The sequence below is a fragment of the Cricetulus griseus genome, assembly GCF_003668045.3.
Source record: "Cricetulus griseus strain 17A/GY chromosome 1 unlocalized genomic scaffold, alternate assembly CriGri-PICRH-1.0 chr1_0, whole genome shotgun sequence".
In the NCBI taxonomy this organism is placed as follows: domain Eukaryota; kingdom Metazoa; phylum Chordata; class Mammalia; order Rodentia; family Cricetidae; genus Cricetulus; species Cricetulus griseus.
Genome location: NW_023276806.1, coordinates 94,619,666 through 95,619,088, shown reverse-complemented (window position 1 = coordinate 95,619,088; position 999,423 = coordinate 94,619,666). Strand labels below are relative to the sequence as shown.

The 999,423-nt window shown below is 38.9% G+C and overlaps 2 protein-coding genes, 3 long non-coding RNA genes, 1 other non-coding gene and 1 pseudogene across 15 annotated transcripts; 5 read left to right on the top strand and 2 right to left on the bottom strand.

Annotated features, from left to right (window-relative positions):
* Positions 1-45,274: 45,274 nt before the first annotated feature.
* LOC118239588 lies at positions 45,275-47,908 on the top strand. Its single transcript, XR_004772151.1, has 3 exons — positions 45,275-45,400; positions 46,589-46,652; positions 46,855-47,908. It is a non-coding gene; the product is annotated as an uncharacterized LOC118239588 (long non-coding RNA).
* Positions 47,909-78,926: 31,018 nt separating this feature from the next.
* On the bottom strand, positions 78,927-604,152 carry Nbea (neurobeachin). Of its 10 annotated transcripts, none has more exons than XM_035451902.1 (59): positions 603,391-604,152; positions 544,995-545,226; positions 541,538-541,638; positions 541,199-541,294; positions 540,390-540,511; positions 539,688-539,814; positions 536,095-536,214; positions 533,571-533,717; positions 519,171-519,368; positions 517,957-518,090; positions 500,000-500,108; positions 496,985-497,137; positions 495,685-495,853; positions 487,774-487,853; positions 486,908-486,970; positions 486,722-486,819; positions 485,299-485,391; positions 480,020-480,128; positions 471,083-471,164; positions 470,742-470,865; positions 469,872-470,064; positions 465,772-466,788; positions 464,015-464,232; positions 461,715-461,868; positions 456,481-456,489; positions 454,658-454,838; positions 453,106-453,236; positions 449,983-450,090; positions 444,926-445,094; positions 441,977-442,072; positions 408,014-408,452; positions 386,675-386,829; positions 384,529-384,655; positions 370,299-370,426; positions 363,893-363,937; positions 341,055-341,116; positions 332,159-332,223; positions 322,397-322,505; positions 319,296-319,462; positions 283,160-283,284; positions 267,233-267,376; positions 242,858-242,994; positions 177,739-177,856; positions 177,353-177,455; positions 172,016-172,131; positions 155,542-155,654; positions 144,243-144,383; positions 138,472-138,591; positions 129,164-129,316; positions 119,400-119,567; positions 103,748-103,837; positions 101,227-101,419; positions 99,815-99,886; positions 97,553-97,708; positions 96,480-96,650; positions 86,289-86,390; positions 84,481-84,677; positions 82,492-82,643; positions 78,927-80,722 (listed from the first exon to the last, which is right to left on the bottom strand). In XM_035451902.1, the coding sequence occupies exons 1-59, from the start codon at positions 603,658-603,660 to the stop codon at positions 80,632-80,634; spliced, it is 8,862 nt and encodes a 2,953-aa protein (XP_035307793.1). In that variant the 5' UTR covers positions 603,661-604,152; the 3' UTR covers positions 78,927-80,631. The 10 variants fall into 10 exon arrangements, with proteins under 10 accessions (XP_035307793.1, XP_035307795.1, XP_035307796.1 ...); XM_035451904.1 differs by having other exon boundaries at positions 101,227-101,404; XM_035451905.1 differs by having other exon boundaries at positions 386,693-386,829.
* On the top strand, positions 239,324-240,403 carry Mab21l1 (mab-21 like 1). The gene has a single exon (XM_035451909.1). The coding sequence runs from the start codon at positions 239,324-239,326 to the stop codon at positions 240,401-240,403; it is 1,080 nt and encodes a 359-aa protein (XP_035307800.1).
* Positions 388,266-388,394, bottom strand: LOC113833419. Its single transcript, XR_003481088.1, has one exon. It is a non-coding gene; the product is annotated as a small nucleolar RNA SNORA69 (small nucleolar RNA).
* A 147-nt stretch (positions 604,153-604,299) lies between the features above and the next one.
* Positions 604,300-608,284, top strand: LOC118239579. Its single transcript, XR_004772126.1, has 2 exons — positions 604,300-605,403; positions 607,766-608,284. It is a non-coding gene; the product is annotated as an uncharacterized LOC118239579 (long non-coding RNA).
* Positions 608,285-609,743: 1,459 nt separating this feature from the next.
* LOC103160729 lies at positions 609,744-635,990 on the top strand. Its single transcript, XR_004772127.1, has 3 exons — positions 609,744-609,801; positions 634,377-634,490; positions 635,979-635,990. It is a non-coding gene; the product is annotated as an uncharacterized LOC103160729 (long non-coding RNA).
* Positions 635,991-790,814: 154,824 nt separating this feature from the next.
* On the top strand, positions 790,815-793,214 carry LOC103160730 (annotated as a pseudogene).
* The last annotated feature ends 206,209 nt before the right edge of the window (positions 793,215-999,423 follow it).

Genomic DNA, 999,423 nt, shown 5'->3' with positions numbered 1-999,423 from the left:
AAATCAAATACTATTCAGCCTTATTTTATCCTTCAACCTACATGCACAAGCTCACCGGAAGAGAATGTTATTTTAGCGGCTAACTTGTAATTAGCTGCCATTTTGTTGCCCTTTCCCATTAGGTATTCCACATATTTTTTTCTAAGGTTACAGAGCTGTATGATGGAAGAAAGTTCTTTCCTATTGTGGTTTCAGTGCCTGGAGATTGGAAAGTCAGCCAGCGAGAGTGACTACAAGTCACCTGGTGTCACTTTTATAAATATCTTTCTGTGGATATCACTTTTATGATATTTTATTAATATCTCCAAGCCCTTGTAAAATTAGCAGTCACCTTCCTTGCTACCCATGGGCTGTTGAAGCACCCTTTGCTTTCTGTAGAGAAATCACTGGGCCTTGCCTGGACTCTTCTGGCAAGTTCTATGAAACAATGACCAAAGTGATTGCTTCCTAAGGTCCTTTATCTTGTTTTGTGAGACTGGTGGCTTTGACAAAGATCTGCCACTCAAATATAGGAGGAAAGTCCTGGTCACAACTCTGGTGTTGAAGATGATAGAGCTGCCACACATGGATAACAGGGAAGGAATAGCCTTCCCTGACTACAGGCTGATGGGAAGCTGGGAGGGTGGGACATGTATACAGAGTGGGCAGTTACAGAAACAGAGCTAACTGGGCTCTGAGAAACAGGTATAGAAGCATCATGGAATTTTCCACATCACATCTCCTGAACAGAATAAGAAAGTCTTTCCTATATCTTAAGAGGTAGCCTCAGCCTGGTCCAGTCTCCTCAAAGAGGGGCACTAAGACAAGACACAGGGCCACACCCAGCCAGCTGGAACAGCCAGATACATGCTGGCCAACAGCACTGTGACAGATGTCCAAGCCAGCTTGCCTGCACTTCAAATCATTCATTCAAGTGTTTCTTGAGTGAGTGCCAGAACTATGGATGACACTTCATTTGGGCTTAGGAAAAATAACAAAACAAACAAACAAAATAAAAAACCCATTGCCCGTTTTATTTTTTGCTTTGGGTCAGAAGACTTGGAAAACAAGAAAACATACTTGGGCTGACAAAGATGCCATTTATTGCAATTCTTGGTTTAGCATCCAGATGACCTATCTACACCTAGCAAGGCCTTGTATGTTTACAACAACTTTGATTCTTGAAAAGGTGTGTCTGCCATCTGTCCTTGTGGTGGTACACACCCCATGGTGCTCTTGGCTTGGCTCCTGGACTCCTGGGCTCTGAGGTAGATGGCATCCCAGAGTTCTCCCTGCCATCTGGAATCAGCATAAGATTTTAACTTCTTATTCTACATTATATACTGCAATATTCCCATGGATTCAACAAACTTAACCAAGAGCTACTGTGAGTGATACATAGTTCAGGCTAAAAGAAACCATATTAGTACTGTTCTTAAGACCTTCATTTTAGCAAGAAATCTTCTACTCTTTGGTCATGTGGAGCTACTGATTTATCACTCACAGATGGCCAAATACCAGCCTGTCAGGGGCACAACATCCCTACCAGCTTGTCACTGGCTCTCAGCATGTGTAGGCTGCCGGCAATCCAGCCATCAGTCACATGTAACTAGATCTGTGGTCTACCCACTCTACTGTACTCTTAGAAAGGGGAAAAGAAGGTGAAGGAAGATAGAGCTGATGACACTAAAGGTGGAAGAAACCAAAGTGTCACATAGGTAGTTGAAAGGAAAGAAAGTATCTTTCACTCAATGCACTCTTCCAAATCATGCCAAGAGATGCTCTGGGTGGGTGTGTGGCTCTAAAGTTCTTGATGCCATCCACATTCTTCATCCAAGAGTACTGTGCCCTTGTGACAGAGTGAACAGTAAAAAGATGCCATAAATGGCTCTTTCAGTGCACCCCATCGTAAACCACATTTCTTTGTCCATTCTTCCTGGACTTTCCAGATCTCCAAGGACCCATTCTTCTTACACCTAGCAGAAGTTCAGCCTGGGACCCCACATTCCCATCCCATGTGAGTCATACTCTTACCTCCAGTTAAGTCCCCATCACGTGGTTGTCCCTGGGGCAACTAAATATACGATCCACTACCATCTTTCTAGGTTCATAGAAAGCAGTCATCCAGTGTGATCCCAGGTGCTATAGTAAAAGCACAAATGGGACACTTGGGAATTTCTAAGACCAATCTAATTGTTGTGAGGCATTCACAGATGGCTTCATGGAAGAGATCTTGCTTTGTTCTGTTTCTGCTACTCATAACCAAATACCATTGCGTTATAAAGGAAGATTATTATGATTCACAGTTCTGGAGGTGTCATGTCAAGGAGCCACATCTAATGATAAGTCTCTCCTGAGCATAGTGCAGAGGTGACTTGGAGGGAGGGTCAACATGGCCAGAACCTGGGAGTGCACATGTGGATGCTCTGTGCATGCTCTACTTACAAAGTCACCTGGATTCAATCATGGAGGCTTTACTCTATGACTGTATGCAAGTGAATTGCCTTTAAAAGACCCCAGATCTTTGGACCCCCCCAATGCCTCCTGTAAGAGTTAGATCTCACATGGTGAAGCCATGAGTGCTATACTCAAGCTCTAGCTGAGTCCCTGAATCAGGGTCTGAAGAATGAGAGGGAAGTGGGAAGAAGGCACTCATAGCCATGAGAACAATGCACAGACATTCAGAAAAGCAGGAATGACCCCAGCATGGGTGACATGGAGGCTCACCTTAGCCCCAGTGAGGCAGCAGACAGCCCAGGAACTGCGCCTCACCAACTACCACTGTGGTTTTAGGGAAGGGTGGGACTAGCCTATCTTACAGCTACATGACTGCATGAAAACCAAACAATTCCCATCCTAGCACTGGCCAAGGAGAAAGTGGAGCAAGAAGGCTTTTAAGGAAGCCAGCCTGGCTGTCTGGCATATGCTATGCCAGAAATGTAAGCAAACAAGCATGTATCTTCCCACTATGTCAGAATTTAATGCATAACAACAAATTCATAAGGTTTAGTGTGTTTAATGACAGCAGTATGTCATAAAACCCATCTGACCTGGGTTTTATGCCTGACCCAGCCTGATCCAGACAACTATGGGTTCTTTTATTCCCATCTGAATTGCTAATATTAACTCTTATAACACAAAGGTATGTATGCATGTATGTATGTATGTGTGCATATGAATACAAGTTAAACAGTTGCAACTGAGTCCAAAAAGCTTTGGAAATTGAGAAAAGATCTGCATAGAAAAACTAATAAACCAGACCCATTGGTGGAAGCTGCTGAGGGAGAAGCGGATGAATTCTGAAAGGGCTGGCCTGGGTCTGGAGCAGGGAGTGGTTCAGGAGCGGGAAACGTGTCTTATCTAGGTACAGACAGGTGGATACAGGCACTGTAGGCTGCTCCAACCTATAAGAGGATGGGATGGGGGGGTCAATTGAAGGTGGGATATTAATGAGCTCACTAGACCCAAGATAAATGATAAATGGGTGTTTTATTGGGGAACAACTTACGCAGATAATAGTAAAGAACCACCACAGCGTTCCTACTCCAGAAGATGCAGTCTCTGCCCTTCCAATTCAATCTAAGACCCAAGACAGAGAGCCTGCCCCAGCTTCTCTACCTTCTGGTCTTGTCTGCACCTGAAGCCAAGGCCAAAGGGGTGTGGCCACTAACACAAATTCACTGGCAAGGCAGATGCTACTACAGGGGGTGTTAATTAATCCGAGTAGGTGAGTCCTTGATAGGCTGGTGTGCAGCCATGCCATCACAGGGTGTATGTCCATCTCTTTCCAGAGTCCAGGTGGGAGAGGTACATCCTTTCCTCAATCCGACATGTCAGTTCAGTTTGGGGGCTTGCTTTCCCTATATGATCTTAATGTACCTGCCTGCCCCCGTAATCTCAGTTCACCCCCAATAAATTTACAGGGCAGCTCCCTTTCTGTTCCCAGTGTGTGCTGGATGGGTGGTGCCTGGCAGATGGTGGAGTTTCTGGGTCCACTCAGAGGCTGCTATCATTCTCTGCCTTCAAAATGGAGTTTTAAAAAAAAAAAAAACAAAGAAAACCCACTTATAAAATGCAGTTTCCCAAGGCAAAGCACAGCCTAAGAAAACATGGTTTTATACAACACAGAGTAACTTAGAGCCTGACACAGCCTGGCCTCAACACCAGTCTTGAGCTGAAATAGAAATTGCTCTCTCAGCTATAACAGAGGCAGCTTCCCAGGCAAACAAAAGAACCAAACACATGTAACCCCATCCCAATGAGAAAATGTCCTCCTTGCAAAGCTATGGCTCTCTTCCTGTGGGAAAGATATTCTCTCCTAGGCTGTTTCTCCTTGCTCTGGACAAAAGAGGAGGAGGAAGAGGAGGGAGAGACGTGGAGGAAGAGGCAGAGGACAGCAGGGAGGGAGAGGAAGGAGGAAGGGAGGCAAGGAGGAGAGCCACTGACCCTGAAAATCGCTCTCCTACCTTCCTCCTAGACAAGTACACATTGTCACCTTTCCTTGATAGCAGGGTGATAATTAATGTTCCACCCAAGAGAGGTTTCATTTTTCCAGCAGAATTACCTATTAATTTGCTGGATTCTTCTGATTAAGCAGTGAGCCTGTCAGCATAGGCTCATCATTCCGCACATCCTTTCATTTTCAACAACTAAATCAAGGCCGCAACCAACCCAGACATTTTCAATTTCCTCTCTCACCATGTGGACGTCCCCATGTCTTTTAATAACATTCTTAACTCAGCTCCCGTCTCCCCGAGCAAGCCGATTTTGCTTCATAAAAGCTGCTATTGTTTCCACCTACTAACTCTGCCGAGGAAGGTGACGGTTCGCACAGGTGCCTGGAAGTAGAAAGCTGGAGCTTCCCTGCTTGAGAGGAAGGCCTCATGCTAACACATGGATCTACCCACTCCTTCAAAGCCCTCCTCTCACCGGGTGTTTTGGGAGGGTTCACCTGGAATGCCCACACCTTGGCATGCTTTTGCACACAGATGTTGCTGACAGATAGGTGTGGCTTCGGCATGCTGTCACGTGGAGCCATCTGGTGACAGAAACTTCCCTTATCAATGTATTTGCACAGAAAACATCTGATGAAAAACCACAGATGGGGAAGCAACTATGGCTTATAGTCCCATTTTCCTGAATGCCCAGAAATGCATGGAGGTGAACAGGGAAGAGTCAGGCCTCCAGGTCTCAGCAAGCAAGTACCAGGACTGTATCTATGCACCAGCAGGTTTTAGGTAGTTTCAGTGTCAGCTGCCTATAGCTTTTTTGCTTCCCTGAACCAGTGTCTAATAGGCAGTGGGTGCCCTGGGGCTCAAGTGATGATGTCTGGCTTTGTCCTCAATCTCTCAGTAGGACTTTCTGTGCAAGAGAGAATTTTCCAGGTGACACAGGGTCCAGAGTATCATGGAATCAAGTCAGGATATTTACTGCCAGCTGTGGCCCCTTCCTGGACCCACTTTTTGTCATCTGGGTTCCCCCTGCACTGTCTCCAAAGGTGCATCCACTGCCTTAAAATTACTGGGCTTATAAATATTTGTATAGCTGTGTATAATTGTGTAGGCATATAAGTATGCACATATGCACATGTGTGTTGTAGGCTGTGACTCCCAACTACCTAGGCCAGCATCCCACAATGTATGTTGACGGCTGTGATGCCCAACTGCCTGGGTCAGCATCCCACAGTGTATGTTGAAGGCTGTGATGCCCAACTACATGGGCCAGCATCCCACAGTGTATGTTGTAGGCTGTGACGCCCAACTGCCTGGGCCAGCATCCATCCCACAGCACTGACAGCCTGCTGCTGTCAGACTGCATCACTGTGGATATTACTGTTCTAGCCTGCTGTGCCCTCCTAACAGACTGTGGTAACTTGGGATGGAGCTCCTCGTGCTCTATTTACCCCATCTTCATCATTCACACCAGTACACAGGCAGCTGCAGTAACTTTAGATTTGGGCCCTCAGCCTCACAAGTCCTGCTGTAAATCAGGAGGGCAGGGTCTGGTGCTAGGAAGGAAGACAGGGCTCGTTTCTTTTTGTTTCTTCTGAGCGAGCTGTGGAGGTTTGGGGGGGGGTCTCTGTCTCCCAGCCTTCTTCCATATGCCCATGCTCTTCACAGATATCTGATGTGAAAGGCTGCCTGCTGGCTATTGGCATCTTAAAAATGTTTACATGTGGAATCTCCAGACCATTATCTCCCTTCCACATGAGGCCCACTTGAGCAGTCAGACAGTTGCCCTCGTATTGACTTTCTTTCTTCCTGTTGATTTGGCTGACAGAAGAATCTCTGCTGGGAAGAGCACCCACCCCCCATCTCTGGAGATGGAGGGGCCTTGCCATGTCCTGTATCTGTGAAACAGAGAACATCCGCGGGGCCCAGGAAGGAGAGGACCATATGTGGATGTGTAAGCAGGGACTCTTTTTGTGCAACAGATGCAAACTCAAGGCAAGCTTTTGAAATTCCACTTCTCCTGGACTGACACGAATTTCCTTCCAGTTTTTTTCAAGCCACAAGTATAAACAAAGGCTTCCAACATATTTCTTGGGTTCATAAATCACAGTGATTTTGGTCCAACATGGTCCTCCTGTTGACTAGACACCTGAGCAGAGATCACTAATAAGGATACAAGTGAGAAGATACATAATCATGGCTCAAACATAACCTGAAGGCATGTGCAAAGCTTTACTCTGTCACTGCAAGTCTAAGCGAAGAGCATCAAGTTCATAGTCTGACGTGGCAGGGACTGCCGCTAGTGAGAAAATCATGGTAACCCTGACTGTCATAGCAAATAATGAAGACACATCAACAGTTCAAAGGCAGGAGGAGATATATCCAGAATTGTGTTTTTAAAGATGCCCCTGCCAGTAGAAGGAAAAACTGGTTTCAGAAGGGACAAGCATGACAAGCAGAAAACCAGGTAGGGGCCTTGTGATACTTTGGAGACAGTGAGGTCATGGTAGTTATTGCTGTGTTGGTCTGAAGGAGAAATGTCACCCACAGTCTCAAAGATTTGAACACTTGGTCCCTGCTTGGCATTGCTATTTGGGGAGGTTATGGAGCCTTTAAGAGATGCAGCCTCACTGGAGGAAGTATGTCACCCGGGGCAGGCATGGAGGATTTATAGCCTCACTCTACTTCTCTTTACAGTTAAAAATGTGATCTCAGCATCCTTCTCTGACCATTTTATGCCATGTCCACCCACCATTGCAGACTCTCACCCAGAGATAAACCCTTGCCCGGTCATGGTGTTTTATCACAGAAACAAAAAGTAACTTACACACCTTCATGGCTCCCACAAAAATATCTGACAGGAAAGTAATCCAGGGGAGGCAGGGTTTATCTGGGTTCATGATTCCAGAAGGATTCAGGTGAGGAAGGCATGGCAAAGTTCATGATAGCAGAAGCTTATGGTGGTGGCACCTCACACCACAGAGGATCAGAGAGATGCTGGAACTAGGGGCAGGCACAACCTTCAAAGGCCCTGCCCTAAAAGCCTACTTCCAGCAGCTAGACCCCGCCTCCTACAGGTTTCCACAGTCTCCCAAACAATGCCACCAGATGGAGACCAGATGTCTACCGTATGAGTTAATGGGGGACAAGTCAGATCCAAACTCTAACAGAGGCCTAAGAGAAGCAGCAGAGGCCTAAGAGAAGACAAGAGCAGAGAGAAGGCAATGCCCTCAGGAACTACACAGGAGTCAGTGATATTACCTGGGTAGTTTGGCAACTGTGCTATGTGTGACTAAAATGAAGTGTGTGTGTGTGTGTGTGTGTGTGTGTGTGTGTGTGTGTGTGTGTGTACATCTGTGCACACCTGTGGGGTTCCGGAGTGTCATAGTTTGCTTTCTTTTGCTGAGATAAACACCATGACCTAAGGCAACCAGAGGGAGGAAAGAACTGGAGCAGAAACCATGGAGGAAGGCTGCTAATTGGCTCACTCCCAGGCTCACAGTCAGCTACCTTTTCCTGTATAGCCTGGACCCATCTGCCTAAGAATGCTACTTTCCACAGTGGCTGGGTCCTCCAATACCCATTAGCAGTCAAGAAAATGCCTGTACAGACATGCCCACCAGACAATCTGATGGAGACATTTCCTTAACTGAGTGGCCCTGGGTTTGTGTCAGGTTGGCAGCTGAAGCTAACTATAATGGGGGAGTGGCTTTTGAATATATTGATTTAGGTGCTTTGGGAGGAGACAGTAAGAACAGGTTGGGCTGTACATAGTGATTTAGGAATGGAACCCAATAGTGGTCATGGAAACCTTAAAGACTGGGCACCATCGCCAAAGAAGATGTGTGTGCATGGTAGAGAAGAAGGCAAAGCAGGGACACACCCTGCCCCCAAGCCCTGGCAAGAGCAGACACTTGAATTCAGAAGAGATATCATGGACATCAGAAACAACAAATTTAAGCAAAATGTGGGGGCCCAAGAGAGGCCATTTCAGAGAGTGTAACCATCAGCATGAAAGTCAGCTGAGTTAATTCTGGAAGGTAGAAAATGAGGTTGCAGAAGTAAACACCAATCAAGAGGGAAACATCAAAGCTACTTACTGAGCTTGCTCCATCAGGGAGTGAACTACCAGCACTGTGTTGGGACAGAGACACAAAGGCAGGCAGGAATGGGGAGCTCTGTAGTGCTTTTTCTGGTCCATTATAAAGGTGTATCCTGATACAAGCTGTCAACAGCATGAGGGACTGGAGAAGAGCTAGATGGAAGTGGGGTATCCTGTAGGTCTCATTAAGGGGGCATATTTGGCTTTCTCTGGTGGGTGCTAAGTTAGAGATAGGGATGAAAGTTAGAGAAGCTTCCAGTATTACTCAAATTAGTTGCCAAGTCACCGACATTTGATTGAATGTTCTAGAATTTACTATTAGACTTCAGGATTAGGACTATAGATAGCAACCTGGCTTCCTCTAAATCTGGATTATATAAGTTGGTTTCCTGGGCAATTTATTATAGTTAGGTGTTAGGGTAGTTTCCTTGACATGAAACTACAGGTCATGTGTCAGAGTACTGTATTTTCAATACATGTTAGCCATTATCCATTTGATCTCTCAGAGTACAGTAGATTAGGTTCCTGGGGACTTAGTAAAAGTTGCAGACTTGCTGTAGGGGCAGAAAAGAAGACAGCAATCCTGTATCAAAAAGTATGTAAATAAGAGAGAGCATAACAATTTTATTTGACCATGGTTTCATGTGACATGAAAGCCTTCATACTGAAGAGCCAAAGTCGTAAGAGTTAGTATCAATGAAGCATGGACAGTCGTGAAGCATGGGGGTGGTGCAGTTGCTGAGAAGACAGTAACACACTGTGGCACTCAGGATGCCATCAAGGCCTGGACGTTCAGATTTCTTCTGGACTCTGTGTGCTCCCTCCTTCTAGATATTCAGTCTCTTCTCTGGAATAGGAGGTCTTATGACCTACAATCAGATAGAGTTGATCTAAGAAATCCCTTCTGGAAATTTCTCTAACACTGAAAGGTGGGATAAAGCTGTTGTCATCTCTGCCAGCTTTATGGCTGACTTTGTGAGGGGAAATAAGCAGCAATCAAGGAATTCTCCCTGCCTCCTGAATTTTACAACTGAGAGGCAGGTTAAAAGTTATGAGATAAGACAGGCAGTGGTAGCCACAGCCTTTAATGCCAGCACTTGGGAGGCAGAGGCAGGTGGATCTCTTTGAGTTCAAGGCCAGCCTGGTCTACAAAGTGAGTTCCAGAACAGCCAGGACTACGTAGTGAAACCATGTCTCAAAAAAACAAAACAACAACAACAAAAAGTTATGAGATAATCTCACAAATAAAGATGCAACTATAATGAGTATAGATAAGAAAATGAGATGTTATGAAATAATTCTATGAGGGTATTTAATGGCGGTCATTCTAAGAGGACTTGATGCCTAAATTGAAATTAGGATGAGTAGAAAGGCATTTAAGCAAAGAAGATGGAACAGAGCATTTGTGGAACAGCTATGTAGAGCTTCAGGGGTAGAAGCAAGCAAGACCACTTTGGCACTGACTTCTGGGAAGTTTAGAGAGAGAATGGGTCCACCAGGTGGGTCTGGTGTTTGCCACTTAGGTAAGTGGAAGTCACTATGGGTTGTAAGCAGGAGACAGAGCTGATGTGATAACATTCCCATTTCACAAAGAACATTCTGGCTGCATTCTAGAAAGCTAAGGAGATGTTGCTGTTGCTGGGGAAATGGCAGACAGTGATGCAAACAAGAAAGTATCATCAGTGGGTAAAGGCTGGGAAGCTTTCAGATGAGAGAGACAGCACCAAGAACTCTGGCTAGTGTTTCCATATTCTTATCTTTGTCAAAGAGTTCAGAAATTCTGTAAGAAAGAATGGAGGAAGTTAAGTACAATGCAGCGCTTTAGCAGAGAGAAGGTGGACATCTCCAGAAGGACTTGCATCTATCTGAACAATAGCTATGGATGTTTTTAAGTAGCTTTTAAACTCATAGGAGTTTAAAAGATTAAGCAAAAATGTTTTGGTATGCTTATTTTTTATTTTTTTATTTAAATTAGAAACAAGATTGTTTTACATATCAATCCCTGTTCCCTCTCTCTCTCCTCCTCCCCTGCCCCCCACTAACACCCTACCTATCCAATACCATTTCTGCTCCCAAGGGAGAGTGAGGCCTTCCATGGGGGTCTTAAGAGTCTGTCACATACTTTGGGATAGGGCCTAGGCCCTCCCCCATGTGTCTAGGCTGAGGGAGTATCCCTCTATGTGAAATGGGATCCCAAAGTCCATTCCTACGCTAGGGATATGTACTGATCTACTACAAGAGGCCCCACATATTTCTAAGGCCTCCTCACTGACACCCACGTTTATGGGGTCTGGATCAGTTCCATGTTGGTTTCCTAGTGATCAGTCTGGGGGTCAAGAGCTCCCTATTGTTCAGGTCAGCTGTTTCTGTAGGTTTCACCAGCGTAGTCTGGAACCCTTTGCTCATCACTCCTCCTTCTCTGCAACTGAATTCCAGTTCAGTTCAGTGATTAGCTGTGGGTGTCTGCTTCTACTTCCATCAGCTGCTGGATGAAGGCTCTAGGATGGTATACAAGTCAGTCATCAATCTCATTATCAGGGGAGGGCATTTAAGGTAGCCTCTCCACTGTTGCTTAGATGGTTAGTTGGTGTCATCCCTGTAGATCTCTGGACATTTCTCTAGTGCCTGATTTCTCTTTAAACCTATAATGGCTCCCTCTTTGATGGTATCTCTTATTTTGCTCTCCTCTATTCTTCCCCCTACACAACCTTCCTGCTCCCTTATGTCCTCCTCACCCCTCCTCTTCTCCCCTTCTCATTCTCCTAGATCCCTCTCCCCTCCCCCCATGCTCCCAATTTGCTCAGGAGATCTTGCCCCTTTCCCCTTCTCTTGGGTAATAGGTATGTCTATTTTAGAGTCCTCCTTGTTGCCTAGCTGGTGTGCTTATTTTTATCTAAGAAGTTTCTTTAGTCAATGGGATTACATAGTGGCTTATGAAATGAACTATACAGGTTTATAGGCTGATACGATTTTTAAAAACTGGTCCAAAAGGGTCAAAGGCTGATAAGATTTAAAAAAAAAAAACAACTGATCAAAAATGGTCAAAGGAATTCTCACTATACTAGGTCTCAAGGCATATGTTTTTACTGTAAATGTGTTTCATAATCCTGTTTGTGCAATTTTTTTCAGAAAATGGGTTATTTAGTCTTGAGCAGGAAGATTTTTTCCACTTCCTGGCAATTGAGAGGCTCCTTTCTCTTCCAATGTCCCATCTTTCCATTCTGTCTCAGGAAAGGTGCTACCTCCAGCTAGTGCAAGTGGAAAACAAAGAAAATGGATATTTAGAAGCTACTATTAAAAATGACTTTAACGTGAGTGTTGAACAACAGTAGTCAGATATATCCCCATGTTTCCTGCCTATAGAGGTGAGTGTGTTCCATCACCAAGACAGGTTGGTTGGGGCAATGGAGGTACATGCTGACCTTAACTTTAATTGTATTGTTTTTGAGGTGGCTTTGAAATATGCCCAAGAGACTCAAGCATACAGTAGGATGTTAATCTGCAGGCCAGAAGAGTTACAAATGTAGAAGTCCTTGTATTAATTGTCTTGTTGCTATGGCAAATGCCTGAGAAAGGTAACTTAATGACGGAAGGGTTCATTTTGTCTCAGAGTTCAAGAGTACGTATAGGCCTATCATGGTGGAGAACTCACAGCAACCACAGCAGCTGGTCATACAAGAGAAAAACAAGCAGAAATCTAGTAGCACTTATGTCTCTTGTGCACATAGGTGATGTTCCAGGGAAAATGAGTGATTTTCAAAGAAGTGGCTTGGAGTTCAGGCTCAAATCACATTTTCTCCTAAAAGGAAGGAAGGTGTTGGTGAAGAAGGGACAGTTCCAGAAGCATCTAACAAAAGTCAAAATTGTGGTGTAGCTCACTTCTCTCTCTATCAATGGGATTTATGCTCAGTCTTCTAATGGAGGAGATACACAAATCATGCTTTCTTCCCATCTCCACACAGGAGTGCTAGGATTCTAAGTAGTTTTTTTGCTGTTTTTAAAATTTGTTTGTTTTTAGTAGGACATTTTTGTGTGTTTGTTTTTATCCAATGAGGCATTAATCCTGATTATTTTTTAATGAAAGGACAGAATATTAAGAAAATGTTATTGTAGAAAATTGGATGCCAGCCTTAATAGGAGAGGAGGTGCCTAGTCTCACTGCAACTTGATATACCAAGGCTGGTTGATATCCATGTGAGGCCTGCCCGTTTCTGAAGAGAAACAGATGAGAAGTGGATGGGGAGACAGGGAGGGGAAGTAGGGAGGAGAGGAGGAGGGAAGGAAGGAAGGAAGGAAAACAGGAAGGAAAACGAGGAAGGAAAAAAGGAAGGAAGGAAAATTGGAGGCTGTGTGGTGAACAAAAGGAAGGAGTGAGTCACCCAAAATTCTCCTAATAGGAGTACAAAGTCACCAGCCAAATACACTATACTAAAAATGACAGAAAAGGTGAAATCCTGTCCCTCCTGGGGTTTCTAAGTTATGTTAGGGCTCAGGACATGATATCCCAAAATACAGAAGTTTGGCATACTGACTATTTTAAGCTTAAGGAAATGGAGGGAGTCACAGAAGCCAGAAGTTCACTCTCTGATCTGCCTTTCTCCCCAAAGCAGTTCATAAAACAAGCCATAAGATCACAGAGAGGGTGCCCTCCTTGCTTAGAAGTCAGTGAGAATCAAAACCAACAGGCCTAGTCAGCATCATTATATCAACCCTTTCGCCTTCCAGTCACATTCCTGCACAGCGCTCTATGAAAATCATTCTCCCTGAAGTCTTCTATGCAACAAAAAATTGTATTCAATACATATTTACAATTTTACTAGTTGATTTGCCTTTTGTTATGGGTTATCGGCCATAAAAGGGTGAAGAGTTAGTTGCTTTATCCCTTGTATTTGTTTTAAGGAATATATACTATAAACACAATAAGAATCACACACTTCTCACTGCATTTGCCATACCATCAATAGCTATTATATGTTTATATTTTAATAAACCACCTCAAAATAATAATTATTATTATATAGGTCCCTGTTCCATGGGTCATTTTCCAGAGTTCATCCGAATGGTGCATGTGGTCATCTGCCTGTCAGAGAGACAGCTGCACTTCTTGCAATGGAGCTAGTGGGGCTATTTGTCCCTCATCATCTACCAGGCTACCTCAGGGTTTCTCTCACGGCAGAGTTCCAAGGCAAGGAAAGGAAGTACACCAGTCTCTTGAGGTCCAGGCTCTGAACCGGATCGTCATTCCTGCCATCATCGATTGATCAAAGCAAGCTGTAATGCCAGGCAAGATTTAAGGGGTAGAGAAACAGAAGACCTACAGAACTACATTGAAAACAGATGTGGCTACAAGGAAGAGAATAATTGCAAACAATCTACCACGTCATCAGTTTTAAGACATACCATTGTTATATGATCTGTAATTCTATGATGACTGTAAAAGGGGAAAAGCTGTACGTGGACAAGAGACACCAGTGATTGTCAGACACATTTCAATACTAAAGATATTTAAGTGCAGAAAACATATACAACATAAATCAGTGAAATATACTAGTTAGAAAGTCATAGCTTCTATAATATATAATAACTTAGTTATATATCACATAAATAAAAAATATATAAGTTGGCAAGATGATCATAAGTGCTGAGAATAGGAAAGCCAAGGTCAATACAGCACCCAGGGTGACTTCACTGCAAAGAGTGGAACCAAGACTACGAACATTTGGTGGATATTTGCAGAGAGACTAGAATAGCTAATAGCAAAATCCAGAAGTAAGAATCTGCCTGTGGCCAGGCATGGTGATGCATGCCTTTGATCCCAGCACTCAGGAGGCAGAGGCAGGTAGTTCTCTGAGTTTGAGGCCAGCCTGGTCTACAGAGTGAGTTCCAGGACAGCCCAGGCTACACAGAGAAACCCTGTTCCAAAACACAAAACAAAGAAGAATCTGCCTGTCCATGAATTGGAAACTGTGGTGAGAGTGGAGAGAGCAGTAAGAGATGATACCCAACTTGCCTGTCAGATGAAACCCAGAGGCAGCTGTAAAAGTCACAAGTACTTTATTTGAGATCTCTGAAATCACAGTTCTGAAGACTTGATTACAAAGAGCTTTGGTTGGGTGTTCCCATGACTGCAGAGAAAGCAGGGTCTGAAAGAGAAAATCAAGAAAAAGGGACCTGATTGTAAATGAGGAAGGACAGGTGCTGTATGTCAGGATCTCTGTGAGTAAGAAAAGGCAAAAGAAAGAGTATCTAGACTCAGTAAGTACATCTGTTAACCAAGACTCCAGCAACTCTGTGGTGGGTACCCACAGTCAGAGGACAGCCTCCTTAGGAGGCAAATGTAGTGGTCATGGCGTGGAGTCCCTTGCCCTTACTGGCCTCCAAATGCCATTTTGAATGGTTTTTGATGTTGTTTTCATTAAAATGCTTTTTCATTCTCACAGAGGTCATGGGGAGGGAGATTGCAAAGACTTTGAATGAGATGGAAAGTGTTAGCAAAAGAAACTCCACCTGGATTCAATGCTGTGGTGGGCTCACTCTGCTGCTGGAAAAACCGTGGGAGGCCATTGCAGTGGTCCATAGAGGTAATGGTAGTTTACATAGGGTAACAGTCATAGCAAGCATGTGGTTATGGGTGTGCATTGGAGATAGGGGCAAAAGATCTCCTTTAGTCCTGTGTGAGCTGTGACCAAGCAGGATTATTCCCAAGAAGTCTTGTCCTGGGGTAATGGAGAGAATGGAGGGTATTCCCTGAGGTGATGACTACATGTAGAGAGCATGATATCAACTCTTACATTTTCTAAAGAGAAAGTTTAATTTTTGTCTATTAAATACATTCTTTCTCTTAGCATTCTTTTCTCAGTGAACATGTATCCACAGATGAGTGTTGCTCTCCCCTTTGTCAAAGAAGCTTCTTTTTACAGCATAAGGGGGTTACCACAGAGAACCACAACTGGTCAACACGCAAAGAATAAGGGACTGTGGGGTGTCCTTCTCCACACAGGAGGTCTATAGCCCAATCCCTAGCCTAAGGCTAAGAAAATGTTGCAGAAGAGTTAGGTAGAAGTTTTATAAGAGCCACTGCAGGAGTGTTGGAAAGAGTGTCTTCTGATTAAGACAGGCCTGCTACAACCATGAACTCTCAGAAATATGGCTGCCTGCACAAGACCACACCAGGATGGAAGGGGGAAGGACTGACAGGACCCCACTCTTCAATAAGGAGTGCTGAGGGAGGGAAGATCATATTTTCTTCAGGAGACACCCCAGTTTGAGTTGTCCATGCCCCAATGGTTAGCCCTACAGGCAATACCAACTAGACTCAGATGGTGGTAGGAAAATAGCAACAATAATAACAGAAGGAAAACACAGATCTGAGAGGGAGTTTTGGGGACACTTGAGAAATTGAGGAAGGTGTGGATATAATAAAAATACATTATACTCAAGTATGAAATTCTCAAAAAATTTAAATGAGAAATAAAATCAAAGAAAATGTCTTATCACCACTCATTATTTCCTTATAAATCCTTTAATAAAAATGGCTATTGATGGGGGACATACTTTTGTGTATATGTTTGTCTTATTGGTTGATAAATAAAGCACTGTTGGTCAATAGGAAAGCAAGATAGGTGGGACTAGGAGTCAAGGAGGATTCTGGGAAATGTAGTAGAGGGACTGTCTCCATGTGAGCCCAGGAAGACAGGACGATTGTCGTGGCGTCCTCAATAAGATAAGTTTATAAAATATATAGATTAATAATTATGGTTGATACTTAAGACAGAGCTAGCAAATAAGAAATCCTAGTCATTGGCCTGCAGCATTGTACCTAATATAAGTCTCTGTGTGTTACTTGGGACCTTAACATAGTGGCGGGGCTCGGGCAGATTGGCAGAAAGATTAATCATTACAGGTTATGATCCATTTCCTTTATGGATCTACCTTGATTTTTTTAGTGATCCCACACTGGCAAGTATTTCCTTTGTTTCTAATGTCGTGTGACTCTAAATGGCTTCAGTGGACAGCCCCTGTAACATTTTTGGCCTCTTTCTCCCATTTCTGTCCATGTTCCAATGCCATGGCAATAAGATTTTTTTTCCAATCAAGACAACCCTTGGTGAACTTCCAGAGAGAAGCAGATCAGAACCAAGGGCTTCAGTTGGCTTTCAGGTCGGCAAACACATGAGTAGTTATTTTTCTCATCTCTGTAACAAAATGCTTGAATCTAGAAACAAGGCAGCAGTGGTGGTGGTGGTGGTGGTGGTGGTGGTGGTGGTATGTGGTGGGGTGAGACATTTTGGCTCAGAGTTTCAGAGCATTCCCCACCACAGTGAGGAAGTCACTGAGAGAACTGTGGCAGCATTTCTGTGAATCCAAAACAGGGAGTACAGGCCAGATCAAAAGACAAGCTTCCAGTGACCTCTTCCTAGGCAGGTCCCATGTCCCAAAGCTCCTACAGCCTTCTAAAACAATACCACTGTGTGGAAAGCAAGTATTCATACATATAAGCCTTGGGGAGGAGCATTTCACATTCAAACTGTAACAATGCTCATAAGTCTGAACACACCAAGTCTACAGAGACAGAAAGCCCTGTGGAAACCTGGCCTGTTCATCTTTTCATCTGCTTCATCAGTAACCTTTATAATAAATGGGTAAATCTAAGTAAATTGTTCTCTGGTTGCTGTGAGACACCCAACAAATAACTAAACTTGAGGAAAGGATCATAGGAACTTGTTTTTATCAAGCCACTGCTTAGAACTTGTGACTAGCATCTGAAGTGGCTGGGGCAGTCCTACAGGACTGGGCCCCTAAGCTGAAGAATCTAATGCTGTCTTCAGGTAGACTGTGTCAGATTTCAGTTGAATTTGGGGTACCTACTTATGTTCCCTTAGGGTTACTTGGTAGGGCAGGAAGGGGGACCCACACACAATATGGTCACAGAAGTATCCTGTGCTAAATGTTTTGTTACTTTCAAGTAGTAAAAACCACTTGTTTTTTTATACCCTTTGTGTTCTCATAGCAAAAAATCCTCATGACTATCAACTATTTCCTTAGTATAAATGCCTAGATCAGACAATTCATGTGTGTATGCTTGTGTCTGTGCAGGTGCACACACATGTATGTGCACATGTAGAGGTCAGAGGTCAACCTCATTCTGTTCCTCATGATGGTCATTGTGATGGTTTAAAAGAAAATGGCCCCCAAAGGGAGTGGCACTAATGGTGGCCTTATTGGAATAGATGTGGTCTTGTTGGAGGATGTGTGTTACTATGGAGTCAGGCTTTGTGGTTTCATATATGCTCAAGCCACACCCAGTGAGACAGATCACTTCCTGTTGCCTTTGGATCAAGATGTAGGATTCTCCAGCACCATGTCTGCTTACATACTACTATATTCCCAGCCTCCATGCTACCTGCCATGATGATAATGGACTAAATCTCTGGAACTATAAGCCGCCACCTCAATTAGATGTTTTCCTTTATAAGAATTGCCGTGGTCATGGTGTCTCTTCACAGCAATAGAAATGCTAAGACAGCCATCTATCTTGATTTTTAAGAATGGGCCATTCACTGCGACCTGGGGCTTATTAGTTAGGTTGGGGAGACTGGCTAGAGATCCCTTATAGTCTTTTTGTCTCCCTCCCAAGAACTAGGATTAAATGTTCGTACCAGTGTGCCTGGATTTTGACATGGGTTCTGGGAGATGAACTTGGGTCCCAAAGCTTATGGGTAAGTCCTCTCAGACTGAGCTATCCCTCAATGCAGTCTGTATGTTTTTAATATGGTTGATACATGTGGCAAAATCGCTATTCAGAAGACATACTTCAAGTCATGTGTTCACCACAATGAACATCTGTTTTCTTGCACCCTTGGTTAAGGTCTTGCTCAGAGACTGAGATGAGGGCAAATATCTCATGGGCTGAAAACAATTTCTTAGGTGACCCTATTATTAAATTCTCAAAATTATGTCAAATAGTTGCTAAGAAATGAACCCAGAATCAAAAGGCTCGAGTCAACACCAGGATATAAATCCTGAATCCAACAGTTTGGACATCAAGGATAGTTACACCTAAGTATATTTGAGTTCAGTGAAAGTCACAGAATACTCTTAGGGGTCAGAGGTGGGCAAGAACAAAGATTTAAAACAAACAAACAGACAAAACCAATCTTACAAAAATTTAGCAACAGCCCCTCTCCCCTGGGGGATGAAAACAAGAACCTGGGAAGAATCTAAGGTCGAATAATTGGGAAAGGACAGGTGACAAGATCTTACTTCAGGAGCCACTGAGGGGTTTTGTTCAACCAGAAAGAAGAAAGCTCGAAAAGAAACAAGAGCATAAAGGTTTGCTGACTTTATTACCTTTCCTCTATTGTACAGAGGGAAGAAATGAGATCATGAGCTTCCCCAGGGGAAGAGAAATAATGAAGTATCCACATCTGTGGAAACCAGGCCAGTGACATTGGGAGAGTGATTACAGGGGCTTAATTCCCAAGCTGGGAGGACTGGAAGAGAAAGAGGTGTATACACCTGTGTGAAAATGAGGCCGTACACCTCAAAGCAAAGGCTTTCCTGGGGGCTTTCCAAGGGCAAAAGGTAACAGCAATCATGATTAAACCAATACTGAATTGCACATTGCCAGGCATTTAGAGCCCAGTAAACACTGTAGAATAGGCAAGAGCTGCAGTGGGGTCAGTTAAATATGGCAGTCTATGGCAAAAGTTAAATAAAGAGAAATTCTGTGCCTTAGTCAGTTTCCCATTACTGTAACAAAATACCTGAAGTCACCAATATAAAACAAGAAGGATTTATGTCGCTCATTTACAGTTTTGTGGATTCTTTTAGATTTTGTTTTGTTTTCTTTTTTAAATTGATGTTGTTATTTGACAGTTGGTTACCCCTCCATAACCCCTTCAATCTCTCCTACACCCTTATCTTTATCATCTCAATCCTTCCCCAAGGGGTTCAAGACTTTTGGGTTGATTTTATGACTAATGGCCATCTGTGCAACCATTGAATTGTCCTATTTATTGCAGCCTGGTGGATTCACCAGTAGATACAAAACAAAAGGCAATGACTTCCCCTCTCCCTGAATCTTTCAGCAGCAAACAGTTCCGCAGTGAAGGGCAGGGCATCCCAAGCCCTCCTCCAGCATGCCTGACTGTTGATGGGTCGTTTTGTAGAGGTATGACCTCTGCAGCTTCTGTGATTTCTTGATTGCAAAGGCTGTATCGTGCCCAGAAATAACATCTCAAAGCCCTTCTCCCTACCAGTTGTCTCTTAAATTCTTTCCACCTCCTCTTCTTCATGGTCCCCAAGTTTTAGAGGGGATGGTCTACATATCTTGTTCAGGGCTAAGCATTCCTCCATCACTTACTCTCAGCACCATGTACAACCATGATTCTCTGTATTTACCATCATTCTCTGAAAAGAGGCTTCTCAGATTAAGGGTGAGAGCACCATTTGTTTATGGACAACACAAATATTTAGAAAGTAGCTTGATGCCACATTAATTTAGCTGAACAATAGTATTCAGTGTCTCCCTTTCCCAGGGCCATGATCTCCAGGGCTGCGAGTCCCCCTTGCCATGGGTTGCACATGAAGCAGATCATGAGCCAGGTTCTTCACTGGGCACTCCAAAACACGGTGGATATTTTTGTTTCTATCATTTCTTGAGGATTAAACACTATAGACAAACCCTATAAGATACATAGGGAAAATTTAAAAACAAACTACTTGGGTATTTCACTTCTTAAAAGTTTACTATAAGGGTGACTGGAGAGATGGCTCAACAGTTAGGAGTTTGTCTTAACTGTTCAATTCCCAGAACCCACACCACAAACCAATTACAGTGAGCACACTTGTAATCTCAATACCTAGGGGGAGAGGGAGGCAGAGGCACATGGATTTCTAAGGCTTGCTCGCTGGCTATCCTGTCCTACTTGGTGAGCTCTAGGTATAAAGGAGACCCATCTCAAAGGAAAAGTCGATGTTGTCCATGACACCTGAGGCTTCCTCTGGCTTCTACACACACACACACACACACACACACACACACACACACACACACACACACACACACACACACTCCAACACATGAATGTAGGCACACACATTTCTCAGTTCTTGTGTTCTGGGTACTGAGACATGGAAGCAGATCCTCTCTGATGAGGCCTCCACTCTATGTCCTCACTTAAAGGTAAGCTTTCTTGCCTCCCTAGAGGCCCCATTTTCACATGCAGCCAAACTGAGAGTCACGGCTGCACCATGAACATGTAGAGCAGAGTGTGGTGAAATAGACCTGCAGTCCCAGCATTGGAGAAGCTGAGGCAGGAGAATCACAAATTCCAGGCCAACTGGCCTACATATCGAGACCCTGTCTCAAGGAAACCTGGAAAACAAACAAACAAAGCAACAAAAAACCTAAACCAAACCAAACAACAAAGACCCATGAGCTTGTAGATAGATGTGAATACAAACCTTTGGTTGGTACAGTGACCATTCAGAGCCAGTAGGCTACATAGAGGAGCTTGCCAAAAGCCAACAGGAATCCATAGCTTACACCAGAAAAAGAGCTTTTCTCAGTACAGCCTGTCCTGTAGTGCCAGTTTACACAGACAGGAGTCCAATAGGCTACACTGTGTTTTGCTTTGGGTTTTAGTGTCTGCTTTGTTATCTACCAGTAGCAAGTCAGTATATGTGTACTAGGTGCACCTTACTATGCACCAGGTACATAGTAATGCCTGGTCCTGATGTGGCTGCAAAGTCAATTAGAATCCATGTCTCAACAAAGCCTCCTCCACCAAATTTGAAGCCAAGTGCCCAACTGCTCAGCCAAAATATGAAAAGGTCACAATATGACAGTTCTTCTTATGACAAATGCTGCTATTGGTTTTAGCAAGATGTCTGCACAGCTAGGACCTGTGCCTTCAGGTCAGTGAAACTTGGGCCCCACAAGCCAGCACCAAGAAGGCTTGTTGCCTGCAGGAAAAACCATTTGGCAGAAGGTCTGGGAAAGGGGCACAGGTTGCCAAGTGACAATCCTGAGCTGACCTAGGACTGCTATCTCTCCTCATCATAGTGGTGGGGACTGTGCACCCCTGTGAGCTTCCCGGGTTGTTGTCACCCTGCTTCAGTTAAAACCTAGAACATAACGATGGCTTTATTCCCTCTCACCCTTGTGCAGAAAAAGAAACAGGAGTCCTACCTACAAGCCAACTGCCTCTAAGCACAATGATTCAGAGTCCCTTCAGGTTGCCATATTCGTTTCTGTCCTTTACATCTCAAAACGCACTCTTTGGTAGGAAGTGTAACTCCTTTATATCAACAAATGTTCCTCCCATTGAGAAATAATCCTGGAGTCCTTCCTCAGAATACTGAGTTGACTTTATAACATTGCTTACAAGACCCTGAATTCTGAGGAACCATCTCTGCTGGAACCAGTCTGGGTTTCACTCCCAGCTTTGGTGCTGGCTTTGAAAGAGTGTTTCTTGTGCCTTACTGAGCCTTGTTTCTTCTGCAATCTTTTTTTTTTTTTAAGTAGGCCTCCAAGTCACCTATACCAGGGACACTTGCACATAAATGTTTACTGTAGCCCTATTTACAAAAGCTAAGTCATAGAAACAACCTAGGAGTCTGTCAGCAGAGGAATGGATAAGGAAAGCAGTGTGTGTGTGTGTGTGTGTGTGTGTGTGTGTGTGTGTGTGTGTGTGTGGTTACACAGTTGTCTTAGCTACTTTTCAATTGCAATGATAAAATACCATAACCAAAGCAACTTATAGAAGAAAGAGTTTATTGGCTTACAGTTTCAGAGAGGAAGTCCATGACCATCATAACGGAGAACACGGCATCAGGTAGGCAGGCAGTAGCTGAGAGCCTACATCCTGATCCACAAACGGCATGGGCTGTTAAAACCTTAAAGCCTGCCTCCAGTGATACACCTTCTCCAACACTGCTATACTGTTACATGAAAAATAAAAGACCCAGAGACAAATATTGGGGTTCAAGCTTCAAGCTGAAGATCAGACTGCTCTTGACTTCACTGCTCCTCAGATTCTCTCAGACTGCTATGCTTGTCCACTATGCAGGCTGGAGATTCCTGATCCTGTCTACTGGAGACTCTGCTCCCTTTTATGCTTCTCTAGTGCTGGGATTAAAAGCATGAGTTCTGTTACTTTTTTAAACTGATTTAATCTTGTGTAGGCCTGGGTGGCCTTGAACTCAGAGAAATCCATCTGCCTTTGTCTCCTGAGTCCTAGGATTAAAGGTGTGTATGTATGTACCACCACTGTCAGATCTCTATGGCTTGAGACTGACTTTGTTTTCTGAATCCTCAGGCAAGCTTTAATAAATCATAAATGATATATCACCACACCATACCCCATAATTCTTCCTGAACAGTTCCACCAACTAGGACCCAAACATTCAAATATATGAGTTTACAAAAGTCATTCTCATTCAAATCACCACAATGGAGTTTTTTCAGCCACAAAGAATAAAGTTATGTCATTTGCAGGAAAATGAATGTAACTGAAAGTCATCATATTAAGCAAATTAAATGGGTCTCAGAAGGACAAATATATGTTTTATTCCATATATGTGAAACTTAGACTTTGTATACATATACAGAATTATGCATGTACATATGACATCAGAGTAGATGCAGAACAGCTAGGGGGCAAAGCAGGGGTGGTGGTGGCAGGGGAAGTGCAAGGTTTGAGGGTTGTGCACAAAGTACCTTACATATCCATGTAGACATAGAAAATGCCCCTACGTGACATAGTACAATAAAAGAAAAAGCTTAAGATGCGGGAAACAGCCCCTTTCTTACCACATGGCAAAGACACACAGTTGAATCACCCTGCTTATATCTTGAGAATACACTGTGACAGGAAGCCACAGACTCAACCACAGGAAACACTAAACAGGAAACATCTCCACAAACGACTTCTACATGTCTCAGCTAACAAGAATGCACAATCCATGAAAACAGGAGCCAGAATCGAATACAGGTTACTTGGGTATGGATTTTGGAATCACACAGAATTGGCTGAGTCCAAGTTCTGGTGCCAATTGCAACAACTTGAGTGACTTCTTGAAACTCACAGCAAGTCAGGGTGCTTTTCACCAAGTCTGATAACCCCAGTCCAATCCCTTAAATGCACTTGGTGGACGGAGAGAACTGACCCCTGCAAATTGTCTTCCAATCTTCACTTACCTGCTGTGGCAGGCTTCCCTCCCCACAGCAACTCAATAAATGTAAAGCAGGAACATAAGGTTTTAAAAGCCAAAAATTGGACAGTTAATGTCTAAGTATATCTCTGACATTTGTACTCCAGATTTTATTATCAAAGGTAAGGTTAGCACTTATAAATTCTAGTGATGTTCTAAGATAGTCTTGCCACCTACAAATACAAATGGTTTAACTCCTTGTTTTCTATTATGGTTGACTTCTTATTTAAATTTTGTTTGCTAATTTCCCTGTCTTCAAATCCCAGTGCTTTCTGTGTATTCATTCCTGCCAGGCATTGTACAGATGTCGCCTTTGCTTTGTTTCCTTAGACCTTCCCAACAGCCATGTTAGTAAGTGGTAATGTTGGCCACATTTTGTGGTTGTTAATTTGGCCTTAGAGATAGTAAATGTCACGTGGAAGTTTCCCAGCTACAATGTGTCTACACTTGGGCTTGAATCTTTGTCTGTCTTGTTTCACAGCCCGTGGCTGTGTTCGTCTGACTGTAGTAGAGAAGGATCTTAGCTTAGCAGGCTCCCTCTGCCTCTTCAAATGTGGATAGGGTGCACAGCCCCACCCACCTTTCTCGATAATCATTTGCATAGTAACAATTCATGCATGTATTATTATGTAGAATCCAAATAGTTGTTGGCTTGTCATGAAAATGGATGGAATGTCTAGTCTGATGACTGGATGCCTCTGGCATACAGTGCCTCCTCCTTCTATTGCCACAGATGGAATTTGTACCAAAACAGAGAAGGGATAAGATGGACACCAGCACCAAGTATAGGGTGTTGAGGATATGACTGGCTCCCCTGTGATGTCCAACATAGAGAGAGGGGGGAACTAAGACACAGATCACTTTCCTCTTTCCTGGTGGTACTCAACTCAGAAAACAGTGGTAGAGGACAATTTTCAGGTGTTTGCCTTGAGAACTGTGAATAAAATAAACATTCTGTTTTTAAAGATTTACTTATTAACTATGCATACAGTATTCTGCCTGCAGGCCAGAAGAGGGCAACAGATTTCATTACAGATAATTGTGAACCACCATGTGGTTGCTGGGAATTGAACTCAGGACCTTTGAAAGAACATCCAGTGCTCTTAACCTCTGAGTCATCTTTCCATCCCCATAATAAACATTCTTGTAGGTAAATCAAAATAATCAGAACATTCCCATAGTGGCAAAGAAAGCTAGTAAGCATGGGTGCATCCACTTTCCACACCTGTGCTGATGTCCATCAACCCCTCAGTGCCTTCAGCAGCCCTACTAGGACCTAGTAGATCCCTTTCAAGCTAAGCACCTGGCAGGGCTCATTGCTGTCAGAGTCATGCACAGTCATTGAGTAGCAAGGCTGACTAGTCCTGTGGGGTTGTGGATGGATTCTGGGGCTCTGAGGAGAAGGACAGAATTGCATCACAGCTCCAGACCAGCCAGCATCTCCCTTCAACTTCCACACCAAGTCTTTGCCACCCACTAGGACCTGCACGTGGACACCTGTAAAAGATGCAACTTCTAGAGGTCAGCAGGAAAGATTCCTGCAGGCAAGCTATACCATCAGCCCCCCTTGGAATTCTGTAACCTACAAATCCCACTCTGCCCCCAATACCACCCATGCTTGGAGACCTCAGAGGCTCCCTGGGACACAGACATCTACTGCACAGAGAGGGCTGAGAGGTGAGTGACCAGTTTCCCATCTGGACCACACAGCCACCAGGCTCTTGGTCCCAGGGCAAAACTCCAGGCCCTTACCCCACCCATCTCAGCCACACTAGCAGGTCAGTAAGAAAGACTCCTGCAGGCAGGCTACACTAACAGGCCCCCCACAGGACCCTCTAACCTACAAATCCCACTCTGCCCCCAATCACACCCATCCCTGGCACCCTCAGTGGCTCCCTGGGACACAGATATCTATTGCACAGAGAGGGCTGAGAGAGAGGACTAAGAGGGTTGGATCAAGAAGCAAAGACACTGCCTGCATCAAGGGGAAGAAGAGATCTGTAGACATCAATACAAGAATAGATTCAGCAACCTAAAGAGCAATATGGCAACATAAGAACCTAGTGGTACTACCTCAAGAAGACATGAACATCTCAACACAGAAGAATCAGAATAAAACAACCTTAAAAATAACTCGATCAAGATGATGGAGGCCTTTAAAGAAGAAATGAAGAAGTCCCTTAAAGAAATGGAGGAAAAGACAAACAAAAATGAAAGAAATCAATAAATCACTTAAAGAAAGCCAAGAAAATCAAGAAAAAAAAACGAACAAGTCCAAGACTTGAAAATTAAAATGGATGCAATAAAGAAAATGCAAACAGAACTAATTCTGGAAATGGAAAATCTGGGTAAGTGAACAGGAACTACAGGTGCAAGCATAACCAAGAAAATGCAAGAGATGGAAGACAATTTCAGGCATTGAAGATACTACAGAGGAAATAGATTCATTGGTCAAAGAAAACATTAAAGCCAACAAAGTTATAACACAAAATGTCCAGGAAATCTGGGACACCATGAAAAGACCAAACCTAAGGATAATAGGGATATAGGAAGGAGAAGAATACCAGCACAAAGGCACAGAAAATACATTCAAAAAACCATAGAAGAAAACTTTCCCAACCTAAAGAAGGAAATTCCTATGAAAATGCAAGAAGCTTATAAAACACCAAATAGACTAGACCAAAAATAAAGTCCTCTTGCCACATAATAATCAAAACACAAAATATAGAGAATAAAGAAAGAATATTAAGAGCTGCAAAGGAAAAAGGCCAAGTAACATATAAAGGCAAACCCATCAGAATAACACCCGACTTCTCAATGGAGACTCTCAAAGCCAGAAGGTCCTGGACAGACATTGTACAGCCTCTAATAGATCATGGATACTAACCCAGACTACTATATCCAGAAAAACTTTCAATTACCATAGATAAAGAAAACAAGGTATTTCATGACAAAAACAGATTTAAACAATACCTATCCACAAACCCAGCCCTACAGAAAGTACTAGAAGGAAAACTCCAACCCAAGGAAGTTAGCTATACCCATGAAAACACAGGCAACAGATAACCTCACACCAGCAAAACCCAAAGAAGGTAAACACACACACACACACACACACACACACACACACACACACACACCACCACCACCACCACCACCACCACCACCACCACCAACCCAAAATACACGAGTCATTTATATCTCCTAATATCAAGGAGCTCAACTCACAATAAAAAGACACAGGCTAACAGAATGTATACAAAACAGGATTCATCCTTTAGCTGCCTACAAGAAACCCACCTCAACTTCAAAGACACACATTTCCTCAGAGTAAAGGGATAGGAAAAGACTTTCTAATCAAATGGACTTAAGAAGCAAACTGGTATAGCTATCCTAATATCTAACAAAATAGACTTCAAACTAAAGGTAATCAAAAGAGCTGATGAAGGTCATTTCGTATTCATCACAGGAAAAACCCAATGAGAAGTCTCAATCCTGAATATATATGCCACAAATACAAGAGCATCAACATTCATAAAAGAAACATTACTAAAGCTTAAATCACACTTCAAACTCACACACTAATAGTGGGAGACTTTAACACCCCACTCTCACCAGTGGACAGGTCTGCCAGACAGAAAATTAACAGGAAAATAAGGGATCTAACAGATGTTATGACTCAAATGGGCTTAGCAGATATCTATAGAATACTCCACCCAAACACAAAAGAATACACCTTCTTCTCAGCACCCCATAGAACCTTCTCTAAAATTGACCACATAATTGGTTACAAAGCAAATCTCAACAGATGCAAAAAAATTGGAATAACCCTCTTTTTCTTATCAGCTCACCATGGCTTAAAGTTAGAATTCAACAACAACACAAATTCTAGAAAGCCTACAAACTCATGGAAACTGAATAATGCCCAACTGAATCACCCCTGCATCAAGGAATAAATAAAGAAATTTTAAAATGTCCTAGAATTCAATGAAAATGAATGTACAACATACCCAAACTTATGGGACACTATGAAAGTAGTGCTAAGAGGAAAGTTATAGCATTGAACACCCATATAAAGATGTTAGAGAAATCTCATGCTAGCAAATTAATAAAACATCTAAAAGCTCTAGAACAAAAGGAATCAAAACAATAAAAGAGAACAGTAGAAATAATCAATAAAACAAAGAGTTGGTTCTTTGAGAAAACCAACAAGATTGACAAACCCTTATCCAAACTAACCAAAAAGCAGAAAAAGAATATTCAAATTAACAAAATCAGAAATGAGAAGGGGGCATAACAATGGACACTGAGGAAATCCAGAGAACCATTAGGTCATACTTTGAAAACCTATACTCCACAAAATAGGAAGGTCTGAAAGAAATGAACAATTTTCTGGATATAGGTACCACATACCCAAATTAAATCAAGACCAGATAAACAAATTAAATAGACCTATAACTCCTAAGGAAATAGAAGCAATCATCAAAAGTCTCCCAACCAAAAAAAGCCCAGGTATGGGTAGTTTCAGAACAGAATTCTACCAGAAATTCAAAAAAGAGCTAATACCTATACTATTCAAACTGTTCCATGCAATAGAAACAGAAGGAACATTGCCAAGTTCCTTTTATAAGGTTACAATAACCCTGATACCAAAACCACACAAAGATGCAGCAAAGAAAGAGAATTACAGATCAATCTCCCTCATGAACATTGAAGCAAAAATACTGAATAAAATACTGTCAAACTGAATCCAAGAACACATAAAAAAAATCATCCACCATGACCAAGTAGGATTCATCCCAGAGATGCAGGGTTGGTTCAACATACGAAAATCCATCAATGTAATCCACCATATAAACAAAGCTGGAAAAAAAAAAAACCACGATTATTCCATTCGATGCTGAAAAAATCTTCAACAAAATCCAACACCTTTTCATGATAAATGTTCTGGAGAGATTAGGGATAAAAGAAACATACCTAAACATAAAAAAGGCAATATATAGCAAGCCAACAGCTAACATCAAACTAAATGGAGAGAAACTCAAAGTGCTTCCATTAAAATCAGAGACAAGGCTGTCTACTCTCTCCTTATCTATTCAATTTAGTACTAGAAGTTCTAGCTAGAGCAATAAAGACAACAAGAGGAGATCAAGGGGTTACAAATTAAAAAGGAAGAAGTCAAACTATCACTACTTACAGATGATATGACAGTATACATGAGTGACCCTAAAAATTCTACCCAGGAACTCCTACAGCCGATAAACACCTTTAGTAATGTGGCGGGATACAAGATTAACTAAAATAAATCAGTAGCCCTCCAATATACAAATGATAAAGTGGCTGAGAAAGAAACCAAAGAATGGCACAAATATAAAACATATTGAGGTAACACTAACCAAACAAGTGAAAGACCTGTACAACCAGAACTTAAGTATCTAAAGAAAGAAATTTAAGATGATACCAGAAAATGGAAAGATCTCCCATGCTCTTGGATAAGTAGGATCAACATAATAAAACTGGTAACCCTACCAAAAGCAATCTACAGAGTCAATGCAATCCCCACCAAAATCCCAACATAATTCTTCACAGACTTTAAAGAACATTACTTAAGTTCGTATGGAAAAGCAAACAAACAAACAAAAACAGAATAGCTAAAACAATCCTGTACAATAAAGGAATGTCCGAAGGCATCACCAACCCTAACTTCAAACTCTACTATAGGGCTATAGTAATAAAAACAGCTTGGTATTGGCATAAAAACAGACAGGTGAATCAATGGAATCAAATTGAAGACCCTGAAATCAATCCACACACATATGAACACCTGATTTTTGACAAAGAAGTCAAAATGGTACAATGGAAAAAGGAAAATGTCTTTAACAAATGCTGCTGGCATAACTGGATATTAACATGTAATAGATCTGTATCTATCACCATGAACAAAACTCAAATTCAAGTGGATTAAGGACCCCAACATAAATCCAGCTACATTGAACCTGATAGAAGAGAAAGTGGGAAGTAGCTGGAACACATTGGCACAGGAGACAACTTCCCGAATATAACACTAGTAGCACAGACACTGAAAGCAGCAATCAATAAATGAGATCTCCTGTAACTGAAAAGCTTCTGTAAGGCAAAGGACACTGTCAATAAGACAAAACATCAGTCTACAGAATGGGAAAAGATATTCATCAACTCCTCATCTAACAAAGGACTGATCTCCAAAATATACAAAGAACTCAAGAAATTTGACATCAAAATACAAAATAACCCAACTGAAAAAAATGGGGTATAGAACATTCTCACCAGAAGAATCTCAAATGGCCAAAAGACATTTAAGAAAGTGCTCAACATCCTTAAGCATCAAGAAAATGCAAATCAAAATGACTCTGAGATACCATCTTACACATGTCAGAATGTCTAAGATCAAAAATACCGAGGATCCCTTATCAAGGAGAGGATGTGGAATCAGGGGAACACTCCTCCACTGCTGGTGGGAGTGCAAACTTGTACAGTCATTTTAGAAATCAATATGATGGCTTCTAAGAAAATTGGGAATCAATCTACCTCAAGACCCAGCAATACCACTCTTGGGCATTTACCCAAAGGATGTTCACTCATACCACAAGGACACTTGCTCAAGAATGTTCATAGCAACATTATTTGTAGCAGTCAGATCTGGAAACAACCTAGATGCCTCTCAACCCTCGACCAAAGAATGGATAAGGAAAATGTGGTATGTTTACACAGTGGAGTACTACTCAGCAGTAAAAACTGATGACCTCATGAAATTTTCAGGCAAATGGACGGAACTAGAAAAAACCATCCTGGGTGAGGTAACCCAGACTCAGAAAGACAAACACAGTAGGTATTCACTCATAAGTGGATATTAGATGTAAAGCAAAGGATAACCAGCCTAAAATACACAGGTACAGAGAAGCTAGGTAATAATGATGACCCTAAGAGGGACACATGAATAACCCTGGGAAGAGAAAATAGATGATATCTACAGGACAAACTGTGGTTGGTGAGGGGAGAGAGGGATGATAACAGGAGGGAACAAGATTGCCTAGGCAGGGAGTGATGCAGTGGAAGAGCAATGAAAGAGATATCTTAATAGAGAGAGCCACTATGGGCTTAGGGAGAAACCTGGTACTAGTGCAACTCCCAAGAATCCACAACGAGGACCCCAACAAAGACTCCTAGCAATAATAGAGAGGATGCTTGAACTGGCCTACTCCTGTAATCAGATTGATGAATACCCCGACTATCATCATAGAGCCCTCATCCAATAATTGATGAAACCAGATGCAGAGATCCACAACAAAGAATCAGGCCAAGCTCTGGGAATCCAGTTGAAGGAGGAGGGAACATAGGAGCAAGGGAGGTCAAGACAATGATGGAAAAATCTACAACTGAACCAAGCTCATGGAAACTCATGAACTCTAGACCTACAACTGAAGACTCCAGGAGACCCAACTATGTCCCGCGCGCTCTCTGTATTTCTCGCCAGCAAGAAATCATACACGGGACACTCGGATCCTTCTGCAGGAAAGCTTTAATGCGTCTTGAGAGTGGAGAGCATAAGCTTCCCAGAGCGGAGACCCTGAGCTAAGAATCCCGTCCCCTAATAAAGGCTGGCAGCCGCCGCCTGGGACGTGTTACCCTATGATTGGCTGTAGCTCATCCGGCCATATGACGCCACGGAATAGGCAGAGATCAAGGAATGGAAAATTACCCAGCGCCTGCGCAATAATCTTGTTTACATTCGGTGCCTGCCGGATGCAGGCGCCATCTTGTAATGGAGAATGCAGGGACGGCTCCCTACAGATCCCCCTTTTTTATTAATTAATGATAAGGCTTTATATTTTTACAAGCAAATAGGTCACCCAAATGTTGAGGGATAGAGGTAGAGGTTGTACCTTCCCAAAATCAAACATTAAGACTGTGTACGGGAGTCGCAACTAGGCTGTTAGCTTGACCCGAAGCACTCTCGACCTGTCCTCTGCCGTTTTTCTGGGAAAGGGAGACTAGGGCAGGCAACCCTTATGTAGGACAACATGCCTCCCAGAGAAGCCTGCATATTGGGCAACTCTCTGTGCGATGCCTTGCTCGACATCCCTCATGGGCTGCTCAAGCCAGGCACTCTACCCTGTGCAATGAGCCTAGGCTCCGGGTGTGCAAGAGCTGTCTGGCCAGCGGCCTATTGCTTAAGCATAGTTATCCAAATATCAGTGGAAGCCCCTTGTTCCAAAGCTACAAGCGCTTGGGCGATAACCACCTTGTCTCTCTTAGTTTGAGCCCTGAGCCTACAGACCAGCCAGAGAAGCAACATCAATCCGCAGCAAACGGCTGCACCAAACAATCCCACCTCTACCCATTTCCTTAAAATAGGAGACAGCTGAAGCAATCCATGATGACAGTCCCTCCGTCAAGGACAGGAGTTAATCTGGATAATAGCGGCTCTCAACTCCCGGGGAGAGGGTGGAGTTCCGACTTTTGAGGGTCCAAAGGGGCTCTTCGGGTGAGTCTTTCCGGGATCCACAGGGGATTCTCTTCATCCTGTGGAAAAACACATATCGCTCCCCTGGATCTTATGAGAATAGGATCCGGGCCTCTCCAAAGACCAGTTAAGACATCTTTCCATTTTACCATCTCCTTAGACCTTTTAGGTTCTGAGGTATGACGCTTGGCCGCTGTATGGCCCTGAACGTCGGTGTTTAGAAAATTAAGGGTAAAGAGTGCCATGGATATTGCAACTCTTGGCACCGAGGGTAAGGATGCTCCCATTCCCTCCTTTTGTTTGATTAAATAAGACTTAAGTGTGCGATGGGCACGTTCCACAATGCCTTGTCCTTGAGGGTTATAAGGTAGGCCAGTTGGATGGGTAATTTCCATCTGTCTGCAGAAGTGCTGGAACTTTTGAGAGGTATAAGCCGGCCCATTATCTGTTTTTAAGAAGCACACAGGTGGCTAGGTAAAGTCTTATTTTTGTAATACAGCTGAACTTTCTTAAACAGTAGCTTAACTTCTTTCTGAGGCAGGGTTTTTTTTGTGACTTTGGAGCCTGTCCTGGAATTCGATCTGTCGGACCAGGCAGGCCTTGAACTCATAAAGATCCATCTGCCTCTTACTCCCTAGTGCTGGGATTAAAGGCGTATGCCGCCAACGCCCTAAACTTAAAGGCGTGTGTCACCAACACCCTGAGCTTAAAGGTGTGTGCTACCAACATAATAGATTAGCATCTTTTATAAAAACAAGAACTTTACATTGTCAGGCTTTGCTTAAAAATAATTCTAAATTGAAGCTCTTTAAGTAAAAACATTAATAAAATTAAACATTTGAAAACTGGTTTTAAAAAGAAATTTAAATTCCCTTAAGGTCTTTCTGTAATATATAGAAGCATTAACATTTTAAATCTTAACTGAAAAACTTGTTTTTAAGATGGTACTTCTAATTTCCATGCGGTAACCTTTAGTCAAGATGGAACTTTAGCAAAATGGCTACCGTCAGTCATGTGACCAGCTACAAAATGGCCATACCAGGAAATGGAACATTTTAAAACAAGCATACATAAATTACTTGAGCAACTTTAGGATATGAGGCTTTTCCCAGGCATCCCAGGCCTCCAAGCAGTGTTGAATAACATGCACGGCCTTTTCCCCTATCAAAGACTGGGAAAGCCATCTGTAATTTTCTCCGCTCCTCTGATGGTAAAAAGGAGTCGGTACCAAATAGTGGGGGTGCTGATGGAAGCACACCCGCTGGCATTTTTGGCAGCCGATATCTATCTCCTATTTTCTCTCCCTCCATTTTTGTTTCTTTTTCACCTAGCTGAGCTGTTTCCTCTAAAACTTTATCTCTTGAGCTTTTAGAGTCATCAGAGCTATCAAGATTTAAAGCTTTAAACTTATTTACAGAATCATCTAACAAATTATTCACTCCCTTGTCAGTAGACATCCCGGGAGGTCCTTTTTTCTTATATTTTATTGTTAGGCACGCCCCATCTCTCATCACATTCGGTTTCTGATATGTAATTCTGGACTTCTTTAAGATTGCTACAACAGTGAGAAAAGTCAAAATAGCTCCTAGTAAAAGCATAGAAGCCTCTATATTAACCTCCCAAAATAGCAACATTCCTAAGCCAAAGTCCAGAAAAATCATACCTCTCCGAATTTACCACCCTGCAGTTCTGAATCCGCCTCGTTAGAGGGGTCTCCGAGGTGCTGGAGATGTTCACATGTTCCCGGGTTTCGGCACCATATGTCCCGCGCGCTCTCTGTATTTCTCGCCAGCAAGAAATCATACACGGGACACTCGGATCCTTCTGCAGGCAAGCTTTAATGCGTCTTGAGAGTGGAGAGCATAAGCTTCCCAGAGCGGAGACCCTGAGCTAAGAATCCCGTCCCCTAATAAAGGCTGGCAGCCGCCGCCTGGGACGTGTTACCCTATGATTGGCTGTAGCTCATCCGGCCATATGACGCCACGGAATAGGCAGAGATCAAGGAATGGAAAATTACCCAGCGCCTGCGCAATAATCTTGTTTACATTCGGTGCCTGCCGGATGCAGGCGCCATCTTGTAATGGAGAATGCAGGGACGGCTCCCTACACAACTAGGCTCTCCTTTTGTGGGACATGGTTGTAAAGCTTGGACTATCAGAGAGGTGCCCCTGACAGTAGGACCATGATACAAACCTGGTACATGAGCTATCTTGTTGGAGCCCATTCCCTATGGGGGATGCCATGCTCACTCTTAAAACATGGGAGAAGGACCTGGCCATTCCCCAACCTATTATGCCAGACTATGTTGACTCATCATGGGAGCCCTTACCTATGAGGAGGAGTGGACTAGGGATGGTCTAAGATCTCCAGGAGAGGGGTGGCAGGAGGGAGAGGGGAGAACTGTGGTTGGATTGTAAAATGAAATTGAAAAATTAAAAAATGGAAAAAATACATAAATGGTAATCATTATATTAAAAAAGAATCAACTTCCAGATTTTCATGTCTGAGAGTCCTATCTTCTAAACATTATCAGCTTAAGAGACTCCTTTCCCCTCCTTGCCACCTTATCCACTTTTAAAGGCACAATTGACAAAAAAAAAAACAAAACAAAACAAAATAAAATAAAACCAAAAGCCACTTTGCAGTATATGTCCTAGCCACACCCCAAAAAAACAAAACAAACAAAACAGGCATGTGTGTACACCTGTAATCCCAGCACTCAGTGCATGAGGCAGAAGGACTGCTGTGAGTTCAAAAGCAAAAACCCCCTTTTGTTTTATTCACAAAAGCCTGTGTCTCTAAGAATTTAGTTTCTATACCAAGGTTAGAGCTCAGAGCTAGAATGCTTGTCTTGTATGTTCTGGCCCTGGGATGGAACCCCAGCATAGAAAAAAATTAAAGTCTTAGGTTTATGTATTTTGGAGATTGCTCTTTATTATAATGTTTCAATACAGTGTAAAATGTAGCTGGTATATTATGACACACCTGTAGTTCCAGTGTTGAGTAGTTAAAGGCAGGGGTCCCTTGTGTTCAAGTCTAGACTGAGCTGCATAGCAAGTTCTAGAATGGTTTAGGGTATATAGTGAAACCTTGTCTTAAAATAGAAAATAAATGAAGCATTTAAGCCTATCATTTTCTTCAGTGTTCATATCTTCAGTTCCCCACCCTACACATTTGAATATACACATGCACATACATGTGTCTATCACAGAAACAAGTGATAGAACAGTCACAAAAATAAGCACAAAACACCATACATGACCATGAAAAAAGTGTGGAGTGGGCAACACTGTCAAGAACAAAGGTAAATTACGTGTGGATCCCTTCTTTTAAAGTGGATTTGTTCTTATATTCTTAAAACAGATGATTATGGGTGGTAAATTATGTAATTGATTCATTTAGAAACTCTGATAACCCATATTTTTAATTGTAGAATTTTACAGTATGCCAAAATTAGGTGATTTGCTTTTGTTTGTTTGTTTTTTTTTAATGCAGTTACAAAAAAAGCTGTAGAGGTTGAATGAGTTACTTTTTGCTGCTGTGATAAAATAGCATGACCAAAGGCAACGTAATGAAGAGTTTCCTTTGGCTTACAGTTCTAGAAGGCTGTTGTACATAGTGGCAGAGAAGGCATGAGACTAGAGTATATCCCAACATACACAGGAAGCTGAGAGCAACTAGAAGTAGGGGGAGACTATAAACTCTCAAAGCCCATCCCCAGTCACATATTTCCTCCAGCAAGGCTCCACTTCCTAAGGTTCCATAACCTTCTCCAAACAGCACCACCTACTGGGGACCAAGTGTTCCTATACCTGAGCCTAAGGGGGACATGTATCATTTGAACCACTACAGAGGTCAACTGAAAACTACTTGCACAAAATTTTTCAAAATTACTTTAGAGAGCATCTAAGCAAAGTTGTCATTTTAATCTATTCTTAGTCTTTGAAAACTGGCCATCTGTAAAAAGATACCCACATTCCATTTGTCATACCAAGTGTCAGACTGTTGACCTCAGCCATCTGTTTGATTAGCAGTATGAATGTGCAAGGCAAGAATGGTAAACTTATATTTCAAGAGACCACCTCAAAAATTCCACACAAAATGGTAAAAAGAGCACCCAGGTGGAGGAACTCTGGTTGTGGCTGCACTGCTCTCTTCCCAGGTGCTAGCTTTTGACACTAATCCCTTTAAGGCCAAGAATGCAAGCATCGTGGTGTTGGTACTTCCCTAGCATTGTCAGGGGCCAGGTTCACTACACAGAGCAACCTGTAAGTAGTAATTCCCCACAGGTGTACAGCCATCGACTCCCCTGGACCATTTATAGAGATCATTGAAGGACCCAATACCTTCTAAATGCAGTGTTTCCTGCATTATTCAACTCTAGCAGGCGTGTTTTCTTTTGTTCTCTACAAGCACAGGGCCCTAACTTCTGGAATATTGAATTTCATTTCTTCTCCTCTCCTTCCACCAGCTACTGAAAATCAGTTGCCACCCTCATCTGCTGCCTCCACCCCCTGTTCTCCTGGTCATGGTGAATTTGCCTCAGAAAAGTCTCATATCAACTTCAATTATTTTTTAACGTAAGATAGTAATATTGATTCTGGCACTGGAGCTTGTCGGAAATGCTCCCCTTTGCTCTCCCCAAATGAACTTGCTGCTCCTAATTACACACCTCTCTTCTGCAGCTTCCTCAGTCCACGTTAATGTAGTATGAGGATTTCTCCTTTGCCCTCTTTGGATGGTATCTAGCCATTATTCAGACTGACCAAATGCCTTGTCAGGGATTCTCACTACCTTCTTCTGGTGGACCCTTGAAACGCCTGTTTTGTTCAACATAGAGAGTTTTGCCCTCCACAATTCTGGAATGGAGTACCCAGATGTCTAGTCATCTTAGGTTTCTCATGGGCCCCAGCTTTCCCCTGGCACTGGGCACCTGAGTTAGGTGTTGTTTCTATCAGTGTTCTCTCTCTTTCCTGCCTCCATCAGAAGAAGAAGGGCCTTGAACTATTAGAATGAGGTCTTCTAGGAGGCAGTTAAGCCCATTAATAGGTGCACAGATCTGGGCTTGAATCTTGGCTATGCCAGATACCAGATGAATGAGTTAGGAGCCAATGCATTCCTTCTTTTACCCTCACTTTCCCTATTTGGTTAATAAGAATATGCACTTTGTGTGCTTGCCCTGTGAATTAATGAAGATCATCCTTAGGAAGCACTTGCTATAGTGTCTCACAGGTAGCAAGTGCACAATAACGAGACAACCATGATCCTAAGAGAATGTGTGCAGTAGAACCGCCAAGACTTGAAGGGGTCTGTTCCATCCACTTAGTGCAGAGCATTCATGCGACTCTTATCTTGGCCAGCTCCTTTGAGCTCCTATCTTCCATGTATTATTTTTGTCATATTAAAATACCCTCTGGAAACCTGTCAGGCATAAGCAGGTCTGCAAACTCAAAACTTTAAGTAGTATTCGCTTTCTTCTGACTAGGCTAAACAAAATCATTTGTTTTATCCCTGAAATCCGAGCCTCTGTTTCAAAGGCTACGTTTTGTCAACTGCCCCTGAGATTTCTTTTCATCAGCACATTCCCAGAGTCCCCAGCCTTTAGAAACCATGGGAGGCTCTGGGCATCGTGTGCATACTCAATTTTCAAAAAGCATTTGAGAACGCTCAGCTTCAGGATGGATAGTTCTCAGCTTTCAGCTTCGGTTTCTTTCGGCCTGAGGACCTTTTGGATCTGGGCCTAAGAACATAGTTACACGATGTCAGAGTATTAGTATGAAATAGGCGATGCCCCTCTTCCTGCCTCTTGACCTCACTTACAAAAAACACAGGAAAATAAATCTAATCTCCTCACCATTCCCTTGTGCTTCCCTGCAGCAAGAATGTTTCATGACTTCAAATTACATATTAGATGTATTCCTACAGGGACCATATTGAAGATTTCGTTTCCAAAGCTAGTCTAATCATTAGGACAGTGGTGGAATTATACTTTCTATCTCGTTTAAAAGGTTGCTTCTATCTTTGCACAAAAACAGCTTCCGAGTCTAGAGTGAGGACATTTCTCCTTCACTTTGTCATGTTTGGGGTGATGAGCTCAGGTAAGGAGGCAGAATGAGTAGGGGATCCCTTTCTCAAACCTTTTGCTTCTTATCATAGACCAGAGACTCAGGTCTCTGGCTGTCAAGGGAGATGGTATAGTCACCCAAAGGGGCCCTGACTCTGAAAACCCTCACTTTAAGAACGAGAAGCTGATGACCAGGTGATGGTGGCACACACCTTTAATCCCAGCACTTGGGAGGCAGAGACAGATGCCTCTGTGAGTTTGAGGCCAGCCTGATCTACAGAGCGAGTTCCAGGACAGCTAGGGCTCTTACACAGAGAAAACCTGTCTCTCAAAACAAAACAAAACACAAGAATGAGACACTGGGTTGGGAGTATAGCTCAATGTTATAATATTCACTATGCTTAGCAGTTAGGAGTCAATGGATTTGATTCCCAGCATCTCCTACCCTCAGTCCCCCTTAAAAATTATTAAAGTTTCATGTTTCCACTGGTGAAGAGAAAACAAGAAAAACACTCTGCAGCTCATGCAAAACAAGCAGATAGCCTAGAGACTGAAATCCAAGCAGTAACCCTGAACATTCCCTTTGCTTCCCTATGTCAAAACGACTTCCTCCTGTTGGCCTGTGTGTATGTGGGCGTGTGTGTGCACTCGAGTGTATGTTGCCTGGACTTGGGGGAAATCTTTCCAATCTGTGGACAGTACTTGCCGTTTGCTGTGAGTTGACAGCTCCCTCCTTTGCAGCAAACACATTTTAAGCCCTGCCTTTATTAACATACAGTATTCTGCTGCATGTGTGTTTCTGTGCTTATGTGAGTGTACATGCATGTGTGATGCATGTGGAACCTGAAGGTCAAAGTCTGGCTGTCTCTCTAAACTGTCCTCTAGCTGACATTTTTGAGGCAGGTCCCCTCAGGGAATCTGAACTCCCAGATTTTGCTGGCCGGCCAGTGAGCTCGGGGGAAGTTTCTGCCTCTGTCCCACAAGAGCTGGGGTTGGAGAATCACACTTTTATTCCTTGGTTTTTGTGAGCATCCTTCGGATCAGAACTCAGCTGCCAGGCTTAAATGACAAGCACTTTAATGGCCAAAGCTTCTTCGAAGGCCCTTTGCTTGCTTTTTCTGTAACACCTGTTGTTGGCGGGTTGGGAAGCTGGGAAGTCCCTCACGATATGTTATAGTGGCAGGTTTTCTCCAGAGAAATTGAGAGTAGTTTTCTCCCTTAACTTTGAGAGCCCTGTCACCACTGCCCCAGTCTTACTGAAGAGTGAACAGGCACAGAGATAGGAAGCCTTGTAGTTCCTTTGATGTTTCCAGGCAAGGGTCCTTCCTGTACTGAAGATGGAGGAAGGACTCAAGCATACTGAACGAGATTAAAAACAGAAATCCACTTTCCAAATGAAAAAAAAAAAAAAAACAAGTGACTTTTTAGCAGCCTTCCCTTCCTCCAGAGAAGAAAATTGAGAAGTGACTTCATTTACATTCACACAATTTTTTGTCCTTTGAATTCAAAAAGACATAATAATTGCTTTCTGGCTATGCAAACGCAGCTCATTTTGACCTATCCAAAAATAATAAATCAGGCCTTGAAAAGCTTTTGGAAAACTTGAAGAGAGCTGCATTTGTTCGATTCTCATGACTAAGTCTCCTCAGCTAAAACAAAGTGAGAACATTATGCAATTATTTAGAGGAAACTCAGGGCCTTTGGGACAGTCAATCATATTGCTCAGGCAAAACCGGACTTGGGGACCTGACATTTGCAGATAATTGTGCAACCCTCAGCTGTGCGAGCCAGTTCTAAGAGAGCCCCCACCTCCCATTCCCTCTTCCTCTACTCTGCTTCATTTTTGTGCCTTCTGATTAATAAGAAGAATAAATCAACCTGACTTTGGCTTGGCGCTCATGTGATACACTCAGAAAAATGAGCACAAATGCTGACTCAAAAAACTGAAGGTAGCCTCTGCAGGCTCTTTTCCCATTCAAGAAACAAAGCAAAAACAGGCTATTGGGCAAACATGAGCTCAGACACTAGAGGCCAGGCCCAGATGTTATTGCATATAAATATTTATAAGGCCCATAAGGATCCTGGCAAAGCTCAATTTGCCTCAGTTCAGCAAATGTTTCAAATTCGGCCCCTTTGTCCTATGTAGCTTCTGAAGACAGGATCTAGCAGAAGAAACATTATTTGGGGGAGAGGACCGGAGCCCTTTTTTTTTGTTTGTTTTATGACCTGCCTTTCATGGAGGAGTATTGATGTTTTCAAGCATCATGTCTCAAGGACTTTTCCCAAGAAGCCAGGAGGAAGGGTGAAGGGTGGAACTGAATTCCAGAGTCACACATGTGCTCAGAGGATGGGCACCCCTGAGATGGGAGGAAAGAAGGGTATAAGACCACCTCCTTTTGTTCCTTCTCCATTTCAGTAGTGAAAAAGCTCCAACATCACAAAACCTCAGCTTGGTCATTCATTAAGTGGGTGGGAGATTAGTAAAATAAGCAGATCTGTTTGTTTGTTTGCTTATTTGTTTATTCATTATTGGTACTGGCAATTGAATGGTATCAGATCCACAACATAGCTCGGACTTTTAAAATCTGTTAAGCTAACCAGCATGCACTTCTGAAAAAAATGAAACCTGTATAAGCATTTTAAATATCTGGGCTATTATTTATTCATTGTGTGTAGCATAAGTGTGCAAACATGTACAGCAGCATGCATGTGGCCGTCAGAGGACAATTTGTGTGAGTTGATTCTCTCCTTCTACCATGTGGGTCCCAGGGATAGAATTCAGGTCATTGGACTTGACAGGAAGTACATTATCTACAGAGCTGTCTCCCTTTCCAGTCCCCCAAAATTTAAACAACTGCTTAGCAACTTATAAAGATACAACAACAAAATCCATTGTATGTACTAGAATTTAGTATTGAAAATTTTAAAACAATGTGATGATTTAGGTTCTTAATGGCTCATTTGGTTCTCCAGATCTGTAAAGATTGGTGAAACCATTATTTACCATCATCATCATCTTCTTCCTCTTCCTCTTCGTCATCCTCATCATCATCGTCATTGTCATCATCACTGCATTTTTATTGTGCTATAGAGATTGAACCTTGAACCTCAGGCATTCTGAGTACATGTTCCCCCATTGAGCTGCACCCCTCAGTGAAATCACATCTTTTTTTCTCTTTGATGTTCACCCTCTTGGCCTCTCTCCTTATCTGCCTATTAGGAAAGCTATCTAGTTCCTAGTGACATCTCTCCCTATTACCCTCTCAGAGGTCACCCTAACTGTAGGAGGTTAAGGACACAAGGGGCAGTCGTTAGAGCACCTTAGAAGAGGAGCAATGTAAGGGGGACCAAGGGAAGACTTAACAGACAGCAAAGATCCAGAACATAAGACCACCATTTTGCAATTATTTTAAGCCATGTGTTTTATGTTATAAGAAATGGCAAACCTACTAGCCTTGCCCACCTATGAGCCATGCACCCTTCAATTTAAGATGGCTTATGCCATATTTGATTTGATTGGGGGAGTCCAGATAACCTTCAGTACTGAGTAGCCGTGGACTGGGTGTGGGAGCTTTCTGCTCCACAGGATAATATCTTCCTGATGCGGACAGAGAACTTGGGGATAAAAGGTTCATAGTCTTCCACAGCTCCTGGCCTGCTGCTTTCCCAGTAAGCTCTCTAACAGGTCTGTGCCAGTCCCATTGTCACCTCTTCGCCCTCTGGCTGCTGAAGTTGACAGTTCCAGTCAACCCTGAAAGACAGGCCTTCTCTGTGGGGGCCTTCATCTACTGAAACATCTGGCAAACTCTCCCAGGTCCTTACCTGGTTTCCATGCCTAATGTATGTATAAAGATTTTATCAAGGCTCCTGGCGGCTGGACTTTACAATGTAATCACAAAATCAATCCACATATACTAACTGGGCATAGACTCACTAAGAAGCCATCCCACAAGGTCAGGCACTTAATTAAGGTGCCCTCCCCCCACCAATTGCTGGCACCCATTGATTCTTTGCCTTGCCTAACAGATGTTGCTACTCTTCTTGTGGACAAGCCATGCACCCCACCAGGGACCATCTACAGAGCTTTGCAGTTTAGTAGGAAAACCACCAGGGGGCACTGTGTACTATACCATTCCCTAGGGAATGGCCTAGGAAAAAGCCTCCATCCAACCACAAGGAGACAGCTAACTCACCTTATATAATCTACTGGGCTGTGTTCTGTTTGCCAGACTTCAAGATTTGACCGTTAGCTCTGAGAATCCCTTGAGATAATCAGACTCCCCTCTTTCCAACATCTGCACCTCAGTGAGCAGTAGAGCCATAGACTCCATCATGCCTAGACAAGGCCTAGAAGATCTTTCTTCAGGAAAGAGATGTTCTACTGGAAACTTCTAGTGCCAGAGCCTTTGAATTTCTAAACACAGAAGCACCTTATTAAAAATAAGCCCAGCCAGGAATTGCCCCTCGGTGATGTGGAGTATGCTTTGCTCAGCTGTTGTCTAACCTTGATGAGCCAAGCTTGTGTTTGATGATTGTGGGCCATCACCTCTCAAGTCTCAAATGCACCAGGTCTTGAACTGGAGACACACTTAGTATGAGCAGCACATTATGAACCAGGAAGTTTGTACAAAGCTAAGGAGGCTTCCAAATTAATACCAGATATCACACTCTGCCTTGAAAAGTAGGTCTTCTGGTTGGTGGTATCTAAGAGGACCCAGGCCAGAACCATGAACTACAGCCTGAATGTCTGAGATCCTCAATACCAAGGGACAATTCAACCCCTCCCCCAAGAACAAAGAGAGCTTTCTAAAAAGTTCAGACTTGGTTTTCTGACAAAGAAATGCATTTGGAATCATCCAGGTTGTGGAGGCAGTTACCTAGTACATTGGGCCTGAAAGCCCAGCAGTGGAATGAGATCTGTCTAGTCTTGGCCCATGAAAGACTAGACACCTTCGAGCACCCGTTTGAATTGGGTTTCCACAAACTTCCAAGGTTTGCTCACCTGACAGACAGCTTGGAATGCCAAGTACATGCATATCATTTCTTCCAGCAAATTATTTTTGCTCCCAAGAAAGGAGTGCCAACCAGAAGATCATGACTCAAAGTATGGTCTTCTGAAGAAAGTGACACTTGGTCCTCTCCAGACCTTTGCTGTCCTTGAAGATGTCTTAGCTAGGGCTGACATTTCTGGCAAGGCGCTTGCTGCTGTAAATAGAGTGAGGAACATCCACAAACTCATTAATGAAAAAAATAGGAATTTTTTTAAGATTAAAAAAAATTATACAAGCATGTGTCTTAGTATGGGTACATACTCCATGTGTCTCTCTGTGGCACATGCACAGAGAGTACAAAATAGAATGTCAGATCCCCTGGAGCTGAAGTTATGAGGCAGTTGTGAGATGCCCAACATGAGTCCTGGGAATTAAACTTCAGAGTGTGTACTCCAAACCACTGAAACTTATCTGATGGGGGATGTCCATATATGTGTGTGTGTGTGTGTGTGTGTTTCTCTTATTGGTTGATGAAAAAAAACACTGATTGTCCAATAGCCAGGTAGGAAGGATAGGCAGGGCTATGAGAGGAAGGAATGGGGAGAGAGACACCATGTAGCAGAGGAAGGAGTAACGGATCCGAATCTATCTCCAGTAAGATAAGACCACATGAAAATATTTAGATTAATGGAAATGGGTTAATAATTAAGAGAGAGCTAGTCAGTAAGAAGCCCTAGTCATCAACCAACAGTTTTATAATTAATATAGCATCTGTGTGTTTATTTTGATATGAATCAGCTGCAGGACCAGGCAGAACAGAAACCTCCATCCTCACTTATCTTCAAACCTGATTTTTTTTTTCTAAACTACACTGACCACCTGACTGCTAAAACATGTTTTACCTGATTATCAGAAATTTACTGTTTTTTTTTTTTCTTGCTCTCTGATTTTCCCAGGCTGGAGTTAAACTTGAGTGTTGTAACAGGTGTTGAAGGAGCTACCACCCTTGAGTCCTCTGTGCATGAAAGTCACCAGGCCCCTCATTGTGAGACTGCCCAGAGAGGGCAGCACTTGTTTGTAAACTCTCTCTAAGTCCTCTCTAAGGTCTTTCCTTTGTAGGGCCTCCTTTCAGACCATCACACTGGTGTCTTCTCACCCTCTGAGGAGTATTTTATCCACTCAGAGGCAGAAGAGTTGTCCTATTTAGCTTTAACTGTCAACCTGACAAAGCCTGAAGTCATCTGAGCGAGGGACTTGATTATTAATTGGCTTAGGAGGGTCCAGCCTACTATGGGTGGCACCATTCCCTGAGCAGATAGACCTGAACTGTATGAGAAAGCTAAGTATAAACTGGCCTGTGAGTCAGCAAGCAAAGTCCCCTGTGGTTTCTTCTGTTTGTACTTCCTTGGTGGGAGTGAGCTCCTTAGTCTGAGGTAATACTTGATGGAATGAATAGCAAGCAGGCCTCCCTTCATGTTCCTGCTCCAGCTCCTCTCCTGACTTCTGCCCATGATGAACTGTCATCTATAAGCTTAAATAAGCCCTTCCTTCCTGTCATGGTACTTGTTATGGCAACAGAGATGAAACTAGAATGGGATTGGGTGGGATTTGTTCCCTCTGTCCTCCGAAATTGTCAATAGACTGAACCTTGATTGAGAGGTTGGAGTCCACACTCAGCTGACCAGAATAAACCATAGAGTTTTCTGGCCAACTCAAATGGGGAGAGAGGGACACAGAGAGGAAGGAGGAGGGACTTAGGAAATTCACAGGCCTTTTTTGATCTTGGAAAAGCAGAGAGGAGGGTCAGTTGGTCTTTTCTCCATTGCATTTTGAATCTACCAGGTTTGTACCTACTGACTCTTGCGTTTTTATTAATAATAGAATAATTTAGACAATCATTACAAATGGGCAAATCATTGCTAATCTTCTAATTATTTTTTTCCTTCAGAGTAGGATGCAGGAAAACTGATGCAAAACTCCTGCCTTCCTGGATAAAGGGAGGAGGCTAGGGAGACTGATGAAATTCACAAGAAACCTAACAAGACACAAGAGGCCCTTCCCTCAGGTTATATGAGCAGCAAACAGTAGCAGGTGAGAGGGGACTCTTCTGTGAGATTAGAAGTCAAAAGGCTGCACAGGAAGCTGCAGTTATGCAGCTGTGTGAGCTATCAGCAATGCTGGCTATTGAGATTTTGGTGACACAACTATGAGAGAGTTGTTCATGCTCCTGCAACTAACCCTTCTCCTGGGGTTCTGTGACTAACCCCAGTAACCTTGTTGGTTCTCCAAACTGGATTTGATGAAGCCACTCTGTGATCCTTCTCCCGGGCCCCCCTCCCCCCCTAGGGTGACACATGCTTTCTTAGGGAAAAAGAAAAAGTGATGGAGAAACAACAGAGATGAGGCTCCAGCTGCAGCTCAGGAGTCAAGTGCCTCCAGAGGCATGAAGGTGATATACAAGATATAATAATACCAGTGCAGCCTGCAGCAGGCTCTACAAGGGGGGGGGGGGCATAGCCATTAAATGGATTAGGCAGAGTCTTGGACCTAGCAGACTAATAGGGGCACTGAAAATGGTTCTATACTTTATTAAAATAAAAGAAAATCATGAACATAACAATAAATTTAGCCTGGATATTTGTCTTATGTCAACATGTTTATTAAAAAAATGATCCGCTGATTTTTTTTTTTTTTTTTATGAAGGAGCCTGTGGAAACAAAGTGCCCAAGGTCTATGAAAGTCAAAAGCTCTACCACAATGGCTAAGGATTAGGCAGTTGTTCCATATAAGATTTTACCCAGATAAAATCAATTCCAGCTCTGAAGTCCATACATTGAAACCCAGTGGTAACAAGGAAACCTACCATCTCAGGATCTAGGCTTCAAAGGAAAATGATAAATATGGTGCCTTTAAAAGAAAAGGGGGTTAAAAAAAAAAGACCCACATGCCAGACCTCCTTCAAAGATCTGGTGCCCACCATGCCCCTTCCCCCCAGCTTTGAGCTCATGTGTTGAGGGTTGGTCCCCAGTGCAGGAGTATTCAACAGTGAGGATCCCCCTGGGTTCTCAGCCCACCAATGAGTTAATATGCTGAATTTACAGTCTCATAGGATGCTGGGAGGTGACAGAAACTTTTGGAAAGGCCTAGTTGGAAGAAGCATGTTGCTTAGGAGTCCTTGCAGAATGTATTTTGTTCCCAGCCCTACCCTCTCTATCACTGTCTGACTCAGTCACCATGCCCATTCGGTCATCAGATTTACTTCCTTTGTCCTCCTACCAGCAATGTTCTGCCTCTACTTAGGCTCAAACACGATGGAACCAGCCAACCACAGACTGAGACCAACGTGAGTTTTTCCTTCTTTTAAGTTCTTTTATTAGACATTTTGTCACAGCAATGGAAAAGTGACAAATACAACTCCAAATAGTATCCTTTGGGGTTCCATATCTTAGAATCAGTAGAATCTCAAATTGAGAAAGTAGCCTCTGTGTGTGTGGGGAGGGGGCGGGGGGAGCGAATGCATGCACATTCTCTCTCTCTCTCAGCAGGTACCAGAACATGTGACACAAATCCCAGGGCCACAAGAACAGAGGGGTCAGGCCAGTCTGCAGAGGCCAGGGATTTGGAGAGCCAGGCCCAGAATGTACTTCCTCTCAAAGCACTTCAAAAAAGTCTTGGATCTAAGTGCCTTTCAAAGCCACCACAAGGACTAGTTAGAATGGGATGGGGGCAGTTCAGTCAACATAGGAGAGGCCAAGGCTAGACAGTGATGTGAGCTTCCTAATCAGTTCCTACCTGGGACCTAAAGTTCGAAAGTGACATCTCTCGCCCTACCTAATCATGAATCTTCTTTGGACTGTGTTCTCTGAGGACCTCAAGGTCTGTCCAGGACTTGGCCCTGAGATCATCAAAGCCACATTTTTACAGATAGCCAAGTTTACAGATGTTTCCCTGATCACTACGAGCTTTGCTGCAATAACCTCAGGTTGCTTCCCACTGACAAGCATCCTTTTCCCAAGTTCATGCTGAAGAAGAGCTGTCTAGAAGATGAGCAGCTCCAGAGGACAAGGAGAGGGCAGGCACCCTCTGAAGGAGTAAGTGTTGTCATCAGTCAGTAAGGATGGCTTAACAAAGGGCAGTGCTCTCCACATAGAGTAAGGTTCAGGAAAGGGAAGCTGGGTGTCAGGTGCCAAGGGAAATGGAAGGACCTCGGAGCTTATTTATGGATGGACACAGTGTGTTTACGTTTTTTGGCAGAGCTGTGAGGCCTCCCCACCCCCACCCCAAGGACTCAGGAATGCGTCTGCTGACCTTCAAGCTGAGATGAAGGCATGGGTGGGTCAATTCATCTTAGAGAAATGCCTGCCCATTCCAAAGTTAAGTACAGTCTTTCCCCAAAGCAAGAAAAGTTTGACAACTGGGAGGGAAACACAATGATCCCAAGGCTGCAAAAGAGGAGTAACAACCCCTACAGCAACCTACTTCAATCTATAGAATTTCATTCATGTTCACAAAAATGACAAGGTGCAAGGTCAGTAGTTCCTTTTTTTGAGAGAGAGAGAGTTAACCGGTTAGCCTGGCAGTGGTGGTACACTCCTTTAATCCCAGCGCTCAGGAGGCAGAAGCAGGCAGGCAGGCAGAAGGATCTCTGCTGTGAGTTCCAGGCCAGCCTGGTCTACAGATCAAGTTCCAGGACAGCCAGCACTATGAAAAAAAAAGCAAACAAAAACAAACAAACAAACAAAAAACCTGTCTTAAAAAACTAAAAAAAAAGAAAATAGTTAAGGATTAAACAGTTTTCTGATGGTCAACAAATTTAGTGTCAGATCTGGGATTCATAGGCAAGGTTCCATTTCTTCCCAGGATACAAGATATTGTATGTTTTATATGCCTAATCCTCTCCTGGATCCTGCAAGAATGTTTTATTACCTTTGTTTAAACGTGGAAAAATGAAGAGACTGAGCAACAGACCTGAGGCTACAACTTGTTCCTTCGGGAAACGTTAGGCTTCCCTGGTGCCGAGCACTGGTGACTCAGATGCCAAGTGGAGCAAGCATGATTTGCAGAAACACCTAAAGGTCTTAGCCAAAAGAATTCATATTTCAAAGGGGAAAAAAGCGGAAACATAGTTCAGTGAATCGTTGGGTTTTCTGTGCTAACAGGCTGAATTCCATGTAAAATGTGGGGTGGGGTGGTTAGTAATAGCTTGGAAAGATTACAGATGTACATAGGCTTGTTTTATTAATTAAGCAAGCCTGGATGCTATGCTAGTTGCAGGAAATGCATGCCCTGGAGGAGACTTTCAAAAGGAATCTTTGGATTTATGTGTAATATGACAGAGAACTCCGGAAGATGGGAGGCAGGATGCACTGTCCATCTCTGTGACAGGGCCTAGAATCCAGTTCCTTATAAATGACTTTTACAACCAGTACTATCCCCAGCCACACACCAGCTGGGTGATGTGGAAAAGATATGGGAAGTCATTATAATGAAAAAAAAAAAAAAAAAAAAACCTCTGGACATACTCACTTGCAATAACCTGCCGCAGCATTGTATCCTCACACCCCGCTCTGAGGTCTGGGGGCCAGGCAGGCTTGCCAGCTCACTGTTTGCACCAAGTCCCTGCCTGCCCCAGCTGCTGCAGCCACCTCTTCCTGCTGAGCTGCTGATGCTGCTGGGGCCTGAAGTCCCCCTCCAGCTGGAAGCTGCCCTGGCTGACCCTCAGCTGCCCTGTCCATGTGTGTTCTAGAGACTAGCCTCAGGGGCAATCCTGTCTTTAACGCTCCCGCCTCTTCTCTTCCCGAGGTCACAGGAGACCGAGCCCTGAGTGCACCGCATCTTAGAAAGATTTTTAATGAAACAGCTTTTCTATTTATTTGTGTTGCTGCCTCTGTTGCCTAGGGCTAAGGCACCAGTCCCCAGGAGGGGAGGCTGAAGGTTGGGGGAGGGGACTTGCAGATCAAATGCACTCTTGCCAATCACCTAGCCCCAACACTGACCCTGGCCTGCACCAATCCAGTGTCCATTCCCAGCTGGTTTAGCCCTATCGGAATCCTGTGGGCCGGGGGGGGGGGGGGGGGGGGGGGGGATGGGGGGGTTTGGAGCTGAGGGTGTGGATAATAAACAGTTTGTCCCCTGTAAGACTCACTAAGAGTAGACAGGTTTTCCACGAACGCTGGGAATTCCACCAGAAGATAGACAAAGGGTAGGCAACCTTCTGGGATCTGATTAGTACAAAAGCCCTGTACAAAAGCCGGGCTTGAGGCTTTCCCACATGCTTGTCCTCAGACTTCAGCAGCTGTACCAAGGAGGCAGCTTCCACTTGGCTTGGCAGTCTACTCACCTTCTGACGAGTTCAAATTGTGCACATAAGAAAAATTTATTTTTGTGTATGGGTGTTTAGCCTGTATGCATGTGTGGGCATCGCGTGTGTGCCTGGAAGAGGATATCTCAAGTGCGGATCTCTTAACTTGAATTTAAAAAGGAAAGAAAGACAGCTATGATGGCACACACTGATGATCCCAGCATGGGGGAGATGTAGACAGGAAGATGGAGAATTCCAGACCTACCTAGTGAGTCTGAGGCAAGCCTCAGTCACATAGTGAAACTATATCTGAAAATGAACAGAAAATGAACTGACTAATAAGTAAATGAATGGAAAGATTCCATCCGGGTAAAAGAGAAGCGTTGCTTTAAAGTGTTTGCTGGGCTGGGGATATGCCTAATGATTGGGAAGCTATGGGTTCCTTCTCTAGAATGAGCAAAGGAGGTTTGGAGGAGGGGGACATTTGCTGACATATAACTTACATATGATGGTTCGTTCACCCTTTTAAGTGTGGGACATGGAAGCCAGTGCCCAGCTGTGTAACATCCACAGTCAGGCTTCCAGCTCCTTTCCCCTAAAAGTTCCCTATGTCTCCTTGTCATGAACTTCCTTCTTCACTCCTGGCCCCTGGAAACCTCTAAGCTGTCTGTGGTTGACCTTCTGTCATATGAGGGCGCCTTCGTGTCTGCTCGTTTCAGCCTTGAGACCCATCCCTGCTGGTGCTGTTGCCTATCCCTGCTTCACTGCTGCCTTCTGGGGGAGGAGAAGGGACTTGTACATCCTTTCACCAGGAGATAGGCTGTTACATTGTCAGCGTAAGAGTTGGTATCAGCTTTTGTGAGGACTCCTGTTTTATTTGGGTAAAAGCTCCGAAGTAGGATTGCTGGGTTTCTTGGCAGGTGTATGATGAGAAGGGTTTTGAGGAGGAGGAACATTCAGAAAGGTTGCTGAGTAGTTCAAACAGGAAGCTGAATATTAGGGTGCAGAATTTAATTAAGGAAGAGCTTTCTCTGCTCTGGGCTCCTCCTGGCTTGCAGTCTCTGGCCAGGTTTTGTAGCTAGCATGTGAGTACCTGTTAATGTCTCTGTTAGTCTAGACACAAGGGTCGGGCAAGTAACCCACTAGATTGCCCAGTAGTTCCATGGTTGCTCACCATGCCCGTGTCTCCTTGCTATAAAGTGAACACTATAATTGTGCCTACCTCATAGATACGCTTCGAGGGTTTTTTAGATTTATATATGTAAATTAGTGTTTTTACCTTAATGTGTGTATGTTCACCACACACATGTGTGGGTAAAACACTCAGAGGCCGGAAGAAGACATCTAACTTACTCCTTGGACCTGGAGTTAAAGCGAGTTGTGAGACACCACATGGGTCCTGAGAAGTGAGCCTGTGCTCTGAGACCGTTCCAGTCCCTTGGTTTTTTAAAGGTACTCAGGAATGTAGAACACAGCCCAGAGTGCAGGAATGCCCAGCAAGCACAGCCTGTGTGCATCCTGGTTCATAGTCAGAACTAGTCCTTCAGGAAAAGAGCATGTGGCATAGTTCATCTCTCTCCTAGGAAGCTAGTGTTGAATTAAATATGCTTACCAAATGACACAAAGAACCTCTCTTCCTATTTGTCACCTGATTGTGTGTGCCTGCTGAGTGCCAGGTGAGAAGGCCTGTCTCTATTCCCACAGAGCTCCTGGCAGGAGAGGCAATAGGTGAAACACAAGAAAGAATCCTTTTAGACAGTCCTGCAGGAGCTCTCCAACCCTACATAGGGTGCGTTGCCAGTCCATTAGGACTGCCCTTCGCTGTGTCTGACTTTAGCCCAGGTATTGATTCTGATTACAGGGAAGCGAAGGCCAGCCCCTCCTGACCTACAGTGGCAGAAAATCATTCTGTCCTCTATTCACCTTTCATCTGCAAACATTTGCCTGGTGCCATTTAAAACTCACACTGCTGCCCTAAGCACCAGAGATACCCAGCAGGGCCACCAGCAGCAAGATGTCGCTTCTGTCTTGAGCAGCACAGGAGCTAGATTGGGATGAACACAATGACAGCTCTGCTTCCTGTTGGAACATTGCAATGAGAAGATGATGCCTTTAGCAAGGCACCATTTCTGTTGACCTAGATTCACCACTTTGATGGTGCCATGGGGGATTCAGGGCACAAGCTGGATGCTTTGGCTCAGTGAGCCAGCCGCCCTGGGGTTGCTGTTGGCTGGGGGGATGAAATAGGTTAAAGTTCCCTGAAGAAGAGGCTGTGGACCAACCTGAGAGCCATCATCAGTCTCTCCATGAACCCAGATTGTTTTCACCAGAGGTTTGTGGAAGGAACCAGGTGTGAACAAGCAGAGCGTGATGCCAGATGTCTAACATGTCTTAGAAAACAGCAAATGCTCCTGAAAATTGAAAAGTCAGCACTGATGTGTGGATACAAGGTCCACACCAGGATCACAGGACTGACATCTTAGATTTCTCATGAGTCCTGGTCAGGTCAGCCACAAGCAGAGAGGGCGTGGGCAGAGGGCCCAGTGTAGTCAGTGGTCCCACCTCAGGTCTTCAATTTCAGCAGCTCTTACAGACAACTTCTGAGTGCTGGGCACGCTACTCTGTCCTGTGGGCTATCAGAAAAAAGATGCTTGCTTTGTTTCGCTTCTGTTCCTGAATTCCTTTGGGGATCCAGTTTTTCCCACTTCAGTAATGACACACTGTGGACTCTCACCATGGTTTCTGCCTTCTTAGTCAAGAGAAAGTCTTGTCTGGGAGCAACCATTCAACTACTTCCCTTCCATGGGCTTGAAATCGTTATATGACGTGGGTTGAATCAAGTACAAACTTACTTAGATTTTAAATTGAGGGCACTTAGGTGTGGTGGTGGCTTTGTAGGGTATTATGATGGTGGGTTGCATTTCTCACAGATTTCTGGCGTGTTTTCAGAAATGACCTTTCCTCTCAGAAAGCCTGGGGGCTGAAGGGAGAGGGGAGCTCTTTATAACATGCACTTCTTTGGTTGTCTTTGGGTTAGACTATCAAGGCAGAACCTAACATTGCTAGCTGGAAGGGCTTTAAATAGGCTTGATCTCATTTAAACAAAAGCTCTTAGAAACTGTTTGGAATTTGACTCCTTTGGAAGGCCCACAGATTTGACTTGCTCAGCCAGGCAGTTCCTCCTGATAAATTCTCAGAAGGGATGTGCATGTGCGTGTCCTGTTTTCTGGTTGAATCATGGCTCATTCAGAATAGACAAGTTTCTCCATTCAGGAATATCATGGCAGTCTATTCTTTCATCACATCATACCAGAACTTCTAAACTTCAACCAGTCTCATTACCACTCAGGGTTTACAAAAAAAGTGTATCCATCCACAAAAAGATTTTTGCATGGATCCTCATAGCTGATTTATTAATTATTTAAATCCTACAATTCAAGATAAAGATAGTAAACTAACAAAAATCCTGGGTTGCGGCGTCCACCCTTGACCAGCAAGAAAGACGCCACACCGAGGAATCTTCTTCAGCACAGTTTAATCGGGAACCTCTTTGCTTTGTACAGTGTATAATGGCAGCGGGCGGGCCCCGGGCCGAGGGAGACGGGGCCTGATATAGTCTACATCTACCAATCACCTAACCCTACGTGGCGCGCCAGGATAGGTTGTCTCCAAGCAGAATTAAGAGGATACATGACCTTTGCCTAATTTGGAGTTGTTTATCACAGAGAGCTCGCCGTCGGGCTGGCGGAAGGCAGAAACCGGCGCCATCTTTTGGGTGCGGTTTTCTGCAGCTCCCTACACTGGGTAATGAATCTGGATAGACAGTTCTTTAAAGAAGACATACAAATGGCCAGTGAGCACCTAAGAAGACTGTCAAAACAACACCATGCAATATAAAGTCAGAACCAAAGGGGGAGCATCCATTGCTGAAACAATCAGGCAACAGACAAAGCTAGCATGGGCAAGGATGTGAAGAAGCTGGGACCGTTATACACTGTTGGTGCGGATGCCAAACAGTACAACTACTTATGTTGGTATGTTTCAACAATGCCATTCCTTAGAGAAACAAGAGCACACATCCACACAAAAACTGGCATTTAATATTTAGAGCAGCATTTATTCATAGAAGCTTAAAAGTGGAAAGGACCCCAAATGCTCACCAAGTGCTGGATGTATAAACAGAATGAGCTGTGCACATGTCCGGACATCCATTGATAGGCCATTATTCTACAAAAGGCTTGTGAGTTAGGCTACAGAGTGAATGTAATTTGAAGGCATTATGCTAAGAACTCAGACTTGAGGCCCATGTGTTGTTGGAGGAAATTTCATAGAAATGCCCAGTACAGGCAAATCCATGGAGACTAACAGTAGATTTCCAGAGTCTGGAGTGGCAGGGTGGGTGGAAAGAATGACTACCAACACATACAGTGCTGTGGTTTGCTAGGGTGTCCCTGAGTGGAGGGCTTAAAACTCAGGTGACAGTGTGTTCAGAGAAGTCTTGGACTTTGGCTGATGGGACCCAGCTGGAAGAAGGGCATGTTCTCAGAGCTATACTTGCTCTGACCCTTCCAACCTTGTACTTTCTGCTTCTTGGATGCCACAAGGTAAGCATCATGGCCACTTCTTTGGGAACAAAAGGGACAGACAACAATGAACAAACCTTAAGCCAATATAAACATATAATTTTTTTCAGGAAAGGGTTTCTCTATGTAGTCCTAGCTGTCCTGGAACTCACTATGTAGAGCAGGCTGGCCTTGAACTCAGAGTTCCACCTGCCTCTGCCTCCTGAGTGCTGGGATTAAAAGTGTATGCCCCATGTCTGACTCCAAATTAGATCTTTTCTTTGGGCATTTGTCAAGGTGACAGACATTTCTGATGGATGCAGTTTCTTTTGAAGATAATGAAAACATCATGAAATTTGATAGTTATATTTAATATTATTTTTGAGATAGAGTTTCCTAATGCAACCCAGTCTGGCTACAATTTCAGGACACTTTTACCTTATCTTCTGAGGTAAACTCTGGCTACAGATGTATCAATCAGGTTGAAAGTTTATTTAAGTAAACATTGTATTTAATTCTTTAAAGTATCTCATTCCCTCCCTCTCTTTAGCACACACACACACACACACACACACACACACACACACACACACACACACACACCACACTTATGCACCCCCCACACACTCATATATACATGGACACCACACACACACACATACACACACACACTCTCAGCCACCACCACCACCCCCACACACACACACACACAGACCACATACAGATACAGATAAAGGAAAACAGAATAGAATCTTGGCAAAGAATTGCCTTCCATAAGACTGGAGGAGGAAGGGAGGCTCTTAATGGAAAAGAAATTGGGGAAAGGAAACAATCCTTTATTCTGCCAAGGACAAATGTCTCTAGGAGAAGTATATGACATGCACTTCAGATGCTAAAGGAAGACCCAGACCTGTACACAAGAGCACAGATCAATCAGGACATGTCTATTCTCAAAGAGAGCTATGCTTGGCACCTCACACTACCAGAGCTCAGGCAGTATCATGCAGGAGGGTTGAGACAAGGTCCTCAGATGGATCTGACTACATTTCTGAAGCAAAAGGGTTCCCACGATGAGAAGAAAAAGGCCAAGAGTGCACCACGGTGCTACAGCTTGAAAGGGGAGGAGGGACCAAGCCCTGTCCCAAGCTGTAAGATACTTGTTTGTGTGGTAAGTGGTTCACTGGGAGCAGAACTCAGTGGATAGAAATATGAAACAACCAGACATCTCCCAACAGCTGCCCTTCTTTCCCACAAAGCAGTGTCCCACTTTCTTTGTGGGAGCTTCACCATTTTTCTATCCATTCCCAAGAACCTTTCAGGCCTCTCAGTGACATCTTTCCTGAGCCCACTGTCCAGAAGAGAAATCCCATTGATCATAAAGTGCCCCTGGCTCTTATATCTTTTTTATGTTATTATTTTAACATGAAAATGATTCATTATTTTTTCTTTCTTTTTTTATTTGAATTACAAACAAGATTGAATTACATGACAATCCCAGTTCCCTTCTCCATCCCTAGTATCTGTGTTCCTACATAGTAGTAAACACCACTAGACCCCCGCCTTCTACCATGTCTGAGGAGGGAGAAGTTTCATTACATGGACTCCTGTGAAGTAGGGTCACCAGAATAAGACACAGGATGCCTAGTTAAGTTTGAATTTCAGAAAAATAAGAAAGAACTCCGTAATATGTTTAAAAGAGTTTTTATGCATGTGTTTTGCCCATATGTGTGTCTGTGTACCACATGTGTTGCCTGGTACCCACAGAGGTTAGAAGAAGGTATAGGAGTTATGGGCTGCACAGTTGTGAGCTGTCATATGGGCAGGTAATTAAACTCTGGTCCTGTTGTAGAATATTATTGTGAGATGTGTTATATTTGTTTATGCTGTGGAATATTTGCTTAATGATGCAAAGATGTGTTGCATTCCTTTATGTTGCATTTGTTTAACTCTGTGAAGCTGTGTTACTGTGCCTGTCTAAAACACCTGATTGGTCTAATAAAGAACTAAATGGCCAATGGCCAGGCAGGAGAAGGGATAGGCAGGGCTGGCAGGCAGAGAGAATAAAAAGATATCTGGGAGGAGAATCAAGGAGCGAGAGAAGGAGGAGGAGGAGGACTCCAGGGGCCAGCCGCCCAGCTACACAGTAAGCCATGGAGTTAGAAGGAAAGAAAAGATATACAGAAATAGAGAAAGACAAAAGCCTGGAGACAAAGGGTAGATGGGATAATTTAAGTTAGGAAAAGCTAGCTAGAAACAAGCCAAGCTAAGGCCAGGCATTCATAAGTAAGAATAAGGCTCCATGTGTGATTTATTTGGGAGCTGGGTGGTAGGCCTCCAAAGAGTGAAGAGTCAACAAAGTAAAAAAGCCAAACAATGACAAGGTCCTCTAGAGCTCTTAACTGCATCCAGAGAAGCCAAGCACGAAGCCAAGGGGAACAGGTAGCTTGTTGCTTTTCTCAGTGTTCTCTACTGAAGCAGCAAAGTGTTATGTGGGGTCTTGTGCCTTCCTCTTCTCCCCAGCTGGCCCTTGGCCTCTTTTCCCTTCTTCCTTCTGTGCCTGCATCCATGTGACCTACTACTCTCCTCCCCCAGGATAGTAAGTATCTGTGTTCTGACCCTGGACATCATGTAGCATTACTTTAGCCAGCATCGACCTAGGTCTCTGTGGTGAGGCCTCCCTGTTTTGTGTCCTAGGATGGTCCCCCACTTCCTCTGCCCCTGCTGGCTTCAGCAGAAATTCAGTCATTCACGCCCACACCTAGACTGTGTTGTGGCTCAGACGTTCTCTGCAGATTGCCACACTAACCTCCCACTTGCTGCTCACAAGCCTGCTTCTTTGTTTATTCCCTCCTGACTTCATGATGTCCAGGCCAGGGTGCCCCTCCCCAACCCTAGCCACAACTCAGTATCTCAGCTCCTCTCTTACCTTAGCTTCTCCTCAGGCCACCCACTGGGACATCCACTCCTCTGCCTCCTCTGCCTCCTCTCCTCTGCTCTTTCCCATGGACTGCTTGGGGCCACTGGAGAAAAATCCAGAAACCCATTACCTCACAGTCAGGCTTTCAAAACCACCCAGCAAGAAGCCATCCATGCCTCCTGTCCAGGACCCTCATGCCAGCAGAAGACACAGGACCTGCCCCACCCCGAAGACACCACTTCAACATCCTAGCATCCGCTGACCCCTGCTCTGTCTTAACCTCCTTCCTCTGGTCCCACAGGAGCCCTCTCTTAAGGTTCCACCTTCCATCTGGGCTCTCAGTCCTTTCTCCTCCTATATCTTTAACCTTGCTATTCATTTTACTCTCTCACCAGATCTTACCAATGCCCTCCTGCTAGCCAAGTCTCTTGCTCCCATCTGCTGCCAGTGGCAGGCACAGCAGAGGACAACAGTCAGCTGACCCTGGAAGCCAGTTGAGATACTTAATTGTGTGTGTGGGTTATTTAATCTCAGACTTTCCCTGGCTTTGACAGTTTCTGTCAGCTGACTGTTGGGAGCTCCCTTATGCTCAGGGGGTCTGATGAATGAACCTGGAGGCTCTGCCTTTTAAGACTTTTGAGGAAGGATTGTTATTGTGACCCTTCATGAAAGATGGACAGAAAATGTTATCTAAAAATATCTAAAATTGAGGCTCTTCCTAATTGGATTGGCCAAATACTATCAACCCTCACCCTCACCCCAAATTCTTTATTGATTGCATTTTACTTTCATATACTCACTTCCTCCTTTGCTTACCCTAACCACAGTGGTCCTGTAGGTAGATTTCCAATAGGGAATTCCCTTCAGCTCCAAACCTCCAAGAAATACAGAATATGGAAGGGGGCATTCTCCAGGGCGTGGCCCTGCCACTTGGTCATCTCCTCCTGCCAAAAGGATCACAGCAGAGCTCAGCTGTCATCCCTGGGTTCCCTCCGATTAGCCCAGGGCCTTAGGGACCCCAGGCACATCATTTAATGTCTCTAAAGCTCACCAGAACATCTAAAATTCAGGTGTAGCAGAATCATTTCCAAGGGTGAGGACCAAGTGGTGTAGTGGTTGTAGCACATATAACCTAGTGAATAGTATTTCCTGAATCCTTGAGAATGTCACCGTGTGGAGTCTGGTGTCTGCCTGGGCCCTGCACATCACAGAGAGACCCATTTCATCTTTGTGTCTTCTGAGGATTTTGTGACAATTGAGGAAATGTGGACCTGAGGTATTCCATAATCCCAAGGTGACATCAGTGGGGATAGAAGTGTGTCACCTGACACTAGAACTCAGCAACATTCCTGCTCCATCATGAGATATCCAGGTGTGGTGGCTCTGCCATACCCATTTTAGTTCTTCCTCACTGGACACCATGTGCTGACAGAATGATAACAGTGATGCTACTGACATTATCCCCCTCACTCCACAAGTGAGCCTGTCCAAGACCTTGAGCAAAAAGAGGTAGAGCCAGGGAGAGTTCGGCTCATATGAAACCATGGCATGTGATTTAACCTTTCTTTCTTTTTTTTTCTTCTGTTTCTTTCTTTCTTGTTTTTTTTTTTTTTTTTCAGGGGGGGCCGGGGCGCAGAGTTTCTCTGTGGCTTTGGAGGCTGTCCTGAAACTAGCTTTTGTAGACCAGGCTGGTCTTTAACTCACAGAGATCTGCTTGCTCTGCCTCCTGAGTGCTGGGATTAAAGGCGTGTGCCACTACCGCCCAGCATTATTTAACCTTTCCATGGCTGATAATATTTTAAAACAAAGTAACACCAACATCACATCAGTTAGATAGATAAGGAAATGTAGCATACATACACAATGGAGTATTGCATGGTCTCAAAGAGGAAGGAGGTTCTGCTGTGTTATACCATCCATGGATAGACTTTGAGGACATTATCTTAAGTGACACAAAACAGCCATAAAAGGAAAAAAAAAACACATAGTAATTGATAATACAATTGTGATAATACAATCACAACATGAAGAAAGCAAAACAATGCAGGGGGCATGTGACTCTCACAGAAAATAGGTTGGCAGTTCCCTCAAATGGTCAATTACCTTTAGTATTCACATTTAAAGAGGAAGAAAGTAAAATGGTGTTTACCAGAGGCTGAAGGGAGGAAAATGAGAAGTAAGTGCTTAGTGGGTGTGGGATTTTAGTTTTATGAGATGAAAAGAGCTTTGGTGTGACTGGCTGCAGCCCTTAGAAGGCAGAGACAGAGTGTCCCAGGGACAGTCTCACCCCAGAATTGCTGAGCTCTGGGTTTACCAAGAGACCTTGCCTCAGCAAAGCAGAGAACAAGCCAGGAAGACATCCAATGCCAACCCAGGCTTTCACATACACATGTAACTCTACACACATGCAAACTTGTATACACACAGGTACACACAACCACACACATACACATGCTGAAGGAAGGAGGGAAGAAAGAAAGGAAGGAGTGAATTCTGGAGTGGGTATGAGCATGCTTGCACAACAGTATTAATATCCGAGTGCTGTATGATACACAATTGGTTAAGATGCTTCCACAAGGTCAGTGTTTCTATGCCCTCATCCGCAAGGTGGTGCCCCTGGAAGACAGATGGTCAGGCCATGAGGTCAGAGACTATATGAACAGGATCCATACTCTGAGACCCTTGGGAAACCTTCTCCGGTGCCTTCTTATGAGAGACCACAAGAAGCAGCCAACAGCCTATGAGCCAGTTGAGAGGCCTCACCAGAACCCAGCCATGCCAGCACCACTTTTCAGACTACAGCCACCAAGACTTGTGGGAAATTCATTTCCACTGCTTACAAGACACCCAAACTATTGGTCATTCATTGTAGCAGCCTGAGCAAATGGGAAAATAGTAAGTTTGGCCTATTTTTTTTTTAACCACATTCAAAACTAATTCTACCTGAGACAATGACAAAGCCTCGAAACCACCAGAGATGCCACTTCACTTCTGTGATGGCTAAGCTCATAATACAATCACAACATGAAGAAAGCAAAACAATGCAGGGGGCATGTGACTCTCACAGAAAATAGGTTGGCAGTTCCCCCAAATGGTCAAGCTGAGTTCCCATGTGAGCTTGGCATCTGCTCGTAGGTGTGGACCAAAAGAATAGAAACACTCTCAGGAGCCTTGACAGAGTGGTTCATAGCATCATTGCTCCACTTATCCTGAAACATCCAGAATAGGCAAACATACATGCACAGAGTATAGTAAACTGAGCTGAGGTTTGCCTTGGAGGTGATGAAAATATTCCAGCATTGACTGTGGTTGTTGTACAACTGTCTTACTAAAGCCATTGAATTCTGAACTTTAAATGTGCCTAAACATCATAAGTTAAGGCATTTTTTTTCCTGTAAGTATCAGTGTGTTGACACCATAACTTATGCTGCTCCCACTAAACCTGTGCTGGCTCTGGGCTTGCCCTGTGTGACTAACTGGATAGATTTGGCAGGAGCTGAAAAGAGAGGGTTGATGGAAAGGAAGTTCTGGGGATAAGAAGAGGAGTCAATCAGGAAGGGGTGTGGTTAGGTTAATGCTTGGTGAAGATGCTGAGTAACCCAAGGTCTAAGAGACCAGAAACAAACAAAGGTAAGCTATGATGAGGGCCTGAACTCAGGGCCTGATTGGCAAAGTGGGACCTTGGGGTCATGAGAATTGAGTTAAGAATTATTTTCGGATTAGATTGGAAAAACAGAAGGGGAGTATGTTTTTAAGAATTGGGATCCAAGGGAAAAGAAGGCTTTGAAGATCCCAGGCAGCAGAGCCATACTCTCCTATCAGGAGGTGTGGAGATCTTGCAGAGTATATTAGTTTCCTGTTGCTGCTGTAACAAACCGCCACACACTTGGTGCCTCAAAACAAGACACATGAGTTCCCTTGTATATCTAGAAGCCAGAGGTCCAAATATAGTCTCACTAGGTAAAATGAAGGTATTAGCAGGCCTGCTTCCTCCTGGAGTCCTTGTGGGACAATCAGTCTCCCTTGCCTTTAAGGCTGCTGTCATTCCTTGGCTCATGGTTTTATTACTCCAAACTTAGGTCCCCCCTTGCTTTCCCTCTTCTGTGCTGTACTATCCTAAATTCTGTGTCACCTGTTTTCCATGTGAGTGTGTGTTGCCTCAGATTGAACCAATGATTCAATGATTTGCCAATGGGCTACAATCTCTAGCCCCTGGTCCAAATCTCATGTGTTCAATGTGCGGTCCTAGGGCTGCAGCAGCTACTCTGTGATGGTATGAATACTAGGGGTTCAGCAGTTAGGTCATTATTGTTGTGTCCTTGAGGGGACACTGGGACCCTCTCCTCTCTTTCTCTGATCTGCCCTTTTCCTGGCTCCATTGAGGTAAGTGGCTCTTCTCTGCCATGATGTGTGCCCCCTCCCCTAGAGGCCCCAGCACGATAGTCAACTAACCTTGACCTGACACCTGAAACAAAGAGACAATATTTTTTCTTCCTTTAAGCACCTGAAACAAAGAGACAATATTTTTTCTTCCTTTAAGTTGTTTGTCTCAAATATTCTGTCACAGCATTGGGAGGCTAACCCAGTTTGTGTCAAGTCTCCTGTCTTTCTTGTAAGGACACTATGATAGCCTTTAGTCCTCTGACCTCCACACATGTGCTATATGCAGAGTTTACATACGTACACACACACACACACACACACACACACACACACACACACGTACGTGTTTTTTTAAAAAAAGCAATTTTCTCTGATTGGGTGTATTATATGCTTTGCTTGTATGAGCTCCCTGGATTCTGTCCTAAGCACAAAAGAGCAATAAAGATCATCTTATGATGATGGAAGCCAAACAGTCTCAAAGTCTGTAGTCTAATGACCAGAGGAGCAAGACCACTGGTGTTCAGGCCAAATGTAAAAAATGGGAAAGACTGACACCTGGATTTGAAGACCATGGGGCAGACAGAACAGATTTCTCCCTACCTAGCCTTTAGTTCTATTAGACTTTTTTGAAGGATGGGGTGACACACACCTACTACCCTTGGTGTGCTGATTCCAGTATTCATTTTATACAGACCCTCACACACACATCAGAATAATTTGTGACCAAATATCTGGGGGCTTTGTAGCCCATTCTAGTTACCACATAAACAGCAATCATCATGGGGCCAGAGAACAGGAATTTGCAAGGGAGATGAAGAATTAACAGAGAAAATGTGGTGTTGGGAAGTTCAGAGACTAGGGGGATTCAAAGTGAAAAGGGTCAAGATTAGAGTCCTAAGTCTAATGGGAAATCACACACACACACACACACACACACACACACAGGGAGAGAGAGAGAGAGAGAGAGAGAGAGAGAGAGAGAGAGAGAGAGAGAAGAAGAGAGAGGGAGAGAGAGAGAGAGAGAGAGAGAGAGAGAGAGAGAGAGAGAGAGAGAGAGAGAGAGAGAGGGAGCCTAAGGGGGTGAGCTCAGGTTTTTTATCAGGAAATACCAAAACGAGGAAACTGGAGCAACTTTCAAGCTCAGCCTTCAATCAGAGTTGGGGATGCCCCTTTGTTCTGGAAAAGCAACTCAGGGAGTAATATCACTCCAACACCAAAATCTCACTGTGCCCCTAGTACCAGAGACTCTGAGGAGGACAGATGGATAGTGAAGAGTCAGCTGTGAAACCTCTCATAACAAGGTGAAGTCTTGTTAGTGTGAACTTCTGTCCCAGAGTTCCTCTCTTCCCTGTCCCTCCCACCCCACACCATTAAGTGCTCTTTCCTGGGCTGTGGTGGTTTGTATTGTCCCACACTCTTCCAGGCATTTTGCCTGTTGTCTGACAGTGTTTTGATGGAAGGGGATGAGATAGACAATCTCCTGAGCTAGAGACTGAGGCACCATCATGCCAAACAACATCCCTGTCTGTTTGGAAAGGAAACCAGGCAGCCACAGCCCAAAACCAGTTCCTGAAGAGAGACAATCTTCTTCAGCCTGGAGGCCAGCATCTCAGAAACATATTAGAGTCTGTCTTTATGAAAGAAAATGATCTTTGTGCAGGCAGGTGGTATGGTTTAGGAGAGCATTTTTATGTGCAATTTAGAGTGCACTGTCTACACATAGCTCAGACTAAAATAATCAGTTTAATGTGTGTCTGCACCGTCATGTGGTCAAGCTTTAGGTGAGAGCAGATTTACACACCGAAATCAAAACGAGCTAGCAGGAGCCCTCTTTCTGCTACATTCCATGACAATAAACGGCCACATGATGGAGGCCTGCCAGCCCCACTCTCTTCTTTTATTCCTTCCCAGAAAGCTCTTGAAATAGAAAGAGAATTAGTTTCCGAGGAGGTGCTTGAGTGCATCTGTTAAGTAGAGTTTTTTTATTAACGGGGACATATATAAACAAAGGCCACATAAACAGGCTGAATGTACCCCTCTCGTAAGGCAGTTTTAAATTGAAGTGTAAGGAAGTTTATAGGGTTCTTCAACATGCCTTTCAGCTCAAGAAGGCATCCTGCTTTGGATGCCAGCTACAGGAGATGCTCAAACCAAGTGCTTCCTCCTGCACTGTTTGTCACTGTGGGTTGCTTTTGAAAGAAAAGAGGTAAATTTGTTTGCCCAGAGACCAGGATACTAAAAACAATGATGGAGTCACACAAAAAACATTTGAAATGCAGTTTTCAGGAAATTTAGCCTTCACGTGAAGGAAATAGATTATACAGAGGACCAGTCTTTTAAAAACAAAGCAAAACAATGGAAGTACCCCCATGTGAATCCATCAGGAGGCAGAAGGCCTGGATGAAATCTACATATAGGGTAATGTCCCAGATATGCATGTGTCACCCTTTGGCTTCCAGAATAATGAATCAGCATTGACTTGGCAAAAGCAGCTGTGTTGAGTCTGCTGCTTGCCCTCCCTCCCCCCCCTCAGTCCCCAGGGACTTTGCAGCTCGAGAACGGAAACTTCTAGATTAAAGGGCAAAGCTGTATCTCTGTATTGGTGTAATTGGGAATACCCCCCCCCCCATTTTTAAAGAAAAGCAATCTTCTTCCTTTGTGATGAATTTAATTCCGAGTTTGGAAAGTTACCCCCCCCCCCACACACACACACACACACAGCGGAAGAGGAGGACTGAGTCCAGTGGGCGAAGGCCAGGATCTCAACACATGTGTTCTCATTTATCAAGGGGCGGGACTTGGTGTGAAGGGGGAGAATACCAAGAGTGAACAGAATCAAGGAGATCAAATTATTTTTCCATTTGTCTCAGAAGCACAGGGAAATAAAGAAGGAAGGAAAATCATTTCATGATGTGGTCCCGTGCAACCTGGGGGAACCAGTGAGGGGAACTTTGTGTTTTAGAGATGCCGGTGCTGGGGTGTCCCACAGCCTTCCTGGGTGCAGGATGTGGCTGTGAACTTTGAAAGCAACAGACACAAGATGAGCATCTGCACAGATATCTCTAGTTGCCATTTTTCTGATGCCCTCTCTGCCCAAGATCATCCAACTGTATGGATCCAGACAAAGAGGAAAAGGTCAAGTGTCCAACTGAATATCTGATCCCACTCCTGGCCTTTTATTTCCACAGGCTTCTATTCACAGCTAATCTGTACAGTGACTGTCCCACTTCATCCCGACTGTTAGCCAAAGGTTCTGAATATCTTATGGATCTTATTCAGAGAGGCACAACCCGTGGTGGAGCTCAGGTGGCATGGGGCCCAATCGCCATCATGCTGTGCCTTCCCCACAGGTTCCCCAGGCATGTGAGCAGTAAAAGCTAAAATGTCCTGGATATTAGACAAGGGGTCAGGGTGGGGTTAACATAGTGGGGGGATGTATTTAAAGGACAAGAGTGAAAAGAACACATTTGGGGTTCACTTGGGAACTGTGCCTTCCAGTTGGATAGGACCTCCACCATAACATTCCAGACTCTTTGGGTATATGGATGCCAGGGGCTGGGGCAAAGCTTTACCATAATAGTGACCATTCAATGTCTACTGGTGAGTGGTCCTATGGGTTTGGCTGTAGGGTGAAATGGATGTGAGCTGGTCAGCCATTTCCCAGCTTCAGAGAACATCTGTGCAAGAAAACCCTGCAATCTCTTGGCTTCACAGGTGTCCTCCGAATCCCACCCCTGTAGATGGACTCTTCCGCCCACCAGCTGCTTCCCAAATAACCACACAGACACTTCATAATAATTATAAATGCCCAGCCAATAGCTTACACTTGTTTTTAGCTAGCTCTTGTAACTTAAATTAATCTATTTCTATTCACCCATGTGCTGCCCCGAGGCTCCTTTACTCAATATGTACTTCCCATCCTCTCATGGCGTCTCCTCTGACTCTGCCCTTCTCCCCCACATTCTCTCTATCTGAAAAATCTTGCCTGGCCATTGGCCAGTCAGCCTTTATTAACAATGAGAGCAACATGTCTTCACAGGGTACAGAAGGGTTATTCCACAGCACCTCCTTTACTGTAGGGGCAGTACTTGTATGCTGGATCTCTGTCCCACAACCCTTTACAAACTTTGACTCTGGTTCTTCTACAGAGCAGGACACTCATGAAGCTCCCATCAGTCTGTTGTCATTCCAGATAAGGTCCATGCAGGACCTCACCCTGATCCCCTAGGATTCCCAGAACTGAGGGGAGCCAGAAACACAAAGCCATCCTAAGGCAGGGGCCTCTGCAGTTTTGAAACAGGAGCCTCTTGCTGCTCTTTGAAGTTACATGTGGCCCCATTGTTTTTTTTTTCTGATAATAAACAGGGTGAGTTCGATGGAAAGAAGGCAGATGGGAAAGCAGAGAGGAGGGTGGGAGGTAGTCCTAAGGAGAATGATCCCAGCCCTGCCTGCAAAGGAGCACAGCCAGGTTTTCATGGTCATCACAGGTCAGTCTGTTGGGAACATTTTCTCAAATGATTCTAGATTGTATCAAGTTGACACAAAACTAACCAACACAAAAGTGTCTATGGGGCAAAGGGTGGACATTCACAGGAATAACAATATCCTGAAATCTCCAGAGATTCCTGGCTGTAGGTACCAGGCCAGCAACAGGCAGAGAAGGCCCTGGGTGAAAAGCAACACTAGAAGCAGGGAAAGTAGATGCTATACACACACTTTTAACAAAGGTCCTAGAATGACAATCATACCAGGTGTTCACAGCAGTAGGCAGGCTGGCTTCAGAACTCCTGAGCTTCCCTGCCTTCTCTGAGCCAATAGCAGTGAGTTTCCTGCTATGCCCATCCGGCTGGGAGCTGCCCTGGAAGTGCTTCCTTTATTGACAACACTCCACAGAAACTGAACATCAGCCTATGGAGCTTCACCCAGTGAGAAATTGGCACATCTAATTTCTTAACCTATGCCAGGATCTGCTCTCAGCTGTGAAGACTTTCTGCACTGTTGGTATTTCCCACTAAAAGACGTTTTTATCTAGTTATATTCAGACCAGGCCAGTGTGGAAAACAGGGCACTCCTTTCTTAAGGCGGGCGCATATCCCAGTGGGAGAGGGCACAGTGTAAGGGAGGCTTTGCTGATGACTGCCCATCTGTAAGATAAAGCCATCCAGATCTTTGTCTTGCTCTCTGGAGAGCCTTGGGAGATTTTTACCAGCATAGGTGTTGGCACCTGTAGCCTCTCCTTCCTTAAAGCAGCAGTGAAAGGAAGGAGGGGTCCTATTGAGAATATTTGCTCTCTGTGACTCTTTGGTACCTGGTGACCTTAATTCCCAATAAACCGGCATGACAGTTCTAGAGTTCCCTGAGCCTATAAACATCATAGCAACTGGAAAGCAAAAACAAAAGTGGGGTTACCCAGTGCAATGGGGCGGGAACAAAAGCAGGCAACAAAGACAATACATGAAGAAAAGGACTTGGATGTGGCAGGCAGAAAGAGCCCGTGTTAAGACCCAATGGAGTCCTCCTTTGCGACTTCCCTCCCAGGCATCGAGGACCTTCTTTGCCTCTAGCTGTCACTGGCACCTGAAACACTGACTGTGAGGCAAAGGGCCTCTGTATTTACTCCACAGACTGGCCATGGCAGTGCTGGGGGTGGAACCCAGGGCCTTTTGCTGTCCCCACCCACAGCCTCACAGCCTGTACTCTAGCCATTTCTTCCTGCTGCCCATCAGCTCCGGGGCCTGCAGTGCTAGGGAAGGAGCATGTGAAGGAAGCCTTTGCCCTGCCCTGTGGGCTCTAGACAGCTAAAGCTCCTGGGTATGCCAGCTTCCCTACACAGAGCTTTGCCTGCATGCTACAATGGTTTAAGAAACAGATGAGAAGAAAGAGATGGAGTGTGGTGTGATGGGGGTTGGTTGTCTTCCCTTCCCCCTGGCAGCTCACCCCAGGTGACTTCTTTAGCTATTTACAGCTCAAGGGCCCAGAAGCCAGGCATAGGGTGAGGAAGCCATGGCGCAGAATGCTTGCCCGTCTCTGTGGTGTATTTAGTGGGGAACCTTGCTTCTCTGGGAAGATGAGCAGTTCCTTGGTGTCCACATTTGCCCAGAATCTTGGCTTTGGAGGGCTGGCCTAAGCCCCTAACCCCCCTGAAAGGTTCAGACTTTGACGCTGATCGGCTCTACCTCTTTAGGAGAAAGACCCTGCCCCTGACAACGGTCAGGGCACGCACAAGAAAACCCTCTACACTCACCCGCCACACATGAGGACTCTGGGCATGCATGGAACCTCAGTGCGCACACGCAGTCTTCCCTTTAAAAGCTCCAAATTTCCTGCTTCACTCTCTCTCTGCTTCCTCTCCTTACGCTGCTTCTCAACTTTCTCTCTCTGTTTCTTCTTGGCTCTCTCTCACCTGCGAGCTCTCTCTGCCTCTCTATGGCGACCGGCCAAGGCGGTCAGCCATTACCCCTGTTCCTCCTCTCTTAGTCTCCCTACTCTGCCGGGCCATATAATAAACTAGTTAACATGTCTCATCTTGCAGCTTTCTCTTTCCTCTTTTTAAATAAAAACATAACACCACCACCCCCGCCCCCACTGGTTCCCCAGGGAGAAATCACCTTTCAGTCATAAAAGATCAAGGTACCCTTCCTCTTGGGCCCTAGGAGGCTGAGCCCTGCTTAGACTAATGATTGGTTCCTGTCTCCCTTCTACTTTCAAAGCTCCAAGAAAGAGAAAGTAACATCTTAATCCCTTCAGGATGGGGCAGGCCCAAGGCTAGACATGAGCGCCCCCCCCCCCAGTCGCCCCTTACGCCCATTGGTCCTGTTGACATGACTGCCTCCATACTTTCCTGATTTCTCCTTGCAATGTCTACCGGAAACAAGAAGCGGCTATCATCAGGGAGCCCATTTCTCCTTTCTTCTCCACTGTGTCCCTCTAACTCTCTTTCAAATTCCACTTACCCCGTTTTAACCTGATGACTTTTTAAAGGACTAAATCCCCACATATACAGTTGTGCTGTGTGGAGCATCGGAGAGTGGGACTTCAGTAAAGATTCTGTGGTGGAGACACTTGATTGACACATGGCTCCAGAATTTCTTACCAGGTAGCAGTTTGTTGTTCTTTAAAGAGGGCTCTGGGAAGACTCCCAGTTGGCATTGTCTTAATTCTAGGCCATCCGAGGAAACCCCCGTAAACTTTAAGGTCCTGTCTGGCACCTGGGCTCTGGGTGTTCCGCTTCTTTTCCCCAGGGGTAGTTCTTCCATTCGTCTTCAGATCTCAGGCAGGTCTGAGGAGGCAGCCCTCTCCAGACTTGTAGTCTGAATGCCTGGCCCCCACAGGGCCCAGCAAAGAGGATTTCTGTTTTGACTCTTCGTTTTCTCACATTTTCCCTTTAAAGAGTCTGTCTTCTATCTCTCTTATTTTCATTTCTAGCCCCCTCTGTTCCCCATCAATGTAATTTTAAAGTGAAAACACATGGCTGCAAACCCAGGTCTCTCCATTTACTCAGCTGCACCTACTTATTCAATTTAAATTGGAAGGGGAGTTTACAAACTTTCAAAAACTATGTCCTGGCCAATGAGAAGAGCTGTGTAAACACAGGTCTAATTTCGTCTCTGGTCCTGTCCCCCCACCCCCTACCCCATGACCTTCTGAGAACAAAAGCCATGACATAAAGTGTGTGTGCATACACAATCTCTCTCTCTCTCTCTCTCTCTCTCTCTCTCTCTCTCTCTCTCTCTCTCTCTGGAGTTTCTTGATTTCTAAATGTGAGTTAGGATAATCAAGTTGAATAGGGTCAGAGTTTCAGCCTGGGGTGCTTTCCAGAAAAGTGTCAATTAACATTGGTGACACCACTTGGGAAAGGGAGGGATAGTGAGTAGAGACTGCTATGGAAGGAAATTCTGCTCTATCTCTGAAAGACACATATTAGTTTCTCAGTCTTACTCCTTTTTCTTTTAAAAACACTTTTAGGAGCAAAAGGATTGGAGGAAGGATGGGTTTCTGGCATTCCAGCTGTTAGGGGATAAGCAAAATGAGAAAAATGAACTAACCTGAAAAACTAAGACAATTAAAGTTCTGTTCTGTTTAATTTTGTTGCCCTAAAATGATCAGAATTGTAGTCACTCCGTCTTTTTCTTTGGCGCCACTCAATCATACCATTTTGATTTTCTTTCAGGGCTTGTGAAACATCAAGAAGAATCATTTCGAACCTACTGTGTCTGCCCAGAATTATCCACTTCACACAGTATTTTGCATGATGAGTTTAGAATGCCTTGGATATGAAGACTTCCCCCAAAGGCTGATTTGTTACAGCTTGGTCTCCAGCTCACAGATTCAACATTGACAGCTGATAGGATGATGGGGACTTGACCTAACCAATGGATTCATCAACTGATGGAGTCCTAAAGAGGGAGCATGACTGGTGGTGACAGAAGCTTTGGAGGCTGGGCTAGGATGGATAAAATAGATAATGGGGTAGGGGCATGTCTAGGGGTGCTGTGTCTCACCCTGAGTGCCCTCCCTCCCTGTCCCCCTCTTTTCCCTCTGCTTCCTGGCTACTACAAAGTAAGCAATGTTTCTCCAACACTCCCTTCTTCCATAACATGGCCCACAGACTGAAATCATGAACCAAAAAGGTCCTTTCATGTTTAATATGATCTTTTAGGTTTTTGCCACATTGATGGCAATTAACTAATCTATCCTTTAACGTCCCTTTTTTTGGGGCACACAATGGAAAGTTCAAAACCATATTTGTATAAAGGTAAAGGAAATGCCTGTCCTCTTAGGCAGGAGGCATACAGAAGTGTAGGCTTCTGCCATAGTGTTACATGTTACCATAAATGTGTGTTAAACAATATTCTTGTTAAGACATGAATTGTACCCATCCAGAACTTTCCATTTTGACTATATTAGAGATGGGGCCTTTAATGGGGAGGTCCTCGGGGTTGAGGAGCTGGAATAGTGGGCGAAGTACTTGTGTAAGTATGAACAACTGAGTTTGGATCCTCTACATAAAAGCCAACTGTGGTATTGTGTTCCTGTGATTCCAGCCCTGGAAGGAGGCAGGAGGATAGCAGAGGCTCACAGGTGGCCAGTCGAGACAACTGATGAGCTTCAGGTTCACTGAGAGACCCTGCCTCAAACATAAGGTGGAGGGCAATTGACAATGACACTAGACATTGACCTTTGGCCTCCAAATGCTCAGTCATGGGTGCATTCATCAGCACATACATGTTCACGTCTTTCTCTCACCTTCTCTCCTCCCTTCCTCTCCCTCTCACAGTGTGCTCACATTTAGAAAGCCATGCATGATGACAATAATGTGCCTTCCAAATGCCAAGGAGAGGCTCACTGGAGTCCAGCCTCTCAGCAGCTGTTAGAAAGTACATTTGGGATTTTTAAGCCATCAGTCTGTAATATCTGGCCAGGGACTGCTTTATGGAAGCACACTCTTGTGACACCTGCCTTCATTTTATTCTGTGCAGACACATCATTGTCTCCATGGGGGAAGGGGATTCTTTTCTCTTCCTTGCTTGCTCTTTTGTAGCACTGGAGAATCCAGAGCCTCGTGATGCTGGGCAAGTCCATATCACCGAGCTACATTCAGCCCCTTGGAGAAGTTCCCTAGCTGAGGATTTTATGGTAGAAAGAAAGAAAGAAATGATTAGATGTTTGGACACAGAACCATAATCAGATGCAAACTATGAATCCCAGCAAAAGTATAAATTTAACTTCTTTCTCTTACCTGACTTAAAAAGGTCAAAAACCTGCTTAGGTGACACTTGGGAGTTACCAGGTGAGATTATGTGTCACGGATACTCTTGCTTTAATAAGGTTTGTTGATCAGAGCTCTGTCACTGAGACAAAATGCCCAAGGGAATACATTTAAAGGAGGGAATACTTATTTCATCTCTGGTTGTAGAGGTCTTGGTCCATGGACACTCCGCTCTATTGTTTCTGGTTCTCTGTCCTGTGACATTCCTGATTCCCCAGATAGGGAGCCATTAGCAGATCCAAGTAACTGGTCTGCCAAAGTTCAACCAGATGAGCCAATGAGGTTATTGAGGTTGCTTATGGGAATATAGGGAAGGGTTACTTACAGGTGCAGGGCAGCTCAAAGGCAACAGCATCAGTGAAAGGGCCACTGGTGCCTGGGTGTGAATTTGAAATGCCTTCCAAAGGTACTTGTGGTGAAAGCTTGATTCACAGCCCGTGGTGCTACGGAGAGTGCATCTTTAGGAGGCTACTCCTTGGCTACAATGGGAGGTCTTAGGTCATTCACAGCATCCTTGCAGGGATTGTGGCATCCTGGTCTCTTTCACACTCTGCCATGAGGTACACAGGCTTCCTCTACCAAAGGCTTGCCTCAAAAATCTTCTGTGTGATGCCAGAAGCATCATGAAGTCTCCAGCCAGGAGCCCAAATAAATTTCTCTCCTTTGTAAGTTACCTCAGGTAGTTTGTTATGGTAACAATGTTAGAAAGGAGATGGGCAATCTTCCTTCTCTGTCCCCCAGAAGGCTGCACAAGGCTCCCAGGTTTCTCAAAAAGCCTTTTGCTCCAGAATGACTTCCTTGTCCTCATTCTCTTCCTATTTTTGACGGTAGTGTTGCTATTGTTCAGTTACCTGCTTAGATTCCCTTGTGTCTATACCCGGTTCCTGCTAGCTTCAGTTTCCTACCTCATGTCTGTCTGTTTTCTGCCTATGTAGATGAAGTCCCTTTGTGAAGTTTATTTAGATTTTTTGATTACCTAAAAAAAAAGTCTTTAGTGTATTTTCATTCTTGAAAAGCTTTTTACTGTGTTGTGACAGAACACAAATTATTGGTTATTTTCTTTCCAGGGATCCTGAAAAATAGTTCTCTTTCATCTTGTGGTTTTGTTATTTTTCTTATTGAAAGTCAGTTGGATGTCTGATGGTGGCATCAGATGCTGGAGGAGGTATTCTCTATCAGGATCTTTTGAGTATGAGATGGTTTTATTGACATGCTTTTTATTGAGGTTTTCATACATACATATAATGCGTTTTAATCAATGCCATCCCTTCCAGTTCATCCCTTATTCCCATCCCCACTTTTCTCTCCTAGCTTCATGTAGTCTCTTGTTTTTGTTTGTTATTTTATTTTTTCACAGAGTCTACTTAGTGCTATTAGAGCAAACATGAGTGTGGGGCCATCTACCAGAGCATGGGTATCCTTGAGTGATGGTTTCCCTGAAGTAAACATCTCCCGTTGGCCATTTATGTACAATAGCCTCTCAGCTAGGAACATCTTCTCTCAGGACTGGGACTTCCTCTTTGGTTTTGGTGGTGTTTGTTGTTAAAAATTAAGTATCCATTGATTCTGCTTATACATTTTACTTCTTGCTCTGAAGACCTAAATATTTCATCCACCATCTCTGAAACCTTGAATACTGCTTGCTTTCTGTCAATTTTTGAACTCAAACTAAACATACATAGAATATTGTTTCTTCTCTGACTTTCTTATTTTTGTGTCTTTGCTTTCTGTCTTACATTCTAGACAATTTCCTAAGACTTAAATTTCCTTTCACTAAGTCTTTCTGCAGCTGAGCCTAACCTGCTGTGTACCCTATTACACTTCAGATCTTATTGAAAACTCTGTTATTTCAAGAAATTGAGTTTGGTTATTTTTCAAATTTCCTTTGTCTTTTTAAAATAAAGCATTGTCCCTCCACATCTATGCTTCTTTTTCCCTTTAAATTGCTTAGAAATAATCAATAAAACTTCAAAATATGTACATATATTCAAATCTAAGACATATTAAATACATTTTGCTTTGGTAATACTGACATCTTAGGTGATTGTTGCTGCTGTTGCTTTCAGCCCTTCTCCTTGAAAGAAAGAGAGGGCAAGAGGGCAAGGGAGGGAGAATATTTATGCAAATTTAACCATGGCAAATGGTTGAAGACTTGGAGTCTATTTTTCTCAGACACAAATTTGCATTTATTTTTTTTCTGCAAGTGTCCAAGAAAGGACCAAACTGGGAACACTTTCGTTGAAGCCTGGCACAGGGCTTTTGATACCCCACCAGTGTGTGTGTGTGGGGGGGGGGAGGCTATGATAATACATTTTCAGTGAGGGATTCCTCCTTTTACATATGAAGGGAAGTTCTTTAGCTCTGCTGTTGTTTGCTCTTCCATGTTCAGAATACCCTTTAAGCAACTCTGGGTTTGCTGGGGGCCGTTGCTCTCTTGCGACTTTGCTTTGATAGGTGCATCCTTAACTCTTGTTCCCCTCCGTCCTGGAGAGTAGGATGGGTAAAGAGTGTTTGGGTAATTGCAGATTCTTAGAATTCCCTCAATAAAGCAGACCTGGGTTTGGTTTCTCCTGTGACCACCCATCCTCTCACCTTCAGGGTTTTAGGTGTTTTGCAGTGGGATAGCTTTTTAACTAGTTAAGCCTTCCTCCATATTGCCAAGTGGCATCTACTTTGGTTTTCTTCTTCTGATTCTTTACAGTGTTAGTTGTCTTTCTTTATAAACTTAAAACGTAGAGTCACTCTAATATCCCTAGGCACTATCCCACATGCCTGTTCACTTACATTAGTATTTTCCCCCCTCTAAATATGTGACAGTTTTCTTCTTACAACTGGTCCCTGGCCTTGCTTCCATGTCAGCATCACTCAAGGAGCTGGCACCTGCTCCTGTTGCCATGAATTCTCCATACCTGACTTTCCATGTCCCCAAACCCTCTGAAACTGGGATCTGTAATAAATATTTCCTTCTTTTGTCACAGCCACACAAAACCAACACATTCATTGAAAGTTGCCGACCCCCCAAGGGGCTGCTTTCCCAACACTAAGCAATGGGAAAGACTGAAACAGTACACGGAACAGCCACACTTAACACTCCTGAAAGAGCTGAAAGAGAACACTATCTCTGTTTTTCATAGAATTTAGTGACAACCTGGTTTGCCTCCAACACCAGCATAGCAGCCAGGTTCCTTTGAGTGCTTGTTGTGGGAGGTTACACAAGACAGTCCTCCTTCAGTTCTGCTGGGCCTGTTTGAGAATGATCATCACACCTGGACCTGATGACAGTTGACCTTTCCCATGGGACCCTTGCCTGAGTATGCAGTCATCCCTCTCAACCACTTGTCTATAAGTCTGCCTTAATGCATATGGCCTTGGGGGAGAGGGGAGAGTGGAGTGGGTGGGGAAGGATGAGGGTGGTGGACTTAGTCCTGGGGGAGTCACCATCCATGCTGGGTACAGACCTTCCATTATGGCTGCTTTAAGGTCCTCCACACTTCTAATAGCCCTCACTTATGCTCTGTAAAGAAGCCTGATAAACTCACGGGCTCCCCGGAGTGAATTCTGATGGAATCATGCCTTGGCTTGTCTTTGGGTCTTTAGGAAGAAGGGTAGATGTTGTTTACACGTCCCCTAAAGACACAATTTTGGGGGAGGTCATCTCTTTCCAAATACCCTGCAATGAACTGATCAAGAGACAATGCACAAAACTAGGCTTCCTGAAAGCTATACCTGGGCCCTTTGATATGTAAGTCCAAGGTTTAACCTCATTGAGCTGTATTCAGATGTATTTTGGGGATTTACCTAATACTTTTCTGGAAAAAGTCATGATTACAGGTTTATACCTATAATCTCAGCACTCAGGAGGCAGAAATGGAAGGATCATCTCAAGTTGAGTGCCCCATAGATAGTGATAATTTCTGTGTGTGTCATTGAAGGAGATACGACCTCTCTGGGTCTCATATCTCTCATAAGAATGATTGAAATGCTAATGCCAACTCTGTGGGCTACTGGAAGGGTGAGATGATAGTCACCCAAGCTGCAAGGCACCTAGGGGGCTGTCAAGGTCATCTCTGTATCACCAGGATTGTGCTCAATGCTCATCTGATGTTCACAGGCAGCACTGGTAGCATGCTGTCTCTGTTTGATGTAGCTGTTTTCCTCTGCTCTCTGAAAATCCCTGGGTGTAGGTTTGTGTGAAGTCTACACACTTGCCTGTAAGCCTAACATTCCCATTAGATCTCACCTCTACTGAGAGAGCTAATGCTGTCCCATTTCTCCAAACAAAACTCAGCAAATATCAGAAAGCCAACACATGAACCAGCTCACAATGCTGGCTAATACTTTCTTCCCTTCCTGTCAGGGACTTTGGTCTTCTATACTTGTCTTCAATTAGCTGTGTAGTTAATGGAAGGAACTGTCCAGATCTAGTATCAGACATCGAGGAAAGGCAGGCAAGCTTATCTGCTTGGCTCTTCTGTGCCTCTCAGTTTTAGCACTTCTTGTCTAAGTGATGACACAGAACCCCTTCTGGAATGGGAGTTTTTTTTTTTTTTTTTTTTTTTTTTTTTTTTCAGAGAAAGTAGCCAGAGTATTTCTTTATGGCCAGTGTACTGATTTGAATAAGAATAGCCCCATAGGTTCATATATTTGAATGTACAGTCATCAGGAAATGTCACTGTTTGAAAAGGATTAAGAGGTCTCCATAGTCGTCATGATAGGACCAACGCTCACTGTGCCCAGTGAAAATACATAGTGCTGAAGACTGGGAAAGGATGTAGGCAGTGAAAATATATTCTCACTAGATTGTGGCCAGCAGGGGTGGTGTGGAGCTCCTGAGAGCCAGGGGCTCTACCAGGGCACACAATCGTGTTTTCATGCTTAAAGTACTCCTCACCAGAGCTATCATTATGCCCCATCTTAACTGACAAGGGAAGTAATGAGCTATTTACAAAGAAAGGCCTCCAGGTTTTGGATTCTGCTGTTGCATCCCAATCAAAGAAGCTCTCACACAAATTCTCCATCAGTGTTGTCTTCTTTCAGAGACTGTGTGGGCTTTGGCTAAAAGCAGTAATCAAAACACCTCAGCAGTCCCTTTATGGAACTTCCTGGGGCTTACTGTAACTGGTATTTCTGAGATGCGCAGAAATTCCAGGATTTGCATGGTGACAGAAGCTTGAGGCTCTTGAATACCACAGTGCAGAGTGAGAGAAGGCAATGGGAGGCTGGGTGCTGGGCTACAGAAAGTTAGTGGACCCCTGACCATCCCACTGAGCTTTGTCACTTTTGCCTGGGGATCTGAAATCTGAAATCTGTTTCTTTTCAGCAACCACAGGTTTGTTAGTATATTGTTGAGAATCTTACCTAATCCCAAATACTGCCCTGAGGCTGTAAGATTATCCCAGTGCCTCAGAAGCCTATGGCCCCAGGAAGGAGAGAGTGTCAGTGTGTTGCAACAGCCCCCTGCACAGCTTTATGACAGGAACACACCAAGTGTTGGTAAAGCATCACAGGAGCCACCTCATCCACATGACCAACATGCCATTTCCAGTAGACATGGTGTCTGGTTTATATTGCCTCTTGGGGACAGTCAGCACTCACACTCCAGATCACTTGTGTATCAGAGAGCTGTCATCCCAAACTCAACTCCAGGAAGAGCAGAAACAGCATGGTAAATATATGATATCCTGAGGATGGCTTTTTGGGGGTGAGGTAATTAGTTTCTAAATTAGCATACAAGACAACAGAAATGGTCTTTCACTGACATTCAGGGTGTTGATTATAAATGAATCTACCTACTCAGAGTTATATCCTGCCTTTCTACATAACCAGGGCATAAGCTCTTGAAGCCTGTAGGCAGCCCTTAGAATGATGGTACCCAAACAAGTGGGTGAGGCAATTCTGGACGCTGTCTTATAAGCTTACAGAACCCAGTTTATACAAGTGAGCATCTATTTTTGCTGTCTCATCAGTGGAAATGGTTGTCATATTACCTAAAATGGCACTCTGACTTTACTGACCTCAAAGAACTGTATCCGTTTGTAATTTAAAAGTTCTTTTTATTATAATGTTGCATGGAAATGGGGCTGGGGGTACCTCTGACTGCCAAACAATTTTATGCATGAGCCAGTGAGTTGAAATCAATTTTAATGAGGTGTTAAATGGGCTGATGTGAGTAGCCTGGGCACTCCAGGAGGAAGAACTCTGGGGACAAGGGGGCAGGGGTTCTCAGAGATTGTAAATGTGTGGTTGTTTTGAGTCTGAGACAGTTCCTCAGACAGCACAGCCTGCCCTTGAACTTGCTATACAGCTGATGATGACCTGGGAATTCTGATCCTCCTGCCAAGACCTCCTGAGAATTGGAATTACAGAGGACCTGGAATTAATTATGCCTAGTTTTGCTGGGGATTGAACCCAGGGTTTTGTGCATGAATACAAGGCACTCTGACAACTGTGCTACATCCTCAGCTCTGCAAAGGGACAGAATGGCCAAGAGTATGACCACACCCCCCCACCTACCTACCTACCTACCTACCTACCTACATCTATCTATCTATCTATCAATCTATCTATCTATCTACCTACCTACCTACCTACCTACCTACCTACCTACCTACCTATCTCACACACATACAGAGAAACAGAGACACACTGGGGGGAGGGGGGTGGAGGAGCTCACATGCGACTGAGCCATCTGTGTCCCCCTGAAACAGGGTTGTTAAGAAGTAATCAAGGGCAATGGGTCTGATCATGTGGGGCCTGGGACCCTATGCTATGCTCTTTAAAGCCCTTAAGCTCATCAACACTCTTCCCAAGAGTTTAACTGAAGGATGCTGAGCAGGGTACACTGCCCCAGTTAGCAGGTTTCGGGGCAGTGCAGGGATGGTGCAGGAAAAGAAAATGCAGTTTTCAGATATTTTAGGCAGTGGTTGACCTGCTGGGATAATTGACAGTTACCACATGAACTGGGGTGAAGGAGGTCAGGAGCTTGAAGCACCTGACAAGTTTCTGGCTTTGGAGTAGGATGGAGAGAGAGCCAGTCTTTTCTTTTCTTTCTTCCTCTCTTTCTTTCTTTCTTTCTTTCTTTCTTTCTTTCTTTCTTTCTTTCTTTCTTTCTTTCTGGTTTTTTGAGACAGGGTTTCTCTGTGTAGCTTTGGAGTCCATCTTGGCACTCCCTCTGTAGACCAGGCTGGCCTCGAACTCACAGAGATCCACCTGCCTCTGCCTCCCAGAGTGCTGGGATTAAAGGCGTGCACCACCAACACCTGGCAAGGGCCAGTCTTTCTTGGGGTTCCATTGCCCATGTCCTTTCCATTACAGGAATGCAGATGGCAGCCTTGCCGGCCTGTCACCCACCTTTCTGCTCAGCTCCTCCAGACCTCAGTCCCTGATTGAATTATTCTGGCTTGATGAAGAACTCTACAAAGTGTGTTTTGTTTTTTCAGATAAAAATGTCATTATATGATAACACTTACATAGGAAGATATTTCCTTTATCACTTGGTTCCTGTCCCTGTGGACCCCATGGCCCACATTCCTGGCAATGGCCAAGAAGACTGCTGGCTATGTTCCGACTCTGTTCATGGTTTTGCATGTGAGGCCCTCACATGAGGCAATGTGATTTTTTTCAAACCCAAGGGCCACTGTAAGGAATGTGTGTCACTGAGGTATCCAGTGACATGTGACACAATCTGAATTCTTTGCATATTTTATTTTTCTTTTTTTGATTTCCAACTCACACACATCTGGCATATTTTACATCTTTGCAATAAAACATGGTTACAATAGCTTAAGGAATTTATATATCCAAAATATTTCACCATGATCTCAAGATGAAATGACCTTGTCTTCCAGATGTTCAGTGCCTTCCCAATTCTAAGCTACAAACTCAAGATATTGCTCACAGCCTGGTGATGAATAACGTAATCAGTACACTGATTCCCCATAATTTCAGAATTTCATAAATACAAACAACAATGAAGAAGGAATAATTCAGTGCTAAAACTTCCTAGTACAAGGTGGATGACAAATAAGTAATCACAGCAATAAATAATGGTATGTGTCTGGTGCAAAGTGCCAATACAAAGAACCCATTATCCTGTTTTATCTTTTGAAATAAATGACTGCAAGTGAGTGAAATTCTGAGAAAATTACATTCCTGTTACATGCCTCATAGCCCTACCGACACGATATGTACATCTATGACAATACAGTCACCAAATATACAAAGAAGAAACATGAAGAAATGTATAGACCCCTGGGTGATATCTGGATAGGGACGATGAATGGAAAAATCATTTGAAAGCCATCATTTTATATTGTAAAAGATTAAGTGCCTTAGGCTAGGAATGTGGCTTTAGGTGAGAATCTCACAAGAAATGAAAGGGATAAGTTCAGTTATTGTTGTAATCAAGTCTGACTCATTATTAAACTAAGCTATTCAAGAACCAAGGAGGGGAAATGTTAACATCCTCATCCTCCCCTGACATGGAGACTGAGCCAGTGGGCTGACACCAGGGGAGAGATGTCTAGGTGCTGGGAAGTTGATGCAATGGGATTAATGATCATGACTCCCATTTACACAGTAGAAACCAGGCCCTCATCCCCAGGCTCCCTTTCTGCTGCATCTTCAAGTCCTAAAGGGCAGGGTTGAATTTTCTTTGTATAAAGTACCAACAATGGCAAATAATGGCTTAGTATCCAAATGGTGTATGAGCAAACTTCTCTTAGAAGGGATAAATTTAGATTAAAAAGTGCAAATCATATTGTGGTGAAAATGTCGAAATTACTGATTGAGCCCAAATTCAACACTTTGAACAAGCTGCGTCCTTTTCCATTTCCTAGCTTGAATGCACCAGTTCCATCAAAACGTGGGGAGTAGGGAGCATGCAGGTTGTAACTCCACAGTAAATTAACAAAGGCTGCTCTTTCTTTATACAAGGTTTCACTTTTACAAAAGTATCCCTTTAAATAAGATGCATATGATGTACAAAGTATCAAACGTGGGTTTTGTTTTTCTCAGCTTGAAAAGAGGCTGGAAATGGGATGCAGGTTAGGTTCAAAGCTTAAACCTTGTAACAACTGGACACAAGGTTCTTCAGAATTGTCAAAAGTCTCTTGTGAGGCTTCCTACAACCTTTCTCAATAAACGACAATATATGAAATAATTACCAAAACGTCTCCTAATTCAGATAATTTACATGATATGAGCTTGCTTGACAGCAGCTGGTGTTCAGTCCCGGAAAAACAGGGTGAAATGGCTCCTGACTATGATGTTCGGCGACTGCTGGGTGGGATGGATGTACAGAGCCGATGCGGACAAGTGTCCCCACCAGAGATACTGCCTTTCCACAGAGCATATGTGCTCTCACTTGAGCGTGGCTTCTGCAGCTTCTCTTCAGTACCTGTTCTGATGCTCATAATGCCACCGATTAAAATCTATATTAAAAGCTACAATGCTGCCGGAAGCCATGCCAGTGATCAGAGTCCTGTAAAAGCAGAGACAGTGGTGAAGAGAGACAGGAAAATAGTATGCACTTGCCACTTTATGCTCAAAAGACCCCAAGTCTTAACTGTGTTCATTGAGAGAGGTCTAACATTTCTTCTTGATTCTGCCAGGAGCTACTCAGCTAGTAGAGAGCCCTGTTGGAGAACATTAGTCAGACCCATAAAACCACACATTCAAGTATGACCTAGGCTCCTATGCCTCTCAGGTGTTGTATTTATGGTCTATCCATATCTTCCTCTGTGGAATTCTGGTCTTTATTTTTTAGTGTCCTTTAACCACGCCATCCCTTACTTACTCTCTATATACCCTGAATGTGTGTGGGGGGTGGATATGTGAACAACAAGTCTTCCCGAAGCCTCAGGTACCAATTTCATTTTGTCTCCCATAAAAAGCCACTGTACAAGGCAGGTAGTATCATAAAACCTCCAGACTTAGTGCATCCCGAATCACTGTAGTCACTATGTAGGTGAGCTCATTTCTGTCCCCTCTTGTTTGTGCCTCCTAACCAGAGGCTCCTATCTGTGGAAGGCTCAATACCACTGACTGAGTTCAAATCTCATGACATTCTGTCTTGATGGAGCAGTGTGCTTAGCTGTTAATCCAGACCATCATCAGACAAATGTGTCTTATACATACTACCCCAATACGTGTTTCTCAGTTATACTTTCTGTGCATGAACTGCACAGATGCAGCACTATTTTGCACAGTACACATAATCAAAATCAAGACTGAGATTAAAATGTGAATAGGAAAGTAGTTGGCACCTTTCCTACACTACTATGGCTCTGCATATGTTTGTTGATGCCCACTCTGACCCAGCCCGACAAATGGCTCCTCCTCAGCATCTCACATGGCCAATCATCTCTTCCCAGGGTCTGGACTGGCTCTCTTACCATCAATTAGATTAGGAACATGCAATGGGTCACCTTATTATATGCCTTTAGCATTTGGCTGGATCCTTCAGCTAAAAGAAGGGTAACTGATATTTGCAAAAAGCATGTGAGTGAATTGAAGGACAAATATTTAATCTACTTGGGAAGACATTTAAAACACATTAAAAAAACATTCAGGCACACACAAAAAATTAGGAAGTAAGCCACATCTATTTACTGGTTTACTCCAATGGTAACCATAAGCTTTTCTTAAAAACTTTTATTCCTCAGACTGCATCAATTGAACACTGTATTTTTCTTGTGTGTGTGTGTGTGTGTGTGTGTGTGTGTGTGTGTGTGTGTGTGTAGGAAACTACTTTGGCTTCAAGCCTCAGACAGTCTACTCTTCTTGAAATGGGGTCTCTCTGTGTCCTGGACCTCATGGACTTGACTAGGCTGGCTCAAAAGCCCCAGGATCACCATGTTCCATCTCTCTAGGGCTGAGGTTACAAGTGTGCACACCATGCTGGGCTTCTTTATGTGGGTTCTGAGATTGAACTTGGGTCCTCATACTTACACAGCAAGCAGTTGACTGACTGAACCTGTACACTGTTTTTCTTGATGTACTCTGTACCATTCTACTATACTGTAAAAATGCTTTGTTACATTAATTATATGTGTTAATGCTTAAAATGTTTCAAAGCCAATATTCTTCCAAGAAAGCTTTTCTATAGTTGAAAAGCTGGGCCTTCCTTGGGTTCTTACTCATCTCTAGTTTGCCCTTTCTGTGTTGTTTTTTCCTCACTCTGGGTGGAATGAGGAGAATGCCAAGCTTCTGGTCTATTCCTGTGATCACACTGCCCTTGGCATGGCTCACCTTTGGTCATGGGATAAATCCATTGCCCTAATACCAGCATCACATCCAGGGTAAATGTACAGCTGCTTGAAGTCACAGGCCTGCCAGACCTCTACCACACCATTGTCCCCTCCAGTCACCAAGTTCTGTCCATCGCTGCTCAGGAGAATAGCCTTCAGAGAAAAAAGACAGACACCAATGATCTCTTCATTTGTTTCGTGTCGATGGTCGTGACTGGTCAGCAATTAGCTGAACAGTCAATCATTTGCCCTAGTGTATACAAGCTTAACCAACAAAACAATCAAGTACCAATACACAACCAACCACCAGCTAACCACCACCCACTCACCAACCAAACAAGCACCAGGTAACCAATTATGAAATAACCAACCAACCAACCAACCACCAACCACCAGGCATCAACTCACCAATCAACATCCAACTACTAATCAACCAACCACCACTAACCAACTACCAAACAATCATCCATCAACTACCAGCCAATCAACTAACCATCAGCTAACCAACTAACCACAAGCCAACCAACCACTAACCAACCACCAAACAATCACCCACCAGCCACTACCCAACCAACCATTAATCATCCACCAACCACAAACCAACCAACAGCCAACTACCCAATAATCAACTACCCACCTACCAAGAAACCAATAGACTATCAACCAACAACCTGGAAAGCACTGTCAATCTCCTTAACATTATCTCCTTATTTAGCCAATTGTCCAGGTTTCCTAGATCCAATCCACAGAACTTTCAATAATGGAATCTATCAAAGTTTTTTTTTAAACAAAGACATAGGATTTTATTAAAGCCAATCTAAAAGAAAAAAATTTTAAGGGGAATAGAGAGATGGCTTAGTGGTTAAGAGTGCTTCCTGCTCTTTGAGAGGACACAAGTTTGGTTCTCAGCCCCCATGACTCACAATCACCTGGAACTCATGATCCAGGGGTTCTGATGCCCTCTTCTGGTTTCTGAATTCAAGTGTTTACACATCCTGCTCACAAATACAGCATAATTAAAAATATTTAAAGCTAATTTAGTTATAAAATCAAGAAGTCACAATGAGAATATTCCCAATCTAATCTAGGGAGATTAGAGAGAACATTGTGAAATGCTCTTAATCTGTTCAAACACTGCATTTTGTGAAACTCTGACTGTTACTAATGGAGACCTAGCATAAAGAGCAGAAGCGTATGTCACAATAACTTTTAGTACTGAAGCACCAGCCATTGTGCTTCACGAGGCGAGGCCAATTATGAACTTGAAGCTGTAGTAAGGCTTCTCAAGACAGGCCTCTTTGTTTTGTAGTGCCATGTGTCCTGATCATTTTCTGTCAGCTTGGCAGAACCTTAGATATATCTGGGAAGGAGGAATCTTAATTGAAAACATGACTCCATAGATTGGGCTGTAGGGAAGCATGTAGGGCATTTTCTTAATTAGTGATTCAGTTGGGAGGGCCCAGCCCATTGTGGATGGTGAAACCCCTGGCCAGGCAGTCCTGACTTGTATAAGAAAGCAGGCTGAGCAAGCCATGAGGAAAAAGCCAGTAAGTAGTGTTCCTCCTTGGTCTCTGCTTCAAGGTTCCTGCCTTGAGTTCCTGACTTCCCTTCATGATGAACTGTGATCAAGCTGAAATAAACCCTTTCCTTTCCAAGTTGCCTTTAAGCATGGTGTTTTATCACAGCAACAGAGACCCTAACTAGGACACCTGGGGAGCATAGAGCTGAGATCACTATTTGGGAAGGGGTTTGGAATGCTCTCCTCTAGGCAAACAGCTGTGGTCTCTAGAGTCTGTCTCACTTACTGAGCTGCTTACTCAGTACTGAGGATTCTTGGGTTTGTTCATAACATCCATCAACATGAGTTTGCATGCTTTCAAACCAGCATGTCTTTAAGTGGATGCTGGGGAAGCTATACACCTAGCTATCTTTATGTCAAGCAAGTTTGACTCCCATGGCTTCTTGCTGCTCAACACTGATGTGTACTCACCCGAGTGGAATCATTGATCTCCATTTGAGCCAAAAGTTTCCCATTGATGCTGAAGTTGCTAAACCGTCCTCGCTCATAGTATATGATGCAGTGGCCTTCACTGGATACAGAAATTAGGCGTGGGAACAGGCAGTTTTCTGGCCCTTCTAGGGCCCTCAGCAGGTCTCCAGTGATGGTATGGACAAGGCAAGGGCCCTCTGCAGTGGGGAACACAGATACTATGTCAATTAGAAAGACTGCCAGGATCACCAACCCAAAATCACACCTGTGTGGGCACTGGGATTTGTTAAAGGCAATGAGGACAACAGAGGTATACTGTAGCTATAACACTTATACACAACCATGTCACTCATCTACACTCACACACACAGTGATGTAGATCTACAGTGCTCTAAGGTTTCAAACTCCTCATCCACCTCCAATAACAGTCGTCACAACAGGCTTTAGTTCCCAAGTCAAGTGAGCAGAGAGTGTGCCCAACAAGTTTGATCTGCTGTGACTTAGAAGGTTCTCATTAAGAGGATGATCAGAACTGGTGCTGAATTTATCCAGTTGCATCAGACTTCAGCATCACAGTATAAATATGTCACTGCCAAGCAAGCTTTTCTTTTGTGGTTTATATGTAAAATGTAAATGTATAATTAAAAAGTTAGTCAATCAATTCAGACTACAAAATTATTTTTTGCTTTCTAATATTAGCAATGGTGCAAAAGTGTAAAGGGTGCTGAGAAAGGCTTATCTTACTTCAGAGCAATTTTATGAACTTGGAAAATATATTAAGAGAACAGTCTAAGTTTTCACTGACCTAATAATAGAAACAAATGCTATAACTTCAAACTATATGCCTGCCTCTGTGCTCACTCAAAAATCAATGCCTGCAAAAACTGTGGTTACATTTTTATTGGTCAACTGATTCAAATAGCCACATTTTCACACACAAAAAAAGGTGTCAATATCAAACTATACTTAATCTTTCCCCTGACTAAAAAGGGGAGGGCTATGGAGACTTGTGGGAAAGAGCAAATCCCTCTGCTGTCACCACTTGTAGGAAAGCAGCATTTTGCTTGCATCTGCAGAGCTAAGCTCACTTGTTCTGAAATGCAAAGCAAATGATCTCTTGTTCTAAGACAGCTCATACTCCATAATGCCGAACAATCTTCCACAACAATATCTGATCATCTGGTGTCTTAGACCTTGATAAAAATAAAAATAAAACAGCAACCCCCCCCCAAACAACAAAAACCTTCAAGGAATTCCACCAATGATAATGCTAAGCCCTTCAACCTCTTGGGCTCTAGGCATCTGCACAGCTCTGGTTAACCTCCTACACGCTAGCCCTCATGGTCTTTCTGCCTTGAGAGTTCCCATAGAGGTATGCAATCTCTGTCAGAGGAGCCCAGAAGAGCCACTTTAGATGACAATTCTCCCACAAAAGCAAAGAAGCATGGTCAGTGCCCTTTCCTGATCTCCCAGAACAGTCAGCTTGGCATGGAGAGGACCTGTAGAGGAAGTGGAGGTCCTAAGGCCAGACTGCAGAGTAACTTGATCCAAGTTCCCAGTGCATTAGTGGTATGCCTCCGTTGCCCTTTGAATGCCCCTTTTCATGGCTGCATCCTGTGGATTCATTGCAAAATTAATTTATCAGTGTCTGGGTTAGACTATTACCAATCTTTGATAAAGCTAAACAACTGCAGAGAACCCAGATGCTATATCTGTCTGTGTTGAATCTCTTGAAGAAATCAAGAGTCACAGTTAGCTAGAAAATGTTCACTTCCTAGAGACAGAGCATGAAATAAATGGCTTCTGACCTTTAGCACCACTGATAACGAGTCCGAGTTCCGCACAAACGGAGACACAGACAACTTCATGGTCATGGCCTGTGAGGACAGCTCTGGGCGCAGGATAGTCACCTACAAAGAAACAGCAGCAGGGAATCATTGGAGATGAGTGCAGACATGATGAGCAGCTTATAAAATAGTCATCAACCACGAGGAAGCACATTTACTAGCTGTATGGGCAGAGCAATTCACTTTACCTTTCTGGCTGTTTCTTGTGTGTGACATGGCATAACTACTGTCCCTGCCACAGGGTGGTTGGGACAGCAGAAAAATTAATCCATGTGCATGCTCAGGGTGTCAGGGCTTGTTCTCCCAAACAGGCAGTTGTGTGTGGGATCATGTATTCATGGCAACAACCATGTGAGGTCAGATTACTCACTTTCTATAATTCCAGCTTGAATATGAACATGGGAGACACTGAGCACTGGGCAATAGTAAACAGTTTCTGAATGCAAGGTGACCAAAAATTAGCCCAAAATCCAATGATAATGTGCACGTGGTGTTTCTGGAAGCTGGCAGCTACTTCACTGTGGGTATGGATCCCTCACTGTGTACCACACAATGTTATCTGCAACACCTGACTCAGATTCCAGATGACCACAGGTTAGGGACTCTAGTTCTTTCAGCACACATACCTTTCCTGCTACTATAGACACATGATGGTTCAGCTACCTATTCCTCCTATCATCTTCAGCATGTATCAACTTTAATATACATTTAGACGGGATTGCATCAGACTATATGATTTTTAAAGTTGCTGACATGACTTTTGTTAGAATACATTAAGTAAACTCTGATTTGGGATTAAAACAATATTTCCAACCATTTTTAAAGGGACCACACATGCATTCTCAGCATTGAGAAGTATAAAATCAGAATGTCCATGGACTCTGAAAAATGTCCACAATGCTCTACATCCTCCAGTGTTCAGTGTTCAACCCTGAGTTAATTTTTTCATGCTATAACAGAAATATGACCTCGGTGAAACTTTGCTTCCTCCTGTAATAAATGGTAAAATTAAAAGTATACCAAAAAACTGTTTTAAAGCAAATGTCTATGACTTGTTATGGGTAAATTTTTGATTTGTACATCCCTTCCTATGCCTGTATAACTAAGATTATATAAAGATATCATAGGTGCAAAGTGGTCACGAGTGGAGAAGGTTTAAGAAACTGCCCAGTTCTACCTCAGTCTGTCCTACAAGGCTCTATAGGGCCACTCATCCCCTTCCAGAGTACCTAGTGTGATAAGAGCTGGATTTGAACGGAAGCTTCCATGTCTGAATCTCATGCTCTCATACTCACTTAAAAACAGCCCCTAAATCTCTCCAGCCAAACAGGTAGAGAGGGGAAGCAGGAGGGGGTATGGGTTACAAAGGAAAGACAAGTATCTCAATTTTCTGCGTCTTGGGCACAAAACTAGCTAGGAAGTCAGGCTGAGTAATCTTCCATTGGTGACCTCACCTCTGAATACACTCCCCAATTGCTTGGTTGCCTTCTAATGGCAAGGAGCTGAGGCCAGAGTTATCAAAAGTGAGAATATGTAACATTTGGTAGCAATGCAAATGATAGCTTGTAATACCCGGTTTCCAGGAACAACACAGTTATCAAATCTTATGTGGCTTATATACAGCCATTTCTCATTTTGCTTCTTGTTTTTAAAGCAGTTATGCCACTGGTTGATCTTGGATGTCTGCAGTATCATTTTAGCAAAGAGCACATATATAGAAAACCGCCTTTGTGTGTATATCTGAACACAATGACTTCATTTCTTTTTTTTTCTTTCTTTCTTTTTTTTTTTTTTTTTTTGTTTTTTCGAGACAGGGTTTCTCTGTGTAGCTTTGGAGCCTATCCTGGCACTTGCTCTGGAGACCAGGCTGGCCTGGAACTCACAGAGATTCGCCTGCCTCTGCCTCCAGAGTGCTGGGATTAAAGGCGTGTGCCACCAACGCCCGGCAATGACTTCATTTTAAACCACCGGCTTCACAAGCCATTGCTCTTGCACCTTGAAGAGTCATACTGTAACCTTGTTCTTATAACTGCAGCCAACTCTTTCAAAATTCTAGAACATTTATATTCTAAGAGATCAGTAGATATTTTCTTGAGGACAGAAAATTCTATGATATTTTGTGCTAAATTTGGCTCATTTTGAAGAGACCAAAACTTCTCTCAGGTAGTACACAGATGAAATTCCTTTGTGGTCATAATTATGCTGTGAATTTTTTTCCTGTGGATGCTTTAAGATTAATTGTGAGTAAGACTGTTTTTCTCTAGCTATGGTTCAGGGGCCCAAGAATACACTGCAAGATAGGAGAACCACCCTCCTTCTCGTCCTTTCTTTGTGATGTCGATGACAATTTTGTTCTCTTTAAAAAGAACCAAGTCGGTTCTTCCAACATAGCAGCTAGATTTGCCTTTGTTTCTGGAATTGGGGAATTTTTAAAATATTTATTACACATTAAGTATTTATATGTTTAAGATTAAAGAAATAAAATGAATTCCTTTGTTCTCAACCCTGAATAAGAAATGTAGAACTGCTTATATGCCCTTCCTACATCTTAAAGAGCATCACTCATTTTTAAAGTTCTGAGTTTTCTCTTCTGTATTGTTTGCTTTTGTGGAGTAGGCTGTTTAGCTTGGGAAGTTTTTTGAGTTCCTCGTCTGCTTTTCCTCTGTGACTTCCTTCTGGATGGGGACCTCCCCACACCCCTGTCCTGTCTTTCAGAGAACCGCCCTGTGTTTTGGTCTTGGCACTCCTCTTTGCAAGAAACATGTCCTGGCCTGAGAGCCTGGCACTCACTGTACAGGCACAGGTGTGGAGACATGAAGGCTCAAGGGCTGGCATGTGCACCTGCTGCCCAGTTGCCCCTTTGGCGCTGATATAACCCTGGGAGGGCTGACTATTTTCTGCCTCTCTAGAGATTACCATGTTTTGTGAGTTTTCTTGGATCTATCAATGTAAATCTTCCTTTTGATGTGTTTCTGAAATGCAGATTGGGAGAATGGGCACTGTAACCAACCCACAGCAGTTTGCCATCAGCTCTAAATCTATAATAATGGGCAAATCGTGGTAATGGGCTTTGAATAATGGTGAAGTATCTGTCAGCCTTGAGTTTATCTGAAACATATTTACAAAACTGAAAAACTGTGCTTCCAAGATACCTTGAGTTCCCTGTTGGAGTGAGAATTGGACATTAATAAGATGTGTGTGTGTGTGTGTGTGTGTGTGTGTGTGTGTGTGTGTGCATGCTTGTAGACCAGAGGCTGATATCCAGTGTCTTTTATTGCTTCTTAACCTCATTTTTGAGATGGGGTGTTTCAATGAACCTGGAGCTTGCTGTTTTGGCTAGACTGGTGGTCACCAGTGCTGGGGAATACAGATGTGCAAGGTCACTTCCTGACCACCCCAGTGTGTGCTGTGCTGGGGAATCCAAATGCAGACTCTCTCCTACTTGGTTAACTGCACTTACCTACTTGACCTTCTACACCAGACATACTTTTAGTCTCTCTGACTATTTTGGAGATGTTAGTATGCTGAAAAATCCTGAAATTATATCATTAATAAATTGTTAGAAATAAATAATTATTTCTCTAATATGCTATGTAAAAAGCAACCATTTAATGATAAAGAACTAAGGGAAAATGAACAAAACAATTTTAAATTACTTATATGCTATATTTTCCACAAGGAAGTAAGCTCCTTGAAGACCCATCTAATTGTTTTTCATTATGATCTCCTCAGATCATGGAGGTATGAAATATAAACATAAGTGGTAAGTGGCGCTGTTTGTGGCCCTGGAAGCATTGCTCTTTTCAAAAACTGCTCCAGCTTTAGCTGTGAAAGTAAAGTAAGTGTTCTTCAAAGCTTTTGAGTTGGAAAATCTGCAGCAAGGACAAGTGCTTTTCCTATATTTCATCACCAGGGACAGATGTCACACACCCCAACAGTCACTCGAGATCTTGGTAATATCCTGTCACTGTCACAGCACAGCTGATGGATGGAGCTCAGGGTTAAAGGGCCTGGCACAGAGGGAGGTGCAGGTGAGACTTACTCTCCAAGGACCATGGCACTTCACCCCTTCCCCACTCATTTCCTCAAGGATGAGGAAACCTCATCTTGCCTCATTCTGGTGCTGAGAATGATAAGGAACAAATGCATCTGGTTCTCACAGTCAAGCACTAGGAATTCTAAACAGAAAAGGCTTAAAATAATCAGAGTCCATCTCACCTTTATCAAAAGTCATTTCAGTATCCTTGAAACAGATGGAAAAGCTACAAAGGCTGTCAATGTTGCACACAGACGTGACAGGAGTGCTCTCATTAGGATGGTCTGTAGCTTTGAGGATGGTCAGCACAAAGCCTGCTTGGGTTCTTACTGAAATAAGGGGACTGACGCCCTTCTAAATCTGCTAAGGAATGATGGCTGGGGCTCAGGGATCCACAGTCCTCAGTGCTGGTCTGGAGCATCAGAGGATGAGCCTCTTAGTGACATGCAGTGGTAATGTCACTACTGAGTCAAGGCACAAACCATTTTCATTCATGCTTACACTTAGAAGAATATGATGAAATTTTAATTTAACATTCGAAAATACAGTATCAAATGTTACAGTAATTTCATTGACACTGTGATTTCAAATATTTACCAGAAATTTCCTGGAATAGCTAGCTAAGAACAGTGACTAATAGACTGGCCCATGATAGGGTGTCTTTAACCACACCCTCACAAGGGTCCAGGACTTGGTATCTTTCTGGTCCTTCCTCTTCTACAAAACAGCCAAAAGATGCTCAAATACCCCAGTCTGTGAGCCAAAGTTGTCTGGTCAGACAACAAACTAGTCACTCCTGATTTTGATTTTTCATGTTACATCCAACAAAGGCTAAACACCTTTCTTAGCATCTCAGGCCTATCAAGGGAAACAGAAAACAAGAGGAAAGCAGTCCCACTCCTGTCACAAACCCTAAAATGTCTCTAGGGATGATATGGGACACTATGTAGAATAGTTTTATCCCTCCCTGTTCTGAGCTAGGATGATCCATTGTGGACACAGCCATGTGGCCTCAGAATGTCCTGTGATTGAGAAGTATCACAAGCTGCTCATGCTTCCTCTACCACCTAATAAAACAAAAGTCTAACATTTATTACACCCTAGATAAGATTCCTTGGATTGAGAAATGAGCCAACTAGCTTGCTATATATATATATATATAATATATATATATATATATATATATATATACATTATATTTTATTATATATAATATACATTATAAGAAACTATAAGAAATATATATATATATATATAGCCTCTGGGTCATTCTGGTCTACTTCTTATCACACTGTTGGTCAGTAGTGGCTGAGGGACTAGCTCTAGGATTATCTTTGTATAATAGGCTTGTGGCAAACAAAGAGGTGAACTCAGTTTGGTAGATATTTGGCTGAAGGCTGAAGATGATAGGCAGGTCAGTGTCCAAGGCTGAGTCCAACACAATGGGTGGCCAGAGAAGGTGTGTGTGTACAGCTAGAAACACCTTGTCAGTCCTCTCCTTTCAGAGTCTGCATAGTGTTTACACATGGGCAGAGAGACCTGGGTTTAAAAAGAGGATCAGAACAGCATATAGCTTTCTCACACATATTACTCAGTAGATATTGCTGGATTTGATTTGAAAGAGGAGCACTAAATCCCATTCCAGGGTTTTATATTGCTATAGTTTTAAAATTTTCATATGTATGTATCACTCAAAATAAACATTTAAATTACATTCTTTAAAGCAGATTGGTCTTGAGCTGAGGTCCTAATTCCATTTTCGGGGTCCACTGAAGACAACGATGTTAACTCGCTCCTCTTGTGACTATCTTGTTGGAAGCTACAGCACGTAATGAGAGCTGTCAAGTCCCAAGATCAATGAAACTTGTGCCCTGGGGATTCCACAGGAATAGCATTGATCTGGTTAAAGCTCACCAGTCAGAGATGGGCTGTAATATATTGCAAAGAAGGGCTCTAGAGGATAAGCGGCCAAGTCCAAGACACCTACCTGACAAAAAATTCAATCAGCTCCTAGCACAAATTGCCTGCCCTGCTCTTCGTTCTTTCATGCAGGAGGCTGCTTCCAATTAAAGTGCGCAAATTAATTTTTATCACTTCCAAATTAGTTTCAGAATTTGTGTAAGGCTGTTTCAAATGAAAGCACCTGTCCCTAATGTCTTTGCAAGTATGTTATCTAGCCCGGGACCTATTGTAAATCTCCAGGATGATTTCCTACTTCCACCAACACATGAAAGAATAACAATAGCATCATCAGTATAAAATGCATTAATGAACAGGACCATCTGACTTGTAGCACGAGCAGGTAGCCTGTTCCTTTACAGTCTGGAATTCTGTGCCACAATCTGCAAATTTCTATTGTCTTTGTGACATAGTCATTGAAGTGGAAAAAAAAAAAACAGCATGAGACTTCTAAGATGTCTAAATCAGTCACAACAGTTTATTTGACATAACCTGACATAATAAAACTAACCTTTCTATAGCTGCCTAAAAATCTACAAACATACTTATTTTTCTTTGTAGAATAAAGGCATCCATTATTATGTAGTGCTGACAGTACAAAAGATACAAGTATATTAAGGCTCTTTGACCTCATGGCTAGATTTCATCGATACATAAAGTCAAACACAAATCCTCATCCCAGGATGCTAGTTTGAAGAATGAGTCTGGTTTGGTCTCTATACCATAGAAAATGATTCAATGTCTAAGGTAGGCTAATCCCCAGATTACAGCAAGCTACTGGGCAACAGTGTCCTAGGTTAGGGTTCTCCTTTAGGTCTAGATAAATATATACATCCTCCAAACCCAAGGGTATTATACCATACATTGTTACCAGTTTAGCATAACTCCCCTTTTGATATTGAACAGCAATGTATTTTGAGACAAAAAGCACATACAACCTGGTCCTCTGACTTGGTAGCTAGACTACATTAAACTGGACAGTTTCTTTCCCTCGTCAGTTTTTTATAACAATGACTGCATATCTAGGGTAGTACCACAGCTGTCACAGTCTATGTATTCAGTGCTGTGGTTGCCTTTAAAAACATAGATTGACTCAGCTGCTTGAGTCAGGCATAGATGTTTTGTGGAGACAGACTGTTGTAGAGAAGGGCATAAAACTATCAAATTGATCAAATATTAAATATTATTACCAATTTAAGGATTTTACTCTTGTGGTTATCCATTTGGCAACTCACAAACATAACTCACAAACCCTCACCCAGAATGTGAAGTTCTGGGTATGTGTCCATGTACTGATGATATTACTTGATAGAGCCAATGAGTCACGAAGTACTCAATGTGCTTAGTCATTCAGGAAGCAGGACTTACCTCCTGATGGCTGGGGTTGGGAGCTTCTTCTGTCTAGCACCAACAGCTGCTTAGAGTCCCAGCAGGGACACAGAAGACACAAGCACAGTTCACCTGCTCCACCAGTAGTACTGTATCTGCATCTGCTCCCCTAGCTTTTTCTAGAAGAGCACCCTTACCTCCACTGAGGAACAATGGGAGACACACACACATGCCCACATTTCATGCCAGACTGAGGACTGCAGTGTACTTTATAGATATTTGTAGGTTCAATGATGACAAGGGGTTTTGCTTTAAAAAATTCTTATATATGGAAGCAATATAGAAAAATACATTTTGATAATTGAATTTTTAAAGGATAATTACAGGATCCTGCTTTTAAACTCAGGGTGTGATGGTATATGCCTTTAATCTGAGCACTAGGGAGATAGAGGCAGGTGGATCTCTGTGAGTATGAGGCCAGCCTGTTCTACATACCTAGTTCCAGGACAACCCAGAGTATATAATAAACCCTGCTTCTAAAAATACTGCTTTCAAAAATAAATATTATACTGATAGCTTCATTTTTTGCAGATTTTTTAATTTGAATGAGAAACAAGATTGTTTTACATGACAATACCAGTTCCCTCTCCCTCCCCTCCTCCCCAACCCCCCCCCAACTAAAACCCTACCTATCACATATCCTTTCTGCTCCCCAGGGAGGGTGAGGCCTTCCATAGGGGGTCAACAGAGTCTATCGTAGCCTTTGGGATAGGGCCTAGGATCACCCCCATGTGTCTTGGCTCAGGGAGTATTCCTCTATGTGGAATGGGCTCCCAAAGTTCACACCTATTCTAGGGATAAGTACTGAACTACTACAGGAGGTCCCGTAGATTTCCGAGGTTTCCTCACTGAAACCCATGTTCCTGGGGTCTGGATCAGTCCCATGCTGGTATCACAGCTATCAGTCTGGGGACCAAGAGCTCTCCCTTGTTCAGATCAGGTGTTTCTGTGGGTTTCATCAGCCTGGTCTGGACCCCTTATTGATTCACATAAGCACTGGGTATTTACATAGCCTCTGTTATCAGGAACTTTAGCTATTCTAAATGTTGTTAGATTTAACTTTAAATCTATAGTGTTAAAGATACCTTATATCATAGCATAGCCAACACAGATAGTTACCATAATTTAGTGTTTTCTTTAAAATTCTTTACCTAATGACAGTATGTAACATAAAATCTCATCTTTGCTACCAGATGGTAGCTGTTAAGATGTGAGTTCCCCTTTAACAGAGTTACTTTTGTAAATGATGTATATATTTATCAGTGTAGGCCACACACATGTGAGTGTAGGTGCTCACAGGAGTTAGAGGCATTGGATTCCTCAGGAACTGGTGTTACAGTGATGGTGAACCTTCTGATAGGTGTGTGGGTGAGTGCTAGGAATCAAATTTGGGTCCTCAGATTCATCTCTATAGCCCTATAAATTTCCTTTTTCAATTATCCCTCTGGGCTTCATTTTGAAGATTTAGTTAATTTTGTTCTCCTGTTTTTTAAAATTCCTTTCTTTTTTCTTTTCTTTCCTTTTTTGTTTCGTTTTGTTTTGTTTTTGCTTTTCCAGACTAGGTTTTTCTGTGTATCTTTGGATGTCCTGGAACTCACTCTGTAGACCAGGTTGACCTCGAACTCACAGAGATAGGCCTGCCTCTGCCTCCTGAGTACTGGGATTAAAAGCATGAGCCACCACACCCAGCTAAAATTCCTTTTTCTTATAATGTCTAATTTTTGTCAATGTCTATGTAAGATGACACAAAGCCCTGATCCTTGGACATTTTAAGGAGTGCTATAGTACTACAGAGATAAAGAACATCTGGAAATGTGAGGCGGTATGCTTAGATAAAACACATATATCAACACTCCATGTGTGGAGTGACAGTCCCCAACACACACACACACACACACACACACACACACACACACACACACACACACCAGAACTCTGCTGCAGATGAGATGCCAGTTTTAGAAGTGAACAAAGGATATTACCTTGTTTAAATTTATCAGGAAATGATCATTGATAATGTAGAATTGACAACAGATTACCTTAACATGTTAGAAAACCCTTGAGTCATTGTCACACACTACTCCATAGTGTAGGCTAGAGGCTTTCAGTTTCCACACTCTTCTCACCCCACACCAAAACATAAGCATTACTTCACAGCACACTTGCAAATTCAGCTATGGACATTGAGATCAAATTCCAACTTCTTCAATGCATGTTTTTCTCTTGTTTCTATGCTATGATAAGGCCTTGGTTCCTATCCAGCAACAGCCATCTCCTGTTTTTGTAGCATTCCAGATAAAATGCACACAAGCTGGAAGAAGTGTGGAACTTAAAGGCCATTCTTGCCACTTCTCCTCACACAGGGCACCAATGAACGTATTTGAGATTGTCCTAGGCAAGGCCACTGACATGGAAGAAAGTAATGAGCACAAGTAAAAGCTCACGGAAAACTAAGGAAGGCAGAAATTATCTTAGCTGAGAGAAACCCTGAGATTGAACAGCCTAAGTAATATTTGTGAAGCCTGGGGACATCTGGGTGTTAGGGACAGAAGCTGAGAGGGCCATTAAGTGGTCATCATGAGAAGACCTGGGAATTTCCCCAGGCCAAAGTCATAGTAATTGCTCATTTTCAGACTTTTTTTTTTTTTTGCTACTTAAGCTTTTAAATTTTAAGTTCTTTATAGATTCCATAAAAATGAAGGACATAAAACAACAAGACACATTTAGGTTACTTGTTGCCTGAAAGGACCCTTGTTGGAAACACTTACTGCTATTGGGGTTGTCTCCTATGATGTGGTGCCTCCCACTCCAGTACCAGAGAAGCAGGGTGGCATCCCGAGATCCAGACACAATGTAGCAGTCCCCACCGATGTAGGACTCAGACCTGGCCAGGCATGTGACCACATCCCAGTGGCCAAATACAATCTGCGTCAGTTTCCCTGCAGCACAGAATGACATCACTTAGACTCATTGTCTTTATGAAGACCTAATCTTATTTTAATAATTTGTGGAAAGAAAACACCAAATGCACAAATATTCAAGATATTCAAATCCACTCACAGGTGACTTTTAAGGAAAGGTCTTATAAAAGGAGACAATTATGATTTTTCTCTTCAGACTTTGGGTCTGACAATGGAGGGTTTTACTTTTTATCCTGAATTTGAATGTGAGGAGGGGCTGATAGCATCACTGAGGTATAAACTCAGGTCAGTAGTGAGTTCAAACACTAATTCATTTCTGAGGCAGAACTAGCTAGTTAGCTTACAAGAGCTAGACCACTTGGAGCTGACACAAGATGGAATCTTTACACTATCATGACTTCACATTAGAGAGGATACATTCTCTGTGAGTGCAAATATGGTATATACATATGTGTTTGTGTGCACACATGAGTGGGAGGCCAGAGGTTGGTATCAGGTATTTTCTTTTGTAGTCATTTTCTGTCTTTTGTTTTGTTGTTTTGTTTGTTTGTTTTCGAGACAGGGTTTCTCTGTGGCTTTGGAGGCTGTCCTGGAACTAGCTCTTGTAGACCAGGCTGGTCTCGAACTCACAGAGATCCACCTGCCTCTGCCTCCCGAGTGCTGGGTTTAAAGGCGTGCGCCACCAACATCTGGCATCATTTTCTGTCTTATTTTGGAGTCAGGGCCTCTCACTGAACCTAGAGCTTGCCAATTCAGCTAGACAGTTGGTTAGAGAGCCCCAGAGATCCTCTGTGTCTGTCTCCTCAGTGTTGGGATTATCGGTGAGTACAGGCTTGAGTGTGGGTGCTGGGGTCAGAAGTCAGGTCCTCATGCTCCCAACATCTCCTGAGCACTGAGAATAAACTTGGTGTGATGATTACCTGTTTCTGTAGAGTAAACTCTGAAACTCTTATCCCAAAACCCGCAGATGAGAATGTAGCGGTTATCTGCTGTGACTACAAAGCAGTGGGCGTTGATCTGGATGCTCTGGTCCACAAGGTCTGTGATCTGACGTTTGTTCACACCAGAATTATTTGCTAAAAACAAACAGAAGATTTTGAAGATAGATTCCAAAGAGTTTCATCATGCCCTCATGGAAGGAAAACAGCTTTGTGCTTCACTGATGTAGCAATGGGCTTCCAATGATGCACAATTGTTAAGATTTATATTTTTTTTCTTCCAGAAATATACATTTCTTTAGTAGCAATGATTATTCACCAGTGATATTATATACTTAAAAACTACGTCAGCAAACTCGGTTCTTCTGCCAACAAATGAGAACAGATAAGGAATCTAAGATAATGAATTTAAAACATATGAAAAGTATTTGGTTTTGTACATGCACAGTATGCTCCAGTTCATTAGTGTCCAGTAAGAACCAGGTAGAGGTACATATTGTACAGAATCAAAAAATATCTTAATGTTTGTTCCATTTGTCACTTTCCCATGGCACATTTCAATCCACATGAAAAGCTGGCAGGGAGCTGCTGGTGTGATGTAGGAAGCCCACAGGGAGCTTCAGGTCAGTAGCTTTAAAGACCTGAGTTGTCAACAAACACAAGGCCTTTGCAGCATGGCTGGCAGGGGAGGAGACCAATAAAAGAGATGGGAAAGCGATTGGGGGAGAGAGACAGGCAAAGGATCAGTGTGCAGCCCTGGGAGTAAATCTGAATATACCAGGAACTCAGAGACATCTATAATTTCCCCAGTGCCTGTCTGGATGCCAGCCTGTCCCCTTAAGCTGCACCATCCTTTCAGGCAAAATCCCTTCCTGAATTCTTAAACAGGAAGTGCAGATGTGGAAGGTCACCACAACTAAGCCCTAATGCCAATTAAACCACAGTGCTACTATTTGTAGATATCTACTAAAGCTGCAAAATAACTGAAATAATTACTCAGGATAAGCAGTAAGAGAGAATTGACATTTAGAACATAGGTAAGGGGAGAGTAAGCAAAAACCCTGGGCTGCTGGAAAACCACAGAACTGGTGTCTGGTTACTGACAGTAGAGCCGTTGATTGTCCCATGGTGACTTACTAGCTACCTGTTTCATTGTCAGTGTCTGGTGGATAGAGGAACAAGGACAGACTCAGAAATATTCTTAGTCCTAAAGCTTGCATTTTTATAAGGCTGTCTTGTTGGGGGTGAGAATAAGAAAAAGTCAAGGCCTGTCTGTCAGATCAAAATGAAAGCTGACTCAATTGAAGAACAGAATACCACTGCTTATTCACACCTGAGCAGCTTTTTATAGCATTCCAAAATTTCTTTTAGTTTAACTTTCTAAATAATCCCACAAGCTAGGAGAATAAACATCACCACAAACCACATCACAGATAAAAAACAAAACTAAAAGACAAGTGGCACAGAATGTCTAAGGACCACATGACTCTAATTGGTTATAACTCAGGAGTTTGCAATTCAGGTGCCTTTACTTTAAAAAACTAATTTAGCCCCATTAAATAGAAATTTTCATAGAAGGTACTTTTTATTTTAACTTCCCTTAATATTTTCTTTACCTTGAATAATATAAAGATGTTAAGAATATCTGAGGCTCAAACACAGGGCAGTATGTAATTATTTGCCTTTTACTATTCAACATACCCGATCTCCTAAAACATTAAGAAAATGTCATAAATAGTTGGTTTAATAGCAAAGCATTCTTGGATTGCATGTGGTGGTTGGCAAAGCCCTTTGGAGCAATTTGATGTCATTTTCATGTTGATGTTGTAATATATCACTCAGCTGTATTTTGAGACAAACAACCAGGTAAGAATGTGTAGACAGATGAGATTTTAAAATGCATCTTTGTTAGCTGCCGAGGTTTCTATGAGCAATGACAGCCTTAGGCTTAGGCATCTGAACACTTGGTCTCCAACTGGTGGTGCTGCTTGTGAAGGTTGTGGAACCCCTAGAAGCCTTGGTGGAGGAAGCATATCACTGGAAACTGGCTTTGAGGATTTAAGGGCCCAGCTCACCTCCTGTTCACTCTCTCAGCTTCCTGCTCTGGCTGCCTGCCACAATACTTCCCAGTCATGATGGACTCTCCCCTGGAACCACAAGCCAAAACAAACTCTTCCTCCCCTAGGGTGCTTTTGGTCACATGTTTTATCACTGCCACAGAAAGTAACAAATATATTAGCTTACCAATTAATGGGTCCATCTCAATGGGAAGATGATGTGCTTGATCCAAGGAGTATCCTGGGGCTCCTCTGAGGCCTAAAGAGGTGAGCATAGAAAGTTGTCATGAGATTATCTGAAAATAAACCTTTCCAAACAAGGGTATTTTATGATGCCCACATTAGATATACATCTGCTTAAAATTTGTGCTGACTGGGTTCCATTATGTAAATTCATTGAGGAGTCCTAAAAAGTCACCACAGCAGTGACTTTAGGTTTTCCTTGAGACAAATAAAGCCAAGAAGAGTGGTAAATTGGACAAAAAGAGCATCACAGCATTTCTTATAAAGCAGCATGGAATACAAGACAAGGCTCTTCTACAAGAGGCCTTTCCCAATAATGTGACTAGTCAATCCATGTTATAAGTTGAGCCACACCTAAAACTTTCATCCCACTAAAGCTACTTTTGGGACTGACATCTGGGGTCTGACCGAGTTCATTTGTCATATTTTCACGTGTGGTTATAAAATAACTATTCATAATATTCTTGAACAATTTAATGATTTAGCCCTTTATAGTTTTTTCTCTTAATGAGAAACATTCCTAGAGGTCAAGACCCCATGAACAATGAAGTCTTACTTTCCCATAAGATGTCTGCTGCTCACTCCTGGGCTAGCAGAAGCTGCGCCACCCCCTGTTGGTAACATCACCAATAACTATAAACCAGAGCCAGGCACATATAAACTCATAGAAGTAAAGTGTGGTATAAATCACTGCCCTTTTCAGAGTGAGGTAGACATCAGTGGAATAGAAAGATCAGGCTAAGTCAGCAGGGCTCATCTTTTCAGTCCTGGAGACAGTGGAAGTCCTGAGGCTTTGCAGAAAGCCATAAGTGGTGAGCAGGGCCAACTAAATCATTTGGTCACATCCATGTCTGCCCTGGTTAAATATGGATCAGTATGTCTAAATGTTTGCGATGACATTATATCACTTCAAGATGTGCCAGCTGGAGCTCTCCCCGATGAATGTGGAGCAAACACATGTGAAATCACTGGACAATTCCAGTGTTTTCGTTTTCTCACAGACCAAGCCCCACAAAGTGAGAGATGGTATTTGTCTTGTTTTCTACTGAAATTCAAAGCTTAGGACTATTTGACACATAATGGGCACAGAAATATTTGGTAAATAAACTAATGACATTGAAGGAGGAAGTTATTGCCTACAAAATCCAGACAAACTTACTATGCTTGGAAGCTTGCTGAGGTGCAGAGAATGAATGGAGTCAGGCCTAAGGCACTTGGTTGGGCTATGGGATCGACAGACTGTGCTGCTACCTGGGCCTGGCAGCAGTTGTCCTGCTGCTGTCTGTGTGTAATGACATGTGAGCTCCTGGAACCTTCCTCCCCTCAGCTCTGTGGTGAGTGCTGAGGCCCACGTACCTACTGTGTTGTGCCACCTGTTCACAGCAAACAGTCGGCTGCAGGTCACTGTCACCACTGCAGGGATAGTCAGGTGGGGCAGGGTGTTGGCAGCCACATGGGTCACAGGAGAATTAGATGGAAACTTCAGCACCATTATCACATCCTGCTGCATCTGATCTTTAAACATGAGCGGGCTCTGTGGAAGGAAACACTGTTGAGTAGAAAGGGGAGAGACAGAAGGAAACAGAAAGGATAACTCAGTTAGTTGAAGGTCTGGGGATAGGAAGTGCAGACAGACAAGGCTAACATGAGCACAGGCAGGGCCTCCAAGCCATTTGAACTGTCTCCATGGCCAGGGCACCACAGATAGAGCAGCTTCACCTGAAGAAGGCACAGAGAAAAGGGAGCAGGGCCTCTTAAGTCACTGAGGCAGTATACTCTGTTGCTAAGAGTCAGCTTCGATTTGTATATGGCCAGGCTGTCATGAGGACAGTCAGCTCACAGACATAGCCACAAGATGCAAGGACCTTTAAAAATCAATTTGATGAAAAATTAGTCAATCAATGGCTGATGTTGTTAGCATGAAATATAAAGTGATTTGGCTGGTTACTATCATTTTTTTTGCTCTAACCTAGGGCCATAGTTAGTATAAATGATTAAAATACAACCACCTGAAGAGTACCCTGGTGCTCTAGCCAGTGTCTTCAGGTATCTGGGCTCTGTGCTGACTGACCTACTATTCAGGGCTTATCCCTCCTCTCTCTTACAGGTTCAGTTTACTGTGGGCCAATTCTTTTGATTTTTTGAGCTTGTCTTCTTAAAGATCTAGTGTATGAGGTGACAGCAGATACAACAAGCACTACAGAGCACTATAAACTCTATTACACAGAAACATAAAATAAGAATGCTGGCAATAATTACTACTTGGCTTTCATGTGTGTTTGAGGATTTTCTCTATGGAGCATGAGCTTAGAAAGCTCATTTTCTTTTAACAGCTCTATGCCAATTTGGCATCCGATAATTCCTTGTAGGAAGGTAATGAGTTCTAAGTGGGCATTTCCCCAGGGTAGTTATCATCATCATCATCATCATCATCATCATCATCATCATCATCATCATCAAAAACAGAGAAAAGTAATGTGGAATAGAACTCTCCCACCAAGCCACTTCATACAACAGGCGTTAAGAGACTCTTTAGGCAGTGTGGAGCTTGGACCTCTAAGACCACATCCCTGGTCTGTATCATAGCTGGGAGTCATCTGGGAATAACTTGTGTTCCATGCAGATCTTTCTGTTTTGTTACACAGAATGACCAAATGCAATCAAAGACACCCACTCTGTTTACTGGACTGAGACTATGTGGATGGCTGCTGTGGTGAGAAGGTTTAAAGCAAGCATGTAGCTCTGTTCCCCAGGTGTAGTCGGCCTGCTTCTTGGTGGTATGGAAGACACACCTGACAGTGTGCCTCACTGCTTGGTCATGTGACACATGGAGGGCTCAAAATGCTTTATGTAAATGAAGTGGATAAACATTCCTTCCACTAGAGAAATACTGGCTCACAGGCTTGCTGACATATCCCCACTGCCATCCTAGCTCAGAGCTTTCCACCCCACTAAAGAGCTTGTCTCCAAGACGGTGGATACACATAGGTCATCTGAGAATTCATTTGCAACTGATTCTGTCTCGAAACGTGTACTTTTTATTAAAAAATAGTGAAAGATCACAGTTTAAAACAATACATAAAAAGTATCTTAGCAAGTGTTTTGCCTTCATTGAACTAAATAAAAGGGGGGTTTGTTTGCTATTTGTTGATAAACTGAAAAAGGACTGCTTTGTTATGAAGGTAGACCTCTAAATATTAGAATAAAACATAAAGATAATTCTTCCTTGAAAAGTAGGACTAAAGGTCTAACATGAGCAGCTCTTGGTGAGGCCAGCTAGCATCTACTGGGGCTTACATTACAGGGGCTAGCCTAAGAGAGGTTCGGAAGCAGTCCTTAGATTACCAGTACAGGGATGTCACCTCTCTGCTTCAAATGCTGAAATGTCAGCACACAGCTGCTAAATACTCAGCTACAGTCACCAGTTAGTGGCAGAAATGGTGTTTGGTTCATATCTGACTTTGGAGCCTTTACTTGTAACCAGCCTGTTTTGTCCCATAGCCCCTTGGCAGGAGCCACAAATTGCCTTTAGAATCATTCACTTTTCTTAAAATGAACCACTCTTCTGCTGGCTTGTGTTTATAGTGTGTGGTAATTTACAGATCTAATTTAATTTGGGGCCAGTGTGTGTGTGCCTGTGTGAACACTAATAGGCTTATGGAGAAGTAGATGCTGCTTTGTGAGCCCAACACCGGGCTCACTTAATAAGCAGGACTGAAGAGGAGAAATCACACTTCCTTCTAGCGTGCCCTTGAGCTTCAGAGGCAACAGATAAATGGAGAAGCCTCTGAAAATATCACTGAAATACCATTTTATTTGCTTTCTGCCTGGGTACAAAGGAGATAGAGAAAAACCGTTCCACAGGCTGATGCCTTACCAGGTGCATGGCCGAGCTCCGAGGCGGATGTGGCTCAATGAGCAACTGAGATGGCGTCTGTCCAAAATTCTGTATCTGTGCTTCCATGGCCTGCAGGGCAAGGAGGGTGACTGTCACAATCAATATGTGTCAAAAGAGAGGTCAACAAACTCCTGAGAATGCAAGTGTAGCTCAAGTCAGCTATAAAAGGAGTCTAGAAAGTTCCACGAGTGCTCTTTTCTCAAGGTGCAGAATCTTCCGAGTGTTAGTGTTTTGGGGACAAGCTTCACTTCTTCTAATCATGCTTCAGTTAAGCACAGCACTGTTCTCGTCACCAGAAAGTGAGGTTAAATGTGGAAATGCTAATCTGCACATACATGCATGCAGTTAAAGACCAAAAACACCTTTATCACTAGATATAACACAAGTACCTTAATAATGTCCTTTGTAAGTAGGAATGTATGAGGGTCTCTAATAAAATAAGCTTCTGGAATCTTCACGGGAAAAGAGAATGAGACATAACATCTACTACTAACATGACACAAAATTCAGAAAAGCATTCATTCCAGTCAACACAGAGGGCAACCAGAGTTCAGAACTCTAAGGCTTTCATGTTGCAATCAAATAAAGCAAAGCTTTCAATACAAAAATACATCTCAGCTAGCTACAGTGCTTTAAGGCAGATCCTGGAGAAATTATTTATAAGGTATGAATTAATTTCTCTCAGCTTCCCCCATGTAAAATTTAGAGAAACGTCACTAAAAAGGAAAGAATTATTTGGATATCTTGAGCTTTATACAGTATTGTATTAAAAGCCTGTGCAGATATGAATATTGAAACTGTATGGGTCCCATTGAATAAAACTAATTTCCACCTCAAACTGTCTGGATCACACAATATAACACTGCATACATGTGCATGCCCATGTGTCTGTATATGTGCAACTGTGTGTTTAGAGACTTAAGCATTTCTCCTAAACATAAATTTTATAGGTAAAATATTTCAATATATTAAATTAGACTAATAAGATTTTTCCTGAGATATTGTAAATGTGTAATTTAAGTCAACAAGGAAAAGCACAATATTTACTACCATCATTACTCTGTTACCATGCTAGTTTCTCCCTACAATCATGTGCAATTTGGTGCACATAAAAGTGAAATACGAAACCCACTGCTAAGCAATGGAAGGAGCGCAGGTAAGCTGGTAGATGGCTCTTGACACAACACTGCTACTAATAACATCACTATCTACAATTCTCATTTATAAAGTACTTAAATTTAACCATCTGTCCTCCTACACTGCATTTCAAGAAAATGTTTATCAGTAAAAATGTGAACTTTCAAATTTATTAGCAATATTAAACATGAATGGATCATTATCTACCATATTTTAACAACTACATAAAAAGGGCTTAGGTTCATTTATTTGCAGTGACAATGGGATGAATTATTAAATCTCCTTAAGTGCTGTCCAGTTTTAATGTAACATTTATTTTCATGACGTCTATTCAAATGCTAAGTGCGACTATTCCACTAAATTGTATTCATGTAGGTAACACCACACTGTGTCTCCCCATTGCAAGATTTATGGTTATAAAAGGGAAGAAGAGACCATTTCTAGTTGGCTTTACATTATTACAATAACTCTTGAGAATTATTTGTGGAGTAAAGCAGTAATTTTACTGTTAAAGCTGTCCTGGCCAGCAAATGTCCAATATTAACTGAAGTCTTTCTATCAATAAACTATGTGGTCTGCACTTTTACTTCTCCAGGAAAAAGGACCTCACGGGGGTGAGAAGATGGGGCTAAAGTCAAACACTGCTGTCCTTCAGCCACTGCCCTGTACTCAGAGAGCCCCAAAACACTCACTGAATGAAGAGTCAACAAGTATCTCCTACTTACTTTAACTTTGTTTTGCAATACCAGAAAATTGTTCATTATACCAGAAAATGTTAGGATACTGGTGTAATTTCCAGAAATTTCTTGTTTAGTGCTCTTTGGTGGTCTCTTTGGACTGAGGCAAAGCATTCAAATTCCACATTTCTCTTTTGGGATTGTTCTTTCTTCCTTGTGAATTGTATCAGAAGGATTTTGTGCACCAATGACTGTATTCTAGAATTCATCTACTAGGCATCCAGTGTTCTGCCTTCCAAGTAGTCTTTCCCTTCTGAATTAGAAATTTTCAGCTCTTACTCATATCAAAAAAGCATGGTTCCACCTCTGGTCATTACCAGACACTGGCCAGGGGAGCCTACTGCCTCTCTTTTCTACCTCTCTGTACCTGCAAACGCCAGCCCCTTTAGGGGAGTAATTGGTGTCTCCTTGTAGAGCAGATAGATACTGGGATAGGATGTGATGTAGGGCCCCTTATACAGCTAAGGAATCTGATTAAGTCGATGTCCTAAGAGATCCTCCTCATGCAGGAGCAAGTCCTCTACTGATGGTGTCCTTGGGCTGGGACTCTATATATCATCATCAGCTTCCCCCATACTCCCAAAGTACAGTTCCTCCCTGTTACAGAACCAAACACATGAATATGTGTCTGTTTGCCCAGTTTGACTCTCTGCAGGTGAGGACTGTGGCTCAGTCTTCCAATATTTGCTGATTACAAAAGCGGGGCATTAGTGGGGTATCTGGGCCAAGCTGGAAGTTGGCCCAGAAAATGAAAAGCACATGGACACTGGGGTAGAGAAAACAAGAACCCATTACTTACAACAGTTCAGTGCCACTGCAGCAATTAGGTTGACAAATATCTGAATGCTTAGTCAACATCCACACTGCCCTCAGGAAGTCTGCAACCCCGGAAGGAAATCAGAAATGCACATGAATGCACACAATGGGGAGGACTGTGGTGGAGACAAGCCCAGACTTCATGTTTCATTTGCTCCATCCCTGACTGGTTATTGTAGATGCTGGCATTTGTGAATGCTTTCATAGTCTAGTCATTCTGAATGCTCTGGAGTATAAATAAGCAAGGTATATGGCATATGACTGAACTGGAAATAAGTCTGTCAGCCTAACTTCCTTTCTAAGAAGTTATCCAGTTTGGAAATGAGTCTGCCAACTCAATTTCTTTCACTGAGAAGCTATCCACTATTAAAAGATGTACATCTGAGAGTCAAGGAATTCTAGTAACAATCCCTGTATGAAACACAGTCCACACAGGTAACAGGTGGCACTTGAGATTTCTCAAAAACAAATGTGGTTGCCAAGCTTTTGGTGTTCTACAAATTTCAAAGAAAGCAGGGTATAAGCTCCTTGAGGTGAGGCACAGGCCCTGCTTCAGGGCCTCCAACAGACAGGCTCCACCCATACAACAGACTCAATCCCTCCAGAGACAGGTGGCTAAGCTCCATTCTACGGAATAAAAAGCCCAAGCTTAGGACTTGAAAATCCACCAATCCCTAAGTTTGAAAACCCACCTGTCTTGGGCTTTCCTCAGCTCAGGACTTGTATCCTATCAATCCCTACCATGGAAATCTCTACTCTGGAAAACTCTGCCCCCAAGAAAACCTATATAAGTCTGCCTTTCTCTCAGTTCTTTGCAGCTTCTCCCCGAGCAGCAGGGGTAGCCACCCTCTTGTGTCTTTCCCAATAAATCTCTTGTTTGAGGTTTGTTGTATGGTGTGACTTTGTTGTATTCCTTGGCTCCTGATAGGATTCCTTTCCCTTAAAAGCTGTAACGCCTTCATTAAGGAAAAATTTTCCCTCTGAGCTGCAATACTTGCATTAGGGATATCTTTCCCCTCAGAGCCCTTGGTAGACAATGAGTTGGTTGGTGACATAAAAACATGGATTGGCTTATTCTTAGAAAGCTGCACTACTTATTAGGTTCATGATCTCCAAAATTGGAATCATGGACTTATAAATAATATTGATTATTGTGTATGTGTAGATATGTATGGACCACATTTGCAGTGACATACATACTGGATTCAGAGGATAACTTGAGATGGTTAGTTCTCTCTTTACACCATATGAAACTTAGGTATCAGATTCAGTGGCTAGCACCTTTGCCTGGTGAGCCATCTCCTGGCCCAAATCTTGGAGTTTTCAGCACACCTATACAAATTTGTATTTTAGGTTCAAGCAAGACAAAGACAAAATAGACACACAGTTCTTCTATCAAGACAGAAGACTTCTTAGGGATGGAATTGGAAGTTTCCTTATCTTGATCTTTGTGATGGTTACAGGAATGTGAACATGTACTGTATGGGCAACTTTCTATCTCTCCTTAGTCAACTGTCTGAATCCATACCCCATTAAGTTAACTACATTTCCATAATTATCAATATTTTCTGGAATTTCTAGAAAATGAACCATAAGGTAAGCATTTTACTTGTATGTCCTATGTCAATCAACGTAATGTCTGTGACATCCATTCTTGAATCCATCACTATTCATTTTTATGTTGGGCAGTGTGTCATTATCAGTTTAGCACAACTTAGAAATTTCCCTGTTAGTGGATATCAGCACTGTAAGTAGCTTGGGGTTTTAGAAATAGTTCTAGCTCTTCAGAAATAGCTCAGAAAAATGTCCACATTTTTGATGGAGGTAGGCAGGTACCATTGGAGGAACATTTGATATGGTGGTAAGCAGCATTATCATTGGATTTGCATCCTGAACTGGGGAGGCTGCCATGGGTAGAATGCCCAACTGTGCTCCAAATTGTGGTGTTGACTTGTGTACCTACATTGTGAACTTTGAATGTAACAGTTAATGCTATAAATGAAGAAACCATGTGGATTTGTGTGGTCTGTAGGATATTCATGGACATGCTAGAGCTTGCTATCTCACCAACTGATTACACTAGGAAGACCACTTTAGCTTTCTCCTGTGAACTGTTCATATAGAAACAAAAGTTAAAGTTGTTTTTTTTAAAACATCATAACTGTTTTATAGTGATTCTGAACTTTGTTTCTTTACTTGGAAGAATATCCATTGGTCAGTTATTAAACATTAGCATCTGTCTCTCAAGGGTCTGTCATGAAATGGGTGTGTTTAACACCTCAAGGAGATTTGAGCATTCAGGATTCTGCAAGGATAGGTAGGCAAGGACACAGAAACGTGTTATATGCTATGCAAGGTTGAAGAAATAAATGAGATGGTGACAAGTAACTTTTACATTTCAAGCACAGACGACCTCTGCTCTTATCTGCTTAGCTATAATATAAAGCCCCCACAAGGGAAAGGACCCAGAAGGACCACTTTTTCTGTTGTCCTGATCGCCCCCTGTCTTGATAGGCTCTTATAAGTAAAACACTCTGGCACCCACCAATCAAATTACAATTAGTTACATCTTAAATCAGGCCTCCTTACTGATTTTCAAAGGCTCTCTCTCTGTAAGGATTCAGGCATTATGCTGGCCTGCCCCCTGTCACCTGGCAGAATGCACTCAGACAGTACCCTGGCCAGCCCAGGGTCCTGCGGCTGCTATGTCACTATACAGTCTGCACACAGGTGCAAAGGTTTCTTTAAGAGGCAAATTCTGCCCACCCACCCCTCTCTTTCTGCCATCTCTTTTAAGAGGCAGACAGATCCCTGTCTTTTCTGTCTCTTTGCCCCCTCCTTTCTCTCTGTCTCTCTCTCTTCTCTCTCCCCTCTCTCTGCCTTACCCAACTCCCTTCCCAATAAAGCTTCCTTTCCATGTAAGTTCTGCCTGATGTTGTATTTGTTTCTGGTCATGTGATAAACCAAGGTCACACCATGGAGCCTGATTGTAATATTCTCTAGATTTGTCTTCCTCATTAGTGAAGGCTGATACACAATGGTGCCTACTTGGAGGCAGATGGAGCCAGAAACTGCCTCAGTTCCTAAGAAGGACCTTTTGCAGTTCATGAGTTAAGGAGATGCCATGCACACCTGCACAGGGGATCCTTAGTATGGCAGCTACAGTACAGCACACTGTCTGACCCTGATTTGCTGGTCACCTTACTTAACTGTTTTCTTTCCTCTCTGCCTCCTCTTCTGAGGTAGTTTGAATTGTACTTGGTCCCCATAATCTCATAGGATGTGGCACTATTAGGAAGTGTGGCCTTGTAAAGTAGGCATGGCATTGTTGGAGGAAGTATGTCACTGTGGGGGTGGGCTTTGAGGTCTCCTTTGCTCAATATACTGCCCACTGTCACAGACCATCTGTTGCCTTTGGATGAAGATGTAGCTAGAACCATGTCTGCCAGCAAGCAGCCAAACTTCAAGCCTCCATGCCCCCTGCCATGATGATAATGTATTAAACCTCTAAAACTGTTGTTACCTAGATTAAATGTTTTCCTTTATAAGAGATGCTATGTTGCCCTGGTCATGGTGTTTCTTCAGAGCAACAGAAACCCTAACTAAGACATCTTCTAACAAAGTTCTTCCTCTGGGAACAAGTGGCACTAACTCCTCAGAAGAGGAGATACACAAGTAGATTATATGTGCCTGTCCAGAGGAAATAAAAGACTTCATAAACAAGGTGAAAGTCAAGATCTAGGACACTTGTAGCGGACCCTTGCTGTGCAATAGATAAAAACAAATTAACTCTGGTCTTCCTATAATGGAGTTAAATTCAACCTAGATTTTTTTGTTTCAAACTAGTTTTTCCTTCCTCCCTCATTCTCTGCCTTTCTCCCTCTCCTTGTAATCTTCTGTTGTCAACCCGGTTGACATCAAAAAAGCTCTTATCCAAAAGCTGCTGTCTTCATCACATCAGCTGTTCCTGCTAGCAGATATCAACCAGGATCTCTGATGTGAACTACTGACATTCTTTTTGGAAGGATAGGGCTGGGGAAGGTCATTGGACCAACATCTGAGTGTCCAGCCCCTCCCCCATCCATTTATATGCAATTCTACCCTAATTGCAAGTGACCTGCTGGAGGTGTGTGTCAAGCTGAGGTGTGAGAGTATATAGCCTGGGGGAAGGTTAATTGAGAGGGGCTCCATCTACTTGGCCAAGGCAGAGCTATCATCTATGTTAGACACAAACTTTCCATGTGGCTGCTTTACTGTCACCAACTCTATTCAGTTTTCAAAACAATTAAGATGGAGAGAAGGAAAGAAAGAAAGAAGGAAGGAAGAAGGAAGGTTGTTTGAGAACACAGAAAATTTTTTTTGACCATTTTACCTAGTGTTGTGCTAATCTCATTGTTACATTGATTTTAACACTAAAGAGCTGCTGCTGTTTCCATAACAAAACATATACATATGTAAATTTCACATGCCAAATATAATACATGTATCATCTTTCTGTTCTACCTGTAATTCTGCCTATATCACATAAAAAATTAGAAAACAATGCAACTTTGAGAATGTTCAAAAGAAAGGGGACTTAGTGTTGGAATATATTTTAACTGATAAGCTTTGCTTTTGGACTACTGTTGTGATAAAACAAGGTCATATAAAGCATTATTTTTTTAATGCTGGAAAACCAAGAACGAAGTAAATCAAGAAAATATTATATGCACTCTATCATTTCTTGCTTTTAAACATTAAAGTATATAAAAAATTAAAGTGCTGTTTTATAGTCAACTGTTTCTCGTTCCTCAGAGAAGCCACAAACAGAAATACAATTTTTTTACTACTGATTTCATAACCACCTACATTAAGACTAAAAAAAAAATCTATTCCGGCAAAACAACTATTTGCTAACTCCAGTTAAAAGAGAAGAACTGATTTGTGTTGGCTTGGAAGGCTGTGTTAGCTCAGGCTTGCAGGAGCAGCTCAGGTTTATCGTTAACTGCCTTGGATTTTGGTTCGAGTTTTGGAGTGTGAGGAGAGGACTTACTCTCTGCAGTTCCAGCTCCTTGGAATGTAATAATGTTACATAAGCCACTTAACAGATATCTATCCTGACAGAAAATCTCCCATCTCCTTTTTATAATTAGTCCAGTTCTGCTGATGGTAAGTTCTCCCACATCTTGTACTTCAAGTGTACATGTACTCAAGTCCGAGGAAGAATGCATTGGGTCTTTAATGCAGCTGGTAGTGGCTGACCTGCCTTGGATGTCTACAATACATTTACTTAGCTGGAAGCAACATTTCAAAGGGGATAGATGCTATGCTGGATAGGCTCCTTCTTTGGCTCTGATCCATGAGCCTCCACAAACCTCATCACTACACTCCTTGCTCTTGGCCTTTCACCCCAGGTTCAGTGGAGAGCCTAGCTCAGTACAGAAGACAGGAGGCTGAGGCATTTCCTGTGTGGCTCTCCTTGCCAGGTCTTGGTTTAGCAGTGGCTAGGCTGGACTCTTCTGGCTCAGATCACAGTTTATGAAGGACAAAATTATCTCTTACTATCTCTCTTCTAGGACTTTCCCCTCTTACCTGTGGCCTGGGTGTGTTAGCCTTCAAGTGTTTTGCTTTTTCCTCCTGAACCTCTGTATCCTGCCCACACCTCTGTAACAAGGACCATTATTAAACTCTTACGGCAATTTTAGATGCACATAAAACATGGTTTATTATTTTAGCCATTTTACATGTAGTTGTGCAGTGTTCAATATATATAATACATTGCTGTGCAACTTACCGACACAGATGCTTAGATCTTGTTAAAAAAAAAAAAAAAGAAAGTCTGTATACACTAAATAAAAGCCCATCCCTCCCCTCTCTTTTAATCCCTGATAACCACCATTCTGCTTCCTCCTCTGTGACAGTGCCTGCTATGGACCTCTCTTCCACGTAGAGTAGTTGCTTTCCTATGTGGGATGAGGGGTGGAGGTGGGCTGTCTGTTGCCTTTTGTTTTGTTTTGTTTTGCTTTGCTTTGTGACCAAATTATTTTACTTAATACAATGTCCCTAAGGTTCACCCATGTGGCAGCAGTTTTCTTTTAAAGGAAGCCTTTATGACTTTTGATAGGTTATGTGATGAGATCCCCAGAGACTAGTATGAAGGTGTGACCAGTGACACATACTGCTTACCTTTGCCACAAGTCAGGATGGAACAGACTAGGTAAAACTGTTACCCACCAAGAGCCCTTTTACTGAGGTGAGGCCTTACAGAGGGCCCTAGATGAGCTCCCTGGGAGTGCAGGGCGTCTCTTTGCAGTCGGCACTTACTAATGTCCAGGAAGAGATGATGTCTTAAGGAGACTTTTATGTTTGGGGTTCTTTGCTCACCTCAGCACTCTTCTTTCATAAACAGAGCACTGAATCCCAAGGGCACAACCCAGAGCACCCAGGGCAAAATCCCTGCCAAACCTGCCCTGGCTGAACAGCTTTCTGAGAAATGCCTTCTCTGCTGGTCAACTCGGGAGCCAGGGAGAAGAAGCAGAAGTTGCAGCAGGTAGGTGGGTATTGAAAGTAGTGAGAGGGGAAAGGTATGCAGGTGGTAGCCTTGTAAGTTGGAGTGTCTAATTACAGAAGACAGTTACTAAAAAAGATAAAAAGCTCAAGGTTTGGCTTGGTGTACAGAGCACAGTGACACAAATTTACCAGGTGGTGACATCGATATTCCAAAATGAAGCATGTCTTGTTATCAAGCCAAACTCATATTCAAACTATCACAGTATTAATTCAACAGAACAAAAAGTCCTCTCGTTTATCATACATGGGAAACAATAATTTAGAAAGACCACACTGAGGCTTCAAACAACTTTAAGTTGGGCCGTTATCAATGGATGTGGAAATATGAAAGCTTTTGCTGATTTCTGAAATTAGCAATTTCTCAATAGCACATAATGAAAATTACACAAAGAGGAGGAAAAAGGGTCTATCTGTTATACATCTGAGGCTGACTAGCTGCACTGCATGTTTTCATGGGCAAGATCAAGAACCTAACTAGCTAAGGACACCTTAAAGATTCAATGAGAAAAGAGAAACCCGAATTACAGATTAGCTACATACAATTCAATGCATACCATCAATTTCTTTGATACTAATTTCTACATTCAGAGTTCATTAACCAAATCTGCATGTAAATCTCAGTGCTGTAGATATGAAACACAGGGTTTGGGGTCATGGTATTTTCTTCCTCCCACCCAAACTCTGAAGAATACCTCATGTTTACTTGTGTGTCACTAATCAAAATGTAGGGGTGTTCTTTGCATTTGTTTGGATTTTGAACTTGTTAAAAATTTCACTGTAGTAAAGAATAATATTAAATCAGTTTAGGCCATCATCCCCAGCTATCTTTTTGCTCATGTATTGCAATCATTTCTCTGAAAAGCTGTTTAGGAGTGGAATTTTAATCAACCAGTATGAAAACAATGAGGCCCATGGCTCTGTGAGTGAATGCCACGTGCTGCAGCCCACTGAAGTAGCTCATTCGTGGCTCACAAACAGAAGATTGAACCCACAAACATTAAACCTAGGGGATCAAGGCAACATCCCTTGTTGATATCTCTGGTTACACCAAAGGAAGACATTATGAGTGCAGGGAGGGAAGGCTGATAGATGCAGAGGAGGGTGAGCACAAAAGGTAGGGCCATCGGAGCTTCCACAGTCTTTTACAACATCAGTAAATGAAAAGTGTGTTGATTTTTTTCCCTTATGAACTTTGTGAGCTCATCTCTCTGGGAAAGTCAGAAGCAGCTGTTTTGGATACAGACACATCTGTCTTGCTGGTTCTTGACAGCCCTATCATGTTAGTGCTATGTAGTAGCAAGGAACATTTCAGCAAGAAAATGAGGTGAAATTGAAGTGATGTAGCTATCTCCTGTGGGCACGCTCTCCTCACGGCACACACAGAGAGCAGCTCTGTTACCCGTGGCAGATCAAAAGAGAGATCAAAGCACAGCCTGCCTAAGTAAAGACAGCAGGATGGAAAAATAGCACTTTTTGTGATTGCTGGTAATATTAAAATGTATTGAATATTTTAAAACTCAAAATTGATGAGTTATCTGTAAATATATAAACAATGCATGGCCCATATATTCTAGGAACCAGCTACACACACACTACTTGGCAGGCTTATGTGTCTACCTCTCCCTGTCACAGGGTAGTTATTTAAATCATTTTTCTTTTTGGCAAGGTTGGCAATAGGTATGATGACAAATTTTATATCAGCTCAGAATTTAGCACTCCTAGTCATTTTGTTTAGCACGAGCTTACAACTCCTGTAAGGGTACCAACTAATGAAATTGAGTCAATGGAGAGATTGAGTCAATTGAGTCAATTGAGTCAATGGAGAGATGATCAGCAGTTAAGAGCACTGGCTGCTCTTATAGAGAACCTGGGTTTGTTTTCCAGCACCCACACAGTCTCACAACCGCCTGTAACTCCAGTTCCAGGGGAGTTTTATGTCCTCTGCTGGCATGTAGTGCATATATAAACTTATGCAGAAACAAAAATTCAAATAATTTTAAAACAAAACTAAACTATTGACATTGAAAGAAAAATTATGGCTATAAATAATTAAGGACAGAAATATTAACTTAGAACAAGACATAGAATGTTATTCTTTGTATTCTTAGTGTCCATAGGACAGGGAAGAAAGACCTGGTGGCTGTATGGGCATAGAATGTATGTTTCAAACAGTGGAAGATCCAGGGCTGGAGGAGCAGATGTGATGAGATGAAACTGGATGACCTCCATTATGCTATTGCCTATTCTGTCTACATGTATAGGAAAATCAGAAGCATTTCAAGTAGTTCTAACACATCTAATGTAGAATAAACCTCCATCTTCTTGAGCTGGTGAGATGGCTCAGTTGGTAAAGGCACCTGCCCCTAAGATTGAAAGCCTGAGTTCAATGCCTGGCACTCATATGGTGGAAGGAGAACTGACTTCCCTAAGTTGTCCTGTGAACTCCACATGCACAGTGTGGTATCCAAGCACAAACATATAAATACCACACACACACACACACACACACACACACACACACACACACACACACTCCCCAAATAGGCTTAGAAAAGTAAGTTTCTAACATCAAGTCCCCCATAGGATGCCGAATGATCTCCTGAGTCATGTTAGGGAAGCTCAAGCTTCTAGCCAGAAGTCCTAACAAGCTCCCACGTGCTGGGACTCTGTTGGGCTCTGGATCACACTTGAGGAGCAGGGAGGAAGAAAACCACAGCACCCAGATGCTACTAACCAGTACCCTGTTCCTATGCAGGTCACTTGGTAGGTACGAATATGAAGAAAATGGTGGTTCTTATGAATATGGGAAAAGGAAAAAAAAGAATAGTCATTCATATCACACATCAAAACCACTGCCCAAATAGTTGAGCCATCACGAGAAAAGAGCCCAGAAGATAATGATGTAAGTCAAGACTTAAGACTGTTTAAATAAATCTCTACTCTCCAGCAGACCTAGTGTTTACATATTAAGGAGCTTTGTACCAGAACTGTGCTGTCATGTTTCTGCCCAGAAGCTGTCAAGATAAAGTTTACTATCAATTACTGCTTTACAAGTATAAAATAAGTTAAGCTGTCATCATTTTCTCTGCCAGAGATCCTAAACTGTCAAAGAATGCCAGTTTTTAATCTGACACAGAGAAGAAAATTATCTGTTATTCTGACCTCTAATTTCTTGACATTTTAATGCCATAATTGCTGTGGTTAGTGCTGGTTCATGACTTCACCTGTCAGGGAGGAATGAGTCAATAACCTGAAGCTATTTCTCAAATTTTAGTACTAACTTCAAAGCTCAAAATTCTAAGATCATAGAATTTTTAAACAAAGGGGACATGTTTATCTTTTGTGGTGATGCTTAGCATTTTTAAAAAAACTTAATCAGACAAATTGCTATTGTGAAACAACAAGAAACTAGACTTCTTGTGGTTTTCTATATTATGGTTTTCTATATTAAAAATACCATTTTTAATTAAAAATACCAAGATAGCCATTATAATAAAATGAGTGGAGACATCATGAACGGGCTAACTTTTGAGGTCTATTTTTTCATGAGTGTGTGTTCAAACTTTCAGACTGAAAGCATCTCTCTCAAGCCAGGGTCTAGCTGGGTAGGTCTACAGGGTTCCAAATGGAACCTGCTTTGAAACCAGGTACTGCACCTCCCCAGGGACCTTTCCCAGTGATAAAGTGCAGGGAGGGGCATAAGTGGCCATCAAACTTTAGTTGCACTATCTGCAGAGCTGTGTCTCATGACCGTGGAGGCTGAGTCTTCCCAAATGGGGTAAAGTGTTGTTTCTCCCTTTATAGATGAACTGAGACAGTGAGTGAGATCCCAAACTCTGCTGTCTTCAGCTAGCTTGTAGCTCTTAAGTGGCTCTTAGACTTTGGAGAGCACTGTTCTTTGAGCTCTTAAATGCTAGCAGTACAGGATTTTTTGTAGGAATATGTTTCATTCTAACTTATTTATTAACATTAATGGGAATGTATGAGAGGGAATGATGGTGAGGAATAGCAGAGGAAAAAGTTAATTCATACTCCTTAAAAGCTCTCAGTCTCTTCTTTGAACCACACTAATGGTCTCCTGTTGCCCTCAAGGAGATGAATGAAGCAGCTTCCTCAGCAATCTTGAGTTGACAGAGATCTTCAAATCCAGTGCAAACACCTCTGCAGACTTGTGTCAGGGCCTGTGCTAGCTGGAGAAAGGAGGTGTGTTGCCGGACTGTGCCTCCTCACAGCTCTAAGAGATGACAACTTAGATGCCTGGGCAAGGGTTTGGGGATGAGAAGATGCACATCCTAGTTTGATTCTAAGGATGGCAGATCTTCAGCATCCAGCAAGTGTTTACTCAGAATGAACTGCTTAAAGGAGGCAAGTCCTAAACAAAGACATCCTGCCTAGCACTAGACAGTCTGCATTACTTGGGGTAATAAAAGTCCATAATGTAACAGATTTTGTTCAGAGCATCTACATAATAAGCGAACATGAGGCTGGACCTGTTTTCATCCAGCAAATCAGTGAAGAGCACACATTCTGTGCTACAGCTCCCACAGTGTGATGAGTAAGTCTTGTGAACAACTAATTGGCTTTGGCACTGTCCAGAATAATGGTGTGATGGCTGAAGAAGCAGACACCTTCAGTGAAGTTCAAATATACACTCTAATCACAGAAGGAATGTCTCAATTCTAATTCTGGTGTCTGTTTCCTGGCCTCTTTGTCTCTTTTTTCAAATGACATTTAAATTAAAAAAAAACTTGCTATTTTACTATCACAATCTGAATGATACCCTGTGGTTTTACTCATATTCAATATGCTCAAATTTGTATTTTGAACAGCATAATTGGCCTGTAATTTCCTTTTTATATACAGAGCTTTGTTGTAAAAGGAAAAAAAAAGCACAATAAAATACCAAGGACCAAAGATGTCCATGGAGTTTACGAATCAAGTCCAATTTGGACTTGGGCTTGAACTGTAAGATTAAGCTACTCCAATTCCCCCCTCTCTGATTGTAAAAGTATTCATTGTGGTTGGGTGAGAGAGTGAACACCCTTGACTCCAGCAGTCAGGAGGCAGAGGCAGGTGGATCTCTCTGAGTTCCAGCCTAGAATGGTCTACATAGTGAGGCCATGATTGAGGGAAAAGAAAGAAAGAAAGAAAGAGAGAGGGGGAGGGAGGGGGGGGAGGGAGGGAGGGAAGGAAGGAAGGAAGAAAGGAAGGAAGGAAGGAAGGAAGGGAGAAAAATGTAGTTTGAAAACAATGACTTTTGTTGTTAAAAAATTATAAAATGGGCCTGTGTTATGTAAAGGGGTATAATTATATGAATTTCTTCCCACCAAATTAACTGACTAAAATTTATATACAACTGAAAGCACTATGGGCAAGTGTAGTAGTCTCTGAAGGATATTTCTCACCTCACCAAACAATTTCACAATACCTGGATTCTCCCTGGATCACTCCCCTCTATCGGCTCCCATTCCCTTGTGCTTACACTACACTGCCTTTAATAAAGACTTGAAATGTGTTTTTCAAGTGTTCTGCCCCAAGGGATCAATGATCCTGTGCTCTCTCTTCCTTTACTTGTCTGCTTGGTGTTATGCAAATGGAGTCTTTATTTTATAGGGGATGTAAGAAATGGATGCACCATTTTTAAAAGAGAGCATCATTCCCAAAATTTGCACATTTCCTACCTCTGAAATGAAAACTGAAAAAGCATTTCAGTGCCTGGAGATATAGCCACAATCTCTTGTTTTGCATACAACAGATGGCAGATTGCGGTTAGGATGGAGGGAAGAATATAGTCTCCTTGCAGCAACACTTACCTAGCAGCTGCTCCATCTTTACTCTGCCCACCTAGCCAAAGTCATTTTATGCATGGGAAGTTATTTAAATGCTATTTAATATGATTATTTTCACTTACAAATACTTGCAATCCCCAACTGTTAGCTACAGACAGTTCAGGCTAAGAACACATGGAAACAAAGTATTACAACAGCATCCATTACATTGGTATATCTCTTTGAATGTTCCTTCCAGAAAGTTGCAAGGTTACTTTTGTTTTTTTTCTTACTTTTTCTACTGCTGATTATTTTAGTGAGTGAATTTAGTTAACTATTCATCTAAGCCTCACCCATTAATGACACAATTATGCATTTTAATGAAGATTTGAAAGTAGAATTACAGTTCTGCATTAAAATGTTTGAATTTCAAAAATTCCAGCATATCAGTCTTCATTGCTTTCTTTTGATATATTTCCACTTTTGGTTTTACAGTTGTCAAACACCTGAAACCTATGTATAGTAAAGAGTTAGGCTGAAAGGAGATTTACACAGAAAGAGATGTGAAGTCAGATTTGTGTTTGAGAGATGCCAGACACTTTGGGAGCAGCTCAGGACACCTACCTCCCGGAGCACAAGATCTGTGATGCTGTCCAGGTTCACAGAGCCTTCATAGGTCAAGTAGTGGAAAACGTTCAGAGCACGGACTGCCTCCGGCCCTCGCTGCTTGTAGCCAAATATAAGGTCGATCCACTGATGGAGTTGGCAAGAAACAAATTCACTTTCCAGTGCCTGAAATGAATCAAGGAATAATGAGACTGCAAATTTAGCAAGGTTCCATGTCACCTTCTCACTGTGAAATATTCAGTATAAATAAGGACATTATGCCTTTACATTCTATTTGATTTGTATGTAGTAGATCTTCAGTCCCCAGAAGTGGCAAAAGACCACCTTTAATAAGATACAGAGCTAAATAAATGTCCCTTCACAAAATGTTTGCCCTTCTCTTGGCTCCATTATGTACACAACAAAAATGTTCATATTAAATACATTTCTTACAAAACCACACTCACACTCAAAAGAAAACTTGCAATAGCTCTTTTAATGCCATTTTATAATTACTTTCATTTCTAATTTTAAATATTAGTTTAAAATTAAACCATGTTATATGAAACTTTGATATAGGTTTATCATCCTGAATGACCTTCTCCAGCTTGCCTCTAAGAGAAAGGAAGACCATCTTTGTGCCAGGAATCAACTCAGCTGATACAGACTCTGGGAAGCATTGGGGAGATTTGCTAGTCATTGGGGGGAAATAAGTTAGTCAATGAACATAGGTTTCTGGGAGGGTTGGGGAGAAGAGGCCCTTTGTGTTTAATTCACTGAGATGTTCTGTTTGGAAATGGGCTTGTTAGGCAAGTGTTTGAGTGGCTTCCTTCAACAGGCTTTGTGTTGTTTTTAGTTGTGTTATAAACTATAATAACGTGATTTTATTTAGGAATGGCTAGAAGCTCCCTGGAAACACAAGGCAGGTGGGCTGGAACCAGGTTCAGCCCTTATAAAAACTGTAGTGGGAGCTCTGCTGCTTAGGAGTAATCCATTCACTCCTTCACTTCTGAATCAGTCAAAGCAGGCCGGATGCCAACCACGCACACAGAAAGTTCTGTATTCAGCTTGGCGAATTCTCTCTGTGTATGTCATAAAACACAGCTGTCAGTAATGTGTGAATGAAGTCACTCTCTGGTTGCATGCCCTAGTTTCTAAGGTGGGAAGCCAAATTTTGGAATTCATATAATTATCAAATAACTTTCAAAGGAATCCTCTCAAAACTGTACTCTCAATAGTGCTCTTTAACTTTTCCCACACTTAGAACTTCACCCCCTGCAGGTCTTTCCCTGATTACTCTTTTTAGAGTGTCATTATAACAATCATTCTGTCTAATTCTCATCCAGAAATGTAAATACTAAGATTCCGGGAAAACAGTATTTACTTACTAAAACTAAATAGAATTTTCATGCTCCATTTTACTGCTACTAAAATAACCATTCAGACCAGAAAATGAGCAATGAGACAAAAGTAAAATGATAGGTAAATTTTTGTAGATTATATGTTATAGTTTGTGTGATTCTGTCAATTCAGTACCATAGTCAATTTAAAATATCAGTATAATTGTTAGTGATCATTTTAATGCCTTGTCTAATGGATGGAAGGATGCAGGGTCACTATTGAGTGGTCACATTCAAATCTCTTCCAAGGAACTGAGAATAGCTGTGGAATTAATACTTAAAAGTTTTTGGTTATTAATTTTTTACCATGTGACTTGCTAGGCAGCAACCAAGTGAAATAAATCTTAGAGCTATCACTGAAAGACTGACAAACTTACTATTATTACTAGGATAATGCCATTATTGAAGAAAATGGCTAATGCAATAAAGAGGGATGGAGAGAATAATGGCTAGTACTTTGATATTTTAAAATGTGTTATTCATCTTAGTACCTTCTTTCACTTCCTCTTCCTGCACAGACAACAATGGGTGACATATTTACTGTTTCCTTCTGTTCTGATGAAGCCTCCTCTTCTCTCTCTCTCTCTCTCTCTCTCTCTCTCTCTCTCTCTCTCTCTCTCTCTGTGTGTGTGTGTGTGTGTGTGTGTGTGTGTGTGTGTGTGTGTGTGTGCGTGTGTGTGCTCGCGAGTGCTCTATAGCCATGGCCTAGGATCTATCTCATTTGTCCTTTGTACTTCTGAGATCTGCCTATGGCAGCCTGTGTGCAGCTAGTCCACTGTTCTCACACTGCACAGACATCCCCTGAGACACAGGCTCTACCCATTTCCCCCCATGGCTCACCTCCCACTCATGGTGTCAGTTTCCTCATCCCAAGTCACTGCTTACTGCTCTTCAGAATGGCTGTCCTGTCCCCAGTTCTAGTCGTTCATGGTGCCTCTATAGGTGCCCCTCCCCCCATTTTTGTGTTATCCAGGTTTCTAATTCTGGCTACCATGATAGAATCAAAATGATAACTAATTGTTTTAGTTTGCAGTCCTCTGACTACTAACAAATTAGATATTTTAAAGACCTGTTTATTGGTCTTTTGAGTCTCCCAAAAATTCCCCATTCATACCCTCTGCTAACTTTATTTTTATTCATTTATTAGTTTGTTTGTTTGTGCAGGTTTCTCTGTGTAGCCCTGGATGTCATGGAACTCATTCTGTAGGCCTGGCTGGTTTTGAACCCATAGGTCTTGCCTATCTCTGTCTCCTGAGTGCTGTATTTTTAAGTGTTCAAGGAAGTGCCCTTTGATGCCAGAAGACCATGTCCCTTTTCTTGGAACTGGAGTTGCAGGTGGTTGTATACAGGCTCATGTGGGTGCTAGGACCTGAATGTGGGTCCTCTCGCAAGAGTAACAAGTACTCTTAGCATCTTAGCCACCTTTCCATGTATATGAAATTGGCACTTGTTCTTTTTTAATTTCCCCTTTAATTACCATTGGAATCACAATCCTATTATCCTCCTAAAATGGCTTTCCATGGTTTCTAGGGGGCACTTTCTATAAGAACTGAGTTCATTATCTCTTGAAAATTTGGTAGAATTCACCTAAAAAATAGAAGCCTTGGATTTTTCTGAGAGTGCAGGGAAATTTCATTAAATTTCTCTAAGGCTTCTAGGCATCCATTTCTGCATTTTAATAACTTGCTTGGTATTAATCCATTTCCTCTCAGCTCTGAATCTTATTAGTTCATAATAATATTTAATTAAACTTAAAATCTTTCTGATAGCTACTGTTATTTGCTCCAGTATAGTCTACACAATAAAGGCAGTGAGATGAATCAACTGACAATGGAAGTTAAATGTTCTGGATGGCTTTGCCTTTTCGTTCATAAAATTAAATGATGTAGGAGTGAAGATGACAAATCTTATGATAAATAACTTGCTCATCACTATGAAAGAGGAAAAGAAAACCCAAGTTTAGAACACTTGAAAGCTACATCTAGTTCAAAGTCAAATGCATTATCTTAATGCATTTGATATTAACTGTCACCTCATCCAGAGCAGAAGTCTACCCCAGGGCTATTTACTGTACTCCAAACAGTGCTACTGAACACATGGCTGTGCTTATTTTGTTGTTTTTTCAGGGCTGTGTTTGCATGGACAGACCCACTCTGTACTTTGAAATAAGATTTTAGTACAGTGCTTACAATGGAAAATATGAAAAATACTCGATTACTAAGCTATTAGTGTTGTAATGGCCCTAATAGCTTCTTGAACATCTCCTTGCACATCTCAAGGCAGAGGCAATTGCTTTAAGCCTAGATAACCCAATTTCCAATCCATATCTCTACCCTGGGGATGTGGGAGGAAGGAAGTGAAGAGAGCTAGAGCAGTATCTTTCAGATGGATAGCACCCACCTAAATCTCATACCCATCTTTGCCCATGGGTATTAGACACCACAGAAGTCTTTCGTTAATGCACTTGGGATAAAGCCTCTTTAAAACTCAGGAAAAAGAAAAAAGGAAATTAACTGTGTAAATTCTTTTATGTACTGGAATGCAATTTCTACCTCTTGTACACTGAGTAAAAATACTTCCATCCTTTTATTCTGGCAAAGATCTGCTTTTGGCAATAAAACACTCTCTGAGTAGTGATGTATATATTCAAGCAGATAATCAGAAAAACATTCAAGTTTCTGTAATGTCTAGGCTAGCTTTTTTTCTCAAATGATTGTATTAAAATTTTAGTCAGTGTGACTTTAATTTCTCAATTATTGTTTTAAGCAAACATAATTAGAGATATATGTCACATATATGTTTTGTATTCTATATAATGTTTTAAATAAACATGATTAGATATATATGTATACATATATAGTCATGCTTTGTGGCCCAGGCCAGCTTTGAACTCACCATAGGTCCCAGGCTGGCCTTGAACTCGAAGTGATCCTTTTGTTTCAGTAACCTGAGTGCTGGAATTATATACCCAGTTCAACAAATCTGTTTTAAATTATTTGTGGTGGGGAATGTGTGTTTAATTATTCTATAAATAGCCCTAAATTACTTGATTGATAGCTGGATGTACCATGCTCCAAGATGATTTCCTGGGTCTCACTGCTCTCCAAATGGCCCACTGCAATACACTTGGCCTCTTTCTCTATCCCCAGTGCATGGTAGTCTGTTAATGGAGCAGACTTCAAAAGCTACCATACCCTGTGTCTTCTCTTACAGCGTAACTTCACCAGGTTCCTCCTTGCATAACTTAGCCAGCATAGCCCTGGACACCCCAGCCTTTCAAACTCTGCCCCATTTCTGCCTCTGGAGTTTTTCAGGGTATTCTGATGTAGATCAAGGCTCTGGGACATAGGTGGTCCAGGGGGCAAAAGGCACAGAGCTTAGGTCTGACCCCATGTATTACTGTCCCTTTCTCACTGGTCCAAGAGGCACAGAGCTTAGGTCTGACCCCATGTATTACTGTCCCTTTCTCACTAGTCCAAGAGCCACTTTGTATATTTCTGAGGTGAACCCATTCTTTGTCAGGTGATTATTCTCTCACTTGTCTTTTCTTCTGTGAGAAAAAGGGACATACATACTCTTCACAAACAACCTCTTGTCATTAACAGTGGCAGCAGCACACAGTTACTTGTGAAATCAATTTACATATAAATTGGGAAGTGCAATAAAAAATAAGGGACTATTATGAACTAGTATTTTATTGTTTCAAAAGTATAATGTGCATCCCCAGTTAGAGAGCATGCTTTGGAGACAGTGTTCTAGACCCTAGGAACCTACCTTCACTCTCCCCTCCATGTCACCATCACCTCTAGAAACCCTTCCTGATAGATTCCCAGTTCTACTCTGGTAGCCCCAGCATTCTCACTGCTGCAGTCAGTTTCTTGGAATGCAGACCATGTCACCCTCTTGCTCAAAACAGTGCTGACTTCACTGCACTGTACTCAGTGCTTATGGAGCCTTCAAGCCCAATGTGATCAGTTCTATTGCTGCTCAGTTCTCTTTTGCTATGCACCACTGTTCACTGCACCTTGGGCCATTGGCCTCTTGGCCAAGCATGCCTGTCACTGGACATTGTTCAGATGTCTCTGCCTGCAAAAGTCTTTCTCTAGGGAGTCTGTTGGTTCGCTTCTTTACCTCAGGCCTCAGCTCAATCTCACCTTCAAATAGACCCACCAACCTCTTCCTTCCCTAAGTCATCTCCTTCCCTCTAGCTTCTCTTTAACTTAGAACTGGCCACCTTACGCACCAAGCTGTTTCCCTCCCTCCCTCTCTTCCTTCATAAGGAAGCTGGTCTGTCTTGATTGAAAAGAAGCTCCATGAGGACAGGGATTCTTGCTATGTCAGCGATGTACTATAAATTAGAAGAACTGTCTGGAGTGCTCACTAGCTAACTGGAGTGTTTTGTTAAGCAAAGTGGACATCACCAGTGTTCTTTTGTAAGCAAAGTGTTGATTACAAATTCATAGTTACCTGCTATAAATTTTCTTCAAAATAGGAGAAGTTTGCAAAGGACATGAAACAATATGAGCAAAAACACAGGGCCTCAGTGTGCCTTGCCCGGGTGCATGTGGCCTGTGTTCTGCATTTGGCCCAACAGCACTAGGACACAGCAAGGCTGAGGGCTGGGCAACATTATCACTTCACATCCAAGGAAGGACTTTTCCCTCTAAAACAAATTATAAATGGGTAGATTATGATTGATGAAGCCAGCATTAGGGTAATACTATCAGAAAGACTTTCTATTTCTGTCCTTTGTCAGGAGGTCAGATGCTAACCATGTTAGAACTGAACACAAGGCTTTATCAATGCTTCATAAGGAAGTTGTCTGTGGTCCTCTTAGCTGTGTACAGATAAATTAAGCCAGTGCTTGCTTGCTGTGCAAACAAAGCATTTAGAGTTTACTGAGATGTCTACAAAAATTAATGACATTACATTCCAGGCTTTTTTCTAATGAGGACAAATTTCAAATTCTACAACTACTCCGTGAAACCAATTTTTGTCACTGCATTCACATTTTGGTCACTTTGTTCACAACACACAAGGAGCTATATGAGTTGTTAGCGTCACAACAAAAGCAACAACACTAAATTCAACAACAGATTAAGATTACATCAGGACAAGCCAAAACACTAGAAGAACATTATAGATAGGTATGAGCTATATGACTTTGTGCAATCAAAACACACTAATAATAAAGATTTCATTTTCAAAGCTAGAAATGATCTGCAGTCAAGCAAAGGTTGCTGCCCACATATCAGACACCTCTTCAACTGACACAAGCTATGGTAAACCCCACATTTAAAAACCAGTGATGCTTTCCCTTTCATATAATTATATTTCTCTTCTTTGCCTTGAATTTCTTAATGACAGACTGAAAGGAGGAGGGATGTTCACTGTTACAGAATACTAATCCACACAAAGAGATGAAAGACTTTTACTATAGTGAATGTCATTTCTCTGGGATATATGACATTCTCATGTTGTACATTAGGCTCAGTACAAAGAACTCCTGTGAATAACTGGAGATAATCCTAGTCTACATTAAAATACAGGAGAGCACATTACACTCCCCTCCAAACCTATTTCAGAATAACTAAATCCTATAGGAACTACACAGTAACTATACAGAAACTTTAACCAAACACTGAATGAATGGTAATTGTCATCACAGAATTTGGGAAAGATGTAAATGCTTCTATGTCTATATACTTTATTGGTATATAGGCTTTCTATATTATAGAAACACACACCAAATAAATGTACCTTTGGCAAAACTTAGAGATATTCAGCAAGCTGGTGATATTTAGTACTAATTCATTGTTTGCCATGTTTCTACAGATCAGGGTGATCACTCCCTATCAGCAGGTGGGGAACCTGGCCAGAGCATATATTTGTGCTATGGAAGTAGACTTCAAGATGGTGACATGCAGGAGAGTAGCCCTGAGAGTGGTAGTTGTGGATGCAGCTACACTTGGTGACATGTCCCTTTATAGCTCTGCTGCCCAGGAAGTCCCAGCACAAACACAGAAGCAAAACTGGCTACTAACATGCCACAGACGTATCACCTAGGTGACGTGCAGGGAGCTCTTTCTTTAAGCCACCAAGGGTTACTCCAAAGAAGACCCAGAGGGAAGACTTCCGAAGCCACCCACTGTATGCTGGATCTTCATGCAAACTGTCTATTCATCCTGGCATGGCTCCTGGGTGACAGAGAGCAGAGACTGGGACAATGGAAGGCCCCAAAATATCTAGCATACAGTAATGGATTGCTTTACAAGTCTTCATAGGCTCATTAGTAAGATAACAGAAAAACTGGTTTAGAATTGAGGGGGAAATCTAGGCAGGAGATGCCTCAGTTGGTAAAGTGTTTGCCTGAGTTAGATCTTCGGCTTTCCAAGTGAAAAAAGCCAATGCCAGAGTCAGGGTGTTGAGGGCACCATGCCCAAAAATAGCTGCAGACTGAAAGGGAAGAAGGGTTATGTCACTGACACTAGGTGAGTGAAGCATGCACCATGGCAGACACAGCAATATTCTAATTTGGGTTAGTTTTTATCAATCTACAAAGCTCACTGACTTCTAAATGTGGGAAAAGGTTTAAAGACTATTCTCATGTAGAGGAAAAAGGAATCCAAGTGGCAATGCATCTTAGAAAACAAACCATAGCAATCTCTCAAATAATTCCCTTTAACTAAGAATGCAAGCCCCCTTTCTGAAGTACCTTCCCACCTCATGAAATTTGTGGTACTGAGAATGACATGTTCCCAGTAGGAAATTTGGCCTTGTTTGGAACTCTGAAGCAGCAGCTGCCTCCAGTGACAGTTGTGCAGCTTGGTCTTTTTGTGGGACTCATAACAGCAGGAGCAGGGGCTCTCTTTAACTCTTTTGCTGGCCTGTGGGAACCTACTCCTCATACTGTATTGCCTTGTCCAGCCTTAATACAAGGGGAGGTTCTTAGTCTTCCTGCAACTTGATATGCCATGTTTTGTTGATATCAACGGGAGACCTGCCCTTTTCTGAAGAGAAATGGAGGAGGAGTGGATGGGGGAATGTGTGTGGGGTGGCAGGCGGGGAGGAGGGAGGAAAAACTGCAGTTGGGATGTAAAATAAATACTTTTTTAAAAACGCATGTACCATCTTGCCCAGTCTTAATATAGTGCTTTTAAGTATAAGACTATTATATCAGCAACAATTCCTTAAAATGAATTACATCAAAAGCTATTTCTTAAAGACAGGAAATGCAGCAGTAAAATAAAAGTTGTTACTGAGAGTACCATACAAAGCACAGTATGGGAAGGACATACAGAACAGTGTCTTAGGACTCTACATGTGAAATATCTACAACAGGCAGAGAGGCCAGCTGGAAGGCAGAAGATCAGAAACACAGTGGAGGCTGTAAGTAGGTTAGCATGGCTTTGGCATGGCTGGGTGGATGGGGAAATTGTGAAAATAGGATGAAATACCAACAACTCTTTATAGAGTGACAAGATATCTCCAAATTGATTGTGATGAGGGCTACACAGCTCTGAGCAGGGCAAACCCACTGATGTTAGAACTCTCTGTATGTTTATTACTCAATATGCCAATTTTATACCAAAAAGGTTACATGTCTTCTATTATGCTGTGTGGAAATTATGTGGACTCTGACTTAAAATCACCTGCTCAAAAGAGGAAAACAGATTTATGGGGCAGCGAAGAGACTGAGAGTATGTGGAAACAGGACTAAAGGTGTGCTTTTTGGGGTCCACTGTGCATTATCTTAACAATTATTAACATTATAAGTACACTACAGCATGGCTCATCTCCCATGTACCATAACCATACCAAGATGAAAATCTCCTTAATTGTGGTAAAATATATTAAAATCTATAAAATCTCTACAGGCAGACATTATTTGCACATGTATTTGAACAGTCAGACCTCTGCTATGTATATTTTAAAAACACTGTAAGATTAGTGAGTTTTTTCAGGACAGGTGCATTACAACATGAGATGTGTGTCACAGCACAAATTCCCCATGTATAAAACCTGCAAGAGTAGCTTTCTCCTGTCTAGAATATTTTATGAGTGAGAAAAAGTATGCAGATGCATTGGTTACAATAGACAAAAATAAGGAAAAAATATTTATTTTAAACCTTTCAGAATGTGTGACATTAGTCAGCAGATGTCTGTCTGATTGCCTCCTCCTGAGGGAAACATACAGCACTGAAATAGCTCCCCACTGGCCCTCCTCAGAGGAGTCTGCTTTACAACAAAGGATGCAATTAGAAGACTATAACAGAAGTCTGTCACTACTTCTTAGGTTTGAACCTTGTAATTAGAGATGGTTAGGATGCTGGCAACAGGTACAAACTTCATTCCTGTTCTAGCAGAAACCAGTTTTCTTACCATCCTGTTGATCCGCACAAAGTCTTCTGGCTTCTTGGCCCAGGGCGGAAGGTCCACATCATTCACCACCACTGCATCCTCCCTGACACCCAATTGGTATCCATTACTGTTGACAAACATCTCTGGTAGGTAGTAGAACTCTGGAATTAGTTCCTGTGCAGAAAAGAGATGCAGCTTAGTAGCCAGTTGATAAAATCAGGTTACAAAAGAATTGACTTTTACCAACTATAAAAGAAGACAAATCCTTGACCTAATTTTAGTCCTTCTATTCTTCATTTGAAAACAATTAGGAATCCAAAGAGATGAATCATTTATTTTACAGAATTCACTTTATCATCCTATCCTTGCTGAAAATTCTGAGAAACAGATACAGAGAGTTGAGGGAGTGTGTGGTTCAGTAGTAGAGAACCCTTGCATAGAATGCTGGAGAGGCCCTAGGTTCAATCTTAAGTAAAACAAACGAAAAACAGTGATAAGTGGGAATACAAAGTAGCAGCAGTTTACAACAGTGCCAACAGATAAACATATGAAGCTGTATCAGCAAGTCTATGTTGCTTAGGGACCTTTTATGTATATTAACAAACATCCCAACTAAAATGTCACTGCCAGTATTTGTCTTTAAAAATCACAATATTTGCTACTTTTGATTTTATTATAATAGCAATTATAACTCATGATATTTATAGGCATTCATCATTTTACTTTTTAATTACAAAATAATTTTGTAGCCAGTGCTGAGGTTAGAACCCTGGCACCTGCCAGGCCAATACTCACCAGAAAAACACTGCAACTCCAACCAAGTTATTTTGCACCCACTACTGAATACAACAGGACTAATATTATAATCAAGTTTAAATATAGGCAGTGGATAAACTGGACATAATAGTTACTTATTTTAGTATCTGTGTGTGGCATAAATATATGGATTCAAGATGAACCTGAGTGTCAGTGTGAGGTTTATGCCTCACTGGGATAAATCTGAATAGAAAAACATTATTTTGAAAGGACACAGTTAACAAGACAAAATGGCAGCCCACAGATTGGGCAATGATATTCACCAACCCCATACTCGACAGAGGGCTGATCTCCAAAATTTACAAAGAACTCAAGAAGCTAGTTGCCAAAACACCTAATAATTCAATTAAAAAGTGGAGTACAGAACTAAATAGAGAATTCTCAACAGAGGAATCTAAAATGGCTGAAAGACAAATAAGAAAGTGCTCAACATCTTTAGCCATCAGGGAAACGCAATCAAAACAACTCTGAGATATCATCTTACTCCAGTCAGAAGAATGGCTAAAATCAAAAACACAAATGATAACTTATGCTGGAGAGGATGTGAAGAAAGGGGAACACTCCTCCACTGCTGGTGGGAATGCAAACTTGTACAGCTACTTTGGAAATCAGTATGGTGATTCCTCAGGAAAATGGGAATCAGCCTACCACAAGATCCAGCAATGCTACTCTTAGGCATATAACCAAAAGATGCACATTCATACAACAAGGACACCTGTTCAACTATGTTCATAGCAGACTTATTTGTAATAGCCAGAACCTGGAAGCAACCTAGATGCCCCTCAACTGAAGAATGAGTACAGAAAATGTGGTATATTTACACAATGGGGTACTACTCATCAGAAAAAAATAAAACAATGGAATATTGAAATTTTCAGGCAAATGGATGAACTAGAAGAAACCATTCTGAGCGAGGTAACCCAGTCACAAAAAGACAAACATGGTATGCACTCACTCATAAATGGATTTTACACATAGAGCAAAGGATTACCAGCCTATAATCCACTCTGCCATAGAAGCTAGGCAACAAGGAAGACTCTAAAAGAGACATTCATGGTCCCCAGAGAAGGGGAAAGGGACAAGATCTCCTGAGCACATTGGGAGCATGGGGGGAGGGGATAGGGAACTAGGAGAAAGAGAAGAGGAGAAGGGGAAAATTAAAGGAGAGGTAGTGTACTCGTAAAAGCTTAAAATGTCAGGCACTGACTAGGAAGCAGGCCGAGTTGTGGGTGGTAGTGTGTGTGGGGGTGAGGTGTTACAGTGGGGTGTTACAGAGAGGTGATGACAGGAGGGAGCAGGAAGGTTGTGTAGGGGAAGAATAGAGGAGAGCAAAATAAGAGATACCATCAAAGAGGGAGCCAGTATAGGTTTAAAGTGAAATCAGGCACTAGGGAAACGTCCAGAGATCTACAAGGATGATACCAACTAACCATCTAAGCAATAGTGAAGAGGCTACCTTAAATACCCTCCCCTGATAACAAGATTGACAATTAACTTATATACCATCCCAAAGCCTTCATCCAGCAGCTAGCTGATGGAAGTAGAAGCAGATATCCACAGCTAAAAACTGAACTGAACTGGAATCTACCTGCAATGAAGGAGGAGTGATGAGCAAAGGGGTCAAGACCACACTAGTGAAACCCACAGAAACAGCTGACCTGAACAAGAGGGAGCTCTTGTTTATTTTAATAATAATACAAAGACTAAGAGAGCATCACCTCTGAGATCTAACTAGTTTAGGCAATGATGTCTTTATCTCTTGTCCCAGTCCAGGACAGGGAAATCATGCTTTTGGCCACTCAGTCTTAAAGCTGAAAGTGGCATTACCAGGTCTTACTGGGTCCTGCCATGATTCTAAGTACTCCACATGTGTTTTCTTAGTGTTGACAACACATTACAGGTTGGATGTCTCACCATCGAGATTTATAGATAGGAACACAGGTGCAAAGAGAGGTGAGGAATTTGCCCAGCTAAGTAGCCCAGGTATCCCATGACATAGAGTCTAGCTATCCTGATTGAGTCTGAACTCTGATTGCATACAGTCAAGTTACAGCTTTAAGTTTGTAAGTTTTGGGGTGGTCTGTTACACAGAAATGACAGAAACAGAAACTTAGAATTAAAGGAGAGGTAGTGTACTGGTAAAAGCTTAAAATGTCAGGCACTGACTAGGAAGCAGGCCGAGTTGTGGGTGGTAGTGTGTGGGGGGGGGTGAGGTGTTACAGTGGGGTGGTCCTAGAGATTACTGAGGGAGTAGGAGATTAGGTCCCTGAGTGATGCAGAGGAGGGAAGCTTAACAAGGCTGCATCCTTCAAAGTACCTAATAAACTTGTATCCAAGGAACTTGCTAGGTAGAATGCTTAAAGTGACCAGGGGTGTATGGACAAGATACTATGAGTGATAAGGAAGAAACTGTTCAGGTTTGAGGCACGGTTTTGAAATACACAAAGGTCTACCTTAAGATAGCCAAAGACTGTCAGAATGAGAGGCAGGCTCCAGTTGAGGGTCAGTTTCAGAGTAACAAACAGAATGTAGCCACAGGGCAAAGCTCAAGGCAGGGGTACAGAAAGCCCCTTCTAGGGGCTATGTGAAGCATGCTAAAGGTGGTTGCTCGAATGTCTGATACCTACACAGTGATATGTAGGGATCTTCTGGGCACTGAAGACCGTGTTCTAAGTCACAGCTTTCTGTTTCAAAATATGTGTTTTTTTGTAATATGAACTATGATTAAACACACAGAGTGGCTGCATATTTTTATAGCTGCTAGTGCAACAGGCAAAAGGACCTTGGCTCAGCCCAACTTCCTACAAGGAGGCAGGCCAAAAAGCATTCGATTTCAAGGACAGGTAACACATGAAAAAGAAAAGACATAGAGAGCAGAGCCAAGGCCCCAGAGTACGAGGGGCACAAGAAGTGAGGAGTCCCAGACAGACAGTACCTAGCGGACCTGCTGGCTTTGGTCTCCTGTCTACCTGCCTGGTTGGGAGCTCCTGAAAGCCTCTTTATGTCTAGGAATCTCCTTTTCAAAATGAGTTGCTTCAAGCACTTAGCAAACCAACAAAAAGCATGTTTGCAAACTGGAAAGTGATCTCAAAAGGAACACAGTCTGCTCTGCCTTCATGCAAGCATGTTAGATAAAGCTGGCCAAGGTAACTGCTGTTCAGGTTCCTGCACACTGTTAAACAGCTTCTCTTTAAGGAAAAATCCAAGTTTAAATTTCACTAAATGAAAAACAGTACAGAAAGGCACAGAATATTATTAAAGAAATGGCAAAGTGGATATTGTAATAGGCATTTTGTGTCTGCAAATGTGATTTCTAGTTTATTTTAACAGCTATACTAAAACCCTACGGTATAGTTAATAGTAGTATATGCGTTCTGTCAAAAATAGGAAAATATCCTCAAACACAATTTCTAATTTATAAGCTTATGACAAGTTCAAGCTGCTGAGAAATTGAACTGGAAAGTATGTCTTAGGATGATAGAAGACCACTATTAACACTATCATAATTGTGTACCTATTGCATCAAATCTGACATTTCAGTTTAATATATTTTGCTGAGAGCCGCACCATTTTATGGCTCCTGGTGAAATCAAATCTAACCCAGACGTTTTCACTTTCCTAATATAATTCATTGTGAGGTTTTAAAGCTGCCAGCGCTTTTCTATCCTTTTCCCAAAAGATTGATGCCTGGGCATCTGTTAATTCCATGAGAGCTCATAATGGGTCACTGAGGCAGTGTGAGCACCTCCATTAACTGCATTAATTTACACTATGTCACCTTAACGACACTGTGTCACAGCCACCTTTCCTAACATCTACATAGCTATTCAGAAAGTAACGTAACAACTTTGGAAGGTATTAAGGAAAATTAGTGTAAGAACATCTCTAAGTGGAATAGCTCTGCTCGAAGGGCATGGCTGAAGGAAAGAAATTTAAAATCAAAATACAAAACCCCAGAGCCAAAACTAACTGATTTGACTCCACTCCTGGGGCCTGTCCTCAGAGGTCACTTGGGCAGCTCCCCTTCCTACTCATCTTGTGTTCATTAGCACAGGAAGAAACTGACATTAATGGAGAGAGACAGAATGAAACCATCCACTGCATTCTCAGCCTCCCTTGCAAGGTTGTCTAAGTCAGTAGATAGTGCAGGGATAGTTTTCTTCTCTGGAAACAAAAACACATTTCCTTGAAAACACGTCAAGTGCTATATTACACAGTAGAGACCAGAAATAAAAATCCATGTTCTAGAAGTTAGTGGGATTATTATTCCCAGTAACTCCATCTTCCTAGGTAAATTAGTCATTATTTTAGAGTGAAAAAATACCTTAAAGATTTCAACTCACCACTAATTACTTTCAAAGATCTCATATATTCTAACATTTTGTTATAAGACCCACCATCTGATGCTGTAACAGACGGTATCAGAACATAGGTGGACATATGTGACTGTTCCCCCGACACTTACAGGTGTGCACACACATGGAATAGAAACCTGATTGAAGCCATATTGTCTGTGATTTCTTTCTTTCTCCCCTTCTCATCTCTCCCTCCCTCCTTTTCTCTTTTTCTTCTAGACAGGGTTTCTCTGTCTGTCCTGGAATTCACTCTGCAGACTCAGAAACTGGTTTGCATGTGTCATATTATGGTCAAGAAGTACAGAAAAATGCTGTGCATGGCTAAGGAAAGGCAGAGGCAATTCAGAGACAGTGTTGTCCACTCCCTATTGCACTTTCCAGAGCAAACAGCCACATTTACTTCTTACAACAGGATGACTTGGGAATGGGAAAGGAGCAGCTTAACATATGGCTTTAGGGAGGGAACTGTCATCACTGGGGATGATGGCTTGATAGTATGTTTAAAAATTAAACATGCAAATGGCATTGAGCCACTGTCCCCATTATTAGGAATCACCCTTTGTAAATGCATACAAGGTACACAGAGCCCCATTCCAGGATACAGAAGTACATTTCTGTGTGTGTGTGAACATGCAGACATGCTAAAGAAAGAGACCACAGGATAGAATCACACAGTATGCAAGGGCCAAGGATGCTGATCAGGAAGAACTGACAATGCAGTCTGCCCAATATCAAGGTATGGAAATGCACTTCTTATAAACAAATTAAGTATGTGGTGGAAGTATTGGGGGGACAGGGGCTTCAGTATGGCTGCTTGGGGATGAAAACCAAAAAGACTTCCAAGTTAGGGATAGTCACATTGATGGTTTCTTTGATGCCTGACTCCAGGTAGTCAAGTACCACAATTAGCAACAAAATGTGAATATTCCTTAAAAGGTAATAAGAGGAAGGCCCTAGGGATTTAATGACTAAAATGCAGCTTGCTGAGGTCTCTGGTAGTTGAAACATTGACCCAGTTCCCAGGATGGAAAGGAAAGTTGGGAAGTGTGATTACATAAATAAATTAGAAATAACTGACCCCATGAGTGTGTGGGTGGACCTCTGAGTTAAGTGAAATGCTAATTCTTTGTTGTTATGATGCTAGGTAGTAGTGAGGATGTATTTCTACTTGAAATAGTTTGATAAAATAAGGCTGCAGCTCTGACTTAGGATGGAAATATTTAATTATATAAAAGAATATTTAATGTCCATGCAAATTGTTCATCAGGTGATTTTGTAACATGAGGTTGAGATACTGCTGCCCATGGAGTGCTTTCCAGCTTCCAGTTTTCTTTTTTGTTCTCCAGGTAAACAAGAGTGGGCCCCTCCCTGATTCCCATGGTGCCAGTCAGTTGGAATGATGACTTGTAGATATTTTAGTTTAATTCCTTAGAGAAGTTAAGACTGTTAGATAAGTGTGGTCACCACATTTAACTCAGCAGGGCCGAAGTTTCAACCCTCACTTTTTCTAAATGTGAATGTTATATGCATAAATTAAAACTGACTCTCATAAACTTTAATAGCAACAAATAAAACATGGATGTGCTACATTCTGCTTCAACCTCTTGTGTGATTTGCTTTAAAAAAATAAGTTAATAGACAGCTTCCATTTACTCAAAAAATTCTTCTCACTGTATTGCTTTGTATAAATATTTTGGATAACCACAAACATGCAAATTAAACAGCTAAGTTTAACTGGCTTCCTTCTGTAGGCCTAACCCCTAAATTCAGTGACACCTAACAGTTTTGCACTGTGTAGTGGCAGTGGTAGGAAAAAGTGCTATAAAGAAAAAGGGCTTAAAATAAGAAACTACCTTTGCATCAATCATGACCACGAAGCCCTTTTACGTAAAAAAAAAAAAAAAAAAAAAAAAAAAAGAGCACATATAAACAATTATTTGTATTTAACAATAGTTAAGTTGTACCAACTGTATAATTGCTCTGCTCTCTTTCTGGGGATTGTGTATGTTCTGGTTTAATCTAATATGTATCGTTGCATAGTATCCCCAGGCAGTCAAGTAAAGCTAAGGCTGGACAGAAAAGCCTGCATTTTAAATGGGTCTTGTCATTAATGCTTTATTAATTGCCCCAGGCTACACAAACCCAAAGCTGGGCCAGCTATAACACTATGACACATTAAGGTCAGATCCAATTCCCAGTGTATTTTATGCAATGGGCCAAATATTGAGTGAACAGCAGGAAAGGTAAGTTATGGGATTTTTCTTTCCATCTCCTGATTATGCCATTTGGGTTAGATAGGGGTATTTTGAAAAAATAAAAATGCCTTAATTGATTGAAACAAAAAATCCTGAGTTACTTTTTAGTGGTTCTTAATTTAAGCTACTTGATACTAACCAAAAAACAAAAACAAAAACAAAACAAAACAACAACAAAAGACCTCCAGTGCTAGTTATGGAGCACCTCCTTACTAGTCATTGGCTAGGGAGACCCTAGAAGTCCCTAAAACAATGCTTTTGCCATTGCTCTTAGTTGTACCAGAACTAGATGATAAGACCCTATTACTTAAGGCACCACACACCTTGTCATATGCTATAGAGAAATCAAGCTGGAACGGAGGTGGGAGCCTCCTCCAGCTAGCTTTCAAAGTGCTGGAAGGTACTATATAGGCTGTGACCCCTACAAGTTACAGTGCAACTGATGGGGGATGTCTTCTGTATGCTGTGAATATATGTTTCTCTTATTGGTTGATGAATAAAGCTGTTTTGGCCAATGGACAGGTGAGGATGTATCCAGACAGCAAGTATAGGCAGGGCTACCAGACTAGTAGATGCTGGGAAGTGGAATGCAGAGAGAAGTCGCCAGAGAGAGGTCATATAGCTGCTGAGGAAGAAAGAGACCCAGGCTTCATCAGTAAGCCAAGACCATGTGGCAAAACATAGATTAATAGTTATGGGTTAATGATTAAGAGAGAGCTAGCTAATAAGAAGTATGAGCCATCAACCAAACAGTTTATAATTAATATAAGCCTCTGTGTGTTTGTTTGGGACTAAATGGCTGTGAGACCAGGCAGGACAGAAACTTCTGTCTACAGGCAACCTCATCCATCATAAGGTCCTGCTCATTTGGGCAATGGCAGCATAACTGTTAAGTGACTAAGCTACTACTCTGTTTGTGTTTAAGGCCCTCTCCACAAGAAGGAATCCATATCTGGTATTGTAAACCTTCCCAAAAGCCCACAGTGAGAGTGTCATAGGAGCTAGTGAGGAGCTTAACTTTGTTGTTTAATTAGTGTGCATCAGTCCTGGAGAGATGGCTAAGATGGTTAAGAGTAGGGACTTCTCTTCTGTAGGACCAGGGTTCAATTCTCAGCACCCATATGGCAGCTCACACTTGTCTTTAACTCCAGTTTCAGGGGACCTGACATCCATATCAAAACACCAATGCACATAAAAAATAAAAAAACTGTGTCGACCCATCTTCTAAATGCATGTTTATTTAGATAATTGCCACTCCCAACCTTAATCAGAGAAACCTCTATTCCCAGTAAGCTGATAAAAGGCAGAGACTTGTGGTTGTAAAAGGTGCTGAGAATAAGTGAGGGTTGGGGGCTCAGCCCTAAATAAGACATTTATATCATCCTCACTAAGACTGGGGAACACTGTGGAAAAGGGCATAGGGAGATGGTAAGAGCCAGAAGGAAGGGAGAAAGACTGCAAAATACACCTTCTAGGCAATGCACAGTAATTGTGGTCATGAACTCTCAGAAACAACCAATGACTACCCATGTTTGCACATGAATGGGCCCATCAACAGCCAGGATGGAGAAGGTCCTCAAGGAGACCTACCCTTCACTGCTGAAATATTTCTTATGGGTTCAAGGAAAGGGGGATCATTTTTAAGTTATTTACCCACTAGTGACCACCCCACTAGGTTCCAATGGATAGTCCCAATATACCAGTCACATAGATGGTCCTGGTTAAACTAAATGGGTCATACACCAACAACAGATTTTCTTTAAGATTAGATATAATATACAATTTTAATATAATGGTGTGGAGCCATAATACAAAATGCCATATATATCCATTTATACCTAAAGATAAAATTTTCAACAAGTTTTAGATTTCTATGATTATAAATAATAAATAAACTATATACCTTGACATCAGAAGTATCTCTCTGACTGGTTCTCCATGACCTTGCAATGGATGAGAAGGTTCTGTCTGGATGGTCAAATTTCCCATCATTTGCATTGAGGAAGAAGGTTGTGAATGGCTCCTGAGCAAAGAAAAGATCCAATCCAATCAGTCACCAGATCATACGAAACACAACTATAGTTATTTCTTTGTCAAACAAAACAAACAAACAAACAAAAAACCTTAGTATCTCCGAGGCCCTCCACAGGCAGAAGAAATATAGAGCCCTGGGTAAAAGCCCACACCAAGGTGTCAGGAGATGTGGGTCTGGGCTGTCTGTGTCATTGTAGCCCATTGCTCCCACAGCCTGGCATGACTTTTCATATGCAAAGTGATTATGTAACCTATGATCTCTCTGTAAATGATTCTCATGGCATTTACAAAGGAGATTTTCTTTCCAGTAGTTCAGCCTATACACATTAACTGCAAAAAGACAAGCCACTCACTCCGAGCTTGTCCACTGCAGTAGGGAATTAGTTTGGTGATGTCACCCTTGGAGTAGCTAAGAAGGGCCACCCAAGCACAGGGTCTATATGACAGTCTGATGTTCTTTTAGGAATGTGATTCCTATTCAGTTATCTTGATAACTCCAGGGAGTTCCGGAGGAAGCCTCAACTATGTGATGTGTCTGAGTTCTCACATTTCCTTCTGCTGTGCTGGGGTCTTAGCATGTTGCTTTAGCTTCTGGCCCTTTATGTGTATCATTCCTTCTGCCAAATGCAAACATTCTTTTCCTCACTAGACATGGAGCCCTGAAGACTGTTTTGGATTCACTGGCTTATTCCTGTATGTTCTGAGCAGCTGACATCTCCTCAGACTCTGGACATTGTTTATACAGCTATCTATCTGACTGCATTCCCCACTCTGAAAGCATCCCTGTCTAGTTCATTCTCTACTTCATCTCCCATACTCAGCTTACCTCCCGATGCATAGATTCTTTCATACCTAATTGTTGAATAAGGAATGAACTAAAGTGAATGCAAATGAGACTTGACAACTTCAGTACTCTGTGACTGTTGCCTTTGATTAGCATCCTGAGCACTGTCTATCAATGAGGACATCTCCCATAACAGGAGCCCTGTGAGAATGCAATCACAACACCTGGGTATTTAGCCCACTTCAACGCCTGCTCTGCAGTTTTTAAGTTGAATGGGAGGCATTGCTTTTGACACCACTAAATTTGCCCCCAGAATGGGTAAATAATATTCATTCTCACTAAGGATTCCTTAGTTACCTACAAGTAGAGCAAAAACAAATGTGTATTTCTTTTGACACACTTAACCCTTTTCTCTGAAGCTCACAATGGGGAAGATCAGTAACAAAAATCATTCCCAAGTTTGATGATGTTAAAAATTCTGCAGGGCATTTTCCCAATTATTTGTTTCTTACTATGCACCTATATTCATTTTTTAATGTGTTACACATTTCCCATGTCCCTTTATCCTCCTTTCCTTGCCACTAATCTTAGAGGGTGGCCACTGGGCAACAACCAGAAATATTTACCCTTTTTGATAATCGCCTTGAAATTTAATGTAAATAGATGCTATCAATTTTCTAAGTTTGTAATATATCATCTTCAATTTTAATGACAGAAAAGTGAGATGGAAGCCATAAGATCACAAATGCTATAGCAAAAAATGATATAACGGGAGAAGGAGAAATTAATTATTTTACCTGAAAATCAAATATACAGCCTGGAAGTCCACTCTGTTAATATTTTAAATTATGTGAAAGATGAATGGATGTTATCACAATTAGGAATTAAAAACTGTCTGAGGTGTCTCTCACTGATTAACTTGCCTTGCAGACTTTTAATTTACTAAGAAAAGTCAGTTGGTAAATGTGGTATATATGCTCATTAAATTAATCAAAATTGAAATATTAAAAATTGAAAATAGTAGTGATAAATTGAGCAAAATATGACTGATTAATTTTAAAAGTTGACTGAACTATTTACCTGTCTTGAGCAAGTTCCTTTATGTAACTCTGTCATGGAACTGCCTCTGTTACTTCATCTGTGTAAGCTGACACTCACTATAGTCTTTGCGGTAATCACAGGAATTAGATAAGATTAAGTGAAATAACAAAGAGAAAGCTTGCTGTATCATACCTGACATAAAAGTACAAAACAACAACCAGCTTTGTGTACACAGATGGCCAGTTCACTGGTTTCCCCCAAGGGCACTGGCCACCTTCCCTGCCTTGTAACCTCTATAGACCGGTTAATTCCACATTAGAAATGATTGTTTTTGTTCTTGCTTTCTTCACTCAATTTAAAAACCAAAACCAAACCCCAATCACATGTAATCCCAGCAAAGGAAAGATGCAGATCTGGAGAGATGTGGGACCTTACAGAGGGAAGGGAAGAGGCTGATGCTGAGACCTTCCCGTGCTAGGTCCTGTTGTCTGTCTGGGAGGGCACTCCCACTCTGTCTCCCAAGTAGCAGCTGAGCAAGTTCAAGGCTACACTTCTGTGTGTGGAAGGGAAGACTAGTTCTACTGTACGTTGAGGCTTGAGGTATAATTTTCTATTTCTTTTGAAAGAATACAACTCTAGAATCAGTCAACATTTTGTATTAATTAACCTATGTGACTTCTGTGTATCACACTTCTGAATAAATATTACTTGTTTTCCTCTAAGTGAATATGCACTGCCCTTAAGTGTAGCATCCAAAATAACCACATAGAAAACTTTTATTTGGGTTGGCAAATGATGCTTGTGAAAGTACTGTTGCTATTTTTACTAGAAACAGGTATTTTTAATGACTCATTACCATTGAGTTTCTAGGGTAAGCTTTCTAAATAATCTGTAATTATAAAGAAAGTTCTAAATTATAAACACACATATTTATATAGATATTATGTAGATATTAACATTTTCAATGTTACCTACTTAACTTGCTAAGGATTATTGTTATTAAATGTCTAAAGAATTAGCTAATCACTGAAGGGCTGAGTCAGCATACTGAGCTGGCCAGGGAAGCTGGTCACTGAGGGCTGTACTAGTCAGTGAGTAGCATGTGATTGCTTGAGGCGATATATCAGGTCCAGGAAGGACAATAGTCCAAGCATAATGTGTTCCGTACATTAGTTATCTTAAGAAATCCCATTTGGAATGAGGGTTTATTCTGCATCTGTCTGGCAGCCACCAATGGAATAGTCTTTCTAGAGCCTGGCAAGTCAGATGACAAGTGATTTCACTGGTAGTTTGCCTAAAAGAATATTCTTAATTTAAAGTAATGAGGTATATAGCTAATTAGCATTTTATGCAATTATCATCATTGTCATACTAAGTATATTGAATGATAATGAATTTAATGATTTTAGGTTTGAAAGGTAGAGGGGAGACACTTATTTTAATTTGTATTATATTTTATGAACAGATTCTTAGTGACACAAATTATAAATGTATTTTCTAATTCACAAAGTCCTTAGGATAAGATCGAAGAAAGCCAAGTTCCCTGGGCCATTAGTTGATGCTCCCTAAGCTGCTAGACCACAGTATTCCAGTACTTCATCTCTGATAGGTTTCCATGAAGCATTTGGGCTAAATGAGTCCTCATGAAAAGAGTTCTAGGTATCTGTGTTGTCAGATACAGCTGCCAACAGATGCAACATTGTGCTAGAAATATAACATATTCTTTGGATTCTGAAACAAGTTCAAATTACTAAACATCAATTAGTAATTTTTATTGGTTACATGATCAAAAAGTAACATATTGGTTATGCCAGTTCTAAAATTTACGACATTATTCCATTCCACCTGTTTCTTTTCCTTCTCAACTCGGGTACTGAAAGCTGTGAAAGAGTCAGGGGTTTGCTGTAAGACAACAGTGTTTTCTGCGCAGTAGACATGGAAGATGTCAGGCCCTTGCATAGTACCAGCCCTGTGCTCCACCCACTGAAACAGCAGGTCAGCCAGGGGAACCACTTGTGCTTTGTGACTGGAGAAAAGGTTTAGCTTACTTGGAAGAGAAAAATATTAAAAAAATCAGGTGGTTGAGAACAAGTGTTTTTCTTGTAATGAATTTTGCCGGTCAGTCTCCAGATTTGACTAATTGGCATTCACAGAAAACACATAACACCATTGTGTCTATTCCAAGGTACAGTCAAACATTATTCTCATTTAAATCTCATGACAACCCAACTGATACATCCACTGTTGTTGTTGTTGTGTTCACACCCAGCTCTAGACTTTCTTACATCTTCAAGAGACCTGAGTGAGATATCTTCTCCTTCACTGTGGTGGCTCACCAAGGCTGTGGCTTCATAGACTCTGAAGAGGCATAAAAAGACCTCTCAGAGTGAAAACTTTAGGTTTCAATGTTTTCTAAAAATGTGTTTATGCAATAATTCTGGGGGCCTGGGGACCTCTTGTGAACTGTAGGTGGACTAACCTGATGGAACCCAATAGGCTGTGTGAGTTGGGGAGGGCAGTTCTTGGCCTGCTTAGGTGCAGCCAATTTTTTCTTCTTGGCTCACACAGAAATCAGCAAACAGAACTTTGCAGACACCATTTCCCCCTAGATTTTAAATCTATGCTTCCCAAACTGTTTTTTGTTTGCTTGCAGTTCATTCATGCCTAGGAGGTCATTCCCCACTAGTAGTGATACTGACTAAAAATTTAGTTTTATGGCCTAATTACTGGTGATCAGAGAATTGAATTTATCAGTCTTTTTGTTTTCTCATCTGTTTTCCTAATTCTGAGTACCACATTTTGTGTCTGTGGCTATAGAAATCAGCTCCCCTAAATCTTGACTGGTCAGTCTGTAGTCTGCTCAGTCCCAAGGCTGGAGCCACAGGATGGATTCCATGAACTCTGTGTGGGAAATCAGAGGGTGTCTTCTCTTGCCTGAGTGTGAAGTAATGCCTATGGAGAACACTGTGACTATCAACTGAAGGGGGGTAATTCTCACTGGTTCCCATAACCAGGCTTGGCCACAAGTGTGATGCTCTCAAAATTGCAATTAGATCTAATTATTCTAGGGTCATTTAATTAATATCTCCAAGATTCAGATTAATTGTGTGAAGTTTAGAAAAATTTAGATCCTAGAATAATTAGATCTAATTGCAATATTTTTCTTAACTTTAAACTTCACACAATTAAGCTGAATCTTGGAGAGCTTAATTAAATGAGACTAATTAAAAAACCTTGGTCTAAAAAGACATCACAACTTCACCTCTAGTTTATAAATACAGAGTTGGTTTCTTAAAGTCAGTTTTGGGTTTGTCTCATTAATATGCCAGTTGATCTAACATTAAAAATGTACACCAGAGGGTCCTTTATGACTTACTCATTTGGGGATATGAGAGTGTGTGTGTGTGTGTGTGTGTGTGTGTGTGTGTGTGTGTGTGTGTGTGTGTGTGTGTGTAGCACACACACACACACACACACACACAGGGTTAGGGTTAGTAACAGAGTGCCTGCTCAGCTTGTTCTAACCCCAGCTCAAAAGGGTAGGAATTTAAGTAATTGGCTTTCTAACCCAATTCTATAAAGAAAACCATACATTAAAAAAAAGCAAAGTGTGGTTGTGCCCATCTTTAATCCCAGCCTTTGGAAAGCTAAGAAGGAAGATCACAGCTGGAATCTTCACTGGGGTACATGGCATCCATTTTCTACTAACTGGTCTCTAGTCATGAAAATGAATATTCAACGCACTTGATTTCATCTAATTTACTTACACTGAAAACTCTGGAGTTAGAGACCACTAAGTCCAGGATGATACTTACAATTCGAACAAGCCACGATAGAGCAGAAGTTGCCGTTGAGTAATGGGTATTATAGTGATAGGGTGGGCTTTGATCATCTTCCCATGTCTCATAACGCTCTGCGTAAAACACTGCTCTTTTTGGGTTCAAAGCACCAATTGGCTGTAAAAAGATAAAAGGAAATGTTCTGTTCCACACAGTAACAGTAAACATCCTAGAGGCCCAGGCTTCATCCTGAAAGTACTTCAGCACTAATGAATGGCACTTTCCATGAGAGGAAAAGCACATGTTAACTATTAGACTATGGCTCTAGACTTCTTAGCACACCCAATCTATAATGATTCCTAGCACATCTTCACTGTATGAAGTGAGGATACGACTGCTCCAAGGTATAGCTGAGGGGAAGATTTCTACTGTAGATATGAGGGAGAGAGCAGCCAGGGGCATCTGGAAGAGTCCAGAGCAGGAAGAGAAAGTGGTAAACTGAACATGACTAGCAGAATGGAGCAGGCCTTGAAAGGAGAGGAGACAGGAGGAGTGATGGAGGGAGGAAGGGAGGGAAGAGAACCATGAGAGAGGTCCAAGAGAGTCCCTGGCTGAAATGGCAGGGTTATACAGAAACTAGAAGCTAGAGTAAAGAAAGCCCATGAGCCAAAGAAGTTTAGAGGACAGGGTGAGAAGAGTCACAGGTATTGAGAAAGCTTGGAGGCCAGCCTGAGCTTTGGAATGCTATAGTAACCACAGAGAGCCATTTGTCCCAGTTTCTTTTGTATTCAAGAGTACAAATAACAAACTGCCTTAGTTCAATTTTCTATCTGGTTTTGGTTTCTTCATATATGAAGTCCATACTTATGAACTAGGTACAAGTTACTGTTTTCAGTTGTATACTAAACAAATAAGTTTTTACATGGAAAATGAAATTATTAAGTATATCAGTCTTTGCCCACAAATTTAATATTGCTAGTTAAGCATGAAGTTCCCCAAAAGCTTTATCTTAACAGGAGAAGTCATAGAAAATGAGTGTTTCAATGGGACATATAATGTTACACAAGAGAGAAAAATTCATTTATAAATTGCTGTGAGCCTTTTCTTTTGGTCCCAGAAGACTAATTTAAACAATATAATGATGCCAGCAGTTAGAGCTGCTAGAATCTCCATAATAAGCTCTTATTTGTAAGGGTGCTTAGCCTGAATATTGAAGTTATTTGTAAAGTATGTTGCTTTTATGTTAGCTTTTATTATGACTTAACCAATATTAAACATCTTAATTATTTATTGTTTTAAAAGTTGTGCTTCTTTGATACAAGGGTATTAATATTTTAAAGCTCCAAAACCACTGGCCTTCATTTTTGTGATTCCTGGGATAAAGTATAAACCTTCCACTTAAGTACTGCAAGGCTTAAGCCCCATTCTGTGCTAAATCGCCAGTTACCTATAAAATCTTTTTACACAGATGTAAAAAGGGAAGGCATTTTGTCAAACATTATGTAAAATTCTCAATATTTAAAACAAATGTAACTTTTATGGTTGGTGAAAGGACAAGTGCTACCAAGTAGAAAAAACAGAATTACATATTGAACCAGATCTAGACTCTTCTAGATGTCCACATAATTAACCTTCCTAACTCATTGTCTTCCTAACTAGGTGTCTTCCTAACCGCTGGTGGATCTTTCATTTGCAGAACGGTTGCCCACCTCCCTCCTACTCCTCACAGAAGGTGAGGCATCCCATGGGGAGTAAATAAAGTCTGTCACATCACATTGAAGCAGGACCAAGTCCCTACCGGCTTGTATCTAGTCTGAGCAAGGTAACCCTCCATAGCGAATGGGCTTCAAAAAGCCAGTTCATGACTAGGGATAAATCCTGATCCCACTGCCAGTTGCTCCATAAACTGCACAAGCCACACAACTGTCAGCCACATTCAGAAGACCTAGTTTGGTTCCATGAAGGTTCCTCAGATGTCAGTCCCTTTGAAAGGAAAAAAAGCTTCCAGTTGTTTTGGAGGAGATTGGAATCCTGTTAATAGATGGCACTCTTTCTTATTCAATCCAAAGGGCATCAGATTCTCTGAGCCTCATGCCAACATCTGTCTATCTCTCTATTGATAAGGTTGTAAGTCTGTCATCTTTTTAAAGCAAAGGTAAGTACTGCAGTGTGAATCCCATATGAATCTAGCAGACGGATATAGTTTAAAATGCTGGTGGAAACATATGCTATATTTACTGAGGTTGACACATGTAGTTGGCAATAGGAACTAGACTTTTCCATCAGAGGTGGCATTTAGATACAGCCACTGCTGTGGTTTCCACTTAAAAGAGTTTAAAACTTGGTATTAGATATACTATTGTTTTATGCTGCAAATGAAAAGTGACACATGACATAAAATCAGGCACAAAAGACAGGCAGAGACTAAAAATATGATTTCTAGACCTATAAAACTCTGTTGTTTTTAGAAGGGCTAGTAAGCTTACATAACTTGCTAAAATACTATTGACATCTCAAGAGAATGAGCAGACATGTATACAGAGATTCATATACCTGGTAAAATTGGGAAGGGATTGCTTAGGTATCAACAAGACACTGTTTTACCTATTGAACAAATGTTGTTTGGTCCTCCACTTGTACCCACTATACATTCACTCCTCAAAGATCCAGTCGAGAAATCTGACTCAGATGAGAGAACTACAAAAAAAGCTTTTTTTTTTCTTGAACAAGTTGGTGATTTTATTGTATGGAAAAAATATCCTGAGAGATGCCAGCATAAATTTAATTATTCAGTACATCATAAACTATCCATCTTTCATTTATCTACCTATTTATCCATCATCTACCTATCTGCCTGCCTGCCTGCCTGCCTGCCTATCTATCTATCTATCTATCTATCTATCTATCTATCTATCTATCTATCTATCTATCTATCTACCTACCTACCTACCTAAACCCATAACTGCTACAAAAACACAACACAACAGGCTCTACTTAGATTGTACTTTGATGTATTTGGGTGAGAATTCTTTTGATATATATGTGAGTGCTTTTTCCATTTTATTTATTTTCATATTTTCTCTTTCTGTTTCTTTAGCCTTTAGCTATCAGTATCTTAAAACCTCCGAAGCTATATAAAGTCATTTTTCAGACTAAGCATCTATATAAGAAATGACTAAAATATTGTAAGTTAAAAAGACTACTGGATAGATATTATATGAAAAACTAGGGCATTGAGAGAAAACTCTGGATACAAAGCTGAATTGTCTTGAATGAAAATAAATGTCACTCACTTAAAGAATGACCAGTTTCATTCCAGTAGATTATAATTTTTAAGAATTAAAAGGGTTTTCAAAGAGAAACATGACATCCATTACAATAACCTTAGTACTGTACATCACTGAAACCTGGAAATATGCATGTCAGTGACTACAGTACTGAGATTCTATCTGTATCACTTAAAATGTTGCTATGGCCACTCCCTTCCACTATGGCTGTATATTTGCATAAGAACTGTTGTGTCATCCATTTTCTAGAGTGATTTACACAAGTGTCTGGAGATTGCAAGGCATTCCTTTACCTAACTTCACAAGAAAGAAATGGATACCTGATGACCACCGTCCACACCACTGTGTTGCACTTTCATTCTGACTCTCAAATTAGACTCTCCGTGGGACTATTTTTCGTCATAACTGCCTCTTTGCTTCCTTATCCACCAAAGACTCTCAGAGACAGATGGAACCAGCTAGGCATGGTGATACACATCTATAATCCTAGCATGTGGGAGGCAGAGGCAGGAGGTCAGACCCAAACAAGAAAGAAAGGGAGGGAGGGAGGAAGAGAGGGAAGGTGAAAGAAGAGGAGGGGAGGGAAAGGGAGGAAAGGGTCAGAACCTTACTCTAGTCCTATGCACATGTGTTATAGATGAGGAAACTGAGATCTCAAATTTAGTGAGGAGCTCTCCAGTTTACAGATTCAATTGCTGTGCTGTGCTAGAAACAGCTTGAAGCTGAGTCAGTGTGTTTGGTTCTAAGGAGAGATTTTGGGCATTTCAACATCCTTATCATTTCAGAACTGATACATCTTTCATTGTAATAATCAAGGGCTTGAAAATCCACAAAAGAGGCCTCATAAATTCTTTTCCATTTTTTTCAATCAAGAGCTATATATACAACATCATCTTGAAAAACATCTTCATGACAATGCAGGACTCACTCTACAGATCCCTCTGTCCTTTGCATCTCTCTTATCTGACTCATGCTTTTGGAAGGGGTTCAGATTTCATTTTGGAAGCTTCACAGACAGTGCCTAGTAACAGTGAAGTGAGTTTGTAACTCATTTTGCCCTTAAATGAAACAGCTAAACTAATCATGTCTGAATTCTCAGCATCCAGTACAGTACCTGGCTTTTTTTTTTTTTCTTTTTTTTTTTTTTAAGCTGAGTAACAAACACTGAATGAATAAAGACCGGCTGGAACGACTGTAGAATATCATGTAAAACTTCCATGTGGGGATTTTAGACAAAATGTTTAGTCACGAAACAAGGCAAACAACAAAGTGGGAACATTTAGAGGACATATCAAGGGCAGGTTCCTATAACTAAGAGCTCTGAGGAATCAGTGAGAAAGGGATGCAGAGGCCAGTGCAATGAAGGAAGCATCTGGGAAAGGGCACTAATTCCCAATGCATGTAGGTACATTTAGGACCAACTCCTGAAAATGATCAACAGTTCCTCTGTCCATTCCTCCTTCCTTTATGAACTACTCCTTCATACGCAGTATGCCCGGTGCAGGTGTGCTGACCCCTGACAACCCCAACTGCCAATCAAGTTTGTCAAAATCCTATGTGGCCACTTTGGTGAAAAAAACAAACAAAACAAAAACCTATGATGAGAGCTGATCCTAAGAAACTTGGCTGCCAGTAAATGGGAAGAAAGCTATCTCTAGTGGGGCTATAAAAAAATCCTTGCTATACTACTGAGAGCTGGTCAGATCAACACCAGAGATATATCGGAGATGTTCTCAGAGCAGGTTTTCCCAGCACTGACCTAGTCTGGATTCCTTAGGAACACCAGGTCTTCAAAAACTTTATCTTAAAGAAATTGAAGCCAGTTTAACTTCATCTTGTATTACATGAAGCCAAAGTTATGACTATATTAATGTTAACACAGTTATTTTTATTTATTAGGCTGTCAAATTATCAATTTTCATGACTTTCATTTAAGAAGTTTGGTACATTTAATACTTTTACAAGTATTTATTTAGTTATTGAAATTTCATCATCAGGCAGGTTATATACTAACCTAATAAAATTTTCATTTTGGGTAATTTTATTTACGGTGGAAAAGAAAGATAAGAACAACTAGGAAGTTGACATAGGATTTCTGGGCTGGTCACTCTTCAGCTTAATCATCTCCACTCTATGTGCACAGGCATCCAACAACATGCATTTGCACTGCCACATTTCAAAGCCCCAGGAATTATCACTTCCTCTTTTTGAGTAGCATAATAATGTGGGGAACATTAAGTTCATCCTCTTCTGCCAAACAACTCCTGTATTAACAAAAAAGATTTTGCCACTTTGTGAATGAGTGTGTTTGTGCCTGAATGTGTGTGTGCACATGTGTGATGTCTTATGTTTATGTTTATGTCAATATTACCTGGATTTGCTTTTGTGATGAAATGATTTCATTTATCAGAAGATGTGACTGGAAAATGGAAAATTCCATGTGTTCTTTAATGAGCAGAGACTATGATTCATGTCAAAATCATGTAACCACTAGAACCTGGGAGTCAAATTCATTCAAGTATATATAAATAACTGAGGCACTGACATGTATCCTACTTTAAGACAAATTTTATAACAAGCTCACATTTTCATAGGGAATAGCTATATAAACTGAAGTAAAAAATATCTCCACCCGCTGGTGGCTGGTACTGAAAAGGCTGGTCAATGACAGACCATTTTATTTGTTAAATAAGAAATACAATCTATAATGAGTGAGACTTGAGCCTGTGTAGTCTAATAAAAAAAAGAAGTCAAAATAAAAACCCTTTCCCATGCTCTTCATTGGTTTAATAAAAGTGGCCAGGAAAAGAATAAGATTATAAATGAAAAAAATCATTCTAGACAAATGTGCAACTCATGTTTTAATAAACACTTAGGGTCAGTGTTTTGGCATTTACGGAGATAATTTCTGGCATGAAAAATGTATTACTGAATGATATTCATTTTTCTCTTACTTGAATTAAAAATGATTTAGTTGAATCAAATACTCTTTCACTAGATTTTTTATCAATCATGCCTAAGACAGAAAAACTCAGAGGGCGACTGGAAATTTCCCCATAGTGGAATGAGAAAACCAACTCTGAAAGGTGTCCATGTAGTGATAGGTATACACACAAATACACAAACATACTCCCCCATCCCCCCATGAATGTGAAGTACAATTGGAAAAAAAGGAAGCCATTATTTCATCAATACTGTTAGAATGTTTGAAAAAATGTGGAAAAAGTATACATGCCTGGGCCGGTAAGATATCTCAGTGGTAAACATACCTGCTGCCAAGAATGACAGCTTAAGACCCACATGGTAGAATGAGAAAACCAACATCACCAAATCATCCTCTGACCTTTATACATGTACATGATATGTGCACAAAGCTACAGCCACACAAAATAAATAAAACTAAATGTAACTAAAAGTATGCAGTTATTGAATTTGGGTCTGGATCTCCTATGGGGAAATATACCTGACCAGGTGGATCTCAGTGTCTAAAGCCTCCACGGATCTGCTCTCCTGCTTTCTTGAGTGAAGCTGCTCATGGTTACTGTAACGATAATTCTCTCCTGAGTGCTAACAGTGGCTCCAGTTTCATGAAACTTGAGATTTAAACAATTTGTCTCTGTCATACTTTGATTTCAAAGTGCTTCCCACAAATGCTCCAGTGTGGCAGCTGTGACTCTGGTAGACCCCAGAGGAAGGAAGCAAGGCCCTTTCTCTCTCTTTTCAGGCCTCCATGAGGTACACAGGTTCTTCTGACTTTAGTCCTGTCTGCTAAATCCCCTGCACTACCACAGGGTACACAAAAGGGCCCAGTGACCAGAGACTGAAGGCATGAGCAAAAATAAGCCCATTCTTTCATTAAGTTTACCTTTCTAGTGGTTTTATCACAGCTACAGAAAAGTGACTAACATAGGCTCCTACGGAAATTGAACTTAACAACTATGTTCCTAAAATTGAGGGCAAACTACAGGAAGAAGCCCCTGAAAACTGAGGTGTCTTGAAGCTTAAGCTTCATTTATTTCCTGGTAGATTCAGCTGCAACACCACTGAGCATCGTATCTTATACTGATGTAAAGTGCGTGGCTGCCTAAACAATGGCTATGTCGTGAGGGTCAAGGTTATACCTTATGATCTTTCTGACATCAAAAATGCAAAATTTCTATGCAACTACCAGGTGTGTACAAGTTCTACCTGTGCTTCCTTCACTTAATCATACATTGTCTCAGGTGTATTCCAGTTCAGGCATTGTAACAGGAAGTGACTTCCTTTCCTTCAGGAACAAGAATCCAAAGTCACTGATCACTTCTTTCCCTATCACCCAGGGGAGGCCAGGGTCCCTAGTCCATTCTGACCTGACCTCCAGCTCCATTTGCAGTGGCTGCCCTGTCCCTCCCAAGCAGGATCAGTGACGTCTGCTGAGAAAGAAGTTTCCATTTCTTCCAATGGGGCTGTGCAGGGATTCTTTGCTTTTGAGTCAAAGTAAGAGGTAGAAGCTACTGCAGCCATCCTACTACTAAAGATAGGAGGGAGGATGTCTGAACTACCACAGGCTGTGAAGCAGAAGGTAAATCTGAAGTCTGGAGTGGCAAAAAACACATTCTGGCATTATCTGAACCACTGAGCAAATTTTGCTGAAAAGCCAAACCCTTCTCTGAATCTTTCAGTTATAAGAACCAATGGTATTGATTTGATGTTAGGGTTATTTGAGTTGACTTTTCTGGACTTTTTAACACAAAAGGTTTCTGCTATAATTAGAGGCCACAGAGACAATGTAAGTTGGTGGTATAAATAAACACTTAAATTTTTATTCTTGTGTTTTATAGTTTCTCTAATATTATAAGCAGTAAGGAATATGGTATTATTTAGGACCTCAAATGTTAGTGAAAACAAATTCTAGAATCATTGACTCCTAATTCTATAATTGCTAATTAGATCAAGACTCCTAATCTTTGTTTTTAAAATAACTACTCTTATTAAAATAATCCTAGTTATTGCCATTTATAATCTCAATTCTTTCTTGAGCTTTTGGGAAACAGATTTTCCACTGAAGCCTTCCTTTGCTGAATCTAGTATGGCTTCTTGGTGGTGCCTCCTCATGCAGTAGTGTTGTTACCCACTATAGTCTCTCCTCCCATGTATAGAATAAGTCTAATCTCACTTTCCCATTGCTGCACAGTAAGATATATTTTCATACATTAAAATCTTGTGTATTAGTGGGTTTTATAAAGGGTAGTACTGGGTTCCTAGACCATCTGTATGGAAGTTCCTATTAAGAAATTCAGTGAACCATGGGAATAATGCAAGGGTAATTTATTAACATATTAAAAGACTTTAATTTGCTAACATTTTCCCATCCTGTCAGTGTGACAGAGTGTAAATAACAGACTGCTGGGTCTGGATGATGGGAGAACTGAAAGCAAAAGCTACCTCTCTTTTCTCACTCATGCACTCAACTAGCCCAGTACCAAAGGCCAACTCCATGCTTGCAAAAGGAGATAGTTCATGTTGTGTCCCCTGATTAACTCAGGCTCCGCCAGCTTGCCTCTGCTATTTATTTCACACTTCCTAAATTTGGGGAAGTATGAGTCACAAAGGCAAAGCCCTGCCAAAGGAGGCGCACATTGAACAGACTGAATGAAGTTACTTGAGAAGCATAGGTTGTCATGCCAGCTAGACGGGAGGTTGAGGCAGAAGGACCCCAAGTTCAAGTCCTGTCTGGCTGCAGAATGAGTGCAAGGTGGCATGGATAACTTAGTGAAACCCTGTTAAAAATAACATAGAAAAGGAGGGTTTTGGTGGTGACTTGGTATAGGACATTGCCTACCAGGCATAAGACCCTCAGTCCAATAATCATCACTACATACCCCCAAACCAGGGACCTCACCTTTCTACATAGGGAAATTAAAGTTCAGTTATCACTAGCAAACTCTAGCTGATATCTCCTATAATGCACAGAACCAGCACTATATTTTCTATGGCTGTATTAGTATTTGAGGAAGGTGTGAAACATAGTGCCTCGGAGTATCTGAGCACACATCCCAGTAGGTCCCAATCTCCTTCACTGTCACCACTGCTAGTTCCCTATTCTTAGGAACTGAGTTCTCATCTTTGTTCAGGACTGATCTCCCTCCAAGAGGCCACCCTGACTCATTTCCATTGGGCTGATCTATCTGGCACAAAGATCTGTTTTCTGCACAGAAAATGAGTACAAGTTAAGTATTGTTGATGGAATGACTGGAGGAAAGGAAGAAATCCTGGTGTTAAGTTTCCTTTGACTAGGACATTATAGTTGAAATTTAGTCAAGTAACTGTTCCTTCTTTTTTTTTTTTCCAAAAAAGGGAATCTTAAATAACTATAGTAGTTAGCATATGAGACATCCTAATTTGCTTTTTTTGTTGCTGTGATAGAACATTATGATCAGAAACAATTTGGAGAGGTTTTATTCTAGATCACAGGTCATAATCTATCATCCAAGGAAGCCAGGGAAGGAACTCAAGGCAAGAGCCAGGAATCAGGAACTGAAGCAGAGACCATGGAGCAATGCTGTTTACCAGCTTTCTCAGTCTACTTTCTTATGTAGCCCAGACAAGCCCACCTGCCTACGGGTGGCACCACACACAGTGGACTGGGCCTTCCTACATCAATTAGCAATTAAGAAAATGTGCCATAGATATTCCCACAGACCAATCCAATGGAGGTAATTCCTCAGTTGAGGTTCTCTCTTCCCAGGAGACTCAAGTTTGGATCAAGTTGACAAAAACTAACCAGAAGTTAGTATACAATGTGCCACAGTCCTTGAAAATCTACACTATAAAATTTCATTCACACTCACACTCTAAGAAATAGTACCTATCAATGTTAAAAAGACAAGATTTACATCTTTTTAAAATCTCATTTACCTTTTTGTATATGTGTGTTTGTGTGTATATGTGTTCATATGTATGTATGTATGATTGTATGTATGTATGTATGTATGTGTAGGTCCATGTGGAGCCAGAGTCTGTTCTGTCCTGGAGAATGAGGGCAGGTCCACACAGACAAGACTTTAAAGGGCAACTTTAACAGTTACCTTTTCACCAAATAGGTTTTTCTTTATTGCTCAATGAGTAACCCTCTCTCTTGGCAAACATGTAAAGTGTCTGACCAGCATGCCCTCTACAATACGGGTATATTATTGGCATTATCACTGCCTGAAAGATGTTTCAGAGAGTATTATGTGTGGCTTATGGCAACAACTGAGAATTCTAACCATTATACACAGCATTAGCTGTTTCAGGCACACATACATACCAACTCATCAGAACTCATCACTGTGACCTGATTATCACTGTTTCAGTACTCAGATGAAGACACCGAGGGAAAGAGAAAGTGAATAACTTCGCCTAATGCCTCACACTGTAAATGTGGACCTGGTTTTGAGTAATATGCTAGGTAGGTAGTACCAACCATGCACAGTGTAAAAACTGATTCACAGAGGATGGGACTCATAGTGGGAGCTCAGGCTGCAGAGCTGCTTTGGGCCATTTCTAATTCTTAGCTGCTCTTTAGCTTGACATCCCATTTAAAGTTTCTCTGGAAAAAAAAAGGTTAACTTACCAGAAATCTGTGCTGTATTCCTTATCCCCATCATGAGTCCCTTTTGGGGGTCCCATCTTCTCCACCTAGACAGACCCTTGTTGATTTACTTTCTTTACTCCTTACTGCTAAGTCCTTCACACAGATACCTGCTACTGTGGACAGGACTACATTCCTTTTCACATCAGAATGAGTGAGTACTTCATGCTTTCTACTGACTTTAGATTTCTTCCCATGACTGACCCTAAGCAACTTCCTCTTGAACCTGCTTTCTCACTCACTGTTTCCTTGATAGAGCTGATAATGCCATTGGTAGCTGCATAATTTCTGTGGTGTGAGCTGGTTAGAACTAGAGACTGATTGATCTACAGAGAGGCAGTAACTCTCATAGACTCATGGGGTATGTATACTCTAGCAGAAATCCTTTCTGTTGAAGCTCCTGTAGAGAAGAGATTTGTGTGCATTTAACTGTTACCTTTGATAGATCCCTGAAGTTTCCTGGAAGTGTCAGGTCCAATTCCTCTGATTCATAGTTTGTTAACACCCATGGGAACACAGGATATTGGTTCAGATCATTATATGTCCGTCCTAGTAGAGAAAAGAACACAAGTGAAATGTGTATGCCCTAACCTCTTAAAAATCACTTTCTGTGCTTATTGTAAGTAAGGCAACCATTGTCAAGAGACAATGGTTGTCTTACTTATTGGTCTAAGTTTCTGTTTAATCAGAAGTGCTCTCATAACCATGTGTTTAAATTGTCCCCCCTCAACAATTTCAATAAGAGCTTCACACAGGTGACACAACTAGTTGGCACCACACGTGATCCCTTCCCTTGGGATTAGCCTCCCTTATAAGTAGTCCTGGTAACGGGACTTAGTCCCATCAGCTTGTGAACAGAGGTGATTTGTGTCACTTTGAAGCCTGGTCCACTGAGACATCCCAACTTCTGTTGATGGTGACACAGATAACACTCAACCTTAGAAGTAGAATCCTGTCAGCCAAGGACCTTGACATTGAAAGTGTCATGGAGGGCACCAGGCTGCTGAACTGCATGTTTGAAGATTATTATCAGATGATATTCTGCTGTAAGGAAGTAGATGTCAAAACTGCATTGTGAGTAAACATGCTATATTAAGCATGCATCAAGACTCAGTGAAGAGGCTGGGAATGAAGCTCAGTGGTATAGTGCTTGCATGCAATGAGTAAGGCCTAGAGCCTCAGCAGGCACTGAAAATCCATGGCAAGAATCTGCAAATGCAGGGGAGTGCTGTGATAGCAGGATGAAGTAAGAAGACAAGTGCCAAATATACTCTTTTTCCCCTTTAAGTGGCTGTTTTTCTTTCTGTGCTATATTGTTGCATCTGGGTGGACAACTGTGGAACTGTTGGGCTTGTCTGATTAGTTTTAAAACTGACTAGGGAACTGTTCTGCTTAAACCTCTGTAGAGCTAAGAAAAGGCAAGTCTTCCTCTGTGTGTGGTTCAGTATCTTCAGTAGAATTCAAAGCATGGTGGGAATGTGGAAGCTTCATGGGTATATACTGAGTCCCCTAATTAGCTAGGCAAAAGATGCTACCATATTTAAGTAACAGTGTCCTAGCTGAGTATGGTGACACAGGCTTGAAATTCCAGTCATCTAAGAGAATGGGGAAGAAGGGTCTTGACTTGCAGGCAAGCCTAAGCCACATAGTGAGATTCTGCCTCAAACTGAGATGGGTTGGGAAGGAGACAGAAACTGACAGAAATGGCTAACTGCTTCAGGTAGGCCGGGCGACAAGGGCCTGTCCTTGGTTGTGTTGCATTTTTTTTTTTTTCGAGACAGGGTTTCTCTGTGTAGCTTTGGAGCCTATCCTGGCACTCCCTCTGGAGACCAGTTTGAGGGTGGCCTTGAATCAAGGAGATCCGCCTGCCTCTGCCTCCCGAGTGTTGGGATTAAAGGCGTGTGTCACCAACGCCCGGTGGTTGTGTTGCATTTTAAAAACCTTTTTGTCTTGGCAGATACTCTCTGGCCAGTAAGTGCTCTTGATGGAAAGAACACATATGCAATAGAAACAGAAACAGAACAAAATGAGCCAAACTCTAAAATATGGAGAGCACAAGTCAAGTGATGAAAGTGCACTGTAGAAGATTCTTGGTATGGACAGAGCAAAGGCACAGAAGAATAGATGAGGGAGAACAGTCCTGTGAAGACATGGTAAAGCAGAGGAACAGTCTGCAGTCAGAAAGATTAGCTAATGAGTAAGACTAGTAAATTAGATTTTGAGACTACTTAAGCCTTTTGCACATGAAAATGTTCTGTTAAGGGAACACCACTGTTGTATTAAAAAAATGCAAACTTCTAAAGTTCAGAATGTACCAGTGAGCTCTCCTACCTGTGCTGACATCGGTCACTGACTGTTCTTAGCATTCACTCACAGGCATGCAACCAGAGGGCACTGACTGGTCAGGCAGGGAAATTTCTCATTTTCTTAATGGATCCATGGAAATTTCACACTCTGACATTTTCTGGGGAACTGTTCTGCTTAAACCTCTGTAGAGCTAAGAAAAGGCAAGTCTTCCTCTGTGTGTGTGTGTGTGTGTGTGTGTGTGTGTGTGTGTGTATTTGTGTGTATGTGTGATTTTCTAGAATAATATTAATGCCATATATTATATCTATAATACAAGTTACATATAAAAAACAAATGAGTGGAAATAAATTTTAAAATTGTTTTTATATTTTAAAAATTATTTTTTATGTGTATAGGTATTTTGGCTGCATGTATTTCTGTGTATCATATGTGTGTCTGGTGCTAGATTTATAGATTGTTGTGAACTGCCATGTAGGTATTGGGAATCCAACCTAGGTCCCTCTGTAACATGAAAAATAAAAGACCCAGAGACTGATGCTGGGGTTCAAGCTTCAAGCTGAAGATCAGAAAAGCAAAGCAGACAGCCACTAGCTTTTACACTACCTCAGAGTGAAAGGTGATCCTGTCTACTCAGACTGTACTCCCAGACTGCTATGCTCTCCTCAACATGGCTGGAGAATTCTGAGACTGAATGTCTTCTATCCTCATTGTGTCTGGAGAATGAATGCCAGCTCTGAGACTCCTCTGTTCCTGTCTTAAATACCAATCATGAGTCTGAGATTAAAGGTGTGAGCTCTAATTCTCTTTTAGACTGATTCACTCTGATGTATCCCTGGATGGCCTTGAACTAACAAAGATCCATATGCCTTTATTTCATGAGTCCTGGGATTAAAAGTGTGTGCCACCACCTCCTGACCTCCATAGTTTGTGGCTGACTTTGCTTTCTGAATCCTCGGGCAAGCTTTTATAAAGCATAAACAACATATCACCACATCCCTCAGGAAGAACTACCAGGGTTTTTAATCACTGAGTTATCTCTTCAATCCCTAATATTAAATTTTTGGTGCTATTTCTTACTTGTAGCAAAGGAATACTTGTTAAATAAATAAAACCAATATGCATTAACTCAGGATTTAAATGCTCCTGTACATGAATAGTATAAAAAGGGCACAGACTGAGGAAATTATCATTTTAATATAAATGTGTTTATAATAAAGAAGAAGATATTGAGGCTAGAGAGACAGTTCAGCAGTTAAGAGCACTGGCTGCTCTTCCAGAGGACCCAGGTTCAATTCCTGTCACCCATATGGCAGCTCACAACTGTCTATAACTCCTGTTCCAGAGGATCCAATAGCCTCACACAGACATACATTTGGGCAAAAATGCCAAAGTACATAAAATACAAATAAATAAATTAAAAAGAAGGTATTATGCTACTTTCAGAAACATTCTAAAGTAAAGAAAGCCTTATTTTAAAAACACATACACATACAAAATGAATGACATCTCTAACCCAGAAATTTTTGTAAGCCATTTTTAATAATCCCTGGAAAGTTCTATAACAATAAATAATAAGAAAACCGGTAATTTTTGTATTACTATGACTTCACAACATCATTTCAATTGAACAAATACAATAAACTTTTAAAAACGTAATGGTATTAACTCATTTTTGATAAAAATCTCTACTTCCTTCTTACAACATGAACAGTCAATATATATTTTTTACTAAATTAACAATTCACGGTGTACCAGATGTCACAGAGAAGAACAAGAATAATGAAGTGATACTTTAGAGGTTTGTACCCCTAAGTTTCAATGAATTAGTTTTCTTTATTTTACTGAACATCTCCATGACATGAGAAAAAACAAAAAAACAAAAAACAAGTGTATAAATCCCCTGAAGAGAAATATTTCCAAAGCAGTATCTGTTCATCTCCAGTCATCTAGCATTTACTTGTTGGCTGTTTTTGATTTTCTCTTGAGCATAGTCCACACAGACCACACATAACAAGCACACCTGTATCATATGTACTATATCCTGGTATGCTCCTGCCTTGTCCAGTAGTGCTAAGAGCCCACCACATTACATTCTGCTAACCATGCTTATGAGGATGTATCTCAGAAGATGCATATTAATACTGGAAGCCCATGACACTAATCTACTCAAACAATAAAAGTGAAGCACAGTAAATGAGATCTCAGAAACACTGGATATGTTTCTTCATTAAAAAAAAAACTTTTTAATTAAACCATCCAATTTAATGTTTTTATATGGCACTTTAGTTTTGAAGGTAAAGTGATCTAGAGACAGCTGACAAGGAAATTATAACTGCAATTCCTTGGTGAAAATGTTAATGACAGCAAAATATCGTTTAATGAGATGGCGGCGGCACCTGGATTAGCACGCTGTAAGAACAGTGTTCCTGTGTTGTTGGCGTCTTCACACTTTACAGACATTTTGTCATCTCTAGGTCATTAGGAAAGAATTTTTAATGATTTTTCTAGAAGCAAGCAGTTCAAGTTACATCTAATTAGATGACAATAATAAGCCCAACACATGCAGTAGCTAAATATATACATAATTAACCAGGGAGAGCTTGTTCATCACGGAGTAAGAACCTGGAAAGTGCTAACCAGGAGAACAGGGCTGGGGTTTGCAAAGTTGTGCTGAATTCATTAGCTGATCATATGAAAAACAACTCAAAAGACTTAAAGAAAAAAAAAGCCTCTCAAATCTAACGGGATCATTTACACAAAAGCTATGTTAGCAATCGTTATGCAGTTTTTTGTTTGTTTTAATGCAAGAAAACCAGCTCTTAATGTCTTTTTCCTAGTGTTATTGCAGAATGAGGCCTAGGCTGTAGCTCTCAGAATACAATAAATGGAAATCAGGTCAACTCTGGGAGCCAGAGGCCAAAACTCTATTTCTACTTGAACTCCAAGAATCATTAAAATTATTTCACATAATCTACTATAATTTAATATTTTTTAAAAATATCTCAAGTATTTAAGGAAGAATTATAATGATTATGCCATAGTTCTAAGCTGGACTCTCATTCATTTTGAAAGCTAAGCCTTCAAGGTATATGTAATAAAATAAAGTTGAGCATGGAGATACATGTTTGTAATCCTGGTACTTGGAGGATGTGGCAAGAGGGTCAGGCCAGTCTAGGATACAGAGAGACACTGTCCTAATAACACCTAGGGAGGCAGGAAAGGTACAACCAGAACCTGCATGTGCTGCAGGTTTCCAGTGACATAGCACATGGGATGAGAGCAAATGAAATCACCAAGATGCCAGCTATGACCCAGCTAGGCTTAGGTGCTACTTAATTCTTAATTAACATTTCCATATTCTTAGTGAATATTTGTTAAATTTATAAATAGGGCAAAGACTGAACACATTATTGGGTTTTAGGAAACTTCTCTAAAAATCATGTTTTCTGAATATTTGTAACCCCTTTAGTATATATGCAACGTGTATATCTGTGTGTGCATATAGGACATTTATTATATGAGGGTCAAAAAGTCCACTATGTCCACTATGTCTATAAAGTAGCTACCTCATGTTTCTAGTCTCATTGTTTTCAAACATCTAGAAATGAGAAAGAAAACCAGTCAAGTCAAACAGATAATAAGAAGTGGTCACCACAGAATGGGTGGTGTGATGGAATTGTATGATTCAGGGAAGCTATTTCAGCACAGACGATAAACCAGAGTGTGTAAGACTGCAACTAAAATGTTGAAAAATAAGAAATTTATGAAGCCACACTGACCTACTTTTATCAAAAGTATCAAACTTGAAAGGATCATCCCATGTTGGGTTCTGATTCTGCTCCTTGGCTTAGTTCTGGTTGCAGGAACGCCATGCCTACAATCCCAGTGAATTCATACAGTGAATCACACACACAAAGATTCACAAACATAATGACCAAATCTATTTGATGCCACTGCTCAGAGTACCAGTTCTGGCGCTCAGTAGGAACTGGTACTCACTTACAATTTCATGGTTGATGGCAAGAAAGAAATGACTAAGAGTAGGCCCAGAAGAGCTTTTGGGGACAGTTACATTTATAAACCTTTCCCACTGTCATTCTACTTCTAAGCATTCATTTTGCCTGAATCATCACAGACATCTGTCAAAATCCTTGAAGAGTTCATTTAAACCTTGCTTGAGTAGTCTGTATCACCAATTGATCTTTCATCACACTCAGCATCTATAAATGGCTTGCTTCTTTGTGAGCTCTATCCTTTAAAAAGATGGGTTTTGCTCTGTAGCCCAAGCTGGCCTAGAACTTTAAATCCTCTTGCCTCAGCATCTCAAATCTTCCAGGGCTGAAAAGATACATCATTTGGTAAAACACTCATTACTTAAGCATGGCATCCTCAATTCTATCCCCAGCATCCACTTGTAAGAAAAAGCTGGGTGTAGGCTGGGCACTTGTAATCACATTGCTAGGGAGGTGAAGAAGGCAGAAATATGGAGTTCCCTGGCCAAGAATGACACCCAAGGTCAATCCCTAGCCTCCACATGAATGTGTACTTGTCACATGAATACATGGGCATACCTGCACTTGTGTGAGTGTGCACACACAGAGAGATGTACACAACTATGCCTGACATTCTAAATGTCTTTGTATGCAGAGCTTATTACAGCAACTGGTTTTCAGGTGGCTAGAGCAATGGTGTTCAAACATACATGCTGCATGAGACCCACCTCAAGGCTGCCGAAAGGCAGGCCACTGTGTCCAGTGCAGTTCCTAAGCCTATAGGTCTGCAGAAGAACAGGAGCATCTGCATCTGTCACAAACCCCCAGGTGGTGCAGGTGCTGTTGGCTGCAGCTTCACTCTGAGGATGGCTGTTATTTTCACAAAATACACTCAGTGTCTTACTTTCCTCTCTATTCTCCATCCCATGGCTACTGCTTGTATTCAAATTCCACTCCATCTTCCCCTTTCTGTCTGCAAACTCTGCAAACCTATGGTTTACTGAAATAGAATCCCATGCTGGCCTTGAATTTGCTATGTAAGTCATGCAGCACTAAGCCACTGATGTACTGGGATTACAGGCACGCGCCACACTTGGCTTCAATTGTAACTTATAGAAGGGACTGCAAAGTTGTCTCTTACCCAGATTTAGAAGAAGCATCCTGACCTAGTCAAACAAAGTGACTCTCAGAAAGCAACAGACATGATGTGGTTGCAGGGGGCACTGTAGCACACACAGCTTTGGAATTTACTGACACTCAATCACTAAGGGCATCAGCAAGGACAGCAACTAGCTCTGTAAAACAGTAAACCATGAACTCTTCTATGCACAGGGTGTAGCACATTCCAACTTAGAATAAGGAGAACCACCATAAGAACACCTGCTGGTCCAGAAACCCAAATAGCGGTGAGGTGCCTCACCCTGCTCTTCAGCTTTCTATCTAACAGCTAGCCCATTCAAAAAAAAAAAAAAAAAAAAGGTCCAGTTCATCTAATGGCAGACAGTGAATCTGCTATTCTTTCCCCAAGAAGAACTGCATTCCAGGTCTTTTATGTGCTGGACACTAGCTACATCTACAGCAGACACTGCTCTTACTTAATATATACCTCAATAAAGAAACAAGTCTTAACACAGAATATAGAAAAATATTGCAGACAAACATGGTATGTACTCACTCATATATGGATTCTAGACATAGAGCAAAGGATTACCAGCCTACAACCCACACCATCAGAGAAGCTAAGAAACAAGGGGGAGTCTAAGAGAGACATACATGGTCCCCTGGAGAAGGGGAAAGGGACAGGATCTCCTGAGCAAATTGGGAGCATGATGGAGGGAAGAGGGAACTAGGAGAATGAGAAGGGGAGAAGAGGAGGAGTGAGGAGGCCAGGACGGAGCAGGAAGGTTGAGTTGTGGGAAGAATAGAAGAGAGCAAGACAAGAGATACCATAACAGAGGGAGATGGCTATAGGTTTCAAGAGAATTCAGGCACTAGGGAAATGTCTGGAGATCTACAAAGATGACACCCACAACAATCTAAGCAACAAAGGAGAGATTACTTTAAATGTCCTCCCCTGATAATGAGATTGATGACTAACTTATATCCCATCCTATAGCTTTCATCCAGCAGCTGATGGAAGTAGAAGCAGACACCCACAGCTAAACACTGAACTGAACTGTAATCCAGTTGCAGAGGAGGAGGAGTAATGAGCAAAGGAGTCCAGATCAGATTGGTAAAACCCACAGAAACAGCTGACCTGAACAAGGGAGAGCTCCTGGTCCCCAGACTAGAAAACCAGCATGGGACTGATCCAGACCCCATGAACATGGGTATCAGTGAGGAGACCTCAGAAATCTATGGGGCCTCTTGTAGTAGATCAGTACTTATCCCTAGCATAGGAATGGACTTTGGGAGCCCATTCCACATAGAGGGATACTCTATCAGCCTAGACACACAGGATGGGCCTAGGCCCTATCCCAAAGGATATGACAGACTCTGAATATCCCCTATGGAAGGCCTCACCCTCCCTGGGGAGCACAAAGGGTATGGGATAGGTAGGGTGTTAGTTGGGGGATCAGGGGAGGAAAGGAGGGAGAGGGAATTGGACATGTGATGGGGGAAGTACTTCTGTGTATTTTATCTTATTGATTGTTAAATAAAATACTGTTTGGCCAATGAGACAGTTTGGCTAATGGGACTAGGAGTCAAAGAGGATTCTGGGAAATGTAGTAGAGAAGTGGTGATTCAGGCAGGAAGTGACATAGCAAGGAGACTTGTATATAACCAAAGGAAACAAGAAACGTCCCCCTTTTTCCCTTCGCCTCCTCCAGCAGCAGGATATGATCCACCGGCAAGGGAGGACGCCACCAAGGAGTCCAATAAGATAAGTCTTATAAAATATATAGATTTATGATAATTAAGACTGAGCTAACAGATGAGAATCCTAGTCACTGGCCAAGCAGCTTTGAACCTAATACAAGTCTCTCTGTGTATTCATTTGGGCCCTAACTCAGGCGGGCGGCTAGAGTAAAGCACACATGTGGCAGTGGGGCTTGGCAGCTTTTGGTGGAAAGATTTATTGTAACAGACATGTAAAATAATCTTGTTTCTAATTCAAATAAAAAAAATTTAAAAACCCATAAAACAGTATTACCCTCTAAATATTAGGCAAATACTTATGTAACTGAAAATAATATACTGTGTAAACAAAATTTTTAATAATTTGAAATACTTCTTAATACACAGAAAGACATGAATTTCAAAAGTAAAGAGTTAATAATCTTAAATATAGATGGTAAATTATACTTATAAAAATAAAAATGAATGTAAATTCAAGTAAACACTTCTATATTATATAAGAGTGGTTAAAATTGATTCATATTTTAGTTTAAAAATAAGGGAAACAGTGTTGGGGAGGTGGCTTAGTGGGTAAGATCTGAGCTCAAGTCCCCAGAATCCACATGAGAAACTTGGGTGGTCACATGTGCCTGTGGGGCATGAAGGAGAAACTGACTGTCTGCCAGCCCAGTTTCAGTTTAAGCAAGAGACCCTTTCTGAAATCAGTAAGGTAGAGAGTGATACAGCTGGACACCTTGTGTACATGACTGCACAGACATTTTACATACATACATAAAATACAATAAGATAGAGGAATACAGCTTAGAGGCCGCTAAAAATTGAACTAATTCTCTAGGAGAACTAGTAGAATGATCCCTATATTCTAGATCACTAAATGCATGGGAAACTATCTCTGTGGTCAAAGACATACATAGAATAGTAGAAGCAACAGCATAAAAATATGACATAGAAGCACATGTGCATTATTTTTCCATTTTTCCTCTGTGGGGGGCAGCTATCTTCTGTGAGGCTCTGAATCTTGGCAGACTGTTCCCAGGGAAGCTCTGATCTGAATAAAAGCAAGGATGTGTGGATTCACTCTAAAAGGGCAGAATGCCATGCTCTGCACAGAAGAATGAAGCGGATTGATAGCACTGCTCAGTAGCTCAGTACCCAGATGTGGTATCTGGTCTGTGAAACATTAAGCACTAATACTGTGAAGGATTTTTTGTGTGGTAATAGCAGGTCCACAGTGCAACTAAATGGAAATTGGCCTGGGCTAAGAGTTCTCAAGACTCTTGGATTGCAGTAGGTTCCTATTACCACTAGAAAAGAAAAATAAGGTGGCACCCATTCTTCATGAGTGAGAAAACTGCTAGTCCAGGAGTTCCAACAGGAGAGTGAAACAGCTGATAAACTTAAGACCATGTCTTTTGACTTTCAGTTTGCTAAAACAGATTCCTACTATTATCAACATCAAGAAATGATCAAAGAAGCATGGAATTGTATACCAAATGGGACATTGCCCCAGAGGAAGAGAAGAAATCAAAAAGCAAAATACTAGATAATGCTAAAAGATGGGACTATCTAGTATCTGAGAGGGAAATGAATCACATAGAAAAACACACCCACAGACCTGAACAGGCTAGAAGCCTCAGAGATCACAAATATAGACTACTCCCTCAGAGAATGCCAAGTGAAATGCTTTTCCCAAAACCATTAGTACCAGAAGATGAAAAGAATAAAAATATCTAGAAAACTAGTAAATGTACACAAGACTGTACCCAAAAAGCCCAAAGTAGCATGGGCAAAGGAATAGGTGAAGCGACATAAAGACTGAATGATTGTAGGGAGAGAACTCACAGAGCAGAAAAATGATCAAAGGAAAACTCAAACCTTCACTAGCCATGTTTGTCCTCTCTTAACAGCACAAATGAAGGAGGAAGAGAAATAGTTTAAAAAGGTCACAGCTTATCCTATCTTCCAGCCTTCCCAGGAAAAACTTATAGAGGTAACTACTGTGTTGAAAAAGTCAAAAGTGGATAAAGTGCAAAAACCAATCCAAAGAGAGCTCTTGAGTATACCACCTTTTTTGAAAAATCAACTAGAAAAAAGCTTAAGTTAAAAAAAAAATAGAACCAAATGTGCCACAGAGTGTTACCCCATTACAAGTTTCTTCTGAAGGACTAAAACATATGAAAGAGGGAAAGGCTCAAAGTCCAGCTTCTGTCTGGAGACATTCAGATGGCCTGTCTGGGGTTCAGGTCCTCTTCTCTTTGGTGGGAGTTTATGCTTTGCTGTCAAGTCATGTGTTTTCCTAAGAAGCATTGGCTCTCTGCAACTGTGAATTGGGTGTCCATAGTTCAAACAGAACCAAAAGTACCTTTAAAAATGTGTCTATCTAACCCCCTGTATCTTATCAGACCACCATGCATTAAAGCTAGAATTCAACAGCAATACGAATTGCAGAAAACCTACATTCTCATGGAAAATGAATAACACCCAATTGCACCATTCCTGGGCTGAGGAAGAAATAAAAAAAGAAATTAAAGACTTCCTAGAATTTAATGAGAATGTAGACACAACATACCCAAACTTATGGGACACTCTGAAAGCAGTGCTAAGAGGGAAGTTCATAGCACTAAGTGCCCACATGAAGAAACTGGAGGAAAGTCACATTAGAGAATTGACAGAACAACTGAAAGCTTTAGAGCAAAAAGAAGCAAACACACCAAGGAGGAGTAGACGCCAGGAAATAATCAACCTGAGAGCCGAAATCAACAAAGTAGAAACTAGGAAAACAGTACAAAGAATCAATGAAACAAAGAGTTGGTTCTTTGAGAAGATCAATAAGATAGACAAACCTCTAGCCAAACTAACCAAAAGGCAGAGAGAGAGAGCATGCTAATTAACAAGATCAGAAATGAAAAGGGGGATATAACAACGGACACTGAGGAAATCAAGAGAATCTTCAGGTCATACTTTGAAAACCTGTACTCCACAAAATTGGAAAATCTAAAGGAAATGGACAGCTTTCTGGATAAATATCACTTACCAAAATTAAATCAAGACCAGAAAAACAGTTTAAATCAACCTATAACCCCTAATGAAATAGAAGCAGTCATCAAAAGCCTCCCAACCAAAAAAAGCCCAGGGCCAGATGGCTTCACTGCAGAATTCTACCAGAAATTCAAACAAGAGCTAATTCCGGTACTCCTCAAACTGTTCCTCACAATAGAAGCAGATGGGATATTGCCAAACTCTTTCTACGAGGCTACAGTCACTTTGATACCCAAGCCACACAAAGATATGACTAAGAAAGAACTACAGACCGATATCCCTCATGAACATCGATGCTAAAATACTCGATAAAATATTGGCGAACCGAATCCAAGAACATATCAGAAAAATCATCCACCATGATCAAGTAGGCTTCATACCAGGGATGCAAGGATGGTTCAACATACGAAAATCCATCAATGTAATCCACCATATAAACAAACTGAAAAAGAAAAACCACATGATCATCTCACTAGACGATGAAAAAACCTTTGACAAAATCCAAAATCCACTCATGATAAAGATCTTGGAGAGAACAGGAATAACAGGAACATATCTAAACATGATAAACGCAATATACACCAAACCAATAGCCAACATCAAACTAAATGGAGAGAAACTCAAAGCGTTTCCTCTAAAATCAGGAACAAGACAAGGCTGTCCACTCTCTCCATATCTCTTCAATATTGTACTTGAAGTTCTGGCTAGAGCAATAAGACAAGAAAAGGGGATCAAAGGGATACAAATTGGAAAGGATGAAGTCAAACTTTCACTATTTGCAGATGACATGATAGTCTACATTAGTGACCCAAAAAACTCTACCAGGGAACTCCTACAGCTGATAAACACCTTCAGCAAGGTATCAGGATACAAAATTAACTCAAAAAAATCAGTAGCCCTACTATATACAGATGATAAATCCAATGAGAAAGAAATCAGGGAAACATCACCTTTCACAATATCCACAAGCAACATAAAATATCTTGGGGTAACACTAACCAAAAAAGTGAAAGACCTGTACAGTAAGAACTTTGAGACTTTAAAGAAAGAAATTAAAGAAGATACTAGAAAATGGAAAGATCTCCCATGCTCTTGGATAGGTAGAATTAACAGTAAAAATGGCAATACTGCCAAAAGCAATCTACAGATTCAATGCAATCCCCATCAAAATCCCAACACAGTTTTTCACAGACATTGAAAGAACAATACTCAACTTTATATGGAAAAATAAAAAACCCAGGATAGCCAAAACAACTCTTTACAGTAAAGGATCTTCTGGAGGCATCACCATCGCCAACTTCAAGCTCTACTATAGAGCCATAGTTCTGAAAACAGCCTGGTATTGGCACAAAAATAGACAGATAGACCAATGGAATCCAATTGAAAACCCTGATATTGACCCACGCACCTACGAATACCTTAATTTTGACAAAGGTGCTAAATCTATACAATGGAAAAAAGATATCATCTTCAACAAATGGTGCTGGTACAATTGGATTCGGACATGCAGAAAATTGCAGATAGATCCATACCTGTCACCATGCATAAAATTAAGTGCAAATGGATCAAAGATCTCAGCATAAATCCAGCCACACTGAATCTTTTAGAAGAGAAAGTGGGAATTACCCTTGAACAAATTGGCACAGGAGACCGCTTCCTGAACATTACGCCAGTAGCACAGACATTGAGGTCTGCAATTAATAAATGGGACCTCCTGAAACTGAGAAGCTTCTGCAAGGCAAAGGAAACAGTCAGTAGGACAAAACGACCACCCACAGAATGGGAAAAGATCTTCACTGATCCCACATCTGACAGAGGACTGATTTCCAAAATATATAAGGAGCTCAAGAAGCTAGCCACCAAAACACCAAACAATGAAATTAAAAAGTGGGGTGCAGAACTAAATAGAGAATTCTCAACAGAGGAATCTGAAATGGCTGAAAGACACTTAAGAAAGTGCTCAAAATCATTGGCCATCAGAGAAATGCAACTCAAAACAACTCTGAGATACCACCTCACACCTGTCAGAATGGCTAAAATCAAAAATACCAATGACAATCTATGCTGGAGAGGATGTGGAGAAAAGGAACACTCCTCCATTGCTGGTGGGAGTGTGAACTTGTAAGACCACTCTGGAAATCAGTATGGCAGTTGCTCAGAAAAATGGGAATCAGTCTACCTCAAGATCCAGCCATTCCTCTCTTGGGTATATACCCAAATAGTGCATGTTCATACAACAAGGACATATGTTCAACCATGTTCATAGCAGCATTGTTTGTAATAGCCAGAACCTGGAAGCAACCTAGATGCCCCTCAACTGAAGAATGGATTGAGAAAATGTGGTACATTTATACAATGGAGTACTACTCAGCAGAAAAAAAGCAATGGAATCTTGAAATTTGCAGGAAAAATGGATGGAACCAGAAGAAACCATCCTGAGTGAGGTAACCCAGTCACAAAAAGACAAACATGGTATGTACTCACTTATATATGAATTTTAGACACAGAGCAAAGGATTGCCAGCCTATAATTCTCTTCACCAAAGAAACTAGGAACCATGACGGACTCTAAGGGATAAATGGTTCCCAGGAATGGAAGTGGTATGAACTCCTGAACTAATTGGGAGCATGAGGGTAGAGGGGAGGGAGCTGCTACAATAAGAGCAAGAAAAGAGGAGTAGAAGAGAGGAAATGGAGGGGCAGAAATATTGAGTTGGGGGAAGAATAGAGGAGAGAGAGAGCAGAATGAGAGATACCATATCAGAGGGAGCCACTATAGGTCCGAGAAGAGATCTGGAACCAGGGAGATCTCCAGAGACCTACAAGGATGACACGATCTGACAATCCAGGCAATGGTGGAGAGGATAACCTAAAAGCCCTTCCCCTAAAATGAGATTGATGACTTCTCTTTATGCCATCCTAGAGCCCTCATCCAGTGGCTGATGGAAGCAGAGACAGACATCCACAGATATACACTGAGCTGAAATCCGGAATTTAGTTGAAGAGAGGGAGGAATGAAGAGCGAAGGGGTCTGTACCAGGTTGGAGAAACCCACAGGAACAGGTGGCCTGAACAAGGGAGAGCACATCGACCCCAGATGCTGTTGGGGAGGCCAGTATAAGACTGATCCAGATCCCTGAACATGGATGTCAATAAGGACATCTGCACTCCAGGGAGCCTCTGGTGGTGGATTAATATTTTTCCCTGGTGCAAGAAGGGACTTTGAGAGCCCATCCCACGTGAAGGGTTACACTCTGGCCCTGGACACATGGGGAAGGGCCCAGAACAGCACAGGAAGATTTGGTGGACTTTGCAGAGCCCCGGTTGAGGGCCCTACTCTGCCTGGGGAGTGGTGGGTGGATGGAGTGGGGGGTGGACTGGGGGTGGGGGAAGAGGGATGAGGGTGAGGGGAGGGAGAGGGAGAAGGGACTTACATGTGAAACAAGCTTGTTCCCTAACTGGAACTAATAAATAAATTAAAAAAAAATGTGCCTATCCAGAACCTACATTGCCTTGTCCTGTTCTTGTTTGATGATAAGGTTGTCATGTGCTCATATGGCACTCACACTATGTGAGGCACTACAGCTAATGCAGCTGGTTTATGGATGTGGGAGGGGCTAACGGGACCTGTGCCACCTTGGGTTTTGCTATGTGTAAGGTTCTGGGAACTAACTGTCATAGTGCTGAAGGATTTCAGTCAAGGAAACAAAGTTATTTCCCTATCAGTCATTTATGCTCATTTCATTTTTGTGTGCAAATGATACAATAACTTAATAGTTCATTTACTTTTTAGGGAGCAAACACGTTTCTTTAAGATATGTTTGCTATATGTGAATACACATATTAATATGCATATATGACTAAAATGAAAATAATATTTCAAATAAGTTTACTCCTTTTTTTGTTAAGCAACCATGTTCCAGTGCCTATCGTATCTACATGAATATTTATGTCTAGATATAAAAGGAAGACACAAATGCAGTTACCTTTAAAAACAGTGATTCAGGGACTAGAACTACCACATCCACTGTGAGGAGTCACCCCAACAGTAATCACAGGTATGAGACAGGTATCATTGCCAAGATTCATCTGCCAATGTAGGGCTCCACACAGCCTGGCTCATAGAAGAAAATTCTTGGCAAATCAGAATGACTCAGGGCTCTTCATTAAAAATGAGGGACCAGGTCTCACCAGCATCCACTGAGCCATTCACAACCTCTGACCAGGAGGAAGAAAACAAGCCACTGTGTTCTCAAACAATTTAGAGAACAGTGACCATGCTTATCAGTTAGGAAATAAAATCTGGGCTTATTCTTTCTTGAGGACGTTTATGAGAAGAGATACTGTAAGACAATCATGTTCTAACCCAGGTGACATCCATGCTAGGCAGGAGTCTCTTATGTTCTTGTCTGGCTGTCTCTGCTGACAATGACCAAGGAGTGAAATCATATTTTCCCATTATTCTTGTTGGATAATCTAGCAATAGTTTTTTGACTCTATTAAGCCTTCAGACAATGCTGTCAGCAAAGAACATGACAGAAGGAGAGCAACGGAAAGCATCTAAAATCTTGATATCAGCTGCACAGCTCCTGATAAACTCCAGTGTAAGTATACCCATGTTTAGCCTACTGCATTTGAATAAGAATGAAAACAAGACATTTCATCAGGTTGTAGCACCTAATACTCTGATGGTCTGAAAAATGAGGCACCTTACCTGCTATAGTGTTGAGAAACATCAAATACTCAAAGTTGGAGATTTCCCTTCTTTGCCATCGCTGAGTCATGTTGGAAGACTTATAAAGCTGGCGAGGAGTGGCCAGTGATATCCTCCTATTAGTAAACAGACCAGAAAGACACTGAGTCACAGCTGTCAAAAGTCCACTTGCAGCTAACTTTCCTATTTGAGATCATTCAGTAATTTGTAGCTTGGCATTCAGAGGTGGATTGTAAAATATTCAGCCATAGAAACCAGCTCTACTTGAGACTTTCATTGCAGAAAAGGACAATTAAAGGACAATTCTGGAAGCAGCTCTATCTGTGAAAATACAGTTGCAAATGGCAAATTTCAGTACACAGGAACAAAAATGATACAACTGTGCTCACAGTACAGTTTAAACTACACACAGAGCAAATCTACTGTATGACAACAAATAGTTACACAAGTGCCTGCCTGCAAGCATCACCCTTGCATCTCAGTGGCAAGGTGCCTGCTACCTGACAAAGGAAGCACAAAGTGCAGTTTCCACCTGCATGATTTATACTTACCACTAACTTCAAAACAACAAAATGAAACCTTTGAAAAAATACACAGGTCCATAGCTTTGGGGAATAGATCACCATCATTGTGTTCTTCCAGGCTCAAAGTGTTTATCTGAAAATTAGGGGGAAGCCTAGTATATTCATAAAAGTATGATAAAGCCACTTGGTTCCTGAAACTGTTAAAATTCATGTTACCTTAATGTTGCCATAATTTTTTCACAATGCTCCTTAGCCAAGAGAAACACCTAGCAGTTTTGTCCACTAAGCAGATAGGTCAAACACTCACTCAGAATTCAATGCCTGCTATGGTCTGGGTGTCGTTTGAGCATGTCTAACAAAGGCGCAAGAGCTGGGAGCTTGGTCTCCAGGACAGTGGTGTTGAAGAGGTGGCATCTTCAAGAAAAGGGACCTTATGAAAGGTACTAGTCCATAAGGGCACTGTCCTCAGGAGGAAGTAATGCTGGTCTTATGGAGCAAGTATGTTCTCAAGACAACAGGCTGCTCTAATAAGGCAACTCTGCATGTTGGGCCCATCCTACATGGCCATTTTCCTTTCTTGACCCAAGGAGTCCTCACCACCAGCTGAGCAGATGAGGCTGGATGGTGTATGATCAGCCTCTGGAACTGTGACTAAACAAATCTGCTTTCTCTGTATTACTCAGCATAAGATCCTCTGTGTACTGGAGTAAGGTGGCTAAGTCAGTATCTCTCTTTTGTTTAAAAATGTGTTTATTTATTTATTTTTCCTCCATTTTTTTATTTAATTAGAAACAAGATTGTTTTACATATCAATCCCAGTTCCCTTTCCCTCCCCTCCTCTCCTGCCCCCACTAACACCCTACTTATCCCATACCATTTCTGGTCTCCAGGAAGGGTGAGGCCTTTCATAGGGGGGCCTTCAGAGTCTGTCATATCCTTTGTGATAGGGCCTAGCCCCCTCCCCCCCCCCCGTGTCTAGGCTGAGGGAGTATCCCTCTATGTGGGATGGGCTCCCAAAGTCCATTCCTATGCTAGGGATAAGTACTGATACACTACAAGAGGCCCCATAGATTTCTGAGGCCTCAGCTACTTGGAGTCTAACGCTGATGAGGAGACATAGGGAGCTACTGTGGGTGGTTTGCTCTAAGTAGCTGCAGTTTCTGAAAAGGCATACACCTATTGAGCACTTACCAGTTTCTCAAACACTAGAACCAAACTTGAGGCTCCCACCTTCACTTCTCTGGACCCAAACTAATTCCTCACAGAGATCTTATTTTTTGAGCCTGGTAAACACCAAAACAAACCTCAGGCTCCTCAAAGATATATGGAAAATGAGGTTACCTAATGTTGAAATTGAGAAATGAAAAACAACAAGTAACAGCAACCGTGATAGCTTAACGCTATCAACTCTAAGTAAAACCAGGGTATTTCCTTTGGATACTGATGTCTGGACAGAAAACACAGGAGAACATTAGTTAATATCACTTGAGAAGTGAGTGTTTGCCAATAAATTTTTTGTTCAGTGTGAAAAGACTATTTTATAGGACCAACATGAGTCACCTTGATAGAAGGTGAAAAATAAGAATTAGGAAAGTGGGAGCAATGTCAAGCTACCTAATTTTAAGTTTTCTTAATTGTAAATTGGGTAAGAATCCCATTACTGTTATAAAATGTGAGTGCTTTATGATTTAAGGGAAATGGTCCTGTCATAATTAAGACACAGATTGTTCCTCACACCTGGGAGGTACTCAGTGAATCACACTATAAATATTAATTAATCAGAGAGACATCCATGGGGCTATGCAATTGTCCTTTTGTCCTGAACTTTTGCTTATTAAGCAACAATCTGATTTGCAATGTGACCTCCTTGGTGACCTTGCCTTGCTCTAGGCTAGGTGATGCTGAAGTCAGTTGTTTTGGGGAAGGTAGCTACGTTTGAATTTGATAATGCTTTGTTGTTTAAAATTAAGCGTCTGAAGGCTTTAGCTAAAAGTTCCTAAAAACTGACTTAATTTTGCTTATACTGACAGAACCAGATGTCAAGAAAGCACAGCACAGATATCTAGAGTCTTTGTTATTCTGAGGAGACATACCAGAGAGCTCCTCATTAGAAGAGCATGGTATCATCCCTTCCTTCTGAGGATTCTAACCCTCATAAGATCTTCCACAGCAGACATATGCAGCCTAAGGGAGTAGGAAAGGGTCTGTGTATACATCTATTTACACACTTTTGCACCCTCATCTGTGGGTACATGCACATATGTATACAAGTATATACTGCATTACACATTTACAGTTTATGAAGTACATTTACTTTGTCTTTCAAAAAATATTTCAATTTTGAATGCCCCTTCAAAGACATTTCCTCATTTTATGAGGAATGAGAATGTCATTCCTCTTGCCTAGTGTCATTCATTCTTTTAACCACTACATACTAAGTTCTTTCTAGATGGTAAGGACCCTTATTATGGCCCAGCTTGTAGGTAGCAAGCAGGAATAGGCCTACAAGTAGTTCTTCTAGCCTCTTTTGCTACTTCTAAGACTATAAAAGAATTCATGGAGACTTTAAGGAGAAAACAAGCCAAGAGAACAAAGTGGTGTTCCAAGATGATGGCATTCTGAAGTGACAGAAAAGGCAAATCTACTTGAGTATTTTTCTACCTGAGAAAGTAATCTCTCAGGCTGGAGAGATGGCTCAAAGGTTAAGAGCACCGACTGCTCTTCTAGAGGTCCTGAGTTCAATTCCCAGCAACCAGATGGTGGCTCACAACCATCTGTTAAGAGATCTGGTGCCCTCTTTTGGTGTGCAGATATACATGGAAGCAGAATGTTGTATACATAATAAATAAAATCTTTTTTTTAAGAGTAATCGCTCAGAAGGCAAAGATAATTGTTATTCGTAATAGGTAAGGCAGATAGTTTTAAATGAATCACATTCAGACTGGTTTAAAGCCTCACAGGAAACCAGACATGCCCTTCCAGAATCATGGTCATTGATTAAGATGCTAGAGGCAGAAGTTCACACTTTACCAAGAGAAAGATATACCTATTTGTGTATTCTTAATGTTCATTCCTGGAAAAAATTCTTGAACTGATGATTAAATGTATAGTCTGTGAGCACTTGGGAAGGGAGTAGTGATTACTATGAGTCAGCCTGAACACAATCAATAAGAACAAGTCTTACAAATTTCTCTCATTGTTTTTGATAGATTAAATGCATTTTTCTTTGACTTGAATTGTTTATACATGCTTCATTATCTACTAATGTCTTGGTTTAATCTCGTCATTCTTCTCATGAACACACTGAGCATGTACACACATGCCCATGGATTGCTCTTGTACTGGGAGCTTAAAAAGAGCAGTCAGACAGAATGCAAGGAACCGTAGTGAAGAGCACTTAGTAAGCATTTTCCCAATTATGCACTGAGCTGTGAGCTACAAGTTGAAAGATAAATAAAACATAATCCCTATCTTTAGAATCTCTGCTATCTATTTAGGGAAGATGGACAAAGATTGGCTTTTCCACACAGAAATGCCATGCACTAGTCCTCTGGGACTTAACAGTTTGTGGTGCACAGTGCTGTCTCTCTATGCAGAGCGCATCTCCACCATCCCTTGGATACAATCCTTCTCTAATGCAGGGAGGAGATGGCAAGGAATCAAAGGCATGTTTTCTAAAATCCCTAGGATTCAGGGTACCCCTGGACCAAATCAGCAAACACTCCCAGCTGTTTTAGAGGTGTAAGATGATCTCTTCTAGCCAAATGGACTTGTGATACAGATTCTCAAAAGCTTCTAAGAAACATGTTCCTTCTTAAAATACAAACATTTAAGGAGAAATCAGCTGTGTCTTCTCTCTACTGGCTGTGTAAAGATGGAGTGTCAGAGGTAGTCATGGTGATTTTTGTGATAATGAAACCAATCCAGATTGCTGATGTCACTGAATATCTGAACCAGAACCAACAGTGTTTTAACTCTGGAGGCTTTTTGTTACTCTTCCCCCCAGAGAGAGAGAGAGAGAGAGAGAGAGAGAGAGAGAGAGAGAGAGAGAGAGAGAGAGAGAGAGAGAGAGAGAGTGAGTTACTTGTATTCAGGTACTCACTTTCATGGACCCAAGCATGGGTAATACACATAATTAGTAATTGTGTTTTCTGCTTAGATTAGTACCGTTTAATAAAATAAGGTTTTGAATGGTTCTTCAAAATTACCAAGATGAAGGATTTAGGTAAAAGTTAAAACTATACCATAATGAATAACTATTGTTCTCAATAAATTCTAAGATTGTTTTATTACCTTACTAAATAGTCATTTATAAAGCTGTAATTTATATACTATTCCCTAGTACTTAATCACAAAAGGCTTTTGGTATGCTAGTATAATATGATTTTAGCTAGAAAGATTTCTCCTCCTGTTCTTCATTTTTCTTTTTTTTTCTTTTCTTTTCTTTTTTTTTTTTTTTTTTTTTTGAGACAGGGTTTATCTGTGTATCTCTCCTGGAACTAGCTCTGTAGACCAGGCTTATCTCAGACTCATAAAGATCTGCCTGCCTCTGCCTCCCAGATGCTGTGATTAAAGGCATGCACCACCACCACCCAGCAAAAGGAGTCTTTTTTATGGTTAACTGTGACTGTAATCATTGCAGGCACTGGAGAAGATTTTTAATAAGTCTGCCCTAGCCATTCTCTAGTCCTCAGTGCCGTGGTTTCCTTAATCTCCTTCCCCATAAATAACCCACAGAGAAAGAAAAGTCCTTGGTCTTAGAAATTACTATATGTAAACAAGCCGCATATAATGTGTAACATGATATAATTACCTGGCTTGTGGCAAACCATAGCTGGTCCCCACTCCAACCCGAGGCAAGCTGTAGACAACTTTTTTAACTGTTGCTTGATCAGGAAAATTAAACATCACAGAGGCTGTGGTAGAAAAAAAGAATGAGCTTTAGTAAACCACAGGAGAGCTGCTCACTTAGGATACAATATTCAAGGGCCTACTGTGGATTATCTGAAATGGCAGTGAGTTTTCACAGAAGATGAGCCTTCTCTACAGCTTTGTCCATATGAAACCAAAATGAATATCTTCAAACACACTTTGTTTGGTGATATCACACAACAGGAAATACAGAAATAATCAGTGTTTTACATGCAAATGAATAGTATCAAGGGTGAGCACATCATTCAGGCTCCTTCACAGACTTACTTCTGTTGGCCATGAACACTTCTAAGGCTGTGTTCTGCAGAAGGTAGCGTCTGGAAAACACAGCTCGTATCTCACTGAACATCCATTTCCCATGAAGTCCCTCAGTGTATGCAAGAACCTAAGAGAAATGGATTAAGAGGACAGTAACCAATAAAGTAGAAACTTAAGACTTGGGGAAACACTATATAGAATGCTAAGTTAAATCCTAAATGAGTTATTGTCTGCTTTCATGATATATCATGGCACTGTCAATCACCCGATACTGTATATTTGCACAATTCCAACCTTTCTAAACACTATTGACTCAAGAAGAAACAAAGGAGTAAGAATAGTTATATATTCAAAATGACTCTGTGACTTAAACAGAAATTATCTTGTCTGTGGCACACACTGTTGGTACTGGCAAATATTCTCCCTTCTTTCTCTTTCTCCCTTACTTCATAGAAGCCAGTTACCACTCTGTTCAGTTTGTCTTGACTGCTCTCAGCAAGATTTTTCCAGTAAAAGGTAAGATAGCAGATGTTCTTAGGTTTGTAGGTCACATGTTATATGCTGTAACTGTTCAATTTCTTGTGGGTAATCTGTGAGCAGTCACAGACAATGCAGAAGGTAAGGGCTGTATACCCATAAAAGTTTAATTACACTGAAGTGGCTGAATTTGGAATAAGAATGGAATTTAGTTTGACCCATGGTCTAGGGCAACCATAACATTATTCAGTTTTCCCAAACTGCCTTGCAACTCTGGTAGGACATTTGACCTAGGGTCAGCTAATGATAACAGAGTTAAAGGCAGCCATGGGTGCTTTACAAATGCTGATAAAATCAGTCACAGAAGGCAGAGGCTCTCCTGCCTTCGCCCTCCTGACTTCCTTACAAGAATGGAGATGTAACAGCTGGCATCATAGCAGCACAGGAGAACCATGGGGAACTCCATGGAAGTGCAGCCAGGTTATCCCCATACTGGGCTGCTAGAAAATGCAGTGCACCCCACAGAACACCCAGCACCTTGATTGCCTGCTCCTTAGCACAGATCAGATCACAGCTTATGAAGCTACATTTGTGGAGTATGCAAAGTATATTCTGTTTGATGCACCAATGCTGCTAACACAGGGACACCTTTTCCTTGCATCTGTACCTGCACTTACTTTGTTGAAAACAGAAAGTAATTCTTAGGTTTCATATATGTTAGGTTTCTGTTGCTTTGAAAGTAAGATATGAAGTTCTTTCATGGTTCTTTAAGAAACAAATGCAAAATAGTGTTTCTAATTCCAGTGTGTGTGTGTGTGTGTGTGTGTGTGTGTGTGTGTGTGTGTGTGTGTGTGTGTACTCCTTTCTGTGGGTATATATGGGTATACACATATGTTTGGAGGTCAGAGAGGTCAATGTTAGTTATCTTCCTCAACTGCTTTCACCTTACTTTTCCTTCCTTTTAAAAAGTATTTTATGTGTATGAGTATTTTTCTTGAATATATTTTTGTGCACCACCACAAGCATGCCTGGTGTATGTGGGGGTCAAAAGAGGCATTCAGATCATTTGAAGCTGGAGTTAGGGACTTTTGTGACTGACCATGTGGGTGCTGGGAATTGAACTAAGGTCCCCTCCAGGAGATGTCAGTGCTAAGCTATCTCTCAGCCTGGCACCTTACATTTTCAGGCAGGGTTTCTCACAGAATTGGAATTTATCAGTTCAGCTAATCTGACTGACCAACAGGGATATTCTTCTCTCTACTGATCTAACACTGTGACTGTGGTAAGATGCCACCATATTTAGCTTTTTTATTCTTCTGCATGTGGTTGCTATGAGGAGCCAAAGTTAGGTTCTCATGCTTGTGTGGCAGGAACATTAGAACTGAATGCTCTCAGGTCCCCAATGACAGTTCTTAACTTGGTTTGAGTCTTTTTAAGGCCAGAAAGTCTTTAAAGGTTGTTGTATGCATTTAACTCCTGAGACATTCAGAATCAGTCAGACTCTTGCTAAGTCTTAGCTCTGCCATTTGCTAGCTTTAGATCTTGGAAAAATTACCTGACTCCATCTCCTTTTTGTCTTCTGAAAAGTGGTGACAATAATACCCACTGCTAGTTAGTTTAAGGGCCAGTGAATATAGAGTAGAGGGCCAGCTCTATGAAGGTGTTCTTACCACGTAACAACTCCTCTCAGATTCTAAATGCAAAACTTCTTCTCATGCATTTTACAAAGTGGTAACTATGGTGACTCACTGCAATCATATTTACACATTCTCTGGTAAATATAATCAGTTGCCATTCTGAATTTCATACACTAGTATAGTTTTATTTTTTCAGAATGGAAGAATGGAAAGAATACAAGATTACCAACATCTTCTGCATGTGTGAAATAACAAATATCTCAAGACAAATAGTTGAAAACTATCTACATATAATTATTTCACCAAGAAAACATAATGAAGACCATTGAAATTCAGTCAAATGAGAAAAACATGGAAATTCTTTGTGAAGCCTGTGTTGGGCCCCTCATATTAATACCAGCATACTATATTACTGTGCATGAATGTACATTATGCACATGTAGACACAGGTATGTTTACACTCATGTCTGTCTGTAGGAACTGTGATATATCAAGTAGGTAACAGGGAAAACAATGTGGCCCGATTCTGTGGGTGTCCCATATGAAATTAGAAGTTCTGTCAGTAGGGATTTACCAGTCTCTTGAGTCTACTTAAATCCTTCAGTACTTGCTGTGTTAAAATGAATCTGTGCCTTTTAAATCTGTTCCCTCTGCTGGCTTACATGAGGACAAAGCTTATCAAAAGCACCAAGCAGCCACATGGAGGAAGGGATTGCTACCTGTGCTTCACTCCTTCAGTAGTGCCTGTTCTCAGTGCCAGATACTGAGGTACCCAAAGGACAACTGTCCCCACTGGACAGCAGTTTACATGACCTTCCAGACCCAGCAGTTCTAGAGCAGCATCTCTGGTTAGGACACACCAAGGACAGCTTTACCAACTCCTTGGACAGAGCTTTCTTTAAAAAATGCTAGAGGACAGTTTCTCTCTCCTGCCTGTATTCAAACAGCTCCTGAAAGGCAGTGAGAAGGTCACAACACTGGGGAATTGTGTGAGGGGGAATAGAAGGCTGTGCACGTGGTGGCAGAGTGACCAGATGGGATATTACTGTGGCATGTGATGAGGGGTTTAATCTATTGGTGTGTGTTTTAGAAATGTAAAGGAATATCATTTATAGTCAATTGAATGCTGAGTTTACGGCATGTTTCTATAAAAATCTGGGCACCAAGCCCAGGTCTGAAATATGAACTGATACAATAAAGCTGTCTGTGTTTTATTTATACCTTTACTTGTTACATAATGTTATCTCACTTTTAGTATTTTCTATAGCAGTGCTTTAACTTGCTTTCCTTGTAGTAGGAGATATTCTCTTACATCATGCAAATACTTTTATCAACAGTTGAGGCTCGTAGATTTGTTTTGTTTTTTTAAGTCAACTTTCCAATATTCTCTGGCTGTGTCTTCCTGCTTCTGCAAATTACATTACAGAATCTAATCAACAACTACTAATTACCTCATTTGGTTTCATTTTCTGAAAGCTGAATAAACATGAATTTTATCACATTCTATAGGTCATAAACTTGAACAGTAAAGCATCCTGATCCCAAATCTTAGGGAATCTTGTCATTTTCCAAAATGGCCACTAACTATTTTGAGCTAAGTGCCTGGTATACAAAAGTAAAGGCTATGCTAGCCTGTTCCCTGAGGCCATCCTTATTCACCTGTGAGCTGAAGTACACAGGAAGCAGGATGAAACACCAGCTCATAAACCACCTTCCCAAAATGTATGCCTAACACACATTATCTGGTGATCATGTTGAAGAAAAACAGGGCTGATGTGCACTCATCTGTGTCCGACATGGACAATATTGTCAGAAACATGAATGGAGCTGTCAAATCAGTTTTGTCTTTTCTTTTCCTTCAGAGGCAGCTAATACTGCGCAAACCAGTTTGGTGATGGCCTTGCTGACCTCAGGTCACCTAACATGTACAGTAGGATGAGAAGCACATATACTTCCTCTCGGGATATGGAAAATACAAGTTATGCATCAAAAAGCAGATGCTGTTAAGAACAACTAAAATGCTGTAGAGGTTGGATATATCCTTGTCTGTGCTCATGTTTTATTGTCATTTCCAGTTCCAACAGTTTAATTAGAATGTTTGTAATTCAGTATTAAGTTACACGTCCCTATTACTTTTGTAATTCCATGTAAATTGCAAATGGCTCAGAACTGTAGCAAATATATTCAAGACAGAATAGTTCTAAAGAAATCTCAGGTTTCTATTCACACACGAATATACACACTCTTCCCACATCTGCCAGCTGAACCAGGAAGACTCCCCACCCAGAAGAAAAGCAGAAGTGGAGGTGGAAGGAGCTGCCAATAATTGCCGGTATGACGTATTCTCCAGCTTCTCAGGTCTGCTCCTGGTGATGCTGTTTCCCCAACAAATTCAAGAAGAAAAAAGAGATGAGGGTTCTTTTCTATTTTATTTTTTCACCACTAGTCTCTTGCTAAAAACACAAAGAGGTATTTGCCCTGACTGGGGTATAAGATCTGCTGAATGTGGTGATATTTTGTCTATGATTTATTTTTTTATGTGATGTATTGAGTGTAAAGCTCTTCTGCAATAAAGCTTTTGAAAGTTGAAAGAGTCATAAGGGATCTCTACATAGTTACATAAGTGGTAACATTGCTGGGGAGAGGAGGCTAGCTGGACTAGCTGCCATCAAATGAGGCAAGGAGTTCCAAGGTTGCCAGCTTCATGTACCATCATGAATTGTATACAGATGTTTCTGTAAGGGACTCCTGTGAGTTGCAGCTCAGTTATATTACTGTAAGTAATGTCAATGCAGTCATGAACTAAATACCCGATGCTTAGATGGACTTGACTCCCTGCTTCTTCATCAGTGCCCTAGATTTGGTAAACAGATATAGTTGTTTATGTCTTCCAGTGAACAAATGACAAATAGCCATTATGCTATTTTCACTAGCATGAAATGCAGTAAATAATAGAATCATTTGTTCCTAAATGATTATTGTTAGGAATCTGTATCTATATACATGAATACTATATAGTATATATTTATATATTTATATATTAAAGCCACTGGAGATCAGAATAGCAAAGCAGCCACACTTAGTTAGCTATAGGAGCCAGGCGGTAGTGCTACACACCTTTAATCCTAGGACTCAGGATTAAGAGGTAGATGGATCTCTGTTAGTTCAAGGCAACACTGACTACACGAAATTGATCCAGTTCTAAAAGAAACCACTCACACAAAGGTGATCTCAGCACCTGGGATCACATGCCTTTAATCCCAGCATTAGAGAGGTGGAGAAAGGAATGATATGGCTGCGCAGAGAAAGGAATAAAAGGCAGGGGGAGACAGGAACTGAGAGCTTTTGCCTCTAAGGATTTGTGGAGACAGGATTGTGGTTTCAGCTGGGTAGAGGTAAGATCTACTAGCTTGGTTGCTTTGTTTCTCTGATCTTCAGCTTGAAGCTTGAACCCCAATATCTGTCTCTGGGTCTCTTATTTTTCATGCTACAGCTGAGGGTGAAGGACTCTCAAATACAGGGCAGGTAAGACAGTGATGGAGAGATGAGTAGTAGACACTCTGAGGGTGAATTAAAAAAATCCTTTTACAAGTCAAATGTTTTCCCAATTGTTTATTTTCAAAACAAATTGGATCTATTTGGACTGCCACCTTAAAGATACAAGTAATTTATGACGATAGATCACTAGATGAGTTTTAGCATACAACATGTTAAAACACTGAGTAACATTTGAGAATGAAATTTGACAATTCCTCTATGTATGTGAACATGATTTTCAACACATCATTTTTGTTTTGCTTTCGTTTTTATTCAAAGCTATTTTAATGCCTTCCTAAATACCTTAGTCAGGTATTGTGTTACTTGTAGATAATGAAATTCAACTTGGAATATAAATTACTGAAGTACCTTTTCTACCAACAACCCAACAAAAATTATGTATGTGCCAGTACGTATTTTTCTTTTTGAAATTGAAAATAGATTCTTCTTTCAAACAATACATCCTGATCACAGTTCCCGCTTCCCTCCACTCCACCCAGCTCCTCTCCACCTCTCCTTTCTCCAGAATCAATTTTCAACACATCTTTAAGAGAGGAAGTCAGTTAAAATTTTCGTAGTTTTTTTTCCCCCTCTGAGTAGTACTCCATTATGTAAATGTTCCACATTTTCTTTAGCCATTCTTCAGTTGAGGGGCATCTAGGTTGCTTCCAGGTTCTGGCTATTACAAATAATGCTGCTATGAGCATAGTTGAACATATGTCCTTATTGTATTAATGTGCATTCTTTGGGTATATGCTCAAGAGAGGAATTGCTGGATCTTGAGGTTGACTGATTCCCATTTTCATGAGAAATCGCCTTTCTGATTTTCAAAGTGGCTGTACAAGTTCACACTCCCACTGGCAATGGAGGAGTGTTCCCTTTCTCCACATCCTCTCCAACATGAACTGTCATTGGTCTGACAGGAGCAAGATGGTAGCTCAGAGTTGATCCCCCATGGGAGGCCTCACCTTCCCTGAGGAGTGGATGGGGTGTGTGTGATTGGAGGATGGTGAGGGGAATGGGAGTAAGGGGGGGGGAGAGGGAACTGAGATAGGTATGTAAAATAAGATTGCTTTTAATACAAATAAAATTAAAACAACATTAAAAAAGAAAGCACAGCCAAAAAATTCATAGTTATTTATATTTCATAGTTATCTGTATTTTTTGTAAGAAATAATATTCACTGGCAGATACTTTATTTCATGTTTTATGTAGTAATTAAAAATACAGTCTAACAAAATTAAACAATGTTGCTCTAATTCTGATTAGTACATGTCTGCTATCATGCCCATTACTGTTTATGTTTTAGGGTAGTCAGAGGTCAAAACACTCTTCAGTGGCGGTATTTAGTCCTCATATATACAGCTTTTTATATATTAATCTTTATTTTCTGCAGTTTACCAGTTCTGTACCTGTAGGGTCTGTACCCTCTCTAGTAGGGAGACCTCAGGCAGTTATGATTCTTCAGTTTGCTTAAGATAAGGAATATACTAGTTAATCTCACATGATGCTTGTGAGAGGAGGTTAAGAACACTCTTTTTAGAAAAGCACATGGGAAGTGCTCAATAAAGGATTTCACACTACTATAATTACCCCACCTTCTCGTGTACAGAAACACATGTGAATATGTGTGCATGCATGTGTGCACACTTGTACGTGTGAACACACACACAATATCTGGTCCTACTTATCAGTAATGACATCATCAGCAAGTGTATAAAGAACTTCACACAATTCTTCACTGAACTCAAAGCCACAACCAGTTTTCCTAGCTGTGACTTATATTTTAGTAATTACCTGAATTAACACCTCTGATCTTAAAGTCCAGACCTACAGCAGCAGCTACCACTGTCATCTGTCGTAAAAGCTGTAAGGAAACTTCCACTATCTTTGTTCTAGCAATCTTCTCTTTATGGCTTAGCTATTTTATTATCTTTCTGTTACTTTCATTTAATAGATACTATGAACTGACCACCAAGAGTGGCTGGTGAACAGCAGAGGCCCTGCCCCTGATCTCTGGGAGATCAGAGTCCCCTGGGAAAAGAAGGACATGTATATTAATGAGGCTCAGTGGGCTATGGGTCCAGGGTGTCTTGGCATGTATTGTGAGGAGGAAAGGTGAAAGACAGGAATCCTAAAGTGTGGGTGGGAGCAAGATCACAAGGCTAGATCGGGCAAATCATGTGAAGTCTGGGTCCTGGTCAAAGAACACTGACGTGCCACTTGAGGATTTTACACAAAGATGCCAGATGATTAAATTAGCACCTTAGAAATAATTTATGGAGGGCTGGTGAGATGGCTCAGTGGTTAAGAGCAATGGCTGCACTTCCAGTGGACCTGGGTTCAAGTCCCAGCACCACATGGCAGCTCACAACTGTCTGTAACATGGAATTTGACACCTTTACACCAATGCACATAAAATAAATTTTTATAAACTATAAAAAAAGAATTCATTTCTGTGACTACAATGAGAGGGTATTTTAACAGGAAAACAGAGGTTGGTCCAATAATATACACGAACAGTAAGTAATAATTAGTTTTAATAAATAATGAACTCATTCAAAAGAGTGTCATTAGTGTCCTTTGCAGTATCTTACATTGTGGCAAGTACTTTTAAACTGGTCTATTTATTACCTGCATCTGGAGAACTAGTAGAGATGGTGAGGTGAGAGTCTGTTTACATATTCCTTCCAAAGCCTCCATATAGGACACTTTGATCACTTTGTTGAGTAAAACACTTAGCAGTTTAAATTACAAATGAGCAGAGCTATAACTAGAGTCCTTTATGTCCACTTAATCTTCAAAACGTGGCCTGAGAGAGGGATCTGGGTGGCTGATTTGTTATTGTCCTAATCATGAATGTCCCCACTGGTATACATTGTATCTGTTGGCTATGTTTCCTAATTTCCTCAAACTTGGCACACTCTAAAATTTTACAATTGTCTCTCTGCTGTTTTTTTGTTTGTTTGTTTGTTTTTAAGGACTGGAACTGGGGAGAAAAGAACTTAACACAATTGTAAAGACACTAGTTTGTTGGAACCAGGTGTAGTGGCACAGGCCTTTGATCAAAGCTTTGGGAAGGCAGAGGCAGGAGGATCTCTGAGTTCAAGGCCAGCCTGGTCTATAATGTGTATTCTAGGACAGCCAGGGCCACACAGAGAAACCCTGTCTTGAAAACAGTAGAAAACAACAACAGCAGCAACAGCAACAAAAGATACTAGTTCGTAGAAACTAGAATGTTAAATTCTCTTGCAATATTCTGCACAGTGACAACTTTTTAACAATTTCACTTATAAGTCCTTTATTTTTAGACATGCTTTCTTCAAATTTCAGTTCTGAGTTAGCATGCTTTCTTTGAACCAATGTGGTCAAACTGCTATTTGGATACTATAAATTGTCAGCAAAGTTGTTTAGCCTTTTGAAAATGTATCAGATGAGATGCTAGTGTAATTACTGTTACAGCTGCACTGGCCAATGCTTACCAAACTGACAGAAAAGAGAATTGCTTTTTTGCTGGGGATCTAATTATGTTATGAGACAACTCTCCCACAATATTAAAACTTTTTCTGTGAAGTATTTAAATACACAAAAAAGTAAAAAAGTATCTAAGAAGTGAGAAATCTTAATATTTTTAAATGAAAAACTCAAGCATCTACTCCCTGGTTAGCATATGCTTATATGAACCTGCAGGAAACTACAAAAGGAAGCAGTAATGTCGTCACAATGCTGACCCACAAAGCTTAAACATCAAAAACACTTCATCAATATATACCAGAGTTTCTGTGGAGCACACAGCACACACCAAGTGGCAGCTACAGTTACTAATAATGCTGTGAAATCCCACATTTACCCACCCTGTGCCTGCTGCCCAGCTCCTAAGTCAACCACTTTGAATACTTTTCAGGTCCCCATGTGCCATGTTCTGTCACACTTCAGTGCCCACCCCTGCACATAATATTTCTTCTGCCTGCCAATCCCTCACTGTTGTGTTCTGCTCATCAACTGCCATTATTGATTAAGCTCAGAGACCCCACTGCTCCTTCAGAGAGCCATGCACCCGCCCCTTCATAACAAAGCAAAGCACTATAACTGTTGGCTTACTTGATGTGTCTTGCAACCTGTTACTCTATGACTGGCTGAGGACAGGAATTCTCAATGCATCTCATTATTTACTAGTCATACTGAACACAGAGGCCACCCAACACATGCAAGTTACTTAACATCGCTAACACCTTAGTTGATCTGTATTCAATAGTACATATGATCAGAAAAGTCACTTTAACAATTTTATTAGATTTATTTATTTTATGTGTTTTGTTTATAGGCATGTTGGTGCATCATGCATCGTGTGTGATGGGTACCTGTGGAAGTCAAAAGAGGGCAATGGATCCCCTGGAACTAGAGATATAGATGGCAGGGAATTAAACCTTGGTGCTGGGAATTAAACCTTGATCATCTGCAAGAACCACAAATGCTCTTAACTACTAAGCTATTTCTCCAGCCCCCAAAAGTTCTTGATAAATATGATCTGTTTCACTTTAAACCAGTCATTAATGGTCCCAAGTCAAGCTAGGTATGGTGGCTATAATTTTAGTGCTTGGGAGAGAAGACTAGAAACTCACAGGATTGTAACTCCTAAACTAGACTGAGCTGTAGAGAGAGATTCTTAAACAAACAAACAAACAAACAAGACCTGGGTTGGTGGATTTGGGGTAGTGATAGAGGACTTATAACTATCATCCTCAAGGCCCTTAGTATAATCCTTAGCATTATGAAAAGAAACAAATATACATGCAAGAATCCAAAGGCCCTAGACTGATTCCAAGTTTATTAGGACTGGATTGGGCAGGACACGGATGTTACTCTTTTCTAAGATGCTGAGATGGCTCTTCTTGGTTGTCACCTTGACTACATCTGGAATTAAATAAAGCCCAAGTGGCTGGGTACACCTATGAGAGATTTTTCTTAATTAAATCATTTGAAGAGGGAAGACCCACTTTTAATTTGGACCTTCTGAGGTGGGAAGATTACCTTTAATCTGAACCAAACCTTCTGGTGGTGTCCTATATAAAGCACACTGAAAAAGAAAGCATTTGCTCTTTGCCTGCTTGCTCTCACTGGCAAGTCCATTTCACTCACTGGCATGAGAGCATATTTCTTCGGGATTCTAATATATACTGAAGACCATTTGAGACATCCAGCATCGTGAACTAAACAACCATTGGGTTCATGAACCTTCTATTGGTAGACAGCCATTGTTGGACTAGCTGGATCACCATCTGTAAGCCATTCTAAGTTTTTCTCCTTTAGAGAACCCTGACTTATATAGATGTTCCTTTGTGCTGGGTTTACAAAGCAGCAAATCCATGATTCTAGCCATGGCAGAAATAACTGGAATGGATAGTTCATATAAAGGCAGTTATCTTGACAAGAAGCTTAGGATTGATGGTTGTGAAAACAATGCCCACCAGAGTCACACTATCATGAGTGTTGGCTGTGTGACCCAATCAGATAATCTCTCTTGACAATCTGAATGTGAGATATTCAAAGACCCATGCAGGAGAATGGGAAGGAGCCAAAAGTGGCAAGAAGACAGTCAGCAGGAACCACAGAGCAGCTGGTGTTCTGAGGAAGCCAAGACAGATGAGATGGGTCTCGGTGCATGCATCCTGTCTCCGGCTCTGGGTGCATCTGGTGCCACTTAGCCCTCCCCAGCTCTGGCCACACAGGCTTGTTTTCAGCCTCTTCAACATGCCAGGCTGCTTCCTATGATAGCAAAAAAAAAAAAAAAATTCCTCCCCCACTGGAAGCATATTCCCTCCTTTCTTTGCCTCGTTCACTTCTTATTTGCCTGTTCTTTTTTTTTTTTTTTTTTTTTTTAGCTGACCTCTTTGGCTACTTGTAATTTCTACTGCATGATCTCATAGCACCATACATGAATTCCATACAGCATGAGCCCCAAAGTAATCTTGTAAACCAATTACACGTTTTATCAATGCACTTCTTCCAAACTCTGACCATTTATTTTTCATTAGTGTATTGCTATTACTTAATAGAATGCCCATTTCAGTGCTGAAACTCAGAAAAAAATGGTTTTGTTGAATTCTTAAGTATATATGGAATCAGTGTGTGGCAGGAAAAGAACAGACTGTACATATCATTTTAATGACACTTAGCATCTATGGTTGTAAGACATACTATTTTATAACTTAGTAGTATTTAATTATTGCTTAATAATGTTTTGTATTGTTTTACAAAAATAAAGTGGTTTATTGGAGTTTTAGTGAAATTCCAGTTTTTCAGGTGCAATAAGAATTTTCCATTTCTGGGCCAGTGAAATGAATCAGTGACTAAAGGTGCACGCAGCTAAGCTCTCTGACCTAAGTCTGATCCCCAGGAGTCACATGGTAGAAACAAAAAAACCCATTTACCGAAAGTTGTTCTCAGACTTCAACATGCATGAATGTTCATACACACACCAAATACACAAATGCAATTTACAAAAAGGAATTTTCTACTTGAATTTTATTGTGCTTTATCAGAGGAAACTGCAGTCTCACCAGAACTCACTTCTGCTCCCTGCTCTACCCACTTCCATCTTTCAAATTTACCTAGTATCATAACCTTGATGATGTCAGATGTGCTCCTCTCTTCCTTCCACACCCGAGTCTAGACACTCATCTCAGAGACAGATGAGATTTAGAAAATGCCATTCTGAAGAGGGAACGAACGGAAAGTCCACTCCCTCCCCCTTCTGCATATCCCTGAGCTGATGCTAATTTCAAAAGTGCTGATGCCATCAATGTGAGAAGCAGGAAAGCCAAGCACGGTAGAGTGGGAAAGGCTGTGAAGCTGAGTTGAGAAGAGCAGGCAACTCAGCCAGTCTGAGAGACAGACCTGTGGGTTCTAGGAGTTGTTCACTCAGCTAGCTATCATCTGTGTATGTTGCCATGTTCATATATATGCCCCACATACAACTCTTTTTATCTAATACAGACTTTTGAATTAGGAAATCTGTACAGAGCTGACACAAAATCTGTTTCTTGATCCAGTGTACATGTCTGCTTTTTTACAGAAGGAAAAAACCTAACACACACACACATACACAGAGAGAGAGAAAGAGAGAGAGACTCTGTGAATATAATGAGTTTAGTTCTCCATAAACATATGACTGTCCTAGACAATGAAATCTACTATAATTTTAAACTATGCAGGTATTAACTGTTTTTGTACATTGTGTTTCACTATAGTTCTTTTTGTCTGGCTTGGTAAATTCCTACTAGCAAAATCTGCTGCTTTAAGCAGCATTTATTCAAAGGATAGTCAACCATCTACCAAGTGCCCACCAGGTAGGACCTCGGTCACCAGGAACCAGGACCACAGGATGAATATGAATGATTTTCTAGTGAAAAGACTTTCTTTTGTAGTAGTAATTAGCAGATGAAAACTGCTTTAATAAAATTCGAGTTCAGAGTTTGTGAAATGTATTTGCCCATGAAAACCTGACTCCTAAGCCTTGACAGTACATAAGAGAAGGGGTTCCCAGGAGAATTCTTCCTCTTAACACCAGTGCTATTCTGGCTCCACTCTCTTGGCAAGAGTAGCTACAGTGAGACAAACCTGGAGGCAGGGAACACACATCACTACATGGAGTTATTTAGTTTCACTTTCTTATATTAGTGGGCTAAAATAATTCTTTTCCTGAGACAGGGGACTATATGAGACCCCAGTCAGACTTGAATTCATGTCCCTCATACCTCAGGCTTCCAAGGAATGGGATTACAAGCATACATCACCACAGTCAACCACTTTATTTTTTTATGCATTTGTATGTGATGCTGTAGGTAAGAACTTGGGCTTTGTAAGATAATAGACCAAGTACTTATAACTTATTTTCTATCAACAGTTTCTCTTCATACAGCATGAGAGCACTGTGAGTATTAAACCAGTAACACAGCTGTCCCCAGCAGTCAGGGTGGCACAATGAGGTGCCTTTAGTCCCAGCACTCCAGAGGCCGAGGCCAGCTTAGTCTACAGACTGAATTTCAAAAAGCTTCTTATGGTCCAACTAACTCTGGTTATGAACTGGACTTTTTTCTGACATACTACTTAATAGATGACATTCAGTAGTATGTCTTTCATGTGTGAGGATTAGTCTTAAAAAAAGTACTTCAACTAGAGACAGTTTGGCTCCTGAATTTCCCATGGGTTTTATACTTCTGCTCCCAATTCTCTACATGGGAGGGTGATTGGCTGTTTAAGAAACATCCTTTGCTCTTTGCTGTGAATCAGTGTCACTCGTGATACTGCAGGAAGAGAAAACAGAACTTTGGGGATCTTGGGCACTAGGGGCATGATAGAAAAGTCCAGGCCTATATGTGTTTCCTCAGCTTACTGTGCAGACCTTATAATAGCTGTCTAATTATAGCATAGCTCTATTTCATGGAGGACTGGCCTGTGAGTCCCAGGAACAAGTCCTCTGTCTCTAGGCAATACCTTCCAGCATTACACTTGAGTTGTACATCAAACGAAATCTTCAAGGGTCAAAATTTACTAAGTTCCAGGAATGAAGCTGGATGCTGGGAATGGCATTAAACAGGACAGAGAGGTCCTGCCTTTTGTTCAGCCTGTGCCTGTGTCTTCGAGGCAAACAAGACAGTGCATCAGACTGGCTTGCGGAAAGGATGAAATGAGCCTTTATGTAGTGTTCTTATCACAGGCTTGTCTGCTCTAAGGTGGTATTCTAGAGGCAAGAGGCCTTCCAGAGCACACACTGAAGAAAAGACACACGGAAATTGACTTCATATTCATCTTTGAGTCAGTGTGAGCTCTGAGAAGTTCTGGGAGCCTGTCGAGGCAGAAAAGCAACAAAGCCCAGGATCCATCTATATTCTGAAAAGAATGCTGTAGAGGCTGGCTACAAAATGAGTTTAGGAGGATAAACCTAAGATCTCAAGTAAGGAAGAAGGAGTGGAGAAAACTTCATTTCAGACAGGTTCAGAAAGAGAGGAGAGAAAAGTAGACTGACTATGTGCTAGACCAAGTGAGTGAGTACGTCTTGGTAAAGTCACTGAGAAACTAGATGTGCCGCTCTGTCATCTCTAGGTTTAGATTATGGCAAACGTGAATACTGTGAGGAAGAGAAGTGGTTCAGTCATCCAGACACTAAATGTGGCCATCGCTCAGCTACTACCCTTAAAGGCAGGAGTTTCTCCAAAAATATGTTAACAACAAAAACAATGACCCTATCCACATTTGGAACAATTGCCAGTAAAAAAAAATTAAAATTATTATTAAAGTTGCATTCTTAATTGACATGAACAAGCTTTCTCTATAGCACTGTTTTCTTCCCACACAAAACTATTTCTATGTCTTACTCAGAAACCATGCTTGAGTAGACTATATTCCTTCTGTATGGATTGGCATGTACTACATAGCAAGGGCTCTGCATGTGCAACTCCATGGCACACCCATCCCATGTATGCTTCTCCAGAATGGCTACCTGCTTTAGAAGATAAATCAAAATGCATACTTGAGACATCTACATCATGAATTCATTTATGAAGACTGAGGCCCATCTGGCATAGAATCCTGCCTAGTAAGTACATATGTGTTAGTACATTTAACTAATGATATTTTCATTAAGGTTGTGCCAGAATTTTGGGGTTAAAAAATCATTGACCTTTATGTTAGAGCAGAATGATTCTTATTGGGTAGGCAGATACATTCTAATGTTGCTATACAATTTAGGTGGGCATTCCATAGAGAAATGACAAAGTTGGTATGAAAAAGGAAGATACAGGCATATGTATAAAAGTATCATACATTACAATATAGTGGCCTCCAATGCACAGAAATGTGTATGTGGGTGATCATTACACTGTTTATAAACTACTTATGGACATTCAGCCAGTAAAGGATGGCTTGAAACAACAAGGACACACTACAGGACACACTGCTCTTACCCCACTAAGGCACACTCCACCTCCTCTGAACAGGAAGACCACCACAGATTTACAACTCCTTCCCTGAGCCACACACCCAACAGGCTTGGTAACACTGAGCTTGTTGTGCAGAAAACAACTGTGTCCTGTGTTCCTATTGAGTGCAAACAGCACTACACACAAGAAACCTTAGTGTGACCTATCAAAATCTAAAATGCACAGACCAGTGATGTGACTCAAGGGTTTCTGATCTTGGCTTTGGTGTGACATGTGGAGATCTTCCCATGACAATAACTTAACAAAGTACCTGGTGGAGTAGTCAGTGTGTCGGTGTTCACCACAGCACTATGCAGGCCCTCAGTCACTCCTGACAGAATTAGAAAATATATAATAACCTTGTGAAGTGAATTTGGGGGCATTTCTTTTTTAAAGAGAAGAGGAGTAAAAAGTTATAAAACCCACAAACTAAGTAAATGCATGTTTATTTATAAGGAGAAAAGTCACAGATGAAGCAGAAAATAGGGTCTCTTGTTCGGTGCCCACCGAGGGCAAGTTTGCAAGCTCACATCAGCCCACAATTCTTGACAGCTCTCATGAGGTCCTTGTAAGTGGGGTCTGAAGTGGGCCACCGAGCTTACCATGCGTGTACCGTGTACCTCTTACACTGCAGTGATCTGTGAGGATACACATCTCAAACTGATCCCCAAACATCATTATAATTTTACCTAATTCTTCACTGTTTTACAGTTATTTCTCTAACTTGGTAATAAAGATGACAGGTTGCAGGATGTTATAACTAGATAACAATGCCTTTCAATTCTTTGCAGAGTGTTCGGTTTAATGCTTGTTTAATTTAGTTCATGGTGTGAGCTTATGCCATTTTTAGGATTACTGAGTATTATGCTTTAAAATATTTTAGAATGTACATGAAAAGTACCTATTTTCCTATTTTTTAAAAAGGGATTCATAGTCTTTCCACTAAGAACTGATAAGCCTTGTGAGAATCTATAGCTGTCTCTCTCTAACGAGAAAAAGATACTTTAATGCACTGTGAAATAAGAACCTTACCTCTGATAAATGCCCAAGGATCTAGACACTGAAGAGTAGCACAGCAGAAAATCAATTGCTAAAGAAAAATTACACCTCCTTCAACATTTTAGCTCCTAGATTGGCTCTCACACAGCAATATTAAAAAAGCAAGTTTAATATATGATAGCTGACAATTTCACACTAATCCCTGCTTTCCTTTCCTTTTTTTTTAACCCCCCTGAACTGCAAACGCAGAGTCCAATAGACATCAGGAGATGAGTCTCAGAACTGCTACAAGCCTTTCAACCTAATCGAATGGGTGTAAAAACATATATAAAAAGATGAAAGCGTTCTGCTTTACATATGGCAAAACACATCAGGGAGACTCTGAAAAGAGAAGTGAGACGTTCCATAGGGGCAGGTTAGGTCTGATGCTAATGCCGGCTTAAGATGGTGACAGTCTGGAGCGGGGAGCCTGGCCAGGCTGCTTTAATTTCTCCCTGGAATAGCTCTCGCCCAACCTTCTGCAACACATCAAAGTCTCTGGAGCTCAATTAAAATTGGATTATATTGAAATGCTCCATCTACGGGAGCTGTGTGTTCACTAACACTTTTCTCTCAGTAATACTCCAGATGACAGTTGCCCATCCCAATTTACACAGTTGTCATAGAGACGGGGAGGAGAGCAGTGGAGAAGCAACACAAAGGAAAGGTAAAGGCTGGGGTTTCCGTGGATGAAGAGCTTCTTGTGTTCTTGGACCCTGTTTATTACACCAGTGACAGCATCAGAGACACAACATTATTACACTCAGTATCTGCGCATGACATGAAAACAAAGACAGTTGTGGTCTAGTGTTTTCAGCTTACTAGGAATTGCCCTAGGATGTCCCTGTAGGCCAGGGGAGGGAGTGTGACTGACAAAGGTAGGAAGCATCAATATCTACTTTTTAATTTCAGGTATGACCCACAAAAATAATCTTTGGGATAAAGGTCTCTTTCTTTTCCAAATCAGCCATTTAAAAAAGTTAAATGTCAGGCAAAGACAGTAAATCATGACAGCCATGCTCCTATGTTTTAAACACAAACTGGATTTGATCAAATCAGTGAACAGTAATGTGGGCCATCACTAACAAAGAAATCCAAATCCCAAATTTGGGTTTGGGATTTATTTCTGGTTTTAATGAGTCGGTAGTCTATAATCTTTGCTAATTTCTCTTCTGGCATAAAAGCCTATCAACCCTGTGTGGACATCCCAGCTTCCTCAAAGCATAGATGAAGACAGCTCAAGAGCCTGGCAGTTCTAAAGAGTGATGTACTCGGCAGTGTAGAAGGCTAGTAACCATCCTGTGTTCTCATGTAGGTAGAATGTTTCTGGCTCTGTGAAAACTCTAACCTTTCTTATAATTGGTTTATTGCACTATTAGAGCTGTTCTCCTCCCACTGTGTAGGTCACCATGGAAACAGACTAGCTACTGCTATTTTATGGAGTAGTGCACTATTTTTGTGTGTTAGACCCTCCATAACTGTAGTTCTTTTTCTCTTGGGAAGATGTGTTAGGACCTTGAAGCAGCAACAAGGCAGAGACTACTAGCGCAGGCCAAAGGGGAAGGAAGCAAAGATGTGTCAAAAAATCTAAAAACCACACAGATCAAAATTTGTCAAAACAAGCCCTGGTTTAAACCAACAAGAAGAGCCCTATAGCTTGGGCCCTGACAAAGCACTGGGTTTTTATTTATTTATTTATTAGCTCAGCTGTAGAAAACACCATCTAATGAACCTATCTGGGGCGGCTGTCCCCATCCTGTCAGGCATGTCAGGAAATGACAAGCACTGGGGACAGGCCGCCGCCAGTCATAGACAGGCCTGCCAGCTGGAGAGTTCAGCCCCAATCTAATCACACCACCAGAAAATAACTTTCACGCTTCCAGCTTGACAGGGTGGACTTGCAGAAACAAACTAGGATTGGAAACAATGCTTTTTGTTTCAATTACACTTAGTTTTGCACAGTAATTAAAAATGCCTAATGACAGGCCCAATGCATGTTGCTTTATAATAATGCAAAAAAAAAGAGTCATGTCATAGGGGAAAAAAAAGGTAAAAAGGTCTCATTGAGAATATGGGCTCAGAGAAAAGGAAGGTCAAGCCATCTCTGTCTCTGCCAATGTACAAGCCACAAGTTGGAAATTCAACTCTATTTTCAATTCAGTTTATTGAAACTCAAATTCCTTGTCTTCAAAACCAAGCTTGCAAGGATGACCAGCAGCAGGGCTAGTTTCATCCCTGTGTTCTGAGCATCAAAACTCGTTAAGAGAGTAAGGAGGTAAAACTAGTATTTACACGTAACTGTGATAAAGGCTCTGCCTTTGGAACTGCTGGAAAAGCGTCATTATGAACAAATGCATCCACAGAGGGCACAACAAGCTGGACTGTGTTTTCAAGTGCTTGGAGAGACCTCATTTACACTAGGCAACTTGCCATTTCATTATCCCATAGACATGGTATGGATCTAGTACATTCACATGCACCTATTCAAAGTTGTTCATAACTTTGTGTGTGCGCACACACAAGTAACTATAATAAAGCCTGTCTCAGACAATTAGTGTTTTCATTGACAAAACCATTTTCATAGGGTAATTGCTGGCATTATCAATAGTCCAAAGAGCCAAATACAATGCTCGGTGTGTATCTATGCTGTGTTATAAGGCATTATTAACACTCAGAAATGAAGTGCTCTTTATTCTGTTTATGAAAAATACACTCCTATTCATACTTTCACTGTATCTCAAAAGTCAACACTAAATCAAGCATTATTATTTGCATTACACTCCTGAAATGTCACCAATACAAATATGGAGTTATCATGTCATAACTTATTCACAAGCACCATCACTTCAGTCAAGGGTTTGACCATTCTATATCTAAAGTGGTGGGAAACATGTCAACTTCAAAGACCTGCTGAGGTTTAGGTGGTAGGTCCAGAGGTGAATCCACAACTTACAGTTGGGTTTACAGAACATTATTCACCGAAGATGGTAAGTAGGGTGTATTATTTTTAACTGAACCAATAATATTACTTATCCTGTGGAATTAGTATGTAGAGAGACAAAATGAAAATGTTCCAAACATGCAGGCTTGAACCTGCTTCCTGGACATGAACCACGGGCTGGCTAGTCCATGAACACAGGAGGGCTGGGACTCAGGACTACTGTACTGAGGTGATGAAGGTGAACATTTCATACTCATACCAAGTGTTTCCAATGTATGATGATTTTATTCAAGCGTCAGTGTATAATTTTGTCATTAGCTTGCTCAGTGTGGCTTTTCTGCAGCATTATTTAATTCATTTCAGTCATGTAGGAGCATGGAGAGCTCTGACCTACTGACCCCAATTTTCACTTAAAGAAACAAATATCCTTTTTGCAAACTAAGACAATTTTTCTCTTGTCAACCTTGTTTTAAAGTATTAACCTTATTCCCAATATGGTAAATATCCATGTTTGTCATTGAAATCTGCTAGGCACAGCAGCTTTAATCAAGTTATGAAATTGCTTCTGGTCTTACTTTATCCATTTGGAGAAATGATTAAAATAAACATGCTGAGTGAATGAGCTCACACAGGGGACACATGATGTGTTTTGGTTTTGTTTGCTATCAAGTAACTCTTAGAAGGAAACAAAAGACAAACAGGCTGTTTACATCTTCTCCTGGTGACAAGACTAGAGATTTCTGGAAGACCATGTAACTGGCCTGCCCTCATGCTGGGGGGTCATCACAGGGGCTGAACATGGCTCAGTGGGTAGAGTGTTTGCTGCACAGACATGCAGACCTGAGTTTGGATTCCCAGTACCCCCCCAAAAGCCAAGCACAGCAGCACATTCCTGAAGCCCTGGTGCTAAGGGGCTACAGAGGGAGATTGCTGAGGCTTGCTGGGTACCCAGTGTCCCCAACCAAAAAACTTCGGGTTGTCTCAAAACATAAGATGGAAAAGCTGGGAAGTAGTAGTGTACATCTTTAATCCCAGCACTTGGCAGGCAGAGGCAGTCGGATCTCTGTGAGTTCAAGGCCAGCAGAGAAACCCTGTCTTGAACAACAAACAAACCAAAATAAAAGAAAACAAAAACATAAGGTGGAGAGAAATAGAGGAAGACACAAAAGTTGACTTCAGCCTCCTCACCTGTGCACCCTTACATGCATGCACACAAGACATGAACTATATGACACAGATATATGCACACAGATAAACAGTCATTGTAGTAGATTACTTACTCCCGAATTTATGAGAAGTAGAAAATTGAATATTAATATTAAATTGAGCATGGCCAAATTGTATAATGTACTCCTAAAATAATGTGTACTTTGTAGAAAAAGCGAAAACAGACTAGATACCATTGTATCCATAATATCTTATTCCTCAAAAATAGCCAAAAGCAGATGTGGAAAACTTTTGTGGTATGCTCAAGTTTAATGTTGGTGATATGACAATGGTCATTTTAGCCCAGCATTTTTCTATCCACATACAGTCACTGTATGGCAAATTAGGTGGTGATTTCTATTCCTATTTCACAGGAAGGAAGAAAAGAGGTGATGTTCATTTGCCTCATTAAGGACACAGGAATTCTGAGGCTAACAAAACTGAGACTGAAAGAGGCCCAGTCTAAATGCTCTTGTTCTTCCAAAGTACACACAAGGAAATCCACAGCCCATGATGATGGCATTAAGATGTGGAGCCTTTGGGTAGTGATTGATCAAGTCATGGAAGCTCCATGTTCAAGAATAGAATTCTATTCCATCAGAAGAGTTTTGAGGATCCCATTTCCCTTCCCTCCAAATACGGGGCTGGGGATGGGGGCACAGAAGAAGGCATCATGTAGGAATTAGAGAGCAGCCTTCACCAGGCACCAATCTGTCAGCACTTTGACTTGGGCTTCCTATACTGGACAACTAAGCAATGAATTCTGTCTAAAAGTTTGTTAGACAAACCCAGACTGCTGTGACAACTATCCTACCTATGTTTCACACAGAGATCATTTTCCCATAAATATGGGCAAGGTTTCTCAGTTATTTATTTATTCTTCAAAAATTCCATGCAATTTATTAGCTTTTCTAAGTTTTCTTAAGTTCTTAGAACTAGTTACAATGAAATTTTCAATAAAGAACTTATGAAAATTCTCCCCAACATTTCAACATCACAGCCTTTTTCCAGGACCTTAACAACTTTAGTGATCCTTAACATGGCATCACTACTTCCAGCTTTTCCTCAGGTTTTATGGAAACACATTCAGATAAGCAGATTAATTGGCTGGATTTCAGATTCATTTCATAATATAGTGTTTGCTCCCAATCTCTGCAGTCATTTAATGCACATCTCAATAAACAGTCAACCTTCTGATATACAAGGCAATATGGCAAATTACGTATTTTAAGCAACTGTACTTAATAGGCTTAGGTGCTAGGTGAAAATGCTGGCACTTATGGGAGCAGAGGCAAGAGAGCAAGAGGGAGGAGTGCTGAGGTCTCCTTAACCCCTTTTCCTTGACCAGACCATGCTATTTAGAGATTAGTTGAGCCACTGAACTCATACAAAGGATCTTGTCTCTTTTGAGCATACAGCATAGCTCTTCCTTGTGGGTTCCTTGTTGGCTGGGCAATGAGGTGTAGACTTAGGCTCCATGCTTTACCCTTTCTAGGGTCCCACAGAAAGATCTTGACACCAAAGTCACTTTAGCAATTCTATTCAATTAGAGTCATGTTACTCTCTGAGGCATGAACATAGATAGCAAGACAGCTTTAAAGAAACAGTTGCCATGTCTGAGTAAAGAGTGATAACAGTAGAACACTAATACAAACTCTTAGTTTTAAATATTTCAACTATAATAAAAAGAAAAATATACAAATGTAACACAGGGTAAGTACTAAAATCCAAAGGAACATATCAAAGAGTAGAATAAAGAAGGAAATGCAGCTAAATAAAAGCTCAGACATTAGGGAATGAAAATGAAGAGTGTAAATATTAGTTCTGTGGAAAGACAAAACAAATAAATCTAAAAGTAGAGGCTGAGCACTGATGGAAAGGGACTCTTACAGTTACCAGGTCAATGTGCTACCCCAAAGGCAAGCACCTGTTCTACATGGCATTTCTCTGTGCATTCTCTTGTCCCTGATGGAGTCTCTCCTAAGTCCATGCCAACCCATGGTGTCTCAATCCAGTGAAGTCCAACTCACACAGCTTTTGAGTTGCACACCCACAGTGCAGGGCGGGGCACTAGATTTCTTCAGTTAAATTTCGCGTGAAACTCAATGAAATAAGCCCCAAATGAAGCCTTATTTATTTATTTATTTATTTTTAGAAAAGGCAACGCAATTGCAGGGTGGGTCTGGCAGAAATAGCTATAAACTCTGTGCTCTGAGGGACCTAAAAGGTTGAAGGCTTGTTCTAGAAAAATAAGAGTAGTAATACCTTCCCACAAAGAGAACAATGAAAGCTCCCTCAGTCTTTTCTTCTCTAGTGATGAGGAAGAGATGGTGATAAATGAATAAAAGGCCTTCCCCTCAACACAAGTTTCCTTACCAGGAAAACATTTGTCAGGAAAGTTGGTTTGTGACATGCAACAATTAAAGTATGAGCTTTACTGGAGCATCTCTCTAATTGGAGCAAAGCAAATACTTGAAAATTCCTATGGAGTTACCAGAAAGATGAGCTGGAGAAACTAGAAGGCTGTGGTCTTTCCCTCTACCAGGTCAAGAAAGAAAGTTGTTCGGGGCAGTGGTGGGGTGGTGGTACATGCCTTTAATCCCAGCACTTGGGGGGCAGAGGCAGGCAAATCTCTGTGAGTTCGAGACCAGCATAGTCTACAAGAGCTAGTTCCAGGTCAGCCTCCAAAGCCACAGAGAAACCCTGTCTCAAAAAAAAAAAAAAAAAAAAAAAAAAAAAAGAAAAGAAAGAAAAGAAAGAAAAAAGTTGAGGTAAAGATATATATATATATAATATATATATATATATAATATATATATATATATAGGAATCGATTCCTAGAGCTGCTGAGAGGGGGAGAGGGAATAGGGGAGGAGAAGAGGAAGAAGGGGACAGAGCGAAAGAAGGACATTTCTGAGGTGTCTCAGGTCTCATAATTGAAACTGCCCCCAACTAGGCAACACCACTGGTGCACCCTTCTCATCTCCACAGTCAGTTATGTATAAGGATCCTCAACCTTATTGGCACAGCACAAACAGGGTGGCCTTACCCACAGTCCAGCCTGATGAGGCTTCCTTACTGAGCTAGTATGATGCCTGTTGACTGTATTGCTGGAATAGCTGGCACTGTAGGTACAACTGTCACCTAGGCAATTTCACACTGATTACTCCTTGCAGTTTGTTTTTCTTGTTGTAGTTCACACGCACTCAGTGTGCTGTGACCTGAAGCAGCTTGTCTCCAGCAAAGCTCACGCTGAGGCTTAGGGTTCAGTACTAGGGTGGTGGGGTTTTTAAGATGTGTGGCCTAGCGAAAGGTGATGAGGTGAAAGGTCATGAACAGTATCCTGAAAGGTCTGGTACTGGTCTCTCTCAGTGTTGTCTTGCAGAAGTAGGCAGTATATCAGTTCACAAACCTGGTCATGAAGAACAAGCCTGGACCTTCCCCAGTTTGTCTTGCTTCCTTGCTGCAAGCAGTCACTTCCACTTCCACCTTTCTGCCTTAATAAATAAATGTAAAAAATTAAAAATGTGCCCCCTCCTCATGCTCCTGCTTGGTATGGAAAATTGGGATCATGTGACTGGTGCTCAGGAAAGAACAGCTGCTTGTGCTCACCCTGCTGCCCATTTGCATACAAAAGCCTCTTCATTCCTTTCTTGGCTCAGCAGGGGTGTGCCTTCTACAAGCTCATTCATGACCACTAATACTTCCTCCAGCTCTAACCTTTGGCAAATGGGAAAGCACACTAGTCAAAGTTAAGAATGACTACAGGAGACCCTCCTTTTTGCTAGAAAAATGAATGGAACTATGTGGTGCTTTGAAAAGGCAGGGGCTCCAGTACTGCTGAGCTTCTGGTTCTACCTCTGTTTTTCTCATTTCATTGTATCTGTTATTTGGAGAAAATTCGTTTGATTCTGTTTCTGACATTTTTCTACATTTTCTGAAATGGAGGCTTTTTTGTTGTTGTTTCTCAAGACAGGATTTCTCTGTGTACCTCTGTCCTGGAACTCACTCTGTAGACGAGGCTGGTCTCAAGTCAGATTCACTTGCCTCTGATTCCTGAGTGCAGGGGATTAAAGGTGTGCATCACTCTCCACCCCCAGCCTGAAATGGGGATTTTAAAATGCATATATTTTATGGTTACTATAAGGATTTTAAAAAGAGCCTCGTGAGATGGCTTGGGGGGGTTGGGTACTTATGGCCAAGCTTGACAATCTGGATTTGACCCAGTGAACCCACAGGGTAGAAGGAGAGAACTGAGTCCAATAAGTTGTTCTCTGACCTCCATATAAACAAGTGGAAAAAAACAATACAAGCTTTAAGATACTGACATTTTTAAGTATATGGTAATATAGCCTATATTCTTTTCCTTTAACCCCACATCTCATAAACATAAAGGGATTGTTGGTATATTTAATAAATTTGAGTCAAATGTTGTACAAAAAGATAGGTGTTTCCAATGAAGCAGTAGACTTCACTGAACCATAGGACAGATAGAAATCGGACAATGTAAAAAGAGAGTATATTTTGACTGCATATGTAAGATAGAATATAGACAGAAGTGTAGGACTAGCCAGTGTTAGAGCATGAAGTGGTCAAGCTGGAGGCATGGAGACAGAAAGAAGGAGAGTTAAAGGCCAAGACAAAGTAACAACATTATGAAAAAAACAAATAAACAAACAAAAAAACCAACCAAACCAAAAACCAAATACAAACAAACAAACAAACAAATACCTCAAAGATACAAAATCCTATGAGCTGTGGAGGCAAGAAAACTTAGGTTTAAATTTACTACACTTCCAGTTGTGAGCTCAGACAAATGAGATCTGCCTCTAAATTTTAGATTCCTTCTTTATGAATTGGTAATGCTGATATTACAAGGGTTGAGTACAGAGTTTCAACCACCTACAAATGCTAGTCTCTCTCCTCAAACCACACCAAAACCCAGGATGCTTCTTAGTGAAAGGAGTTTCAAGTCAATTAACAACACAAATGCAATCATGACAAAAAAAAAAGATGGCATGAATGGAAATTAAAAGTATGTTAGACAAGGTGCCTGGAGATTGTTTTATTCTTAGAAGCATTACTCACTGTGAAATTTCTTGGAAAATCCATTTTTCTTCAGTTCCATAGCTTTTTTTTTTTTTTTTTTTTTTTTTTTTTATTTCTAGAACTTAAATAGGAATCCTCTCTGCTCACTAAAGATGACTGCTCAGGATTAAGTATGGTAAGTTACATAGGAAGATAACTTGCACATTAGTACATAATAAGATAGTCTAGGGGCTGGTTGCTGCTCAGAGTGCTTGGCATGCATGAGAGGCCCTAGGTTCAATCCACAACACCAAAACCAAACCACAACAACAAGTAAACAAACAAAAAACCTAAACAAAAGACTCATCCTGGTCGACTTGCCAGTATTGAAAAGCCACATAAATGGGAAACATACTTAGAAAGCAGTCTAAAAACTGATAACCAATTTTGCTTTATCTTTTATGATCTTAGGACAGTCAAATACTATTACAGATTTTGAAATATTTTATAAGCAAAATTGAATTTCCAAGTTTAAAAGAGTATTTTTGACAAAGCATGGCAAATACATTTTGAAATTGTTTACTTTCTGAGTTTAGAAGCATGACTAACAGTGAAAGGTGGCACCGACACAGAGAAACAAGGTTAGCCAAATTGTGGTGTTGCCTTCAGAACATTTAAATGTTTTGTTGTTGTTGTTGCTGTTCTGAGACAGAAAGAGAGGTGACTAAAAAGCGCCTTGTCAGCCTGCACTCCTTATAGCCAGCCACATCAAGTGCAGCTCTGGGCACCTTTTCTCTGGTCTGGAATTTCAGGAGCAGGGAGCACAAAGGAGCTGATGAGCAATGAACGCTTCGGCCTTCCTCAATTAATCTTGTCTCTCTACCTTTGCTTTTGCTTTCCCACTACATGAAGGTAATAATGACACCCTCATCCATAATCCTTTTATCCCTGTTATTCTCGTGAAATTGCTTAATAATATGTTACAGATTCGTCTCCACTCACATAATTCTTCCTGTCATTTGCAGTATATCATCCTACAAACACACAGCCCACTCTCACTGGCCGCTCTTTGAAGATTATTGTCAGTGACATCTTCAGGATGCGTTTGGAATCTGGAGCATCATTTGTGTTGCAATGGGGAATTACGCTGACTTATCTGTCATTGCCAAAAGCACAACAAGCGAGTCAGTGTTAATGCAAAGGTAACACTGGTTTTTATCATGCCTCCAGAACAAGAGCTCTTGTAAATTTATGCTAATGTGGCCCTTTTAGAGTTTAATAACCTCTCACCCTACAAGAAAATAACCCATACATACACAAACATACACAAACACACTCTCCTACACACTAGTCAACTGGTAATAATTTATTTAAGATCTCTTTGGGTACTAATGTGAATTACTGTTGACTTACATAGATGTGCTTCAGAAAACATGCTTGAAGAAATGACAAGCTTCTATTTCAATCACCAAAACATAAATTATTTTGCTGAAAAAGTAATTGAACTTTAAGGATTTGTTAATCTCCCGTCTGACCACTGTGTAGGGGCCTTTCTCTCCAGAGTTCAAGACCACTACAAATGAGCAGTTTTCCCTGATTGAGGGTGGCATTCCAGAGGGACCCAGGCAATCTAGTGTGCATGCCAAGTCTGACAACACATGACAAGCTGGTCGGCGTGCAGTAATTTGACTAATTATACTGGATTAGAGCATATTAATGCAAGCTGTTTTCTCCAGAGTTAATGACCTGCTGACTAGGTTCTGTTAGGCCCCAGTAGGTCCACAGGCAGCTAAAAAACAAAACCTTGTTTTGTAAGCCCTAGTCATTTCACATCAGCAAACAAGCATATCAAACTACTGACCAGCAAAATGCAAGCGACGTTTTGTCTGCTATAAAATCATGCGGCCTTCCCTCACTTCTACCCCTAAGGGTGCTTTTATATAAAGCTCATGTCAGTTTCTTTCTCTTTTAAAGGAGAAAGTAATAAGCTGAGCCTAGGGAAAGCAAAATACTTCCTGAGTGCTATGGTTAGGGGTGCAGATTGCTATTTCAGGAAGAGTTGGTAAGGCCATATAGTTAAAAACAAATATTACCTTCATTATACAAACCTTCCTCAGAACAAGAATCTGTTACAAAGTTATGTCAAAATGATTTTGGTATAATGAAATTAATCCAACTGTCAAAACATATTTGAAAGGTATTTCTAAGCCTCATAGGAATTTTATATATTTTAAAAAATAACTAGATGACTTAAATTACGTAAACACAGAACAATGGAAGGGTTGGTACTTTAAAATTACTGTTCACTTTTTAAAAAACGCTCCTATTTAACTAAAAATGAGCTGAACTCTTTAACGTATCCCTGAATGTGTTAGATTTTATAAAGTTTATATCTACATTTGATTATATAGGAATATATAAAATGTAAGTTAGATCACAAATGCTAACAGAAAGCTCAACATGGATTAAGGTATAAGGTTGATTAAAAACAAAACAAACAAACAAAAAAACAAAAGGACACTGCAAAATTACTGAAACCTCTTGTGTCTGGGGCACAAATGTGTAAACTCCCCATGGGCAGTTAGGGAAACTAACAACTTCAGCACAAAGTTAAAAGATAAAAACAAGGCAGTTCAAGAGTAATTATTCCCAAGACTAAAGCTAGAAATAAATGTAGGCTAGAGATTTTCAAAAGGGAGTGCTATTACAGAATAAGGAATAATGTCTTCCATCCTAACACCAAGTTTCAGTTTGGGGGGTTATTTACTGAAAGCACAACTTAGAAAAATCAGTCCTACAAAGGTAGAAGCAGGAAGTCCAGGCCTGCCTTCTCACAGACTCTGGTCTTCAGAGCCTACTGCAGACAAGACCTGTCCAGGCTGAGTCAATGGAAGTTATCAGGAGGTCTGCTCTGGATCGACTACATGAACTCTGAGGGGAACTGGCAATAGAAAAATGCAAAAGAATCTATGTGACTGGCAGCAGGGATAAAGCTGAAATGACACCACATAAGTGAGAGCCCAGAAGAACCAAGACAGGGTCCTGTAAGCTAAAAACTGAGTGAGACCAAAGCTATGAATAAACCGAAGACAGTTACTTGTTGGTAGAGATGAAGAAGCACCCTCAAACAAACAAGTAGTTTATTACCCAACTGTGGAAAGACACTGATCTCTGGTAGAGCTATAAATCTGACAACATACATAAATTCATGCACACACACACATATGTATATACATGTACACACACATAAACATATATACCCTTATATAAAATTCTCCCCTCCCCTTTGTCTAGCCTCCTCTTTCTTCCTTTTTCCTTTCACTTCCTTCAGAAATCCAAATGTTGGGATTATAGGGTTGTGCTACCATGTCTATATGGTCTACTCCATGTAACCAAAAAAATGAGCCATTTTTAGAGGTCACAGTGACTACTGATCAAGAATACAGAATATTTAGCAATGAATGTTCTTCTTAGACTTTAGGCATTCTTCTGTAAATATCATTCATTAGGCAACTGAGTGTTCCAATTTTCACTTGTTGTGGTCCCTTGGAGCAAAACTAGTGTGTGCTGGAAAGTAAAAGCAAAATCATATGTTTTCATTGGCAATTCAATACTAGTTGGAGGCTTACAAGCTTTGTGTGGGAAATTGAGAGAGATTTTTTTTAAGAGTTTCATACAATGAAACAAAAAAAATATCAGGTGTCAACCTGGGTAATAAAAACAAAACAAAGGAAAAAAATATTAGGGTTGGGGGTACAACTTGTGGGTAGCATGTGTACTTAGCATAGAAGAGGTCCTGAGTTTAATCTCCACCATTAATTCCAACCAACACAACAAAACCTTTAGTAGGGATATTGATGTAGGACACACTTCAAGTTGGACTCTTATAGTTGTTTGCAATTAGTGTTTCAGTTAGCTACATAGTCTGTTGTACTTAATAACATGGGGTATATAATCTTTCTCTTGAAAAAGTAAGATGTGGAGTAAGATAAAGAGGATAAAAAATTAAAAGAATTATTTAACTTCAGGTAACAGCATGCTGAAATAAGCAGTGTGATACACCAGAAAGTTGTCTTGACTTTACCAGCAAGTGTGCTTAGCACTGGTGAGTGACTACAGTGAGATCTAATTGTTTTAGAATACTATAGAGCAGATATCTACACTGCCATCATGCCTGGTGAAGATTTAAAGTACTAGATGTATGGATAAACAAGTCCAATATTAATTATACTGTTTTGTTTTTTTGCTTTGTATTCAATATTTCACACTCAAGTTTTCACAATTTTTCATACTTCTCCACTACACCATATGTTTCAGTCAAGACATCATAAAAGAAAGGAATTGCATATTTGCTAATATTTAATAAATATAATAAAATTGGTATGTAAAGGTCTTTATGTGGTCAAAATTTCTCCCAGTTCCACACTTTATGTCTAGAACAACACAGCTTTCTACAGAATAAGAGATATGCAGTATATGGGCAGTTCTGTATCAAATGATGAAGATATCTTTTAAAAATGTGTGTATGTGATGTTGGTTCGAATTAGGAGACCACAGGACAACTTTCAGTAGTTGATTCTAGATGTTAAACCCAGGTCCTCAGGATTGAAGAAAAAAAAAAAATGTCTTTACTTACAGAGCTGGCCCCAGTTTGCTAATGTCCAAAGTACACAAGGGAAAGAAGTATTGACAGAGAATATTTAAAGATAAGATGAATGTTGTGAAGTATTACTTTAACTATGTAAAAGTGCTACATTTGTTTATGATGCATTTGTTTAATTATGTAAAGATGTGTTGCTGTTTTACCTCGACTGCCCAAGGCACCTGATTGGTCTAATAAAAAGCTGAACAGCCAATAAATAGGCAGTAGAGGGATAGGTGGGGCTAGTGGGCAAAGAGAATAAGTAGAAGGAGTAAATCTAGGATCAGAAGAGAGAGGAGAGAATGAGAGAGAAAGAGAGGAAGCTGCCTAGGGCCATCCAACCAGGCAGTTCAGTCACCAGACAGACACAGAAGAAGCAGGAAAAGTAGGATATACAGAATGAAAAAAATATAAACTATTCCAAGGCAAAATGTAGATGAAGACAAACAGGATAAATTAAGTTACAAGAGCTATTGGGACAAGCATAAGATAAGGCTGAGCATTCTTAAGTCTTCATGTCATGATTTGGGAGCTGGTTGGTGGCCCAAAATAAAACCTGCTATAGATTAACAATGGGGATAAACTCAGAAGAGTAGTATATGAAGGCTAAGAAGAGCTTCAGAAGGACAATCTGACTAACAGGTGCCAAATCTTAGGGACACCTGAGTAAGAACTGAAGGGGCGTTCTGAACTGGACAAGTAGGTACTTGTAACAGAAAGTACTGCTCCAACAGATTATTGAGCACCCAACTGCACAAGGTAGAAATCACTTAAATTCATTAAATTCTGTATCAAAGATTTCAAACTACCTTTGACCTTTATCTCCAGGCTTTTTAAATTTTAATTTAATTTAACTTTTTCCTCCATTTTTTATTTAAATTAGAAACATGATTGTTTTACATGTCAATCCCAGTTCTCTCTCTCTCCCCTCCTCCCCTACCCCCACTAACACTCGACCTATCCCATACCATTTTTGCTCCCCAGGGTGAGTGAGGTCTTCCATGGGGGGGTGTCTTCAGAGTCTGTCATATCCTTTGGGATAGGGCCTAGGCCCTCCCCAGTGTGTCTAGGATGAGGGAGTATTCCTCTATGTGAAAGGGGCTCCCAAAGTCCATTCTTATGCTAGGGATAAGTACTAATCCATTACAAGGGGCCCCATAGATATCCAAGGTCTCCTCATTGACACCCACATTCATGGGGTCTGGATCAGTTCCATGCTGGTTTCCCAGTGATCAGTCTAGGGACCAAGAGCTCCCCCTTGTTCAGGTCAGCTGTTTCTGTGGGTTTCACCAGCCTGGTCTTGTCCACTTTGCTCATCACTCCTCCTTTTCTGCAAATAGATTATAGATCAGTTCAGAGTTTAGCTGTGGGTATCTGCTTCTACTTCCATCAGCTGTTGGATGAAGGCTCTAGGATGGTATATAAGTCAGTCATCAATCTCAGTATCAGTGGAGGGCACTTAAGGTAGCCTCTCCTCTGTTGCTTAGATGGTTAGTTGGTGTCATCCTTGTAGATCTCTGGACATTTCCCTAGTTCCTGATTTCTGTGAATGCTTACTTAGATCCAAATGCTTGTTAATTATTCCTGTCACAGTTGTGGAAGCATTTAGATGGTTTTTATTGGAGGTGATGCTAGGATTTCTGTATGGGGCAGAATAAGACCATGAGGGGTGAAGGGGAATTGAAGGAGCCATTGTGGGGCTTGTCTGGAGCATATTGGAGAGCAGTAAAAGGACCGAAGAGCTAGAAAGAGGTTTTCACTTGCATAGTAATAAAGTGAGAGGAGGTTTACATACACTCAGGCCACACCCTCCTCACCCTCTGTTGCATTTAATGTTATTATGCATTTGGAGCACATCCCAGCCCAGGAATAATATTCATTCATTGCTGTGCATACTGCCACCTGTTTTTCATCTCTGCTGCACCTATGTACACACATATACACATTTTGGAATGTGGAATGCACAAGAAGAACACAGTAAAGGGTACTGCTTGGGCCTTAGAAGTAGAATCAGTATACACAAACAGCAAAGCCAAGATCAAGCAAGGACTTTTTTTTTTTTTTTTTTTTTTTTTTTTTTTTTTTTTTTTTTTTGCTTTTGTTTTCAAGACAGGGTTTATCTGTGTAACTCTGGCTGTCCTATAACTCACTCTGTAGACCAGGCTGGCCTTGAACTTAGAGGTCTGCCTGACTCTGCCTCCCGAGTGCTGGGATTAAAGGAGTGTGCCACCACTGCCTAGCCAAGCAAGGTCTTTGACTAATTCTCCACAGATAGAACAACTGCTATATATACTCATACACACATACATATACATAAGCCTAGTCATTCTAAATAAAAAGAAAATGTGAATTTTGGTCACCTGCATGGTTTTAAACACCCAGCAGGAAAGTCTAATCAATAAAGCACAATATCAGAATATATTTTCATATTTATCTGTCGCCCTGAATGTACTCCCAATAACAATACAACTAAGATGCTAATCTCTATGCACACTTTGCAAAAAGATTGAGTGGACAGGTTATTGAATAATCAGTGTTCTGGCATCTACAGAAACACATCTACTTTCTAAGATCTCACAGAGGAATGAAGAGAACCTATGTGAATTCAGGCTTTCTCCAACTCTATCTTTAAGAACAAGACTTTTTACATAGTCTCTATGAAACGCCCTGGGCTGGGGCAAATGGAGCTTCTGTGAAGCTTTTAGAGGTTTCTAATCCTAGGTTTTCCAGCAGAGTAGACAGCAGTGGATGTGTGGCTCTCACCAGTTTAGGGAACTGGTTCCAGCATTGATTCAAGACTAGAAGATTCTTACCTACTTCTAACTTGGCACACAGATGAATTATGGAACAAACTGTTTGGAAGACAGAATAAAACCCAGGGAAATTGTAAGCAAAGGGCGAAAACGTTTTGGAATTCATGAATTTTTTGGATTGTCTTGAAGACCACCTTCAACTTCCATGAATTTCCCTTGGGATCTCTCTCTGTATGATCACTGGTGACTCTTTGTAGATGCTTCTGCGACCCTCCTCAGTTAATGTGCTATCAGGGCTGTAAGTGTCAAATGCCTATGCAGTTATTTAGAAAGAAATAAGACATTTTTAATAATGAGGCACCTTTAGCAAGTAAGCTCAAAGTGGGCTCTTTGGGAAGGCATCCCTAAGCTAGTTGCTATGTCATCCTCTGAGCTAATGTGTTCTCTCTCACAGTTGCACGTGGACACCAAGTTGTGTGCTTACTTGATTTTTCCTGTCTCTGACCTCCACTAAAGCTCCAGATGGCAGTACCTAACTCTCAGAGTTCTTTTCATTACTTGCTTAGTCCTTGGCTTCATAACAGAAATATTCAACATATTTTTTAAAAACAGACTATCTTTTCTGCTCATAGAAAGATGTTTATAATGTGTACACTCAAGCACACACACACACAGAGCTATCTATCTTCATGGAGAACATAAATACTAAGAGTCAGTGATGAAATGTAGAATTCAAAGAATAAGGTTTTATTCCCATTCTGGAAGCAATGCTGATGGATGACACAGCAAGGAAATAGAATTTGGCATGAAATGTACAGGACCAGAATTAAATTATTTGTAGACAATAAGGTCTATGTTTTCCAGACTAATGCATCAGAAGGTAGATGTGTATATAAAGCAACAAAACCCAGGAGTAAGGTTGTAGGCAGCACAGCTTAGGGTAAGTCTCTCAGTGACTAGAACCCATCCTTATGAAAGAGGTCCCATGGTACTTTGCACACCCTCTAGCAATAGACTCTATCCTTATGTTTATTACAAATCCTTCTTCTCTAGGCCCTATCCCTGAGCTCTGTTTATCAGCCAACAGAATTCATTCTTATTGTGAAAGTCAGCTTTGCTACTTTGCTAGGGAGTGTCCATGTAGTTAATCCTAAAGCTTTGTTGTGATAATTGTTACATGAAAGCCTTTCCCCCAAACTTTTACTATGCTTAAATGTATAAGAAGAATAAGCCATGAGGTTAGACTCTGGAAATTTTGACCCAAGGCTTGCAAAGATGATACGACTGGAGTATCATTCTTCACTTTTCCAGGATTATCTTCCCAAGGTTTGTGGGGTTCCTGACACAGGTGAGATGCCAGCACCGGAGGCTCTTGGGTATGAAGCTGCTTAAGTACAAACAAAGATGTAATGGCATCACACCATTACACCTAATTGCTATGTGCCAGGCAGACTTCATCATACCTCTTAATTCTTGGTAAATCCAAGACTCAAGTAAAAGCTTTGAAAAACATTAAGAATACATTTAAAAATGTACTACCAAAATAATATTTTTGAGGATTAACAGTTACACACAGAGACAATTCTTCTTTTTAAACTGGAAAACAATGTAAGGAAACAAGAAAACGGTTCACATTTGAGACTATTCTACATAGTAGCTTGCATTTTCCACACTCTGCTCTAATGAAAAAGGGTAAGCAGTGAAAACATGCTTCTGAGAGCTTTAAATCACATTGTACAGAAGTCACATCAAATTAATACTGAGGACCATTTAGGGCTTTTATTCTGAAAAGCTTCTGAAAGGGGATTAGACTATGAAAACTCTCATGATACTAAAGCACCTGTTAATGGGTTGAGGAGGTAAGAAAGGAACAATGGAAGTGTTATTTTTAGATAAGTCTTTACTTTGTATTCTGGCACAAAGCATTGCTCATGGGCATGCCAGCAGTCCCCAGTAATATCCCACGCATACAGCCACTGGTGAGCAGAATCCCATTTTCTTTTCTTTTTTTGGAAACAGGTCATTTTCTCTGCATAGTGACATAATGTGTCTGATGCACATTAACAACTATAAACCTAATTTGATGGAACAGTCGGAGAAATGCTGTCCTCAGTAACACAAATTTTGAAAATACACCTATGAATTCTGCTTTCAAATGGCAGGGAAGTGATTTTTCACAAGACCTCTACGACACTAACTCTAAATTCTTACATTTTCATGTCCTATGATAATGTTTTACAGAACCAAAAATTATGTTTAAAAAAAAAAGGCAGCAAGGAGCAGGAAGAGAGAAAGGAGCCTAGATAGTTGTCAGCTCATCAAAAATAATGAGTGCTCAAGAGGTTTCAACTTCCTGCCTTCCCAGCAGCCTGCCCAACACAACAGACTGCCAGAAGAGGAAGAGAGCAGGCAGAAAACACACTCTTTATCAGCCAGCCAGGATGATATCTCCCAACAACTGCACACCAGCATCTGACAAGGCAACAGTGTTGCTTGCCTGCTGAGCTCCATCAGCCAACCGGCAAAGCACACGGTGGATGACAGCCTTGGTCTGTCCCATACTACAGCCTTTCCCCTGGTCCCTGACACACAGTCACATGCTCACCTAACAGTCTTATGACTAATGATGCAAACATGGAGTGTAAAGTCTCCTTAATTTGACCCTTGTTAAACTCCTAATTGGATTGGAGCAGGCTCAAGTGGAAAGCAACCCTGGGTTATTCAAGAGTGCTCTTAAGAATGAAGCCCAAATTACAAAAGGCAGCCAGGCTGCAGGACTGCACCAAGAACGGGAAATGAATTGCAGCTGTCACTTAAGTTAAACATCTAATCAATTGCCTTTTTAAACAGGTAACTTTTACAACAGTTTCTTCATTGTAATGCTCTTCAGAGTGCGCTTGACCCAAATTTAATCAGCCGTTATTAAAGCAGAGGGGCGGCCACAGAGCACACACTGCAGGGCGAGCCCCTGCATTCAGATCCTTAATGATTCTAAAATGACTACAACCATCGCTTCATTCACCAGGACAAAGCTCAGCCTCTCTGCTCTACAACATCTTAACACAAGCTGTCTGAGCAGACAGTGTCCATTTGTCCTTCATGAACTGTGGAGGTCAGCCATGCAGCAGAAGATGGCATTGCAACAGTTTCATTGTGTTTCTTCCCTACCATGTCTGAGGGGAGAAACGCAGTTCTTGCATATAAAATCCAGCTTTCCTGCAAAGAAATATACAGCTTAAGTGCAGAGGAAGAGGGTGCATGATATGCAGACAGGTGTAAAACATGAAGTAATTATAGAAGCTCAAATTAGTTCTTAGGCCCGAGGCAAGAAAGAGAACAGCGTCTTGACAAAAGGGAATAGCAAATAAGGGTAGCAAACAAAAAATGGCTTGAATGTGTAAATTAGCAAGAAAAATGAGACTGAAAAGCAGCTTTACTCTACTATTATTCCCCACATGAGAACAGAGCAGCTGAACATGATCAAGAGAGCTTTGGAGAAGAGAGGCAGGTGTCAACAAGGCCCTCCAGAGTGTCAGCTCTGCCCTCCCTGCCAGCTACTCATTATGCGCAAGCTCTTGAGAAGTGCCTCCTAGACCTGACCTATCATATTACTTCTTCTGTAAACACATAATCCCTGCTTGTTAGGTGGTGTCAACACCAGCATTCATCCACTAAGGGAGTGAATAGACATTTCAGAAGTGCTGCCAAAACCAAAGAACCGACACCGCAATACAACAATCTGAATTTCAACCAGGTAAACAGATCTGATGCTTTTCTGTAAAATGCAATGTCAAGAGCTTCTTCTCTCATTAGCAAAAAGAAGCCCAAATTGCTTGGTATGGCAAGACTACTTTCTTCTACGAGTAATTATTAACTTAGGTTACACACCAAGGCCTGGAATAACACCTATTTGTCAACTGCCTGCTGTGGTTATACATTTCACTTAATAACTCTTTCTTTAAATCATACAAAAACACACAAATCCCAACCAACAGGCAGAGGCAGGCAGATCTCTGAGTTCCAGGCCCACCTGGTCTACAAAATAAGTTCCAGGACAGTCAGTGCTACACAGAGAAACCCTGTCTAGAAAAACAAAAACAATACAAACCCATAAAACCCGGTGCAATGTTACTTGGACCAGGCATGACCAACTGTAATATTAAGGGGTTAAAAATTAATGGAGAATTTAATACCCTACATCTCTATTGGAAAGGGCAGATACCATTTCATTAAACTATAATGAGAAATGAACATTTGATATGACCTCCTATTTTAAATATAAGTTTTATTCAGTTTCAGAATTAAGCAAAAATAGTTCTAGGTACATTTTGTTAAACAGGCCAGGGGCAAGAACCCTGAGAGGAAGCTTGGGCACCTGATCTGTATGTTTCTTCGGATTTCCCTGGAGAGAATTTTATCAAATGCCAAGAGTCATCCATGCTTCCTGGACACTGACTTGATGTCACCTGTTGGGACCCAGCCCCCACAGGGTCTCTGTGAGTTGTTTTCCAGCATAACCACAGGTATCTCCTGTTTTCCTGGCCTACCCCACTAGCATCAACATCCTGTTATGAACCTTTCTTGTTTTGAAACATGCCTTGCACCCATTCCCTTCTTGCTTTGTGGGTGATGGGCCGGGGTTGTGTTTCCTTGTTTATGATAGGCGTGGGAATGTGTTCTGTGAGCAGGTGGTGTTTTCCATCTCCTCTTGTTATATAAACTGCTGGCTGCAATAAACCGATGACATTCACTTTTTTTTTTTTTTCCGAGACAGGGTTTCTCTGTGTAGCTTTGGAGCCTATCCTGGCACTCGCTCTGGAGACCAGGCTGGCCTCTGCCTCCCAAGTGCTGGGATTAAAGGAGTGCACCACCAACGCCCAGCCAGGCATTCACTTCTACTGAATGCCTTAAATTGTGTCCTTTTTAATCCGCAGACTCTCGCCTGGTCTGGTTCTTTGGTCACCTACATTTTGGAGTGATGCATCACCTTGGCCTCCCCAACTAGGTGTCAGTGGCCCAGGACTCCTGTCTGACTCCCTTGCTCTGAGTGCTAGGGGTCAGCTACTTGTGGAGGAAGAAGCTGACCATAAGGGTCTGTGCGCAACTCTGACTGTGTAAATCAACAAGGACAGCAATAGGAGTTTCCATAGGGAAGAAGGGCTTCTTCAAGAGGCAGAGGGGTAAAAGCTAAGCGCTCGACTCAGAGCCTAACACTGAAGAAATGCCTCCACTGTGTGCAAACACAGAAAACTGCATTGAGAGACAGGAACCTATGCTAGATGTGCCATGCTGGCTACTTTTCATGTCAGTTTGACATAAGTGAGGGTCATGTGGGTAGAAGGAATCTTAACTGGGAATATGATTCCATAGGACTGACCTTTACACAAATCTGTAGTGAATTTTCTTGATTGGCGATTGATATGGGAGGTCTCAGCTCTCTATGCGGGTGCCAATCTGGATGGCATAAGAAATAAGGCTAAGCAACCCATGAGCTAGTAGGCCAGTAAGCAGCAATCCTCCATGGCCATGGCTTCAGTTTCTGCCTCCAGATTCCTGGCTTGAGTTTCTGCTCTGACTTCCTTCAGTGATGGACTGTGATGTGGAACTGTAAGCTGAAATAAACCCTTTCCTGCCACAAGTTGCTTTTGGTATTTTATCACAGCAAAAAGAACAAATGTTCTAAACTTCTATTTCTTAGCATTAAGACAAATTTTTTATTACAAAAAAATGGAATTTCCAAAAAATATTTAAATACTATTTTGCTTGCATATTCCCCTAGCTGTACTACTGGTTTAATTTTAACTCTTGTACCCTGAAAGTTCACTTCAAATACTGTTCTTCCAATGAACTACTTAGTGTCTTCACATACTAAGGAAGGTAGCATTAAGAGTCTCTGATCTATGGGAGATTAATTTGATTATCAGAAAGATATGTATAATTCTAGGTACAGCATCATTCAGTCATTTTTCTGTTTCTGTGACTATTCACCCACAGCTATTTAAAATGCCACTCTAAACTACAAAAATGAGGAAGCCTGGAAGAAGGCTCATTGGATAAAATACTTGCCATGAAAGCTTGAGCACTTGAGTTTGAATCTCTGTCACCCACATAAATCCAGAGAGCATGGGTCTATAATCTCAGAGCTTCTATAGCAAGAAAGGAGGTAGAGACAGTGAAACCTGGAAGCTTGCAAGTCAGCCAGCCTGGTGAGCAAAGCAGTGAACAACAAAGAGACCCTGTCTCAAACAAGGCAGAAAGAAGTGAGGGCAGACACCTAAGGTTATCTCTGAATTTTCACACACAGACACATACACACATACACCCAAATGAGGAAGGGATGCCACATTATCTCTTTTATTTACTTAAAGGAATAGATTACTTATTTTATTTTATATGTATGGGTATTTTAACTTCATGAGTATGTGCACCTTGAATATGCCTAGTGACTTCAAAGGTCAGAAGAAGGTATCCAATTCCCTGGAACTCCAGTTTAAACTACCATGTGGGTGCTGGGAACAGAATCCAGTTTCTCTGTGAGTGCAGCTAATACTCATAACTGTCAAGCTTTCTCTCTAGCACACATTATCTCTTTTGATGATGGGCAAAAACAAGAACTCTAAGATCTTAATTGTACTGAGAGAGACTTCAAATTATTTATAGTTTTACCTAATATATATCTGGGTATTTCTTTGATTTTCTACCAAATATCTGAAGAAGGCCATATTCGGAATAACATGCAGTTGATTTACAAGCTTGTTCAGTTGGGATAGTTTGTCATGAAGTCAAAGTCCTGCAGGCCATTGGTTTTCCTGGTACAAAGGCATCTCCATTTTCAGGGAAGAAGTTGTTTTGCAGGAATCATATATTTCACATATTTGTAGTTTTCTGATAATGAAACACCTTTAAAACTACTCTTGTACATTGCCATTTGATTTTTCTGCATAACCTTTGATTAACAATTTTAAGAGACATAATACATGAAGGAACAATGCTAACTCTGTCTCACAGGAAATAACTGTTAGGATAACCTCTGTTCACACTGTTGCTCAATGTGTCTCCTAAGGGAAACTAATACACACACCCAACCTAATCCCACTACAGTCATCCACAATAGCCTCAGTTGACCAAACTAACTTTAGCTCTTCCATCACCACTTAAAGGATTTCTACAGTGTTTAGGATTCGTGCCTGTTTTCCAAACTTTACTAACTCGCTAATTTGGTTTTCGTACAAAACAAAACAAAACAAAACTTAATTCTAGCTGGGCAATGGTGGTGCATGCCTTTAATTCTAGCACTCGGGAGGCAGAGGCAAGTGATTCTCTGAGTTTGAGGCCAGCTTGGGCTACAGAGCAAGTTCCAGGACAGCTATGCCTACACAGAGACCTTGTCTCGAAAACCAAAAACAAACAGACAAAAGATTTAATTCTATTACACCACAGAAAATTCTTTATAACGTTTTACTCCTCCTTAAATTTAATGAAAGTGGTTTATGACCTGATGGAAGATCATACTGGACAACATTCCACAGACACTAGAGAAGAACTCTACTATTGATCAATGTTCTCTACATGTGTATTAGTTCCGGTTAGTTTCAGGCATATACTACCTTTTGGCATTGCATATGGCAATGAGGTTCTCAAAAGTTCATGCTCCGAAACAATGTGATCAAGTCACACACACACACAGTATCACAGTTCAATCATGTCATACACTGTGGTGGTTTGAATAAGAATGGCCCCCACAGGGCCATTGGAATGCTTAATCCAAGGCACTGGCACTATTTGAAAGGATTAGAAGAATAAGTAGGTGTGGCCTTGTTGAAGGAAGTGTGTCACTGGGGATGGGCTTTGAGGTCTCAAAAGATCATGTTAGGCTTATAGTTTCTCTCTTCCTGAAGCCTACAGATCAGAATGTAGCTCTCAGCTACTGTTCCAGTGACATGTGTGCCACTAAGATCCCTGGTATGATGATAATGGATTAAGCCTCTGCAACTGTAAGCAAGGCCCCAATTAAATGCTTTCCTTTTTAAGAGTTGGTGTGGTCATGGTATCTATTCACAGCAAGAGAACAGTCACTAAAACACACACACACACACACACACACACACACACACACACACACACACACACAGAGACCATCTCACAGTGGGATTCTGTACTAGGCTGTGCCCAAAGCTCTCTTCTGCTGCAGCATATAAACACAGCTGGTTGAGTCTTCTTTGTATTTGACAATCTTCATCTCATTATTTTATATAATGAGAGGGATATTGAAGTTTCCAACTGTTATTGAAGTACTGTATATTTCATCTGTATATTGAAGTACTGTATATTTCAATTCTGTGTCTTTGCTTTATATTCACTGGGATTTACTGTCAGTTATATACCAGATGGATGCGTTTATTATTTAAAAATGTCCAGTTTAGCTACTTTTTAGTGGAAGTTTGTCTGTTATGAATGTTGTCATTCTAATGCTTTGTGTTATTATTTGTATAACATATCTTCTTATCCTTTTATTTCTAACCTCACCCGTATCTTTGTGAGGTTTTTGTTTTGATTATTTTTGTCTAGGGTGCTGAGGGTTGAACTCAGGACATTGTGCATGCTAGGCAAGTGTTGTATACCACCATACCATGCCACTAGAATTCACAGAGATACTCCTGCCTCTATTTCCTGTATTCTAGTACTAAAGGTATATACTGCCTAGCCCCTTCAGTTTCTTATTACTCTGCTGTTGACTTTCTGTATCTGCACCCAGAGGACTCACATTTATAAATTCAACCAATCATAAATCAAAGATTAAAGAAAAAAATCATCTGTACCAACATGTGCACATCTCCTTAATCTTAAATACTATAGAGCCACTATTTATACAATGCTTCTATCCTATTGGAGATTATGAGTAATTTAGAGATGACTAAGGATACAGATGTATAGTTATACACAAGTCCTGTGCTGTTATGTATCTGGGCTTTGAACATATATCTGTGTGCTGGCAGCTGCAGGAGGTCATGGAACACCTTTTCCGTGGGAAAGAAGGGACCTGCTCCCCTTTCAGCAGCCTTAACAGCCGAACACGTGCTTGCCATAAACCTGCCTTGGTCACTTAGAGGTCAGATGCCTGTCTCGTGACAAGGCACCTTAGTCACTAGAAAGTCAGATGCCTGCCTCGTGACAAGGAACCAATCAGAAGTTAGCTGGTGGCGCTATGCTTTACGACCCTGGGTGTGCTTTACGGACAAGCGCACAGCAATGACGTAGAGAGCATAGCAACTACCCTGGGAGGGCCTATGGGCCATAACAACCAGTTGACCAATCAACATAGGGCAAGCCCTCCAAGTCTGGAGGCACACCAATCATGAGCCTGTGCGGTACCCTAGACACTCCCCTTACACTGTCCTATAAGATCTCTTGGGAGACCCTAGGAGCCGTCTTTTGCTAGCCATCCACCATGGCGGGTGGGTGAAAGACCCTAGCTAACATGGGGTTAGCTCGTTAACTTACAATAAAGCCTCGTGCAGTTTGCAGCAAGCTCTCGAATCCGCCTGGTGATTGGGGTGACCGAGAACGTGGCCTGGGACCCCGGATACTTGAGTTTTCGGGGGTCTAACAGGAACAGGAATACCCACGTGTTTTACTTTCTTAGAGACTGAGCTAGACTTTATAGGATACTTAACTTATCAGAATATAGCTTTTTATTTTTAAAGTTTAGTCTCTGTTTTCTTCTCCAGGGAAGTGAGGCTGCACTGTTTCTCTTTCCTCATGTCCTTTCCACATACCTTGGTGAACAATGTTGGAAAGAGGTATCAAATACACAATGTTCTAATATTTTCCCAATCATGTCTTCAAACACATCTCATGTTCTCTATTATTCCTCAATGACTGGTTCTTTGATTAAACTCAGAAGTTCTTTTAGTAACCTGAAGCCATGAATTCATTTTGCATGATTAATTACTCTTTCCTATTTTCTTGTCATTGTAACTATGACTTCCAGTTCATAATAACCACCATGTATTTTCTTTTTTCTTTCTTTTTTTCTTTCTTTCTTTCTTTCTTTCTTTCTTTCTTTCTTCCTTTCTTCCTTCCTTTCTTTCTTTTTTTTTTTTTTTTGTTTGAGAGGTTTCTCTGTATGGCTTTGGAGCCTGTCCTGGAACTCGCTCTGTAGACCAGGCTGGCCTCGAACTCACAGAGATCTACCTAAAATGTCTTTAGACATTTTAAAAATCATTTAAAATTATATGTATTGTGTGTGTGTGTGTGTGTGTGTGTGTGTGTGTGTGTGTGTGTGTGTGTGTGTGTAAACAATCATGCAGGCCAGAAGATTTCATCTCAACCTCTGTAGCTGGAGTTGCAGTTAGTTTACATTGCCTAACATAGATACTAGAAACTGAATTCAGATCCTGGCAAGCAATAGGAGCTCTTAACTGCTAGACTATCTCTCACACTCCTAAAATTGTGTCTTTGAAGGGACCAGCTCCCCTTTCAGCAATCATAGTGGCCAAACACGTGCTTGTATGACCTTGTCCTGGACACTAGTTAAGTCAGATGCCTGCCTCGTGACAAGGAACCAATCAGAAGTTAGCTGGTGGCGCTATGCTTTATGACCCTGGGTGTACTTTACGGACAAGCACACAGCAATGAAGCAGAGCATAGCAACCACCCTGGGAGGGCCTATAGGCCATAACAACCAGTTGGCCAATCAACACAGGGCAAGCCCTCCAAGCCTGGAGGGTACACCAATAGTGAGCCTGTGCGTCCCCTTACGCTGCCCTATAAGATCTCGGTCCTGTGGCTTCTCAGAGTCTTTTGCTAGCCAGCCGCCATGGCGGGTGGGTGAAAAAGACCCAAGCTAACATGGGGTTAGCTAGTTAAATTACAATAAAGCTTCATGCAGTTTGCAGTAAGCTCTCGAATCCGCCTGGTGATTGGGGTGACCGAGGTCGTGGCCTGGGACCCCGGATACCTGAGTTTTCTGGGGGTCTAACATTACTGTCTCCTGCAGACATGAAGATGTTCTCATTTTTCTGGGCATGTTTCTGATGGGTGTCTCCTCCATCTTTCTCCTAAGCCTCAGAGTCAGCTCAACTCCACCAGACTGCCTATTGTCATCTTTTCATCTTGATAGCCTCTTTAACAATGGTTAAAAATGAATTTACCTTCTTTCTAGAAAACTCACTCATGTGCATATTTTTCTATGCCATCTGGTAGAGTTTCTGTACCCAAGTATCAGAGTAAACTCAGGTGCAGCCAAATACTTATCCTGTTGTGTGACTTTTTTGCAGGATTGCCCATAAAGGAGCTATGAGCTGTATGTGGCCTGTGGCTGAATTAGTTGCCCTGATGCTTGAGAATAAGAGGCTAGAAACAGAAAATTATGCTCTACAAATGTTTGTTGATAGGACAGACATGCCCATTCTTCATGTTTTTGTTCAGATGCCCAAGAAGGGCTGTGTTTGGATGTCCTTCCTTCACAGCTCTGCAGTACCTCCTTCTGGATTTACTGAGTTCTGTGCTTGCTGAACTGCAACTGTGTGGTCTGTGGTTTGCAGTCCTAATGACCTATGTGAATTGTGAGGTGGGGATGGTTTCACAGTGAATAGTGGGGAGCTTTAAGAGGACTTGATAAATGTCTGATAACTGAATGACTTAAGCTCCCTGATGTTTGCACATAGATTCTCACACATATACAATCCTGTGCTAGAGTTTGGGGATAAGGGACACATGAAAAGTACTCTGCTTGTCACCTTGAAAAGGAAGCCATCTGTAGTTTAAAAACTTAGGTTTTGGAGAAATGGCTCATCAGTTAAGAGCACTAACTGCTCTTCCAGAGCACTGGGGTTCAATTCCCAGAACCCACATGATAACTCACAACTGTCTGTAACTCTAGTTCCAGAGGATCTGACATACTCACCTAGACATAAATACAAGCAAAACACCAGTGCACATAAAATGAAAAAACAAACAAACAAAAAAACCAAACCAAACAAACAACCCCCCCCTCAACCTAGGTTTCAATAGTGTCCAACTCCACTAAACTAACCTCAGGGAAGTCAAGTGAGGTTAAAGCCTGACAAGGAAAGACCATTCAGATGAGGAAGAAATGCAGTTCTTCTCAGTGAAAATTAAAGGTAAAAAGGCTGAGAGGTGTGGTGGTTTGAATGAGAATAGCCCCCCATAAGCTCATAAATTTGAATACTTGATCCCCAGTCCCAGGAACTGTTGGGGAAGGATTAGAAGGTGTGGCTTTGTTGGAGTAGGTATGTCACTGGGGCTAGGCTTTGAAGTTTCAAAAGACTCACCCATTCCCATTTAGCTTTCACTGCCTTGTGGATGAAGAGTAAACTCTTAGCTGTTCTGCTGCCATGTTTTCACTCCTCCATTCTAGCTGTTATGTTGAGAAATGGGAATTAAGCTATTTCAGGAAGGGGATAAGACAGGATGGCAGCTGGCACTGAGGTGAGCGGTGGGGACAGAAAATCTTGAACATTTGCAAGCCAGCCAACATAGCTGAAAAGTTGCACTTCTGGTTTAGAGAGAGACTCTGTCTCAAGGAAACAAGGCAGAGAACAAGGGAAGACACCAACACCCTGTTCTGGTGTTTGCATGTGTGTTGTATGAACACTCGTTCATGTGGCTATAATGTTGGTTTATTGGTGCTGTGTATATGTGGTATGTAAACAAAGGAATTGTCACTTGTGAAGAAATGGGCAGTCAGCTTGGATATTAGTCTGAAGTGTGTCTTAGATATAGGAGAGAATGTGGAGACCACAGGACAAATGATCTTGCACTATGGAAAAACATTTTTGGCTGGCGATGCAAATTTGAGAGTTTTCAATGTAGTTACTTGGATTTCTGGAGAAGGGAATGAAAACTTTACTCATTTTACAAACACTGCAGTATGTGGTAAAAAGAACTAGTAGAATTAACAAACTCTTCAACTAAGAACAAGACAGATACTACTATTTCAATTAGACATTTAACAAACATTCACCCAAGAGCCATTCTTGAGAAGCTCAGGGATCTAGAGTCAGAAATGCTGAATACTACCTGTTAGGTACTGTTTGGCTTGGGGAAAAACAAATTTTAAAATAGTCTAAGCTAATTTGAAGTGTATTAATTTAATTTGTACAATAACCCCCACCGTGTAGACATACTAATCTTTATTTTGCATATAAGTAAACAAACTTAGAGATGTTTAGTATATGGACCAAGAAAGTGGGGTCTGGGCTGTGGAGATAGCACACACAGATAAATATCACAACTTTGCAGATACCTATCTTTGACAATGTGTAGGAGTTCTGGGTTGCCCCGTGTCTCAGGGTCTTACCAATATGAAGGAGGCAGCAGTGTCTACTCCACGGTGCTTTTGAGAGGTACAAGCAGCTTGTAGGACATCTACAAGAGGGGGAAGTCTTCCATGGCAATTTTTCTAGCACAACTTTTGTCTTTTTAAATGAGATAAAAATTTACAGATAACTTTTCCCATCAAGGTCCTAAGATGAGTTATTTGAGTGTTTGGCTGCCTTCCATGCAGAGAAGTGAAATATGAGGAGAAGAAGCTAGGGTGTACAGTAAAGACTGGCATTTATCAGAAGGAATATGCCAATATCTTAGGACTGTCAATACTCTTTAAGCAGCCTGCTTGGCGAACTTTACTGATGTAGGTATTTCAGTGCATGCAATAAACTGGTCTTGGCCCTTAAGCTGTTTATTATTTCAAGTTCAGAGTAATGGAGAATATCAAGTACTGGATCAATACCTAAAAGTTCCAATTCTTAATAAACTCTGCTCTGGTTCTTTGGCAAGAGAAGTACAATCAGGAAGGATGCAAGCTACAAAAGCTACCTGCAAAGACTTAGGCATCTTTCTTACTATAGCACCGCTTTAATACATTTATAGCTTCTTCTGTTGGCAATTGTGTCTGTCCTCAATCTAGAATGCCCTCAGTAAGCCCCCAAGATCTTAACCTTCAGAACACAAGTGCCACTCACTGAAGCAGTTATAACAGGAAAGGAAAGCTAGCTGATGAGATTTAAAGTGTTACAGGCCACTGAATCACTGGCTACTTGGTGAGGGCATGTGGAGAAATGTCACTCTCAGTCCTGCCAGCACAGTGAAGCCCTGCTAATGGAACAGACCTCTGAAACATGAGGGCCATCCCAATAGCTTCTAAAACACTCCAGACTTCCCCAGGAAACCTCTATCAGCAACAGAAATACTTCATTATTGATTTGCACGTATTTCCCTTGCAGGTTTCACTTCTCAGCACCTGTTCTGATAAAGATTGGCCACCCCAGGCTTCCTATACTTTTAATCTACTCAAGGGTGCCAGGAGCATCTAGAGTCTAAACATAAACAAAAGGCAGCAAAGGGCTGGCAGTTCCCTACCCTGGGGATGAAGAAGTGATATAAAACCTACACAGAAACCTATTTCTCAGCTTTTTAGGAACCTGATGTGTTTTTTATGTCTGCTAAAGGAACCAAACACACAAACTTAAAAACAGAGTAGCTGTGACAACACAAAGCTAGGAAAAACAATATTACATGGGCTAGATCATGATCTGGAGAATTCTTGGGCATCAGACAAGAGCATGGGAATAAATCACATAGAGAATTAGATCTGTTCCAGGCTTCATTAGTTCTAATTATCCCCCAAATATGCTCAGCAGAATGTGCGTAGGTCTGCTGGGACTGACGCACAATAGAGTAGGCAACATATAAACTCCTCTGAGCGCGCGCGCGCGCGCGCGCGCGCGCACACACACACACACACACACACCACACCACACACACACACACACACACAGAGAGAGAGAGAGAGAGAGAGAGAGAGAGAGAGAGAGAGAGAGATCATTAAACAACTGAGATGCCTCTTGTTGCATAAGCCACTAGATGAGACAGAAGGGGCAGCTCTGCAGCCTGAAAGCTGCTTTTGTAAAAGTTGGGACTTCTTTATTCTCTGTCCAAGACACAGCAACAAGGCCAAAGCTCAGGCAGACTGTTTATGTTGTTATCTAAATACGATAATAATGGCAGAAAAAAAAAGCACTAATTTTTATTTGACCCAATAATGACTGTGAGGTGTTCCAAAGTTTAAAGGACTTCATGTTGTTTTTAAGTCATTAACTATATTTTTTACTAGCATTTCCTCCACTCACTTTAAATGATTTCAAAACTGTTGTAACTATTACAAAATGAAAATAGTACCAGGCCAACACACACACACACACACACACACACACACACACACACACACACGATTCCTATAACAGTTTGTGTTCCCTGGGTGCTCTTCATTTGCACTTAAAGTTAATTTGCTTTTCTATGCATTAAACATATCTAAATCCTGGTGATCTGTTTACAGACACAAAAGCTATTGGCAGAGAAGGTGATTCAGGTCAAAATGTATGTTTCACTCCAAATGAGGTATGCATTCTGATAAAAAACATGGGAAACTAGGTTAGAATTTTAAGCATCTCTGTGTGTGTTCATATGTGTGGGTGCATGTACAATGTACACTGTGTATGAGGAGAACAGAGAGGCGAACCTCAGGTATCATTCCCCAAATGTTGTCCATTGTGTTTTTGAGACAGATCTTTTACTAGCCTGACTTACCTGGTAGTCTCTGTCCAGGAACCTGCCTGTCTCAGCATTCTAAGTGCCAGGATTACAAGTATATTCCACCATGCCTTTTTGTTTTGGTTTGTTTTTTTGTTTTTATTGGTTTTTTTGAGACCGGGTTTCTCTGTTTAACAGCCCAGCTGTACTGGAACTTTGTAGACCAGGCTGGCATAGAATTCATAGAGATACACCTGCCTCTGCTTCCCAAGTGCTGGGATTAAAGGCATGTGGCACCATGCCTGGCTTTTTTATGTATGTTATTAAGCTTGAACTCGGGTCTTCATGCTTGCCTAAATGATACGTTATGGACTGGGGTAGTTCCCCAGCCTAGAATTTAAAGTATTTGACAAGGAATATTTAGTGAATTTAATCTGTCTATATACAGAGCTCTTTCTATACCTAGGATAAGCTTAGATATATTAGAATTATTTAAACTAAATTCTTTTTTGCTATGGACACTGTATTTGTAGACTTCCACAAATTTTTAGAAAGAACTGTTATGCTTGTTCTTACTCAAAATATATAACTTATTCTCAGTCAAACTTTAGAAAAATACCTAAAAGTAGCAAGAGTTGGAAACACACAAACACATCATATACTTAAGAGTTCTAGTTACAACTGGCGTGGTGGTGCATGCCTTTAACACCAGCACTCAGGAATTTAAGGCCAGACTGGTCTACATAGCAAATTCCAAGACCCTGTCTCAAAAAACCATTCTAGTTACATATGTTTAAATTAATAAGATATTAGTGCTTATGCATCAGAGAACAACAAAAAAGTTCCTGTCTCCTCTTACAAGGTGGCAGTTCAAGGATTAACACCCGAGATGGTCCTCTGACTTTCATATGAATGCCCATGGAATATATGACCCTTGTCTCTGTATCCAGATGAATACCCAGACACACATCACACACACACACACACACACACACACACACACACACACACACACACACGACCAGATATTTATGCCCGACATTTAGAAAATGGGCTTTTGTAGTACCCAAAAGTTGATTTAACGGTCTCACTTATTGAAAGCTCTTCTACAGTCCCCAGTTCATCTGGGAATAATATATTCTAGCCATCATATTTGCCAAAAGCCATATGGTGAAGTTTGAGTCTTGAACAGGGGAGTGGGTATCATGAAACATGGTATCAATACAAGGACTGAACGGCACTGATATATTCAATCTATACCTGATATATAGTTATTGACAGACAATGGAATTGCATCCCAATAAACCCATCATAAAGTGAAAATATCACTACAACTAACCTGCCAGACCTCACAGCTTAGTGACACGGTGTACTTCAAGGATGGGTCTGTCCCCATGACTGTTGTGCTCAATGGGATCTGTGGCTCTCCAGCCACTGTCCAGCATCTTGAGAGAGTACTGAACCACACATCACTGGCCCAAGAAGAGACCATTATCAAGAGCAGTTCCCACTAATGTCTATTATAGAGTAAAAATCTGTAATGTGGGCTGGAGAGATGGCTCAGAGGATAAGAGCACCGACTGCTCTTCCAGAGGTCCCGAGTTCAATTCCCAGCAACCACATGGTGGCTCACAACCATCTACAATGAGATCTGGTGCCCTCTTCTGGTGTGCAGATATATATGGAAGCAGAATGTTGTATACATAATAAATAAATAAAATCTTAAAAAAAAATCTGTAATGTGGTGACAGACCATGCTTACTTTAAAGGGCCTCTTTCTGTTAAAAGAATAAGACTAAGGGGAAAAATCCTTACTGAAAGGTGAGAGTTTCAAGGAGGGACTTTGGCCCCTATCAGAAAGAGCTTTCTAACAATTCCTTCTTATTACTGAATATCTACTGGGTAGGTGATAGGCTCTTTCTCAGCAGAGGGACTGGAGAGCCATGCAGGTAACAGAGGAGACACAGAGTCAAGGGAGGTGCCATGGAACTCCCTAGATTTCTCTTATGCCTTGACAAAAAATGTCAGAGTCATGAGACAAAGTTTATTCTTCCTCATACCAATTGCATGGTATGGTACAAGAAAATGTTCACACGAAGTTTTATATACACTTACATATGTTAAGCATTAGTTTTACTGGAAATTCTAAGTATCATAATTAAAATGTATATGAAAATTTTACAACATAATAGACAAATGTCTGAAAACAATATACACATTTGGTGGGGAGAGAAGCACCCACAGCTCCCAAAGCTTTCTTTGTTCTAATAATTTTAATTTTGAGATAAGGGCCTGGGATTTACTATGTAGGCCAGGCTGAATCCAAGCTCAATTCTTCCTTCTTCAGCCTCCTAGGTGAATGGATGATAGGCACCTCTGTGCCAGTATACCTGGATATATAGCATTCTTGGAGAAGGCTGTACTTTAATGATGAAAGGGAGTTTTCAGAGAGTCTTGAAAAAAATCTATATATTATTTTTGCTTATATATATAGCTCATTGATATCACAGAGTGACACAATATGAATAAAACAACCCTACAGAAGTATATAGATACTTTCCCAAATAATTGTTGAAGCAATTATTTCTAATCTTTTTATAAAGATATAGCCCATTAACTTTGTTTTTTACTTTTATATTTATATTTATCTATTTTATGTGTATGGGGTGGGACATGTGCCTTATAGAGCACAGGTGAAATGCAAAAAACACTCACAGGAGTTAAGTTTTCTTCCTCTACTGTTGGGATTTTGGGGATCACACTCTTGTCATCAGGCCTGGCAGCAAATGCCTTTAGCTGCCTAGCCAACTCACTAGGCCTACCGAGCAACTGGTTTTTAGAAGGAAATAGATCATTTGGTGAACCAAAACAATTTTATATTCATTAAATAGTAAATATCTTTCCTAAATTTTTTTCGGTATGGAAGACCAACAAGTTATAAAATGAAAATTTATAACATATTAAATAAGATCTCGATAATATGGAATTTAAAAGTCATCGATCATATCCTTAAGCTAATGTATCTTTAAAGAAGGCATCTAGTTTCCTTTTCAGAATACTTACAACAGCAGCTGTGGCTACAAAGAATACCAGGAAGCACATGAATCCACACATACTTGTTTTTGTAATGTAGTCCACATGCTGTAGAGCTGACAACAGCCAACGTCAGACCATCCTGGCTCTGAAGCTATTTGTGTGACCCTTGGTAAGTCCCTAACCCTTCCCAATCTAGGTTTCTTCATTTGTAAGGACTAAGATTTCTTTTGCAGACTGAATGAGATCATACACTCATTGAGTATTGTTCTCCACCTCACCTCTCGTGTTGACTTAAGTATAAAGAATAATCATCCCCTCTTGGAGAATGCAGGGTCTATACACAGAGAGAGAAAGGCTCCAGCATGCAGATGAAGAGAAAAAGAACACATTTTTCACCGAATTTCACTGGCTTTTCTTACTTACTCCTATTACCTAATTTAAGGCTTGTTCAAATACATATTCTTGATTGGCTGTGCCATATATCCCACAGAGGTCTCATTAAGAACATTATAGCAGCCAAGGTGAAGGCTGCCAATCATACAGTGAAACAGATTTCATAGCATCATAAGGTGTTATTTTGATTTCGGTTTTTTTTTTTTTAAGATACAGATATTGAAACTATCACAGCCAATCATTTGATTTTGACATGAGCTTAAAAGGTTAAGTTACTATCTGAAGAAAGGTAATCTGGTTGCCTTTCACAGCAGCCTGCAAGCTAGGCAATCTGCATAGAGAGGGGCATTTGTCATCATTAGCTGAGCTGTGACAGCTGGCACCCAGGGTGGCCTGGAATCAAGAAGTAGCAGAGACACTCTGGGTTTTGGTTGCCATTCAGTATAGTCTGTTTCTTGAGGATCAAGAAAAGATATGAAAAGCTTTGTGATGTAACTAATAGCACTGAACATACTTCATTTTCCACAACATGGATAAAACAACGATGGCATGTAATTAGCAGGCTGCCTCTAGACAACAAGATGCCATATCATCCGCTTCCTGCCTGCCTCTTAGATGGGGACTCTTTTCAGAACCCAGACAGCTCCAGCACAGTGGTTTTGTTGTTTGTTTTTTTTCTTTGTTGATGTTGTTGATGATGTTTTTAATTCCATGTTAAGACTGGGTTAGGACATTCAATTAAATACACTTTTAGGAAGCAGAATAAAGATGGAGAGGATGAATCTCAGATACATTAGAAACAACTTCCCAGGAATGAGTTCAACGACATACATCCAATATGGTACTTCCTCTTGGATGACATGAATATCAAAATTAGGCCATTCCCATGACACGCTCCTCCAATTGTTAGAACTGTAGGCAGTTCATAATGAATATTTTCAAAAAAAATCATTGGCAAAGTTTAAAGTAATCTTTTACCAAATAAAAGTTAATAGGTGTCTGAAATAGCTGCTGTTAATACCTTAAAGATATTTATTAAAACTGAAAATTTTATAAATACACTTTTATATCTATGTAATATGAAGCAATATAAATAAAGAGAAATTAAGGAACAGATTGACCAGACCTTTGAAAAGTTACAATGTAACATACAGTCTCTCTACAGTCATCAGTGCTTAAAAATGTAATCAATAACACTGACTTTATATTATTATGTAAACTAGTTTTTCACAAATAAAACTAATTTTTGTGTTAATGTAAAATCTATGCAAATACATGCAGTCATTTATCAGGAGAGCTGACAAGCATTCCATATTGGAGGGGGAAATGAAACTGCCTTAAGAATAGAGGCAATTAATTATTTCTGTATTTTTTCTTCTTCTGTCTTGAGGCACAAAAGTTATCCATCCAGTTAAAACAGCAAATGAAATAAAGAGATTATTTTTTTATTTAAACACATATGGCTTTTGCCTGCAATACTGATCACCACAAGGTCTACAGATGCCCGTGGCTAAATTGTGTGCTGGCAGATGCACACAGGGGAAAACGTGCTAATGCAGCGTGGAGAGAAAAACAAATGAAGAACTGCACTGCCTACTAGGAAACCCCAACCCAGAAACAAACCCACACCCACCCTTCCCCAATGAATTATGCATTCTGCTTACCAAATACAGGTGAAGGTTACAAAAAATTAACCTTGGTCTGTTGCAAAAGTAGAAAGTGCTTTTAAATTGGTAAAGACATTTTTATGTACATGGGTAGTTATCAATGTAAGTGAATGCCTGAGAAGTATATGTTTTTAATGAATACATATAGCTAGGGACATTTAAACTTCTTGATCTTAAAACACAAGTGTATGTATAGCACAGAAATGCATGTGATTAGATAGAAATGGTGGAATTCCTAGTTGGCAGTTTTTAAAATCCATTTGCCAGCAACCTCTGAAGTTATTACTGAAAACTGGGAAGAACTGGTTCATATAGGCTACAGAAGAGATGGCTCTATGGATGAAAGCTTGCTGCTGCTCCCTGTAGAAATTCTGAGTTAGTTTCTCAGCACCCACATTAGGCATCTCACAATTGCCTATAATCCAGCTCCAGGGCATTTGATATCCTCTTCTGGACTTCACAGCTACCTACACACATGGCATACACACACACACACACACACACACACACACACACACACACACACACACACACACACACTCACACAGAGTTAAAAAGAAATCTAAAAAAAAATCAAAAACAAAATCCAAGCTGGGAAGTGGTGGCATATGCCTTTAGTCCCAGCACTCAGGAGGCAGAGGTAGACAGACCTTTATAAGTCAAGGCCAGCCTCATCTACAGAGCAAGTTCCAGGACAGGGTCCAAAGCTACACAGAGAAACCCTGTCTGGGAAAACCAAACAAACAAAAAACCCAAAACAACAAACATTATGAAATGTTCCTGCAAATGAAGTTTATATTTAGTCAGTTTCCTTTTAATGTAAAAACACAAAAAAGCCAATTCAACCTTTTACTATCTGAAACACTATGGTTTTTTGTGTGTGGGTGTGTGCACTCATGGATGCCTGTATGCATGTGCAGACTATTTTATAAACACTGAAAAGAACGTTTCCTAAAAATGGCTTAAGATTATTAAGAAAGCAATAACTTCTTTCTTAATAGGCCTGTAAACTTGCATAACATTAAAAGTTCTATTTTAATTGCAAATAAAAATATAAAACAGAAAGAATTTAAATAATCTGTATATCTGGGGGGGAATAAAGAATATCTGTGTTCTTACAAGTCCCACTTGAGCTATCTTGGAAAGCAGCAGCATGAACAAAAATGTTCCTACTTGGACACTTTTCTAATTCTTTGTTTGGTGTTCTTGCCCATCTAAATTTAAGTGACATTGTGCATGTATATGAAACTTGGATCTGAAACATATGATACAAGAATGTGCACGTATTATTAAGTATTAGCTATAATTACTCCCTGGGCTCATCTTATATCATGCAAAAGAAAGATTAAAGCAACTTCAAAGTAATATACAAATACTGACATTTATGAGATTTCTTCTTTTGCCATAAAGATATTAAATAACAAATATGCCTCAAATATTGCTAATTAATTTGAGAGTTCACAGGATGGTACATTCATATGGACACTTCACAGACTGGAATAATACTGTTTGCAAATTTTAGTTTAATACATCCAACTATTATTTTTAAATATTATTTTTATTTTATCTTATGTGCATGGGTGGTTTGCCTGCATGTATATATATGTGCACCAAGTACATGCCTGGTGTCTGAGGAGGCCAGTAAAAGGTGCCAGTCCTCTGAAGATGGGGTTACAGATGGTTTAAAATCACCATGTGGGTGCTGGGAGTTGAACCCAGGTCTTTTAGAAGAACAGCCATTGCCCTTAACTGCTGAGTCATCTCTTCAGCCCTGCACCCAAATTTATGAAGCAGATTTCACATAAAAGTAAAGCTAGTGATTTTACTTAATAGGATCCTCAATTTTTATTTTTAAAACATTGTCTTTTAAATTATGCTCTTAATTTTGATTTTAATTTTTATTCAGATAAAATAAAAAGGTTATATAGATTTAAAAGTATTATATCAATTCTACTTTTCCACTTGATATTTTTAATATGCCAGTATATAAAAAAAATTGTGCTTTTAAGAAATATAAACACTGGTAAACTAAAATTTACAAACTTAGTATAGTAAGTATATCCAAAAGGGAAAACAAAATATCACATAGGGTGTCTGTTTACAAAAATTTACCATCTATACCTACACATAGAAGACAATTCCCATTTGCATGCTAATGTCCCCTCTTCTATAAAATATTTGACACTAAAATGTGGTAAGAGGTGATCATTTTCTGTGATTCAATTATTTTAAATTAGCACTTCTGTTAATAATTACTGAAAATTACAATAAATCCCAATTTATAGGAATGTTTTGTTTATTTTTAAAAAAGCCTCAAACACTACATAACAAAAGGGAGAGATTATTTTAGATAAGTACTTACTGGAAGTTGATTAGTTAGAAAGCATATTCTAGTCTCAAGGTCATGCTGAATATTTTCAGTGGCTTAATCATGCACAGTATGAAGTGATAATAACAGCAGTGCAGTCCTAGATTAACAAGCTCATCACACCTGGCTCCAATGTTTTCTCTAAGTGCAATAAAAATGCAGCCTACTCTACTCACAGCACTGGGGCTGCAATAACATACATAAAATCCTGTAAATTCATGTTTGTTATTTGTTAGGGGGGGCTCCTTGTTTTTATTTGTTCATACAGAAAAAAAAATGAAGTGATGAGCCCATTTATCCTGTCTGCTTATTTCTGTAATGTTTGAATGAAGAATACAGGCTGAGATTTAACAAAAACAATTTTAATTTTGTCATAATGATACTGGGGATGTTACCAAGGGTTCTGAGGAAGGACAGAGATATCATCATTCCATGCTACTCAAGTGAATGCAAATCCCATTGTCCAAAGACTCTTGGAAGAAATCAGAGACAAAATTCATTATGGACAGTAAAAAATTCTTTTCATTAATGAGTTTTCCCTAACTTTTTTCTTTCCCACCCCTGTCCCAATTTATAGAATCAACGTGAAATATCCTGCATCTCTATGTACATATTCAAATTAAGAGAGAAAACTGAGAGGATTACATACACAAGCTGGGCTTTTAACTCCCTTATCTATAAAAAGTCTCAATCAAGTGGGGTAGACCTCTACTTACAACTGGCATCTTTAGTCTCTAAGTTACTTTTCTTTTCAACACTTATTAATGGCAACACTCAGCAATAGTGCAGAAAAAAGTATCTGGCACCACAGATATGACCATATGACTGTGCACTAGGGTAACAAAGAACACTGAGGCAATGGACTCCATCATTCAAGCAATTTTTAAAAATTAACCTCCATTCTTAGGGTGCTCAGATTGAAGAAACAGAACAGGTCTATGTCATATAAACACTGACCTTAATCTCCTGTCTGACTTTGTAATGAACCTGACTTTCAAATGTGAAATAATGACTTTAAGAAATCCCCGAAACTTTCAAGCTATTTTGTTTAAGTGCTTTTATAATGTAAGTCACAATAGGAAGAAAGATTAGATAGGTGCCATCAAATTACCAGAAAAACTTCCTCTGTTTTACTTTATTTAATGTGACACATAAAGAAAACCATTCACAAATATCTGTCTTTAATTTCTCTAGTGTAAAGGGGGGAATATATTGTGTCTGGCAGAAAGAAACAGTTAAAGTAGCCTGAGTACATTTTTAGAAAAGAGAGAAGGGAAGAAATCAGATGCACACAATGAGCCTTCAAAGCCACTCCAGCAGTAGAGATAAATAATTTAATAAAATCAACTTCATATTCTTTTAAAGTCTCCGGAGTAATAAGCACATATTAAAAAATAAAACTTTAAGTTCATGAACAGTTGTGACTAAACTAGCTGCTGGAAGATAATGAAAACACGAGGACAGTGTGCATGTGAGCAGTGTAACTGCTCAGATCCCTTATGAGCTTCCAGAAGGTTGCCACTGATGAAGTCAGTGAACTTACAAATCAAGTTTAAATAGTCATTAAAAACAAAACAAACTAGAAACCTTATTCCTACACTTCTGAACACAATGAAGTTTTTCTTTACCTCCTTGTAGGAGATTGTGTATGCATGGCTTTCCAAGGCCATGGAAGTGCACCCCCACTGGGACAGTCACTCAGGAAGCCACATTTCAGAAACAGTTGTCATTATTATTTGGGATGTTCCATTGTGTTAAAGTTCACAACATTTGTTTTATGTTCACAAATATGGCTAGATGTTATGATAACAGGCTTTTGTCTTTGCTGGATTTGTTTTCCCTAACTGGAATACTTTAAATCCAAGCTGCCTTAGTTAAACCTAAACACCATTCCAATGCAAGCATCTCAGCGGTTACATCATGAGATTCTTGGGTATTTCTTTTCCCTCCAATTAGGTCACTTTTCTTCAATTATCATTCTATTATTAGCTCACGGCAAGGATGCCTACATGCATACCATTGAAAACAATTCACCATTTATGTCTTAAAACGCAAGGCACACACAAGCTTTTCTTCTGAAACTCGGCAAGACTGTATCTAAAAAGTCGACTGGCATCAATCCAATTCTTATACAGACTATTCATATAATAAAACATATTTTATATCACTTGTGTATTAACATCATCAGTTCAAATAATCCAAAAGGTCGAATGATTTTTTAAATTAAAATTACTATCAAGTAGTTGAATAATTTACAAAACATATCTAATGCCAAAACCTCGATTAAAGTCAGGTGAATTACACAAAAATACATCGTTAATTTTAATTCCTCTCCATGGGCAATTCAATTAAAGTAAGCACGAAGGGAAGGAAGCAGCCATCAGTGCAGTTTAGTTTTCCTTCAACAACGAGAGTCGTTGAGCTTGCGGAAAGGTTTCAGCTACAGGCGCAGTTCATTTCCCGGGTTCAGGGTAGCAGACGATCTGGGTAGCAGCAGCTAGAAAGACAATCCAGTGTTACTCTAAGCCGCCGGGTCAACCAACAACGACAATAGCCGCCTGGAGTCCAGTTTTATGTAAATCACTGTCAGCACCGGGCGTGGTGGGTGCTTTAGGACACCCGGCCGGCCTGGCCTTCCAGAAACACGTAGCCTCACTACCCCGCAACACTCCAGGACTAACGACTTTCGTGGTTCTCTTGCTCCTAGTGAAAAATCGTTAGGGAAGGGCCTCGGTTGCATCAATTAGTTTGCACAAAGTGCTTCGGTGTTTAGCTTCGCTTTAACCCAATTAAGCCGCACAGCGAGCCCAGAAAGATGCGCCACCTGCGCCAGGCTGCAGTCGTCGGCCACGGTATCCCGAGTCCCCTCTGTCTGACACAGGGAACTACCAGGGCCTCGGCGTTGGAGTTACTTCGAGCTCCATAGGCCAGGGAAAGGAACCGGGCACACGATATCCCGGGAAGGCCAGGGACAAGTATCCCTGGGTTGCATTGAGGCCTGAGTACAGGTCACACTAGGCAGGGGACACTCGAGGGCGGGAGGCGGCGAGAGCCGAGTGGTACGAGGGCACCGAGCGTGTTTTGCGACAGTGGAGGAAAAGGGGGACAGCCAGACATCCAGAAAGCTTTACAATTAGCCCGAGAACAGATGGACCAAAAAAGAGAGCTGGAGAAGACGCAAGGGCCCGCGGGGAGAGGTTGCCTGCTGCACCCCACCCTGATGACCTGCGCGTCCCCAGCAGCCTCTCCTGGCCGCACAGTCCTTTATCGTTTGGTCTGGCGCTCTGGGTTGCCTCCTCCAGCGCCTCTTCAGCTGCCAAAAGGTAGCAGTGCATTCACCCGCGACGCCTGCAAACTGGGGAGGGGCTTTGAATGTCCCTAGTCCACATTCCCAAGAGAACAGGAGGTCTCGGGGAAATGAAATAGACGGCATGGTAAGCCCCAAATGTTACGTACTATTTTAATCTAAATCGGAAGCTATCATTCTTGGATAACAAGAACCTAAATTAGAGGTGATGCTTAAAAGTTGTGAGTCCTCAACAGAAGTCCATTAACAGTGCTTACACAGGTGCTACTCTAGCCTTAGACTGGAAATTCTCTTAATGTGAGATAAACAGATCTCTGCACTAAAGGCAGGCAACTGAAAACTACTACGCAAGCAAGCCCTAACTACTCTTTCTTTAATTCATGTACACTGAGGACTCTTCTGGTGATGGTAGTGGGGAGGGGGAGCTCCCTAGAATATCTCCTTAGGGTTCTAAAATGTAGAGAGATTCATTTCTTTGAAATTTTCCAGGATGAAATTTAAATTAAAACAAATAAACCAACAAACCCAAACTTGAATGTTTACAAATTAATTTTTGAAGCCGTTGGCCATCTTCCTGTAATCAAATTATGAAATCCCAAAAGATTAGGACCAACCTACTGTTGATCACCACTAAGGATACCTGAGATGGGAGATCTCTCTTCAAGCCTGAATGAACAAACAAGGCTGAATGGTCACACCCTCAAGTGCTCAGTATTAAGCCCACCTCTTCGAATCTTCTCATCTAAATCTTCCCTCTAGCTCATCTAAATCCCGGAGATCTTGTGGAAAGCATCCCCTAAAGAGTGGACAGCCTTCACTGCTGTTTGTTATTTTCGCACTGGTCAGTCTAGCTACAGATGGGGGAACCGAAGACAGGTGAGCTTGTTTTAATCACCCCTATTTTAACTGGGTAGACATTATCTACCCGACTCAGCAGTCATTTTCAGATTCCTCTCAGCGAATGAAAGTGGGGGGAAACCTAGGTAAAAAGAGAACATGTTCCGCCTAAGGTTTTGAAAAGTGTTCTGATTGGGAACACCCAACATGGAGAAAAACCGGGAGCACTCCTCCATCTGAAGCTAGCAGTCTGTTAGAAGCAAACTTCTAACTTGCTTTAAAAAGACCCCAAGGATTAACGGGCATTAATTACCTTCCTCTAAATGCAAGTTAGTGACACTGTTCTAGAAAGCCCCTTTGACTTCACTAATTGGTGGGTGACCATTAGTACACCTGGATAGCTCATCAGAGGTGAACAGACAAGCAGGCTTTACAGCACAGCGAGCCACTTCTCTTGGCCAAATCTTTTCCAAGTGTCAATATGCTTCAAGTTATACCAAAGCCAGATTTTCTTTTGCTTTCCAACCTGTCTAGGTGGCCTGGGTGGTTTTCTGCCAGCAGCAGCTTCCTACCTTTGGTTTCTCTGCTTCTATCCACGAGGGGGGATTAATTAGCCAGGCTGAAGCTGGGGGAGGCTGTCGTGACGAGCCCAGTGGCGATTGGCCGCCCGCCTGCCTGGCCCTGCCTTTATAATTTCCACACGAGTGCATCTGGGCTTTTACACAAACCAACAGCAGCTTCTTCTGACAGGCACACACTCACCCCGACATACACTCAGCACACTTTTCCTCCGTCTGATTAACAGTCCTGCACATACCATGATTACGGGAAAACTTAAATAAATACGGAAAGGGTGACTATTTTGACTACTGGAAGAGCTTTGTTGGGATTCAGCGCAACTTTTGTTTTTATTACGGAGAAGGTGCTCTCTGCACGCGTCTCTCTCAGACAAGGATTCTTTAGCGGAGGAGAAAGTAGAAGAGTGCAGCCTTTCACTTTAAGACCGGCTAGGCTCGCGGATAAAAGGCCGGCAGGGCAGGGCGGCCTCCACTGCAGCCTGTCCGAGAGAGGCTTGGTGCCTTTTGCGCTTGGCCCCCTTTCACCTCCGAAGTTGGCTCCAGCGCTAGCAGCCGCATTGGATCCCACAGCTTATTGTGAGACTCCGGTGTACAATCCGGATCTCTGCCCCAACATGATCGCGGCCCAGGCCAAGCTGGTCTACCACCTGAATAAGTACTACAACGAGAAATGCCAGGCCAGGAAAGCTGCCATCGCCAAAACCATCAGGGAAGTCTGCAAAGTGGTATCTGACGTCCTGAAGGAGGTGGAGGTGCAGGAACCGCGCTTCATCAGCTCCCTCAACGAGATGGACAACCGCTATGAGGGCCTGGAGGTCATCTCTCCCACTGAGTTCGAGGTGGTACTCTATCTGAACCAGATGGGGGTGTTTAACTTCGTGGACGACGGCTCGCTGCCTGGCTGCGCGGTGCTGAAGCTGAGCGATGGTCGCAAGAGGAGCATGTCCCTCTGGGTAGAATTCATCACTGCCTCTGGCTACCTCTCCGCACGCAAAATCCGCTCCAGGTTTCAGACGCTGGTGGCTCAGGCGGTGGACAAGTGTAGCTACAGGGATGTAGTAAAGATGGTGGCTGACACGAGCGAAGTGAAACTGAGAATCCGCGATAGGTATGTGGTGCAGATCACCCCGGCCTTTAAATGCACCGGGATCTGGCCGCGGAGTGCTGCCCACTGGCCGCTTCCCCACATCCCCTGGCCTGGACCCAACCGGGTGGCAGAGGTCAAGGCCGAAGGGTTCAATCTGTTGTCCAAGGAGTGCCACTCCCTGGCCGGCAAGCAGAGCTCGGCGGAGAGCGATGCTTGGGTGTTGCAGTTTGCAGAGGCCGAGAACAGGCTGCAAATGGGGGGTTGCAGGAAAAAATGTCTTTCTATCCTGAAAACCCTACGCGACCGCCACCTGGAGTTGCCAGGACAGCCCCTCAACAACTACCACATGAAGACTCTGGTGTCCTACGAGTGTGAGAAACATCCTCGGGAGTCGGACTGGGATGAATCCTGCTTGGGCGACCGGCTGAATGGAATTCTGCTGCAGCTCATCTCATGCCTGCAGTGCCGGAGGTGTCCCCACTACTTCTTACCAAACTTAGATCTGTTTCAAGGCAAACCGCACTCAGCTCTGGAAAACGCTGCTAAACAAACGTGGCGACTGGCAAGAGAGATCCTGACCAACCCCAAAAGTTTGGAAAAACTCTAGAAGATGGTCTAATCCAGGGCCGATAAGATCACTCTTCTCAAAGTCCCGACAAAATGAAAACTTCCTGGTTGATTCCTATTAGTATTTCCTGAGACAGTGCAAAAGATCTCTTCCTTTAAAAGGAGTAACAGCACAACATTTATGCATCATCTCACACACCCTAAAAGAGGAGGGAATGGAGTAGGGAAACACAGTGGAAAACCTACACCACACACATCTTTTCGCATCTCCCCTGATAAGTACAAAACCCCGAGAACAGCGGGCAAGAATACAAGACCATGGCCAACTCGGTCAAAGGATTACAGCAATCCTGAGACTTAGGCGCATCTGCCTTCCAGTAAACCCGACCTGGATGTGCCATCGGAAGGATCGGAAGGAGCGTGTAATGTATATTTTGATTTGTAACAAAAATTGTGCTCTCATGTTGTCTTTCAAAGTGTGAATGTTGGTGTTTTGTGATTTGGTGAACAGAACTGAAATTGTCATTTGGAAACTTCCAGACACTTTCCACGAGCAGAGATGCATTTAAAGGTAGATTTCCTCTTGGTACTTTACCTGTCTGTGAAGTGTCTGAACTTACAAAAAAAAAGTTTACATTTTGTTTCAAATATATTGCTTGTTCTAACATTCCGTAAGTATACTTGAAATGTTATTTAAATATATTCAAAGAAATTTGAATTCAGCTTATATAATAACGCTTGAATATCTGAATTATATATATTTGAAAATGCACTTGAAATACACTGGATAATTACTTTTGTGATTTAGATTTTAATTTCTGTTGCTGATTTTATTTAATTAGAAGAAAATAAATGAAGTAAAATACCCAATTCCATTGTGTCTCATTTAAATTTTTTTGTTGTTGTTGTTAAGAGGCAATGCTTCCTTTTGAAAATCAACTGGAGTATTTTAAACATTTTGACAAACCGGCTAAAAAAATCACTAAAAAGACACATTAGAGGGGTTCTTTTTTAATAGCTATAGAAAATATCCATTTCCTCAGTTTCTAATTTACTACATGGTTCTTTTCTACAACTGACACATTTATAATCTACTTTTCAGACTTTGCTTCTGGTTAGTATTTCTGTAGCTTCTTGACAATATAAGGGGGCAAAAATCTATCATGACAATAGAGACTACTGAGCTTAAAAGCAGCAAATTCTGAGAAAATTAACTTAAAGTCATAATACAAACTTTGAATTTTGGATATGAAATCTAAGTAATAAGATGAATATATCTTTTAACCAATACACTTTATCAACCTATTTTGACACAGTGGTATTGAATAAATTAATCAGAAAACCACAATTCATTCATACCACACAGGGGAAACTAATTGCAAAACATAAAGACAAGTTCTTACTTGTTTAAACACAGCACACTCACTCATTACACACCCCACACACGGCTTTAGAAGCTGGAAGTGAGATGGTCCTTTGCTGGTTTCTCACTGATCAACAAGTGCTGAGAGGCCTGAGACTAAGGCTCTGCATTAGTTAATTCAGGTGGTGATAAACTTTAGAATTTCCTTTGCTCATTTACAAATAATGTTCTATAATGTGACATTTCTGCATATAACTTTAATATAATTAATAAGGCACAAGACTGACTACCTATTTTTAGAACAGCTTTTGAAGTCACTTAAAGAAAGATCTTTTCAAAACTACAGTAAATTATCCAGTAGAATACCCCATTATCTCAACCTCTTACCCTCAGAAAAAATTTACAAAACTTACAGTGGCATAAACAAGAAACTAGAAAAATGCATCTCAGAAGGGTGCTGGGCTGCAGGGTTTCTCTGATGGTTAAGGAGGCTAAATCCACAAGACAAGATTCAGCAAACCTGTATGCCATTCCAATGCTCCAAATGTGCACCTTCTGGAATGGCATGTAAGTACCAGTGTGTGTACATTTAAATCAAAGCTTATAAAGAATCCCCTTCCCTTCCTTTTAAATCCATATGTAAAATCCATTTAATTCAGGAGATGAAAAATGGATGTAATAATGGAAATGAAATTATATGTAAATGGCTCCTATCCCAGTTCCCTTATAACCTTTCAATAAATAATAATTCATATTGCAGTATATACTTTTGGAAATTAAATGTGATATTAACACAAAATTTCACAAGACCTGTCCTAGTCTTCCCAGAAACTGAGACACTGTGCTCCATGGATCCCAGAGCAACTGGCTTAAACACCAAATCTGCGCAAGTGCACACAAAGGCACATAGGAAGACTGCTCAAATGCACATACTTTGCTATTTAAGCTTAGGATTTAAGCTCATTAATACAATTTTCAATTCTGAAAGAAATCATGTGTTATTTCATTCATTTTATTTTCTATAAGAAAGCTGAGAATATGTGTATCTCTCCAGTCATTAAAAACCAAGCAAAACCGAAAACCACATCCTGCCATCAAAGCCACCAATGCTGTGCAGTCACTATAACTCACTTTTGTGTCGATCTTCTTGAAGGCAGCATCATCTTCATCTACCTCGAAGTAAATTTCTGTTGTGGTGATGGACAGAGTTCCCTTGGCCACCACCACAGGAGCGATGAGCTGGGCAGGGGTGCTGAGAACCACAGGGCCTGCAAGACAGGGGCAGTGAGTCAGGCTGGGTCTCTCTGGTGCTCTCAAACTCCCTTCCAGAGGGTATGGCAGGGTTTTATTTTTAAAGATGGACTAGGAAAAATGTTGCCTATGTTATGCGAGGTCTTTTCATGTTAGGTAAGGTCTGTTCAGCATTATATGAGACTAGAGTAATTCTATAAAAACTGAAGAGTTTAGGGTGCTGAATAAGAGACTCGTAACATGCAAGTTTGTATCCTCTGCTTAGAAATTCGCATGGTTGGTGAGGCACTGCCTTTATCCGACTTACAAATGGAGAGCAGGAAGGATGCTTCGGGGCCCTGCTTCTCCAAAGAACATTACTGGCTCTCCAAGAGACCCTAGGCAGTGGGTAATGCCCCCAAAGACCAACCATCTCATAAGTCAATCCTTTTGGCAGTGGCTCTACCCCAAGGAGAGGTGATATAGAAGCAAAAGAGGAAAGCGGCTAAATATACAAATCCCAAGAGCTAGGAAGGATTGTTTTAATTTTTGCGTCCTAAGGTGGGATACATTCACTGGTGGGAGTACAAAGCTACTGGGATTCTTATGAAGGAAATAAGAAAAACCTTAGCCGTCATTTTCTCAACAGAGCACACCAAAAATGAAAATGCTGTAACAAAACCATTCTTGGAAGAGGGGACAGAAAGTGAAATTTCTCAGTCTTTGGACCCAGTAGATTTTTGGAAAGTGTGCATACCCGAGTTAAGTGCTCACTTGAATTTCCTCAATTAGAATACTGACCCGAGGGGGAATTAAATCCCTCTTCTGGATATTGATCTAAACATACGACAAAGAATTCAGAAGTAACATGGGCTTTGTTGATGTTTTTTAGGTTCTAGGAAGAAGCAACAGAGCCTAGTCATTAATGCTCGCCCTTTGCTACTGCACACAGCAGGAGACAGGAGACCAGGGGGAGTCTTCAGTGCAGATAGGCCCCGGCCAGAGCCGGGAAAGCTCGTGGAGCCAGCGGTCTCGCGGAATCCCGCTATTTCGGAGGGGAGACCTGGAGGCCTAGATCGGCTTTGGTAGGGTTTAAGGAGTCCGGTCCGCATAGACTAAGCGGGGACACTTGTTTTCAGCGGTCCGACTCACTTACAGACTAGCAAGACCGCCCCCGGACTCCGTGTGCAGCTAGCGGAGTTGTGTCCTCAGCGGCTTGTGGGAGGTTTTTTTTTTTTTTTTTTTTTTTTTTTTTTCCAAGGGGCGAGGCGACTGGTCTGGAGCGCTACTTTAAAGGCTCATCAATCTTAATCTAGGTTGCTCAAGTAATTACGCCCGAATCTCTTGTACGATTACAAGTGGATTTGGGTTTCTATTCCCCAGGCCCTCCTTTGTGTTTATTGGAGGGTCCGCGCAAGCCGGCGCCTCCAGCCCCCGGGGCCCTCCTCGTATCCCTCGTGCCCGCCCGCGGGTTCGAACCGCTCCCTTAACCCTTGCGCCACCACAGCACTACAACAAGCGCGGGTTTCCTTGTTCCCTTTCAGAAACATTCGTTGTATTCACATCTGAAACAAAGTGTCTGGGCTTGTCAAAAGACAAACAAACCACCACCACCATCAAAACAACCTAGGGAAGCTCATTCTAAACACCGACCGTGCTGCCTTAGGTTTTAAGGAGTCTGACATTTGGAGAAAAACAGTCATCAAAAATATTAAAAATGGAGAGCTTCCTTCTCCTAAAAAGTAATTTAACATATCCAAACAAGAAATTGGGAAAATTGAAAAAATAAAGAAAATCATGAGAGGAGTTAACCAAACTATACTCCCTGGTTTACTGAAATACAACACGAATTGTACGTACACAGCTCGGGAGCTTTTAGCTGGGAACACATTTCTAAAACGGGGCTGCGCTGCCTTTTGATTCCACTCCAATTTCTTTCTATTGGGTTGCGATTTTCTGGGAGTTTATAAGAAGGTTTTAAGAAAGACACATAACGAAACATTCAACCTTAGAAGGATGCTTCCCCAACCCCCTGCCAATCTCCAATTACAACTCCCAATTCCGTAGATTGTTGGAGGAGCACAGGACCTTTTTGTTGTAGCCTCCGGGGAGCAAAGCAGCCAAAGAGCGCACAGTTAATCTACTGCAGCAATAGAGAAAGGGGATTAGCTTTAATCCCCTTCGGGGAGCTTCTGGATTTTAGGGATCCTATATTAAAATGTTTACATAAAGTACAATCACAAGCCAGCATGTTTTCCATAGGGTACCAAGTGATTTAGAAACCTGGGATTTTTTTCCAGTTTTTTTTGAAGGGCAGTAAGATGGTGTCAGGAGACACTCATTTTACGGGGGAGGGGGGGTGTGGGTGGAGGGGAGGCGGGGATAGGATTTATTTCTAGCCCCTCCCCCGCCCCACTCAGCATTATGGGTTTAACCTCCAGAACTTTGCTTGGTAGAGTGAATTGGGAACTGACTGTAAATTCATTCATTCCAACACCTACCCTAATAATGAAAGAATAAATTACAATAATGTCCTCAGCACACACAGAACAGTAATATTATAGAATGAAAAAAGCCTATTCCTAATGTATTGGCAATATGATAATTTAAAACTCTACTATTAATTTAAAACTCTACCAAATATAATAATAATTAAAAAATTTAAAAAAGAGCAAATGTTACTTACTTCTTACATTGGCTATGGGCCCATGACCGCTTTTAAGGAAGGCTATGGGTGCTACTTGCCATTATTCTAGAACCAGTGCCACTAGGCATTAGAAAGGGGCCAAGAAGAAGCTTCTCTGTAAGGCCATGCTTCTTCCAAGAGCATGGTAAAGCTCACTATGTACATAGACAGGGTTTCTCTGTGTAACAGCCCTGGATGTCCTGGTACTTGTTTTGTAGATCCACCTGCTTCTGCCTCCCATGTGCTGGGACTAAAGGCATGCACCACTACACGCAGCCATTGAATATATTTTTTAAAAATGCCACTGAATGTATTTTAAAAGAATGCTAAATACTTGAGGGCTTGGATTGTGTTGCTGAAAAATCAAAACTCCAAGCTAGAAATCAATAAAAAACACATTAGCATCTTAATAGAACATTACAATTTACAAAAGTCTTTCCCATCTCCACTGAGGTACAGGTCACTATTCACAGAAACTGAGCTCTAGATTTCATAACGGTGCACACCTGCAACAGAACCACTGGTTGACTGCTCACTGTAAGGGAAGAGGAGTGGCAATTCTAGTGGCCTGGGTTGCAAAGGACTAATTGTAGGATCAGGATTTGGTAACAGGATTTGCATAATTTCATGACTCAAGAAGGAAAACTGCTGTGCAACAGAATCTGCTGGAAATATGCTATTGGGCACTGGTAAATTTAACAACTGCTTCAACAGCAAGCTAAGGCTGTAAGGAAGCATCATTTACCCACTTTAGCCAGGAGAGGGGGTGTTTAGTGTTTCATGACCTTGCTTTTGTCTGCGCTTAGATCAAATTATTAAGTTGTCTACTGTGTCATCATAGATGATGGTGTTCTGTGATGTTTATGTTCATCAAGTGCACCCTGGCTTAGCTGTGACCTCCAGACCAGCCCCCAGAAACACCAAGGCCAGTTCCCACAGATCAGAAGTGCTTTTCTTTGCTCTGATGCAGGATTTAATCATGTTTTAGGAAGGTTACAGAGTCCTAGCTATCTAAAGCCAAGTATGGCAACTACATTTGCAGACAGTGCTAAACTTCATTTACCAGTTCTAACAGCACAAAGAATATGGTGTCAAATCAAGTTGAAGTTCAGTAACTGGCATTGTTAGACTTAGTAGACATATGGCTGGCAATTACCTTATTTAGGGCATGTACAATTGCAGTGTAAGTTGGAATCAGCTGATCTCTCTTCTTCTTCTTCTTCTTCTTTTTTTTTTTTTTTTTTTTTTTTTTTTTTTTTTTTGAGACAGGGTTTCTCTGTGTAGCCCTGGCTATCCTGGAACTCATTCTTGTAGATCAGTTGTAGATCAGGCTGGTCTATAACTCAGATATGCCTGTCTCTGCCTCCTGAGTACTGGGATTAAAGGCATGGAACACCAATGCTGAGCTAATAGCTCTTACACTTAGCTAATTTGAAAGCTGTTGTATTTAGGGGAGTTCAAAAAATTAATACTAAAATATGAACACGAAGTAAATATTTAGTTGAGTCTGTAATAATGTGACAAAATTTCTGAGGAAATAAATGTGTGGATAACAGAATGTAGCCAAAACACTGACCATAATCACTACTTTATGGAATCTTTATTTTTAAGTATGTTGCTAGGAAAACTAGGGGGAAATTTAAGAAAAAAGATTAAAGGGCTTTAATTTCAAAGTGCATTTCAGAAACACATGGGGAATTTGGAACTTGGTTTTGAAATCCTAGGAAATCTTTAAGCATTAAGTAATAGAGGTGAGCCAGGTGGTGGTGGCCCACCAGAACTGGGGAGGCAAAGGTAGGTGGATCTCTGAGTTGGAGTTCATCCTGCTCTACAGAGTGAGTTCCAGACAACCAGGACTACAAAGAGAAACCCTGTCTTGAAAAACAACAACAGAAAGAAGCAGAGGTGAGCTGGAGAGATGACTCATGGTTAGAGTACACACTGCTTTTCTAGAGGTCCTGAATTTGGTTCCCAGCACTCCTGTCAGGTGACTCACAACACCTATAACCCAGCATCAGGAGATCCAACACACTGTCTTCTGGCCCCCATGGCACTTTTACTCAGATGTACACACCTACACAGAGACACACATAATTTAAAATATGAAACTAAGAGAAAACAGAAGTGTTTGAATATGTGTTTTTGAATGAGGAGAGGTCTCAGAAAAATACTGAGAGAATCTTAAATTTCTATCATCCAGGGCAGTTCCAGGTATTTTCAATGAATGTTTTATAAAGAATATTGATAGCTATCCAAAAGAAATTATCACAACAAGAAGCCTACAACATTTTCAAAACTCCAAAGGGCATTTCTGCTTGAACTGGAAAATGATGACCTCCAGCATCTCACAGAATATTCCTTAAGGGTTGTGCACTTCAATTTTAGCAATATTTCCCCCCCAGAACCCTCATTACACAGTGCCCACAAACAGTCTCACCAGGGGGTATACAAGCTTGTCCCCAGAAAGTGGCCTTTGATGCTCCTTGGTCACTTCTTGAGTTCCCTCTGTCTTAAATAACGAGGTTAACAATAACAAATCATCTCCACATTTTCCTAGTTTAAGACCCAATATTTTCCTAGCTTCCTAAGACTATTTGATGCTTAGGATCACATATTAATATCTGGAGTCCTAGTAAATCTATCTCTGGAAAGAGTCAACTTACCATATTCTGAAACAGATGTGTGAGAAAAATGAGAGACCTCTTTCATAACAAGAAACTCAACACTGCACTTTAACACAATGTTTGTTCAGCATGGCACAGAACCTACTTACAGCTAGTATTGTCTAAAGCTACATCTTATTTAATGTGCAACAAATAATCTTAGGCACCAAGAGACATCTGGTAGACTCTAACCTTATCTATTTTTATATTCCCCAATTCATTTGTAGAACAAAGTAGTTCTTTGTTCTAATATATATATATATATAATTATGTATATTATTAACATACAATAAATAAGTATATATTATTTTCTGCAAGGACTACCATGAATTTTGGAAAGAAAAACTTTAAAAAGTACATAGTCCAGATAAAATAGAACTGGATGTCCTGAACAAAAACCTTACTGAAAAGCAGTGATCATTTTGGGGCTCTTGTGATAATTTGCCCTCCCAGGTGAGCTGAATGAAATTTGTGTTTCCAGTTATATTACATCTAGTTCGACATATGGGAGACATCTTTCGTCTTCTGGAATTAGGACTCTTTTATAGCATCAGGATGTCATTTTGTATCTGGGAAGAGTAACTTCCTATTATACTAGATGGGTGAATAACCCAGAGGGTGTGATTTAGATCTACATGTGCAGGAGGGTTAGGACTCTAAACTCTAGGTTGGGCTCATGCTAGCCAGCCTTCCTATTCCCAGGGCCCCTGGCACATTTTTGTTGCAGCTCTCATGAACATGCTGATCTGTTCTTCTAGTTTATATAAGGAACCTGAAGATAGGCATCTTTTCCTCACTGAACACAAAGCTGTCTCACAGAGTGCACTTTGCACTTATGGAATAGAATACAGAAAGTGATACATGCCATTGTTTCATTTGTATGTAACAGTAAAAGTCACTTAAAATACAAGATAATATTTTTTATGTTTTATTTCAAATTGTTCTTTAAAAGGATAAGAGAGTGAATTCTGGAGAAAATAAAAATAAAAAAATACACTAAAATCTAATGGGAATTGTACTCAATTATTCTAGTTATACCCCATATATATTATTCATCAAAATGCCATATCTTTATAACTGCCACATTTTTCTTAGCATACAATTTGTTCGGAAATTAGATGCAGAGGCATTTGACTCAGCATTCGTTTATTTATGCAATCAACAAAAAGTAATGACTGTGTGTTGTATTCATTTGGGATCTAAGGGGAATATAGTAATGTATAAGCCATGGATTTCATAAAAAAGGACCTTTATGGGGCAAAAATATGGGGTAAAATAAAAAAGAAATGTGTATGAATAATTATGTCATAGAGAGAAGGACTCCACTGATGATTGTATAAAGCACAGCAGATGAATTTTATTTATTCCTTTCAATAATCCTGCGTATCAATAATCCTGTGTGTCAGCTACTGATATTGTTCTCATTCTACAGACGAGAAAATGAGAATGAAGGTAGCTTAGAAGGGTCCTTCAACTACTCCACATCAGATGTATGATTTATACATGATGCTAAAGTTATTTTCCTTACGGGTACTGCCTCCTACTAGAGATGATGTAGAGAAGAACCCTATGGACATTCCTTGAAGTGAAACAATTTTCACTAGGGTGATGGTAGTTGACATGGAATTTGCAGAAATGGCAACTCCATGAGTTGTGATGTATGGGTATGAAAGGTAGTTAGTTTAAGGGAGAATATTAGGGATGAACACAAAGCTGCAAATGGCATGAGCCTGAATCATGCTTGGCTGGAGAGCAGGATGAGGAAAAGGGAGCAGTGGGAGATGACACAGAAAGCTCACACTGCTTTGGGTATCAGATGTGCTCAGATTATGGCAGTAGAGATCAGACACCACAGTGTACAGCAGTGGTTTGGATCCTTTTTATGGGAAGGGTGCACATATCCCTTTGAGAAGGCCTCTTGTCGGGAAAGGTCATCCTCTGCAACATTGGTTCTCAACTTTCCTAATGCGGAGGCCCTTTAATACAGTTCCTCATGTTGTGGTGACCCCAACCATAAAATTATTTCATCACTACTTCATTACTGTAATTTTGCTACTGTTAAGAATTGTGATGTATCTGATATGCAGCATATCAGCATGTGTCCCCCCCCAAAAAAAAAGTAGTGACTTACACATTGAGAACTGCGGCTGTACAAGCACCCCTCCTGGTTTATAATAGTCATATTTTGGAGAAAAAATAAATGTTGTACTTGTCTTGATGTCTTCCTTTGTCTGAAGACTTCTGTACCCAATTTATCCTCATCTCCTTTTGTCCATTTTCTTGGAACTGCATCTTCCTTTCTTAGCCAGTCAGCTGCTCTCTCTGCTTGTGTGCTTGATGTCACCCTCCCCTGCCACCTCAGATGCTGTCTTTCTTATCTGTGCCCTCTACAGGTCTGCTGAGGTTAACCATCAGTTTTTCTCTCCTGTTCAGTTCTCTAGCTATAGTCATGCCTGGCTTGTTGCCAGGGTGTTTAGGAAATGTTCTATGGTTAATAAGCACAAGTTCTAAGAGTTAGGAAACAAAATTGTAACCTTTTGATTTTACTAGAATCTTTCAGACATACTTTCCTATGGGATTGCTTGTGCTTGTGGCTTTAAAAATATCTATGTTCCAAGGAACATCAGGTTGAAATTGCTGAAGCAGGGCCTTGATACCCATGGCACAGGACTGTCCTGCTGTCTTGGTCTCTGCAGTGTTGCTGACAGCTCTCTTCACTGGCCGGAAGCCTGCTGTTCCTTGGAGCTCTGCAGCTGGTCTGAGGCTCTCTGCTCTCTGTATTATCCATTTCCTTAGTGACCTCAGTGTTCTAAATTGTGAACTCCAAGCTGAACTCTGCTTTCTAACTTTAGATCATTAATATCCTTTTGAAAATCTTGTAAATCCAACAGACCTGGCCCAATATGTCCTCAAGAGCAGGGATCCTATCATGTATCTTTATTCCTTGTAGCATCATGGCTTACATCTAGGAAATGTTCAATAGTTATATTTGATTTGGCTGGAGAAACACATCCATCTAGAATAAAATTGTAGTCAGGATCTGAAAATGGTGGCTAAGGGCCACATGTCCTCCCAGCTCTTGCCTTTACAACAATGCAGTCTGGACATCTCCTATTGTAAACTATTCTCTTTTTAAAGCACTTACAGAATTTGTTCATGCGCATGTATATCTCATGGTACACATGTGGAGGACAGAGGACAGCTTGTGGAGAATTGGTTCTTATTTTTCACGATGTGGGTTTTGGAGACTGAACTCAAGTTGTGAGGACTGGTGGCAAGCGTCTTTTTAAATCCACTGAGGTATCGTGCTGGCCCCATTCTCGTTTGTTTTTAAAATCTACTTTACAATAAAGATAGCAATAACCCACTTATTTATTAACCAACCGAAAGGTTCAAAAACAAAACAAAACAAAACAAACAACAAAAAACCCAGAGCGCTATGAGGAAATGAATAAAGATCCCTGGAAACAAAGTCTCTTAGTCTGAGCTGGTGGGTCAGTGTTCCCACTGCTGCAACATAACTTCTAAAACTCAATGTGCATTCTAAGCCACAGACTGTTACTTCTCAGTCTACAATATGTCTTCTCTTAGTAAATGTTAATTCTGTCCCCATCCACATGTACACTTATTTACAACACTCTCCTCAGAAAATATTGATTGGTAAGACAGGACCTTCTCAAATCCAATTTTATTTTTATTTTAGTGTTTCTATTTTTATTTATTTTACATTTTGACTCCAGTTTCCTCCTCCCTCCTCTCATCCAGTCCCCTTCTCACCTCCCCTCTGCCCCCATCCACTCCTCTATTTCTATTCAGAGAAAGGCAAATCCAAATTTAGATACAGAATTTATCTGTTTGCTTTTCAGTTTCTCTTTGAATTCCTGATATAAGCTGAACTGGAGGAGTACTTTGGCTGTTTTTAGCTGGTTGATAAGCTAGTAATGTAAAATGAAAAAAATGTAACTTCTGAATAAAAAATTGCCTGAATATTTTGTCTGAAAAAATTCTAAACAATAACAATTTAGACAGCAAATTCATTCAAATTCTCCCCTCTTTATAGGTTAAAAATGTCTAGATCTGTTTCCTTATTTATAAATCAATTAATCTTATTAATTTACAAAAATTATGCATACCCATGTGTCTATATGAGTGTATGCAATGTTCCAGTAGGTGCCTGGGGAGGCCAGATGAAAGTGTTAGGTCCCCTAATGTGGCTGCTGTGTACCAAACTCAGGTTCTCTGGAGGGGCAGCAAGACTGTTAACCTCTGATCATGTCCCCAGCCCCGACTCTTGTCACAAGACTATCTGAACCAACAAAGTATATTCTGCTGGAGTGTTTGTACTCTGCTTTACATCAAAATTCTTGTTCTCCAAGCTGAGTGATTATGGCCATGGACTTTCTATAGGCTCCAGCTTCTGTATGCAGCACTAAGTTATAGGAAGAAAAATGGCTCAAAGCACCATCAGGCTGCAGAAAGACTGCTCATCCTTTGTACAGCACTGCTCCAAGTGAATAGGGGAAAGTGCTCTTTCTCATAAGCTTTGCAACATGGCTAATATCTCTCAAAGAGAAGATTGAGGCATGTCTGCAATGTAGATCAATCCTCTGCTCCAAGATGCTAGTGTGAACGATCTGTTCAATGGAAAGCAGTTTTTAATAATATCTTCATTCATGGTCTCTCTAAAACTTGCAATGTGTGAAAGCTTTCTGCCTCATGTACAGAGAGCCATGGTCTAACAATAAGTGAGGTGATTACTGTCATATTTTTTCAGATTAGTGGTATGATGATAAACTCTTAGAAATTTGACATACAGAGAAAGAAGTGGAAAAAAAAAAAACTATGTTTCAATCAAAACAATGTATTAGGAAGAAAAGTTCTTACTATTGGTGTTTATAAGACACTTTACCAAAGAATGGCTTATTCTTAAAATAAAATGTACTTGAGAATTTTACATACTAATTGAAGCATGTATAATGTATAATGGACACTGTTAAATTGTGTTTTGTTATTATAGTTTCAAATTTATGGTCAGGTTAGCAGGACTGTTATTGCTATTAAGAGTAGTTTAAATCTGTTTTATAGACTACAGAATTCATGGTTGAGGAAAACATATATTTTTGGGAACATAGGACTGCAGCTACAATATAATGCCTGAAGATCAATATTGGCTTGTTGACTTTCTGAGAATAATGATAAGAATCAAAGAACAAACACCAAGTATTCAAGATGGAACTTTTATTTTGTAACTCTGTATCAAATACAAAAATATCAGTTATAAAGTTAAATATTTTAGCTTTTGTAAGAACTGGGCACATGAATATTATCTCTAAGTGACTGGTGAATTGTTTGAAACTGAATGTGAACGCTTTGGGTATACTATTTATGACTGGCAAGGCAACTTCCTAATTCAAAGAGAAAGAAAAAAAAAAGGACTTAGGAAGTCTCGTAAGGCTTTCCCAACATCAAATGCTTTTACTAAACAACGTTTTGATGAGTTAAGTGTGAGTTAAGTGTGAGTCAGGAACATATGGATTAAATTTCCCTTGAAATACACATGCCTTTCAAAATGGGTGGGGGGAGTCCTGAATTAAATTCAGAATCCAGAATGTCTAAGAGACATCTTTCTCTGAATACAAATATTGGTAAATTAACTCTAGTGAGACTCTATAACTAAAATTACATAACAATACATAGGGAAGAATCTTAACTATTTGTGTGCTGATGAGAGGCAAATGCATTCTGTTCTCATGCTGAAACTGCACAGCATGGGAGGGCGACCGGGGCAGAGGGATATGCAAGTGTGGAATAACAGTGTCTTCCTTTCTTTACATTTTACCTGGCTCCTCTCAAAAGTTAAATAAATCTGTGCTTCTGATACTTTGATTTGTTTGAAATAATAAAAAAAAAACTCGTAAAACTCTTGGGTTGTAGCATTATGTTGTTTCCTTTATCTTATTTTCCACGTCTTAGTTTCTTAGTCTTCCCATGTATTTCCTATTTCCCAGCCTCCATTTCTCTAGTTCAGTGGTAGTTACGAACACTAAATAAACACAGAACTTGTTTCTGGAGAGAAGGAGGGAGGTTATGGGATCCAGCATATACCCTACTAGGTGCATTCTTATTTTTACTCACAGAATTCATGTTTTCTGAATTTCAGTTGTTGTAAGAGAAAGGGGTGTGTGAACAAGTACTTGTATAAAGGATTATAAGCCTCTTACTTTGAAAAAAAATCCATGTAAAAAGTCTGACTTACATTGTAAAATTCTTGTCCCAGCACTGCTATTTAAAAATTCTAACTGTTCTTTTGAAAATGTATTTAAAGTACCATTCTAATAAGTTGGTTATAGAACACACTTTCCATGCAATAAAGGGACCTTTCTTAACTGAGAGCAACATTGCTATCTTGACCTTATAAATGAGAAACCTAAGAGACATTCAGTTAATGAAAACATAATTAGCAGAAGTTAGAATGGAGAGAAGATGAGATGGCTTGAAGTTTCCCTACCAGAAAGCAGGTAGGCTGATTGAAGATCTTCATCTCTCCTGCTCCTCCAGATCCAATTCCTCAGTCTCCTCCCCACAAAAGGCAGAACACCTTTTGTGGTCTCTCCTTCCTCTCTGACACCATTCCCAGATGAACACAAATATTTTCTTCTCCAACCTTTGTTACCCCAACTCATTTCATTATCCCAGCCTCCAACTCCAGTAGACATTCCCTGTGAACACACCAGCTAAGCAGGCCAGGGAAACAGGCAATCTTAAAGGAAGACCTTCTCCTCTCTCTCCTCTCCTCCAAATCCAATCCCCCAGTCTCATCCTTAGCTCTGCAACAGAACACCTGTTGCAGCCTTCCTCTCCCCACTGTCCACATATCCTATGGATCCCACAGGCCTTCCCCTCCTAACCTCTCTCTCCCCACTCATCACTTTAGCCTTGCCTAGCCCCTAACACCAGCAGGCACCCTCTGCTATCCCACAGACCACTCCTACCAGGGAAGCAGCTAGGCTGACTGTGGATATTCCACTCTCTTCGGCTACACCAGATCCAGTCTTTCAGTCTCATCCCTAGATATATAGCAGACCTTCTGGGTGACCACTCTTCACTCTATACCCCTATTCCAAGGAGACTATATAAGGAGATCCTGGTAGAACACTCTGCTTTCTGGTTTGAACCTCTTCAGACCCCTAGCCTATCCCCATTTCTAAGTGTCAGGTCCCAATACTCAGAAACACATTTTATCTGAAATCCCCAGTGGACACACCTAACAGGTCCACAGAAAAGATCCTACCAGGTAACACACAGCCATCACATTCTCCTAAGATCCAGACAGAAAACATAAACCAAGGAACAAAACACCCACCCAACAAAGACAAAGCCAGATATAAGCACCTAGACCTATAATCATCTCAAATCCAGATGCCTGGACACCAGCATAAAAACACAACAGCCAGGACAATACATCTACACTAGAGCTCAGCAACCCTACCCCAGCAGGCCCTGAAAAGTCCAGTGTAGCTGAAGCCCCCCCCCAAAAAAAAACACCTTAAAACAGCCTGTGTGAAGATGATAGAGGTCCTTAAAGAGGAGGTGGATAAATCATCTTCAAGAAATCCAGGAAAACACAAACACACACTGGGAAGAAATGAATAAAATCCCTTACAGAAATCCAGGAAAACACAGTGTAAGGAAAATGAATAATCTGCAAGACCTGAAAATAAAAGTAGAATCAATAAAAAAAAACCCAAACTGAGGGAATTCTGGAAATGAGAAATGTAAGAATTCCAACAGGAACTACAGAGGCAAACTTCACCAACAGAATACAAGAGGTGGAAGAGAAAAGGCATTGAAGACATGTTAGAAGAAATAGATACATTGGTTAAAGAAAATGTTAAATATAAAATATTCCTGATACAAAATACTCAATAAATCTGGGACACTATGGAAAAAAACAAACCTAAGAATATTAGGAATAGAAGAAGGAGAAGATTCTCAGCTCAAAGGCCCAGAAAGTAATTTTAACAAATTGACAGAAGAAAATTTTCCTAACCTAAAGAAGGAGATGCCTATAAAGGTACAAGAAATATACAGATCAACAAACATATTAGACCAGAAGAGAAAGTTCCCTCGGCACATAATAAAATACTAAGCACATAGAACAAAGAAAGCTGCAAGGGAAAAAAGCTCAAGTAACAAGTGAAGGCAGATCTAGTAAAATTACACCTGACTACATCTCTCAGTAGAGACTGAAAAGCCAGAAGAATGGTCTAGGCTTGAAAAGCCAGAAGGGTCTGTGCAGCAGACTCTAAGAAACCTACAGACTTCAGTCCAGACTGCTAAACCAAGCAAAACTTTCAATTGTTGTTGCTAGGGGACCACCATCACCAACAAAACAATGATTGGTCTTTCATATTTCTTAATATCAGTCCGTGGTCTCAATTCCCCAAATAAAAAGACACAAGCTAAAAGAATGGATGTTAAAAACAGGCTCCACTCTTCTGTTCTATCCAAGAAACACACCTCAATATCAAGGGTAGACATTACCCCAGCTTAAGGGTTGGGAAAGGGTATTCCAAGTAAATGGACCCAAGAAGCAAGCTCATGGAGGCATTTTAATACCATACAAATAGACTTCAAACCAAAACTAATCAGAAGAGATAGGGAAAAACACTACATATTCATCAATGAAAACTTCACAAAGATGACATTTCAATTCATAACATCTAGGCCCTAAACACAAGGCACCCAAGTTTATAAAATAAACACTACTACAACTTTAATCACATGTTGACCCTCACACACTGATAGTGGGAGACTTCAATACCCCACTATAACCAATACACAGGTCATCCAGACAAAAATTAAATAATGAAATACTAGAACTAAGAGACTTTATAAACCAAATGAATCTAACAGATATTTATAGAACATTTAACCCACGCACAGAATAATATACCTTCTTTTCTGCACCTCACAGAGACTTTCTTGAAGACTGACCACATACAAGGCAAGTCTCTTATATTTTTGGTTGTAATCCTAACCTTTAATAGCTGAACCATCTCTCAAGCCCAAGCAAGTCTCAACAGATATAGGAAAATTGAAATTACTCCTTGCATCCTATCAAACCACCATGGATTAAGCCTAGATATCAACAAAATAAACAACAGAAAGCTTACAAACTCATAGAAATCAAACATTTTCAACTGGATGAAAAATAAGCCAAGAAAAAAATGTAAAACAATTTCTAGAATTTAATGAAAATGAATACATAACATGTCTAAACTTATGGGGCACAATGAAGGCAGTTCTAAGAGGCAAGTTCATAGCACTAAATTCCTGCAGAAAAACACTGGGGAGATCTCATACTACCAACTTAACAGAATATCTGAAAACTCTAGAACAAAAAGAAGAAACTATACCCAAAAGGAATAGATGGAAAGAAATAATCAAACTCAGGGCCAAAAGTCAAGGAAATAGAAGCAAAGCGAATATAAAGAATCAATGAAACAAAGAGTTGGTTCTTTGAGAAAATCAGTAAGATTGATAAACCCTTATCAGATTAACTAAAAGGAAATAGAAAAGACCCAAATGAACAAAAAGATGAGAACAGATTTATCTCAAGATCCAGCCACACCACTCTTGGTCATTTACCCAAAGGAAGCTTTATCTTACTTTATAAGGACACTGGCTCAGCCATGTTTATTGCTGCTCTATTAAAAAAGCCAGAAGTTGGAAACAACCTAGATGTTCCTCAATAGAAGAATGGATCAATGCTTGATATTTACACAATGGAGTATTACTAAGCTGTTAAAAAATGATAGCATGCAGGCCACACCAGTCAGAAGAATAGATTGGTGTATAGAGCAATCAATATCAGAGAGACTTCATCCAGCAATTGATAAGAGTAGATGCAGAGACCCACAGCCAAACATTAGGTGGAGCTCAGGAAACCTTGCAGAAGTTAAGGATAAAGGATTGTAGGAACAAGAGTGGTCGAGGACACCATGAGAACATCACGGGGCCCACAGAGTCTGAATGGGGCTGTGCTAGGTTCTCTGCATATATGTTATGGTTGTATAGTGTGGTGTTCTTATGGGACTCCTAACAGTGGGAATGGGGCATGGTAGCTCTGACTCTTTTTTTCTGGTCTTGAGACCCTTTCCCTCCTATTGGGTTGCCTTGTCCATAGTTTGTGCCTAGTCTTATTGTAACTTGTTATGCTGTGAGGCATGCCCTTTTCTGAAGGGAAACAAGAGGAGTAGATCTGGGGGAGAGGGGAGGGAGGAACTGGGAGGAGTAGAGGGAGGGGAAAATGCAGTAAGGATGTAATGTACCAGTGAAGAATAAATTTTAAAAATTAAAGAATAAAATGGTCATAAATTACTGAAGAAAAAATGACATCATGAAAATTTCAGGCAAATGGGCAGAACTAGAAAAAAAATCATCCTGAGTGAGGTAATCCACGCCCATAAAGATAAATGCAGTATGTGTTCATGTATATATAGATATGAGCTGCTAAATAAGTGATAATCAAGTTACAATCTACAGACCCAAAGAGGTTACATAAAAGGAGGAAAGAATGGGGTGAGGCACATGGATCTCCCTGGGACAGAAAAATAGAATAGACTTTTATGGGTTGACTGGGGGTGGTGATGGGGGAGAAGAAACAGGATGGGGAGAGAAGATGGGATTAAGGCAGGGAATTCAGGGAAAGACAGCTAAAATGAGAGGCGGTATGGAAACCTAGTGCAGTGGAAACCTAACATACATGAAGGAGATCCTAGAGAAGTCTGCAAATAATGATGAAGACAAAATCCCAACTGGTCATCTCTTGTCACCAAAGGTAGTTTCCAGTATAGGGACTGTGTTACATCCAATTGAGTTGGTGGTCAAAGTCTTCCTGGGAATACCTAAATAACCCAGGCTGTTGCCAAGACTGTGGTTTGCTTTCTACAAACTGACAGCAAGGCTCCATTGCTGAAGACAACACCTAGACAAATCATTATACATGGAGACGTTGAGCTGGTGCCTACAAAGAAGCTTCAGCACTACATTCCACAAGTTTTTGGTATGGAAAGGTACTTTACAGGCTACACAAAGAGAAATATTACCACCAATTCAGCCACAGACCTTTGATCTACAATCTGTCCTTGCTTGAAAAATATGCTAGGGCAATGGTAGCACAAAGTGTGTAGAAGTAACCAACAAGTACCTGGTTTGATTTAGGGCCTACTCTATGTGATGGAATCCATACCAGACACTGCTTGGGTAACCACAAACCAGAGATTTGATAGCTCAAGGACCTAGGGTAAACCCAAAAACTACTGGTCTCTCTCTCTCTCTCTCTTTCTCTCTCTCTCTCTCTCTCTCTCTCTCTCTCTCTCTCTCTCTCTCTCTCTATCTCTCTGTACAATAAAATAACTGCTAATGACATTCTGCTATATTCATAGATCAATGGATCATAAGGGTTCAACTATCATCAGAGGAGCTTCCTTCTGCAGCAAATGAGAACCAGTACAGGGACCCAAGGCAGATATTACACAGAGAGACAGGGAGAGAGGGAGGAGGAAGAGAAATAGGAAGGGAGGGATAGAAAGTGATCTTGGAACACCCAGCTCTAAATGGATGTCTTCATCAAATTCTTCCCCTCAGGGCTCAGGGAACTCAGGAGGCAGAAAGAGTGTAAGAGCCAGAGAGGATGGAGGATACCAGGAGAACAAGGTCCTCTAAACCAACTGAGCAAAGCTCATATGAACTCAGAGACTGAAAGCAAGCACAGGTTCTGCACAACCCTCCACCAGGTCCTCCACATATATAATGTAGCTTTCAGTTTAGTATTTTTGTGGGACTCCTGAGTATGTGAATGAGTGACTCTCATTCTTGTGCCTTCTCTTGGGCTTTTTTTCCTTCTATTGGGTTGCCTTGTCCAACTTTGATGAGATTGTTTGTTTTATTTTATTACATTTTATTTTTTTATGCTTTGTTGTTATCTCTAAGAAGCCTGTTCTTGTCTTATGAGAGAAATAAAGGGAGTGGATTCAGATGGGAGGAAAGGCAGGGATGGGAGGAGTAGAGGAAGGGGAAATTGTAAGTAGGATATATTGATTTTTAACACAAAAGGGGGGGTTCCCTATGGAAGAGCTGAGAGATGAACTGAATACTTTGTTTTCATGAACATGTATCTTAAATTCAAGCCCCAATATCATTTCAATAACTTAAAATTAGCTTTACCTTTTAGAAGAATAAATTCATTTGTCAAAAGTCTTGGTTCTCCTAGCTACTAAACTTTACCAAAGGTTCAGTAAGAGTCTTGTAAGTAAAGAGAGATTTCCTCATGGTTACAAGGCAATGAAAAGCCTTTCAGGACTATGGTGTGAGAGGAAAGACATCTTCAGTTAGGGGTTTTATGTGAACTCCAGGTAACAAATTGTGAAGACAGGGATTTGAAAACTGCCAATGCATTGTATAATGGCACAGCCTTTTTGGTGAGTGTCTGGCACCAGACTGTTATTAAACAGCAAGCAGAGTTACTATTTAAGCCAGAAACCCTCAGAAATAAGATGTCATGTTTACATAAAACTTTACATAAAAGTATTCAGAGAAGCATCATTAAAGACAGCCCAAAGGTGAAAGAACCCAAATATCTACCAACCAGCAAACATACAAGATAATGCAATCTGTGTTCAAGGGGACAGTCCTTACAGAAAGGACATATATGCTCCACCATGGGCCATCCCCAACAACCCAGAACTAAGAGAAAGATAGACACAAAAGACTGCGTAAGTCCACAGATAGAGAATGCACAGGACAGAAAATGTGGAGGCAGAATGGAGATCGGTGGTTGCTTAAGAATGCAGGGGAAAATAGATAAACACAGGGAGGACAGCCAAGGAACACAAAGCTTCATTTAAAGGCAATAGAATATTCTGATTGTGGAGATGGTTGTGCAAATGTGAATATGTTAAAATCATTTTTATATTGCATATATATCAATTTACTACTGGTTTGTGATGTAGTTAACCAACATTTCCCAAAAAATGTCAAAAAATTTAAAGGACTTAAAAGAGTAGCCAGTAAATAGTATTTTAAATGGCCCTAAAATTGAGAAGGGTTCTATCTAACAGGAGATAGGAATATAAGAAGAACTCTGATGGTTCATTTTAAAAGGTGCATCAAGCCAGCTTATAAAAATCCAGCTGCAAATGAGCAGAAAACACCTGACCTTGTGAACGCCTGCTAGTCTAGTTATTCCTGACTCTCCCGACACTGCTAAGTTATCCCCTTACCCAGACTCAGAATTTAGATGAAAGTATTCCTAAAAGCCTAGCTTGCTTGCAAGTTCATATATCTGATAAACTTAAACATACTGTAAAATGTAGATATGAACCCATACATGTTTTTTGTTGAATAAAATAAAACTGTTTTAGTGACACGGGAAAGGACTTAGATGACAAGTTAAGATTATCCCTCCTAATTATTCAAATGAGGGAGGAAGGGGCATGCATTAGATCCTATTTATAAACTGTTCTCTGTGTTCAGTCAGTATGCCTGCCACAATAGACTGATGCCCAACTTTGCAAGTTAAGAAGATGGTCAGCCTCACTTTTGCTACAGTGAATTTCTAGTTCTCTTATTGTGAAGTGAGGAGCTTGGTTTCTCACAGAGAGGTTGTAGAATGGAGAGAAACAAATAATATTTCTAGCGAAAAAAGGAAAAAAGTTTGAGCATTAGGTGTATGGAAAATCTCATATACTAGACATTAAATGTGTGTTTACCTATTGTGTAGACAACAATAGGTAAAATTATTACTACTCAAAGAACTGATAATAAAACATCATTACAGTCATTAAATTCAGTAGAATTCCCCAAATTTGTAATACCAAATTCTGGAAATAACAATAAAGGAATTTCAATTTGGTTATGTAAAATATTTCTACTGTCACTCAGCATATTCGAGTCTCTTCTTAAAGATTTATTTCTATTTTATGTGTATGTGCCTGCATGTAGTATGTGCATGACATCACAGTGCCTCTGGGTGCCAGAAGAGGGTGTGAGATCCACTGGAATTGGAGTTACAGATGGCTGTGAGCTGCCCATATGGGTGCTGGGAACCAGACCCAGGTCCACTCTAAAAGTAGAAAGTTCTTTTAAGTATCTCCCCAGCCCAATGTAATAGTCTTTTTAAAAGAAATGAAACACATTGTACAAGTCGGTTGGCATTTTATCAGTTGAATGCAATCATCTCCCTGTCTACTCACATAAATTTGAGTTAATCTTTAATTTCTGTTTATTACTTGAAATTTTGGAAGAAACAACTCGTTAAATTTCAAAATTTCAAATTGCTATCTTATATTAAATTCAGTTAGCTTATACTAATTTATTTCAGTATTTCAAGTAAAATGTAATTAGTAAGATGAAATATTTAGGCACATATGGAATCTTAGGGCTAATTCACTTTGGTGGATCACTATGAACTAAAACAGCAATTAAAATAAATTAGATTAGATGTTAATAATATAATAATTACTTAGTTGATTGGCAGACTTCTATATTAAAATCCTATTAGGGGCTTGCTACAAATATAGTAAGCGGAGTGATTAGTAGTCACACACATTAACTTGCCTCTTGAGATGAACAGCTTGGGAGGAAAGGAAACTAAAAATGAAAAAGAAAATCATGTGACATTGAAGCTACAGAACTTTATGAACATTTTATTTCTATTACAAGCAAAAAGTACCAAATAATAAAGAAAACATGACAAACAGCCAACATTCAAGTAAAACTGCTTTTTAAAAGCATTCTTAAAGAAATAGATGAAAAAACCCCACTAAAATGGAGCTAGGCAACATATAGACTACCATTAAAGCTCGTTACTATGCATATTCACAGACTTCTAAGTATTAATGTGCTGGAATGTGGTAAGATGGGGTGACAAGGAAAGGGCCCTGATTTTATAGCTATGTGTGAAGACTGTGGTGCTGTCTCCTTAGCCGTGCCTCTGTCAGCAAAGCAGCATTTTGTAAGAAGAGGACAATGGACTCTGCCCACAAGCAGGTTAAGGTTATCTAGTTACTTGTGTATGGTGATGCTATACTTCTTTTAAATTAAAAGATATTTTTATTTCATGTGCATTGGTGTTTTGCTGGTACAGTCTGTTTGAGGGTGTTGGATCACCTGAACTGGAGTTACACACAGACAGTTGTGAGCTGCCATGTGGGTGCTGGAAATTGAACCTGGGTCCTCTGGAAGAGCAGCAAGTGCTCTTAACTACTAAGCCATCTCTCCAGCCCCAATGTTATACTTCTTATATAAATAATGTGTGGACATACCTCTGAGTTAAATTAAGAAATGAAACACTGTCATTTCATTTTTGAGCTGTAAACAGACAATGGGGACTTTATAGAATGCTTTCTGAGACACCAAATGAATATGAGATGATATCAATACCACACACACACACACACACAGGTAGATTCTCAGGTCCCTTTGCTTTTTAACTTGGACTTGTCTCCTGTAATGGTGAAGTTCTCTTTAGGCAGTACAGCACTATCAGGAAATGTCTGATAAAGATTTAGGAATAAGAAACACATTATTCTAATCCCTTGTCCCTCACTGCCTGCAACAGAGAAGGGAGCAGACCCTCACCATCTGTAGCACTAAGAAAAGTGAGCCTTGTTCCTAACCTGGGCAGTACAGTAGACCTGACCTTGTTGACAGAAGTGCAGGTGAGATTAGCCCTGGTGTGTGAGAGTGAGACAACTGGCCACACACCCCTCATCTGTCATGTGGTGGTAAGGGCAAGGGAAAGATGCCCTCTCCTCCTTTGTCCCTGCCACCTGTGGTAGGCAAGAGAGCTGACCCTCCCCACCTTACCATCTGCAATACTTGGGAAGGTGGACCCTGCACCTTACCTGGGCAGCACAACAGAGCGAAGCCTGTTGGCAGAGATGTGGGTGAGTCGGCCCAAAAGTTGTGAGCATGGGAGAGCTGAACCCATTATTCATCTGTTATGTGGCATCATGGGTTAAACAGAGTTCCCTTCCCACCCCATCAACAACTGAGACAGGTAGAAGAGTTGGTCCTGAGGTTATAAGGGTGGGAGAGCTGTCCCTGCCCCTTATCAGTTGCAGCACTCTGGAGAGTGGTCCCTGTACCTCCCCTGGGCAACACAGTAGATTTGGCCCTGAAGGTATAGGTGTAGGAGAGCAGAACCTGAGCACTTGAAAGTCTGAGACTGACCCCACCCAGTGCTCATTGCTACAAGGGGTGAACTGGCCAGAGAAATGCTGGAGAGCTCACTTTTTGGTGGCTAAGACAGGGGAGAGCTGATGTGCTGACCAACCCTGCAACTACCAAGGCCCAGAATCAGGGTTATGTGTTGGCCCACCCCAATATTCACCCGATCTGATCTTTGATCGGCTGGAACACTGTGTGGGGGTGTAGTCAGTCCTGAGGACCCAGGCTTGCAGGATCTCCACAAAATAGGGAAGCAATGGGATGTCCAGGAAGAGTCCCAGTTAAGGGCCTAGTATAGATGGTGGAGCAGAGACCAGTGGCCTAGAGCCAGACCAGTGATTATTTGGGATAAACACCTGTATGTAAAAATGTATGGATAGAAGGGTTTACTGCATGACTCACCGTGTCCACTGCAGCTTCCATAACTAGATTGTCCTTTATTTTCCTTTTAAATTTTATTTTGTTTTATTTTTATTTTGGGGGGATGGGTGGGATTGGGATGCATGGTGTAAAAGACAACAAAGATTAAGTAAAAAGAAAGCTAAAAGAACAAAATGTATTATTAGCTGGATGGTGGTGATACACACCTTTAATCCTAGCACTAGGGCGGCAGAGGCAGAAGGCTGTCTGTGAGTTCAGCCTAGTCTACAGAACGAGTTCTAGGACAGCTAGGGCTACATAGAGAAACTCTGTCTTGAAAGACAGAAACCAAAAAAACAAAACAAAACAAAAACATTGTTTTTAAAAAATTTACTGTCTGAGACAGACAATTATTTCTTAGCGCAAAAGTGTTACCCATTTGTATGTTATTAATAGTTGTTTTCATTACATTTAGGGATCCTGAGCTACAGTTAACTTCTGGAAATGGATTTTGTGTGGCAATGCCATCATGACAGTGAAGATAAATAATGAACTCAGCATTTACAAAACAAACACACTCCTGTAAATCCTGTACACTATTTCTGCCTTTTTCTTTGACTTCTATGGAACACTCACCTCTCACTCCCTTTCTCCTTTATTCAAGGCTGCAGGCGACACTTTCGGCTACTGTTTTAAAGAGGAACACCAAGGACTAGGCAAGGGATCATCAGAGTCCAACCTTAATGCTTTCACTGCTATGTTTATGATCAGAAATTAAAAGTTAGCTACCATTAAAGGACAGAGACACAAGAGAGCTACTACAGTTTGGTAGATTGTGTGATTGGCAGATTAATATTAATAGTTAGCAGATTTAATATAAGCTTCAAGAGATTAATCAAACTTGAATCAGCTATTTTGATAAAAAAAAAAGTACCAGGTAATAGAAACTAAAGTATATAATGGCAAAATATGGATGTTAGTACAGGTGAATGAGGAAAAGGCAGGTCAGACATAACATGTGAGTTTTGTATGACCTCAAAAGTAGGAATGAGTCCAGGAAAAGAGTCACACCTGCTGTCAAACTTAGTAAAAACTTTTGTCTGTCTTCATTTCCAAAACTAACATTTGAACATTGACTTAGGAATTGGAGACAGCATTTCACATTCAGGAAACAGTTAATAGATTTTTTGAAGTAGGGAAAATAGTTTTCATGATACAGAAATGTAGTAATAGGCATTTTCAGGATCTAGCACCAGAATAACCTTACTTCGTGTAGCCTCCAGAAGTGGGAGCATGGAGTCTGTCTCCCCTATGCAATGACTAATAACACCTCCCTGCCTGTAGGAATACATCACTATAGGCCTTTATAGAGCTATACCATATTACTTTCAGTAAGCAAGCTCCTGGAAACAAGTGCAGTACTGTAATTAGAAAGATGCACAGAAGCCCACTGTTCCACTGCTACCTTGAACTCCGGTGTTGTACAGGCTGACAACAAATTGAGGTTTAAGCTCAATTGGAGGTTGAGACTATGAACCAGGGTGGTTTTGTTGTCATTTGTTTGAGATTGAATTTCATTGCATATCCCAAGTTGTGTTTGAACTTGAGGTCCTCCTGAGATGGCAATGTATTACCATATTCAGCCTGGCTCTAGATAGGGTATAACCTCACAGTCTGGTTCTTGGACTCAAAGCATGCTCTAAGCCTGGGCCCAAGTTGTATTCATCCCTTTCTGACCTGCTTCTATCAGACATTAAAGGTTATTAGATGATCCACACCCAATCAGGCCATGGCAGATTCTGTTCTCAATGACTTCAGACAGGCAGCAGGACAAAGAGAATTTGAGGGTGGGACAAAGGAAGTTAACTGTTAGTAACAGGGATTTAGCAGTTTGAGGGCAGAGTAAAATAGGAGCAAAACATTCCAAATCATTCATCCTGCAGGGGCTGGAAAATCATGTGCTCACCTTGCTGAAGCACCCACTTTTCAAGGCTGTTGGCAGGTTAGAGGCACAGAAGTCAAGGGATTCATTATCCTATCCTATCTCCAAGCGGCAGCCGCAGTTTTTGGTAAAGATTTGTATTCAGAATTATTTTCCCATCTAAAGCACTGTTCCTCATTGCACATGTGTGCTGCTGCTTATTTGCCAGTAAAGCACACTTGCTCGAAGTCCTGGTTCAATACCAGAGAATGAGGCACATTAAATTATCAACATTCATATGAATAAGCACCATGAAAATGACTGGCACTCATTTCTTCACCAGAAGATAGAGTTGGAGGTCAGTGGGTTTATGTATTCCATACAACAAGCAGAAGCTTATTAACACATACCTGCAAGGTTGTCGATTTCCTTCTCCTGGAGCAGGCTGACTGCATCATCATCTCCTTCCAACATAAGCTCAGTCTCTGAGTTCTGGTTTACAATTGCTTGGCTTCTGAATGCTTTCTTGGACTTCACTACATCTTCTTCAGTGCCTACACACACAAGCAAAATAGCAGTTAATTTACTGTGAATGCATTTGCACTTAGTGAACATTAAATACAACATTTTCTTTACTATATGCTATGTTTGCTATTTCTTTACAACTATAGAACATTTTAAAATACTTGTTTATCTTGTCTGGCTGGATTTCTTTAAGAAAAGTTGGAGATTTATCCCTTGCTTTATAGATGAAGAAGTAGTGGGAGCAAGCTACTGGCCTACCATGGTCCTACAATCCACCCTTCTATTTTCTTTACAATGCTCTGTCCCTGATTTTACCCACAGCCATTTCTACTATTTGAGACAGGTCTCTCTGACTTTTGAAGACTGACCTTGAACTTGTGATTTTCTTGAGCAAGCCCAGAGTAGCAGGGATTGCAGGCCTACTCTATCAGGCCCAGTCCTTGTAACTCTAGAATAATGTATGCTCTATAAAATATCTACATTTCCCTTCAAATTCAGCTTTCTGATTTGTTCAATTTAAAAATTTATTCATATAACCATATTGTGTGAATTAAGTAATTAGCTAATCAGTTAGTTTTTGAAAGTTGATGAAATAGGTATAAAGAAAGTGGCAAACTGTTCACTTCTGAGTAAAGAAATGGTGTCAACTGAGCTACAGTACAAGGAGGTGAAGGTAAAATGATGGTCAAGTGGACTACTGCATAAAGTGGTTCCTTTACCAATGAAATAGAAATGGATTATATCCTGATTTGGTATACAAAACAATTGGAAACCATTATTAACTAACATTAACATAACTCACATAGTGAGTTCCAGGATATGTAGGGCTATCTAGAGACCTGTCTCAGAAAACAAAAGACATACTAATAAGGGCTGAATTACAAAGAACATACAAAAAGTTAAGTTGGTTTTATTCTAGAGGAGCAATGTTAGTTCACATATCCAAATTGAATGCTTGACAAGCATTTCCACATTCTCAAACACCTGCTTTGGGTAGTGCCAATATAAAATTGTTAAAACTGCAAATAAATTGGACTCATACATGGAAATATTAACTAATCCACGTAAGAAAATCTCTATTTCATACCATTTCAGTTTAAGGCATGCCATGCCGAACATGGACAATCTTGTCTGTATCCCTTGAAGTTCAATCCGAAGGAAAATATTGTGCTCTATTTGCAGCATCTGGTGCAGGCTTGAAAGACAGCACTGACTAGCAGGATGTTGCATGTAGAGTATTTTCCTGGAAATCAGTCCTATGTAGTGGTGCTGTGCTGCTGTTCTTGGTGCCAGGTTCTGTGATAATGTTGCTCCCATGACAAGTCACAGCTCTGGCCCAATGTTCTCCTGATGCAATTTACAGTACATTTATTTGGTCAGTTGACCTTCCAATAATGGATCAATGCTTCTGTTACTCAATTGCCTTCCTTGTAGCACATCTAGGTGCTGTAAAATTTGCACTGGGAAACAGCATGCGAGCCTATTCTCAACCCTTTGTTCCTGCTTCCTGTCCTATGTAGCTTTTCTTTTTTCTTTTCTTTTCTTTCTTTCCTTATTTATTGATTTATTTTTTTTGAGACAGAGTGGTTTTTCTTTTTGGTATATTGGGACACCAATTTTGCCTGCTAAATACAAACTGATTCAAAGGCCACAAAAAATAAAAACACATGTTGAAGAGGACAGCTATATTAGAACCACTGAAAAGTGCCCCTAGCTGTAGGGACATGCTGCCACTCAAGTCCTCTGGGGCAACAGCCCTTACAGAGCACGGTGAACACGAAGTGCAGCTATCTACACAGTGACCTAGGGTGCTCAGAAAAAGTTGAGACAAATACTGCTATTGCAAAACCAACACCTCACTAGAGACTATACATGGGTTACATGGGGGTAATTTTTCACTGGTTCATGGTTGATTTTTATTTCTAGAATACAAGATGAAGGACAGAGGCTGGGCATAATTCAGACTCATATCCCATTACAAACCCCAAACAACAGGAATGTCTGAGGGTGAGTAATAGTTTCAATCGCTTTGCTAGTTGAGCAGTAACTTAATCAGAGAAACTTTGAGTTTGCTTCCTTGAACAAAAGATGCAAATGCAATGATAAACAACTTGGGACTCTCTCACCTGCTTAACAGTATTCATGCATTCCCTGGCTGAGCTAACCAGCTTGTTTCTCCTTCCCCTTGCTTCGGTGAAAGACTGAGGATTCATCTCGTGTAGTTCTGGCCACTGCACTACTTTCAGTGATTATCTGGTAAGGAGGTTTTCACCCATGCCTCCTTACAAGTATGTTTCATTTGTTTTGTAATCAACACTCTGAGCAAGACTTACACTGTAGGGTAAAACCTAGACTCCTTAGCACAACTGACCAAATCGTCTTAGCCTCTCATTGCCAGCCTCACATTGTGACCTCTTCCCACAGATCCACAGCAGTACTGGATCAAGGATAGCTTCTGGAATATGCCATGTTCTCACATCCCTCTTGATTCGTGTTGATGTTATGCCCAATGCCACGGGTATTCCTTTTTTCCTTTTCTAGTTGCCCTTCACAATTCTTTTCCTTCAGACATCTGTCCTAGATAACCTGTATGCTGTCACAGCTGATATTTGGATACATATTGAAGGCAGGATCTCTTATGACCACGCCCTCTGCATTATGCTATTTTGTCTCCTCTGCAGCATAAGGGTCTGGCAGTCAGTAGGTGCACATGAAACCAGCTGAAGTTCAGGTTTAAATCCATTCCCTTCTCATGACTTGTCAACTCTTTTCCTTTTACTCTCCCCACACCTCGTAAATCTTCTAGCTGAAGTACTTGGCATTTGCTTGCATATTGACCTCCACAGACCCTTTGATGGCTGGAATCACATATCTGTCTCTGTATCACCCCACACTTAGCACACTGCCTCATAACAAGCACTAAGAAATCCCCAATGGTTGAACTGAGGCACAGGAGTCATCTCTGGATATCTCTAAATCAAAACTTCCCCAAACGCCCCAGAACCTCACTAATTTGTGCTAATTTATGTAAAATGGAGCCCAGGTATTTGCATTAAGGTAACATGCCCATTAAGTTTTGGTCAGGCTAATAAGCAAGTTCTTCCTTCTATCACTACCATGTAAAAGGCAATAGAGCAGCTTTATGTGACTCTACATTAAAACGATAAAATCTGCCTATAAAGAACATGAAGTAGAAGGAGGATATTGGAAATGTATAAAGATTTGTCTGATCTTTTCCAACTCTGAAGCAGAAAATATTTAAGTATTTTCATGAAATTTGCTAAAGGAATTGGTATCTACACACAGAGCTGACCAATCTCACTGAAGTGTTACCAGCTTGTCGCCCAGTGAACTTACCAGTTTTGTGGAACTGAAACAAACATTTGTCTAGATTAGAGTATACAAGATTTAAAGGTGCTTTTCAATCACAATATCCTTTATGAATTAGAGTTTCATCCATCAACATTACAGCAAAAGGAGGTAAGGTCTCAGAGGGCTGTCTCATTACAAGGCTTGTAAACACTGTCCTTAGAAAGAATTGGTTTATCACCTAACAAATCAAAATCTGATTGAGAGAAGAATTTATTTGAGATCATCTGTCTTAGAAGACATGTTGAACTGAATGCACTTCTTGGCCTCTTTAGCCATTCATCAAGAAATTAACTAGCAAATGCCACAAACCACTGGAGCACCACAGACGTGAAATGGCAACCACAAAAAAATGAGTAAAACTAGACAGGAGAGACAGGGATGATTATCTCCCAAGAAACTATGAAAATGGCATGGAAATGTAAAGATTCAGAAGAAAAAAGTACTACAGACTTGTGGATGAATGAAGTCAAATGCAAAATTAGATTTGTTTTCATTTCCTATCATGTTTTATAAACACAAGAAAGCATTCTCCATTGACTTATTCATAGTTATAGAGACACAGTGAAGCCCTGAAGACTTTCTTCCTTCATAAGTCTCTCTTAGTAACGGGAAACCATGAGAATCCAAACATATTCTAATTAAGCTAATTAGTTAAATAATTCCTACCCACCCCTCTTTTTTGCCTTGCTGGGGATTGAATGCAGAGAGTCATGTATGCTAGCAAGCCCTAGATCACTGAGCTAAATCATCTTTTCTGACAAAGTATCTTCTAAAAGTGAAGTGAAAGGAGAACTAAAATGTCTCCAGCATTGCTACTATATGCCAGTTTTATTGTCTTAAATAATCCTAAATTAAAATACATTGACAGAGTGGGCATACTTGCTTCAGTTAATACTATCACTGTCTTTTAAAAAATCAAGATCTAGCAATTAGTTTGTTGTCATTACATTATATTTTATTGCTAAACAAATACAATAAATGAAAATACAATTATTTATTTTCATTTAAGGGATTATGCTACAGTTAACCGCAGACACTAAAAAAGAGCAGCTGCCATAGGACTGAAGAGATGGCTTAGCAATTAAGTCCTTTAAGACTCACAGTTGAGTTCTTTGTCCATCTGGCTTATCTCCTAATGTCAAACTTATTTTTTAGACATAGGTTTAATATATTATCATTTATTTTGAAATGTTTTAGTTGGAGACTTTCTTAATGCCATTTCTCTCCCCTTCGATAAGTTCTGGTGTGCTACTTGGGACATAACCCAGGGTCATGAACTTTCAAGGCAAGTGTTCTATCATTCATCTCCATCCTCACTTTCTTAGTGGAACTTAACTTCTATCTCAGGCATTGAGTAAACAAATGTTTGTTGAGAAAGCATATGAAAATAATATTGTTGTAACTCATCCACTAATTCTCTTATACACTGTGGCTTAATTTACTATTCTTTGTATGTATTGGTTTATCCATAATGGAAATTGGACTTTATGATTTATTGTTCTTTATTTTTTCATTTTATACCCATCATAAACATTTTAAAAAGTCCACACCAATTTCTTTTCTTTAAATTCCAATCAGTGTAAAAGAAACAATGAGCATTTTTCCAACCTAAGTCTCAAGGTATTACTGCAAAATTAAGATTAGATATTGGTTGCTTATGCATTTTGAACGTATATTACTGGATTTATACAAGGGGAGAAAATAAAGTAGGCAAATGTGAGGGCCATAAACCTAAAATAATATCAGCCTGATTCTGAAGTCCTAAGTGCACTGCTGGGCCAACATCAGTGCCCTTTGCTTTATGGGAGACTTCCTTTCACTATGTTATGCAAGGAGTCTGCTCATAATTATTACAAAGCACAATGAACCCTCATCTAGTCTAAATAGATGCTTCCTGAACAAAAAAGAATATGCAGCTCATGTGCTGTTAAGTTCTTGTGAAACAGAACACAGTTCAGAAGGCTGGCATTTAAATACTCTTCCCCCAGTACCAATTTATTCATTGCATTCATTAAGTTATTATTAAACAAGCTATACATCATCTTTGTTTTTTATTTTTATCATAATAATAATCATCATCATTATCATATTTTGGGGTCAAAGGCTTTGATTTAGGGCCTCATTCATGCTAGGGAAGTGCTCTAAAACTGTATTACCAGTCCCCTTTTCTTTGTTCTTTTGAAACATTTTGATAGAGGATCTCACAAAGTTGCCAAAGCTATCCTTGAGATAACGGGGAAGGCCTGGTCAACCTTGAAATAGTGATATTCCAAGTACAGTATCTGGCCTTCCTTGGATCATGCATGTGCTACCGGGCCCAGCACCACATCAACATATCTGATAAGTTTAGAAATTTTGTAACAAAATGAATGTGTCAAATCTTGGTTATCTGAAGGAAAAGACCTTATGATTTCTCAATAAAAACAAGTTTAACATAGTACTTTCCCATCTTTTGAAGGAGGTCTTTGGAGGGATGCTGGACCAGTGAAAATTTAGTTAAAATAATTTTAACTTTGCCTAAATGTATGCTTGGAAAATTCTAATGTTTGTAGACGTCTAGAAATTAGCTTCACAGGGGGGCATTCTTTTCAAAAGAGAAATTATTTGTAATATGAATCATTTCACAATATTTTTTATGTTGTTCAATGTGTTTGACAAACCACCCTAATATAGGTCAGATAAAATACTGTGATTAATCTTCAAACTTAAATACTTCTTTAAGTAAAAGCACCAATAATATGGACATTTTGGGAAATGTTAAAAGAGAGATTATTTCTTGTCATCAAAATTCAAGTCAGAGCAACAAATACCTTTACAGGATGGTGCTTTTTGTAGGTCTACACAGTATTATTTAACTGCCACCCAAAGAAAAAGAGGTCAAAATTAATGCACCTTTCATCTAATTAGGTGCAGTTACAAGATCTCATGTGATGCCATGTATGTGTTAGTCCACTTCTGAGCACCATATAGTTCTGAATATTAGATAGCAAAGGATGAAGGATTGTTTTTTATCTCAGAGAATCGTGCTGCTCCCAACTCTCACTCTTGAGTTAGAGAATGTGTGAGATGAAAGCTAAAGGCACTATGTGGAAATTCTCCATAACAGTCACCTACTAGCAAGTAAATATTCCCCTTCTAAGTTATTTAGATTTTAGATATTATTTTAGAGTTTCATTTTAAACATAGAACATATATTTCCTCCTTAAGATGGAGATATAAAAGGAAAGTTTATTTTTAACTGAACCATTGTCTGAATAGAATACTAAGAGAATGGGAGAAAGAAGAAAGGATAAGAAAGGAAGAAAAAAAAACAGAAAAAATCCAGGAAAATACCAATGGTGAAAACTCCACACTAAAGAGACTGGAATCCTGAAGTACATTACTCTCTTTTTATATGTGATCAATCCCCCAGAAGCTTCATCCCATCTGCATAAACTTCTCTGGAAAAATATCCCCACAAGTGAAACAGGCTGTTTACACTCAAACAGACAATTTCTCTGGGTTATTTCAACACCTTCATATATAAAGGCAGAGTGATTACTGGGTAAGTTTAATAAGTCAGATGTAAAAGCTGCAAGATCAAACTTCATGCTCCTTCCTTTAGGTGCAGTGTTTCTGTCCAGAGTGATTACTGGGTAAGTTTAATAAGTCAGATGTAAAAGCTGCAAGATCAAACTTCATGCTCCTTCCTTTAGGTGCAGTGTTTCTGTCCAGATAAAGAAGCTCTAAACACCATTCCCACTACAATTCATTACTACTGCACAGAGTTTAGTGAGTGACCACAAATAGATATTATATATGCTTTCATAAAATAAAAGATTCAAAAATGGCACCTGGACTTGAACCACTACTGATGATACACCATTCCCTTGCATACAATGGGAGCAGTGCATCCTTTGTGTTTCTACCAAGGAGGAATGTGCAGACATCCCTTATTCCTTTAGGTAGGCTGTCCTATAAACAGCTGAAGGAAAATGTTGTTGGTGTGTAGTTAACATTTAGTATTAGCAATCTGTGTATTAATTAAGATTGAGTGTACCAAGAAATTATTCAAAGTGCTAAACCCTTACTCAGATTAGTTATGCTTGTAACCACTGACTAGAATTTAAGAAAGAAAGAAGAAAATGGCTACCCAACACCAACAGTTATTGCTCAGTGGAAAAGGACATCAAGGACACTTGCAAGTAAAAGAATTGGATCAATATTAACGCGATTTTCATTTCATGCTTCCCCAACCCCAGTAAGCTGACAATATACTCTGATTATGTGGACTGCCTGAGAGTAACACAGGTTATTAGAGCAGGAGGTGGAAATGGGAGGCACTTTTTATATTGACAGGCCTGCTAATAGAGTATACTGATTTTCAAAGACATGTAATACATTTTCACAATTTGGTTCTGACAGCAAAAACAGAATTTCATTTATTCCTAATTCAAAATATTCATATGTAAGCAATATTTTTTAGAGCAGACCAGCAAAGGGGATAATCATAAACAGCATTTTTAAGCAGAAAAATGGAGTTAAAAAGGTACAAGAAAATGTTACTGCAGTTAAGTGGATTTAAATATAACTAGGAAATGTTAATATACTAATCTAACAGTCAATTCAGAAAACTGTATTCTATGCTTTTCAGAAGAATATTTATCACACCAACTCTTTATGTATTTTAGTATTGATGTCCCTCAATAGAACTTTGACTAGCCATGAAGTTAAGGTGATGTATAATTATTTAGATTAGGATTTTGTTGTATTACAAACCATGTGACACATTTTACCTGAGGAAAAACATTGCTCAGGGCTTTGTGTCCTCACCTCCATCTGATTTCATTGCAGAGTCTGATCCTCCTGGCAAAATGCTTAGAAGAATAGTAATGGGAGATGGGTGTATCAAAATAGAATACTTGTGGGCCATTTCCCCCTCCTTTAAGCATTTTTTCCCTTAGAAGAAAAGAGAGGAATGGGTTGGGGAGGGAACTTGGAAAGGAAAGAAGCCTGCTAAATCTTGTACCCAGAGGAGCAGAATGTAAGTCTGAAATCCTAGCAAATCTTGAAAAGGAATAGACATGAAGTAGATGACATGAAAGAAAACTGAAGGGTGGGGCACTTTCTAGAGCAACATGGGAAATTTACTTTAAGCATCTCAGACTACAGGGAAAGGAGTAGAAGGTGCTTTGAATGCGCAGGGAACTGGCTCAGTGAGAGGGCAGAAATGGTAACTAGCTCCTTCCTCCTTATTACTAAAACAAGGCACAGCTAGGGTGCTGATGATGTGCAGGCTATTTTATCAGCACTCTATAAAACAAAGTGCAGGACATGTAACTCAGTGGTAGATGCTACTTTACTTGGTTGGTGCCCTAGGATCAAGCCAAGTAGACAAAAAATAAGTAGATAATAAATAATGAATAAATAGAAATAAAGCCAGTATAGCTAATAAATAAGAAAACTTTGAAAAACAAAACTACATTATGTTTTCAGAAGTGACACAATATATAAAGCTCACAAATTACTCTAAGGTGGCCTGTACTACAACATCCTCATAGGTAACATGCTGTGAGAGTCACCAAGTATTATCAGGTAAACTCCACAAGAGGGAACTTTCTACAGGGCCAAGTGCACACAAGGGGTGGTGCTTTGGGTGAGCTAACCCACCATATCATTAGGTCACCTCATTTCTGTTGGCTGTCCTTTCCCAAACATAAATCCTTCAATAGCTCCCTTTCTATTGAAAGCTTCGTTTTCATGCTTTCACCCCATAACATGAGCCTCTGGTTCCTCCATGTGGTACTGGTCTCCATTTTGGGGTAAATTAATCTGTGTGGTATTGACATTTTTACACATGCCCTCTCTATTCAATGATTTGGAAGAATTCAGTTCATGTTTTCAACTGCCACACAGAGACATTACTGTCACAGTGCTCACAGGACTGTTAGTACACTACAAATACAATTATCTATTATACTGTGTACATGTATTACCCATGCAGTTGTGTGTAGATGCTATCAGAAATTGGTCTAAAATTAGCAAACCAATGAAAAAAATGTTTCTCCTTGCCACTTGGCATAAGTCCACTAGCCTAACTTTACCCCAGCTTTCTCTCTAGCATCTTAGGATGTTTGAAGTAGAAGAAAGCATAAACAACTCAGTTCAGATCATAAAAATGCTGTACTTGTAGATATGTCTTTAGAAAATTCACCCTTTGATTCAGTTCCCCAAACTGATCAAATATGTGGTTAAATGTGGTACATGGACCTCATCAAATAAGTAAAATATAGCTGTTTTTGTAGAGCACCCAGTTCTTTTTTTGGGGGGGGGTGTTTCGAGACAGGGTTTCTATGTGTAGTGTTGGAGCCAATCCTGGCACTTGCTCTGTAAACCAGGATGACCTTGAACTCACAGAGATCCACCTACCTCTGCCTCCTGAGTGCTCAGATTAAAGGTGTGCACCACCAATGCCTGGCTGAGCACCCAGTTCTAAAAAACAAAACATGGGTGCTCTAATGGGATACATAGAGAAATCTGATTTTGGTTAGTAAGTGGTTTTTACAGTCAGAAAATATGAAATATCTAAAATAAATTGCTTTATTTTATGAATTTTTAACATATATTAAATTATTATTTATTTATAATCTAAAATAAAAGTAATTTTGTATCCAGAGATACAGACTGACCCCAAAAGGCCATCAGTTTCTTTCCTAATGAGTTATATCCCTTATCTTAAATACAAATACTTTATGTATTTCTGTCATTAAAATAAACATGGAGTCCATCAAGTGAAGGCCTTAAACTTCCCAATCTCAGTAAATTCTAGCCTAGTGAATTCTAGGCTAGGCTATCCTGTTGTGTTCTACTCACTTCCTTCCCCATGTTGGGGACTTCCTGTTACCTGGTAAATGCAGAATATTCTCTTCAGGTAATTTATACATTAGCTACTGTGATACCTTTTCTGGTCAGCCAGTCTCCTGTGCTCCTCCAGTTTAGAAATGCTCAGTTCCCAAATCCAGTGTCTAGAACATGTGTGGTACACAGAAACTCAATAAGTGCCTTCCAATCGGCACAGTTAAACTTCTGAATCTGCTTAAATCCTATGTGTTTGAATCTTCAGAAGAACATGTAGCTTGTTGGACTAGTTTTTGATATGAGAAATGCCATGTATGTGTAAATGAGTGCGATAAGCATATTTGTAGCCTTTATGACCCCATTTTAGGAGATCTATTTAAGTCATTTTACTAGCTCATAAAACCATAGGGTGAAGACAAGGGTAGGAGACTAAGCTTATGAGGTGATATCAAGAAGAGCTGGCAGACAACTGCCTGCAGGTCTTTCCTTCTCTTAAAACAACTGCATCATTAATTTTTCAGGAGTTACTGGAACCTAATTCAAACCATTAATTTTTATTCCAAATGCAGAGACCTAATTTATAGTGCACCAACTAAGGCAGAAGTTTACTCATTTTTTTGCATAGTAAGGACATGTGTTCTCAAATGCTGTAATAATTGCAAACTCTTGGAAGAATGAAGACAGACAATTTCACATTTTTTTTTCTTTTCTGAATGGCTGCATTGCTGCCCAACATTGTTCCCACTCTCAGTCCCTTCCTATTTTCGATGACTGCATGTAACATATTACAGTAGCCATGAATGCAGCAGCAGACTAATTTAATTCCAGCTCATTACAGGGCTGCTTTTTGTGCATCAAGGTCATAACTTTATGGCTTCACAAGCTTAGATAAATCAGGTATTAAGCAGACAGATCTCTGAGGAACCTAAAAATGTTCTCATTTGCAGTTCTCAGCATATCTTATTATTTATTGCCAAAGAAATGACTGATTAACTTTGTCATCTTTGCTCTGTGTTTTTTTTTCTCCCTCAGGCTGAGGCAGCCTGCCCTCATCAGCAGTGCCAGATCAGACCTATTTAAGATGATGTCTTTGATCACAGACACGAAGCACTTGCGATCTTAGGCTTTGATGAAATGTAGCTCCACTGTAATTTTATGGAAGGGAAACAGAAGCCCAAATGATGACTGACACTCAACAAAGAGAACCACATTTACTAAGAGTTTTCCCTATTTTTTTGTCAGCCAGTTATCTTTACATACTAGAATATACCAGAATTTGAAGAGTCTAAGTTTTATTTTAATATGTAACACTCGAAGCCCACTATTTCAATTAATTACCTATTAGCTAATTTGCCCAAAGAATAAACCATGCAGATGAGAAGAGGAGTTTGAAAACATCTTTTTAAAGTAATTCCACTGCTATGGTTTGTAAAATTCCTGATAATCAAATTTCCACTTGAAAGAGATTTTACCACTAAAAACCACCTAAATAACACATTCAATCCATGCAAAATTAGCACATTAAACATCAGGAAAAAATTATATGCCTCTAGGTTTTTATTAATCACATTCCAACACCAGAGACTGGGACTATGTCAAATCATACTGAATCTTTTGCACACGACAACCTCATAAATTATTCAACTCATTAGTGTTACTAAAAAGCAGGAAAAATTCCATCTCTGAAAAGGCTATTTTCCAACTGAAAAAGGTCAACTAGAAGTTTTAATAATAAAATCATGGAGCAAACTTTCAAAATCATGATGACATAAAACTATCATCCTGTTTTTCTTAAAATTATATCCAACTCTGACTGTTTACTCATTTAAAGAAAGAATTAACATTTTTTATTTGAGACTCTAAGAAAACTTAAAATAATGCCATGAATCTAACTCTATTGTAATCTAAACTGTGCAGCTGGATTTATGGTATCAAGAAAAATTAAGCAATCCAAGGCATTTCTACTAAACCTGAAGTCCATTGCCCCTCCTTCACTTCTGTTTTCCTGATGGAGGCTCCTAGTCTCCAAACTCACAATCTACACTAAACAGATGACTCATCTTGGGCTTTTGCAGACCAGACATGTTTTATCCACTAAGGAAAGGCTACCTGTTTAAGAAATTGAAAGAGGTTCTCTCAGTTTACAAGTGATTCCAGTTTATCAGTGATTCCAGTTCTTTTACCCACACTAGAAGTTACCAGTAGAAAGTATTATTTGGTTCCTCATTTATGTTTCTATAACATGGATAAATGAAAAATTGTTTTCACCAAAATCCACAGTAGAGATTGTGCATATTCAAAACGTAATGGCAAGTCAGGATTTAAAATATTTAATCATGGGGGAGGTAGAAATGATGCAATTATTTGACAAGAAAGAAGGAAAACATTGAATTTCAATTTGTCCTAGATGGTCTTTAGGAATTTGCAGCTTTGTCCTGTGAAGGTACCCTAACCTGTCTATCCAATATCACAGGTCTACAAGGTTGGTCTGCACCTGCCAGACTTTGTATACATAAACACACTATATTCAGACAATGGGTTGGATTTTTATAAGGTTTGGTTTTTCCGTTTTGGCTTTATATAGATGTTCTGAATATAAAACTTATCTTTAAAAACAGAATCTGCTTTCAATTAAGTCTCCAAGCATCTATTTTTTTATTGAAGGAAGTGCTTTATAATCATTACTGGCAGTTACTTCCTCTTTCTTCTGAAGTACTTCATGTGCAGTTTAGGGGGACAAGCAGGGCTAGAAGAAGTAGGGGACCCTGGTTATTTGCAATCTTCCCGTTATTTGTTTGCAGATATCCTTCCCTGGAATATTTCCCATTTTCCTGTTCCCTGCTCCTTTTCTGACTACCAACCCTCTCTACAGTTCCTGAGGTCCACAGATAATGAGTACTGATGTACCCTGTAAGTGTTCAGGGAGGGAGAGCTGTGGCATGTTATCTTTGGTTTTCCACACCATGACCTGAATCCGGGAGAGTAACCATCATGTGACTCTACCAGAGGAACTGTAAGGGTGTTTTAAATATATGTGGCTTAGATATGATGTTTGTTCCTAATACTTGTCAAATAAAAACACTCTTCTTTCTCTTCATTAAGGAACCTAAAACAAGAGGTACAAATGATCCTGAATGCTGTTCATCATCATCTAGCATGTAAAATTAATGAAAATAACATATTGAAAATTCCCATGTAATACACATTAGATTTGCTAGCATGGCTCATTTATTTCAAGATGTAAATACTATTTATTTTAGTCCAGGTTTATTAACAACAGTTTCTATGGGACTAAAATATGAACCTCCGTCAAAGGGATTTTTAAGGCAAAAAAAAAAAAACAAACAGAAAGAGAACCATTTTATTTTTTAGCAGAAATAAAATGAGTATTTTCATAAGAAAGCCCCATTTGAAGTAACTTGTAGAGAATGGATGGCAGCCCCTACAGAACTGAAGCTTTTATAATTATCACCGATGACCCCTAGCCTAACCTCTCTAACAAATTATTTGCAGATAATTCTACTTTCTGATGAGATAAATTCATGCTGAATTGATGAAGAGATTTGAGTTAGTAAATAAAGCGCACACATTTAATCCCAGAATTCCAGAGGCAGAGGCAGGTGGAATTCTGTAAATTCCAGACCAGGATCATCTTCATAGTGAGTTCCAGGCCAGTTCCAAGTACTGTGAAGTGTATAATTCCTAAGTAGATAGTATTTCTGTGAATCATGAATGTAACAACTCACTTTAAGTTGGCTGTAAATCCTTAGAGTGTTAAAATCCTTAGATGGGCTTTAGAGTTGATTTGAGAATTCCTTGTAGTAAGGACTCCTATTACTTATTGAAACTTTTTAAATAATTACTTTTACTGTATAATTACTTTGCAATTTTTCTTAAGGTAGTAGCTGCATTGAAATCCTTAGGTACATTGTTTATTTGGTAATGATTTGTATATTTTTACACTAACAATTTAAGAATAAAAATAAGAATTAAGAATAAGAATTTCATGGCATGATACAAACTATACCATGATGCAAAACTATTTACCATATGTAGTAAACTTTAAAATAGATAGATCACTTAATACTTTCAAATAAGGGAAAATAAATATAGCAAGCAACTCTAGGATTAAAAGTAGACAACACAAACTACATGGACAGTGCTCATTATTATTACCACATAACCAATCAGACTTAAACTTATTAGAGAATTCAAAAATGAGTAAATTGGGGCAATGAGATGGCTCAGTGAGTAAAGGTGCTTGCCATTAATTCTGATGAACCTGAATTTAATCCCTAGGACACACACACTGAAAAGAGAGAAATGACTCTCTTTGACTTCCTCATGAACTATGACATGTAAACATATGTGCCTGTACTTGTGCATACATGAACATGAGCACATGCATGCACACAATAAATGTAACAGATTTTAAAATAGGCAGATAAAATATAGTTAAGGAAACCTCTCATTAGAGAATAGTCTAAAGTAGCATTTTTATTAAACTATAGTAATATTCTTACCAAACATTTTTTAAAAAGACAATTGGGTGCAGCTTTCTTGCTATGTGATGGTTGATAGCACTGTGAATGTATGACTATCATACTCAAATTTCACTGGCAGTCCATTGGAAGCCTGGGAGCTGAACTGGCTGAACAGAACAAGACCATCTGTCTATTTATGTATCATGTGTGTGGTATAGGTAAATGCATGTGTTTTCATGTATGCATGTGGTTATGTTGTCACATGTGTGTATGTACATGTGGATGCCACTCATGTCTTTTTTAATCACTTTCAATTGTTTGTGTATTTATGAATGTATCTGTGGATACCATAGATGCTTTCTTTGATTACTTTCCACCTTGTTTTGTAAAACTGAGTCCCTCAAAAACTGGAGTTTATTGAGTGCTTGGACTGGCTGGCCAGTGAGCTTCAGGGATCTGCCTGTCTCTGGCTCTGCAATGCTGGGGTTACAGATGTACACTTTTTTGTGTCCTACTTTTAAGTGGATGCTGGGATTCTGAACTCAGAAAGACTTTTACTATCTCCCTAGACTGATAATTTTCTGAGTTAAAAAAAATAGGGTGGGACTATTATGTAAATAGGTTACTAACAGAACATTTCATATATATATATATATATATATATATATATATATATGTAAATAGAGATCATCATGTGTACCTATGTATGTATGGGTACACACACACACACACACACACACACACACACACACAGATGCATAAAAACACATATCTTGCAGCAGGGCCCATGCAGTACTCATAGTGGAAAAATATATAAAATACATACTCACACCTGAGTACAGGATTCCAACACATGTTTACATGACTTGTGACCATTAAAGTTTGAAAGACACAGAAAAATCCATTTTACTACAGTTTTAGGCTATCTGAGGGGGTGTTAGGTTATGACCAGATGTGGAGATTTTAATCTTTTACAGTAAGATGAAGTCTCTTAAATAAATCTAAGATAAATTGACCGGATTCAGTTCAGTTTAGCCCATAACACTGAAAAAAAAAATGCTTACTACCAGGAACCCCTCACCTCAGGAGTGATTCTACATTTGAGGTTGTGTCACTCACCATACTCTATTGCAGATTTGAGCAATGCTTCAGCATGCGTTGAGCCAAAGGCATTTCGAACAAATCTTCTCCTTCGACGAAGATCATCCTCCCAGTAATCCAGACGCCAGAAATCATGCAATTGACTAGATGTGGAAATAAATGACATTAATACTATTAACAAAAAATCAAAACTAGAAATTCACTTGTTTGCTAAAATTTTATTTCATTGGTATCTCTGGGAAATTAAGACAACTGTGTTTGCATGAGTATTACTATCACAATCAGAGAGAAGTTAAATAGTTGCATTCTCACACTTTATTCTCTTACATTGTAAACACTTGGTTGTTTTTCTTTTTTTAGTATTCTTTTCTCTACCAAAACACTGATCATGGGGAATTTAGTAGCAAATGCAACATCAAACCGCAAGCATTAATGGCAGTTTTCTTTCTTTTACAGTTTATAACAAGCTTGTAAATCACATACTAGACTATACTACAAATAGTCTGCAATTTAATGTCTGTGGCTCAGTAGACTAAATTAAGAAGAATAAAATATTGCCCATGTGGATCTGGTAGAGAAATGATTAAAATGATGTGTTGAAATATTCATTGAAGTAAATCCCTGCTGCCCATAGCAACCTGAGAAAAGTGCAATTTTATCCATTATTAATAATACAAAATTAGAGTTGCAAAAATTTCCAGTATGTGGTAATTGTCTTGGTAAATTATTATTCTAATGCTGAGAGTCCTGAGATGATTTTACAGCTTTCAGCTAATATAAACCATTAACAACTATGGTTATCACTGGATAACATTGTCTTCTACATGCTGAACCATTATTAAAACTCACAGTGCATTTGAGGAACTACTTGAAACATGCACATAACATGTTCAATGCAGCATTTTGTTATGGAACTTAGTTTTCAATTTAACTTCAACAAACATTGGTGGTAAATACCTCGGCTTAAAAAGTTAGATTTTCTGTTTACACATGTACTAATATAACAAAAAAGATGATACTGTTATGAGCATCACTATTCAAATAAATAAGCAGAAAGCTTTCATAGATTTTATTCACTTTCTATTTTAATGTCTCACTGCAGGAGAACATGGCAGGGCATGTTTTTGTTTTGCTCATTACTGCATCTCTAGCACCAAGTTTGGAATGAGTATACTTTTAACAAAAAGTCAACAGACTAATTTCTTTACTTCCAAACACCTATAGCCTGGGGCTAGAGAGATGGCTCAGGGGTTTAGAGCGCTTGCTGTCTGTAACTCTAGTTTCAGACTGTTTAATCTTAGTCACTGTTCTATTGCTGTGAAGAGACACCATGAACAAGACAACTCTTATAAAATAAAACAATGAAAGCTTGCCTACAGTTTCAGAGGTTTAGTTCATTATCATCATAGTGGGGAACATGGCAGCATGCAAGTAGGGCTGGAGCAGCAGCTGAGAGCTACATCATGATCCATAGGCAGAGAGAAAAGACAGCAAGCAGCTCTGTACCCAGAATGGGATTTTGAAACCTCAAATCCCACTCCAACATTTCTTCCTTCTCAAATAGTGCCACTTCCCAATGACTAAGCATTCAAATACATGAGCCTATAAGGGTCATTCTTACTCAAACCACCATATTCCACTTCCTGGACCCTGTAACCAGATGTTGGACATTTAGCGATAAAAGTTATTCAAGAGATCAGACAAAAGGTCAGAGTCAGAACAAGCAGAAACTTTACTGAAAACACAGGAGGCCCACGAGCACCTGACCTTCTACTTCCACACATTACCACCTAGTAATCATTGATATCAAGAATTCTGTGTATGACTCTGGGGGCAGAGGCAGAGGCAGAGGCAGAGACAGAGGCAAAGGCCAGCCTGGTCAAAAGAGTGAGTTCTAGGACAGTCATGGCTCCATAGTGAAAAATCTGTCTAGAAACACACAATTCCAAGAAAAATTCCATGTATGCAATCTAATCCTGCCCAGATCAAACAAAAACAGATTGACAATTAAAACTTATCTTCCCATGAAGAGGCACAAAGTATATAATGTAGTTTTATGAAACCCACGACTTCATACAGTGAATATATGCCAAGTTAAAATTAAAAACTGGAGCTGTGTCTGTCTGTTTGCCTGCCTTCTTTCCTTTCTTCCTTCCTTCCTTCCTTCCTTCCTTCCTTCCTTCCTTCCTTCCTTCCTTCCTTTCTTCCTTCCTTCCTTAGTACTAAGAATTACAATGATGGCTTTGCATTTGCTGGGCAAGTGCTCTACCACTGAGTTATATACCAAGCCCTGAACCATATACTTCAGTATGGTGTGATACTAATTTGAGTATCTGAATTATATAATTTAAATGGGTAGTTTATATAGTATATACATTATATTATATAAAGCTATGATTAAGATAAAGGTATCATTGTCTCCTTTTGGATTGTATTTCTCCCACCTTCTTTTCTTCTTTTTACTTTAAAAAAATGAGACATCATCTTGTTATTTAGCTCAAGCTTGCCTTGACCTTGGAGCAATGCCCCTGCCTCAGTGTGTCAAATGCTGGAAGACAGAAGTTGGTCATGATGCCTAACTCTATATACATGTTGAAGAAAAGCATGCAGATGTGACTTTTTGGCCAGTTACTTGTGAGGAGCAGCAAGTCACTTTAAGAGGAGAGTTCCAGAGACAGTGGATAAGGCATAGGACACCATGTCTCTTTCCATTCAAAAACCATCTAGTATGTAAAACGCTAGAGTTCTGGGAGCACTGCCATTCTGAGGGCCTGTGCTAGACATGGGTGTGAGTGAGAAATAAGATGTTCTTGAGCTGAATCCCTGAGATGTTGGGTGGTTTGTCATAACCCAAGAGATACATTGATAGGATGGTATTTATGACAGGACGATGGGCATGGATCTAATCATTCCACATATACTAGTTTATTTAGTCCTCTTAAAGTCCAAATGAGAAAAGTGACACTATTTTCTTTTTGTTTTGTTTTCTTGTTTTTCGAGACAGTGTTTCTCTGTGTAACAGCTCTGGCTGTCCTGGAATTCACTTTGTAGACCAGGTTGGCCTTGAACTCCCAGAGATCTGTCTGCCTCTGCCTCCTGAGTGCTGGGATTAAAGGCATGCACGAACACAAACCCTTAAAAGACAAATAAATAGAGGTCAGGAGGGGTTGTTCTCAAGAGCAAGCAACCACTTAGTGGCAGAGCAAGTGTGTATTCTCTGGTACTCGGTTTTCTTAGCTACACTTGATGTAAAGGCAATTAAGAAAATGAATTCTCTTGAGGATAGGACACAGAAGACAGTTATTTCCTGCCTCCTTTCTAGTGGAGCCAACTACCCTGGATGAACACTGGTAATTATGGGAGAGACGGTGAACTTTAAAAACCCAAGTCAATGCCATATAGCAATTTAAGGAGGGATACAGTTATTTTTCCTTAAAACTTGTATTAGCATAAGTTAGTGTCTTTCATATGTCTGTCTTATACTTTGGTCATACTCGCCCAACAAGATAGATCTTATTTCTACTATCAATGTGAAGGGGAGACATGTCTATTTGATAAGGAGAGGGAAAATCTTTATTTTTCCCTTAAAATGATTAGTTATATCAAAGGTTTCAAGGACTTAAATTTGGAACTATGCAAAAGAAAGGCCCTTTGCTAGACTCTGGGTGTTGATATGTTTGATTTTTAATTTGCTTTTGATTTCCTTTTTGTTTTCCTCAGAGAAGGCTGACTTTTTGAGGGAAAAACATTTATCTACCTCTTTTTGCCTCTTTGGTTTACCACCACATCATTTAATTTTGTTTTTCTAGTAGCATAAAGAATAAAGTGATTTCATAGTCTTCAAGGCTTTTTCAATGTGAAAATGCAAGATGAGAAAATCTGTCCTCAAGAAACTGGAGTTAGGTTCTGGTTAGTGTTTATATAGGACAGAAGCAACCCTTTTAAATGAGATGTCCAGGAAATTGAGTTTCACTCTAAAAAAGAAACATTTAAACCTATAATTCCTCTTTAAACTTATAAGAAATCAGGCACTAGGGAAATGTCCAGAGATCTACAAGGTTGACATTTACTAACAACCTAAGCAACAGTGGAAAGGCTATCATAAATGCCCCCCCCAATAATGTGATCAATGACTAACTTATATGCCATCCTAGAGCCTTCATCCAGCAGCTGATGGAAATAGAGGCAGATACCCACAGCTAAACACTGAACTGAACTGGAATCCAGTTGCAGAGGAGGAGGAGTGATGAGCAAAAGGGTCAAGACCAGTCTGGTGAAACCCACAGAAACAGCTGACCTGAACCAGGGGAAGCTCTTGGTCCCCAGACTGATAGCTTGGAAACCAGCATGGGACTGATCCAAACCCCATGAACATGGGTGTCAGTGAGGAGGCCTTGGAAATCTATGGGGCCTCTTGTAGCAGATCAGTACTTAAACCTAGCATAGGAATGGACTTTGGGAGTCCTTTCCACATAGAGGGATACTCCCTCATCCTAGACACATGGGGGAGGGGCTAGGCCCTACCTCAAAGGGTATGACAGACTCTGAAGATCCCCTATGGAAGGCCTCACCCTCCCTGGGGAGCAGAAATGGTATGGGATAGGTAGGGTGTTATTGGAGGGCAGGGGAGGTGGGGAGGGACAGGGAACTGGGATTGACATGTAAAACAATCTTGTTCCTAATTTAAATAAAAAAATTAGCAGGGCATTGATGGCACACGCCTTTAATCCCAGCACTCAGAAGGCAAAGGCAGGCGGATCTCTGTGACTTCGTGGCCAGCCTGGTCTCCAGAGCAAGTGCCAGGATAGGCTCCAAAGCTATGCAGAGAAACCCTGTCTTGAAAAAAAAAATTGAGAAAAAAAGAGAAACATTTGTCTTTTAAAGAACAGAAGGCTACTGGGACAATTTTCAAAATATCCATTTATTTATAATATCTTTTAAATAAAACATTGACGTGTTTTAAAAGGAAGCTCCCCATACTGCTCGGGTGAACTGTCTTAATACACCCAACATGGCTCAAGAAACTGAAATTGCAGCCTGCCTTTCTGCTGCAGGACAGCTGGACAAATCAGGATAACTACCCACCAGCTGAAACTGGCCTATCCTAGGGGCCTCTAAGGAAAGAGCTCCTCAAGATGGCTAAGTCCTACTCAACATGGAGGCAGAGTCTCCCAATGAAACGATCCAAGGTGACCTGGAAGGTCATCAACAGTCACACTGCATCCATCTGGACCATTCTGAATATTGCTCACTCTGCAGAGTTGGTAGCATTATCAAGCTTTCAAATATCTCTAGTACTACACCATCACCACTTTAAATTAGAAATTATCTAGGTGACAGAAAGTCCCATTCATCCCCATGACACTTCCACATTTCCTTCCTGACCTCTCTCTGCCCTTCCATTTGTACTGTTGAGTTTTTGAGACACTTAGGATTCATGTTTTGCAAACCATACTATTTTAGGTGTTAGCTGTGGCAATCTGGTATGGTGAAGCTGCTTTAAACCATGCCTGTCAGGACCATAATCACACAAAATGGCATTTCTACAAATCAATGTACAAATGAAGATGGCATGCATCACACAGGCAACAAATAAGCAAAAGACACTAGCTTACTTCTAATTTTGTCTACAAGACATACATTCCCTATAAGAAGACAATATTGTTTTTAGATATTAGAAAAGAATTGGATACATAAGACAATTCCTAGAGCTAAAACTCATTTTTTAGGGGGTGGGGGTAAAGTCCAGTTGCTCTTTTTCCCAGTGATTTTAGTGCATTGCTACATGCTTACCAAGGAAACATAAGCCTGGCCTACACCTTCAAATCCCTAAATGAAATCACAATCCATTCATTACTCAGTTATTACTCAGTGATATCTCACACAGAATATGGATAATAGTGAGTTTAGAAAAGTTTACAACTGATTTGCAAATAGAAAACTAAAGCAAAAGGTTGCTAGTGATTGTTCCCACCAAACCACCACTACTGTCCTCATGTCTTTCTTGCATATAGGCTGTGCCACTATCACTCAATTTCCATTAACAAAAGCACTATTAGATACAATATATGTAAAAGTGAATTTAAGTCATATGGACAGGCAGTTTGACAAACATATATAATTATATCAAAGGGGACATCTAGTAAGAAAGGAACAGATTCCTAATGACCTAGTTTGGCAGGTAGTGACACCGATGAAGTCTTTAACTAATAGATACAAACTAATTTCATTTCTCTATGTTTTCTGAGTACTCTTAAAATATTTCAGTATTCCATGTCCCCACCTCATCTGAGACAGGTTCACTTCGTAGTGCAGGATAGTCTACAATTCAGTACGTAGCACAGGCTAGTCCTGATCTCCTGGAGATCTTCCTACCTTAGCCACCCAAGTGTTGGGATTTCAGCTATGAACTACCTGTTGGGATTGAGATGTTTTGTAACTTTTTATTTATCTAAATACGTTTCATAAAATGTCTAACTACATATACTCTATTGTAAAGTAGTATATAAATACACTTTACATAGTATGTACACATTATCCAATACAGTAGAAAAACTACACACACTATTTTAAGCATAAGACAGCACTGTGTCAGAAGGCAGCTGACACTACAGAGCTGGCTACAGATCACTCTCTCCATCTTTCTGAGTCATAAGCATTCTAAATCACTCCTTCCGTGCTTTGTGTGTCAGTGCTACACAAACTGTGACTACATCTCCAGTTCTTCTCAGTGGACAAGTAGAAAGTGAGCAATGAAGACAAGAAGCCTTACACAGAACCTCTAGAAACCTTGAACAACAGCTAAAACCTCTAGTACATTATTACGATTAAAGTCTCTTTATTCAAGAAGACACCAGGGCAAAACATAGGCCAGAGCTAGGTTATAGAACCCAGCAAGTGCGGCCATAACAAAAGGGGCCCGGGTCCCCACGTGCAGCCCCTTAAGAAGCTCCCTTATGTCACCCCGGCTTTCCTTCACCACGCCCTTATGGGCGAGTCCCGGGTCCACCTGGCACCTGTCCCAGGACTATTGGGGGGGGGCTAGGGTGTCTCTCTACAGTACATACCAAATGGTTTAAGAATTTTCAGCTAAGTTTAAGGGATGGGACCATGGCTCCAAAACTTTACACACATGTTTAGTAACAACAGCAACAAAACAACACTACGTATATTGATAATATGAAATACCTAAAGTAGAGAAATACAAATTTGAAATGCTTCAAAGAAATACTACATAGGGTAGAGCAAAATAGTGTGGCAGGCCTGTGATCCCAGCTATTTGGGAGGTTGAAGCAGGAGGATTTCAAGTTCAAAGACTGCTGCACTACAGAGTAACATACTGTCAAAAAACAAAACAAAACAAAACAAACAAACAAAACCCCCAAAACCCCAAAGAAAAGGCCACCACTCAAAAATATCCAACAGAAACTCTAAACATTAAAAAAATAGTACTTCCAACCAAAACGTATTTCCTTTATCACTTTGACAAAAACAAAGTAATTAAAAAAAAATACTTCTTAAGGCTTACTATGCCCAGGATGCTAGTTAGGCAAGGAAGCTGGCTGGAGAGCTTTTATTTTCAGGATGTCCAGAATCATAAGCATAGCTTTCCCAGTGTCTCACACCACAAGAAAGGGTTTTGATGAACTTGAGCCTCTTCCTAGTACAGTTACTTCTGACAGACAGCATCAGCACCTCAGTCCATCTCTGCACAGACATCAATTCTCTAATTGTTCTCTTGTATTTCTGCACACACTGCAGTTCTGCTAGTTACAAGTTCAGGGAACTCCACTGAATTTAGTTTCTTTCCTTTCTCTCCAAAATAACCTTGTATCTTCCGTGTGTGTGTGTGTGTGTGTGTGTGTGTGTGTCCAAATGAATTAAAATATTCAAAGAAAACGGTTAAGTCCACAGTTTTCATTTATGAGGAATTAACTGGGCTTCAACTGCACTGACTTTCATGGCAAAGATATTCACACTGAAAAGTCAACACACACATATGCCTGCCTTACAAAAGATGGAAAGCATAGAAAGGCCAAAGGTCAGGTCACATATTAGAGAACATTACACCTTTAGCCACCCAAAACTACCACGGCATGAGTATCCTCCTCCAAGAGTGGAGCTCTGAGCAAAACAGACCACTCTAGCCATATTCTTTTGCAGAATCCAATAAACTGCCATTATATTCCTTTTAAATGGTTCAATTACTAGGATCCTATAAGAGCCTAATCTCTTGATAATTATAATAAATGCTTGTAATCAAAGTAGGAACCATTAAGAATAGGAAGGAGAAAAGCTGTTTTCCATCAAACTCACTATACTTTTATGACTTCTGAAGCATTCAGCTACAATCCAGCTTTCCATCTAATTTGCTAAAATAAATATTTAAGAGAATATGAGATCAATGAGAATTTGACGTGAGGCATTATAGTACAATTTTTTTGTTTCAGATTTTAAAAACATGTTAACAATTAAAATAAAGGGACATCTTTGCTTTAGCATACAGATTTCTGGAATTTAAGTGATAAATGAGTTGATTAGAGACAGTATTTCCTCGGGGAGCAAACACAATAGTTACTTTAGAAAATGATAATGTGGTGATGAGCTACCCAGAGTGTAGTGGCTTTAAGGAAGTATCATTTTCCTGGAGCACAGCACATCTCAATGCAGAAGTTGGGTCTGGGTTTCTTGATAAGCAGTGCTAGCTAGGTCATGGAAGTAATTTAAGGCTAGTATAGTGACAGGAAATGACTACATAAGATCAGGATGGCTTTCATGTGCATAGATTTCACTTGCTAGCTATGAACAGCAAGAAGCCAGCTGTGGCCAGGGTAGAAAGAAACTGTCAACCTGCACTACATTCAAGAGAAAACTGTTTCATTGTTTTTATAGTAGTGATTTTTAATCATTCTTAGCAAAGAACAATCCTTTTTAACATTCATTCATATCTATATACAGGGTTACCACCAACTGTCAAAAGTGATGGATCTAATTTACAACCAATAATACTTTTGTGCTCAGTTGTGGGAATAAACAGAAGTTGAGGAGAAAATTAACAGAGAGAAGGAAAATATAAAATACATGCCTTAAAGGCAGAAACAACTACATTTTACTTGGTATTTCCAGAGGCAATAGGAGGGAATTTATGACTGAAAAGCAAGACTCCTTTGTGAAAACTTGTACATTTATTTAAGTAGGCACAACCATTGAAAATGACCTTTATGTAACCCTTTACCACAGTCTAAAATGACTGCCAGACACTCTTTAAATAACATTACTCAAATAACAGTCATTACAGGAGGAAGTATTAGAGCAGGGGCATGAAGAAGAGGAGGTCTTTGCTCATCAAAATGTAGCACAGGCTTAAGAAGAGTTGGGAATATATTGAGAATCTTTGTCAAAAGGCTGACAAGCAACCCAAATCATTTTAGTCTTTTAGAATGGCTAGGGACAGTGTTGTTGTCACACTTAAGGAGGCATATTTGCTGCCTGATGAAGACAATGGTCAAAGAAAAAGAATTTACAAAGCAGAAATGCTACTTAAGACCTAAAATCATATGGGGAAGTGCTGTACTTAGGGGTTTTCTGAAAGTAAGTGTTACCTAAATATTTTTTTTTGTATTTACAAAATGTAGTCAGTTTCATAAACTTAATAGATTAACTCAGATATCATTCCCTGCATTGCAAACCAAGCATTTGACTATCTCTATCTTTCCTCTGTTAATTTATATCCAGTATAAAATTTAAGGTTGAATAGGCAGCTGAAAGCATGGATAAAAACAAATGAGAATTGATAAAAATGGTACATACTGTGGAGTCTTTTTTTTTTTTATTTTAAAGGTGTTTCTGTCTTAGCCAACACAGGACATACTCTAGGGGACTTGGATTTCCCCCTATTAAGAGGATGATTAGCCCAGTAAATTACAGCTTTCAGATGAAGACGATTGTTATATCAGTGCACAGGGAAGGGAACGGGATAGGAGGTTCATTTCACACAAAGTAATTATGTGGGGCCAGTGTGTTACCATTTATCATGGCAGAAAGATGACACTCACTGTTAGCCAAGGGAAGCTGCTACTCAGAGGCTCCCATTTAGATCAATACACCATGCATTTTTTTTCTTGGCAAAAAAGTAATTATACAACAGAAACTTCACAATCAATACCTTACCAGGCAAACATAGAGTCCACTATAGAGGCATGAGAGTATGGTCTTGTCAACCATCACTTAAGTCTAACCCATAAAATCCAAATTAAGCTTGTTTTTCTGTGACATTAATCATCTTTCCAGTACTATTTTAAGTGCCCACTACTGGTTCTTGAGAAGTAAGAGAGTGCAATTGGTCTCTGTTTCTTATTTTTATGGTAACATAGAATGCCAGGTTTCTCTTGACCACACTATAAGGTATGAGAATGGCCACTGATTAACCCAGGAATATTTTTCAAGAAAAAACATTCAATTCATGTGAAAAACTGTCCACACTGAACAGAACTGAGAGCAATATAGGAGCAGGTAGCAACTACCCAGTCAGAACTCTGACCTTTTCTAACTCCTAAGATCCACAAATAGCATACTGACTGCTCTGAATGATACATTTCAATTTTTCAAAATAAAAAATTATCCAAAGACAGGGCATTAGAATATGTTAAATTATATGCAGACATAACACACACACACACACACACACACACACACACACATGAAAACAGATGTTAAAATCATCAAAAAATCCATCAAATTGTCAATTTGACAACTGCTTTCTCTGAGATAGAGTTTAGTCTTATAAACCAATCTAATATATCAGAAAAGGTTAAAGGGCAAGAAAAAAATCACTACTTCAGTGAAAAAAATTTTGACATCCAATTTTCAAGCTGATTTATCAGTGGAACGCTAAAATGGATAGGTTGCCATTACTGGGGAGCAGCCTGTCTAAGAAAGCTGTTACAAAGCCTCCCGTTTTGATTTAGCTACATTAATCAATACAAACCTATACTGTTTCAATTTTTAAAACATTGATCTTCTGCTGTAAGCTTAGTTCGGCCACATTTATCAACAATCACAAAGTACCAATATATTTTTAAACACTGGCAACAAAAGTAAAATGATAAAATAAAATTCAGGTTTATCTGCCTTAATGATTCATAATTGCTACAAAATAATGGTTTAATCTAGTTAGCTAAGAAACTGAGCTAATATTTTCATATGTTGGGAAATAATGCATGTTTTCATTCTGTTGCTCCTTTCTTCTTATAACTGGACCAACACTAACTTAAAGCCTTTAAGGTACTTGGACACACTAACAGGTTAACTTAAGTTTTAATATTAGAGTGTTATACTAGATATTGGGAATAAAACAGATAACATTTTTACAGTTTTGATTTAATATAAAAAATACTTCCACTTATGAAAAGCAAAACTAAAGTATTTTGAAAGAATTTCAGACTGTGTAGTAAAGATATTTCAGAATCAAGAAAGAATTTTTTGTTGCTGTTGTTTTGTTTTTTAAGACAAGATTTTAAGCTGTGTAGTCCCAGCTGCCCTGAAACTCAATCTGTATACCAGGCTGGCCTCAAACTCACAAGATCTGCCTCCCAAGTACTGGGATTAAAGGAGTGAGCCACTCTTTCCAGCATACCTTGGTGAGTTGTAGACCTCAACTGAGACTTCTCACTAGATTTACCTTCCATAATGGATTCTCATGGCCAGCCAACATACAGCATCACTGTCTGCCTGGCTTTTTCAGTAACCTTCCAAGGAAGATAAAAGATACATGTATTTCAAATATTTAAGAATATGTTAAAAGATGTATAGAAACAAAACTTCTACTGCAAGTTGTTTAACTCCATCTGCCTTAAAATATGGACAAATTTTAGCATTAGTTTTGTCATTCAAACAAATTTTTATGGAGGATAACTTTCATTTGTCAATTTTTACATATTTATTTTATTCTTCTATGCCATAGACTTGGAAACTATAACCGTTTGCTGACACTTGTCTATGAGTTCAGCCCCTCCTGTCACACATGGAGCTTCATTGTAAATATTTGTGGAGAAATTCTTTGGCAGCCTACCTTGACAGTGATCACTTGGGCACATGGAGCCCCACTTCTCCCCACTAAACACAAGTACTTGATAAGGACATTAAGGAAGGATGGCTAGTCCATCACATCCTTCTATTCAATCCTATGTTCAGTTCATACACTGACCAGAATAACTTCTTCTTGGGTGATGGGGGAGGTCCTTCTGTGTATATGTTTGTCTTATTGGTTGATAAATAAAGCACTGTTGGCCAACAGGGAAGCAAGTTAGGTGGGACTAGGAGAGGAGGAGGATTCTGGGAAATGTAGGAAAGGGAGAGAGTTGCTATGTGATCCCAGAAGAGAGAGCACATAAGGCCGGCGTCCTTGGTAAGATAAATCCTTATAAAAATATATAGATTAGTAGTTATGGTTGATAATTAGGACTGAGCTAGCAAATAAGAAATACTAGTCATTGGCCAGCAGTATTGTAATTAATATAAGACTCTGTATGTTATTAGGGGGTCCTAAATTGGCAGCAAAACTCAGGCAGCTGGCAGAAAGAATTATCGTTACACTTGGGCAAAATTATTTCATTTCCTGATCTCAGAGACCATACTTCCTTTCATATCAACTCTGTTCTAAAACATCTGCCAAGCCATGTAATGCCTCATATTAAGGCCACCTGATTAATCAACTGATTATGTGACTCTTCCTAGTTTGGAGATTTTTGATTAATTCTTTACAAAGGCTGTGTCTAAGTTTCTCTTCTATGAATTTTCTTTTAATTTTAATTTCTCCAGGATTAAGGTACCAGTATTCATATCAGTATATACTAAGACATGTCCTGTCAATATTAATCAATTTAACGGGCAAGCAAAAAGCACTGCAATATGGGTCAGTATCCTCTGGCCCAAAGGTAATGAAAAGTGGTATGACACGAGGAAGTTCTATGTTAGGAGTGTTGTTAAGAGCAGAGTAAATGTGCATTTTTGCTGGCAAAACTTAAAATTTGAAGTATTGGTTACAAAAGGAACTAAACTTCCTTTGTTACTAAATTAATCATTTTTAGAGGCTTATGGACTTTTAGTGTTACAAACATAGATATTATTATTAAGGTAGGTAACCTAAATAATTACAATACTAAAATTAACTTATTACAACCCATCAGTGAATCAGAAAGGATTCTGATTTTTCCTATTCTTCCATGATTTTGTAGAAATGACAAGAAAAATAAATTTTAGTAATTTATTCATTTCACAACCATATATTCACAATCGTTATGTGTAATTAATGCCACCTGAAAGACATGATTTCCTACCTCAGGGGCATTATGCCACATAAGGATAAGAACAATTAGTTTTTTATTCACTAGCATGTGTTCATCCTTTTAGCCTCCTCATACTTGTAAATATAAAGAATCACCCTGGTGCTTAAATACACCATAGATATAGAAGACTAGGCATTGTGGCAGTCACCTGGAGTCCAGCACTGTGAGGCTGAGGCAGAAGGGTGGTGAGTTTAAGGGCTGTCTGAGTTATGTTCTGAGAACTTGCCCCCAATATATATGCATACATGCCATATAAAAATGTGTTCTAAATACTAAGGTAATGAGTAAAATACAGAGATAAGGAAAATGCAAATATTCACCATTTCAATTGAAGCATGTAGCTCTTAGCCTCTAGCTTAAGAAAGCACAAAGAAAATAAGAAATCATGTGGAAGGGAGTTCACTGGATACAGGGCAATGTGTTGTCAGGATTTCAAAACCAATGTAAGCACTGGCTAGAACCCCAAATGAGACATGTCCCCTCACATTTATCACCACGAGATACTATATGGCTTGTTTCTCTTTCTCTAGCACCCCATGACCTTGCTTGAACATCCAGTATCACAGCAGATGAATACCTAATACTTCTGCCATGACTGCAGAATAAATGTTCTGTTCAGGTCCCCATCAATTTAATTTTACAACTGAAGAATGTACTAAGACAAGGAACATAATTAAAAATGTATTTTATAAATATAAGGTAATACAAGTAAAATAATTAGCATACAAACCAGTTAGTAGATTGCAGCCTATTTTATAAAGGACTAGTGTGATTAAATTCTTTTTACTATGAATTTGCAGTTCTGATTTGGAAGTACCAAAGGCAGGTCATGACCTCTCAAGATGCATTTTCTTATCTGTAAAATTGAGTTGCTACAGAACCAGGCTTAATCTTTGCCTGAGAAATCAAGATCTTCCTTGATTGGATTTTAACCCTACTGTCAGTCTTATCTTTAATTATGACCATTCTCATACTTTAATCTGGTTAATTTAACATATCTCAAATATCCCTGCTGTTTTAACCCTATGCCATTCCTTGGAACTAGAAATCTGAACTATTTCTTTACTAACCCTGTAGTCTAGTTAATACTTCATTCCATAATAAGTTACCATTACTAAAGATTGGCATGCTCTCATAGATTAGACAGCAGAGAGTTTCCTGGGGCTAGGAATTACCTTACATGGAACAGCAGTCTGCTGAATCCTATTTGGGACAGTGATATGTTAACTAAACTACAGCTAGCTAACAGCAAACACTGATAGAAGGTCAGCAAGCAAATCTCTGAAAAAGGTGTACAGTCTGAAAAGCCAGTCAACCTCAGCCATCACTGTTTGAGAACTTAGTATTATAACTCCTCCCCATTCAATTACTGTATCAGCAGAAAAGGGGTAAAGAAAAACCATATGCTGATTTTGGTAAGACATTACAAAATTCTATATCTACTAATTATAAAAACTTTTTTACAAACTACATAGACAAATGCACAAAGCAGGAATCATCTTTAGTCTGATAAAGAAAATATATAAAATCCAAAATGTAACAAAAGCCTTATAAAATGCTTAATTTACTGTAAAACATCGAAACTGTCCTTGTCTTCAGGAAGAACCCTGTGTTATAGTTCATGAGACAATACACTGAGACCTTTGCATAAGGGAGTACAAAAACAAAGTGAATGCAAACTGTAAAAGGAGCAATACTGTCAATATTTCAGGTTATAATAGAACAGTTAAGAAAATTACAGTATTATGTATGACCAATGAATATTTAGAAGGATTACTAGATAGATCTATATATGAAACAACTGTATTCTAGCACCCTTAAATTAAAAAAAAGACCCACCCAAAAACCACACACGAAATTACTACAGCTTCAAAATATATCAAATCCCTGAAAATAATCTTATAAAAAGATGTACAGTATCTTTACACTGAAAACTACCTATCATCCTCAAGACAAATGAGAGACGAATTGCATAAGCACAGGTTTATTGCACAAATACAATTGCATGCCATCTTTATGAAGCTGCTAGTGTTCTACAGAGTCGATGAAATTTCAATAAAAATTTCAACACTTTTCCCAGAAGTGCAAAGATCAAGAACAGCCAAGTGAGCAAATGAGAACCATGGACCTGAAAAGGAGCCATCAACCAGTCTTATTTATAAAGTCATAGTAATCAAGACAGTTGGGTTCAAAAATAGACACTGGAGCTGGGCAGATGGCTAGGCAGTGGGAATACTTGCTGAATGGAGTATGGTTCCCCACACCCACATGAGGTGGCTCAAAACAACATATAACAGGCTGCAGGACATCTGATGCCCTCTTCTGGTCTCTGTGGGTACCCGCACTTACATGCATGTATCCTCACAAACATATACATGGTTAAAAATAAAATAGATAACTGGCTCAGAGTACTGAAAAGTAAGTCTAGGAAGTCTAAAGACTGACCCAGACATAGGGCATTAGTACGGTATGAACATGGGTAGGTGGCCCTTTAAATACATACTGCTGGGTCTACTGGATATCTGGCAAAGAAATATCAATACTGACTTCTGTCTTCTGAACAAGTGTCATATAGGTCTGAAGCACAAAGTTAAAGTCAAAGCACTAAACTTTGAAAACACTTAGGAGAACATCTTCACAGTGTTACAACAACAACAAAAAAGACATTTCCAGAAGCAAAATCACTACCCTAAAAGAAAAGGACTTTAACAGAAGTGAAGGTGAGTGGTGGGGAGGAGACACATGAATGCTCACCTTCACTGAAGATCATATCCAGAACACATAATGGATTGCTACAAATCAATCAGAGTAACAACAGCTCAACAGAAGATTCAATCAGGGCTGGAAAGACAGCTCAGTGATTAGGAACGAATATTGCTTGCAGAGGACACAAGCTCCCAGGACCCACATCAGGTGGCTCACAAACACCTTTAACTTCTGATCCTGGGGCATCCAATTCTTCTAGCCTCCACATGGACACTTACACTCATACACACACACAGCACCAAAGCCATACATAAAATTAAAAATAACAAAAATCTTTACACAAAGGTTGAGCAAAAGACTTAAACAGACATGAGACAAATGGCACCGGCCATAAGTGGTATTGGAGGTTTTAAGATACCAGAAAATTGCACATGATATTATAATGCAATGTATTATACTGACACCCAAATGGTAAAGTAGAAAAAGACAGAAGATAGAGTTACAGCTATGAAACTTAAGTAAAAGAGCTACACATGTCAGTACCATGGCTAAATAATTCTGATCCTAGCTGTTTTCAAACACACACACACACACATATATATAATTACATACACATATTTTTTTGGAAAATAAAACACTAAGAAACATATAGGAACCATCAGAGAAACTTTACTTATGATGGTAAGAATGTGTATAATAGATAAATTCAGATATATTCACATAATGCATTTCTAAATATAGATGAATACTAAACAATCTGAAAAGTTTATGCCATATGGGCTAATGTCACAAATATTGGACAAGCAATACCAGAGAAACAAGTTCATGTTATGAGATTCTATGCATGAATATAAAAGTAGGTAACAAGTATGTACTCTTTGAATTTGGAAAATGGTTTTAAGGCTCAGGTTTCCCCAAGTACAAATCAATGCTTGTATTTGGCTACTTCTGATGCGACAGGAGAATGGTGGGGGTTTGGTTCTAGAATTTTGGTATCACTGTCTCTTCACCTAGGTGATCACACAGGGAGTGTCCATTTTGTAACTCATTGAGGTGCTCTATTTATAATGTGTATTTTTCTGCTTTGTGCCACACTTCCATATGAAGGGTGGAAGTCCATGTGATGCCTTCTCCTATATGTAATCCATTTCACTGCGTACTGTAAATTTAAACCCACCCATTTTATATGTTAAATTTTACTCAAGGCCACCAGAACTCCATTCATATTCTCTATTGCACATATGTCTAAACACAATGCTTATGAGCGTGCAAGTTGCATTCCTTGATGCATGGAATTTGGAGGCCAGAGATGGATATCAGGATGTCTTTCTCAATTGCTTGTCCACTTTTAATTTTGGGAAAAGGTTTCTCATTGAACCTGGCATCCCCCATACTGGCTAGACTAGCTGGCCAGCAAGACCCCAGGATCTGCCTGTCTCTACTTACCAGTGCTGGGGTTACAGGAACTTGACACCACAACTGATATTACCTTTGTGCTAGGAATCTGAATTCAGGTCCTGAGAAGGCACTTTATTCATGGAGCTGTATCACCAGCCCTCTGTATTCTTTATCAATGCATGAACCTTAAAAATGTTTTAAGCTGAGGCTATAAAGTAGCAAACCAAAGTCTATATACAAGCTTATGTAAAGAAATACCTAAAATTCATTTAGAATAACTGAGTATTTCCAAAAACTTGACCACAGTCATTTATTTTTGGTTGTGAGCCTAGCTTTTAATGGATGAGCCACATCTCCAATCCAGACCATATCTTATACACAATAATGTTTATCTACAGATTTCCTTAGCAAAACAGTCTTATGTTTCTCTCTCTCTCTCTCTGTCTCTCTGTCTCTCTCTCTCTCCACCCCATGTGTGTGTGTGTGTGTGTGTGTGTGTGTGAAAGAGAGAGAGAGAGAGAGAGAGAGAGAGAGAGAGAGAGAGAGAGAGAGAGAGAGAGAAAGAGAAGGGGGAGGGAGAAGAATATATAATGGCTTTGTTCTTCCACAGCCATGCCAGCTTGGCAAGAGAATGCTGGCAATGAACTGTGAGGTCACATGAAGTAAAACTATACTGACTTCACACAGGCCTTTCCCCAAATACAATGACACACACATGTGCATGCTCATTCCAATACTGTGTATATAAATTTACTTGTCTCCCCAAAGAAAAACATCTGATGGCCATGTTTTTTTCCCCATTCTAAAGATACCCTGTAATGGAAATAATCTTCTCTTTGAAAGATGCTGTAACAGGACTGTCTTTTGGGGGTTGCTTCTCTACACAAGATTAGTGATGGGTTTATAAAGGCAGAGAGGACACAAGAGCTGATGGAGTTCCAACACAGTGGTCATGTTTTAAAAGAGGGTGAATTTATACACCTCTGAATGTGTGTGTGTCTGTCCCCCCCCTCTCTCTCTGTGTGTGTGTCTGTCTGTCTGTCTCTCTCTCTCCCCCCCCTCTGTCTCTGTGTGTGTAAAGGTCAAAGATGGGCCTAAGAAAGGTTCCAGTGAGAACTTGACAGTGGAAAGCATTAGAATTTATGGTAAAGTTACTGTGAAAGCTGGAGTCAAAATTACTGTGAAACTTACTGCCAAAATTTATTCCAGGATAGCAGTGCACAGCAAAGCACTGTGTCAAGAAATAAAGTCAAGAAAGAAATGTAAAATTACCCTGATACAACTGGAGGACTGACTGGCTAGATAGGACAAGAATGGACCACAAGACCTAAGCTAAGGTACACTAGAGTCTAAGGACTAAAACATCATGTTTTATTATTTCCTGGTCATTCAGGTATAAAGGATTGAAGAGTTTGGGATGTTTTAGACGTAAAAGTGGTAAACTGTAATATATTCAAGTTAATTAGCAGTAATAAAAGTTTAGAGCTATAGTGTTTAGAAATTATTACTATGTAAGAAGGGTATTTCTGTCAGGGCCCACATTCCAAAGGGTAGGTTCAACAGTTCAACTTTAGTTGACCCTGCCATCCTTCCTGGCTTTTTTTTATGCTAGTCTTCATTCACCATGTCTGGTCCTTGCTGCTCACTAGCTTCATGTTGTGGATCACCAGTAACATTTCTTCAACTGTAGCTCACTTCCAGAGTTTCTTCAATTCACTTTAGCCAGAATGAAAAAGAAGTTACATTCAATTTGTTACCTGGTAGAGGCTTGACTGTTTTGTTTTTAGTTTTTTCCTCTTTGAGGAAACATGAAAACAAAGAGCATCTCTTTGTCACCATAGAATTGATCCCTTCTTAAGGTCAGAAGGAGTCCAGCAAATATGCCAGGAATGCTGGACCTCAGAGGTCCAGTTAAGTTGAGGTGCCTGGGACAATTTTTTTTTTTTTTGGCAGCTTCATTCTTTTTGTTTTGTTTTCTTTCTTTCAGTTTTATTTAAGTTAGAAACAAGAATATTTTACATGTCAATTCCAGTTGCCTCTGCCTCCCCTCCCCCTCCCCAACTAACACCCTACCTATCCCATACCCTTTCTGCTCCCCAGGGAGGGTGAGGCCTTCCATAGGGGGTCTTCAGAGTCTGTTATACTCTTTGGGATAGGGCCTAGGCCCACCCCCTTGTGTCTAGGCTGAGGAAGTATCCCTCTATGTGGAATGGGCTCCCAAAGTATATTCCTATTGCAGCTTCATTCTACTGGAGTATCTTCTCACAATCACACAGTCCCCTTTCTTGCTACTATATGTAACTCAGAATCTCACTCTCAACAGTCTACCAATCCAGAAGGGAGAAAACTTTGCTCTGTTTATCATGAGCATGGGATACCAGTCTCCTGGAGACTATTCCTTAGCTCTTAAGCAATTTCAAACAACTAGTGCAATTCATATAAAGGATTGAAAGAAAAAACAATTAAAACACACAGTACCAAAGAATTTGCATTTTTTCTTGCCCAAATCATGTTATTTGCAAAGCTGGGTTTTACACATCATAGTTGCACTATAATTACTTTTTACTTCAAGTGTCCTACGTTCTAAATAAGCAAAAATTAGGCTAACAAAAATGTTTACAGACTTTCAAATCGTAACAGTGCTGTTAAATTCCAAAAAGTTTACACTGAAAGAAGAACCTTCTAATGAAGGCTTTCATTTGAGAAACACTGAGAAAATCAAGGGCAGTCACATCAATAAGCAAACATCAGACAGCAACTTGATGATGCTTAAGGTATTTTACAACAGTGCCGGCAATAGAAGGGTAAGGTAGCATTGAGTAAAAGTGATCTTCTCAGCTGCTGCTACAAAACCATTAGATAATGGAAAAAATGGAGAATTCTTCATTCCCATGGCATATTTAAACAAAGGCAAAGATAAAAAAGGAACAGATAAAACTAAAAGCCTTGAATTTTAATATCCAATGATTCCTAGACAAACCAAATCCTGTTTCTTATAGATGTACCCTAGAAGAAAAAAATCTAAATTTTAAATGCTCAAAAAACAACTCTTCTATTGAACAACTATAAACAACAGAGAATAATATTAATTTGGGTAACTATGAATCAAGAAAAATAACTGAGGAAGTGAGCTGGATGTGAAGATTTGTTAAATTTCCTAATTTTTCTAACAATACATTCAAGACAACTTGCTTTTAAAAATCCCAAGTTCTGCCCATTCCACATAGAGGAATACTCCCTGAGCCTAGACACAAGGGGGTGGCCCTAGGCCCTGTCCAAATGGATATGACAGACTCTGAAGACCCCCTATGGAGGTTTAACCTTTCCTGGGGAGCAGAAATGGTATGGGATAGGTAGGGTGTTAGTTGGGAGGGTTACAGGGGAGGAGGGGAGGGAGAGGGGACTGGGAGTGACGTAAAATAATCTTGTTTCTATAATTTATATAAAAAATGGAGAAAAAATAAAAGTCCCAAGTTCTGTCCCTTCTTGTAAATTCTAAGCCTGAGTACTGATTTCATGTATGCAGCACCTGAACACAGATGTTTCCTTGCCACTTCATTCATATTTGCAGGTACTGAAATGATGAAGCAGTGCCTTATTGCTGTGGAAATAGCTACACATGTATTTGGAGAAAGTAAGATGAAAATACTTAAATGTATGTTTAAGAAGAAAAACAAAAGGTCAAAGTTAAGAGAATGACACTTGATAGCTTATTCTTAAAGATTTTCTTTCTTCTTTCCTTCCTTTTCTTCTAAGATTTATTATGTATACATCTAGAAGAGGGCACCAGATCTCATTACAGATGGTGGTGAGCCACCATGTGGTTGCTGGGGATTAACTCAGGACATCTGGAAGAGCAGACAGTGCTCTTAACCTCTGATTCATCTCTCCAGCCTTTATATAGATTTTTCAGCGTTTCTGAAACAACTTCATGGAAACATAAGCTTTTAAAACTTCATTTGAGCTGGGTGTTGGTGGCGCACACTTTTAATGCCAGCACTCAGGAGACAGAGGCAGGCAGATCTCTGTGAGTTCGAGGCCAGCCTGGTCTCCAGAGTGGTGCCAGGATAGGTTCAAAAGCTATACAGAGAAACCCTGTCTCGAAAAACCAAAAAAAAAAAAAAAAAAAAAAAAGACAACTTTCTCAAAAACAAGCTGAGCAAGTTAACAAGATATGCACACTGTACATGTGATGCCTACAGTTGAGATAGCTACAGCTGAGATGCCTCTAGTGAAGAAGACCTAGTGTTGAGATGCTGAGGTCTAGAACTGAGAGAGCCTGAAGTGAGATGGCCTAGAGCTAAGACTCCCAAATGAGATGGAATCTGAAAGATTTCTTTAATGTAAGATGCTACTGCAGGCTTTAACTCAATACTGGATAGAACAGAACATACACTATGAATTTTAAGGCAGATATTAACTAAGCCAAATTGCATGCTATTCAGTGGAGGGAGTCAAAAGTTTTGTACCAACTTCTTTTAAAAGACAGGAAGCTGCTCAAATGATGATTAGCACTGACAGATGAACACCTAAATACTGAAAAATGTAAAACAAACAAACTTAAAGTCATTTTATTTTTAACAATAGCAACAGTAATGACAACGAAAGCATTGTCAGAAAAAATTTTAAAAGCTGAGGCTGAATTTATTCTATTTTGGCCCTGAAGCTTATATTGTTTTACTTGGAAAACTTTTACAAACTAAAAGAAATTCAGGAAAGTTATTGCTACTAGATATTCTAGCCATATAGCCACAAATACTTATAAAAACAAAACAAGTTAATAGATGACAGAACAAGTATAGAAACCATGGAAGAAATAATTAAAACTCAGAACAGTACATATATCATTAAAGCATGTGTAAAATTTTTGGGCTAGATACATGGTGAGGGATTTTGTGTGTATGTGTGTTTTAATTTTTGTGGTGATGGTGTTTTGTTTTTGAGATAGGGCCTCACTCACTGTGTAGCCTAGGCTGTCCTAGAACTTGTTTTGTAGATCATTGTAGCCTTGAACATATAGAGATCCACCTGCCTCTGCATCCAGAGTGCAGGGATTAAAAGTCTGCCACCACTCCTGTTGGCGGGGAATATTTTTGATGACCAAACAAAATACTGTAAATATTTATTTACACTAAAATAATAAAAAGTAACATGCTGATATTATGCAAATTTCCTTTTAAATTCATCACTTTGTAAAGGTCATTTATTTAGTGAAGAATTGAAAAATTTTAAGTTCACGGTAAACATTTTTAATTTTGATATAGATTAAAAGGATCTATATAAGATATAGAGTAATGTTAAGGACTGATTTGTGACACAAATATCAAGAGGTGTGATGCTCCTCAAGGAAACATTGGTGAGGTCCTGTCACTTACTGCCCCTTGGTCTGATCATTTAACTTTGACATGGCACCACCAAATCGACTAAAAGATGAAAATTTAAAAGGATGATTTATTTACTTTATTTATGCGTGCAAGTTTTTTGCTGGTACATGTATATTTTTACCATGTGTGCTCCTGCCTACAGAGGTTAAAAAATGAGGTCAGGTGCCCTGGAATTAGAGTTATGGATAGTTGTGAGCTTCCATGTGGGTGCAAGGTCCTCTACAATAGCATAACGCACTTTTACCTAATGAGCAAACACTCCAACCCTGAAGAGTGAAAATGATCCATCAATTACTTACCTAATGACTGACGCTAGAAAAGTTAAGATTATGTTGCGAGTTGCCCACTTCCTATATGTATTTATGGATTAAATACTGTTTAAAATATTTAAAGTGCCTATGAGGTAGTTTATAGATGTATTTAAAAATGTATGCTAAGAGACAAAAGACATAGAATGCTATTTCTGTAAAGCCTCGCTCTAATTCTCAACAGTAACTTTGTCTATTGTGTTTGACTACAGATTAGTAACTATTCACTGAAGATGGCAATATAAGAAATAATTAGCTGGAGAAAACCAGTTCCTCACTTGTTTTCACACTGTCCCCAAGTAAACACTACAATTTACAGTTTCCATATAAATCATATAAATTAGATGTCTAGGGCATATGTCAGCTTAAAAGTTTAAAAAAGGGAAAATGATATTCTTGGGACACACCTGTCTAACCCTGTAACCCTGTAACAACAGCTGACAGTTTACTTAGTGGTGACACACTACTAGGGCTTTCTTCATGGAGAATTTGTAAAGACCTTGGTGTCAGTGGTCTACACTTAGTAGAGATAACTCATTTACCTGAGTTTTCTGAAGGCTTACATAATGGCAGCCTTGAGTTCTCTTAGATTTTCATTCCAATTAGGCAATTAATAACAATAATCACAATGGTCTTTATAGTTAATGTCATTCATATTTCATGATGATCTTTATATAAGACATTCTGTAGTTTTCTCAAATGTCACCTTATATAACATACTTAGAATTATAACTATAATGTCAAACACAAAATTCCACTGAAGAAAGAGAGGTTTCGTCATAGCAGAATAAACTGTGGAAAGTATACATTATTTTTAATGTAGAACTGGTGGGAGGCAATCAGATTGTACACAAATCATTAATCTTACAGCTATAAAATCCATACTTTAGTGGTTTGTAAGCAGGGTTCTAGAGCACAAGACATTGAGGATGGAATGTGAAGTCCTTCTGGTCTTTCATTACTTTTCCCTGTACTGTTACAGGCTAATTTATTTATGTGATGGATTTTCTATCTCCAATCTTTTTCTGGATGGAGCAATAGGAGGGGACTTACTGAATTTAAAAATTAACATCTAAGAAATTATGTAATCACATGTATTAAAGAGTGTCTATAAATAAGTTAACAGGTAATGCAATAGAATGTCATATCAAAATAAACACTGAAATAACTGCAAAAACTCTATGTCACGGCTTTAAGAACAAAATTTAAAGCTGACTTAAAAACAGTCATACACATTGCATCCTTTACATAAAATTTTGTCTCTTAATAACAGACTGTCAAATGCAGCAGATGCTGTCCAGAAGCAGGTTACAAATCAAAAGAGTTGTTTTCCAGTGAGTAGTACGTATTAGCAAAGGGGTCTGGAGGACTGCTTTGGCAATAACACCCATCTAGCCATATTTACTCTATCACATTGGTAATTCCTAAGGTGGAAACAATTATTAGGTGTTGGTGTTCTTCTGTTTTACTGAATTACTCCCACAGGGAGGTTTATGGGAACACTATGTTGTCAAGGTTGCAGAATTAAATGAACAGAGACGACAGTAAATCAGCCCTTTTTCCTGTATTCTAAAGGTTCCTGCCCAGTTACTTAAAATGTCATAAACCTAGTCGTCTTTCTTCAACCTATTCATGAAAGATGACTTCAAATATAGCCGCTCTAAGGCAAAGACACTTTCCAAGTAGCAAGCACACCTTTACCACTGACAAATAACAATGAACTGCTTATAAGCAGAGTATTAAGACACACATCACAATCTAACACATGCGGTTTTAGTGTACCTACAGCACAACACTACTACAAGCTAACCTATCTATCTACTTATTTATTTCATTTATAAAAAAACAAAATATATGTAGTTACAAAACAGTATATTCATACAGAAACTACTGAGATTCAGTCTTAAATCTATAATACACCTTTCATGTTAGAATGTAAGGGAGCTGAGCACTTTGTTTCAAGGAATTTAGATATTTAATTGAAACTATCCATACTAAAAAGCTAGAGAAAAAAGTCGCAATAGTCCACAGACTTATTTCACCATCCAAATAATCAAAGTATCATCTTCAACTATTCCAGCAAACAAGTTCTAGGCTCTGACTAACTGTACTACTCAACAGCATTGTTTTACAGCTCTGTGTTTGTATACTTTTCAACAGCTGCATTGAGGAATAGAGGTTGTAATGGATTCACTTTAAGGAGGGGAAATAAATTTTCAATTCTATGCCCCTTTTTATGTTAAGGAGAAATTCCAATTCTGGAATCTGAGAAAAAAAAAGTAGACACTGAAAGCTTCTATGGCTAAGAAAGTAGTCTAATGTTTGTGAGACTTATTTTTATCTGCAAATTGCTTTCCTCTGTTATATGCACCTGTTTCTTACACATTTTAAAAAGACTTCTGAAAGACTGATAAAAAATAATTATCCTAATTTTAAAAGATCTATATATTTTAGGCCAATCAATTGGGTCAGAGAATCTCCAGCACAGTCCCTCACACCCCAGCAGGAGATTTGTGTTATAATCTGCACTTTTAAGTCCTCCTAGATGGATACTCTGCAGTGTGCCCTGTATTAGAGTTCTGTTCTGCTGTAGTCTACTTTCTGTTTCTTTTTACTTGCATCTGTATTATATTATCTCTATTATATTTTGTTTTTAGAATGATGACCTTGGTGACTTCCTATTTATTGATTATTTATTTGTTTGTTTGTTTTTCAAGACAATGTTTCTCTGTGTAGCCCAGGTTGTCCTGAAACACGATCTGTGGACCAGGCTGTCCTAAGACTCACAGAGATCCACCTGCCTCTGCCTCTGGAGTGCTGGGATTAAAGGTATGTGCCCATTACCACCTTGATGAACTCTGAGACTTAAATTCTGGCTAAACATAGCAATAGCCTTTTAATCATTGTCCTTGGAGATCATAAAGATCATAAAGATTTTTTTCTTCTAGAAGTTTTACAATTTCACATTTTATGTTTGAGTTTGAGACGTATCTTGAGTTTTATATGGCAGTACAGGTTGCTCCAATTTTTATGTGGTTCCAGTAATATTTGTTGAAAAAGTCCATTGTTTCTCTAGTATACTGTTTTTGCAATGTCATGGTTGACAGACAAACAACAAAAAAACCCCTCTTTACTCTTGAAGTTCCAGCTGCTCTGCTTTCTCTGTATGCTGGAACAATGTCCTCAGCGTTTATTTGAGAATGTGACTTTTGGTAACAACTTAGGTGAGCACACTTTGATTTTGCCATAACTAAAGTAAGGATTTTGCTGTATATAACACTTTGGATTAACAATGTTTTTTTCTGGGCTCTGTGATTTTTACAAGAAGCTAAAATCTTGTGAGCTTTTGTTCCACCAGCTATAACATATATTTTGTTTGTTCTTACATGGCTTCTTTCAAAATTTTCCTATATTTAGTTTTCAGATTTATTATGATATGCTTAAATATAGCTTTTAATACTATTTTTCTGTTTCTAACTTGGTATCTTCTATGAAATTTTATGTTTTAATTATTTTCTTAAAGTAACTTTTCTGTACCCATCTCTCTCTTCAGTGACTGGAATGAGAGACTTGCGGACACTATGGCATAGGTTTATGGAGTTTGTTCATCCCCTGTTCTTCAACTGTGAAATTCAAGATCTATCTTTATATTCCTGCTCTTTCCCCTGTCAACTTCATTCTGCTGCTGAGTGCACACAGCTAAGTTTTCATGTCAGTGACTTCATTTCCCCTTTTAGCTCCTTTTCATGCACCCCATCTCTTTGTCAAGATTTTATTCTCGGCCATCCTCTAAAAGTCAATTTGCCTTTATTTCTTAAATATTTGTTAGAATGGTTGCATTGAAATTACTGACACTTCCACATCTGCAGCATTACTGGATCCAGCAACTATCAGTTATGTTGGCTTCAGAAATGATTCTACTGGCTCTGTTCACTGAGCAATTCTGGAAGACACCAGAGGATGCTATGGGACACTGGGTAACATTAACTTCTTATGGAGAATTTCTCTTCACTTTAGCTTTTTTAGTAGATTAAACCTGTCTGCCTTGCCTTCATTAATTAGGTAGCACTCCTAGAACCACTTTCCAATCAGGTTTTGGGCACAAAGGATGGTAAAAATAATTTCTAAAGCCCCATATTTCCAAGCCTCCTTTACATCTAGTTAGAGCTATTTCATTACTTCAATAAATAATTTTAATACTTAATATAAATAATTAGTAATTAATTTCAACAATGAAATGACCTCAGCCTCCAGGGTAAGACATACCTAGAATAAAATCTGCCTCTACTACTATTTAACTATGTGACACTGATCAGGACATTAACATTCTATCATTAACATTCTAACTTTTTTATGTGTAAAATGGAAAAGTATTATGTTTCCCATACTTATTGCTCATAAACAGCTGCACCCAGTATTTTAAGACAGTTATAGCATGTAAGAATAGGAAATATAATCCTCAAAACTAACATTGATTAAGAAAAAAATATCCCAAGCTTATATTAGTAGTACTGAATCTTAAGATACATATTTTAAAAGGAATTTTCAAATTGTAGACATTGTTCAAGGCAGAAAGAAAGAGTAACAAAATTAATTTAAATGCTAAAGTAGGTAATATTCCATAGCATGACTGAGTAAAAAAAAACAGAATTGACATATCTATGTTAAAAGTAAGCATTTTTACATGAAGGTAGATTATTATAGGGACGACATTCCTTCATATTTAATTAGAGTTGATAAGCATAATTTAGACATGGTTAGTATTCAGTTCTCACACTAAGAATGCTGTGAAATACTGGGAGAGACTGGCACAGTGCAAGCCTTGCAAAAAGAGCCACAGAATGATTAGAGGAGAGTAAGCCTGGAGGAACAGGGCTAGAAAAGTCATAGAAAGCCAGGGAATGCTCTGAGCACAGGAGACTGGACTGGCAGATTGCAGGTCTGAACACCGTGAGCCTGCGTTCTTATCTGTCTGTACATAGCTTCACTGAACATATGGACTTATCTTTATCAACACAAATCAGATCTGTGGCTCTACAGTTCAAAGTTCTTATTGTTTGTAATGCCTCTCAGGACAAAGTCACACATTTTCAAATATCTATAAGGCCACAGATCGTGTTGCTGGTATGTTACTCTCCTGTTGACTCTTAAAACTACTTTAAACCTCTAGCTTCAAGCAACTACATCCACTGTTCATTAAGCACTAGATAAGCTCTTCTTTTTGCTGTTCATCCTATTAGTTTTCAAGGCAAAGTTTTTAATATTTGTCTCCTGAATGAGTTAAATTTCACTATTTGCAGACACTCATCTAGCTATCACTTCAGATTTTAACTTAAACAAAGCTCCCTCAAAAACTCTTCCATAATAGGACAAAAGTGCTGGGGGCCCTGTATTTTTCCTTGATGGTATTTCCTATAACTTGTGTGTTTGTGTTTCTGTTACCATTTATTTAATTTCATTTTTTTCTAATAGCCAATAAACCCAGGCTAGAAGACAAGTTTGCTTACAACTATCCTAGCACAGATAAGAGTCAAGTTTTAATTTGTTGATAAAAGTGAATAAAATAAATAACATATTAGCGGTTGTTATTGCATTTAATAGGCTCTTTGCAAGTAGCCCCCCTCAAAAAAACCCAAAACAAGGAACAAAGATGCATTTGACATCTTACATCTGGCATTTTACACACATCAGTTCATAAAGTAGAAATTGTTTGCTCCATTTTATTTATTAAACAACTTGAGGAGCAGGGAAGTTATTTGTTGAAGGTTAATACAACACACAGCAAACGAACAGTAGAACTTGCATGTTATGAACCTCAAATCATGTATGATAAAGACTATCTCTAAAACAAACCAAAACTCCACTGGCACATGGTACTATGACACACAGAGACCTTAAAGAATGAATTTGTTTCAAAAATACATACTGAATTTAACTTTAGGTAAACATAAAATAATATGTTTCCTTGAGGATCTGTCAAACAACCTAGCTCTTCTCTGTCCTGACCTTCCTCCCTCCTCCCCAGCTGGATCCCCCTCCCTATCCCCTCTTGCATCATAGCACTTGTATGCTGTCATTTCCATCTCAAGCCCCGAAATACCACCACCATCACCACAAGGTTCTTTTTTACTTTCTTGGTTTCTGCTCTTATTCTGGGTTATATACTCACATCTGAAGACTGGTAGCTGAGAACCACAGACAAGAGATTATAAATGTACTTGTCTTTCTAGGTCTGGATTACCCCACTCATATATTCATTCTAGCTCCATCAATTTGCCTGCAAATTTTATGACTTCATTTTTAACAGATTAGTTTTCTGTTGTTTATGTACCACATTTACATTATTCATTCATTTGTTGAAGGACATTTATGTTGTTTTTACTTCCTAGCTATTGTGACTAGAATGGTATGAATATTGCTGAGTCTTTGAGAGGTAGGATGACAAGTCCTTTGGGCATATGCCAAGGATTGGTACAGCTGGATCATAGGGAAGATTTATTTTCATTTTTTTAAATATTCTCCATACTGATTTTCAGAGCAGCTGCACCAATTTGCATTCCCACCAACAGTGATGAGGTTTCCTCTTTCCCCACAACCTCTGCAGCATTTTTAAAAATCAGCTCCTTTTTTTTTAGTTTATTTATTTAAAAAGGACTATCTCATAACGTAAAACTTCTCTAAAGTTCTTAGATTGGGAGGGATGATTTCTGAAGTTGCTGGGTTGGAAGAAGTTTTATAAATGGCATTAAAAAATCTAGCATACATTTGGATACTCGCTGAAGTCAGACTGCAAATTGATATCTAGGTCTTAGGATCCATAAAGAAGCTAAAAGCCTTGTGCTGGGCTATACTCCAAGGAAGCTGCAAGGATGACTTGATAGTGAAAGCTGCCAATAATTCAAAATGAAGTATTCAATTGACCTTTGAATTTCCTTATTACAGATGGACCAGACCTTCAAGGAAGTTCTAATGATGTTAATCATGCCCTATAGACAAGGAAACTGGGAATTTCAGAGTGAACACACATCAATAGGGGAAGCTCAAATCAGCTCTTTTGTTGATCTTAGCCATTCTGACTAGTGAGAGACGAAATCTCAAAGTTGTTTTAGTTTTCATTTCCCAAAATGCTAAGAATGATGAACACTTTTTGAGGTATTTCTTACCTATTTTGATTTATTTCTATTGAGAACTCTGTTTAGATTCCTAGCCCAGTTTTTAAAATTAGGTCATTTTCCCCAATTCTTTGTATTTTGAGTTCTTCATATATTTTGGATATTTTTCTGTCAGATATATAGCTACAAAGATACTCTTCCATTCTGTGAGCCTCTTCTTCACTTGACTGGCTGTTTCTTTAGATGAACAGAAGCTTTTTTGTTTTATGAGGTCCCAGTTGTCAACTGTTTGTCTTAATTTCCAGAGACATGGAGTCCTACTAAGAAAGTCTTTTCCTAAATTTATATAATGCAGACCTAAATTTTTGTCTAGCAGTTTTAGCACTTCAGGTTTCAAGTGGATGTCTTTGATCCATGTGGAGATAACTTTTGTGCAGGGTGATATATATAGATATAATTTCATTCTACTGCATGCAGACATGGAGTTTTATCAGGAACCTTTGTCAAAAATTGGTTTGGAATATAAAAAATAAATCAATAAACTCCCCAAAAAACAAAGTAAAAAATGCTTTTCAACTTTTTTTTAATGTAAGAAATGTATTTTTTTGTTGTTTTGTTTTTTGTCTCAAATATCAGATGGCTAGAGTTGTAAGTACTCATGTTTGGCTCTTTTATTTTATTCAATTGGTCTACATCTCTGTTTTTGTGCCAGTATCATATTGTTTTATATTATAGTACAAGACTATATCTTGAAGTCTGGAATGTAAATATGTACAAACACACACACACACACACACACACACACACACACACACACACACACACCACACGTTATAGCTCTTGGGCTGATAATACTCCTGACAAGAACCACAGATTAATAAAAGCCCCAATATCAGGCACTAACAACTTGATTTTAAATGGTTATTCACAGGGTAGTCCCAGCACTCCCTAGACCAGTGTTTCTCAATGCTGCCACTCTTTAATACAGTTCCCCATGCTACAGTGACTCCCCCTCAGCCATAAAATTATTTTGTTGCTACTTCATAACACTTATTTGCTACTATTAAGAATCATAATGTAAATATCTAATATGAAGGATATCTGATATGTGATCCCCAAAGGGGTCATTACCCACAGGTTGAGAACACTATCCTAAACAATACTGCTGCTATTCTTGGTTGCTTCTCAGAGGTAGTTGGTAAGCACCTATTGCTGAAGACACTGTACACTTAGGGCACAGGACTCAATTTATTTTGGCTATATCTCATGTAAAAGACTCCTGCCTCTGGTCTAGCTTCTATAGTACCAGAAAATACTATATAACCTTCCAAGGGAAGTGTTGCTGGAGTTATCTTGTAGCCATTTGGCCCCAAATAAGCACACAGAGACTTATATTGATTATAAAACTGTTAGCTGATGGTAGGGCTTCTTATTGCCTAGCTCTGTCTTAATTATTAACACATTTCTATTAATCTATGTATTTCCACATGGTCTTGGGTTACTGGAGAATGCCCAGACCTGTTACTCCTTTTGTAGCTACATGGCATCTCTCTCTGCCTACGTTTCCCAGAATTCTCCTCATCTCCTAGTACCGCCTATCTTCCTGTCTCTATTGGCCAAACAATGTTTTATTCATCATCCAATAAGAGAAACATATGTACAGAAGGACATCCCATATCAGGGAGGGAAGCAATTAATATTCCCTAGCCAGATGACACCTGTGAACCACAACAATGACCAGCATTGTGGCACTCACATGTCTGGGGTAACCAACAGCTGTCTAATTAGATTTAAGGCCCAATCAACAGGAGAGAACTCCTACTTGGTACTAGAAATCTGGTCAGCTTCCCACAGTTAACGAGTTCAAGAATCTTAGAAAAGAATCTACTATTGCCACTTAGCTAGGTCAGCATAATTCTTAACTATATTCTAAAAGTTATTCTTACACCCACAGATAAGTGTAGCTACCACTCATCTTCAAATGGAGACCATCACAGAATACCATTATTGGACACAATGCAGATATCAATGGACTGTGAGGGTTCCAGTCAAAATGGACACATCTATAACACAGCTCCTGCATCTATGGCTCAGAGAACACCATGTAAGAGGGAACAGAAAAATTCTAAGAGTCAAAACACCAGGAAGTCAGCTAGAAATGGCTGTTTAAACAAGACTGGAATAATATCAGTAAACATGCTAATGGGGTAAGGAGAAGATCTCACTGGGTTCCTACAGAAAGAATTACAGGTAACTAATGACTGCCAAGAGATGGAAAATTAGCTTTTCACAGGCATGAGCCCTCCAATTGGTTATCCAATACAAAGTGGCCATCCCTGAAACCATATACACACTAACAACAAAAATGGGATTCAGCAGATTGCTTTTACATATTCATGCATATTTATACATACTTATGTAATAATAATAATCAAAGATTAAGAAGCTGTTAATTTGAGAGTGGGGGAACATGGAAGAAGTTGAAGGGAGGGGCTGGAGGGAGGAAAGTGCTATAGTTCTATTTTGATTATAAAAATAGCCTTTCCACGGACTGACCCAGGAACTAGGTGAGTGAGTCTCTGCTCTTACCCAACTCCCGCCCAAAACATCACTCACCCCCCCCCACCTCCCACCTGCGCCTGCTGGCTTGGGGTAGACACGTCCAGGCAGGGAGGAGCTCCCTGTTCCCTGAATCTGGTAGCACTCCACTCTTCCCTTTCCGCCAACCGACCCAGGAACGAGGTGAGTGAGCCTCTGCCCTTACCCAACCCCCACCCAAACCATCACTCACCCCAACCACCCTGGGCCTGCGCCTGCCTGCTTGGGGTAGACACACACAGACAAGGAGGAGCTCCCTGAATCTGGAAACACCCCACTCTTCCATCTCTTTCTGCCAACCATCCACATGGAGTGAGGAGACTACCAGGAGAGGCAAGACCATCTAGAGTTGTGGACATTGAATTCCTGGCCCCCACACACCACTGGGTCACAAGAGGAGATAGAGAGACACTAAAAGAAGATATGGGAAGAAGACAGAATAAGATTTCACTCAACAACAGAAAGACCAATATGACACCACCAGAATCTAGGGACTCCACTCCAGCAAGATCTGAAAAGCCCAACACAGAGCATGAAGATGAGATGGACCTCAAAAATTATCTCAGCAAGATGATAGAGACCTTTAAAGAGGAAACAAGAAAATCCCTTAAAGAAATAGAAGAAAAAACAAACAAAAAATTACATGAAATGGAGGAAAAGACAAACCAAAAAATTCAAGAAATAAACAAATCTCTTAAAGAATCTAAAGAAAGGCAAGAAAAAACATCCAAACAAGTGAAGGAAGTTCTTGAAACAGTTCAAAGCATGAAAGCTGAAATAGACACAATAGAGAAAACACAGAATGAGGCCATGCTGGAAATGGAAAGGCTGGATAAACGATCAGGAACTAAAGATGTGAGTATAACCAATAGAATTCAAGAGATGGAAGAGAGAATCTCAGCTATTGAAGACTCGCTAGAGGATATACATTCATCAACCAAAGAAAACCTCAAGTCCAACAAATCCCTAACACAAAATATCCAGGAAATATGGGACACCGTAAAAAGACCAAACCTAAGAATAATAGGTGTAGAAGAAGGTGAAGAAACACTGCTCAAAGGTACAGAAAACATATTTAACAAAATCATAGAAGAAAACTTCCCCAACCTACGGAAGGATATGCCTATGAAAGTACAAGAAGCTTACAGGACACCAAACAGACTGGACCACAAAAAGAAGTCCCCTCAACACATAATAATCAAAACACCAAATCTACAGAATAAAGAGAATACTAAGCGCAGCCAAGGAAAAAGGCCAAGGGGTCAAATTTAAGTATTCAGAGTTGGGAGCTTTCCGTCTCATTGGTCCCAGAAGCTACATTTGTAACATCACAGGAAAGCATTCAAAAGCAACTGTTAGTTTATAATATTTATAATATATATATATATAAATATTTATATTTATAATATTTATAATATTTCCCTGACATACTGAGAAATTCACAATTCCCATTGGAATATAGGTAAAGTGCTACTAGGCTTGCACACAACTATTTAAGAAAAACATTGCTGACTGTAGTTTCATGCAGGCACAAAGACTTTTGGTATTTGTTGGATGGACTTTCTTCTGAACTGGTATGCCCCTTCTGGAAGGGAACTCAGGGAGTAAAGAAAACATAACAGACTCAGGAAGCTCCTGAAATATAAAGGACTCACAAGTGCCTTTCATAGCTCTATGGACAGTGACAGTTACTGGGAAGAGGAGGCCTCGGATCTGCATTCTGTTTCAAGTTGTATAGGGAGCTGCAAAAATGTAGCTTGCATGAGTCATTGTCATTGTATGGAAGTAATTCTTCACTTATGTATGCTCCTGTTAAACATCCCCAACTAACTTAGAGTCAGTCACGAAGCTAGACTTGGGTATAACTGCATCTTTCGTCTGTTCTTGATGCCTTCTCTAGGGTGAACAGACACATGTTCATGTCTCAGAAAAAGGCACACAAATGGCACCTGTATAGGAATAGACAGAATCAAAGATGAGTTGGCCCCTGAGATGGGTAATAAGACATGTAACTGAGATTGATTTGTCTAAGGGTGGAACAAAGGGCAATCCTGTGTGGCATGAGGTTGTGCACCACCTCCCTGACATAGTGGCATCGTGTATTTTCCACTTGAAAGGTGTTAAGATATGCAGCCAAGGCTGAGCCACCAGAAAGTGGAGCATGCCTAGGGCTAACACCAATGTGGTAGGTCTCTTGATTGATGGAGTCTGCCTTGTAAATGAAGAGCCTTAGGAGATAATGCAGTTCCTGAAAGTAACATCTATGGGTACTATGTGGTTATAATAAATGTCAAGTCTTTTTCTTAGATGTTAGGCTATAGGATGACCTTAAATACAAAAACACTACGATTTTCTTAAATCTTTATTGCAAGCCCAGGACAGACTGTCAAGTATCCTCTAACAGAATCACTTCTTCCAGAATGCTTCACAGTTGCATCCAGTCTATATTCTACAAATCACCAAACTGCTGGAAATTCAGTAAAAACATGTGACAGGTTCAATAAAAGAGAGATATAAGAAAGATGACATTGGCAATTTAAACACAGTGACCTTTTCATTAGAGTTTTGGAGAACACTGTGTACAGACAAAACAAAACACCTTATATGCCCATGAACTTCAGAAAACAGAAAATTTATATTTCAAAAATGATCAATTTTGGTTTAATTATGCTATGACAACATAAATATAATTTGAGATGAAAAATACCTAAATTTGCATGGAGAGTGAAAGATCACTTCTCTACAGTAAGTGACTATATTTCATTAGCATATACAATAAAAGATAAAATGACATAAACTTAATTTTAAATGTCCTTTAAAAGGAGAGGTACATCTTACACCTAACACTCCTGACTAAGTAAATGTTATATTACTATATATTAATCTGAAATAGAAATTAGTGGCATTAGAGAGAATTTCAAAACATTTAGGTTTTTAGCTGGGCTGTGGTGGTGCACAAATTTAATCCCAGCACTTGGGAGAAGAAGCAGAGGCAGAGGCAGATGAATCTCTGTAGTTTCAAGGACAATCTGGTCTAGAGAGTGAGTTCCATGACAGTCAGGGCTACACAGAGAAACCCTGTCTCAAAAAATCAAAAACCAACCAACAAAACAAACCAAAACATCTTTTAGGTTCTCATCTAAACTATTATGATGAAGAAGATTTGAACTAATAAATTAAAGTCCATTTCATATTTTGAATTATATTTAAATAATAAATATGGTCATGGTGAAATGGGTTTTACTTTTTCTTGTATGGTTTGCCATGCCTTACTCTCTTCCTCCACACCCATCCACACTCACCTGTGTGAAACAGCCCCCCAGGCACCATGCTTGTTGGTAAGGATGTTGAGAATCTTCTGCTTTAGCTGGTTTGCTGTCACATGGTCACGGTGCTTGGCAGCACTGATGAGGTGGTCACACATCTTCTCCTCCTCTCTTCGGTCAGCAGCATACTGTGCACACTGTGACTGTGAAGGCATGCAACAAGTAAGAACACACTTACTATAAAGAATGAAAAAATGATGCCTACCCTTAAGGGAAGATGTTCTACCCTTAAGCGAAGAACAACTGAATTTAAATCCCCCATTTGACATTGTCTAAGACTTTGTAGCAGAACTGCCTTTCATATTGGAAAACAATGTGCTCTTTTGAAAAGTATATGTAAAATATTTTTTAAAATGCTAACTTAATTAATGACTTTTATACTTTGGTTCACTTTTTAAAATTTGGATTCATGTCAAAATTAATCATTAAGAAGAAATGCTTCAAAAAATAAGAAATGCTTCACTAAAACTTAAGTCTACTTTTTCAAACCAATTTACCATGCCTCACTTAAAATAAAAATATATTCCAATAATTACTTTGAAAGCAAATATCTTGTCATTTGCCATATAATTCTTTTGCTTCCTGAAATACAGTACAATATAGAAGGAAAATTACTTAGACATTTAGCAGACTGGGATTTTATTTCACATTTTAAGCACTCTGTTTGCTTTTTTGCACTTAATTTTTGATCTGTAAAATGAAAGGCTGAGACAAGATTTTCCCAGTGTTTGCTCCTAACTCTAATATTTAATGCGTCAAAAGATCTCACAAGAATCATTCTTATCTCATCTTCCCAATTCCACAGTCATCAGTTGTTGTATCTGCATCTTATTCCTGCTTCCTGATGCTAGCATCACAGATGATCAACAGACCCTGTTATGAAAATCTCTGACACAGAGCTGAAAGGAGACTGGAGTTTTAGAGTAGCTACTGTGCAGACTGGCTCAGGCTGGGATTTGAGCGTTACATCTCAAACATGTAAGAAAATACATGTTTCCAGCTCCAGTTGTCATCACTGTGCATAGGAGGCATGGGGACATAGTCCCGTCTCTTGACACACACTCTGGACAAGCTCTCTCTTCAGGAGAAAGAACTGAATAGTAATCTAAGAAGGATTAATTCATTTTCCAATTTATCTTTTTGTACAGGGAATCACCAATTAGTACAAAGATCTGCTGCAATAATGAGGTTAATATTTCATTAGGTCATTGGAGGGTAAAATTAAATTTTCATTTTTCTTCCTTAACTATTACAGTATTAACTGAGAAAAAACCTTAACTGTGAAGTACCCAGCTCAAATGAAGTATGTTTCCCTTTAACTTCAGGGTTCTATGATGATTACAGAGAATTGTCAAGCCTAGTCAAATATCATACCTTCTGCAATTTTTTATAGTTTATAACTGATTTAGTACACACACACACACACACACACACACACACACACACACACACTCCCTTCACACACATATATACAGACAGACATAGAAGAACAACACAGACACATACACACATAAGCACATAGAAACACACATACATATACACATAGATACACACATACCATTGAATTTACTAACATTCTAATATGAAGTAAATAAAAAACCAGAGGGTATCCATTAAGTAACAGTGACTATTCTCTCAAAGCTAGACTTATACTGGCAGTATACACTGTGGATACTGAGTCTTAAAAACATCCAGCCTTCATGTTCACTACTTCAGTCCCACAGGAGGACTAAACTCAGCACTATTTCAGAAAAAAAAGTGACACTTGGGGTGAGTCTGAGAAAATCTTACTTCTCTATTAGGGAAGCCACAGATGCACAGAAATGTCCATAGGCAGAATGTTGGGATTGTTGAATAACCATTGTGGTTAGGAGAGCAATTACAAAAAAAATTCCCTATGTGAGACAGTAATAAACAAGTGGAAAAGAAACACTGCCCTTGTTTCATTGTTTAAACATGCCTGTTTATTTAATTACGTGCTAAAGGTCACAGCTAATATCTGCATGCCTGAAAATTTATTTGAAATTTTTCATAAGACAAATATTGGTCTTCTATATCCACACAAAACAACTTAATTTTTTTTAGTAGAAACATGATTGCCTCAAAATTGATCCTCCAGGCAATTCAGTTAAAATTCTAAATCGTATTTACTACCATAGTTGAAATGCCATTAAAGATTCTTTTGAGTTCTGACATTTTATATATGAATATATTCTTCAAAAAATAGATAATTCACTTTTTCTAGCCATACAAAATACTGCACAATACCCTGGTAGACATCCAACATTTTTATCGCTGAAGTGATATGAAACTTAACTTTGGTAAACTACCTGTCACTACACTTTTTTATTGATATTTCAAGCAGTTTTTTAAATACAGTATTTACAATGCCATAATAAAGTATCTGCTATTCATCTGATCAATCAAGGAATAGCTGTGTGTATGAAAGTGAAAACAGCTATTTTTTTGTCTCATGCTTTTTAGCTGTTGAGATCAGAGATCACCAGACCTAGTCCATCAATGTGCATGACTCAGTAAGCTGCTCTACTGAGATAAAAACCCCATGGAAGCTAGAATGGCAGGCTTCTTCTATAGCTTCACTTATTGGTATGATGCACTAGGAAAATGAATTGTTGCAGTTATTAACTCTAGGACCATTAGGAACCTATGTAAGCCAACTATTAAACCATCTACATATTTCTGAAATATTCCTTTAAAAATTGAGTGACCTGAAATACAGAACTGCTGTATTTAATATAGTAAAACATTAGATCTGTTGAAACCCATATGCATTCATTCACCAAATCACATCAAGAATCCATGTACTAGCTGTTATGTAAAGCTCTAATAGATTGGAAACAAGGATTTTAGAATCTCAAGGTTCTGTCTTTACAGCCCCTTCTCCCCACACAGTGAAGAAACATGACAGAGTGACAAGGTTTAAATGTATCAGTATTTTGATTGACACTGAGGAAAAACTTTAAAAGCAGGGCCTAAAATGCCTTCAGTGGTATTTTCTCTTTAGGTCTGTCATATGTCAGGTAGCAAATAGGTGATGTTTGACTTTACAACCTTACCTCAAACTCTGCATGCTTATGTACATCCTCTGCTCTCTGTCTGTTCAAGATGAACTCAGCTTCATTAGCAACACGAACTATGTGGTCCTTCATAGCATGGCACAACAATCTGAAAGGACAAATATCATTGCAATTACTATTTCCTGATAGCTTTTTTCTTGGGAGGGCTGTCCAATTATTTTACTATAATACAATTTTACTATTTCAAAAATTATGAATAAACTTATGTAAAGCAATTATAAAGGAGAGGATATATTTTAATTATAACTGTAGCACATTTAGCAAGGCAAATGATAGGCCTGAAGGACTTCTAAATTCTTAGAGCTACAATAAAACAAAGTTTTAAACAAATGCAACAGTAGGGCACATTATTAAGCTACTTCTTAAAAACTTAAAGCTTTTCTAATGTAATGGACAGTCAAATGCTACTTCTGCAACCTTATTTCCGCAGCTTTGGATCTTAACAGGCAGATACTGTTGGGTTTCCAGTATGTGGCATGAACCATTGAGTACCCCCAGCATTATCAGCCTCCCCAGTGTTCTCTCGTGCTGGTGTGCTCAGCAATATGCTTTCCTCAAAGTGACCGGTCTTAGAGATCTTGTGACTCTGACCCTTGGGGGCCTCCCTCAATCTTCTTTCTTTGAGGCAGTTCTCTCTAGAATGGCAACTCTTCTGCATTATTACTTTGACACTCCCACTTCTACTTTCTTAGTAGCCTGCTCTGTAGCTTCCTGTGCACAGCAGAATAAGGAAGGGATGCCATGTGAATCAGGTGAATGGCATAGGATGTCTGGCAGCTTTTGACTTTCTTGGGACTCTCTCTGGAGTCAGATGTCATGCTGCAGCCCATATCACATGAAAAACCTTGAAGATCACAGAGAAAGGTGGGGGAGAGATGCTCTCCTTGACCCCTTGCCGTTAATGCTTACAACAGGCAGAGAGCTGCATCACCCAGGAAAGTTGGCCCCTCACCTAGACAGCACTGCAGACCTGGCTGGCCTGGTGGTCGGAGGTAAGGGTGACCCAGCCCTGATGGTGTGTGTGTGTGTGTGTGTGTGTGTGTGTGTGTGGACTTTCCCCATTACTCATCTGACATGTGGTAGCATGGGCAGAGGAGAAAGGCCCTCACCTCCTCCCATCAATGCCTGAGACAGGTGGAGGAGGTGGCCCCCTAGGGTCATGAGAGCAGGAGAGCTGTTCCCTGCCCCTTCAGCTGCAGCACTGAGAGTATCCTCTGTACTCCACCTCTGCTAGTAAGAATGCTGCAATCTACATAAACAAATGCCTCAACAGACTGGAGGTGAGCATATCCTTCAATGTCAGAGAAGCACAAACCACGCAGATTTAAAGGTTGGGATTTTTTCATCTGGCTTGGGTAGTCTAGGAATTTGGTACCAGGAAGACCAACTGAAGGAACACTGTAGTTCTTGTAGGTTTTATTTGTGTAACTGGCATAGTGAACTGAGGCCATATATTTCCACCAACACTGGAAACAAATTTCACATCCCAAGGACTACTCAGGTTGGATTCTTCATGTCTCAAGCAGCACAGAATAACCCCCCAGCAGCCTGCCAAATCCAAGAGACAAGACAGACAAAGGCCAGAACAGGATAGTGGTACAGCCTGAAGATCCAGAGTTTGACTTCCTCACTAACTTGTAAGATACAAATTTTCTCTCTCTCTCTCTCTCTCACTGGTATTTCTACCTCCACACTAATACTGCACCAATTTGGCATACAGCCTTTACCATTACAATTCAACACTGCCATCTACAAACTTCACACTCTAGAACCTCTCAATTGAGATGTTAGAATATTTAAAGCATATACACACATATATATGCATACATACATACATACATACAAACATACATATATACGTGTGTGTGTGTGTGTGTGTGTGTGTGTGTGTGTGTGTGTGTGTGTGTGTGTGTGTATCTTTAGGCTGCATTTGTAGCAGTGTTTTCAGGCCTCCCAGAAGTCTTAAAATCAAGTAGAGTAAATCATCCAACCTAGTTATATTGTCTTGTAGTCCCTTTGCCCTTTCATGGAAAAATTTACATCAGCTTGTCAATCTCTACAAAAACAAAATAAAACAAAACAAAAAACCAATATAAAGCAATATCACCAGCAGCAACAAAAAAAATTCTCCAAGGACTTTAGGCCTGAGCTATCAGTTCAGAAAGATCCATGGGTAGAGCAGAATTGTGCATTTAATTGAATTTTTAGTTTTTATAAAATACATTGTAGTTTTGATTATACAACTCTTTTGCACACATTACGAGGAGATTCTTAAGTATTTTGATTTACTTTTGATTTAATTCTTTTATAAGCATGCTATCATACTAGTATTTTAATGCTGATTTTTTTATCCTATCTATTTTCTTGATTAATTTAGTAGTTCTAGTATCTCGTTCGGCCATCTTGAGATTGCCTCTCTAAATGAACTAGATGAGACCTCTGGTCAAATGCCCAATACAAGTGCTGAATGATATAAAAATCCCTGTCTTGCTTTGGCTCTGAAGGAGAAGTATTTAGTCTGTCTCCACTAGACAAGGTGTTGGCTGTGCTTCTATAACCATCACTACATTCAGGAAGTTCACTTTCAGTCCTAATTCAAGAATGAGAGGCATGACTCCACACTTTAGTATATCTCTGAGAATGCTCACACACAGGTGTTGTTTTTCGGTCTGTACATGTGGAGCAGCATGTAACAGTTTTGAATGCTACACTAACTCTACATTTTTGATTAACAGCTTTCTTGTAGAATTATTTTCACAGGTTGATGAATATGATATATAAGTCCATGTACAGATGATGCACACGTTTATGATGGGTACTGATAGGAAGTTTCATTTCTTGAAATTCCTTTGATGCAGGTTGGAGTTTCATAAGATGAGCTGGGAAGCACTTCGTATTTTCTGAAGGTTTGAAGCATAAAGTTGGTATTTTTATTCATTAAATATTTAAATCCTTTATTAATATCAACTCTGCTCTTTAGTTAAGTGAAGTTTACTACTTTTCTTTCATTATGCTACAAATACAGAAGTCTAGATAATAGCAAAATTTATTATATTGTTGCCCCTTTATAAATAACTATTTTAAGAAAGGAAAAATTGTAAAAGCTGCACATGCTTAAATATACATTGATAAATTTTATAGACCCCTATCAGCACTAAGCAGTAAGTAAGTTACTGCTCAGAGCTCACATCATGAAAATGTGCCTGGGTAATTAATATAAACCACAAGGATCACGATATGGTCTTGATCGTGCTTATATCTGCTACTTATGATGGGAAAAGTGGGGCTCTTTCTGTCCTTATAGTATTCACCAGGGCCACTTATGTATGGCTCTCAGTCCCTCTCTTAAAAGAAGTGCTCTTTAGTCACAACTCATGACACCATGGGAGCTTTGACATGTTTATTTTGTACTTAGCAATATCCTGACTAGGAAATCTTTGAACAGGTTTATTTTTCTTTAGTTTAAATCCAAACTTTTCAATTCTAAGTTAGTTGGACAGAAGAAATATGTGCAAAAGCATTTCTCTCTCTGCTGAAACTAAACAAGATGTTCTTTGTAAGTCTTCAATGAGGCTGTGTCTTCAATGTTGTGTAGGTAACAGGTGCTGAAACCTTCAGGGTTATATGTTGTGTTATATTTATAGTTGATAAACAATAAAACCTCTTTCTCAGTATTTTCCCAGATGGGGAAGGGGAATGTTATAAAGTAGTAATGCTAGCTTTTAAGTATTGTGTACAATTGAGGAAAATCACCTTTGTGCTCTCTGCATATCAACACATGAACTACTCAACTTAGCACTTGCTTATTCTATTTCCCTGATGTATGGAGGAGAGCTCAGAACCTTGGCCTAGACTAAGGATGGTTAAAGACAGAATAACATTTTAAAATTTTTGTCTCAAAAGCTAAACATATCTAAATACAATTGTATCTAGAGAAATATTTTAAGTATGGTTAAAATATAATTCAAATAAGATTGAATATCACTATGGTTTACATGTTTCCTGAAGTTTATGTGCTTGAATCTTAACTTTGTTGCAACAGTGTTAAAAGAGGGGGCTTTAAGAGGTTAATAGGTCTTCAGGGCTGTGGCCTCAGGAATGGATTAATGCTCTTGCAAGAGTAGGTTTGTTACAAAACCAAGTGCACCCTTCCCTTGCTTTCTTTCATCCTGTCTTTAAATTTTACCCTTGGGAGCATGTGGCAAAAAGACCCTTGCCAGATGAGCCTTGATCTTGGACTTCTCAGCACTGAGGACTATGGGACAATAAATTTTTGCTTATAAACAAGCCGCTTCCAGTGTTCTTTTATAATAACATAAAGCAAATTAACACAAGTAAATGTGAAATGCATTTCTCTAGTATGTGAAATTTAACCTTTAGTAAATGGTACTTACTTCAGCTTGGAATAAATATACTTTGTCAACATTATCTAAAATGATCAAGGCAAAAAAAAAAACCCTACACAGTAATTTTATAAAGCACAAGATAAGTTTTACTCACTTATTCACAAAACTCAGCATTTAATAATTTATTTCTCTCTCTCTCTCTCTCTCTCTCTCTCTCTCTCTCTCTCTCTCTCACACACACACAGACACACAGACACACAGACACAGACAGACAGACAGACACACACACACACACACACCACACACACACACACACACACACACACACACAGAGAGAGAGAGAGAGAGAGAGAGAGAGAGAGAGAGAGAGAGTGAAAGAGAATAGTTAAGAAAAACATCATCTGTTTTCAAGTGTCCAGAGATTAATGATTAAAAACTAAACCAAAACATTAGCTCCAAGAATCACAGCTTTGGAAATTGCTGGTGTGTGTGTGTGTGTGTGTGTGTGTGTGTGTGTGTGTGTGTGTGTGACTGAGAGTGAGTCACTAAATATGTCTGTTGGAGAAACAAGCTCAAACCAAACCTTAACAGTTTAAATGTTAAATGGCATACGTGAGCCCATAATTATTAATGAACACTTCGATAAAGTTCTTCCTCTTAGGATCCTAAAGAGTTAAAGTTTATCTATTATCCTTCATAAAATGAAAGCTGCAATATTGTAAGCCCAGGTTATATCAGCACTGAACATAAACATCCTGCATTTTTACAGTGAATTCATTAATTATATCTGATACTCCTTTCAAAAGGGTTATAGGACTTTATTTAGGGAAAAGATTAATGCTTTTCAAAGGATTACTTACATCCCATATTTTTAAGATGTCTTGCCTATATATATCCTCTTCAATTCATATTTTAATAATTTAAATTCTAATTATTATTGCTAAGATATTATAGGCAATTTTACATTCCACTAACCTTGCTTTGTTTTAATAATAAGGATTCTTTGTTAGGTTCTTTTAAATGATCCAGGGTATAATTCCAGGCTGTCCTGGGTGTGCTTTAGTTAAGATGCACATTTATCAGCTAGTTTTTCCTGTTAATTGTAGTTGACTCACACATGCTTTCTCAGGCTCTGATTGATGGGCTGTATTCATGGGTGTAGCTGTTAAGGACAAATATTTTTAACAATTTCCACTTGGAGGTTTTTAATTTCCATTCCTATCAGGACAAATAAATGCACAGCCCAACAGCCAAGCTAAGTGAGAGGACAAATGAGGTAACACATATTTGAAGTACTGAATTTGTATGCAGCACACAGTGAGTACTCACAGTAGCACATAAACAAAGGAATGTGCTTTTACTCTAAGAATGAAATGGTCATTACATACTGGCCTTTGGAAACCAGCATTAACATTTTGAATTTGCACAAGAAAAATCTCTAAATTGAAAAATAACCCAAGCTCCAGATGGGAACTAGGGAATTCTGAGTATGTATAATATGTAACAACATAAATGGAGCATTTCATCCTGACTGTGTATCAGTAGCTCTTATAAAACTCATATACTGGCTGGGCGGTGGTGGCACACACCTTTAATCCCAGCACTCGGGAGGCAGAGGCAGGCAGATCTATGTGAATTCGAGGCCAGCCTGGTCTACAGAGCAAGCTCCAAAGCTACACAGAGACACTCTATCTCGAAAAACCAAAACAAAAAAACCAAAACAAAGAAAACTTTATTTTAGATCTTTAGAAAAATAGGATGTGCCATATCTGACTAGGCACTGTGAAAACAGCCATAAGAAAAACACAGCCAGTGAGCTCAGGGGGATCAGGGGGAAAGGGAGGGGCTGGGGAGCAGGGGAAAAGAGTCTACTTTACAAGCATAGTGAAAAGAGAAGGGAGTGTGCTCATGCCTTCTTCCCACTAACTTTGGACTGCAGGCAAACATAAATACAGACCCCATCAAAGGCCTATCCAAACCATCCCAAAAACTCTGAGGTTCCTTTAGTCACTTCTCTCCTGTCTTTTCAACACTGGCATTTCATCAATCTACCCACTACTCTTCATCTCTTCATAAACACTTCTAATTTCTAATACACACTATGGCACTATTCCAGGTTGCAGAGATGTGGTGGTTTACACACATTTAATACAGCAAATAAAATCTAAGTTTAAGGAAAGAATTTTAGGGTGGAGACCTGTAATCTAGTGACAAAGAAGATAACTGGAGATGATGTCATGTAGGTGGCCTATTTAAGTTAACTCCAGAAGATATAGAGAGGCAAATACATGGAGATATAGGTGAAGAGATGGACCCCATGCATTGGAAGTTTGCCTTTGAGTTTCCACTCACCTAAAACCCTTCAGGCTTGCTCTGTGAAAAGTTCAGGATCCAACTACTCTGATACTTTTGAACCTCTATAACTAGGTATTTCACAGGTTTAGTGTAACCCAAAACAAAAGCACTCTCATCAAACCACATGCCTCCTGCACTGCACTCCTTGGGCAAGCTCACCTCTATTACATGACATCCATTTAGTAAAGCCAGAAACCTGACTGTCCTTTGTTTTGTTTTCCCTTCTCTCATCACAATCTTTTGGATCTAATTTCTAAATGATACTTTCTAATGTGTTCCTGTCTTCCATTCTCACAGCTACATCATTCTTAAAAGATGCCTGAAGCCTTACAAGGTAGTCTGGTTCCATGCTGACTCCTTGAATCTGTGCTCACACTGCACACAATGCCTAATCTTCAGCACCCAGAGCACCAAGAGTTCTCTCATGACAGGACCCCGTGTTGCTGGAGTCTGTGGCAAAGATCCAGTATCTGTGGGATGACTGAAAAGACCTCCTAAGCAGGCGGTCTTTGTTACCTTGTTACCACATGCCTGCCGGCCTTTGCACTATATCATTTTTCTTTATTATTATTATTATTATTATTATTATTATTATTATTATTATTATTTCAAGTTAGGGAACAGGCTTGTTTCACATGTAATTTCCCTCTCCCTCCCTTCACCCCCATTCCTTCTCCCCCACCTCCAACCTACCCCCCACCCCATCCACCCACCACTCCCCAGGCAGGGTAGGGCCCCCAACCGGGGCTCCACCAAGTCCACCAAATCTTCCTGTGCTGGGCCTAGGTCCCTCCCCATGTGTCCAGAGACAGAGTGCATCCCTTCAAGTGGGATGGGCTCTCGAAGTCCCCCACACACACCAGGGCAAAACGCCACTCCACCTCCGGAGACTCCCAGGAGTGCATGGGCCTCCCCATTGGCATCCATGATCAGGGGGCCTCCCAAAGAGCGTCTGGGGTCGATATGCTTTCCCTTTTTCAGGCCAACTGTTTCTGTGGGTTTCTCCAACCTGGTACAGACCCCTTCGTTCTTCATTCCTCCCTCTCTTCAACTAGGTTCCAGATTTCAGCTCAGTGTATTTCTGCTTTGCACTATATCATAACCATCTACAAGTTCTTGTTTGATTTTTAAGACAAATTTTCCAGACTAGCCTCACTGTATGGCTGAGTATCACCTTGAACTTCTAATTGTCCTCTGTGTGCCTCTCAAGTATTACAAGCATGTTTTACCACACCCAGTTTATATGCTGCTAGGGTTCAGACACTAGCTCCATCTTCCGTCCTAAAACCTAGAGTTATTCTCCCCCAGTCTAGTTGTCTTTTAACTGTGCCTCAGGTCAAATTTAAGATGGCATTCTCTTCCAACTAGCATGGTTCTTTCAGACTTAAAAATGTTGTCAAGATAAAAGCCATTTTAGAATAAAGGCTATCTTGAAGCACTGTAGCTTAACTTACAATAGCAGATATTGTCTCCTCATTCATGCTTATGCTTTTAAATGATTGTCATTTTCATTCTGAAAACTATCTTTATAGTTGTTAATACTAAAATCACCTTCAACTAAGATCATAATATTTCTTAATCTATGTATTGAAGCTTGTAAGGAGCAAGAAGGTCTTCGTGAGAGTTTCTGATTTAATTGTTTTAAAAGGTAATCAGTATTTTCTTTATTTTTAATTCCTCTCAATATAAAGCAAACCCTAAACTACTCCTGGAAAAGGAAACTTCTAAAAGTTTTGCATCTCTATGATATTAGCAAATTTCCTAGCATCATTCTTTTCTGACAATAATTACAATCTAATTAAAATGCTAAAAGTTATACTCCCTTAGTGTTATTGACAGTAAAATTTTATCTTGTTTTCTGATGCCCACAGAGTCCAGAAGAGGGCATCATTCCCTGTAATTGGAGTTACATATGGTTGTGACCCATCATATGGGTGCTGGTAATTGAATATGAGTCCTCTGGAAGAGCAGTCAGTCCTCAGAATCTCTCAACCATCTCTCTTTCCCTATTACCAATTCTTATAATTTCCCTCATCTTTTTACACTGCAGTAAGCATAAAATTTAAGTTTCAGAACTGTATTATAATGAAAACTTTGTCCATTGTTATCAAAAGATGAAATGTACAATAAGATAATATAAAAACAGAGGTACTCTCTCAGGATACAGTGCAGTGATTAAATAAAGGAGATCAATACTAAAAATTGAGTTTTGATGCCACAAATAAACTACTTTTGAAGAATCATTATTTCTTGAAGAAAAAGTCAAGTTCTTATACTATAAGCACTACTGCCTCATTAATCTATGTAAAGTTTGTTTCAAAAAGCAAACGTCATACCAAATATTTAGTAATTATTTTCCATAGAATGTACTATATCATACCAGAAATTCAACTTGTAATGGTTTCATGCCTTGGGTTGATAGAAACTACACATATCAAAGGATGACAACTCTAGCAACCTTAATGTGTATAACCACCCATAAAGCACTGCAAAAATCATAGTAAACAACCACACATGACAGTGATAAATACAACAATAGTTTCAAACACAATATCACTTATGGCATCATTAACAGTGGTAACAGACACTCCTAACTAAGGCTGTTACACCTTCTGTATTGAACAACCCTTATACTTCTAGTCAGGTATCAATTGCATGATAGGATCAGAGGAAGCCACTTCCCATGAACTGATGAGGGGCTCAAGCATAAACACTGACATTAGCCTGAAAACAGATGGGGTGGCAGATGGGACTGCAGACTGGATTCACTTGATCTGTCTAACACAACTTCACTAATCAGAAAGATGTGGCTCAAATCTCACAAAACATCATAAATCTAATATTATTTCATATACACTTTCAAAAAGTAAATACTTAACATCTAAATTTTTTCATTTAAAATTTAAGGACCTATTTATGTTGAATTATTTAATCAAAGCTATTTTCTTACAAGTTTTAGAACAGATGGTATGAAAAAGCAATTGCCCAGTGGAATTAAATGCACACTGTCTAGTTGCCCAAAAAGTGTAAAATTAATTACCTTCCTTCATTGATGAGTTCAATAAATGCAAGGCCTGCATTCTTTTGGATAGAATTCTGCCATTCCTAAAGGGACAAACCAAAGCAAATGTAAGAAAAATGAACATGCAAATGAAATAGTGACTATCTAAGGACACTGTTAGTAACCTCCATGATACTTTGCTTTCAAATGTCTTTACAAGATTTTATAACAAGTATCATTTCAGAAGAAAGAAAAGAATTTAATGATCCTGATTCACCCAGTTTAGAAGGTGGCATGAATGTTTATTTATTATAATAAAATATCATTATTAGCTTCTTACATCCAAGTTTTGACTCAAATTGCTAGTACATAAGTAAACTAATGCAAGTCTTTCCTGAATGATTATGATAGTTATAATTGAAAAGTTTCTATACTCCAAGAAGCCTCTCCACCGATGTAGTAATCCAAATCAGACCAAATTACACTGAATTAGAAAAAGCCCACGTTTAATGGATACAGCACTCCCAGAAGGCCTTCCAGCACCCCAGAGAGGATACAGGGAAAGAGAGACGTGAAAAACCATGAGTCTGTTCTCTGGGAGACAATTTAAATACCCTGTGGGAGTGGTCTTGAGCATCTCTTGGGGAGGGGCCATCATTTGGTGAGCTTTCTGAGATACAGCAGGATTTGGAGGGAGGTGGGGGGCTTGGGTGCAACTTCCACCATAACAATATTTAATGATATTATTAATTAGTAATTAGTAATCATGCAGCATTATTTAGCTCATTATAAACAAACTTTTCTTTTCATAGGAAATGCTGGCTACTCAGAGGTAATAAATTGATTTCTAACCATGAATTGAGGTTCACAAAAAAGTTTTCTTGTCAACTACAACCTTTTTCTTCCCTATAGATCATGTTTCCATTTAGGGCTTTGCATTTGTGCTGAGACTAAAGGACTGAAGCAAATCATTAGATGATTATTCCAAGGAAAACGATGAGTCTACACTTTATGCAGCAAGAGAATCAGTAACTGGGAAAACACTTGGGAATAGCACAAAGCCACTGGGTTGCAGCCGTCAAGCACTTTGACAAGGCTCTTCTATTTCTCAGAACTCCTCTTAATTTCATCTGTATTAAAAATCACAGGGACCTTCTTTTCTTAAATTTTAAGAAAGTGTCACACTACTATTCTTTTAAATGTTGATCTTAAATACATTTATTCCACAAAAGATGTTAGCTCTTCAGGACTATTTGGCATTTACTGTGGTAACAATTCACTATGAAGAAGAGCCTTAGAGACAACTTCTTAAACCTATGGTTCTGTTGATATGCTACAACTCTTCAAGCACTATAAACTCCTGAACTCACAGACATTTTATAGGACACATCCAAATACTTCAATGCACAAAATGAGCAGAGTAAATTTTTGAAAACCATTTAGATCAAATTAAAAGTATCTGTAATCTGCCTTTAGGCCAGAAGATAGTTTTATGACCTTTGATACAGAAATAGTGGTAAAAAGTCAGAGCTAAGGTAAGGATGTTGGTATTTAAATACAACTAAGCCAATGGAAAACAGAGGCATGAGACTTCATTTAAAAATTTGCATCTTAGGCCAGTGTTCTATATTTTTTAACAGAATGTTGCAATCAGGATGTGGCCTGCTCTACATTATTTTGTATTTTGTGAAATAGATACTTTCTCAGGCTATATCTTGCCCCAAGAGACACCAGTGCAACATAAACTCATTATGAGTCGAGGAGCAGCATGACTGCATCCTGCTGGGTACATGAACATCCCTCATCACACCTTTATCTTTGTGGGAAACATTTAATTTCAAGTTGAAATGCTTGCAGAGGACTGCCACATTTTTAAACCAGCTATGTCACCATTTTAAATTGTTCTTTATGGATGCATAAAATTTCCTTAAGATGAGGGACTTTCTCAGGGAACTGGATCTTGTGTGAAGACCCTTTGAAATGGGATACTTTGAAGACAAATAAGTTCCAGAAGGATGACGATGAAATCCCTATGTTCTCTTATGTCAGTTGGATGACCAGTAGACAGCTCATGCCCAGAACATCATTCTTTCCATCAGTTTCTCCTCATCTATGTCAGCTCAATGCACATTGCTCATTCCTCCTTCTTTGTATAAAATGAAAAATCTCAACTTAATATCCTTAGATATTTAATCCATCTTAAAAATTTTGAAAATATGGTAAATATTAGAAGGAAACCAAGATGGTAATAATAGATTTAAAGTCTTCTGGAAATTGAAAATTGTTTTTTTTATTTCCTGTATTTTTAAGGTCTACTTAACATTAGCTATCACCAAAAGTCATGGTAGTCCTTAAAATCTTCAAAGTAAATGTTCATTGTAACTGTTAGGATAATGACATGCTGAAAATCCAAGCAATACGCTAGTGAAGCTAATAAGAACAAGAACTGGAATGAAGAGTACTGTGTAAAATAAAAAAAGTAGCGACCTACACATTTTCTATGAATGTGAAAGTGTGCTGATTATTTTTTATTGCCAACTTGACACAAATGAAAGTGACCTGGGAAGAGGGAACCTAAACTGAAATTGTTTAGGTCACACTGGCCTATGGGTATGTCTGTGTGTACTGTTTTGAATGCTGGTAGATGTAGACAAGACCAGCCTGCTGTGGGCAATGCTACATTAGGCAAGTGGCCCTGAGATGAGCCAGAGAAAGCAAGCCAATAAACAGTGCCCTTCCATGGTTCTTGCCTGCAACCTCCTGCATTGAGTTCCTGTCCTGACTTCCTTCAAGATGCACTGTGACCTGGAAGCATAGGCTGAAATAAATCCCTTTCATCCACATCCTGCTTTTGATCATAGTGTTTATCATAGAAAATGAAAGAGAGATGTGGGGTGGAAGAAGGAAGGAAAAGGAAAGAGAGAGAGAGAGAGAAAGAAAGAAAGAAAGAAAGAAAGAGAAAATGAAAAAGGAAAGAAAAGAAAGCCATAAAGACATCTAGAACAGAAAGATAAGCCTATGCATATCTGAGTATATTTATAAAACATTTTAAGTAGTTTTCTTTTTTGCCTTTTCATGGCTTACTTTCATAAATGCTGTACTAAAACCTTATGAGAAAAATAATGAAAGAAACAATAAAAAACCAATTATTAATTTAAGGAGATTACTAATATAAAGGATAATCATGTAAAAATAAGCAGGCAATATAAGGAACCCATATTTAGGGGTGTTCAAGTGCCTCACATAAAATGGTGTAGTATTTATATAAAAGTACATCCCCTGGGACAATATAATAACTACATTTGTAGTACATTGATGATGACATAAATGCTATATAGATATACTGCATTTCTTAAAGAATGACAACAAAAATTCTTAAAGAATAATAACCCAATGTTTAAACATGTTCAACATAGATGCACATACTTATTAAAGGAAAAATCTATCAAGAGTATATATATTACAGTTCAGACATTTACCCACAAAACAAAAGGACATACAATTTCATAAAAGAAACACTATCTAAAAGTCACACATCGAGAATGGCTGCATTTTCCTTTCTTTGACAGGCCCATTGGAGCCTTCTTTTTTATTAGAGTGAGCATCCACATCTTTTTAGATAAACCAATTCTTGTGAGCACAATAAGAGGAAGCTTAGCAAAAGGATGGATTGTTAAACAATTAAGAAAAAAATAACTAAAATTGTGCAAACTTAATTTGGAAAAAAGGAAGATGTGAAATAACCCATTAAATATACTGATTTATTTTATAGAAATTATGATTATTAATCATAATCATCAATATGCTTGTGTCATAGAATGCATGTGGTCTCAAACCCAATCAAATGACTCATCGAGGTGCCTATTAATATGTCAAAGCAGATGTTGGCTGCCAGGTTCTCCCAGCATCCCTCAGTCCCTACCTGTTACAGGGTCCTCTTGGCTGGCATACCTGACCCTAACTGAACTCTCCAGCCCAGGGGCTGGGGCTGCCCTTCCCCCAGCTGCTCTTCCCTATATAATCCAGCCATTTTTGATTATGCCAGCTCCTTTTTTTAGCCTTTTGGGACACTTTTCCTCTTGGCTATTGCTCCTGGTTTCCCTCTCTTTTTCTCCTCACGTGGCCTGATTCATGTCTCAGGCATATTCAATCTGGACCCTTCCAAACTCCTCTGGCTATGTTCTCCCTCATTTTTACTGTGCTTTCCCTTTTTATCTACAATGAACCTTCTCCTCCACCATACCTAGGAGCAGTAATATCCTCTCTTTTTATTTATTTTTTCATTTAGAAGTGAGGTGACAGTTTTAGGGATTTGGTTCTTTCATTTCATCATTCGTTTTGGGGATCAAACTCTGGTTGGCCAGCTTGCAGGTAAAGTACTTTTACCTGTGGAACCATCATCACAGATCCAAGTTATTTATTTTTTGATGTATAATAAATAAGGTTGTCCCCAGTCCTGAGGACAGGCATAAGAGGACAAACAAACAGACCTGTTTGGATTGTCTCCAAGAGCTGTGTCTCCTTCCTTGCTATTATAGCACAGAAAGCCTACTAGCTTCAGGGTCCATTTCCATAGAGCCTTCTATGACCATTCATTCTTCAAAGTCACACATGCATGTTGCTTGATTATATCAATTAAAAATCTCAGGGCATGTGTATGCATTTTTTAAAAATTGTGCCTCATTGCTTTAAAATTCAGATGTGTAATTTGCAATGCCTCAGATAAGCCCAGCTTTCTAGTGGAGTGGAAGTATGTCACTAAGATTGTACTGACACACAGAGTGCCTAAGCCCTGACTCACATGTGACAGAATTTCACCATGACAATCTGGATTTAAAGATATTTCCAAAGGCCTGGAGAAAAATGCAGGATCCATTTCTTGTTTTCTCATATTTATAATCTTATTAAACAACCTCAAGCCCTTACAGTACTGAGTACATATAAATGAAGACATTTATCAGGCCTCTGCATCAGCCCCCGCCTTGCCTTAGAACCTCATCTTGGCTTTATTACATCTAGAAGAAAAAAATTTTCTTTTGTTGCATCTGACTAAACTGTACCAAATTGGAGAAAAAGTTTTTAAAAAATTAAATGTTCAAAGGCCAAATCACTTGAAAGGAAAAGGATTTTCCTTAGTTGTGGCTTCTTTATGAGTACTGTTTTTAAAGTCCTGGGTCAGACCCTGACCACACCAGTGAAGTCACCAAATCCTTTTAGTTAAGTATATGAAGTATTTAGAAAAGAACAAAGTCATACAAACCACAAAATAATTCATGCTGAGCATGTCATACATAGATTCTAAGAGTCCTTATTTTAACTTATGTATTTTAAAGTTTTTAATGAGAACAGGAATGATTTATTAAGCAGGCATTTGCTTAATCAGTGCTTTAAGTCAGAAAGGACTTAAATACTGAGAATATGATTTTTTTTACATGAAGTCCCTCAATTCATCTCTTGATATATAAGGCAAAGAGAAATGCAAGTAGCATCTGCTAAGCTTTACTGATGGAAACTTAAAGAAATCCTGTGAGTAACAACACTCAATTTTTCTTAGAGTTCTTCTCATTGAGACCTCTTTAAAAAAAAGAAAATCTGGAAATAATTAGAAACTATTATAGTACCTAAAAAAGTTTACTTGAGAAACCCAGTCTGCTATTCATAAGAATATAGCACACCAAGGATAACCTAAAAGGAAAGGAAGTGTTATGAGATGGGTGGGGAGCACCTCAGCCACAGCTCTGCAGGAATCAACAGTCTAACACCATACTACCTACAACAATTAAGGAGCCTGTGCAGGACACTGACCATGGGTTCCTTTGCTAAGTAGAACACAGACTAAGACACCTTATACAGTTCCTTACACATGGAAATGATAAAGAAAATATTTTATGAATAAGATGATAACTACTGTTTTTGTACAAACCATAACTGAAGAATAATTAATTCTTAAAATTTAAGATGTACATGGGGAAAAGTTATAGTAATTTTTTCTGGCTTTGGAACAATAAACAAATTACTTTAGTTTTTGGAGAATGGTAACATGTTCTTGAAACTTAAAATACGTTTTTGAAGAAAGGCAAAATTCCACTGGGGGTAAACTGGATGCCATGCCCCTTGCAGTTTAGAGGGTGCCATATGAACTGAATTATCCTTGACAAGTACCTTCAAACATTTGTAATGTGATCTCATGTGAATTTAGACCACATTTTGAACACAAACTATTGGCAAGAGCAATTTTTTTCACACACTCAGAAAAGAAGGAAAGAAATTAAAATATCCTTAATAATATGTAGTATTTAACAAAGAATTTCCAACATGGAAATGAAAAGTGTAGAAGTAAAAGCATGTAATGAGCTGCAGCAAAGAGAAATATGGGCAGCCAAAGAAAAGTTCATTTCTTTTTCTTTTCAATACAATTTGAGTTTCCAATGACTTGTCTAAATTTGAGAATAAATTTTATGCAAACAAACTACAAAATGATATTTACATTGGAAACTTATTTGGGCAGAAATTAAATCACAGTGTGGATAACATTTTAAGGTTATTTCTCATGAGGGGCATATAATGTATCCAGGCAGTACAGACTCCTACTTTGAACTTCTGTTAGTCTTACACACTGGTGCTACTCATCCTGTGGTGGCTGACAGTAAAACAAAGCAAAAACCAGCTCTGAGTTCTGACATTTTAAAGGTTCATCATGAATGCCTGCCTTGGCAGGAAAACAGCCCACAGATTGGTGCTAATTCTACTGGGACCAGCTCTAGTGGAAGAAAAGCATTAAGGTCTGCAGAAAAGATTATGCTTTGTGGAGAGCTAGGCCAAGCCACCCCTATAGCATTGTTAACTTCCTTTATCAGAGGACTGCAACTGCTAATTCGAAACAAACAAATAAACAAAAAACCATGAATTTTAGTAGTAGAGCAAAATGGCATAGCATTTTAAGAAACTTTTGAATTGTGTCTATCTTCCTTAGCACCCTCAAAACCAAAGTTTGAAAACATCTTTGGACCAACTAATGATCTGTAATGACGGATGGATAAACTTAATTTCACAATGAAATAGTTAAATTACACAACTGCATTTGATGGAATGAAAATCACTCATTTGTTTTCTTAAAAATGCTTTGTAGAAAGTAACATTATAGATTAACAGAAAATAACAAAACAGTCTGGGTTATTTTTAATGTGTAGACCTTTCAAGTTACTTATGTGAGGGACATTTAACCAATAGACTACTTGAAACATTTAAATTTTTCAGTGTCCCAACATAGAATTATTTTAAAAATTCAATTTGAAAATCAATCTAAGAGGCCTGTTTATGATACTGTCCTGCTGACACACTGAGGAAAGTGCACCACAGAGAGAGCTTACATTTCCCACTCTTCCTTCCAATCAATATCTGAGGCAAAGTTTCATCTCTAGGGCCCCTAATGGCAGGAATTCCTGGAGCCAGCAAATGGGTGATGTGAAACCTACGATTAGATGATGAGGCCATTAAAGACACCAGATCCTAATGCAACATTCCTCTTTATTTCTCTGAACTGCAGTGATAGCCAGGGCTAAGAAAGAAGGCATTCTAAACTATGCCTTGCCACAAAAGCTGCTAAACATTTGGATTCTTATCACCCCCAAATGTCCATGCAGCTTCCATTTCCCCTGAACTCAGGACCTCTGCACTGGGTATGATTTTCACAGGCTCTGCAGATGAGCTCCTTCCAGGGCTGGTGCTCTCTATGGTTTCTTCTCAACAGTATTCCTGGCTTCCCACCATCACACTCCTGAAGAAAGTCAATGTGAACCTGAAATCTGTAGGTAAGCTTTTACTGTTTGCTCTGGGATATATAAAGACCACTGAAGACACATTCAGCTTATCTGGCTTGGTGGTGGTGTTAGGTGGACCTCAGGCCGGTTATGGTCAGGTGTGTTTACCCTTCTACTGAGGAAACCAGGGATAAGTCTGTGGGTAAGCTTTTGCTGTTTACTCTGAGCTGTTTAAAGACCACTGAAGTCACACTCAGCTTATCTGGCTTGGCGGTGGTGTTAGGCGGACCACAGGTCAGTTATAGACAGGTGTGTTCAGCCTTCTACTGAAGAGACCAGGAATAAATATAACAACTATTTATTACAAACATGTATCTATTTCCTTTTCATTCTAATATTAATATTAGATTAATATCCATATTAATATTAATATCCATATTAATATGGATAGAGGGAGACTTTGAAGTGCCAGTGAAAGGAAAGACCAATAAATTTCTATTTTAGTTATCCAAAAGGTATGTATGTATGTGTATGTATATATATATATATATATATATATATATATATATATATATATATGGTTCTTCTCAAGCTTTTGTTAGATCAAGTTTTGTTTGTGTTTTTTTGTATAGTTTTAAAAAAGAAACAATATTCAAAGATTTACTTTCAGTACTTGTTAATAAAGATAATCACCACTCAGTAGACTTTTAGATTTATTAATACATACTAATTCTACATAAAATTGGAAAAGCATCCTGTCAAAGATGGCTGGACTGTATGTGTTTAGTACTGACAAAAAAGGAACTTAAGTTTCTACCACTTCTAATCTGCCAGAGGAGAAAAAAAACAGTAACTGCTAATTATATTTTAAAATTGTAATGTACGCTGCAGTATTTTTAAAAGTGGGTACATACAACAGCAAAAGACCTTAAGAACTTAGAACAAAGCCAGGCACAGACAGAACAGAACAACAGGAGTTCAGGGAGGAGAGACCAGCGAGAGCAAAGAAGAGAGTAAGGCAGTGCTTACATGGGATGATCACTAGGCTTTAATGCACCTCAAGGCAAACTATCTTCTGCATTCTCCACATTGAGAGATAAAATTTAAATTATAATTAATATACACGCATAAGAAATTCTCATGCAGGTTAATTTGAACAAGTGAACAAAACTTACCTGAGAGCAAAGCAACATGACAAGCTCCACCACGGATGTGCTGGACTTCATACACACAAGACCTGCATAGGGAAAGTTCAAAGCAAATGGTCAAAGCAAAGATCAAATCACATGACAGGCACAGAATTACTTGATTTTAAATTATGAACATTTCTTTGAAACAAGACTTCAAAAATTAAGTGAATGGAAATATTCATCCATATACTCTTCTACATTAATTTAATTGTTCAAATGTTCCAAATGATATGAAAGTTGCTAAAATATTGATTTCATTTTCCAGTTCTTATTAGGTCATGGTATTTAAAAATGTGTATGTAAGATAAGGGATGACTACTGAAATTGAACTATTTAGAGTTGCTTTAATCCAATGGCACTGTTTTAAATTTCCTCGAGCAGAGAACAAATATGGAAGAACTGTTGGTATTTTCTACTTGGAGGACCAAAATTAAACAAGGTGCACACAGTTCATTCAACACAACTTATTAAATGATCCAAATTCACAGACCAAGGATCACAAAGAATGAATAAATGAGCGCAATAAGGGATCAGTGACTCTGTGTCTGATGGGGCCTGTGCTAAGTATCTTAGGTCACCATATCATGCAAGTCACATTATGCTCTAATGACATTCCTAGTCTACAGTTAAAAAAAATTCTGTAAACAGCTTGGACATTAATTATTCAACTCTCCTAAATAAAGGACAATTTGTAAAATGTATGTAGATCATAATTGAAAATTATGATAATTTCTAAAAGTACAATAATAAGGATATATAAATTAGACTTAATAATAATCTCTGATGAGCATATTAGTTATAATGACTGCTACTTTAAAAAAATTTGTCCAAGTCATGGGCCTATCTTTTTTTTTTTTTTTTACAGAAAAAGAGCTTACTGAATAGATTTTGAAAATTTTTATTAAGTACAAATGCAATCAAAAACCATCTTTTAAATCAGTTTTACTATGAATATATAAGTGATGAGTGTGTGTGAGCACGACGGATGTAACACCTGCAAGAGTCAAAAGAGAGCTGTGTGGGTTCTGGGGCTGGAACTCAGGTCTCCAGGCCTGTCATGCAAAGGTACTTACCTCCTGAGCCCACATGCTGACCCAGTAAATAATCTTATAGAAAGAGATGCTTTGCTCTTACATTAAAACTTTAGCAAATGCAAAGTTGAAGCAACAGTTTTATTTTCTTGTTTTCAACTAGCAGTCTCAAGTTCCTTGTAGACACTAGCATGTACATTTATTTCAGGGGGTTGATAAAATCCCTTTTGTGCCCATTTTGCTAAGGACTTTATCCATGTCATACAGATGGACAGAATAAGCTGTAAAAAGTCACTGGTACTCCATGTTATCAGATCCTGGGCAGACAGTCAGCTAACGAAATAAGAGACTAGGGTGAAAAGCTTGTTTAAGAGACACGGTGTGACTGGTTAAAAATCCTCATGCTCAGAAGCTATAGAGTCAGAAAGATCAATGGAACATTTACTGATTGTTGGCTGATCAAGCACTTGGATTCTGACAAAGAAAACATTAAGGAAATGGCCATAGGTTCATAATTAAAATGGGGGCATATTAGCACAGATAATACTAGTCTGCTATAAGAATTTTCCGTCTTCATTCTGTGTTAATTTCAAATACATAATACTTAGTAAAAACTTATAAAAATGGAATTACTAATTTTTAAACAAACTCTTATGTAATAGTCACCTTCAGGACTCCTAGAAATATTATCAATACATCATGAGAAAAACATAAAAGCTTACATCATTAATGTATTTTATCCAAAGGAATGTGAACAAACTGACAGGACAGCAAGATGGTATTTGCAAACACATCCCTTCTCATGTCTGTAAAAGAAGAGGAACTCAGGTCCACAGTACCTCATTTTTTACCAGTGTGTTTTGTCTAGTAAGTTCTAGTCAGAGAAAACCGTTCTGAAAGGACAAGCCTTCAGGAAGTAAAAACAGACCTGACACTGATGATGAGACCATAAGCTAAGGAAATTATGGAAACTGACTAGAATTAATGCTTGCTGTGAATTATTCCTAAGGGTTAGAATGAGTACGAGCAAAACAAATAGGTAACATGCAGTGTGATGCCTGTGATAATGAGATGCACACACAGAATAAAATAACATTTTATTCTTAACAATATCACTATATTTGCAAATTTAAGGAGCAATATACTCCAGCTTGGAAATTTAATCACAATAAAATTTATCCGGTGATGCTGTGAACTACTCTTAATTGTTTAGACAATGGCAAATGGTGTACTCATGCAGGTCTTAGTACACTGAATTCATCCAATTTGTATCTGACAAGAAATCTGTGATTGAGTCAATGCAACTGATAACATCTCTAAGAGTAAAGTGTGAGCACTTTACATTGATAAATAAAGAGTTTACTAATGACAGCTCAGCAAGCACTCCAGGCTATAATTCAAATACCTTGTAATATTAGCCTTTTGAACCAGTTATCATTTAGCATTTGATAGAATAATAAAATGAAAATATTTGGTGATGAGACCAATGTGTTTCACCTAGGAAATGGTAGAACTGGGGCCAACGATTACATCATATAATTAGAATGACTATTTTATATTTTCTACATAATAATCCAGCATCTACGATGGCAATATAGGATAATGAAGGTCTTGAAGGTTAAGTGTGACCAGAGTGACTTGTTCAGCTTCCTTGGTGAAGGCATCATGTTTTAGCCAGATGGGAATTGGAAGCAATACATTATGCAACAAGGATAGCATGATCAAGGAACAAAGAGAAATATCTTAATAGAGATTTATATCTTGGGGATGGATGTGGGTGCTGTAAAGCAGAACTGGGAATCTAGGCTAAAATTCAGAGAAAGACCACAAGAATGAAAATTACAAATGGTTTGGGAAGTCAAGATAAAGAGCTCTGAGCAGGTTATTAAGTAGGAGAAATGGTTCCAAGGCATTCCCATTGTATGATGACAATCTGTGCTTTGTCAACTTAAAAGTAGTCTTCAATGGAGTCATACATGTGAGGCAGAAGCAGTTAGTTCTCTATGAGTTCTAGAAAGTTCCAGGCCAGCCAAGGCTACATGATGAGTCCCTGCTTGGAATGTGGGGGGCAGAAGTACAGGCCATTCAACAGAATGTTCTTACTGAAAGGTATGTATTCACTAGAATAAATAATCTGCCCACAAATACAAACCCAACACTATAAGCCATAGTGGTTTTGCAGCATAAAGCAAAGAACTGGATGGAGACAGCAGGTATTATTTGTGGCACAATAAGAAGGAGGCTGGCAAGTTAAAAGATGCTGTACTGGAAGAAGACTAACTAATGAGAGCCTGAGTATAATATGAACTACACTGCTGAAGGATGACATCAGCTAATGGGTAGCCAAAACAAATGCATATGTGCACATTGAATAGATGCTCTAGATCCAGACAGCTAGAAAAACAGAGTAAGAAGAAAACAATTATCCCAAATTGGCAGATATTTGGGTACATGTTTAATAGAAACTTTGAAAATACACTTGCTCTTAACTAAAACCAAACCAAGCAAAACAATAAAATGAAAACCCTATAGCAAAGGATATACCAGATGATAAACTATCCAAGTGAGTATGAAGTTAGAAGCTTGTCCTTGGGACCAAGCTACCTTTGTTTAATACAGGAATCATCCAAAGCCATAGTAACATTTCTTCTGAAGAGCAGTCAGATTCCAGGGTGAATCTGAGGGTCTGACTAACATATCTCTTGAACTTGAAGATCAAGTGAAAGAGCCAATTAGCTTTCAAGTACTGCACAACAGTCCATTGTCCTATGCTGCTCCTCCCAGTGGGAAGTGAAGGGCAACAGTCAATATACAACAAGCAAAGGGAGTTCTCTTGGAAGCAACATCACATCCTCTACAGGCATCATTCTAAAATAGGAGACCTTGACAGACATCTATGAAAAAGAATCTCATCAAGTACTTAGAAACCATCATTAATTGACAGAAAAAAAAAACTTAGTAAGATGGTAGAGGGGACAAGGTAAGAAAATTGAAAGAACAAGAGCCCAATTCATATAGAAAGCATATACTGAGCATTGTGTCCAATGTTCTAGAGAGCATCTTTTTAATAAAAGTGAGGAGTGAAGTGCAGGAGGGTACAGTAGGACAGCAAGGTCAGCATCCTTGTGTAGGAACATCTGAAGGAGTGTCATATGTCTGACTAGTGCTGACCCTATATTGGGAGAAAACAAATGTCTGAGATATCAAAAACAACAACTACCACCAAATCAGAACAATGGAACTGGGGTGTAATATCGTAGAGCTGTTTTTCTCAACCTTCCTGATGCTGTGACCCTTTAATTCAGTTCCTCATGTTGTGGTAACCCCAACCATAAAAATATTTTTGTTGCTATGCCGTAACTGTAATTTTGCTACTGTTATGAATTGTAATATAAACATCTGAGATGCAGGATATCTGATATGCATCCCTAAGGACAAGTTGAGAACCACCAGTGTAGAGTGGGAAGAATAGTAGAAAGTGCCCACTGTGTTTCTTGTGCCTTAGTTTCAAGGATGTACCTTTGTAGTTCTCAAGCTGGAACATTAGTACCACCAGAGAGTGATTTCCAGATCCCGCAAAGGCTCCATATCTCTCTAGCACAACAACCATTTCCTGCATTTTTTCACTATTTTTTACTTTTGTATTTGAAAGATACCATTTATTTCTTCTTCTAACACTGGCAGAGTTCTCTCTGTAAAAATTACTTTCAGTTAAAAAAATAATCACCAGAGTAAGTAATTGATGTGGATTCCCCAATTTAAAAACATGAAAATAAGACTCTAAGAACAATATTATACCATTACTAGAAAAACCAATGATGAATTAGAATTCCATTATTACTATGAATAATGCTAACATGTGCCAATACCATTACTAGAAAAACCAATGATGAATTAGAATTCCATTATTACTATGAATAATGCTAACATGTGCCAACACAGTACGAGCTAACACTTCACTAGACATCTTTTTTTCTGACAATTTGATGGCATCAAATGTAATATGAGTTAAAGACCCTATAACAATATTAAATACATTTAAAATGAAAACTGATTCTTTCAGTTTTACATTAAAATAATAAATTTTATCTGAAAACAAAGCCCATCCAAATATTGTAGAGCTGGTAAGAGCTGATTTGTACAGTGAACTAACAATTCAGTTACAACGAAATGGCAGCCTGGCTGTATTTTGAAGACTACTGATCAGTATCCTTCTCTGTAGAGGCCAGGGTAGTAAATGGCTGCCAAATGCATACACACCAATATATCTATATACTTTTTAAACTGGAGGGGATATTATTTGATATACACTTAAGATACTTTAAAATTCCAAAATCTACAGAAAAATGAAAAAAAAAAGCTTTTAAGATTACCAAAAACTAGACAATTGCCAAATTTTCTCCTGAATAGTAACATGCTATTTACAATATCACTCCCCTTAGTAAGACTATTCATGTCCCAGCAGGCATGCCAATTAGAATAACTAAAGTGCTTCACCAGCTATCCTCAACCTTCCTGAAGAGGCTATAAATTAAAGTTAAATGTAACCATTAGCTTTCTCATACGTCTGAACTGTAAAAAGTTTCAAGCTTTAAAATCCTGAATAAGGGATTTCAAATATTTATTTAAAATGTTTTTCATGTGACTTAGCCTCTTAATGTCCATAGATAATGGTACTCATTTACATGAAATACATTAAAAAATTAATAAAGAAATAAATATTAATAAAGTAAATATGGTACATTTCCCCATGGAAATTCTATTAGGTCAAAGGAAGTTAAAGCCCATTTACTTAATAAGTGAGAACCAATCTGAACATCTAGAATGCCTGGGTTGGCCAGAAAACAAAAGTTCCTGAAAGGGTAATAACATAGCACCCACATAATCATTTTGACTGATTTACTGACATATACTTTATAATTTCTTGTCATTCTGTTGATATGCCCTAGAAATCTAATTCATACTTGTATGTGTGTGCATGCCTGCATGCATGCGTGTGTGTATGTGGGTGTGTTGCTTGTTTTAAAGTTCACAACACTCAAAGATTATTGTTCTATAAAATGATAGATAACATATATATGACAACAGGTCTTACATAAGTTCATCCTTCCACACGTTGACTACAGATTTGTGCTCTCTCACCAAAAATACAATATTTTGAAAAATATTTTTATAACTTTTGATGGTCAGTGACATTTTTCTTGTGTTTTTTACTTCTGTTGACTGACACGATTTATTTATACATTTTAAAAATAGGTTGTGATGTCTAAATTACTCCCTATTAACATATAGAGAAACGTTATGCTTGGAAACATTCTCAGTTAAATCATTTACTTCTGAATCCACAACAAAGCAAATGTTAGTGACCTTGCATTGAGGAAGGGCCTGTGACACAGGGAAGCTAACACAGTCTTTGAGTTGAAGAAGCTATCAGATCAATTACAAAGAAAACTCATATACATATATATTGAAATAATACGTAGTACACTAAAAACAGAGTTACAGCTAAACACTATCTCAAAAATCACAAAACATGTATTTCTGAGGTTTCTGAAACAAACTATTATCCCTAATTTCCCTAGTTTCAAACTTTTTTTTTAAAGCAATGGTGAATGACTGGAATGTCCTGCCCTTTTCTTGACCCTTGATTTAGTTAAACTGCAATGAGGGAGGTTAAAATAAGGGAACTAACAGACATGTTCATTGTCACAAATCATCTGGCCTTTATAGTGCTCTCTGGGTTAAACTTGATTATAACACCAATTGTTAGCTCTATGCTAGTCCCTGTGAAATGTGTTTCTCTTCTCCCTGAGTAACTTCAGATTCTAAAATCCTCAGTTTAATGCAAACACTGCTAACTATATGTTTTTCAACTTCAGTATTGTAAAAAAAGACTGGACCAAATAATCATCAAAATTTATCCATGTATTTTACCTATATGTGTCATTAAGTGAAGCATCAATATCAAAGAGGAGAAATACATCAATCGTATGATATCACATAAATAGCTTAATAAATACATAAACAGTTTAAATAAAAAGTTATATAAATGTTTATATTAAAATAATATTACATATTTTAAATGGTGGAATTCTTTTAGCTATAGCATATAAAAATGAACAATATAAGTTTTATTTCCAAACTTATATTCTAGCTCTCATTAATTTTAAAATTCAAATAAATATATGAAGTTCTGAAATATAAGTAAGTTTAAAGTTGCTCTAATAGTCATGATGAACCCTTCGGGTCTTTATATTTGTATAACAAATGTATTTTTCAAATACATTAGTAAACTATGATGAATGTAAATGCTGGGTATCACTTTCTTTTTCAACATAAAGTTTTCATAAAGTTAAAGATAAAAGGTTAAGATAATTACTAAAAGGAAACTACTTGATAATTATTGTGATGAAAGCATAAAAGGAAAATGCTTTCAAGTTAAGGCAGCTCAACTAGAAGAGGCTAGTCAGGTGAACTCGTTTATTTTCAAGAGTCTCTCAGCCTTGTCCAACAATTCCAGACTTGAGTTGTGGATGCAGTCTGAGAAAATAAACTAGACCTTCAAGAATTGAGTGCTCAGAGCAGTAAGTTCTCAGACTTGACCCAGACTGAGTTTCTTTCATAAATCTAACATTAAAAAAACCACTAAAGGTGAGCAATGAGTCTGCTTTTATTCAATATAATCAATGAAATATGCCCTTGAAGATTAAGTTATATAACACTATAAATATTCTTAAATGTCACAGAAATTATAAATTCATATTCTATTCAAAGGAACAACTTATTGGGATGATATGCCACAAAGTGTGTAAACAAAGTATAAATCATATTGTTATTGATTTAATTATGAATTAAAATTGTTTTGTATAATTGTGGGCCGGTGAGATGGATCAGCAGGAAAAGGCACAAACCTGATGACCTGAGCTTCATTCTTGAAACCCAAATAAAAGTATAAGGAAAGAACCCACTTCATAAAAGGTATAATCCTGCTTCCCACATGCACTCCACGACATGCACATACCCATACATCATCACATATATACAACAGTAATGAGGCAAACTGTAAAAACTAACTTTTCTAACCAAAATATCCTACATCCAATTCAAATCTAGTATGAATCAAGTAAGATTTTTAGAGTCAAATCATATTATCTACCAGTGGTCCAAAAATCATTCATAAAAGTTTGTACACAATTATCTATGTAGACAAGGCATAAAATATTAGAACATATCATCTAAAAGTAAACAGTATTTCTATTCTTTCTAATTCATCTTAGAACAAGAGATATTTCTCTTTTGAAACTATGTACATGAAATGAAGCACACCGATCAGAAAGGTAGGATCTGTGACTTTCAAGAACTAAAGAGACTTGGTGATTTTAATAATATCTAAAATAATATTATTAAATAGTTACCATGTGCCAGGGCACAAATAAAACAAGAAGCTCAATTCTAGTGGAAGACCCAGACAAACACACTAACTAGTTTTCAGTGAGGACAGTAAGGCTTATCTCAGCAGAATTTTAGGACAGCAATCTAGATAAATAATGTTTTAATTAATTCATTGACAGGAAAAAAAAACCAGTGGCACTAACAGGTATCAACAGGAAATATGAAACTTGAGCTAATGGGTGGTCATTAATTTGTAGGGAGAGTGATAAGGGGATTAGTCTAAGACCACCAATCAAAAATGTTTTAATTTGTTAAACAGGATGTTTAAATAATAAAAGTATTTTTCTTAGAGTGTACCTAGCCTAAAGCATTCTCTCCATTACAAAACAAGTATGTAAAAAGACAAAAAACGTCATTATTAGAAATAACTTTCCAGCCGGGTGTTGGTGGCACATGCCTTTAATCACAGCACTCAGAAGGTAGAGGCAGGCAGACAGATCTCTGTGAGTTCAAGGCCAGCCTGATCTACAAAGTGAGTTCCAGGACAGGCTCCAAAGCAAGGCAGAGAAACCCTGTGTTGAAAAACCAAACCAAACAAAACTTTCCAATTAGATGCTTTGCTGTTTTGTTGTTTAAATTCCTCTGTAGAGCTTTTTAAATAAAAAGTTTTAAAGTTAAATTAATTACATATTTAATAAGAAAAATATCTTTGGTTGGACTTTATAGGATTCGAACAGCCCACATGAAGTAGAGAGTAGAAGATGATGGCATGTACACATGCACGATTAAGCACCAGTTCTGTTTCCACATGGAGAAGGGCAGGAACAATCTAACAGCTATGCCAGCATCAAATATAAACTGGAGCTTTTAAGAACCATTCTCCTACCTCCTGAGTGATTCATTTTATATATAATTGTGAATTACATTAGCCTCATAGCAAGCAAAACTAGATTGAGAGAACCAACTCTACAGGAGTTGATGATGTGCACAGCAAACAATGAAGACAGGAGAAGAACTTAGACCAGTCTCAAGGAGCTTCCCATAGCTTTAACATAGCAACTAACCTGAAAAATCAGTGAGATACAACAAAAAGATCCTTGCTGATCAAGTTTTTACTACACATGGAAAAAATAGCACAATCATGGTTTGCATTATCTTGTTAGTTTAAAAAAATCAAAGATGCAATCATGACCTTATAATCTTCAGTCCAAATAGGAAGCTTATACGGCACAACAATGTCTGAGGGCACAAGTGAAACAGTTCATCTACAGGAAAGTATCAGAACAGCATCTGGTATAGCAAATGGTTACAGGGTACCAGAGACACTCTGCAAACGTGAAGGTTTCTGGAGCGTGGATTTCTGCAGAGGAAGAAACAAAAAGCTAGAGTGGGGATGGCTGAAATAATGGAGGATTCTTCTTTCCAATTTAGAAATAACAAAAGTTCCAAATTCCTAAAACTCTGCCATTAGGAACTCAGAGACAGAAGAAAGGAACAAAGTATTCATATAGAGGGTAATTTGTAAACTAAATTGTAATTCAACACACTGAGTTCTGAAAACGAGATATATCAACATGTATGCAAAATATTTTAAGAATCCTGGGAACGTTCAATAAAAATCATAACACATTTTATTTGTATGGCATTTCAAATATTTTTACATCTACCTATATTTCTCAACTTAGCACATAATCTACAAACTTTGAAAGCTATTACAAAAATTACTAGAATATATCTAGCTAGCAGCTATAGCCTACAGTCTATTGAATTTAATTGCACCTGATCCTGCCATGGTCAATTAGTCAATCTTTTTTGATAAACAGCACTTAACTATATACACAAATTTCCAAAAAGAAGTTCTAAGTAACTTAAAAATTAGAAAATATGTTTATATATTATAATTGCCAACTTTCCATGAACATTGTGGACAATATAAATATAAAGGGGCATGGGTAGAAGTCCTGGCAAATGTTCATTTCTTGTCTGTTTCTCAGGCATCTTTAGTGAGAATTAGTCCATAATGTCTTGTTTTTCTTGTTACCCAGTCTCCCTAAGTTGTGGCAAACCTACCTAATTAAGAAGTATCTGTATGTGGAAACCTGTATTTTGACATTGAAAGACTGACGGGAGGCTAATGGACAAGGCTGAATTGCCCTCAGCCTGACCCCAAAGCCTAAAACAAGAGAGAAAGGGAGGCATGTCTGACAGCCCAGGAAGTCTACATGTGCATGTCTGTACAGAGTTGTACTGTTATTTAAAATGCAATTTGTGTAGATGTCACTCACATTCAGAAAGTTACTGGTAAATAGTAGACAGTTTTTACATTTCCTTTGAGATCTTTTACTATTAGAGCTTGCCCAAGCTCTAAGAACTGGACAATTTTAATTGGCATTATTAAAATTTTAAACTTGGATCTTGTTTACTAACACGAGAAAGTTCATGTTTATTGGCACTCTGTGTCACTACCATGCTGTTTGTGTTAATAAAAAATTGTATTTCTTCTGCCTTGAAATTTAAAAGAATTCAGGAGTGAACTCATCTGGACTTATATTGTATTTTACTGAGAAATTTTCTACTGCAGCTTCATTCTCCTTGCTTGATATAGATGGAACTGTTTTAATGATCTCATTAATTTAATTTTGTTAAGTGATATGCATCTAAAAATTCACTCACTTATCTTACCCTCTGCAATTTAATGTAATATAACATTTCAAGGTAGGTCTGAGTTTCATTAGAATTTGTCATAATGGTTCCCTTTTCACCGCAGATTTAATTAGTGTGAGTCTTTTCTCTCTTTATTGTAGTTATTTTACATAAGAATTTGCTGATATTATTTTTTTCTTGAAAGAATTCTATTTTGGAAAAAGACTTAGAGTCTTGTACTTTTCTTAATTTAATTCTTAATTTTTGAGAATTTTATAGATAAGTATTATATCATTTCCACTATATATTTCCTCTCCCCACTTACAAACCTCCCTGTGTTCCCTCAAATCTCTTTCAAATTATTGGCCTCTTCTTCAATTATTATTGTTTTACAACACACACACACACACACACACACACACACACACACACACACACACACACACACCTACACTATGTTTAGTGCCTTCAGTATTGCTCAAATGTATATGTGTTTAGAGTTGATCACTTGAGATTAAATAACCTATTCCTGGAGAAGACTGGAATTCCTTTTTCAGCAGCAATTAACTGCTGGATACCTTCATCTAGTAGTGGAGTCCTGTGAGGTTTCCTCCTTCTGCATTGACATGTCAACACACTGATCTTCTTATTATGCACGTCTTGTTTAAATAACGGTAATTTTTTGAGTTTTCATGTGTTAAGCTTTCTGACATATATAGAGGACACTCTCTCCTAGCAGATGTCTTGATTTTCTGGCTCTTTCCATCATTTCTTTTCTGATATTCTCAGTCTCAGCTATAGAGGGTGCATTATAGAGGAATCTATTGAGTTTGAACATCCACAGTGTGTAGCATTTTGAACACTCTGGATTTATATAATATCTTCATCTGCTGTAAAAAAGAAAACTTCTTTGATGAAGGGTGAGAGTTACACTTATTTGTGGATATAAGGATAAGTACTTAGAATGTAGTTGGGAATGATACTGGTTTAGGTAGCAGAAATAGGTTCTCCACTAGCATCCATTACCTCGTAGTTAGCTAGGTTTATAGTTACAGGCGAGAGTTCTCTCTGACTGATCAGGGCCTTGAGTCCAATTAGACAGTTGCTGATTATCTCCAAGATATGGTACTAATACAAAAATAGACATTTAAATCAACAGAACAAAATAGAAAACCCAAGCATAAATTCACATAGATACAGTCATCTGATTTTTACTTAGACGCTAAAATCATAGGTTGGAATAAATGCTTCTGGGAAAACAATATCCAAATGCAGAAAAATAACATTAGATCATATTTATCATGCTGCACAAAAATCAACTCCAAATGAAACACAGACTTCAATATGAAACCTGAAGTGCTAAAACTGCTAGAAGAAATATATTGGCAATATCCTAAAAGATATATGTGTAGGAAATGACTTTCTGATTAGGACGTTATATTTCTCAGGAATTAAGACCAAAAACTGACAAATGAGACTCCGTTAAACTAAAAAGCTTCTGAACAGTAAAGGAAACAATCAACTGGATAAAGAGGAAGCCAACAGAGTAAGAGATAATCTTTGCCAAGGATGTATCTGTTAGGGGATTAATATCCAGAATATACAAAGAATTCAAAAAATAAAAAAGAATAAAAACAAAAACATCAACAAACAAATGACTCAATTAAAAATTTGGGTATGCATCTGAAGAAAGTGTCTTCAAAAGAAGAAATAAAATGGCTAAGAAATAAACATTTTTTAAAGTATTAAAAAAACTTTTAGCAAATACAGAAGACAAAGTAAAATTAGTTTGTGATTTTATACCCAGGTCAGAATGGTTAACAACAAGAAATCAACTATAACTTTTGGTGAGACTGTAAATGGTAAAGCCATTATGAAAATCTGTGAGAAGTCTCAAAAGCAAGCTACAAGTAGATCTACCATAGGGCTCGCCTATACTATTCCTTGGATTATGTCCAAAGACATTCCATCCCACCAATACTTGCTCACTCATGTTCACTGCTGCTCTATTCACAGGAGCTAGGAAGTGGAAACAACTTAAATGTTCTTCAAGTGAAGAATGGATAATGAAAATGTGGTACATACACACAATGGAATTCTATTCAGATGTAAAGAACTTGTTTCCTTGATTTTTTTTACTCTTACTTTCCCTCAACTTCATCAGCTTCTGCCTTTATCTTAAGTATTGTTTCTGTCTACTAATTTGGGGTTTGGATTGGTCTTGTTTTCCCAAGACCCTAAAGTATATTATTAAGTTGTTTACTTGAGATACCATGTAGACACTCACAGTAATATGCTTCTATTTTATATGTGCTTTCATTGTATCCTATTGGAGTTGGCATGCTACGTTTTTCTTTTCATTTAATTGCAGGATTTTTATTATTTGACTTGTTCAGTGACCCACTCATCATAAAATAGTGCATTGTTTAATCTCCATGAGTTTATGTTATTTTCTATAATTTCTCTTATTATTGGTTTTTAGTTGTATTATAATGTGATCAGACAGAAGAAATGACTTCAATTTTTCTATTTGCTAAGCTTTAATTTGTATTGTGTACAATCTACTTTGGAAAAAGCTCTGTAGGCTGCTGTGATAAATATGTATTTTTCAGTGTTTGCATGGCTACTTTACTGGTATCTGTTAAATTTATTTGATTTATGATGTCAGATAATTCATATGTTTCTCTGACATTTATAAGATGGACATTATAAGTTGTAAATTTGAGGGTGAAGTGCAGAAATCATCCAATATGATTGTGTCAGGGTTCTCTTTACAACTAGTTTTATTTGTTGTATAAAATGGGGTTTACAGGTTTGGTATGTGTATGTTTAGAATCATAATCCTTTTCATGGTCTTTACACATTGTTCCTTAATCATTATGGAATGAGATAAAAAAAAACAAAAAAACAAAATCAAAAATCCTCTGACCATTTGCAGTCTGAAGCTATTCTGTCAGATCAGATATAGAACAGTGAGAACCACTTGTTCCATAGGTACATTTTATTTGTTACCTTTTCCCAATCTTTCACCTCTGTTTTCACAGGAACGTCTGTCTTTTTTATGGTAAGGTGCAATTCTTGGCAGCAACAAAGAGAAATGCCCTAATTTTCAATCTCCTAATTTATATCTTTTGAATTTGGGAATTGAGTCCATTCATATTCACAGTGATCACTGATGGGTATTTATTCCTGCTATTTTCTTGATTTTATAGAGTTTATGTTTATCCTACTAAGTTCTTGCTTACTATTATTATAGCAGCTTATTCTCCCAGTAACCTCATGGATATATTTGTCTTTATTATCAGTCTGATAGATTTCTACCAGTATATTTTATAGAGATGGCTTAGTAGCAATGGATTCCTTTAGCTTGTTTTTACTGTGGAAAGGTTTCCTTTTTCTTTTAGTCATGATGGGTAACCCTGCTAATACAATAATCTGGGCTGCTAGTTATTCTTTCAGAACATGAAATGCATAATTTCAAGCCTTTCTGGTTTTTAAATTCATTGGAAAATCTGTTTATTCTGATGCACCTGCCTTTATATATGGCGTGGTATTTCTCTTCTACTGTTTACAATATATTTTCTTTGTTCTGTGTGTTTAGTAGTTTTATTGTAATATGATGGGGGTGCTCATTTTGTTCTAAATGCCTCCTATATATGGATTTGCATGTCTTTCTCCAATTGTGGGAAATTTTCTGCTCTGATTTTGGAGAAATTTTATTCTATGCCTTGAGACATTCTCCACATGATTCTTAGATTTGTCTTTTTTTAACATTCTGTCTTGTATTTCTTTAGAGTATTGTTAAAATTGCATTATTAATTAGTCTTTTGTGTTTGTTTAAATGTTACAATTCCTCTACTTTGTCTTCATGCTAGGTAGTCTGTCCTTTCCTTTCTCCAGTATATTGGTGGAACTTTCCAAAAACAGTTATTTTGATACACTGTGCTTTTCATTTCAAGTATTTCCCTTTTTTACTGAAGAAGTCATTGAAGACTTATTTCATATATATATATATATAATATATATATATATATATATATGTACATATATATTGCATTGACTTTCTTATTTTATTCAGTATTTTGTTTGCATTTTTAGATTTCTTCATGAATTTTCTTCTTTTAAGTTGTTTGAATAAAGTTTTCATTCTTCTTCTTTTTTGAGTGCTTTTTCTGGGATGTTGTGTAGTTCAATGTCCTTAGTGGCCCTTTACCATTAAATTAGAATTGTTTTTAAGGAATTGTGTTGCCTTCATTTTTCTATTATTTGTGTTTTGTGTTGTAGCTTGCAGTTCAGGAGCTAGGACACATTGTACTGATTTTAGGTATTTTAAATGATTCTTCTTTGAGAAGAAGTGTTTGTTCTCTTCAGGAGAGTGAGGTTTTTATAGAGTTCTGGTGTTGCTTTTCTCTGATACACTGATGGCTGTGGGATGAGGCTTGATTCCAAGGTTTCCCCAGTGATTATAATTTATTTGCAAAAGCTATCATTATCAAAAGGTAGTGGCCAAATGAAAGTAGTCAATCAATTACAATTTGATCACCCCATAAATGCCAACAATTTTATTAAGTGAACGGTAACTGACAGTAGTTTGTATACTAAAATATTAATTATTTTTGGCGTGAATGGAAAGGAAAAGAACACTCATGGTTAGTGATTATTATCATAAAAAGAAGGCAAAGGAAAGAAAGGAGATTGAAAGACAGAAAAGTGGGAATAGTAGAAGCAAAGGAGGCTGAGGTGAGGCAGTCTTCAGAAAAGGTTAACTGCAAAGGAGAGGAAGGATTTATACAAGAATCAAATGAAGTATGCCATTCCCGCTTATGAGAGCTTGGTGGTACAGGAATCTGTAATCACAAATCTTATGACTTTTGGGGAGAGGAAAATGAAAACAGAAAAAGTGGGAAAGAGAGACAAAGAGACACGGAGATAAAAAGTATAGGGTACATAGTCTGAAAACATTATAACCTGTTTGTCACCATGCTTTCAGAAATATGTCCTGTCCCCCGGGCCTTCCTTTTGGAGCTCTGGTTACAGATGTGGTCTGTTTAGGATGCTCATTCGCAGGTAGAATCTCAGATGCTAGTCATACCTCTAGAAAGTCCTTCAGGTTTCTGGCTGCTAGTGCTGGCCCAACTACTGTGCATCCTTCTCTGTCTGATTATCTGCATGCAAGGATTGTTCAAATTCCCATGCAGATTTTGAGTTGGATCCATGTCTCCCTTCCTGAATACAGATTGAGAAGACCTTTCCCAGAGTCTGGCAGAATGGTGCTGAAGCTGAATGAGTGTTCAGCCTCCATGTCATGTCTGAGTTTGCTACAGTGCAAACTCACCAGCAAACTCAACAGAGGTCTTTCTGAAATGGAGAGTCATAGTTGTTCCAGCCTAAGTCTGCTACTTTTCCAGCTATGTCTGCTGAACGTGGTAAAATCCCGCTTTCTGTAGCTAGTCAGTTTCAAGAGTCGACCTTAATCTTAGATCCATATCCAATCATGTGCCTGCACTACTGGCATCTGGGCCATTAGGTCTCTATGCCTCTGGGTCTCAAGCAGAGTCTTACTTTGCTAGGAGATTTTTCCAGCCACATATGCCAAAATGCCCATGACTTAGCTGGGTGGTGGTGGCACACACCTTTAATCCCAGCACGTGGGAGGCAGAGGCAGATGGATCTCTGTGAGTTCAAGCCCAGTCTGATCTACAGAGTTCCTGGAAGTCAGGGCTATATAGAGAGACTCTGTCTCAAAAAACCCAAAGGCATTTTACATGCTCACACATTTCATTCTTGTGAATACTCTGACATTTTCAAGATTATTACTTTTTCCATTTTTGCTACTTGTTTTTAACCTATATTTAATACATTGCTGTTTTCATTTCATGAGATTTAAGTTTTAAAATTTGTTTCATTGTACTTTAACACTTGCCCAAAGCTCCCCCACGTTTTGAATGCACTTAGTTCTATAAACTTCCCTTTTACACCTGCTCTTTGCAGTACCTAGTGAGATTACATTGAAATCTCCACTTTCTGTCCTATCAAGCAATGTTAAAATTTCCTCAGAAATGTTGTTCATTGATGTACTGCTTGTCAGGAGCATCTTGATGAGTTTTAGTGTTTGTGAAATTCCTTTTAGTATGTTTTATACACTACAGTCATAAGTTATCATCTTACGAAACTTATTTTTTATTAAGACTTGTTTTATGTCCTAAATGTCATCTAGCCTAGACTATGTTCCCTGGGCTGTGGAGATCAACATACATTCTGCACCTACTACATGAATGCGTTGTTGCTCTCCCCGTAGCCACTGTGTGTGTGTGTGTGTGTAAGAGAGAGACAGAGACAGAGAGACAGAGAGATACAGAGCTCTGTGTGCTATTCATTTGGTCCAAAGTGCAGCATATGCACAAATGTCTTCTTATGCATTTTCTATCTGAATATACAACGTGTCAGTTAAAGCAGTGTGTCACAGTCCTCTACTATTATTGACTAGTGAACTCAACTGATTTTTCTATTTCTACACAAAAACCTGAGATTTTCATGAATGATGGTATGAGTGTGTGTCCTTTGGGTATACGCCCAAGAATGCTACTGCTGGGTCATGAGGTAGATTGATTCCAAATTTTCTGAGAAACCGCCATACTGATTTCCAAAGTGACTATACAAATTTATACTCCTACCAGAAATGTTCCTCTTACACCACATCCTCCCAACATAGGCTTTCTTTAGTATTTTTGATTTTAGCCATTCTGACAGATGTAAGATGGCATTTCAGAGTTGTTTTGATGTGCATCCCAGATAGTTAAGGATGTTGAGCAATTCCTTAAGTGCATTTTGGCTATTTAGTTTTCCTCTGTTGAAAATTCTCTATTTAGCTTTGTACCCCATTTTTAAAATTGGATTATTTGGTGTTTTGGTGTCTAGTTTCTTTCTGGAGATGAGCATTTTGTCAGATGTGGGTGGGTGAAGATCTTTTACCATTCTGTAGACTGCTGTCTTGCCTTGTTGATTGTGTCCTTTGTCTTACAGAAGCTTCTCAGCTTCAGGAGGTCTCATTTATTGTTGATCTCATTGTCTGTGCTACTGGTGTTATGTTCAGGAAGTGGTCTCCTGTGCCAATGTGTTCAATAGTACTTCCCACTTTCTCTTCTAAGAGGTTCAAAGCAGCTGGATTTATGTTGAGATATTTGATCCACTTAGACTTAACTTTTGTGCATGGCAACAGATATGGGTCTATCTGCAATCTTCTACATGTCACGATCCAGTTATTCCAGTACCAATTGTTGAAGATGTTTTCTTTTTTCCATTGTACACTTTTAGCTTCTTTGTAAAAAATCAGGTGTTCATAGTTTTGTGGATTAGTATCAGGGTATTCAATTCAATTCCATTGGTAAACCTGCCTGTTTTCATGCCAATACCAAGCTGTTTTCAGTACTACAGCTCTATAGTAGCGCTTGAAGTCAGGATGGTGATGCCCCCAGATTATCCTTTATTGTACAGGATTGTTTTGGCTATTCTGAATTTTTTGTTTTTCCATATAAAGTTGAGTATTGTTCTTTCAAGATCTGTGAAGAATTGTGCTGGGATTTTGATGGGGATTGCATTCAATCTGTAGATTGCCCTTGGTAAGATTGCTATTTTTACTATGTTGATCTTACCTATCCAAGAGCTTTATCTTTAAATCTATAATGTCTCCCTCTATTATGGTTTCCATTATTTTGCTCTCCTCTATTCTTCCCCCGACTCAACCTTCCTGTTCCCTCATGTCCTCCTCGCCCCTTCTCTTCTCCCTTTCTCATTCTCCTAGCTCCCTCTACCCTCTCCCCATGCTCCCAATTTGCTCAGGAGATCTTGCCCCTTTTCCCTTCTCCAGAGGACTTAGCCAGAACCTGGAAGCAACATAGATGCTCCTCAACTGGAGAATGAACAGAGAAAATGCGGTACATTTACACAATGGAGTACTACTGGGGGGGGGGCACAATGGAATTTTGAAATTTGCAGACAAATGAAAGGAACTAGAAGAAACCATTCTGAGTGAGGTAACCCAGTCACAAAAAGACAAACATGGTATGTATTTACTCAGATATGGATTTTAGACACAGAGCAAAGGGTTACCAGCCTACAATCCACACGGCCAGAGAAGCTAGGAAATAAGGAGGACTCTAAGGGAGACATAAATAGCTTAGTTTTACTAATTAATTTTGATATGTCTTTTAATCTCAAACTACAGACTCCATGTTCCTCCTCCCCTCCCCCCCGCCATGTGTGGTTTACTTTGAAAAAAAGAACTGAGTCATTTAGACCACAGAAATTCCAGCAGCATAAATTTGATGATTGAACTCCCATGGTATAATTCAACATTATGCAGGCATTCACATTATTCACTCACTCAGTTGTGTATAGTTAAAGATAGTATTTTGCCCTTCTGATTGTAAACTTGGTTCTCTGTCTTTGTGAAGCTGAAATTCTTGCTTAAACGTACTAATTCTTTGAGAATGTCAAATACTATTCTAAGGCCCCATCACTCCATCATTGACAAGATGATGTATTTCCTCAAGAAAAAGCTAACCCCAATGGACGTAAACTTCTGCTATAAAAGTTTGACAGAGTAAGTATTTGATGTTTGTCTTTGTCCATTTTCAGATTAAGGACTTAGTTATACTCTCTCTTACAACCTTCTCTAAACACATCTATATTTGAGTTTAAGATACTTTTGGATTAAGATTTCTCAAATCAGTGTTTTCTGAATATTACTGTAAATTCTTCAGGGAGAGGGAATAGGAAGACTATCCCTAATTTCTTGCATATTTACTATTTGTAGTGGCTAAAGACAAAGCCTGTTTTATACTTTTCTCATGAAGGAAAAAAATGGTGTTAAAAAGTATCACTATCTGATTCTCCCTCACTTGCCAGTAACTCTACATTTTATGTATATACAAAATGTTTTCTTTAAATTTTGTAAGTATCCTAGAAATATGTATCAATATTTGTTATTGGAATTAATTTACACAGGCATTCAATATGTCCTTTGAAGATGTTTCCAATCTGGTCTTTTAAACATTCTACAACAATTTGAGTTGTTGATCCTAGTTGACTTTGTTTTCCTTGCTAGAAAGTATCTATTTCTAGTAATTTAGATATTCTAAATGTGTCTTGCTCCATTCTCATCTTTTCTTGTCTTTTTAGTCATTACATTTTGGTCTTTATATTGTTTATTCATCTTCTTTTACTTTTATAGCCTTATTTAATGATTTTCATCATTTATTTTTTCTAACTCCATCTCAAAAAATTTTCTCCCTTATTTGTAATTACTTTCTAATTTCTTTTTCCAGAATTATAATTGCTAAATTCTGATTCAAATAGTTTTTAGCTTCCTCAATCATTGTAAAATTCTTTAGTTTACTTAAACATGTTTATGATGTGATTTTTCTTCTCATTGTCAGCATTTTTACTATAATACATAAAATTAATATCCTTTATGTGATAAGAGTTTTCTTAAATTTCAGGGTTTATGTAATCTTTGACCTCTCTCTTCAGCTTCTCAGATTTTGCCTTGCTGTTTTATTGTTACTTCTGTGTCATCCAACTACCCATAGGTTTAATGCTCTGTCACCAGCCTTTGGCACTATAGGGAAGTGGTGAAATTTTTAGGATTTTGCATCTAGTCAAAGGAAGTTAGGACAACTGGGGGACATGTCTTTGGATAGGCTATGGTACCATGGTTCTACCTATTTGTCTTTATCTTAGCTTTCCCTTCTTCCCACGAGGTAATCTTCTCTGCATATAAGTCCTACTGTGGTGTGCTGCCCTGTACAAAGGCAATGGAATTAAATGACTGTAGAATAAAATACCTAAAAACCATGAGCAATAAAACAAAACAGCAACAATAAAATAAAAAATGTTTTTCTTTATAATTGGTTTAAACATGGGCTATTTGTCACAGTAGCACAAAACTACTGTGCATTAGTTTAAAAAAAAACATGATAAACTAATTTCTTAATTGTCTGTCTTTTGTAGTTTTATTTGGATTTTTCTCTTCATTACTTTTGTATTTCCACTGCTCAGTGTAGATTCTATTCATACAAGTTTCTCCTTACTGTGAACTCTGCAAGGGAACTGTGGTTAATTTCTCATGGGGTCTGGAGAGCTCTGTCTGTGTCTAAGCTTACCACGGCACCCCTGGATTCATCTACTGTAATGCACACAGGACTCTCTTCTTTAACTGATATTTTCAAGTTGACCTTCGGGAGTTTTCCACTAAGGATGTGCAGACTCAGGTTCCTCAAAGGCTCACTTACTTCCTATGGCCTGCTCCAGGTATTGATCCACATCCTGTTCTGTAGCAGATGGATGACTCCCAGAGCCTAATATGGGCCAATGGGAACCTTTGTCAGCTAGTCATGTTTTAAATAAGTCCATTTGTTTTATTTTTATAGCTATTACTTTCTCTTCTACAGGTCTTTTGATATTAAAAATATAATGTGTGCCCAACTGCAATCTCCTTGTATTTGTTGTTTCCATTATAGAAGTTTTAAAATGCTAATTAAAAAAACGTATTAGTGCTAGAGAGATGGCTCAGCAGTTAAAGTACTTAACTTTAAAGTATAAGGTTTACAGTTCTCAACCCCAGGACTCACCAAATTGTGGGTGGGCCTGCCAGCCTGACCTCAGTGCTGACGTGACAGAGACAAGAGGTTTCTCAGAGCAAACTGGCTAGGGCGATGAGCTAGAAGGTGTCTCTGAGTCTGACTGAGAAAACTGCCTCAGTGAGTAAGGTGGTAGAGCAACAGAGAATGCGCTCAAATGCGCCCTCCATGCACATGCCCATTCACATGTGCATACCCACATATATGCCAAAGCTGAATATGCACACACATGCACTTCACACAAGGGGAATAAGAAAAAAATCATGCTTTAATGATGTGGAGTATTAGGTGAAGATGTGGTTATTTATTTATGCCATAGGATATTTAATGATGAAAAGACGTGTTGCAGTCTTTTGTGTTGCATTTGTTTAACTCTGTGAAGCTGTGTTACTTTGCCTATCTAAAACACCCAATTGACCTAATAAAGAGCTGAATGGTCAATAGCTAGGCAGGATAAAGGAAAGGCAGCGTTGGAAGCCAGAGAGAATAAATAGGGGGATAAATCTAGGAAGAGAAGATTGAGGAGCGAGAAAAGGAGGGGAGGAGGACATCAGGGACCAGTCACCCAGCTACAGAGCAAGTCACAAAGTAGGAATAAAGAATGGTATATAGGATAAAGATAAAAGCCCAGAGACAAAAGATAGACCAGATAATTTAAGAAAAGCTAGCTAGAAATAAGCCAAGCTAAGTCCAGGCATTCATAAGAAAGAATAAACCCTGGTGCATTTATTTGGGAGCTGGGTGGTGGACCCCCAAAAGAGCAAAAGAGTAAGAGTAAAAAATAACCAACAACATTTTCCATCATTTTCTATCAGATAAAAATACAAACAGGTATGATATTTTTTCACTCTGACCATTGGATTGTGGATGTCATGTACTTTCCTGACAAAGCTCATTCCTCTAACAATAGTCCAGTGACACCCTCTTTTGGAGGAGGTTGAAACTTCATGATATATTATCACACGTTTAAGAACCCTACTCCTGGGAACTATAAAAGGCTAAAGCACTGAATTTTAATAAACATGCATTGATGTCATTCAAATTAGACCTTCTACATTACTATATTTGTTTCAAAATATTTCAGTTTATGTACAGCTCTTTAAAAAGGACTGCATACCTTCTCCAGACTTAAGTTGTTTTGAGTAGAAACAAAATACTAAACCTAAAAGAAAAAAAATTCCTTTTAGTTAAGCCATTCAGATTCTCTCTTTTGTCAAATAATGAAAGACATTCCCATTAAAAAGAACTTAGAAAACAAAAAAGAACTTAGATTTAGGGTGGTCATGGGCCCCATTTTGATGACTATACCACAGAAACTAGTTTGGTAAAGAGACAGAGAGATGCAGAAAATGACTATGAAGTTGTTTTAAGTAAATAGGAGAGGTCTTTATTATTGACTCTCCTGTCTTATTTCCAAGATATTTAAGTCAGACTATACTCTTTCCTGTCCTTGAAAACTAAAGAGAGTTTCATCTAAAATCCTCATATCAAGTGCTTACCTTGAATACTTCTTTGTAAGTTATCAAGTGAACTTAAAAAATGCTAAAAATGCTTAAAAAGTATAAACAGTGTTTTCTCAGGGTGACTTTGTACCATGGCAGGATGAACACTGCAAAGATACACCTACCTTTTAAATTCCCCCCTCTTTTTCCCTCTCCTCTACCTTCTATTTCTCCCTTCTCCTTTATCGATGTCCCCCCATTCTCTCCCTCCCCAAACCTTGGTTGATATACTGGTTCTTACACTCCTCAAAAAAAAGTGGTCAAAATGCATTCCACATTCTGACAATCTTCATGTGATTCATGATGGAGCCTACATCTTTAAATTTAAATACTAAACTAGTTCTCTCTCTCTCTCTCTGTCTCTCTCTGTCTCTCTCTGTCTCTCTCTCTCTCTTTCTCCTTTAAAATTTTATTGATTTACTCATCATTCATTTATTTACTACATATACATGTATTTGTGGGTGGATGTGTTTATGTATGCATGCTGGTATATGTATAAGCACACCTGTGTGTATATGTAAGTCTGAAGATAACGTAGAAGTCTTCCTTGGTTATTCTCTACCTTATTCACTGGAAACATTTTACTGTTTTAGTAACAGCCACTTCTAAGCTGGCAATTAACAATGATGTGGATATTATTACAATTAAAAGCATATGCCAACTTAAGTTTTCATTTTAAAAATGGATCCTCCAAGGTAGCTGACTTGTAGCTGTTTAGGAGCAAGTAAATTTGATGAGGGTTAGATTTGGTAAGGGGCCCTCACTAAAGGGTAGACCATGGGGAGGGGCGAAAATTAGAGTGTTTTCACAGAATGAAGTCATATAAAGGATTAAAATTGTTCTCCAGGACTACAGCCTGAGCTGTCACAAGGGCTGGAACAATTTTACAGATTTGAGGAAGTTTGAAGTGAGATAACAGAGGATGAGCAGTAAGTGAAGGACTTTATTCACTGAGGCAGTCTCTCAATGGAGCCTAGAGCTCACTCATATGGCTAGTCTAGTCAGCCAGCTGGCTCCTGGAATTCCCTGCATCTGTGTCCCTAGCACTGTATTCACAAGCAGAAGGCCACTCCTGCTTCTATACAGGGTCTGGGAATGCAAATCCTGCACCCAGTGGTTGTGTGGCCACACTGAGCCATCTCCCTAAACCCTCAGATCTTTGAGAAAAGCTTTCTGGTTTCATTTTCATGCAGGAATTTCCACTGCTGCAGCAAGCCAAACATACCTAACAATTTTGTTCATTCATTATTTTTCTGTCATCTTTGCTATGGGTTCTGACACTTAGATCTATATTTATTCTAAGTGACTTTTACACAGTAGTTCATAAAGAATTTGAACATTTTTAAAGGAACCTAAGTAAGATTTGAATAACTACTGTCTTGTCCTACAAAGGCAAAATAATAATACCATTAATACACTGGAATCACAAAATATGTTTAACAACACCTGTTGAATAACAGTGATAGATATGAAAATAAATGATATTGTTTTAGCTGACATGTAAAGAACAGAGACAATTGAAAGTAGCAGTGATTGATTGCTGAGGAGAAAAATTGAGTAACTACATGTATAGAAAGAAAACTAAACATAAAACACCCAACCAAGATACAATTCAAATATATTTTATTATATAGACATTGAAAGTAATTTTCTTTTCTTAAAACAGGAAATTGGCTTCAGTTACATAAATTCAAGGTTTGCTTCTGTTAGACATACATATACGATAAAGTAAAAAGTCACAAGATTTATTGATGGCAAGCAACATTTCAAACAGTAATAATCAATGGCTAAGGGGATGAAGTATTCATTGTGTGATTTCCCTTCTTCAAAATAGTCTGACAGTCTTCCTCATCAAGAGAGAGGAAATGTCACATTAGACCGAGGGAAATGGAAGGATGGAAGTGTGAGGAAGAGTGTGGAGGCTGGAGATGAGCTCAGCACTACAGCACTCACCTGGAAAACCTAGGATCCTGGGTTTGATCCCCCAAATGAAAAGTAAGCGAGAACAGGAAACAACATGCACTTCTATAGGGTAGAGTAGAGAACAATCTAGAATGAAGTAGAAAACTCATGGGTATGGACAGCAGATCAAACTGGGAATTCTTATCAAAGAACACAAAATTTTACCTCTACCACAAATCATCAGTAGTAAAAACAGAGTCCTTTCAAGTAGAAGGGGGAAAATACTAGATATTAGTTATGTAATAAAATTTAAGTAAGAAATGGCAAACAAAGTATTAAGATACTTTTCATTTATAAATGAAAATAATCCTATTACTAGAATAAAAGTCCCACAGAAGCACTGAAGAGAGTGCATTAATGTTTCTTACAGACCTTGTCATAGGAGTCAAAGGATGAGGAAAGGACAGGGAGAGGACTCTATGTAAAATGAAGAGAACTTATGTAAAAGGAAAGGAGGCCTATATAAAAAGAAGAGAACCCTATATAATAGGAAAGCAACTCTACATAAAACAAAGAAGTTGATAAAAGATATATGATGTATGACTTGCTTACCAAGCAAGATGAAGGAGAACAGATGAATCTGGAAAGTAACAACCAAATTCTGGCAGATATGACTTCATTCTGTTACTGTGCAGTAATTCCTGGATACATGGATTGGATGGGCCATGTGTAGGGTAATGGATTAAGGTTAACAACATTTCATTTTCCCAAGTAATGACATTTGAACAACAAAATTTACAGCTTGAAGAGCTACCATTTGCTATTATTCTGTTATGAAGAAATGCCATTTTTACATTAGCAAGGCAGGATGTGATTATGATATATAATTTTAATTTGACTACAGAAAAACTACAGGATAAAACTATATTCAACCAGAGGGGGGAATGAATGTCTAATTTCTAACTGCTGGCAGTATTTCAGCTCTATAGTACTCACTTGTAAGCCCATATTACTTCACTGTTACTGCTCACAGTCTTTCAATTAAATTTAAAATATTTGAGGTATATTTAAAGAGTTCACCCAGTCATTTCTCTTGCCTTTCACCTAGTGGTGAAAAAGGTGTAAGAAAAAGTCCAAATGTCTGGCCATAGAAAATTCTAGTAATGCTGCTACCCAAGTTATAGTAGATAAAATATTATCTGGGAATAATTCTTTAGAACCTCAAATAGTCAAATATGTTCACTTAAGACCCAGTAATGTGAGCCTTATTTAAAAAAACCACAGATTCATTTAATAATGACAAACAGTTTCAAAAAGATTGGGGAAGGGAAAAGAGCCTAGAAATAATACCAGGACTCAATGCTTAATTTCGCAGAAGGTACACTGGGTGATATGCTAAGCAGCTGTCCCAATACATACATGAGGAAGACGTTTGAGTCCTCACATATCTGCTCATGTGTATTTGTTAGTCTGATGCCGCTCTTTCAGCTGATCAAACTTATCCCCAATTTTAGTGATTGACAATAGTCCATTTACAGACATACTACACAGCAGTTATTTCTGAAGATGCACTGTCTGACATGTTCAGGGCGTATCTATAGGGAGTTCAGTACACCAATATACCCACAATTCTTGTGATATACAATGGAGTCTTGCCTGGAAGATATGCAAGGGCAATGGTGGCACAAAGCTTATAGGAGTAACCGACCAATATATGATTTGTCTTACGGCCCACTGTATCAGATGGAGCCCATACCTGAGCCTTACAACTTTTAATTTTCTAGTTTTACTGATGCTCTGGTTTCTTGATAATGTACGTAAAATGTGTGGCTACAATTTAATAACAACCTAAGGCCTATCACATAGCATTATTGTATTACTATCTTTATTCCTTTACTGTATCTTCAGTTAGCATTTCTAATTTCTTTAAAATTTGAAAAAAGGTATGCATAAACAAAGAAAATACTCATTATTTTACAAGTTTTGAGAAAACCTTACATTAGTTTTCAATTAATATTTATTGACATTTTAAAATAAAATTACCATGTTACAAAACCCAGGAAAGCATAAATTACCAGCTTTCTTGCTCCTCAGGAACATACTCCAACAAGCCAAAAGGACTAAGAAGTGAAAAGACTTCAACAGGAAATTAGCCCCCTTGGAATCTACATGTACATCACCTCTACTTTTAGCCATCATAACATCATTTCCACCATCTTATCAGGTTTTCAAACAGCTTGATAAAGTGTTTGCAGTACTGTTTGGAGAACTAGGCTTCAAATTAGTAATTTCAGAAATTATCATTTCTTACCAAATTACTTTAAATATGAAGAAAGAAAACAATTAAAGCACAATCATGTATTTTTTCAAATGTTTACATTAATGGTGATATTAATAACAAAACAATTGAACAATGTTATAAGAAAATCTATCTGAAAGGAAAGATAACTAAAGTTTTGAAAGCATGTTTGGGGAACCAATGGGGTATCTAGTTACAGACTAACTAATATCTAACATCTAATGGGGTATCTGGCTCAAACTCTGTAATTTATAAGACAGGGTTGGGCTATCATAGGAAGTAAACAGAATCGAGAGACATTTCAAAATTCTGTGAAGATGAGAAAGAGGCTCTAAGAGCAGGCAGGAGTAAGCCCAGGAACACACCTGTTTCTGAACTCACAAGAAGGGTATGTGATCATCCAGCCATTTGGACTCACTATATTCTATGTTGCATATGCTCTAAATTACAGATCTTGCCTGGTAGACTGTAAGGTCTTTGAAGGAAGCATCTGGTCCTTCCATCACAATACGCAGGACAGGTGCATCAGTGCATCCGTGAGACACATATTGTTCAATGGATCACAAACATCTGAACAATGTACTTAGACAAGCGCAATCTGTGGCCAAGGTGAAGTTTTCAAGTTTCTAAGAACATGAATTTCATTAAGGGGTAGCTTATAATTAGTGATATGTTCAAAGTCTTGACCCCTGCAAAATTTTCTACTTCTACTTTGTGGGTGAAAGCAATGACAGAGACAGTGACTTTTCCACTCTTTTCAAAACTTAGCTTCCAGTCACTCAAGGTGAAGACAAAGATGTTTTAGGTCTCTCTGTGTACTTTCTATTCCATGCTGCTTCAGCCAAAAGACACTGTTATTTTCCTGTTCTCCTAAACTACCACCTTGTTTGGAAACTTATATGCATTATGCAATTTCATTCTCATCCAAATAGTCCATCTTACAGTAATGTAGCAATTCCCAAAAGCCATAGAGTAAACAGTAGAAATCAGAGCCCAAAGTAGTGGGTTGCATGGGCTGACATTGACTATCACCATTTTGCCTCATGGAAACACTGTGCAGAAGCAGCAAACAATGCCAGAATAAACAGGAAAATGCCCTTGCTTCTCCAGTAAGGTGGAAGTGAAAGTTACAAGCACTAATTTCAAAAGCCACTAAAAGTGTGTAAAACCCCCTTTTACTTGCAGGGCCATTTTGATGTTGATCATCCCTTTCTGAAACTAAGAAACAGTCAAAAACTGAAACATTAAATGAAACAAAGCTTTGTTTAGCTGCAGTTTTCCAAGCTCCTCTCCTACTACAGGTGTATAAATTAAATCATCATTATTCACTACTTGACATAAGCTGCTGTTGAAGAGACAACAGCTTCATAAAGTGCCCATCAGTACTTCTAATGTTTTTACTAACTTCCTGGTAACAGCTTCTTACATTAAAACCATCATATGGATAAGAAAAGTCATTTGAAGAATCATGGCTCTCAGAACAGCAGGGAACGTTAAGAGACCAATGCTTAATAAATGCTGTCTCAGTGGAATGATGCACAGTGTCGCTAATAAGACTGGGATTGAAGAGCCACTGCTGCCCATTCTAAGACCTTTCAAAGTTCCTCATTTGGAATACTGTCATTGGCATTGACTTAGCAAAGTGGCATTTAAAAATAAGTAAAGAGAAAGCATACACACAAAGTCTCATGAGAATCTCCAGCTATGGTATCTTTAAATTCTTTCGGCCATATATATCTTTTTAGATACATAAGATATGCCATGATTAATAGGTACATTTCATGAAAGTAAAATATGTAGAATATATAGAGAAATCATACCTTCTATCAATAGCTCTTGTCCATGACTGCCCAGAAGTGTACGAGATAGGAATGGGGCAAAGTCTACAAAAATTTCACGAAGAAGAGGAGCAACTTTTTCTAAAGCTCTTTCAAGTTTTGCAGTGATGCTGTTGAAATTAAGACATAAAGACTAGTAAATATAATTCAATATAAATGCCAAATAAACTTTAGTTCTAAATTAAAATATTTATAAGTCACAGTAAAAGTCCAGTCCTAGCCCATGGAAAACAGGAAGCTTCATGTGAAAATATGGAAGGGACATAGTTTTGCACAGTCAAGTGTCTACTCAGTAGACCAAAGCTGAATAAGAACAACTACACTGTAAAAAAGAGCCTGAGTTCTGCACCCAAGAGGCTGAAGACACTGCCACAGATCTAGGAATGTCAGAACAAATGAGTTCCTATTTCTCCACACATCATCAATGAAGGTGGATCTGGGACCTACTGTGTGGTCACTCTATCAGTTACAAAGAATTTTAATTCCTGTTCTCAAAAAATAACCAAGTAACTGGAAATCAGGTGACTTGCTTTGTCAGAGTAACATTTTTTTTTTAAATTTCCTAAACCCATTACTTTCTCAATCCCTAAAATAGTACTTATATTGCTCAGTATTGCATATTAAATAGCTGCCTTGCAGGTATATGTTATTAAGTAAAAGAAAAAATGGGAGAAGAAAATATTTTTACATAGGCAGGTTAATAATTTGGCTATGGATCTTATAAGTAAGTGGTGAGAAAGACTGCTTAAATGGGAATTCTGGCTCTGCCACAGACTATGCCATGTGATGTTATGAACATCAGCTTTACCTGCCTGAAGAATGATGATCCTAACATCTGCCCAGTGGGGATTAACCAGCTAAGCCACAATCTGAGCAGAAAAGCACCCAAAACACAGTGAGATGTCAGTAATGTTAGTTAGTTTTGTAAGTGATATTTTGAATAAAATCCACCCATATGTATTCTTGTGAAATACAATTCTGATATATTAAACAACAACAACAACAAAATCAATATAATGTTAGATGAGTCCACCATCCACACAGGAGATATGCAGTAAGGAGTTAACAGTGATATGCCTATTTCAGACAGGCCCTCCAGCTGTGGAGTGAGGCAGAATCATGGCAGACCCTGCTGACACAGACTGCCCAGCCATCCATTTCTGATTTAGCATATAGAGCTGTAATATGAGAGCTTACATGCAAGTCTTAGGTGATGCTGATGCTGATCAGGGACCACTCTGACACTGACTGCTCTAAAGAAAACTGATGCTAAAGAAGAGTAAAACAAAAGCTAGAGAGTTAAGACTACCTAAAGGCTCAGAATTCTCACCATCACTATAGATTTTCTTTGACTTTTTATAACCACAAATATAGTTTTTATTCATCTTCTATTTCACCAAATCCTTTTCATATGCAGGATCATGTCCATAGCTTCCCAGATAAAGTAATTCCATCTACTATGAAAGCATAAGTGGGATTACAATTGTAAAAATGAAATAGATCTAGATTTTATTATTTTCTAAAGCTGATTTCTAAAAGAAGTACTGATAATTAGTTGTATTTAACTAACGCAAGTGAACACATAGAAATTCAAAAATTCAAGATTCTAGAGGTTTATATCCATCATCAAATCATATTGCTAGATCTCCTCATCACATAACACAAAAGCATTTGTATTCCTTTCTCCATTGAAGAAACTGCCAGGATACTGCTGATGTTAATATTGATATATTACCCCAAATGTATTTTCAAAAGAGGGTAACTGGGCCCTGCACTTCTAATGTCTCCTTTTCTTCTTGAGGAAAAGCACAGTATAAACTGTTGAAATTTCATGTTGTGCATGAGAAAACTATTAACATGTAACAAAGAAATGATAACCCAGGGGAACTCCATGGCTTTTAGTACTATTAATAGATGTTTCTCTCAAAGACATAGTAAAGGGAACTTCTGGGCGTGGTGGGCACATCTAAATACTAGGGGAATGGGGGCAGAAAATGTCAAGTCCTAGGTGAGACTAAGCTACAGCATAAGACCACAAAGAAACAAACACCGTATAACACACAGAAAAAAAAAAATCAAACAATACTTTGAAGAAAATTACTGTTCAAGAAATAGCAGCATGCTTTATTTACTTCATGGGGAATAGTAGTACTTTTTCAGTTTTTCTGAGAGTTTATTTCATTTACAAAACAAAACAAAACAAAACAAGACAAAACATTCATTTGGAGCACAGAACACAAGAGTGCAATGACTACAGAACTGGCACCCCAGTCTTCCAATTACACTTTAGCAACTTCTTAATGCTTGGTGAAGTTCATGCCCTGAATACAGAAATTACCCCTGGGCTGGAACCAAAACTATTTAAGCTTCTGACATCTCTCTACTTCCTCCACTCTTTACTTGAACTAAACATTAGAGATGCTCATAGGATAGATCAGTGGCTCCTTTGAACTTGGATTTTTTTCTGGATAGTGAACAAAAACTCTCAAGAAAGAGCACCACTGATTTCCATATAAAAAATAATGCAAGTGACTGAAGCAATTTATTAACCATTTTAATAAAATTACTAGAGGGGGAAAATAAAACCTTCAAATGAGGTAATGATGCTTCAGATCAGAGTCTACAGATATGCAATCTAATAATAGAACAAAATAGTCTGCAATATAAGTACTTAATGTTGTTTATTAAAAAAAAACACAATTAGGTACTTTTCTTTCTTTCTTTTTTTTTTTTTTTTTTTGATGTAGTGTCTCACTATACACCTCTACCTATCCTGGAAATCAATATGTAGACCAGGCTGCCCAGAACTCACAGAGATCTGTTTGTCTATATTTCCAAAGTGCTGGGATCAAAGGGGTGTGCCCCTACAACAAGCTGGTACTTCCTTTAATATACATTTAAAAGTCTCAGTAAATTAAGCCATGGGAGAAAACAGTGTCTAAAAACCCATGGCCACAATATTTATTATATTTTTCTGAACAAAGATTTGACCTCAAGCTACCATCCAAGTTCTTGGTGGTTTTAAGAATGCCAGCAGAATGGGGAAGATTTATGAACAATTAAAGTGCAGACTTCCTCCATGCTATGCATTCCAATCCTAGAAAACTTGTGATTACCCACACTATTGAGACATTATACATATTTTCTTTTAGTAAACTCACTATTATAATTGTGCTACTTCATAAAATTGTAATTTTGATTTACTCTCAATGTCAATTCTTTTGTAGTATCATAGTTACTTAGCATAATTTCATGAATATAGAAAAAATAGTATTTTTGTAAAGCTTTTAAATGTATTCATTCCTTAAAAACAAAAAGTAATGGGCCGTGATAACAAAAGAATGAAAAGCTAAGGTAAGTAACTCTTGTGTAAAGTAATGTACCTAGAAGATACAGCAGATAGAAAATAATTCAATTAGGTAATTCTGTGGTAGAAACACTTTACCAATTAAATGTTCCTATATGAATTAGGAAATGTGGGTATAGGTAATGAAATGGCTTGTTTAAGAAAATGCATAGAAAGGGAGTATTATGGTAGAGAAGCCATACAAGGTTGTTTAATCAGCTACATGTTATGACTAGTAACTGACAAGCTCTGGTTTTAAACATTTTATCAGGATTTCATTCAATTACTGCTATGAAACATGAGTAAGCATACTAGAGAGTTGATGGGTAAACAGATCAGAAATTTCAGAGTCAGTTACATGCAGTCAGACAGTTCCTAAGCTATAAGTTTCTAGGGTTGCTACCACTAAGCAAAACATAACGTTGTAAAAAAAGAAATGTGTGCTTATTTCATTTTCCATGCTCTTATAAAATCAATAGCTGACATTTTCTCCTGATTTTTTCCAAACAGAATAATATATACTTTAAAAGCAAAATGTACACATTAAGAAAGTAGATAGAATTACACAAGATTAAGAAATTGAGGCTGAACAGAATTCTTCTATATAAGAAGTTTATTACTTTATAATGTAAACTAATTTCCAAGTAAACATTTTTCATGTGTTAAGAAACATGATGCCTCTTAGGGATGTGTTTAAATAATTATAAAAGCTTTTGGAGTGCACTTTTGGAAATTGTTAATTGGATGTTTGGTAGATGGAAAGGAAACAACTGAACATGGAAATGCAGCAATTCCTCTTTTCAAATCAACTGGTTGAACAAAATGTCACCAAACATCCCTACAGTGATACAAAAATATAAAGTCAAGAAAATAAACAATTAACTGAGGCTCAAGCCCAGGATATCTTTAAATCACTGCTAAAGAAATTGTAGTAAACTTCCTAAAAAATTAAGTAATTCATAAACAACAATGTCAGAGGAGCTGTTTTGGTGACTCTTCTGTGCACCAGAGCTCTGAGCTAGGCTGTGTTACCTCTCCAGAATGGAGGCTGCTTCACCCAAGGCCACACCCCAAACTGGTCAATGAAAAGGTGAAGGGACCCAGCCTTGATTTGCCTGAGCTTCTCTTGAGGCTACTGCAGTCTTGGATCTTTCTGATACAGTGTCCGGAGTCTTCTCCTGAAATTGTGTCACCTTTCTTTCAGACCAATTTTTATTCCCCAAGCCTTTATAAGTGGTTTTATCCAGAACATCCCCCAGTATACCAAACATATGCCCTGGTTTGCTTATAAAGCTGATGCCTGGGGTCATAATTTAGTATGCTTTTAGAATAGAATTCAGTTATAGGTATTTTTGGAAAATACTATGCTGAAAAATCAACAAATAACTTGAATACTTAAGTAGAAATAAATTGTGAAGGAGAAACCCAGAGTTGCACAAAAACAACCACACAGGCAGCCACACAATGAACAGAATCCTATTCTGACACAAGAGCATATAAATGCTGCCAGACAGCTATAAGCTTTGGACCTGGTATCAAAACAAGAACTTAATGGGAAGAGGATGCAGGAACCTGCTTTACTAGAGAAAACTGAGAATGAAGAAACGAGGCACATGTGAGGTGGACATAACATTTCAGCTAACATTTGCAATTTCTGGAAGTTGAAGTGACAGCATTCTAACATGGGAGAGTAAAATTCTCTGAGTGGTAAACACAGCAGGATACCAAAGTTACTTTCAAACTTTTTTCTATAAGTCTCACCAATGGATGAAGAAAGACTGGACAGAATGTGCAAAACAAAACAAAACAAAATAACAACAAAAACCCTTCCTTTATTTCCTCTGCAAGCTGAGATGTTGCAATAGCTGCATTGAGAAGGCACAAGGCATTGCCTGGAATCATTTTCCCTCTTCTCCAGAGAACAGTGTAACAGCCTCATGGAGACTTCGGGAAAGCTGGCAATCTTGCCAGTTCAGGACTAAACTAAAGAAAGACTAAAAATTGCTAGTGCCATAACAGGAAAATTCTATGTATCCAGGATGGGGTAAGAAAACATTCTGAGACCTCAATATTTCAAGATCCCATCACTGGGAAGTAGTGATCAGAACCCATATGAGATTCTCTATCTGCCTGGCAGGGGTATCCCATTACTAAGAATGAGTCAACACACAAGCAGCCTACAGAGAGAGTACAAGAAGCCCGTGAATAGGTGACAAAACAGCATCCAATCAAATAAAAGGTAAAGACTGAGATGGTCATAAGCAAAACAGTAGAAAAATAAAATTTGGCTAAATTCTAAGCTAGGATGACTTGGCTTCTGACACTAAAAACCTTGCTCATTTCAGGAATCAATGCTACTAAGATGCTACCATCATATTCACAATTTCATTTTTAACCAAAATTACAATGTGTTCAAAGCAGCAGAAGAAAACAAAACAGAGATAAGTTAATAGAACCAGGATCATAAGCAAATCTGATTCTACAACTATCTAGGAATCTAAAGCAAGCACTATTAACATCTGTAAGAATTAAGACATGGCAAGACAGCCAGCATGAAGGAGAAAAAGGGTATTACAAAAGAAGCAAAAGTAAGTAGAGATGAGGAATATAGTTTAAGGACACAATATGCTTTCAATGGATGAATCAGAGTTAAGTAAGCTGGGTGAAGAATCAGTGAATTTAAAGACTTTCATGCTTCCTGTAGTATTGTTGACAAAACTAAACTAAGTGTCTACCAACAGGTGAATGTATACAGAAGAGGTGGTATCTAGACCACATCCAGAATACTTACTATTCTGTCACTATCTTATCTGCAACACACATGGATAGGGTTGGAGGAAAATATGCAACATGAGATAAATCATGTATAGAATAAGTACTGTATGCTTGCACATATAACAAAGAATCTAAAGACCTCAGTCTCATGGAAATTGTGGGTTGAATATGGTTACATAGGGTGGAGATGGGAGAAGAATAGGCAGGATGGTAGAGTCTGTTATTACAATTATAAAGTGGTAAGTTCTAATGACACAGTATAGTGATTTTAGTTAATAATAATACAACACACACCCCACCCACATTTTTAGTAGCTAAAAGATATGATTTTAAGTATTTTATCACACAGAAATTTAAGAGCTTTGGGACAGTTAAGCAGTAATCTCTTATCGTATTGCTAAATATCAGAAGTGTACTACACTAAATAATAAGTGTCCAAACATACCTGAACCACAGCCTCTGGAACCTACAGATAGGCCTTGTATCTTGTCAAAATTGTCTTTGCAAATCAAATGAACAGTATGTACAATAAGGCAGGGAGAGTACCCTGTAGGTGTGCTCAGTATAAACACATGGAGTAAACAAAGTGGATACCTCTGTGGTTCCAGAAGAACTAAGAAGGATAAAGACAGGAAAGAGGAGTCAGAAGAGGACCAACAGCATCCCAGAATGAAAAGCATCTGGGACACTAGTCTACTGATTCTGAGTATAGCAAGCCTCATGCAAGGAAAGGAGAAAATGCTGACTGCCAAGTATAGCCTAGACAGACAACAAGGAAAGTAAGAGGTCCAATGAGTCCTATATAATTAGAGTTGAATTTGTTTATATCCTCAGATCTGGAAGTAGATCCCAGTCTCCATAAGAATGTGGTCCAGATATGAGGCCAGACATTTTATGTCAGACTTGAAGCCTGCAGATCTGAGGGAATTAATAAATATGTTTTTACTGAGTATTAGATTGCTGCAAATTTCATGTCACAACACAAAACTAAGGAAATGAAAGACACAGCAAAAATAAATACGTGATCGTCAGTTAAGAACTTCCCACAAACAGTGAAAGTTATTAAAAGCACACACCCAACAGACATAAATTATCATGTGGAATTTTAATAGTAAATAACCAAAATTTGTCACAATAAACTATTAATATGAGAACAATAAAAAATTTGAGAACAACAGAGATGAAAGGATCACTTCACAGAACAAATTATAGCATTCTATTCAGAAAAATTATGCAACCCTAAAGACATGAAATAAAGTATATTTCAAACCCATTTCCAAACCATACAGGTCAACAACTCTGTATCATTAGGAAATGAAAGCAAAACTATGGGCTTTTCAAAACAACAAATGCTGGGAAATTATCTGAAGCTAGCTTGAAATGATTGAAGAAGTTCTTCCAGCATAGAGAATGATTCCTAACAAAACCCTTGATTTATTTAAATTTAGAGTGCCAGAAATAATAAATACATTTGAGCAAAACAATAGCAACATTTTGTTCATTTTGATTTATCTATTTTAATTTTAATTTATTTCCATGCTGGAGAGTAAACCCTACAGCAGAATGCATGCTTGGTAAGAAGTGCTATACCTCTTTGCCACAATTTAGCTCTGTCAAATTATTACAAGTAAGATGCACGATAAATTAGTATTAAGGGTTGCAAAAGCAGTCTGCTGTGAACCATTACAAGCAAATAATACTACATAACTGTACTAGAATAAAACTCCAACATAAAAACATTAAATAATTAAAACTGAAGGAAACAATAAATTAACAATGGAGAGAAACTGGGAGAAAGGAAAAGAAAACGCCATTAACCCAACACAAGTACTAGAAGGAAGAAAATCAAAGAGAAATCCTATCTCAGAACACCATCAAAGACATGGAAGCTATTTTTAAAGGCACATTAAAGAGCTCAAGATTGAAATTAAATCAAGAACAGATAAGCAACTTAAATAGACCTATAGCCCCTAATGAAATAGAAGCAGTCATCAGAAGTCTCCCAACAAAAAAAGCCCAGGACCAGATGGCTTCAGTGCAGAATTCTACCAGAAATTCAAGGAACAGCTAATACCAATTCTCCTCAAAGTATTCAACACAATAAAAGCAGAAGGATCATTGCCAAACTCTTTTTATAACCTTGATACCCAATCCACACAACGACACAACTAACAAAGAGAATTACAGACCAATATCCCTCGTGAACATTAATGCAAAAATACTCAATAAACTACTGGCAAATCAATTCCATGAACACATCAGTGAAATCATCCACCATGATCAAGTAGGCTTCATCCCAGGGATGCAAGGATGGTTCAACATAGGAAAATCCATCAATGTAATCCACCATATAAACAGACTGAGGAAAAAAACACATGATCATCTCACTAGATGCTGAAAAAGCCTTTGACAAAATCCAACATCCCTTCATGATAAAGGTCTTGGAGAAATCAGGGATTACAGGAGCATACCTTACCATAATAAAAGCAATATACTGCAAACTGACAGCCAACATCAAATTAAATGGAGAGAAACGCGATGCAATTCCTCTAAAATCAGGGACAAGACAAGGCTGTCCACTCTCTCCATACCTCTTAAATATTGTCCTTGAAGTTCTAGCTAGAGCAATAAGACAACAAAAGGAGATGAAGGGAATATAAATTGGAAAGGAAGAAGTCAAACTTTCACTATTTGCAGATGATATGATAGTCTACATAAGTGACCCGAAAAACTCTACCAGGGAACTCCTACAGATGAAAAACACCTTCAGCAAAGTGGAAGGATACAAGATTAACTAAAAAAAACAAAAACAAAAACAAAAACAAAAACAAAACTACTATATACCGATAAAACATTAGTGGAGATAGAAATCAGGAAACATCACCCTTTACAATTGCTACAAACATAAAATATTTGGAGTAACACTAACCAAAAAAGTGAAAGACCTGTACCGTAAGAAATTTGACTCTCTAAAGAAAGAAATTAAAGAAGATACCAGAAAATGGAAAGATCTCCCATGCTCTTGGATAGGTAGGATCAACATAGTAAAAATGGCAATCTTGCCAAAAGCAATCTACAGATTCAATGCAAACACCATCAAAATCCCAACACAATTCTTCACTGATCTTGAAAGAACAATTCTCAACTTTATATGGAGAAACAAAAGACCCAGGATAGCCAAAACAATCCTGTACAATAAAGGAACTTCTGGAGGCATCACCATCCCTGACTTCAAGCTCTATTACAGAGCTATAGTCCTGAAAACAGCTTGGTATTGGCACAAAAATAGACAGATAGACCAATGGAATAGAGCTGAAAACCCTGATATTAACCCACATACCTAGGAGCACCTGATTTTTGATAAATAATCTAAATTTATACCATGGAATAAAGAGAACATCTTCAACAAATGGTTCTGTCATAACAGGATGCTGGCATGTAGAAGACTACAGATAGATCCAAGTCTATCACCATGCACAAAACTTAAGTCAAAATGGATCACAGACCTCAACATAAATCAAGCCACACTGAACCTATTAGAAGATAAAGTGGGAAATACACTTGAATTAATTGGTACAGAAGACTGCTTCCTGAACATTATACCAGTAACACAGACACTGAGATCAACAATTGATAAATGGGACCTCCTGAAACTGAGAAGCTTCTGTAAGGCAAAGGACACAGTCAGCAAGACAAAATGGCAGCCCACAGACTGGGAAAAGATATTCACCAACCCCACATCTGACACAGGGCTAATATCCAAAATATACGAACTCAAGAAGCTAGTCTCCAAAACACCAAACAATCCTATTAAAAAGTGGGGCATAAAAATAAATAGACAATAGAGGAATATAAAATGGCTGAAATACACAAAAGAAAGTGTTCAACATCCTTAGCCATCAGGGAAATGCAAATCAAAACAACTTTGAGATACCATCTTACTCCTGTCAGAATGGCCAAAATCAAAAACACCAAAGACAGTTTATGCTGGAGAAGATGTGGAGAAAAGGGAACACTCCTCCACTCTGGTGGGAGTGCCACCTCCTACATCCATTTTGCAAATCAGTATGGCAGTTTCTCAAGAAAATGGGAATCAGTCTAGCACAAGATCCAGCAATTCCACTCTTAGGCATATACCCAAAAGAAGCACATTCTTACAATAAGGACTTCTGTTCAGTGATGTTCATAGCAGAACTATTTGTAATAGCCAGAACTTGGAAGCCCCTCAACTGAAGAATGGTTGGAGAAAATGTGGTACATTTACACAATGGAGTACTACTCAGCAGAAAAAAAAAAAAACAATAGAATCTTGAAATTTGCAGAAAAATGGATGGAACTAAAAGAAACCATCTGAGCAAGGTAACCCAATCACAAAGAGACAAACATGGTATGTACTCACTCATGTGGATTTTAGACACAGAGTAAAGGATTACCAACCTACAATTCACACTGCTAGAGAAACTAGTAAACAAGGAGGATCCTAAAAGAGACATGCATGGTCCCCTGGAGAAGGGGAGAGGGTCAAGATCCCTTGAGCAAATTGAGAGCATGGGAAGAGGGGGGAGAGAGCTAGGAGAATGATAAGGGGAGAAGAGGAGGGATGCGGAGGACATGAGGGACAAGGTTGAGTCAGGAGAAGAATAAAAGATAAAAAGAATGGAGATACCATAATAGAAGGAGAAATTTTAGGTTTACAGAGAAATCAGGCACTAGGGAAATGTCTGGAGATCTACAAAGATGATACCAGCTAACAATCTAAGCAACAGAGGAGAGGTTACCTTAAATGCACTCCCCTGACAATGAGATTGATGACCGACTTATATGCCAACCAATAGCTCTCATCCAGCAGCTGGTGAACGTAAAAGCAGATACCCACAACTAATCACTGAACTTAACTGGAATTAGTTGCAGAGAAGGATGAATGAAGAGCAAAGGGGTCCAGACCAGGCTGGTGAAACCCATAAAAACTGCTGACCTGAACATCGGGGAGCTCTTGGTCCACAGACTGATAGCTGAGAAACCAGCATAGGACTAATCCAGACCCCAGGAACATGGGTTTCAGTGAGGAAACCTTGGAAATCTACAGGACCTCCTGTAGTAGTTCAGTACTTATCCCTAGCATAGGTGTGGACTTTGGGAGCCCATTCCACATAGAGGAATACTCCCTGAGCCAAGACACACGGGGCGAGGGGTGGTGGTGGTGGGTCTAGGTCCTATCCCAAAGGATAGGACACACTCTGATGACACCCTATGGAAGGCCTCACCATCCAGGGGGAGCAAAAAGGATATGTGATAGGTAGGGTTTTAGTTGGGGGGGGAAGTGAAAGGGGAGGAGGGGAGGGAGAGAGAACTGGGATTGTCATGTAAAACAAACTTGTTTCTAATTCAAATGAAAAAATAAAGGAAAATAAAGCTCAAGATTGTTACAATAAAAACAAAATTGCAGCAGTGCATGACAGAAGGCAATGGTGAATAGGAATAGTCAGTAGTATATACTAATGCTCCATAAGCCTATAGGATCAATATAGCCATAATGAAAACATCACCAATTTTGTTTGTTTTCAGAAACAGATAAAACAAATTTTCAACTACCATAACTAAGAGTAAATCCCAAAGTTTACCCAGCTGTTTACCTATAAGTACGTCAAATCAGGGACCTAGCCATCAATGGCGAAAATACAGCAATTTTAGGGGGAAAAGTAAGAATACAAGATACTGTATTCTTGTAAGATAAAGATAATTTAGTTATTATAAAAGTCACAAATTATAAAGTTCTTGCTCTTAACAGTCTATAGAATGGAACAGTGAAATACATGTAGTTGACAATGGACATCTGTGTAGAGTACACTAGTAATTCCCACATAATATAAAAAAAACTCCATTTTAAGATAGAGGAAGAGATCAATGACCCATAAACACAGGTAAAAACACTCAGAAGCAATAAAAACAAATGAGATATAATTATCCCATCATTATAAAATATGACAACAGCAAGTACTGACAAGTGTAAAGTGTGGAATGTTTCGTACATTGCCCCAAAATGTGCAGTAACAGCCACTTTGCAAAGTGGCTCAGCATTTTCTCAAAATTTTAATCATTTACTTACTATCCTACCAGCAATTTTATTCTTAGTTGTTTACTCAACAGAAATAAAAAATATGTATTAGGAGTCCCAAGACTCAGGAATTTTTAAACCATTATTTGTAACATGCCAAAATTGGAAAAACTCAGTGTCTATCACTGAGTAAATAGATAAACTCATTGTGAGTCACAAAATGGAATAATACTTAGTACTAAATAGGAATAGAAAAGTCATAAGCAAAGAGATAAATGAATCAACAAATCCATAAGAAAAGTGAAAGAAGACTGACAAGAACCAGTACATGTTGTATGACCCCATCTTTTCAAAACCTGAATATAAAATCTAAAATAAAAAGCTGAAGAGCACCTAAGTGCTCAGGGATAGGATATATTATGGATACAAATGTGGAAATTTCTGAGGTGACAGACATATTTTCTTTAATCCTAATTTGCAGTGTTGTTTTACCAGACTATAAACTAGAAAAACCCATTAAAATGTGCATTCTAATAATTTTTATTGAGTTCCAGCAATATAAACAAATGATCTCAATGGAACTGAAATGAAAACTAACTTGAGAAAAATATATACACATAATATTAAACTCCTTAAAAGAGAAGAAAATCAGAAACATATTAAGATTCATACAAAGCAAAATACAAATCATTGGTAAGAACCATAAGTTTAAGGAAAACTAAAATTATGAAAAGACTATTTGATGTTCATAGTCTGGAAATGAAAAGATGGAGAGAACTAAAGGTCTAGCACATTGCAGAAATGCTCTCTGAAACTCCATTCTATGTGAAAATGCATACTTGCTTCTAACAATTGGTGTCCTAACCCTGATTTTGAAGTTTTAAGAGAATATGAAGCATGAAGAATTCCCGCTTTCTCAGGAGAAAGGAGAAAGGCCCAAAGACCTCCCTCAAGGCCCTAACTGTCATTATTAAACTTGAAAGTATTTTTGTCAGCTTAGAAGAAGGTGTACAGATAGAGAAGAACTGAGTATGAAACTCAAATAAAAAATATAAGGACATAATTTATGATAAGAAGAGGATCATGGTATACAGAAGTCTTCTAATGAGGGAGACCATCTTCCTATCTCCGTTTCTTGTTATGCATTTGTCAAAAAGCCATTCCAGCTGGTTATGGAACTCAACAGAAAGAGTTGAGTTCCATATGGAAACAAATACTTGACACAAAAAGCAACCATAAGCAAAAAAAGATACCATGAATTTCACCAATATCTATCTTTTATTGATCCAAAAAGGCATATTGATAATGATTTAAATAAAAACACTGCAAAAATGGCCAAGATGAGAGTGAATTGGCATTCTATTTTCAGCTACTGAGTCAGTAAACTCCTACAAATGCACAAGAAAATAACTTGGCATAGTCTAGGCATAGCTGACAGAAAAGCTGGGCAGCAATTCCAATCTAAAGCTTTTATTTGCCAAACAGATATGCACAGCAGCACAGCATGAACCCAGACAATAATAGATAGCCACAGTCATTTACATAAAAGCATTATTTGAAATATATAAAAACTGGAAAATTACTAATGTTTATAAACTTCATAATGAAGGGGCAGTACAATAAACAAAGTAAGTTGGCTATTTGAGGTCCAATGACACATATTACATAAAATTACACAGACTCATTTTCAAAGCTAATGGTTTAAACTGTTATCACTCAGAGATGATCAATTCCTATCACACTATCTATGCACATTTGAACCACTATTAGAAAAGGTAGTATGTGCCATACTACAAAGAATTAAAAGCTCTGTAATCAGTTTTAATCAAGACCCCTCAGTTGGCATTTGAAAATATACCACTGACTTTTTAGTAATTTCCCCAAGCACCATGTTTAGGCATTTATAAATATATTAAGAGTATTAGCTAATTGACATTCCCAAGAATGTTTACTTTATGTGTACCCATCACTGAATATTTAATTCATTTTGTCTAGGAAAAGTAAAAACAGTATAAGAAAGAAATCACCATGCATACCTCATGTTCTCTGCTGAATCTTCTGGCATTGGGGCAACGGTTTGTACAGCTGGAAGATTTTTGCTGGTAGCACCATTCACAAAACTAGAAGAGGAGGAAGAGGAGGAGGAACCTGAATCCACAGCACCTGTTCCCAAAATAATAATTTTAGTTTTAAATATAAATTTATTTAGCAAAATAACTTTATTACTTCATTTCTATTTGATTTTCAAAGAATAACTCATCAGAATTTCTAATGAGATTTGGTCATTAGTATACTAATAAATTCCATGATTTTAAGTAATGGATATTACATTAAAGTCCAGTTGACTTATGTTAATCTAACAAAATTACATGTTACAAATGGGTATAAATAAAAGACATCAACAGATGAAAAAATCTAGATTACATGAAGCTGATAAAAACAATGCAAATTTAAATGTAAAAATTTTGTTCCCTTTTTTACTGCTATAATGTAATATTCTTAGACCTCATGATCTAAGGCATATTTTCAGAAAACTGGGAGAACAGTTTTGTCATTTTAAAGCATTAAATTCTGACTTTTATTACAATGATTGCTTCAGAAGCCCTGACTACAGCAGTACCTGATTTTAAAATAATTAGTTCTCTTCAATTATATGAAGATGCCTCTTTAGAGATTTTTCTATAATATGTCATGTGAGTACATCAAAGAACTCTGGAGTTGTGGGACATCTAGTGTTATATCTTATGCTAATTCTAACAAAGTGAGTTGCTCACTGACTGGATTTCCACTGTAACAGCTGTACAGTGCCAAGTGCAATATCTAAACTGTACACTGTGCTCAGCATAAATGTTATCTCATATTTATATCTCTCTTTATATGATCAAATGTTACAGAAAAAGGTTATTGCTTAGTTTTAATTTTTACTGTAAAATATATTTTATACTATCCAAAAACTTATGTTATATATCAACAACTAATTTTTAAAACAAAAATTACAAGAAAGCATAACTTATCTTATACAAAGACAAAAAGTGATTTAATCTTTTTTGTTTAATGCAGTAAAATAAGGAATTTATTCACCCGAAATCACTAAGTACAGATTCCACTAAACTGTTATACTTTTAAAACTGAAAAAAAATGAACTTACAAATTTTAAAATGTCATTAATTCTGCTCAGTGATTGAGACAAGTATAGATGCTTAAGCAAGTGTTCTACTTACTACACCCCATAAATGTGTGGTTCATGATATGTCAGACTCAGGTGGCATGATAAACAAGATAGATACAGAAAGCACAAAAAGAAGCTACAAAATCAATAGAAATGGGAAGAATCTAAGTAATGATAATAAATGGAAAAGTTCAAGGCTATACAGTTTGGAGAACAGAAGACTACTATAGTCAGGGAAGGAAAGTCAGGGATCATCTTGCGTTGTATAAATACCTAAAATGGAATCACAAAGATTTGGGTAAGGATTTATTTAGCTAATAATCAACAGGAACATTTCTGGAAATTTGAGAGATAGCAAGATAGAGAGAGAGACAGAGAGAGGAAAGAGATTGATTTTAGTCAGACTTTTAAATTGGAATTTTTGACTTCTAGAATCATAGGAAATAGCAGGACAATGAATTGGAACAGTTATAACCTGAGAATATAAATTAATTCAGTGTGAGGCAATGGTCCTTATTCATATGCTCTTTTTACAAAGTTGAGGCTCTTGCATATCAACAAGGATTTTATAAAATTCTGCCTTTCTTTTAAGGATTTAGCAAAGGATACATCTTAGGGTTCAATCCTAAAAATCCATTTTCTAGCACTAAATGTCTGATGCACTTTCACATGCTTTATAAGTTCATTTCTACCTGTCATTCTCTAGTATCTAAATCAACTTTTGCTCTCCAAATGTATTCCAACAACCTGATTATAGCCTGAAAGTAGACTACGATGCTTTGAGACAACTCAAAACAAAAACCAGTTCTTTCTCTTGAAATGATGAGCACTGTATCTCTGTCCTAGAGACAGCAACAAGTTCTGACAAGTTGTTGAACAGGGTGCAGCACACTAAAGACTAAGCTAATCCTAAATGTTTGGAATTTTTAGTTGTTAAGATCAAATGGGAAAATGAAGATACAGTAAACGGAGAAAAAAGGATGAAGCTTCACAAAAGTCTATAAGGACGATACCTGTCGTGTTAATCATACTTTTTGGTGTAGCTCCAGGGGCAGCAAATATACTTGAGGTACTGCCTGTTGGCAGCCCACTTCCTGCAGCGGTGGCTCCCACAGTAGTGACAGATAGACTACCTGGAGGTGGTTTCTTTACAGGCACCACCACACTCCTGCAGAGAAAGACAGAAAATAACACCAAAGCTTGAGATAAAGCCTGTTCCCATGATGCACAGCAGATCCACAAAGCCAACAATGTAGTCCAGCTGAGCTTCCTCCCCTCAGTCCTTCCCTCTTCTTAGCTGACTCCATACTGTTAACTTGCAAACCCTAGATCACTGGTGAAAGGGTTACAAAACTTAAGCAAACACTGGGAAGTTTATTACATTAAACATTTATTTGGTAAACACTAGTGTAGAATCTGGAGTTTGAAAATCTTTCTTAAAATGACAAATAAAAAAATAATCACAAATCAGAGAAACAAGTGCTCAGATTAACACATTTTGCACATGCTTATTGAATAATCTTGCGATAAAATGTTCACAAAATATCCACTTCCTAGTATATCATCATACATGTAAAATGATCATGAAATTGGAGTGCCAATAGTTTATTGGGCTACTTGACTCATGCACCCAAGAACCTGATCACTGGAACCCAAATAAAGAAACCAGATGTGGTAGCAAGCACTGTAATTCCAACACTTCTGAGGTAAGACGGGAGGTAAAGACAGGAGAATCACCCAGAAGTTCATTGCCCAGTCAGCCTGCACATGCTATGCAGTCCAACAGAATCAAGACCCCCTCTTTCCGGCAAGGTGAAAGGAGAGAATTTGCTCCACAAAGTCCTTAGATTTCCAGGTGGCATGTGTACGCGCGCGCGCGCGCGCGCGTGCGCGCACACACACACACGCACACACACACACACACACACACACACACACACACACACACACACACACACACGCTTTCTAAAACTGTCATAAAATTATATTTACAAATAAACACCCAAAGAAATATTTGATAGTCAAACTGGAAAACATGATGCTGAAAAATATAGTGAGGGATAAAAATACAGTGAGGGATAACAAAACACATCAAGGTAATAAGGAAATTTATTTTAGTTCTCTCACCAAAAGCGTTTTCTATAACACAATAAAATTCAGATTATAGCAAAAATGCCACTTAACTTTCATGCTTTAACTTTGTAACATAGAAATCATTATTTTCTCATATTTACTCAATACTTTTAAATGAATTTTATTTAAAAAATCTGAATATCATGCTGTGTTAAACTTAAATGATAAACATGTGGATATTGCTCAATTTTAAAATATGCATTTTAAAATATAATCAGTATTTGTATTTCCTTGTCAGAAAGGCGTATTTCTCAAAACTTACAGCACTTCAAACTTGATTTCATAAATATCTCCCAAGCATTGCTCAACTATGATTGATTTTTCAGAAAAAGACTCACAAGATTTAGGTTCAAATGGAAAGCATGAAAAATAGTGACTGACAGCATGAAAATCTCCAATGTACACTGTCATTTAATACCTGTATATTTTATTATTAACATGCCCATTTATTATTATATACTTATTTTTCTGTGCTGTCTTTGTCAAGCTGTCATTTTTACATTCATAAAGGTAAAACAGAAGCCATCAGCATAGCTTCTCTTTCAGCAATGAAGTGGCAATACTTCCACAAAATGAAGAACTGTACTTGTAACCTGCTTTGTACTTTGAATAAAGTCCACTCAGTGACATGATATGAATGTCATTTTCAGACCCCAACTTTTTACCTTTCCTTAACACAATCCCTTCTTTTTCTTTTTAAATTTAAATTTAAATTAAATTTTAAATTTAAATTTTATTTATTTTATTTAAATTTTAAATTAAATTTAAATTAAATTTAACAAGCTTGTTTTACATATGAACCCCAGTTCCTCTTCCCCCAATCCTTCCTTGCCCCCGACTGAACCCCTATCCCATCCCCTTTCTGCTCCTCAGGGAGGGTGAGGCCTTCCATGGAGGAATCTTCAAAGTCTGTCAGGAGCAGGGCCTAGGCCCTCCCCCAGTGTCTAGGCTGACAGAGTATCCCTATGAGGAATGGGCTCGAAAAGTCCATTCTTATATAGGGATGAATACTGATCCACTGCCAAAGGCCCCAGACATTGCCCAGGCCTCCTAACTGACACCCACAATAAGGGGATCTGGAACAGTCCAATGCTGGTTTCCCAGCTATGAGTCTAGAGTTCATGAGCTCCCACTTGTTCAAGTCAGCTGTTTCTTTGGGTTTCCCCAGCATGGTCTTGACCCCTTTGCTCATTACTCCTCCCTCTCTGCAACTGGATTCCAGAGATCAGCTCAGTGTTTAGCTGTGGTGTCTGCTTCTGCTTCCATCAGCTACTGGATGAAGGCTCTAGGATGGCATATAAAGTAGTCATCAATCTCATTATTGGAGAAGGGCATTTAAGGTAGCCTCTCCACTAATGCTTAGATTGTTAGTTGGGGTCAACGTTGTGGATCTCTGGACATTTCCTTAGTGCAGATATCTCTTTAAACCTATAATGGCTCCCTCTATTATGGTATCTCTTTTCTTGTTGTCCTCTATTCTCCCATGACTCAATCTTCCTGCTCTCTCATGTCCTCCTCTCTCCCATCCTCTTTTCCCCTTCTCTTTCTCCTAACTCTCTCTCCCCTCCCCCATGCTCCCAAATAGCTCAAGAGATCTTGTCCCTTTTCCCTTCTCTGGGGGACCTTGTATGTCTCTTTTAGGGTCCTCCTTGTTTCCTAGCTTCTCTGGCGGTGTGAATCGTAGGCTGGTAATCCTTTACTGTATATCTAAAATCTATACTCGAGTGAGTACATACCATGCTTGTCTTTTTGTGACTGGGTTACCTGACTCAAGATGGTTTCTTCTAGTTCCATCCATTTGCCTGTGAATTTCAAGATTCCATTGTCTTTTTTTTCTGCGGAGTAGTACTCCGTTGTGTAATTGTAACACATTTTCTCCATCCATTCTTCAGTTGAGGGGCATCAAGGTTGCTTCCAGCTTCTGGCTATTACAAATAATGCTGCTATGGAACATGGATGAACAGGTGTTCTTGTTGTATGAATGTGCAACTTTTGGGTGTATGCCTAAGAGTGGAATTGCTGGATCTTGTGCTAGACTGATTCCCATTTTCCTGAGGAACTACCATACTGATTTCCAAAGTGGCTGTAGGAGTTTGCACTCGAACCAGCACTGGAGTAGTGTTCCCCTTTCTCCACATCCTCTCCAGAACAAACTGTCATCTGTGTTTTTTATTTTAGCCATTCTGACGTGTGTGAAATGGTATCTCAAAGTTGTTTTGATTTGCATTTCCCTGATGGCTAAGGATGTTGAACACTTTATGTGTCTTTCAGGCATTTTAGATTCCTCTATTGACAATTCTCTATTTCTGTACCCCACTTTTTATTTGGATTATCTGTTGTTTTGGTGACTAGCTTCTTGAGTTCTTTGTTTATTTTAGAAATCAGCCCTCTGTCAGATGTGGGGTTGTTGAAGATCTTTTCCCAATCTGTTGGCTGCCATTTTCTCTTGTTGACTGTGTCCTTTGCCTTACAGAAGCTTCTCAGTTTCAGGAGGTCCCATTTATAATTGTTGATCTCAGTCTGTGCTACTGGTGTTATGTGCAGAAAGCAGTCTCCTGTACTAATTCTTTCAAGGGTACCACCTAGTTTCTCTTCTAAAGAGTTTCAGTGTGGCTGGATTTATGGTGAGGTCTTTTTTCCATCTGGACTTAAGTTTTGTGCATGGCAATAGATATGGATCTATCTAGTCTTCTACATGCCAGCATCTAGTTATGCCAGCACCATTTGTTAAAGATGCTTTCTTTTTCCATTGTATAATTTTAGCTTCTTTGAAAAAATTAGGTGTCCGTAGGTATATGGGCCCATATCAGGGTTTTCAATTCAATTCAATTCGTCTACTTGTTTTATTTTTGTGCGAATACCAAGCTGTTTTCAGGACCATAGCTCTGTAATAGAGCTTGAAGTCAGAGATGGTGATGCCTCCAGATGTTCCTTTATTGTACAGAATTGTTTTGGCTATCCTGGGTCTTTTGTCTTTCCATGTAAATTTGAGAATTATTTTTTCAAGGTCTGTGAAGAATTCTGCCGGTATTTTGATGGGGATTATATTGAATCTGCATATTGCGTTTTGCAAGATTGCCATTTTTACTATGTTGAGCCTACCTATCCAAGAGCATGAGAGATCTTTCCATTTTATGGTGTCTTATTTTATTTCTTTCTTTAAAGACTCAAAGCCCTTGCTATACAGGTCTTTCACTCATTTGGTTAGCGTTACTCCAAGATACTTTATGTTGTTTGTGGCTATTGTAATTGTGATTTCTTTCTCAGCCCATTTATGGTCTGTATATATTAGGGCTACTGATTTTTTTTTTTAAGTTAATCTTGTATCCTTCCACTTTGCTGAAGGTGTTTTTCAGCTGTAGGAGTTCCCTGGTAGAGTTTTTTGGGTCACTTAAGTAAACTATCATATCATCTTCAAATAGTGAAAGTTTGACATCTTCTTTTCCAATTTGTATGCTCTTGATCTCCTTTTGTTGTCTTATTGCTCTAGCTATCACTTCAAGTACAATATTGATGAGCTATGGAGAGAGTGGACAGCCTTGTCTTGCCCCTGTTTCTAGAGGGATCATGTTGAGTTTCTCTCCATTTAGTTTGATGTTGGCTGTTGGTTTGCTGTATATTGCTTTTTATTATAGGTATATTACTGTGATCCCTGATCTCTCCAAGACCTTTTTCATGAAGGGATGCTGGATTTTGTCAAGGGCTTTTTCAGCATCTAGTAAGATGATCATGGGGTTTTTCTTTCTCAGATTGTTTATATGGTGGATTACAATGATGGATTTTTGTATGTTGAACCATCCCTGCATCCCTGGGATGAAACCTACTTGATCAAGGTCTAATGTTTTTTGATGTGTTCTTGGATTTAATTTGCCAGTATTTTATTGCATCAATGTTCATGAGAGATATTGGTCTGTAGTTGTTTCTTTCTTTCTTAGTTGTTTCTTTGTGTGGCTTGTGTACCAAGGTAATTGTAGGCTAGTAGAAAGAGTTTGGCAATGACCCTTATGCTTCTATTTTGTGGAATACTTTGAGGAGAATTGGTATTAGCTTTTATTTGAATTTCTGGTAGAATTCTGCATTGAAGCCATCTGGTCATGTGTAGGGAAAATGTTAGCCAAGCCCTTTTGGGGGCTGGCACAGGTGACGCAGACCATTCACATCAGAGCGTGACCAGTGACATAGCAAGACCTTAAATATGAAGGTCGCACCCCAGGAGCTCTCTCTGTTCCATGATTCACGTGGTTGTAGGGGCCTGACTCCATCTCATGAGTACTTTCCTATTTAAACATCTGTTCGTCAAACTTGCTCTGACTCCTTTGTGGTACGAATCAATTGTGTTCAGATTACAGGATTTTTATTCAGAACCTCCAGGTTAGTGCATGACTTTAAGTGGGATTTATTTCCCTGCTGCATCAGCGCACAGGTAAGTTTTCATCTTCACCTGTGGCACTAACCGCCACAGAGTGTTCCTGGCGCCTTTTGGCTGAGAGAAGCCCATTCCAGCTGGGCCTAAGAACCAGCTTAGGTACTAAACACTGTTTGTGGACTGATTGTGATTTCTGCCCCATGGCTACTGTGACTTTGGACTTAGACATGCTGGACCACGTTGGTTTTCAGCAGGCTTCCTCCATTTTTGGAAAACTGAGGCTCCTCCCCTTCCGTATTAGCCTTGACAGCTGCTTGGCTTCTGCCGGCTTGCCAAGTGCTGCCGCCGCTGAGTAAAGTGACGCAGTTTCTGCATGGCTGAGAAGCATGGTGGTGAGTCAACGGCAGGTACCAAGAACCCCACTACAGCCCTGCAGGTTATCCAAAACCTTTCTGCAATCAACAGTCAATTCCTTCTGTCTGTTCTAGTTTGTTTCAGAAAGCATTTAGGTATTTTGCAGGTGGTCTTGAGATGGACTTCGCTTCCAGTTCCTGCAGCTTTAAGTGGTTATTTGCTCCTGCCCGCCCCTCGCACCCACGACACCCAGCCGCTGCTCCACCACAGCCTACAGCCACCCACAGCTGCCGTGCACCCTCAAAGGGACCACTCACTGCCACCCACTGCGGGATTCTGCCTATGTCCATCCGGTGCTGCCTGAGATGCCCACGCCCAGCCACTGTGCCATCACAACCGACCACCTGCGCCGTCTACTGGTCAAACATGGTTACTGCAACTGTACAGTACAGGTAAACTTGCAGGATGACAGAATATCTGAGCATGCAGAAAGTTGGGAATATTCACACTAGTTATATGAATTCAATGTTAGAGGAGGCTTATGAATTGCCAGTGATTTACCTACATGCTGTGCTAGCAATCAGTTTTACAGTTCATTTGATATCTCTAACCAGAGGATTGAGACACAGTAAAACAGTCTAGTAAATTGGATGCAGGATACAAAAGCCAGCCAGGAAAATTTAATTTCTATTCTATTCTAGAATAGAGGACATGGAACATTTATGAAAGGAAGTTGAGAATAGCTGTAATACATTACTATCATGAGTAGAAGAGAAAAATACCCAAATAGAAACTAAAATCTGTTCAATGTCTGATGATTTGAATGCAAAAATAGTGAGGAATCGAGACAGGATTAGTAACTTAGAACAGGCGGTGAGCTCCATGTCTGAGGAATCTACTGCTGCAGACGACAAGCTGGAGTCCAGGATTGGATATTTGCAAGGCAGTTTACATGCCACTCAGATAGTGTCTAAGGATGAGAACATTAAAGAATTAGAAGCACAGGTAGATGTAAAACTACAGAAACTTACTGATTCTGTGAAACATTTAGAATCTAACATGTCTCATGAAATTCAACCCTTACAATGAGACTATGGTTGCCAGTTTACAAGCTTTGGATGACACAGAATCAAGTTGCTCCCAATCTAATGCATCTAGTAGCAGCTGTGCTTGAAAAGTCAGATACAGTGGAGAGCTCTTTTCAGGGAGGTAGGTAATGCCTTAAAGCTTCAAAGCATAAAGAATGGTTATGAAGCTCCCAAGGCTAGGATCCTGGGTCAGGGCATTTATGCTAATCCACAGGTTCAGGCTGATATGATGATCATATTTTATCCTTATGCAGGACAGCAGCCTTGAATGCCTGGGACAAGGTTCGTGAGCCAGGAGAAAGAGTAGAAAGTTGTATCAGGATAGAACAGGGACTGTCATAACAGTTTCATGACTTTTTACAAAGGTTAACTAGGGCAGTAGAATTACAGGTAACAGATCCAGAAACAAGAAAATCAATCATAAATACAATAGCTTATGAAAATGCAACTACAATACGCAAAAGAATACTTTTGCCTTTAAAGATCAGATCAGCTCTGCTGGGTTTTGGTATACAGCTAACCTCCACTATAATGTACAAGATACAGGAGCTTGGGTAGGAGAGACAATCTCAAAAGGGTTAAAGAGATCCCAAGAGGTTAAATGTTCTCAAGGTAATGATGCAGGAGCTTGGGAAGAAGTACCTTAAAGAGGCTCTTCCTACCCAAGGGGCCAGAGGTTATCACTACTATGAACCAAGACCTTGGGTAGGAAGAGCCTTCCCCAGGAGGCCAAGAAGACACCATGAACCTAGATTTTTTCAGATGTGGCAAAATGGGACATATTGAGAGAAATTGTAGGCAAAGGAATTCTAGCAATGCCTCATACAGAAGGCCACCGCCTTCCGAGTTGTGTAGAAGATGTGATAAGGGCAGACACTGGACCAATGGATGTAGATCGACCAGAGACAAGCAAGGAAACCTGTTACAATCGGGAAACACTTTGAGGGGCCTCTAGAAGTCCCCCACATTGAGAAAGGTCTGGTCATTCCCAGTCACTGGAGGACAATCTTTCACAGGACAAATAGATAGTACACTGCCTATTGAAAAGAGTGATATTACTCTAGATGGTAGTTTGGCTAGTAATGAGGAATCAAACGTGACTGCAGGAGATGATAAACGCATATTTTGGCAAACTTCTAAAATGATAAGAGGCTGCAGTTGAAAGTAAGAATTAATACTAAAGTTATTACTGGCTTAGTGGACACTGAAGTGGAGTAACTATTATTACCCAAAAGTCCTGGCCTCAGACACGACCTCTTAGAGAGGTTAATGTACAATTTTTAGGAATTGAAACTCTATTTAGAATTTGACACAGAATGTTAATTGGGTGGTCTGCATTTGACCGAAAGGACAGAAAGGATGGCTAAAAACATATGTCGAAGACATAGCACTAAATCTTTGGGGTCGTGATCTGTTACGGCAATGGAATACTCAGATAAATATTCCTCCAGTATCAGATATGAATTATGTACAATCTTTAGATGGTAGAAAAAATTTGTTAAGACTCTATAGGAAACAGGTTAATTTTACAGCTGTCTCTCAGAACTCTTTTTTTTCTAGTCCCTATTCAATTAAAACAAGGCTGGCTTTAGAGTTGGATTTGGCTTTCCTCCTCTAAATCCAAGCACTTTGTTAAAATAAACTTCAGATAATCTGTTCTATATCAAGAAGCCAATTGATGTAATACAGAATAGGGGAAAGATTAGGGACTGTTATTTGTTGTTTCTTGGCTTTCTTCTCTCAAGATGTACACCCTTTCATAATTCTTATTTTCCCATGGTTGACCTTCCCGGTATGCATACATATACAAGCAAACATTTCTCTGCTAACATTTATGTTTCAGTCGCACAAAGCCAATGAAGTCCTGCCTGACAGCAATCCCTGAATGCCCCAGAAAGAAAATGGACCACACCTCCTTGAGTACACTGGATCCAACTTGCTTTGTTTCAGCTGACACTCTGGCCAGAACTTCAGGTAGTGACTTCAATCAACACAAGAACTTCAATCAAGATAAGGACTTCAACTGGACCTTCAATCAAGCATCTCCCACCAGACACAGACTGGATATAACCCATTCAGGACTTTCATTACACTAACATTTTCCCCACAGGACCCCACTAGGTTGTCATTGTCCCAGTTCAGCAGGAAGTAGCATGGAGAATACTATGCCCCATTTCCCCACTGTTGACACCTAGTTAGGGCTAGTTTCCTATTGTTTAAGGTTGGGTTTGGAAGGAGGTGTTCAAGCTTGGATATCTTTTTCAGATGATTTTAAGGTTTAGTTGCAATAGTTATAGTTAAGATGTGACATGAGTAGATTATTATAACTTTATGTAATTCACCCTTATGATTGTTAATGATAGATAATTTACACTTTTAAGTTATAATCCTCTTTTAGACTAAAAGGGGAATTGTAGGGGAAATGTTTGCCACCCCCTCTTTGGGGCTGGCACAGGTGACACAGACCACTCATACTAGGGCATGGTCAGTGACAAAGCAAGACCTTAAATATGAGGGTACAACCAAGGTGGCTCTCTCTGTTCCATGGTTCTCGTGGTTGTAGGGGACTGACTCTGTCACGTGAGTACTTTCCTATTAAAACATCTGTTCATCAAACTTGCTTTGACTCTTTTGCAGTACAAATTAAATTGTGCCCCACTTTAGTCCTGGGCTTTTTTTAGTTGGGAGACTTTTTTTCCTTTTTTTTTTTTTTAATTAGTTCAAATTAGGAACAAGCTTGCTTCACATGTCAATCCCTTCTCCCTCCCCCTCCCCCAAACCTTCTCCCTCAAGCCCCCACCTGCTCCCATTCCATCCACCCTCTATTCCCCATCAGGGTAGGGCCATTGGTGGTGGCTCCCCAAAGTCCACCACATCATCCTGGGCCCGGCCTAGGCCCCCCCCCCATGTATCCAAGCCAAGAGTATATCCCTTCACGTGGGATGGGCTCTCAAAGTCCCTTCTTACACCAGGGAAAAATACTAATCCACTACCAGGGCCCCCTAGAGTTTGGAGGCCTCCTAACTGACATCCATGTTCAGGGGTCTGGATCAGTCCTGTGCTGGCCTCCCAGACAGCAGCCTGTGGTCCATGTGCTCCCCCTTGTTCAGGTCAGTTATTTCTGTGGGTTTCCCCAGCCTGGTCCCAACCCATTGGATCTTCATTCCTTAGTTGGGAGACTTTTGATGACTGCTTCTATTTCATTGGGGGAACACAAACCCTCCTTTTTCAAAGAGGCAATTTTGTTAATTTCTTCAGTAACTTTCAGTGTTGAAATTTAACTTTGTGATTATTATTGTTCTTAATGAGCTCTTATAGCTTTTTTGAGATTAAAGGTATTAAATCTTTTCTTTTTTAAAAAAAGATTCATTTATGTATTTTATGTGTAAGAATGCTCTGCTTGAATGTGTGCCTGCATGACAGAAGAGGGCATCAGATCTCATTATAGATGGTTATAAGTCACCATGTGGTTGTTGGGAGTTGAACTCAGGACCTCTGGGGAAAAAAGCCAGTGCTCTTAAGCTATGATCCATCTCTCCAGGCAAAGGTATTTTAAATAATATTAATTGCGCCATAAAATTTCTCTACTTTTTCTTTCTAGTAATATCAAAGTCAAATGCTTTAGGTTCCATCTTGTAACAACTTTACCATCATCCAAAACACACACTGTCTTTTTAATCCATCCATAATATGTCCTCATCTAGTGTCTCCATTTACGTTCCCAAAATGAAGTATGACATTGTAGAAAGAATACACAATGGGATACCAGAGATTGAGAGTTGACTTGAACATCTTCAAGCTATATGATTCTAATTCCAGTTTCCCATTATCAAAGATGGGACTTGCTCTCTCATATAACTTGTGAACTTAAATGAGGATGAATTCAGAATGACTTCAATTATGAGATACCTTAGAATTATTAACAACTGTTATCAGTCTCTAAATTCAAGGGACATCCTACCTATAGGATCTAAGGTATCAAGTTCCAAACATAAAAAGGTAACAAAAAAATAAAAAGGAAAATACTGATACATTTGGTTTATCATTAACTTCTGTGATTTAGAATAATATGATGCATACTATTCCATTGGAATCTTAATAACAAAACAAAACTATTCTTAATCTAAAAGTAATTTCTTGATAAAATTATTCCATGTTTTTCCTGCATCTCTCAAAAATTCTTGTTGATTAATAAACATAGAGGAGATGGCTAAATTGAAAAAGTGCTTGATGTGCTATCATGAAGACTTGAGCTGTGACCCCATTCAGCTGTGTACAAAGACTGGCATAAGGCAAGGCCACATGCTTCTGTAAGTTCAAAACCAAGGAGGTAGAGATAGGTGGGTTCCAGGGGTTTTCTGGCCAGCCAGTTTCACTAAATTGAAATTGGTGAGCTCAAGACCAGTGAGAAAACCCTGTCTCAAAAACTCTGGTCAAGAACAATTGAGGAAGATAACTGACATCATCTTGTAACACACACACACACACACACACACACACACACACACACACACACACGGACACGGACACGGACACGGACACATAGACATATGGATAAATGGTTGGCAGTGCTGTAAGATTAAAAATAACATCACAGATTTCTGAGTAGCACATTATTGTCATGATTATGAAATAAGGGCAAACCTTCCAATAACAGACTCTATAGCATGTAGGAACACTTATCAATAGTATTGTATCCTGTGCAGAACCTAGAAGAAATATTATGATAAGTATGCAAATTCTGTATAGAATGTTTATCAAAAAATGCAAATATCACAAACAACTGACTGCATAAGAAAAAAAAACAAACCAAAAATCCTGAATCATTGTGAAACCCTCCTGTGACTCCACTGGGTTTGGTGAACTGAAAGCACAGAAACTGAAAGCACACTTTTAAGTGGTTAGAGGTCTAGATCTGACAACTGCTAGCTGTGCAGTGTAGGACACAGCATGTGATTCTCTGTCAACTCATTTATCTTCACCATTACAATGAGATTCACAATGGTTTGTGCTGCATAAGGCTGCTGTCAAAGTGCTTGCCACAGCATCTACATATTACAGATCTTCACTGCACTTTAAGCTATTGATATTACCATGGAACCCTCAAAAGTATTAATGTTGGTCAGGTCTACATCAGCAATAGTACCCAGACTGAAAGAAGCTATAATCCTGTGACATACTTCCCTTTTTGTCCTCCTAATTGAGAATCTATGAGCAATTTGAGGCTTTCATATTTCAATAGTAACAACAAATACTATCATATCTAAAAGGAATGCCTAAGATAGGATATAAAGATAACAAAGTCTTGTGAACCCTAAAAAGACTTAAAAAATATAGAAAACATGTAGTAACTTTTAAAAATCTAAAGACATATAACAAAATGATACTTCTATGCATCTGAAAATATCAAGTTAGGACCAGCAGCACCAAAAAATCTCTGTAATATTTCTTATCAACTAATTTCCAGTGACAGGTATGTTCAAATGGCTGAGATGACAATTTGACTAGGAGTCAACTGATTTTAACAGTAAGGTTTGACTAATTTCACAGATATTTTTCTTCATCAATAACTTTATGAATTTATAAAAACAATGTTTTAGTTAATACAATCATATTGTTTGTCTAGGATCACAATACTGAATATTATTGTGCCTAAGATCCCTACTGTCATTCTCCAACTCCAAAGGTGAATAGAAACCTTCTTAAAACCCTTCCCATCTTTCCTAGGATGCTATGCCAACCTTCTGCCCGGGAACTGCTCTCTAACTTCCCAGAGACTGCCTAACACCCACCCACGTTCCCCAGGATCCTATGCTGACTACACCTATCATTTTTTATCTTTAGGCCACTTAGGACCCAGCATGCTTTTTTATTCTGGACTCCATGATGAGTTCACTTCTGGTTAGGGTCCTTTTCTTTTTCTCCCCCGTAGGAAACTCAAGACCCTGCTTGCTTTCGCCAGGCCTCCTTGACAACCTCCCTCTTCTTGTTGGCTCTGCAGGAAGTGACCAGATTATATAGAGACCTGACCCAACTTCAATATAGTGATCCAAGTCTTGGCTAGAGCAGTAAAACAGGAACAAGAAATAAAAGAGATACAAATAGGAAAAGAATTCCTGTTTGTTATTGATACAATTCTATAATAAGACCATAAAGACTCACCTAGACTACTCACAGAACTAAATAACATTTTCAACAAAGTGTCAGGAAACAAAACTAACATTCAGAAATCAATGTTCACTGTGTATACCAAAAACAAACATGCAGAGAAGGAAATCAGGGAATTTCATAACAGCCTTTTAAAAAAGCCCCAGAGTAAGCCTAACTAAGAGATGAAGACCTACAATGAAAAGATGAAATTGAGGAAGTAACTAGAAGACAGAAAGATCTTTGCTCATGGATTGGTAGAACTAACAGTGTGAAAAAGATATAATAAAACAGACTTTATGAAACTAAAATCCTTCTATACAGAAAAGGAAACAGTCAATCAAATGAAAAGGCAGCTGAATAATGGTCCTGGCTACTTTTGTGTCAACTTCATACAAGTTGGAGTTGTCATGGAGGAAGGAGCCTCAACTAAGAAAATGCCCCCCTAAGATCTGGCTCAGGTAAGCCTGTAGGGCAGTTCTTAATTAGTGAATGATGTAGGGGGGCTTGGCCCATTATGAGTGGGGCCTGTACTTGGGCAGGTGGTCCTGGGTTCTGTAAGAAAGCAAGCTAAACAAGCCAGTATGCAGCACCCCTCCATGGCCTCTGCTTTAACTCCTGCCTCCAGATTCCTGCCCTATTTGGGAGTTTCTGGCCTGATTTCCTTTGATGATTAACTATGATATGGAAACATAAGCTTAATAAACCCTTTATTCCCTAACATGCTTTTTGGTCATGAGAAATCCTAAGACACGTTGGTACCAGGAGTGGGGTATTGTGACGGGCTTGACCATGCTGTTGGCAGATAAGAGTGGCTATGATCATGATATATCTTCACAACAATAGAACATGGACAAGGACAGAAGCTGGTATCAGGATTGCAAGGTACTAATGTAACAGACCTAACAATGATGTTTTGGGGAGGATTGTGGAAGGACATGAAACTTGGACTAGAAAATCCACTGTGTGTTGAGAGCTCAATGGGACATTCTGTAAGAGCATGGGAGAGAAGAATATTGAGAGCAATTCAGATGATGGAGGCCTGGCTTGGGAAGATTCAGAGGGAAGTTTAAAGACTCTACTGTGGTCACTTGTTATTTTGAATGAAAGAGAGAAATTTTTTTCCTATCATACATCAATCAGAGGATTAATAACAGAATACACAAAGAAAAAATTAAGAAACCCAACCAATCAATAAATGGTCCACAGGCTGTGCATTGGTGGCGCATGCCTTTAATCCCAGCACTCGGGAGGCAGAGGCAGGTGGATCTCTGTGAGTTCGAGACCAGCCTGGTCTACAAGAGCTAGTTCCAGGACAGCCTCGAAAGCCACAGAGAAACCCTGTCTGGAAAAACAAAACAACAACAAAAAAAAATGGTCTACAGATAAAACAAGGAATTCACAAATGAATTACTAATGATGAAAGATCAGCTTTAAAAAGTGTTCAATATCATTAGCTATCATTGGAATACATAATAAAATTACTTTAATATTTTATCTCACCCTAGTCAAAATGACTATTATCAAGAAATCAGATGACAACAAATGCTACTGAGTATATGAGGGTAAAGTAACCCTTATTCATTGTCATAGGGGCACAGACATGTACTCCTATGGACATCAATATGAAGATTCCTCAAAAAGATACAAATAGTACTGCCATATGTTCCAGCTATTCCATTCCTGGTCCCTGGTCATGTTCTCCTATAGAGATATTTAGTCATCAGTGCCCATTGTCACTTTTCACAAAAGGTAGGAAATGGAATTAATCTATATGTCCATAAAGGGACTGATAATTAAAATAGATGTAGAGCAAAGGATTACCAGCCTACAATCCTCTTCACCAAAGAAACTAGGAAACAAGAAGGACTCTAAGAGAAAAATGCATGGACCCCAGAGAATGGGAAGGGGGGGATCTTATGGGCTAATTAGGAACATGAGGGTAGGGGACAGGAAGATGCCAGAATAAGAGGAGAAGAGGGGTGGGAGAGGAGGAAATGGAGGACCAGAAATGTTAAGTTGGGAGAAGAATAGAGGAGAGCAGGATGAGAGATACCATATCAGAGGGAGCCATTATATGTCCAAGGAGAGATCTGGCCCTAGGGAGATTTCCAGAGAGCTACAAGGATGACACGAACTGACAATCTAGGCAATGATGGAGAGGATAACCTAAATTTCCTTCCCCTATAACAAGACTGATGCTACTTTTTATGCCATCCTAGAGCCCTCATCCAGTGGCTGATGGAAGCAGAGGCAAACATGCCCAGATATACACTGAACTGAACTCTGGAACGTAGTTATAGAGAGGGAGGAATGAAGATCAAAGGGGTTGGTACCAGGCTAGTGAAACCCACAGAATCAGCTGGCCTGAACAAGGGGGAGCACATGGACCCCAGACTACTGTCTGGGAGGCCAGCACAGGACCAAATCAGACCCCTGTCAATAAGGAGGCCTCCAAACTCTAGGGGGCCCCTGGCAGTGGATTAGTATTTCTCCCTGGTGTAAGGAGGGACTTCGAGAGCCCATCCCACGTGAAGGGATTCACTCTTGGCTTGGACACATGGGGGAGGGCCTAGGCCCTGCCCAGGATGATGTGGTGGACTTTGGGGAGCCCCATCAAGAGCCCTACCCTGCCTTGGGAGTGGAGGTTGGATGGAGTGGGGGGCAGGTGGGGGGATTGAGGGGAGGGAAGGGAGAAACGATTGACATGTGAAGCAAGCTTGTTCCTAATTTGAACTAAAAAAATTTAATTACAAAAATAAAAAAAATTAAAAAAGAAATTTAGAAGGAAAAATATAGTTCATATACAAAATGGAACTTTACCTGAAAGGAATGAAATTCACAGGTAAATGGATGGAACTAGAAAATAAGTAAAGTAACTAAAGCTCAAAAAAGAAAAAAAAAACCCACACATGGTAATATTCTCATTTGTGTACTCAAGCTTCAAAAAATTTCTAAAATAATAAGGCTCTTGTCATTCTTCTTGTTTGCTCATAAGAACTAGGTAAGACCCTATCTCAGAATACATCACATATATTGACTGAATGATGGATAAAAAACTGGAAATGAGTTGGAATCTTCCTCTTTACTGGCTACTTTTTACAGCACTGGTAGGTGCTATCCAAACTTCTGGGTGACGAAAGGTATCTCCATGGTCTTATCAGCCTGTGAACACTCCAGGAGATGAAGCAGCCAGGTTAAGATGTGCTCACTAGTGCAAGAGTAGTGCAATCACAAACTCTCATTATGATGACTGCACTGGGTCTGTATAAAAATGGGCCCATGAACAGTAGGCACAGGTGGAGGATGGAGTCAGGGACCTATTGTTTACTACTGAATTATTTTCCATGAGCAGATTCAAGAAGCAGGGACAACACAGCCTTCACTTGTGTACACAATGGTAACCCCACCAGGATCCAGCTCATAGATAATCTAGGTAAAGTAAAAAGCTCACAAAAAAAAAAAAAAAATCAAAAGTCATGATTCTGGGAAAAGGACTGGTAAGGAGTGAGTGGTTAATAGGGATGTGAGGGAGATTAAGGAGGATGGGTAGTAAGAGTAATCAGAAAGCATTATATAAAACTATGAAACTGTCAAAGAAAAAATATTAATAAAATAGAAAAATGTCTCTGGCATAAATATACAAAGATCGAATTGTAGTGGAGGTCACAAAAACATAGAGGATATTGGGAGTAAAAACCAAAAATAGATTACATAGAGAGCAACTATTAATAGCCAGATTTATTCATTCCCAGATTATCATACTTTGTCCAAAGAGACTTATGTAAAAACAGAAACTGAGTGGAAAAATAATATGCTAAATACTTTAGGAATTGCAGCTGTTTAATGAATCTCACAAAACATCACAGGATTATTAATCTAACACTTCATCTATTATGCTTCTCTACTTGATAAAATATTTGAGAATACCAATAAATGTTTAAAATAACTATTTCATTAATTACCTACTAAAAAGAGATTCATTATTTAATTCCCTTAAATTGTCTCTGAAGATGCCACAAAAACCAAAGGGAACACAGGTTATAGCTACACATTCAAAACTCCATCACAGCCAGTCCACTCTAGGCAGGATAAATTCAGAGATTACAATGGAATATTTGACTTGTGTAAACTGGCAGGTTTATAATTAATTTTCAATATATTTACTTTTTTCTTTTAAGTAATATAATCAAAGTAGATTCCTCCACAATCAGAAAGTGAGAACACAACACTAGCATAAATAATTATACTTTTTAAAAACAATCTTAGTTCTGTGGCTAAAGAAATAAAATCTGCTTATGAACATTTTTTATTATATCCTCTATTTTTATTTTTTTGTAGCAAAGTCAGTGATATAATCTAATGAAGGCAGACTGTACTAAACTAAGCTTATACTTTGTTTAAAACAGGAAATCTAAGTAAATTGTTTGTTTAGCATTATTTATTTTAACCACATATTTTATTTCAGGGATGCTCTTTTTTTTTTTAGAAAAGAAAATGCTCTGGAGGCAAAAATTTTAAAAAGTGAGGAAAAACACATTACTCATTTCCCAGACTACATCAAACATAGTTAGTAATCTGAACACAAAACAGGTTCTAAAAAAAAGACATGTAATTATACAATATTAACCATATTGGCCTCTCCTAGTTAAGGAAGCAATACTATTGCAAGCTTTCTATAATATACTAAATTTGCAACAATTTCTAAAAGAAGAATAACAAGAAAAATATACAAAGAGCCACTTTTTTAAGTTATTGTCTTCCCAAGATAAGCATGTGAAATACAGAGTTTAATTAGCTAAAAATGGGGATGGAAGGGGCAAAGCTTTACTGGCAGATGTGCAGAAAAAGCTAACAGTGGTGCAGTTAATGACAGCTTGACTAGAATTATTAACAAACCATGGTCTACTGATAACTCTACCAAGAGAGGCAGTGTTGGTGGAGAATTTTGCAACTTGCTATGTTGCTTTACAGATGGCAACACTAAACTTTGCTGTCAGAAACAAAACCATAAATGTTTTCACTCAATAATAAAAATCCAGTGCAATCTCTACACACATTGTGCTTACTGCACAGTGGTTTGGGGGATTCCTAACATTTTTATATGCATACATATACCTTTCGATAATTCACTGCAATCAAAGACACGACTTATTTTTTAAAATAATTTATTTAACTTTATTTTATGTGCATTGGTATAAAGGTGTCAGATCCCCTGGAACTGGAGTTACAGACAGTTATAAGCTGCCATGTGGGTGCTGGGAATTGAACCCAGGGCCTCTGGAAGAGCAGCCAGTGCTCTTAATAGCTGAGCCATCTCTCCAGCCCCCAAAAGACATGTTTTATAATCTGCACAGATGTCATGGGGAGATAAAAGAAACCAGTAATTTTTGTACATGTAGAGAAGAACATCTTTTATAAAGAATGCCACATACAATTTGAAGAAATATCAAATTCTAAAATAAGTTTGTTTAATTAGACCTAAGCATTTCTAGAATTTGATGTTGCTATTTATGTATTAAAATTTCATAAACTTTAAAACACCAAAACTCTTCAGTGTTCCATCATAAGTGGAAAGATGAGTGAAGAGTGTGAGTGTCCAGAATTCTGTTCTCTTCAGTTTTGTTTAAGCAAGTCATTTTGTAGTCTAGAGTAAGCATAAGAAATGCATTGCTGCAATGACTATAGCAGACCAATAAGCACCTGGTTAACAAAAGAAATATCACAGATGATTCCCAGTACAATTACATAGTGCTCTTTTAGGTTCACCAACTGAGATTACAGATATTTAAACTGAAAGTAAAGGTAAAATACTTTATGCAAAGACTAAGCCTTGTGGTAATTCTGTTCTACACTGGGAGCTTTCTGGTCTTTCATTCTAAAGGCTGTCACCTTGGATCCCATTTTTCAAGGAATTCAATCTGTTGTTAAAAGACGTGTCATAACTTGAATTTCAGACTTCAGTGTTTCAGTAATATGTTTATATACCTCATAATGCAATTATAGCTACCTTAAGACAGATAAGGTAAATGTCAGCAATATACTGGAAATATAATTGAAAACGCAGCAGTCCAGGAGTTCTTGTGGGGATGATGTCTCTGAAACGCTGCTCAAAGCTCCAGAGTTTGAAGTTAAATTTTTGATGTTGTCATTCTCTATCTATTGAATGGCTGACAGACAATCAAACCCGTCTGGCTGGCTGGCAGCTCATTTTGCTGGCAGGTGGCAAACAATTAGACACACCAATTTGTGCCTCCTGATGACATTAAAGCATGAAACTAAGTTGTATGCGGGGCCTAGTGATTTGTGTGAAAGCATTTCAAAAATAATACTCCTCGCCGTGGCAACTCATTTCAGACTGCCACCTTACATTATGGCTTTGAGCAGTGAAGACGACAGACTTGAGTTACGTGCGGTGCAAGGCCGCTTCTGTTCAATCCGTCATCAGTGCCCCCAGAGACCTCAATCCCCTCCTTTCATCAATATCACCTCATCATTTACATTTGCTAGTACTTGAGCTACTGCATATATTAACTACACTGGAGACTCTTCCTAAAAAGAATAAAAAAACATAAAAAAACATGCTTTGTGCTTTTCTATTTCATTCTACTTACACAATTTAGAATAATGATTCCAGTCCAACTATACTTTGCACAAATGTTACCAGGAACAAAATGAAAGTCCTATTGTTTCAAAAAAATATTCTGAAAAGTTTAAATACTGTGCAGCTAAGAATAGTGACCATTTAGATGACAGCTGTAATTTTTAATGAAAAAAAAAGAATAAAACCCCAAACCAACAAAAGAAAATTTACTTAATTATATTGAATTCTCTTCTGCAAATCTCAGTAATTAACTAGATTTATTCATTTGTATTCTGATGAATTTAAAGATATAATTTAAAATTAAACTAGACAATTTCAATTACCTTATTAATTTGTGGTATTTAGTATATAGACACTGATAGTCTTCTGTGCATACAGAAGACATAGGTGGACACAAACTCATAGGCACAAATATACTCATATCATGTAAACATGAATTGGGCATGTGAAATAGAGATGAAATGTGAAAGACAAGAAGGGACAATCACTATATGAATAAACATGAGAACACAGAGTTAACAACTATTTCATAAACACTTTCAGAAAAACATTTGCAGTCCTACAATTTGCCACCTCTTAGAAAGTGTTAACATGTATCTTTATATGATAATTATTGGTGAAAATTACATTATCTAACTACTCAGTAATAAATTAGTATTACTTATTATTGTGTTTTTCGTATATATAGATCTTGACTTTTTTAGCTTAAGATACACTGATTTCTAATATTAATCTTATCACTAAATCTGAAAGCACTTGCTTATCAATCATCTCTCTTGTACACAAATTTTTGGTATGAGATATTTTTTAAACATCAATAACAGATATTTAATACATACAGTAAACCTACACCTTCTTTAGTTTACATATCAACACATTAATATAAAGTATACAGTATAAAGTAAAAAACCCAACACTCAAACATTCTTGTTGGTAATTAGTGAACACCTGCAATATTTTTCTGATGCTATACTTGATTTAAATTGTAAGATATATTAAATGCAATGATTCTTTATATCTATTACATTTTATTTTGATTCTTTGAACTATTTAATTGCATACATAAGAGGATAGAAAAAGGAATCAGTTGCTTCTGAATTCTTTGAATGGTTTTGTATTTAAATATAGATATATGGGCCAGGTTCTAAGTAGCTTAAATTCAGAAAATGTTTCAAGAACATTTATTTTCAAATACATGGCAAAATAAACCTTTTATACTGATGGCAGAATTATTACAGAAATAATCACAAACCTTTTGTAGTTTTCAATGAAGATCAACTTAAAAATTAAAATTAAAGTTATTTAATCTTCTATAACTATTACAATACTTTAGTAATATAATAGAATTTGAGAGTCAGAATAGACTTTTGAGAGTTAGCTTATCCATTTCATATAAAGAATGGTAAAAGCAAAAGAAAAGAGCAGATTCTCTAATGTGTGATAATTCTTCAGTGGCAGATTCTAAGCAAAGTGCTACTTACCACATGGTACCTCATCACAGTCCCAATCCTGTGGACTAACAGTTGACAGTCTTTGTGGTAAAAAAAAATGGCATTCATAAATGAGAAGTTATTGAGACCCTCCTACTGTTTTATAAACTAACAGAACTTAATATTCCTTCTACAGATAGAACACTGTGGATAAGAAGTTTGGAACATACCTGTCAAAGGAATGAAACTGCATAGGAAGAATAGCTTGAGCTTCTCTCTTCAGTGCTGGATCTGGGTATGGAATAGGCTCAGGGCCACATTCAGCAATCTCAACTGGAGCAGCCACAAGACTTTTCAGTATCTCTTTTACATTAATACCTTTGGTTTGACTAATGCTAGATATGGATGGTGCAGGTTTCAGCATTTCACTGGGATGTTCAGTTAAGCTCTCATGTGATTTCTTTACTTCAGATGACAAAGTAGATAAAAGTTCACTCATTGCATCAGGACCTGCAGCAGTCTCTAGTTCTGCCCCATCCAGGATGCTAGCCACTTGCTCCTCTCCCATTCCAGAATCCGTGGGAGGAACTGAACTTTCTAGCTGAATATCTTCACCAGGGGTTGGTGTTTCCTTCTCCTTTACAGTGTCTGGAAATGTAGCAGGTGTTTCTGTAATGAAAGAAATTGGCCAAATTGAAAGGTTTCATGTGCAGGTAAGAAATAAATGAAAGTTCTATGGGTATATCTGAACATGCACAGTACAACTCAGCCTATATACAACATCTCTATGCACCTGTTGTTTTGCTCAGCACTTATCAAAAAATCCCATTTCTTAAGAAAAAAAAAAACTGGCTGACACTCTAAAACACGACCTTAAGAGCATAACTCAACCAATTTCTTAAAGCAATCAAAAATGTTACATCAGCTTCCCATTATCCATTCATTGCTAGCTCTCAAACAACATACAAGAAAAGAATCCTGTTATTTCCTTAAAAATTATTATTGTTCTTAAAAATAAGTCATTTTAATAAAGAAATGCCCAAAATATTAAAATTAGCTAAAGACATTTATATAAATTTACACACATATAATTTTGAATTTTTTAAAATGTTAAATGTTAAGTGATTACTTCAAAAAGATATGACTATACCAAAGTGTGCTATAAGAAATTAGACTAAGTGTGCCTTTATTATCAATTATTTTAGAAACTCTTGCCTAATTTTTGTGGATAAATATTGACTTCCACTTGTAAAAACAGAATCACAAATATATATTTATCTTCATAAATGGGAATTACTCACATGTTATTAATTAAATGGTTGAAAAGAAAAATATCTTTAAAATGTCAAACCTGGTTCAGTACATAAAGGTACTTGATACCAAGTCTGATAACCTAATTTGATTCCTGGAACTCATATAACAAGAGATAAGCAACTACTGCAAGCTGTGTTCTGAACTCTACGACTACAATGTAGGAGTGTGCATGCAGATGCAGACACAGAAAAAGGCATACACACACACACACACACACACACACACACACACACAATGTGGGCATATAAATAAATAGTTATTTAAAAGGTCCAATTCCAATGACAAAAAGTTTATATGATGAAGTCTTCCAAATAGCACTGGAAAATGTACTTGATCTTAGTGTGTGTGTGTGTAACAGTCTTTAATATAAAATCTTTTTTTTTTTTTGAGAGAGAGGGTTGAGACAGGGTTTCTCTGTTTAGCCCTGGCTCACCTGGAATTCTGTAGACCAGGCTGGCCTTGAACTCAGAGACCCACATGCCTCTCCCTCCAGAATGTTGGGATTAAAGGCATATGCCACAGCCACCTATAATAACTTATCATTTTGAAGTTGAAAACCAAGTCATTAAGAGGTTCTATGTGAATTATTTACAGTATTTAAATCGTTGATGTTTGTTTCTGTACTTTAAAAGGTTTTATCAGTAAGAAATCAAACAGAAGATGGCTGCCCTGATATCAACATGCAGCTCAAGAAGCTATTGAAAAATCTGAGGGATGCTGTTTCAAAGATGCTGTCATATACACAGATCAAATCTGCTGCAAGTTTGTCCACACATTAGGGTGAACAGTCATGTAAAAGTTCCCAGTAACAGGCTCAGCTCTTTGGTTTGTGGTTAAACAGTTGCTAATCTTGTGAATGCAGAAGAATACTATGACATAAACATGACTTTATTAACTTTTCCAGATTAATTTCAGAATAAATTCACCATACTTCAAGAGGCAAAAAAACTACAGTCCCCTTTATTTTGAGTAGACATATACTGAAGGGTATACATTAAAATAGAAAATGTTAACTTTCTACTTAAACTTTGCACTGTCCAATATTCACTTAAATAGGCAAAATAAACAAATCCAATAATGTAATGTTATATTATAATTATCCCTATATTAAATAGGTTTAGTTTTGCCTATTTGTCATGTTTTCTCAAGAATTAAAAAAAAAGATTAATCTATGAATTCGGGAAAGAATATTCACTCCAACACTGAATAATCAAGATTAAACACACACTAGATGTCTTTTATACTGTTTAAAGGTTACAAATTAAAACTTATTAGTTTTAAGAATGTGATCTCAATAATACCAGGAAAAGCACTAATGAACAGGGATTAAAATTACGGCTAAAATTTAACAAAAATAAAACCTTATAAGAGAAAATTTAGACTAAAATTAAAATTATGTCTTCCTCAATCCTCCTCTTCTCACTTTTTTATTCTCATGATGGGACAGGGAGGTTGAGTTGGGGGAAGAACAGAAGAGAGCAAGATACAAGATAATATAATAGAGGAAGACATTATAAGTTTCAAAAGAAATCAGGCGCTAGGGAAATGTCTGGAGAGCTACAAAGATGACACCAACTAACAATCTAAGCAACAGAGGAGAGGCTACCTTAAATGCCCTCTCCTGATAATGAGATTGATGACTAATTCATATCCCATGGCATAGCACTCATCCAGCAGCTGGTGGAAGTAGAAGCAGACACCCACAGCTAAACCTTGAATTGAACTGAAATCCAGATGCAGAGAAGGAGGACTGATGAACAAAGGGGTCCAGACCCCCTGAATGTGGGTGTCACTGAGGAGACCTTGGAAATCTATGGGGCCTCTTGTAGTGGATCAGTTCCTATCGTTACCATAGGAATGGACTTTAGGAGCTCATCCCACATGGAGGGACACTCCCTGAACCTAGACACAAAGGGGTTGGCCTAGGCCCTATCCCAAAGAATGACAGATTTTGAAGACCCCCATGAAGGCCTCACCCTTCCTGGGGAGCAGAAAGGGTATGGGATGGGTAGGGTGTTAGTTGGGGGGGGCAGGGGAGGAGGGGAGGGAGAGGGTCCTGGGATTGACACGTAAATTAATTTTCTTGCTAATAAAAAAATAAATTAAAATTATAGCATCAGGAATAAGGAAGATATAAATCATGGTATTATTTTGGGAATATAGATTATAAGAAGAATAAAGAATGGAAATGAACCACTAACAATGCAAATAGGAAAGTGGTTCAGAAGATACAAATTCGGTTTACATCATTGGAGTCTGGAGAATTTCTGGAATACTTATGCCTGAAAACCAAGAGAATAGCCATAAATTTGGATGACATTCACATCACGGTGACAAGTTGATTTTGGAAGTTAATATGTAACTTAGGGATGCAGAGTGAGACATGAAGGTAGTTCAGACTGTTCAACTTCAGCAAAATACCAAGAGAGTACTGAACAGCACTTATGACGTTTCTGTAACATATGACAGAGAATTTAAGTGAAATGAAGGAACTTCCAAAAACAGCAAAACAACAAAGTCATCAACAGTTACTAGAATGGGTCAGTTTTATCTCACAGTTTAATCACCAAAAAATACCTGGAATATACTCCAGTCCTTGATCTAAATTTACAGATTTACAGATCTGGTCCAGAGTTTTGGCTTTACACTAATAGGATATCCAACAATATTATAGTATGCCTTGCATTAAAAGCTACACATAAATTTTAAATTTTTAAAATTTATATTAGTGCAAAAGGTTAGTATTTTTCCAGTAAACATACCAAGAAAAAATATCTTTAATTTGTGGTTCATAAACTACCTTATCCAAAGAATTTTCCACATTTATTTATTAATTTGAGTGTGTGCTCACGTGTGTATATGAGAGAGTATGGGAGAGAGGCGGGGGGGGGGGAGGAGGGAGGGAGGGAGGGAGGGAGGGAGGGAGGGACAGAGTATATGTGAATACATATTATTGACATTTCTGGAAGGTCCTTGTGACAGTTTGAATGTAATTAGTCCTCATAAGCTAATTGTGAGGGGCACTATTAAGAGGCGTGGCTTTGTTGGAGTAGGTTTGGCCTTTGTTGAAGAAACCAGGGAGGTGGGCTTGATTGAAGATCTAGGTTGAAATCCTCAACTTGATTGAAGTCAGTACCCGAAGCTCTGGTCGGAGTGTCAGTTGAAACGGAGTAAGTTGGATCCAGTGCTGTCGAAGAGGCATATATATATATATATATATATATATATATATATATATATATATATATATATATATAAACTCAAGCCATTCCCAGTGTCTCAGTCTATTTCCTGTTGCCTGTAGAATCAAGTTGTAGCTCTTTCTCCACTCCAGCTCTTTCTCCAGCACCATGTCTGGCTGTGTGCCACCAGGTCCCACCATGATAATAATGGCCATCCAATTAACTGTTTCCTCTCATAAAATTTGCTGTGACCATGGTGTAGGGAGACACTGTAGCCCCGCCTCCTAGGAGCTAGATACATGTGTGCTTGACTATGCCTGCCAGGGCATGGTCAGGGGAGGTTCAGCATGACTCGTGGGGAATTCTTAAAGGGGTGGCAGAGACGTGGAAGGCCCTCTCTCTCTGGCCTCCCTAGCCTGCTGCCTCTGGGGATTCTCTGGCTTGCCTTTGGCTGATGTTTATCTGAATAAAGGTATCTTAACCATACGGACTACAGCTCGACTTCAATCATGCTATACCTGGTGCCCTACTGACCTCGGTATGGAAGCCTGGACATGTGTTATGTTGGGGTAGGGGTTTTGCATTTGTTTCCACAGGAGAAGAAAAACTTTGGATACCATCAAAATTGATCAAGATTCGAGTTGAAAAAGATAACCCTCTCAATAAGGATGACTGACAGGTATTTACTGAGGTATATCTCATAAACTAAATCAAAGCCGCCCAAAGGAGAGGGAAGTTCTTTGTTTTTATCTTCACAGAAAAACTCACCTCCAAAAGTCAAAGGACATTGCATGGGTAGATACTTAAAGAAAAGAAGGCAGCTATAACCATCAAACAAAAGGAACGTGCCATACAGTAAACTTTACAGCTGTCTCTTAAATAACTCTATTTCTCTTCATTTCCTACTCCCTATTCAATTAAATCAATGCTAAATTTAGAGTTGGATTTGGCTTTCCTCCCCTAAAATCCAAGCATGTTGTTTAACTAAATTTTAGAGTTTCCATATTGTATCAAGAAGCCAATTGATGTAATACAGAATAAATGAAGAATTTGAGGACTATCTTTTGTCTTTTCTTGGCTCTTTCTTTCAAGGCCTACACCCTCTCATAATTGTCGTTTCCCATGGTTGCCTTTCCCAGCATATGCAAGCAAACATTTCTCTGCTAACACTTATATTTGGGTCCCACACAGCCAATGAGGACCTGCCTGTCAACAATCCCTGGATGCTCCGGAAAAGGAATTGGGCCATACCTCTTCAACAGCACTGGATCCAACTTACTCCGTTTCAACTGACACTCCGACCAGAGCTTCGGGTACTGACTTCAATCAAGTTGAGGATTTCAACCTAGATCTTCAATCAAGCAAATCCCATCTAACATAGACTGGAGATAACCCATTAGAGACTTTCACTATGCTAACATTTACTTCCCACAGGACCCCTCAAGACTACCATCGTCCCGTTTCAGCAGGAAGTAACTTGGAAGATGCTATGCCCCCTTATTGTCTATTAGGGTAGTGTAAGCCTAGTTAGGAATAGCTTTCTTATCGGTTAGAGTTGGGATTGGAAGGAAGTGTTCAAGTTGGACACCCTTTTCACATGACTTTAGGGCTTAGCTGGAATAGACATAGTTAGGATGTACAATAGCAGATTACTGTATCTTCTTGTATTTCACCTTTATGATTGTTAATTTTGGATGTTTTACACTATTAAGTTTTAATCTTCTTTGAGACTAAAGGGGGAATTGTAGGGAGACACTGTAGCCCTGCCTCCTAGGAGCTTGGTACAGGTATGCTTGACTATGCCTGCCAGTGAGTGGTCAGGGTAGATTCAGGATGACGCATGGGGAGTTCTTAAAGGGGCGGCAGAGATGTGAAAGGCCTCTCTCTCTGGCCTCCCTAGCCTGCTGCCTCTGGGCACTCTCTGGCTTGAGTTTGGCTGATGTTTATCTAAATAAAGGTATCTTAACCATACAGACTACAGCTCAACTTCAATCACACTATAGCCGTGGTGTCTCTTCACAGCAATAAAGACCCTAAGATAGTCCTGCTTGTGGGTTCTGAGATTTAAAATCTGTTCTTCACAAATTGTACCAAGTACTCAATTGTTGAGCCATCTCATCTGTCACTCTAGTTCCAAAGCTAAATGTTGTTTACACTATTTCTGTCCTATCTGGTCAGATAAACAATAAACATTAAAAATCTCTAACTTAGAAGATACTTAGAACTCAGTATGTGTTGATTTCCAAGTTATGATGAAAATTTATGAATTTTAATTAAATAGCTCACCAAAATAAATAGCACACCAATAAAACATCTTAACTTACCGTTTGAATGATTTTAAAATGGGGTAACAATTTTGAAATTTTAATAAAAATTATACATATGTATTTTAAAGCACACCCTGTGATCATGTTACATAGATGTGAAAATGAATGCACAAAGAAAACACTGTAAGAGTAATTGATAAATCATCAACAACAATGAAAAAAGAAAAACCTGATTACTAGCCAAAACCCCCACCTTAATTTCTTATTGTACTCTAACACCCATCACAGAACTTATTCTCAGTTGACACTACAGTGCAGCTTCCACAAAAATTCTATTTTTAGAATGCTTTCTTATGTAGTATGAGGATTTAATACAAAGACTTTATAATAGAAAGTTAGGGTGTCTGTATAGTTATAGTAACAACAGTAGCATCTGAGTTTTCAATAGCTCTGATAAGCTTTTGTAGCAACAGGCCAACCACCACACAAAGCTGAAACGTTACTAGACTGAGTGAGCCGAGCCTTCTCAGAAACAGGCAGTTGGATGCCAGATGCCTTTTAGTGTTTTTCACTGAATGTAATGAATTCATCTAATATGTATTGAAAAAATGAGGTTAATTCCAACAAGTATCATGAGATTTACAAGTTTACCTCATTCACATTCCTTTCCTCAAAATTCCTATTACATGGTGATCTCAGTATGTTTGACTTGTTAAAGAGCTGAATTTGCTGTCTTCCTGATTTTCTATAGGAGTAGTAACTAAAACATCAGCATAGCACTGAAAACTAGCTTAGGCATCTACTTCTTTAAATATCAAACAAATTAAACACCTGGGCCTAAAATGGAATATAAAAGTCTTAAACTTGTACATTAGCTACATTACATAAGATTAACTTATATAAAAATCATTTTTAACTCCCAGACTGATTTTTAAATCAATGTAAACATTTGTTTTATATACACTAAATAAAGTGAGACTGCAAAGCAGAATAATTATTCATAATTGTTTCCTCTAATAGTTATGAAAAGAATACAGCCTTGGGAATCTAATTTATTAATAAACAATACAATAGACAAATGATGATACAATCACAAATTTAGAAAACCTGTCACTGTTGTGACTACATTGCCTAGGCATGGGTCACACTGATTTTATCCTACTTATAGTGTACTAAACATTTTATACAGGTAATTATTTCTTCCAAACTCTTTCATAGTCTTTGGGGTGGTGTTGTTTGTTTTTACTTTGTTGTTGTTTCTGTTTTTCAAGACAGGGTTTCTCTGTGTAGTCCTTGTTGTGCTGGAACTCACTATGTAGACTAGGCTGGCCTCCAAATCAGAGATCCGCCTGCCTCTGCCTCCTGAGTGCCGGGATTAGAGGTGAAGGTATGCACCACCATGCCCAGCTCATAGATTTGTTTGTTTTGTTTTAAGCTGCTCCTTTCTTTACTCTTTTGCAAGACTTTCAGTATATGCACATTGGTTTACTTAATGATATTTGAAGTCAGTGAGACATCACTTGATCTGGACAGTCACAAGTGGCCTAACTTCAAATACACTAATCCTTTTTAGCTGTCAGCTCAAACTTCCTCTACTGAAGTTCTCATTCCAGTTGCCTTTAATAAAGTTTTATTTCTGAATCTCTCAACCCTTCAATACAACATGTTACCATATTATCCTCATATTTTCAATTCTTCAGAAGACATTCTTTTTAATTATTTGCACACAACCATATTGCTTATTTAAAACATATGTCTAATATCTGGGCTTTGTGAGCAGCATTTTCTGTCAACTATTTTTCTCACTGTATTGACAACTCATTTTGGTTCTTTGTCTTGGAGTTTTTAATTAAAAACTACACATTTCAAATAGCACAGAGACCTGGAAAATCCAACCCCTTCCATCTAGTCTGTTATTCTATTTATTGGCTTTTAAAATTAATTTTGTAAAATGTGTTTTTTATCATTTATAGTCAAAAATATTTCTGCTCAGTCATGCTAGTGGTCACCTAATGCTTTCAGTCATTGCTTTAAATGTTCTGAACCCCTAAATCACCCACTGTTCTGTAAGGCTCTGGCTGTGTGCCTGACCAGTCTGCCTGCACTAAGTGTGTAATGCATGAAGGTCAGCAAGGGAAAAGCTGGGAGCTTCCTAGGTCTTTCTGAGACAGGTTTATGGATCTCATTCCTAGATGTTCTTTTTAAGATGTTAGGTGATTGTGCTGTTATTGTTGCTATTACAATTGTAGCTTTAGATAGTAACAATGCAAATGGAATTGCTGATGACGTTTCCAATGAAAGTCTGGTAAACACCTAGCCTATGAAGAAAGTAAAATAATGACAGGTTCTATGAATGGAGATTTTTCAGGTTCTTCTGAGCAGCCCATAATCTTAAGTGCTCTAAGAACTACAAAACTTTCCTAGCCCCTCTACAGTGGCTACCTGTAGCTGGTTTGCTCAATCTCAACCAACCACCGCAGTTGCTTGACCTCTGCTTCCCAGACAGCAAAAGTGTAAAATAAAATGTTATTCAGTTTCCTTTCTCATAAGAACCACACAGATTTTTCTCTTTGGGTTGTTTTTATGTCTTTTATTAAAGTTTTTAGGATACTAAGGAAGTTGATTTTACACTTTTCTGCCAGTGCTCCCACAGCCTCTTCTGGAGAAGCAGTGTGTAGGAGAAGCTGTAGCCAGGCCTACTTAGGGGCTGGCTACAGGTGTGCCTGACCATGCTTGGGAGGGCGTGGTCAGGGTGACATAGAGCAAGACTGCATTTTCCCCTTCTCGGTTTCACTTTGGTAATCGCTGGACAGACTGGGGCCACACTGGCTGGCTAGGTCGCTCTGTAAGTAAAGCTTTTCCCTATTAAATACCCTTGTATTTCTATCTGACTCCGTATTGGTAATTTCCCACTATATCTGGTGTCAGAAGTGGGATATTGGAAATCTACACCCCATTTGGGACAGGCTATGGGTTCCACGGGGCCACGGCCTAGGCCCGGAAAGCGCCCTCTCTCCACAGGTGCTCCCAGCTAGCACCCGACCCGCTGCAGCTGAGCTGCTCAGAACCATCTACCCAGCTTGGAGACAGTTTCTAGCTGCCTAGAGGTGTGTAGGCCTCGGCTTTCAATGGAGGCTTTCCCGGCTGCTGCTGCAGTAAAGCCTCATCTGTTTCAATAGTTGCAGCCTCAGACAGTATACTCTCTAAGATAAGCACAGCTGCTTTTGTGACCACTCTCCATCGCTGACCGACTGCTGCCAAGCGCCTCGGACTAACTGAACGCCTGTGCTACTTGATGGTCAAATATAGTTACTGCATATGGAGTAGAAATAAGGTAAAATTATGGCAGAATATTTATCATTTACTAAAATTGGTAATATTTTTGCCTATTACGTGAATTCACTGTTTGAGGAGGATGCTAATCTGCCAATTACCAGCCTATATACCATAATGGCAGTTAGCCTACTGGTACAAATAATATTACTAGCCAGAGGACTTAGGAACAGGGACAGAGATAACCTCACCACCTGCTTGCAGGAAATAACAGCTTTACAAAATGAGGTTTTGGAGAACAGATTAGGTCAGACCATAATTGTGCAGCAAGTGGAACAGAAACTGGATGATAAGCTTGGCCCTGTGTCCAATACGATAAAGACAGAGCTGTCTGATGAGATGCAGCATATTTATGATAAGATAAACACAGAGAGATCCTCCAGGTCTGAGGCCTTAGAGGCTAGGCTGTCGGAAGACCATGAGGAACTAATAGTCCATAAATATTTAGAATCTTAGTATTACTATAAAATACTAAGGTTTTTGTCATTTGCATGTTATTTTCTGATCAAAATTTGGGTAAATTGTGGGCACAGATTGGTGCTTTATGACTTTAGCATAGTGTAAAATGGCAATAAATAGGGTAATGAGAATTATGAACAAAATAGTACAATAGTACAATTAATCATATAAAATGAATACTGTTGGAAAAGTTTTACATGTCAAAATTTTCAAAGAAATTGGAATAGGTTTAATATCCTCAGCTACTTCCAGATCATTTGACCTGAATAGAGCTTGTGTTGTGGGGTGTACATTCAAGATCTGGGTGTTGAATAGCAGGCAGAATATTATAATAAACCATAGTGATGTCAGTCAGGATGACTGGATCAGCATAATTGAAAAAGTTCATTGTCCATACTTACTGGGAAAAAAGAAACCTTGATAATGTGACTACCTGATGTTGTATTAAGCTATGGTGTCTGGAATGGGAAATTCTCTAAAGCTACAACAGTGCAAAATGATAGAACCATCTAGTGGGAAAGACATCATAGTCTCCTGACATCCAGCCGCATCTATCTTTTAGTGAATTATTCTATGCAACAAATGACTCCTTAAAATCCATTGTTACTTGTTCCCATTTCTCCTAAGGTGGTGTTTGCAGATGGCTCTGCTCTAGGGTGTACTTTTTTACATCAGTTTCAGATTAAATACCTGCCATGTAGAATAAACTATAGTGGGAAGTAGAAGTGTCAATTCTTGAAATGACATATGAGTTTTCATTACATTTCATCTAAGCTCATGCTCAAATGAAAATACTTCCATACATAAATATCAAAGACTATTTCCTCCCAGTGGGTGTGTGGAAGTACAGAACAACTTATTACAAGAATGAAGAGTACAATTCCTTACAGACTTGACCGTGAACTTTACGAGTTCTGAGATGAAGTGTGAAGAAAATTCACATGTCAACTTAGGGTTCTAAGTCCACAGATTTAAGATGAGAAAGGTGGTTCCTGGGTTGTGTTGGTACTCTATCACAGTCATGTAAACTATAATGATAGTAGCAATGTAATAATAGTGTTGACTAGAGTATATAGCTTTCTTCTTTCATGCTCTCCTCTGTCTTTCTTTGCATGATATTCAAGTCTTCACTCCTTAACAATGCTCCAATCAAACAGTAATATGTACATATCTAAAGAAACAGTTATAGAGCAGTCATTTGGTGAAAGATCTTTCATAGAATAGATTATACTATAGAATGCTTATCATAAACACTCCTAACAAATGTAATAATTGAGTTATTACAATTTTATAATAACTTACTGTAATAATTGTATAGATACTTAACAACTATGATTTCCTATCACTTAGTCACTAATGACATGAGAAATCTATATTTCAAGTGGAAGCTCATGTTTTATTATCATAGATGTCAATTATTATGATAATTTTTATGATGTCAAAATTCATTTACTTAACTTCACATATAACTGAATAATATATACATCTTAAAAATTCATTCTAATTTCTGTATAATTAAGAGAAAACTGACGTGTCCTTCTATGATTTCAACATTTTTAGTACAAATTTATTTAAAATGTGCCCCTGAGATCAAACTTTCTTTAAGTGAAGTGAAAAGTATTCATGGGAACTATTTTGTAATAATTGTGTTTCTACAGTCTAATATAAAGAATAGACCTCAAAGTGGGATGGAGACAATTGTCTTCCACTTGTTCTTTGGCTTCTTTTTAAAGTCTGACTTGGAGCTGAACTCTGTGATTCCAAATTTTCCAATTCCTTAGAAAATTACTCAGCCCTGTTTTAGGAACTTGAAGTCAAGATGCATCAGCTAACTGTACTGTTTTTGCTTCTGTTAAACTGCTGACTCGCTCTACTTGTCCATGCAGATACCAATGAGGATTTGTTTTATTTAGTATTAGATACTCTTTGCAGAAAGAGCTGGGGATACGTTGTGATAACTATTTTTCTCCAGGCAATTGCCAGCTGGCTTAATAAAGACTCTGAAATTTGGAGTCTGATCTTGTTAAGCGGTCTTTGAGTCTTTGCCCCACAACTAAAGGAATAGAAAAGTTGCAAGAATAAAAGCAAAAAATTGAAGATATAAATGCATTATGATGGGGAAAATAAAGTTTAAATTATAGGGAAAATCTTTTTAACACTAAAAACCTCATTTTTCATAATTTTGAATGTTAAACATAAATTATTTCTATAAGATCATATTTTCAAAATGTAAAAAAAAATGATATTGAGAAAGTATGTTTTCTGTGAGGTATGCTTTGTGTATAAACCCATTGTTCATGTGACTTTTCCTTGTATTTCCTACCTCAATATTATTTTGAAAAACTGTTTTAGAGCTGTCCCAAGATATTTCAAAAGGATAAATGTTAAGAAAGTGAGAGTAGTTGAATGGCTTTGTATTTCAAATGGCAAAGACAGAGGTTATGGACTAGATCAATCAGTAGAAACTAATACTTGAGTCATTTGTTCATAATTGAATCATTATTTTAACCAATCATATCACTGGATAGTTCTAGTAAAGACTGTGCCAGTTTCCACTCCTGTCTACATGTCAGCATTGCATGTATTATTTATTATCTGACTATATTTTTGCTATATTAAGAAAATAGGTCAAATATATGATGTCTACAGAAATATTTTCAGCTATTCCAAATGTCAACTAGCTCTTCAAAAATTCTCTTTGTGCTCATATTGAATACTTTTTTCTGTGAAAAATGAGTCATAAAATTTCTAAAAAAAAATGGCTGAAGTAAAGACATTAAGAGAAAAATTGTCTAAAGAGAATTTCTATGAATCTTTTGAAGCTTAACAGTGACTGATATTGGCCTCTCAATATATTCCAGAGACCTTCAAGTGACTGTTTACATAACTTTATTTCTATAATTCAGAAAATGTTTCTTATAGTCCCTTCAAGAAAACCTAAGTAGTATCTCCTTTCCAGATCTGGTTTCAGAGTTAATTTCCTTATATAGTACCACAGAGCAGCAATGGTCAAATGAATTACCTTCCTAGGTGTTCACAGCAGGAAAATTTGTGTTCTTTTGTTCAGTATGTGTATACTACTGGATATTTGAATGCTCTATTAGATACTTCAGAGAAACAGCCAGTAGGAGGTTTGAATGTAAGTGGTCATGTACATCCCACTCACCCACACACAGGATTGTCAACGGACTGACACAGTTGTTCTCAACCTTCCTAGTGCTGAAGGTCTTTTATATAGATCTTCATGTTTGAGTGACCACGAACCATACAATTATTTTTGTTACTTATTCATAAATGTAATCTTGTTACTTTTATGAATTGTAATGTAAATATTTTTGTTTTCTGAGGGTATTTGGCACTCCCTGTAAATAGGTCTTTCAACCTCCAAAGGGGTCATGACCCACAGGTTGAGAATTGCTAGACTTAAAGATTTTTGGCCTAACATTCTATTCTTCTCAGAAACAACATACACGCATGATTTTATTTAAATGAAGTTTCCATTCATTAGTAATGTATTCTGTAAGCAGAGCAAATTATTCAATGATACTCTTATATGTAAAAGCTAGGTAAAAAAAATACTCAGTTAGCATCTGTTGTTCTTTTCTAACATTAACTGTATGGTGAAAAATTCTAAAAGTAGTACAGAAAATGCATACAACTTGACTAAGTGGATAACACTTGCTTCCAACACAGGAAGCAGCAATGCCAGGAAATGAGTAAGAGTCTAATGGAGAGTGATCTATAATGTAGACTGGAACTAAGCAAGAAGGTAGTAGAGATGCAATAAATAAAGAAAAACTTGGTTAAATAGAATAGATTAGTACAACATTTCTAACTTAGACACTGATACTTAGAAGAAGAAAACTTTTAGTTATATCACCCTCACTGGCCCCCAATACCAGGATAAAGTCTCAGTTGTAACTTTGATGTAGTTCTACATTTTTTCAGTGTATTTTCACACAATTGGAGAGATTCCTTGAATTCATGTGTGTACATTGCTTTAGCAATGAAATAAACAGCTTAACCTTCCTTAATGCACATAACTTAATTTGCTATATCTTGTTGCCCTCTTGAGACTGGCATCATTGTTATATCTTGCTCTGCTTTAGGGTCCATTAAGCCATGTATCTCCCCAAGCATGGGACCCTAAAATAGCCCAACATAGTCATACAAAAAGCTGTAAACTTGAATATGTGGCTACATCTAGCCTTTCAAGTATGCTAATATATTCATACACCACAAGAAACAGGAGTTTCAGCATAGCCAGGAGGACTGCATTCATAGCAAGAAGAGCTTATCTTATCACCTCCATGTACTTAAGAATTTATCTAGTGAACCTACCTGACACTTAGAAAACTATGCCTAAAAATATCTGCTGTTTCCCATACAAAGCCCAAAGATGTATACTTATGTGGCCCATGCACTTAATGCTTCAGTTTCCCTTACCATAGTACCCATTGTCATTGACACTTGCCTCTCTGAAGAAAGGACACAGGTTTTCCAAGTCCTATACCCATAAACTGTTGTTTTTACAGTGCTATACTACCATTGTGGCAACTTGAGAAAGTCATCTCATTGGCTTGTTCATTATACTATTCTGAATATCACAGCCACCACTTAACTTTACTAAACCTGAGGACAAATTTCTCTGAGTTTTGTCTTACTGCATTCACTCCAACTACAGTCACACTTCAAGACAAACCTCTGAATAGTTGGCAGTTCCAGCAGCACACTTGATATCTACAATGTCACAAACATCATTGGTAGTTATTTCTTCAGTTCCTAAGAAAAAATTCCTCTGTAAACTATGCCTTTAATATGATGCCTATACCTACAAGCATCTGCATTCACTACAGTTTGCTCTATGTCCTGTCTCCCTTGTGGATCATATTCATTAATAAGGGAGATAACTACTTCACAAATGGTTGCAGTCAGACTACCGTTTCATTCAGAGTCTATTAATATTGGTTAGAGCTGAAGAAATCACATTGGATAAGAAGAAACTTTTGGAGGGGAATCTGTAGCCACGCCTGCTTAGGGGCCAGCTATAGGTCTGCCTGACCACACTTGCGAGGGCATGGTCAGGGTGACATAGAATAAGAGTTTCAGGTGGCTGGTTTTTACTTTCAGTTTTCCTTTTTGGCTTGCTGTACAGACTGCTGCCACGCTGGCTGGCTAGGTCACTCTGTAAGTAAGGCTTTTCCCTATTAAATACCCTTGTATTTCTACCTGACTCCGTATTGGTAATTTTCCACTTTATCTGGTGTCAAGAGAGGTACCTTGGCCCCATTTGGGACAACTTGCTGGTTGCCCCCCTGCTCCCTGATGGCAGACTAGGCATGAAAAGCGCCCTCTCTCCACAGGTGCTTCTGGCTAGCAGCCAACCCGCTGCACCACACAAGAGCATTCCTGCTGCCACTGAGCTACTCAGAACCATCTACCCAGCTTGGGGACAGTTTCTAGCTGCCTAGAGTTGAGTAGGCCTTGGCTTTCAGCAGCAGCTTTCCCTGTCCACATGTTTTTCATTGGTTGCAGCCACAATGCCATATAATCTCTATGATAAGCGCAGCCACTTTGTGACCTTTCTCCACGGCTACCACCATCTTGCCTGACCCACTGGCTGCCAAACGCAGCACCGAATGGCTGAATGCCTGTTCCACCTACTGGTCAAAGATAGTTACTGCATCTGGAGTAGAAATCAGGTAAAATTATGGCGGAATATTTATCATTTGCTAAAATTGGTAATATTTTTGCTTATTATGTGAATTCAATGTATGAAGAGGATGCTAATTTGCCAATTACTGGTCTATATGCCATAATGGCAGTTAGCTTGCTGGTACAAATAATATTGCAAGCCACAGGACTCAGGAATAGGGATAAGGATAACCTCACCACTTACGGGAAATAACAGCTTTACGCAATGAGGTTTAGGAGAACAGATTAGGTCAGACCACAATTGTGCAGCAAGTGGAACGGAAATTGGATGATAAGCTTGGCTCTGTGTCCAATACACTAAAGACACAGCTGTCTGTTACCCAAGATGAGATGCAGCATATTTATGATAAGATAAACACAGAGAGATCCTCCATATCTGAGGCCTTAGAGGCTAGGCTGTCAGAAGACCGTGACAAGCTAAAGAATATCTGTAGCCAGCTAGATATTCAGATAGGCAATGTTACCCAGAAACTAGATGCAAAGGTGCAAAATACTCAGGATAGGGTTGAAGAACTGGACAATGCCATTCAATCAATTACTGAAGCATCCAAGGTAGCAGATCACAAATTTGAGTCTAGATTTGAATGTTTGGAAGAAAATTTACAGTACAGGGCTGACAGATTACATAGGTCCATTGCTGAGGACTCAAAATCGGCAAATCATGACCTCAAATCTAGACTCCAATATCTAGAAGGCAGTTTCCATACCATCCAGATGCTGCCTAAAGCCGACCTTATTAAAGACCTAGAAAAACATGTAGAGGAGAAGTTAGAGCAATTTACAGATTCACTAACATTCTTGGAATCTTTTATGATTAAGAAGATTGAAACTTTTCATAAGGATGTCATTACTAGGCTTAAAGATCATTGGGATGCCTCAGAAGCAGAATCACTCCAATCTGAGGCACCTACTCCACCCAGGTATCATGACTATTCCTCTAAGGTTGGTACTCATACACCATTAGTAAACCCAGTTACCATGATAGAAAAGCCATTTTCTAAGAAACACCATCATGGACAAATGTCTTATTAATGGCAAGCTATAGAGCTGAAGGATCTTAAGAATATAAAATAATCACTTGTCTCATATGGTCTCCATAGCCCATACGTAAAACAGCTATTACATTCATGGGCAACCTTTAACAGGGTGACACCCACAGATTGGGAATGAGTGGTAGCAGCTGCACTTGAGAAATCATGCCAAATCCAGTGGAAGGCATTGGTGAGGGAAGAGGCAAAGCTCCTTGAGTGTCAGGGCATGAAGGAAGGTTTTGAAGCCCCTCTAGATAAGATTCTTGGTGAGTGTATTTATGCTAACCCACAGGCTCAGGCTGAATATGATGGCAATATACTGTCCCTATGCATGAAAGCAGCATTAAATGCCTGGGATAAGGTTCGTGAGCCAGGAGAATGCCTAGAAGCTTATACCAGAATAGAACAGGAACCTACAGAAAAGTTCCAGGACTTCTTACAAAGGTTAACTAGGTCAGTAGAATTACAGGTAACAGATCCAGAAACAAGACAATTATCAATAAAATAGCTTATGAAAATGCAAACCCAATATGCCAGAGAATACTTTTGCCTTTATAGATCAGATCAGCTCCTCTAGAAGAATGTGTTTTGCATGCAGCCAACATTGACTATCATGTGCAAGACACTGGAGGTTGGTAGGAGAAGCCATCTTGAAAGGTTTAAAAAGGCAACAGGAAATTAAAAATTCTAGAGTTGAGGAAGTAATGGCTTGGCAAGGAGAAGCACATTACAGAGGTCAACATAGGTACCAAAAGGCTAGAGGATACTACTACTATGAACCAGACCTTGGATAGGAAGAGCCTTCCCCTGAAGAACACGAAGGGGCCAGGAACCTAGATGTTTCAAGTGTGGCAAAATGGGACATACTAAGAGAAATTGTAGAGAAACGAATTCTAACAATGCCTCCTGTGAAGGCCACTGCCTTCTGGATTGTATAGAAGATGTGGTAAGGGAAGACACTGAACCAATGAATGTAGATCGACCAGGGATTTGCAAGGAAACCCGTTAAGGCCAGGAAGCCCCAAGGGGGGGGCTCAAGAAGGCCACACCTCGAGAAAGGTCTTGTCATTCCCAGTAGCAGTGGGAGACAATCTCTCACAGGACCAATAGATAGTTCTTTGCCTATTTTGAAAAATGATACTGCTCTCGATGGTAGTTTGAATAGTGATGAAGATTAAGTGTGAATGGACAAAATGAGAAAATCATGTTTTGGCACACTTCTATTAATGATAAAAGGCCTCAGTTGAAAGTGAAAATTAATAATAAAGTTATTTCTGGCTTAGTAGACACTGGGGCGGATGTAACTATTATTACTCAAAAGTCTTGGCCTCAGAAATGGCCTCTTAGAGAGGCAAATGTACAATTTTTAGGAATTGGAACTCTATCTAGAGTTCGACAGAGTGTTAACTCGGTGGTCTGCATTGGACCAAAAGGACAGAAAGGGATACTGAAACCATACGTGGCAGATATAGCTATAAATCTCTGGGGTCGTTATCTCTTACAGCAATGGAATACTCAGATTAATATTCCTCCAATGTCAGATATAAATTATCTACAATCTTTAGATAATAGGAAAGATCTGGTAAGGTGCTATGGAAAATGTTTACCAACCATCCATGCTGTACAGAAACTAGGTACAAATGATGGACCTTCAGAGTTGCCAAAGGCCCTGCCATTGAAGTGGCTTACAGATGAACCAGTTTGGGTAGGACAATGGCCTATGACCTCCGAGAAGCTAGAGGCTTTAGAAAAGTTAGTACAGGAACAGCTAGATGCTGGACATATAGAGGAATCTACCAGTTCTTGGAATTCTCCTGTATTTGTTGTCAAAAAGAAGTCGGGTAAGTGGAGAATGCTGACAGACCTGAGAGCCATAAATAAGGTATTTCAACCAATGGGATCTCTGCAACCTGGAATGCCATTACCTTCCTTAATACCTAAAGAATGGCCTATCATAGTCATTGATCTAAAAGACTGTTTCTTCACAATACCGTTACAGGAAAATGATAGAGAAAAATTTGCATTTACTGTACCAACTCTTAATAATTCACAGCCAGTTAGGAGATATCAGTGGAGGGTTTTGCCACAAGGAATGCTAAATACTACTACTTTGTGTCAGCACTTTGTACAGCAACCTTTGGAAATAATTTGTAAGAAATTTTCACAATCTCTTGTTTATCATTACATAGATGACATTCTTATATCAGATTCCAATAAAGAAACTTTGGAACGTATGTTTGAAATGGTGAAGGAAGTTCTGCCTCATTGGAGGTTACAGATTGCCCAAGAAAAGATACAAAGAGGAGATTCTATTAACTATTTAGGTTACAAGATAGACTTACAAAGAATCAGACCTCAAAATGTACAAATTAGGAGAGATCGATATCAAACTCTTAATTCTCTTCAGAAATTATTAGGGGAAATTTCTCAATTACAGACAATTATTGGTGTAGAAGGACATGACTTAAAGCATTTAAAAATGGCCCTTAAAGGTGGTAAGGACCTAAACAGTCCTAGAATATTATCTGCTGAGGCAGAAAAAGAGTTACAACGTAGATTGGATGAACCTTGATTTAGACTGTATTCTGGTTATCTTGCCATCCAGAGAATACCCTTCTGGAATTCTGATGCAAAGGGAAGACACTATATTGGAATGGATATTTCTGCCACATAAACAGAATAAAAAGTTAAAGACATATATAGAAAAGATTTCTGATTTGATTTTAAAGGGTAAATTAAGACTTCGTCAGCTGACTGGAAAAGATCCAGCAGAAATTATAGTACCTTTAACTAATGAAGAAATTTCCTCCTTACGGAAGGATAATGAATATTGGCAAATAGCTCTTACTGACTTTTGGGAACAATTAGCAACTACTATCCCAAAACTGACAGAATTAAATTCATAAAAAAGACAGTCTGGATTCTTCCACGTATTGTAAGACAAACTCCCATTTCTGGAGTTCTTACCTTCTACACTGATGCCAACAAATCAGGTAAGGCAGGTTATAAAGCAGGTGAGATAAGTAAAGTAGTTCAAAGTCCATATACATCTGTACAGAAGGCAAAATTATATACAATTCTCATGGTACTTCTGGATTTTACAAAACCTCTTAATATAGTTACTGATTCTCAATATGCAGAGAGAGTCCTGTTAGACATTGAGACTACAGAATTTGTTCCTGATAATACAGAATTAACTTCGCTGTTTTTACAATTACAGAAAACTATCAAAAACAGAAGTAATCCTATATACATTACACATATCAGATCCCAAACGGGTCTGCCAGGCCCACTAGCACAAGGCAATGATGAGATTGATTGTTTATTAATTGGAAGTGTGCTAGAAGCCTCAGAATTTCATAAGAAGCATCATGTAAATAGCAAAGGTTTGAAAAAGGACTTCTCCATCACTTGGCAACAAGCCAAGGAGATAGTGAAAAACTGTCCTACTTGTTCCTTTTATAATCAACCTCTATTGCCAGCAGGTTGTAATCCTAAGGGCATTCAGAGAAATGAGGTTGGCAGATGGATGTCTTTCACTTTACAGAGTTTAGAAATTTGAAATATGTGCATCATATTATAGACACACTCTCAGGGTTCCAATGGGCTACTGCTCTTAACTCTGAAAAAGCTGATTCTGTTATTACACACCTGCTAGAGGTGATGGCAGTTATGGGTATACCTACACAAATAAAAACTGACAATGCTCCAGCATATGTCTCTACAAAATTGGAACAATTTTTCAAATATTATAACATAAAGCATGTTACTGGTATACCACACAATCCTACAGGACAAGCATTGGTTGAGAGATCTAATAGAACACTTAAGGAGATGCTCAACAAACAAGCTTGGAAGACTAAACCCCCCAAACATACATTGAATAATGCTTTATTAACACTAAACTTTCTTAATGCCAATGAAAAAGCACAAACAGCTACAGAAAGACACTGGACTATGAAAAAAACTGATGAACTCAATCAGCCGGTATACTTCAAAGATGTAATAACTTCTGAATGGAAATCAGGACATGTGTTACATTGGGGTCTGGGTTTTGCTTTGGTTCCCACAGGAGAAGAAAAACTTTGGATACCACCAAAGTTGATCAAGATTCGAGTTGAAAAGGAAAAACCTCTCAAGGAGGACAAATGACAGGTATTCTACTAAGGTATATCTCATAAACTAAATAGAAACCTCCCAAAGGAAAGGGAAGTGTTTTGCTTTTATTTTCACAGGAAAACCCATCTCCAGAAGGCAGAGGACACTGCATGGTTAGACACTTAAGAAGAGAAGGTAGCTATAACCATCAAATAAAAGGAATGTGTCATACGGTAAACTTTACAGCTGTCTCTCTGAGAACTCTATTTCTCTTCATTTCCTAGTCCCTATTAAATTAAACCAATGCTAAATTTAGTGGTGGATTTGGCTTTCCTCCTCTAAAATCCAAGCATGTTATTTAACTAAACTTTATTGTTTCTGTGTTGTATCAAGAAGCCAATTGATGTAATACAAAATAAAAGAAGAATTTGGGGACTGTCTTTGTCTTTTCTTGGATCTTTCCCTCAAGGTGTGCACCCTCTCATAATTGTTATGTTCCCATGGTTGCATTCCCCAGCATGTGTACATACACAAGCAAACATTTCTCTGCTAACTGTTTATGTTTGAGTCCCACACAGCCAATTAAGACCTGCCTGACAGCAATCCCTGGACACCCTGGAAAGAAAATGGGCCACACCTCCTTGACTGCACTGGATACAACTTGCTCCATTTCAACTGACACTCAGGCCAGAGCTTCGGGTACTGACTTCAATCAAGTTGAGGATTTCAAGCGATATCTTCAATCAAGTGAATCCCATCTAGCATTGACTGGATACAATCCATTCAAGACTTTCACTATACTAACATTTTCTTCCTACAGGACCCCCAAGGCTGTCGTCATCCCATTTCAGCAGGAAGTAACTTGGAGGATGCTACACCCTCTTCCCCCTTTGTTGTCACTTAGGATAGTGTATATACCTAGTTAGGGATAGCTTCCTATTGTTTATGGTTGAGACTGGAAGGAGGTGTTCAGGTTTGGACACCTCTTTCAGATGACTCTAGGGTTTAGTTAAAATAGATAGTTAGGATGTGACATAAGCAGATTGTTGTATCTTCGTATATTTTACCTTTATGATTGTTAATTTTGGATACGTTACACTGTTAAGTTTTAATCCTCTTTTAGACTAAAAGGGGAATTGTAGGGGAAGCTGTAGCCATGCCTACTTAGGGGCCATGCTTGCGAGGGCGTGGTCAGGGTGATGCAGAGCCATATAGTGTTTTCTCTTTCGGTTTCACTTTGGTACTTGCTGGACAGACTGCTGCCACACTGGCTGGCTAGGTCGCTCTTTAAGTAAGGATTTCCCTATTAAATACCCTTGTATTTCTACCTGACTCCATATTAGTAATTTCCCACTATAGCAGTGTTTTGCAGAGTCAAGGTTCATCTCTTAGTTACTTTTAAAACTTAACTTTTAATGTAGTTTCAGTTCCTGAAGGGACCAGCTCCCCATTTCGGCAGCCATGAAAGTAACACATGCTTGCCATGACCTTGCCTTGGTCACTAGAGGTCAGATGCCTGCCTCTTGGCAAGGAACCAATCAGAAGTTAGCTGGTGGTGCTATGCTTTATGACTCTGAGTGTGCTTTATGGACAAGCGCACAGCAATGATGCACAGAGCATAGCAACCACGCTGGGAGGGCCTATGGGCCATAACAACCAATTGGCCAATCAACACAGGGCAAGTCCTCCAAGCCTGGAGGCACACAAATCCTGAGCCTGTGCGTTCCCCTAGACACTCCCCTTAGGCTGCCCTACAAGATCTCTCTGCAGCCGGTTCGAGCTGTCTTTGCGAGCCATCCGCCATGGCGGGTGGGTGAAAGACCCAAGCTAACATGGGGTTAGCTCGTTAAACAACAATAAAGCCTCACCCAGTATTCAGCAAGCTTTCGAATCCCCCTGGTAATTGGGGTGACCGTGGTCCTGGGCTAAGACCCTGGAAGCCTGAGTTTTCCGGGGGTCTAACATTTCCACATCTTAAATCAATTATCAAAAACCTTATTACAATGATCATTTTTCCTTTTATTTTGTCTTGTTTTGTATCTTTACTCTCAAAGGAAAAAATAGTTCTTGAAACATTTTTATTATAGGAAGCAACCATTAGCATTAATAATAAAATGTTGCACAAAATGACACAGAGCTAAATACATTATAACACATATGCTATAAACTAGATAAATAGCAATTTGGCTATTATATAATGGTTAAGAGTGCAGTCTTTGAAATTAGGAGTGACTTCTACTTTCATTCAGGATTTATTTATCACTACCACTGTGAATTAGGATGAGTCACTTCCATTTCTTTAGCCTGGTTCCATTATCTGCAACACAGGTACAAAATCATACATACACTATAGTGGCTTTTAACATAAGAATACATAAGAGTAAATAACAAAATATAAGATTACTACAGACTTTTTTTGTATGAATTTATTGTCAGTGTACCTGCCTTACAAGAAATGTTAAAAGAAATAGTTCAGGGAGAAGGAAAATAATACATCAGAAGCTGAGGTCTATATAAAGGAAAATCGGAAGAAGTACCCAGACATTGCATGTTTTGATTTGATTTTAATAGAGAATAGTTTGTTCAAAATAAAAACTGCAATACTGTATTTGACAATTCATACTTAAGTTTATATATATATATATATATATATATGTGTGTGTGTGTGTGTGCGCATATATAATTCTTGCATATAATGAAATTATTCAGAATTCAAATTAAGTAGATATAATCATCACATCAATTTTTGAAAAAAAAGAGAAATTACATCATCCTGTCAGTAAATATAGAAAAAGCCCTTAACAAATATCTAACTGAACTCATGAAAAAAAAAATACAACATAGTAAGCCAAAATGGAGCGTTAACTTCCTGAATTTGGTAAAGAAACTATTTAAAAGGCGAGGAAATGACATCTTACTTAAAAGAAAGAAAATTCAACTTTTCCTACTGATGCCTTTTCTTTTTTTCCTTCATTTTTTTCCATTCATTTATTTAGCTCATAAATAAAGTATGCACAATTATGATACATAATACAGTATGTTCACACTGGCATGGCTAAATTAAACCAATTAACATGTTATATCACACATATTCATCATTTTTGTTTTGAGAACACTTAAAGTATACTATCTACAACTTTTAAAATATAGCATATTGTTTTCAACCATATTTATCATGCTTTCAGTAGATCTCGAGACATCAAGAGTCCATGCCTCTTGTCCAACTGCAGTTTTATATCCTTAAACCAATCATTTCCCCATTGTTAAAAGACCCACATTGAAGCCTAATAGCCACAATTCTGCTCTCTGCTTCCATAGGTTCATCATTTCTAGGTTACACATAAAATTGAAATTGTGTGACATTTGTCTTGCAGTGTGTCACTTATTTATTTATTTTTTTGGCAAGCATATAACTTTACTACTTACTAAAGATGAAATCAAATTTGCATGCACAGGTGAGCACTCGCTGAAACACCTTGGATTCATCACATATTTGAGTTTCAATTAATACATATATATTATATATATATATATATATATATATATATATATTCCTTCTTTTTAAAATTTGAATTAGAAACAAGATTGATTTACATGTCAATCCCAGTTCCCACTCCCTCCCCTCCTCCCCTACCATTCCCCCCCAATACAAACTTTGGTGTTGCTGCTACCATCCTCATCACTGTCATATATCATCATAAAATACAGAATCCCTGCACTGTATCACTATTAGTTATTTCTTCTACTCATCTATAATCTCATCCTCTCTTCCCATATTTCCATATCTCAAGCAAGTACTTTGAGGTATTTCTTTCTGTTGAAGGTGAATTGGAAGTCAAAATAGGAAGGTAATCGGAATTTAATCAAACTGATCAAATTGCAATTTTGATCAAATTCTGACTCCACAACTATTTTTCCACAAAATAGCTACCCTCTAAAATCTGAAGAGACTGTATCTGAAAGATAGTAGTCTCACATCTGTTGCAAGGATTAAGAAACCTGTCAATTTGTCACTTGGATTGCCCTCACTCCTGCATCTACCTCTATCAACTGTTTCTTTAATCACATCAGTGCTTCTCACCAGATAGCCAGAGGTTATCTCTGAAAGATCACATTTCTTCAAACCTTATATCAAACCCATTATCAAATCCCATCCATTTGACCTTCAAAGTGTTCCCCCTAGGTTACTTTCCTCTTTATCTCTACAATCCCATCATCATTCTCTTAAGCAGTAACATCTCAAGTCAAAAGCAATAAACTCCCAAATAATCCAGTCTTCTGCGTGCCCCTCCAACATATTCTCCACTGTATCCACAATATTCTTTTAAAATTATTCTGTATACAGCTCACAGTATAATAACCCCACTTCTACAGTATCTACCCTAATTCTTGTAACTTGAAAATATTTGGTCTTATATGGAAACATAAAATTTAAGGGCCTTGAAAAGGAAGATTACCTAGGGATATTCAAGTGTGGTAACGCTAATGAGTCCTTTGAACAGAAAATCTTTCCTAATTTTGTTCCTAAGAAAGTGAGCCAACAAAAGAATGTTTTGATAATTCACCAATTAAAGACCATGAAGGAAGACTTTGAGTTAAGGAATACAACTGCCTCTAAAAGATGGAAAGGGGAGGAAACCTGGATACAAGGAAACAAAAAGGGGTTTTGCTGATGTACCAACTTTTGCCCAATATAACTCATGTTATACTTTTAACCAAAAGGTCTGTAGGATAATAAATCTGATTTGATTTAAGTTCCTAAATATTTGTTAACATTTTATGACAAAAGAAGGTTTAAAAAGAGTTCCTTAATGTAGCTTTTTATAGGTCCTACTTGCTCTGATTCCTGCCTATATATCAAAGCAAATCTGACAGTTTCTTTTTCTTTTGACTACTATATTAAACCAACAGATAATACAAAATTTTGCTGGGCATTTGGCCCATTTTCCAGCCTGCCTCCAATCACCGTCTCCATTCTTTTCCCAAACTAACCAAACATGCCTAGTTCTTGGCATAAATATCACTTCCTGTGAGACATATGCCCAAACCAAATTACATTTCTTCTCTTGAGCTTTTCAAAACTTAAAACTTTATTCCTTAATATATGCCATAATTTGCAATAGTGCATTTTATTATATGATTTCTAGAAGTATTTACCTCATATCCTAGACCATTTTTCTTCAGATAAAGACAGATATTTTCTGTTCCCTTTACATATGCTTACAATATAGTAGGTAGGAAATCACTAACTTACTCAAAATAGATATAAAGAAGGAAATTATAATTGATTGAATTATGAAGTTAACAGAAAGTATAAGAAAGGAGAGAGATGCTTTCACTAATTGAAAACAGGAAATTACATTAAACAAGTTAAGAAATCATTATGAAAAACATGATTTCAACTTTATGTAACTGAAATATATAACATTTTCAGTATTCTGAGTAGAATACCTACAAATAATGACACATTTATAAGATGAGCTATTAATCTTTAAAGCTTACTGTGATAGTAAGACAAAATGAGTGACTTTAAATCTGAAACACTGAATTTTTTATGTAAATGTACAATTTCATATAGTCTATCATATTTATAACCATACAATAAATAAAGAGCAACAAAATCTTTGTATTTCAGCTATTGTTATATGATGGGGGAAGTCCTTCTGTGTATATGTCTCTCTTATTGGTTAATGAATAAAACACTGTTGGCCAATAGGGAAGCAGGATAGGTGGGACTAGGAGAGAAGTAGAATTCTGGAAAATGAAATAGGGAGTTGCCATGTGATCCCAGAGGAGAGGACACATGAGTTTGGCGTTCTTGGTAAGATAAGACCTTGTATAAATATATATATATTAGTAGTTACGGGTTAATACTTAAGACAGAGCTAACCAATAAAAAGCCCTAGACATTGGCCAGCAGCATTGTAACTAATAGAGTCTCTGTGTGCTGTTTGGGGGCTCTGAAGCAGCACCAGGACCCAGGTGGGAATCCTGTAATAGGTATACCCTAGTTTCCTAAAACAGTACTAAAGAGGAAGTATTACAGCAACATAAGGAAGTTTTTTATGCTACAGAAAGCAAATATATTTAGATAATTACTCTTCAAATTCTGAAGTTTGAGAAGTCACAATTTTATTCCTACATAAATTTATTAGTAAATGTAATAATTATTTGCTTTATTTGTTATGTCTTTTCATTTTTAGTTATGTTTGCTTTTGTCCATCTTTTTCACATTAAGTTATGTGTTCTTTTAATTTATATGTAAGAGGTTTTTATTCATTGAAGATAATAACATTTTGCATGGGGGGGCAAGTTGGTGCATGTTTGTGTAGGTACAAGTATAAAGGGGTGCCTATGTATGCATACGAGAGCATGTGTGGAAACCAGAGGTCAACCTCAGATGTCATTCATCAGGAGCCTTCCACCTGTTTTTTTGAGACATGGTCTTTTTGGCCTGGAGCATACTGATTTGGCTAAGTCAATTGGATAGTATGCTCTATGACCTGCTTGCCTCTACCTTTCCAAGTCTAGGATTACAAGCCTGCCACCACACTGCAACCACACCCAATTCATTTTTAACCTAGATTCTGGAGACTGAACTGAGGTTGCCTGTGTGTCAACCATTTTACAGACTAAGCTATTTCCTAGCTGAAGTTATTAACAATCATAGAAATTTTAAATACTTTTTATTTGTATTTACATAAAATTTTGCTAATGTCTTTCAGACATGATATTTAAGACATTTTTAACTTTTCAAATATAAAACAAAATAAAACTTGCAGCCTGTTTATAAAGACATGGAAAACATTTTCTATATTTACATATTTAGTGTGTGTGTGTACATACATGACACTGTCTCCATGTGGGTGTAGAAATCAAAGAACAAATTGCAGGAATCAATTCTCTCCTTCTACCATGTAGACACCAGAGATAAGACCCAGGTCCTCAGGCTTGATGGCAAGGCAAGTATCTTCACCAGCCTTTTGATATTAAATATTACATCATCATCTACAAAGTTCATGGTATGTACTCATTCATATGTGGATTTTAGACATAGAGTAAAGGATTACCAGCCTACAATCCACACTGTTAGAGAAGCTAGTAATCAAGGAGGACCCTAAGAGAGACATACATGGTCCCCTGGAGAAGGGGAAAGGGTCAAGATCTCCTCAGCAAATTGGGAGCACAAGAAGAGAGGGGAAAGAGCTAGGAGAATGATAAGGGGAGAAGAGGAGGGATGTGGAGGACATGAGGGACAAGGTTGAGTCAGGAGAATAGAAGATAACAAGAATGGAGATACCATAATAGAGGGAGACATTTTAGGTTTACAGAGAAATCAGGCACTAGGGAAATGTCTGGAGATCTACAAAGATGATACCAGCTAACAATCTAAGCAACAGAGGAGAGGCTACCTTAAATGTCCTCCCCTGACAATGAGATTGATGACTGACTTATATACCACCTAATAGCCCTCATCCAGCAGCTGGTGGAAGTAGATGCAGACACCCACAACTAATCACTGAACTGAACTGGAATCCAAAGAGCAAAGGGGTCCAGACCAGGCTGGTGAAACCCACAGAAACAGCTGACCTGAACATTGGGGAACTCTTGCTCCCAGACTGATAGCTGGGATATCAGCATGGGACTGATCCAGACCCCAGGAACACGGGTTTCAATGAGGAAACCTTGGAAGTCTACAGGACCTCCTGTAGTAGTTCAGTACTTATCCCTATCATAGGTGTGGACTTTGGGAGCCCATCCCACATAGAGGGATACTCCCTGAGCCAAGACAAATGGCAGTGGGCCTAGGCCCTATCCCAAGGGATAGTCTCTGACACCCTATGGAAGGCCTCACCATCCAGGGGGAGCAGAAAGGATATATGATAGGTAGGGTTTTAGTAGGGGAGAGAGGGTGGAAGGGGAGGACAGGAGGGAGAGGGAACTGGGATTGCCATATAAAACAATCTTGTTTGTAATTCAAATAAAAAAAGAACAAAAAAGAAACTAGATTCTGAATAGCAAAATAAATAAATAAAAACAACCAATAGAATGAGAAAAATTAAAATAAATATAAGCAACTAAACAGAACTCTATAACAATAACATCATAAGACAAATAATTTCTAATAGTCATAGGATCTAAAAAGACATTTAAAAATTAAAAAGATGAAAAGTTATGCATGACAAAATGTACATCACTAATCAACTGCAAATAACAACTAAAACCACAATGAGCTATCACTTTCTTCCTGATGGAATAGTATGATCAAAATATTGAAGCATGGCATCACAAATACCAAGTAAAAAACCTGTACACAGTTACTGGACATGTGAATTAGTCTAGGCATTGTAGAAATAGTATAGAGGCACTTCTAAACAAAAATAGATAAAAAAAAATAGGGCCAGCATAGTAATCAGTAATTACAGTCCTGGTCCTATGTACAAAGCAAAGGAAATCAGTAGTTCAAAGAGATACACAATGCTCTTCACAATGTTCAAGGTGTGAAATAAACAGAGGACTAAATAGAAAAAAAGACTTACATATAAATGATGGAATATTATTCAGCCACAAAACATCAATAAAATCTATTAATTGTGAGAAAGAAGACAAACTCAAAGGCATTGTATAAAATGATTTTAAGAAAGCAGATGTGAGCCAAACTCCTGGAGTTCAGCTGTAGAGAGGTGGGAATAATGAGCAAAGGTCTCAAGACTGTGATGAAAAAACCCACAGAAACTGCTGACCTGACTATGTGGGAACAAGTCTGACAGCGGGGGAACCTGCATAAGACCAAAGTAGGCCCCCTGAACATGGGTGTCAGTTGGGGGGTGGGCTTGGGCAGCCTATGGGGCTGTTGGCAGTGGAACCAGTATGTATCTCTAGTGCATGAACTGGCTTTTTGGAGCCCATTCCCTTTGGAGGGATATCTTACTCAGTCTAGGGACAGGGGCGGGAGGGGGGCAGGTAGGTTCTGTCCCAGATGATGTGACAGACTTTGATGTTCCCTCAGGGGAAGCCTCACCCTGTCTGAGGAATGGATGGGGATGGATGCGATGGGGACATGGTGGGGGGAGTGGGAAGACAGGAGGGAGAAGAAAATGCAATTGGTATGTAAAATAAGATTGTTTTCAATTTAAATAAAAATGTGGAAAAACTGGGAAAAAAAGAAAGCAGATGCAAAAAGATGAATACCACATGTTCTCAGTCCTATGTGCAATTTAGAAATGGACAATTCACTGATATAGAGAATGGAATTATTACCAGAAACTGGGAAGAAGTTATTCAAAGGATACACAGTTATAGAACTGCATAGATATATTTTACTACAAGGTAACTACAGTTAATAGTAAGATACTGCTGTCATAAAATTTATGAAAATGGGTTTTAAATATCCAATCAGTTCTAATGTTTATCACAAAAATATGACCCACATATCACTGAGTGGCATGTGAAGAAGTTTGGTGCAATCTTCCCACATTGTATATAACTCTTAAAACATCACAGTTTTCATCAGTTAAGAAATCAAATAAATGAAGAGTCATTGCTACCCTCTGGAAGTACTCATTCTACTAAACCATAAGCAGAAGAAAGGAAGTAAGCTGAAATTATGTTCCAGAAGATGGCAGTGGGGAATAGGCAGCTACAATTATATCTGTAACTTCACTTTATTACATCACAGACAAAGAAAATGGCTGAAACAAAGAACAATTCAATAAAAGAAATGCAAATATGTTTTTAAAAAATATTTACGTATCCATTGTTTTATGAGTGTGTGTTCCTGAGTAAAATATATGATGCAACACATGCATGTTGGTACTTGAAGAGCAGAAAATAGTATCAGATACTCTAGAACTAGAGCTACAGGCAGTTGAGAGATGCCTGATGTGGGTCCTGAGAATCAAACCTTGGTCCTGAGAACAGAACTCATATCTTCTGAAAGGACAGAAAGTGCTCTTAATTGCTGACCTTCCTATCCAGCTCCACTAACAATGAGAATATAAATATTTGAAACTTTTGACATGATAAGTTTTTTAACCAGTTAACATATTTAACCCAAGTTAAACTAAAAATGATACAGCTCTTAGAATATCATGTATTAACATGTTTTGTTTTAGTTCAAAAAGAAGTGTCAAAGAAGTTTGTTGCTGGATGACAATTCAAGAGTTGGGATGCTTATTTTAAATTTATTTCCAAAAATAAAACAAGAAATACATCCTAGGTGCAAGAGGCATAGCTCAGTGGTAGAGCATGAAAGGAGGTATCTATTACATCCCAAGTTTAGCCCCCAGCACCACAAATCAATCAAAATATGCTAGCATTAGCCAATTTTTGTGTGGAATATTTAACTATGCAAAGATGTGTTGCATTTGTTTAATTAGGTAAAGATGTGTTGCTGTTTTACCTAGACTACCTAAGGCACCTTCAACAGTGAGGGAGGAGGTATAGGCAGAACTACTAGGCAGGGGAGTAAGGAGGAGGAGGAACTGAGGCTTGGGAGAAGAAAGAAAAAGAAACTCTAGGGAGACACCAGGGGCCAGACAGCCAAACAAGGAGGAAGCAGGAAATTAGGACATACAGAATGAAAGAAAGGTTAAAAAGCACCAAGGCAAAACATAAATGAATAAAAAAAGGTTAAATTAAGTTAAAAGAGCTAGTGGGACAAGCCTAAGCTTAGGCTGAACATTTATAATTAATAAGGCTCCTTGTCTTTATTTGGGAGCTTTTTGGTGGCCCAAAGAAAATTCCAACTACAAATCTCAGTATTCAATCTTCAACAGTAACATTAACAACACAAATAGTCTTATTCTAAATAGTGGAAAGGACTGTAGATCCATGACTTCTCTGACTGTATCTTCCATTACAGAAAGATACAAATTAAAACATTCTATAAAAGCCATGGAATAGACACACACATACACACACACACACACACACACACACACACACACACACACACACACACACCACCCACCCAGGTTTGGCTGTCTTGGAACTCAAAATGTAGGAAGATCAAGCTGGCTTTGAATTCACAGAGATCCATCTGTTTCTATCTCCCAAGTGCAGGAATTAAAGGTGTATACCCACATGCCCAACTATATTCTAACTTTCATGTTGCTTTTTGATCCTGGTTACATGTAAAAACATTGTCATTCTCTACTTGGAAATACAGAATTCATGAACATGTTTTAGAACTTCACCAAAAAGCCAGTCCTATTCATCTTCAAAAAATAAAATCACACTGGCTTCTTGTCCTGTAGAAAAATTGTTTACTTGTAGTTCTGTTGTCACCAATAGTTTTTCCCTAAATAACCACAACACTACAGTATACAACAGCAGTTAAGATCATTTACCATCCTGCCAGTAATGCCAGTAAGACGGGTAAGTTAACATCATTAACCTGGAAGTAACTTTTTTTATTATCATTCCAAAAATTTTTAGATAAGCTTAATGTTGCAACAGTGAGAATTTCCTGATGAGCATGGATATTCCAAAGCAAACTCCTTAAGTCTTGGAAATTACTCTAGAAGATTTTCAGTCACTCAGGAATACATTTATTCACAAACAAACCCCACACAATGTTTATGTTACTAATTTGCTCAAAGAAAATTTCATTTCACCACAATGTTAAAAAGCCCATTACTCCCTGCCCACTCAAAAATATGAGAACTCATGCAGGTATAATAAAAAATACTTTGCTAGTATTACTCTAAAGTTGTCAAGACATCATTAGTTAGGTATGGAATACATCAAACATATGGTATATGGTATCTGGGGCTCAGTGTCCTCCTCAAAACTCATTCCAACTGTCAGCAGAAATCACTGTCTACTCAGTTCAGGCCTCAATTTCACATTTTCTTTCTTAGTTCCTATAAGTTGCTATCAGGGGCTTGCTCACAATTTACAATGTGTCTCTGAATTCCTCTTTTGCAACCTGGATCATCACTATTGCATATGAATGTGACTAACAATGTAACCAATTACAGGAGAAAAACCCATTACATTCAACACCCCATGAGTTGTGCAAGGTGGGCACACAGGAAAATCTTGGGACCACTGAAGGGAGAGCTCTGCCTCCTAAAAATCTGGTTTTTCTGTTAATAGGAACAAAGACATCATCATTTTGGCTGCTGTATTTTTCATCTCTGACATTTTGGTGATATTTTTCATTATCTGGGCTCATTCTCTCTTCACTGTTTTCATTGAAACACATCTTAAATACACTTCCAATGGTTGTTGTTTTAATGCCTTTATTTGTAATATTTATTTTTCCTTACAAATTTATTTATTTATTTTCTTTTCTGCTTATGCTTGAATTTTCTAGCCTCTTAACATGCTTAGTAATGTATTATTGGATATTTAGCATTTAATTTCATGCATTTTTTCATGCAAGACTTTTCTGCATCCCTTTAAAGAGTATTAAGACTATGTTCTGACTAGACATCAAATAATCCATAGAACCCATAGGACAGTTTGTCCAGAGTACATTCAGTCTTTCTTTTTCTAAGTTAATCTACAGTATGCTACATTTTAGACTAACTTATCTACAGTACTGTGGTATGACTGCTAACATCTATTGTAGGCTAGCATAGTGAAACAATACATTAGGTACCCTCATTTGAAAATGTTAACCCAAGAAATATAATGGAATGCAACAAAAGCTATAACTAGTTCTCAGTAGCCACATTATAAGAAATATAACACACCTTCTTTATAAATAATTACACCATGAATATTTATTTTAAAACTCATGAAACAAGAATACCAAGTGAGTCATGAGAGGATGTCAGTATTACCTTTGTAAAATGAGTGGGTAAAACTCTGCTCAGGCATTAGCTTGGCAAGAAGTCCGTGATTCAAACTTGGATGAGGGATAGACGGTATGACCACAACTGTGGAGAAAACCATGAAACCATATTTGATAAGGAAAACAACAGTAATGCAGTCCACATCAAAGACTCATGACATTTCTATATTACTGCAACAAGCACAAAATACTAAAGAACATATCTCTGGGGGAGGGAAAAAGGGGTTTTAACAGAAAGCAACTAGGCAATATACTCACTGACAAGAGTACTTTTAGCAACATAAAAACAGATACACAGTGTTTAGCTGTGGGTGTCTGTTTCTACTTCCACCAACTGCTGGATGAAGGCTCTAGGATGGCATATAAGTTAGTCATCAATCTCATTATCAGGGGAGGGCATTTAAGGTAGCCTCTCCTCTGTTGCTTAGATTGTTAGTTGGTGTCATCTCTGTAGATCTCCAGACATTTCCCTAGTGCCTGATTTCTCTATAAACCTATAATGTCTCCCTCTATTACGGTATCTCTTATCTTGGTCTCCTCTATTCTTCCCCCAACTCAACCTTCCTACTCCCTCAACCTTCCTCTTCTCCCCTTCTCATTCTCCTAGCTCCCTTTCCCTTCTCCCCATGCTCCCAATTTGCTGAGGAGATCTTGACCCTTTCCCCTTCTCCAGGGAATCATGTATTTCTCTCTTAGACTCCTCCTTGTTTACTGAATGGGAATTCAATTATAGAAAAGGAGGAGTGATAAGCAAAGTGGTCCAGACCAGGCTGGTGAAACCCACAGAAACAGCTGACCCCAACAAGGGGGAGCTCTTGGTCCCCAGACTGAAGCTGGAAAACCAGCATGGGACTGATCCAGACTCCATGAACCTGGGTGGCAATGAGGAGACCTTGGAAATCTATGGGGCCCCTTGTAGTAGATCAGTACTTATCTGTAGCATAGGAATGGACTTTAGGAGCCCATTCCACACAGAGGGATACTCTCTGAGCCTAGACACTGGGATGGGCCTAGGCCCTATCCCAAAGGATATGACAGACTATGAAGAGCCCCTATGGAAGACCTCACCCTCCCTGGGGAGCACAAATGGTATGGGATAGGTAGGGTGTTAGTTGGAGTGGGGGGGGGAGGAGAGGAGGGAGAGGGAACTAGGATTGACATATAAAACAATCTTGTTTCTAATTCAAAAAAAGAAAAAAAGACACACAGACCAGAAACCTAGACCTAGAAGGTTCACTATAATAGTGTTCATTTTATACATATATGAAAACATACAGGAAAGATGTATGCTTTAAAAGAACATCAACCTGAATGGCAAGGTGATGTTTAGTTGGCAGAATAAAATTAAAACAATAGTGTTGTAATGAAATAGTGTGACCTGCAACGACAAAATCCTGTGACTAAAATGTGATCCTTTGTCTCTTTAACAGCAGTAAAAAGCAAATGAGGTTGCACTGGTTTAATCACAAATCTACTCACTTTTAAAACATCCATTTATAAAGCGTATGTGTTGACTTAGTAAAGAATATCACCCATAAATTAATCCAGTAACATACCTACAGTATGCTACATTTTAGACTTATTTAGCTGCACTACTGTGGCATGACTGTTAACATCTAGTGTATGCCAGCACACTGAATATTAATACAGTGGATTAAGTAGCCTTAATTTGAAGACGTTAATTCAAGAAATATAATCGAATACAAGAACAAAAGCTACATCTACTTCACAAGAAATACCTATTGAGTTAGCAAGATTATAGTGCAAACAACAGGGAATCTTGATGTACTTGGTCAGAAATGCACATGATTAGTTGCCACAAAGCATATAGTTTTCAAGCATAGTAGTAAAGGCCAACTGTTGGATCATGATCCAAGAATGGATTTGTGTGGAGAATTCTGAGTGTTTATGAGAACACTTCAAGAAAACAAGAGTCTTGTGACCTCAGTTTCTTTAAAACACAGAATTGTTCTTGGAATGTGTTTTGGTGCTCCTCACAAGTATAGCAGATAGGAGTGAGTTTACTTCAGATTGCACATTATTGATTGCTGCTATTATTCAATCAAATGTTTAAACTATCCTTTATATGCCTTGATGGAAAAACATGATTTTGCCATGTGCAGCTTGTACTTGTGATTGTATACCCTTTAACTAATGAGAAGTTTACTCATGTGACCTTTTCTTAACCCATATAGAATAAATTTCCTGAAGCTATGGATAAAGTTGGCTACTGAATGAGACTTTAGTCTGCCTCATTCACCAGTGGCTCCATTCTCCCAGATACCACTGCCTCTAGAGTGGACATAGACAATAACGCAATATCTCCTGTCATGTAAGTATTTTGCAAATGAGGTCAATACAACCCAATGTTGCTTTTCCTTAATTCTTTTAGCTAAAACTACTTGGTATGAACTTTTTCTAACTTGTACAAAATTCAAAGTGTTTTTTGAATATTATATAGTTGATATAATACTTAGATGCTGAATTAAGTGTTCACTTAGTAGCAAGAAGAGAATGAGGGAGGGAATATTTGAGTTAGTCTGTAAAGACTGGCATTTTATCTTATTTTTTTTTTAATTTGAACAACTATACGAGTACCTCCTATTTTCATTCTTATAAAAGTTTCACAAGATGTGTGTTGAAAAGCATGAGCCCCTTGCATATTAAATAACATAATCTAATGATTTATATTCATAAACAGAAAATAGTAACCCCAAAGCTGCACTCACATATGAGAATGATAGGAAATATTTACAGACATATCCAGTATATTTGTGTCAATCTACAAATATTGAATCAGCAAGTCTACCAATTCTGTAAATATCTAAAATTTCTCTAAGTAAGTACAGTTCAAGCATGTATACATGTATTAGAGAGAGAGTAGGAAAGAAACAAATACTAGTGCAATGCCAAATAATGAAAACCAAGTACTAATTACCTGTACTTGTTGGCGAATTTATTTCTTGTCTGATGTTTCTACCTGGTTGGCTTCCAGTTCTCACGGTCTCTCTCTGGGGTTCTAGTATGTCCCGATACTTAGATACCATCAGAACAGAGATGAAGTAAACAACAGCCAGAGCTAAGAACTGTGCTTGCTTGCTATCATCCTGTGTAAAATAAAAAGGCAGTTTGACACTAAAAACATTTAAGATATAAATTCACAAAATATAAGAAACTATTCTTTTGTTATTAGACCTTAAACTTTGATTTAAAAGTTGCTGGGAGGAGGGCTAGGGAAATAACCAGTAGTTAAAACTCTCGCTCCTCTTACAGAGGACTGGAGTTCAGTGCCTACCACCCACATCAGGTGGTTCACAACAATCCAAAACTCCATTTTCTGATGATCTGACATACTCTTCTGGCTTCTTTGGACACCAAACATACATGGCCAACACAGGCACATTTACACCATAAACAAACAAACAAACAACGTTTGGAGCTAACCCAGATGGTTTACTGGGTAAAGACACCTGCATTTGATCCTAGGCACACACATGGTAGCAGAAAACACTATAAAATTGGCCTCTGACCTTTGCCCATGCACTGTGGCAAGTGAGCATGTGTGAGGATGCTATGCATAACACACACACACACACACACACACACACACACACACACACACACACACTATAAATTCAAAGAACATTAACAGTTTTTAACTAAATTGTTATTTACTAATACCCTGTTAAAGATACACACAAATGATCTAAATGTTTCATCTGAGTTATAGGTTGAAATAATTTTAAAAGGTAAGATTTTGTTAAATGTGCTACAAATTATCACCCTGTTCTTTTACCATCTTTATCTGTATGACTTTCTTATAAAACATGCAGATGAAAAATTAATGTCCTGAGATTTTAAAAAATATCAGGATTTGAGCATTATAAACATGGTTAATAGAGAAAAATTACCACTAGAAAACACTCTACTACCTGAGCAAGGGACTATGTGGATTGAAGATGGCAGAGAAACGTAAACAATGGCAATCATAAAATAAGAATTTCATGCAATCCCATTGTAAAAACAGAATGTTATTTGGTAACCTTTGTGATGAATAAAGTTCTGATTGCATTAATAGGTAAAAAGACATAACAACACAGTTTTTCTGGAAGGGAAAATGAATTCTCAAATGCTAAAGATATTTGAGGTGCTCTCATTTCCATATCTAATGATGAAATAGTATTCTTCCAGAGTACAATAAAGTAAGAAAAGGTCTTTAAAAAAATAGGACAATAGTTTGTAGAGGCATTAAGGTCTGGCAGGAAAGAAAACATTGTAGCAGGTTTGTTACCTCAAAATACAATGAGCTGCCTACAGCCAAAAGCTGAGATAAGCATCTCTAGGGGAAAAATATGAAGGCTAAGACAGAAGACATCTCAATACATCCTTGTTAGACTGTATCTGGTAAACTTTTGATTAGCTAGTAAGACTATTTCCAAACCAAAAATATAGTAAGCAGCAACTGGACAGCAGGACTAAAATAAGAAAAAGAAAAATAACTTTCAATTCTAGTTACTTCATTAATGAACAGTCTATATTTACTATGCCATTTAAGCAAAATCCAAACATGACTCAGAATTTATGTAATTTGTAGGAAAGAAAACAAATTTTGTTATGCTGAAACAGACTTAAGATTTATAAAAACAGAAAAATGATAAAATAACAGCATTTAATTGTGAGTGACAAAAAGCTTTACAGGGATAAATTTTTATGAGGTGTTTGAAGTACATACTGCTATTATTTCCATGCCGATGGACTAATACAAACAGAAGTGACAAAAATCAAACACTTAAGCAGTTATTGCAAAGGAAAATGAAGCACAATACAACTAGCAAAAGACTCCATCCATGAATGAATTCACATACAGCCGGAGCTGTAGCAGACCCTACTTGCCACAATGCTGTTTCTACCACAGGAAATTCTGTTCCATGCAATTGGAGAACATTCAGTAAATACATGCAGAATAAATGAATACAAGCTACCATATAAGCACCACTGTGACCTGCAGTTAGTAGCCAATTTACATCTCCTTCCTAACTGGCATGAAAAGAGTTGCATTTTGTGTTTAAACCAAAGATTTCAAGCCAACCGCACTGTTTATTTCCAGTGTCTTTGGAAATAAAGTACCATATAGACAGGAGCCAAACACCTCAAGAATGACTAAATTTTATACAAATAAGTGATGTTTAGAGGTATTTATTATTATAAAGACATGAATTCTGTTTTTCCTGTCTGTGTATTCTTGGTTTCTTTTCCCCAATTTGAATAAATAACTGGTTAGCACTGAAATGCCTTAAGATTTTAATGCACATACTGGGGTGATGCAAAGTAATCAAAGTACTTTTTTAAGTATTAAATTCACTAAATTTTATGTCATTTGAGATACAGGTGATCTAATAAAATTCAGTCTCTGGTGGGGACAGTAAACGAAATGAATTTGCTCATAATTTCATTTTATTTGAGAGCATTTTAAACAAAGACTTTCTTTTTTAAAAAATTCAGAAATCTTAAAATCTTAGTGTGTAATGTGCATACAAGAGTCAGATGACAACTCTCCTGCAAGTTAAGTCTGTTCCCTCCTACCACCTTGTGGGATCTGGGGATTGAATTTAGGCCATCAGTCCTGCAAGCAAGCACCTTTACCAATTGTTGAGTCATCTAACTGATCAGATTGTTTTTAAGCAATGTTTTCCTCTTCCCACACAGAAAATTCTTCTCCTTCTATACAGGTAATAGATACTTTGTTTCACTACCGTCCATACCCTCAGAAGTCCTTAAAAAGCACAATAATCCCAATCTCTAAATTTAAATATGCATATACACATATGTACAGTCTATAATTCTAAAAATTTTATGTGCTTGGAAAGCAAAACAGCTGGAAATTTTTTTGAGGAAGCACCAAAGCCCCTGCCCTAAAATTTCTGTCAAATACTCAATTATTTGTCCTCTGAAGACACACACATTAACACACACACACACACACACACACACACACACACACACACACACACACACACACAGAGGTAATGTGTATATGTATATTTCCTAAAACCTAATCTGAGGTCTGATACGTTTCAGAAATTAAATAGACTAAATGTGACTTATTTTATAAAAACTTTGAAACTAGAGTAGAATTCTTATCATTAATAAATACAACCAACTAACACACTAACAATTGTAAAAGCACTTCCAAGGTCCCAGACTATTTTATGTGAGAGCTGCATTTGGAATCTAGAAGCATGTTGAAAAAAAGGTTAACACTGATTCCACACACGTGTGTTGTCAATCTCACACAGACCTGCCGGATGCTATGCAAGAATACTATTACATAATGTCAAGTACAGGGTTGTGAGACATTGATATTGGAAAGAGTTTTTTCTTTTTTCTAATATAGTAGTGAAGAACAACAAGGGTTGTCCAATTTATCCTTATACAGCAATAATTACATAGAAGAGCCTGATTCCCCCAATATCATTTAAGTTTTAGTAGACTTAATACTGAAAATCTTTTTCATTTTCATTCTGTTATCCACTGATGATACATTTTAATCATGTTCTTGATTTATGTTACATATTTTGTATTTATTGCTTAAGTCTGCTGTGTTTTCTTATTTATCTTTTCAGCTATTAATTTTCCAAGTGATTTATAAGAATTAATATTTTTCTATCATATATCCACAGCATGAAACATCACACCACATGGCTTAGACTTATTGCAATCACACTGTAAACAACAAAGCACTCCATTTAATTGATTGCTATGTTTGACATATACATTTCAAACATACAGTTCTTTAAATATTCCTTGAATCATTAACTATAATTAAACCACAGGATCTAATCTGACTGGTTTATAAAGCCTATATCAAAAACTGCTATTATTGCTTAATCTGCTATGAAACACTGTACTTCTACACAATTCATAAAATGGTCAATCTTATTTTTAATTGCCTTGAATAAGAAGTCATGGATTAGACATTTCCAATAAACCCTGCTTAAGCTATTTCTTTCTTTGAATGTTATTAAGCTTTCTAATTAAGATTCCTGCAGCTACCATCATTTGTGAAAGTAGGGGCCAGTGAGATAGTTCAATGGGTAAAAGCTTTTACTGCTCAGCCTGGATATCTGAGTTCAATCCCTGGAAACCTCATAAAGGTAGAAGGTAAGAATGGGCTCCACAAAGTTGTTCTCTGACCTCCACGTGTACTCTGTGCTATTAACAACTCCTTTCACATGCATCATGAGCACATACATAGACAATAATAATATTTTTTAAATGAAATAAAGCACCTTCCCATACCCAAAGGCAACTTCCATTAATACCTGATGAGGTAACTTTTTATGTCTAATAGGAAACATTGAGAATAACAAAATATTTATTATGTGGAAATGGAGTAAAGAATATAAAAAGCAGGACCGATGACCTAAGATATAGTCAAAGTTAGTGCTTCAAGGCTATCTCTAATTTGGAATATGAAATAAATCTCAAATTTTCTTATCATTTGTATAAGCCCTAGAGTATGCACACGTGTGTGCTTTCCTGTGAGTGTGCATGCATGTGGAGATCAGAGGTTGACACTGAGTGTCTTCTATTACTCTGTATTTTTTCAGACAGAGGTTCTCACTGAATCTGAGAAACTTCCTCTGCTCCTCCAGCGCTGGAGTTACAGATATGCAGCATGATGCATAGATTCTGTGTAGGTGCTAGGGATCTGAATCCAGGTCCTCATGCTTTCTGCAGAAGGCACTTTTACACAGTGAGCCAATTCCCAGGCCTGTACACATCATTTTTAAAAGTAAATTATCAATAAGCTTTTGGAAAAAACTAAGGCTCAACCATTTTATCACCAGAAATATGTAATATATATCCAGACAAGAGGATAATTGGTAGTGATAACAATTCTTTACAAATTTTACAGTTTAACCTTCAAAGCTGGTTTTCTTGTGATTGTTACTGTTTGATTTTTCAAGGAAGACAAGCAGATATGTAACTTACCACATCTCGAAAGACAACAGCACGAAGGCGATTGATATCAACGTCCTGAAGAAGTCTATCGGGATCCTTGATAGGAGAAAGGTTACCTGGAACATTTTCTAAGGGAGTCTTTAAAACAAAAGAGAATTATTAAGAAATACCATATTCTAGAAAATACCATATTCTAGAAAAACATCATTTGTTTTCTGCTGTAGACTGATCTTCCCACATCATTTCCTGCCTCCTCACTAAACTAGAAATTAGTGACAACACAACTAGCACAGAGCTTATTTTCTGTTCTCTGCTAATTTGCTATCAACACAGGTGCCTCTATGGTCTCATAAACATAGTAAGGCTGGGTAGGGAAAAAAATGATCTTGCCTTTCAGATGAACTGAGTGTAAGTCTCTGCTATCTGGCTTAATGTTTATTACTAAAATTTACACTTAATAAATGCCTTTAATTCTCTTAATTTATTCATCATGAATATATATATATATTTATGAGATTAACATATTGCTATCTAACATTATGCAATTGCATATGTAGTCACTTCATGATCATTTTTAAAAGGTAAACTCTAAAACGAACTTAGTCGTAACTCACTATAGATGACAGACATTAGAGAATATATCATTGAAACAATTTTCTGTAGTTGAAGAAACAAAAATCTAAGGATTTTAGATAATACATTCATAACATAAATTAGAAAGTGCATCAAGTTACTCTGGCTCAATCTAGTGTATTTTCAATTACTCAATGTGCTAAGAATGTTTTCGACTAAATCTGACAATGTATGCATATAAATTGTAAATGACGCCAGTTTTGCACATAACAGGTATGTGCTTGCAGTCCAACTCCTAACTCTCTGCAGATGCCACTGTGGTTTTTCATCCCTAAAGGATGCTGTGAAACTCCTGTGGAACATGGTATAGGAAAAAGATCAGTATTTGAAGGTTGATAGTTACATGGTTTCCATTAAAATCATCAAGCTTATCCACTCTATGTGAAATTGTAACTGCACCATATTCAACTGGATCACCTAAGTGATACTTTTCCCATGGGATAATTATGAAAAGTTACATATAATTTATGGAATAGATTAATCTACTGCACGTGTCGGAAACTAGGACTTCTTCCCTCTATTCAGCAACATTCCCTGAGCTTGGCCTAATGTTTGGCTGTGGGTCTCTGCTTCTGTTTCCTTCAGGTACTGGATGAAGGCTCTCTGATGACAATTGGGGTAGTCACAAATTTGGGACTGACCTAAGCATTCTATCTATATACATGTAACAATTGTGTAGCTTGGTCTATTTATGGGACTCCTAGCAGTGGGAACAGGGGCTGTCCCTAATGATTTGGCTGGATCTTGGGAACTTATTCCTCATACTGGAATGTTTGCCCAATCTAAATACAAGAAGAAATGCTTAGTCTTACTGCAACTTGATATGACATGTTTTGTTGATACCCATGGGAAGCCTGCCCCTTTCTGAGCAGAAACAGAGGAGCAGATTGGGGCAGGGAAAGTGAATGGGAGAACAGGGAAGGGAAACTGTGGTAGGGATGTAAAATGACTAATTAAATAAAAAAAGAAAGAAAAGTACAGATACAGTCAAGACCTAAGCCTCTCCCAAGCAAAGGATTACTTATACTCATTCTAAGTGTTAAGAGGAGCAAGAGGCATCAGTAGCATATAAATGTTCACCAACTCACTCCAGGAACCTCTATGTATTTCAATACATTATTTTTCAATTTTAATTAAACATCATATAAGTTAAGATTATTATTAACTTAAAATACTAACATTAAAATACTAGATAACTGAGACATGGAAGACAAGGAAATTTGCCTCAATCCTCTCCACTAAGTGGCAGAATCCAGAATATATCTCAGAAACATTTCTTTACAACTTATAGTACCACAATTGCTCTAAAGGCACAGAGATGTACAAGATATGGCCACCACCCTCTAGTACCTAGCCCTTTAATATGTCTATGCAGTGACTATGAGCCAGACTGCTGACACATTAATACTTAACTTCTCAAGCAATGCAGATCACTATGGAGTCTTCTCACCAGTAAAATAATATGTGGGTCAGATTTCCCTGACAACAGTGAACAAGAAAAGAGGCTGGAACACTGCAAATAACTAACAGACTTTATGTATGTGCAGTTGGCTTAGCAGAAATTATAGCAATACAGAGTAATGGAACTTAGGAAACCAATTAAGTTTCTATGTTATGTCTTCAATTGTTGAGCAAAAAATTACTGTGTCAATGCTGAACATTTAATTATAAGTTCAGTGAGTAATAACAAGATATGCTAGTTTTACTGAAACCATCAGAGGAGTTGTCCCTAGACTAGAGCACAGTAATGGTGTCAGGAGAGCAATGAAAGAGGTATCTTGATAGAGAGGACCATTATGGGGTTAGGCAGAAACTTGGTGCCAGGGAAACTCCCAGGAATCTACAAGGATAACTCCAGCTAAGACTCCTACCAATAGTGGAGAGGGTGCCTGAATTGGCCTTCCCTTGTAATCAGACTGGTGTAGCTTGTCTTTTGTGTAATCAGACAATTGTGTAGCTTGGTCTTTTGTGGGGTCCCTAGCAGTGGAACCAGGACCTGCCCCTTATGCATGAGCTGGCTCTTTGAAATCTGTTCCCTATGGTGGGATGTCTTGTTCATCATTGATGCATGGGAAGGAGCCTGGCCCTGCCTCAACATGATATGCCATGCTTTGTTGATGCCCATGGGAGGCCTTAACTCATCTGAACAGAGATGGAGGAAGAGTGGATGGGGCAGTGGAGGGGGGCATTAGAAGGGAGGTAGGGAAAGGGAACGAAGAGGAGGAGGGTGGGAAAACTGTGTTTAGTATGTAAAATAAATTTTAAAATGATGAATTAAAAAAGAAATCTCCATTGCTTTGTGTCAATGTAATAATTAAGAACTCTATCAGTAGAAATTACTAGAACCTTCTTCAATAACATACAAGTGAAAATCTTAAGAGATTAGGTAACCTTGCAGATACAACCAAAAAACAGAGAAGTCAGTACCAGAGCATCAAGCCTATGCCATTTTATGGACCATGATACATTGTTCTCACAAATGAAAAAGGACTGCACATTACAGAGGAAATGGCTGATTACCTTGGATGCTGCTGTGGCAGTCACACTTTGGGGAGCTTCCTGAGGCTTACTGCTTCCATGAGAAGATTTGTTTCCCCTGTCTCTCTGTCTCTGTCGACACTCTAAACAGTTTCTTACAGCTACACAACAAACTAAGAAACCAGAAATATATTAACATAAATTGTTGACATGGCTATATAGAAAAATGTTTTAAATTTACTTTTTTCATATTTTTTTGCTATAGATTATTACTTTTAAAATTAGGTTAAGTTAGCCAGGCGTTGGTGGCACACGCCTTTAATCCCAGCACTCAGGAGGCAGAGGCAGGCAGATCTCTGTGAGTTCGAGACCAACCTGGTCTACAAGAGCTAATTCCAGGGCAGCCTCCAAAGCCACAGAGAAATCCTGTCTCGAAAAAAAAGTAGGTTAAGTTTAAATTATGAAATATAATAATGAAGGTACAATACATATGGAATGCATTAAATAAAATATTCATGTACTCTCAGTCAAAAGAAACAGATCACCATGGCCTTTCAAACTCCCCAAATAAGTCTTCCTAATTCTATAATTTCCATCAGTCACTATTACAAATGCTCTGTATCACAACTTAAAATGCATATGGGAGCTGTTGAGGAGATGGTACAGTGGCATTTGCTGTAGAGGCATGGGCACCTGAGGTCATATCCCTTGCATCCATATAAAAAGGCAGGTATGATCACTAATACTTGAAACCCCAGTAATATAAGAGTACACCCTATATAGCTCCAGGTGCAGTGAGAGACTTTGTCTCAAAGGAATAAAGTGGAGAATGACAGAGAAGGATACTGGACATCATCTTCTGACTTCCACACATGCTTACACTGGTAAGTATACACACACACACACACACACACACACACACACACACACATATATATATATATATATATATATATATGCATACATATATGCTCATATGCTATACATACATGCAGTCATACATAATACAAATTCATAGCAGTCTTTAAAATATTTAATAAGGCTCTGTCCTTGTTTCACCTATCTTGGAGACTCCACAGAGCACACCCTCTCACTTCAGGCATCATCCACTCTAACGGTTATAATAGCTATCTGCACAGCAGGAAGAGTTTACACTCTTATCACTGGCATACAATCATTATCTTAGGAAATATACAGATTTTGGGTCACCATTTCTCTCAATTCCTTTCTGACTTCCTTTGATAATTAATACTGGCCATTAGACTCATGCATCTCCTATTCTAGGTAAGGGCTCTGCTATATACTATATCCTTAGTTGTTTGCAGCCCAAGGACACAAACAAGGTTCACAAAGAGTCTACATCAAAACCATTTCAATGGTACCAGTTTTACTGGTTTTTTAATATTCTAACTATGTTTACCTATATTTGATGCCATAAATGATTCCATGAAATCTCCACTGAGATGATACAAGTTTTTTAAACTGAGAAATCCTGGAGATTACAAGACGGTTACTAAGCTGCAGATTTACCAACCTCAGAGCAACACAAGTCATCTTAATTATACAGTGTGTACTACTGTCTTAGTATACTTACCTAGCCTTAGGCACTGCCTCATTAACCCTCCAGAAGACATGTTTTTTTCAGCTTCAATCTCACTAAAATTTAGAGAGCTGGCAAACACAAGGACATCAACCATAGCCATGAGGCGGCTGAGAAACGTCACTGCTGTCTCTGCTGACATGCCTTGTGTCACTTCAATGTTTTCCAATTCAGTCTTTAAAAAAGGAGAGTTAATCTTATTTAAAATTGGGAAATATGGTACAGGTTACAAATACTACAGGTGAAAAGAAGTTTAGAAAGCTTAGGTAAGAATATAAAGAATAAATTAATACTACCTATCACAAGACCTTGCCAAATTTCATTTTTTTAAATAAAAAGCCCATTTTAAAATTAGTATTAAAAACATTGTATTAATTACATAAATGACTTCACATAATTTCAAAAAGTTACTTAGAGACAACCACACATATCTTTTCATTCTTGTTTTAGTATAAAAGAGGTATAAAATTGGCCTTTCTCTCCTAAGACCTTCATTTCCAATTACAAAGAGATGTGTTTTCCTTTCTTACAACTATAATGAACAATGCAAATGATACACAGCAACTTTTTTTTACCACCAAATATCAAACTAGATACATACTAATGACTTACCTATTTTAGAATAATAAACTTAAACACTAATGATTTCATGTATACAATAAAAGTAAGGTCAAAATGATAACTACTTTAGATATTTATCTGATAAGCTATGAAACCCTAGCTGTAGGAGGAAGAAGTAGTAGCATTGTTAAGCTCAAAGTTGGACTTTCAGTAAAATATTCTCTGTGATACAATGTTATTTCCTGCTTTCAGAAGGAATATTAAAATCTATTGTTTCTTAGAATGTGTAACTCCTTAAGTTATGAGCAATGGCAACATTTCTTCATTTTTCATTCTGTAATGATAACTCTATAATGATCTTGATTTTCTTATAACTAGAATTTTCTTAGTGCCAGAAGGAGCAAAGACAAGAGATGCTTTGTAAATAAAAATGTTGTCCAAAGTTTCTGGAAATAAGCACACTATCATTACTGACTGATCTTATCTTTAACCAAATGGTGAAGTCAAGCACATGGTGGACGCACGGAATAGATTCCTGATCCTACTGATTTTCACACCGTCTTTGGAAATGCAGCCTGCTTACTTATTTGTGCTTTGTTTCTGACACAGCATCAAATTAAACAGCTGTACCACAGCAGACATGTTCTTAAATCCTTCATCATTTTAAATATTCGAAATCTTGAGAGGCCTACTTCACTATATTACTATTTAATTTCCAACTGGAATCTATAAATCTAAACAGTGAAATATGCTCTAAGTTTGGAATAGTGAATCAGATACAAATATTAATTACCTAATTAAATTGTCCATATAATTTGACAAACTTATTCTACCAAATATAAAAATTGAAAGCAAAAGCTATTCTTAATGTAAATAATAACCTAGAAAATATTCTTCTGTTAATATAGTTTAGAAACACGATGTTATATAAGCACCCTATGATAAAATTTAATATAATTCTCACTAAATCTTAATATATAACTCATTCAATTTCCTGTAATTGAAATTGAAATCTGATTGACATAGTACTCTATTTACATTGTTTTCATGTATTATAATAGTTATTGTTGCAAATAATAAAACAAATACATCAATGTACTGGGAAAATAATCTTTTTAATAGTTTTTTAAATTACACAAAGATATGTCTGATTAAAGGATGATATGAAAACTCAAAATATAACCAAGCAAAATTTTCATAATTAAAAAAAATTTAAAACTAAAAAACCTAAGAATTACTGCAAAAGTAATACTAACCTTAGAACCCTGGACATGCATTAGACAAAACAGACAACAGACCAAAAAAAGTACAAGAAAAAGGAAATTATTAAAATTAAATAAAAAAATACATGTAAAATTGAAACACAAAATAACATTTTAAAATTATATTTGATTATTTTACTAAAAACAAAATTCTCAGAATAGATATTCATTTTATAAAGTACATGACTGTGATTAAGATTAAATATGAAACATTTAAATTTAAATTTATTTTTGTTTGAATAACTGCACCAAATATACACATGTAAGTATAGCAAATGTAGGGAAAAATGCAAATTCTATTTTACATAACAAGTATCTTTTCCTAGTGCATGATTAATAAAACAGTTTAAAGAGTGAACATAAAATGCCCCTGTTCAAACCCTAACTCAGTAGGAGCTTGAACAGAAATGACTCAGGAAAGTCAATGTATTTCTTACACCTACTATCTAGACTTTTACTATGAGGAAATCATACTTAATTTTCTCAAATATTCAGAACCCTTCCTATACAAAACTAAAATATTTATGCCATAACAACTTAAAATACACTTTCTGTTCAGAAAACAACTCATTGTTACAAGTATATAAGGCCTATAATACGAGCTTAGGTAACTGTACATTATCTAAAAGTCTCAGATCCTTGTTAAGAATCAGGTCTATATAACAAAAAACATTATAGATTTTTTCCACAGAACTACAAAATTCCAATTCTTCCAGTTTTTACAACAAATAAATGCAAGTATTAATTTGAAAATAAGCTATTTTCATGGTATCTTCACTAGGAAAATAGATAAAAGAATCCCAATACTACTAATAATATAATTATTAAGAGATAAACTATGTAAAACCCAAAAGCCTCATATTTTCCAGCCCTACACCCTGTTATTAAATGACTATATCATCATGCTTGACACAAATGAAAAGGTTGCTTTCCTTCTTTATGATGGTGCAATTATTTGAAGAACCAGAAATGTCAGTTTCTATTATTTTCCTGGTACAGAATAAAATTAAATCACATCTGACACTGTATTCTGGCGGTTGACTAAATTGGTCAACTTAAAATTGTGAGTGATTGTTGGGTGGTGATGTTGGTCACCAGCAGGTGTAGAACATGCCTTTAATTCCAGCACTTGGAAAGCAGAGGCAGGAGGGTCTCTCTGTGTTTGAGGCCAGGGGTGGTCTACAGTGCTAGTTCCAGGACAGGCAGGGCTACACAAAGAAACACTATCTCTAAAAACCAAAAAGGGAAATAAAATCTTGAGTGATCATAAAAAAATATGAAGGAATGTATGATTGACAATGTTTTTGCTTCTTTTCAGTGTTTCCCTCCAGTTCTCCGCCTTCATTTAAAACTAACTTGAATAGTGTGGTAGGAAATAAATGAAAATTTAATGCAAAAACTATACAAAATAATATCCCTTCCTTAAAGTAAACACTGATCAAACTGCATAGTAAGTGGCCCAATTGTATTGTTTGCTTATTTATAGATAGAGTTTCACTATGTAGCTCTGGTAGTCTGAAACTGACATGTAGACCAGGGTGGCCTCAAACTCACAAAGAACTCCAATGGCATCTGCTTTTACTTCCCTGATGCTACAAATGAAGGCAGGTACCACCATGCTGGGCCAACTGTTTTAATTTTATCCTGAATATTAAGGTTAAAATTACTGGATTATTTTTAGTTAAAACATTTTTGTGATTTATTTACCATAACATACAGTTTAATAACAAAGGTATCCAAAACCCCAATACAATACTGCTTTTTTAAATTGCTTACAATAATATAAGCCACGTGTATCCCTAGTCTTCTTGAAGTCTACATTAAGTCATCTCTTTACAAGTAGCATTAAAGAGTTCAAAAACTTTCTTTCAGAACAATGACATCATAAGAGCAATTCAGAAATGTTTTTCCTACTACACACAGACTGCTGTGTTCATTTATGGTTTTAGGAAGGAAACAGACAACTTCAAATGGCCCATTCCCTAGAAACAGCAAGCAAAAAGATGTTTTTGATTGAATATCTTGTTATCAAAATGGATTATCTATAATAACTATATTATCTCAAACATTCTAATCTTTAGAGTTTTATAAATGAAAGGCTTTTAAAATAAACTTCGATGATTATTCCATCAGACAAATACGTAAAGAATGGAGTTCTTGAAGGAATTCAAGAAAGCTCTAAGAGGCTTCTCCACCTACTACATGTCCCAATGTCCCATCTGTTACCAAACATGATTTTTCACACTTTCTGTGAGATCAGTATAATTATTATCCTTTTAGGTAATAAAACCAAGCCCAGGCCCAGAAAATGATACAGCCTAGACTGAAACAAAGATAGATCTCCTACTAAAGTTCACACCATTTCCATTTAATCCAAGCTTCACAAAAATTCCTATCTGAGTCTCACTGAAAAATAAGTCTGTTTTTGACCAGCACCCCATCAACAGAGTACAGCACTTACCTTGAGAACTGACAAAGGCTTACTCCTGAGTTTACATTGTTATTTTTTAAATAGCGAACTACAAAAAATATTTTTGCATTCTACTTCTACTTATCTTTTTAAAGTTTAATATAGTTGTACTCTGAAAATGTCTAATGATAAAAATAGTAAAAGAGATGTATCTTCTACAAGATAACTACATTTGCTAATAGAGTTTATTACACTTAATAGTCATTGAGTCAAATTCAAGTTATTTTATAAAGAATAAATTTGTCTAACTTTTGACTGTTTATAATAATAAGGTTTTTATACACTTCCCTCTGTTATTCTTATTTTACGTACAGCAATGTCTGGGTCTCATGTCATACAGCTCTTATGACAAACCTATTCCACTCCCATTTTCCCAACAGCTTAGTTCAGCAGATGGCTGTAAGACCTAAAGTATTTACTATCTAGCTCCACACAGAAAAAGTTTGCCATCATTACTCCCAGGTATAAAAAAATGGAAAGCTTCACAGACATGCAAATCTGAAAAAGATATGTGCATCATTAAAATCCCCAGGACGCTAAAACAGCAGTGTCAAGAGTTTCTGCTTCATGCATCTGGAGTTGATACTCTGACATTCTTATATGACAGCTCCCTTTTGGTAAATCAGAGCAACCCTAGTGTCTCCTCCCTCTCACCTGTTCCAGAACTCCTGAGGGTTTGTACTTGGTAGTTTTGAGCTGAAAAGCTCATGTTCTCAGTGCAGATTTCATTCTTTATTCAGGCTCCTCCCTCCTTTTCCCACTACATAGCAAGAACACTAAACAATCCAGTAACACTAAAAGAAAATAATATCCTTCACATTTCCACATAATCTAGAAAGTATGAGAACAAACATAGATGTTTCTTTTTAAAGATATATATGCAAATATATATAACTATATAAAACTATTTAAAAGAAATATATTTATTTATATTATATATTAAATATATTATGTTTTAGCAAATAATAAATTATTATTATATTATACAAAAAGTATTGACAAGTCATAGAAATATATAAATCAAGTGTGTTGCATAATCAAGCATAGGTACAATCAGTTAATGGACAAATTAACAGGAATATAAAGACAGAATAATTCTGCAATAAAATTAACTTCTAAATCTGCTAAGAACAGTCTAAATAATAGGAAAACTATTATTTTAAAACCCCAAACTATAGTGGTCAAAACTGTATATGCAAATATTCTTGGGAGCCAAACTTGAAAAATGCCAGTATCTTAACTGTGTATTTGTTAATTTAAAAATAAGATATATTGAGTGTTAAAGTAGTATGTATAACAGGTTTATGAGTTACTGCATTTATTTAATACTTTATTAATAGAAATACTTGACAATGAAAATTTGAAGATATTTAGTAATTTGGACATTTCAAACCTCTGCAAATTTTAATAACTTATTACTAAATTATTTTATAGAATGATCATTTTTGCTCATAAATGTTGTAAAAACATTCAATATTTATATTAAAGCAAATATAGTCTCTTAGAATTTCCTGAAAACAAATGACAACATATGTGATTCCACACAGAAAGCACTGTATGTAGTCTCTGATGTATAGACAAAGAAGCAGTTTACCAGAATTTAGTAAACATCACTAGAGGAAAGTTGAAACAGGCAGAGGGGTGACAGACAAATGCTAGGCACCAGCCTTCATCACATATAAGCAACTCTTTGTAATGTTATTCCCAGGCCACTTCCTTGGTTTGGTTACTAATTAATTCCACAAGACCCCATTGCTGATCTGTCCTTTTGCACTGCTCCCAAACTAGCCTGCTTGCCTGTAACTTGCTGGATGAATTCATTAGGAACACAAGTATGTGTGCCTAGGGGAATTTTGTGAGATTACAGTCTGCTGCAGCAAATATTTTAACTTTAGTGCTATTCCAGTGAACAGAGTGAGAACCATTTAGGAAAATCATGTTACTGGTGAAATAAAAGGATGGACCAATTTGGAAGCATTCCTCACTAAGCAATAGCCGGGTTAATAAATCATTGTCTTTGGAAAGGTGTGTTCTAGGGCTTATGAAAGCATTCCTTATTCGAAATAGCAAGATGAGCCACAAGACAAGTGGAATTCTATATTATTTCCCATCTAAACAAGTTATACCTAAATGGAGTCATTTTGACATAAGTCAAAGATATTTTTAATTTTTTTTTTTTTATTTTAGGAGTCAAACCAAATACCAACTAATGCTAGACAGAAGTACTAACACTTGGATACAGACACTCCAGGCCAGAACTAAAGATATCTATAAGGTGAAAATTACATATAACTTAAAACATTGCTCTGTTGCATTTTAAAGGGCACATGTGATCAGTATTAAATGCTTTCCAAATTGATTATATTAGTATTTTCAATGTTTTATAAAAAAGATAAGTAGATATTCTCAAGGGAAAATTGATAAATAACATCATACTACATTACAAAAGAATTTTAACAGTTTACTATATACAATTTAAAGAAATACATATCATATAAAAGTTAAAAAAATATAGCTGTAGTTCTTCTTAAAAGATTTCACCAGAAATAACTGAAAAATGAATGCTCTAATAAATATGCACAGGAAAACCCAAATACTGGCAAATAAAAGAGACTAAAATATAAATCTAATAAATGGCTTAAAATTTCCTGTAGGAGATACTGTTAACAATCTGCCTATTCCCTGAATCTGAAATAATCGGTATCCTAAATTTATGTCATTACAAAATATAACCACTAGGTGGAGGTAAAGAACTTACAGTTGGTGATGTAGCCGCAGAGAGCAAAGGTAAAATCCCTCCACAGGCAATGATGATGTTGTCTACCATTTGGGAAATGAGGTGAATTGTGTTATGTACAAAAATAATGTTTTCATTGCTGTTGACAAAATCCATTACAGACTTTGTAGAATGGCTGAAACAGAAAAAAAGATGATTATTTCCTTCATGTAAATGTAAGAGGTTTAGAAACTTTATTCAGAATAAAAATTTTAAAGTGAAAACAATTACAAAATAGAGAAGTGCTAGAAAAATTAAAATGGACTTGTTCGAACAAAAACAAATCAAAATTCAAACATTTTATCAAAAATTGTTTCTGCAAGTTTGTATGTATGTCCACATATATTAAACAAATACCTTATTCCTGTTGTTCTTTTTTGGTTTGTTTAAGAATAGACAGCACTACTCCAAGACCTAACCTCATCAGGAAGGTAGCCCAGGATAATAATCCTATATTTCACATTTCTGATTATTAACTAGCTTCTTAGACATCTGAAAGGCTCTATGAATTTAACTAAAACTAGTTTGGTTGCAACTGGCTGTTCTGTGTTAGGAAGCAAACTAGCTGAGAGCCTGCAGAGAGAAAGTTCCAACTGTGGCTGAGAGCACCTCTCACCACCATGAGGAAAAGTGTAATGTGAAGCATCACTGAAGGGGACTGGCAGAAGTTCAAGAATTATTACATATGAAAAGGAAGGTCACAGAGTACAGTCAGCAGCAGAAGGTGCTAAAGAAATACAATGTTTTATCGTGGTTCAATGTTCTCTTCTATCCTAAAAATAATATTTTCAAAAATTTGTATACACTTATGTTTAGAAAGTTTCATGAGCATTACTAACGAAAGCAAACACACACAGTTTATTGCTAGAAGGAAAATTAGACAAATCACATTTTTCACCTCACACATCAACCTTCACATCTGCAGTCATGCTTTCCATGCTATTTATCTTCCTTAGTCATTTCGAGGTACACAGCATGCAACAACATTAGCATGAGTCTATGCCTAGCTTATGAACTAAGTGATCAGATCAAACATAAAAACTCCCTTGGCAGATACATTCACAACTTCCACAACAGTTCCCCACAAGAACATTCCAGGTTTTGTTCCATAGATTAGTTGGCCTCTCCAGTAACTAGACTGCCAATCAGAATTGTTCCACACAGCCTAGTCACTACAATCCCATCTCTTTTAATGGTGTGTGTGTGGGGGGGGGGTATTTTCCAAATGAATGTACAACCATAAGACAGTACAGAAGAGATTTCTTACAAGATTTCATTCAATACAAAAAGATGTTGATGAAAAGAAGAAAAGGAAAAATAGGGTAGGTGAAGGAAAAATGAGAAGATGGAGAGAAAAGGAAAGAAAGTCTGCCTTTAAATGCTGACAGTCTCAAGTGGCCATTCTTAATCCTAAAGGAAAACCAAGAGAAGTACAGAAGTGACATACTGGACCAAATCTCTGAAGATGAGGTATTTTACTGCTTACTGCCATCAATTTCCAAAATTTACACATTTGCACATGTAAATGATACATCCCCTGATTGAGACATGTGAATCTGCTATTAGAAAACTGTACTGAATAGTTAAAAAAAGAAAATATTTAACTCAGATAGATTTAAACCAACATCCACTAACTGCCTATACATACGTATAGGTTCCAATGGCATGTTATAGGCTACTTTGATATTTATTTTAGTACAAAGTGTTATCACATCATTGTTACTAAACAATAATATAGTTCATAGTATTAAGTTTAACAAGAAAAGATGCAATTACAGAAGTATAAACCAAAGCTGGCTTTTAATTCTTTTTTGTGTAGAGTAAGTAATGCCAGATTTTAAAATTCTGCTTAACTCTCTTAAGCTAAATTTTTATATACCTCAAAACATTGTAAAAATATACTTTATATAAATATTTATCTATCAAAAACTTAAATATTTAATTTTTTGAACAAACTTAATTTGTAAATTTTATTGGATGACATAAATCACTCAATAAAAATATTCATTTTCGTGGGTGGGAAGTTGGCTCAGTGGTTAGGAGTACTTGTTCTTGCAGAGAGCCCAGTTTCAATTCCCAGAACCCACATGCTGGCTTACAGCCATCTATAACTCCAGTTCCAGGAGATCCAACATCCTCCTTTGACCTCACCAGTTACCAGGCCATGCATATTGTACACAGACATGCACACAAAGCAAAACAGACACACATACAAAATAAAAATTTGAAATTTCATTTTCTCAATTGAAAGTGCTCAAAATACAGAAAAGAAACAGTTGTACCTTCTCCACACATGCACATCTGTCTCTAATGCAAACAACAGGTCAGTGAGAAGCCGCTGATGCATTGGAGACCACTTAAACTCAGGAATCCGGAACATGGTAGTCCGGGGGCCAGGGCTGAACTGGCGCCGCTGTTCCTCAGTCATTGGCATTCCTCGAAATCCTAAATCAACTCTGAGATCTCGGTCTTGTTGGGTGACAGAACGTCCCTGAAGAGCCTAAAAAAAGAGAAGGTAAACTTTTGTGGAACATAAAAGAAATGTGAAATTCAAAAACCAGTGTGCGTAATAGACGGACTGGGTGCTGTACACGTGACTTCAGTGGGTGAATGCATCTCAAACCTGAATAGAAATCCTGTAGATTAATCTAAGTTTACTATTGGGACTTCTGCTTTGATACTGCAGAATCAAGCAAAGTTCATCAAGAGACAGCGTTAAAGTTTTCACTAAAAACCAGATCCTCTTTCCCTAGGAACAGGATCTTCAGGCTAGAAAAAGATGCCCTTTGTGGAAGTATGCATGAATTAGGGCAATGAATACACACTGTAAATTAATTATAACTAAAACCACATGGTGAAAAAAATATTACTGGAGGGGATTCAAATTAACTTCAAAGTGCATTTCATTCACAATACTTCAATAAAAAATAAACACACTGTATGATGTAGGAAAAGAAGCCATAAAAATGCCTGTGCATTCTCAATAAAAAACAGGCAACCCTAGTGATTATAATGGCCAGTAATCAATGATCTGTTTTCCTTTATTTGTATCTTACCTTATTCAATATTTCTCTCTCTGCCAATTACCACTGTAGTATAACTGCCACCAAAATGGAAACTGGCATTTAACAAACAAAAAATAAACACACCTTCCCATATACAGAATTCATAATCCATTATTCTTACTGGAATACAAAGACATGATGTTTTCCATCCAATATAGGTGGAATGGAAACATAAACTTACCTTCAATGAAATATAAAGACAAGAAGTCCACTGGGTTAACAAAATTCAAATCCTTCAGTGTCATTATAATCTCAATAACTCTTAACCATAAAGTATCAGTTTAGTCCAAAAATTAAGTAGTCACAACTCAGGTTTGTCTCAGAAGACATAGTGTTTTTTAACTTTACTACAGACTGGCCAAAATCACAGCACTAACACTAACACTAGGCCTAAGCAGCTTCCTTTTCTAAAAATAACAAATGCTATCCCTATGTTTGTACAGAAAGTTCTCATTGTTAGTAATTACAATTTTTCTCACCTGTATTACCTACCTCACAGGAATGTAGTGAGGACTAAATCTGAAAACATCTACCACAGTGTCTGGAGCACAGCAGGCACTGATAGACAACAGCCCCTTTCCCTATTGCTCATGCATCTGTTCAAGCTGGCTACAAGTCCTCTTTTCTACAATCCCCAGAACAGAGCTGTCCTAAAGCACAATGTTAGAATGAAGATCTCAAATACAAAGGTATAAATGGTCTTATTTTAACCTACTATAATGTATTATATGGCAGAAGAATCTGAGGCACAAAGAGAATGAGCAGAATTAGAGAAATATGGCAGAATTGGGAATCATTTGACTCATATGAATCATTTGATCATTTGAATTTCATATGTACATGCCATAGCACTCCGTTCTGTAAGTTACACATTACATGGATTTAAGTGTAGTGTCATTCTAGGAAACCACTTTGTAGCTCAATGCCTATCTGATACTTTTGTTTACTTCTAGAATTAATATGGGACAGCTTACTTGTGTTGTAGTAGTAGTCTGGATTTTTCGGATTTCCTTTCCTGATTCTTTGCCATCATCAGATCGCTCAGTGTCTGAAATTATACTTCCTGCATCAATATTTGGTACAATTTTGCTATTGGATGACTCTGTTTCCAGAGTTGTAGCAGTCATTTCAGAATAGTCTAACCCCTTAACTGATGATGCTAAGTCTCTTTCAGGGACACTGTTCACTCCATCTGAAGTCGTGTGAATCCTGAAGTCTTTCTCTTCTATTATGCTGGATGTGCAAGTTAAGTCTACACTTGCAGTCATGTGAGCAAGCAATCCAAGATCATCACCAACACCAAGATGTACTTGGGTGTCTTGAATATTTGGGATGATGTGATTGCTAGAAAGTTCTGGAAGCAGTTTTTCTTCCTGTTTGGGTATTTTATCAAAAAGAAAGGATGTGCTACTGTTAGGAAGCTCTTCCTTCTCATCTGCTAGTGTGATCAATGGACCATTGTCCTTCTCTTCATTTTTTTTAATGATACCCACACCTCCATGCACATTGTTCTGGAGTTTCTCAACAGCAGCACTGTACACATTATCCAACAAGGACTCCACTTCCACGAGGGCACCATTTTCTCCACCCACCAACGTCTCTGGTGATAAATCCATATCATCAAGCTTTACTTCTGTTGCTTCCACTTTTTCTGCTTTTATATCAACTAGAAGATCATGCACTTCCACGTGCACTCCACTGCCAGGTCTATCTGAACTTCCAAGAATATCATCTGATACTTTGGTTGACATGAGCAAGTCTCGTGTATCTGTGCTAACTGGGTAGTCTGTCTCACTCTCTGGGCTCTGGCTTTGGGAAAGGTCTTCTATCTCTCGGATTTCCATTCCTCCTTTTGCTCCTGTTGTCTGTGATGAAAGACCAGAGATGGTGCTCACATTTCCTTTCTTTCCTTTCTTAATGTTCTCCTCCTCTTGTCGTTGATACTCCTCATACATTTTGGCCAGATATTCTTTATGTGCTTCATAAGTAACCTAGGAAATAAGTAAAGAGAAAACTGAGGTATTGTATATATTCTAAGAGAAAGGTAGAAATAAGAGTAATAAAATTGTAGTGGTAATAGTAAAAATGGTACAAGTATTTTAAGATTTAGTTTTATTAAATAATTGATTTCATTATGTAATTGGGAACAATGATGAAATACAACAATAAATTATTTCCTGACTTGTCTCTAAACACATAGTAACTGCAATATTAAGATTCCTTTGTGCAGGTTAAGTATTCCAATGTTAACCAAATCATATAATATCAAACTTGTGAACAATGCTTAGGCTTGATGTGGTTATATTTTGTTTATGCTATAACAAATAAAGCTTGCCTGAAGATCAGAGTGAAGAGCTAGCCATACTAGTTAGCAATAGAGGCAAGGCAATGGTGGCACACACCTTTAATCCCAGCAATTTGGAAACAGAGGCAGATCTCTGTTCAAAATTGATCCAGTCTAAAAGAGAAATAGAACCCACACAAAGGTTATCCTAGCACTTGGAATCACAGGCCTTCAATCCCAACACCAGGGAGGTGGAGACAGGAATGATACAGCTGGGTGGAGAGAGGAATATAAGGCAGGAGGAGACAGGAGCACAGTTCAGTCTGAGCAACAGTCAGTATGAAGCAGTTTGAGAATTTAAAGAGTCAGATGCAGTCTGAGGATTCAATCTGAGATGTAGTCTCAGGATGCGAAGGGACAGGATTGCCCATTTGGTCTGAGATAGAGGTTAAAGGTAGTGGCTGGCTGCTTTGCTTCTCTGATCTTTCAGTTTTACCCACCTAATATCTAACTCTGGGTTTTTATTATTAAGACCTATTGGACCTTGTACAACAGTTTAACAACTTAGCAGATGATAATATCACAATATAACAACTACTATTACTATGAGTTTTTACATGAGTGCTGTAATGTTTTCACCTATCACAACCACTACTGAAAGTACCTCATATGGACCTATAAACAGACATTTCTAAGGCACTACATCAGTTTTATATATAGACAGGTGACTAAATTAGAAATATCAGGATATGTTCCGTGCAAGGTCTTGCAATGCCTTTTTCTTTGTTACACTAAAACTTAAGAAACAATGACAAATGCAAAGTGCTCATGTTGCAAAATGTAAGACTAGAATAGATATCATAACTTCTAAATTTTTCTAACGTTAAAAATATTTCCTTTTAGGCACACAAAATTAATTTATATTAACCTGTGGACTAACCGAGATTTTGGTTGACCTTTCTTTAAAGATATGAAACCCTTTTCCTACAGAAAAAACTCCCCAATCATGGGGCTTGGCAAAGTGTTACTCAAAAGACACATCAGTTTGTAATCTATTTTGATAGGTAAAATTTTATTATACTACAACCATGTTAACTGATGTGCCTGTTCTCTTTGTCTGCTTTCACACTAAACTGATGAGTTGAGCAGCTTCATCAGAGGCAGACCAGAAATTCTAAAACACGTATTTCTTGTCTCCTAAATCATTTTTCTAATTCCTGTTAAAAATAACTACAACATAACTGGATTAGCAGCCTAATTTAGGATATCCATGTTTCTTCTGTGATGATATAGGTTGAGGAAATATAACTTTGAATTACTAGAATATAATGTGTGCATAAATGTACAACTCTCCTTACCAAAGACAAAAGATATTTAAATTTTAATAAGGAGAGATAGAATCTTAGAATTAAAAAATATTAAAAGGTACTATATGTAATAGTTTGAACAAGAATGTTCCCCAGGACGTCACAGGCCCATATATTTGAAGACTTAGTCACCAGGGAGTGGCATTATTTAAGAAGGATGGGAAGGATCAGGAGATGTAGCCTTGATGGAGTAGATGGGGCCTTGTTGGAGGAAGTGTATTACTGAGAGTGGGGTTTGAGGTTTCAAAGCCCATATTAGGCCCAGTACCTACTGTCTGTGGATCAGGATGTAGCTCTCAGCTACTTCTCCAGCACCAGGCCTGCCTGCCTGCCACCATGCTTCCTGCAATGATGGTAATGGACTTACCTTTGAAACTGTAAGCAAGCCCCAAATTAGATGTTTTATTTTATAAGCATTATCTTGGTCATGGTGTCTCTTCACACCAATAGTACACTGACTTCAGCACTACAATTAGAAATATTTAAAAGTGTACTGCTTTAATCCCAACACTAGGGATGCAGAAGCAGAGAGATCTTAATAAAGTTTTGGGCCAGTTTGGTACCAGGTAGGTACATTCACAAGGCACTGACACCGAGATGTCTTCCACAACCACTTTTGGACCTCATTTTTTGAGACAGTATTTCTTACTGAACTGGGATGCATGTTTTTGGTTAGAGTGACTGGCTGGCCAGAGAGTCCTTGGGATTGACCCATCCATTGTGCTCTCCAGCACTGGAGGTGAAGTGTGTGCAGCCATGCTTAGCCTGTTATGTGGATGAAGGGGATCTGCATTCAGGTCCTTATGCTTGTACAGAAAGTACTTTCTCCACTCAGCCAAGCCCCATTTATTATTTACAAGTATTTATTATTCACTTGAGAATGAAAAGAAATATGATTACTTTAAAAGCATCTTTAGAAGTACATTTCAGCTACTATTTCATGAAATATGCTTGTAAGAATTGAGTATGGTTTAGTTTTAAAAAACTGGTTCATACTTAGGTTCTCACATCTGCTATAAACATTCATAGTAAAATTCCCAATTGAGGGAACAGTGAGATGGATCACCAGGGAAAGGTGCTTGCGGCCAAGAATGAAGACCTGAGTTCAATCACTGAACCCAGAAAGTGGAAGGAGACAACAAGCTCCCACAAATCATCCTGACAGACACAAACACATACTTTAACTTTTAAATGTTATTATAACAAAATTCCTAATTTAAAAACTTTGTGTTTGATTTAATAATCTTGAAACCACCTTCTAGCTCTAGAATCTCAACAAGGGGCAAAAGCACAAAGTCAAAACTAGGATAAAGGAAGGGGCCATAACTGAGAATGTCCACCAGGTGGCACCAGATGAGAGTTTTTAGCCATTTACTCCATTGCTGAAACGTTAATGAAAAAGAACATGCCAGGTCCCTGTTACCTTGGAATGGGCTATTGAGAGTGTGTCCACCCAGACTCTCCAGCCTCCCCATTCATATTTTATTGCATGATACAAAAGAATCCGGAAGATGTTGTAAACCATCTCAGTAATCTTCTGTTCCTCAGAACTTTTTGGATTGATATAGCCAAGAGAAAACATCCAATCCTGCCACACTGAACATTGCAGTAAGCATCTAAATAGAAAAACGAACTCATTAAAAATATCAAAATTACAATTTACCACTTTGACATGTAGATAAAATAATGAAAATATCATCAGAGTACAAAATTATTTTATATATTCTGTAACTTACATCAATTTTTTCTTTCCTAGAAAATTTGAATTATTAATCCTAACTTTCCTGGTCGGGGTCAGTCATTGTTTCTGAATGTTCTTGTCACCAGTAGCACTCACAATGTACTCAGTCTGCTTGCTCTATAGGCACCCTAATCCAACTTTACTAGCCTGGGCACCAGGAATGCTTCACACACAATACATAAAACTTGTTAGAAGCTTAGGAAATGACCACAAATAAGACTTCATGGACTCAGACTGCACACCATGTCAGAGCTTTAAATGCATAACAAGAATCAGTGATACGACAGGAGAACACAGGTGAATATAGACAAACCCAACACAATGAATATTAAAGGCACTGTTGTAACAGATAGGTATCAGGAATAGTTGACTGCATTCTAAGTACATTTAGTTAAATATGTAGGAGAACTAAATGAAAACATACAAACTTGGTAAGAGCATGCCTTTCCAAATGATTAAGAGTATTTAACAAAATATTTGATTTTTTTATTTGAAAATGATTGAAAAGCAAGGACAGAAAAAATATTAAGCTGTAATAAAATCACTGTTTACCTTCTGTTTTCACGGCTGTTACTGAAAAGCTTAATCATATCAGATAAAAACAATCTACGAACTTCCATCAATTCTGCACTTGGTGTTGAGTTTTTTAACAAAGTTGCCACCACCTTAAGAATCACTATAAACAAACAAAATCTGAATTAAAATGTGAAAAGGTAACTAAGATATAACACATTCACTAATTTTCAACTAAATGCTTAGCTCTGACAGTGGGGTTGTAACTGTCATAAAACTTGGGACACTGGAAGGACCTACAAAGTTAGGACAAGCTCTGATTTATTCCCACACATCCCCACATAACCACCATGTAATAGTAAAGAGTGGCATCTGCTCACTTGGGTTCTGAATTTTCACTGTAGAATCTGGCTCTGGGTGTGGTTTATGTACAACTTGAGTACACACTTGCTCTGTCAATATCTGAAAGATGAAAAATTTGAATTTCATTTAGAGAAAAAATTTTAAAACTGCAAAATATAGCTATATAAGTAAAGAATCTCTACAAGATTTTGAATAATGTCAAATCAAAAGTGTCTCTCCCAATAGAGCTTTCTAATAAATTACATATATCCCTAAACTCTAAAATCTATGTACCTCAAATTTTACTTACTTTGGATAAAGACAAAGGCCAGACACTATCTATAGAAGGAGAAAATAATTATCTAATACAAAATTTGTTTTGTTTGAAATACGCTTTCAGTATATACTTTTAATACATCCCTGTTTTGAATTATAAACATTTGAAGTTTTGTGTCATGTTAATAAAAAAGTCAGCAAATGTTAACAAAATTATGCCCCATACAGAAAAGAAATCTAAGATTTACATTTCTATTTTTGGTTAAAATGTAGGCTCAATACCCTCAAGAATAATTCTGCATACCTTTGTTATGTTCCAATGATTAGCACCAGAAGCTGACACACATAAATTAAGTGACAGAATGAATAACTGAGTCACATAAAAATAATGAATGTGTGTAAGTCATTCATGTATTCCAGACTTTAACCATACTTGACTTTATCTTTACATATATCTACCTACCTGTCTGTCTATGTACATGTACTTCAGTAGACATGCATTTCACTAAAGACAGCATTTTCTATCAACGGTTTAATTTTCTACTTAGAGCTAACATGTTAAACTCCGAATAAACTTTTAAAAAGAGTTAAACATAATATCAATACAAAAACTGTCAAAAAATATCAGTGTTAATGTTGAGGCTAGTTCTGCAGAGCTCTAGGTAAAAACTAGACTGCAAAGAGCAAGTTAGGATACAGGCATGATGGCTTCTGAGAAGAGAACCATGACATCCAGAAGGGAAACACTTCTTTTGTTTTTCTCAGACCAAAAAGAGGACAGGATATTTACATAGATAAATAAGGGGTACATATGAAAAATTATTGAAATAAGACACTGGTCTATTATTACTTAAGTGATAAATACTGGATCAAATTATCCATACAATTTTGTTTAAAAATAAATAGTGTTAAACTAAATAGTGTCAGAATACTTTCTGAACAGTGTACTCTAAACATGAATGTCTACGTGGAGTTGTCACATGAAATAAAAAATCTCTTTGAATAACATATATCAAAAAACAGTGGCTGGTATATAACTAAAAGGGTTTCCATACCAATTTTCCCCAAAATCCCAAAGGACATGACTCCAAATAATTCTTGCTATAAAGATGATGCTCAAAATAACTGCATACTTGCAGGGAAAACACCAGACCATGTTCCCTTATAATAGAACCTTCTCAACCAAGATGGAATAAGTCACATTGTATAGGAAACGAAATCTGGCTCAGAGCAACACTACTCTTCCTGTTGTCTTTGTAAAGCTTTGCTCTGTCATGTGACAGAGGACAGTATTGTCAGTGCTTATTCATAAACCTGCTACAAAGATTACAGAATCCCTGTGTGAAGGCACTTTCATGACTATACCATATTCAAATATGAAAGGGAGGGTGAGAGAAGAAAATATGGGAGGAGAGAGTAACTATAATGAATTACATACATTTGTGTATGAAAATTCAAAGACTCAAGACTAATGAAAAATACTTGCTGAAAAAGCTTGATTTTTTAAATTTAAATTGGAAACAAGCTTTTTTTACATGTCAATCCCAGTTCCCTCTCCCTCCCCTCCTCTCTGGTCCCCCACTGACCCCCTATCCTAACCCCTTCTGCTCCTCAGGGAGGGTGAGGCCTTCCATGGGGAATCTTCAAAGTCTGTCATATCATTTGGAGCAGGGCCTAGACCCTCCCCTGTGTGTCTAGGCTGAGAGAGTATTTCTCTATGTGGAGTGGACTCCCAAAGTCCATTTGTGTACTAGGGGTAAATAATGTAAGAGTTTTAAATTAAATAATTTTTATCCTAATTGGATTTTCAGATCACTGACTTAAACAACATATAGTTGATTACTGTCAGTTAATTCTATCATGAGCTTAGTTTTTTGTTTGTCTGGTTTTTTTGTTGTTTGTTTGTTTTTGGTTTTTGGTTTTTTGTTTTTTCAAAGCAAGTTTTATACGCAACAGCTCTGGCAGTCCTAAACTCATTTGGCAGACCAGGCTGGCCTGAAACTCACAGAAATCCACCTGCCTCTACCTCCTGAGTGCTGGGATTAAAGGTGTGCACCATCACAATCTGGCTGAGTTGTTTCACATAGATGACAGAAATGATACAATCTTCTAACTGTGATGACCCAGAAACAGCAATTCATTCAAATACAATTTCAAAATTCAACATGCTATGTTGGTAGTACTGAGTAAAAAGCCTAAGTGAAGAAATTCATAGTGATGAGTAGGATCAGCATAGCTGAACCGACACTGTCTTCCTAATTTTTGGTATATTTACATTAATTCTTTCTTTTGAAATGAGTTTGTTAATAATGATTCCTGTGGTGATATCATTCTTGTACAAAAAAGCCTGTCTGAAGGGCAGAAAATAGAGCTTGCCACTAGCTAAAAATACAGGCCTGGTTAGCTCAGTCAGTACAGTATGAGACTTAATTTCAGGGTTGTGGTTCATACACCACGATAGGTGCCATTTGTGGATCCAAGTTTCTGTCCCATCTGGTCCTGCAGCCATTTGGTCCCAAATAAACACACAGAATTATAAACTGTTTGGCTTATGGTTAGGCAGGATTTAGCCAGGCAGGAAATCAAAACTGGGATAGAGAAAGGTAGGAGGTAGTCAGAGAGCTGCCATATAACTGCTTAGGAAGCAAGAGGCTCCAGCATCATTGGTAAGCCAAGACCATGTGGTGATACACAGATTAATAGAAATAAGTTAATAATTAAGAGAGAGTTAGCCAATAAGAAGCCTGAGCCATAGTCCAAACAGTTTATAATTAATATAAAATTATTTCTTTCAATCATGATTATCATTTAAAAGGCATACATAGTGACTAACTGATATGATAGGCCACTATTTTCATTCCCATTTCAGAATCTCTTGATCATACACTGTCAGAGTATTCACACCTATTGAATCTTCTTAACTCTGATAGAGTTAGTAACAGCTTGGGTTTGCTTAGTAAAGACTTAAACAGAGACCCAAACCTGGATCCCAGGAGCAAAACATGTGCATTGGTAAGATGTTGCTGTATTCGCCATTAAGACAGTCTCAGGAAGTCTGACAGAAATGTGAGTGTGGACATACATACGGCATGTTCTAGTTTTAAGATTAAGAGCATAAAACTAACTTCCAAGTTTAAAAATTATGCTATATTGCACTGTTACTTCCATGTAAGAATTCACTGACTATATTGACTTCCTATTCTATTATCAATAATAACTTAGAACAAGTAGAGGGACATAAATTCACCTAAGTAAATGCTGAAAAACCTAGAGCATCGTAAGTCAAAAGCAAACTAACCAGTTAGAAAATGAAGACACAGACAAAGTAAATCAATACTAGACATCAGTATTCAGAGCCCATAATTGACATGGTAGCAAGGCTTTGGTTCAAAAGAAAATTTTCATGTAACTTACTGAAGGCAATTTTGTTGTTTTTTTTTCCTCTTAGGTACATGTAACCAACCTATTTCACGAGCATATGTTGCTGGAACAAATTATTTAATCTCTGTGTCTCAGTATGTCTGTTTTAAGAGGCAATAAAAATATCGATAACCATATGCTGAATTTAAGACATGACATAATAGACACAGCATTCACAATGGGTAATGTCCTCAGAAGTACCCAACAAAAAGGAGTTACTATTATGAAGAAATACAGTATCAGACACTGTCTCACACCACAAGTGAAAATAGAAGGAAACCACCTCACCACACTGTACAGTGCAATACACTCTACAGGTATTTATTCAATTCTGTATGTATTACTTAAAAAGGGAAAGCTGAATAATTCATAATGGTATAGGTAGCTGATAGAGTCTACCAATCAAGCAATTTGAGGAATGACTAACAAAAGTGAGCATGTTGAATTCAGAAGCAGTAAAACAGAAAGACCAAGATGTTTGACTGTTACCCACTCCTACATTTGTACATGGGAACAAATGAGAAAAGATGGCATAAAATAGGAAAAGGGAATGCTGCAGATGAAGGGACCTAAGGCCTGGGACCATATGCAGCCAAACTTTCCTGTAATGCAGTCTTACTGGAATATAGCCCATTTGAGTCATACTACCCATGGCTCCTTCTGAGAGTCATATAACTCACAAAGCCTAAATATATTTTGTCTCACTATTATCTCACTATCAGATATGACTACTTTTACCTCCTACAATATACTGTAATAAAAATATATTATTAAATACTGAAGAGAGGTAAAGGCTATGTATAGGATGATACTCTATGGAGTTGTATGTGTGAATGAGAATATACTTTTGAGTAGTAATGGAGGCACAGGGGTACGTTTTATTTTTTATGTTTATAAAAAATGCATGTTAGCTCTCTTAGTATATCATGATTAGTAAAACATTATGTTTAGTAAAAACATCAGAAAGGAGATACATTATTCTGTTGAAGTAGTGCAAAGGTCAGCAAACATTAGGATGATATGGGTGATACTCCTATGATACATAGTTGTTAGTGTCACAGTGTTGCAAAGTCATTCATAACTATACTTACACACATTTAGATTCCCAGACAACTGTATTTATGGAAAATGTATACAATTAAACTATCTCACTTGAGAACTGTGCAAAACCTAGAATGGAACTAAATATGGACAACAGTTTACATGAAAAAGGGAGTTGGAATTTTCCCTATATTATTTGGAATCTACAAAAAATATATATAATGACGATACATTGACTTTTATATTTTCCAAAAACTGCTTTTCTGAGTTTAATAATGTTGACTATTTTGGTATAATTATAGCTCCCATGTAAGGGACACGAGGCCTTGCTGTCTATACCTACAACAAAGAATACACAATCCACTGTCTCTTAAAATTGTGAGTTTAGAAATAATGTTTTCTACTCAGAAATGATAAGTACACACTGTCATTTAAAAAATAAAATTAAAGTAAAATTTGGTACATCAAGTGTCAAGTGAATTTACTGTTGAATTACTGCACCACCAGGATTCTTAACGCACCAGGCAGTAGTGCAAAATCAGGAGAGGCTGGCAAACACTGCTACAGGGAGTGTCAAAACCAATCGGCATCAAGCCAATAAAACTATACATGGACCATGAAATTTGCATCTCATATAAATTTAAATGTTACATATTAGTTTGCTTTTATTTCCAAGAGTTAAGAAGATAAAAATTACCCTTCACTTGCATATGCTTGCCAACACATTACATAAGCAAGAAAGAATCATTGAAGACAAAGTGAAGAAAGTAGAATTAAGATGAATATATAGGAACAGTCCAGACATTTTACTGGTGTTTGTAAGGCAGTGTATGTGCAGGTTACTTGGTGTGGTGGTTTGAATGAGAATGGCTTCTATAGCTAATATATTTGCATGTTTAATCCATCAGCTGGTGAACTGTTTGAAAAGATTAAGAGGTGTGGCCTTGATGGAGTAGGTGTGTCCTTGTTAGAGAAGATGTGTCACTTGGGGTGGGCACTGAGGCTTCAAAAGCCACCAGTGACAGTGTCACCCTCTCTCTACCTGCAAAGCTCTCAGATACCAGCCTGCATTGCAGCCGTACTTCCTGCTATGATAATGGAGAAAACCTTCTGAAGTTTCCTTGGCCATGGTGTCTGTGGTGGTTTGAAAGAAAATGGCCCTCAAAGGGAGTGGCACTATTAGGAAGTGTGGCTTTGTTGGAGCAGGTCTTGCTTTGGTCCAGGATTTCCTCACTATGCTTCCTTCCCTATGTTTTGGAATGGTAATGTATATCTTGTGCCATTATATGTTGGAAGTATGTTGTGAAATATTACTTTAACTAGGCAAAAATGTGTTATATTTGTTTATGCTTGAGAATATTACTTTAACTGTGTAAAGGTGTGTTACGTTTGTTTATGCTGTATTTGTTTAATTACGAAAAGAGGTGTTGCTGTTTCACCTTGCCTACCTCAGACACCTGATTGGTCTGAATAAAGGCTCAATACCAAGAGCTAGGTAGAGTAAGGCTAGGCAGAGAGAATAAATAGGAGAAGGAATCTAGAGAGAGAAGAATGATAGGAGAGAATGAGGGAAAAAGAATGGGAGATGCCCGGGGCCAGCCAGCTAGCTACATAGGAGCAAAATATACTAAAAGAAAGAAAGGTTTTAAAAAGCCTTGAGGCATCATGAAATTTGCAGGCAAATGGATGGAACTAGAAGAAACCATTCTGAGCAAGGTAACCCAGTCACAAAAAGACAAACATGGTATGTACTCACTCATATATGGATTCTAGACATAGAGCAAAGGATTACCAGCCTACAACCCACACCACAAAAGACGCTAAGAAACAAGGAGGAGTCTAAGAGAGACTTCCCCTGGAGAAAAGGAAAGGGACAAGATCTCCTGAGCAAATTGAGAGTGTGGGGGAGGGGAGAGGGAGCTAGGAGAATGAGAAGGGGAGAAGAGGGTTGAGGAGGACATGAGGGAGTAGGAAGGTTGAGTTGGGGGAAGAATAGAGGAAAGCAAGATAAGAGATGCCATAATAGAGGAAGACATTATAGGTTTAAAGAGAAATCAGGCACTAGGGAAATGTTTGGAGATCTACAAAGATGACACCAGCTAACAATCTAAGCAACAGAGGAGAGGCTACCTTAAATGCCCTCCCCTGACAATGAGATTGATGACTGACTTATATACCACCCAATAGCTCTCATCCAGCAGCTGGTGGAAGTAGAAGCAGACACCCACAGCTAATCACTGAACTGAACTGGAATTCAGATGCAGAGAAGGACAAGTGAAGTGCAAAGGGGTCCATACCAGGCTGGTAGAACCAACAGAAACAGCTGACCTGGACAAGGGGGAGCTCTTGGTCCCCAGACTGACAGCTAGGAAACCAGCATGGAACTGATCCAGACCCCATGAATATGGGTGTTAGTGAGGAGACCTCGGAAATCTATAGGGTCCCTTGTAGGATATGAGTACTTATCCCCAGCATAGGAATGGACTTTGGGAGCCCATCATACATAGAGGGATACTCCCTGAGCCTAGACACATGGGATGGACCTAGGCCCTATCGCAAAGGATATGACATACTCAGAAGACCCCTTATGGAAGGCCTCACCCTCCCTGGGGGAGCAGAAAGGGTATGGGATAGGCAGGGTGTTAGTTGGGGGGGGGCAGGAGAGGAGGGAAGGCAGAGGGAACTGGAATTGACATGTAAAGCAATCTTGTTTCTAATTCAAATTAAAAAAAAAAGCCTTGAAGCAAAATGTAGATAAAGACAAACAGATTAAAATAGGAGTTCAGCTAAGGCTAATCATTCAAATCTAATAATAAGTCTCCGTGTCATGATTTGGGAACTGGTTGGTGGTCCAAAAGAAAAAGCCTGCTACAAGTATGTGATCGATCTGTTTTTCGATTTTAATTTTATGGAGGATTAGATTTAAGAGATTACCATAAATCTCAGAAAAGACTTTGGGCTTTGAAACAAGTTTGAGACTGTTATAGACTAGTGGGACTGTTGAAGTTGGACTGAGTGCATTTTTGCATTATGATATGGCTATAAGTCTTGGGAGGCAGGGAATGGAATATGGTGGCTTGAAAGAAAATGCCCCCCCCCCCAAGAAGTGACACTATTAGAAAGTGTGGCTTTGTTGGAATAGGTTTGGCCTTGCTGAAGGAATTGTATGACTGTGAGGGCAGGCTTTGAGTTCTCCTAAGCCTAAGATACCTCCTAGTGTGACAGTCTATTCCCTGTTTCCTTCTGATCAAGATGTAGCTAGCACCATGTCTGTCTGCATGCAGCCTTGCATTCTGCCATGATAATGAAGTGAATCTCTGAAACTGTAAGTGAGCCACCCCAATTAAATACTTTCTTTTATAAGAGTTGCCTTGATCATGAAGTCTCTTCACAGCACCAGAACAGTGATTAAGACACTTTGTAAGAAGGATTGAGAGAGGATTTCTATAGGGAAATGATGAGATTTTAACACAATTCAGGACATGACTTTTACAAATGGTTCTTACCTACACTTCTTCTCAATGTCAACTCTATCTTAAGGTGGGTAATTACCACATATTAGAAATGGAGAAGAGTACTGGATGTGAAGTAGAGCTAATATTCACAATACAAGTGAATACTGTCTGTGTGGGAAGACTATGAAGTAAATCGGCAAACCTATACTCCAAGAAAAGTCCTTAGAACAACATAAGACATCTGCAAGTGTTTCCAAAATAAGGAAAATATAAACTATGCATTTATCTTAGTCAGGGTTTCTATTGTGACAATAAAATCATGGCCAAAAGCAACTTGGAAAAGAAAGGGTTTGTTTCAGCTTACAACTTTCGGTTAGGGCAGGGACTCAAGACAGGAACCGAAGCAGAGGCTATGGAAAAACCCTGTTTTCTGGCTTGCTACTCTTGGCATGCTCAGCCTGCTTCTTTTTATATACATCAGGACTACTTGCTGAGGGATAGCATTGCCCACAGTGGGTTAGACTCTTCCAGATCAATCACTAATCAAGAGCCTTCCCACAGGCCAAACTTATGCATTTTCTCAATTAAGATTCCCTTTTCCCAGATATGTTAGGTTTGTATCAAGTTGACAAAAACTAACTAGCACAGTATTTATCCTCATCTGTAGTGATTGGGATGTTAACTAGTTTAAGCAGTGATCTCCCTCACACACAGAGGTTTCTAGAATAAACACTAAGAATTCTTATCACAGGTTTTTTTGTTTTGTTTTGTTTTTTACTTTACCTCATAAAGTGTGTTGTATGTGGTGACAGTTACAGTGTTTGTATGCAGCATCAGTCTTTCTCCCAGAAGAGTAAAGAGACTATGGGTATGCATAATTTCAACTTTTCGCCTGGAGAGAATGGAGGTAAACACAAACAAATGCAGAATCATAAAATTAATTATTTTATCAACCTTTACCTATAAAAAGCAGCAACAGTTCATTACACAGCTATCTGCTAATATCCTACAAGTTTATTTAAACAGTCCTCAAGGAAATACTCCATATAATTAAAATATAAGATATATTCAAGTTATATAACCATACATGATGATTCACTGTTATTATTTCCATTCTCTAGTAATTATTTAGAAGGTTTTTAATAATTTAACCCCAACCCACAGAACACATAATTCCAAGTCTCTAATATAGTCTGTAGCAAATCTTAACATCAATACAATCTAAATGATGGTAAAAGTGATCATTTACACTTGATACTGGAGTATCAAAACAGCCCTTCATCTTATCAGTGTTTAGGTCTGCAGTTACCCACAGACTGAAATAACACTGCTCTGCTTACTTCTACTGATCACTCCTGTTTTTGATATGAATGTGCAATGTCCCCCGTAGGCTCTTGAAAGCAAATACTTGGTCACTGTTTGAGAGGATCATACAACCTTTAGGAGACTGTGTCTGTCTCTGTGTCCCTCTCCTCCAGCACAGGGGTTACATACATGTACCACTATGCCTTGTGTTTAATAGGTGCTAGGGATCCAATCTCAAGTCCTCATGCTTGTGGGACAGGCACCTTACTGACTGAGCCACCTTCCCAACTCAAGACTTTTTTTCAGAAAAAGAAGAAATCGTATAATAGTAGAGCAGTGACAGAACAGTGTGACTGCCCCGATTCATTTTCTTCACGTTCAACAGTAACTGATAACATAACTTGTGTCTCTGATTTCCATGTACATATTTATACTTTTATTAGAGGGGCATAAATTCCTAAATTTATAGTTTTGCTTCTGAGATTTTCAGTTTTTAAATAAATAATTCTATATACTGTTGATTTTTATAACTTTATTGATCATACTAATTTCACTCATAAATAATGTTAATTTAATGTCAGTGTATGAATTATATTTTAATTCAATTTCTCCTGTTTATGTTCTATCATGTTGCCTCTAATATCTCATTATTATTAGCAATGCTGCATGGATATCTGTACAGCTAAGAGATAGTCCCCTACATTAAAAAGATAATTACTTAGCCATACAGCAAAAGTATCTGTCTTTTAAAAAAAATGTTAAATTGTCAGGCAGTGGTGGCACATGCCTTTAACCCAGCACTCAGGAGGCAGAAGCAAGCCAATCTCTGAGTTTGAGGCCAGCCTGGTCCACAGAACAAGTTCAAGGACAGCCAGGCCTACACAAAGAAATCCTGTGTCAAAAAAACAAAAGAAAAAGATGTTAAATTGTTTTCCAACGTAAGTATATATTTCCCCAGTAATTGCAAAATTCCCAATGATGCACAATTTTGCCAACACTTACTAAAGTCAAAAGTTTTTAAGTCTGTCACCTTAATGAGTATTAGATGAACATTTTGCCTTGGTGTCCTCTGCAATAACTTTTCCTTTTATATTCATCTTCTCAATTGTTTTTCTTTTCCTTATTACATGTACAATACATTGTTCTTCATTTCGAATCTTCTCTTTTTTATATGGTATCAACCATCAGATTTATTAACTTGGCTCTGTGATGTTTTTTCTTTTTAGATATTTGTGTATTTTGAAAGTTCCCTCCCAATAAAAAGCAGTATTAACTATAATTCCTAAGCGTTTTAAAACTTGCTTTTCAAATCTTGCTAATAACCATACTGTCATAATACACACACTATAAAATTCAAACATTTTTCAAGTATATAGTGGACTGAGTGTTTGAAACAACTTACAGTGTCTTATGACTACATGCACAATGCAGTTATACAGCATTTTCATCATCCTGAAAGTTTCCTTGAACCCATTTATACTCAATCCCCATTCCAACTTCGAGAACAAAGCAGCAACAAATTTGCACTGTAGACATTCCACAAAAGAGGATCCTAAAATGTGTAGCTTTTTTCATGTTTTTTCCAGGTATCATATTTAGGGGCCCCAACAGATCAAAGCATATCACAGTTTATGAAGTTTGTTGAGAAATTTTTATTGTGAGAACTCACATAGCTGACAGACTTTGGATTATTCCCATTATTTAACCATAAATAATGGTTGGGAATACTCAAAAGCAATGACAAATGCAAACATGTTTTCCCTTCTCTGAAGCAGATGTCTATGTATAGAATACCACTCTAAAGGCTAAGTTATTTTCTTGCTTCTTAAGAAATAAGAAAATTTAGAACATGGCTGGAGACTTTCACTTATAGAAATCCATAAAAATTCAGTAATTGTCTTATGCTCTGGGTTTATTGTCACATGATTCAATTATATTTAAATTTTGTGATATCCTTTTTGACCAGAGGATATTTATAAAGTTGACTCTCCAAGTAAGCGAGTTCCCCAATGTCCATTTCAGTTACTGATTATTTAATCTTATTTAATTCTGGTTTTGTCTGAGATGTGGTTTATTTGATCCAAGACTTCCTTGATGGCTCTGCAGTTTGTTTTATAGTCCACTATATGGCACACCCTGGATCATGATGCATGGCACTGTAAATCATTCTGCTGGATTTAGTAGTGTTATGCAGGAATACCAAACATAAATGGTAAAATGGTACTTTCAGGGATTATTAGTTATTCAAAGGAAACTATTTTCATATCTCTACTATATATGACTTATATATTCATATTTTCACTTTTTCTTAGGATTTAAATTATAATTCATGATTTTTACTTAAAATCGGCCTTTATAATCTTTCCTATTTTCTGAATCATTGATTACTACTTCTCTCTCACTGTATTCATTCATTTGTGAATTTGTTTTATTTTGTTCTAAATTTTCTTGTATCACCATTCTTTTCCTGTATTTCCTTTTTTGTGAAATGACAGCTATGCATATTCCTCTAAGCATTTATTTTATGTGTGTAGGTGTTTTGCCTTCATGTATGTTTGAGCATCATGTGCATGTAGTGCTCATGGAGGCCAGAAGAGAGCACTAGACCCTCAGGAACTGCAGGTCAATAAGGTTGTGAGCCCCAGTGGATACCAGAAAAGAACCTGGGTCCTCAGGATAGCAGACAGTGTCCTTAACTGCTGAGTCATCACTCCAGCCCCAACTTTTAAATATTTAGATAGAAAACTATCTGATTTGTGGTTTTGTTCTCATTTCAACTTATTTCACATTTGTAAGAAAATGTCAGTTTGTTTCAACAATTTCGAACTTTTCACTGATGTCCACTACAACACTAGAAATTTTTACAGTTTTCATGGGGATGTGAAAGTATATCATGCTCATCTTATTTATATACTTTTCATTATGACTTTTGCAGACAGAGATGGATGTAGTCAGTCTATCTTAAGGCCATAAATTAAAAGTGGTTCTAAATTCTATATTAGTAATGTTCTAACCATCAACATTATAAAATATTCCTTATCTTTCCACAGTTATTGCTTCTTGGCTAGAATACTAATAAGCAGGTTAAATATAACGATCATGATTTTTACCATTTTTTGTTTTGCATTTATGTGGCCTTCCATGCTCATTCTTTTGATCTCTGTCTCAGTCATTTGAGTATTACACATACAAATGCAATGAAGTTTTACTTCTGCAATTAACTATAACTTTTTTCCTACATTGGTGATTTTAAAGTATTTTCCATTTCCTTTTATAAGTGATGTCTACTGTTATATATGCCACATATTAAGTTGCATTTTTGTTTAATATTTATTTATTTGCCTTTAAATTATGTTCTGCTTATGTGTCTCTGGGTGTGTGTGTGGGGGGGGGGTATGCACATGGGTGCAGGTGTTTAAGGAGGACGGTGGTGTCAGATCCCTGAAGATGGAGTTACAGGTGGTTGTGATCCACCTCACAGGCATGCTGAGAATCTAATTCAACTTCTCTGGAAAAGCAGTACATGCTCTTAACCACTGAGACATTTCTTCAGCCTCTTATATTTCACTTTTAAGAGTTCTACTGCATGGATTCTTCTTGGTTTCATCCACATACACACTAAATATTTTGAAAGCTTTATAATTTTGTAAAAGTACTTACCTTTCTAATTTAACATGGTAAATAATGCTCCAGTTTTAGACAGCATTTTCACAACTACCAGTCACAACAGTCAACTGTTCGCTGTCACTTGAATTCTCTTACCATTAAATGCTTAGGCCTTTGACTTCCTGACTTACTCCATGCTCCCGTTTCCTCAATTTTCCCCAAGTCTCTCTAGTTTTGTTATTTCTGTATTTTTAGCTGATAAAAAGGGATAATTCTGGTCTTTCCAGTAACTTAAATACTTGTTTTACTCTTATTTCTTCCTATTAAATTTACCCAGTGCTTGCCAGCATTAATTAGTATTTTCCACTCATTCTAAATTGCCTGAACACTGCATCAATTTTCCCAAGAATTATTCACAGAAACAATTCCCTGTGTGCTTACAAATTTTGTGGCAGCATCATTTTTGTTTCTAGCCTTCAGTTGTGTTTTAGAGCAACATATACTCAAGGTCACTTTTTAATTAAAATTAGCCACCAGACAAAATTGGCATTCAAGAGATTCAAGACAGTACCAACCATTTTCATTTGCACAGAATTCTGTCTTAAAAAGAATACTTAGGTTCTGGAGAAGATGGTCAACAGCTGCAGAATACAGAAAAAGATTTTTGGGAAATGTCTTATTGTAGGATGTACAATCATAAAATATCAATGGGGCTCATTGTTAGAAAAGAATCAAAACAATTTAAATAAACTACCATGTCAGTGTGCAGGCCTGAGAGTACATCTCCCAGAGAACTCAATGTACACAACATTCCTAGTCACAGAAGTTTTCATTGAAGTCATATAGATACTTCATTTTAACAAGTCTATATCACTATATTCTTTTTTTGATTTTTTTATTTTTTCATTATATTCTTAAAATTCATCATTTATTTACATTAGAATGATGAAAATAACTATCTTACATAAATTGTGATCTTGTTCTATAATCTACTATTAATAAAACATTACTTTATAAAGATACATTTATTATTTTTACATTTCCATAGTATACTATCTATTAAATTAAAATCTCATATGCTAAATGAAATACAAAACTCATAAAAATTTCAATACTTATTTCTGTAATTCATTATGAAAACATCAACTTACTTGTGACCTAAATGCTTCAAAAAATATCCTAGAACTTTCAGTGCTTGTACCCAGATACTCTCACTTTTAGAAGCCAATAATTTGTAGATCACCCTGAAAAAAAATGATCGTTTAAGCACCTAATTAATATTATAAAGGAAACAGCACTTTACAAATACATTATAAATACTACTTCCCAGCACAGTGAACAAAATATCTCAATTTCCTCCACTTTTCTTTGGACTTTAACACCTGAACATGCTGACTTTATCCTTTTCTGCATCTGCTAAGTGAACCACAGGCAGACACCTACCTTGTCATTTCTCCATTATGAAAATTTAGAGATTACTAACATTAAAAAAGGACAGGGTCTCAGCATAGGGATAATATATCAGGAGAAAAATCACATACAAATCCATTGGTAAATGCTGACATGTGATATAAATACTAATAATCCCAATATACCGCTGCAGGCTTACTGTATTCACCAGAAACACTTGTTGCAGGCCTTTCGGCTATATATGTCACATTACTAGCTGAATTATAGTTAAGTGGTGCATTATCCCCAGGGCTTTTTATGTCCAACTAAACTAAGAGCAAAATTGGGTCTGGAGATAAAGCTCAGTGGTAAGATTTGTCTTCCATGTGTAATACTGTGGGTTTGAGCCCCAGCACCATAAGTAAAATAAAATAACAAGAATTAGGTGAAATGTATTCTTTAAGTTTTTGTTCATTCTACTGAGACTGAAAAAGAAATTTAAAGAAAATCTCTAGGAGGTAAACTATAGGTTTAAGTTCATGACAATTTTAATTAAGAAAACTGTGCTTCCCTTATTGATAATTAATTCATAATTATCATAACTAGAGTCACTTTTCAAATTATTTTAGTTTTGGTCTTTGGTTCTTCAAACCCTTCAAATCTGTAACTCACACTACTAAACTACCACTCCTGCCTTAGGACATCACCTCTAAGTAATGAGTCAAATAATTTCTGATGTTCTTAAAACATTAGTCTTTCTCTTCTCATTCATGTTGCTGACTATAAATCCTTAAACACACACACATATGACCAAGATATAGACCACTGAATCTGATATCTCTCTTTTTCTCTCTCTCTTTCTCTCTCCCTTTCTCTCTTCTCTTTCCCCCTCCCTTCCTCCTTCCCCCTCTTTCCATAATTCCCTTGCATCTGCTTTTTCTGAAATGCACCATGCTCTTTATTGTGCTCTTATAAAAATCAAACAATTAATTAATTAATTAATTAATGTTTATCCACTACAAAAGGTCTGCAATGTAGCAATTACCATCACTCAGCTTCATACTTGAGAATATTTCTGTACAGTTCATTAGCTCCCTGAGAATATGAAAACTGGCAGTTTTTCTCCTTTACATTCACAGGATGATCTAGAGTACACAACTACTACAACTGCTATTATGATCATACCTTATTCCATTTCTTTGATCAAATGCTGGTATCATTGAAGCTGGGTGTTCTGACATTAAAGCCACTAATAACTGTAATACATCATGAATATTTTCATCCTACATAATAAGAAATAACAGTAGTTAAAATTTTGCTGAAAATCTTTGAATAAAATAATTAAAATGAAAGATACAAAATATGCTCTACCTCATGCATTGTAAGTAAATAATTTAATATACTCTGAAGTTCATCTTCTTTCACGCCTCGATCCTAATTAAAAATATTTTGTCAGTTAATTAAAATCTGAAATAAGACTTTAAAGAAAGGCATCAAAATCAATGACATAAAAATAAACAGAAACTTAAGAGCAATATGTTCATTAAAATTCCCCCAGGTTTCATAATTAAAATACTATTTTATTTCATGTTTAAAAAGTAGCTATTTAGAAAACTATAATTGTGTTTAATTTTTGATTTGATTGAAACTATTAAAACATAAGGTCAGGAGTGCTAGCACAAGTGTTTAGAATCAGATCTCAGGAAGCAGAGTCAGGTGGATCTCTGCATGTTCAAGGTTGGCTAGAACTATATAAACAAGACACCATCTCAACAAAAGAAGTTAGTAGTCTGATTACTTCATGTTACTGTGATATTGTTATCTATTGCATCCATAGAGCAACAGAAACTCAAGACTTGTGGGATCAACTTTATGTACTGTCATACAACTTTTCCTGTGAATTGCCTTAAAACCATTTACTCCTGAAAACCCTCAATGACTCTGCAATCTTAGCTAAAAAGGAACATAAGCCATTTTCTAAAATAATATTTTCTGCTCAATTTTTTTCACATGTTCCTTTCATCAAATGGCACATCTCTTTAACACATCAATTATCTCTTAACATGGGACATCTTAATATGTATTTAACCAAATTTAGGTGCAAAAATGGTACTATTACAGAGTTTGTAGAGAAACATGAAAAGGCATCCTTAATAATTTAATGACAATGATATTTAAACTTTGACAACAGTTCCTTTCCACCAAATCATTGCAATTGTAAAATAAAGTTATTTTACCTTTAATATGAGCTGTTTCAGAAAAAGCAGCATAAAAGCCCGAAGTGATATGATCTCTTTCTGTGATGGCCGGGGACCATCTGGAAAGAAAATAAGCCTTGTCATTAAATGAACTTAATGCAGTTATATTTAAATTCTATAGAATTATTTATTAAATGTTTCTAAAATCATAATTGCTGCTGCTGTTTTATAATTTCAAAAATGTAAAAATAAAATTAATTTTCAGGTCTTTGGCAATTCCATATTTCCTGAATGTTAGATTTAGGAGAAAGAGCTGCTTTAAGCTTCTAATATATCACTGCCACTGAAAACTGCAAATCCAAATATTAACATGGATGCTACTTTTTATTAACAAATTTCCTAATATTTCTCTGGCCTGTAAACTTCTCCCCATTTATAGACTCTTCCTTTAATCCCATGCATCATACAGAAAAGTGCCCTACTCTACTTCCTCATAATTATAATTTTTACACTTCTCTCCCATATGCAATGCACAGTATAGTGAGCACCAACAAATACTAAGTCACTGAATCAAGTCAAGCACAGGGAGTTAAAATACACTTACCTTTTCCATCATTTCTATGTTTAAAGGGTTCAATTGTGAATGTCTAATTGCCAGTAAAAATAAGAATTTGAAAAGATCTGTGTACTGTATGACATATAATAAAATATACTTCTAAGAATAGCTAGACTCACAAAAATTGTTTAAACATCAAGTATTTCTTAAAGCAACAAGAATTAATATCACTGCTTTATACATTTTCAAAGCATAATTCCCTTGGGTATCCTTTATAACATATGATTATCCACTCACAAACATTTCATATAGATTACTGAAATTGCAAGCAAACTGTCACCCAGTGCATTCATCTATTATTAGAAACAAATCTGTCCCACAGTTTTCAGGTGTTAGTCATATTTTTGCCCACTCTTATCAATCAATGCCAAAGTTTCTAACCCTTCTTAACAACATTTGACATTACTTTCAAAAACAAAAACCTGCCTCAATGTGATTTATAATACATACAAAGAATTCACAAATGTCTCTAGTTAGTTTTTACTTCATTCTAAGGATGAAAATGATAGTATATCCATAATATAGGGCATGTTAGGACAAAATGTTTGTGAAGCATATATGAAGCAATGAGGCAGTGTTTCAATAATTTAAATTGTAAACATGCAGTAATTGTTAGCTATAAATACAACTGTCACACTCTTTATAATGAGAACAGCATGTTGCAGAAAACACACTTATGTTCATATTGTGTGGATGACATGAATCCATTTTTTGTAGAATAAAAAAAATATAAAATAAAAATAAGATTTACTGAATAAATTTAAAATTAACTTCAGAACAAATCCTAACTTTACACCAGTGGTTCTCAACCTTCCTAACATTGCGACCTCATGTTGTGGTGACCCAAACCATAAAATTATCTTATTGCTACTTCATAACTAATTTTGTTAATGTTTTGAATCATAATATAAATATCTCATATGCATGATATCTGATATATGAACCCCCAAAGGGGTTGTAACCCACAGGTTAAGAACCACTGGCTTTACACCACTGTTAAAAGTAAGGTAACAGTACAAATATTAAAACACTGGTTTAACAAGTAAAACAAGAAAATATTCAAATATATTAATAAATCTAATGGGAGCCAGTTCCCACTATGGAGAAAAGGTTACAAATACCAAAAGCCTTAAAGCTGGGCTGGGCCACGTGACTTTAACAGGGTGTATTGTATATCCACAGCTGTTTGCACACATATAGTTGTATATCCTAGACATACCCACTAGGAGTATCAAAAGAGGCTACACACACACACACAAAAAAAAAACAGCTGACAAAACTAACATTCATATCTTAGTTTCTAAAACTTCATATCCATTAAGCAAGCAAGAGTTCTTTGGAAAACCAAGGTTAGGACAAGAAAGATACAATAAGAATCAAGACTATTTTGTGTTGTATAGTAAAGAAATACTACAAAACTATGGATCTCTGCATAAGGGCACATTTTCTGTGAAGTTTCTTGCTGGATAAATTGGGAAGAATATAAGCATCAAAATATATAAGGATACCACCTGGAGACTGGCACATCAACATGTTTCCATGTTGCACTGTACTATGCCATCATCATTCTTGTATAGCATGCCCATGTGTGTTTATGAAATAAAACAACAGAACTCACTGTATAGAACAGATTTTATAGAAACAGGATTAAAAAGTAGAGGGCCCTTTCAGAGAAAGCTACCAGCTGATAATATCATACACTGAATAAAAGAGGAATTCAAGACTCCATACTGATATTAAAAAAAAAAAAAAACCTGAGCATGGGAGACCTTTCCATTTTCTGGTATCTTCTTTTATTTCTTTCTTTAATGACTCAAAGTTCTTGTCATACAGGTCTTTCACCTGTTTGGTTAGAATTACCCCCAAATATTTTATGTTGTTTATAAAGGGTGATGTTTCTCTGATTTCTTTCTCAGCCACTTTATTGTCTACATATAGTAAAACTACTGATTTTTTAGGTGTTTATCAGCTGTAGGAGTTTCCTGGTAGAATTCTTCAGGTCACTTATGTAAACTATCATATCATCTGCAAATAGTGAAAGTTTGACTTCTTCCTTTCCAATTTGTATCCCCTTGATCTCCTTTTGTTGTCTTATTGTTCAATATTGAAGAGATATTGAGAGAGTGGACAACATTGTCTTGTTCCTGATTTTAGAGAAATCGAATTGAGTCTCATCTTGGATAGGGAGGATCAACATAGTAAAAATGACAATCTTGCCAAAACAACCTACAGATTCAATGCAATCACCATCAAAATCCCAACACAATTCTTCAAAGACCTTGAAAGGACAATACTCAACTTCATATGGAAAACCAAAAAACCCAGGATACCCAAAAGAACCCTGTACAATAAAGGAACTTCTGGAGGCATCAACATCCCTGACTTCAAGCTCTACTATAGAACTATCATCCTGAAAACAGCTTGGTATTGGCACAAAAACAGACAGGTAGACTGATCGAATCAAATTGAAACCCCTGACATGGACCCACACACCTATGAACATCTGATCTTTGACAAAGAAGCTAAAACAATACAATGGAAAAAAGAAAACGTCTTGAACAAATGGTGCTGGCATAATTGGATTCGGACATGCAGAAGATTGCAGATAGATCCATATCTATCGACATGCACAAAACATAAGTCCAAATGGACCAAAGAACTCAACATAAATCCAGCTATACTGAACCTCTTAGAAGAGAAAGTGGGAAGTACCCTTGATTGAATTGGCACAGGAGACAGCTTCCTGAACATTACACCTGTAGCACAGACACTGAGATTGACAGTAACAAGTGGGATGTCCTGAAACTGAGAAGCTTCTGTAAGGCAAAGGACACAGTCAACCAGACAAAATGGCAGCCCACAGAATGGGAAAAGATCTTCACCAACCCCAAATCTGACAGAGGGCTGATTTCCAAAATATACAAACAACTCAAGAAGCTAGTCACCAAAACACCAAATAATCTAATTTAAAAGTGGGGTACAGAAATAAACAGAGAATTCTCAGTAGAGAAATCTAAAATGGCTGAAAGGCACTTAAGAAATTACTCCACAACCTTAGCCATCAGGGAAATGCAAATCAAAACAACTCTGAGATGCCTTTACACACATCAGAATGGCTAAAATCACAAACAACAAGGACAGGTTATACTGGAAAGGATGTGGAGAAAGGGGAACACTTCTCCATTGCTGGTGGGAATGCAAACTTGTACAGTAGGGTGGTTTCTCTGGAAAATGGGAACCAGTCTACCTCAACATTCAGCAATTCCACTGTTAGGCTAATACCCAAAGGATGCACATTCATACAACAAGGACATCTGTTCATCTGTGATAACATCAGTATTATTTGTAATAGCCAGAACCTGGAAGCAACCTAGATGCCCCTCAACCAAAGAACTGCTAAAAAAAAAAAAAATGTGGTGCATTTACACAATGGAGTACTACTCATCGGAAAACAAACAAACAAACAAAACCAATAGAGTCTTGAAATCTGCAGGCAAACTAGAAGAAATCATCCTAAGTGAGGTAACCCAGGCACAGAAAGACAAACATGGTATGTACTCACTCATATAAGGATATTAGACATAGAGAAAAGGATTACCAGCCTACAATCCACACCTCCAGAGAAGCTAGGAAATAAGGACCGTAAGAAGGGCATACAAGGTCCCCTAGTGAAGCAGAAAGAGACAAGAGCCCCTGAACAAATGGGGAACATGGGGGGGGGAGTAGGAGAAAGATGAAGGGAGAAGTGGGGAGGAGAACATGAGGAACTAGGAAGATTGAGTGGTGATAGGAATAGAGGAGAGCAAGAAAAGAGACATATCAATAGAGGGAGCCACTACAGGTTTAAAGAGAAATCTGGCACTAGAGAATTGTACAGAGATCCACAAAGATGAACTCAGATTCCCAACTAGGAATCTAAGCAATAGTGGAGAGGCTACCTTAAATGTCCTTCCTCTATAATGAGAACGATGACTACCTTAAATGCCATCCTAGAGCCTTCATCCAGTAGCTGATGGAAGCAGAAGAGATGTACAGCTAAGCACTGAGCCAAACTCCTGGAATCCAATTGTAGAGAGGGAGGAGTGACAAACAAAGAGGTCAAGACCACACTGGGAAAACTCACAGAAATAGCTGATCTGAGAAATCTTGGACCCCGGTCTGACAGCTGGGAAACCAACATAGGCTCAAACCAGACCCCCTGTATGTGGGTGTCAGCTAGGAGCACTGGGCAGTCTATGGGGCCTCTGGCAGTGGGACCAGGATGTATCCCTAGTACATGAACAGACTTCGGGACAATTTCTCATGGAGGGATACTCTCTTAGCCTAGATATACAGGGTAAGGTCTAGGCCCTGCCCCAAATAACTTGACAGATTTTTATGATCACTCATGGAAAGCCTCACCCTACATGGGAGGTGGAGGGTGAGTAAGGGGCATGGGAGTGTGGGAGGGAGAGGGAAGTAAGATTGATAGGTAAAATAAGACTTTCTAATTTAAATAAAATTCATTTAAAAAAAACTCTGAAAAGCAAATACAGAAGAAAACCACATTCTATCTGATAGCAGTATGCAAACAATTATGTTAGAAAGTATCGCTCTTGCCAGGCGTTGGTGGCGCACGCCTTTAATCCCAGCATTCAGGAGGCAGAGGCAGGAGGATCTCTGTGAGTTCGAGGCCGGCCTGGTCTCCAGAGCGAGTGCCAGGATAGGCTCCAAAGCTACAGAGAGAAACCCTGTCTCGAAAACCAAAAAAAAAAAAAAAAAAAAAGAAAGAAAGTATCACTCTTGACAGCTGACAGAGTAAGAGAAGTTAGTTCCATCATGATTTGTCTTGAAATAAGTAGATGTAGCTTTGCTATGTATGAGGTTATGTACAATCTGAACAAGTAAACAATACCCTAGACAAGAGGTTATGTACAATCTGAACAAGGAAACAATACCCTAGACAAGCATTCACAGTTAACACCACTAGACACAAGGCAGCTGACCATCGTGTATCTCCTTGACCGAAGAGGCTGAGACAGAAACAGGATTTCTGTGTTATTCCTGTCAAAAATGAAAAACCCGAGTCACCAAGTAAAAATATATGCAAAACCAAACTGAGGGGTCTCCAAAATCTGTCTGTCCTTTTCAGAAATGTAAAGGAAGTGAAAGATCAGAGAATGCTCAAAGACCCATCATACACATAGAACAAGAAAGTGACTATGATAAGGAAATGCAACTGTCCTGCAACTGTGTTAAGTATTATTCAGATAAGTATTATGTTTTTTGGAAGTGATATCAATGAAGTAATTGATAAAATTTGAATGGGGCCTTTGGACTAAATGCAGCACTGTATTAACGTTAATACTCTGATTTTCAGGGGTACCCCACTATGACTTGTTAGAGTAACTTTATCCTTGAGGAAATATACCTGGAAGCATTTGGGGTAGGGTGAGAAAACATGTTTTCTATCATTAATTTTTTTTTTTGTTTTTAAAGTTTTTTCGAGACAAGGTTTCTCTGTATAGCTTTGAAGCCTGTCTTGAAACCAGCTCTCATAGACCCGGCTGGTTTCGAACTCAGAACTCACAGAGCTCTGCCTCTGCCCCCCGTCCCCACTCCCACCCCCCACCCAGTGCTGGGATTAAAGGTATGAGCCACCACTGCCCAGCTTATAACATTTATTTTCAACTGATACAAACAATAATGTATATTCTTGAGTGTTTCACAAAGAGATAATGAAAATGACAATTTTTTTTTGAGTCAGCATTCCAACTAGCAGGCTATCTGATGAGGGGCAGACTGGTTTAATACAGTAGGATAAAAAAGATACATAAATATGCTAAATATACGAGTATGCTTCAGGCTTTTTTTATATAACTCCTAGTTAGTTTTTACGTTTTGTAAAGTAATGTTGTAAAGCAGAAGTTAAGTTGAATGACGAAATGGTTTGCTCATGGTGAAGAATACTACAATTAAAGTCTTCCAGAATTGGGCTCCAAGCTATTTCAGGCTGTAAATCATACAGCTGTGATTCAAACTTCAGAACAGTTAACGATAAGCAGTCTTCAGCTTTTTACTGGACAAAATATGGATGGTATGAACAACACCTACCATGTTATTTATGTATCTGAACATGTTTATGTATCTCTAATTATATTACACGTTGTTAAAGATATTAACAAGGAGTACTCAATGGAGACTGACTCTGGGCATAATCAACTCAAAAGTCACAAGATAAACTCCAACAAGACAGGCCAGACATGACTATCAATGAAAATTATTGACTCTCATCATAAAATAAAAAGTATTTCTACCTAAATACTAATGCTATTTTACATTCTTAAGGAGATTGGGGTAACTATACTAACCTTACTGTGAACATGCTGAGAAAATCCCTATCACATACAGGCAAAACTATATACTGGTAGGACATTTCTGGAAAAAAACTTAAAAATATTTCCAATTAGCCCTTTCTTGTTAATCCCTAACAAATCAGAGACAAACAAATGGGAATAGGTCACCACATATTTTATGGAATAAAATTTAGAACATATAACAGGAAGCATGATTAATAATGGAAAAAGGTTGATTCTGTAGAAAAGCTTAATCATTTTTATGTATCAACTTACTGACGGAGCAAGAGCTGCACTTTCAAAAGTGCTTCTTTCTGTGCAGTGGACTGTGAATGTTTCTCTTTGGGATTATTTTGTACTCTAAAACTTTACTTTTCTATAATAGAAAACATGACTACATTCTTAAGAAACAAAAGCAAGCATGTAAAATAAAAGCAGTTTCTACTACACTCAGGTCAAACAGCATATTTAAAATGAAAGTTAAAAGCAGTCTAACTACCCTAAGTTGAAAGCACTAGAAGATACCAATCAGGACCAGTGATATTTACCCATTTTTAACATTATGGCTTTATCTTCCAGACCTCCCCATAAAAAGCTTCATGGTTAAAATCACATGCATTTAAAAATATGTTTATTCCAAAGTATTTTAATGTTATAACATTCTTAATATAATTAATTTGTGTATGGAGAATGTACTCATGCCAGTCCTGGAGGTCAGTGGACAGCTTGAAGCAATTAGTTCTTACCTGCCATTATGTGGAGCTTGAAGGTCTAACTCGGGTTATCAGAGTTTGAGGCAATTGCCTGTAAGCACTGAGCTTTCTCACTGACTCTAGACCTCTTTTTTTTAAACCATATACAATTTTAAGATAATATTCTACCTCATAAGAAATAAAAGAGGTAAAGGATAACTGTGGTCATGCACATGTGTCCACTGTACTAGTACCCAGGATCTAGATAAACACATGAAAATGGAAATGCAGTGGCAGGGGTGCTTACCTAGTCCTTTAGGTGTAATGCCACTGCTATCAGCAGGATTAATGACCCAGTAGTAATATTTTAATGTGTGCATTAACTGTAATACGGTCCCAACTCTTCTTATGGTGGTATAGATGGTAGCAGTTCCAATAAACTCAGCAGACAAGTAGGTATATAGGGAAAGTTGAACCTAATACATAATTAAAGTAAGTTTAAAGTGCTTATTAAACATAAATTCTATTTTATTTCAAATGCAAATGAAAAAGAGACAAAATATTACAATTTATTATGTATTTTAAAATGACTTGTTAATAACAATTTATATTTTAAAAAGGAATAATCAAAACAAACACCCAACAAAACAGATTTCAATAAAGATAATCCACATGACCCAATTAGGATAAAGGGTTCTCGACCGAAGGAGAAAAGCCACTATCAGTTATAAATGAGCCTTTAACTTAACTGGGGCTAATCATATGAGAAATAAAATTATGTAGCTGTCGATGGTGTCTAGGACAGCTCCTAAGGAATGGATCTGTCAGTAGTTCATTGGGCATACCCTTCCCCAGAAGAACAGCTGCAGTGTATCAGAGAGAATATATGCTGTCATAACACATGCCAAAGGTGGTGCGACTCCACTTTCCTCATATATTGCCACCATACAGAGCTATTATTTAGATTTTGGCCATGTGAACATGACAATCAAGCACATTGATTAGAAGGGGGGAACTATCATTAGTTGTGGACTTAGTGCCGTAAATAGTGAGATAAACTCTATGAAAATCAGGAGTTAAACATTACTCAGTCAGTTAAAAGATTTAAAAGAAAACCCCAAATCGGTATATCTCTCGCACAGATTTAAGGCAGGATAAGTTAGGAATAAACTCAATAATATGATATAAGGCTCTTATGTAAATGTCTAGAAAAATAGTGTGGCTTATGTATATGCTTATTTAAAAATATGTCATGATAAAACATCTGAGTTCAAAATGAAAGGAACTTCACAGTCTAAATGATCAAATGTTCTGTTTTTTTTCCCCTGATCTTTCAATAGTGCACACAGTTCTCTATGTTGGCAAGGTATGACTCGCATCTAATGACAAAAACTTAGTTCTACACTAAGTTTAATGTTTAACTATAGTTTTATTTATTATAGTTATATTTTCAAGTTTTTATCTCTGCTTTACATTGAGTAGCAAATTAGCAAGAATTATTGAATGTTTTCAACAGGATACATTAGATTTAATAACTATAAACTGTATCACTAGCTTTACTTTGTAACATTAAGCTAAAATTAAATGAATGAACATGAAATACAGACCTTTGCAGGAGTGTGTATCCAGATGGCTGGGTTGAATAAAATGTGGTCACAAAGCTGCTTCAGTAATGGTGCTCCATGAGATAAGCCATCCAGATATTTTGCAAATGATAAAAACTGCTCCAAGACAGCTCTGGTTATGTGAACTCTTGATGACTAAAGGCAGAAACAGAAGTTCTATCTAGAAATGTTCGTGGTTTTAAATTATATACTGTTTATAGGACTAATCCAAATAGTCCAAAAGTTTAAATTAAAAGCACAAAAGTGTAAATTGTCTCTGTTAGTAAAAATGTAATAAAATGAATTTTATGATATTCCTTTGAGTGACAGCTTATTATCTAAAGCTCTATCCAGGATAATTACAGATAAGTAACTTACATATAAAGAAGTAAATTATGAATAAGAATCTCAAAAATGACAAAAGATCTACAGAAATTAGCATAAAATATAATAAATACAGAGAAAAAAAGTGCTTTTATTCAAAATTATTTCACAACAAGCACAGTAGAACCTGATATTCTATTCCTCCAGTCACTGTCAAAACTGACAAAAGCAATTTGCTTGCCTCTGCACAAACCTGCCTGGCCTGGACTGGCCATCATAAAATCAGACCTGACTTTTCCAGAAAAAAATGTTCTCATTTGACTTAATGATCCTCAGATTAATCGAGACCTCTGCCTTCTTTTCACTACAAATAAAACATCTCTTTTGATGACACTCTGACCTTCTTCGCATAACATATTTATGTGGAGCATTCCCATCACAAACACTCAACTGCCAACACCAATATATGACTTATCATTAAACACAGCTAAACAACAGACCTTCGGAAACTCATGTCAACTTTTCAAGATGGTTTCATAAAATAGACACTATCTTATGTAACTGATGAACATTTAAAATAAAGCCTGTCCAAAGTGAGATGTCTATGAGGGTGTAACATAGATTTTGATAGCATACAGAGAAAATAATGCCTTCAAGTATTTTTACTTTTAAACTAACTAAAAACTATAATAATGTTTTGGATATACCAGGCTAAAAAATATATTAATTCACCTTTAATGATTTTACTTAACATTTCAATTTGCATTTGATTCTTGAGTTATAGTGTTTTTGGCCAATGCTACCCTATAATATAATTTCACACAAAAATGTGGTAACGTTAAAAAAAAAAACACATTGCTCGCCGGGCGTTGGTGGTGCATGCCTTTAATCCCAGCACTTGGAAGGCAGAGGCAAGTGGATCTCTGTGAGTTCGAGGCCAGAGTGGTCTCCAGAGCGAGTGCCAGGATAGGCTCCAAAGCTACACAGAGAAACCCTGTCTTGAAAAACAAACAAACAAACAAAAAAGCACATTGTTCTTCAGAAAAAAACTGATAATCTAACTCAAACATCAAAAGCCTGACAATATGAACAAGCACTATGACCATATTCAACTAAGAGTAATTCACAGTTTACAGATGGGTTTTGAACTTGCTGAATACCTTGAAAGGCATCCTCAAACACATCACATGGGGCCTCTACACAAAGATGCTTGTCTTATTGTGCTTATTAATGCTACTGGAGAGTAATTTTAGAACCACACTTGGCCTTTACCAAAAAACGTTTCAAATTTGAGTTTAGTTGGCTACTCAAAGTTTTATCATGTGTACTTTCTCTGCAATAGCATTCACTTTTGCCTGTGAATGCCTTACTCATTATGTCTCAGATCCTCTAAGTAATCTGTGTACCTTTCTTTCCTTGTGAAAGAGAGCACACTATGTTATTGAACTTTTATCTTCCAGACCCTTCTGTAATTCTCAGTAAATGTTTAACTATATTCATATTAAATTCAAAAAGTAGGCAAGAACAGAAAAGATAAGCTGGGAGATTAGAAAAGATAGAAACTCAATTTGTTCTTAAAGTGTTTACTTCGATTGATTGCTTTATAGTTTTCTCTCTTTTGCAATTTGTTTCATTTTTACAAGTAAAATAATCTTTAAAAAAGATTGTTGGGCCTTGGTGGTACATGCCTTTAATCCCAGCACTCGGGAGGCAGACGCAGGTGGATCTTTGTGAGTTCAAGGCCAGCCTGGTCAACAGAGTGAGTGCCAGGATAGGCTCCAAAGCAATACAGCAAAACCCTGTCTTCAAAAAACAAAAAACAAAAAACAAAAAAAGGAAAAGAAAAAGATAAATAAATAAATAAAAGATGCAGCAATAAGGATATGTAGCTTAATGATAGAGTGCTCCCCTTCCATGTGTAAGGCATTTGGGAAAACAAACACACACAAATATTTAATTGGACAAATAATAGGAATAAATCTTAGGCAGAAGCATCACAATGTGAACATCAAAATCATAAAAATTTTAAATTCTGGGATTTGAGCCACATGGCATTAGAGTATTTTAATTTTCATTTTATTCGACAATTTCATAATTTTTCTATGTATTAAAATTCTTGCCACCCCCTATCACCATGTCATATTCCAATCCTTCTTACACAAGATCAAGGAAGACAACTGTAAAACAGTGTCTTCTAGACTTGACATAGCCAATACACCCATGAACACATACTTATGAAGTATATAATGCCAAGTGCTATGCATACATATAATCTCAGCTGAAACCTAAGGGATGATGATGATGGCTTCTGGGACAGCCTGGATAGAGAGTTATCTCAAAAGGAAAGAAAGAAAGGGGCCTTGGGAGAAGGCTCACTGATTGTTCATTCAGAAATTCAGGTTCAAATCCTAGCACCTAGCATGTAGATAATTTTGATTATCTACATTGTAATCAAAATTGTTTTAACTCCAGTTCCAGGGGATCTCTTCTTGCCTCTGTGGGCACCAGGCACACAACTGGTACACTAATAATACATGCAGGCAAAATATCCATATAGTAAATAAGTAAATTTTTAAAAAAGAAAGGGAGGAAATGGAAAGGAAGGAGAAGGCTATGCAACACATTAACTGTATAGGAAAATGTATTTGGAAAAAGAATACAAAATATTAGAAAAAAACAGTATGTATCACTTACCTTTTCAAGTAAGTAGCCAATGACTAAAAAGCCTTTTCCACCCAGCATCTGTTCTTGCATGGCTACTGAACTTTTGAGTAGTTCAACGAGGAATGCCAAAAGAGTAGCACTGTGTGTAAAGTACAGATAATTTCATTTTGTAGTCACTAAATATTTATTATAAACATAGTACTACATTTCAGTAATTTGTTATGGAAAACAATAACAAACATTCAAATTAATTTTTATTTTGTGAAATAAAATGCCATATGGCTTTTAATATACAAACATGTATCTTGACACAAGCAGAAAAGATGTGATTAGTTTTATTCTTGAAATTAAAAACAATAAACTAAAAAAAATATAATTGTATAATTTACATCCCTGTTAGGCATAAAATGTATCTATACATATGTAAAAACAAATTCCCTACTTTAAGTGAACCTGGCAAAAGAAACATCACTATCTTATAATATATGCACTATCATAATATTATATTTAGAAATATATACAGAAATTGTTTTTAAAAACATACCGGTTCTTTAACTTACTTTAGAACTATTGTTTATAAGCACTTATTTTATTTATAAAAATCAACCAGAGAAGTTACACGTACCACTTATGTCCACACATGCCCTCAGAAAAGTTCATGAGAGCAAAGTAAATAAATGACTCATGTATTATATAATGAAAAGCTGCTAAAATTAATTACACAGTACACACAAACATGTAAGATAATGGTAGGTACCAGACAAAGATAAGCACTCCATATGTATATTGAATGAGTAATGAGAAACAAAAGGAAAGTGATTGTAATGAATTAAGCTTTGATGATACATTTCTTCATTAGTTAGAGATATATTTTCAACCAGCAGCACTGACACATGAATGAAAATATACACCCTTCATTATGTGTGCTTAATGCAGTTATAATAAATTGCCATATATTAGACTTTATTTGGAACTGAAATAATATGTGAAATGTTTTGTAATATGCCTTATATTGCCTATTTATAATAAGCACAGCAGTACTCATTCTTAAAAATATTTAAGAAAATTGGATGAGAAAAGCTCAACCATTATTAAAGAAATCTAATTAACTAGATTTTGACTTACTTTAGCTCTCCTTTTAAAAAAAGTATTGAAAACACACTTCTCCAGAATTTGGATTATTTGTTTATTTATTTATTTATTGGTTAGGATGAAAAAATTATCATAACAAGAACCAATAGCAAGATGAGCATTAGCATTTTTATAAAAATTGATGACTAAACAAACTACTTGACAGTCTGAAAAACATACTACCCCAAAATATAAAGTACTTCATCACAGGAAATTAAAACTCAATCACATTAGCTAGTTCTACATCCTTAAAACATACACACAAAAACACGAAAATTAGTATTATGAACCAATGATACTCTTTTTATTTTGTCTTTGAGCCAAAGGAAAATACTTCTAAGAAAAACACAACTAGCAAGGACTCCCTCGGGATTCTGTAAAGAAACTATTAAGCAATCTAGTTTATTTTAAATGGGGTCAATAGTCAAGTCCACTTCACAAATAAATGCGTAAATCCTCTATTACACATAACACTTCTGTTTAAATGAAAATAAAGCTACTGTATAGACGTTCCACAATTTTCAAACCAATTCATGGATTTTTCACCTACACATGAGTTAGGGGAGCGGATTCCTAAGCATCAGAACTATCAAAAGGGAAGACTCAAGTCTGCCTTGAATGGTCTCTATGATACATTAAAGAAAAGCTGGAAGTATTCTTTGAGAAAGTCACACACATATGCACATAAAATTACAAAGATGCCGTGGACTTTATTAAATCTTTTATATCACAAAACTATCCATTTGCAGTCATGTAATGTGTGAACTCAGACCTCTAAATACAGTGCCACTCCACTACAAAAGCAGAAAGATACATTTGTTATGTATAATTCCAAAATCTGAATACAAGATCATGTTGTCCATAAAACATTGAATCCACTTTGTTATTACCCATGACAACGGAAAACTCAAATGCATTTACTAACTAAAATATTTTTTTGATTTATACCTAAGACCAAATGCAATAATAGTACCACATCTTTTCAAAAAAAATAAAAATAAGGTATTTTTGACATGATGGACTTAATAGTAAATAGATGGCCATCTTCGAAGATGTACAATTTCAAACATAATTTAACAAACTTACCAGTAACTAAAATGCATCGGATTGCTGCAGGGCTCACAATAAACTTGCAAAATTCTGTGTACTGCCATACAAAATTTCTCTCCATTCTTGCCTATTTCCAACTCCCCTAGATACAAAGGCAAATATAAAGGATACTTCAGCCCATTCCTATATCTCCTGCATTCCACTTCCTGTCTAGAACACATCAGTTCATGTGTAGAGGGTCTAAACATATACACTAAGCCAAAAGGCAAGCAGCTCTGTCAGCCAAAACTAACACAACATAAAACACAGCTGTGCAAAGTACAGCTGCAGCCAGCCAGAGAGAGACTGTTAGCAGGTTCCTTGGCAGATTATTATGCAGTGATATAAAACTGCTAACCCTTTCAATTAGAAGTAATGTGTTTTTTTTAAGTAACTGTCCTATATTAGGAATGATGGGGGATTTTAAATCCTATCTCCTTTGAAGGAAAATGACACTAATAATCTACTATGGGGCATTTTCTCCTGAAAACTTAATTAACATCTTCCAATTATTAATAATCTTTATTAAGTTAGCAAATAATATTCACATATCATTATTTATGAGAGCTAATGTCAGGGGTGGAAGAGGTAGCATGATAACAATAACAACTCAGTATACTTGTTGTCAGGATCTGCTCACCATCTTAGTGGTCATGAACAACACACAAGAATGTTTAGTTACTACATATAACGATAAATATTTTTAAATGAAAATACATATATTTTCATCACATTAAAATGTGTGTGAATACAGACTGACTTATTTTCAGTGCTTTTTCCAAGTAGTATTTCGAAATAACTAACGTAGACTATTCACTGATGGAATCAAGAGAATTTTAGTATCTTTGGGTACTTTTAGTATTCATATACACGAGATATTGCAAAGATATGCCTCCTTTGTAAATGAAGTTAGAAGGACTGAAGAGATAATCTATGAACGTTTATAAAGTCATATCTTATAAAATAGAATCTGAATATTTGATTTTTATATTAAACAAAAAGACATATTTAAGCTGGTTTTCAAATAAACATCTTTTTATTAAAAAGAATGTAACAAACCTATGCAAAACTTAAAGATTTTTGCTAAAACCCAACACACCTCTTCTCTACTTATAAAATGGTGTATTTAATATCTTAAAAATCCCTATAGGCAAAATGAGTGTAAAATTAAATTCAAGAGCAGATTAAGTCTCAAGTAAGATTTAAGAGATCCTTAAAATCTTTTGAAATTTTCAGTTTTCATCTCTTTAAACAGTCTGATGTTAAAACACACTAAGCTTTTCAAAGATTATTAAAATCATATAAAATACCTACTATACTATAGATTCTGTGCTAATTTGTCACTCCCAAACCAATAGGACCATTCTGTGGGGGTTGCAAAGTAAGTTCAAGGCTGACCCAAGAAACTTTGTGAGACCCTGTCCCAAACATAAAATGGGGAGGGGGGCAAAAGCCTGGAGGGTGGGGTAGGTGATACAGGGATATAGGTAAATGGAAAAATGCTTGTCTAGGATGCAATAGATATAATCCCCAGTACTTAAAACAGTTTGTTTACTTTTTCCTGACACTAGGGAAATGTCCAGAGATCTACAAGGATGACCCCAGCTACCAATCTAAGCAATAGTGGAGAGGCTACCTTAAATATCTTTCCCAGATAATGAGACAGATGCCATCCTTATATGCCATCCTAAAGCCTTCATCCAGTAGCTGATGGAAGCAGAAGCAGACACCCACAGCTAAACAATGAGCCGAACTTCTGGAATCCAGTTACAGAGAAACCCCCAGAAACAGCTGACCTGAACAAGGGGCTGCTCATGGACCCCAGACTGATAGCTGGGAAACAAGCATAGGACTGTTCCAGACTGCCCTGAACATAGGTGTCAGTTAGGAGGTCTGCATAATCTATGGGGCCTCTGGTAATGGGTCAGTATTTATCCCTACTATAGGAATGGATTTGGGAGCCCATTCAGGGATACTCTCTCAGCCTAGAAACACAGGGGAGGGCCTAGACCCAGCTCCAAAAGATGTGTCTGACACAGAAGACCCTGGGGGGCAGAAAGGGAATGGGATAGAGGACTGGTGGGGGCAGGGGAGGAGGGGAGGGAGAGGGAACTGTGATTGACATGTAAAACAAGCTTGTTTCTAATTTAAAATTTTTAAAAAATAAAAAAATTAATAAAAGAATCAACACATCAGAAGAGTTAACCTCCTTCACAGTTCAAAAAGATAAAGGCCTAAACCAAGTTTCTAACTGCAAGTACAGTTAGCAGTTTTTGACCAGTTTTAGGAGCAGTTTTGGTGCTCCTAAAGACATCACTTGAAAGTTATGCAAGGAAACACTGATGGGAGGTGTCAATGCCAGCTTACTTGGTGTGCACGGAAGCTTCACACCAAAGAAAACTGCTTAGAGGATATAGCAAATGCAACACTGGTAAAAGAAAGACAGACAGAAAGAATAGCTGGTAGTACAGAGTACCTTTTGGGTATTTTTCACCATGAATTCTCTACTCATTAATTTCAATGTTTTCATTTAAACATGAAAATACTTAAGAGATTTGACAAGGGTATTCTAAAACTCAAGTCACTGAGCATTTATATCTTCCTCTGTCATAGGTTGTGACTTTACATTTCAACATCCTATATCTGATACAAAAAAAAATCTGCAAAGCCTAAATTTTACTGCTTAGATGTACCAACAAAAGAAACAAAAATGTTAAACGTATACATTGCCTGGAGAGATGGCTCATCAGTGAAAAGTACTGGCTGCTCTTGCAGAGGACCAGGGTTTGGTTCCCAGCACCCACATGGTGGCTTATTTGTATCTCCAGTTCCAGGGGATCTGGTGCTTTCTTCTGGCCTCCACGGGGCACCCACAATTTAAAATGTCCTTGTGCTCACCCTTCTGCTTTGGACTCACACCACCTCAACACCTGTAATGTAGCAAGAATGCCTCTCTGTCACTACAGCTCTGTCTTTTTAAGAAAGTCATGTAAGTGGAGTACATGATCTTCCAAGGTTCACTTTTAGACTTCCATGTATTACCCACATTTGAGATTAAGCCTGGCAAATACACATTTCAGATTGTTTTTAATTGTTAAATATTTCATGGTAGAAACTGATGTTCACTTTGGGTATCCATCACAAGAGAGCACTGCGGTTTCAGCATGGCAGTGTGAATAAGGCTATTATAAAAATAAATAGGAATGTTTACATGTGAGAAGTTTCTATTTTTTTCTCACAAATAATACCAAGGAGTAGGAAGATAAAATATACATGCATATGGCTGACTTTATACAAAACTGCCAAACTATATTCCAAAGATGCTCTACCATTTGATAATCCCACTAATACTGGGTTTCTGCTGTGTAGCACATCACTGCTAGTATCTGCAGCCCAAGTTTTTTGTTTTTGCTTTTGCTTTTTCACTCTGGACATTCTACTAGGTGTACAGTAATAAAAGTGATAGTCCCCATCAGCAAATCTGTTGAAGACCTTCTTGAGCTACCCTGACACATCCATTTTACTAATATTTCTACTTAGGTGGGGTTTCTTTGACTACTTTTTAATTGAATTTTTTTTTTATATTCGAGGGCTAACAGTGCTTTGTATACAATTGAAAGAAACCCTTCTTCAAATAAGCAATGAGCTATTATCTTATTTCTATCTGTGGCATGTCTTTCCATTGCATTTTTTATTGAGAATTCCATACAGGTATATAGTAAGTTTTGATCAAGCTTGTCCCTTCCCACACTTTCCCCCAGATTTCATATGTTCTTTTTCTTAAGTCCATCAAGTCCACTAAGTGTTGCCAGTATGTGCATGAGTGTGGAACCATCTACTGGAGCATGGGTAGCCTCTCAAGGGCAGTCCCTTAAAGAAAACTGACTGGCTCTCTCCCAGCAGTCATAACTGCCAATAGCTTCTCAGCTACAGTTGTATCTTCATGACCACTTCCCCACTTCCATGCTGGGATTTAGGTTTTATGCATGCTCACAATCACTGTGAGTCCAAATATGCAGCTTTCTTGTTAGGTTCAGTATCAATTTCATTGTCATCATCCACTATCTCTGGCTCTTAGAATCTTTCTGCCTGTCTTCCCATATGATTATGGAACCGTATAGGAGGGAGGAATAGGTATGATACAGAGGGGTTTCATTTGGAGACAAGCACTCAAAAGTCTCTTATTCTCTGCATTTTGACCAGCTGTGGATCCCTGTATTAATTGCCATCTACAATAATAGGTTTCTCTGATGAAAACTGAGAGGTACACTAGTCTATGAGTATAATAAATTTCTAGTCTATGAGTATAGTAAGTTTCTAGGAGTCACTTGAATGGTGTGTCCATTTCTCTATGTCTATGTTCTTTCCTAGGACCTATGACCTACAAGTCCTTGGGCCCATTAATAGTGCCAAGAATGAGCTCCATCTTTTGGAGTGGGTCTTAAATAAAAGTAGGAAGTGGTTAGTTATTCACTTGTATGTCACTATTGAAGGAGTGGGCATATATTGCTCAGTCAGTTGAATCATGTAAGCTGCAGGGTTCACATCTAGGTAAGACTGATCATTACTTTCCTCCTCAAGTAGTGCATGTAACTCCTTCCAGCTTACAAGAGACACCAAGTAGAGATAAAGATTATGAATGGGTACTGACTTGATTTGTTTATGTCTTTGTCTCAAGTATATGGTGTCTTCAGCAAAAGGGTCTTAAAATCAAGTTTTGGAGGGTAACAAAGAACAATGGCGATGACCTGTATTCTTTGGAGAAGGGTCTATGAGAACCCACTGAACAACACCTCAAAAAAGGAAAGCCATTCCTTGTACCACGTGTTTTATTTGATAATTATAGTGTCCGGAAGAGGCACTGTTCTCTCATTACGGGGTAATTCCCCTTAAACTTTAAAAATCATATGCATTCGTTTTAGGAAGCTTTATAGAAGTAAAAAGTAAAGCTTTTTCAAACTGGTACTGCCACTATGAAAATAGGCTAAAGAGCTTCCATAAAAAGCTAGTAATATCAGACCATATTGTTCACCACTGTGGTGGTATGTGCGTCCCCACCCCCATCATATATTTGAATGCTTAGTCATCAGGGAGTGACACTATTTAAAAGGGATTAGGAGGTGTAGCCTTGTTGGATGAAGCTCACACTTTTAATCCCAGCAGTAGGGAGTTGGAGAGAGGAATGTAAGGCAGGAGGAGACAGGAGGCAGATGGCAGTCTGAGGTGTGGTGGAGACAGATGCAGTCTAGGTAGAAGGCAGTCTGAGGACAGGATATAGTCCCTTTAGTCTGAGCATTGGTAGAGGTAAGAACTCCAGTGGCTTGCAGCTTTGCTTCTCTATCTTCAGTTTGAACCCCAATATCTGTCTATGATATGTCATGCTATACCACATTTTATCCTGAGCAGAAGTATTGATTTTGATGCTACAGTGTGAATATTTCTTTTCATGAATTAGTTTTGGTGTTGTATCTAAAATGTCTTTGTCCAGCCTGTTAGAAAGATTTCCTCTTATATTTCCTCTTATTTGGGCATTTTAAAAGTAAATTATAATGGGATACATTATTTAGTTTTGACAGGTGATTTGGGGCACAAAGGTATTTTCCTGCCATTCTTTTTTTAAATATTTCTTTCATTACATATACATACATCAGATCCCATTATAGATGGTTGTGGACCACCATGTAATTGCTGGGAATTGAACTCGGGACCTCTCGAAGAGCAGCCAGTGCTCTTAACCTCGGAGCCATCTCTCCAGCCCCCTCCTACCATTATTTCAAAATGTATTTGCACCTTTACAAAAAAAAAAAAAATCCAAGTGTTTGTGTGTTTTCATTGTAGCTTTATGGCAAGTCCTAAAGTCATCTAATTAAAATTTCCCCAATCTCAATGTCTGCCTTTCTCAGTATGTGTATGCAGGTACATTCAGAGGCCAGAGGCACTAGTTCCCTTCAGCTGGAGTCACACATGGATGTTAACACATGGATGCAGGTGCTAGGAACCAATCTTAGGTTCTCAACAAGAGTAGTATGTTCTCTTAAACACTAAGTTATCTTTCTAGCCTCTGAAATCACTCTTGGAAGGTTTTTTTTTTTTTTTTTTAATTAGGTGTCATATAGCACATTGACAGATACAGAGAAAAATAATTTTGTTTGTGAATATTTTATCTTACACTTGATAAAGAGTGTAAAACTATTAAAATGAAACTGGAATTTCATGTGTGTCAATTCCTTGAGAATTGGTATATAAAAATTCATGTAATGTTTGAAAACCGGTAATTATAATTTTCTGCTTACAATCTCTGTAACTCATATTGATTTTCGTGTTTATGGCATTGGGTAGAGCCCCTGATATAGATATACAACACACCAGAGGCTTTAAAATCGCCACAGGCTCACAGTAAAGAAAACTCTCCCCTTTCTAGGATCTCTGTGACACTTCTACTTCTTTTATCAAAAAACTAAGACTTTTGTTTCTTCCTCTTTTATATTTTTTTCTCTAACTCTTCCCATACCTAGAGATACCAGTAAAAAAAACTGAGACAATAAAAAACAAAAAAAATCAAAAAAGAAAATTCAGAGATGATTTGTCTCACTGGTCAAAGGGAAGGATGCCCTCCTCAGTTTGGGCTGGTATAGTTTGGGTTTCATAAGTGCTTCTGCTTTCACTGAGATGAGACTGACTGTTAGACACTAGGACACAAAAAAAGACAGAATGCAGAAAGGAAAACTAACAAGTGACTTTTATACTAGAAATAGAGGGCTTCTCTTAGATACATAGTCATTCTCATTCATATTCTCAGTTTCTCTCAAAATACTACTCCCACACCTCCTTCCTCAATTCCAGGGTTCTAGTGCACACAATTCACCCTTGAGTATAAAGAAAAGTCACAAACTATAGTGAGCAGAACACTACCTCAAAGGTACTATGAAGTCTGAACGATTTACTCACTCTACCTACTACAATGTACTTTTAAGAACTCTCAAAGAGATAGTCAATGAATTTGCCAAATACAAAATTTTCTTCTCATACCAACACAGAAAAAGATAGAATATGCTCACTACAGGAATATTTAATTCTTACTAATTTAACTGAATCTTCAAACTAAGCTGGTCCAATGCAATTTACTATTTTGTGATTTTCACATGCTAATGGGAAAAACCAGTGATTAATAGCACATCACCAGTTAGTCAAGTTTATGTAGTGTCAAGGTATCAATTGTCTTCAGATCCTTTCATAACACTGATCTGAAATTCTGACCAGGAACTATGGCAATTCATAAAATTTATCAGATAATAAACCAGTGTTCCAGAGATGATACTAGTTATTATAATTCCCATGTTAGCTTTCTTTGATACATTCCCTAGCTCCATTATAGTTATTCATGTGTCTAAATCAACAAAATGAGAGCAGGAGTCTCTAGTGGGGATACAAAGGTAAAGAGTTCATGTGCAATTCTCTAATCTCTTTCTTCTAATAAAATGGGTACTAGCTCCTCTGAAATATGAGAATGAGACTTAAAATAAACACCTGAGTGAACAGTATCTGTCCATGTTAACAATATATCTTTCTCAAAGAAAGCCACCAAATTTCATGCATAATTTGATACTGAGTTTCCTATCCTAACACAAGCAGACCTGAGGAAAAACGAAACACTATACACTACTATGTAATTCAAAATTTTGTTCCACTAGTCTCTCCTTACTTAATTCTAATTCTTGATCTTCACATTATATATTCCAGTATACTTGGCTCAGAAAATTACAGCAACACCCAAGTTGTCTCAGTTCTTACAATACTTTGCAAAATCTATTCACAATATTCAGAGACCAAACACTTTACCGAACATACACACTGACTTGCGGAGGACTGAAAACTAGATTATTTTATTAATATTTAAAATATGTGAATGCTGCCTAATAAGAATAATGTTCAATTATTATGTTTTCCCACACAACTCCAAAACCACTTTTTTTTTTGCTACTGTAATTTCATTAAGTAGGGATAGATACAAATTTTGAAGTGCAACCTAAGTACAAATGCTAAAAATTCCTTTTATTGCTCAGCCAATATAAATTGATTTTCTTCTCTGGATAATATCACCCTTGCTCAATGTTCCTATCAACCAGTTACTCCAGCTGTGGGCAAACAAACAAACAAACAAACAAAAACCCGACCACTTGATTAAAATAGAAAAGGCAGTACAAACATCCCATCTCAAAAATATTCATGTTATCTTTCTGTACCTAGATTAAAGCTTGTAAGAGACACTGGCTACAAGTGGTTTTTATATGGGTCATCTGTTCTTACATGAAGCAATAAAAAGTTTCATTTTGAGAAATCTGTTCAAGTCATGGAGTTGAGGCTGTCAGTACATACATATATCCTTGTATCTCATGAATGTCTAGATTTTGGCTGTAATACTGATGGATGTCATCACTCTAGGGCTCCAAAGTCATTCACAATTTTAGAAAAATCAAGAAAACAAAAGTTTGCTAATTTTATTGAAATAAAAATCTCACTGCATGTTACTCTGATGATATGTTACTCAAATTTGAAAACTAGCTTCTCCCTCCTCTAATTGTTAAGGATATTCACTGTAGACCACTAGCCATGAAGGCAGTAACTACAGGTCACTCTTTGGCCTAGGTTTAAAGAGTTCCTCTTTCAAATACTTCTCACATGAATGGAATACCTACATATTATCAGGGTAACATGCTATCTTTCTGCATGTGTATAACTGTGTAATGTTTAAATGAGTTTAAGATATTAAGCCGTGGTGGTGCAAGCCTTTGATCCCAGCACTCTGGAGGCGGAGGCAGAGGGATCTCTTGTGAGTTCAAGGCCAGACTGGTATACAGAGCAAGTTCCAGGACAGCCTCCAAAACTACACAGAGAAACCCTGTCTGGAGAAACTAAAACAAAACAACAAAAAAAAGATATCTATATCTTCATGCATCACTTATAGTAAAGATATTCACTTACAGTAAAAACATTTATGGTCCCTTCTCTTAGCTGTCTTATCGAGAGTCACAATACCACGCACATCAGAGCTCCTCATTCCCATCAAACTGTAACTCAGTACCTACTGATTCTGTTCCCACTGGTCTTTCCTAGATTTAAGTTCTAAATTTAACTAATGTGAAATCAGGCACAAACTTTAGTAGAAATATTTCAATTAATGTGTTATGTTTTAGATGTTCTTACAAACAAGATTTACTTCAAACATTTCACAAACTGCTAAGAGTTAATATTTTTAAAATGCCTTTTATTTTATACAAGATTTGGCACAAGAAAAGAAAATGTAATAGAGATTATTGATATGCTCTAGAATTTTTCTTAAATCCCTCAGGCACATTATATTTTCTGTTGTATTTACACCAGATATGCAACTGAGGTAGGCATGTTAAAAACAAACAAACAAACAAAAGAATAGCACATTCATTTTCTTGGAAGCCTATGAATATTAATAATTAATTTATTTCCATGAAGAATTAATTGCTCAGAAACATAAATATGTTTTCAATATGCTTTGAGTCTCTCCATCCACAAAAGCTGTCAATAAAAATCTTCAAAACTCAGATTCAAAGTAATCTTGCCCATCAATAAAGGTGAATTGTAGAGGGAGTGTCTAAAGTGAAACAAACTTAATGTTTTATCAAACTATCATAGAAAATATCAAAACAGAATTCAAAAACCAATAAAGGTTAAGGATTTATACAGAAATTAGAGTCTAAAAGACAGATGTTCTAAACATTTGTAAGATAGAAAAGTCCAGAAAAATAAACTTCTGCTATTATTCAAATAATTATTGAGGACGAAGCACAAACTTTCTTCTGTGTCCATGGCAGCAATCTATCTGCAAGTCTGCTTTTTTTTGGGGGGGGGGGATTGTTTTGTTTTGTTTTCTTGCTTTTAAATCATAAATTAATGGCGTCAAGATAGTCCTTTTACAAGGACTGCTTTATAAATTCAGGTGACCTACAATCTGATAATGAATCCTCACCAAAGTTCCTATTCATATGTGTCCTATTCATAACCATACAAGAAGGTATGGTAGAATAACCAGACAGTTCATGGCACCATAGATGTTAGCACATGATCCTTATGTGAGATGTTCATTTCATAGGAACTGATCAGTACTGGAAATCCTTGAATTCTCATTATTTAATTCAATTGTGCCTGAAATGTATTAAAATAGTAATTATTAAATCTGGCTTTCAGAGTTACAGAAGATCCATGTAAAATCCACAACAGCTCTGTGCCCACTGTAACTTCAAAGAAGACAGCATCTCCAAAACTTTCCAGCAAGATTCCCTTCCATCTTTGCCTTATTGTGTTCTTGCCTTTCAGTTTCACACTGAGTTACTATGTAATAAGAGATGAGACTCATAAGCAGAGATTTTAATAGTAACTTGTCCATAAAGAAATTAATGTCTGCCAAAAGGAAAATATGACCACCATGAAAGCCTCTAAATCATATCCCAACAAAGTAATCTCAAACAATTCTACAAAGGCTTTCCGTGTATCTAAATGTTAGCTTACCAATGATGTGGCCTGAAATAACATATATGACAGATGAAACACAAAGAAAAAAATATTAACACATTTGAATTTGGAAATAACTAGTATATTTTAACCTTTATATGGTATCTGACCCTAAAGTCTCAAAAGAATAATTTGAAATTGTCTTCTATGCATCAGGTAATCAACAGAAAAAGGGGCATTTTATTGTTCTGAAAATCTCACTGTACAGAGAGATGTTCATAATAGCAGATTATAAGTTTGTTCAAACACAATGAAAGACTTACAGTCCTAGTGAAGGGCAAGTACAACTGATGTTCTACAAAATCTAGGCTCTAGTCACATTCAGATTCTGAATCTTCCTGAAGAAAAACTGAAAAGCAACCAATATTAAATGAAAAATGAATAATTTATGGAGCCCCCAAATCTATGAAAGATTTTAGAGAATATTTTAGAACAGGCTAATAATGATCCAGTCCTCTGTCTAGATAAATAAAACAAAAATGATCACCTGCCATCTATTATGTTCCTGTGTTGTATCTAAGTAGTTTCAGTTCAAAGATGGCTTCCTTACAACTCAGTAATTTTTTTACAATGACAAACAAGCAAATGAGACTATTAAGTGCAGCAATATGTTCTTCCTTAAAAGAATAAAAAATCAAGAAATTAAAATTAAATGAGCTATTTTAGTAAATATCTAATAAAGCATTTAAATAAAATTCAAAATAAAAAAGCACTAATTATATTTTATATTGACAAGGCAACCTTCACTAGAAGAAACCATCTTATATGAACATGTTTTTACTTCTTTGGCTTAACACAATCACATGTTATGTTTTGGCTAGTTGGATGAAAAGTACATAATACAAAGCTAACAATCTATGAACAGCAGTACATTTTCCTGAATTAAAAATCAAAAAAACATTTTATGTCACTATTATGCATACAATAAAATAGGATTAAGAATGAAACATCTTAGTTTAAAGATAATTTTGTTGCTTTATATATAACAAAAGAGCCAATTAGGACTGATTATTGTTAAGGGAATATAAAAGTCAACTTAATCACAGGAATAACTTTGGTAAGTCCAGACAGAGCAACTTAAGACTGAAAGAAAAGAATTATTTAACTTGACTAAACTAACAAGTACCAATTTTCACCTTGTAAGAGGATCTTTGAAATACATGATCATTGATGCAAATGTTCTATGTCTTACATTCCATCATTATAAGAAAACCTACAGTATAATTAAAAGTAAAAGACTTTTTGTCTAGGAAATATGAACACACCTACATGACTTCATTTAAATTACTACTTGAAATTAATGTTGAACTTATGAAATATCATAGTTTAAGATATCACTAAAATGGGATTCTAGAAGCATTCATAACATTCTACATACGGCTCTGAAATCAGGCCTTCCCAATCAGAACCTTACACTAAATTTGTATGATCCTGTGATTGTTTATTTTCACTCTTTGTCAGTAGAATATAGTTAGGTCATATAACACAAGTATAATATTTAAAATATTTTATTTGGCTATAGTACAAATGATAGTGGTTTATGTTTTACAGAAATAATGTATTGCTGGCACTTAACAATCACATTTGGTAATTCATCTTGTAAAATTCTTTAGTAAACTGACAGTGGAACTGTTTTTCAAATGGAATAGACACAATGCAAGAGTAAGTACTCAAAAGAATATCATATACAACTTCTATCAACTCCTGATCAACCCTATGATCTGAAATCAAAGAATACAGAAGAGAGTTGAAACCAAAAGAACCTTTATCTTTGCTCCACATAATTTCTGCTGAGTCCTTCCAATGTACTTTTGTTTCACAGAAAAAAATCAACTTAAATCATTGGTTCAAAACCTGTTTACACTGTCACATAATAAAGAAAGAATACTTGTTTTGTTTGCATCACCTAATGTTTTTAACTGCTTGCTATTGCAAAACATCTCATTTTATCTGAACCAAAGATGTGGCCAAAGAAATTTGGATGTTTTGATGTTCCTGGGGATGAATAATTACTCAAGGTAGTTAGTAATTACAAGGAACATGCAATTTCACCAATGTAATACACTGGTGTAATTCCTGAACAATTACTACATGTATTACCACAAGCTATTTGACTCTGCTCAGTATTATTCATCCACAAGTCTATTACAGTTGTGCACATTGATGTATTTTCTTTAAAGGAAATCAAGATATGACTTCTAGAGATCAAGTACTAGAGTAGAAGGCAAGTCCAATGGCCAACTTAAGAAAAATCATCTTAGAATGTTCAGGTTTCTGAATCTGGTGCTGATTTCTACACTGTCATCATAACAAACAAAATCCAAAGGTTAAGTCCTAGTCCTATTTCAATACTTAAATAGTTATCTAACACAAGTAACATCATAAATAGAAAGAAGGTCACATGTAAATTAATATGAACCTTTGCTATATTATCTTAAAAATAATGGCAATATACAGTGTTGAAAATACAAAATCAAAGCATATGATAAAACCTTGTAGCGTCCCTTAGCTCACTTACCCTAATAACAAACCCAGAAGGCACAAGGGATCTACATACATATTTTATTGTACCTATTCTGCATAACTTTAAATCCCTATTATTCCAAGGCTGTAGTGGTACAAACTGAGGTGCGAGATAATAATGTACTGTAAATTGCACTAATAATCAATACTAAGCTTAAAATCTGAATCCTAGATTAGGTGACTAGAAAGTTCAGGAATTGAGTAATAACATAGTAATGTAACAATCAGGATAAAATAATACAAAACAGTCATCCTGCACAGGTAAGTCACCCATTCAGACTCCAGAAAATAAGCTTATTCTCAGTGAGGGAATTTAATGTTGCATCCCCCCACACTGAACCAAAACTGAGGCTATGAAAACAGTAAAAAGTGTTATAAAAAGGCACTGCTTAGTGCATGGAAAATAAAGTTCTTCAGAATGAAGCATAGAAACCAGAGGAAAACCTTATTACAGCTTGGCTCAAATTCTCTTAAAAGCCACTGAAAATGAGAAATTATTGTAATTTTGTTGTATATTTAATATACAAAGTATTTAAGAGAATACTGAATTTTTGTTGGAAAATTAAAACATTTTAAAGTGATTCTTGTTTATTTAAAACAAGTTAATACTGGCTAACCTAAATTGATAATCCTACTTTATGGTCCCATTCATATTTAATTAATTGATAAGCATTAAACAAAAAATTCTATAAACCTGTATGTATATCGCTAAAAATCTGTATTTGTCAAGTAAAGAAGAAATCCTCTGTAACAAGTTGCTTTTAGCATTTTATGAATAAAGAGTGCTTCTGCTGACACACACTGTATTTTATGCTGCTCCATTTGAAGAATGAATATTTTAAAAAACTATACAACTGACAATAAATGTTTATAAACATCATGCCTCAGATACCAAGGACTTGGAAAAGCTTATGAATTAAAATAGGAAAGAATTTAAGGGAGCACACAATGGAATCCTCCAGCATCTTGGATGTGGATATGCACTGTCATTAAAGAGGACTACAATATCTTTCCTGTGACATGTTTTCTATCAGCTGTAAGCTAAGAGCATATTGCACATCATTAAATAAGTTGGAACTAGTAATTATGAGGGGGAACTGAGATGTATGTTAACAAAGTAAAAACAAATCAGAATTCTGAATTCTTCATTTCACTTCCTTGGTTAAATAAACAACACTTAAATATTAAGATAAATCTAAGTGCTGAAATGACTTTTGAACTCAAGCACAAAAAAATTTCCATATCTTGGTGAAAAGACCCAAATAATCATGACATGTATTATTAGCACTAAGATTTTATAGTAGCTGTCCATAAATAAATACATTATTGTAATAATTTTAGTTTTACCACTCTAAGCTATCTTCTTTCTAAACTTTCAGTGGAAAATATGTCTTTCAGATTAAAAATTTATGAATCCAAAGTAACTCCTAAAAACTGTTTAAACTGCAAGGTATTTTCTCTGGTTTTTCCTCACAGCATTTAGTTTAAAATGTAGGTCACAATGTATCACACTCTACTTAAGTATAAATAGCAAAAACATTTTTTTATTTAAATTCAGGATCATAATGCATGGTTTGTTTTTATTTGTCTGTTTTCACTAAATTGATCTACCACAGAATCAAAATAAGCAAATATTCACTGTAAAGTAATAGCCCAAAAGGACACAACCTCAGGGTTCATTTTATCTTCAAAGCTTTTGACTTCAAAACTCCAGCCTTTATATTACATTGAAATAAAAGGATAACCTACAGATAGGCACTGAATGTCATGTATGATATCAGATTTATATTTAAATATGTTTCTTACAAAACAACATTCTTAATACAGGAATAGTACCACCATTAATACTAATACAGAAGTCTTCAAAGTCAACTCAGCTAACTTGAGAAAACCATGCCTTATATTTTACTAGATATTAAACTTTTCCCACAACTTCATTTACTAGTTTGCCATTAATTTAAAATGCAACAACCCATTAAAAAGTTACTATATATGTACATGCTAATAGAGCACATTTTGAACTACAAAATGTTTGTTTCTATAACTTGCTCTTAAAAATCCAAAGCAAGGAAGCTATATAGTATTGAAATTTATCATCAGCCTTAGAAAATACATAAATCAGAGCTTGATACATGAGGAATTTTTAATAAAATAAAGGAAATTACGAAAAGTAAACATTAATTCAACCTTCTTAAAAAGACATTTCCTTTACCTGAACATGAACAAACCACCATCTCTGTGTTTCCCTAAAAAATGAATTATATTTACAGGAAAGCTTATGTTAATACTGTTCCAATTTTAGATCATGACATGGGATTATAAAATGAGTAAGCCTTTAGGCTATAAATTATATAATTTATTGAATATACCTTACCTTAGTACTTTAATATAATATGACAGCATTATGAACATTTGTTATGGGTAAGTTTGAAGGTAACTAAACCTTTTCCTTAACTGTATATCATAGTCACTTTATTACATCTAGAATTATTTCTTTGCTTTTCTAGGGAGGGATTTTTTATGATAATCAGAATCTAAGCATTGGTGGTTTCTTTTGTATTATGCACATATATGTCTGCCTCAGCTCTAAAAACATTCTTATTAGCACTTAAGACCCAAATACTGTAATATATAACATGGAATATACATGAACAAACTAAGCATAACAGTAGTATACTGTACATTCAAAGAAAACTTACCAAACAGTTGTTTCCACTTGACTATCATTGAGCTGTCGATTGTCCAGTTGAGCAAAAAGTGGGAAAAGTACTTGGATCCCTCCAATTGAATGGATTGCACTATGAATTGAATGTGTTACTATAGCTTTCACATCCTACATCAAAGACAAAAATATTTAGTAAACCTCCATGACATGATGTTCATCACTATTTCTTTCCCCCAGGCATCCTTATATGGTTAGTGTCTTTTTATATTGTAAGAGCTCTCAAGCATTTAATTATTAATAGACATACATGTATACAGTAAAAATTAAGTGTCTTTGACTAGTCATCTTTAAAGTTTAAATAAGCTGAGAAGATTTTATCCCAAAACTATGAAGCTAGATTAAGTTATTCTAGAAGAGAGAAATATTACTAGGTTTAAGGACATTCAAGCAATTTTCAAGTTGGCAGGTAAGACATTTTCAAATAAGAGTGTTTTTTATACCTAGCAACTTCATATTCAGGAAAACAACAGATTTTATTTCAAATGATACAGAAACACATGAAAATGGATGGAACAAGTTTCCAAGTAAGTCAAAAAGGTGAAGACAAAGGTGGAAGTAGAAGCAGACACCCACGACTAATTACAGAACTGAACTGGAACCCAGATGCAGAGGACCAGTGAAGAGCAAAGGGGTCCAGATCAGGCTGGTGAAACAGCTGACCTGAACATTGGGGAACTCTTGCTCCCCAGACTGATAGCTGGAATACCAGCATGGGACTGATCAAGATCCCAGGAACATGGGTTTCTGTGAGGAAACCTCGGAAATCTATGGGACCTCCTGTAGAAGTTCAGTACTTATCCGTAGCATAGGTGTGGACTTTGGGAGCCCATTCCATATAGAGGAATACTCCCTGAGCCAAGACACACAGGGGTGGGCCTAGGCCCTATCCCAAAGGATACGATGGACTCTGATGACACCCTATGGAAAGCCTGACCATCCAGGGGGAGCAGAAAGGATATGTGATAAACAGGGTTTTAGGTGGGGAGGGGTGATGGTAGAGGAGGATGGGAGGGAGAAAGGAACTAGGATTGTCATGTAAAACAATCCTGTTTCTAATTCAAATAAAAAAGTTGAATAAATAAATAAATAAAATTCAAAATCAAAAAGAGTTTTGTAGGTGAGTAATGCTAACTGTGGGAAATGTGCTCTCAGTGCTGACAACATGAGCACAAAGCTCCATGCACTTACCTGGAGCATCAATGCATGAGGGGAATGAACAAATATGGATGCATTTTCCTTTGGTGAGGACTCCAGGCAAAGCTGAGCATCAGTGGCCTTGGCATTGTATGAAAAGGCAATACTACTTGCAAGTTTTCCATCATATAGAACCTGTTTGTGATGTTCTGCCAAATGAATATCACTCTCAGACTTAAACTTGAAGGTACTCTGCAAAAATAAAGCTTCATTAATACTCTTTTTAAAATAAGAGTAAACTTTGAATATGTAAATCAGAGAAACAACTACAGTAATTATTTATTGCGTTCCTTCCAAGTATCTGGCACTAGACAGGAATTGTACATATTTTGCTACCTTCACTTCAGTTCTGAGAGATGTTTGATTTATTAATAATAATTTTTTAAAGAATAACTCAAATTTTAAATTAATCCAAATACTTACAAACAATGCAGACCAAGCATGTCTGGCCAAATTCAAGCAGTTTTCTACCTGTGGCCTGGCTACTCTCTATAGTCTTTTTAACTCCAATCTGTTTGCAAACCACTAATTACTAGGTGTAAGTCAAGACAAAGGCAAAAAGAATAATTAATCACATGTATCCAAAGCTATGGATGGTACTTTTATATTAAAATATATTTAGTTATTCCAATATTAGAAATGAGTGAAATTGCCCTATTTCAATCAGATGTTTCATTCTACTTAAGTAAAATATAGAACATTATTTCTCACCTCAAAGCTTCCAAATTTTTAAACTCATTTCACACTTCTCAAGATAAAATTAAGTTTCAAAATATGCTATTTTAAAACTAAAATTTTAGTTTTGACCCTAATATCTACTAAAAAAGAAACGTGCAAACAGAATTTCTAAAAATATTTAGTGAAATTATGATTTAGGCAGTTTGTGATGCTGCCAAAATAAAGTTATCTGACTTTCTTTTCTCTGGCTGAATTTGTGTTTTAAAATAACATTTACCATACATTATTCTAAAATTGTAAGTACTTAGAAGAGTTAGTATTTTATGAAACCTACTAATTTCAAACTACCATTTAATAAATATATTAGCATGTTGACTTCTGTTACAGACCAGAGAAATAAGTCATGAGTTAATTTGTAGAAACAAAATTATCTTATGGAAAATAAAGGAAATCAAGAACCACTAAAGTCACCCAGATAAAGAAGGAATATTGCAAGGGCTGAGTGGGCAAGGGCAGAGCTGTAGTGCAAGCAGGTAGAGCAGAGCTTGCAGTTCTGGTTGAAAAGACACATGGAGATACTGGGAGCACCAGCTGATCCTGGAGTAGCAGACATCCTAGCTTCTTCAATGAAGGAAAGTTTTCATGACATCTGAACCACAGACTAAGATGAAACTGTGAGGAGAAGTCCAAAACTATACAAAGGGGTTTAACCAGTGTGGCATGTTCCTTGATCCATTCTCTCACTTTTTGTTGTTTTGTTTTATTTACTGCTGCTAGCTACATTGCAAAGGTATCAGGACAACACTTGTCCAACATACAGTATAAATCAAATAGGACATGTTTGCTAGGCTCGTTTCCAAGCACCCTAGAAAGCAATACTCCCGCTGAAGCATGTGTCCCAAGCATCAGACAACCTGACTGACCACCCAGTGCTTTAAAAATAGTTTCTTTTACTTCCTAATTATTGAATTTTCTTTTAATTCCTCTTATAAGACATGGGTAGTCTCTAAAATTAAATGGACTATGTTGATTTTTCAATTAGCAAATCAAATATACATAAATCCCCAGCACTGAGGGTTTCTGCTACTCTCATAAGGATCTTGAAAACATACTATTTTTTTCTATTTTTTCTTTCTTTTTTTTTTTTTTTTTTTTTTTTTTTTGGTTTTTCAAGACAGGGTTTCTCTGTATTGCTTTGGTGCCTATCCAGGCACTCACTCTGTAGACCATGCTGGCCTTGAACTCACAGGGATCGCCTGCCTCCGTCTCCCAAGTACTGGAATTAAAGGCGTGCGCTACCAATGCCTGGGAAAAACATACTTTTTCAACTGCAACAGATACTCATTGTTTCTCCATAAGTCCATGAATAAACATATACTCATAAACATTTACTAGGATAGTAAAAATCCATGAACAAGTAATAAAGTTAAATAACATATTCACTAATGTATACACTAACATATAACAATAATGAGTGAAGATGCATCTTAAATAGAAGCCACAGCTGCAAAAACATAACAAATAAAACTCTCTGCTTGTTTAAAATATACTAAGATACTCAAATCATCCACATCAAATCTGAATGTGGATGGAAAAGTTCTCTCTTAAGAACTTTCAAAATTGATTTATATTTTAAGAATTTTCTAAATATATGATATGAATTTTATAAAATAAGAATTTAATTTTTGGTCATCCTACCAAAAGCAATCTCCTGATTCAATGAAATCATCATCAAAATTCCAACACAATCCTTCACAGATCTTGAAAGGACAATTCTCAGCTTTATAGGAAAAAAAAACCAAAAAACAAAAACAGGATAGCTAAAACAATCCTGAACAATAAAAGAACTTGCTCAACCATGTTTACTGCTGCTCTATTCATAATAGCTAGAAACTGAAAACAACCAAGATGTTGCTCAACAGAAGAATGAATAAAGAAAATGTGGTACATTTACACAATGGAGTATTATTCAACTGTTTAAAAAGTGACATTAGTAAATTTTCAAGCAAATGGATGGAACTAAAAAAAAAAAAAGTATCATCCTGAGTGATTTAAACCAGACCCAGAAACATAAATATTGTATTTGTTTTATTCTCTTATATGAGGATATTATCCGTTAAATAAATGACAACCAAGCTACAATCCGTAGACCCAGGAAAGTTAGTTATACAGTAAGGGTGAAGTGGTGATGCATAGATCTCTCTGGGGAAGGGGAAATAGAATAGATTTTATGGATGGCTTCGGGGTCAAGGGAAGGGGAACAGGAGGAGCAGGCATGGGTGGAGATAGGGTGGAGGAAGGGAATGGGGAAGACAGATAAAACTGAGAGACATTTGCAGATGGTATGGAAACCTAATGCAGTGGAAGAAGACAATCTTAATGAAGTCTCCAAATAATGAAGGCTGGGTCCCAACTGGCCATCTCTTATCACCAAACTCAGGGTTCAGAATACCTGATTGGACTTAGATTATATACAATTGAGCTGTTGGCCAAAGAGGTCGCATGGAAATTCCCCCAAAACTCAGGCTGTTGCCAAGATAAATAGCTTGTTCTCTATAAACTGACAGAAGTGCCCCATTGCTAAAGACAACACCCATACAACTCAATGAACATGAAGAGGAGGAGCTGGTACACACATAGAACCTTCACCCCTCCATTCTATCTACTCTGTGGGCTACAAAAAGAGAAACATAAACAGCAACCTAAGCACAAAACCTTTGATGTACAACCTGTCTTGCCTCCAAAATATGATAAGGCAATAGAGGCACAAAGTTGTTGGAGCAACCAACCCATGTCTGATTTGAGTTAAGGCCCATCAAAGGAAATAAAACCAATACCTGACACTGCTTGGTTGACCAATAACCAGAAGCTAGATAGCCCAGGGTCCTAAGGTAAATTCTAAAAACAACAATAAGTAGCAATATAATGACATTCTGCTATACTCATATTATCAGTGCCTTGCTTAGCTATCATCAGAGAAGCTTCCTTCTGAAGCAGATGGGAAAAAATACAGAGACCCACAGCCAGACATTATGCAGAGTGAGAAATCTTGGAACACACACCTCTAAATGGGATGTCTCCATCAAATCCCCTTAGATTCCCCCTTAGAGCTCAGGGAATCTCATAAAAGAGGAGGCTGAAAAAGTGTAAGAACCAGAAGGGATGGAGGATTCCAGGATAACAAGGGCCTCTAAATCAACTGAACAAAGCTCACATGAACTCACAGAGATTGAAGCAGCAAGCTCAGGGCCTACACAGGTAGGAAACAACTCCTATAAGTATATATTACAGCTTTCAGTTTAGCATTTTTTGGGATTCCTGAGTATGTAAACAACTGTGTCTCGGACTCTCGCTGCTCTTTTCTTTCTGTTGGTTGGCCTTGTCCAAGTCTGATGTGATGGTTTTTGTTTTATCTTATTATATTTTTTTGTTGTTGTTGTTTTGTTTTTGTCTCTTATAAGCCTGTTATTTTCTAATGAAAGACCGAAAGTGGATTCAGATGAGAAGGGAGGTGGGGAAGAACTGGAAGGAATAGAGGAAAGGGAAACTGTAATCAGGATATAATGCATGACAAAAGAACCTTTTATAATAAAAATAAAAGTGGAAAAAAGGACTTTCAAAATAGATTTGTATTGTAAGATTTTTTCTAAATAAATGATAATATATTTATAAAATTAGAATTTAATTTTAGTCTCCAATTTTCTGGAAAAAGTACAAATGTATATCAAAATATAAGTAAATATAGAAATTATCTATACAGATAACATATAATATGTATTGCTGTTACAAATTATCATTCTGATTAGACCTCACATCGTCTATTAGCATGCCACAATGAGAAGACCTGAAATAGAACCGTGGTTTCTTATTCCAAGGATGTCATATTTATTGGTTTTATGCAAAAAAAACATGTCCAGAGAATATAAGCAGTTAATAGAGAATACAAAACAGACTGAAAGAAATATGTAAATAGTGTAAAACTGCATATATTCCTAACATTCTGAATTTAAATTTAATTTCTTTTCAACAACTTAGATGTATCAAAGACTCCTCTGAGAATCTAAGTTTAAGTCAGGGGCAATCAAATTTACTGGTGCCTTCAGCCATATACAACTTTCACAGTTTATCATGAATTGCATAGAATTCCATGTAGAACTGTGGGATCAGTTTAAACTTTTTTTCATATTTACCTAGTGCTTTATACACTAAACTAGTGATAGTGTTGCTATGTCTTGGTAAATAATTCTTCAAAAGTAAGAACTGGTATATCCATCTTTGTAGGCTCTGCATACACTAAAAGCGCAGTTAAGAGAAGATGAAGAATTCCCTGTCACAGCACATCGTGTAAAACTTACAGCATAAATATCCAAGAAAATAGATCACATCTCACAGAAAGAAAGAGTGAACACAATGACTTGTTCCAGAAAACAAATTCATTAGTATTCATTTATTAGTAAGTCATGCACAAAGGCAATAAATGTATTATATATACACATTAATATTCATTATGTGGCAAAACCATCCTTTTAATGTTATTTTTTAATCAATTTAAAATTATGTAATAAGTTTCCTTTAAATAATATTGGCAGCTAGCCTTCACTAAAGATTAAAGTGCTGAAAGATACTTCAAGTCAGTAAATGATGTTAAAGGACAGCATGGAAGACATCCAGTGAGTTACACCCTCTGAATGTCCTCTATAAGGCTGGCTCACAGGATCTTCAGCTTGATTTTCCATGCTCAAATAACACACAACATGACTTTAAAATTATTTCAATGTTCACTCCCATAGCAAAGCCAGAAAGCATTATTTTAATAGGAAATATCAAAAGCATCCAGTCTGACTTTCATGGACTCTGAAACATAAACAACCAGAGTGAGCACAATCCTTTCTGTTGACCATAACACTCCATGGGCAATTCCAATAGAGTTTTGAGAGAAGCTTAGAAATAACCAGTTTACTCTAACCCATTATTATAGATCATCAAGCATATTATAACAATTTTGCCTGTGGTCTCTCCTTATACAGTGGTATAAATTCTTGTTACAAAAATAAATCTTTTATTTATTATAAAATATATTTTATTTTTTATAAAACTAGCCTTTGTGTTTAACAATTACTGGTGATTCATTTGTTCATCACATCCACACATTTTTATCCATAGAAACTTAAGATCACAGAAAACTTTTAATATCAATTTATATACACAATACAACTTTTTACTAAAGAGAAGTTTGAAAAATTACTAACTAAAAACTTGAAAATATAAAAACTTACTACATTAAGTTTTCAAGTGATAGATACCTAAAATCCCAGTACTCAAAAGACTGAGACAAGAGGATCATAATTTTGAGGCCAGATGACATACTAATACAATGTACATACAAGAGGACATAACACTTACACAGGTAGCCTGTATATCCACATTATCTGTAAGATAGCTGCTAATGAGGCAGGGCCTCATTTAGTAGACCCATAAACAACTAAATCAGGCCATTTACCTAATATAAACATGAGAAAAATGTACTAAAATGCTGCTTAATAAAAAGCTAAGCCTAACTGCCACAAAAGTTGCAGGGTGGTATTTGCAATACTGACCTCCAGAAAGCATTACTAACATCAAGAAAATAGGCATTCTGTTTGCTTGCTTGCTTGCTTGCTTGCTTGCTTGCTTGCTTTTTGAGACAAGCTGGCCTCAGCCTCCTTAGTGCTGGGTTTAGAGGTGTGAACCACACCTGACTACCATGCTTATATAAGGGACGATACGTATTACTCTCCCCATAACACATACTGAAGATTGCTTAAAGAATATTATAATAACTCTGCAATGCTCAATAACTATGTCCTGGTGCTAGCTGTGTACTTTACAATTTCTCTTAAAGCCAAATACATAGTCCATCTAGGGTCATTAAAAAAAATCACAGATTCTAAAAGTTGCATCTCGAACCCTATATTTGAAAAGTATATAATATGATCAGTTCACTACCTTGCTATGAATTTTTTGAACAGTACTATGTAGGGAGACACTGTAAGCCCTGCCTCCTAGTAGCCCAGACAGGTGTGCCCGGACACGCCTGTGAGGGGAGTCTAAGGTGACTCGGGAATGGTTCTTAAAGGACCGCGCACACGTGGAGACCCTCATCTCCCTTCTCCTTTCTCTCTGGCCTGGCTGCCTTGCTGCCCCTGGCCCACTTTGGCTTGCGCTTGGCTGGTGTTATCTGAATAAAGAAACCTTAGCCTACAGACTGCGAATTGATCTCTCTTCAGTACTACTTTAGCAAAATGTACGATCCAGATTTAGTATTTGGCTATTCAAAGCCTTCAACAACTTAAGCTTATCAAAAGCATCCTTGAGCTTCATTATAAAACTAATTTTCCTACTAAGTGTTCTACCATCAAGTCATGCCTAATTATGGGTCTACTCATGAATATCCTGTACACCTTTGTTTTCCAACCTGTCAATCATGTCCTTGGCATCAAATACCTCTAACACCGACTTATATTCTAAGAACTCTTAAAATCTTCCTTCTTTGTAAGATTTCCTAAATCTTTTAGGCTGGAATTAATCATCCTAAAATAAAATTTGATCGTACTTGTATTATATTTCCTTTCTAATACACATAACAACCTTTAATTATAAGTGTTTACAGATGCAATTATATTTTCCTAAGAGTATAAGCTCAATCATATTAATCCCCAAAGCTTAGATTACTTCTTTAAATTTAATAAATATTGAATATATTAAATTTTTTCAATTGAATGCCCTACAATCAATATTATCAGCGTCAAACATGAAAGATTATTGGAGAGAATAAGGATTATAGTCACAAGCTAGACAATAAATGGCAGATAGTAAAGAAAATGTCAATGCATGCAATGAAGTCAGTACTTTTACATAACACAAAATGACTAAACCAATAAAATGTAAAGATAATGACGTATATATCAGTTTACCTGTTGTGCTAAGTACTGGCCCTAAAATCACTGTACTATTTCATAAATCTTTTAAAAAGGACATCACTGGTATACTGTCCAATAGATAACGTCATTTAATACAATGACACTGACTATTAAAAGGCACTCCAAAGTCTTATTTGCAGTTATTAAGCAATTACTGAAACTGATTATTCTATCATAAGCAAAGATTTTTAACATTTCTGCAGTGTCCTGGAAGGATGGATATTTTAGTAGACTGGAACTTAAAAAGTTAGACTGAATAAACTTTTGATATTGTAAGAAGGTAAGAGATATAACTTACAGACATGCCTCAAACAGAAAGAAGCATGAATTTATACAAGTATGTATTATACATATTTATATATATATTCAATGTACACACATACAGTTGAAAGCTCTACACTGTCTCCCAAGTGTTGTCATTCATTTGTGTAGTAATTATAGAATATCTGCAGATGTGGACATAAATGAATTCTCGATGGATCAGAACTCCAAAATCCCCAGACAACAACAGAACTCCTGACATTACTACTATACCAGTGACAATAGCTACTTTTTCTTAGGACTTGCAGAGTCACACTATGCTCATCTCCAAAAAGAATCCTCAAAAAAGCCTCCTAGCTCAGCAGACAGCTCTTCCATAGCACCCTGTTTTCCCAAGTCCCAACTAGGTTGGTCCTCTTAAATGCTGACCACTAGGTGTTCCCGGTGTCAGGTGTTCCATTACCTGCACTTCACTAGAAATAACAACCATGATGGTGCATGCCTTTAATACCAGTATATGAGTTCCCATGACAGTCAGGGCTACACAGTCAGGTCCTGTTTAAATAAAAATCTTGTTTTATATTATGACAGAGGATGAGTTATTCTGCAAATTTCTCTTGCTCACTTATGCAATATTTACTGAAACAACAAATGAATGGAATAGTAAAAGTTTTAGATTGTATTTAGTTTGCCCTATCCATTATCTGACACCTCTTAATTTGCTCATCTTTCAATTGAGTAACTGCTACCTTTGATTTGAAAGAGAGGTCAAAACATGTGCTATGAGGAAATGTCTGATATTTACAAAGCTCAAGAAAAGAAAAGCATGTAACTTTGACCTTACTCAGTTCAAGTGAGCTACTGAACCATAGTCAATCTCAAATCATTTATTTCTAGACACTAAAATGTCAAAACTATTCACCAAATAAGACAATTTCTAGCCCTTCTACAGTTTTCTGTTAGCAATTTTCTGTGTGACATAAATTACTTTTACATGAAATTTGCTTTAATCAACTGTGCACATTTAAGAGAAACCAAGAGAAGGAGGACTTTATCTACACCTGTCATTTATTGTGTCTGTGGCTCAGTCCTAAAGCTCCATGCTTCCCACTTTGGTCACTTAAGTGTGCTAGTGCCAACAATCCTAATTCTTCTCAGTTCTCACACCTAAAGAAACTTTCATGAATGAATTCTGGCTTATAAAGGTGTTTTTCTTTTATAACTTTTAAAAAAAAACAACACCTTTGTTTCATCTCCATGATTTTCCTTGTCTCCTAATGGAGAAATGTATAGTTTTTCCAAACCATTGCCTCCTCCATCAATTTCTAATTTTCTCTCTTGATTTTCAAGGGTTTTCTTTATCTTTGGTTCTCCACTTTTCTGTCTTGTCTTTTTTTCTTTGTTTTGTTTGTTTTTGCTTAACTTTTTGTGGGGGTTCTTGTTTTACTTGAGCATCTGAAACTTTTTCTTGGCCATCACTGCCTGGTTTCCAACAGGAAGGTTGGACAAAAATAAAACCTTGAACACAGACCATGAAGGACCTATTCTCCTTTGTATGGGACACATGCCCCTAACCTGGGTGCTTACTTTGTGAAAATTCTCACAACACAGAAGGGAACCGGAAATGCAGGCAGTTGAGCCATCTAATGCAAAGCAGAGAGATAGATGACAGCTTAGGACAGGGCCAACTGGTACACTGCAGGCATTCTGGCTAAGGTGTGAGGAGCAGAAGTGGAGGAAGTTTGAAGCTGTAGACAAGGTATCAGTGTTTCTTTTTTGGGAGATTGGCCTCACTGAGGCCTGTAGTCCAGTGATGGCAGTGGCTGGTGTCACAAACTGACTTCTTTATTGTCATCTGCTTTTTGGGTGACAAACAAGAATAGGTCCCCAGAACATGCCTCCCCTACCCTCCTTACAGCTTGAACTTGGAGTTGGGGAGCAAGAGGCCAGAGTAGATGAAGCACTGCACATGGTTTTTGGCACTAATGGTATAAATCCTAATGATGGATCCTGGAGCATTTATAGGTCCTCCCTTGAAGTACTTCTGGAGTTCTGCAGGAAAGGACTGGTAGACTTCCACAGTGTCCAGTCTGCAGGTCCTAGCTATTTCTTGTGCTCCTCCTCCCTGGCCTTATTGATGAGTAGTCCATCATGATGCCATGCTCTTGGCCAGTTGCCAAGTGAACCACATCAATATGGGATGGTAGGAGCACACTTGGCCTGTTCCATTTTCAGGATGTAGTACAAGTCAGCTGTCTCCTCACACACCTGGTGGACACTGTCTGAAAGGTATCTCAGGCTGTTTTCCCAGTGATGGAGTAGGAGGACATGCCCAACCTATTTTTCACATTTTTACACAAAGGTCTTGTGTTTCTGTCCCCTCACCTCCTCTTCCTTTTATGACTTGGCACTAACCATACAATTGCTGGAGCCATCACACAAAAAAAACAAACAAACCATTCTTACAGTTTCCTTAAGCACAAAAACACTTAACAATAGCATGTGCATACAACAAAGTCAACTCCCTCCCTGTTCATCTCTTCCAACTGCTGATCCAGCTACACTCCTCACAAGATGTGATGTTTCTTCAAAAAGAACTGTGTCTCAGCCACCTCCAGCTTCTTCAATTGGAGCTGGCACTCAAATATTCTGTCCTTGCAGTAACCCCATGCAAGCTGTTCTTTTTTGTCAAACTGGTTCAAATGCTTTACCCTATTTAAATTTATTTTAAGTGGAGTTACTAGGGTCTTTAACCTATCACACATGAAATATTTTTACATTTCTACTTCAGATATACTTTTTTGTCACTTTCACTTATGTTTAACATATTACAGACATTCCAACACGCAGATCAAACTTAACCAAAAGTCAACCAAAAGAAACTTAAGGAAAAAAGAATAATGTTCCTATCTATATTAAGTTCTAACACAGAGCCATAGTAAGAAAAATAGCATGATTCTGGTACGAAAGCAGACAGCTCAACTGCTATAGAAATCCATATAGAAGTGACTTAGCCAACGAAAAGTAGATGTACCCTATAACCCAGCTATATCATTCCTGGATATTTTCCCAGAGGACTCCAAGTCAGCATATCACAGAGATACTTGCACATGAGTGCTCACTACAGCTCTAGTCACAGTAGCTAAGTTATGGAACCAAACCCAGGTGTCCTACCACAGGATAATGGGTAGGGAAAATGTGACACATATACACAATGGAATTCCTTTATTTAGCCATAAAAAAAATGAAACTCTGTCATTTTCCGCAGAGTGGATGCAACTAAAGCTAATCATATTAATAAATTTGAGCCAGTTTAATAAAAAATGGTGTTTTTATCTCATTTGTGGATTATGGGTTTTTTAAAGATTAAGGAAGCCATGCTTGTGTGTTTGACATAAAAGTAGAAGCAAAGCTGCTGCAGGTTTGTACAGCCCACATGAACAGCTATGCATGCGGCTAAACATAAAGACATACCTAGTTACATTGTTGTGAGAATTTTGTCTTTGTAAATTTTGCTATGATGGTTATGTGGTTCTTAAATGTGAATTCTGTAGATGACAATGGTGTGTCATAATTGAAAAAGCTAGGAAACTCCCTTTTTAGGGGTGCAAAGAGATATAAGGGTAAGGGTTCAATAGCAATGGGAATGAGAGGAAAGGCCCTCACCATACAATGTGCTCTTGTGTCAAAGTGTACATGTGTAACATAGGACCATGAGAGTCAACGAACTGTTATATCCTACATATTCTGAACAATTTAACTACAGCTTACCTGCAAGCAGGCGCGCGCGCGTGCGCGTGTGTGTGTGTAATCTTTAAAAAAGAAAAATTAACTCAAATATTTTATGATCAAAACAAAGAAAGACAGAAGACTAGATAAATACTAAACCAAAAATATTAAGACTCCCATGGAAAGTTAACACAAGGCAGAACAAATGGTGAAGGCTCTATATAGCCACCAGTTCAACTTCTCCATGTTCAGTGAGTTGTGTGGATGTTGTCTTCAACAATGGGACCTTGGTGTCAGTTTGTAGAAAGCAACCTATAATTTTGGCAATAGCATAGGTTATTTGGGGACTTGCATAAGAACCCATTGGCTAACAACTCAATTCAATATAACCAATCCTGGAACTAGAAACTTGGTGTTTTCATTTTTCTTTTGTTAGCCCACAGCTACAAGCCAGAGGGTTAACTGCAAGATGTGCTCTTGCAATGGCGCCACAAAACTTGTGAGAGGAACCAACCAATATATCTGATTTGACTTAATGCCCACTCCAGGAGATGAAATCCATACTCAACACTTATTGGGAGACCACCAACCTGACACTAGATAGGCTAGGGACCTAGAGGAAAAGAAATACTAATGTTCTTTTTTAAAAAAATGTAGCAATTAAATTACTCCTAATGACATTCTGCTATACTCATAGATCAGCACTTTCTCAGCCATCAACAGAGAAACTTCCTTCTACAGAAGATGAAAACAAATACAGAGACCCACAGTCAGACAATATGCAGAGTGTGAGAGACGTTGGAACACTCAGCCCTAGATGGGATGTCTCCATCAAATCCCTCCCCTCAGAGTTTAGAGAACCCTGCAGAAGAGGAGGAGGAGGAAGGAGTGTAATGTAAGAGTCAGAGGTAATGGAGAACACCAAGAAAACAAGGCCCTCCAAATCAACATGAACAAAGCTCCTATGAACTCACAGATACTTAAGGAACAAATACAAAGCCTGTATTGGTCTACACCATGTCCTCTGTGCTTATATTATGGTCTCCAGTTTAGTGTTTTTATGGGATTCTCGAGTGTGGAATGGAGTGGATCTCTGAGACTTGTGCCCTCTCTTGGGCTCTTTTCCTTCCATTTGTTTGTCTGGTCCACGTCTGTTGTGCTAGTTTTTGTTTTATCTTTTATTTTATTATTATCCCTTAGAAGCCTATTTGTTTTCTAATGTGAGACACAAAGGGGGTGGATCTGGTTGGGAGGGGAGGTAGGGAGAAACTGAAAGGAGTAGCAGGAAGGGAAACTGTAATCAGGCTATATTATGTGAGAAAGGAATCCACTTTCTGTAAGGATAACTCTTTATGCCAGCCACCTGAGTTCTGCCCAACACCACGTTAGGACCCCAAGTAACACACAGAGTCTTATATTAGGTACAATGCTGCTGGCCAATAACTAGGATTTCTTACTTGCTAGCTCAGTCTTAATTATAAACCATAATTATTAAATAAAAGAGGAGAAAGGAAGGGGATTGGTGTAGGAGATAACATGGCAATACTTACAATAATTCATAGCTATCCCTAATGAAACAAATAAAATAAAATGGATACAAGATAGCAGCATGTAATGTCACTGTGACACAAAACAGCAAGAATCTTGTAAGTATTTCTGTTATTAAAGTCACTGGGAACAAACAGACCTTTTTAAAAGAGTAAAATTGTTACTTAACAAAACAAAATAATAAAACATAAATATGAATGTAAAAAGGTTTAAAAAGAATATTTTAATATTTAGCATTACTCTTCAAAAACAATCTTCATATTAATTTAAATATTAAACATTTAAAAACCAGCAACACTTTAACTCAAGACATGTGCTCCTCAAACATTATAAACTTTGATTTATGATGTATAATTTTGTTTCACCCCCAAATAATCTGAAATTGTACAAATACAAATGTGATTTAAGTAATCTACCTATACATTCCAATGTATTAAAAGAATTAAAAATTAATTCATAGGTGCCAAAGTTGTATCTTGCTGAAAATGCATATAATTCAAAAGCTAAATAGAAATCAGAATAATATGATATATCAGCATCTGTGGTTTTGTGACAAGAATATACCTATTCTTTATTAACTATAAGGGAACAAGTAAATGCAAACGCAAAAAATGAGTGATCTCAATGGGACACAGCATTTGACACTGCTTCTTCATCTAAATTTCTCTTTTCTCTATAGTATCCCTTTTCAACATGTCATTTTATTAAATATTTGTGTATTTTATTTATATGAGTGTTCTACTTGCATGTATACCTACATGCCAGAAGTTGTGAGCCACCATGTGGTTGCTCAGAATTGGACTCAGGACCCCTGAAGATCAGCCAGTGCTTTTAACCCCTGTGACCTCTACAAGTCATTTTGTACTTTTATAATATAACAAGTCATTTTGTATGTTTGTAATATAGTGTACATATTTCAAAATCTGAGATTTCAAATACCACTTTAAAAAGCAATATGCTGTTAGAAATTTTTTTTTAAAAAAATTGGCAACTAAAGACATGTCTTTAACATCAGAATACCTTATGAAAAAGAAAGTTCATGAAAGGACAATATTTAAAAACAGAAAGGACAGCCAAAAAGGAGTATCACAGTAAGATTCAAAGAGTTGGGATGACACTTATCCATAAAGAACAAAATTTTTCACTAAATCTGCAATGTTACAGCAGACTACACAACAAGATTTCTGCAGGGCATCTATAATGATGTGTCCATTCCTACCTTATAACCAGGTCCTAATTGATGAACTGCAAATATCTGTGCAGGGTTAAGAGCTTCACTGAACACATACACAGCCCCAAGCTGGCCACAGAATACCCTATTGGCATCAGCAGTTTCTGAAGATCCAAGAAAGCACTTGTCATAGCTCTATTTTTAAAAGTCACAAAAAAATGAATTGTTATTTTGTAATGACAGAACATTTAAGAATGCATTTCTTCATTTAAAAAAGTATTTTAAGATACCAATAATAGTGAAAAGTACTGTGTAAGCTATTTTTCAGGTATTTCAATAATAAAAGTCAATGAACAAGTTTTAGAGAAAATGAAGTCAGTTAAGTAGGAGTTAAGCACACAACATCCATCACATCTTCAGACTTGACCTCTTTTTCAAATTATAACACTAAAGACAAAGAGTTTATAATTGTTTATAATTGAATTTTATATTTCAGAAAACTAATTATAATTCGTTTACTGAAGCAAAGCTAATTTTAACTTGCTAATATTTACAGTTGCTCAAATTTCAAGAGGTTACAGTGGATCAAAAGAATGACTTTATCAGATCTTAACTATAAATCAATAGTATTAAATTTATTAAAATTCTACTTCATTTTTCCACATGCATATACCACCCTCTTTTTCTGCACTAAATCAGCACTGATTTTTATAAAATTAGTTTCTTCTTTTATGAGTAGGGCTTGTACAGAAGCAAATACACAATAATGATTCAGTCAGTTCAGAATATCGTCCACCTAAACAATCTAAAAGGCATGGCATACCTACATTCTTTCAATGCCAACCACTGAAGCCCAGAAACAGTAGTTACTGCCCAGTGGCCTCCCTCGGGGCTATCCCACACACTAATTCTAATAAGCACACCAATATTCAGCTATCAATCTAGACAGAGCCATAGAGAAATCAATTAGTAGACAGAGAAATCTATCAAATATGAAATCCCATTTGTGCCTCATACAATAACAAAAAGTAATGTGAGTGGAATACAAAACAAGAACTCATCACTAAATATGCAAGTTTAATTTAAATTGTGGCAACTAAAAGTTACTACTACATAAAGAATGCACACATGCCCAGGCTTCTCCATTTCTTGAAGTACTATCACAGAGAATTTAAAATCTTTTGTCGTTTTTTTGTTTGTTTTAAATACTGTCTTTCTAGCTAATGTCAGTCAACAAAGCCACAGGAGCTTCCTTATGTGTTAGTAATAAAGACACTACATCCCCCTACAACATCAGTGGACAGGAAGCAGAATTCTATTTGTGTTCTTATTTGCCTATGGTTCCACTGTGGGACTGACTGTTGGGCAGTAAAGCAAGCCTCTCCTATAAAGGCATAGGCAGGAACTTTCTAAATTCTGTGAATTCCATGTAGCCTCTGTGCATATTTATATTGATTTACTCTGTTCAGTTGTGTCTTTTAAAAAATATTCTTAGTGAAAATCCAAGAATATTAGTTTCAGATCATAAAAAAACCAAGGTAAACTCAACTTGGCTGGGTCAGGACAACTTGTCACCCACTGATCTACAGACACACTGGAGACAATGTAAATAGTCTTATCCATTTAAGAGAAAACAGAACAAGAGAATATAACATAATCCTTGCCCTCACAGAGAGTAAAATTAAAGGAAATGTGAACAATATTTATAAGTAGATTTTAGTTGTTTTTCTTAAAAGCAAGTCATCACTATTACAACCAGGTATACTGGAAGGGTTGTATACCACTGGCCTCAAAGATACTTTCGGGCCAGCAAACCATGTTTTAATTGGCCCTAAAATGCCAGGAGGAAGGAAAGGGGAAACCCAAACTACAGAAACAGCAAGCACTCTTGAACTTTAAACTCTATGTCTCCTCTATCTAGAATCCAGTGTCACCTGCTCCAAGACAGACACAAAAAGTAAAGCCAGTATCTCGGTGTTATGATGACAGTGAATCCTGTATGTCATCTGCCTTCTCTTCTCACAGTCCTTTTCTGTCATAGGGTTCAAAGCACTGCAGCCAGGTTGAGTTTTTTGTTTGTTTTGTTTTTTTTATTTTTGAGGCAGTTTTTCTGTGTAGCTCTGACTATCCTGGAACTCACTTTGTAGACTAGGCTGGCCTCAAACTCAGATCCAGCTGTCTCTCCCTCCTGAGTGCTGGGATTAAGGTGTACACCATGCCCAGTCAGATTGAAATTTTTATAATTTAAACTTGGGAGGCTTTTTTTTTTGTCCTGAGTCAGATGGCAAGCTCAGGCCTATGTTTGTACATGAGGTACCTATATGGCCTGATCCCAGGGTACCACATAACCTCATCTTATTTTTAATTTTGTAAACATCATTAAACCATGTGTCTGAAGCAACTGCATACTATATTTAAGAAATAAATATAAATTAAATGAATATAAATTGAGAACTAAATATAAATTAATATAACCTTTCAAACAGAAATTTGCATGTTTCTACCAAATAGCATTGCTCACATTACAATGAGAGAATATATTGCAAAATACATTTAAGAAATTTAAACTTACATCATTTGTGTTAACATGCCAAGCCATGTCACCATAAGATACTAGCTGGCCATTAACGTAACAACGGATCTCACTGTTTCTCCATCGATTGTAGATATGGACGATGCTGATCATGTACCACTGCAATACAACAACTAAGTTGTCAAATGTCATGTTCAGTTATTACTGTCTAAAATACAGTCACAGCCTTTGTACTTTCCTATAAGAAATCTCAAGGAGTTTACATCTCATATCCCTTTCTCCCATTTTTTATGTCCCTGGCAAAAGAAGAGGTCTGGGTACTCCCAGTCCTTAACACTGATAAATATGAAAAGAAGTGATTGCTTATGAACTCGTAGAAAGGCACACAATATGTGAAGGCAATCATAGAAGAACCACCATGAATGGATAAACTTCATATCAAACACTGAGGATGAAAAAAATGTTGAATGAACAAGAGGGAAGGAATGTTGCAAGCAAAAGGATGCTTATATATTTCAGCACTGAGGCTTTATGAAACCTATCTCAGTATTTAGATGTTGCAACATCTGTAGCAAACCGGCCTTTTGCTTTCTGCATAATGGTTTATCCCTAAAGATCATGAGAAACATGAGATGATTATCATCATAGTTTAGAAAAATAACTAGGCAACAGTGCTGAAGTATAGCTGCCAGGGAAGTGTGGATGCAGATAACTCCATAAAGCTTCAAGAAGGGAACCATAAGAGCCTGAACTAAGAAGACAAATGCACTGATAAGGTAAAGGAGGGTAGGAGTAGTTAATTAATGGCACTAATAGAAGCACTGAGTCAGAATACTAGGAGTTTTCAATGGTGTCTAATCTTTCACTTAAATGGACTGGTACCATTAACTTACTTAGTAAAACATGAACAGGTCTATAGTTTTGAAAAATAATTTATTTTGGAGCATAAGCATAATTAAATAACATGAATGTATAAATTACTGGAAAAGTTATATTTATTTTTCTGTTTTTTGAGACCATCAAAATGTAGTGGATGCAGTGAGTGTTCACCATTTTAAAGGTCCCCAATGTTTAAAATCCTTTTAAGTTAAAGGCAGTAACAGAACTAGACATACTAGACATACACATACTGACACTAATCATATATACTGTGACCAATCAATCTGAGATCCAAAAATTTATATACAAAAGTGTACAACAAGAAATAAGAAAAACACATATGCTGATACTAAGAATTCCTGAGGTACATATTACAACTAAAGAAAATAGATGATAAGTAAGAAAAACACAACATAATATTTCAACAAATAACACTATAAGCCATGCACTGAACACTTTCTATAAATGAGGTAACATCCTAATAGTTACAATCATTTTTACAAGGTAAAAACACCTCTTAAGTGGTACAGATGGGCAAACAAAACTTTTAGTGTGCATGTCTTTTTAGGGAAGTCCAGTAACCCACTTTCTGAGTTATAGTTTTCCCTAATCGAAGCATAATAAGAATTTAGCTACCACATCTCCTGGAAAATTAAAGACAGAAAGAAATTTAGATGATATTTTTCTATAATAATAAGGAACAAGGACAAATAATTATAATTATGATTTTCATTTTCAAGGTTTATTAGAATCTTTTCTGAAAAAAATTATTGAAGTGGTATCAATTCCTGAACGCTACTCTTCCCAAGACCCTTTGCAATCCCTCTGTTTAAAATGCTAAGAGAAAAAGGAGTGGGTTTTCATAAGCAAACGGGAAAATAACAATTCCACCTGTTTGTTTTTTAATGTCTAGCTAATTTTTGTTATTGTTATACTTTAGAACTCTTCCTTAAAACTTTCCATTAAGGATTTGGGTAAATGGGGAGGTAGGAGGATCTGGGGAGAGCTGGAGAAGGGGAAACCAATGATCAGAATATATTATATTAAAAAATACTATATCCAATAAAAAGGAAGCTATGGTATTTTTCAAAAATGCATATTCCTAACATTTATAATTCTAATAATCTCATTTTTATCTAGATCAGGGGTTCTCAACTTTCTTAAAGCTGTTACCCTTTAAGACAGTTTCTCATGTTGTGGTGACCCCAACCGTGCAATTATTTCATTGTTACTTCATAACTATAATTTTGCTACTGTTATGAATTATAATGTAAATATCTGATACACAGCCCTTTTACAGGTCTGAATCCACAAGTTGAGAACCACTTGATGAAACTTATGTCTTTAGACAGCAAAAACTGTTTTTATTTAAGTTACGTGTTTTTCTTTTTGTTTTGCCTGCATGTGAGTCTGTGTGAGGGTGTTGGATCCCCTGGAACTGGAGTTAAAGGCAGTTGGGAACTGCCATGTGTGTACTGGGAGTTGAACCCAGGTCCTCTAAAAGAAAAGCCAGCACTCAATCTCTGAGCTATCTCTCTAGCTTGTTTAAGTCATATTTTTACACAGCTACTCAATTTATTGGCATTCTACTGAATTCAATATTCTGTCAGTCATTTGAGAAAAAGTAAAAACTGAATCCATCACAGTCTCAACACTCACTAAATGGGCATATAAATGAATAATGAAAATTTTTTTAAAAAATTATTAAAGAATGGACTAATTATATCTGAAAATAATATATATCAAGGAAGACAGGTGGGGGTACAGCTCTTTGATATAGTGCTTGCCTAGCATACATTTATCTCCTTGGTTGGATCCCCAGTGAGGGAGGGAGGGAACCCAGAAAAAGACTGCACAGAAATGTTATGTGAAGTAGAATATTTTGATAGGATGTGATCTAAAGACTTAGAACTATCTAAACAAGTAAACTTAATTCATTCAGATCATAAAGCACATGGATAAAACTTAATTTATTTTGAACTTACTGAAAAGTTAATTATTAGCTTAAGCAAATGAATATCATCAGGAAGATAAGTCTAGTATTAGTATATAAAATAGTTTAGGAAAGAAAAAAACTCATTCAAGATGAAGGGAAGGCAATGTGAAAAAGTTAAGCAGCAAATAAGGAAATTTTAGATGTACTTCAGAGACATAATACATAGAACTAGAAAAATAATCCAAAGAAGATGAAGAACATGCCCCAATTATTATGAAAATGTTAGACATCTAACCCAGAGGATTTCAGCACATATATGGATGTATACCTGGAGAGAGGAAACCTAGTGTTTTACGTTCTGAGATATGGGAGTGGAAAGACACCCAAGTGGCAACATCTCAAAGGTGGTGAGAAGACAACGAATGAGATTAGAAGCATTTATAAAATTTGTAAAAATCTCCAGTAAGATGCAAGTGACAAAAAAAAAAAAAGTGAGATGTTTCCAGTTCTGTCCACTGTCACATCCCTAGTGACTACAGGTATGGTACTTGGTAATATTCAGCACATACTTCCTGGAAGAATTAGATCAGACTCAGAAAATAAACACGTGTGAGAGAAACAACACAAGTGGTCAAAAGAACTCTCACAAGAGACAAAATATCATACATAAAGGTAAGAAGAAATTACAGGAAAGAGAAAAGCATTGAAAGTCAGGAGAAAAGTTAAAGAATATTATAGAAGTTAAAGGAGCAAAGTCCTGGGACAAGGTGAATGGCAACTGACATGATCTCCAAGGGAAGCATCTACTCTGCCCTACCTTGCGTGGCTGGAAATCATACTTCACACAGTGCTGGAAACCTTTTCCTTTGGACTTCAGAGATGTGACTATCAAACAGTTGCCAACAAAATGAGCAGAGTAACCAACTCCTTTGCTAGTACGAAAACTGTATTAATACAAGAATATAAAAACTCTGGTTAAAAGAATTATACTAATGTCTACTAAAACTTTACACAATAAAACTTAATTCTCTGTATAGTCATAGTTAACACATTGGCCAAATAGAAACTAAAACATAAGGTTTACAGTAACTAAAAAAATAAGGGATTTATCTCAAGAAATAATAGACCATAAAAACTTTTTATATTTAAATGTAAAATCCCATAGACATAAACAAATTAGTGATCAAAATGTCTCCTGGGCAGACTTTATCTACCATGAAGAACCATCTTCACATCTTCACTTAGTTCATTCAAAATTCATTTCAACATAGTTCATATTGTCAATGACAAATTGGTCTCTAGTTTCCTATGCTTGTCAAAAGATCTTACCAAAAGAAGAGCTCAGTGTATGTTTGTGTGTGTGTGTGTGTGTGTGTGTGTGTGTGTGTGTGTGTATAGACACTAACCTAGAATCATTAGTAAAGAAATAAATATTAGCTATATGAGCTTTATGGTAGTTTCTAATTTCAAAATTCAAGTACATAAAGACAGAAGTCCTAAAATTAAGCATATTACTTACCAATAAAGATAAGGTTTATCCTTATCAACATTAATGTTATTTAATGGATCCATACGAAACCAAGTATTGAGAGTGAAGCCATTCTGGTAAGGCCACTTTGCAATAGGAGGCAATGCAATTGCCTACGAGACAATGAAACAAGATAAGTTATCAGTTAAATGAAATACAAAATCACTACAGTCAAACTTCCCTTCCCCCCCCCCAAAAAAAATCAAACAACTACAGAAATAAACTATTACTGCATTTAAATAATCTCTACATGTTGTTTGCTGAAACACATAGTGGACTAAGTATCATTTCTAGCATGCTAACCAGGCTCTAGACTGTTCTCCAAACCCTTTCTCTAATTTCCACAATATAGACAGTTGACTGACAAATATTCCGCAGAATTTTCTGATTCTGATGCTTTATGCTAGATTTTAGTATGACTTCATTTTCTTTATAGAGCTGGAATAGTTATACCTGAGAAAACCTGCCCTGGATAGTATTAATGAGTCAAGAACAAGCTCTAAAGCACTGCCAAGTCAAACATAATGGGTAAACAGGGCCCATGGTGAGGCATATCTACAATCCCAGCCTCAAGAAAGCTGAGGCAGGAGGACTGTGCTGGAGAGGCCAGCCAGGGCTGCTTAGCAAGATTGTCTCCAACCCCTCCCCAACAACAAAAATAAAAGAACCACAGATGCATACAATATGATTTCATCATTTTTATTCAGAGGATATTCTACAAAGGACAAACTAATAGAGCACCAAATAAACTCAGGTAACAGAGAAATAAGTAAAAATAAATACAATGTATTTAAGCTTACCGCAGCACTACACCCAGGGAAATTGAAAAATGTATCAGGACCATGTCTTTGTGGCATCTGATTAAGAACTGATAATAATTTTACTGCATGCCTTGGCTGAGAAAACAATGAAAGAAATAGTCATTGACAAAGTTAGCAATAATACATACTAGAACACTTTTAATCAATGGACTGTATGGTAACTATTGAGAAAATAGCATTTAAATGATTTACTAAATGATTTAAGAAGGAAACAGTTATCATTACCAATTCAAATATATGGCTCCCCAGGAACAATCTGATGAACATTAAGTATTAATGTACTAGTATTGAAGACTGCTCCCTCTGACCACAGCTTACCCATATTCCACTTTCTCCTCGAAGCATGCTGAATAAAAGCTTCAGTTCCTTGACAGTGATGCTGTAGCTGGCAAGAACCCCCAGCATATCAACTAGAAGATCTGCAGAGGAGAATAAAGTTACTCTACCACACTCTAGGCATGAGCTGTATTCTGAAAAGGCAGAAAGTTACCAAATGTTACTTCTATTTAAAAATAGTGTCCCCATGAATGTCTATTCTGATTCATAATGAAGACACAGAGATTTGCTACAAGTAGGAAAAGAGAGGTAAAAATATTCAAAACTACCAAAACTTAGCACTGTACACTGGCTATTTTCAAAGTGGCAGATGACTAACAAAACATGGTAGTGAACCATCTAGTTCTTGGATAATTAACAGTTTTGAGCATTTACCCCACATGGGGCACTATTCCAAGTGCTTTATATGTGCTAATATCAGAAACCCTCAAAATCAGACTATGAGATTTTAAATAACATTATGTCTTTTTAAAATTAGTTAATTATAGCCCAGATAACTTAGTCACGTAGAACAAAAATGCCAACAGCAGAGTCAGTATTCAAACCAAGGCAGTATGATTTCTCTCACTGCCACTCACTAATCTACAACTGGACTAATTTAAAAACAATGCTACTGATTTTCATTACGTTAATGTGAATGTTTATGAATGTGTAACAGACACAACTCACCAAATAATGAGAATTAATCTTCTGTCTGACAACATTCTCTACACATTATGATTATTTCTTTTAATATTCTTTGTAAGAAATTAAACAACTAAATATTGAGACATCTCACATTCTAAAGTGCTTATATCATATGCAAGTTAATCCAAACACACACACACATGCATAAAATTTATCGTCTATTATTACAATAAGGTAGATTGTAAAATCTAAATTGTCAAATATACAGATTAATGACTAGAATTTGAAAAATTAAAGTACATATTTCAAAATTCTATATGGTTATCATCAGCAATAAGTAATTCATTATTTTTACTTACTAGAACAATGAGTAAGCAATGTCTATGGTAAAATTTTGACAGTATATACCATTTTTTAGAGATCTTTATTTAGAACAAAATATCTCATTATTTAAATAATAAAATTGTACAAAAATGGTAGTGCATGAAATCAGGCTTCCTCCAAAGAGGAAATTCTATATAAAAATCAAAAATCTTAAAAGCTGGAAACTTTTAGCTGAAATAGCTACAACTAAAGACTTCTTAAATGTTTACATAAAAATATTTTGGCAAAAATCAACTTTGTATTTACAGTATCAGGATGAAGGAAACAAAATTTGTAGAAAACTACTTTTTAAAGTTTTCTTACATATTGTACATTATAATTTGTAGATGGCCAATAACCAAGCAGTTCAGTTTAATTTTATTATGGCAGATAATTTTGCAACCACAAAAATTTTAAAGAGGAAAAAAATCACTACTGCTATAAAAGTTTTTATCAATTTATTGGAAATATTTAACCACATTTTAGTGATACAGTAAATTATTAACTTTACAGTACCTCTATGAACTTAACACACTACAGAACTAAAAGGTGGGAATTTAATAGTATGCTGGTATTCATTCAAACTTTCAATAAAGCATCCAATTTTAATTTCTCTAATATAAATAGTTAAGCAGCATGGGTTTGTCTTATTTTGTTTTGTTTTTTGGTTCTTTTGGGGGGAGGGGGGTTCCCAGACATTCATTCCCATTTCTCATATCCTTCAGCTATAAAGTCCTGTGGGAAGGAAATGCTACCACAAAGAAAAGATAAGAGAATTAAAGAACCTCAGAGAATGTTTTAACATGCCCTCACTGCTCTCTTATCTCAGTGCTCATGAATTGAGTTCCAGTAACTACTAGAAACCACTCTGTATATAATTCTGGACACTCTGAAACTATTCTGTGAAGTACTAGCCACTTTATTCAAGAAGAAAAGGGGGAAAAAAGGCCTTACGCCCTGCTATCAGCATTGAAAAACCATATGATATTCTAAACAATATATACTATACTATCATATTTACACAAATACACTCACATTTATACAATTCCTATAAAATAACTCTAAATATTGAAAGTAATGCAAGTTTAACCTCATTTTTGTCATGTTATTGTTCAAATCGTGCTCAACAGAAACACATGCCACTCTGGACGTGATTTCAAAATAGTAAAATCATCAAATTTTGAATTATTTAAATTTAAAATCCATTCTTGTTAACTTTGCTGCTCATTTCTTTCTTTCTTGATGTTTTTCTCTGGAAAATTTAAAAATTAGAAGTTCATATATAAAAACATTAAAAAATTCTCTGGGTCTGAATTATTTGTAAGGGCTAAATACACTATTGTACAGTCAAATTGGCACTTTGAGAATTGTGGAAATATTTTTATGTCATAATATATATATTCAAAACATTTCTAAAAACAAACACTATAAAAACCAGATTTTTTATAAGTGCATTTATTTTCTAGAAATAATTGCTGTTGTGGGATCATCAGCCAAAACATTTCTATTGAAACGCACTTAACCACAGAGGAGACTCACCTTGCAGAGAGCTAATTGGTAGTAATAAATCCAAGATTTCAAGGTTATTATTTCAAATAATAAGCAACATACACCCACTTTATATAAATTTTATATTCTATTCCACAATATGGGTTATAATAGTTTGATGAGACTGGCTCAAATATTTGAATACTTGGCCTCCAGTTGGAGGAATTGTTTGGAAAGCACTAGGAGGCATGCATGGCCTTGTTAGAGGGGGTGTGTCCGCTGGGGCCATTAGTGTGCTTCTCTCTGCCTCTAACATGCAAATCAAGATGAGAGCTCTCAGTTGTTCCTGCTGCCATGTCTTTGATCTCCTACCAAGGACCCTAACCTTCTGAAACTGTAAATCCAATTAAACACTATTTTTCATAAGTTGCCTTGGTTGTGGTGTCACATCACAACAATAAGAGCTCTAGGTCTAAGCTTAACAGACAAGTGTTCCCCAAAAATATGAAGGCAAAAATAGGTACTTTAAAAAGATTTATCCTGCTGATTCTTCAGGTTCCAGGTGCAGCAGATTGGGAAGCACAGAGCTTGAATAACTTGGTAAACGGGTTTGACCTACATATTGTGATATTTTAAATATGTTATAGTTAGTTATATGTAACATAAAAAATACTGCTTATTTTCTGATAATTTTCTATTGTACTTAGTACTTCATATTATTATGGCTTTAAAAAAACTTAAGGGGAAAAAAATCTAGTAATTATGTTTGCACAGTACAACCTGTTTTCTCTTGTAGTCTGCACATTTCCATTAACATAAAGGGCAATTTGTCCATATATTCCTATTTGTTTATTGTAAATCAAAGCAATTTCTACAAATTCATTTTCACTGTAGAATATAAAGAAGTACATGAAATCTTCTAACTACTTAAATCTTAATTCTCTGTCAGGCCATGGCATACCTGCTATCATGTCATCTACGGCACTCATTTTCAGCAATACTTGCTCAATTAGCCCCACTTCCGTGCTGGTCTGTAAATTCCGAACACTTTTTCGTAGGATGGCTGTAAACATGCTCCATATTTCTGCTTGACATGTTACATCACAGTGCTCCAAAAGCTCTGTCATGCATGTTATACTCTCAGCATCCTGGATAATAAAATTCATCTCCAAATCAAATTCCCCACCAACCAGCTGAAAGTAAACAGGAAAAAATAAAAGTAAGTAGAAATGACATACGAGGTTATTTACAACATAAACATAGAACAACACCAAACAATCAAGTAAAAGGATATAGACACTAAAACTTTTCTAAGTCATCTTGAATAAAGCAAATTTTGATCAAAGTTTAAGAGTTACAGATATAAGAAATAACACAGGCAAAAAGAAGTCTAATTTTTACAGAGATGGAAGGAAAATAATATATTCAAATCTAGAGAAATGTAAAAACTACAGAAAATAATTACAGGGTGGGATTCAAGTCAAATTCCCTTTTTAAAAGATTTGAAGGAATACAGTATCTAATGATAGATATTAAGAACAAATTCACTTTAATTTTTAATTACTGAGGTTATGGGGGAAAGATGTAATAAAAAAGTAGCTTGGCTCAATTTCAACATAGAAAATGAGAATATATAAAACTGATGAAAGAACAACTTATAGTAAGTATTGAAACATTAAAAGAATAATTTGTATAGAGAAATATGTTAAGAACTTATATAATCTTCTAAACCATAAAAATTAAAAAAGGAGAAAGTTGATTTACTGTCAACATTATGACTTGTGGCAAAATTACTATGAGAGACCAAAAATTCAAATTAATAAAAATTTAAAAACATCTAATGACAAAGGAAAATTTAACTCCTTAAATCAGGAGTGCCATGACTGGCACCTGATCCCCTGCTCTCAGAGAAGGAGAGGTAACTGTCCACCACTCCTGTTAACATTCCTTTGCTAATTGCTGGTCATAAAGATCCCCCAGCTCAGGGGATAACTGACAGACCCTGTGACTCTGTAACCCTGCAAGCCCATGCCCTGTCTTATCTCAGTCAAATGTATCTCCCTTAAAATGTATAGTTACTGACTAACTCTGTATTTTGTATGACCTTAAGTAACTATGGAAACTCTGTAATTTGTGGCCTTCAACTGAAGGACCCCAGCCGAAGATGTTTTCTTTGCAGATACATAAGAATCTGAACTTACGACCTTAACAGGAAAGGGCCTTTAGGGTTGGAAAATTCCACCCTAACAAATGGTTCCCAGAGACAGAGATGTAACCACCCATGAGCCCAAAGATTGCTTTTGGCGACCTGGAACAAGCCAATCAGAACTGTTACCCTCACTCACCCCAGACCCCATCTGTTTGCAGTTTTTGCCTTTAAGAAACCCCTAGACCCCAGCTCTGGGTCCAGCTCCTCTGCTCCTGAGTGAGTAACCAGTTGGGCCCTAGTGCGCCCGCCGGTTGCTGAATAAAGCCTCTTGCAGTTTGCATCAAGTCCTCGCCTCCGCCTGGTGACTGGGGTCGCTGCATTCCCTAGTGGTCACCCCGGGGTCTCACCCAGGGGGTCTTTCAACTACTGTTCCCATCAACGTGCTACATTGAAGACTGTTACCAGCCCCACTAAATGCACAGTAATAGATGAACTCACAGAGAACAAAATCTATAACATGCATACTCTCTGTTGATCAAAACACATGAATTATTACTGTATTATTTAGAATAAGAATGGCCCCCATCGGTGACACTATCTGAAAGGATTAGGAGATGTGCCCTTGTTCAAGTAAGTATGTCACTAGGAGTGGTGGGCTCTAAGGTTTCAAAAGCCCATGTCAGGCCCCATGGTTCTCTTTTCCTGATGCCTACAGATCCAAATGTAGAGCTCTCAAGCTATTTCTCCAACACTATGTCTGCCTGCATGCCACTGTGCTCCCTGCCATGATGACAATGGACTAAGCCTCTGATAGTTTTAAGCAAGCCCCCAATTAAATGCTTTCCTTTATAAGATTTACAGTGGTCATGGTGTCTCTTCACAGCAACAGACACTGATATTCAGCTAGAATCATTATTTAGTGTACAATGATAAACTGGCTATCCTTTCAGTCTACAGAATAAAATATTTAGGAGAAATAGCCACTTATTTTTTAAAACTTGATATATTTGGGGGCTGGAGATATGGCTCAGCAGTTAAGAGTTCGGATTGCTCTCTCAGAGGACCTGAATTCAATTCTCAGTGCCCACATGGTGGCTCACAACCATTTGTAACTCCAGTCCCAGGAAATCAACAGTTTCTTCTGACTTCTATGGGTATGTGATACAAATAAAAATTTTTAAAAAACTTGATACATTTGAAATTTGAAAATATTCATTTGTTCATTCAATAGCCATTTTATGTGTTAACTGTTTTAAGATCTATTATATATGAGTAGATAAGAAAAGGTTCACACACTAACAGTGGTAAATTCCAGGAAGAGGTGTGTACATGTAGTCTATCTTATTCAAAACCAGCAAGTCTATAAAATACATAAAACACCAAGGCTGGATTAAAAATAAGAGTTACTATAAAGTGAAAGCAAAAGAAATCAAAATTAGGAACAGACAGGAAATAAAACTCAAAAACTCATTTCTTACAACTGAAAAGCATTCCAGAATCTAGACAAACAGTGATAACGGGCCAATGATAATAGCACCACTATCTCACCTAGCATGGCATCAGGACTACACAACTACTTATATCATATTTACTTTAGGCACAAAGAATCTCAGTCACAGAATTAAATAACTTGAGGACAGTCATAACATAGGTGGGAGCTCTAGGTCCAACTACAAGAAGACTGTTATGAAAGTTTGTATAATACAAACAACAAAATCTCATTTAGAATTATTCTAAGTCATAAAATTACATGTTTCTCAAATTTTAAAATTTATGTACAATGACATTTCTTAACTTATGATACAAAATTCAATTTCAAGTAACTAGCACATCTGAGAAATTTTGATCTTTGAACGATTCTCCAGTTGCACTTCTGCATTTGAAATAACCTTAACTATTATTTCTAATTAATTTATGAAAATTGATGCAGAAGTGATTAAGCAATTGACTCTCAATTCAAACTTTCTGCAGTCAGATCTAGTCTAAACCACTCATTAGCTATATGACCTTGGTAAAGTCACTTTCTAAATGACAGTAGTCCAAAAGCCATTGGAGCCTTTTCTGCTCTGAGAGCTAAATGAGCTTGACTTTGCTAAAAGTACTTAGCATGGGACCTAGGGAGATGACTCTGTCAGTGAAATGCTTGGTGGACAAACATAAGGACTTGAGGTCAAGATTCCCTAAGTTTAAAAAAAAAAATTTGAGCATGGCAACCCATGTCTGTAAATACTGGGAAGGTATACACAGAGCATCCCTGGTCAGCCAGTCTAGCTCAATCAGTAAACTTCAGGTTCAGTGAAAGATTTGGTCTAAAAAAACAAAACAAGATAGAGGGCCCAGTGTGGTAGAACATTTAAATTCAGCACTCAGGTGGCAGGGGCAGGTGGATTTTTCTGAGTTTGAGGCCAGCCTTGTAGACACATTAATACACAGTGAGGTTAGGCCAATCCGGGGTACATAATGAGCCCATTAAAAAGAAAAGAAAAGAGTATATATACAATCACCCAGTGTCAACATCAGGTAACAGCATCCACATACAAGTGCACACACAAGTATGTTCACATTCACACACTCACACACATACAGAGTACACATCACAATGGCAGGAACAGTAAGCTTTAGGTTAAAATTTGTTATTAGGAGAGCTGGAAAAAGCCCAATTTTCCATCTAAAACATGGATTCATCTGACCAAATATAGATGAAGACCCACAAAACTGAGTCAGCTAGTCTTAAAGTTTCCAGCCAACACAGTGTTTGTTTTATATATCTCAAGCACAGTAATTTAAACTTAAAACATAACTGTAGCTTTCCACATCTACCTCTGATTTTATATGAAGTAAAAGGCACTTTCTATCTAAATAAGAAACTAGAATCTGCCACTTCTGTCTGACCCAAGATATGTTTAATTCACTTGTCTTCAATTTCCCTCTAAAAACATTTACATTTTTTCTTTACAGGATTGGTAGATTGTTGTTTGAATAATAAGGTGACTGCTTTTACTTATATGATCTAGCTGCTGATTAACTATTGGACCACTTGTTAAGTAGATGGATGAGTATTTAAATAATTTGGGAAGATAGTTTCCTACAACAGTCTCTTTAACACAGCTATGTTAACAATCACCATATAAATTAGAAAGACTAGCTTTTTTCTAGATGAAATAGAATTCCCCACAATACCTCTGAGACATGTTTTCATCCAGACCCATGATGCTAACAACTGGACTATAATAACTCCCAGCTTCTTCTAGAACTATATGGATTGATTGACTACACATCATATAGAACCCATGGGTTAATATCTATGGAATTTGTTTTCTACACTGACAAGAACATGATCATGTTTTATGGAACTGCTTTACATCCCAAATATTACGATAAGCATTTTAAGAACAAAAACCATTTCTACCTTATTGTCAACCATATATTATACCCTAAGCACACTGCCAAGCACATAGAAGTTGTTCAATAATTCAGAGAAAAAGAAAGGTCACAGAATGGAAGGATAGAAAGGCAGGAGATTACAAGCAACAGGCTTTACTTTGCAGGTCAGTTCTCAAGCTGTATGCCAAGCTTTGTACTCAATGTTTCTATTTTCTGTCAACAATGAATTACTCAAGTTCTCATGTAACTTTCTTTTTAAGGCTGTAGAGGTCATTACATAAGCAAAGATATTTGTTCAACTCTTTATGAACCTCCGATGCCTTATTCTTTCTTCTGTTACTAAGGTTTCATATGAAACAAAATTGAAGGGACATACTATTGACTTAGGAAGGTATCTTAGCTAGGATTACTATTGTAATGATACACCATGACCGAAAGCAACTTGGAGAGAAAGGGGTTTATTCCTCTCACAGCCCCATATAATTGCTCATCATCAAAAGTAGTGAAGGCAGGAACTCAAGGAGGGCAGGAACCTGGAGGCAAGAGCTGATGAGGGGCTATGGAGGAGTGCGGCTGCTTACAGGCTTGCTCTCTATGGCTAGCTCAACCTGCTTTCTTATAGAACCTAGGACCACTACCCCAGGGGTGGCCCCTTCCACAACTCCCCCTCCCCTGCCCCATCAATTAAGAATATGCCCTATAGGGTTGCCTACAGCCTGATCTTATAGAGACATTTTCTCAATGTCTCAAGAGGTAGAAGGCTACCTCTTCTCTGATGACTCTAGCTTGTGTCAAGTTGACACAAAACTGGCCAGCATAGGAGAAACTTTTGCCAAGTGTATTCAGTATTTTATACACAACTGTCAGTTGTTAAAATAAGACTTAAATGCTTCCACTTTCAGTTTCTATTTTCAAGTGCAATTAGTTTGTAACACATTTCTTTGACAAAGCAACTTGGGGAGTGACCACAAACACCACACACACACACACACACACACACACACACACACACACACACACACACACACACACACACACAGAGTGAGAGAGCATACTCAGTACTGTACTACTCCCCCAAAATGCTGGCAAAAGTACAAAAATCAACTTTCAAAGATTTCTAGATCCCAGTAACAGCCAAATAAAGAAAGCACTGCTTTTGTTTAAAACAGTGTGGAATAGTAAATAACCTTGCCTGCCATCCCACCACTTCCTACTCCCTAGACTGGAAACAGTCTTAAGGACTCAGGGTATGGACTGCCATTTCCAGAAGCAGCAATGTTACCCCGGTTCACAAAGGCCTTTATGGATTTCCATCTGTTTTGCAACTCCAAGAAAGGCACAAAGCTTCCCCTTTTGTTTCCACTACCACAGCTTTCCAAGACTAGCTGACAACATCTGGAGGTACAAGGATTGGCTGTAGCAGCCTAGAGCAAGAGGTAACATTTGTGACAAGAAAGAAAATATTCAAGAGGAAAAAGGAGACTTATGAAATTATACCGTCTTTTTAATGCTCCCAGGAACATAAGGGAACTAAGAAAGCCATAAATATGCCCAGGGCAGTAGCACACTCAGAAAAGAAAGTAGTAAGGCTCAAAGCTTTGACCTCCAGTTAGCCCTTAGGATGCAGAACCAATCCCCAGGACTAAGGGTTTTAATTTTCTTTTTTCCTTTCTTTCTTCTTCATTTTTTAATTGTAGGCTTTTACAGTAACTGTCAAAACACAAGCCAAAGAAACAGAAACTTAATTCAATGGTCACAAGAAACAGAGAATGCAAACCTTTTTTAAACCTTTGGGGTAGTCACTGTAAAAACAAAACCAAAAAATAAAAAAGATTCCCACATCAAAAGAGAGGGAGGTCTCTTACCAAATATTTCTACATTATATTTTTTAAATGATCAATTCCCAAGGCTAAAATAACTAAAAAGAAGAATGACTGTTACTAGTATGATATGAGGCCCTGGGTTTAATTCCCAGCAGTATAAACAGATTTAAAAGTCAAGTTTGAAAAAAAGTCTAAAGCCTAGAAATAAGTAAGATGGTCTACCTAAAACACAAAAGTTAACAGAGCAACCAGGAGAAAGTGCAGACATGGCTTAGACTCACCAGATGAAGATTGGAAATCAACTATCTTAAGTGGCTTTAATAAAGGAAGTCATAGGCAAGGGAGTAGGGGCTAAAAGAATAAAATCTCAGTGCCTGGCAGTGGTGGCACACACCTTTAGTCCCAGCACTTGAAAAGCAGAGACAGGCAGATCTCTAAGTTCTAGACCAGCCTGGTGTAGAAAGTGAGTTCCAGGACAGGGAGGACTGTTAACACAGAGAAACTTTGTTTTAAGTCAAACAAACAAGAAAGAATACAATCTGAACAAATAGGAATCAACAAAGACAAACAGTTTAAAGTGGCAAATCAAAAGTTTGGGAACTGAATAGAACAACACTAAAATGCAGATTAACCAGCAGGTCTGATTTTTGCAAAGTAAAACTACAATATGTGCTTTCAAAACACTCACACTTATGTGTCTCCTGAGTACCCTCCCCTCACATGAACAAGCAGCAACAAGTATATTTTAAAGGTCAGTATTATGCTACCTGAGTTGTTAAAAATTCACATTATTTTTTATTCTTTTTAAAAATTAGCATAGAGTAATGGGTTTCATTGCAGTAATTTAATATATACCTTGTTCTTTTGTTGGGATTTTTAAAAATTAGATACTTTTTAGTAATTTCATACATAATTACAACTTATTCATTCCCATTTCCCCCCTTCAGCTCCTCCCAGACCTCACCCAACTACCTCCTACTTCCAATTTGATGTCTTAATTTTTAAAAGCTCACAGAGAATAGAATAATCAGTGGCAAGTGTATGCACAAAGTGTAGAACCATCAACTGGAGCTTAACATGGGCCAGGCCACTGATTCTCCCTCCCTCAGCAGCTACCAACTTCCAAATGCTCTTCTATTAGGGGTGGAGCTTAGTAAGCCAATCCTTTGTCTGTGTGGAAGTGTTGACTGCTTTGATTTTGTGCATAAAAACAATACTGCTTTGAGTTCATGAGTGCAACAGCCCTGTCATATCCAAGACCCTATTTCAAACTGTCCAATCTGACCTCTGACTCTTAGAATCTCCCCACCCCTCTCTCCATATTACCTGAAATATATTCTCCTTGTCCACTTGCCTGCTGCAACAGCCAGCCCAGTCAACAGTCACTCCCTTCCTAACACCTTTACTTCCATGCCACATGAGCTCTATTACAATCTTCAGTACTACTTCAAAATCTCCCCTTCCCCTCTGATTAAGCCCTTTCTAGTTCCATAACAGCACATAAACACATGCATAATGCATACATACACACATCTAAAATTAAAATCTAAAATCTACATGAGAGAAAATATGGTATCTGTTTTAATGAGTCAGGCTTATTTCACATAACATCAGAATCTCCAGTTCAACATTATGATCTCTGGTTCCATCCATTTTTTTTCACAAATGTCATAAATACATTTTTGTTTATGGCTCAATAAATTTGTGTGAGCATGCATGTTTTCTTTTTCTCTCATCTGTTTATGAATATCTACATTGGTTCCATTTACTAGATATTCTGCATAATGCAGCTATAAGTGTGAATGTGCAAATATCTCTATGCTAAGATGTAGAAGCCTTTAAGGAATATAGCTAGGTTCTATAGTAAGTAGTTCTATTTGAAGTGTTTTTTAGAAATAGCCATAGTGCCCCGGAAATCTATGGGACCCCTTGTTGTAGATCAGTACTTATCCCTAGCATAGGAACGAACTTTGGGAGCCCATTACACATAGAGGGATACTCCCTGAGCCTAGACGCACAGGATAGGCCTATGATATGACAGACTCGGAAGACACCTTATGCTTCCTGGGGAGCAGAAAGAGTATGGGATAGGTAGGGTGCTAGTTGGGGGGGGGGACAGGAGAGGAGGGGAGTGAAAAGGAATTGGAATTGACAAGTAAAACAATCTTGTTTCTAATTCAAATAAAAAATTAAAAAAATAAATATCCATAGTGACCATATCAGTTTAAATTCCCACCAGTATTAATAAGAAGTTTTTCTCCACATGTGTTGTCCTTTGTTTTCTTGATACTAACCAATGTTACTGGAGGGGAGATGGAATCTCTGTGTGCTTTTAATTTGATTTTATTTCCCTAATGTTGTTAAGGATGAAGAATACATTTTAAAATGTGTAGTGGCCATTCAGTTTTCTTCTTTTGAAAACTGCTTTTCAATCCATTTTGCACATTTACTGATTGGAAGATCTGGGTGGTTGTAGATGGAAGTCTCTGTTCTGCAGCCATTTAGTCCCAAATAAGCACAATGAGGCTTATATTAATTATAAACTGTTTGGCCTGTTGCTCAGACTTCTTATTGGCTAGCTCTCTCTTAATTATTAACCCATGTCTCCTGTATATCTCCACGTGGTCTTGGCTTACTAGTAATGCCTGGACATCTTACTTCCTGGGCAGCTACATCATGTCTCCCTGCTTCTGCCTACCTTTCTCTATCCCTGTTTGGATTTCCTGCCTGACTAAATCCTACCTATCAATTGGCTGATTCATCAACCAATAAGAACATATATTCATAGCATACAGAAGGACATCCCCCACGAGGTGGTTTTGTTTTTTGTTTTGTTTTTGGTGTGTGTGTGTGTGTGTGTGTGTGTGTGTGTGTGTGTTTGTGCGTGTACTCAATTTTGAAGATCTTTGCTACTGAAGTCCTTTTCAAAAAGGCTCTACCTAGATCTTCATATTTACCTATCAGTTTTAAGAAACCTTATATCAGGATATAAAACTGCAGTTGGACAAGAGGCATGGACTCCGTGATGTCTTGAGGTCTACTGAGAGCATGATAAATATGGTTGATAAAAATATGCTATATTTTAAAAGTTGTGAGATAGTATACTTTAAGTGTTCTCAAAACAAAAATGATGAATATGTGTGATATAACATGTTAATTGGTTTAATTTAGCCATGCCATTGTGAACATACTGTATTATGTATCATAATTGTGCATGACTTTATTTATGAGCTAAATAAATGAATGGAAAAAAAGAAACCTTATATCAAATTCTGTGATCTACTTTGAATTGATTACTATGTAGGGTGAGAAACAGGGTAATAGTTTCAGATTTCTTTGTGGATATCCATCCAGTTTATGCACCATTTGTTGAAGAGGCTGGTTTTGTTCGTTTGTTTGATTTTTGATTTTTGTATCTTTGTAAAATAATTAAATGACTTTAGTTGTATAATTTCATTTCTGAGTCCTCTATTCCATTGGTCTACATGTCACCTTTTTATGTCAGTATCATGCTGTTTTATCACTTAGAGCTCTGTAGTATAATTTGATGCCAGCTACTGTGATAACCCAGCATTGTTCTTTCTGCCTTAGCATCACTGCTGTTTGTTTGTTTGGAGTGAGGTCTTTTGTATTTCCATGTGAATGTTACTACTGTTTTTCTAATTCTGTGAAGAACTTCAAAGGAATCTTGAAGGAGATTGTATAGAACCTTTAGACTGCTTTTGATAACTTGACCATTTTCACAATAATAATTTTGCCAATCCATGAGAACAAAAAGTCATTCTATCTTTAGTGACTTATTAAATTTCTTTCTTTGATGTCTTAGACATTTTAATGTAGAGGAATTTCACCTCTCTGGTTAGGAAGATTCTCAGTCTTTGTTGTTTGTTTATAAGCTATCGTGAATAGGACATATTTGCTAGTTCTTAGCAAGTTCATAATTGGTACAAAAAAGTTGATTTTTTAAAAAATGACTTTGTAGCCTGTTACTATGCTGAAGTAGCTCTAATCATTTCCTGGTTGGAATCTTAAGGCTCTTTTAAGTATAGAATCATAGTAGCTACAAACATAGATAACTTTATTTTTTTTCCTATTTGTCTCATTTTTCTTTTCTTATTGCTCAAATTATGATTTTGTGCTGGTTTATCTGATATTAAGGTAATACTAATTACTGGCTTCATGATTAGTTTGTATGACATACCTTAAACAGAGAATGGGCAGTCTCCTGATACTATGTACAAGAAACTAAATGACATTTTATGCCTTTTGGTGTTTTGGGAAAGTGGGAACTTTAATGTCCCATGCATACATCTTTACAGCTGTTTTATCTTCTTCATGAGAGCAATCTCCTCTCTCTTCTGATTAGTTATTGTTTGAAGTCTATCAGATAACAAAACAGCTTTGCCAGTTTGTTTTAGCTTTTGGTAGGTTGTGTCATAGTGGCTTCTTCACTCCCTTTTTTCGTTTTCTTTTTTGGTGTTTTATACATCTGTTCCATTAATGTTTCCTTCCCTTTTTATCTTGTGTTTTTCGAACTCCTTTTGTTTGTTTGTCTCACTGTATGTGACTCTTCCTGGGGAGTTGCCTTCGCTTGGATGTATGATCCTCTCTATCATGAAGGGAAAGCCAACTCCAGTAACAGAATGACTTTACATAAGTCCCAATGTTAACCCCTGCAAGAAAAGACGCTTATGTACTTTATTTGTGTCTCCCAAGTAAGATTCAGAGACAGTGGCACTAGGATACTTATTGAGATAAATATAATTGATACTTTTTAGAGCCTACAAGTACTGTCTAAATTTATTTTCCAGCTCCTATAATAAACTATACTGACAAAAGCAACTTAAGGGTTAAAATGTTTATTTTGGCTCACAGCTCAAGGGCACAGTCCATTATGGCAAGAAAGAAAAGCAGCAGGAGCATAGAGCAGGTGCTCACATTGCAGCCATAGTCAAGAAGTAATAAGCATTAATGTTTGTGTTAAACCATTCTCCTTTATTACAGCCTACAATGTCTGGATCTTCTCATCTCAACTGAAACAAGATGATCTCCCACAGGCATGTGCTGAAACATCTCTCAGGTGATTCTAGATCATGTCAAGAATACAACTCAGATAAACCATCTAAACTTTATCCCTTGTCAACCTGGCACACAAGCCCATCAATTCAAATTATAATCTTTCCCCTCTTGTTCTTAAAGTCTCATTTTCTTATGTTCATCTCACAATGAAAACCACAATCCAACTTTAAAAGTCTTCATATTCTAACGAATTGACTTTAAAACTTAAAATTTCATACCTCCTCTGAGACTCAAAGAAATCTCTTAATTATAAGCTCCTAGAATACAAAAGACAAGTTATAGACTTCCAACATGCAATGGCACAAAACAAAGATTCCTATTCCAAAATGGAAGAATCAGAGCACAACAAAGATCAAAGCAAGACCAAAGTCCACCAGGGCAAACATAAAGTCCTGTAGCTCCATGTCCAGCAATTGGAGCTCATAATATAATAACCTGGGTTTGAAAAGGTTTATGTAGCCTCACTGCTCTATTTCTGTTACATACAGCATATACATAACCTCTTTCCTAGGGCAGCTGCATTCCATGCCTGATACTTTCATTGGGGATCTTCCAATAGCCCCAGCATCCCAGTTTCTCAATTGCAACTTAGGCTTTACCTTCACAGCTTCATGCAATGCCCTATCAGGACAACTTTATACAAACACTCAGGCAGGGGTAAAGGGAAAACTTGCAGAAGCCGGTTCCTCTTTCCATCATGAGGGTTTTGGAATTCAAACTCAGATCATCAGGCTTAATGGCTTTTGTCCACTAAGCTTTCTTACCAGTCTCAATATATACACTTAATTTAGATTATGTACATGAATAAAATGTGGTATTTGTCTCTCTGAGTCTAGCTTGTTTCACTTAAATGATTATGATTCTAAATATTTTTCTCAAAATGGCATAACTTCATTCATCTTTAAGGCTGAAGAAAACTCCCATGGTGCACACATATCAGATTCCCTTGGGGCATCTAGGCTGGCTCCAAATATTGATTACTATAAATGGTCCAGCAACAAAAAATAATATGCAATTACCTCTACAGTATTCTCACTTAAATTTTCTCTGTGTTTATGAACAGGAGTAGTATAGTTGGGATGTAATAGCTGAGATGCATGGTAGTTCTTTGATTTTTCAGATTTTTTTAAAGAACTTCCCCACTGATTTGCATTGTGTCTACACTGGTTTACATTGTCACCATCTGTGTATAAGTTTTATTTTTTCCCCTATCAGTATTTGTCAAATAGTCATTTTTCAAGTAAAGGCATACAAATTGTTATTAATTACAGGAAATAATTGTCAAGATCTTTTGATATTATAGAAGTAAAAATCAAAACTACATTTGACTATAATCAACAAAACTAAAAGTTCAACCATTAGCCAGGACACCAAGGAAAAAGAATATTTAAACACTACTGGTGGAAATGTAAATTAGGTCATCCACCTAGAAAATCAGAATATGGTTGCTACAAAAAAATAAAACTAAAACAACAATATGATCAAATTATACCACTCTGGGATATATACCAAAAATCAGATTACTATAAAGCTATTATGGCCTGGTGGTGGTGGTAGTGCTCACCTTTAATCCCAGCACTTGGGAGGCAAAGGCAGGCAGATCTCTGTGAGTTCAAGGCCAGCCTGGTCTGCAAAGAAAGTTCCTGTGCAGTCTCCAAAGACAGTCTCCAAAGTTAAAAAGAAACCCTATTTAGAAACAAACAACAACAACAACAACAAAAAACAGCAAGCAATTATGTAGCTACCATATCACAGCATCATTATCTACAGTAGCTAAAATACTGAACCAACCAAGGTGACCCCCCCCCAGGTTAGGAGGCATGTACATGATGAAAATGAATTCAGCCATAGAATAAGGATAAGATGGGGCTGTAATGATGGCTCAGTAGACAAAGCCACAGTACAAATCCCCAAATCCCATATAAATACCCGGCAAGCAAGAGGCCACCTGTAATCCTAAAACTCATGAAGCAGACATAAAATCAGTAAGGCAAGATGTTTAGCTAAACTAGCAGGAATCAATGAGCTCTGGGTTCAGCAAGAAACTCTGCCTTGGTAAATAAAGTGGATAACAAATGTAGTCTTCAATGACAACTTGGATCCTCCACAAACACAAGATACCTTATACTGTAAGCCAATGCAAGTCACTCTTAGAAGCAAGCACAATATAAATTATAAAGCTTTTCCATTACTAACTTCTGATAAAGGATCTTCTTCAATCTGAAAGTATACATGCATTTCACAGATATAAAAATGCAAGCAGAAGCAGGATAATTAAAAAGTATCATTTTGTGAAATGACTGTAAGTTGAGTATTGTGAATGCAATATCCTCTAATTATAAAAATTCTGGGTCATGTGCAACTCAGTGAGATTAGCATAAGTGAATAACCTGCTAACAATCTAAAGTTAGTGTCAAATTAGAATTTAAAGTCATGCATTCTCTGCATCATGAAGGAGTAATACCAGGAAACCACACCAAGGGACACATACATGCACCTCCACTAGTCCCCTAACTCTCAAGATTTGCCACTAATCATTGGCATGCATGATAATTAACTTTTTAGATGATTATTTAGTGAAAATATAATGTAATTCTGGCATAAACATAATAAAAAATCTATGATTCTTAAAACAAAAACAAAGTAAAAGAAAAAACTGCTTTTTTTTTTCCAACTTGCTTTCCACTAGTGTTCTTTAGAAGTAACTCCTATTGTCAGACTTCCTGTGGCATAGAAAAAGCTATACCCAAGTGTATAACAAGTGCTGCTATAAATGCTCCACAGAAACTCTAGGGAAGAAGAAAAATGAAGGAACAACTACAAAACAGTTGATGCCTACTTCAGATGTATCTTTAATATATGTTAAACCACATGTGGCTAACCAAAGACATTATGACCACTTTTATGTATTTTAAAACAATGGACTATAACAGATACAAGTATAGCCTATAACACAGACCAACAAGTGAACATAGCAGCAGATATAAAATACACTATAGTGCTCACAGACAATCTTGTTGCTGAAAACAAACTTACCCTCACAGTCTACCAAACTGGGGTAATTTATACCTAATTGTGTTATATCCACCTTACCAACTTACAGACTCATATATCTCTTCTCTTTGCTCAATAGGTTCCATTCATATATATTTGGGTTACTTCCAAAATAGGTCACTTCCAAAACAGTCCATCTACCTGTCACCCCCTCCCCATCTTCTGTGCACTTATCTGTGTCTGCCATGTTTTTCACTGACTTTTTGTATGACTGAGCTTCTCATACTCCTGTTCTCTTTTTGGTAATGAATTTGTTGATGTTGCATAATTATTTAACACAAAATGAAACATTCCTTCATGATAGAAGGAAGGAAGGAGACCGGGGGCCTCAAGAAGCTGATGAAACTCAAAAGGCTAAAGAAGCTCAGAAATTTGGAAGACTGTGGACGGTCATAAAGTTATGACTCAGCAGGATTCTACTGGAGCTGATAAAGCAATAACCACTTTTTGGTGGAGCTGCCTGCAAATACTGGGCAGCAAATAACAAGGATTCAGATGCATGAGCTGTCACCCATATTTGAGCAAGCATCTGCTCCGGAGTAACTCATGTTCCAGTAATAACCTCGATATACTAATGTTTCAGTGAGTTACACTTCAATAAAACTGTTTGGTTTGTAGTCAGTATACTATCTGGGTTGAATAAATATCTGTTCATATCTTTCCAGTACAGCCTACACACAGCTGAAAATTCAATCTACATCTACTAAGTTTTCTTTATATCAAAACATTATTTCAGGGTTGGCAACACAGTTCAAAGGGAAGCTTTTAGTTAGTACTGAAGCAAGTAAGTATTATTTCATCCACAGTACTATGTATAACCTATACTTGATTTAGATATGTATTATCTGCTTCCTTATGAAGATCATTAGTTCTGAAAGGTCAGAGTGTTAATTTTGCTTTCCATTACATACTCCAGTTTCCACTTCTGTACCTGATTGATAACATTTCAAATTCCATGGAAAAAAAAAGTTGGGCATAGTGCTTGCCTAGCCTCCATGAAGCCCTAGGTTCAATCCCCAGAATGAGGTGTTAGAGGTGATGATGATAATTCCCATTTAAAGATCAAACAAATAACTTGACATCGGTACCAAAAGAAAAATATCAAGTAGCTAATGAATGAATTATGAAAAGCATATTTTCCAATCTTATGAAAATCTAAGAGTCTAACACAAATTTTAAAAACGCATTTCCTTTTCCATAACACTTAAAACATTTCCAGTGAGGAAATGAGGAAGTGGAATAGTGGCTATAAAAGATAATGTTTAAAAATCTCTAGCCTAACACAAAGTAAATTAGGAAACTTTTAAAAGCACAACAGGAAACACAGTCCATCTCAGAGAGACTGTGTACCAGTCTAGGAAGTCCCCAGCTTCCAGAGAGTCAAGGTCCAGAGCCATATATAAAACAGAGAGCAGAGACTCAAAAAACTGGCATTGTACCTTCAGTAACAAATGCTTTAAGGAAGAGCAGGGAGAAAGGGAAGTCAAGTTCCATGCAGCAGCAGCAAAGAAATAAAGACACTATTTGAGAAAGCCTTCACCTATAGGTGCTTAACCAAGCTAAAACAAGATGGGTTTTTTAAAAGATTTATTTTCATATATTAATGTTTTGCCTACATGTATGTATATACACTGTGTATGTGCCTGGTGCCTATAAAAGCCAGAAGAGGGCACTGGATCTCCTGCAACTGGAGTGACATATGGTTGTGAGATATCATGTGGGCATTGAACCCATGATCTTCTGATACGGCAGCAAATGTTTTTAACTGCTGAGCAATCTCTCCAGACCCACAAGCTGCTATGTTTAAAATACTCAAATACTTTAAAATAGTCAAAGGCTTGACAATCCCAGACCCATTCTAGGGAAATTCACAAGTATTTGGAGACTATATACAGAAACCTGAACAGCAGACTGCTAGATGACTGTGAAGAAATGTTTGCAAGAAAGACATCTGTTCAACTATGTTCATAGCAGCATTATTTGTTAATAACCAGAACCTGGAAGCAACCTAGATGCCCCTAAACTGAAGAATGGATACAGAAAATGTGGTATATTTACACAATGGAGTACTACTTGGCGGGGGGAAAAATGGAATCTTGAAATTCGAAGGCAAATGGATGGAACTAGAAGAAACCATTCTGAGCGAGGTAACCCAGTCACAAAAAGACAAGCATGGTATGTACTCACTCATATATGGATTTTACACATAGAGCAAAAGACTACCAGCCTACAATCCACACCACTAGAAAAGTTAGGCAACAAGGACTCTAAGAGAGACATACATGGTCCCCCAGAGAAGGGGAAAGGAACAAGATCTCCTGGGAATATAGGGGGAGAGGAGAGGGAGCTAGGAGAATGAGAAGGGGAGAAGAAGAGGAGTGAGGAGGACATGAGGGAGCAGCAAGGTTGTGTAGTGGGAAGAACAGAGGAGAGCAAAATAAGAGATACCATCAGAGAGGGAGCCAGTAAAGATTTAAAGAGAAATCAGGCACTAGGGAAATGTGTGGAGAGCTACAAAGATGACACCAACTAACCATCTAAGCAACAGTGGAAAGGCTAACTTAAATGCCCTCCCTGATAATGAGATTGATGACTAATTCATATGCCATCCTAGAACCTTCATCCAGCAGGTGGTGGAAGTAGAAGCAGATACCCACAGCCAAACACTGAACTGAATTGGAATCCAGTTGCAGAGAAGGAGGAGTGATGAGCAAAAGGGTCAAGACCAGGCTGGAGAAACCCACAGAAACAGCTGACCTGAACAAGTGGGAGCTCTTGGCCCCCAGACTGATCAGTGGGAAACCAGCATGGGGCTGACCAGACTCCATGAATGTGGGTGTCAGTATGGAGGCCTAAGAAATCTATAGGGCCTCTTGTAGTAGATCAGTACTTATTCCTAGCATAGGAATGGGCTTTGGGAGCCTATTTCACATAGAGGGATACTCCCTCAGCCTAGAAACAGTGGGGGGAGGTAGGTCCTATCCCAAAGGATATGACAGACTCTGAAGAACCCCCATGGAAGACCTCATTCTCCCTGGGGAGCAGAAATAGTATGGGAAAAGTAGGGTGTTAGTGGGGGAGCAGGGGAGGAGGGGAGAGGGAGGGAACTGGGATTGACATGTAAAGCAATCTTGTTTCTAATTTAAATAAAAAATGGAGAAGAAAAGAAATGTTTGCAAGATAAAAACATGGTCAGAAACAAAGGTTCAAAGGGAGATATATACCACTGGAAGGACAACCCAGGGGAAGGACCAGCATTAGCAATTAAACTCCAACTTCCCAGAATGTGACCAGGATTTGTGACCTGACCTATGAAAGACCACCCACTAATAGAACAAGCATCTGTGACCCAACCTCTACCTCTTACAAGACCTCCCAGAAAGAAGGACAGCATTCATAACCTGCTCACTGAAGGACTGCAGAGGTAAGGCCATCACTTTAGCCCATTCAATCACGAAGGGCCAACCAGATCGGGGACAGGCATCCAGGAAGAAACTCTGAGTCCAAGCTGCAGTCAGTAATTAAGACAGCATCAGACTCTATACCACCAGCACACTCCCCTTTCATTTATTCTTTTTATTTAATAGTTAATAATAATTTAGTATTTTAGCAGGGCAGTTCTATCTGGTTCTAGAGTCACAAAACCTGTGTGTGTGTGTGTGTGTGTGTGTGTGTGTGTGTGTGTGTGTGTGTGTGTGTAATGTATTGGAATGACTTATAGGCTGCAGTCCAACTAATCCAACAATGGCTAGCTGTGAATAGAAAGTTCAAGAATCTAGTAGTTGCTCAGTCCTACAAGGCTGGATGTCTCAGCTGATGTTCTATATATACTGCAATCTCAATGCCGTGAAGGAATGGACATGCTAGCAAGGTGGGGGTAAACAGGCAAAGACCAACAGCTTTCTTGCTCCCTGTCCTTATATGGGCTTCCAGCAGAAGGTGTGGCCCAGATTAAAGTTGGGTCTTCCTGCCTCTAGTTCTGGATCAAAGGCCTGTGTCTTCTGCCTCAAAGGTCCAAACTAAAAGGGGATACACCCACTTCACACCAAGCTGAAAATCTCTCACAGGTGTGCCCTCCATTTCTGGACTATAGTTCATTACAGATACAGTCAAGTTGACAACCAATCATCACCTGGTGTCTACTACCCTCGCCCTGCACACTTACATTTCCCTCTTTAACTTTTTCTCTATCAACCCAATACTATCACAGGCTTACTCTGAATTTTTTCCTTTATACTCATAGCTACTGTTGTGCCCAGATTCTGAACCCGAAAAACCACCAAGAGACCTGATCCAATGCAAAAGCAGTCTTTTTTCTTTTTTCTTTTTTTTTTGTTTTTTGTTTTTTGTTTTTTGTTTTTTGTTTTTCGAGACAGGGTTTCTCTGTGTAGCTTGGAGCCTATCCTGGCACTCGCTCTGGCCTCATACTCACAGAGATCCGCTTGCCTCTGCTTCCGGAGTGCTAGGATTAAAGGCATGCGCCACCAACACCCAGCTAAAAGCAGTCTTTTGAATTTATGAGTTAACTCGAGTTAACTCAGGTTCTCTGTCCAACACAGCAGGTAGAGTAGGAGGGACCCCTAGCAGCAGTGGAACAGGATATGTATTGGGGTAGAGCAAGGGAAGTGTCTGGGGAGGTCTGCTAGTTGAATAGCAACAGTCTCAGGATTGGTGCACTTCCGGGCTTGGGCAACCTGTTAACTGAGTTGCAGAAAATTGATTGATCAGCTGCAGCTGATGAAAGTTTGTTATGTCTGGAGGTCATCCCAGGGTAGTTGCTATGCCCTGCATTCTACTATTATCTGTAAAGCACTTTCAGAGCCCACCAGCTAACTTCTGATTGGTTCCTTGCCACATGGAGGTTGCTTCCTACTGATTAGGACAAGATTGGGCAAGATGGGGGTGGGGGGGCTCAGCTGGATCTTTTCTGCAGCCTGTCATTGCTGACAGAGCAGGGGGCTTGGTGATAGCTGATATCTTAGTGTACATGGTACTACCAATGTACCTTTGCTTCCTAAAGTGATTGAATTTGAGAGATAACTGGATTTGAGCGTTATGGTATCTTCATGGTGGTCCTATACTTTAATATTGTTGAATACAGTATTCTACTTTCTGCAGAGTAGTAACCCTAGTGTCCTGAAGACCATTAAGACCAGCATCACAGAAAAAACCATAACTCAATCCTTCCACAGCCTACTACCTTTTTAACATTGTAAAAACTTCAACTGAAAGAATATGTAATTTTCTTTTTAATCCCTGCCAACAAGTTAACCCAAGGTATGCAGGTCCTGGAGAAAAAAAACACAAGAAACATGAAAATTCAAGTCTGTGATTTCTTTGAAAAGCAGAGGGGAGAGGAAGGGAGTGGAGTGGAAGGGAAACAGGAAGGAAGAGGAAGGGGAGGGGAGGGGAAGGGGAGAGGGAGTGGGAGGGGAGGAATGGGGGAGAGGAAGGGAGAGATAGGAACTTTGGCAAAGGAAAATATAGCCACCAGGGGAGGAAAAGTTACTTCCAAAAGTTTTCCAATGAGAATGAATTTTAAATTAAATTCCAAGCAATCAAACAAGCAAACAAACAAAAAAAAGAATGACTAAAGTATGTTCAAGGAAATTTCGAGACACAAATAATCTGTTGAACAATTAAAGACACACACACACACACACACACACACACACACACACACACACAAAGAAACATACAAATAAAGACAGATACAGGATGTGAAAATGGAATTTGAGCCCTGGAAGACAGCTCAGTTTTGACATACAAGCATAAGAATCTAAGTTCAGATTCCCAACATCCATGTAAAAAAGATGGGCACAGCAGCATGTTCCTTTAATACCACAATGGAAGGCAGAGAAAATAGGATCCCAGAGGCACACTAGACTAGCAAATTGGCAAGTTCTAACTTCAATGAGAGATACTGTCTCAAAAAACAAAGTAGAGATTAGCAGGAGAATATACCCAATGTTCACACACAGACACACAGACACACAGACACACACACACACACACACACACACACAGAGAGAGAGAGAGAGAGAGAGAGAGAGAGAGAGAGAGAGAGAGAGAGAGAGAGAGCACCAAGCCTGCACTGTACTGCATAGCACTCCACTCCATGCCACACCACACCATACCACACCCAAAGTAGAATGTAATAAACAGAAATACTGGAGAGGAAAATCAAACCATACTGGAAATGAAAAGTTCATTCAATCAGACCATTCAAGTGGCTAAGCATGTGGAGATACTTGCAGGCAGGCCTGAATTCAATCAATATATTCCACAAGGTGACAGAAGAGAACCAACTACTGAGTATCATCCTTTGATCTCCATATGTACACTATGACACCTGCATACTTGCACTCACACATACAATGGTAAAGAGGAAAACAAAAGGTCAGGACTTGATCACAGGTTAAAAAAAATTAAAACACTTAGAAAAATGACAAAATAAGAAGGTACAAACACAACATTCAAGATCAACAGGACACTATGAAAAGACCAAACATATTAATCAATGACAAAGAAGGAAGAGACCTTCATACTAAAGACACAGAAAACATTTCAATAAAATTATAACAGAAGATCTTCAAAACTGAAATAAGAAATGGCTATCCAGATATAGGAGGCATTAAAACACCAAACAGAGAAGATCAGTCAAGTCTCCCATGTCATTATTATAGTCAAAAGCATGTGAAGAACCTAGAAAGTACATGGAAAGCTGAAAAAGAAAAATGCCAAGTCACACATAAAGATAGGTTCATTTGAATAATAAATTTCTCAGCAGAAACTTTAAAAGGCAGGAGAGCTTGGAATGATTTAGTTCAAATTCAAATACAACTGCCCATCAAACTACCATACTCAACAAAGTTAAGTGTTACCATTGAAGAGGAAAGAAACTCTTCGTAATAATAAGCACACTAAAGGATTTTATGACCACCAAGCCAGTTCTCCAGAAGATACTTGAACAATTCTTCAAACCAAAGAGAAAGATAAACACATTCCTGAGATTAAAACAAAGTATAAACCATACCAGGAAATGAAGAACGGAGAAAAAAACAAAAATCAAAACAAGATAGGAGGAATAAAAACGCATATTTTAATAATAACTCCAAATATTAATGTTCTAAGTTCTCCAATCAAAACAAACAAACTAGCAGACTGGACAAGGGAAAAAATGGAAAAGAAGCGAGAGAGGGAGGGAGGGAGGGAGGAGAGGAGGGAGGAGAGGGAGGAGGGAGGAGGGAGGCAGGGAGGGAGGGAGGGGAGGGAGAGGGAGGGAGGCAGGGAGGGAGAGGGAGGGAGGCAGGGAGGGAGAGGGAGGGAGGGAGAAGAGGCCAACAAGGATCTGTCTATTTGTTGTCTGAAATAAATGCACTTTGCAGTCAAAGACAGAAACAATCTTAGGGCGATTGGATAGGAAAATGGGGCTAGAGAGATGGCTCAGCAGTTAACAGCATCTCCTATTCTTGTAGAAGACTCTGGTTTGGTTCCCAATACCCACATGTTAGCTCAAAATCATCAAAAACTCCAGCCAAGGGATCCAATATCGTCTTCTAGTCTCTGAAGACACCAGGCACACGTGTGATACATAAAATCTAGTAGGCAAATACTCATACACATAAAATAGAACTTTTTGAAAAAACTTTGTAAAAGGAATTTTAAAAAGGGATTTATTCTAAGCAAAAAGAAACTAGCAAATTACAGAACTATCTTCCTGACAGAGACAAACCAGCAAAATGCATCTTCAGTCCAATTTCCACTTTTCTCATTTGGAATCCCCAAAATGAGAGAATCACCCTCAATTCCTTTCTCACATCCTCATATCCAAATGTCTAACAAAGCAGATGCTCTGTGCTAGCAAAATATACTTAAAATCCTACATTGTCAATATCCTAACCTAAAGCACCCTTCCCTCCCTCATTCCCTGAGTACTTAGTTTCTGTGTGTCCAGCCTCACCTCCAATGTTTACATTAGGTCTGAAAACAAGGCCAATGGTAGAAGTGATATCACCTGAGTCTTTCCTCTGCCCAAAACATTACAATGGCTTTCCCAACTTTGCTATTAAATCTAAACCTGCCCAGCAGTACTCATGACCTGTAGACACACAAGGCTCAGTTTATCTGAGTCATATTGTATGATGCTTAGATGTGCTCAGTTCATTCTTGCCTCAAGGTTTTTAGACTTGAGGTTAACTCTGCCTAATTTCTATGTTTCTCTCCCAGTTTCTCTCCTAATGCCATCTTACCAAATGAGTGTTTCCTAAATGACCTCATTTAAAACAGTACTCAGCATCTAGCAATATTGCCAATCCTTCTTTTCCTATTTTATCCTGTTCATATGATTTTTTCACATTTCACATAAAATAATTGAAGTATGTGTATACACCTGTCCCTAAAATGTTGACAGCAAAAGCCCTTTTCTGTTTTGAGAAGGCAAATCTCTAGCTAGAGCCCAGCACATATTCTCAATTTGCAGCTTTTCTCTGTTGATAATCTTTTGCAGCTCAGCTTCCTTCCATCTGATGGACATACAGCTTTTAATCCTTACTCTAGCAGGGAAGGGAGCCTAGTGAATACAGTTAGTTTCAGGGATTTCCTATTTTGAGTTGTTTGTCTTCCTGCTTAAGGCGCTTTCCTGCAAGGTGGAATGTTTCAATCTGGAAGAAAACTATTACACAACATTTTCCTATGTAAAGATCATATTTCCAAAAGAGCAGAGAAAAAAATGAAGGAAAAACATTGTTTCAAGATAACTGGATAAGCATTCTGAAACACTAAGCTGTAGATTCTAGAATCACTTCTGTTCTGTTCTATCATCCATTTCACCAATATAAAGAAAATCACAACTACACATATAATTCTAAAAAGAAGAAAAGAAAAGAAAAGAATAAAAGCCAAGCATGGTTACACATCAATTCAATCCCAGCATTCACAAAGCATACCCAGGCTACAAAGGCTATCTGGGGGATTGGGGTGGGGAGTGGGGGTGTGTGGAGGGTAGGCACATGAATAAAGAATCACTTTCAAAAGAAGCAATGAGAAGTATTATCACCTCCAAAAAAATAAAAATAAAAGCACCATATTGTTTCAGAACTGAAAAAACAGCAATCACTTTCTTTTCACAGTGAGTAAAGTAACACCCCACTCTGTAGTCACTATCCAGAAATAAAAATGAATTGGAAAAAAATATTTTAAACAGAATAATAATTACAATATGGCATATTTAGGGCTGGTGAAGCAGCTCAATGCCTGGCAGGAAAGATACACTGGGTGTAATTCCTAGTCCTGTACACACAATAAAAATTAAATATATATAAACGTGTGTATACACAATAACTATATGTGAATTTTAAAACTCTATATAGAATATGTAGTAACATACTACCAAATAATAAACCAAAGGCTCAACTATATGCATGTAAGAAAAGAAGACATACCTTGAACATGAGGGAACAGCACCTAATACATATTATTTATCACTTAGAATCATTGCTTACCAAATGAGACAGAGGCCTCTAAGGGCTCTAACAAATCAAATTCATCAAGAAACAGTAACACTCGTCAAGGGTAAATGGCACACCCAGAGCTGTTTTCCCTTTAATTTCCTTTCTAATCACAGAAACCCATGTCAAACATTTTGCAATGTGAAAAGACTTGACTGCAACCTACATGATCTATATTAAAATATTAAGCATCTTAAAAGTATAAACTAGACCCATTCAACTTAAGAAAGTGAGTGGCTAAAAATGTCAATGTGTAACACACCCTAACCATAGGTGAAGTTACAGAAAACTACGAAGCTAATAAAATTCAACCCACTTAAATTACCTCCACATGGATGAATGAAATACAAATTCAATTTAGTGATCTGTGCATCCTTTTAGCATTAAGAAAAATTTCTGTAAATTTTAGAAGTTCACAGGTGCTTGTAGGGAAAAGACTTGATTGCTATTTGCCTAGCTCTTATTTCATTTTAATTTATTAGAACCTTATATATCTCTTGCAGAATGCATACAATACACATTAGCTGTTTTCTTCCTATAATACAATCATTGTCATTTAATGTTAAATAGTTAAATACATGCCACCCCCATTTATTTTTATTACTAAAATATCAAAACCTTTTAACCATTTTGTTGTTGTTGTTTTTATCTGCTTTTGTATCTAGTTTTTCTCTTCACTATTTTTGGATTGAGTTTGTTCATTCCTAGTTAACTGCATTAGAGAAAGCTATTTTCCGTGCATCTGTTCCCTAACTTTTCATTTATGATTTTTCAACTTATGGTGATATGGAAATAACAGGTCTTTGGTAGAAAACATACTCATAACTTGGAATTCTGATCTTATACTCAGCTGATATATGTAGTAAGGTATTCGCCCAATGATGGGCAGACATAGCTCCCAGACAGCCATGTGATCACAAGAATAAAAAATAGGTATCAATCTACAGCATGCTATTATATTTGGATGTGTGATAGGTGGATTGAATATGCTTTTTACTTAAGACATTTTCAGTATATGAGAGTTCATGTTTGTACTTCTAGTCTTCAGAATGTATGGGAATTTTGTTAATTTGCTTGTCTTTCTGTGACTAGGTTACCTCACTCAGGATGGTTTCTTCTAGTTCCATCCATTTGCCTGCAAATTTCAAGATTTCATTTTTTTTTTCCCACTGAGTAGTACTCCATTGTGAAATGCTCGACAATTTCTTTATCCATTCTTCAGTTGAGGGGCATCTAGGTTGCTTCCAGGCATTGGCTATTACAAATACTGTTGCTATGAACATAGGTGAACAGATGTCCTTGTTGTATGAATGTGTATCCTTTGGGTATATGCCCAAGAGTAGAATTGCTGGGTCTTGAGGAGCTGAATTGATATACATGGTACAACAATAATTCTCATATTTTGAGTGTGGATTATATATCATATTACCTTTCTTTTTTCTTTTAATGTTTTATAATCTAAAGTCCATCTTGTTCAATACCAAAATCCATTCCTCCTGTCATTTCCTATGACTGTTTCTATTATGAGCCTGACTGTGTTTCTATTATGAGCCCAAGACACTACATACCCAGGATACACATCTGCCACAGCATGCAGATTTGCAATCTGTCCTATTAACCAATGTGAAACTTTTAACAGATGAGATAATCCATTTTTATTAGTATGAGTAATGTACCCACCCTCTCAGTTAAGCCCAGTTGTTTCACAATAGCACCTCCAAAAGAATGAGGCTGTAGTTCACTTATTACCTGTTTTTTTATTCCTAGTTCTTGTGGAACTCAAAAATATTTTTATTTCTGTTAAAACCCCTTTATTATAATACTTTCAAATCTCTCCCTCGGTATTCTTAAGCATGCAACTGTAAGCACTGTTGTAGTTACGTAGTAGCTCCACTTCCTATCCTCTGCCCTCCCAAGACACCACTTTAAGACATCATTCATTCTCAGATATTACTTTAATAATTGAGCCTATACCCCTTCCCCTGTACTTCTTTCATACTCTTATCCCTGTGCCATGTTTGTGTTTTATTTGATCATTATTTATCATTCAATGTTTCATCATTATTGTTTCTGGTATAGTTTGCATATGAAGTAGCCTCAAAAAGGTTCAAGTATTGAAGTCTTGGTTCCCAATTCAATGTTCAAGTCAATTTTCAAATGTGAGCCTTTTGGGAACTGATTGTTATCATAAGTGCTCAATTCAATGCACTGTGGGGAGGTGAAGCAAACTGTGAAAGGTATGCCTAGCTCAAGGTAGGTTTCTGGGCCAGTTTCTTGATAGGGCCTTTCCCCTCTTCCTTACTGTCCCCCTCTCTGTCTCTTCCTTAACCCCCACTTCCCCTTTATGGCTGCCATGGATGAAATCATAACTTTCCTCAGTCATGACTTTCTGCCATGTCACCATTTTAAAAGCATTGACCTGCCAAACATGAATTGCAGCTTCTTATATCATGGGCCAAAATAAATCTTTCTTGACTTAATTTGTTCATTCTATGTATTTTGTCATAACAAAATACTAACACATATATTTGCTAGGAAATTTTTATAGCCAAAATAGCAACTAAGTAATATGCAAAAGCATTTTTATTTAAAGGCATCTATAAAGCTCAAATTCCCTCTTGATTTTTACACTTCCTCATCTCAATGCTTTCTCTTACATTTCCTAAAAAATGTATGAATTGCACATTTAATTTTTACCTTTGTCTTATAATGTTTCTGGCAAGCAATAAATGCTAAGTTGTGGGCAGTAGTATTAGCAGTTTCTATCTGTTTATTTTTCCTAGAAGCTCTAATGTCAGTAAGCACATTTACCTTCCCTCAACCAAGAATACATCCCAAGCTTACTTTTGCTCTCCTTTACTTCCTTTAAAATTAAATCTATTAATTTTATTTAAATTTAACAGTATGTTTTATTACTTTCTTTGTGCATCATTACATCTTGTAGCCCATTACTTTTTCTTGATTCACTGAACTTCTTGCTATAGGACATCTGTTAGTAATTTATTCATCAATGATCTCTGGACAGGATACTTTCTGAGTCCCTGTGTGCCCAAAATTTATATTGTGTTCTAAAACATTAATTTGTTTGAAAGAATATTACTATATTCAGACACATTCCTCAGTAACACTTTAAAAATATAAGTGCAATGTTCTGAAACCAATATTGCTGCAGAGAATTTGCTGGTGTTTTTAAATATAATAAATATGTGTAGATACAAAGGTAAGTACAGGCAGAGTCACATGTGGCAGGCCCATTTTCACATTACTTTTATGAAAGTGGGTTCTTTAAGAGTTAAAAATCTGGGCTTTGACTTTGAGACAGATTGCCTAGGTTAAGAAATTATCTAATAAAGGGAAAGCTATCTAACAATACTTCTAACAATACCCAGATGTTAAAAAAAAAAAAAAAACTGTGCCAGTACTACATGTGTTGGGGGTTTTTTGGTGTTTTTGTTTTTTGGTGTGTGTGTGTGTGTGTGTGTGTGTGTGTGTATTCCTGACCACTGTGGCAGTATGCCCCTAGACCTGGAAGGTTTACATATATTCAAATGAAATCTGTTTGACTCTGCCTTCAGTTTTGATTATCTACTAATATGGTTAACTCATGATAAAAATGTTAACTCCTGCTATTTTTGGTACTAATCTTAGCCATAATATTATACTGTATGCTTTATTACTTCTACATGGTTTGATATCTTGAGTAACATCCTCTCTTCCAGATTCACTTCATATAACAACAATCCAACTTTCTCATGCTCACTTCAGATCATGGAAAGCTGAAACCTTTGATCCCAGGGTAGGTAGGGCCCACATCCCTGTCCAGAATGGAAAATGAAACTTAGGCCTTCAGTCACCCTTACCATCAAGGAATCAAAGTCTCAGAGGAGGAAACTAAGGCAGGGTAGAAAGAGAGGGGGAAATGTGGGGACTTCAAAAGAGAAAGGAGCTTCTCACCAGTTTAAAAGCAAAAAATCCAGCACAGTTAGCATTGTCTATGAATGCTGACAATATATACATAATATTCCTTCTGTAGAGGGAGATTTTGTTTTAACATAGAAATAAACCAGGCTTAAGACCTTAATGTATTATGTAATACCTTAGGTAAGACATCATACTTTTCCTTAAACATTTTCTGGTGATCTCAAACAAGATCATTAACAGTGTTTACAGTAAAACTATCTTACCTTTCTGAATCTGTGACCTTATCAATTTTAAGCCTGTCAAGTACCCCACAGGAGACCTGCAATCTCATTTAGGTTTCCTAGCAACAGTTAGAAAATAATAGATTCCAATTCTCCAAAAACATGTTGGCAAGATGGCTCAGTGGGTTTTTAAAAGCACTTGTTGCAAACCTGACAACCTGAGTTTGATCCCCAGGCCAAACACAGTAGAAGGAGAGAACCCCAATTTCTCAAAGCTATCTTCTGTTCTACACCTATGTACATGAACACACAGATGCATATAAATGCAAATGTGTAAACACACATACAATTGCAATGTTTAATAAAAAAAAAACTTACATATGACTACTATAAAAACAATGAAGTAAGATTCTCACAAAGAAGCCCACATTGTTGTTCTTGGTGTGTTTCTTTTTTGCATCAGTAACTCTTTCCTTCCCATAACTCTCTTGCTTAAAATCTATATTAAAACATTTTATTAAAACCAAACAAAAATACATGAGTGGCAACTTTGAGAGAATTATAAATACTACTTATAATTACATCTTTTTATTTTCCCATTTGTCCACAATAAATTAATATTTATAAAAATTTTTAAAATATTACAAAGTTATTGATGTTAATCAAGATAAATCATGATTATATAAGATCTGAGTTATTATAATAACACAGATTGTAAAAATAATCTGGTGAGTCTATAAAAATGTATATTCTGACTGCTAAAATGGCATGAAAATACAAATTGTTGAATAAATAAAACCTGATTAAGTTTTATTATATAGGAGTGGATATTTATTTCCTAGATAAGTTTATCCATGATATCCATGGGAAAGATAAGCAACAAAAGAAAACAGTAAGACAACTATCAAAACCCATGAAAGGGATCCTCTATGCCAATGGACAAAGGCAATAAAATAGTAACAGACAAGAACTGCAGATTACATATACAACAAATCTGGAAATGAAAAAAACAAAAAACACTGTTGAAAGACAATATTAAAACAAAGTAATCAGAATGCAAAATATCTGTTCAGGTAATTCAAGTATAGTGAGGTACAGAACACTTGGAAGGAGCCAACTTTGTCAACATTCATGGTATCTGAAATGTTTTTATTTCACTCAACAACCAATATACTCAGGAAAATCATCCAAAATAAGCACCTCCTGCTTAACAGTATATTCTCTCATTCCTTTGTTCAAGTGAAAAACTGATGAGTGTAAACCTCTTTGACATGACTGGAATTTAATGCATATATTATTTGATTTATTTCAATTATTTCAGTGAAATAATTCAATGAAATAATTAAATGAAATAAATAAACATTTTATTTATCAAATATTATTTGAATTATTTCATATATACAATGAAATAATTTCATCACTTCATCACTTTTTCCACATAGAACCTTTATTTTATTCATTCATTCCTTTATTAGCATACATTAAATTATACAAAGCTAAGAGGTTTTATTATGACATTCCCTGGTACACCCACCCCTAATGCCACATTTATTAGCCTCAACTTTCATGTTCTCTCCCCCAACTAAAGTTTACATGTGAGTTAAATATGCAATTCTGTTTTTATGATACTGGCTTATTTCATTTAACAGGATGGTGTCCAGGATTATTCTTTTTTTTCATTCTTCTTTATGGCTGAATAAAACTCTACTGTGCATATATTATGCATTGCCTCTACTCATCCATTAATGAGCACTTAGGCTGATTCCATAACTAGCTACTACATATAGTACAATGATAAACACAGATGTTCAGGAGAATCTACAGTGGATGACTTTAATGTCAGGATATGTACCCAAAAGTGGTATATAGGTACTTCTATTATTAACTTACTGAGGGATCTTCATACTCTATAGTTGATAAAAATAATTTACATTTTCCACTAACAACAAATAAAGGTTCCCTTTTCACCCACATTCCTGCCAACACTTATTATCTTTTATTTTCTTAATGAAAGCTATAGTGCCTGTGATGAGATTAAAATTTCAGTGATTGTTATTTGCAATTCCCTCAAGATTAAAGATGGTGCACAATTGGTTTTTTTTTTTACACGATTATTGGACACTTATACTTATTCATTTGGCTAAACACAGTCATATTGTCTTCTTGTATTTATAGGTAATTTATGCTTCTTCAATAGAAAATACGTGGGTGTGTTTTGTTTTGATTTGCCCAATCTTGATTGAATTACTTGTTCTTTTGATATTTGATTTTTTTCTTTTATTCTTTTATATATTTTATGTGTTAATCACCTGTTAGATGAATAGCTGGCAAACGGTTTCACCATTCTGTTTCCTCACTTTGTTAACTGGTTGCTTTTCTGTACGTAAGGATTTTTATTTAATGTGATCCCACTTGTCAGTTTTTGCTACTATTTCCTGGGTTACTGGAGTACTATTCAGAAAGTCATTGTATATGTACAGAAAACTTTCAGATGTTACATTAAGACCTTTCATTTATTTTGAGCTTAATTCTAATTCTATACAAGATGAACAGCAGGGATCAGGTTTCAGTCATCTAAATGTGGATATCCAGTTGTTCTGATACCACTTGTTGAAGTTTTTTTTTTTTTTCAATGTATGCTTATGGCATCTCTATCAAGAATCTGATAACTGTAGCTGAATGGGGCTTATGTTCAGGTTCTTCTACAATGATTTTGGATTGGAACCACACTGCTTTTATCAATATGTTCCAAAGTATAGACTGAAAAGTTTTGTAATATTTCCAGCATTGATTGAAATATCTGGAGTTCAATCAAATGTGCTTGGGTATTCAGGCACTTTTATCTTGCCATGTGATTATCAAGATTGCTTTTTACATTTCTGTGAAGAGTATCACTGGAATTTTGTTAAGACATTGTATACAAATGATCACTTCTGCACTGCCATTTCAACAGCATTAATTCAGCTGATCCATGAGCACACTGTAGTGCCTTCCATAATTTCTTTCTTTCCTGCATTACAGTATTCCTTGTTTGTTTGTTTGTTTTTGTTTTTTTGATTTGGTTTGGTTTGGGACATACTGTGAAATGAGTCATTTTGCTCTTTTTTGAAAAAAAAAACAAGTTTGTTATTGGTATATTTAAAAACTTGCTTGTATAAGTATATTTTATATTTTGCAACTGTGCCATGAAACATGACTATACATCCATCAAATTGGTTAAGCATATGAAATCCTGAACAAACTGGAATTATTCACACACAGAAGTACAAAATGTTTTAATCTCTAACGAAGAAATTGTGATAATTTCTCTGACCCAATAATTACCTTTGTTGATATGACAAGAAACATTTTTTAAATCCTATAATAACTTATAGATGAATATTTAAGGAATTTTCATTCCTCATATCCCAAACATGGAAACAGTCCAGAGTTCTAGCAACATAACAATAAATAAGCTAACTCTGGTTATTCATTCTACAGTTTGAACTTTGCCCTCCCCCCTAAAAAGAAGGTATTGGGGCTGGAGAAGTGGTGCAGAGGTTAAGGGTGCTTTATGCTTTTTCAGAGGACCATTGTTTAGTCCTTACACCCACATTGAGCAACTCACAATTATCTATAACTCCAGTTCCAATGGATGTGTGCTCTCTTCTGGCCTTCTCACCTTTAAGGTCATCTGCATACATGTACACACACACACACACACACACACACACACACACACACACACACACACACTCATATACATGTAACACATAAGTAAAAATAAAAACCTTAAGAGAAAGAAGGACACTGTTTAGAGGTTAGGGAGATGGCTCAGAAAATAAAGATAAGCACAAGGAGCACAGCCATAACCCCTAGAACCTATTTAAAAGCCAAGTGAGCACCGCAGGCCCTCCTGTAATCCTGTTGGTCGTGAGGCAGAGACAGGGAATCCACTAAAGCATTTTGGCTAACCAGACTACCCCTAAAAACATAGCTCCATGTTCAGCTAGAGGAAATACCTCAGTATGTAAGGTGAAATGAATCAAGAGAGAACATTCAACATCAACTTCAGGACTCTGCACAATCACCCCCTCCCAGTGTTCACATATATGCAAATGCTCCTACACATAATCACAGCACACACTCATACATATGCAGAAAAATAGTTAACAAATATGAAGAAATTGAACAATTATTCATTAAGTGGAAAGAAACCTTACTTAAGAGCTCACTTATGACTCAGGGTATACTTCATATGGAAGAGTGCCTACCTAGCATGCTCTAGGATGAATCCCAGCACCACATAGGCTGAGTGTGGTGGAGCATGTCTGTAATATCAGCACTTGAGAGATGGAAGCAAGATGATCACAGGTTCAAGGCCATCTTCCTCTAATAAGAAGATCAGAGATGTACAAGGTCATCCTCCTCTACTACACAGCAAGTAGTGATAAAAATGAGTTCAAATTCTAAATGCCATCTATAAAAAAATTCTACATCAGCCAATATTATTCAACAGTAAAAGGACAATGAAAAACCAGAAAAGTGGTTATATCCAAAAGTGTGTGATAGGAATGAACTGGCAAAAGAGGAATATGAAAAACTCTCTGGGACAAGAACTGTTTACCACTCTAGTTGGCAGTGTGAACCTGGAAGAGTGGAGCCTAAAAATGAGGCAACTTAAGATCTCATGCAATAGCCAACTTTATTCAGAACATCAGCCAATATATATACTCTGAGTGTTAAGAGTCACATGAGTAAAGTGTCCAATCACAAGAATAAGCCATATGTAGCTGGCAAGCCACATGTTGTAGATAAGATGCACATGGCAAAAACATGTTTTTCCATAGAGAAATATCAACAAATAACAATATCTAGTTGTAATGCATAGTCTTAAGTAAACTCACTCCTATCTGCTATACCTGGGAGGAGCATGACAGCACATTCCAACAACAATTTCATGTTTTTGAAGAAACTAAGGTCGTAAGACTCTTGTCTTGTTTTCTTGGAGTTTTCTCACAAGCACTCACTCAGAATGACCTTCACACAACTCCATTCTTAAACCAACATACTATATCTAAATAGAGCATATGCACTTGTCAAAACTCAATGTATTTGACATTCAAGACTTATCCTTTCACAATATATTATCAGAAGGTTGATGGTACATCTCAGTGGTAAAATGTTTGTCTAGCATACACAAGGCTCTGGGTTCAATCACCATCATCTCAAGAAAAAAAAATGTTTTAACAGGGTCACTATAATTTTATGCAGAGCAGGCATAATCAACCAAACACTGAATTAAAGTTATCTATGACTGCCACAGACTTGGAAATACATTTTTAAGTGGATTGGCAGATGCATAAAAATACAGATATGTAATTAAGCCAAGTTAGTAAATTATAAAGTATGTGTATGGATGCTCAATTGAAATGCTCTACATTCTCTCAGTAAATATTATTAGAGGCCTACAAGTCAATACCAAATTGTCCTGTTAACAAATAAGGCCAACATAAGTCTTTTAAAATACTCCTCAAAGTTACTTTTGATCAGCATTGCTTAGAATATATCCACTGTATTAGTTACTTGTTTTGTTTCTACAACAAAATACCTAAAAAAGATGCAATTTAAGAAAAGAAAGGTTAATTCTTGGTTACAGTTTAAGGGACACATTGCCATCATGGCAGAGAAAGTACTGTAATAGGAGTCATCCCTATTTTATCCACAGTCAGGAAGTAGGAGTAAAGTGAAGCCAGCCTACAAAACCTCAAGACCTGCCCCCAGTCACTTCTCCAACTTCCTTAAGATTCCACAACCTTCACAAAGAGTGCCATCATCAAGGAACTAAATGTTCAAACATGAGCCTAGGAGAGACATATTACATTCAAAGCGCACACCCATTTAAAAGTTAAAAGATTTTTTTTTTTAAACATCTTTAGGGGTTGGAGAGATGGCTCAGCAGTTAAGAGCACTGTCTGCTTTTTCAGAACACCCAGGGTTTAGATCTCAGCACCCACATGGCAGCTCACAATGACCTGTAGCTCTAGTTCCAGGGAACCAGATGCCCTCTTCTAACTTTTCTGGGCACTGAACATATGTGGTACACATATATACATGCAGGAAAAACACTCTTGCATAAAACAAAATAAATCTAATTTTTCATCCATTTCTTCCCACTTTCCATCAGTGAATGTGTAGTGTATAAGCCAGGCATAAGAAACATGAAACAAAATCCTTAACACTGAACACGATGAGCCTTCGTCCAGATGTCTAGAGAATTAGGTTCCTTTTACATACTGCTCTAGGTTGAGCATCTGCTCTGTTTAAGACACCCAAAGTCCATACCTATTTGTTCTGCCAACAAAGAACACAGGCAGGCAAACAGCAGCCTGAAATGGTTTGCTTTAGACTACAAGTAAAATCGACACATTTGTTCTTTTAATAATGCCATAATATAATTCATTCACTCTTTCATTCATCTTTCACATCTCTTCTACATTTTCCCTAAAAGTCTACTCCTCAAACAAGATGAAATCCATCTCTCCTCAAAAAAGTCCCTAGTTGTTTCTGTTTCTCTTACAGCACTTAGAAAATCACTAGCAGGCTTGAGTCAGAAACCACTCTTTGTAAAGGGCTAACCTAGGCAAGTAAGTCAGCAAGTACTTTTCCTCACATGTAAACAATGTGTGAAATGGAACTACAGGACTTAACTTCAAGGGTTTATGGTAAGGGTAACAGGCTTGGCTAAGGCTAAAAACTGACAGGACTGTTTCTTCTTTTCTCCTAATGGACCTATCAGTACCAAGAGCATTTAACATGTATCCAACTTTTAGAAATATATTCTTCAACTGAAAAAAGTAAAGGCTATTTAAATACTTTATGTTGAAATAATTTTCTTTTATGATTAAAGATAATATTACTACCTTGCTGTGATCACTAGCAGAAAGAATAAATAAAACTTTGTTTTCCTTTGCTCTAACACCAAAAGAATTAAGTTTTTCAATGCCTTAATTTCTGCATATCCTCATTAAGTATTCCTCTTTACTCCCTATTCTCTGGTTAGGGCAAAGTGAAGAACAGTTAAATCTAAGCCCACCTTATCCCAGTTTAAATATTTGGTTCTGGCCCACTGCAATATTTCACTAGGTTAGAGGCCTTCTAAATGTTAGTCTCTGTAACTACTGGTATCTCTTATATACTAAGATGCAAACATTAAGAAGAGAAATTGATAAAGCAGGATTATTTACTCCACTGTAAAAACTCTAGGCAAGTACAGAAAATCAATACTACTCCACCTACTAAGAACACAAAAGAGGAAGAGATGCAAGGGGGCCAAAACACTGCAAATGCTTTGACCTCCATTAACAGGAAGTATAATTGTACTAATCAAATTTCTAATCTCTACCAGTTACCAGCATGTGGAACTTAACTAATCACAAACCCATTTAAGTCATAGAAGTAAAACTCCATCCCAAAGCTCTAATTCTCTCTCTGAAAGCAGGAGTAGAACTCAACAATGACAGATGGTAAACAGCATTCTAGCAGCAACATTTTTGGAGAAAAATCACAAATAAAAGAAAGTGATGAAAATCTTGATCGCTCAGCATAACAGAACCAACCAGTTGTGCTTCAAGGTTTGTGAATCAGAGGCACAAAGATGTTTTGTGGAATATTTAACTACATAAAGGCGTGTTATATTTGTTTATGCTGAGGAATATTACTTCAACTGTGTAAAGGTGTATTACATCACTCCCTCCAAGGCTTAGGAAACACTACACAAGGGGCTGAAAGAAATTAAGAGCAAGAGGAAGTGTATTGTTTTGCCGGGGGGAGGGGGTTGGATATTGACTTCTGGAAGTGACACAGCTGTTACACTCCTGAATTCACAGCTTTTGTGATTTTCATAAACAATAAGCCTGTCAATACCCTATTCTGGAAGGGGGGCAGGGCTCATAGTAAATGACTGAATGAGTGCTCAATGGGTGGCAGGGATTCTGTTTCTAGTGGTAATTTCAGAATTACAATTAAAATTATAACTCTAAGTATGTCACTTAGGAATTCTATCAATTATTAAGCCCAAGGCAACCCCTGAACATGTAGTCATCAGGGCAGAAGTATAGGTAGTTAGTCTTGAAGTATAAATCATTTAACATATGGGATTCATACTAATTCCAATAATTAAGTTGGAATTAGAGGATTTTACAGGGAACAAATTCTCGCCCATATTACTGTTAATAACCCCAATAAATCTCATTGAGTCACACACACAAACACACACACACACAACTGATACAAGTAGAAGGAGGTGTTCTCTGGGGAGGAAAGGAAACAAAGATTGTAGGAAGGAAATATGTACAAATATGACTGAATTACATTATGTACATGGGTAAAAATGCCAGGATGAGAACTATTATTCATAATAATAACACATAAAATGTATAAAATACTATATAATATCAACAAAAATCTTAAGAGAAATAGAAGGCATGCTCAAATGTAACCTTTGAAAGGCATTTCCTATTTTCCTAGGACAGAAGCTTGCAAACCTGCAAACCTGCCTACAGATAAAGTCTAGTTTGATTCCTCACTATAAATGGGGTCATAATAAAATACAGTCACACACATTCATTGACATGTTAGTAATATCCCCTATATATGATTTAAAATGTGTATTTATCCTTTGTATCCTGTTCCTGACACAGAGCTTCGAAAATGCTTGAAAGTTCCAGAATGACAGTAGTTTGTACTATTCACTAACAAACTAGTTCATGCTGACACCATGACTCAAGGTGAGTCCTCAGATAGTTTCACTGAAGGGACTGTCACATCAAAAAGATCAAGCAAAAAAGACCAATCAGAAGACTAGGGCTTGAGTTCAATCAGCTCTTTGTTGACTCCTCAACAAAGATTCATGAACACACTAATGTGCATGACCAGAAAGGGTACACACTCTGCAGCCCACTCCCTTTCAATAATATCCCCTATACATGTGCCTGTCCCCAGAGTGCACCCTTTACAATTAAATTGTAATTTTAAGTATGGCACTTAGGAATTCTATCAATTATTAAGGCTGAGGGAACCCCTGAACATGCAGTCATCAGGGCAGAAGCACAGGTAATCAGTTTTGAAGTGTAAGTCCGTCAACATATGGGATTCATATTAATTCCAACTAATTAAGTTGGAATTGGAAAATTTGCTTCTAACTTTCAATGTTCTACACTAAGTTCAGTATCAGTTCTACATTGAATTCGAGAATATCAACTTTATGTCAGAAAATTGGTATTTGAAAATAATGTATTCTCATTTGTAAGACTGCCTGTATACCACCATTGCCATGTTGGCTAGTTGTAATAAATGACTTGTGGCACAGAAGGTCCTCAAAGTCTGGATCTTTACAGAAAATTTGTTGCTTGCAGCGTCTAAAGTCTTTCACCTATTCCATGTACTTTTGGCTTACATGTCTAGCCTGATGCCTATTATACTTACATATTTGCATATGTATAGATATAGAATCATTTGTCTATTTCTCCTAGCATGTTATTGTTTACTGGATTTTAGTACATGATCCACCATCATCACCACCCCCAGCTCAAACCTTAATTCCTCCATGCATCAGTGCTAGAGAGGTGAGGTCCATTGGGAATGTTTTGGCTCACAGAAATGGAGCCCATAGGAATGTGCCTTTCTCTGCTCATGTGAATTTAGCTCTCATGGAATGCATTAATCATCAAAAGAGCACTGTTGTACAGGATTTTCTCTCTTTCCCTTACACACTCCTGCTTCTCTACTTTGCACAAGACAAAGCATGAGACCTTCACCACAAGCCACCCAATCTTGAACTCAACTATGAGCCAGTATAGACTTCTATTCTGTAAAAACAACCAACCTTAACTATTTTGTTCTAACAACAAAAAATGAACTCAAGTCACTACTTAAGGTCACAAGCTGTATAATAAATCATATGTTTAGCACCAATTTATTAACATTCAGCTGACAGAAGCTAAATAATCCAAATGACATGGTGTTTCTTAAACCATGTTTCTATTCCATGGCTTCTTACCTTTTCACTGACTACTTTAACTAGACCTATGTTATGTTTTTTAAATACTATTTAAAAATCAGATAATTCACATATTAAAGTCTGCAGTGACCACAACTATTACCTAACCCAACTTGATTTACAGTCAAGAAAAATAAAATAAGGTCTAGAATCCAGCAATGACTTAACCAAATGAATTAGCAGCAGGTTAGAATACATATCCAAATTTATCATCTTATTACTAAGGATAACAAACCTTTCAAACATTGTAAATCAAAAGGAATGTATTATAAATAAAACTAAAGATTCTCTTAAACGTCATCCAAAAATATTCTAAATGCATGCTATTTGGAGATACAAGCAATAAGAAGACTGCAATAAAACAAGTTATCATACTATCACCTTCATCAAGAAGGTCTTACGAGGTGGGATGGAGTACCCCATACAAATGCAGTATGCTTAGGCACACAGATGACTTGAATTCTGACACAATCTTCCTGTCCCCCTTAGGACAGCGAGCACTTCATAAATATTCAATCCTGTGAGAACCATATTTTGAACAGCACTGCACTAAATGTGCATTCTGTATAGAAACTATTAAAGATAATCAACATCTCTCATATACAGTTTCCACCGGAGAAAGGAAAAAAGGAAAGTAACATCCTTTCTTTATTGTTTGCAAATGAATAAAAGATATATATGTATGTATACAGGTATATATGTATGTACACACACATTCATAGATACATAATAGATCTACAAAGAGAGTGAGAAATAAAGGCTTCAAAAGGTGTAATATTTGGCTCAAGGGCACAAAGCAAAGTAAACACAGAGCGAGGATTTGAACTCAGATTAGACAAATCACGAAGGCAAGCTATTTATAGAAAACCAAGACACAAAAATAATTTGGTTCAAAACAGCATTTACACAGGGATTTATAAATCTAAATACAGAGAGTCTGGTTTTAAAGGAGCTAAAAGCAGCAAATGCAAAATCAAGACAGAAAAGGCATCTGGTTTATTACAGAGAATTCAAGATAGAACTGTCTCCTCTAGAAAAGAATCTATAGCAAAGAGAGAAAACTCACACCTAAAGGTTACTGGGATTTACTGAGCGACTTGCAATAAAGACAGTGTAAGTTGAGTAGTCTTTATCTGAAAAACCTTGGAAAAGTTCTCTTTGAGTAGTTTTCTGTTTGTTTTGTTGTTTGTTGTTGTTATTTTGTTATCTTTACAAAGATTTCAGAGTTGAACATCTCTAATCCAAAAACTATGTATGTTCTCAAAAACATGTCAAATTTCCAGATTAAGAATGTCCAACCTGCTGGGCGGTGGTGGCACACGCCTTTAATCCCAGCACTAGGGAGGCAGAGGCAGGCGGATCTCTGTGAATTCGAGACCAGCCTGGTCTACAAGAGCTAGTTCCAGGACAGCCCCCAAAGCCACAGAGAAACCCTGTCTCAAAAAAAAAAAAAAAAAAAAAAAAAAAAAAAAAAAAAAGAATGTTCAACCTCTATTTGAACGCACTGTGTAAATGCAAATTTCCTTCTCTAGAATGCCTTTACTCCACTGAATCTACTCAGCAAAGCCCAATTAATCCTCCTAAGCCAACTGCAAGGGACTCCTCCATATTGATACATGCAATCAAGGTAACAAGCAAAATGAAATGGCAGAACCAATAGCTGAATTTTAAATGCAGATTAGTTATACCAAAAAGTCCTAACATGTTTTAGTATTTTTTAAATTTACATTTCAATTTCAGTGGAATTTATTACTCTTAAGATAGATGTCATCCTCCTATACACGAAAGTTTGGCTATCCCTAGGCTCCCATCAAACACCAAGAAATAGCAATGAATTTAAGTTAATAGGGGGAATTAAACATTTGGAGAGAAATGAACTCAATCTAAGATAAATATATATGGTTTGCATTTTTTTTTTAGAAGAACATGGTAGAAGGAGAGAACTAACTCCAGTAAGCTGCCCTCTGACCTCCACAGATGCAGTGTGACTCGTGCCCAGCAGTCTAGATGCTCTCAATGATCTTCCTTCACAACCTTGCTTCATTCTGTTTCTCTTCATTCAAACTACAGTGGCTCAATACAAGTGTTGGCAGAGTCTTTTCAAAGCAAACTGCACCTACCTGGAAACAGTTCCTACTGTTTCCTTGGGGATAAAAAGCACTCTCAAGTGTGCATAAACAAAGCAAATACACACACACACACACACACACACACACACACACACACACACACACACACCCTTGCACTGACCCAAAGTGATCAAGATAGAAAAAATACTGTATGAATAGAACTGAAGTATATGTGCAACTCAAAGAGATGCAGAACAGAGAAGGAGGAGTGATAAGCAAAGGGGTCAAGACCAGGCTGGTGAAACCCACAGAAACAGCTGATCTGAACAAGGGGGGAGCTCTTAGCCCCGAGACTGATCACTGGGAACCAGCATGGAACTGATCCAGACCCCATGAATATGGGTGTCAGTGTGGAGGCCTCAAAAAATCTATGGGGCCTCTTGTAGTAGATCAGTATTTATCGCTAGCATAGAAATGGACTTTGGGAGCCTATTTTACATAGAGGGATACTCCCTCAGCCTAGACACACAGGGGAAGGCCTAGGCCCTATCTGGAGATCTACAAAGATGACACCAGCTAACTATCTCAGCAACGGAGGAGAGGCTACCTTAAATGCCCTCCCCAATTATGAGATTGATGACTGACTTATATGCCTTCATCCAGCAGCTGGTGGAAGTAGAAGCAGACACCCATAACAAATCACCGATCTGAACCGGCACCCAGATGCAGAGAAGGACCAGTGAAGAGCACAGAGGTCCAGACCAGGCTAGTGAAACACACAGAAACAACTGACCTGAACATTGGGGAACTCTTGCTCCCCAGACTGATAGCTGGAATACCAGCATGGTACCGATCAAGACCCCAGGAACACGGGTTTCTGTGAGAAAACTTCAGAAATCTATGGGACCCCCTGTAGAAGCCCAGTATTTATCCCTAGCATAGGTGTGGACTTTGGGAGCCCATTCCATATAGAGGAGTACTCCCTGAGCCAAGACACAGGGGGTGGGCCTAGGTCCTATCCCAAAGGATGCGAAAGACTCTGATGACACCGTATGGAAGGCCTTACCATCCAGGGGGAGCAGAAAGGATATGTGATAGATAAGGTTTTAGTTGGGGGTGGGGAGGGGAGGACGGGTGGGAAAAGGGAACTGGGATTGTCATGTAAAACTATCCTGTTTCTAATTCAAATAAAAAAGTTGGGGGAAAAAGGATATGACAAATTCTGAAGACCCCCATGGAAGGCCCCACTCTCCCTGGGGAGCAGAAATTGGTATGAGATAGGTAAGGTGTTAGTGGGGGGCAGGGGAGGAGGGGAGGGAGAGGGAACTGGGATTGATGTGTAACACAATCTTGTTTCTAATTTAAATTTAAAAATGGAGAAAAAAGAAGTTTAATACAACTAAAATATGTAGAGCCTATGAGAAACAATTGTCACTAGAGAGAGATGGGGCATATCATGACATGTCATATACATCATGCTACTGGCATTGGTGCTTATGAGAAGACACTGAATGATTTTGCACCCAGGTATACAAACACATTATTGGGGGCTTAAAGAATCAAAACGTTTTATTTAAACTTCCACAGCCAAGTGTACAAATCTGTTTCCATATCTTAATTTCAATAAACTATATACCTAGAACTTCAGACAGTAGCAAATCAAATTCTTAATTTTTATACTTTCATTCAAAAGCAGTATGGGGCTGGAGAGTTGGCTCAGCAGTTAAGAGTGCTTGCTACTCTTTCAGAGGAACCAGATTCAATTCCCAGCACCCACAGAGGATCACAATGTTCTATAACTCTAGTCCCAGGGGAATCAACACCCTCTTTTGACTTCAATGGGCACCAGGCACACATACATCGTAAATAAAAGCAGGCAAAACACACATACACATAAAATAACAAAATACATACAGTTTTCGATTTTAAAGCAGCAAACATAACAAATGCTGTCCTCTGTATAAACTCTAAAGGGGAGACGGGCTACTTTGTTCTCCTTTTATCCTTAGTTTCTTTATCTATAAAATACTAGCCAACTTCAGGGCTATCCTGGCATTTAAATGCCAATACAGAATTCAATGGCTATTAATAAGAGCTTAAGAGAAACTAGTTATTAGTGTTAGCATTAGTGTTAGTATTACTATCACAAAAGAAAAGATGTCTCCATTTTCTGGGATATTAAAGCAGATATTTAAAAAGATAGAATAATACTGAAATAAGAAAAAATCAAAACTGTACTCAAGGTAATACCAGTGAATAATGCCTTTGGGTGCACAGAAAAATGCATACAAGAACAAATATATGAGGAAGAAGAAACAATAGAAAAATGAAAACAAAATGGAGGATTCAGACTAAAACATTTTTAAATGGCATAACAGTAATGCTTCAATAACAAAGATCTTGCATTCCTATCATCCATCATCTGGTTTTCAGGGTAAGGGCAACTGTATAGGCAGGACTGCATCATCTCAAATATCCTATCAAGTACTGACTCTCAGAACCTAAGACCACCACTGAATTTGAAGACACAAACTTTAAAGAGATCATTAAGATCCAGTGATGAAGCAGATGAGTAGATTCTAATCATATGTCAGAGATTAAGTCAGAGACACACAAAAGAAAAATCAGGCAAACACCTGAAGTCCAAGAAGCATTCAGAAAAGCCCAGTCCTGAAAATAACTTGGCCTTGGGCCCTGAGTCAGCAGAACTAGCAGAAAATTAATGTCTATCATTTAAGCCATCACATCTGTGGTATGTTTTAGCAGCCCTAACAAAATAATATATCAGTTAAATACAAGATACTCAGGTTAATACAACCAAAAAAGTGTAACTGTGGCACTAGAAATTCAAAGGCCCAAAATTTAAAAATAGAGCTGCCTAATTTAGACCTATAGTCATTCTGTTCCTTAGATATCCACATTTGAAAATCCATAGTTTTGAAATCTTATGAAACAATAGCATTCCAACACTCTACAGTTTCAGAGGCCTTCTTCAAATACAGTGCCCCAATAACAAATACTAAAGTAGCAATATAGACATAAGATAATCTAATACAAAGTAGGTTAATTTTTGAGGGTCAAAAAATATCTTCACAAACTATTCTGTTTTCTAGGTAAAATTAGGATCTTTTTCTTGACTTCTTAGTTTTGATAGCTTAAATATATGGACACCTATAAAAGTATGCATTATATGAAAAAAGCAGGGTTTTTCATTATTTCATTAAGAAACACATTCTAGCAAACAGTATAAATAACATATGTTGGAAATAACAGTACTTTCATCTCACTATAAAAGAAACTGCTTCACTTAATCCTACCAATTGCTTCCATTCAACTCTGCAGCAACATTTACAATTTGCCCACCATAGTATCTGCTGACAATAAAATGCATTTTAATTTGTTGCCATATTGATTTCCATGAATTATTTAGGCTATTTTTACCACAGCAAGGAGAACAAGCTTTTCCCCTGTGAGATGTGGTTTTTAAATTGTGCTATTAAGTCAATGCCATTAGTTAGTTAGGATGAAGTTTACAGAAACAAAACAGGAAAGCCCAAACTATGAATGGCTTGAACAATATAAAAATGTTTTGTATGTGTGTACACTCGTGTATGTAGGCAGATAGAGAAATACAGCATTCTAGAGTTTCTGTATATTTGGAATAGACCATTTATTTCCAAAATCTTAAAAAAAAAACTCAATAACTTTTTCTCCACACAAATAGTATCTATTAACAATATAACATGTTGCTGGGCGTTGGTGGCACGCGCCTTTAATCTCAGCACTGGGGAGGCAGAGGCAGGTGGATCTCTGTGAGTTCAAGGCCAGCCTGGTCTACAGAGCAAGTGCCAGGATAGGCTCCAAAACTATACAGAAAAGCCCTGTCTCAAAAAACATATATATGAAACATGTCACAGATATAACCCACATATATCTATTTAAATTTTCTAGCAGCCTTGTAAAAAGAAATAAAAGGAAACAAGTTAAATATTTATTTAGTAATTACAAGTTCCCAAAATATCATTCCAACATGAAATTAGTATTGAATATTGTACTTTTTCTAATCTAGTCTTCAAAGTCCTCATCCTCAGAAAGGCTTGGTTTTTGTTTGTTTGTTTGTTTTAACTCTTTTTGAAGACTTCTTTCTTCATTGGCCAGCTAACAGGCATCTACAATCTGCAGCCCAAGGGACCCAGGATAGTTATGAATGTGATCTAACACAAAATAGTAAGTCTTGCTTAAAACATTATGAGATTGGGGGGAGGAAATTTTTTAAGCTCGATTGTAGGATTCTTGAGCATGAACTTTGTAGATGACAAATACCTCGTATCACAATGTAAAAAGGTTGGACATGCCTATTTGGGTTAATTTCCATTAAAAGATTTACATATTTAATAGCCTATATCTATCAATCCTACAGCATTATATACTCTAGGGCAGAGATTTTGGTGTGATCATATATAGTAAGTATTCAATAAGTACTTGTGTAATAAAACTTAAGTCTTACTGGAAATGAATACACATACTCAGAACCAACAGACTGCTATTAAAGTGAGGGAAGGATGAGGATGACAGAAAAGAAAATGAGGACATAAGAACTGGACAATCTGTTGTGGTGATATCTTGCTTGAACTAATAAAGCTTGTCTGGGGTCAGAGAATGGAGCTTGCCACTAGCTAACCACAGAGGTCTCGAGGTCTGTACAGATAGACAGGAAGTGAGGTAACTGGGCAGAAACAGGATATAAGCAGGGAGTAACAGGAAATCACTCTCTGCTACTGAGACAATAAAGAGGTAAGATGTGGTGTGGCTTGTTCCTTCTCTCTGATCTCTCAGCATTTCTCTCTATATCTGACTCCAACTTTTTATAATCTAGACCAATTAAGAACATCATTTACATTCTGTAAAATAGTAACTCATCCTAAATATCTAAACCCAAACTGGAAAATTATGTAACTCAATAATAAAACTTACTTGTGTATAGTATTTGCCTGTGTACTGATAATAAAAGAAAAGCTTTTGTAAGAATTCTGGCATTTTTTCAAAACAGGCTACATTTTTGGAGTCCCTCTTTAAAAACTAATACCATGCCACAAGTGCAATAAGCTGATTATTATATTTTATTCTCATAAACTCTTTTATCCTTCTACATACACAGATATTAACATTGTAAAGTATATAATTCGTTATCATATGGATTCAAGTGCATTACTTTTTACTCTGAAGTCAAAATTTCTACTGTAGATGTCTATATCCTATATTTTCTAAGCAGGTCATTCTCAATGTATTTCAGAGTTTGGCAGCATAATTTTCAATGTATTGGGTTCCATTGTAATTCTCATGCTGTAACTAAAATACATTAATTTATCTTTCAGAGTGAACATCAGTAATCTTTATTGCCAGTATATATACAATTTATCTTTTAATGAAAAAACTCAACAAACCTGAATAAAGGCTATTTCCTCAACATATCATCTATACATGCATTTATGAGTAATCTCAACAACAACAAAAAACCTTAAAGCTACGCAATCCTGAAAAATACCAACACTTAAAAACAAGTGGTAGCACATGCCTTTATCCAGGCACTCAGAGACAGAAACAGGCAGATCTCTAAGAGTTCGAGGCTAACCAGGTCTACAGAGCTAGTTCCAGGATAGCAGGGCTACACAGAGAAACTCTGTTTTGAAAAACAAATAAAAAGTACAAATAAGGGCAGGCAAGGTAAGGCACACCTTTAATTCCAGCACTCTGGAGACAGAGGCAGGCAGATCTCTATGAATGCAAAACCATCCTTGTAACATAGCAAGTTTCATGACTGCCAGGGCTACATAATGTGCCAAAATAACAATAATAATGAGAACAATAACATGACAAATATATTACCTTATAATTCATTGATGCATTATTACATATATTTTTCTGACCTGATTTTCAAATTATTTTTCTATAATATATACTCAATTTTATAAAGTAACTGAAAAACTATAATTTGAAGAAATAAAGAAAAACAAATCTGTCCCTGAAGAAAGTATGAGACAAGATTTTCTTATGGAAAAAAGAGTAGTTGACAAAATAATAATCTCACCAAACCAGCAAAGGAAAAATTAAACTTACATTGTTGCAATGTGGAAATTATAAATCATTTCTAAGTTCTCAGTTCATTTACTCCTTTCTCTGCTTTTCCTTTTTCTCATTTTTCACAATGTTCAAGGTTCTAGCTCCTACTTTCACAATCAATGAAGGGCAGGCACTAACTACAACAACCAAAAGCTTAACTCCAATCCTATATATTTCAATCAAAACTGTATTCATGGGATAATACACATTCAACATGGTTATCTCTTTAAAATCTGAACTACTGTTTATAAGCTGGCATTGAGCAGGTGTTTACTAGGTACCATGCCTATCACCAGTACATGGCTCAGCAGGGATCTCTTCCCATTATAACTTCATCAAATTAAAACTTGAAATGTTGGCTGGAGAGATGGCTCACTGGTTATGATCACTGTCTGCTCTTCTAGAGGAGCTAAGTTCAACTCCCAGCACCCACATTGCAGCTCACAACTGTCTGTAACTCCAATTTCAGGGGTTCCAATAAACTCATGCAGACACATATGTAGGCAAAATACCAAAGCACATAAAATAAAAATAAATCATCTAAAAAAATGTGAAATGTTCAATCTGCCACCCACCTCTTACTGATGAGCTTCCTCTAATTCATTTTAAGAGCAAATCTTTTCTGCTCCAAAGGTAAAGGGTGACTCTGATAGTTGTCTATGACTTACAAAACTACATAAAAGATAGATTTATCTTTCCAAGTCTCCAAATATAAAGCTTACCAATGGAATTAGGTGCAGATCAATGGTGGAAGGAGAGAACAGGCAGGGTCCCGAAAGTTGTCCTCTGATCTCCACACTCAGGCCCTTCCACCCCACACAAATTTTAAAATGTACTTTTAAAAAGAATGATCCATCTTCAGAAACATACATGAAAATGAATTCAAACAGGTATAGAGCATGCCCTCAAGAAATAATTCACAAATCACCCACCCAGTAAAGACTTCTCCAAATGAAGTAAGTCACTACAAAGTTTCATTTATAGTTCTGCAATTTTGCTTTTTATTCTTGTAATTTATCTTCTTGTCCTTCTATTACCTGTACTGAACTTTGAGTTATTAGAAAGCAGAGATTACAAATTGTTTTTATATAGCCAATGAATGTCTTCACTTTTTCACTAGCTTGGGTTATTCAGTAAATTATTTAACTATCATTTTTAGTATTCTGGTCAGATTCTATTTAAAAAGGTTGCTTCTTAATCCAATATTAAAATGGGGTACAGATCTAAACAGAATTTTCAACAGAAGAATCTCAAATGGCCAAGAAACACTTAATGAAATGTTCAATACCCTTAGCCACCAGGGAAATGGAAATCAAAACAACTCAGATTCCATCTTAGACCTGTCAGAATGGCTAAAATCATAAACACAAGTGACAGCTCATGCTGAAAAGGATATGGAGCAAGGGTTACACTCCATTGCTAGTGGAAGTGCAGACTTTGTACAGCTACTTTGGAAGTCAGTGTGGCAGTTTCTCAGAAAACTGGGAATCAATCTACCTCAAGACTCATCACACCTTTCTTGAGTATATACCCAAAGAATGCTCAATCATACCACAAGGACACTTGCTCAACTATATTCATAACAGCTTTACTTGTAATAGCCAGAACCTGGAGACAACCTAAATGTCCCCCAACCAAGGAATAAATAAATAACATGTTGTACATTTACACAATGGAGTATTACTCAGCTGTTAAAAACAAAGGCACAAGGAAATGTGAAGACAAATGGATGGAACTAATAAAAAAAGAAATCCTGAGTGAGGTAACCCACACCAAGAAAGACAAACAAACATGTTATGTACTCACATAAGTGGATATTAGCTGTAAAATAAAGGATAAATATGCTACATAATTCACAGACCCAGAAAGGCTAGGTAACAAGGAGAGTTTATGTGGGGCACCCAGATCTCCCTGGAAAGGGGAAATAGAAAAGATTTTGTGAGTGGACTGAGGGAGGGTGGGTGAAGGTGGGGTTGCAAGACACCACTACAGGTGGGAATGGGTGAACATGAGGGATCAGACTAGGGGGGCACGGAGGAGGAGACTGGTGAGGGATATTGCTGGGAGCACATTTCGGGTTGGTTGGAAGCTTGGGGAAGGGGAATTTCCCTGGAGTCTACAGGTAAGACCCCAGCTTAGCAACAGTGGAATAGTAGCCTGACCTGGCAATGTCTTGTGACCAGATTGGTGCCTGGTCCAGTTGTCAAAGAGGCACCAACCAGCAAATGAATGAGACGGATGCTGAGACCAACAGCCTAACATTAGGCTGAGTTCAGGAATCCTGTGAAGGAGGAGGAGAAAGGAGTGTATGTAGGAGCCAGAGGGGGTTAAGGACACCACAGAAAGGCTCACACAATCAACTAACCTGGGCTCACAGGGGCTCACAAAGTTGAACCTACAACTAGGGAGCCTATTATAACTGACCTAGGCACTTTGCATGTATGTTACAGCTGTGTAGCACGGCCCTCTTATGGGACTCCTAACAGTGGGAACAGGGGCTGTCTCCTGACTCTTTTATTGGCTTTTGGGACCTACTCCTCATACTGGGTTGCCTTGTCTGGCCTTAATACATAGGGAAGTGTTTAGCATTACTGCAACTTGATATGCTGTGTTTTATTGATACTCATGGGGGAACCTGCCCTTTCCTAGATGGAGAGAATTGGGAATGGGTGGGAGGGGGAGGAGTGTAAGAGATGGAGTGGAGGGGATGGGATGGGAGGAGCTGTGGCTGCTATGTAAAATAAATAGATGAATTGTTAAAAATGTAATTTGGCCTGTAAAAGTAAATAATAAATAAAACTGGCAAGAAAATCCATCTGTCAAAAAATAAAAATAAAATAAAAGCTTGCTTCTACTTGAAAGTTATAAACCAGAGAACCACAAATAAACTAAAGTAAAATGAACTCTAAACACCAAGACAAACAGAAAAGAATGCTGGATGGGGCAAGGTCAAGAAATTGGTTAATTCCTAGTCTGTGAAAGACTTATTATATCAACCATCATTCTCATCTAATCAAGTGACAGAATGGTCAGACTATTCACCTTATCTGGAGGCACCAAGGCTCCTTACCCATATTAAGTGATCAGATAACTTTCTTTTAAACATGAACCATGTATATGTAAACCTAGACATCACTAGTATCCCTCTACTTGTAAAAGTAAACACAGAAATTTGCTAAATTTGCTAAAGCAAATGGCCAGTAAAAGAATCAGCAACTACAACAAACACAATATCCATTCCCAAATAGAACATGACCAAAACAAGCTAATTTATGGGATTATATCAAAGGTGAAAAAATACTCAGAAAAAAACGGGTAACTGTGCACTATAAAATAACAGATTCTTGCTAAGTACTCAAAATAGCAAGGTGAGAAAGGTAATACAATGATCTCAAGGGATTATAATTCTCTAGGTAGTTCAACTAATAAACAAATAATTAGAATGTGCAAGTGTTGAATATGGGGTGTAAACAAAACTTAGAAGAGGACAGAATAGGAGAAGCAGGCTTTAGGGGGATACCAGAGAAGACTTTGCTTAAATAGCTAATATTTTATAGCTGAGCCTTAAAACATGAGCAGGAATTTTTTAGGCAAAAGAAAAAATATGAGAGCTGAACAATAGTGATAATTTCAGAGGAATATGCAACATGATGTAACTCTTAAAATAGGAGATATTCTTACATTAATTCATATTGCTTAAAAAATAAATTCTAGAACTCATTCTCTGTAAACACAAGAGAATTTGTTTAATTTGAAAAGCAAAGATGCTTTTTGATGCCTTTACATCTTAGGTAATGATGATTCAATTGAGATATAAAGATTTAATAACTGCTGTTAGCACACTGCCAATATCATCACTCCCAAAGAAATTATAAAATTTAAGCAAAAGCAAACTCAGAAACTGAAGATCTAGTTTTGAAGGTCATCCCTGAAACAAGCAACTCTACAACCTTAGACAAGCCCCCGCCCCTTAACCTCTGCCAGACTGTGTGTAACAATAATAAGTCCCCACTTACTCCAAGAGCTGGCCAAGGACATTAAGAATAAAACTGTGAAAGCAAGCCCAACCTAAAAATGCTAGTTCCTCCCCCAAAAGTAAAAAGCTTGGCATTACGGTAGAAATGCTTATACATCAACTTTAAGTACAAATAATTTTTCTCAGGAAAGGAAAGAACTTTTGAAAAGGAGACACATCTAAACATTTATAGTCCCATAAAATTTTGTATCAATGTTTGGTCTACATTAGCAAATTAAGAGAGAAATCATAATACTTAGAAGTTACATTACTAATTCAAGTAAGTAGGGTAGTTCAATGCATATTCTGGCATATGTATATGATGGTTCTTATACTGTCTCTAACATTAAACAAGAATGGCACCAAGCCTACTCTTTCTCTGTAAGGTATTAATCCATACCACTAATTTTGTTTCCAAATACTACCTAAATGATCCAGTTTGTCTAGTAAAAAAGTAAAAACTTAAAAAGCCACTACAATACCGTATAATTAATCATTTTCAAACTCAAAAACAGCTCCCAATATACTTTTTGCTAAGTAACTTTTGTATGTAAATCCACCCATTTATCCTGCATGCATTTTTATTTCTCTCTTCAGCTGGTCTTGGTTATCCTGCTACATAGTAAACTCGAGGCCAGCCCATCTCAAAAACTATTAAACAAAAAATGAAGAATTAAGTCCAGGAAGTTCTTTCAAATGCTTAATAAATATTGCTAAAATGATATTCAGAACAATTATAACATTTTTTATGCTCAACCACAGTATTTAAGTTTTTTGGCATTCCCTAACAAACAATCATTTTGATCATGTTACTACCTCATGTTCTTGTTTAGTGAAAGTAAATTCTGACAGTAATTAAACATGTTTATTTCTCCCTTTTGAAATATACCAAGCCCTTTGAAAAATCCATACTTCTACTGTTTATCCTATAATATTTAACACCCTAAGGGATTTTCTTTCAATTTATAATTTAAAATAGTAAGAGTCTTTGACATGCAATTATTAGAAAATGGACTCAAACAAGCACAAGCAAAATAGAAAATGAGTTAGCTTAATGCGCTGAAATATCTGAACATATAACCAACAGACTTGAGCTGTTCCAAAGATGCTCTCTGCAATCCACCTCTTGGTTCAAGTATTTTTGTGCTACCTCCACTATCAATTAGATTCTTGTTTTCATTGTGGTAGACTGCCAATCAACTCTACATTGACATTTTAACACTTTAACAACCCCACTGAAAATTTGTGAAACAGAATAAAATACATTATCAAACTTTCTAAAAAGTATAGCTACATTTTAAAAACAGTATCTGTTTCTAATGACCAACTGTCAGTTTTTGTGTATGGTCCACTAACACTCCAAACTATAAAAATGAGAAAATATGATTCCTCAAATGAATATCAGAAAAATCTTAAACTGTTAACTCAAAGGAAAAAAAAATGGTGCTGAGCAGCCAAAGCCCCAAGAAATTGCTCACAAACACATAGGAAGGAAGGAAGAAAGGGAAGAGAAAGGGAGGGAGGGGGAAGGAGAGAGAGAGAGAGAGAGAGAGAGAGAGAGAGAGAGAGAGAGAGAGAGAGAGAGAGAGAGAGAGAGACTTTTTTGAGACATGGTTTCTCTGTGTATCCCTGGCTGTCCTGGTGCTCTGTAGAACAGGCTGACCTGGAACTCACTGCCTCTGCCTCCTTGTGCTGGGGGATTAAAGTTGTGTGCCACTATTGCCCTTGGATGAAAGAACATTTTAATGCCAATATTTTTACTGTCTTTATCTGAAACAGAAAATATACTCACCACGTTACCATCATCAGATGAAAATCAATTAAAAAAAAAAACATAATGCCAAGTTACTGCACCTACTCTAATTTTTAGTATTACAAGCATTATTCTTAGTCACCTCAAATCATACATCCTTCTCAGTAGTAACTTCATTAGATGACAATATATAGCTACATAAAAAATTCAAAATTCCAATATCATCCATATAACTAACATACAACAGTTAAACCCAAAAAATAAAAATGAAAACTAAAACAAAAAACATGATTACTGTCACTTAACCAAACAGATTGTAAAGTAAATCATGGTCCCAAATTCTATGTATCCATGGTCAGTACAGCCATAATTCCACATCCTGGAAAATGGAATTCTTCAGGCAGCTAATTTTGTAAGCACCTATTCATCCATTATCTTCCCTACAAGATTTTCCATCTAGCAGGTCTACTCCTCAGGCATCCCACTTGAGATGCCTCAGAGGCTTAGAATAAGAATAAAAAAAAAAAAAAAAACAAACCTGACTTCTGACTTCAAGTTGTACTACAGAGCTTTAATAATAAAAACAGCATGGCTTGGCACAAAAACAAACACACTGATTGATGGAACCTAACTGAAGACCCCAACATAAATCCACACACCTGTGCACAACTGATTTTTATAAAGAGAGTAACCAACCAATATCTGATTTGACATAAGACCCACTCCACCTCCAGGAGATGGAACCCACACTGGACACATCTTAGATGACCAAGTGCCTGACACTAGATATCCCAGAGAGTTAGGGGAAAACCAAATACTAATGTTCTTTTTAAAATTAAAAAAAATAGCAATAAAGTACCTCCTAATCACATTCTGCTATACTTATAGATCAGGATCTTGCACAGCCAGCATCAGAGAAGCTTCCCCCTGAAGTAGATGGGTGCAAATAAAGAGACCCAAGACCAAACATTATACAGAGAGTGAGACCTTGGAACACTCAGCCCTAAAAAGAATGTCTCCATCAAATCCCTCCCCTCAGGGTTCTGGGAACCCTGAAGAAGAGGAGGCAGAGTGTGAGAGCCAGAAGGGATAGAGGACACCTAGATAAGAAGGTCCTCCAAGTCAACATGAGCAAAGTTCATATGAACTCACAGAGACTGAAAAAGTGTGCACAAGGCCTGTATGGGTCTACACTAGGTCCTCTGCGTATATATTATGGCCTCCAGTTTAGTGCTTTTTGTGGAATTCCTGAATGTGGGAATGAGTAGGTCGCTGTTTCTTGTGCTTCTCTTGGGATCCTTCTTTCTGTTTGTTTTACCCAATGCCAGTGTGTTAATTTTTGTTTTATCTTATTATATTTTATTTTGTCATTATCCCTTAGAAAACTGTTTTCTAATAAGAGACAGAAAGGAAGTAGGTCAAAATGGGAGGGGAGGGGAGTAGGGACTGTGAGAAGTACAGGGAGGGGAAACCATAATCATAATATATTATGTAAGGAAAAAGTCTATTTTCAATGAAAGGAAAGCTAGTATAATCATTAGAATATGATCTATTCAGCTTCTAGATACTGTATCTAAATTAAAAGAATTGAAGATAGAATAGTTTCTTCAATTGCTCTTTCCTGTATGAATGGCCAATTATTTCTGCTCCATCAGTCATCCTGAGCTGATTTCAACTGTTTCATCAGATACAATTTCAGCTACTACTATGACATTAAAGTTTGCTTTTATGTACATCTGTGTTCTAACAGAAATATGAATAACAAAGACTACTGGCAAAAAGAATGAAGAAGAAGAATATGGACTTGATCAGGCTGAGTATTTTCTGGAAGTAGTTTCCCTAAAACCTTACTGAATTTTCAGTCATGTACTTCAGTCAAAAACTTGAATTAGTAGTCAAAACAATAGGTCTTGGCAAGATTCAGGATACCAATTTAGGTTCAGCTTTTAAGTTTTAGTCTTACAGAAATAGTATTGCCTTAACCCTCATCTTAGGATCTTCCCTGCATCAGTACAAACACTCAGCTGTGAAATTTACTATACTATGCATGGAAAATGCATACCAAGAGTCAAGAAAGAGCCTTAGGACACTTTCAAACAATGGCCTAACTAGTCCCCAAAACAGCTATATACAAAGTATTTATTTAAAATTATAAAACTTGATCACAGAAAACTATATAATATTTGCTGCTTTAGTATCATTAGATGACGATTTTTGATGTCATTATATGCGATATATATATACATATATATACACATATATCCTTAAGCTCCTTAAGACACCAAACTTATACTATTTACATATTTAATTTCCCATACAGAACACCAAGAATAAATATGTAAGGTCTATACATAGGTTCACTTGTCAATATGTATTAATATGCAAGAAACAGTTTTAACATAAATAAATGTAACTTCATTGCAATTAAACACTTCCATTAGTCTAAAATACAACTGTGAATTTTTGTTATTTATTTTTTAGATTATAATTTAATTTCAATGTTTCTCCAATCCATTTCCTCCCCCCAAGTCCTTCTATAATCCCTCCCCACTCTCTATCAAAGTCATAGCCTCTTTTTTATCACTAATTGTATATTTTTAATAAACTTAATTTATGTGTATAAATTTAATAAATTCAATTCATATGTACTTGGTTTATGAAGCACTATCAGTAAAATATAAATTATTCTGATTAACTTGCAAATAAATAGACTCTAAAGGAAAAAGAGCTATAGTCATAATTTAGTTAAAAAAATAACAAAATAACCCTTCTCACAAAATTACCATGATCCATACATCAAGAGGAATTTACTAGTCTAATTGCTTTTATGCATTTAGTTGCATCTTTCAATACACTAAACAATTATTCCACTTATATTTTTTAAGAAATTAGAGTAATTTCATTCCTACTACTAAAGACCAATGATACATTTCATAGTAATTAATATAAAATAATCTATAAACTCATGAAAAAAATCAAATTCAAGAACTCATGAAACAAATCTACAAGACTATAGTTGAATTCTAAAATAATAATTAATTTATAATTTAATACACTATTGTAATTATTTCATTAGATATTCTCTTATTTTTCCTAAAAAATTATGTTTTTTTAAAAAAAGAAACTTCCACATTATAAACAAAGATAAGACATGGTATGTACATAGCATTCATTTGAAGGAAGTAGAAACTTTCTATAAATACATGTCAAGATGTTTACAAAGGAAACAATAGGCTTTAGTATGCCTGCTTTACAGGAAAAAAGCTAAGCAATAAAACCTCTTCAACATAAACTCTCTTATGATACCACATAAAAAATTCCTCCTGAAGCCAGCTTCCTGACTAGGTTTAGTCACTGGTAGAAAGCCACAAGGCAAATCCTTGACCACACACTGTCCATGTAACCTTATTTTCAAACTAATCCAATCATCTTCCTGATAGCTCTGTCCCATATTCGAATGTTTAAAGTCACCTACAACACCATGATAAACAATGCTAGCACCTACAGTGACATCATTCACTTTATATATTACACTGTGATTCTTCACTGAAACCCCTGAGTAGGAAAAATGTCTTCTGCCTTGGATAAAAAGCAGAAAAATTCCAAGCAGAGCTATGGTGAAGTCCTGTATTTTACTACATATTTAAACTTTACTTGGCATTTTTTTTTTTCAGGTAAGGCAAATGTGGAACAGCATCTAAAGACCAAACATTAGTATTCTCATATTTTCTCATTGTACAGAAAGAATGAATGAACAGGAAAAAAAAACAAATATTTTGTCAAAGGTGAGTATGCCAAGCATACTATAAAAATTTGAAGTTTCATTACTTCCCTTCCTTTTCTGTTATGGGCCAATGTACAAGATGTTTCACTGTTCCCACCTTATATTGTTCTTTCACATTTAACTTAAGATACAAGGTAAAAGAAATTCAGTTTAGAAATATTAAAAGCTTCCAACTTTTAACACATCCCTCAGTACTCTAAATGAATTTTACTGGTTGGGCTAACTTCTTAAATAAAAATGTAGCTTTGGTAAGTTTTGTGATGCAAATATATTTTTAAGAATCAACTTAAAATTCCACAATTTCAAGTATGGCAATTTTTGAAGAATAAAGTTTAAACCCACAATTCAAAAACCTATACCTCATATGGATAATTCAGGAACTACAATACAGCCAGCAACATAATAATAAATAGCTCTTTTTGTCATCTACTCTTTACCCCAAAAGTTCCCATCTAAAAATAGATTGCATTCTTTAAATCCCAGCAAAGAAAATTTACACCTAGTATTTCTATCCCAAAAATCAAATTGGGGAATTGAGGTGTATACAATTTTGGTTTCACAATATTTCTAAGGTCTAAGCTAAGAGTAAATATCTACAAAGAAAAACAAATGTTTTAGATCTTTTGTGGCAGAATTCATTTCATTGAAGAGTTAAATTTCTTTTTACCACAAGACAAATACTTCACTTCCTTTTTTAGTCTACTGTGTATCTAAAGAACCCATCTGTTAAGAACTGATCCAATAGGCATGATGGCTGCAGAGTCCACACTGGTTCCAAATTCAAATCAGTTTCCAGCTTGTGAGCGCCCTACGGCCTCTCATCAGGTTATAACGTACTAGGTAAGCACACAAATACCATTATCACATCATCTAAAGTAAAAATGGGAAAACTCATAAAAATGTGTTCCTTTAAAAACACATAAACTGAGTATCAGCTAATACATGAATGTATTTCTTGGGACTGCCTATCTTCTAAGAAGAAAAAAAAATGAGCGATTTCGGTATAGGCCTATTTGAAGCAAGGTATAATAAAAAGAAAACCATATTCACATTAGTGTTTTGATGGGATGACAACCTCACAAACTTACACTGACTTTTGTGGTGATTTGTTTGAAGAGTACACAAAAGTAAAAAAAGGTGCTTTGTATAAAAGCAGCCATAAATATAGCAAAGCCAGATAGATAACCTATCTTTGACCTGACACACTAGCAAAAAGAAAAACAAGTGCTTCAACTTTGCTGTGAATTTCAAAGGTTCATATACCACAGACATTATCTAATCCGTGTCTCAGTGTACCACTACCATAGCTGCAAGTTTTCTTTCAATTTTCCAATACATCTAATAAAAATAATTGCTTCACTGAAAATGCAGACTGCGTGAGTGTTGTAAAAATCCCCTAGCAAGCATTTTTTTATTCTTCGACTTCACACCAAGTACAATGGTCAACTGATTGCTCCTGATTTATACCTTGCTTTCCAAAATCCAACCTCACTGAATGTCAAAGGCTAGATATTGCAGAGGAAACTGTTTTAAAAGCTTTGCTGCAGGAAAAATAAATTAAGACAAACAACAAAAACCAAACCACTGCATTTACAAATCGGAGATCTATGAACTACCCTTAATTATGCTCTATTCAGAATTTTCCTGCCCTTATTTCTTTCCCTGTCATCAGGAACACCGCTTAGACTCCCTGTAGATAGCGCAAACCATTAAGTCATACACAGTTCTGCAGTAACTCTCTCACCATGAAAGGAGCCAAAACCTAGGCTGCCTTTGAAATGCTTTCCTCTGCTCTTTATCCACAAGCCATGCTCCTGAAGGCAACCACAGAAACCAACCTGTATGATCGGGTGCCCCTTCCATTTTAACACCTTCTGGGACTCCCACCTCCCAAAAGATAAGAGAACAGTGTTAACTAGGGCGATATTACAAAGAGGAGAAGGTTGCCTAGAGATGGGGGTCGGGGTGAACACAGGCACCACACTCTCCAACACAGCCTGGGGTGCATTTAAAGACAGATGCAAAATCTGCATCATTCGTCGCCCTCCCTGGAAAACACAGCACCTCAGCTGCTCAAGTTGGAACGAGTGCGCTTCTCACATTTCGGGAGCGGGAGGAGCGCGGGGGTGGGGGTGGGGGTGTCGTGCCCCAGGGGCCGGGCTGTCACCCTCGCGGAGCCACAGCATCCACAATTAAGAGGCTGGGAGGAAAAAACCCTAGAGGACCCAGGGGCCCGCTTCATCCCTCCACTCATGGTCCAGGCCCGAACAAACGGTCGTCGGAAGTGTTAGGAAGCCGGGCTGAGTTGGGCATCGCGCAGATGGCAGGAGGGAGGTGGCGCGGTGGCCGTGGCCGTGGCTGTGGCTGCGCGCGGGCGGGCGGGCGGGCGGCTGAGGGACGCGGGGAGGCAGGGCGCGGACGCCCGCGGGGCCCTTACCAGGTTGAGCACGGTCTCCACGATGTCCCTGTTGCTGACCTCGCCGACCTGTATGAGTCCGATGAGAACAGCGAATTTCATGCGGATGTTGCGGATCGGCACCGAAGGGTTGATCATCCCCGCGGGCAGCACCACCGGGCCGGAGCCCGAGCCGGCCACCCCCCGCGGCTCCCCCATAGCGCCTCCGCCGCCTCCACTGCCGCCGGCCCCGACGGCCAGAAGAGCAGCGGGCTGCGCCTCGAGCCCCGGGCCCGGCTTGTCGCTCGCCATCCGCCCCGCTGCTGAGGAGCCGCGCAGCGCCGCCGCGCCGCCTCCGCCGGTTCCGTTATCCCCGCCGCGGCCCCCGCCCCCGGCCGGCGCCTCGCAGCCCCAGCATCCACCAGCGCCGCGGCGCCGGGCCCGCTCCCGTCCGCGCCTCAGTCGGGCCCGGCGGCCGTGCAGTGCGCCTCACGGATCGCCTCAGGGATCGCCTCGGCGGTCTCCTCACGAGTCTCCTCACAGACTGCCGCAGCTGTCTCCCACAGCTCTCCGCACGGTCCGCCTCAGCGCTCGCCTCTCAGATCACCTCAGCGCTCTCCTCACGGATCTCCTCGGCTTGCTGCAACCGGCCCGGCCCCCGCGGGGATGCTGCCTTTTCTCGCACAGTCCTCCGCCCTCCGCCGGGGGCCGAAGCTCGGGCCGCTGTCACCGGCGCCGCTGTTGTTGTGAAGCCCCGACGCCGCCGCTCACTCCGCCATGTTGCCGCCCCCTGCCTGCGGTAGCGGCCACTGCGCCTGCGCACAGCGTCCGGGAGGGGGGGCGGAGCCCTCGCTGCACCCCCTCTTTCTCCCGGCGCTCCTCCTCCGCATCCCTCACCCCTCGTCCCTCCCCCACGCGCCGGGATCGGACAGACAGGTGAGCAGGTGCGCGGGGAGGAGCCCTGAGGGGAAGGACACAGCTTGCGCGTCCGCCTGGCGTCCTCCTCTGCCTCGCTGCGCCGCGAGCCACGTGCGGGGAGTGGCGGGCCACCTGCTCCCCCGGGCCACCTTGACCCTCCTCGCCTCCCATGGGCCCGCGACCCCGCCTCGCTGCTGGGGTCCGCAGACAGGTGCAATGTCGCGGGGCTTTTTCCTCCGCCACTGAGGAGGCTGACACCTGCGCTTATAGGCTCCACTAAAAATAGAACTTGTCAAACCGGGAGCCTCCGGGCGGAGCTAGCACTCGAACTCACTGCCCAGCCTAGCCAGTGGGGTAGTTGGATGGGAGCTGAATATCCCAGGCTAGAAATCCCCAAGGATTCTCAAGTATGATGCCAGGTGATGATGTCTCCCTTTTCCACAGGCTTATGAGGTTCACTAGATTTGTTTGGGTTGTCAAAATATATGGGGGAGGGGGGTCGTCACGAACATCCTTAGTCCGTGGGAAGTTTTTAATTAAAAACATTAACACGCACATGGTAACATCTCCGATGGCGACGAATTAAAACCAAGCAAGCATGACTGCTGGTTTCTTCCTCGACACCAAGGATGTAGTTTGTTTAATATTTCAAGAGGTCTGCCCTTTTCAATAAAGACATATTGCCAGGCACCAGAAAGATTAGAAACCCTAAGGTGCATTCATTTTGACATCTCAAACGAAAAACAGTCAATATACAAATTCATCTTTATATCTTTATTTTTACTAATCTTGTTTTGTTGGACCTTCAGTCAACTCTCAGGATATAGGATCTTGTAAACACCTCTGAAGTACCACAGGACAAACTTTGTTAATACCTGTGCTTACAATTAGTTGTTGGTTGTATGTTAGTAGTCAAAATTCCCACTGTATTGATGCGCTTACTAAAGTAGCTACGAAAAAATACCTGAAAGAAGTGATAAATTGTTGTGTCCGTTTAAATGAAATTGCAATGGAATTATAAAGTGCTTACATCATTGAAACTGCTTGGGAAATTTGCAAACCCTAAGTAAGACTTCATAGTGTGACAAGAACTCCTGTGACATTTAGAACTACCTGCAGTATTGATGCCTGGCCCAGGTAAGCATCATCTAGTTCTATGAGAACTATTTTATTTGCAAATTTAAAATGTCATATCTCTTTTAAATTATGTAAAACCAGGCTGGTTTCACCTCAGTGTGTACACATACACACAATCATACATATATATCATATATATATATATATATATATATATATATATATATATATATATGGAGAGAGAGAGAGAGAGTTGTACCTCTTGCTTTATTCTAGACATCTTGAGTGAGAGCTTTGATAGACATTGACAGCCTGAACTTTCCAGACAGGTTTTCTCTGTGTAGCTTTGGAGCCTATCCTGGCACTCGCTCTGTAGACCAGTCTGGCCTCAAACTCACAGAGATCCGCCTGCTTCTGCCTCCCAAGTACTGGGATTAAAGGTGTGCGCCACCAACGCCCAGCTCCTTTTCCTTTCTTAATGAATAGCTTAACAGCTCTGAGTTTTCTGTGTTGTGTCTGGAGCAATAGGTGTGTTCATTTTGTATTTCTGTTTGGTTGGTTTTGTTCATTTTCATTTACTAGAGATGAGGAAAAGGTAAAGAAAATGATCACTACCCAAAGTAGGAAAAGCTCACTTTTGCATACTTTATTAAATTTCAGAAATGTTGTTTAAGCTTGCTAATTAAAGTGTTCTGTAGATTGTCAGCTCCTTGCCCTGTAGAAAATGGACAGGGCTCTGAATCATTCTTGAACTATCTGTGCAATCTGCTTAGGCTATGTGAACTTCAGTATACTCATTCCTTAAACAGACATGATAATACCTATCCCACAGGGAAGAATCCATCAAATGATGTCAGTTTAGCATTAGCTAGCATATAGTAAAATGCATCTTTGTATCCTTCATATACAGGAACCATGTGCGTTGAGTCACCTATATACAGACACATGTAAGACTAATTATAACCTGTTTACAACTTCATCAAATTTAAACTTTAGTTTTCAACATTGAACCCTTCCATCCATTTTGAATCTACTATTTTTTCTCCTATACAGAGAACACAAACACAACATAGAAATTCAGCATTTTTACCTCATTTGACCCAAGCTAATCATTACCTACCAGCAGATATTTGCATGTGTTTCCTTAAAATTGCAAAGCATTACTAATTTTAGTGTTTTATATTTAAAGAAATATTATCTTAAACATAAAAGGCTAACCAAGCCAGGCGTTGGTGGCACACGCCTTTAATCCCAGCACTCAGGAGACAGAGGCAGGCGGATCTCTGTGAGTTCTAGACCAGCCTGGTCTACAGAGCGAGTTCCAGGACAACCTTCAAAGCAATACAGAGAAACCCTGTCTCAAAAAAAAAAAAAAAGAAAGAAAGAAAAGAAAAAAAGCTAACCAGGAAGTCAATGCTATAAAAATAAGTATTCTGGGATGTAAAAATCAAAGAATATTACAGGTCCCCTCATACACACATGTGCCCTCAAGTATGGCATAATTCTGCAATTGCACCACATGCACACCTTTCCACCATTAAGCCAGCAGTAGCTTGGCCCATCCTTCCCAGCAGTACAGTCTACCTTATATGCCACGCTTTTCATTTTCATTGCTGTTATCTTGCTAGAAAGTTTAGACCTGGGTTTTTGGATTCCACATCCACTGTCTAGCCCAGCATCCCATGAATAAATTTTAAATCTGCTTTTAATGAGTAGCTAGTGGGCTAGAATGCTTACTTTATTAATCACTATAAATTCTACTTTCATCCACATCATCTGTTTAAAACATCACCAGTAAGTCTTTGTCTAACATAGTATGATTAGAATGCTCATCAGAGTGCCAAAAGCCCTCCATGCTTTGGCTTGTTTTCAAGCTTTACCTCATTCTATTTCTGTCAGGAATCTTTTATCTACGACTCTCAACGTTTTGGAGTGTGCACCATTTGTCTCATTGCTTAAAAATGTTTATCTGTCGCCTAGATTCTTACTTAGAGATTTCTGCATTTAATATCCAGTTGGAAAAAATAGTGAACTGCTTTCAGCTTTTAATTTAATATAAAAATTTTAATTAAATAACTTTTACTTTTTAAATTTTATTATTTCTGTGTGCACTCCTGTTTGTGTGTATGTGTGCATGCGCCACTCACAGGTGCACAAGTGTGTGAAAGTCACAAAACTTTCTATCCTCCCACTGTGACATCTAGGAGATAAACATAGGTGGGTCAGTGATTCATGGCAAACACTTTTACCCACTGAGCCATGTCTCTAGCCCAAAATGTTCTGTTTTATAAAGCACACACCTCATATGTTTAAAACGCATGCACGTGGGCACACTTGCATATTGTGAGTTGGATTATTATATACTTGGGAGGAAAATGTTCAAGTTCTAATCTCCAGTACTTTTCATTTGTATCTTATTTAGAAAAGAAGATGGCTGTAAATGTAAGTTCAGATACAAGTGTACTGAATGGAGTGGGTCTTAACTGAATAGGATTAGTGTCCCTCTAAAATGAAAAGTGACAAAGAAGCACAGAGAAGAGGAAGTGAGGCAGAAACAGAGGACACCATGTGAATACCCAGATAGACCTTGGAATTATGCCACAGGAAGGACAAGGAAGACAACCACCAAAAATAAGGAAATGTTCTCCTGTAGTATCTTCAAAGAAAGGTGGCCTGAGTTGGCCTTTATTTGACTTCTGGTCCCCAGATCTGTGAAAGAATCTTTGAAGTTTAAAACCTCTCCTACTCCCATTCCAACCCTAGCTTGGACTTTGTCACAGCAGCCCTGAGAAACTAATACACAAAAAAAAACCATAAATGTGATTTTGTTACCTCTGTAAACAATAACTAATGTAGATAAGGCTTTATGGATCACTTTGAATAACTCTGAGATCCCAAGAGTAAAACAATAAAACTTGAGCCAGCCCAAGTTCCTTTTTGCCCAATGACTGTACTGTGGTCTTTTCCCTGTCCACTGTCCTCATCAACCCCTCTGAAATTCTTGCCAGTGCAAATGCTGTCTTCATGAATACATTCATGATCCCATCTAGGTAGACAGGAAATATTATACCCATTTTCAGCTTTCAAAGAGAAATGTTTCTGGCTTTTTCAGTAACCTAGGTTGACAAATTTTCACTTAAATAAAACAAACTGCTTCTGTTTTGCTAAGAGTAAGAAAATCACAGGCCAATACATGTAGTCACATATATAATTCCTTTTTGAAATGCAAAAAATACATATCTATGTATTAAGTGTGCAATATTTTTACACTAACAAACACCGAATGGTTTTGTTTTACATGTGCTAGAGAAAGAAAAGTATGTTAAGAATATACACAGATTTTACTGGCTGAATACTGTTAACAGTTACATTTGTCAGGCACTATTTCTCTCAAATGTGTCATGTACTCTTACATGTGTTGTTTCTAATCTTCATTACAGTGCTTTGATTAAAATACTATCCCCTTTTTCAAAGGAAAAACTAATGCAAATTAAGGTTCTCTCAGTTATGCAAGTCATACTTGAGGAAGTTTAAATTTAGGATTTGATCTAGCTATGGCTAGCTGAGCTCAGTCTCCCATACATTTCACAGTGAAATCAAGACCAAAACCTCTAGTTAATTTCTACTAATCTTACCAGATGAAATACACTGATGAGAGTAGGAAAAGGTCCAATACAAAAAAAAAATAATAAAATGTTTTTGTATGTTTTGATAAAGCTTCCCACAAGAGATGATCAAAGGGGTCTTGTATGTATTTCTGTCTCTGTTAAAAGTTCACAACTAACTAAAGGCTGGCTATGTAAATCAGTGGCAGTGCTTGCTTAGTATGCCAAAGATCCTGGCTTCCATCCCCAGCACCTGAAATCAGAATAGACCATTAGCCATTTTCCTTCCTAGGAATCATTTTAGTTTGACAAAAATCATGTGGGATAAATAAATCTCTTTTAATTATGTTAATCATTAACATTAATCAGAATTTTGTTTTAAAACCACATTGGTATATCAATCCTTGTACTTGTAAAGATTTTGTTATGTACCTGACTGATTATTAATCTTCTAGCCCTTGTTGAAAAGTATTACTATTACACATCTTCATAATTATGATTTAAACACCCTATGCCTGGAGCATAGGGACTCACACTTTTAATTCTAGCCCTCAGGAGGTAGAGGCAGGCAAATCTCTATGAGTTTGAGGTGAGCCTAACTGGCATAACAAGATTCAGGCCAGCCAAGACTACACAGCCAGACTTACTCTCAAGAACAAAACAAAACAATAACAACAACAACAAAAAAAAGCAAAATGTGTACTCTGGGTAGAGGGAAGACAAGAAATGCTATGAGGAAATATCCAGTGATCCTTTGAAATGGTGATTATACTATCTGAAAATTCTAGATAAGAGGAAGCACCTTCACCAAACTCCAGCACAACTGGTTAGCAGTGCATAGAGTCTATCACAGGTGAGTCTTGGATCAATGACTTGAAATACTGACTGACATATAAGCAGTTACTGCATTTTGACATTCTGGATCAATTTGAAAGCATTTAGAATCACCTAGGAGACACACCTCTGGAGTTGTCTGTGAAGGCATTTCCAGAGAGGTTTAACTGAGAATGGAATAGCACCTTATTGTGAATAGCACGGTCCCCATGACCTGAGGGCCTGGACTGAATAAAAAAGGAAGAAAGCTAGTGGAATGCCTGCATTTGTCCCTGTTTACTTCCTGACTAAAAAGGCAATGTGACCAGGGCCTCACACTGCTGTCCTTGTACCTCCCCCATTATGAGTTGTACTCATAATTGTCAGCCAAAATAAGCCCTTCCTCCCTTGAACTGCTTTCACCAGGTATTTTATCACAGGAATTATCCGTAATGTACAAGTAATTAGTACATAGGTGGAGACAGCGTAGGGCTTATCTTTACTTCTTTTCACTTAACTGGAAGTCTGGACTAGAAAAAAAAAATGACATCTTGCCCGTTCTTTTCACCTGACAGTTTAAGAGTTATGAGGTGTCTATTTTGCAGAGCTGCTATGGAGTTGATGTCTATGTGAGATCAGATCACAACCACAATTGCACAACTAAAGGAGTTCACCAGGAACAAAGTGCTTAATTATATGTACAGATTAGTGTGTGTTATGTATACACACTGGTGTATATAAAGCGTCATTTTTTTGTTTGATCTAATCTCATGAGAGGTAAATGAAATATCATATGTTGGCCACAGTTATGTCATCAGCTTCCTTGTTTATATTAAAACAAGCTCCACCAGATTTTTGTTTGCAGTAACAACAGTTAACTAGCATGTTTCCAGATACATTAGCAAAGCCTACTAAAGTAGTAGTTTATCCTCAGAACACATACCTTTTCATTCATAAACATCACAGACAGCTCACAAGGCTATGTCATAAAGTCCAACATTTTCTTTCCCCAAGCATGCCATTGTTTTCTTTTTCCACACTTATCATAACTCTAAATAACCTGTAAATTATGACATAACTGAAAGGGTGGGAGGTTCAAAATGAGATCATATAAGATTGAACCCAAATTGTGGCAAATTATCCTTGACCTTATATCACTGCTCCAATACTATGTAACTATCTCATATATATCACTTAAAGAACTTAAAGAGATAAAACATAGTCTTTATGTTTTAAATGGATGGTAAAAGTTGTGATCATAAATTGACAGAAATAGTTAAGAGAATGTATTGAACTTCCAAATCATATGATTTCCTGTAAGGGAGACACTGTAGCCCTGTCTCCTAGGAGCTAGCTACAGGTAGCTACAGGTATGCTTGATTACGCCCCGCTTGTGAGGGCGTGATCAGGGGAGGGTCAGGATGATGCCTGGGGAGTTCTTAAGGGGGCGGCAGACACGTGGGAGCCCCCTCCCTAGCCTGCTACCTCTGGGCACTCTCTCTGGCTTGTGTTTGCTGTTGTTATCTGAATAAAGATATCCTAACCCTACGGACTACAGCTCGTCTCAATCTCGTTATAATTTCCACTTACCTTCTCTTTATTCATTGACTTCCTTTTTTCAAAACCCAAATAGAACATGCATCTTTCTCAGTTTTTTTAACTTTTATTGAATAGCCCAACATGCATGCATATATTTATGTTTAAATATATATGAAACATTTGCTTATTTTATACTTATCCTAATGATTTCCATTTCATTTTTGAACATAATGTTTCATAACTATTAGGCGAATTAAACCAAGTTAACAAGATAACTTTGGTTTCTGTTAATCATAGGTAGGAGAAAGGGCATTATGAACTAAGTATTTTTCTCTGAGGTTTTATTAAAACAAAAAGCCAATAATAATAACAAAATATTCCTTTGTAATTTAATAACCCCCAGGAGTGAACCATCTGCCAAACTTGTCTGCAGTGGCTTAAGCCAAGCTTTTATTTTGTAAATTATTTATCTACTATTCACTTTCAATAAAATCTCTAGTTACTGCCTTCTCTGTAAATAGACTTAGCACTTAAAGTTCATGCCTGGATAGAGGATTGTCTCTGGTTTTCTTTCTAAAGGAATCTATGGATTTCATGGGATTATTAATGATTATACCTTTTCTTTATTATCCATATAATTTCGTTTTTAAAATGTGAATTCTCAGTATTTCTGTATCTTATTCTATTAATACCCTCTGTAGCTTTACTATCTGTGTCTGTGAAATCCATGCTGTCTTTTGTTGTCTCAATAACCTTTACTAATTCCTAAATTTAAAGTATATTATATTGGATCACTATAAGGTATGTATAAATTTTTACATGTAAGTGATAGTGTTAACTACTCTTAAAGATAACTGTGCAGATGTAATCCCATCTCTTGTATTGTACAATATAATCTACCGTCTTTAAGTAAGAAAAATGCCAGAGAAAATATAATAACAAAAACACAGAAACTAGATCTAAATGACAAGTTACATGGAAACTTAGAATGCAACAACTGTAAATATAATTGAATAGTAAATATAATTAAAATAACAAGCCATGGAGCTTTGTGACCCCTACCACTCAATAAGCATTAACCTAAAATTAAATGTGCTGATATTAATATTTTACACAGGAGAAACTGTACACCATCAAATACAAGTTCATTGGAGCACATCCTAAAAACTATCAACCATGAATAGAACAACTTTAAAGAAGCATTGTCTAGTTTGCCATGGTGACACACACTTTTAATCCTAGTACTTAGGATACACAGGCAAGCAGATCTCTGTGAGTTCAAAGCCATGTCAGCCTGGTGTACACAGCAAGTTCTAGGACAGACAAGGCTACAGAGAGAGACCCTGCCTCCAAAACAAAACAGAAGAAATTTCATATGTATCTAACTATGTATACACTATTTAAAATATTGTATACTATTTGAATAATATAAAACCTGGCCTGCTTGATAAGGCTAGAAAAAACTTTTTTAAAAGAACTAAAAACATCAGGCAGTGGTGGTTCATGCCTTTAATCTCAGCACTTGGGAGGCAGAGGCAGGAAGATCTCTGTGAGTCTGAGGACAGCCTAGTCTACAGAGTGAGTTCCAGGACAGGCTCCAAAGCTATGCAGAGAAACCCTGTCACAAAAAAAGGAACCAAAAATTTTAGTGAAATTTATTCATTGCGAAAAACATAATATGACTAAAGTATAAAAGAAAACAAAGTCAGTAGTATGCAGATCTATTGAGTATTGTATTAGTTACTTTTCTGTTCTTGTGATAAAACACCATGACCAAAAGCAGTTTATAGATGAATTTATTTTGCCTTATGGCTCCAAAACAAAAGCCCATGCTGTCAGGGAAGGCACAGTGGCAAGGAGGAAGATAAGAGATCGACATTTTTATTCATACACAGGAAGCAGAGTCAGAGCTGGAAGTGTGGCAAAGCTATACACCCTGAAGGCCCAACCGCAGCAGCATACTTCCTCCTAAAGGCTCTACCTCCTTGAATTCCCATAACATCCCCAGTCAGCACCAGCAACTAGGCATCAAGTACTCAGATGCCATGTGAGGGATGTTGCCCATTTAAACCAGCACAAGTGTTTTCTGCTAACCAGCAAATGCATTAAATCTGGGAGTACACAAAGTCCCCATCCTTACTGAAGAAGTCACAAATGTGTAGAGTGCAGCATCTTGAAAACAGTGAACTGATAAAATCCATATGAATAATACTGTTTCAGAGGATGATAACTTGAACTGTGGTGTTGTAGTCTCTTGTTAAGCCTTTTATACTTGGTTGGCAGCTACTTGAACATAGCTACTACACCTTTCCAACAAGAAAATTTTTCAGCAGTATCTTGTGCTCAGTGTCTCTAATGTGGCACTGATAAAGTCTGTATTGAAAAAAAAAGGAGAAAGAAGTTAAAAAATGGAAATGTAAACAGCTCAAAAATCTTATCAATATGGTTATAAATTACTTGCACTACATATATAGGTGATCTCAACTCTTAAAAGAAACAGCTCTTAAATCAAAATAAAAACATTCTGTTCCTTTACACATACATATTAATGAGGACTGAAATCCTCAAAATTGCAGATAACCATCATTGTGTGGTATCTTTGGATCTGTTTTCTTACTCATGAAATAGGAATGGAATTATAATAAGCTTAGATGTGATCACACTTTGAAAAGTACAAAATGTCACAGAGAGAGTGATGTTAATTCTGGCACTACTAAAGTGAGACAGAGATATCAATCACCTGGAACTGCAGACCAGGTAAAAATTCAGGGCTGTAGACTCCAAACAGGAAACGGATTTTGTCAAAATGTGGGTACATGGGGTCAGGGCCATAAAAAGGGAAACTGGCAAGTTGTTGGAAAGCAAAGGTTAATAATCTAAAATGCTGAGACAATAAATAAATAAATAAATAAATAAATATTTTTTTTAAAAAAATAACCTGCCTTAAGACAAACCTAGGTAAGATAGTTGAGGCAGCCAGGAATTCCCAGAGCAAAGTGGAAAGGCAATCTCAGACTGGGCAAACACCTGTACACATAATAAAATGAAAGATAAACAAGAGGCCAAGTTTGACAGCTTCTAAAGGCTGTCTGGTAATTTTGCACCTCATTTCCAGTGTATTCATAGACAAGCCTGAGTCCCTGAAGGACAGATGCCCTGGAGCATGTGTTTGAGGTAAGGAAATCTACACAGAGTCAATAAGTTTCTCCTAGAAAAATCCTGGCAATACTGGACAGCAAGACAAAGCATTGTCGGATCTATAGACAGATTCCCCTTAGGTTTTATGCTATGCTTTCATGATTAAACAAAATGTTTTGAAAGTAAAGAGACTAAATCAGGTGTTTATGCACTCATTAGGCACTCCATATGTATGATTTCAGATGAAAATGAAAACATTTTTCTGCTCTTGTGTCTTATGACCTAAATTTACTAACTTACTCCCTCAACTTAGTTGACAGATAAACTGAAGCAATGCACATGTAAATGTTTCATGTAAATGCTTGGTATAACACTCCTGTATGGGGACAAATGATTCTCATTAGGTAGCTGTTTGATTTCTATTTCTAAATTCAAGACTGAATACCAGATGTGCAAGCCAGATGTTAGTAGGATCACCCATGAACTTCAGGCCAGGCTCTCTTAATAATGGAAAAGTGGCATGCTGGTAAGGTGTCAGAGCTCAGCATCAAATTGGGTTTTGGTTTTGGTTTTGGTTTCCTGCAAGCACTTTGTACTTCTTCTCTGAAGAACTTTGTTCCCTTCAGTTCATGGAAACAGTTACAGGCTATTATGCTAATGGACCATTGGGAATATGTGCCTGATTATTTCCTAAATTTTGGCCATTTGACAGAGCATTTCTGGTAATTGGGTTTACAAATGCTGGCTTTTCAAGTTTATCATTACATTCAGACATCTGTTAAATTTAAATTGGCATAATAACCAAGATGTGTCAATATAAAGATACTGCCATTAAAAATGTCTCAGGTATTGCTTGCTTCCAAATATTTTAGATTTGTTATTAGCATACTAACTAGTAAACAATCAAATGCAACATTAATTGTTCAGTACCCAAATTTGTTACTAATGGAGAATAGTTATTAATTAATACAGGTTTATTTAAATGTTAGGTTTTTTTTTCACATGGCCAACTCCATCAAAATAATTGCACTGAAGAGGTTAAGATGAGGAAATTCTAGTGAATAGACTTTTTTTTTCAGTCATTCTTAGGTTAGACACTAACTAACCCTATTTGGTAATTTATTTGTGCAAATAATCCCACAAGTTTGACTCCCTAAAGGTTTTAGTCCCTGCCCCACCCATGACATTTAGAAATACATATACCATGCAATATAGTTTGTTAATATATCACTGCTTTATTCTTCAAAGCATTTAAAAAGTCTAACCAAAATCTCCATGAAATGTTGTAATTCATACATAGGAATCCTATAACTATGTTCAGGAAGATAATTGATTATTCTTTAAAACTTAACTTTTGTGTTTATAAACATTACTGAACTTTGAAGGTATCCAATTCATACTTTTCTTCAGTTCCAAGGCATGAACACAAGGCCTCACATATGCTACATGCCCAGCCGCCTTGAGATTTGTAAATGTTTTGTACTTTTCTAATATTGAAAAATGAGGGTCCAGCTTATTCTATATTTAAGTTTAGAATGTACAGCCTAGAAATATTTAATTCATCATTAATTTTCCACATGTATTATGTATCTGTGACAAAGAAATTTAGGTATCATGTTTATTACATCAGCTTTCCATATAACAAGAATAGCGGCAATAAGAATGGGGGGCATTTACTGAATATTTCCCCTGTGACTGTGTCCTTCATTATCATGTTATACTCATTCATATGAACCTAGAAATTAATTGGAAGTTAAGACACCTAGCAACTATTCACCTACATTGTGATACTCACTGCCAGCCAGCAAGATTACTCTCCCTGGTGCTGAAACTGGCAATGAAAAACTGAAAGTTTCTCTAAGATGTAACCTGCCTTTGAAACTATTCATTGGATAAATATTCATACCTCAAGCAAAGTATTAAGGGCTAGCAATATAGCTCAGCAGGTAAAAGTGCCTATTGCTAAGCATGATGACCTGAGTTCAATCCCCAAGACCAAAATGATAAGAGGGAAATGTCTCTTATCACCTCCATTTAATGAGGGCTATCTTCCTGTATATGTGTTTCCCTTATTGGTTGATGAATAAAACACTGTTGGCCAATATAGGCAGGGAGATAGGTGGGACTAGGAGACAAGGAAAATTCTGGGAAAGGTAGGCAGAGAAAGAGGAGAGATGCCATGTAGAGACCTGGAGCATAGGATGCACCAGCCATTCTCTGGTAAGATAAGGCCATGTAGAAATACATAGGTTTATAGAAATGGGTTAATAATTAAGACAGAGATAACCAATAAGAAGCCCTAGACATTGGCCAATAGTTTTATAACTAATATAAATGCGGGTCCAGCTTATTCTATATCCGTGTGTTTATTTGGGGATGAAAGGCAGCTGCAGGACCAGGCAGGACAGGAAATTCCAGCAACATCCACTGGCATGTGGTTCATGCACACCGCATCCTACACACACACACACACACACACACACACACACACACACACACACACACAAATGTAAATTAATTCTAAATGTAATAAAATTTAGGAAAAGTAGACAAAACATTTAAAAATAAAATACTAAATTTCACACATGTTAGATTCTTAATGTGAAGTCATTATTAAATATTCTGCTTGTTTTATTAATATACTTTATTGTTGGAAAGTTGTTTCTAAGACATAGAAGTTCAAAAAAATAGTATACAAAACATCAAGATAAATGTTTAAGATGTCTGAAAACATATTACCACCAGCCAAATAGTTTAGTCTGTTCATGTTCAGCAGTATTTCTGTAGGTGTGAGAATTAAGGGATTTGTTTTTAAAGTAAATGCCTAAAATCTTATCCCTTAGTCACATTGAAGCACACTTGATTACCAGTAGTTAGCTTTTATTCAATGATTATAATGACTTAAAATATGATGAAATTGTTTTCCCCAGGAAGATTGTTTTATTGATCCTGAGTTGGGTCCACATCCAAGGGACAGGTATGCTCTTCTATATCCCTGTGCAGTGCCTGGTACAGGTTCTTCCTAGGTAGATTAATCCAATAAATAATGGGCATTGGTACCCTAAGATGCCATCCACATACATATTCATAGCAAAATCAGAACATTCTATATCTGGTAAGACCCTATCATGTTCTGACAGTGTTGTCTATATTCCTCTTCATATTCGTGGACTTTGGAAGCCAAAGAATCCATGCTTGGATGTACAATATTTATTCTTGCTTAAACTATATTCTTGACTAATAAATTCAGAAAGCTAATCTAACCTTTGTGTGTGGGCTCTCTCTTTTCATTAGTTTGTACCTTACCTGAAATTGCATATTATATAAAGTTACCTGTAGGGCTGGAGTGTACTTAATGTTACAGTACTTTCTAGTATGTGTGAGACCCTGGGTTTTGTCTACAGCAACAAAATTAACAACATTGTTAAAAATCAATCTTTATTTAAATTAAAAACAATCTTATTTTACATACCAATCCTAGTTCCCTCTCTCTCCAGTCCTCCCATTACCCCCACCAACTCCCCATCTCACCCTCTATATACTCTTCAGGGAGGGTGAGGCCTCCATGGGGAATCATGTAAGTCTGTCATATCATTTGGGGCAGGACCAAGGCCTGCCCCCATGTATCTAGGTCTAGAGAGTATCCCTCCATTGGGAATGGGCTCCCAAAGCCTATTTTTGCACTAGGGATAAATACTGGTTCTACTACCAGAGGCCCCGTAGACTGACATCCCAGGAGCCCCAACTGACACCCATGTTCATGGGGCCTGGTTCTGTCCTTTGCTGGTTTCTGAGCTATCAAACTGGGGTCACTGAGCTTCCCCTTGTTCAGGTCAGCTGTTTCTGTGGGTTTCCCCAGCATGGTCTTGACCCCTTTGCTCATCACTCCTCCCTCTCTACAACTGAATTTCTGGAGTTCAGCTCAGTGCTTAGGTGTGAATCTCTGCTTCTGCTTCCATTAGCTACTGGATGAAGGCTCTATGGTGGCATTTAAAGTAGTCATCAATCTCATTATAGGGGAAGGGCATTTAAGGTAGCCTCTCCACTATTGCTTAGATTCTGAGTTGGGGTCATCCTTGTGGATCCTTGGAGATTTCCCTAGTGTCAGGTTTCTTGTTAAGCCCATGATGGCTCCCTCTATTAAGGTATCTCTTTCCTTGTTCTCCTCTGCTTTTCCCCCAACTCAGCCTTCCTAATCCCTCATATTCTCCTCCTCCTCACCTACTCCCCTCCTCTTTCTTCTACCCCCCCTTCCCACTCTCTCCTGTGCTCCCAATTTAACCAGGAGATCTTGTCTCTTTCCCCTTCTTGGGGGAGGGAGGTTTATGTATGTCTCTTTTAGGGTCCTCGTTTCCTAGCTTCTCTGAGGTTGTGGATTGTAGGCTGGTTATCCTTTAGCAACAACGTTTTTAAAGCTACCTCTAAATTATATCAAATATTATTAGTTTTATCCAATTAAACATTAACTGTTTTCTTCTGTAATGAAGATACTTGTTCAAAAATTTATTTTTAACTTTAAACTTAGAGTTACCAGATTCTAACAGCAGCTCTTTCAAACAGAATTGAACCTGTATTTTTTGACTGAATGTGATCATGTACTGTTTTAACAGGACATGATTTTACTATCTTAACAATGCTTCCAGAGTCTGCTTCTCTTTCTGTATTCTCTTGCTGTAGAATTGGCACCACCAATTCCTTAACCTGTATCTGCTCTCTGCCTTTACTTCTAACCCTATAGACACTGTCAGACCCCCACAACACAACTGTGTCAGCACAGTTCAGACCTCTGTGGAACTGTCTCTGGATTATTGCCGTAATCAGAGAACCTGTCTGTTCTTCATGCTAACATCAGAAAACTATTTTTAAATGAATAAAATTAATTATATAAAAGGCACATACATGGTATTTCTCATAATGCCCCATGTCTTTTACCTGCTCTTTCAATAATCTGGAAAGCCTCTCACAACCACCTCTGTTTCTGGGATTCTTACTCATTTCTGAAGATTCCATTTGTACCTCCTTCATGAAGCCTTTTCTAGATCCATGGTCAGGTTAGCAGGGTGCCAGAGGCACACAAAGCTCGGAGAGCTTGATGAAGTAGGGAGAGAGTGATTGTAATGCAGGACAAGCTGGATTTGTCTTCCTGGCTCTATTGCATTTCAGTTTGTGATTTGAAGAAAATCAATCTCTCTAAATGTTGGCTCCTCCTGAGATTAACAGCACCTCTTTCAGTGAGTTGTTATCATGATGAAATGAGTTAATTTCATCTGTCACAGTAGCTAGGACATAACAAGAAATTGTGACTCTTCTCCCCACTTGGCCTCCATTGCAACCCTGGATACCTGAGAGATAACTACTCTCAGTGTTCATCTTGGCCCTGGCAGTGCTTGGTAGGCATTACGGAAACCTGTGGAATGAACATGTGAATAACTGGAAACACCTAAGGACACAATTGAAATAATCTTTTTGCCCATTTTATATCCAGAAAGAGTAACTAAGAAATAGCAGTTGGAGGCAAGAGAGATAACTCAGTGTTTAAAATCACTTGCTGCTGCCCTAAAGGACAAAAGTCAATTCTTGTCATTATACTGGGTGGCTCACAATCACCTGGACCTCTAGAACTCTGGCTCCAGAGGATATGACTCCCCTCTCCCCATAAATAAGTATCTTTGGCCAAAAATATTCTGGCTAGCTTTTTAATTTCCTTACATAACATTTAAAATTTTGCCTCTTATTTAATATTATATCTAAATTATCTCTTTGAGCATCCCAAAGTTTAGGTAAAAAGCAGGTGATGACAGAATAGCATAACATTAAAAGTGATGTGTTTTTGTTTTGCATCATTTGAAGTATCAATCTACCTGCCTATCTATGTTAAAGCCAATTTTTTGAGGCTATTTTGTTGTTCAATTTCTTCAAGATGTGATGTGACCTATGACCTTCCGTGCTGGTTCTAGATAAATACAGTAAGAAGAAATGCACCAGGATGTGGAGTTCTTATGAAATATAAGACTAGAAAGAGAAGGCTCCTCTGGTGGAATATTTGAAAGCTTTGTATGTTACTATGTCTTGTGTAAACTCAGAGCTTACTTTTTTCACCTCTGCTTTAGACTTCAAACATGGTATGGATAGACTTGTAAAACTCACCTACCACTAGAAATAAACATAATTGGAAAGATGTCAGAGGTCATTCTAAATGTATCAAGTTGGAGGTCTACAAAATTAGAGGTAATAGCCATGGCTAAAACAGCAACAACTTAATCATTTTTCACAGGAAGTAAACTACATATCTACACATTGTCATAAGACAGGTTGAGCTGCCACTACCATAATTATGTGGCACAAATTCTCTAAGCTCATTAATATATGAATTATTTTAAAATGAGTAGCAGTTCCATAGAATGAATATTAATATATAAAAACATAGATTCTAAAACAGAAAAATGCTTACTTAACATGATTTCTATAAGTCTTCTATTCTTTTAAAAATATGTACTTCCCATTATGAAGTTTAAAAGTAAACCTCATTTTTCATATCTCTCTCTATCTCTGTTGTTTTATTTTTAATTTTAGAAAAGAATTTATGTAAGCCAGGCTGGCCTGAGACTCACTATGTGTCTGAAGCTGACCTTACACACCTGATCCTTTTACTTCTATTTCCCAAATGCTGGGATTATAGCCATTTGCCACTATGCTTAGTTTTTATTGCTGTTGTTGTTTCCTCTCTTTATTCTGTATTCCCTGTTTCTGGTCATGGAATATTCAATGTTAAGAAAGTCCCATCTTCACTTCTCTGATATCTGGTGCCAAGATGGAATATGAAGTGTGGTAGTGTGTACTCCTCTCTTTTGATAGTAGAGTCCTGGTCTCCTTTCTCAGATATTAGAAGAGACAAAAACTTAAGTGGGGAAATATTTACTTAAGTGGGGAAATAGAAACTCTTGAGGAACTCAAGAAGTCTTTAAACTGAAAGAACTGCATATTGTCTACTCACACAAAGATGCAAACCTTACTTTGCAAAGCATTTATGTACTAGCAGTATGTCACTTTCATATATAATTTGTTTTGCATGAGTATGGATCATTATGTAAGGAGAATTTACAGCTTAAGGGATTCATTCTGCTAGAAAATGGAGAGACATTAAATTCAATAGAAAGAATTTGTGAAGCATCTTTCTGTGGAGGTCTTTCCATGAAAATTACCTATGCTATCTTAAGTGCTTAGCTTCCCAGAGATGGAAGGAAGAATTAAATAACACTTAAGTTCTTATCCAACATTTGGTTCTTTATTAGGAAAGTATTTTTGAAAGCAAAGTTAAATCAAAATCTTTCTAACCTGCTATTTCTTGCCTCTCATTTCTGCTAAGCTGAAAGTCCATCAGTCAATAGGGTACAAATATAGAATTTAAAATGATCTTTGATTGTATTTGCTTATATAGTTTTTGTTTGTTCTTCCAACTCACCCAAGTTTAAAATGAATATTAATTAAGACCTGTCACACCTGTCTCCATATTAGAGTAGATGAGTGCGACACTCTGAGACTTACTCCCTGAACCTCTTACTGAAAATATCATAACCACCAAACATATACCATGATATAAAATTCAGTATCTGTAAGAGGAGCAGAACTCTGGATCAGAAGCACATGGCATTATCTTACTCTTCTCTGGACTTGTGAGAGTGATACAGCTGGTAATCCTGCTAAGCTATAGAGAAACAGTCCATAAAACTATAACCTGTGAGCCAGGAGGTGGTCTGGCATGCCTTTCATCTCAGTGAGTTCAAAGGCAGCCTGGTCTACAGAGTAAGATCTAGGAGATCCAGGGCTACATGATACAGTGAAACATTGTCTCAAAAAATAAAAAATAAAAACCTATACCCTGTGATGTCATGGCATATAAAGCATGTGCCACCTGAGTACACTACTCCAAAGATATCTGGAATGTATCCTGATACTTGTAGCAAAAGAGAAATTTGAGGCTGGAGCTGGAGTTAGTCTACTAAAGCCTGACTGAGGAAAGTGTCACAGCTGTGATGACAAAGTTCTCTACCTGTGACCTGAGCACTGAGTTGGCTGATATCTGGGAGGAGCTGCACAGGAACCCAATCAACAACTTGCCTACATTGAAACAGTTGGAAGATGTGGCTCTTAAGAGGCAGCTTTAGAAAGAGAGAGGGATGTGACCCAAAATTATAAAGGCCCAGCCTCTCCTACTCAGTGGCAAATAACAGAATAAAAGTATTACCTTTACACCAGATGTCTGCCTGGAACTGCTGCTATTACTGAGAGATGTTTGGGAAAGAGACTGAGCCCCAAAACTACTAAAAGTCAGGACGTTCTCAGATGTAATCTTACTGAAATAAGATCTTTGTCAGGGTTAGCTTGTCCACTAAAGTGATCAAAAGCAAATATATTGGCAATCTACTACAATTCTGTAAGAATTATATCTCTGTCCTTTAAAACTTACACAGATAACTAGGCCGGTAAGATGATTCAGAGGGTAAAGGCACTTGCTGTGCAATCCTGGTGGCCTGAATTGTTCCTAGGAATCTGAGTAAAAGTGAAAGGAGATAATCAACTCCACAAAGGTGTGCACCACACACACATCATACACACACACACACACACACACACACACACACACACACACACACACACACAATCATAATAAAAACTTACAATTTTTTAACTCATACAGATATACTCCTAAAACAAATCTTGGTCCCCAACATCCCTGTCAGGAGGCAGCTGCAGAGCTGTGTGTTCTTCCCCCACACCCTTGGCAACCCAGAGGAATTTGTTTTCTATGCCAATTTCTATATAGACAAGGTGAATGATGGGCAGGGAAGACCCTCTAAATATTGGCCATGGAGGAACACAGAGTAAATTCAGAGGCCAATCAAATAATTTTATTTCCAGGACAGGAAATCTGAGAATTTGATAATTGCCAGGATTTTATAACTTATAAAAGCTAAAGGAATCTGTATGGTTCTTAGTTTTTCTGTCCCAAAGAAAGTCTTTACTATAGATATCTTGTTCTTAGTGTATGCTCCAATACACAGGAAGTTAATAACTTGGCCTTTAATTTATAAAGTGCCATTTCTGTACAATGTAGACTTAATATATCCCACGTGTAGAAAGAAGGACAGGTATGAATGTTGGTGCTACTGAAGAGATGATGAGATGATTGGAAAGAAAACCAACAGTCTCTTTCTCCTCTTTTTGTTTTGCTTTTTTTTTTTTTTTTTTTTTGAGACAGGGTTTCTCTGTGTAACAGCCATAGCTGTCCTGGCACTCACTCTGTAGGCCAGCCTGACCTCGAACTCACAGAGATCTGCCTGCCTCTGTCCCTGCCTCCCAAGTGTTGGGATTAAAGGCATGCACCACCAATGCCCGGCCTCTTTCTATTCTTTTTAGAGTAACAGAATATAGTAATACAATGAGTGGACTTCTGACTATTCCTAATAAAAGTTACCCTAGCTAACCTCTTCAAAATGACTATGTTCAGAGTGCAACCAGTAAGCAAAGGCAAGGCCTTCATCATCTAAGGAATCCTTTACAACAGCCTATTCCCCTTTCCACTGGTTAGTGAGGGTGCAAGCAAGCCACACAATGCCATCCAAATTAGGACACCACTCTAGTCAAAGCATACACAAGAGGTGTGGCCATTGGGTGAATGTAAAACAAAACCTGAAAGGCACTTAGGATGGTAAAATGAGAAACAGAACTCTATCTTGGGAACTTTCTGTTAATTTAGACATTTGACATATCAGCCAAAGCTACATTTTAACTAATATAACTGGCTTAATTAAACATTCTATTAAAAGTGGCAGAAGTCACTGCAAAGACTACTGTGAAAAGGCACATTCTCATAGCGTTGCCTTTGTCATTGGGGAAGTTACTGGAAAGACTGCTGTGAAAAGGCACATTTTCATAGTGTTGACCTTTTCTTTGGGGTAAGGATAAAAATTAGGAAACCATCATTCACTTTCATTTAAAGGCTTATTTATAACATGACTTTGTTCAAGGAAATAGCTATGTGGCTATAATATTGTACATGCTTACACACAAGTAGATATACTGAACTTGTGGAACAATGAAGAGCTCAGTATATAAAAATGGTGTGTGTGTGTGTGTGTGTGTGTGTGTGTGTGTGTGTGTGTGTGTGTGTCCTCTACTTTTCTAAGAATGACCCCAGGGTTTGTAGAAAGTAGGGCTATTTTCTTTGAGGTAAGAATAAGAAAGATCATAATGCTTCAAATGATTTTCTGGATTTTCTTAATTTCTTACCATAGTTCTATTCTTGTACTTCTTGTGTACTAATACTACTTTCACAGAAATGGGCAGATAGTTCAGTTGGTAAAGTACTTGGCACATAAACACGAGGAACTGAGAAAGATGTGAACCCAGAATCCATGTGAAAAACTAAGAGTCCCTGAGCAGCAGGGCATGGTGCTGTGCACTTGCAATCCTAACCATGGTGTGGAAGTAGACGGATCCCTGGGGCCCACTGACCACGCAGACCTAATCTGTGAGTCCCAGTGTCTTAGTTACTTTTCTGTGGCCATGTCAAAGCATCACAATCAAGGAAACTTACAAAAGAAAGCATTTAATTTGGTGCTCAGGGTTCTAGAAGGTTAGAATCCATGATCATCATGACTGGGAGCATGGCAGCAGGGAGGTGCCCAGGGTCCTGGAGCAGTAGCTGAGAGCTTATATCTGATCAAGCATGAGGTAGAGAAAGAGTGGGGGAGGGTGTGTGTATATGTGTGTGGGGGATAGAGAAGGAAAGAGAGAGAGGACTGGGAATGGCATGGGCTTTTAAAACAACACCCCAGTGACACACCTCCTCTAACAAGCCAACACCCCCCAGTTCTTCCCAAACAGTTCCACTGACTAAGGACCAAACATTCAAATATATGAGCCTATGGGGGCCATTCTCACTCAAATTAACACACCTAATGAGAGATCTTGTCTCAAAAACAGAGTAAATGACTCCTAAATAACAATGCCCATGATTTACTTCTAGCTTCCCTACTCATATGCATGCATACCTACCCAATATGCAAGCATACACACACACACACACACACACACACACACACACACACACACACACACAAATATTTTTCAGCAAAAATTACTAGCTTCTAAGCAATGGCCATAAATACCATTCCTAGTTCATTGATTGGTAATGTGAATCGAAAAATGATTTACTTAAACTGTACCATTTCCCCCTCTTTGAGGTTTTCTACATTAATCTCATGATAGAGGATGTGGTCTGATAAGAATAAAGAAACCTGTGGTAAAATGAGAGGGAAGTTAGTGGTGTTAAAAGTGAAGCAGTGATAGAAACAAGGAGAAGGAATGTTATATATTCAATCACAGGAATGGACTATTGTGGAGTCACGGGAGTAGAGACTGTAAAGATGCAGAACCACATCTTCTTGCACCCTGGGTGTCCTCCAGCAATGTCTATGAAAGCAGACAACCTGACAACAGTTTGTTTTTTTTTAGATAACTCACACTGCACCATAAAGGTATTAAAGGCATCACTTAGGTGTTGTTAGATTTTATGCTATATAATATAAAATAGCATGTGATTTAGTCTAAAGAAATCAGAAATTTAAGGCAGAAATAGTTGGTGAATTTAGAAATTGATAAGAAGTATAGCTTATTCTGAGATCCGAGAACAGAGTGGCAATAAGGAATGGTATATTCTAAGGATCAATATAAGCATCAGAGGTATGGGTACAAAAGTTTATGGGTTATGATGTGAAGCATGGAGGCCATAAAATGTACAGGTTGTAGACAAATAGGGATCAAATGCAAGACAAAGTTCAGGACTCAGAGCTGAATACATTAAGAACCCTATAAAATTGAGGCTTTGGTGGAGCCAAATGAAAATGATGGGCCTTGGCTGGCCAGTGTATTCTTCCATAACCATGGCCATGGATATATCCTTAAAAATGAAGTTTTTTTTTTATAGTAGAGGGGCATTGAATTGAAATGGGCAACACTGAGCTAAAAATATGCCAACATGCTTCTACATCATATGACATTCCAGTCTTTGGGGAAAGGACCAATTGAATGTTTTTCAAGGGAAGCCACATGCAATAGAGAAGGATTGATTATTAAATTAAAGCAAATGAATGGAGTGAATGTCCTGAAATGAAGTTTCTAGAAGTTTCAATGGGAACATTTCAGAGGGAAAGAAATCTGGTTAGCAAGGGAGTACAGAGAAGAGTATATAGGATAAATAACCTGGGTTTCATGCAAACAGAAAAAAAAAAAAACTACTTTGAAGTTAGTTGCCTACTATTTTTTTCAGATTTCTTTTATTTGAAATAGAAACAAGATTGTTTTACATGACAATCCCAGTTCCCTTCTCCCTCCCGTTGTACCCTACCACCACCCCCCAACTAAAACCCTACCTATCCCATATCATTTCTGCTCCCCCTGGATGGTGAGGCCTTCCATAGGGTATCAGCAAAGTCTATCATATCCTTTGGGATAGAGTTGCCTACTATTTTATCTCATCAATGTGGTGATATTTTGTTTATGATATAACAAATAAAGCTTGCCTGAAGATCAGAGAATCAAAGCAGCCAGCCACTAGAGAGTTCTCATCTCTACCAATGCTCAGACCAAAGGGGTAATCCCATCTTCAAATTGCATCTCCAGACTCCACTGCTCCTCTAACTGCACTGCTTTCCACCAAACCTCAGAATTCATTTAGCTACACCTGTCTCTTCTTGCCTTATATTCCTCTTTCTGACCTGCCATATCACTCCTGTCTCCACCTCCCTAGTGCTTTGCCCCTCTGATCTTCAGACAAGCTTTATTTGTTTATCATAAACAAAATATCACCACTAATCATTCTTAAGAAGATGTAACTATGGGTCCTCCAAAGAAGTATTTATAGGACTGACCCCACAAAAATACTAGAGTTTTTCCTCTCCCAAAGTATACAGTAAGTTCATTGCCAGTATCCCCATTTCCTGAAATTAATTATTTGGTGGAAGGTAGGAGCTTGAATTTAAATAATAGCAAAATAGTCTGATGTTATCATAAGAAGTAAAATAAGTTTCCTTTGTTCATAAAATAAAATCTTATCCACAAAGAGAACCTACTGTCGTTTTTTGTTTTTGTTTTTGTTTTTGTTTAGTTAGCCTCACCATGCAGAAACACCTTTCCCATATCACTTAGCTGTGCCTTTTCCCATTAGAATCAAGTGCTGCCTTCAAGAGGCATGCCTGCCAAGGGATCTCTAAAAAAATCAACAAGAAATCCAATGTCAATTTCTCAAGAAAGACATGTGAAGTGTGATGGGACTCTAGGGGTTAGACCACTTCTAAAAGACTACGGCAAAATTAAGTGGCACATAGATGGCCTGAATCCCAAGAGATCTTTGTAAAATATAATGTAAAAGATGGAGACCACTTTAGAGAATTTTTGGCATAGCTCTCAACTTTCAGAGGAATGTAGAAATTGGATATTATAGAAAGAAAAACATTACACTAAAGGAAATTAGCATTGTCATTAAGACTAAAAAATAATATTTAAGGACAACATAGAAATGAGTAAATGAATGCAATTTGAAGAGATCTATCCTTTCACTATTAATTTTTTTTAAAACATCAGTCTTTAATAGTTACTGCTACAATACATTCTGTTTTTGAATATGTATCAATAACCCCATGATGATTTTTCCAGGATAGCACCAATTTAATTTAAACAATTTCCAAAGCATACCATTTGCCAAAACATATAGCTGCAATAGGTCCTCTATATCCATAAGGTCTGTATCTATGGATTTAACCAACTTTGCATCAAACATTTTGTAGTTGCATCTGAATGGAATAGGCCCCCCATCTTTCTCTTTGTGCCTTAATTGATGCAGTATAGGAGCTATTTACATACATTTACATTGTGTTAGGTATTATGAACAATGGAGGGATGATTTAAGGAATACAGGAAGTTGCATATAATTTATATGCAAATCTGTGCTGTCTCATCGAAGGACTTGTGCATCCATGTATTTTATTTTTAGAGAACCTACAGTCAACCCCTGACAGATACTGAAAGTTGATTTTATTTGCATTGGTGGAATTCCATATAGTTCAGAGACTTCTTTAATCTCATCCACAGGTAATAAACTGTAACCCTCTTTTCTTAAACTCACTAAAGGAAAATAATTACTTATAGTAAAGCATCAACTTAAAGATAATCCTTTTGTCACAGTAATGGGCTCAGCCTATCAACTCTATAAAGTACTAAGGAATCCCACACAGTTTAAAAGTGGGTAACACAGTTTGAGTTCAGACTTAACTAGGCAATTTAAAAACTGTGCACTCAGGGTGTTTCAGAGTCCTGGACACATCTTTCTTGAGGCAGCAACAATTGTGCCACATATGGGTTCTTCAGATGTTGTAAGCATTTCCGGAAGTTGTAGAGGAGATTCTTAAACCTAAAATGATGGCATACTTTTATTTTGTCCTTGCTCATGGGCAGCACCAAATAAAATCTCCCACAAAAAGATCCCAGGAAAAGGAAGTGGGGTGAGACATATAACTATAGGGATAGAGATATTCTAAAAAGAATCCAGACTATCATCTCTGGAGTTAGAACCACAGCAACTCAGCTGTGAAAATAAAAGGCAAGAGGATCTTGAGTATCTGCCCAGGATTCACTAGAGAGTAGTAAGGTCAGGAGCATGAGGCAAGTCCTCATATTAGTCTATGTTTCTCCATGTAAGAATCTAATTTAGAATAAATGCTGATTTCCTCACAAATGTCCAGAGAAATGCCTTCTCTTCCCCTTGGGGATGACCTGCTTAGGGTATTCAGTCAACAGAAGTTTATAGTGGGCTACTTGTTCTAAGTTCTAGATACCCCACTGTGTAGGAGACACTTGCTTTCATGGGTCCACCCTATAGGGGCCAGACAGATACAAAAAAGTAATCAAATCCAGTGATGATTCCATCAATGATTTTTTGAGAAATAGGCAAGTAGAAAGGAGTACTGGCTCTAAAAGCAAGACTAAAACCCTGCCAGACATATGTTAAATCCTGAAGCTCCAAGATGATAGCTTGTACACGTTGCAGCAAAGGCTGGGCCTCAGAGCTTGGGGTACCCTATTCCTAGGATGGTTCTGTTCCCAGTACCTATGGCTGTTCTACAGAGCTGGACAATACTATTGCTGAGTTTCCGGAACTGTTATTTCACTTTGTTGATATGGCTACCATCCTAGGGTCTGTACTTACAGGCAAGAACCTATCAAATTCTCCCTGCAGAGGTTCCAACTGTAGCAGGCTTCTGTCCAGACTCCTATGACTTCTGAAATCACAGTGGAATTTGCCAAGATCTCAGAATTAACAGTTTGCTCATGTAGTGCCATCAAGATTTAAGCCAGTAGAAGCCACATCTAGGCCCATGTGAACCAAGGCCAAAGAGCTCTTGTGTTCCTTGACCAGAATCTTTAGGCATCACTGGGCTCCAGTGGAGAACCATTTCTTGGGGCTGAAAAGAAGACTTGGTAGTTAAAAGCTTTGCTGTTCTTGCTCAGTTTGGTTCTCAGAACCCACAATCCCTTGCAAATCCAGGTCTAGGGCATCTGATACCCTCGTCTGGCTTCTAGGGGTACCCATATACAGAGACACATAAATAAAAAGAAAACAAACATTTTAAATCCCTCCTGAGTGCCTTGGAATTCCAAAGAAAAACTCTTCCCCAGATGCCCTGTGGCTGTGAAGAGCGGTAAACAGCCTTTGAGTTCATGGAGATGTCCTCAGGGCCTTTTACCTTACTGTGATGCAAAGTACTGGCTCTCTTTTATGCTGCTAATCTCTTTAGCAAGCACTTTCTCTAGGCAACCCTCACTTTTTCTGCCTTCCTTCCTGGGTCAGGCTGTGGCTTTTCCAAATCTTTCCTGTAATTATACATTCTGCCCTTGAGTCCTGACATTGTTCCCTAATCCTACTATACCCAAGCAGCAGCCTGGATGCTTTTGTTTAGATATTTGCTCCACCAGATATCTTTAAAGTTCCAGGACATGGGTACTGTTCAGGCAGAGTATTTTGTGACAAGAGTAGCTTTTACCCGGGTTCCTAATAGCTGCATCTGAGGATGTGTTAGCATGACCTTTCGAAGAGCCTGTTCCAGCTCTTGCCTAGATTCCCCATCCTCTGAGCCCTCATTAAAATCATCGACAATGTTCTCTTTTCAACATTTTAGACTATTTCTAGACTGTTCCTCTAAAATCATCTAACCTCCACCAGTGTACCCAGTTCTCAATACACCTCCACATTTTTAGGTAAAGTTATGGTAATAATCTCCAATTATTTCCAATTAATTTTCATCACTCTAATGAAATACCTGAGGCTGGTTAACATAAAGATGGCTTTCTTGTTGACAGAGTCACGAGGTGACTCATGGAATTACATGGCAACAGAGAGGTAGTACACCTGTCTGTTTGCTCTCCCTTGTTCTTAAAGAGCTTGATTTTTTGAGAAATAGGCAAGTAGAAAGGAGTACTGGCTCTAAAAGCAAGACTAAAACCCTGCCATAAAGACTTAATCTAACCCTAATCATCCCCAAACCACACATCTGAACTAAACAATATGACTACTTCCATGATAGTAATGTGTCTTTCAACAGGGCTTGAATTTCAGCACATAAAGCCTTTGAGACACTCAAATTGGCTGACTATTTAGGATCTTCATCTTGTGTGATCTCAGATAGGTTTTTCTCTTTCTCTACTCTGTTTCCTTCTAGAATTGTCTATTGGCTGATAAATGATAATCTTGATAACTACCACATTGACTACTTAGTGTATTCTCTCTCTCTCCCTCTCTCTCTCTCTCTCTCTCTCTCTCTCTCTCTCTCTCTCTGTCTCTGTCTCTGTCTCTCTCTCTCTGTGTCTGTCTCTCTCTCTATGTGTGTGTATGTGTGTATTCAGGTGCACAATTTGTGTGTAGGTGTGTGTTGTATATGTATGTATGTCTACTTGTTTCTCTCCTGGTCTTCTCTGTGTGTGTGTGTGTGTGTGTGTGTGTGTGTGTGTGTGTGTGTACCATGCTGACTACTTAGCATTTGCTCTGTGTGTTCGTGTGTCTATCTTTTGTGTGTGTGTGTGTTTGTGTGTGTGTTTCTCTCTCTCTGTTGCTGTCTCTGTCTCTTTCTCTGTCTCTGTCCTCTATGTGTGTCACTATATCACACTATTTAACATTCTCTCTCTCTGCCTCTCTCTCTGTCTTCTCTTTGTGTGTATGTGTGTGTCTATGCCACACTGATTATTTTGCATTTGCTCTCCCTATGTGTTTCTCTGTCTTCTGTGTGCGTATCTCCGCCTCTGTCTCTCTCTGTGTCTCTGTCTCTGTCTCTGTCTCTCTTTTGCCCCAGACACTTAGAAAGTTATGTTCAGGAGGGTATGAAGGCATATATAGGAGGTAAGGGTATAGGCTGAGTTGGATGGAAAGCTCAGAATAGGCTGCCTAATATAAACCTGTCTCCAATCCAGACTTCTTAAAAAGGCTGTCCTTGCTGTATCAGGCATTTTTCCAGACATTCATGGAGTGATATTTTTGCTCTCATTTTGCTATAATTTGTTCTGTGTAGAACTGATTTTGCAACCTTATGAGAGGGGAAACAGGGTCAGAGGCTGATGATGGAGAGTGATGATTTGCAGAACGTGTGTGAAGCCCTTGTGAGTGAACATACAGGGTGGGCAGCTGATTAACCTGGGGATCTAGGCCTGAAATTCTGAGTGTCATGATTTGATGTGTTCCACAGAAGCTCATATTTTGTAAACTTAATCCCCAAATTCATATGTTGGTGGTATATGAAGGGGCTAGTTAGTGTTGGATGAGGTCATGAGGTGGTATCTTCATGAAGGCACATTGATAGCTTTGTAAGAAAAAAGGAAAGAATCCTAAGCTAGCATCCTTGCTCTGTCTTGCACTGTGATGGCCTCTTCCCCTGTCATCCCAGACTTCCCAGCTTTTGGAACTCTGAGAAATAAATCTGTGTTCTTCACAGATTACCTGGACACTACTGTATTGTACAACAGCAGAAAGCAGCCTAAGACACTATACCACAGATACATTTTTATATCAACAAGGTCCTCATATTTCCTCATCCAAAATTATACATGTAAAACATCATGAAAGACTGTGAAGATATATATTTTGTTTCACTCTACTGAAGTGTTTGGATTTGTTTATTCAGCCCATAAAGATATTAAGCAGGTATATTGCTTATAATAGGATTTTTTTGTGTGTGCCACCAACTCGTTAACAAATCATGGCAAGGAAACTTAATTTTAGTTATGAATGCTTGGCCTTATTTTATGCTTGTTTCTTACTAGCTCTTATAACTTAATTTAACCAGTTTCTCTTTGTCTATGTTTTTCCTCAGGGCTTTCTACCTTTCTTTCCTTCTGTACACTGTACTCCATCTAGCTGGCTGGCAGCTAACTGGCTGGCTAGCCCCTGGCATCTTTCTCCCTTGTTCTTTCCTCCTTCTTCTCTCCTCTAGATTCGTCCTATTTATTCTCTCTGCCCGAAAGCCCTACCTATCCCTCTTCTACCTAGCTATTGGTTGTTCAGCTTTTTATTAGACCAATCAAGTGCCTTAGGCAGGCAAGGTGAAACAGCAATATATCTTTATATCATTATACAAATGCAGCATAAACAAATGTAACACATCTTTGCCTAGTTAAAGTAATATTCCACAACAATTGCTATTACTTTGATTGTAACATTTTTTTTTTGCTAGACTATTCCAAGAATTGTTCGATTTCCAGTGTTTAGATCTTCCCATTCACACTAAACACTGGTTGCATCATTTAATCTCTATGGTAACCAAAGCAAGCACCTCTTCCTATGTGCCAATGCCTTCTATGGTTGGTACTACACTGTGGCTGAGATCTGCTGAAAGAGGTGGAGTCATGAATCTACTGGAGGAGTCTTAGCTACTTTGGTAACATGGATATTAGGATAGGAAAGGAACCAAATTATCAAATACAAAAAGGGAAGCAGAGTCTGGTTAACCAATTTTAGGAGAATCAGAAGTCAGTGACAGGACCTGGAAAAGACTTATAGTTTCAGAGTAATATGAGCACAAGTTGTAACAAAACATCTGAGCTGGGCATAGTGACCCATGCCTTTAATCCCAGCACTCAGAAGGCACAGGTAGGTTGATCTCTATGAGTTTGAGGCCAGTCTGGTCCAAATATCATGACAGCCAGTTTCATGACAGCCAAAGTTATATAGTGAGACTGTCACAAACAAACAAACAAACAAACAGGCAAACAAACAATCCAAAAGACATAGTGAAGCATCTGAAACATTTCTAGTCTATTCCTTGTTGCCCTGTCTGCTTCAGCACCCCATTTCTCCCATAGGGACTCCACAGGCATTTTGCAAGTATAATCACTGTCCCTTCTAAGCATGTGAATTTGTTATCTACCCCATAGATCTGAAGCTTGTGGGCAAGAACAAGGCCATGCATCTAGATTTCTGATTTATTTTTACACTAAAGTCAGGATTGTGAATTTCATTAAAAATTATATCAAAGCAGGATGATAAAGCCATTCAGGTTTTTTAGCATGTCAACCCTTTCTGATGTTAGCTACTCAACTTACAGCCACAATCTTCTCTGTCCCCACCTCCTCTTATGCCCCTCTCCCACCTCTCCTTTTCAACCTCTCATTGTCTGCCCCAAATCACCCTTCAAAGTTCAACTCCACAAACACTTTCTACGAAAACCCTTTCCAAATATTTGTGGTATCCACTTTTGAGGATCTTGAAGAACTTTGTTTTATTTTATAATTTTTACATGTAACTCTTATTCTCCCCACATGAATCTGAAACTCATAATAATGTTGGTACCTTATTCACTCTATTTATTGCCATCCTTACAATAGTCTGCTTTTCAGGGTTCTCAAGGATGTGGTGAAAACCTGCATGTGTTTCCTGTCCGTACTCCAACGATATATACATGTATCCTGTCACATAATGAAGGATGCACCTTGCCACCATAATGTCTACAGGTGAAACAAAATTGCATGCATGGTCTTATGCTGTATAGGACAAGGTATAATTTTTCTACTTGACAGTCTCAAAAGTTGCATTAAAGAAGGATCTTAAAAACACCCAAGAAAGATAAATTGATAATTTATGACAAAATGGACTACAGCTGTGTTTACCATCTAGCACAATAGCAAAATTCATATGCAGCATGGTGGTATTTGATTTTTAAAATAATGTTGATCTGGGAGACAGCACTGTCAGTAAAGTGAGTCTGGCACCCAGAAGCCTTAGCACCATTGGAAACACAAACTTAAATAAAACCATTCCTCTTTTGTATATCTGTCCCATTTTTCTTGTATCAGGCCTGTCAGCATTTTGTGACCCACCCATTACAGTATGTTTCCTCTATGTGTGAAACTATGATGGTAAATTTTACATTACAAGAAGACTACTAGGCCACATGATGCCTAGTGTGAACTCATACACTGAGTACAGAAGTTGGCCTTCTTTAATGTGAATAGCCCTCATCTAATCAGCAAGGCCTGAGTACAAGAGGACCTGCCCCTAAAGCACAGGGAGACTCTTCCTGCCTATCATAAAGTTCCAACTTTCCCCCGACTTCTTACATGAGCTGGAATATCAGTTCTTCTTGGGTCTTAAACCCACTAAGTTTCAGATGAGAAATTTTATCAGGAGTTTTTCTACAAATGTAACCATGTCATCAGACCCCTTGGGTCTCCAGAGCCACTGACTTCAGAGCTGAGATTTCTTGTAACTGTGTGAAACAATTTCTCATTATAAATCTCTTCATGTAACTATACAAATACATGTAAACATAAAACTAACAATATATATTGTATATATGTATACATATATATGTATATACAGATGTGTAAATAAAAAATAAAGTGGGTTCCATTTCTTTGGAAAGACTTTATTGCTACAGAAAACGTTTATTACCTTTATCACTGCAAACTTGGTACTAAAAAATGGGTACCATTGTCAACTGAAGGGCTTCAACATTGGGCAAAACTTAAAGAACCTGCATCCCCTGAGCAGGGTGCTAGTGAAATGTAGATATTAAAGGTGAGGTGAGAACAAGAAGCTTTCTTGTAGAATAATGGCAGTCTTTATTATAATGGGACAAAGTAGTGGCTGTATTATGTTTCAATACATTGTAGGATGTAGAAGTGATAAGTAATGAAATTAGATGTGTATCTGCCTGAGTCATTTTTGTCATCAAAATGCTGAGGATGTGGCCTGACTCCTTTCACTATAATGAAATGTAGGACAAAAATGAAGTTGCGAGGAACCAGAACTTAAAGCCATGGGAAATCTTCTTCCTGTCCATATTGCACAGAGTGAAAAAGACTACTCAAAAAGAGAATGGCAAGGGTGTACCAGGACTATCAGTTGAGCACTGAGGCAATATTAAGGAGAACTGTCAGACTTGGTTCTTATTGGTCAGATGAAATCTATTTGATTGTGAATCTACTTTATCCTTCCAGTTAAAGAAGCCTGAAGTGAAAGTCAGTTAAAGGTCATTCCCACCACAACTCTGCAAGGCAAGACTGAATCCTCCTTGGTTTTCTACTTGGCTGCAGTGGGTAAGTGTGCCTTCACCTACTGCCTCATGGGTGAGTCACTTTCATAGTGCCAGAGATAGTGTCCACAGGGTCACACTGTCATTCCAACAGGCCTGATAGAAAATTTAACCAAAATCCATAATGTCCCCAACCCCCCTCAAGCTCTTATGTTTGAACACCTGGTCTTCAGTTGGTGTAACTGTTTTTGGAGATTGTGGAACCTCAAGGAAGTGGGGCCTGGCTAGCAGAAGTGAGTTCTTGGGGCAGTTCTTTAAATGTAATATATAGCCAACCCTGCTTCAGACTGTTATAGTTGTAGCCTCTAACAGCCTTGCCTTCCCTGCCTTGAAGATAGACTATACCCTTGGAAATCATGAGCCCAAATACACCTCTCCTTTAAATTGCTTCTGTCTTTTGTCACAGTGATGAGAAAGATCACTAACACACTTGTGACCTGGAATCTTTTTCTTTTGCATAGCTTCTCCCCTTCAGAATGTGAGTGCCTATCTTACTCTGTTCACAGTTATATTTTTGAAGATAATGCCTCGTTTGGTTTCATGGGCTAAGAGGTAGAAAGGAACTTAGCTTCAGGATAAATTGTATCTCTAGTCTCACTCATATCTGACGTAGATGCTTTAGGCTACAGATTTAACCGTTGATATTGGTATGAGTTAAGATCTTTGGAGCATTGGGGCTGAAATGGATCTATTTTGTATGTGAGTAGAACATGTATTTTGGAGGGCCAGGAATGAAATACTATTGATTAAACTATGCTTTTTCCTCAAATTTCAACATGTTGAAGCACTACTCCCAGTGTGCCTGCATGAAGGGGTAACAAAGATTAATTAATGTCACACTAAAGATAGGTTTACTAGGGTTTGTGGCCTTATGAAGAAAGGAGGGGACACCAGAGCTCAGTTTTGGAGATAGCTGGATTGTGGGTGTTTACTCTCACAGAACATATCCCTTGCTTTAAATATGCAAAAGAATATAGCCAAGAAAACCCCACTTTCTATCTCAAAGCTTCAACACAAGAGTGCAGCCAACTGGACAGTAAAGACTTGTCCAGACACAGGGGGACATTAGATTATTGCTGACGTAAGTGATACATTAAAGCTTTCTGGGCCTGTGGCTCAGAATAACTGTATTTTAAGACACACTCCGAACTACAGCAAGTTGCGTTGCCTCCACTTGACCTCCCAGCTTCATGCTATCTTTGAGAAAGAGATTAAAATCAAGACACCACTACTTTTTCTCATTTCTACAGAATGTCTCAGTTTATACCTCTTTCCAACTGATGTTTATAGTGATCAGTAATGGGAAGTTATGTGAGTAGGGTAAATATAGATAACCATAAAATGTTATTAATTATATCATCTCTGTAGCATTGGCATAAATAGTTGTAAATGTCTATTTTAAAGGTAAAGTTAATGGTCAAAGGAGCATTTCAATTTATCTAAAAATAGCAGAGATTTTTAATATAATATTTAGTGAACTAAATGGGGAACAATAAAACCAAAAGAAATTACTTAAAGAAATTTGAAAGTTTAAAACAAAAACAATATACCAGCTAACTGACAGTTGCAGTCATTGGAGCCCATGAATGAGAAGAACAGTGCAGCAGATGACTTCTGGGAAACTCGAGGAAAAGAAATATAAAAATGCTTAATAGATGCCATTAAGTGGCTGGCTATATAATCCTTCATACTTTGAAAATGTGGTTTTATTTGTGGGTCTTTTAATAGCAATGATAAATGTCGTGTGTTGTTTCCCCCCTATTCTTAGTAATTATTTTGGTGTATCACTTTGTTTTTTTTAAATATTTTTATTGTGACATAATTCAACATACCATAAGTATGACCCATATAAGATATACAGTGCAGGGACTTTTAATATATTCACAAGGTTGTGCACCCACAACCACTGTCTAATTCTAGAACATTTTTATCAGCCTCTAAAGAAACTCATTGGAAATCACTCTCCATTTCCCCAGCTCAAGCATACTTTCTGTCTGGATATATTTGTCTATAGTAGACATTCCATAAAAGTGAATTAATGTAATATATGACTTTTTGTCTGTCATCTCTCATTTCATATGTAGCATGCATCAAGATTTTATTCCTTTTTATGAGTGTGCTGCCTTTTTATTATTGATTTTGCTCCAGTGCCCCAGCTTGATTATGAAAAGCTTCTAGATGCTTTCTCAGTTGAAACCCCTCATGTAATAGGCCCACAGTTATGAAATTTGACATCTGTTGTGATGGTGGGTTTTAATGTCAAATTGGCACCAATTAGAGGCATCTGAGTAGAGATCCTCACCTGGAGGATTATAAATTGATGTTGGAAGATCTACCTCAAGTGTGCGGGGGATCTTCTACTAGTAGCCCAGATAAAGAGGGTTGTGCCAGGAGGAAGATGACTCACTCTTTGCTTGGTTGGTCTTCCCTCTTGATTCTGAGATGATTTATCCTGTTCCTGATGATAATGATGATGATTCCTTCACTGATATCAGAAACAGGGTTCCAGGTGCCCATAGCAGATGAAGGACCCATGGCTCTCCAGGAAACTTCCCAGTCTTTAATGACAGATTGGAACTGCTGTGGAACCGAGGCTCAAGGACCAAACAACTACCAGGTTCTCAGCCCCTCGAGCATGAGACAGCTGCTGTTAATATTTCCATGTTAGTCGTTTTAATAAACACATGTGTATATATGTATGTATATGCACACATCCTATTATTTCTCTTCTTCTATAGTAGTAGTTCCTGACCTACCTAATGCTGTGATCCTTTAATACAGTTCCTCATAATATGGTGACCCCAAACCATAAAATTATTTCCATTGCTACTTCATAATTGTAATTTTGCTACTATTATGAATTGTAATGTAAACATCTGTGTTTTCCAATGGGCTTAGGTGACCCTGTGAAAGGGTTGTGTGACCCCCCAAAGGAGTTACAATACACAAGTTGAGAACACTGCTCTACATTATCTTGAATAATACATTCACTTAGAGTTATTTGAAGAACTTTAAGAAACTCCCACTTAGAATGAATACCCTGCCTCATTGTACCATACCCTCATTACTGCTATCCCTTTAAAAACATTGAGCCTGCAAGAAATGGCTCAGTGGGCAAATACTTTCTGTGGAAGCCTCACCACCTAAGTTTGATCCTTGAAACCCAAGTAAAAGTAGAAGTTAACCAACTTCACAATTTGTTCTCTGACTTCCACACATGCACCATGGCAGGAACACTCCTAACGCCCAACATTACACACACACACACACACACACACACACACACACACACACACTAAATTTTAAAAAAATGAAATAGAATACTGTGGTGGTTTGAATGAACTTCCTAGTCTCAGACATCTGAATGTTTGGGCTCCTGTTAGTGGCACTGTTTAAGGAGGCTTAGGAGGTACAGCTTGTTGGAAGAAGTTGTAACTGGAGGCAGGCTATGAGAGTATAAATATTTGTGCTACTTCAAATTCACTCTCAGATTACTACTTCTGGTTCAAGTTGTGAGCTCTCAGCTTCCTGCTCCAGTTACCATGCCCTTCCTCTGTCATCACAAACTCTTATTCCTCTGGAACTGTAAGTCCAAATAAACAATACCGCCATATAAAAGTGTACAATGAGGCAGGGTATTCATTCTAATACAAACACCATCAGTAGACTTCATACTGTTGTAAGAAGTTCTCCGTTTGAAAAAACTGTGAGCAGTTTTTAAAAAATATATTCATCTGTGATTGATTTTCTATTGGCCAGCTTAGTTTCATCACTAACAATAAACTAATAATGCAAAATCTTGGAGTTACAGGTAGTTATATATAGGGCTGGGAACTTAACCTGGTTCTCTTGAAGTTCAGGAAGAGCTAGACCTCTGAGCCATGCTGAGCTATCTCTTCAGCCCCCAACAACCATCATTAACCCCTTACTTCAGTAACATCAGTGCTTTTTCTCTGGGAAATGGGGGTCTGTGACTGTCTCCTGTCCCTAAGGGACCCAGTCTTGTATAGGAAACAGACTTATGATGAAGCCTTCATTTCAGCATAGTGAATGAGTTATCAATAGAAGCTATAGAAGCACAGGGCAAGCAAAAGGGGTTGGTGCAGAAAGGTACAGGCAGGTTTCCTGGAAGATGCTCTATGTTCAGGGTCTTTGAGACAAAGTATTAGGTAGAGGAAGGAAAGAGACAAGGCATTGAAAACAAAGAAAGCAACACCACAAGTACTCCCCCCAAATCACGTCACAGGCTGTATTCTGAAATGTCAAGAAGACAATATAGCCAAAGGCAGGAGACAGAAAGGAAGGTGAGATGAAAAGAATGCTAATAATAATAGGTTGGTGTTACCTATGTGCCAGATACTCAGTATAAACAGAAACAGCTTGCTTTCTGTGTGGGAGGCACTGTCTGTATGCCTGGATCGCAAGACTTTTTTTACTACATTTCCCAGAATCCTCCCTGACTCTTAGTCCTGCCTAACTTGATGCCTCATTGATCAAACAGTGCTTTATTCAACAATCAATAAGATAAACATACACAGAAGTACATTACCATCAACTGACTAAGTATTTTATATTCCCAATGTCATCTAACACTCATAATAATCATATTTTTACCTGCTACTTATGTATCTATTTTACAAGGGATGGAAACAAAGGCACAGAATAGTTAAGTAACTTGTCTCTATTTCTGTGTCTAGATAGTTACAGATATAACTATCTAGTTATCTATACCTATTTGTTAGAGATAATCATTCAGTGGATTTTGATGGGTCTTGTGAGCTAAGCCAAAAAATCGGAACCTAATCCTGAAAGTGATAGCACCTTGAAGATTATAAACAAGAAAGTAGCCTGATCCTTTAGAACTTAGCTGTCACTCCAGTAGAGGTTGAACAAGAGAAGGGGCTTGTGTGGCAGTGACTGAGAGAACAATCATATAGGCATATAAACCACAATGGTGGCTAGCTATGTAAGAGAAGAAGAAAACCAAATTTCTCATTTAAGAGAAAAGGCAGTATGTACATGAACATATATAGACACACATACCTTGGAGGAAGCAAAGAAAGCCAGTACAGAGCAATCCCTGGCTTTGCTGCCAACAGAAGAGTTCAGGAGAGGGCGCACAGATAGAAAAGAGGTCATCTGAATGAGTGGAAGATTTGTTCTGACCACATGCCCACAAGGGGGAAACATTGTAAACCACCATTTTTAGTTTTGCAGCTGTAGGCAATTGAGTAAGGATCTGACACACCATTTCTAATTTGCTGAGCAACAGAATCTGCAAAGTCCTCGGCTGCCTTTGGAGCATGAAGGACCTTGATGAGATGGTAAAGTGAGCAGAGGGCTAAGATCACCCTCAGCTTGAAGTCAAGTTGAGCCTGGGAAATCCAGAGACTCCCTATGGATGTAGAATCCATTAGAATAGTGGTTCTCAAACTTCCTAATGCCATGATCCTTTAATACAGTTCCTCATGTTGTGATGACCCCCAACCATAACATTATTTTCATTGCTATTTCATAACGTAGTTTGACTACTGTTATGAATTGTAATGTAAGTATCTGTTTTCCAATGGTCTTAGGTGACCCCTGTGAAAGGGTTGTTCAACCTCCAAAGGGGTCTCTACCCACAGGTTAAGAAACACTGTGTTAGGGAGACTGAAGTCCTGGTTGGCTTATTAGAGGCCTCCCAGGAGGAACACTGAGGCTGAGGCATGGGTAGATCTTACAGTGCTGGCTACACCGGGTTTCTGTTATAAGATTACTCAATCCAAGAGGCTTCCCAACCCCTTTCCAGACAACCATTGAATGCAATACTCAAAAGTGCTGGCAGGGATTAAATCCAGAGCCAGGGTCAAACTAGGTCAGGAATCCAGACAGCAGCCAGACAGAGCAAAGAAACCAGCCTCCTCCAGGCCTCCATGTACCAGTTGGGTCACTGAGATGGCAATATGAGTGTCACAACTTACTTTGCTGTTGTGAACAGTGCTTAAATGAACACAGACACTGATTTTATTTCTTTTGGAAATGTATCCTAAGTGTAATCACTGGATCACTGGCAGCTCTACTTTTTTTTTTTTTTTTTTTGAGGAATCTTCATTTATATTGCTTTCCATATGGTTTTACTAATTTATATTCCCATCCGGATTGTACAAACATCCCTTCTCTTTACATCTCACCAGCGCTTGCTATCTTTGGTCTTTTAGATAAAAGCCATTCTTACTGAACTATTTTTTTCTCCTCCTGAAATCAAAGTTGAAAACAGTGATTCCCCGCCGCCACACACACACACACACACACACACACACACACACACACACACACACACACACATTTGCTGCAGTAATGGTGAGATCTGAGAATGGACTTTCCTAAAGATGCAGGAGTTACTATGGCTCTCACTCATTTCCCACTTTTACTTGATAGACAAAGCCTCAGCAGGCATTGATACACCACTACCATCACCCTCTCTACCTTCCCTATGAGGCCCTGGTTTGGGGGCAGTATCTTGTCCCTACTTTGTGGTCCTAAGGCACCATCAAAGCCGAGAAATATCCAATAGGAATTCCTGTAATTCAACATCTTCCCATAGGAGTTATGTTCTGAAAGTAGGGCACAGATGAGCATAGAGTGAGAGCATAGAGTCCAGAAGGCCAGGCAAGATCCCCTCAGATGCCAGCCAGTTTTATTTTAGTGAGACTGGTATGATCTCAGCAGCTTTGCATCTGTCGATGAGATGCCATTGTTAAGCAATTAAGAATACAGCCAGGAGTAAGAAAAACCAAACTAGATGCCCACCGTGTTTCATTAGGGACAGTGCACTTAGAAGAAACAGATACATAGTGGTTGTTCTTGGAATAAACTGCCTGGAGCTTCAGGGATCGTGGAGAAAGTGTCTAATGTCAGGTGTGTGCTAAAGTGCCCCCAGACAGCTCAGAGACCTCAAATACAGGAAGGGTCAAGAAAGCCTGAAGACAATGAGCGATTTTTAAATTTAATCTTCTCTCTCTCTCTCTCTCTCTCTCTCTCTCTCTCTCTCTCTCTCTCTCTCTCTCTCTCTCTCTCTCTCTCTCTCTCTCTCTCTCTCTCTCCTTTGTCTGGATTTCAAGGAACTGCCAGTCACAGGAGACCTAAGTGCTATAGTTTCAGGTTCTGACCTTGGCCTCTTTGCTGTTCTTCTAAGACTTGGGCATGCTCCAGCCCCAGCCTGTGCCTGCTGTTCACATTTGCCTGTTGTTCTAGTTAGCTAGAAAGGGTTTATTTTAGCCTTCTGGACTCTATGCTCACACACATGCCCATAAGTCAGCCTGATGAAGCCGATGCTTCTATTGAGGGTCCCTCTTTCCAAGTGTGTCAAGTTGACAGCCAAGATATTATTCTATCATACCTGAGGAACACTTCCTCTGGAGTGTGAACATAGCTCAGTGATTTCAGAATAATTTTGATTCACATTCCCTTCATGCTGCTGATAGCTCATGCACACTTAACCTCATCATTAGTTCATCTTGAGTGTTCTTTCTCATAGCTGGAGGAGGGGTTTTCCTTTGCCCTGATGAGTCCCAGATGGCACCAGTTACACCAGTGGCACTCAACAAATCTATGCAGAATGAAAGAAAAAACAACTTGGATACAGTCAGAGCCTAAAACCCTAAAACTGGGTGTCACAGACTTTAAGAAGAAGTTTCAGCTTTCACAGAGCCCACCTCCCCAAGGGGAAAACCCTGGAAGCAGGAATGGCACAAAAGGCTCCCTCCCTCAATTTTCATTATTTAAAAACTACAAGAAATTGCTGTCAAGGGAAGGCAGAAGCTCCTATCTATCTTCTGGGAAATGCTTTCTTTATCATGTAGATAAACACATTCAAGATACACAAAGCAATGAGAGGTCACCAGAGAACAGAGCTACAGGTCAATTTAACATAAAAGGGCACAGTGGTCCCAGGCTCAGGGGCCACTCATTTTGATACTTGAAGGAAAAGGAAACAGGAAGTCATTTTTACTTTTCCAAAATTTATGTTTTAGAAAGGACAAAATGAAATGTTACAAATAAGTGAGAAGGTGGGGGTAGCCTACTGTAACCTTGTAAATGGGTTTTAGTTACCCCTGCTGTTCTCTGTAGTCTTGGAACAGAAGCCAGTAATAAAAGGAGATTTTTGGCTTTCTTGTTTATAAGTTGGATAGCTGAGTTAACGTGGCCCCACTGGTAAGGCCCCACTGGTAAGGTTAAAGGCTGAACCTTAACTCGTCTGGGAATGTGTTCTCTTTTCTGTAACCTCCAACATTCAGACGAGGAATGTTCACTATCCTGAGCTCTACAAAGGACAAGATTGTCTCTAATGTACTAAGAAATCCCACTCAGAGAGAACCATGAGCATGAATTATTTTATTGTATAGGTCATTACCACTTAGTTTCTAAGCCTTAAGCAGCAGGCAAAGCCTGTTAGAGGGCTGAAAAATAAGTTTAAAATTATATGTTCATCTATTTTAACTCACTATGCAGTGATCATCATAGGAGGTTATCAAGAATAAAACCAAGCATGACTTGAGAGAAATGACTTTACTGGGTGATATAAGACATGACAGAAGAAGTGACATAATAGCACCAGGCTGTCCATATTTCTGCACTGAGCAAAACATGTCAAAACTACAGCAACTAAACACAGTGTTGGCTGAAAACAGAAAGCAATGTAATAAGTTAAGCACCCTCACCATGTCAGGCGGAAGGGTATTGCAACAAGAAAGAAAAAAAAAAAAAAAAAGCATTCCTGTGTGGTACAATACCATTTTCAGATGTGTGACTTCTGTTTATGCTCCATTTGTTTGCTCCATTTGTTTAGCTCTGTGATGCTGTGTTATTGGGCCTATCTAAAACACCTGACGCTCCTAATAAAGAACTGAAAGGCCAATAGAGAGGCAGAAGTAATAATAAACGGGGCTGGCAAGTAGAGAGTATACGTAGAAGAAGAAAAGAGAAGAACAACCAGAGAACAAGGGCCAGCCCGCCATGAAGGAAGAAGGAAAGTGAGATATACAGAAATAAAAAGATAAAATCCCAGAGGGAAAAGATAAATGGGATAATTTAAGATAAGAAAAGCTAACAAGAAACAAGCCAAGCTAAGACCAGGCATCCGTAATTAATAATAAGCCTATTTGTGTGATTGATTTGGGAGCTGAGTGGTGGATCCTTCCAAAAGCCAAAAGGCTAAAGAGCCAAAAGACTAAGAGCAAAAACATCATTCAATATTCATGTTGACAGGAAAAAATGTTCTAAGTTGTTAATACTGCAGATGAGTGGAGAAAACGTGACGGACAGCAACTAAGCAATTGAAACAAAGCTGAGCAGACCATGCCTCGTCATGCGTAAAACCATTAATATAATTACAGCACCAGAGATCAAAGGCAAGGTTTGGAGAAATTTATTCAACTGCTTTTATAGAAAGGTAAGATTTTAATATTTCAGTTTTGTAGAAAGTCTCACTTGAACAATCTAAGGACTTCTTATCAAGTGAATCTGAATCTATTAAAATGGCATCAAAGACAGTAGAGATATATTTGGTGGTATTTGCTGAAATATAATCGTGGAAGAGTACTAGCACCCAAGACTGTTGCTCATGACAAACTATGTTTTATAATAATTGACAAACCTTATTAATTTAGAAATAGCTAGCTATTTGTTAATTGTTCATGATGTTATGAATACCCAGAGTCCAAATGAGAAATGGTCAAGAACATACACAAGAGGGAAAAATTATCTTAGTGCTGTACAAAGAAACACAAACAAAAGTAATTAATTCCTCAAGGCGATTTCTTTTAGCAAAAAGGTTGCCAAGAGACAACTGAACACACTCCCCCAAATGGCCTCTGTCGTTTGATACCCAACATATGTAATGATGATGTCTCAGTCCATTGGTGGGTGCTCAACTTGATGTCATGGGCTAATCTGTGCAAAGAAGGGAGAAGGATCGAGAAATGTGGGCCCAGAGATGTGACAATCTTAGACAGAAAAACAAACAACAACAACAATAAAAAACTTATTTACTGTTTTTTTCTTTCTCATATAACTTTACCAGAAAACTAAAGTGGAAGGAGGAAAAGAAAGTTAGAAAACATCATTTCGCCCAGTTTTGAGAATCTGAATGCAATGAGAGAAAACTCTGAAAGAATTAGGTTCTTTTATTTTTTTTTTTAAATATTTATCTGTTGTGTGTGGCAGGGGCTTGGGTGGAGGTGGGCATGCTTATGCTCTGGCACACATCCTCTCCAATCATGTGGGATTGAACTCAGGCTGTCAAGCTTGGTAACACGTGCCTTTATCTACTAAACCATCTCATTGCCTCCAGATTGGGTGGTTAATGATGTACAATTAGGAAGGAAGGAAGAAAGGAAGGAAAGAAGGAAGAGAAAAGAGAAAGAAGAGAAAGAGGGAGGAGATGGTATTTAGTGTAAATCAGAAGCAAAGGAAAAAGGAAGGAATGGGAGGGGCAGAAAGAGAAAAGGTGATTATCAAAAGGATATACTTATTATTATGCAATTCACATTTTTACTATGCAAATTGTTTTAAGGCATAATAAAGTTGCTAAGAATTAATAGGACTTATGATCTTAAAGGTGTATAAAACTATATTAAAGTATTATGCAACATAAAACCACACTAACACAGTCATTTAATTCATGTGTACATGGAATAAATAAATGAGCATAATTTCAATATGATAGATGCTGTAGACCAGGAGGCCAAAGAACAATGATGAGAATATCAAAAGCTCTAACATAGCCTGGGATTGTTAGGGCTGTGCACTGTAGGCTGGACTTCAGAATTGCCACTTTGAGAAACATGCCCCTGAGGTATTCTGAGAAGAATATCTGATAGGATTGAAAATTCACACCCTGAAACCAACCCTAAGGATGAAGGGATACTAGAGATAATAACAGATTTAAAAACTTTTTAAGGAGAAAGCAATAATCTAAATTGTAGCTTCTGTTGAATACTAAATGGCAACAAATTTGCAAAGAGAATTGAAAACAACATAAAATTGAACAGTTTTTCATATTAAATCTCATAATAAGGACCTAATCAAGGGAAGGAATGAAAGCTATTCTGTGTTATTAGTGCTTGCATCTCTGACTAAATCGGTTAGAAATTTCTAGATCTTAGCTTACAAACACCTTGAGGATTTAATCCTTGCAAAATGTCTTCTATAATTTTAGACTTTGAGAAAATGAACTACCTATTTTAATGAACCCTTAATGATAAAAATATTTATTACCTTTTCTTATATTCCTTTTGTTATATTTTTTTTAAAAAAGAGCAAAAATTCTGTTCTTAAAAATCAAGGACAAATAATGAAAAATAATACAATGAAACAATAGAAACTTTGTCTTGTGTATGTTGATAGAGATTATGTTATTAAAAAACAAACTAGGGGTGGGTGGAAGGCCCAGGTATTCCTCGAAGTGCAACAACAGACACCATTGTGGCCCCAGGGCATGGTGGGACATGAGTAAGTAGGTGGTGGAGTGATGGGAGAGAAAGCAAGCAAACAGGCAGTAGAGAAATGGAAGGGGACCAATTGGTGCACTATGAAGGGAGACGGAACTGGAGACTCGATGGTGGAGAAGAACAGCTATTGTGAGCAGCCTGTTGAGTCACTTGAGACCATGGTGAAGTCCTGGCCTGTGCAGTCACTGAGGGCTATGTCTGGGTCTGTGGTCATGCAATAGTAGGGGTCTGTGTTGATGTCCATGGCCCATGTCACCACCAAAGGCCATATGGATGTCCTGGGTCTAGACTGCCATCTGGGAATCATGTTGATAGCCTGGGGCTGCACAGAGTTTGTCCTGCCACTCAATGGCTGTCTCAGTCTAGAGAGCAGTCCCGGTTCCAGGACAGCACAGTAGGGCTGGCCCTGTAGGCAGGGTGAGGGTGAGCAGGCCTCAAAGGCAAGAGAGTGGGAAAGTTAGTCCCACCCCCTCCATTTGCCATGTGGTGGTGTGGCCAAGAGAAAGATGCCCCCACTGCCCCTTGCCCCTAGCCATCTGTGGCAGGCAGAAGAGCTGGCCTTGGGGGCATGAGAACAGGAGATCTCGCCCTGCCAGTCACCAGCTCTAGTACTCCAGAAAGCAGGCCTAGCACTTCAGCTGAACAGCACAATAGAGCTGGCCCTGGTGGTGTGGCTGAGCTAGCCCTGAGGGCATGAGAGCAGGGTACAGGTCCTACCTCTTGCTGCCAGCTGCATTGGATGAGCTAGCTGGAGCAGTGCTAGAGTTCACTCTGGTGTTGAGAATGAGGGAGAACTGGCAGGCTAACCAACCCAGCCAGCTACCACCCAGGCCTAGAACCAAGCTATGAGTTGGCCCACCCCCAAATCCACCCCATCTGTGAACTGCAGGAGCACCTGAAGGGTCTGTCTTGCAGACCCAAAGCTGCAGGATCTCCATGACACAAGGCAACAACAGGATATCCAAAGAGAAGTCCCAATGAGGACCAATATCGATAGTGTGGCAGAAGCCAGAGGCTTTGAACCAGACCAATGACTCACTACAAGTAAAGATGTGTGGACTAACGAGCATAACTGTGTGACTAATTGTGACACATCACAGCTTCCAATATGAGAATTTTTTCTTTTAAATTTCATTTTGGGGTCATGTTGCAAGGGTAGAGCACAGATGAATGGAATCTGGGTTCATGATGTGAAATCCACTAAGAATTAATAAAAAAAAATTTAAAAAAAAGAAAAGAAAGGGGAAAATAAAATAGGAGTTGGGAGTGTACTTCGGTTGATAGAATATTTGCCTAGTATGCATGAAGCTCCGGGTTCAGTTCTCAACCCTAGGTAAAATGGTGTGATAGCAAATAGCCATAATGGCAGCACTGGGAAGGTGGAGGCAGGAGGATCAGTCTGGGGTACTTGAGACACGGTTTCAAAACAAACAGACCCAAGTAAACAAAACAGAAATTAATAATGATTCTTATTTATTTATTTATTTATTTATTTATTTATTTATTTATTTATTTATTATTTTGACCTCAGGCTGGACTCAAATTATGTATTTGAAGCTGCCCTTCAACTCCTGATCCTCCAGCTTCTACTTTCCAAGCATTGGAATTACAGGTATGTGCCACCTGTCCCACTAATCATGATTTTTGTTTGTTTGTTTGTTATATTTTTTGAGATAGGGTTTCTCTGAGTAACAGCCCTAGCTGTCCTGGAACTTGCTCTGTAGACCAGGCTGGCCTCAAACTCACAAAGGTCCACTTGCCTCTGCCGCCTGAGTGATAGGCTTAAAGGCGTGCACCACCACTGCCAGGGTAGTCATGATTCTTAAACTATAGCTGTAATATTCTTATATACATTTGATCCTGCTCTCCATCTTTCCTTGAGCTTGGCTGAGGTGACTGGGTAAATGGCTCAGGTATGTGGAGTGGAGTGAAAACAAGGACACAGAAGACTTACTAAAGACAGCCTGGGGTAGGAGAGACTGACAAGGAAAAGCAGGGCGCCAACCAAAGAGTTTGCTTTCTATGCTGAGGAAGAGATAATGTATAGTTGTAGATTCCATTTCTGAATTTAAAAGAACCAACTGAATTTTGGCTGGAAAAGTAAAAATACTGGTGCAAGATTTCAAAGAAAGAAAAGAAAAGAACCACAGAGGAGATGTATAAAGACATGTAGTAACAAGTTCTAAAATGACATTTTGTCTTTACTGTTAACACATATGCTCTATAAAATGGCTTGGGAACTTTATAGGATATTCATTTTGTGAAGGCATTTCAAAACTAAAAAGTGTTCAAGTTGAATAAATTTAGGGGGCGGGGTGCAAATGTGAATTGTGAGGTTCTTTTAAACTTGTTTCCCCGTGCTGTGATAAAATGCCCTGGAAAAAGCACCCTAAAGCCTTAGCTCAAGGGTACTGAAGTGGATGGACATGTAGGGTTTTGTTAATGAAGCCAATTTTACCCCACTCTACCCCTCCCCCTAAAATAGACCCCCCCACAAGACACCTTGTTGTATTAGGTTCTGTAACATTAAGTTCAAGTGGTTGCTTTTCTTTAAATCAAAGCCTTTGGTTGATACTATAATCTCAGACAAGTTCTAGGTACTTTTCATGGCATATAGTATTTCACATAACTATCTAGATCAGTGGTTCTCAACCTGTGGCTTGCAACTCCCTTGACAAACCTGTCTCCAAAAATACTTACATTATGATTCATAAGAGTAGCAAAATCATAGTTATGAAGAAGCTACAAAAATAATTTAATGGTCAGGGGGTCACCACAACACAAGGAACTGTATTAAAGGATGGCAGCATTGGGAAGGTAGAGAACCACTGCTCTGGGCTGTTCAGGTGCACACTGTTTCACATCCCACTGGTTAAACCTCTAAGCCATAATCCTTAAATACATTTATATTTTTCTTGGGGGGACAGAACCCAAAGTTCAATTACTTGGTGTTTTAAAATTGAAAGACCATACTTGGCAACAACCTGATCATGAATTGAGTTCTTGAACAGAGAAATTCTAAATTCTAAAAACCAAAATACTCTATTTGCATCACTAGGTCTTTCATGTTGAGGGTTTTTTGTTTTGTTTTTTTTGTTTTTTCATTTGTAACCCCCTTCCACTGCTCTGTTATTGCTGGCTTGCTGGGTTGTTTTGTTTTCACTTGTCCTAAGTCTATGTCCACTAATCCCATGTCTTACTGCCACACAAAGGAATGCTGTCATGTCCATGCCCTCTTAAGGAACTTCAAAATCCTTGTTTTATCTACTTCCTGATTGTCTGACCATGGAAGCAAATGCATGGAAGTTCAAATGCAGATAGAAAGAACTTAGAGCTTAAATCATTACACTTGGACCACAATTTGGCTCTGATCTGAGCCATCAAGAATCATACGGAGGGGGCACTATATTTTTAATGAAATAATTTTTTTCTGTCATTAAACTATGAGTGAAGTTCCTCATATTTCATTGCACTGAAAAAAGTTTCTAAATTAAAAAAAAAGGTAATCTTTCCTAAAAAAAAGTTTATCTCTCCAATAGACACCAAAATCAGAGCTCCAGCTGGAGAGCTGGTGAACAGTTATACACACTTTCTGCTTTTGCAGAGGACTGGGGCTGGGTTCCTAGCATCCACAGAGTGGCTCATACCTGAGATATATCTCTAGTTCTAAGGGATCTAATGCCCTCCTCTGGCCTCTGCAAGCACTGCATGCATGTTGCACATATATACACGCATGCAAGCAAAATACTCACCTATAGAATAACAAAAAAAATACATCTAAAAATTCAAAAGGGACATAGAACTTAAGGAGAACTCAATGAGAATCTGGGAACAAATAAAACTGAAGCACAGGTATTTGGGGATTATCTGGCTCAACCCACAGAGGAAACAGAAAGATTATTCCTCCAGAGTAACAATTCTCTTTGTTACTCTGTCAAATAAGGTTGGGTATAAGTTGTTAGTCTAGTGGTCCATACTTGTGGCTCTCAAATGTTTTATAGAAGAAACACTCTTCCAAGCCCCTCCCTTTTGTGACACGTCTTCTTTCTCTCCCTTGCTCCACAACACAGCCACTTCTCCTTCTAGCCTTTTCTTTCTAGCTTTCTAGTGATTGTATATCTCCACAATGATGGACATGGGAATCAGAATCCTCCTGAGAAGGAGAGGGGAGGAAGATGCACCAGGAAGACAATGTCTTTTTTGGTAAGGAGGTTAGTGGTTATATGAACTGTCACTCATTTGTACTCCTTTACAGATACATTATCTCTGTTGAATTTAACAATCATTTTTGTAGTGGTTGCTGTATTTTTCTGTGTGGGAGAAGGGAACTGAGTCTAGAGAGAGTGTGTGTGGCTTTTGTTCAATGACTCACAAAAGGTAAATGGTTCATCTGCAAGTGTGAACCCTAGTCTAGGAAGAACCTAGAAGGCAAGCTTCCTGTGTGATAGGTCAGGGAGAAGTCTTTGTCCTCTGAAGGTCAGGTGATGTTGGGACCCAGGCCCCATGGGGTCTCCATGAGTTGTTTTCCAGCATAACCACAGGTACCTCCTGTTTTTCTAAGCCTCACCCATCAACATCCTGTTATGAACCTTTCTTGTTTTGAAACATTATTCCTTGCCCCCATCCCCTTCTTGCTTAGTAGGCCTTGGGCAGTGGTTGTGGTTTCCTTGTTTATGATAGGGCATGGGAATGCATTCTGCTAGCAGGTGGTGTTTTTCCATTTCCTCTTGTATATAAACTGCTGGCTGCAATAAACTGATGGCATTTGCTTCTACTGAATGACTCGAGTTGTGTCCTTCTTAATCTGCAGACTCTCGACTGGTCTGGTTCTTCACTCTATGGTGCTGGCGCTGGTGCTGGTACAAGGTGAACCAGTGATAATATTGATATTCCCTTTCAAAAAAGTGGTGAAGGGACCAGCTCCCCTTTCGGCAGTAATAGCGGCCGAACACGTGCTTCTATGACCTTGTCCTAGACACTAGAAAGTCAAATGCCTGCCTCGTGACAAGGAACCAATCAGAAGTTAGCTGGTGGTGCTATGCTTTACGACCCAGGGTGTGCTTTACGAACAAGTGCACAGCAATGACGCACAAAGCATAGCAACCACCCTGGACGGGCCTATGGGCCATAACAACCAGTTGGCCAATCAACACAGGACAAGCCCTCCAAGCCTGGAGGCACACCAATCCTGAGCCTGTGTGTACCCCTAGACACTCCCCTTACGCTGTCCTATAAGATCTCTCGGGAGGCCCTAGGAGCTGTCTTTGCTAGCCATCTGCCATGGCGGGTGGGTGAAAGACCCGAGCTAACATGGGGTCATGCAGTTTACAGCAAGCTCTTGAATCCACCTGGTGATTGAGGTGACTGCGGTCGTGGCCTGGGACACCGGATACCTGAGTTTTCCGGGGGGGGGGGGTCTAACAGTGGGAACTAAAGCTACAGGAATCTTGGGCTGTTGCGTACTGCTTACCTCAACTTGGTAAAAACAAACATACAAACAACTTGGGAGACAGGAATTGGTAATGGAAATGGGTATATTTATATTTTGGCCCAGAACAGAGAAGAGAAAAGTTCTCAGTTTCTCTCTGCCTTCCCTGTAACCATGTTATAGTTTGTAGAAAGGCTGAAATAAAAGCCAGGACCTAGGTATCCCTGACTTCAATTGTATAAGGTATCAGAGCTGTGAAATAGTAGGTCTTTTCCTGGGAGGCAGCTCCTTCTCTAGAGAGCTACTCCAGGTGCTAGGGCAACTGGGTGTCAGCCTATTTTTGATGCCATAGTAGGACTTCCTGGAGATTATTTTTCAAGACAGCATTTTTCTATGTAGCTCTGTAGACCAGGCTGGCCTTGAACTCACAGAGATCCAACTGCCTCTGCCTCCTGAGTACTGGGATTAAAGATGTGTGCTACTTAAATATCCCCCAGAGGTTCAGGCCCCCAGGATCTCGGCCTAGGACCTCAGTAATCCCAATCACCAGGTGGAGGCAAAAGCTTGATGCAAACAGCACGAGGCTTTATTGTAGTTGTTTAAGGAACTAACCCCATGTTAGCTCGGGCCTTTCATCCATCCATCATGGTGGATGGCTGGGAAAGATGCCTTGAAGCCACGGCATAGAGATCTTATAGGGCAGTGTAAGGGGAGTGTCTAGGAGTATGCACAGGCTCAGGATTGGTGTGCCTCCAGGCTTGGAGGGTTTGCCCTGTGTTGATTGGTCAACTGGCTGTTATGGCCCATAGGCCCTCCCAGGGCGGTTGCTGTGCTCTGCATGTCATTGCTGTGCACTTGTCCGTAAAGCACACCCAGAGCCGTAAAGCATAGCACTACCAGCTAATTTCTGATTGGTTCCTTGCCACGAGGCAGGCGTCTGACCTCCTAGTGACTAAGGCAAAGTCAAGCAAGCACATGCTAGCCTGTTATGGCTACTGAAATGGGGAGCTGGTCCCTTCACTACAACCACCCGGCTCCTGGAGATTTTTTTAAAAAGACACAATTACTGTATTACAGTCTCTCTGGTTCGCATGTGTTGCAGTGGTCTGCACACTGTACACGAGCCTGGGAGGTATTCACATGCATGTTGTTCCTGTTCCTAGACTGACAGCAGAACAGGGAAAAATCCATTACAAGTGTATTCAAGGGCGGCATCATTAATTCTACTCTTAACTTTTCCAATCATGTATGCTTGATAAAATTCTGTTTTGTGGTCCCCACAACTTCAGTTTCAATGATTAGTCATAAGAGGTGGAGTCTGTTTCCTCTATTTCTCAAGTCTTACTTTGATCCATACAATGTATCTGGCATAACTTGCATAAGGGTAAATTCTAGGCTTGGTTGCTTTGATTTTCATTATCTCAGAATGTACCCCACACCTTCTTATGAAGGAAGATTGTCTAGCACATGAGACATCAAGTGATGGAGACAGAGATTGCTTGAGAGACAGCCAGGATCAGCTATCAGAGAGGAGAGTTTGGCCAAGGAGAAAGCTCTAGAATTAGTTACTTTTCTGTTGCTGTGATAAAACACCATGAGCAAGGCAAACAGAAGGAAGAGTTTATTTGGGCATATAGTTTCACCGGGATAAGAGTCCATCATGATAGGGAGGCATGGCAGCAAGTGGCAGGTATGGTGTCAGCAGAAAGCTTACAATTCACCTCTCGAACCACAAGCATGAAGCAGAGAGAGTGAACTGGAGATAGCATAGTCTTTAAACTCACAAAGCCTACCTCCAGTAACATATTTCCTTCATCAAGGCCACACCTCTCAAACCTCTCCATAAAGCAACATCAGCTTTGGATCAAGTGTCCAAATGCCCAAGGCTATGGTGGGGGGATCTCATTTAAATCACCACAGCTCTGGTTCAATTTAGAACATCCTTTATATGCCTCATATTTTAGTCCCTGACTAGAAACCTTAAAAGCTGTGCTTCACGGTTTATTTTAGATGTTGTTGAAAATTTTTGAGTATTTCCATTTGAATAAGCTCGAAGAACAGTTTTTAGCTACAAAGTTTTTATCTGTCTATTGGAGAATCTGCTTTCTTCCATATGTGCTGTACAAAATCCTTCCTTGGTCATGTGGCTGGCCACCATCCTCTGTACCTCTAACATGACATACTCTTCAGTGTTGTGATGGAATCACATTCAGCATACTCTTCAGTGTTGTGATGGAATCACATTCAGACCCATGGAAAATAGAGCAGTTCCCTGCTTGCTCTTGAGCTGGAAATCTGTTCTCTATTATAGTAAGTTCACCTAAGTTTCACCCTTTTAACGTGTGTGTGTGTGTGTGTGTGTGTGTGTGTGTGTGTGTGTCTGCCTGCCTGTTGGTCTGCCTGGAGCCATATTAAGAAATATTGTAAGATCAAATTTGAGCACAGTTATAATTGGTTGGTTCTGCATTTCCTACAGAGGAGAGGGGTCCTGTATATGCCCAGTGCGATGGATATATTGGATGTCGACTTGACTTCATCTGGAATTGACTAAAACCCCAAAATGGCTGTGCACACCTGTGAGGAATGTTTTCTGAATTAAATAATTTGAAATGGGAAGATCTACACTTCTAATCTGAATCTTTGAGGTGGGAAGCTCCTGTAAAGGATACACAAGAAGGAAATGTCACTCTTTATCTGCTTGATTTTGTCCTAGACAGCAAGTCTATTCCTTTGCTGGCATTAGAGTTTACTTCTTCAATATTCTGGCATATACTGAGGCCCAGCTGAGACATGTAGCCTCATGGACAGATCAACTATTGGATTCTTGAACCTTCTGTTCATAGGCAGCCATTGTTGGATTAGCTGGACTACAGCCTGTAAGTCATTCTAATAAACCCCCTTTCTGCATATATATTCATTCTATAAATCTGTTACTCTAGAGAACCCTGACTAATAAACCCAATGTAGTAGTTTGAATAAGAACAGCTCCCATGTGCTCACATATTTGACTGCTTGATCATTAGGGATTGGCACTGCTTGAGAGGGATTTAAGATCTGGCTTTTTTTGGACTAGGTGTGGTCTTGTTGGAGGAAGTGTGTCACTGGGGTTAGGCTTTGGGGGTTTCAAATGCCAGGCCCAGTGTCTCTGTTTCTTCCTGCTGCCTGTGAATCTGGGTATAGAACTGTCAGCTATTTCTTCAGCATGATGTCTGCCTACATGCCACCATGCTTCCTGCAATGATAACAATGGACTAAACCTGTGAAATTGTAAGCAAACCTCAATAAAATGTTTTCCTTTATAAGAGTTGCCATGGTCATGGTGTCTCTTCACAACAATAAAACACTAAGACACCCAGTATGTCCAGCATGTCCCACTGATGACTGTGGTATAGCCTAAGAAAAAATTAAACAGTTCCTGTATTCTAGCATTGAGCACTAGGGAATTTTTATGTAATCATTTTGTACTTGCTAGGCATAATTTATAAAATTATATTAGCTAACTTAGATAATGATATTCACTAATGAATGAAATTCACTAATAACCAGCCTTTAGAAATGATAATCTCATCAACAACACAGAGGTTATTATTTTGGTCATTCTTGTTTATGCAGTTTCTTTAATAACCATGTACTATAGCTACTTGGTTGGTTAATCCACTGCAGCATTTTTGAAATAAGTAATATTTTAAGCTATAAAACAAAGATATCATGAAAATTGCAAAAGTGCATGTGTGTGTGTGTGTGTGTGTGTGTGTGTGTGTGTGTGTGTGTGCGTCAGGTGGTGTGCTACAGGGACTGTAACCTCTAATGATATTGAAGCAGTCATCAGAAGTCTCCCAACCAAAAAAAGCCCAGGGCCAGATGGCTTCGGTGCAGAATTGTACCAGAAATTCAAAGTACAGCTAATACTAATTCTCCTCAAAGTATTCCACATAATAGAAGCAGAAGGGTCATTACCAAACTCTTTTTATGAGGCTTCAATAACCTTGATACCTAAGCCACACAAAGACACAACTAAGAAAGAGAATGACAGATCAATATACCTTATGAACATTGATGCAAAAGTTCTCAATAAAATATTGGCAAATCAAATCCAAGAACACATCAGAGAAATCATCCATTCCAATCAAGTAGGCTTCATCCCAGGGATGCAAGGATGGTTCAACATACAAAAATCCATCAATGTAATACACCATATAAATAGACTGAGGGAAAAAAATCACATGATCATCTCACTAGATGCTGAAAAAGCCTTTGACAAAATCCAACACCCCTTCATGATAAAGGTTCTGGAGAAATCAGGGATAACAGGAACATACCTCAATATAAAAGCAATATAGAGCAAGCCAACAGCCAACATTAAGTGGAGAGAAACTCAATGCAATTCCTCTAAAATCAGGAACAAGACAAGGCTGTCCACTCTCTCCAGACCTCTTCAATACTGTCCTTGAAGTTCTAGCTAGAGCAATAAGACAACAAAAAGAGATCAAGGGAATACAAATCGGAAAGGAAGAAGTCAAACTCTCACTATTTGCAGATGATATGATAGTCTACAAAAGTGACCCGAAAAACTCTACCAGGGAACTCCTACAGCTGATAAACACCTTCAGCAAAGTGGCAAGATACAAGATTAACTCAAAAAATCTGTAGCCCTACTATATACGGATGACACATTGGTGGAGAAAGAAATCAGAGAAGCATCACCCTTTACAATTGCCACAAACAACATAAAATACCTTGGAGTAACACTAACCAAAAAAATGAAAGACCTGTACCGTAAGAATTTTGAGTCTCTAAAGAAAGAAATTAAAGAAGATACCAGAAAATGGAAAGATCTCCCATGCTCTTGGATAGGCAGGATCAACATAGTAAAAATGGAAATCTTGCCAAAAGAAACCTACAGATTCAATGCAATCCCCATCAAAATCCCAACACATTTCTTCACTGACCTTGAAAGAACAATTCTCAACTTTATATGTAGAAACAAAAGACCCAGGATAGCCAAAAACAACCCTGTACAATAGAGGAACTTCTGGAGGCATCACCATTCCTAACTTTAAGCTCTATTACAGAGCTATAGTCTTGAAAACAGCTTGGTATTGGCACAAAAATAGACAGGTAGACCAATGGAATAGAGTTGAAAACCCTGATATTAACCCACACACCTACGAATACCTGATTTTTGACAAACAATCCAAATATATATGCTGGAACAAAGAGAATATCTTCAACAAATGTTGCTGGCATAAGTGGATGCAAACATGTAGAAGACTACAGATAGACCCAAGCCTTTTGCCCTGCACAAAACTCAAGTCAAAATGGATCAAAGACCTCAACATAAACCCAGCCACACTGAACCTACTAGAAGATAAAGTGGGAAATACCCTTGAATTAATGGGTACAGGAGACTGCTTCCTGAACATAACACCAGTAGCATAGACACTGAGATCAACAATTAATAAATGGGACCTCCTGAAACTGAGAAGCTTCTGTAAGGCAAAGGACACAGTCAGCAAGACAAAACGACAGCCCACAGACTGGGAAAAGATATTCACCAACCCCACATCTGACAGAGGGCTGATCTCCAAAATATACAAAGAACTCAAGAAGCTATTCTGCAAAACACCAAACAATCCAATTAAAAAATGGGGTATGGAACTAAATAGACAATTCTCAATAGAGGAATCTAAAATGGCTGAAAGACACATAAGAAAGTGTTCAACATCCTTAGTCATCAGGGAAATGCAAATCAAAACAACTCTGAGATACCATCTTACTCCTGTCAGAATGGCTAAAATCAAAAACACCAATGACAGTTTATGCTGGAGAGGATGTAGAGAAAGAGGAACACTCCTCCACTGCTGGTGGGAGTACCAACTTGTACAGCCACTTTGGAAATCAGTATGGCGACTCCTCAAAAAAATGGGAATCAGTCTAGCACAAGATCCAGCAATTCCACTCCTAGGCATATACCCAAAAGAAGCACATTCATATAAGAAGGACATCTGTTCAACCATGTTCAAAGCAGCATTATTTGTAATAGCCAGAAACTGGAAGCAGCCTAGATACCGGTCAATCAAAGAATGGATAGAGAAAATGTGGTACATTTACACAATGGAGTACTACTTAGCAGAAAAAAAAACAATAGAATCTTGAAATTTGCAGGAAAATGGATGGAACTTGAAGAAACCATTCTGAGCGAGGTAACCCAATCACAAAAAGACAAACATGATATGTACTCACTCATTTGTGGATTTTAGACATAGAGTATGGGATTACCATCCTACAATCCACACTGCCAGAGATACTAGTAAACAAGGAAGGCACTAAAATAGACAAACTTTATCCCCTGGAGAAGGGGAAAGGATCACCATCCCCTGAACAAATTGAGAACATGGGAAGAGGGGGGAAGAAGCTATGAGAGTGAGAAGGGAAGAAAAGGAAGGATTTAGAGGTCATGAGGAAGCAGAAATTTTGAGTCAGGTGTAGATTAGAAGAAAGGACATATGACAGGTAGTTGGGGGGTGGTAGAGGAGGAAGGGAGGGAGAAGGGAACTGGGATCGTCATGTAATTCAATCTTGTTTGTAATTCAAATATATAAAAAATAAAAAATAAAAAAATGTATTAATCAAAAAAAAGAAGGTGAGAGCTTGAAGCCTGCACATGAAGAGGGAAGCAGTAAACTTGCAACTAAGTAGATACAAAGTATTCAAATTCATGGGTCTATAGTGAGTTCAAACCACTACAATGCCCTTAACACTGGAGTCATCTATTTCAGAAAACATATAATCATATAAAACCCCCTTATTTTGCTCTTAAAAAAAACCCTTCACACAGCTGGGCATGGTGGCACATTTCTTGTGAGGCAGAGGCAAGAGTTTGAGGTCAGGCCTGGTCTACAGATTGAGTTTTAGGACAGCCTGGACTACACAGAGAATCTCTGTCTCAGAAAACAAAACAAAACAGAAAAACAGCAACAGCAAAAAACTTGCTCATATCATGATGTTGAAAAAATATTTTGGAAATGAAAGAATAGTAAATTTGGATAAGCTAAAACTAATCATTTTAACTTACTAGTTCCTTGTGTAATAAATTATAATAAATATCTCGGAAATATGGACCGACATGGAAGCCACTTTGCCCATTTTGGCCCATGAACATCTATCTGTTTTCATCACAGGCCATGTCTTTTTCTAAGGGTTTGGGTCCATTTCCCATCATCATACTGCTAAGGAACAGTCTTGTCTCTTTTTATTCTAGTTCTATACAGCTAACTAATCATGAGTGGATTCTTAATTAATCAACTTGGGCTGAATAGAGAAATCTCTTTCAATTTTCATACATCTATCTTCAAGCACATCACAGGTCTTTGTGAGGGATATTTTGCCACCTCCTTATCAGGAATTCAGGTAATTTTCCAAAAATGTCTGTGTATACTGAGCAACTTCCTACTACTTCTGAGAGTAGCTCAGGTGTCTTTATGCTGTCAGCCATCTGAAGCTAAACCTTTTTCTTCAGTGGAAGGGTGCAACTATGGAAATTACTGCAGTTTGATTTCTAACAATTTACTGCAGTTCTCTGCAAGTTCAGACATTTTCTGCACCACACAGAGAACAAATGTAGCTAAGTGTTAATTAAAAAAGAACATCTTGAGTGTAAACATTAAAAATTGATCACCTTCTGTGAGCAATTTAATTTATGAGCATTAACATATTCTAAGATGATGTCTTGAATTTCAGTAGAACATCTTCGCTGCATATGAAGGGGCAGAAGAAAGAAACCCTGGCATGAACAAGTTCAAACCTCTGGTTTATCATTCTCAAGTGTGCAGATTCTGGGGCTGGAGCAGCCCCTGTTAGCAGGGCTCTGGGAGCAACAGCTGCAGAAACAGCAGCCTCCCCAGTATCCTGGCCTCCTGCAGTTGGGTTCACATCAATAGCCCTGACACCACTGTAATCATTTTTGGCAAAGTGGGAGACCCATGGTGTGGATCTGGCAGCTTTTCTGTCTTTTTGGGTTCCACTAAATCATTAACAAATGCATTTATTTATTGAATTTTCAGTTTGTTCAGAAAGGTGTAGCAGAGTGTGCATAGGAGAGAATGGAAAAAAGAATAAATGTCATTGTCAGAGTCAGCCAGCTATCTTTGATAATTAATTAAGGAGAAAATTAATTAATTAATTAATTAGCAAGAGAAAAATGTCCCTTAACTCAAAGTCTTCTGTCAGTGCCATGATCCCATAGCACATTTAGATAGTGTTATAAAATACAATAGAACTAGTTATATCTAAAATGTAAAACTAATGATTTGTTGGTTTCTCTCACTGGGTGCCTTCCCTGCTCCCTCGGAAGCTGGTGGTTCATGGCCTCTCTGATTCTCCCTGGTGGCTCCAGATAATTCTGGAGCTTTCTTTTCTGCTTCCTGTCTACTCTACTAATCTACATCTCATCTATATTTGCTCTGGTCCTTTAGCATATCACACTTAGAGGAATGATGATTTGTTTGTTTGTGGTCAGATGTTAGTTGTTCTTAGTCAGCAATAAGTATTATTATTGAGAGATGAGGCCTCTCCAGAATCATAGTGCTTAGACAGTTACCCCACAGAACTATGTCTGTTTGGTTTGTACATTGTCTCATGGGCAATCTTCATGTAGACAAAGTAGAGATAAGTACAGATAAATTCTCAAATGTATTTATCTTAAAAAAAAAACAAGAGAGGGTTTCTAATTGTTTTAGTTGTAAGCCTATCTTTTAACAGCTGAGCCATATCTCCAGACAAAGATAGGGTTTCTTAATGGCTTGGGGAAAATCATTCATCATTTCTTTTTATTTCATATATCAAAAATATTTTAACAAAGAAAATATAACTTATGAACACAAATATGAATGTTCTTCTCTATGTTTGTACATAAATATAGCAATGCTTGTATTTTAAAATAAAGTTCAAAGAGGCCAGCAAGATGATTTAGTGAGTAAAGTTACTTGCCTTACCTGAATTTGATCCTTGCAAACACCATAATGGAAGGAGAGAATAGACACTTGAAAGTTGTCCTCTGATCTCCACACAAGTGCTGTGACCTGTGCATGTGCATACACCCCCTACACACAAAGTGGGGATGGCCTCCGATATATTGGTATGATTGCTAGAGTATATCTGTCTATGTCATTCTTCAGTGACTGGCAAAAAATTAACAATGTCCTGGTATGCTTCTCAGTAACTGTGACAGAACTCTTTGACCAAGACAACTTGGAAAGTAAAGGGTTTGTTTGGCTAACAGGTCACAATCTTTCACTGATGGAAGCCAATGCAAGAACCTGGAGCCAGGAACAGAAGCAGAGACCATGGAGGAATATTGCTTACTGGCCTGCTCTTTATGGCTTGCTCAGCTACTTTTCTTATGAAACTCAGGGCTGACTGCCCAGAGATGCCTGCAGTAAACTGGGCCCTTCCACATCAATTAGCAATTAATAAAATTCTCACAGACATGCCCACAGGCCAGTCTGATGGAGGCAATTCCTCAATTGGGATTCCCTTTTCCCAGGTATGTGTAGGTTTGTGTCAAGCTGACAAAAACTAACTATGACAAACATACTATCCAAATGGGATTCTAGACTTCTAAAATCACAACAGAGTTTAGTTTTGTGTAGTTGTCTGGAAACTGAAGTGTAATAATTTATTTTAATATCAGTTTAATCACCATAAAAATTAGAAATAAATGGTGTTTTAAATGTTCCAACATAGACTTAATATTTCTTTGGAATATTTTAATGTTATAGAGCAAAACCTTTTTCTCTCTCCCAAATCTTATAGTTTTAAGGATTGATCTCATACCACTACCAGGAAATTTTCTTTTAAAAAACAGAAAGCTGCAGTTTTCTCTATTTTTAGCTCAGGACTGCTGTGTATTAGAGAGAGGAAGGAATCTGGACAAAAGTGATTTTTCTTTCATGTGATGGATACCTGCGTCTAGATTGTTGCTGTAACTATTTCCAGATTATTTTTATCAAGCTTCAAAAAATGCATTTGTCCTCTGCATTAAAATGTAAACTGGCACAATTTAAATGCCTTGAAAATCTGATTATACTATTAATGTATTAAAATTTGCATATGAAAATTAGACTCTAGCAGAGTAATAAAATTTATGTTATGATTTTAATTTTTCAAAGGGATAATTAAATAGATTCATAATGTTCCAGTTGGCATGTTTTAGTTTGCACACCAAGGGAGCAGAGCTGAAGCAGAGGACTGAATATACTAGGCTTGGCATACAGGGATAAGATTTAGGCAGAGCAGTAATGAGGGATATGGCAGACATTGGTGCCAGAACACACTGCAGATACCAAACCAGCCACTTTGTAGCCAATTAACCTTAGAAAAACACCACAGGATAGGAATGGCCATGACACCATTGCACCAATGTTGATATTGGAAATTGTTTGAAGAGCTATTGCGTTAAATGTTATACAATGAACTTTTACAATCTGAGAAGGAGTAAAAGAAAGATAGAGTAAGTCAATTTTGTTCTCGCTATATCCAGCTCACTACATTCATGGTTATATATTATTTGGGCATAGAACAGAAATATATATAAGACAGGTATATTGTTGTGAATACTTCTAGTTATGAGTAAAAAATCAAATCTGTTACAGGAAAGAGAACTGATTATCTCAGGGAACTAGGAAGCTTAAGAGGTGCTTAAAGAGATGTCACCATCTTTTGCCTCTGTTGTCCTCATACATAGCTCTTTAATGGTAGCAATAAGCTCTGAACTCCAAAAGACCCTGTGCTTGCAGTTTCCGAAGGATGGACACTTTTCTCATTTCCCCCATCAGTCTTCACAAATAAGCGCTGAGTCATCCACACTAACCTCTGTGCCAACACTTGAGCCAATCACCTCATTCAGAGCATGGAGAGTTTTATCAGCGGGTTGAAAGGGCAAGAGAAGACCAGTTCCTGATGGGACAGCACCTAGGAGATGCTGACTAGCTGAAATCAGGTATCCATTAACCAATTAAAAGGGAGAAGCAGCACATGTTGGAAGCAATAGAGGAATCTCACAGGGACTGAAAGACAAAGTGAAAGGCAATGGGGCTCCATGGGGCAGAGACTGAGAAGCCTGCCCAGAAGCTAGACAAAGTTGAGTGCTTATGTTTTGTTTCCATAGAATCCTGAACTTCCCTGTTATAATATTTGTGACTCTTTATCACAGAAGCTTTCATAGGACTTCAAGCCCTGTAACAGCATGGACTCTGATTATTCCAATCAGTCCTGTGTCCTCAGAAGTGATAGTAGTATAGGGTTGCTAGCAAATGCACCAGATAGCTGAATGGATGAGTGTATGGGCAGATAAGAAGGGCTGCTATCTTCACATCTCTTTGTACTGGATAATCAGTCATCCCTGCTGGCATTTCCCATTCATCTGCTTCTCTTTGCTATGCGCAGGTGCCTTTCCTCTCTCTCCTCAGGGATGCTTCCTTGGCTTTGTGCAGATCTGGCCCCAATTTTGTATATTATTTAGCCCTAGAGTCTCTCAGTTTTCCATTTTGGTAGAAATCAAAGTAGATATTTTGGGCCTTGTGCCTATGCTTTACATAAGTAGCTGTAGATGTAGTAGGCACATGGCCACAAGGTGTATAGAGGCTGCAGAAAACTGTCCCTTCAGCAAGATTTCTATGTGTAGACATATTCCACAAGAGTCAAATCATCTGCAAAGGAAAAGTTACAGTCAATCTGCCTCAAGTCAGACATACACCAGTATCATGTCTTAGTCCTTAAAGGTCTTTTTCATTGCTCCCACCCTCTTAAATACCTCCCACTGTCTTACATCTTGAATATTATTTATGTCAGCTATTGGACACAGTCATATCTTCCATGTAGCAAGATTGTAGCACTTACTCTATCTATGTGTACATTCATTCAATAAGTAAGATCTTGTTGAGGTGGTAGACTCCAGAACATTCTCTAAGAGTGGAACAAGACATCTATGAAGTGATGTCACCAGTGTCCTTGAGATGCTTAAAGGGAACCATGCAATCATCCAGTCAATATTAATTGATCTCTGAGCCCCCAGTTAATATTAGGAGTTACACAAGAAGCTGGAGGTGAACAAGACAGTCTCTCTTTGCACAAAGCATACTTTAGTGGGAAATATGAACAATTCCAACAATTACTACAATGTGCCACAAGAGCTCTAATAGAGGAAAAGCTGTATAAGGAAGTTAAAAAGGCGGGCCCTAAGTTCAGCCAAGGTTTGGGGAAATCCATTCCTGAGTATATGGCCCTTAGATGGGCCCGGGAAAGAGGGCTATGGATTTCCTAGGTAAAAGAAGAGAATGAAAAGGTAGATTATTCAAAGGGGGGAATATCAAAGACTGAGAAGAGTTGAAAGTAAACACACACACATACATAGGGAGAGAGAGAGATAAAAAACAAAGAGAGAGAGAGAGAGAGAGAGAGAGAGAGAGAGAGAGAGAGAGAAAGAGAGAGACAGACACAGGCACAGACACAGACACAGACAGAGAGGCACACAGAGAGAGACACACACAGAGAGACACCAAGAATATATACTATGCATATTACACTGTTGTTTATAGTTTCATGTTGCCTTTCTCATTACCTATATTTCAGGAATAGATCCAATTAATTATTTTAATGACTACATTTCACTTAAAGTTGCAGATGAACATATTTATTGAACTATTCAGGAATAGGTCTTCATTTACATATTTGTCACTAAAATAATGTTTCATAAATAGCTGTTGTTCCAAGGATGAGTGGCAGCAAGAATAGTATTTTGGTTTGGTGTCTGTCTTCTTTGCAGCTCCCTCTAGCTAGAGACTTTCTCTCTCCTGGACATTGTATTCATTTTAGATGAACTCATGGTTTCCTTGTCCACTCATTGGAGTTTAGGACTCAATCTTTTTCCCCAGGTCTTTACAGTGGGGAGGCTAGTACTCAGCCAGGCTCAGGGCAAGGAGGATGCAATGCCAGAGGAGTAGTCACTCTGGGGACACTTGAGCAAACTATGGTTGAAGAAAACTTAAATTGATGTGCTATATTCCCCTCTGAAAAATCCAAGTGCAAGAAGTAATGAATTTCACCACTGTTCTGTGTGCTGCTGATCCCAAAAGGGGTCCCAACCTGTGACCTGTGTATTACAGAATGAAAGGAGAGCCCAGGGCTCCAGGAACTGATGGTGTCCAGCCATCACTGAGCAGCTGAGGCTGGGCTCTTGAGGCCTGGCTCTTTCACCTCAGCCTGCCCCAGTTTCTTTATCTGTAACAAGGCACAATAACACCTGCCCTACTTGCTTCACAGTTGTGGAGAGATAAAAGTGGAGTAAGGACTGGGTTTTAAAGTGGTGTAAAATAATCAATATACCATGACAGTATTCTACCACACAACACATTTTAAATAGAACAAGGTGTCCGGCATGGTAGCACACACCTTTAACCCCAACACTCTGGAGGCAGAGGCAGGCAGATATCTTTGAGTTTGAGGCCAGTCTGGTCTACAAAACAAGTTCCAGGATAGCTAGAACTGTTACACAGAGAAACCATGTCTTACAAATAAAAACAACAAACTAAAAATATACAAACCAGTCAACTATGACAATATTAGAATACATATATGAAGATGTGTTTTACATATCTATATTATTATATTAAGTTCTTCTTGACCATTTGTTTTAACATACAGAAAGAAAAAGTGACACTCATATATCATATAGTTTTTGGGTGTGTGTGCCATTCATTTTTAATTGGATGGCAAAATGAATTTTTAAAAAAGATGATTTGGAAAAAATAAGAGATTATCCCTATTTCAAAGATGAAAGAAACTAATAAAAATGCCAGAACAAGAATTTGAACTTTGAGCTTTAAAGATGTCTCTGCAGATAAGAGCACTGACTGTTCTTCTGGAGACTCAAGTTCAATTCCCAACACCTACAACTCATGACCATCTGCAACTCCAATTCTAGGGGATCTGATGCCCTCTATGACCTCCCTGAGCATGGTACACAGACATACCTGCAGGCAAAACACCCATGCACATAAAAGAACAATGATAAGGAGTTAGAACTCAACTGTGCTGACTTCCAGGGTGCCCTTTATCTAGGTTATAGACAGGCAACCACTCATTAGTTGCTCACTTGCTTCAATTTCTTCCTTGCCCATTGTGATCTGTCTGGTTCACATCTGTGTGCTTTTTAGCTCAACACTGTTATTTTGTTGCTGATGTTCTGTCTCCATAGTCACACGCCATGTCCATTACATGTATTGTTCTATCTACTCTTTCTTTCCCCTCTCCATCAAAGGCATACTTAGCAAATCAATTGTGCATACCTGGTGTCTGCATTTCAAGTTCTTTCTCCACAAGGCACTCTAATTTGTTTTCTGCTCTTATTGCCTCATTAAAACTGCTCTTTGCAAAGCCACCAGTGGCCTCTGTGTCCCTAAAACTAATGAACATTCTCCATAATTATCTTATTTGATTCCTCAGCAGCATTTTATAGTGTTAACAATGTTCTTCTTGTACATTTCTGTGAATTCCCCTTTTTTTGTTTTGACTCTTAATCCCCAGCAGAGTTTTCTGGATTTTTCCAAGGGCTTATTTTCCTTTTAGTTTTTGTGTTATTAGCATTTGTGGTGGTTTGAATAGGAATGGCAACCATGGGCTCATATATTTGAATGATTGCTCATTAGGGAGTGGTGCTACTTGAGAGGGATTAGGACATGGGCCTTGTTGGAGTAGGTGCAGCCTTGTTGGGGGAAGTGTGTCACTGGGGTGTCATGGGTGGGCTTTGGGGTTCAAAAGCTCAAGCGAGGCCCAGTGTCTCTCTCCTCATGCTGACTGTGGATCCAGATATAGAATTCTCAACTTCTACAGCTCCATGTCTACCTACATGCTGTCGTGCTCCCGGCCATGATGACAATGGACTAAAACTATGAAACTGTAAGCAAGCTTCAATTAATGCTTTTCTTTATATAGTTATTGTGGTCATGGTGCCACTCATGTCTTCCAGCAATGTTCTGATCTTCCCACTTGACTCCAGTCTTACATGTCCAGAATGGAAAAAAAGGCAAGCAATGGTGGAAACTTTCTGCCTGGACCCAGAAGAACAGCCCTACTCTCTCCCCTGTTTGCTGGCCCTCTCTCCAATCTGTATGTCAGAAGGTTCATTATGCATGCTGAACAGGAAATGAACTGGGAGGAAATGGAAGCAGTAAGGGAACAGTTGGTCACTCTCAGCTGCAAAGGAGCCTCTTACTCAACCAAGTGATTCAAGTCAATGAAAGTCACAAGAAACCTCCTCATTCCTCTGGGCTAGTTCTGACTATTGCTCTCCTGGTGTGCTTACTAATATCTTGCTATCATTACCAATGATTTACTTACCATGACTTTTGGGATTGCAGTTTTGCTGTCATGTTTCTTTTTCTACTAAGTCAAATGACTTTTGTGTCTTGCATAGAATTCATTCTACCATAGATGATGAATAAATGCTTGATTTGAAGGGAATATATATGTGTATGATATATTTTTCCTTTTGGCATATGTATGTGTTTAATATTTGTGCATGTGTGTCAGAGAGCACATTTATATGTGCATATGTCTTCCTTGATTGTTCTCTACCTTATTCATTGAGCCAGGGGCTCTCAATTAAACCCAGAGCTCACTGTCTTGCTGAACAGACTGCTCTGGAGATACTTCTGTCTCTGTGGATCCCTCTGTCTTAACCACCCTAGTGCTGAAATTACAAGTGGGCCACTATACCCACCTATTATTTACCTTGGTTCTGAGGATCCACATAAAGTGTAGCAAGTGCTTTATCAACTGATCTGTCTTCTCAGTCCCATGAAATACTTTTCACTACTCCCTTGTTCTTTGTTTTTACATAGTGTGATAAATGAGGGAACATATTCCTGTAATGTTCTAAAAGATTCACATGAAATCAATCCTGATGGTTTGGATAAAAAATGTCCTCTATAGGCCCAGGTATTTGAATACTTGGTCCCCAGTTGATGGTGCTGTTTTGGGAGTAGGTGCAGTCTTGCTGGAGAAAGTACATCAGTGGGGACAACTTTGAGAGTTTATAGCCTTAACCTGCTTCTAGTTCTTTCTCTACTTTGTCTTTGTGGTTGAAGATATGATCTCTTAGCTTCCTGTGCCAGCTATCTGCTGCTGTACCTCCCCTACCTTTATGGATTTGTCCTCTGGAACCACAAGCCTAAAATAAACCCTTTATTTCTTAAAATTTGCTTCTCGTGTGTTAACACAGCAAAAGAAAAGTCATGAATACATCCCCCAAATTTATTAGTATACCAAATTTAGAATGGTATTTTTAACTCGGATCAGAGTAAAAGCACAATAGAAAGGACCGGGAACATACCAACAAGTAAAGGGTGTTTGCCTTTGAGTTGTCAGGAAATCACCTTAACCTGTCTTTCTGGTATGTCAAGTCTACTACAAAGGAAGCCTTTCATAAAGAATGGACATTGTCCATGGACAAGAAAAAAGTCTATCTTTATAGCTTTATGCCCAGGGCATTACATTATGCCTGAGAAACTGTCTTCTCAAGGTGAGGTGAACTTTCCCACCACACTATCCTGTTCATAAACACACATGCATACTAAAACCCATAGGCAGTCTTCCCTGTTTATGTCCCTGCTGCTAGTTTGTACTCTAGAAACTTCCATGCTGCCAATTATGCTCTTCCACATGGCTTCAAGAAGTCCCTGCTGTTCCAGGAGTCTAATTGGTTCCTTCTTGGCAGCAATTTCATGGCAGTCTAGGGTGGGATTTACCTTATGGTTTGTTTGGCATGATACAGGATCACCTAACTTGTTGCAAGTGCACAGTCACTTACTAGTAATAAATGCAGTGTGGTAGAACACAAAATATAATTCCAGAGTTATTTGGTCTCTTGAAGATTTGGAATGTTTTTTTTTTTTATTAGCTATTTTTCCAGGGAAAGAATACAGCAATAGCAAGGAAGAGAGACACCGGAGAACAGAAGAAATTTGGGGTTTACTATTTTGTAGAAAATGGTTATAAGACTGCATGGTAGGGAAAGTAGCACTTCTATTAACCCAAGCATAGGATGAATGGTTTGTCTCTAGTCACCTTTATGGGGAATAACCACTTTTAAAAAGACATACTCACAGCCAGGTGGGGTGGTGTGTGACTTGATTCCCAGAGAAACAGAGGCAGCAGGAGCTCTGTGAATCTGAGGATGGCTTGGTCTACATAGTGAGTTCCAGGCCAGCAAATGCTACATGGTGAGACTCTGTCTCAATAAATAAAAATTGTTTAAAAAAGGTATTCACACAGATGACACTTAAATCTCTAAGAGGCTCTTTGCTTTGGATGAGCTTTTGTTCTTTTCAACATTTCATTGTAATAGTAAACTTGAGTTTACTATTGTAAATAAATAGGCATCCTTGGAACAGAATGAAGTTTGAATCATGTCTTTAATTTGCATGTGTGAGAGTGGTACACACACGCTGTGACCTTGCAGGTGCCTGTGTGTGTCGCCATCTGCTTTACTGCCTTGAGACAGTGTCTCTCACTGAGTAGGAGCTCACCTTTTTGGGTAGGCTGTCTGGCTTGTGAACTCCCAGGATCTGCCTGTTTATGCCTCTCAGTGCTGGGCTTTAGGCATGTACAGCAAAGCCTAGATATTTCATGTAGGTGCTTGGGTTTTGAATCCAGAGATTTATGTTTTTGCAGCAATGTTCTTACCCAATAATCCATCTTGGAAGCCCCCTAATTAGTTTTTATAAACATTATCATAAGCTCTATTTCCATGTATTCATTCTGATTTTTAATTTAAAATTTTAAAAATTAATTTATTTTATTTTATGTGTTTTAGTGGCTAGCCTGAATCTACATGTATACACCACATGCATGCCTGGTGTGGTTAGAAGTGGTTGTTAGAGTCCCTGGAACTCTACAAATGGCTGTGAGCCACAATGTGCGTTCTGGCAACTGAACCTGGGTCCTCTAAAAGAACAGCCAGTGCTCTTAACCATGGTACCATCTCTCCAGCCCTTTTGGTTCTGTTTTATATTACAAAATATGTACTACCTTTCCCCTAAGAAGTATAAGTATAACATACTTTTATTTATGTTTTGTGTGTGTGTGTTTTAATCTTGAGCTTGAATTCTGTATCTTCTTGCCTCAGCTTCCCAAATGCTGGGATTATAGGCCTGCACCACCTTACCTGACTTGGAGGACAGTTTTAATACAATTAAAGTATTTTTTAAGATTTTTTTATTTATTACGTATACAACATTATGCCTCCATATATGCCTACAGGCCAGAAGAGGGCACCAGATCTCATTACAGATGGTTGTGAGCCACCATGTGGTTACTGGGAATTGAACTCAGGACCTCTGAAAGAACAGCCAGTGCTCTTAACCTCTGAGCCATCTCTCCAGCCCCTAAAGTATTTTTTATGTAAAAGCTAAAATCACCTAGCATATATATCTCATCTCATTAAAATTTATATAAGTCAAAAGCAAACCCATTCATGCTTTGGGTGGTTTGGATTTAGATAATTTTTAAAAAGTGTACAATATAGAAATAGAAGGTGTGCCAAGAAAGAAGTAAAGAAGTCCACGAGAAAGATGGTAGTCTTGTCCTTTATCTGCATGTGCCTGTTATATGTCTTGTAACAGCTATGAAGACAAAGTAGTTGTAGAATCTGCTAGGTGCATGGGTACCTATGAGGTGAGCAGGACAGAGGTGCTATGCCGCAGGGCTTCTCAGGAAACACATGCAGCATATTAAATGATTAGTTTAGGATATTCTGAAAAAGTTACAGATATCAATTTGTTACATGTTAATTACTTTCAATTGTGTTCTGTTTCTGCCTTCATTTATAGTGATGTTAACCAGGTTTTTTTTGTGTGTGTGGGGGGGTTGTCTTTAGATTCAATAATCTGTGTCTGTCAGACTTTTTTCTACATGAATTTTGTCCATCATGTCATATTCATTTTAACATATTCCACCCACCCCCCAAAAAACCCATATGGATCCTATTTAGTACCTAGATTTTAAACTATGGTTAGTCTTAACACTTACTCAGGCATTTCTAGGACCAGGCTAAATGAGCTGGTGAAGGCAGGGACCCATTGAGATCAAAGTAAGAAAGTCATTTAACTCTGGTAAATGTGAATTCATAGAACACAGCACATAACCATCTTTGTGGAGTTTTTCATTTCACTAGACGGAGGGGAAGCTTATGAGAAACTGTAGCTGACTTCCCCCTCTGAGCTCCCAGGGGTCCATACTGGACATCTTGGCCCTACTGCTCAATCCTAATGTTTTGTACTGTTCCATTTAATTCCACTTTAGAAGCACAAATCTCCCCCAGCTGCTTGGGTGCTAGTTAACATCCTAATCATCAGCTAGCACCTTAGGAGGGATTTGTATGCAGTCATCTGGGAGTCAGGCCCACAGGAAAGGCTGCTGCCTGCTGGCTTCTGCCTCTTACATCTTTTAGTCAACTCATGTTCATACAGAATGCTCTGGAGGGCAAGTAGCAGTATATGTGGAAAATCTGAACAAAAACATAGAGATTGACTTGTCTAGGGCCACAGAGGTAATTAAAGCGAAGCTACACGTGAGTCTTAATGACCCCCACTCCCTGAAGCCTGTGGTTTCCCCGTCTGATGCTGCCTCACAAACAGAAGGCATCATACAAAATCATGCTTGCTTGCTGCTTCTCCTGGTAGGTGCTCTCTGCACGGAAATCTGAACTGAGAAAATATCAAAATTAGCTTCCAATGGGGATGACACAGCAGTTTACAAATCAGTAGAAGGACCTCAAAATGTCACTCATTGCTTTGAAATTTTTACTTCTCATCATAAGACCAGTGCTTTCAAATGTAGAACTCATTAGCTCCAGGCCCTTTGGCTATTTATACTGACAAAAAAAATTGCATTCTTTTTTTAGCTCATTCACAGAAATCTTCTTTTAAGTGCTTGGATATCTATAGGAGATAAAAGGTCACATTCATATTCATAACCAAATTTGAAGAGATTTAGAGCTAACCTGTACAGGGAAAGACATTTCTACCTCTAATAATTTATTCTGGAAGAAGAAAGAAAAGCATGTACAGAATCTCTCTGAAATTAATTTGAAACTGTTTTTTATTTCTTGAGCTTTACAGATTTTCATAGACTGAATGTGATACTCTGGTTAAAACATCACTTGGACAATTTGAAGATTAAAATCAAAACTGAAAAGGCAATATTCATTCAGTATGAAAGCAGCAGAGAAAGAGTGTTTTTTTCTATCTGTCTTGACCAGGTTTATCCATTGGAACATTTGTAAAAAAAAGAAAGGCAAATTGATAAGAGAAAAGTTTACATAGTATTAAACATAAATTGATGGGCACAGGAACTAGAAACTGGCTGGGTAGTATGAGGAGAAGGACTCTTGAGAACTAGCAGTCTTGACACTTGTCATTGGCTGGAGGCTGGACCCATTATTCATCCTTGTCCTAGTTTGCTTTCTATTCCTGTGATAAACACCATCACCAAAAACAACTTATGGAGAAAAGGGCTTATTTGGCTTACATGTCTCCATCATAGACACTGACAGAAGCCAGGGCAATAACTCAGACAGAAACAGGCAGGGATCACAGAGGGATGCTGTTTACAGGCTTGCTCCCCTCGGATTGCTCAGCTTGCTTTCTTATGGCATCTAGGACGACCTGCCCTGGGGTGGTACCACCCACAGTGGGCTGCGCCCTCCTCCATCAGTCACTAATTATGAAAACTCTTAACAGACTGCCTACAGACAATCTGATGGAGGCCATCCCACAATCAAGGTTCCCTCTTCTCAGATGACTCTAGATTGTGTCAAGTTGACAAAAAGGAACAAACAAACAAACAAAAATTGAACCAGCACAGTCCTGTCAGCAAGTCTGTTCTTACCAAAGGCCAGGAATGCCAGAAAGGAGGTCTGGTTTCACCCTAAATGAATATCCGTGCCTGGAGAGCCACTGAGAAGTGGCTCTCAACCTTCCTAATGCTGCCACACTTTAATACAGTTCCTCATGTGGTGGTGACCCCAACCATGGTATTTTCATTGCTTCATCATAACTGCAATTTTGCTGCTGCTATGAATCATAACGTGAGTATCTGTTTCCCAGTGGTCTTAGGTGACCCTTGCAAAAGGGTCACTTGATCCCCAAGGTGTCTTGAAACCTGTAGGTTGAAAAACAGGTCTCCTCATGAAGATGAGATCAAAACTAAGAGACAGATGGACTAAACGGCTTATTCCTCCTCCCCATGCCTCGTTGCAGTCTCTGCTATGGTAAAGCTTGTAAAAATCCTCTGGACTAACAGCTCAATGGTATCCTGTTTTGGGGGACCTGTTCCTGATCTAAGCTCCCACTCACAATCCTATAGTAAAATTACCTTCTGAAATGACTCTTCTGTATGATGAATTTTGTCCTTTGAATTCTCCAGACAAGAACCCAGAGGTCGCTAGCTTATGGTGGCTTTGGTTGCTGTTGATTTTCCAGGACCTTTGGCCTCCAAGCCTTAGCCTAACTAGAACACTGTACTTTCCTGAATTCTAAGTTTCCTGTGACATGGGAAACACTATGAGAGCCGAGGTCAAACCTGAGTGTTTTTATGGAGTTTGGTGAAGAGTCGAGCATTCCACAGGAGTGGGATGGGTCGCATTGGGGTATGAGCCAAGTGCAGTAAATGGGAGTGGGCCTGTCTCTTGGCTTCAGAGGCTAGGAAACTCATTTACTTACTGCAGGGAGAGAGCACCTTTTACCAACCTGCATCAGAGGGCCAAGAGTCCTTCTTGGATACATGCTTTCTCAAATTCCTTTATCTTAAAAAAAAAAAAGTCAATATGCCTGCAAATTTCAAGATTCCATTGTTTTTTTCCACTGAGTAGTAAGTACTCCATTGTATAAATGCACCACATTTTCTCTATCCATTCTTCAGTAGAGGGACATCTAGGCTGCTTCCAGTTTCTGGCTATTACAAATAATGCTGCTATGAACATTGTTGAACAGATGTCTTTGTTGTATGAATGTGCTTCTTTTGGGTATATGCCTAGGAGTGGAATTGCTGGATCTTGTGCTAGACTGATTACCATTTTCTCGAGGAGTCATCATATTGATTTCCAAAGTGGCTGTACAAGTTGGCACTCCCACCAGCAGTGGAGGAGTGTTCCCCTTTCTCCACATCCTCTCCAGCATAAACTGTCATTGCTGTTTTGATTTTAGCCATTCTGAAGGAAGTAAGATGGTATCTCAGTGCTGTTTTGATTTGCATTTCCCTGATGGCTAAGGATGTTGAACACTTTCTTATGTGTCTTTCAGCCATTTTAGATTCCTCTATTTTGCAGGAAAATGGATGGAACTAGAAGAAACCATTTTGAGCGAGGTAACCCAATCACAAAAAGACAAACATGATATGTACTCACTCATATGTGGATTTTAGACATAGAATAAAGAATTACCAGCCTACAATCCACACTGCCAGAGAAACTAGTAAACAAGAAGGACCCTAAAAGAGACAAACATTGTTCCCTGGAGAAGGGGAAAGGGTCAGGATCCCCTGAGCAAATTCAGAGCATGGGAAGACACGGGAGGGAGCTCCAGAGAATGAGAAGGGAAGAAGAGGAAGGATGCAGAGGTCATGAGGGAGCAGAAAGTTTGAGTCAGGTGAAGAATAGAAGAAAGGGTATGTGATAGGTAGGGTTTTAGTTGGGAGGGTGGTAGGAGAGGAAGGGAGGGAGAAGGAAACTGGGATTGTCATGTAAATCAATCTTGTTTCTAATTCAAATAAAAAAATGATAAAAAAAAGTCAATATGCTAAGGAAATGTGTTTCAGGGCCGGCTGTGGGCCTAATCATAGAAGCATTGAAAAATTTAAAAGCTTAAAGGAAAAGGAAACTAAATTAGCTTAATCTCACAATCTGGAATTATAGTGATTTTGCATATACATTTATTCAAATTAGTATTTGAAACTCCTGGGGTGCCACAGAAAGTTTGTGACTAGAATGCCCTCTTTGTGCCTTCAGCAGGTAGAGACCACAGTCTCCTTTCTCGACCCCAACAGTGTTTCAGAATAAAATGTTCCTCAAAGCATTCACACCTTGACTACTGACTCAGAAGGTACTCTTGGAATATCCTGTTGTCTTGGCCCCCTTTCCCCTATTTTTTCATTCATTTTTCTCAGTTTATTAGGAAATGTTTGAAATGATAAAAACATATACTCACACAATGTACACAAATATCAATTTACCTTGATTGTTGGGAATGTGGTTATTTATTTATAATTAAGTTTTCTTAGATTCTGGATTAGAAATACTTTTTTGTGTTGTTTTTGGTTTTTCGAGACAGGGTTTCTCTGTGTAGCTTTGGAGCCTATCCTGGCACTCGCTCTGGAGACCAGGCTGGCCTCGAACTCAGAGAACTGCCTGCCTCTGCCTCCCGAGTGCTGGGATTAAAGGCATGCGCCACCAACACCTGGCTAGAAATACTTTTATAACTTCCAATTTATGTAACCATCTTAATCTCTGGGAAATTAGACCAATTTCATGAAATGAATATGAGTCTGGGTCTTAATCAAACTTGACCAGTCTAAAATAGCTGTTTGCTAGCTTGCCAGGACAGAAAGGGTTTATAGTTTAAATTTGCAATGATTTCTTTGACTAGTATTGTAAGTTATCTGTTTATATCTTAGTTCAGATTTCCACCAGAAAGCTAGACTTTCATTAATGATTTGTATGAATTATTTGCATAATTTGCATAATGGCCAGAAAGGGTTTTTGATTATGTTATTGCTCAGTTTTAATTTAACTGATTTGGTTCTTCTAACACATGGAAGGCTTCTATTTTTATGAAGTCAAGTGTTTATTTTTTTACTTTGTCCTTTCATTTAGAGAGATTTTTTTCCCTCATCCAGGCAAACTAAAAATGTTTTGTTACAACGTTCTTTAATTATAAGAAGAATAAAATACCTTAAGAAAAAATGTTAAAGTTTGTATATGCCTGGCATAATGTAGCTGGCCAGAGAAATATGAGAGCAGATATGTTCTAATGCTCAGAGAAAAAGCAGGGGTAAGGCCATACACAGCCATATACCCATCATGGCAAGATGCCGTCTTAAGAGCATTGTCTCCTAGACTGACCACAACCATTTCTCAAAGGCTCTTTTGGGAATGGAGAAAAGGGGGCTAAAGAAGGTTAAGTATTATGCTTTAGGTTAGACATAGCTACATAATGGCAGAACTGAAAAATACTTTGCTTCTGAATTGCTGGCCTCTTCACCCATTATTACATCACGATAGATTCATTTTACTGGGGCCTTGCAGATTCTCTCTTTTTCGATTAATTTTTATTTTATATGCATGAGTGTTTTACCTGCAACATTTATGTGTAACAAATGGGTACCTAGTGGCCTGTGAGGCCAAAAGCATCAGATCCCCTGGAACTGGAGTTACAGATGGTTGGAAGCCACCGTGTGGATACTGGGAACTTAATCTGGGTCCTCTAAAAGAGCAGCCAGTGCTCTTACCCACTGAGATGTCTCTTTAGGTTCTTGGTTTTGTAAAGACTCTGTTCATTATGGTTACTCATCATTTATTAGCTTTTACATTTATTATAGCTATTACATTTGTTGCAGTTCGTCTTGGGCTGAGATCTAGGACTAAATAAAAGGGAGTACGATAGTAGAGAACCAGAATTCATTTTTCTCTCTGCTTCATGATTGTGAATTCAGCAGCTGTAATGTGACAGCTATTTCATGTTCCTGCCTCCATACCTTTTGTGTTACATTCCACTGTAATCCCCAAACTATCAGTCCAAATAAACTTTTCCTTTCTTACATTGCTTTTGTCTGGCATTCTGTCATAGCAATTAGAAAGGCAAATAATATAACATTCATTAATAATAGTGCAAAAGGTTTGCTACACATCTGTCAGTCAATCAGCATGTTGTCTTGTAGGCATGGCACTTGGAAACTGTATGTTAAGTGCAAAGGGAAGATAGAGCAGCAGATGCTAGGGTCTGGGAAACAGCAAAGGGATATGCTTTCACATAACACTGCCAGGACTGTTACTCGATCTGAAAATTGAGCTCAGGGATTACTTCAGTTACAAGAGGCCTATAAACAGACCTGCAATCATTGTTTAGATCCTTCCAGGCAACAGGTTTTATTTTATTTTATTTTTTATTATCTATGCCTTCACTGTTTGGTTGATGCCTAGCTAAGGCACTCAGCACTGGGTCATCTTGCTCCCCATCCCCATTACTGCTCTATTTTATTGGAATAAAGGCTGTTGACTTGACCTTCCTCTATCAGGAAATGTGTCCATTTCATAGTAACAATGATAATGACAACCACCATTCATGAAATATCTTTTATTTAATCATTACCATCACAGCACCACCATGGACTTCATTTATTTGTCTTGTTTTTGCAGGTACGTTTTTATGCTCAAACAGCTTTAAAAGAAAAGGAAAAACAAGGGCACACATACTGGCATGACATTTACTGTCCTCTCACTGCCAGCTGATGTCTTAAGGTTTCCCAGACTGACCACAACAATTTCTCCCAGGCCATTTTAGGAATGGGGAAAGGAGGCTTAGAATGATGTAGCTAGAAGGTGGTGGTACTGGTGTGTTAACCCCCATCACATAAACTCCAAAAGTCCATCTGTTACCTTATTGATTGGCTAACTTTTAATGTTACAGGTAAAATTGAAACCCAGCTGTGATCTCAAAGCCCCTATTCTGAAACATCAAAAGGAATGCCGTCCTGGATGTGATGGATCAGCATCTGGTGTTCCCTGAGATGTGTACTATGTCACATCACAAAAGAGGAAGAGTTTGTGACTATTATACTTTTAGAATCAAATATAATGACTTAGACAATTCCTATGATGCCTTTCTCTCATTTTCATAGTAATAAACCTTCCTGAAGAGAAGAAAACACAGAAAAATAATCTCCTGGGGAATCATGGACTAGGACTGCAGACAGAGTAAACTGGCTCAGCTCTATACCAAGGTGCTGGAATCTCAGTGCTCAGTTCTTCTAGAACACTGTTTCTCCAGGAGTGGCCTCCAGACAACTTGGAAAATTACAAACACTATCATCTGGGCCTATCTCAGTCCTACTGAGTCAGAAACTCTAGCAATGAGGCTCAAGGTACAAGTTTTCCATTGAACTCTGGTGTGTGCTAAAATTTGAGAGCTGCTGATCCAAACACCTGTATCATGTCTCTGTGTTCCAGGTGCAGTGACAAGAAGGAGGGAGACACTGTCAACACAGGCCATCTTTGTATGATTCCTTCTTGTGTGCCTTAGGGTTGCTATTGCTGTGATAAAGCACTTTGACCAAAAAGCAACTTGGGGAGGTTTGCCTCATCATATACTTCCAGGTAACAGCCCATCACTAAGGGAAGTCAAGGCAGGAATTTGAGCAGACACCTGAAGATAGGCACTCAAGAAGAAGCCATGGAAGAGTGTTGCTTATTGGCTTGCTTGGCATGGCTTTCTCAGCCTGTGTTCTTATAACACATGGGACCACCTGCTCAGGGATGACACCATCCATAGAAGGGTGGGCCCTCTAATATCAGATTTAACCAGGAAAATGCCCCACAGGCTTGTCCCTAGGCCAATCCCAATCTCAGTTGGGTTTCCCTCTTCTCAGATAGCTCTAGTTTGTGTTAAGATGACAAATAAAACAAAACCAACCAGGACAGTGTGGCTTTGGTTTCTTACACAGCCTGGAGTCCTAGAGAGAGTTTCTTCAAAGGAGGTATCCAGAGAACCAGACTCTGAGGGAAGCAGCACATGGCTGTGTTTGGCATGGATTCATATCCCCTAGCATTGCTGTGATGTCACCTGATAGACTTCAGCAGTCACAAGTCACCCACATTCATGGAGTAGGCCCCCCACTGCACAGGAGTAGTGTCAAGTAACATAAAGCTGTATTTTGAAGGCTTTAGGATCTGTACTGGGGCCAGACTCTCATTTGCAGATTCCACTTCCAGGCTTTCCAAAAGTCTCACAGCATTTGGCTACAGGCTCAGACCCACAGTCCACAGGAATGTGATGTGAATAGCTTATATCGAACATTTTGTGGTGCAAAGTAAGTTGAGAAGTATTTCTTTTATGCTTCCCTTAAGAGGATTTTATAAGATCATTGCATGCATGCCTGACAAATGGAGCTTTTGAGAAATCAATATGTGGTATATAATATGTAACAACACAGAGTCATCCAGTGAGTCCTTACTAAGTGAAGTGTTAACATTTAGTATTTGAGCTTTCCATTATAGCCCGTTACAAAGTTGAGTGTAGTGTTTTTGTGATGTTAATTCTTCCCTCTTCTGCATTTAGCACACTTTCACAAGCCACAAGACTTGTAGGAGTCATGGAAAATGCAACATAGAGAATCTATTGTTTCAGACACCTCCAAACACTACATATCTTATAAATAATTTCCACTCAGTGGCTACTGCAGTGTGGAAGATTAGAGGCTGGTGACCTCGTGGCTGGATCATTTTAATTTGGAAAGAAAGTTATTTACAATCACCTGTACCAGGCCTTCTCCCCCCCCCAACCAGCTCCCAAATCATGATGGAGATTTATTATTAGTTATAAATGCTCAGCCTAGCTTAAACTCACTTCTGGCTAGCTCTTTTTAATTTAAACTAGTCTATTTCTCTTTATCTACCTTTACTTACATTTTGCCTCAGGGCTTTTACTTTTTTTTTTTTTTTTTCATTCTGTATGTCCTACTTTTTCTATTGTCTTTATTTCTGGCTGGCTGGCGGATGCCTGGCTTCTGGTCACAGGAGTGTCCCCTTCTTTCTCATCATTCTCTTTTCTTTTTCTCTTCTCTTATTCTTCTTGAACCTAGATTTCTCCTGCTATTTATTCTGTCTGCCAGCCCCACCTATCCTTTCTCTGCCTAGCTATTGGTCATTCAGCTCTTTATTAAACTAATCAGATGCCTTAGGCAGGCAAGGTGAAACAGATGCAACACATCTTTACATAATTAAACACACATCGTTACCTGTTAAACAAATGCAGCATAAACAAATGTAACACATCTTTCCACACTCAAAATAATAATCTGCAGTATAAAATAAATGTAGCACATCTTTACCTAATTAAAGTAATATTCTACAACAGACACCTTTTCTGATTCTAAGTAAATTTTTATTTTCTTGGGTATATGTATGAATGATGAATATTCAGCTATTTAAACTCACACTAGTTCTTGGCTTAATTTTTAACAATCTGTAAATAAGACAGTTTTAAATAAGATTATGACCAAAGGCCCATCCCAAGTAGAAAAGTTAGCCTATAACATCATGCTGATAATGAAAAAAATTCTTATGTTAGGGATTTTGTTATTTAGCAAACAGATTAAGTAGTCTGCTTTGATTTCTAATGAATGAGTCTTTGATTTAAAACAAAGCATTCATTTCTGTGACTCTTTCCATTCTCTGAAAACAATGCTTCTGTATTTTCCTCTGAAATTAACTGGTTAGATTTCTTTCATTCTTAACATGTACAGCATTAGTGCAATGGTTAAGTTTTCCAGGAGCATATAATTGAATTTGATTATACAGGGTTAACACATAGCCTACATCTCACATTTTAGGTTTTCATATGATCCTGTGAGGGAGCAGTACAAGATGTTGGAAAGTAAAATATTATAAATAGCCTCCTGAAATAATAGGAGTATATACAGGGGATACATTTTATTGCCAGATACTCCACAATGCTACCATAAGGCACAGGTCTTTGCAGAGATGTTGAAGGCTCAATTTACTCAGTCCAGGTTACCAGGTGACTTCACAAGGGTGGGAATACATAGTAATTGGTATTTAAAGCATAACACAAGTTACTCAATGTGCTGTCAAGAGCTGTTTTGAAGGTTGTAAAACACATGGACCATTTATAATATTCTGTTGTCCATGCATGTACATGCACATATATGAATGAATCACAGAAGCAAGAAAGCAAGGTTGAATCAGAAGAGCAGCAGCTGAGATATTCTTTACTCCTCTATTTTATTGAATATGAACTTAAATTTTTGGTCTTTATTTTTCTATTTCTTTTTGAAAATTTTATTTTAAATACTACTTCTATTAATTCTTTGAGAATTTTATATAATAGTATATTTTGATCATATTCATCCTATTCCAGTTCATTCCCACCTCCTACACCATCCCCAATTTCATGCCCTCCTTTTTTTGAAACCTATGGGTGGAGTCCAATTTGTGATACCTGAATACCCTTGGGCATGGGATCCTCCTCTAGAGCATGACAGACCTCACAGGAGTCAGAGCCTTAAAACAGCAGCAGCAGCAGCAGCAGCAACAACAACAACCACAACCACCTTTGACTTTCCCTTCTCCAGCAGCTATCAATAGCTCCTCAACCAGAGATGGACTTTATACCCACACCTCTCCTCTCTATGCTGGTCTTGTTGCCATTGAACTTGTGTAGGCCTGGTACAGGGTGTCTCAACTGCCATGAGCTCATACATGCAACTGCCCTATTATATCTAGAAATCAATTTTGCCTCTATCTCCTACAATCTTTATGTCCCACTTTCTGAAGTGATCTCTGAGAATTGGGAAGGAAGGGTGTGGTACAGATATCCCATTCAGGAGTGAGCTCCCAACAGTCTCTTATTCTCTGCATACTGACCAGTTGTGGGTCTCTGTATTAATCACTGTGTTAGTCAGGGTTCTCAAGAGGAACAGAATTGATATATTTATCAATTTTATATTTATATTTATATATAATATAAATATATTTATATATAAAATATATTTATATATAAAATATATAGGTATATATTGTGACTGTATATAGTCTCATGTATATATATATGTATATATATGTATATATGTATATATATGTATATATATGTATATATATATATATATATTATATATATATATGGTTTATTTTAATGGCTTACAGGCTGTGGTCTACCTAGTACAACAATGGCTGTCTACCAATGAAAATTCTAAGAATCCAGAAGTATTCAGTCCATGAAGCTGGATGTCTCAGATAGTCTTCAGGATATGCAGAATCCTGAAGAAGGCTCTAATGAAAGAGTAAACTTACCAGTGAGAATGAGGACAAGCATGCAAGGAACAAAAGCTTCCTTCTTCCATGTTCTTTATATAGGCTGCCCCACCAAATGGGTGGATCTTCCCATCTCAGAAGACCTGGATTAAAGGTGTGTCTTCCCACTTCAAATGATTTAATCAAGAAAAATCCCTCACAGATGTATCTGGCTACTTTTTGGTTAATTCCAGATGTAGCCAAGTTGACAACCACGACTAGCCATTAAAGTTATCATCTACTACAAGAAGAAGCTTCTCCAATGGGGGCTAAGAGATGTAATAATCTATTGGAATGCCAATATATCTTTAAGAGTTGGTTTAGTATTATGTCCATTTTGCAGAGTGGTAGTAACCGGTTCTTCCCTCAGGTCTCTGACTTGTCTAGCTACAGGTTCTTTGCTCTGCTAATGGTGTTCAACTCCATTTTATTTTTTTTCTGAGACAGACTTTCTCTGTGGCTTTGGAGGCTATCCTGGAACTAGCTCTTGTAGACCAGGCTGGTCTCGAACTCACAGAGATCCACCTGCCTCTGCCTCCTCAGTGCTGGGTCTAAAGGTGTGCACTATCACCGCCCGGCTCAACTCCATTTCTTATAATTCTTATGTTTTAGCTTCACACCAATAGATTCAGTATTTTAAATCAATATACTCACTTATTCATTTATCCACTTATTTTTTTCAACTTGAAGCATCAAATTAGGAGTAGAAGTACAAAAGAAACTTGTGGTGATATATGAGTTATGATTTATTAAAGCTTGCTTGAGGATTCAGAAAGCAAAGTCAGCCTCAAGTTATAGAGATCAGGCAGTGGTGGTACACACCTTTAATCCCAGGACTCAGGATTAAGAGGTAGACGGATCTCTGTTAGTTCAAGATCACCATGGCCTACATAAGAATGAAGAGTAACAGAGCTCATGTCTTTGATCCCAGCACCTGGGACCACATGCCTTTAATCCCAGCATTAGGGATGTATATAAGACAGAAGCAAAGTCACAGAGCTGGCATACAGTCTCAGGATTCTCCAGCCACGTTGAGTAAGCATTCAATCTGGGAGTACAGTCTGAGGTTTGGTGTGTGCACGCGCATGCACGCTCAAGCACTTGTCTGTATGGGAACCATGTGAGTGCAGTGTCTCCAGAGACCAGAAAAGGACATCAGATTCCCTATAACAGGTGTTATAGCTGGTTGTAAACCTCCATGTGGGTGCTGGAAAAACCAGGCCTTCTGGAAGAGTAGCCAGTGCTCTTAATCACAGAGCCATTTCTCCAAACCCTCATTTACATGTTTTATATTGTCTATGTGTTCATTAGTTTATTGATGACATTATGTGATAGGAAAAGCTAAGGACAAAACTACTTCAGAGACAGACTGGTAAAGACTTCTCCCAATTATATGGCCAACCCAAGTAAAATTATCTTTCAATCAAAATATGAAGAGGATGTGAGATACTTCACAAATACATTGCTATTATCAACAATTTCTGTATAAAGTCCTGCTTCAAGTTGTATAGAAATCCCAATTTAAATGGGCCATGCAGTAATATGTACTGTCTTACATAACAAGAGGTCCATGGGTAGGGCTGCATTAGGATAAAGTTAGGTCACAAACATCAGGGATCGGAGTTCTTTCCATTTTATCCTTTGCTGTCATTGATATACTGGTTCATCCCTAGGGCAGTTTTGTTCATGGCCACAAATAGCTGTAGATATTCTAGGAATCAGAAAATACTCTCTACTAAAAGAGTGGTTTTGGTGTTGTGTCTCTTTTCTTTGTCTTAAGTCAGTGAGTAAGGTTTTCCCAGAGCATGCCATCTTATGTCTAACTGATCAGAATTGTACCTCATACTCATTTCTAAGTTGGTTACTGGCAAGGCATACACGAGTATGCCTGTAGGGGGGCATGTCTCCAGGTGATTCCAGGTCCTGTCAAATTGACATTAAAACCATCACAACACTGGACAAACAACCGCAAAACCCTTTGCAAGTGTAGAACTTCAGAAGTCAATGGACTGAAGTGAGGATGGACTTATTCCTTCACAGTTTTGCCATGAGGGAACTTTCCTCTTCATTATTCAGGTAAGAATGACCTTGTTGAGCATTATTTCATGCTGCTAAGAAGGGTTCTTCCGGGGGTTGGAGAGATAACTTTTCAGTTAAGAGAAAAAAACACTGGCTGTTTGTTCAGAGGACCTAGGTTCAGTTCCCAGCACCAACATGGTGGTTCACAAATATCTGTAACTCCAGATTCAGAGGATCCAATATGCTCTTCTGGTGCTAGACACAAATAGTACACAGATACACATGTAGTCCAAACACCATGTGCATAAAATAATAAAAGAGAAGGGCCCTTACACTCCAGGGGACACTGAGGCCATACATCAGTGTCTTCTCTGAATTTTGAAAGAATTTGATACTTAGAAAGTAAACTTAAATTTATTTTGCATTTTGTTATAATAGACATGAAGAAGAACAACCCACAGAAGACAAACAAAACCAGAAAACCCCAAGCATTCAAGTAATGTTAGCTTCAGGAATCTGAATGGATGCTGAATCCTGCAGGCTGGATTCTACTTTGTTTACCTAGCATTACCACTGTTACTAGGGAACCATTCTTCATAGTTTAGCTTTTTATTGTGAAAAATGAAATATCCAATTATCGCTTAGATATCTTGATGTGTGGTTTAGCTCTTATGTTTTTTAAAATGTTTTGTGATGGATTTGGTGACATATTTCATTTCTTTTCAGAACGATTTAGATTAGCCTTCTTCCCAAAGCTGTTTTACATTTAAGACAGATTGTCTGTTACTTTAAAGATGTCTATGAATTCGTTTTAGAGCCAAGGAATTTCTCCAGTGAGTCCCCTCACTGGTCCTAAGGTCACAGTCTTGCCTCATCCCTCTTGCTACTCTGACATTATTTGTTTATGAGTCCCAGCTGAATGTCTCTGAAGAAAACCCACATGATCACTAAATCACTCTTGATGTTAAGTGCAAAATTATCTGTTATAACTGACTTGTAGTGACTTCATTTTCTTATAAAATAGTGCACCATAGGGAAACAATATGAATGTGTTAATTTTCATATGACTTGCAATTTTCTATAACATACTTTGTATATTACTGTCCCCCAAGCCAAGTACTATCATCCTGGAGAGTTCATCTGTGCACTCTTACAAAAGAATCACACTAGCTGGACTTGATTATTTTCATCCCTGATGGAAGGATGGCTGTGTGAAGAGTCCTTTACCTGGGTATCTCATTCCTCACTGCCACTTGTTGTATGCAGCTCTGCCTTATTTGTAAATGGAACACTAGGGGAGAGGGGTTCCATTTATGCAGTACTGGGGAAGCCCCTGTCTGCCTCCATTGGTAAAGGCTTTCTAGGAACAGCCTATTTGTGGGGGAGAAGGACTCACCACCCTGTATGTAACCCTTCACATGTACTCTGTAAGGAAGCTCAGTTAACCCATTGCTTCCCCAGGGTGAATTCTGGATGAATGGTGCCTGGGTCTACCATTGGGACCTTTTGGTAAAGGGTAGATATTGATCATGCCTCCCCTTGTAAAGGACTTCTAAGAACATTATAGATGATTTTTTTTAAGTCTGTTCAGTGTGTTGAGGGTAAAGTTATTTTAATATGGTGATGATAATGTTTGGGGTGTTTTAGATTTGGATGGCTCTATTTGACAAATTATCTCATTTGGTTTTATGTTATAAGTTGCTATTATTTCTATTCTTAGAAGAAAATAGGTGCTTGAAAATTTTCAGTGAAATTTCCAACCTCAGACTACAGGTAAGTAGAAGAATTTGGATTTGGATGGTGTTCTGATTCAATTTGTGCAAGTCTGGTGTCCTTACTCAATGTTCTACTGTCTCCTACACACACTAGCTCATCTCTACTCTTTGACACCAAAGAATGTTTCTTTCTGCAGACATTATTTTATCTTTGTATTACTTTCCAATAGATGACAACTAAAACAGACTCAATCAAAATATTGACTCCCTACCTACAGCAATCTTCATCTGAAGTATTTCAGTTGGTACTTTTAAAGGCTTTACTATGCCAATTCTGGGAGTCTTAATCTAGTATCTTATATAGAAGATACATACATTTTGTGGAGGCTTTACCTCTTTCAGATGATACTGTGTTTTGATTTCTGTTTGTTTGGCTTCAAAGTCCAATCATTGTAATTTTGTCGTTTAATAACCTTTTTGAAGAATCCTTAAATTTATAACTTTGCTCTGTTTTTGTAAGCTTATATTCATAATCCCTCAATTTCTGACTTTTAGTTTCTACATTTGAAATTGTATTAAGCCTGTAAAACTATTCTGTGTTGCAACAGAAGCAGGAGCAATGTGGACTCTATCATTCTATGGATCAAGGTTTGCAATTAGCCTTGAATTTGGTAATCTGGCTTTTATTCAGCATATTTATATTGAAAAAATGATTGACTAAACAAAACTGGACTTTTTTTTCAGATGCTTGTGATTATGAGCACTTTGGAAGCTCATGGGGTAATTTGGTCATAGAGAAACTCTCATAGCGGGAAGACATATTTCAACTTTGAATTCTGTTCCTTGATACCATACTACACAAGCAAAAAGAACTGAGGCAAGAACCCATAAATAAATAAATAGATAATAAATAATTATTTTTATATAAAAATAATTTATATATAATAGAATAATGTATATAATATGAATATTTGTATTTTATTGTGGCTTTCATGCCACAACCAAGTCTAATGGAATCTCCACTTGGCATCCATGCCATGACTAAGTCCGAGTATCAGGAGAAAGCCTGGAGATTAAAATGAAAGCAGAGCAGTCTGACCGCTTATGCTATGTGCATCTGTGGTCTTTGCAGGGAGGGAGCAGCCTTATATGCAGACTTACAGCACAGTGGAAAAACCCCAGGTATAAGAGCTCTTTGTTTTTGATGCCATTGGGGCAGGGCCCGGGCTGTAATTCAGGACTAGAAAACAGGATGTATCTGTGGTTATCAACTCACAGAGACCCTGTGGGGGCTGGGGCCCAACATCTCTCCATTTTATAAGTAATTGTAATTAATTTTCTATCTATCTATCTGTCTATCTGTCTATCTATCTATCTATCTATCTATCTATCTATCTATCTATCTATCTATCTATCATCTATTTATTTATCCAAGGCTGTCCTGTAACTTACTTTATGTAAGCCAGGCTGGCCTAGAGCTCAAGGAGATCTGATTGACTGCCTCCAGAATGCTACCATGTTCACCTTGAGGCAAGGATTGTGAACTCTATAGATTCAGGAAAGGTGACCAAAAGGAATGAAAAAAAATAGATTATGTGACACTGGCCACTGATACAATATTTTCATTAGTTATAAAGAAAGGGGTTGTCTTATTAGAGTTTCTGGTGCTATGATGAAACATCATGACCCAAAGCAATGTGGGGAAGACAGGGTTTATTTCAGTTTACAGCTGTGGTCCATCATCCAGTAAAGTCAGGGTGGGAACTCAAGGCAGGAACTGAAGCAGAAGCCATGGAGGAATGCTGCTTACTGTTTATTCCTCATGATTTGCTCAGCCTTCATTCTTATAGAACCTAGGACCAACAGGTTCATCAATCAAGAAAACTCATCAAAGGCTTGCCCACAGGCCAATCTGGTGAGGATGTTTTCTCAACTGAGGTTTCTTTTTCCCAAATGACTCTAGTTTATGTCAAGTAGACATAAAACTAGCCAGCACTGGGGTGCTATTACAAGTCTTTATGAAATCAGGTGTACAGGTATGTGAGGTTAAGTGCATGTATATTTCCTATATATAGATTATCCTGAGCAGTGGCTGTCTGCCCACTTGTAGCTTCTTAATCCTGGCATGCAAATGAGAAAGAGGGCTGTTAGACCAAGACTGTGCAAACCACAGACACCATGTTTATCCAGGAAATGGGTCAGAGAAGATATCAATGCATGGTTATTAAGCCCTTGATGTTTATTTAACCACTTCTACAAATATTTTGAAAAAACTAGTAAGCACCAATCACTGAAATATTCATTTATGAACAACTTAATGCTTGATTTTTTTTAAAGCCACTGAATTTTGGAGTGGTTCACTAATGCAGATATAGGTAACCACACAATACTTGGATCCTAGAAGTGAGCATTTTCTTAATAAAATCCTACACGTGGCTTTTACTATGGAACTGGGCTACAGTCAGAACTTGAAAGAACCTTGAGAAAAACACCAGTAAAATCCTGGTGTGCATTAAGAATAGTGGAAGCAGAAAGCAGAAAGCTGGTAGGGTGATGGAGAGGAAATTGCACCACATGTAGAGTATACCTTCCCATGCTGCTGGTAGCTGAAAAATGAAAATTACTTAGCTTGGAGACTAAGAGAAAACAAAGTAACAAATGAAAAGAAAATCATAACCAACGCTACAAACCCCAAACAAATAAAAACCAAACTTACAAATGAAACCAAACCAAATCAAATTTGTTGGCTTTCTGGGGAAAAATAAATTCATTTTTTTACTTTTAGCTTTTACAGAGAAAGTCTTGGCTTTTCAGCATAGTTTCTTTAGTTTGATGCTACTCACTGTCTTCAACAAGCTATTGATCAGATATTACCAGATGGTCCCTTAAGTGATTAAATTACATGATGGACAAGGTAGTCCTTGACTGTAATCTAGTACCCTGGAAACTGAAATAGGGAAATTGTAAGTTTGAGGATGCTTGGGCTTCATTAGGGCACCCTGTCTAAAGCCAATAAGAGGAAGTTGTTTTTTTCCCAGCCCTTCCAAAAGTAACTAAAATATAAGAGGTTATGAAAACCTGTTCTTATATATGGCTAAATGTCTTCTGACCTTGGTCCCTCAATTCTGTTTATTATGTTTGTTTCAGACGCAGACATATTCTACCTCATGGTGGAAGTGTTCAAACAGTAATTGGGGAAGTATGACTGGCTTGGCAGGAATGAAGATATTCTAAAGAGACACTTGTAATTATCATATGATAATTACTCCATGTAATTACCAGACTATTGAAACAATGAACCCAAAGAAATGAGAATTTCCCCAGGAATCTTACATGGGGAGAGGCAAAAGCCTCCCACCTAATGGGACTTGTCTGCTGGAAAGAGATTTCACACAGTTCTAACAACTTGTCTGACCACCTTAGAGGATGAGAATAAAGTCCTATCAAGGATGGGTCAATTATGGGCAGGCCCACACCTTGACTGTGTCTGCTTAGATGTGCATGTCTTGGCTTTCTAGTTAAATTTTGATCTCACATCAGGACCCTGAAAGTGAGAGTTGCTGGGTTTGGGTAATCTCTTTGTTTCTCTTCCCGAGGTGGACACATTGAATAAATTCTCCCCCCCATCTCTTGCTCACTCGTTCCCCACTATTAGAGAGACAGGAAAAAAGAGGAAAGAAGGTAGAGAAAGAGAGAGAGACAGAGAAAGAGAGAGAGAGAGGGAGGGAGGATGGAAAGCCAGCACTAGTCACACAAAGAGCCAAGATAGTACATGTTTCCATCATTTCTGACAAAGGACAGAATATTCTGAGGGGCTGGAGAACAAAAGACACAGTTAGGAAGATTGTCTGATTACCTTTCTGCATTTTCCCTCAGAACACCACAGGGGTACTGGCTTGCTTTTCTTTCCTGCCCGATCTCTGTGTTCTTACTGTAGTTTCAAATAAATGTTTCAGACCCTGGAGACCTAGCTTCTGCTTCAAAAATCTTTTAATAATTGATAAGTTTGGAAACCAGCTGGTAAGAAACACTTCCAATCCAAATTGCTATTGGATTGTGTTATACTATATACTTAGAATTCATGTGTTATGGAGTCTATGATAGAGTTAATGGGTCCTATTATAAGTGAAGGCCATTTTCTAAATAGGAGGATCCCATAGACCAAGAGAGACAGAGACAAGCAGAGACAGGTAGAGAGAGACAAAGAGAGGAGAGAGTGTGGGTAGGCTTTTAAAGTGCTGCCTTGCAGGTGCCTGATTCTTTTTGTTTGCTTGTTTTTAATGAAAATAGATTTTTTATACAATATATCCTGATTATGGTTTACCTCTAACTCTTCCCAGTTCCTTCCTCCCACACCTCCCATCCAGATTCACACCTTTTCTGTCTCTTGTTAGGAAACAGGCATCTAAGAAATAATAATAAAACAGAATGAAACAATATAAAACAAAACCAAAAACAAATAAATAGAAGAAAAAGAGCCAAAGACATGAGAAAAACATATAGATACAGAGACACACACATTTGCACATACAGGATTCCCACAAAAACACAAGAGCAGAAGCCATAATATATACACAAAGGACTTGGAAGATTAAAAAGAAAAAAAGTCCTGACACCACAATATGAGACAAAGAACCTCCAAAGATGCCATTCATTATGTGTTGGCCATCTACTGCTGAGCATGGGGCCTACCTTTAAGTGTGGTTTGTTTCTCCAGTGCATGAAGAAATGTTTCATTCGAAAGTAGTTATCAATTGGAGATAGTTTCTGGGTTAGGGAAAAGGGTATGTTCCCACTTCTCTCGGCTATAGACTCCATCTGGTGTGGACCCATGCAGGTTCTATGCATGCTGCCACAGTTTCTGTGAGTTCATATGTGTCCTACTGTGTTCAGAAGGCCTTGTTTCCTTGGTGTTCTCCATCCCCTCTGGCTCTAAAACTTTCTGACTCCCTTTCCTCAGAGTTCTCTGAACTCTGAGGGGAGGATTTGATGGAGGATGGAGGATGTTTGTTCAAGGTCTCTCACTCTACACAAAGTCCAGTTGTGGGTCTCTGTATTTGTTCTTTTGCAAGAGAAAGCTTCTCTGATGATGACTGAACAAGGCACTGATCTATGAGTATAGAAGAATGTCATTAGGAGTACTTTTATTGCTACATTCCTGTTCCTTTAGCAGAACAGTAGTATTTGGTTTTGGTTCTCACTATGTAGCCTTGGCTGGCCTGCTGTATAGACCAGGCAGGCCTTGAACTGAGAGATTTCCTGCTGAAATTAAAGGTGTGTGTTACCATACCTGACCAACAGGCACTTTGTTCTTAAAGATAGCAGTAAACAAACAAACACACAAAAACAAAAAAAACTCCAGCCTGGTTATTAAACCTCTGAAGTGATATAAATAAAAAAATTATTAACCTTTTTTAAAAAATAAAAAACCAGAAATATCAAGGGGTTTGGAGTAAAAGGGAGTTATCCCACCTTCATTGAAAAACAAAAGAAACAAAAACAAAAGCCAAAACATTTTCTGAGCTACACCAATGCTTTCAGTTTCTTCTTGAAAACATGGTTTATGTATTTTTAGTTATGTATACGTGTATGTATATATGTGCACATGAGTGCAATGCTTGTGGTGGTCAGAAGAGGGCATCAGGTACTCTGAAACTGGAGTTTCCAGGCAGTTGTGAGCTGCCCAACTTAGATTGGTGCATGGAACAGATTCTGGTCCTCTGCCAGAGCAGTATGTGCCCTTAGCTTCCGATTTCTACAAGCCCTCATTCAGTTCCTTCATTTACTTTAGCACTGGGCACTGCTTCTATGTACCCTGACTTACAGAGCATCTCTGTCCTTCATTTTTTTCCTCCAGTGATGGCAGATTCTTTGCTTGACTAGAACCCCTCCCTAGTCCCACCTGTGAACTTGTTTTTAAAATCCAGTGTTGACATGAGACCTTCGGGAACAGTCTAACAAGAATGACCAATCACTGACAGTCACTCTCAATATATGATCCATCTTCCACTATCTCCCAACAACTCACGATAAACCTGCTTTCCTCCTCAAATATTCTCTTATGCTGATTTGCCCAGAATCTCTTTTACCCTATGTGTACTAATCCCTGCCCCTGCTCCTTGGTTGTAAACCCCACTTGCTCATTCTGGGCTCAGCCTTGATCTACTCTCTATGTTCTAGAATCCTACCCCTAGGTCTTCTTGCCATGATGATCTTCAGTGAAGTCTGCCTTACTGTGCTGTGCCATGGGATAATTGTTTCTTACCGAACAGTCAATACTTGCAATTGTCTTTGGTGTTATTTTTTTATCACTTTAAAAATGAAATCATGATTCACACATCCAGCAGCTTTCTATCTTGAAAATACCCCAACACCACACCCAGGCCCCAAGGCAACTGCGATTTGGCAGAAATAGAAACACAAGGCCTTGGGAAGCAAATGTGTGCTATGTCTTCCACAGCCACCAAAACTTTCACAGGGAAGGAATAATGATGTCAATGTGAGAGTGTTTTGTAGGTTATAAATGATTCATACAAGGAGTCGTTAAAGCAAGCTGATCTCAACAAAGCTCAGAAAGTCAGGCAAGATCTCTGTACTTTGGTCCCAACCCTATACATGCTAATATTGAAAATGTCTATTAAATGTGAGGACAATCACCATCATGTATTAAACGAATTAAGTCAGTGGCATTTTCTGAAAAAGCACTGAAGGATAATATTCCATTCTAATGTAGAAAGTCAACAAAACAGCTTGATCCTAAGGAAAATGTGTGAGAGAGATTATTTGTCTACATTTTAGACATGGGAAAGTGAGACTAAGAAAATATATTAAACATGGTCTCCTGGAGAAGGAGAAAGGGACAAGATCTCCTGAGCTAATTGGGAGCATGGCGGGGAGGGGAGAGGGAATAAGGAGAAAGAGAAAGGGGAGAAGAGGGGAGAGGAGGACATGAGGGGGCAGGAAGATTGAATCAGGGTGAAGAATAGAGGAGAGCAAGAAAAGAGATACCATAATAGAGGGAGCCATTATAGGTCTAATGGCACTAGGGAAATGTCTAGAGAGCTACAAGGATGACCCCAATTAACATTCTAAGCAATAGTGGAGAGACTACCTTAAATGCCCTTCCCTGATAATGAGATTGATGACTACCTTATATGCCATCCTAGAGCCTTCATCCAATAGCTGATAGAAACAGAAGCAGACACCCACAGCTAAACACTGAGCCAAACTCCTGGAATCCAGTTGTAGAGAGGGAGTAGTGATGAGCAAAGGAGTCAAGGCCAGGCTTGAGAAACCCACAGAAACAGCTGAGCTGAACATGGGGGAGCTCATGGACTCCAGACTGATAGCTGGGAAATCAGCATAGGACTGATCCAGACCTCCTGAACGTGGGTGTCAGTTAGGAGCCCTCCACAATCTATGGGGCCTCTGGTAGTGGATCAATATTTATCCCTAGTACACGAATGGACTTTGGGAGTCCATTCCACATAGAGGGATAGTCTCTCAGCCTAGACACATGGGGGGAGGGCCTAGGCTCTGTTCCAAATGATGACTGTCTTTGAAGATCCCCCATGAAAGGCCTCACCCTCATGGGGGAGCAGAAAGGAGATGGGATAGGAGGTTAGTAGGGGGCAGAGGAGGAGGGAGGGAGAGGGAACTGGGATTAACATGTAAAACAAGCTTGTTTCTAATTTAAATTAAAAAGTCACAAAAAACAAGAAAAATAAAACGAAACAAAAAAAGGAAAAAATAAAGAATGTATATTAGATCTTTCTGCTTCACTGATATTTGAGCCTTTCATCAGGATGAGCCATATCTGTGTATCCATATTCCTTCCTAGGGGCTGTAGGGGTTGAGCCATAGCCAATGTAAACACTGGGCTCAGGACTGGTACATGTGATCCAAGACTTCAGTAGAATGGTCTAGTCTGGAAAGACAAGCAAATACAAACTGATTTTTACCTTCTGGACTCAAACTAGAGAAATCTACTAATGTGTACCACCACCTTTGTTGCAACATCACTCACAATAGATAAGACAGTAAAGAGCCCCCTGTGTTGGCTGATGGATGACTGGGTATGTGCCTACATGTACATCCCTATCTCTGTCTATGTGGTATAGATATTATTCGGCCACAAGAAAAACTTGTAATTTGTGACAATATGGATGTACCCAGGGGGCATTATGCCACATGAAAGAAGCCAGGCACAGAAAAATCTTGCATGATCTCACTTCATTTGGAATCTTCAAAAGTCAAACTCATAGGAGCAGAATAGGATGATGATTGCACAGGCCTTGGGAAGAAGGATATGGGGAGATGTGAGTCAAAGAGCTCAAGTTCTGAGGCCCCAATTCAGCCTGGAGTAGCTATCTGTGTACTAGGTAATTTGATTGGTGCTTTCATTTACAAAATACTTCTGTAGGTCAAATCATCATATGCTACGCTTAGGCAATCTTTATTTGTGAACTAAGTACCGTGTGTGTGTGTGTGTGTGTGTGTGTGTGTGTGTGTGTGTGTGTGTGTAATAGCAGGAAGTAGCTTTAATTAAAATTTGAGGGCCCCAAGAGGAGGCTGCCATGTAAGTAGAGAAGGTGAATGACAAATGTGCCCAAGAACAGGGAAGTGGAGAGAGGGGAGAGGGCAACTCTCCCTCACGCTTGCCTTGACTCTTCCCATCCTTTGGCCCAGATTATTGCTTCCAATAATAATATACTGAATTTAAAACAAATTCTCTCTCTAAAGGAGTCAAGGTTTAAAATTAATTTACATTAGCCTTAAATGAAATAGAAAAGTTATAGATGTGTTGATGGTATTGTTGCCAACAGCTGGGGGTAAACTCAGGCATGCACAATTATTAAGCTCTCTCCTGTACTGAGTTCTACTTTTCATTCTTTGCTAGGAACCTCCTGAATGCCTCAGAGAATTTCTCCCAACTTGTGAATTTGAAGGAATGACACTGCATTCACAGGAAGGACTTGGAGCCACCTTCAAATCAAGCCATGCATACAGTCATCTGCTTTGTTAATGGATGTTGCTCTTTCCTTGGTTTTTCAGGTAAGACTTTAAATCAATTCCTGAAGCAACATTTTGTATGTTACCATGCAGAGAGCTTTATAGTTACATCAAGAGCAGACTCCACCTCTGTTGGAGAAACCTACATATATTAGGGAGATAGTATCTGCCATAAAGTATTTGTGTGAACATGGTGATAGATTGTTTATGATCTAATAAACCTTGCCTGAAGATCAGAATGTAGAGCTAAGCCTAGTACTAGTTAGCCACACACCTAGTTAAGAGCTAATCCACTAGTTAGCCACACACCTAAGCCACTAGTTAGCCATAGAGAACAGGCAGTGGTGGCCATACCTTTAATTCTAGCACTCGGAAGACAGAGGCAGATGGATCTCTGTGGGTTCAAGACCACCCTGGGCTACATGAGAGTGAATCAGTCTAAAAGAGAAACAAAGTTCACACCTTAGATCCCAGCACTTGGGATGACAGCCTTCAATCCCAGCAGTAGAGGAATATAAGGCAGGAGCTCAGTGCAGTCTCAGTGAGTCTAAGCAGTAGTGCAGTCGAGGGCAATCTGAAGATTCCCGAAGACAGGATCACCCTTTCCCTCTGAAGTAGAGGTAAAAGCTAGTGACAGGCTGTTTTGCTTTTCTGATCTTTTTATTTGTTAGATCATAAACAAAATATCATCACATGTGGAAAATCACATACACTCCATGTCACTTTTATTGTAATGCAATCCAGTTCATAATTACCCTACTCTACAATTAACTTGGGGAAAATAAGGAGCAGTCATACCACTAGAATGAGCTAAATCTATAAGGAAATTTCCATCTTCAAGAAATTTATTCTGAAGTATGTTTCTTTAGAATTCTGACATATTTGAATCAAAGGTTTTAGGATACCAAAGGCACTGTCAGTTATCACTGGGGAGCACATTTAAAATATTTTCCAATTCTGTGATCACAAAAGGAATCTGACATACATTAAAAAACTGCCAGCTTAATGTTTTGTGGTTATTGCTGAGGATAAAATACATCATATTTTAAAAGGATGGTGTTTGTTATAAAATCAATTTTGCCATTTGCCTTTTGGGCATTGTGAATTCAAAGATGGCATTAAACTAAAGGATTGATGTAATCTTTATAAAGAATTCTTCAGTAAGCCAGATGGGTGATTTTTGTATGACATGTATGTCAAGTGCATGACTTCAGAGCTTTCTAAGTGGAAGGCAGAATCATTCTACTGCTGAATCTTATCTTTCCCATTCTTATAAACTGTTCTCAAATTGATGTGGATCGTGACTCTGATCTATGCGGCAAGAGTGGCTTAGGAATCACTATGACTACATCTTCCATCTTGGATGTTTAATACTATTCAATCAGTACTGGCACTCACTTGTAATACCAGAATTTGGGAGGTGAAAGCAGGAAAATCAAGAGTTCAAAGGTCATCCTTAGCTACATCATGAGTTTGAGGCCTGCCCAGGCTATGTGAAAAATCTGTCTCAAACCAAACCACACCAAACCTATTAAGTTAAAGTTCATTTTATTATATAGAATGTCACTTCAATTTTGAAACTTCACAGTTTTATCTACTACAAATAAAATCTTTTCTTTGTAAGTAGTACCACCATTTCCTCAGAGAATTTTCTGGTGCAAGATAAGAGCAAGCATTCTTTATTCAGCCTGGTTGCTGCATCCATCCCATGGTGTACTTGTTAAGCCACAGAACTGGGGGACACAGGGGCAGGGGCAGCTCATAAGCAGAAGGTGACAGTGTGGACAGCAGCATCAATAACCAGGCATTTAACAGAAAAAGTTCTGGAAGAATGAAAATAGATAAGACCGTACTGAGGAATACACTAGAGTGGAAGGCACTTTATCTCAAACATGTACAGAAGTCTGCAGTGTGAAACTGTTCCTTCTCAAGAATGCTCCTTAGTCAGAGGACAAGACTTCCCATAGACATGAGCAAAGCTACAAGGAGGTACTTGCTGGGATCTATCATGTAAAGGAAGATGCTAGAAAGAGATGTCCTGGTCTTTTCTTTTCTGTCTTACTGTTGTTTATCCTTCCATCAACCACACAAAGAGTCCCTGGTCTTGTTTGTTCAAGCTTGATACAAAACTCATATCTGCACCTCAAAGAAATGATTTACTCTCTGGAGATATAGTATTGACACTGCCACACCAGGATCTGGCTCTCACCATGCTGGCCTAAAGAGCTGGACTGTACAGGCTGTGGTGGTGTTTGGACATGGTCCATTGTCCATTATGCCACATCTCTGAGTACACAGATGAAACACTGTCTACCCCAAAAGGGTAAACCTTTGTAGATATAGAGAAAACCCACCCCATCTGCCTTCATCCATAAATGTGAATGATTATCATAGGATTGGCAGGTACATAGCTCAAAAATAATCTAAAAATCTTTGTTTGAAACAGTTTCTGGGTGTACATATATCTATGATGGCCTTAACCTAGCTGTGTAGAGAAGGCTTGTTTATAACCCATGACTGGTCCTCTTTCTTCAGCCTCTGAGGGCTAGGATTAAGGTGTGAGCCATTGTGCCTGGCTACAAGTCACTTAATCAGCATTTATTTAAAAATGTATAGCAAACATCAGAGTATTCTATGTTCTGTTATAGCCACTTGTAACATAGGAAGAAAACAAAGTTCTCCATCTCATTAATTTACATTTCAGGGAGAGAATCAGACAACACACACAAAATAAACATAAAACATGCACATTAGGTAGGGTGGTAGATGAAAGAGGTCATAGTGACCTGACAGGGGAAGCCAAAGCCTAGTGACCAGAATAGGTGGCTCTAGTGAGAGAGGGAGGTGATGGGGGAGAGAAAGATGGAGGCTGACAGAAAAGTAAGAATAAAATAAGAAATTTCCAGCCAGGCTTTGGTGTTGAATGCCTTTAATCTCAACACTCGGGAAGCAGAGGCAGGTGAATCTCTGTGAGTTTGAGGCCAGCCTGGACTACAGAGTGAGTTCCAGGACAGGCTTCAAAACTACACAGAGAAATCCTGTCTCAAAAAAATTTTTTCTCAAGATTAAAGGAAAACTAAAAAGAAAGACTTGAAATAATGTGTTGGAAAATATATAAATCCCAGATGCAGCTTAATATTGCTAATAACTGTAAAAGTTAATATTAATAATAACTCAATGTTAATAATAATTGTAAAAGGGACATGCATGGGTAAATGATGGTGATATTTCTAAATTCCAAAAAAGATTAAAAATCTTTTGGATTTCAAGATTCAAAGAAGAAGTTGGAATAAACTTATTATAAAGAAAAATCAAGAAGAGACAAAGGCAAATCGCTAAGGAGGGTAGAGTCTGCATAAGACTTGCATTGGCTAGACAGGTGAGATTAAATATGATGTGGACTATGATTTAAGGGAAATTAAGATAGTATTCAGAGGCAGCTGACATGGCTCAGTGCCTAAAGATGATTGCTACCAAGCCTGAGGACCTGAGTTTGATCCCTGGGACCCACTAGCTGGAAGGAAGAAACTTACTCCAGCAAGTTGTCCTCTGATTACTACACTTTTGCCATGGTGCATGTACCATTCCCCCAGAAAAATTAAAATAGATCTTTATCTATTATTATAGGCTGTTTATCCACAGATGTACACCTATAAGACACCACTCTCACACACTTTTTTATGTATATGAATTTTTGTGTTTTTTCAATTTATGTATTTTTTTAAATTTTATTTTACATTCCAACCACAGTTCTCTCTCCCACCCTCCTTTGCCGCACACTCCCCCCCCCCGCTCCCTGCAGCTCATCCACTCCTCCCAATGGGTAAGGGCTCCCATGAAGAGTCAACAAAGTCTGGCATATTAAGTTGGGGCGGGACTAAGCCCCTCCCCACTGCATTAAGGCTGAGCATGGCATCCCACCATAAGGAAAGGGTTCCCGTAAGAGTGCTCATGTACCTGGGATAGATCCTGGTCATACTGCCAGGGGCCCCTCAGGTAGTCCAAGCATCACAACTGTCTCCCACATATGGAGGGCCTAGTTCAGTCCCGTGGAAAATCCTCATGAGTTTCCGTGAGCTTAGTTCAGCTGCCTGTAGATTTCTCCTCATGATCTTGACTGCCCTTGCTCATATATTCCCTCCTCCCTCTCTTTGACTAGATTCCAGGAGCTTGGCCTGGTGCTTAGTTGTGGATCTCTGCATCTGGTTCCATCACATACACACTTTCTAAAGGAGAATAGTTTTTAGGTGGGATTTTGCTATGATATTCCAGACTGGCTTTGGACTCCTGGACCTCAAGTGATTCTTTCCCTCAGGTTGTTAAGCAGCTGGAGTTGCAGATGTGTTCCACTATGCCTAGCTGAATAAAACTTTTGTTATTTGTTTTTGAGGAAGAAAATCACTTAAAATAAAAAATAAAATGAATAACCTGAAAACATTAGTGATTTGGTGAAGGTAGATTTTCACACAGGAAGAAAAAAGGCTGCCTATCTCTCTCCCTCTCTACCTCTCTTTCCCCTTATCTTTCTTTCTATCATCTATCTGTCTATCTACCTATAACCTACCTATCTATCATTACCTATCTATCTATCTATCTATCTATCTATCTATCTATCTATCTTTATCTATCATCTATCTATTATTACCTATGCTCCTTTACCATCTTTATTATCTATCATTAGTCTATCAATCATCTGTCTCTCTTGTTTATCATCTATCTTTCTATCTATCATCTGCCATCTACCTATCTAATCTATTTTCTGTATGCTATATAACTGAATGGGTCCTTACAATATCAATGAAAATGCTAATGCAAGTAGCATGGTAGCATGGGCATTTTGAGACATGTAAGAGAAAACCCAATGACATACTAAGCTGAAGTTCTAGAAGATCTTGGTCAAACACAGAAAGAAGTTAGAGGTAGTAGAGATGTGAGGGGATTGAGTTAGGGGTAAGAATAGGCTCACATTTAGTTTCCAGACTTGAGGGAAGGTTGGCAGTGAAAACACCTTGATGGAAGAAGTCTTTACTAAGGTTATAGGCCACCAATGTATTTGAAAGCAGAGAGAAAATTCTAAATTAGTGTTGGTAGGAAGAAGGGAAGAAATAAACAAAAACTGACCTCAACAATGACAACAAAGTAAGTAGATGAAAGAAACAAAAGCAGTCACAAGCAATAAACATGAGAAGGACACTTATCAAGACAATTGTAGACATTTACCCAGTAAATTATATAGAGCAGTAATTGGGATGAAAAGGTAAATTTGCTATTTATTTTTTAAAAGAACTAGTTATATCCGTTGGCCAGTTGGTGGCACACACCTTTAACCCCAGTACTCGAGAGGCAGAGGCAGGTGGATCTCTGTGAGTTTGAGGCAATCCTGGTCTACAGAGTGAGTTCTAGGAAAGCCAGGACTGTTACACAGAGAAACATCAAAAAACAAAACAAAACAAAACAAAACAAAACAAAATGAATTAGTCAGAGCCAAAGTGACAAAATGAGCATCAAATATAAAATCAGTGCCCTGCCCCTTTAGTTCCCTGTGGATTGCTCATTTGCATATTACAGAATTCCAACTTATGATTGATCAGATAAATTTCTATTTGGAGAGAAGGTGTCTCAGTATGGAAAATTCTTTAGGAATTGGAACACTTAGTGTGATCAGAGGAGGTTGCCATGGTTGCTTCTATGGGCAAACAAGAAACGTTAGGACAACCTGTTCTGGGGAGGGTGCTGCTTTGTTAGGGGGCTCTACTTGGGAAATCTGGGCCTCTTCACAGATTTGTCAGTAAAATCACAGGAAGATAAGGGCTGAGACTTTGTAATTTTCATCTGCTCCCTGGTGGCTTAGACTTGAGGCTGGCCTGAGAAGCAGTTGCTATCACCTCAGCTGCAGTGTGTGAATATCCAGAGATATAGGGAGGGCAGAACAAAGCAGTCTGTGTCACACCAGAATCCTGACTATCTTAGAACTTGTCCCTCAGCTGAGGATGCACAGGGGACAGCTCTGAGAACTGTCCCAGGTGGTATTCCCAAATGTCTCTCCTTGTTATCAGTTGAGGATGGTGCCAAGGCTATCAGGGTCATTGCTAGCCTAGCACACCTGAGGTTAGAAAGGCTTCATTCTGCTTCCTAAAATAGGCAGCCGGTGTATGGCAGGAGTCTGCCATTAGCAGGTTGACAGCATCTATGCTTTGTTGATTAAGTTCACATTCAAGCTCTCAGTCATAAGGTAATCTATGGATTGAAAATGTATGTTCCATCTACAGCCATACCACCCAGAACGCACCCAAGTCCCATCTGATCTCAGAAAATGTATGTTCCAAGTTAAATTTTTCAGTCTGTCCTAGTCAAGAGAGGGCTGAAATAGTTTTCTGTATTCATGGAACCATTAACAAACCACATAAAATGTGTTTTAGTTGTTTCTCTCTTTGGCCTTTGCCCTCCCAGGCTTTTTACAAACAAACAAACAAACAAACAAACAAAAACCAAAACAAACAAACAAACCCAGAAGGAATCTTTACAAATTCTTGATCTTGTTTTTCAGACACAACTCAAGAATTAGTTATTTAGGTAGTGTATATATTAGTGTTTTAAATCATACTTAGCCTGATTCATGGATTTAAAACTTTCTTTTTTTCTCATGAAGGATCTATATTTTAGCTGTCACTTAGCAACAGGCTTGGAGTAATAATGGAAGGGGGTAGATTCATACATAATATTCTCTTGGTCTTCATAATTTTCCTGCATGGAGATCTCACTCTTCTAATGACCACGACTATACAATTGCCCCCAGCAACTGGATTCTTCAGTGTCCAAAGCTCCTGTAACTTTTTCTTGAATCTTTGATATTTGTTTCATATTCTTGCTTTCTAGACCTTATTTACTTGTGTTTTGAAGAAAATTAGAGGCTCACATTTTCAGAGCAAGGCTTTGCAGTGGGTTACCCTGCTTACTTATTGTTTTCATGAGGATAAATCTTAGAATCAAACAGTGAGACAGACCTTCTGTGGTCCTTGTGTGGGGCAATAAAAGATTCACAGCATCACCTACAATCTATTCTGGCCAGAATTGCTTAGCTGAAACAAATTCAACTTTTAGCTCTGGCTTCCAGTTTGCAGCAAATACCATGGAAAGAAAAAAATGATTTAAATGCTACTACGGAGAACAATAAGATACATAAGGCAGACCATTTGGCAGGAAGCCTGGCCTGGATTTATGTGTAACAATTCAGTGTTATAAAAAAGTCTTAAGATATTGGGAGGAGAAATTATTATTGTTTATAAAGATACTTAAAAGACACAGCAGATGAATACTATGTGTGATTCTTGATTGAAACCCATTTATAGCAAATAAGCTGTTCAAGATTTTTTTGGAATAATTAGAGAAATTTGAATATGAAATTGGAATACCTAAGGAAATATGATCAAATCTCTATTCACCCCCAGATAGGGTACCCATCACAGACTGAGTAAATGATCCCCCTACTTCAGCTTAGTGAACCAGTGAATTTAATGGGGTTGTATATAGTTACTTACAGGAGCACAGGAGATTGAAAGGCAGCTGTACCACTTAAAAGTCCATCCAGCATGGGTAACAACTCATAAAAATCGAATCCCTGGAGCTTCCTGCATAACTAAGTGCAGCTCTGTCAGTCACAGAGTCTCCTTCCTCAGAAGTTGTTGTGGCTCCTGTAAACTTGGGGAGGGGCCTTGTAAATGTTCTGAGGTTCAAGAACTTCCTGATACTTATTTGCTTTCTGTGTCTTAAAAAATTATCTTTTTGTGACTGGGTTACCTCGCTCAGAATGGTTTCTTCTAGTTCCATCCATTTGCCTGTGAATTTCAAGATTCCGTTTTTTTTTTTTTTTGTTTTTTTTTTTTTCTGCTGAGTAGTACTCCATTGTATAAATGTATCACATTTTCTGTATCTATTCTTCAGTTGAGGGGCCTCTAGGTTGCTTCCAGGTTCTGGCTATTACAAATAATGCTGCTATGAAGCTATGAACATAGTTGAACAGATGTCTTTCTTGCATGAACGTGCTTCTTTTGGGTATATGCCTAAGAGTGGGACTGTTGGATCCTAACGTAAACTGATTCCCATTTTCCTGAGAAACCACCATACTGATTTCCATATCAGTGGTTGTACAAGTTTTCACTCCTACCAGCAGTGGAGATGCGTTCCCCTTTCTCCACATCCTCTCCAGCATAGGTTACCATTGGTGTTTTTGATTTTAGCCATTCTGACTGGAGTAAGATGGTATCTCAGAGTTGTTTTGATTTGCATTTCCCTGATGGTTAAGGATGTTGAACACTTTCTTATGTGTCTTTCAGCCATTTTAGATTCCTCTGTTGAGAATTCTCTATTTAGTTCTGTACTCCACTTTTTAATTGGATTGTTTGGTGTTTTGGAGACTAGCTTCTTGAGTTCTTTGTAAATTTTGGAGATCAGCACTCTGTCAGATGTGGGGTTGGTGAATATCTTTTCCCATTCTGTGGGCTGGTGTTTTGTCTTGATGACTGTGTCCTTTGCCTTACAGAAGCTTCTCAGTTTCAGGAGGTCCAATTTATTAATTGTCGATTTCAGTGTCTGTGCTACTGGTGTAATGTTCAGGAGGCAATCTCCTGTACCAATTCTTTCAAGGGTTCTTCCCATTTTCTCTTCTAAGAGGTTCAGTGTGTCTGGATTTATGTTGAGGTTTTTGATCCATCTGGACTTAAGTTTTGTGCATCGCAATAGACATGGATCTATCTCCAGTCTTTTACAAGACAGCATCCAGTTATGCCAGCACCATTTGTTGAAGATGCTCTCCATATTCCATTGTATATCTTTAGCTTCTTTGTCAAAAATCAGGTGTTCGTAGGTATGTGGGTTAATATCAGGATTTTCAGTTTGATTCCATTGGCCTACCTGCCTATTTTTGTGCCAATACCAAGCTGTTTTCAGGACTATAAGTCTATAATAGAGCTTGAAGTCAGGGATGGTGATGCCTCCAGGAGTTTCCCTATTGTACAGGGTTGTTTTGGCTATCCTGGGCCTTTTGTTTCTCCATATAAAGTTGAGTATTGTTCTTTCAAGGTCTGTGAAGAATTGTATTGGGATTTTGATGGGGATTGCATTGAATCTGCAGGTTGCTTTTGGCAAGATTGCCACTTTTACTATGTTGATCCTTTCTATCCAAGAGCATGGGAGATCTTTCCATTTTCTGGTATCTTCTTTAATTTCTTTCTTTAGAGACTCAAAATTCTTATGGTACAGGTCTTTCACTTGTTTGGTTAGTGTTACCCCAAGATATTTTATGTTGTTTGTGGCAACTGTAAAGGGTGATGCTTCTCTGATTATGCACTCACTCATATATCGATTTTACACATAGAGCAAAGGATTACCAGCCTACAATCCACACCACTAGAGAAGTTAGGCAACAAGGAGGTCTCTAAGAGAGACACATATGGTCCTACAGAGAAAGGGAAAGGGACAAGATCTCCTGAGCAAATTGGAAGCATGGGGGGAGAGGAGAGGGAGCTAGGAGAATGAGAAGGTGAGAAGAGGAAGAGTGAGGAGGACATAAAGGAGCAGAAAGGTTGTGTAGAGGGAAGAATAGAGGAGAGCAAAATAAGAGATACTATCAGAGAGGGAGCCAATATAGGTTTAAAGAGAAATCAGGCACTAGGGAAATGTGTGGAGAGCTACAAAGATGACACCAACTAACTATCAAAGCCACAGTGGAGAGGCTACCTTCAATGCCCTCTACTGATAATGAGATTGATGACTAACTTATGTGCCATCCTATAGCCTTCATCCTGCAACTTGTGGAAGTAGAAGCAGACACCCATAGTTAAACCTTGAACTGCACTGAAATCCAGTTGCAGAGGAGGAGGACTGATGAGCAAAGGGGTCCATACCAGGATGGTGAAACCCACAGAAACAGCTGACCTGAGCAAGGGAGAGCTCTTGGTTCCCAGACTGATAGCTGGGAAACCAGCATGGGATCCAGACCCCCTGAATGTGGGTGTCAGTGAGGAGACCTTGGAAATCTATGAGGCCCTTTGTCATGGATCTGTACTTATCCTAGCATAGGAATGGACTTTGGGAGCCCATCCTACCTGGAGGGATACTCCCTGAGCCTAGACACAAGGGGGTGGGCCTAGACCCTATCCTGAAGGATACAGCAGACTCTAAAGACCTCCTACAGAAGGCCTCACTCTCCCTGGGGAACAAAAAGGGTGTGGGATATGTAGGGTGTTAGTTGGGGGGGCAGGGGAAGATGGGGGGAGAGGGACATGGGATTGACATGTAAAGTAATCTTTCTAATTAAAATAAAAAATACAAGAAAATTATTCTCCCAGAAAAACATTTTTTCCTTGCCAACAAATCCTACTTTTGCACATTTTGGTTAAAGTTTTTTGGTTCTAGTTTCTAGTTATTTTAATCACTTTCACTTATTCACTGAACATTTTAGAACTTGGCTCAGCATTTTCTTCACCCTTGCAACTATCGTTAGATGAAATGACTTTGACATCCATACAAACAAATGCCATTACAAGGGCCTCTGGGCTTCTTCATTGACTTGTCAAAGGCCTTTTCCCTTTCCACACACACTCCAACTTCCTTTGAACGCTACTCCTCCAGTTTCACAGTTTTCAGCAGCGCATACTTGGCCATCATATCTTAGCTGTGCCACTTCTCCTGTTCATTGACCCAGTGCTGGGGATTCGTAGTCCCTTCTCTTCCTGTTGGCTTTCCTCTTCCCACCACTGCTGTAATTGTATCCTCCATTCTCTGGATACCGTCTTTTCTGCCCCTCAAATCCCTCACCTATTTCATCTCCTCTTCCTATTACTTGTTTGGAAAAACCTCACCTGGATTAAACTAAACTGTCATCCCCGGCTCATCATGGCTGGAGGGAGCAGCCAGCCTGCCAAGTGGTATTTTAAATGGCTCACCGCAAACCTCAAGTGAGCCCTAGGGAGTGCCTAGTAATTCTACTCTTCTCCAACCTCCAAAACCACTTCCCTCTTTTCTCTTAGCCAAGCAGTTTGCTTCTCATCTTACTGAGAAAATACCCATCATTAGAAAACTTGTTCTCTCTCCCTTCCCTCTTGAGTTCAGCTCTCTGGGATAATCTTCTTTGCTCTGATTTCAGGCCAACTCCTCCCATTTGAGCATTAGGATGCATCCTCTAACCATACCAAAAGCTTTAGTTTGTGAGTTCTACCCCGGCCAACACTCCATGTTTCAACATTTTCCAATAAACTAGATCAGCAACTGAAGGATGTAGTTGCTAGGTAGCTCTTGATCCTGTTTCTGGGTTCTATAAAATTCTTGTTTTAACATCTTAAACCCGTATTCACAGCAAATCAACTAGGCAGTTGGAGAACATGGTAATAGTTTGTCTCTCCTACCCAGCTTCAGAAGAAAAAAAAATACCACAAATAAATTTAGAGTTCCCCTTTCTCTCTCCTGTATTACTCCCACATTCTGACTCCCTTTGACTTTACTGTTGCTCTTACAGGATGCTTGGCTAATGTATTAAGATAAGAAGCTTATTTTGTGTCTCTATAAGCTGGGATACGGGAGAGCATGAATCTGGTATCTGCTTAGCTTCAGGTGGAGGGCCTTGTGGTGCTTCAGCTTGAGGTAGGAAGAGCAAGTGGGATCCCACAGAAGTTAGAAGTCTGTCTGGATTCGAGCCAGCTCACACACTCTTAGGGAGACACTAATCCTTTCATGAAGGCTGCCCCTGTGATCCTAAAACACCTGACTGGGACTCAGTCCCTATCAGTGATACTCAACATCAGTTCAGGCTTCTTGTAGGGAGCCGTCCCTGCATTCTCCATTACAATGATGGCGCCTGCAGGCACTGAATGTAAATTATTGCGCAGGCGCTGGGTAATTTTCCATTCCTTGATCTCTGCCTATTCCGTGGCGTCATATGGCCTGATGAGCTGAAGCCAATCATAGGGTGACACGTCCCAGGCGGCGGCTGCCAGCCTTTATTAGGGGACGGGATTCTTGGCTTGGGGTCTCCGCTCTGGTAAGCTTATGCTCTCCTCTCAAGATGCATTAAAACTTTACTGCAGAAGGATCCAAATGTCCTGTGTGGTTCTTGCTGGCGAGACGATTGCACAGGACATCTAGGGAGCCATCCCTGCATTCTCCATTACAATGATGGCGCCTGCAGTTTCTGTACAGGAGTTTGGGAGATACAGTCAAACCACAGCTGTGACTGAGTCAAGGACTCCTCACCGGAGACTTCCCCAGAGGATGCTGCAGTTTGTTCCCCGGCCACTTCATTCCTATTTCTTCCCCTTCTTGGGCGGCAGAGGCAGTAGATTTCTGAGTTCCAGGCCAGCCTAATTACCATAGTGACTTTGACACCCTGAAAACTTCTAACTTTATGATAACTTGCCCTGCCTGTTCCCTCCTATTTCTCCCCTCTGTCCTTCACAGTCATTGTTGCTAACAATTTTCATTTTAAAAGTGTTTTTATTTATTCCTTGAGAATTACATTTAATATATTCTGATCACAATTTTTCTCTTCCTCCAACTCCTCACAGATCCTTCTCTGTTTCCCTACCCACCGAACTTCATGCTCTTTCTTTCTCTTAAAAGAAACTAAAAAACAATAACTCAAAACTGAAACAAAACACAAAAAAACCCATGGATTCCAATTTATGTTGGCTATTCTTGAGCCTGGGGCCTGATCTGGAGTGTGGTTGATAATGCCCAGTGTACTCCACTGAAGAAAGTGGATTTTCCCTCTCTAGCAGCTGAACTGCGTACAGCTTCTTTGCTGAAGGTGGGTCTTTGTGACCACTTTTCCTCCTCTGTGCTGGGACTTGAGCTGACAGATTTCTTACATTCTAATTCCATTTTGCTTCTGCAAGACTAACAGGGACTATCACTCCTTTGGAGGCTCCTTTCGTCACAATATTATTCAAACCATTCACCCATTCATCAGTAGGTTGCTTTTCTTATTGACATACTAGAATTCCTTACATATTCGGCATACTATTCTGTGTGTTATGTTTATTATAAACATATTATTGGGTATGCTATTTGAGGGTGTGGTATATCTTTTTATTTTGCTTACCATAAAGTTAAAGGTTTTCATGCAGTCAACGTCACTACATAAATCAGGCTGACCCATGATGTCACATCTGGCCAACTCCAACCTCTTTCCCCAGTAGTTGACATCTTTACTTAGGTGTTACTGGTTACCTCAAACAGGGCAAAACACAAGCTCTTCCTTGTATTCTCATGAGGAGACCTCTCCTGGGTGTTTTCTCTTTTGGTGATGAATACTGTAGATCTGTGGCTTCTGGCAAATCCTGGTGTCACTTAGGCTTTTTCTCCAACATCCAACATCACTTCCTTTAAAGCTCTGTTGGCTCAGTCTCAACAAACATTTTTCTGAATGTCAATTGTTCAATATCCTTCTTGTTGCTACTTTCCTTGTGTTCACTAGAATTGCTACAACCTATTTTCTATATAACAGTTAAATACTTTTAGATATTTATTTTTAATTATGTGTATCTGTGTATGGGTATGTGCTTATGGGTGAAGGTGCTTGTGGAGACCAGAAGAGGGCACTAGATACCCTAGAAGCTGGAATTAAAGGTGATTGTGAGCTGCCTGACATAGGTGCTGAGAACTGAACTCAGGTCCTTTGGCTGAATATACTCTTAACTATGAGCTGTGTCTCTAGTCCTTGGTTGATAAAGAAATTAACTAGGTCATCTGTTTGCTCAAAATTTTCTAAAATTTTGGCCTCATGTTTGGAATATAGCCCAGTGTCTGCCTGTATGAACAAGGTTTCACCTAATGTGATGCTTAAGGACATTTTCCCCTTGACTTTTACTACTGTGTTTCTTCAGATAACGCTGGCCTGTTAGCATCCTTCAAACATATGAAAGTCATGTCCTTCTACTCATCATGTTCTTCCTTTACCTGAGATCTTCCTTTTTCTATTTGTATGGTCTTCCTTTTGCCACAGTGCATGTGTATACATGCACATATACACACACTTTCAATAATGATAAAATTTAAAGATACATTTGTTGATATTTTAATACAATATGGGACTAGATGTCTTCAATATTCAATAATATTCAATAATCCTTTTAAAAGAGGAGTTAATAACACTCAGAGTGTTGTATGAGAATCACGATGAACATAGTTGAGAGGGCCCAGTAGAAGATCTGGCTCCTATGGCATGGCTCAGGACAACCCTATGACCTCCAAGTTTCCCTTGGAGAGGAACAGAATGTTTCATTTTATACATAGAACATGAATTGCTTAATATAATTGACAGTTAAATTGTTTACTATTAATTCTTCTCTGCAAATTATTTAAGAGACTTCCTCTATTCCTAGTGCTCACAGTTGAAAGCTTTGCCTCCTTAGTGGACACACTATCAAAGAAAACGTTTGAAGAAGTATGAAAAATGCCAAGTAGCCTTCTTGGTCAAGTAAACTGACAATGATGTTAGGATTTACCTGTGCCTTGTGACCAGCACTTCCCAAGGCATCTTAGTTTTTGTTCAAAGAAATTACACCCTGATTTAGGAAAGGAGCTGGGATAAGTTACACTGTTACACCCCCCTCCCTCACACCATCCATGAGGACCCAGGTATATGGAGAATCAAAATTTTATTCACTAATTCATAATACAGCATTCTTCTGCTTTGCTTCTCCAGGAAGAATATTATATTTGACCCATATTTGGACTAAATAGGGAAATGGATCATTTTTATTATTTCATAGTTTAAGACTGAGCAACACTTAATGTAAATTCTAACATTTAATAAAGAGGAGGTGATCTGTAAGGGTTATTGGAATGTGGTGCTAGACAGAGTTTCTAGAGCTTGTTCTTCTCCACCCATTTTCCAGGCACTTAGTTAAAAGCTTTTTAGATTTAATGTAAGTGCTGCACACACACACACACACACACACACACACACACACACACACACACACACACACACACACACGATGAAAAGAAGAATTAAATGCAAAAGAAGATGCCATAAAGATTTTAGTGAGAAATTATCTGTAGGAAGATTGAGGCTTTTGAGAAGCAGTGGATGTATTTTAATCTTCTTTCTGATGGAAAGAATCAGTCAGTACTAGACACTAAGATTCCTTATGTGTTTTAGCATTTTCTTTGTCTCTGCTTACTGGGGAATACCCTGGAACAGAGCAGTTGTGGTGTCTTGCTTGTTCTTTAAGAACAGAACACTTAATACCACATTTCAAAAGCAGGACAGACATCAAGATTTCCCCTCTCCAATAACACGGAACAGAGATTGGAATCCTACAAATAGCGTGTGTCACTCTGTTAGGAGAATTGACATATATGTGTTAGTGGATCCTCTGTTCATCTCTTTCTTTGAAAAAAAAAAACTGAATTTGTATTATTTTATGTGTGTTTGTTCATGCATCAGACCTCCTGAGATAGCAGTTTTAGATGGTTGTGAGCACCATTGTTGGTGCTGGGAGCCCCATTTGTTCATTTCTTTAACAGATACTATGCAGCAAAGTGTTGAATTATCAAACAAAGGGAACTCTGTATTCCACGGTCTCTTCATTTGCATATGCTTAGATTTGATCCGGTGGTTGTCCCTTCTTTTATCTCTGTTTCCCTTATGAACCTTTGTTCCTAGTTCACCTCCACTGCCATGGAAGTATAACGCACACAAAATGCTTTAGTTAACACCTGTATAGTAGGTGTTTATGCATGTTGACTATTGACAGCATTGGCAACATTATCATCTTTCTTAGGATTCTCTATTCTGAACTTTAACACAGCGACAAGTATCAGTCCTTGTATGTTCAGGTAATGAACAACAACAACAAAAACCCACTGTAACTTGTCACTAAGACCAACCAACATTCAGGAATTATTGATGATTAAAATAAAAAACAGATTCTAGTATTCTCTACCTTTTCACAAAATTGTTTCAGGAAACAGGAAGAGAGAATGAATGGATACCTCATGGAATATATGTGTAAGTGTGGGGGTAATGGGGAGAGTTCAGTGGAAAAGATTATGCTCCAGTGACAGTTTATTTAGAAAGCTCCTAAAAATGCAAATAGGAAATGGTTCAAAAAATCTCTTAGATCTGTAGAAAGAGAGCTTATCAGTGAACACTGACACACTGTTGAGGAATGGGCTGAGCACTTTGCACAAACTTCCTCCCCAAGGATTTGTTCTAGATAATAAGAACATAGATTAAAAAAAAGTTTATAATAAGGAGATTCCTGGTGCTCAGATGCTGACAGCCTTGAAATTCTGGTGGACCTGTTTAGAAAGGCATGTCTAAACTCTATGATTTAAGGAAATACACAGAAGGGCTTGGAAACTTCTGAACTGCAACTCAGAGGAGCACACGCTGCCCCGGTCCCCAAGAAACAAAACTGGTTCTAATGGGCCATTTAAGTTCTTTAGCAATGGATATACTCTCCTTTCTATTGACTGCTTTCAATAGCCACTCTCCTTGGAATGAGTGGGACTCCATCTGATATGCTCTTTCCTTCCTATAAATGATGTGTGAACCTGGGAGGTGTGCTCACAGTGGTTCATCTTGTTTATGGCCTCCTCAAGAGACTGCCCCATCCTTCCTTTACCTTCACACTTGGAACAGATTTTGTATTTGGCTTAAAAACAAACAGTTTGGAGTTGTTTTAGATTTTCTTTTAGTTCTCTATGTACTCAATTTATTTCCCATGTGTATGTGAGTTTTCCTTTTCTCAAACAAGCTCAAATAACTTGTTTGTCTTGCAACTTTGTGACTAAGTAATGCATATGACCCTACATGATTAAGGGCGATTTTTCAGGAACAGATCAGTGGTTCTCAACTTGGGGGGCTGCATATTGGATATCTTTCATGTCAGATATTTATATTCTTATTCATAACAGTAGCAAGATTATAGTTATGAAATATCAATGAAACAATTTTATCGTTGGAGTCACCACACATGAGGAACTGTATTAAAGGGCCATAGCATTAGGAAGGTTGAGAATCACTGCCTTAGATGGTTGTGAAGAGTGGAGAGATAATTCAAGAATTTGGCTGGAGCTAGGCAGTGGACCAGGGAATGGGATAAATGGCTTGGTATTAGATGAATGTCCCATTTCCAGTAAAAATTGAAATCCACTGCTAAATTCAAGGCAAGAAAATATTGAGAGTGAGAAAACAACATTGCAGCCTTATTGGTATCTGCTCTGGGCCTGCCACAAATTCCTCAAGCAGTAGATTTGAAGCTACAAGACCAAGAGTGAACAGGTTGAAAGTAACAGTTGTATGGCACCCAGGAGTCAAACAGAACTATGTACAAACCCTAGGTCCAAAACCCAGGCTCTTCCCTTCCTCATGATGAGTCTGAAATTCCTGAAGGATGAGTTGAATTCGTCTTCCCCAACTTTTTCTCTTGTCCATCTCTATGTACTATGCTGGATGTAATGGTTTTGATGCTCATGGATAATCTCCACCTTCACCCCCGGGTGTCTGGGAACTTTGTGCCTTTGCTTTGTTTTAAAGCAGGCACCCCAAATAAATATCATGGATCAACAACCTCATCCTTTTCATTCCTGTTTGTATCTTCAGTGTCAAGGACAGTATTTGGCAATCAGTAAGAATGTATTGACTGTTGACTAACAAAGAAGAAGGCAGGGGAGTTACAAAAGAAACAAGAGTTACTTCCACAATCTTTTATTAAGAAAATATATGTGAGCTTCTCTATTTGAGTGCTAGATGATAAATGTAAGAGGTGCATGCCCTGGTAGTAGTGAAGAGATCCTTAATAGGTTAATATTTTTCTGATGCATGTTAAATATTTTCACATGCAGTGTTTTAAAACTTATTCTAAAGCAATCAGCTAATGTATGTAGGCCAATGTTTAGCTTTATGGTGCTACATTACAATTTTAATAGCCTCTGCTGTGCTTTTCATGTAGATGTTCAGCCACTGTTGATGGAGCAAATACATTAAGCAAAACTGGCCCCTTTTTAATAAGTGCTTTAAAGACTAAGAATATTGATTCACTATTTATTTCATCAGCCACTTGCATTATAGTAAAAGATAAAAGGAGAGTTTAACAAAACAGAAAATAATTTTATATTCCCCCAATATAAACATTATAACATCACTTATTCTTGCTCATGCAAACAATACAGTTTGTACTTCCAGCTGGATTATGACAGATCTTGTCACTTTCACAATCTTTCATGGAAAACTTTTTGATAGATCTTTACACATGAATGGTGTCAAGGTCTTAGTCCTATAGGAGTGGATGTGTCCATTCACCTAGTGGGAAATGTCATCTTGTTAAAAATATCAGACCTTGTGCTATTTGAGCAAGAAGTCTTTGGCAATGGAAGTGTGTATCTTTGTAGTTCATTGTAGACAGTTATTCACTGCAAAGTAGGTTTTAAACAACATTTACATAAGCTGTGCATAGTCTTAGGAGTGAGGAAACTTTTGTTTAACAGAGCATGCTCTATCAGATACTATGTACTCAGGTCATATGAGAGTCTTGTTTGGCTTTGTCTCCCTTCCTTCCTTCCTTCCTTCCTTCCTTCCTTCCTTCCTTCCTTCCTTCCTTCCTTCCTTCCCTCCTTCCTTCCTTCCTTCCTTCCTTCCTCCCTTCCGAGATAGGGTTGTCTGACTGTCCTGGTTGTCCTGGCACTCACTCTGTAAACCAAGCTGGCCTCAAACTCACAGAGATCCTCCTGCTTCTGTCTCCCGAGTGTTGGGATTAAAGGCATGTATCACCAATGCCCAGTGAGTCTTATTTGTTTTGAGCAGAGTAGAACTTGTTTATTTTCAAGTGAGACTGTAACTCGAACAATAAAAGATCCAGAGACAGATATTGGGGTTCAAGCTTCAAGCAGAAAATCAGAGAAACAAAGCAGCCAAGCCAGTAGATCTTACCTTTATCAAGCTGAAATGTTGATCTTTCTCCAGGAATCCTCAGAGGCAAAAGCTTTGAATTCCTGTCTCCTCCTCCTCATATTCCTTTCTATACCCAACCATATCCTCCTGTCTCCACCTCCCTAGTGCTGGGATTAAACACATGTGTTCCCAAGTGCTGGGTTCAAATTCGTGAGCGCTGTTACTCTTCTCTCTTGAGTAGGCCTTGAACTCAGAGAGATCCATCTGCCTGTCTCCTGAGTCCTGGGATTAAAGGTGTATGCCAATACTGCCTAACTTCTACAACTAGCTAGTATGGCTGGCTTTGCTTTCTGATACTTCAGGCAATCTTTATTAAATCATAAATAATATATCACCACATAAGGCTATTGTGAAGTAAGCCATTCTTCTTCTCAGAGAAGTCTGGTTCAAAGAGACAGAAACCTGGGTGGTATGTGCCAGGTTTGGGGGGCAGGGATAGACTTGTAAATTAGTGTTTAGTGGATCTAGAATTTACTGTGAAGATGGAAGGCTTGGAGACAGATGATTGTGACAGTTTTGAATATATTTAACATCACAGAACTGAACACTTCATGGATAAATTGGCAAATTGCACATTGTGTGTATTTTAACATAAAAACATTAGTGAGTGAATGAATTGTCAATGATCTCCTTCACAAGGCCCTCTCTAGAGCGCTGCTCTCTACCCCCTCCATCCTGCCTGCCCTGTTCTTCACCTAGTCACCTTCCTCAATTCCTTTCCTCAAGTCAGGTCTCAGCTTAGACCAAGGTTTCTTATTGAACTGTGGTGGGGACATTTGGAAAGAATCTTTTTTTCTGTGCTGTTGTAGAGGGCTTGTCCAATGGGGGAACGCCTGGAAAGAGGCTTCACATTATAGACCAGTGAAATTTCTTTTGATTGTTGTGACAGTGACCAGGCATGTGGCTTAGAGGTAGAGCATTTGCCTAGCATGTAGAAGGCCCTGGGTTCAAGTCATAGCATCACTAGAAAGGAGGAAAGGAGATGGGAGGGAGGATGGATGAGAATGTATAAGTCAATCAAATATGTTCAAATGCTGTCAGGTATTGGGAAGTAGATAAGATGGGTCAAGTGGACTCCCAGATCCCCATGGTTTGGCTAACATTGTTTAGATGTTACTTTTGCTTTTTCAGGAAGCTTAGGCTGAGGGTATCCATCCCACTCTACCTTGATGCTTAACACGTTTTAATTTCATCTACTTTCCCACTTTGTCCCAGAGCACCTACTGCAGGGCTTGGTGTATTCTGGCTGCTCAATATACATTTTTTCTTTTGTTGATTTGAATTATATTTGAAACTGAACTTAAATATCTTCAAAATGGACATAAGCCTTGATTGCTTATTAGAAATGTGACAATCAGAGGGAGAAGTCCTTTTAAAAATTAAGGGATTATATAAAAATGAGGTTGCATAGTTATTCTTACAATAAAATGTTCACTCAGTCCTACTAAACCAATTTTATTGTTATTTTTTCATAAGCTTTTCTATAGTTAAAATACTACCTATCACATAGTTCCAAAGTATTTCCTAGTAAAGATTAGTGGTGGTTATGGTTTCAGTACAAAGCATCTGTCCCCAACACTTGGGTATTGGAGGTCTGGTTCCTATTTGCTGGCACTGTTTTGGAATAAGGCCCAGAGGAACTAAGTGCCAGGGTCAGGTTCTTGGGGCTATCTTGACCATGGCCATTGTGACTTTGCCATACTATGCCTCACTTCAGGCCCAGAACCAAAAATGTCCAAGGACTGTAGATTGAAACTTTTGTAACTTTGAATGTGGCAGCAGGGACTTGGACTTGACTTGGGACAGCAGGAGAATGAAGAAAAGACAAACAGACACCTAGACAGACAAATCTATGATTAGGTGGCCTGGGCTCTTGGCTAGAGAAGACTAAGCATCCTGGGAACACAGAGCATTTATTACATGGAGTTGAACAAAGTGGTGGGGTTATTGCATACAACTGACCAAGGAGGCAGGTTTCATTAATCTTGGGAGCATCTTGGGTTAAAAGCAATGGTGAACATATACACACACCATCAAAATCCACACATGCACTAATGGAATGCCTTGTCATTTCCCCATGAGCCTTACACAAGGTGGGGAAGGCTTTGCCATTCCTCCATGGGTCTATGGGTCTGGGGTCTTTGAAATGGTCATGTCCGTATCAACAGCACATATTCTCTTGGGGCTTCACTCACTCAGGGCTTTATTCACACCCCACAGAATCAAAATACCCTCCTATTTAAGTTGTTTATGTCAGAAATTTTGTCACACTGAAAAAAAAAAACAAAATAAACCACACAGAATACTGGCCTCAGAGAAGTGGGTTGTTGCTGTGACTAAACCTAACCATGTTCTTAAGCCTTTGATTTTCGGGAGGATTTGAAAGACTTTGGAGATATGCAGTAGAGAAGCCACAGAACACTGTGAGTAAAGCCGAATAGGTGTGTCTGTTAGGAGTGCAGCAGACTAGGATGCCAGTATGAGCATAAACAGTAAAGACTCTCGAGATCTCAGTTGGAAACAAAGACTCCATGGGAAATGGGATGAGAGGCCATTGTGTTACATTCCAATAAAGATCTTGTCCCTGACCCAAGACTTTGGGAGAGACTGAGTTTGAAGATGACACACTAATTAACTGGGTGCAGAAAATTTCAAGACAGAACAGAATTTAGACTGTGTTGGGTGCTTTTAGCCAAATTCACATTAGAATAGAGAACAAGAGGCTAAAGAGGTGGTCCAACGGTTATGAACACCTACTGCTCTTCCAGAGGACCTGGGTTCAATTCCTAGAACCCACATGGTATCTCCTAACCATCTGTACCTCCATTTCCATGGGGATCTGATGACCCTTTCTATCCTCTACAACACCACACACACACACACACACACACACACACACACACACACACACACACACACTCACACACACACACACACACACACACACACACACACAAATCATTCATACATGTGAAAAAATAAATTACAAAGGAAAAGACTTGGGAGTGAAAATCAGAGGAGAAAGATCTGAAAATTTTGTGGTTCAGCCAAAAAAATCTAATGTAGAGTTGGATCCAAGGAAGGCATGGTTTCTGAAGAGATTGGTGCCATTCAAAATAAGCCGCGAAAAAGAAGCTGTGTAACAGCAACGGGGTATCTAAAAACTGGACAGAGATGACCCACCTTAGTCTTGGGATATGAAGTAATAAACCCATCTAAGAGACTCCCTTGAGAAGTGAGCACTTACAGTGCTCCCTGCTTATGTAGGCTTCCAGAGAATCTGTTCATTAGGATCCACTGCACTGTTCTCAGTGGGCCAGGCAGGCAGAGGCCACAGTGGCATCAAAGAGGCCTACAATTGATCCAGCTGGCAGCAGACGGTGGTATCATCCACATGATGTGACTAGCACAATGTCTTTGTTGGGATTGAGTCCTATACATAGTTCCATTTTTGGAAACTTGATCTGGGTCTTCAAAATGACATGTGTTGCAACTGTATTAGAAGATTGTGAACTGGGGGCTTGATTCATGGGAAAAAATGAAACTGAAAATATGAGTTAAAAGGAATATATTTGGGCTTATGGGGATTTTACAAACATGTTCTGTAGTTCTTATATCCAAAATGCATTAATATTATACTTAGTATGTCTAAAATAGACAAGTTAATTGTTGTTATTAATGTGCTGCATAGGTACCAAGTACAAAGGAGAAATAAAAAAAAATCTATTCTCACAGAAATATGTGTTATAGCTTTATATTAGAAACAGTCTCTAACTGTCAGAATCAATATATGTTATAATTAAAGGGCTCATGTCTCCATACAAATAAATAATGCAGTGCATTTTAACACGTGAGTTGAAATAAAAGGAACACATAAGAAGAGAATTAGAAAACTTTAGGAGTATCTGATTCATTAAAGGCAAAGCAAAAATAATTGTCTGATATATTTCGAAGCAATACTTTAAAAAGGCAATGGCTTGTCTTTAATATACTGAATTAAAATGGTAACTATGGCCTCTATAGTTCATCTGTTTTTTAAATTATATCTAATGTGCAAGTGTTCACTCCCATCTATGTTTGTGCTCCATGTGTGCCTACAGAGGCCAGAAGAGGCATCAGATACCTTGGAACTGCAAGTACAGGGGCTTATGAGTCACTGTGGGTTCTGGAAACCAAGCCTACATCCTCTGCAAGAGTAGTCAGTATTGCTAACTGTAAAGCATCTCTCCAGCCCCTAGTTCATCTTTGTAGCTCATCATTTAGTAAACATTTATTTATTTATAAGATTATTTATTTATTTATTATGTATACAGTGTTCTGCCTGCATGTATGCCTGTATGCTAGAAAAGGGCACCAAATCTCATTACAGATGGTTGTGAGCAAACGAGTGGTTGCTGGGCATTGAACTCAGGACCTCTAGAAGAGCAAAAAGTGCTCTTAACCTCTGAGCCATCTCTCCAGTCCCTAGTAAACATTTACATGAGAGGAATTTCAAAGTGGCTTTCTAATTTATCATCCAGTTTAGTTCACTTCTAGCATGCTCCCCAGACAACTTAAGGAAGCTATACAAAATGCATTTCCCAAGAATCCTTTGCAATGAGGACTTTACATAGGATCCATATAATTTTATGCCTTATAGGTGCCCTATGATGAGATGACTTCTTTTGGGGTTATACAGAGCAGTGTGATAGTCTTTTTGTGGGCAAGATTTAGAAGGAGGAAATATGGATGGTACAGAATCTTCTGGCATTTGATGGTAAAATGTTTGACTCTTCATGGGTAACTGAAGCAATGGAAGTGAGATTTCAGCTAGAGCTGTCCACTTCAGCAACCGAATGTTCTGTTCACTGGGACTGGTTTGTTGAAGGGCATCCAAGCTATACAACATGGTGCCTCCCGAATTTTGTAGCCATCAGAACCTTGAAATAATTTTCTTCTTGCTTAAATAGCTGCATTGCATATTTCTAGAAATGGTGGATACTGAGGCCACTATCTATGGTAGGTACCCTAGATATAAAACTGGATTCATGCTCAATTCTTGCTTGCCATGTTTTAATCCCAAACAACTCTGCAGTCATACAGAGAAGGGCAACAACAGTCATGTAAACTAACAACAGTGCATTTTAATAGGCAAATGCCTATTAAAGCTTCATGAAACAGAACCCCAATAATGAATAGTGGGTTAGAAGAAAAATTAGATCAGGGATGATTGACTGTGAATTCCTTTGGATTTTTTTGTTTGCCTTGGCTGGCCTCAAACTCATAGAGATCCACCTGTCTTTGCCTCCTAAGTCCTACCATTAAAATCGTGTGCCACCACACCCAACCATGGATCTTTAAAACAGGATAGAAATATCTCATTGCAGAAAGTGGGAGGAATAATCAATTAAAAGTATAGTGTTCAGATTATAGCATGATACATCAGCATAGGTCCTTCTGCAAAGTGCAAAGGTTTTGCTATTTAAGTGAGGTATAGAATTGATAAAGGGGATGAACCAGGACAACAGAGGAGCCTTGTACTCTACACCTAGGAGTTTAGATTTGAGAGTTTTTATCAGAATAATAATAATATATATTTTTATGAAAGATTACTTGGGCAGCCAAAAAGACTGGGGCTTGGGTACCACTGAAAGCAGAATGCAGGGAAGATTTCAAAGGCTACTGAAATCACCCAAGAGAAGTGATAAGGCTGTAGAACAAGAGATGGAGAGGAAAAGATGTATCAGAAAGATACTTTGGTTAGTGGTCAGTTGAATGGAAAGCAGAGACAAAGGTGTGTGTTTGGGAGGTGATTGACCAAAACCAGAGTGTGCTTCACTGGCTAAATAGGAGGAAATTCAGTGGATGAACTATGTGCCAAGGTGCTTGGTCTCTCTATGTCTATATGCGAGCACAAAGCATATGGTAATCTAAGTTGTCAGCATATTCATTCACTTTAATCCATCTATTCACTCAATCATCTACCAAATATTTATTTATAATTTTAAAACATTAGTCATTATTTGTGTGTATATCCATGTGTCTGTGTGTCCTTGTGTGTGTGTATGTGTGTGTGTACAAGTGTGCCACAGTCTGTTAGAAGCAAGAGAACTATTTTTTAAAACATTATTTTATTTTATGAATATGGGTATTTTTTTGCATATATGTCTGTATACCATGTTCATGCCTGGTGCCTGAAGAGTCCAGAAGAGAGCAGATGGTTGTGAGCCACTATGTGGGTGTTAGGAACTGAACACAGGTCTTCCAGAAAAGCAGCTATTGCTTGTAACTGCAGTTTCCAGTCCCCTTCCCCACAACAACCTTTGGAAGTTGTTTCTGTCTTACCTTTAGATCTGGAAATAAAAATTTGCTGGTCAGGTTTATGAAGTGTTTTGTGCTTGTCAGCATCTCTCCACCCTAACATATATATACTGAGTATCAGTGTTGTTCTGGGCACTGGGCAGGGTAGACTCCAGAATTAATTAGATGAGCTTCCTTAAGTTGGATAGAAGACCCCAAAGAAGCCATGAAAGAATAATTAATTGCAGTGTCAAAAAGCACTCTAATGGACAAGCTCGGGGCACTGTAGAATAGAAAAGGTTTAGTAAGTGTGTGGTCAGGAAGACCGGTGCTGTGTGTTAGTGAGCATTGCTGGGGTAGTGGGAACAACACTTGCTTATATTTTTAAAATCTGCCACATCGCCCAGATTTCCTAAGTGCTATTGTTCCTACATCTTTAAGACACCATGCTATGGCGCCATTGCCGGAAAGCTGTCTCTATGTAGAGAAAATCCTACCCACTCATTCTCCTTTCTGGGCCACTGGCAGTGATCCTTCTGATTAATGATTAACTAGCAAATGTATCTCTGAATCGCCACCCTATGTGAAAACAGTGAGGAAGATAGATTTGAGGTCCTATTTACACTTCTTAAGGGAAGAAAGCTGGACTCTGCTGACAACCAGTCCCATTAATCACATTCTGTTGGATTTACTATGTGGCTTGGCTTGTTTTTCAGTGGGGATTCTCTTCACCATTTGAAAGCAGATATTTTCTTCAGATAAAGGAAATGCTTTCAAAATTTATGGTGACACCAGCCATACTAATTTGCAGAGAAAGGCTTCATGGGTTGCTAGGAAGAACATTTATGGCCATAATTTGGCCTAGGCTATCATTTCCAAATGGCAGCATCTGCCTCCAGGTGTGCTCAATTAATCGAAGACTTTCAGAGTAAAGTACAATATTTAATTGGTTTGGAGCAGTGTTTCTAAAACTATAGATTGCAACTCATTAGTGGCTTGTGGAATCAATTTACAGGCTTGTGATGAGTGTTTTTTAGAAGAGGGACTAGGATGGGAAAAGAAGTGAAAACATCAGATGATATTGTATAGGGATAGCTTTTTGTAAACTTGTTATTGTATTAATAAATATTTTTATATATACACATACATGTATGCAGTGTTGCAGATGTTGATGAGTGTAATATGCAGACTTCCTCATACTGATGATACTCATGAGCCTGCTTTAGCCCTCGTTGCTCACATGTATTCTTGAAGGAACAACTGTATTACAGTAGGAAGCTTCCTCTGGCCAAAGTTTAAATGTTTAAGATTAAAGAAGCTTTACATGAATGGGCGTGGAAAATGTTCTAGCAAAAGACCCTTTCAGTAATATCTTCCATTAATATACCAACCTTAACTTAATTTCTTATTATTACTTAACACATTAAAAACTATCAAAACTGTTTGGACACAATCATTTAATGCGTTTTACCTACAAATGAGTTCTGGTAAAAACAAGAGAGTAAAATTAGCTTTATTTGAGAAAATCTGTATTTGACAAATTAAAGGTATCATAAACCATTAATGCTTTCCAACTTTACTATGTAGAGAAAATTCCATTTCTTTTTGGTGTTTAAGGAATTTTGCATCAAATACATATCAAAGGTTGATTAACTCTTGTAAACTCACTAAACATAGTAACCCAGAGAAGAGTACAGATTTGTCTTTGAGGTTCTGATTTTAATACATGACTACTTTGCCTTGTGATCTTAACCTTCCTTTGGTCTCATACATAATAGTTAACAGCTTTTATTTACAGTATTTTATAAATACAAATCTCTTTAGTACAATACACAGAAACTATATTTTCAATCAGAACTTTCCATTCTTCTCTAAAAAGGTAGTGTAAAAAGGTAATGGGTAATATTCTCTTCTAAGCAAAAATGACGCACAAGTTCTGTTGTGTGTGCCACTCTGGCCATCCTCTAAGAGCTCCTGTTTTGTATTTTTTTATAGTTAGTTTAAATTACACTCTTTTTAAGGACTGGCCTGATCCTGTTCCCTCTTCATTGTCAGTCTTAAAACAAACTTTCAATATACTGATTGAATTTGGTAAACAAATAGAGGTTTCTATATAAATCCCCAGGGTTTATTCAATGAAGTAAGTGGATGCTGGTTATTTAGTGTGCCATATACTTCCTGGATGTCATGTAGTTCAGAAGGGGAGACAACATTAATATATGATTTGTATCTTTAGTGGAGCTAATTGGAAAGTTGTGTGTATTAGCTAACAAGGGATGGATTAGCCAGCTTTCAACCACTGTAACAACTTATAAGGAGAGGGAGATTCATTTTGGAGGTTCCAGGCTGTGATTGGTTCCTTTTGCTCTGAGCCTGGGTGAGGCAGTACATCATGGTGGGAGGATATGGTAGAGGAAAACTTATCACCTCATGTCAGAGAAGCAAAAAGAGAGAAAGGGGAATAAGGCATGGTCTGTAATCTCTTTTGAATTCACATTCTCAGTGACTTAAGAATTTTTCTGTAGGTCCTAAAATATCCTCCTCAAGGTCCCCAGCACCTGGGGACTAATAATTTAACACAGGATCTTTGATGGACAGGTATCCAAACCATTACAAGCTGGATGAGCAACCCAGTCTGGGTCAGTCAGGATGAGCTAACATGTAGCATTGAGAAACCTTCTTCATGCAGGTCTGGAGTGAGAGGTTACCTGTCAAGGATCCAGGAAAGAAATAGCAGGTTCTTGTCTTGTTTTTGTTTGCTTTGTTTTGAGACAAGGTTTGCTATGTAGCCTAAGTGACCTCAAACTCTTGCTTCTCTTGCTTCAGCCTCCTACCATGTGTCATTCAAGAACAACTCAGTTTTGAAGAGAAAACTGGTAATCTACAGTCATAGCAGAGAAGCTGAAAGAGTGAAGCTATGTACCTTGAAAGATAAGGGCAGCCTTCCATCCTAGCACTGAGCCCTGTGGGTCGTTCCTTCTGTTTCTACTCTTTGGAGCCTGAGAGATCCTTTATGAGGGACAACACTGCTATAGGCTCTGTAAATGTGCCTGGCTGGAGACATTCTTATGTATTTATTTATTTGTTCATTTATTTATTTATTTCTTCCCAAATTGATCTCTTCATATTCAAGCCTTGATTCATTTCTCTGGGATTCATAGATATTTTATTTCTTCTCCTCTCATGTAATATACTCACTCTTAAAGTTTTGTTTCTTGTCAGATGGGGAAATGTTGGCCATGATGGGGAAACCAAGATGAAAATGGGGAAATGATCTTGTTGCTTTAATCAAAGCAGAACTTAAATGTGTCCACAGCTTTTCATTAGGGAAAATAAAAGACATCATGTATACATGATTTTCAAGTACATCTTTTTGTCTCTTTTTGCTTCTAGTTAACTGTGTCAGAACTTCTGTAAATTAATTATTTTCTGACCAATAAATAAAACTAAAGATGTGCCTTTGAAAATATGATTGCATCAAACAGTTCCACATTCTATAGGAATTAATCTGTCTCTAGATTCTGAAATCACGATCCCTTTGAACAGAATTTGCTTTTAGAAAAGGAATTGATTTCATAACTAAATTAAATGGTCAGTAGAATAGGACTTTCTTCTTAGAAAATGCTAAGTGCCTAAGAAGTATGATTTCAAAAACTCAGAGTGTTAATAATTATTAATGTTATTATAAATGTTAGCTTTGTGAAAAGTTTTTCTCTTTTGATCAAATTTTTACTCCTGCTAAGTACTGTCAATGTCAAAAAGCATTTAAGTATCTTAGTAGTTTTGTTGTTCTGGTAAGCACTCGAGTTATCTTAAAACTCTGATCTTTTCCCTTAGTTATAAGAAGCTGCTGCTTAGATGCCACTGTGGTCTGAGGATGTCCCCTGAAGCCCACATAGTTGGAACCTGAAGCTTAGACATTGGATGCATCTCTCCACGGATTCATCAGGGTTGTTGTGTTAGGAGTGAACGTGTGCTTGTAGGGTGGTTCTCCAGTGCCCTTCTGCCACTTCCATGAGATGACCTATCAAGAAGGCCATGGGATGCTCACCAAGAAGACTGCTACCAGGTAGATGATGGCACTTTGGCTTGAGATTCCCTACCTCCAGATGGTGAGAAACACATTTCTATTCTTTTTAAATGACTCACTTATAAAAATTCTGTTAAAGAGGCACAAAACAGACTAAGACCTTACAAATATCCATCTATAACAATGTCACTCAAAATTAGGACAGAATTTAAAATCCAGTCATCATAATCATATTCTCTCCAACAATTTCAAAGACTGAAGATAATTATGACATTATATTTTGTTCCATTTGGTGAGACTATAGGAACAACTGATTTTGGAGAAAACATACTTTTTCAATTTCCAACCAATAAAACATTGTGGGGTACACATTCCCCATGGAATAGTACTCCCTCTGTGGTTTTTGCTGATCAAGAACTGTATTGCTATACCCACATTGGTGAGAATAGTGTACTTTATTCATTTCTAATTCAGATTTTATCTTTGCCATAGACCTTATCAGTATTCAATACTATTTTTATTTTGGAATCTCTTTATTCTTTAGTCTACTGAATAAAACTAAAATCTATTTTTCTAACATAGAAGTCCTTTGAAAGTAAGAAACAGAGATCAATGTTAAATATTTGCACAGGGCAATAAAGTTAGAAGATATGATATGCTATTGTTTGCTTGTCATAAAAAATGTTTGCACTGTACCCACGTAGAGTGGAACTCCTAGACCAAAAGGATGCGATGATCAAAAAGGCAACAGGAACACAGGTAAGCATCCTTTAATAGGTGGTTGCTTGCAGTGTATCTGGAGTAAATAATTATGTGATCTCTTGGGCTACTTTTGTGTGTTTTATCTGCCTTGCCCTTGATTTTGAGCCTGGGAGACCAGATCTTGTCACCTCTTGAGTTGCTAGTTAAAGCAACTAGGATTTAACTCCAGGGAACACTCAAAGTATACTTGGTGATAGAGCCATATGAAATGAGCTTTTACACAAGCATGCTTGAAATAATTATGCTCCTCTACATACACATTTCTGGAAATGTAGCTTTGTACATACAAAATAGAAGCAGGACGTTCTCAACTCATTTTTATCCACAACCAAAACTGGTCATTGTAATAAAACACTCCCCCTTCCAACAAAATGAGTTGTTATGATTGGTCCATCTTACCTATAAGCATACTAGCCTACATGCCATATCCATTCACCATCTTGGTTGCCTGTTTGCCACATTCGAGAAGAAAAAAACCTCAGTTGAGGAACTTGCTCTATTAAATTGGCCTGTAGGGCATTACCTTAATTGCTAATTGATCTAAAGGGCTGAACCCACTGTGGACAGTCCCATCCCTAATCAAGTGGTACTGGCTTGTGTAACAAATATAGCTGAACAAGCCAGAAGCAGCAAGTCAGTACGCAACATTTCTCCATGGCTTCTGCTTCAGTGACTGCTTCCATGTTCTTGAGTTCCTGACTGGCTTCCCTTGATGATGGATTGTAAACTATAAGCCATTAAACCCTTTTCTCCATAAGTTGCTTTTGGTTATGGTGTTTATCAGAGAAACAGAAAGCAACCTTCTGACACTCTTACAGAGAAGGCTGTGTCCACTATGGCATTGAGAAAGTATTCTAATGTACATTACTGAATGGGCCAACTTTATATAATTTTCCAGAAAGTGTTGGGAGCTAGAGAGAAGAAAGTCAGGTGCTCTGAACAGCAGCTGGCACAGTTCAAGCATCATAGCCACTGAAAGGACAAGAGTGAGCTGTGTATTGTGGCTCATACCTGTAACCCTAATACTTGGGATACTGAAGCAGGAGGATTGTGAGTTTGAGGCAAGCTTATTGTAAGAAGCCCTGACTCAAAAATGAAACCTAACCAAACCTAAGCAAAACAACAAACAGAGCAAAACCAAGAATAACCTCAAAAGCTGAAATACTATATACAAAGATTCTTTAGAAAAGAACCTTCTGGAAATGACCTGACTTTAAGATGATCATTTAATTTCATGATTTTTATTTTCATTTTTTAAAAAATTGCCAATGAAGTAGCCAAACTCTGCAGAGACTAAGTTCCCATTTAAGGAAGGAAAGAAATGCATTGCTTTGCCTGTTTAAATTGAGAGCTGAGAGCTTGCCAAAGGACAAGCCTAGGATTCCCTTGCAGCAATAAATACTGTTGTGAATTAAAGAAAGCATTTCCTAAAGTGCACTTTCATAAATTGGAAGCAGATGCAGTAACGTTAGGTTGAGCTATGATTCCGAGAGGAACTCAACTGGAAGCACCATGACATGGATGACCAGAGATTACGCCTGAAAGGGAGCTAAAGGGTCTAAGAGTTTTGTTTTACAGAGAGGTAGTCACACTAGTCTGTGGCCTCTGTGTGATGCATATGTAAAGAGAACATTTATGTTCCCAACAGAAGGAGTATTGTCTTTCTCTGACTTAAGATGGAGAGCTCACTGCTCAGTCACCTTTGTTCAGACATTTTCATTTGTTCTCAGGAGCTGACAAAGAGTGTTTTACAGTGGCTGGGAACCCAATGTACTTTTTGGAAACTAACCAATGCAATGTAAATGAGCACCCCAAATATTCCTGCCTGAGCAGAATTTAAGCCGTGTAGGTTGCCTGGAGAGCATATTTGCATGTCAATACCTTTGGTCTTCCTACTCAGTGTTACATCACTTCATAGCTAGATCTTAGTTCAGGGAATATATTGGGAATGTGTTCATAAGCGTGATACTAGAATGGGGGCCTGCTCCCCATCTTTGGTACAGTGCTCTTGCCACTTCTTTCTCCTGTAGGTGGGATTCCCCAGAATAACAAAGTCTTTTGATTTTCTTGGGAAACTATTATAATTTCCCCTTTGTTTTATTTCCATCATAGTTCCACAGCACATGCAAAACCCTAAGGTATTCAAATTTTCATGAAGTATGGTCCCTGCCATATATCCAATGACCAGACCCAAGCAGACCATTAAAAATGAGAAACAATGAAAATCACTTCTGTCCCACTGTTGTTATTTTTACTCAAGGTGGTAGAAAAATTTAGAGAAGGTTTCAGTGGTTTGTTTCATTCATCTGTGAGCAAATGGGCATCTCCACCGTGTTTACTTGCAGTGGGCCCTGCTTCGTATTTGCATTGTGCCTTTCAACATAGTTTCCTCTACACGCTTCCTCCCAGCTCATTATGTGTCGAGAAGTTAGAAGCTACCATCAACAAATTAAAGTTTAGTCATACACTTGACATGCCTTTCCAAACATTGGGAAAAAGAATTGGGCTTCTCACTGATAATGTCTTACAGAGGGTTATAGAGCTGGGAGCTGAGTTCGCTCAACTGAGAGGGCTTTCAGAGTCACAGATATGTTTTTCTTGATGTGTATCTAAAGTTGACAACTTTTGATGTTACAAATAAAAGCCTATTAATCATAAGGAAACTAGAACATCATGGTAAGTTTTATGCATAACAGTGTTTGACATTTTCTTTGGAATATGAAAGCTGGGGTAGAAAGAAGGTGGCAAAAAAAAAGAAGACTAAGGCTTTAAAATTATAAAGCACACAAATTAATCAACAAGAATTATACCAGCATGGCAAATTGAATATAGATTTTATGTTTTCTTAAAGCTCTACTAAGTGACAGCAGAATAATATAAGAAGAATGAACCTAGAAAGACAAAGGGGGCCGCTGCAGACTGGAGATTTAGTCAAAATTTAGCTGTCAGGAAGTACAGGGAGCCAGTGTGGTGGCTGATGCTTGTCATCTCCTGTGGCTTAGGAAGTTGAGGCCAAACTGGTGAGCAAGTTCTGGGATGATACTTTTTATGAAGATCAGGTACCTTGTTCGATAGTGGCTTATGCTTTCTACAGAACATCAAAGTAAAATTAAAACTGTCTGAGACAGGGTTTAAGTTGCTACACTCAGCAACTGAGTGATGCATTTCAAAAGTCTATCTTCTCATGGGACTTCATTTCAAGAATAATAGGGCCAATGAGGGGTTTGGTTGCTTTTATAGCTGGCAAAACACAACAATATGTTCCACTTAAAATAGTCAGATAAAATACCTATGAATATAACAAACTTATTTCAGGGGCTGGGGAGATGGCTCAGCCCATGCAGAAGACCTGGCTTCAATTCCTAGCACCCACATGATGGCTCACAACCATCTGTAACTCCAATTTCAGGGGATCCAGGGCCTTTTAAAGGCCTCCATAGGCACTGCACACATGTTGTGGTCATATATATATGAAATACACTCATACATATAAAATTGAGATAAATTAATAAAAATATATATCAAGAATATTAAAGGACTCATAAAGAATCAAGTAAGATATTTGGTGAGCCTGATGCATATCTTTAGCTTCTGTGTGTTAATAAAATGTAGGTAAGCAATGTAAAACTTCAAAGGAAAGCACTGGACTCAAAGATGCTACATCAAATCAAAGACACTGGCACCCACTTAACATTTTAAAATTGCTGAAATTATTATTTATAAGCGGTTAATAGGGAAACCAGCACAAAGATACTAATCAATAGATACTTGTCAACAGTGGTAAGGATATAGGAGGTTCTTAAGGAAGCTCCCATCAGTATATAATGATTGAACTATTTCTACACATAAGCTTTGAGTCACATGTTTACAATTGGGAAGGCTAATTCTCTTAGCCTTCTGCTTTGACATGTTTTCCCATGAAACTTAATGTAATAGTCAAATAAGCATTATCTATGGTACTTCTGTTTTCACTCATGAAAGAACAAATTCCTCGTGATTTTCCAGGGACAACCGCTGGACTATTTCAGATATGCTTTCAAGGTACAAGGGGTATGATCTAGGTTTTGAAGTTTGGAAAGACAAGTATAAAAATCTATTGGGGGGTTTTGAATTCTGATTAGGATGAAGTCAAAGGATACTACAGAAAGTATCTGTACTTTATTTGACCATTTAGTATCGTGATAGACCTACCTATCTAAGGAGCTATAATGTTTAATTTTAAGCAACATGTCTAGATGCTCAGAAAAGCATTATTTTTGAGTATATTTGTGAGCATGTTTGCAAAAGGTATTAGCGTTTTGTCACGGAGATGGTCTGTCAAAGCTGGTGGTATGCTTGTGGTCCTAGCTCAAAGATACAGAGCCAGGAGAGCCTGTGAAGTAATGAGGAGCCACAGTGTCTCTGGATAGGGGAAGATGGATGGATGTTCCAGCTCAAACAGGACCCAGCTTATTCCCCCTCCTGTTTCTGAGACATTGTTCATAATCCCTAGAGCTGATCCATATGATAAATTTCCTTCTGTAGCTTCTTTTTTCTGGAAAACTCTGATAAATATAAGAGCTACCACTATTGCAAAGAGTCTTAGCTTGCTCCTAAGAAATATAATTAAATAATAAAAACATAAGCTATAGAAGTGTGTAACCTTGGCAGATTATATAGAAGACATACATAAGTACTTAGAACTGCCTATGTGATCCAAATTGTAATCCAAGAAAGCTTTGCCATTTTAAAAGATAAATCTAAACTTTAATTCTTCCCCAATATAGTGTTTGATATTAGGGATTTCTTTGGAAAATCTTATAGATAAACCTGTCAAACTATAGCCAAGTATAATCTATGCAATTTTCTGTCTGCATGTGTCCTTTCAGTACAACTTTTTAAAGTGGCAAATGAATGCATGCTTTTCTGTAGTAAAAAAAAAAAGTAACTTCTCTATACTATCCAAAAATAAGCAATAAAAAGCACAACACTAAATTATGGCTTAGTGATTACTGCTTCCCCATTCCATCTAACTTGGAAATGATCCAAAGAGCCAGTGAATATCCATCAGTTCATTCAGGTTATTATCTATGAGCCCAGTCTCTGGGTAACCGAAAGACCTTGAAAGATCCCTCGTATCACAAAATGTAAATGCAATTGGAATAAATTTTGTTGGAATGATGATTTAATTTAGTTAAACACATATTTGCATTTTTCATAATCTAAAATATTTAGTAGAAGTTACGTTAGTTTATTCTATCAATAAACCTGCAGAAGCTTATGAACTGTGCACTGACATAGAATAAAAATGTAGTCTTGTATGTTAATTAATGCTGATAACTCAGAGAAGACATAATTTGTTTTTATTAAACCAACAACAATAAATTAGTCTCATTTGCAAAAGACTTGCTGAATTATGTAAGCTGGAATTCCTAAAATATAAATTAGTTGCATTAAGAATTCTTTTTTTTAAACACTGAAATTATAGGAAGTTATATTTCCTTCATATCTGGGAGTTTTAGGAATATTTAATTTTATAAACACTTATCTCTGGAAGTCAATCATGATAGAGGTCTTTTAATTTAAGAGATTTTATAATCTAATTTACAAGATAAAAAAGAATTTGCACAATAATTTTAGGACCTTTCTGGAATATATATATATATATATATATATATATATATATATATATATTACAGAAAAGACATAGAAATACATTTGGATATTTGGAAAAAGAACCTTTTGTAACCTGAATTTTACAATTTGGTTAAAGATTAGACGTACGTACTAAAACACAGAATTTACCAGTCTAAGAACAACTCCCATTGACTCTGAAATTCCCAATTGGTTTGAGCACAGTATAGACAAATAGACAAAGAAATGCCCTAAACTTGTCTCTTTAACACAGGTCATCAAAGTGAATCCTGTGGGCCATAGAACATGTTGGAACGAAGAATAATTCTTGTGATTTCAAAAAACTCAAATGAAACAAGTCACTATTTGATGAGACTCTTCATGATCCACAATCTTAAAATACAATTTGGCCTTTTACCCAAAATACTCCTTGCCTGTATTATTCAGAGTCCTCCAAATGGTCTTGGGGGAATTTGGATTCTTATTTTACAAAATCACCACCAGGAAGGGTGTTTGGTTTTTGAAAGCTAGAATAAGCCCTGAATCCCACGTGATGAACACACCAGTTTAGGAAGTTAATACTTTTCATTTGTAAGAGCTTAGAGGGGAAAGGGGAAAGCTTCTTAACATTCAAGAGAGAATCTGCCCCACAAAGGAAATCAGTATGCAGGATTGTGTTGTTTTGTTTTGTTTTATTTTTTTGAGACAGGGTTTCTCTGTGTTGCTTTGGAGCCTGTCCCATCACTCACTCTGTAGACCAGGCTGGCCTGGAACTCACAGACATCCACCTGCCTCTGCCTCCTGAGTGCTGGGATTAAAGATATTTGCCACCAACATCCAGCTAAAATTTATGTTTTCACAAACTGAAAGGACTCTTTTAAGTTCCAGTGAGCCAAGTTGGACCCATCCAAACTGGTCACATTCACTCCAGATATTCAATCTTTCCCTGGTCCTGGACTTCCTTCCCGAATCTTGGGACCCCTTGGGAATCCCTCCCTCATTTTACAATCTTCCCCTCAAGTACCAGGACCTAAGAAAAAAATTTATAAACTTAACCTTGTCCTCTGCCAACATCTTGCCATGTCTAAAGAGGCACCAGAGTTCCAAACAGCCAGGGCTGTGATGGAGCAACAAGCTACCCCAGGCTGTGGCAATACACAGTTTTTTCAGGTCCCCCAAAGATGGTCAATGCCCCCCAGTTCAGTAGGAAGTAGCTTTGAGAACGTGATATCCTTATTCCCTAACCTGCCATGTCTAACACCCTACCTTCTTTTAATAATAAGTAAAGGTGGGAATGAAAGGTTCAGGCATTAGGCTGGCCTGGCCATGTTACCTGGCAGAATCCCCCCAGGCAGTATCCTGATCAGCCCATGGTTCCATGGGAACTAAGTCTGTATGCAAGTGTAAAGGACCCCTTTAAAAGACAGACCCCTGCCCACTTACACTATCTTCTCTCTCCTCTCTTCTCTTTACTCTCTCTTGCCTTCCTCTTTCTCTTTGCTCTCTCTCACTTTCTCTCTCTGTCTCTCTCTTTTGTCCCTCCTGCTCTTGTTCTCCCACCCTGTAATAAACTGGTTAATGTGCTCTCTATGGTCCGTGTTCCATCTCTCAGTTTCCTTTATTTTCTAATTTTTAAACTTTTACAAAAGAACAGCAATACTTGTAGATTCTTATTTAAAATTTCCTATGTGGATGCTCCTTTTTTCAAGATAGTAGGGGTATAAACAGCAGTGGATGCTTAATCCCAGAAAGAAGGTGATGGCACAGACACAAAAATGCACATATAGTCCCTAGGTAGGGTTGAACCAAAGTGAAACTTTCTCCCATCCCATTTCTGATAAAATGAGGATAGTCTCAAGGGACTGTTGCAGATATTATAAGAGAAAATAAATGAAATGCCCAGCAAGGGTCCCCTCAATAAACATCAGTTGATATTGTTATCTAAAAACGATTTTTAAATTAAATTTCTCAGTAAAGAGAGAGCTATGTAGAAACTGACACTTCACTTACACTATAGGATACTACTGTCTTAGTTCACTGTGTACTACAGAAATACCTGAGACTGAAAAGCACAAAATAAATTTTATTATATAATATGAATTTTATTTGATTTTGAGATGGGATATTTCTATACATCTCAGGCTGGTCTTGAACTTGCAATCTTCTTCCTCAGCCTACTAAGTACTGGGATTGCAGGCAGACACTGTTACAGCTCAAGTGAGTAGTTTATAATGAACAGAAATTTGCTGTCTTGGTACTCAAGAGGCCATTATCAAGATGTTTGCATCAGCTGGAAGGAACTCCCTGTTCTGTCATAACACTACAACAGCATAATATGGCAGACAGGCAGAAAGAATGAGAAACCAGGAGCCATCCCTCAGAGCCCTGGTGACCTAACCACCATGGAAAACTCCCAGTTCCTAACACTGCTACAGTGGCAAGTACGTTCCAGTATGAGTTTGAGGGGGAGAAAACCTGAAGTCTGAATAGAACCCTTCCTTGTTGCACCAGTCTTCAACCACTCAGTCCACGTGGATTATATGAGAGGTAAGAGGTTCAATGGAGCTGGTGACCTTCAAAGTGATGCTGTTCTGAACTGAGAGAAAAAGTATACTTAAAGAGTATATAAGAACTTATTCAGAACCAGTGTAATAAGAGACACAACTATTGGAGTGAAGAATTGCTTAGGGTAATTTCCCCTTTCTTATTTAACTTGGTCCATGAAAAACTGTCTTTTCTTTCCCCAAAACAGACTTCAGTTCATAACTTTGTTGTTCTTAATGAGTGATCTTCATAGTTTTTACTAAATTAGTCTAAGTAAAGATGTTCTGTGTACTAGACAATTCTTGTCAAGTTGTATAGACATGCTTCATTGAGGACCCATGAGACTCAAATGTCAATGTTTAGTTTCCTACTAGATCACAGATAATCAGGTCATAAGAAATCATGCTGAGAGTTCTTAAGAGAGGATGGCCACAACACTGATGTTTAAGGAGTGTTAAGTTCTGTGGTGGTTTGAATGAAAAGTGTCCCCCACAGGCTCAGGTATTTCAACCCTAGGTCTCTGTTGGTGGTATTGTTTGGGGAAGTTATGCAACTTTTAAGATGGAAGCCTTGCTGGAGGAAGTATGTCACTGGGGCCTGGCTTTGAAAGGTTATAGCTTTGCCCACTTCCAGTTTTCACTGCTTCTTGTGTGCAGTGGAGATGTGATCTCTCACCTTCTTGCTTCTGCTTTCATGTTTTTCCTGCCATAATGGAAAAAGTCCTCTGAAACCACTACCTGAAATAAATTCTTCTTAAATTGCCTTTGGCCATGGGATTAAATTACAGCAGCGGCAGTGGCAGCAGCAGCAAGAACACAACTATACAGTGACCATGCTGTGATCTAGGATGGAAACAACATTTTTATGGAAAATAATATCATATATATTGTACCCTTGTAGGCTATGGTTGAAACCTACAAGCTGCTAGTTGCATGAGTTTGTGAAGTCTAGGAAAGTGACAGAGGACTGCAACTTCTATCTTCTCCAAAAATTTTCCTGCCACCTGCAGACCTGCAGAAAAAGTTTTCCTTTTATTTATAATTTGATTTCTTTACTATTTAAAAATACTTGGATTGTAAATATTTCCTTTGACCTGGTGATAAGTCTGCCTGGGGTTAAGTATATGCTATTAAGAGCAAGGAAGGCTCTTTTCATCACAATATGTATGATGGCTTTTTTGTTTGTTTTGTTTTGTTTTTTAGTACAGGGTTTCTCTGTGTAGCTTTGGCTTTCCTAGAACAACTCACTCTTTATATCAGACTGGCCTTGAACTCATAAATGTCTCTGCTTCTGGAGTGTTAGGATTAAAGGCATGCACTGCTGTGCCCAGCTGTCCCATGGCTTTCTCAATAGAGGAGAGAAACTCAACTCCAAGTGCAGCAAAGGCAGCCTATAGGTGAGTGAGGGGCTCAGAGGCTCAGCAAACAGAGAATACTCAGGGAGACATCAGGAGCAGGGGAGAGTCTTGCGGAGCCCACATGACAGGAATCTTGGCTAAGGCCAGCTGTGGTGATCAGACATCAAAGGTAAATCTGTCTAAATTACCTTAGCAGTTTCTTAGTAATCCTAGGCCATGCAAGCTTGACAAGGATACAAATTAAGCTTGAGGCATAGTCTAGAAAAGAGCTCAGAGAAGACTGAATTTGACCAAGGAGAAAGTCTTTGTTACTAATAATGAGTAACATTTTAAAAATTCACCATCATTTTCATATCTGTAATGAGAGAAAATTACTTTACTTTTTCCTGAAAATTATCTTTTAAAAAACTGTAATTACATCATATTGATAAATAGTCATGGGTTATTAGAGATCTCTGAAAGCTGTCTCCAGAAACAAGGCTGCCTGCCCTTCTATACCTCTGCTGCCCTCATTTCAGACCCTTGTTTGTCTCAAAGTATCCTCCGAGGCCCCTTGTCTTGGGGCATGTGTTATGCCCAACTATGTAACAGGGTGGAAAGAAGACAGAACAACAGCCTGAGTGAAAACATCATGTCCTTCAAAAACAGATAGGAAGTTGATGATAAAGAAGGATCCATAGTGGGAAAGAAGAACCAGAAGTTCAGTCATGGAGACCCCAGCCATGGAGAAAAGCTCCGTCCGGAACTCCAGCTGACGCCTCAGCTCTGCTAGTTGGTTTCTGCAGAATGTTGTAAATACCTGATTTAATAATGTGATCTCCATCTGTTACTATTGTTCTTCACTTGGAAGCCTAGAGCAAAGAGAGTTTATTATTATACCAACAAATGTGGGGTTGTTTACCTGTACAAAATGGCGACGGTCCTGAGAAGAGTGTGCAGCCTTCTTTTAAGCATAGCTAAGGGAATTTCTGGAGCGGTTTGATCATCTTAAACATAATTGGGTAAGCAAGCAGAAGTCCTTATACTTTTAATTGGCTGAGGTTTATCTTTGGACATACTTGGGTAAGTCTCAAGGGGTTTGCAGGAACTGTCCTTGAGACTTTGTGGGGCTCACTCAGGCCTTTGTTTCTGATCTCTCCCTCCTCTCTGGATGTAATTTGATAAATGGCCCTTTGTTGGAGAGTCATCTGTTTGCCCCTCTCAGAGAACTGAAACCTAAATTCAGTTGTAAAGGTGGGAAAGCTTAAATCCTTTAACCTGAGGGGACTTTCTGTTCTGCCTGGGGCTCTTAGATGGGAACTCCTGCTGATTGCTTCAATAGGGCTTCCTGAGATGGTTTCTACTGGTCTTTGGAGCACCCAATTTGATGGCATTTTGTTATCTGTTTGTCTATCATCTATCTATCTCTAGCTATGTCTTCTTTTACTCTGGCTTGCTATATACTTAATTCATCCACTTAAAAACAAAAGTATGGTCATTGTAGATGATTCTCTGAACCAAACAATAATACAGAGAAAACATTTACTTGCAGAGTTTGCCAAACATAACTAGGACATGTATTGACTAAATCATCTTTTGCAAAGGCCTGGATTCTCAACACTATGAAAAACAATGGTTGCTCAATAATGTTAAAGTATTGATATTCAAGGAATATAGTTTATAAGCAACAGAGCAGCAAAATAGCACATTTTAAATCATACATTCAAGTTAATTTTATAATTTAAAGGAGAAAAAATGGAGAAGACACTACTATGGGTGTAACTCATGAACAAAATGGACACTTATACAAGATGAAAATAGACATGCTAAAATGTTGATTATGCTCCTTCTGTTTAGTAAGAAAGTAGTTGCCATGGGAATGGTGTACTTACATACTATTTCCACCTCTAAAAGGGATACATTTGGTTGACTTTGTTCTTGACATAATTCAAATGAGGAGCTACATCACAACGAACAGGGTATTTTACGTTTGACTCATTTATGGTGATGTTTTAAGATATTTCTAATTTTATGATGAAGAATTTGATTGAGGCTGTCTTATTTTTAGGAATTTTTACAACTTATATATGTGTTTTACCCTAAACTAGGACTATATTATGTGGACAATCTCGTGTGTGTGTGTGTGTGTGTGTGTGTGTGTGTGTGTGTGTGTGTGTGTGTGTGTGTGTGTGTGTGTTCTAGACAGGGTTAGCTATATAATCAAGGTTGCACTTAATCTTGAGGTCCTCTGCCCTAGCTTTCTAAATATTGAGATTAAAGATGTGTGCTACAATCCCCAGCTTTCTTTATTTTTAATAGGTTTTAGAATATCAGATCCTTGAATAATATTCCATTCCATGCTTGGGGACATTCACAAAGACTGATCAATTAAAAATTGTTGATGAAGATGTCGACTCCCAAATCAGAAGATCCTGACAATATGGGGCCCAGACCTAAGACTAGGTTTCCTAAAAGTTTTCTGACCTTGATTTCCTAGTCTCAAGGGCTCACTTCCTCATTGCCCATCTCTGTCCATCGTAGGGACATGTGAGGCCACAGGTTTGGAGACCTGGCATGGCTAGAGCTGGTGTCTGCCCCTCTTGCTTTTATAGGCACCACCAAATTTACTTTGCTTTTCTATCTGTCAGCATTGCCAAGTTTTCTCCATCTCTTTTATGCTATGTCCAAAAACAACTGTCGTCTCAGCCAAGGAATGTATTGATCCTGAGTAAGTAAGTAACTATTAATTTTATGGTTTGAGCTCTAATGGACCTTTGGGGATAAGACTAGATTGTTTAAAGCATTGTTTCTCTGTTGTTCTGTGGCTCTATAGAGAGCAGTTTAAATATTTACAAGCAAATGCAAGACTGAGAGACCCATAACAGAGTGGTGTGGTGGAAAAGATGCAGCAATAGAAACTTGCATTAGAAATCATGTTCTAGTTCTGCCACCAATTAGCCATGGGACTTGGGTAAAATCAAAGAAACACCAGGATATCACAGAGGTTAAATTAGAGAGGAAAATAATTTTCGAGATTATTGCAAGAATATGGAAGCGATCTCAGCATAGAAATGAATTTAATTGCCAATAGAGCATGGGCAAGTGGGATTAATAGCCAAGGAGTAGGGTCAGGGGCATGGGTAGACAATTACTAAGAGGGAGTAACATGATAAAGAAAATTCTAGCTCTAATGACTTAATAGGATGGCCATGAAGGAGGGCAGGGTGAACAGGCATCACCCTGATCACACATGGAAGGTAATATTAGAGATGGGGAGGGGGTACTACTTGCCAAAATGATAAATTGTACTTTGCAAGGATTTTAGAGATAGTTCAGGAACATAATTACAGTTTCATGAAACAACGGATTTTGTCAGTCAGTCACTCCATTATTTCCACAAAATGAGTGGGCTAGACTATTCCTTTGATATAGCTCTTGAAAGAATTTTTGAGAAATCTCTAGCTACCACAGTAGAAAAACAACACAAGCCAACATTATCATCATCCAAAAATTTCTACCTTGGGAGTTTGCAATCCCAAAAGGCATTTAACTCAGTCTCAGACTTGTGAATCTGGTTTGCACAATAGAGAATGCAAAGGAATAAAACAGCTCACTTCCAAAGCACATCTTGAATAGGTCAATTTGCCAAGGTGGCAGTATAGAGGCACAATTCCAGTTTGCTACCCTTAACAATGTGAGGAATTCTCTTAATTTTTTAGTGACTTCAACCTAGAGTTTGTGACTTAACAGAAAAATAATTTCAGGACTAGCCAGTTTGGAGCAGATTACAGTTTTAGCAAAGATACTTTAGATTGGAGACATAGTTTGGTGGATAAAGTATTTGCTGTGCAAGCATGAAAACCTAAGTTTGAATCCCTAACTGTCAAATAAATGCTGGGTATGATAGTATGCTGGATAGTTTAATGTCAACTTGACACAGGCTATAAACATTTGAGAGGAAGGAATGCTCCCATAAGATGGGGTTATAGGAAAGCATGTAAAGCATTTTCTTTATTAGTGATTGATGGAGGAAAAGCCAGCCCATTGTGGGTGGTGCCATCCCTAAGCTGGCGGTCCAGAGTTTTGTAAGAAAGCTGTTTGAATAAGCCATGGGAAGCAAGCCTAGCAGCACCCCTTTAAAACTTCTGCATTGGCTCCCGCCTCCAGGTTCCCGCCCTACTTCATTCAGTTCCTGTCCTGACTACCTTTGATGATGAATACTGATGTGAAAATGTAAGTCAAATAAACCCTTCCCTCCTTTTGGTCTTAGTGTTTCATCATGGCAATAGCAACCCTATCGAAGACATGAGTATGGAGATGTGAATGAGAATGTCCCCCATAGGCACTGGCATTTGAACACTTGGTTCCCAGTTTGTGTGTGACACTGTTTGTGGAGGTCTAAGAGTTATGACCTTGGTAGACATACATTACCAAGGGTGAACTTTGAGTTTTCAAGGCCTCAAGCCATTCCCAGGTCATTCTTTCTGCTTTGTGCTTACAGTTTAAGATATGAGGTCTCAGCTTGTTCCTCCAGCTGCCATGCCTGCCCATTGTCATGCTTACTTGCCATGATGGTGACTGACTCCTATTTCTCAGAAACTGTAAGTCAAATAAACCCTTCCTTCTATAAGTTGCCTTGGCCATGGTATTTTATCACAGCAATAGGAAAATAACTAATACAAGTGGTGTGAATCTGTAAGTTCTAGCACTCTAGAACTTGTGGTAGGATGAGGAGAGAGAATTGGATTCCAGGCCTTGCTGGATAGCAGTATAGCGGAAATGGCGAGTTCCAGGATCCCTGAGAGATCCCATCTCAAAAGATACTGTTAACAGTGATGTTGACACCTGATGTTGACCTCTGGCCTCCCCACGTGCACATATGAATAAGCATACATGTACACACATGGACACACAATGCATATGACACACGCACACATGTACATGAATACAATGTATGTTAATATTAATATAGATTTTAATCATGAGAACTAAGAGGAGAGGATCCCAGAAAGAGCATGAGTGTGGGCTTCTTTAAGAGAGTCACACTTTGATATCTGCTGGTTTTTGAAGCTATTTCTTTAAAGGTTAAAGTAACCTTAATGAGGTGACAGGGTGGATCCTGAGAGGCACCTGATGGGATTTCAATTGGTAGGTTAAGCTCTAGATCACAAGGAGGAAGGAAATTAGGATAGCTTCACTGTAAACAAAGTTAATAGTCTTGTTTGATATCCCAGAGAATGTGGAGGGTTGGTGGAAGAAGTGGGGATCAGGTTAGGAATGAGGTCTACCTAAGGTCATATACATTCAAACACTATATACAAAAGGAATATTAACCTTATGCCAGTAGCCTTCACAGCAAGTATTGTGTGCTAGAATTCTGGCTTCTCAGCTGGGGAAAGGCCCATTCATAACTTACCCATCTTCTACCCTGCTTCAACTTTTTAATCCCTGCCCCATTTCAGGAACCAGCATGTTATTGTCTTAATATGTCCTTTTGTCCTCACCATAATGATAACCTTGCACAGGGCAGTAGGCTAAGATGAGAGGATTGTGTGATCTGAAGAAAGGCAGTATAGAAGTTGCTAAGGATTGTGGAAGAGACTAGGGAGGAAGGGAGACTAGAATAGTGAACACTAGCTAGATCATGAAAAGCCATATGACTATTGCGTCATTTCTGCATTACTTTTTCTCTAGTTAATAAAATTGTTTGGCTATGTTGTTGTAGATAACAGTGAGGTGAACAGCAAATCCATTTTTTTGTCTTTCTGTCAGAGAAGCTAAAAAAGAAGATAAGAAAAAGACTAGTTTCTTTATTTGAGAAAAAGTCAGCTAACAAAGGAAGTGGTTGTAAACAATAGACTTAATTACCTCTTCTAAGACTATTATTTGGTGGTCTATTTAATGCTATTGGATTTCTTTTAAAAATACTCTGTGGTGTGCCTTATTTGCATGTATTTGCATATGTCTCTATGAAATACTTAATGGATGACTTCAGCCAATTGCAGATCTTGCCTTCAAGGCTCATCAACATGCAAGTTGAATGTAGTATTTAGATAACATATAGAGAACAAAAGAAGTGTGTGCAAGATCAAGGTTTCTCCTACTGGCCAGATCCTTCAGAGGAGGCCAGGGTCCTGAAAGCCTGGAACACCATCTGTTCATAGCCTACAGCAAGGCACACTGACCAGCCTAACCCTCGGGTCTTGTCTAATTGAATAGAGCCTTGCATAGAGCTAAAAAAGTACTGACTTTTGCTCTTTTTACTATCAGAGGCAAGAGAGGCTTTCATATCTGATTAACGAATGACTAGTTACTTCACATCAATGTCTTCTTTTCCAATTTGGAGACTTTGGGAGTCTCCAAGCTGGACTATGTGGGTAAAGTGGAAGAAGCTGCAACACAATCTGTAAAGGAATTGTACATAGCTGTAAAAAAACTAGCAAAAAAGAAGCACCCCATTCCAATTTCTCAGTGCTAATGTAGACCAAGAAGGGTTTTAATGGCAAAGGGTCAGTCAGTCCAAATTTCATGCAGCAGAAAAAGGAGAGGGGCTGGACTAGGTGGCTGAGTAGGAGGGAAAACTGAGAAAGACTTAGAAATGGGGTAAATAAAGATCAAATATTCTAGTCTCTGCAACCTCCAGACTGTGTCTGCCTTTCATCGGCTTTGAGATAACCCATTAGTTGTCCGTGACCCACTGCAGAAATGGCTTTATTCATGAACATATACAGAAACCCTGCCTTTCTAGTGGAGAATCAATCTTGCCCCCATAGATGCCAGTTTGCATCTGTTTGTATCTCCTCTTGAGCATTCTTCTAACCTGTGTATGCACTGCTCTTCAAGTTTTATCTGGACACTCGTAGAATATAATGCTGGTTCTTTGTTCTTTCATTGGTTAATGCATAAACAAGTTTTGCTGTGTCTCTCTACTTTATGCTTATACAAAACTCAAGAATTTAACTCCCCCCTCTCTGTCTCTACCCCCCCCACACAAATAAATTAAAAACTAAGATCTACATATGTGATAGCTATTCACGGTTGTCAACTTGACACACGTGGAAAAGGGAACATCAATTGAAGAAATGTATCCATAGATTGGTCTGTTGGTATGTCTATGGGGCATTTTCTTGATGGCTAATAGTTGTAGAAGAGACTAGCCGACTATAGGTAGTGCCACCTTTGGGCAAGTGGTCATGAGCTGTATAAGGAAGTTAGCTGAGCATAAGAAGGAAGCAAGCCCATAAACAGTATTTCTGCATAGTGTCTGCTTCAGTTCTTCTCTTGGCTTCTATGATGATTTGAATGAGAATGGCCCCCATAGGTTCATGTATTTGAATGGTTAGTCACCAGTTAGTTGAACTGTATAGGAAGGGCTGGGAGGTATGGCCTTGTGGGAGGAGGTGTGTCACTGGGAATGGGCTTAGAGGTTTCAAAAGCCCACTTCAGGCCCAGTTCCCTCACCGCTGCTTGTTACCTTTGGATCAGGATATAAAACTCTCAGCTACTGTTCAAGTGCCATGCTTGTTTGCTTCTTTCCGTGATGATCACAGTCCCTCAAACTGTAAGCTAGCCATCAGTTAAATGTTTTCTTTTATAAGAGATGCCTTGCTCACGATGTCTGTTCACAGCAAGAGGATATTAACTAAGATGACTTTCCTTGATAATGGATTGTAACCTGTAAGCCAAGTAAACCCTTGCCTCCCCAATATATTTTGGTCAGTATTTTATCACAGCAACATAAAAGCATGCTAGAATAGAAACTAGTCCTAGTAAGTAGGAAAATGCTGTGATGGATCTGACTATTTTGGAGGGTTGTGGGAATTTGGAACTCTGGCCTGGAAAAGCTATTGAGCGATCAGAGCATAATGAACTTGAAAGATAATTCTGAGAGATGTGAAGAAGATGGAAGCTCAGCTTGTGAACTCTCAGAGGAAAGCAAAGACTCTACCAGGCTGTACACATGACATCTGTGGAAGTGTTACCGATACAACTGATACCGATAAACTGCTATTAAGAAGATATCAGCATCATTGAGGAAACATTTTCTCAGGGTCAGCACCCTATGGTCCAGAAAGTGCCACCTCTGCATTACAACTGAACATGATAATGTTTGTAAGTGTCCCCTGTGGCATTGGTTTTGGTGGAAAGAAAACTGTAGGATTGAATATGTCTTAGAGAGCTCCTGAAACTTGGCATTGTGTAAGGTTAGGGGAGGCCTAACCTTGGTAAAGTTGGTAAAGTTGTAGTGAAGACTTCTAGAGCTCAGGGTTTGGGAACAGACTTTGTATATTTTAAATGGATACTGAACTTTTAAACCACTAGGATTTTTAAACTCTGTGACTTTTAAAGTTGTATTTTATATTCTGATATCAATATGAGATTACGGGGATAAAAAAAAAAGGAAAAGGGTAAGGCTTAAAGAATGTGTTTGCGTGTTAAGTTGGCAAGGGGTGAACTTAGGATAGCTATAATTGGTTGTTGGCTTGGCATGTCTGATAAAAGTGGATCTCAATTGAGAAATTACCACCATCAAATTGGACTGTGGATATGTCTGTATGACATGTTTTGGATTGCCAATTGATGGAGGAGTGCCTAGCACCCTAGCACACAGTGGGCAGGGCTACTCCTGGGCATGTGGTCCTGGACTCTGTACAAAAGCTCTTGGGCAAGCTATGGACAACAAGCCCATAAGCAGCATTCCTCAATGGTCTTTGCTTCAGTTCCTGCCTCCATGTTCCTGTTTTGAGTTCCTGTCCTGCCTTTCCTCGATGATGGACTGTAAACCAGATAAACCCTTTCTTCCCAAGCTGGTTTTGGTCAGTTTATCATAGCAACGGAAGCTTAACTAAGATAACAAATAAGAGACCATCCAGTATTTGTCTTTTTCAGTCTGGGTTACTTTACTTCATAATTTCTAGGTCCATCTATTTTCCTGAAAATGTCATAGTTTTGATTTTTTCACGGCTGAATAAAATTCCATTGTGCATATTATCACATTTCCATCATCCATTTATCTGTTGATGGACATCTATGTGGACTCTTTCTTTGTTATTGTGAACAGAGCAGGGGCAGACATGGATATGCAAATATCTCTGTGGTAGCATATAAAGTCCTTTGTATGTATTTATCTAGGAGCAATATAGATGTGTCATATAGCAGTTCTATTTTTATCTTTTTGAGAAACATCCACACTGATTTTCTTAGTGGCTGCACCTGTTTATATTCCCAACAATAGTGAACAACATTTTTTTCTTTCCCCACATTCTTGGCAGTATTTGTTGTCATTTGTTGTCTTGATGGTAGCCATTCTGATGTGGGTGAGATAGAATCTCAAAATAGTTTTGATTTGCATTTCCCTGATGGCTGTGGACGTTGATCAATGGAACAGAATGGAGGATACAGATATAAATCCACACAGCAACAGCCACTTGAACTTTGACCAAAATGCCAAAATATGCTCATTAAACAAAATAAAAACAAAACAAAAAACTGGTTATTTGCATTTTGAAGAAAGAAATTCTCATCATGTAGAAGAAGCATTCTTACCTACCAGCCCATCCTACCAAGCCTTTGTCTTGGTTTTGGACCACAGTCTGGGTCTGGGTCTGGCTTTGACTTTAGTTCTAGCTCTGTATGTAAGTGCTGTATTTTACTTTAGCTCTGGCCTCTACTCTGGATCTGACTTGATGTCTCGATGTGCCTCTGAAAATGGGTTCCAACCTCCAATTTCTGACACACCTGCTCTGAGTAAAAATTCACACAGTGCTTTGTGTTCCCTCTGCTTAGCTGGTCTTAGCTCCAATAGGTGTTGCATGAAGTTTGGTTAAGGACAATTGGTACTATTCCTTGGGTGGCATAGCTGGTGTGATTTCATCCCCACCAGGTAATATTCAGTCTCCGGCTTCATCACAGAAACAGGTGTGTGGGCAGGTAGGCAGACTTATTTCCAAGTTTTTGTTAATTTTATCAGTGTAAGCAGCCCTAGGAAACTTGTAGGGACCTAAAAACTCCAAAGTGCAGATGGTCTAGGTCTCTTTTCATGCATTCAACAAACATTATTTACTCTTATGGATCAGGGAGCCCTGGTGATGTAACAATGACCCACACAAGCAAAAATCTCCAATGGGCTGCAGAGTTTGTTGAGAGAGGGAGACAATAAGCAACAATGTTTTGATTTTTAGAAGTAAGGGTGAGAAATTGTCAAGTGTGTTAAAGATGGGAAGTAGTGAAAAGAACCAAGTAGGGGAGGGAACTGTGGGGTGTCAGCATTTTTAGACAGGTGGCGTAGGGACTGCTTATGGAAGTGGCATTTCAATAAAGATCTGAAGGAGGTGAGGAAGGAGTCATAATTGTCCTCCAGACCCCTCCAAGGGAAGGGTGTGGAGGAAATAACAATCTCACAGACAAACATGGGTCTGAATGCTACCAGAGGCAGAGCTTTGGGCTTCTACCACACCTTCTTTAGTGATGCTAAAGAAGTCTAATAAAGTTTGGGTGTGACTGTAATTTGTAAGGAGTGGGGTGGGGAGGTTTATGTTCGTGTCATGTGCTTTATAATTCAAGCATTCAAATGAGAAACCACCCATCAGGTTCTTTTGGGGATTTTAAAGTGATGTAGTGGCAGGGGTACAATTTCATGTCTTGTTTAAGTTGTTTTCAAAAAACAAATGATAAGAAATGCTCCTCAGTCTGATAGGCTGAGGTCAGGTTGTGTGTTGCCCTAGATGACACTATCTTATGTAAAACAGTGAACTTCCAGGCTGTGCCTTGCCTGAGAGTCTCCATGTTATAAGCAGCATTTGACTCTGTCTAGGATGTTTTTATCACTCTAAACAGGTGGTGCTGTTTACATGCACAATAATTGCAGAATCGAGCTGTGATTTCACATTCTAAGTTTCTATCAGTGTGTCTCTATGCTGGGCTGTCCTGCATTTTACTTCTGAGGCTCAATTCCAACCTATAACCAAATGGCGTGACTTTTAGGATCTCTCCAACAAGGTTTCTTGTCTAACCTTCCTAGAGACCATTTTTGAATCACTATTAGCTTTCATCCTGTTCTTTCTATAAGGCCTCTTTGGACTCCTTGTCTTTTGCCAGGGCCTCTGTTTGTGGCCATCCTGTAACCTTCATATATGTATGCATAAATGTAGCTGTAGCTACTGTGTGGTGTATAATGCATAACCTGAGAGTTAATATTAGTAGTTAAGACTGGACTAGAAGGACCTGTGTTTTCCCAGCTGCTAGGAAGGGGAATGGGGACTAGTTAGCAAGTTGAAGCTAAAGATGTTTAGTAACAATAAATTCTGACATTGGAGAAAGATATAACTATGTCTGTCTACATTTCTGATGTAGCACACTTATGACACTGTCTTTATTCTCTATAAGCACAAGTGGAAGTAAAATGTACCTGTCATTGATTTTGATCTTTTTAAAAAGTTCATCTTTGTCTGTAATTTCCTTTCATTTCTACACAATTACCACTTACAACATTGCATGTGTCATGCCAAGAAGAGTGGAGATACTAATTGTCAGTATTTCAGTCCAATTTATATGTCTCTGAGAAGTGCCAGGGATGGTAGCATGTGCTCCTTTTGATGGCGATGAGTCAGCAAAACAGAGCAGGCTTAAACAGACAGCATCCAAGTATGTGATAGAGGACTCTTGGGAGTAATTGGTGAAGTTCATAGGCTATACACCAATTAGCTTGACCACATAAGAGGGTAGCTCAGAAGGATATGCTATTGCAGAAATACTAATGGACCAAAGTAGGCTCGAAACAAGTCTTTTTTATCTCTCAACTGTGGATTTTTAGAAGCTCTAGGTTGTAGCCTCTGCGGCATCACTATAGTAGGCAGTAATGGATTTGACTCAGCAGTCTGGAGGAATTTCAATTTTAATTAAATTTCCTGCTTGATCTTAACCTCTTCTCTCTTTTCAGATCAGATGGACTCAAGTTATTTGTGTAATTGTGAGATTATGAATTTCTTGCAGGTAACTGGACAGCACTTGATACAGCAAAGGTAGCCAATCAAGTTTGCTGAGTTCAAATAACTCAGGGTGGCTAAAGGACAGCCCACAAGTTTGCCATGGGACTGTTTAGAGGTCAAAGTAAATGAGAAGCAGATAGGAATAAAGCTCTAATATGAATGAAGCAGACATGAATAAAATGGTTTCCCTCCCTTTGCCTTGAAGTGGGACATAAATGCACACAGATTTTGCCTCTGTCTCAGGAAGGATAGAAATTAGTCACCAGAGGCACAGCCCATGGACAATGCCATCTGTGTCTCACATGGAAGCCTTTGTATAAGAGGAGACATTCTAGCAACACTGGGGTCCTGCCCTTCAGCAATCAGGAACCTGCTGAAACAGGAACCCAAAACCATGGTCCCCAAAGAATAGAAGCTTCCCTATGAACCTCATGCTGGAGATAGAGAAAGACTCAAAAGCTTGAAGTCAGAGCACCAGCCCAAGGAGGATGGTGCCCCAGAAGAGCTTTTACACAGTTCTGACAACTTGTCTCAGTTCAATTAACAATTCCTAGATGTTTGTTTCTTCTTTTCTATAAAATTATAACATGACTACAGGACAAGTGGAGGGAATGTAGCCTACCTTTCTCTCTACATAAGCCCATTGTCTTTCATCAATTTCTGTTTATGTTTTTTAAGTAGGAATACAAAGGCATGAGGTTATGGACCTGTTGCCCAGGAACATGGCCAGAGGGATCTGCAAATCAAATCTGCACTTATCTTTCATTTGTTTCAATGCTCTATTGGCCATTGTATTTCCCTGTTTATTTGGTTTATTAAATTTGTTCTTTGACAATCTCATGCATGTGTGTAGTACATAGTTTACTCAGCCCCACCCCTTTGTCTTGCTTCCACCTTGTCATTCCCTATCCCCCTATAGGTTCCTTTTCCCCATTTATGACTTTTTGTTTTGTTTTGTTACCCACCAAGTTTAAGCAGGACCTTCTATGTGTGGCAATGGGTTTGGAACTATCCACTGGAGCTCACATTGAATACACAACTGAAGACAATGGCTATGCCTTGCACAGAATCCATCAGTAGCCAATAATTCAGCAGGGAGAAGTGATCCTCACTTGCCTCTTTCTGATCCATGATCGGTTGTTAATAGGTCCATATTTCTGCAGACCCAGTGCAGTCAATCACAGCTATAGTGAGATCTTGTTTGCAATGGCTGAGTTATATATACCCTGACTATGGCATTTCACAGCCCTTCTCTCTATCATATAGCTTTTATATTCTACTATATCTTATTGGATGTCCCCTGAACCTTGCAGGAGATGGTATAAATATACTATTTAGAGGTGATCCCTCAACTGCCACTGATTCTAAGTACCTTTAGGAGCTCCAAGTCTCTACTTTCTCCCCCATTCACCACAAAGAGAGTCTGTAGAAGCCCCAGTTCTAGCCACACCTTTGAGGTCATCATCACTGATTGCTCCCATGTGTATATGGGATGCTTATGTCAATAAAATTGTTTGTTCTTCTCTGGTTAATTTACCTTTCTGTCCATCTGTCATGAAAATTTTTCTCTGGAGGGATATCTCTAATTACAAACCAAATTCATCTTGTTTTCATTGATCTTATTTACAAAGCCTGGAGGAGAGTTTGTAGACAAGATCCTGGGTGGCACCAAGGCAGCTGCACAGGAAGGGTCTGCTGCCAGCATGGATAGTGTCTTTCCCAAGGCTGGGCAGATGGAGCCTCCTTCCTTCAGTCCTTCCCATCCTGTGTACACCAGCCCTTTCCTGAGACCCAGAGGCCACATGCAGTCAGGGGTGAATGCATGCAACTGGTTTAGAAGAGTGGGTTGACACTTGGGTATGGGTCCAGTAACCCTCCCTGTCCCATCCCTTTGCAGGGGAAGGTCAACAGCTGACAAATCAATCTGTGATGATCTTTTGTGAGCAAACACAGCTGAACTCATGATGATGGGGCTTGTTTGGCTGGGAGGATAGTCCCACACAACACCAGATAATCTGATGGACAGATGAAAAATGTGAGGGGACAGAGGAAAAAGAGAGATTTTCTTCCCCAGACAGCAACAGAAATGCCACTAGCCCTAATGTCATTGACATATACTGGTAATGACAGTGGCACCCCCAATGCTACCTGGGCAGTGCCAGGTCCTGGGAAAGGTGCTCTGTATGTGTGCACCAACCTTCTCTTAGCACCTTCATGAATGGACACTGAAGAATCTCCCACTAGAGCACTGGGCAGTTGTCCATAGTTATTTAGTTCTCTGTCTAGGACCATCTCTATCCTGCTTCCACAGACTCATATTTTTTTTCATGACAATACAAGAATAAAGAAAAAGGGGGAGGGGCCTTAAAAGTTCTTGCAGCCTTACACTGAGACACCAAATAAGGTCACACATGGAAAGAACCTTTAGCAAAGACTGAAAAATGAGGGCTTTTTACTTTTATAGCTATGTCCCACTTACAATCACTTTTCATTTTTTTAAAAAAAGCAATTTCATGAAGTGCTAATTTTAATCAGCTTGCATCTGCATGAGGACCTCAGCCCTCCTCTTGTGAGTTCTATTATATAACTAACTCTCCCCTTTCCAGACTCGACAGCCCTTGAAAGATTTATGCCTACCTATGCTTGCAGCTCCATATAACAATAACAGTGTTAGCCCCTTTTTTCACTCTTTCCCATTCTAAACACCTCCTCTTTTGTGATTATGAGTTATACAGAAAGGCCCCACAGTAGAGCCCTGTCTGTGAGATCAGATGAAAACATCAGAGGAAATAGCAGGCTTTTTTCTGCCTGTGAGAAAACTTGGATTATTCTATTGATTTTGTGATAACCCATGGCTTTCAGTGTCTCTGAGTTGAGGTCAAGAGGTTAAATGTGTTCTCATTTTCTTTTCATAATTCAGTGATAATGGCTATTGGAATGGTTTTCACCATAAATGATATGGTTGAAGTGGTGTTATTGTTAATGTGTGATGGCCTTTGCTGTCCTAAAACCACTTACAGAGGGTTAAAAGTGAGATGTTACTCTGTCTGTAAGAAGTAGCTTTAAAATGCACCCTCTGGGGTTTCAGATGGTTAGGGTCTGGGTGAGTTCTCATCTTATAGAAGGCACAATAGCTGGTTTTCTGAGGCACAACTCTCCCCCTTCCCATGCCCTTAGTGTCATAGTTACCTGCTCCTCATGTGATGATTGCAGAATTATCACTTCTGAAATTTGTCATCTAATATTTTTGGATGATGGCTCATGGCTGACTACAGGAGAACTTCACTCTAGCTAAGGAAGGGCTGCTGAATACTACTAGCATCACTGATAGGTAATGAGTCATCCTTAGAAGCAACTGCTGGGTTTTTCCTTCCTGAGTGGTGAACCTGTTCAAGGGCAGCATCACTGGAGGTCTGGATGAGGTAAGAGCTTACAGGGTCCTCATTCTTTGGTGATGAACATTCCCATGCCTGTGCTAGAAGTTGCTCATTCTCTTCTTATCTAATTGTGTGTCTTCAATTCTACCTCAGGTCTACCTATTTCTCTCTCCCTTGTAAGACAATGGATCACAATGTTCATAAAACAGCCATGGCTGATTATTTTCAAAGGAATTAGTTTGTGTTTCAGGCATAATCAAAAGATTGATCTGATAATTGCTGGTTGACAGCGTGTATACCCAGAGGTGACTGAGTCTGATTTGTCTCTGTTTTCAGGGACTAATCGTTTACACATAAGCCTCTTTAGATGGTTTTAGACACCAACATGATTCTTCACTGAAGTTCCAAATAAATGATTCTGTGTCAGTGTTTACAAAGGCAATGAAAATAGATTGTGGGACCCTTACCTGGCCAATTTAACCAAATCAGAATGAACTGTTTTCAAACTCATCTTTATATCAGTCTTTAGAAAGATACATTCAATTCTCACTTCTTAAACTTGAATTCTTGTTATTTTTATTACTTAAGTCTAGTTTTTCCTCACTCCCATGCCAATATGTGAGTTTTTCTTTTACCTTCTACATTGTTAGAAGCTATTTGAGATATTTTCACAACAAGAAATTTGAACAGTATCTGGCTTATTTGGCTTTGCAACACCATCAAAAGCTGCTAATTGCTAATACACTGGGAGATGAGCTTTTCTGACTCAAACTAGTAATCATAGATATTTGGAAGAGATATTTAGCAAGCTATTATGGGCAGGCAATAGCCATTGCTAAGCACTATTAAGCACGTCAAGTTTTATTTAAATAAGACAATAAGCTTATGTTTTCTGAGTTTAAATATTTATTCAGAACAAGCTTATCTTCCCTTGACTGCTAAGCTGTATTATTTACAACTACAATTTATTTGGGATTTTATGTGTTTTATCAAGTTAGGTACTCTTATTATTCTCATTTTATAGATGAGAAAACAGAGTTTTGTTTCTTTCATTTTCTTCTCCAATGTTTGTGAAGAATCAAGTCCAGCCTGGGACTTCATGAGGACCCTATGAAGCACTCAGTCTTATTTTTCAGAAAGATTTTCTATGAATTTTTAAAAGTAGTCAAATCAACTGTACTGAGAACTCCAAGCTGAGTAGATATGGTAACCAATGTCCTCAGTGACAGAGCATTAAAGTGTAAGTAAAATGTTCCAAACACTTAAATATTCAACATTAGGTTTAACTAAACATAATTGAAAGAGACATTTCCTTTTATTTCTTGAAATGGGGTCTTGTTCTATAGCCCAGGCTGCCCTCAGATGTCTTTCTGCCCCTGCTTGCCCACTGCAAGGATTATAGACATGAGCCACCACACTTGGCTTGACTTTGGGTGTTTTATCAGACAATGAGTAAAGACTTGCCCACTGTCTTTTCCAGGATGCTGTAAACATAAATACACCGAGGAACGTATTTGCTTCCTAGATTGAGCTTCACAGTTTTGATTAGGGAGCATTTTAGGAAAAAAAATCAATTTGAATTTTAGCAATTATTTTATTCTTTTACTTTTTGAGCCAAAACACAATGAATAAAAAGTATAAAAAATGTAAAACTGTACAAAACTGAAACATTAGCTATCTTTGCAGTACATCTCATGTACCTGGATCTTCTTCCTAGTGTAAACAATATAACCAGAGAACTTCGTGTTCTCTCCGGTGTTGTGCAATGAGCCAGTAGTATTTACATTCTGAAACATAAGACTTGCCATACACGCTCATTCTCTCCTTGAACTTCTATTTGTAATGGACCTAGTAGACTGTTTGTATCATTTCATAAGCCATTTTCCATTTCCTTAAACTTCTGTAGATATCCTGTTGTATAAACAAACTGTAATCCATCTGACATGTCCTTTATTGAACAGACATCTGAGAAAATTCACAGCCCAGGAGACTTTCATTTTGCTTTCTCTCCATGCCCCACTTTGTTTCATGTACCACAGCTGGACCTTGCCCTAATGCTCACATTGACTCTACTCCCCTGTGCCTGAGCAAACAGGGCCTGATGGCATGGGTTTGCTATTTCATATCTGTCATTGTCAAATTTATTTGTTCATACACTTTGACAATGAATAACAGATTTAGGATATTTTTCATAATCTACTGAAAACTGACTTGAGGTTTACTGGTCCTCTGAAGTCATTTTCATCTGTCCAGCTAGTTCAAACATACATCAGCTGTTCCTCATGACAATCACCACCTGGATTATTGGTTTAATACCTATTAATTTTCAATGAAGCCATTTTCTGCGTAAGCTAACGAGCTTTGTGGAAGTCAACAAATATGAGTATGAAAATGACTACATTATGAAAATGTACCGATGCTGTTTAATTTAATAGGAATACAATGAGTATCCGTACTGTTACTAATGACAGTATGCAGATACATAGATGTCTTAGTCATTGTTTTATTGGTGTGAAGACACAACATAACCATGGCAACTCTTATAAGAGAAAGCATTTAATTGGGACCTTGTTTATAACTTCAGAGGCTTAATTTGTTATCATGATGGCAGGGAAATGGTGCCATGCAGGCAGGTGCTGGAGTAGTAGTTGAGAGCTATATCTTGATCTCCAGGCAGAGAGAAAGACACTGAGCATGGGTTTTTGAAACCTCAAAGCCCACCTCTAGTGATACAGTTCCTCCATAAAAGACTACCCTTTTTAATTCTTCTAATTCTTTCAAAGAGTTACACTCTCTGGTGACTAAGCATTCAAATATATGAGCCCAAGGTATCATTCTTAATCAAATCACCACAATAGACAAATATGACTTTTGCCTTTGATGGCTCTTAGAAAGATTCCAGAAACAGATATGAGACATTTCTTCAAAGCTGAAGGCTTGAGTTCATCTTATTGGCCTTCATATTTGTTGAAACTTTACATGAGTTGAACTTACTGTGTGAAACCAAGGTGACTGGGGGCAAGGCTGGTTGGACTACATGATTCTCACATAAATGGTTAGAACAACTTGGATCAGACTTATCATACAGGGATTTACATTAGATCAGGGAGAGCATCTCAGAACTCTATAAGATCACAAACTTAGAGGTCACAGGGCAGAAAGGCTCCAAATTAAACTGAAGCAGTAGTCTCATGGTTTATTGGGTCAGCATACAAGGAGAAGCCAGGGTAAAAACATGGGGTAAGTTTAGGCTACAAGTAACTGGAGATGAGACAGTATCTGAATCTTGGCCATTCTAATGTTCATATACCTTGTCTGTTAGTGAGGAAATGAGAGAAGATAAATGATGCCACTACTCCCTGGAGATGCTGTACTTATGAGTACCAGAAGATTCAAAAGCCCTGTACTAATTGTATATAACCCCTCTACTTGGGCTGACATGAGTCTGTTTGAGATAATACTTGGTATCATCAATGGGTGCTGAATTTAGATTCACCTAAGCTATTATCCTAGAAAGGGCAAGATTTTATTTTCACATCACTTTCTATTTAAGAAGACTAATTTGCTCCAACATATTTTGAATTTATCCCATGGACTGATGGTTGGTATACATTACTGCCTATATTTAACATAGCACATGAATTCTTCCTTGTTTACTCATTATCTATACTTGACATATTTTCTGAGTATTGCTTATGTCTTTTGTCTTTTGTGAAACAACATTTTATGAGCTCAGACCCTCTTGTTTCTTCTCTGGTCTTCTATAGGAGACCTGAGTATTCTCAAGTAATATGGGAAGTACACATTATGGCATGCTGTTCTTGTTGAGCCCCTGGGACAAATCTCAAGGCACATCACTATTAAATATTAGTAGGGATGTAGTGATTTTAAAACAAATTTTAGTCCATATGAGGAAATCCAGAATTATAATAGATGTATTTATTTGGCAATGTTTTAATCAAGATTTTTTTAATGGATTGGTTTCAGTATGACCTTTCCTGGAGAAATTTAAAATGATTCACCCCCAAATTACTATTATATTCATGAACACCACATCAAGCAAGTAATAATGTAATAAATATTTAAATATTTACTGAATTGAAACATTCTAATCTGAAATGTAAGGATAGTTTTTATTTTCTGTGCTTATTGTTCCAAATATTCTGACCTCTATTTTCTGATAGAAAATTTCCCATGATCTGAAGTCACTTGGCCCCTCCAGGCTCTGAGAATGAACTAGGAGACTCACAATGCATCTGTTGGGCTCTCTCTCCTCAGAATCTCCCAGGTTTCTGAAGCACTCACCCTTGCCTCAGACCTCTTCCTATTTGACCATCTCTGCCGTCCACTCACCTGAGGGTATGCAGCTGATATTTACCTGGCTGCAGAGGCCACAGCTGATACCCACAGAACATTTTGTAAGTGGGACAGAAGCCATACCATAATTCATTTTTTCTGGTGTCTACTATAATCCCATAATGCACTGCTACACAGAGATTAAGACATTAGCACACAACAGTCACCTTCTCAAAAATGTTTCTTTTTCTTTATTGAAAAAAATTTTATGTTGAAGGCAACATTTTGACTTTGCAGCTGCTAAGATGTGACCACAGAACAATAATACTACAATGGGAAAACATAAGACCCATACAGGAAAGGAGTGACCATGGTATGTGTGACACACACTCTTATTTCTTCAACATCCTTTGGTGGTAGGCCATCATCCTCTCACTACACCAGCCCACCCCTGTCTGGCTTTACCACATCTGCATATACATCTGAGTCAGTTCCTTAGACACTTATATATCACAACTTTTCTCATCAAATTACCCATATCAATTCTACTTATTATCTATTTATCTGTCTATTTTTGTTAAATTTCAGAAAACAGAACACAAAGTAGTGGGGTTCATAGTGAAGTGGCCTGTGTGTTTGCAAAAAGTCACATGCTTTTGTAAAAAGATTTATTTGTTTTAATTTCGTGTGTGTGTGTGTGTGTGTGTGTGTGTTTTGCCTGCATATATGTCTGTGAACCATATGCATGCCTGACACTCATAGAAGTCAGAAGAGAGATTAAGATCTCTAGGAATGGAGTTATGCATGGTTTTAAGCCACCATGTATGTGCTGGGAGTTGAACTTGGGTCTTCTGAAAGAGCAGCTAGGGCTCTTAATCACTGAGCCATCTCTTCCAGCCCTTCTTCATACCTGTTTGACAGACACCCTGAATAAATAAGAAAGAGAAGGACCATATCCTAACATAATGAGGACGTTGTCATCTGTTTCTGGGGAACACTAGACTAGATGAAGTCTTAGAAATTAGTTGGCAATAGCTGTCACCTCTCACCTTTTCTTCTTTCTCTCCTTTCTTCTCTCACACTGCCCTTGCACAAGCTGTCCTCATTTCTACCACTCTAATCCTAGACACCTGTGAGCTGGTCCCATGGGCAGTTCTAGGTTGAGTTTGTAAGACCTGTGTAATCCTGTAACAGGTTGGTTAAGCTAGAAGTAACTTTTGCCTTTTGTCTCTCTTTGGGTTTGTTTTGTTTTGTTTTTAATAAGGAGGGGAAACTTAAATTCTGGTGTCATTCTCTTTGCATATGAAGAGTCAAATTAAATAATCCTTCACTTGTGAGTTAGAAATAGAGTTGAGATCTTGTTCTCCTGTTTTCCTCAGTAGCAACTAGAAATTACAAATGAATGACTGGACTGGGACATGAGGATCAAGTGAGGAGGGAGGGAAGGGCAAAGGAGGGATAGCAGGGAGAAACAGCAACCTTAAAATAGAGGGTCATTTGAGGGATAATATGGGAACTTAATACAATAGAAGCTTCCTAAAATATATACATATATGAAAACAATATAAATGAAATGGCCAAATAATAGGGGAGAAGGAATCCTAACTGACAGTATCTTGTCACCAAATGAAGCTTCCAGTCCCAAGATTGGGTTACATTTAATTGAGTTGTTAGCCAAAAAAGTCTCATGGGAATCTTCAAACAACCCAACTGTTGCCAAGGTTACTCTCTACAAAATGGTATCAAGGCTTTAATGCTGACGACAGCACCTAGACAAACCCCAGAACATGGAGAAGTCCAGCTGGTGCCTACATAGAGCCTTCACTCCTATGTTCTAGTGTCTTTAGTATAGAAAGGTGCTCTGCATGCTACCAAAGACAAACAAGCACCAATACAGTCACAAACTCTTTGAACTACAATAGTGTTCTTCCTGCAAGATATGCTAGTGCAATGGTGGCACAAAGCTTGTGGGAGTAATCACCCAATATCTGATTTGACTTACAGCCCACTCCATGAGATAGAACCCATGTCCAACACAGCTTGGGTGACTGAGAACCTGAGACCTGACTGAGAACCAGGGACCTAAGGGGATACCAAATACAACTGTTCTTAAAAACTAAAACAAACAAAACAAAACAATAAACCACAGCAATAAAATGACTAATGGTATTCTGTTATATTCTTAGATCAGTGCCTTGCTCAGCCATCATCAAGAAGATTCCTCCTGCAGCAGATGGAAGGCACACAGCCAGACATTATGCAGAGAGTGGGAGACCTTATAACACTCTGCCAAAAATGGGATGTCTCTATCAAATCCCTCTTCTCAGGGCTCAAAGAACCTCAAGAAGAGGAGGCAGAAAAAAATATAAGAGCCAGAGGGAATGGAGGACACCAAGAAAAGAAGGTGCTCTAAATCAACATGATCAAAGCTCATATGAACTAAGAGACTGAGGCAGCGTGCACAGGTCTGCACCAGGTCCTCTGCACATATGTTGTGGCTTCCAGTTTAGTGTTTTTATTTTGTTCAATAATAGTTTCAGTTTTTGTTTTATCTTATCATAATTTATTATTTAAAAAATACAAAAACAACCCTGCCTAATACTGAGACCCACATGTAGAAGGTAAATTCATATATAGGTACCTTTATAACATCAGAAAAATAATGGAATAGAGTCGTTCTTGTTCTCATTACTAGTACTCTGTGCACCCACTAGTTGTGATATCAGTCAACATTAGATGTAGAAAATGCCATGTCTTTTAAGTTTTTGAGTTTGGAAGAATATTGCTTCTTTTTTTGTCCTCAAGACTCCAACAACTGAGAAGCAGTGTTCCTACATTTATGATATTTTTCCCAACTATATTAAAGTGAATATAGCTTTAAATGTATAATCAACTATATCATGTATAAAAGTGTCTATAAAATATGTAACCAATTAAAATAGTTACAAATGGTCTGTTAGGCAGTCTTACTCCTGGGAGCTGAACTAGGGGCTGTCTGTTAGAAATGAGAACAAGGACTTTACCTAGGTTTCGAGTGAGTGACATAGAACTTTCATTCTTGACAGTGCCTGACACTTAAAAAGCAGTGGTAGGTAACTTTCAAGTGAGTCTTAGGAGGAAGTCCAAAGAATGGCCTTTCTGTGGGTCAAGTGTCTGTGTCCTGCATAAGCCACTGAAAACAAGGGCAACAGCCCAATACAATTATTCAGGGCATGCTGAGAGCTGTTACTTGCCACTCTGTTATGTGACACTCTATAAAAAAGGCAAACCAGTAGCCTAGAAAGCATGTTAGAATTTTTGAACTCCTTCTGCAAGCAAAGGTACTCTTAAATTGCTGCTTTAAGATCCATAGCTGAGTGAGATTGTGTCAATCATCTATGGAGAGCCAAGCATGGGAGGGTCTTGAGAGGTAGCCATGGTTTTCTGTGGGAGATTTGTTCTTCTCTGACCTGTGAAGTTAGCACTCTGCTCTGGTTGTAGATGAGCAACAATGAAAACAGTTTTCATCTATAGAGATGTGTAAGGTACTGAAGCCTTTTTCTTCAAACTAACTTTTTTGGTCTAGTTGGGGCAAGCTATCTTGACTTGCTTGGACACCGTCTTCCTTCTATATAGCTGTATTTGGCCATCTAGTGCTTCTCTATAACCAGTGGTTCTTGGTCTGTGGATTGAGACCCATTTGGCAAACCTCTTTCTCCAAAAGTATTTACATTATGATTCACAACAGTAGCAAAATTACAGGTATGAAGTAGCAATAAAAATAATTTTATGGTTGGGAGTCACCACAGCATGAAGAACTGTAAAAGGGTAGCAGCATTAGGAAAGTGGAGAACACTTATAACAAATACCAGATTGTGTGGATTGAAAGAAAATGGCCCCCAAAGGGAGTGACATTTTTAGGAGATATGGCCTAGTTGGAGTAGGTCTTATGGAGGAAGTGTGTCACTGTAGAGGCAGGCTTTGAGGTCTCATACATGCTCAAGATACTGTTCAGTGACTCAGTTCATGTCCTGTTGCCTGCAAGATATAGGATACTTTGTTACTTTTCCAGCACCATTTATGTCTGCACACCACCATGTTACACCATGATAATGGACTAAAGCTCTGAAAATGTAAGCCATTCCAATGAAATGTTTCTCTTTTAGAAGAGTTGCCTTGGTCATGGTGTCTCCTTGCAGCAATAGAAACCCTAACAAGACACACATCTTGTGTCATATATATATATATATATATATAATATATATATATATATATATATATATATATATATATATATATGTCTCCTCTTTGGGATCAATAATATATTAAAATGAGGGCTCTCTCTCTCTAATATATTAGAATGATGGAATTTGGATATTATATTCTTGCATTCCTAGTTAGGTTCTTTGCGGTTACACAAAATGACTTCTCATTTCAGTAGAGTAACTGATAAAAAGTTCAGTTTTTCTGATTGTCAGTATTGTTGTCATGGTTGCTTCTCACACCCTAAAAGCGGCAGTTGCCTCTGAGGAAGAATCTTTATGATCCTCCAGAGCTGTGCTGCCCAGTAGAAATACAAGACTTACACATAATTTAAACTATTCCAGTAGTCACAGCTAAAAAGCTAAACTGCTGACTTCAATGGTACATTACCTAGTCCAATATATTTCAACATGTAATCAAAACTGTAAAACATTTGTAATGTTATATGTTGTTTTTGTATCTAAATCTTCAATATCCAAAATGTTTGTCATATGAGCATGGGCATCATTTCTGGTGTTGATAGGACTTCAAACATGTGGACTGGCAGCTACCTTACTAGGAACACAATGAGAGAACACAAACAGTATGATTATGATATCTTTAATGCATATAGCATACTTCTGACAATGTTTTCTGGACATACACACATATATACATATGTAATTATATAATTGGATTTTGGAATCTTATAAGTAATAAATAAATCATGTTATAAGTTATGGGCATTTAAAATGAATCTAAATTTTAAAATCCTTTAAAATATAAGAACAATGTATTCCTCTTGTATTGAATGGTGTTCATGTAGCAACAGAGTTACTTTTTTTCTTATTATTTTTAATAGAATATTTTGTTTTTATGAGGTTTCCATTACTTCTTAAGGACCCAAGTGTTTTCTTAAACATTCTTCTTATATTGAAAGAAGGAATCTCAGAGCTTGGCACATTTAAAGCCAGTTCTTTTCTGTATTATAAGGATGTGCACCTTTCTGATAGATGTGATTTAACTTATTTTCTTTAACAATGGCAAGAAGCCACCATCGGTTTGGGGAGTGAAATTTGATATTCACACTTGAGAGACAAGAACATGAGATTCAGTCATTAACTGGTGAAGGAGAAAGGTCAGTAATCAGAATGGAGCCCCACACCACTGGTTCTTACAAGTCGATTTCCCTTGCAATTCACTAATTCTTGTGGAAATGTAACAACTTTTCATGAAAAAAGATGTCTCTGGGAACAGGGAGAAATGAGGAGGAAAGTAAAAAGAAACTATAAAATACTGAAAGGGTAGTGGGTATATTAATAATGGATATGAAGAAGCTGCCAGGCAGTCAGGGAAAAGTTGCTATCTGGAATCACTTTAGTGACCAGTGTTCACACAGTTCTTTTAAGAGAAAGGCCAATGTGTTAGTTAGGGTTTCTATTGTTGTGAAGTGACACCACAACCATGGCAACTCTTACAAAGAAAACATTTAATTGAGGTGGCAGCTTACAGTTCAGAGATTCAGTCCATTATCATCATGGTGAGCAACATGGTGGCATGCAGGCAGACATGGTGCTGCCTATATTGGACTCAGTGTCACACAGAGCAAAGCTTGAGTGAAAGAGACCTCAAATCCCACCACCAAAGTGATACACTTCCTCCAACAAGGCCACACCCCCTAATTGTGCCCCTCCCTTTGGGGACTATTTTCTTTCAAACCACCAAAGCCAACATTTTTTCCCCCCTGAAAACTTCTAGCTAGTACATCTTTTAGATTTTGTATTTGTTAGTTACTTTTCTGTCCTTGTGACAAAATACATGATAAAGACACCTTAAAGGAGGAATGGTTTTGGTTCATGGTCTCAGAGAAGCCCATCCACAGTCCTTGGCTGTACTGATATTAGGCTATGGTAACACAGAACATGTGGTAGAGGTTACCAGTTCCATAGTGTACAGGAAGCAAAGAGCAATGATAGGAAGGGACTAGCCTGAAGTGGAGCCCAACTCCATACTCCTACCCTGCCCCATGACCTCCTTCCTTTAACTTCCATGGTTCTACTCCTTCCCAATAGTCTATTCAAAGTTTGAATCCACCAATGTATTAAGCCATTCATAAGGTCAGAGTCGTTAGGATTCAATTGTTTGTAGAGGACCTCTCTCTTTCATACACAAGTATGCTTTACTTAGGCATTTCTCAACCCAGCCCAGTCGACAGTCAAGAGTAACCATCAAAGTGGGCCATATTCTCTGTCACAGCAACTTAGCTTTGTGACTGAAACTAGATAAGCAACTGCAGACAATAAGTACGTGAGCAAGCGTGGTAAGTTTCCTGTAACTGCTTGCAAATATAGGCTTAACTTGGCCCAGAGCCCCAGTTTCTCAGCACTAATACAAAGCTTGGTTCAATGGCTTCTCTACTTCCTTTGCCTGCTGTTACTTCTGGAAAAATGTATACTCATTAGAAACCGATTCATCAGTGATGTCACATTTCCCACAAGAAGTCATAAGATTTTATGCATATTCCCATTACTCCAAGGTAAATTTTATTAGAAAGAGAAGTCTTGTTGGTCTACCAGAAACCCAAATTAATAATAACTCAGGATGCCAGAAGGTAACACCTGTTAGAGGTGAATTCCTGTGTAAGCAGGGTGACTCCAGGGTGTTGCCTCCTCTTCATACCCTTCATGACTCAACACTAGCCAATATGCCTTGGACAGTAGAAGAAAGAGAAGGGTGGAAGGCAGACGTAGCCCTTCCATTTCTGGCTACAATGTAGGAACATCTCATCATTATCACTTCTGCACACACTTCATTGGTCAACACTTAGTCACCTAGCCCCATCTAATGGCAAGAGAAACTCAAAAATAGCACAGTCATGTATAGCCTAACATATAGCTCTGTGGGTGATTTCATTGTTGTGCAAATACCACAGTGCAAAACTGCATGGGAGAGCCTATTCCCCTAAGCTGTACTGAAATCTTATGGGAGCACTTTCATATGTTCATTGTTGACCAAAACATTATATGGTATATATATTTATTCTAGATAGGCATGCTCAAATGAAATTGGGGCTCCTATTACTTCTGAAAATATGAATGTCAAGTAGGAGATGTGTAGACAATCTCTCCTTTAACTAGTATTCACTGTTTATCTTGTATTTATAGAGCAGTAAGGTCTGAAAGGAGTTACTTGGATTATAGAGTTCTATTTCATTATGTTTTATATGATGGGTTATATGCTGTGTTATTTGGGGATAGAGCTAAGGACTTAAGACATATTCAGAAAAGAATGGCAAGTGTGTACTAAACATAGATAAGACACTTTTGAGAATTTAAGTGACAATTATCTCTCGTGTTTCTCCCCCATCTCCCTAGTTTATTGCAGACATTACTAACAGAACACAGAATTCTTTCCCATTAAGCTGAGTCTGGGCTTTAGACTCCTCTATTTTCTGACCAGAGCTTCTTCAATTTTAACCACTTGGGAACCATTTTTGCCTGAAAACTTTGTACATGATCCGGGTATATGAGTACATAAAATGAGTATTCAAGGCTAATATTTACTGACAATGAATCATAAATAAATTTATTTTAGAATATTCTTTCATATACATATCTATCATTTATTAAAGATGAAAGCTGATTTGTATATGAATGAAATTGGTATTCTTGTGGATTTTTATATAAAGAATTAGAGCTTGGGCTCTCCAAGATAGCTCAGCAGATAAAGGATTTGCTGTACAAGCCTAAGGAATAGAGGTCTAGCCCTGGAATTTACATAAAGGAAAAGGTAAGAACAGACCCCTCAAAGTCTCCCTCTGACCTTATACAAATAAGTATACAAATTTGTAGGCTTATACAAATATACCATACACTCATATACACACACTTAGGTACAGAAAAAAGGATTAAATCTTGCCTGAATATTTAATGCTATGGAATATAGATAAATCAATGCTTTTCAGAGTTGATCAATATTTTTGTTTGATAATTATCAGTGTTGAGAATGCTGCTTTACATAGATATGTAGGACAAAATAGCAGAAAAAAAGTGTGTTTAGGACCACTTCAGAAATTATTAGAAGTTGTGTTCTAATACTAAGCCAAAATTCATTTAATGATTTTTTAAAAAAAAATGAAACCCATAAGATCAGAGGTTTATATAAATAGTGAAAACTCTGTAATTCATAGTACAGTCATGAATTTGATCCACGGTGTTTCAGGCAGTGCATATTTGTCTTTTTTAAAAGATTTATTTATTATGCATACAGTGTTCTGGCATGTAGATGGTTGTGAGCCATAATGTAGTTGCTGGGAATTGAACTCAGTCAGTGCTTGTAGGGTTTTTAGCCCAATCATGGAAGGCTGATTTGAGTCTGAGGAAGGGTAAGTGCACTGCCTGCCTGTTCCCCAGCCTCCCAGAATCCTGGAGACAATCAGATGCAAGCAGGAACTTGTTTATTCTCCCACAGAAAGCATCTTTTAAAGCAAAAAACCACAGAGCAGGAAAACAGCCAGCTAATGGTTTTAAAGGTCAGCCTATCAGGCACCTAGGCACCCTTTGCTTTACCTAGTGAACACGAGCTGTCCATGCAGTGACCTCATCTGGTTCCATCTAGGCAACCAATCATCTTTTTTTGTAAACAGCTAAGACTTGCCCATCTGACTTCCTCTCAGGGCCATCTTTGACTGGCTCGTGTGCCGTACAAGTTCTCTTAACCTCTGAGCCATCTCTCCAGTCTAGCAGTGTGTATTTATTTGTGTTCTGTGCCCTAGAGCGTTCTCAGTGCAAAGCATCTGGGTTGTGTGTTCAGAACCAAGGCTGCTGTCTAGTATGAAGCCATGTTGGCCAGCCATTACAGAAACATCCTGAATTCATGGTGATTAAGGTGACTGAGGTCCTGGGCTGAGATCCTGGAGGCCTGAGCTTCCGGGGGTCTTACATTAAAAGCTCTGTTCTAGACATGGCCTCTACCAACCTAAGTGGAGTAGACATGCAGTTAGAAATGAAATGCTTTTGAGAGAAATTCTTCTCTTTTGCACTTTTATCTTATTTAAAGATTGCCACATGACAATACATATATACATGTTGCTCTCCTTTTAATAACAATATTTTTATTTTGTTTTTTGATTAAGTATATGTGTCTGTCTGTGTAGGGGTATGTGCATGTGAGTGTAGGTGAACGTTGAGGCCAGAAGAGGGCATCAGATCTTTTGATGCTGAAGTTATAGGTAGTTGTGAACAACCTGGTGTGGGTGCTGAGAATGGAACTCAGGTCCTCTACAAGGGCAATGCATGCTCTCAATAGCAGAGCTCTATCTCCAGCCCTACTTTTTGTCTTTTAAGTCAATTCTTCTTTCTTCATTTTTGCCAGAACTTTGTCTTGTTTGAGTTTCCAAGTCTAAAGCAAATCTGAATTTTAAAAGTAACTAAAGTTAACCTTTAGTCACAAAACATGTCTGGGATGATTTTATTCAAACTCTTCATTTTATGAGCAGATAATTTGGAACCCATACTTATGCACAGGAACACCGGGCTCAAACATCAGGTGTAAGCTCCTGCCTCAGACCCCTTACTCTTGTTCTCCAATTCTATATTCTGAGTATTAAAAATTACAATAATTATGCAAAAATCATTACAATTAAGATAATCACAGGACTTATGTTTCTTTAGTTTGTAGGTGGGGAACTAACACAAGTCACCTTAAGAAATGATGTCCTGTACAATTCCTTCCATGCTCTAATGTTCAGCTGCGTTGTAGAACTTTTCAATTTTACCAAATGGATTTGACATTGTCAAAAATAGAATTTGAAGTCTGCTTTCTAGGGCACCCTCATTTTGGTTAGGTTATAAAGAGTCATTCAGCCTAGCTTACGCCTTGGCTTTTCCTGTCTCCATCAGATTCCTGTTTGAAAGCTCTAAACTATTCACCATTTTATAACACCTCCAAGATTAATTTGTGGTATTAATTTTGAATTACTTTTAGTATACTGGGTCATATTAATTGTCATACCTTTGTTTGCCTCAAATTATGCATACTCTCTTAGGCAAATGTTGTGTGTTCCAGTCCTCTTCATGTGTGAACAGTTGCTCAGTGGATGTAGATGAGAATCCTTTTCACTAGTTACATAAGATTAGATTATCTCGGACTTTCAAGATTAGGAAAGCAGGAAAAAATTAAACAAAAATAAACTCAAGAAAGAGAAACCCATTACAAGACAAACACAGCTAGCAGTGTCAATGTCTAAAAAAGCATCAGCCTTTCTCTTGAACAGATATTTTAAAAGATTGACTAAATTTCCTCGTGAAAACTGTAATTGGGTCCTCTATCAAAATTTATGGCACTTCCACACGACAGAGAAAATGAGTCTAGCACAATAGACCAGAGGAAAATTTTGATAAGAAATACTTTCTTGATGTGACTAGTAATTAGATGAAGTTTAAAAGATGCCGGAAAAATTTCCTCCTCTCATCTCCTAATTTTGAAGAAAGAGTTTAAAAGCAGCTGATTGTCATGGCTACAGCAAAAAGACAGAGAATAATTTCAGTATGATGTAGTTAAATCTTGAGCTGTGCTTCTTAGACCAATCTGAGTGCAGTGGAACTTTGAGACACAGACCAAACAAAATGGTTCCCCACTCTGAGACCAACTTCAGCTCAGTGTAAATGCCTGGCCATCATCAGAAGTTCCTCTGTTGGTATATGACATTTAATTTCTGTTTGCTACTTCCAATTTGGCCAATAGTTGACCTATGTGTTCTTAATAGTTAAACAACTACTTATGTGTTCATATAGCTTTTTCAGGAAGTCCACTGATTTATTTTTTAGAGGCTTCACTCATTTAACAACTATTTAATGAGCATCCATTCTGGGTGAGATAACATGTCACTAAAAATCAAGAAAGTCAAAAGCACAGCCTTCAAAGAACCTATTTAATGTATGAAACAGATGAATAAGCCAATAATTTGGTTGCAAGCAGGCTGGTTGCTATGGCAGCAGCAAATCTTGCCTTAAATACCTATAGAAGAGACAGTACTGGATCCTAGAAGGCTGGGGTTATTCGAGCAGAGATGCTGGGGAATGAATCATGGGCTCAAGTTGCATATACAGAGGCATGACAATGCAAAATAAGGTGTGCCATACTCTGGTAGGGGCTTGAGGAGAGGCATAGGATTCATTCCAATAAGCAAGCATCTAGTATCTGTGCCATCCTGTTTGGAGACTTGAATGATGTGGAAAAGGATGTGAAATATTCCTTGCCCTCTCAGAATTTACAAAGTGTTTCATGTCACAAAGTGTAGTCAGGGACCAAGCAGCAGTCTCATATGTTTACTGCCATTAACATATAAGGAACTGAGCCTTGCTTTGATGCCAGGCACCATGCTGTGGGCAGAGGCATCTACAAGGTGAGCAGGGCACACTCTGCTCATATGTAAGGACCATGGATGATTATGGGAGAAACAGACACTGACCAATCAGTGGTAGTAACTAAGACAAATATCACTTAGAAGATTCTCTTAATTATTTATACCTGAAATACAGGATTTGCTGCCATTAGAAAGGACACCCATAATTTCCTTATGTTTGTAACTTTAGTTCCCTCTATACCAGTAGTTCTCAACCTGCAGGCTGTGGCCCCTTTGCCTTCTACAAGGATCACCTAAGACCAGTGGAAAACACAGATATTCGAGTTACAATTCATAACAGTAGCAAAATTCAGTTATGAAGTAGCAATAAAATAATTTTATGGCTGGAGGTCACCGAAACATGAGGAACTGTATTGGAGTGTCACAGCATTAGGAGGGCTGAGAACTACAGCACTGTAGTGTAGGCACACAGAGTTCATTTAAAGTCATTTTCACAAGAAAGTGACTTAGGGAACAAGTGTCTAAGCCCATAACTCCTAAGAACATGTGTCATTTGTCTATGACCAACATCTCTCCTGCAGGGAAGTCCTATGTTACAATTCTGAAGTTTAAAATTTTCTAGTGTTTGATTTCTTTGTTTTTGGCAATGTGGTTTAAAGTTGGAATTTTGAGGGTTCCTAATATTTCCTTTTCTAGGGGCCCTTGTCCTATCAGTTTTTTGTTGCTATGAGCAAAATATCCGACAGAAACAAGTTAAAAGAGAAAGAATGTATTTTGTCTCACAGTTAAAATGATCTATGATTTCTCAGTCCAGGGAGCTAGGATAGAGCATGCAGTGCAGTCATTGACTCTTCTGTATTTCTAGATGGGCATAACATAGAAGGTGTGGGAAGAAGGAGCTAGAGTAACACACTCCCAGGTCCCCCAACCCCTGCTCTGTGACCTACTCCCTCCATGTAGGTTCTACCTTCCAAACCAAGCTTCCACAGCTTCTCAAAACAGCACCCTCAGCTGGGGAGATGCTTCATGTTAAACCATACCAGTTTTGTTTCTGTCTGAATCTTGAATGAAAATGCAACATGACCGTTCCTGGGTATGATCGAGGAAAAGTGTTTTCTTGTAGATATGAGGGAGAGCTCAGCCAGAGGCATCTGGAAGGGTTCAGAATAAACTGGGTTAGGAGAGGAGTGGAGGGGCAGAGGAGAAGAGGAGAGAGGGCAAAGAGGTCAAGAGCAAGCCAGCAGGGAGCTAAGAGGGCACACAGGAGCCAAGAGAGGGTGGGGCCAAAATGGCTGGGTTCTATAGGAAAAACAGAAGCCTGGAGGAAGAGAAGCCCAGCCCCTGGACTGGAGAGGTTTAGGGTAGGAGGAGGAATGAGAAGTGCTGGGAAGAGCCACAGGTGCTAAGGGAGACATGTGTCCTAGGTTCCTATGGGACCTGACAAATCTTAGTTTTTACCTTGAAATTAAACAATCCTGGAAGTTTATCGCAAAACTAAAATACTCTTAAATAGGATCCAGCAATCATACTTCTTGGTAGTTACTCAAATGGATTGGATACTCATGTCCTTCTCAGAACCTGCACAGAAATGTTCTCAGCAGCTTTGTTGAAATGCCAAAATTTTGGTAACCAAGATATCCCAGTTAGATCTTTACCAGTTCAAATAACATGACTTCATGTAGAACAGAGTATCTTTTGGCCTTAAGGATATTTTCCTTTGGCTCAAACATTCAGGACCAACTTTGACCACATGAATTAAACTTAACCATGATACTGAACAGGGGAAATTAGAATGCCCTCAAGTTTTGGTTGTGAGGAACTTAATAAGATGAAATATCAGGCCTTTTAAAATACCAGGCTGGTCTCGAACTCAGAGAGATCCACCTGCTTTTGCCTCCCGAGTGCTGGGATTAAAGGCATGCACCACCAATGCCCGGCCTTTTAAAATATTTTCAGGCATCCTAGGTCTGAATTATATCTAACAGCTTTTAAATGTGACAGATTCATGTTGCAATATCATACAAAAAGGTGTTTGCCCAGAATAAACTTAAACTTAAAGGCCATTTTTTTTTTTTTTTAAAGAAAGGCATCACGCAGTATTCCAAGACCAAGACCATCAGTGCCTTTCTCCTTTGGCTACTGTGACAGTGACTGCCAGCTCTGCTCTGCCACTCCCAGGCTGAAAGCCATTCTTGGCCTCTAATGATAGAGAGTTCTGGATAAGCACATGCCCTTGACAGGCTTATTTTCCCTCCATTGATCATTATTTACTATTTTATTTTGAAAACAATGCTTATGATGATTTAATCCTCATAGTGGTAAAATGTAACAAAACATATCTATTGCTGCTTTTTAGGGCATTAGCTTTGTGACATGTGACGAACTTGTAGAATTGTTGGGGGGGTGGGGATAAGACTATGCTTTGATGGTGTTCATTTGTCCTCTATTCCCCAGTTCTTAGAAATGCTAACAAATGATATTAATTATTTTAAATTGTGCATATTTGCAAATGCAATACTGCACTTGTTTGAATCAGTGACAGCTCACAGTTTATGCAGGGTACAGCCTCTTGTGTTGCAGACATTATTACCATATGGTATTATACATGCAGAACTGTGTTTCAATGGTTTTGATGTTATGGGGAGTAGCAGGCTGTTTTCTTAATTCTCCTAAGTTGCACTTCCCCCTAAAGACTCATTATGAAAATACACGTTGAAGTGAGTGGTGTCATTACAAGATTGTTCTTGCTTGACAACAAGCAACAAAAGGAGAAAGGAAAAAAAAATCCTGACGATTTCTGAGATGTGATCATTAGAAATCATTTCTGAAATTAATGTGATGCTAGAAAAAGAAGGAGCCAAACAGATTGCATCATTCATGTTCAGGGCTTCATGGGGGCTTTATACTGGGACTGACAGTTTGCTGAGTGTAGGCAGTTGTTCTTACAATCAACTACTTTCTTGAAGCTACTTCTCCAGGATGAATTCAAGCAGATCCACAATTATAAGCCCTCACATGATTACAGAATACTCTGACCCAGAGGAGACTATAATTAAATTAACAGCAAAAGCTGAGGTTTCCTCTCCCCCCCCCCCCCGCCTCCCTTCCTTTTCCCTTTCTTCTTTCTATTTTTTTCTCCTTTAAAAAAACAACTAAAAAGGAAATTCTCCTACCTCCAGCTACAACCCAGATTTTCCTTTATTGTTTCCCACCAACTCCCTGTTGCACAGGCTCTACCTGCTGGGTGTCTTCTGTTGTGCATACCTTTGTCTCCATGGAGACAGACAGCTCTGAGGGTAGAGCCATCTGGACTCAACCTCAGCTCCCAGCCTCCAACTTTCTGGGATCAGTCCGTTTTTGATCATAGAGCAGAGAGGTGGAGAAGCAAAAATATGTTGGCCACTTGAAATCCTTTCTCTGGGTGGTCCTTTATGCAAGCCAGGCAGAAAACTGAAAAGAACACCTTTTGTTTCCTGTGAGATTAGGAAAGCAGCCCCTTTGCTAAGAGGATACGAATACCAAAGGGGGACACACAACAGCAATAGAAAATTGTCTTTCTTGAAAACTTCCACCAGTTATCCAACTGTTAAAGTGACTGGTCAACCTAGTAACCTAAGAAATGTGTGATCTGGAGCCTCTTTCTCCTTATAATGCACAATTATTCTAAACAGAACAGGATCAACACACATATAAATGTTGTTTGTTAATGAGTAGAGGAGCCAGGTGATGCATACAAATGCTTATTTTACTCAGAAGGCCCACAGATGTGCAGGAAAAGCCTGTAGCACACACAGGCTTTCAGGCTTTCGACATCTCAACCTTTTTCATTTAATCTGAATCACTCATCTTGCATATGTGATAGTAATTTTAATGTGCAAAGAAAAAATTAACCTGTGATAGCTAATGTTATGTTTTTAAGTTTAAAATCTGTGCTTAAGAGATCTATAAAACAAAAATGCCTCTAACCTGTAAGCCCCACTAGCCCAAGGACAGATAATGCTGGGGGCTGCTGTTCATGTAAGATGACAAATCTTTCACTTCTGTAAACAAGCTTGCTTGCCCCAATTGCACAGGATGTGTGTTTGATCACAGGTAGGCAGGAAGCATGTAGGCAGGAAATACATAAGGATGTATGCTTGTTTCTTATTGGATGATGGCAGGGAGTATGTCACCTTGTTAGTTTTGCCTTTATAAGCCCCTGACTAATGTAACTGGTGCCATAATCTGAGCATGCATCTGGAGTATGGACCTGGCCATGGTCCTGGCCAGTATTTAACAAAGCCTCTTATTTGTTAAAAAATTTATTGTCAAACTGGTGAATCTCTGAGTGACCTGAGAACTGTAACAAACCAAATGTGACATGCCTAGAGATGCCAATCCCCATAACTTCTGGGTGTCACAAGTCATTCTGATATTGGAGACACTAGAATTGTCCTCAACAGTTGTACTGAAAGGCATGGTTGCCTCCTGATGTGCACTGATACCTCCAGGAATCTGGCTAAATCCAGGATCACTCTGACTAGTAGAAATTTGTTGCCAGGGTGCCAGAATGGGTCTCTGAAACATTGAACATTCCCCTGAATGTGTAGCAAAAAGCATCTATCACACAGTAACAGGCTGACTTGCATAAAACTAATAGATGCTTTGTAGAACCTAGCTTTGTCTGGATTTTACAGAAAGTATGGCGTATGGAAATAGTTATTCTCACTGAGGCTCAGAGAGGTTAAGTAATGTACCTAAGTAGCATAGGCAGTGAGAATAAAAAACTTATTTTTTATTCCAGATCTTATTTCTTTCAACATGTTTATCAAGAATTTCCTAATATTAAGCATGGATATTCTTTCTTTTAAAAATTATTTGTTTTTCTTTAATGTATATGGGTGTTTTGCCTGCCTGTGTGTGTGTGTGTGTACACCATATGCATTCAGTGCCTTTGCAGAACAGATCTACTAGAACTAAAGCTAAAGATGATTGTGAGCTGCAATCTGTTTCTCGAGGTGGAGGTTGATGGGGGTGGAAGGGTGAGGAGGTGGGAAGTGGGGGTGGAGATGGAGGTGTATCTCTCCCTTGCCCATGCCCACAGAGACTTTTATTAGTGTATAATTAACTTAGTAGTGTATATAGGTGACAGTTTTATGTAATCTTTGACTCATTCAGAAATATGTACAGACCTTGATATTGTTTCTAACTAGTTATGTGATACCATTTTAATATTTTGATAGCTATTGCCAACATTTGGTATTGACCTGTTGGTAGCCAAAGTCAAAAGTTATATTGATTACATTTCAAGAAGTTTTATTTATTTACTTAAAAAAAAGCTGATTCCTACATTAGAGGCTAACCTAGAGAGTGGTTTGTGGGAAGGGAAATGAGGTGAGGGTGGCCCATCTTGTCAGCATGCTGAGATTCAGAGTTGTTCTATACTGCTGTCATTCCAGAAAATGTGTAAATTATCTTTTCCTAAGTCTTGTTACCAGTCCAATATTGAATTTCCCTGCAATAGGTCATTAGTGTTCTGGGATTACAATTTTGAGGACTCTGCTGCTGCAGTGTTTGTCAATACCACAGAGCCTTCAGGTTCACACCAATCCCAGCCTCAAACCCTCACAAGAGTGTGGCATGTGGTCATGACAGAACCCAAGGCTGTGTGCTCTGCCTGGTTACTGTGTCACCTGCTGTGCCTCTTCAGAGCAGAGTACAGATTAAGCCTGCTACATGGCTATGTCCATGTTCTATTTTAGTGTCATCACCAAAGTCTGTGCCAGCAAAGCAGACCATAGCCCATTGGTCTCAGCTCATATTGAAATATGTACTTTAATCTCTATTCTTAAGGAAGACTGTATTCTGTTGTTGGCAGGCTATTTATACTTTCTTCATCACCCTTAATGTTACTAAAGCTTCAGATACTATAATGAGATAATCATTCAAAAAACTAGGAAAGGTTTACTTGGGCTCATGGCTTTGTAAATGTTCACTGTTGGATGGGGGCATCATTGTGGGGAGTCTGTGGCAGAGAAATGCTGCTCACCCCATGACAGCCAGAAAGAAAAGAGGAGCAATGAGGAAAGGGGGATTGAGAAGGGGAGAGAGACAGGGTCAGAGAGACAGAGAGATAGAGAGACTTCATGAGCCGAATTACAGGGCTCTAACTTCCTTTTACTAGGCTGAACCCTGTAAAAGTTGCACCACCTCCCAGTATCACCACAGGTTAGCAATCAAACTTTTACCACGTGGTCTTTGGGTGACACTTCAGTTCTAGAACACAGTACAACGGCAAAATGAGCCTCCTTTTCCAAAATCTTGGGGCTCCACATAGATAGATGCTAAGTTTCCATTCTTTATCTGAACCTTGGGCACACAAGGTTCATGGGATGGTAGGGAGCATGATAAGTGTGGTGTAGGGATAGGAACTAGATGGTGTTCCCATGGTCAGCATCCTGTAAGACAACTAGTAGTTAACAGTACAGGGTAGAAGCTACTTGTAGGTCCCTAATTAGAGACTTTGACTGCTTTAGCTTTGTTCCAAGGAGGAGAGGGGGATTGAGAAGGGGAGGGAGACAAAGTCAGAGAGACAGAGAGATAGACTTCATGAGCCCAATTACAGGGCTCTAACTTCCTTTTACTAAGCTGAACCCTGTAAAAGTTGCAGATACTATACTGTAAAAGCTTCAGATACTATAATGAGATAATCATTCAAAAAACTAGGAAAGGTTTACTTGGGCTCATGGCTTTGTAAATGTTCACTGTTGGATGGGGCCATCATTGTGGGGAGTGTGCGCTCACCCCATGACAGCCAGAAAGAAGAGAGGAGCAAGGAGGAGAGGGGGATATAACAACTGATTTATCTAACAGCCTGAAGTTTGTTTGTTTATTTCTTATAAAAGAGAACATTTAATAGTAATCTTGCTTACAGTTCCAGAGGTTTGTGCATTATTATGATGGAGGAGAGCCTAGTGGCACACAGGCAGACATGGTTCTGGAGAACTAGGTGAAAGTTCTACATCCTGATCCTCAAGCAGCAGCAAGAGAGTGACACTGTGCCTGGTAAGAGCTTTTGAAACCTTAGAGCCCATCTCCAGTAACATACTTTCTCCAACAAGGTCATACCTCCTAATATTTTAGACCTTTCAAAAACTTCCATTCCCTGGTGACTAAGCATCCAAATACATGAGCCTGTGGGGGCCATTCTTACTCAAACCACCACATTCTACCTCCTGGTCCCCATAGGATTGTAGCCATTGAAAAATTTCTGCACCTTAACAAGCCTCTCTACAGATGCAGCAATCCAAATCAGATCAAATCAAACCAAATTAGAAAAAAAAACACATGTTTAATGAGTAAAACACTCTCAGATGATTTTCTAGCCCCCCCCTCACCCCAGGAGATGGAAAGCAGATACTGGAAAACCATGTGTGTCTGTTTTCTGGAGGGCAATTTAAATACCTTGTAAGAGTGGTCTTGAGCATCTCTGGGGAAGGGGTCATCATTTTGCAGGCTTTCTGAGATGTGGCAGGGTTTAGAGAAAGATGGGGGAGAGGGCTTGGGGTGGAACTTCCACCAGAACATTCCAGACTTATTGGGTATATGGATGCCAGGGGCTGGGATGAAGCTTCCATTAGAACAGTCATATCATAATGCAAAAATGCATTTAGTCTAGTGATGGGGGAAGCCCTTCTGTATATATGTTTCTCTTATTGGTTGATGAATAAAACACTGATTGGCTAATAGCTGACTACAGTCTAACTTCAAAAGTCCCTGTAGACTATTATAGTCTCAATACTGTTTAAAAGTTCAAAGTCTCTTCTAAGACTCTTGGCACTCTCTTAACTATAACCCTCTGTAAAATCAAATAAAAAAGCAGATCACATAGAACAGAATATATATATATATATTACTATTCCAAAAGGGAGGAAAGGCAGCATAATGAGGACATATTGGACCCCAAAAAAAAAAAAGATCAAAAACTGTTATGCCCAGATCATGGAGACCCCCTCCCCAAAGACTACCAAGGAGTCTGAATCTGTATGTAAAAGCAAAGAGCCTTTATTCAAGCTTGAGTTTGGACCATCTGTGTGTTTGATGTAGTGGTATGAGATTGAAGAGCCTCAAGCACAGTTGGGGTGAGGTTTTTTTTTTTTTTTCTTTTTCATAGCAGAGGTTGGGGTTAGGGAATTTCTAAGGTTCAAGACCCCTGATTGGCTAGTATTTGTCTAGGAGTGTCTTGTCAAGAAGTAATAGTTGTGTGCTGGGCTAAGGCATCTGGTGATCCTATCTACAATAGGAAGTTGGAAGTTGGAAGATTGGGTATTTCCTTTAGAATGTTAGGTATTTTCCCCTTGGATGTTGATTGGCCCATTCCTGGTGGTGCCTGGGTGGTGCCTGGGTGGTGCCTGGGTGGTGCCTGGGTGGTCTCAGTTTATGGTCTTTCCTGGAACTAGGTATTACCTAGGGTAAACTGAAATTTAGGCCTACTCTTTGGCTTCTATTGAGCCTGTCTTGGCAGCAATATAGCCAAGCTGCCCTGGGCCCCACAAAACCAGCAGGAAGAATTCCAAATTCTGCATTTCCATGTCTGATGTCAAAACATTTTTCAGAACTCTAATTCCTTCCAGCTTTGTTGACTTTGTTGAAAAAACACTTTTCTTTCTTTGGCTGATTCCATACCTAGTCTGCAACTTTCCTTAGGATGTATTCCATGACTCTGGCATCTCCAGCATCTTAGGGTCATCAACACCATGCAGGCTAACCTCCACAGCTTAATGCAATGGCTTCTCTGGGCCTCTTTGCAGGGACACTCCTGCTACATGCTGGGCTTCAGCAGCTTGCTTTAGTGACAGAGGAAGATTAAACCCCTTTCTTGTATTCTTGACGCTAAAGCCAGAACCATGTGACTGAAGCTGCCAAGTTCTGCTGCTTGCTGGGGCTGGAACTTGAACCCCTCATTCAATTACGTTTGCATCAGGTTTCTGTTGTTGATGGTTTCCTTCACTGCTTCAGCTTTTCTTTATCCTTTTCAGAAATTGGAGGCATAGCTGGGTGGGGTCTTGCCCTGAGGTTACCACTCCCTTTATTCCATTTAGCACCACAGTCTTTACTTTTTAAGTTCTTAAAACCATTTAGTATCATGCAATAAAAATGAGTGTAGAGATGTAAGCTCATTTGTTTTTTGTGTAATAGATTCTATTCAAGGCTCCCTCACCCTAGTACAGCTTGAAAACCACCTGACAGTAATTAAATTATTCTAGCATCTCACTCCCATCTCCCACACACATTTCCCCCTTTTTGTTTTGTTATTTGGTGGTATGTGCAATTTAATCTCCTTTAAAGCAACAAGCACAGCCACCCACAACTACACATGCTCACTATAAATCTGAACTGTGGGGATGGGAAGGACGGATCCCTTCCTTTTCCCTCACAGGTTGTAAATTGGTTATTCACATTTCCTTTGATGAGAATTTTAAGCACTGCACACCATCTTCATAAGCACACGAAGCAGATGGCTGGGAATACTGTGTGATAAGAAAAGGGAGCCAATTTCTTCAGTTATTTTCACCTCCTGAACACATTCCAAAGAAATGCAGTGGCATATTTTAGGGTGTCTTTACAAGACCCCTCTCCTTAAATATGAATATGATTTGCTGTTGTGTTCACTTAAAATGGGTTTCTTTGGGGGCTGTCTATATTGTAAGGGATCTTGTAGTATTTTTGTATAAAATTAGACTTTTGTTCAGAGCTCTCCTGAGTGTTTCTGCATAGGAATTAACCCAGATGTTCTCTCTTCATATTCAGGGAGGCTATGAGGTAGGAGGCAATGAAGTGTGATGTTCAGATGACTCCCCGTGACCTTGATGCTCTCACCTGCATAATGACATGATCTCAGAGAAAGGAAAACAGTTTCCAGGTCACCTAGCTTGTCCTGTGAACCGGCCCCAACATTTACCAACTTGGGGACTTTAAGATATGCATCTTAGAGTCCAAATAATTTTGAGAAATGGGATAGCTATTTTTATTTACTGGACTGTTGTGGAGATAATGATAGATTATTAGATGAATCTCTTTCTTTATGTGCTCCATAAATGGTAGTGAAGCTAGTAGGTCAATAGTAGGGTCCTATCAAGATGTGCCTGGATGATATCCTCAACAGCTTTCTTACTGCAGACTACATTTTTGGGAACAGCCCCTGTTGTCAGCAAAACCTTAGGGGGGCCCCAGCTCAACCATAAAAGATCCTTGACTTCATGTTCCTTCCTAATATGACATTTTTGGCTATGGTTGAAATTTTGGCTAAGATTTGTCTTTAGATTCAGTTTAATAGCAAAAGAACCTTTTAGATAGCCTCTGTTAATTTATTTACACTTGTTTTGTTTATATGGACAATTCTTGCTGTCCAGGTGTGTTTGAAACAGGCCAAATTCATTGAGTTTGTTCTAAGTTCATGAACCAGTGACAGTGTGCAATAGCTCACACCCTTCTGTGGTCTGAAGAATCTGGAGAATTAGGCTGATCTATAATTCTAATGTTATACTGTCTTATACAGTGGCATATATATATATATATATAATATATATATATATATATATATGTATTTGTGTATGTGTATATGTGGCTATTCAAATTTAAATGACTGCAACAACAACAAAAAATCAACTCAATTGTGGTAGCCAGTATTTAGTACAAGTACTTAGTAGATACATTTGTCCAGTAGCTGTCATAGAGGACAGTACAGAGACAGACCACCTCTGTGATTAGAGATCCTTATAGAATGTTCTTATGGATAGCAGTGCTGTGCCTAGAAGTGACCTAAAGAGAGCAGAAAGTTAGAGGACTGTAAACTAGGAGACATTCTAAAAGAAGAGGATGGGTGAGAGCTAAGGCTTGTTGGCCAATCTAAACTGATATATGGCCTGTAGTGTCAGGCAGAGGTAGCTTAGCTGAGCAACCATGTGGGCATGCAGCTTGACCAAAACTCACAGAAAGTCATTGTTGATAAGCACTTGGAATATGTACTGGTCTTCAGATCACATGTTTGGGATGGCACAGGCCTGTAATGTTGACTATCTTGTTTATCTAGATCTGATTCAAGATAAGACTGAAAAAGATTAAGTTCTTCCTCAAGACTCTGTTTGTTTGTTTGTTTGTTTTTCCTTTATTTGTTGTTGTTCTTCAAGACTTTTTTTTTTTTTTTTTGGCTTTTTGAGACAGGGTTTCTCTGTATAGCTTTGTAGACCAGGATGGCCTTGAACTCACAGAGAACTGCCTGCTTCTGCCTCTTGAGCATTGGGACTAAAGGTGTGCATCATCACTGGCTTCCTCAAGACTCTTAGTGGTCACACCATTTTGAAAAGCTCCCCTGTTTTTGCTAAATAGTGGCAATCCTCCAAATGAAAGTAACTTGGCTCCAACCTGTTTTTCTAGATTCTTAGCTCCCTGCCCTGTTAACTTGAGTAATGGCTGACCAAAAGACTTGTTCATTGTCAGTCTTGTAGCCTTCAACCCACCACATACCCCACCTTCTTAGCTACACCAAAGACTGACTGCAGATGTGAAATGAGACAACTTAACTTCCCTTTGCCTTCCTCTTTTTTTTTTTTTCCTGGTGTGTAAATGGACAGTAGGCTCTGGTTCATATACTAGATAGCTCCTCACAGGTCCTTTCCCATAAAGCCTGTGCTAGTGTTGGGTTGCTCTTCCACTTTCCTGCCTTTTCTCCTTGCTGTTCTTACAAAGACCAGTAAGGAATCTCTTAAATGGGTCTAGATTTCTTCAGAACTTATGAGGATATTTTTATTTCATTCAGATTCTCATTTACTCATTCATTCAACAAACATATCTTAAGACCTTGTAAGATATATAGTGGAAAACAGAATTCCTGCCTTGCATGAGCCTGGGCTCAAGAGCAGAAAGACAGACAGCACAATTTTTAAAAAGGTAAAATATTTACTATATGAGAAGGTAATAAGTGTAGAAAAGAAAAAAAACCAAAACAAAATGGAAGAAGGGCCTGAGGTACTTGTTTTAAGCAGACATAGAAACTTCAGTGGTCACAGAAGACCTCAGGAGTTAAAACACAAAGATGAGCAACAATTTCTATATCTGCTGTAGAGACTCGTGTGCAGACTCACATACATACCTGGAAGAAATGCAGTCTAATGGAAAGGAAGAACACTGGGACAAAGCATAAGACTTGGACCTATAACAGAGGAGGGAAAGATGGCATGTTAGTAGGCCACTAAATATTCACATTTTCTCTAAAGGATTCTGAAAGAAAACCTTAGGAAGCTTTTCATCAGGGTTTGACACAACTGGTTTATGTGAAAAGAGTCATCATGAAATCAGGTTTGGAAAGATTATACAGAAACAAAGCTGAGAACATGGAGAACTACTAAGTTATTGCAATGATTCAGAGAGACAGTGCCTTGGGAGGCAGGGAAACAGTGAATCTAAAATGTTCTGTCTTAGTATCTCCAAGGATTGTTGAGGACCTCAAAAAAAATGGTGAATTACATCTGTCATATTAGAAATAAAAAAGTAATGTTTGTTCAATACATTTAAAATGGAAACAATAAGTCTATGGGAGTAGTGTGTTATTATGAAAGCTAAACATATAATCTAAATGAAAGAGGAAGGATGTGTTGTTTTATAGTTTTCAAACCTCACGTTTGTTGTCATTGATGTTGGGTTCTAGTATGCACTTTGCATGCAGTCTGTTGGAATAAGCTATTTATACTGAAGTGTGTGAGGAGGATCTGGCCTAGAAGATGCCCTCTTGGGAAAGGTAGGAATTTCTGATAATTATGGACATTACTCTGATATTGTGCCAAAACTTCAAGGTTACCTTATGACAGAATCTGTAACTATATTAATAAACTTTTTGTTCTATGTTACACAAAAATACATTTGTCTGTATTTTACTGTGAATGCATTTTACTGATGACTAATTTGGTAAGATTATGAAGTCATTTAGAAAATATTGTTATGCTGAAGTACGAAGATTTTTCTAAATGTTGACACATTTTATTGTACTCGATAAAGACTGTGTTCACCGATATCACCAACCTCGTCAAAAAAGTTTTTAAGTATTAAAAAGCTGTCAAATCCCACAATGGTGGATGTGAGTCTTTCAAAATTCTCATTTTCCCTTGAAATCTTCAATTTTAATATTAGTGCCAATTTCTGTGGCATCCTTTCTTTGAAGTGACAAGATCATTTGTTCATTTTTTTCAGGAAGGGATCTCCCAGAGACACAACATGAACAATGATAGCTTGTTTATCAACTGTTCTTTTAAGTAGAAAAAAAAAATGGTGTTTCATGAGGAAAGTGGTCTGTTAAAATTGCAGCACAAACAAGTGCTCAAGGATGCTCCAGTACCCTGCAAGACGCTTTATATACACATCCCTCTTTATCTTCCAGAGTAGAAGAAAAGGGTATAGTCAAAGCTGACAGCAATAAAATGAAAACCAGCACTGTTGCTAAAATCACTCTTTATTTTATTTTATTGTTGCATTTGTTTAGTGAGATGGTTCTTGTCTTTCACTGTGGATTCAGAGGATCCAAGACTCCAGATTGGGTCATCAGGCTTTCATAGTAAGTGCTTTGACCTTCTGAGCCAGCTTGCCAAGTGAACATCCTCAAGTAAAGCCATCTCTCCCACTTCAGAGTGCAGTGATGCTGTATATGAGAACAGAGTTATATTGGTGTCTGCTATTGTCTGAACTTGTCCCTCTAACATTCAGGTGGTAAGAGGAAGGAAATCTAAGATGTGACTAGATATAGATATGAGGACACTTGCTTTTGATTGGGTACAAAAGGTTTTCTGTAGCATTCCTCAGCTAGCTTTTTCATCTTCTGTGTGTGGACACAGTATGTTTCTCTACTGAAGAACATGGGTGTCATCTTTGAGCATCAGTCTGCAGACAACCAATCCTGTCAGCACTTTCATTTTGGACACCCTGGCTTTTAGAACTGTGAGGAAATATATTACCTAGCCCAAGTTATTGTGTTATAGAAACCCAAAACTCTGAATGGAATGAGATAGTGCCATTACACAACATACTATTGCCTTGTTTTGTACAAACATAACAGTTTCATCTCCCATCACTTTAGAAACAGACACTGACAAAAATCAATGCCTTTGAAAAATTCTAATCATATATTAACTTATGTTTTATTTATTTGTGTGTGTGTGTGTGTGTGTGTGTGTGTGTGTGTGTGTGTGTGTGTGTGTGTGTGTGATAAGCATATATGTTGCCCTCTATCTATGGAGGTAAGAGTGCAATATATAGAAGTCAGTTTTCACTTTCTACTATGTGGGTCCCTGTGGTCATCTCTGTAAATACCATGGCCAGCAAGGAAGTCTGGTTCAACAAGACTCAGTAGTCAATGTTGGTTTGAATTTTGAGAGCCTGACACTGATGAGTTTTTTTTCAGGCATATTTAAGCACAGAACAATTTGGAAAATGTTTCCTTGTGATAATTAACTCAATTCTGTGTGAATGATGAAGTGCAAGACACAGTTATATGAAAACTCTTTGTGAAGTATGTGTGACTTCTTCCATAAAGTTGGGTTCTGTAGGTTAACTGGGAAAGCAGGGTCAGGATAGATTGATTAGTACAGACATAAGAGTCTGGGAGAAACCAAATGTGGCCTGGACAAACCCACGATGCAGGGGTCACCGGGATGTTAACCACATCCATTCCTAGCCTTTGGGGCAGAAAACAGGTTATATGTCTCTTTCTTTGTAGAGACAGCTCAACATGTTTAACATTCCTGGTTTCCCTAGCATTTACCTGTAAACACAAGGACCTCATGTCTCCTACCTATCCCAGGGATGGAACACAGGTCATCAGGCTTGATGGCAAGCACCTGTACCTGCTGAGAACTCTCACTGGCTCTTAAATGTGTGTGTGTGTGTGTGTGTGTGAGTGTGTGTGTGTGTGTGTGAGTGTGTGCACATGTGCATGTGCACATACTGTCTCTGTGTATGCCACCTGCATGCCTTGTGCCCTCAAAGGCCAAGACAGACTCTGGAACTGGATTTTTGGGTGTTTGTGAACTGCTTCAAATGGGTTCTGGAATCAAACCCAGGTCTTTCACAGGAGCAGAGCACATCCTTAACTCCAGCCCCTTTATAGGATGCTTTAGCATTATGAGTTTTGAGGTGCTGGGGCTGAAACACAAGGCCTTGAATATGTGAGACAGGTGTTCAATTACTGAACCACATCACCAGTGTTTTGTGTTTCTTTCCTTTCAAAGTGACAACTCTACTTTGTTTGACTTTCCCTTCTGTGACTATCTTGTGAACTGCCACGAAAGTTCTCAGGTCTCTTAGAAATTCATGGGTTACAATTTTAGAATCTTGCAGTAGGAAGTGAGATCACCTGATTTTGAAAGATTTGTTGCTGTTTTACACAGGGAAGATAATCCAAGGTTTATGACCTGAACAAGAACCCAAGAGAACAAGCAGCTGGTGTGGTGGGAAGAACAGGGTAGGAAGAGTATTAGGAGAGGGACAACAGTACCCAGATCCAGTTAGGAAAAAGTCTTTCATGATTCAATTATTAAAGGCTTTAATGCCATCTGCCATGACTTTAAATTAAAAACAAAAAACCATGGAAACAATCATTTAAATCTTGGCTTTAAGAATTTGGAATTTGATTGCTGATATATGCAAGGGTAGTCAGCCTTTAAAATGAGCCTTACTTAATCTGGATGGCTCCTTCTCTTAGAATGTGGGATGACATTTTGCACTTACTTCTAATGAATACAGTGCATGGTGGGATTTTACTGTTGAGACTCATTTAGAAAGACTGTGGTTCAGGTCTGGGGGGCTTTCTTTGGTTTCTACTTATGACCCTCATGGTGAAGGATACCCATGGTTACCCTAGAGTAAAGGTTGGAGGGAGACTCCCCATCTTAGTGGTAGGACTTAAAAGCCATTAGACAAAAAGTGGACTCATGAAAGCAGTGATTAAGGTTTTCAAGAAATTGAACCCAATCACAACATAGCAAAGAAGATTATCAAGCTTTTGTAAGAGCAAGGCCACCTGCTGGATTAGAGTCCAGCTAATGAATTCCAGTTCAAAAAGCCTCTTGATTGAGGCAACATTGGAGTTCTTGAGCCAAAGTGTATGTGGAGGTATCAGGGCTGTATTCAAAGCAGGCTACAGGGCCTGGGGAAAATATTACCATGGCCCTTCAAACCCAAGACCTCTGCATGCTGTGAAGGCTTTCTCCTCAGGCACTACAGCAGAGGTCTTAGGTTTGAAGGGCCATGGTAATATTCTAAGGACAGTTGGTGGGATCTATGAAGGTGATGAGAGACAAGATTGTGGGCATGTTCTAATGGTAGAATGCACAACACAGTCACTTTCATACTAGGTTTAGAAAGAGAATATAATGTGTGTAGGATCAGATTATTGATGACTTTCTGAAAGAGAACATAACATGTGTAAAATCAGCTTGTTGATGGCACTGTGGACAGTTTTCCAGTGCCAGGTCCTGAAAACTTTTTGTGTAGCATTTGATGTTTTAACTATGTACACTTTGCAACTAAACATTTCATTTATCTCTCAAAATGAGGGTGGCACATTATATTTGTCAACGGGTCACTTTTATTTTGTAGACTAAGTTAAAATAAATCAACAATGGATATCAGGTTTAAAACAAAGCAGACACTTGTTTTTATGTGTATTATAAACAATGAAGCCTTTAAAGCAACAATTTACATATACTTCCCAGCTGAGGAGAATAATCTAGTCAGTAAAGTGCTTGCCTTGCAAGCATAAGGGTCCAAATTCCATCCCCAGAACTCACAGGAAAAGCTGGGCTTGATGATACACATGTAATCTCAGTGCAGGGGAAGTGAACATAGCAAGATCCCTGGGGCTAACTGGCCAGCCAGCTTAGTTTTATTGAGAGACCAAACAGACAACAGCATCACCAGCAGCATAAACAAACAAACAAACAAACAAACAAACAAGAACCCATTTGGGCCAGCACTTACAGAAGAGTAGGTAGCATCCAGGCCAAGAACTGCCTTCCAGGATGTGCTGGGAAGGTTTGACTTGACCCTGTGATTCCAGAGGAATTACTTCTCAAGAGATTTTACTCAAGATTAATAGATTATGAGTTGGCTATTGGGAGTTCTGCTCTTGGTACCAATATATTAGAGATAATAGTGAGGTGGGGGACTGGTAAGTATCCCTCAAATACCTTAATGGGAAGACAGGAATAAGTTCATCATTTAAAACTTGAATATGTGCAGGGGGGATGGCTATAGGTTGAGCATGTAGTAGACAAGATGTACAGAAACCTAACATAACAGCAGAAAGAATTTCATTGCTATCTTCTGTTTAATAGGATTCCTACTTGTCTCAAATTTTCATTGGAGTTAGATAGGCCTGCTAATTCTACCATATTTCTGCTTAATACAATACTACTCAGATAAAACAGATAGATAAATAAAACTTTTTTAAAAAGAAAAAAAAAAGCAGCAAGCAAGCTATCAAGCAAGCCATGGTCTATGCTTTATTGGATGTTTGGATACTTGTAAGTGTAAAGCTATACTTAATCAGAATGCTGCATTCACACTGAAGTAATTGCCTAGCTAATTACCCTGGGAAAATGGCATCAGATTAATCATTATAAATAATAGGAGACTAGATAAACTTAACTGTTGTTCCACAGCTCACATCTCAAAGAAAGAAAAGGAAGCTACTCTTTTTATGGTTTTTAGATTTCCTCAATTTCTAGATACTATCACTGTGTCCTCATTGTATTTTACAGCCATTGTATTTTAAAGCAGCAAGCAGGCTAACAGGCAAGAAAGGAAGAAAGGAAGAACAAAAGAAAGAAAGGAAAAAAAAAGGACAGAAGAAAGAAAGGAAACCTCCTCTCATCAATTCCTGTAATCTCAAATGTATACGCATGTCCAGAGTAATTCACCCGTAAACTAGAAACAACAGTAGAAGAGATAGACCCATCTGTTAGAGTGATTTCTTAACTGCAGAAAACGTTTTCTTTTCTTTAAAAGCAAAGCTGTAAAAATCTATATAAATTTCAGTTCGCAGAGCATGAAACTCTAATTTTTCCACCTCTCAAGCACTTTGAGTAAATGATTTTTTTTTGCATATGTGGGATGTCAAAAAAATCAACAAAATCGTGTGAAGGGAGTGTGAGAGATTGATTTTCGACCACATGAATGTCTGTAGAGTAACAGCACAAAAGGTTCTTCAAGGAAATTAGCACCCACAAGAATTCTATTTGGCTTGGTACTGTAATCTGTACCTTCCATTGATGTTTTTCTGCTTGATAAAGCAATGTGTTGAGCAGGAAGGCTGAGAAGCCTCATGGTAGTGACACTGTAGGCAGCCTGCAGGTAGCTTCAGGGTGACATGGTAAATGCCTTGCAGTTAGGCTGGGGGTGACACTGTGGGCACCAAGCAGGTAGGCTGGGGGTGACACACTGTGGGCATCATCCAGGGGTGACACTGTGGGCATCATGAAGGCAGACTGAGGGTGACAGTATTCACTGAAGCTGTTACTATCTGGCTTAGTATTCTGACTTTATGGTATGACAAAGAAAGGGGTGCACTGGTCAGGCTTTTGTGTTGCTGTAACTAAATATCTGATGGGAACATCCTAATCAAGGGTTTATTTTGGCTCATAGTTTGGGAGAAATCAGTCCATTATGTTGTGTGAGGGGTAAGGGAAAAGCAAACCAGTTCATGCCTGGATATTTAGAAAGCAGAGAAGGTTAGAAAGAAGGAGACGGGGGGGGGGGGGGCATGGGAGAGAGGGAAAGCAGATATAGGATGAGAGAAAGAGAAAGGGACCAGGGGGAAGACTTCCTTCAGTTAGCCCCCACCCCTCCTAAAGTTGCATGAACTCCCTGCCCCCAGCACCCCTAGATCATCCAATATGTAACTCTGTGTGTCACCATTCATGCTTAAACCATAGCAAGGGCTTCCTCAAAGGCAGAACTAAGGGCTATGCAAGTCTGTAGTGGTGGAAGTGGTCTATGGAGAACGATGTAATTAGTTAGCATCAGGTTCTTACCAAGCAACTTCTGGTCTTGCTTCTGCTTTCTTTCATCTACTCATTCATCCAGTATTTTAGTTACTTAACATCTTGGCAGACCAGCCTGTGTGGGTGGAATTAATGACCATGTGAGGAGGCCTGTTTTTTTTCCCCGTGTGGCAAAAGGATAATTACATTTGTGTCATGAATTGGACTTTAGAAACATCACTGTATACTTGTTTTAAACACTCGCCTTAAAGAAAACCATGGGTTCCATGAAGATTTGAACATATACCTTTCCCCATGTGTGTGAATGTGTGTGTGTGTGTGTGTGTGTGTGTGTGTGTGTGTGTGTGTGTAATAGAAATTAAAATCCTCTCTTAGCAAAATTTAGGTACATTGACATACATGGGAAACCAAGAAAAATTTTGCCAGACCCCAAACCAGTATCAGTTCTTGCCTAAACTTCAGTTATGAAGAACATTGTTTTTCTTTTTCCCTTCCCTCTTTTCTAATGAGTTCCTCAGACTCATGTATAACATAACTTATCTCAGGAAGCAGCTGATATTATTCTCACTCTGATACAAACATAGACTTATGTATGGGCATGCCCAGAACTACTTGTATTTCAATAGTAATTAGGAGGTAGGACTATATTTTACTTTATTATTTGTTTTTGAGACAAGAATGTAGCTCAGGTTGGCTTCAAACTTCCAATTCTCCTGCCTCAGCCTCTCAAGTGTCAGTACTAGGATTAGAGGCACCAACTACCACATCTTCCAAACCATATCTTTTGTCTAAGGAAATTCAAGAATAAACAACTGTATTGGGGAGTCATATTGGGGGTATGGGTCTGTTTCAAATGTTGTATGTGACTTCTTGACTTAGTCATAAGATTGGCATTACCTGTGTCTCTCACCATGGGGTTAACTTTCCAAATGGACTCAATTTCCTTTCTGTTGGAAGTGGGGCCAACCCCTGGGATTCCAGGAGGATTTGTATCTTTCTTGAAGCAGCATTTGATAAGAGATATTTAATGAAAAACATTTTTGAATTAGTACAGAACATATGATTTGTCATAGCCCTAAAAATAGTGGCAGAGGCACATTACCAGAATGCCTTGAAGGAGAAAATGATTGACTATAATTAGAAAACAAACTGTATACCATACCCTCAATCATAAGGAACCTTATAGGAAAGGAATCTTCTATTAGTACATAATTACACATGGTGCCCACATACCTGCTATTCCATTTATAGACTCCTTTGTCTTCAAAAGAACTTCTAGATGAAAAACAGTATTCGTTTTAACAGAAGGCAGTGGGAGACATAGACCTTTAGCTGGTCCTGGCTTCTCTTCAGATGATACTGCACAAAGCTGGTTTCTGTAACACTGTCAGCCTTCATTCACCAGGGGCTCTCAGGCAGTTTCACGTCCTTAGCCGTTCTGTACTTTATGAGTTGGTATCTTTAGTTTTAAGCATAGTAACTAGGAATCATGTTCAAAAAGTGTATCTTGAAGCCTGAATAAGTTTATGTGTGTCAAGAGAGTCAACTAAAATTGTGTCCAAGAAAGAATGTGGAGGGAGAAGAACAGGCAAGAGATTCATGAAAAATAAATTTTACCTACATTTTTTTTTAAAGGCATGTGAAGGGATCAGCAGTTAAGAGCACTGGCTGTAATGATTTTAAGAAAGAAAAGCAAGTGGGCAACTTCCAGAGGGCCCGCCAAGGTATGTCACTAAGCAAACAGGCCAGACACAAAAGAGTTAGTGCAAGAGGTTTATTGGGGGAGGTGGGAAGCAGAGAGTGAAAGCATGAAAGGCCATGTTGGAGTGGTGGCATGAGAGAGGCGGGCAGACAGACAGACAGAGAACAGGGAAGAAGAGCAAGAGACAAGAAAGGCAAGAGAGGCAAGAAAAGTAAGAGAGGAGCAAGAGAGGAAAGAAGAGGCAAGAGAGATAAGAGACTAAGAGAAGAAACCGTGCCTTGCAGACACTTTTTTTTTCTTTATTAGAAAAAAACATATTTTACATGTCATTCCCAGGTCCCTCTTCCTCCCCTCCCCCCTCCCCCGCCCCAACTTACACCCTACCTATCACATACCCTTTCTGCTCCCCAGGGAGGGTGAGGCCTTCCACAGGAGGTCTTCAACGTCTGTCAAATTCTTTGGGATAGGCCTGGCAGACACTTTTAAGGGGTGCACATGTCACATAGCTGTTGGTGGAGAGGCACTTGGTGACAGGTCATGACGTAACTTCTTTAGTGGCTGAGGCAGGCTGCTGCCTCAGTGGGATCTAACATTGGCAGCTCTTGTAGAGGACCGGGTTCTGTTTCCAGCATCTGCATGTGTCCCGCGCGCTGTATGTTCTCGCCGGCAAGAAATACACGCAGGACACTCGGATCCTTCTGCAGACAAGCTTTAATGCATCTTGAGAGTTGGGAGAGCATAAGCTTACCAGAGCGGAGACCCTGAACCAAGAATCCCATTCCTTAATAAAGGCTGGCAAGCAGCCGCCTGGGACGTGTTACCCTATGAATGGCTTCAGCTCCTCAGGCCAAATGAGCCACGGGATAGGCAGAGATCAAAGGAATGGAGATTACCCAGCGCCTGTGAAGTAATTTACATTTTGGTGTCTTCAGGCACCATTATTGTAATGGAGAATGCAGGAACGGCTCCCTACATGCATGGTGGCTCATAACTGCCTGTAGCTTTAGTTCTGGGGGAGCCAATGACCTCTTCTGGCCCCTGTGGACACTGCATGGACATTATCTTAGTTAGGGTTTCTATTGCTGTGACGAAATACTATGACCAAAAGGCAAGTGGGGGGGGGAGGTTAATTTGGCTTATACTTCAGCATTGCTGTTCATCACTGAAGAAAGTCAGAACAGGAAATGAAACAGGGCAGGATCCAGGAGGCAGGAGCTGATGCAGAGGCCATCGAGGGGAGCTGCTTACTGGCTTCCTACCCACAGCTCGCTCAGCCTAGTTTCATATAGAACCAGGGACCAGCAGTTCAGGAATGGCACCACCCACCATGGGCTGGGCCCTTCCCCATTGATCACATATGAGAAAATGCCTTGCAAGTGGATCTCAAGGAGGCATTTCCTCAACTGAGGTTCCTTCCTCTGATGACTCTATAGCTTGTGTCAAGTTGACAGACAAAACCACCCAGTACAGACATGCCACCCATAAAGACATGCAGGAAAACACTCTTACCCATAAACTAAAGAAATCTCTCTTTTTAAAAGGCATGGGTGTCCATCATTGCCTGAAGTCTTTGAATTGAAAAATCTCAAATTTCTCAAATACGTTGGTATTGCTGAGGAAATTATCAATAGGGAATGCAACAATTAGTAATTGGATGTGTGGAAATAGATTATTCTCTCTTCATTTACTTATATACTACTTCCTTATGCACAAGGTTTATAGATTTTATTATAACACAACGAACTGCAAAGTATGCATCTTACTGCATCCAGTTTGTTGCACACTATACCAATCTTATATGCATATATAGTAATAGAAACTTGGCTTGTATTCTGAGGCACAGACAGACAGATTTTACAGATTCTATGCTACTTAGAATAAAAGATGCCACGTAGCTAGAATAGAAACTTAGAGAAGGGACTGAGAGTGCATGCTGAGAGAGACATGTCTGTGAGCAGCCTCCCCACTCAACACAGCTCTTTTGGCAAGGCGGGTTCCTTGGTGGCTACTGGGCTAATTAAAATCTGAACAATCACAGGGACAGCAGAACTGCAGGAGGAGGAGGAGGCCAGCTGACTTTCCTCACCTCAGCTGTCAATATAAACTGCCTGTAGGTGTGTCATTGCTGTCACCTGGGTGTTTCCCATAGAGTCTTATCCCAGGTTCTAAGGGAGAGCTTGTCCCAGAAAGAATGCTTGAAATAATTACATTAGGAAAACACACACATGTGAAGCATGTGGAGAGGACTGTGGGGCTCCAGGTCAAGATGCAATGTGAAGAACGATGTTACAGCATGATCTAGGCAATCCTTCTGAATCAGTGTGCATTTATCACTCTCTCTTTCTCATATATATACATATGTGTAATAGATACATATATGTATACACACATACACATATATATTCTCTCTCCTTATACAGAAACATCTCTCTTATGTCTCTTTTCATTTATAATAGGTTATGACAAACTTTTGTTTTCAAACCTTAAGTGTTTGAAGTGTCAATTATTTTATAACTGATAAGATCTCCTGACAATTTAAACTTTCTCAACAGTAGATACTCTGTAGTATTGGGTAAAGTAGGTGGAATCACCAAAAGTCTGTGCCAAATTCATGGCCCAACACACATGACCCTAGGTAGTTACTGATGGACACTGGTTCCTAGAGAGATGCTTCTCTTTGTTTGCACAGGGTCACTGGGAGTGCAGAGCCCCAGTTATATTGACCACTGTAGCCTTAGAACACCAGGTCCTTGCAGCTTACATCTTGAAGAGGTCCTTGACAGACTGTAGACCAGTGTATTTCAGGATTATTGTATGAGCAGTAGAAGCCTTCTATTAGCAGCTGGATTCCATGTGTGTTTTTTTGTTGTGTTTTTGTTTGTTTGTTTGTTTGTTTTTTGAGACAGGGATTCTCTGTGGCTTTGGAGGCTGTCCTGGAACTAGTTCTTGTAGACCAGGCTCTGCCTCCTGAGTGCTGGGATTAAAGGCATGCGCCACCACAGCCTGGCCCATGTGTTTTACTTTAAGAAAATAAACCAGGAAGTTCTGGGTATTTTCTGAAACTCTGTATATGTTAATTAGACACCTGACAGATATTTATTGACCTCTTGCTCTTCCTCCTCTGATATTTCCATTTGTTGGGTCATAGAAAAGCATGGCAGGGATACTCTTCCTTAGTCATGGATCAGTAAATGTGAAACTAGGTGGCTCATTCTGTGTATACGCTTGGAACTCAGGAAAATGTGGTAATTGGTAAATTGGCACTACTTCTTGGAGATTCTGGTATATAAGCTGTATTTTGGTAGAAGAAAGGAGAAGAGACTATATATGCATTTGGTGAGTTCCTCACAGGATCCAGCCTGGCAATGAGCAGAGGACATGGGAACCAGGCAGAGGAGTGAAATAGCTGAAGATTCATTGCTTGTTGAGCACAGAGGGAAATGATTTCAAGTGATGAGTTTGTGTCTGACCATGGAGGCTTGACCCCAGGTGGAAGGACCCAGGTTTGATAGGATAAGTAGAAAAGGAAACACTGAAGAGAATTGTGTTGGAGACAATGCAAAAGATGGAGTGGCAGATGGAATAGTGCTGAGAAACCAAGTAGAAAGCACACTTAACAGCCAAGGTGCTGGGCGGTGTAAACAGCCATCCATCACGCTCCTCACCAACTGTGCCCTTTGATTTCACAATGATTTATTTATTATACCACCCCCCCTTGTTACCTAAAACATAGCACTTCAATTTCACATACCATCTGCGAGCTAGAAATGGTCATAATTAACTACCACAAATGTTCTAAAAAGGTGTTGTGCTAAAAACAGCTGATCACACTTGTCAGCTTGCTTTCTGTGTGAGAACCATGACATTCATTGTGAGAGGGGCTGCATTTTGTCACGTCTTCACTGGACCATGCTTCTTACATGGACCATAGGACTAGAAAGTTGTGACTCTCTAATTAAATATCTTTAGGTTTAATGTTTTGACTAATCCTCAATTAGGGACAAAAACAGTAGTCCCATCAAAAGTAAGTTTCCTGAAGAGATCTACCTATAGTTGTATTAGAACGTAAGTCTGTACTCCAAAATATCTGCTGAATATAAGAAAAATATCAAGGGACGGGGGAGATGGCTCTGCAGTTATGAGTACTGGCTGATCTTGCAGAGAACTCAGGTTTGATTCCTATCACGTAGATCTGTAACTGCAGTTCCAGGAGCGCTGATGTGCCTTCCTCTGGCCTCTGTGTAGGCAAAACACCCATATGGATGAAATGAAATAAAAACATAAATGGAATGGATTGGTTAAGGCATTTCTTTCATTCATGGTCTGCCTAGGACTAGAAATGCAACTTTTTGGTCATGCCACTGCTTATGTGTAACCTATCCTCCTATAACCTAATGAATTTACTCATTTTACTAAGCTAGATTCAATAGAATCTTCCCATATTAGTCAGTGTTCTATTGCTGTGAAGAGACACCATGACCATGGCAACTCTTATAAAGGAAAGCATTTAATTGTGTCTGGCTTACAGCCAGAGGTCTAGACCATTGTCATCATGGCAGGGAGCATAGTGACCTGCAGGCAGACAGACATGGTGCTGGAGAGTAGTTGAGAGTTCTATACCCTGATTCACAGGCAGCAGACACACACACACACACACACACACACACACACACACACACACACACACAGAGGAGAGAGAGAGAGAGAGAGAGGAGAGAGAGAGAGAGAGAGAGAGAGAGAGAGAGAGACTGGGTAGGCCTTGCTTGAGTGTTTGAAAGCCCAAAGCCCACTCCCAGTGACACACCTCCTCCAAGGTCACACCTATTCCAACAAGGCCATACCTCCTAATTCCTGTCAACTGTCACTACTCTTTGACGACCGAGCATTCAAATATTTGAGCCACCTTTCCATGATACCCTGGAATGGGTCCATACAGTGTTCTTGATTCCATCATAACTTAAAGAGAAACTTAATATCTGGAGCCCTTTATGTCCTGCAGATGAAGGAGGAGGATTCCCTCAAATTCCTTGCAACAGAAACGCATTTAGGTGGCACCAACCTTGACTTTCAGATAGAGCAGGACACCTACAAAAGGAAAAGTGATGGTATCTACATCATAATCTGAAGAGGACCTGGGAGAAATTGTTGTTTGCAGCTCGGTCTATTGTTGGCAATGAGAATCCTGCTGATGCCATCTCCTCCAGGAACACTGGCTAGCAAGTTGTGCTGAAAGTTTGCTCCAGCTACTGGAGTCATTCTAATTGCTGGTTGCTTCATACCTGGGATCTTCACTAACCAGATCCAAGCAGCTGTCAGGAAGCCACGGCTTCTAATGGTGACTGATCCCAGAGCTGATCACCAGCCCCTCACAGAACCATCTTATGCCAACCTGCCCACCATTGCTCTGTGTAACAAAGACTCTCCCCTGCAGCTACATGGACATTGCCATCCATGGAACAATGAGGGGACTTATTGATGTGGTGAATACTGACCTGGGAAGTACTCATTCATGGTACTATCTCCCATAAGACCCAGGGGAAGTTATACATGATCTTGACTTCTACAGAGACCCAGAGGAGACTGAGAAGGTGGAGCAGGCTGCTGCTGAGAAGGCTGGGGCCAAGGAGGAAATTCAGGGTGAATGGTTGATGCCAGCTCCTGAGTTTACTGCTGCTCAGCCAGAGAGGGTATACTGATTTAAGGGTATGCCAGCACCCTCTGTTGCCATCCAGCAGTTTCCCACTGAAGACTTGAGTGCCCAGCCAGCCACTGAGGACTGGTCAGCATCTCCCATAGCTCAGAGCATCAAGTGGGTTGGAGCCAGCACTGAGTGCTCGTGAGCTCCTCTGTAGGCACCAAACAAAGGGGAAAAGGTGGAAGGAAAATAAAGTCCTTACAATCTGTCTCTTGAGGTCTATACTTATATAGATATATATATATATATATATATATATATATATTCATAGGCATATATATGTTTGTAGGCTCCTTGTCTTTTGGAAGGTGAATAGATGTTTCTTCCACATCTCTTGAGGAGAGTAAGGTAACAGTTCCCATCCTCATTCCCCATGCCCTAGCCTTGGGGCTACTCATTTGTCCAGTGTGAATACATCTCAAGTTCTCCCAGGATGCTTTTAGCTCCCAAGGTCATTCACACACTGATTGGGAGTTGGCTTCCCATAATGGAGCTGGATACTTCTGTGGGAGCTGTTCCTGTTGACATTGTTTCAATCACATGGGTCATATCATTATATAAATGTGACTTGCATTGCTGTTTAAGATATCTTCAGGGAGTCTGAACACAGTGATTCACCATTAAAATGAAAAGCCACAGACGGGGATGCTGACACAAAGTTGATATTCATAGAATAAAACATTTCAATTATTAGATGCAGGCAGACATTTCCAGGTGGGGGGGGGGGGACTTCCTGTTCTTTCCTTAAGTGGTCATCAAATAATTGGTAAATTAAACCATTACAGGGTTGCAGTTCTCCTCGAAGGCTACTGGGAATAAAAGCAACTTTCTAGATTGTCAGGAGACTCATTCCTGAGGTGACCAGATGCATCTCGAAAGTGTCCAGAACTGACATGATACATGAATTCCTTAATCGTTCTGGCATTCCCTTATAACGTTTCAGCCTGTTACCACGAGCTCTGCTATTTGGCATCACTTTCCTTGAAAGGAAAGGGTGAACATCTATTAACATTTTGAAAGAAATATCTTATTCATCTTTTTAAAATTAAGCTTTAAATTAAGCAGGGAGCTAACCTTCTGGCGATATCTTTAAAATCAAGTGACCCTGACAGTGCTTATCTTACTACGTGCTAGCCATTGGAATTAGTTTACTAACACACAGTAAATTGCTTTCACTAGAGGCTGCTCTCTGGGGAGAGGAGGTAGCGTCTGAATGCACAAGATGCCTTAAGGAATGGGAGTTAAGGGGCACATGATGAGAGGGTTCTATAGCCAAGAGACCCCAGAATTTGGTGGCTTGAGAAAGAGATTTGTTTTTCTTCACATGTGCAAACAAGGTGACTGTCTAGACTTTTGAGGTTATATTAGTCATGGATCTCTAGGGGAAACCAGAACATTGTACAAGGGATCCTAAGGATTGTCTCATGTGACCAGTAAAGAAGAAACGGCTGAGCCCAAGAAGCTGAAGCTGCCCCAGAACAAGAGGTATCAATGACCAATAGATTTTAAGATGGTTCCAAACTTTTGTATAATCAAAGTTTCAGTAAACATTTTAAAACTAAATATTGTGCATGTACTGCATAATTGTTAGATAAGGACTAAGGAAGAAGAATTTGGGATCCCCAAATATAGTGGGTTTAATTAGAATTTTCTCTGGGCCACCAATCATCTCCCGAGTAAAGACACGGAGACTTATTAATTATGTATGCTTGGCCTTAGCTTAGGCTTGCTCCACAAGCTCTTTTAACTTAATTTAACTGTTTTTAGTCATCTATGTTTTGCCTTGGGGCTTTTCACCTTTCTTCTTTCCTCCCTCCCTCCCTCCCTTCCTCCCTCCCCCCCCCTCTTTCTTTCTTTCTTTCTTTCTTTCTTTCTTTCTTTCTTTTTCTTTTTCTTTTTTCTTTCTTTCTTTCTTTCTTTCTTTCTTTCTTTCTTTCTTTCTTTCTTTCTTTCTTTCTTTCTTTCTTTCTTTCTTTCTTTCTTTCTTTCTTTCTTTCTTTCTGTCCTATTTTCCTGTTCCTTCCATGTCTGTCTTTCTGACCCCTGGTGTCTCCCTGGCATCTCTTTTTCTTTCTTTCTCTTGAGCCTAAATTTCTCCTCCTACTTACTCTTCCTCCCCTGAAGTCCTGCCTATAACTCCTTCCTCACTATTGGCTATTCAGCTTTCTATTAGACCAATCAGGTGACTTAGGAAGGCAAGGTAAAACAGCAACACATTTTTACATGATTAAATAAATGCAACATATCTTTTCATAATTAAACAAATGTTCCACAACTGTAAGGGTCCATTTAGACCTAAAAAGTAAATACCATGAAGTGTGAGAAATAAATTTATGTTGAAAGGAATCCTGCCCCCTTTTAAATTCTAGCACAACCTGAGTTTCAGAGATTTTCTTGTGTTAGTTATGAAGTTGATAGCTATCTTCCTAATGTTTCACTATGAGCTTGTTGAAGGGTTCTGCTCACTGTATTTATCAAATTAGCTGTTTTAATTAAGGAAAGTCAAACTCATTTAAAAGTATTACCCAATTCATTTATGATGTCTTATTCTACATTTTCTTAATCAGATAGTATTATGTGCCATATATGAACACGATAGATTGTTGTCTTTCTTTGATCTATTTATATGGCTTTTCCCCTAATATTGAAACACCCCAGACTAAGACCTACATGGTCATTACATGTTATTTATTGTAATAGGGATGGCTTCAATGCCTCCATGCACAAAACAGTGCCTGTTAGCACCTCACTCATAAGCCATATTTGTCTATGACTCTATTTTCTTTTCTTATCCATTTCCAATTTTAGTATCTAAGTTATGCTGGTCTTAAAGTTTTTGTTAGAAAATGGTTATCATTTCATATTCTTTGAAGCACTTTAAACATGCCAGGCATAATCTATCCTTTGGAAGGACAGCCCTTTTGAAATATGACTACTTAAAAGCATTTTCAGTACTGTTTGTGTTTTAAGAACCATTTGGGTTTTTCCATTTCCTTTAAAATTGATTTTTGAAAATTTGCATTTCCTGGAAGAGGCTAAAAATTGTTCTATAAGTCTCATCTTGGCCTAGAGGTCTTAATAGGTAACTTTTTTTTGTTCCTTTTTTAAAAGCTTGAGAGTTTCTACTTTATTGTCTCTGTCATCCATGTGTCACTTACAAGAGTGTTTTTACTCTGTGGTGTGGCTGGCCTGCTCTGATGCTTTGTGCAGCAGCTTCCCTTAGCCTCTTGGTGATATTTGGTAGGAGGATGGACCCTTCTGTATTTAGTAATATGCACCTTCCAGACTTTACATGTATCAAAATCTCATTTAATAATCAAAATTGTTTACATCTCTATTGGAGAAATGGTATTTTAATATTGATTAATAGAGAAAATACAATTTAGACTAATTTATTAGTATTTTAAGACAGATATAGATTTTCTTAATTACAGTAGAAATTGATGCATATTACCTGTGACTACACTGCTCTTTTGTTCATCTGTTGGTACAGATATATACCTTGACTTACAGATCTCCTTAACAGTGGAATATATTCTAAGAAATGCACATCAGGTAATTTGATTGCATGAACATTATAGAGTGTACCTACAGAAACATATTCATTGTAGCTTGCTGCATCTGGAGGTACTGTGGTATAGTTACTGCTCCTAGGCTACAGCCTGCACAGCTGCTACTTTGCTGAATACTGTACACACTTGTGACAAAATGATAAACACTGTGTGTGTTGTAAAGTGTTAATTGTCAACTTGATGGAATCCAGAATCACCTCGGAGATGGACTTCTGGGCATGTTTATGGGGAGTTATCCTGACTATATTGATTGAAAAAGGAAGACTTGCCCACTGTGGGTAGCACCATTCCTTAGGCAGAACCTGGACTGTGTGAGTGGAGAGAGCAAGCTGAGAGGCACAAATGCAAACATCCATTACTTTCTTTCCTTGACTGCAGATTATGACTTTTCTACTATGATAGACTGTAACCTGGAAACATCAGCTAGCTGAACTCTTCCTTGAGTTGCTTTTGTAAGAGTATTTTATCACAGCAATAGAAAAATAAACTAAATCAGGATGATGTGACTTTTTTCAGCTTCATGGTAAACTTAAGGACCACTGTCATATTTGTGGTCTGTTGTTGACCAAAACATGGCTGCAGCATGAGACTATATTTACCCCACATCCATGGGCCATAGATTAAGAACTCTCTGACTTTTCTACTTCTGCCATTTAGGCTGGGCAGCATACCCACTGCTTGGGTCACTCTTTCAGCTCTCAGTGCTCTTCCTACTCAAGCTGCTTCTACTATGACCTGGAATCTTTTCTGTTCCACCCTGACTCTGCCTGCATCCCCCATCCAGTCCCCTTGGTTAACAAAGGCCCCTGCTCTCAGAAGTGCTCGATCATGCTGAGGCAGTGCTTCTCAACCTTCCTAATGCTGTGACCCTTAATACAGTCCCTCATGTTGTGGTGACCCCCAACCATAAAATTATTTCATTGCTACTTCACAGCTGTAATTTTGATACTGTTAGGAATTGTAACATAAATATCTGATATATAGGATATCTGATATGTGACCCCTAAGCCGGGTTGTGACCTACAGGTTGAGAACCATTGCACTAAGGGCAGCAAATCAGACTGTCTTTCTTATGTTATTGATTCTTTAGAAATTTTATTTTATAGTCTTTTTAATATTGTAGATTAAAAAGCCTCAAGTCTGTGCTAATTATAATAAGTAATGAGTGAAATAAGTTAAAATAGTATGTAATCATGTGAAGATAAATAGAAGTTTTATATTCACCCTTAGACACATCTCTTCTTAGCTTTCTAGTTTCTATCATCAAGACAGGTACAGCCTATGAGCTATGTATTTACATTAATAGCTTAAATATATTTATTTAATATAGATATAAACACACATATGCACTCACATATGGTTTTTGAGATCGTCTCATTCTGTAGTCCAGGATAGATTTGAAATTACACGGTAGTCCAGTGTATCCTCAAAATCACAGTACTCCTCTTGCCTTAGCTTCCAGAGCCTGGGATAATAGGTATCAATATTGGCTAATATTTATATTCTATATTATTGGAGAGGCTACCCTAAATGCCCTTCCTCTATAATGAAACTGATGACTACTTTATATGCCATCCTAGAACGCTCATCCAGTGGCTGATGGAAGCAGAGGCAGACACCCACAGCTATACATTGAACTGAACTCTGGAACCCAGTTGCAGAGAGGGAGGAATGAAGATCAAAGGGGTCGGGACCAGGCTGATGAAACCCACAGAAACAGCTGGCCTGAATAAGGGAGAGCACATAGATCCCAGACTGCTGTCTGGGAGGCCATCACGGGACTGATCCAGACAGCTGAATGTGGATGTCAATGAGGGGGCCTCGACACTCTATGGGGCCCCTTGTAGTAGATCAGTATTTTTTCCTGGTGTAAGAAGTGACTTTGAGAGCCCATCCCACACGAAGGGATGCTCTCTCCGCCTGGACACATGGGGGAAGGCCTAGGCCCAGCCCAGGATGATGTGGTGGACTTTGGGGAGCCCCGATGGAGGGCCCTACCCTCCCTTGGGAGCAGAGGGGGGATGGTTAGGGAACTGGTGGGTGGTTGGGGGGAGGGGAGGGAGAGAGAGAAGGAAGTGACATGTGAAGCAAGCTTGTTCCTAATTTGAACTAATAAAAAAAAGTGAAGGATAAATAGTATTTCATGACATATAGAAAGTATATAAAAATAAGATTTAATTTCCATGAATAAAGTTTTCCTGTAATTCGCCCACTGATGGAGTCACAGTAAAGTGGCATTTGGGGGAGGTGGTGGGAATCAGGAAGTGGGATTATGTAGCTGGAGGAAGTAAGTTACTGGTGACTGCTGACATCCCTTGTTCCTAGCCCCTTCCTGGTTCTCTGCTTCTCAGATGCCCCGATGCAGTTTCCTTTGATACATCACATACTCTCAGCACCAAGTCTTCTGCCTCACTTCATGCACAGATCCATGGATGCATCTTACCATGGTCTCAATTCTCTGAAATCATGGTGCTAAATAATATTTCCTTCCTTAAGTTGCTTTCCCTTTCTTTTGGTCACAGCAACATAAAACTGACCAACACTCCCCATAAGCGGCCTTCCTTACTGGGCTCTGCAATATATGTGATACACATTGACATGTGGGTCTTTGGGCTGATGCATAGGTTTCAATCTCATCCTAGTGAACTATTTCGATTAGGTTCATACAGTATGAAACTAATGTGTTGCCTAAATTTAAGTTTTCTTGTTGAACACATATGCAAGTATAATTTTTTGTCTGACAAAGTAAAATGTTTTCACTAGCTGTAAAATTTAAAAGTATTCTCTGATTTAATGAGACACATTTCCAATTAAAAAAGGTTTATTTTTTCCTAAAATGTTAATGGTTTTGTTCCTTAATCCGATAGTTAATAGAGTGTACTTGTACCACTTGTATCAGCACCTGATGTTTCTGGTAACAATTATGTAACCAGTTAGATTATTATTCATTTGAGAAACATTGTTGTTTCATCTCTATGGAGGCTTTTCAGTTCTTATTTTTATTTTATCCTTGTTATTCTAAAATCTGTTGGGAGTAGTCTACATCTGTATTTGTTTCTTTCTGAATCCCATCCTACCTTCCCACCTAAAATAACTAAATCTTCCCCTTACTGTCAGCCTTCTTTTTGTCTGCAGATCTCACTAGACTGGCTACTAGCTTAAAGAATTTTTTTTGAAGTGTGATGGAATATCATGTGACTTTTCTCCTTGCTGTGACAAGATACCTGACCAGAAACCACTTAAGAAGGAAACTATGTTGCCTCATAGTTTTAGAGCATACAATCCCTCAGGGCGGGAAAGGCATGGCAGTGAGAACATGGGTGGCCGGTCACATTGTGTCTGCACTCAGGAAATAGATGGAAACTGGGGCTTAGGCCACATTCTCCTTTATGTTCAGTCCAGGGCTCCAGCTTGGAAATGTGGGATGTATTTTGGATTCTGAAATAATCCAGAGTCACTTTGGGCATTTGTATACAAGGTCAGAGGTAACAAACATTTTGAAGTCAGAGGTAACAAAGGTTTGTAGTTTTTGTAGTAAATTTGTAGTAAATGAGAAAGCCTTGGGAAAGAAAGAATTGGGCAGAAATAAGTCTGAAGTGTCCCACTGTCACCAGGTCCTTTCCTCTGCCTTTGGGATTCTCTGTCTTTCACCTTCTTGATGGGGTAGACACATGCTGGCATTGCCCCAGACTACTGAGTGTCTAATCTTGGCTGAAGACAAATCTTGCTGTGTCTTTGCTTCCCAAGTAGCTGGAATTGCCTCTTTCCATCTTTCTGACTCATGAGGTCGGCCTTCTGGTCCCTCTTTGATGATCAGTAGCTGTGCCACAGTCTGAGCCAGCGCATGGTTTTTGTCATTTTCCCTATTCCCTTCGGCAAGTTCACCCTCTAGATCCATTTCCTTCCAACCAAAGCTGAGGACCATGGGCATCATTCCCTGTCACTGAGATTGGATATGGCATGTATAAAGTGGCTGAGCTCTTGAGCTTTGGAGCACAGGGGCCTTGACAGCAGGTAGACTGAAGAAGCCTCTTAGCAGGACAAGGTCATCGTGTGTAAAGATTTAACATCTGCTCAGCATACCTGAGGGAAAGGATCTTCAGTCACGGTGAGGCAAAGAGCTGAAGATCAACACTAACTAATTTGAGCTCATCTCTGTTGTACTTTCATTAGCTTTAGAAGTTGTATTGACTTAAATGCAATTTGAAAATTCTCCATTTCATCTCAAAATATGTGCTTTGTGTGTTAAATTCTGCTCCTGGCTTGTTTCAAACGCTCTTCAGAGACAGATTTTAACTGAAAGAGGCCATTCCAGGGGAAATTTAATTATTTAAGAATAAATGCATATAATTCTCCATGTAGATAATCTGGGAATCAGAAGGCAGCAAAGAGAGCAGCCTGTCTTTGTGCTGTTCCACTCCTAGATGGCAACAACCTCTGCTGCCCTGGCTTCCTGTTTGTTTCCAGATCTCCAACCCTAGGCATTGAGGCTTTCTATACCTCTAATCATTAATGTCCTTAAATCTTCCCCACCCACTACATTTTCTCAAAAGTTTAGCTGACTTTCTTTTTCTGTCTAAATGGCTCACTCTCATAATGCAAGTCGTCTTGCATGATAGACTGGCAGTACAAACACTTGCTGACCACCTTACCCCTGAAGACCTGAGTGTGACCCCCAGCGTACATGGTGGAAGAAGAGAACTGAGTGAGAACCAACCCCTTCTGAGCTCCATTTAGTATTGTTCTTAAGTATATGTGGTTAGGGAATGGCTACTTTATATTGAATGAATAACCCGCCAAGGGGCTTATCCCTGGATAAAACTGATTCTCCTTAAACAGCTATTGATCATTTGTTTTCCATCTGGGGATGGGTCCTTGTGACTTGTCCCTCATTCACATTGGCACATGAATTGATGTTGTCATTACATGTAGGAATGTTTAAAAACATCTTAGTGTTAAAATAATGCTCAAACTACATTGGTGGTAAATCCTATGGTTTGGATTTGAGGCCTAGTCTACCCTTTAGCAGGTATATATTTGAACAATTACTGAATCACCCTACCTCTTGATTTATTAATCTATCAAACAGAAGAAGACCTACTAGTGTTTTGAATTGAAAATGAGAAACAGACCATTACTATAAATACAACAGAACTTTAGATGGAAATTTAAAAGTCAATACCTCCTTAGAAAAACTATTTCCTTCTACCCTCCTAGGCTCTTTGGCTGCTCTATGAATTAAGTTGACAAAAGATTATTTTCAAACACATCCAATCATTTAATTATCAATAACTTATTAAAAATGTTTAATTACTCCTTGAGAATGTCATAGCATCTTTTATTTTATTCCTATGTGTATGGATGTTTTGACTGGATCTATGTGCTAAGTAAATTTCTGATGCCCTTAAAGGCCATAAAAGGACATTGGATACCCTTGGAACTGGAGCGTCAAGTAGTTATGAGTGGCCATGTGGGTATTAGGAATCAAGCCTGTGTCTTTTGAAAAAACAGCCGGTGTGTTTAACTGAAGAGTTATCAATGAAGACCCTAAATATTGCATCTTAATCATAATCGACACCTCAACTCCTTCCTCTGGCTTCCCCCTCTGAAATAGATTTATGTCCTATTTTTTGTTTGATTTTAATAACCCACTGGTACAATTAGTGTATGGGTAGGGGGCCATCTACTGGGGCATGCAAAACCCCCAAGCGAACCCCCAAGCAGCTATCAGCTGCTAACAGCTCCTCAGCTAGGGGGTGGGGCATCGGAAGCTTCTCCCCTCTCCATGCTGGATTTTTCCCTTAATTCTGGCATGATCTTGTGCAGGTCTTCTACAGGTGCCCACAGCTATTGTCAACTCATGTATGTAACAGCTATGACAAAGGATTAAGGAGAGGGAAATAATTAATTACACACACACACACACATACACACACACACACACACACACACACACACACACACACAGAGAGAGAGAGAGAGAGAGAGAGAGAGAGAGAGAGAGAGAAGTCTTATAAAAATGTGCAACTCAAAGAACAGACCAACTGATTGAGGTTTATATAATCCTAGTGAGCATTTGACTGTTGGCTTGATACAGCCTAGAATCACCTACGAAGTGATTCTTAATTTAGTAGCTGTCTTTATCAGGTTAGCCTCTGGGCATGTCTGTGAGGGATTTCTTGATTGCCTTAATTGATGTAGAAGGGCCCTGAAGATCTGGAGGTAATATTCCTGGGCATGTAGTTCTGGGTTGTGTAAGCCTACATGGTTTCTGCTTCAAGTTTCTGCTTGAGTGCCTTCTTTGACTTCTCTCAATGATGAACTGTGACCTGGAAGTGTAAGCAAAATAAACCTCTACTTGCACAAGCTGCTTTGGTAAAAGGGTTTATCACAGTAACAGAAAGGAAACTAGGACATGTATTGTATCGTGCTGAGCTGGAGGAATAGCTAAGGGGATATAGGCTTAGCATATTAAGTGGGAATGGGGGTGACAAATTATGGAAAGTGAAAGGATATGGGAAATGTGCACTAAACAAAAACTTGTAGATAAATTGTTGTTCTGTAGATAATAATCTGTCAGGTAATAAAAGATGTCCCAGAAAATCTCTTCCTGGTATCAGCATTAGGTAAACAATGAAAATTACCTTGATAAATGTGATTTCTTTTACAAAAGGGAAGTTTATCCCTTATTTTTATGTAGTTAAGAGAGATATAAGGGACATTTCATGCATTGTAAGTGTTGCAAGTGTCTTTCTCTTAGTTCACAAAAATCAATGTCCATAGTGGAGCGTGTTTTAAAACTCTTCAGAGTCTGGGAGGGAATGCCTAAAATGGAGTGAATTTATTGATCAATTAAAAGACCAGCCAGGGAAGCAGGAAGGCTAACTGCATGTCTTCACCTCTCCCTCAGCTCCTCCAAATAGAATCTTCCATTCTTATCTCTAGCTCTACAGCACCTACCCTCCCATCTCCAATGGCTCACACAGATCTTCCCTTCCTAAGCCCCCACCCCCTCCATTGCTTTAGCTTATACCCTAACTCCATCAGGCACTGCCTGGGAACCCACAGGCCACTCTGACCAGGAAAACAGGACTTGGAGTGTTAGGTAGAGCAATAAAACAACTGAAGGAGATAAAGGGTTCACAAACTGGAAAGGAAGAAGTCAAAGTATCTTTATTTGCAGATGATATGATAGTATACATACGTGACCCTAAAAATTACACTTGGAACTCCTACAGCTGATAATGGAAACAAGTGGGCATAAGGAAGCCTTGGCTGGTCATCTCTTCAGGGGGAGATTAGGAGTGGTATGGAGAAGGCACCAGGAAACACTACTAGATGATTAGTAATTAGAAACCACAGCTGGAAGTCAGTGCTTGATAAATGAAAGGAAAGTTAGTGAAAATATTTTATAAAGATACTTTGACTTCTTTTCCAGTTTGTATCCCCTTGATTTCCTTCATTTATCTTACTGACCCAGCGAAGACTTCAGGTACTATATTGAATAGATATGGAGAGAGTGAACAGCCTTGCCTTGCTCCTGATTTTAGTAGAATTGCTTTCAGTTTCTCTTCATTTAAGTTGATATTGGAAATGGGTGTTCTGTAAACTGTCTTTATTATGTTGAGGTATGTCCCTTGTGTCTCTGATATCTCCTGAACTTTTATTATCAAGGGGTGTTGGATTTTGTCAAAGATCTTCCTTTTCTGCATCTAACGAGATGATCATATAAATTTTGTTTTTCAGATTATTTATGGAATGGATTACATTTACCAATTTATGTAAGTTGAATAGTATACATAAGTAACCCTAAAATTTCTGCTTAACTCCTACAGCTGATAAACACTTTCAGAAAAGTAGGTGAATACAAAAGTAAGTCAGAAAAATCCTCCTATACACAAATGACAAATAGACAGAGAAACCAAGTAAGTGAATGACTCGTATGATAACAACTTCAAGTCATTGAAGAAAGAAATTGAAGAAGATACCAGAAGATGGAAAGCTCATCCATGCCCATGGATCAGTAGGATTAGTACAGTGAAAACGGCCAACCTACCAAAAGCAATCTACTGATTCAATAAATCCCATCAAAATTCCAATACAATTCTTCACAGATCTTGAAAGGACAATTTTAAACTCATTTGGGACTACAAAAAGTCCAGGATAGCTAAAACGATCCTAAAGAATGAAAGAACTGTGGATAGCATCACCATCCCTGATTCTAAGTTGCAGCCTAATTTCTGGGAGATAATGTTCTTTGCTAAGGAGAGACAGTCAGGGAGTGGATCTGGGTCAGAGGGCAGGTCATGGGGGACTGGAAGGAGTACAGGGAGAGTAAACCATAACCAGGATATATTATGTGAGAAAATAATCTATTTTCAATAAAGGGGGGAACCAGAATGATATTGGCACAAAAACAAACACATTGATCAATGGAATCAATCGAAGACCCTGACTTAAATCCACACATCTATGAATTTTTATAAAGCAGCCAAAAATACACATCAGAAGAATAGCATCTTCAATACATGTTGCTAGTGAAACTAGATATCTGCATGAAGAAGAATGCAAACAGATCCATATTTATCATCCTGCACAAAACACAAGTCCAAATGGATCAAAGACCTCTTTATAATACCAGGTACAAAGAACCTGATAGAAGAGAAAGTGGGGAACAGATTTGAACTCCTTGGCACAGAAAGACTTTATGAACAGAACACCATTAGCACAGCCACTAAGATCAACTATTAAGAATGGGACCTCATGAAACTGAAAAGCTTCTGCACAGCAAAGGACGCATCATTCAGACAAAGCAGCAGCCTACAGAGTATTTTTTTTTTTTTTACCAACTCCACATACAATAGAGGGCTACTAGCTAAAATATATAAAAAACTAAAAACTAGATATTAAGTAAACAAATATCCCAATTAAAAAATGGGGTACAGCACTAAACAGAGAGTTCTCAAAAGAGGAAACTCAAATGGCTGAGAAACACTTTTAAAAAATGTTTAATGTCCTTAGTCATCAGAGAAATGCAAATCAAAACTGCTTTGAGATTTCATTTTAAATTCATCAGAATGCTTATAAACAAATAAAACAAGTGACAGCTCATGCTGGCAAGGGTGTGAAATAAAGGGAGCATTCATCCATTGTTGGTGGGAGTGCAAACACGTGCAGCCACTATGGAGATAAGTATGGCAGTTCCTGAAGAAGATGGGAATCTATCTACTCTCAGATCCAGCTATACCACCCTTGTGCATATACCCAAAAGATGCATCATGCTACCACAGAGACATTTGCTCAACCATGTTTATTGCTGCTCTATTCTTAAAAGCCAGGAATTGGAAACATGTTTGATGTCCCTCAACAGAAGAATGGATAAAGGTAACATGATACATTTACACAATGCAGTATTTTTCAGCTGTTAAAAAATGAAATCATGAAATTTGCAAGTAAATGGACCGAACTAGACAAAAATCATCCTGAGTGAGTTAACTCAGACCGAGAAAGAGAAATATCGTATGTTGATGGGGAATGTACTGTGTATTTTTATCATATTGATTGTTGAATAAAATACTGTTTGGCCAATGAGACAGCAAGTTAGACGGGACTGGAAGTCAGGGAGGATTCTGGGAAATGTAGTAGAGAAGTGATGATCCAGGCAGGAAGTGACATAGCAAGGAGACTCTTATTTAAGTGAAGGAGAAACAGGAAGGGCCCTCTTTCCCGTTCGCCTCCTCCAGCAGTACAATGTGATCCACCGACAAGGAGGGACGCCAATAAGGCATCCAATAAGATAAGTCTTATAAAATATATAGGTTTATGATAGTTAAGACTGAGCTAACAGATGAGAATCCTAGTCATTGGCCAAGCAGCTTTGAACCTAATACAAGTTTATGTGTATTCATTTGGGCCTAACTCAGGCTGGCGGCTGGCATAAAGCTCACACGTGGCAGTGGGGCTCAGGCAGCTTTTGGTGGAAAGATTTATCGTAACAGTATGTATTTGATATTATATGCATTCAATAATATATGTGGATATTAGCTGTTAAGACAGTGATAACCAAAGCTTTCAATCATTTTAGATGGAGAAAACAAGATATTCCATTATAAAACCAGATTCAAACAATACATATCCACTAATCCAGCCGTACAGAAAGTACTGGAAGGTAAACTGCAACCCAGGGAAGTTAACTACAACCAGAAATACATAGGCAATAGATAATCCCAATTTTCCAACAGTCAAAAGAAAAAAGGGATAGAATCCCACACATAATATTGCCACCATTACCAAATCAAAAACAAACAAGAATGGACAATAATCAATGGTCATTAATATCCATCAACATTAATGGTCTTAACTCCCCTATAAAAAGACACAGATTAGCAGAATGGATAAGAAGACAGAATCCTTCCTTCTGCTGCTTACAAGAAACTCACCTCAACCTCAAAGACAGACGGCACCTAAGAATTAAACGTTGGGGAAAGATCTTCCAATCAAATGGACCCAAGAAACAAGCGGGGGTAGCAATCCTAATATCCAACAAATTGGACTTTAAACTAAAATCAGTCAAAAGAGATGAAGAAGGTCATTTCCTACTCATCACAGGAGAAGTCCATCAGGACGAAGTCTCAATTCTGAACATTTATGCCCCAAATACAAAGGCATCCACGTTTGTAAAAGAAACATTACTAAAACTCAAATCACACATAAAACTGCACACATTTATAGTGGGAGATTTCAACACCCCACTCTCACCACTGGACAGGAACACGAGACAGAAACTTAACAAAGAAACAAAAGAACTAATAGAAGTTATGGCGCAATTGGAATTAAAAGATATCTATAGAACATTCCACCCAAATACAAAACAATTTACCTTCTTCTCAACGCCACATGGAACCTTCTCTAAAGTCAACCACATACTTGGTAACATAGCAAACCTCAACAAGTACAAAAAAAATTGAAATAACCCCCTGTGTCTTATCAGACCACCATGCTTTAAAATTATAATTCAACAACAACAAGAACTACAGATAACCTACAATCTCATGGAAATTAAGTAACACCCAATTGCACAATTCATGGGTCCAGGAAGAAATAAAAAAAGAAATTAAAGATTTCCTAGAATTCAATGAGAATGAGGACACAACATATCCAAACCTATGGGATACTCTGAAAGCAGTGCTAAGAGGAAAGTTCATAGCGCTAAATGCCCATATGAAAAAACAGGAGAATAATCACACTAGAGAATTAACAGCACAACTGAAAGCTTTAGAAAACAAAGACGCCAATACACCCCAGAGGAACAGATGCCAGGAAATAATCAAATTGAGGGCTAAAATCAATAAAATGGAAACTAGGAGAACAAAACAAAGAATCAATATAACAAAAAGTTTGTTCTTTGAGAAAATCAACAAGATAGACAAACCTTTATCCAAACTTACCAAACAACAAAGAGTGAACATGCAAATTAATAAAATCAGGAGTGAAAAGGAGGTCATAACAACAGACACAATGGAAATCCAGAGAATCATCAAGTCATACTTTGAAAACCTATATTCCTCAAAATTTGAAAATCTAAAGGAAATGGACAATTTTCTGGACAGATTTCACTTTCCAAAATTAAATCAAGAACAGATAAGCAACTTAAATAGACCTATAACCTCTAATGAAATTGAAGCAGTCATCAGAAGTCTCCTAACCAAAAAAAAGCCCAGGGCCAGATGGCTTCGGTGCAGAATTCTACCAGAAATTCAAAGTACAGATAATACCAATTCTCCTCAAAGTATTCCACACAATAGAAGCAGAAGGGTCATTACCAAACTCTTTCTATGAGGCCACAATAACCTTGATACCCAAGCCACACAAAGACACAACTAAGAAAGAGAACTATAGACCAATATCCCTCATGAACATTGACGCAAAAATTCTCAATAAAATATTGGCAAATCGAATCCAAGAACACATCAGAGAAATCATCCATCCCGATCAAGTAGGCTTCATCCCAGGGATGCAAGGATGGTTCAACATACGAAAATCCATCAATGTAATTCACCATATAAACAGACTGAGGAAAAAAAAATCACATTATCATCTCACTAGATGCCGAAAACCCTTTGACAAAATCCAACATCCCTTCATGATAAAGGTCGTGGAGAAATCAGGGATAACAGGAACATACCTCAACATAATAAAAGCAATATACAGCAAGCCAACAGCCAACATCAAATTAAATGGAGAGAAACTCAATGCAATTCCTCTAAAATCAGGGACAAGACAAGGCTGTCCACTCTCTCCATACCTCTTCAATATTGTCCTTGAAGTTCTAGCTAGAGCGATAAGACAACAAAAGGAGATCAAGGGAATACAAACCAGAAAGGAAGAAGTCAAACTCTCACTATTTGCAGATGATATGATATTCTACATAAGTGACCCGAAAAACTCAACCAGGGAACTCCTACAGCTGATAAACACCTTCAGCAAAGTGGCAGGATACAAGATTAACTCAAAAAAAATCTGTAGCCCTACTATATACAGATGACACATTGGTGGAGAAAGAAATCAGAGAAGCATCACCCTTTACAATTGCCACAAACAACATAAAATACCTTGGAGTAACACTAACCAAAAAAGTGAAAGACCTGTACCGTAAGAATTTTGAGTCTCTAAAGAAAGAAATTAAAGAAGATACCAGAAAATGGAAAGATCTCCCATGCTCTTGGATAGGTAGGATCAACATAGTAAAAATGGCAATCTTGCCAAAAGCAATCTACAGATTCAATGCAATCCCCATCAAAATCCCAACACAATTCTTCACAGATCTTGAAAGAACAATTCTCAACTTTATGTGGAGAAACAAAAGACCCAGGATAGCCAAATCATCCCTATACAATAAAGGAACTTATGGAGGCATCGCCATCCCTGACTTCAAGCTCTATTACAGAGCTATAGTCCTGAAAACAGCTTGGTATTGGCACAAAATTGACTGGTAGACCAATGGAATAGAATTGAAAACCCTGATATTACCCCACACACCTATGAAAACCTGATTTTTGACAAACAATCCAAATTTATATGATGGAACAAAGAGAACATCTTCAACAAATGGTGCTGGCATAACTGGGTGCAGACATGTAGAAGACTGCAGTTAGATCCAAGCCTATTGCCTTGCACAAAACTTAAGTCAAAATGGATCAAAGATCTCAACATAAATCTAGCTACACTGAACCTATTAGAAGACAAAGTGTGAAATACCCTTGAATCAATCGGTACAGGAGACTCCTTCCTGAACATTACACCAGTAGCACAGACACTGAGGTCAACAATTGATAAATGGGACCTCCTGAAACTGAGAAGCTTCTGTAAGGCAAAGGAGACAGTCAGCAAGACAAAACGGCAACCTACAGACTGGGAAAAGATATTCACCAACCCCACATCTGACAGAGGGCTGATATCCAAAATATACAAAGAACTCAAGAAGCTAGTCCCCCAAACACCAAACAACCCAATTAAAAAGTGGGGTACAGAACTAAATAGACAATTCTCAATAGAGGAATCTAAAATGGCTGAAAGACATATGAGAAAGTGTTCAACATCCTTAGTCATCAGGGAAATGCAAATCAAAACAACTTTGAAGCACTATCTTACTCCTGTCAGAATGGCTAAAATCGAAAGTACCAATGACAGTTTATGCTGGAGAGGATGCGGAGAAAGAGGAACACTCCTCCACTGCTGGTGGGAGTGCCAACTTGTACAGCCACTGTGGAAATCAGTATGGCGACTCCTCAAGAAAATGGGAATGAGTCTACCACAAGATCCAGCAATTCCACTCCTAGGCATATACCCAAAAGAAGCACATTCATATAACAAGGACATCTGTTCAACCATGTTCATAGCAGCATTATTTATAATAGCCAGAAACTGGAAGCAGCCTAGATGTTCCTCAACCGAAGAATTGAAGGAGAAATTGTGGTACATTTACACAATGGAGTACTACTCAGCAGAAAAAAACAATGGAAACTTGAAATTTGCAGGTAAATGGATGGAACTTAAAGAAACCATTCTGAGCGAGGTAACCCAATCACAAAAAGACAAACATGATATGTACTCACTCATATGTGGACCTGTTTTATGATACACAGTAGTGACCATGCTTTATTAGAGCTGTTTTTAATGATGTTGCTCAGAATGGTTTCCTCCCTGATGATGACTGAGGAACTAATTTAAAAAAAAATAAAAAATGATAAATTATAATATAAAAAAAGACAGTGATAACCAAGCTATAATCCATAGAACCATAGAGATTAGATATACAGTAAGTGACCATGGAAAAGAGACAGATCTCATTAGAAAACAGAAAAGAATAGATAGTTATGGATGGATTGGGGTTTCTGGAACAGGAGAAGAAGTGGGGAGTGGGAAAAGAGAGGAGGACAAGGGAGGGAATATGGGGACACACAGCTAAAATTAAGGGCCCTTTGAGTGGTAGAACAGGAGCTTAATGCAGTGGAAGCTTACTAAAATATATACATTTATGAAGACAATATAACTGAAATTGTCAAATAATGGGAGAAGACAGAGCTCCAAATGTCTATGTCTAGTCACCAAATGAAGCATCCAGTCCCAAGACTGGGTTACATCTAATTGTGTTGTTGACCAAAAGGGACCCATGGGAATCCTCAAATAACACAGGCTGTTGCCAAGACTACAGGTTGCTGGCAAACTGAAGATAAGGCATCATTGCTGAAGACAACACCTACACAACTCATTGAACGTGGAGAAGTTAAGCTGGTGCCTAAATAGTATCCTTATCCTTATATTCTAACATCTTTGGTACAAGAAGGTACTCTGTACCCTACCAAAAGAGAAATGTAAACACCAACCCAGCAACAAACCCTTTCATCTATAATAGTGTCTGTCTGCAAGATATGGAAGTGCAATGGTGGCACAAAGCTTGTGGGAATAACCACCCAACATCTGATTTGACTTAAGGCCCACTCCATGAGATGGAACCTATACCCAATATCACTTTGGTGACCAAGAACCAGAGACTAACTAGCCCAGTAATATAGGGGAAACCCAAATATTATAGCCTCCCAACTCCTCCAAAAAAGTAGCAATAAAATGACTCCTAGTGACACTCTCCTATACTCAGATAGGATCCTATAGATCAGTGCCTTTCTCAGCCATCATTAGAGAAGCTTTCTCTAATAACAAATGAGAACAAATACATAGATACACAGCCAGAGGTTATGCAGAGAGTGAGAGTCATTGGAATACTCAGCCCTAAAAAAGGATGTCTCCATTAAATCCCTCTTCTCAATGCTAGGAAGCCTCATAGAAGAGAAGGCAGAAAGAATCTAAGAGGCAGGGGGGATGGAGGACAACAAGAAAACAAGGCCCTCTAAATCAACCTGAGTAAAGCTCTTATGAACTCACAGAGACTGAAGCAGCATGCACATCGGTTTGAACCAGGTCCTCTACATATATTTCCACATGGCCTCCAGTTTAGTGTTTTTATGGGATTCTTGAGCGTGAGAACCTGTGTTCCTTCTCTGTTTCTTTTACTTTCTCCTGAGCTTGTTTCCTACTGTTTGTTTGTTGTTTTTTTTTTGTTCAGTTTTTATGTGTTGGTTTTTGTTTTATCTTATTATAATTTCTTTTATTTCACTATATCATTATCCCTTAGAAGCCTGTTTGTAGATATTGATTGAAGGGGAGGTGGGGAGAAACTGGGAGGAGTAGAAGGAGGGAAAACCACAATCAGGATAGAAAGTCTATTTTGAATAAAAGGAAAAAATAAGATCCATATGTACTAAAAATGTGAGGAAACAGAACTTAGAACTGGCAGAAGTGAGAAATCTGGCCACCCCACTGCTCTTGAATAAGTCTGTGATGTAGGGGACACCCTAACCATGCCTGCTTGGGGGCTGGTTACACTTTACACTGTGGTGCTGATCTTTTCTGGGAATTGTTTGATTCAAATTTCTGCTATTCACAGTCTGTCCAGACAGAGGAATGATGGCAAGCAGATTGAGAGAGAGAAAGAGTTATGTTTATATCATGAGCTGTTTGCCTGCAGGCACCAATTGTTTTATTTCATCCAACCAACCCTCCATCTATCTATCCAGTCAATAATTACTGAGTATCTACATGTGCTAAGTAGCATTAGCAGTAATAAATACCTATTTTGTTGATTTTAAGACATTGAATATGTGCCAGCTGTGGGACCAGGAACTCTGATGTGCCTTCTGTCAACTCTTATAACAAACCTAGCAAACTATTGGTGATTTTTTTATCCCTATTCAACAAAAGATTATGTACATACACTTGCTTAAGACCTCACTAAAAGGCATGGTAGAACCAGAACCAATGTCTTTCTCCAGAGCCTGTTGCATTAAGTATATCACTCTGCTTCCATTGACTTCACAGATCTTCAATCCTGTGTATCCAAGGGCACTGTATGAAGAAATACAATAGTAAACAAAAGGGATAGCAAAACTAATTCTTCATTGATTAAAATTATCCTCATCTTGCTATTTTTCAAAGAGATTAGTAAAATTACTTGGTAGTTGAATTTGTGCTACTGACTTTCCAATGGGTTGAAAGATGCAATTGGTCAGAAGGGATTTGCACTGCACACCAGAGACATTGGCACTTCAGTACTCAGAGTGGAACTTGGCACTGAGAAGGTTGGATGATCAGGAAACTCTATGGAAGCCCTAAGCTGCTCTAATATCAACATGTTTCAGAAAGAGCATGTTGTGATGATTTCAAACAAATCATATCTATGCTTAAAATGGAAATCGTTTATATTTTGATTTTAAAAGTGTGTTTGATGTTGGTTATGCATAACACTAGAGTATGGCAGACATCATCATGTTGATTCTTAAATTTTGAAATTCTATGACATTTCAATGTTATTACTGTTGGAGTGAGCACAGTTAACTGGGATGACTCTTAAATACCATTTTATTTCCAACTGCTCAAGAAATGTGGTAATTTTCCCTCTGTTGTGGCTAAGACACTTTCCTAGTGCCTCATAGAAATGTTCTGTTTGATCTCGGTCAAGTTGGCCCTATCTGTTATAATTGACTTAAGTAACTGTCCTGTTAAGGCCTGGCTCTGTTTTCTAAGTAGAAACAAGTGTAACTGATTGGAGATCTCTAAAATGTTTGGAGATGACTGATCTTGCTTTCAGAATTGTGCAGTGTCAAAATTAGCTCTCTATGTTGGAATCTACTTACACAGATAAAGCTGTATTTCTTTGATAGTTCATTCAAAACTCTTATCAGTCATGATAAAATGAAGGAGGATGAGGTTATTGTATGAATCTTTAGTGTAAATGTAGGCCATAAATCAAAACACTACACTGGGCAGACTCTAGACTGGTTTAAACATATAATTATCTGATTGTAGGCTTGAGTGTGAATGTTTTAAATCAACATGTAGGCTCCAGAAACTCAAAGACTTGTAAGTTCTAAACCCTTGTTTTTGTTTTCTGAACCAGGAGGCTTGCCACTAAATTTTTTTTTATGACTCAAAGGTACAAGGAACAGACTAACCCACAGATAATCATTATTTTAAATAAATGTCAAGGGTTGAATAAAAATGGATTAGTATGTAGTAGGTAAAAGCTCTGTTATCAATTAGTATTTATGGAATACAGTAGCACAGTCGGTAAAAAGACACCAATCATTGATTTCACCTCAAAGCCAATTATATTAAAGATAAAATTGTAGATTAGAGTAGAAATGCCAGTCCCTAAAGTTTCCATACAATAACTATTCACAGTTAAAGATGTCCATAAGGTGACATTTTGTTTTCTATTTAAATGTTAGGTAGAGAAGATATTGTTGAAATATTTAAGCTAGGGATGTAGCTCAGTTGTCGATCTTTTAGCTAGCTAATAAAAAATCCTGGGTTCAATCCCCAGCATAGAAAAAAATAGACATATAGGATATTCATGAAGATACAATCATTATGGTTGGAGGATCTATTAGTATCTGATACAGTAAAATTGATGAGACTTTGGAATATGCTAATTCTTGTGAAAATTTGTTGCCTAATAACAATGACTATATTCACTTCCTCCTTTTAAATTTAAGTTTGTTTGCATGCAGCCAAATTCTTTGTTAAAATAAGTAATACCATAATTATCTTCATTATGAGAACAAATCCAGCATCAGCAGCATGAGTCCCAACATGGGTTCATTTAAAGGTTCCACCAGCAAATTGAAGTGGTATGAATAGAACAGAATGCTATCAAGCAGGATGGATACTTATAGAGATGTTACCACAGAGATCTTTTTTGTGTTGTGATTGTTGTTAACTTTTCCAAAGAAATAAATTCCATCAAGTAAAAAAGAGTGCTCTGGTGTGCAGGAAGTAGGATAAAGCAAACAGACTAATTTATTAAAGAATTGGTTCTGGTGAATGTGCAGTTTCTAGAGTTAGACTGACTTTTTGCATTTGTAAGTGTGTTTTTAATCAAGTCTAGATAGTTTTTCTTGTGGGACGTTGCATTTCTACAACATGCCCCCTTTTAAGCATTTGAGTGTTTGTGATATTCATATTTGAAGAAAGATTAATGACTAAGGGTTTAACATGAGTTTATTTTATGTAATTGGTTCTGTTGACAGGCAGCCTCAATAGCAGTTTTGATGTGTAATGCACTTGCACCTATTAAAAAAGACTTTGGTAGTTGTTTGAAACAATCTGAATTAGCCTCAGAGAGTGGTATGTGTTGCTATTTTAGTGAAGCTTCAATTTGGGGATCAGGTTTGGTGATACCCAAGTGCTTTGTCACTTTGGGAAATAAAATCTTTTGAATAAAGTTGAGAAGATTTTAATATCCACTTCTGGCTCCCTGATCTTGCTCAGGGCTGCCTACCCTGTATCTTCATTCCAGAAACTATCTTTTTTTTTTTTTTTTTTCCCTAAAGCACAGCCATGATGACTCCTATGAAGGGGAAACCCCTCTTTTTAAATCTTCTCTGTGTTTCCTTCACCAAGTGAAGCTGACAAATATATATATATATATATATATATATATATATTTGCAGGTGTATTTTTCTTTTTAAAAGTTGCTTAATTGTGGTCCTGAATTTTCCTGAGAAAATAAAAACAGAAAACAAAAATATGGCCCTGGCTATTAAAAAGACAGTCATTTCCCAGGAGAATGAGTCAACTATGTATTATCTGGAAAGTTCGTGCTTGAGTGTTTTAAAGCTTTGTATTGGGGCTTTCAAATTTTGGGGGGCTATTTATATAGACTTGATTGTTCATATATCCTTAATTTGAAAAACCCAAAATAATCTTCATAAAAGCATTGACATTTCTGATTTTGGGAAACGGATGGTGTAACTGAACCATTCTTTCTATGGATAGTCATTTCTTTTTTCCTTTTTTTTTTAAAATTTTTCTTTTATTTTATTAGTTCAAATTAGGAACAAGCTTGCTTCAGATGTCAATCCCTTCTCCCTTTCCCTCCCCTCCCCCCCAACATCCCACCTGCCCCTGGCCATCCCCCCTCCACTCCCCAGGCAGGGTAAGGCCCTCAAAAGGGGCTCCCTAAAGTCTACCACATCAATGGATAGTCATTTCACATAAAGTGATAACTTGTTTATTAAATTGTTTGTCATGAAAGTTTATATTAAAACTAGTCCACTAAAGGCTTTGTTTTTAAATACTTGTGGATTGGGCCAGTGGTCTTTGTACCTGGAGTTGGTGAATTCTTTAGTATGTTGATGTCAAGAAATCAGAGCAGAACATTAGGATGTAGAGATAAAAGTCCTGACATCTCATCTCTTTCCTGAAAGTGAGTTAAGGCTTTTATTTCGAAGTGTCCTTTTGACATGTAAATCCCCTAGTTTGGTGCTGTTCTACTTTGCAAAGCATTAAGACCTTAGAAGGGATTCTCTTATCAGATTGTTTCCCAACTTAAGAGCTGTTTGAAATAGAAGGGGACCCACAACTGGTAAAATTTGAATTAAAGCAAGAGGGAAAATGTCAACCAGTAATTCCATCCTTTACCTTTAGTCTTCTGGTTTGTTGATGCAGTAAAAATGGACTTTGAATTATTTAGAGTGTACTTAAAAGACTGAAAATACTTTAGTGTCAGCAGCCATAAGTCACTACATGATTCTGATATTATGTAGAAAGATTCTGAAATTCTCAGTTTGGCTAGGGTCAATTTTATTTTTAGTAATTAGCAAGTTGTTATAATTATTTAATCATGTATCTTTCTCTTTACTAGAATGTAGACCTCTATAAGGCCCTGGTTGCAAGAAATCATGATGCCTCCAGCTAAGTATTTAGCCATAGTCACTATCTAATCATCTTTTTTCCTATATGAATTTATAAATGTCATTGCTACCTTGGGTCAAAATGGTTATGAGTTTCTTTTCCATAGGAAAGGTCTGCAGGTCCTCCATGCAAATAAATACACTGGCTTCTAAAACATTCTCATTCAAAATGTCTTTCCAGAGAAAGTCATCCTCATCTCTCAGTTGGTTGCTTGGTCATTCTTCAAGCAAACAGCTTTATGATACCATATAAATATAGTCAGAGTTTGATTGTTCAGCCTTTCAAAATGTGATGTATTGTCTCATTCCTTGAGAGGCGAATATATCACTGCCTCATAAATCTTAGTAATCAGTTTTCCTCTTTGGTTTAAGATTTCAATGAATAGCTTACAGGGAGGTGCATCCAGTCAGGGTGGCAGAAGAGAAGTGGAGAAAAATAAATAAATCACACCAACAAAATATTTTCCTTTACATGAGTGTCTGTTAACATTTGATGAGCTAAGCCTGAGTTGGTCTATGTTAAACTTTGCATCATATGTGTATGTATACCTGTGGTAAGAATTTTCCGTAGAATTTCTATGAGTTTTATGAATTATTTGGAATCTCAACCAGGATTTTTCTGTTTCATAAAGCTTTTGGGAAGGAATTCATCAGAGCAGTAGACTAGTCTATAACTAAAATGAATTCTTTAAATACTTCGAAAAGTTCCTTTTCATTTATATCAAGAAGTTATATGGAAAACCTCTGTTGACAAGGTATTATGTAATAATTACATAAACTGAGATATAACTAGCATAACACTATTCCCCTTAAGAGCTTTAGTAAGACATAATTAACAAAAGTATTTATATTTAGTATCTACAATGTAATCTTTTGATATGCAGATACATTTTGGAGTTAATAAATCAAGACAATTGACATATCTAATACCTTACATACTTATTTTCTTTTTGCAACTAAGCATACTATAAAATACTTTCTGACATCAAAAATGTCTCTTTTACTATAAGGTGAAGATGTATCTTTAACAGAAATTCTACTATTCTAGTTTTCTGGGAATACTGAATCAGTAAATGTATCAATATGCTAGAGTAATCACATTGGCTATAACCTTTAAGCATTACCTTTAATGAAGGGTTGCCGTTTTAATCAAGAAATATCTGTTTCAGAGAAAGAGACCTCATTCATAATCTTAAAAGCTCCCTCAAAGTATAATTTACACATTTCAATTTATTACAACTCTGCTTTCTAAGTTATAACTTAATATTGATATTTTAGAGAATATGAGTATTTAGTGGAAGTTAGAGTTTTAAAACTTAATTAAAGGTTGGAATATCCTCTCCTTTAGCTGAAGGTCTTGAAAAAATGTAGGGGAAAGAGGTTGGTTGGTTAGTTGGTTGGTTACTATGTCCATCTCTATCTTCCTTAGTCTCATCTCAGATCATTATGTGCACTGGCAGAGCATCTTTATGTTGACAAGTTTATTGCCTGAAGACAGTCACAGTTTTTGATGTCACTGAGGTGAACTTTCATCTATCTAAAAACAGAGGCTGGTTTGGAGGAAAGTTAGATGTGATCTCCCAGGAATGGCAAGAGCATCACAATGGTGCTTGCTGCTTTCTGATTGCTGTGTGTCTTCCTGAATTTCCAGCCTCCTTTGGTGTGGTATAATGGACTGTGAGAAACAAGGAAGTGAAGCACTTCTTCGACATGGGGTGAGAAAATAGGTCTCTTTCATGTCCCATTTTCCTGTTGTGGAAACTTTAGAAGACAGGACTCATGAAAACAAAACAAAACAAAACAAAACAAAAAACTTCCCTATGTCACAAATGAAGAGTCTGTATAAATTTGACCTAATTTTGGTAAGAAATATTTATATCATCATTAAAAATTTGTGATTGTTGTGCCAATGTTCCAATTGCTCTAAACACTTAAACAGTAGTCACCTGAAAATGAAGTTTGTTCATGCCATGCAGTGTGTGTGTGTGTGTGTGTGTGTGTGTGTGTGAGAGAGAGAGAGAGAGAGAGAGAGAGAGAGAGAGAGAGAGAGAGAGTAAGAGAGACTAATAAAAGATAATGCACATATTTCCCATCATAGAATTGCATGTAAACAATAGTCCAGCAGTCAAAATTCCTCCTAAAGGCACTTCTATCTTTTGCATGGGTCTTAAAGAGAATTCCAGGAGAGCATGAAGTAGGGGTTGACTATATATGGGAGGAATTGGGGTGCAAGTAAGAAAGTGATAATACTATTCTGTGTGAAGTTCTCAAGGAATACAATGTTAAAAAAGAGAGAATTCCAGGAAACTCAAAATACATAAAATTATATCAAACTGTTATAAAACCCTCCTTTTCCAAATTCTTCCATATCTTACATCAGGGGACAAGGTGGCACCCCTGCAATGCCTTTTTAATATCAGTGGTAGGTATAGCTTGGGTGGCCAGTTTTCCTCTTTGTAACTTACTGAGACATTGATCCTCACTGACTTGCATAATTTCCTAGAGAACAGTGGTTCTCAAGCTTCCTAATGCTGTGACACTTTAATATAGTTCCTCAGCTTGTGGTAACCTCCAAGCATAAATCTTTTGTCATTGCTACTTTACAACTGTAATTTTGCTACCATTATGAATCATAATGTAAATATCTGTGTTTTCTGATAGCCTTAGGTGACCCCTGTGAAAGGGTCACAAAGGGGTTGTGACCCAGAAGTTGAGAACCACTGTCCTTAGAAGCATATCTGATGTGATTACTTATATTGTTCTATTATTAAATGAAACTCAGGAGTCAGACATTGTGGTAAAAACCTGATTGACAAGAAAAGTGGTGGAGTGACCAATGACTTCATCTCTCTCTCCTTCCAATCCAAAAGGACCCATGGATCTTTTTAATTCCCTCCCTACTACTTCCTGTGTCTCCCTATATGTCCTGGGTCCTCCAAAACTGCTATGGCTAATTCTGGACAGCTAGTAGTTAGCTCCACCCTCTGATTCAAGGTAAACTTTATCAACAGTCTTGGGCATGTCAGAATGTAATCAAAATATCCCACAACACATATCTATGTTATATTTTCCTCACAATGAGATCATAACACTGCTGTCTAGAAAAACAGATTTAACTAACAGCCAAAACATACACAGATCTTCACAGACAGTAAAATATATTAAAGATTAAACATGTTGAAGTCCTTTATTCAGTTTTAGTTCACACAAGAAAAATATGTAAGAGTGGTATAGCTTCATGCCATATATTCTTTTTAGGGGAGAACTTGTGGTTTCAACTTAAAAGATAAAATCTTCTAGGAGCATATAGCAAGAGTGAAGGCCACATGGGTTAGGAGATGAGACTCCTAACCCTTCCTGCCTTACCTCCTGATTATCACATCTGGATTCCATGAGCAAGTTCTTACCTACATCTTCAGAGGCAATGCCAGCTGCTTACACCTTTCCTTTCTTCTTTCAGGGATAAGAGTGCATAGCCCTTTTCCATCCTTATGTGTATCACTTTGATGGGAAATGAAACTACACATTTTCTCACATGGAGATCTTAATGAATTCCACTTGATTAGGCAGGGATCTGGCTTTCTTTATGGGCAAAATATATTTAAGGTGGTGATGTACAGGAATGACCCTTAAAGGCACTGGGGCATGTGAAATAATGTAGGCACAAAAGGACAGCTATGGTGTGATTCTATGTGTAGTCAGTACATGAATTTGTCAAATCCATAGAAACAGAATATAGAACAGTGATTATTATGGGCTTGTGGGCTGAGAGATGGGGACTTAATGTTTAGCAGGTTCAGAGTTACAGCTTGCAAAGATAAAAAGGTCTTGAGTTGTATGCTTGTGAAGATTGCCATCAATGTAAAGGTATTTATTTTAGCCCATATACAAAAGATAATTAAGTTCAGACCTAATTACATTTGAATTATCATGAGCACCTTACTATTGGCCCTCAGCCCTCAAATTTACTGACGGGATTGCAGGTAGGTAGTATTTCATGCTTGGTGAATGTGGGTATCTGTTATGGAGGGACCCTCACATCCTATTAGAGAGGGAATAAACCGAAAACATTTCAATACCTTTAATCCCAGCACTCAGCCAGCAGAGGCAGGCGGATCACTGTGAGTTTGAGGCCAGCATGGTCTGTAAAACGAGTCCCAGGACAAGCACTAAAGCCACAGAGAAACCCTGTCTAGAAAAAACAAACAAAAACAAAAAAGCAAACACAAAACTTCAACACAGATGGATCATTTTATTTTGTTTATTCCAAATCTAAAAAAAATTTAGGAGACTGAGAGGAGAATCGTCTCATTGATAGGGTGTTAATCATTACATAATAGACACAAAGAAAACATTTTATCAAAATTCATTAATGCTTTATTAATACTATTTTTGTAATGCCTTTTTTAATTTAAATGATAATGGTCTTGGCTTTAGCATCTGATCACTGCCTGCTGTGCTGCATGCAAAGCATGGCAGTGCTGTGCCTCAAGTATAGTTTCCTGCCAGTGTTACAAGTGATCTTGATGTGACTGTCCTTATCTTGGGGTTGATGTCTGCACGTTTATCTTGGAGCAATTTTTCAAGAGACTCAGTGAATCGTAGATTGCAGTGTCAAAGAGTTACAAATCAGAAGTCAGGGCAGTAAAACTCAATGTTATCTTCTCCTGATAAATTTATTGGTTCTAGGAAGCAGAAGCCTGTCAGAATAAAACATAACTGGAACTAGTTTCTTTAGCTCATTGACAATGATGTCCTCCTTGGTCCTTTGACTCCTTAACTGAAATGGTTCCCATATTCTGCTCACCTGGTAGGGTCTCCCATCCTTGAAGGCCTGGCAGAAATTCTGTCAATTTCCTAGGTGTCTCATTGGCCCAGACTGTCTGTGATGTGCTTTCTTAGTCACTCACTCATAGTTAACATTGGACTTGTATGTTTGCTTTCCATAAGGGACAACCCCTGACTCCTGGTTGTCACAAACCTTTCACACTTTTAAGTTGCTCTGTGGCAAAGGCATGCTATTTCCATTTTAATATTTGTTTATAAAAGACTGTCTTCCATTGCTTTCCCTGTCTCTGTCTCTCTTCATCTCCCCTTCTTCCTTCTCTCTTTTTCCTCTCTTCTCCTACCCTCCTTTCTCATTATTTCCCTTGAAGAAAGTGAATTGTCATGCCATGGATGACTTAGCTTGTTTATGGATAGAGTTAAGTGGTTAGGAAGAGCTGTCTCCCAAATAGCCAGGGAGGAATTGAGGTCTGACAGTGGCTGTGTGATTGAGACTGGAAGTAGCTTTCCTTGTAGTTGAGCCTTTAATGACACCACAGCCCCAACAAGCAGCATCACTGAAATTTCACAGACATCTTGAGTTAATTCCTAACCAGTTAACCTGCTCTCAGATTCTTGGCCTGCAGGGTATAGAGAACAATAAAAGTTGGTTATGTTGAAGATCACAGTTTGAGTAATTTGTTATATAACCTCAGACATCTAATATGGTACCTTATATCTCCAGCTAGACTACAATACTTGAAGAACCTTGTTCTTCCACTTGGAATCTAGTATCTATGGGTTCATGAGCCTATTGGGGGTGAGGTATTCCTCAATCAAACCACCAGAACAAATTTAAAATGAAACCATTTAGGTCACTGGGACCTGAGGCATTACTCAACTCCTAACTTTTTTCAAAAGAGGAATTGAAAATTTTTGTTAGTTTAAGTAAACTTGTGAGGAAAAAGGACTTGTACTAGTGAAGATGAAGAAAAGAATACTGGAGTAGATGGAAGGGTGAGGAGAAGTGTGGGGGTGGGGGTGGGGGGGAGAAAAAGAGAGCCAGAGAGAATGTGGGTATACCTGCAAGCACTACAGTGGGGCTTGACCTCCCCCCCCCCACATGTCATCTCAGAAGTCAAGTTTTGGCTGAGATAAAATCGATAGGGTTAAAAGAAGAATATTTAAATGTCACAGGAGGTCAAGGAGGGTTTATCTAGTTCCAACTGGTACTTTTTAGTCAGTTGAAAAACTTTTTAGATTCCAAATTTCCTTCCACTTTAAAATTACCAAAGAATAACAAAGAATTGCTTCTGAGTTCGTCTTTATGTTCTGATGGCTGTGAAAGAACGTAGTGATTACCAATGAAAATGATGCTGTGTTCTGCTAGAGTACAGAGGCCTCATAGAATCATCAAGGCAAGTGGATAAACCCTACAGAAGAAGACAGTGGTATGTTAAGGACAGTCTCATCTCCATGGGGAAAAAGTTCCAGAACCCACCACAGATCCCAAATCTTTAGATGCTAAAGTCTCTTATATAACAGTGTGCTATTTGCATTATACTGGGCACACCATCATCTCTAGATTACTTCTAATACCCAACACAATGTAAGTAGCTGAATGCTGTGCCTCTTAAGTAATAATGGCAAGAAGGGAAAATGTATATGTTCACAAAAGCCACAGAATCCAAGGATGTAGAACCCATGGTCACAGATGGGTACCTATATGTTTTTGGAAAATAATTTTAGCCATCCTTTCAAAACCTATCTCATTTACAAAATTTATTACTGAAGAAACAGTTCTTAATATAGTCCATCTTAATACTTCTTTGCTTTTTTTGAGAAAAATAACTGACAGCTTGATAGATGGGAAATTTATAAATTGTCAGAATAAGGCTATACAAGAAAATACATGGCTGTTTAAAATCTGGCTTCCCTCTGTCTTCTGTGAACTGTAGTGTAAGAATCTCTTGATATGTTTTCTAGTGGACCAAAATCATTGGCTTATTCATGCTTAGTGATATAGACAGGGTGAATGTTACATAGATTCAGATAGTCTCTCTATTCATAATCAAATTCACCTTGTCTACTTAGTTATATTGTACTGAAGATCCTTTATAATTCTAAGATTCTTTTATTCCAAGGTAGATTTCATTCCTCTGCATTTATTGTAAAAATCAGCCAATGGTTTCTCTGCTAAATGTTCATCTAAGAACATGAGACTATGCTGGGTAGTTATGTCTTCTCACACAAACTGGGCTCACCTGGGAAGAAGGACCCTAAGCTGAGGAATTGCCTCCATCTAATTAACCTGTGAACACTTCTGTGGGGTACCTTCTTGATTAATAATTGATGTGGGAGGACTCAACGCACTGTGGGTACTGTCCCTGGACAAGTGATTCTGGGCTGTATGAGAAAGCAAGCTGAGCAAGCCATGGGGAGCAAGCCAATAAGTAATGTTCTTCCACTGACTCGGTCTCTGCTTCAGTTCTTGGCTCCAAGTTCCTGCATTACATTCCAAGGACTCCTGGGACTATTTGAGAGTGGATCTGTGATATTAGCACATTGAGAGGTTACCCTTTACATCCTCTGGGGTTAGTGGGCAGTAGAATTAAGAGTCTGTAAAAGGCATGTGGATGTGTGCCACCATTCTCTGAGTTAATAGAGCTTATATGTCAAACATTGTAAAACTTAGCTTTAAAGTATGATTATTATTCTCAATATACAATATGAAGTTCTTCGGGATCTTAAGTAACTGTCCAAAGTATATAAAGGCATCTTCAGGTCATTTGAGGGTCATTAACTCAGGAAGATGGGACCCCATTACCTGAGGATTTACCTTGCTTCTTTCTAGAGGTGTTTGAAGCTAGGAACTGTCTAGAATACCGCAGTACTTACCCACATCCTTGCTATCTGTGATGGCTAGTTTTCATGTCAACTTGATGCAAGCTAAGGTTGTTTGGGAAGAGGGAACCTCAACTGAGAAAATACTCTTACCAGATTGGCCGGTGGTGCATTTCCTTGATGATGATTAATATGGGAGGTCCCAGACTCTTCATGGGTCATGCAACCTCTAGGCAAGTGGTCCTGGGTGCTATAAGAAAGTAGGTTGGGCAAGTGATGAAGGAGCATGCCAGTAAGCAGGGTTCCCCCATGGCCTCTGTTTCGGTTCCTGCCTCTTGGTTCCTGCCCTGAGTTCTTGCCCTGACTTGTCTCAGTGATAGACTACATGCTTTGAGAGAGAAACTCTTAGCCCTCTAAGTTGCTTTTGATCATGATATTTCATCACAATAGAAACCCCAACCAAGACACCATCCTTTCCCCACATTTCCAGCTCACCTGTCAAGGTGGACCATGTAGTTTGTATTTCTCACATTTAGTGCAGAATGCATTGTTTTCAGCTCCAGTCTTTTTAGATTTTAGGCTGTTTTCATAAAGGACCACCACTGTGCTGATTGTGCCAAACTCATAAATAGTGAAGGATTGAGAAGATAAGCAAAGACAGACTTTACTAAAATTGTTCCAAATTAAATGTGCTGTTTGTTCTTCCCTTTCCCAAATTGTCATAATTATAAAAGTCTGGGAGAATTATTCCCACACATGAACTGACATCTGGAAAACAAAGCTATTCATTTGAAGTGCTGTTACTATTCATTTGAAGTACTTATGAAAAGCTGTTAAAATGAATAATTTGAAGAATTGTATATATATTAATTCTGCATGAGGCAATCATGCAGATCAGAAGGAACCAAGAGGTCATGGGTCAATCCTGAGAAGGCATAACAGAATCTGATTTTGAACAAGTATGAATTTTAATAGATGTTAAAAGTAATATCTATATTTATTGACCTCAGAAGCTTACTTTTGTTAGATACTTTGTTTCACTTAATTACTAAATTTGAAACAGTGGAGAAACCCAAGGGAGGAGGGTGGATGAGTAGGCAGCTCCAAGATTCTAGAGCAATGAAACCAGTCCATGTTATTTTTAAGGGATGGGCACCTGCCACTGTGTATTTGTCCAAACCCACAGAATGAACACAAATAAAATGAGCTGGAATGTCAAACATGGGCTTTGATTATGATGCATAAATTGTGACAAATGCACTACCTTAAGGAGGGACATAGTATGAGGAACTAAATGGAGGGAGCAGGCTCCTTGCATAGAAGCTACTTTTCAGTTATGGCATTTTTTTGAACAGACTAGAAGTTCTCAAAGTCAGGAAGGTCTTTCTTTATACTAAGCTTTGGTTAGATAAAATCTGAAAGTTATAGGTTCCTTGTGTCCAGCATTAAGAGGATAGTTAGTAGAAGTGATTTGTGCAATTGCTACGAATGATCTTAAATGTATGTCAGTTACCATCAATGATTAACTTGACACACCTGGGAAGAGGAAACCTCAGCTGAGAAAATATCTCCATTAGATTGTCCTGTGGAAATGTCTGTGGTTCATTTTCTTGATTGATTAATGATGTGGGAGGGCCCATCCCACTGTGGGTGGCACCACCCCTAGGTAGAGGTAGCTCAATAAACCAGTAAGCAGAGTTCCTCCTAGCCTCCTCTTCAGCTCCTGCCTGGATCCTGCTGTGGCTTTCTTCAACCTGTAGTGAAATGAACTCTTTCCTTTACAAATTGGTTTTGGTCAGTGTTTTTATCACAACAACAAAAGCAAATGGAAACACTGTACTTACTATGAAAACTGATAAGGACACAGGTGCTAGATATGTTGACTAGAGTGATTTAGTAATTTCACAATAAGAATTGGTCAAAACATTGTATACCTAAATTTGTAAATATATACAAATTTAATTTGTCAATTATATCTTAATCAAGTTGGGGGCATCTTTTCTTTGGCTATCTCTCTACTCTCATCAGACTATAAGTAGCAAGCTGAATCTGAACTGTGCCTTCTACACTGCTTTAACACTCCTTAGCCAGGCCATCTGTGGTCCCTTTTCTGCTTTCCATGTTCATCCAGCAAACAGTGCTACAAAGTTTTTTGACACCTGATAACAAATTGTCCTTGCTTCTATTTCCACATCTCTCTTAGGCCCCCATTCACATCCTCTGTAGTGGGGCACTGGGTTCTCTGGAAAGTTTGCTCCCATATTTTAGGTTTCACTAATACTCTTCCCCAATCGTTCCAGCTTCTGCCCACTGTCTTTTCCAAAGTCATTTAGTATTTTTAGTGATTTGTTACTCTAGCCACCCATTTCCAACTACCAAAGTATCAAAATATATAAGCACTGCTATGCAGAAATGACTCTAGCACTCAGTAGCTGAAGCTAGGAAGCACTTATCTTTCTCCTTTCTTGTGGGTCACAAATGGGATCAGCTAGGCTGAGCAATTCTGGCTTGCAATCACATAGGCTAAAACAGAGACTTGGGATGAAGTCAACTGAGGGCCTGACTAGTGGCTTCAAGATGGCTTACTTACAAGGTTGTTGGCAGGAAGCCTTAATTTGTCACTGGCTTCTGGCAGGAGCTCTCAGTTCCTCACCATGGATCTTATCCACAATGTTGTTTGAGGTTCGTGGCAGCTGACTTCTCACCAAGCAAATGATCCAAAACAGACGGAGGAAATTGTAGCTTCAGTGTATTTTATGACCTTGTCTGGGAAGTCCTTCACTGACATTTGCACAGAATCCTACTGGACTACTCTAGTCAGTATGAGAGAGAACTACACCAGGGCATGGAGTTGAGGAGGTGGAAACCACAGATGGCTGTCTTGGAGGTTTACTACTGTCAAACTTACCTTTGTTGCAGGTGTCTTGCTACCAGGACTTTTCTGATTGGCCAGAATTCTCATGTGTCCTTGGTGCCAGTCCTGAGCCTGAGAATTCTTGATGTTGACATCATTGTTGCTGTATCTCAGGTACATAAAAGACAACACATTGCCTGGAGGAGAGAAAGATCACAAAAATAGTATTCCTTGTCATTCTTATTTTATGGATGACTTTCCTGGAACAAATATAGGACATACAACTTGCTCTCACCATGCCTATTGTCATGATAGCTAAAAATAACCCAAACTCTTGGTTGCAAGTCTTTGGCTTAGTCCTTGGAAGACTGGGCATATAAACTACAGGCATGATGGACAATGTTCTGTCTCAATTAAATGATGTTTGGCAGAGTGAGGAAATCCAGGGAGGAAACACTGGCCTCAGAGGGAGACAGCCTTAGACCTATCATGAAGCTGGAAGAGACAGGAAAGAAAATCTGGAGAAAAGCTAACATATGGGTGACACCTGAATCAGGTAGCAACAGTGACAGGTGGTTGCTGTCTTCAGTTTCCTGTTATCCACTCACTCAAATACCCATCTATCCATCCTTAGTAAATATATTTTTGGGGACAGCTACTCCATGCCAGAGATTATACACATTTTGCAGAACTCAGTTGACTGTTTTAGACTTCAGATTTTAGCTCTGCTCTAACTTCTATCAAGTCTAGTTCAAGGCATTTCCCATTCATAGAATCAATACTCTAAATTCTAAATACAGCAACCCATGGCGATCTCTGAACAGGCAAATGTATACATACGTATACTTTGAACCTGCTCACCATAGTAGAGAGAGCTTCAGATCTGCTCCTTTAAAGACAGGCCTTAGGAAAGGTGGCATGTTTTGTATCTCTATATCACAATGATGTATAAAGCCAAACAAACAGAGAATAGGTATCCAAGAAAGTTACTACAGGCTACATTAAACTAGCTACGTAAGGGGAAACAATGCTGATCTTTGCTCATGATGGGTCAGAGCTGACTTTTCAGCCGGTGCCTCTGAAGTGATTTTCTCTGTGGATGCAGTTGCAGGTTCTGCCCAAGACAGATGGATCGCTGTGCTCTTTTTCGTTTTTGCCCCCTCTGGCTCGCTAGCATTAGCGGTCGGATAGCATATGCTTTTCTGCCTTGGTGATGTGTTTCTCTTCTGTGGGTCAGTCTTGGCAGTAGACAACTCCATTAGGGGTCACAGCAAAAGGCATTAGGGAGGCAGAGCCAAGCTCATCATTTTGCATAGCCCTTAGTCGAAAAACATCACTAATGCTGCTTAGATACTTTCCAAAGTGAAAGGGACCAGAGAACAATGCAAGTCACCCTGGCCTTGTTTTCAGGCATCTGTGATACAGCCTGGTAAAGATGCCTCTCAGGTAGCAGCAGCAGCCCTCAGGCCTCACACCTCCAACCGGGTTGGATTATGAACCCAGACCTTGTACAGTAGCCATAAAAACACAGTATGGAAATGAGCAGAAGCGATTTCAAATCGGCCACAGCCATATTTGGGCGGTGGGGGTGGGGGTTGTGCTACAATGTTGAAGTGAACAGACAAAGTTTCCTGCCTGGAGTCTTGTGTTTTGTTTGAAAAAATTTCCATTAATTGACATGTTAATCATTCACAAGCCTTAAAGGGCTGTCTGGGATGGGAAAAGCACAGCTTGTAACTATTCTGCAATTCTGATTATCTAACCACCCACGCCTGCTAACTATATTCTTATTTGATCAGATTATGAATTTTCAGAAAGGTGCTTGATTTGAACTCAAACAGCTGAAACTGGTTTCTTTCTTCTTTGGATAAAGGTTCCCTTCATTCTTTTTGTTTCTAGTTACCCTGTTGAACACTATGCAGGTCAGTGCATCAAAAACTATCAGACTGTCTTTACGCAAGAGAAGTGCTTCTCCAAACCTTCGAGGATTCAGCAGTTGAGGGTCAGTGCTGTGCATTCAATTAAATGTTATGCTCAGTTAAATGAACTATGACAGTTTCTATGAAAATTTCACATTAATTATTTGCTAAAGTCAGAGTGAGACTTGACCCACCTCAGTGTTTGAGTCAAATGTCTGTCCAGCATGATTATGTTTAAAAGGAGTGTGTGGGGTGCTGGGCTTAACATTTTTGTGTACAAAGCATGAAGAACTTGGCAATTGTTTCATTTTGTTCTTTTTCCCAGATAGAAACGTACCTTGGGCAAATATAATTTGTTTTTGATTTTTTTTTTGCATTGGTTTTCTATGATTAAGTGTTATTCTCCAGATGTTTCAACTAATTATCATTGTCTTCCCAAAGGCTAATGGAACAAGGAAGTTGAGCAGAATCAGGCTAATTTCACTGCATGGCTTATTAAGCATCCGCACGCATGTGTTCCTGTGTAAGTACTGTATCAGGAAAGTTAAACAGTGACTGTCTTTGCCTTCCCCATAATCACTCCCCAGAATCTGCAGCTGCTCATGTGAGCACAAGCAGGAAATTGGTGTCTAGCACCTATCAGCATGTACTCAGGGAGGAGAAAAAGAAGGAATGCTAAGGATGTGGATTAGTCCCTTAGAGTGAGCTTAACTCTGTGTGGGAATAAAAGCCAAATACTGAACTTCTGGAAAGCCAGCCTGGGAACCAGGTTAGGAGAACTGGCATTTTCCCATCTCTGTTGCAGTCAAGACCATCCATACTGTAAGCATATGGGTTTCCAGTTACTTTCTGAGATCTTATATAAAAATGACCTCCATCCTCTTTGTATGTGGTCTTTTCTATGAAATGAGGGAAGATGAAAATGATGGTTGGGAAACATAACTGACTTTACCTTCTTATTATGCTTGGCTTGTGGTGAGTCATCTGAAATGCACTTGTGCCCTGGAACATGCAGGCATAGAACATGAAACAATGGATGAATGGAAGCTATGTGTATTGTATTGTGTAAACATTCACTGAAGAATCTAAGTCAATAAGTTTGTTAACCCTCACAACCCCCAAAAACCAAACAGAAAAAGATTTTATGGACACGAAGCTTCCTGAATGGAAAGAGCTCAACAAATTACTTAAATAAAAATAAAATAAGTAAGCCCCCTGCTTCAAATATAAAAATTAATAAAAATAAGACAAGTAAAATAAAAATAATAAACAATAAAAAGTCAGTTGCTAGATCAGTTGGGCTTTTATGGAGAGATACAGATTTTAAAAAGGACTTATTTATCATTTTATGTTTATTTTTCGTTTTATATCTGTCTGTATGTGCACCATATGTATGCAGTACCCACAGATGCCAGAAGAGGGCATTTGATCCCTCTGAAAGTTATAGATGGTTGTGAGTTGCTATGTGGAAACCAAATTTAGGTTCACTGCAAGATTAGTCCATGATTTAACCACTGTGCCATTGCTCCAGCCCTGGAGATAGTGAACTACCTGGTTTGGCATGGGGCCTAGGCATGACTAGATTTTTAAAGTTCAATTCTGATGAAGTATAACACTGTAAAGAGATATTCAGCATAATTCCAGGACAGAGGGGTGGGACTGATAAACATACTTTCTGTTCCATTGATTAGAAGAGAAAACAAAAGGAAAACTTAGATTTTTTTTTTTTTTTTTTTTTTGGTTTTTTAAGACAGGGTTTCTCTATGTAGCTTTGGAACCTATCCTGGCACTCGCTCTGGAGATCAGGCTGGCCTCGAACTCTCAGAGATCCACCTGCCTCTGCCTCCTGAGTGCTGGGATTAACAGCATGTGCCACCAATGCCTGGCTTGACCAATTAGATTTTTAAAAATTATAAAAATACTGTCCAACAAACCCTGTTTGGTGCTATATTGGTCTACAGAGATATTGGTGATTTTGGTTTATGACACTAAAATATTGTAGTAAAATTAATAAAATTCAAAAGAAAAGCCAATAGTTGAATGTCTGAGGAGTTGGATCTGTTTAATCTGATTTGAGCATTGCAGGATACACACATTATCAGCCATCACAGTACTACACTAATATGTGTGGTATTTATTAAGTGTTTTAAAACTTGACTGATTTTCCTCTTTTCTTGTTATTTTATAATTTTATGATTTTTCTTTAGCTCTATGAACCATTTAGAAATGTTTTGTGTTGTGGTATGAGCAGGAATGTGCTTTGTCTTTAAAATATTGATTTTCAAATTTGCAGCTATAACTTGTTGGAAAGATTGTTCATTCTCATTGTCATCTTTCTTGAAAATCAAATAATTTATGGAAAGAGAGGGCACATACATGCCTGTTACCCAATTCAACAACTACCAGTATTCTCAAATTCTTGTCATTATGCCTCCTTTGTTACTCTTGATCTTTTGAAATTACATATTCCTTTATTTAGCCTAAATATTCCTTTTTATATTTAAGTTAGTTTCTATGTATGATATGAGATAGGAAAAAGCTTATCCTTTCTCTATCGAATTCCTTGGGTTTCCTTCTTAAAATTCAACTAATCATGATTGTGAACCTATTTCTACCCCCACCCCACCCCCAAATTGGCACACTGATCTGTCAAACATAACATCTTTGTGACAGTTTTTTATTCTTTTACATGACTTCTTCAAGTGTCCCAGGTTGCTTCTCAGTAAGAAGCCTTAGAAAGGAAGTGTCATTTTATTAAGGGTGTGCTTTCAAAAGTGACCGGTGAGAAATGAGAGGAATAGGAAAGGGCAGCAGAATGATGTGGATAGGATTTTACTGTGGGAAGAATCTAGCCTGAGTATAATTCCACAGTGAACGCTAGAGTGTTACACCCAGAGGGAAGGAGGCTAAGTGAATTAGTATTGGTTAAAGGCCACCCCATATTGGGGAAAGGCATGTTGTTTCCCACCAGGAATGACCATATGAGTGGATTCATTTCCCTCCAGTCATAGTCAGTCCTTGGAGCTGGATGAGATGTGAGCCAGCCATGGAGCTAGGGGAATGGGCAGTAGCACCAGGGAGGTATATCTAAGTAGAAACCAAACGTATCTTTGACAGGAACGTTTTTGAGGTTATCATCTGCAACAGTTTTCTCTGGGATTTCCAAATAATCTCTTCATTGTACTATTTGTTGCTCTAAAGACTTATTTTTCCACCTTATTTCTTTAGCTCCTCCCTTTTGCTGTCATAAGGTAAAACTTTCCTGTGACTTGGTGAAATTGAAACTTTTCATTATTTAATAAATTAATATTTACCTTTCTATTTGAAAATATTTAGTTTATTATTGTATATGCATGGGTTTTTGGTTGCCTGTATGCCTGCGCACCACATTCATGCAGTGCCTGTAGGGGCCAGAAGAGGGCGTTGGATCCCCTGGAACTGCACTTACCAATGGTTGTGAGCCACTATACGGGTGCTGTGAGGCAAATCTGGGTCCTCTGCAGAGCAGCCAGTGCTCTTAACCACCGAGCCATCTCTCCAGCCCTTAGTGTTTGCCTTATTAATGTGATCCATGGGTGAATACACAGTGCAGTCAGTGTTATGTGTTGTCGACGAAATCTATTCATGCGTGGAGAATCCAGCGATTCTAAAATCAAGATGCTCTCAGTAGGTCTTCAGAAACCAAAACCTAAATGAGGAGCATTCAGATTTTTCAGGGCCTTGTACTTGAAGCCACGCTAGACATTTCTGGAGTCATTCATTAGCTTCCTTCTTGCTGTGAAACTTGACCTCGCAGCTTTCATCATGAACTCAGCTTTAGAGTGGACAACAGGAAGCACTTCTGATTGCTCACGTCTCACTGAATTTCTGCACTCATTTTGAAAGGGACCAAAAATAGAATTCTGTGTTGCCTTGAATAAATAAGGCAATTGTAATGCTCCAGTGTTCTGCGGCAGCTTCTGCCTGCTAAGGAGACTGTCATGGGCAGGACAGGCGCCATTCCTCAAGTGACTCCTTTATCGTACCTTTTAAGCCTTATTCAGACTTCTGTATTGTCTGTAATGGAAGACATCTCCTTATAAATTTACTTAATTGTTTCAAATATCCAAAGTTATACCTAAATTTGCTGATACAGTAAAGTATGTGAAATTGCTTTGTGAACAGCAAATATTAATTGCTATTGATACCATTATGTAAAATGAATTAACATGCATTCTAATGATGGTTGAAGAGAAGTCACACCTGTTTTATTTTATAAATGAAGCAATTTAAGTTCTTAGAAATAAGGTATTTGGTCAAAAAACATTCAGAGTAAGTTTTACCAAAATATGTTTTGAGAATCATCTATTATTATGCTAATTAATATAACTCCATAGAGGTACTTGTGAACAATCCTAACCAATGTCTGGTCACCTGACAGTAGGCATGAAAAGTTGCTCAGTAATGGAATAAAGGCTAGCAAACTATGACTTACCTCAGTAAGACAGGGATGAAATAATATGGAAGCTTGTTTAGCTGAATAAGCTCCATATATGTGTATGTACACAAAGTTCACAGGGGTTGGTATTTCTCAATTGTTATAGACTTAACACTGTCACCTGATTACTGGTTAAGAAGGCTAAGGTCAAGACATCTATGACTGGTAGGGTCAGATTCTGAGCCAGGTGTTATCAGGTTCTCATGTAAAGAACTGAAATTAAAGTCTCCAACAGATTTGCAAAAGAAGCAAGACAATTTGAAGCAAAGGTATAATATAGACTGAAGAGAGGCACACTGTCGGAACTGATGGCAGACCACATTCATGAAGATGCTCAAGGTCCCTGATGACTCCCGGGTTTCTTTGATGAGGTCATAGGAAGGAGGAGCTGATGACTCAGGGGTATAGTTTGAGTTTTTCCTCTATGTTGATTGATAAGTTATATATCCATTTTCTACTGCACATTCCTTCCCATAATACATCTGATTTTAGTTACATGCATACTAAATTATGCATAGGCACAGATGACAAATAAGAGATCCTCCTTAAAAGGATGTGGCTTTGCCTTACTGTGCAAGCACCTGAAATGGTTCAGGCTAGATGGGACATTTTTCCTTTTAGTCCCCCATTTGTTGGGAGTATGCTTGAATAGATAACTGCTTACATTTGATCATTATGGGGCAGGGAAACTAGTATGTTTGCTAAAAAGTGGGAGTGTATAGCTCAATACAGGTGTGTGTGGGGGGTGTGTGGTGTTGAGGGATTCTAGGGTTGCAAGCTGGGTTGTTCAGATAGGAGTGTACGTGTTCATAGTATGTGCAATTGAAGGAATTAGGCTGTCACGTGCACAACCACAAACTAAATGGGGGCCTCCAGGCTCTAAACTATCTCCTTTGCTTGCCCATGTCACTATCAAACATATTCTAGTCATCACTCCTGTTTTCTTACTAGAAGGACTATGACTAACTGATCACATATTTAATTTCCTCTCATTAAGCTAGCACTTGGATTCCTGTATCTTCTCAACACTCTAGTTTAAAATATTCTTTGCTATGGTCTGTTTATCTTTTTAGCCCTCTCCACCCAAGACTCAAACATTATGATTACCCAGAAAACCATGCTTGTCAGGAAGTGGGGTCTTCGGGCAGGTGAGAAAGTCATAATAGAGGCAATCACTGTGGATGACATTAGAACCCATATAGAGGATGCCCAGGAGTTCTTACCATAGAAGAACTTACATTTCCTTACTCTGGAAGGACACAGTAAGAAGACACCATCTGTGAACCAAGAACAGGCTGTCACCACCTGAGCAATCTCTGGAGACTTAATGTTAGGATTCCCCCTACAGAGTTGTAAGAAATACATTGAAATACATTGATTATTTAGAAGCCACCTAGTTTATGATATTTCACTGTAATAATAGTTTGAGTGTGTGGGGGTCACCACCCACAGTTTAAGAAGTTTGTGTCTATAGAATTTTTAAAATTTCTGAGATAGGATTGTGTTGATAAATTAACTCAGGTGACTCTAGGTTATACTTAAATAAACAAAAGACTTCATGGAACATTTTCATAAATGAATATTAATTGAAGGGCTAGTAATGGAATCTAATTGATAAATGCCAGTCATTTTATTTTTGTCCCCATAAATAATTGGGCAAATCTAGTGTTTCAAGAATATCTAATGTCGGCAATTTTTTTCAGAGCCTTTTTTGTGTTAATATATGTGTTTCACTCTTGTTTTTGCAGAGTGAAAACAAGGCTAGGGACTGTTTGTGGTATCCCTGTAGCTTCACTTTACTATGTCTTTGAAATTCCCTTCATGTGTTATCCTGAAATAATGTTGACTACAGAATGTTTTAGTGCAACATTTATAAATAGAAGTAAATGAGAGGTTGTTTTAAACCTTAAATATAAGTTTAGGGCCAGATACTAGGGAAGCCACAATGTCCACCGCTGGAGGAACTAATTTAGGACTGGATGCTCTTCCAAAGGAGCAAAATATTAGAAAGCCACTGTCACAAAGGGTTCTAGGTTGCATGAATGGAAGTCCTGGATCTGATTAGATTTACAGGCAAAATGACCTGGTTTCTACCAGTAAAGGGGACACTTATAGTCCACAGCACACAATGCCAATCACCCACTGTAACAAACTTGTTCCTTCTTGTAAAGCAGGAAGAAGATAAATATATGGGTGGCCACATCTTCAGTAATATAAAATTCCTACTGTAAGTAATATAATAATAAGGTTGACTGATTACATCCAGGCTCATTCACTGGTGGACTTGAGATAACTTAGGAAGAAAAGGAAAAACTATACGGTGAAGGTTCCTAACCACTCACAAGAAATTGCTCCTGATTTTCCTGAAAGAAATCCTTTACATGTTTTTTTCAAATCTTTCTCAAAACAAGATCCAGAATGGATCCAACCATTAGTTCAACCATTGGCATTGAGGGAGAGCGTCATGATTGGTAGCAAATGTGGACATTTTGATATGGCATACACATGCCCTCCAAGAAAAAAGAGTAGTAATGCCACTGTAGCTAGTGAGACACAATTTACAGGATTCCTATGCAATTATTATTATTGTTATTGTTGAGATGGAATCTTCCTATGCTTGTAGGTGGGATTAGATCTTCAGGCCCATCCTCCTGAGTTGCTGGGACTATAAAAGTGTACCCCAACACATAGAAGCAACTTCCATGTCGGTTCTAACTGCTGTGCTTTTACCTTAGCTGCAATAAATATTGAAAACACTTACACCTTAAAACTACTGACTGAACCTGACAGAAGAGAAAGTGGGAAATAACCTTGAATACATTGGCACAGGAGACAACTTCTTGAACAGAACACCAGTAGTGCAGACAATAAGATCCACAATTAATAAATGAAACCTCATGAAACTGAAAAGCTTCTGAAGGCAAATTACTCCATCAAAATGGCAGACTACAGAATGAGAAAAGATCTTCACTAACACCACATCTGACAGAGAGCTGATTTTAAAAATATAAAAAGAACATAAGAAACTAAACATCAAAAGAACTCATAACCCAACTAAAAAATGAGGTACACAACAGAATTCTCAACAGAAGAATCTCAGATGGCCCAGAAACACTTAAAGAAATGTTTAACATCTTTTGCTACCAGGGAAATGCAAATCAAAATGACCCTGAGATTCCATCTTATACCGGTCATAATGGCTAAGATTAGAAACACAAGTGACAGCTCATGCTGGAGAGGATGTGGGACAAGGGAACACTCCTCCATTGCTGATGGGAGTGCAAACTTGTACAGACACTCTGGAAATCAATATGACAGTTTTCAGAAACTGCTCAACTATGTTCACAGCAGTTTTATTTGTAATAGACAGAACCTGGAGACAACCTAGATGTCCCTCAACCGAAGAATGAATAAAGAAATGTGCTATCTTTACATAGTGGAGTACTATTCAGCTGTTAAAAAATGACATCAGGAAATTTGAAAGTAAATGGATGGAACTAGAGATAAATCATGCAAGAAAAACAAACATAATATGTACTCACTTATAAGTGGATATTAGCTGTAAAGGATAACAATGCTACAATCCACAGACCCAGAGAGGCTAGGTAGCAAGGAGGGCTCAAGGGGGATGCTTGGATCTCCCTGGGAAGGACAAATAGAAAAGATTTTATGAGTGAACTTGGGTGGAGTGGGATCAGGTTGAAGTGGGGCTCGAGAGGAAGAATACTGAAAGGTAGGTTGATTCCTATCTTTCTGATGAACTGACACACCGGTTCCCATAGTGGCTGTACAAGTTTGCACTCCCATCAGCCATGGATAAGTGTTTCCTTCTCCTCATCCTAACCAGCATGAGCTGTTTTATTGATCTTGGCCATTCTGACTGGTGTAAGATGAAATCTCAAAGTAGTTTAGTTTCACAATTCCCTGATTATTAATACTGTGTTAAAAATTTCTTTAAGTGTTTCTTAGCCACTTGAGTTTCCTCTTTTTTTTTTTTTTCTGTACCCTGTCTCATTGTAGTGCATGCCTCTACTCCTATATTATGGAGGTAGAGGCAAGAGGATCTCTATCAGTTCAAAGCCAGCCTGATCTACACATAGGGTTCCAGGACAGTTAGAGTGACACAGAGAGACACTGTGTCACCAGACAAACAAAACATAAACCCAAGCAAACCAACAAAAACTTAGAATACAAAAAAACACAGTCTTAATATTCACTTAGAAATTGAAGCAAGCAGATTTCAGTGTACAACATTCTTTGTGAAATTGCATTTTACCTGGTTTAAATTGGGAGACTTTTGTTTGTTATTGTAAATAATCAAATGGATAATATGGGTGGATTCTTTTGCTTGGCTTGTAGTTTCTTCAATAGAGTTTGTGATATAATTAGGTCCATTAGGAAACACAAAGGCTGACTTTTAGCTGAGATTTTCAATTTTTTTCATGTTGAAGTCTATTTCTTTTTTTCAGCCCTGACTTGCAGAACATTGGTAATACCAACTAATTTTATGGTTCATGCTTGAACATAAGGCTTTAATTCAATTGTGGACATTTAGGAGATATTTTAAACAGTAAGCTCTAAGAAAATTCTTAATATTCAACCACAAATGAGGCATTGTTATTTATAATGTTCCAGAGGATTCACAGTCACCCAGTTATTAGATTTTTTAAAAAAATTCTGCCACACAGAGGCGGAGACATAATCCCACGCAGAACAGGATGAAAGAGATTAGCATGAGCAAAATCGTAGAGGACAGACTGTGCAGAGCAAACCTTCACCCTTGCTGTGAAGTAATCATCTTAGGAGCAGGAGAGACAGACATGCTCTATAAATGTGAATGGACAATGATTTCTTAAGTCTTCACAGTTTTGATTTATAAACTTTTAAGTTTTTAATCTTATAACTAAATTACAGTTGCATTTTATTCCTTGAAGTTAAAAAAAAAGCAAAAATTATCTCTGGAAAGATGGCCAAGGGCCTAATTTCCAAATACAGTGAGAAAAATATTCAACATGAACCTTCCCAGCTCCGGGCTTCCAGCTCAGGGCTATCTAACATGCACACGTATTTTTCAGTGCAGGCTTCCCTGTAATCTGTTTCAAGTTGGCCACTGGGGTACGAGCAGAAAACTGCAGAGATGGAGCTTCTCAAAGGAACTTAGAAGACCAAAGAATTTTCACTTCTCTTTTGGAGGTCATGTGCCCACTTCACTTTCATTTCGAGGCCTTAGAACACTCCAGCCTTAAATAAAGAAGTGTGACATATTTTGGCATTAGAAGGATGTCTACTACATGAAAAGTATTGCTTTTCTTTAATAATTAAAAGAACTAAGGAAAACAGGTCTAATCTTTCTGCTTAATCAGGGTTATAGGACTCCTGCTTTGATTTCTTAATGTTGATTCTTTTTTTTTTTATTTGATTGCACAAGACCTAGGAGACACTTGGTTCCTGGAGTTCCCAGCCCCTCTGTTGAACTTTGAATCAGAAATGTTCCTCCTAGACTCATGGTTTGAGTTCTTGATCTCCAGCTTATCTCACTGTTTAAAAAGCTCTGGATCGTTCAAGAGGCAGAAAGCCGGCTGGTGGAAGCAGATCACTGTGGTGGGTGTCCTGCCCCTGTTTCTGGTCCCACCCTTTCCTGGTCTTTCATCATGTGAACAGCATCCGGATAACGTCAACTGTCATAGTCTGAGGCACATCGCAGACTGAGAGCCTCTGAAAATGTTTTAGAAAAGCCAAAGTAAAAATCTTAAGTTGTGTCTCTCAGGTATTTTTGTCACAATGATGCAAAAGAAATGCATCCTCTGTTTTGGATTCTCCAACTCCAATATTAGCAACTGACAGTCACTGTTTATGTGACCCTTACTGTAAGGGCACATATTACAGCTTTCTCCTGTGCAGAATAGCAGCACTGCTGCTAAGATTACATCATTGACTTCTTGGGTGCTCATATTTAAGTGTTTCATCTCCTTGATCCTTGTAGCCACTCTAGGAGGTATCATCAATTATCATCCCCATCAGGCAGATAACAAGACAGAGGCATGTGGGATTCAGAGACCTAGTCCCAAACCACATAGCTTGCAAGTGATAAAGAGTAAGAGATAAGTAGCAAAAGGTGAATCCAAAATGAGAAGAGTGTCTTGTAGCTCACATCAATGGCTTTACCATTAAACTTTCTCATGCCTGCTCAGGAGATGGCAGGAGCCTGTGCCTCTACACCAATAACTACATTCCCATTTTCTTTCAGGTATTTGCTCCTCTCAAACAGCTAAATAAGATCGTTTTCTCCTCTCATCTAAAAATATTTCTAGGCATAGATTTTTTTTAATATATTAGGAAAGATGTTTTGTGGTCTCAGCTATGGTAAAAAATATTTCTTCTTGCTTAAGTATATTCTTTGGATATAATTCTTGCATGTCTCTTAAGTGGGCCTATTTATAGTTGAGATAATACATCATGTGTGTGAAAGACTCTCTTATATTCTGCCTTTCCCAAGATAAATGTCCTCAGCATTTCCCTCTCCTAGTCTCAGAAATCTTCCTTTCCTCAGAGTTTCATTGCCTTTTCATTCCTCTGTCCAATTTCCATTCGTTACTCTGAATCCGCTCAGCCACAAACATGCATTCATTTATTTAACACATCTTATTGCTGCTGTGGTCCAGGTACTGTCGTAGACACTAAGATTTTCAGCATGAACAATTCCTCCTAGAAATTTATAAGTTAGCAATTGAGATAGATAAGTCACTGAGCAATATATCTGATGGGATCATGGGGTGTATGCTACCTGTAGCTGACTAAAACATTTACTGTAAATGGCTTCATTGGTTGAGTTGGGGGAAGAATAGAGAAGGAGAGCAAGGAAGGAGATACCTTAATAGAGGTACCCATTATGGGCTAATAAGAAACCTGGCACTAGTGAAATCTCCAGGAATCCACAAGGATAACCCCAACTAAGAATCTAAGCAATAGTGAAGAGGCGACCTTAAATGCCCTTCCCCTATAATGAGATTGATGACTGCCTTAAATGCTATCAAAAAGCCTTCATCAAGTAGCTGTCAGAAGCAGAAGCAGAGATTCACAGCTAAGCAGTGCAAGTTGTAGAGAGGGAGGAGTGGTGAACAAAGGGGTCAAAACCATGCTGGGAAAACCCACGGAAACAGCTCACCTGAGCAAGTGGGAGTTCATGGACTCCAGGCTGACAGCTGGGGAACCAGCAAAAGACCAAAACAGACCCCCCTGAACGTGGGTGTCAGTTGGGGGGCTTGGACAGTCTATGGGAGCTCCAGCAGTGGAACCAGTATTTAGCCCTAGTGCATGAATGGGCTTTGGGAGCCCATTCCCTATGGAGGGATATTCTGTCAGCCTACATACACAGGGGAGGGCCTAGGTCTGGCGGCAAATGATGTGACAGACTTTTATAATCCCTGATGGGAGGCTTCATCCTCCCTGAGGAGTGGATGGGGGTGAGGTGGGGGTTGGTGTGGGGAATGGGAGGATGGGAAGGAGAGGGAACTGGGGTTGGTATGTAAACTAAGATTGTTTTTTAATTTAAATAAAATTTAATTTTAAAAAAAGTTCACATCAGGAATGACTAAGAAAGCTGGAATGATTGGTGGTGTTCTTAAATGAAGGAGTTTAAATTTGACTCCCAACATCTTGAAGAATTAGAAGAGGATTTTCAAGTATAGGAAAGACTGGATGAAATAGCATTTTATAGTGTTCTTAAGAAATAAAGTACCAGGACACACCAGAATACTTCATAGATGAGATTTTCATTTTTATATTAACAGCTGTACCAATGCCAATGCATCAGAAAGGAAATTTCAGCCAGATAAACTCTCTGAAATAATTACTTCTAAGAATTGATCATGTTTTTTCAACACCAGTAGATTTGATGAAGAAGAGGCTGATGGGAAAAAAGGAAATCACCTTGGAATACAGGTATGCATAACCAAGGGATTAGTTTGACTATGGGGTTAGGTCTCAGAATAACATTTTTTATTAAAACAAACCTAATTGGATCTGCTTAATTCATGCTCAAAAAAAGTGTGATTCTTGAGTTGCATAGGAATGTCCTGCTGGGTTACCTTATAGCTGTATTGGTGGCAATATGATTCTTTGCTTCCAAATGTGAATCTGGCTGCAGAGTTACAGTGAATTTTTGCAGAGCAGAGGGGTAGCCTCTTGGGAGAGATAGGCATGTAGTGAGGATCTGGGTACATGAACTTATCTAGGGAGAAAAAGTAGAAGAAATCAAGATATGCCCCCCCCAAAACCATGTAGACATGGCTATGAGGACTTCGGTGTTCTAAATGAGAAAGCTCAGGTATTGGAACACTTGGTCCTCATTTGGTGGCACAGTTTGGGTAGGTAATATATAGCTTTGTTGGAGAAGAGACATCACTGGTGCTGGGGTTTGAGAGTTCACAGCCTCCCCCACTTGCAGTTTTCTTCCTCTTTCTACTTCATGATTGCTGTTGAAGATGTGATCACTCAATCTCCTGATGTGGCCATTTGCTGCCATGGGTCACCCATCATTATGGACGCTTCCGATGAAACCATAACCCCAGACAACTCTTCCTTCTGTAAGTTGTGTTGGTCATTGTGTTTTATCACAGCAACAAAAAATAACTAGCAAAAGGACCAACAACATTTCTGGTTCAGGTTGATGGGAGAGACTCTCAGAAACAATTCTTGAACTCAGAATTTCAGCTCCTCTCTTGGGTCTGCAGGACTGTTTTCCAGACCTCACCCCATGGCTGTCTTTTGATGTCACACTGGTTATTCCTATCACAGGAGCTGAGCTTATTATAAAAGCCTTCAATACTTGCTTCCAGTTAGGGCTGAGGAAACTGGGTTTATTAGAAAAGTCAGTGTATGCATCCTTCAGGTCCAGCAGGGTAAATTAAACCCAATTAACTCTGACACGGAGGCTTTTAAAAGATCATTGAAGGAGCGATTACTTCCAGAGGTGTGGGGAAGGTTAAGCACATCTTTCTGGAACATTGAAGAACTTAGGCATTTGCAGAACAGAAAGCTAGGCGCTTCCCTCTTTCTAAGGGCAAAAGGGACTTCTGTCATTGGGCTCTGATGTGAAGTATGTCTGAGACGAGGTGGGAGCCATCTGTGCAAGGTGTGATCATAGATAGCACCTAGTCCCATGCCATGGCATGGCCTTCAGATGGTCAACCCAAAGTAACACCAGTCCCAGTCATCAGGGCTGCCGAAGTGATTGACCGAAAGAGCCTCCAAAAACTAAGCAGGGTGGGAGGATGAACAATTGATTAATTTGGAGAGGAAACAGAATTATTAGTGTCTTTAAGATTAGTGAAAATATATTTTTATTGACTTTTAGAATAAGCTACTTGAAGCCGGGTGTTGGTGGCACACGCCTTTCATCCCAGCATTTGGGAGGCAGAGGCAGGTGGATCTCTGTTAGTTCGAGGCCAGCCTGGTCTCCAGAGCGAGTACCAGGATAGGCTCCAAAGCTACACAGAGAAACCCTGTCTCGAAAAACCAAAAAAAAAAAAAAAAAAAAAAAAAAAAAAAAAAAAAAAAAAAAAAAAAAAAAGAAAAAAAAAGGATACTTGAGGTTTTGGGTACATTTTTCTTTTAACACTTCAAAATTATGTATTATGGACCTCAAAATGGCATCATACCTATATTATAAGGTGCTAGCAGCTTTCCAATCAGGACATCTTGTTACATGTAGATTCTTTTTTAATCATATTTTTATTTATTTTACAAAGACACAACCACAGTTTCCCCTCCCTCCTCTCCTTCCTCTCACTCTCCCACTCTCCCCCATCCTCCCCTATCCACTCCTCTGTTTTCGCTTAGATGGGGTAAGGCCTCCCATTGGGAATCATCAAAACATGGCACATCAAGCTCTGAGGCAGGACCAAGCTTCTCCCCACAGCATCAAGGCTGAACAAGGCATCCCATCATAGGGAATAGGTTCCAAAGAACCAGCTCATGCATCAGGAACAGGTCCTGGTTCCAACTACTAGGAGCTCCACAAAAAACCAACTACACAATTGTCACCTAGGCTGAGGGCCTAGGCTGGTTCTATGTCAGCTCTCTAAATGTCTGTTCAGAGTCTGTGAACTTTCACAAGCTCAGGTCAGCTGTCTCTGCAAGTTTTCCAGGCATGTGGGCTGCAAAGACCAATAGCTTTAAGTGATGTGGTAGCAACATTTTCTCCAGTGCAAATAAAGGAATTATCTATACATGTTATATATTATAAATCTGTCCTTCTTAAAGGTGTCAATGCTGCTTGCAGAACTTCTACAGTATTTTTAATAGCACATAGTAATGGTACATCTTTAAGTGGCACAGTGTGACATCATAATGTGTATATAACATATAATGATCATACATGCTAATTAGCATATCCATCATTTTGGATATTTATTTTTTTGAGTTGGGAACCTTTGAAACCCTTTTTATTAGCTATCCAAAATGTTCAGTTAACTCTTGCCAACTGTGTTGGTTTGGGTAAGAAATCCCCTCCCTTCCCTATAGTCTCTGGATTTTGAGCACTTGGTCCCCAGGTGGTGGTGCTGTTTGAGGAAGTTCAGAAGGTGGGGCCTTGTTGGAGGAAGTACACCACTGGCGTCAGGTAGTATTAGCTTGGTTTTTATTGCTGTGATAAAGACTGTGACCAAAAGAAAAGGAGCTATTTCATCTTACAGCTTATAGTCCATCCTTGAAGAAGCCAAGACAGGAACTCAAGCAGGGCAGGAGCCTGGAGCAGGAGCAGAAACAGAGATCATGGAGGATGCTGCTTACTGGCTTGCTCTCCAGGGTTTCTTCAGCCTGTCTTGTTATACCACCCAGGACTACCTGGCCAGAGGGGACACCTTCTCAGGCCACATCAATGATCAATCAAGAAAATTCCCCACAAACTTTCATTTCCCTATATACATAGCAACATATGGACTATATTCTTCTGTGCCTGGTTTATTTCACTCAGTATACTGCCTTCCACTTCCATTCACATTGTTTGAAATGACAGCATTTCATTCTTTCTATGGCTAACAACGCTCAGTTTGGTGTAAATACCACCATTTCTTTTCCATACATCAACAGTGGACAGCTGGTTAATTATATACCTTGGTTATTATGAAAATCAAACAATGAAATAATGCTATGCTAGTCCAGATGTATTTTGACAAACTAATTTTAATTCCTTAGTAAAGTTATCTAGTCATGAGATAACTGGATCATATGGTAGTTCTTTTCTTAGGGTGAGAGATAACTATACTCTTTCCATAAAATAGTTCTTGCTTCTAGTCCCACCAACAGTGTGTGAGACATTCCCCTTCCCTACATCCTTGCTAGCATTCGCTTTCTGTCCTTTTGATAATAGCCATTTGAAAACTGCTATCCCCTTGTGGTTTTGAGCTGCATTTCTCTGATGCTTAATGACATTTGACATTTTCCTTGTTCTCTAGTTGGCTACTTTTGTAGTCTCTTGTGGGAAATGTCTATTAAAGTCAGTCACCCATGTTTTCATCAGTCTTTTGTCCTGACTTTTTAATAGTTACACTGTGCAGCAACTATTCAGGGACTGTAGTTCAATGGCAGGTTACAATTGCTCAGAACATCTTTCAATGTTTAATATAGTAATGTTTTACATTTTAGATATCTTTCTATGACATAAAAAGTTAAAAATCACTTCAGAATAAAATAGTATATAATAATTGTCAACTAATCTGTGCCTGTCACATCTAGTATAGAATCTACAAGTAAGATAACATAGTATTCCTTTAGAATTTAATTATCCCAGGTGTGTGTAATTGCCGAAAGCTGAAATACCTTTGTAAATGATCATGTCTTGTATATTCTGTTAGCATTTATGCTGTATTTTACTGCTCTGTGATCCTAAGATCTTTGAAGCTTCCCATAATCTAGTACAGGTTTGTTTACTTTCAACAGTATCTATTAAATGTTTCTCCCAGCATCCAGCAAAATGTCTAAGACCTAGCCAATGTTCACATGGTTTGACAACTCAGATTAAACCTGCTAATTGTCCATCATAGAATTAATTTTCCATTTCTTGAAATCATATGAATGGGAAGAGGAATGATTTGAAAAGTATAATTTCTAAATCATAATACATAAATATACGTCTTTCATCTTAAATCGAACTCAAAATGCCAGCTATTTTCTGTGCTTATCCATGTCTTTTAATCCTGTGACAAAGCTAATTTTGACAATTAAAATTAATATTCTAATGAAATATAAGGATTTTTGCTTGATTTTCAAATTTTTTGTGCAATATGACTATCATTTATTTGAATAAGTCATTTTCCCACGACTCTGTAATGTATCAATGACCTCGTTTACAAATTAACATTATAATAGAATGCTTATGTGAAATTAGAGTGTTGGGCCAAATCAGTGGTTTTTATTCTTTTGTAGGCTAAATCAAGCAGATGGGGCAGTTTATCAATGATATTGGGATCTTGTGAAAATGAAATAGAAAATTGCTAATATTTTAGGACAGTAGACATAAATGTCATCGTGCCAGACATAATTCGACATGTCCTGTGCTAATTGTTGGTTTCTTTGAGCATGTGACAGGTCCTACATGTTCTTTAGAGGAACACACACATCTGCGTTCCTTAAGCTAGAATAGACCCTGAAGGCTTCATGACTTAATTTGAACTCCCTATGGTACCTGAGAGGCCTACTTTACTATGGTAAGAAGTCCTGAGTAAAACTATTCCATATTTCTTCTTCATGATAACTCTGTGATTCCATCTATAATTATATAAATCTAAATACTAATCAGGTGACACCACATATCATTGGTTTGGATAATTTTGGACAGTTCTCTCTCTGGGTCCCAGATCAGCACTTACGTCCCTTTACAATTAAGGATCTTTAGACTTCACTGTTTAGGTGTGTAGCCTACACCTATAGCCACCCATGGAAAACTGAGACACTCCACCAGCCCCTATGGTACCTTCACTTCATCAGGTAGCCACTAAAAGTGTCCTGTGGACACTGACCACCTAAGGACTAGAGTGACAGGACTGGCTGCCAGGAGTCCCATCTGGTGCTCAGATCCACAATTCCTGTTTCATCCTGGGATCTCTAGATCAAGGAGCTCACACAGTCATTTGGGGGTTTTCTGTACAGGCAGAAGGTGGTGAGTCACAACAGTATTGGCTGCAATACAAATGCAAATGTCTATTTTTCTATTTTGTATAAAATCCTTGGACTTATTTTTCCATTTCAATACAACAAGTAAGAAATACTGACAGTTTGGAAATTATTTAGAAAATGGAAATCAGGATGACAAAGGAAAGAGTAACTTTAAATTCATAAAGGAGAAAAATAGGAAGGAGAATATACATGAATAAAATCCAGTAAATAATGTGGAATGGAGATGGTTATCATTTTAAAAGGATTAAGCCCACTTTTTCATTACCAAGGCAACAGTCTCATCATGAAATTGCAAAACAACAAGGAATAGGCAGCAATCATAAGAACATCCAAACTCTATAAACAAGGCCGATTTGTGTACAGATGTGAATTTAATAAACAAGATGAAAAGCTGTTTTGTTCAAACTAACTTTTTCTGTAGGAAAAAGAACCTTTTTTAGGGTTTTGTTTTTAAAGAAAATCTAGTATCAGAGAACATACACATGCCATTCACGTTATGAATGCTGGATTCATAACTCAGTAACTAGTAAAAATAGGGCCTTTCTCAAAGCAGTGTTTTATAGATAGTGATATTTAATTTTTTTTTAGAATTCTCAATGTGAGGGGTCTTCTATTAAGACACTCCTTGAAGAAGTTGAATTTTAACTAAAACAATAAAGAAACTGAATTGCCTTTGTTTCACTTTTCTCCATTTTTATGTACGAAGGAGGCATTTTTATCAAAGGAATTGGTGCTTAGCATTTCAGATTCACATTGCATGAGAAAGCTGACTGGGTCAATGCATAAGGAAAATAGGCAAATCTAACGGGTGATAGAGATAACAGGTATCTCCCCCCTCATCTTTCCTGAAAGCTAAACGGGACTCAAGTATGTATATTTCTGTAAAGTTTGCAATGGGTGGATAGAAATGTTGATTTTTTTCTATCTCTATCGAACACCCTCAGCTTCTGCCACTTCCCCCTCATTTCAATGGTGATACTCAACTTCAGAATATACATTCCAGGAAGAGGAAATAGAGAGTGTGTTTATTAACCTGGAAGCCTTTGAGTGCCCCTTGGGAAGTTTGGAGGATGATTCTGTAATTTTGTATTATGGTATACCACATCAGCGAGCACCCAGTGTCTTTAGTCCTTTTTAATGGCAGTCTCCCTGATGTCTGGAGAGGTTTTGGGTAACATCCTGACTTGTACCCCTCACAGTTACCAGCATATGATTGCAAGGAGGGTAGCTTAGAAAAGGCAACTTGCTCATAATCACAACTGATACAAGGCACAATGCTCCAGCCATGCCCACAGTCAGGCAAGACATGAAGGATTCAGGAAGTGCCTGGGAAGCTGTTACTTTTTCAGTCGAACTAGAAAAATCCAGATGAGGTGACAGAAAGATGTAAGAAAAACAAAAAAACTTCAGTGCCCCTATACCTGCTTTCTCTGGCTTTTTATCAATGCCAACAAATACTCTTGTTTTCCTGTCTGTTTCTCTTCTAGACATCCAGAAACTCACTGTCATGGCAGTCAGATTGGCATAAGAGCCACGTCTATAAAACCCTTCCTGATCCCATCTTGTCCCACAAAAGGTTAGGTGCAGAAGTTTCTCTCCTGACATGGACCAGATTCCGTCTTTTTTGAAATGTCCCTGAATTGCTAACTTGCCCCCTTGCAGCCTATTGCCATATGTAGTTTAATACCAATGAAACAGTTTCTATTTCCAGCAGTCTCCCCTTAAAGGCTTGCTGTTACACAGTGTTTCTTTGGATAAACTTTTTAACAGCTTTGGATACCCTACTGAACCTAAAACAAAGGGGGAGGACCCCTTGGTGTATTTTTATGAACAAATGTCTATTATCAAGGTTGTCATGAACTGTTTTGCCTTTGACAGCTTCAAATCTGTGTCTGTCATTCCTGTCTTGTCAGATTGTATTACTGTGAGCAAATGTCTCATAAAACAACTGAAGCCACGAGCCCATGGCTTCAAAGTGCTCAGTGCAGTTTGCTTGGTTCCATGGCACGGTAGAAAATTATGGAGGCAGGAATATGTACAGGAAGAAGCTATTCTCAGAATGGACAAGAAACAGGAAGTGAGGAAGGGACTGGGTATCATATGCAACTCTCAAAGGCACATTTGCTACTTCCTCCAAGGAAGCCTTCTCTGAATAGCACCATTTACTGTGGGCCAGGCCTTCAACATGGCAGTCTGTGGTGTCCATTCCATTCCCAAATGGTGACATTTGGTTTTGCATAGATTTCCCTCTGGAGTGTTCCTCCTATGCATGCTTTGGATATGTATGGGGAGACTCTTGTCTTTTCTTTTGCACATGAGTTGGGGGTATTAGTGCCACTATTGTTTGGGGCCATGATTCGACAGAAGTGTTATAAATCAGGGTATGCATTCACTGGCCTGGCAAGTGACTGAGGAACCAGGGGCTTGGAGGTTTGTTTCTCTCTGCCCTTTGCTGTTATTTTCATGGTAGATTTTTCTTAGAGAGAAAAGCCCTCCCCCAACTTCCCTCTCTGCTTTCCCCAGGCCAGGTTTTCTGGCTTTTGTGGCCCTGTGAGCTCTTGTGTACTGTGATTAAATCTCTTCTGCCTGCTTGAGTTGGGTTGTTTCACTTGCCAAAAATCTCTGCACAGATACAGAGCCTCTAAGTGAAATGAAATGAAAAGAACTTAATGTCTACTTCTCTCAGCTCACCGCATATGCTGCTTCCTGAAAGTGCTAACCTCATTCCTTAGGGAATAGATAAGCATTTATTTATGTGCTGGAACCCCAGGAGGAGGGAGAGGGCAGAACACAGTCAACATAATATGAGGGTACAGAAGGGACATCCAACGGTTCCAGAGACTTCTCTTAAGGCACATCTGGCTTCCAAGAAAGGCAGTGGGAGGGAACAGAAAGGGGGTAATGCACCTTCAGGATCACATTAAGTGACCTTCCCATAAGTGATTTGTCGACTGGAAATAAATCTATCTGAATGGTGTATTGATCTCTTTCCATGCTGGCCCAAATCCTAGGGAAAGAGTTCACCATGAGGACGACTCTGGATCATTGTCTTCTTCATTAAAGACATTTTTAGAGGCCTATTTGGAATTCTGAAAATTCTCAGGTACAAACCATGGCTCTGAGTCACCATGGAAGTGGGACACTCCTCTTTGGCTTTGGGAATTCAAACCTTGATTAATTAATGCCATTCCTTTAGGCTGAGAACCAGACACAGGACTGTGGCTGAATTCACCCTCACATTACCTTGGTGACGTTACTGTAAAATCTGGCAATGATTTTGAACTAAATCTTGTATATGGCTGCTTTGCTCTCTGTGAGGTTTGGAATGCAGAGGGCACAAAGGGCACAAAGATGAATGGCCCCATTGGCATATTCTGCATTTGTAATCAGTTTAATTGCTTTTTTCTATTTTAATGTGTTTATGATAGCAGTTGGTTGATAGCCATTCTCAGGGTCTATTTTGTAGAGGATCTTGAGTTATCAGCTAATATTTGTCTTCTGATTGTATGTTATTGGAGAAACTAAAGTAACAGTAAGAAAGGAAAACAATGAAATGAGAACAGAAAGTTGTCTTGACCCCTCATAACCCTAAAAAGATGCCATCGGACTGTGAATCCTGGGGACACCCAGGTTCTATGCCTCAAAGTAGAGCACATTTCAACATCTGGACAAGAGCATGTGTCCTGCTCCTAAAAAGCCTGCACTAGTTAGTGATAGCTGAACTACTGGGGGCCTTTGCTTAGATTTGTTTATCTTAATTAGCTAATAAAACCTATGCAGATAAGAGAGCAAACTCAGGAAAAATAATAAGAAGAGGAAGAAGACAATAATGACAGACAGACAGACACCAGATGTCACTACTTACATAAACAGGAATGTTTTAATTGAACTGTGTCTCTTTGAAAACTGTCAAGTATAACTTATGGCTTTTTAGACAAAATATAATTATTTACTAAATATAAAATTAAATTATTATGAGTATCCTCATATGAATGTCTTTTGAGTCCTTTCATTTGAAAACATGCTTTTTGGTTTCTTCTGATTTATCTCATTTTTTCCATTTGTTATAATCTGTCAAATCTTTACTTAGATTTATTTTATTTTATGTATATTCATATTTTCTTGCATCTGTGCAGCACCCAGAGAGTTTAGAAAAGGGCATTAAATCCGCTGGAACTAGAGTTTCTGACAGTTGTGAGCCACCATGTGGGTGCTAGGAACTGAATGTGGGTCCTCTGGAAGAGCTACAAGTGCTCTTAACTGCCGAGCCATCTCTCTAGGCCCTTCTCTTGAAATTTTCTAATTTTAAACTCCAGTTTATCGCCTTCTCTCCTCCCTTCTTCCTAGCATGCTAGTGCAACTCTCTAGTCCTCTAAAGAGCCAGCATCTGGCACCTAACTTGGGCTTAAACAGACTTGTGAAAACATCCCTTACAGCCAATCTTATTTCTAGAACTCAATATTGTATATTTGAATCATTCTTCCCTTGCCCACATCTTTCCATCCACACGTGTTATAGTGCAGTGCTCATTCCTCTTGTTGGGATGATTTTAATATCTCACCTGAGCGTTCCTTTCCTAGCAGCTTCTTTCTGGGTTCTGTTTTTCATAGTAAAACTGACTGAATCATTGCAAAGCAAAGATAAGATCAAATAGTTTCCTGCCCTTAGCTGTTCCCTGGTTCCTCTCCATCTCAAAACAAATACAGGCTTCATAGTCCAGTGCCCAGGTTTATGCATCCTGCCCTTATCTCTCTTCTCAGTCTCGGCACTGACATTTTCTTGAGACCTACCCATGTTTCACTAGATCTCTTATTACTGCACAGCTTCCTTGTCCCATGAGGCAGCCAGGAGCAAGCGTTCATGAAGTGAATGTACAGAAGGGAGTTGAAGAGGTCATATATAAATTAGAACTATGCTCCACAAATTCTAGCAGTCAGTCCAAAAAAGCAGCCCATTATCTACTGTAACCAGACAAGATGTCAGTTTCCTACCTGTTGTGTCAGACTGGTAGGAAGCCACTTAACCATCTCTACCAACAACCTGGGAAGCCAAGCAGCAGCTCCTGCAATAAGCAGCTCAAGAAGCCAGGACTTGATTTGTAACTGACAGCTTCCCTAAATATCCCCCTCCTCAGGTCCCCACGATTAATCTATAGGATGCCCCATTTCTAGCTGGTCAACCTACAGCCATTCCATGCCAACAGTCTCAACAGGGCACACCTGAGCCTTTCTCTTTTCTACTCAAAATACTTTCCCTGTTAGGCCTACCTACGAGTCTCTGCCAAAGTACAGATAATAGCAGCCAGTTCCCTGCCACTGCAATCTCTGAGCAAACAAGTTTTGCTTGTTCGTGTTTGGTTGGTCTGTTTATTTCTATGGTGGCTATTTAAATTTAAATTAATGAAAACATTCTTCAGTGGTGTTAGCCACATTCCAAATGCTTATGGTAGCCCCATGTAGCTAATGGCTGCTATGATGGATAGCATGAATGTAAGATGGTTCCATTACCCCCAAATTTCCATGAATAATTCTGCACATTCCCTAGGACTTTCCTACCTTGTGGTGGTTTGAATGAGAAATGTTCCCCAGAAGTTCAGGTAGCCAATGCTTTGTCCTTAGTAGGTAGTGCACTTTGGGGCAGTAAGGGAATCATTAGAAGGTGGAGCCTTGTTGGGACAAAACTCTTCACTGTGGCAGGGCTTTGAGAGTTTCTAGCCTTGTCCCACTTCCTGTTCTCTCTCTGTCTCTTTCTGTCTCTGTCTCTCTCTGTGTGTCTCTGAGCCACCCCTCATATGAGCATGATCAGACAGCTTCCAATTCCTGTAGCCATGCTTTCTCTGACTCTTGCCCCGCCTTCTCTGCTTTGATGGACTCTATTCCCCATAAAACCGAAACCTTTTGTCCTCTAAGTTGCTCGTGGTCATATTTTATTACACAGCAGAAAGTAACCAGTCCACACCCTATGCTTCTCCTTCCATTCAGGTGACCATCTTCCCACATCTTTCCCTGCCAATTTCCCACCAAGATTGCAGACAAAACTCAACTTGCTACCTCCTTCAAGAATCTTTGTGGATTCCTATCTTTTTTTAAATCGATTCTCACTAATTCAATTATATATCTTTTATGAGCTCTCCCCCATCGTATCGCACCAAGGACCACTTGACATCGGGTATAAACATACTAGGTTTACAATAGGTTTTTTTTTTTTTTTTTGTGGGGCTAAGTGAATAGCAATAGTCACTCAGTAACTTAAAACACACATGTGTCATTTTAAGAAGTTATGGGATGACATACAGGGCTTCTTCTGGTTTGTACTTGGGATATAGATTGTACTGTGTCTCATACAGCTTTGTTCTTCCACTCCTGTTTCTGTCTGTTACCCTCTGGGTGCCTAGGAGGATGTTTGTAGAAACAAGCAGGATCATTTTAAAACCCATATTGCTTTTTTTTCTTGAAAGTCATGGACTATTGGCAATCTCCACATGCAGTGGTGATTGGGAAACAGCCGCAAGCCTCTCAAGATACATTTAGAATGGCTGGCCTCTTATTTATGTCTTTAATACCCGGGAGATAAGAATACCTCGGTGTTTGCTCATATCCCCCATTTGCTTGAAATATGAACCCATGTGTTTCCTCCTAATACCTTCCCTGGACCTGATGAATCTTCCTCAGAAATCCAGTGAAACATCAGATCTATCATGTATTTCTCTATCTCACTTGACAGAATAGCTCTTTCTTCTCTCTATTTATCAACTGCTGAGAGGAGTTTAAAATGAATGCTGCTGGAAGAGCATGCATTGCCAGTAGAAGGAAAGTAACCAAGTATTTATTCTGGGGGGTCATGGTTGGGGGTGGTTTAGAATAGAAGCCCACAAAGTTAACAAAGAAATATCTACTGTTTCTTCTTCCATCCTCACCTAAATCCAAAGGTCAAGGACTTATCATGGAGCTAGAAAACTGAACCCTGACTTGCACAGCGGCACAAATTTGTGTGGCAGAAAGGAATTACCATTCAGTGAGTGCTTGAAGTGGGGAACTTTGCAAGGAACAAACATTGGGTATCATGAAACAGTGAGACTGTAATAATAGTTGGGGCAATGACACTAGGTCAGCATCTGGGGCTGAGATTTAAAGAGAGGATACAGGGAGAAGACAATATTGGGGAAATGAGCCATTCACACAGGGATCCTTTGGAATACCTGGACAGAAGGACCTCTTCTCCATGAGAAATCTATAAAGGGAAGACACCGTACCATGTTGGAGCCTGCTCATCATTATCACCCCCCCAACTCTGCTGGTTTGGTAGATTTATTGAACTCATCAATAAAAACTATGGATTTCTTCATTACTATTAATGATGTTTGGGAGGGTCAGCATTGCAGTGGGTAGGAATGCCCTACTCCCATGTGTGCCACACATTTGTCTATACCCTCACCATAGACTACTGGGTGTCAAGACCCAGACATCCAGATAGACACCTTGAAAGAAACTATGGACATGTTGCTGACCTTGGAGGTTATGGAAAATGAGTGAGGTTATTTCTCTTACAATATTCTGTTTCCTGCTTGTGGTTTGAGATGTGAGCTCTTAGCTGCTTCTCTAGCCACCTGCTACATGCTACCTCTATTCTGCCCTCATGGACTCTAACCTGTAGCCCCATGTTGGGCACCAATTTGTAATACAAATAATGAAAACCCAGAGGTAGATATTGGGGTTCAAGCTGAAGATCAGAGAAGCAAAGCAGCCAAGCCACCAGAGAACTCTTGCCTTTACCAAGGTTGGGGTGATCCTGTCCTCACCATGGTTGAAGACTAATTGCCAGCACTGAGACACTGCTCTTGTTTTATATACCTCTCTAGTGCTCAGATTAAAGGTGTGATCTCTGTTTCTCTTTTATTCTGATTCACTCTCATGTATTCCTGAGTGGCTTGAACTCACAGAGGTCTATCTGCCTCTTTCTCCTGAGTCCTGGGCTTAAAGGTGTGTACCACCACTGTATGGCCTCTATGTTGTGGCTAGCTTTGCATTCTGATTCCCAGGCAAGCTTTGTTAGATCATAAGTATTATATCACCATACTAACCCTCTGCAACTATAAACCCTAACTAAACTCTGTCTTTTAAAAGTTGTTCAAACTAGAAGAAACTTGAAGGAAGAGACACATGTAACTTGAAAAGCTTTGGCCAAAGTCCCTTTAGGAAGGTGAACCATAGAATTATAAGATCTCAGGGCTGTGAGTATCGAAGAGTGCACTCATGCCCACCCTTTTATTCTACAGATAGAGATATTGAGATTCAAATAGTTCCCACACAGCTCTTAAAATATGAAAATGTTCTTTTAGAGTCTTGCTGACAGCCAGATTGATTTAGAGGCTCGGATATTGCAGCTCAAGTTCCCATTTATGCCTCCGAGTTCATCATCCATTTCCACTTAGAGAGAGGTCAGGGTTTGACGCTCATTGTTTCCAGCCTTTTATCCTCTCCTCACAGCCCACTGACTAGGAGGTTGGCTAGCTCCCACCCTTTACCACCTCTTCCCCTGCTGACAGGGAAGGAAATACACATTTAGCCCCAGAAATCCCTCTAATTTCTCCATCTGCCTGCTGTGTCCCCTCACTCTGAGCTGCTCCCCACATGTAAGGGATTTGGAGGAAGAGACTCTGATTTACTATGAAAAAAATAAATTGTATTTTTAATTTCATACCTGGACATTTTCTTTCATAATAGGAATAATTAAATGAAAGAGGTCCCCTGCCCTATCATGACTGTAATTCAAACATTTATTTTGCCTGATGAATATAGAATTTCCATGCTTGTTCATTCAAGGAAAAAGGGTATGAAGCTGACTTGCATTAGACTTTGGGGAGGTTGATCGCATGTGGATGCAATTCTTTCTCCTTATATGGTTTTTCTGGGATCCCAGTGTCACAGCTATGACTCTTCTTTAGCACTGGAGGTCTTAAGGCCACAATGACCAGCCGTGTCATGCTGCTGTGCGCAGAGTTCCTTTTTGGGAAGTTTTACCACTGTATCTGTTGGATCCTCATTCCCTCATTATCTTATGTCCTGACTCAAAACAGTCAACTATTAGATCTATTTTCTGATATAAATTGTAGAAAATCCATCTAATAGTGGTTTAAACAAATTAAAATTTACTTGTATCCACTCCATAAGTAAAATATTGGGGGTGACTACTAGCTGGGTAGATTCAATGACCTAGAGATCCTGGAGGTCCTCAAATCAAACTTATCCTTTACCAATTCAGAATTGAGTGAACTAACTGACAACAGAGAAAACGAAACAGGATGAAAGTTACACATTTAGGGATGCCACAATATGCCTCTCCAAACCAGGTCTCTTAGGTGTACACATTATTGTAAGGAGCTGGCTATGAGAGCAAGCAGATTCAGGGCCAACAAACTTCACACAACAGGCAGAAAAGATGTCAAAACTAGACATGGGGAAGAAGCAGCCACCTGTAAAAGGGTGGCCTCTTTGTCCTGTTTGTGGGAGAAGGTCTTGGAAGAAGAGAGAGGCCTGATAATCATTCCCAGCAACACGTGGTAAAGGGAGTGAGGGGTAGGTTTATTTCTGTTTCAGTGACTCTTGTTGATGTAGGGACAATCTCTCCCTGATGCTAGTCATCAAAATCCCTTGGAGAGCTTTCAATGCTACAGGTTGACCCCTGGAATCAGATCCTGTGTGCTGAGGTTATCTGTGTGTTGGCAGATGCAAAGGAGGCATCTGGGATCTGTGTTTATAAAGGTGACATCCAGGTGTGGGCAGGACTGCACAAGGGAAGAAATGACACATCTTTGAACCATCTGCTTGCATCTTTCTGGACTATCACCAGCTTCCTGAGAAACTGCACACACGGAATCCGTCCACTCAGATTGCAGATTGCCTCTGAATTCCTCATCTGTACACAGCTTTCTTAAAGCTTGTGTGTCCCTAAGTGTCTGGGGGCTCTTAGCTGGTTAGTTCATGTGGTTGAAAGTAAGGTTTTAAAATCATTCCTATTACCAATGGAGCCATTATATCATTGAGATGACAATTTAGGATGCAAAGGGCATTTTACATTCAGTTAGAGGTGACATTTAAATATGATTAATAGTGGCTCTATGTGAAAACATGCATTTGAGGAGAAAAGAGAAGTGATAGAAGGCACTGGCAACATAAACACAGAGAATCTTAAGCAGACGATGTCTGCTTTTGCTGACAAAGATGCTGACCTGCAGCCAACTCTCCCTGCGAGAAAGAATTTGACTCCAACATTGATGAAGACATGCACCTGTTTCTAGGTTCTAGCTGTGTCACTGTGGCTGCCTTGGCCTTTGAGTTTTAACTTGTTCATTTGCAAAATGATAGTCATACTGGTTGCACAAATTGAGATGAAATGTGTGCCAGTGTGTCGTGGTGAAAAAAAGCAGGTCAAGTGAGTTAGGGGGTTTAGTCCCCGGGACAGTTCTTGTCACCTTCTGTCTTTCAGATAAAAGATGTGATTCTTCACAAACTCTTAGGAGCAGTTGTGTAGAGATTTCCTCCAAGTAGAAACTTTCCTCTAGAAAGGAAGCTTCTTAAGACATGGGGTCTTCAAAAGGAGGCAATACACCTCATCCTGCAGTGAAACTTGTTAACCTCAGGAAGTAAACAACTCAAGAGCTTCAGTTGAAATTCACCAGATTCACTAGAACCCTCCTTCCCCAAGCTTCTTCACAAGCAACCCCTCATCCACATTTGTATACCTAACATACCTAACCCCAATGAAACTAATTTGTTCACAAAGTTGGACTTTGGTGGTATCTGTATTTTGCTCTGCCAACATTTTCCTCTCTGGAGTGAGTAGATATTTGCTCATGCCTCCCTAAGAATAGTGTCGTACAACATAAGCTCAGTCTTTAGTACATGGAGACAGGACTGTCTTTAAGAGCAAATTCCCCATTATATTTCTTGCTCTTCTCAGATACTGCTGTGTGTTATTTCACACATCTGTCTATTATAGGCAATATTTTCTCCCGCCTTTCCTTGCTAAATGTGTATGCGCTATGAGATACACTTTAATAAATATTTCCTGAGGGAGATATAATTCAGATGATGTGTTCCTTCTAGATGATAAAGGAATGAGGTGATAGAAACATAAAATCACTATGTTTTTGGAGGGAGGCAGTAAAAATCTAAGGAAAGAACAAAGAGATGTCTGTTCAAGTTTATTCTTGGTAAAACATGGATCAAGATGAGTAGTCAGATATGAATTGCTTCATCTGAAAATACCATATTTTAGTGTAATAGGGGCCAGCATCTTTGTCTTATGAGTTGAATATAAGAATATTTATAACACTGATTCTGGGGTCTTATTTTTCTCTTATCTCACAGTTGTTGGTTTTTCTCATGTCAATTTCTTTAGCTGTGCTTGGCTTTACTCTGCAGAGGTGGAATATTGTTTCATAAATTTTAGATGGAGAATTTTAGATGGAGAATGTATGTCTAGATTTTATTTCATTTCTCCTACCATGAGGCGCTTCCAGCTGGTCTCAGCCTTGTGAAATGTTCCCCAGAGACATGCTGTGTGCATTAGTATCAGGAGAAGCAAGAGAGATTTAAAAAACGTGTCCACTGGTTTGTTTGTTTATGTATACAGTCCTCACTTTGTGAAGTGTTGGGGAAGATCTGCAAATCCTCACTAAAGAAGTAGACAAGGCAGAAGGGTGGGACTGCATGAACACTCTGGGGTCCTTGCATGTTACTTGTTAGTAATGGTCTGAATGCACCCCCAGATTCAGGTGTTGGAAACTGGATACCTACTCAGTATTTTGGGAAATGGGCCTTACATGGTGTGGTTGGGTCCTAGGGGGCCCCTCTCATGAACAGAGTAACACTACCTCATAGGAAGTAACTACTGTGCATGAGGGAATGTTAGGAAAGTGTGTTTTCTCTCTTGTTTTCTTATGCTGTTCCATCTTCTGCCCTCTTAAAATGTGGCAACAAGATCCTCACCATAACCAAATGAGCTAGTACTTCTCCCAAATAGGGATCCTTGCTACCCATGGCCCTGCCAATACACATATTCTGATTGTTACCTGGCTCAGCACCATCTTGCTCTATGCCTATTCTTTTCTAGGGAATATTGGGTTTATTCACTACTCACTAACCCCCTCCCCACTACTGTGTGAGCCTCCCGCCCAGCCCAATACAGTCTTGGGTATTATATTATAGAAGTGGGGAATGAATGAAGACTGTCCTTCAACCTTACTTTTTCAACTCCTCTTGTTTATAAAATTTTTAGGGGATAATTCTTTGTCGAGTATAAATTAACTCTTCTAGCTCTAGGTGGAAGCAAGTAGAGCCTGATAATTTCATTTTCCATTTCACCCCATGAGTACATCTATATTTGGATTGCTGTATTTGTCTGTGATCCAAAATTAATAATAGGCTGAAACCTTTTCTCCTTTTGCAGCTTTCAGCTCTAAAACCTGCTGACATTTGCAACTGAGAATTGCCCAACAAGTGTTCACCTCCCACCTTGGAATTCCAAGTGCATGAGGGAAGCTCTCCTAGTAAACACATGAACCTGGGAACACTCTTTCAGAAAGAAACCCCTCAACAATGCTGTGGAATCTAAAAGCTGAACTATATGACCTGTCAGGAACAAGGCAAGCAGCCCCATTCTTCATGTGCTCTGGTGTCTGCTTGAGCAACAGAAATTAGAGTGAACAGCCTTCAAAGCTGTCAGAGGTGTCTGCTAAGGCAGTAATACAGCTTTTCAGAATTTCTGGGCATTTGTGTCTTGCTTGGGGCCAATCAGGTTCACCTTTCCAGGTCTCCTAATTACAGGTTCAGGAGAGGAAAGGAATCCACTAACGGGCTCCTTTGCAGGCCTATTTTTAGAGGCATTTTTTAGGTGATGGTAGTTCCATTGAAATGTGTCCTTGTATTTAAAGTGTCCCCACACTCCGGTATGGTGGATATTTTAGCTATTTTCTTCAATAGAGCTGTGTGGATGCTGCCAAGGCTCCATAATCTGGTTTCCTTGTGATCAGTGAAATGCTAGGGGACATATCCAAACCATGACCTCCCCTCCATTAGCAGCCTGACCCACAGGATCACAGTAAAGTCTGCCTTTGATTCTGGGAGCAGAAAGTTGGCTATGACAGGGAAAGATGCCTCCTTGGTGTGACTATAAGATGAAGGTGGCTGGCTTTGAAATCCCTTCTCTGTGCAGACACACCAACCTTGGTTGTCTCTAAAGTCTTTCTGTCCATCTCTCTCTTTAATTATAATAACAAATTGGTTTTTTTTGCCTTCTAAGGGAAAACCCAGCAACCCTGTAATCTTGATTTCCTTTTGTCCTAAAATGTGTCAAATGTCCATAAAAACATAAAAATGTACTGAAACACAGTCTCTTTAGAATTTTAGTTTTAACTGTTCATTTGAAATAATGCCAGACTTTAAAAATACTTAGAAGGGTTCCAATACACCCTTCACCCAGCTTCCCCTAATGCTCCAGTCTTACATTAATCTTCATTGTCTCACATCGAAATTGGAAAAGTTATATTTTATAATACCAGCAGCCAGTCTACAGACTTCATCAATTTTTTTTCTAATCATCTCACTCATCTGCCTTTTCCAATCCAGAGGAGTACAATGCATTTAATTTTCCTGACTTCTTAGTCTCCCCAGTTCTAGAAGCATGTCCATCTTGATGTATTTTTTCATGGCTTTGGAACTTCTGAAAATGATTCATGTTATTTTGTGAAATCTCCCTCCATTTATGTCTGTCCGAATTTTGATTTGGCCAAAATCAAGCTATGTGTTTAGGCAGGAATATCTCAATATGATGCTAGGATTCACTTTGATAGCTCTGCTACTCATGTCTTCCATCATGAAGGCACTAGACTTGACAGAAATGTGCAATCCTACCAGTTCCCATCCTATTTACTCATGCTATTGGGGTTTTACAAACTGAAAAGTATAAATAGGATTCTGTCTATCACACACACACACACACACACACACACACACACACACACACACGCGCGCGCGCGCGCGCGTGCGCGCGCGCACATTAAGAGTTCTGGTATCTAATTCTACTTTATGATTGCTACTACCAGCTTTTATTTTGCCATTACACCATACTCACAGGTAGAGGCTGGCTCTTCTCTTGTCTCTAGAAGTTTGGGAAGGTGCAATCAAAAAAACGAATATATTTTATGTCACTGAAGAGAACAATGAAAGGCCTCAGAGCCTATAAAACTGATTACACTATTAAAGCATGCCACTTTTAAACCAGCAAATGATGTATCTGCATTTGGTTTAAATAATTTCTTCAAATCCCTAGTATCCTATGACTTTGAAAAAGGGCAGTAGGCATTTCTTGTTTTATTTCCAGACATCATTTAATTCTGAAACATTAAGGGCTGGAAGATTTGCAAGTGCATCATTTTCACAAACTGAAGGGGTCAGTTCTTCCTGTAATGTATGGAAACTGAGATGCTGACATGATCCAGTCCCACAATTGACACACTGCAGTGTCTCCAATGTGGAGGAAAACCCACAGAAGCAGGCAAACACAACTCGTGTATCTGTAAATAATGGAATGAATATAAAATTGTTTTAAAAAACAGAGATTCCATTTTCCTGGATTTCTTTTGTCCACCCAAGAAAATGGATAATGAAATATGTCATTCATTCTACTCTCTGAGCTAGTGCCTGTCAAGTCATGTATTAGGACAATAATGTGCATTCTCAACAATTTTAGCTCACTCAGCCATGTTTTATCCAGATTTAGTCACTTGTTTTGTCTGTTTTTATTAGAATACTGAATAGCCCTGCATTGGAGAGCAATAGAAACAATGGAGGCCAGGTAAGTAAGTGACTCACGGCACATTCATAGCCATGGCTTTGGAAGAAGATTGACTACTTCCTGTGTGCCCTACCAGCACCCATATCCCTGTCTGGCACAGCCTTCAGAATCCTCCTCCTAAGCCAGTTCTGGGCACCTCACTTACAGCCAAGAGGCTTAACAGTTGCCTGGTGGGGAAAAGTCTTCATCTCCCCCCCCCCAAGTCCTCACTGTGCTGTGAAGAACGTTGAGTGAAAGACAGTACTATGCCAGTCAAGACAGAGTTCTAGTTTATTTGTGGACTCCCTGGGTAGGTATTCATCTCATTAGTGTTAGGAAATCTGTATTTCCTCTCAGTGTTCATTATACATTGTTAAATTTGTACCATGGCCTGCCTTGCTTGCTCACATAGATCAAAAAGCTCTTTATAAGGTATTTAACACAAGCCAACATTTATAGAAATATTAGGTGCAATTCAGCCTAGTAGAATGACATAACAAATAAAAGAGACCCATGTGAAGCACCTATTATCCATGCCCCTTCTTTTCCCATCTTCTTTACATCTTAGTGTCTTCTGTTACTCAAAACATATGAATAATTAGCCCTATTCAAAAAAAAAAGTTTCATGCCCCCGGCTTACTTGATTCACAAACAGTTGGTTATGGGCTCCCATCTCCATCTAATCTGAGACTTCTCTGTAAATCTCTGGCACTTATGGTGTAGAAGTATACAAGCTAAATGCTTGCATGTTTTGCAGCCTGGTCATCAGCTAAACTAGGAAGCAATAGCCCATACGAAAATGTGGATGCATTCACCAAACCAAAAATAACAAGAGCCCTACTCTCCCTTCAATCCTTTAGTCTGTGAGCCAAGGACATGGGTGTGGCAAAACAGAGCAATGGCTTAGATGGAAGCTGGGCAGGGCAGGAGGAGGAGATATGTCTGGGTGGCAGCAATGAGTTTTCCTCAGGACTGTATGAGCACTCAGTTTCTTTGGTCTGAGCCTTATCCTAGGAGCTTCCTGTGGTATTTGAAGCAGTTGGCATCAGAGGCAGGTTGGCAGCTCACCCTGCTGTAATCAAGGTGGACAGCTGCCATAGAGGCTCACAGACAATGGCAGACAGTCACCTTGATCTGTGACAGCTCTCCTTTCAGAGGTTTGCTGTATATTGTCCTAACAAATACCAAGCCTTTCTCTGTTCCAGGGCAGGGTATAATTGTTGTTATCTGTAGAAGTTCACTAGACACTGTAAAGATTTACCATTTAATATGTGAATTGGCCTGGAAATGAACCTGGGAAGACTAGCAAGCCTCTAACATTCTTGGTGAGTAAACAGATAGATGAGTAAAAATGAGGCCTGTAAAGTGTGGCCTTATGGAGGGACCTGTTGGGTTGAAATCATTACACTGTTTTTAATAAATGTGTAAAGTGGGAAAAATCAAATTGTACTTATACATAGACTGTAACCAAGCTCAGAAGATAGCCACAAAATTGAATATATGTCTAAGATAGAAAGAGAACAACAGGATGTTAAAAACATCATTTTTTTTTGCATGATGTTTTTGCATGATTGGAATGTGGATGCATTCTGCCTTCCCTTTCTATTTCCCACAGTTCCTATAATAAGCTTGAATATTTTCCATTATGAAACTAATTACTAAAACTTAAAACTACTCCAAACATAATATAAATATTATGAAAAAAAATCTTTCTAAAAAGCATCGTAAGCCACTAAAATCCTAACTCCTGGATGTACATGAAGCCTGAAATTCTCACTTTTATCTCGTTTGTGGTTGAAGTCTTGCCTTCTGGGAAAATCTCATTTTAACATATGCATGGTACAGGGAACGTTAATCTGCAAACACCTCAGTGTGTAAAATGTGCCTGATTATTAGACTGGCAGGCTGCAGAGGGCTGGACTCTAAGGGTATGAGGATACAGGTCAGTTTGATGGAGAAAGTCCCCAGTTTTGTCTATGAATGACCCAGTCCTTGGAGTGTTACATACCTTAGAGGACACAGTGACCTTGAAGACATCTATCATGGTGGGGAACAGGGTATATTGTTTATAAGGGGTCAAAAATTGTATTACTTTTTTGAGGTTTTATTTATTTTATTTTATATATATGGTTACTCTGTGCATGCTGTGTGCCATATACATGTGCAATGCTCATGGTGGCCATGAGGGTGCCAGATCCCCTGGTACTGGATGGTTGCTACCATGTGGATGCTGGGAACTGAACCTGGGTCCTCTGGAAGAGCAGCCAGTGCTCTTAATCACCAAGCCATCTCTCCAGTTCCTTGAATTGCTTTGCCTTGTAAGCAAATCTGATACTGCAACAAACTGTAGTTCGTACGTACAGCTTAGCACAAATGCCTGGTTGTATCTTCAGGATAGTACTCCACATGAAAATTGTCGGTATGGCTATGTAAGTGTGATTTTTTTTTAAAATACTAGGCATCAGAACCAACTAGATGAGTGTTCTATCATTGAGATAAATCAATGTTCTGTGTGATTTTTAGTTATTTGTCTTTCTTTGAGATGGCATCTAACTAAGTTACTGCAGATTGGCCTTGAACACATGACAGTTCTGCCTCTGCCTCTTTACCAGGGAACAGAGGGAGGCACCACCATGTTGAGCATATCCGACTCAACTTGATAGCTGATGTCAGACACCTTCTAAGTATAAAACATTAAACATATAATGGCATAAAGGATTTAGGGAAAGTATAAAACATATTAAATGCCAGATGGGACCACCGAGACACAAAGAATTAGCATAAGACATTCAACAAAAAGGAAGAGTGACTGAGTGCCTGAGTGATCTCCTGCTGGCATCTCTTGAAGTTGTGGCAAGTTCTTTGCTGAGTGTCAAGGCATCCTTGAAGACTCACACACTGTACACAGAGTCACTTCAAAGTCACTTATTTCTAGAAAGACTAGAAGCCACTTTAATGTGAAGTGCGAGCCATCACTGGATCTCTAGCAACCAGGCGTAGGACTCTGTTGAGTCCTAAAGTAAAATGAACCGTCTTGTTTCCAGCAGGCAAATCCAACTGTCTAGTAGGATTGAATTAACTGGAAAACAAGCACGGGAAGGCTGACAGCTTTAATTGCTGTTTAATAGACCCATTTCCTAAACTCCCTGATATCTTGTGCTGATTGTGATTGCAGAGGGTCCATGAGTAAATCTCATTTAAATTGATGCGCAATTTGGCCAGGATTGAAGAATTCATGGGTGGTAATTGTGGAACTAAACTGGGTAAAATTCCTTTCATCTTTTGGTGGAACAAACACGAGCACTTTAGTACTTACCGAAGCCCATCTGGAGTCCTTCGATGAAAAGCTTCAGTTCTCTGAGGAAGGGTTGGGAAGTCCCTTTGTCTTCCACTGAAGGTTTTAAAGGGTAATTCATAAATGAGATCATCAGCAAATTGGTTTTTTTAACTGAATTTTAATAGGCTCATTTCTCAACCCAAACTTGGTCCTTTTGAGATGAAAGAATGGTCATTATTTGCAAAACTTCCAGACCTATAATGACCAGAGGAAGGAAGGATGATCCTTCAGCCAGCCATGCTCCATACTCGGAAGATTACTTTCAGTAGGCACATAAATTATCCATGTGGTGTTTTTCTTTAGGGAAACATTCAGAAACTGCTCGGAGTATAATGGATCAATATTTACCATATTGATGGACTTTTTTCTTTTCTTCTAAAAATATTTTCCCACTTTCTTCCCAGTTTTCCACACAGGTCATCTTTGCCAGTTATTGAGTCTGGACCTATCTTGTCCACACAGGCATCACTCTGCTGTCTCTGAGGCAGAGGACACTTTATCCTTTATGCCATTCTCATTAACCTTTACCTTAGATTGAGTCCTGCCACGTAAATCAGAGGCAGTGCTGTGAGACCTTCCTCAGGATTATGTATTTTTATTGCTGAGATCCAAAGGCAGGTTCATTACAAATGTGATGCAGACTGAAGACAGTGTCCTTATCAGTAGCCCTGTGGCCATTTCTCTAGCCTTCAAGAAAACCCAGTGCTTTGTGCCTGCAACAGGGTGAGAAGTGATGTCCACCACACTTGACAGCACTGAAGTTACTGCAGATGCTAGCTACAGTGAAAAAAGTCAGCTGGAAACCTCTTAGCGGACAGGTAATGCCCAGACACACACACACACACACACACACACACACACACACACACACACACACACACACACACACACACACACGACGTGAAATGTATCTGGAGGTCAAAGGACAACTTTGTTTTAGTTTGCTCCACCCTTTTACCTTTATGTAAGTTCTGGGGATTTAACACAGATCATCAGATTTGAGGAACAAGCACCTTTGCTGGCTGAGCCATTTCACTGGCCCTTGTATCAATATATTTTCCTCAATAGGATAGTCAAAAATATGCACACACACTTGTGCAGCTACAATTTTTCCTTCTCTTTAGAAGATCCAGGTGGGGTAGTGAGACAAAGAAATCATGGTGTTCTGAGGGACTTACTGACCCTATGGCATCTATAGAACACGTATCTGTTTCCTATCTTCTTCAAATATCTCAAGAGAACAAATAAAAAGCCTCATTACTGAGTGACACCTGCTATGCATTTCAAATTGACAAGGGCATATTAGCGATGCTAGGTTGCTCTTAAAAGTAACTCAGTGTAACTGAACCGCGTTGACATTTAGTGTCCTGTTGCCTTGGCTGTTTTGGAAGCCAATGCTGCCTGTTTTTGATGTCACATGTTGAATCTCGTTCCCTACATAGGCTCTGAAGTTCTGTTTTGGATGAATCTTGAGACTACCCATGAAGGGCTACCTTCATGGATTTATAGCCACAAGGGCTCAGGTCTTCATTCAAGGTTGTGGGTTGAGCTGGGACAGGACAGGGTAACAACAGCAAGAGTGGAAGTGGTTTTCCCAGCCAGCTTCTCTAACCATCATGTATGGATCTCTTCCAGCTTTCACAGCTGAGGCATTGCTAATTGTTGAATTTACATTAAGATTGTAAGCTCTGGCAAGCCTGAAATTCATGTTGGCTCGTTTCCTCAGCCTCATTCTACAAATAGCACCTCCAGTCCCCAAATCTGAGGTTGAGGTAGAAGGATGGAAAGCCAAGGGGGACAACTCTGGTCTTTTCTTTCAAGTGAGGGGTGTTTGCAATGAAGATGAAAAGAATTCTAAAATTGAGAAACTATTCCCCCAGTAATGCCTTTTAAGTGTCACTGCAGAGCAAATGACTCTCACATTCTGCACAGAATGGCCTGAGTTTATTTTTCACATCTGAGTGATCATGTGATCATGTGGGTGGATCATGTTCATCTCTGGAAGAACAGCCAGTACTCTTAGCCACAGAGCCATCTCTTCTGTCCCCCTTCCTTCATGCTTTTTTTTTTTTCATTTGTGCAGGGCTTGTGCAGGTAGCCACAGGTTCTATGTGTTTGTGCTTATGACTGCCACACCATATTCAGAAGACAGCTCTTCAAATCATTCTTCTCCATCATCAGGCTCTCACCATCTTTCTGCTTCCTCTTATGAAGTTCTCTGGGAGGGGAGATGATGTATGCTTTGTTTAGAGCTAAACACTCATCAGTAACTTATTCTTAGCATTTGACCAGTTGTGAGACCCTGCCTTGGTGATCACACTCTGTAAGACACTTCCTTGACCCGGATTGAGAGCCTCACTAGTCCATGGTCATACGAATAAATGTTGAGGAGAGTAGTTTGGCTACATGTCCCTTTTGCAGTACATCAGTTTTTATATTCTCTGATAGAAGCTATGATTTCCTCAGACATAGGCCTGTGGCCTATTACCAGATCCATAGCATCAGACATGAATTCCCTCTATGGGAATGGGCCTCAAATCCAGTTGGGCAGAAATTGGTTAACTCCCAAATATTCTTGCCACTATTACACCAGAACACAAAGACAGACAGACATCTTCCCTTAACCCTTCTTTTCCCATTTAACCCTTTCTGCTGCTTTGCGTGATGTGTTGCTTTGAGCTGTAACTTTATATGGCTTTTTTTTTTCTACAAAATTTAGAATTTAACAATTCCTGTTAAATCAGAAGTATGGTAGAGGAAAATTACCTTTAAACTCTCACATCTCTCTCTCTCCTTTTCATTAAATGTATACAGTCATTTTCCCAGAAGGATTTGGTATAAGCAACAATGTCACTGCGCCTCTATTTCCTTTGTATTAAACACATGCAGTCATTTTCTCAGGAAAGGCTGGAATAAGCTGGAATGAGTGTTCAGCCCTAAATGGGATATCTATATCATACCCTTCTCCTAAAGCTCGGGATCTTCACAGTGTGGGGGAGCAGATTGTAAGAGCCAGAGGTGGTCAATGACTTCAAGGAAACTGCTTTCCAGACATAATGAGGCAGTTGCACAAGTGAATTCACAGTGGCTGTGACAGCATGTAAGATGTGCTCACACTCAAGCCAGACAATGTCTCAGCATGGGGTGAGTGAGGAGATGGCCATGAAATCCCACCCCTAGCTGAGGGATTATTAGCATTTGATAGCTACTGTGAGAGGGATAGTCAGTTTTCCTTAATATTGTGGTCTCTGACATACTGATACACTCTTGGGAAGGCCCCAAACCCAAGAGTAGCTGGGCAACATAAAATGGACTAGATATGTTTAAAATATAATATAATGCAATATAATATAATACTATATATATGGGGCGACACAAGTTGGGTAGTGAGGCAGGTAGGAGTGGGTCTAGAGGGAGTTGGGAGAGGGCTATATATTTTCAAAAGACATTTGTATGAAATTTTCAAAGAATTAATAAAAAACATTTTTAAGAGTCTCCATGTTAAAATTACACTCCAGGAGAATTATTATTGCTCAAAGACTAGGTCATCATACTTCCATTGACCAATGAATGAAGTTTGGTCATTTTTCCTTTGCATTTCCAATTGGTGAATTATTACTGACCTTTTTAAGGGAATGAAGTCATTATGGAAGTTAGTTATGTGTTAAATAATCCAGCAATTAAGCAGCATAAAAGCACAGTGAAAGCAAAACACCTTAACAATCCATGTCTTATTCCAAGTGAGAACCCAATCAAAATGTTTGCTTCAAGGGATTCTTAGAGGAGAGAAATTTGAATCCAAAGAGTAGTGATTTTATTTCATTTTGAGTTTTCAATTTGGGAAGGGTAATAGTACAGGTATTTTGTGGGGAATAATATGAGGACATTTATAAACATCTGGGAAAATTCAGTTAAGAAAATATTTATGTATCAGGGCTGGGAAGATGGTTAGGAGTATATACTACCCCTTTAGTGCTCAGTTCCCAGCATCTGTGTGGGACATCTCACAACCACCTGTAACTCCAGCTTCAGAGGATCTGACACCCTCTTCTAGCCTCCTTGGACACCCAAATACACGTGCAATCCACACAAGGATGCACACACGTTAACATACATAAATAAAATCTCTCTTAGAAATATTTGATCAGAAACAGGAGAAAAAATAAATTAGGATTATTACACCTGGATTTAGTATTTAATAAATAGGCCGGGCATTGGTGGTGCACGCCTTTAATCCCAGCACTCGGGAGGCAGAGGGCAGGCGGATCTCTGTGAGTTCAAAGCCAGCCTGGTCTCCAAAGCGAGTGCCAGGATAGGCTCCAAAGCTACACAGAGAAACCCTGTCTCGAAAAACCAAAATAAATAAATAAATAAATAAATAAATACTAAAATTTTAGGGTGAGCCTTTTCTGAATTCTTGTTCATAGCACATTTCCTTTGAAAGGAAACAATTGAATTTGCAGACCAAACTGTAAGAACTCAGGATATGGGTGTGGTATGGCAGGGCAGGGAGGAAAAAGGGCTGAACTGTGGGTTATGTGTTGCTGCAGAGTAAGTTAGCTCAGACTTAGTGGCATAAATACTTGTCATTGTATAATTGTTCCCAATGTTGTTTATGCCTCCCTATGGGAAGGAATTTTAGCAACACAGATATTTTAATCTACAAAAGATATTTAGTTTCCATGCAAGCACTGCCCCCTCTTCTATAAGACACCTGAACATATTCAGATATAGGCATCTGCAAGGTGTTATGGAACCAGTCCACCTTAGCTTCTATGGGACTATTATAGAATAGTCATATAGGGGAATTCACAGACCACTGGACATCTTGGGAGAAAATTATGTCAGCGTCTGAGCAGTGTGTAGTATGCCAGAGTCCCTGACTCATTGCCTGTATATCCCAACATAATTTCATTACACTTTGTATTCAAGTGAGCACAAATGAAGATGCCAAGTAGACTGCTCATTTTTAACTGTGCAATGCAAATGCAAGATGGGTTGTAATCTTTCTATGAGGCAGCTTGCTCAAAAATTTAAAATAATAAATCGAATCACCAACGTGATAAGAGATATGTTTATTATTAATTCTGGAGCTGGAGGAGGCCTTGTCTCTTCCCTGAAGATTTGATCACATGCCAATCTGTTGGGAACATTTTCCTTATCTTTTTCATTGGGGACATAGTGAACTCATTGTATTTTTCTCATCCTCCTCTGCATCTTCTTTCTTTCCCCCTCTTTCTCTTCCTTTTACAAGTGTCAGTTTATTTTTTTGGACCTAATGATGGGGGATGTGCTGTACTCAAGTTCTTAGTTCATGTAAGTGACTGAGGGATGTCATTGGGTTACACTGTTCAAGAATCTGGGCTTACATTGGCAAGGGACAAAATTCCCAAAGGTTCTGTTTAAAGATCTTAATGGCTTTTCTTTTCTTTTTTTTAAAAAAAATCTAGATTTGGTTAACACTTCATTCTGTGAAATAGGAAGAGTACCCTATTGGGATGAGGAGAAGAGTTTGGTTTCCTAGGTAGAGAGACAAATAAAACAAAACAGAACAAGAGTCCAATCTCATAGATTATAACAACTTCTGCCACTTTACAAGCAAATGATCCCAAAGTCTCTTATCGCTAAGGTTCTACAACTTTCCACTCTTAAATCTTTTATTTCTGTGATTTTTTTTTTTTTTTTTTTGCATTCTACTCTCAATAAATCTCTTCCGGTTTATACTGTAAAATCTTATCTCAGGATCTGTAAATACAATGGGTGTGGTTAAAAAAACCTATAAAATCTGTAACAAAATTTGGCTTTAAACTTATAACAATGCTTATAATTTTTAAAAAGTCTATACCTAGGTAAATTTAATTTACAACAACATACTATAAATATGATTAAACTCTTGTCAAGAATATACTATATATGTTACCTATATTCTACTCTTGTTTAGGAAAATAGATGTCTTTAAATAGCAGCCATGTGGCTCTCCTCCATCTTGGCAGACAATGTAATCAAGATGTAAGCAACCACCTGACTGGTTAAAGGGTTCATACTGTGTGACTTCACCATCTTAAGATGACCACATGGTATATAACAACAATCATAAAATTTCTTAGTCCTACTGAGCCCTCTGCTTATTATTGTGTCTCCTTTTAGACTGAGGAAACATCAGATCCTAAAATATTTTGGATTGGTATGGATTTTTGTATGATGATTAAAATTTGAGTTATAAAAGTCTGCTCATATTAACAACTAACTTAATGTTGGATCTAAAGTGGCCTGAGCTAGAGGCCCAGTGAAACTTCCTGAGCCAGGCTAGAATTTGGCGCCTGTCTTTGGCCTGTAACCGCCACATGAGAGTGACTCAGCAAGGCCCGATGTAAGACTGCCCCCTGCCTAGCTAACTGCCAGCTTGGTGGAATATTATTGGCCCTTACTCCTCATGTTGTCTTACCCCATCCTAAGATTCCCATCCCCTACCTCAATAAGTTCCTGCCTGTTGCAATAAAATGAGATTCTGCTTCAACAAGTCTCCTGACTCAGTGTTTTCTCCCAGCTAGGAGGTGGGGGCAGGTCTGGGTTGTCTACGGGAGTAATTGTCGAGACCGGTTCTCCCTCAGCTATGCCTGCCAGAGAACCCAGCAACTTATATATGTCTAACTTATGTCTTTGCTAGCTGTTCAACACCAGGCTTCTACAAAAGTTAGATAAATAACAACATATGTTTTGTAAATAAGGTATATTTGATAATCTAGGTTTATGAATTCCTAAGGTCTACTCAGGTTCACAGTAATATTTGTCTAGCTTTTTTTTTTTTTTTTTTTTTTTTTTTGCCTTTGTTCACTTTGTTAAGCCTTAGATATTTGGACAAACTATGTCATACAAAACTGTGACATTCTATTTTGATAAAGGTAATTCAATTAAGGCTCAGATTTTAAGGCTCAAACATAACAGGAATAAATCTTGTAAAATCCCATCCTTATATAAGCTACTGATTTGTAAACTGTTCATTTAGTAACAAGCTTTCTTTAGCATTGTGTATAGTTTTTAAAGGTTAAGCTTAAAATCAGGTATACTTGATAGACGGTCACCAAACTCTTCAGATATCTGCTGAAGATGGTATTTAAAATGTTTAAGCTTCCCATAATAGGCAGACCTGCCCCACATAGTGGGAACCCTTAAGAAGATATATGGGGCACAATGACTCCACCTGGATTGTAGTAATGCTAACCACTGGGCAAAATTGCCCCTTGCCTCACCTGCCACCAGGCTTCTGATCAAACTGTGATTGCCCTAATTTGCCTGGTCAAAGTAAGGTAAATTTTCTCAAGTTCTTCTATGGGAAAAATCTCTAAGACCTGGTTCTAACAGCTAAAGGCCTATGCTATTCTGTATGATAACAGCTAAAGATTAAATGCTGTCCTGTATGACAGCCAAAGACTGGCCACTGCCCCAACAAAACTGAAGACCACTAGAGCCTAAGGTAGTTCATCTTTTGTAATGAGAAAGTTGCTGTCATTTTAACTGGTACCTAGATCTTTAAATTATACTTCCAACTCTAATTTACCCTTCACTGATCACTGATTAATTGTAGCTTTAAGATCAGCTGTATACCAGCTCCTCTCCCTTCAACTGCCTTCTCTTCAGATGTGACTGTTAGGACTGGGACCTCATTTACCTAGAGTTTCTAGGCCTCCAGGTGAGAGAGACAGTTTGCCTTGCTACCAGACTCTAAAAAGAGATAAACTCACAAAATAGGTTTCAAAGTAACTTTTTACTATTCCCTTATTTAAAGAAACTTGCTTTTCAGTGACTACTTTCAGTTACCAACCACCTGTGTTTTATGGTAAAAAATTGGACTAAAAAATGTGTCTTATGCAAGTTATAAAGGTCTAAGAAGGTGTTTTAAGGTATACAAACACAATTTGTAAAGCTCTAACAAAGTGATTTAAGGTACATAAAAAAAAATGTTTCAGGGCTGGGTGTTGGTGGTGCATGCCTGTAATCCCAGCACTTGGGATACAGAGGCAGGAGGATCTCAGTGAGTTTGAAGCCAACCTGGTCTACAGAGCAAGTTCCAGGACAGGCTCCAAAGCAATACAGAGAAACCCTGTCTCGAAAAACAAACAAACAAAAAATGGTTCAGATTTCTTTCCTTCTCTATGCTATTGTTAAGCACTAACTACTATTATCATAGTCAAGATTTTAAATTTCCTTTGGTTGTCTTCTAAGTATAGACATGAGAATTGTGCTTCTCACTGTGCTAAATACATCCTCCCAATCTATATCCACCCATTCTTCTGGATAGAGGGAAGAGTCTCAATGATTAACCACAAATCATTTTTGGATCCCAAGCTTTTAGTGTGACTCAAGGGTGTGAGTCTACTGTTCTTTCTACAGTGTAGATTTCAGTACAGATTGAAAACACAGATTTGAATTTTGACTCTTTTTATAGATTTGAAAAAAATCCTTGTAAGATTCAGGAAATGGTCTTGAATCCACCTTTCTTGGGTCAAATAGACTCCAGGCTCTCTCTCTCTCTCTCTCTCTCTCTCTCTCTCTCTCTCTCTCTCTCTCCCCTCCCTCTCTCTCTCTTCCCCTCCCTCTCCCACTTCCCCTCCCCCTCCCTCTCTCCTGGTCTTGGGACTCCCCAATTGACAGGCCAATAGGCCTGAAAGTATCAAATGTACATCCAAGATAAAAATTTTCTCATAAACTCCCTAACTTCACCTTCTCTCCCTAGTCTATCTGTCCCAACAAATTTCAAGTCAACTAACTATACAGTGCTCCAGTGCCAGCTCCAGGTGTTGCCTCAAAATCTGCATCCTGGACAGCTTCAAAGCCCCAGGTGGTTCAGCCTTGCAGATTACTCCAAAACATAGCCTGCACTTTCCTAGTCGCAGATAGTCCTGCAGGGCCTGGACAGAGACTGAAGCAGCAGGATCTTCCCAGACTTGGTCAGCATTGCAGCTTCCTTGGCTCCACCCAACAAGGATGCCAATGTCAACCAGAAGTAGTCATAGAGAAGATTACATGTAACCCCTTAGCTATTTATTATCAAAAAAAAAAAGGCTGGGATGTTATGTATCAAACTCTGAGACAAATTGCCAAGTTGCCTACTTAACACATCAAAGCAGACATGGGCCATCCTGGCTGGCATATGCCACCTCCTATCCTATACTTCTCCAGCCCAGAGAGCTGGGATGTTCTTCCCTATATAATCCAACCATCTTGATTGACCACTTTTTTTGTACCTCTGGCCTCTTTGCTGCTGGACCTGGTTCCCCTCTCACTTCTCTCCCTTCTTCTTTCCTTCTCCCCACATGGCCCAGCTTAGGACCGTGGACAATCTGGACTCTTCCAGAGGTCCTTGCCTCTGCTCTGCTCTTCCACATATCTACAACAAACATCCTCTGGCATACCTAGGAGCAGCCACATTTCCATTCCTTTCCCTTCTTATTTCCTTTTTCATTCAAGTAGTCATTTCAAAGTTACTATCCTTGTAAAGACAAACAGACATCACAGACCAATAAGGCAGTAACTAAATGAATTAATGTAGAATTATTTTGGTTTTCTTCTTTCTTGTAAGGATTAATGTAGAGAGACTTTCATTATCAACTCTACTGGGAGATTTGACCATCAGTTCTTTTCCTAATCCACAAGTACCTCACTTTCTTGGATCAAATGTTAACTCCTAAGCTGACGTGAATGGTGGTCCTGATGGCAGTCATGTGTCTGAGGGACAGTTCATAGAAGAATGGTAGGCATTTGGCCATACCAAGATGTCATACAAATACCATAGGCTGGACTATATAAAAATGGAAATGTATTTTTAATCATTCTAGAGACTGAGAAATATCAACTCAGGGCACTAGAATGGTTGAACTGTAGTGAGGGCCCTTGCTCCTGATCTAAAGAAGGTTTTTTATATCACCTCGTGGTGGAGAGAAAGGGGGCAGAGGGAGAGGTATGGAGACAGGAGAAAAGATGGGAAGAGGTGAAATAGAGACAGAGGGAGAGAGGGAGGGAAGGAGGGAGTCAGCCAGCCAGTCACACAGAGACAAGGTCCCCCTCCACAGTGACATACTTTCTCCAACAGGACCACATCCGCTCCAACAAGGCCACATCTCCTAATAGTGCCACTCCCTTTGGGGGCCATTTTCTTCCAAACCACCACACATTCCAAAAGCTAGCCCCACAAAGTCTATTCCCTTAGTTGGCCACTTCCTTATGCCTAAAACTCTAAGGTCCAGCAATCAAAATTTGTTATTTGGCTACATTGGCTTGTATGCCTAATGAGGACTCACCAACCCACCCTAGGACACACAGACCTCCCCCTTTCTCCTTAAAATCTCACTCCTGCTGCTGTCTTTGTTGGAGACAGAGGCATTCTCTGATACTCCCCCAACTTGTCCCTATGGGTGCAATACATCTCCTTTGTGCTGAGAATTTGGTGTCTGGGTGTGTTCTATGCTGATTCTGAGGCCCCTTCAGTGGCCTTGTGAATGGGCCATCTCAGAGTTAGACTTGTTTTTTAACTTTATTTATTTTTCATTTTATATACCAACCCTAGTTTTCCCTCCCACCCCTTCTCCCATCCCTCCAACCTCCCTCCATTCTCACACCCCATCTACTCCTCAGAGGGGTAAGGCCTTCCTTGGGGAGTCAACAAAGTCTGGCATACCAAGTTGAGGCAGAGGGACACACATGAAGGTGCACCAGGAAGGGCAAATAGTTACGATCTCCTGGGTAAACTGGAAGAGGAGTAGAAGGGAAAGGATGGAGGGATGGGAACGTGAGGGATCAAGAAGACTGAGTTGGGGGAGGAATGGAGGGGAGAACAATGAAAGAGACATCTTGATAGAGGGAGCCATTATGGGGTTAGGGAGAAACCTGGTACTAGAGAAATTATCAGGAATCCACAAGGATGACCACAACTAAGACGCCTAGCAATAGTGAAGAGGGTGTCTAAACAGGCTTTCCCATTTAATGAGATTAATGCCTACTCCAATTGTCATCATAGAACCTACATCCAGTAACTGATGCAGATGCAGTGACCCACAGCCAAGCACTGGACTGAGCTCCTGGAGATCAGTTGAAGACAGGGAGGAGGGAAGTATGATGGGGAAACCACAGAGACAGCTGACCCAAGCTAGTGGGAGCTCACAGATTATGGACTGACAGCTGGGGAACCTGCATAGGACCAAACTAGACCTTCTGAATATGGGTAACAGTTCTGTGGCTTGATCTGTTGTGGGGAGCCCCTGGCAGTGGCACCAGGACCTATCCCAAGTGCATGAATTGGCTTTTTGGAGCCCATTTCCTATGGGGGAATACCTTGCTCAGAGTTACACTCCCAGTGGCTGAATCCAGTCTTAAGTTCAGTGCAGTTCTGACTAACTTTAGAGTATAGTTCTGAACAATTACTCAAAACCAAGCTGCCCAGCTATGCTGCTCTCAAATTCCTGAACCAAAGACAGTAAATATTCATTGCTTTATGGTGCAAATTTTGGGAGAAATTTATTATGTGCAGCTAATTAATTTGTGTATGTTCTTTACTGAGGCAGAGCAAGGTTCACATTGTTGGTGTCCAGTAGTCACACCTGATGTCCATCCAATGTGACTCAACTGGAGAAGAAATGGCCAGGGGATTCCACAGGCTTCCATTCTATTAAAGAAAGCATGATGCATTTAAAAATAAAAGACCTCTGATTCATATTTTTACATAGTTTGTTAATATCAGTGTAACTGTGGGTATAGGAATATCGCAACATAGCACATAGAAGGGGGTAAAATACTGAAAAGCTTCAGAAGGTCTGAGTTTTCAGCCAACTCATAATTAACTCATTAAACTTTTCTGCTCCAACCTTCCTGGGCTGATTGCAGATCACATGAGATAATGAAGATGAGAGGGCTTGTTCACAAAAATTTCAACATATAACCCATCCCACGTGTCATTATAATCATAAAGTCAAGGGGGTGAATGAGGGTCAGGATTAGACTTGGTGAAAAGAGAAATGAGATGAAATGCCAGAAAAACAACTTGTTTTTCTCTGTGAAGAAAATAGTATTTTTAATCATTAAAATAATTCTAATTGCTTTTGAATATGACTTTAATGTTACGGAATATTTCTGTTTGGGGAAAGGCTGGGGAATCAGGTCCCCACAAAGCTTGTGAATTACTCAGCGGATCATCAGCTGATTCCTAGTAAGTCTGTCTCTGGCACTCCACTGGCTTTCTTTGCAGACCCAGTCACTGGGTAGAACTGTATCGTGGCCATGCTAATTGCACCTCACCCTTATGAAGCTGTAGTCAATATCTGCCCCGCTATAGAGACTTTTAACCAGAATGGGTCTATTGCACAAAACTGACAAGCCCTATGGTCTGAAATAATATGGTAAAATGCTAGCTTTGTAGTTGTGCTTCGCTGTGCACAACACTCACCTTACTTGTTCCCAACTGGTGTGGAGAAAAGAAATTTACTCTCTCTTTAATTTACTATGCTGTTCAATGCATGATGCCTAAGATCTTGATGAGTTGAAGTATGGCTGTCACCAGTGTGAAGGAGCTGGTGCTGTGGGCAAGACTTTAAATGCAAACAGAGCTACCAAATGCAACCCATTGCCTTTTCAGCCATTTGTTTCTGAATGGGAAAGAGAAATTTTTATGCTCTAGTTTATTAATGAAACTATCTTCAAATTGGGATTTTTTTCAGACACATGTTTGCTTGGTAGTTCTTCCTCAAATTTCATGTTATTAATAACATGAGCCAACCACCCCCCATTATCACAATGTTTCAGAAATTTGACCCAATGAACAAGGCAATTTTTACTATAGCTCTATGATGTGGCCATCCTACAACCATATGTTATTGTCAGCTTCAGTTGTCAACTTGACACAAAATAGAGTCACCTGAGAAGAGTGAACCTTACATGGGAATTTGTAAATGGAGTTCTTAATTCATCCAATTAATAACAATCCAGAGGAAAATACTGAGAGATCAGAGAGAATGAGCAAGCCATGGCCTCGCCTTACTTCCTTAGCATCTCAACAGACAAAAGAGAGTTCCTGTTTCTCCCTGCTTATATCCTGTTTCCACCCAGTTTTCTCACTTCCTGTCTGTCTGTGCAAACTTCCAAACCTCTATGGTTAGCTAGTGACAATCTCCATTCTCTGACCTTCAGACAGGCTTTATTTGCACAAGCAATATATTGCTTCCATTTGAGGAATTTTTTTTTAAAGGAGTTTCTCTGTAGCTTTGGAGCCTGTCCTGCAACATTTTTTATAGATCAGGCTGACCCTGAACTCACAGATCCACCTGTCTTTGCATCCCAAGTGCTGGGATTAAAGGCTTGCACCATCACCACCCAGCTGAGGTACTTTCTTGATTGCTTCTTTGTGCCAGAGGGCCCAACCTACTGTCCATGTTCCTCGAATAGCCTCTGCTCCAGTTCTTGGCTTCAGTTTTCTGCCTTGGGTTCCTGCCTTGGCTTCCCTCAATGAGGGACTATAACCTATAAGCCAAAGAAGCCCTTCCCTTCTCCTACCTGATTTTGGTTGTGGTGTTTATCACAGCAACAGAAAAGCAAAACAGCTTCTTGTAGATTTTAGTGGATTGGAATCAAGCCTCTCTCCCAATGCTACAATTCAAGTACCCTCTGCATAGACAGGGGCTGCCCTTTCTAACTCCCCAGATTCCAGGTGAAAATCTTTGCCTCATGCATATTTTATATTAAGCATACTCTCATTAAGGTGTCATTTCACTTATGGGAGAACAATTAGGCATTCATCTCTCCACAATAGAGGAGATACATAAAAATATGAGCTTTACAAAGGAGATGAAAGAGGAAAAATGCAAGAAAAAGGACATGTCTGTGTTATTCAAAACTCTGACATGCATATTAGCCTTTATGTAAGACCTCAGGAGAGTGAATATCCAGAAGGCAAGGAAAAGTGAGTTCATGCAATAAATGGATTTTGGAAGAAATAATAATTAATTAACATCATAAATATTGAGCCAGGAATTAACACACACACACACACACACACACACACACACACACACACACACACACACACACTCTTGGGTGTGTATGTGTAAGCATGCTTGATAATATTCATTACAGAATGAGGTGGGGTAATTTATTTGCTAATTATATTAAGAACCTATTTTTCTGAATATTGCTATGGGTTTATCATTTTCAACCAAAAATATCTACTTACTCCTTGTGAGAGACTTTTGAAAACTCTCAAAGCAATTTCAGAAACAATAACAAATCTGTGGCAGAATTGCATTGCTGCATTGGTTAGCTTTTTGTCAGCTCGACACATGTGGTCATCTGGAAAGAAAGAACTTCAGTTGAGAAAATGCCCCCATCAGATTGGCTGTAGGCAAGCCTGTAAGGCTTTTTCTTAGTTAATGATTGATGTGGAAGATCTCAGCGTATTGTGGGTAGTGCCACCCCTGAGCAAGTTGTCCCTGATTATAAGAAAGTAGGCTTTGAAAGCCCAGGGGCACAAACCAGTAAGCCACATCCCTCCATAGCCTCTGATTCAATGCCTGCTCTGGCTTCTGGCAGTGATGGACTGTGGTCAGAACATGTAAGCCAAATAACCTTTTTCCACTGCAAGTTGCTTTTGGTCCTGGTGTTTCTGACAGCAACGGAAAGTGAACTATGACAGTATTAAAAAAAAAAAAAAAGATAGTAACAGTGATTGGCAGTTATTCCTTGCTTCATGCCAGGTATATTTATGCCCTTATCTCACACAAATACTCTCCGCCATTCATATAGGATTAGTCTCTAAGAAATATTTTGTGGCAATTAAAAAGTTTCATGGGTTGTAAGGACATCAACTGGGTGAGATGGTTGTGACTTCAGTATATATTGTGACTAGGGAAGGCTTCTGCAGGGAGTTGACAGAGGGGAGGCTAGTATAAGAGGGATTGTTTGGACATGTGGGTGTGCAGCTTTCCTTGTCCCCAGATGGTGACATTTTTCCATGCCTGAAGCAGGACTACACACCATTCTGGCAGCATCATATTCTTCATATTAAAGATGTGATGTGATTTTCCCTTAATTTTTTTTTTCTCTCGTAAACAGTGCCCCCAGGGAACTTCCTTGTCCACACATTCAGAGATGATTTCCCTCCGATAAACCCAGATGTGTTATTTTTGTTTTTGTCAATTTTTAGTGCTGAGAATTGAACCTGGAACCTCAAAACACGCTATAACCAGGCATTCCGCCACTGCGATGTAATGTCCAGCCCAGCACTTGGTTCTTAATCATACAATCCTGCACTTCTCTGTGTGACTCTGTGTAGCAGCAGCAGTCCCTGCTTCTGCATGAGCTTCCTATCATCCCGCTGGGGGACCCTTCCTTGATGACCTTGTTGTTAACTATTAAACATTTGCCAAATTAGAAATTTACACACACACACACACACACACACACACACACACACACACACACACACACACACACGTTTTCTCAACATATGCAATGCTAAAATTTTTAAGTACATGAACTAAGAAAATCCTATTCCTGTGAGTTCTAGCAAAGATCTGGAACCTTGCTGATTCCTAGGCTCCTGTTTGCAGGCCACACCCTCAGTTTCACATTGGCTCATTTCAGCTCCTCCTTCCGGGATGTGTAGTGTCTTGACAGCTCCACCACCTCTGGTTATTTGCAAGCCATGTTCACCCTCACACGACCCATTTCATTTGTCTTGGAGATCAGCTTTGCTAAGTTCCATGCCATCTCAAAGGGAGCTGTGTAATAAGCTAGCTAGGGGAAGGACCATGCCAAAACCCAGCTTAAACCTTTCCATTGTTCCCTATTGCTTTCATTCCTACATCAAGAACACCTCGACATGCTGTGTTATCCTCCCACTTTTTGGCCATTGGTTATTCCCTTCCTTGTGAGCCTGCCCCTCCTTCACTGGTGGTTTCTGTATTAAATTCATCCCTAGATGGTGGATGTTGCCCCCACCTCTCTCTGCCTGAGACGTCACTCATCTTTTCAGACCCAGTTCCTGCTTTTCTCCCAAGTGACATCTTGGCTGGCCTCCACAGTCACTGCCTGGCACTGCCTCCTTCGGCCATCTGTCTACCTTGTGCATACCACCATCAGAGAAAAATAAGAGGGACCTATTTTCTTGGCATCCAAAAAGCAAACTCTAATGTAGGTGGCAGATTAAAGAAATACATTGAAAATCTCCTAGTGGGTTTCTCGAGCAAGGATAGGAAAAGTCCAGAAGCATGAGGGGGTGGAGAGACAGCAGGTACAAACCCCCTCCATCCATCCTGACCACCATAGGCACTTGGGGTGTGTTTATTTCTGATGTTATTCATTTCAAAGTTATTTTTGGTCCAAGGATATTTTAATAAAAGGGACAAAGCACACCCATAGAGGGTTTAGAGTTGTGCATAAAAATGATGTTGAATAGAGGAGGACTATTTCGATCCCAAATGAGTTCAAATAGCAGTGGTATGCTATCTTGTAGAAGTTGTTCAGATAAAAGGGTAAAAAAATAACCTGTCTATGACAATAATAATGAGCTACTCGTCATTGTTTGCTCTGTATCTGCCTTGTCAGGCTCAATATTCTCTGAGTGATTTCATTTAATTTCCAAAAAGCCCTCTTCAGGTCTTTCATCTCCCTTTGATACACAAAACTCTCTGAAGGTAGAAAAGTTAATTTTATCACCAAGCTTCCAGTGCGCATGTGTGCATATGCATGTGTAGTGGCGTGAGTATGGAAAGTCAAAGGACAACTTGGAGAAGTCTGGCTCTCCTACCATGAGGATTCTGGGGACTGAACTCAGGTCATTAGGTTGAACAGCAAGCACTTTTGCCTGCTGAGCTAACCTACCAGCTCATTATTTGATTCTTTGTAAAGTCATAGTTACACAGTAAATTTACTCTACATATATTTACTTGAATACAAACATGGATAGTATCATACTCATTTCTGATCACTCTAGGTCTTGGTCATGTGCTGCTGCTATTGTTTCTGTAGCTGTTGTTTAAATCTTTCCTGAGTTTTGGTCATTTGATCTTCTTTCATAGCCATGGCTTAATAAGATCCTCATCTGTTGGGGACACTGGAACTGTTGGTATGTCACAACAGTTTCTGTTCACTTAATTCTTCTCCATTTGTATCTTCCCCGATCTTCCATGTAGATTTACAAAGTCCCTCAGAGCATACAGAGCTCTTGAACTCTCCTCTGTATTTCAGAGATAGAGAGATGGGGATGGACCCCCAAGCAATTTCCCTCTGTTGGAGAGAAGGAATATACTGTGGCACACATTAACCTTTCCTAGTGAGATTTTTCTTTCCAATCTCAAACTCCCCTTTTAGCCTTAATAAGCACCTTTATAAATAGCTTCACACTTCAGAATGGAAGATTCCTTCACATGCTTTCTTGGGGTCTCAGTAGAAACAGATACAGTTTTCTTTTAGTAATCAGTTGTAGTTTGAGATAGCACCATCCTCTCCCTGGTGTTAAAAAAGTTACATAATTGATCTTAATTTAAAATGCATGATTTGGGGTCACCTTATCCTGGCTCATACTTCTTGTGGAAGCCTCCTGCTCCACCAGATGCCAAGCTAGCATCCTGAACCCTAGGACAGGCCACCTCCCTGAAAACCACACAGACCCTCTCCTTTTTTCCTCATTACCATATCGTAGCCCCCATCTCTGGCAGAAGTCTTCTACCCTATCAGAGGCCAAGCCAGCTCCCTAACAACCAGGTAAACTACCATCACATCCCACTCTGCCTTGCCTGAGCCTGCCCAGCATAACCCCAACTGGCCCTCCTCTCCTTCTCACTATATCCTGGTCCAACCTCCTAACCTGCCAGAGGCAAGGCCAGCATCCTGAGACCCAGAGTCCAGACCAACCACTTGAAAACCAGGCAAAAGATGCCTATAGCACCATAAACCAAGCTAGTATCCTGAACCACAGAGGACCCACAGCCAGATCAGAGGCCACATACTAATCCAGAATTTCAGCCCCAAACTTGGGCAGCAATCCCCTGCTAGATCAGAGACCATCCAGGGTATCAGAAGTCCAGCTCCCAACTCAGGCAGACACCCTCTATTCAACCACAGGCCACGGCAGCCAGAAGGACATAAAGAAGGCAGAAACCAAGGAAGAAAATCCAACAAAAACAAATCCAGAAATCTGCATCTAGACCTATCATCTTTCCAAATCCAGATGTCTAAACATAAATGTAAGAACACAAACCACAACAGCAGAGGAATATGTCACCACCAAAGCCCATCCATCCCACTACAATAAGCCTGGAATATTCCAATACAGCTGAAGCATAAGAAAAAGACCTTAAAACAAACTTCATGAAGATGACAGAGTTCCTTAAAGAGAAAAATGAATAAATCCCTTAAAGAAATTAAGGAAAAGACAATCAAAAATGGGGGAAATCAATAAATTCCTTAAAGAATGTCAAGAAAGCCAAGGAATAAAAACCAAAACAGTTGAAGAAAATGAGTAAAACTGTTCAAGACCTGAAAATAGAAATAGAAGCAATAAAGAAAACATAAACTGAGGGAATTTTGGAAATGGAAAAATCTAGGTAAGTGAAAAGGAACTAGTGATGCAAGCATCAACAAGAAAATATAAGAGATGGAAGAGAGAATCTCAGGCATTGAAGACATGATAGAAAAAATAGATACATTGGTCAAAGAAAATGTTACATCTACAAAACACAAAACATCCAGGAAATCTGGGACACTATGAAAAGACCAAACATAAGAATATTAGGAATTGAAGAAGGAGAAGATTCCCAGCTCAAAGGCCAGAAAATATTTTTAACAAAATTGTAGAAGAAAATTTTTCTAACCTAAAAAAGGATATGACTATGAACCAGAAGCTCATGGCACACCAAATAGACTGAACCAGAAAAGAAAGACCCCTTAACACACAATAACCAAAACACTAAACACACAGAACAAAGAAAGAATATTAAAAGTTACAAGAGAAAAAGGCCAAATAATATACAAAGGCATTAGAGTCATACCTGACTTCTCAGTCAAGACTCTAAAAGCCAGAAGAGACTGGACAGATGTGCTCAGACTCCAAGAGACCACAGATGCCAGCCTAGACTACTATACTCAGCAAAACTTTCAATCACCATAGATGGAGAAAACAAGACATTCCATGATAAAGTCAAATTTAAACAATATCTATCCACAAATCCAGCCCTACAGAAGGTACTATAAGGAAAACTCCAACCCAAGGAGGTTAATTACACCCACAAAAACACAGGTGATAAATAATCTCACATCAGCAGAACCTAAAGAAGGAAATCCAGACAAAGACACACACACACACACACACACACACACACACACACACACCCCATCAACTACAACAAAATAACAGAAATTAATAATCATTGGTCATTGATATCTCTCAATATCAATGCACTTAATTCCCCAGTAAAAAGACACAGATATTTAGTATGGATACGAAACAAGTTCCATCCTTTTGCTGCATACAAGAAACATAACTCAACATCAAAGATAGACATTAACACAGAGTAAAGAGTTGGAAAAGGATTTTCCATGCAAATGGCTCCAAGAAATAAGCTTGTGTAGTCATTCTAATGCCTAACGAAATAGACTAGACTTCAAACAAAAAATAATCAAAAGAGATGGGGAAGGAAGGACATACTATACTTAACAAAGGAAAAATCCACCAAGATGTCTCAATTCTCAATATCTATGCCCCAAACACAAGGGCACCCACATTTTTAAGGGAAACACTACTAAAGCTTAAATCACAAATTTACCCTCACACATTGATAGTAGGGAATTTCAATACCCCACTCTCACCAATGGATAGATCACCTAGACAAAAACTAAACAGCAAAATGCTGGAGCTAACAGATGATATGAACCAAAGGGATCTGTCAGATAGCCACAGAACATTTTACCCAAACACAGAAATAAACACTTTCTTCTCAGCTCCTCATAGGACATTCTCCAAAGTTGACCACATACTTGGTCACAAAGCAAATCTCAACAGATACAAGAAAATTGAAATAACCCCTGCATCCTATCAGACCTCCATGTTTTAAAGCTGGATTTCAACAACATCAGAACAATAGAAATCCTATAAACTCATGGAAATTGAACAACTCTCTACTGAATGGCTACTTTGTCAAAGAAGAAAGAAAGAAAGAAATTTAAAAACTCCTGAAATTCAATGACAGTGAATGCACAATATACACAAACTTATGGCACACAATGAAAGTGGTGCTAAGAGAAAAGTTTACAGCACTACATATCTTCATAAGGAAATTGCAGCGATCTCAGACCAGCAACTTAACAGCATACCTGAAAATTCTAGAACAAAAAAGAAGCAAATGCACCCAAGAGTAGTAGATGGCAGGAAACAATCAAATTGAGGGCTGAGATTAATGAAAATAGAAACAAAGAGAAAACAAAGAATCAATGAAACAAAGAGTTGGTTCTTTGAGAAAATCAGTAAGATAGACAAATCTTTATCCAAACTAGCTAAAAGGCAGGGAGAGAGAGAGAGAGAGAGAGAGAGAGAGAGAGAGAGAGAGAGAGAGAGAGAGAGAGAGAGAGGAGAGAGAGGAGAGAGAGAGGAGAGAGAGAGAGACCATCTAAATAATCAACATCAGAAACAAAAATGGGGACTAACAACAGACACTGAACAAATTCAGAGAATCATTAGGTCATAGTTGAAAAACCTGTACTCCACACAACTAGAAAAATCTAAAGGAAATGAACAAATTTCTTGATAGATACCACTTACAAAAGTTCAATCAAGATAAGATAATCAATTTAAATAGTCCTATAATTCCTAATGAAATACAAACCCAATAAAAGCTCAGGGCCAGACAGTTTAAGTACCCAATTCCACCAGACTTTCAGAAAAGAGCTAATACCAATATTCCTCAAATTATTCCACAAAATAAAAACAGAAGGGACATTGCCAATTTTATTTTATGAGATCACAGTCACTCTGATTCCAAAACTACACAAAGACTCAACAAAGAAAGAGAATTACAGACCAATATCCCTCATGAACATCTATGCAAAAATATTCAATAAAATACTTGGAAATCAAATACAGGAACATCTCAAGAAGATTGTTTTGCATAATCAAGTAGGCTTCACCCAAGAGATGCAGGGATGGTTCAATGTATGAAAACCTGTCAATGTAATCCACCATATAAACAAACTGAAAGAAAAAATGATCATCTCCTTAGATGCTAAAAAAGATTCTGACAAAATCCAACACCCCTTCATGACAAAAGTCTTAGAGATATCAGGGATACAAGGGACATAACTAAACATAATAAAGGCAATTTACAGCAAACCTGTAGGCAACATCAAATTAAATGGAGAGGAACTCACAACAATCCCACTAATTTCAGGAAGACAAGGCTATCTTCTATCTCCATGTCTATCTATTCAATATAATTCATGAAGTTCTACTTAGAGCAGTAAGACACCTAAAAGAGATCAAAGGGATACAAATTGTAAAGGAAGAAATGAAAGTATTGCTACTTGCAGATGACATTATATGCATAAGTGATACTTTGGCAAAGTGCCTGGATACAATATTATCTTTAAAAAAAAACAGTAGCCCTCCTATATACAAATAATAAAGGCAGTGAGAAGGAAATCAAGGAAACAACACCTATCACAATAGCCACAAACTATAAAATATCTTGGTGTAACTCTAACCAAGCAGGTGGAAATACTTTGACAAGAACTTCAAGTCTTAGAAGGAAGAAATTGGAGAAGATATTAGAAGATGGGAAGATCTCTCAGGCTTCTGGATCAATAGGATTAACATAGTAAAAATGGTCACCTTAGCAAAAGCAATATACAGATTCAGTGCAATCCCCATTAAAATTCCAACACAATTCTTTCTAAACATCAAAAGAACAATACTCAACTTCATATGAAAAAAATAAAAAACCCAGGATAGCTAAAACAATCTTGTACAATAAAAGAACTTTCTGAAGCATCACCATTACAGATTTCAAACTCTACTGCAAAGCTATGGTAATAAAAATGACATGGTATTGGCATAAAAACAGGTTCCTGAATCAGTGGGATTGAATCCAAGACCAAGATGTAAATCCACATACCTATGGATACCTGATTTTCTACAAAGAAGCCAAAATTATACAATGGGAAAAAAGAAAGCATCTTCAACAAATGGTGTTGGTCTAACTGGACGGCAGCATGTAGAAGAATGTAAATAGATATGTCCAAGTTGATCAATGACCTCAACATAAACCTAGATGCACCAAACCTGATAGAAGAGAAATGGGGAATAGCCTTGAATGCATTAACATGGGAGACAACTTCCTGAGTAGAACACCAGTAGTACAGACAGTAAGACTGACAATTAGTAAATGGGATCTCATGAAACTGAAAAGCTTTTGTAAGATAAAGGACACCATCAATAGTACAAAAATTCAGCCTACAGAGTGGGAAAAAAAATCTTCACCAAGCCCACATCTGATCTAGGGCTGATCTTGATACATATATATATATATGTATCAAGAAACTAGATATCAAAAAAACAAAACAAAACAAAACAAATAATCCAGTTACAAAATGGGTACAGATCTAAACAGACAATTCTCAACAGAAAAAAATCTCAAATGGAGGAGAAATGCTCAACATCCTTAGCCACCAGGGAAATGAAAATCAAAATGACTCTAAGATTCCATCTTAGACCTTTCAGAGTGGATAAGATAAAAAACACAAGTGCAGCTTATGTTGGAGAGGAGGTGGAAAAAGGGGGAACACTCCTCCATTACTGGTGGGTGTGCAAACTTGTACAGACACTTTAGAAGTCATCTTGGCAGTTTCTCAGAAGACTAGGAATGAAATCACCACAAAACCCAGATCAATCACTCTTGGGCATGTACCCAAAGGATGCTAAATCATACCACAAGGACACTGGTTCAACTATGTTCATAGCAGCTTTCCTTGTAATAGCTAGAACCTGTAAACAACCTAGATGTCCCTCAACAGAGGAATGGATATAGACAATGTGGTACATTTATACAATTGAGGATTACTCAGATGTCAAAAACAAGGACATCAGGAAATTTGAAGGCAAATGGATGGAACTGGAAAAAATCATCCTGAGTGAGATAACCCAGGCTGTGAAAGACAAACATGGTATGTACTCATGTAAGTGGATATTAAAATAAAGGATAACTATTCTACAATCCACAAATCCAGAGAGACTAGGTAACAGAGAGGGTTCATGAAGGGACGCCCATGTCTCTCTTGGAAGGGGAAATAGAAGAGATTTCTTGAGTTGACTAAGAAGGGCTGGGAATAGACAATCAGGTTGGAGGGCAAAGGAGGAAAGTACTGAAAGAGACTACTGGGAATGGGGGCATTTTGGGGTCAGGTAAAAAAAAAAAACTAGTGTAAGGGAATCTCCCAGGAATTTACAAGGAAGACCCCAGCTTAGACTTCTAGCATCAGGGGATATGCAGCCCAAATATGGTCTTGTGACCAGATTGTTGCATAAAACCCAGTTGTTATCAGAGAGGCTTCATCTGCCAACTGATGGAAACAGATGCAGACTCACAGCCAAAAATTAGGTGAAGTTTGGGAAATCCTGCAGCAGATGGGGAGAACGGATTGTAGGGGTCAGAGATTCCAAGAACACCACAAGAAAACTCACAGAATCAACTAGCCTGGGCTTATAGGAGCTCACAGAGACTAAATCAACAAATGAGCTGCAGAGGACTGACCTAGGCCCACTGTATATGTGTTACAGTTGTGTAATTTGGTCGTCTAGTCACACTCCTAACAGTGGGGACTGGGGCTGTCTCTGTCTCTGACTCTTTTACTGACTTTTGGGACCCTTCTCATCATACTGGGTTGCCTTGCCCAGCCTTAATACATGGGGAGGTGCTTAGTCTTACAGCAACTTGATACGCCATGTTTTGTTGATATCCATGGGAGGCCTGCCCTTTTCTGAATTGAAATGGAGGAGCAGATAGAGAAGAAGAACTAGGAGGAGAGAAACTATAATTAAGATGAAAAGAAAGAAAAGAAGGAAGGAAGGAAAGGGGGAAGGAAGGAAGGAAGGAAGGGAGGATGGAAGGAAGGAAGGAAGGAAGGAAGGAAGGAAGGAAGGAAGGAAAAAGATGCATGATTTGGGACCAGATAGATGGACCAGAGGTTAATGCGTGTACTGATCTTTCAGAAGACCCACACTGGACTGCTCACAACTGCCTGTAACTCCAGTCCTATGGGATATGATGCACCTTGTCCTCTGGGGCACCTGTGCACAGGTTATACACATAAGCTCACACAGACACACCTATATGTACATAAATAAAAATAGCAAAATAGTTTTAAAAGTGCTTGATTTTAATTATTTAGAGTTTTGATTAATTCTTTAAAACATCAGATTTTTGATACGTGTGTGCCATGAAATAGTTAGCCTTTGACGCCCTTGGAATCTTTTATCACCGGACATAATCCTACTGGACCTATCACTGTACCTTCCTACTAAAAATCAAAATTAACTAAACTTCAATTGATTGCAGTAATGTGTGTTATATATATATACATATATATATGCATATATATATATGTGTGTGTGTGTGTGTGTGTTTTATTTTATGGGTGTTTTGTCTGCATGTATGTGTGTGTGCCACTTGCATGCCTCATACTTGCAGAGGCCAGAAGAGGACATCAGAACTCCTGGGACTGGAGTGAGAGTGACAGAGGATTATGAGTGGCTACATGAGTGGTGTGAATTGAATCCAGATCCCCTGCAAGAGCAGTAGATGTCCTTACCTGCTGAGCTGTCTCTCCAGCCTTCATGCAGTCACCTTTTGATATATTATGTTGCAGAGATCTAGAGAGCATCCACATCTACTTCCCAGCCAAAAGACAGAATTATAAATTAGACCCTCAGCTGTTAGTATACTATCCATAACTAGAGTGACAGAAATACTGAGATGCTTAGATCGAGAGAGGGTATAGGATAGAACGAGAGTGGAAGCCTGATAGTCTTAGAGAAAGTGAGGGGAGGTCCCAGGACTTTATACACAAAGACTTGCACATGCAAGAGTCCCTTCATCCCAGTGTGTGGAAATCACTCCATCTTTGTGTACCTTTATTGCTCCTGCTGAAATTGTTAATTCCCTGACTAAGACACATGTAGTTTGTGCATATGTGTACACAAATATAAATGTGCAATTATTTCTGAATTCACTTACTCAAAATCAAATAGGACATGAACAAAGATTGAGCTAAAGCATTTTGTGTGAGCATGTGTATACGTGGAGAGCATGTGTGTCCATGTTTGTACATGTATGAATGTGATGCAACAGCTTTACGATCCTGAAGCTCCTGATAATGATTACTTAAAAATGATAAATGTGGCATTTAAACAAAACCAAGCAGTTTCTTGTGCTTTGTATTATTCTTTGCCATGACCCTTGGTGATGTCTCAGATACTTTGTACATTCATTGCTGCATCATTCGGTCGCTGCTCCATGCCACTAGCATCCTGCTCCATGGCACTCTTGGAGAATCTTAACTGCTCTGTGAATTGACCTAGCAATCATGACAGTGTGCCTTCGAAAAGTTCGTGCACGTTATAAACACATCAGTGAGCCAGTGGAGGCCATAATGATAAAATTACACTGGCTCACTTTTGGCCACTTGTTGAAAGTCACCCACAAAGGATGAGTCATGATCTAAAATCATATATATCTCTTGGTCACCAGTTCTTAAGGTGACTGGGGCTCTGGGAAACAGACAGATCAGACCCCAAGAGGTACATATCCTTGCGGTGGTCTTAAATTGAGTCAAATCTGTGAGAAATAGAAGCATAATATTATTAGAATCCCCAGAGGTTCTTTGGCTCATTGAATTTAGATAAATTATTAATATCAGCAAATTCCTTTTCTCTAAGATAAAGTTTCTCCTGGCTGGAGATTGCAAGGTGAGTGCTCATGTGCTTTGAAGGGTATAATAACACAGACACAGAAGGAAATAGATTCCAAAATTCCTGTTTAAACACACACACACACACACACACACACACACACACACACACACACACACGGGGGGAGAGAGAGAGAGAGAGAGAGAGAGAGAGAGAGAGAGAGAGAGAGAGAGAGAGAGATGCACCCCATTCCAAGAACCAGTATGCAAACAATTCTGTAGGCTTCTACGATGGGTGATACCATATCATCATATTACTCAAGAGCTGTCAACATGTGACCTTGACTGTGTTGCATGTGTGTGTATAATGTGTGTTTGGGGAAGAAGAAACACTCCTGTTTGAGGGAACAACTAGGGTGGCTGTGTACAGACGTAGACATTCAGGTTCCTACTGGGGTCATGACCTACAGTTCCAGGATCTTAATAAATTGTTGCTTTCTCTATTCTTTACATCATCACCTGTGATCCCTTCTCACTACATACCCATTCTTGTCAGTAGAAAACACTCTTTAGTGGCCCTAATGTTACACTTGAACAGGGACCTAGCAAAGCTCTTTGATGTAATTCTGTTGTTTTCAGCTTTAATGTTATTTAGGACAAGAATGATTCCCCCTGGGTTGTGGTTTTTCTTCTCTATATAACAGGAGGTGAAAAGTGAAAGAAAAATTATGACTTTCATCTTTCATATAGCCATTCATCAAATGTTTGCTGAGGTGGTCTGAGGGATATGAAAGGAAAAGGATCAACTCACTGAAAACTTCACAGCAAAGTAGGAGAGAGAAGCCTGTGCACAGCAGACTCTCACAATATGGCAATTCCATTATACTACTCAAGAGGATCATGCTATGTGCAAGAACAAATCCTGTTTTGGTAGATCTTTGGAAGTTTCCACAAAGGAGAGGTCTCTTTGCTTGGCTTTGGGCAATGAAGAGAATCTGGCCTGGTGGTATTCTGGGGAGTAAAACTAAAGGAAACATGCAACAGTGTCCACACATTTAAGGAATCTTAGCCACTTTGATCCCTGGGTGAAATGGAATGGCAACAGAAAGTATGTTTCTCAAGATTGTTAAGGATATTGAATGCCAGGCTAATACACTTGAAATAATGGAGAGTCAAATGATCTTTCTTTATTTCCAAATTTGAGAATAACAAGATGGGCACAAATAATATAACAAACATAAACCTTAAAGATGATTATCTTGCTCATGTGATGTTTTGATGAAATATAAATAAGAAATAGTATCACAGTGCTTATCTCCAATGCACTGTAGCATCTGGAGAGTGTCTCCTTATTCAAGGGTTTATGTCACCTGTAGGTGTTTACCTCAGATATTGGAACTTGGACTGGCTTTTGAACTCTCCTGGCATTGCTCTGTCTTTCCAGACAGCTGCTCTTTTGAAGCATCCTTTTAATAGATGCTTTTCTACTTATCTAGACAGAGCACATTCTTGTCATTCAAGACATAAATAGCACCCAAACCACCTGCACGTCCAGAGGATGGAGGGGCTGTTTTCTCACTGCAGGGCTGCCAAGCTTAGAGTGATGGGATTTTTTTTTTTTTTTTTTTTTTTTTTGCTGCCCTCTGAATGGTAGAAAGGGACTCCCACAAAATCCTTAGGTTTTGTTATGTTTTTCATCTGCATTTTTTTTTATTTTTATATTTCTAGTAAGCCACTGAAAGGCTTCCCAAGACTGTGCAATTACTCCACTACATTTTAAATGTGTTTAAGGTCACTTGGACACACTTCTCCACTGCCTTGCTTGCCCCAAAGTATTAGGGTTGTCACTTTTACTCCCTCCCAAGTACTTGATATTCCCAAAGGCTCAGCTTTGCATAATGCAAATCACCCAGGCTCCTCTATAGTGTCTCACAACAATGAAGTCCTCTTGGGGTGTGAGAGATAATCTGTGAGGACAATCACAGAGTGCCATCCATTCACAGGGTCTGAATCAGCCTTGTCTCACTTGCCAGAGGTGAGATTGATCCCAGGAGTTTATGCAAAAGCTTCACTGGAGCTTGTGAAGGTCTGGTCACATTTCTCAGAATGTCTGAGAGGTTGTGAGTGTGACATTCTCAGCCTCATCATCCGTATCTCTTTCAGTCTGCCAGAGGGGAAAAAAGGAAACAAAAAAAATTAAAAACAAACAAACAAACAAACAAAAAGATTTGGCAGAGCCGAAGGCACAGATCGCCACGGAGACCAAAGAGCTTCTGTTTAAGATTTGTTTCCCTGTTAGGTGTTGCCAGGAGATCCATTCCCTTCAAGTCACTGCCAAGTATGTGAACTTCAGTAATTTGGATGGGCAGAGAAGTCACTGGCAAATACCTCACAGACATTGTAGGCTAACAGCTGAAGTCAGAGACGACTTTGCTAGCAGACCTGGCTCAGCCCCTTGTCAACCCAGTGAATATTCTTAAGTGAATTCCAAGACCTGGAATCTAGACAAAGGGAGCAGAGCAGCCACGATAAACTACAGAAGACAGATGATATGTCTCCACCATATAGAGCTTTTGGGACAGGCACTGTCTCAAAAGTATGTCTCTTGGGAATCAATGTTGTGATTAATCATTCAGAGGCCCTAGTGATGGAAAAATGGCAGAGGAGAATGCTCCCACAGACTGGGTGGCAACTTCAAGCCTCAGAATTCTGCAGCCCTTCACCAATAATTTCAGTTTTCCTGGCAAAAGAGAAAAGATGCTACAATGATACAAGCAGGTCCTTCCTTGGCTCCATGTCTCAGAAATGAGATAGAGGAGCTAGATATCAGCTCCCAGGATGCATTGCTGTCCTTGTCAAACTAACTGTGCAGATTATTTTTGTTCCCTTGAGCGTATATATCATGTTTTTGTCTTTATATGTTTTTGTTCACAGCCATATAGATAAGAGTATCTGGTTGAAGTTGGACTTTCCATGTAGAAAAATGCAAGTCATTGTTTGTTAGAGAAATTAATAAACAATATTGATTTACTGATATTATTTATGGCTTTGAGTGGGACACTTCTCATTTGCTTGTCATTGTAGTATGTTCTGCAGTAATAAGTACTAAAGTCCTTCAACCTATCCACTGCAACTCGTAAGCAATGATAGAACCCAAAGGAAACACATACTGAGATCATGGTAACAAGGCCCCAGAAAAAAAATAAAGAAGGAAAAGGGTACAGCCAGGGAGGATGTCAGGATTCATTCACACAAAGATTATAAGGAAGTGGTGAAGACAGTTGTGTGGAATAAGAGTGTCTTAGAAGTGAAAGTGTCATATGTGCAAAGACTTTGAGTCTAGAGCATCCTGGTGTGGCTGAGAAAGGTAAAAAAAAAGTTGCTAGAGTGATGTGAGCAGAGTGTTGGATATCTGTATGGGACCAGAAGATTCGCTTGAAAAGGTTGAACTCTAGATTTATTTTAAATTGATGTCAACAGTGGGGATGGAGAGATGGCTCCGCAGTTGATAGCACTGGTTGCTCTTGCAGAGGACCTGGGTTAAGGTTCCAGTTCCCACATGGCAACTCACAACTGTCTGTCACTCCAGTTTCAGGAGATCTGATACCCTCTTCTGACCTCTGTGGATACCAGGCACACATGTGCTACACACACATCCATATAGGTAAACATACATATAAAATAAATCTAATAAACTTGGATGAGTGAGTCATTGAAATAGGAAAGGCACAGGGCAGTTCCCAGAGGGGAACTTGGCAGAGAACCACTGAGAGTTCTCATGCCTGAGAGCTGAGAGAATGAGAACCTTCGTCCTCAAGGGGATCTGATCATGGTGTACAACTCAGAGTTTCGGTACCTTCAAGTGAGATAAATAGAATCATGTTGTTAGCTCATTTGTAGACAAGTAAACTGAAGTTTAAGAAGAGTATTTGGGCTATGTGGATTTTCAAAGTTTCCGTGACACATCAAGGCCACAGATTGGTCTTCTGACATAGTGACACCCATTCTTCAGCCACAATGTCTCACTCTCCATCTGCTTGTCATGGGAGTCTGTGAATAAGTCAAGAGTAGATTGTACCTGTGATGTTGAAGACCCTGCTCTTACAGTGAGCCACTGTGAGCAAACTCCATGTCCTTAGATATTGTGTGGCTAACCTTCCATGATCTTAGACAATGGATATGATACAGAATAACACACCCTGCATATATGATAGGAAACAAACCTGGCCTCCTCTTCGGCTCCTTCATCTCTCTTCTCCCAGTCCTCCCAACCTCTTCTTACCTTCTTCTCTTTCCTCTCTCTTCCTTTTCCATTCCTTAACATTCCCTCTATTCCCTCTCTTCTCCCCCACTCTTCCTCCTTCCCTCTCTTTCTTCTCCCATGACTAGTTTGTAATATGTGCATCCTGTGCCCAGCAAAGTAGTAAATGTTTTAGATGCATTCTCCTATTTTTAAAAGACAATTTTAATTAAGCTAGGTGCAGTGGGCACACAGAGGCAGGCTCATCCAAACCAGCTAAGACTATACTGTAAAACTTTGTTTAAATAACAACATAAGTCTTAAAAACTAAAAATTCTGGAGACTGAATCTAGAACCATGGGGAAGAGGCTTTGAGGTGGGGCCCTTCCCTTTGAGCATGCTGCACCAGAGACACCTGTGGAACATTTAGGCTAAACCATACAAAACTCCAACTCAGAATGTTTGAGTATTATACATTTCCATCTCTTGCACCTGGATGATGATTAATTATCTCCAACTGCCTCCTTCCTGTGGGTTCTAAGAACACGAACCTAGCAGAAGAGTTGAGCAAAGGATCAAATATCAGAGAAACAAAACTGAATTTTTTAAAAAAGATATGTAATATTTTAAGATTTCTTTTGCTCCTTTTATTGAAAAATATTTTTTTCTCATGTTATATATCCTAATTACAATTTTCCCTTCCTCTACTTTCCCAGTTCCCCTCCACCTCCCCTCCCATCTGGATTCACCATCTTTCTGTCTCTCATTAGAAAACAAACAGGATTCTAAGGGATAATAAGAGAGTAAAATATAATATCATAATATAAAACAGAAACAAACACATTGGAATAGAACAAAACAAACTAACAGAAGGTAAAGAGTCCAAGGAAAGGCACAAGAAATATATAGAAGCAGAGATGCACTCAGGAATATTATATCTAGAAGCCATAATATATACTCAAAGGACCTGTAGGGTATGAAGAGAAATAGATATAAATAAGCATAAATATAGATACATATATGATAAAAAATAAGACAAAATGAAAAATAAAAAAGCCGTGACATGACATTATAAGACAAGGAACCTCCAAAGATGCCACTGAGTTCTTTTTCCATTGGCTATTAGCTTCTGGGCATTAAGCCTATCCTTAAGAGTACTTTGTTTCTCCTGTAAGACTGCCTTGAAGAAAACTAAATTTTCATTTGCAACTGGTTACAAATTTGATATCATTTATGGGTTAAAGATGGAAACATGCATCCACTTCTTTCAGCTCTAGGGCCTTGTGGTGGTTTAAAGGAAAATGTCTCCCAGAAGAAATGGAACTATTAGTAGGTATGGCCTTGTTCAAGGAAGTATGTCACTGTGGGGGCGGGCTTTGAGGTCTCTTTTGCTCAAGCTTTTCTCAGTGTGACAATCAACTTCCTGTTGCCTGCAAGATGCAGCACTCTCAGCTCTAGTACCACGTCTAGTTCCCTTCATGATGATAAAGGATTGAAGCTCTGAAACTTAAGTGATCTACCCCAATTGAATGTTTTCATTTATATGAGTTGCAGTGGTCATGGTGTCTCTTCACAGCAATAAAAACCAAAACTAAGACAGATCTCATCTATTGAAGACCTGTGCAGACCCTGTGCATGTTGCCTTAGTCTTTGTAAGTTCATACGCACACATATCCTGTTGATTTAGAGGGCCTTGCTTCCTTGGTGTCTTCCATCCCCTTTGGCTCTTGCACTCTTTCTACCTCCTCTTTCACAGTATTCTCTGAGATGTGAGAGGAGGGTCTGATGGAGATATCCTGTCTAGGGATGAGTGCCCCAAGGTCTCTCACTCTGCATACTGTCTAGCTGTGGCTGTTCATATTTGTACCCATGCAGGAGGAAGGTTCTCTGGTGATGGATGAGCAAGACACTGATCATACTTATCTTTTTAGGTCTGGGTTACCTCACTTAGGATGATTTTTCTCTAGTTACATCAATTTACCTGAGAATTTCATGATTTCATTTTTTTGATGGCTGTGGTGATATATTGTTTATTATTTATTAAAGCCACTGGAGATCAAAAGAGCAAAGCAGCCATAGTTATCCATAGAAGCCAGGCACATATCTTTAATCCCAGGACTTAGTATTAAGAGGTAGATAGATCTCTGAGTCCAAGACCACCCTGAGCTACCTGAGAGTGAATCAGAGATCATGCATTTAATCCCAGAATTTGATAGATATAAAATGTAGAGAGAGTCATTCAGTCTGAGAAGTAGTTTCTAGCCATGTTGAGAAGAGTGTAGCAGTCTGAGTGAATCTGAGGAGCAGTGAAGTCCAGTGCAGTTTGAAGATCACCCCTTTGGTCTGAGTTGAGGTAGAGGTAAGAGCTAGTGGCTGGCTGCTTTGCTTTTTTGATCTTCAGCTTGAAGCTTGAGCCTCAATATCAATCTCTGAGTCTTTTATTTATCATGCTACAAATAGCTAAGCAATATTCCATTGTGTAAATGTGCCAAAGTTTCTTTATCCATTCTTCTGTTGAGGGACATCTATGTTGTTTCCAATGTCTGGCTTTTATAAAGAAAGCAACAATAAACATGGTTGAGCAAGTGTCCTTGTGGTAGGATAAAGCATCCTTTGGGTATATGCCCAAGAGTTGTATAGCTGGCTCTTGAGGTAGATCGATTCCTGTCTTCCTGAGAAAGTGCCACACTGATTTCCATAGCGGCTCTACAAGCTTGAACTCCTGCCAGCAATATATGAGTGTTCCCCTTACTCCATATCCTTGCCAGCATGAACTGTCATTTTTTTTTATTGATCTAACCATTCTGACAGATATAAGATGAAATCTCAGAGTAGACAAACTTAACTTTTTTTCCTTATTGTCCTCCTCTTTAGCTGCTTGGCAGAGTGTCTGGCAGACCCCAGAGCCCTTTTGTTTACTATGAGAAGATGTACATCTTTATGATATTTGAGATTAGACAAGCAGCTTAAGTTTCAAACAGAGAAGGAGTTGTTGAGGACATTTGACTTGGTTTAATGTCAAGTTACCCGGCCTTCCCTGGTGTAGACCTCTGTGAACCTGGAGGCAGGAGAAGAGGGGTGGTATATTAGTTTCTCTTCTATTTCTGTGAAAAAACATCATGACCATGGCAATTTACAGAAGGGTGGGTTTATTTAGGCTTATGGTTCCAGGGGATTAGAATCAATGAGAGTGGTGGAACCTGCAAACTTAGAGCTCACATTCTGAACTTCTCGCAGAAATACCTGGTTATTTCTGTCGATTATATTTTAGGTTCTTTGTAGGTTCCAAGTTGGTGTCCATCATTTGAAATTACTATGAGCAAGGATGTACCCCACTGGGTGTCTATTTAAAGCTCCTTCAGTCCAGAGAAGATGAAACCCATCCTAGTACTTAACCAACCTCTTTCTAGGAACCCGACCCTCCAGGCAGCTCCTCTGGCCCAAGCAGTACACAGATGCTCACTCTGCAGGTACCTCTGCCTCTTATACCCTACTCTTGACCTAGCAGGGAACATGAGCCATGCTGCCCCAGTTGTAGCAGTAATGTTTCTTGTTGTCTTCTGCTAGTGAGATTGCTTGTGCAGGAGTCAGACCACATCCACAGTCCCCATCATCCTGTGAGTTTAACTTATGCCCATGCATAATGAACTTTAAAGGGAGAGGCAGAAGCTGCTGCTCCTGAGAACTCTCTCCTCTCTGGTGGTAAAGGAATGATGATAATCCCCCCTTCCATTATGTGCTTCTCCATTACACATATCTGTTCTCTGGCCCCATCTCCCTCCCTCTTCTTTTCCCTTTCCATCTCTCCCCTTTCTCTCTTTCCTCCCCACATGAACAATTTTTGCTTTATCTCCAATATCCTAGGAGCAGCATTGTGTAGCCCAGCATTGCTATGATCTATGACATTCTTTCAAGGTGAAGTCAGTGATGAAGAGACTGTGTGGTTCTAGCCTAAGGTTGTGATACTCAGAAGGTCTTCTGCAGGCCTGCAATTCTTTCTCCCCAATAACTGCAAAATAAAGGAAGTAGGTCATCCTCTATCTATCTATCTATCTATCTATCTATCTATCTATCCATCTGTCTATCTATCATCTATCTAACTTTCTATTATCTATCTATCTATCTATCTATACATACATACATACATATGCATATGTACACACACACACACACACACACACACACACACACACACACACACACACACAACCTTGCTTATAAGATTCCAAGAATTTCAGTTTGCAAGTCAGAAATTTCACATCTAGATTAAACTGGCAAGAAACCTAGAACTCACCATTTTCACTTTACATTCTGAAATTCTCACATAGATTTACTGACAGAGTAACCAGGATATTAAAATGAGCTTTGAGCCTAATGTTCATTTGCATATGTCCCATCCTATGATATTCACTTGCTACATGATTGCAGAGCTTGTTTTGTTGTTATGAGATACTCCACAAATCACACATGTACTTATATTTGAGATCTCCTGTCATAAAAAAGCTTCAATGTTCTGACAAAGATATACATAATTTACCATCTGTCACTCTACCTTCATGCTTTATATATTACTGTACAAACAAAATACTGTAGTATTTTTTTCTGTAACCAAATACACTAGGGTCTTATTTAGTAGGTAGCTAAACTGAATATCATAGTCATCGGCAACTAGACAAGGTAATTTAAATATTAATTACACTTTGGTAGAGTATTGTAGATCTCATGGAGAGGCAGAAATGTTATTGGCTTCTGGTACTCCCATGTGCAAGTTTTTGGTATAGAGGTACAACCTTCATGTAATCATTGGTCTTTTATTTTTAATTTAGTTTGTTAGTTTAGCACACAAAGTAATTTGCTGCATCATGACATCTTCATTCATGTGTGACTTAATCTTTATGCATGCCCCCCAGTTCCTACCCTGTCCTATGTCTCTTACCATACCCCTTCCCAGCTGCTTCTCTTTTGTCCCCATCAGGCTTCCTTCTGATTTCCTATTGCCTTTGTCTCTATTACCCTCTCCACTCCCCACCTCCCTTATCATCTTTTTGTCCTCTCTCAAAATCCCCTTTCTAGTTTTGTGACCCATGGATATGCAAATGCAAACACAAACATTATTTCAAAACTATGTTCTGCATATGAGATAAAGCATGAAGTATTTCTCCTTTTGAGCATCTTTTTGGTTAACATTGTGATTTCCAGTTGTCTATCCACTTTCCTACAAACACCGTATTTAATTTTTCTTATTGCTGCATGAACTTTCAACTTTCATTTTGTTTATATAGCACTCTTTCTTTATTCATGTTTCTATTGACATACATCAAGGTTGGATCTCTTTTCTAGCTTTTGTGAATACTTCAGTCATAAACATGGATGTACAAATATCTCTGTGGAATGTTGGTTTAGAATCCTTTAGGTGTGCAGCTACATGCTAACTGTAGCTCAGCTTTCAGGGCTTTTTTGTTTGTTTGTTTAAGGAATATTAATACTGATTTCATAGTGGCTATGCCAGTTTACATTTCCATCAGCAACAAGTGAAGGTTGTGACAAATCTCTCCATCATATTCATGTCCATTCTTTTCATTTTGTGGCCTACTGAGATTATCTAAGGATGTCTTTGAGCAAATGGTTGTGGTCCTTTGGAGCTTGGTGAACTCAGCAGTGGGAACACAACTGAAGACAAGGACTTACCCTCTCCAAGAGTTTATCAATAGCCAATAGTTACCAGGTGAAGGGTGGGTCCCCATGAGCTCCTTCCCTTCCCTAACCAACTGTTGCTAGGGCTTAATGTAGGTAAATACAGTTATAGTGAGTTAATGATTGCAGCAGTTGTGTTGTCTGAAGGTGGTGTTTCATAGAACTTACCCCTATCTTAAATATTTTCAGCCTTCTTCTGCAATGTTCTCTGAACCTTAGAGGGAGTGGTTTATCTTTTTTAAAAGGTGAGCTCACAGTATTTTCTCTATCCTGCACAGCCACGTCTTCCTTCACCACAGATACATTTAAGGAGAGGTTTCTTTGATTATGCTAAGATCAGCTTTTACTTATGCTTATAAGCATAGATATTTAGAAAACGGCTTGCTGCTTGCTTTGACAGTATCTTAGTTACTGCTCTGTTGCTGTGAAGAGACACCATGACTAGGATAACTTCTAGAGGACAACATTTAACTGGGGTTTTGCTTGATGTTTCAGAGGGTTAATCTATGGTCCTCATGGTAGGAGGTGTGGTGATAAACAGGCAAGCATGGCCCTGAAGCAGTAGCAAAGAGCTTATCTTCTCACCCCTGGGCAGTAGGAAGAAAGAGGGTAAGACTGGGTCTAGCATGGGCTTTTAAAACCTTAAAGTCCACCACTCAGTGAGTGGCACTTCCTCCAACAAGGCCATATCTCCTAATCCTTCCTAAATAGATCATTCCAACTGACAACAAAGTATTCAAATATGTGTGTCCATGGAGCCATTCTTGTTCAAATCACCACAGACAGGGTAGTTAAACATTGTTAATGCATCCCCTGCCTGGTATTACATCTCCCCAGACCTAGGTTGTTATCTGAGATTATAATACCAAGCATGGACCATCCTATGGGTCTTAACTCCAATCATAGGGCAGTTGGTTACCACCACCACAGTGAAGCCACTATTATATAAGTAGGCATATCTTACTTGGCAGGCTGGACTTCTGGTTCACAGAGTTCACAGCATGGCAAGATTCATGATGCTTCTTTTGGCCCAGCAGCCCACTCAGCAAACCCACTCCCCTAGTGGTTTGAATGCTAGTCAGCATGGAGTGGATGTGATGGGGAGATGAGAACATTTTGAACTATGAAGCAAAAGCTACACTGTTGTTATATGCATTGCAGTAATTGAAACTCAGTGGTATTAGGTGTAGGAGACTAATGATCACTTATCAAATACTTAGTCCTGTAAGTTCTGGCATAGGATAGGAGCTATAAGATGCAATGCTTCCTCGATTTGTTTTTAGGATACTAGTGATACTCAATAGGAAAACAACATAGGAACTTCAAAGCTCAGTTCCCACATCTGCATGTCACCTCCCTCCTAGATTTTTTCTTGAGCAAAATAATGTTTCTGCTTATCAGAATGTTCTTTGAAAAAATACAGGGCTGTGCTGATACATGACACCATGCAGACATAAAGCAAAATGCATCTTTAGAAAATTTATTAGCTGTTATGAGTTATCATAGAAGGCAATAATACCAACATTTAAATATGTTTTTGAGTTGGGACACCACTGCGTAGTACTCTCAGATTATAGGATATAAATTATGTCATTTAAAGAGAACTCTTTTCTGTATGTTGATACAAATTTTACAGGTATTTAATGTTCTTGTCGGGGCCCACAGAGATGACCCTGCTTCATCTTGGCTTAAGATCAGAGAGTTCAAAACTATCCAAAACAAAACAAAAGACTATCCTTACTCTTCCAAGGTTAAAATTGTAAGATCTAAAGGTCTAAGGTGTAACAACTGTAGGATGTTTGGTTTTAGTCATGGATGTCTTATCTAAATAGCAGGAGACTTATTCTAGGGTGTGATTAATCTTAACCCTAAAGGCCAGATAATGAGAAATTTAGTCTAAGGCATGGTTACCAAATGTTTGGAGAATTAAGGAAGAAAGTCTGCTTCTTTCTTGTATCATGATAAAGAAATATTTTGCCATTTTTCCCTTTTTGGTTGGGATATATAAGAATGTTGAAAAACAAACTTGGCACATTCAGTATACACTGGATTGCCCTCCTAACTGTATTTTTTGGCTCTGCCTTTTTCTTGGCATCTTTATCTGGCATTTCTCAATCCACATTCCCCCTCTCAGGTACAAACTGGGCAAGTCGACTGTATCTGACTAAAGCCCCACAAAGTTGGGTTATTACAGATTGTTGCTGCAATGTGGGGCTAATACAGTTTCAGTACTTGTTCTGAAACTGCTTTCTCAATTGTTTAGCTAATGTGTGAAAATAGTTTATTATTTTTTTAAATCTGAGGATTGGTGACTAGAGAGATGACTCAGTGATTAAGAGTATTTGCTCTGTTCCCAGCACCCACATTAATGGGCTCACAACCACTTGGAACCTCAGCTCAGGGGATTTGTCACCATCTTCTAGCCTCCATAGGCACCTGCACTCAGGTACACATACCCATACACAAAAGTATATACCTAATTAAAGTAATAAATAATCTTTAAAAATCTGAGAATTCATATATCTATATCCACTTTAGTAATTTGTACCTTAAAAAGTTTAGCTGGTGTTCTCTGTATATCCTGCAAAACATCTAAAGAGGATTCTTCAAAATAGAAGGATGTGTGACTGACAAGTTGGATGGAGAACATAGTGCTTGATCATTGCCCAAGAGCTGAGGCTTCCAACCCCACTTTCTGTTCTTGTCACTTTTGTTCAATATGTGTTATAAGAACCAAAAGGATTAGAAATAAAATTTGAGTAGGTAGTAGTCTTCATTATTGTGTTCAACTAGAGAAAGTGGTTATTTAAATTAAACATAGTAAGTTATCAGTAAGGTATAAAAATCTTGACTAGCATGGTCCTGGTCCTGATTTTGATCTCCGGCACCGTAAATAAGCAACAAAACAACTGCAGTCAATTAACACAGATATTTGCATAAGCTTTTCTGAGAAGACAGAGAAAGAAGTACTAACAGGGATATTTTCCATAGAATTGACTGTTGAAGGGAAGTAGGATTGATGTTGGTGGTAAAGTGCTTGCCTAGCAAGTGGAAGGCCCTGAGTTTGATCCCCAAAATGGGGCATAGAGGGGTGACGTGGGTGTGATAGTATATTTAAGACTACCTGGGCTACATGGCAAGATTCTGTCTCAGAAAACTGAGGACTAAGGAATCAGCTCAGTTGCAGAGGACTTGTCAATATGACCAAGACCCTAGGTTTGAAGTTCTAAAGGAAGATGTCAGCATTGGCAAGGCAGATAAGCAATATGTACCACAGTAGGCAAGCATAAAAAGACCTGCACAATGGCAACACCAGTGGACATGCTAACATATGTGGGGGAAATGTCACAAGGCCACACCCCTAGATGAAGAGATACAGACAATCAATGGCTGCTGGGAAAGGAAGAATTGGTTTTCTCCAAGGATGAGCTCCCTGATAGTTTATCCAGTCTCAAGTGGTCAGCTCTAGACACCTCTACATACAGTCAATGCTAAATGGACTCAGAAGGAAGTAAATGCATATATAAAACAATAATGATTAAAGAATTAGAGGTCGTGGATTTGGGAGGCAGTGTGTGGGGGGGCACAAGAGGAGTTGGAGATGAGAAGGAGTGAGACTGTTGTAGATACAGTGCTTATGTATGAAGTTCTCAACAAAAATAAACCACACAGTATATCTGAAAAACTACATGAATTTAGAATGTAGTCATGTGAGTAGAGAAACATGAATAGCCTGCATCAAAAAAGGACCATTTCTATCCTCCAAGTTTACATTTCATTGGGGACAATCTAGTTGGCTATACAAAGAAACAGTATGCTGCATATGTGCTATTGTTGCCTTTAAAATAAATTATCACACAACATATAAGTAATAGGATACATTTTTATGATTAATTTTGAAGTTGATGCTAGGCATGTAAATGGAAAATTGTAAGGGTCTGAATTGAAGGCTTTAATGACTTGAAAAAATGTCCTCTTTAAGGCTTTCATCTCACTTTTCTTCTTTCTTGATGTGTAGACACAAACCAAGATCAGTATCCTCACCCTTTTTAAGCTTTAAAGGGGTGCCGTTGGTTTTGATAGGTAGGAACCAAGCTTTTAACACTTGAAGTCCCCATTCAGATTAATGTCTGTGCATTCTTACAACCTAAGGATTTAAATTTCCCCAGAAATCACATTCCTTTCTATTTTAAAAGCCAAGTAATTCCAACTTTGCTCAGATACATTTTGTTCTTCAGAGCTCTCTGCCAGCAGGAAGTCATTCGTCCATATGGGTATTTCTGAAATAGAACCTTAGCAAATAGTGTGCACAACTTAAACAGAAAACTTTGCAGGAAATGATGGTATGAAATGGATCACTTAAAAACACCTGTCCTGTCCTGATTGTAAAATCTTAAAGATTTTAAAATAAATTTCACACAGAGCTTGGCTCTTCCCACAGAAGGAAAACAGCATTCTCTTATCGCCAGGTTTATTATTCTAAAAGCTTTTAGGTTTTCTTTTCCAACTTGGATTCAGATCAAACTCCTAAATAAATGACACATCTTTCTCCTCTTCTCTAAGCTGTTCTGACTCTGAAGGCCGAGCTTTCCTCAGGCTGGAGCTGTTTCAACATCTTGCAATGAGGCACCTAATTAAAGTGGTTTGGTTTTTGGCTGGAAGACTCTCCTTTTCTCTGACTAGAGTTCTGTCTTCCTCAATTGAAGCTAGTACAGCTTATTCCCCTTTTAAATTTCAATTTGGAAAACACTATGCCCCAGTAAAAAACAAAAATAAAAAACCCAAACTACTATGATTGGAGCATTTGACAGTAGATTATCTCTCTTGCTCCTTCAGATATATCAAGTGGACTGTATACCCAGAAACCGTCATTACTTTCTCACAACTTCATATACCCCAGGGTCTGTAATGAAATATGTCTTTACTATGAGTATTAGAATTGTGTTATTTCTTCTGTCTTATGTTTATGAGGACTTGATTTGAGAGAAAAGTAATTTCCTTTACCAACATTTTTGAGAGCTTCTACTTGCCACATTTTTTGATACAGTTTTTTAAATTATGTGTCCTTCTTATTATACTATAACTTATTTTATGGTAGGCCTAAGAGTTTCACTACTTTTATTTTTTTTCTTTGAGACAAGCTCTCACTATGTAATTCTGGCTTACCTGGAGCTCACTATATATACCACACTGGTCTTGAACTCACTGGGATTCACTGACCTCTGCTTTCCCAATGCTGGGATTAAAGGCATGTGCCACAAGGTTCAACTTCTTGTTTATTCTTGAATCTTCCCCACAGGACATGTGTCTGGAACATGGCAAAAAATTAAGGAAATGCTGTTTGACTGTGTGAAAGGATTGGCTTGGAGATTAACTTTTGCATTAAATCAACATAGACAAGTGGGGATAAAATGTATATTGTTGTAAACACTGACTGAAGAACCCACAGAGACATGCTGTGATGGACTCTATAGTGGGAAATGGTTATGTGTTATTTGAGCTCTTGAGAAATTGGCTCTAGAAGCAGGACTATACCCCTATTTCAGACCCAAACATGTTTGTCTCAAAGTGTCCTTAAAGGTCACTTGTGTGGGGATGGGTTGACACCTTCAACTGTGACAGAGAGGAGAGAAAAACAGCAAAAACCCAACTGTAGATATAAGTTTCTGTTCCGACAGGTCCCACAGCTGTTTAGCCCCAAATAAATACACTATAAACTGCTTGGCCAATGGCTCAGACTTCTTTCTCTCTTAATTATTAACCCATTTTTTTGTTAATCTGTGTATCTCCATGAGCTCTTGGCTTACCCAGTGATGCCTGAACCTCTTGCCTCCTCAGCAGCTACATGATGTCTCCCTTGCTGTTCACTCTCTGTCTCTCTCCACAGAATTCTCATCTCATAGGCCCACCTATACTTCCTGCCTGCCTATTGGCCAATCAGTGTTTTATTCATCAACCAATAAGAGAAACATATATAGGGAAGGACATTCCCCATCACCCAACAGTAAAAACACTATTTCCTCGAAAACAGTTAGAAGATCAACTACTTCAAACAGAAGTTACTATTGTTTACCTCATTATATAAAAATGTGTAGCAGGGAAGAGAAGCTGGGAGCTGAGACATGGGGAGCTCATCCATGAGGAGGTTCAACCAGGAACTCCAGCTCTCTGCCTCCACTTTCCCAAATGGTTTCCGCTGGATGTTAAAAGCATCTAGTTTGATGATGTGATGTTGGCGTGCTACTATTCATTCTCATTTGTAAGCATCATCTAAGGGGACCATCTGCTGTGCTGGACTCTCTGTAGGGAACTCCAGCTTACTGCTTCAATGGGGCTTCCCCAGTAGGTTTCTTCTGAATGTTCAAAGGGCCACATTGGATCATTTACTTCCTTCTTTCCTTCTCTCCCTCCTTCCTTCCTTTCTCTCTCTCCTTCTTTCATCAAAAAAATCTATATCTGCTTATCTGTCATTAGTTCTTTTTCCCATTTTTATTTAAATTAGAAACAAACTTCATTTACATATCAATCCCAGTTCCCTCACCGTCCTATCCTTGCCTGCCCCCCACCAAACCCCTATCTCAACCCCTTTCTGGTCCATAGGGAGGGGGAGGCCTTCCATGGGGGATCTTCAGAATCTGTCATACCATTTGGAGCAGGACCTAGACCCTCCCCATGTGTCTAGGCTGAGAGAGTATCCCTCTATGTGGAATGGGTTCCCAAAGTCCATTCATGTAATAGGGATAAATATTGATCCACTACCAGAGTCCCCATAGATTAACTAGACCTCCAAACTGAAATGTTATTTATTCTTTTACTTTTATTTTCAATATACTTAATAAACTCACTCATTCAAAACAAGGTATATGGCTATCATAGATAATTTTCTGGATCATGTAAGATATATGCTTAAAAACCATGGGGGCCCAATGATGGACAGATTCTTCTGTGTACAGGAAAAACAAGGCATGTCAGGAAATGTTTCAGAGGAGATGTTATCTGAAGAATATCTTGAAGGAGTAGTAAGAGCTCTTCAGAGGCCCAGAAGAGGGGAAAATGAGAATTTATGACCAAAGGAAACCCTGTAGTCAAGGAATGCTACATTTGAAGTATTTGGGAGACATGAACTGGAAGATTCCCAGTAGGCTTGGAGATTGAGATAAAGACTTACTCTGTAAGCTCACTACTTAAATATGTAAAGGGTTTATATTTCAAGTCATTATTTTGAGCTTAGGGACACTGAGGCCACTAAATAAGCAATTGCAGCATGTAGACTAAAAGATTTAGACAACAGTAATACTTGTGCAGCATGACATGAAACTGTTCAGTTGACATGATGCAGTGCATCTAAGAAAGAGACCGAGTGTCATATTGTAGTTATGATCTCAGCATAAAAGTTAGTTCCACTGATGAAGCATGGTGGCCATGGGTCAACCATTGCCTTGATGCACACTAGGCGCACCATTACTGAAGCAAAACATTTGGTCTGGAACATGTCAGATATGAATGGAGAGGATTTGGGGTGTTATTACACATATAGTATAGTGTGTACATTTCCATATTCATGGTAGGTAAAGGAAGAGTAAACATTGGAAGAAGACACCCAATCTGGACTTTACAGTTTCACAAGAAACACAGAATGAACAGTAGAGGAAGGCCAGATATTGAGTGCAGTCCTGATCGATTGCCCAAAGTGCTTTGAGCATCAATCCTGTATGAAAAGGGGGGACCTCAGGAACTTGTTTGCCTAAGTAATAGGTCAGGTAGGTGGGAATGTACTAGCTGGGTTTGGAAAAGTTGACAGACAGGAGGTAGGTGGCTAGCTGAGAATGTAGGAGGCTAAGATAAGTTGTGACCAAAAGAAACTAAAAATTCTGAGGCTTTGAGGAGAAGTGCTTAAAACACAGAGGGAAGGATATAGATATTATCTTCAGGATGAAGGGAACATGAAATATTTAGCTTGTATCTCTTTTTCCTGGTAAAGAATTTTGTATTGGTAAAAACACCATACAAATTAGACAGCCAAACTTTTGAAATCTAACTAAGTTAGACTAGACCCAGGGATGCTGTTGCCTTAAAATGTTTTCTCTAAGTAGGGATGTGACTATAAAGTTATGGCTTGAAAATTCCATGTCATAGTTATTGTGATGAAACCTGATGTGTCTATGGCTGGACATGGGCATTCTGAAATCTCTTTACATGGCAACTTTGAAAGTTACTTTTCTCTTTTTTGTTTTCTTCAAGTTATCTAGAAAGTGTGAGAACAAAGAATACTACTCCAGTGACCTGTAAAGCAAGTGTTATGTTTGTTTTCTCTGCTGAGTTAGTCATCAATTATGTGTACTTCAAAATGCATACTGATTTTTCTTTTAGTTGAAGGCTTAATGGTGTCAAGGATTTCATTCTGTACTCTAGCTTATTAAGGAAGATGAAAACACCCTGGAAAAAAGAGAGAAAAGTAAACAATTTGGGAAGCATGCCAAAATGAATATGTACTCTAAAGAGGTGCTAGGAAGGATTGGAAAAATCAGTATTGGTGTTATGAAGGTACAGGAGTAAATGGAATTAATATTGAGAAAAAAGACAAGGAAAAAGTTTTACCATCATGTAACTTCATGTCTGCATACGTTATTTCTTTGCTGTGATAAAACACCATGACCAAATGAGACTTACAGGAAAAAAAAAGTTTATTTTCGCTTATGGTTCTGGGGCACAAAAGTCCATTGTGGTAGCGAGGCATGGCACTAGGCTATAGGACAGGAAACTGAGAGGTCCCATCTTCAACCACAAACATGAAGCAGAGAGAGACAATAGGAAGTGGGGTGAGGCTATAACAGCTCCAATCCCACCCTAGTGGCATTCCTTTTCCAGTAAGGCTCTGTTGCCTGAAGGTTCCATGATCAAGCCACTGAACAGTGACACTATCTGGGGACCAAGTATTCAAAATTTGAGCCTATGAGGAAATTTCTCTTTCATACTAGGATGACTAAACCTTTGCTCAAAGAGAAAACAGTGTGCCATTTCTTCTGGAAACATGTAAGCATTAAGAAGCAGAAGCTTGTTCTGACTCTGATATACATGGCTCTTCAACACCTCAACCTATGCCATGTCACATACAGTGATCAGTGACTGCATACCAACAAGATGGAAACAGAAGGAAGCCTATCAGATCCCAATAGTTTTTCCATTTGATCATCAATGCCCCTATGTCTGCTTAGGAATACAAGCTGCTACATAAGGAACCTGAGACACATTTGCAGTGATTTTGGAAGATCCTACCCAGAAGCTGATGGATTTAGAAGCTAGGAGTATGCTCTTTCTTCTTCTTAACTTGTAACTTTGAGAGGAAGGTATAAGAAGCCATTACATGGTAAGTTATGTAAAAATAAAAAGATTTTGTCCTACGTTGCAGATAATATCCCATGAAGTCTAAGAAAAGGCTTAAGAATGTGACTGATGGTCTTTTGAAGACAAGGAACATATTTTATTCATCTCTATATTTGAAGCACCTACTATAGCACTTTACCTATCAGTAGGTTAAGATTGAAAGCTTTTGAAAGAAAGAAAATGCTCAGCAAAGGAAACTATAAATTACAATTGTATAGGTGATAGTAGGTGTGGGTAAAATCAAAACTAAAAACTCTTGAAAGACCTGTGTAGTTATTCTCACAAGAGAGAGAAGCCCCAGTCTCAATGCATGAACAACCCCTCAATCACTTGTCTTATTCATTAGTTAAAAACATGGGTCAAATTTCACTGACCCCAAACCATGATCCATGATAAACATTCCTTTTCCATAACTTTTCCTCAGTTATTTTGATGGAGTAATGAAGTGTGGACACATATGTAGTACAGTTAATGTTATGCCAATCCTCCTCTTACTATGCTAGGAGGGCACACAGGAAGCAGAAATGAACTTTTTCAGGTATCATGTAAGAGGTGTACAGATTGTCTGTTTTTCTCTCAGAACCATCTGCACTATACCTCAGAGAACAGTGTTTTCTAGTCTCCTTCATTCATTGGAAGGTACCATGAATAACTCATGAGGGAAGAAACCACACTATGCCCAACATCTTGGTTTCAGGTACTATTTTCAACACACCTGCTACAGTTCCTCCCTGGTCCCAAGTTTTGCTGGACAGCTCCCTGGGGATGTGTGTTTTTGCACTCTGTTAACAGGGCTCCCCTTTATGGATGCTGGAGCTCTTGTACCATCTCACCCTGTCTGGTAACCCTGGTTACTTCTCCCTGATAGACTCCTTGGCTTTCCATCCTCTGTGTTATCATGCCCAGAAGTAGCTTGTGGAAGGGCTGAGAGTGCTTCAGTGAATCCTGTCTGGTTCTGAAGCTAACAATAAAGGTTTACCAGGGGGTTTGGATTGCTAATCTATAAAGAAATCAGAAAAGCTTGGCCATGTTAAAATTTATTCATTGATTTATTCTTGTTTTATGGGAACTTTCCTCCCTAGAGGAAATGTGGGTCCTGAAGAGCACACCCAAGAGCAGGACAAACAAGGTTCCTGCTACAAAAGTTATAATAGTGGATATAGAATATTTGCTCAAAAGATGTTCACTGGGGCATCAAGGCCATTAACACTTACACTTCCTTTTAAATGCATTCATTAAAGCTGGGCAGTGGTGCTGCATGTTATTAATCCTAGCAATTGATAGTGAGAGGCAGGAGGAGTTGACCTCTGTGAGTTTGAGGTCATCCTGGTCTACAGAGTGAGTTCCAGGACAACCAGAGTTACACAGAGATACCTTGTCTTGAAAAACAACAAACAAAAACCAAACCAAAACAAAATGTTCATTGTTTGTTAGGTCAGTATTGGTAAATGACTATGTAATCATTTCCCACAAAACATGTTTTAGAAAGCCTTGGAAATCTCATAAGGCCCTGCCCCTAGATGAAGAGCTACAATGATGAATGAGTGACCACTGAGGGAGGGAGAACTAGTCTTCTCCAAGGATGAGAGCCATGATGCATTATCCAGACACAAGTGGTCAGCCCTGAACACATGCACATAGGAGCATAGGTTGTATTTGTGTAACAGCAATGAAGAAAAGGTAATTAACTTGAGGAGGAGCAGATATGGGAGGAGTTGAAGGAAGAGAAGAAATGACGTAAATATACTATTCATGTACGAGTTTATATAATAATGACAAAATAAATGTAAACTGATTAGATGGAGACCACTTAAAACAAAAAGTCTAAATAGCATTAAATAGTCATGAATCATAGACTCTGTGCAGTTCTCAATAACTCCAGCCAATGTGCTGTATCCTTTCAGTCAGTAAGTAGGGAACGTGTGTTTTCTCTTTGTGAGCTGCTCTGTCTGGTAAGAACGTCTCAATATGACTTGCTTTTGTTTAGGAAATCCTTGATATTTCTTTAGACAGTAGTATTGTGTTTTGCTCCAAGAATCAATGATTATCTCAAAGACATGAAGGGTGGGATTAATTAATCACTTACTTTGTAGTTAGGAACATATCAAATTCATTGTATTTTGATCTAGAAAAATCTTATTTTTTGCAGCTTTCAGGCTATCAATTTTCATGTCCTTTAGAAATGTATTGGAGCTCATTTTTTTCATCTTATCTCTATCTCCACACTAATGGCAAAGGTAAAAGGTGATAGGCTGCCATCCTCTGAAGAATGTAAGACTTAAACTTGTCCATTTAAATTTTGTATTGAGTATCTACTACTGTGGAGGGCTCCCTGAGATGTAGTCTGATGCAATGTGAACCCTTTGAAATCACTTTCAAGATCCAATCATCTTTATTTTCCAATCCCTAATTTCTCTTCCTTTCTTGTCTCCCTTACTTGCAATTGATACTAGGAAGGTCTCTGGTTCTGTCAGATAGGATTTCTGAGTCTGTAAAATGAAGATGCTTGTGTTTATTACACAGGCTTGTTTTGAAGTTCGAAAGAAATCTCAAGTGTTTGGTGAATGCTAGAGTATACTGTCATTATTATTTCTATCATATCTCTTCAATGCCTCTTTAATTAGTACAGCCACTAGCCCCCATGTGGGTATTTATGTTTAAGTTAATTAAAATGAAACAAAGTTAGTGATTAGCAGGACTGGCCACAGTTCAGTTCTCAAGAGGAGCTTGAGACTCATGGCTACCACATTGCACATTGCAGTAGGTATAAAATGTTTTCATTGTCGCAAAAAGTTCCATTGGACAACACAGTCTCTAGGGCCCTTGAATAAGGGGGAGAGACAAAGAGAGAAAGAGAGAAGGGATTAGGACAGAGGTAAAACCTTAAGAACAGGCCAGACTTGTTTCTGACGGGTTTGCTGACAATTCTATCTAGGAAAACAGTCATTCTTCCTTAACCCTTTCAGAAGTGTTATAATCCTAGGCTTAGGAAGCATGTTCTGGGCTCTGATTCTGATCCAGGATCCATTATTTACTGGCTGTGCCACTTGGGACAAGCTTTTTTAAAAAATATTTTATTTAATATTCATATATGCATATAATGTGTTTGGAGCTAACAGGCTCCCCATTTGCTCCCCTTCAGTTCCTCCCCAATGTCCCTCCTCTACTACGTTCCCTCCCCACTTCCTGTGCCCTCTTTATCTTTCAAGACTGAATACTCACCAAGCCCATTTAGTGCTGCCTGCATGCCCATGGATGTGGGACCATCTACTGGAGGAGCATGGGGAGCCTTTCCAGGCCCCCACTCCTGAAGACATCTGACTCTTTCTCCCCAGCAAAGATCAGCTGTCAATAGCTCCTCAGACATGGCTGGGATTTACTGAGCCCCTCAGTAAATCTTGGAATCTTGGCTGGTCTGATGTTAACATGAACCTTGAGTCTTGTGCACACAGTCTCACCTGCTGTGATATCATATGTGCAAATCTGCTGTTATGTTCAGCATATACCATTTCCCTGCAGATGTCTACTCCCTCTGGCTCTTACAGTCTTTCTGCTCTCTCTTCCATGATGATCCCTGAGCCTTTGGGAGAGGGAGTATGATATGGAACAAGCTACTCACCTTCTCTCTTTGTGTACATCCTCATTGTGAAACATAGGCCATAGAGTATTTATATCCTCTGCAAATCACCATTAAACATCAAAAACACTCAGTGAAGCCATGTCACAGGTGATTTCTCAAGCACACATGACCTGAATAGTTTTCACAGAGCATCGCCAACTTTGCCTTTTCTTGGGCTGCTTTTGAAATGTTTCCTGAGTCTCTGTTTTAAAAATGATGTAACATTTTAAATACAATATTTCAAAAGTAGAAATGATATATACTCCGCAAGTGGGGGGTTGTGTATGAAGTGTGTGTGTGTGTGTGTGTGTGTGTGTGTGTGTGTGTGTGTATGTGTGTGTGTGTGTCTGTCAGACATTTGATGGAAACACTTTCTTCCTTCCCTCCTGTTTCCTTACTAAAACCACTACAAAGCACAAGTCAGCCTGGATATGATGGCTACTTGTCCTTCAGCATAATCTAACTTTGTGTGAGAACAAAACCCACACCTAGCCCTGTAAGAAATGCACAGATTTTATAGCGCAGTCAATGCATTTTCCTTCCTTACACTTTGAGCCCCATTTTTTGATCTTTCAACACAACCCTGTTTACTGTACATTTTCAATTACCTAAGCAATGGAAGGGAGAAATAGCAAGAATAATTTAATGAGACAGGTAACCTAAACAGTAGATGGGTCCCAGAATCATTAATATTCATTCATTTAAAAATGTTTGTTGATTTGGTCCCCATTTGTCAAGTCTTCCAGACAAACCATTGCACTGGCACTATTTATATCCCCCCTGAATAATTCTTATGGTGGAATTACCACAATCGCTGAGTTTGGGCTTATATTTAAAATGTTTTTTTTTCACTAATACAGGAAGACTGACTTCAGGAGATGAAGTGGCTCAGGGAATCAGGAAAGAATCAGGCTGAGATTAGAATCCTTTATGTCAACAATCAGTGCGTGATTTCATCTGTAAATGAAATCAAATAGATAGGATCCTTACTAATATGTATATTTAGCATTCAAGAAAGAGGTTGTTCTAGCCTCAGAGAACCTGAAGTGCTATCCTGCATCATCTTTGTATAGGCTGCAGTGGTAAAGTCAAATAGGTGCTTCCAACAGACCAGAGTGGTGAGTGCAGGGATGCCACATTAACCCAGTGTGAGCACACAGGTAGAATCTGTTACTGAAGTACAGCACAATGGCTTCAACAAATTGCCTCTCTCTTCCTTTGAATCTCTTCTGGAATGCAGGATGACATCATCCTCCCACTCCACAGAGGGAAGCCAACTGACAAGCACCAGCTCCTCTTGCTCTAACTTCAACAAGTTGGCCCCTGGAACATGCAGACACCAACTTGAGTTTTATCTGCTGGGGTCCTGGGGAGATTTTGGAAATGAAAAGTCAGACTGATGCAGTGAACCGTGACACACACTTTGGTCTCAGCAGGCAGCCTTTCACAACCCAGGCTGTTGCAGACTATAGGTTGCTCTCCACAAACTGACTCAAAGTCCTATCACTGAAGACAACACAAATACACACACACACACACACACACACACACACACACACACACACACACACACACAACTCATTGAACCTGGAGAAGCTGATCTGGTGTCTACAAATAGCCTTCACATCACATGATAACATTTTTTTTTTTTTTGGTACAGGAAGGTACTTTTCATGTTACCAAAGGAAAAACATAAACACCACCTCAACTACAAACTCTTTTATCTACAATGATGCCCTTCCTGCAAGAGATGCCAGTGCTGTGGTGGCAGAAAGCTTGTGGGAGTAAAAACACAATATCTGATTTTATTTAAGACCCACTTCATAAGATGGAGCCCGTACCTGACACTGGTTGTGTGACCAAGGACCAGAGATTAGGTCAGAGACCTAGGGTAAAGCCAAATACTATTGTTCCACTAAAAGAGTATAGTAATAAAATAACTTCTTCTTCTTCTTCTTCTTCTTTTTTTTTTTTTTTTTTTGGTTTTTGGAGACAGAGTTTCTCTGTGTAGCTTTGGAGCCTATCCTGGCACTCACTCTGGAGACCAGGCTGGCCTCGAACTCACAGAGATCCGCCTGCCTCTGCCTCCCGAGTACTGGGATTAAAGGCATGTGCCACCAACACCCAGCCAAAAATAACTTCTAATGACATTCTGCTATACTCATAGATCAGGGCCTTGCTCAGCCATCATCAGAGAAGCATCCTCCTGCAACAGATGACAACAAATACAGAGACCCACAGCCAGACAATATTCAGAGAGTGAGAGACCTTGGAACAATCAGCCCCAAACAGTATGTTCCATCAGATCCCTCCCCTGAGGGCTCAGGGAACCTAGTAGAAGAGGAGATGGAAAGAGTAAGAGGCAGAGGGGAGGGAGGACACCAAGGAAACAAGGCCTTGTAAGTCAACAGGATCTATGCACATGAACTCACAGAGATTGAGACAGCATACACCAAGTCTGTATGGGTCTGCACCAGATGAGCCTTAGAGCTGAAAGGAGAGGTGGACACACGTCCCCATCCCTAACCCAGAAGCTATTTCCAATTGATAACCACTTGCAAATGAAAACTTAGTTTTCTCCAAAGGAGTCTCGGTGGATAAACACACTACTCATAAGGGTAGGCTGCATGCCCAACAATAGATGGCCAACAGAAAACAAACTTGACAGCATCTTTGGAGGCTCCTTGTCTCATAATGTTGTGTCAGGGCTGTTTTATTTTATATCTCTTCTTCCCCCACGTGTCTTTGTGTATATAATCTGGCTTCCAGTTTAGTGTTTGTATGGGATTCCTGAGTGTATGAGTGAGCGGGTCTCTGCATCTATAGCTAATTCTTGTGCCATTTTCTGGCCTCTTTTCCTTCTGTTTGTTTTGTCCTATTTCAATGTGTTAGTTTTTGTTGTATGTTATTTTATTTTATTATCATCCCTTAGGAGCCTGTTTATTTTTCTAATGAGACATAGAAAGAGGGTGGACCCAGATGAGAGGCAAGATGGGGAGGAACTGGGAGGAAGAAGAGGAGAGGAAACCATAGTCAGGATATATTATGTGAAAAAAAAATAAAAAGGATAAAAATAACATCTGACTGTGATTTTGGATGTCACAGTGTTTGGAGAGTTGGGGTGGGAAAGTCTTTGGGGCATACCTACTAAGCTGGTATTTTCTCTACTTGACACAAACTAGAACCATTTGGGGAGCAGGAACCTTAACTGAAAAGATGTCTCCATCAGATTGGCCTGTAGGCAAGCCTGTGGCGAAGAATGTGGGACATTTTCTTGATTAATGATCGATGTGGGAGGACACAACCCACTATAGGTGGTGCCACCCCTGGATTATATAAGAAAGCAGGCTGAAGAAGCCATGAAGAGGAAACCAGTAAGTACGACTCCTCCATGGCCTCTGCTTTAGCTCTTGCTGTGATTTCCCTTCATGATGGACTACAAACTATAGGGTGAAATAAAACCTTTTCCTCCCAAGTGGCTTTTTGTCACAAGAGAAAGCTAAGGCATTCCACTCCAGCTGCCATTCGTACTGACTGTTTGGCAAATGTGAGCACTTAGTTTCTATGTCTGGGATAAGAAACAGAATAATGAAGAGTTTGAGGGGTTAGCATTGACTTAGCCTTTACATAGCTGAAACTTGGGTAGAGACTTCATTTGTAATTTAGTGTCATTATTGACAAAGTTAATGATGAGTACATGAATACTTTAATGTAGTATTTACATTCAGCTGGGAGCTAAACAAAAGCCTTGTAATTAGGATGCCTGGAACATCTTTCTGTGTCACTCGTTAAGTCCACAGGACAGAATGGATACAGAGCTAATACCCACAGGAGATGGGTAGAAGACAAAGGGCACACACACATCTCTCTGCTTCTTGCCAGTTAATCAAACATGCTTTAGTCTGCCTCTCAAAAATAACCAGTATATCAGGAAACACCCATGCCTCTCTCCATGATTGATCTGGAAGGATAAAATGAAACAAGTCATCCCCCCCCTTTTTTTTTAGCTTTACTCCAAACTGTTTTTCCTAGGAAAATGCAGACGAGTTCAGAGGAGTGTCTAGTTGCCCACTTGAGTCATGACCACACAAAATTCCTGTCGAAGGGACAGGCAGGCAGTACAGTGGTGTTTTGGCAAAAAAAGAATAAAATAAAATAAAGGATAAGCATTTCTCCAATGTGAGCTGAAAGATGGAGACAGCTCTTGCCTTTTTTCCAGCTGTTATCTCTTTCAACCAGACCCAAAGACCATGCGGCTCCAGGCTTAATCAGTCACTTGCTGGTTTGGATAGTGGGAGAAATGTGGGCTTTATTAAGGAGGAGCAAAGTTCCCAGATGGGAGTAGGATGTAAGTAAGTAGAGAGAAAGTGCCCACTTTCAAAGAAATCAAACTGTTGTTTCTTAGTTATCCCAGGGCGACTGACTTGCAGCACAGAGCATCGACTTTCCATCTCACTTTCACGCACCTGTCCTAGTTCAAATCCAAATTAGCAGAGCGGTCTGACCTATGCATCCTAATCATTCTTTAAAGTTCCCACTCAATTAAAACAATAGCTTCAATATGACTTGTCCCCACCAAACTTAACCTGACACTTAATGACCAATTGAATGGCACTGAGAGATGGTTGGGCCTTTGTGCTGCAATATTTGCTTTTAGAGGGAGTCATGCTTTTCTCTTGGGAGTCACTTCCATTCTCACAGGCCAGGTTGCTGTTAGAGTGGTTTATTGTAATGTGAGCTTGGCACCACCTTCTCTTTCACTGATACTCTGCTTTTAACACTCCTCTTCTGCTGCCTTTGTGAATTAAACCCCCTTGAGGACCTAGGCAGAACCAGAGCCAATGCTAGCACCATGCCCTTGGATCTCCCTATTTCCAGATTATGGTCCCAAATAATAATAATAAAAAAACCTTTCTTTTACAAGTTACATAATTTCTAATGTTTTGTTATAACCATGGAAATCTAAGACTGACAGTTTGTAAGTTGCCCTTTCATGAAACCTTCCTTGATTAAGTAGAACTTGTATGTTCTCCAGATTATGTCTTAACAAGAAATCCCTGGGACAAAGTGACTTGTACCTGAAGAAGAAACCCAAGACTTCATTTAGACCAAGCCCCAAGGTTTCAAGCAGAAGGATGGTACCTGATTTGAGGGGAGGGACATGGGAAGTCAGTGTTGGAATGAAACACCTGGATTTGAAGGCAGTGAAAAAGTAGTAATGAGGGAAAAGGGGGGTACCACAGACATGGAGCTGCACAGGGAAATGGGACCTTGGATATTTTTTTCTGTTTGCGTAAGATTTGTTGAGTACATCGATCTTAAATGAGATTTCCTGGAATCTACCAGTGGTACCACTGCATTGTGTTGAGGAGTGAGATTTCCAAGTGTCTTTTCTTTGAACCATACTTAGTAAGACACAGCAGACATTTTGCTGAGAAGAGAATGTAGGCTCTCTTTCCCAAGCATGTCACCATCTGGTACATAAATATTGAATAAGGTGTGATTTCTGCTCAATATTCTCAGGCCACAGAAACACAGATTGAGAGTAAGAAATTTTGTAGATATAAAGAAAGGTTAGAATGATCTCAAAGGACAGATGGACATGTTAAGATGGAGAACAGAACCATTTTTCTGGGCACTATGCAAGAGTCAAACACTTGAATAGTTAGTTGATTAAGTACTTGAGATATGAAACAGGCACAGATGAAAGAAAAGCATGAGGAATTAAGATTGCTTAGGACACTGTTGGCAATAGACAAATGCATGTCTTACCTGTATTCATGAGGAAAATATAAATGGTGTCTCTCTACATCAATAGGGACAGACTGACACTGTTAGAGATTTATCTTTACTAACCAGCCTATCTTTGGCTAACTGAGGAACAAACTGAGTATGGAAGTAATAAAATCACTGACACATATCCTGTTTTGACTCTGGAGGCCGGAAGTCCTGAGTGATCCTTAGGAGCTGCAGTTAAGGTACTAGGAGGAACCATTCATTCTGGAAGTTCCAGAGAAGAATAAGTCTCTCTTTCCCTTCCCACTGGCCAGCACATTCTATAGTGTAGGAAACATGGACTTGTGCTCTTCCCTACTCAAATCTCCTCTCTTGTAAAGACACATGTGACTGAACCCATGGGGTTCTCTAACATCACTTCTACAGCTCCAAGTTTTAGGGTTTTAAACACATTCTGGGGTGAAGGATGTTGTTTGTTTTCGTTTTTTTGTTTTGTTTTGTGTTGTTTTTTCTATGTAAGATAATCACAAGGACTACAGCGTGGATATCTTTGGGATTAGGTTTGTAAGGTCTGTGTGTGTGTGTGTGTGTGTGTGTGTGTGTGTGTGTGTACGTGTTGCGCTTTGCTTATAAGATTTCTCACAAAGTCTTATGTGATAGATGTTTAGTTGCCAGCTTATAGGCTTTGGGGAAGTGACTAAATCATGAGTTCTAGATATTATTAATGGATTCACACATCAATGGGTTCATAATCTGATAGACAATTTGGTAGTAACAGAAACATAAGGAGTGGACCTAGTTGGAGGTAATGGATTTGGGCATGTGCGCTTTAGATGGTGTGTTGTCCCTTACCCTTTCCCAGGGCCCCCTATTCCTTTGCTTCCTGGCTCTCATATTGTGAGCAGCCTCCTCACCAAGATGTTCCAACCACCATGACACCCTGATTTGTCTCAGGCCCAGAGCGATAGAGCCAGCAGGCTATGGGCTTTGAAAGTGTGTGCCAAAACAAATCTTTCCTACTTAGTGTGGATTTTCTCAGGCACTTTGTTCTCATGATGAAAATATAATAAGCAGAAGAGCAACTGATGGTATCTGTTTTAGAGCTTGAAGTAAAAAAGAGTAGCCAGAGGATAGCAACACGAACACCTGAGAAACTGCACATATGGCAAAGTGCTCTAGGACACAGAGGGAGGGAGGAAGATTTCTGTTGGAACAGGATCAGATTAACAAGAGAAACAGATAGAGAAAGGACAGCACTGCAGACACATTTCAGATGCCTAAATCCCTCCTTCCAGATCTGCTTTTTGGTTACCTTGGCATTTCATTGTTTTCCATAACTACATCCAACCTGGCATCCAACCTGCTTGTCCTATTATCCTGGATCTGTTTCTATTCCATCTAATCACAGTTACAACCATTCCAAGGATATACTTCTCCCAACATGGGAAACCTTAGTTTCTACTTGTGGCAGTCAAGCCTCTGCAGCATCCATGTCTGTAGTATTTCCTTCTTCATCTGAAACCTCTCTGGTACCTTGTCTGATGACGACTAAACAGTGGACTTTTCCCAATGGGAACTCTTTTCTCACTTTACCTCAAAGAACAATTGAGTTCCTAGTACTGCCAATCTTTCTTTTCTCGTATATTTGTTCTTTTCAGGTAAACGGGTCAGTCTGCTTCTTCTGCTTCCCACCTCCCTGCATTTGGCATATAACCTCCTCTAAGCTACTCACACTGGCTAAACTACTGTAACCATCAAATCTGTAGTTATATGAAAGATGAATGTGACTTTAATCTTGCACTCCATGTGGTTAATACTTTCAGCATTTCCAAGGGTGGAGCAAAAAGAGAACACAGGAGCTTAGACCACTTCTGAGAGGTAGGAAATGCTCAGCAAAACTTAACACTTATTGTACCATCATAATTAACCTCATTATCACCACCACCATCACCACCATCACCACATCACCACCACCATCACCACCACCACCATCATCACCACCATCATCACCATCACCGTCATCACCACCATCATCACCACCATCATCTTCATCACCACCATCACACCATCATCTTCATCACCACCATTAACATCACCACCATCACACCATCATCACCACCATCACACCATGGGAGTAGGTGTGGCCTTGTTGGAGGAAAGGTGTCACTAGGGGTGGGCTTTGAGGTTTCAAATGCTCAATCCAAGCCCAATGCCTCTCTCTCTCTTGTTCCTCTTTCTTTCTGCTTCCTGTTGATCTACATGTAGGACTCTCAGCTCCTTCTCCGGCCCCATGTCTGCCTGTGCCCATCATGCTTCCTGCCATGACAATAATAGACTAAACATCTGAAACTGTAAGCCACCCCCTAATTAAATGTTTTCCTTTATAAACGTTGCTGTGATCATGGTGTCTCCTCACAGCAGTGGAAACCCTAACTAAGACACTATATCATAATTATATGTATAGAAAGAATACAGAAGGATAATCTGTAAGGACATCTGATGGTAAACAGGACCAAAAGTATTCTGAAACCACATGTACATGCACAAAACAAATACAAACATTTGAAAAATGAAAGGACTTTTCTTATGAGCAAGATTCTTATTAGCAGAATCTTATGTCTCTTTGTCATCTGATGTATGAATTTATCATGTGACCAGTAAAAATAAAATCTTTTAAAGACCAAGAAAGAAGTGACAACTCTTTATAGTTGAGTTGTGCCTTGTCCTTGATCCAAACCTCCTGACATAAGTGGCTATTTCTGCTTCTTTTTTCCTCGCTGCTTTGGGGAGTGATGTGTGACACTCCAAAGAGACACCGATATCCATACAGGATGGTTGGCCATTTCCAAAATGAAGAAAGACAGGAAGAAAACAAGTACCTGATCTACTTTGCTCTTGGAACCATGGCATGATAAACAACACAGAGGAGACATGGTCACTGCTGGCCATTGGGCAGATGGCTGACCATCTGAGCTCAAGATTCAAAGGACAATTGCAACACAGCTTTTCTTTCTTTGAATGGAAAGCCTGGTTCCACCCTGTCTGATCTCTGCTTATGCTGGGAAGGATAAACACTCATCCTGAGTGTCCGGCGTACCCTCTCTGTGGATGTCTGCTGCGTACAGAAGTGCCTCTGTGGCTCCATCCTCGCTCCTCAGCTTCCATCGTGGCCAGTTTATTTTACATCAGTTCATTAAAGCCTCCATAGAAGACTTTATATCTTTGCTTTCTTCCTAATGTGTGTTATATATCCCAGAATGTGGAAATTGGTCCTTTTGTCTTTCTTCCCCCCAAAAAAGTCTTCAGTACAGTCAATGTGTCCTTATAACATTATTCAGAAATGCATTGAAGATATTAAAAAATACAAAATAGACATCCATTCCTAATATGCTTTATTCAGTGAAGTCCATATCCATTATTTTTAATGCTAAAAAAATTCTCATTTTAAAGAGTAGTTTTAGACACTGGCTAGGTTTAAAGTTGTGCCTGCAGTGGACATTTATTTGAGTTGACTATGTGGTATTCATCTTTCTTCTTATGCTTGAAGAATCCTACAGAAGATTAGGGAGGATTGATTTCCTTTTCTGGATCCTCATCTGCTACATGATAGGCACCTGAGCACATCTGGATCACCAGATGTTCTCCTTAGGAGACCAAATTCAAATCCCATTTTGACAATGGGCACAATGGCTGGGTCCTCCCCAGGACATCAAAATCAGAGCCTGTGATTACAATGTGCAAAAGAGATGGGAGACACTACTGTAGTAATGACCGTGGTACCCTGCCTTAAGTTGCAGATGCCATGTTGCAGCACTCCATGTTAAGTACTGGTTCTGATATCAGTTCTAGTATTGATGATGTGAAGACTGGGAGCAATGAGAGCAGTAGCAACCTGGCCAGACACTGTAAGGAGGATGTGGAGTAACAATTTTTAGCTTTCCATACCTGGTTACACAGTCGTCATAGTAATTCTATAAGAACAGTGTGGTCCAAAGCATTTTAGTGAACATCAAAGGACATTAGCAAAAATTAAACACAGCATGGTTCCCATCTGATAAGATTATGTTGAAACATCATTTTAAAGAGCCCTAAGAGAGTGCATAAAAATGTAGGTCTCGGGGCTAGAGAGTGGCTCAGGGGTTAAGAGCACTGACTGCTCATCCAGATGTCCTGAGTTCAATTCCCAGCAACCATATGGTAGCTCACAACCATCCCTAATAGGATCTGATGCCCTCTTCTGGCCTGCAGGCATACATGCACACAGAAAACTGCATGCAAAATAAATAAAGCAGTCAATTAGATACTGAAATTTTTGTTGTTGTTGTTGTAAAGGACTATGAGCAGTTAACTCTGAGTTCTGAGTAAAGTAGGAGATTGACAATAAATTGTGTACCATTGCTGTCAAAATGGAAAGTAAGATGGTGGAAGTGCAGTCGTGATGATGTTTTTTGTTCATTTCAGAATTTGGGTCTTTGGGAAAAGAAGTAGATATAAATATGACACCTTTTCTGAGAGTATTATTGGGGTCCTGCTTCAGGGTTTCTCTCTTGTTGTTGGCTTGGTGGAGCTCTTCCCTGCCCCACTGGGCAGGAAGTCATTGGCACTTAGGAGCAGCTCCTCTGTCGGGGATGCAGGAGAGGACCTGGTGAGATTGAGACCAGAGCCACCTTTAGAAACACCACCACTCTTGATTTGCCTCTCATACTGTTTGCATCTTGTTTTCCTTTGAAAAACATGTACTGATGGTGTTTTGCTGTAATCAAGCAACTAAAAATAGCTCCTAAATGAACTTAATATATTCCCTCCAAGTGTGGGTTCTTCTTTTACTCTGGTCATGGAGTGGGGATCTTTCTAGTTGTTTGGATTTCTGATACAACATCAGCTGGCTTTATGTATCTGTTTCCTGCACCCACCTTGTCTTTCTTAATTTTAAAGCTATTTTGAAAAGTCTTTAAAGAAAATCAATGGTAGGGGTCTGGAAAAAGACACCTCAGTAGCTACTCTTGCAGAGGATTTCAGATTCCATTCCTAGCACCCACACAGTGACTCACAAGCATCTGTAACTCTGGTTCCAGATGAGCTCTCTTCTGGCCTCTGTTGGTACTGCATGCACACGCTGCTGCACATACACCAGGTCAAAACACTCATACCCATAAAAGGAAGTATTCTTCAAAATATCATTTTTAATGCAAATTGACAGACTTCTTCCCCAAAAATATTTTATTTCTCAACCTTATACTAATTTTCTGATCACGTAATTTTATGCTGACTTCCTATCTCTTTTTCTCCATAAAATGTTCCAAACTTGTCATGTTTGACTCCAAATTTGCTTTCCTTTCCCAAGTGACTTTAGGAAGAAACTGAGACTCACCTTAGACAGCTTTCTCTCATGCTTTTGACATTGATTTCCATTTGGTTCCTGCCATGACGAAGGGTCCCCTCTGTCTTGGGACAGAGCTTTCTAGTGTATACCCTTGCGATTTGGTTGCTGCTTCCTCCCTTTTTAGTTTTAGGTTTGTCTGTCTGCCTGTCTCAATTTCTTAAAGCTCTTTTCTGATGTCAGGGTGTTTTTGCTGTTGTTATTGTCTTAGCACAGGACTGATCATGTGACTCTCTTATCAAATATTGTCCAGATTCTCTTGAGTTTTCAAGTGAAAGAGCCCATCCATCAGCTTACTAGAGAAGCCTTCATTTTCTAGACTTCCCATTTTTTCTCTTCGCCATTTTTCAAGCATGTTTCTAGGAATATTGAGGAAAAGCAAGAGAGGGCAGTTCCCCCGCAGGCCTTAAACTTGTAATGTGCATTATGAAGCTGTAAGAGGTAGATTATAATGTGCATTAGGAAGCTATGAGAGGGGAAATTCTCTGCAGTGCTTCCAAAAATGATGTACTCAAAGTTGTTTTTCTCTAAGGATAATTTCAGCTTTCTGGTAGTCCGCAAACCCAATTTGGAGCATTCTCTTCCAACCTTATCTCCAGATACTTGCCCTTGAGCCATGCATCTTACCCAAATCAAGAATTTGAGGATTCCAGAATATAGGTTGCTCTTTCTAGCCTGTGCGCTGTGCGTGGACATGCCCTTAGGTACAGTGTCATCCTAGACTCTTAAATCTAAGCACCTCCCTCTTTTTCAGGGTGTCACAGCCTTTGAGCACCCTTCATTTCCCCAAATCTGTTTTTAGACACCTTTTTCTGTGGGTCTATGAACTTGATTGAGGGGCACACAGTGTATTCAAGACTGACTCTGCAATTGGGTTTTTTCCTCCTTGTCTTTTTCATATGTTTTTGGTTTTGTGAGAGTACAGGCACATGTGTGGGTGCATTGTGGAGGCCAGGGGATACCTCAGGTAATGTTTGTCCTCAGCTGCCATCCACCTTGCTTTTTGAGACATGGTCTCTCAATGGTTTGGAGATCACTTGCTTAGGCTAGCCTGCTTGTCCAGCAAGCTTTGGAGAACTGTGTGTCTTCATCCCTAGCACTGGGGTTGCAAGTGTGTCACCATACCCAGTGTTTTTATGTAGGTTCATGGGATCCAATCAGGTCCTCATGCTTGTATGGCAAGTGTTTTATGGACTGAGCCATCCCCACACCCCCTTTTCATCTTATCTCCATGTCCTGGCATCTAGTGTATTGTCTGGCACAAAGTAGGTGCTTAATAACTGTTGAAGTCATAAATGAATGAAATGGTTAGATGGAAGAAGGTGAAGAAGTATGACTCACAAGAAAGGTGCCATTCTCTCAAGAAATAGTTGTGATCAGAGCAATCACTAGAATTAGCTGGGTCACTCAGGAAAGCAAAACTTAAGTTTATAGTCATTCTCGGAAGCTGACATTTCTCTGAAGAAAAGGATACAGTGAAAAATCGTCCTGTTAGTCCATCTGGGTAGGTACATGTATGCTCTGAAAATGTAGAATGGCTAATTTAACAGAATTACACTTCATTCTCAGTCCTGGAGATTGGATTGGGGCCTTACAAATTATAGACAAATATTCAATGGAAAGGCTGCTTTATTTTGATACAGAATAGCTAGGTTTCTAAGTCTGACCTTGAATTCACTCTATTCCAGGAGGCTTGAATTTATGATCGTCCTGTTTTAGCCTCTGGTATAAGACTGGGATCATAGTCTTGCAGGCATGGCTTAGAATTAATTTTTTAATATGACTTTTCCTGATGATAAAAAGAAATGTGTGCCATATGTTTTCATTATAGCAAATTTAGAAGCCACAGGAAAACACACAAAAGACAATATAATCTGTTATTCCAAAAAGAGTGTTTGCTGATATTTGAAGTAGAATTTCATCTTACACTAAAAGCTAACATAATTATAGGAAAATGTTATTTTGAGACAATCTTTTCTGTATTTAATAATATGGTGTAGTGATTTCCCCAGTTATCTCATTCTCTTATTCAATATGATATTTTATGTAACTGCAGGATATTCTAATTTTGTTGAGTCATTATTTATCATTGTCCATTAGGCTCTTGGAAGAGTCTCCTTCTTTAAATAGCATTGTGATGGATACCATGGCATACTCCTGAAAATCTTGATTTTATTCCCCAGAAAGATGATATTAATTTATGATTTAGTCAACAGAATACAAAAATGATACTTTTTACTCATTCTCATCTATTAGATTCTAAAACATATTTCTATTTTAGTAGATGAAAAAAGTCTAATTATGTTAAGTCCCGATTTTGTAGCTATTAATGGACTGAAAAATTTTTGCCATTTAGTTTTTGGCCATTTTTATAGACATGCTAAAACAAATATATATATATATATATATATATATATATATATATATTATATATATATTGTGTGTGTGTGTGTGTGTGTGTGTGTGTGTGTGTGTGTGTGTGTGTGTGTGTGTTACAGATGTTCTGAATCTAAACAATTAATGGGAATCAATGCTTAGTCATAGGGGATGGCCACCTAACAACATTGAGAAATTGTAGAGCTTTTAGCCAGCTGATTTTTATGTTTTTTTCTTTGTCTACAGACAAAATGCTCATTATTTCTTCTGAGCACTGAGGTTTGAACTTAGCACTAAACTCTATTCTCAACTCATTTTGTCCACTTTATTTTGAGGTAAGGTCTCTACCTTCTACAGGGCTGCCTTGAACCTGTGATCTTCCTGCCTCAGACTTTCTAAGTGCCAGGATTCCAGACCTGCAACATCAGACCTGGTTTTAGTGTATATTTTAGCTGACACTGTGCCTGTATTTCTGTTGCATTTTAACAGAGAGTCTCCACTTGTGGATTTCAGTGAAAAAGTGTAAACTCTTGTATTGTGAATTTGAAACTTAACCTCTGGGGTTTAGTTGTGTTGGGCTAATAATATGACCTTGTACTAGTGTTCATATTAAATGAGGAATGATGGGAAAAGATAATGGAATCTGCCAATTTTAAGAGTGGAGGTGCTGTAATGATACAATGGGAAGTATGAACCAATTGCCAGCTACATTGTATTAGAAAAAGAACAATGCAGAAACTCTTACAGAAGTATGCTTACAGAAGTGTGCTATTGACACCGAGGAAGAATCTGTCTACACACTAGTTGTTTCTAGTTTCCCTTAAAACCTGCGGAGTCTGTGGGGAGCATTGGAATCACAGGAGAACTTGCTGGGTTGCAGCAGTAAGATGCTGAGACTCTGATATCCTTGAGGCTACCAGGCTCCTGAGCTCCAGAGATTGAAGTAGGCATGCAGGATCTTCCCTCCCTGGAGACTGTGCATTTGCCAGAAACAATGTATTTTAAAGCAAATGGACACATTTCTAGACCACATTCCTTCTCAATAACCCAGTTTCTCTGAGTGGTATTACTTTCAATTTGTCTGCATCTTTTTTTTTTTTTTTTTTTTTTTTTTTTGGTAATTGACCATCCTGTTAAACTTTCTGAAATGTCGTTTAGCATTTTACTTTCTCCATTCTCTTTTATGCTGCCAAGCCTCAGTCTCTGAAGTTTGGGGAATGTATAAATATACCTTATTGCCATAGGATAGTTTTGTCTTTAGTTTCTCCAAGACTCCAGGCAATTTTCCATCACTTGCTCACAGCCTGAGTACCTTGGAGCTTTTGAAGTCCCCTGTTGTTTGCCCCTCATGCTTATATCTTCTTGAAACAATTCTTCACAAAATCAACCATGTCTCTTCTGCCCATGTAGAGTCAACCAGTTCCTTTGTTCTGATGCCAGCATGTCCTTCCTTCTGCCTGTCTCCCCCTAACCTGTCAACACCATGAACAGATTTTCAGGCTTATGTTGAGGTCTTCATCTAACTCCCTAGATCCATGTTCATCTCTTATTGTTGGAATTTCTATTCTCAGGTAGTTGATGACAACTGGGGAAACTGGCTTCATTCATGTGTGTTAGCTTTGCTTTTTATAACTTCACTGAGAAAGTTCTAAAGGAAGTACACATCTGCACCTTTCTCAGGGCAAGCCTAGATGTAGGCTGACCAAACCCATAGCAACTGCTGTTAATCATTCTATACATGACTGTCACAGGGCTGTGCTGGAGCCAGGGCCTTTCTACCTCTTTAATACTTACATTCTGCTTTCTGGTAAAGTTTTCTGTCTACCACTTCAGTATAGTCCTTACTTATTTTCCTTTCAAGCCATGGATCTATTTTCTTACTTAGAAATTGACATCAGCCATTCCTCTTCAGTTCTTCACTCATAGTGAGCCTTTATAATCTTCCAAGTTTTAAACTGTTCTTTTCTTTTTCATCTCTCTCTCTCTCTCTCTCTCTCTCTCTCTCTCTCTCTCTCTCTGGTCTTATAAAGCCCAGACGAGTCTTGAATTTGCTGTGTAGTCCAGACTTCCCTTGCACTGATGATCTTTCTGCCTCTCTTTCCAGTGGAATTTCCTGATGTGAGAACATTGAGGCTCATTTATAAGTAAGGGTATGACTTCTGCATGTTTGCTGTGTCTAACTATTCCTCCACCTTTCTTCTTGATAAGTTCTTTTATGGCAACAGTTTGCCCTCATCCGTGATGATATATTTCAAGGCTCCCAGTGGGTTCCAGAAAACATGAATAATAGTGGGCCTTATATTTTCCGTATATACTTATTATAAAATTTACAAATCAGACAAATTAGTGATTTGAAACAGTAATAAGTCATAATATATAGCATTGTAATGTAAGAAAAACATTAAAAGGTTATGAATTGCTTACTGATGGAATTTTCATAGTTTTGAGCCATGATTGATTGAAGGTAACTGAAATTGTGAATAGGTGGGGACTATGTATCTTGACTTTATCGGAGTCAGCCTTGGTGTCACCACAAATGAACATAGAGGGCATTTCAATCATTACGATCCTGCTTAATATCAAACAGAATGATAAAGGTGGGAAAGCCATTTAGAATGAAGCCATGTGCCTTAGATTTAAGCTACTCAAGTTTTGTGGGATATTTTGATTGCACTCTGACACTCCCAAGATGGCCCAATAAAGTCATACCTTGAATCAGAGAGCAAAGCGAGTAACTAGCTGACCAGAATTGGCCAAAGAGAAGCCAATAATTTAGATAGAGAAGACACACAGGAAGGAAAGGGCAGGGACAAGAGTTTGGGCTTCCTCTTCTTGGGTCTGGGACAAGGGAAGAGATTTGTCTCTTGTGATGTCTCTGGCTAAAAACCAAGGTCTGGTAGTTGCTACTCAGCCTCTCCGAACTAGCAGGTTTTCACTCCAGTTTTGGGCATCTGAGTCTCATTGATAAATAGGATGATAGAGGCTTAATTTAAACCTACATATCATGACCATGGCAGAGCTGGGGCTGTGGGACAAGAAGCCCTGCCAGGCTGCGGCCTGAGTGACTGGTGGGGGAACTGACTGAGGGGTCATGGGCTGGCAGATGATAGTTACAACATGAGCATGTGGTGATATATTGTTTATGATCTAATACAGCTTGCCTGAAGATCAGATGCAAAGCCAGCCACAGCCACAAAGGTCAGGCAGTGGTGGTAGACACTTTTTTGTTGTTGTTGTTTATTTGTTTTTGAGACAGGGTTTCTCTGTGTAGCTTTGTAGTCTGTCCTGGATCTAGCTCTTATAGACCATGCTGGTCTCGAACTCACAGAGATTTGCCTGCCTCTGCCTCTGCCTCTGCCTCCTGAGTGCTGGGATTAAAGGCTTGTGCCACCACTGCCTGATTGGTAGTACATACCTTTAATCCCAGTAGCTACACTAGTTAGCCACAGAGGCCAAGCAGTGGTGACACACGCCTTTAATCCCAGGACTCAGGAGACCTAGGCACATGGATCTCTGTGAGTTCAAGGCCACCCTGGGCTACACAAGAGTGAAACAATCTAAAAGAGAAACAGAGCTCACACCAAGGAGATCACAGCACTTGGAATCCCAAACCTTTAATCCCAGTAATGGAGAGGTATATAAGACAGGGTCTCATGCGACATTCAGTATTCAGTGTCCACTATTCAGTTTCCAGTCATGGTGAGGACAGGATTGCCCCAGTCCTGAGGTAGAAGTAACATCTAGTGGTTTGGCATCTTTGCTTCTATGATTTTCAGGTTTAATACCAATATCTGTCTGTGGGTTTTTATTATTCATGCTACAGATCAGTAGATTCATGTGCAGCTGCTAAGCTGACAGGAAAATGTCATTTGGCATTTCCATGCATGGACCAAGAAGTCAGGCCAGATGATACCTCCACAGTTGCTGACTGGGCCTTTTTAAGACCTGCTCCCTGGTCTCTGAAAAGCATGTTCATGCTTGGAAATCACAGGAGGTGCTCAAGCGGATGGCACTGTTGCTATAGACAAACTGAGAAGTCAACAGATTTAATGGAACACTTGGGGAGTCCTTAAGGAGACAGTTAATATGAAAAAGAAAACTACTTTCCATGTTAAGACTCAGAAATATAACAATGCAGGGAGTTAGGACTCTATAGAGTGCTACTATGGGTAGCTTACAAATGGAAGAAATAAATGATAGGATAAACCACTTTGCTGGTTGTGATTATTATCATTTGGTAATTCATATCTTATCTTTAAAAAGTAGTCTGATAACTATGCCAAAAATGTAAGGCAAGATCAGCACCCATAGATGAGTGGACCCAAAACACAGCTGCTATTGAATCTCACACATTCAATGTACTTAGATAGGAGAAGTGATTTCTAAAAATTTCAAGAAAAAATATAAATGTAAGATGTTTTAATTGTGGTAAACAAAGTCATTTGAAAAGGAATTGTAGGTAAGGTGTTCCTAGAAACAATATTTTTTTTCCTTGAGATAATCCACACAGAAAGCCTCTGTATGCAAAAGTTATGATAAAGGCTAGCATTGGATTTATGAAGGCATAACAACAAAGGACATGCAAGGTAACCCTTTGCCATCAAGAAATGCCCTGAGGGGCCTCCCACAGGCTTCAATATCAAATTTGGCTCAATCATTCCTTGTCAACAATGGGGAAACTCATCCCCAGAGCAATTAAAACACTTAATACCTGTTGTTAAAAACCACACTGCTCTGTATGGGATCAATGACAGAACAGCTTCAGTAGATACAACAAAAGGTTCATGAGAGACCAGAAAACAAGTATTTTGGCAGGCTGGTATAAATGATCAGAGACCAAAGCTAAAAATACAAATAAATAGCAATGAAATTGAGGACATACATAGTAGACAATAATTCCACCAAAATCTTGGCTTCCAAATTGGTCTCTTCAGAAGGTAAAGTCCAGCTTTTAGGGATTAGAATTTAATTTCAGGTAAAACACAGTGCAAGATGGACTGAGTGTATAGGGTCAGAAGGACAGATAAGAAAATTAAAACCATATGTGGCTAACATAGCAATGAATTTATAGGGATATGATTTATTGAAACAATGGAAAATTCAGATTAACATTCCTCCAACATTTGAAACAAACAATAAAATAAAGAATGCTTCTGAGATAACTATTAAAAGGTATTATCAAGAGAAGTCACAGACCATTCAAGTTGTACATAAGCACACATATCAGCTGTTGGTCTTTCAAATATACCAACAGCCCTACCTTTGAAATAGTTGACAAAACTGTGTGTGGAACATTGGCCTTTGACATCAGAGAAATTACAAGCACTAGAACAGCTGGTTCAGAAGCAGCTAAATGCTCAACATATTGAAGAATCAACCAGTCTTTGGAATTCTATATTTTTCATTTAAAAGAAATCTGTAAAATGGAGAATGTTAACAGATTTAAGAGCCATAAATGGAATTCCCTTGTCTTCTTTATTACCTAAGTGATGGTCTATTATAGTGGTAGATTTAAAACACTGCATTTTTACTATACCTTTACAAGAACAGGATAGAAAAAAATTTGCCTTCATAGTGTCTTCTTGTAATAATTCCCAGCCTGTTTAAAGGTACCATTGGAAATTTCTTCCACAAAAATGTTAAACAACCCAAACTTATGTCAATATTTTGTACAAAAGTTACTAGAACAAATTTGTAAACAGTTTCATCAATCTATAATTTATCATTATATGAATGACATCTTATTGGCTGATTCTTTAGAAAATGTCTTAGATGAAGTAAAGAGAATTTTACCTTGTTGGGGATTAAAAACTGCTGCTGGGAAAAAAAAAACACAAAGAGGATAGTCTATTAATTAAGGTATAAGATAGGTTTACAGAAAATTCAACCACAGAAAGTACAAATCAAAAGAGAACATTTACAAACACTTAATGATTTTCAAACATTGCTGGGAGATATTACTGGCCACAGCCCACAATTGGATTAACAGCTCAAGAACTAAGTGATTTATTTCAAAACTTAAGAGGACTTAAGTAATCCAAGAAACCTAACAACCAAGACTGAGAATTGGCTCTGAACATAAAATGGGCGATATAGGAATAATAGGATAAAAGGGTAGATTATTGAATCTACTTTTAAGTAAAAAAAAACCCATTAATCTCAAATATTTTACATTGCTTTGGATTTTTGTATATTGACACAAGTTTAAGGTTATTTTGTTAGAACATACTGTATATATGTTTCTACTCTGGTTTAAGGTATTTTGTATATTGATACAAATTTAAGGTTACTTTTGTTATAGTTTATGTGTTTCCATTCTTTTTTAAGATATTGTGTCTATGCTGCTCTTTTAAAAATGTAACATAATATAGGATAATGAAGAAATTCAGGTTAATAGTTAGTCATCTATAATAATCAAATTGTAATCATGTTAGATATGTTTTCAAAGTTAAATAGAAATATATGTTAGATTGGCGATCTTTAAACATGTCAGCGACATACAGAACATGGCATTTACAATCTTTTAATAACCTTAGAATTTTCATGACAGTGAGACATCTGTCTGCTCCTGGAAGCACCAGAATACTTCAAAGAAAAAAAAAAGGATGATGTGCATCAAAGAAACTCACTATGGAGTTTGATTTCAATGTGGCAAAGTTAGCCACTGGGTAAGAAACTGCCCTTGGCTTGACTGCTGATAGTACGCTGTCCAAACTGGACAAACAAGAAACAAAAGAAGGCAACTGCCAAACTTTGTCAAGACAAAGTAGGGCAGTCCTTCAAAATTCCTGCTTCACAGAAAAATATGTCACATATTCTAGTCCTGTAGGGCAAACATGGATGTCCAACATTGCAGAAGAACCTTGGGGTGACTGCTCAGGCAGCCAGATCTCTGTCATTTCTTAGTTTTAGAAGTTGCTTGCAGTCTGCCCTCTGCCCTCCGCCTGCCACCTGAGGTGAGTCTGGGCACTGCTCTGCCCCCACCTTCCTCCATCATCCCCTTCTCACTTCTTCTTGAGCCTCCCCCTGGACAAGAGTGGACCTGCCCAGACCAGAAGGCCCACCCTGAGTCGAAATGTGCCTCACTCTTGGTTCCCCCTCAGCTCTCTGCCCTCCACCTGCTGCCTGAGAGAGGGAGCGACCCCACCTGCACCCACTGGAAGAAGGGATGGGAAGACAACAGAATAAGAACACACTCAACAACAGAAAGACCAATATGTCACCACCAGAATCTAGGGAGTCTACACCAGCAAGAACTGAAAAGCCCAACTCAGAGGATGAAAAAGAGATGGACCTTAAAAGTTATCTTATGAAGTTGTTAGAAACCATTAAAGAGGAAACAAGAAAATACCTTAAAGAAATAGAAGAAAAAACAAGCAAAAAATTACATGAAATGGGGAAAAAGAAAAACCAAAAAATTCAAGAAATAAACAAATCTCTTAAAGAATCTAAAGAAAGGCAAGAAAAAACAAAGAGACAAGTGAAGGAAACAATTCAAACAGTTCATGGTTTGAAAGCAGAATTAGAAACAATAAGGAAAACACAGAATGAGAGGATGCTGGAAATAGAAAAGCTGGGTAAATGATCAGGAACCACTGATGTAAGCATAACCAATAGAATACAAGAGATCAAAGACAGAATCTCAGGTGTTGAAGACTCATTAGAGGATATACAGTTATCGTCCAAAGAAAATCTCAAGTCCAACAAATCCCTAACACAGAATATCCAGGAAATATGGGACACCGTGGAAAGACCAAACATAAGAATAATAGATATAGAAGAAGGTGAAGAAATTCGGCTCAAAGGTACAGAAAACACATTCAACAAAATCCTAGAAGAAAACTTCCCCAACATAAAGTAGGACATGCCTATGAAAGTACAAGAAGCTTACAGAACACCAAATAGAGTGGACCACAAAAAAGAAGTCCCCTTGCCACATAATAATCAAAACACCAAACTTACAGAATAAAGAAAAATATTAAGAGCAGCAAAAGAAAAAGGCCAAGTAACATAAAAAGGCAGACCTATCCGAATTACATCTGACTTCTCAATGGAAACTTTGTAAGCCAGAAGATCCTGGATAGATGTTCTACAAACTCTAAAGGAACATGGATGCCAGCTCAGACTACTGTATTCAGCAAAGCTTTCAATCACTATAGATGGAGAAAAAAAGATATTCCATGACAAAATCAGATTTAAGCAATACATATCTACAAATCCAGCCCTACAGAAATTACTGGAAGGAAAACTCCAATGCAAAGAAGATAACTACACTCAAAAAACCATAGGCAATAGATAATCCCAATTTACCAAACACCAAAAAAAGAGTGGGGAAATGCACACATAATAACACCAGCAACAACAAATCCAAAATAAACAAGAATCAACAATCAATGGTCATTAATATTCCTCAATGTTGTAAGACCCCCGGAAGCTGAGGCCTCCAGAATCTTCCCAGGACTGCGGCCACCCCAATCATAATGAAGAGGCCGAAACTTGATGCAAACAGCAAGAGGCTTTAATGAAAGGTAGACATTTGTACAAACGGGCTCTCTCAGCATGCAGGCTAGAGAATAAAGGGTTGGGAAAAGATTTTCCAATCAAATGGACCCAAGAAGCAAGCTGGTGTAGCTAGCAATCCTAATATCTAACAAATTAGACTTCAAACTAAAGTCAATCAAAAGAGATGAAGAAGGGCATTTCATACTTATCACAGGAAAAATCCTTCAAGATGAAGTCTCAATCCTGAACATCTATGCCCCAAATACAAAGGCACCCACATTCCTTAAAGAAACATTACCAAAGCTCAAATCACAAATAAAACCTCACACATGTATAGTAGGAGACATCAACACCTCACTCTCACCACTAGACAGGACCACCAGACAGAAACTTAAAAAAGAAACAAAAGAATTAACATATGTTATGACCCAATCAGGTTTAACAGATATCTATAGAGCATTCCATCCAAACACAACAGAATATACCTTCTTCTCAGTGCCACATGGAACCTTCTCTAAAATTGACCACATACTCAACAATGTAGCAAACCTACAAAGATACCAAAAAATTGGAATAACCCCCTTTATCTTATCAGACCACCATGCTTTAAAGTTAGAATTCAACAACAACACAAATTGCAGAAATCCTACAAACTCATGGAAATTGAATAATGTGCAATTGCACCATTCCTGGGTCAAGGAAGAAATAATAATAATAATAAAGAAATTAAAGACTTCCTAGAATTCAATGAGAATGAAGACACAACATACCCAAACCTATGGGACACTTTGAAAGTAGTGCTAAGAGGAAAGTTCATAGCACTAAGTGCCCACATGTAGAAACTGGAATAGTCACACTAGAGAATTAACAGCACAACTGAAAGCTCTAGAACAAAAGGAAGCAAACTCTCCCTGGAGGAGTAGACACCAGGAAATAATCAAACTGAAGGCTGAAATCAATAAAGTAGAAAGTAGGAAAACATTACAAAGACTCAATGAAACAAAGAGTTGGTTCTTAAGTCAACAAGATAGACAAACCTTTATCCAAACTAATCAAAAGGCAGAGAGAGGGAGCATGCTAATTAACAAAATCAGAAATGAAAAGAGGGGCATAACAAAGGACACTGAGGAAATCCAGAGAATCATCAGGTCATACTTTGAAAACCTGTATTCCACAAAATTTGAATATCTAAAGAAATGAACAATTTTCTGGATAGATATCACTTACCAAAATTCAATCGAGAACAGATAAACAAATAAACAGACCTATAACCCCTAAGGAAATAGAAGCAGTCATCAAAAGTCTACCAAACCAAAAAAGCCCAGGGCCAGATGGTTTCAGTGCAGAATTCTACCAGAAATTCAAAGAAGAGCTAATACCAGTACTCCTCAAATTGTTCCACAAAATAGCAGCAGAAGGGACATTGCAAAGATCTTTTTATGAGGCTACAATTACCTTGGTACCCAAGCCACACAAAAACACAACAAAAAAGAGAATTACAGACCAATATCCCTCAGGAACATTGATGCAAAAATATTCAACAAAATACTGGCAAATTGAATCCAAAATCACATCAGAGAAATCATCCACCATGATAAAGTTGGCTTTATACCAGGAATGCATGGATGGTTCAACATTTGAAAATCCATTAATGTAATCCACCATATAAACAAACTGAAAAAGAAAAACCACATGTTGATCTCACTAGATGCTGAAAAAGCCTTTGACAAAATCCAACACCTCTTCATGAGAAAGGTCTTGAAGATATCAGGAATAACAGGAACATACCTAACATGATAAAAGCAATATACAGCAAACCAACAGCCACCATCAAACTAAATGGAGATAAACTCAAATCGATTCCTCCAAAATCAGGAACAAGACAAGGCTGTTCCTCCATATCTCTTCAATATTGTACTTGAAGTTCTAGCTAGAGCAATAAGACAACAAAAGGAGATCAAGGGGATACAAATTGGAAAGGAAGAACTCAAACTTTCACTATTTGCAGATGATATGATAGTTTACGTAAGTGACCCGGAAAAACTATATGAGGGAACTCCTACAGCTGATAAACACCTTCAGTAAAGTGGCAGGATACAAGATTAACTCAAGAAAAAATCACTAGCCCTACTATATACAGATGATAAATGGGCTGAGAAAGAAGTCAGAGAAACATCACCCTTTACAATAGCAACTAACAACATAAAATATCTTGGGATAATGCTAACCAAAAAAAAAAAAAAAAAACGTGAAAGACCTGTATAGTAAGAACTTTGAGTCTTTAAAGAAAGAAATTAAAGAATATACCAGAAAATGGAAAGATCTTCCATGCTCTTGGATAGGTAGGATCAACATAGTAAAAATGGAAATCTTGCCAAAATCAATCTACAGATTTAATGCAATCTCCCTCAGAATCCTGGCACAATTCTTCACAGACCTTGAAAGAAGAATACTAAACTTCATATGGAAAAGCAAAAAATCCAGGATAGCCAAAACAACCCTGTACAATAAAGGAACTTCTGGAGGCATCACATCTCTGACTTCAAGTATTATTATAGAGCCGTAGTCCTGAAAACAGCTTGGTATTGACACAAAAAAAAGACAGGCTGACCTATGGAATATAATTGAAAACCCTGATATTAACCCACGCACCTATGGACATTTGATTTTTGACAAAGATGCTAAAGCTATACAATGAAAAGAGAAAGCATTTTAACAAATGGTGTTGGCATAACTGGATTCAGACATGTAGATGATTGTAGATTGATCCATACCTATCACCATGCACAAAACTTAAGTCTAAATGAATCAAAGACCTCAACATAAATTCAGCCACACTGAACCCCTTAGAAGAGAAGGTAGGTGGTACCCTCAAACAAATTGGTACAGGAGACTGCTTTCTGAACACAACACCATTAATACAAACATTGAGATCAACAATTAATAAATGGGACCTCCTGAAACTGAGAAGCTATTTGTAAGGCAAAGGACACAGTCAACAAGACAAAATGCCAGCCCACAGAATGGGAAAAGATCTTCACCAACTCCACATCTGACAGAGGGCTGATCGCCAAAATATACAAAATGAACTCAAGAAGCTAGCCACCAAAACAGCAAACAATGCAATTAAAAAGTGGAGTGCAGAACTAAATAGAGAATTCTCAACAGAGGAATCTAAAATGGCTGAAAGACACTTGAGAAAGTGCTCAACATCCTTAGCCATCAGGGAAATGCAGCTCAAAACCACTCTGAAATACCATCTTACTCCTATCAGAATGGCTAAAATCAATAACACCAATGACATTCTGTGCTGGAGAGGATGTGGAGAAAGAGGAACACTCCTCCATTGCTGGTGGGAGTGCAAACTTTGTACAATCACTTTGGAAATCTGTATGGTGGTTTCTCAGGAAAATGGGAATCAGTCTACCTCAAGATCCAGCAATTCCTAACTTGGGCATATACCCAAAAAATGCACATTCATACAATAAGGACATATGTTCAACTATGTTCATAGCAGCATTATTTGAAATAGCCAGGACCTGGAAGCAACCTAATGGCCCTCAACTGAAGAATGGATAGAGAAAATGTGGTATATTTATACAGTGGAGTACTACTCAGCAGATAAAAAACAATGGAATCTTGAAATTTGCAGGCAAATGGATAGAACTAGAAGAAACGATCCTGAGTGAGGTAACCCAGTCACAAAAAGATAAACATGGTATGTTCTCACTCATGTTTGACTTTTGGACATAGAGCAAAGGATTGCAGTCTACAATCCACACTGCCAGAGGAGCTAGGAAACAAGGAGGACCCCAAGAGGAGATTGCACAGTCCCTCAAAGAAGGGGATGGAGACAAGAACCCCTGAACAAAGTGGAAGCATGGGACTGGGGTAGAGACAAAGAAGATGGGAAGGGAAGAAAGGGAGTGAGAGGAGAAAAAGAGGACTGAGACAAGGAGGAATAGAGGAGGGCAAGAAAAGAGATGCTTTAATAGAGGGAGAAAGCACAAGTTTTGAAAGAGGTCTGGCACAGGGGAAATGACCCCAACTAAGAAACCAAGCAGTGGTGGAGAAAATGCCATTGATGCCCTTTCCCTGTAATGAGATTGGTGTCTACCTTGGTTACCATTCCTAGAGCCTTCCATCCAGTAGCTGTTCAAAGCAGAAACAGGCACCCACAGCTAAGCACTGAACCATACTATTGGAATCCAGTTGTCGAGAGGGAGGAGGGATGAGCAAAGGAGCCAAGACTGTTCTGCAGAAACCTGCAGAAACCGTTGATGTGACCTAGTGAGAGCATGGATTCCCTAGACATAAAGATGGGGAAACAGCATTGGACCGAACCAAGCCCTCTGAATGTGGGTGCCAGCTAGGAGGCCAAGACAGTCTATGGGACCTCTAACAGTGGAGCCAGTCTTCAACCCTAGAGCACAAATGGACTTTAGGAGCCCATTCCCTATGAAGGGATACTATTGCAGTCCAGATATAGCAAGGAGGGTCTAGGCCCTCTCCCAAATGATATGATGGACTTTGAAGGTCAATGGTGTATTGCCTCACTATCCCTGGGGAGGAGTTGGGGGATGGGTTGGGGATTTGGTGGGTAACATGGGACTGGCGGGGGGGGGGGAGGGGCAAGAGAATGGGAGGATGGATATGTAAATATGGGTAGTAATTAAAGAATTTAAATAAAAAATTAAAAATAAAGAAAAGTCAAAAAAGAAGTTGCTTGCTCTGAACTTCCCATTTAATCAGGTCATATTACATATTTCTCAGGTCTCTGGTGGGCTTGAAGACAAGATAGTAATAGTTTTTCTTGTTACCAAATTCAGAAAAGAAACTTGCGTAAGCTTAAGTAATTTCTCTAAGAAGATGTTTTAAGTTCTAAAATATTTTTAGGATTGTAATACAAGTTATGATAGAAATGGTTTAGATATAAAACTTTGAACTCACTACGATAGGATAGATAATACAGTATTTTTTCCAAATCTACCAAATAAAAATGCACTAGATATTGTAAATGTAATCTTACCTGATAATTGTTCTTATTGCATGTAGTTTTACTGTGCTAGAGTTAAAACCTTTCCTTTTTATTTAGACAAAAAGGGGGAAATGTTGTAGGATATTTTGATCGCGCTCTGACATTCCCAAGACTGCACAATATAATTAAATCTTGAATCAGGGGGTGGAGCTAACAACTAGCTGACTGGAATTGGTCATAGAAAATCCACTAATTTGAATAGAGAAGATACACAGGAAGGAACAAGAGTTTGGGCTTCCTCTTCTTGGTGCTGGGACAAGGCAAGAGATATGTCTTCTTGCAATGTCTCTGGTCAAAAAGCAAAGTCACCTGTTTGCTACGTAGCCTCTCTGAGCTAGCAAGTTTTTAACCCCAATCTTTGACTTCTGAGTCTTATTAATAAATAGAATGATAGAAACTTAATTTAAGGCTGCATACCAAGCTGCAGTAGACCAAGGGTCATGGGACCAGAAGCCCTGCCAGGCCATGGCCTGAGTGGCCAGCAGGGTGTTGACTGAGTGGCAAGGGGTAGCATATAATAATTAAAATATCAGTAGATTCATGTGCAGCTGCTAAGCCAACAGGAAAACAACACTCAAGTATGGGAAATAGTTGTTATATCTTATTCATAATTTATGGTTACTTGTCACCTGGGACCAAAAATACTTCACATTTTTACAACCTCTCTTATCTCTGAATACTTTCCTCACTTCTACAATGAATTGTTATGTATCAGGCACTGGGCCAGGAATAACCAGTAGATAGTAGAATTAGGCACAGTTCCTGTATCTGCTGGCAAATGTGATCAAGTTCTTGCATTGGAAAAACATCAAATACAACCAAAACATGATTTTCTTTTTCAGGACTGCCAACTTAGGTTTTTGCATCTCATTTCCCACAACATTCTGTGGGCTGGAAAATGTAACTTTAAGAGGAATAATGTCTCTAGCTGGTCTCCTGTATAGGCATAGAAGGACAAGACTAGTACTCCATTGGAAACGGAGGGAATAATACCAGCATCAGAAGATTTACCATTTGAACTGGACACTTGTAGAAGAAATCCAGCAGCATTACTTCACTACTGTTGCTGCTGAAAACTTCCTTGTATGTATATACCCTAGACATCATGGATTTGGGCACTTGGTCCCCTGCTGATAAAACTGTCAAAAAAAGGACTGGAGTATGTGGTATTGTTGGATGAAGTATGTCACTGGGGGCTAGGTTTGAGGTCTCAAAAATCCCATGACATTCCCAGTGTTATGTTCCTGCAAATGGTTTCAGATTTAAAGTTTCTTGTTGAATGTTACTCTTGAGAGGCAGTGTTTAAGAAAATAAGAAAAGCAGATCTGCATAGAGGAAGAAGCTGACCTGCGGTATAGTTGTTACATGAATAAAATGATTTAGGATTCTGGAAAAAAAAAACCTATTACACTGTGTCATATTCCATGAATATCATGAAACTTAAATGAAAGTGTTAGGAAGTTTAAGAAGGAATGATGCCCCACAAATGCAATGTAGACTAGCTAATCAATTCACAATTGTCACCTCTTCCCAGGGGACTTGAGTCGCAGTCCAGTTGACAAAAACTAACATGAATATTGTGAATACTATTTTGACTTCTAAAATTTTTTGTTTGTTTATTTTTTCCTGGAATTCTTTTTTATTTAAATTCTTTAATTACTACTCATATTTATATATCCAACCCCCCTATTCCCTCACCCTACCATCCTCCCACATCCCCCCAACCCCCCCAACCGACCCTCCAACTCCTCCCCAGGGATAGTGAGGCCTCCCACCAGGGGCCTTCAAAGTCTGTCATAACCTTTGGGGGAGGGCCTAGGCCCTCCTTGCTGTATGGGCTGCAATAGTATCCCTCTATAGGAAATAGGCTCCCAAAGTCCATTGTGCTCTAGGGATAAACACTGTTAGAGGTCCCATAGACTGTCTTGGCCTCCTAGCTGGCACCCACATTCAGAGGGCTTGGTTTGGTCCAATGCTGTTTCCCCAGCTTTATGACAAGGTTCTCCATGCTCTCAGTAGGTCAGGTCCACTGTTTCTGCAGGTCTCTCCAGCTCCGTCTTGGCTCCTTTGCTCATCCTTCCTCCCTCTTGACAACTGGATTCCAGTAGTATGGTTCAATGCTTAGTTGTGGGCATCTGTTTCTGCTTCCAACAGCAACAGGATGAAGGCTCTCCTTCCTCTCCCTGACCCCTAAAATTTAACTTCCAGTGGTTTAGCTTGTTTGAAGTATATTTTGACTGGCATTGAATCTGTATTAGCAGATTTAGGAGAAATGAGAAAGGGAATCATACCAATCAATTTAGTGCACCAAGTAGCTGAGCACCATGCTAAGAATAATGCCCATATTTTCTGGACAACATATGCCACAGTAGTCATAGCATTTGTTCTCTTCCATAGGCTTTGCTGTCGTGGCGTTTGATTGACTAATAAGTAGATAAGATGGGAGCTTAGCTCCAGGTAGAGATAAACAACAATACATCGAGTTACAAATTGGTATGCTCAACACTTACCTCACTCCCAATCTACTTCCCTCTGTCGGAGGTACTGATAACATCTTGATTGACTCCTTTAAGGCTTGAGTGGACTCACACAAGCAGAGTAGACAACCTCTTAATCAGGTGAAGATAGAGCTCCAACATACAAACATGGAAGCCAATTTGATTCCTACTGGAGCAAAGCTCATGGTGCCATAAAGGGTGTGCTGATATTCTTAATTTGGTTTTCTATTTCTTTATCATTTTATTTCCTACTACCTAGGCAGCAGATCTTTTCGACAGCTCTTTTGTTGCCTCTGTTAGCCTGATGGAGATCTCTATGCTGGCATCTCTGGCAGAAGCTGCATATAACCTTGTATAACCTCTATCCTTTCTGGGGTTACTTTGCCACCCTCTCCCATAACCTACCATGAAGCTGTTCATTCCCTAGAATACTTTCCTAGTATCCTGCTGCATGTATGGGTGGGGGAAGGAGTTATTGAATGACAATCAAAGGAATGGGTGGGAAAACATGAAAATGACTACTTCTAGGACATTGATGTATTTATAGCTTTTTAAGGTAAAGGGAATGTGTTTATTTATAAGAATGTATTCTTGCTTGACAGGGGGCTCATCAGTTAAGACAGTGCACTCCTCTTACAGATGACTTAAGTACTATCCTAAGCATCAACAATGGGCAGCTCACAACTGGCTTCAGTTCTAGGGGATTGAAAGTCTCTGTTCTCTATGGACACACACACACACACACACACACACACACACACACACTTATATGATTAAAATATTTTTTAGAAAGGAAAGATTCTGAAAGTAATTTTTTATGCCTTCATAGTAGAAAATAGGACACTATCAAACTTCCAAGGTAGAGTTAGAAATGAGAATCAATATGGGTACTACTAGTTTCCTGTGGCTGATGAAATAAAGAGTACAAACTTAACAGATTAAAACAATAGAAAATCACTATCTTCCAGTCCTTGGAGTTGCTATTCTAAACTTTTATGACGTTAAGATATTGGTAGATCTGTGGTCTTTCTGGGGTCCTAGGGAACAATTCATTACTTGTGTTCCTTGCAAGGTAGCCCACATTCCTTGGCTCATGGCTCTATCCCTCTAACATGTACTTCTTTCACATTAGCCTTTCTGCTCTCCTTTTGATTACACTTGGCTCATGTGATATTCAGCATAATCTCTATCTCAGGATCTTTACTCACACTGCAAGGCCACATTCACCAGGTATTATGGCATGCTCACAGGCTTCAGGAGTTGGCATGTGGATATTGTTAGAATATTATTATTTTGCACAGCACCAATGGTGTTGGTTTTGGTGTTAAAATTTTGTTTGAACAGATAAGAAATATTGCCCTGTGTGTCACCCAAGAATAACACGGAGATCACCTCACCCGCCTCCCTATCTACTGCATCTCACTAGAGGCCCCTCTGCTCCTGCAATAAACACTACAGTGGCATTGTGTTTGCACACTTGCTCACTTACCATTTCCTCTTAGTTCTAGGCAATAACTAGGCCCTTAACCCTGTTCCAGACAAGTGTCCATACCTGGGTATATGGATGCTGCTAGCATGAAGACATCATTACTGAGTGAGAACTCTCGTGAAGTTGTGCATTGGAAGCACCTGTCATTTCAGAATGCCCCTCCAGTGTTGAGAGGAGCTCCTCCAACCCTAGAAAATGTTTAGTCATGAAATAGCTGCCATCAACACTCAGGATCTCCCAAGAACATTGTCAAATGAGATTCAGGTCTCTGGAATGTCCTGACTGTGTTGTATAGTGAGTTGTTCATTCCTGGAATAGCTAATAATGAGGAATGACAACTCTGTATTTCATAGCAGTAAAGATGCTGGCTAAGGTCTCTAAAGACTAGTTTCCAAGGTAACAATGTTTAGAGTTCTGGTTATGCTGATGTTCAAAAAATCTGCACACATGTATGTGTACACAGATTCAAGGAGTCTCTTCTTTAGTCAATAGTAATTGTACTTTTCACTGAGACCCAGTGATTCTTGGGGATTTTCAGTAGATGGTATCACATGGTTCTTTAATCTTGTTATGGAAACTATAGAGATGGCTCAAGCAGTTAAGAGCACTAAATGCTATGGTGGCATAGAAATAAAAATACCCATTTTGTTTGGTACAAGTAATGCATCCTCACTGAACAGATATTTCAGATGCCATTGGGTCTTTGTGGTTTCTCAGATGTAGGCACCCTGAGCAGGGATTACTGAGGTTTTACCAGCCAGTTAGAGGGAAGCAACAGGGATTTCTCTTGCATAGACTGCAAAGCCATAGTAGGTGTGATAAAGCACTGACATAGGACTTCAAATAAACAGACATGTTTCAAGAGTTGTATTCTGTTAAATGTGGAGCAGGTGATAAGCCCCTGCCGGGCCTTGCTGGCCAATGATGGTCCTTCGTCATCTCTAGGCAGTCATGAAAGGAAACAGAGTTGGTGAAATAGCTTTTCTGATTTGAAACATTTTCTTACTTTGTAGAAAATTTTTATCAGATGTTTTGAAAATTGCAGCTGAAGAACAGATTCAAGCATTCACTGAATCTAGGCTCAGACCCAAGGCTTCGTACTGCCTTCCAGAGGAATTTCCCTGAGCAAATAACTTACTTTCATTGGATCATGAGGTTCCCACTTGTGCAAAGAGGAAGCTGTTTATTCATATTTGTTTCATTTGGACCTGGAGTTTTCTTTCCCTGCCTCCCTTTTCCATTGTGTGCCTGTGTGTATAAGTTCATGTTTGCATTTTTGAGAGCATAAGTGTGTACAGGTACAGTGCATGTAGAGTCCTGAGGTTGATGCCAGGAACCATTCTTGGTTCTCCTCCTCTTTGAGGCAGAATCTCTCAGTCACATCCAAACCTCACTGATAGGGCTAGTTTTGCTAGCCCCATTAGCCCCTTTATAAGCATGCTAGCCAGGTTGCCCCAATGAACCATGTATCTGTGTTCTGAGGCTGGAATCAAAGGTGGGTTGCAATGTTCAATGAGCAGTTATATGGACTCTGGGTATCTGAAATTAGTCCTTATGTTTGCATGGCAAGTGCTTTAACTATTGAGTGACCTTCCCACCCCACCAAGGATAGATGTGTTGATAGCCAAAGCTATTGATAAATGGTAGAAAACTTAATTAAGGCCTTCCTGTCATTGGGTGGGATAAGCATGCTTATGAAGGGGCTAATGGGGCCCCTGCCCCTCTGCTGCTGCTCCCTCTCCTGTTTCCAACAGAAGATGAGCGGCTGTTCTATGGTGCCCACCACCAAAACAACTGGGCGAGTCAAGCTTAGATTGGGAACTTTGAAATCCTGTGCCAAAGAAGACCTTGTCTTTAACAGTGAATATCACGGGCAAGCATTTCAGCAAAATAAAGCTGGGGGCTTGAGAAATACGTGAAGGCTGGAGAAGCAGGTGGAGCTTAGCTGCCAATTCTGATGATGACAGTGAATGGAAAAGAAAAATATCCATGGCAAAGCTATGTTCCTTGGGAGGAAATGGGAGAGGAAATGGAAGTGATAGATGAACTGAGGATTCTATTGAAAATGGGACTAGTACCCATCTATATTACACTAGGGCAAAGAAATTCCATGAGCTTTACCTAGACCCTGGGATTTTGTAGGAAACTGAGCTTAGAAACAATGGGCCAGTTTATTTTACAAAGAAGATTTTGGGCCTTCACAGGATTAATGGGTACCACCAGCACACCACTAGCTGCTTTCAGCCAGTTTAGTTTACTAAGAATAACAAAGGAAGACAGAGTAGAAACTTATGGGAAACTTGCTCCAAAGGCTAGAAAAAAAGTGTATGTAAAGATGCAACCATAGAGAGTGAAGTTTCTGATGAGATTAACAACTTCAGAAGAATTAAGAGACTTCTCATGCTAGAAAGGAAAATAGATGGCATAAGGACATCTCAGAAATGGTAAAATCTCTGCCTGTAGCAGGTTCAGAGATGTAGAAAGACAAGTTTATTTAATAAAAGAAGGAGGAGGAAGATAAGGAGGAAGGGGAGGGGAAGTGGGGAGGGGGAGTGGGGAGGAGGAGAAGAGGAAGAAGAGGAAGAGGAAGAGGAAGAGGAAGAAGAAGAAGAAGAAGAAGAAGAAGAAGAAGAAGAAGAAGAAGAAGAAGAAGAAGAAGAAGAAGAAAAGAAGTCTTTTAGGAAGGAAGTCCCCATGTGCCTCGTTTACTCTGGACTACCTAAATTAGAGAGCCCCCAGTGAGCAGCTGAATTTACGTCCAGAGTATGACTAGGGAGAACTTGTGTCAGCAGTAGGTCTTGGTGTCTTTATGACACTGGTTTTTCAGACACACGTGATGGAAGAGTTGTGGTGTGTTGTGTGACGTTACCTGAGGAGACATGAACAAACATCTAATCATTTCTCACCTGGCACCAACAATAGATGTAAGATTCTATCAAAGTCCAACTTAGCAAACTGATGAGTTTACTAGTGTTACTTTGGATTGCTCACAAACTCACCTCATCCTGGGTACCAGCTTGTGAAAGCTGCAAACCTGGAACTCTGTACAATGCTCCATCAGCTTAATAGACAGAAGAGGGAGTATCCTCTCTGCCCATCAGTCTTCATTGCTTACTCCTTGGGGAGAAAGGGTCTGGTGAAGCTTATATATTCCAATGACTTCCTATATCTTTCACATAAAAATATTTGTTTTATGTATATGAGTGCTTTGCTTGCAAATATGTCTGTGTACCAAAGGAGGCCAGAAGAGGGCATCAAATCCCTGGAACTGGAGTGACAGACCACTCTGAGGTGCTATGTGGGTGCTGGGAATTGAACCTGGGACCTCTGGAAGACCTTTTAGTCACTGCACCATCACTCTAGTCCCTTACTTCCTAAATTTTAATATCTCTCTTCTGGAAGCTACAGGCACTGTGCCAAGCCAGTCCTAGTTGTTTTGCATCCTGAAAAACATAAGGGTTTGGCTTTCCAAGCCCTGGGGAGCCCACATCCCACCACAGTGTGTCCTTGGTGCCTGCAGTGGAATTATAAGGTTTAATCTTTGCCCTGTTGGATTTCGGGTGACTCCTGATCTTTTGTTGTCTTTATACTCTAGGAGATACACCCTTTGCTTGTCCTTCCATTATGTGCTTTGATTACTTCAAGTATAAGTTAGATTAACTGAAAGCTGGTTAACACACCACACAGGTCCTTATCATCTTAAAATAAGATAGAGCTTGTACAGCACTTGGTAGATCAAAGGCATGCAAATGTTTATTGCTATTGTGGTTAAAGATACCTTTCAAAATGAATAAAGTGAATGGAACTGTTACACAACTGTCTTGTTATGCTGTGCTCCTTGCCAGCATTACTTTGTTTTAACAAGCTTGGTGTCTGGCATCAGAAAGAGTAAACATGGTGGAGGCATTCAAATCAGTCATGTTTAAACAAGACTGCTATGCATTAAGAATTTTAACCCTTCTGCCATTAATTAATTGGGAAGGTGTATGGTACTAAAATTTAAGTTCTTTTTCTTTCCCTTAAAACTTGCTGTGAACTGCATCTAAATTTTCACTAAGTAGGCAATCGAAACCTTCTGCTTTTATCACAAAAGAATTATGTAGTAGAGAAAGACATTGTAAATGCATAAATAATGGGGTAGGATGATGATTTGGTGTATACATCCTGATAATTACTACCTTCTTCCCCCTAAGATACATGTACTGTCTTTTTTTTAACTCCATTAACAAGAGATTGCAGATTTTAATGGGACATGGTAATAAATCTACCTTAATCTTAGAGTACCATGTTGCAGGTAACTGCTAACTCTCAGTTATTTTTCCTAAACTGTCCTCTTTAACTATTCACTATAGTTCTTTAAGGATGGAAATTAAATACTGTGTTGGTATCAAATACATTGATATATAATTTTGCATTAGAGATGATTAAATGTTAATGTTTTATTATTCTTTGAGAACCTCATGCAGTGTGTTTTGACCATGCAGTTGAAGTTAATTCCTCCTTCAACTTCTTCCAGATCTACCCCTTCCTAAGCCCTAAACATAGAGAGAGACCCACAATGAGACTCTTCAGAATGCTTAACCCTACATGGACCATCTATAACATACCTCTCCTCCTAAGACTTGGGCGTCATTTCAGAAGAGGAGGCAGAAAGAGCCAGAAGTGGTGGATGACTGTAAGGAAACAGTGTTTTATGAACAAAGTTACACAGCTTTTAGACACTGCAGTTATAACAGCGTACACAAGACCTGTGTAAGCTAGAGCCTAGCCTAGCGGAGTCCCAGCCTGGAGGAGGAGGTGAAGGTGAAGGGTATTAAAACTTTAAGATTCCAAGTGAGACAACTGTTTTCTTTTTTTTTTTTTTTGACTTTTTTATTTGAATTACAAACAAGATTGAATTACATGACAATCCCAGTTCCCTTCTCCCTCCCTTCCTCCCCTACGACCCCCCCAACCTATAACCCTAGCTATCACCTACCCTTTCTTATAATCTACACCTGACTCAACCTTTCTGCTCCCTCATGACCTCTGCATTCTTCCTTTTCTTCCCTTCTCATTCTCTTAGCTCCCTCCCCCTTCTTCCCATGTTCTCAATTTGCTCAGGGGATGGTGACCCTTTCCCCTTCTCCAAGGGACAAAGTATGTCTCTTTTGGGGTCCTCCTTGTTTACTAGTTTCTCTGGCAGTGCGGATTGTAGGATGGTAATCCCTTACTTTATGTCTAAAATCCACATATGAGTGAGTACATATCATGTTTGTCTTTTTGTGATTGGGTTTACCTCGCTCAAGAATGGTTTCTTCAAGTTCCATCCATTTTCCTGCAAATTTCAGGATTCCATTGTTTTTTGTTTTTGTTTTTGTTTTTGTTTTGGCTGAGTAGTACTCCATTGTGTAAATGTACCACAATTTCTCTATCCATTCTTCAGTTGAGGGGCGTCTAGGCTGCTTCCAGAAGGCTATTACAAATAGTGCTGCTATGAACATCGCTGAACAGATGTCTTTGTTGTATGAATGTGCTTCTTTTGGGTATATGCCTAGGAGTGGAATTGCTGTTTTCTTAAGAACAAAATTCCTTTAGCCAGAATAGCAATTAAAGTTTTCTTTGCAGTGTGTGTGTGTGTGTGTGTGTGTGTGTGTGTGTGTGTGTGTGTGTGTCTTAGGAAATAATGCACTAAGAAAATCCGGCTTCCCCAAATATAAATGCCTCCACTGACTGGGATACCTTAGGAAAGTATCTGGGGATTTTAATGTTTTCTGAATAAAAATAAAATCACACAACCTTAACAGCAAACAGGCATGCACACGGTAGGTGGCAGTTGCCAGTTCAATGCCCACCTTGGACATTTTACTCACTGGACTTCCACTTAGTCTTTCTAACATTCTTCTTCCTTTTGCAAATATGTTTTCTATTCCATGATGCTTGTAGCTCTTTAAATTTAAGGAATGATAATCTGTTGAAGAACTAAACAAACAAATTATGCTAGTTGATGTGTAGCTCAATGACAAAATCCAAGTAAGAGACTAAGAGTCTTCTGGAAGATTCTTGGGTTCAGAAAAAAAATTCTAGCTAGAAAACAGGATTTTTCCTTCAAGAGAAATTGTCCTTTAAAACTGTCAGGAGTAAACAAGCAACAGCAATTACTCTCTGGTTCTCACTTCCTGAAACACTAATAGCTCCCCAGATTGGTCCTTTGGGAGATGAGAGGCCTCTGCATTTTTCTGAGTAATAAGTTTTGGATGTAATTTTATACTTGTATTTTTCCCCCTTCTCCTCACAGTAACAATTAAGCTCTGAGTTTTTTAACTTTTCCTTTAATTGATTCATATACTGTTTTCTAGAAAATATTAATCATCAATTCTTTCCATTTAACTTGATTTTTGTTTTTTAAAGAGGAAGCTAAATAGTACAAAATAACACACATATATCATATTTTATTATGAGTTACTATTTTGAAGACATGATATGGAGAGAGAGAGAGAGAGAGAGAGAGAGAGAGAGAGAGGGAGAGAGTGTGTGTTATAATGAAAGTTCAGGAGAGGGACACACTCTAATAACTGATTAAAGACATTGGCACATTGATTAGTTTACTTGCCAGCAGTTTGCTTAGGGAATTTTAGCTGTGGGGACCTCGAGCTTTAAAACAGTCCTAAAAACCAGGAGCTGACATGCTTCCACCCACCTGAAAACCCTTGTCTTTGGCAGCTGCAGGGGGCTCCACTTTCTGAAATAATTTTTTTTTTTTAATCTCTTCCAAAAGACAAGATCCAGAACCAGACGCTAAGTCACACACCTGAGAGGGCAAAGAGCTTGGAGTCAGCCGAGCCTGGGTTTCCACCATTCATTCTCTCTGGACTAAAGTGAAAACTGAGGAGGGAATCTTCTCCTCTACTTCTCATGTTCAGTCACTGGGGGCCTGAAAATCAAATTGGAAGTCAGGTTATCTGGAAGAATTTTGGTTAACGGTGACTCAAACACACAGAATTCACAGAAAATAAATTAAACTCAAAGAAATAAACTTGGGGATTTGCAAGAATTTTCTGAAAAAGACAAGGGGCTTGGGATGTAAGATGTAATGGAAATAGCTGGTTATGCAAGGATGGGTGATAAGGACCACATTAGTAAGACATGGAAGCTTATTTGATGTCCCCTCCCTGTCTGTTGTAGGAGTGTTTCTCTTGCCATGATCTGTCCCTTTGCCTAAGGAGCACCTTCAGCCAAAAGAGCATTTATCCCCGAGTGCAAGTAAGCATTCTGTCACTGTGATAAAATACCTTGGCTACTCTATGTAAAAGTGGGAATGGATTATTTTGGCTCATGGCTCCAGAGGTTTACTACATGGTTTCATGGCCTATGTTACCGGGCTGTGACAACACATCTCATGGCAGGAGCAGGTGGCAGAGGAGGCCTGCTCACTTCATGTGACCAAGAGAAGAGGAGGAGTTGAGGTCTAGGCATCCACTCAAGAGATCCCAATGACCTAGCTTCCTCCCACCATCCCCCACTGGTTAAACATTTTGTCTCCTCTCAACAGCACCACAGCAAGGTTAGTGATCAAACCTTCCTTACTGGGACTTTGGTGGATGAGTCGCCAGACCACAACCCGCCCCCCCTTCTACTTTGAAGACAGCGAGAAGACAGATGACTCTACTCACATCTCTTAATTCTCATCTGTCTTTAGTTCTAAGTGGTATACATTAGGACAGCATATTATAACCATGAGGATAATCACAGCGAATCTTCCATAAATGCCAGATTCTTTCAATTTAGTTTTATTTTTCTCATTCCACTTATATCCCTCCTCCTCTCCTCACTCCTGGTACTGATAAATGATTCCCAATGTTCTCGTCTAAGTAAATTGTACATATGACATGAAAGCAGAGGGGGGACAATTTAGGCAGAGGATGGTGACTAGTGAGGGCCAGAAGATGGGTGAGGAAGGAGGGTACTTGGAAAATATGAGTGAGGTACAATGGTATATCTATATCATCTATCATCTATGTATTAAAATGTCACAATCAAGTGCAATAAAATTAGCACACTAAAATTAATGAAAAATAAAAAATAATTTCCCTTCAAATATTCTTTTTTAAAAAAAGAAAGAAAGAAACTATTTTTCTTATGGTAAGAGGAGCCAGTCTAAGACCTTTCTTCACTGACAGACCTTGTTTAAGAGTGAGTCTAACTACATTAGACCAGGTTGGCCTTGGGCTTCCAGAAAGTCTCTGACTGTGCATACAGAGAGCTGGAGGCACAGGCATGTGCCACTGCTCTTTAGAGGGTGTGATGTCTGGTGAGCCTGGGGCTTGTTATGTACCCAAAGATGACTTTGACCTCTTGAATGGTGTCAGGGATTGAACACAGGGCCTTCAGCATGCCATTTTAATGCTGTGAGTAGGTAATATGTTTTCTTTTGTTTTTCCTACTGCTTATCTACTGGAGAGTATATAGTTGCAGGGGACGAGAAGTTACTTACTTTTGCTTTTCCATTTTAAGTTTTATGTGTATATGCTTTTTATCTTATGTATGTATGTATGTGCATTATGTATATTCAGTGCCTGCAGAATCTAGAAGAGGGCTTAGATCCCTTGGAACTGGAGTTACAGATTGCTATGAGCCACCTGTGGGTGTTGGGAGTCAAACTTGGGTCCTCTGCAAGAGCAGCCAATGCTGAGCCATCCCTCCAGCCCTGAGAGGGAGCTTGTTCATATATTCATCACTGTTTTAAGCCATCCCCGTGACAATCTTGTACCATGCCAGTCTACTTAGATACTATGAGTCATTCCCCATCGGGGAGAAGGTAAACTTCCTAGGCATTTTAGAACCCCTTATAAAGGACTGGCCAGGCTTATTCAAGTACAGTTCATGGCCACACTTGGTGGAACTGAGCCTTTGCATCTCACCTAAGTTCTAGTCTTCCTTGAGAGCTTGTCCAGGTCTACCTAGCATGCTCTCTGTTTGGTCTGGACCATAGACAGTTTATACCTGAAACATTGGTGTACTTAGATTTTCTTTCTTATTCTAAAGCATACTAGCTTAGAAGATAAATGAAAAACTTACGTTATTTATGAATTTACTTTCCAACATAAAATAAATGTTTATCCCCTTCCTTTGAAGTTCTTAGAGACTTGTCTGCCCAAATTACTTCTTTATCATGTAAAAATAATATCATGCCTACACAGGATCAGATGTCTTGATAGGCTATATTTATTATTTAACAAAGACATTTATTTTTCAGATATGGAAAAGATAATGCAAGGGTCAATTCATTCATTCATTCATTCATTCATTCATTCACTCCTTTGTGAATACACGTGTGTACACCTGTGTGAGGAATGTACATATTTGGCCATGTATTATGGTGGCCCTGTATTATGACATGTATTAGAGTGTGCCTCACCATCTTATTCTTTTGAGGCAGAGTCACTCAGTGTGACCGCAGTTCATCACATGGCTATACTGACTAGCCAGCAAACCCCAGGACCCTTCTGTCTTTGCCTGGCAGTGCCAAAGATTAGAAATAAACACCACCATACCCCACCTTTTGCACTGGAGCTGAGGGTCCTAAGTCAGGTCCCTGAGCTTAGACAATGAGCATTTTACTCACTCATCCATCTCCCCAGATCAAAGGAGCCATTTTAAACATTCTTCCATAGTCTCAAAGTCATCACCACATTTGGATTTAATCTTCAGTCTCAATCCATCACACTGAATTACCAATTCATACCAGATTTTTGCAACTGTCCTTTGATAACAACGAAAGATTCACTAGCCTATGCAAATGAAGGTGGCCCCTCTGCCCCAACATTATCAAGGCCTCAATTTCCTTGAGCACAGAATAGATGTCCGTATTCTCTCTCTCCCCTCTCCCTTCCTTCCTCTCTCCCTTTCTCTCTCTCTTTGTCTCCCCCCTCTCTCCCTTTCCCTCTCTCCCCCTCCCTCCCTCTGTCTCTGTCTCTCTCTCTCCCTCTCTCCCTCCCTCTTTCTGTTTAAATAAGGCCTGGATGTGAGGACTTCCTTCCATTTAATCTTTAGAGCCTAAGACAGTTATCTGTCCTAGCCTGAAGGTCATCACACCACTTTCCTTTACCTGATTTTGTTTTGCTCTCAGAACCAAATTGAAATCATCTTCCAGAAAGAATGGTATGCCTTCTCTATTTGTCTCCTATGCCTCCTAGCACCTGTTTGACCAACGAATACCTGGCTGCAGAGTAAGTGTGAGTATTCTTTTCTGAACATGTGGGTTTTAATGGCAGTCTGCTAAATGTGGCTTCAATGTCATAAAAACTCTGCACCGCTTGATCTACTCCAAACAACGTTCAGAGCACCGAGGGAATTGCAGCTTGGCAGAGCTACCAAAGACACAGATCTTTCTTTAAATGTCATCTTCTCTGTACACTACTGGTTTCAATATCCATAATAATTCTGTTTCACCCAGTCTCCTGGTATTTTGTCTGATAGAAATATAATACCCCAGGTTTCATTATAACTTAAACAGATGTATGCCTGTAAAGAGAGGGTGAGTTACAAATAGTTTCCTTTCTAGGGTGTTGTAACACAAAGATGCAGTTAGTTTACATCTAATATTTGAAGCTAAAATATCCATAATCCAAAAGAAAGATTTTAATGACGCTTGTTTCAAATTATGCTACTTCAGAATGAATCCCCTCCTTCCAAAATGATCAAAACAGTCAAACCAACTGTTTCCCACTTTGTCCTACAATTCACATAGAGAAAGCAGAGGGAACTCCCATCCATTTTAGCCCCAGGGAGCACACAATGTGTGACTGTGGACCTCCAATGGGTGATTCTGTTTGTTTACCTTGAATTCTGTTCCTTGCATCCTTTAAATGATCAGATTTAGGCAGGATGGTGAGGGACAACCTATTTGAACATTTGAAGTATCTTTCTATTATTAGGAGTGAAGGGACCAGCTCCCCATTTCAGCAGCCATAACAGCTGAACACGTGCTTGTGTGACCTTGCCTTAGTCACAAGGAGGTCAGATGCCTGCCTCATGGCAAGGAACCAATCAGAAGTTAGCTGGTGGCACTATGCTTTACGGCTCTGGGTGTGCTTTACTGACAAGTGCATAGCCATGATGTGCAGAGCATAGCAACCACCCTGGGAGGGCCTATGGGCCATAACAACTAGTTGACCAATCAACACAGGGCAAGCCCTCCAAGCCTGGAGGCACACCAATCCTGAGCCTGTGCGTACCCCTTAACACTCCCCTTATGCTGCCCTACAAGATCTCTATGCAGACGCTTCAAGCTGTCTTTTCTAGCCATCCGCCATGGTGGATGGATGGAAGGCCCGAGCTAACATGGGGTTAGCTCGTTAAACAACTTTAATAAAGCCTCATGCTGTTTGCATCAAGCTTTCAAATCTGCCTGGTGATTGGGATGACCGAGGTCCTGGCTGAGATCCTGGAGTCTTACAGGAGGTGTTTTTTTTTTTTTTTTTTTTTTTTTTTTTTCCTCTTTAAATCTTGTTTCTTAAGTTCATTGCTGGGTCTACAAGAGTTTTGGGTCCATAAACTTAACTCATCCATCCTTCATCCACAATTACTGATTTCTGAGGAAGACAACTTTATCAGTTACAAAACAAACCAAAATAGAACAGAGTGAAACAAAAGGCACCCCCCAGAAGAAACCCCATCATGGAGATGAGGTACAGTTGGCAATCGTCTTATCATTCAAACTTCACAAAGAAGTTGATGAAATCTTGTTCTCTTTCACCAAGTTGGGCAAAAAGCTATTACCTTTCTGTTGTCCTTATGTCCCTTCACCAAGCCTGTTAAAATTTTTATTAGGCCTTTAATGTGTGGGTTGAAATCAATAGCAGGCAAGCTATTAAAAATTATTGGTCAGCTGTGGCTCCTCACTAAATATTAAAGCAGGCTGGTAAATTAGCTCACACACCCAGTCACCAGACCTGAGAGGAATAACCATCCAGGCAAACTGACATCAGAATGCAAATAGAGAAATAATGCCAGGAGCTTCTAGCAGAGTCTTTTGGATGCTGTTATTTGCTGTTAATATTATTGGGTTTTTTCTTCTTTATTGGTGTGAAGAGACAGCAGGGAACAGGCGTGAAATACACTTTTTAAGGATGCTTTCTATTAAGGGTTAGGTATAGAAGCAACTTGGGAGAAACTAGAAACGGTGTAGAAACACCTAGACTATGCGGTCTGCCTGAGAGGAATGGACTGTTTTCTGGGTGTGGTGTACCTTGTATTTCAGGAGACTGATCAACAATATTTTGCTATATGTGATATGGCAAAGATTACACAGGGAAGGTCTTGTGGTACCAGGGAACAGGGCTGTGTAGGGAAAGATGTGATTTTATCTAATAGGTGAAGGGGAAAGGGTACAAAATGAGGCTGATCCTGTGGGTTAGTGCCTGAAGCTGGAAGACTCAGACATGCACCACTCACAAAAGCAGCACTACCTGAATCAAAGGATTTGGATTTGCATAGAGGCTCAGCAGGGCATCTTCCATCTTGATGTTCAAGTTAACCAACAGGTGAGTGTTTCCAGTAAAATTACTCATCAACAAAAATGTTTTAAAAAATGTTTCTGGGGTTTTTTATTATGGAAATTTAAGAATGAAATAGTATCTGTAGGATCTCAGAGTGAAAGTGAGGAAATTGTAATTTGTCATATGTCTATCCCAGACACTTTCTGGTATTTGTCCTTCTAATCTGACATGGAGAAAGAAAGGGCCCATTTGTAAAATGAATTCAAGAAATTAATCAAGAAAACTCCTATGTTTACATTTTTATAGATTCAGTCACACTTGCAAAAATTAAAGTTACTTGTGTTTTGGTAGTTGGCATGACCTCCAGGATTTGGGAACTCTGGACTTTTTTCTGATTCTTTGGTCAAGTGAAGAGACACAACAGAGCACACATGTTATTTTCTTGCAGCACATGAGCAACAATTTGGCTGAGCAAATCATCTCCTGATGGCTCCCCCACCCCCAAGGTTCTTCTATCTCCTGCATTTTGTAAGGCAGGTAAGAGCTCTGAGTCAACCCCGCTTCTTACTTTTGCTTTCTTTTATTGATGTTAATGGAGTTCTTTTTTTAACTTAAGAAAAATTTCCCTGTACAGTGTAGACAGTCTTTTTTTCTTCTATAGTGTAAGTAGCAAAGGGTGGGTACCAAATAGTCTTGCAAAGCAAAGGATCTGTACTGTGGACAGGAAGACTGAGGAGGACTGATGTCACACATGAGTAGGCAGAAGGGAGCCCAGTGTGAAATAGCACAGTGGCACAGTGGCATACTAACCAAAGAAAAAGAATGACCACCTAGAATAGTTGGCCTTCTTTCCAGGCAGATAAATCTTTGGTATGATTCTCTGATTATAGCAAGAATATAATGACACAAGATCAAAACAAAAAGATATCTATTAAAGTCATTACAAACTAGAGTCAGGCACCCACAGCCAAGAAGATACAGATATTTGAATACAAAGATGATGTAGTAGGAAGGAAGTTGGGAAGGGAAAAGGAACCATGTTTCTGTTGGCAAATAGCCAGATTCTCTACATAACCACTAAGTCTATACTTTCTGCTGTGGTTATTGAGAAAGGAAGCATACAAATGGGTTGAGTGAAAAGTACTCTTTCTCAGAGCTGGAGAGATGGCTCAGCAGGTAAGAGAATGGGCTGCTCTTACACAGGACTCAGTTTTGATTCCCAGGATCCACGTGGCAGCTCACAGTCATCTGATTCCAGTTCTAGGGGATCCAATGCCTTCTTCTGGCCTCCATAGGCAAGGCACAGATGTGACCCACAGATGTGATGCAGGCAAGACACCCATACACACAAAATAAAAACAAACAACAAACCAACACTCCTTTAGAACATTTGAGATCTTGTAACTGGAAATAAGTCAACCTCTCAAGGTGTCTAAGGTTTTCATTTAGAACATCAAACATCACCAAATGCAAATTCTCACAGTGAGGAAACATTTTCTTCTGTTACATCTTTGAGTATTACTTTTTAGAACGGTTTCATTCTTCTTTCAACTCCTCATTGCCCTTCTTTCCTCTCATTGTGTTGGTACATGTTCTTCCTTGGTATTATGGGAAAGACATTACCAATTCCCTTAAGTTGCCCTCTGACCTCCACATGCAAGTGTGGCTTGCCCTCTGCCACCTACTACAAGTAGATAAATGTGAGAAAGAATTAAAATCACATTGTGTTCTCCTTAGGCTCCCAGAGCTTTAAAGCACCATTGAGCCACATTACAGATGACTATTGGTTAACCCTGTGGGCTCCAGAAAAACCAGACATCAAAATTAATTTGGAGGTCAATTTAAAGCTGTAAGTAACTTGCACATGTAGAATAGATTATGGGATATTTTGACCAAATGCTCATCAGCATCTAATCAAGTAATAGGGCTGATTGAGGAAACAAAGTAACACTTTATCAGATTGTGTTAAAAGAAGCATCATTTAGGTCACAGCATTGATGTGTTTCCACAGAGCAGACTGTTTTTATGACAGCACAAACTATCAGAAACATGGGCATAGAGTATGGGGAGGACAATGGTGGGGCAATGAGCTACATGCAGCTGGATTGTTCCCTAACAACACATTTGGGGCCAATCTTTCAGATTCTGAGGTTCCTCAGCTGTGGAGAGATGTGTGTTGATTGTACAGGCCAAATATTCCTAATCTGAAAAGCTGGAATTAGAAATGCTCCCAAATCCTAAACACTTTGAACACTAAACAATGCTTAAAAGGTTTGACCTGTGGAACATTTCAAATTTGGAATTTTGTTTTTGATCCTAAGTTCCGGTCTGTAATAGCGGGAGTTGTGTGAAGCCCTGATGTTCAGCCTGAAAAGTAAATATGCAGGACACTTTGTTACTACAGTTGAAGAAATGGCTTTTTCAGTGGATAGTCTTTCCAGGAACTACATCTACATTCTGGTGGGAAGAAAGCACTTTCATGGGAAAAAAAGGTAGCCAGGAAGATAGGAATTACTTAGCATTGTATAACCTTGAGAAAGCTAGCTTCTTAGAACGTTGCCTAGGTCCTCTGCAAGAGCAATACATGTTTGTAAGCACCAAATCACATCTCTAACCCCACCCCCTATTTAATTATTTACATTGACAAAAATAAACATATGTATGGTGTACAATATGATGTTCTGGTTCATGTAAACATCATTAAATGCCTATAGAAGCTACTGAGAAAGCTACCCAGTATCCTTTCTTTTGGTAATGAGAACACTTAGTATCAGCTTCCTGCAATTTTCAAATATACAACTTATTGACTATCATTTCATGTTGTACAGGGGATTTCTCCAACTTACTCCTTCTATCACACTGAAAATAGAATCTTTCTGAAAATAGAATCTTTTCACCCCAATCTTTCCAGCCCAGTACATGAACATCTCAGCTGTTAGGCGTTTTATTTATTTTTATGATCTCTTTAAGTAAGTTAAAGAAATTGAACTATGACAGCAATATTATCTCTGTTTGGTAAAATTTGTTTTATTCTGATGTTATGTGTAGTATTTTCACATTTAAACTTTAATCATTTTAAATTCTTAATTTTTTATTTTAAATATTCTATTTCTTGGAATATTCATCTTGGTTCTGCCACTGATGTCTAAGTTCAAAGGTCATATCAGCAAAACCAGACCTGATTCTTATTAATGAAACAAAACAAAACAGAAAACAAAACCAGACACCTCATCTTTATTTTATAGACTCTATGTGATAATCTTATGGAGTTTTAAATAAAAGAAAGGTCCAAGAAATTATCAATTTTTGTTATTGTTGTTGTACACAGCATTTACCTTTATGTGAAGTTTTGTTCTTTGAGGATTTAGATCCTCATGATGAACTGGAGTTTGAAAGTATTACATGTAAAAGTGTTAGAAATAAAAAATTCACCAGTTTTATTTATCTAGGTTTTCAGTGATGGGGATCAAGCTCATAGCCTTACTCATGCTAGGCAAGTGCTCGCCTCCTGAGTTTTTTTGTTTTAAGTTGTTTGTTGTTCTGAAAAGCATGATAAAATATCAGATTCTACCAATATGTTCTGCCTGGAGCTTGAATCACCCTTTTATTCTGTATGTAAGTAAAGGAAGACACATGCAAATACACACACACACACACACACACACACACATTCCCTCCCTCCCTCCTCCCTCCCTCCTCCCTCCCTCCTCCCTCCCTCCCTCCCTCTCCCTCCCTCCCTCCCTCCCTTCCTCTCTCTGTCTCTCTCTCTCTCTGGTCCTGTCTGTAATTTCAGGCATCCACTGAAATCCACCAACCCACACACGGAAGATGAAATTCTACAAGAGTCAGCTCTTGCCCGTCTGGTTCCAAGGCAGAAGCTGGGAGTTGGAAATCTTGTTCTTAATTATGTGTGTGGGTGTATGCAGTTGGCCCTGGGAAGCAACAGTGTAGGATCCCCTGGAGCTGAAGTTACAGAAGATTGTGAATGGGTGCTGGGAACTGAAAAGGCTCCTAAGGTCTGGAAGAGCAGAACATGCATGTTCTTATCACCAAGCCATTTCTCCAGCCAGTGATCTTTTGGAAAGTGTGTTGAATAAAGATAGTACAAAACCACACTCCACAAAATGTCAATGAATCTGAAGAATGTGTTTGAATTTATGGTGAAGAATGGATCATCCTGAGTGATAAACTAGCCCTAAACCAGGGCAAGCCTTCCGTGAAATCCTATTAAAATAAACAAAGGCCCTGGGCTCTTTTGGGATGACACCTGCTCCCATTTCGGGATGAGCCTCGATTCTCATTCAGCCACAAGCTCTAGGCATACTTTCCCCACAGCTCATCTCTTCTACAATCCTTTGGGATAGAGTTCCCAGGGACATTCCTTTCATGACTGGGCTGACTGTCAGTGACCCAGATAGAGCTAGGGGCTTGAATGGAATATTGTCTTCCAGGATGGCTTTAACCTTCCGGCTACTGAAGGTTTCATTATCTTTCCAGGGATGGCTGTGTTCCTGTCAGAGAGATGGAAGGGCATCATTACATTCCTAACAGAGTGTCTGTGAGGAAGTGAGTATCAGGCACAGGAGTGGCCTGATAGGGATCTGTTTTCCTGGAACCATAGATATTCCAAAGCAGCATGTCACTCAGCCAGTTTATAACACACGCTTGGATTTTCTTTCTCAGACAGACCTGTCTTCCAGGATTCTATGAGTAACACAGACACAAAAATAATTTGCTTTATATTTTCAGCTAGACATCTCAGTGTTCCCATCTAAATGAAGCAGTAGTCAGGGACAATAAGGCAACCAGTTCCTTAGACTTCAGCAAAGTGAGGTGAAAGCCAGCCGATGGGAACAATAACATCAGGGCTGTAATGAAGAATTACGATTCTTGCATGGTGACACACACCTTTAATCTTAGCATTCGGCAGGGGCAGAGGCAGGGGCACCTCAATGCATTCACAGCCAGCCTGATCCAGGCCAGCCAGGGTTATACAGCATAACCCCCACTCAAGTACATAACTCAGCAACTATTTTAATATTATGAATGTTGAAATTCTACATTATAATTTTAAAAAGAGGCTAGGCCAGTTTCAGGAAGACTCTCTTTGAGTTTTACTCAAGCCCCTCTGCATGAAGACAGGAGTGGGTGTGGTGTAGGGGAGAGGAGGGAGGACCCTGTGAAGAGTAAATGAACTTGACCTCTTGTGTGAAAACCACATTCACTGTTGAGTCATTAAATTCAGTAATCCTGACCTTTTCATGTTTATGATAGTTTAGAACCATGTGTTTTAAGGGAAATGAATTATAAGCACTAAATATTCAATTTTTTAGGAACCAGTAGTGATTTTTTTTTCCCCCTCAATTACTTTTTTTCTCTTTTTTCCCCTTGTTTCATGATTTCACAGTTTGCATTCTGGTCAAGCTTACCAACAGTTTCAAGGTACTGTCCCAGAGGGCATATGGATGTTTTTGTTTTGGTTTTTCCCCTCTTGGGTTAGAGGCATTTCCCCTCCACTACAGAATTAATTTACATCTCTTGTATCCTTCTAAGAAGACACTGGTGATTGCTGCAGTCCTTTTCAGAGAACTGACATTTCCAGGCTATTAAATATTTTCAGCTCCTGGAAAAACAGACGACTTAGATGAGGGCCAAAGGATGACCAGAGTCTCAATCTTACTCCAATTCTCAAGGCTAGTGATATTATAGATGTTTCTCTCTGGCGTCATTATTTGAATCAATAACCAAGGGAGGGAAGGTAGGACAGACACACTTGGTTGTTTGTCCTCATGTTCAGTAATTCATAAAACTGAAGACCTAAAGGGGATATTACGAGACAAAGCCCCCATGACCCTGCCTCCAGGAAAGTGTTCATTTGGATAACTCAGGAGAGAAAGCCAGCTACCCTGGATAGGTTCCTTAAGGAACCCCGACGCTTTAGCAGTGTGCCCCAGGGTCTTATTATTCCTTACAGGCAGGTTATTCTTCTCAAACTGAGCTTAGCTAATTCCAAAACAAGCTAAAAATGCTGCTGTCTGCTTCATTTACAGCATCTCCAATTTCTGGGGAGAATGATTGGTGTCTAATAAGTGTTGGCTAGATACCTTTTGAATAAGGAACTATACAATTGAATAAATAAATCAAATTAAGCTATACAACAGAGAAAATGGCATAATCATTCAAGTTGCCAGGACTCAGCAGGGAGCTTCAGTCACACATACCATTGTTAAGGAAGTATGTGCAACTCAAAGATGACAAAGGGAGAATAGTCTGCTAAGGATAGATTTGTGCTTTTCAGCTACAGTCCTCAGCAAGCCAAAACACACAGAATCCGAAGGATAATGAAGCAGCCTGCAATGAAAGCTTTCATTTACACGGGATCTACTTGGGATAGTCTGGAGTTGACAGGAGAAGCAGTTTGGAGTTACTTGGTAGAATTTGGGAGTAGAAGGTCTCAGAGGCACCTGTAGAAAATGCAGATGAACCACAGCTGTATCTGGACAGCTGTGCACACCCATGTATGTGTCTGATGTTGGTAACGACATCTTTGGCAGAAACAGGTGGATAAAGGCTAGGCACATTCACAGAAGACCCTCGTTACAGTTCAGAGTAGAAAATAAAGTATTCATCTCACCCAATAGCATGTTGTAGACACCACAGGACCTGGAGATTTTGTCCATTTTGTTTGCTGTTTATTTGTGGACTTAGCTGTAGTTACTTGAATAGAGCTGGTGTGGGACATGTTTGCTGAGTGAAGATGAACATGATTTGCTGAGGAGGACAAACTGAGGTCATACTTTTGGAGGATTGGTTAATACCATGTTGCTTATATTTTCTCTGCCAGAATTAAAGTTCAATCTGGTAAAAAATAGAACATCATTTAATAGCATTTAAGATAAAGATGGTTAAATAATGCTGAATTCATTGGAGTAATTTCAATGTCTTCATGTCCTAAAAATGAATTTGAACCTTGAAATAATTGCAGATATACTTCTTTATATACCACTGTCAATATTTTTAGAATATCAGGAGAATAACAAAGGAGGCACAACAATTGTATTGATTAACATTGTCCTAATTCTTATATGCAATCTAGATAGCAACATAAAAAACTTGGTCTATGCTTAATTGTAGAATTCTCAACTATTACAAAGTGGATAATTTATAAGTTCTTGGGGAATACTAACTATAATAGGTGTCCTGTGCTAGCTCTAGACAGAAGGTGGGTAGAGAATGGAGCTATGGATGAGAGAAGGTTCATGGTCTCATATCATAGCTGTGGGCTTGAAAGACTACATAATGGTTAAAGCCAGCATGGTACACAGTCATTGGGAGTGACCAGGCAACACACAGGCTCAGTTTTCCAAACAGACTATAACAGTGAAAACAAAGAAATACCTAACTGAAAATCACTTCTCAAACTGTAATATGGCAAATGGATATATACACAGTAACAAATAATAGAAGACATAGTCAGTATTAAAATGAGTTATTAAAATAGTTTTAAATGTGTAACCTAAGCTGGTATACAAATATCTCCAATTTGTAGGATTATTGTGATTTCAAACATACTAAAGCTTGGTGATCCTTAAGAACAATGCCTGATAAGAGTAAGAAATGAATTGTTGTCACAGTTACTATTAGTGTTCAATAAAATATAAGCATCTTGGGGCTGAAGAGATGGCTCAGCAGTTAAGAGCACTGACTGCTCTTGCAGAGGACACAGTGCCCAGCACCCACATGGAAGCTGGCAACCATCTGTAACTCTACTTTCAGGGGATCTGACTCTGTCAAATTGCCTCTGCAGGCATTGCAAGCATGTGGGGCATATGTGTACATGCTGCAAAACACTCATATACACAAAATGAGACACTATTTTTTCAACTTTCATTTGCAATTACACTTTTTGTGAATTAGGATTGTCTAACTATGACACTAGTATGATTTATGTGCTTCATTTGTACATTCAGTGAGCAGCTCCTATCTTTTTGCACTTTCCCAGAAGCATTATATGGAAAAATATTTGAAGTAACACCATTTTCAGGAGTTTATCAGAGTGTGGGATCTGTTAGTACAACCTCTGTGATGCCAACAGCCCCATTGTACAAACTTAAACAAAATTGTTTTATTGGATATTTACTCTGTGAGGGCCAACTGCTTCATTTCCACCATATACTTTTAACACCTTAAATAAACACAATGTGTTCCCAACAGAAACTCAATATGTGAATGAGGACATCTGATCATCTCAAAATTGACCCTCTCTCTCCATTTACCTTTAAATGCCCAAAGTGACTCAACAAATTCTTTTAGATGTGTACCAAGCTTGCAAAGGAGCAATAAACTTTGCAAATTGGCAAGGTGGACGAGGGATTTGAAAAGAATAGCTATGAGCCCTTTGTGGTTTGAATGAGAATACTTAAATCTAGCCTTCATTAGTGTATTAGTCAGAGTTCTCTGGAGTAACAGAACTTAGAGAATGAATCTTGTTCTCTCTAAATAGAAAGGGGATTTATTAGAATGACTTCCAAGCTGTGGTCCAGCTAATCCAAAAATGGCTGGCTATGAAAGCCCAAGCATCCAGTAGTTGCTCAGACCCACAAGGCTGGATGTCTCAGCTGCTCTTCAGTATGGGCTAGAATCCCGAAGAAGTAGACTCTAATGCCAGTGAAGGAATGAACTTGCCAGCAAGGCAAGGGCAAGCAGGCAAAGAGCAAGAGTTTCCTTCTTCCCTGTCCTTGCATAGGCTTCCAGAGACGGTGTGACCAGATAAGATCTGGATTAAAGATCTGATTTCAAAGTGTGTCTTACAGGGGAGGGAGGTCTGGAAAAATGGCTCAACAGTTAAGAGTACTAGCTACTTTTCCAGAGGACCCAGGTTCAGTTCTCAGCACCCACATGACAGCTCACAACTGTCTGTAATTCCGGTTCCAGGAGAATCTGACACCCTCACACCAATGCACATATAGAAAAAAAAAGTGTGTCTTCCTACCTCAAAGATCCAATTAGAAGTAGATATTCCCATTTCAAACTAAGCAGAAATTCCTTTTAAGTGTGCCCTCCACTTTTAGGTTTTAGTTAATTCCAGATGTAGTCAAGGTGACAACCAAGAATAGCCATCACAGTTGGATTATATAATATCCTGTTGGTAAAGATCTAAAAGATGATAGAATAAAATTCAACAACCAATACCAGATAGAGAATTATGAAAGCCCAGACAAAGTGTGGTACACTGAAAATACTGAGTACGTTGAAAGAAATAAGAAAGAATAAGTTGAAAGAATGAGTACAATGACAAATTTGCAATTACAAATAGAGATATTGTTCATATTGGATTTTAAAAATATAGGCTGTGGTATTTAGAGAGACATCATAAAAATGATGTAGGGGACCGAGGGGAATAAGTACAGCACATGCTAACTGAATTTAAAGGAAGTTGACATGTGCACGTGTGTATGGCCATGTTTTGTTTGCATATATTTTTCTTATACAAATACATACTTAATGGGTTGTTAAGATGGCTCAGTGGGTAGAAGTTACGATAAATCTTTTTGCCAAAGCCGCCGAGCCCCACTGCCATGTGTGTGCTTTACACCAGCCGCCTGCCCGAGTTAGGGCCCAAATTAATACACAGAGAGACTTGTATTAGGCTCAAAGCTGCTTGGCCAATGACTAGGATTTCTCATCTGCTAGCTCAGTCTTAATTATCATAAATCTATATATTTTATAAGACTTATCTTTTAGAGGATGCCTTCTGCAGGCACCCTCTCTTTTTCTATGGCGGAAAGATTTATTGTAACAGGTAAAAGTGCTTGTCACACAAACCTGGACCCAGATTCAATCTCTAGAATCCATGTGAAAAAGCCAGATATTGTGACATAAGGCTGTAATCCCAGCATTCCAGCATGGAAATGGAAGGTGGAGATGGGAGAATTGCCTGGAAGTGCATTGTCCTGCTTGTCTGGAGATACAGCATGACAGGAGCAGCAAGAGAAAGTCTGCCTTAAAAACAAGGTGTGGGCTGTGGGGCTGGAGACAAGGCTGAGTGTATCACAACACTGGCTGCTTTTCCACAGGACCGGGTTTTGGTTCCTAGCACCTATATGGTGCCTCACAACAACCTGTACTCCAGTTCCAGGGGACCTAACACTATCCTCTGGCCTTCTTCCACATGAGAAACATGATATTTTATGTAAAGAAAGTTTATTAAATAAGTAAGTTAAAAGGAAAATTGAATCCCAAGATCATTTCTCGGCACCCTGTCTCTGGATTTGTCAGATGTGTGCTCTGGTATTAAGAATGGTATTAACAGTGCCCAAAGAGCACTGACACAGAATGACAAGTAAAACCATCATATGGAGCCCTATTCTTCCATTTCTCATTCATAATAAAGTCTTTTCAGGAAGAGAGCAAAGTTTATTTGAGCTGAATCATAGGTAGGATGTGGAATTACACAGGCTGTGTTCAGTTACTTTTAAAATAGACTGCTAAAGTCTCAGGTGACTCAGAATGACATCATGCATGATAAACGATGAAACCTCAGTGTTACAGCTTCGATTAAACAAAATCTTAGATATTCATGCTTAGTTTGGGAAATTATGATTGTTTATTGTTACATCCAATTTGAAATCTGAACAGAAAATGATTTCAGTGTTCAGATACCCACTTCCTTTTAGAGATTTTGAGAATTTTGCATCCCTCTACATTTTGGGAATTTCTTAGAATGGAAAATGATTGTCTGTGTCTCTCAAGCCTTGTTATAGAGGCTTGTTATGGCAATGCTTTCGTTGAACTACCATCTAAGGAAATTTTCTTTGGGGACTTAATTTTTCCTCTTGTTTTACTATTTCTCAAACTACATTATTTTCTCTCCTTACTTTTTTATTTCCTCCCATTTTGTACTAATGTTTACCATCTGATAATTTAACACACATATTTAACTATATTCTAGTGGAGTTACAGATGGTTGTGAATCACCATGTACTGGGAACCAAGTTCAGGACTTCTGCAAGAATAGCTAGTGCTTAACCACTGAGCCATCTCTCCATACCTGGAGAAAGAAATTTGAAAATCAGAAACACCTAATGACAGTTCAAGATGGTTTTCAAAAAACACACTACCAATAAACTGGGTCCCTGCAAACAACATTCTATCAGAGTCTAGAGACTAGAGGTGAGGTTGGCCAAATTGCTGACCTCATTAGAAAACAAATGATAAAACTTTTTCAAATACATTGAAAACAAATGGGTACACCAGAAAGAAGGACTGCAAGGGAACAGGGATGGAGAAACCCATGCTGGCTAAAATGTCTTAAGAGGGAAGTGCTTGGAGAACCCGTGTGTCTGACAAGGAGAGCATGCTCTGGGCAGTCGGTGGATGAGGACCCTCTTCACTAGAAAATGATTTAGGCAGCTGATGGAGTTTCTGCATACCAATGATGAGAACTCTGTGTCCTCCAGCATGCCTTCTGCTACCTGTGGTAAAATACCCATGAAGTTAATTTTCTATCTAAGCCACTACCTTATCCAGGTCTGCTGCCAGGTTCTGACTCCAGCCCCTAAACACTGCCACAATAATTAAAAAATAAATAAAAGAGAATCTGCGATGTCCCAAAGGATTGATAAAAATGCCACACAGTCAAAGCTGGGAGTTCTCATTTTCCTGTCACCCTTAGTCTCCTTAGTGTCACTGTAGCCCTTGTGTCCATGTACTTTCATATCCTCATCCTCATCATTATAGTCAGTTACCAGTTACCAGCACCATGTGGCTTAATCAAATTTAGCATGTGCTATGAACATGCTAAGCACAGTGTTTTTAATGTATCCATGTTGGAACGATAATAGGTTCAAATCTATAAGCTAGAAGTTATTTCAACAATCCTCAGAGACTGTGGATGAGAGGCCATGTACACAGTGTGCAGAGGCAAGCTGCCTTGGTTGTCTCTACCTGAATGCTCAGGCCAAATTACTAAACTACTCTAGATCTTCTTCCCCTCATTTGTAAAGCTAGGCTTATTATGGAAGAAATAAAATAAGACACATACTGCTTTATGGTCAAGGATATATCTCAGTCAGTAGAGTGCTTGTGGAAGCCTGAGTTTGATCCCCAGCAATGCATAAACTGGGAGTGGTGCAACACAGGCCTGTCATCCCAGCACTCAGGAGGCAGAAGCAGTAGGATTAGGAAGTTCAAGGCTACCTGCTGGCTTTGGATGCATAAGACCCTATCTCCAAGAGGTAGGGAAACAGAGGAGGGAGAGGAGGAAGGGCAAGGAAGAGGAGGAAGAAGGGGAAGGAGGGAGGGAAGGAAAGGAGCGGTAGAAAGAAGGGGAGGGGAGGGGAGGGGGAGGAAAAACAGGAGGAAGAAGAGAAATAGAAGGAGGAGGAGGAGGAGAAAGTAGAGAAGGAGGAAGATGAAGAGAAGAGAGAACCACCCATTGCTTAAAAAGTCAATGGGAGCTGCTCTTTTCTTAGACTCAAACAGAATACTAGATTTCTGCAACTAAATTGTGTGAGCAGAAAGAAAATGTGTTTACAAGAGTTGGGCCTAAAACTTCCTTTCAGCATAAACTAACTATAAGTTGAGTTTAGGTACTTGAAGACACGTGTGGCACAGCTGGGCAATATGTCTGAAGCTTTTAGAGCTAAAGATAAAGCACTGAACATTGGCGTACTGCTCAGGAGGATACCAGGGAAGGTCAATAAGGTTGGAAAATTACAAACACAGATGTACTGTGACCTCATCCAGTTAATGGCAATCTTAGGAAGTCATCTCTTAATCTCCATTAAGGCATCAAAGGGTGTGTTTGTCCTGGATACTTAGGACAATATACGCATTTTTTTCTGGGATGAACAATCGGCTTGCTTCAGGTTATCCGAAGCTTGGGTCAGAGCAGGGATCTAGAGCCAGGTCCCTAACACTGCTGGTACTAGCTTATATACTTCATTACTGAGGAATCCCCCAGAGGGATATTATAGAGGGTTCCATGCCACCGTGCCAGGAACTATTGGTGGCTCCAAACCTGAAGGGCTGCTTGCAAGATCTAGAAACCAACAAAATGCTTGAGATCTGGAAAATAGGAACATATCTGTGCCAAAGCATCTCAAAATCTCGAATAATACTGTTTCAGCATTTGGCCTTATTCAACGTATTATTTTACTAATCACTCTTGTTTTTATAAATTTTATTTTCTGTTAGTTGTGGTACAGTTACCACCAGGAAGATAAATAATAGCATGATGGTCTCCATTGTACCTGCAGGATTGTGTGGTATTTTAATCAATGTTAGTCATGGTGGTGATATGGCATAGCCCAAGCCACTGTTAGTGGATTTCCTCCCCCCTTACCTTTGCAAGAGGAGGGTGCTTGTCACACCAGCAAACCCATGCCAAGAAGCTTCTTGTGCTTTAAATGGCAAAAGGAGGTGAAAGGAAAGACTAACTCACACCCTTGACTATATTTTGTGTGGGAAAGACAGGGAAGGGAAGGGATTTGGCTAGTTTGAACAATAATATGAGGTTTGGAGGCACATACTGGTTGCATGGTGCCTTGTCTTGGGTTGTATGTTGATGTGGGAAAAGGGAGTTTTGTCTTGGTGTCTGAGATTTTGACAAGAGTTGTTGGGAATGTGGATTGCAAATGAAAGGCTTGTTCTTGGAGAGCCCTTTGCTAACGCTAAAATGTTCTCTCTGATAGGTGTACTCTTCTTAGTCTGCTAGGCTGCAAACACTACAACATCAAGCATACAGAGAATAGGAGCTGAGTATATGGCTCACCAACTAAAGTGCTTGTCTCACAAACATGGAGACCTGTGTTTGATCCCCAGTACCCATGTAAATAGGTGGACACTATGACTCTCTATAATCCCTGTACTGGGGAGAAGAAGGTAGGAGGAACCCAGAAGCTCATTGGCCAGTCAATGTAGCCTAAGCCTAATAGATGCATCACAGGTCCTAGTCTCCAGGGTTAACCACACACACACACACACACACACACACACACACACACACATATATATTATATATATATATATATATATATATATGATCCCTGTGTGAGTATGCAGATACACATGTGGACAATAACAGGTATGGTAGAACATAGCTATAAACACAATAATGATGAAAGGGATACAGTGCCTGGAGGATCCCATGTTCAAGGCTAGCCTAGACTCTGGAATACATAATAAGACCATGTCTCAAACAAACTAATCACCCATCATCACCATCACCAAAAACAAAACAAAAATACTTCTGGAAAATGTGTGTGTGTGTGTGTGTGTGTATGCATTGTATATGTATATGTGTGCATTTGCATATGAGTGTATATATATGTATAATTATCTAAAGTTGATATGTGGATGTTGAAAAGTTTCTGCACCACAACAAACCTCTGCTGATTCAGCAATCCAAATCAGACCAAATGAAACTGAATTAGAAAAAACCCACATTTAATGGATATAGTGTTCCTGGATGATTTTCTGGCCCCCCAGAGAGGAGATGGGAAAGAGAGACAGAAAAAACACTTGCCTGTTTTGGGAGGGGGCAATTTATAGCCTGTGGGAGTGGTCTTGAGCATCTCTGGGAGAGGAACTCTGTTTGGTGGGTTTTCTGGGATGGGGAGAAAGAGCTGGGTAGTGGTATTGAGGTGGAACTCCCATCAGAACATTCCAGACTCTCTGGGTATATGGATGTCAGGGGCTGAGATGGAGCTTCCACCAGAACAAATGCATAGATTTTTGCGTGTAATTTGAAACTCCCCTTTTGAAACATGCAGTAGAGATTTCTGGTATAGAGCTAGCTATATGGATTTGAATTCCTGAAATTAGACTAGAGATCCACCGCTGGGAGTTTGAGTATCTGCCTGGCATTTGGCTATGCATATACTACAGTTTGAAGGACTCTCCATATTTCCACCTGTTGGAAAGTTGGTCTCCAAATGGTTACAATAATGGTACTGAGAGGTGAACCATAAGAACCTGTCCTTGTGATGGATTATTCCATCTCTCAATTAATGAATCAATGGATTCTCAAGAGACTGATTTTGCTGGGAAGGTGAGTTGAGGAAGCTCTGCTACACAGTGAAATGTCCTCAGCTGCACAGCACTGAGGAAGCCCTCACCAGGGGCCAAGCTGGAGCTTCCCCCCTGCACTCCACTAACAAACCCCTCCCACTTTAAACAGGTCTCCTGTCTGTGGTATTCCCTTACAGCAGTGGAACAGGACTGGGCAAGCATCTGTGTAACTGATTTTAGGGTTTCCAATAGATTCCCAGAGGAAAGTACAGAGTAAGAAGAGATATGTTAAGCCTGGAGCACCTAACACTACAGGAGCAGAGGGAGATGAGTCTGCAAAAGGAACAGTTGGCAGTATCAGAGCTGGCCTTGTTCTGTGTAATGCTTACTCCACAGCCTAGCAAGGAGTATAAATCAGTCAAGCGTATGTGTGCCCTACTTAGAACAGATCAAGACACCCCACCAAATTCCAGCTTGTTGTCTACCTCCTGAAATGTGCCATTTAAAGGCTTTACTTAGCAATGCAAGCAAGAGGGGAACCCCCATGTCTTCTTGCTAAAGGACTTTCCTTTCCCACTATGAATAGCCTCAGCCCTATGCCCCATTAAATAAGGTGCTTGTGGTTTGGCAATCTGATCCCTGTTAGGAGCCGCCTAGGAAAATTAATTAATTAAAGCACAGGCTCTGTAAGCAGGTGAGATTCGGTTCACATATCAAATCTGAAGTTAACTTCAGCAAATGACGTTTTGCATTCTTTATCAATGAAATGGAAGTGATCATAACCATTTAATAATTTTGTTTTGAGGAATAAAAGAAGATGGCAGACAAATTGTTTCAGCAAGAAGATGTTAAAATGTGATACATGTTCAATAAATTAAAAGTGCTACTATTTTTCTGACTGTGAGTTTTGATACTGGGCATGTTCATTCAGTCTGAAAATTGCCACCACTGTAGAATTTAGAGGAAGGTAAATCAAAAAGTCAATATGCTCTCAAACTGTAAAATTTTGTAAAAGAAAAGAAGAAGAAAGATTAAAGTTTTATTTGCAGTGCATTGATCAGTCTTACAGGCCTACAAGCCCACATGTGCCTGCATGCGATCTGCCAAGTAAGACATCAGGATATGAGGCATCCAAAGGGCTCCATTCTGACAGAGCTATCTGCTAAAACATTCTCACACCAGCTTGACCAGAGATCTTGGATCTCCTGATCCCTTTGATGGCTTTTTATGACATCGGAGAGCCTTCCTCAGATCTTTCTATTTAACTTGGATTTCAATCTCTAGAAGATAATTTTGCCAGATAACTTGCAATGGCATCAGAAGCTGTTTGATCTGCCTTGATTGTCTTAGCCATTGCTGTCCAACGACAAGATCTGATTGACCTTTGGTTATTTCTTGAGACCTGGACAAGGTGTCCCCCATGTTGGTCATCCACTATTTTCTAGTTAGATTTCAGTTTTAGGAATTTCTTTGCTAAGTTATGTTTTCTGGAAGTGTCTGAACAGCCATTCATTTATTCTTTTCCCCAGTCTTTAGTGACTGATTGTTTGCACCACTGAAATCATTTTTAAGAACTGGAAGCAGCTTTACAGGGATAGTTAGTACTCAGGATTTTGAGGATATCTTGGATGATCATTGCCCTGTTACTCTTTGCAAAGTTAACATCAGAATGTCTCCTGCAGTAATTTGGTCTGGAATTTGTTTGTAGTCACACAGAATCTCCTTTAGCTGTTTGCCAAGCCTCTGACTAGTCATTATGATCTTCATGGCAAAAAATGCATATGATCCTTTTTTACTGATCCAAATTTCAACTGAAGCTGACAAACCCCTATTCCTCATACCGTAAGACAGATATTTTATTACTTTTCCTCATATCTGCCCATTCGTCACTACTCAGCCTTCAGGTCCTGGCATTATCATGTTGTCAGGCTCTGGTTCTGGGGTCAGAACACGTGGCATATAAACTTCTAGAAGCTCCTTGGCTCACCCTGAGCCTTATCAAGTGATCAGAACAAGACAGAGGAGAATGCTTACTGAGAAAATATAAATTGTGAACTGTCCAACAGCTTTTTATTACATTTACTATTAATCAACTGTATTTTTAATAAATATGTCAGAAAGTTAAATCATGCGTGTGTGTAACTCATTGTAGTGTCTATTCACATTTTCCCCTAAGTCCATCCCCAATAACCTGTGCTATCTTTCTTTTATCAGCTTCTTCTATTGCTTCTAACACAGCACAGGTAATTTGCTAAAAAGCAAGGATTTACACACACACACACACACACACACACACACACACACACACACACACACACACACTCCCTAGCATAGCTCTATAACACAGCATAACTACAGAGAAGAATCTAAAATCCCATTTGTCTGGAATCTGTTCCTGATAATCCCATTGTCTCTGCTGCCCATTTTTTGTTTTGTTTTGTTTTGTTGTTTGTTTTAGTTTCTGGAGGCTCTCTGCCTATAGAATTTGCCTGCATCAAATTTTAAAAATTCAAGTCTTTACTTTTCTGCTGGAAGTCAAACAAGGACAAGAAAGTGCTCAGTTAGCATTTCCAATCCACTGTTTTATTCCTTTCTTAATTTTTTTCTAGTCTCCATAAGTCATGGGTTTCATATGCACCATGAATTTTTTTGAGAAAAGTCTTGCTATGTAGATTAGGCTATCCCAAAACTCACAGAGATCCTCCTACCTCTGCCCCCTGAGTGCTGGAATTAAAGTTGTATGCCACCATACAAGGTTTACCTCAATTTATAATGATATTTCCCAATTACAGTAACATAGCATATTATTGTGGTACAGAGTGTTACTATCTTGAGATTTAAAAACTATAGTGGAATGTGGACTGTAAACTAGAAATAACTCTTAGCTACTTAAGTGAATGAAAAATTCTAGGTCTTTTTGTCATTATTTTCATTATTAGCAGAGGTAGCATGGACAGATAGCTCTTTGATGAATTCCAGAGAGTATAGTTTTAAGTATTTATTTATTTATTTATTTATTTATTTATTTATTTATTTATTATGTGTTTGTGTGTTTTCCTGCATGTACTTATGTGCACAGAGGCCATATGTTGTCAGATTCCTTGGAAGTAGAGGTACAGGCTTTTGGAGGCACCCAAAATGGGTGCTGGGAAACAAACTCGGATCTTCTAGAAGTACAGTAAACATTCCTAACCACTGAGAAACCTATGTTGGCTAGTTTTATAACAACTTGACCCAAGCTAAAATCATCAGAAAGGAAGGTACCTCAATTGAGAAGATGCTTCCACAAGACCCAGCTTTAGGGCATTTTCTTAATTAGTGATGGATGGGAGAGGGCCCAGCCCACTGTAAGTGGTACCAACCCTGGGCTGGGGGTCCTAGGTTCTGTAATAAAGTAGGTTGAGCAAGCCACAAGGAACAAGCAAGTAAGCAGCAACCCTCCATGGCCTCTATATCACCTCCTGCCTTCAGGTCTTGCCCTGTTCTGAGTTCCTGCCCTGACTTCCTTCAGTGAATAGTGATATGGAAGAATGATGGACCAGCCTGACTCCATTTTAAGATCAGAAGAAATCTTGTTACAAGGTCAAAATAAGTTCATTCCTGTGTTCTGTAGAAGCTGAGTTTGACTGTATCTTGACCCATTTTCTGGAACTTTACATGTTCCATACCCTACACCCTGATAGGATAAGATGTTCCTTCAAATCTGTCAAATTTCTATATAACCAAAAACCCTTAGAGAACCCCTAGCCTTGAAGTTTTGGCTGTAATTAAAAAAATTCTCCTGTCTTTGGAACTACTGTCTCAAATCCTACTTGAGGGATATAGCCCTGTCTGACAGAAAATAAAGCTTTTGCTTAATTTGACCAAAAAATTTGGGTCAGTGGTTTTACTCTTATTGGGTGGAGTTAACAGTATAACCCAAATAAACACTTTCCTCCCCAAATTGCTTTTGATCAGGTAGTTCATCACAGCAATAGTAACCCTAGGAAATTGGTACAAGGATAACAGTGTATTGCTGGGACAGAATAGGCTATGTTTTGTGAAGGATAATGGAAGGACTTTGAAACTTTAGAAAAGCCATTGAATGTTGAGAGCTCAGCAGGCTATTCTGTAGGATCTTTGAGGATAAGAATGCTGAGATCAGTTCAGACAACGGAGGCCTGGCTCATGAAGCATCAGAGGGAAGCAAAGACTCTACTGTGCCATTTGTGTGAAGAATCTGTGGTGTCTGGTCAGTTGAAGCTGCAGAGTTGACTGACTAACAAGAGACCAGAACTACTAAAGTAACACCTTTACATTACTGGGACAGTTGAAGCTGGTCAGCTGGATCTGAGAAATTATCAGTAATTAAGAAAAGACTACATCACCGAAGTGAAATTTTCTGGGATGTATTTCCTTAGGGTCAGCACATAGAAGCTGTGTTCCAGAGGTGGCCAAGGCTATACCTGGAACTGGCAGCTGAACTTGGTAGTGTAAGTATCTCCCAGGTAGTACTGGTTTTGAAAGCATGAAAGAGTCATGGAAAGCAGTTGAAGTTTGGAGAGCCCAGGAGAAGGCCATTAATTGCTGAAGGAACAGCCTCAGTGGTAGTTGAAGGCCCAAGACTGAAGGAATAATGCTGAGAAGTTGGGGATTAGCACAGTGAAGAAAGCCTATGGGAGGCTATTGGTGAAAGTGCAGTCCTGCTGTAGCAGAAGACCCCAGCATATTGGAGATGACAGTGCCATAGAGTGGCCATCAAGAATAGCAACAGCCTTGGAGTGGAGCCAGCCAGAACCTAGAAGACAAGCTGTGTGTGTTGCAGTGGTTAGAGCTAGAGAAGTGACACAAGCCCCTCAGAGAAGCCCAGAAGACTGTGATTGTATCCCAGATATTGACTGAGCATTGAGTTAGGTGCTGTTGGAGTTTGGTTTTGCTTTGATTTGATGGTGACTGTGCCCTGGTTCTTCCCTCTTAAAGTAAGGGATGCATTTAATTTACTTTTTGTTTTATAGCAGTCCACAGTTTTGATACTGAATTTTAAGAGATTTTAGGTTTTAAAAGAGACTTTGAATAAAAAAAAAAAACCAAAAAATGACTTTTTAAATAGTGTTTCAAAAAAGCCTGAGTTTATAAAGACTGGAGGATTTTTAAGTTTGTAAAATGTGTTATATTATGACACTGATATTAATGTATGATCTTGAGGATGAGCAAGAAAAGAAAGATTGAGGTTTAACAGTGATACATTTGTGTGTCAAATTGAAAAAGGATCAATTGTGCTTGATAGCTATTTGTCAACTTGACACAAGCCTGAAATCATCTATCTGAGAGGAGGGAACACCAGGTAAGAAAATGTGATAGGGGAAGTCCTTCTGTGTATATGTCTTTCTTATTGGTTAATGAATAAAACACTGTTGGTCAATAGAAATGTAGTAGAGAGACTGTCGCCATGTGATCCCGGGGAAGAGAGGATACATGTCGCTGGCGTCCTCAATAAGGCAAGTGTTTATAAAATATATAGATTAATGGTTATGGTTGATACTTAGGACAGAGCTAGCAAATAAGAAATCCTAGTCATTGGACAGCAGCATTGTAACTAATATTAATCTCTGTATGTTATTTGGGGGCCCTAACATGGCAGCGGAACCCAGGCAGCTGGCAGAAAGAGTTATCATTACAAAAATGCCTCCATAAAATCATGATATAGGCAAAGCCTGTAGGGAATTTTCTTAGTTAGTGATTGATGGGGGAGGAGGAGGGCCCAGCCTACTGTGGGTGATGCCATCCCTGCACTGATGGTCCTGGGTTCTATAAAAATACAGGCTGAGCAAGCAATGGGAGCAAGCCAGCCACTAAGCAGCATCCCTCCATGGCCTCTACATCAGCTACTGCCTCCAAGTTCCTGCTCTGTGAGGAACTTGTACACTGCTTTTGATAATGAACTGTTATATGGAAGTGTGAGTGAAATAAACCCAAGTGGCTTTTGGTCATGGTGTTTCATGACTGTAACAGTAACTCTGATGAAGACAAACTGTAATGATAAAAGCATCAAAGAAAGCAAGACAATATGCTTCACAACCCACAAATAACTTCACATTTTTCAGGTATGAGATCATTGCCACTATAAACTGGAAATAACAGACCCTTGAGGTAACTCAATGTGTCCTACTCAGTCTATCCATATGGGTGAACCTGGCTACAAATGACTGAGGATTCGGAAAGGTGTAGATGTCTGTGTGTGTGAGACCTCGAATCTAAATCTGTCCTAGTAAATGTGAAGACATGTTTTACAAGTGGAAGTTAGGGTCTGTAATGAATCATGAAAACATCAAAATCCCATCATGAACTCTATATCAGTTCCTCAATCCTAATATTATGTGGTTTACATGATAAACACAATGAGAAGTTAACATTATGGTTGCCCTCAGCCACAGTCATTTTAGTGTTGCATCTGCCTCAACTAGTTGGAAGACATTTGTTTGCAATTGCTCAACAATCAAAACGGTTCTGTTGGAGTTCCTGCAAGTGTCACAGCCTGTAGTGAAATGATCCGAGTGAGGTGAAGAATAAAACTCTCATCAGTACCACTTTAGCATGTGCTGGGCAAAAATGTCAAGTGTCTGACTTTAATTTTCTTACACATTTTCTTATTTTCCTTACACATTTAAACACAGTAAAACTTTGGGGGAAAAGTCATCAGGTGACAATTGTCCAACAAAACTTCAGGGACGGCTACATCAAAACTCCCTTGCAAAGTACACCTCTATAGCAAGGCACCTGTGATCTTTACAATAGGAATGAATTCTACTGACTGATAAACAGAGCTCAGGGCAAGGGTCTAGGGACTAAGGATTTGCAGTAAGTGTAAGATTCTATTGATGGAGGATGGGACCTCATTCATAAGGGAAGGTTCTATACACTGAGAGACAAAGCTCAGGATTCTATACACTCAGGACAAATCTCAGCCAGTTGAAGGCTGGCTCTATAGAATAGTAAAAGATCATCAGGTTATTAGACAGCATCCAGCTTTCAGGGTGAAAAGACATCATTTCCTTTCATTGAAGAAAACAAGCCTGTGTGTTTAACAATCCTGGTTCCCCCAAAGCTTTCTCTAAAAGCTGTGCCTCCTACAAGTTATCACTCCGTTGTTCAATTAGCACAAATACATTCAACAAAACACATCATTGGAGAGATCACTGTATCTAAGAACTTTGCTGAACTTGAAGTCGAAATGGCACTTAGGACTTTCTGGAAATGTTTTTCCTTTACTGAAAGCATAATAGAAAACATCCATGCGCAGGGGAACTTTTACCTCCTCTACACATTCCCTTCATGACTTCACAACTGCAAATTAACCACCATCGATTGGTCCCAGTTATCATTTAGAACTTTGTTCTGAGAAAACAACCCAAGGGCAAAGGAAAAGTACAAAATGACAGCCTGACCAACAGCTTGAAACTTTTCTTCTCTTTCAAATGAATCAAGAAAATAGAAAATGAGTATTAGCCTTGTCTTGAGAGAAGTTCAATAAAAAGCTGAAATAAAGTGGACTTCAGATTTAATGGCTGTGATGAACTGGGAGGAGAGAATGTCCTTCAACACTGCAGAAACAGCTGGGGCCATAGTAACAATACTTCAAAGAAATGGGTCATACTAATGTCAAGTGTTCTGTGTATTGTTCAACCCATCTACATTGTATCAACAGGCTTTTTTTCTAGAAGTATATAGACAAAATACTTGGAGCTGAGGATTGTAGCCTTAGGCTTCTAAAGAGGATACCTTCTTGTTGTCATGGTAACTCACAAAGCGCCATCTTTAAAAGCACTGAGCTCAAGAAAAATATACACTTAGAAATTTAGCCCTAAAGCAAATACCCACTTGCCCATTTGCCTGCACATCTCTGTTCCACGAAAGCTTTGCTTCTGGGCTTTATTTTAATTCAGTGTCCCAGGAATAAAAGATGCAAAGCAAGTAAACAAGTGTGTTATGCATTAAAGAATTTCCATATCACTTCTCTGCCTTTTAGCAGAAATTATCCATGATACATTTTAGCTTTCAAACTAAATTAACACTGCTCCCACAAATCAAATGATGTTTGCTTGCTTGTCTTTCCTTTCTACTGACTTTTTCTTTCTGAACTTTCATTTGGAAACTTCAAGGTCAATGGAATGGATCAATGATGAATTTCTCTCCTGTAACATGTGTTTTTGTGTGTTAGTTGAGGATTTACCTAGTTAGACATTTGTGTCTTCACTTAACTTCTTAGCATCTGCTGTTTTCTAGCTAGGTTCTGACCCAGATGAAAAGAATCCCTTAGAATTCTTCATACTTCCAGAATGAAAATATCTACATACAAAGAACAGCAAATAGAACCCCAATATAGTGTTAATAGAACTGGAAGGAACTAAAAGGCCATCAACTCTATTAATTTTTTTGAAAATGGGAAAAATGAACACAGAAAATGCAATAAAGTGTCTTGTCCAAGGATTTGTTCCATTAAACATAGTCTCGGTGCTGTAAGTTGTTATCTTACTTAGGATTACTATAGCTGTGATGAGACACCATGACCAAAAGCAATTTGGGGAGGAAAGGGTTTATTTGGAATACACTTTCACACCACTGTTCATCTTAGCAGGAAGTCAGGGCAGAAACTCAAATAGGACAGGGATCTGGAGGCAGGAGCTGATGGAAAGGCTGTGTAGAAGTGTTACTTACTGGCCTGCTCAGCCTGCTTTCTTACAGAACCCAGGACCACCAGCCCAGGGATGGCACCACCCACAATGGGCTGTCTCCCCCCATCTCCACAACCAATCACCACTTAAGAAAATGCCTTACAGCTGGATCTTATGGAGGCATTTTCTCAATAGGGGGTCCCTCCTTTCAAATGATTCCAACTAATGTCAAGTTAATATTAAACTAGCCAGTGCAATTGACTTCTTGTCAACTTGACCTACAAACACATCATTATTAAGCCAGAATCTTTCTATTTTCATTACCAAGATCACACATTCAAATCAACATTGAAATATAAAACACTTTATAAACCTGAAAAGTTCCACAGTCTTTACAAATTCAAATAGTTTAAAATTCAGTCTCTTTAAAATCTGAGGTCTCCTTTAAAACCTAAAATCTTTTTAAAAATCCAGTCTCTCAACTGTAAGCTCCTATGAAATCAAATATAAGTTAAATACCTCCTTGCTTCAAGAGGCTAGAACCAGGACACAGCCACCATCATAGCAAAGCAAAACCAACTCAACCAGCCTAAATCACTCAATGTCTAATATCTGGGATTCACTCATAATCTCTGGGTTCCTCCATGGTGCTTGGGCCACTTCTCTAGCTCTGCCCTCTGCAACACGCTCAGTTTGTCTCTAAGCTTGGACAGGCTCCACTACTACTATTCTTGGTGGCTATCCCATGGCACTGGCATCTCCAAAATGTTTTACTTGATATTTTTTACATTACAGTTTGTCTTAGAGTTAGGGTTACTATTACTGTCATAAAACACCATTTCCAAAAGCCATTTGGGGAGAAAAGGGTTTATTTTAGTCACATAACAGTTCATCATCAAAAGCAGTGAGGGCAGACACTCACATAGGGTACAAATCTGGAGACAGGAGCTGATGCAGAGTTCACAGAGGGGTGCTGCTTACTGGCATGCTCCTCATGGTTTGCACAACCTGGACCTGCTGTTTTACAGAACCTTGGCTACTGGCCTATGGATAGCACCATCCACAATAGGCTGGGCCCTCCCCTCTCTCCCATTAATCACTAATTAAGAAAATGCCCTATAGGCTTGCCTATAGCCTGATCTTATGGAGGCATTTTCTTAATTGAGGTTCCTTCTTCTCAGATAACTTCAGGCTGTGTCCAGTTGACATAACACTATCCAGCACACAGTTGAAGATGATATAAACTCGGTTACAAGTAGCCAATGTGCTGTGTTGTAAAAATAATCTTAAGAATATGATTCATAATGGTTCAGCAAGAGCTTAATGAGAACAGGTGAATAGCCACATTATAGTATAATTAGTGAAGAGGAAGGCCTTGTTAGGTTGTTTAATGTATGTGACTATTGGAGCAATTCAGCCAAGTCTAATGGGTTTTGCTGTTTTTCTTTGCATAAATCGATGTTCATGAAAGTTAATGGTAATTATGTTTCTTATTTATGAGAATTTGCTTAACAAATGGTTTTTTAAAGAATAATTTCTCTTCACGAGGCAAGTAGGGTTGTGCTTTCAAATTGTTCCTACAGGCAAGTTAAAGAAGGCCTAAGTGCCCTCCATGTTGAAAGTTATTATTATTAAACAGTATACAGACACCAGGAAACTTTCAGGGCAATATTGTAATTAATTTCAAAAGTTCTGCCAAGTACATATGACGACATCAAGTTTCACAGGACAGAGGAGTGTCTGCTGGGATGAAGCTACAGTCTGGAGTTCTCCTCCCTGTTTTCTTTCTCTGTCTTGAATGGTGCCTGAAAACTGACAACTGCTTTGTAATTGTGGAGAATTGACTAGATGATAAGAGGTTCTCAGACCATGGTGTAGTAACCCATCTTTGTGGGTCTTCAGTCAGATCCAGCTGACTTCCCTGGTTTGAACCTGAGAGGGGGAGGGTGGATTGAAAACTGGCAGGTAAGGATACAAAGGAAAAGACAGAGACACAGGATAGAATCAGAAGGGCAATCCAGTGAATAATGAATGTGGCAAGTTTATTCTTCAACATTCTTAACACCCCAACCAAAAAGGGGGAAATGGCAAAAGACTTCTTTATCATGATATAAGGAATAAACAGATTTTCTTCCTTAGTTCTCCAAACATTCAGTAACCATGCGTTAGACTAAATCTCTCCTTATCTGGCCTTGAGGGTTAATAGTAACCACACCTCAGACCAGGTCTCTTGTTATTTAGATAAGACATCCATGCCTAAAACCAAACATCCTAGAGTAGCCATGCCTTAGACCTTTAGGTCTTATGACTTTAACCTTGGAAGAGTAAGGATAGTTTTGAACTCTCTGACCTTAAGTCAAGATGAAGTGGAGCCATCTCTGTGGGTGCCAACACCATGGTTACTTTCTATCATGGTTGCAGTGAAGGTGCTAGGGATAGCAATAATTCTGGAAATGTTACACAATCACCCATGCAGCTATTCAAGTTCAGGAAATTTCCAAGAAAATAACCTTACAGAGTATGTCTCATTTAGTGCATGTGTATTGATTAAACAACTAAGTTGGATATTGCGTTCGTTTTTCTTCATTGTGACAAAATACTTGGGGCAAAAACACTCAAAGGAGGGAAGATTGGTTCACGGTTTCATTCTGTGGTACTTTGGCTGTGTTGCTTCTGAGCTTGTGTTGGGGTGGAACACAATGGTTGAGAGCATGTTGTCACTGAAAGTAACTTACTTCATGGTGAATAGGAGCAGACACAAGAGATGAAGATATAGAGAAGGAGGTGGTAATAAAAAACACCCTCAAGGGCAAATACCCAATGGCCTCCTTTACTCTAATTAGGTCCTACCTTCCAAAATGTCTTTCATTTGATATCCAATTAAGCTATAAAGTTAGCAATGGATTGCTGGGTGATGAAAGGACCAGCTCCCCATTTCGGCAGCCATAATAGCAGAACACGTACTTGCCTGACCTTGCCTTGGTCACTAGGAGGTCAGATGCCTGCCCCTTTCGGCAGCCATGACAGTAACATGTGCTTGCCCTGACCTTGTCTTGGTCACTAGGAGGTTAGATGCCTGCCTCATGGCAAGGAACCAATTAGAAGTTAGCTGGTGGTGCTATGCTTTACAGCTCTGGGTGTGCTTTACAGACAAGTGCACAGCAATGACATGCAGAGCATAGCAACCACCCTGGGAGGGCCTATGGGCCATAACAACCAGTTGACCAATCAACGCAGGGCAAACCCTCCAAGCCTGGAGGCACACCAATCCTGAACCTGTGCGTAACCCTAGACACTCCCCTTACGATGCCCTATAAGATCTCTATGCAGTGGCTTCGCAGTGTCTTTCCTAGCCATTCGCCATGGTGGATAGATAAGAGGCCCGAGCTAACATGGGGGTTAGCTCGTTAAAGAACTTTAATAAAGCTTCTTTCGTGTTCCATCAACTGGACTGGATATTGAGTTCTTGGGGGACCAGCTGGATCAGGGAGACTCCTCACCTCGAGGGTCTTTCAGTGAGATCATAGCCCTCATGATACAGTCGCTTCCCCAAATCCCTACCTTGGAATGGGGCTGCCAATCCTGGGCCCAAGCCATCAACCTTTGAGGTTTTGGGAAGATATTTAAGATGCAGGTACATCATGATTTGATAAAAATAGAATAATTTTACTTAAGTGTGCTGAAAAGTGGCTGCAGATAAAGACATGGTGTAAGGTATGGAAAATTATAGTTTTTAACCCAACCAGTCAAAATCTTACTTAGAATTCTAATGAAAAAAAAACCAACTATTTTGCTTATCAGTCTAAATATTTATGAAAGGTGTCACTTATACTTATAATGTGGCTGAACAACACCTTATCATTGATAAGCTGCACAGTTATGTCTTTTCTAGAATGTTTTTTGAGGATGGGTTAATAACTATCACTGACTAGAAAGAAGGGGTTGGGAATCAACAAGACAAGTTAATGGTTGAAAAAAAAAGAGTTAAATTTTCTATTAGAAGTAACACATGCATTAGTGTTACATTCACTGTTAACACACTTCTTTATTGACAATGGCCTGGAATTTTAGAGAAATTCAGAGAGAAGACAACATCACAACTGAAGTCTTGACTCCTATAGTTAGCTATACTCTTAGGAAACACCTTCCTCGGAAATTGAAATAGGGAAGCTGGTACATTTCCTTAGTTGAGTTGAGGCTAAATAAATATTAATGGGTAACATTCCCCAGGAAGGGAACTAAGAAAAATAAAGACACAAAAATTACAGTCACATTTAATTTAACATTAATATTTTCCTACTTTTAATTTTTCCACATTTAATTTTTCCTACTTTATTTGTGTCTGCATCAACACTGGTAACTTTGGTTTCAAGTCTGATATCTATGACCATTATTGTTCCTATTTAGGCAAATGTGTCTATCAAATTGTTTTCTAAAAGATTATACTAACTAATTTTACGTTCCAATAACATACACACCATTATTTATTACCATATCTACTAAGTTAGTAGCTGAATGTTATCGTATTCTCAGACTATGTTTATTTTACTACTTAGGGGATTATCTGTGTTTTTCTTGTGAATTCATGTCAGTTTTCCATTTCCCTTTGCTATTCCATTTCTTTTTCTCTTACTGAATTACCTTTTTCTTTATTTATTAATCAATAATTTTAAGCATAGCACACAATACCAGTCCCCGTTTTGACACTCTGCGTCGCATCACAAATGGAGTCCTGGGGCTGCCAACTCCTAAACTCCAAACTGTGTGAACAGTATTCTTTCTTTTCTTGAAGAAATAGCTGAATTGACTTCTGAAAACAAACAAACAAAAACAGAGCAAAACAAATTGAGTCTTTGTGTACAACCATGGCCCAGTGGAAGCTAAGTTTGACAATAAAAGCTAAAACATACAACTGACCTGTTATCGATCGATCTAGCTTCGTGAGGAAAACCTGTGCACTGTTTATTAGACACCATTGTATCTCACTGACATGACTTCTTACTTAAGGCATTTATTCGGTGTAAAAGCCTGCTGGAGGGTTCGAAACAATCCTTCTTTCCCATAAAATGTCATCAGGTAGCCTGAAACTTTATTTACCAGAGGGAACACATTCTGTTTTCTCAGAGTGTTGTTACTTTTCCCACTGGAATCACAGCACAACACCTTGTCAGTTCTTGCTCAGAAGGTTTGGATGTTGGGTCATTTCCCAGGGATGAAAGATGGCAATAGGATTTTGAAGTTCAAGTCTACAAAATCATCACTTTTAAAAGCTACTTTTATTGACCTAGTAAGTAAACATGACACTCTATTTCCCTGCTATGTAGAAAAGAAATATCAATCAAAGGAAGGAATGGAGAGAGAGAGAGAGAGAGAGAGAGAGAGAGAGAGAGAGAGAGAGAGAGAGAGAGACCTTGTTTAGTTAAATCTTCATGAAAATTTCAAAAGGTTTTACATCTACTTTTCTTCCAATGATGAAATTCCAGTTACCAACAGACCTGTTAGTTTTGTGGTGATAGTCTATCTCATATGGAATATATAATTTCCTAGTAAGGTTTTTCTTCTCTACAACTTTTTGACCTTGTCAATTAATTACTATCTAAGAGATGTTGGAAAAGTGACATAGAGCTATTTCAGTGTGAGATTTGGCACTGCTCCCCACATTTAAACACAGGAATGGTGTTATAACACAATTCCTTAGTGCTAATTACTACAGAACCTGAGAGGGTCTCATTTTCTTCATGGTTTATTTTATGTCTTTGTTCTAATGATTATATTTATTATAAAAGTCACTAAAAGGTTTTTTTTTAATTAAAGGGCATATTTTGGGAAGCACTGTGTATATGTGTGTGTGTTTATACTTGCAACTTACAATTTCCTAAAAAGGAACTGGAAAGATGGTTCACAGTTAAGAATACATCAGAAGAGTAGTCATCCTCTTCCAGAGGACCCAGGTACAATTCCCAGCACCCACATGGCAGCTTAAAATTAACTCCTGCTTCAGGGAACCCAAGACCCTCAATTGACTTCTGTGGGCATCAGGAACACATGAATTGCACAGACATACATGCAGACAAAACTTTCATACACACAAGCTAAATAAATGTAAAAGATTTAAAGGTTTAAAATTTCCTGAGAAGAGAGATAAACCAACAGTCAGTGGAATGTGAGATATATTTGTTCACTCATTGAAGGAAAGAGTCTGTTTGTAGTCAAAGGAAGGAGGGAGAAGGGCTCATGCCTCTGTCTTCTCAGAGCCATGCATCTATCTCCTTTAGCCTCCTGCATTTTTCCATCCAGAAGCACAGTCACATCTAGTTTCTTCCTGAACACCTGAAAGGGAGCAGCAGTAAGTGTGGAAGGATGTGGAACATGAATACACATGTATCTGATACAGACAGAGAACAGAGCTGTGAGTTGGTAGGGTCGTGAATTCATGGCCAGGAGAAGAGGAAGGGGATAGCAAAATGAATGATGGGCTAGAGGAAGAAGGAGGAAACCCTTGTAAGATCCAGAGGTAGAAGAAAGGCCTAAGTCAAGGGGGTCTGACTAAGTGATGCCTAGAGTTGAGGAAAGCTTATCCAGAGAGGGCCCATGCCTATTGCTCCAGCCACAGGTTAGCAGGAAAGACCCTTGATTCTCTCTTCTCCCTTACCCAGCCAGCACAGTGCCACCTTCTTTTGATCTTAGCCCCCTAACATCCCAGTTCCACACCATCTCTATCTTCTTGGCCACCAGTGGCATTCTTGTCCACCCTGAGTAACTTTCTGACTCTTTCTGGAGAAGGTCTGCACCCTATGCATTTTTCTGAAACAAATTTGATCAGGTCATCTTCACACTTAAGGTCACTTGAGGTAATTAAGGACCTGGCTCATATCTATCTAAAGATGACATACTTACTTGCACTCTAGAACTGTCAGATAGTGTCAGTGTGGTGGGTTGAATAAAAGTGGCCCCCATAGGCCCATAGGGACTGGCGTTATTAGGAGATATGACGTTCTTGAAGTAGACGTGGCCTTTTTAGAGGAAGCATGTCTCTGGGGGAGGACTTTGAGGTCTCAGATGCTCAAGCCAGGCCCAGTGTGGCATTATCTTTCTGGGCCTTCCAATCCATATGTATAACTCTCAGCTCCTTCTCCAGTACCATGTCTGCCAATACACACTGCCATGCTTCCCACCATGAAGATAATTCACTAAACCTCTGAACTGTAAGCCAGCCCCAATGTTTTTCTTTATAAGACTTGCCATGGTCACAGTGTTTCTTACAGCAAAAGAAACCCTAAGACTGTCAGACACAGATGACTTTAGGTTTCCAAGACAGGCACATACACGCACCCACCCAAACCTCCCCTTTGGTGCTCTGCCCAGTGTCTACTTACTGCAAGGAGTCCCTGGACTAAAGCGGCAGCTAGTGGCTCACCCTTTGGAAACATGGACTAGAAGCTCTGGTCTCTTGGCAAATGAGAGTAAGTCATAAGGGGCTCTGTCTGAATTCAATGGTCAAGTACTCTTGTGGCTCCATAGGTGGATATGGTTCCTATTGGTGTAGCTCCAGGGTGGGCAGTCAGAGAGTGACAGAACTCATGGAGGGTACCTGGAAGACTCCATATATCCTAAGGATAAGGGCTTGTGCGGGTTGAGTGAGCCTAGGGTGGGAGAAGATATACCATGTCAATTGGGTGTATCATATTGTGATCTTTAAGTATAAAGATTGTACAAATCGTAAGCATTGCTAAGGTGAAATGGCTCTTTCCTTGGGTGGAGTAAGGACCTCACCCTAGCCTTAATCTTATGTGGATGTATATGTATATGCAGCACAGCCCTGATGACAGTTAAAAACATGAGGAGAAAGAAGAACAGTTGGGAATTCTCGAGCCATAGCAAGAACAAGAAAACAAATGTAAGTGGTTAAGCTGTAAAAAGACATACCAGTGTGGTTCTGGAGAAGACCTGGCAGAAGCCTTGCTTAAATGCAGACCACAGCTCTGTTTAAAGGCAGTGATATGCCTGTGGGTGTTTATGAAACTTCTGGCACCAGTTGTCTTTCATAATTTGCCCATCCATTGTGATTAGAAGGAAAAAGAGATCACCTTTCCCACACATACATTTGAGGGTGTCAAAGGCCACAGTGCTTTCTGCTTTTCTCCTAATAGAGCATCCATGGGAGGCAGGGAGGTTCTTATCCCTGGGGCAGCAATAAAAGGCTGTCTGAAATAGCAAAGGCAATTCTCTCTCTTCAGTGTGTGTGGATGACAGAACTGAAAAGAACTTTTAACTAGAGAGTGAAGCAATGATGTGGAAATCTAAATGAGATGTGACTTGGAGCTGGAGCCATTCAACAAGGGGAAAGAGTCAGAGAGGGTGGGGCTGGCACCAATTGTCTTACTTAGGATTTCTATTGTTGCAATGAAAAACCATGACCAAAAAGCAAGTTGGGGAGGAAAGGGTTTATTTAGCTTACATTTCCATCATTTTTTATTTAGCTGTTTATTTAGCTGTTCATCATCAAAGGAAGTCAGAACAGAAACTCAAACAAGGCAGGAACTGATGCAAAGGCCATGGAGGAGTGCTGCTTACTGGCTTGCTCCACATGGCTTGCTCAGCCTGCTTTCTTATAGAACCCAGGACCACCAGTCCAGGGATGGCCCCACCCACCATGGACTGGGTCCTCCCCCATCAACAACTAATTAAGAAAATGCTTTATAGCCTGATCTTCTGGAGGCATTATTTTTCAAATTAAGGTTCCCTGCTTTCAGATAGCACTAGTTGGTGTGTCAAGTTGACATAAGACCAGCCAGCACAACTGACCCCTTGTCAACTTGACACACAAACACATCACTATTAAGCACACTTTTCCATTCTTATTCATCTGCAAGACCTCACATTAAAAACAAATAATTTTAAAAGTCTCGAGCCTTAACAATTCAAACACATTGAAATTTCAGTTTCTTTAAAATATCTAAAACTCCAAAACCTCTTTTAAAAGTTCAAAGTCTTTCAGCTATGGTCTCCTGCAAAAAATCAAGGTTAAGCTAAATACCTTCTTCAAGAGGGAAGAACCAGGGCACAGTCACAACCTGAATCAAGAAGACACAAACTCCAACAGTGTAAATAACTCAATGTCTAATTATCTGGGATGCACTCACAATCATCTGGGCTCCTCCAAGGAGCTTGGGTCACTTTTCCAGCTCTGCCATATGCAGCACATACAACTTGTTTTCTAGGCTCTGGCTGGCTCCATTCCATTCCTGCTTGCTGTTCTTGGTAGTCATCTCATGGCACTGGCTTTTCCAAAATTCTAGGGTCCCTTACTGCTTCCTGGTCCCTGGGCTTCACTTTCACCAAGAGCCTGTCATAGGCTCTCTTCATAGTACCAAGCCTCAACTTCTTTGCATGACCTCTTCAGTACTGTGCCTTCAACTATCACTGAGGCTGCACCTTCACTACTGTTCTTTCCTGGCACTCTCAGGCTCTCACCACTGACACTCTCATATGCTCTCCATGACCCCTTATGCCTTTAAAACCAATACCACCTGAGTAACTTTTACACTATCAAGTCCAGCTGCCAGCATGAGCTCCTACCTTAGTTGGCTCTGGAACACAGCTTCTGTGTGCTGACTCTAAGAAAACACTACCCAGAAGATTTTATCTCAGTGATGCTGCTCCCTTCTTAATCACCACGCAATTCTCAGCTCCAGTAGGCCAGTATCAAGTATCCCAGAAAAGCAAAGCTTTCTTTAGCCTTAGTAGTTCTGGTATCTTGTTAATTACAGCTTATTCTTTAGTCCCAGCTAACCAGAACAACAAAATATTAAATCAAAATAGAAAACTGTCTTGGTAGAGTCTTGGAAATTTTCCCTGAAACTTCACAAGCCAGGCCTCCATTCTCTGTACTGCTCTGAACATTCTAATCTTCCAAGCTTCCACCAAACATCCCACTGAGCTCTCAACACTCAATGGCTTTCTTAGACCAAAAGTCCTTCTACAATCCTTACCAAAACATGATCAGGTCTGTCACATCAATACCCCACTCTTGGTACCAACTTCTGTCTTACTTAGGGTTTCTATTGCTATGAAGAGAAACCACGACCATGGCAACTCTTATAAAGGAAAACATTTAATTTTAGGCCTGGATTACATGTTCAGAATTTAGTCCATTATCATTGTGGAAGGAAGCATGGTAGCATTCAGGCAGACATGAGGCTGGAGGAGGAGCCAAGAGTTCTACATCTGGATTGGCAGGTAGCAGGAAGAGAGAACGACACTGGGCCTGTTTTGAGCTTTTGAAATCTCAAAGCCCACTACCAAAGACAGACTTTCTTCAAAAGGCCACAACTACTCCAAGTACATCTCCTAATAGTGCCAGTCCTGGTGGGCCTATGGGGGTCATTTTCATTCAAACCACCACATTTATGTCACTCTGACAGATGTCTTCTCCATTCATCTGGGGACATCTGAGTGCATTACATGCATCACTGTATGATCAGGATATTGCTTCCCTCTATAAGTGAAGACATTGACCATAATTATAGCTTGTATTGTGTTTATTATGATTTAGAATGGGTCAGAGGGAAAATTTATAATTCCTTTATTACAAAGGTTTTAGTTCAGTTTCATGTCAGTTAAATGTAAAAAAAAACAAGTCCCCACAGTCTAAACAACAGATGTTGCTTGATTTTCTGATATACATAGCTACTATTTAAATAAACAAATCAGAGTAATACATCTTATAATTGTATTTTTATGACTCTAGCTCTACATATTCAATATTTACATGAAGGTTTCAGAAGCATATTGAAGCATTCATTTTAATACTGCCAATACAAAGTCAAACTTACATTAATAATTGAGAGCAGCTATAACTACAGAATCTGATATTAAGAACTTGTTTGTGTGTTTGTGAGGGGTGGGGGCATGCATGTGCCTCCTAGAATATTCCTCCTCTCCTGACTCGACCTGCATCTCCAATGCTCATCACCCTGTCTAGAACACAGTAGAGGCTCAATCTTATTTGTGGAATGGATGAATCTTGAGACATACAAAACAATTCTTTAAACTGATGGGCAGGAGGAAGTTATGTATTAGTCAGGGTTCTGCAGAGAAACAGAACTAATAAAATGAATCTTGGTATATATAAAACTTGGATTTTTAGAATGACTTACAAGGTGTGGTTCAACTATTCAAACAAAGGCTCTCTCCCAATAAAAAGTCCAAGAATCCAATAGTTGTTTTGGTTCAAGAGGTTGAATGTCTCAGACGGTCTTGGGTAGGTACTAGAATCCTGAAAATGCAGTTATGCCAGTGAAGGAATGAACTTTCCAGAAAGTGAGGGTGCAGACAAAAAGCAAACACCTCCTTCTTCCATGTCTTATATAGGCTGCCATTGGAAGGTGTGGTCCAGATTTAAGATGTATCTTCCTACCTCAAATTATCTAATCAAGGGGGGAAAAATAAACCTCATAGTAAGGTGTACCCAGAAGTCTGTGTTTTAGTAAATTCTGGGTGTATCCAGGCTGACAGCCAAGTGTAGCCATCATGTTTACAATGGTAAAGTACCTATAAAATCTCATAGGAAATCTGTTTAATAAAGAGATGGTAGATGCTTAAGCTGAATGAATTGAATAAAACACACAAACAAGATACCATGTGTGTCTTTAAATGTAGTTGTTTTGTCCTTATTATGACTAAATACTTGAAGCAACTTAGGGGAAGATGGATTCATTTTGGATTACAGTAAAAATGACAGAGAAAGCACAGTGGCAGCAGCCCCACAGTGGTGGAAGTGAAAGACCCCTGTCCCTTAGCCCTTTCTTTCTCAAGTTTGTCTCCTCTTCCTCCTGTTGGCGGCTTCCCCGATCCCCACCCCCGGCGGCCTTTCCCCGCCACCCGCCGCACGCCCGGCCCGAGAACAAGCACCGGGTGGGCCGGCCCGAGAATGAGCACCAGGTGGGCCAGCCCGAGAACGAGCACCGGGTGGGCCGGCACGAGGGCGAGCACCAGGTGGGTCGGCACGAGAACAAACACCAGTGAGCCGGCCTGGAGCCCTGCCCCTGAGCCCCCGCCCGAAGAGAAACACTCCGTCCCAAGGTCTCCGCCCCCAAGGTCAGCCATCAGGAAGGGGGGGGGAATTGAGTCTGCTGTACCAGACACCAGACACCAGACCTTGAGAATATGCTGATCTGGAATGGCTCTGTGTCTCATTTGAACCATCCAATGGAAATGATTCTGTATTTCGCCTCATTTGAAAGACTCTGTGTTTCACCTCATTTGAATAACTCTGTACTTTGCCTTATTTGAATAACCCTGTATAGCGCCTCATATACATTGACCAATGGGAATAGCTCTGTATAATGCCTCATTAGAATTATCCAATAGAATCCCTGCTCCTAGCTTGCGCCTTTTTCCCTATATAAGGACCCCTTTCCCTTGGCTCGGCGCGCTTAGCCACACAGAAGCTAAGTCGCCCCGGGTACCCGCGTCTCCAATAAAGCCTCTTGTTTTTTGCATCCAGTTCGTGGCCTCGCTGATTCCTGGGTGTGGGTCTCCCTCTACGAAAGTACCTCTTCGGGGGTCTTTCAGAAGCACTATACTGAATATGGCTGCAGGCAAGAGTATGTATGGGAGTGGTGGCTGACCTTCCTCACCTCCTTACATCTAAGCAGAACATGGAGCAGAAAGGCAACTGGAAGTGGAGCAAGGATATAGCCTTCAAGGCCTCCAGTGTTCCACTACCACTAAAGATACCCCACAAAGCCTCCCCAACAGCATGAGCAGCTGGAGATCAAACGCTGAAATAACATATGCCTATGGGGGTACATTTCACATCCAATCTATTACAATGTATTTACTAATAAGTCACCAAGAAAGCCTAAATGCACTAGGACCGACTGTCTCAGAGATGTGGGATCTTGGGTTCCCTCTAGTATTGCTAGTGGAAGCAAGAATCACTACCACCTTTATGGAAAGGAAAAGAGGTGTGCATGAAGTCCCACCTTTAGTTGAAGAGCTACTAGCAATTGGCAGCTGCTGGTGCAGACAGTTTTGTTTTAAGGATGTGGCCCCATAGGTTGACAGTGTTCCAGCAGACGTCCTGCCCACTAAGAATGTGGGGACAGCACAATTGGACCCCATGGATTTTAAAAGGCAATGAAGATACAAAGTTGGAGAAGAGAATGGAGTGGTACATCTGGAAGTTGAGAGAAGGGGTGAATGTGATCAGCATACATTGTGTGAAATTATCAAGTAACTGATTAAAAAACCCTAAATATATATATTTGTGAGTTAGGAGGTCCTGGTTCCATGGGATTGAAAAGGGTAAATTTCACAAGCCTCATTCTCTTTGGATCTTTTCTTGTTTTCCTCTAAAGGTAAACATTATAAAATTATAAATGCAAAATGAAGTCTGAAGTTATGTAGTGAGTATGTCCATCAGTACTTTAAAGCTGAAGGTTAAGTAGTAGCCTAGCAAATCTTGCTAATGCACACTTCCTTTAACATGGCGTTCTAGGCCTGTGAATACATAGTACAGAATCAAAAGGCCGTTCATAAAAGATGTGTATGAAAGGCTGTGTCCAGGAGCTCCATTGTATTAGCTATTATTCGATTGCTGTGAAGAGACATCATGACCACAGCAACTCTTATAAAGGGAAGCATTTCATTGGGGGCTTGCTTATAGTTTCAGAGGTTTAGTCCATTATCACCGTGGCAGGAGGCATGACTGCAGGCAAGCATGGCCTTAGAGAAGTAGATAAGAGCTACATTCTGTTGTTTAGGCCATTCTTTTGTCTTGGCATGGGCGTTTGAAACCTAAAAACCCACCCCTAGTGACACACTTCCTCCAACAAGGCCTCATCTCTTAACCCTGTCAAGTAGTACTGCTCCCTGGTGAACAAGCATTCAAATCTATCAGCCCATGGGGGTCATTCTCATTCAAATCACTACAATCATTCATCATGCGTTAGGAGTTGGTAATGACCTGTCTGTTAATAGTGGTCAAACAAATACACTACATCCATTCCATAGATTATTATTCAGCTATTAAAAATAATATCCACCTTTTATTGCACAGGAAAGCTCACAACTGTTGTAAATAGTATAATTTATTTTGATAAATGAAAAAAATAGAAAGAACGAAAATAAAATTAACACCATATATACATAAGAATAAATTTGATGATGTGTTTTTGCATATGTGTGTTTCTATACATGAAGCAAAGATATGGAAAGATATGCCTGATTAACACTGAGTCCTTCAGGCTGGGCAATAGGTGAGAACAGACGTGGGAATGAACAGCAAATGTTTTCTTTATACATTTTGAATTATTTGACTAGTAACAATGAATCTATCCATACTGCTTCTATTCTTCATGGTGCTGAGAATGAAGGCCAGGCTCTTGCCTATGTGAAGGAAACACCACTGAATTTTACTCCAATCTCCATTCATATTCTTGTATTAAAAGAAAGAGTAAAAACTTTAAAGTAAAAACTCTGAAGTCAACCCCTCGTTATATGCAGTGATGATATTATGGAGGAGGTGATGTTGCCCACAACACAGTCTGACTTAACACTCATTGCAAAACACTGTTTGGTCCCTGTTCCCAGGAAGAAACAGAGGCAAGGGAAATGATAAAGGGAGGTGCTTAGAGTGTTTACCAAAGAATCTATAAAAAGCATGATGTGTTCAAAAGGAGATAAGACAAGGGATTAGAGGTATGCCACATCGTGGAGAGAAGTGGCAGAAAACTACCTTAATAGACAACTGGCCAAGGGAATGTACTGTCCATAAGAAAGACAAAAACTCAAGCACTGTAGAGTAGGGATGGATAGATAGCTCAGTGGTTCAAAGTACTTGCTCCTCTTGCAGAGACTCTGGGTTCAGTTCCCAACACTCACATGACCACTCACAACTGTCTTGTAACTCCACTTCCAGGAGATCTGATAACTTCTTCTGGCTTCCATGGGTACAGGTAGTGCACAGACATGGATGGAGGCAAAGCACTCATACATATACATGAAGAAAAGACTAAAGAGGAAAAGAGGACCTCACAAAGTTGCTGTACTGTAGGCCAGGGCACAGTGATTTCAGAGTCCTAGCTCATCCCTTTTCCATAAGGACTATGAAGTGAGCACTCTCATGATGTCTAGTTTACTTATTGGGCAACTGGTTCAAAAGGTTCACATGACTAGAAATTGTGCTGCACGAATTGATTGTAATCCTGGCATGCCTGAGCCAAAGCCATCATGCTTTATTTTATTCCTCTCTTAGAAGGGTAGCATTTATGTGGTAGTTTTTCTTGCATTAGGTTTCCACCTGACCCTGAAATGCATGCCCCATCAATCCATCTCTTTCATTACTCTACCATTTTATCTACCCCTCAATCTCATCCCCCATATTCCCAGTCCAACCAGGAGATCTCTTTTTTCCCTTCTTAGAGAGAGATCCATACATTGCCCCAGGAACCCTCCTTGTTACCTAGTCTCTCTGGTCTGTGGATTGTAACATGATTAGTCTTTACTTTACAGTTAATATCCAATTATGAGTTAGTACATGCCATGATTGTATATGGATATGAGTTACCTCAGGATTTTTTCTAGTTCCATCCATTTGCCTTCAGATTTCCTGATGTCATTGTTTTTAACAGCCGAGTAATACTCCATTGTGTAAATGTACCAAATTATTTTTACTCATTCTTTGGTTGGGGGCATCTAGGTTGTTTCCAGGTTTTGACTATCACAAAAAAGCTGCTATGAACATAGCTGAATAAGTGTCCTTATGGTATGATTGAGCTACTTTTGGGTATATGCCCAAGAGTGGTAGTGCTGGGTGTTCTGGTAGATTGATTCCCAATTTTCTGAGAAACTGTCATATTGATTTCCAAAGTGGCTGTACACATTTGCATTTCCAAAGTGGCTGTACACACATCAAGGGGTGTCCTCCTTGCTCCTCTCCGGCATAAACTGTCATTGGTGTTTTTGATCTGAGCCATTCTGACAGGTATACTATGGAATCTCGGAGTTGTTTTGATTTGTCTTTCACTGATGGCTAAAGATGCTGAACATTTCTTTAAGTGTATCTTAGCCATTTGAGATTCTTCTGTTGAGAATTCTCTGCTTAGAGCTGGACCCTATTTTTAAAAAATTGATTATTTGGTTTGCAGATGTCTAGTTTCTTGAGTACTTTATATGTTATGAAGCTCAGCCCTCTGTCAGGTGTGAGTTTGGTGAAGATCTTTTCCCATTCCTTCTGGAGCTGTTTTGTCTTATTGACTATGTCCTTTTCCTTACTGAAGCTTCTCAGTTTCAGCGAGGTCCCAGTTATTAATTGTTGATTTCAGTGTCTGTGCTACTGGTGCTCTATTCAGGAAGTAGTCTCCTATGCCAAGGTATTCGAGGCTATTTCCCACTTTTTCTTCTATCAGGTTCAGTGTAACTAGATTTAAGTTGAGTTCTTTGATCCACTTGGACTTGAGTTTTGGGCAGGGTGATAGATATGGATCTATTTGCATTCTTCTACATACAGACATACAGTTATGCCATCAGCATTTGTCGAAGATGTTCTCTTTCTGCAAGTGTATAATTTTGGCTTCTTTGTCTAAAATCAGGTGTTCATAGGTGTATGGATTAATGTCAGTGTCTTAGATTCAATTCCTTTGATTCTCCTGTCTGTTTTTATGCCAATAGTATGTGACTTTTATTACTATAGCTCTGTAGCAGAGCTTGAAGTCAGGAATGGTGATGCCTCTGGAAGTTCCTTTATTGTATGGGATTGTTTCAGCTATCCTGGGTCTTTTGTTTTTTCATATGAAGATGAGTATTGTTCTTTCAAGGTTTGTGAAGAATATCAATAGCAATAGTGAATAGGTAGCCTGAACTGGCCATCTCCTATAATCAGACTGGTAACTATCTCAATTGTCATCTGAGAGCCTTAGTCCAGTAACTGATGGATATAGATACAGAGATCCACAGCCAAGCTCTGGGTGGAGCCTGGGGACTCCTTTTGTGGAGAGGGAGGAAGGACTGTATGAGCTGGGGTTCGGGGCTATCACAAGGGAACCCACAGAAGCAACTGGCTTGCTTATGGTAACTCACAGACTATGGACCAATGACAAGGGAGCCTGAATGGAACAGGCCTAGACCCGCTGCATATGTGTGTCAGTTGTGTAACTTGGTCTTCTTGTGGGACTCCTGGCAGTGAGTGCTGGCCTGTCCCTAAGGCTTTAGCTGGCTTTTGGGAACCTGTTGCTGGTTTGCCTTGCCCACCCTTAAAACAAGGAGAGGAGCTTAGACCTACCTCAATTTATTAGGCCATGCTTTGATGGCTGCCATGGGAGGCCTGCCCCTTTCTGAACAGAGGTGGAGGAAGGGTGGATTGTAGAGAAGAGGTGAGGGGAGGGAATGGCTGAGAAGAGAGGGGAGGAGAAGCTGTAGTTAGGGCATAAAGTAAATGGAAAAATTAATTAATAAAAATTAAAAAAATGAAGTGCAATCCTGACGGATATAGGCATTTGAGGATCCTACAGACGACATGAGATATGCACCAAGTAGAAGCACTAGAGAATTAATAAGAGACAAGGTGAGCACAAGGAAGTACTCGCTGGCCAGAACTTGCTGTGTTAGAGTTATCATGTTCAATTTTGTTGTAAAGTTGGGCAAGATCAGCTTCATCTCCTGTCTTGCACCACAAATTTGATGGATTCTACCACAGCTCACAGTGAAGAGCAAAGAATTAGTTTATTGGATAAGTAGAAACTCTCACAAGGAAAGAGTCTGTAAAAGATAGGAAATGTGCTCTTATCTATTCACAGAAAAACATAGCCGGGTGTGATAGTCTGGGCCTACAAAGACATACTGCAGCTGTCCACAGTTGTAGGGAAAAGAATGAGAAGGCAGCTGTGTCTGTTTCTGTGTGTGTTGTGGGGTGGCCACATGAATGAAAGGTGTCTAGTTAAATGTGAACACACTCCATAACTGCTGTGACAAAATAAGGCACAGAGTCTTTAGGATCTGAAAGTTATCAGACTCCTGTCAGTCATAGTTTTCTTGCTGTTGTAACAGACCCCAGACTTTAACACAACCAGTGCCATGGTGGAAGTGAAGGGACCAGTTTCCCTTTTGGCAGCCATAACGGCCGAACATGTGCTTCTATGACCTTGTCCTAGACACTAGAAAGTCAGATGCCTGCCTCGTGACATGGAAACAATCAAAAGTTAGTCACTAGAAAGTCAGATGCCTGTCTCG

Excerpts from the sequence above, each read along its gene's own strand:
- Mab21l1 (XM_035451909.1), top strand. The coding sequence starts at position 239,324 with ATGATCGCGGCCCAGGCCAAGCTGGTCTACCACCTGAATAAGTACTAC.
- Nbea (XM_035451902.1), bottom strand. The coding sequence starts at position 603,660 with ATGGCGAGCGACAAGCCGGGCCCGGGGCTCGAGGCGCAGCCCGCTGCT. Across the intron at positions 541,295-541,537 it reads GAGGAGAAAGTGGAATATGG|CCAAGGCATGCAGTAAAATT; the intron begins GTAAGCTGTGGT and ends TTGTTTTCTCAG. Across the intron at positions 341,117-363,892 it reads ACAACTTAAGTCTGGAGAAG|GTCTTGTGTGTATGAAGTCC; the intron begins GTATGCAGTCCT and ends TTCCCTATGCAG.